This window comes from Ochotona curzoniae, unplaced genomic scaffold, assembly GCF_017591425.1.
Source record: "Ochotona curzoniae isolate NIBS_2020 unplaced genomic scaffold, NIBS_Ocur_1.0 contig_2318, whole genome shotgun sequence".
Lineage (NCBI taxonomy): Eukaryota > Metazoa > Chordata > Mammalia > Lagomorpha > Ochotonidae > Ochotona > Ochotona curzoniae.
In genome coordinates, this window is record NW_024465419.1 from 6,075,459 (window position 1) to 7,228,891 (window position 1,153,433).

The 1,153,433-nt window shown below is 37.2% G+C and overlaps 1 protein-coding gene, 1 non-coding gene and 2 pseudogenes across 2 annotated transcripts; 1 reads left to right on the top strand and 3 right to left on the bottom strand.

Annotated features, from left to right (window-relative positions):
- Positions 1 to 139,246: 139,246 nt before the first annotated feature.
- LOC121151344 lies at positions 139,247 to 141,656 on the bottom strand (annotated as a pseudogene).
- Positions 141,657 to 150,170: 8,514 nt separating this feature from the next.
- SNTG1 (syntrophin gamma 1) lies at positions 150,171 to 735,126 on the bottom strand. The gene is made up of 19 exons (XM_040972717.1): positions 734,685 to 735,126; positions 526,959 to 527,031; positions 378,664 to 378,715; positions 369,437 to 369,571; positions 346,660 to 346,716; positions 334,750 to 334,807; positions 333,957 to 334,000; positions 333,829 to 333,870; positions 307,870 to 307,972; positions 300,480 to 300,562; positions 293,599 to 293,729; positions 277,991 to 278,120; positions 256,114 to 256,152; positions 217,600 to 217,716; positions 215,613 to 215,684; positions 195,100 to 195,252; positions 192,992 to 193,084; positions 175,239 to 175,349; positions 150,171 to 150,363 (listed from the first exon to the last, which is right to left on the bottom strand). Exons 3-19 carry the CDS (start codon positions 378,688 to 378,690, stop codon positions 150,205 to 150,207), a joined length of 1,554 nt encoding a protein of 517 aa, XP_040828651.1. The 5' UTR covers positions 378,691 to 378,715; positions 526,959 to 527,031; positions 734,685 to 735,126; the 3' UTR covers positions 150,171 to 150,204.
- LOC121151410 lies at positions 413,967 to 414,100 on the bottom strand. Its single transcript, XR_005883169.1, has one exon. It is a non-coding gene; the product is annotated as a small nucleolar RNA SNORA70 (small nucleolar RNA).
- On the top strand, positions 554,401 to 606,720 carry LOC121151345 (annotated as a pseudogene).
- Positions 735,127 to 1,153,433: the final 418,307 nt, after the last annotated feature.

The window sequence follows — 1,153,433 nt, forward strand, 5'->3', positions numbered from 1 at the left end:
TAGAAGCATTAATGTGTGTCAGGTTTCTGACAGGGAGTGTCCAAAAATGACATCTTGATTCCAGTTTTTATTCTTTGTTTTGTTTTCTTCCAGTAATTACCTCTAGTGAACAATTACTCTGTTCTCTCTATTATAAAGATTTGTTGCTATACAATTTTCCTTTAACTGCAACTATTACCAGTTTTTAAATTTTATTTATTTTTTATTGAAAAGGCAGATTTACATAAAGAAGAGACAAAGAGGGAAAGAACTTTAACTCATTGGTACATTCCCCAAGTGGCCCAAGGGAGCTGAGCTTATCCGAAGCCAGGAGCCAGGTGCTTCTTCACAGCTCAGCAGGCTCATGCTCCAATGCAGAATTCATTTGAATCTTTACAATAATGTGTGGTGCATCATCATGCAAATAATGTTAACTCCCTTGATCCATTAAGGATGTTAAATATAAGATAGTACTTCTTTAACTTCCACCACTGTCATGTACTCTTCACATAAAAATTCTTACACTTCATAACATTTGTCTATTACCAACTATGCTATTATTTCTTATTCTATGCAATTAGAATCTTTGTGTGTCACTCTTCATTTCTAAATCATGTAGAAATATTTTATAAGGATCATGTACCATGTGACTTTGTTGAACTTATGTCTATCAACTACTTTTGAAAGATTGCATTTTATTCTGACTTGAGTCTGTTTTTCCTTGTCTATGTTCCCTGCATTGAACCTTCACTACAAGATGGAAGTTTAAGAGAAGTTATGAAGAGAACTTCTGAGAGCAAACGTCATCCTGATGTTCCTAATCTCTCACCTGTAAGTATGATCTTAATTGTGGAGATTTCATAAATGAACATAAACAGGTGTTAGAGGTTACTTCCATTTAAACTTTGAGTTTCAAAACTGAAGATACATTGGGTTTATCACACTAGCCCTTTGCTTCTATTAGGGTGATTCCATGTCTTTGTATTTTATCCCGTGACTATGACTCATACAAATCATCTATAGCAGGCACTCTCTTGGTGTGCATCCTTGGACACTGGAACTCCTTTGACCTCCAGAGCCTAACGAAAAAGCAAAACAAGAAAAAACAAAAACATCAGATCATTTTTTTATACCATTGCCTACCATTTATTACAGAGGCTGGAGAATGTAGACCTAAGTGGGTCAAGGTCCCTTTTATCCAGGTATTCTTTGTGCTAAGTTCTCCATTAAACTGTGAATCCATACAAACACAGGCAGGCATTTTATTTGTTTTGGTTTGGTTTGTTACTATAAAAGTTATTCATTCACTATACACAGAACATGCCCCCTATAAAATGAACATGTAAAACAATAAGTGTAAGTTGATGGGTATTTTCTTATTGTGGAATACACTAAATCAGTCAGAATAGCAGATATCTGTGTCTGTCTCAAAATAATCTAATTATATCACCTAGAGTTTCCTTTGTATCTGATGCAAAGTTAAATATTTATTTGTGGGATTATTTGCTAATATGCATTTGATGAAGCAGAGTTAATGATTCAATATCATTTTAATATATTACAGTAACAGCACAAATCAGTTTACTATAGATCAAAACAAATTATTTTCTTTGTATTAATGAGGTAAAAACATTCAAAAATGAGATGTTTTGTTTATAGGCAGATAACCAGAAAATGACTTATCTTTGATAGCATATTGGGTTTTACAATCACATTAGGATGTGAATGATGTAAGATAGCTCTAATAATACACCTCAAATAAAACAATGAGGCCATATGTAATGAGGCACTAAATTGAGCAGACAATTATGGCATATGGGAATTAACTATTTTTCTATCCAATTATCTGGACAAAGTTTTACCCATTGTTAAGGATTCAATAAATATTCATTGAACATGCTGATCAGGAAAGGAGTGAGAAGAGATAAGCCTTCTCAGGGCTGGGCCCTCTCAGCTGGATGTGAAGTATAAGTGGGATCTACGTGAGAAAAAGTGATTGAGTAAGTCAGCTCCTGGTATAGAAGCAATTATACTTAGGTGCCAACAAAGGAAATAATTAAGCAGAAAACACTGGCATCAAAATAAACCAAGGCAAAGTTTGCCCATAGTGGCAAAAATGGAATTTTAAGGATTATCCAGAAAAAGCTTATATTGAAGCGTACCTTTTTCCTTTTAAGACAGCTTGAGACAAAGAGACGGTGAGAGACTGTGACTGTCATCTGGGATATTTAAAAATCCTAGTTTCCAGTAGTTTATTATCGGCTGTTACACGTGAATCAGTGTAAATCTATTAGTATTTAGGGATTAGTTTTCACAAGCACAAAGGTAAGCTTCCTGTCATTTGTACTAAAATGCTTACTTTCAAACTTCAAGGGACTTCAATTATTCCATGTAACTTCAATCATTTTTCTAAAGATTTATTTTATTTTTTATTGTAAAGTTAGATATACAGAGAGGAGGAGAAACAGAGGAAGAGCTGCCGTCTGATGATTCATTCCCCAAGTTACCACAATGTCTGGTGCTGCGCTGATCCATAGCCAGGAGCCAGGAATTTCCTCCAGGTCTCCCACACAGGTGCAGGGTCTCAAGGCTTTGGGCTGTCCTCAACTACTTTCCCAGACAACAAGCAGGGAGCTTGGGTGGGAAGTGAAGTTGCTGGGATTAGAACCAATGATCATATTGGTCATGCACATTGGTGCATTCAAAGCATGGACTGTAACCGCTAGACTACTGCGTTGGCCCCTCAATAATTATTGTATTTTTCCAGGCCAGAGTAAAAAAAATATTAGTACAGTGTTCATACTTCAATACCTTCCACCCGCACTTTGGTCAATTAAAATGTCCTTTTTGGGGGAGGGAGGGTCATTTTTCCACGTTCAGATCTTTCTTGAAGTTTGGTAAGCAGAACTTGGTGCTGCAGTTTCACTCTATTGCCTTAAAATGATCTTTCATTAAAATACTAGAAATCATGAATAGTTACGGTATTCCTCATTTTTAGTAAGCTTTACTGAGAATTAGAAACAGCGACAGTTCTTGCTTACAGCTCATCCTTTCTCCAAATTATTTTAAATTTCAAGCCACCTCAGAATCACTCTGGATGGGGACTGTTGCCTTTCATTTTAACTTGCCTCACATTAGAAAAGAAATGTGAAAAGCAAGCTTCTCTCATAAAGAGCACACATGCACAGATGGAGTTTGAGAAGGAATGAACATTAAGTTTTGCATGCATATAAACAAAACTTGTGTTCCAACAATTTACTTGTTTCTAACAGTAATAAGAAAACAAGTCAACAATAATACTTAAACTTCAGAGTAACTACACAAGAACATTGCTTTCTCTTTCATTAATGCAGAAATTCCTCACATATTCTTCCCTTTCCATTAGAGAAAAACTCTAAAGACTTGCTCTGTGACCTGAGAGCACTCTAGATAACCTCTCAAAAGCGGACAGCTTCGACTTTTACAGCGCAGGTTAGAAGGAGATCCAATAGCAAAATGAAAGGAGAAGAGAAGGAGATTTAGGGCCTGGGACAACAGCCTAGAAGCTAAATCTTCACCTTGCATGTGCCAGAATCCCTTGTGGGCACCAGTTTGTGTCCAAGATACTCAACTTCCCATCTAGCTCTCTGCTTGTAGCCTGGGAGGGCAGTGGAGAATGGCCCCAAGCCTTAAGACTCTGTACCCACCAGGGAGACCTGGAGGAGGCGCCTGACTTCTGGCTTCTGATCTACTCAGCTCCAGCTGTTGTCTTCACTTTGGGAGTGAGCCAGTGAATGGACGATCTTTCTTTCTGAATCTCCTTCTTTCTGCAAATCTTCCTTTCCAATAAAAATAAAAATAAGTCTTTTTTTTTTCCTGTTTTGAGGAGGGGACATCTTGGCTTCAGTGAGAACTCTGCCTCCCAGCGAGGACCTCCCGAGTGCTTTTTCTCCAAGGCAGCGGACATCTGGCAGAGGGCCATCAAAAAGGGCCCCAGTGCCATGTCATGTTTGGCGAAGAGATGACTGGGGATTTGATTGCTCCCCAAACTCAAGAACTCTGTGGCTAGACATCTCTGCTACACCTTCCATAAGGGACTGAAGAGACCTGCGGCTTGCAGTGACACATGAAAGAAGCATCCAGCAGTCCCATATGATTCTCATAGTGAAAGGAAAACTTATAAATTCCCATTTTGACATTCCAACAGATTTCTCTGTCCTTCTATCTAGCTTTGATCCCCTTTCATCTCATATACAGTGACCGTAATGTTTGTCTCAAAAACTCCTCTAATTACGTGATACACTCAATCATTAATCTATGTCTGGAATGATCTAATATTTACTCACTCCTCTTTGATCAAACAGGCTAGAAAAGTGCTGCCAAAAGCTCTCCCAGGCATTCTTCATTGTTTCTGAGATCTGCGACAGCTGCTTTGCTGCCATCCTGTTACAAACTCCCTCTTCGGTAAAGGTCGCTGGCTGTGACACCTTGATCCCTAGTACTGCAATAGAAGCCTGGGCTTCTGAATCCCTAAGTCCCAACAGACTCTGGGAGACAAACCCAGGCATGACATATGAAGGATAGCACCTGCATGGATGAAGCCACATGGAGACTTAGCTCACCTAGACCTCACCTTCAGATAAATAATTCCTTTTTATAAAAACGGCTACTACCAATACCACTCGGCTGTGGGCAGCTGAAATTCCGGGCCTTCATTGTAGTGCTCATTCTTAGTTCACAATTCCTAATTCATACCTTTACATTCATTACATACGTCAGGTAGCTCTTCATTTTTCTCAGAATTCCTGCACACTTTCCATAGGCACCAGATGATCATTATCCATGAACTGTGACAGTCACTTGTCACTGATTACTTTAACTGCATCATTTTAGCCATACCAACTCTGTCTAGGTTTACTGAAACATAAGGAACTTTATCAACTGGCTTGTATATTGGAAATGGTAGCCAATGTCACGGCTACTGTCTTACCATTTATTAATGACAAACTGGGACAAGTTGGGAAGCGGTTTGACAAAATTATGCAAACATTGATTATTTCTTAATAAAGAATTAAATTGGATGAAGGCAATTGCTGGGAATGTGTTTTAAACTAAGGAACAGCTGAAACCTAATTCAAAGGAAAATTGATAGACTACATTAGGAGATGATTAAAATACATTTGTCCACAGGAAATTTCCTTGAGGCACTCTCTTTAAAACCTGAAAGTGGGTATATTGGGTATCACCATTCTTAGGACCAATATGTGTCATCCTGCTTATTCTCTTGTTAGGACTGTGCATACAGAATTGAAGAAAATTTTGTGCCCTTTAGCTGAAGAAATAAAACCCATCAAAACCCAGGTGGCACTCCAAATGAAGCCCACAAGCAAATGCGCATTCTGTCATGGACCCTTAGATCAGATCTCCAAGCAGTGGTCTATTGCCATCTATTTCAATAAAAACAGATAGAGCAATTGACACCCTGCCATTGGAAAGTCAGATTTACAGTGAAAAGGAGAGACAGTGAGAAAGATCCCCCTCTACTAGTTCATTTTCTAAGTGGGTATAATGGCTCAGAGCTGAGCAGATCCAAAGCCAGGAGCCAGGAGCTTCTTGTGGGTCTCCCAAGTGGGTACAGATCCCAAGGCCTTGGGCCATCCTCTACTGCTTTGCCAGAACATAAGCAGGGAACTTGATGGGAAGTGAAACAGCTGGAACACCAACCAGTGCCTATAGGGGATCCTGGAACTTACAAAACAAGGATTTAGCTTCTGAGCTATCACACTGGATCCATACACCATTCCTCTAATGGCAGTTAGGGCCCATCGCATTGAGAGAGGCTTCTTGAAGTGTTAGACTGGCTGATAGGTCATCAGATCAAGTCCCCGTTAGAGGAGAAAAGAGTAGAGTCTTTTTAAGAGGGGACAAAGTGTTTGTCTCCCCTCAAAGGATCAAAGGATTATTGTAGCAATAGTCAAGGGTTCTGTTTTTTTTCAATTATGAAAATAGGTTAGATAAGATTATTAATACATACTCTTCAATATTTTTTGCTCATTTATTTGTTTTTGGGTTTGTCATTAGCAAGCTAGGTGAAAATTACAGTTCAAGTCCTCTCAATTTTTTCTCCTTGATTTTTGGTTGTTATTCCAACCTGTTCAATCATTGTTGCTTTGAATCTCTGATTTGTGCTTGACTGTTATTCTGATTTTTTTCATGGTTGGCTAATTCTTGGCAATTTCTAATGTGTAAAAGACCCAGCAGTGGTAAGCTTCCTGACAAAAATCTTTCCACAGATAACCCCATAATACCCCCCTTGCTCAATACTCTTGATTGCTGAGAAGGAGGTTTCTCAAATAAAGCTTACTTTGCTCACCGTCCCTGTATGTATGCAAACTTTTTTGACATGAGACAAATGCCAGGATGATCTTCCCCTGACAGTATCCCTGACTGCGTTTCAGGTTTTCTTCCTGGGAAACCTCACTTAGTCATAACACACAATCATTTTTATATTTTGCCATATATGCTTTGCTGACTGTATTTTATTTTCATAAAATATGCATAATAGAAATATTCATCACTTGAAGTATTTTAAATGTATACTAAAGGGATATTAAATAGTCTCTCTGTGTTGTGTAAACATCAACATTACGTATCAGAATTTTTGCATTATCCTCAATAGAAAGATTTGTATCAATTAAACAGTAAAAATGATTTACTGTTTCAAGCTCTGGTAAGCTCTGTTCTGCTTTCTCTCTCTTTCTGAATGTTCCTATTCTCGATATTTCATGAACATGGGATGATGGAGTGTTTATGCTTTTGTGCCTTTCATATTTCACTTAGCATGATATTATCAAAGTGCCTGTATATTGCAGCACATATCACAACTGCATAATCTGTGAATGATTAATAGTTCCTTATATATCTACATCACTTTTTTTTATCAATTTGTATGTTAAACACTCGGGCTGCTTCTAATGCTTGTCTGTTGTGAATAAATGTGAATATTGACACATAAATATTTGTTCAAGTGTCTGATTTCAATTTTAGATATATGAAACATCTTCAACAAGTTCTTAGAAAATATATGTCATGAAATAAAATAATACATAGATATAAAAACATTTGTGCAGCAAAAATCTAATTTTTTAATTTAAATCTTCATGAACTTGTTATTTTTTCACATTATCTTATTTTACAATCCCATCAGTTATACAAGTTCTCAATTTCTCCATATTCTACATGTAAACCTGGAAATTTTTCTGTAGTATAATTTTACTGTGATTTTTAAAACATTCACATTTCCTAACATACTAACCTTGTTGAACATAGTTTTTGTGTGTGTTCATTACCATTCAGATACTTTTTTAGGAAAAAATGTGTTCAAATCCTTTATTTTGAGTGTGATTGGTGATTTTTCTTGTTCAATTTAGAGGTGATTGCATATTCTGGATAATAATTTAATAAGATATATATGATATATAATATTACCTGTTAGTCAATAGATGTCTTTATTTCTTTGTCATTATGTTTTGGTGCACAAAAGTTAAAATCCATACTGCCAGCATCAAATTCATTAGCATCCTCTGATTCTCCACTTTGGTTTTGCTCCTTGCTAATGTGCCCAGGAAAGCAACATCCAGGTTTCTCAAAATTGGTGTCAAAGATTCAAGTATTTGAATCCTCAGCTGCATGAGTGGAAACCTGAATAGGAAGCTGGATGAAAAAGAGAGGTGACAGTATATCCCAAGGATTCTGTTCCTGGATGTGGGTATTCCCAGGAGTGCTCTAAGGCCCTCTGCTGCAAGGTTTTCCCCACATCATAATTGTTTTCTAACTAAGTCTTTAGCTAAAATGATGATTATTGTTGACATGGATTTGGGGATTGTTCACTTAACTACCTTTGCTATTTTATTGTTGCAGTTGTGGTTACACTCTCAGATGTGTGAGGTGAAGTACCTATTGGTATAGTAAGGCAGATTAATATCCAGCACATGTAACACTATCCTCTAAGTGTCATATTTTCCTTTCTTTTCCCTTTTCTGCCTTTTATGATTTAACTGACTATGTTACATGAATCAGTTTTACATCCCTTTTGAGTAAATTGTGGTTGCTTTTTTATATTTATAATTAATCTAAGTATATCTTCAAATAATATACTCCTTCCCATACCATGAAAGTACCTTATAATTGCCATAAAATCATGTTTCTATCCTCTTTACAATGTACCATTCTTTAGAAGTATGCAAAATATGCTATAATCACATATACTTCTTACTTCTAGAAAAGTTACATTTTGGATTAGCTAATAATGAGGTAAATGCACCCGTGACATTTTTTTATTTAGATCAAAGTCTGACTTCCTTTCATTTTTGTTATGAGATTTTTTCTTTAGCCTTTATCTCAGAGAAAAAGAAAGTTGCATTTTCTTCGTATTTATAAGATACTTTTCTTTTAGCTCTTGAATTTTGCTGGCTCTTTTTCCACTCAATGCTTGTACAGCTTCATTCTAGTGCTTCCGCATGCATAGAGTAAACAATCTTTGCTAATTTTTATTCTGTTTTTTCTGTTTCTTGATGGTGTTCTATTCTGTAAACTAAATATGACAAACGTAGGTATAGATTTTTTCCCAATTTATCCTGTTTTGTGTTCTGCAAATAATCCAGATGTGTGGGTTTGTCTGTGTCATTAATTTTAGGAAATATTATCCATCATTACTTTGAATTGCTTTTGTGCTCCGTTATTTTCTTCCTCTCCTTCTTGGGTTCTGATCATCTGTATTTCTGTCATTATTTCCCAGCACCTGTATTCTTGGCTGTTCATTGCCATTACACCTCCCAACTTCCCCTTTGTTCTTGCCTTTGTACTTCATTTTGGAATGCTCCTATTGACCCATTTATGGTCTCACATATTCTTTCTTTAATTGTTGACCAATCAAAGGTGCTTCCTGTTTTTATTGTGGTCTTTAATTATATCTGTCATTTCTGTTATTTGTATAGTTCTTTCCTATACCATTACCATCTGCTCTTTCATCCTATCTACCATTTTTACATAAAAAAACTCTATGATATGCATAGATTTTTTAATCCCTTAAGTGATAATACCAACACTTTGTGTCATGTCTGGATCTACGCCTTTGAGGCTTGTTTTTATTTCTTGCACTCTATTTCCTCCAGTATTTTTGGCACAACTTTTATTACTTCATAGAATGATAACACACTGTATCAGTTAATAGAATGTTTGTAGTTCTTTGGTGTACTGATTTGTACTCATACAGCAAGATTTGAGCTGGCTTATATTTATTTTAATGTATTTCATTTTGTTATACTTAAATGACATAGAGAGTGAGGGAGAGAAAAAGACACTTGTAACTGCTCAAAATTCAGTCCACATCTCTCATGTAGGAAGCAGGGACCCACTTGCTTTAGCCATCACAACTGTTTCTCAGGCCGGGCACTAGCAGGAAGCTGCAATCAGAAGCATATCTATAAGTTGGGATCTAGCCACTTTGACATGAAGTGTGGGCATCTGAGATAATGCTCTTAACCTCTGCACTAAAAAACTTGCCCTTAAGCTGTTTCATTTAAAGCTTTGTTTTTGCTGTAGATGCTGTTTTCTTTGAAGGACACTGTCATCCTTGTTGCTGTCTCTATACTAGACCTTGGCTTTCCAAGATAATCTCCTCAGTTGGATTCCTGCTCGCTTGCTGCTCTTTTGGGACTAAGCATTGTTTCTACCCAGGAGCCTCCTTGGTAGCAGTATGAGATGTGAGGGAAAGAAATTTCTATACCTTCTCACTAAGTCTCATTCGCTGCATGGGTCAGTGCTTCTGAGCTAGCACTTGCCCTATTTTCTCTTGGAGACATAGATTTACTGAGTCCTGACCCTTAGTGAGACTGTCAGAATGGAGGGGCAGGGGTGTGAGTGATACGCTTAATTCTTGAAGAAAAGCACTTGCAGAAATGGCTCCCCCAGAGGAAACCTTTCTGGAGACAAGCACACCTGGAATGGCTCACTAAGACGTCTCTTTGTTTCCAGAGCTACATGGACTCTTCTCAGATTTTTACAGTGGGTCCCTTCAGAGGAAACCATGCACATGCAGGGCCTTCTTCAGTCCAACATTCCTCGACATTCCTCGCGTTAACACCCGTGTTCAGCTCCCGGGATTCAACAACCACATGTAAGTGTTCCTACCTGTTGAGCTCCCACCTCCTGCTGAGTATAAACAAGTATCAGTTTATCCTGGATTGCCTTTCTTATTTCAAAGTTCTGTTTCTTCTCCAAATCAGTCTCTCATTGGTCCAAGCTATTCCTTGGCCCTCAGCTTGCTCTTTTGTTACTGAATATTGTAACAGCACTAACATCTTCTAAGTTATTTTCAGGCCATGGCTGAAAGCTCAAATCTCTTTGAGTATCATTTTAATCATTTTTAATTTTGTTACCTTTCATGCACTTTGACTTTTCTTTGTTATTTTTATTGAATTGAGGATTTTATTTTATCATTTCAGTTTTTCTTGATATGTGTTTTCCTGCTGACCTCACTAGGCCATCAGGCAAGGTCCTTTCAAAGGGCAATATTAGATCTGCCCAGATAGGCAAATCACTAATTTGAAATAATCTCTTGGGCCATAGAAAATTCACCTTGAAGAGGTATTACAGTTACAAGAATTGTTCTTTTTTTGACAGGTCACCTATGGCTACCCTGCTACTTGCTTCCTTAAAAATCATGTGCTTCTTAACTAACTAGTTTTATTTCTCAGGTCATAGTGAATGTTGATGGAATTGTCACTCCTACCTTACTTGGCAGCCTTCTGCATCCTTGTGGTGTTCCTTATAAACCTGGCCCTTGGACACTTCACATTGTCAGTAAGCTCAGCTACAAGTGGATCTTTCCTTTGAGAAATGGCAATTGGGATACTCGTGTGGGTGTGAAGAATATAACTGAAAACAAAACAAAACAGAACAACAAACCAAGGGATTTGATTAACATGTGCAGTATTGTTTTATAGGCCTAATGAACACATTTAAAAAATATATCTTTTTTCTGCTCTTTCTTTTTCTCCATTCTTTGATTCGGTTACTACTTTCTTCTTACCTAATTAGCTGTTAAACATGTGAAAATAAACAAATGTGTAGCAGTAATGTCATTACTGTACCTGGGATGGAATGTCATTTGTTAATATTAACCCTTAAACCAATGCTTCTAGAACCTGGCGTGATTGCATAGTGGCTAAAGTCCTTGCCTTGCATGTGCCAGGATCCCTTGTGGCCACTTCCCTTCCAACTCCCTGCTTGTGGCCTGGAAAATCTTTTTCTTTCTCTCCTTCTCTCTGTACATCTTTCAATAAAAAAAAAAAAGAATAAATCTTGAAAAATAAAAAAGGAAGACAACGCAACAAGTGCCCCAGAATTGCCCCCGAAGCATTTTTATTTTCTAAGAAATGATCAAAAAACTACTTGATCAGTTCACAGAGTTTATAAATTATATCTAAATATTGTTATAGTAAAATGAATGAAAATGATGTAAAGATTAATAAACTATAACCTGACAATTATAAAAATAATATTTAAAACTTAACATGTAATTTATTCCATGTAAATGCTTGAAATGCATTTTTTGCAATGCTTTATATGTGTGGGCAAAGCTCAAACCACAACCTGAATATAGCATTAGATAACTAAGCTAGCTCTGTTGAATTTTACTAGCAAATTTTAATTTGAGCATTGGAGAGAGAGAGAGTAGAAGCTCCCATATGCTGAGTCTTTTCCTAACTGTTTGCACTAACTGGAGCCGCAGTGCAGCCTGAGCCAGGCCAAAGTTAGGAATCAGAAAATGCCACTTCTCCTGTTAGGGAGGCAGTGGCACAAATGCCAGAGTCTTCCCCACTGCCTTGCACTGCTATCTAAACCACCAGCCTGAGCACCTGCCCAAGTTCCAATCATTTTATTAAGCACTTTTTTTCACATATAAAATATTTCTGTTTCTGTTTTTACTCCATTGATTCTGACACTGCATTCCACATTTTGTAGGCAGCTTTTTTGGACATATTGCATATGCACATTTATATATTTACTTTTCTTCAAGTCCTATGTCAGGTAACTAATAGCTTGTTTTCAAGATATCTTCTGTATTAAGTTTGTCTTTTCTGTTTTGCTTTTGTAACAGGTTTATTTATTTATTTGAAAGTCAAAGTCAGAGAGAGAGAGAGAGAGAGAGGGAGAGAGATCTTCTAACTCTTGGCTCACTTACTTATCGCAATAGATATCTAGCTGGTCAGGCATAAGCCCAGAATTGGACCTCCATCTAGCTCTCTCATGTTGGTGGGAAGGCTTCGGGTACTTGGGCCATTTCCCTGCTTTCCCAAGTGCATCAGAGGGAGTTGGGTCAGAAGTGTAGCAGACAGGACTTTAACCGTTGCTCATGTGGGATACTGACATCAGTGGTGGCAGCTTAACTAGCTGAGCAACAGTTCCGTTCCCTATATTTTGCTTTAAATGAACACAGTTAATAGGTACTACCATTGCAGTTATTTTCAGCAGTGTTTTTGGACTCTGCAATTTTTCTGATACTTTAATTCATAAATTTTTTCTGCCCTCATTTTTTATTTTATTACTCTAGCTGTTTCTTACTCTTGTTTTGCTATTTTTGCTTTATTACTCTTGCTAGTAATGCCTTTGAATTATTAAGTTATTATTATCTAATTTTGCCTTTTTGGTTATAGCTGTGCATAGAATTCAAATGTAAAAACTTTAAGCAAATAGACCTGGTCCTTAGCATTTTGAATACGTTAGCATAGTTAGTATATTGTAGAACTTTATTAATTCTGAAATGATTGTTTTTCATTCTTATTGTTATCATTTCATAGATTTTAATGTTTTCATTGTGCACTCAAGGTTTTGTATGCTATTTTTCAGGTGCCTGATGTGATTTGCAAAGACATTCAGTGTCTGTTTCTTTTCCTCTTTCCACAGCCTGGACTTTATGATTGGATTTATAATAATGATAGCTATTAAAGGTGAAAATGATGCATGAGTACTAGGTTTATACCTGTACATTCTGTTCAATAGCATTTTCTGCTGTGACGTTTTATGTAGCATATCATCAAAGTCAATGGGGCCACGTGACTTATACAGACATACTTCAGGTTAGTCTTCCCATGGATTGCACAGGCCATTTGTCTTGTGCATCTATGTGCTTATATGTGTATACAAATTTGACCATACCTTTAAAGACATTATTAAACGTTCCAGTTTGATGGGACAATAGTCACTCAGCAACTCACTCAAAACTGTGCATAGCCTATTATCAGGTTAAGATACTGATATCTGGGCCTGGTATGGTGGCCTAGCAACTAAAGTCCTCACTTTGAATGTGTTGGGATCCCATTTGTGCGCTGGTTCTAATCCCTGCAGCCCTGCTTCCCATCCAGATTCCTGCTTGCAGCCTGGGAAAGCAGTCGAGGACAGCCCAAAGCCTTGGGTTCCTACCCTGGCATGGGAGACCTGGAAGAGCTCCAGGCTGCTGGCTTTGGATTGGCGCAGTTCCAGCTGTTAGGGAGACTTGGGGAGTGAATCATCAGATGGAAGATCTTCCTCTCTGTTTCTCCTCCTCTTTGCAAAAAATAAATAAATCTTTAAAAAAACATATTGATATTTACCATTCTAGGATAATTTTTCTATGCATTATTTATTTTTAGGTTCTTTTAAAAAATATATTTTTTATTGGAAAGGCAGATTTGCAGAGAAAAGAGAGACAGAAATATCTTCCACTTGCTGGTTCACTTGCCAAATGGCCACAACAGCCAGAATTGAGAAGATTCAAAGCCAAGAGCCAGGAGCTTCCTCTTGGTCTCCCACATGGGTACAAGTTCCCAAGGAGTTGGGCCATGCTCTGCTGCTTTTTCAGGCCATAAGCAGGCAGTTGGATCAGAATTAGAGCAGGGCCTGACACTTTAGCTCAGTGGCTGAAGCTCTCGCCTTGCACATGCTGGGATCACATAAAGGCACCAATTCGTGCCCTGACTGCCCTGCTTCCCATCCAGCTCCCTGCTTGTGGCCTAGGAAGGCACTATATAAAATACATCTAATATCTAACGTAATGTAATGTAACATAATATAAATAATACGTATAATATGTTAACAATATAGACTATAATAGATAATACATTATATTGTGCTATATGTAATTGTAATAAATATTTTTCTCCCCCTCTTTCTTCTCCTCCTAGTCTCCTCCTTCTTCATTTCCGCCTTCCTTTCCTTCTTCTCCTTGTTTTTAAATTCACCTAATGAAATTCATCTGAGAAGTGCATTTCTAGAGAAGTGCTAAAATACACAACACTCCTGGGAATTAAAACTCAGTTAAGATGCTGAGTTTCTGAAAATTTCACAAATATTTCAGAGAAGCCTGAGGACACATGGTATTAACTTTGCTTACTGTGTAGGAAGGAAGAATTTGAAATTTTTTGAGTCACCCTTGTTTTTTTTTTCCATGAATAGACAAAAGATAAATAGGTGTCTGCTCCTTTATTAATATATATAGTATCTCATAAGCTGGTTGAATAAAAGTGGTGAGCCATTATATTAGTTTTTCTTCCTTAAAAAAAAATTGTTCATTAACTGAAAAGTAGAGTGAGAGAAAGAGAGAGAGAGAGAGAGAGAGAGAGAGAGAGAGAGAGAGAGATCTTCCATTGGCTTACTCTACAGATACCTGCCATGGCTGTGCCTATGTTAGGAGCCTAGAACCCCTTAAGTGGCAAGTGTTGTCTTTTTACACCCAACTGCCTCTCAGGATGTGCATTGGCAAGAAGGTGGTGCTTGCACCGTGGAACATATATAAGGGTTGCTCATGGATCATGCCTTGGTTCTAATTATAAGCATATTTTTTTTTCTTTATTTGATGGGTCTTGAAAAAGTTCATAGAAAACAAATATTGTGACTGGTAAAGTGAATTTAAATTCTGTCTGAAGTTTTGTTATGACCTTATATTATTCAATTTGTAAGTTTATCTAATGCAAAGTTGAAAGTTTGTTTTATGTAGAGAATTATGTATAAATTACAGTGAAAAATGAACAGCTCTTTTTATCTTGTTTATTATTGTTGACAGTAATAAAAAAAACAAGTCTTATATTTTAACTTAACATTATAGAATTCAGGTGTTACAAAACTAACCCAGAGCAAGTTTTTCACAGGTAAGACCCTTGTCTTCCATATATTTTTGCTATTTTTCAGTAGGGATACACTGCTTGTTAATAAGATAATTTTATTTATTAGAAGAGAGAATACTTGCCTTTGTTAATTAAGAGTAGAAAAATAAAAGCCTCTTCCTTTTGAAATGTATTCTGTGGCATTTACCGAATATTTATATGGTCCTTTGTTTTCTTCTCAATAAAGCTGCAATTCTGGTGTTATATGCAAGCATTAAATCATGAAATTATGGAGTTTTTCTCTTCACCATCTTTTTGATTCTCAGTTCAGCAGGTATTCATAAATGCCTCTTTTCTTCTAGTGTGGTTGTTTGAACAATGGCAAGAAAGCAGGATGACAGCTCTTTGGGGAGCCAACGGATACAGCTAAGTGAAAACTAGCAGCTAAGTGTAGGACAGAGGCAAACACTCAGATCACAGGTTTTGAGTATGTTTTCAGACTTCATGTCTGGGACATCATAAATGTCTTCACTCTTCAAGTCAAAATGAATTGAACATCAGCTTTAATTTCCTTGATAGGAACCTTCCCTGAGATATTAGTTAACTCTTTAATTACTGCCAACATTGTGACATTTATTGTGTTTTTATGTCTGCATTTTTAGAAGCAAAATATATGAATATATGAATTATAAAAGTTATAAAAATATCAAAGTGTAATTTGCAAATAGAGTTTTATGTTTACCTCTTATATGGGGATAATATTTATATTTTTTTCTAATTTATGTGACTGAAAATGTATCTTCTGAGCAATATTTCTACATAAGAGAAAGTGAATAAAATACAGAACACCCCTGCTGATTAACACACTTAAGTTGATCCCCTACTGAATTTATGTAATTCTGCAGATCTTTGAGTGGAACTTGAAAAAGTTATACTTTCAGCTGTGTTCATTATTCAAGGAGAATTAATTGGAAAAAGTTGATGCCATTGTTATTCTTTTTATCTCATAAATTAAATAATAGATTATTCTGTGTTTGCCCCTCACCTGCAATCTCTGTGTAACTCTGACTTTAAAATAAGTAGACTAAATCTTTTAAATTAAAATGAAGTCCTAGATAAGCAGGGACTACTGTGTATGTTTCAGCATTCAGACAATTAGCTCCATCTTGCAGAAACAAAGTATTGAGAATGGAAGAACATATTGAGAGCATTATATGCAATTATAATCCCCCTTAAATTCAGTTAATTCATTCAATAAGTATCATTTAAAGTAACTTAGACACAAAAAGACATGTAGATTCTCCATCTACTCTTTCACATTTTGTATATCGGTAATATCTGTGGTTGGCAGGGACTGGACCAAGATGGAAGCCCAGAGTGGGAGTGCAATCCGGGTGTACTTGGCGTGCTACCCGAGCCATCTCTGCTGCCTCTCAGGGTCACTTTTGAAGAGGTTGAGCTTATGATCTGGAGCTGGGAGTCAGAATCGATAATATAAGTTGGAAGATAGGTATCATCAGTGTTTCATTTAAGATGGGGAGAAAAGAAGTTGCAGTATCGTTCACCAAAACCAAGCAATAAAAATATCTGGCAACAGTTTTATTGTTGACTTCTTATAGAATTAAATTTTTCTCTAACTTCATGTGTTTTTTAACCTTTACTTTTGTTCCCAGCAACTGGAGAAAACTGGTTGAAAGACATCTTTAGCTTTAGGGCACTGAATGATTGAAGTGACACAGGCAAACCTGCCTTTGTCTCCCATAGTCCAGAATTTTTTTTTTCATTTTTTTGCACAAAGCCATGACATGCTTCCTGAATAACATAAGCCTCAGATGGTCATTTCCAACTGGAATGACAATGTAAACTCTAGCTGGTGTCAATCTGTCTCTGGGGCATAAAACTAAATTATCTAAAAATGTGCCTTTTCAGTTTTAGATCTAATGCATTTTCAACACTTTCATCTATATGCTAAATATATGATACACACACAAACATCTTTGCATGCTAATCAAAAAATTCCAGCGCAACTTAGATTTGTGTGCTAATTTTGGTTTGTTATCCATCAACATAGAATTTACTAGTAATTATCAAGCTAATGAGGCTGCTAAAGTGATGTTTTGAAGTTTAAAAAAATGGAGCACACAGTTCCCTTGTTGTGTCGCCTGTATAATGCTTTATCTAATCACCCTGGTTTATGCCAGAGCCTAAGACTTGTGGCTGACTTGTGAAACTGCAGTCTTTTTTTTCCCTACAATATTATCTGTTCCTAACTAGCAGAAAGATATTGAATAAAACGATGACTGCCCTGTGCACAGGACATGTAACTGTTGGCAGCTAACTTGTACAAGGTAATGGCCTCTCACAGGAAGGTTGGATGATTTTCAATAGCTTTGTGTTCAAGCATTTTCCTGAGAGCTCCTGAGTGGTCAAATCAGACACTTATATAAATTAATTTCATGTAATCCTAATTTTTGGAAGACATATGAAACCTTGTCAATTTAAAGAGGCCTTCAGTACAATATGCACAAAATAACTGGATGTGAGGCCTACTCAAAATGAATGAACAATGACATACGTAAGGATTATTCAAAAGTGTGTGCAAATCTGATTGAAAACACGTTTATTTGGGCAGAAAATCTTTTGTAATTCTTTGCATTTTTCATAATAAGTGTTGTCTGAAGTTTTGCAGATGCTAATGTAAGATTCCCATTGGTAAAAGGAAATAAAAATAGACCAAAAATGTAGACCCTCAAAAATAGACCCAAATTTTTAATACTAAGATGGCATGCATTGTTTCTTGTTTACTATTTTATTTGCCTGCTCTGATTGAAATCATTTCATTATGATGATTTATTACCTTTCTTGTCCTACAGATCAATGTCCTAAATTCAGAGGGAATTGAGTTGAATTCACAATTTTACATTGTGTCTGGCATTGAGACATCTGGTTGTGCTCAGAATCTGAGTTTAATTTAACTTTCACTGATACAAGGTTGGAGAAGAACCTTGATTATTATCTTTTTAAAATTCAGCAATAACAACTAATACAATCATAAAGTGGAATTTAATCACTGTGTGTGCAGTGGGAGAAGCTATTTTATAAAAGTGAAAAACATGCCCAATCAGTTTCATTTTCATTTATACCATAAAAATAACTTACAATGCTTTCTCTTAGAATGCAAGCCATTTCTTGACAGCCATCCTCTCCCGTGTTTCTGTTGCGCTGCAGTGATAGTCAAAGCCTTGTGATGAGAAGGAAAGCTTTGCCCAAGTACATCTCCACACAACCATACATATATAGTTACAATCCTTAAACAAATTAAATTTAATAGAGTTTAATTGATCAAAAGCTCCTCTCCCCAACTCCAGAAGGCAGCATTTAAAGACAAATATAGAAATGAGGAACAGAAACATCTTGATTGCCTATAGCTCTACTTTTGCTTTATTTGGGCCTTGTTGATTAGTCGGTGGCCTGTGACTGACTGAAGCTCAGTTCTTGGGATTTGCAAAGACATTCAGTGGTTCAAGAAAAACCTCTCTTTGATGTTAATTCCAAAAGATTCGGATACTATACTGTAGATCACACATAGATTGACGATTCTTGATTAATGGATAATAAATGATTCCTTCACCTGATGGAAATACCCTGACATCATACATGGAAGCCTTGTAAAACCTGGTTATACTGCAATTCATAAAAGATGAAAATGCATGAGGATAATTTTTAAAAGATTTATTTAATCTGGGCCCACACGGTAGCCTCGCTGCTCAATTCCTCACCTTGAAAGCATTGGGATTCAATGTAGGAACCAGTTCTAATCCCGGTGGCCCTGCTTCCCATCAGGCTACCTGCTAGTGGCCTGGGAAATCAGTAGAGGATGGGCCAAAGCCTTGGGATCCTGCAACCACATGGGAGACTCAGAACCCATTGCAGGAAGCTGTATCAGAGTTAGAACTGCTGGCCTCAAACTGGTTGTCATGGGATACTGACATTGCAGCCAGCAACTTAATCCACTTTACCAGCCCTGAGATGCTATTATTAATGGGATAGGCTTTTCTACTTGCTATTTCAGACACAGAATAGCTGAACTTCTATTTTCCAACAGAAGGAGTCTCATTAACTACCATTGAAATGAAGGTTATTACCTGTGTTCAAGAGAGTCTAATGGAGTCAGTTAACTTTTTCAGTCTCAACTTCAAGACATCATTTTATCTTTACTTCAATTGACAGTGTCAATGGTAATGATGCTGTGCCCAAAGTATTTTATCTAAGAGTTTCATCGTTTTTTTATCTGTAAAATGTGTTTTGCTTTCAATGGAAAAATTTTACGGGATTTCCAATGAAGGAAGCACCTTTTTAAAAAAGTTTTTAAATATCTTAACACTGACTTTCCTAAAATAGAAAATTTTTTATTCAACCAGATAACCCTAAACTTCTCATTAAAACATTCTGGCATCTCACCAATGGTGCTACACAGATGGCATCAATTAATGTTCAAATGGTCCATCAGTGCACCATTGATTTTATTGCCTTCCTAGGATTATGGCTTTGGAAGACAAACCTTAATTTTAGACCATTTAAGCTGTTACAACATGGTTACCCCATCAATATTATTTTCATAACTTAGATGGTCTCACTTATTCCATGATGAGCTATAAAATACTCCTCATCTGACAACAGAAACTTCAAAGAATCAAGACAAATTAGGCAAATACCTGTGTCTGGCACCAGTGCATGCTGAATAACAAGTTTTGATTTTCCGAAGGAAATGTATTCCATTGTCTTATTAATAAGATATTCCTTCAAGCAAGTTGGCTTGGATTGATCTTGCAGAGTTTTTTAAGTTGTATATTTTAACATCTTTAACACTGGTGGATTTGACAGGTATAATTGCCTAGGACTTTCCTTGAGTTTAATCAATTCATGTGTGCTAGCAGTGTTACAGAACCAATCTGTTCTCCATGAAAATTCTGAGAACTCTTCCTTGGTACATGTTATAATCGAGTTCCTAGAAGTTCCTTCCTCATAGTATTAATGGTGAAATTCCACAAAACAGTTTTAAACACTTCCCCTCTGACCTCGACTTGCTTCAACACACATAAGGTCTCTGTGAAGAAATTATTCCTCCAAATGCTTTCTATGCTTTTTTATCGCTTCTTATTTTTTTTCAGTTTTATTCTATACTTTTCATTGTGGAAAATCTTTTCATTTTACCTTTTTGACATACTTTTTACATCTTTGTTTTCCCTAGCAAAGCAAAATGACAACAATTATTCTCCCTCCCTCTAAAATTAAGTAATCCCTTATCTTGTTTTTCCTGAGTTCTTCATCATAGAGGTTTTCTTTATTAATTATACTATTTTTGCATCCATTAATTAAAGTTCTTTGCCCAGAGAGACCTTAATTTCTAATAAACACCAGGAAGCAGGAAATATTTTGGTCTCTTAATAAAAAACCAAATCTGCAAAGAAAGCAGAATTTTATTTATATTCCTTTAGGCTTCTGCTAGGTTAGAGAATTAAATGCAGTTTTTACATATTTTCCACAGCTTCAACTATTTGTTCTTGATAATAAGGTTATCAAAATATCCTGATATAAGAAGAACATCTCTTATACGGGACTTCATTGTATTTACATTTAGTTACATGCGGATTCATATAAAAATGAGAGCTTAACAGCTAGTCATCTTTGTAGACTTCTTTTCCCAAGAACACACTTTTTAATAAATGATGGAAAAACTTGAAACCATGTTTATCAGATTTACGTACGTTGCAGCATTTCAGATGGAGATGAGAAGACAAAAGAAATAGAGAAGATATTTATTTACTTATTGAAAGACACTGATTCCAATTTGAATTAAACACACTTCCGTAAGTATGGAACCTTCAAGAACGTCTCGTTCTCTAACTTATGAAAGATCTTTATTAACTTAGCTTATGTTGTTGCTGCTTTTCAAAAATCAGGGTATGTCTTTTTTTTTTTTCACTCAACATTTCCACAATGCTTCTGAATTAATGTTGTCAGTTAACACTGGTTGTTCTTCCTTTGTAAGATTGTATAACAGAATCAGTTTTCTGTAGGAATTCCCTACAAATTAGAAATGGAATTTAAATTTTTTCAGCAAGTTTTGCTGTGAAAGAGATTGGGGGTTAATATAAATCATAGAAGGAAGAGGACTTGGCCAGAAGTGCTTGAGAAGTGCTTCAGCTGGATGATAGACACAAATAGAAATAGCGCAGTCTAGTGGAAAGAGGAGCCATTTGACTGTTGTCCTAGGACATTACCTGTGGTGGGACACAGTTCTGAAAGTGACAGAAGCCTTCTGGCGGCTTAGCTATTTTCAGTAAAGGCGGGTATCTCAGGACACAGGGTTCTCTTTAGGGATATTTGTTTTAAAATATGTGCCAGGAGGTCTACCTGGTTCCTGTAGTTACCATGATTATGAAGATATGTGCCTATTTGTTTTTTGTAAGCAAGAAAGTTTTGGTTCACACAATCTTATAAATGTACTTTTGGGACAATTTAAAAAATAACACACCATTGTAACTGTGAGGTTTTTGATCCTTCCCTTTGTAATTGACCTTGAAAATAAGTAATTTTATCTGGGTAAAAGTGTCCCCATTGGGGCCACCAACATGACTCTAAGTTATATTTTTGCAGATTTCACCTATTTCTTTAGCAAAATTTAAGTTCTGGGATCTTGTGTGATAGTCCAGTGGCTAAAACCTTGCTTTGCATCCACCGGGATCCCACATGGGTGCTGGTCTGTATCCCAGGTGCTCCAGTTCCCACCCAGTTCACTGTTTCTTGCCTGGGTCCCCACATATCCAAATGGGAGACCCAGAGGAGCTCCTGCTTCAAATTGGCTCAGCTCTCACCACTGGGGCCATTTGGGGAGTGAACCGGCTAATGGAAGGTCTTTCTCTCTAATTCTCCTTTTCTCTGTACATCTGCCTTTCCTTTCATTTTTCACTTTTAAATTTTAATTTATTTTAATTGTTTTTAATTATTATTTTATGATTCAGTTTAATAGGTTCTGGGATTTCCATAACCTCTTCCCCAAATCCCCTACGTACCACCCTCTCACAAAATTCCCCCTATACTATTCCAATAGTATAGTTCTTCATAAACAGTCATAATTCCATCATCCTCCTATTTAAGTGTATCCTGACATTGCAGGCATGCGCAATGGCAGAGAGTCCAGCATCCTAGTTTTAAGATATATGTAACACTTTCATTGGGAGTCCATTTGGGTTTGGAAGTAGACATGCATACTGCATTGTGTATTCACATCTGCCCTTTGGCTGATAGGCCTTACTATTCTCACAAGCCCTGATATGATTCCCCTTTTCCCTGGGAACTCCCTTGCTGCTCCACACATATAGATCATGGCCCCTCTCCAGGAAGTTTGGGGAGAATCACACGTTGTAAGAACCTATACCTCTCATAAAAGTCTGCCCACGTACACACAGTGAATGTTCTTGTGTATTACAATCTCTTTAGTGTGGGAGGTCGCTCCTGGATCTCTGCCTTCTTTGCTCATGTGGAAGAACATGGCATACCATGTCCCTTGGGAAACATCCTGACAATGATTTGGCTTACCAAGACCTCAACTTGGCCTGATCACTGGCCATAAAGGCGAAAATTGTGGGCTGCACCTAAGTTTCATTGCTCTGACCTTGGACGAGTTGTGTTGGGATCTCTTTGATAAGCAACTCTGAGAAGTCAGGTGTGTTCCACATTTCTTGCCAGCTTACATGTTGTACGTGACCCACAGCCACATGTGGTGAATGCGACCTGAGACATACATTCCAGCCATGTGTGTTATATGTGATCTATGACTTGACTGGATGGTCCAGAGACATAGACATGCTTTCTAGTCAGTTACAATACTATTGATATGTGGGAGGATTGCAAGTTCCTCTTTTGTCTCCCCCCTTCTTAGTTTATATAAGTTTGTGTTGTCGTTACAATAAATGGACATGCACCATCAGGCTCTCTAGTGGCCCTTGCTGCTGAGAAATGCTGTCACTTCACACCCTCACTGATTTTGGGGGCCTGCTGGTCAGAAAACCCCCTAAACTTCAGTCATCACTTTATCTTAATTAACTCAAGATTCACTGTACTTTACACTTTCAGAAACATAACTTTAAGATCCACTTATGTTGTTTAGTGGTTTGATGCCTCATTGCTTTTTATTGCTGAATAATGGTAATTCTTAGATTTCTCCCCCCCATTCACTGATTGAAGAGCATCTTAGTTGCTTGAGACCATTGTGAATAAAAGCTGCGACAAAATTTTGTGAACAGGTTATTGTGTGAGTTGAAGTTTTCCAATTATTAGGCAAATACCTAGGTGTATGATTTCTGGGAAGTACGTTAAAAGGCATTTAGCTTTTGTAAGAAACTGAAAAATATTCTCCTAGAGAGGTTGTAGCATTATTCATTTCCTGCAGGAAATAATTTCTTTAATTTGATTCCTTATCAGCAAGAGGTATCCTCAAGTATTTTTCAATTATTTTTTAGTGTAGGCTTTCACATTATTATATAAAATAGTGCCTCATGGTTGTAATTTACATTTTTCTAATGAAAAATGATGCTGAGCATATTTTCTTAGTCTTATTTTTTGCAGATCTTTGCCCATTTTAAAATGGAATGCTGTACATTTAGGATATGTCTTTCATCATGCATAACTCTTGAAAATATATTCTCCCAGGTTATGGCTCCTGGTTGCATTCTTTTAAGAGCTGTTTTCACACAGCACACTTTTTTTACACTGTTGATGTTGTACATAATAATTTTAGACAAGGGGACAAAGATTTTATCTTGTGCTATTTAGTAGAAATATGGAGCTTCAAAGTCAGGTGCACTTTGAGTGCATGTCTGTGATGGACACAAGTTCTTGATCTCTGTTGATTTCTGTGTGAGTGCAAGGATTACCAGATCACCTCGAAGCTCAACAATCTACCTTTTCTTGCATGTTTAAGATGGAGTAAATTTTAGCATTGGATTCGATTCTGATTGTTCATTTTCATTTACTATCTAAGTATTTTCTTGCTCAAACATTGTTATACTTCTTTAAATCATTTTTTGTTGTTACAAAAATTGGGTATCAGTTTCTGTAAATTCTACTTCATGCTTTATATTGTATATTGGGTAGTCCACATTCTTCTACTTCTTTATTTAAATTTGTAATGAGTTAAACATATTTAGATGTTTAAAACTGTTTTATATTTAATACTTTCTATATTTAATTTTTATAAACAATTATCTAGAACTTTGGCGTTTTGTTGAATCTATAGATAAATTTGTAAAGATGATTTGACACCTCAGTGTTGAGTTTTTCTGCCCATAAACATGAAATTCGTGCACTTAATTTTGATTATTTCATTTCTTTTTCAGATTTTGCACATTTTGATTGCATATGCATATTTTGCTAGCCTTATAAGTTTTTTTGGAGAATGTAATTTGTAAGTCTTCTTTTTTTAAAAAAAAACTTATTTATTTTTATTGCAAAGTCAGAGATACAGAGAGGAGGAGAGACAGAGGAAAATCTTCCCTCCGATGATTCATTCCCCAAGCAGTCGCAATGACTGGAGCTGAGCCGATCCAAAGCCTGGAGCCAGGAGCCTTCTCCAGGTCCCTCACATGGGTGCTGGCTCCCAAAAGCCCTGGGTGAACTTGACTGTCCTCCAGAACCACAAGCAGGGAGCTGGATGAGAAACAGGGTACCAGGTCCAGAACCAGCACCGATATTGGATCCAGGCATGCACAAGACAAGGACCCCAGCAGCTAGGCTACCACGCTGGATCTTATTTGTAATTTTAACAATAAACATTAAATCTGAATTGTTCACATGAGTATAATTTGAATTTTATGAATAAATCTTGCATTCTGCTACTTTACCATAGATACCTTTTAGTTCTAGCAGATTTTTGTAATACTTTGAGATATTTTACATAGATAAAAATGGTATCTATTGATAAAAATGATTTATCTTTTTTTATAACATTCCTCACAGATATTCTGGATGCATGTCCTTTATCTAATTCATGCAATGCAAATATTCTCTCGCATTCCTTTGGTTGTCTTTTAGTTCTCTCAATAGCATCCTGTTCACACAATAGTTTTCAGTTCTAATGAAATGAAATCATCTATCTTTTTTTGTGTCACATCTTTCAGCAGACATAGATAGTATTTAGTTCTTATTTAGGGTGCCAAAATAGCTAAAGCAGCTTATGCATTACAAAAATAAATAAATAAATACAGTTTGCTTAGGTCACAGTTTTGGAGGTTCAAGGGCACAGCGTTGACTTTGACCCAGCTCTAATGAGACCCCCAGGCAGAGAATAGCATCATTTCTAGGCAGGAGCAAGAGTCGGGGCAAGAGATCATATCCCGATATAGGAAGGTAAAGAAAGTTGTAGGAGTCAGGCTCAGGCATTCACAACAAGTTAGTCTTGAGGATTCGTGCTAGGAGTTCAGTATCCTTTCCATAGGTAGCAGGATCCATAACCTGGAGACCTCGCACTGGGACTCACCTTTAGTGATTCCATCTTCCAGTGTAACCACACAGATGGAACCCTATGAGAAAACCACTGCCAAATTGCAGCATTAAGTCATGCGACTTACACAGTCTTTCCTCTAATGTTTTATAGCTGGGATTTTTATGTTATTCTCCTTTTCTCTGTACTTATAGTTAAGTTTGCTTTTTGATTATTGTATTTTTTTCATAGTGATATAGAGATTTATTTTTCTCCCCAGAATTGATTTATTTTAAGAGCAGAGCATGAAATAGAAAAGGAAGGAAAGCAAGAAGAGAGAATCTTCCACTCTCCAGCTCATTCTCTAAAACAGGACAAAAGCTGGGGTTGCTTCAGATGAATGTCAGGAGCTGGGAGGTCAAGCTGCGTTTCGCAGGTGGTGGCAGGTATCAGGCTGATTGAGAGATAATCCACTAGCTTTCCAGGTGTATTAGCCTTGATACGTGAAAGAAGTGGAACAGACAAGCTTGAGCCAAGAATCCAATATGGGATGACAGTATTAAATGCAAGCACTTAGCATGCTGTGTCACAACATCAGCTCCACTTCAACTCCATTATGGCTGCTGTTTGCATATCTTGTTCTTCACATATTTTTGCATTGAACGTCCATGTATGTGTCCCATTTTAAACTTGGTTTTTTTTTATTAAATATTTATTTTATTTTTATTGGAAAGGCGGATATACAGAGAGGAGAGACAGAGAGGAAGATCTTCCGTCCGATGATTCACTCCCCAAGTGAGTGCAACAGCTGATGCTATGCCGATCCGAAGCCAGGAGCCTCTTCTGGGTCTCCCACGCGGGTGCAGGGTCCCAAAGCTTTGGGCCGTCCTCGACTGCTTTCCCATGCCACGGGCAGGGAGCTGGAAGGGAAGCAGGGCTGCCGGGATATGAACCGGTGCCCATATGGGATCCCGGGAGTGCAAGGCGAGGACCTTAATCACTTGCGCCACCGCGCCAGGCCCTAAACTTGTTTTTAAATTTGATTTTTGTTTCATCTAAGATGAGAGCTTCACTTTTTGGGATCATTAATGTATTTTTATTAAACTTAACTAGTAACCTGTGCATTATTGTTTTGCCTTTTGTTTCCTGTATGCATTGAAGTGTTTTACTTCTTTATCCCTCATTTTCTACTTTCTTTTATATTAAGTGAAAATCAGTGAAACATTTTAAACATCTTCAATGTGTTTTCATCATACTATATTGAGCAATCTTTTTTCCTTTGTTTTGCTTTAAAACTTACTATAAATACTTTGATTTATCAAACATATTTCATTTTTATTAAGTTAATTAAAGCTATACATAAGTACTATTTTTTGTGTACTTCCTTTTATTTCTTTGGGGATATATATTTTGCAACTCAGCCACACATCGTAAAAATTGCAGCTTATTACAGTTTTATGTCTTTTAGGATGTTAAGAGAGGAAAAGAAATTAAGTAAATGTTTATAGATTTTTTTCCATATTAGCCTTACTATTATTTCTTCTTGTATTCATGTATTTCTCAAGTTATAAGTTAATGTTCAGAGTCATTTAATCTCCACCTATAAATATTCCTGAGGTTTTCATATGTTAAATCTAAATATTTCTCTTATTCTTAGGTGGGTTCTAAATAAAGTTGCCTCATCTTAACCACTGGAACTGTGCTTGCCTATATTTGCCACTGAGAAACCTGCACTATTTTACATATATATTAATATATATAAATATATATTATATATAAATAGAAAAGGAAGGAAAAAATACACACACACACACACACACACACACACACACACACCATGATGTATCTTGGCATGGGCATGAATGCAAGAGTGAATAAGAATGTGAAGTTAGCATCTTGAATGTTCAAGTAGTCATGATGAACGTTACCTTCTCTTCTCCAATAGATTATTCTGTTTGTGTTTTTAGTTTTTCTAATATTACAGTCACGAAGATTAAATTTTCTATCATCTTGAATAGGATCTTTGTTGCATTATGTTTTCCCTTTTCTCTTTGCATTTAGCCATAGAAACTTTTTTGTTTTTTGACTATTTTATTTATTGGAAAGTCAACTCAGATTTCACAGAGAGCAGGAGAGACAGAAAAATCTTCCATCCACATATTTGCTCCACAAATGGCTAAAAAGGCTAGAGCTGAGCTGAACTGAAGCCAGGAGCCAGGAGATTCTTCCAGGTGCCCTATGCAGAATCCTAAGGCTTTGGGCTATCCTCTACTGCTTTTCCAGAATACAATTAGGAAGCTGGATGTGAAGTGGAGCAGCCAAGACACGAACCAGCATCCAAACGGGATGCCAGCACTTACAAGGTGGGGACACAGCTGTTATGCCATCACGCTGGGCCCAGGATTTTTTTTTTTTTACATGCTTTCCAGTACCTGCTTCTTTTTCAGTCCTGTCCAGTCTACTGATCAAACGTTGGAAGCTTTCTTATTTTAGCAATCTGTTTTGATTTCTAGTATTTCTTTCCATCCCTTGTGTTTCCCGTCTCTGCTGACTTTCTCCATTTTTAGTATTCTCTACTTTCCTGTGTAATGCCTTTAAACAATTTCCCAGTTATTTTACATCAACTACCTAAGTCAATGGGCTATGACATATTTGAATTTGCTTTTTAAATCTCTTTCTTGAGGCATTGAATTTTGAGCCTTTAAGCATAATTTTATGCCACTTTGAAGAGACTTCTAACACTGACAGAATCTTGCATCTGACATTTTGTTTTACATGTGGAATCTCCCTTTGTTTATATCACATGTAACATCTTGAAATTTCCTTTTCTTGGAGAGCGTTATGTGTGTCTCTTATTTCAGCTACCACCTCCATCTACCATGCTTTTTTTTTTTTTTTTTAAAGTACGAGCTCAAGTGTTTGAATAACATTCTGGCATGATATCAGCTGCTTCTCCATAAACAGAGAACAAAGGTTGAACAGGAAAGAGAGGCAAAGTTACAGAGCCCTGGAGTTTTGCAGCACCCTTTGCCAACATGGGTATATCTTTTTTAGGAGAACTTACATCATCAATCCATCTCCAATTTTAATGTTTTCTGTATCTGTAGGTGACAAAGGCTTCAAAGTACTGTGATGACTTTGCTTTTACTTCCTCTCTTGAGTTGGGATTTTGTAAAATGATTTCATCATAGGTCATTTTTTTCTGCTACCCTTTCAACTGCTGTCTGTGGTTATAATTTGGGATGCTCAACAATGCAGTTGTGAGGTGTCTGGAGAAGTGTCTTATAACCTTATGATTAAATATAGTTCTCATCAATCTGGTTCAATTCCCTTTGCTTCCATTGTTGGGTGAAAAAAGAAGACTAGAATTAAAATTGGGTTAATACCTCTTTCCCTCAGTGGGATAAGGTTCCAGTAATAACCCTATCTCCACCGGACCATTCCTCAAGAAGATGTGATTAAGTAGATTTCCCTCCTCTTTGGATATTCTAAGAAGATTCATCTTACCTTGTTCTTCCAGACACATATGGAGATTTTCTTGGCTACTCCGCAGGCATATGTAGTGGGGTATCTGTAGGTGATTCCCTTGAATGTGTGCGGTGCCTGTAAGATTACGTGTACCAAAGCAGCTCATACTTAACCTCCAGAAATCTGTGAAAGTGAACTTGGAAGTGTTCCCATCTGTTTAGTGGGTAGCAACTCTGTTCTAAGTAACTCAGCTCTGATTCTTTTGATTTGCCTCACATCCTAGATTTTGTGAACACAAATTTTTGAGACACCTCATGTCTCTGATAGCCAAAGAAAATGTTGGTTTGCGCTTTTTCTGGCTTTCTTTTGTACCTATGAAGGTAATGACGTCAAAGATGTAAATTTTCTCAGGTAAACTTCCAGCATGTAAGGGAATTATCTCTATCAAAGCTCCCAAAATATCTATGACGTAGTGGTTTAATATGAAAATTCAAGCAGAGTAATAGTCACATCATTTGCTTGCTTTGATGAGCTAGTGTACCTCAAATACTTCACACAATATTTATCACAGTGTGGCCTCAACACATACTAGATATTATTTATTATTTGCCCCTTTCCTTATTTATTTCCTCATTTCTTTGTTGCTTATTTTTTTTCAATTATTTCTTTCCCATTCTTTTCCTTTTGTGTGATGAGTCTGCATTACCAATATTAACTAGCCATCTTCATTTCTTTCTCAGCAATACAAATGTTAATATGTGTATAAACACACAGATATGTAAGTACATATATATTTTTCCAGATTTTTTATGTAATTTAACCAAGCTATTATACAGTAAAGATTGAGTACTTGCTATTATAAATCTGGTGCACTGATGTGCATAAATGACTTTGTTTCTCCCCTCTGCCTCCGCAGATGAATGCACTTTATTTTCTTTTAGCCTAGATATTGATGTAGGAAATAGACATTTGTCCCCGTAATTACCTTAGGAAAATGATGAGTCAGGGTCAAGTGAATCTTATCCTCCCATATTTTAGATGATATTTTACAGATTGTGAAACACTTGCACATATATTACTTTGTTCAATTGCCTTCAAGCTATGAACTATAAAATATTATTATGACCATTTTACAGATGTGATTGAGACCGTAAGTGCTGAATTTACCCTGCTGGGGCATAAATAATAATCTCTGCATCTAAAGAATACAAGACCTTATAGAAAGATATAAGGCAGAAAAACAGAGTGCCATCGTTATTCATAGTTCTACAACACAAAAATATCTTGACAAAGAGTATAAACAGAAGCCCAGCATGAGCACTTAGCTTTGATTTTTATACAGTAGCAATAGTTTCTCAAAAACCGTGCCATGAACAGGAGAGAATTTCTTGTAGTTTATTATCCATGTATTTGAAATTTTATTTTACCAAACAGATGAAGTAGTTATGGGTGAGATTCACGTGAATGTGGCAAAACATTTTCATTCCTTCAGTGTTTCCCAGAGTTCCTAAACTTGAACAAAAGGAAGGTTGAGATCCATTGTTTGGCTACACGTATATTTATTCAGAACACCAGATCTTTGAAGCTGCATAGACTTAAGTCTGCAGAAGGGCTTCTGAGATGTGTTTGCTTGGTAAGTATCAATCATTTCTTGAGTAACTGCCTAACTCCGAAATCACTTAGAACATTGGAAAAAAATCAGCAAAAGATAGATATCTTTACAAGCAGTAACAGGAAAAAATATTAACATAACTGCATGCAACATGTTAGTATCTTTCTTCTAGGAATAGAACAGAACAAATTCCACCCAAATCCAAATCTTCAGAGAAGAAAAATTCCGTACTAGTTTTTTTTTTCTCATTTAATGCCTCATTATCACCTTTAATCTCATTCACTATGTTTAAAATGTAATTATAGCATAAAACAACTGTTTAAGATTGATTGCTGATTGATAGATTTGAAGAGCAAAGTGCCAAAGAGAAGTAGAGAAATGGGTAAGGATAGGAGTGGGAGAGGCTGCCACCTGCATTCCCAGAATGGTTCTCAGAGTAATGACCGAGCCAGGCTGAAGCTAGGAGCTTGACCTTGTCTGCCAAGTGGTTGTCAGGATCCCAAGTACTTGAAGCATCATTTAACACTTCTCATGCGCCTTAGCCAGCAGCTAGATCTGAAGCAGAGTCTGAGAGTCAGATCGGCTCTCCATTTATTCCGCTTCACAGCAATCCCCACCCTGACAGGGTAAATCAGGCATGGACACTAAATATGAGGGCCAGGCTCAGCATTCTACAGAGCATCATCTCAGTCAGAGTGAAATGCAATCCCTCTAACTAGACAAATGGATTGAAAGGCCACGAATGGAAAACAAAGTATCTAAGGTTCCATTATTGTTATCAATGCACGTAAAAGAATATTTCTAAATCAGTCAGACATGGATGACAACTTGAAAGCATCCATAATCAACAAGTAAAAATCTACTTTAATTTGTAAATTATTTGTTTTATGCATTCATGTTTACAGTGGTATCCAGTTGGTATACTCAGGTGTATACCAAAGACATTCTGTGACACCACAGCAAATTTTACACAAAAATACTTATTTAGGATATTGTGTTGAATAGATAAATATCATAATACCAGTTTTGGCAGTAAAAAGAAATGGTAATACATACCTTTGTGCCTTGAGTTGTTTGAAATCTTATTGTTGGTCAATATGTGCTACAATATTAATGTATAATTTCTTTTAAAACAGACAACGCAGATAAAATTATTGCTATATATTTTTCCTTTTTTATGGTCTCAACTATAGCCAACTACATTATTCCAAAGCATAAGAAAATGTGAAACTTGCACTAAAATAAGAACTCTCTGATAAGAGCAATCTAAACATCAGTGGGTTATAGAAGGAAGTACGAACTAACTCCAAGGGCCCAGCCTGGTGGCTAAAGTCCTTGCCTTGAAAGCACCAGGATTCCATTTGGGCACTGATTCTAATCCCTGCAGCCCTGCCCCATCCAGCTCTCTACTTATGGCCTGGGAAAGCAGTTGACGATGGCCCAGAGCCTTGGAACCTTGCACCTGCGTGGGAGACCTGGAAGGGCTCTGGGCTCCTGTTGTGGATCAGCGCAGCTCTGGCCTTTGCAGTCACTTGTGCAGTGAATCATAGGTCAGAAGATCTCCCTCTCTGTCTCTCTGCCTCTCTGTATATCTGCCTTTCCAATACAAATAAATAAATATTTAAAAAATTAACTACTGGGCCCGGTGGTGTGGCCTAGCGGCTAAAGTCCTTGCCTTGAACATGCCCGGGATCCCAGATGGGCGCCAGTTCCAATCCCAGCAGCTCCACTTCCTATCCAGCTCCCTGCTTCTGGCCTGGGAAAGCAGTCTAGCATGGCCCAAAGCTTTGGGATCCTGCACCCATGTGGGATACCCAGAAGAAGTTCCTGGATCCTGGCTTCAGGTCAGCAAAGTATCGGCTGTTGCGCTCACTTGGGGAGTGAATCATTGGACAGAAAATCTTCCTCTCTGTTTAATTTCAGCAAATTTGAGCAGTACTTGGCAAAACTAAATAAAGGAAATAAACAAAACAAACACAAAAGCTAAGAAAAAGAGATTACAATAATTACTTTTGACATGAAATTGGCAACATACTCCCAATGCCACAATGACTACAAGTGACCATTATAAAAAGTTGTTAAAGAAACTGAATCACTTAACAAAATAGCTAAATTCCTAAAACTATATAGTCTACAAAGAGTGAAACATGAAAGTATAAAGAGATTTGTAACTAATAGGGAGCTAGAATCCACAGTCTAAAAGCTCATAGGAAAGAAAAGTACTGGAAAACCAGTTTCATGTTAATTTCTAGCAAGATTGTAAATAGGAGTAAAAATCAAACCTCAGTTCTTCCAAAACTGTGAAATGGAAGAATCCTCCTAAACGCATTCCCTAGCTCCAGCATTGTCCTGATATCATGGTTAAATGATGGCACTAAGGAAATAGAGCAATCCTGAAAGGTATGCTTGACAAAATGCTCCACAAAATGTTACCAAATACAGCTTAACAACGTATCAAGATGTTCATTCTTCATATCAACATAGGGTTCCTCTCTGGAATGCAAGGATGTTGCACCCTATAAGTCTACACTGAACTGTACTGAAACAAAAATTACAACCTGGACGAACCTTGAGAAAATTAATCTACGTGAAAAACGGTTACATTTCACCAAACAAATACTCATACTACAATATTCTCTTTATATGTGATATGCAGTCAAGTTCATAGAAACAGAAAGCAGCTTGTGGGCTGCCGGGGAGAGCATGTTGAGGTCGAATGGGCGTAACTGCATTTTGAAGGATGGGCTGATTGTAGAGATATGGCCATTACATAACAGTGCATGCACTCTTATCATGTCAGTACTATAGAGTTAGAACTAATGGAAATGGTATATGAATAAAAGCTGTACTATAAGTTATTTAGTGTGTATTGATCAATGTAAAATGACCAACCATGTTAAGATTAGTAGGGAGATTCTGCTGTGAGTTCCTGTGTAGAAGCAGTGTCTAAGACCTCAATAATCTGATCTTGGGTTATATAACCTTATCTATCTATCTATCTACCGATTTATCAATCTGAAAAAAGAATAAAAACCTGACAGAGATGGCAAGAGAATGGCAGCAATAAAGCCTGGGCCAACTTAAAACAGGAGCTGGTGCCCAGGTGCCCAGGTGCCCAGATGCCCAGGTGCCCAGGGTGAGTGTCATGGACTGAAGGACTGACACACTTGTCCAGTTTCCTCGGACAAGGAAGAGAGCTGGATTGGAAGTGTAACATCTGGATTCAAATCAGCACTTCGTCTGAGATGCAGGATTCCCACACGGTAGCTAAATCTACTGGTGCCAGCTCCCTAATTATGTCCTAGAAGAGCATCAGAGAACGGCTGAAGTCCTTGGAACCCTGCACCCTTTGGGGAAACCTGGGAGAAATTCTTGGCTTCTGGCTTTGGGTTGGTTCAGCTCTGGCTATTGTGACCATTTGCCTAGTGAATCAGAGGATGGAAGACCTGTTTCTCTGTCTCTCTGTGTGAAATAAAATCTTATTTGAATACAAACAAGTGAATATTTTTAAAAGTTTCACTTTTAAAGAGCATGTTACAATCTCAAGTAACATTATGTTCACTTCTGTTTTAATATTATGCAACTAAGAGAAAACGTAGTCAAGCTACTTTCAGAGTAATCATACAACTGTAGCTGATTGGAGGTTTTTCATGTTCCCGTCTGTTAGACTAGTATGTAAAATGTGCCCACAATTATTAATTTTCTTTTTTCACATGGTAGAATAAAAGTTATTTGAGATTTTGTTCTTCTGTGATACCCAAACTCTTGATTGAAACAAACTGGTATATATATATATAAATATATTTTTATATAATTTATATCTATATATATGATATATATATTTATATATAATATATACAATTTTATATATATAAATTCCTGGGCTGATCAGTGTTAATCAACAGATGGTGAGTTTTGTGAAAAATTTATCCAAAAGGTGAAATTAGTTCATTCTAAATGCAAGCCTTTTTGAAAATTATGCCCTTCCTATGATGAACGCACAAAATGTTCTGTAAAGGGACATGTTATAAAGTCCTGTTTCACCTCCCTGAATCTTCACCATTCTGCATGTGTGGACAATCTTGATGCTATTAAATGCTGAACATGCAGGATTTGAATACAGCCACTGATTGAGCAAAGGAAAAATCACTGCACCAAGGTAAAACCACCGGGCTTTATTTCCAGTACAATTGTAAACCTGAACTGCATTTTGTTCCTTATAAATAGGTAACTATTCCTCAATCACACTGATTTAGAGCCATTGTGATAGACAGCAGTGGTTTTAAAAGCACTAAGACATAATGTCCATTGTTAAGTATTTTGCACTTTAATAGAAATGACAGTATGAATATATATGTATTTGCACTAGCCACATCTTGGATCTCTGGGCCTTCTACAGCCAAAATGTGCAGTAGAATCACTCAGGTGAGTTGCACTATGCCACAACTCCAAAGCTTCTCAGGGGGTCCATCCTGTCGATGTTCACTGCATTTATTGACACTGCTGTGATTACTTTCCAGAGCCAGGTAAAAATGGACAGCCGTATGTGTACACAGACTGGGAACATTAGGAGTATAGAAGGCCAATGCTGAACATACTATACGATGCACAAGGCTTTGTAGGAGTAATGAGAATGTACTTTCTAGAAATTTCACTTTGGAAATCTCCAGTGATTAGTGACCCAACTTCTGCACTCTGATTGGTCATTAGTTTCTCACAGAGGCTTACTCCCCTGGGTCACTCCCTGTGGGAAATAAGTTGTACTGTACATGCTGGAAGTCTCCTGGGACACGGGTTCTTGTCTGATATTGAGACTCATCCCGCAGGGATCTGTGTCAGCCGCTTCTTTGTTCCGTGTGCCTGGCAGGGCTGCTGTCTACATCTTCCTCAGCTTCTGTCCCACCCACCGTCACTCACATGTGCTTCCTGATAAGTGTCCTAACTCTCCAAGTCTCATATTGGCATCTAATTTTTCTTTACACCAGTATTAGCATAAGTGTCTTCATTTATATCCCAGAAGGCTAATATAATATAACATTATTTTACTGAAGATGCCAGCATGCATACCAAAATAAACAAAAACAAACAAACAAAAATCAACAAAAACCAATGCATCAAACAAGAACAAGAAACCAGCAGAGGAAGAAACAGCTCTCCAGAAAAGGAGTGGAGGCTCCAGAAAGATGTGATTCAAAGGATATATTTAAAGTTTAATCAAAACATCATGTTTTAAAGAATTTATAAATAAGTCTTCCAACTTATAAAATGAGTAGATTCTTGCACGGTGAATATTTAGCTGCAATAAATTAATAACCTACATGATGGAGATAGAGATGTGTCTCAAGCTCATGGCAAAATGACAGCAGAAAATTTGCATGAATTTTGGATGATAGATTCTGATGGTCCTACCCCAGTCCTTGTGGTCCACACCTAATAAGAATTCAGGGTCCCGAGGCATTGCACCATCCTCCACTGTCTTCCCTAGCCACAATCAGGTAGCTGCATGAGAAGTGGAGCAGTCAGGACAAAAACCGGTGTTCATATGGGATCCTGGCACTTGCAAGGGGATGATCAGCCAATTGAGTTATTGAGCTGGTCCCAGGAGATAAATCTTTAAGGACAAAAATGAGAATTTCATGCCATATCCTGAAAATTATCAGAATGTATTTATAGTTAGTTTATTAATTAACAATGGAGTGAAATTATTTCTCAGGACGACAGTGAATGGAAGGTGGTAGATGCTGAAAATTGTTTTCCACGTTAATTGTTAAATTAATGTGATAAAAAATGTTCACATTTTAAGCCTCTAATTTCCCTATCTAAATGGATTTTCCTTTTTAATTTTAATTATAAGCTGCTATAAATATGACACTAAAGTAATCTCTGGTCAGTTATGGGCTGAGCAATTTCACTATACACTGGGAATGTAACATTGTTTGAAAGAGATATGACATTTAGTTGACTTTAATGCTTGAACTCTGGGAACCTGATAATAAACCAAAGCAGTAAATAAATAGTTTTATTAGACACTAAATATTATAATAACAACTGTGACCTTTCACTTGTGTTACAGACTAAATGTTCAATAAATATTCATCTGCTCTCAATACCCTTGTTCTTACTGACAGTTATGTTGCTGTCTCTTTAAGAGGCTATCCCATGAAAGCATTACATTAAAATGATTCTAACATTTTTATCAATCCTTGTAGAAACTTAATTGACCTTGTTTCTTGAGAAAGAATTGAATGTCCCAGTGTCTGACTGCACTCACAGCATTCTGTGATGCTATTTCTGCTACTGTGCAGCCAACAAAGAAAAACTGAAGCAGGAAACAGCAGTACATTGATTTTAACTAAAATTACAATTGTGCAGCTCATTCAGAAATACTATTTATTGGTTCCCTGGCAAACACACTCTAGCTCACACACCTACACCCCCCCCACACACACACACAATTGTTTCTGTCACAGGTCTAAAAGTACCCTTTTCTTTCATGCACACAGTCCAGTTACAGATTCCCCAACCCTCATGAAATGAGGTTTTCACTCTGAACATATCATCATTCTGCTTCAGTTTTCCATTCTACTTCTTTCACTAACCAGCAGGAAGTGACTTGAAGGCTCATCAACAATAAGCTCCTCGGATGCAAATATTTCAAATTACTGAGAGTCAAATATCAAATACCTTAAAATTTTCAAATAATATATTAAAAATGTTACATCATAAAACATTGTTTTCAAGTGCACTGTCTTAAACCAAACAGCTGTATGTATAGGTTATTAGACTTGACATAAAGCAAAGGACTCAAGATTTTAAAGCAGTAACTTGTGTAACACAATAGAAAAAAAAATCCAAAAGGGATAGTGTCAGCTTTTCCTTGACATCTTTAAAAGCTTCCTGTCCCAGTTTATCTTTGAAGCGTGTAGTATTTAGGACGTGGCTGTATGAATGAGTATTATGTGCTGATACTACTATGAGAAACATGAAGAAAAGATGATAAAGTACACAGTCTTCTTAATTTCCAATTTTACACTTAAAGTTATTTGATTGACAAAGAAACGGTGGTGTGGAGAGACAGACTGAGTGAATGAGAGCTTTTCTACTCACTGACTACCTACCTACATGCTTGCAACAGCATAGCAGAGCCAGGCCCAAACCAGGAGCACATAACAAAATTCAGGTCTTCCTCTGGGATTTCAGGGACCAGTAGGCTTGCGTCACACCTGCTACTTGCAAGGTTCACACTGGCAGTGAGCTGGAATCAGAAACAGAGCAGAGAGCAGAATCCAGCACTCCACTACGGCATGAAGATGTCCCATTCAGCATCTTAAGCATTCCTAGAACAAAACATCTTCCCAGAAGAAAAATGAGAAAACAAAAACCAGCATGATTTGACAAATGAAACATGATTTTTACAACAGATTTATTAAGCAATTGTGGTACCCTAATCATCTTTTTTTGCCCAATCCTAAAACGAATAGAGAACTGTCTCTTATCAAGCTTCATAACTCAACAACTTAAGTAGCTTAAACCTCTTAAGAGAAGTCTGCTATCTATCTGCGTGAAGAAATAAAAGGATAAAGCAATTCAATTTTAGCGTGGCTATGGAGCAATTCTTTGCCTATGTTTAATTCATTAATGCAATGTTTCCAATTGTTGACAACATAGCTTAGGCTGAATTGCATCATTCAACCTTTTCAAATGTGCTTACTCAAGTTATTTAAGTAAACATTGTCTGGAGCCAAAACACACGTGGGAGGCCAAGCATGGGGCCCTACATGAAGCTGATGATTGTGAAGGGGCTTCTGAGGGAACAGTCACCTGGAATCACTGACGGTGATTCAAGATCAAGGGATGAGCTGTGGTTCATCTACCTTATAGTGGAGACACTTGATTACAGGTGGTTGGGCAGGTCAGTCACCCTGAAAACTATCCTTGGCATGTAACAGCCTCTCAAGTTAAACTGGACACAAAATAATGAACTGGATTGAACAGAATTGGTGATCAGTGGCTATAGACATATGTAGAGTTTCAGTTCGCTGAAAGTTTCAGTTCTATTTGCTTATTTTAAAATATTATCTATCTATCTATCTATCTATCTATCTATCTATCCATCTATCTATCTATCTATTTGGAATGGCACATCAGATTAACAGAGAGAATAGACAGAAAGATCTGCCATCTGCTGCTGGTTCTCTCCAAAGTCTCCAAAACACATGGTGCTGAGCCAATCAGGAGCCAAAACCCAGCAGTTTCTTTCAGGTCTCCCATCTGTCTCCCATGCAGGCGCAGGGTTCCAAGGCTTTGGGTCAGCCTCCACTGATTTCCCAGGCCATTTATCTATTGAGCAATTATATTTGCCCTTATTCAGGAGTTCAGGAGCCACAGCAGTGGTATTGCACACTAATCCTCTGCTTCTAGCACCAGCATCCCATATGGGAACCAGCTCATGTCCTGGATGCTCCACTTTCAATTCAGATCCCTACTTACATCCTGGTAAAGCAGCAGAGGATGGTTCAAATCCTGGGGATCCAGCATCCACATGGGAAACCGGGTAGAAGCTTCAGGTTCCTGGCTTTGGGTCAGCTCAGTTCCGGTCATTGCACCATTTGGGGAGTGAACCAGTGGATGGATAACCTCTCTTTCTCTCTGTCTCTCTCTTTCTCTTCATGTCTCTGTCTCTTCTCTCTCTAACTCACCCTTTCTAATAAATAAACACATCTTACAAAATAGGGAATAATATTTATTTGCATATTTGAGAAAGTGATTTTTCCAGCACCTGATCACTCACAAACAGCTGCAATAGCTCGGGGAGGACCTTGCTGAAATCCTGAGCCAGGAAGTGTATCCAGGTGCTTTTGTTTTGATGGGGGTGGGGCATCATGACTCTGAGTTCTCAAGCCATCATCTGCCATTTCTTAGGTGCAGTACTAGAAGGCTTTGGCTTAAGTGAAGTACCTTATTTCTAACTGGCACTTGGTATGGAATGAGAGTATTCCAAATCAGGAGTTTAACCTCTTGCTCCATAATACCCACCACTTCATTTTCCTCTTTAAAATATGAAACGGCTGTAGGTGTTTGGCAAAGAGTTAACACATTGCTTGGGGGAAGAACATGATTTTCTTCTCTATGTCCCTTCACTTTCTATCTTACAAAGAAAATGAAACCACAAAAATAAAATTGTTAAAAATCATATTAAAACATAAATGATTAGTGTGTTGCTACTTGGGAACCCCAAATATTTATATAATTTAATAATCTTAAAAAGAGAATCATGTTTTTGATGTTGTGTTTATAATAAGTTTCAGAGATTACAGATGAAATAAGTGTTTAATTTTTGTTTAATATATGTTAAATGATACTTCTAAGCAAGGTTTCAAATATTTTTATTTACTGGTATCCTAATTGTCATAAGAATTTCACTCCCACATGAGTAATATAGTTTCATTTTGGGTACTTTTATAAACACTATTGGCATCCTGGGTCCCCTCTGAATTTTTCTTTGAACTTGATCTTCTCTTATTTCCTGCTGACTTACTGTTATCACTTCTGTGTTGGTTTCTATGAACTCTACCCCAGGCTCTTTCTTAATAATGGGTAAGTGAGATAAATGGTACCAATTTCTGCCCTAATCAAAACTGAAAGAAGCTATTGCCAAACCCAGCCTTTCTTTGTCTCCCGCTGTCCTGCACATTATGCAGTTAGCACCATCATACAGATGCCTTCTGCGATTATGACCTACAGCAGCTCTCACCTGAGATCCAGCACACAGCACAGAAGGCTGCCACATCACATCCTAAAGCGTCAGGAGACTTATTTTGCTATATATGCACCTGCTGTAGAAGTACTGACCTTTTTATTTTCTACTTTGTTGTAGAATTTCAAATAGGGGCAATTTTCTTATTTTTCCAGGAAACTGTTAACTCAGTTAACTTTTAAAAATTCTAAGGGGATAGTGCATCTTTGCTTGCTATTCATGGATTTGTGTGTGTGGTCCTGCAGGTAGCTTAAAAGAGAGTGAAATGCCACGTTTGATCTCGGATTGCAGTAGCTATATAAAACAGAGAGAGAGACACACACAAACACGTGGCCAGGAAACACCAGACAAACTGAAGCTTACAAGTAGGGTTAAGAAGAAAAATAATCCGTATTTTCCTTTATTTTTCTCTCCCCTACATTCATTTCACTAAGTTGGTTTTTTTTTATTTCTCTTTATTTTATTTTAATGAGTAGATCTTGTTTTTTTTTTTATTTCATTTTGAAAGTCAGAATTGGAGAGAGAGGGATAGAGAGAATGCTTTATCTATTGGTTCCTTCACCAGATGATTGCCTAGACCTCTGTTGGTCCAGGTTGAAGCCAGGAACCAAGAGGTGCTTCTGAGTTCCCATGTGGGTAGAAAACAAATGCTTGACTATACCCTATTCTTTTCCCAGGTCATTGGTAGGGAGTTGGATGGAAAGTGGAGTAGCCTGGAAAGGAACCACACCATGCTTCATTACTCTCACAAAGGCTTACTCAGCCCAACACTCTGGGAAGCAAATGGTCAGTGGTTAAGCCACATGGACAGCAAGCCTACTGAGTTCAGCTAGGTAGTCTCATCACTCCCTACACCCACTAGGCTCAGAAAACAGTGAGTTTATCATTAGCTTGAGGAAAATATGATGACATTAATACGTGGGCAGTAGACCACAATCTTTTGCAGTTTATTTACATGCATATTATATGTTTCCCTATTTGCTTGTGTACAAGTTTGAGGCACTAATAGTGCTTTTGTTAGAGTTTTGCCATGAAAGTGGCAAAATGCCTAGAATAATGCCTGGGATGTAGTGAGTTCAGTATTAATATTTGAAACCTGGAAGCATCGTATTTGTCTTGGAGTGACATTAGGGGGTGGCACAAGAGAGGATGGACCTAGACATTGCTGTTAAACTATCTTATATTTGTGGAAACATTGCTGCCCTCTTTTCCCAAACATTCACCTTAACCAGGACTGTAGCATCCTTACTGAGTTGCTCCAGAGAAATGCTATAGGAAGTAGGTATTTGATTGTTTGCTTCTCTATTGCCTGTTTTGTATCTGAATCAGTTATCAAGCCAGTTATCAAGCCACCATTTAATAAAGTCATAAAATGGATATATTTGTACTCATTGATTTAATAAGTTTCACTGTATAAAACGTTCTATTAAGTTTAAATTTTATATTATCACTCTTACATGTTAAAGTATTTTCCATGCACAAGACAATCTCTATAAACTTTTAAAAAGAACTAGGAAATTGAAATTCACTGTATAGCCTGAGATGCCTCACTTCTCAGATGATAAGAGCATGAATTTATAGATGCTACTGTAGATGGAAGGGCAGCCACAGTGTCTTCTTTGCAACATCTAGACTAATTCACAAAAAATGCAACAGCGAAGATGCAATTTATGCAAAGTTTCCTGTGTTAGAGAATTCACAAAGCTAATTCAGAGATGCATAGGGACCAAGTGTTGTGCTGCTCTGCCCTATCAGTTTGGCAAGTCATGATCATCTGTGAGTCGCACACACAAATAAATAGAACACACACCTATATTAAGTTAGTTTCTAAGGAGATGAAGAAAAGAATTCACAAGAAAGAACAGAAGCTGAGCTGTGGCTCTCCAACACCTGTATCACTGTTCTCATGGTGGGATGGAGCTGAATACATAGAACCACACCACCAAAAAAAAAAAAAACAAAAACAAAAAAAAAACAGAGTGGATCCTGAACAGAATGAGGTGTTTGAGGTGTTGCCAGGTTTTTCAGTGGGAACTCAAGGATAATACAAGCCAGTTAGTGAAGTACGAATACCATTAAGGCTGCTGAGTGATGTTTTAGAAAAATTGTGGTAGCAGGGGCTTTGGCATATGAAGATTTTCAAAATTGAGTGAATGACCATTTTTGACATGTCAGTAACTGAATGCACTGGATCTAAAAGACAGGGCTGGAATCAAAGCCTTAAGGTCTTATATAGTTCCACCTCTGAGCACTATGTAGAAGAGGAAAGAAAAAGGAAGCTTTCAAAAGAACAATTTATTCCAGTTACAAGAAGCTAAGATGAAATAACCCAGTTTAAACTGAAAGACACAGCTGTTTTTAAGACACAGAATTTCTATACACATGCATTTCAACATCCCCTGCCTCTGCTTGCTGGAAAGGGAGTGGGGAAGTAAATTGGTTGGCTAGTAATTAGAGGTAAGTCCACACTGCTCTCCCTGAAAATCACCTGTTCAGAAAACCTAGGCATTATTATAAACAGGCAGCAATCTCATCTTCACTGTGCACATCTGGAGAACAGCAGGATTATGTCCAATGACAGCCCGCAAATACAGCTGGTTTGAAGAGTATTTTGAAAAATAAAACATGTGAATATTTAAATAGATTGAGATGTCATGAATACTCCTGGATTCTGGGATGCATCCCCCTTTTTTATCTTACTAGATTAAAAAAGAAATATTGGTGCTGAAAGCAGAGCCAGCCTCACCCTCAATAATCATTTTTCTGTGTTTGTTTTAACTTGGTCAATTGGTAATTTGATAGTCTTTATATGTTATTGAAAACTCTTTTTGCCTGCCTCTTGATCCAGCTCTGCTTCTGACTAAGTTGCCTTCCATTTCAAAGACTAAATTTACCAATTAGAAGCAGTAAAACAGGTGCCACTGCTCTGGCACAGTGGATAAAGGCACTAACTTCCTGTGGCACTGACTTTCCATATAGTTGCAGGTTCAAATCCTGGCTGGTGTACTTCCAACACAACTCCTTGCTAATGTGGCTAGAAAGCAGTGGATGATGGCACCTGCACTCACATGGGAGAACAGAAAGAAACTCTTGGTTCCAGACTTTGGACTAACCCAGCTCAGGCTATTGCAGTCATTTGGGGAATGAATCGGAAGATTTCTCTCTCTCTCAGGCTCTTTCAACCTCTCTCTCTCTCTGTCACTCTCTCTCTTCCTCTCTGTAAGTCTGATTTTCAAATAAATAATCTTAAAAATGGAAATTGAAACTTAGAAGATGCAAAGTAAATAATTTCCAATGTAGGTAACAATTAATTACTATTTTATAATTATAAAACTAATATATATTCACTAGGGGAAACAGCCAGTGAGGAAGAGGAATACTGTACACCAGATGTTACAGATAACTTAAATCCTTCACATTTGAGTGACTGAAGCACAACATAGTTTTTGAGATAAAATCATGTTTGGCTAACATGAAAAAAAAAACTATTAAAGTGAAAATTAAATTCTAACTGAGAAAATTCTGAATTACCACATTCAGAGAATAAAACATTAGTGTTCTTATATGCATATTTCTAGGATTTCTTTAAATAACATATTCAGTCTCAAAGTGAATTTGAATTCCCTTTTTACAATGTTAGGATATGACCATTCATGCGTTAGGACTTTGTAAGTATCTATTTGCAATAAATATTTACCAGATATTTTTATAAACAGCCTATGTTATGATTTTAGTAGGATTGGACTTATCAACATATGCAGACATTTGAAATGAATATTCTTTCTTCCCAAATAAGTGATTCCAATTGTTTTACATAAGGAAAATGTTACATATTCTGTAAGCTGATTTCTATCAAAATAATGTAATTATATATCATAACCAAGTAATTTGTCTTCCTATTTTGTTCATCTGTTTTAATTTGTAGAAAATTTCAAATGGGCTAAAATACTTTTACAGAAACCTTAGTTTCCAGTCTTGCAGGTTTTCTATGTTTCATAGAGGTGTTTATGTGGAAAGCCCAGGATTACTTCAATAATTTCAATAGAAGCAAACCACTGATTACTAATGTAAATGAATTTAGTATTTTATCTTAAGTATCTCACAGACCTTGAATTACTTTGAAAGATAAGCAAAACCAATAATCTAAAGAGGGAGAGAAGAAACTACATAGAATGACTGTGTGTCTGAAAATGTTGACGTGGCCATCAAAGAGAAATCCCTTGGATAACTTGCTCTGGAACCAGCAGTACAGATTGATGTAAGAAGGATTTAATGTAGGAAGAAATCTGAAAATTGGGAGCTGTGAGAATGGAGTATAATATGTGGCAGGTTGTGAATGATTGAAAGTTCCATTAACAGAATCATAAAGGTTATCAAATGTCACAGATAACTGTATTTTAACTTATTTTTGAAGTAGAATGGCCTTTATTTCAGAGAGACAGAATATTGGTCCAGCTTGCTTGGACAGAGGGATGGGGTATGAAACCAAGCTTTAATTTAGTTGGAGAGCAAGCGGTCCATTTTTTTTTTAATTAATTCATTTTTATTGGAAAGGCAGATATACAGAGAGGAGGAGACATAGAGAGAAACATCTTCCGTCAGATTGTTTACTCCCTAAATGGCCACAATGGCTGGAACTGAGCCAATCCAAAGCCAGGAGCCAGGAGCTTCTACTGGGTCTTCCACACATGTGCAGGTTCCAAAGTCTTTGGGTCATGTGTTTGACTGCTTTCCTAGGCCACAAGAGAGAGCTGAAAGGGAAGCAGGGCAGCTGGGGCTAGAACCTGTGCCCATATGGGATCCCAGGGCATTCCAGGCGAGGACTTCAGCCGCTAGGTGACTGCATCAGGCCCACAGTCCCTTCTTTTTAGCCCCATGGGCCCTGAGGTGGAAGGAGGACATGAAGAAGGGCTGCTTGGTGAGATTTACAATGGTTCCTCTTAGCAGGTTGCAGTGTCACCAAGGCTTTATACAGCAATGAACAGTCCATTTGCCTATAGGTTATGTAACTGCCCCCAGTTTCATTGGGGGTTTAAGACTCAGAGACGTAACAAATGGCAGAGATCCCTGATTTATTTTGTTGCTTTAAATATTGTTCACATAGTTCAGAGGGATTGATCCCCATGTGAGCCCCTGATCAGGGTCTGAAGGTTCAGGGCTGAAAAATATCTTTCTAAGGTTTATCAGTTGACAAAGCCCACCTTAATGCTTCCACAGGCCGGGAACATGCTTCTAACCTTGGCCAGGAGAATATTCCAACCTACTCTGCTTTCTGTTCTCTGATAAAGCTGTTGACATAGACACAGAAAACCATATTTTAATGATTGCAGTTTGCTGTATTAGATTCAAATTCAGACTGTTTTTTTTTTTTTAATTTCTTTCTATGATGCAACCCCATGGCCACATCTACAGTAGAAAAAGTTGGGCTTATTGGACATTGAAGCGATGAGACAATTCCATGAAACTAAAATTGATCTGAGATCTGTGTTTTCCCTTTTAGTCAGTGTAGACTAAGATTTGATGAATTTCAAACTTCCTTTGTTGATTACATTTGTTTTGACTTAACTATGATGTGTAAAGCAGCAATCACAAACCTAAAAGCATGGATAGATACGCTGGCTATTATTTGCCATGTTGCCCAAAGTTACGAATGACAAATACTGTAGTGGATGTTTTTCTTCCTTTCAAATCTACTCAACATTTGCTTTTACATGTTTCCAGGAGATCCCAGCCATCCCCTGGTTCAATGAATTAACATGAGATTTTACAATTACAAATTGTTACAACAGAAGAAAATAAAGTGGAATAGGAAAGGGAAAAGCATGCAGGGACTTCCAAGAAGTCTCCTCTAGGGGAGTCACCCAGGACTCACTTGATTCCTTCAGTAATGAGTTGTGATAACAAATGTGAAATGACTACTATCGGGGGAGCTTATTAAGAATACAATGTCCAGTAGTTCTTAATGGAAGTTTCTCACATAGGTACCTTTGACTTAATACATGCCAAATTTAAGACTCAAGGAGGAAAAGCAGGAATGTGGCATAAACCACTATCCTTGTAAGAACAATTCAAGTTCAGTGAGCTTCTTTCATTAGTTCTGGGGATGAAAGGACGCCTTCTGAAATAAGACTTTCCAGATGTCACCCAAGGGCCATCCTTGTAAGCAGAACTTCCCAAGAATAATGGTCAGACCTGCTTTCTTAGCTATTTCTATACAACAGTGTATTAAGATAAAGAAAACAGAAGTATCTAAAGCATATAGTCCCAATATAAAGTAAATCAAATGTCAGTGCATCCTATTTTTCCTCTGGATTACACATAGTATTTCAGATGTCATTAATAATTTGATTTTTTCCCTGCAATCCTACAAACAGATGGATTATATATTTCACTGGGATTTTTGAAAAATTAATAAACTTTAATTCAATGCATTTTTTTCTACATAAGAAAGACATTAAACTTCTCTGAGAGTATAAAGGTTGAGCCTGGTGCCTTGCTTCTCAACTGTGATGAATGTGTCATTTTTTTGAATGGATTAAAACCATACAAAGGGGTCTTAGGTAAAGTGGTGGTACAGATGGTTGGGAGAGTCCTCACCTGTTTATTTTGTCTAGAACAGTAGACAAAAAATGTATTTGTGTGTCCTAACATAGATGGCCAAATTCAAACATAAAACATAAAATGGGAATTATTAAAAGTGCATCTTACCAGGAAATCCTAGTATTGTTATTTGAATAAATTATGTGTAAATTAACAACAAAATCCTACTGCCTTGCATGCATAGTAAGTTTTCAATTTGACTATTTCATGAAAATGGAAATTTTATAACTGTATTTGACAAACTAAGGAGCAGAAAAATTAGAGTTAGTAAAATGATAGTCTGAAATATAAATGTATTTTAATGGCATGCATGCTAAATATGAAAATAGACAAACATGTACCCTGCCTGGAGCTATTCTACACTGGAGACTTGAAATGAAGTATGTGCTTAGAGCAGGTTAAGAATACGTGATTGTTGGGTGTGACGTAGGGAGATTCGGCAGAAGCAGAGTCTCATTTATAGACAGTGGAGCATTTAGTTCAATGTTTTCACCTGGTTGGGAGGACCCAGATTCAGGCCATATCTCCTTCTAGCCATCAGGAATAATCTATTCAGTTTCATCCAAGAGGGTAGTTTCAATGGATTTAATGATTCTCAAAACTTCACATCAGTCTCTTGTAGAAATCAGTGAAATATTCCCCTCCAGCATAGTTAACCTTGAAGCAGGCAATCAAACTATAACCATTGACTGGATTATGGTTGCCTTTCTCCTCCTTTTTCACACCGTCAAACAAATTAATCAAGTAACAGACTGACTTTGTCCGATAGTCTACCTTTTTATATGATGGCTTTTTTATTATATTCTATTTCTCTGGGTACTTGATATCAAATAACACAAGACAGGTTCTTGGGCATATAGTGATATCAGGACAGACATATAAACAGACTTAAATAAAAGTCAACTGATTCAGTGGAAAAGGTAACTGGAAGGCTCTATAAACGTCTAAGAAATGAGTTTTCATATGTATATATCGTCATTTTGCACTAAAAGCAGGTTTTTGAACCCATGGGAATATTTTTAAAACTGATTTTTCATTTCCTTGACTGATGTACATGGGATGTTTATGAAGTAACGTTTCATCATATTGATAACAGCCAGATTTAAAAAAAGACATTTAGAAATGATACCAAAATCCTCCCAAATCAATAGACAAGAAGGATTACAAAGTGATCACAAGAATTCCAATTCCCCTCTTTCCCCTCACAGAATAATGATATTTTCTGGCAATAAAAGATGATCTCTACTTTTGCAAAGCTTATCGCTTTGTTTTGCACTGTTTCCCACACAGTTGGCATGGGAATTGAGGCAGTGATTCTGGAAGGGATTAAGGATAAATGCTATCCACAATCCCAATTAGTTTTCCTATTCTAAAAACTGAAAGATTCCAGATAGATGGCAACTGTAGTGTAATATATGTATTTTAATTCTCCTAACATGTTTAACTTAAACCATCAAAATGACCAGGCAGCAAAAACCAAAGCCATAGGACTTGACTGAAAAATCAATAGTGGACAAGATACATTAATACAACTCAGAATGCAAATGGATGGGGAAAACTACTGGTGGCCTTAATACATATAGACTATTAATGTCTATGCAGAAAGAGATAAAAGGAGTAAAGGAAATTATATAAATGATACACTGAGTGCCAAGCTTCACAGCTTATTAAATCAGGAGATAGACATGGAAGCCACAACTGAGACAGCTTTTGCACAAACTAAGCATAACTGAGTGTGATAGACCCAGTGAGGAAAAATTCAAAAGGCCGTGCTCTCTGACTTCAAGGATCTTGGCAAACTGATCAACAATGTGACCTGCAAAGACTCCACTTGGAGGAGATGCTGTCAAGGTGGTACCAACTTCAATAAACAAGGACATTAAAATAGAACAAAGCAAAGGTTGACATAGAACTGATGGGGAGAACCAGGTCTACAGGAACCCAGAAAATGAGACAACATAGAAGAGATTTATCAGAAGTTATAAAACCAGTCTTGAGTATAGTCTTATGCTGACTTCAGGAAAAGTAATTCTATACAAAATTGAATCATGCATTAAAAAGTCCACATTTAATCCTTCACAAATCATTTTCACAATGACTAGGGCTCGGCACAATAGCCTAGTGGCTTAAGTCCTGCACTTGCTTGTGCTGGGATCACATATGGGAAGCAATTCTGTCCCAGCTTCCCCACTTCCCTTTCAGCTCCCTGCTTGTGGCCTTGGAGAGCAATAGAAAATGCCCCAAAGTCGAGATCCCGCACCCACGTTGGAGACCTGGAGAGGGCTCCTGGCTCCTGGCTCCTGGCTCCTGGCTCCTGGCTCCTGGCTCCTGGCTTCGGATCTGCTCAGCTCCATTGCAGGCACTTGGGGAGTGAACCAGTGAACATAAGATCTTCCTCTCTATCTTTCTTTCTCTCTATAATTCTGCCTTTCTAATAAAAACAAACAAATCTTAAAAAAAAAAAAAGAATGACTACGAGTCAGCATAGAAACCCTACTTGACAATGAAAGAATGCAGAAATGCTTTCTCTTAAAATACAAACATGTTCTCACTGTTTCGGAGTGTTCTGAAAGAACTTAGCAAGTGATAGAAAACATAAATAGTAGTATTATAAAATATAGAAGCAATAAGGATATTTCAAAAAGAATTACAATCAGCATGAAGTTAAATAAAAATCACTCATTAGACAAATGAGTAATCTCTTAAGAAAAAAGACCAAAGAGGAAATTGGGTAAATTTTAAATAGTTATAAAGAGATTGTCTTCATAATGTGGAATTTCTAGGAAGTTGCAAAAACACATGAGATACAAAATATAACAAAGAATTATATATATTTTTAAGATTTATTTATTCTTATTACAAACTTGGATACACAGAGAGGAAGATCTTGCGTCCGATGATTCTCTCCCCAAGTGACCGCAACAGCCGGTGCTGTGCTGATCTGAAGCCTGGATCCAGGAACTTCTTCCAGGTCTCCCACACTGGTGCAGGGTCCCAAAGCCCCCTGCCATCCTCGACTGCTTTCCCAGGCTACAAGCAGGGAGTTGGATGGGAAGTGGAGCTGCCCGGATTAGAACTAGCACCCGTATGGGATCCAGGTGCTTTCAAGGCGAGGGCTTTAGCCACTAGGCCACACCGCCAGGCCCAAAGAATTATATTTTATGAGAAGGAGAATAAATAGCATGTAAGTCCTCATTTATCGTTGGCATAAGTTCTCATTTTGTATTGTAAGCAGCACTGGAGTCCCAGGAAAGACTTCTGGTCTCTGGGAGTGAAACAGACAAACTGGAGTCCAGAGAGATCAACCTTTCAGAGCAGGAGGTGGAGTGCCCTAGGAAGAGACATTCCTGGAACCAATGTTCTTGAGCTGAGCACAAATTTCTACTCGATATATGTACAGAGCATTTTGTGTGTCTCTGTGTGTTTATGTGTGTGTGGGCGTATGTGTGTGTTCTTTACTATCCTCAAGTACCTTCAAGTATATGCAATACATGCAACAAAACATTTGAAAAAACATGATAGCCATTCATGATGAATACACTCATAATTTAGTGTAGCAATTTTTGACAGAATTGTTCCCCCTTTCCCCTCAGTGTTGAAGTTTTGGGTAAATTTCCTCTAACAGTAGGAATGACAATGGGATTTTCCTTCATATTAACAGAGTATAAAGTTTACCATAACTTGTATTTGTATTTGTCAATAATACATAATAACAGGAAGATGGTGAAATTTGGTCGAGTGACAGTTTTTCAACTTCTGTTCAAGACCACTATGGAGACACAGCAGAGTCATAAGTGTAGATACATACATCATTTTCAATCTCCTGCTGGCCATTGGATTATCATATTAACTTGGTAATAAACTTCATTTAACCAAAATTTTATTTTAACTTGGCATACTAACAAAGAACTTTATTAAAGGTATTTCACATTCTTATATACAAACCAATACTTTTATATTTCATTCTGTATCTTGTTGTCTGACACTTTCAACTTAGATGAACTACACTTGAGTGTTCAGTAACCACATAGAGCAAATACCAACTTTTGGCAGTACCAACTCAATGCTCATTTTGGTCACCACTCAGAAATATTTATCTTTTTTGGCCCAGCGTGGTGGCCTAGCGGCTAAAGTCCTCACCTTGAACACACCAGGATCCCATATGGGCACTGGTTCTAATCCCGGCAGCTGCACTTCCTATCCAGCTCCCTGCTTGAGGCCTGGGAAAGCAGTCGAGGAATGCGGGGGGCAAATCTTTGGGACCCTGCACCTGTGTGGAAGACCCGAAAGAAGCTCCTGGCTCCTGGTTTCGAACTGGCTCAGCTTCAGCTGTTTCGGTCGCTTGGTCGGGGGGGAGGTGAACCATCGGATGGAAGATCTTCCTTTCTGTCTCTTCTCTTCTCTATGTATCTGCCTTTCTAATAAAAATAAATAAATATTTTTTAAAAAAGAAATACTTATCGTTTTGAAGGGACCCCTCCAAAGGACAATATGAGTAATCGTATTTGTAACATTGGCTCAAGCTTCTCTTCCTTGTCATCATTACATTGCTACAGGGATGATGAGCAATGAGCCCTATTAGGTTTTGTTGTTGTTGAGTAGGTTGGCTATCCCGAAACTCCAGATACAGTGTTAATCTTTTAACTACAAATCTCTTCTGCCACTGGTTGACAATCTGATTTTCTGTTAGCAGCTATTTCTATCATTGTTAATCCTTTTCTCCCTCTTTTATATTTTGAAACAGGAATTACATCGCAATGCATTACAATGTTCTGAGAAAGTGAAAATAGAGACAAATACGAAGGGCTGATTTTAAAAATGTAATACAGTCAATACAGAGCCAAATTATATATGGCACTAAAAAAGCCTCACAGAATAAAAATAATTCAAGGTCACGCATTTTTTAATTTGAATTTGTGACACATTTATTACTTGTATATTGGAATATTTTGATCACACATTTATAAGGGTGGCAAGAAGACTCAAGCAGTCTCCACACAAAAAGGTTAATAAAACTATGTGGGGTAGATGAAAGCAAATTAAATTGTATTCAAGACTACTGTGTGAGGTAGGGGTGGAATTGCCCTCCATTTTCACTAAGGCCGGAACTGAAGAAAATTAGCCTCAATTGTAATAGAAGCAATTTAGCCAGGGTGTTACAAAGAAATTTTTTCAGCATGAGGGTTGCAAAAGAAAGATTTACCATGGGAGTCCTTGGCATTTCATTTTCTCAAATGTGTGTGTTTTAAAAGGGTAAACATATTATAATTTGAGAGTATTACTGGGTTATAACTTTTCCCTAAAGTAAAAGGAAGGAATAGTGGAACAGTAGTGATTCTTTCATTTCTTTAATTTTCTATTCACTTAGAGACATAAGCTTTGGTCTCTAATGAAAGGAAATTACCGAAGTGCTGGGAGGGCCAAACTAATGACCAATTGCTTGATCAAGTGCAAAGCCTGTGGCAGGATCCATGCTTTTAAGAAGATCCTTGCACATCAAATGCAATTAAGCAAGGCTGAAGCAATTTATGCGAACGTCAGATCAATTCAAGTAAGAACAGCTTTTATTACTGTCATAGTTTGATATGAATTATCATGCCAAGAGTTCCATGTTGGGAACTTGGTCCCAGGATAGTGATACTGAAAGTTGGTGGAATTTTAGGAAATGGTGTCTACCACGTGGTCATTAGTTTATTGGAGGAATAGTTCTCAGAAAGGATTAAAATGGTTCTCAGGGGTTTCTGATTGATTCCAACAATAATAGGCTGTTCCGAAGGGCAATGATAGCTCCCTCCCGTGTTCTGGCTTTTTGTCTTTTATGTGATCTCCAACCCATTGGTGCCAATGTCCACTTTGTGATTAACCCAAAAAGATCTTCACAGTAGGTACAACTAAAAGTGCCAATGACCTTGGAATTTCAGTTGCTAAAAATGGGAACTAAGCAATACATTTTTCTATAAATTTGGCTGTGCTGTGATAGCAACAGGAAACGGACTAATGTAGTGATAACATGTTAAAATGTGCACAGGTGATGAAACATTGGTATGGTTTTATTTTACACAGTTTTCACATAAAAACTATGTCAAAACATCATTACACTTCTTGTGGTGCTGAATTTTTTTTTTTTTTTTGTATTTTCTTTAAAAGAAATAGAACCTTCCCCACACAACTTTCAATAAGGTCATTTTTATCTTAGAAGAATACATATTCATTTTCAACGCTCATGAAAACCAAACCAAACAAAATAAAAACAGCTATGACCAAGAGATTGACAAAGAGGACAAGCAGGCATTTTTCAAGAGAACAAATTTAAATGTCTAATACACATATTAAAAAGTCGCAGGTCTCCTAGGTACTAGAGAAACGCAAATAAAAATCACAATGAGGTTCCATTTAACTCCAATGAGAAACTTGCTAACAACGTCTGTGAGCGAGAATGTGGGGGAATGTATGTTACTCCATTGTCCCTGGAAGTACAGACTAGTGCAGCTACTATGGAAGGGTTCTCAGATAACTGAAAATTGATCTACCATACAAGCTACCATAAGAGCTTTCTCACTCTTGGAAACATATCCAAATGGAGTAAAAACTGTATATGAAAAATTAATCTGGATTCCTATACTTAAAGCAGGGCAATCCACATTAATGACGTCATGAACAGACTCCAGAAAACCATCAAAGAGCAATGGATAGAGGAAACCGTGGTAGATTTACTCCATTGACTCAGCCATTAAAGAGAATGAAATTCAACCTTTGCAACAAAGTAGTCGCAACTGGAGTCCATTTATTTTTCTACAAATAGCAAAATAATTTTCTTGGTAGGTTTTCTGGTTCTATATACAGAATTCCTGAAACCGGTAACATATAAACTAGCTAATTATGGTTCTGTTTCAAAATGAATTTATCTATTTAAAAAAGAAGAACGGCAGAGAGTGGAGAGAGAAAAAGAGGGAGAGATAATAAATCATGCAATTTCCCGTTTCCCTTATCAAGTTGCCACAATAGCACAATTGCCAGGGAGGGGTCAGGCCAAAGCATAGCTGCTTTCCCATAACAGTGGCAGGCACCTGAATACATGACTCATGTCCTACGGATTCCCAGGCACATTAGCAACTAGGTGGATTTGGAGCAGAGTAAACGGGGTTTGAACCAGAACTGTGATATGGGATGCAGCATTGCAAGTGGTAGCTCAAGTGCCTGTGCCACGATATTCACCCTCTGGTTCCCAGTGCGAGATGTGCTCGAGCATGGCATGGGAGTTTACTTAGTTTTTGCTGAGGGCCTCAAACTTCTCCACTCATGGTGCACTTCCTTCTACCACTCTGTGAACTAGTAGCATTATTCATGGTACCATTCAGGTTTAAGATAAGTAAAATTTGTATTTATTGCTTGGTCCAATGGATTTTCTTAAATCTCTAACCCTCAGTTGTTTGCATTTATATCAAATGTTCATAATTTCCATTTTTACTATTCTGAGCACAATTGTGTAAACTGTGTATGTGCCTGCATGTAAAATTTCCATAGGTGTTGATGACGTTCTTTACCTCATCACACAGGCATAAATATTCTTGACTTTCTAGTATATTTGAACTACTGATCTACCAGGTGACTATTTAAAACTCTACAGAAACCCCTTCTTTCTTTTCTTTGTAGCCTAGGTACAGCTGATCTTTGTGAGGAACCAAATGCCTTCAAATTAGATTCTGATTTCATGCTCATTCGTCAGAAGCAAATGATAGCAGACACCCAGTAAATATATAACTCCATGATGTTTCTTACTCCATCAGAAAACCCCAAATATGTGAGGAGGAATGTAGTTTGTAGGGGGAGATGTAGAGAGCCATATCAGAAACAAATTTATATTCATTTAAAACATAATACTCATCATGGCTTCTTTGTCCTTCCAGAAGATACCAACATTTTGATAAAGAAAAAATAGTATGCAAAACCCTAACTTTGTGTTACAGGAAGTGATTGATTGATTCGCCTTTCCTCATCCCTGACACTGCCCAAAGACACTCCACAATTCTATAGTCTTTCTTTGGAAATATGCCCTAGCTTGTCTCCAAGCCCTCATACACACTATTTTTTTTTCCCCCCATAGGATGCCGTTAAACTGATGTTTTCCTTCCTTGAGAGCTCATATGCATCCCAGATTTTGTAAAATTTTGCAAAGTTTCCCTCTGGTGTGCCTTGTCTTTCTGTCCATCTGGATGTCCACTAAACTGCTAAGCCACTGTACATGCTAGGACTGAAGTTCAAGAGCCACAGCAAGACACCGAAGAATTTGAGGTCAGAGGCTAAATGACCAGATTGAGCAGCAAGCACACTGAATATCATGTGGGGGATGAATTAGTGGTTGTGAGATAAATCTAGACACAGACTTGACAATTCTAGGAGAAAAGTGGCTACCTTGGATAGATGTTTCACTTGACTTTCTACCTCAAGATACTTGAGTGAACATCAAGGCATGCATCATCATCATCATAATAATAATATATATTACTACACAGTGTATATATATATTACACTGCATATATATATGTTATACATATATGTATATATTACACAGTAAAATAGTTACAAGTTTCCACCTTAATCTTGAAGCAACATGTGGTTTTAAACATAGCCATCTGGGTTTGCTATTAGGTTATCAACTTTGGAATTGAATCAACCAGCATTTGCTCAAGGTTTCACACGTGATAACCTTGTCTTCGTACGTGTTGGCTTCTATGGGACTGCTCAGGACATTCAGTGCTGCAGAACTTCAGGGAAAGTAGTGCTAGTACACTTGCCACATAAAACCTCAGAGGTTACCCCACCTTTGAAGCATTTCCTCTAGAAGTCGGCATTGTAGCACAATGAGTCAAGGCATCCGTAATGATATTGGTAACCTGTAATGGAGTGCTGGTTCTAGCCCAGGTTGCTCTGCTTTGCATCCAGCACCCTGCAAAAGCACATGGGAAAGTGCCAGACGACAACCCTAGTGCTGGGGTCCTGCCACCCATGTGGGAGCTCTGCATGGAGTCCCTGGTTCTTGGCTTCTAATTTGCCCACTGCTGGCTGTTTTTATCTACTGTTACTGAATCAATGGATGAAAAATCTTTCTTTTTTTAAAAAAAATTTATTTTATTTTTATTTCAAAGCCAGATACACAGAGAGGAGGAGAGACAGAGAGGAAGATCTTCCATCTAATGATTCACTGCGCAAGTGACCTGAGCTGTGCAATGGCCGGAGCTGAGCCAATCTGAAGCCAGGAATCAGGAGCTTCTTCCAGGTCTCCCACGCGGGTGCAGGATCCCAAGGCTTTGGGCCGTCCTCGGCTGCCTTCCCAGGCCACAAGCAGGGAGCTGGATGGGAAGTGGAGCTGCTGGGGTTAGAATCTGGGCCCATATGGGATCCCGGGCACTTTAAAGGTGAGGACTTTAGCTTCTAGACCACAGTGCCGGGCCCTGAAAAATCTTTCTTTCCTTCTCTTTGTCACTCTGCCTTCCAAATAAATCTTTCTTTCCTTCTCTTTGTCACTCTGCCTTCCAAATAAATGAAATAATAATTAAAAAATATTTTCCTTCCTTCAACATTAGATCTGTATAGTCTTTTCTACAGGGATTACTGCTCATTGCCAAGCAGAAGGCATGTTTCTCACAGTTAATGGTGCTGCGATGGGGTGGTGAGGCTGCCACTGTGAGACACAAACAAAGAAAGGGGCTTTATTCCGTTTAAGTAGCTTGAAATAGTGTGTTAAATAACAGTGGTAAGGAATAGTGTGCTAAAAAATAGGTAAATTGTATTAGGGAATGGTTTAGTAACAAGTAAATGTCTAACAATAGAGAACATAAAGTAAAATTAGTGATAAGGTAATGGCAAAAATGTGTGAGTGTTAAGAAGTAGTATTAGGTGATTATAGAAATTAAGGTTAAGAAATAGTATTAAATGAGTAATTAGTAATGAGGAAATTAAATCATAAGATAAGTTGTGCTAAGAATAATGTTGATTGATTAATTAAATGCTAATCTAACTGCTGATTTTGGCTTCTGTGATAAGTGCTTAGCTTGCTGCATAGTAAATTACGGTAACCATGGCAGGCAGTGAGACAGCCTAGGCCTAAGCTTCAGTTTCCTAGAATTGAGAGGACCACTTCTGCGAAGGGGTTTGTCATCCACTCTAGGCAACACCAACAATCATGAGTAACCTGGAAGGTCCCTGGTTAAGAGGTGGTCGCAGGCTATAAAGATCCACCAATCATAAATCCTACCTAGGGCCCGGCAGAGTGGCCTGGTGGCTAAAGTCCTCACCTTGAAAGCACCAGGATCCCATATGGGCGCCGGTTCTAATCCCTGCAGCTCCACTTCCCATCCAGCTCCCTGTTTGTGGCCTGGGAAAGCAGTTGAGGACGGCCCAAAGCTTTGGGACCCTGCACCCATGAGGGAGACCCGGAGGAAGTTTCTGGCTCCTGGCTTCGGATCGGCATAACATCGGCCATTGCGCTCACTTGGGGAGTGAATCAGCAGATGGAAGATCTTCCTCTCTGTCTCTCCTCTGTATATCCGCCTTTCCAATAAATAAAAACAAATTTTAAAAAAAGAGAGAGAGAAAACATCCATTAAAAGAAAAATCCTACCTAGAATCTGTCACAGAATCTGTCATCTATTCTTGGAATTTATCGTTATACAACAAAAGCCCTATATAAACTGTGCAAGAGAAGTGCGCGGGGTCCTTGTGAAAACTCTGTTGCATTGGATGAGACTAGGACCCTAGCTCTAGCTAGCAATAAAGTCTCTGCTTTTACATTGGTTCGTGTGGATGTTGTCTGTTCTCTGTTGGGGATAAATTCCAGACCCAACACCATCTGCAGCATCAGCATCCTGTTTCGGTGCTGTTCCTGCACTGGCTGCTCCACTTCCAATGCAGGTCCTCTTAACGGCCTGCAAAAGGCTCCAGAAGATGCTGTATGTGTTTGGCTCCTGCCATCCTCCCTGGAGACCTTTAAGAATCTCCTCTCTTCTCGCCTCATCCTGACCTAGCCCCAGAATTAAGCTTCAGAATTCTGCAACCAATTTTAAGTCAATTCAGATAATCTGTGTTTTTTGTTTGTCTTGTTTGTTTGTTTTTTTGCTTAATCTAGACTATCTAATTCATTGTTTATGGTGTGCTCCTGTACTGAAACAATATTTTCATTTTCATTTTTAAAATTTTCTTAATAAACTCAATTTTTCTATGAATTCTCTATTATTTTATTATGATTCCCCTATTATTTGTTTCTATTTTGTATTTCATTTATGTGCACTCTAATACCAATTTTATAATATTTTTGCATTATTATATGATTATGTTTTCAAGTATTTAAAATGTTTGGCCACGGCTTTTGAACTGTCTTTTTACACATAGGTGCATATAGTTCTGAATTTCCCTATGAGTATAGTCTATGCTACATTTGGTAAGTAAGTTTGATGATGATATATTTTTCTTTTCAATGTTTTCTAATCTTACCCTTTTCCCCTTTAGTTTATTCTTTTTTGTCTTTCAATTTTGCATTATTTAATTCTACATACCATGTGTTTTCCTATTTTTTATTTTTTATTTTTTATTTAGTACAATACTATCACAAGATTACCTCAAGATGGGTATGGGATGAGGTAGATAGGGGAGGAGGCCATCAAGATACTGGAAAGTACTTAAGTTACCAGAAGAATTTAATGGGAAGGGCTCTGGGCTTCCGGCCAACTGCACAGGCATGCAGGGCCTTCTAGAAACTGTCGAGACAAGAGAAGGACCTCTAGGCATAGACCACAACCATGGGGATCTCGAGTCTCTAGACATGTCATGAGGCCTCAGTTGTGCTGCCCTGGCATAGGCTAAATAGGCTGAGTCCCTTACTGACACTTGCTCGCCTACTTATGACTTGATGTTTTAAAGTAGAATCGGTGTAGAGCTGTGTATTAAATCCAATTGTTTAAAATTAACTGTTCATTATATTCTGAATTATAGAAAAATATTTAAAATATATTTTCTATACTTCAGAGCATGTAAATAGCCCTGGGGTTATGAAAATTTTAACTAAAATATTTTATTGACTCACTTTATCTGTCTCTATATATCTGTAAGCTGTATGCCTATAAGCATATCTCTATTTATGTTTATATAACTCCATATAAACATCTGTATCTGTATTTGTATATGTGTATCTCCCTACAGAATTCAAAAATCCATAGTTCAGGCAGGACTAAAACTAGTCATTTGGAATTCAATTCAGCTCTCCCATCTGAGTAACAGGAACTCAATTACTTGGGCCAGCATGTCGCCCCTGAGGGTCCCTCTGTATTGTTAGAAAACTGGATTCAGGGACGTGAGTTTAGGATCAATCTCGGACACTACAAAATGGGATGAAGGTGTCCTAAGTGGTACCAGAGCCTTTATAGAAATACTTTGCTCAAATTGTATTAAATTTAATATTGAAGGAATTATAAACTTAGTTTGAAAGATTAAAAAATAGTTTCTCCTGAGGTATAATTGTCTTCAGTCTCCTGGAATAAAATGAACTAGAATGAATCAAATCTTATTCTAGATTTCAATGCTAGAGAAGATTAATCCACATACAGAAATAAATTTAATGATATTTCTAATGATATTTCTATCTATCTGCCTTGGATTATGATACTTCCCAACAATTTTTTAGTTGGATGGTTGATAATATAGATTAAGTTTTTCCTTATCCAAAAAATTTGGGTGAAATTAATCAGGCACATTAATTGCATCATTTGAATAAGGAAACTCCTCTTATTTCACCTGTGTGAATATCAATGATAATCTTCCAATTATATTTAATAAAACAGTTAATGAAATAGTTCACACCTCTTTATCCACTTTTATGAAAACTTCATAGTATAAAATTTCTGGGGCACTCGCCCTGGAGTTAAGCAAGTGTTTATGAAAATCAAATTGCAGAAATGGTGAGCTAAAAATACAGATTTGAGGAATCAGAAAACTGATATTAGCAATATATATATATTTTTTTTAAAGATTTATTTTTATTATTTTTTCATTGGAAAGGCGGAAATACAGAGAGGAGAGACAGAGAGGAAGATCTTTCGTCCGATGTTTCACTCCCCAAGTGAGCGCAATGGGCCGATACTATGCCGATCCGAAGCCAGGAGCCTCTTCCAGGTCTCCCACGCGGGTGCAGGTTCCCAAAGCTTTGGGCCATCCTCGACTGCTTTCCCAGGCCACAGGCAGGGAGCTGGAAGGGAAGCGGGGCTGCCGGGATTAGAACCGGCGCCCATATGGGATCCCGGGCATGCAAGGCGAGGACCTTTAACCACTTGCGCCACCGTGCCGGGCCCAGCAATATATTTTTACACTATTAAAATGGGAAATACTGTGAAAACTGCATCCCTGCTTGTGATCTGGGAAGGCAGTCAAGGATGGCACAAAGCCTTGGGACTCTGCACCCATGTGGCAGACCTTGCAGAAGCTCCTAGCTTCTGCTTCAGATGGGCTTAGCTCTCGCCATCGTGGCCACTTTGTGAGTGAACCAATGGTTAGATGATCTTTTCTCTGTATCTCTTTCTCTCTGTATGTCTGTCTTTCCTATAAAAAATAAAATAAATATTTTTAAGTTAAAATTTGAACAGGAAAGTTGTTTACAAATGTTTTGCTCTTTTATCATTTGTTTGTTTTGCTACTTATTTTTAATGGCAGAGAGAGGGGAGAGCAAATGAGAGAAATTTTCCTAACCACTGCTTCATTCCCTGAATGGCCACAATAGCCAGGTATGAGCCAGGATGGCCTTAGGACCCAAACCTTCCTGATGATTTCCCATGCTGGTGATATAGGCCCTAGTATTTGACCTATTCTCTTCTGTTTTCCCAGGAGTGTTAGTTCTGACCTGGATCAGGACTGGAACATCGGGGATAAGAATGTGCACTCCAGTACCATATGGTGGCATTGCCAATGATGCTTTAACCACAACGCCCGACACTACTTATAGGCTTTTCAAATATTTTAACTTGAATAAGCACTTAAGTTATTTATTACTTACAGCCAATTTTGCTTCTGAATAATGGCAAACGACTTTTCTTCGAATGACTGGATCTTACGTTCTTCACACAAGAATCAAGTCCCTTTTTTTGTGAGGTGCAATCACATCCCTGCAAATGGTCTCTCCCTTTTCGGAATGTTGTCTGGCCTTTCAAAGAGGTGCAAGGTGGGTGCCAGGCTCAGGAGCTCAAGGAGTTGGCCATCTGGCGGGACTCAAGTCCCTCGACTCAGTTCCTTGGGCCCACCTGAGAGGCGGGTGTGCCGAATTCGTGAACCCCACGGGCAGTGGATCCTGCAGGGCTTGGGTCCCCTGGCTGGAGTCTCTGGTCCTCTTTTGAGGTGGAAACAGGTGTATGCGCCCTGGGGGTGGGGGAGCCGGTGGGGCTCGAATCATCTGGCCCAGGTCCTTGAATAAGCAAGAGGATATGCAAGAACATATCCTCTTCAGTGAAAAAGGTGGAGCAGTGGACAGAGATCCTGATGCAAATAGAGAATATGGCAGCTCATTTGGTACCATCAGAGAAGGAGAACAGAACATATTGGACAACCACCACAGTCAAATGATGATAGCAAAAAATCTCAGCGAATGGAGACTTGAAGTTGACTACATCAACTAATGAACACTGGGAGGTTTGAATCATCTTTGCATTGGTGAAATCGACAGCATTTCAGAACTATGCAAACAACTTCAGTAGAATCCTCAGAATATGCAGACATCAGGACCTTGAGTTGACATCAGGTGGCAGTTCCCCATCCCTGGGTACTGGGATATTTGGAAAGTCGTATGTGGTTTCCAGCTTAATTTCTGCCCTTTCCTCACAAATAAAAAGAAAAAACAAATTCGTAAACAATGGGTTCACTCAATTTTCCCTAAACCTCGATCCTTCCCACGTTGATCAATCTTGTAATCATTATAAAAAATAATTATATAAAAAGTACTTATAACCTTATTGATCTAATATCTGCGATTAAGAAGTTAACCATCCCAGCTTTATAGGACAAGCAGATATAAAAAGAAAAGAAAAATGAATGTAAGTGTAACAGGTTATATAAGATTTGTAAATAAATGGAAGCACTGCAAATTATTTTGATGAATAACTAGAGCATGAGTGTAGATTAGTATGAGAGTGATAAACCAGTGGGTTCCCAGTCTTGAAGGGATGATACTTTTCAGGAAATTTATCTCTGGAAACTCCATATACTTGATTGTAGTAGGTTTCTCCTGACGCTGACAGAGAAGGGGGAAAAGTAACCATCATGAAAAACCTTACAATTTTTCTACAATGCAATGGTTTATTCTCTAGGAGAAGAGGTGCCAGAGTCCACTTCTGACTTCAAATTGAGAAGGGAATCTCCATACTATCCTGACCGCCAGAGTGATGATGTCACCAGAACAGAAGCACAGTCATAGTCCTACTGGATTTCAAGATCCAAGGCCCTGCAACGTGACTTAGGTAGGCAAAATAGTGAAGGACAAGGGATGTGAGTGAGAAAAGCATTCTACGTAGGAGCACTAATACATACTGAAGCCCCATGAGACTAGTGTTGTGACACAGGGTTTAAGTCAGTGTTAAGCCAGTATCATGTATTGGAGCACTTGTTGGAGCCTCAGGTGGTCTGCACCTATTTCAGTTCCCTGCTAATAATACCTGGAAAAGCAGCAGATAAAGAGCCAAGTATTTGTGTCCTTGCTTCCCACATGAGGAGTCAGCTGGAGTTCCTGGTGTCCTGCCTCTGCCCTAGCTTTTTAAGCCATATTTAAGGAATGAACCAACAGACGGAAGGTATCTCTCTGTGTCTCTTCCCTCCTCCACGTCCCCTCATTTCCTTGTATATTTATTTATCAAATAAATGCAGAAATCTTTAGAAAAAAAGATTAGACACCCAAACTAAACATTAAGCTTCGATTAGACTATTATAAAACATCCCTCTACGGTAACCTTCCCATCACCCTATGAAAACTCAAAACCGGCAGGTAAGTACAGAAAGGACTGCACAGACTGTCTCTGATGAACATTAAATCCTCATGATGGTTTACTTTGTTGCCTGCCAAGACATACGCTAAATCATTATTCTGTGCATTTTAGACATAGTTAATTAATGTTTGATATGCTTTATTCATATATTCATATATACACATACATGCACACATATATATCACATACACACATATTTAGTCATAATTTAGATGTAATTTAGATGCCATCAATACATGGGTATGCACTAGTCAGTTAGATGAATGCTTGGGTAGCACAGCCTAACATCCTTGAGGCAAAGGAATTCTCAAAAAGTAATCAGCTGTGAACTTTAGCTTTTTCTCAGTTTTTAGCCTGCTTGTCCATTTTGTGGATTTTGAACTTGCCAGCACCCATTATTGTTTGAAAATATTTTTCTTTAATTTGAGAAGCAGATATGTGGGGGGAGAGAGAGAGAAAGAAGGAGAGAGATTGGAAAATATATATTTATCATCAATTGGTGCACCTCTCAAATGCTTGCAACAGCCACGGTGGCCTGGACAGACATCATTGATCTGATATTCAATTTACTTTTCTCACATTGGTTTCAGGGACCTAAGTACCTTAGCCATCATTGTCATCCACATTTTAGGGGTCCACATCCTGTGATAGGAGACCCAAAAACTGGTCCTTTGTTCAATGTCAGAAGTCCGATTACAAAAGTGAAGTTGAATACAAGTTTTATTCAGTGGCTAAAGGAAGCAGAAGTTGGAACATTGGTCACCAGTCAACGTTCCAGTTTCCTGAGGACAGCGGAGTCATGGACACACAGTGTGAACCAAAGTGGATAAAGTGGAATACACTGCATAGGAGGAGTATTCATGGATTTTTCTAGTAAAAGGGTGTTGTACATATCAGAAATTGGGGCCCACCTTTTTGTCTTTTTGTGGTGTCTGCTGTTATAGGAAAAATTATTGCTGGCTGTCATCAACTGGTGGGAATGTCATTTAGCACAGAATTTAATTGTAATGCAGTCTGATGCGTTTGGAAGATTACTCATACAGCTTTCAAGATGGTGCCTTATTGCTGGGTTATTATAAGGGGCAAGAGATGAGAATCCACTGTGCTACTTCTTCCAAAGGGCACCATTTATGTCATGAGAGCAGAGCCATCATAATGTAACAAAATTCATCATGCCCAAACCAAATGTCCCAATTTTTAATGCCAACACAATGGGGCATATGTTTAAAAAACAATGAATTCTGAAGGCCCAGCACCATGGCTCAACAAGCTAATTCTCCATCTGCAAGTACCAGCATCCCATATTGGCACTGGTTTGTATCCTAGCTGCTTCACTTCTGATCCAGCGCCCTGCTTATGTCCTGGAAAACCAGCAGAGGATGCTATGCTATGTTATGTTTCTGTTTTGTATATTAAATGAAGTACTCAAATACTCAGTATATGTAGTGATTCCAGGATATTCTTAATTACAGGTTCCTATCCTAAATATCACATAATATTATATTAGTAACTCATTTTAATTTAAATAAAGTCCAGGTTTAGATTGTTTTCTTTTAATGATCATACTTTCACTACTATAGTTTAATTACAAATCTGGTGAGTGTGCAAAAGATTTGAATAGACATTTATTCAGTATATGCAAACAGAAAAGACAGTGTAAAAAGATTCTCAAAATCATTAAAACTTAGAGAAATGCAACCTCATTAAAATATAACTTTCACATTCAGTAGAACCACATACAAAACAAAAAATAGCAAGTGTTGGCAAATTAAAATGTGATTAGAATCGCAGAAGTTGTTGGTGGGATTGTAAAATTTTCCAGCCTTTATGGAAAAATATGTGTCTATTCTTTACCAATAAAGTAGAGCAATACCATACTTTGTGCAACTTTATTATTAATAAGAAAAGAGATAATTAAATCAGGCATGTCCTTAAACCAGGAGTTCATTCAGTGCTCCACCAGTTCTTGAGTGAATAATAGATGTTTAGCTGATGGAATCTTAATGAGACACTGGCAGCAATTGTCATCCCTGAAGTTATAGTATGATTTAAGCCAGAGGTTGAAATCAATTTAGCACATCAATGTTGGTGCTTCTGAAATTCAGTTATCTCTGAGAGTGATATTTTGTAATGTATCTTAGACTTGCAAAAGAATGAAGCCAAAAAGGCAAGCAGAAAAATGTTTTTTATGTTTAATCAAGGTGTGAATAATATCAAACTATTATACTAACCTCACTGAGTGAAAATAGTACTACTGTCAATAATAGCTTTGCTAATCAGAATAAATTTGCAAGAAAGTTACCTTTTAACTGCAATTAAAATTATTTAATGAGATGTGATATTCAAAGCTGTGCTCAAAACTCATAAAATCAGTTTCATCAACAAAGCTTTAAACTGAATCTATATCTGGACTTTCTGTAGGAAAGCAGATTTTATTAATATGAAAGAATATATTGCACTTGTCCAGGTGGTGTGTCTTTAATGCTTTATCATCTTCTTTCTACTTTGATCAGAAAGAAAACATAAAGGTAGAGAAATTGATACCATACAACTGGGTACCACCCCCCACCCCCATAGGTCTGTATTCTCATAAAGATCCATGATTTCCAGGAGAGATAGAAATCAATTGCAAAGCAGTGAAGTGAAAGAATTACAAAAGAAAAGCTTTCTGCAGACAACATGTGTTATTGGGATTCTACATTTATGAAGTTCTAGAAATGAATGTTAATATCTCCTTGTAATAGCTGTCATACTTTTGGGAAAGGGGTAGTGATTTCTATGAATTAGAGATTCGCCTTCTATCTCACCTTGTTATGGTCACTTCTGTATGGTGCCATGACAACTGTTAGTTGTCACAGTGTCGGGAACAGTGAGCCTTACTGTTCTAATGCATTATCCTGAGCGTATAATGAGGTTGGAGACTGGGTGACAACACAAAGGCCAGGCTGTATCTGACTGATGTGAGCTGGTCTTTGGCTGGATCTGATTATCCGCTTGCCTGGTTCTTTGAGGGTGGCGCTTGAGCTTACCGCCTACCATGTCACAGTTGTGCTTTCAGGAAAGGAAACACCTCCCCTGTTTACATTTTATAAATAAGGGATTAATAGATTGTTAGAAACCTTTTGTTTTTTGTTTTTGTTTTTGTTTTTTGCAGTGCCAATGGAAGACAGGGTTATATCTGAACATAAAAATGTGGGGATTTTATGAGCACTCATGTAATCAGAGTCTCTGAAAACAAAAAAGGTAAATGAAAAGGGTAGTGATTTAAAGACAAATGAACACATCACTTTCACAAGGAAAGAATAAAAAAGAGTAACAGACAATTGTCTAAATAGCTGGAAAAAGATCCATATTACTGGAACAATATGATAGTTGAAGTGCTTATTTTCTGCCATTGGCAAGAATTTCTTCTCATCTCATTTTTCTTCTTCTTTACTGTTGCAATTCTTTCATCACCCACAAAATCCTACTGCAACCTTAATGTTCCTTTTCTTCCTAAGTAAATGAATTTAATCCATCATAGACTAAGTGAATTTGATTAGTTTGTCCTGAATTTCTGTCTTGTCTTTTAAACTCTGTTTAAAAGCTATTTGCCTAGGGCCCGGCACAGTGGCCTAGCGGCTAAAGTCCTCGCCTTGAATGTGATGGGATCCCATATGGTCTCCGGACCCCAATTCCCATCCAGCTCCCTGCTTGTGGCCTGGGAAAGCAGTCGAGGATGACCAAAAGCCTTGGGGCCCTGCACCCACGTGAGAGACCTGGAAGAAGTTCCTGGCTCCTGGCTTCGGATTGGTGCAGCACTGGCCATTGCACTCACTTGGGGAGTGAATCATGGGATGGAAGATCTGTCTTTCTGTCTCTCCTCTTCTCTGTATAACTGACTTTGCAACAAAGTAAATAAATGTTTTTTAAAAAGTTATTTGCCTAGAGTATCTTTCCTTACTTTTCTGTCTGATTTAGAGTTCATTGTTTTGTGATGATCATTATTATTTTATTTATTGTTTTAATGGGACTTGACAACCTTCAAACAGAGATAAATCACATCACAAGAAGGAAGCCTTCCTCAAGGAAAAAAATATTAAAGTGTAAGCATCAAATATGAAATACGTAACAAAACATTCTGATCTTCGAAACACATAGATGAGTAACAATAAAACTCAAGGATGATCAGGTAAGAGACATTGGTCATCACTGACTTTAAGTGGTGGTAGGGAAGGCTTCTGAAGAGAGCAGAGAATGGCATAAAGGCCTGGGACTGTCTTGTGAGATACAGCCATTTTGAGAACGAACCAGCAGATGGAACATCTGTCTCTTGTCTCTCTCTCTCTGCCTTTCAAATAAATTGATTAATAAGCCTTTTTCTTCTTAAAAAATGAAAGCAGCACTCTACCTCAGCACCTACTACATGGGAAAGTTGCCTAATTCTCTTACTGGATATATTGTTGTATTATTTTTTTGCTGTTTAAACTGCTTTATCAATTTCACATTATGGTGAGCATATTTCTAAAATGGGTGAAATTTCCATGCTGACAGAAATTAAGAGTGAGACAAAGCAATATTCAATTGGAAACAGTTTAGGAGAAATGCCAAGTGACTACGGAAACAATAAATCAGAAAGATGCGAGCTTGTAAAGCATTAGCCTCGAGGAAAACATGAGGGTTCAGGGTATAAGGTATAAAAATGATTAGGGTCCATGATATAATAAATCACCATTGTTGTCAGCCTCCGGCGTTTGACAGCTCTTTCCTCCTGATTGCATCACCTGCCCTACAAACTTTTCTATAGCATCTGCTTTACTGTCATCAATGTGTCATACACCTGGCCCCCAAACCAGGGCAAGTCACCTATTCACATGACCCTCTCTAGGTTCACTGCTTCACAATCCCCACCTCCAGGACAAATGCATCTTCATCCTGCACAGTGCCCACTCTCCTGCTTTCCCCACCATCACAGACGTTTCTCTCCTCTCTGATAGCTGCGTCTCCGTCTCTAACTCATAGTCCATCCAAATGGATGCATTCTAAGTAACAGATGGTATAATTTATTATAAATGCAAAAGTCTACGTTTGCATAAATACAGGCTATAATTATTTACACTTAAACTTTCATTTGTGCTCCCATCCCAATTTACTTATTTTGTCTTTCTGCTCCAATCTGAGTGGAGAAAAAAGATACTCAGATTGCTATATTTTTAAGAAATTTGACAGTTTACTTACCTGATGTGGGAGCTTGCCCCTGGGTATCTGCTTGCCTAGCCCATATGGGAGGCTGTGGGCACATGGTACACTGTGCCCTTGGCTGACAGACCCCACAAGGCTGGTTCACTGGGTATGCAGCAAGAGGGATGGGCTACACCTCAGTCTTTCTTCCCTACTCTACTAGGACTTTCCTTGTAAACAACGGTAGAAGTCAAACCTTACATTCATCCCACTTTTCAGCATGTAACGAGTCTGCCCTGAGATACAATTTCCTGCGCTTCTTACGCTTCTTGACATTTAACTTTATTGGACGGTCCAGAGAGACAGACATATATGTTAGCCAATCAAAATACTGTTGGCTGGAAGTACTGTCGGTACCACCCTTCTGCCTGCCCCCTTCTCCCATGGAAGCTTGTGATGTCTCTCACATAAACTGAAATCCTTCACTACCACTTTGTCTCCCGCGTTTCTGCTGTGGAAGAGCACTGTTGCTTCACCCCTCTGTGGTCTCGGGGCCTGTGGGACACAAGCACCCCCGGAACCTGAGTAACGCAGTGAGCCATAACCCAATACCGTTACAGCTTGTCTCTTGTTCTCCAATGATGTCTTTAATTTTACCAATAAGCATAACTAAGAACTAAGAGAAGGTGCTTTCTAAGTAGAGGAACTCCTTCACTCTTCTGTTTAAAAAATGGGACCAGGAGGCCTGGTTCCAACAACCTTTAATAAGTTAATTCCAGGGCCGAGCACGGTAAACTAGTGGTTAAAATCCTCGCCTTGAAACCACCGGGATACCATTTGGGCACTGGATCTAATCCTGGAAGCCCCACTTCCCATCGAGTTCCCTGCTTGTGGCCTGGGAAAGCAGTCAAAGACAGCCCAAAGCCTGAGGACCCTGCACTGGAGTGGGAGACCCAGAAGAATCCTGGCTCCGGATCAGCTCAACTGTGACCGTTGCTATTTCTTGGGGAGTGAATCATGGTATGGAAGATCTTCCTCTCTGTCTCTCCTCCTCTCTGTGTATCTGACTTAGCAATAAATATAAATAAATCTTTTTTAAAAAAGATAATTCCACTGTCTTCCTTCTAACTTACTGATCCCTCTATTCTCTACACGTGTTTGACAAGAAAACCATATATTCAGTTCCTTCTTGCTTTACTTATCTGGACAATAAGATGCTGAACTCTATGCTAGGTATATGCATGCAATGAATGAATCCCAATTGAACTTCAACTGTGAATATGCAGCAAGGTGGAGGAATCCACTATGGGGGTAGGGTTGTGGGAGGGGTAGGGGTTATCCCAGTGCCTATAAAACTGTATCACATAATACAATGTGATTAACAATAAAAAAAAAGGTCAACATATTTTTATCAACAATTTTGCAGTAGGTTTATGAAGCTGCTGAATATTGAATATGTTTTCCTTTGATTTGTACATCAAATCTAGATGGAGTGTGGTGAAAGAGCCAGTTCTACTGATTTTGGATGAGCAAAGCAGGCATATTTTGATGGTGGCTTCATTGTAGCTGAATGACTTAGTTGTTACTTCTCATTTAAACAAGCTTTTAGATGAAGTATGATAAAAAGTGCATGCCCCAGCTATACAACTGCATAAACTTTTACAAATTAAACTTATAAGTGAATAAGTGCTTTGATCAAGAAAAAAAACATATATATACTGGTTACCCCAGAAGGTGGTCTGCTGCCTGCTATTCAAAAGCCAGTCTGTACAGTCTGAAATGCAACTTCATTGAGTGGAAACATTCTCAAAGGAACAGTTTACCATGTGCGCAGACCAATTTGCACTCCCACCGGCAGTGTCTAATAAATCCATAGCTTCCACATGTCTTCAAAGAGTTAGCATTATTTTTACCAATTTTAGTTTGTACGAGGTGATAATCACTGTAATTTTAATTTTCACTTCCCTCTAATGAATCAAATGTTTATCACAGTTTTTGCAATACTACTTTCAATTGATAATTAAAAATTGTAAATATTTATGTTGTAAAACATGTTGCTTTTAAAAATGTATGCATTATAGAATGGCTGTTAATATATAAATTATTTCATTCATTCTCAGAAGGTATTATGATTAACTTATTTTTTATTTTTATCTAGCAAGAAGGTTTAAAATCTAATTAAAGTGCTATTCTTATACATTTATTTAGTGTATAGTTGCTTGAAATGCAGTTCTTTTGCTAAAATATATTTTGTTGTAAACTACTTAGGCTATATGCACACTCTGTCTCTTTAAATTTACTCTTTTTTAATCACAAGATTATCAGTTGTTATGTAAATTTCCTCTTACCAATGTGATAGTTTTCTGTGTGTTTCCCGCCTTTTGTGATTGTTTCAAGGCATTTAAAGACTGTATAAATTCTTTTTATTGACCAAATCGTTAGTAGCTACTTATAGTTAGTCATCTGGACCCAGAGTTCACGTTTCTATAATTCTGAGGTTTAACCAGATTGTATTCCTGCTATAGATCCTTATGGTGCAGTTTGAAATATTGAAGAAGTGATAACTAAGACCAGCTGATTATGTTAATGGTGTGGACTTTATTATAAGAGATTTATTGCTAGAACTTTGCTCATTTATTAAGAATAAAAACTTGATATTTTAGGAAAAATTAGTCATGAAAAGGATATCACTTCAAGGAAAATCTGCAATGTAGATCTAATTAAGAAAATATAATAAGATTAAAAATAAATATATTGATTATATAGGTATAATAACGATAACTACTGTTTTGCATCAATGTCGACTGAAGTCCTGACTGTTCTACCGCAGTCCAGTTCCTTGTTTATGTACCTAGGGAAGCAGTAGAAGATGATGCAAGAACCTAGGCCCCAGCACTCAAGTAAGAGATATGAATGAAATTCCTAGCTCCTGAATTTGGCCTTGCCCAGCCACAATGTTGTAGCAGTTTCAGGAGTGAACCAGTGGTTTGAATACCTGTTTCACTCTGTGTCTTTCCCTCCCTTCATTTGGTCTTTCAAGTCAATAAAATAAATCTTCAGAGATGACCATAGGGATGAACTCTTCAGTGAAAAATTAAAGACTCTCAAAGTATCTGTCAAAACATGATTTATTTCATGTATAAAATGCAAAAGGATATAACATAGAAACAAACAATATAGGAAACAATGTATAATACACCTGAATAAGGTTACTAAGTACATTTGTATCAGAAAAAAAATATAAAGTCTAAGACAAAAGAAAAATCAATACTAAAGAAAAAAATGCCCACAAGAAAATGACTAATAAAAAATTAACCAGAAATATGAAATAATGCATGCATCTATCCATTAAGTGCAATTATCTTAAGATATATAATTTGCTTGTAAAAAAAATCTGGGGGACAAAGATAAATCCATAATCTTAGATAAGCATTTTATGACATATTTCCAATTCTTTGTGATGCATAATCCATGATGAAAGTTTGTGTGTTAGTTTGCTAAACAGTGATTTCAAAATGTTTAGAAAAATATATCCAGTTAAAAACATAGAACTAGCACACATATCTACTACCAAAGGAAAGAGTAACAATATTACATGTTCACAAACTGATTTTCTTTTAGTTCACGAGAAATGAAAATGTATACACAAATCCTGAAAGCAGATTCTTTCGTAATGGTCATAAAACAAGGGATTTTCCAGATGTCTGAGTTACAGAGAGGAGAGACACAGAGAGAATCTTCCATCAGCTGGTCCAGTCCTCCTCTGCCCACACAGACTGGGTTTGGCAAGACGTTTCGTTTCTGGGTCTCCCCACATGAGTGTAAGGTCCTCTGCTGCTTTGTCAGGCAATTAGCAGGGAGCCAGATCAGAAGCAGAACAGCCAGGGTTTGAACTGGCTCCTGTGTGGAAAGCTAGCACCGCAGGCAAAAATTTAACCTGATACACTAGAATACTGGCTGAAAAATTAGTGATTCTACAAACTCTCAAAAATCCAACTGAGGATTTACACCTAGGAACAATCTGTGTTGTCTTAGCTGACTCTTTTCAGTATTTTACTTCAAGGACAGACAGAAATCTTGCATTGAGTCAGGTTCAACAACACAGCTCTATATGTGGTTACCAAACACATTGAAACTCCAAGAATATACCATGAAAAATTAAAAAAAAAAAAAACGCCTGGAAACAGCTAACAGACTTCCTGTCGTTAAGGAGCTAGGCTGCATTTCCCAGTCATTCCCACACTGCCTGTTACAGACAGGGAAAGGAAAATCATGGATTTGTTACTGTTCTTCCTCTGAAGTCCCTAGGGTAGAGAGCTTAATCCTTCCAATGGCACACTATATGTTTTCTTGCTATGACTGAGGGTTTTTGATTCACAAGTGAGGTTTCTTGAAAGGTCATTATCACCTGGGAAACATCTGCAAGGTTTCTTCAAAGTGGGGACAGCATCCTGGTTGACTTAGGTCTCCACCCTCACCACTTCAGTCCACAGGCCTCCCGTCGACCTCCGTATCAGCCTGATTGCAGCATGCGGATGACCACAGTTGCCTTTGTCACAATCTTGATGTTGGTTATGACTGGAACTTTGGAAGGTTTAACCTGTATGTTTCTTACCGATTAGTGTAAACATACATTAAGGACCATCTCTTTCTAGCAAAGTTCCCATCCCCCCAGCACCATGCCTGCCATTTTCCTTCATCTAGTGAAACATTTGAACATAAATACACAGAGGAACAGCACAATTGTATTAGTGACAGCTTAATAACATGAGAATGACTGGAGTTAACTGTAAACATTCAGGAATACAAAACACGATTAATTGGAAGTCAATGAGAATAGTCAGAATTCCCATGAGAATCACATTGAGTGAAAACAATAATGTTCAGGTCTGAGAGTAATCAACAAAACACTCCGTATAAGAAGTCATGTTTTAAATATTATGGCAATTGTGTAGCTTTACAGTGATTTTATTTAATAGAGGTTCTGTTTTCCCAGTCGTATTTAAGTAAGTGTCAATGTGGGTGGAGGCGGCAATGTTGTAGTGTATTGGTTAAGGTTGTGGCATGTGATGCTACCATTCCATATGGGAGTTAGTTTGTTTATAGGTTGCTGCACTGCCAATCCAGTTCCCTGCTACAGGTAGCAGAAGATGGCCCAAGTGTTTTGATTCCTGCTACCCATGACAAAGATCTACATGAAGCTCTTGGCTTCAGAATGGTCCAGAGCTGGCTTTTACAGCCATTTTTGAAAAAAGCAAGCAAATGAAAGATTATGTGTGTGTGTGTGTGTGTGTGTGTGAGAGAGAGAGAGAGAGAGAGAGAGAGAGAGAGAGAGAGAGAGAGAGAGAGAGACTGTCCTTCTTTCTTTCTGTCTCTGACCATAAGAATAAACCAATATATCTTCTATGTACTGAGGAAGTAGACATTTTTAAATATTTATTCATGCATATATCTATTTATTTATTCATTCATTTATTTCTATTACAAAGTCAGATTTACAGAGAGAAGGACAGAGAGAAAGATCTTCATCTGTTAGTTCACTCCCCAAATGGCAGCAGCTACCAGAGCTGAGCTGAGCTGAAGCCAGGAGTCCGGAGCCCCTTCTGAGTCTTCCACGTAGATGCAGGGTTCCATGGCATTATGCTGTCCTCCACTGCCACTTGCCTCCACAGGCCACTTGCAGGGAGCTGGATGGAAAGTGGAGCAGCTGGGACCCAAACCAATGCTCATATGAGATACTGGTATATGCAAGTGGTAGACTTTAGCCATTAGACTATAGTGCTAGGTCCAAAGTACACATGTTAAAAAAAAAATGTACTCAAATTTTTATTTGAAACACAAATTTGCAGCAAGAGAGATAGACAAAGTGAGAAAGAGAAAGAGAGAGAGAAAGAGAGTTGCAAATAGTTGCAACTGCCCTAACTGAGCTGATCCAAAGCCAGGAGCAGGCACATTCTCCAGGTCTCCCACTTGGGTGTGGGGGCCCAAAAACTTGGACTGTTCTCCATTGCATTCCCAAAGTTATAGCAGGATCAGAAACGGAGCAACCGGAACTAGTAAAAGGACCCATACAGGATGCTGGTAATACAAGGAGGAGGATTAGCCTGTTGAGCCATTGCAATAGCCCCTAAATGTTAAAATCTTAAAAAAGAAAAAAAAAAAACGGTAGATGTTAACTAAGGATTGAAATACTTGCAGTACATGATATCCCTTTATACGTGATGGAGTCTGATTTTTGTTGTAAGGAGACAATTGAAATGAAGTGTCCAATTTGTCACTATCCTTTCAATTTTGCCATCTGTCTCAGTAGAAGAGCTTATTATCTCTGAAGTAGTTCCTTAACTACATTATAAATTATATAGACATTTATGTGTGTATGTGCAAGTGTAAAATATGTTTACTGGGAAGTCTAACACACAAACCTGTTGGCCAGCTCAGCATAGCATAATCAAATTTAACCATATTTTATGAGAAAGATAATCAGAGCAATTCTAAAATAAGATTAGGAACTACTCATTGCAAGATATGGTATTGAAGGCCCATAATTGTAAGGTTTAAACTCATGCAAAAAGTAGTCAGCTTGAGCTGCCTACAACTTCCGTATCAGACAAAGCTTGAAATCTCAGTGATGGAAGTTCCCTGGAGTTGGGATTCACAGAATGTACTTGGAAAAGATCTTTTTATTGTCATTATAAAGAATATTTACACAGTTGCATTTTCCAGTACATGAATTTATCAAGGCATATGTATGGTGAAAAATCCTCTTAAAAAGAGGAGTTTACTAAAGAGAGATTTCATTGACATTTTAAATTAGATTCTGCTATTATATAAGAATAACCTCCATTTATGGCTAAAGTTTCTGAGGTTATAGAGAACAGATGTATTATAAAATTTTGCTTATTGCTAGAATCACAATCTTTTGAATACAGTTTAACTTGTAGTTCATATTTAGTCTGATAACATGGTCTTAAAATAATTAGGAATTATGTGTTAAATAGGAAAACATTAGAAGTATAACAGCTTGTTAACACTTTTAAGGGAAATGTCAGAAGAACACATTTTGAATGTCAATAACACGACATAAAATGCCATAGTTAAATATCTAATAAGACTTCCATGCTCATTGATAGACAAAGAGATTTATTTGCTATTACTTTGTATAATCTGAAATAGCCAGTATTATAACTATTAAATTATATTAGTATGTTAGATTTTTAGAAAGTTCATACAATCTGAGAATGCATGTTAACATTTATATAAATATCACTGGTGAAGGTTAGCCATCATTACCCATTTGAATTTATTTTTCATATAAGCTAGCATTCCCAATGAGCCTAACCATCTTAGTGACACCCCAGGTGAGAGAAACATTCTCTAAGATATTTCAGGGGGCAAAAAGTGCTGCATTGATCTGTTTCTCTGTTTCTATCACTGACCATCTTTTTAAAGATTTATTTATTTTATTCATTTTTATTGGGAAGTCAGATGTACAGAGAGGAGGAGAAATAGAGAGGAAGGTCTCGCATCCACTGATTCACTGCAATGGCTGGAACTAATCCAATCTGAAATCAGGAGCCAGGAGCCTCTTCCAGATCTCCCACACAGGTGTAGGGTACCAAGGCTTGTGGCTACCCTTCACTACTTTCCCAGGCCACAAACAGGGAATTGGATTGGAAGCGGGAACGCCAGATTAGAACTGACACCTATATAGGATCCCGGCACATGCAAGGTGAGGAGTTTAGCTGCTAGGCTACCATGCTGAGCCTTATCACTGGGTATTGAAATCAGTTTGGATGGTCATAACATATTTGGTCATCAGACTCGTGTGTGTGACTGCACAAGTCAATTATTTATGTGTATGAGAGTCCAAATAAAACAATTCATATTCCTCAAAAACTAATCGCTGTTAGCATGAAAATAGATTAGTACAACTATTAAGGATAGTAATGAAGAGTCCTCAGAATTCTGAAAATAAATGTAGCACAAGACCCAGATATACCATTCCTTGGAACTTATCAAAATGAAAGGAAGCCAGCACATGAAAGAGTTGTCTGTAGTGCAATATTTATAACAGTTCAATTCACAAAAGCTAAGATATGGGACAAAATCTAATGCCCACCAACTGATGGTGCTATGTATGTATGTGTGAATATATACATTATATATATATTATATATGTAGAAGTATATATATATATATACACACACACACACACACACAAACCATGGCATACTATAAACATACGTATAGTTATACACACTATGGAATACTACACAGCGATAAAAATGAAATCTTCTCTTATGTATCAAAATGGATACAAGTACAGATCAGGTTTTCTTCTCATAAAAACATCACATAAAACATACAGCTTAAGCGATTATTAGTGAGCTTAATTAAAACTATTATGAGATTATTTTGCAGAACTATTTAACAAATTATTGGTTAATATCATTCTAAATTTATTAATGAGTGCACTTTTAAATTTTCCTTATTATTTTTTTACTAATAGTCTGTGAAGAAGAAATTTGGTAAAATGATGGTAGCAATGTGGATCCTAATCAAATGTGACTGATATCCTTTGAAAAGACACCAGGACACATTTTGTGCATTAAAAACATGGTTTCCTGTATGTCAAGGAGACAGCATAAAAACCAAAGGTGCTGACCTCTTGGTCTGTGTCCTGAGCTCTAGAACTGTGAGGAAATAAATCTGTCAGGGATGGTGCATGGCAGCATTCCTAGAAGACAGTGACACACAATGTCATAGGAAGTATGTATTGAAGCAATGTATGACTGTGCTGTGTTGGCTGTGCTGGGTTTACACTCAGTTCGCCCCCCCACCCCACGCTTTGAAGGAGAGAGGTCCCAGTTATAACTATGTTGAATGAATGATTCTAAGTCAATGAAATCTGCAAAGGGCTTCAATCTATTAAACTAAAATTTGAACAGTGAAAAATTAAGGGCTGCTGTGTAACAACTCGTTAATGAAAGGCAATGGAAGTCTTTACAGACTTAGTGTAAGAGGGAGAGAAGGCAGTGTGAGCTATACCACTAACAGAGCCACCGCCAATGGCTTCCAAATTCAGTATGAAAAGGTGTTATCAACTCTCAGCTTTTAAATCCCAGCTTTGTTTTTCACTAAATTATGGAACATGATTCGTTTTTAATAGTAGCAGTTTTGCTATAGTAAAAGTTTAATAGTAGCTGTATCTATTTTTGTGATATTATGAGGATTAACACTTAATACGACTAAAACATGTAAAGCACTGACTTGCCCTCGGCTCCAATGTGGCCCAGGTTAACCACAGTTTTTCTGAGTTCATTGATTATTCACCCCCACAAAATGATTCAGTACTTCATTACACTCCATATTCTGTAGTTGATACATACAGAGTAGATTTGTGGCTTGCATTGTTATAACTTTATAACATTACTTTTATAAAGCATGTTTTTCTTCTTAGATGAAAATGCTAATTTTTCATAAATAACCTCTGTAAATAAATATGTGCCTGAGAAATTGATCAATAATCCTTTCTATAACATTTTTTTCAGGTATGAAAAGGTTATTGTTGAAAACTAGATGTTCCATATAAGGATTTGATTAAGATCTGTAGAAAAATACAGAAATAATGTTCATACTATCTTTCTGCTCTCAAAATAAAGCCGAAGCAAGCTGTTATTTTCTATTGTTGAAGGATATAGTCTCAAATGACAGAACTGTCAACTGTAAAATTGGGCCTGAAAAATCATCATGAGTTTAGTATCATTCACTCCGCTTCCCACCCCTTTGCTTATTCTAACTGAAGGAAAATTACTTCTACATTGTGACCCATAGTATAAGAGAACCTTATAAGCCCCTAATTGGAAGAAGGGAGGGAGAATAGAGAGAGAAATAGAGAGAGAGAGAGAGAGAGAGAGAGAGAGAGAGAAGGAGAGAAACTGAGACTTCTGGCTAACCACACAGATGGAAGCCTGCCTGTCTTAATCAGTATTTGAAGGAGTTTCTGCTGTGTTGTGTGGTTGGTCAGTTGGTTTGGTTTTACTTATCCAGTTATTCACAGACACTTTATCTAATATATCTTGTATAAAATGCTTTACTAAACATTGATGTGAAAATACATTTTTGAAAAACGACTTCTTTTACTTGGATTTTCCTTACAATTATAAGATTACTGGAACATTTGTAGCTCTACTTTTAATCTTTTGAAATAATTTTATAATTTTTTTCCATAATGTCTGTTGCAAGTTATTCCCCACCAGCAGTGTGTAGTAATTCTGTTTTCTCTGCATCCTTGCTGGTAAGTATTGTTTTGTTTCCTTTTTGAAAATAGCCATTCTAACTGCAGTGAGGTGATACCACAATGCGGTTTTGATTTACATTTCCCTAGTGAGGGGGCGCATTTTTCCTCAAATGTTGTGCATATCTCTTCCTTTGAGAATTCTCTATTTATATGCCTATTCCACAACATTATTTTATTTTTCTGTTTAATTTCTTGTGTATTCTATTAATCTTTTGTTTCGTGCATACAATCCCAGAAGAATGGAATTAATGAAAAACAGAGAACTGAATTAAAATGCAAATATAACCATTGTTAGACATTAAGATCATCATTGAAAATATACCTAATTTGAAGGCTGTTTTTGTTTTCTTGTTTGGTTTGTGGTGACTTGACTGTACTATTTATTAAAGTATATTTATCTGTAATTGAATTATCACTGACATCACTACAAAATGGATGCATCTTTAGATATTTGAAATACTTTTGAATTAATTTAATTTCCGTATTGCTTGTCTTCTAAGTTTCATGTCTTTGTGTTTCCCCACTAAAACTCTGTGATGCTCCATGCATGTCCAAATTGCAAATTCTCTTACGTCTGCACATCAGTAGTGTTTCACTTTCCTCAGCATATTTGAGTTCCAATTCAACTTTTTTCTGAGATTTTTTTTTCCAATGTGAGTTAGATCTAATGGGTTCTACTATTACCTTATTATATTCATTTTTCAGTTTTTCCGTGTACTATATAAAGATCTATTTAATTTATTTAAACTGAAATGAAGTTTTTAATCCAAGAAGACTTTAATTTATTACACCGTGAAATCATTTTTCTCTTTTTCTGTTTGAGCATTGAATACCTTGATAGCAGACCATCATTTTCTCTTCTAAACCCACCTACTTTATAGTTTGTTTATTTTAAGAATTTTTTAGCCCAAGTTGGTCTTTTCTTTCATTTTAGTGTTCAATACTGCTGATTAAACAATTACTGATATGACTGAGTTCAAATTGTGCTTCCTTTCCTTTAAAATGTTGGGCTTTTAGTATCTGGTACTTAAATCCATTTCAGGTAAACTTGATCTTTTCAAATTACTGCTTAAGCTTTAAAATTTAAGAATTAGTTTAAAGTGGCTTATGCTACAAGAATAGCTCAGCTCACTATTCACATGTGACACGTTTGCAATTTCTGGGACCACCCTTAGTGATGAATCAAAACTTGAAATCCTCCATATCTTTTGAGGGTCCTGAAATATTTTCAATCTATATTTCATTTGTTTTTCTCTTACCTGAAGTCTTTCAGATAAAGAAAACATTAAAATGAATTACATTATCTTTATCATACCTAATGAAGGCATGAACGTTGTTCGCTTGTTTTTGTAAAGCCTCTAGTGCAGCCCTCACATAAAGCTCATCACACAGACAGAATGTTCCACTTACAACAGAAATGTAATAGAATCTGTGTGTTATTGTGCTTGGTTTGTTGGAAAAGAATATCACTGTTTACTTGGATTAAAAAAAAAAAAAAAAGACATGTATTTGTTTAGTGTCTGAGAAGTTCTGTATCCAGGTCCTAGCTGCTTTTGTTTACAGCTTGCATCTGACCATCTCGCTGTGTCCTCAGATGACAAATAGAAAGACAGAGAAAGCTCTCATAAAGCTGATGCTATGAGGCTTTTACTCATATGACCTTATTTCATGCTAATTACTTTCCAAAGACCTCCTCTCATTTTTTTAAGAGGTATTTATTTTTATTGCAAAGTCAGATACACACAGAGAAGGAGAGACAGAGAGGAAATCATCTGTCCAATGATTCACTCCCCCAGTGACCACAACGGCCAGAGCTGTGCTAATCTGAAGCCAGGAGCCAGGATTTTCCTCCAGGTCTTTCATGTGGGTTCAGTATCCCAAGGCTTTGGGCTGTTCTCTACTACTTTTTCAGGCCACAAGCAGGGAGCTGGATGGGAACCAGGGTTGCTGGGATTAGAACTAGTGCCCAAATGGGATCCCAGCACGTTCAAGGCATGAACTTTAACACGCTAGGCCACCATGCTGGACCCAAGACCACCTTTCCTAATGTAACCACAATGTAAGTGGGAATCAGAGATTCAAAATCATATTTGAGCCTGGTGCATACCTGAGTCTTTTAACTAAAAATGAATAAACAAATAACATGAAGGTCAAAGGAAATAAATGCAATGTGCATAGATTGAGAAATTAAATGAAGCCCTGAGCTGGGTTCCATGAGCAAAAACAAGAGTAGGTTTTCACAGGGGTTTGTTTCCACAGGGAGTTCAATGGCTTGGCAGTCATATTAAGCTAAAGGCGTATACTGGCTGTGTAGTTAATTTAAAAAGTTTTAAGCTGAATCTTGTTGAAGGCCATAGAGTACAGACTTCTTTGTCAAAGTCTAGTGGGATATATCATAGTTTTATCTTTAGTACTTGGCAGTGAAATCTCACAATTTCCCAACTGCATTTTAAAAAACCTTATGTTTAATTACATCATTTCTGTAGTGCCTTCTGTATGTATAATCTCTCTGAAACTTAGTAGTTCTTAGTAGAACATGTACTTTGGAGTAATTGAGAAACATCTAATTAAGTCCCAATATATCTGCACCCATTGTTCTCTGCTCTAGAATCATGGATTACTAATAGTCTTTGAGTAAGCCAGGCTCCTCTTTATCTCAAGGTGTTCTATTAACTGTGACCCAAAATTGTGTTCCCCCATATATTTTCGCAGATTGTATTACAACTTCTTTTAAATCTCTTGTTGGTGTGGCCTAAAGTTCTGTAATATTCCTCTATGCCTACAACAAGTGCCATCTCTTTAACTATCAGTTTGATATGCCCATCTTTCCAGGATGCACCTGCACAACTGGGACTTGCATATAAGCTCTTATCACACCAAATTGTAAATCTGTTTTAGGTACTACTCCATCCTTATAAAAAGAATCAGAGGGTGGGAGAGAACTCTTTTCTGCTTTGGACCTATCTCACATGGACTCTTGCTCTAACCTGGAGGTACAGTTTTACTTCCATACCTTCCTCTACTGTTTTATTCCTTGGCCCATTTGTGTTGGCTATTTCTGAGTGTTAGGTGGTGGTAATATGCATTTGTTCCTTTACTGCTAAATAATTTCTGTTGCAGTTTGAACATGATGGGATCACCACTTATTGTATTTTACTTCTGCTGAATACACAAGCCTAAATCAGGAATCAATGCATCCATTGCCCACATTTGTTATTATGCCCAAATTTAAACTTTGCATATTATTTAATTTTTATGAAGATTTATTCTTATTGCAAAGTCAGATATACAGAGAGGAGGAGAGACAGAGCAGAAGACCTTTGGTCTGATGATTCACTCCCCAAGCGGTTGTACTGGCCAGAGCTGCGCCTATCCGAAGCCAGGAGCATAGGGCATCTTCTGTGAGGTTGCTGGGTCCCAAGGCTTTGAGCTGTCCTGAACTGCTTTCCCGGGCCACTAATCAAGGAGCTGGATGGGAAGTGGGACTGCCAGGTTTAGAACTGGTGCCCATATGGATCCTGGCGCTTGCAAGGCAAGGACTTCAGCCAGTAGGCTATTGTGCTGGGCCCTCATTTTTTTTGTTTGTTTGTTTTTAAAAATTTGATTTGACAGGTAGATAAGGGAAGGGTGAGAGGGAGCGGGGAGAGAGAGAGAGAAAGTGGTCTCACTGCTGGTTCACTACCCGGTTGGCCTCAGGACCTGGACTGTCCAAGCCAAATTCAAGAGCCCTAAATTCCATACTTGTCTCCTTCATGAAGGCAGTAACCCTGTCACTTGTGCCATTTTCTACTATCTTTCCAGGTGCATTCACAGGGGCTTGAGCTGGGATTAAAACCTGTGCTCCAGTATTGGATGCTGCTTTGTTGCACAGCAGACTAATCCATTATGTCACAATGCTGTCACATTATCTCCTAATTTTGAATACGTAATATTCTGTTATACATAACAATGTCTAGCGTGCTGTTCTTCTTTCTTCAAGATTGTAACTATCTGTTGTAGATTTTTAACAAATATAGTTTATGGAATATTATATCATCTCCTTGGCAAAGGCACCATAATCAACACCTGCAATCAGTGTTTCCTCTCCAGCTTCTGAAACGGCTCTTGAGATATCAGAACTGTTCTATAAGTATTGACTTCATTCATGGATAAACAAATATTTGAATAGAGAACATTTTAGGGAAGAAACTCATTATATGAAAGATTCCAGGGCAGAAATAAGCTTGATATATTGGAAGCTCAGTGTTGTTGGAAAGGGAAAAGAAATGTGAGGAGTGTTTATTACTCGATAACTTAGGGATATTGAAATCAGGCTAAAACCTTTCTGTTACATAACCACATGTTTCAGACATGTTCTAGACTGGAGATGAATATTAGATATTTGCTTTTGTATTGTATTTTAGAGATTTTCTTTCTTTACAAAGTTTTGCATTTATGATCAGGAAGTCAGGTTGCATTGAGTTCAGCTGATATTTTCAAGCTGAACTGATAGTGATTACACACAGAGAAGAGAGGTTTTTCAAAACATGATTAAAGAATAAAACATTAAGGCTACAATGGTATTTTCTCAAATCTATAAATTTAAATTATATATTTTTTATAACATCTGTTCTTCTTGTGTCTGTGTTTTTTGCATTTCTACCCATATTTTGTTAAATGAAACAAACATTTCTAACATTTTTCTTCTATTTTTAAGTATCTGTACTCTTAGAATTCGTTTTGTCTTAGTGAAGTGGTTATTTTGCATCATAACCACTAGAAATATGTAGAGGTAACAAGCACTGTCTCAGAATCATCTTCATCCTTTCTGTATTTTGCCTTCCTCCTTGGGGATATTATTTTACTTATGACATACCAGGCTTCATGTATATCTGTATCACTTTCAATTAGCAGGCATATTGCTGAAAAATAATCTGAATTAAAGATACAAACATGAAAAATAAATGTGAATATTGCACGTGTTGCTCAGCCATTAAAAAGAAGAAACTTATATCACTGGCAACAAGACGGTCCCAGTTAGAGACCACTTTGCTCACTGAAAGAAATCGATCCCAAACGACAAGTGCTGTATGTTCTCTCTAATATAAGAAATCCATAATGCAAATTTTAAGTTCAATAGCCTTTTCCATACTATTTTTGCTGCATCGCATGTATTTTGATTTTGTTTGTTTCATTTTCATTTCTTCTAAATGGCTTCTTTTCTCTTGTCAAATTCATCATTGGCTCATGGATTGCATGGTGGTGTCATTTTACCCAAGAGGCTTTTGTTTTCTTTCCATCACCCGTGCATTGGTCATTCAGTGCAGTGCTTTTTCCATTCCACGGTTCTGTCATTTTGTTGTTGTTTTTGTTTTAACTTCATACCTGTGGTTGACTTTATTTCATGGCTTCTCATTTATGGGAATGTATAGTGATGACGTAATAGAAACTACCTTATCTAGATGTGTAGATACATTGCAATATGCATCCTTACCTACTTCCAAATAAAAGATGGACTTCCAATGAAACTGTTAGACATATCTAGACAACGGGATCATATACTGTCTGACATTGTATCCACCAGCAATATCGAGTATACTTAGATAACAGACTGATCACAACTTCATATGAAGGACTATACTATTGTAATGATATGGGGAAAGTCAGTTGGGGGATGGGAATTTGGAGGTGGGGAAATCCCAGACCTTATGGAATTGTAATTTAAAATTCAAAATACATTTTTAAAATGAATATAAATGAAAAACTAATGTAAATGCTGATATTATTAATCACTTTTAAACTTACTTATCACATGCAATTTATACATTTAATTTATCACAATACTGTTAGGCGTCTTTTGTCTGTTGGATGATTGACCAGTATAATATTCTACTTTCCTTAATAGAACCATATGTTGATTGAAAAATATCGCTTGGGCACAGAAATAATCATCTTCAATGTTTGTGCCTTCTGTTTGAGAATCCACTCATCCTTTGAGCATTCAAAGTATAATGTATTTCAGGGATTTTATTGAAGCTTGTTTGCTTTTTCTCCCTGTGAGATTTAAAAGTTAAAATTCACGCAGAGTTTTTAAGACTAATGAATAAAAACCAAATTTTTAATTAAATATGGTAACAAAGTTTAAAAACTCTTGTCTAGAATTATTCATAATCAAGGGATTTATAAACCAGTATTTATAATAATTAGCAATACATTTAAAATAGTTTAAGTTATTAGAAATAATTTTATGATAAAAAGTTTAGAAATCTTGACAAATTAAACAAATTACTAACAAAATGGATATAACATCATTATAATAAAATAGTTCAAATCTATTTAATGACTTAGTGAATTCTTTCAACACTAACAACAATAAAAATATGATGGCTATATGTCCTCACAAGTGGACATTTATGTACAATTTATGTGCAATAAATTTCTCTACTACAATATACACAACAGACTATAGACTATTCCTAAATAATGAATGAAATACGAACATTTTTTGTATGTCAGGTCTGACCTGAACAGATGTAAATCAGACAATGATAGAAAGCCTAGTCTGCTATTGTCGGGAAATATTTAACAGATTCATTAGAAGTCCTTCTTTTACTCAAGTGTAGAGTGCACACTGCATTATATCTTCAATTTCCAGTACACTGGTCTTCATTTTACAGTTCATCCATTTTGCATTTTTCACAAAGAATAGTGTATATCAGAGAAAACCTCTTAGCAATTTTCATACTGACTTCTATAGTGGTTGTATACTCGCATCAACAATGAGGTCAGGCATCATTCTCTCCAAATCCATGCCAACAGGTGTTGTTAGTAGATTTCTGATTACAGGCCAAACTTACCAGAGCTAGATAAATACTAAATGTGGTTTTTATTTGTACTTCCATAATGGCAGGTAATCCTGAGTATTTTGTCATGTCTGTTTGCCATTTGAATTTGTTGTTTTGAAAAATGCCTGGGCATTTCCTTCACCTATTTTTTCACAGGGTTGTTTGTTTGCTGTCACTGAATTTCTGATTCTTTTTGAAATCTGTGAAATCCTGGAGATTAGATCTCTCTGTGCTGTATAATATGAAAGATTTTCTCCCGTTCTGTTGGTTGCTTCCAGGGCTTTTCATTGTTTTGGGAGAGATTTAATTACTAATTCATTCTCTGTCCTGGTTAGATAACTATTCAGATTTTTTAATTGCCCCATGATTCAAATTTGGCAGATTATATGTGTCTAAACCTTGATCCATTTCTTCTAGGTCTTTTGATTTGTTGGTGTATAGCTGGTTTCAATAGTTCCTGTGTGAGTTATCCACTGTCATATTTACTTTTTTATCTCCAATTCTATTTATTTTATGTTCTCCCTCCTTTTCTGATTAGTTGAGCTAGTGGAAAATCTATTTCATTGATGGTTTCAAACAACCAGCTCTTATATTCACTGATTGTATGTATTATTCTTTGGAATATTTTTGGTTTATTCCCTCCCTTATTTTGATTATTTCTTTTTTCAAAATAATCTCGAGTTTATTTTTGCTCTTGTCTTTCAAGCTTTTACAGATGTATGACTAGCCCAATTGCTTTCTTTCTTTCTTAGTTTCTTGACATGAACATCAATTTAAATTGCTTTCCTCTTAACACGACCTTAAATGTGTTCCACAAGGTTTATATGCTGTGTTGATACCATCATTATTTTTGGACAATTATTTTTTTTCCTCTTTGATTTCTTCTAAAACACATTGTTCATTTAGTTGCTCGTTGTTCAGTCTCCAATCATTTGAGTAGCTTCTGAAGTTATTGGTCTCCAGTCTTACTCAATGAAGGTCTGAGAAGATTCATGATATGATTTTTGATTTTTTAGAGATTTATTTATTTTTATCCGAAAGGGAGATACACAGAGAATGGAGAAAGAGTGCTAACAATAGCCAGAGCTGAGTCGATTTGAAGCAAAGACCCAGGAGCTTCTTTTGGGTCTCACACAGAGCTGCAGGGTCCCTAAGATTTGGACCATCGTCCACTTCCTTTTCCAGGTCACAAGCAGAGAGCTGAATGGGAAGCAGGGCTCCCAGGAATAGAACTGGTGCCCTAAGGGATCCCGATTCTTTCAAGGCAAGGACTTTAGGTGCTGTGCTACCATGAATGGCCTGATTTTGATTTGATTTTGATTTTTTTTTTTTTTAAGCAGTGACAAGACAAGCCTCAACTTGTCTTGTGGCTTTAATTTGATCATTTTTTGAAAAGGTCCCATATACTGACGTAAAAAAAATTTACTCTGTATCTGTATACTGAAAGTTTCTATACTTATAAATTAAGTCCATTACTTCTATTGTCTGGATGAGATCTGTTGTTTCCTTGTTGAGTTTCTGTCTTGGCAATCTGCCCATTGAAATTAGTAGGGTAGTAAGGTCCCCTACTGTTATTGAATCAGAGCCTATTTCTCACCTTAAATCACTAACACTTGTTTCACATAGCTAGAAGCCCTGACATTTGGTACATATATATTTATTATAGTGTATTCAGTATATATTATTACATACATTTATTATTCTTGCTGATTAGATACCTTGATTGCTATTTGTTGTTCTTCATCTCTTTTAATGCTTTTCACATCACATCAGGGTCCATATTTTCTGATGTAAGAATGGCCACACCAGTGCATTTTTGCTTTCCATTAGCCTGGAATATCCTTTTCCATCATTTCACTTCTAGTTTCCATGTATGTTTGTTTATGAAATGTCTCCTGTAAGCAACAGATAGATGGGATTTGCTTTTTGATCCAGTGGACTAATATATGACATTTCTTCGATAATTTTTGAGAAATAAGATAAGAAGCATACCTAAGTACATTGTTCAATTTCTTTTTTTTTTAAAGATTTATTTTTATTATTTTTTCATTGGAAAGGCGGATATACAGAGAGGAGAGACAGAGAGGAAGATCTTCCGTCCGATGATTCACTCCCCAAGTGAGCGCAACGGGCCGATACTATGCCGATCCGAAGCCAGGAGCCTCTTCCGGGTCTCCCACGCGGGTGCAGGTTCCCAAAGCTTTGGGCCGTCTTTGACTGCTTTCCCAGGCCACAAGCAGGGAGCTGGAAGGGAAGCGGGGCTGCCGGGATTAGAACCGGCACCCATATGGGATCCCGGGGGTGCAAGGCGAGGACCTTTTAACCACTTGCGCCACCGCGCCGGGCCCCATTGTTCAATTTCTTAAGTGAATGAAAATATTATTGATATGAATGAAAGCTCCATTAATATTATTTAATGCATATTTCTTTTTAAAAGATTTATTTTTATTATTTTTTATTGGAAAGGCAGATATACAGAGAGGAGAGACAGAGAGGAAGATCTTCCGTCCGATGATTCACTCCCCCAGTGAGCGCAACGGCCGATGCTATGCCGATCCGAAGCCAGGAGCCTCTTTCGAGTCTCCCACGTGGGTAGGGTCCCAAAGCTTTGGGCCGTCCTTGACTGCTTTCCCAGGCCACAAGCAGGGAGCTGGATGGGAAGTGGAGCTATTGGGCTTAGAACCAGCATCCATATGGGTTCCTGGTACGTTCAAGGTGAGGACTTTAACCACTTTGCTATCGCACCGGGCCCTAACTTCTTTTTATTATTATCATTTTATGATACAATTCCTTAGGCCCTGGGATTTCCTTTATCTCTCCCAATTCGCTCCCCTCTCACTGAGTTCCCCGCTGTCATTACTATGGTATTCTTCTTCATACATAGTGAAATGTCCATCATTGTGGTCATGTACAATGGCAGACAGTCCAGCATCCTATTGTCAAGATACAGTAAGCAGTTCAATTGGGAGTCCATCTTTGTCTGGAAGTAGAGATGCATACTTCATTGTATCCTCACATCTGGATATGACAGTGTCCATTACACAGTTACTATATATTCCTTTAAATAAAAATAGAAATTGACAATGACATGGAGTTAGATAACATGCTACTGAATGAGTAATGTGTTGCTGAAGAAATGAAAATCAAGAACCTTCTTGAGGAAAATGATGCTGCTGTAAGGCCTATGAGTCACTGAAGAACTTAATGAGAAGAAAATGTTTTAGATAGGTGAAACTAACAAAAATAAAAATCTTTTTATTTTTATTGTAAAGTCAGATATCAGAGAGGAGTAAAGACAGAGCAGAAGATCTTTAGTCTGATGACTCATTCCACACGTGGCTGCAATGGCTGGAGCTGAGCCCACATGAAGCCAGGAGCCTGGAGCCTTTTCGAGGCCTTCTATATAATTGCAGGGTCCCAAGGCTTTGGGCCGTCCTCAAGTGCTTTCCCATCCACAAGCAGGGAGCTGGGTGGGAAACAAGGATGCTGGAGTTAGAACTGGCACTTATATGGGATCCTGGTGTTTGCAATGTGAGGACATTAGCTGCTAGGCCACCACACTAGGTGCCATAATGCAGTTTCTTAGGCTCAGGGATTACCTCACTGCCCTCCCCACTTGTGCACTGTTTCCCCCATAACAACAATTACATGTCCATCATTTTTCTATTTAAATGTATCATGAAGTTGTTGGTCTAGACTATGGTAGAAAGTCCCACATCCTATTGTTAGGTTTATTTAGCAGTTTCTTTGAGGGTTCATCTTTATTCTGAAGTGGAGATTCATATTGTACTCTGGTTTAGTTTTGTGATTTTATTTGAACCTCCTCCTCATTTACCTTTGATTTTTATAAGTGCTATCCATTTTTTTCTGTCTAAAGAACATGCTAAGCAACATTTAAAGGACATACTGGTAGAGGCAAAATCTTCCAGCCTTTATTCTCTTTCGAAGTATTTTCTTTCATTTTCAAAGACAAAGGAAAGTTTTGCTGGAGATGTTATTCTGGGCTGATAAATCTGGAACAGAATTATCACTTGTTCCTCTGGTCTGCAGTGTTTTCTCTGAGACGTTATTTTATATATATATATATATATATATATATATATAACATATATATTATATATGTAATATTATATGTATGTTAACTGCATTTTCACACATGCATATTTGAGTATCTTTTGTTTCTGTTAAACTGAATAGAGCTTGATTATGTTGCATCTTGGTGGGGATCATTTTTGAATGATCCCTATGGGAGCTCTGTGTCCCTCCTGTATTTTGTTTCCTGATTATTTGATTGAATATATCTTTAAACCCTGCTTCTCTTTCTGCACCACCTGGAACTAGCAGGAGTCAGCCTTTTGATATTGTCCCTCGATTCTTCCATGATTTTATTTTTATTGGAATGGCAAATTTGCAGAGAGGAGAAGAGACAGAAAGAATGATCTTCCATCCACTAGTTCACTCCTTAAGTGGCCATCATGGCAGGAGCTGATCTGATCCAAAACCAGAAGCCAAGAGCTTCTTCTGAGTCCCTCATGCAGGTGCAGTATGCCAACGTGTTGGGCCATCCTGCACTGCTATTCCAGGCCACAAAACAGGGAGCTAGATGGGAGTTGGAACAGCTGGGACATGAACTGTCACCCCTATGCAATTATATTGGATTCTGATACTTCCAAGGCAAAGATTTAGCCCTCTTCGATATTTTGCTTAGTTTGACTCAGTTCTTTTTCAAGATTTTTGACTGTTTCAATATTATTGCAGGAGATGTTTTCCAATTCTCAGATCCTTTCTTCTGCCACGTTCATTATAGTATTGAGAATTTCCACTGAATTTTAATTTGTGCTCTTCATTTCTAATAATTCAACTTGACTTTGTCTCAATGTTGTTATTTCCCATGTAACATTCTATTAACTTCTGTATGTGCATCTTGTTTTGTAGGAGCTTTACACTTTAATTTTAATTCTTTATCCTGCAGGGCCTCAGTATCATCCTTATTTAACTCTGAAATTGACACTGCTCTTTGCTTCTATAAGGGAAGGAATCAGTAATCTCATTCATTGTACCTATACCTCTTCTTTGGCCTTGTCCATTGCAACTATGATTAGCAGATTCTTCTCCTTGGGGTTGGTTTTTAAGCTCTGTCATCAGTAGTTCTATTGGTCAAATTTACTGATCCTGGGATCCTGTTCTGTGTCCTCTTCTGCATTTGCCATCCTTTTTGTCACTTCTTTCTATAGGTTTCAGCCATGGGCTCCCATGATATGCTTCTGCTACAGCCTCCACAGCCCTAGCTCCAGGTCATCACTCTGCTCCTGTGTTCCATTAATGTGACTGCACCATTGTCTACAAAGCCTCCTGCTCTGATTCTAGCAAAATCTGGGATCAGGGGGATAACTTTTGTGACTTTTGTTTGGATCACAGGTCTGTCAGTTGTACCTATTGCAATTTATTTTTCTTTTCTCTTTGACAGAACCTGTTGGCAGTTCTTACAGCACCCAAAATCTATTTGATGGGACCTGCGGGATGTCAAGTTGGTATTGCTTTCACAATGGGACCAGTCAATGCACAAAACCAGAAAGAAGTTTCTTCCCTAGTTCAGCACATGCACAAATTGTAGCCCCCGCCCCAAACTCTCAGAGACTCTGTGATACAGGTCAAAACGTCCTTGATGAGGCACAACCTATTCCCACACCCAGCTACTTGTGCTCTACCACTCTGCTTCTGCTCATGGTTAGATTAAAAAAAAATCAGCATACTTCTATTGTTGGGTTTAGTTCCTGAGTTTTCACCTATGTCCCCTTCCTACCTGGCTGCCTTTGGAACTCCAATCTATGTCTGTGTCTCTTCATTGAAGTCTCACTGCATTACTTCTGCTTCACGTTTTACTATCCTCTTGTCTTGTGTTCCCTTCAGGCTATTAATTATACAGTCATGACTTGGTGGGTTTGAAACAAGCAACTTTTAAAAAGTACAAATCAATGAGCTATTGGGCTGTGAATCTTATCAAACACCAGGTACCTCCTTCCTGAGGAGTGGTCTGCCTATGTGACCTGCCAGGTGTCACATAGACTATCAGGCCTGAGGTTCACACAGCCCCCAGCCAAGCCATTAAGGCAGAATCACAAAAGGCAGAAAACGCCTAGGTTCTTCATTCCCCCCTCTTTCTAGTAACTAATCAAATGGAAGTTTCAAGTTTTGAGGACTGTTAATAGAAACAAATTGGTAACTTTGTCAACTGTCTATCCAGCCTATTTTCAGTAAGCTGTTATTCCAACCTTTGAATTTGTTAAATTCTTAGAAGTCATGTGATGATTATATGCACTAATTCCTGTGTTTAAGGTTATATCTCAATTTTGGTGACTTGCCAAAGAAATACACATTTTGTGTCTCAGTAAGGTAACTTAATTGTCTTTGTTAAATTCTCATGGTTTAAAAGAGCTGCATTTTTCAAGAAATATTTGTGTGGTAATTTTATAAGTGACAAAAAATTCTGATCTGTTACTGTTTGAATCAACCTGACTCTTCTGATTTTTGGAATTCCTAGATGGGCCCTCAAATTCAGAACAACATTCGTCAGAGATTGCATCTTCTGGTTGGTAAAAAATAATTGTACAAAAATTTGGTTATAGAAATGACTTTTGGAAGCCCTGCAAGTGAAGAGCCAGGATTAATTGCAATCCTGCCACCAGAAAAGCTCCAGGAATGGTAAAGATATACACATCACTGAGAGGAACTCCTTGGTCCTCAGTTTAGATAGCAGATCAAAAAGAGGTGCTTTTTCCCCAAGTAGGGGAATGGAAACTAACACTAACTAACACTAACAGGGAAAGGCATCTGCCAGAGGAACAAGCTGTTTACTAGTATACTCCCTCTTGTTGTTGTTATGTAAATTCCTCAAACCTTCCTTCCTGATATCTAAGTGACCATCTGGTTGTAGTAAGAGATTTTTTTTCAAGCCAATGAACTGCTATGATGAAAAAGCATATTCAAAGGAATTGCTTTTTGGTGTTTTTATTATAAGGTTTACAAAAGTTGAAATGCAATAAACAAGCAATTAAAAATATCTTTTGATGAAAGTATACTTTAGACCAATGGGGTGTCCTTTCAGTCCAAAAACTAATAAATCTGTTTATGGTATATCTATATGCATAATTGTATGTGTCTTTATGTCTGTGTGTATTTGAGCATGTATGTTTGCACATCTGCTTATATATGCTTGTACATGATGCTACATGTGTTCAAAGATATGTGTGTTTGCATATGAATGAATAGAGCATCTCCGCAGAACAACAATGGGCGATTTTTAAGTTGCTTCTACATTGGTAAGGTAATTGACAGATCAGTTAAGATGCTGCTTGGGATGCCCTCATCCCATAACCTAGTACCAGTATTTAGTTTTTAGTTCCTGGTCTGTTTTTTTTTTTTTTTTACATGTATTCATTGATTGGAAAGTCAGAGTTACAAAGAGGAGGAGAGACCTTCGGTTTGCTGATTCACTTCTCAGGTAACCAAAACATTCTGGAATGGGTAAAGCCCAATTAATAGCCACGTGTTTTTTCCAGGCCTCCCACAGGGTGAGGAGGGTGCAGCAGAAGGCAAAACGCTTGGACCATCTTCCGCTGATTTTCAACAGGGAGTTGGATTAAAATTGGCGCAAATGGACAAGAACTGACAACAAAAATTGTTATGGGTGTCGTTTATTATGACTCTACCCATTACACCATAACATTGGTTCCACAGGTTTGCATCTGATTCTAACCTTTGGCTAACATACATCGTGAAAGGCAGCATATTATGGTTCAAGAACTTTCTTTCACACAGGACATCTGCATTGAGTGTTGAACTCTTGGCTCACATTCCTGGCTATTGTGGGTATGTGGGGATATGAACTTAGGGCTACATCTCGCTGTGTAATTCTGCTTTTCCCTGTTTCCTGTTTCATTTTATCTCTGGAAACATGATCACTTTTCCCTTAACCACTCCTTGTTCAGACATATGCAGCATCTGTTTTTATTATTACTGTTTAATTTTTAGTTTTTGATACCCACAAGTAGATTGAATGACCCATTTTTTCAGAAATTCATCATATTTTCCTCTCACTAGAGCCTGTACTATAAATGTAAGTTTGTATGTGCTTGTGTGTGTGTGTGTGTGTGTGTGTGTGTGTGTGTGTGTGTGTGTGGTGTGTGTGTGCACGGAACAAATCATTGAAGTGCTTAAGTTTCCGTAACTGTTACCTATGGCATAAGTAGAGGTATCTGGCTTTACACTTTGTATGAAGTACTTATGTGTCCCTTTTTCCCTACAAGAAAATAGACCGTTCCAATTGGTTTTGTTAGATACTGTTCATTACTAGATATGGCGCAGTCTCTTATTTTGAAGAATAGTAGTTATTTCCTGTTTTCAAAGGTGTTTTCATCTTTTAAAAATTTCTTCTTTAGGAGCAGTTCTGATTAGAATTTGCATTTTAATGCACTCACTGGGATCCTGGACCTAATGCTGGCAAGTCCCTGTAGAATACTATGTTAGGCGGCTGCACTCACAGCCTGTGATAAAAGCACATTTAACTGTCATGTTTGGCTGAAAGATCACAATTTCTGAATCTACAACCTAGAGAGCCATGGTGTTACAAGGCATATTCATACTTTAAATTCAATTTCAGTGATTTTCTTGATGCTTGTTCGAATAACCTGTGAAGATCTCTGCCTTTATTTCACCATTACCAAAGCATACTGCTTTTCTGCTTGTTCAACAGAACTGAAGATTAAAAAAGAACTAAATATAAAATGAATGAATGGAAGTTTAACTAGAACATATAGAACTCAGCTCTGTGCTAGGTATTAAAAGTTTATACAGTAACACACAAAAAATCACAAAATCCAAAATGTAAACTTAATTTTTTGCATATTGATAGTAATCAAATTATAAATTTTTTACCTGTAAGAAATGTTATACCTATGTAAATGTATTTATTGTACTTGCATTACATTTATATTACATAATTATACTTGCGCAATATAGGCTGGTTGACACAGAAAGAAAGAGGGACTAGCAAAGAGAGACAGATTTCGAACATTTTGAAATGCAATATATTGAGGGTTTTTTTAATCACTGCTGTGAACTAAATTTTGTTTCCTAAAATATGTAAACTAAAATCCTGACTTCTTCCTACCTTTCTGTAACTAACAGAGAAATGGAAAAATAATGAAAGGGTGTAGGCAGAGAGAGAGAAAAAAAATCTCATCCTTTAGTTAATTCTTCAAATGTCAGCTAACAACACATAGGCAGGCAAGTGGCAACAACAATTTAGAACTCCAACTCTTCCCAGGTCTTTCACATGAATGCCAGGAAGCCAATTATGAAATACATGACTGCCTCTTTTGGTGTGCGATACAGGAAGCAGTTTTCAGAAGTCAAAACTGCACATGAGGCTAAGGCATTCTTACATGGAATGCAGGTTTCGCATGAGGTATCTTAATGCATAGCTAAGTACCTGTTACAGGGATTTAAAAATTGGATAGATAAGTATGTGTACTCTAAGTGGATTACACAGTGTATATATGTACATACACACGTAACACATCAATGTGTACAATTTTTGAATAATCAGAAAATAAAGTGAAAAAAGTACAAAAACCACTTGCATAATGAAAAGAAAAAAGGCACAAAAAACACTCAAATAATGAAATGAATTGTATGCCTCTGAGGAGAAAGAATGAAAATCTTACCAACCCTGCTGCCACCGTCCTCTCTTCTACTTTAACCTTAATATAACGACATCTTAATGGAAAACTGTATTAACCAACTAAAATCACCATGTAAAACATGAGGAAAATGGTTTTTGGCCTGATCATGGAAATATAGACAAGATTATCGCTACCCATAAAAATAAAGAAGAAAAGTCTAGAACAAACAACCACATCAAAATCATCTTATGCAGTTCCTTTTTCACTTACACACCAGGTTTCAAGCTTGTGAACAACACAAGCTGACCCCAAAAGGCAGCTGTAGGAATATGATAAAATATGATAGTACAACAGCATGTTTTACCAAATGATGAATTGTTGAGTGATATGAAACATAGCAGTTGGTATTTATGAATAATTGTATGAGGACACTAAAAGAAAGAGAAGGTAACTGAAAATAGTAAGATAAAAATATACAAATATAAAAATCACAAGAAGACTGACAATAGTGTCTGTGAGAACTAAACATCTTATATTTGATCAGTGTCACATACGAACAAAATCCAATTGAACTTTTTAATCCAATATTGGGTGCGGTAACAAGGCAGAATTTCAGCGATGATCCTTGAGGATTATTAGAAATAAAAAAAAAATGCATGTAGGCGCTTCCAGATTCCTCCTGACACCGAAAATGCATTAGAAGCCAGATGTGCTTAGACTGGGCTAGCACCCTGCCTTGGCTACTGGAATTTTATTATGGGATATCTATGGAATGGGTTAGAGACTCTACCAACATAGGGTCCATAGTTTCCTTGGTTTAAAAATATGTTTTAGATAAATTTATGTGTGATCTGTTTACTAACCCTGATAAATTAAACATAAACTCACGTTCGCCTTAATTGACACTTGCAGTGAATGTATGATGTACACCTACTATGTTTCAGCCTCTCTTCCAGCTGCACTGGATATAAGTGAGCTTTTATCCTTGCAGGAAGATAATAGGTTAAAGTGAAGGGATGGCTATGCTCCTGACATTAAGATTTGCACTGAGATTCACTCCTAAGACTTATTTAAGATTCCAGCTAATATCTTTAACTGTCTAAAGATACTTTAAAAACCAAACCAAACCAAACAAAACAAAACCTAACAAAGTAAAACAAAACAAAACAAAGAATACAGTTACAAAACAACATAAACAGTAGTTGGGACCTGTGCACAACTCTTCTGCCTCTGCATTCCATGCAAATGAACACACATATCCTTAGACTGAACAGACTGGAATCACTCTAATAAGGTGCATGCTGTTTACAGACTAAATGCTTCACCTTTTGTTTACAGCAGGAAAGGCCAGATGCAGCAACTGCCTTTTCTCTTGATCAGTACATTTTAGTGTATGCAAGATCACTGTGCCCTAAGATTTCACCATGGTAAAATAAAAATTAAAATTATATCTTGGCAAAAGTGTACTTGGCATACTAGTTAATCCTCCAGTTTGGATGCTTGTATTCCATTGAGATGGCAAACTCAGAAAACCTTGTTCAGGGGAAAACCAGTGAAATCTCTGATCAAACAGAAACTTAATTCTGTGAAGAATTTTAGGGATCATTTTATTCTGCCTAACAAAAGAGAAAGGAAAATGGCCTCTCTGGCTTCCTCTCTGTAATAACTTTATTTTGAAATAGTAAGTAAATTCTTAAAAATGCGAGGTCATTTTTAGGAAAATTCTGTAAGACTTCAATAAAAATTTATTTAAGGCAGTGTTATGGTGGTGCCTGGTGTACCCAGAAGTTTGATAAAACCATATTGTGGGTGTTTTCAAGAGAGTTGTTTTTTGTTTATTTTGTTTCGAGATCATTATTTGAATCATTTTGTTAAATCAGTCTGAGATGTTCCCTTAAATAATGGGGCCTTAATTCCATCAGTCGAATATCTAAACAGAACCAAAAATAAGAAGAAACTGCTTTTCTGATTGCCTTCTACCTGGATAATCTTTCTTTTTCTGGTTTTTTAGCTGAAAGGGAAACAAAAATGTTCCTAATTCCCAGCACATACACAGACTGCAGCTGTATGGTCATCTCTCCTGGGTCTCCTGCTTGTTTCCTGGAGACACTGGAGCTTGCCAGATTCCATAATTGTCTGAATCATTCCATATTTTTCTCTGTCTCTTCCTCTTTTCCTCTCTCATCTATCTTTCTATCAATCTATCTTTCTCTCATCTATCATGTTGTCTGTTTAATAACACCTAATTGGTCCTAATTTTCTGGAAAACAATTAAAGAAAACAAAAATTTTGTTACCAAGAATTTAGGATGTTCTCTAACAAATACTAAAAATGTGATTTTGTAATTAGGCCATGAATGAAAGCCTCATGAGTATCAGTATCATGTCAAAAGAGCTTAAATTGCTGTGATGAGACTGTTTGTAGACATACAGATATTAATGATGATTCTAGCGAGGATTCAGGACAGACAAAGGGGCGTTGGAAGAGAAATGCTCTTGTCCTCAAGAACACCTATGTCACCACGAACAAAATCCTGTTACACCTACAGCCTTTAAAAGTCTTTCTAATAATATCTCACAGAAGAGAGGACAGATTATTGAAAACTAGAGGACAAGCATTTCTAATATAATGCAGAAAATGGCTTAGTAATATGGTGGGTTTTTGAAAGATAAATCTTTTAAATGATTAAATTGAATATTTAAGAGATTGGAAAGATGTGGACTGGGTCCTCCTAATTACCTAAATAGGAAAAATGGGGAGAAGGAACAGGAGTCGCAGAGGCATCAAGGAACCAGACCTTAACCTCTGGACATTCGCAGTTTGTCCATGTTGCAAAATCTGAGAGAGGACATTCTGACAGAAATACCAAGAACTCACTGGGCAAGAATGCAACCTCTTAAACAGGCTGTTATTATGCATGCAGAAACATTGCAAGTCTGAAATGAAGGAGCTGTAGAAAGGACAAAAAAACTTTTCCAGGCAATTTACATAGCAATTTAATAATTGTTGAAATCACACAATCCTCAAACATTTATTTGAGAATTTCATTTGGATTTATCTATAGTTTTATGGAGTGTATATGTTTGAATTTCATTTTTGAGTGCTGTAGGCTTTTTATGATAGCCACATTTATTAAGGGTTTTTGCGTTGCTCTTACAAATTCAGTGAACATAAATATTTTGCCTTTTATTACATTCTGCTAACTGCCTCTTCTTTTTTTTTTTTTTTTTTTTTTTTTAAAGATTTATTTTTATTATTATTTTTTTTATTGGAAAGGCGGATATACAGAGAGGAGATACAGAGAGGAAGATCTTCCATCCGATGATTCACTCCCCAAGTGAGCCGCAACGGGTCGATACTATGCCGATCCGAAGCCAGGAGCCTCTTCCGGGTCTCCCACGCGGGTGCAGGGTCCCAAAGCTTTGGGCCGTCCTCAACTGCTTTCCCAGGCCACAGGCAGGGAGCTGGAAGGGAAGCGGGGCTGCCGGGATTAGAACCGGCGCCCATATGGGATCCCGGGCGTGCAAGGCGAGGACTTAACCACTTGCGCCACCGCGCCGGGCCCTAACTGCCTCTTCTTAAAGGCTAACTACGGTGAGCTTATGAGGTAGTGTTATACTTTGCATTTCAATCACCTTGAATGGTTTAGAAAGTACGATATAATAACAGCGATTTGATTTAGTCATTTCTTCACTATTTTTTCTTCTTTCTTACATTTTTATTCTAGACTTGTCATTTTGAACAAATTCATATTTTGTAAGAAAAGTTTCTTTAGCGACTTAGGGAACCAGTTTGATGAATCAATAGGCTAATCTTCCACCTGTGAGAACTAAAATCAGTGGATGGGTGGATGATCTTTCAGCTTCCTTTCTGAAATCTGCAGTTCCAGTAAAAATAAATATTTTTTAAGTTATTTGAAAAGCAAAGAGGAAGATAAAGAAAGACAGAGATAGACTGAATATTCCATCTGCTAGTTTATGCCCCAAATGACCGGGGTGGCAAAAGGCAGGAGCCAGCAACTTCACTTGGTCTTCCAAGCTGGTGAGGGGGCAAAGGCACTTGGTCATTTTCTGCCGTTTTCCTAGGAACATTATTGGGGTTCTGGATTGGGACTCAAACAGCTAGGATCTGAACCAGTGCCCACTCTGGGTGTAGGTACAGTGGGTACCCACGAAGTCACAGAGCTGGCACTTTCAGTTATTCTTTCAAGCTGGGTGTGCAGCTTTGTGTTTTATTTCTACCTGAAATTTTAGGTTTTTGTGGATTAGCGAGTTGGCAAGTGTTTTTGTTTTCAGTATCTGTAACATACGATTTTGTTTCTTTTCACTGTGTTTTCAAAATAGAAATGTTATATCCTTTTGTGTAATTAAAGTGCCCTGTCTCTTGTAATGCGTTTAGTTTTTTCTTTTTGTTTGATTATATGTGTGTGTGTGCGCGCGCTCTGATTTGACAAGGTTTATATGTTTCATAGTTTCTCTTATTTGCTATTCATTTGGCTTGCAAAGTCTGTTGACACAGATTTTTCTTTTAAACTTAGCCATTTTCATTACTTCTTTAATTACTTTTTAAATTCCACATTCTCTTTTCTTTGGTTCTAGAATTCCCACAATCTTTGAGGCTCTGTTAGTTTTTCTCATTACATTTATTTCTTGTTTAGTTTCTCTAATTTATATTGATATGTTCTCACTTTATCCATTCTTTAGACAGTCTAATCTGTTATTCCTTGGTCATATACATAACAAGAGCATACCCTTTGTGATACCATTTGTTCTCTGAGATTCGGTGTTGCAAATTGCTACAATACTCAATTTAAAATTATTGAGAAAACAAGAAAACTGAATGAACCCATGGCTGTTCCCTTTCTCGGGTCCAAGATGTCTAAGCCAGGTTATACTCATCTCTCCTTATTACCTGTAACAAAGAAACACACTCACATTCATCCTTTTTAAAATAATCTTTGGTTGACCTTGTGAAAACAAATGAACTATCTTTATCAGTCTCCATATATCTAAGAAGAAGATAATATGTAACTTAGACATTTTGATGAGAATATTAAAATATGTCAAGAAAGGCTGTCACAAGGTGAAAGTTGGGACATCAATAATGTAGAGGAAAAGCATACACCAATTTTTTTTTAAAAAAAGTTATTTATGTCAAATCAACACCCAATATCACATTGAATGGGAAAAAAGCTGAAAGGGTTTTCCCTTTGATGTGAAACAAGACAATGCTTGCAGATTCACCACTCCTAGGCAGTATTAGTATGAGCAATTAAGGAGGAGAAAGCAATAAATGATGTAGGAATTGGAAAGAACAAAATCAAATTACACAATTTTGACGATAACACAGAATTACAGGTGGGGAAATCTAAATATGCCATCCTGAAGCTGTAAGAAATGATGAACAAATTCAGTGAAGTTTCAGATTACAAAGAAATAGTGATTTTTTTAAGCATATTAATAGCAATGTCATGGAAAGAGAAATGAAGATACTTTGGTAAAAATTATTACAAAATCAAATATTAAGGAATAAATTTAACAAATTAAGTGAAACATCTCTACAATGGAAAGCATAAACATTGCTATGTCATCATAAATATAAAAATGCAAAGATATTGTTTGCTCATGGATTGAAAGAACTACTACAATTAGCATTACTGTACTACCTAAAGCAATGCATAGTTTCACAGAAACTGTTGTCTAAATACAGATATCAATCTTCACATAATTAGGGAGGAAATCCCATACTGCATACAGAACTCTAAAATACTCAGAATAAGCAAAGGTATCATGGGTATATAAAAAGAAAAGCAATAAATAAATAAGCAAGCCAGATTCACTTGAGAGAAATAGGAATTAACCAGTATAGTACCTGCATAAAACTGGCGTATACATCAGTGAAAAAGAATAGAGACGCTAGAAATAAACTCTGCACATATAGCCAATAGATTCTTCAGTAGGTTTCCAAAATTGCACCTTGGTGAAAAGACAGTATTTAAAAAAGTATATTGTAAAATTGGACATATCCTGGACATATGGAAGCATTAAATTATAACCTCTTCTCTCACCATACTCAAAAGAAAATGCAAAACAGATTAAAGACCTGAACATAAGCCTGCAAAATATGAAAATGCTTCATGAAATATAAGGGAACACTTCAACACATCGATGCAGGTGATGATGCCTTCTTAGATAAGACACCCCAGGAAACAGTCGAAGCTAGACTGATGATTGAATATCTGGAACCAGACAACAGTGCTCACTTTCACCTCTGCTATTAGATGTGGTCCTGGTATTCTTAGAGCAAATGTAATCAAATTGGCTTCTCACTCACATGAAAAACAGACATGAAGATCCAATGGAATAGAACTAAAATGTCTGAAATGATGCCATGCATGTATAGCATTGTATAGCACATATAATTTTACAAGCATATCAAAATCAATGTAAGGAGAAAGGACAATATCTTCAATAGATGGTGCTTGGATATTTTTTCCTACAAGTGCAGAAGTAAGGACCTAGACCCTTACCTTTCACGTAATGTAAGATTAAACTCTAGGTGGATCAGTGATCTAAGGTTATGGCCTGAAACCATCAAACTGTTAGCGAGAAGCAGAGTGAGCAGTTTGCAAGACAAGGTAGCAGGCATTGACTTTCTGGAAAAGACTCTCAAAGTACAGACCTGATGTCCTGTCCAGCAGGACAGTCAACAGGGGTCACAGCCAACCTAGGAGAGAATGGGGGACAAGACACACAGAACGGACAGCAAGACAGTATGTCTGATCAAGCTGTCACTTTATTATTTTCGATTGAGGATTTTTATATTCTTCAGTAACTTAGGCTCTGGGGGGGAAGGAGAAACTGGAACTTAAGTTATGGTCTCAAGACCAATTGTTCTTGAGCAACCACCATGTCAACAATAGTATAGGTAATGAGTAACAATATGTTGGCAGCTACAGCATAAATCACATTCTGAAACAGTTGCTAGAAACAATTGAAACTAGGCATGTGATCAGTTTCATAACCTCTTTCCCAAGCATCTAGCCAACTGGGAGTTTTCCACTGGCCCATAGTTCTATATTCAAAATGGCTTCAGTGTGTCTATAGTACATGGCTCCTGACTACCTGACTCCTGTGTTGCCAGCCAGTATGGAGTCTGGCTCAGCCAATTACCCACATTAGCCTACACATTCACTTGTGATAAGTCTCCTTGTCAACTCTTTCCAAACCAGCACCATCTTATCTGTAAAATGATGGATGCTGCAGCCCAGACCAATCCCAACTACCATACAGCCCTCATGCACTCCAGTAGAAACTGCAGTCCAGTTGGCACAACCTCTACCAGACCTGCCCCCAACCCCAGTTCCTAAGTATGCTGGTACATGCAGTAGGCTGCTACAGTCTGTTTTGTGTCACATTTGACTTTGTTATACATTAGTAGGTATTGTGGCCTAGCTCAGCCTCACTGATGCAACTATAGTGGTCTGTATAATTGAGTAGCCCTGGTTCCCTGGTTCTCGTGCTCACTGGTGGGAGCTGCAGCCCATCAGAGGACTGCCCACAGTTTCCCAGTTTCCTGAACAAGCTCACTTCCAGTCCCACATCTTGCACTGCCCAGGTGTTACTGCGGTCCTGCCTGACAGGACCTGCTCCCAGTCTTGGCATTTGCAAGGTGATCCTGAACTGTAGCCTGACCAGTCACACAGTCACATTTTAAAAGCTGAAATTCAAAATTCCTGCAGATAAAGAAAAGATCTTTAATACCTAAAGCATTTTTAAACAATGAAAATAAGATCAGAGATTTAACAATTATATGATTGGCTGCTATGTACAATTATATGATTGGCTGCTATGTTTAAGAGCAAACTCCCCGATAAAACATTTTAGAAAAATTCAAATAACATCGGGCCCGGCGGCATGGCCTAGCAGCTAAAATCCTTGCTTTGAATGCCCTGGGATCCCATATGGGCACCAGTTCTAATCCTGGCAGCTCCACTTCCTATCCAGCTCCCTGCCTGTGGCCTGGGAAAGCAGTCGAGGACGGCCCAAAGCTTTGGGACTCTGCACCCATGTGGGAGACCTGGAAGAAGTTCCTGGATCCTGGCTTCGGATCGGCATAGCACCGGCCGTTGCGCTCACTTGGGGAGTGGATCATTGGACAGAAGATCTTTCTCTCTATCTCTCCTCCTCTCTGTATATCTGACTTTGTAATAAAAATGATTAAATCTTTAAAAACAATTTCAAATAACAGAATGCCACTAAAAATTTCATCTATATTACCACAAGCTGGGTTACTGGTTTTGTTTCAATCATTCAACAGCATCTATTGTTGAATGTTATTGTGTTTCTGAAATACTGCAGACACAATGCTGAGTTGTGGGCCACACACTGTGTCTCTTCATAGAAGGAGAGGTTTGGTGGTCAAATGCAGAAACATGACAGAGTGGTTAGATATTAGGATAGCAGAAAAGCAGAAAAATCCAACGGAAAAAAATCCTTACCAGAAAGCTAACTTACTTATGTTTTGCAGCATTACATGAAAGCACTATTGTGGATTTTTCAAGATATTTTAAGTCCATTTACAATGTGATGAAGTTTGATACTTCCCCAAGAGAGTGCTTGATAGCCAAAACTTTCTGGAGAGGAGGCAAGATGTGAATATGCTGGGTGCTGGAACTGTGAAAATGTTCAGGTGTCGGAAAAGACACACCTGTGGGGTGCAAGAGGCTTCAGTAGATCCCCATGAATCTAATCAAGGGAGAGACATGGAAAAAAGATATGCATAATTAGGTGTAAAATATGTCATAAATGTAGACATTATGGTACCAAATAAATACATCTTTGGAATAGTATTTGACAATTTACAGAACATATGTATGTGTTCTCTTTTTTTCAAAATTTATTTATTTTTTATTAGAAAGATATACAGAGAGCAGGAGAGACAGGAAGATCTTCCGTGTGATGATTCACTCCACAAATGACCGGCAGTAAGTAATGCTGAGCCAATCCGAAGCCAGGAATCAGGAGCTCCTTTGGGGTCTCCTGCACGGGTGCAGTCTCTCAAGGCTTCGGGCTGTCCTTGACTGTTTCTCAGGCCATAGGCAGGAAGCTAGATAGAAAGCGGGAATGCCAAGGTACAAACCAGCGCCCATATGGGATCCATGCTGGTGCAAGGCGAGAACTATCATGCAGGGCCCCCATGAATTCTTCTAATTTTAACTGATATATCACTTGCCATGAAAGAAAACATTCCGGGTCCTTGAAAAACGAATTGCTTAACATAATTAGGGAGGTCCCCACAGCTGAAAGATACAAAAGAAATTAAGTAGGAGAATCAATTTGATAAGGGTTTCTGCCTGTCTATCTATGGTAAATCATCTATCCCCTCATCTATTCATCCTGTTGCTTATCTAACCTTCTTTATCTCAGTAACAACACTAACTGTAAGGATTTAGTTATTGCAATTATGGAAGATGAAAGTCCCTATAATCTTGCTTCTTTAATCTATGTACACAGGAAAGCATGCGAATTCAAGCCTGAGACTACCATCCTAAAAGCACAAGTGCCAGCCGTCTCAGTCAAGGACAGGTAAAAATCAATGTCATAGTTCAGATAAAGAGAGAATTAAACCTTCACATATTATGAGCATGATAGCTTTCAGAGGTTTGGCTCCCACCTTAGGGAGGGTGCTCAGTGGACCAAATAAATGTTAATCTACTCCTAAAAACAGAAACACTCAGAAATAGCTTTTAGCCAGGCAGGCAAGCATTCCATGACACAAGTCAAGTTGATACATAAAATTAACCATCACAGTCATGGTGTGGAACTGATGGAGATCATAATGTTGAAATAATGAAAAGCACAATACTAAAACAAAAAGTTTCATTTTTGCTCAGTAAACTAGAGAGCATCCCAAGTGATGTTTTAATAAAGGAATGTGATATGTAGCAAAATTACATGTTGAGGCCTCATTAAAAAAAATAAGTATTTATTTTTATTGGAAAGGCAGATTTATAGAGAGAAGTAGAGACAGATCTTCTGTTTGCTGATTCGCTCTCCAAGTGCTCACAATGGCCAGAGCTGAGCCGATCCCAAGCCAGGAGCCAAGATCTTTTTGAAGGTCTCCTACGGGGTACAGGGTCCTACTGCTTGGGCCATCCTCTACTGCTTTCTCGGGCCACAAGCAGGGAGCTGAGTAGGAAGTGGAGCAGGTGGGGCATGAATGGTTGCCCATTTGGGTTCCTGGATGTTGCCAGGAGAGCATTTAGCCAGTACAGGATTATACCTGGTCCAGGGATCCCATTTTTATAAAGCATTTCTATGAGACACATACATAGTGACAAGCATTAGACACCTTCCAAAATATCATGAAAATACATAGGAGAACTATGCAGATTCTAAAAATGTTCTTCACACAAACAAACTTACCTTCTTTTGCTACTCAATGCTTTTTTAAGTCCATAACTGTGCAAGAGACAAGAAAATCTTGCAAGCTAATGCTGGTTATGTGGGTTTAGGTAAATGAATTCCTGGAAGACGCTTATGGTTTTAGTATTATGAATATTAATAGCACAACATTTCTTCTTTTCTGCTCAATGTATGGTAGATTACTAGAACTGGGAAGAACAAAAAAATTGTGAATCTTACAGCTCAGTATTAAAATATAAATAACTATATATATGAAAGTCTGATTTTATACAGTTTTAATCTCATTTTTATGTATCAACAATAATCATACTTTCTTCAAAATGCTATTTCCAGATCAATTAATTTAATCCAATCACATTCTATTGTTGCATGCTAGTGGTTTAGTTCCAGCTCTCCTCCTAAAATCTGGGCATAAAAGTGCACATACAACCTAGAAAATAAGAAGCATAAACATCACTTATTCTAAAAAGTCCAGTATAATATCAGTCGGTGATAAAATTAGTCTTTCTTGTTTAAGAATTCATCTCATGGCTAAACATAATTTATATTCCATAACAAATACAGAGTCACAACTTCAGCTCTAAAAGTATGTGTCATTAAAAATGACAGAATCATATGGGATTGAATGCACTTTCATCATTACAGTCAGCAATTGATGCAACAAGATGCCCCAGACATATCAGCTGAGTCAGCACATGTTGTCACTGTATCTGTACAAGAAAAAAAAAAAATACGTATTCTATTGTTGCAAAAAGAATTTAGGGCTCTTAAATAAAACTGAAATGCTTTCAGGCTTGCATAAAATATCTGCAAAGTTCTTCAAATATCTCTTTTGAAATACAATCTGTCAAAGCCTCATTAGTAATTTCTGGCTTATTTATGGCACATTGTGATAAGTACTTAACACACTCTAATGCAATTGTGGCAATAATAAAATACGATTGCACAGTAAAATGTGTAACATAAAAATAACATAAATAAATAAGAATTTTAAAGGGTGGAACCTTTTGGCACAGCAGTTGCATAGCCACTTCAGACTGTCAGATTCCCTGATGATGCAGATTCAAGTCTTGGCTCCATTTCTGCTTCCCTCCTCCTGATGTTGTGCCCTTTGGGAGCAAGGTTCTGACTGAAGTACTTGGATTCCTGCCATCCACATGGAGAGCCACATTAAATTTCAATCTCCTAACTTTGGTCTGACCCAGACATAACTGTTGTGGCAATTTGAGGTTTAAGTCAGCTTATGGTGAATTTCTTTAATTCTGTCTCTCTGTCTCTCTCTCTCTCTCTCTTTCTCTATTTCTCTTTCTCTCTCTGGTTCTGTTTCACTCATCTATGTCTTTCTGTCTCTAAAATTAAATAAGTAAATAAATAATAATATGCCAATATTACAAATATGTTATTTGTTGCGAAGCATTTAGTATACAAGCATGAGACTACATCTGTTGACTCATTGATTTTAGTTTTCAGGTTTCCTACTCCTCAAAAAAAATTTTGTTGTTAAAGCCTAGGGTACCCAGTTTGAAGCACTTTATTAATGGCAAAGAAATCACAAAGGTAGTTTGGAGTCTATAAAAATAGCATTAAAATCTAAATTAATTTGGTACTCCAACATTTTGAAACCATGTTTACCTTGTTCAAAATAAAGATTTTCATAAATGCTTTGAAAATATTATTACATTACTATGTTGTTATTATTATTGAAAATATCTTGTTAATTACTTCCTACAAATCCCTATTATATTAACACATAAATATCTATATGTTGTAAATCCCTCAATTGTTTTGCAGTTTCACTTTATCTAATCAATTATATTTTAGAGCGCTTAAAATGAAAACTATCAAGATGGTGCAGTAGGTTAGGAACACAATTAAATAGTTGGAGAAATATTACCCAGTGTGAAGCACAGAGGGCACGTTCCAAGAAATAGGAGAGGACAGAATGGCAGCAGAGGGAAAGCAGGAGAAACAACCTTGTGGTGCTACAATACCACAGCGGCATTCAGTAAGCAGCAAGCTGAATTAAAGGAATGGCAATCATACTTACAGGAGACCCTTCATTGGAAGTTCTATGGGCTAGAAGAAATTGGAGTGACATATTCCAGATCAAAAAAGCAAAAAAGTATAAGCCCACAAGAATGCACTCAGGAAAGCCTTCTTTTGTCTTTGAAAATGAAATAAAATTCTTGCACCATAAAGAAAACTTTAAAGAATATGCCTCTTTCAAACCTGCCCTACAAATGCTACTTAAAGAGGTTCTTTTGACAGAGAAGTGGAATAGCACCCGCCAAGACTAAAGGCAAAAGAATATCCCAGTAAAATAACACTGAAGACTAAATCAATGAATAACCCATTGCTAAAATGACAGGACCAAATTATTACCCATTCATATTAACCCTGCATGTAAATGGATTAAACTCACCAAAGTATGTCATTGACAGTAGACTGGATTAAAAAACAAAAAACAAACAAAAAATCTGTTGCTTATAGGAGACACATCTCACCAACAAAGATCAGCGGAAACTCCATTTCATATTGATTTTTAATTATTTATTTAGCTTCATATGTTCAAATCTCTGATTAAATTCTTCACTGACTCATAGATCATACAGCAGCATCATTTTTTTTTTCAGGAAGGCTCTTGATTTTCTTTTTTATTTCTTCAGCTATACATTAATCACTCAGCCACATCTTATTTAACACTATGTTCTTTTTAATTGGTTTTTTTTTTTTATTTTCTTCCTAGTGTTGATTCTGAATTGTGGCTTTTCATTTGAGGGGTTGTATAGTAACTGTGTAATGGATACCATCATATCCAGATATGAGTATACAATGCACTATGCATCTCTACTTCCAGATCAAAGATGGATTCCCAAAATGAAACTGCTGACTATTTCTTGACAATATGTTGCTGGACTCTCTGCCATTGTCCATGCTCACAATGACAAACATATGACTGTTTATGAATTACTATACTATAGTAATAATATAGGGGAACTTAATGAGGGGAGAGGACTTGGGGAGGTGGCAAGGGCAATCCCAGAGGCTATGGAACTATACCATGAAATTATAATAATATTAACAACAATGCTGTTACCAAAATGAATAAATAAAATTCTAAAATATTTATATTTTATTTTTTAAATAAACCACATTGAGATCCTATCACATGTTTTCAGAGTCATCTTTGTTGACAGTGAATTATTCTAGCTCTTATTTCGACACTTGATTATACCTTAATTTTAAAAAAAATCTTTGTTGGTTAAAAAATCTTGAGTTAAGGGTTTTTTTCTTGCATCCAATAAATAACTTTCAATATTCACCATGGTTTTGGTAGAAAGATTACTTCTTGTATTTGTCCATTAATATCAATTGATGACTCTAATGTGCCTCAATATTTTATTTTCAATTACTAATTTTTCTGCTTAGCCATATATATGTGTGTGTATATATGTATATGTATATATATATATATATATATACAGCTGTATATGTATATATATACACACACATATATGTATGATTTATTTATTTTTATTGGCAAGTCAGTTCAAATTTCTGGAGAGAAGGAGAGATAGAAAGGTCTTCTCTCTGCAGATTCACTCTCCAAGTTGCCACAACAGCTGGTACTGAACCTATCATATGCCAGGTGCCAGGACCTTCTGGATCTCCCATGATGGCGTTGGGCCATCCTCTCTTGGTTTCCCAGGCTACAAGCAGGAAGCTGGATGGGAAACTGAACAGTCAGGACAGTAACTTGCACCCGTAAAGGATCCTGGAGGTTGCTAGGCAAGGATTTACCCACAGAGCCATCATGCTGGGCCATCTCCTTAACTTTCAATTGCTGGTTCCAATATGTTAAAAAGTATATGACGTCTCAACAACTTCATGGAAAAATGTATGTACAAATAAGCTACATACAGATTTCAAAAATCTTTGGATCAAAATAAACTTATCTTTGAAATTTGGCATTTTGCATCCTACAATTGTAAACAATTTCATTAACAGCGCTTTAGTAAAATTTGTGGGGCTGTTATCTGTATGATATGATGTTTTCATTTTGCTTGTTTGAATGTTGAGAAATAATATTGTCAGGTCATTTGCCCTTTCTAAATTTCCCATAGTGGCTGTGCTAATTCACATTCCCTCCAGCAGTGTAAAATCAGGATTCCTCTTCCTGATAAAATATATAGATTACTAACAAAGATAGCTATAAAAATCATATTATAGTCAAATCATTCAAATATATTTAGGTAACTGGCTTCTTAAATTGTTTCAAGAGCAACAAGTGTGATTTTCAAATAAAAATAAATCAATCTTAAAAAATAAGAATTTAAAAATAAATGTAAAGACGTTTTGTCTACAACTTTAATGTAAAAATGTGCTGTATTAAAAGAAAATCCGTTTTTCTGAAACTTTTTAATTACATGACTTATCACTAAATGGAAAAGAACAGTGTCCTTGATTTAAAGATGGGTAAAACTGAACATAACTTCCAATCATCACCATCCAAATATGAAAGCACAGAGTTAGGTTGTACAATGGATGCCATATGCAAAATATGAAAGTCTGACAATACCTACTAATTATTCTGGTTTTCCTTGATGTGGTTTCTAAATTCATGTTAGTGCGGCTGGCAGACACTGCTTAGGTATTTGGTCAAACATTATTCTGAAAGTTTCTGGCACTGTAGTTTCAAATGAAATTAACATTTAAATGGGTTGCTTTTAAGTAGATCAAATTTATGTCCATAGTGTGGGTGTGCCTTAATGAATTAATAGGAGGCAGGAACAGAACAAAAGGCTGACCTTCTCAGAACAAGAGAGAATTCTGCCAATAGACTGTACCTGATCTTAAGCACAACCTTGGCCTTTGTCAGTCCTTCCACACTGCTCATTTCCCTGCGGGATGTTTGCTGGCCAGTCTTGCCAATCACACAAGTCACTGCATAAAATACCTACTGCACACATAGGCACATTCTTATTCTATTGGCCCTGCTTCCTTTGACAAGTTGTTCTTTCTCTCTCCGTGCTCTCTCTCTCTCTCTCTCTCTCTCTCTCTCTCTCTCTCTCTCTCTCTGTGCGTGCATGCGTGAGTCTGTGTGTGTGTGTCTAACATCATTGAAAATAGATCTAAAATATAACTCAACTATTTTATTCATGGGTCTTTACTCAAATGAAACAACATTACATATGAAAGAGTATCTATACTCCTGTATTTATTACAGATGAGTTATTGAAATCTAAGATGTGAAATCAACCCAGTTGTCCATCAGCTGGTATCTGAATAAAGAAACTGTGATGTATATATCTTATGCAAAGCGGTGTAACTATAAAAATGTTTTCCTGTTCTTTGGAAGAAAATGGATGCAACTCAAAATGATAATGCTCAGTGAAATAAACCAAACCCTAAAGCAAACACCATGTTTTCTATGAGATTTTATGAATTGGAAATTTTTGACAAGATTACTTGGTGTCAAGAAATTTACAAACTAGATAAAAATTGTTAAGTAAGCAGGGACCTGCTTTCAAGGAGTCAAGGATGCTACCTCTGGCTACACGTGCATGTTCAGCAAATACCCAGTTCATGCTCAGCTTCCAGAGATGTTCAGCAAGGAACTGTATCAATGTAGTCACAAGGTAGGGGAGAACTTCATCTTTTACTGTGAGCAAGGACACCTGGATTAAATTCCACTTGATGTTTCTTATCAACAAATGATAATACCAGATCATTTAAGCCAAAAATCTATTATTTGAATTTTCCCACTACCATGTAAACAACTGAAAATCATCACAAAATGTTTTGATTTTAAGTCTCATCAGTGATAGCCACACGCATCCTTCATAGGACTGTAACTGTGGAGTGGACTTGGGATCGGGATTTTTGTGCAGTTTATTAATAAACTGGAGGTATTTAGTAAAATCATCACAGAGATCAGTGGAAAACAAAAACAAAACAACAAAACAGGGTGATTCTGTATTCAAACCCACTTCCAATATTTGTACCCTTTTCATGTAAACAGAATCTAAAATGCAAGCTGTACATATCTTTTGGATTAGAATACTTCTAGTGCTTATTCTTTTCATAAAATGTGTCATACTTCATTTTTTGAATTATCAAATAACACACATGAGAGATAAAAATATTTTGCATGTCTATTCATCACTTCTGAACATCCAGGTTGGTTTCATTATTTGCCTATTTTGCATGAGGATCTTTTGAACTATTATTTAGAAATGTTTATGAGCACATGGGTTCGGTTCTGCTGGATATATGCCTAAGTGTGGAAATCACAGAAAAATTACATATTTTCTGAGAAGGAGGGCAAATTTATATGTAAATATACAGGTAAGTACCAACTGGTTTTTTGAGATTTATTCATTTTTATTACCAAGTCAGATAGATAGATAGATAGATAGATAGATAGATAGATAGATAGATAGATGAGGAGAGAGAGAGAGAGAGAGAGGAAGATCTTCTGTCAGATGATTTACTCCCTAAGTGACTGCAATGGCCAGTGCTGAGCCAATACAAAGCCAGGAGCTCTTCCGCATCTCCCCTACAGGGTCCCAATACTTTGGCTTGTACTGGACTACTTTCTTAAACCACAAGCAGTGAGCTGAATGGGAAGTAGAGCTGCTGGGATTAGAACTGGTGACCATATGGGAACCCACTGCATGTTCAAGGCAAGGACGTCATCCACTAAACCACCATGTCAGGTCCAGGTTAATTTACTTTTATAAATGTTTATTCTAGGGATTTTTTTTTTGAAAAAATGTTTCTTCAACTTGACAAATCTAAAATATCTTTGTAGATATTTTTATAGTTACTTTTTAAAAACTATTGGTGGTTTTTCTTTCATGTCTTTGAATACTATGAGATGGCTGACTTAGATAACTGTTTCTTTAATATCTTAGCTTTGGTTCCTTACAAAATGCTTGTCTTTAACTTAAATTTAAATTTTAATTGCTATGTCATATTTGGACTTATTTACGGAGCTACATTTGGCTAGAACTTCCCTAAAATTTTTTGGACCAAAATATCTTCCAGATTTCACCCTCGCTTAAGGGGAGATATATATATATATATATACATTTGCATATATATACACACACTTACATACAAACACACATACACATATATATGTATATATATATATAGATTCTTATATTTGTAAGTATGCAATCACTTTTCCAGAGATTCAACTCAGCCTTATCTTTTATTCCTACCTTACACAGTAAGTGAAGGTCAGACAAACCCTAGCTATTAGAGATCAAGTACTTTCAAGCTTGTAAATGTTACTGTATACATATTACTAAATTTCAAGATAGCAGGAGTTATATTGAAGTCCATATATCTGCATAGCCTTATCTCATTCCCTGGATACTCCTATTCAGTTTGTGAGTCAACCCCTCTTTAATTGAAATGATTGTTGATCACTTTTGAAGAGCATTTTAGGAATTGGACCCTCCTGAAAAGGTGCACACTGACAAGGGAGTGTGCACACTGACATCGGAGTCTCTGGAATAGGGCCTGTCTTTAAGTTTCAGTTCCCAATCGGCTGGGAACTCTAATCTGCAGAACTAGAAGTGCGTTAGCTCCATTCAAGTGTTTGCTAAGCTTCTGTTTTATGTAACAAGCGTAGCTAAAAGGCTGTTGGTTTTCATGTCTACTACTGGATTATATATAAGACAAATTCAGCTGCCTTTACCACAGTTTGCATACATTTCTCAAGGAACATGTTGAACTTCTGTAGCTGTAGTTGATTTTCAGTTGTCCAAAAATTTTATTTTGTCAGCATTTTCAGTGTTCCTTTTGTTTTTATGGAACACTGGGTTGTCAGAGAGGTCATTACTTTAGCATTCGGTAAGTCCTTCCTTCCATCATTAAGTTGCATCTACTTTTAGTGCAAGAAAGAGAAGAAGAAAGAAGGCTGGACACAAATGTTGTAAACGGAAAGATCACTAAAATAGCAAGCAAAGAATGATCTGTTCCATCTACTTGAGTTTCATGGTCATTATGATAGAATCTTCTAGCTTTAAGAAATGACTTGACCGATACAAACCAAAAACAAAAATACACCTAAAACTTTCAAAGATATGTATTTGAAATGAGAAGGGCATCTACTTTTTTAAGAAAGAGAGAGAGAGGGCCCGGCGTGGTGGCGCAAGTGGTTAAAGGTCCTCACCTTGCACGCCCGGGATCCCATATGGGCGCCAGTTCTAATCCCGGCAGCCCCGCTTCCCTTCCAGCTCCCTGCCTGTGGCCCGGGAAAGCAGTCGAGGACGGCCCAAAGCTTTGGGAACCTGCACCCACGTGGGAGACCCGGAAGAGGCTCCTGGCTTCGGATCGGCATAGTATCGGCCCGTTGTGCTCACTTGGGGAGTGAATCATTGGACGGAAGATCTTCCTCTCTGTCTCTCCTCTCTGTATATCCGCCTTTCCAATAAAAAATAATAAAAATAAATCTTTAAAAAAAAAAAGAGAGAGAGAGAGTGAAAAAGAATGATATGTCTTGGAATTGACTTTGGTGCTTCCCTCATATTTTGCAAGCTCTCATAATTATTTCAGCTAATTTAGTCATCTTGCCATTTGATAGAATTTTGCAATTGTCTTATATCTTTCAATTTGTTAAAGTTTTGATATATTAAATTTTTCCTGTAAACGTGTAAAGACTTGACATCATTCCTATAATTAATGTATGATCTTAAATGACCTTTAGTGATTTCACTTTGATGTCTTCTCTTTCTGTTTTCTAATTATTAGCATGCAAATCTTGTGTGTTTTTGTCTAATTAAACATGGATACCTGTTTTGAATAATTTTAAAATACCCTTCATTGTAAATTTCTGTTTATTAGTAATATGCAGAAATATGACATACTTCTGTTAGTTGATCTTATATGCTCGGAGTTTGCTGAATTCAATTAGGAGTTCCAGGGGGTGTTAATTTATTTTTTACAGATGCTTTAGAATTGTACACATGCTATCATGTTTACAGATCATTTTCTTTCTAGCTTTTATTCACTTCATTTTGTTCTCTTGGCTTATCATGTTGATTCAATTTTCTGTACTCTATTCAGTCATTTTGATGCTGTAAATGTTTTGGTTTAGGGATCATAAACCAAAGTAAGCAAAGCCAGAGATGCAACTGTTACAGTTCATGGAAGGAAATTATTTCCAAATGTTTTGACTAGAAAAATCTCCAGAATTGTTGAATTATAGCAAAAGCTGGGGTTTGTATAAGTGGAAAGCAGCTTATACTTAATAGGTATAATTTTCATTCTTAACGTCTTTACTTACTGCATGAGTGTTTTGTCTTGAAACTGCCGTTATGCAAGGGAGCTTACAGTAAAATATCTGAAGAGAAGGGCCTTGGAAGAATTTAAGAAAGGAAGAGACACAGTTACTCACAATCCAGTGCTCATTTTATAGCCCAACTGTTGCAGTCTGTTAAAACTGAGAAAAGTTCCAAGACCCCTTTTCTGAGTTGTTCATTCACAGAGGTATTTAAAGGGTCTATTTTTTGAAGCACCAGAATTTTCAGACATTTTCTATAAAACTGCAAGAACAAATACTATTTTCTTCGGAATTTTAGGGATATTAGATGTAATTTTTTCAAAAGAATTTTTTATTTTAAAGCCAGAATTAGATAGATAGTTAGACATAGAGAGATAGAAAGAGAGAGAGAAAGAGAGAGAGAGAGAGAGAAAGGGGGGTGAGAGATTGCCCCTGGATCTCTGCCTGCCTAGCCTGTGTGGGAGGTTCTAGGCCAGGCCTCAGCCAGGAGCCAGGAACCTTATTACAGTTGCCCAAGTGGGTAGAGAAGCCGCAGCGTTTGGGTCATCTCCTGAAGCTTCTCCAGTTGTGTTAACAGGATCCAGGTAGGAAGTAGCGAACCTAGAGCTTAGACGGGTTGCCCACACACCTGTGCTGCACTGCTGACCCAGAGAGGTAGATCTATCAAAGATGTTGCAAAGTATTTTTAAAATAACAATGATTTTTTTTTAAAACAAATGCTGAAATTGCTAATATAGAGAGATTCTTTGAGTTATAATTATTCACACATGCTGGACAATGAATACAAATGGGAATTTATACTCAATAAGTTTTATTTAAACTAACAAATCATATTAAATATTATATATGTATATTCAATATACATGCATAGGTATGTGTTATATATGTAAGTGGCATATACCCTTATTACCAAATAATATAGCTAGGTGGAATTATCAAAGTTCATGGAAGGAAATTATTTCTAAATGTTTTGGAAAGAAAAATTTCCAGAAATGTTGAATTATAAGAAAATCTGGAGTATGTGTAAGTGGGAAATGCCATGAGAATTTTTTAGAGAATTAGTACCATGAGCTCTTTATTTTCATTTGAATTTTGAAGAATTGCAAGTTAAACGATCGACTCAGTGTTATTCATTAGGATATCAGTAGGAGATAAAGTCAATAAGCGATTAGAGGCACAATTGCTCAGCAAATCATTATGCTCATATTATGCAAGATACAGAAACATTTAGAGGTGCTTAAGGAGGTGACTAATGGTGCCGAGTGCTGCTTTAGAATACTTGAGGGCACCATCAAGGATGAAATTAGAACCAAACTTCAACAGAACGACATTTGTAAAAGTAATGAATTCTGAGACTTGGAGAGAATACGAGGGGAAAAGGAGATATCAAAAATTCAACTTAAACGCAGGGTTTTTTCCCCCCAAAATAGCATGTTATTACTGTAACTGAGAGAGAATTAAGAAAAATTCTGATCGTTCTTGCGAAGAATATTTTAGTGATGATTTTATTAATCAGTGCTAAAACTTGTGAGAAAGTCAAAAATATTCTGGCATTCAGCCTGATAGGGAATATCTATACAAAGTAAATTGTGAAAAATTGATTTATTCTCCTTAAGTTCAGAAACAAAGCAGAGATATTAGCTCTTTGCCACTATTCAAAATAATATTCAAATAAGCCATGCTACCCTAAATCTCCCACTTGAAATTAATCTTGCATCTATTCCCATCCTCTTCATGACATAATAACCTTACAACCCGTAATTTAAATATATTCTATGTAAAGTAATATTTTATCAGTAAATTTTCTCAAACAAGGATTTACAATACACTCACATCTCTTCCTCTCTCTGACATTGTCCGTCTTGGTTCTTCTCCTTGCTTCCATTCTATCTCAAGTCTGCCTAGATTTCGTTTGCCTTAGAGATTTGCAAAATTTTTGTGTGAACCTGATCATTTAAAAACAGGATTTGAGAAGAATGGGAAAATATTTGCTTGAAATAAAAGTTCAAAGACATTTTTGTTTAATTATGAATACTATGTAAGAAACCAACTAAGTACTCCTTTGGAATTTTGTGGCTTGATTGTCAAACATAAGGGCATCTGAAGTTCGGGAGAGTTTATCCTAAAGTGGATGCACCATGTTCTTGCCCATGATATTCAGCACGTTCAAAAACCTGAAAAAAACTTCAGGGCTTTGTGTCTGATCCTTGGATACTGTCAGACTAAAATCAACCTGAAAACATAATCGCTTAAATGCCAAATGTCATAATCAGAAAGGAGAATTAACAAGTGATTGAGCTCAAGATAAATATATATATATCATATTTTTCTCCAATGTGTATATATATATAAATACATATATATGCATTTATCTTTATGTGTGTGTGTGTATAAAAAATGTGTTAACTACCACCTGATTTATTCCCAATTAGTTGGTCAGTCTTGCCTACGGTCTACAGACGGTTGCTATTAAAATAGTTCTCAGTTGATTGAGCTTGTTAACCAGGAGATGTAGGGAGTCTGAGACATAAATACGCCCTAGTAAAAAGCCTCTAATGGAGCAAATACTGTGTTCTCTCTTCAGGATGTGACATTGGTGAATTTTGAAAGGGGGGAAAAAAAGAATAACTGGAAAAACTAGAGGGTACATTGGAAAAGCAGAAAGGCAAAGAAAGAGGACAAAATTATACAGATTGCGTGATCATTCCTGAATGCCTAGCAGTGTCTGGAAGAGTGTTAGCTTGTCTGAAAAAGCTGAAATTTTCTCCAGATAATTTCGTGGTTTGCCCCTTACAGCATCTCCAATGTCAACCAAATCTTCCAATATATAACAACATAGATGAGCACAAAATTTAAATTCAGAAAATGCCCCTTTTCCTTCATATTATTTTAAATTTGACATAGTATCCTGCATTTATTGAATAATACAGAAAAAGAAAGGGAGAGTTGGAGAGAAAATGGAGCACTGTTTATGGAAATCTGTACATGAAACCCAAAATTAAATTGTGGGACAAATACCAGGCACTGCGGTACTGAGAGATATGTATACACATTGACAGTAGAAGAAAACACCAGTAAGGAAAAAATCCTGAAAATTTAAAAAACATTCAATATTGTTACATATACCTAATCTAAGAGAAATAGGAAGAATCTTTTCTTTCTGTTTTTCACAGCAGAGGCAGAAAAATTGTTTTTCTCATAGTACTATATTTTTTTACTTCTTCAGGCTTAATGGATCTTGTCTTAATGAGGACTTTGATTTGACTTCACTCACACAGTACAGTGTAACCTATCAAGTGGGCAAGTGAACAAAGGAGACGGAGATATTTCTCAATTACTTATAGGCAATATGACCCTGTGTGGAAGTGTTCCCTAATTACTTTTGGATCCAATCTCTTATAGGTAGTAAACTCATTTCTCTACATTTTACTTTCTTATGCCACGTATGTAGTATTAACTTGCTTGATTTTTCAAAGTGTTTGTCATATATATAGTCACAAATTAAAGTGGCGTATGATAATAGAGATTTGGACAATAAAGTCCCTACAAATGTATTATGACATGCATGCTATGTGTGTCAATAAGACAGAAGAAAAGCAGCTAGATATTGGGTTTTAAATTATCTTACACCCATGTTGTATGTCTTTGTGTATATACTAAGTGATAGAATCAAATATATTTATGCCCCTCTAAACTAATTCTTTATACTGTTGACAACCAAAGATATAATGCTCCAAGGTAGTTTTGTATAATATAACCAGAATCATAAACAACTTGTGAACCTAATGTAGACTTCTTTTGGCAAGGAGAAAATAACTAAATTTGTTGTTGCATCATACTCAAGTAACTTAAATAGCTTTTTTCCTGCCATACTGTGGATACTATTTAAGCTTTACTGATCACGCGATTAGATAACCAAGTTATTTGTTCAAGTGCATTCAATCACTTGTGTGTATTGGCTCCTTTATGTCTAATATGAGATTTTATATTCAAGACTTCAAGTCAAACTCTGGACTATGACCTGCATATAAAATTTATTATTCTTAGATTAACCTTTGAAAATATTTATGCTATCTATGAAATAAGAAGTTTGGTCAGCATTGTTTATGACATTCTCCACTCTCAATGTCTATTAATTTATATGACTCTTTTTTTCAGAAATAAAAAGTGTTTTGTATTTTTCTGCTTCAATTGGGGAATTGATTCCTTGACTCCAATAAATTTTTTTTAAAAAATTGCAGTGTCATCTCCATTGTATGATTAGAAGATATTATTTATAAAGACAAGATAATTTATAGACTCATGTAATCATTCATCATTCCAATGTTTTTTATTCACTTACTAAATTCATTGTGTTTGATGCTGAGATCACAAATGAACATGAATTTTGACACTGAGGAGAAAATGGAAAGACTACAATTCAAGATATATTTTCAATTCCTGATTATAATTTCTTCAGGTTTTAAAATGGTAACAGAGGGCCCTGCACATTGGTTCATCTGACTAATCCTACCCTCACCAGCACCAGGATTCCCATGAGTATCGGTTTGTGTCTCAGCTGCGTCACTTCCCATCCTGCTGCCTGCTTGTAGCCTGGGAAAGCAGCAGAGGACAGCCCAAAGACTTGGGAACATTCTCCTAGTGGGAGAAACCAAGATGCAACAGCCACTGTGGCCATTTAGGGAGTAAACCTGCCATCCTGTGCACGAAAGAGCTTTTTCTGTGTCTCTCTGAAAATCCGCCTTTCCAATAACAATGATAAAATAAATCTTTAAAAACTTAAAGATGGGTATTTATACAACTTTCGGAAAAACTTACTGCTCATCTTTCTTTGGAAGCAAAATTAATTGCCTTATGATAGTATTTTTGGTGGTAAAATTCTTAATCACTTTACTATAACTCACTTGGCTTACATGTAAGTTGTAAGTATCTGACAAATTGCCACTATTATTATTTTAAAGAAACAGTGATTAGACCAAATAATTTTCAAATCTTAACATAGATTTCAATATCCACATTAATCATGCCTATCAAATTTCATTTTTAAAATTGAGGATTTTCTCTAGCTTTCAGTCTATTATATAGGGTCTTAGAAGAATCTTACTACTTGTTCATGTCTATAAGGTTACCTGGACATTACTGCTGGGAGAGCTTTGTGGTAGAGGAGTTCCACAGCAATAGATGTTCTCCCATTTTCTAATGTGTCACAGGCACTTAAGTGCTTGAGCTCCATGTAGCTCCAAAGTTGGGTTTATCTCCATCTTCTGAACCCTTGTTCTGGCCAGTGACAGGGAGGAGTTAGCTCTGGTCCCTTCTTCCTGCCAGAATGACTGTAACTTTTCGCCTTAGCCTCAGGGCAATAATAATAGTCCATATCCACCACTGTTTTAGTTAAAATCTTGAATCTTTAAGACCTTCAAAACCCCATCCAGAGGAAGACCAATTCTTCTCTGACATCCATCATCTTAGGGCTTAGATCAGATCTCTCAGCTTTTGTTAGAGTTTTCTGTTTTCATCTCACCTCCAGAAAGCATTTCATTCCCTGGGTTGTTATAGCTGTGTGCCTTTAGAACTTTGGAAATACATATAAAACTTATTCCAGTCTCAGACATTGAAGAGAACAGAAAACAACAGTTTTCCATATTTGCAATAATGCTTTAATTTATGTCTCTGAATGCTTTATTTTGGTTAGTTGCACTAGTATAAGACTTCAGAGCAAAGTTTTAGCATTTAGTATCTCCAGGCAAATGCTTGAAGTTGAAAGTCCTTAAAGTTAAAAGTTCACTTTTCATATATCTGTAGTATCTTGCAGAAAATTATAATGAATTAATTTTACATAATTGTGTTTTTCAGTTTCATAGCATTCTTTCTGCATGCATTATATATAAGTAATAAGTTATATGTTCTAAGAATCAAACTTGGGCCAAAACATGCACACATGTTGCAATATGTAATATACTATGATTATTATATATAACATATGACATTATATAATATAGAATTATATGCAAATTTGCATAGAAATGTATATGACAATTATATCCAATATGATGATTATTACAGTTTATATAATGTGTGTGAGTACATAGATGTGCAAGTATAAAACTCTATTTACCCAAATGTTTTTTCTGTCACTTTAAACTTTTTAAAGCATTTATAGTTGAGAAAAGTATACTTGAGAATTCTACCTTTATTCTTCATGTGTAATTCTTCCTGTATTCATTTTGACTGGTTTCTGTTGAGTGTCTTTCTAATGAAATGTTTGACAGCTTCTGCAAGAAATTTCTGTACATGTTTTTAACATTTTATGAGCACTAATGATCTGGGTGTCTAAAGTTGCAAACCGTTGCAGAACTCATTAAATTTTTAAAAAGATTTCATTAATTTCATTGGAAAGTCAGATTTACAAGGAAAAGTGAGACAGAAAGATGTTTCACCCACCAATTCATTCCCTAAGTGGCCACAACAATCAAAGCTGAGCCAATCCAAAACCAGGATCCAGTAACCTTCTCCAGATTTCCCACGTGAGCACTGGGTCCCAAGGCTTTGGGTTGTCCTTAACTGCTTTCCCAGGCCACAAGCAGGGAGCCGGGTGGAAAGTAGGGCAGCTGGGACATGAACTGAATTGCGTATGGGTTTCTAGTGCATGCAAGGTGAGGAGTTTTGCTACTATGCTATCTGGCCCTGAACTCGTGGAATTTTTATCATAAAAACATTTTCACTCCTTTTCATAAATTGGAGAAACATTACCAAGTTCAGATTCCTTAACCCAACCTTTCACCACTCAGAGACAAAGCACACAATACGCTTTCACTTTTGATTTCTTTCTTATTGAATTCAGAGATTTACCCTTAAATCAGTTTCTTCCCTCTTCAGCACTATGTGTCACAATTTCTACCACCAAAATGTCCTACACAACGTTATCACAATACTCAGTATGGTTCCCTTTCTGCATTTAGCAACATTTTATATAACAAGAAAAATTTGAAGTCACGTCATGTAAAAAGACAGACACCATTTAATTTGCAAACATCAGTTATTTTTTATCCAGATTTATGCAAAAATCAACTTTCACATTTGATATTAGTAAATGAGAATGTTCACTGGAGTGACCATATGTGTGAGGTTATGATCAGGTTAAAGTTTTTGAGGAACATTCGGTAAATGTGTCCTTAATGTTGTTCTCAGACGCTGTGGTCATGCTTTGCTTTTGTGTTGAACAAATGGACTGTTCTAATCTCATTCACTGTAAGCCTGGATGCATCTTCTATTGCATGAACCATTCAATAACTTTCTGGATTTACAAATCTTCATAATGCTAAGCTGCACATGAAGTACTCTGCTTCTACACACTAACAGATCTGCCCCTTTCTGTCCCTATGTGTGGGGAGGACAGCTGAGAGCCTGCTCCTTCATGCTGTTGCTGTGTTCTTCTTGAATTATCAGGGTGGATTCAGTCTTTCCTAAGCCCCTGAAAGAGTTGCAATTATTTTACTTTATGTTTTACAGAAGTCATGCATTCATATCTTAGTTCTCTAATTCTAATTGTATTTTTCTGTTTCAGTTATTTCTTCAATTCTGTTTTTACAAATTATAGCAACATATGCAATAAAACGCTATTAGAATGTCAATGTAATTGGACGTGGTAGGTGAAGGATGAAGAAATCTAGGCCATCACCACACCCCACGCCTCATTGAATAATCTTCTTTCTGCCATCTAGTTCCTCATTAGCCCCACTTTTAAGTATTTTTTTCAAATATTTTACAGGGATGAGCATCAGAAAACATTAAAATTGGAAAGATTTATAGAAGGTTATACTTGTCAAACTCTATATGAATCTTAGATTCATTTTGTCATAGTAAAATGCAATTCTTGTGTAACATTTGCAATTTAGGTTTTCTGCTTTTTATTTGCCAAGCAAATGCATAATTTCATGACCTTCACATTGGCTTCCAACATAAAAATGGCCTATATATTTTCACACTTTCACACTAATTAGATTGCAAACCACATGTTTGAACATGACCAGAATGTACACTGTCTTAATGGAAAATTCATAACAATCATTTTCATCTGGCTCTTCCATTGGCTCTTCCCAGTGAAACTGACACGCTATGAAAAAAAAAAAAAACAGCTCAATGCAAGTAAACCTCTGAATAGTGAGCCCTTGAGGCAAACCAATGAGCATTCAAAATCTTCACTACTACTTTACTGTAGTGAGCATTCAAAATCAAAAATACTGAACTAATCGTTGTCAACCTTAGTTTTTTCTCCTATTCTGCTGTGTACCTGATGAATTTGCCATTCTCTTCTCCTCATCCCGCACATTCATCAAGTTTGAGTAATCAACTAGTCATATTTATACATTATGTATATATATCTTTTAATAAAATGATTAGAATCCCTAGACTTTTTATGCAAAGATTTATTTAAGTCCCTAGAATTTTAATTAAGATTTTAAATAGCTGCTGCCTTGCATGTCAATACAATTCACTAAAATTTCAATTCAGTTCTCATGTGAACATCTTGTAGCTATCAAAAGCCAAATCAAGAATAATACTGCATTCATTTGTTTTTAATTTCACACTTATTTCTGCTTTCTGGAGTGAAAATTGTTGCCTTCTCCCACATCTTTTACTTTTGCTTTCTCTTGAAGTCAACAGAAAACTGAAACATACTGACTTATAGTTTTCTTTCTTGCATTTTTTTAACGTAATAAGGAGCCCAAAGACACTGAATTATTGATATTATTTCAGGGGATCAGTGGTATCAGTTTGATATCTGCCATCTTATGAAGCTTTCTGTCTCAGTTATAATTATTGCAAAAAAAAAATCATTGAGAAAAACACATACACTGATTAGTGTGAACAGCAACAGGGAAAACGTTGGGGACACTTATTCATAACGCAAGATTTCCCAGGAAGGAACACATTTTAAATTTTGGTTCCTAAGGAAGAGTTGGAGCAAACAGGTAGGCTGAATTGTAAGTCCACGGTATTTTTCCTATTCTGTAGTTTTTTTTCAATATTTCTGTCTGCAATATGTTTGCCACAAAGGAAATTGATCATATTCCAGATTCATAGGTTTGCCTGATGGTGTGAGAGTATTATCTTCTTTTGTGCTGTAGATTCCATGACCCCAGGCTAATGTAAGCCATCTTATGGCAACCCACTTTCACAGGGACTAGAGTATTCATGAAATTTTGAAGCAGCTATTAAATATACAGTGTTTAAGTTACCTCCTCTGATGTCACATCTCAGTTTGAGATGCCTGGGTTTGAATCCTAACTCTGCTCTCAATTCCAGTTCTCTGCTAATACATATAATGGGAGTTTGTGGATAATGGCTCAAGTGATTGAACCCCCACAACACACAGAGGAGAAACTAGATTGAGTGTCTGGCTCCTGGTTTTAGCTCATCTCAATACTTTTGCAGGTATTTGGAGAAGTTAACCAACACATAGATTTATCAATTTCTCAGATTAACAGAAAATTTCAAATAAATAAAATTCTCTTTTTTTTTATTATTAATCACTCTACCAATCTTTAGCTATTATACCAGATGAGCATTCCTGAGACTTCTAGCAATGCGATTTCCAATGTTTGGAGAATTTTATTAAAAATGATGTTCACCCTCTGTATATATCCAGATCCAGCTATTATTTTCAGATTTGTTTTGGAAGCAAAGAATTGAGAGCAACTGCATGATGAGTGGGGCCAGAACATCACAAACCCCATGCTTCTTCACAGTCTTACACTTGAACTTTACAATTTCATCAACTGGCAGTTTTCTCTAACTGAATGTAAGACTTTTTGATCTTATAGTACTTACAGTTTAACACAAGTAAGCAGGCACAAAACTGGATGTGACTTCTCAAGTTTCTTTTTAGCTCAAAATGTTCACTGAGAATCTATTACATAAAGCAGTGTTGAGATGGTAGAAGGAGTCACAGGATTTTAATATTTCTTTCAGTCATTTGTTTTAATAGTAAAATAAATTTTAATTGCTAAAAAATAGAATATGTACTCTAAGACTCATATCAGGGTGAGTAGAATTAAGGAGCAATGAATATAGCAATTATTTTAATGAGGCAAAATTGGTTTATTGACTTAATGTTTGGGTAGAATTTTCACATTTGCAGTTGGATTGAGGAAAGGATACACATTTGAGGTGGAGAAAATCACATGAATTAATTCATGAGGGTAACATATTGGCAGTTTAATACTGAATTTTCCAGAAATTTAAGATACGTGAGTGGATTGGAAAACAGATTCAAACTGATTATTAAAGCTCAGTCTCAATGTGCAGGGCATTGTGATCTGACTTGAAGGAAACCATGAACGCTAAGAAACAGTGGAGTGGCCTTGAGTGTTTTTATCTGAATAGCTTTGATTTTAGAATTTCACTTTGATAACCACTGGAGATAAATCAAGGAGATTATTGCACTATTTCAAGTGAGGGTAAGGGAAATTTCAGACAAGTCAGGTTGATACCTTAATGATGTGCTTGCCACTATTACTAGTAACCACACACACACACACACAGACACACACACACAGACACACACACACAGAGACACACAAAGACACACACACACACACACACTCAAGAAAGGGCAACCAAAGGCAGGCACATTTTTTTTGAAGATTTATTTATTTTTATTGGAAAGTCAGATATACAGGTAGGAGAAGAGACAGAAGATCTGCCTATGGATTGAGTCCCCCGAGCAGCCACAATGCCCACAGTTGCACCAATCCGAAGCCAGGAGACAGAGCTTCTTTTGGGTCCCCCCACGCGGTTGCAGGGTCCTAATTTAGGCTGTTCTTGACTGCTGTCCCAGTCCACAGCCTAGAGCAGGTTGGGAAGTGGGGCAGCTAGGACAGGAACCGGCGTCTATATGGGATCCTGGCCACTAGGAGGCAGCAGGTGATGGCTCTGATGGATGGCCCTGCTTTCTAAGTGAGAAAGCTGGACTTGGTTCCTGGGTTCCTACTTCAACCTAACCTGACAGATCGTTGCAGGCATCTGGGAAGAAAACCAGAGTATGGGAGGGAGGGAGAACTCTCTCTCCATCTGTCGAATAAACTTAAGAAGTCACAACGGTGACAGGGACCATGAGAATAGTAAACAACATAGTGTTTGTCAGCTGTGATTCCCTTAGCTAGAGTTTCTGTCGAAAAGTACTGTCAGTTTAATGTGAATGGGTGATTAATCAGGAATGTTCCTATAAGAATGGGTTGAGTAGGAGAAAACACAGAAATCAGATGAAAAGGGTCATGACGGCTTTTTTTTTTTTTTTTTAAGAAAGCAAAGGATTTGGAAAAGGGTATCACGGCATCAAGACAAAGTAAAACATAAGGCAAATGATAATATTTCAGTATTCCTAAATGGTAAGAAAATTGCAAATAAAATGCATGACTTCACTTACACTTTGTCTGAGGAAAAAGACATGGCTTTTCTAAAAAGAAAATGGAGTTCTTTCACTTCCCCCTTATGTTCAAAATAATGGGCTTTAAATATGAAGTAGTATGCTGAAACAAATTATGTCAGTCCCGTTTTTTTCATAGCTGGTATAACTCTGCTGCAGTTTAAAATGTGGGTTTCACCATTTCTAGAATAATCAGTGACCAAAGAAGAATCATTAATAGATATGTATTGTGTGTCTGTATGCATAATAACCACAACCTGGAAAATATTGAAAGTGCATTACAGCTTGTTAAAATGTAAGACTGAAACCTGAAATTTTGATTTTATGTCTGTGAAATATACTGATAAAATATATTGATATGGCATCTATGTATACTGGCCTGGAATATCGTTTTTAAACAGTAATAGAGTCCTTTCATAAAAACAAAACAAAACAAAAATAATCTACTTATTTTAATTGGAATGGCATATTTCAGAGAAAAAGAGACAAAGAGACTCCATTCATTGACACGCTCCTCAAATGGCCATACGGCCTGAGCTGAGCTGATCCAAAGCCAAGAACCAGTATCTTCCTCGGATTATCCGATGTGGGTGCAGGATCATGAGGACTTGAATCATTTCCCACTGCTTTTCTGGGCCACAAGCTGGAAGGTGGATGGCAAGTGGAGCAGCCAGGATACAAACCAACTCCTCTGTGTTACTCTGGTTCTTGCAGGGGAGATGAGCGAATTGAGTCATCATACTGGGCCCTAGATTTCTTGCAGTGACTATTCATTGAGGAGTTAATATCCCAACATGCAATACAAATTTCCTTTGGCATTCTTAAAATGTTTATTTATTTGTTTGTTTATTTATTTATTTATTTATTTATTTATTTATTTATTTATTTATTACCTGTTGGGAAAGCAGAGCAAGAGAGAGAGGTGGAGAGAAACAGAAACAGAAAATGTTTCCACCCACTAATTCACTCCTCAAAAATTCACAATAGACAAGGGTGGGCTAGGCTGAAGTCAGGAGCCAGGAACTTCATCTCGGTCTTCCATTTGGGTGGCAGGTGAATAATCACGGATGCCTCCCTGGAATGCATTATCTAAAATTGGGCCGAAAGTGGAAGACAGGATTTGAATCAGTACTCATACATGAGGCAGATTTGTTAATCCAAGTGGCTTGTTAACACGGTGCCACAGCATCTGTTTTCATCTGGGCATTAGGAGGATTTGAGGCACAGAGGATGCTGGTAACGATTGGTGGCATAAATCACGATCATTAACTGAAATAATAACCGTGTTCACATACATGGTTGCATTTACAGATTAAATTGTATGATGTCTCTTATGGAAGTCTTTCTTTCCTAAACCCATAGTCACTCAGGGGATAATATATTTCAAGAATGGATTTTCACTGAGGTATTTAAGTTCAGATCAGATCAGTAGGGTTAATACTAATCCCACTTAACTGGCTTCTTATAGGAAGGGGAAAACGCACAGAGACTGACGTCACACAGAGAGGGAATCCTATTTGAAAAGAGCATTGTTGTGATCAGTTCCAACCAAGGAACAAAAAGCTGTCCGTAAAACCTTTCCAGCTGGAAAGAATCCAGGAATACCTGTGTGGGTTTCATGCGGGGTAAGGTGGCGGGGATTGCTCTGGCCACATGTGGACTTTAAAACTCTAGTCTCTGCATTGTGAAATAACATGCCTCTTTTGTTTTAAGCTTCCCCATTTGTCCATAATTTGCTGAGCCAAGGAAATGTATGCATAGTACATTTGGAAAGCTAAGACTCCATGTTATCAAAAAGAAAAAAAGCAAATAAGAAAGAGAATTGATTCACCATGCTCAGAAACTCAACCATATCTCTTCATTGAGGACTATTTCCTATTTTGTCAATATTGATTATGTTTGGTAGCTGCTTTTTGCCATAGCAACAAATAGGCATGAGATATTATGTTCACACAGCTTACTCTACCCCAGTCTTGTCCTTTCCTCATTCAGCTTAGCTCCGGTGGCCTCAGTTTCAACTCTATTCCTCATCACTCTCATTTTCTGATATAAACCACAGGAGTGGATACTCAACGAGATATTGTCTTCTTATAGCACCTGCAATTTGTATGTTTAGGAAAATATATTGCCTTGGGCCCAGCATGGTGACGTAGTGGCTAATGACTTTGCCTTGAATGTGCAGAGACCCACATGGGCAGCGTTCTAATCCTGGCTGCTCCACTTCTCATCCAGCTCCCTGTTGTGGCCTGGGAAAGCCATGAACAATGGCCCAAAGCCTTGGGACCTTGCACCTGTGTGGGAGACCTGGAGGACGTTCCTGGTTTCTGGCTTTGCATTGGCACCCTTGCGGTCACTTGGGAAGTGAATCATCAGACCAAAGATCTTGCTCTCTGTCTCTCCTCTTCTCTGTATATCTGACTTTGCAATAAAAATAAGGATGTGATGATATCTTGCCGTGGTTTTGGTTGTGTTTCCCTGATGTCTAGTGATATTTTGCACTCCTTTACGCTATTTATGTTTCTTCCTGTGAGAACTGTCTTTGAGATCCTTTACTCACTTCTTTGCTAGCTTTGTGTTTATATCATTTTGTTTTTGAAGTGGTTGCAATTTTCTGCATATTTGCCCTTTGCTGAATCTATGGCTCATCCCATCATATATTTGAATTTAAAAATAAATTTTTTAAAAGATACTTGCAACTATTATTCTTAAAAAAAAAACTCTTTTTTTTTCTGTTGAAATTTATCTATTGTTATTACTCTTGTGTGTTTGTGTGTGTTTTACCATCCAGCCTCTCAAATGCCCGGTTCCCATGGATGGGGAATAGCTACCCAATATTGATGCAGGGTCCTGATGTGGCATAAGCTCTCAGGGTTCTGCTCACGTGGTTTTGAGAATTTTGAAATGTTGATCTCTCTCACCCTAGGATGGGGAACCCTTTCAATGTCCATTGGGTGACATAATCCACCTTACAGTCTCTATTTGCCCAGACATTTTCTGTCATCATTGGGCTGTGGCAGTTGTCCAATCTGCTCTATTCTTCTGCTATAGTAACATGTTCTCTATAAGCCCTAGTGTGCTTCTATATCCTCTATGTGGGTTTGGGCCAGACATCCATTACTCTGTCTTTTCCACTGAGCAGGACCAGTTCTTGCAGGTGTGCCCAAGGGTCTGGGTTAGGTGATCCAGGCTCCTATGGGGTCCCCACTCTAGGGATTCATGGACCAAGTTTCCACCATGCAGGTGGCCTCAAGGAACCAGCCCAAGAGAGGTGGACCCCAATGGACTCCCCATCCCTGGGGTTCATGGACCAGGCACCTACCCTGCTTGCAGGCCCAAGGACCTGGACCAGGTGAAGCTTCTCTTCTACAAGCAGAATTCTATAAATTATTGCAATATTACAATAAAAACAACTACCTATATTGAGAGTATTGCAACTGAGAGGAAAATACCTCTTATGTCCTTCATACTCTCAAAAATCCATTTCAGTTGTTTTATATAAAACCACATGAAAGGGGCTGTAACCTATTGCACCATAGAGACAGCAGAATATAGTATTTCCTGTAAATAGACAAAATAAAGTAATCATTTCATTCCATGCAATCATCTGGTAATAACCAGTAGGATTTGGGGAATCATTATATTTGTCATATGTGCTCCATTTCATACATTAAAACTATAACATTTATTTTAACATTAATGTGATTTACAAGACTGTAAGCTGAACAGATGTTTTAATAAAATCTCATTATTCATGCTTTTTAAAAGTTTTCCATTCTTAATTATTAAAAGTTCATATAGTGAAAGCACTTAATCAAGTAATTTTCATGCAAACAACTATTTAAATTACCCTGAGATGAGGTATGTAAAAATTAAGTACTTACATATCTTTCACCTTCTTACCTTTATTACAGTTTCAAACAAATATAACTGTGGAAGAATGATCCATATTTATCATAGAACAAATTAAATGTTCAAGATGGAGACTAATTAAAATGCTAAAATATCACATAATGTGACTTTTTCACATGCCACAAAAGAGTGCAAGAATTGAAGATGAGCTTTTGGGCATTTCACCTGACTTCCAGGTTTCACTCATTAAAAATAGAAGCTTCATAGATGGCAGAGCAGGGGCCCGCACTGTGGCATAGCACATTAAGTTTTGTTTATTTTGTTTTGTTTTGTTTTTTATTTGTTTTTGTTCCGGCTCAATTTGTTATTGTATGTCTTCTGTGTTTCCATGTTAACTTTTGCATTTTTTTTCTACATAAAAATTACATTTACTGAATATAAGTGCTTTGACTCACCTGAAAGGGAGAGTGAAAGGGAAAAACTAGAGAGAAAGAGAATGAGAGACTAGAGATAGGGTTGATGGAATTTGAGATAGAAATAGAAAGATTTCCTAGATTGAAGCCAGGAGCCAAGAACTCCATGTGAGTCTCAAATCTGAATGGCAGTTTACTTATCAATGCAATGTTTGTTCTACATTTCTTTAAGTAACTATAATATTAGGAAAAGTTATGATGCAGTCATTTCCAAGTATTAACATAGGACTGTGAGAATGTCTTTGCTCCTGAAAGAAGGGAATACTTGGAAAATCCTTGCAAAGCCAACCTGTCTACCAGGGGCTCATGGCTCTAGTGTAGAGAATGAAAGCACAAATAAGCATGCAGATATTCCAGGTGGCTAGAGACAGGAGCAAGAAGTGCTTACTGACATGTGGGCTGTGCAGCCACTTGCGCTGCATGCTCAGAAGATCCTCACACTTCATTGACCCACTGTCCTTACTGTCTTGAAATTATAGAGAGTTTCAGTGTTGAATCTTTGTTTTGTAATCAAAAGTCCAATAAAGCATAAATTCAGTCAAAGGTTCAATATCACATAAACTCATCAGAAATAAAATAGAGTCTTAAAAATTAAAATATCCCTATACCTACAAAAATAAAATAAATTAATTAAATTATTATTTTAAAAGAATAGTATTGGTATTTATAAAAAATAAGTTACAGTGAAAGAAATGTTTTCATGCATGCCTTAACTTTCCAAGATCATAAAAGCAGAGTAAAAGAAAATATATCTCATTTCGCAGTTAATATATTGCTTAAAGCGTATTTATCAACACCTAAATTTTGTGAAAGCCAAAGTAAACAATTGGAGATGGTTGTTTATTAATTTCTTTAAAATAGTATTAATAAGGTTTAAATGCATCTGAAATGAAAAATATCTTTTTAAATTACTCTATGCTTTTGAAATAAATAAATCTTTGAAAAGAATAAGACTGGACTCTAGTGAGAATCATCAGAAGGAAGATCTTCCTCTGTCTCTCCTCCTCTCTGTATATCTGACTTTGCAATAACAAATAAATCAATCAATAAGTAAGTAAATACATAAATAAATCTTTTTTTTAAAAAAAGCTTTGTGTATGACTCATCCTTTAAGAGATAAAATCATAAAAATCATGAAGTACTATTTGTAGGACAAGTGAAACAATATGGTGGAAAGAATTTATACAACCAGTGGATTTTTTAAAAATTAAAATCACAGTGTTAACTGCTACTACTTGTGAACCATTTGAAATGTTGCAAAGGTAGCTCATTAAATTTTCATCCTCAAAAGAGTAGAAATATATTTCTAGAATAGTATGTATATTTTCTGGTTGAAAATGTAAATCATACTTTGACAACGTGATACTGGATTTTCTACCATACCATGCCATGATAAACTCAAAAGCAGGATGTTGGACTTGTGACTTTTGTTAAAAGATTTCACTATTGTAATAATATGGCGGTCGTGGGTTGTGGAGAATAAGGAGGTCAAAGTCATGGAGGGACAATCCCTGGACCTACAAAACCATATCATGTATAATAACTTTAAAGAATTACAGGGAAAAAATGTAATTTGTCTCAAAACTAACTTACAATAACAGGCTCCACTGTGAATATTATTGTTGACAAGTAAACTTCCCTAAACTCTTGAATAATGGGATTTTTACTGACAATTCATTAGCTAATCAGGGTGCAGTGTGTGATAGCTAACTCCTCCAACTTCATTTGGATAGATACAGCTAATGTTATAGAAACACAGGTACAATAAATTAAGAAACAAAGTATTACTTAAAACAGATTTCTTCTCTTGAGTCTTTGTCTATTTTTTTTTTGTTTGTTTTTCAAATGATTTCATTTATGGAGTCTTTGGTTAAGGAGCATATATTAATTCTTGATATCATCATCCTTAAAGTCATCAGTATTCCTGGCAGACAGTATTCTCTCTATGGAGTCTTAAATATTCCATATTTAATAGATACATTCTGCTGATACATACTCTGCATCCATTCATCTTACTCCTGTAGAACATCCAAATCATGAAAAATATTTCGGTTAGTATGATGTTATGCCTTATGAATTCCTTGCAAAAAAAAAAACAAGTAAGTCCATTGTAATACTGACAGATAGTAACATTAATATCCAGAATCTTGGCCATATCAATCAGTCAACATTGAAAGACCAACGACAAGGACATTTATTAAACAAAGAAGAGCAAGGTCATAAGTCTGAAGTTATCTCTGTAGCTAGATCTTACATAAGCAAACAAAAACGTAACCTGCAAATAAATGAAATGTTATCTTCAGCTTATCAGAAACAGTTGGACAATTGCCTGTGCAGCTGGAGACTTTTCATTGCATTATATTTCAATAAGTCAAATAAAGAAAAAGCTATAGTATAGTAAATGTTTAGCCAAGGAGATTATTTCACTGTCATATTTCTGTGTTCAGCTTATACAAGCTCAGTTCATTTACTGTGAGAGCAGAGGTCCATATCTTGCTTAAAATTAATACTTTAATTCACCTATAATTTTTCTTTATGTCCCTGCTACAAAAGTGGGTGTTCTTGCTCCTTCTACACTGCACTGAGCTGGGCTGGACAATCAACTGCTTACATTCAGAGAGTATAGGCTTCTGTTGACATTTGGCTGGAGAAATATAAATAAAAACAAGTTAGCTTTCTGTTGCTGAACTCCCATTCTCTTGGACCATTGGCTGGTAGTAACGATAATTGTTTGTGGCATCGTTGTTCCTTTAAAGTTCTAGGTTGGTGGCATTGTAGTAACCTATTCAGGAAATATGGGAATCAATAAGCAAAGTCAAAGAGCTGAACTTGATATTGCTTCTCAAGTCCTGAGATCACAAGGTAGCCATCCTTCTTCACCTTTCAAAACATTATGTTTCTGTTTTTTTTTTATTTTATTATTTTGTCCAGGGTATTTTATATGTAAAATATATAAATGCAATCCATCTCCATGAAACCAATGGAGCTTCAATTGCTTTTCTTTAGCACACCATTCTGGCTCCCACTGAAGTCATTTTTGTTTAATGGGTGGGATGGACCCTTGAATAACAGTGTCAACTGGTACTTCTAATTCATCAGAACACTGAACATAACAGCTGAACCAGGAAGCAAAAGATGAAATGACAAACATTTTGGATTTCTCTAAATATCATGGAGCTCCCACACTGGCATAAACAGACAGTCCACTAAATGCTTACTTGATATTTTCAATTAGAAGCACTTTGGATGTACATAAGTAATTCTCATTTGAATCATTATGAGAGTCTTGATATCTTAACCAATTAACACAAGATAATTCATGAACCCAGAGCTCTTCAAGACATTGAGGAGAGATTATTTACAGTATCAAATATTTATGATGGAGTACATATATCAGCAAATATCTTTAGTTTAAATCAAGGGTTGACATCAGACACTGTAGTATGAAAGTAGCTATATACTACAGTCATGGAAGTACAACTGAAAAAATAACATAAAAGTATTGCTAAGCCAGGCTGGTGTTGTAGTACAGAAAGTTAACCCACTATCTGCAGCAGTGGCACTCCATATCACAGCAATTTTTAAGTCCCTTTTCTGCCTCCAATCCAGCTTCTTGATAAATGGCTGGAAAGATTTAGTTTGTCCAAGAATTTTATTTCTCAGTAATATAGATGGTTTCCTTGGCTCCTGGCTTTCAGCTGACTCTGAATATAATATTGTGGGCATTGAAGGAGAGGATTGCCAGATTGTTCACATCACATCCACCATGTTACACTATCCTTCAAACAAATAAAGTTCTTAAAAACGTGTTACTGAGACAAATTTAGGTTGTCATTTATAGCTGCCAGTTGTTTTGGTTACACCATTGATATTCATCCAAAGAACTTGGAATTATTTACCACAGCAAGTCTGCACTGTCTAAGAGTTAGTGGCCAGATACATACAGACTGGAAATTGTCATTAATTCCACGAGCTTTGAAACAATTTAAAAAAGTCCATTGAAAATGACATACTTCCTGGGCATGGCGCAATAGCGTAGTGGTTAAGTCCTTGCCTTGCACACGCCAGGATCCCATATGGGTGCTGGTTCTAAAAACAGAGGCCCTGCTTCCCATCCAGCTCCCTGCCTGTGGCCTGGGAAAGCAGTCTAGGACGGCCCAAGACTTTGGGACCCTACACCTGCATGGGAGACCTGGAAGAGCTCCTGGCTCCTGGCTTTGCATTGGCTCAGCTTCAGCCATTGCAGTCACTTGGGGAGTGAACCATTGGACGGAATATTTTCCTCTCTGTCTCTCCTCCTCTCTGTATAACTGCCTTTCCAATAGAAAAAAACTAAAATAAATCTTAAAAAAAAAAAGAAAATGACATACTTCCTTTGGTTGCTCTCAAAGTATATATCCTTGGATGCAGCTTGAGTGGCATGTTAGCTGGAGGCAACATGGACTTTTAGAGGTAAATATTATCATCAAAGTCCAGAAAAATACAAGTACTATTTCTACCACTATTTCAATTTAATGCACTTACTTCCACAGGAGAAATCAGTAGTTATCAGAGATTGACAATGTATATAAATAATTGATCTCACATAAAGTTTATATTGCAAATGTTTTTGTGGCTTCCATGAATTAACAGATGTCCAGCTACCAATGTAAGACATTTAGCTGACACAGTGACCCGTGCCTCTTAAAGTAACCATGAAAAGGTTTAGGGTCAATGGGGAAGGCATAGCATTACATCTGTGCTCTCCTGTTTCAAATATGGACTGCCCTTTCTAGAGCTTGTCCACAGTTGGAGCTCAAGAGCTGTGCTTCTATTCTGACCCACGGGACATCCCTGAACGCTAAATCCCTGAATGGATGCTTTCATGCTGACTGAATTACCAAAGTACCTTTAGACATATTTTTCTCAAACATTACAAAATCTATTTTAGCAAAGTTAGGTGCACATAACTTTGGCATACCCATGGAAGTTTTTCTTTATTTGAAAAACAGACAGACATAGATCGTTTATCTGGTGATTCACTCTCCAATGCTTGTAACTTTGAAGGTTGGATTAGACTGAAACCAGGAACCCAGAACTCCCATGTGGAAGGCAGGGCCCCGACAACTCAGCCATTGCCCACTGCTCCCCAGGGTGCACATGAGTAGGAAGGTTAGAATATGAGCATGTAGCAGAACCCAAACCCAGAGCCCCCCATGCCAATTGTGTAAGCTTTTATTGTTTCTGAGTTTTCAGAAAGCTTCACAATTGGCATGATTAATTGCATGGATTCTAAATGTATAAAAACACCAAAACCTTTGTGTCAGGCTTCCTTGAGACTGAACTTCCCATCTCTAATTGAAAATATTGATTTCACTTAAGGTTTAATTGCATGAAGAATATCTCTCTCTCCATATATATAGAGAGAGAAGAGAAAGAGAGAGGGAGAGAGAGAGAGAGAGAGAGAGAGAGAGAGACATTCATCTACAAGTTAACTTGCCAAGTATTCTGAATAACAGGGCCTGGGCCAGGCTACAGTTAGGAGGCCAGGTGTTAATCCAGGTCTTCTGTTTTTGTATTTTTCTTTTAAAGTTTTCTTTTCTTCATTTTTAAATGTTTGTTTTGGTTTGAGAGCTAAAGTTACAGAGAAGAAGCTGAGAGATCTTCCATCTGCTGCAATGGCTGGAGCTGAGATAGGTCAAAGTCTGGAGGCAGGAGTCTCGGAGAGTAGCTTTACCTGCTAGCCACAAACCAACACCAATGTAGCTCCTTTTCAGAGACGGCAAGATTCATGTAATTGAGCCATCATCTGTTGCTTCCCTGAGTGCACATTAGTCGGGAACTGGGATCAGAACTACAACAAAAAATCAAATGCAAGTTTTCAAATATGGGGACTTAGCCAGACACTTTGATGTGGGACACAGACATTCCAAGCAGTATCTTAACTGCTGTAAAAAGAAACTTAATGCCTGAAAAATATATTTAGTCTCTTGGATAATCCATATTTCTATAAAATGTTGTGGTTGAATGAAGCTGCATTCATTTACTATAGCGATACAATTATAATACTGATCTAAATCTATCTGTAAGTACACAAATAGTCTTCAAGACATGCATGCAAATGTGCGTTCTGTTTTAATTATATTTTATCATGAGCACTAAAATATAGTCTCTAATCTAAAGCTATTCAACTATTTTTACAATGATCTGACCCTTTGGTTTCAATGTCTTTGAATGGGTTGCAGGCACCCTAGCTAGCCAGGGAAGATTATCAAAGGACAAGAACTTGAATAAAACAGAACACACAAACGTGCACTAATATGCATGGTCATAGAGTGGAACACATGTTACCTCCTATCACCCACTTTCTTGATGATCTTATTCTTCAGCTGAAAGACTCACATGTGTACTTGCTGTGGGGTCAGCGGAAGGAGGGCTGCAAAGATACCAGTGGTCTGACTGTGTCAAAGAGTTGAGCTGCCAGTTGAACAACAGATTGACTGAGTTGCATCACAGCCTACTGCTCAGACTTTACCCAACATACACAACTAACCGTGATTCTTGCTTGACAACTGTTTTCCACAAATTCATGCAACACATCTCTTGTGGCTTCCCCAAGCCTCAAGAAAAAGTGTGCAATTCATAAAGAAACTTCGGAGGTCAACTCTGAAATTCTAGGCGGAGGAATGAGATTGTCCAAATATTACCATGTAATATTTTTAAGAGTAGGTCATCTATAGAAGTTGTCCATAAAATGCAAATCAATATTTATCTTTTCTTAATAAAATTCTGTTGCTTATATATCTGTGTAAATATTTCCTGGGTGTTAATTACTTGGGTTTATCTTGAAATGTTTCTCCCAACTATTTTTTTTCATTTTTAATATAAACTGAACAGGGCCCAGCGCAGTGGCGCAGTGGCGCAGTGGTTAAGGTCCTCGCCTTGCACGCCCAGGATCCCAGATGGGCACCGGTTCTATCCCGGCAGCCCCGCTTCCCTTCCAGCTCCCTGTCTGTGGCCTGGGAAAGCAGTCGAGGATGGACCAAAGCTTTGGGACCCTGCACCCGCGTGGGAGACCTGGAAGAGGCTCCTGGCTTCGGATCGGTATGGCATTGGCCGTTGCGCTCACTTGGGGAGTGAATCATCGGACAGAAGATCTTCCTCTCTGCCTCTCCTCTCTGTATATCCGCCTTTCCAATAAAAATAAAAAAATAAATCTTTAAAAAAATATATAAACAGATATATATGAGCAGATTTAATATAATTTATACATGAAATTACAAGAAATCTTAAGAGTTATACTAAATAAAAGAATTAGTACACAAGTAAGAATACGGTTCAAACGGTGAAAAAATAACCTTCAGTTTCTATTAATATATATTTTCACTCTTTCTGCCATAATACAAACTGTGAGGCTTAATTCTTTATTGTGATAACATTCACCCACCTCCCCAATCTGTTAATAACACATGCTTTAGATTAATTCAATAGTTTCACCAACATCAAATTTGGTGCACATTGTTAAACAGCACATGTTTTCATGTTGAGATTATTTTCTTTATTGAGAATTCTATCTGTCTTATGCAGTTTGTTATCCTTTACTCATTCTGTTTTCCCAGTGCAACAGCTTTCTGCCACTCACAAAGTTTCTCCTTTGTTCTATGTCTGTGTCTGTTGTTTTCTCATTAACCTTTCAGAAATTCATAAAGCACTCCTGTGCAGAGCTTATTCTACAATATTTAATATGAATACAAAGAAATGTAAATTAATGCCATGCACCCTCGGAGGGAGTGCAGCCCACTGAGAGTTCTAATTCCAAATTTGCTTATTTAGATTCCTCACAAAGATAACACATTTAAGAAAATATTTGCACTTCTCCAAATGCTCTATTGGAATTTATTTCTAATTGAACTTTACGTACTACAAGAATGGATAGTCTCATTTAATTTTCTCTTTGTACTTCTTTGGCCTTTAAGAAGTTATTTAGTACAAAAATTTAACAAATTATAGGTTGATCTTTTTCTGGTTTTCTTAAACTTCAAAATCTCTCTCTCTGTGTAAATCAGCTTCTTGTATTATCCTCCATATTGCTGATGGCCATTTAGGAAATATGCTAGCTTAAAAATATTTTTGTTGGTACTAAGACATTTATTACATCATAAAAAGTCCATCATTGTCCCATTTTTCTAAATGTACATGCTCCTGCAGGTAGTCCCCCGTCAAGCCCACCAACCTACAATCTATGGTGCTGATGAGCTTTCCAAACTGACCAACTAATTCACACAGGAAAGGGAGCCCCAGAGGAAGATGATCCAGGGTTGAGGGCATTTGGGTCCTTGTGGGGTACTGGGTGGTTGAGGGGCATTGGGTGGCTGAGGGGCATCAGGTGGTTGACGGGCATCGGGTGGCAGAGGGGAACAAAGCGTAGAGTGGTTGGGCCTGACTCTCAGCACCTGACCATGGGCTGCAGGGCACATGGGTGGACATTGCACGGTTGACACCTGGATGCCTTCCCAGAGATGCAAGCCAGAGAAAGGCTGTGGATGGCACTCATGTGCTCTCTGCTTGGATCCAAAGGACTGGAGAGCAGAGGAGGAAGAAGATCCTGCAGTGCATCGGGGGTTTTGGCGGGGAGTGGGGGGAGTGCTACAAAAATTATTGTTCTCAATCCAAGGGGCAGTGACAGCAGTTTGGCCTAGGCTCAAAGAGACTGTGGCCTCTGAGACAGCTGGTAGCGGGGCCAGGGACAGTCTAGTTGTAACTTTCTGTCCTGCTGCTTGCAGTGCCTGTCTTAGTTGACTTCAGAGGTGGAGATGGAGTCTGTGGGGTAGGGAGTGACCCACAGGGGCACAGGAGAGGTGGCTTCAATGAGTGCCTTATTGAGAATGATGGGCAGAGTCATGGGTGGTACACCACTTGCAGTGGGGTGGTCAATGACTGCAGAATCAGTGGGGACTGAGCCTGTGGCATCAGCCCCTCAGGAGTGGGGCTCAGCCTGATAGGGCTGGGGACACCTGGTGAACTGGGAGAGCTGCTGCTGGCTTGGAGGCCTGTGGGCTTCTCCAAGCCACATGTCCCCAGCTCAGAAGGTATCTCTGGGGCAAGTGGATGGCTGGGGGTCCTGGGGTCCCCAGCGGCAGGGACAAGATGGGCCAAGATGAGAGGTTTTTGGCTGTGAGGCTCCACGGGCACGGGGTCCTGGATGACAGTCTGCTTAAAGAGCTCATCTCAGAGGTGGGGCAGGAAGCAGTTGATGCGCTCCCAGGTGATCTCCCAGAGGGCTGAGGGGCTGCCTCCAAGAGCATCTGTGCTGTGGAAAATCTCAGCTGTGTCCATCACCAGCAGCATGTTCTTCAGGGACTCACGGATGGCCTCTGACAGTAAGTCACTGGATCCCGCATGCATGAATTTATCCATGAAGTCCAGGATGGTCAGCCAGAGGGCTGCAAAGGCGAACAGTGACAGGTGCTGCAGGAAGACCTTAGAGAGCAGCTTGGAGGCCCTCATCCGGGTCTCCTCCTTCCCACCAACATCTGCAGGGCTGATGCTCTCCAAGAGCTTGATCAGGAGAGGAAACAGCTTGTTGAAACATGACACCCACTCCAGGGCATCAAGCTTTTGCAGGTCATGGACCAGCAGTGCTTGCTGCAGGTAAGTGAGTGCCTGTATCTGCACCTGCCACTGAGCATCACAGTACAGGCAGGCGATGCCCTGAAGTAAAGGGCACCAACAGTGGGCCCAGAGGGTGCTTGAATTGGCTTCAATCTTGTGGCCACTTGTCTGTAGATGGTGCTGCTCCTCTGCCCATGAGCTGTAGATAGAAGCTGCTGGGGTGTGCAGAGTGTGCATCAGGTCTAGCAATTGTAAGGACACCATTTGGTAGCTGGCAGGCATGCCTTCATACTCATCTTCATCACTATGCCCACCCTGAGTGGCATGTTAGCTGGAGGCCTGAGGTCTCAGAAGCATTGAGCCCTCCTTGACTTTCTTCTTAAAGCAGTTCCCTTTGCTGTCATATTTGTGACTATTGCTCTGTTTCTCCTGGGACTTGCATCCGCTATTCAGACTGACTTCCACAAAGATGCACAGAGTCTTCACAAAGAGTTCAAAATTGTCTGGTGTGCTGTGGGCAGTATCACGGACAATAAAGGACAGCGATTCCACACAGCTAAGCAAGGACTTGGTGTCGTGTGGCCCCAGATCCAACCCCACTGCTAGGCTGTACTGATTAACCAGTTTGGAAGGGCCTGGTTGCTGGGTCCAGCAACCTATGGATGACAGGTGCTTCCAGCTAGAGGCAGAGAGCTTCATCTAGTTGCAGACCTTGAAAACTAAAGGTGCTCACAAAGCTCTCCAACAGGTCAGTGTTTTTGCGGTCACCCACAAACTCTCCAATCATCTTATTGTCCAGCCATGGGTTCTCTCAGAGCCCCTGGGTTACCTCTGTATTGTCCATGGGGAGGGCGAGAAGGCCTTCCTTCTGTAGAAACTCTATCCCCTTCTTTGGCTTCTGGTTAAATTGCTCTGTGCCAGTGATTAGCAGCTTCTTTTTGTTTTTAATTTCAATTAGTTCTTGTGGATCTGGCAAGAGAGAGGAAAATTGAGCTGGCTTCCGGGTAAACATTTTGTCAGCCACAGAGTCAGATGCTTCGTCCAGATCACCATATCCCAGCTTTCCATGTTGTCCTGGAAGCTGCCCTCTACTCAGCAGATGCAGACCTGGGACGTCTAGGGCCATCCCTATAGTTTTCCCATTGCTGAATGCTCTCTCAGTATTGCTAGTTTCTTGGGTGATATCCAGAGCACGTGTGAGTGCTAGTTGAGATGGAGCATGAGTTTTGTCACCGTGGTCAATTTGAATGAATTTTTCCTTCTCGAATCTCCTCTTGCAATCTCCGCTTTTTTGAGCAGCCACACTATTTCAACATTCTCACCACCCAGTGGAACCAGAAGTACCATGGCAACAAACTCAAAGGCGTGGATCTGCTCCAGATTTGGTGCTACAAGGGGTTCCACACAGGCATCATCTCTGATTCTGCCACAGTGTGGTCTCTCCCAGTGTCACTTCTGACTGTCCCAAAGGATGAGAGGACACTCAATGCCTTACACCAGTTGGAGACAGACAAGCTGGAAAAACTCAACTCCTCTGAGAGAAGCTCACTGTCATCTGAAGACTGGTCCACACTGGAAACCAGGACCATCCCAATGGGCCTTATCCTAGGAAACCTTGTTCCTCGTAGGACAGTGGGGACACCAGCAAAGAGCCCAGCCTCCCCACCCCAACATTGCCTGGATGAGGTGCTGTGGCTGGACCCCAATACTTTCCTTCCTCTACTTCCCAGTCTGCCAGGACTTCTCTCCTGGTTGCTGTGATCCCAGAACTGGCTGGTGCACGAGCCCCTCCCTGCCTGGGAGCACCAGCATCAGCTACCTCAGGGGAACCCACCTGCTCCTCCACCTGAGCACTGCCCCTCTGCCTCACCCCCTAGCAGAGTATTTTTTTAATCGGTTGTATGGTAGAGATTGGCATTTGGCATTGCTGAGCTGGGGCTGGCCCCTCCTGCTTAGCCAAGCAGTCCAGGGTGGCTGTGCAGAGCTATGTAGGGCTAGCCCTTCCTGCCTTGGCTGAGCAGCCCTAGGGTCGCCGTGCAGCCTTATAAAGCAGGGTTCAGTGTCTACCTCCAGAGATGCCCATTTGCACATACTTTGTGTTAGGCCTGGGTGCAGTGGTCGAATGAAGCCCAGCTGTGGGCCTGAAGGCTTTTGTTCTCAAGTCAAGAAGCATACTGTCTTCCCCAATCTTAACCCCTGGCAGCTTCCAGCGAGATCCTGACTTCCTCAGTAGGGAGCAGAAGAGGTGAGGGCATGCTAAACCCATGCCCCATCACCCTAGTGGTCACCTTAGTGACCACTCTTTCAGACCTCCCCATCCCCTGCCACATGCACTAGGTTTTTTCATTCTGGCGTCAGTTCCCTCCTTCCCCCCTCCTTCAGCTTCCTAGACCTCTCCCGCAGAGATTACCTCTTCAGCATCTGGCTCGGCGTGAGGTGTGAGGTTCTGTGTACCTTGTGAATGTCCCCCAGCCGCAGCATGGGAGCCTGGCTCATTCCAGTTGCCGTGAACTGTGGCCCTGCCTTGCAGGACATGAGCCAGTGTGCCAGGGGACTTGGGTGGAGGGTGGAAGGAGCCATGGCTTTCCCACTTCATGGGCTGGTGGTGTCTTAGAGGGTGGGATAAAAGGGTGGTTACTATTGTAGGCTGGTTTTCCAGTCAGATGCTTGGACAGTTGAACTGAAATGAATCTACCTCCCTCCCCAAGCCTAAGTAAACAGTGAATGCTCAATAAAAATATCATAGCATTTTGCAGCAGACAATCAAAAAATTTAGGTTTCTTGTCACAACATGTTATTTTCACTGCATATACCCAATGTTGTGATTCAGATGGGCTTTAATAAAAACAGTCTCAGCAAAAGCTGTAATCTGTTGTGTTCTTACAGATTTCAACCAACTTTTTGAAAATGACTTCCTTTCCAACATGATCATAAAGAGTTGTTACTAATTTTTACGGTGCTTCCATCATGATACATAAGGGTTCATCATATTTGATTTGAGTCTTTTCCGTCCTTTTAGCTTACGTAAATACCAGCCTGACTCAGAGGGAGGTAGGGAAATGCAACTTTAACACAGTTAGGATCCACTGCACATTTTATCGAATGGCTAAAATTCACAATACTGACAACATCAAGTGTTGACAAGGATTTGAAGCAATAGAATCCAGCCGTCAGCACTAGTAGGAATGCACAAATGAACCGTAACATGAGAAGACAGTTTGTCATCGCACAAATTCAAATGCTATTCCCAATTGTTCTGGAAGTTGAATTCCTTCTATTTACTCAAATGACTTGATAATTTTCATCTACAAAAAATGGATATTCAAATATGCCTTGAATCTTTTAAGATTTATTTATTTTTATTGGAAAGGCAATTTAGAATTATGGAAAAAGGAAAGAAAGACAGATATTCCATCTGCTGGTTCGCTCCCCAAATGATCATAATTATCGTAGGTGAGTCAATCTGATGCAAGGATCCAGGAGCTTACTTCACACCTCCCACATGAGTGAAGGGCCCCAATACGTGAATCCATCCTCTACTGCTTTTCCAGGCTATAAGCAGGAAGCTGGATGGGAAATGCACCAGCCGGAACATGAGCCCATCTTCATATAGGCTCCTGGCACTTGCAAGGTCAGAATTAGCTATTGAGCCATCATGCAAGGCTCTTAATAATTTTTTTTAAATGTATGTGTGTGGGGAGTGGTAGTGTTACTTTTCTTCAATGAAATTATCATTGTAAGAATAGATTTCCTATGGCTAGTTTTATAGATCAACATGTTAATCCTCTATCTTCTTGCTCTAACACTTCAATATAGGCACCTGTTCATGTTCCAGCTGCTCACTTCCCATCCAGCTCCATGCTTGTGGTCTAGGAAAGCACAGAATGTGGCTCAACTCCCTGGACTCCTGTTCTCATATAGGAGACCCTGATGAAGCTCCTGGATCTTGGAGTCAGACCAGCTCAACTTCAGCACCGTGGTTTGGAAAGTGAACCAGCTGATCGAACATCTTTGTCTCTCTTGCTCCCTGTAAATATGCCTTTCAAATAAAACAAATACATAAATACATCTTAAAAAATTAAATATCTCCACATATCCACCCACGTTAAACTTCTATCCTAGTTGAAACTTTCAAATTGTGGCTTACAGCAGTTCTCTTTCCCTACCCAACAAGCTGATCAGGTGCTTCTTTCACCAAAAAGCCAGAAGGAAAGGCTCAAAAAATTAGCAAAAGGTGATCTTTAGAGTGGTCCCGGGTCCTGACTAGCAGAGGCTAATGTTAGTTTAAACTACTTCTGGCAAAAATATGCTGCATGTCTTATTCAGCTCCCTGCTTATGGCCTGGAAAAGCAGTACAGGATGGCCCCAAGTGTTGAGACCCAGGAAAATCTGAAAGAAGCTCCTCTCTCCTGGGTTTGGTTTGGGTTGGCTTCCTGGCACATGGAGGACCTAAAAGAAGCTCCTAAGCCCTGGTTTCCATTGGCTTGGCTCTGGCAGCTGCTGTGGTCTCTTGGGAAGTGAACCAACAGATGGAGAATCTTTCTCTCTGTATTTCCTTCTTTTGGTAAATCTGTCTTCCCATTAAAAAAAAATTGATGTTTTAAAATAAAGCAGTAATAATTTTTTAAAAATGGAAGGTAGGAGCATTCTAAGAATTTAGTAATGATCTAAAATAAAAATCTGTGTTACAAAGTAATCTGCATATACATGCTACTGTGACTGTATTTGAAGACACCAGAGACTGGATACAAGTGAATTATCTTAAGCTACAATATATCCATATAATACAAAGTTTCACTGAAAAGTGAAAAAATGACTGATATGCAAAGATTATGAATAAAACTGCATTTCCTTTTCTAATAAGTGGAAGAAGTAATACTCAAAAGGATGACATATTATACATTTTTATTCTTTATACATTTCAAATTTGTAAACATTTTCCATTCTAGAATATTCTAAATAGGATAATTTGTTTTTACTTAGCTTTATTTTTTTGTGATAACATTTTAAATTTATCTTATAGTTAAATACTTAGTGGTTCTACTAAATAAAGAATATGAAACTAGACAAAGTGCAAGACTTTAATCCAATAAAAAAGGAAAGGACTATATGCATACAAAGGCATATAAAAGCATATAAAAATGAAAAGAATATTCAGTTTTGCTTACTTAGATTTTAAAACTCATAAATCATTAAAATCATGGTAGTATACGATTCTTGTAAATGTGCTCAGCAAAGATTTAAAGCAATTTGACAAATTGCTACGAACTAAAACTGATGCACCTTAGTTCTGTCTTTTTTTCTTTTTCTTCCTCCCACCCATGTGGAAGGCTTAAAGTGAATTATAATATCCTAGCTTTGATGTCTCTTGCTCCTGAATGTGATGGTCATTTAGGAGTAAGTAAAAGGATGGGAGATTTCTCTGTGTTTGCTCTTACATAAATAAAGGAACCAATTAAAATATATACACATACAATATAATTTGTTGATAATAGGTCTAAATTGTTCAACAAATATAAAACATATATTATAGGTCCTTTATACCTATTATTTAATTTGCATAAAATTCACATGTTTTCCAATCTTGTCCATGTATTTCTCCAAAATCATTATTTGTTTTTATCCATTGCAATATACTTAAGTATTAAATCATTATCTTTATAAGTCAATGTATAAACTATGTTTTATTTCTACATAAGCAAATATATACATATAAAACACTAGCTATTCCATCTGTTTTTGTGATGGTGAAAGTCATCTTTTCATTTTCCTTGTAGTGCATTTCGTTATTTAAATAACCTGCAATGGTAGTGATATGTTTCTTCAGGAGAACGTTTTGAGTCAGCATTTAAAATGAAAAAGAAGAGAAGACAAAATTGTTATTTAAGAAAACTAATGCAAGTATCAGAATTGTCCTAAAACGATTTCTGTGATCACTGACTTTTTCTGACACTACAATTGTCATCGTGTAGTGTATGAATTGATGAACTGCTCCTGAGTTACACATGACAAGATAATGACACTTGGCAGCCTATCTTTTCAAAACTCAGCTCATTGTGCTTGATTGTAAAGATTTCAAAGTTGTCATGACTGTATAAATTATAACTCTTTGATTGTTTAAGTAAGTTAACAGTAGCATCTTTCTTCATCCCCTGAGGACACTGAGGGGTCAAATCTCTAATCTTCAGAAGCACTGATGGACCAGAAACATTATATTTCAAATGGCTTGCACTTGATGGCACGTGAGGCCTATCCTATTTTGTTGTTGTTGTTGTTGTGAATGACTGTCTCATGATCATGCTTCAAATACACAGGAAACTTATAAATTAAATTCAAATAACTGAAAATACAAAAGTAGTAAAAACTATTTCTTTTTATTTTGCAGTATGCTTCATTAAAAAAAGTATGGTTTTATTAGTAATACATTAATGAACTGAAACAATGAAGTGACAAGCTTTTGTCACAGATAGTAATTTACATTTTACAAAGATACACCCAAACAATTAAAAATGAAATAAATATATTTACAATTCATATTTCTGGTATTCTCATTGTATTTTAATATGTATAAAATATATAACATTTATAATGCTTTATTTATCTTCAAAACTAAATTCAAAGGTGCAAATAAGTGACATTATGATTTTAAAGTATTAATAAGAATAAATCATAATCAACCATTTTAGAGGTATGACTAAAGCAATTCCTTCAGGAGAGCTCATGAGTACAGCAATATTAATAGTTTTGAAACATTTGTTACTCAGAGGGGAACATGTATACTTACCTCAGAAGGTTAAGCACAAGCTCGTCCCTGTGCTTTTAAAGCTTCTCCACATTGTAGATTTCTAGCAGGACTTATAAATTATCATTAAGATTACCATTTTCCTCAGTAATAAATCAAGATTATCTTAAATGCAGTATTCAGTGTAGACAAAGTTTATGGACAATCTTTGTCACTGTAAATAAGGGAAATGTTGATCTGCAGATGAGAACACCCAAAGGAAAGTGCCTCTGATTGTAAACCTCATATAGACTTGACATTTATTTTCAAGTAATTGCTTTTCGCTGTGTCAAGTGACAGTTTTATGAGCAAATGTTTTAGAAGTTTAAATTGGTGCATGCCTGAATTATGGGCAAGAAATGATTAGTTGATTAATTCTTCTTTTAAAAAAATCCTGTGTGGCATGGGTTGGAGTACAATATTGTATTTCATTATGTATTAGAATATTTTTGAAATAAGTATTTGCTGCAATATAACAGATTAAGAATTTTCTGCTTAAATATTCTTCACCTTAAACAAATTATCAGGCAAAATTCATTATAGTAGTTGGTTTTCAAATGCTTTTGAACTCCCTTTTCTGATCCAAGCACTATATCTATCGTATCCCCCTTTAAGCTTGCATTATATGCTGTAATGGACCCTTTGAAGAATGAATACACACACACACACACACACACACACACACACACACACACACACACACACACACACACCACGCGCAGAATTCAAGGCACTGGAAGGATTAACACATATTTAAATATTTTCTGTTAACAGGTGCTCTCTAATTTGGTGATTAAACCTTATGCTTCTCTAACTAAATTACAAGAGAAATAGAAATCTATGAGTATTTGTGTTCATTCCTGAACTTTCTTATTCAAGAATCCCAAGTCATAATAAATGACACTGGGTAATCACTGAACTGCAATATGGAATACTGATTTCTAAACTGTTGAAAATCTGAATTCTTTCTTTCTTCTTTTTTTTTCTACTTGCAGTCTACCCTATTACATAGTTAGACAGCAATTTAGGCCTGACAATTTTATCATTAGTGTCAAAAATAATCACAATACTGAACTTGTTATATGCTTTAAGTTAAGCTACAATTTACAATGTAATTTGAAGAACATTAAATGTGTTTATATGAAACACACCGTTTTGGTATACTTTATCATACAAATTTCACTAATATAAACACACATATATGCATATATGTGTATAAGTTGCACAAGGAAATTATTCCTCATTATACTACTCATCCTTTATATGTGTTAGACTTATGACAAAAAAATGGGGATTTTGTAATTAAAAATGGAAATTTTTCAAAATTAGCCATCTGTTTTGTACAATTATTTGCACTTATGTAACATTTTGAATTCATTATTTTGCATTTGGGAAATGGATGCGTTTCCTATTTCCTTCATAGTGGATCATCACACCATAGAGTGTGCTTCCATGTGTGACACATGGAGATCTAGCTGAAGTTGGAAACATGCTCCATTATCAGTCACTTCTCCTTTCCCAACCCCCAAGGAGCTACTGGTCCCTTCACTTTCTATATTGTTCTGGAAGTGTCCTATTGCAGCTGCTTTCCAATACCTTCAAATATTATGAAGAGTGTTGTGTTTGGTCTAGTTATGAACAATAAATATTAACTAGAATACTAACTATAAATATGCATTTAGCTGTCTGATCAAAATATACATGGAAAATATTTCTTGCACACTTGTTCAATTTTATTTATTTATTTCTCTATTGAGGTGTGTTCTATCCAACACTTTCTGGGGCTAATCATGAGTCCTCACTTTTTATTTGACCGAACTTAAAAAAATTTATCCATGTCAGAAATAGTTAGCAATTTGTAATGAAAGCAGCCTCATGTTAATTATTTTAAATCGAATCGACATTTATCCTTTATACACATAATTCTTTCTCAGTCTGAGCTTAACATATTCTACTACTTTAAATAGAAAACCAAGCTCCCCTATCAAATAGTTGATCATCTTCATGAGAAACACTTAGTGTTCTGATTAGTCGGGAATATTAGTGTCAAAAGATGCAATCAGCAGCTGGTTGTTTAGGGACAGATCTCAGAGAAGCTGTAATGAAGAACAGGTGACTTCTGACACTGTTAGGCAATGACACAATCCTGCAAGCTGAGTCATGTGTGCGTATCTCCAAATGTTTGCAAATTCCCAGCCTCTTCGCCCTGGTAGCCTTAGGACAAGTTAGTCAGAATAAACTGCATTGCTTGGCATTACTTAATTATTTGGACGACATCATTAAAAACATAATTTTAACCTTTATTTTCACATTTCACCACATTTTGTTATATGTCGTCTCTAAAGTGGGCAAATTCTTAGTCAATCACCAAAACATAATAACTCTGAATTGCTTTCTGATAATATTTCAGCTGATGATGAAAAAATTATAATCATATGAAATAATTTCTTAAAGCATATTTTTGGTATTTTTTTCTATACATTTCTTGGGGTCACTGAACATTTCTGAAAGTTTAATCTGATAATAAATCTCATCAAATAAAATAGAAATTGTTTTAAAAACAGGAGGGGTTCGTGAATGTTTCCTTCATGATGAAACGAAAGCATTTTTGGCGTATTAGTTACATTGACAGCTAATAAAATGTTTTAACAATAACCCAACAGAAAATAAGTCCATTTCACTTTGTGCCCATCATAAGCCAATGTAATTATTTCTTAACAGTTCTAAGGCATATTTCACAATGGATAAAATATGATTAGAGTGCCAGAGTAAATCATGGAATGAAATTAGGAGAAATTTACATCAGCAAATTAAAGTGCTTCCTTCTTTGTTGAGATTTTTGCATGCTCTTTGCTGCCCACTAGATTTCTCTGTTTTGTTTTCCTTTTTTTTTTTCCGTCTTTGATGTCACTGGATAAAACAACAGGCAACAGTTCATGATTTGGCCTAATTTGTATTTGTCATACAAAATAATCTAAAATACAGAAATAACCATTTAATTGGTAATTTTATTTATAGGTAGCTTACAATTTTTATATTATTTACAACCTTCTGCAAATCACTAATTTTTTTGTCTCCACTTTGGGTGAAAGCATACTGGTACAAATAGGTCGAGTCGAAGAAGCTGTTCTGTTCATTTAGGATGATTCACAGATGGCTTCCAGAATAGAAATGTTCGTAGGATACCACATGACCTTCTTTTTCTGCTGAAATTTCAGTTAGACCGCACTGCTGATTTCCTAATACCGTAGTTTTTCTTGGACCTAGCATAGTGGATATGCTGATTTTCTTTTCTTTTTTTCTTTTTTTTTTTTTTTTTTGATAGTCATTGTAAATGTCACTGCAGAGCTCCAATGTCAAGTTGTATACTTCGCTTTGCTTGTACTGGCAGAGCTGGCAGCAGCAGAAGCAGTCGTCTGACTGCCTAAAAATAGAGGGTCCAAACAAGCCACTTTGGCAGCAAAGAATGAATGAATGCAGTGAAGAACAGCAAACAGATTAGAAAATTCCAACTCCTGAAAAGAAATGAAAAACACGTAAGAGCAATTAAAATCGGTTACTTTAAAATGTTTTCTTTGACGTGAATAGGTTTATCTAAAATATTAATATTTAATGTAAAAAGTAATTGCCAGTATAGACAACTTTGCTCAATATGTTAATGTTTCAAGTCTAGATTTACTTCAAAGTATGGCACACAAGATATACAACAATGTGGCATTATTTTCATTCCAGATAGATATTTCAATACTGGAAAAAATACTGAGTAAAAATACATTTGCAAATTAAAATACCTTAAGATAGTTGCTATTCTCTTAGAGAAGCTATACTTTCCCATAGAAAATTGGATATAAAATGCTAAAAGCAAAGGAATATGAATATTAATGACATTCAGGAGCAAAAGAGTAATTTTAGAAAACAATACATCGATTTAAATGTTGTAGTTGATTGTTTAAGGTGTATATGGCATATTTACAGGAAGAAGAAGTCCATTTGCATTTAAGAATTTTGAAATAAACGTTCTATTTGATTAGTAACTTGATTTGTAGTCCACATATCAATGGTCATCAAATAATATGTATTGTGATGAAATTAGAATAATGTGATTTTGGACCAAAATGATATTATAATAACCTGTAAAATGTGGAAATCATGAAATTTTTCATTTGTAACTCTTTTAAAAGATTCATTTATTTTTATTAGAAAGGCAGATCTACAGAGCGGACAGGCAGAAATATCTTCCACTGGCTGGATTACTCTCAAAGTGGCCACAATAGCTGGAGCTGAGCCAATCCGAAGCCAGGAGCCAGAAGTTTTTTCCAGGTGTCCCCCAAGGGTACAGGGTCCCAAAGTTTTGGGTCATCCGTTAATGCTTTTCCAGGCCTCAATCAGGAAGCTGGATGGGAAGTAGAGCAGCCAGGATACAAATTGACACCCTTAACTGGACCCCAGCATAAGCAAGTTGAGGCTTTCCGCCGCGAGGCTACTGTGCGGGGGCCATGAAATATATTTAAAAGAATATTAAAACTACTATTACGGCGGCCCGGCGCAATAGCATAGTGGCTAAAGTCCTTGCCTTACATGCCTAGGATCCCATATGCGTGCCGATTTTTATCTCGGTGGCACTTTTCTCCATCCAGTTCCCTGCTTGTGGCCTGGGAAAGCACTGGAGTGAAGTCCAAAGCCTTGAGGCCCTGCACCTGCACGGGAGACCTGGAAGAGGCTCCTAGCTCCTGGATTCAAAGCACCTCAGTTCCCATTGCGGCCACTTGGAGTGTGAATCACCGGACAGAAGACCTTCCTCTCTGTCTTTCTTCCTCTCTGTATATCTGACTTTGCAATGAAAATAAATAGATCTTTAAAAAATACTATTATGGAAGATTTTCAATAAATATCTCAAAAATATGCTTTAATTCTAAGACCGGGAAAATAATACACAGATTTATTTAAAGAAGCCATATAATTACATTATTACAAAAGGAATTGAGGATACTAAATTGAACATAAAAGCATATTGTGTTGCTGCTACAGTTATTGATATTGTGATATGTAGTTGTTACAAAGAATAATTCATATGCACACAGAGACGATGTTTGCAGTTTGTAAAACATGACAAGGAAAGAATACAGAGAATCAAAATGGTTAGGAAACATTTCCTTGTCTGTACCTACATTACACTAGAGAACTATTTCAATGAAATAAATCAGCTCATTAATATTGTCTCAAATCATACAAAGGAGCATTATACAACATAACGTTTGTTCATAGCCCTGTGTAGCACTGAAGTGGTCATGCTATTTCAGTAGTTCAAAACCTTAGGTATCTTTTACTTTCCTACAGCATATGGTGACTTACTGTATAAACTGTTAATTGAGCCTTGTTTTGTGCCATAGCAAGTTAAGCTGTTGCCTGAAGTACCAGCATGCCCTGTGAGTGCTGGTTCAAGACCCAGAACATTCTTTCCTGGGATCCTACAGTATAGAAATGTGAAAGCTGCGATGAAATCAGCTGTGAGAGAACAGTTATCAAAGAAATGAAAGAAAAAAAAAAACCTGGTGAGTGTTGAAAAGTGGCAATTGTAAATGGGCCATTGACTTTTGTAGCACTGGATCGTTTTTTTGCCCTTTGCAAATGAAATAGAAGCTAGTGATTTTTAACACTGAGTGCTTGGGAAACAGGAGGAAGAAGAGCAACTAGTATTATTGTAGAGAGCATCCGTATACTAGAAATTCTTTCACCCTTTAACAGAACAGAAAAAGAATCAATAATCATAACAAAAAATATTTTCTTGAGGCATAGAATACTAGTTCACAATAGCTCCCTCTCTTATTTGTGGGGAGCTAAGATTTTGAGTAGATACCTGAAATTGGGTAATACTGAAACCCTACTCTAAAATCTTTGAACTTCGATGGGATTATGCCTTGATAAGCCCTTTAATTATTCAAAAATATTATGGTTGGGAATTCATTTAATATGTAGGTTTAGCCATGATAAAATTAATAATAGACAAATTTGGGTTATTATATTGATGCTTATCTGTGTATAATATTTGTATGTATTCATTTGTTTATATTTGACTTTTTCCCATATGTAGGCAAGGTGAGAGATTAACTTTAACTAAAAATAAAATGGAACATATTACAATATGTTGTGCTGAATATTAGGTGAATATAATATCTTTTCTTTCTCAAAATATCTCAAAAGTTAATGATGGGTGGACAGCGCATGTAGTGTGCATATGCTGGCTAGGGATGACTCATCTCCCAGATAATTCAAAGCAGGGTTGCACCAAATTCCAGTGCATTATGGAGAATACTGAGTAATTTTAAACTTATGAATTATTTATAAGTGTTTCCAAAAGGTTTGCAGATAAAGTATATTAACTTCTAACTCCATCTACTCTGAATTTTTTAAAGTGCTCTGAAATTCCTGAAAATGTCCATTAAATATTTTGTTGCAAGTTGAACACGGGTCAATAAAACTGTGGAAAGAAATGCCACAGTTAAGGGAGACAACTACTTTTTGATTATAAACCAATCAGATGAGATAGTAGTGGCTTAAATCTGAGGATTGTGGTAGCATCGTATTCTGAAGCACAGTGTGGAACTTAGTGCTAAAAAAAGGAGCCATTTGAACAGAGCCATGGACAGCTGGTCCAGAGGGAAAAAGGCCACTATTATAGATGAACAACTCAACAATGATGCGGAGAATCCTTGCTACCTTGATAATTCTGTTTCCTAAATTGAGTAAGAGTATGGATCATCTGCTAATGGAGAGCATAAAGCAGATTGTTGAAAATTTAGAAGATGTCCTACATAATTTGTAAGTATATTAGCCTAAATTTATATTCTTATGTTTCAGACATTCGAATGCCTTTCTGAGACTACTCAAAACAGTCAAAAATATCTCTTGGTGCACCTAATAATTTAATCATCATCGGTATTTTCATGTTTGCTTTCCACAGCAATACAGTCATGCAACAGTCAAGAGTTGGCTGAAACATAAATTAATGAATTAACTCTTCCAGAATGTGAAAGCATGAAAACAAAATCCTTGGCTGCCTTGGGACTACATTGACATTTTAACTCTTGAATAAGGATAGTACGATATTTCTCTTTTGGTTTTTTTATTTTAATATCCCGCCATCCAGTGATGGACATATCTTGTTTTCCAATGTCCTTTGCATCTTTCAACTTTAGTAGTTTAATGGCACCACAGTCTTCGGACAAAAATAAAGCCTCCTAATTCAATATTTATAAGCTGCTTCCTTTTTTCCACATGTCAATACTTACTCAGATTTACCTATGCCATTAATGTGCAAGTGAACAAGTCTCCTGGAATGACAATCCATTTATGGATTTTTTTTAATCTACAACAATCAAGTGGAGAAATAATCCATGTATTATAAACTAGAGCAGTTTACACAAATTGAGTTTCAGGAGACTTTCAGTTGCATAGCCACTGCCGCTATTAAAGTTTAGAACATTTTATTCCACTATGAAAATATACCTCATATTCATCTGTTCCCCAGTTTCCTTCTCATCTCAGCTGTTGGTAATCAATCATTTGTTTTCCTTACTCTTGACTTGCCAGTTTTGGACATTTCCTGAAGAAGTTGTGATGGCCTGCACTCAGCATGAGGATTTCAGGTTTTAACTAGGGAGGAGCCTGTGTTAGTGTGTAATGTCTCCTTATGGCTAAATAACTTTTCTTTATATGGTAATCTTAAATTTTCTTATTTCTTTGATCAACTGATCATTTAGTTGTTCCCATTTTCTGGTGATTTTGAATGTTACTGTTACAGAAATCTATGTATATGTGTCTTTGAACATATATGGATATCTATTTACTTCCCTCTTGAGTATATATTTAGGAATGAAGTTGCCAGATCTTAAAAAAAAACTATTTTGCAATTTTTGTGGGTGTGTTAGACTATTTTGCAAAACATTCAATATATTTTATATACTAATAAGTTATAAAGGCTTCCATTTTCCTATATTCTTTCAAATCATTGTAATTGTTGAGTTTTATTACTAATATTTATTTGCTTATTATCTGCCTATCATCTATGTATCCAATGTACTCACTAGAGTGTGAGAAGAAATATTGTAGTGTGGTTTTGATTTTTGCTTCAAAGTTAATTATTTTAGCACTTTTTCTGGAAAAAATTCAATGCATATTCTTAGCCATTTCTAAATGAGAGCAAGTTTGATTTTATTTTAGAATACAAAAATCCCTGATAATTATACATAAATGCTCATGAAAATATGTAACTGGCAATATTTTTTACCAATTTAACAAGTTATGTTCTGAATTTCTTTTTCTGTATTATCAACATAGGTGCTTTTCAGTGTAGTTCAGTTGGTCTATTTTTTCTTCTTTAGGTGCTCTGTCCAACAATCACTGTCTCATTTTTTCACAAATTTGAAATATTACAAAGAAAGTGTTCATATCACATTCTAATTCCATGGCCAGTTTATCAATGTTTATTGAAAAGAAGATTCATTTCATAGTGTGTTCTGCAAAACAGCATGCCAAAACTAATTAATTACAATTTAGGCACATTCATAGACTCTCAATTTTGTCCCAGGTTTTTACATTCCTATTTGGATGCAGTTATTATGTAGCTTTTATTGCCTTAGCTTTATAGAATCCTTTTAGAACTATGGATATGTGAACCTGTGTGTGTCTCCTGGCCTCATCTCTCTATACAGCATCATTCTGGCTATTCTGGATTCCTTAAATTTACAAACAAAAAAATGAAAGTTAGCTTTTCTATTTTGAGATAAGCAAGCTAACACTTTAACATAGATTTTTTTTTAATGCATACATAGATTTCTGAAGAAATGTTATACCAGTATATTAAGGATTGCAGTTCATGGATGCATTTATTTATGTCTTTCAGCTTTAAACGTTTGACATAATTGCTTCTTTGCTTAATGTATTCCTTGCTGAGGAATGTGTTTTTGGATGATTTTATTTTCTATTTTTAATTAATTATTTTCTTAATTTCACTGTTAGTTGCTTATGACATACAAACACAATTTGCTCTAAGTTGAAATATTGATGAACACATTTCTTAATACTAAGTTTTTTAATGAATTAACAAACATTTTACATATTTAATCTCTCATTATCTGTACCTTCTTATTTTATGTTGCTTGCAAAGGGAAATTGATGCATTCTTATCTGATTCATTCTTGCAAGGTAAAGCATCTCAAGTTTTCCTTTATCTTCAGCACATATATTACGAAAAATTCTTGGAGTTTCATATTTTTGCTATGATTTTCTCTGTCTTAATAAATTAATACAGCTTATTATTCTGATTTTTTGTGATGCAAATTAACCATCATGTTCTGTGGTCATATCATAACTGGTATGGCATACAATGTTTTTTGTCTGATGTTGTATTTGGTTTGCTGATATTTTATTAAGAATTATTTCCTTTTTTAAGATTCATTTCTATTGTAAAAGGAGATTTACAGAGCAAAGGGGAGAGAGAAAGATCATCCATTTGCTGTTTCACTCCCCCAAAAGCTGCAAGGTATGGAGCTAAGCTGATCCAAAGCCTGGAGTCAGGAACGTCTTCCTGATCCTCAGTTTGGTCCACGATCCCAAGGAATATGGGCCATTGTCCAGTGCCATCTCAGGCCAAGAACAGGGAGTTGGAAGGGAAGTAAAAAAAAATAAATAAATAAAAAGAACAGGTACCCACTAGGGATCCAGGCGTTTGGGAAGGGGAGGATTAGCCAGTTGAGCCATGTGTTAGGTCTGCCATTTCTGGGAAAATGGAATAGACTGATTTCCTCTTTTTCATTTTCTGAATAGCACCAAAATTTCTACATATTGCATGTAAGACAAACATAGGAAAACTAAGAGACAAAAACTAGCAAGTCAGTGATAACCCATCCTAATGAAAGAGCAGTTATCTGTGGAAGTCTCTGGGGTCTATCAATCCTATTCTAGAACAACAATAATGAAGAACCCCGCTCAGTTGTCATGTTGGGAGCCAGAACAAACAAGGTAGTGCATTCCCTTGCCATGAAAAATAAGTGTTCATGGACAGTAGATAAAGCAGGGGGTTTAAGGTTAGATTTCACCAAAATACTGAAAATGTGCAGTGCTAGTAAAACCATCACTCATCACATGAAACACCAGTGAAATCTCAATCCAATGGGGGAAAAAAGCATTAGTAGATGGTAACATGGAGGGACACTATTTTACAATATCTAGTAAACACTAAAAGGTAGTTATAAAACTGTTCCAATGAGCAATTTACCAGCAAAGTTAAAAAAGAATGCATAGACATTTTCACCAAATACAGAATCATCACAACAAAGAAATAAGCAATGTGAAGAAGCAAACATCTTCCGACTGAAAATCACAGTCACAGAAAATTTAAACATATTTTCAACAGCAAAAGAATAGGAGCAGAGGCAAGAATCAGTGAGCTGGATAAAGAAACAAAGATTTTTAAAAATCCCTAATGAACTGTGTGATAACAAAACACTGATATTCCTATTATCAGTGTGCAAAAAAAGGAAGAAAAATTAAGAAACTGAAAAATATTGAAAGAAATGTTTGAAAATGTACCAAAATTAGCAAGACTAAATTCTGCTTATTCAAGTCACCAAAATACGCAAAGAATAACTCAAAGAATCCCTTCCAAACACAGCAGAGCCAAACTCCTGAAAATTAGACAGCAAAAAAATTTGAGAATAGCAAGAGATTAAAAATCTTACTAACAAGAGAACATAAATCAAATAACAATTTTTCATCAGAAGCCAGATGGAATTGGCACAAGAAGGAACTGGCACAGGAATTTCAACTGCTGAAAGAAAACAACTGGCAATCCTAGATCCTGTATGCAGCAGAACAATGCTGTAGGAATCAGTGGGAAATCACGATCCAGATAGATTAAGAAAAGTAAATGAATATGTCACCAGAGGACCTAACCAAAAGTAATGGGAAAAAAGAAAGACTTCAAGGGAAAAATAACAACATAGGAAACATCAGAAAGAAATAAAGACTATGACAAAATATGCATAATTTAAGCCCTTTAGATTCTTCCATCTTTAACATAAATTGTACGCATTTTGTGCAGAATTAAGTTGTTGTGCTGTGCCTGCCCACCCTAATTATTGGAGTGCTTGGGTCAAGTACCAGTTTTGCATCATAGTCAGCTTCCTGGTATTGCACACCCTGGGAAGCAGCAAATGGATCAAATACTTGGGTCCATGATGTGCCTCTTGGACAGCTGAGTTCAATCTCTGGGTGTCTGGATTTGGACTGGCATGACCCAAGCCTTTGCAGGCAATGGACTGTGCACCAAGAAAGCCCCAGTCTCTCTCTCTGTCCCTCTCTCTCTGTTTGCCAAATTAAAACAATTTAAAACAAAAGAAATGAATATTGAAATATATAATTTCAAAACTAATCAGGTTTTCATATAAAAATTTATCAGAATATGTTTGAACATATTTTATATAAAATTCTGCAAAGTGCTGGGATATATATGACATTTATTAAATACATATATATGATTTTACATGTCAATAGCATGCAGTTTATATTTATTATATAAACTTATTTACAAATAAGTTGTGTTCTATAGAAAATGTATTGTATGTTAATATTATACAAACTTAAAAATATGTAATGCAACATATAAATATAATAAACTATTATAAGGTACTAAAATGAGGAATAAGTAAAATGACTTAATGCATATTAGACTGAACTGATCACTGTTAGCTTCACCATTGTGTGAATACACATACAATGTATGTATTCTATTATACACATAGATGTGTGTATGCATGTATACATTGTTATGTGCATGTCAGTGTAATAAGCATTATATGTACAGATAAATCATATGCGATGTAAATATGTACACAGATATATATGACTATGTAAAGCAATCTCCAGAGAAACCACCGAGAAAAATATATGCTGGAATGTATGCAGTAACATATAAGTAAAATAAAATTGGTTTCTGAAAAAAATTCAAGAAAGACAAGAAAAAAGTAGTCATATAATTAATCACATTAAAATAAATTTGTGCAAATGCATTAATGAAAAACATATCTATATTGGCAAAATGCATTTTAAAATGTGACTTATGGTCCTGGCATGGTATCCTAGCAGCTGAAGTCCTGGCCTTGAATGTCCTGGGATCCCTTATGGGTGCCAGTTCTAATCTCAGATGCCCCACTTCCCATCCAGCTCATTGCTTGTGAATTGGGAAAGCAGCTAAGGACAGCCCAAAGCTTTGGGACCCTGCACCCACGTGGGAGACCCATAAGCGACTCCTAGCTTCTGGCTTCGGATTGATACACATACACACATACATATGTATATGTTATATATCAACATTAATATATATTTGGTTATATATGTTTACATATGCTTACATATATGTGTTTATAAATATATAATGGACTCTAATTATAAAAATGATGAATGCCTTTACTTGTACTAAATAAAATAGACTTTGAAGCAAAAAAAAAAATTGACATTGAGAACTAAATATTCCTGAAATTAATAAATGCTAAAACATATTCACCAAATCTTTGCTAAGGAACATAACAGCAGATTATTAAACAGAAAAAACCTCATAAAAACCAAATAAATAAATAAATAAATAAATCCACAATTTCATTTGGAGGCACCAATACCCAGCTTTACAAATGACAGAGCCCTTAGATCATCAGCGATACAAAATAATCAAAATAAGCCATCGTTCAAAAATAAAATCAAATTGACAAATCTTTTGGCTAGGACAAAGAGAAATCATAATTGCATTATTTGATAGTTCTTATGTAACATGTATCATAGTTAAACATACCGTGTGGCATAAAGAAAATTCAGCATATACACGAGTGAAAGTCATGCTTGGCATGCTTTCTGATATCCACAGAAAGATAACAAAAGAAAGAATTCTACAGAATAGAAAAATATCAATAGAATCTTTAAAAGCATATTGTACATAATAAATTAAAAAAAATATTATCAGGATGGAAATACTCTACAATTTGATTTTATGAGTGTCACTATGTTGATTAAGATCTTGTGCTCATACTGTTTAAGATGGGACAATTGGGGCAAAATAGCTAAGAGTACAATGGATCTCTCTGTTATTTTGCACCAGTAGATAAAAAACTACATATATCCACCACAATATAAAAATATGCACTTTAATTTAAAATATAGAATATTTATCTTATGATGACTATCTTCATTAATTTCTCTAAACTCTCCCGTGGTTGGAATGCTAACAGTACTTCAGTATAAGTGAAGTAAAACATGTTTGTCATTTCTTAGGTTTTGTTTTAGTCAGTATCTTGTATTTGTTCTTCCTTTATGCATCCAATGTTAATTTCAATTATGTGTGTTTGATATTGTGAGTTTTTGCATATAAAATTACATACCAATAAGTTTATAATTAATGTCTACAGTTAGACATTAATTATATTTTAATAGTTTTTTTCAAAAGCATTCTTAACTTCTTAAAACAACTTTGTTCAGACAGATTTAATTACACTAATTTGCAAAAATTTACTGTCCTCTTATCATTTGGTTCAAAAGAACGTTGTTGATATAAAGATGTCTAGCACTCACAGGTACGCATACCTACCACTCAAAAATCCTTGGCACAATTTTTTAAGTAAAACTGTTTTAATTTAATTGAAGGAGAATTTGAACAAAAATAGCAAAATCTATGAGCCAGCATTTTTCTTTCAGAGTTAAAATTTACCATTTGATTGCCTTGTGGTTTTCATGATTTATTGTGAAAAATCAACATGCTTGGTTATCACTCTTTATGGTTTAAAAGTAATTTTACTCTTGCAGTTTCCAAGATAATCTGTTTTAGACTATCAGCACGTCAACAATGATGTTTGTATCTGCTTGCATTTATCTTACTTGGCAATCAGAACTTTAGGATTTGTACGAACAATTTTCACCAGGTTTAATTTTCTGTGGCTATTTCTTCAAGTATTTTTTCTGGCCCTTTTTCATCTTCTGGTATTCTGATTAGTTCTCTGACAGTACACTTGGTCCTGCCATATAATTTTCTGTGACTGCATAAACTTCTATTATTCATTTTTGTTATTGATCACAGTTGAACATTTCATTAGCTGTGTTTGGATTGAGACAAACTGAACTCTTCAAATTTTCTTATTCTTTCTTAGCATACCCAATACTGTTGTTTAGTTTTTCAAAGGATTTTTTGATTTTTTTTATCTGAAAGGCAGATTTAAAGGTAGAGAGGTAAGGAGAGAATGACATTCCTCTCGCTGATTCACTCCCTAATTGCCCTTAAATGCTGGAGTTAAACTGATCCAGGATGCAGGTGCATCCTCAGGATCTCCCATGCAGGTGCAGGATCCTAAGACTTCATGCCCTCCAAGACTGCTTTCCTAGGCCACAAGTCAGAAGCTGGAAGGGAAGTGGAGCAGCCAGGATTGGAAGGGAAGAGGAGCAGCCAGAACTGGAATGACTGTACATCTGGGATCCCTGTGCTTGAAAGGGAAGGGTTTAATCACTGAACCATTGCATCTAAGTTTTGTTTTGTTTTGATTGTTTGTTTTGTAAATGCAACTGTTGGGTTTCCTTGTGACAAACTTTCCATTAACAGGTTCTTTTTATAAAAGGGCCAATGCTACCTAACTTTTCTGGGATATCTTATAAATTCTTTAAAACTCACATTTTGAAACATACACTTTGGAAATCAGATTCAGTTCCCTCTTTGAAGTCTGATGCTGTTGATGTTTATAACTACAGTTGTTCCTGCCTTTCACTTTTCTTCTCCCTCTGTTTTCTCCTTCTCCATCTCTTTCTTCTCCTTTTCTTCTTCTCTTCTTCCTCTTTTGATGTTCTTGACTTCCCTAGAGCTAACCTGTGAGGTCTGTGTTCTTTATTGGTGTGACAACTGAAGTCCCAGCTTAAAAAGCTTAGGGGCCATCTAAAGATTTGACCAACAAGAGTGCAAGTGAGCTTAAACAAGTAATCATGTTTTCTCTCTTTTCTGTGAGATGCTGTGTGTTTTCCACCACCCATTCATTGCTTTGCTTTTCTATCTCCTTACTCAGAAGATTAAGATTGGCGAGCTAGAAACTAGGGCAGCTGTCCTGGTCCTGAACATGAGTCTGCATATGCATGTGTTCCAGTAGGGCCTCAGTAATATGCTGAAAATTTTTCAAAGTATTTATAATTCTTCGGACCTTTTTTTTTTCACGAACGTCTCATTGGTCATACTGGTTATGGTTAACTAAGTACCTGTAATCTTAAACAATTTCTGTTGATTATTTCCAACAAATACCTAGGATTGGCCAGGTCTGGATCAGCTTGAGGCCCTTTGAACATTTCTGAGGGACTTAAGGTAGGTCACGTCATAATTTTCTGTGGGTGAGGCTTGAGGACGCTCTCCAGCCTCAAGGAGAACCCTAGCTTGGTCTTGGCTGCTGATCACATGCAACATCATAGCTTTGGGCAGGATGTTCAGAATAAAGTCAGTGGAAAATTCTACAACGTTCTCTGTTTCTGCCAAAACTTATGTGATTATTTTATTTTTAATAAATGATCAATAGTTATTGAAAATGTTTGCTTAATTTTGGGAATCCTGAAAAAAAAACCTGATTCTAATAATTTTGTTGTTTCCTCTTTGCTTCTTCTGAAGGGTGAGTTTCAGATGTATTTCTTGCTTCATTCTGGAAGTTCCGTGCCGATTTACTTTGTATGCCATAAATTCACATGGCATTTCAACGTTTATAGCACACATCAGAAGACAACCATGCGTTTCACACCACTCCATCCTGTTCATCTACATTCTAAGCTAATAAAGATGGTTCTTATTTTGTGGTTTGAGTTACTATTTTATTATTCATCTCCGTTCACTCACATTCATACAATGTCTTGATAAATTTTAAAAAAAATCTGTTAGAACGCTGACCTGTACTAAATTGTTTTTAACATCTTGAGTATTTGTAACATGTAAATGAGTCATATGCAATAACATACTTCATTTCTTTTAAGCCATGTCTGGAGAAAAGGGGGATTTGCTTCTCGCTGTGTTTATATTACTCTTCTATTGCATTAGTTAGCTAATCACAATATTCACCTAAAGACTGGACAACTGGAAATACATCTGAAGTAGAGTTGACTGCAATAATTAAGACTTCCCCTGAAACACAAAGAATCCTACATTTAAATAGTGAATGCATTACGTGTAGAAGACATTAAATAAATGTATATGAAACTTAATTAATGAAATGATTTCACTTTGAAATTCAGTCTGCTTTTTGAGATTTTTAAGTATTTCTGTGACTGTTATAATTTTAGCAACCATTTACCTATTAGAAGAAAATAATGCATATTTGGTTATTATAATCCACATTTTACCAATTTAATGTCTTAGGAAGTGCTTTCATCTGTGTCTTCTATCTCAAAATAATAATTTCAAAATTATTTCTACCAATTAAATAAAATTTATTTTCCTTCTTTTTTTTTTTATCTGTCCATGATTACTTTGTCAGAAAGGAAGCAGAAATGAAAGATATCATGTGTGTTTTCCTCTGGATGCCATTTCCTCAAGAGGCATAAAACATATCTCTTTTCACTGAAAAATGTTGTGATGAGCCTTATAGTCTACTAAACAAAGATGAAATATTCTGAACTTATAATACAAATGAGTATACAAAATGTGTGTTCCCATGGAGGAAACAGGATTCTTAGAAAAAAAAAATGTTGTAGCGGTACAATAAATCTTAGGAAAAGAAATACTTCAGAATGTTCAGGTCATCCCAAGGGTTTCAAAGTCCTTGTAAGGTAAAGTACCATGTCTGGTCATTTTGCTTTTCTTGCATTTCTGCTCTCAATCCAATCAACAGTTAGAAATAACACTTCATATGCAGCATGCTAATGTACAGAGGCACACACACTAATAGAATTGCTCTTTTACATAATGTTTCTACTTAGATAAAAAACCTACTTCAATTTCTTTTAAGTTAATTAGTTGATTTATGTTTCTTTGAAAGGGCAAGAAGCAGAGATAGGAAGAGGGCTGAAAGGAATGCTTCCCACCAGCTGATTCAGTTCACACAAGCCTGCAAAGCTGGGATCAGCTCAGCCAGGCCCAAAACAAGAACACAGAGTCTCTTATGGGTCCCCCACATGGATGCACCAAATATCTGAGCCCTGAGTCCTCTGGTTCCCAAGGAAGCATTAGCAGGAGCCACAAATATGTCTTATATTCTAAACTAGAAAGTATATTTTAAAGTGTTTTTGAAGGAGAAATTGTGAATTTCAATGAATAAACTTGCATTGATACATTCTTCATGCAGACAGTTTTGAAATAAAGCTATTCCATGTTACATCAAGTTATATTTTAAGGAAAAAATACACATATATATGTATATTTATAAAGTTTTTACTATTAGAACTAATAAAAACAAACATATTGACCTAAAATACAAAAATAAAAAATTGAGAATATGTTAATAATCTTAGATATATTATTATATGTATGATTATCATATGTGAAAAGTGTTTTAAAGGTTCCAGTAAACAAAGAAACACATTTTTGTGAATTATCAAGAACTATAATATTTCACATGCCATGTCAATTAGGAACAATTTCCTTGTTTGCCTAAGAATTGCTGAGTTTAATGAGGTTTTGGAAAGCAGATGAAAAATTTACTAAGCTTTGTGAATAATGAAGTGAGAATTTATGAAATTTTCCTTACAAAGAACAAAATTGTAGAACAAGCATTTTTTTTTATATTATGACATTAGTGTCATAGGGTTTAGAAAATAGCATTAACTAAAGGAAGAAGAGGAAACGAAGCTTCCTCAAGTACTTTTTGACACTGCAGTGCCTTTGCAGCATTTGACAGAGTTTCTCTCCAAACTGGACATGGTGGTAGAACACCTAGTTTTATGATCTATATGGAAACTGGAGCCACAAGGACTCCCAAAGAAACTTTGTCCAGCAAGCGGCAACTGGCAGACATGCATGTTACTGCATGATGTGTTTTATCAAAAGTTATCTAGCATATTACATATTAGAAGATCTGGGTCCACATTCCAAACCATTTAAATAACTTCCAAATCATACTCAGAAGAAAAGAAACTCTGAAAAGCTTCTGTGTCTTACCCGAATTTCTAATCTATACTCCACACCTTGGGTAGAGTATATTTTCTTTTTTCTATTTTTTTCTACTTCTTCTGTCTGTATTTTCTATTTTTTCTTTAATACAAAGAGTACCTGCTCATTTCTCCCTCATTGATTTCTTCTGGATTATCTAGCTGATCACTGTTAATAACAATCACGAGGTCAGAAACATAGTGTACAACTAAGGGAATGGAAAGTTAGAACCTTAGGAAATATATCATCCTCGAATGTTATGTGGATTTGAAAATTACACCTCATATTGTTGTCATTCTTAACTGTATGGAATTGCATGTCACAACAAATGAGTGAAATGTCTCAATGAGTTTCTCGAACAATTTTGTCTACTTTTCACATAAGCTATTAATATATCCTTGTTATCAATATGTTTAGAATGGGGACATATGCAGGCAGAGTATCAAGTACAGTTTGTTCAATATAATTACTTATTACCTACATAAATATTGCCAAAATATAATTTTAAATTCCTCCAAAAGAAAGCTGGCCTCAATAATTAGGTCTTTAATACTCAATTGCTTAATTTATTGTAACTTCTGGTAAAAGTTTTATATGGAAATAATTATTGTTATCCTAAGGCTATGTAAAGCTAAATGAAATTCTTACTTTTTCATTATTGTAACTAAGTCAGCAATTAAGCAAAATAGGAAACAATGGTCATCAGAAATTATTTAGAAAAACTTTGAATACTGTAATCAATTATCTCAACAGCATTTTTTTATTCCATTCAAATATAACATCTGGTAAATAGGAATCACAACAAGAAATACAGTAGTCAACTTTGATAAATGGAAGTTATTTCATACTTTCAGGGTGAAAAATGCTCTATGGGATTGTAATCAATGGAGCAGAAGTGGGGAGAAAAACATCTTAAGAGTTGGACAGTGAGTTCCCCCTGAGCAAACTGCTCTGAGTTTATATGCCTGCTCCATTGAATCTCCTGTCTTTGATCATCTAAGAACAATTTAAGTACATTTTACACTTCAATACTGGAGTAGGCAGAAAACCGCAACTGTTAAATTGGGCTAAATTCTTTTAAACTGCGTATATTCTAAGTACTCTTTTAATCTTAACAAAATCTGTTGCTATATGAATTGGTCTTGCAATAAAATCGTTGAAAACCAGATATTGTCATTTTTTGAAGCAGAGTTACCCAAAGAGTTATTTTGATCATTCATGCTATTGGCCTCCAATCAACAATAACTAAAAACATGTCCTTAGCTATGGTGTCATTGTCAGAATTTAAAAAAAAATTAAGTTAAAAATTTTAAATGTATTTATTTGAAAGACATAGTAATGGGGAGAAACACACACATAGAGAGAGAGTAGAGAGAGAGAGAGAGTTGCCATCACATAGTTAACTCCCAGGAACTCCAGGCAGACCTCAGTGTGAGCAGCAGACTCCCATGGATGTGGGTCATCTCTGCGACTCTCCCAAGCACATTAGAAAGCAGCCACCTTGGAAGTGGAGACAGCAGAGCTGGAGCCAGCACTATGGTATGCGATGGGGATGTTGCAAGCAGAAGCCCAGTCCCATCATTTTTTTTGAAGACCTATTAACGTATTTATTTTTAAAAGGATGAAGTGACAGGAAGCGGAGGGCGGCACAGCCTCTTATGCTTGTCACTGCTTCACTGGGGCCATGAAGGGTGAAAAATAAAGGAACAGACTAATCTTAAAAAGTCAATTTGTTGTTGAAAAGTAACAGTGGCTTAAGAACAGAATTCCAGTTCTGGGGTGATGAGATTCTTTTGATTTGTCTTTGTAAGTATAATAAAAATCACAAAGCAACATGAGAATGTATCAGGAAAACACACTCACACTATGACAGGGCTCAGACAGCAGGCTGACTGGGAAACAAGGGACCCAGCAACAACCTGCTAATAAATGATTCAGGATTTCCTTTTGGCTTCCTCCAACAATGGTGAAAGAAGGACCGGGGACCACAAAATACCAATGGATATGGATAAAATGTCAGTCAAATCTAGCTTTCCCTCTTCCTATGAAGTAACAGAAAGTGTTACACAATAACAGCTCTTCAGGGAGTGCTTAACAAGACATGCCATCCTCATACCCTCCTCCCCTCCACCTGTGACTGCGAAGTCCTTCTAAAATCCTTGAGTTGCTTTTGTAACTTCACTGTTAACCACTCACATCAAAGTGACATATTCTACCATCTACCAGAACATGCAACCTACTGGCAGCTGGTTCACTGCCCAGAAGGCCACAAATACCAGGACTGAGGCAGGCCAAAGCCAGTATGCAGGAGCTTCATGTAAGTCTCCAACATGGGTGGAAGTGACCTAGATGTTTGCGTTATCTTCCGTTGCTTTTTCAGGTCGTTAATATTACTACCCATGATCATGCCAGAATTGAGCTGACTTAGAACACTGGCTTCGCGGCAGAGCTTGGTAGTGGTACTTTAGTTCTTCTGACTCCAGATTTTCCTGACTATTTGGGTTCTTGATTTTGCAGCTACCTCTGAATCTAAGCATTTGTTTTTTTTCTTTTTCACCAAATTTTTTTTTTTATTGGCATTTTGATATGTGTTTCTTTGGGTCTAATTGTTGTTTGTGACTGTTGTTACTGAGTTCTTTTATTGATGTGTTTTTCAGATAGTTTGTTGTTAGTGTATAGAAATGCTATTGCTGCCTGTATCCTATGACCTCACTGTGTGTGTTTAGTAGTTCTAGATGTGTTCTTTGTAGAGCGTTTTTAATATAAAGCATCACATCATGAGAACGTGACTACTGTGCTTGTCGATTTCCCGTTGGATGACTTAATTGCATTCTTTTGTCTCACTGCCATGGCAAAGAGTTTCTGTCCTATGGAAGTTTGTCTGCTAGAGTATTTAAGTAGCTTGTTGACATGCCTGTGTCCCACAGCCCAGTGCCTATATCCGAGTCTCTATTCTGATTTCCATTAAGCCTCTTATCAATGTGCACCTAGAGGGAAAGCAAGTGATTGCTTTCGTGCATGGCTCCCTTACACTCATGAGGGGGGGAGAGCCAAATGGAGTTCTGGCTTCTGTCTTTGGCCGGAACTGCTACAGCTACAGCTACTGTTGTTGTAGGCCTTTGAGCAATAAACAAAAGTGATCTGTTGTATAGATTTCCTTTCCTGTTTCCGCCATTCAAATAGAAAACTGAAGGAGTGAGAACAAGATTTTCTTTTTTTAAATTTTATTTCATTTATTTATTTATTTTTAAAGATCAACTTTTCATCAATGTCCCTAAGTTCATTAATTAACTCTGGACATGTACTCTAGTGTCCTGTCAGTGCAGACAATGGAAGGCAGCAGTGATAACGTCATAGGTGGGACATTTCTGGCTGCCAAAATCAGCCTTGTTCCAGCCAAAGCTGTTGCTGCTGAGTGGGAGTTTGCATTCAGTGTATCTCCTCTCTGTCTCTCTGTCTCTCCCTCCCTCTGTTTTCTCACCAATCTTGCTCTCTTTGATCTCTCTCTGTTTCCCTATAAAATAATTTTTAAAACTATATTCAGAATAGAATATTCAAGATTAGAGTGACAAGTGCCAAAGGTATAACATATGCAAGTAATGACAACAACCAAAACAAACAAAAAGAGAATGCCAGAAAAAAAAAGATATTTGAAAAAATGGTAAGAGATAATTTCTTTGAAGTGATGTCACACATGAGATCAAAGATCCAGGAAGCTCAGGTAACTCCAAGATGAAAGTATCAGCACAAGTGAACAATCGTCTAGAACACCCAAGAATGTAAACCATATCTGAACAGCTAGGAATACTGCTTCAATCTGTAGAAAATAGCTGAAGATAAAAAAACGTAAAGAATGGAAAAAATAGAAAATGATAGATGCATCAAAGACTGAAGTTTCTCTTGAGCCTTCAGAATCACGCAAGAAAAAGTGGAATACAGTATGTATTGTGTTGAGATTATTTTTTTTAATGTAGAACTCTGACTTAGGAAATTATTCCTGCAGATTATTTCTTAAGTAAAGAAATGAGAGGGGGATAATTTACCAGTAGACCTGCTTTCCACAAAATGTTGAATTTTGTTTTTTGTGCTAGAGAATAGTAATAAAGATCAGAAATTTGAATTTATAGGAAAGAAAGGAACATCAGAAGTAATCAGTAAAGGGAAAGCAAAACTTCTCTATGTTCACATTATCTAATAAATAAGAATTCTCTCAAAATCATAAGAATATACATGCTTAAATGTACATTTATGCTTTTGTGGAATCAACATGAGGGAAAACAATGATAAAAGGATTAAGGGAGAAAATGAGCTTATGTTGTTAATATAAGGCACTTGTAATACTTGTGAAGTCACAACGGATCACTTAATTGTAAACTTGTATAATAAACTCCACAGACATGATTGAGAACATTTTTTAAAGAGGTACAACTAATGAAAATAAAGCTGAAAATTTAATTAAATAAAATTCTCGATTGAAATTTCAAAAACACCAGGAAAAAAAAGAGTAAAAGAGCAAAGTAAGAACAAACAGCAAGGATAATAAATTGAGAAAATCAATTTATTATGGTAGATATCTATCAATATATTGATAATCATATTGAACATCAATGATTCAAGTGTACCAATAAAGAGATAGAAACATTTAGAGTGGCTCAAGTGGCAAAGCCCCATTATATGCTAACTGTTAAACACTGACTGTAAGTAATAGTCATATAAATTCAAACAAATGCATAGAGAAATAAACCATACGAATATTAATTAAAAGGATGAGGCAGTGTTGTTTAGCATTCTTTACCATGGAAAGTTATCAGGGGGTAAAAAGGGTGATCTTATTGTAATAAATATTCCAATTCTCTTAATGATGTAATAGTTTTTAACGTTCACGTGCTAAGCAGAAGAGCAGCAACACGTGAGAGAATAACTGTTGGAACTACAAAGAAAAATAAATGAAGCGCAGGCATTTGACTCAGCAATTAAGCTACTTAGTTAGGAAGACTATCCTACACTGCTTGTCTATTCAAACTTGATTTTGTTTCTGAGTCAAGATCATTGCCAGTGTGCTAACCCTGGAGGTGGCAGTGATTACTCAAGTCATTGTGTATCTGCCATCCATGTGAAGGTCCTGGGTTATTGATCTTTGTCCTAGATGTGGTCTGGCCCATTCCTAGCCATTGCAAGCACTTGGGAAACAAATCAGAGAATGAGAGCTCCCTTTGTTTCATTCTTGCAACTTCTATATGCCAATTCTCCCCTTCATTAAAAGCTACACTAAATAATTCATAAATGTTCTATTATATATGGTATAGTAGGAATACTCAAATTGGACAAGGAAAAATGTATTTCAAATTATCAACAGGCTAAAAAAGAAAAAAAGTGCATGCTCGTGCCACTGAATGCAGAAAAGTATCTAACACATATCCACAATAAAACACTTAAAAACTGAAAGGCAATTCTGAACATGATATGGAATAGTACCAAAAAACTGCAGCAAATGGTGCTTTTAATGATGAATAATTTGCTCTTTTCCCATTGAGATCAGAAGCAAGGCAAGTGTGAACCACAGTTTTGTTAGCATAAATCTAAACATAAACAAGAATAATGTAAAAAAAATATAACATTCTAATGAAATATCCATGAAGGATTAAATAAGTAGATAAATATTCTGTGTTCATGAAAACCTGAACTGCACCCTAAGCTACAAATCCAGTTTGTATTGCAGACTTAAAATCCAAAAAATTCCAGAAAACTATTGTATGGCAAAATTATTGTGAATTTTATATGAAGAGGCCAAGTTTTAGAATAGACAATAATTACTAAACAGCAAGAATAAGATGTAGAATTATCAAGCAAGGTTATAAGACAATGTGATAGCCCTGAAATAGATTCATACCAGATCTATTATTAAAGAACAAAGATGACAAAATAGAGACAATATAGCCTTTTCAGCAAATGGTCCTGGGAAAACTGACCCCAATAAACATAAAGAAAGAAAGAAAAAGAAAGAAAGAAAGAGAGAGAGAAAGAACGAAAGAAAGAGAGAGAGAAAGAGAAAGAAAGAAAGAGAGAGAGAGAGAGAGAGAGAGAGAGAGAGAAAGAAAGAAAGAAAGAAAGAAAGAAAGAAAGAAAGAAAGAAAGAAAGAAAGAAAGAACGAACAAGGGAAACTAAACTAGATATACACATTGCACTGTTCACATTAGAAAATTCAAAATAAATGATATCAATTATGTAAAATGCTAAATGAAATAAGTAGTAAAAGTTAGAAAAGAAGAAAGTGTAGTTGATCTTGGGTTTGGTGACAGTTTAGATACAATACAAAAGATACAAAAGAAATGATTGGCAATCTACCCTTTATTAAAGTTAAAATGTTCTGCTTAGTGAAAGGCATTGTCAAATGAATAAAAAGACAGCACAGCCAGGGAGAAGTTATTTGCAGAAGTAATGTCAGAAAAAGAATAGAAAAACTTCTCTAAATGTATGAAAGTCAACATTACATCTCAAAACTTACAATCAAAACTACAAAACTACAAATCTCAAAGTGCTTAACAGATCTGTACCAAATAATGTATACCTGTGGTAAATATGCATATTAATAGGTGTTCTACAATATGTGTTAAAAATAAATACAAATTAAAACAATGGAGATTACACTGCATGACTAATAAAATGGTCAAAAATCCATAACACCAATAATATCAGATATTGATGAGGATGCACAGCTATTGAAAATTTCCATTTCTACCTAGGAGGAATGAAAAATTAACTATATAATAACTTCACAAGAAGTTTGACAGCTTCCTAGAAACTAAATATGACCTTACTGTAAGTTTCAGCTAACACATTTCCTTTGTAATTGCCCAAAATGGGTAAGTGCCTATGCTCACAAAAATTTGAGCACAGGCATTTAGAACACAGTTGGCTAAAACTAGTATATAACCACGTGCACTGAACAAGCAACCAATCACAAAGGATTCAGACCACAGGGAATGAGCTATAAAACCAGAAAAGATAGGGAGGGAAAATTACCAGATTAAAGAAGGCAAGATGAAAAGGCTATGTACTGTAAATGCTGAACACTACAAAGATGTCTTCTGGGTAGTTCATCCTTTCAAGCTGAAATGCCACTTAGCCCTGCCATTTCTTCCATTCTTTGATCTCCTTGCCAGATGTTTTCTCTTACCATTTCAGCTTCTCAGGCAATTGAATTCAACCTTCAGACTACCTATATTTAGGCCTCCTAATTTTCAATGGATTCATATTTCTCTGAGAGCAAGCACTTGGGGATGAAAAAGAAAAATGAATGTGTGGAAACATGGTGGACTTGGACACATTCAGAAAGTTGATGGGTTCCCCTCAGTCACTCACCTGAACACTCTCCACAAGGTTACAAATCAAGGAGAATGGAAATATCTTTAATACATAATTGCTATTAATAAAATATTTTTACGTTCTTTCATGTTTGCTTATATAAGGAAATCTGATCTCATACATAGTTTTAAGAATATAATAATACTCTCCATCTCCTTCTTCTCATTCCATATCTCCTCCTTTTGATTTTCCTAAATCTTAAAAATGTCCTCCATGAATGTTGGAAAACATGGACTTTGTTCCACTTGGCAGAAGCATAATTGGCTGCAGATATAAACTGATGACAAACCAATGAGTTGGAATAGGATCTGGCTCTCAACATAGGTATTTAAAAACAATGTCTTAAGTAAATGATAGATAGATGACTGAGTGATGCCTTAATGTAATTATGTCAGAAACAAGAAGTCATGCTTTTCAAGGGTGGATATCCATGGCAACCACAAAGAAATTAAAAGCAGGGAACAAGGGGAAGAAGAACACACCCTTTGTCTCTGCTTCCTGGATCACTAGGTCATGATACCCTCATGAGGCAACAGGGCATTGAAGACACATGTCCTTCAACTGTGAATTTCCAAAACCGTAAGTATAAATAAACTTTCTTCCTATGAAGCTCCTGTCATGTATTTTTGTTATACTAACAAAGATGCAACTAATGACATGTTTTATTAAAACAAACAGCTAAAAATTTGTAAATAAAACTAAGTTTTCTATGTCTATATCTATATTCATGCTTACATATATGTGAAAATAACAACAGAAGACTAAATCAATGATAAAATGACAGAACCAAATTACCACCCATTCGTATTAACACTGAATGTAAACAACTTAAACTCATCAATCAAGCGTCATAGATTGGTAGATTAGATTAAAAAACAAAACCCATCTATTTGCTGCCTACAGGAGACACATCTTAACAACAAAGATCAGCAGAAACTATATCTCATGGATTTTTTTGTTGTTGTTAATTTAATTTGATTTCTTCAAAATGCTCTCTCCTGATTAAATTCTTCCATGACGCATAAATCAAACAGTAGCATAATTTTCTTCAAGAAAGCTCTTGATTTTCTTTCTTATTTCTTTAGCGACACATTAGCCATTCAATAGCATGTTATTTAACTTCATGGTGTTGTTAATTTCTTTTCTTTTTCTTCCTGTTATTGATTATGCTTTGTGGCTTTTCATTTAAGGAGATGTATAGTAACTCTGTAATGGAGACTATCCTATCCAGATGTGAGGATACAATGTAGTATGCATCTACTTCCAGACAAAGGTGGACTCCCAATGGAACTGTTTACTATATCTTGAAAATATGATGCTGGACTCTGCCATTATCACACTGATGGGCACATAACTATGCATGAAGAACTATACTATAGTAATGATATATGGGAATTCAGTGAGGGGGGGTAGGAATTGGGGAGCAGATAAGGGAAATCCCATGCTCCATGTGACTGTATCATAAAATGATAATAAAAAGAAGTAAAATTGAAATAAAGAATATGGGATGTGCTTTGAAGGATTGAGAAATCTACGAAGTACTAAAGGTGAGTAATTATTGCTAATGCATTTTATGGAAGCACTAAGAGTCACTTTAGAGAGCAGAGTGAATAATCCACCCCTGACGACCTGGAGGAGAGGGAGAAGTAGCTGAAGCATGGACTGGAAAGAGAACAGCTGCATGAGTCGCTAGTTGTGGTACAGATCATGTTTTATGGGCAAAGTTACTTAAAGAGAGCAGATGAAGTTTTATCCAGACATAAACTGAGAAAGTAGTTTAAGCCAAGGCCAAGAGTAACACAAATGCTTTAGTGAGTAGCAGCTGGAAAGGCCCAGCAAAAGGGAGTGCTATCCACACTACTTAGAAGAAATTAACTACATCTAGGAAGAAATAGCAAGGACAAGTACAGGATTAGGACAGGTTGCCTTAGAAGGCTTCAGGGCAAAAACAGAAACAAAATAGGAGATAACTGAAGGCATTATGAAATCAGCTTCAACCAATATAATGCAAGAAAACAGTCGTTTTACAGTAAGAGGGCTTAGCCTGAAACGGAGAACAGCACTGTAGGGACTCTGTCTACCACACCTTCCTGCTCACATCTTAGAAATGCAAAGTATTTATTCTGATTTTAACAGGTGAAGTTCAGTATTGAGACTGAGTCAACTTTAACCTGCAATTGAACAACTATAGCATTTTCTTGTGTGTGGAATTTATACTGCAAATTAAGTATTGTTATAGTGAGCTTAATTATAATACAATAATCATATTTATTGTGAATATAATTCATTCAGCATTTGAATGCCCATAATTGTAAGTACTCATAAAAATAAGTGATTTTTTATTAAAAAGAAAATGGCTAATGTTTTCCACAATGCTTAAAATTGGCTTAAGATGAGGCAAAAGTCATTTATGCCACTCATCTTCATACATACATAAATACACTGCAAAGCTCATTGATTCATATTTTCTCTGTAGGGATTTAAATTCATTTTCAATGAGAGAATAAATAATGAACCAGAATTTCTGAGACAATACATTTTTGAGATAATAAAAAGATTAATAGTTTTTGAAAATTACTTTACAATGTTATTTAGACTATGTATGCACTGAATGATCATTTTGGCTTCCAGGCAGTTATTTTAATGTGATACAAAAGTAGCTCATGAGACATCAAAGCTAAGAGGTATTATATGCTTTGTGTAATTTATTCTAAATGATGAACTTCAGTAAAATATCGCTACTAAAGTCTGGACCATGTAGGGTTTTCAAGGCAAGCAGAGAATGTGTCCTTATACTCTGGATTCTCTTAAGCGTTTCCCCTGTTTCTTAATGGAATTATCGAAGTCAGAAATACGTTACGTGATGAACTTTTTGGGTTTACCTTTGCTTCAATCTGTTTAGTGTCTGCATTCTGAAACAAAAATTTGATTTTGCTCTTGCCATCATCTGAAGAACCTTTCAGCTGAGAAAACTTATACCTCCAAAGTACAGCCTAAAAAGAGAGAAGAAAAACATTTGCAAGTCAATGTAGCTACTATTAACATTTGTCCTTTTTTAAATGGTAAAAGTTAATCCAATAAAACCAGAGCAATGTCCTCCCATTATTTGAAAAGTAAGTAAAAATATATTTATCCAAGGCTGTAATTTAGAAATTAAAATATCTTTTGATATCCATTAAATAACATTTATACCCTAAGAGATATGTATTGTTTTCAGTATCTTCTCTTCCCCAAACAGTAGCAAAACATTGCTTGTTTCTTTTCTGAAAAACCAACATATGTGAAGAGATGAGACTGAATGCATCATTTTGGAGCTCAAACCAATACCTTGTCACCTTCTTAGATGAAAAATCAGCTGAAATACTTAATTAGAGCAAAGTCTGTATATTGTACTCCCCACCAGAGATTAAACAAATTTTTTTACAAAGCCATCCTCTTCCGTTTACTAAAAAGGTAGAGCTTCCTTCACAAATGTATTGTATAAATAAAATTCCCCACTGAAAAGTAAGAAAAGTACATCGCCTTCCCAAATATCAAAATGCAGATACACAAATATGAGCACGGCCGGTAAGTGTAAATGGAGTCTTATCGTTTCTTATACTCTGCAACAGATCCTAGTGTTCAAGAGTGAAAGCAGCACTTTATTTTGGTGCAAGTCCTCGAACTAAAATATGCACCCGACATAATGCCAAAGGTGTCAACCCTTCAAGTGGAAATCAATGGAGGCATCATGATAAACAATCACAGACTTCCTGTTTGCTTTAAATTGTCTTGCCATATCTTTGTCACATTAAATGCATGATACAAAGAAATGCATATTGGCATTGCTAATTTAGGCTATACATAGTTTTGAAGATAGCTACTAGAGGTTTCTAAATGTGTCAAGAAGCAGCTGCTGTTGTTGATTATTTTTCTAGCGCACTCTTGTGTAAGCTACTGTTTCTGATAAAACAGTAAAAAATAAAATGTGGAGTGTGTGTCTCATATGCTTTCCTACATAATTATGTTAGAAATGTATAAATGTGGCTGAGTAAGCATCCATGGGTCTGTGGATATATTCGCATTATCTTACAAAGGATACGCTACAGCTAAGCATATTATGAAAATGAATTTCAGCTCGTTATCGGTGACTCTTCAAAATCATTTGTCTCAGAGGCCTTAGCTTCTGAAAGCAGATTCTTCAGCGAGAAAGTTTATCCGCTCACTTAGTAAAATAATGAACTATTTCTAGTAAAATGTCTTTTTGCCAAGACAATCTCACACTGACAGAGAAAATGAGATCCGTAAAGGTTGAAAAGACTACATTTAAGGAAGACTGAAAAAACATGATTAAATGCTTATCTCTGCCCGACAAGTGCAAAGCAAGACTTCATACACACGTGCTAAAATGCCAAGCTTAGAAATCCCAAGGTTTAAACGTAGTCAACAATACTTATGATCTCCATGTGGACATATACGGCTATCACTATGACGCAATGACGACTGACATTCCATTTCTAATTTCACTTTAATGCATAAAATAGTTTTTAAATCTTTTTCAAAGGAAATTAATGTACACTGCATTTCCAAAAATAGTCTTTTAAACAAGTATTTTTCTATTTAATTTTTTTATTATTTTCCAACATAATTTTATAGGCATAGAGAGTTTAATAAAATATATGTATTAACATATATTAAATTATTTTTATTATTTTCCATTATGCACTTTTGTAGGTATAGAGATTCTCATTTATCCCTCCAATTCTTACTTCCCATCAATTTATTTTCAGCTTTATTTATTTTTATTGCAAAGTCAGATATACAAAGTGGAGGAGAGACTGGGAGGAATATCTTCTGTCAATTGATTCACTCCCCAAGCAGCTGTAATGGCCGGAGCTAGCCATCTGAAGCCAGGAGTTCAGGGTTTCCTTCCAGTCTCCTACTCAGGTACAGGGTCCCAAAATTTTGAGCTGTTCTCAACTGCTTTTGTAGGCCACAGCAGGGAACTGGATGGGATGCAGAACTACAGGAATTATAACCAGTGCCCGTATGGGATCTCAGAACATGTAAGGCAAGGATTTTAGGCCCCTAGGTTACCGCAATTGGGCCCATCACTGAACTATCTTACTTTAAAAGTTCCTGTGAAAATGGATAATACTGCTCATAAAAGTGATTTGGGGGGCCCGGCGGCGTGGCCTAGCGGCTAAAGCCCTCTCCTTGAACGCCCCGGGATCCCATATGGCGCCGGTTCTAATCCCAGCAGCTCCACTTCCCATCCAGCTCCCTGCTTCTGGCCTGGGAAAGCAGTAGAGGATGGCCCAAAAGCCTTGGGTATCCCTGCACCCTCATGGGATACCTGGAGGAAGTTTCTGGATCCTGGCTTCAGATTGGCACAGCATCGGCATAGCATCCGCTGTTGCGCTCACTTGGGGAGTGAATCATCGGATAGAAGATCTTCCTCTCTGTCTCTCCTCCTCTCTGCATATCTGACTTTCCAATAAATGAATAAAATCTAAAAAAAAAAAAAGAAAGACCCTTCCTCAAACTTAAAAAAAAAGTGCTTTAGAATTTGCAAAGATTTTTTTTCTCTCTATTGGTTCAAACTAGTGTAATACAGTGTTTCCAACAGCACCTTAAACCAGCGGCAAATATTAATGTGGGAAGACACCTGAACACAAATATTCACACTGCTGGGAAGAAACGGAAGCAGAGGTGAAATATTCAAGAAGCTAATATTATCTACTTCATTTTTAAATGATGGGCCTTTTTGTAGTCTTCTAGGAAGCAGCTTTGTATTTGCTTATAAAATTAAATCTTTGTTTGATCTTAAATGTACATAACTTTTCAAGGAAGACATGTCCCAACACATTTCTACATTGATCTCAGGGCATACACAGACTCTGGTTTCTACACTGTATCGGGTAGAACGTACCCTCTCCATCGACTGCAGACACTGCTTTTAAGGTTCTGTTCTTTAGCATAACATCTTCAGTATTCACATCCCTGAAGTTCCAAGAAAACAGGATGGCGGATATTGGAAAAACAGCATAGAAGTAGTGGAAATGAATCAAAATTATGACAGTGACTGCTGGACCATTTTTAGAGATTCATTAACTGGTGTGTTTATTTTAAAATGTTTAAGCAGTAATATTATTTTTTTTCATATGCTTTAAGACTTTTATTAAACTCTACCTAATATGATAATCCTCCATAAAATCCTCCATAGCTTTATCCATTCCTGGTTGACAAGAAAACAACAAAGTTTAGTTTGAGATGCCAGGCAATATGGGATTCTGATCACAAGATCTAGCGGTCCCCACCATCTTCCATAAAACCAAAATTTCATCCTTCACGAAACCAAAGTGTATGAATAGAGTGCCATGGGCTCTGGAATTATAACTAACAATGTGCCGGTGAGATGCAGCACGAGCTGGGCACACTGTGCAGCTCTGCTTTCCAGTGACTTAGAGAATGGAGAGATGGGTTTGGGGGCCTTTACCGTCACTTAAATCTACCATATAGGGAAATTTGACACCTATATTCTCAGTTTGAATCCTTCAGATGAGCTGTTCTTTGCTTTTTGGTTCATCCTGAGGAATTTGTGCTAGGGATCAGCCAGCAAGAAAGTAGTCTGGCTGGGATTGTTGATTCTCAATAAGTTTGTATTTGAAATGGTGGACAATTTATTTGACTGTTGGTACATCTACAAGGTTTCTGTAAGACCATTGCCAATTATAATAATAAACAGACAAAAATCATAACCATACATATAGGATCAATGTTTTGAAGAGTAATTCTGAATTAGCCCTGAGGCTAAGCTGCCCAAATTGCAAGACGGTTGCCATGACGGCAGGTTATAGCACGGAGAATGAAGGAGCAGATGATGATTGTTGTTTATGGATTATTGATCTTGTTCTCAGCCACAGCAGCAGTGCAAGACCTTCTGTTCTTCCTACAACTTAAAACAAGGCAGAATCCCTGTGAAGTTGCACCTGAACAAGCTCTTTTTCCAGAAGTAGGTGGATTGCCTTGTATCTGCTTTTCTGTTGTTAGGGATACCAGCTGCCTGAGGACTAACTCCAAGAAAACAGCTGAAGGGACCCCAGTGTATGACAGCTTATATTCCCTGTAGAAGATTGAAAAGTGATATTTTTGAAATAAAGTTTCATCTTCCCTATCACCCTTTCCTAGAATGCATCTTTAGTATTATCACCAACTTTAATCTATTTTCAAAGCATTAAACAAGGAAAAAATTATCAAGCTTTCCATCAAACCTACTTCATCTGATCCTATCAACTGACTTTCCCTCACATCTTGTGAATTTCTTAAATGGTCTTTTTATACCATTAATTTTATGTAAGCGAGCATTTATCTCTTGGCTTCTCACAATAACTTTCAATTTAATATCATCCCTTTATTCTTTATAGCCTGTAACTTATTTTAAAAGCCTGTTCCTTTCCCTTGATAAAAAACAAATCTTTTCAAATCATATTTATGCTACCTGATACCTTTTAATAGTATTATAATGATTATATAGAAACCATTTGCCAAGACATATTAGACCCTTGAAGATGAGATCCTCTTATCGCATCTTTTACCACTGTCCTTCACTCATATTTGGCTGCAATCACACTGTATGCCACACAACTCAAAGTACATTTTCTTTCCATTTCCATGTCTCCTGCTGTCCATTTGGCCTCAAGAACCTCACTTAAAAGTTCACTGGCTGATTGATATGCTGCCTGGAGGAAGCCTTTACAAAAGAACATGATGAGAGAGCAGACTGCTTTCATGAGCTACTCCACAGTACTTTGTACAAGAGACAGAAACCATATTTTTATTAATCAATTTTAGCAATCTGTGATAAGGGGTTATTAATAACCTTAGTAAGTGCATTTTTACTGCAGTGACAAGTTCCAAGATAGTAACCTATCAGGATTTAGAAAGTTACAACCTCAAGTGGAAACCTCGCACACAACATTCAAACACACATGTAAATAAGCAACAAAGAAGAGTAAGAGTAAGAGTGGTTCACATACAAAAAACTACCAACAACATTTGCTGGCGAGGGTGCGGGGAAAAGGGAACCCTACTCCACTGTTGGTGGGACTGCAAGTTGGTACAGCCTCTGTGGGAATCAGTATGGGAGAACATTCAAACAACTGAAAATCTGCATACCATATGATCCATCAATAGCACTCATAGGAATATATCCAAAACACTTGTTACACAAGAAACCAACATGCACCCCTATGTTCATAGCAGCACAACCAATAATTGCAAAAACTTTTAAGCAACCAAAATGCCCATCAACAGAAGATCGGATAAGAAAGCTATGGTTCATCTACTCCATGGAATATTACTCAGCTATTAAAAAAACAGATGAAATGCATTTCTTCAAGGCCAAATGAGCCCAACAGGAAACCATTATGCTAAGGGAAATGAGCCAATCCCAAAAAGTTAGATACCACATGTTTGCCTTAGTTTAAAATGAAAAGATGTCAGTCCAAAAAATAGTAGCTGTGAGTTGTAATATTATTTTAACCTCAAACAGCCTGTATCACACACAATAAGATATTGTGATGTAACTAATGAACCAACAATCAATGAGAGGCAGACTGCTTATGATCCACATCAAAGAACTGAAAAACCTGATATGTTTTTAATACGCTATGTTATTCTGTAACGGATTAGGAGAGCAGAGAAATCTTCCACTTTCTTAGAGTCTGTGAGGAAGATGTTAAGTATAACCTATCAAGATTGTAACAGGTAACTTATGGACAGCAGATTCGAATCTGCATTAGACATTAACAAAAACTATAAAGACAAACAGTGGGATCCAAGAGCGATCCTGACAGCCTCTTAACAGGAGGTCATATGCACAGAGCAGAGGGGCACCTCACAGTGGAGCAGGAGGACAGGAAGAGGCTTGTATCCCAACCCTGGAGGACTCCCAGATCCTCACCAAGGACCATCAGTATGGGCAACAAGGGCTATATTCCAACTGCAAAGGAACCCATGGGGAATTGGAGTGCCCTGTAGGCTGAGAACTCTGAGGTCATCCATTTCCTATCGGATCTCCCACACGGGATGGAAGAAGCTCAGATCCTTTCTCACAGAATCTAATGTTGTCAGATCAACAGCCAGGAGCCCTGAGTGGTCCTCAGAAACAGAACAGTAAGCTTTCTTTGAGACTCGGGAGAGCAGCTTCCTCTGGTCCTTACTTAGTTCTGCCTTTGGTTTCCCACTCTCTCTTGCAATGACCATCAGGGTCACTTGGGAGCCTCCCAATGCAACCCCCCACCCCTGCCAAAAAATAGATCAGATAGACAGAGACCAATAAGGAAAACTCAGTCAGTTTAGACTCATATATACCTTACTAGGTAGGACACAAAGAATAGTTACTCCTCACTAAGGTATTGAAAATTTCTCTGCACACCCCTCCTAAAACTGTTCAGTGCCTCAGTTGTTAACATATGCCTTGTTAGAGTTATAAAACTGTTTTGGACTAGCCTAAAATTTTCCAAGTCCAGTAAAAATCACAGTTCAATACTATAAGCTGATAAATATAAAAATGAAAATACACACAAGACAGTTGAATAGTACCCTATAACCATTTTAAGGTGTATAGCAGCCAGTGGTGTATAAACTAAAATAGAAATGTTAATGAAGTAGTCACAGGATGTGGTTAAGAACTTACATTTTCTAACATATTGGTCACTTGATACCATGTCAATTAACTTCATGATGTTGTAGATTGTTGTTGAAGTTGTGTAGTGGCTTTTCATATGAGGGGATGGTATTCTGCCAGCTCTACCTTCACACCAGGGTTGGTTTCCCAATGAAATTGTTGAATTTATCTGAACAATAAGATGCTGGACTCTATGCATGGTACATGCTTGCAATGAAGGAATCATGACTGGGTATTAACTGTACTACTGTAACAATATTGAGGAACCCAACCTGGGTGGGAGGGCTTTTTGGAGGGGTTGGGGAAATCCCAGAGCCTATGAAATTGTGTCATAAAATGAAATAAATTGTAAAAAACAGAATTTCATGAGCATTTAAATGGTGTTATTTATCTAACCAAAAAATCAGTGTAGTTTAATAATTGTTTTTTCTTTACTCAATATATGAAATAAAAATAAAATATTTGTCATTTCATTCTATTAAAACTGAAAATCCCAGGATCAACACTTTATCATAGTGGGTTAAACTGTTACCATAACACCAACATCCCCTATGGGCATTGGCTTAGGTTCTGGCTTTTCCACTGTTAATACAGCTTGTTGCTGATGACCCGGCTAAGGCAGCAGAAAATGAGCCAAGTGTTTGGTCCTCTGCTATCCATGTGGGAGACCCAAGTGAAGTTCCTGGCTACGAGCTTTGATCTGTTCCATTACTCACATTTGTAGCCATTGGGAGACTGAACCTGCAAATGGAAGATCTCTATATAGTGCTTTCAATTAAAATCCTTAATATTTTAAAATCCTTAATATTTAAATGCTATAATAAATTAAATTTATGATTTAACCATTGGTTATTTATTCTTTTTATATTACTATAGAGATGAAAATATGAATATGTTATAGCCCAGTATTGTAACAAAAATCAATTTTTTAAAATTAAGAAGCATGCATCTCTAAAGTATATTGAAAATGCATCATTAGTAATTTTACGTCAACTGCTGTGAGTGTACTAAAATAACATTACAAATAGTTACTCTGCAGATTAGATTTTGGATAGTCAGTACTCTCAACATTTCTTTAATATGGCTATTATATTTATATTTTAAGATAATAGTAATTTAAAATAACTTTGAATAAAATTAATTTACAGGTCAGCCAATATAAGGAAAACAAGTTGTAGTGAACAAGGATCATTACCACATATGGGGAAGCAAATTATGAGGATATTATAATAATCCTTGGGGCACCTGATATTCAATCAGAATTACAGGGAATTGAAAGGAACGTAGAAGGGTTAAATGTGCCTTTCTCCAAACAGAAAACTCCTTTCGTTACTTTAATGATCAGTAACTATAACATAGCACCTAATTTTTATTTTTCCGCTTTAGGATTAATTTTAATCATTTGAAAGTCTGGCTGTGGACTGCTCGGGCTCTTCCTCCAGGACAGCAGGGCAAGAGCGGTCAAGGATTTCTGTTAAGGTTCAGTAACATAAGGAAGCCAAATGTCTTTTTATGAAAGAGCTTAAATTTTACTGAGTGAGCCCACAACTTTTATCATGAAATATATTAATGAGAAGTGACAAAATCCTCACTATATATTTGATATTTGATATATATATTTGAATATACATGTAGTGATAATAAATTGAAAATGCATTACCAACTGGTAAAAATTTGTTGTTTGATTTTCATAGTCAAAAACTAATTTAGCATATTCCTTAGGTGATTAGGTGAGGAGTTAATTATAACATATATGTTTTTTATATATAATTAAGTATCTTATGTGCCTAAAAATCTAAAGATAAAAAATAATGGCGTAAATCTCAGCAACTTCAATATCATCATTATAAGAATGCTATTAAAGATTGTTTAGCGAGAAAGCAAGATTTAGGAAAATATACAATAAAAATTTATGAACCAAAATGCCTTCATATTTTAAAAATATGAAAGAAAAAGAAGTTCTGCAAAAGGATCATTTATACGTAAGCTGCTATCTGCAGCACACATGCTTATTTAAATGATTGTATTCAAATAGGCAGATGTTAAATATCCTTATACTCAATGCTTTCTACCCTTTATAATATAAGGTCACCTACCATTCCTAACCAGGCTAATAATATTTATTCATGTGGTTCCAAATGGAAAGTACATCATACACAGTTATATATGACATGTCAAAATGTAATCAAGTAGAATATTTCACGTGAGCACAATGCAGCACACTGCAATGGATCTATCATGTTTATGTGACACTGAATCACTCTCTCGGAGGATGCATGCATAGATGATAATTAATGTGGAAATCCCTCATGGGGCACATGTGAAGCATTTGAAATCTGCTGGTGTCCTTCAATGGAGCCCCATCTTTGCTAGTTATTGGAACTACATTACCACCATTCCACAGCCTTCAAGCTTTGTCTCTCCTTCAGGTTGGGAGCTACGGGCAGCTGGGATTGCTGTCAGATGCTGAACTTAAGGAGCATCCTCCACATTCATAGTATCTCACAGCTGAGTAAGAATCAAGCTCAAATCTACCATTCTCCCCTCACCAGTTTCTTCAATTATCCCAACCATCCTTTTGATGTTTTATTATTTTTTCCTTAATCAAATATCAGAGACCCATTCATGCAGAATGATTATAAATAAAAGTTTATTGAAAGTGCCTGGGTTCTTTCTCAAAGTAGGGAAGCAACTGAGAGTTCTGTTTACAGTGAGACAATAAACCCAGAGCATTTTCTAATTTACTCAAATACAATGTAATGTGCATTATTATTGCCTCTTTTTGTAATCATAATGCTGGTGTCATGAACTTTTCCCCTTTAAAATAAGAGGTTCTTGTGGTTTTTTCTCAATTGAGTAACACACGGGTATTGATTCAAGTCCCAGCTGCTTCACTTCCAACCCAGCTCTCCGTTACTGCTCCCAGGAAAGCAGCAAATGACTGCGCAAGTCTCTTAGTCTATGCAGCAATGTGGGAGACCTGGATGAAGCGCTGGTGCCTGGCTTTGTTTCAGCTCATCCCCAGCGCTGCAAACATTTGAATAGTGAGCCCGCAGATGGATGATCCTTTTGTATCTTCCTCCTCCCTCCCTCCCTCCTTTCTCTTTCTTTCTTTCTTTCTTTCTTTCTTTCTCTCTTTCTTTCTTTCTTTCTTTCTTTCTTTCTTTCTTTCTTTCTTTCTTTCTTTCTTTCTTTCTTTCTTTCTTTCTTTTCTTCCTTTCTTTTTCTCTCCTCTCTTTCTTTTGTCTGTTTCTGTAATTCTACTTTGAAATAAATACAATCAATCTTAAACAACTGATCAACATTTAGAAATGCCAGTGATCTAGGTAACTTTAGAAACCATGCCACAATTCTTTATTTTTTGCCACTGACATCATAGATATGCAAAACTAGATGCTTTTTTTTTCATCAGAGAATGCAGGTGCAAAGATGACTACTGTGGAAAAGTCAAGGTAGTGTGGAAAATTACTTCTTTTACCACACTTTGTGTTCCTTAGGTTCGGAACTGTTTAACAATAAACTTAATAATTAACCAAAAGAAAATAAACATTAATCAAGCTTACAAAAACACATTGAAAACATCAGAAAAAACAATGTCATACAGTCTTCATCATTATGCTTCTCAACTCACTGATTACAGAGTGTAATATTTCAGGACCTAGAAAAAAAACATTTTTGTGATTTTCATATGAAGATAATTTAGGCACTATACCAACTGTTAAATGAAACTTTAAAGTAGATTGTTTCTTTAAAAGGTTTAAAAAAATGGCTGCTTGTAGTAGTCTAGTGACTAAGTTCTTGCCTTGCATATACTGGGATCACATCCACTTCCCATCCACCTCCCTGCTTGTGGTCTGGAAAAGCAGTTGAGTGGGCTCGGCGGCGTGGCTTAGCAGCTGAAGTCCTTGCCTTGAACATGCCCCGGGATCCCATATGGCCGCCAGTTCTAATCTTAGCAGCTCCACTTCCTATCCAGCTCCCTGCTTGTGGCCTGGGAAAGCAGTTGAGGACTGCCCAAAGCCTTGGGACCCTGCACCCTTGTGGGAGATCCGGAAGAGGTTCCTGGTTCCTGGTTCCCGTCTTTGGATCGGTGGAGTACCAGCCGTTGCGGTCACTTGGGGAGTGAATCATCATACGGAAGATCTTCCTCTCTGTCTCTTCTCCTCTCTGTATATCTGACTTTGTAATAAAAATAAATAAATTTTAAAAAGAAAAGAAAAGAAAAAGAAAAGAAAAGAAAAGGAAAGGAAAAGAGAAGAGAAGAGAAGAGAAGAAAAGAGAAGAAAAGAAAAGAAAAGAAAAGAAAAGAAAAGAAAAGAAAAGAAAAGAAAAGAAAAGAAAAGAAAAGAAAAGAAAAGAAAAGAAAAGAAAAGAAAAGAAAAGAAAAGAAAAGCAGTGTAGGATGGCCCACAGCCTTGGGACCCTGCACTCATGTGGGAGATGCAGAAGAAGCTCCTGACTTCAGAAAGGTTCAGATCCAGCCATTGTGGCCACTTGTGCAGTGAACCAGTAGATGAAAGAGCTTTCTCTCTGTCTCTCCTTCTATGTGTAAATCTGAATTTCCCATAAAAAAGTAAATAAAAATCACAGCTAAATGCTCTAAAGGTAACAGCTACTTAGACTTTTCCCATAACTCCAGTAAATCACTATTTGACATTTGATTAATGTATACCCAGGGATCAGACACCAACATCCTTTTTCCCCCTTAGCAGAGTATCTTGATTGATCTTCTAATTAAGCTGTCAATCAGCTCTTCCCACACAATCCTATTTCCAGACTGCATTATCCTTCTAATTTGGCAAGAAGCTTAAGCACACATGCTGTCTCTTGACTCCATCTGTCTCTTTCTCCAAAAACTAATTTGCAACAAACATTGATATTATAAAAAGTGACAGCCTCCTTCAGTTGTCAGTGAAGGAGGTAGTGGTCAGATTGGATAAAGAACATTTTAAATAATATATTGTTTTTATTTATCTTCATATGTTTCACATAATTTCCATGCATTTGAAATTCATTGTCAATAAAATAACAGGTCCTATGTGTGAATAGGTTCCACAGGTGCAAATTAAACTCATTGAAGACTGAAAATATTTGTGTGCTGACAATGTACAGAAGTGTTAATTTTCTTCTCACCATACACAGCAGCAGACATTTTCATAGCCTTTTCACTGTATTAGAACATTTAGATTTACAGGAGGATGTACATCGTTATATATGAATGCTACATCATTTTTGCCAAAGGAACTTGAACATCAACAGATTTCAGGTTTTGGGGGAGAGAAAACTGCCCTGGCACTGCTCTCCTGGGATACTAAAGAGCCTTCAGAATTTCATGAAATGGGTTTTATCAAAAAATACACAAATTGAAATGTTTCCATCAAAAACATCATCCTCATTTCATTTTTATATCATTGCCTACCATAAATTTGATGGAAATCCCAAACTGCAATTGTGCTTTAATTTTAAAGTTAAATTTGTATAGTGAAAAAAGAATGAAATTAGAAATATCACAGTTGAACTCTAGGCTCCTCTGTGACCATGCCACTGTTGAATGCTGACTGTTATAGTTCCCTGCCCATGTCCATGCTGGAAGGTAGCACATTAAGGGACAAATACCTGGGTCCCTACCATTGTGTGGGAGGCTTGGGTTGTGGTTTGAACTCCCAGCTTTGACCTGATGTACAGTAGTCTTGGCAACACTTGAAGACTAAACTTATGGATGGAAGTGCATGGTCTCTTGCTCTCCATATCTATCTAAATATATACATACACACATATATGCATATATACATGTATACATATATGTGTCTTTCAAATAAAATTAGATTAAATAACAAGTAAAATTTGAGAATCTAATGCCAAAAGATCATAGGATTAATTTAAAGCTGGTATCACTCATTTATTTCATATTATACTGATCAATATATTAATTGCTATTCATTCAGTTCTGTATTTTTGAACTCTGCTTTGATAGCTTGCTTAGAGTAATATTTGCTCTAAACTCAGTGCCTTTCTCTTTCATTTAGGGGTAGGTGTTTGAAGCATAAGAATGGTAGTGCAACATGTGGTATGGTCAGAAATTCTTAGCATTGTATGGCAGAAAAAATTCACCTCTGAAGGCTTAGTATGTGCCACTCACTGTTTAACACACTCCACCATCCCACCAGTTTTCTAATTTACAATTTCACAATAAAAAAAAATTATGTTACAGGACATTTACCCTGGATCTCTGCCTGGCTAGTCCATGTGGGAGGCAGTAGGCACACTGCATACAGTGTCCCCAGGGGAACCTTTGACAGGAGCCTAAGCTAACCGAGACCACAATTTAGCCTGTTCACTGGGCATGCAGCAAGAGTGCTGGGCTGAACCCCCGTATCTCTTCTCTGCTCTTTAACAAACTGTGCTAGACTTCCTTAGTAAACAACTCTGGGAAGTTAAATGTACCACTCATTCTGTTTTTCAGCATATAAGGAGTTTGCCTTGAGATACAGCTTCCTGTGCTTCCTAATCTTTAACTTCTTCTTCTTAACTAGCCAGTCAGAGTGTCATCGAAGGGTGCGAGTACTGTTGGACTGCCCTTCTTCCTGCCCCTTTCTCCTATATAAGCTTGTGACTTCTGTCAAATAAACAGATATCCCTCACCACCAGTGAGGTGTTTCTGGTGTTTCTGAAGCAGAGGGACACTGTTGCCTTACCCTCCCCCCGAAGTGGTCTTGGGGCCTCCTGGACAGAAGATGACCAAGATGATGTCATTCACATTACCATTTTAGAGACAAAAAAAAAAGAGAGAGTAAGATCTGTGGGAGCTGTGTAGTTTTTGCAAAGATCCTTCAGATAAGAGATAAGCAGAAGCAGGTTATAGCTGTGCTGGGAAGACTATGATATCAAAGAGGAAAAACACAATGCAACCCTAGGCATGGACGAAATGACAATTTATGATTGCAACAGGATTCATTGAAGCATCAATGAGTTTGAAATAAGGGTTATCATTTTCAGCATCAATTCCTTATGTTTTTCTTTGAATTTTTGTTTGTTTCTTTTATTTGAGAACCAGAAAGACAGTGAGATATATATGGAAACTGTCAGAGAAAAAGAGGAAGCAGCCATTCACTGGTTCATTCTCCAAATGTCTGCAAATCTTGTTGGTAGGTTAGGATCCAGATAGAATCCAGGATCTGGGAATCCAGTGCAGGCCTTCCCTTGAGATAGCAGGAACTATTACTTGCTTTTCCCCAGTGGCTGCTTTAGGAGTAAGCTGGAATCAGAAGCCCTCAGGACTCACACCGAGTTCGCTAATATAGTTGTTCAAACAGTATCTTAACACTATGCCAATTTCCCAACTTAATATGCTTTCTTTGTTATACTTTACTCTTAGTATTAGTAGTATTAGTAGTATATGGTGCTTCATTTATTGTTAATAGGATGACAAGACACAATTCAGGAGTCACTGTTGTGCCTTAGTGCATTAAGACATCACCTGCAACACTCATATCTAATTTGGGCACTGATTCAGGTGCTCCACTTCCAATGGAACCTCAGCTAGTGCATCAGAGAAAGCAGTGGAAGATGACCTGAGTGCCTGGGCTCCTGGATGAAGCTCCTGACTTTGGCCTGGCCTGGCCTGGGCTCAGCTTTAGTGGTCATAGGAAGAACAAATCAGTGGGTAGCAGATCTCTCTCCCCCCACCCCTGTGTCTCTGTGATTATATATCTTTCAAATAAATAAAATCTTTAAAAAAGATACACTTACTTTTTTTAATGTGTGACAAATTCAGGGGTTAATTCTTAGGAAAAACAAAAACCTTCAGGAAAATCATAAACTTTGACTCAGAAAAGGCAAAGTATACCACAGCCAAAGACAGAAAATATATTTAAACATTCTAAATGATGAAGGAGAAAAATGATTTTAAAAAGTAGAGGAAACATAGGAAATTTATGTTTGACAAAAAGCTTTTAGTCTATCTGATTTCACTCTTTACATACACTGAATTACAAATACAGGCAATAAAATATATGCTAGTTTTCATATTACCTCCTAGTGTTCTTATGATAAGTGAATTAAAAGGGAAATGACTTTTGTCATATTATATCTAAATAATTATGCACTACCTCGAGGTTGGATTAATAATTATCCTTTGAATGTTCATGGCTTTTTGGAAGTGCTTCAGGATTCAAAATACCTGACACCTAAGTTTGCTTTGCAATAAATGTAATCTTCTTTATTTTTCTAAAAGCAAAATATAATTATCTGAAGACGAATATAAAAGTTTCAGCTAATAGTCAATTCTCTTGTGGGTATACTTGAGGTGTAAGTTACAAAATTAATGATGAAAATAATGAAATATATTCTATTTTTAAATGCTAAGATTTATCTGAATATTTTTGTAATGTTATTGTAGCATAAATAGTTAATATTTCTAACCATATTGAATATTTAAGAAAGTATTAACATTTGGCCCAGCACAATAGCGTAATGGTTAAGGTCCTTGCCTTGAATGTGCCAGGATACCATATGGGCGCCAGTTCTAATCCCAGCAGCTCCATTTCCCATCCAGTTCCTTCCTTGTGGCCTGGGAAGGCAGTTGAGAATGGCCCAAAGCCTTGGGACCCTACACCCGCGTGGGAGACTCGGAAAGAAGTTCCTGGATCCTGGCTCTGGATTGGCACAACACCGGCTGTTGCAGCCACTTGGGGAGTGATTCATCAGACAGAAGATCTTCCTCTCTGTCTCTCCTCCTCTCTTTCTGCCTTTCAAATAAACCAATAAATCTTTTTTAAAAAAAGAAAGTAGTAACATTTAAGCTTTCAAATATTTTTTGAATTTTGGTAAACTACGTCAGAGGAATGATGGACATTGCAAGCTATCGTCATTATAATGACTACAGATTCCATTCCTTCCTACCTAATTCTTAGGTGGCCTTGAAGTTAGATACTGTAAGTGATAGAATTAGAAAATTGCAGAAGAGTGCTTTCTTGAAGGCCTGGGGTTCTTCTGGAATGTCAAGCTTTGACTGCTAATGTAAACTCTCATTTTTTAGGAAACAATTCTCTCTTACTACATGATAAAAATGAGTATCAACACTCATTCCTACAATTTTCAAGGCAGTAGAAACACAGGATCTTTAGGACATTGATTGCACCAAGATTTTCTTCCTTACCACATGGACACAGTAGGACACTTACAGAAAAATTCAGGAGTAGGCATTTGGCTTCCTGATTACGGTGCTAGTGAAGATATCCCCATCCCATATTTGACTGCCTGGGTTCAAATTTCTGTCTCCTGCAAGCACAGACTTTCGGGGATAGAGTTACTATGACCTTGTGGTCCACATGAGAGACCTGCATTGAGATTGTGTCCTCTGGTTTTGGACCCAGGATGTTTTGTGGAAATTTGGGGAATGAAACACCTAATGGAAGAGAACCCTAGGTAAGCTCAACTCGGAATTTAATCCGGCATTCAGAAAGGCATTCAAAAAACTTTGTTTCTCATTTATTCTTGTGAGATTCTTTCACCATGTATTTTCATCCATGTATTAGAGTTTAGCAATGATTATGGACAAATTTGGTTTTTGAATCACCAGACCTTAACTTCTTTTATAATCAATTTAATTAATTTGTAAAGTGATTTGTTAAACTGATTTGATATTCATATTTGATTAACAAATCAAGTTATTTATTGCATTAATCTAATACTTATGGGCTTCGAGTTTGATGAGAATTTTAATAAAAAATTGCTCAGCAATAGGAAAATTCCATAGCAGTTTCATTTGAAAGTCCTAGAAAAGCCACAGCATATGAAATTCTTATTTGCAAAAGTTTTCAGTAATGAAATATTCAAATGTGACCTATAAAGGTGTTATTTTGATTTCATAGTACTATACATAAATATATTAAAATAACTCATTTTAGACCATATGAACTTTTGTGCTGCAATCTCACATTCTGACATAAAAAAATCACATGATATTAGAACTCTAGGCAATTATTTACCTGGCTATGAAGACATGTAATTCACAGAACTCAGGCCTGCCAAGAACAAAGCAGTCATCTCCTACTTACCATCTTTCCCATACATTTGCACCAGCTTATTTTGCTGATGTTGCTTTAGAAAATAAGATATAGGGCTTGTCTTAAATGTGAACTATAAGTATAAATCCATTAATCATTGATATTTATCTTAAGTCATAGCTTGACAAGGAGAAAATGGAGTGGATTTAAGAAATTTGTGACTTAATGGGAAGGAAGAAAAATCGTTGAGAGCACAGAAGCTCTGGCATCCGTAACTGGAAGATTAACAACTGGCTGGGGCTCAGTTAAGTTTTCAGATAATACGCAAGGAACGCGATAGCAATAGTCCGTGCTCTGGTTTTATCATTTGCTACTTGACAATCATTGGTTTCCTTTTGTCATTGTTTTGTTTTGTTTTAATATGGATGGCTGAGACAGTGTTCTTTATAATTGAAAGGACGTTACAAATTCTCTGTGAAATGGACACCTTAGCACTGCCAGATCTTTACTAAGGCAAGTGTTTGGAAAAGACCTATGTTCCTTGTTACAAGTTCCAAGCTTCAATGTTTAATCATTTTGGAATTTTAGCCTAGTAGCTGTGATAAGAAATACCATGTGTCTGTCTTTAATCTTATGTTTGATCGGTAGATATTAATGCAAGAAATCATAAAGAAACACTTTAAAAAACTGGAGTAGTGGGAGAAAATGTTTCTAATCTTCAATTGTGAGGTCATATAAACATTAGTATATTGATGGATTTAGTTACTTGATTACAATGTTTTGTTGTACTATAATTATATATTGAAATGTGGTTAAATAGATAAAAGCATAATGTATATCTTAATACCAAAAATATGGATATTTATTCTTCTTACACGATAACAAGTTAAAATGCTAACAAGAGAGTGAGAGAATATTTCTGCACTATTATACCGCTGAGCCAGCCTGAGCACATTACCTTTGTTGCAGCATCAAAGCAGATAAATCCAGTGCTAAAGTCAATGGTGAGTCCCATTAGATGACTTTCTAGAACACACGCATATGTCTTGCACTAGATAGAGCAGAAAACACAGTTACTTTACATAGCATTGATGCAGTGTCAGTGTCAGATTATGTTTAGTTACTAACAATATCAATAACTGTGTGAGAAACATAATGTTATCAACATCACATTATTAACAAAATGTATGTACTTCCACATGGCACAGGCTAATACACATGCGACATTTTTCTTACTGATTCGTGTAAATATTTGATTATCAATAGTTCAGTCAGTAATGGCTTCACACTGAGATAGAATTATTTTAGAGTTTTCCTTACCATAATATTGCGCAAAGACTGATAACTGCTGATAATTGGAAATTACATATACTATGGTAAATTGTTGCACCTATAGACCAGTTTTATGTTTTTTTTATTGTAATAGGACATTCAAATGATGAAAAATATAATTTATACACAAAATAACAGAGATAAAGAGCATGTCATCTATTTCAATCAAGTTTTTTATATTGATTCTACTAATCCTGTATTGTTCTTATTTTTATACTATATTTTTCATATCATACTCTTATACATTAAAATGATCATAATTTCCATAAAACAGTCTAAACATACAGTAAGGAAATCACATTGTGATAGCAATTATAGTTGAATAGATCTAGTTACTTTCACCAGAAAGCATTATTTATAGGTTTGAATCTAAACTGCATATAATTATAGCCATGCCAAGTATTCAGTACAAGTTAAATTTTTCAGAGAAAAATATAGACTAAAATGATATAGAATAAAATGATGTTTAAGCTATTTATCATCTTTTCACTTTTAATTTTAAAATATCTGTTTGACTGAATTGCTATTCTGCACTATCATATTTTGAGATGCATTCAGCTACGTTACCAATTTTAAATATCTACAGAAGCTAGTAGAGATATTAGAAAATATTGCTTAGGGAATGAAATGGTTACAAATTGAGATCTCTTCTTATTCTCTTTGCCTTAGTAGCATCCTTCACATGCAACATGGTATGCTGACAGCAGAAATGTGTAATAAACCTGTAATTAGTTTAATATATTGAAAAAACTATGTGCAGAGATCTCTGCTTTTAGGCAAAGCTCCAGTATTAGTAGTTTATGATCCTCATACTTTCTTCCAGTCAGATACCCTTGTTCTTGCTCTGTGAATCTATTTACTTGTTACAAGTGCATCCGAATATTTTAGCTTTGCCACAAGTCTGTTAGAAATCACCTCTAGAAACATTCTTAGGAATCTATTCAATTCCATAGTCTTCTGAATTACAGAGGCCTGAAGCATATACAATTGGATGTAGATGTGACTTCAGTTTTTAGACATAGAGCTCAGGAAATACCTCCTGAGTACCTGCAAGATGACTCGCTCTAATTTACAGCATGAATGAGTAATGTTGTACAACCTGTGGTTTAGTGTGGGGAATGACAAGTACATTCACCCCGCTAGAAGACAACGTGAGTGTGAGCAGTTTTAATAAAATAGAAATAAGAAAGGACTATAGGTAAGAGTGGGAAAGAAGGAGTTTAAGCATGATCATTGTGGAAAATAATAGTAATTGGTAAAATTACTATTTACAGAACAAAAATCAGAAGAGTGTTAATGGATGATATGACCTTTGAAAAAGAGTCTTAAAGATGTATACTGTTTTTGAAGTGCTGAAATGAAAAGAGCTATTTAGAAGAATGTTGTGATGGAAACAGTTTGGAAATTAGATAATTATGTGGACAGAATCAGAAATGACCATGTAAGAAATTTACTAGATTCAGGACATGTTTGTGTTTGATTCAAACTACGGATCTATTTTTGATTAAAAACGGAAATACATTTTGGTAAGTAGTAGGACATAGACGAGAAAAATCAGATGGAAAATGAGGTGGAAAAATTAAAATGTTTAAAGCCTTATTGCTGTTCATTTAGCAAAAATGGCAACTACTGGATCCATGCATTTTTTCTACACAGCACTGAATTCAAACGAGAACATGAGGTGAATCTTCGGTTCTCACAAGGAGCCACAGACACTTCATCCCAGACTCTCACCTGTATCCTTTCCACTTCTAGGAAGGTGGCAGTCTGGAAGGCTCTTTCCCACTGGGCAAGGTCACAGTCTAACTCTACAGAGAAGTAGAGATCCTCCCCAGACTCAGACTGCACGGTGAAGCAGTGTTTCCGCCGGTCCAGCAGGTCACTGTCCTGGTAGAAAGCCAGAGTTACACAGGCAGACACAACATGGATCCATGCAGCCAGTGGGGTCAGACCTTGACAGCAGCAGCAGTACAAAGTACACATTCCAAAAAAGAGGCAACACCCCACGACCTTGGTAAGTCTTCATTAAATACGATCCCAAAACACAACACTCCTGATACTGAAGGCCATAATTAAGGCATAACTTTTCTGTTATCACATGGAAGCATGGCCTTCCAACTGAAAGTTGGAATTTTGCCTTCCAGTCTCACTAGCAACATAACCTCCAAAGAAATGTAAACATGAAACCCAGTTTATTACTGTATGAAGGGATGGCACACACATTCCCTTCTTCCTTATACAGCTGCAAAATGCTGAATTAGTGCTATGACTTTTATAGCATTTTAAAATATTTAATAAAGTTCTTATTTAATTTGTGATACTTTTAAATAATCATGAAAATCTTCTCATTGAGAATCAGAAGGTATACTGCATTTAAAAATACTCCTTCTTTATATGACACTGCGTATCAGAGAGACAAAAGACTTTGACACTGGCAATTATGTCATCTTATCAAAACATTTCAACTGCACTGTGCACATATTGGCATGTATTCCAATTGCAGGGTTGTTAAGCATGAAAAATAATGTACTTAATACTGTATGAATAGAGTAACCTACAAAACTTGTCAGGTGTAACTTTGAAATATGTATTTGTTTGCCCACACTGGCAAACATACACATATACACACGTTTAAATGAAGTGTACTAAAAATATCAAAATATTAATAATTGGGAACTTTGGTGGTTTCCTTAAACAGGCAAAAAGTGTATCATTGTTATATACCAATGCTGGACCTCTCGCCTTTCATAAGTGTTTCAAAAAGCATAACTATTTTTCTTGCTTCCCACTTGAATGCTCATAACTGCTATGGCAGGGCTTGTAAAAGAAAGCCATTTCCAGAGCTAAAGAATTTAGCTCTCATGATTGGTGTCAACAGAAGCTGAGCAAGTTAAAGGTGATGTACTCTGTGAATGATCAATCCACTTTCCTGGTCTGAGGCAGAAAAAATGAAAATACATTTGTGTGAGTAAAACCTAATGACAAAATAGGTGCTACAGTAGTTTATGTCAATTTAGAATTATAATTTCTAGAGAGGATGAAAAATGCATATCATATTATTTCAACAATATGCTTATATCAATTATTATAAATTCCATTGTACGAAATAATGCAAACTATAAAAATATGATTGAGAAACAGAAAAATATGATCTTGAATACAATTTAAACAGTCTTGAAAGATGGGAGGCAAGGAGGAAGAATTTCTTTTCAGATAAAGAAATGGGATTTTCAGAGGCCCCAACCAAGTCTGAATAGCATATTCCAGCATTCCACAAAATGTGGCCAAGATGTTGGAGCAAGATAGGCAAAAAGAGATGGAGTCAGTGATCATGTTAGGAGTTTTGGGCTTAAGCAAAGGAGTCATGATGAACCATGCACAAAGCATTACAGTTGTATTCTTTCCTTTACTGCACTTACCTTGACAACTACGCTATCATTTTTTTTTTAATTAATAGCATTGGTACAAAACATAAAATTAAACATGTTCATTATCTTCAGACACATTGCCAATTGTACAATTTATTAAACTGATCTTCACTTCACTTTCTTCGCAATCTACGATGTTAATCAAGGCCATGACTAGCCATTTTGCAAAATTTTTTCAATCTAATAAATCGTATGTAGCAATATAATTTAAAATTCATCTTCCTTTAAGATGTTCTGCTGTCCTGGAAAGTGGTAATGTCTTAGCAAAAATTAACACCTTTATTATTTTCAAATGCAATATTGTAGCTCTTATTTACCTAAGCATAGAAGCTCTCACTATCAAAAAGCTAACAGCTCTCTTACATTCACATGCTGTGTAGTCACATGCTGTGTTTATTATACAGCTTTGCTTATGCATTAATTCTTCCTACTGAGTACACTAACTAAATATTCTGGGCATTTTTACCTTCTAGACTCACTTGAGTTGGAAAGAAAAGTGCACAAAAGGATGAAAAAACATTGGTTCAGATATGATGTCACAAGGAAACAGTAATGGGCAGTAAGACATTCTGGAGAGAGAACATTTGTTGTAGGGAAGTCTGTAGTATTATCAAAGGCTTTAGAGACACAATAGGCAGTTCCAAGCCTGTGTGAGTCAGATGACACTCTAAAACATTCCCAGCAATCCACCACCTGGAGAAACTATAGAGGGACATCAGGAAAGGAGACAGGAGTGGCTGCATTAGAGAGAAAGAAATGGGGCAGTGAGAAAAGAGAGAGAAAGAAAACTGTAACTAAAATAGCAAGTTATGATTCCTTTTAGAGAAAATTGCCTGGGGCCCAAACAGTATAAAGATCTGCTTTGAAAGCAGTCGTCTCAAATAACTGCCTCTGGATTCCCCCTTGTGGCGTTTGCTCCTTTGCTGCTTAGGCCCTGTCGAAGGTGATGCTTCATTTCCTCTGCTTAAATTTCAGCTATGATCAAGTTATGTGCACATAACAAGATGAAATACTGGAAAATGAAATTTGCATAGAAATAAATTGATGTTGGCTAAAAAGCGATGATTGTAATGTGAGTATATATGTAAGATGATTGATAACTAGTGAGACAGCTGGATAGATGACAAATACAGATAATAGAGAGAGGAAGGAAAGAAGGAAGGAAAGAAGGAAGAAGTAATATGGGTGGATAGTTGAACAGACAATAGATGATAGAGGGGTAGACCTCTGACTAGGTGATGATGGTGATGATGATGATGATGATGATGATGATGGTTGATACAGAGACATATATCAATAGATAGGTAGGGAGATAAATGATCAATAAACATATAAAAGCATAAATAATATGTTGATAAAAAAATCAGGTATCCTCCCTTCATCATACTCTCACAAGAATAATTTCCTAGTGAGATCATTAGAACATAGGCTCTAGCTATGGAAGACTGACTGGACTTACATCCCACTTAGTACAAGATAATCCCGGGAAATTAATGACCATATCCATGCATTTCCTAACTTTCCTGTGAAATGGAAATAACTAATTGTTCTGTTGATAATGATATATCTAATTTAGCTTTGATTCTTTGTAAATTAGCTCATAATAATAACTATTTCTGCTGTTCATGTTGACATTTGTTAAGGTAAATATGCACATCATTCGTTAACTTCTTCTTTACTGCTTTGGATATTATGAATATTTCTGTCTCTTTGTCAGATTTGTAATTTGATCTTGGAGATTCAAAGACTTCCTGGTTTCTTTCCCACTCATGGGATTCCATTGCTTCTTAATGGTCATTATAATAACGATAAGCAAACGATATCATGAGTTTCAACTGTGAGTATTCCTTATTCAGACTTCTTCAAAAATATTCTTACTTTTATTTGTTCCAAGTTCCCAATATAGATTTCACTGACCACTAACCACATACTGTGTTTCTCAGGAGTAGTAAAACAATATTATGATGAAACAATATCAACATATTATAAATATCAACATATTATGAATACGTTTGCAAATCAGGCAGTTTTTTCTGCAACATAGAGAAGACAATGGGTGTAGGCAAAGTGTATTTTTATGAAATGCAAATAAATAAGCAATGTGCTTAAATATGTATTGGTTTTCCAAATATTATCAGTAAGAAATTTACATTTTGCTTAAAACACACAAATAGGGATTTTTAAAAAAATCAGTGAGATATCTATATGGCAGATTTTCCCCTGATGTCCACATGACCCATTGGCTTTTTGACACACTAACATTATATGGCAGTTTTTTACACTTTGTTTGGTTCACTGGTCATTGCTCAAATCATGGCTATTTTTTTCCTCAAAATAAAGGACACTTGTAAAGCTGACAATAGAAATGAAAAGCTAATGAGCCCAGAAATCAACTTTTGTTCTTATTTTAGAAAATATAAGATACCTTATATGCTATGTTACTTAATGGATCAATTTAAAGTAATTAATCTACTACATTTTTTTACTTGAACTTTCAATGAATTTGCTAAGTCACTCAATCTTTAAGTATGAAGTCACTAGAACAAGCATATACTCTGATTTTTTAATTTAAGAAAGGAGAAACAGGATTCTACAAGTAAAAATAACATCTTTGTTTAGTGTTTATAACTGCAAGGACATACTGTAGAAATCAATTCTTGTCAAATAATTTAGAGATGAATTTCAAGGAAGCATCAAGTACATGAACTGATGAGCAGATCAACAAGTCCCTTAGAAAATGTGATAGAATACACAACCCATTATAATCCTAGTTTCTAAAAGTTCTATTCTAAATTTTTCTTTAATTTTTCATTTAATTTACTTTTAATTTTTTTTTTGTTTTAATAGTCCATGGTACAGTTCCATAGGCTGCAGAAATTCCACTCCCCCTCTCTAAATCCTTGCCCTCTCACTAACACCCCCCATTTCATTACAATAGTATAGTCTTCAGTCAGTCATAAGTCCATTATTCTATTGTTGAAGTTACCCTGATATTGTATGCATGAACAATGGCAGTGAGTCCAGCATCCTATTGTCAAGATACATTGAACAGTTCATTGGGAGTCCAACTTGGGCTTGGAAGTAGAGATGCACACTTCATTGTAGCTTCAAATTTGCCATATGTTGCTGAAGCAGCAAAAAAGAAAATCAAAGATTTTCCTGAAGTAAATGACACTATTGTGTGCTCTCTGAATAAATGAGGAAATTATTAAGAAAGAAAACTATTCTGAACTAATGAAAATAAAAATATCAAGCCCACTGAGATGTAGCAAAAACAGTATTGAAAGGAATATTGATCTCTTATTTTGCTTGAAGGACGCCTTATATCAGAGAGAATATATGATATTTTTTCTTTAGGGATTGCCTTTTTCACTGAGCATAATGGTCTCTAGTTGGGACTGCTTGGTTGCAAATGATAGAAGTTCATTCTTTTTGATGGTTGGGCAGTATACAATGGCACAGATGTACTACAGTTTCTTTATCTACTTCTCCTTTGAAAGGCATCTGAGTTGTTTCTGTCTTTGATATTGCAGGTTGTGCTGCTGAAAATATAGGATTACAGATTCTTTTCCTATATTCAGATTTCATTTCTTCTGTATATATTTCCAGAAGTGGGATAGCTGGGTATACAGCTGGCCAATTTTCAGTTTTCTTAGCACTCTCCATAATGACTTTCATAATGGTTGTACTAACCTACACTCCCATTAGCAGTGAAAGTGGGTATCTTTTTGCACACCAGCATGGTGTTTTTAATAGCAGGCTGAATATAGGGCAATATCACCGAGTTAGGTTGAACTTCTATGTGGTTTCCATTTGTATTTCCCTGACAGCTTGTGAGCTTGAGCATGTTTTCATGTCTATTTTGCCATTTGACTTTGTTCTTTAGAAATATGTATGTTAATTTCCTGAACCATTTCTTCACAGGCTTGTTGGTTTTGTTGTCACTGAGTTTCTGAAGCTCTTTGTATATTAGTCTCCTATAGGTTGTGGAGTGTGCAAAATTTCTCCCATTTCATTAGTTGCTTATTCACTTTGTTGATCATCTCCTTTGCTGAAAATTTTGTTGGTTTGGTGTAGTCCCATTTATTTATTTTGGCTTTGGCTACCTGTGCTTTTGGTGACTTTTCTAAGAAATCTTTCCCAATTCCACTATCTTGCAGAGAACTTCTTATGTTTTCTTCCAATACTTCGACGTTTCCTGGATGGAAGTTACTATACAGTTAAAACTTTCATGTAAATCAAAACATTGTTGGAAATGTTTTATTTAATTCAACTTTAAAAAAAAATAAAGTTGGAAAATTGGCTCAACATAGCATAGCCCTAACTACATCAAGCGTAAAAGATACTTGAAAATATTCAGCCAATGTAACTAATGTGGATTACTTGCTGACTCCCAACTAAATTCTCTATTGCATGTAGATAAAACCTCTATCCCAGCCATTTGTAGTAACATATTTGGCAGAACTAGCCAGGAAAAAAAATAATAAAACCCAGGAAGTGTGATAAGTCCTGAGGAACCGTGGCAATTCCTGAGGATCCATGGTAATTCCTGAGGAACCGTGGTAATTTCTGAGGAACTTTATTGCAAAGAACAGTTCTTGCTTAGTCATCTTCTTTCTCTTACCCTGCCTTGGCCATTGGCCGCCCAAATCTCTGCTAGTATTTCTTGAAGTCAGAGGTTTTCCCACTCTCTGTTAAACCATTTTCACATCTACTAACCTATAGATGCTTTTCTGTCTACCAATTAAACATTTTTCTGTTCTCTATTCATCAGTATGTACCTTAGTAAACTATGGAGCCCACTTGCCACCACTGTCTATGCAGTGTTAAGATTTGTAGAACTCTCCTCTACTTCCCATGATGATACGAACAGTTTTTGTCATCCACACGATTCTCAGAAACACTGATATCTATTAAGAAAGCACTGCTGGTATTTGCATAAATGTCTTATATTCTAGGTTAAATATTTCCTGAGACTCCTGGGAGCTCGAAACACCTTAGAGCAGTAATTTAATTTCTCCAACATTAAAAAAGCTGTTTTAAATGCTTAAAAATGTCTGAACTGTTTTAAAGTAATTATGGGCTAAAATTCTTTATGTTCTCTTGTTCTCTTTTTTTAAGATTTTTATTTATTTCTATTGTAAAGTCAAATATACAGAGAGGAGGGGAGACAGGGAGGAAGATCTTCCATCTGCTGATTCACTCCCCAAGTGGCCACCATGGCTAGAGCTGAGCCAATCCGAAACCAGAAGCCGAAGTGGCACTTATTGGGTCACTTTAGCTACCATAGCTATTGAACCATCAGGCTTTCCTACCCCCATTCAATTCTCCAGATTAAAACTTGCCTTGAAACGGGAAAACAACTGGGAGGTGGTGCTTGAGAGGTGATTACAAACCACCATCACTTCATTAATATCCAAGAAAACTCTGAAGAGATTGTAAGGAGTTAAGATAATAATCCCTGGTGGAATTTTGTTTTGAAATTATAAAACGTTGCTTCTCCACCCTTTTAACCTCCTTTGGAAAGACCAGGTATTCCTGACTCCTCAACTATAACTTGCTAAATATGTGAGGTCCCTGTTAAAATGTGAATTCTGCCTGCCTGAATTCTAGTTTTATTATGGAATAAATAGTCAAGAGGCCACATTGAGAGAATTCAAATGCTCCCCCAAAGCTATCTTTGACTTAATCAAAACATCGACCCCCCGAGTCTTTCAATTTTTATCATTAGGAAGCAAACATATAGTGTCTAAGATTCCAGCTAATCAATAGAATGGGGAGGTGGAAGCTGCCAGTCACACTCTTCTGACAGCCTTTTTAAACTAAAATGATAGTCATACTTAGAATTTCTGCCTGTGATTATTAGCTGCTGCTTTTTTTTTCTCATTCTCAAAATTGTGTTTAAAAGACACCACTTGCACAATTTTCTTGAAAAACTTTCCTGATGCTGTGAAAAGATATTTCTGGTAACAGGGTGACTAATCAAAAAGGTGACATGGCCCCTTCCAGTGTTTGACCTCAGGCCACTTGTGGTCTTATTCTGATCATTCAAAAACCAGATATTTGGCTGAGTTATTTCTAGTCAAGGTGTATTTTTAACACCTCAAGGGTCCTCATAGAGCAAGAATACCCTTGATATAATATATTGTTTTTAGGTTAATCAAACCAGTTTTATTCCCAATGTTGCTCTCAAGCCAACAGAACATCCAAAAGTCAACAATGCATGGTTGCTTGTTACAAATGGTTCCCAAACTTTCCTGGATACCCTGGCTTGTGTCCTTTCTCAAACTCAACATAGTTTTTCTTTATGTATATCTAGGGCCATGTGCACTTCAAATATTGAAACAGTTTCTTCATTCAGTGATCCAAACCCTCATTCAGACCAGTGTCAACAACATCCTACTAAAAGAAATTCTATTTCGGCCACCAGCACTCCAATGATTCTTGAATAGAGCAAGAACACACATTTGTATCTATATCACAGAGAAAAGGAATATAGAATCTCCCGCCAGAGATTCTCCAAAGGACTAGTCTAACTTGCCCCATCCCCCACAGTCTGCATTTACTTGCTTAAGAGAGCAAGACTACCAAGGTTGAAGTTCCCATGAATTTCCTACCCATTCCTCCATTGTCCTGGAATGTTTCCATCTCTAGGAATACCTCCTACTACAAACTATAAAAACCCCAGTCTGATATAAGACTGGGCTTCTGCCACATGTTCACTCCAATTACATGGGCAGTCAGCCACCCTCTGTGGATTTATTTTTCGTGTTGATGATAAATCTGACTTGGCTGTGAATTCCTAACCCATCTCTTTCTTTCTCTGTTCTGCATCTGTTTCCTAACAATCCTGGCACTGGGAGAGAAATCATTCTCCTAACTATGGCTCCTCTTGGCAGGAAGTAGCCATGGAAGCTGTCAGCATCCCCATTCCCAGTTTCTCCCTCCAGAGATGGTTCTTATCTATGTAACACCAAAGTTCATTTGTTTATTTGTTTTTATATAAGTGCTACAGTTCTGGATTTATTTGGAATACTGGAACTGAACCTACAGGACTGAAGAGATTAGGTGTAGACAATCTAAAGCTAAGTAGGATACTTATTCTTTTCCTGGCAACTTCCAATACTGCTAAGGAAATGTACCTCAGACTTTGCCAAGAAGTCTTTCTGCAAATCCCCTTCCCATTAGGATCCATGGGTAGCTCTGCTCCTGCTCAGCAAGATGCTTAAGATGGGACTCTGCCTGATGCTCAAATGAAGCTTAATTTTAAGCCCCTTGCCCTCTGTCCCAGGCAGGTTCTACCTCAACTCTCTCTTAATCACTGTGTTTCCATCCTTTCTAAAACTAAACATTCCTCCTTTAAGCAGTTCTTAAAAGTTAGTATTTTTATCTTCTGAAAATATTAGTTTAATTAAATTGGAATAATTATTATTTTACGACAATTTTGTAAGTATATGAAAAGTGGTTAAAATGTAAGTGAATTGGATTTGCATATACTTACACATATCCCATATGAAAATAAAGTATTTTGGGGAGTTTTAGAAGTCTTACACAGGAAAAAAATTGAGTATAAGTTTTTTTTCTTTATAGGAAATTATAATGTCTACTATGGATTGGCAGTTTTCAAATATACTCTAACTTAATTTTTGCAATTGATAATGATAGGTTATTAATTTAATTTCTTTGAAACAGGAATGCATTTCAAAATAATTTTCATGCATTTCAGAATAATTTTCTCAATGACTCATGGATAAGGAATTCATTGACCTGAACCAACTTTCTAGGTTTATAACATGTCCTGTTTATGACATTCATAGTGAGTTCCTGATGTGTGTCTACATATCATAACTTAAGCAGGGCCAACACTGTGGCACAGAAGGCCATGACTTCCACTACAGACACCTCATATCGGAGAACAGACTTAAAATGCTCCCAAAATTAAACTGTTTTCAATCAGTTCAAAATTTTTAAAAATATTTGCATGATATAGTCATCATACGCATTTCCATACATTATATATGTTCCTTTGCAATAAGTTCAATACATTTTTTTAAATTTGGATTCCATGTTCCATGATCATTAAAATGCTTCACTTTGAAGGAAAAGGGAGAGATTAAGAGATAGAGACAGAGTACTTCCATCTGCTGATTTGCTCCTCAAATATCTGCAACAAATGGGGCAGTGTCAGGCCATTTGTAGGAATTGGCAGTTCCATCTGTATCTCCCAAGTAGGAGAAAACAAAGAAAATTGTTAGACCATCAGCTGAAGCCTTCCAATTACGTTAGCTGGGACTTGATCCCGTGAACTGTGAATTAAGACATAGGAATCCTGTAATGTCACAAAACTGGCTACCCTCCTGTGTCTTAGATGAAGCTTTCTGCACAACCAAGCAAAGGTAAATACTACTTATAAAAAAGAAGAGAAAGAGAGCCAGGGAGAGGAAGAGAGAGAGACAGACAGCTTTCTTTAAAAGAAAATTTGGGGAAAGACAACTAGCTCATGTGAAAAATGTGCATCTTTAAAAAATATTTTTATATGATAGTTCCTCAAAAACTGTATGGATTGCAAATAAAACATAATTATCAACTGAAATTTTACTATTTTATTTAATTTTTAGTCTAGGTTTGTTATTTAATGCATTTGAGCTAGTTTTCATTACTAATTTGATTGATATTCTGAGTGTTTTACTGAGACACTATGTTTGAACAGTTTATTACATCAATTTGCATCACTAGAACTTGAATAGCAAACAAGCAACATGTAACAAAATAATATCAATTTATCTTAATATTAAATGAGGCACTCTAAAAATTGCCCAGTGAGATTAATGGCTTTAATTAATACTTAAAAGATTCATCTTCCAAATTTCAATTCTAATAGTCTACCAATGAGCATACTCACAGCATATTAGGGAGAAAAAAAATCCCCAAATTTATGCTTACAAAACTTACTGGTGTGGCATCCACAATTGGCCAGAAACTGGATGAGTCAGATCAAACCTATTGCCTTAAATGAGAATATCACCAAGTAGGAACTGAATTTGATACTTCAGAATTTATCTTTTTTTTAAAGATTTATTTTTATTATTTTTTTATTGGAACGGCGGATATACAGAGAGGAGAGACAGAGAGGAAGATCCAAATATCTCAAGAGAAGGACATTTTATTTCTTATTCTATAAGATTTTGTATGTGATTTTTTTTTATCCAATGTTCCTTTTGAAAACTATTCATTTCACAGCAATGCTAATTTTTCATGAAGTTTCTTCAGCTATAACTAAAATTATGTGGTGACTACTTTGCCAAAAGTTTCCTTTTACATCCTTATGGACAAATATCAAATCCTATCTCAGCATTCTGTTTGAAAGAAACTTGCGAAGCAAATTACTGGAGCTTTTCTCATAGGTGCTGTGTTTTAGCTATTTAATTATCTTGGTATGTCTCCACTGTAACCTATCCACTTATTCCAAATTCCTTAAGTAGTAAAGCTATAAACCTACAGGATGGACTCATATGGATATGACCAGCATGAGATATAAAGGGAATATTTGTGTCACTTAAAACTGCTCTCCTATTTATATACTCAACTATATGGCATTAGGGCACCACCTGGGGAGAAATAAAAGGTGCAGACCATTATAGGAAATGCTATCTGGCAGCAAAATCTTCTCATAAAACGTATTCAATTAATTCTGCACATTTTGTCAGAGGAAGGGGAAGTTTAGGGGTCATACTGTTCAATTAGTGCACATTAATACATATGATATAATCCTTGGCCTGGATTCTGCCTTCCTCTCTTAGCAACTCAAAGTTAAAGAGTACCGGTTCCTTCCCAGCCCCCTTAAATGATCCACACCGCCTCCAACTCATGCCAATAAAATACTACGTGCTTTTAAATAAACATAAATCGCTTTTGAAGGTTATTACATTAAAAGGCAAATTTTGAATTTGCACACACTAACACTGTCTCACAAAGTACTTTGCTCTTGGGTTGCTATAGTAGCCACAGAGGGTACATGGCTGACCCTCGGTAAATCTGTTTCATGACCGTTGTGTTCTGGGCCATGAATAGTGTGGGGACAGAAACACTGAGGCAAAAGGGGGGCCTTGTGTGCGGGAAACAGGAAGGTAACGTTCATCCCCAGGCAAATATTGAGGCAGGAAACGAAGGGGAAAAGGCAAGAAGTACAGGTGGGATGATTGCCTTGACAACTGTTTGGAATGTATTTCACTGTTGTTTTAGACAAGAGACAGGATAAAATGAACATATACCAGATATTCAAATGGTAGAGCTCTGACAATGTTCAGTTCCACTGGTATATAAATACCACTGGGAACTGGGATCACCTTAGGGCCTTTCTATGTAAATTCACTTGCTCACATGTTTTCCTATAAAATAGTATGAGCCTTAAGTCACTTTGCCATATTAAAATAAGACTGCCTGCTTTATATATATTGGTTTATGTTAGGTTGAAATAAGTTATGTGTTTTATATATATATATATACACATATATATGCATATGCACACACATAGCAGCATATAACTCAAAATTATATACAATGTCACAAATTTACGAAGATAATTCAAAAATTTTGGAAAATTTATTAAAAGATAAATCATTTGAAGTCCATGCTGACTTTTTATAAATGCTTCAGTTAAGCATATTTCTAGTCAAAGATTTGGTGACCACTGCTTTTTTATACACACTAATGAAATGAAATTAAACAATGTTGGGAAAATCAAGATTATGAGTAGCATATCATACCTGAAATGACTGGCAAAACTCAGAATCATAATTTATATATGAATGAGACACACATCTTTCTCTCCTTTTGCTTATGATTATTATTTTTATTTCCTGCAAAAATATGAGCTCTATAATTCTCAGTGTATCCATTCATGTTTCAGCACTAATGAAACATAAATGTATACATTTTATTACTGTTTTTCTGTACATATAAACTGTATATGATTTCTGTTCAAAATACATTTTTAATTTTCATACTTAATTTGACTAAATTAAGGCCAGTGACAGCATTTTAAGCTGTCGCTTAGGACACTCATGTCCATATGGCAATGCCAGTTCCTATCCTCTGCGCATTTGCTTGGGATTTGGGGGACGATGGCTCAAATACTTGAGTTCTTGCCATCCCCATGAGAACCAGAAAGAGGTTCTGACTCCGGCTTCAGACCAGGCCATCGTACACATTTAAGGAATAAGTCTATGAGTGGAAGATATCCCTCTGCTCTGCTCCACCTTCCAAACAAGTAAATAAAATGTGCTTAGCATCTGTATTAAACTTTTAGTAGATATCTGTAATTGATCTTATACATTGCATTTATTCAGTAGCTCTTAAATCATAAGGCGGATTTATAAGTATTTTCTATCTTAACTCTGTTTTATTGGCATTGTTTCTTTTTTTTCCCTAAAGTATCAAGAAGGTATTTCATAAAATGTAGTTTGTGATAAGACTCCAAGGCTTTTGATATGAGTAATTTAAAGGTTTATTTGGAAATATGTACCTACAGTTTTCAAATAAAGAGGAAAGGCAGTAAAGAAAAATAGAGCTCAACATTTTTAAATTTAAAAAAATAAAACCTAAGTTTAAATTTATTTAAACCATGATGGACATTGCTGTCCTCTAGTGAATAAATGCCTATTATTAAGATCATATAGAGGAAAAGTCAAACAAACCGCAGTCTGTTAACTATGGGACCTTTCAGTTGTCAACTCTCTAAGCTGGGTTTAAGGATAAGCATGTGTCTGGCTCTGAGATCATCTTGGTTTTCACTTCTGTGACACAGCCCAATGTGTCAATATCTCTGTGGCCCTGGGATTGTGAATTTCAGAATCACTGGTAAAATCAGAGCTTGTGAGCAGAGGAAGACAACAACAGGCTGGCTTAGAAGGACAGCAGAACTGGCAAACAGAGAGAATGATATCTTGTACTTGAATGCTGGGAAAGGAGTAGAAAATCGTTCAGATGTCTGGGTTCCTGCCACCCACATGGGAGACCCACTTGGAGTGACTGGCTTTGACCTGACCCTACTCCAGCTGTTGTGGCCATTTGTGGAATGAACTATTAGAAGGAAGGTATCAATCTCTCCTTCCCCATCTCTCTCTGTTATTCTGCCTTTAAATTAAACAGATGTTTAAAAACTAATAACTTGCCATAGGGGAAAAAAACTATTCACTTAATCAGAAGTGAAATGCTATGATTGAAAGCTTCCTGTAAGCAATATATATCAATAACAAGGTATAACAATTAAAAATCAACTTTAAACCAATTTTATGGCAGTGCCAACATTTTAATGTAATATTCCTTAATGTTTGAGCACCTCAGAAAAGGTTGATACTAAAACCTAGTTTCTTCTGATATCAAAGCTATGATTTTACTCTCAAAAACAATAATATAAGGTTGTAGAAGATGAAACAGTTTTAAGGTCAGATTATATAGTGTATTTGCAAGAGAAATCCAATGTATTAAACTGAAAAATGTTATTTTTAAAATCCTTCAATAAACCTCAAGTAACTTAAGAGGAATAGAAAATCGCAAACAATTCTCTTCCTAAGGGATGAATTCTTGATATTGGCCCTGAAACGATTCAGGAAATAAGATCTATTTTCCAGCTTTTTCATTGCCTGAAGAATATAATCTTTCTGCATGTCCAGAGAAATAATAACTTGACATGTATCCTAAAAAAATAAGTGACTATGCGTATGTGATTTATTCAAAATCTTTAAAATATCTAATTGAGACATTTTAGAATGATTTTCATATGGTAGTTATATTCCTTTTTTAAAAATTATGGAGAGTAAGCTAAAATATTAGGATTTGGACTCCTAATGCTTCTCTATGGTTTTTATCAAAATAATATTTGGAGTCTGCATATGATTCAGATTGAAGGGGAGGAAGATTTCTGCAACATACAGGATTGTGATCATGCATAGTGAGGTGACCACTTAGATTAGGGGAAAAAATGACTCCTAAGTAATTAGACATTGAGAAAGATTGAGTTACAAGTTCATCTTGCATACATGTGACTTCTTAACCAAACAGTTGAGAAAAATAGCTGTTTTCCTTCACAATATATCACTAATGAGGCAAAATGACTTTTGCTTTATCCTTTTACTTTATTCTTCTACTACCATATCCCATCAATGAAACTTGTTTGATTTTGACACAAGGGCTCTAAGTTGCTTTAGAAGTCTCATAAAAACCAGGTCATGATACAACTTTGATATCCAGAAGAAGAAACAAACCCTTTGGGAATTATCAACAAGTGTACAGAAACCCATTACAAGGGTTTAAAATATTTTGAATTAATGACTTGTTCATATAATATATAAACTTAGATGCAAATGGAATCACTTAAGGACAAAATAATGATGTAATAAAAATTGAAATGTGAGCAGTCATCAAAAGTACATGGCAAATAAAATGCATCTCATGAAAAATCTATACCTTGATTTAAGAAATATTTGCAACAGAAAATCTTATCCTTTAATTCAATTTTCCATAAACTTTTTGAAGTTCCCTCTTGAGTTTTAGTAGACAAGTGCAAAAAGCGAGTATCACATTACTTATGATTCCTTTGTGCTTTCAAGAACATAAATAGGCCAATGAAACAAATTTTGAAAAATGAGGTTTAATTAATTAAAACCCTGGGGCTTGAAAGATGTCTCTGATAAACAGAGACAAGTACTTTATATAACAGATGGTGAATTTATGTAACTTACTATCATGAGAATACATGCTAAAATATTAATGAATCCAAGGGAAAGTTGTAAAATGAGCAGAAATACAAACTAAGGCATATTTTAATCAATGATGGTTAACACAAGAAGCTGGATCGGAAGCTGCTCGGATGAGCCTCAGGGAGTGTAGCCACTTCCCTCTTTGTGGCATGTCCACACACACAGCCCTGGAAGGTAATCCCCAGTTCTCCCCCAGAGCAGAGCCAACCCACCGTCAGTCAGATGGCATGCCCATGTCTCCTGTATCCTCTGACATTTAGATTTCAGTTTATGTGTGGCCTCCTCCAAAACACCCACTCTAACTTCATCAGCCGCAATTTTACTGCCATCGATACTCTTATGCAATTGTAAGGATCCCTAATTGCTGGACACTTGCTACATGGGACACATTCCATGAATATTTCTAACATGAATTAGAAAAGGAAACACACTCACACACTGATTAATGAATTGATAGTTTCACAACATGTGTCATTTAGTAGATGCAGGAAATGGAAGTTAATAGTCCCCATATCCGTGCAAAAGGTGACATATTTAGTAACAGAATTGGTATTTATGATCATGTCTCTCTCTCTCTACACAATGCCCCTCTCATCAGTACTATCTGTTCATGGGCTTGAAACCAGACCACTACCTTGTATAATGTAAAATATCAACTCAAATCACAGAAAATATCTAAATGTAAGATCTGATGCTATCAAAATATTAGATCAAAACACAGGGGAAGTCCTCAACAGTAACAAAGTCAACACTTGTGAAGATAAGACCCCCCCCCCCAAAACACAGATATTCAGTATAAAAAGAATCAGGAAATTATTACAAGCTATGTGTCTGACAAAGAATTGACCAGAGTACGTAGAGTTAAGAAAAATTCAAAATCAACAAATAAGCTTTCTTGTTAAGTAACAGAAAAAGGACCTGAATAGGCTTTTTTTTTCAAAAAAATATAAATTTTCAACAAACACATGAAGAAAAAAATGCTCAATATCATTAGCCCCTTTGGAAAAGCAAACAAACATCAACTCACACCAATTAGAATGATTATGAAAAAAATCAAAAAAAATTGTTGAAAGAATGTGAAAAAAAAAGAAACCCTAATGCAGTATAGGTGAGGATTCAAACCAGTGCATTACTTGTGGAAAACAGTGTGGAGATCCCTGAAAAAACTAAAAATAGATCCTCCACTTGTTTGATATAATGTTGAGGTACTAGTAGTAAAACACAGGCAAGAAAATGAAAGCAAAGTTATTCTATTTGAACAGAAAGAAATAAAATTGGTTCTGGAAAGGACTCACACAATTCAGCAATGAAATAATCATTTGAGTGGCTCTTAAAAGCTACCATTATAAGGGCTTGATCCCCTAAAACCACATTATTGGATTAAGGATAGAACTTAATCTTTTTATGGGGCAGTAACTGGAATGTATTTGATTGACAGGACATAGCCCTATGTCTGAATTACAGTTACACTGTAAATAGTGAGCAGTGACTAATGTGCTTCCTGTCTCCTGGCTCATTTTAGAATCCTCCCTTCACTTGAATCCATCACACACTGCCCTCTTCAGACACTAGTCTAATGAAGGCACTTGATCTTGGATCATAAACCTACAAAACTATAAGTATTTTTACAAGTTAAATTATTTCATTTATTATAGTGACAAAAAGTTGGCTGTCTGTGATGAGTAAAGTTCCCAGACAGGCAATTATCTACAAAAAAAAAAAGTGTCCAAAAGCAACACAAAGCAAGGCTGACCATATTTAAATATAATTAATATGCTAAATAAAACTTCCATGCACTTATCACTTCACTCCTCTTAGGAAAGTCAAGACAGAAAATGTTTAGTAAAAAAGTGTGTTACAAAAAAAAAAAAAAACCTAGTAGAGTTGGTGGCCATGTAGACGGATAAAACATCATGGGGATAGGATGGATATATCTAACAAAATGAGAAGTAAATGCTGGGGTCTGTGCAGTAGGTATGGATGACACGAAGGTGTGAAGAGAACAGCTCCCCTGCTTGGCAGGGCCTGGGGGAGCTTACAGCTGTTTGGCAGGGCCCGGCGGATTTCTCTCTGACCACCTTGATGCAGTCTCACCCCCTGTTTGCATGGACACTCAACCACCCCACTAAGAATTCTGCAATCTTTAGGCATAGTTTGCCCCTGTGAGATGGCTTTTACAACCAACATGAGCTTAAAAGTTAATGTTACTGATAATGTCTTGGTGAGTGGGCCTTTAACTGCGCACAGGAGTACAATTAAGCCCATGCTGTTTCCAGACACCTTATTGTGTGCCTAACCATTGCTCTGAGATCTGGCCCAAATGTTTAGCATGCTTTCTGGGAAATGGCCTGATAAGAGTTTCACAAACTAATGGAAGTGATGGAAGTATGGGTTGAAATTGCTATGACAAAAAATATAGCTATCCTGTTACTGGGACCCTAAAGGTTAGCCTGTTATAATTACTGTGACCCCAAAAGGCCATCCTGCTATGGTAAAAGTATAGTTACTGTGACCCTAAAGGCTATCCTGCTATGGCAAAATATAGCTACTGTGACCTTAAAGGTTAGCCTGTCCTTGCAACTCTCAACTCTTTAGAACATAGTAAATGTAGTTGCTTTGGCTGCCTTCATAATTTTTTAACTAGAGGAAATATAGGGTGACTTTACTAACATCATGTATACTTTTGATTATTGTTTGATCATTTATGAGGTTGTAGAGCCTACAATTGTAGAGGGATTTAATGTTTGAAACTTTTGTCTTAGATTTTTATATTTTTTCTCTTTTGATGTATTTCTCTCATTAAGTGATGGATAGTTATAGAATAAGAATTGTAGTAGGAATGTATTACTGAATAAGATGTGTTGTCTACTGAGAAAATGTTGGCTGCAACATCAGAATGGATAATGTCCTGTCTTAAGGTGAAACTATCTGTAGAGTTATCTTTGGAAACATTTACTTGCCCATTGTAGAGCAGAAACCTAAATGGAGTAAACATGGCTCATTGCTAATTGCAGTTCCTTCCGTCGTTGTAACTCTTGCTTAGTTAGCAAACTGTGTGGGCCTGCAGACCTAATGACCTTTGGTGCCAATACCCTAATCCCCATAAACCAAGGTCTCAGCCCTTTTCCCATGCGTAATTCAAGGTAGGGGTCTGGTTGTCACAGGCAGCGCCAAGGATGGGACCCAGACTTGAGGGAAGTAAGTAGGGGCTGGCAAGCCGAGATAAGCAAAGAATGTGGGGTTCTCCCTCACTCACCTCTCAAGCGGTTGTAAATTGTGCCCCCCTTGAAGCTATGTCAAAATGCCCTAAAAAAGACTGTGTACTGCTTCTGTATAAATAAAGCGGACAGCTTTCTCGCGTGGTCCACAATGATGTTGGGATTGTAGTGGTCCGTCTCTTCTTTCTACGCCTACTTCACGCACCCTTCTCGAGCTCCGAACTCAGCTGGAGCTGGACTCCGGCAAGTAAACATATCAGATGTCCCATAAATCTTTCATGGGCATGAACCCAAGTAAAACGGAGTAACTGCCTGATAAAGGCTTGTGTTCTGTCATGTTTGCTGTGCATTACTCCCAATAATAATTGAAAGCAAAATAAAAGCATTAATAGAAAAACAGATAAGGAAACTAATGGTACCTACATGAATCTACTTCATAAAGGAAGCTAGGAAAATGTCGTTAAAAGTTAATCATGAGACAAAACATTTTATAACATACAGATGTGCTTTAAAGTGTTTAAAGAGAATGTGTACTATGCATCACAAAATTATTTTACTGTGAAATAAACGCATTTTTTCATTACAATGCCCACAAACTGTGATATACTCTCATTCATAGAGACAGAGAACAAAACAGTAGTTTCAGATATTTGGGATGAAAGAAACTTAAATATCAAAGACCACAAGTGGCAGAAATATTCTATGAACGAGTCGAGGATGCATAACATTTGAATTCATGCTACACGAAATGATTTCCACTGTTCCTGCCATAATGAACAAAAATAGATGGGTACATGTATGTAAGATGATGAACCTATTGATTTGATTAACTGCAAAAACAGTTTTATTATTTCTATGTGTACTTGTAACCTATGTATATACACACTAAATATACACAAAAATTATAAATTAAAAATATATATCTACAGGGATATCAATGTGGAATTTACATATTATTTTACCTTAAATTAATTTTAAAAGATTAAAATACTAGGATTACAAGTAACTCTTTTTTTTTTTTATTACAAACCCAGATATACAGAGAGGAGGAAAGATAGAGAGGAAGATCTTCTGTCCGATGATTCACTCCCCAAGTGACTGCAACAGCCGGTGCTGTGCCAATCCAAAGCCAGGAGCCAGGAACTTCACCCAGGTCTCTCATACAGGTGCAGGATCCCAAAGCATTGGGCCGTCCTTGATTGCTTTCCCAGGCCACAAGCAGGGAGCTGGATGGGAAGTGGAGCTGCCGTGATTAGAACCTGCACCCGCATGGGATCCTGGCACGTTCAAGGCAAGGACCTCAGTCGCCAGGCCATGCTGCCGGGCCTCTACAGGTAATTCTTGATGATTCATACTGTTACCATATTGCTACCATTCAATGTATAGGACAGAAATTAAGTTGATATATAACAACTGTACATTCTGTTCCATTTTCACAACGAGATCAGACCCCAAGACACAAAACCAAGACAAAACAAATGTCACATATTTGCCTTTATCTTTTCTTCAATTCCAGGTCTGACACAAACATTGCTGTTTTGTATTTTATTCAAGCAAAAGCGAAGCGATAACGGCCTACGTTTTCATCATTCCAGTGTCAGTACTTTGACACCTGCGAGCATCAGCCTCTCCTTCTCCCAATGAAGCACCTAGGCATCTACTTGTGAGTGATGTAAATTGACACACCAGGACCTGACCACCACTTCGCATTTCCTACTTTCCTTTCCTCGCTCTTTTATTTTACACCAGAAGTAACTTACTTTCATAAAGTAATTATGACAATAGAACTACCGTTTCCTAGGGGAAGCATCCTTAAACTAATCATTAATAATTGATCATACCTTGAGAATCTTGCACATAATCTCATAAACTGAGAATGTTTTCTCTGCCCGGGTCCAGTCCCAGGTGGTCACCTTTAAAAGATGACAAAATGATGTTATTTGCTTTACAGAGATAGTCCTCTTTCCATCGGTATTTTATTTATATAACACAGTACCTAATAAGTGAAAGTCTTACGTACATATCTCATTAGTGACATTATGTTCATGGAAACTCCTGCACACTTTAGTTTTATCACCATTTTCTTCCTCTGAAGTACAGCAAGTATTACATGTAATTTTCTCTGTTATCCAAAAACTACATAGTTTAATCATGCACATACTTCTATGTATAAATGTTAATTATTTATAGCAAATACATTACCAAGTGTTTATGCTTAATCAGCAATGAAACAGATGAATACTACATATTATCATTGGCTTTAATTTCTAAAATCTCATAATTTTATAGTAAGAAGTCACTCTAAGATGCTTGGTGAATTTGTGAAGACATCAACACTACAGCAAAGTTGTTTCAGGCATTTGTGTTTGAAACATGTATTTTCCCAATTGTAAGAAAATTTTCATGTGAGGAATACAATACATTTTGGAAATATTGCAGTTTTCTTATTCTCTGTTTTCTAGTGCTTTGAGCTTTCTACAGACACAGACTTCTGAAAAAAATGGGAAATCAGCTTTGGCAATTTCCAGATATTTACAGAATTATACTACACTGGTCATATTGTTTAATATTTACATTCATTACACAGTTATTGAGTACGTACTGTTAAATCAGGTTACATTTTTTTCAAAATAAAATCTTCAGGTGTAATAGGTGTCCATATTTAAAACATAGCTGGATGTGAATATTAATAAACCATCAAAAATATCATTGAATTGACTTAAGGAGACATACGAAGCCTGATAAACATATTTATACTGTTATACATAGTTGCACAACACAATGTATTTCTTATTAACATCACTGTAGTTTGGCTAAGGTCATTAACTTGATGGAATGTTTTCATTTTGAGGTTTACTAATTATTGCAAGTTAATAATAAATTGAATATAAGTTGAAAATTTCTTATCAGCAATTAAAAATGACAAATAAATTTAAAAGAGCTCTCAAAAGTCTCATTTAGAACAAGACATTAATAAACGCAATTCATAATGTGTAATGAATCTTTAAAAAGACTGACTCCAATTCAGGCAGTTTCAATTAGGAAGGATAAAACACTATGGAGATTGGCAGTGTTGTTGACCATGACGATGGGAATCTGTACGAGGCCATGGAATTGTATGCTTAAATAAGTTAAAGCTATAAAAAACTCTATATTTTTAGCACAATAAAAATGTAAATGAAATAATTATAAAGAGTTATTAAAACTTCATTTTTATAGTTCTAACATTTTCAATAATTTTATTCAGTTACCAAAATCACACTGACTGATGCTTGAAATACTTCTCCCATTTCTTCATAGGTATTTTTAACAATACAATTTTGACTTTTCTTTTTCAGATTCACTTCTAACTAGAAATGCCTTCTAGGTGTTTTATTATGGTTATCTATTGCAACAGAAGAAGAGGGGTGGGCAGACATAGAGGAACTCTAATCCATTAATTCACTTCTCATTGCTCATGAAGATCTGAGCTAGTTCTGCCAAAGCAGGAAGGTGAGAACTCATTCAAGGTATTTCATATGTATAAAAGGGATCCAACTACATAAGTCATCCTCTGAAGCCTACAAGCATATTCCTTAGTAGTAGCAAAGCAAGGACTCAAACTCAGGTACTCCAAAATGAGATGCAGGCATCCCAGCCAATAGCTTAGCTGTTGCACCTAAGATTTGCCCTTGCCTCCTAGGTATTTGAGTGCTATGAAGCAAATGTTGAATGTCAGAGCATCTACCTTTGACAGAATCACCTGTGCTTTTTGTCCGTTTCATTTTCAAAACATAAATATGTCATGTGATGTACTGTCAACATGAGGAAAACCTTAAAAATACTTACCGGAGGTGCCAGAAACTTGTAAAGACAGGAGCCCCTCAGGGCCAGAAATGTTGGTGAATACAGTCGATCTTGAAGGGGGTCTTGTTCCCTTAGTTCACACCAGCCCATGTAGACTGTCTACAAGCAAACAAAGTAATCAGTTATCAAGTTATTCAGTTAATTGATCCAAAAATGTACACTGAGCCAAATTCATCTTCAGTTAGTGAAGTTAAGTAAATGCCAGCTTCTCTTAAGTTTCTAATATTTTCCTGAACATTTGTGAAAGTGTTTGCTATTTGATCCAACATAGAGTGGATCATATCCCAACCCCTACATTCATCACATTTCTGCAACTGTTAAAAAGCAAAACAATGAGAAATATTTGTTTGTAATAGAATTCATTGACTTATTCCATTAGTTTCCAAATGAGTGTTGTTTTATTATATGGAAAAGTACTCACAACACAAAATATTTAATATTTTAATAAGTCAAGGAGACAAGTCAAAGAGAATTATTTCACTAAATATCTATTATCTGGTGGTGCACCACACCTCGTGTGAGTCTGAGAGGGGATACAAAATATGCTAGCAATATTTACAATTCAAATTGCTCAGATGCAAACTTGTTGTCTCTACCTCTTAAACATAAGTTAACAATTTAAAGAAAGTGATTATGCTCCATTTCTATTTTTGATCAGTAAAAATGTAAAACATAAGCATAAACATTTGTTATGTGGAAATTACCTTCATGATAATCTATTTACAGGATTCTATTTTTCTGTCACTGGAAGACTGAGGTAGTACACATACTTCTTACATATCACAATATAATTTGGTATTGTAGTAGACTTCTTTTCTCCTTATACTTTCAATTTTGCTATGAAGCTGGTATGACTTATAACATATTAATATATATGACCTAAGTAGAGTTGGGCATAGCATCTTGTTCTTCTGCCATTACCATTAGAAATGTTTACCCATCTACAAACACGTAGAATTAACCAGAACTCAACCAATGGCCTGGCTCCAAGCACAGCACACAGCCTCATGGCAAAAGCCAAACAGCTAGTTCACATAAACTAAGAGATATTTATTATTACACATTATAGGATACCATATTATAGCCCAAGGGAATATTTATAGAGGTTTTATTGTTTCACAGTAATGAGGTAAGAACTAACTATAGCAAGGAATTGTTCTAAAATTCTAGGGCCACAATGCTTAATCATACAACAAAATAATCTGAAAGAGTAACTCTGACACATTAGTTCCATGACATTTTAAAGGTTCTCATTAATATGGAGAGCAATGGATAAACAAATGGTAGTAGATCTACTCCACGGGATACTACAAAGCCATAAAAAAAAAAACCAAAATTCTACCTTTTGAAGCAAAACAGTTCCAAGTAGAGATCATTATGCTCAGTGAAACAGGCCAATGCCCAAAGGACAAATATAATATGCTCCCTCTGACATAAGACAATATTCATGCAAAATACAAAATGAATATATGTATGCAAATGAAATATATACACATGTGTATATGCTGTACATGCTGTATATACATACGTATTGCATACACTGTGTGTACATATATTATATCTAAAATATTTGCTATTTTGCTTTTATTTGAACCCCTAAAGTTTACAGAGAACCTCTTAGAGACCCCAAACAAACCACTAATGAATCCCTCAAAAACAGGAAAATAAAAAGAAAGAGAAGCCAAAGTAAAGTGAGAATTGCATAGAAAGACGTTAGAATGCAACCAAATTAAAGTACTAATGATAATACAGGTATGTGAATAAAAATGCTGTTACATAAAGAATCTTCCAAAAAGTCATAAAATTGTTATAAAAATACCACCTAAATATTAAAAATATTTGCACACAATGATTTTTTAAATTTCCATTTTTATGCAAATGTTTTGAAATATAGATTGAGAGGGACCTAAAAGCAAAATTTCAAAAGGTAATACTAGTTACAGTGATTAATAAAACATATGAGGGATATGTGACAGATATCTCACAAGAGTAAAAATAATTTCTCATAGAAACTAATACTATGATTCTCATGGTAAAGCAAGAATAAATTATTATTATCCATGATACAGAATCTATTGACAACAGTCTAGATTAACTTGAAATGCAAATGAGATGGATTTATTCTTAGGAGAATAATGGGGTACATGTAGTTAGAACTTTCTTTTAATGAACTATCCTTTAATCATTAAAGCAATTTAAGCCATAATTTAAAATGTAAAAATTAATTTGAGGGCTTGTTGAATACACTTTTGTTTCTACTACTTATTTCAAAAATGTTCAAAATACATGGAAAGCCTTCCAGAACATGGAATGAATAATGACCAGTTCCCAATTCAACTTGCCAGATCAACATAACTTTAACAGCAAGCTAACAAAAATGGTCATTACAAAAACTGGAATTTTCATTTTATTCATGCTTTAAATAGAACAAGACAAAATGTATTATATATAGTCACACAGCAGTAATTTTTAAAAATATACATACAATTTGCAATAAAATTCAAAATTAACAACATTTTATAAAAGTGCACAGAAAATATTTGGTGAAGTTCAACATGTATTCATAATAAAGAATCTTTAAAATGTTGGAATAGAAAACACACTTTTTAGCATATGTGAAGGTCATGTTGTGCTGAGATGTCCCATATCAGAATTTGGTTCTGATCCTGACTGTTGGACTTTTGATCCAGTTGTCATTGAATGATAGCTATAATACATTTCTTTTATAACATTATTATTTTATTTTGATAATCTTTACATAGTTGATTAGGGCACAAAGGGTGAAAGGCTAGAGGATATTGGGTAAGACCATTGTTTCCACATTATTATTATTATTTTTTCTAGACTTGGGATAAGGAGAGAGAATCAGGGAGAAACACCACCCAGCCTCCTACGCATCCCAGGTCCCCAGCATGGGACATGCTCTGAGGGTCCTGCTCAAGTGGTTTTGATAGTCCAACAGTTCTGAATTGCTTCCAATCTCGCCATTCCAAGCATGATAAAATCTCTTCAGAATCACTGGCAACACATGGCCGGGGTAGATATCGATTTGTACAATTCATTTATTTCGGAGGCAGCACTCCTTGAAAGAGTGGATGACAGTTTGGGATTTGATCTCAAACTGAGTATGAGTGAAACACATGACATGTGTCCTCTTTCTGTAAGTATGAAATTGTTCTCTTCAGATCAATAGCAATGCAAGAATATCTAGCGCCATCACCAATGACCAACAGAAAAATTCTGGTTTTACCCAATGCAGTGTGAAAAGAAAAAAAAAATCCAAGTGTTAGGTTTAAAAGAGAAAGAAGGCCATTTTTTTGTGTCGGTAAGACAATGTCTGTCAGCAATTGTAATAAACTATAATATTATTGATGCTATTAGATATGAAATCATGTTTCAACATGTATATTATTTATTATCCTCCAAACAGTAGACTGATATTATTTAAATAAGACAGCTAATAAAGTGAACTAAGAAAAAATTTTTAAAAGTATATGAAGTGGGTAAGACCATTAATAAGTACTGCATACTGAAAGACTCATAAAAGATATTCTGGAAAATATTTAATCACAGTATTTTAAAAAGAAATTCAATTTAATACTGTCATACATATGCTGTGTCATTTTTCCAAAGCTATTATAATTAAAAGAAAGTTCAAATTTTGGTTAGGATTTATGGTAATTGAAAAGTCATTTCTTACAGTGAAGTTTATTTTCACACTGAAAGAACTGAATAAAACTGCTTATACAGTTGCACTCAGTCCTTGAACAAAGTGCTTGAGAAAGCTCTATTGTGGGTAATGCCACCTGTGTACCAGCATTTGAAAATATCGGCACATTGTGTACACTTCAATATATATCCCATGAATGCTCATACTAAAAAATTGTGCTATGATAACAGTCATAAATAAGATTATTAAATTAGAATTACAAGGAACAATATAAATAAATCTTCTGGAATGTATGTTAAAGGAAAGATGAAGATAAAGAGTAATATAAATACACAAATTCATTTAAATAAACTGTAGTGGTTAGGAATGTATTTCTGATTGCAGAGCAAAGTATTACATAAGAAGTCGGTATTTTTATGCAGAGGATTAAACCTTTGCTTGAAACTTTATCTTTTTTTTTTTTCTTTTACTTTAATCTTTCGAACATATATAAGGTGGATACAGGTCTATATGAGTCTCCAGTTAGGATGCAGAGGGTCAGTGTAGGGGAAAGGTGAATAAAACACATGTTCCAAGAATCCTTATTTTGTTCTTGTTGGTGATGGTAGGTAGTCTACCACTTCTTATTATCAGACTACATAAATACTCAAGGATGGAGACTACTGGTTGACGTTCCCCTGAAGATCCCGATAGGGAGAAGAATTTTCTGAGGCTGTAACATGATTGGTCTTAATTGTTGAGAAGTTTTACACAGCTTTTGTCTGTCCACATCAACTTCAGTGTGTCCACAGACCTAGGTTCTCCCCGTAAAGCATGCCCTTCCTTTCCATCCTTTAATGAGGTCATGGAAGCTTTCGTTGGCTTAGATGAGCCAGCTGTCCTGGGTATGCTCTCTCATCTTACATGGGAATCAGCAACTCAGAGGGATCAGGGATCAGACCATATGTCTATTGATTTTCCCTGAAGTCAGAGATCAAGCCCAGCAGTGTAGCTGGGGGGCCCTTACGAATTGCAGTTAGGTGGTGCTCAGTCCTCGTTCTTAGGTGTCCCAGCTGGTGAACGGTCAGCAGCAACCCACTTGCTGTAACAGCCTATGCACGTAATGAGAAGTACATCTACCAACCCAATCCTGTCCTCAGTTCCAACTCTCACTCAAACCAAAATGGTTTGTGACACACCTTATCATTTGCTTTCATTCACATGAACGGGTATTTTGATCTGACCCAGGTTTGGCCCTCCTCATTCCCCACTCTGATCTACCCGATTTCAGCTCCCTAAGATTACCTGTAGATGCAATAGCCTGGTCTGTGAAAAAAGTCAGAAATCATTTTAAACATATCAAATAAGTCCACAGTGGCCCCGATTTAAATTTGTCTCCCGACCCTGCCTCCCTGGGAAATGTATGACCCTCAGAAACAGGCAGGCAGCGTTGGCAGTGATGGAGGGCAACTCTGCCCACGGTGTCCCTTGTTAGATCAGTTATAGGCTCCGTGGAAAATTGAGTGGATGTCACAGAGTTCCCACATACTCTCTACAACCCACCTCCTCTCACACAGAACTAGCCCTTATTGTCAACACCCCGCAGCAGAGTGCTGTCGACCTGCCATGAATAAACTGTGCTTGGTGACATGTTTGCTCATTATCTTGCCAATTTTTATGAGGGAGTTTTTTAATCTTCAGTGCTAAATGTCATATATCTGCTTTGTATATCAACACTGCACAAATCCATCTTTTGTATTTATTTTCTCCTAATCTATACAGTACACTTTCCTTCTGATAATGTCGTTTACACAGCAGGCTTTTTACTTTTTGTCTAAAAGGTTTATTTATTTTTATTGGAAAGGCAGAGAGGAGGAGAGACAGAGAAGATCTTCCCTCTGATGATTCACTCCCCAAGTGACCGCAAGGGCTGGAGCTGAGCCAATCCAAAGGCAGGAGCCAGGAATTTCATCCAGGTCTCCCACGCGGGTGCAGGATCCCAAGGCTTTGGGTGGTCTTTGACTGCTTTCCCAGGCCACAAGCAGGGAGCTGGATGGGAAGTGGAGCTGCTGCGGTTAGATCCGGCAACCTTATGGGGTCCGGGCACGTATAAGGCCAGGATTTTAACCGCTATGCTTTCACGCTGGGCCCAGAGCAGGCTTTTTACTTTTAATGAAGTGGAGTTTGTTAGTTTTTTTTTTTCACATTAACCATGCCTTGGATGTTTTATCTAAAATGCCATTATAAATCTGAAGCTCATCTAGATTTTCATATATGTTTTTTTCCTAGAAGTTTTATAGCTTTGCAGCTTAAAATTAGTCCGTGATCCACTTTGAATTAAATATGTAACTGATATAAAGTCTGTATCTTCACTTTTTTCTTGTAAGTCTACAGTCAGCTTTTTTAGCATTTTTCAAAGAAGATTACCATTATCCCATTATGTTGCATTTTCTGTTATTTTAACATTAGCTAGCTCTATATGGATCTATTTTGGACTTCTTTTTCTGTCTCTGATCTACTTCAACAATATTATATTGTCTTGATTACTCCAGTTTCACATTAAATTTTCAAGTTGGGTTACGTGAGTCCTCATATTTCATTCTTCAAAACTTGTTGATCACTCAGTTTCTTTCTAAAAATAAATTGATTATTTCTATTTGAAAGTCAGATTTACAGACAGAAGGAGAGACAGAGAAAGATTTTCCTTTCAGTGGTTCACTCCTCAAGTGCCAGCAACGGCTGGGATTAAGCCAACCTGAAATCAGGAGCCAGCAGCTTCTTCTGGGTATCCTGGCTTTGGGTTACGCTCAATTGCTCTCTCAGGCCACAAGCAGGGAGCTGGAAGGGAGGTGGAGCAGCCAGCAGACAAACCAGTGCCCATAATGGACGACACATGCAGGGAATTGACTAGGCTACTGCGCTAGATGTCACTACCTACAAACGTTAGAAGCATTTCTCCAATGGCTGCAGCCTGCCTCGCTAGCCACTGGGTGAGAATTTGCAGCACGCTATAGTGATTATATTAGCATATTCATCCCTGGATTTGGATGGTGAAGGGAAGGTAGAATATGTGATGAGTTTTATAAAGAAGAATCAATATGGCATACAACGGTATCTTCACAGTGATGATAAAGTTGAGGTAAATGGTAAACTCATAGCAAAATTGCTGCAGCACACTAAATTCTTTGCTTTTGTTCAAGTGGTCCACAAGGGTGCTTGCCATTTGTACTCAGCTAAATGAAGTCAGTGAGCACCTTTTTCTGACTTCTTTTCACAGGGCAGCCTCTGTTCTAGCAGTACCAACATCATTTTTGGAAAGTGTTATACGTACAGATTTTCAGGTATCATCCCAGATAAACTGATTCAGTAAGAAGCTCTATGGATCCCTTTCTAGCTCTTGATGTGTTAGCACATGACCTAATGCTGGCTCAAACTTGGTTTAAATTTATCACCAAGCAAAGCAGAAAACCACTAATCATGTTACATACAGGTCCAATCGTGGGTAAGTGTATTTGTTAATGAGGGCAGTGTTTGATACTTTAGACAAAAGATATAATAGTGAATGATTCTGGTATGTGAAGAAGAAAAAGAAAGGATGGATTTTCTATATTCAGGATATTGCTAAGTAATCAACAGTCTGCCAGCTGGTTGCAGACCAATTCTGCCCCCCAAACCATGAATAAAGCTGGCAAACATTGTTAAAAGGACAATGAAAGCATTGTAGAGAGTGCTGCAGTGTCACCAAGGCAACAAAGACATTAACAGCCACAATCTCAGTGAAAAGGAGGTTAAGATGTCTGTCACCTTCAGGGCCACGCCCCTTGACATTTTTTCTTCATTGTACAACAGTAACAGCAAGGCTGGATCAGTGCACCCCATCAGTTTAAAGAGTTGTGCAACAAATGTTAGATTTCAGAATCTCCAGGAAAAGAAACAGGTGGGATACAAGAAAGGCAAATGAGTTAAAAGGCATGTCATAAAGGCCAGATCCTTATTTTGGGAGAACACCAATTGTAATTAGGAAGAAGCTTCACATGGAATAAAATCAATTTGTTTCTGGAGAAAGATAACCTCATCAGGATCCTCAAATTACATCAATGAATTTAGGAAACTAATTATATTTTATCAGCAATTTGTCAGCCATACAGAGACAAAAAAGTTACAAGTTGGAAAGCTCATAGATGGAATAAGATGGAGTGAAAAATGACACACATATCTGAGAGCTTCATATTGACGAAGAAATGCATCATTCATGTAGTCAAAGATTAGATAATTAGAGAATTGAAATGGATAGCAGAAAGTTGTAATAATAAATTCCATATTTTAAAATAAAAATCGAGTAACTAAAGTCAGAAGATCAATGCTTAGATTTTCTAGAGCTTGGTATGTAATTGAAGAGGGGAACATAGAATTAGGTGAATGTGACAGTCAATGTAGGCAAAATCAATGTAAAAATCAACTGTATTTCTGCACTGAAAAGACTATTTTTCTATCCTTTGGTTAGTATAAGTATACAGCTTATTAGCAGAAGTCAGAACTCAAAGCAGCTGGGAGTAACAGATGCTTCTCCAGTCCAGAGAATTCTAAAATGTGAAAAGAAGCAAGAGGGCAATAATGTTAAAATTATTTACCAAGGAGTCTTGATTCAGTCCTGCCCAGTCTCTATCCTCCTCCCTCATACATGAAGTCCTGCTTACCCTGCAGAAATACAGTTATTCGCAAATCCCTAGATGAAGGGGGGAGGGGGAGTTGTAACTCTCAATCTGTTATTTTATTTTATTTTTAATCATCTGGCCTCTTGTTCTCCCACACATAAAAGTCAACATCACCATTTGTTAAGGTCTCAGGTAAATTGCAGGTAAAACAATTCTTAAACTAATAACTCTAGGTGGTCATTACCACCTGATTCATTTACTGGAGTCTCCTTTCAGCATCTGCTACAGCTGCCTCTTGCCTGGCATCCCATCTGCGAAGGCCAGAATCAGCTCCCCAACTTTATATTATGGATATCTATCCTCAATAGTTGTCTACCTTCTGCTGGCCACACTCCCAATAGTTGGAATCATTCATCTTTGGTAACAGCCCAGACCATAATCCTTCATGGCCATTGATGTCATTTTTCTTCCCAATTCAACCCTCTGTAGGACCAACCCATTTGACATTCCTTGAACCCTTGACAAATGCAATAAACAACATCCCCCATCTCACTGCTTCAGTCCTTCCAGGAAATTTCTTATTCCAAAGTATTTGTTACCATGAATCAGCTATTATTTAACAGATGTTTTATTATCTGGTGATTTTATTTTTATATGGCTTTCACAAGACGTGTTGCATTAATATTTCTCTAATGTTTCTCTTAACAAAATGAATTTCAAGCAGAGCTGTATGTGGAAAGGAAGTTACAAGAAGAGCTAAATATACCAAGTGCTTTGATAAACTCAGAAACAAGCAATTTTCACTTTTGGTAGAAGAGTGCATGGTTGATTGTGAGTTTACAAATGAACCCATTGTCATTTTTAGATCAGCTGTAGCACACCATCTCTTTTCCCTCTTGCCAGCTGTTTCTCTGAAAACCACTGCTGAGCCTGCAATTACTGTAGCAGTACAAAGCCCCTGAAATAGGGGACCATGGCAATTACCCTGATTTGTCACCATAAATGGGTGGCAATAAAGGCCTCTTTCAAGACATCAGAATTAAGCAGCTCGGGGCTAGACAAGGGCATTTTGGAGAGCAGTAATAAGGAAAGAAAAAAAAAAAGACACACCAGTGTCAGACAAAACAGCAGGTAGACTCTGCAGCAAGGACTAAGGGTATTAATATGAAACAAGATGCCTAGTTTTGTCTGTTCTAACAACATATGTTGAAGTTACCTGAAACACATTATTTATCCTAGATTGTTTTCTTTTGACAACTAAAGTAATTTCATGTTATCTTGATTCTTGATTCAAGAGTACAATTCAAGGTTATTTATTTGGTTGGTTGCTTGAACGAAGAAAGCAGATATAACAAATGCCTACAGTTTGTATATGTAATAACGACAGGTTAAGATGATTTTGCTTTCTGCTTCCTCCCTTACGTTATCCTCCTCCAGGCAGAACCATTCATTCAAATGTGTTTTGTACTTGGGGTCATTACAATAAACTAAAACTAAACGAGGAGAGCATTTAGAATGATATATGTTAGTTTCCACTTTGGAATAAAAAATGAGAATGAAAAGAAAAAAAAGCAAAATATATGTATTATAAACCCGCAAAAAATTCTTAGGGTAAACAAAAACAAAAACTACAGAAAAAAATCAAAGAAAATGGGATAGTCAAGGTTGCTTTGGGGTCTTAAGGACGGGACACTGGCTAGGAGAGAGAAGGAAAGGGACTAGACCCATGGACCACTGGAGACAGAGCATCACGGGAGAGACCTCAAAGCAAAGACCAGACTGCGAAGCCTTGCCATGAATCCTAGGAGGAGCAGGAGGAGGAGGCCATTATGACTGGAGAGCAACTCTTTCAATGGGAGAGGAGATAATAATGAGAAGAAACATAATGTGATTTCAGATACATACAACTCCATGGGCCACTGTAAAAGCTATGGCTTTTGCTCTGGATCAGAGAAAACCATTGACAAGCCTGAGTGTAAGAGAGAAACAATTTGATTTTTGCTTTTGACATGATCACTCTCCTGGAAAGGAAGCAAGAAAAGTGCCAGGAGGCCGATTAAGAGCACTCTTACAGCAAATCAGGCGAGAGGCGAAAGAGGCTTGGAACAGACTGACAGCAGGGGAGGTTTTAGCAAACGATTGGACTCTGGTTATATTTTGAAAGTATTAATTTAACACGTGGTATAGAAGAAAAAGGGCCGTTACTGGAGACACAAATTCTTTTTTGACCTTTGCAACCAAAAGACTGGAGAGAAAGCATTACGCTACAGGAAAGTAAGAAAACCAGTTTTGGAGAGAAAATCAAGCATTCAATTTTAGACACTTTCAGGCTGTGATAACCTCAGAAAGAAAGAAGAAACTTCAAGAAATATATTTTAAAATGATTCTTCACTTCAAGTAAGTGGTCAAATTTTGTCATGTAGAATTTTGGTGCCTTAGTTTAAGGCTGCCATTGTTTCCTTTGAAACTGGGTGAATGTGTAGAAGCAGAAGAAAGTCAATGAAAAATTCCTGGACAGCAGTTGTTCTGAGATAATGAAGAGGAGAAAAAACAAAAAGAAGTAAAAACAAAAACAAAAACAAAATGAACAGAAAAAAAAAAACCCTCTCCAAGTACTATGATGTAATAAAATACATTTGAATAGAGGTTGATTAACTTTATGTATTATCACTATTAACTATGATAACAGTGAGGATGAATCATCAGATTAAGCAGAATATGGTTGATCTTTGATTTTGGTAAAAGAGATTGTCTTGGAATAGGATGTATATGATTATGGAATTTTGCTCAGGAGATACTGGGATGAACCTAATGGAAGATAGTGAATAGAATCTCCTTTTAAATGAGTTAGCACTACAAGGGAGCCAAGAGTTGTTGTTAATCAAAGTTCAGTAGAGACATGACTATGCAAGGTGTGAGAAAGGAGACCTGCCGAACAATAAGCCTGAGTAATAGCAGTTGGTTGAATACCAAAAGTGTCATAAGCACACACAGTGGAGCCAGAATTCAGAGAGATGGGTAAACTTGTTCAGTTCCACTCTGCTGGCTTCAGTTTTCTCATTAAAATAATGCAAAATTATCTTTTGAGACTGAAGATGAAACAAGCTATGTTGCAAGATTAAAAGGAGACCAAAAATTCATTTACAAGGGGAACAAATGGTCTATGGTCTGAACTACTGCCAAGTTCTACTTGTGATCACAGACCATGGATTTAGTGTGAGACAATTCACCATCACTGTTTTTCTTTAGTTCTAAATGAGTGACTAAATGAGAAGAAGGATGCAGTTAAATAAATGCTGAATGGTAATCTGATTTATTACTTCTCCAAAAGAAGATGACGAAGCAGGTGAGCTGAGAATACACGTCAAGTAACTGAACTGTGCCTACATGACAATAATGAATTATCATTGAATGTAAGCTGGGTAGCTGCCGTAAGATGAATGAGACAAAACAAAAAGTGTTGGAGGAGGACACTAAGGATGTCATTGGCGTATTACAAAGTTTGGGGCACTAGGACGAACGGTGTTGGAAGGTTTGAAGGTATACTTAGAGAAGGATTGTGTGTGTGTCAAAGAGAGACAGAAAGGGTGCATGAGGGAGACAGCCAGGGAAGGACAGAAGAAGAAAAGGTGAAAATTTGGGAACAAGAGTACCTATTCATTTTCAAGTTCATTTGACACCTTAAGGAATGAAATTAGATATCATCTGAAGGAATGCAGGATCAAACAGTTCTCCACAGGAGATCGAGATTTCAATTAGCACTGGAGGATGAAGAACACAGATTAAAAAGCCAGAGGACAGAGAAAATGTGCAGATGACTAAACTTAACGAGATCTTTATTTCTCCTCCAGTGTGTTCAGAACGTGAAAAGTCAAGGAGAAAAAAAAAACAGATTATTAATAAAACTAAGCAAGGAAAGGCACTCCTCTTCAAAGGAGCTTGCGTGTAGACTAGTCGAACTCTACCTCCTCTGACAATATTTCTTATGTAACTAATAGTTCATGAAGGAAATTCATCAGCCTGTGGTATCTAAATTTTATCCTGTATTTCTAAAACAACTTCGCAGTTGAATCACCAAATTCATTTCTTAGTTTTTTATTTCACTTACTTGAAAGGCAGGGAGACTTAGGTAGAGAGGGAGAGAGAGGAGGAGAAACAGGAACTTAGAGAAACTTTCCATCCCTTGGTTCACTCAATCCATCTCTTCTACATGGAGTGGCATGGATCCAAGTACTTGATTCATCACCTGCTGCCTCCCTCTGTTAATACTGGCAGAAAATGAATTTGGAGCAAAGCCAGGGTTCAAACACCAGGCACTTAAACACAAACTGTCCCAAGATATATTTTACAGCTGCTCCTAGAACACGTTTTTCATGATGTGGTTTAAAATACACTGAAGTTCTGGCCAGGTACGATGACTTAGTGGCTGAATCGTTGCCTTGCATGCAGTGGGATTCCACATGGTTGCTAATTCATGTCTCAGCTGCTTTATTTCCCATCCAGCTCCCTGCCTGTTTCCTGGGAAAGCAATGGAGGATGGACCAAACCTTGGGGCTCTGCATCCATGTGGGAGACCCCCAAGAAGCTCTTCACTTCTGGTTTCAGATCGGCTCATCTCTGGCCATCATGGTCATTTTGGGAATCAATCAGTCGATGGCAGATTTTTGTTTCTGTCTCTCTTTGTGTATCTGTCTTTCCAATGAAAATAAATAATTTTTTTAAAAAAAAGATTTATTTTATTTTTATTGGAAAGGCGGATATACAAAGAGGAGAGACAGAGAGGAAGATCTTCCGTCCAATGATTCACTCCCCAAGTGAGCCCAACGGGCCGATGCTATGCTGATCCTAAGCCTCTTCCAGGTCTCCCACACCGGTGCAGAGTCCCAAAGCTTTGGGCCGTCCTCGACTGCTTTCTCAGGCCACAGGCAGGGAGCTGGATGGGAAGCGGGGCCCCCGGGATTAGAACCAGCGCCCATATGGGATCCCGGGTGTGCAAGGTGAGGACCTTAACTACTGCGCCACCGTGCCAGGCCAGAAAATAAATAAATTTTTAAAAATACTGAAGTTCACTGAACAATAACCAAACAATTCCATGATCTTGTATGAAACATGTAAATACAACATAAAAATGGGTCTGAAAATAATTGAACCCAATGCTTTATGCAATCTCAGCAGTGATTGTATATGGTATAAGTTTTATTGGTAAGTATGTATGGAAAATATTAGATTGCATGTTGAAATGTAATACTCTGAGCAGTTGTTTAGTCTTTGTTATTTTGATATATTATTTGATGAGAATGACAAATTTGTTAACTTGTTATTTTTATTTTCGATGATGTTGATATAATTGATCACAGTTGATCAGGGTTAGGGAAAACTGGATGTGATCATTGTCTCCAATTTTTCTAATTCTTCTTCCCGTTTCTGGGGGAAGGGGAAAAGTAAGGGGAAAGGCCAAACCCAACCTCCCGACTGTCGCAGTAATACAATTTATTTTGTTCTCTTTCCTCTGCAGGCCCCAATGGGCTGTGATATCTTCCATGTACATGTGGGCCTGCCATCTTCTACTCTATCTTGTCCATTGAGGAGGGCCAGTTCTCATTGGTGGGCCCAAGTTCCCAGGCTAGGAACCCAGGCTCCAATGGACCCAGTCATGTGGCTCATGGACCCAGAACCCACCATGCAGGTAGGCCAAGGACCTAGGCTATACATCCAATTATGTTATTTTAGTTCAAATGTAATTTAATTTTTCCCTGTCAGTAATTTGTTTAAACCTGTTAGTTGAAACCTGTAAACATATTTACAAAGAATTCTATTGGGATCAATAAAGCATTTGTAGTATCTAAGGCAAACATATATTTAAAGTTAATGTGGTAACAATAAAGTAAGTGCCCATTCTTTATAATTCATTTTAATGTCATTAGTATTATGGCATTATAATGTTTTTTTTCTTATACATAACTTAAAAAGTTAATTATCCACATACACCTCCTAAAACTGTTCTGCGCCTCAATTGTTAACATATACCTAGTTAGGATTATAAGCCTGTTTGGACTAGACTATAGTTCACCAAGTTCAGTAAAATTATGCTTCAATGCTGTAAGCTGATAAATATAAAAATGAAAATACACATGAGACAGCTGAATTGTACCCAATAACCATTGTAAGGTGGTGTATAGCAGCCAGTTGTGTATAAACTAAAATTGAAATGCCAATGAAGTCGTCACAGGATGTGGTTAAGAACTTGCATTTTCTAACATATTGGTCACTCAATACCATGTCAATTAACTCCATAATGTTGTAAATTGTTGTTGATGTTATGTTGTTGCTTTTCATTGGAGGGGATGATATTCTGCCAGCTCTACTTTCAGACCAGGGACAGTCTCCTAAGGAAACCATTGAATCTATATCAACAAGGAATGGCATATGATTTTGTGTTTTGCTTGGCTCAAACCTAAGATGCAAACTTAAAGGCTGCACTAGGAACATTACTGAAATAAAATTGAAGAAAAGTAGCCACATCTAAGATTCACTTCCTTTATGATCTGGGGGATGCTATTTCCTAAAGACTGAAGTTCAAACTCCTTGAAATCTAGCATGTGGACTGCTACAACATAGAAACTTATCGCACAGAAAAAGAGGAAGGAGAAGTTTCTGATTTAAATTACTATTTTGGGGTCTTCTCTCTGTAAATATGAAATGTAAACTCAATTTTTCCTAAAGCTAACTGCAAACTGAAGAGGTCATGCTTTCTAACAAACAGGACTATTTAACAAAGAGACTGTTAATCATCATTAGGCACCTGAATCCAAGCAGGCAATGACAAAATGCCGTGATTGAGAGAATGTTTTAGTAAATGGGGTGATACATCCAGTTAGTTATTCAGGTACAATGCTGTATGAAGTTTTAGAAGAGTGTTCTCTGTCTTATTCTTCTAATTGGTTGCGTCTTAGTCTGAAGGCCCTGGAGATTCTAGGGCTGTAATGTGAATCTCTGAATCATGATGTGGAGAAGTGTTACCTGCAAATTAAAAAATTCATCTTAGACTATGAAACAGCAACATTTAATAATAATAATAATTCCATTTAAGACATTGCATTTTGGAAAGTCTGTCATAAAAACTTCTCTTATTATTACAATGCTTGAAAAGCTTTGTTAGAATTTGTTTTGTTTTTCCAAATGAAAGAACGATTATTATAATTTTATAAACGTGTTGTGTAATGTTATTTAATGCCAACCTAAATTAGGAATCATAAAATATCCTCTGAAAACTTACTGTCTTATTTATGCAAATAGAAGATATGACTAATTCATCCTTTCTTGTTACTACTTAGTCTTTATTGATTGCATAAATTTCACAGGCACAGTGCAAAATATGAGAAAGAAAGATATTCATTCACGCAACAAGATGCTGTTCACTGCAACTGCTAGCCGAAATGCATATGTGAAATCCTAATGCTCAACATGATGACAAAGATATGCTCATGAAAGGCTTTAGCACCTTTGCAAATGAAGCCTCAGTGAGTTCCCTTTCTCCTTCTGCCATTTGAGGTTAAGCTAATAATATTTTCATCCATGAGCCAGAAAAGTGAACCATTCACAGAGAGCTGATCTGCCAGTACCACAGGCTCATATGACCCTGTCTCAAGGACTGTGACAAATGAATACTTGTCATTTCTAAGTCACCTGATCCACGGGAATGTATTAGACTGACCCAAATATAATAAGAGAATAATCATAAAGTTTTAATAGATGCCTTAAGAGTATGTAATCTCTAAAGGGCAAGAAAGTAAGAACGTATGAAAAACGGTAAACTTGAATGAATTAATATGTTGACATGTTGTCCAATTACATTCTTCTTATTTTAATTATGCTTGGGAGTATGTGATAACTGCCATAATGTATAACTTTATAAGATAATGATAAAGGTTTATGAAATATTGAACCCAAATCCCTGAAGAATAGACTTTCATAATAAACAAAATATTATCTTGGAGATGTTGCATCAGGCAAGCCATTTACAGGAAGTTTGAAACAGTAGGAGGCTAGGCCTACTGGCTGAGAAAACAAAACAAACAAAAAACATTGTGTTGAGCAGAGGACCATGTCTGAATGATAATAGGCACTTGTGGTTGGCAAGGGCATCCAAGGCCCACAATTGGAACTGAATCTTGGAGTCCATGTCAAGTCTTGGAAGAACTACTAATTCTGGCCTGAACAGCTTCAAGAAACTTTAGTAGAATCCAGTTGAGCCAATAAAAATTATAAGATAATCAATATGTATTGTTTAAAATCACTATATTTGTGGTGCTTTATTTATTTAATCATTGAAGCTAATTTTGATCCCTATGGTATAGAAATCAAAAATTTGCTTTAATAAATATTTAAAGTATGGGATCATAGTTGAAACTCTGAAGTGAGTGGAGGCCAGAAGGTCTTTTTTTTGTATGTGTGTGTGTTTTATGAGAATGATAAAAAAATCCTAAATGTGCTTAGAAAGAAATATGCAAGTCATTCAATCAACCAGTGAATATAAATCTATTCCTCCAGGATTCTAGCATGAAGTGCTCAGAAGGATTTGAGAAATTTGTTAGTGGAAACTGGATGAAGAGGAATCTCCATTATGTCACCAAGTATCAGGCTTGGTAAAATTGTTTTTTGCTGTGTATGAGCAGGTGCTACACCTAGAGAGACTGCAGAGCAACTTGCTGCCAGTGGTACATGTTTCTTCCTACTGTAAATAACAAAATGTGAGGCGAGAGAGAACACAGATGATAAAAATCATGCACATTGAAATGAAATCAGGCTGGGTGATTTTGACTACTCTCAGCTTTTGCAGATAGAAAAATGTGCTAGATGTTAAATGGCTCTTGATATTTTGTTATTTTTCTAATGGCTAGGTTTGTGACTACCAACACTTCTGCTGAAACTTCAGAAAGGTCAAATTTTCATACACAAAGAGCTCTTTCAGTAAACAAAAGATGTGACTCTGGGATCTTTACAGAGAATCAAATACCCAAGAATTTTAAGGCTGCCATGCCTAAGCAGTCTCTGGCAAAAGTCAAGAAAGCAAGAGGTTTAGCTCAACCAGTGCTGTGCAGATTACTTGCTCCAGTGCAGCAAATTCCCTTAAAGTTTATGAGGCGCACATTGCATCAGAATTGTTTCAACAGAACCACTTGAGAAGAGCAACAGAGGGAATGCAAAAGGAAGAAAGGATCTTGAGGATCCTAAACTTTATATTCCAATGACAGAAAATCTACCAGAGCTCCCCAGCTGCAAACACATGCTACCTTTTATAAAAAAGAAAGGGTGATTCAGAGTGACACTTGAAAAGTTACAGTGGAGTATGTGTATGTCTTGAAATACAGAAAATTCACTTTTGTTTCTCTGAATTTCAGAATTATACAGACCAGTAACTCCTTTTGCCCTTACGATCCCCCATTCCCACTTGCTAGTTTGTAGCTTTCATGATATATATTTCTCAATGGCTTTGGTGTTTACAGTGTTAAAGGAAGAAAAATTGTTTCTATAGATTTGCTGGGCCACACACAAGTGGTAAATGAGTCCAAGGACTTCTATTGGATTCACTGCATTGAAAAAATCTCATCTGTACATGACTTTCAAGTAATGACATTTTGGTTTGGAGATTATTATAATGGGGTGTGTGTTTGGGAAAAGCTTTGTGAAGGTGAAGGCCTTGTGGAGGCCAGAGGGCAGCGAGCAGTAAGGCAATCATGAAAGGTTGCATAGTATGTTAATGTGATCTTAATGTTATTTTTTTAAATATTGAATTTTTGAAACAAAACAAGTGTTTGTGAGCAATCAAGCAGACTGTAGGGCTAGACCCTGGGTCTGTTATAAAAAGAGGATTCGTAACATTTTCACTATTCCCATGTTTTCCACACAGAGGGGCTATCATTTTTTCTTTCTTTGGTTCTCTGTTCAGCAGCATAGCTTCAGCTCTATTGTAAAGAGAAACTGTGGGGTGCTTTTTGGACCAGCACAGGTACAGGTAGTCAGGCAGCTTACTTTTCTCGGACAGGGGAGGCCTTGGGTCACTGGTGGCATGCTCTGGGACTTGGAGGGTAGGCTGACAGGAAGTCTGGTGGATGGTGCAGGTTGGGGCAAGCAGGGACCTGAGGGTTCATATGCAGGTGAGGAATGACTGCTGAGGGACTTCCATAGACAAAACCAATGTATTGGAACGAAAGTCAGGGGGATGGGACTGAGCAATTTGAAGGGGGAAATTTGAGGGTCTTTAAGCGTCAGACACAAACACCAGCATGCGTGGGAGACCTGAGCTGGGGTAGATAGCATCGACTGCCACAAATACCACTCACTGGTGCACACTAAAGCTAGGACTGGGGGCCTATCTGCTGGGGTTAAATCAAAATTCCTATCAGTAAAAATCGGAACCAGGGATGGGCATTGCTAGGTTGGCCCATAGCACTCACTGACACTCGAGAGAATCAAGTCTTTGGCCAGAATTGGGGGTCAGGGTTATGTGGGCACATTCCTATGGAATTGCAATCTTTGATGACATACGTATTATCTATAGCTGAGAACAGGACTGGTTATGGAGCTAAGGGGACACCCTGACTGGGTTGGGCTTCCCATTGGTGAGCATAGGAGCCAAAATAGGGGTGGTGGTCTGGGTTGGACATGGCCATAGTCTCCCTCAGCATGAGTTCTAGATCTGGGTCTGAGGAGGGCCAAGCAGGGCCAGATTCCAGCATCTACTGGTACTCATGAAAAGCAGGATGGTTGTAGAATAGACTAGACTAGCTCTCAGCTCCCGCTGAACCATGTGAGAGCTGTGGCTGGGAGCGGACCAGGTATGGCTGAGCTATAATCCCAAGAGTAACAACCAAAATGGGTGTGGTCAGGCTGGGCAATGACACTGTTCCTGCCAGGACAAGAAGTAGACTAAATCAATCTGGGCAAACAGCTACTAGTTTTTGTGAGGATTGCCCTTGGGAGATATTGATATTAATATTAAAGAATCTTTGCTCATCTAAATATTTGCACTTATTTTTCAGCACCATCCCTCACTAGTAATCATTTTTCTTATTTGTCATTTTTCTTATTTCAGGGAAACAGCTATATAGTTCACATAGGATGGAGTCCTCCCACCTGTGGACTGTGCTTAGTAGTATGGTTTGCTCCAACAGCATGTGATTGTACTGATGGAAATGATCACCTCAACCTTCATTTTTGACAGATTTATTTTTCAGTTTCCTGGATATGGATTTCCATATATTTTACTCTTCTCATAATACTTTATTCACTTATTGACATGATTTAAGATCATATTTTTTGATTATAAAAATAGATAAATCAAATGTTTTTTTCTAAAAAATATTTTAAGTGCAACTTCTTGTTTTTCATTATCAAAACAGATAATAAAATATTTTTCTATAACATTTTAAACACAATTTTATTAAACTAATGAAAATAATTAAGTACATTGTTTGATATTTATAATTCTATATTTATAATCCCTCAATTCCCAAGATTCCACACTCCTTTGACTGCTTAATCAAAATTATTACTCAAAATGTCATATATCATTTATCTTTCAGGTTATAGCACAGCACACTCTTCTAAATATTACCCATTGCTTAATAACACTTCCTAAGTAGTACAGGATGTCCATGTCAAATGAGTTTATTTTAAAATATGTCTTAATGACACAATAGTTAACACATTAGTCACATTCTCCGAGTTATACTTTTCAAATAACGCTGAAAACACAACTAGTGAAATATAGTAGGCATGAGCATTGGTTTTGTGCCTACATCATCAGAAATCGCTAGGAAGGGCACTGCAGCAGTAAGAAAGTTTCTGCAGTGTGTGCACTACGGAGATGAGAGTCCATCCATTAGACCCCAAACAGGAAGAATGGGTCGTTGGTGTCAGACACTCTTACTGTGCTTTTCTGTGCACTAATCATTCACACTGCTCTTGGTGTGTCAAGAGGAACAGATTACAGTTGGGCAATTAAGTCACACTTAAGGAAATGATAAAGGAAGCAGAATTGAGCACTTACTCTAAACACAATTTGTTTTCCCTTAACCTTCTCTGATTTTCTGTATAACATTCAATCACTCCTTTCAATCAATCTTTTGTTCACAGGATACAGACTCACTCATTAGCAATGTGATGAGGCCAATAAAATTTCAAGAACTATTCCAAACTATTAGAAAGAATATAACTGATACAAACATAAACAATGAATTTTAACAAAGATTCTTACTTCTACAATGGCTGCTTATTAAAAATGGTGTTCAAAAATTATGTATTTGTCTTTAAAGTGGTTGTTTATGATATAGTGAGGAAACAAAATGCCTTGGTCTTTCTAAGTACCCCAATAAGTACTCTACCTTCCAAAAGGCATGGAATGTGCACAGAAAAAGGACAGGAGAAAAACATAAGAATATTTGCATTATACTCACTAAAACTTTTTTCCCATCACCATTGGCATGTGGTCTGGTGCTCTTTTCTATTGTTTTCGTATGGAAAGGAGAACAGTTTTTCCTAATATCTCAAGTGATCAGAGTCAGAGGGTTCCCGGGATTTTTTTCTGAAGCTTTCTGGAAGACTGAACTGTTTTCTCCTTGAATACCACATTTGAAAACAGAACAAGACCAGGGCTTAGACACAGCTCAAAGTCACAAAATCAGAGGCACCTGCGGTTTATCTGACCCTTGCAAAGGCATCTGTACGTTACTAATGGTTAAGCAGACACACCAGGAAATTTTCCATTCTGTCTCATTTCAGAAGGGAAGTGGAACGGTTGTCTTTCACCTGTGTCTAAATGTGGGAAACACATGGTTCCCACTGATCTTTTTTAGGGGTGTAATCTAACACTCATGTAGAACATTTCCTCGGTTCTCATCACATTACCTGTTGGCCTAGGTGTCACAACAAGCATACAAGATCAGCAAGCATCTGTCTGAACAGAGATTGTATGAATACTCTGAAGATCTGTAACTTTACAAGCTGTGGCAAATTATTGCAGAAATTTTTGTGCATATTTCAACAGAGTTGACTCTTCAGTAGAAGCCTGATCAGGAAAGTTTCTCCTTGCATGGGGGGCAAGTAGCGTGTTCTGCAAACTTACTCCAAAGGTGATGGAGAAAGAACAGATATCACTGTTTTAAAAATAACAAATAATAAACATAAAATGCTGAAATAAAAAATTGTCATAAAATTGTAGAGATTCAAGATTTTTTTTAATTCCTCTATAGAATAGGAAAGCAAAGATCTGATGGCTTCAAGTGGAAAATGTAGAATGGATTTCAGTTCCCCTAGAATATCCATGACTTATTCAAGTTAACTGCACTGTTGTTGGTTTGTGATCATGTCCTCCTCACAGCTCCATTCTTCAGATCTTGGAAACCCCTATTCTATTCTGCTTCAGTGACATCGATTCTTTTAAGTTCCACATATGAGTGATACATAATATTAGTCTCCATATGATCAGTAGTTACCAACTGGGATTGAGAAGTCTGACGAGGATGGTGTTAGAAGGGACTTTCTGGGCTACCTGCAATGCCTAATATTTTGATAAAGATTTGAATCATTCAAGGACATGGATTTGACAAAATTCGCTGAATGCACTACAAGGCTTGCATATTTTACTAAGCCATTTATTTCAAGAAAAAACATAAAGTAAGAAAACAAAGCCAGACACATATGGTCTTGGGTTATGCCTTACTTATTATCACTCTGAAAAAAAATAAAATAAAGGTCAGCATAAGATATGAAACTTAAAAACCAAAACAAAAAGCAAAATGTGTTTAATTCCAAAGGGAAGAAAAATTATGAAATTCACATACTTGAAGACAAAATGGACAAAGGAATATCAGAGTAAACAGCATTAAAACTTCAATTAGGATTGGACAGGAATGTGTGTGTGCAAGGGGGTGATACTGAGTAAGTTCCTGATTGGAACCCCTACTTCCTGGAGCAGGGTGTCTGGGTTTGAGGTTGGCTTTGCTTTCAACTCCAGTTTTTGCTAATACACAGCGGGAGAGGCATGTGAGTGCTGACTGAAGCATTTAGGGTCTTGTTATAAATGGGGCAGTTGGACTTAGTAACAGTCTCCTGACTTTGGTCCAGTCCCTCTCCAACTATAGGCCTGGAAGGATACGGACAGTGAACCAGCCAAGGGAGTATGTCTCTCACCCCATCTCCATTTTCTCTTTCCCTCCATTTCAACTGTAATAATAATACTATTTAGAGATTTAAAAATAGAGCTAGGCAGGATGACTATTGTGCCCTCAGCTGGAAGAAGAACAGTGTGTGAGAGAACTCACTGGTGCAAACCTTTGCATACTGTCATTAATGCATTCATGAGAGTGGAGTCCTCATGCCCTAAGGACTACCATTTGGACTCTAGCACAATTGTCGTGAGGATTAAGACGCCAGTGGATGGGATTTGGTGCAAACACTGAAACTGTAGCAAATATCAACCGGTCACTTGGAACTGGTATCTGAAGCAGAAGGGGCTGCTGTCTGTGGTACTGAACACTTTGCCTGAGTGATCTGGAGATTTCTCAGTTCCAGCACTGAAGTGAATTAACAGATATCCAGTTGTTACCTGCTCAGAACTCAGAATTGGTTGGTGGGTATGTGGGGGCAAATCTCTCTCACATTTGCTATCAGGATGTTGTGTTGAGCTGAGACTACAGACCAGGAGAAACATTTGATATATATTAATGTGCTAATCAAGGGTTCATGACAAAGTTCAATGGTCTCAAATATATAAAAGTGAATTGAAAAATTCTCCTCATGAGTATGTACAGAAAAAAATACTCATGAGAACATACAGAAATAGAGAATAATCTGCCAACCAAGGAAGTGAGTTGGAAAAAATAAACAGATATTTGATAAAAGAAATGATAGCAAATTGTTGATTTTTATGTACAAAACAAGTTAAATGTTGTATAGTAATGCAATATGGAAACTGAATGAAGAACTCTTTGTAATTGTTGAGCAAAAGAAATCACAAGCTGTGTAATGTTGCTGATTTTACCAACTGTAGTGGTCAGTTATCAAAGCATAGCACTCAAGGCTCAATAACAAAAAAATAAAGTTGCATGCAAATCAAAAGCATAAAATCACTTATTAAGGCAATAGGATTCTAGAACTCATATCAAGTGAAACAGGGAATAATGCTACAAAGAGATTACAGTAAGCATTCGCAACTAAAGATAACAAAAAAGAAATGTTAAATTATAAATTGCTGCATAACAATGAATGCAAATGTATCCATAATATTAAGTCATAAATATTTGTTCTTGGATTAATATAAATGAAGTAAATTGGACTATTAAAGTATATGCTAAATGGCTTATTAGAGATACTATGCTTTTAAATAAATAAATGTACATATATGAAAAGACAAGCGGTCCTCAACAAGATCTCACAAGGGATCTTATTGTTAACAGGTGATAAACATCCTATTTAAAATGCTCAACATAAAAAAAATTTCCCACCAAGAAAGTTTTTCCCAGTTGTGGGAAAACTACATTTTGAAACTCAGTGAGAGGGGCCATAGCATAGCCATTTATGCTGTCTCCTATAATCCCCATGCCTCAAACAGGGTCCTGCTAAAAGTTTCAGTTGCTCCACTTCCTATCTAGCTTCCTACCAATGCACCTAGGAAATCAATATAGGATAGCCCAACTATTTGGGCCTTTGCATCCACATGGGTGACCAGGAAGAAATTCCTTGCTTGGGACTGGCCCTGTCCCAACCTCAAGCATTGTGGTCAGTTGGGGGTAATGAACCAACAGAAGGTAGAATTCTCTCTCTTTCTGAAACTCTGCAGGTAATACAATGCAATAATATTTAATAAAATGGAAACTGAGAAATGCAGATATTCATAGTTAAATAGAAGCTGAGGTTATTGATTTTTATAGGATATGCCCTGTGAAAGTTTTACCTCTACAATGAAACTATGTTAAGCTACTGCTTAAATTCTATGAAAATGTATGTCTCTCAAATCATAAAACTATACACAACTAACAGCAAAGATTAAATGTTATTTTGAGGCCCAGCACAGTAGCTCAATGGCTAAAGTCCTCACCTTACATGTGCAGGGATCCTGTATGGGAGCTGGTTCTAATCCCAGCGGCCCTGCTTCCCATCCAGCTCCCTGCTAGTGGACTGGGAGAGCAGTTAAGGACAGGCCAAGGCTTTGGGACCCTGTACCCACCTGGGAGACCTGAAGGCAGCTCCAGGCTCCTGGCTTCAGATCAGCTTAGTGCTGGCTTTGAAAAAAAAAATAAGTAAATCTTAAAAAAAGTTAATTTGATTTGTAAAGTCAAACACATAAAAATAATTATAAATCCATGTTACTTACTTAATTCTTTTTTATTGGTAAGTCAGACATACAGAGAGGAAGAGAGGCAGAGAGGAAGATCTTCCATCCATTGATTCACTCTCCAAGTGGCCGCAAGAGCTAGAGCTAAGCTGACCCGAAGCCAGGAGCCCAGTGCCCCTTCTGGTTCTCCCAGGCACGTGCTGGTTCCCAAGGCTTTGTGCCATGTTTGACTGCTTTTCAAGGCTACAAGCAGAGAGCTGTATGGAAAGCAGGGCTGCTGGGATTAGAATCAGTGACATATGGGATCCTGGCACATGCAAGGTGAGGAGTTTAGCTGCTTGCTGGAACTGCTATCATCTCAAAGGCCCTTAATGTGAGCCAGGGCAGCAGAACAAACTATCAGAAACACAAGATGAAACAATGAAGAACAGGGACTCAAAGTATGAGATGCATTTGTTTTGCCATTGCTTGTCAATAGGGAGAGACAAGTTGACTTCCAGAATCTTAAAATGGCCTCATCTGAGAGCCAGAAAGAAAGCGGGGACCTCAGATCTGCAACCGTAGGAAATGCATTCCTTCAGCCACCCAAATAGTCAGAGGACAAACTCCTCTTTAGATCATCAAGAAAGGAGCACAACCCTGCTGACACTTTCATCGTAGCTCAGTAAGACTTATGCAAGATTTCTGACCTTCAGAAATAAAAGATGATAAATCTGCACTGTTCAAATTGCTACATGAGGTCAATTTGTGGTGACAGCAGTAGAAAACTAATACAACTAAATGTCTTTTCTTTTTTTTTTTTAAAGATTTATTTTTATTATTTTTTCATTGGAAAGGCAGATATACAGAGAGGAGAGACAGAGAGGAAGATCTTCCGTCCGATGATTCACTCCCCAAGTGAGCGCAACGGGCCGATACTATGCCGATCCGCAGCCAGGAGCCTCTTCCGGGTCTCCCACGCGGGTGCAGGTTCCCAAAGCTTTGGGCCGTCCTCTGCTGCTTTCCCAGGCCACAGGCAGGGAGCTGGAAGGGAAGCGGGGCTGCCGGGATTAGAACCGGCGCCCATATGGGATCCCGGGCGGCAAGGTGAGGACCTTTAACCACTTGCGCCACCGCGCCGGGCCCTAAATGTCTTTTCCATAAAGATGTCTGGAAGAGAGGCTGATGAAGAGTAGAAGCCGCCACTGAAAATGGTTAAGTGAGAAACCCAAGAAAGGCAAACATTGATGGGTATATTGGTATATTGGTCGATAAAGTCTAACTCTCTAATTCTTGTGGGCTACTTGCCTTAAATGTCCCACAGGTGAAGAAAAGCATTAACAATAATAATAATAATAATAACAAAGTTACCTATTGAATCTCATAAAGAATAGTGATATATACTCACATATCATGTAGCTATTGTAAATGGACACTAGCACACATGTCTTAACCCAATTTTTAATCAGAAGTCAAGGACTTTAAAATATTCATGTCAGGGCAGGTATAGAAGGTTAAGCTGTCTCCTGTTACGCCACCATGCCTTATAGTGACAGGTTTGAGTCCCGACTGCTCCACTGCTACTTCCGCTTCCTGCTCATGTATTTGGAAAAGCAGTAGAAGATGTCACACACGCATGGGGCTCTCCACCCACCTGGTTCTTGGCTTCAGCCTGATGCAACCCAAGTCATCGATAGCCATTTGGAGATTTTTATCAGCAGAGGGAAGATTCTCTCTGCTGCTCCATCTCTCACTCTTTCCATAACTGTCTTTCAGATAAATAAATCTTGTTAAAAACTCATATTTTTAAAAAAGTTTGCTATTGGAATGCATCTTAAGTTAAAATCCAGGGTACTCTGATGTTTAACAAAATAGAGATGATAGTGGTGGTGGGACAACCTCACACTGTGTGAGAGAGAATGAAGACAAACACATAATAAAAATGCTTAGTTTTTATACGTGATGAACTGTGGATACATCTGTGTGCAAAGAGCTAACAAAAAAAGTTAACAATAGGATAGATTAAACAGGGACAAAGCAAAAGCAATGCTTTTATACAGGGTATGCTTGGGAAGTGACATATGTCATTCTAATCATAAACCATCAGTTGAAAAGACCACATAAAGTCAAATGGTATAGATCAATTCTGAAATCATATGTAGTTTTAACATGTTTTTTATGAAATGTTTAATGATTCTGTTACATGTATATTTCAAAAGCATTTGTATCAAAAAGAAATTTAAGTCTATTTTCTTTTCTCACCTTAATATTTATTTTGCTTATCTGAAAGGTAGAGTTATACATAGAAAAAGAGACGTAGAGTGATCTTCCACCTGTGGTTCCCTCTGAAAATAAAGTGTCAAACACTGGCCAGACTGAAGCCAAGAACTTAGAATTCCATCCATGTGGCTGTAGGCACACCACCACTTGAGCCATTTTCCACTGCTTTCCCAAGTGCATTAGAAGGGAACCTGATCATAAGTACACAAGCCAAGGCAAACTTGAGCACACACAGGATGTCAGCATTGCAGGTGGCAGCTTAATTCCAATTGAAAAAAAAACTTGTTGAAGAATATTGACATATATAATTAATTCTTGTTAGTACACCGTGGACTGTATATCCTGTTAACCTTGAAGAAATAAACAACCAGATTTTGTACTCCCTGTAACAAGGCCATGGAAAGGAAAGCCAACTGGTTCCTCAGACTGATGATCTCTAGCTAACAAGTTATAATCTGAGCCATCAGTGTCAGTTATGCAGTTAGGGGAAACTGAATTCTGCCAACAACCTACTTAGCAAGAAAATTAGCACTTGCCCAGTCAGATGAGAATAGTCTGAACCTCATCTTGAGTGTAGCCCTGTTTACTGTTTTAAGCAGCTTATTCTCACACCTGTGAACACTAAACTAGACCCCTCATTAGATAAGATTTCTGGAAATAGACATCTTTATATATTTAGATTATTAAATGTTTTATATATATATGTACATATATATATAAAATCTAGCATCTCGTGAGGATTCTATGTGAATAGTATGTAGACATTTCATATTTCTAAATAATATGACAGTAATGAGTGCTAAAGGAATGAAGGATGGGTGAAAAGTATTATGAGTCTAAAAGTGTGTGTGTGTAAAGTACATGAGGTGTGTGAATAATAAAATATTTCAAATAAAAATAAATGTACTTATAATTAAAGCAAAACAATTCTTAGATAAAATGAACTGCACAGGAAAGGAATTATAAAAGGAAAATATACCAGTAGTAATATTCATGTACATTTATACTTATGTATATGTAGTAGGTATACATATGTATTTTGATAATACTTATGTTGCATCAGTATTATTATGATGATAAGATTCATTACATTTCTATGACCTTCCAGTTGCTTCTGATTTTTGCAGTTTTAGAACAGCAATCACAAAATGACAAAGAGTTCATTGTAACAGTGGCTTAGAAGACAAAGCTGTTTCCCGTGGTCACAGCATCCCACATGCACATGCACTGGAATTATGGCAGCTGCACATCTGCTCATCTCCCCGTCTATAGCCAAGGAAAGCAAGGCAGGATGGTCCAAGTGCTTGGACTCCTGAGTATGTGCAGGTGGCTCAGTTAAAGCTCCAGGTTCCCAGCTTGAGCTTAGCTCAATGCAGCCATGGCCATTGTGGTTGCTGAGAAGTGGATAAGGGACAGAAATGCTGTCCCATTCTGTCCCTATATTCATGTAAAGAAATTGATAGAATTTTAAAAGACATATTTTTAAGAAAAATCAGTGAAAATGAAGATAGAAATATAGAAAAGCTACAGATAGCAGGACTATTTGGTGACAAGACTGAAGTCAGTGATTGTTTCAAGGTCTTTTCAAAGAAAACATATTTTATAGGAAAAATCTAAAGCAAATGCAAAGTTCCTGGGTGGAAATTAATTTAATATGGTAAATGATTAGAAAGTTGACCACTGTGGCTCGAGTTGCAGAAGAGAAAGACAACTTAAGTGCTAATTTTAAATGACAGGCCCAATGCAAGGGCTCAAATGTTAATCCTCCCTTTGCAAGCACCAGGATCCCACATAGATGATGGTTTTTGTTCCTGTTCTTTCGTTTCCCATACAGCTACCTAATTATGGTCTTGGAGACCAGTGGATGATTGTCCAAAGCCGTAGGAACCTGTACCCACATAGGAGACCCAGAAGAATTTTCAGGCTCTTGTCTTCGGGTTGGCTCAGTTCTATCCACTGCAGTCACTTGGGTATTAAACCAGCAGATGGAAGATCTTTCTCTGTCTCTTGTTCTCTCTAAATCTGCCTTTCGCATAAACAAACAAACAAACCCAAGTAAATCTTTAAGAGAGAGTGAGAAAGAGAATGGAAGGAAGGAAGGAAGGAAGGAAGGAAGGAAGGAAGGAAGGAAGGAAGGAAAGAACAATTGGACTGGTTGCACAGCCGAGTCATGTAAAAGCTAAGAGATTGGATCTAATGCAAACCTGCCCCAATCTGAGTTAACTCTCTTACTTCTTCCTGAGACACAGTCCACAACAAGCGTGGTCATCTTGATATCTTTGTTATTGCCTTGATGGTATCTTGCCAATTGTTTCCAACTATGTGGAGAGAAGAGCTCAAAAGAGCCTTAAAATGTGGTTATTCTCATGTACTTCCTGGTTGACATGAGTTTGTGCTTGCAGTAAGTATCATCCCACAAGGGCTTCCTTATCTAGTAAGGAACAGTTCATTTCTGGAGTAGCAGCTGATCATGTTTACAGTTCAGGACCTAATTCACTGAGTGTCCTTCCAAGGCATACTTAGCAATTTCTCTTTTCAGATATTATGATCTCTTCTCTTAGCTCAGACACACCTGCAGCTTTTCACTACTAGCGTCTCTTTCTCAGAAGTCTGACTCTGCTTTCCCCCAGGCACCCCTGTGAGTGTCCTTGGTTTAGGATTTACAACTTGGGCTGGTTTATCTTCCACATCATCAAGGACAGTGTATGGCCCCCACCTATTTTTCAAACACAGTTTGAAGGGCTTCAGAGCAAGTACTAACATTATTTGATGGAAAGGAAATCCTACTTTATAACTGACTTAAAAAACCCTTTTTCAGTTTTTTTTTTTGCCTGGGAGCCCATCCGACAAATTCCAACTTTGCCAGTTCTATTCTCCCATGAGCCAATTCCTTCAATTTCCTCTCATCCTCTCATGGAGATAGTAATAACAGAGAGTAATGAAATGGATATATAAATATATGATAGATAATAGAGAAATAATGTGTTCCTTTTTTCTGTTTCTCTAGGAAACCCTGATTGATTTGTTGCCCCCTCTCTATTCTCAAATCTGGATGTTGTGATTTCTTTTCATAGCTGCAAAATCTGTAATACTCTATTAATATCTTCTTAATCTGTCCTGTGTTTATTTAAGACTTCATATACAGTTAAAAGTATAGTAAATTCTCTCTATTCATATAATTGAGATTTTTTTCTCTTGATGGGACTCTTAGTGATGCTTTCTTGTCATGGCTTTGGATATTATTCCAGGAGTGATAGTAAGGTATTATGTAGTTCCTGTGAGGCAGTAATTTCTCACATTCCAATTGGTAATAAGTACTTTAATAATAATAAAATTAATAATAATAAAAATAAATCCAATTGTTGATACAATTGGTTATGCTTTTCCCTTCTCCTTCCCCGTACCGCCCTTTTAAAGTCTTTATTCAAAGGATAGCATGTGACACATTTGCCCTAGCAATCAAGATTTTCATGTCCCACATCAGATTCAGTTTGTGGCTTTGGTTACTGGTTTCAACTTCCTGTGGACCTGAGATGTTGTGATGGTGACTCAAATAAACGGGTTTCTATCACCTACGTGGGAGTGGTGGGTTATGTTCCTGACTCCCAACTTCAGCATCTCAGCCACAGGCACAACCACTGAGGAGAATGAAGCTGCCGTATTTCCTGAGGCTATGTCAAAAATACATAGATAATGTGTATATTACAAGCAAATGCAATGAAAATTACTAATGCGTAATATTCTCAAAACATTTTTTAAAATTTGAGAAAATGAACCATTTTTGTTTCCAATTTTCCCTGAACTTTTCGAAGCCCTCTTGTACATGTGCCTTGATTTGCATAACACATTCATGGTTAGCTCATGCAGCAAAGAAAGGACTTTTTTGGAGTACAAAAAAAAAAAAGCTATGAAAAATTCACAGTTTAGATGTTGAACTTTTTCAGACATTTGGAGAGTAACCACAAGATAGAAGAGGGCTAAGTGTCTGTATTTCTGTCCCTTTTCTCTCTTCCTTTCAAACATAAATATACATATTTTTCAAAATATTTGACAATTATTGTTATTAAAGGAAATACATATTAATTACTTCCATTGTAGTTATTTTCCTAATCTGCCAGTTCAAACTGCAAATAAAATTCACTCATGCCCCAGTAGGTAGGATTATGTAATTAAAATGCAAATTCACATATCATTTAGTTTCACTGAATAGTTAAAAATAACTATAAATGTTATGAAAACATTCTACCATACATAAATTTGTCAGAATATACTTTGAAGCTTGACAAATTAATTAGTCTGAGTAACACCAGAACAACAAAGTGTGGATCACCATACCCTTTCCAAATTTCCTTTCATTGGATTCTTACACTTGAAATTTTACAAATGTGATCATTACCTCTCTGAAAATATTAAGCAAGGCCCATTCTAATTTATATGCCTAAAGGACATGTTGATTAATCTAGTAAACTTGTCTATTTATTCTTTTTTTCTAAATTAGTCTGACATTATATTTTCTATTGCTCCAACCTTCTCATGAGTTGAATTCTAAGTCTAATTTACAATCTTCATTTTTTAACCACAACCACTAAGTCTCCCAGCCTGGCTTCATCCAGATAAATATTATTCTTATACTTTGTACTCCAGACTTTAAAATTGTGTCTGGAATTGGTATAAATGATAGATGAGAAATCTTTGCTGTGTACTCAAGTTAATATTGGGAATCAGTCATATTTACATAGAGACATACTTTTGGTAGAATATGTTCAGGATTATAAAAAGAACAAAAAGTATAGCCATGATTTATTCCAAATTTTCCAACTTGTAGCTGGATGTATAAATTTCCAATTTTACATTAAATTTGTTATCTAAGTACTTGCTTAGGCAGCATATACAGTAAAATTTCACATTTCAACCTGAAGGTGGAGCATTCTTTTCTAATATACTGTATAACATATTACAAAATCAATTGAACTTGACAACTGAAATAAAAATAAATTTTTTCTCCAATACGTGAAATTTAATGTAATATAAAACAAACCTTAGGGAGCGTAAATAAAATATTTAATGGTACTGTATTAAAGAAAGCATAGCTAAAATTGGTGAAATATTCAAACATGTTATTAATCTCAATATATCTTTAAACTGAATCTATAACGAAGAATGTGTGAAATATTCTGCATATCGAATTATTTTAAGAAATAATTCAAGTTTTATCATGGAACAGTATGCCTCTTGAAAACACTTGTAAGGCATAAAAATTAGCATGATGTTGCTGAAGAATAATATTAGGCTAGTATGGCTTCTGTAAAGTTACAACAATGAGCATTCTGCTTTTGTTCATGCATCTGAATTCCAGAGACAAGAACATGTATTCCACATCACTATTTCAGGAAAATACATTTAGTACATGGGAAATAGAGTAAATACTATAGTTATTTAGATTTTCCCTCTGTAAGCTATGAGAACAAATCGATCGTAATCCAACAGTGAAAAGGATATTTTTTTAAATCAATTTTCAAAGTACACCATCTCACCTCCCCCAGTTAAGCATAATGTTACTACATCACCCTGTTTTGTGTCTGGGTTGTGGACACTCAGTGTTTTATAAATAAGTCCCTTTTCTTGTTCTCTCTCTTTTCTTTCTCTCTCTCTCTCTCTCTCTCCCTCTCTCTCTCTCTCTCTCTCATTGCAGTTTTACGAAAACAATTAGGAAAACACAGGAGGAAGTGAGAGTGATTTATTCTAGGCATAGAGTTAGTGAGCAAAGAAAGTTTCCTTGCAGTCTCTGTCCCTAAGCCTTGAACTGCTAAAAAAAACAAACAAAAAATCCACCATTCAGCAGCCCACTTTCCATGATAGGCCTGAGCTTCATTCATCTTAAAGATGTCATGATGAGCACCTATATGATAATTTCCACTTGCAGACAACATGGAACCTTAGCAGAGATCATCGCCCACACTGAACCCTCTCGCAAACTCCATGCTGCCTGCATGTTCAGTTGTGGTACACATTATCGTTAACAGATCAGAGTAGTCAGTGGCAGAGCATTCCGTGACTGTTTTTGTCAACTGAGATAAAATGCCTTTTTGGAAGAACTGGGACAGGCAGTTAACTGTGGCCTTACTAGTTTGATCCTGAAGACAAAGCAAAATCAAGCAATGACAACCAAGGGTGGCAGTCCTCCAGTCAAAGTAAGTGGCAGGTCAGTCAATATTATGATGATGGTGCATTCTGGAGAATATGCATTGGCTTTTACTTGTTGGTTCCATGAAGGACCATAGGATAGCATCTGCTCAATGCGAGAATGTTCTGAGAAAGTCAGCCAAAGCTTTAGCAATTTGCTAATCCATTATTCAATCAGTCAGTCAGGACAGCTTCATCAGAGAATTTTTCACTGACATAAAACTGTTTCTGTATAATCCTCCCACTGGTTAAGGATAGATAATCTGGGCAGAGTTTTAAAGTGAAATTAATATATATATAATTCCAAACCCTGATTTGACTACTCCAGACCTCTTACTGTTTTCTAGTAATTAAACATCCTAAAAGTCCTCAATTTTCTTCACTTAAGAGTGTAGAAAAGCTGATATTAACATGGTTTCTGCCTCAGGAGCAGTTCTTTGGAAACAAACTCAATGCCTAATATTACAGCTTACAACATTGTGTTAAACGTGATGAAGATCATGAGAAAAAAAAAAGGTTGTATACACACATTATTTTTGTCTTTTGGTTTCATTTTTATGTCAATAAAGCCTTATTCATAGTTACAGAATGATGGCAGGCATTTGGAGCAGTGAGGATGTCATTCGGCACGCCTCATCTCAATGTCTGATTACTTGTATTTGAGCCTGCTTTTATTTTTGATCCATTTATCTGTGAGTGCAGTACTCTGGAAGGCATCAGGCAATGGCTCTGGTGATTTGATCCCGCCGCTCATGCGGGAGAAGATATTGAGTTCACGATTTCTGATTTCAGACTGGACAACCCTAAGTGACAGCAGGGGCTAGTAAAGAACCTTTGCTCTCTTTGTTGCTCCTTCTGTTTATATACGCCTTTGGTATAAGTAAAGAAATATTTATGACAGCTTTTTCTGTGTAACTGAATACTTGGAATGAAACCAATGTGCAGTAGCTGATGAACTAACACATTTATGATGTCAAGTACCACAATGAAGTGTTATGCAGTCACATGGACAAAACATAAGGTGATTATGTGTATGCAAGTATGCTCAAAAAATGTGTACAAACCGATTCACTGGCAATTCCAGACCAGCTGTGGAGATAGAAAGCAGATTCTGCAACTCCATTGGTTTATAGGGTATTCCTCTCAGGTTAGATTTTCTATGACCGATTTGGAATATTCAAAGAGGTGAGTATCCCTTAAGGCTTGGTGAGATGTCTGAAAGCGGGTATTGGGGATCTTTTTATGAGCAAGTGTGTCAAGTACATTGGCTGCTTTTGCTAATCAGGAAGTTTGGAATTTGACATTACCTTTCTCAATCTTTTAACTTAGCTCTAACTGCATTAATATTCCGACCATTAATATTCCAACTTTTTATACCTGAGTTTTTAACAGAAGATTAAATATGATTATATATAGTTCATCTGTTTCTATAATCCATTTGTGTTCTCTATATCTGTCTATGTATTTGTGATGTATCATCTATGAAGCTATCTTACTTCTAACTTCTACTTATCTATGGATGTATAATTAAACCATAATCAGATTACTGACTTTATTTACCAAGCATAGAGTCCAGCATCTTATTGTTCAGATAAATGCAATGGTTTCTTGGGGAGACTATCACTGGTCTGAAGGCAGAGCTGGCAGAATATCACCCCGATCAATTAAAAGCCCCAACATAACCTCAATAACAATTTACAACATTATGGAATTATTTGACATGGTATTGAATAACCAATATGTTAAAAAATGCAAGTTCTTAACCATATCCTGTGACTACTTCATTGACATTTCAGTTTTAGTTTATACAACCGTGGATCTGAGGAGAGGGGTAGTTAGTGCAGAACTGAGTTGCTATTTCTCGGGTCCTATATTAACAGTGTGTGTGATAGGTCCTAGATCAGGCTAAAATACCAAAAAGTTCACTCTTTGTACAAACATTCAGCTGCTACTGTTAAAACACTTGACTTGAATATGAAGATTATTGGACTCATTGCAATTTAGTCCAGTACATGGAAACAGTCATACTTCAATGCTAAATAGGGATAAGAAACGGGACTACCTATGCCTTTAACTTCCAGTTTCCTAAAGGATTTAATTACATAGAGATTGTAACCTTACATTCTAAAGCATTGTTATTATGCAATGAAGGGGAGTTTTTCTTATTAGGCATAGATATAAATTCTGCATTTTCAACCAGTGTTACTTCCAAAAAATTTCCATTCTCATTTTGAAGAGCAGCAAAGAGAAGAAAAATCGGTTACCTTGTGCTTACAACTACTTAAAACACTATGAGGACATTATTATTGTAATTTTGGAATTATGAGATGCTGACATTTAAAATAAACTTTCAGAATATTTAACACTATTATAGTAAAGAAAATTAATGCAAAAATTGTATGTTTTATATAATAATAATCTATATTAATACAGATATAATCTGTAATCTAATATAATCTATACTTTTATGTGTGTGTCTGAGTGTGTATGTGTATATCTATCTATCTATATCTAGATCTATATCTATGTATAAAAACTGTAAGATATTTATGTAATATAAAGGGTTAGGCATCAAATTTTTATTTAAAGTTTTATTTATTTTTATTGGAAAGCCAAATTTACAGAGAAAAGCAAGCAGAGACAGAGAACATCTGTCTGCTGGTTCCTCCTCAAGTGGCTGCAACAGCTGGTGCTGAGCTGATCCAAAGCCAGGAGCCAGGAGATTCTTCCAGGTTTCCCACGTGGGTGCAGGATCCCCAGGCTTTGGGCTGTCTTTGATTGCTTTCCCAGTCCACAAGCAGGGAGCTGGATGGGAAGCTGAGCAGCGAGAACACAACCTGGCACCCATATGAGATCCATGCATGTGTAAAGTGAGGATATAGTCACTAGGCTATTGTGCCAGGCCCTCAAATTTTTTCTTAATTTCCTTTATTCTACATGTAATTGTCCTTCACTTTTTCCATTGCTGTTATTCCAGATGTAGATAAAACAGAGGTGGCAGTGATGAGCATTTGCTGTAGTGAGCAAGATGTGTACATCCCAGACTGAAGTGCCTGATTTGCTTCTGTGAAAGCTTCCTCCTAACACACCCCTGGGAGGCAGCAGGAGACGGCTCAGATGCATGGATCTTTGGCTTCCTTGTGAGTGATGAAGAGTTCGGGGTTCCAGGGTTTGCACTGACCCAAACCTTCTTGCTGTAGACACCTGAGGACTCAATTTGCTGATGGGAGATCTCTCTCCACATCTCTCTGTTTTTGTCTCTATTTCTCTCTCTGACTAATAACAAACCAAAAACAAAAACAGGCAGAAAGGAATACCACTGTACCACTAGTCAGTGAACTGACCCTGCAGAGTTAACACACATTAAATGAGGACCAGACTAGAAGAATATTTGAGCCAACAAGCCCCTGAGGATAACCAAGGGACTTCAACCTTGCTTGATTTGCAAACAGGAAAAATTAACCTAAGCAGTGTTTTTTAAAATGACCTACATTAAAAAAAAGCAAAATTTACTCAAGCAATCAAAATAGCCAATAAACTTGTAATCGCATAACTAGGAGTTTTTCAGTGAAATTAAACTTAATAAGGCATTTGTATGAGGCTATTTCTAAAATTCATTAGAAAGCGTGTATTATGAGAAATCACATGAATTTCAGAAGTTTCATGTTCCAAAACAAAGCTTTCCTTCAATTTCAGCACTCCACAAACTTTTTCAAGTGTCTTTATATAATTGTAATGAATTGAATATTTTTTAATTTGCTTTCTCATTTTTCTCATAAATGCTAGCCTCTATCACTGTCATAAGACCACCAAACTTCAGATTTGGTGTTTCCCAATTCATGAATTGCTTCTTACTCAAATAAGCACTGTCACATTTTATTGTGCAGTGGAATATTATAAAAACACAGGAAGTTTTTGATGTACTTGTCATGGGAAGGAAGGAATAATTGAGCGGTTAACAAGGCACCAAGACACTCTTAGTAAATCAAATTAAATCGCTGATCAATATTTCATGTGTCAAGGTTATAAAGGGCAAGGGCGGGTGATGATCTTAGAGTCTTAGAGTCATTCTTACATCAGAGAAATATTCATCATTTATATTTGTGGCAACAATCCTCAAAACCAGTTGATTTCCATTTTGGGGGGCGGATATCTGACTGTAAAACAGCTCTCACTACTGATGAGCAATGCAGTCTGTCCCATAGATGATGCTTCTTCGTGTTTAACCTCCCACTAATTGATTCCCCCCTACTAAAGCACTGCAAAGTACATACATTCTACGTATCAAGGTGTCCCTTTGCAATGCCTGTGTCAGAATCACCTGGGACAGGATAGGAGCTATAGAGGAAGCTATACAGGAAGCTCTTCAGGTGCCAGCACTGGCTCTGGGCTGCAGCTCTGCTTTTTCTACTGTACATGTGGTAACAAAGATGCTGCACTACCATGAGCCTCAGTAGCTCTAACCTCTGCGTCTATTCAAATTATCAACTTGGTTCACAGGTAAGGGCTCTAGGGAGAACCCAGGTAAGGCTCAGGACGGAAGAGATTTGATTCAGAGCTGCCTAGACACAGATAATTGACTTCCATGCCTAGTGATTCTGATGGGAGTTTCAGTTACACAAAGCTGTATGGGCTAGCCTGGAGAAACAACGTTATAATGACATAATCTTCATAAAACATATATTCTTTTCCTTTCCAAAGAAAATGCAGTATCATTCATGATAATAACACAATGTACTGATAATTTACACATGTTTATCGTTTATCAATTAATCCTCAAAAATAAACCCAACAAGTGGTTGACCGAGAAAAGTGAACAGGATTTAAAAGTGTTTCTCTTTTTTATTATTTTTTTTTTACCTTGGAGCTTGATTTGTGATTTATATATAATTTACAAATGATCATTTTGAGCACATAGATTTAGACCAATGGTTGTAAATCAGAGGTAATGTCAAGAGTAAGAAAGTTTATCATCTTTCTTGATTAATTAAATAACATTTTCATCATTCTGTGTATTAATTGAATTTCTTTCAAAACATCATTAACAGATTCTGCCTTTCTTTCAAACTTTGAGCTAAATTAAAATTAATTCTCCCCCAAATTCAGATACACTGAAACACTTTAGTGTGAACAGAACTCCAGGTTATTCAATGCTGCATGCAAATATCATTATTTTATCAAAATATTAATTTTAATTTATTTTGATACATATATTTAAAATGTACTTGTATTATGATTAGAAAAAGCAATTATGCTACATCATTTGAAAAAAAAATCTTTAAATTTATGTTTCCACACAGTTGGCAAATAACTGGTGATATTTATGTTTGCATACACATCAAATCAAGACTAGCTTTTAATAAGAGATAATATTAAAGAAATAATTGACTTGACTTCCCAAGTCTCAGTCTTACCTGCTGGTTCACAGGAAAGTTTCGGTTAATTTTTTTAATCTGCAATTACACATAAATTACAGAAGTCAGAAATAAAAACAAGAGTTACCGCAGCACAAACTTCAAAAATGTATGAGGATATGTGATCAGTGAGTTTAAAAAATTAACATTCTATTTTACACATAGAAATTGCAGAGCAGGTAAAATTTTTTCTTAAGCTGGCTATGAAAACTCTACTAAATTTCACCTGTAGATATTAATTTTTTTCCCATTTAATAACTTCTTCATTAGAGAAATATCTAATTCTGTGTTCCTCTACAGGTATTAAATGATTACTTGCTAAAAATAAAAGAATTGCTATCTGTAGTTCATTTTTTAATACTTTTGAGTCATATTGTATCCACTTCATTTGAACAAGCAAGACACAGAAGGAATTGAATATGCAGACACTAGAGGACAACATATGTATGTTGAAATATTTTCAGTCAGAATTCCAAACAAAGTATAACATTTACTTTAAGGCAACTTAATGAGGAAAGCCTTTTGAGAATTTAAAATAAATATTCAGTGGAAGTATTCCCTCTGCAGTTGCTATGAAAACAAATTATAAAAGCCAGCAGGAAAGGAAGAGTAGCTTAGACAAGTAATTCCCTTTTTTTACATATATTTTTTATTACATTTAATTTTATAACAACATTTCATAGGCTCTGATGTTCCCCCTTTCCCTCCCCTTCCCCTCCCCCCATGGTGGATTGCTCCACCTTATTGCAGTATTACAGTTCAAATCTAGTTTTGTTTCTTTCAATGCAAGTGCAGTGCTAGAGGCTAGTATTTATGAGAAAAATGAGAAAGCGAATTAAAAAAAAATATTCAATTCATTACAATTATATAAAGACACTTGAAAAAGTTTCCAAATCATAGACCCTTTAACAAGCCTGACAATACCCATGCTTAGTATGTTCCTTGTTCGATAGGATTTATTTGGAAAGTTTTAGATGCACCCAGCAAAGAAATTAATCCCTTGGCACCAGGAACATATTTAACCTGAACTGTTTCCATCCATTAGTAAAAGATGTACAATGGATGCCCTTTCTTCAGCATAAGAGAGTGGCTGTGCATCTCCAGGAATGGTTGTGCAAAAGATACTTAAAAACACACTCATGTGCATTATGAAGCAATATATTTAAATCCAAGTCAATGTGACTTAACAATGAAATTTAATATATAGGTAATTTCAATTCCTATTGAATGTAAAAAGTTTTCTGTAAATTAGGTTAAAAATGCGGTAATTTGAAATTTGATTTGTATCCCTGGCTCCACTCCTAATTCCAGATTTCTGCTAATATGAACACTGGAAAGCAGCAGTGATGGACCCAATAATTGAAATCTTATCCTTTTATGGCAATCCAGAATTGAGTTACAGCTCCCACGTTCAACTCCGTCCAGCCCTATATCCAGCCCAGACTGGTAAGAGCATTTATGTAACATGAGGCAGCAGATAGCAGTCTTCCCTCTCTCCCTCTCTATTTCTCTCTCTTATTCACTTTCTCTTTCCCTCTTTCTTAAAAGTTTACCACATTAAACACATAGAATATCAATAGCTGGAAGTGTTTCAGCAGGAGTAAGAACATCCGAAGTTTTTATGTTCATCAAAAGTTCTCTACTGATGAGAGACAGAAAATGTAGAATTCCTGAGCGAGAAAAAGCTTCATAGAGGTGAACTCAAGATGCTGCTGGGTTTGCACACAGCAGTAACAAACGCCTGCTGGACAGAGAGGCATTCAGGCCATATGAACAAAACTTCACAGAAAACTAACAAGAGCTACAGACGTAGCGGTACAAGGTCTCTGGAGGGAATAAGGGAAACAAACAAACAAAGACCCATGAGAATTTGTGTGCTTACCCCAAGTGGCTGAATTACATGTAGAACTTTCTGAAATACTAAGAATCACCATATCTGCTGTATTAGTGGAAGCGGAAGGTTAAACTCAGTGAAATCTTAATTGATTTATACATAAATTAAAGAAATTCTGTTTTTTTTTAATATAACTTTTGCGGAAGGCATTTCCTTGGGCCTCTCTTTTCTGAATTGTGAATGTGACGTCTCTCTCTAGGTAAGAAGGACATTTCTGCAGCTGCTTACCTGCTGTATTATTAATATAAATATTGTAAGTGGAAGTTCCTGCCTGCATAATTTAAGACTATCTTCATAAAACATGAAGTATTAAAATAATATCCTAATTTTTTTCCTTCTTTTCTATGTGCCTATATGCTTCTTACATTGTTTTTAAAGTGCAAATCAGAAATGGACATTTTTCAGTAAACTAATGAATCATATTACTTCACAAAGAAAAGAAAAGAAAATCATCCCTTAATAGAATATTCTCCACCTCTGCTTCAAATCACTGCCCTGCCAGTCTGTCTACAGAGAAAGACTGGATGGTTACCCTCTCCAATATCCCTGCCAGCACTCCTCCCTCCTCTATGGCCTTCATCTTCCCTCTTTCTCTCTCTCTCTCTTTTAATGTTGAACTGATGGGCATAGCGATAGTCCTTACTTCATCCAAACATTGGCACAGCCAGAAGATATCTGCACCCAAAGCTGTGCTCCTGGACCATGTGGCGGTATCAAGAGTCTCTCCTTCCCTGGAAATGTTCCTGAAAGCTCAGAGAGAATCTTACACTGACTTCCCATCCCTATTCCCCGCGGCTCTGGCTGTTCTTTGCTGGTTGTTCTTGCTGCCTGTATTCAGTGACTGCACAGTCTTTAGGGATTGAGACTGCATTTTTATTTGCTCGGTCTTTCCTTGTTCTGGCTGTGTGCCTGCCCATTTAGCACATGTTGTCAATCACAGTTTGCTGCCTGGTGAGGAATAAAGAGTTGAGCAGCCGGCTTCTAATCAGTCATCTGGTTGAGTCTGAGATCTAAAACCAAAGAATTATTTCCACCCTTCCTGCTCCTTAAAGCTATTGATGCTATGAACTTAGTTTATCACCAGAGCCCGAGGCTTCTGTATCAGAAGTAAAAATAAAAATAACAATTGGCTCAGCTCTTCGTCTAACAAGATTCTAACCTCTTTCTTTCACATCAGTCTCAACATCTTGTAATATATCAAAGGGATTCCTACTTTTTCATTTTCCACTTTTTATTTACATGAAATTCATGTAAATAAATCATGCAACAATAATGGAAATCAGTAACTGAATATTTTTGACAGATGAATGAAGGCAGAGTTTATATCTAACATATGCTAATTACTTTAAAACTGTGTGTAATTTTACCTTCTTCTCGAATGATTTAATTTTACATTCCATCTCAGTATTATAGGGTTACTTCACAAAAATGATGGAAAAACAAAATCAAAATAAATGACTAATTTGGTTTAAAAGTTTGAATAAAAAGATTAAACAAAATTCTCAAATATATCTTGTACATAAATTTTTAAAGAAGTAAAACTAAATTTTTTTTTCAAACCATTGAAGAGGGAACATTTGCTAACTCCTTCTTTAAGAATGCTAAGACTAATATCAAAGCCACAACATAGATGCTACTGAAAAGGAAAATCATTCATTAGTATTCACTGGGAACAAAATAAAATAATACTCCATAAAATACTGAGGCCTGGATTCAGTCATTTAACACACGGATATTTTGCTGTATGAAATGTTTTCCCAACACATGAAAAAAATAGTGTAATGCATCCAATTACCAGAAAGATCAAAAACACACACATAATCATCATAACTGTTGCAATAAAATGCATTTGGAAGTTTACCAATTTTTATGATACAAGCTGTCAATAAACTATGATGAGAAAGAAAAGCGCTTGTGCTAAAAGCCATCTATGAAATACCCACAATCAACATCATAAACTCAAAAGCTGAAAGCTTAAAGTTTTTCTTTAAAATCTGAAAAAAGAATGCCAGGAACTTCCCCCCCAAATTATCATTTCTATACGCTAACAATCAGAAAATGAAAAGAAAATAACTCCAAGGCATAAAATGCTTGGGAACTAACAGCAAAGTACATGAAAATCCTAAACAGCACAATATACAAAAACCATTAATGCAAGATTAATACAAGATCAATAGGTAAACATGTGTATATCTGTATTTATCTAGAGGAACTGTATAATGGAGTCAAGTCCACTGTGTAGTGAAGCCGCATTTCAGTATGAATCTCTACTTCTAAATAAAAGGTGGACTCCCAACAAAACTGTTAAATATGTCTTGACAATAGGCTGCCAGACTTTTTAACATTGTCTATACCTACATATAATATGTAGGCATTAAGTTAAGATATTAAGTTATGATACACTTATTTAGAATGATGAACTTGTGACTATTGTTGATTGACTATATTATTACTATAACTTAGTGGTTGAAGTGGAAATCTAAGCCTAAGGAACTATAAAATGAAAAAAATAGAGACAAATAAATAAATACACAATGATATATTTTAAATTATATATATATACATATGTGAAATGATGTATTTTAAATGATATATAAACACATAAAATTATTAATCCAAAGTCATCATAAAAGCTAACATATACAAAAAGAAAATGCCCATTAATCCATTAAAAGTGGCTATATGTAAAATAAAATTAGTATAATGTGCAAATCCTAATGATTAAACACAATTTAGGAAAGAATATCATTCTGTACATGTGAAGTGATAATCATATTTTGTATGTTAAGATAAGCTACACATTTCAGTGTGTTTGTAATATTCACATTCACAGAAGAATTACCAATAAGAACATTTTTACTAGTTTAGATATGTTCTTTCTGTTCTGCACTTCAATAATTTCTTAAAATTCAATGACTTCAAATATTTTAAGCATTTCTGATCAATTCCAAATAAATAGCATTTTGTGTTTTATTTCCTAGAGACGATGCTCTTAAAGGATATATAAGTGTCAAAATACATGGACACATTTCCAAGTGGAGTTCAAATTCAGGTTTTAGGGAAAAAAACCAGAATAAATAGAGAATAATCTGCATTCTGGGCAAAATGTGATTATACATAGTTGTTTTTAAACACTTGTTGATGACACCACTTGCTACAGGACATCTTACACTAAGGCATACAAACAGCCTATGCTGTTTTAATAATCATTTTCACCAATAATCCTTCCTGATTTATTCTATCCATTATTTTTCTTTTAAGAATTAGTAGGGCCTGGTGATTAGCCTAGTGACTAAAGTCCTCCTCTTGTATGCATCAGGATCCCATATCTACACTGGTTCATATCCTGGCTACTTCACTTCCCTTCCAGCTCCATGGCTGTCCAGTGCGAAAACAGTAGGGGATGGTCCAAAACCTTGGGATCCTGCATGAACCAGAAGCAGCTCCTGGCTCCTGGCTTCAGATTAGCTCAGCTCCAGCCATTGTGGCCACTTGGGAAGTGAACCAGCAGATGGGAGCTCTTTCTCTCTGTCCTTTCCTCTGTGAATCTGACATCCCAATTAAAAAAACAGTAACGAAAAAAACATTCAGTAGCATTTATGAAGTTTTACATAGGTAGATGCAAAAAAAAATATTTAAGCATCTATTATACACAAGGAATATTTCCTGTTATTACTGAATTAAATTTCATATTTGCTGGCTTAGAAATTTTATTGGAAAATGACATTTAAAACTTGAGTATTTCATTTCAAATCATTGGGGCAAATATAAAGTTGTCAAATTAATCTATGAAACTTTCCAGATATCATTTCTTAAAGAATTAAAATAATTATATTCTATGATTTTACTTATCACTCAACACTTACAGATGATATTATGACAATTACATATTTCCTATCATATGATATGCATATCTTAAGGAATAATATTCACGTTGGCTGACATTCATGTAAACGAATCATTGTTTTCTCCTTGAAAGTCTTTATTCAATGTGTACAAGGGAAATCCCATAAAATATTTATTATAATAGATCCATTAAATTGTAACAAGTATACCGTTGTAATAAAGATTTGTTTGGAATTAATTTATGAAATACAATTTTTGAAGAGAAGTACAAATGTTTTAAAATATTTCTCTGCTTTATAAATAATCCTGATTATTATATTAGCTTTCATCAAAATCATTTACATAAAGAAACGACAATATGATTTCTTTAGTCCAAAAGAGATATGCAATATGCTTTTAAAATACTGCTTTTTAACACTGTTTTCTTTCTAATTTAAATTCCATTAGAAATACACTCATTTTTCATTTAAAGTTGGACACCTTAGTGAGGATTTCATGTGTCAAATCTATTGTAATTCTACCAGGTTAAAAAAATTTAATTCTATACACCATTCAATTTGATGACTACTGGGTGTACTTTCCAGATGTGTATAGGGATCCTGCTTAATTATTCATTTTTCCCATGAAAAATAATTTTGAAGATTTAACCAAGAAAATAATTCTTATAGAAGCAAGAAATAGTTCTCCAATTTCCTTAGAGATCTGTGATTGATGCTATTTAACAGATGTGTGAGGACCCAGAGGATCATTACTCTGTGGCTATAAATCCACAGAGCAACTGATGATACCAGTGTGTGAGCATATCATGACAACACATCCATTCTGCAACTTCCAGTACAGTCTGTCTTCTCCCTGCGCAAGGGACACAAAACTGCTTTTGCCAGAACTTACATTGCAGCTCTTATTTTTCATGGTATTTTTCCTCCGTCTTTATGCCTTAGTCATCCCCATGTCCATCTATAAAAGCTTAAAAAACCTTCTGCATTAAGAAAAATCCATTTACTGTAAGCTAATGCTTCATAATAATTAAGTATTATATCCTAATGAGACCTTCCATCCTGCTACTCTCCTTTTCTCTTTCTTTTTTATCTCTTCCTCCCTCCCTCCTTCCCTTCCTTCTTTCTTTCTTCCTTTCCTTCTTCTCTCCCTCCCTGTTTTTTTGGCATCTTAGTTTTCACTTACGAGAGAGAGAGAAAGAGAGAGAGAGAGAGAGAAAGAGGAGAGGGAAAAAGAGAGAGAGAGAGAGGAGAGGGAAAAAGAGATTTCTAAACTTTTTATTCAATTCTCAAAATCCGATAGACACTAGGGTCCTGCAAGCAGGAATCAGCAGTGCAGAACTTTATGCAGGTCTTCCAGGTGGGTGGCAGAGACCAAGTACTTGAGCTATTATTGTCTGCTGTCAGCCAATATGCATTAGCAGAGACCAGAATGAGAACTGAACTCTGAACTTCTCACTATGATATGGGAAGCAGGTATCTAAGCAGGCAGCTTTAACAGGCTATGTCACAACGTTGAGCCCTAAGTGAATTTTGGAAGCTTTGTTTTTCATAGCACAAGGGTGTTTTTCACCAGTTTCAGTCATCACTTTAAAAATGTGCACTATGCACACATTTAGTTGCGAGTATGTTTTAAAAATCTGAAAAAACAATAACTTCACAAAAAATATCTATGCTTATATGTCCAGTGCTAAATCACTTGTTCATGAACTCACTGAAAATCAGAAGCAGTATATCAGAAATCAGGTAACTGTTTTGACACAGTTTATACCTTCAAGAATCACTTTGGCAGAAGGTTTTAGCATTATTGACTGAAGCACAAGTTAAGTTGCTTGTGTGCACTGCTGAGAACCGGCTTTTTAGTTCCCAGCTCCAGATGCTGCTTTGTGTCCTACCAAATACAGAGCCTGGCAGGTGGCAGTGATGGCACAACTAATTAGAGACTCAGCACCATGTGAGTTCCCAGCTCCCAGTTCTGGCCTTTGCCTTTAGATAGTGCATCAACCGATGGGCGTATCTCCTCCCTCTCCTCTCATTCTCTCTGTCTCCTCTTCCACAACACACACACACACACACACACACACACACACACACACACACACACACACACACACACCATTTGGGAGAATTGCTAAACATGCAGCACATAAATTAAAATTTTTGGAATGTGTGTTTCAGCAATTCAGTAGACAAAATAGGGGGAAATTGACTATGGTAGTAGATGCAAGGCATAAGGTGGTAACTTACACTCACATTAAATCTCAGAAACTGACCAAGGTGGGGGTTTTTCCCCAGTATGCAAGAATTAGTCATATTACAGGTGGCGATAATAGTTTTATCCATTGCTAAATTACGAGTCAGCACCATACATAAAGTCATTGTGGAATGTTCATATCTAAGAATTGAGACAAAGCTTCAGGCAAAGCATGTGGACACCTCCACTCCTGAGTCACATGTCCTTATTGTCAAAGGTCTATTTTAGGATGAATCATATTACAAAAGACATTTGAGCACCTGAAGATTCTAAAATATATCTTAAATATTCCACAATGGCCATTCTTTTTACATCCTTAGAAGAATTTCTTTATTCCTCTACAATGAAATGCTATTACCTAACTAGTACATATCAGTAAACATTTAGTGGTCAAGTCTATTACTTGCATCCTGCTTCCCTATTTTGAGACTGAGACACACATATTAAAAATTTACCAATAAGGCCTGGTCAATCCCTAGGTAAAAAGAAATGAGACAGCCAAGAAAACACATGGTATAGGACTTCACAAAAAGAAAGTATTGTCATACACACATGAATATTATGTAAAAATTATACAAGGGGTTTTTTTTAGTTGTGTACTAAAAAACACCAACCTGTTAATTCTATATTTTCAGAAACATTTTGCAGTCCCCTTACATAAAGTAGTAGACCCTTAAGTCATTCAGTTTTCCTCAGTTTATTAACAACAACAAAAAATACCACTGTTGATTGTTCAGTCAAGTTTGATATGATAAACTTCAGGGCCTTAAGATACCCTTGCATTTCCAAATTCAAATGATTATCCATTAAACAAGATAAGCATCTTTTTTTCACTAGCTTCTTCCCAGTCCTGTCTTTCACTGGATGAAATATATCCCCTAGGGAGTAACTAGCCTAGTCTCCTGTTGACCCTGTGTCAGCTCGTAGCACTATGGATATGATGAAGTTCATGTGGGCATGTAGCGAAAGGCACCGGGATGGATAAAGCAGGTATGCTGTGGGGAGATTCCTGGGCAGTACCTGCAGCTTTCTTTTCTGGTCAGGAAAAGAGGTAAAAAAAAAAAAAATAAGGGGGCAATCAGGCATGAGCAGTTGGGTATAGGGTCTCTTAAAACTCTACAATAAATGTTCATATTTTAATAAACCTGGAATGTTCAGCGAATATCATGGCAGATGTTTTGTGCTGTGTATAGATAATCAGCTGATAAGGCCCAATATCAAACATGTTTTTATAAAAATCTGTTCCTGGTGTCTAATTTTCTAAAAAAACTAAGTAGGCTTTTTCATTGAAGTCCCTCCAGATACAATTTGCCAAAACCAACATTAAGCAAGAAAAAAGAAAACGTCCGATAGTCAGAAATCTGTGTGTAATACAGTGTCAAACATTTTACTTATCTTTATCCTGCTTTCAATGACTGTCCCCAAAGTCATTTAGTTTCACTTTTTCTAATCCCTGCTCCTTGACAGCTCCATGACTGATGTTCACCCTTTTCAGTATACAACAGAAAAAATGAGGCAGGGTAGAGTAACACGCCAGCATCAGAAAATACTTGAGGACACAGATATGTCAGTGTCTATAAAAGGGGGAAGCTCTACTTAAATGACAAGCTTGCCTTTCAGAACTACACTCCACAGCCTCTGATTACAGCCTATTGCTCATTTTGGTAAATATCCCATCTGTTAGTTGTTATTGTGTCATGACTTTCAATTCACCCACAAGTTTTGATGAGTCTTTTCAGTACTTCAGACATGACAGAGGTTTTTCTGTCAGTTCTCATCTGGCATCTTATAAAAAAGAAGTTCAATTTTTTAACTTGTGTTTGTCATGTAAGTGATACCTGCGAATTAAATATCCCTGCTGCACAATACATGTTTCATTCTATAAGCAACTGTGTAAAATGTATAAATATGAGTGAAACATCTACTGGATAAACTTGAATAACTGATTCACTTCTTTGTACATGCCCAAGTGCATACAGGTGTGTGTGTGTGTGTGTGTGTGTGTGTGTGTGTGTGTGTGTGTGTGTGTGTGAGCATGTGTGAGTGTGAATTCTGAAGAGCTACACTCAGCTCACAGAGGTTACTGGCTACTCACACGTGTTTTTCAGGATCAATTCATTTTCATTATTAAGAAATGTGGTGGATGTTACTTTTGTCCCAAAGGCTGTTGACAAACCTCTTTTTTTTTTTCTGTCACATTGTACCATAGGACCTAAGAAAGCTAACACTTTTTCTCCAAGGCCTGTCAATGACTGAGATCAATGGAACAAAATGGGAACACTGGTGGTTTCTCTGTTTCCCTCCTTTTTCTCTGCATTCTGAACGCGGAAGCGCTGTTTGGAATTATCACGGCCTTAGCATGATCATTAGGTGGCCAATGAAAGGTGGACACGTGCACTCTAACAATGGTAGAGGGGAATGGTAGGAAAAGTGAAGAACTGGCACAGGAACAATTGGCAAATGACAGCATCCAAAATTTGTGTCAGCTGAAAAAACAAACAGAAACAACTATTTATGTCACCAAGGCATGCATAGAATTATACAGAAGAATTAACCATAAAAGGGGAGATTCCTTTTACTTGTTCTAGTGTATAACATGGTGAAATGTCAAATGGAATTTTTTCGGTACACAACTCAGGCTCAATTTTACTATTGTAGCAGAGAATGAATGGGGGAGTTTACTTGGCATTTTACTTGCTTCTTCTGTTGTCTTATATTAATGAAGGAAGTAAAGTGTACATTGATTCACTGCTTAATGGCCTAGTAACTACTGGTCATTTATTGTAACTCATTATGTCAAGTTCCATTGACATTATGCTACCTCGATGACTGTATTTCAGAATCTCAAATGATTATTTTATGACCAAAGATGTGCAAGCTCACATACAATGACTGCAGCCATTATCTGATGGCTTACAGCTTAAATCATTTTATTGCGAATGCAGCTGGAGAAAATGAAAATTGTGTAGGTCACTGTATCATTTCAGGGACTGATTTTTAAAGGACTCTGATTTAAGTTTATTTAGATTCTGTTTATGAAGAAAGAAATTGAAGTTTAATTAGTAAGAAGCTCCAATGTTGCAACAAGGTTCATAATTGAAGTTCAGGATTACTAATTTTTACAAACTAAACTAGTTTAAAAAAATGTTCTCCATTTTCTTTGGAAGACAAAAAATGTGTTTTGAAATTATGCTAATTCCTATTTCCTGATCAACTATATTCAAATACATTTTAATACTGATTGCTGTATTTATTCCTTACAAATTCATGCAAATCTCATTTTCTTTCCATTTTGTTTCCTTATTCTATTTCAATGTTTGTAGTTTTGTAATAAGTCAATTAATATAATAAATATTATAGAATTAAAAAAAGCAGACTTTACGAGAATTCAAAAATTGATTTCTGTGATTTTTAAAAATGTGCCCTTTTCATCCCATCTGGGTGGTGGTAGTTGGATCCAGGCGACCCAGGAGGTGAAGGGGCGTCTGGACACCTGAGAGGTTTTCCTTACACCATTGGTGCTCAGGGTCGCCGTGCTGATGGGATGTAGAGGGTATGATCTAGCAGCAGGTCTGGCAGAAGGCACAGATGCTGGTGTGTGGGGACCTGAGGGTGCACGTCCGGGTTTGGTGGATTGACTGTAGAGTGCATGTGTCAGAACTGCATCTCCTCAGTTGAAAAGATGGAGCAAGTGGGTGGCATACCCAGAAGCACATGGAGGATAATGGCAGCCCAGCGGGCCTGCAGAGGACATCTGGTACCACAGCACAGGAAGGAGGGAAGAACAATTTGTACAACTACCACAGCCAAGTGATTACAGCAAATATCTGGGCACATGGAGACTAGAAGGTAGACCTTGTCATCCAATGGACCTCGGAAAGATTTCCTCATTCTCAGATTCACAAGATTCACAGCATTTCATAATCATCAAAAACACATAAGCAGAACTCTCAGAACACACTCCACACTGGGCACCTGGGTTGACATCAGGTGGTTATTCCCCATCCGCAGGTACTGCACAGTTGGGATGCTCCCTCTTCCCTCAGATACAGGAGGAATAAAAAGAAAATCTTTGAAAGCAATGGTCTCACCCACTTTTCCATGGTGTATTGAGTTCACGGTGTATTGCTCATGTTGAGTGAGAGACACACCGTTGGTTTTTCAAACTTCATCCACCAGGATCAGCTATTTTATTCTCACTCCATAGTTACATGTTCACTTTAGAAAATCATACTTGTGGTGCTGAGTAAGTACTGACTAATTATGCTTTTTGGTAAATACTGAGATTCTGATTACATATTGTCTTTTTTTGTTTAATGTGGTTAATATCTACCTTTTCCCACTAGGCTATCTGTTCCATGACAATAGATATTATCTATTCTTACTCAACTTTAATCTCTAGCAAACACACTAAGTTCTCAAAAAATTATTGAGTAAATAAAATAATGGATAAAATCAGGGGGTTCATAATCATTTAAGATGTTTTAATATTTTCAATTGACAAAATATTAGGTTATTTTTAAAAAGCTCAAGGTATGTGAAATAGAAGTTAATTTGACTTTGCGACATAAATTAGAAATTAGATTTTTTCACAATACATATTTTTGTGGAGTTTTTCAGCTTACTCATAGAAATTGATTTTAAAACAGTTTTGCACTAAAATAAACTTAACTTTAGGTTCAATTTCCTACAAGCCCTATGGAATACTCCTCTGTATCTCCTCTCTCTGCCTTTCATAAACTGTATGTTAGAACAGGTTTGTAAATTTTAAAAAAGCTAGAAACAAAAAAGAAATGAGTTTTTATAAACCACACCATTAGTTTCCTCCACAAGTCATTACTGTGACTTATTATTATTATTGTTATTATTATTATTAACCAGTTATTAGTAAGCGAAATTCACATATTTTTCAGGAATACTTACATTTTACTGAATATTTTTTTCATTTCTAATATCCTATATTTTTAGTCACAATTGTTTGTTAGGTTCATTGTAGTTCTGCTAGTTTTTCTAATTTGTTTGTTTGGCTAGTTGGTTTTGAATGTTAATGTGAAGCCTGAGGAGGACCTGTCCAGATGTTTTTTAGAACATTTCTTAACTGGGATCTGCCTCATATTTTTGCTCACCATGAGACTGGGCTTATTAATGTGACTGATGGACTGAGTTCATCATTGATTTTGGGTAAAGTGTCATTTACATGACATTACATTTAAGGGCACGTATTAGCAATGCAACTATTTTTGTTACTGTTAATTTTGATCAATCAGCTGAAGTAATGTTTACTATGTCTTTTCATTACAGATTTATATGCAATTTTTTCTTTCCATTTTGCACTGTGGAAGAAGTTATCAATATACTTTAGAAACAAATGGTTAAAAAATAAAATGTATATTTAACATTTATACATATATGCATATATATATTCATAAATGCCAGCATACAGAAAGTTGTATGAGAATATTTCATTGTTTTCTCTGCACATCCCTCCTAAAACTGTTCACCTAAACTGTTGGCATATGTCTTGTTAGAGTTATAAGCCAGTCTAGACTACACGAAAAAAAGCCAGGTTCAGCAAAATTATGCTTCAACGCTATAAAATGCTAAATACTATAATAAAAATAGACACGATACAGCTGAATAGCAATCTATAGCAATTTTAAGGTGTACAGAACCCGGCTGTATATAAACTAAAATTGAAATGTCAATGAAGAAGTCACGGGATGTGGTTAAGAACTTGCATTTTTTTTAACATACTGGTTACTCAATACTATGTCAATTAATTCCATAAAGTTACAAATTGTTGCTGATGTTATGTTGGGGCTCTTAATTGATCGGGATGATACTCTGCTGGCTCTACCTTCAGACGAGAGAAGGTCTTCCCAAGAAACAGTTCAATTTATCTGAACAATAAGATGCTGGACTCTATACTTGCAATATGCTTGCAATGAAAGAATCTCAACTGAACTTGAACTGTGGTAATGCAACAAGATGAAGGAATCCACCATGGGGGGGGGGGAGGGTTTGAAGAAGGGTGAAAGGAATCCCAGTAGCTATAAAACTGTGTCACATAATGCAATATAATTAATAATTTTAAAAAGAAAAAATAATATTTCATTGTTTCTTTCATATTTTTCTCAAAGAAGCAGGATAAATATTAATGATATTTCATTATTTATTAAAATAGTATCTGGACAGTGTTTGGTATGATGGACAAAATGCCATTTAAGAGGCAAACATCCTCTTGATGTTTTTGGGTTTGAGTCCCAGCTCTGCATCTGTTTTCAGGTTCTTGCTTACACTTTTCCCAGAGGGCAGCGGGTGATGGCTCAAGTGCTTAAGTTCCTGCACACCTTGTGAGATCCCCATCAGCTTGGCCCTGTCCTAGCTGGTGGGAGAGTTTAGGAAGAGAACCGGTGGATGAGCTTCCCTCTATATCTCCTCTACTATCACTCTGCCTTCCAAATAAATAAATCAATAAATATGAAAAAGCAGAACTCTACAGAATATGGCACTTAGCACATGCACAGAACATAACTGATATCATTACAACCTCATAATGATGATAAGAATATGATGCTTGAAATTTAAAAAATATGGACACTGTGCCCAGCACGGTGGCCCAGCATCTAAAGTCCTCGCCTTGAACGTGCCAGCATCCCATATGGGTGCCGGTTCTAATCCCAGCAACTCCACTTTCCATCCAGCTACACCCTGTTTGTGGACTAGGCAAGCAGTTGAGGACTGCCCAAAGCCTAGGGACCTTACACCCGCATGTGAGACCTGGAGGAAGTTCCTGGCTCCTGGCTGTGAATCAGCATAGCATTGGCTGTTGCGCTCACTTGGGGAGTGAATCATTGGATGGAAGATCTTCCTCTCTGTCTCTCCTCCTGTCTGTATATCTGACTTTGCAATAAAAATAAATCTTTAAAAAATATATAGAAACTGAGAAGTTAGACTGTTTTTGCTAAGTGATATAGTAGACTGAGTTGATAAACATAATACATAGTATTAGTAATACAAAACAATGACCCTTGATTAATCATAATAATAAAATGTAACATCACTGTTCTTAATGTGATTATACAGGGATATTAGAAAATGAATACATACACGTGCCTGCCAACACAGTGATGGACTGTCAATATATCTGAGTTTATGACAATATCAGTAACAGAAGTTTAAACACATGTCTAGTATCCTTTATTTTTTTCAAATTCTTTTATTTTGGTAATCTTTGTATTAGTTGATTAGGGCACAAAGCATAAAGGGCTACGGGAAAGTGGATAAGACCATTATTTCCACATTAATATTATTTTTTTTTCTGTATCTGGGGTAAGGGAAGAGATAAAGAGAAAAACCCCACCCAGCCTCCCACCCATCCCAGGTCCCCAACTTGGGTATGCTCTGAGAGTCCTGCTCATGCAGTTTTGATAATTCAACAGTCCTGAATTGCCACCAATCTCTTTATTTTTAAGAGCGTTTACAATCAGAGAGAGTTAACAGGACAAAGTCTTGGATGATGTGTCAGAGAGGAACTGGAAGGAGCCAGTGATTTTTCTCCTGGGAATAAAAAATGCAGACTGCAGCATCTGATACTTGCTTCTGTATATTTGGAAAACTGCCAAGTGAAGGAAGAAGTTAAATTATTGTGTCTTTCCCAGGGCAGAGCTAGTACAAATGGATGGAGGAAACAAGAAAGTGATTTTTATTCAGTATAAAGAAGTATTACCTAATATTGAGCTGTCAAAGATTCAATTGCTGCATTGTAAAGAAGAGGCTTTCCTGTCATTGAAAAATTTCCAGCAGAGGGAACTCCAAAAAGCATCTTCCTGGGAGGTATCTGATAATTCAGGGGAAGTTTGGGGTAGATAATTTCCACAACATTTCCAGTGGGAACATTGTATGAAATAACAGGTCAACATGCTCTTAAGCAAGTCAAGGTTTCACATGTGTTCAAAGTGCTTGCCTTGATATGCAATCGGACAGATAGCTTATAGTGCATTTATCCTCCTCCTCCTGGGGAATATCATTGTGTTTTTTCTACTCTAGCTCTTTAGAAAGTCACTCAATACATCATGTGCTGGAAGTTTACTTCAAAAATACACTTGCTTATCACCTATTGCATTGCATGAGGCAAAACCTGATGAGAAACCAAGAAAACTAACCAAGATAACAGAGAGAGCACAAACCACGCACAGCACTCACACTACTTCCTGTGCACAGCACCAGCGCCCTTCGCTGCAGTGCATAACCACCTGCTCCCACCCCCAGAGATGTGACTCGAACTTAACAACGACTATCTTATTCCAAGGCTTATTATGGCTCGTTTTTCTCTATTCTCTCTCTTTTTTCTCATTCTCAGAAATATACTTTTTTCTTTATTTTTAAAATATATTCTTTATTTCCCATGATACAATTCTTTAGGCTCAGGAATTTTAGCTTTCACCTTTCTCTCTGCTCTTTCAAACAACTTTGGCGAATAGATTCATTCACTTTATTGTTTAGCACTAAACATATCCAGACAAAGGATATCGTTACTGGCCTGGTTTATTTATTTGATCACAATCGAGTCACATAAGAAGCACTGTTCCTTACTCATGGGAATTACTGCATTTTAAAACCAAAATCCCAGCTATTGTGACATCACATCTTTCCATCCACGCCCTCTGGCTTGTCTCCATTTCTCCTTAGTTTTAAGCCCCTGAAGTTTAGTGACTCATTCTTAAGCTTCGATCATGACCATTTGTTTCTGCATTAATGACATTTCCCCATTCTCATTTTTTGTGACCTTTTTAAGTTTCTACCATAGTTACTAAAACACTGAAAAAAAGAAAAATTGCTAAATGCAAATGGATAGTACCTGCTTATTCTTCAATGACACAAAGTGTATGACATGTCTTCTTGTGCATCAAATAGTTATTTATAAAGATCTGTAAATTCTTTTTCAGCTCTTCTCCTAGCCCCATTGTAAGCACTCATAGGTACTTTCTGAATTCTGTCAAGCCTTGTATTCTACAGGGAGAGGACGATGTGACAATCTTAGTTCATCAGACGGTAGACTCAGAACCTTACATTTGCTGTGTTTTGTCTTAAAACTAGGCCTTGTTTTTCAGCTTCATCTGCAGTTCTATAGCAAGATTGATATATCAGTTTTTACCTGTTTTATTAACAAAATATATTTTGGATATCTTGAGTTTATGATTTTGTTATTTATCTGGGAAAACGATCCTTGTGGGAGGTAAATCACTTATAAAAATTAAAAAGAAACATATTCTAAAAACTATATCTATAAACTATGATATAGGCTAATTTCCATCAAGAATAATTTCTAATGCAAATGTTTGATGTTTTCTAACAAATGCAATTCTGAGAATTCAAAGCATGACAAGAATAAAGGTATTATTTTCAGGTAAACCTGTCACATTTGTATTTAGGTAAAGAAAAGTCAAATGAATTAATATGAACATAAAGCATTGCAGGATTTTCTGTTGCTGCTATAAATATTTATAAATTTACTGGTTTAAAATTACCACATGTATTTGCCATTTCTCACTTCTGTAAGCTAGCACTCCTATGTGAACTATATAGTAATAAAAGTCTCAATACTACAAAGCTGTATTTCTTTCTGCAGTTTCTAGAGTGGAAACAGCTCTTTCACTGTTACTGGCCTCTTGCTCTCTGTAGCTCAAGGCTTTTACTCTAACCTAGAAACCCCAAAATATGTGGCCTTGTCTTTGCTCTTCACTATCTCCGTCCTCTCACTTTGTCTATTAAAAAAGAAAAAAAACACCAATGATTCCATTGGTGTCACTTGAATGAACCAGGAAAATCCCAAAATTTAAAAGTTAACTAAGAATATCAGTTACATTCACAACCTAAAGTATATAGAATATGACATAGCATATTTCCAGATTTGGGATTCATCATTTTTGCCTATTACATTCCCTTGGTTTTAAAATCTGATGAAACAAAGTCAAAATTGCTCATAAAAGAATATTTTCAGCTATGTTTTAAATAAAATATTAACAAGTGACATGGGGCTTGTCTGAGTGAATTGATTGGATCCCAGTTCACATATCACTGCAGCTTCTGCCCATTCATGCCTTTCAGGGAAGCCACACAACTTAGGTAAAGAAAATTGGTATCTGAATAAGTACACTGTTAACACAAGTCCCTGAGGCAATATGTTCTAATATATAACACTTCAAAAATGCATTGTAAATATATTGGGGTCACCATGAATGATGAAATTACAGCTATAAATTTTCAGCATCTAGCCAAAATTTTTTTACTTTTATAACCAATGACTGTCTAGATGAAGAAATTAGGTAAGACTAATTACATGGCATTTCTATAGAGATCTGGTAACTGAACTCCCTTGTTTAACAAAAATGCTACTACTTTTAGTGAGCAGACACATTGTTTCAATGATTCTAGCAGATTACATTTGTTCTACATCTTTCTCTACATATTTTGCAAATGGCTTTGAACTACAATGCATTACTCCAAAATTTCAGCAGTATTATAGTTTCAGCATGTTTCCTTCTAAGTATTCATATCTATATATAAACACTTAAAAGTATATTTTATATCATTTTAATTACATTATTTTGAAATTTTGAACTCATCTGCATTTCCTATGATTGTTTCATTCAAAATAGTTTTTAAGGCATGGTGATCATTTGAATGGAATTTATTCAGAGTTTTATGTCAGTGTTTTTCTTTCCGCATTTGCTTGGTACAAATAAATTATTTAAATCAGGGTTATACAAGCCAATGCCATATTACATGACAAATAAAGAAAATGTCACATATCTTTCTACAAGGCATTCTTCCAAGTATGTCTTTGGAATCAACATTGGAAAATTTAACATATGATGATGTTAAACAAATTTTCTAGCTACTCTTAATCTACTTTACCACTTTTCCTCATATTTTTAAGCCATATAATTGCATCCATCAATGTGTCATTGTCATTTTTTCTAAAGTCAATGTATTTTCCATAATTTCTGTCATAGCTAATAACATTCCAATATTTATGTTGTCCATTTTGTATCAAGTATACTGCAGCATCAGTATTTATGAATGAACTCTTAGAAGGAAAAAAACCACAATTACAGTATAATCAAAGGAAGAGGATGGAACAAATAAATACTTTTTAATTCAGTGATACATTATTATAATATATCACTGTAACATTGTCATAACATATGTGGAATATCTCTCAGTAAAAAAGAGAAGAATGGCCTGCTATCTTAAACATCACAGTGACTGGTTCTGAAAACGACAAAAACGAGGCAGCCAGATGCTCTTCTTTGGTGCATGGGGTAGAGACACTGCCATCTTTCGTGTGTGTGTGTGTGTGTGTGTGTGTGTGTGTGTGTGTGTGTGTAAACTGTAACAGTGACTTTCCAAAAGCTTTCCAGCCACATCAGAGTCTTCCTATTAGGTATATAGTACAAAGAATAATAATGTACTTGGATTTAAAAAAATGCAAATTTGTGTCTTGGAGAAGGAAAACAATTATGCATTTAGAGCTTAAATTTGTGTCCACTTAATTTTTAAAAAATAAATCAGTCTATGGCTCATTGTGAGGTCATTCTGGTTATAGCTATAATGAAATTGAGAGCCAACAGTCTCATAAGATCTTTTTTGCCTTTGGATCTAACTCTAGAAATACCTTTTGAAATCAAGGCCAGAGGCATGAGGCTCAGGGAAATAGCATTTCCACTCACTGCTGTTGTTGTGCTGTTTTGTGTTTCTCTGGCTAACTGAAATCTAGAGTTCTCTACAGTTTCAGTCTCAGATGATGACAAATGCAGATTAACCACATCAGTGCTGAGGGTTAAGGGAGTCACTTAAGTGCAAGCCAGGCAAGCTAGGGACATGAGTCCTTCGATAAGGATTATCAATTATCAGGTGCACCCCTCCCCTCTGCCACATACACATACACATTTTGTCTCTCTTCAACACATAACAAGAGGCAATTTCATACACATCAAATATCAAAATTTCAATGATAAGAAACATCAAGTGTTGAGGATGATTAATAAAATGAGATATATCAACAGCTGAGTTAGAAAACAGTTGGCACTGTTATTTGGGGTGCAGTTGGCAGTTTCTAATGTTGTCATTAATGTACATATCCTATGGAATTCAAAACCAGTACCAGAACACTCATGATTTTATGCATGGAAACTGCAATGGAGTTACTGAAAAAGTTACTGAAAAAGGCAAAAATTGTAAGTAAGACATTGTTCCATAAAGGTGTGTGAACTTTCTGTGTTTCAGAGAAGCATATTTGCTATAATTGTTTCTTAGATTTCAAAAGAAAATATCAGCAAACATACCTGGATATAGTTTTTTGTTTTTTTTTTTTTAAATATAACAGCAACTTTGGAAGTTGATGAGCTGATGAGATAGTTTCATAGTTACTTAATAGGTTTATGAATTTCCCATAGGACTTCATAAGGTGCTAGCATGGCATGGAATAGGTGGAACAGGTACAGGAAAGAATCAGGACTAAGGCACATATGGCCCTGCATTGTGGTGCAGTGAATTATGCTGCAACCTCCGCAGCTGGTATTCCAAAAGACCATCAGGTTCACAACCTGCTCTACTTCTTATCCAACTCTCTGCTTATGGAACTTGGGGAAAAAGCAGAAGCTCTTCCTCTCAGGACCCATGGGGGAGATCTAGAAGAAGATCCATTCTCCTTTGGCCCAGCCCTAGTCATTGTGACCCATTGCAAACAAACCAGCAAATAGTAATTGAAGTTTCTCTCTTTCTCTCATATCCTCTCTCATTCATTCTCTCTCTCTCTCTCTCTCTGTCTCTCTTTCTCTCCATGTGAAATTTTTGGAAATACAAATAAATGCATATAGAAACTAATAAAGCAATGGGCCCTTAGTGGCTGTGGTCTTCACTTTGAATGCACCAGGAACCCGGCTAGTCCCACAGCTCCACTTCCCAATTAGCTCTCTGCTTGTGGCCTGGGAAGGCAGTGGAGGACACCCCAAAGCCCTGGGACCCTGCACCCACATTGGAGACCTGGAAAAGATTCCTCGCTCCTGGCTTTGAATCTGCTCAGCTCTGACTACTGTGGCCACTTGGGGAGTAAATCATTGGAAGGAATATCTACCTCTCTGTCCCTCCTCCTATCTGTGTTTCTGACTTTGCAATAAAAATAAATAAATCTTAAAAAGAAACTAAAACATTGGTAGCAAATATATATTTTTTTTCCAAAATAGAATATTTTTAAATCATACCTGCTTCACTACTCCTTGTTAAGGGCTCTCATACATTATGGTTGTAGGTGTTACATAATTAACATGGAAAAATTATTGATTAGGTTATTGGAAGATATGAAAAAAGAATGTGATGATAATGGGGACAGGAACAGAAAAAGAAGAAAATGTTGGAGTAGAAAGATGGAGACATTGTAGACACAACATTACTGATGATATGGACTGTTCTGCACCAATTACCTGATGATTCAATGTCTTCCTGTGATCATCCCTAAGGCACTAAAGTTTCATAGGAGCCCCTTACTCACTCTGACAGATGCATTTGGCATAGCCTTCCACTCATTCAACATTCCTGTGATTCTCAGATCACAAAAGATATCAACAATGCTCTCTTGATATCTAGAATGCTTCTACTTAAATATAGTTTGTACTCATGTGCTAAGACTTTCAGGATATTATGATTTTTTTTCCAGCAAATCTTCCAGAAGAGATTTTATGTTGTATGTGAACTGTCTCTTTCTATGAATATCAGGAGTGTGATGCATAATTACATAATTACATGTAGGTATCAAAAACTTTTAGAAAGTATACAAAAGCTGAACAGATTTCCAGTGAGGAATTCTTCTTGTTTTTAACTTACATTGTGCTTTGTGAGGTTTGAAATATTAGTTGCTATTGCTTGTAGCCAGTCAATACAATCTTCTGTAGAGAGGCACTGGATAATTCCACTGCAGACTCCATCCACTGCAGTAACTTGAAAGGCATTCTGCCTGCAGATAAATCCAAGCAAAGCAAATCAAACTTTATACTATTTCTCTGTTTTCAATTTATGGTAGTATCTGATGAAAACATCTGATTGAAGAATTTAATTATCCACCCCTTCTTCATACTTACTTTGTATATATCTGTTTTAAAGGGAACACTAGAAATAGTCCTCAGACGTCATTTAATTTTTAATTAGTAAGAGGCATCCTTACACTTAGATAACTATGGACAATCACCAAAAGGAAAAACATGTGCATGAAAGATAAACATAACCTAAGAAATATTCTAAAAGTTCTTTTCCCTGTTGATCATAAAATTATGCATAGCTTCTCCGCTAATTTGACAATTTTCTCTTGATGTTTTCCAATGCACATTTTCATAATGGATAGACCACAAATACAGATAAATGAATATTAAGCATCTTCTTAAAAAACTAACCAAAATTATCTGATGTGTTGTACCTTGTTAGCTGATATTCAATTTGCCTTAGATTATCCATATTCTTCTTTTTTAAAGAAAAGTTATTTTTATTCTTATAGATTTACAAAGAGAAGGAGAGACAGAGAGAAAGATCTGTCATCTGCCGATTACCTCCCCAAGCGGCTGCAATGGCCAGTGCTGAGCCTTCCAAAGCCAGGAACCAGGAGCTTCTTCTGGGTCACCCACATAGTGGTTGGGTGCCAAGGTTTTGAGCCATCCTCTACTGCTTCCCAGGTCAAAAACGGGGAATAGGATGGAAAGTGGAGCAATCAGGATACAAATGGAACCATCACCCATATGGGATCCCTGCATGTGCAAGATGGGGACTTTAGCCACTAGGTTTTTGCACCAGGCCAGCTTATTCATCCTATTAAAAATACTTTGGGACAAGCGGTGCATAAGTCCTGTCCCATGTGTACTTATGTTCTTAATTATGAGAAAGTCATGACTTTCAGTAACATTAAATTTTCCTTAAAATGTAGAACTTACTCTCGCTATGCCTTTAACTTTTATTTTGTTGTTAGTGTTGTTTTTGTTGTTACAGAATTAAATCATGAAATCCTGAAAAAGACTACAGATTTGCAGTCTACTCCTTACTAGTTAGTGCTGTCTATTCTGCCTCAAGCTTTGTAATGTTTAGCTGCAAACTTAATCAATGTGAATAGATAAAGCTGCAAAATGAATGAAACTTGGACAATTACTGTAGGTTTGGACATTGCTGTGTTTTGCAACACAATACACTTTGGAAAATGCACACATCATGTTTAAATCCTAGCCAATTATAAAACAATTGAAAATACCTGCAGTAGAGTATGCAAAGGGGCAAGAAAATATTAGAAATGTACATATTTCGTCCAAATGCACACCTTTCCTGCCTCCTTGGAGTTTCAGTGCTTAGAGAACATTTGTTTCTCCCAATCCACAAAGGAAAAACCTTCAGAGCAGAATGTAGGCTTTGCCACTTTCAGGATTCTATAACTCACTTAGAAGAGTAGTTCTTGTTTCAGAACCAGGGAAATGGAAAAACTGGCACTCCAGGAACTCTGCATTCTGATTATTCATAATTTTAAAAGAATTTGTTCCCATTTCCTTGTTTCTCTCTTTTTCCTTCTTTGTTTCTTTGTTTCTTCGTTTCTTTCTTTCTTTCTTTCTTTCTTTCTTTCTTTCTTTCTTTCTTTCTTTCTTTCTTCCTTCCTTCCTTCCTTCCTTCCTTCCTTTATTTCTTTCTTTCTTCCTTTCTTCCTTCCTTCCTTTCTTTCTTTCTTTCTTTCTTTCTTTCTTTCTTTCTTTCTTTCTTTCTTTCTTTCTTTCTTTCTTTCTCTTTATATATTGATTTATATCTATATATTTTATATATGCTTTTGTGTATATTATAGACTTGGAAATATGATATATATATCTTAGAAAGATATTAAAAGACTTTACAATGACAACTATTGTCTTATTTGAAATGAATTTCACTGAATTTGTAATATAAAAAAAATACAGGCATAGCATGGAAAGCGTACTATAATTTCACATGTTTTCCACAGTGAGCAGACATTTAAAATATCCATACAGAAGCTCAACCAGCCATGTAAAAGGAGGGCTAATTCAAGTTTAGCAATATACATTTCATTCCAGTCGCTGATTACCATAACCATTGCTTCATGTAACATAAATTAAAGCTTGTATTGAACACATTTGTCTTGTGGGCTATAAATGAGTCATAGCAACGATAGATATTTTTAGCTGATTAAAGTCAATAAATTTAGATCAAATTTGCAATCTGTGTAATCATATGTTACACAGTCCCTAGATAGAATAATTCTAAGGGACTAATCTTTTTTAAATCTAGGCTTGTATGAGTTTGCTACTATATAATGCTTTTTACATTCTGTTTTAAATAGCAAACTTGATAAACAAAAAACTCTTTCATGAGTAAAAAAAGAATTGCTTATATAATTTGACCAATATGACTGATCTTTTCACAACAAGCTCATCATAAATAATATAGCAATCTAATTTATGCCTTTGTTTTCACTACTTAATAAGGGAGAGTAGAGGAAACTTAATGCAGTCCATACTGTCTCAATTTCCCTTAAATAAAATGAAAATAATAATAACAAATAATATTCGTTTCATATTAAATACACTTTTGCCAAGTTATTGGTGGAATTTCTACACTTTCACATATTGGTGAAGCTCTTTGGATACTTTTTCACTGAGAAATCTATGAAAGGATAGATTTACTTATTTATTTGACAGAGATTAAAAAATAGTTCCTATACACTAGTTCACTCTCCCGATGACTGATAGTCAAATACTGCAGTTGGACCATCATCTAGGGTCGTTAGCGTACATATTAGCAGCAAAGCTGGGGAAGAGCTGAACTTCAACCAGGCACTACAACAGTTCACTCTATTTTTTCCTGAGTTCATTCACATAACTCCAAGACCAGACACTTTCCTACCTCATTCAAACTACCTTGCCTTATCATTTATTTTTATCACAGAAAACAAGGCAATTTAGGGAGGAAGGTGAAAATCTAACCGAAATAAATTTTTCTCACCTACTTTAAGCTCACCAATATTTTCATGGTTTCAAGCCAGATAAATTATCATGTCTCAAACAAGTCTCACAATTTTATGAACCTGTGCCTTCTCTCCAGCATCTGGGCCCTGCTCATGGATTACGTGAGGTTGTGACAAGTCACGTGATGCTAACTTCACTCTCTAACCTGAGGTTGCTCTATGGGGAGAATGAGGAATTCAACACTTGCTCTGCCTTTTTGCTGCCTTTGGAAGCCTCAACAGAGGTTCTTAAAATCTGGGAACTTTTTAAAATACCAATTTTAATTTTAAAGCAAATAACTTTTTTTTCTATCAAAATGCAGCCAAAGTGTTTTTTTTCATTTGACAGAGAAAAACTGATAGGACAGTTCCCATTTCACTTCTTCGATGTCTTTGGGGACCAGGCCTGGATCAACACAGACCTAGAACATGGGAAAGCAGTCTAGCTTTTCCAGGTGGATAGAAAGATGCTGTCCTTTGAGCCATCACCACTGACTCTCAGGGTCGACAATGAGACAGGACTCAAACCAAGCACCCTGAAATTCAATATTTATATTTGATATGACCACTTCTCCAACTCAAATTTTATGAAGTTAACTCACATGTCACTTACTGTTTGAATTTTTCCATAATCCACTTATTCGGAATGAATCTCCCCCACTCCCATACTCCCAGATTTCCTAGTTCTTTGGTTGTCGGAATTATTCTATCTGTCTTAATCCTGCTTATGCATCTGTAACACACGATCTTTTCATACTACAGCATAATCTCTTTGAAGGAAAGCCATTTTATGTTACTTTCCGTTGTTCCAAGTAATACATAATGTTCAAAGCCTTGAATATGTAAATACAAAAAAGATCCATCTCCATTTTACTTTAGCAATATCCTGGTTATGCAAATTTGAAATTCGATGTCATTCAAGATAACTCAAATCACAGTACCATATGCTTGCAATGTGTATCCTTTTCTATTCCATTAGTATCATTATTATACAAAAAGAACTTTTTTTTAAGGTGTGGTAGGTATTGTGCCTTAACAAACTAACACTCCTCTTGGAGTGCCACATCCCATATTATTATGCCCCAGGAAGACCTGACTACTCCACATCTGAACCACATTTCTGCTTTCTGCCTGCAAAATGGGGGATGACGGCTCCAATCCTTGGCTTTCCGCCACTGTCGTAGTCAGCTACATGAAATTCCTAGGCCTTGGCTTCTGTTGTGTCTACTTCCAGCTGTTTTGGTCATTTGGGGAGTGAGTAGACCAACAGATACATACGCTGGTCTCTCTCCCAAATTTTGTATGTGTTTCTCACTCTTTTAGAGGCAAAACAAAGCAATAACTTTATTTTTCCATTCGGCTAAATTCACTTATTCTCCCCTAAGCCACCTTAAAGTCAACCACTATTACTCAGTCCTTACAATATCTCTTCCATAAGTGATAAAATGAACAAGTTTCTTTTCCTTAAAATCCTGAAATGCTGATTTAAAGAGCTTCAATGTGAATACAGTGTTAGAATTTTCTTCTTTTCTGCCTATTCATTTGTTTTGTGCTTTATAGATTGAATGATTCTACCCAAGTGCCCTCAAGTACCAGGATAGATCCTTAGAAGTTTATCCTTTAATCTGCAACCATGAATACAGTGTTTATTTTGAGCCAGCTTTGAATTTGGTTCTATTATCAGGAAATCCTTTAGTGATACTTGCATTATTCCAAGCACAGTTCTGGTCAACTCTGTTCTTGCCTAATGTTACAAAAGCAAGGATGCTGACACTGCACCTTCTCAAATACCCTTATCTCAGAAAACAAAGTACCTCTATAAGACATCAGAAAGTCCATTGTGAATTGCTATTTTCTAAAAGTAAGAGTACAAATAATTAGATTTTATCTCAATGCTATTAATTAATTTTATCATTTGCAAGAATCATGCCATTCCTGCCAAAGAGAAAACAAAGACATTAGCCTCCTACTCTCTAAAACTCATGAAATAAATATTTATTGAGCACTTTTGACTTATAGAGCATGCAATAACATATAGAGTATAAATATTTTCTTCACATACATATTGTATAAACCACACAATACATATATGCATATGTAGACAAAGGCAAGTACATATCAATCTTCACAAAACTTTTTGGAAACTGTACCATAAAAAAAAAAACATGTCTGGATAACAATAATTTTGCACTGAAATGCTATTTTAATTAGAGTTTCCATGAACTTTGTGAAATACCCATTTATGTTGGTCTGTGCGTTCATTTTGAACAAAAGGAAAATAAACACTTAGAGAAATTCAAAGTTGAAATAAAGGACATACAATCTTTACCTCCTAACACTCTTAGCATTGCAATATTACACTGTGTTTCACAATTTGAACCAAAATCAATTTCTGAATCAGTGTCATTATCATAATATACACAAATATTCATAACTCTGGCAAAAATTACAATGATTTCATTTACATTTACTCTCTTGACTGTAACAGTTTGGTTGCAATTAAATGTGAGAGGTATTACATCATCAAAGTGTCATAGCTTTTAAGTCTGGCTAAACAACATCTATCTTTTCTTTTCTTTCTTTCCCTTTCTTTCTTTCTTTCTTTCTTTCTTCCTTCCTTCCTTCCTTCCTTTCTTTCTTTCTTCTTTCCTTCCTTCCTTCCTTCCTTCCTTCCTTCCTTCCTTCCTTCCTTCCTTCCTTCTTTCTCTCCCACATAGCAATGCACTGAGATTTTACATTCCCTCATTTAATGAATCAATGATTGACATATTAGCTCTTTAATCTGAATACCATGGAATCTACCCTGAATACTGCTACATTTGTAACTGTGTAATATTTATTGAATGTCATTAATTCAATTGCTAGAATCTATTGACTTGGAAATATACTATAAAACAAAATTGTAAAGAACCATTTAGATTTTTCCAGACAATTCTTTCATCAGCAACTGCTTTGGCTACATTCTTCAACATAATGAAATAACATATTAGAAAAAATAAAAGCAAACACAAAACAAATTGCTTTCTACAAATAGTATCAACAAAAATATAATACAGTGTTTAAGGTAGAGATAAACACAACAAAATGAAAAAAAATAAGGATAAACATAAAAGATGATATATCTTGGAATTTCTCATTTACCTAGATTAGTAAAATGCCTAAAACATTTCTCAAGGACAGAAATGAGGCAAAAGAGTTAAACTCCTATACAAAAATCAAGATCTAATCCTGAAACAAATTGGCAGTGCAATCTAGAACAAAGCTTCCAGGTTTTTGTAGGCTTTGATTGAACCTTGTACTTTTGATTATACACATTCAGAAATATATGCATATTTAATTTTTAACTGCAGCACTGATTTTTTATGTATACATATATTTTTATTTCTTTATATATTATATACATATATCTTTTCATTTCATTACATATATATAATATTAAACATTGGTTTGTATAAACCAAATCCTAAAAAATAAATCTAGCTTGGCATCTCTTTTGTAAAAATAGAATTACTACAACAGAATCATGTTGGTTCACAATATTATCTGTTTTTTTTTTTTAATGCTACAAGAGTAGAGGCAATTAGCTTAAGACAAATAGAGTAAGTCCTAAAATATTTACCACACAGGCCCTTACAGAAAAATGTTGACATCCTTGGTGACTGCTAGCTTAAGAAATTATTAGAAGAAAAAATTGAGGCTAAGAAATGCAAGAAGCAGAAATAGTTTTTAATAGTATGGAGCACCTAATTTTAAATACAAGAATGAAATGAGATGATTCGATGGAAAATTCACACTCCTCTAGCAAAACTGATCAGGATTTAAAAGAAATGATTAAAATCTAATTTAGGACATTTAGGAAAGACAACGCTAGTAATCCTAAATTTTCAAAACATTACAGGATCAGGTGTTTGACATTGTAGTTAAAAAATCACTTTGAATGTTCACATCCACCTCTAGGTGTCTAGGCTTGAATTCCTTTCCTGCTATTTGTTAATGAACACCTGGGACACAGCAGACAATGACTCAAGTAGATGAATTCGCCGTGACTATGTAGAGAATTCAGTTTTCGTCCTCCACTGAGATATTGCAAAGCAGATACATCTGCAGCTGGGTGCTTGAGAAAGAGCATCAAAGGCAGAATGGAAAAAAGCAAGAACACAATGAGACTTCTACAACAGCAAGAGCAGCTTGAAGAGTTAAGGAAGAAGAACAAAGGCCTGAGAACCCAGAACCTGGGTACTCCCTGTGGTGGAAGAGAGGGAGATGAGGGGAGGACAGGTGGATCCTGGTTGCCCAGACCTCTGACTTGGAGCATCCTCTCTTCAGAAGTTCTTGCTACCACAGACCAGCAGCTCACCAAGCAGCACTCCTGGGAACACTTGAGGCTCCGAGGTGTCAGAGGGAAGTCACAGAGTTCCTTCATTTCCTCATTTCAGGAATTGCAAAAAGGATGTGTTCTGTTGAGAGGGGAGCTGCTTAGAAGACATTCTTTCCCGAATTATTTCTTGGGACCCTAGAGATATTTTTGCATTCTAGCAGGACAGACAGGTCCCAAGAGTTTAACTGAGCTCAGCAGAGTATAAGTGGTCCTGGAGATCACTGAACCCCATACCGTTGGAGGAGCATCCCACAGGAACAAAGAACCATTCACTTTCACCACCTTAAATTATGTCTCCTCTCTCATAAATAGCCTCAAATTCATGGTCTGCAGGAAAGCTCTTGTGCATCTGCCCAGACAGTAAAGGGTCAAGCTCCCTGTACACAGTGCTCTGGGCTGTGCTCACCTTTGGGTTGGTGAAATTCACTGACATTATGAGCTGACCCTGATGTGTGTATTAGCTGGGTAGCCTTGGCACATGCAAAATGCTGGATGCGAACATCACAGTCAGCTCCAACATCTTTCTCTCTGCCAGCTGTTGCCAACACACTCTATGGTTCTCATCTCTGATGTCAACATAGATTCTTGTCCCCCACACACGTGGAGGGGGTCAATCTTTCTAGCTTTACACATTCCTAAAGATCAGGTAAGGGCCTTAGGCACTCTACTTTGATCAGCAACACCTCTATAACTTGGGAATTACATAACAGCCCTTCACACTAAGCCTTCACATCATTCACAACTTTTGCTTGCTGGAATCTTTAACCCAAATGATCAGTGCTCAGTAGAAACCAAGTCTGGGATTCAGGGCTCTGAGCTCAAACTTCTTCCAAGGAAGCTGCCAGAGTTCAGATATTATTACTGAATAACTGATCCTGAGGCATACTGAACAGAGAAAAAGCGACTCACAGAAACATCTTGTTCAGACACTGGTGAGTCTCACCTTTTCCACACAGCACTAGTGCGATGTTTGGAGCTCTGGAATTTCGCAGCAGCAAGAAGCATCTTGAAAATCTTACTTTTAAAACTAAGGTAAAAAGGAATAGCCTAAAATTTATAAGTATAAGTCTCCAGGTCACATTTAAAACAATTCCCATCGGACTGACAATGGAAACACTTTATGTCAGGAGTAGCTGCAGAGTTATAGTCCAAGTTCTGAAACAATCAAGCTAAAAAAAAGGAATTTTGGAATTACAGAATATTTTACTCAGAAAAATTCTCATTAGTTCATTATGATTAAATAATTTTTTTACAAGACAAGCAAAAATTACAAAAAAAAAAATTCACCTCATGCCCAGCCTTACAAATTATATTTGGGATGTAACACATTGCATATATAATTAGGATGTAACACAAAGGGAGGCAGCTAGACTCATGAAACTAATGTCAAGATAAAGCTCTTTAGCAAAGAGAGAGCAAGTGAGAAAGAGAGAAATTAAAACCAAATGCCAGGAATATGTAAGAAAAAGTTGCTGGACCAATTCATTTCTCATCAATAACATCTCTGAATGCAAATGAGTTAAATTTCCCAATTCAAAGAAAAAAGAGTGAACTATGTGTTACCTACAAGAAATACATTTCACCAATAAAGATAAATATCAATTGAAAGAAATGATACAAAAGATATCTCATGGAAAATTGGAAATTAAATTGAGAAAGAGTGGATAGACTCATAACAAAGTACACATTAAGAAATAAACTGTTAAAAAAGAAAAATAAGGTCATTTTGTGGTTATTAAGAAATTATTTCAACAAGATGTGACTACACTAAATGCATATATAGTCAAGTTTAGTTTTCTAAACAAATGTTAATGGATCTAAAGGGAGATATTAACTCCAATACAGTAAAAGTAGTGGATTTAAAACACACTTTTACCAATGGACAGATCAATGAGACCTAATAAGCAACAAACAGAACTAATCTATACGGTAGATAAAAAGGAGCTAACAGAAATCCAGAAAATACTCCATCCACAACAGCGAATATATTTTGGGAAGCATGGGTGTAAGGAGCACCACTCCTTGGTTAGCAAGGCTATGAGAAGTTTCAGGCTGCTAGCATGGCAAGGCATGGCAGAATGTCTCTAATTGCTTCACTGCTTCTTCACTCCAGTGTAACAACCCTCGATCACCCCTCTGATATTTCATGGAATTCTACTGAGGGGTGCTTTTTTCTGCAAATGTGAAACGATTTGTGTAACTGGTTCCATACGACAAATTGATTTTATCCATCATGTTATGATAAAAGGGTCTTTAGCAACTTACGACAATGAGACACAGCTAAAAGCATACAGTAGCACAATTGAGTCTATATCATTCCCAAATACCTTATTGTGTGGCCACATTTGACCTGGAACTTATGCTAAGCTGTATGAGGTTCTCTGTAAGAAATGGCTTGGTAATATTTTGGAACAGATGGCAATCGTGTAGATACAAAGAGTTTGTTTACAGTGCATCTTCAAACTGTTAAAATACATGAAATGATGCATTTTGGCATCCCACCATGTGAAACAGAAAGCATATGGGGCATCTTCTAATCAGAGACAAATGTTGTGAGCCCCCAGAGGAAAATAGTTTAAAACTTCTACCTAATATTGGCACTTATATTTACGTAAAGAAGTTCAGGGCCAAGCATGGTAGCCTAGTGGATAAAGTCCTCACCTTGCACACACACGGATCTCAAATGTCACATGTTCTAATCCTGACATGTTCTAATCCCCTCTTCCCATCCTGCTTGCAGCCTAGGAAAGCAGTTGAAAATGGTCCAAAGCCTTGGCACCCTGCACCTGTATGGGAAACCTGGAAGAGGTTCTGAGGTTCTGGCTTTGGATCAGCGTAACTCCAACCATTGCAGCCACTTGGAGAGTGAAGCAATGGGTAAAAGATTTTCTCTTTCTCCCCTCCTCTCTGTATATCTGTCTTTCCAATAAAGAGTAAAATAAATCTTAAACAAGAAAACGGTTTGAAAAAATAAAAAAGTTTTTTGTAAAGATCTTTCACTCAGAGAAAGCTTGAGCTACCCTGATCTTTTTACTGCCCTTTTACAAAATGAAAACAACATAAAATAAAGCATTGAATCAATACTAGGGAAAGGTGATGGTAATTAGTGCATGATTGATTATAAGATTTAATAAATAATCTATGATATATGCCTTTATAAATTCCTTTCATTTATGAGGTTTCTTTCTCATTTTGTATTTTGATATTTCAAGTAATATTGGCACAGTTTTAGTGAAAATTGATTTAGGGTATAAGTAAACCACCTGTCACTATGTACCAGCATGTGCTGCCAACCATGGAGTTCCTGGCTTTAGCTGGTGACTGCAAGTTTGAATGGTTAATGTTCTGCTGAAAATGTTTTCTTTGAAGTAAAAATAATAACACTATATTTTAGAATTGTTTTTGTAATCAGTCTTTTAGCCATGAAGTAAAAATGAAACAACTGCATGCTGTGGAAAAACTTGTGATGTTTAGGATATAAATAAAGACGACAACTTTTTTGAGTTGTCCATTGTAAGCATCACGCCATAGTGGTCAATGTCTCTTCTTCTCGCTGATCCACACATCCTTTACAAGCTCTGCAGTCAACCACAACTGGTCTCCTGCCATACATTTTTTTTTTTTTTATCAATGTAGACCAGTCTCTAAAAAAGACCACATTCTAGGGCATAAAACAACTCTCAATAGTTTAAAAATCTGTGAAAACATATAGTATATTTTGACACAAAGGAATATAGCTGGAAATTAAGAACAAAAGCTGTTAGAAAATATACTAACAGATGCAGACTCAAAAATATACTAAAGAATGAATACTTGGTCATAGTAGAAATCAAAAGAGAAGTATTAAAAAAAAACTTCCTTAAAATGAAAGAAATTGAATACAGTGAACATGAAAACTTGTGAGACAGAATAAAAGCAATATTAAGAGAAAATCCCATAGCAGTAAGTATGTACAAGTGGTTAGAAAAGCATCAAATACATGATCTAACATTACATCTCAGCAACCTAGATAAACAAGAATAATCCAACCTTAAATTAACAGAAAGGAACAAATACTGAAAATAATGGAAAGTAAAACAGAATGTAAATTAAAATGCAGGCAAAGGAGGAATGAGATTAAAGGCTACTTAAAAAAAAAAAAAAGAACCAAAATTAAGAAGTCACCAGTACAGCTAAACAGATAAGGGAGAGAACAAAAATTAATAAAACCAAATATTACAAAGTAGATTATATTATTGATGCCACAGAAATGCAAAGAGTCATTAGGAAACATTACAGAGAGTTGTGTGCCAACAATGTGGAAAAGGTTGAGGAAACAGATAGATAGAATAGTTTCAAACTCCTTCTGTGAAGCTACCATCATCTTAATCCCCTAACAAGACAAGAATGTAACAACAAAATAGACAAGTATAACTCCATAACCCTGACAAATATGGATGCAAAAATCTTCAACTAAATGCTAGCAAACCAAGTCCAACAACACATCCAAAAGATCTCCTACCCATATCAAGTGATACCTCATGCGAGCACCCATGGATGCTTTACAATGTGGCGATCAGTAAGTGTGACATATCATAGGAGCAAAGTGAAGGATAAAATGAATACCTCAACAGATAGACAAAGCATTTGATAAAACACATAATTCTATCATGGTAAAAATCTGCAAAAAATGTGCCATTGTCAAACTAAATAAGGGGAAGAGCTAGAAGAATTTCCACTACGACCTAGAACCAAAATGGGTGCCCATTTTCTTGAGTGTTTTTCAGCATAATTCTAGAAAGTTTTAGCCAAAGTCATGAAGTAATGGTAATAATAATATTATTAATAATAATAAATTAGTTGGATGCAAATGGGAATGGAGGAAGTCAAATTACTCCCATTTTCAAACTATGTGTTCCATCATACAGGAGAGTGAAGAAATCCCATGATGTCAATCCTAAGAATAGTACCTGTAAATTGTAATATTATTACACCCACAAACATCCTATGTCACATGCAATAAGATATTGTGATGTAACCAATGAACCAACAATCAATGAGAGACAGACTGCTTATGATCTACATCAAAGAACTGAAAAGCCTGATATGGTTTTAATTCCCTATGTTATTCCACAATGGGTTGGGAGAGCAGAGAAATCTACTTTCTTAGAGATTATAGGGTGCCCCCTGCTCTGTGCGTATGACATACTGTGAAGAGGCTGCCAGGATCACTCTTGGATCCCACTGCATATCTTTATAGTTTTTGCTAATGTCTAATGTCAATACGAGTCTTCTGTCTATAAGTTACCTGTTACAATTTTGATAGATTATACTTTACATCTTCCTCACAGACTCTAAGAAGGAGATTTGTACCCTATTCCCAGAGACTCCTGGTAACCTCCCAAATGCTTTCACCACAGAAGCAGTGGACTCCTCATCAAGGACTATCAGTATGAGCACAAAGGACTATATCTCAACTGCCAAAGAGATCACAGGGAATTTCAGTGCCCCCGTAGGCCAAGAGCTCTGAGGCCATCCATTCCTTATCGGATCTCCCACATGGGATGGAAGAAGCCCAGAACCCTCCTCACAGGGTCTAATGATATCAGAAAAACAGCCAGGAACCCCAAGTCGTCCTCAGCAACAGAAGACTGGTAAACTTCCTTCTGGACTCAAGAGAGGAGCTTTCTCTGGTCCTTACTTATTTCCAACTTTTGCTCCCCACCCTCTCTTGCAATAACCATCAGGGTCATTCCAGAGCCCCCAAAATTACATCAGATAGATAGAGACCAATAAGAAAAGCTTACAATAGACAACAAAATGTCAGCGTGGACTCTCATATACCTCACAAGGTAGGACACAAAGATCAGTTACTCCTCACTAAGGTATTGATTTTTCTGCGCACCCCTCCTAGAACTTCTCTGCTCCTCAATCATTAACCTATGACTTGTTAGATTTATAAGCTTGTTTGCACTGTCCTAAAACTCACGAAGTTCAGTAAAATCATGCTTAAATACTATAGGCTGCTAAATATAAATATGAAAAAAGAAAAACATGATATAGTTGAATAGTACCCCATAACCATTTTTAGGGTGTATAGCAGTTGATTATGTATAAACTAAAACTGAAATGTCAATGAAGTAGTTACAGGATATGGTTAAGAACTTGCATTTTCTAACACATTGGTCACTCAGTAGCATGTGAATTAGCTTCATGATGTTGTAAATTTTCATGTTTCTTCCTGTTGTTGAGTTTGTGTTATGGCTTTTCATTGGATGGGATGATATTTTGCCAGCTCTACTTTCAGATCAAGGATGGTCTCCCAATGAAACTGTTCAATTTATCAGGACAATAAGATGCTGAACTCTCTGCATGGTCCATGCCCGCAATGGTGGGATTACAACTGGTTATGATCTGTACTACCTTAATAATATGGAGGAAATCAATATGTGGGGAGAGGGTTTGTGAAGGGTTTGGGGAGTCCCAGAGCCTATGGAACTGTGTCATAAAATGAAATAATTAAAAAGAAAAAGAAAAGAAATCTTAAGAGAGTTCAGCAAAGTTACAGACGCAAAATCAATACCCAAAGATCAATAACATTCTTATATAACAACAACCTTCTGGCTAAGAAAGAACTTATAAATAAGTCGCATTTGCAATAGATTTAAAATTTAAGAACGAAACAATGTATCCCACAGAGAAACACAAATGAAAAAAGTAATATAGGACACTGATCTTCTCAAAGACTTCTTGTATAAGACTCAAAACTCAGGCCCAGAAAGCAAAAATTGACCAAGAGGATGATATCAAGATAATCACTTCTGCACAGTTGATAGAATGAATTTGTTAATAATTTTTGCATCTGAAAAAATAGCTAATGTGCAGAATGAGTGGATAATTCAAAAATGACAAAACATTGAAGAAAAGGGCAAAGGATCTCAAGTTACTTTTAAAATTTGAGAAAATAATTGCCAATAGACACATGAAAAAAATCTTCAAAATCATTTGTCTCCAAGGAAAAGCAAATAAAAATCTGAGGTATTACTTTCACCCATGAACTCAAAAGTTTTAAAAATTAACATGTATTGGAATGATTCTGGAGGAAATATTCTCTATTACATTGTTAGAATGTAAATTGCTACGGATATTATATAAAGCAGTATGTAGAGACAGGCTAACGCTAGATCTACCCTATGACCCAGTTACCACACACCTTAGAACATATCAGAGAAAATCAAGTCAGCATATGAAAGACATATCTGCAGTCCCAGTTTACGCCAGCTCAATTCACAACGGCAAACATATGAAATCAATCTAAGTAGCTATAAACTGATGATTTCATAGGGAAGATGTGTTAGACTTCTCAGACACAACCAGTATTGAAATTCTGACATTTGCAAAATATGACAACTATGCTAAGTATGTCAGACTCAGAAAGACACATATCACACATTTTCCCATATTCGTGGAAGTTATAATTTAGAGTATAAGAATTTTGTGAATATCACATCATTTTGCACATAGTTACACATATTGCTTCGCTGAACCATACCATCTTAAAGAGCATATACCCCCAATTTCCACATTAGGATCATTTTCAAGGATCCCTTTGTAATATTAATTGTTCTGCTATCAAGAAAAACAGTATATATACTTTTGCATGTATATATGTATACATACAATGTCTTCATTTGATGTGAAATGCGACATGTCAAAAACTGTCAAAAAGTAAAATTACCCTTGCAATTAAATGCAAATATAAATAAATGATAACTATAAGCAACTACCTGACAAATCTTTCAAATTGAAAGTGTTATACAACTTTCTTGAGCAAAAAAATAAACAGTTGAAATTAGCCTAATCAAAACATTAAATTTCCAATAAAAATGTAACTTCTAAAGGTCTAGAATCTAATATAAAACAATGAAAATCATTAAAATTTAATTTGTACTTTTAAAATCAGATTATTATGGTGTTGTACCTCTTCTTTTTGGTGCTGCAAATGTGCAAAACATACGAAATCATAAATCATAATGGTAAAGGTGGAGTTCAATTACCCTATCTCAAAACCAGAAATCAGGAAAAGGAACTCACCGGCTCACGTCCGTTCCGGGCACATACTGAGAGAATCGAGAGTGAAGCAGAGGAATGAGCCTGAGGTCACACCACCGCTTCTCCCATCTGGAGCCTGGCGAAGTGGGCCACGAGGAACATGACAACGTGTCCTGCAAAGACACACGCCATCAGGTTCTCACTCTTATTCGGTGTTTGAAATTCCTGCGTCATGAACCCTTTTCATTTGGTGGAGTTTCCACTCTAAGTGATCAAAATGCTACCATTCTCACTGAGCCTAAAATTATACCTCGTTGATATCATTGACAAAATTCTCTAACACAAGAGGCAGGAATGATTGAAATGATTGAAATGAAAATATTGAAATGAAATATGGAAATATATATGGGAGGGCCTGTAGCAATGACTCATTGAACAATCCTCTTCTTGCAAGCACTAGGATCCCACATGGACACCAGCTTGTGTTTCAGCTGTTCAACTTCCCACTTGGTTCCTTGCCTAGGAAAGCAAAGTCAAAGCCTTGCGACCCTGCACCCATGTGAGAGACCTGGAAGAAGCTCCTGGCTCCTGGCTTCAGATCAGCTGCTCAGCTCCAATTTGGGGAGTGAACCAGTGGATGAAAGGTCTTTCAACCTTTCCTCTCTGTCTATCTGCATTTCCAATGAAAATAGAGAAAGTTTAAAAGAGAAGGAGGAGGGGAAGGAATAAAAGAGGTGAGGAAGAAACAGATGGAGAGATAGAGGGAGAGGAAAGAGAGGAGGAAGAGAAATATATGGGGGAAATGCTATGCCAGAGAAGAAAGGAAAGAGGGGAGGAAGAAAACTGAATTCATTCCAAAATAGGAATGATGGGCTGGGGGAAAAACTATAGCTACAAATGCAGAGCCAGTAAGTGACAAAAAATAAAATAAGCAATAAAGTTGTGGAAGCCCACACAAAGTCTCAGCCCATCCACCCATGCAAGGCAATCACTGACAATTAGATACTGGGAGAGAAAAGCGATTTTCAGTTTAATTTTCAGACTCCCTAAGTGATTAGGATAATGATGTTTCTTATATTATGAATCAATCTTACAGGGTAAAGTCATGATCAAGCCCTGTAAGGTTAGTTTATGTATGGTTCTCTGTCCTGCACTCTTTTCAGTCTCTTACTGATGGGTCATGGAGAGGAAGCCTGCTTGTTCTTCAGTGAAGTGGGCTCCCATTTGCCTAGCATCGAAGTACTACTCAAAGAAATGTGTGATCGGTGTTCTAATTTTGTTGCACATTTTTATATTTAATGTCAAAGGTGCAACCAATGCCAGTTTGAAATTAAAATATTGCAACTACGATCAGAAATCAATTTTTGTGTGGATATATTTGGATATATTTGAATAAAACCTTACTGTTGCAGTTAATATTAATGAATGTGACTTTTTCTTTTACCTTCACTTAACTTTCTACACAGTAATAGCATGTTGAATAATGTTAATATTTAAGTTGGCCACTGAGAGTGGGCCATATCACAATTAGACTAGGAAAATATTAACAGTATTTTCATTCATTAAATTTTAAGTAGCGGTGCTGTCAGATTTGTTTTCAGTCTACATATTGAGAGTCTGTAAGTCTAAATATTATTAAACACTACTCTCAGAAATTGCTCTGTTACGACTTGTTTAGGAAACAAAGAACATCACTCTCAATTAAAGAAAAATGTTCCTTGGTATTCTTAAATGAAAGTCACAGATCTTGCAGATAACAAGGTCCCAAGGTCATGGAGAAGCTTAGAGCACAAAGAGCAGCGAAATGCCAATATGGAACATAAAAGAACCATGCTGATAACTCTGAGAATAACTCTGTACTAGGAAATTTCTCAGGTGAATACCTGCTCAGGATTCTAAAGGCACAAGGAAGGGTTTCTTGTTCATATTTTTTGATGACCTCATGTCAGATGTCACAGGTAGGCAGCAGCACCAACTGTGGCATTGTTTGGGTGGCAGAATGAAATGGTGAAGACTCAGCTTGTGTTTTAATTAAACTATGTCTGAATCCCAACCTTCAGACTGATTAGTTATTTAATCTAGTGGCAAGTTATTTAAAATCTCTGTGTCACACTGTGCTTCTCTTCAAAGTGGGCATAATAATAGTAACCATTTGTAAGATTGTGGAAAGAAATTAATGAGGAAGTGCTAAGAGTGCAGCCTGGTACTGAGCTTCATGCTATTTTCAGTATCTTCACAAAGCTAATGGAAATTTTGCATTTATGAATCACAGCAGGTTGATGAGAAGCTTTGCTTAGTAGCAAGGAAGGTAATATGTTTTAAAAATATAATGAGTTAAATAATGCATAAAATTATTTATAAACTCAAGGCATCTAGGAACAACACCCCTTCTGATGCTAGAAGTAGCATGAGTACAATTGTACTGCTACATAGAGTTACCTACACTAAATAGTCTTCACGCATTACAATGTTCCCTGCTACAACTTTGAAAACAGCGATTGGACCCTGCTCAGTTTACAGAGGCAGATGCCAAGGGTGTATTTAAGAATTTTGAATTTTTTCTTCCCAAAGTTTGACATGCATGCATGTAAGGAATAAAGTTACAATCAAACTTTATATAAAAACATCAGATTTCTATGGCCAGGCCAGCTATATCCACAGATTGTCCATCTATAAGGTCTCATGCAGCTTCCCTGTTACACAGACGCTGTGGCATATAGCTGAAATCAACCCAAAACCCTGTTGCACATATGCACTCATGAGAAGTCTAAAATTTCCAGGTATTGATGTTATTTCTCATATTATAAATTTGATGCATCTTAATTGTCATTATACAAAACACTGTAATAAGTAACTTCAATTTCCTACACTAAAATATCTCCATCAATAATCAATCCTAATGAACTCAAGGTATCCAACCAGCAAGTGATAGGATCTACCCAGATCTTTGTTTTTCTAATGAGTGAGCCTACTCATTCATTGTAACAAAACATTACACGCTCATTTATGAGAGGTGAAACAGCAGAAAGGGTGAAGATGTTTTACTTGATCACTCCATTTTCATTGTGTAATTGAAAGTCAGTTACATAAAGATGGCTCCATGTATCTTATAAAAGGAAAAAAGAACTCCCCTCACTTCTTAGGTTCCATAAATAAATGTGATATTAAATACTGAAGACAATAACCATCTGTGGGGGAAGCATGATAAGCTCTGTCTGTGCTGTTTATTGACACAGGTTGTCACAAATATGCATGTGGTATTTGAGATTTCTTCATTGTGGTTCAATGTCTTTATGTAACAAACTGCAAAATTGTCGCTTTCTTTGTTTCTTGCCAGCGCTGACTAGAACTTCAGCAATCCAACTAAGTGGAGAAATATTTAATATCCTATAATGATTCTTTATTTTTTATTTTAACCAGAATATATTTACTTTGAACACTTTTATTCACAGAAGTCAGAGTTACATAGAATTACATTTTAAGGAATATGGAAATGCCCTCATTTTATGATCTTAGAGAATCGTGGCTATTTTTCAACCAGTTTAATACAAAAGGTCAAGAATATTATTTCCTAACTTATTCATAATACAGATGAGAAAAGTGGCATTTCTGAGTCATGGCTCTAAAATATATTCCTTTCCTGTAAATTAACAAATGCTGCACAACAATCACAGCAGAAATTCCCTCACCAGAATAAGAGCTAAGCCGGGCACAGTGCTAACCCAAGTGATGTGAAGGCCTTCGGATGGCAAGGATGAACCACAGCTATACAATGGGCAAGATTGTCCCTCAGAATCTGTTCATCTGATCATCTGAAAGAGAACCCCTTTGTGAATCCACTGGGTCTGGACTAAGGCACAGGGTTCTGGGTTTTGATTGGCAAAGCATGTGGGCTAGCTCCTGTGGCCTAAAATTGGCCACCTATTATGATTAAAAGAATCAGATTATAATTTTTATGTAGGCTAGTAGTGTGGTACTAATATCTTTAATATTTTAAGACTTCATTTTCCCTTTCATTTAGATTCTGCCTCCTAAAGATAGACTAGTTCAGAAAAATGGAACAGTGACTATTTACTCAAATGTTGCTTTCAAAAAGAAGGAAGGCATGTGAATAATTTGAGTCTCTCGTTACATCACAGAATCAAATGTGTCTCTCAAGAACACTGAACATCTGTAGTATGCAAACCTTCCATGAAAAACCTGCTTCACACTGCATAGCAGCCTAGATGGGGCTTCTGTTCACTGATTTTGTTTTGGGTCAGAAAGAACAATGTCGACTTTGCTCCTTGTTTTGTAAATCCCTCTGTAGAGATGTTTCCATTTCTGCATTAAGACATATTCACCTCATGAAAAAAAAAAAGTAGGCCACATTCCACCAGCCTGTGTGATCAGATTGGGATCAGTAACACAGTTCGCTATGGGCAGCAGAGCCCACGATTTTATGGTATCTGAATTCAGCGAAGCAGATGTTGAAAGCATTACAACACAGACAACCACGGTTGCTTTTCTGCTTATATTAAAGTTAGTTTTAAGCATTTGTCTCCAGATTTGCAAATTAAATCTTTTGGGCCAGCAAGTATAATTAATTGTTCCACAAAGCCACTAGAATACTATTTGAATAGAATTAATTTTCTGCAAAAGTGCATAAAATTGGTAAGTATTGATGCTACTTCTTGTATTATGAATTTGTATGTGTCTTGATTATTATTCTCCAAAACACCATAATAAGTAGCTCAAATTTCCTACACTAAAATATCTTAAGCACTGCTTAATGAACATTAAATCCTAACGCTAAATGTGGGAATAAAATGTACCTCTTAAAAATAGAAAAATATAGCTCCAGTAAGAAACAAAGACAATTTTCTTTAACATTTTATGCTCTGGATTTATTCCAGTGTGCTAGAATTGCAGAGTAGGTTTCCTGTTGTAATTATATGTTCCAAAGGACCCCATCTCTCCAGTACTGCCTTGTACTTGTCAGTGGAATGAATTAGAAACTAATCAGCAAAATGTGTACCCTTCTATCATGTACTCAAACTTCCTTACTTCTCGTTACTGTGGAGGGCTTCAAGGGTATTATACAAAAATTAGAGCAATAACATTACTAAATACTTTCTTTCACACAGAGGTAAAGTAGCTCATGTCCTCTTGGAGGTTCAATTGAGATCTTTTGTGAATGAAGGTAAGAGGGAAAAACTCCGGTAGAAGCTGATGGAGCACTAATGGAAACAAAGAATGAGATGGTGAAAACTGGCTCAAACTGTGGCTCTGACTCATTGATCGAGAGTGGTGGTGACTTTTGCCCCCCTCCCACTCATCACTAAGGCATGCCACATGCAGTGTGAGACACAGTAAGCTGAGCAACTCAGGTAGAGCTAGTTGCTTAAAAGAAGGGTCAGCTAAGAATGGAGCAGGCCATTTATAAAGCACATAGGAGCAGAAAAAGAAGATGGAAGACCAAAGTACTGAGGATACCAATACTTGTAGGGCAGAATGTAAATAAAACATACAAATTAGTTATATAAATTCTCATTTTCCTAAAATCATATCTGTGAACTATGTATAATCTGCTATTTTTGTATTGATATCATATTAACATGAAAGTTGCTGAAAATTAGTTAGCAGTAATTATCATGCATTTGCTTTAATGCTAAGGAGAGAGAAAACAGGTCAAACTCAGTTGGCAGCTGTAAGATGTCTGTCTGTGAAAGTGTGAATAGGATTAATGGGTACACAGAATACACATACTTATTTTCCCAGTAGGGATCCAATGTTGTAAGTCACTTAGACTTGGCTGTCTTAGCAAGACTGTATTCCAAGCATCTATTATGTGACAGTTGTATCTGTGGCAGGAGAAATTAAAGAATGGACCAGATGAAATATATCCAGATAAGGTTTGTTTTAGAAAGACATGCTTATATTTTGGTCTTGCCAGATAATCAAGGCACCTGAGGCATTCAGGTGAAGATCAATAGTGTGAATTGTGTGCAGTAAAGGCCACTCAGACACAGAAATGCTCAACAGGAGGGCTTGGAGGCTCAGTGCCAGAATCAGGGGAAGCACCGTGGCGGAAGGATGCAGCCTGAGACAGAAGAGGCAGCTGTGAGTCCTGTGTTTTCCAATAAGGGCAATAGAAAAAAGAAATCTTGTTTCAGGGAAGCTCTTCTGTGTTTCATATTTCTGAGCCTAGGGGAAAACTGTAGATCTTTAGTCACCAGAAAGAATGACTTAATATTTAGAATGTGCGAGTGTTTGAAGAGATGGAGTAAAAGGAATCTCAGAAACATTTGTTAAAAGTTATAAAATTTAAATACAAAAAAGTTATAAAGCATCTCAAATGTATCACAAAATAAAAGTGCAGTTCAGAAGTTTAATTGTACTGTACATCTATGAAATAAATATCAGCTCTATTTTGTATAAAATTTGCTAAAAAGTGTCATTGTACTTTAATATATAATATGTTTATATGTAGCTATTATAATGCAGTAATTTCCTATGAAGCCAAAAATTGCTTAAAATATAACAAGTTATTTTTATCTAGATAATACAATGAATGTGAAGTAAATAATGTGCAGTACGAATTTGCACATAATACATAATATTCTGAACTTCTTATATGCTGTTCCTTATGACCTCTCACTTTTGACTCTTTATAGATTAATTAGGACTTAATGGACACAGACTAGGCAGGAGAAAATAAAACGGCATAAAAAACTGAGCTACTTATTTATTTAACTATTACAATACTTGCAGAATGAAGAATCAAGTACCTCATAACTACCATACTCATCAAAATAAATGATCATGCTTGCAAAATATAAGCAGGTGTATATGTGTGTGCATGTCCATGTGATAAGCGGTATAGTTCTGGGTTTCCTTTGCATTATCACTTTACTGATTTGAACAAACTCCAAGTCTCTTACTGTATTATTGGGGTGATAGTTGAGGTGCAAGCCACTGTCACAAAGAGGAGAGGAGGTGCCACTGCTCTGGTCACTTGGAGCACCTGGAAGAGACAAGGACACAGAACGGCAGCTGTTAGAATGCCTTTCTAGCCCACACCTTTCACATAGAAATGTTGAGTACACACTATTGCGTACACTCAATATTGGCAAGTAAACCAGGTACTAAAATAATATCGTATTTACTCATACCTAATGTAGAGTTTGCAAATATGTTAGCTGGCAGTGGATATCGGGGCAGTAATCAGTACTCACAAATGTGTGCCTTTGATTTCATAAATATTAAGGTTTTAATAAGGGAACCAGGATAGTGTTATTTTACCTGATATTTAAAAGTCACTACTCTCGCACACTATACTTTATGCAAAATTTTGTTTAGCTGCATCACTTTTATTTTTACTTATAGCAAATCGTCACTTTTTCATGGTGCAAAAACATCTTTATGCATTCTGTCTTTGTAAATGTTGAAGGCATATATTTAGCTGCCCTCACCAAAACTATCTAATTTTGTGAATTGCAGTGACAAACTTTCATATTAGGCCCTCATAAGAATTGCATTAATCCTTATTTTTAAATTATTTCAAGGAATCTTTACACAATGGAGTGTTAAACCTGTGATAATGAACTGAAATGAAAATACGCCATTATAAAAATTTTAAAAAGAGTAAGAAATATGGAAGGAGGAAAGTGGATGGAGAAAAATGGCAAGATGAAGGGAGGGTGGTAAGTATTAAACTTTTGTTATTTTCCAACTTTGTACAACATAGTAACTATTAAAAACAGGATTAGAATATGTATTATGCAAGCTCTGATTATTATCAAGAGAAATTATTTAGGGGTTTCTAATAATGTTCAGTATAAACTATAATAGAAATTAACTCCTAATTATTTCAAAAATTATACTTAAATTCAATAATAGATCATATATACCTAATACTTCTAATACAATGCTTCCTTATTTTACTTTATTTTTTTAATTTTCTTTATTGCAAAGTCAGATAAACAGAGAACAGAAGAGACAGAGAGGAAGATCTTACATCTGATGATTCACTCCCCAAGGGGCTTCAACAGAAGGAGCTGAACCAATCTGAAACCAGGAGCCCAGAGCTTCTTCCAGGTCTCCTACGTGGGGGAAGTATCCTGAGGCTTTGGGCCATCCTCAATTGCATTCCTGGACTGCTTTTTCCACAAGCAGGGAGTTGTATGGGAAGCAGGGCTGCCAGGATTAGAACTGGCACCCATACGGGATCCCAGCATATACAAGGCAAGGACTTTAGCCACTAGGCTACATCACTGGACACCTCACACAATGTTTCTAAATATGTCTATTCTCTGATTTTTATGACTCTAAAATTTTGAGCTTTTCTTATAACTAGAATTTTGGAATAGATTTTCTTATAATAACCTGGACTTCGTTTCTCTATTCCTTCAACCTGAGGATATCTCACTTTGTTTTAGCCATTTTTTCTTGTGATGCCTGTCTGTATTTCCATTTTATGAAATTGTATATTCATGCCCATACATACTGCCTTACATATCCATTTGATCTGTATATATGAAGACAAATACATAAAATCTCAAGGCTGGGCCCAGCGCGGTGGCGCAGTGGTTAAGGTCCTCACCTTGCACGCCCGGGATCCCATATGGGCGCCGGTTCTATCCCAGCAGCCCTGCTTCCCTTCCAGCTCCCTGCCTGTGGCCCGGGAAAGCAGTCAAAGACGGCCCAAAGCTTTGGGACCCTGCACCTGCGTGGGAGACCCGGAAGAGGCTCCTGGCTTTGGATTGGCATAGCATGGACCATTGCGTTCACTTGGGGAGTGAATCATCTCGGACGGAAGATCTTCCTCTCTGTCTCTCCTCTCTGTATATCCACCTTTCCAATAAAAACATAATACAAATAAATCTTTAAAAAAAAATCCTAAGGCTGCATTCTAAGCACTCAGATTTCAACTAATACAAGCAAATACAAAATGATGGAGGCTCGCAGCCTAAGAAGCTAGTTATGGGAGTGGAAATGAAGATGGAGCACAATGGGGGCAGAAAATAACAAGTGTAAATGTAAAAGAATGAAATGGAAAGCATATATATAAAAAATAATTAAGGGAGTAATGAGTCATTCAAAGATGAATTAAAATGTAAATCCTAATCAAGAATAATCTATGAGAACAAAGAAAAAAATACAAGTTTCCAATATCCAGAATAAAAGGTCAAAACTGAAAGCTAAAATATATTAAAAGATATAACAGAATATTAATGAATTCGTTTCTGTAAATAAATTGGTAACTTTGTTGAATGAGATAAGTTAAATGTAATGAAATTTTATGAGATTTGATAAGAGTATCAAAAAGCCTACATTTAATAGATGAAAATTATCCAGAATAAAAATATGATACTAGCCTCATATTGCATTTTTTGTCAGTTTATTTCATCATTTAAGAAAAACAATATTGGACTCCTTCTCTCTGTAAATCCATTCTCCAATAAAATAAATATTTAAAAAAATTTTTTTAAATGAAAAATGAAAAACAATACTGCTGTTAATAGATTCTTTGTGAAAATAGAAAGTTAGCATTCCTCAAATTCTGTGAAGAAATGATAAAGTTAATTTCAAAGCTGCACTAAAACTTATGAGTTAAGAAAAACTTCAAATATGTTCTGCAGAATCATAGATAAGGGACAAGAATTCTTAAAAATTTACTGGCAAATTGCATCCAACAAAATATAAAAAGTCAATCACTGCATGATGAAATAGACTTTGCCCTGAAAGTACAGGCTTAGGTTGATATTCAAAATAAATATTTTTAAATTCACCATATTAACAAATAAAAATATATAACATGTCAATGGAAGGACAACACACATATTATAGAAAATTCAGCATTAGCTTATTTTAAGAAACTATTTTCTATGTTGTAAGAATAGAAGACACATCCTTAACAGGAAACCAAAAGTCTGAGAACATGCACAGCTAAGTCACAATGAATGATAAAAGACTGGTCAAGTCCAGCATGCATTAGGAACAAAGAAAAATGTATTCTCTTAAACTTTGTCACTGTTGGGCCTGGCGCGGTGGCGCAGTGGTTAAGGTCCTCACCTTGCACGCCCGGGATCCCATATGGGCGCTGGTTCTATCCCGGCAGCCCCACTTCCCTTCCAGCTCCCTGCCTGTGGCCTGGGAAAGCAGTCGAGGATGGCCCAAGGCTTTGGGACACTGCACCCACATGGGAGACCCGGAAGAGGCTCCTGGCTTTGGATTGGCCTAGCATAGGCCGTTGCACTCACTTGGGGAGTGAACCATTGAACAGAAGATCTTCCTCTCTGTCTCTCCTCTCTGTATATCCGCCTTTCTAATAAATAAATAATAAAAATAAATCTTTTTTTTTTTCATTGGAAAGGCGGATATACAGAGAGGAGAGACAGAGAGGAAGATCTTCCGTCCGATGATTCACTCCCCAAGTGAGCGCAAAGGGCCGATACTATGCCAGTCCAAAGCCAGGAGCCTCTTCCGGGTCTCCCACGCAGGTGCAGGGTCCCAAAGTTTTGGGCCGTCCTCGACTGCTTTCCCAGGCCACAGGCAGGGAGCTGGAAGGGAAGCGGGGCTGCCGGGATTAGAACCGGCGCCCATATGGGATCCCGGGCGTGCAAGGTGAGGACCTTAACCACTTGCGCCACCGCTCTGGGCCCCCAAAAATAAATCTTTAAAAAAAAAAAAAAAACTTTGTCACTGTTTCACTGTATGTTCTAGTTATAACCACTGGCACAGTGTCAGAATTAAAGAATACTAGACTGGGACAGTACTGAAGTTTCTAATTTATGGATGATTTATTACTGAAAAAAATACAATGATATACAAAATGTATGATCAACATTATTAAGGTATGTGACAGAATATTTTAATAAAATATTACTTATCAGCAAAAACAATTTTACAATAACATTAACAAGTGAAATTAAAATATTAAAAACACACAGAAATAAATTTGTTATGCAAGAATTTTCCACTGAAACCACTAAAATATTATGACATTAAATTAAAACATAAATAAGCGGATAGTTATATTTAATGTCTAAAAATATATAGCTGTTGATGTGTTGTCTCCATATTTTCTATAATTCAGTTCAGTCCCATGCAAAATCCCAGTCAAGTTTCTGTGAAGTGGAGATATTTTGAATGCATTTCAAAACTGTCTGCAGTCTAAAAAGTATATCTATAATGTTTGCAATGCAGGACCCCCCAAAACCCAAACAATACTGACAAACTACAATCTGGAATAAATTGTTCCTGATGATTTAGCGACAGTGCAATTTTGTAGTTAAACACTTACTTTTGTTTTAAAAAATTCACAAATCAACAAAATAAGAAACGGTTCAGCAATTGATCCAAGAATACATGAAAGAATTACAACAGTGATTAATAAATACCTGAAAAAAAAACTTGTTCACTAGCAACAAAGCAAACGTTCAATTAAAAATGAGCAAGGGGTGAGCACTGTGTCACTGTGTTAGAGCTGATGGCTGCAGTGCTGGCATCCTACAGGAGTACTAGTTTGTGCCCCCTCCTCCACTTCAGATTCAGCTCCCTGTAAATGACCTGGGACAAGGAATGAAATATATGCCAAGGGTTTGGTCCTTGCCTCACACCAGGGATACCTCCTTTCTGGATCCTAGCTTCAACCTTGCTTGCCTCTGGTCATTATGGTCAGTTTGGGCATGAGTTAGGCAGAATATAGCTCTGTCTCTCCCTCTCAATCTGTAACTCTGATTTTCAAAACTAAATAAATCTTTAAAAATAAAAATGGATAAAATAATTCATCTGACATTTCTCTAAAGGAAACACAAATTATCAAGCATTTACAACGTACTCTCAGTATCAATAATCAGGGGAATGTAAATCAAAACCCTCAACCAGATTTAACCCTTGTGCAATTACACTGGCTGTTGTAAAAGTGTGCCAGCACTAAGCAATGTTAATAATAAAGCGGAGGAAAGAGAAAAACAGATTCTTACATATCATTGCTGGGAATGTAAAGTGGGAAAGCTATTATGTACAATGGTGTAGAAGTTCTTCAAAACCTAAAACAAAAGAATAAATCTATTCTATATTAATGTCACACCTAATTACATATCCAAAGGAATTAAATAATTATTCTGAAGATACGCCTTCACTCTCATTTTCAGTATGAATAAATTATTTTTAAAAATCTGGTAAAATCTGGAATATACATGCATGGTATAGACCTCAACTATTAAGAAGAATGAAACCCTGAGCTTTATGGCAATATGTATAGCTCAGAGGTAATCATGTTAAGAGTACTAAGTCATCTACCTAAAGTTGAGTAACGCACATTCTCATTTGTGTGAATGCTAGACAGTTGATGTCTTAGAAGTATGGAATGATGTTTAATACAGACTGGAAAGGGGAGGAGGGGAATGCATAGAAAAGGGTTGGTTAGTGCGTATACAATATAATTAAATTGCATGACTAAGTTTCAGTATATTGTCATCACAGTAAGTTATCTACAGCTAATACCTGTTGATTTTGCATTTTCAGAATATTTGGAAAGGTTTCAATATAATCAAGAGTATAAAGAAGTAACAGTGCAGCTGATGAAATACTCATTACCCTAATTCCATCATATAATGGCATATAATCATATTAAAGCATGGATTTTCACATTGGAGTCCATGACTGTTCTCAATTAGTACGTATTAGTCAAAAATAATATTTAGAAATAGGCATTTTAGTGTAGTGGTGACGATGCCTGTTTAGGAAGCCCACATCCACATTCGTGTAACTGAGTCTGTTACCTGAATCTTTGACCTCATAGCTATGGCTCAGGTGATTCAAGTCCTGCCACCAACATGGAAACCCTAGGTGGAGTTCCTGGATTTCAGTGTTAATCTCCAGCCTAATCTCTGCCCTTGAGGGTATTTGGGACGTGGAGCAGTGGACAGGAACTCAGCATGTGTCTGTATGCCCGTCTAATAAATACTGAAATTGAAAATGTAGTAACATTTTTAAGATTAAAAAACAAAGAATAAGACATCTGGTCATATGACACAATACAGATGAATCTGGAGAGTAAGTTTTAAGAATAATAAATCAACCCCAGAGAGACAGCTCTGCATCTGAGGTAGGCAAACTCTCGCAATATCAAGTAAATGGGCTGCCCAGGTATGAGTGATAGAAACATGGTGTTGTTGTTTAAGAGGTGAGAGCTTCTGTTCCACAGATCTGTCCCACGATAAGGTGCAAATGGTTCACATCCCTGCCTTACATGTTAACAAACGATTTGCATGGGGCAGCTTACAGTATGTAATACTCACCCCTCAAAAGGTTCCCACTTTGAAATGTGTTTAGCAAATTATTAGCAACTGAATTATATGTTACTGGTAATTATACTATTAGATGGTAGTAAAATAAAATTGTGAATCTGCCCACAGACTTGTTTATATCTTAACAACAGCAAGATACTGGAAAGAGCTGTGGTATATATAAAAGGAGCAAGCAAGAATACATTTTACTAATTTCATACAATGGCATGATAAGTAAACTTAGAAATGAAAAATAAACAAGTATACAAAGAACTGCATCTGAGAAAAAACATTCCAAATGAAAGAATCCACATATAAAAATGTTAAGTAACACTCTGATTCTGTTCCTCAGGGTTTTGCAAGAGGCGATAGGTGTTGCAGCACTGTTGTTTACCAAAGAGAAGCATCGAAATTCCTCCATAACGGAGAGATGTGTACATGAACCAAAGGTGATCCTTATCAGAACTATACGATGTGTGCACTAAAAACCATAAACTATGCGTCGGGGAAGCATACATTCATTTTTTGTTTAGCAATGATATTTGATAATATGCCACTCACTTCAGAAAAATGGAAACTGATTCTGTACTTTTCAGTTAGTCTTATGTGAATTGTTGCATTTCCACAAAGGCCAATGCTCCTACTATTATCAGGATGACCTTTGAGAACATTTTTATTTAGCAAGCTCCTTAATCAGATCAGTGCGTCTCATATTTTCTGTGTACAGAAGACATATTCCCCAAACACCATAAATGCAATTTAAGATAGTTGTAATGAGATCATAATGTTTGATATGATGTCCATTTTTAAAACCAATTATCTCTCCAACTAGAGAGTGGTAAAGAACATTAACAAGATGAAAACATTTTAAAAGAAAAACAAAATCTCTTCTCTTTGCTTAGGATTAATGGTATACTAATGCTTGTGTTGAAGCAGGAGTCCCAAACGAAAAAAGTGGTTTTTTTTATGGTCAGAAAATAATGGCTTGGACAGTAACATAATGGTATAAATGTACACGTTGTTCATAAATGCTTACATGCACAGTCTTCATTCAACGGGAGTTTGAGGAAAGCAGGTGCTCTTTTTAAAAATGATACTGTTAGGGTCACTTCTTCTCCCGCATTCCGTAGAACCTGAACCTATAGGTGAAATATTACAAACAAAACATTACCACTGTGTTCCCAAATGCTCTTTTTCGAGCTGCAATGCCTTGAAATAACAAATTGTCCTTTTTATTCTCTGATTTTCCTCATAGTAAAAAATACAACCTTGCTGCTAACAGCCCTAAATGCTCATCGTTGCCCTGCCTCTCTGTGCTCTCCTTCACACACAACATGCACATTCCAGTCACACTGACTTGGATCATCGTGATTTTATCATATACACAAGAAACACGAGAAAGCATCACTAAATCTGTAGAAACGTGTTCAGACTATTGCATTCACTAACTTGAAAATACTATTGAACATCCACTATATATCCTAAAATGAGATGAGCTTTGCAATACAAATGATGATTCCAGATGTGTTGAACTGAGTCTATTCAGATCAAATAAAACTGCCTCATGGGAAAACAGGCAGCACCATGTTAGTTCATCAACAAAAATTATCTTTTCTTGTTTCATATAAATTCACAACAACACTGAAATCTTTCTATCAGTAACTCTCAATCCTCATGTTATTTTATTAATGTTTTGATTCTGCCAGTAAAGTCAGTGCCAATCTATCCAAAACCATTTTGAGAAGAAGGCAAGCAATGTAGAATTCAAGGACAAAAATATTATTAGTGTAAGAACAAAAATTTAGCTGTGTATTGTATCTGTAAATAATACAAATATATTTATATCTCTAAACTCTTGTACAAACTAAGGGGCGTGCTAAGAATAGTTAGGGAAGAAGTTGTTACCATGAAAACATATGTTAACGCATACTTACTTCTGCCTAGTGTAACAAGAACTTGTGCTATAATTCATTAACCATCCACAAGAGGTGGATTGTTTATAACCACCTGAGACAGTCCGTGTCCACTATAACTGTTATTGGCACAGCCCATAAACAACAAAGGCCTAATCCTCACGGTGCCTACATTAGGGCCACAGGATACAAGAATTAACCTACAATGAAAAGTTATTCTCCTACAAGTCTTGGAAACAGTCCAGTGGAAGCATGATGGACTTGGGAAAACGCACGATGGACACACATTATAAACCTAGAGGGGAGAATGGAGGGAAGGGGAGGGAATGTGAGGAAGAGGGAGGGGAGAGCCCACCACCAACTAAATTGTATCAAAAAAATTAAAAAAAAAAAAGAAAAAGAAGTTAAGACACCTATGTCCTGTAAAACAGAACCTGGGTACAAGTCCCAGTTCTGTTCCTAATTTCATCTTCTGCCAGTACTCACCATGGGAGCTGGATACACAAACTAGTAAACATTAATTTTAAATTTCAGTAATTTAACAATTTACTTTTAAAATATTGGTTATAAATTGTACAGACACATATAACTATTCTTTATAGGAACATAAACCAGGGCATTATATTAACAATGCACAAAGGCTAAACTGAAGTTTATTAGTTACACAGAAATGACATCACAGAAATAATATGGCAAGGAAAATATAGAGGATTCTATACAGAATGCACGGATGTAAAGCCTATTTCAATCTAACCTGTAAACCTGTAAGAGACATCTAAAATGAAGTCCATATATGAATTTTAATTTTGCAAGTTGTTTTTAAGATTTATTTGTTTTTATTGGAAAGGCAGATATACAGAGAGGAGAAAAGACAGAGAGGAAGATCTTCCGTCCCATGAATCACTCCCCAAGTGGCCACAATGGATGGAGCTGAGCCAATCCAAAGCCAGGAGCCAGGAGCTTCTTCCGGGTCTCCAATGTGGGTTCAAGGTCCCAAGGCTTTGGGCTGTCCTCATCTGCTTTCCCAGGCCACAAGCAGGGAGCTGGATGGGAAGCAGGGCCACCAGGATTAGAACCGGTGCCCATGTGGGATCCCAGCATATACAAGGCGAAGACCTTAACTACTACGTTATCGCGCCCGGCCCTAATTTTGCAAGTTTTACTAATTAAGTTGAGCCAAGTTATTCTTTTAAAATGGACATGAAGGCAACTGTTACTTCTTATTTGTTCATTTTGGTCTCAGTTTGTATAAACAACTCCTACACAGGGCCATTGGCAATTTAATTCTGCAATTATGCTGTAGGATGATCTCTAAAGAAAAGTTCTCTATTTCACAGATTTGTTAAAATTAATAAATAGGGGAACACAGTGTCGCATTTATCTTTTTGCTCTTGCATTGCAAAATGCAGAAACATAATTCTACACTGCTTTTAAAATAGATTAACTTGACAGTTTAGACACCAGTCAACAGGCATGTGTCAAATACCGGAGTACCGTCATTCAATTTCCAGTTAAGGCTCCTTCTCCCATTGCCAGCCAAAGCATCCCCCGGGAACAGCAGTGATGATGGCTCCCGATCTGGTAACTGACACTTCTCCAAGCAATGTGGATTGCATTCCTAGCCCTCACTAAGGCACCAGCCAGGCCCCAATCAATGTGATTTATCTTTTTCTGTCTGACTCTCCTGTCACTTCTCCTCAAACAAATGAATTATTTTTTTAAGCTGGCTATATGAGGTACCTGAAAAAGCCAATAGATAAGTGAAATTGAAAGATAATTTCTAGTGCAAGAAAACGGCATCAATGCAATGTTGTCATAATAGGCATTTTTAAATCCCCTTATATTTTAAAGCAGCATCATAAAACTTAACCTACACATGAAAAATAAGTGGACTGTTACCCAGATTCCATTTGCTCTATCTTGAACATCCCTATCTTTGTTAATTAACTGAAACATCCATCATGGGCCTTCAAACTCTATGATTCAGAGATGGCAATAGCACAGATGCAGCACTAAAAATATCAAGATTTCATAATGAGTTATACTCTGTGGTTGTATGTAACAAGATTTTCTCTACTGGAAATTAGGCCTAGTAACCTGAGTAACAAATCTGCTTGAGTTCTTAATTTGATTTTAAGAAAAGTCTTACATTAAATCGCATTTCGGATCAATTGCATTCATTTGCATGAATAACATCACCTCATGCTAATTATCCTGACATAATCACTATGTATTCTGAAGTTACAATATAACTTCAGATTTATAAAATAAAACTGTGAGGTAAATAAAGCAAAATTTGTGCCATTTTGTTTTCAAGATCAGAACTGGAACACTTTGAAATGCTCTGAGATTTACTCAACCGTAACATCTAGTATATGACAGACTGACAAATAAAACTACATGTATAAATGACTTCATTCTTTCTTCTATGCTATTTTATTATTAAGGTCAATGGCAAATCTGAAATAATTTTGTATAGATCATATTTTATTATTATAATAACTCAGAAAGTCATTATTGCCTGTCAGCTTCCAAATATCTCCTTATCAATACAGTCCAACTATATGGATTTTTTTGTTTCTTCGTTTGCTTATGTGAGAGAGAAAAAGAGTTTTATTTAGTTGTAGAAAACAAGAAAGTAGTGAAGATCATTATCTTTATATTGGCAAGTTTGCATTTGTATATATTAGTTGCTTATGCTTATGACTTATTTTTGGGGGGTCAATACATAAAGCAATTGAATCAGTTCAACAAATATATATACCAAGGGTCTATTTAAACCAAAAATACCATATGCAAAAACAGAAGGTGCAACTTCGACACTAATTTGATAAAACCCTTACTCTACCAAACTGATTAGGGCTAAATTACTTACTATTAATTTAAAGAAAATAAAAGGAAAGAGAGGGGTTTTGGTTTTCCTTTGTTTTTGCCTAGGAAATAATTCAATATTTTTTCTTGTAAAAGCAATTCCAAGACACCAAGAGTCCACAATATTTCAATAACACACTGGCTGAGAGGGCTTTTCTGGAGATGTGGCTTCTAAAATAATAGAAAGATAAGTTGTTATCCTGCTGTATTAAGGACATGTGATGGTTCATTGATGGGAAAATTCTGTCTGGTAAACTAATATCAAAACCCACTGAAATTGTCATGTTATTGTCACTCTCCAACAGACATGCTATTATATAAAGCCAGTTAGCATCTAGTTTAGGCTCCAGTTTCCTGTTGAGTAGGGAAGGGAAGGTCACACCTGAGCCCCCTCGCTTTTCTCTTCCTCTCCTTCCTTCTTCTCTGGAGGCTTCTCATAAATTTTTCCTGAAGGAGTTACTGTCATTTCATCTCAGGTGCACATTTCGGGAGCATAGCCTGTATCTCCTTCCTGGCTGGGTATCTTCCTAAAGTCAACATATGAGAGGATTGGGACCAGAATCTGAGCTGTGTAACATACTTGTTATTCAAGGATCATGAGCATGAAAACTCTAACAAGTTACAGCCCTCTCAGGGACAAGTGAGATCCACTGAGTCCAGAAGACACAGCTCTGTGGCCAAGATCTGTAAGCAATGCCTGTAGACTGCATATCAAAGACTGTAATGGGGTTATTAATCACAGCACAATGTCCAGCTGGTGAAGAATCCAGGGTGTGAGAGACTCAAAGCCACAAAAGAAAATCCTCTAGTCCTTCCAACAATCTGATGAGAATCTTTTCATCCAGCCAGCCAGTTGCTAAGGAACTCAGTAAAACTTCATATCCAAATGGAATTCTGGGCCCACAGTTTGGAGAATTGGTAGCACTGTTGCAATGAGAATCTTCACCACAACATTTGAAAAACTAACGTCTTGGCCAGTTTTATTGGTCAGATGGTTCAGATGTCCCAAGAAAAATGCATTCTTGGGCTTTTCACAGCTCTGATTCCCTGGACAGCAACAGCTTCCGGTGTTCACAGGTTCTGCAGTGTCACGACCAGGCCAGTCCCATCCTATCCTCAGCTATTGCTACCTTCTGTAAAATCTGACCTGTCCGACTTCTTCAATTTGCACTTCAAATGTTCCTGGAGCCACAATCAGATAGTTAGCCACATTGCTTACTTGTAACAGCAGAGCGAGATTTGGTAGATGAATGGGGACTAGGTCCTCATTCTTCTTGGGTGAAGTTTCCCTGAAGAAAATTCATCCAGATGAACTTTGCATGAGATACATGACCCAAAAGGCCTGGGCTCTCCATCAGGGCCACCTCTGAAACCAAAGCCTATGTCACCTCACATTGGCACCCTTAACACCAAACAATGGAGACCACCTCAACTATCCCTTTTTTCTGAAAAGCAGACAATTGGAGGAAAGGATGAAGTTCAGAAATACTAGCATCATACATAGAACTCAAGTCCCAGTTCATTGAGTGTAAATACTACAGTGTTTTTTCGCTAGTCACTCTGCTAATGCTGTTATCACTGCCATTCTCTTGAACTGTCTCATTGTCTAAGGTGCACAGTCAAGAAAACAAGCCAGCCAAAGGCGCAGAATCCCCTTGCCCTCTCAAATGCGCTCCTTGCCCTCTCAAATGCAGAGTCTCAGGCCATTTCCCCACCAGCTGCTGCTGCTCTGTCATTGACTATACCTCAGCAGCAGCAGGGAGATTCTTAAATAAACAGCTTGCTTTCTCTTATCAAACACAGTCAGTATTTATTGAGCTCCCAGGTGTTTCAGATTAGATGCTTATGCACACCCTCCGTTTCCTTTCAATGATGAAGAGTAGTTTTATAAGATAAAAACACCACATATTAAGTATAAAGGTACTTCCAAATATTTATGGAAAATTTGGATCAAAATTTGAGGGGCAGATTTTTTTTTTCATAACACATGAATATACATATTGTGAATTAAAAACTATTCATGGATTTCCAAAATTTGAGGGAGGGACAGATGACTGACACAGACTTTAAGATGTACTTGGGGTGGCCACCTCCATAGCAGAGTGCCTGGGTTCAATCCTCAGCCTCAGCTCCCAGCTGAGACCCTGGAAGAACACGGTGAAGTTGCAATGATTGGTTTTCTGTCACAGGCACAGGAAAAGAAGAATGAGATCTCAGATCCTAGGCTTTCTGTTACCCTCTTTAGAAGTGGATGGAAGATTCTCTCCTTCTCTCAAAAAAAATTAATTACTTAAAAATGTAAAAATTGATGACACCAAAATACATTTCTTCCATGTGTATATTTCCACGTGCTTTGTGAAGTGTGCTCATAAAGTTCACTTTCCGAGCCCAGAGCGAGAAAAGATGTGTGCTACAGGCTCAGGATGAAAGTTTGAAATAGAACACTGAGATAGAGAACATCTATGGCCTTAGATAGCCCGTGTCTATTGAAAGTTCTTTGTATCTAATATTATTTAAAATGACTATACTGGTTGGAAATAATTTAGCGATCATATTTATTTTAAATCCATAACACTAAAACCATATCTATGTTAATGTCCAAGCTATAAAGCACATGTCTGATTTAATCAAAGCTCTTGGGGGAGAGGGGGAAAGCTAAATTCACACACACTTTACCCTTATTTTTCTAGAACTTTGTGTAACAGTATCTCAAACATAATGAATTGTCAAGAACTGAAAAACAAAGCTAAACATTATCACACCCACATTAGATTCACAGCTGTGGAATATAGTTGCTAAGTATTTGTTTATGCATATGACACCATGTTTCCACAACATGAGAAGTAAATATTTTAGATCTGCTGACACTGCTCCTTGCCATGTACTGTCATTTCAGTCTATTGCAAGAGTCATTTAAATATGTTTTTCTGAATTGTAAACGCTGTCCCCCAATTCACACTGAGTACAGTATAAACACTCTGATGCCACTAGCTGCATTGTGAGGGCTCTCAAAGCAGGCTGTGCCAGCACTTACTTGGTGAGTAAAGTCTGTACAGGGAGAAGCACAGCAATATTGCTTCAGAAAGACTGTGCTTTCTTGAGGAGTCAGGAATTTCAACCACTTAAACAAGCTCGAATTGCCACAAACAAAATGTTATTAAGTCAGCATGATAAAAAAAAAAAAACCTGTTTTATATGTTAATAAATAAAGAAGCATTCCCATTCTATCCTTCAACAATTGCTTTAAATTTTACCCATTGGAAAAATTTCTTTTGCACTAAATATCTGAGACATAATTAATTGATTATAAAAACAGTGAAGATGTTGGTCAAATTGTACAGCACTGATTGGACATACTGGTCTCATCCACTTCCACTTTCCCCTAATCCTTGATAATTACCAACTACTACGTAAACATCACCAAAAAAGAAATTAAAAACAATAAATAAACAGGTTTGGCTGATCACTGGAAGTGGTGATGAAAAATAAAGATTTCTTTTTAAGATTGTTTAATATATGTGTATGTGTGTATACAACAAAAATGATTAAGAATATGTAGCTTAAGAATATGTTGTGTAATGCAAAGGAATTGCAGAATTAAGACTTAGTTTCTCACTATGTATATCTATGAACTTTTTGAAGACTTCTTTGTAACATACATGATTCCATCTTGTAGAAATAAATGAAAATATCTAGATGATCCTGAACACAATTGTACAGGTCTTGCCCTTTCAAACTTCTCCTTAGCCTATTCTTGTGGTTTAAATTCTACCTGCTTTCCAACAGAGTCCCTGGAGGAGCCTCCCACCACCTGGCAGCTAGAAGGCAGATATAAAACAAAATGAAAAAGCCCTTTTTAGGAAATCTTCAGTGACCATGATCCCTGAGTTTCAGATTCAAATTTTACCTTATTCTCTGTTACTTTTGAAAGCCCAAATAAATCTTTTTAAATTTTTCATTCTTAAGCAATTTCAAATTCCAGGGAATTTGAGTGACAATTTGATTAAGGAATTGAGTACCCTAGTGTTTAAGCCCCTCATTTTACTTTTCTGTAAAACATAATTCTAGATTATTTTTTTTTTAATTACTTCATTTAAAATTTATTTGAAACTCAGTAAAACAGAGAGGGATCCATCAGCTGGTTTACTACACACATGCAGCGGGGCCTTGCCTAAGCCAAGGGCCAGGGACTGCACCTCGGTATCCCTTGCTGGTAGCAGGGCCCATGTTCTGGAGCCATCATTTACTTTCCTCCAAGGATTCATTAGCTGCAATCTGGACCACAGTAGAGGAACCGGGATTCTAACTGGCACTCTGAGAGAGAGGCCATCTCACACAGGTAACTTAGACTGTCATATCACAATGTCTGTACTTTGACCTTTAAAAAATAAGCATTGAACTTTATATTTAAGGAGCATAGAGTGGTAGACGTGGACAAAGTGAAAAGCCTCATGACTTCCCAAATGTCCACAAAAGCCATGGCTAGGCCAGGCCAAAGCCACAGGTCATGGGTGGCTGGAATCCAATGACCAGACTGTCAGTGCTGCCACCAGGGCTCTCAACTGGCCGCGAAGTGAACTGAGGACCTTGGAGAGTAGCAAGTCCAGGTGTTCCGATTTGTATCTCCCATTCAGTATCTTCACTACTCAACATCAGTTCCTGTCAAACTCTTCGAACCACATTCTGTCAGAATTCATCTACAAACAACCTATCCTATGAGGTCAAACAATCATTTAATAATAGGTAACCAAAGCTCTATCTCTTTAAATAAGTTGCAGTAAGTAATCTTCAAATTTGGACTCTAGGTTATTCCCCTGAGATAAAATGCTTCAAGATCAGTTACATAGTTTAAAAAAAGCCAGCGTGCATTGGGAGGATATGCTCACATGTGGCACTTTGAAACAACGCATCGTGGATTTTGTCACGGACAATAGCTTTGAAAGGCAAACGGTAGGGAGGTGGACAGAGTGTGCGTGTTGCTCTGTGCACACAGGGAGCAGGAAGGATAGAACGCTCGTGTCTTTGAAATCCCCTTGTTCTCCCACTGCTTGCCTAGGCTATGTTTGAAGTCTGGAGTAGAAGAGTTCGTTAGCAACATGAGGAAGAACAGGAGCGGCTTCTCCTCTTGATATTCTTGCTTTGGTCTCCATAGTAACCAGGGGCAGCAGTGCCCCCAGACAGAGCTACTCCACAACTACAACTTAATGGGAGGAAAGAGGGAGCATGAGAAAGCTGTCTTGACAGATTGATTGGGGTAACAATTTGTCAGATCACTGGACTGGGAAATCGCTACAACTCTGCTGATTCTGTTCCTATCTCAGCCTCATAAACTGGGGACTGAATAAATATGGCCACAAGACATTGCATGCAGGGCTAAAAATCTTGAACTAGCACCACTGCCATTTACTGCTGGGATCCACCATATCCCTTCCACTGCTGCAGAAATCACAAACCTGATTAATAACAACAAAGACTATGAGGAATATATCAGGCCCTGTCTTTGATACTGCCCTGTGAAAGAAACATGAAATAAATTCTGAGATATTTTCTGTGCCAGTCACCAAAATTTTCCTTGATATAAATTGGCTTAAAATAAACCTTACTCAATTGCTGTTGGGTAATATTTTCAGAACATTACCATCATTGCTTTCACTAATTCCAGCATATAATGCAAACCCTCTCTTCTTGATACGTAATCTGAATGTTGTTCAACATAGAAGAAAAAGTTTTTGAAATCCATTTAATGTGGTTATAGTTATTTGATATTCACTAAGAAAAAATATCCGCATTGCTTGAATTTACTGACCTTCATTAATTATAAGTAGAAATGTAATAATCTCAAAAAATGTAGTAACAGATGTCTAATAATGCCTTCTATCGTATGTTGATCATTTGTGCCTTCAAATAATTACAGGTCTGTTTTATTTGTTCTGTCATCTAAAAGTATGAATTATTAATGGGAAGCAATAAACTTTCTAGTACTGATTATTACGCCCAGTATATACATTTGGGTAGTCAATGCTTGGTTGTCAATGAGTTATTGCTTTGTGTCCCTTACATAGAATATAAAGTTCAGCACAATGAAGACAACTGTGTGTACTCTCACTCTAACATCTGCCATTCTATCAGTGGAATATTGTATAGTTTGAGGCACAAGCCAATTACTGTTTTGAAGCTAAATTTATTTTAGCAATCGGCTATTACTGTATATATGTACCTGACATATTTGTATATACATATGAAAAACACAAATATAAGTTTGTAAATGACACAAAATCATCTTAAACCCAATCTTGAACATTAATTATTGTGAAAACACTATTTCATACACTACTAGTATATGATGGATTCACTGCGTTCTTAAAATGTTCATACCAAGATACTATCTCTCATTTGATTATTTCAATGATAACATAAGTGATTTTGGATTGTGTGTGACACTCCATTTGTCATTTTCTTGCTTATCCTTAATAGATTTTTCAGGCAAGTAACTATGAGGAATTTTGAAAATGTTCATTCAAATGTGTATTTTAAGGTTTTGTGAACACCAGAATACATTTTGATTTTATATTGTCCATGGACATTACTCATAAATTTAAGTAAACCAAACATTACTTCTCTAGCTCCTGAAATGGATTTACATGTACTTCCCCCCAACCTGCAGCCTCTGCCAATCTGAAGCACTGAGATGCCTCAATGGAAGAGTGATTCCATCTAATCCAAAGGTGTCTACAGACACTTGATCATGGGACAGTCCAAAAATCACATTTATTTTTGTCGGAAAATGTCTCAAACAAAATAGAATAGCATTTGCAGAAGCTAAAATTAAGCCCCACAATAAGAGTGAGTGGGAACATACATGAGTTAAACCAAAGAAAAAGAAAGGGACAATCACTTCTTGAGATTGTTACATTGCGGCATGTGAGCTGTTAAATTCTATGTGTTTTTTAAAGAAGAAATTAAGATATATTATATTACAAAGTGTCTGACATCTAATTCTAGGCCAAGATCTATTCTTGGAGATTCTTAGGACTTGATTGTCTCCAGAATTAGTAATGAATTTATTTTTAGAGTCTTTTCTGATCCAATTTGTTATCCCAATCAACTAACATTTAAGAAAGTTCTAAAAAAATAAAATTGCATTCATTAATGGCTAACAAACACACACAAAATATAGAAAAAAACTGGTGTTGTCAATCTAGACATTTAAAGCAGTATAAATTAACCTGCTTTTTAATACATTTATTTAATTTAATTGGAATGGCAAATTTATGGAGATAGCAGAGATCTTCCACTCCCTGGCTTATTCCCCAAATAGACTCAACGGCTTGAGCTGAGTCTGTCTGAAGCCAGGAGCCTGGAGCTGCCTTCACGACTGAATTGGGTGAAGGGTACAAGGAATTGGCCAGCCCCCATTGGTTTCCCAAGCCATGAGCAGGGAGCAGTATTGGGAGGTTAACTGGCACCCGCATGGAATGCCTACACAGTGGGCAGCAGTGTAACTTGTAATGCCACTGTCCCAGCAGTGTTTTAGAAAACTGCTGTCATTTAGAAGACATTATCAGAGAATGTGAGACAGCAGAAACCTACCATCACCCTGAAGGAGAAATTTCAGGAAATGATGTCATGTTGGTCCAGGAGTCACATGACTATTAGGTGAAAGACAGGGTACTTCTTTGAATGTAGAGGAAAGAATCTTTCAACAAAAGTTACAAGGTAATGTGGATGAAACTGGATTCAGACAAATGAAAGCCCAGAGATGCTTTAGAGAAGTGCCAGGCACTGTGGTGCAGTGGGATAAGCCACTGATCCAGTCCCAGCTACTCTGGATCAAAACCATCTTTCTGTTAATGTAGCAGATTATTGAGTCCCTCTACCATGCAGAGCATACCAATTACGTGCTGGGTTCCTGAGTTTGGTCTGGCTCAGCCCCAGCTGTAGCGTTTTGTGGAATGAAATTCTCTCTCTTTCTCTCAATCTCTTTTGCTCACCTTGTCCAACAAATAAGAAAAATAATTTTTTTAAAAAGTATAGAGAATTCTAAATAAGAAAAAGAAAAAAATAGGAAAGAGAAAAGATTTACTGCTAATTTGGAAATTAGAGGACTGCACTAAGATATCACTTTTTATAGGGTCAAAATTATATATATATATATTTTTTTTCTGAACACAATACAACAATCAGACATTGGCTTTAGATAAGATTAAGAATCAGGGTAGAAGGCTGCATTTCAATATCGAAGCTCTGTAGCAATCGTAAAGAAAACAAAAGGCAAGAACTTCCTCTCTCATTGCAATTTTAAAAGAAAGATTATTACAATAAAACCATCCCTGAACTAACAATATGGTATATAATTGCTAAAATTTGAGCTTGGAAGGTGGATAGCAGAAGTTTAAATGCTGTTTTTATTAGGTGCTAGCTGTGTACTATTGGGCAATTGACTTAATATCTCTGCAATATATTTTTCTCCACAAATATCACAAGTAGTTACGTCTATCTAGCAGATCAGAAACTCAGCTTTTTATCATCAGAAAAACACTTGGAGAAGATTTTGAACTTTATATTGACTGAATAAATACTAGTTACATGACTACAAAAATATTTTTTCTTTATTATGGAAGTTCTGTGTATTTGAGATACAGAAATGTCTACTGAATAGCATTCCTCAACAATTCTATGGAATCCCACTGAAACTGATTTAGAAGTATCTGATCACATTTTTTACATTCATTTTCTCACTTTAATGATTACCCGACAAATTCCAGCAAGTCCCCAACATTTAAATAACACAGCCTACCAACAATGGAGTTTAGCTGGCACACCATTGTATTTGCTCTCAACATATTCAATTTACAGTTTGAAGAACTATCCAAGAATCTCAATTGAAAAGCCAAGAAAAAAGAGGTTAGCCAAACCTGCATTGTGGTACAGTAGCCTCTATTTGAGATGCCGGCAGGCCTAACTATCTAGTTTCTGATATAGCTCCTTATTCATCTATGAAACAGCAGAAGCTGGGCCAAGTCTTTGGGTCTCTTTCCCAATTGTGGGAGATTTGGGTGGAGTTTATGACTTCAGCTTTCCCCACCTTTGAGCTATTTGGGAAATAAAACAATAAATAGGTAGTTTTCTTTCTTCCTCTCTCTCTCTCTTCCTCTCATTTTCTGTCTTGATCAATCACTTTATCTTTCAAATACATAAATAATAAGCAAATAAATGAATGCATAAAATGGAACTTATCTTTAACTGCATTTCCAAAAATGGTTCTGAAAAAATTAATATACATATACAAAATAATGAACTTGAGCAGGGATAATAAGCTAGGGCTTTGTCTGCGAGGCTGGCATCCCAGATGTGTGTTGATTCCTATCCTTATTGCTCCAGTTTTGATCCAGTTTCTCATTTATGACTGCTAAACAAACACCCAAATGTTCTGACTTCGGACAGACTCAACTCTGGCTGTTTTTGCCATTTGGGAGAAGTGAATCAGCACAAGGAAGATCTCTTTCTTTCTGTCTCTTCTCTCTGCCACTCTGCCTTTCTAATAAAAGGAATTTATCCTCAAAGGAAGAAAATTTTTTTACATCTTTCAATATATACAAAGATGGGATTAAATTATGTACAGATAATCCTCTACCCAGTGGTACTGGCATCCCACACGGACACCAGCTCATGTCCCAGCTGCTCTGTTCTCTATCCAGCTGCCTGCTTATGACCTGTGAAAGCAACAGACAATGATGCAGGTCCTGGGGAATGTGTACTCACATAGCAGATCCCTAGTACACTTCTGTACCTCAGCTTTGAGTCAGCTCAGCTTTTGCTTTGCGTTGTTTGGAAAGTGAACAAACAGATTTTTTAAATTTATTTATTGTTTATTGGAAAGGCGGATATACAGAGAGGAGAGACAGAGAGGAAGATCTTCAGTGGGATGGTTCACTCCTCAAGCGGCCGCAATGGCTGGAGCTGAGCCAATTGGAAACGGGGCGACTCCTCCAGGTATCCCACATGGGTACAAAGTCTCCCACGTGGCCCAAGGCTTTGGGCCATTCTCTGCTACTTTCCCGGGTCACAGGCAGGGAGCTGGATGGGAAGCAGGGCCACTGGGATTAGAACCGGCACCCATATGGGATCTCAGTGCATTCAAGCTGAGGAACTTAACTGCTATGCTATCACACCGGGCTCGAACCAACAGATTTAAGACCTTCTCTCTATCTCTCATTTTGTTTCTGTAAAATTGGCCTCTCAAATAAAAGTAAATATTTACTTCTGAATAACAAGAATTCTACCAACGAGACTGTTAAATATTCCTTGACAATAGAATACTGGACTTTCTACCATTGCTTATTCCTTCAACGCAGTGATATTCTTAAATAGCAGAATGCTGGACTTGTGGCTGATGTTGAAGGACTGTCCTACTGTAACAATTTGGGGAAAACAGCAGGTTTGTGGGAGAAGGCGGAGAGAGGCTAGGCATATGAAGGGGGGGACTACTATACCTACCAAACTGTGTCGTGGAAAATAATAAACAAATAAATAACTCTTTTTAAACATACTAAAATGTTAAATACCCAAATATAAGTTCTGACACTATGAAGCCAGCATACATAACATAGAAGATATGTCTTAGAACATTGACTTTGAAAATATTTTATGAAAAAGATCCCTAAAACATAGGCAAAAAAGCGAAATTAAGCATTTGGAATTTTAAATTAAGAATATTCTTTACAATAAATGAAGCACTTGATAGACTGAATAAATACATGTAGAACAGAAGAGTATTAGACATCTGACAGGGGGTTAAAAACCCGAATTTTAAAAAATGAGCTTAATCATATAAGTACAATAACTTAATGTACAAGATTTGAGCAGCAGATCCAAATAAATATTGCAAAGAAATCTAAAAATGTTCAAGTGATATAAGTAAAAACTGGTCAACATCACTAATCATCATGGACATACAGATTGAACACATAGACTTCTTTGAGTCCAGTTGGCGTGATTATAATTTTCAGGTCAGGAACTGAGATATAACAATGTAAGATGCCAGCTGAAACTCGGCATCACAATGGGCACAGCATTGTCATGTCCTTCACTTCTGATACTGCTAGTTGATAAGTGCATGGGAAAGCAGTGGGATGATCAAAAGCCTTGGGCCCCTGTACTCAAGTGTGAGATTCCAGATGGACTTTCTGGCTCCTCTTCCCACTGGTCCAACCCTGGCCATTGTAGACATTTGGGAAATAAATCAGTAGACAGAAGATCGCTTTCTGTTTCATTTTTCTGTCTCCTCATCCTCTTTGTGTAACTATTCTTTAAACAAATACACAAAACTTAGGAAAAAATAATGACATCAAAATAACAAAATATAACAGGAGCTGTTAAGGATGTGTGGTAAAGGGAACAGAGGTGCACTGGTGATGGGGATATAAGTTATTACAAACAATAGAGTGAGAGGTTCCTCAATGAATGAAAAATACAACTACCGCGTTACTCAGTAACCTGCTTCCTAGATATGTGATAGATGAAATGAAGTCAACATATCAAAAATACTCTTTCTGTGGTGATATTGTTAAATATTCAAAATATAGAAAGCATAATTTTAGAAAAAAAAAGACCAATTTTTCTCATGAGCAAGGCTACAATTTTCTTCAACAAAATATCAACTAGCAAATCAAATTCAACATTAGAAAAAGAGAATTATACACCATACTATATGGTATCTGTTCCAAGCAAGCAAGGATAGCTCAACATTTATAATTCAATCAATGTAAGCCAGGAAACTCAAAGAAAAGAAGAAAAATCATGCATTTATTATAATTCATACAGAAAAAAAGTATTGGAAGAAGGATAGAAAGCATCTAGGTTATAATCAATCTACAAGGAACAGGTATTCTGGCATGGTATGTAAACATGCTGCCTGCATTGCTGGCATCCCATATGTGAGCGTTTTGCTTCCTGGCTGCTCCACAGCTCATCAACCTTCCTGCTGATGTGCCTGAATCAAATAGCACTGGATGCAACAGGTAATAGGGCTGCAGCCAACCATTTGGGAACCCTGCATGAAACTCTTGGATCCTGGTTTAGCCTGGCTTAGCACTTGCCTTTAGCACCATCTGGGAACTGAATTAGTAGATAGACTATATCTCTGTTTCTCTGTGTCCTTTCCTATTTTTCTAAGATTTATTTTATGTTTATTATAAATTCAGATACACAGAGAGGAGGAGAGACAGAATCATCTTCTGTCCAATGATTCACTCCCCAAGTGATGACAACGACCGGAGCTGAGCTGACCCAAAGCCAGGAACCAGGAACTTCCTTCAGGTCTCCCATGCGGGTGCAGGGTCCCAAAGTTTTGGGCAGTACATCCATTGCTTTCCCAGGTCACAAGCAGGGAGCTGGATGGGAAGCAGGGCTGCCGGGATTAGAACCGGTGACCATATGGGATCCTGGTGCTTTCAAGGCAAGAACATCAGTTGCTATGCCACTGTGTGCACTAGGCCCATCCTTTCCTATGTTTCTGTATGTCTTGACTTTCAACTAAATAAGTCTTTTAAAAAATTATTTACAAACTAATAAGGAGAAATTTCTCAGCCTGGAAAAGAACACCTATAAATACTATAAATAAAAACCTTCATGTAATTTCATATGTAATGGCAAGGCATAGAAATGTTCCATCGTATTTAAAGTAGATTGGAAGATCTAGTAAGTGCAATGAGATAACAAGCAGAAATAAGTTACATAGTTTGGAAAGAAAAACAGGTTATCTTAATCACAGAGGACACCATTATTTGTGGGGGAAAAATCCTAGAATTAAAAATTACAGCAATGTAGCTGGATACATGTTTAATATATGGAAGATAATTCTTTCCCTACATCCCAACAATGGTAAACTAGAATTATTAAAACAAATGTAAATTGGTGGTGATGTTTTTTTTTTTTCTTTTCTCAGTCCACCACACACATCAGCCTATACACATATGGTGGTTGTAGCTCTGTCCATGGGACCATCTAATATGCAAAATAATGCATGGCATGGCTCAGCCTAACCCTGCCCGGTGGTGATGTTTTGACATGGTAAGCAGCCACTCGTGAAGCTGGCATCCTTGTGGCCCATATTGGCATTCATGGTGAAGACCCAGCTTCTCTGCTTTTGATAGATTTTCCTGACAATGTGCCTCAGAAGGTCGTGAAGTTGGCCCAAGGATTTGGGCACTGGCCACACATGTGGCAGAGCAAAACAGAGTTCCCACTTCTTGGCTTCAGCATGGCCAAAATCTTGCTGTTGAAGTCACTAGGGAGTGAACCAGCAAATCAAGGCTATCTTTCTCTTAAACTCTGCTTTCAAATAAACAAATAATCTAAAACTAAAAGCCACAAATTGCACTGTGATCTACCATGTGAGTGGTGGGGGAACACATTTTTAGGCTTTCTTCCGCATTCCAAGGTACATCAGCAGAGAGTTAGTTCAAAAGCAGAGCAACCTGACCTTGAACCAACGCTCAGACACAGAACAGTGATACTGTTTCTGGTGGCTTAACCACTGTACCGGAACGCTGCTCGCCATGTCAGGGATTGTCTCTTTTAAGTGACAGTGGAGCCAACTGAAAGCTCAATGAATACTTCCAGATGAAAGCATTCCAGATCTTATGATATTGGATATTGGGCATCTGCTCATATCCCACAAGACTAAGCAACCTTTCTCTTGCTTCAGTGTGTGCGTTCTCTTGCTTCAGGTGAGTTAGTGTTCTAATCAGAGGCCACGTTTCAAAGAATAAAATATGGGAGAAAAACAAAGAAGAAATGAGTGCACAGTGGGGAAATCCAACAAGCTCATTCTAACAAAGGTGTTCACAATTGTAGTGGAGTTAATATTCCCGTGTTATGATGTGATAATAATGGCATTTTACTCTGTGGTTTTTCTCTGAAATACACATTCTAGTCACAAGAAAAATAACAGCTGAGGGACATTCTAATCACAAGAAAAGTAACAGCTGAGGGACACCATACAAAATACTGGAATAATACTACTCCAAACTCTGAAGATGATCAAACACGACAAAAGTCTGAGAAACTGTCACAGACAAGAAACCTCAAAGGAGAAATCCTACATAATATAGTGTGTATTTCTGAGGGGAGTTGGATAAATAAGGATAGTCAACAGGTGAACCAAGGAAATCTAACATGTAGACTTTCTCAATGAGGCACCATGGATACCATAATCATGTGATGGTTAATAATTTAAGAAATCTAGTGTGAGGCATATTACAACTCAACTCACTACTACCTTTATACATTTTACATCAATCTAAAATGTTTTAACACAAAAATAAGTATCATTTACAAAAATCAAATATCCAAAAAGCTTGTGTTTCAGGTTTAAGAAATGATCCAAAGTGAAACTGATCAATACTTTTCTTGGCATACCTCATACCGGAAGGAGAAGGGAAGGAGAAGAAAAGAGGGACAGAAGGAAGAAAGGAAGAAAGGAAAAGGAAGGGGAAAGGAGGGAAGGGGGGACATCATTTAGACTGTTAGAAATGTATCTATTAACTATACTGAATAAATGTTCTTTGTATTAACATCATGTGAGCATGAGAATTAAAGAGAATTGTGTTGTCATAAATATGCATTTACTGCAATATTTAGAATCTAACAATGAATTCCTGAAAATTATATTAGATACACAATTGGTGAAGACATGGAAAGGATATACTGTTGTAAAAACTGGAATTTTTTTTTTAAATCCTGAAAGATCAGCAAGAGGAAGTTGACCTAAATTTGCTTCAATATTCTTAACTATTAAGGAAGTGCAAAGTGAGCTGAAGATGCTGTGCCATCTCTGAGCAAGCACAGACAAGCGGACGTGTGCTTTGTTTTTCATTTTATTTTACTTGTCATTGTGCTTATATCTCAAAGAATATACATCAAATCTATTTACTTTTCCTGTGTCACTCCTTTGATATGAGTTAGTGTTCTAATCAGATACATGTTCTTTCTGAATTCTATTAGTCTTATATAAGAATTTTTAACATTTTTTTTCTGTCATATTGCCCAAATCTTTACTAATCTATTTCATTTCATTTTGATATATTTCTGGTTTATCGGTACTATTTCTGCATTCCTTATTTTTCAATATTTCTATCAGATTTTATTATCTAAGTTCTTTTCTTACATTCCTTTAGTAATCTTTATGCAATGTTGATGCTATTTAAAAATAATTTCTCCAGTTTACCCTGAAAGTACTAAAGCTCTAAGTTCTTTATTTCTGAACCTTATTTTTTATGTTTCTTCTAATTTACATTCCATGTCTTAGTTTTTCATTTGATATGAATAATTTTTTCCAGTGCTGGTGACACTTCAATATTCTGTTGTTCTTCAACAGAGAGACACTGAAAAGTGAACTTTCTGTCTTGGATGCTGGATTCTCCATGACTGGTTCTACGGAGGGGTTGTAAGAGGGCACCAAACTTGCTTGGGAGAATTAACATGAATTGTTTGTGTGTTCTTTCTCTAAAGAAAGATTATTCTTTTTTAGTCTTCACTAAAGAAGACTATTCTAACTTTCTCTGATCATGATAATAACTTAGCTGCCCTGTTCTAGCAGTTCAAAGAAAGACATTTTGTGTAGAGGGGAAGTTGCACTTGTTCTTCTTTTTTTTTTTTTGAACATTCCCTAGCCACTTGCTTCATGTAATGTCCCCTGAGCCCTCCTAAGATGACACCCACTCATCTGTCTTATTCTCAAATCAACAAGAATTCTCGCCTATTTTTAGATTTTTTTTTCTAAATCATCTATTATTCACTGCTCTCTAATAGTTTTATGCCTTTCCCCTAAAAATTGTATTCCTTCTTTCTTTTTTTTTTTTCCTTTTGAATGGGCTTTCTCCTGGGAACTAGAACTTTGTTCCACAAAGGTTACAGTTACCCATTAAAAAAAAACACTCATCTGAATAGCTGTGACCATGCTCAGTGTCACTTTTTCACTTTCGAGATTTTTGTATGCACTTCCCTTTTTGTTTGTTTTGTAAATATCATCACTTTACTTTCTAGGTTTGAATAAATGTTATCCTTTTACATTAAACAATTCTGAGCAATTTGGCTGGAAAAGAGATTGTCCATGACATTTTTTTCTTAGAAATTATTTATTTGTTTATTTTTATTGGTCGTTCAAATTTACAGAGAGAAGGAGAGACAGAGAGAAAGATCTTCCAGAATTGAACTGATCCAAGGCCAGGAGTCAGGAGCTTCTTCTGGGCTTTCCATTTGTGTTTAGGGTCCTAAAGCTTTGGACCATTTTCTGCTGCTTTCCCAGGCCACAAGCAGGGAGCTGGACAAGAAGTAGAGCAATCAGGATTAGAACCGTTGCTCATATGGGATTCTGGTGCCTGGAGGAGGAAAACTTTAGCCACTAGGCTACCACACCTGGACAAGCCCATGATGTTTTAAAGTCTTATTTCAGATAAGAAAAAGGAAGGAAGGAAGGAAGGAAGGAAGGAAGGAAGGAAGGAAGGAAGGAAGGAAGGAAGGAAGGAAGGAAGGAAGGAAGGAAGGAGAAGAGAAAGAAAGAAAAGAAAAGGAAAGAGAAGAGAAGAAAAGAAAAGAAAAGAAAAGAAAAGAAAAGAAAAGAAAAGAAAAGAAAAGAAAAGAAAAGAAAAGAAAAGAAAAGAAAAGAAAGGAAAAGCAAAGAAAAGAAAGGGAGGGAAAGAAAGAGAGAAAGGGAAAGAATTTGCCAAGGGGATGTAGGATTTAGGTTCTTTATCACATAACATGATTGGAAGTATCTATTAGAAAAAAATCATTATCCCAGATCTTCAAAACTCCATTCCTACATTCTTCTCCTTGTTTGATAATTTGATGATCTTGAAAATAAAATAAGGGCTTTGCAAAAGTTTATGATTTGTATATTACCATTCACCCATTTCTGTTTCTCCTTCTATCCTCTAAGGACACGAGAGAGACTGAAAAGAGTCTCTGCTGAAGGAAGAGCAGATGACAGACACACTCATTTCTTCCACAGGGGTCTATCCCTTCTCAGTGTGATTGGTCCAGGTGTGTCTGCTGCTGTGTCTCCTCTATTTTTTTCCTAGAATGAAAATATCTGGGGATCAACTAAAACATTATGATTTTGTCTCATTATTTGGTAGATGTGTAATCTCAGTAATAGAAGGGTTGCACAGTTACATGGCATATGAGCAGAAATAAGAACTTGATGGGCATTAATAGCCATCATAAGGAGACAGAATGCATGTCAGTAAAAGGCTACGTGTGTTGTCTTCATGTATTATTATTTTTTTAAACATTTATTTATTTTTATTGGAAAGGCCTATATATATACAGAGAGGAGGAGAGACAGAAAGCAAGATCTTCTGTCCATGGTTCACTCCCCAGGCTGCTGGAGATGAGCTAAGCCAATCCAAAGCCAGGAGCCCAACACTTCTTCCCAAGCTCCCATAAGAGTGCAGGGTTCCAAAACTTTGTCCCATCCATGCTGCATTCTCAGGCCACAAGCAGAGAGCTGGATAGGTAGGGAGGCCAAGGGGATTAGAACTGGCTCCCACATGGGATCCCGGTGTATGCAAGGCAAGGTTTCTAGCCGCTAGCATACCATGCTGGCCATTTCATGTATTCTTAATTAAGGAACGGATACATAGACTCTTTTTTTATTATTAGCATTTTTGACAATTTTGACATAAGGGTTCATAGACTCTTAAGCATATTAAATCTAAACACACAAATAAGAGACTCTTTGAATATTTTATTCACTTCTAATATCAGAGGTGGCGTAAAAAGAATCTCTGGACTTTTTATTTTTACACTTAACTTTTCCAAATCACTGAGAAATGTTAAGTTAAATGATTTCATGTATGGATAGTTCAAAGAAAAACACTTGGATGCATAAAATGCATTGGTCATTTAGAGCACAAAAGCTTTGTTTTTTCCAAGTTGTGAGCAATATAATTTCTAGCAGTATGATAAACCATGATTTATAACTGAATGACATTTTAATCTTTTCACCAAAGTCTAAAATGATTTGTGTACACTGCAAATATGTTTCTTGGTGATGCATAAAACCTCTAAGACTGTTCCAATATATAAATTACTGCTTGATCTTCAGGAGATTTGCTATAACCTTTGTAATGTCTTTTTTCTGATTAATATAAATTGGAAAAAGAACATGTTCTTGTGGAAATGGAAAGTTAAAGTTTACTATATAAAAACAACCAAAATGATATCAACCAGTATTCATTTCTGCAACAGTATTTCCATTGTATGAGTGCAAATTTTTATATAGTTGAGCTTTTATGTTTCTCTTATAAAAATAATTATTATTTCAGAATGAAATCAAATTCAGAATGAAGCACTGATTAAGTATAGTTCATATAATCTAATATTTTTTCTTCATGAAAATTATACATGTATAAAGATGAACCCCTTCTTGGGGAATTCCTAAATCCCAAGCCTATCAATGTGCCTTTATAAGCCCACCTCTAGAAATACCTGCCTATTCCTTCTACTCCACATCACAATCATCTATTCTATATTTAGATTTTTACTGTGTGGACATTCCCTAGTTATCCTGACATACTATTTTGTAAGAACAGAGATATCTTTTAATTCAAGAAGCACTTCTAGTTTTTGTAGAGTTAAATATTATTTAATATTGTATCTGTTTATTGTAGATACATAATTGATAAATTTTCAAGAATGTTGCAAGAGAAAGAGATTATCTGTTGTGCACTCCACCAATGACTACAATAGCTTGTCCAAGGCCAAATAAAATCAAGGAGCCTGGAGCCCTATCCAGTTTCCCAGCAGCAACGGCAAGGGCCTGGTTTCTAGGTATATCTTCAACTGCTTTCACATCACATTAGCAGGGAGTTGGATTAGAAGTGTAACAACAGGTCTGTAACTGGCATTCATTTGATACACATTTTGCAGGGGATGAATTAACCTTTAACACCACAATACTGACTCTATTTCTTTCTTATTTTCAATTTCTATCTCCAACTTTTTCTATACTGTTTTAATTTTAAAATAATGCCCATATGCCAGTAAGTGTAGTCATATCAAGTGATTGATGCCATTTTTCTTTTCTCTTTTTAAGTATATAGTTATTTTATATTTGAAAGGCAGATTCACAGAAAGAAAGAGAAATAGAAATATCTGTCATCTGCTGATTCATACCCTGAAGTGTAATGGAGTAGAGTTAGTCCAAATCCAGGAACCAGGAGCTTCTTCTGGGTCTCCCACACAAATGCACAGTCCCAGGGACTTGAACCACCATCTGTTGCTTTCCTAGGGCATTAGCAGGGAGCTGGATAGGAAGCAGAGCTTCCAGGGCATGGATCACAGAGTCCATTTGGAATGCTGGTGGCAAAGGTAGACAATTTCCCTGCTATACCATCACACCAGCCCAATACTGTCTCTCTCTTTCTCTCTCTCTCTCTTTTTTATTGAGCAATTAATTTAAATGTGTTTAACATAGACAGCACTCAGACTTTTTATAGGTGATCAGTTTTGCTAGTTAACAATAACAAAAAAAAACATGAACGTATAGATACAGACAATACAATTCATTCTGTACCACAGATGCCCACCTTGATTCCACGTTGGAATATGTGGAGCCAATTTGAGACACAGAGCACTGTTAGCTCTGTGTCCAGGGGATGACACCTGACTTCCAGCAAAGATCATACGGGACACCAGTGGACACAGGCACAGCATCTCCCATAGGACTAAGGAAAAAAAATGATGGCAGCATGCCAAATTGCAATGATGAGTGGTATAAAGTGAGATAGAAGTCTTCTCAATAGCTAGACGTATGCTAGAAGCCTCACATATTTAACTTCATTCCAAAAATCAGCATACCATTCCAAAAAATTGTTAGTTCAAGTTTTCTGAGAAGGAAGAAAGAGGCTGAAGTATAAGCCCAGTTGCTTTGGATTAGGTCAGTAGGTTGACCTGGGATTGGGATAGTGTAGGGTATGCGAGGGGAAGTCCAATGTGTACATCATGATGCACTCGTAACACTGTTGGCACAATGGTTCTCATGTTTAATTCATGAGGAAACTTTGTGTGCTTCTCTTCTTCAGTAATCTTTCAGCAGGACAAATGCCATGGGGTACAAAGGGTGTCAGGGAAAACCAGAATTGATTATTGCCCCACCCCCAGAATGGTGCCATGAAAAACAGGAAGTGCTGCAGCAATGAAATAAAATCTACTGATCAGAGAGTATGGGCCATGTGGAATCACCCGGTAGTGTCAAACTCTCCAACTCCAACACAAAATAACAAGTGAAACCTTCCCAATGGTTTGTGGATGAATGTAGAATCTCTAACAATGAGAATGGAGAGAGGAGGTGAAGAATAGAACAGTCACATAGAAATGACGGGCTATTGTTCCTGCACAATGGGTTTCTGATTTTGGAACTCTATACCAAATGTGGCATATCAGCAGGCTAGTTCAAAACCACGGACACCCTCTGAGCTAATTGTGGCTTTTTTCTGCCCAGGTGAGTTCATTTTAAAACACTTAATTAGTATCTCTGTCCCACTGAGGTGTAAGTCTATTCACTCAGGTAATAAGTAGCAAGAAAAAAGACATCTAGTTGCTGGGGGAAAACAAGGATTGGAATCAAATAGAAGTAATGGTACCTATATTTCAATGACCACAGTGTTAAGGGTGTCAGTAAACAAAAAGTATTTTGTGAAGGACCACATGGAATTTCCAGAACAATCCCCAAAGTCTTTCCATTGAAAGAGAATGTGCACCATCAGCAGTGGTGTGATTAGCATGTTCTAATCTTTCATGCCACACTGAGCTGTTTAATCAGCGCTCCATAGCAATTTGTCCAAGCTCGCTGCTTGCCTCTGAAGGGCAAATCACAAACACCTTCCAATAAACAGCTTGCAGTTTTTAAAGCGAAAGCGTTTGTTTTCATTCCATGAATAGTGAATTTAAAATCAGTTTATGTTTTGAAACAATATGAAAGATAAAAATATGTTTACTTACTTAGGTGTACGTAAAGCATGCATAGGGGTCTTCAGAACAGAGGTCTCTGTGATGTGATGTTTTCTAACTTGTTTTAAAAAATCATTTGGAAATACTGTCATCCGTGCGTATTTGTAGAAAATGTTAGGCTGGATGTGTGTATATTTTTCATGATGTTTGCACAGAGTTGCAAAAGATGACCTAAGTAGGAGTTTGAGGAGACAAAATAAAGGGACACCCACAAATGCTGAGTTGTTATGCCCAGGGCATTCTCTTTTATTCTCCAGACTCTGACTTCTCACAGACACGTGTCTCCCTTTCATGGGGTTGAAATGTGTGAATACATCAGAATGGCAGTCTCCAAACAGAAATGAACAGAAGAACGATGCTTGCACAAACCAAAATGCATCAGAGGTATGGAAGGTAAAAAGGTTTGCAATGATTTTCATTTGTTTGTTTCTCAATAAAATTTTAGACATGATTTTGTTTTCAGCGCTTCCTATAGGCGCTACTAAGGAAGGCTTTATGAATAATATTTAATCAGTCATGAAGAAAAATTTCCAAAAGCTCCACTACTGTCCTGTTCTCTTTACTATTGTTTATTCATTCGACAACAGATCTTTCACAGTATAGTTTATAGGTTGCCTACAATGGAGTCCCTTCAGTGAACTATTAAAACTCAATCTTTAGGGCCAGAAACCAAAATTTGCCAAACCAAAATTTGCTAGGTTAGAAAAAGCTAATTTTGAAAACCTCTGATTTTGTGCATTTATAAACAGCCAACTCATAACACATTAAAATTCTGCCTTGAATTCCTATGTCCCTCAGACACATTCACACACACATATATAGCCTTTATTTGCTCTTCCATTGAATCCTAATATGAAATAAGATTTTACTTATATTGTGCTATTACTGATAAGCTTTTAAACACTTGCAAATATCTAGAAATTATTTCATCAAGAGATATGTTTAACTGGTTTTGAGATTGACAGAAGCTAAAATAACCCTGCTTAAGTATTTGTTTGAAATGTGTTTCATGCTGGGTAACACTGAACTGTGTCTGAAATGAAAAGGAATCAATTAACAGATAATTGAAAATTTTATAACATACTAGATCAATGTCGTATTTCCCTAATGGATAAATCATAGCTTTTAGAAATGCAATAAATCCTTACTTATACATAGAGGAAACTATAACATTAGGGGAATAGTAAACTCACCACTTCTTCATGTCTGCATTTTCTCACATTAATCCCATTTATCTGCAACAAAAAGAAAGACATAGTTTCTCATGGTATGTTGCAGATTTCTCTGTGCTGCACAAAGAGGAGGAGAGTAAAATGTGTACCTGCAGAATCGCATCTCCAATAAAAAGTAGTCCCGCAAGCTCCGCTGTAATGAGAAAGGGGCCATCATTCAGACAAAAGGCTTGACTAAAGCATCATCAAATTCATAACGAAAAATGTATCTACTTATTGTGGTTAGCACCTCAAATGTCGTACAAAGAGGGAATATCAATATAAGAATAAGGTTCGATTCACCTTGATTATTGAAATGCATGCAGGTATATTTCTATTTAGTTCTGTTGTTTCAGATCTTAAACATACTAAAAATGGTTAATTCTTCTGGTGAATGATACAATTTTCTCTTTGACATATTTCTGAGTTCTCACTGAAAAGGTTTGAGATGCTCACATTAAATCCATCAGTCTTGGGATCGTTCTATTGTTTAAGATACTAAGACAATTGCTTTACATATATGTCATTTTTCCTAAATGATATTTTTTTTTCTTTTACAGAAGGCTAAATAAAACTGAATACAGAAACTGAAAAAAATAATGTAGGTTTGTCTTTACTACACATCCAGTGTTATGACTGGTTCTGTATATGTGTGTGCCTAATGAAACCAAGGAAAGCCTGCAGTATCTCCAAGTCACCCAGTCACCTTGCTGGACTTCACTGCTTTGCCCCTCTGTGAGAGCCCTTCCGTGGCGTGATAAAGGGCACAGCCCAGGAATTAACTCCTCACCATGGGGAACATGAAGCCAGGCATCACATGACACAACAACAGCTGATGATTCATTCTTCAATAACAAGAATTTACAAAGCAATGACTGTGTTATAATTCTGTGAACATCTTACCTCTTTGCTCCTTGGAAATTTTTGAAATGACAACTGGAATATTATGTTCTGCTCCTCCCTGGAACAGAAAAATCATGTATTGTAAATTTTTAGTTTTAAAAACATGCAGCTTTTTAACTTAGAAACCATAGAGTTTATGAATAGCATGTGAAGTGGGCACTAGGCAAACTTTAAATAAAATGTGTGTAATTTAAAGTTGATATTGTTCCCATGAAGCTAACCTATTACCTGTTTAGAATTTTGGTGAGGCACTCACTAAATAGTCACAACTTTAGGGGGCCGGCACGGCGGCCTAGTGGCTAAAGTCCTCACCTTGAACGTGCTGGGATCCCATAAGGGCGCCAGTTCTAATCCCGGCAGCTGTGATTCCCTTCCAACTCCCTGCTTGTTGCCTAACAAAGGAGTCAAGGGTGGCCCAAACCTTGGGACCCTGCACCTGTGTGGGAGACATGGAGGAGGCTCCTGGCTTCAGATCGGCGCAGCACCCGCAGTTGCAGTCACTTGGGGAGTGAATAATCAGATAAGAGATCTTCCTGTCTCTCCTGCTCTCTGTATATCTGACTTTACAATGAAGATAAATAAATCTTTTTTTTTAAAGTGGCAACTTTATCTGAAAGTTTCATTTCTCAGAAGATATCGTGATGTCTTTTAACAGGTATTGTCTTCAGAGTGAAGCAAGGCAAACCATTTTAGGGATTCCTTCCTAAGATTCAACACACTTAATAATTAACTAGTTTAATTAGCTGACTGTTATTGCCAAGCACTTAGCAGTATAGGGAACTGGCTGCTAAGTGACCAGGGATCCAACACCCGCACTTTGCATAAACAAAATCAGAATCTGCATATGCATGAGAATGAAGAGACTCATCTGCATTTCCTTCATTAGTGCTAGATTCCTCCGTGTGAAAGCTGATGCTCAACAGTTTACAGAAGGGAACACACTGCCAGGGGTTTTGCAGTAGTGCTTTGTTATTGGAACAAAAGTAATACGAAAAAAAAAAAAAACACATGAACGGGAAATAAACAATCTAAAGGTTTATAAAGTGAAACATAATCAATCCTTAGAATAGCTGTATAATGTCCCTGTTGCTCTATTACAGAATGCAGAAAGCAGAAAACAGTGGGTAAAAATCCAAATGAGTACATTAAAGAATAAAAGGTTGTACGTGAAAGATGCATGGCTCTTTGAATAAGAGGATCATTGGAAAAGCAGTCTGAATTCCAGGGATCTTGCCCTATGATTAAGGTCTTTAAATCTCTTAAACTCTTTGTTCTAAACCAGCAAATTTAGAACATTTTTCCTCATGGGTGTCACTCTTAATCACTGAGTCCCAATGTGTTTGAATATTTGCCCATTGTTTTTAAGCAAAACAATGGTATCTAATATCATCTTGGCAAGCAAAATCCTTTCCGTTTTTAGAATCTGCCCCCCCCCGCAATGATAATTAAGATAGTGAAAATTCTCCTCTTCCAGTTGAAATCCAGTCCCACTGCCAGACTCTTTCTTATAGTTGACCCAGAATCCACTAGTCATCCGTCTGATTCTCCCACATCTCACTAACTCTGTGAATGAATCCCTGACACAGGCTACAATGGTCCCTAATCTTGCTCTGCATTTTAGTTCAAGTGGTCCCAGCCAGCTATGATCCAAGCTACGACAAACATGCGTCTCATCTGATGACAGGGAAACCGAATTACAACTAGGATTGTGTTGGAAACCAGGTGATTATTCAGCGTCCAGTAAACATTAAGTAAAGGGGAGCTGTCATTCTACTACAGTGTATCTACATATATATATATATGATGGGCATTAAAATGGTAAATAATCATGGCATTAACCCATTCTAAGACTCTAAACATTCATTAGTTATGAAAGCAATCTGTCTACAAATTCTGTTTAGTCTCATTGTATTTGTCAGCTACTAATTTGCTATACATTTTACTTATTTTATTTCTCCTTTTGACATCCCCAACTAAATCAGTTTCATGACAGCATTGATATTTAGGTTTCTAAATTTTCTTTTTTTTTCATACACTGATAAAAATCCAGTGCACAGAATGAAGCATTTTTTATCACTGAAATGTTTGTTAAATGAATGAATAAAGTTTAAATCTGTTCCAAACCTGCACTGTGGTTGCTAATCATGTCTTCAGATAGTATGCAATTAAAAATATCAGGAACACATCTAGATTTTGTTTGTTTAAGAAATAGGCAGCTAACGCCAAAGAACCGTCAAGTGAAGTTTTAAGTAGAATGGAAGAAGGAAATAAATCAAGTGTGATATAGTATTTTGATATTTTAAGGCAGGGAGTGGTAATTTTTCACCAGTCTAATCAATGTGCCTATCATCAAAGTATCTCTCTTCCGCTCTTCTGCATTTTACAGTTTTCTTTTGTTCTATGACTGAATGCAGGGATCTTAATGCTTAAATTTTTAAATCAAGTTTCTATAGAGAAATCAAGTTTCTATAGAGAAATCAAGTTTCTATAAAGAATTTGGGTCCTTCTAGATAAAATGCTGTTGAAACAGTAATTGAATGGCATCAACTCAACAATCTCACTCTATTTTCATTGCCTTAAACATGTACCTATCCTTAAAAAAAGAGGATATAAGCAATCCTTATTTTAGAAAATTTTTATTAGCAATGTTTCTTTAAAATTTGCATGATTTTAATCCAAATATGCTTTTTTAGACATTTTGAGCTTTGAATATTTAAACTAGTTTCAGAAATAATTTCTTTCATTAGAAAGAAAAATTTGAGACAAAAATCGCATGATAAAAATGGGAATTTAAAATTATACTGCTTTGAAATGTCAGAGCATTCCAGCTCTGTTAAAGTTAATTAGATTTAATTCAGGACTTAAATGGGAAAAATCTAAAGTCTTCAAGGCAAGAATCAAATGATGTGCTTTCCTCTGTTTAAAAGAGGTGATAAGCTTTCCATGGCATTTACGATCAATACAGAAATCCGTAGCAGCTTGTGTTCCGTGGGCTTGCTCCCCTGTGTAACTTCCTCACTACGCGCCTAAAAGATGTCAATATTGACTGTTCTTTTCTGGAATGCCTTGTTTTCCTATTTTCATTAACATAGCTGAACTTTTCCTCTTATTTGAGATTTTAGCTAAAAGATCTCTCCTTCATTGTTTTTCTCTGGAACATGGTTGCAATTTGCATTTATCTAATTAATGATTGGATCAAATGATTGGATCTACACTTCCTGTAGCTTGTGACTAAGTTGAGACACATCACCATCAGGACAATTTATGCAATGATCCTGATTTAAAGAGTGACTATTTTTTATGACAGCTGCTTCACCAGCCACCTGGACCCCGTGGAAGGAGCTTCTCTGTAGCAGGCCTGGCCTCACCTCTGCAAAGACAGAAGCAGGGCTATGCTGGAGCTGTCCAACAGCCGGATAAAGAATAAAGCTGAGTCCCATGTCTCTGCCTGGCCCTTGCTGTGCTCAGATGCCTCTCAGATTATAGCCTGGGGTCCTCCTTGAGGGTTCAGTGACTCCTGGATGCCCCCAGGTTATGTACTAGAAGAAGATCATGGACAGAGCTACTCATCTCACACAACTGCCACAGCCAGAGTAGGAAAACTGCAGTAGGCCGATTTTCATGAAGTGATGATGACGTTGATAGCTACAGGTTATTTAAATCACATTAGATGGCAGTCAGGATCTAGACAAAGCTGTTTGATGATATGTTCTCATTGAGAAGTCAACAGAAAGCTATGATGTAGATATTTCCATTATCCCAATTTTAGGAATGAGGGAGCTGCCCAACGTGGACAAGCTTACAGATTAGTAGATGGCTGAACAAGAGGCTGAATTCAGGTACCTTGACCCTACCTGAGGCACGTCAGACACCCTGACCCTACCCAAGGCACGTCAGACACCAAGTGTTGCTTTCAAGTAAAACTCTGTTGCACCTGCCTGTATCTGAAGGATTAAATGTCCATTAGGAATGCATTTTGCAAGCATGGGAAGGGCTCAGACTGTTTCAAAGAAAGAAGCCCCCTGAAGGTTCTCAATTCATTTGTGCATTACAATTACCCAAGCAGTTGTTAAACACAACAGGTCTGCAGTTTTCTCCAAAGATTTCTATTAAGTGGGAGTAAGGCCATAGTATAAGTCACTATATTCTCAAAAAAAGATCACTGAGTGTTTCTGTGGTCCCCCCTATTCTGAGAAGCACTGTTCGGTCATCACAAACGGGCACCATGAAACTGAAGAGGTTCACAGGTATAAACAAGGTCACTCCACTGGTAGAGGGCAGCTATGAGCATGAATCTCAGCTCTGCTGGATCTCAGGGCACTGTTCCTTCCTCTGGTTAAATACCCAGCTATCTGGGCCAAGCACCGTGGCCTAGCAGTTAAACTCCTTGCCTTGAATGCACCAGCATCCCATATGGGCGCTGGTTCTAATCCCAGCAGCTCTACTTCCCATCCAGCTCCCTGCTTGTGGCCTGGGAAAGCAGTTGAGGACGGCCCAAAGCCTTGGGACCCTGAACCCATGTGGGAGACCTGGAAGAAATTCCTGGTTCCTGGCTTCGGATCAACGCAGCACCGGCCATTGCGGTTACTTGGGGATTGAATCATCGGACGGAAGATCTTTTTCTCTGTCTCTCCTTCTCTCTGTATATCTGACTTTGTAATAAAAATAAATAAATCTTTAAAAAAAAAGAGTGACTATTTTAATGGAGCATTGTTATTCAAGGGTGGGAGAACATCCTAGAATATGGAAAATGAAGTAATGTTGAAAGATGTGCTCGGATAGTAGATAGCAGTGCAGTAAATCAAACATCGTGCGGCTTTGTCATATCCACTTTATAAAGCATAGATGATGTCACATCTAGCATTGCAATCTCAGTGTAACTGGAATTTCATTAAATCAATCCTAGAATGCTTTGGGGCACAAAGAATTTTGACAGATCGTTGCAGTTCAACATTTTCATTATTCTAATCAGTCTGTCAGTTACAGTCTATACTCTGAGGGAAACAAAAGTGGATGACTCTCTCCTTGTTTCACTTAGAGTGCAGGAAACACTTGTGAGCAAACAATAACAACACAGTAATCATGGTTAAGAGCCAAAGCTGACGGGACTCGGAGAATCATGTAGGGGACATGTGACGTAGACGCAAGTACCATCATTCTCCTGAACACGATGTGCATCTGCCAGAAACACTGAAATTTGGTTTTGGCAAAAATTAATGCATTTGCTGATGTACTATATGATTGCATTCATATAGAATCCCAAAATAGAAAGATGAATAGAGACAAAAAGTAAATCAAAGGCTGTTCAGTATTGAGACGGGAGAATTGTGGTGACAAAGTGTATCTTAAAGAAATGCATTTCTCCTTGAGATGCTAAAATGCCCTAAAACTGTGCCAGTATTGTATTTAGTTTTGGATGAATCAAAAAACATGTTGCATTATGTAATTGCGTATTTCATTTTTTTCAAGGATTTGTTTATTTGAAAGTCAATGAAAGAGACAGAAGGAAAGAGTTTTCCTTCACTTGCTGATTCACTCACTACATGTCCAGAACAAGAGTTCGGTCCAGGCCAGACCAAAAGCTAGAAATCAGAGAAGCGTCCCGTGTGGGTGGCAGGATCCCATGTACTTAACATATCATCTGCTGTCTTCCTAGGCACTCTCACAGGAAGCTATGTTAAAAACAAAGCTTCCAGGATTCAAACAAGCCCTCTGATACGGCAAGAGAGCATCAAAAGGGCAGCTATATCCTAAAGCCTGCCCCAAGCTGTGTACTTCAAATGGGTGATCTGCACAGTGAATTCTATAGTAATAGAAATGTTTAATTTAAAATAGCATTTAGAATGATAATTGCCCAATATTTTGGATTCTTGGGACTCATCTACAATCTCCCAGTTTAGGTCGGTTTTCTGCATTTGCAGGAAATGCATATAGATTTTGTCTATGGTGGAGAAAATAATGAAGCAAGTGAAGCAAAAAGAACAAGGAGCAGTTAAGGGAGATGCATGGGAAGTGTCTTGTCTGCTATTTATATACTTTTGCTTTGAAAACCCTAACAAATTAAACAGTACAATTTGACTCAGTTATCATGAAGATACATTTTTAGCTGTGAAATTGGATACAGTAACCACCCAACCCTTGAAACGAGGGAATTGCTTGTTTGAACCTCATAATTATGATTAATTTATTTTTGTATGAAAAAACTAGAAATTGACTAGCATGATTTGTGTCTGCAGATGGAGCATTTGGAGATAACAACATCTATGTCCCCAAGAGGAGAGTTTAGCCATAATTTAGTTCAGGTTTCATAGACAAAGAGCAAAGTTATTGAGTAAAGGCTATGTGTCATCAGTTTTATGTAGGGTTGAGGCTCAGTGCTGCCAATTACAAGAATAGGTAGGTTCCTTAGCCTCTTAATTCTCAATTTCCTTGTCGGTGGAAGGTATTTCAGTGAGTATAGAAAACAAATTAAACAACATTTAAAATATTTAGCTCAGAATCGGTCACATAATGAGAAGGCCATAAATATTTATAATCGCTGTGTATAAATTACAAGATAATTAATGGTAAGAACAATTGTAATTATCCTTTTAATTGCTAACAAGCTAAAAGTTCCTGATAGATACCACCTTTGAGCACATACATTTTCTCAGTGATTGAGTATAATTTCATCTTTACATGAGAAAAGCAATGTCTGGTGGAAAATGCTACATGGCATATTTTCTAGTGATAGTATTTAATACACCCTTTCCCTATACGGTGATCGTTCAAGACATTGCCCAGGGATATAATTCAAAACGTAAAATTACATATATTTGTACTTTAGGAGAAACAGGAGATAAATGAAAATCTCATAAATGCAAGACAGCGATTTTCTTTAAGTTGAATATCACTCGGTAAATATCAGAAGTGTAAGGCCAAAGAAGCAAGACTTGTAAACCCTCCGTTGCTTTAAGTGGGTGATATTTGTGGATACAGTTGTACTCACTAACTTACCTACAGGATGATAAGTACTAGCACGGTTCCGGTTTGATGAACACTTGAAAGAAAATATCTACGAAAGGACCCAGACAGGGTGGAGACAGCAGCCAAGGTACTGAGAGGGGAGTCAGGGAATCCCGCAGGGGTTAATGCTGCTCCTGGGGAAAGCCAAGGTCAGCACAGATGGGGAAGGCCAGCAGGACAATGCACGACCTACACAGCCATCCTGATGCCTCTTCAGAGGAAGCCACTTTCATCTGAATGCAGAGTGGGATGTGTGACTAGCAGTGACAATGCTCATGTTCATTTTCTTCAGTTCTGGGAAAACACAGATATCTTGGAGGAACATAACACTTTTTAAATAGATAGGCTTGACTTTTCTGTTTAAGGACGAGTAAAACCAGGAACTGTTATGATAGGAAAAAAAATGCACATTTGTGACTTCCAAGAAATGTATTCCATCAGGGAAAATGGAATGATGATAATGAGAACAACTCAAAAATCTACCAACCCAAAGTTACAACAAATACAAGAATACTTGTGAATGGAAATGTGGGTGTGACACAGCATAGATCAGCATGGCCACCAACAGGACAGAGCAGGAGTGAGCACTGTACACAGAACACAGGGAGGCGCTCAAATCATAAAGGTAGGAAAGCCCCCGCACTCCCCCTCCAGGAACGCCCACTTTGAAGTCCCACTTTGAAGCCTGAAATTGAGGCTTACATAAAAGGCATCATAAAGACAACAAAGTCTCAACACATTTCATAGTGTTCTAGTTCTATTCTTCTTTTGATCCTTGTTGATTCACTAGAGTCCAATGATGATTGTAAGTCAGGGCAGAAATGCCGAGAACGACACAGGATTCAGGAATAAGCATGTCCTGCAGATGTAAGAAACCACTTTGAACCTCAGGAGTCAATGATGGACAAGGCCTCCAGTCTCTGCAACAAGAACATGGGAGTGAGAGCTGGGCCTCTGCTCGCTGGTCATCAGCCATGACTTGGCGTCGGGAGCACAGGTCTGCGCATGTGCACAGAGGCCACTGATGGGCTCTGTGCTATACTACTTTCTATTTGTTGAGAACTGACATGCGTGCTGAGTTAGTTTGCACTTTAATTTTCATCAAAAAATATTACAAAGCCATTCAGGAGTCTAAAGGGCATAATTACAAATGAAAATAAATCAGAGATTTCTAAAGAAAACTCAATAATTCTGTATTGATTCTGATGTAAACCAAGAAATTGTTTTTTATCTTTTAATATATTTATTTACTTGAAAGGTAGGGATAATAAACCATGGTTAGAAAGAGAATTACTTTTTTTAAAAAGATTTTTTTTTTATTGCAAAGTCAGATATATAGAGAGCAGGAGAGACAGGAAGATTTTCCATCCGCTGATTCACTCCCCCAAAGCAGCTGCAATGGCTCGAGCTGAGCCAGTCCGAGGCCAGAAGCCAGGAGCTTCTTCTGGGTCTCCCAAGCAGATGCAGGGTCCTAAGGCTTTGGGCCATCCTTGACTGCTTTCCCAGGCCACAAGCAGGAAGCTGGATGGGAAGCGGGGCTGCCGGGTTTAGAACTGGCACCCATATGGGATCCTGGCTCAGGCAGGATGAGGACTTTAGCTACTAGGCTATCGTGTTGAATCCGAGAATGTCTTTATGGTAAAAACCCCAGCAATAACAGCAAGGGAAGTAGACTAACAGAAAGGAAATCAGATTGCAAATTTTAGCAGTATTCCAAAAATATAAATGAGGGTCAGATGTCGGAGACTGTGGTCAGGATGCCTCCTGCACAATGTGGATCCATGTGCCGAATCCATGCCTGATTCTAGCTTCTTCTGTTTCGCACATACTGATCCTGATGGCCCAGATAGTTCTGCCGCTGGCTCCTGGTCTCGGCCTCGCCTAGCCTCAGCTGTGCTGCCATTTAGGGAGTGAAATAGAAGCTAAGATATCCATCTCTGTCACTTGTTTTTCCTCTCTGCTGTTCAAATAAACAAAGCTTGCAAGAACTGTGAATCAACAACATGATGTTCACTTTTGCTAAGGTTTGGGATTTCAGGAATCTTGAGGTGGAACTCTCTGCATCGTATCTAAATCATACATGACATTATCCCTTTAAGGGAAGACCCCGAAGTCCTCGAAACAAGTTGCTGAGGTTTATAACTGTCTCCATCTTGTTATCCCGCCTGTGCAATTTTGTACGTGTGTGTGTGTGTGTGTGTGTGTGTGTGTGTGTGTGTGTCTTAAGAGAGCACAAGGATGAGAGAACAGAACTGCATTCCAGAGAACGTGGATTTAAGAACACTGCTGGTTCCCAGAACATCAGATGTTCCACAACCTAAAGCTCTTACAGCACACGAATTAGTAACGCTCCAAGGCACCACAGCAGCAACCTCTCTCCCCAGTCACCTGCCGTGTCTGGGGTGCTGCCTGCCACAAGGGAGAACTGAGGAACACATTATGTGCAGAGGTGACCTGGCGGCAAGGGCGCAGGAGCCCAGGTTTCCCAGGGATCTAAGCATGACCAGCAGACTTTAACATCTTAACATCATTTTTCCCTGTTTTCTGACCAAAGGTCATTTTGTTACCATTCATTGAAGTTTTTACCAATGACGTTTTTGGAAGGCAGAAAGCATATATTGTTTCTTGTATTTCTCATGAGATTCAGGAGTGCATGGAGTAGCAGTCTTTGCATCATTTGTAAATGGTTTTCAAGTGTCTAACATGTCACTGGCATCATATATGCCCACACGTTCATGTCCCTGCTGCTCCACTTTCTGATCCAGCTCCCTACTTATGGTCTAGGAAAGCAGCAGAGGATGGGCCAATGCCTTGGGAACCTGCATCCGCATGAGAGACCTGAAACGGATCAGCCAAGTTTTGCCTGTTACCGCCATTTGGAAAGGAACCATTGGATTGGGAGATCTCTCGCTTTCTCTTTGTCTCTCCCTTTGTCTCTGTAATCCTGACTTTCCATGTAAAATCAATAAATTGTTTAGAAAACAATTCTAAATTTTCTATGTTTGGTGATTTTGTGCCGGTCATAGAGTTTTCCTTTTTGGTCAAATCTCCTAATATATAGTTAATCACAGGTCAAGTATGACTCCTGAGACCAATACCTTAAATGAAAATATACCCTGAATCAATCATGAAATCACTGTGTATATAGATTGAAATAATAAAAACACTAGAATGAAAAGATTCAGTTGCAGTATGTTTAAAGCTTTCAAATATTTATACAAAAATGTAGTATTTTAGTAAAAATAAGTAACATGTTATTTGATTTCAACAGTAAATAAAAATCGGGAAATGGTAACAAAAAAGTCTATTGACATAAAACAGGTTTCAACTATCAGGAAACATGGATTTTGTTCATGGACTTTCTAGTGTTTTAGTATCACCTTTAAGTCAGCACTCTGAACAGGCATCATCACACACACACACACACACACACACACACACACACACACACACACATACACACACAACACCCCAAATTTGTTTTTTAAATGAAATGGCTCCCAAAGTCTTTTTTTTTTCTTTTCAGCCTATTCATTTTCTGCCAGCTTCTCTTGTCTCAGCTGATAGTAGAAAAAAATGACAAAAACAATTTATAAGCTAACATTTGTACACTAATAGCCTCCTCATTGATGACACAATTATCCTGCACACTTGTCTCTTTTTTGAGACATTTGCAAAATTAACCAAATTTGGTGTTCCAAAAATGTCAGAATTTTGCTTTGTACATATGTAACTTGAGTAGAGACAAAACTTTTCATACCTTTTGTGTACCTAAGCTGCCTAGCTTTTTCATCTAGCACAAATATAAATAATGCTTAATACATAGTTAATATATTATTTAATGTATGTATACATTTAACACAAGCATCTAGACGAAGTTCAATTTCAATAATCAGTATAGAATAATAGCTTTGTTAAGCTTATAAAAAGCTCTGGGTGGGACCTGATGCAGTAGCCTAGCACCTAACGTCTCTGCCTTGCATGCACCAGGATCCTATATGGAAGCCGGTTCTAATCCCGGTAGCCCTGCTTTTCATCCAGCTCCCTGCTTGTGGCCTGGGAAAGCAGTCGAGGACAGCCCAAAGCCTTGGGACCTCTGCACCTGCATGGGAGACACAGAAGAAGCTCCTGGCTCCTGGCTTGAATTGGCTTAGCTCCAGCCGTTGTTGCTGCTTTGGGGAGTGAATCAGCAGATGAAAGCTCTTCCTCTCTGTCTCTCCTCCTTTCTGTATATCTAACTTTCCAATAGAAATAAATAAATAAATAAAGCCCAGGCTTAATTCTTCATTATGTGTAGGTTTTCTAATCTTCAAAATGTCCTTTTTATTTCAACAATGATAAATTTCAAGTGTGGTACACCTTTAAAAGCCATTAGTATCCAGAAAGAAAAGTCATTACTATTTAATTTTAAATGGCTTTGACATTGTGGATTGAGAGTTTGTGATTGATTTAATAAAAATAAAAATTAAGCAAAAAAAAGTAATAGAATCTAATTAGTACTCCATACTATGGTGGTTTTTGTTGGTATGAAATTTGTCCTTGTTCGGTTTGCTGCATGTCTGCTCCTCTACTCCAGTTGGACTAGGTGCGAGAATGAAACTTACATGGCAGTATCACATTTAATATTTTGGTAGATGGCAGATAAAAATACTAATGAGACGTATCTAAGGCTGGGAAATGTAAAATTCCAAAAGCTTTTCTGTAACTTCTAAATTGTGATGTAAAGGGTGAGCATGATTCTGTGAGAGCAGACCTAAATGTAACCTCCCTAATGGGTTAATCAACCCTTCGAATGGATTTGTTACACTCATTCTTGTTTGAGTGGTAAATAACATTAACTAAAATGCACAGAAGTCCAGCCCTTACAGCAAAGTCTTTGCAAGGATACACTGGAAAGGCAGCTACCTTGATGCTCAAGCCAAATCCTCCCACTGCTTGCCTTCTGATGGTCACTGTTCTTTCCTGAAAGACAAATTTTACAGAGAGATTAGTGCATCCAGTACCATTCTTAAGTACCTTCTGAATCACATTTACAACATATCATCCATTTTTGCAATAAAAAAGTAATTTTATATTAAAACTCCATAGATTGATTATTCATCAAAATGAAAGCATTAGAGTATTAGTAACAGTCCCACACTTTTACAAATCAAGTTATTTCAATGCATTTAGGGTATTTCATTGAATCCTAGCTCTTCTACATCCTCTCATTTTCACAGTATGAATGACCCTGCAAGTGTTGCATGCAAAACATGTGTTAGGAAAAAGCAATCCTGGTTTCCAGCATGGTGGTATAAAAGGCTAATCCTCCATCTTAGTCACAGGCTTCCCCTGTAGACACTGGCTCATGATCCAATTTCCTCATTCCTGATCCCAGTTCCCTGCTTAGTACCTGGAAAAACCATGCAGGACGGCTCAAGACCTTTGGTTGCCATACCCATGTGGAAGACCAGGAAGAAGCTCCTGGCTCCAAGATCCAAGCTTCCAATCCTCTCAGGTCCAGCCTTTGAGGCCGTTGGGGCCATTTGGGGAATGAACCAGCTGATGGATGATCACTTTTTCAGTTTTCCTTTCTCTCTGAAAATGTCTTTCCAACAAAAATAAATACATCTTATAAACAAGCAAATATGGTTTAATTTTATTTTGTACCAAAACAGTTTTCTGAATTTTGTTTTCCCTCAGTTTTTGGAGGGGTTTTCATTTTGCATATTCTTGTCTGAGAAATGAAAGATTTGGGGGGTCCATAAAATAACTCAGTCTTGACGGCAACTGATGTTTGTACTTTAGTGGCTGCGACACGGACTGTCGTGCCTCCACATATAAATGATTCATGCAATGTCCGAGAGTGAAACTGTGAACAAGCCAGGCTGAAAAATTAATTGCCTGCTTGAAGAAAGAATGAATTACACGCCTAAGTAATAATGGTAATGGAATTATCAATTTTCAGAAATACTTCTCCCTTTCCTCCCACAATGGAAACAATAATTCAATCACTGACTTGTGAAACATAAAAATAGTCACAGAGACAATGGTATGGGGACACAGCCTTGGGAGGACAAATCCTGTAATTTCCAATGAGAAAAAATCAATATTCTCTTTTAAAGCAATCATCTCTCTAATTCATGCCCTGGAAGCATGCTGAAGAGTCGATGACTTCTACTTATTACTTGCTCCATATAAATCAATCTTTTGAATTTTCTCCATATGTTTTGCCTTCATCTGGGAGAGGTTTTTATCTGGTGCTTCAACCTCCTCCTAAGGCCAATGGATTGAGTTATGTAATGTAATTCCAGATGTGAACACTGCTTTTTTTCTTATATGTTGTTTGGCTTCCTTCACTTTCTTATACTATAAAGACTGTCTGAAAAGCATAAATATCATTTTGAAAATGTCAGGAGAAAATCTGAAAAATTTTGCTGCTTCTGTCGCTAAATATTTTAATATAATGAAAACCTTATCATTTACAAATATTTTAAGCTTCATCGTTTCCCAAGGGCCTAGCTTTTAAAACCAAAATAAAGAGGCCAGAATGACAACCTAGTGGTTCAATCCTTGGCTTGCAAGCTCAGGATTCCATATGGGCACCGGTTCATTTCCCAGCAGCTCCACTTTAATTGCAGCTTCCTGCTTGTGGCCTGGGAAACAGCAGAGCACAGTGCAAATCTTGGAACCCTGCACCCGAGTACTAAATCCAGAACAAACTCCTGGCACCTGGATTTAGATCAGCTCAGCTCCAGCCATCATGGCCACTTGGAGAGTGAACCATAGGACAAAAGATTTCTTTCTCTTGATCTCTGGCTTTCCACTAAAAATAAATAAATCTTATTCAAAACTGAGACCATCAGTCCGAAAACTGAGTCATATTACTTCTTTATTTGTGAAATGTGTGTTGAAATAGTCATTTGTGTGCAGATTAGTTAGCATTTATCTTTGTGGGGAGTGTTTGTTTTTATTTGAAAGGTAGAGTTCCACAGAGAATAAGGGATGGAGAGAGAACAAGGAATCTTTCCTCTGTTGGGTCACACCTCAAATAACTAAAACAGCAAGAGCTGTGCTGGTTCTAAACTGGTAGCCAGGAGTTTTTCCTGGGTCACCAGATGGGTGCAGTGGCCCAAATCCATTAATCTCCCAGGCCAATAGCAGGAGCTGGATCAGAAATGAAGCAGCTGAGACAGTGCCTATATGGAAAGCTGGCATCACAGGCAAGGCATAGCCCACTACACAATAGTGATTCCCTGGTACACATTTATCTTAAAACTTCAGTGTTATTTAGTAGAATTCAACAAAATAAATTAGCTTCATTTTGACTTTGTGGTACACATCGTTAAATTTAAAATTTACAACCAAATGGTTCATTCTTAGCACCCTCTCAGCAAAAAATGTTATCAAATCAATATCAATATTGTATCTATGATGGGATTGACACTGTGGTAGAGTTGTCTAAGAAGCCACCTGCAGTTCCTTTGTCCTGCATGATTCATGGCTTGAGCTCCATTTCTATAGTTCTCCTTATGGGCAGACTCTCTTTTAACATGCCTGCAAGGCAACAGAAGTTGGCTCAAGTGTTTTGGACCCCTCACATCCGGAGAGGAAAACTGTATGAATTTTCAGGATCCTGGTTTTGACCTGGCCCAACTCTGACAGCCATGGTCATGGAGGGGAGTGAAGTAGTGGAAGGAGGAGCTATCTTTCCCTCTTTCTCCACAACACTGATTGCATTTTTCTCATAAGTATCTTTAACAATTGTATTTGTATAAAGAGGTATATTTGTGTATGGTAATTTAGGCAAAAAAATTAGATATTAAATACTCTATCCATTTGAAATAATAAAATACATTCTTTGTTATGTGTAAGCCCCCTACCAGTGCAAAAGTAGGGAATTTAGTGCTTCCCAATGCATACTGCTAGTCCTATGCGTTTAAACATGTATGCAAGTACAAAAGCAAAAACGAAGTTGAATACCTATGTGTGATGAACACACACAAAATACAGCTTAAAATTCGCCTAAATCCTTGCTGCAAAATGTGTTTTTATCAAATAACAAAAAATAATCTTTTTTACCAAATAGTTGTTGCTTATCTTCCACGAAGATTAACTATAGAGTGGTTGAATTTCACAAACAGTATTGACATTGAAGTTAGAGTCAAACAGTAACTCAAATATTTATACGCAATCATGATAGGCATATTACTTAAGTCTAATGAGCCTGTATGCTCAAAATTTATGAAATGTTGATGAATATTACACAATAACAACTTTGGATTTAGGACCAATATTGTGAAATACTGTGACATTTAGCAGAAATTTAATGAATATTAAAACACAAACTCACAGTCTGTTATTTGAGACAGGGATCCTTACATAATAGTCATTAAGCATCTAATTAATATTTATCCACTTTCGATTCAAATATCTTCACCAGAGCATAGGCCAAATATTAGAAGAACTTAATTCAGTAATAAGTGAATTAAATAGTGACCTTAATTCTTATAAGACAGACAGGAAAACTATTCTTCCAAACCTGCCTATCAAACTAAATTAATATTCTCGAATAGCAGGAACTATTTTTGTAATTCCTTCTCAGCAAGGAATAAAACACTTGAGTCCTTAAAAAATAGTATCAAGACCAATGAGACAGTTATAAATAAGATCATCTACATCATTTGTCCTGAAACAAAAATGATAATCACAATAAACTATTTTAATTAGTAAATACCATCACCTCACTTTTTGATGTGCAAGAACCATTAGATGCTGGAGCAAATGGGTTAGTCAGTTTTGCCTCCTGGCTCAGTGTGTGTAGAAGCCCAGCTTGCTTGTACCAAGAGCAGCCAGCACAGGGATATCCAAGGTTGGAACGTGTCTACTCAATTCTTTACACATTTGCCTTCCAATCTCAGGTGGTGAATATTTAGAATGTGTTCCAAAACCAATGTAAAAACTTGCTGATTCAGAAAGTCAGCAAAAACTGAGTGCTGAAAATCTTGCAAGTAGCACTTACATTAAAGCTCTTTAACATTGGGGTATAAGCATATTCACATCGCAGCCTTTGCCTGCAAGAGCTATTGCTCCTGAGCTCACTCCAGCAGTCTGACACCTGATTGATATTTTCTCATGTATCTGTTTAGGGATCAGCACATATCCTTTCTCCTTTTTCAGCCTCTCTACTTCTGCCTTTTCCCTACTGCTCTCAAAAAGATTTCTTGAAAGAAATAAGCATTAATGCAGGCCAATGTTGTGACACATCTGACAAAGCCTGTGATGCCAACATCCCATATAGATTATGATTTGTGTCCTATCTGCCCCGTTTATAAATCAGTTCCCTTCTAATGGCCTCAGAAAGCTGTGAAAAATTCCCCGAGTGCTTGGGCTACTGCTGCTCAAATGGGAGACTTGAGTGAAGTTCATGGCTCCTGGCTTAACCTCATCTATCTCTGACATCTAGGGAGTGAACCAGCTGTAGGTATATTTATTTTAAAATGTATATTAAAAATAATAAGCACTACTAATGAATTGTCTCCGTTGTTCCCTTCATAAACCATCCACATGAAAGTTGGCCTAAAAGTGAAGTTCATGAATACATCTGATAGTCTTGAGGGTTGTTGCCCGATTTAAAAACAAACAAACAAGCAGAAAAACAGACAAATATTGTTCTTTGGAAAACCCTGGGTTGTTCTTTTTTCATTCACTTATTTATTTATGGCAAAAGTCAGATGTTAGTCCTATCCAATCACATGTATATTTATAATCATCAAATCTGCTCTAAAGTACCAGCAGTTGATCCCTGGAGTCAGAACCCAGAAGCTGGGTGTTTCCTGGGGACACAGAAACCCCACCCTTGGGCACCTCCCCAGAGGCCCACTCCAAGCAAGACAGGCGCCAAGAACTATTCACACAATTCCCTATTTCCCCCAGAAAATACTACATCATGCTTGCCACGTCAAGAAAGTTTTGAAATGTGCATGTGAAAATGTTCTATTTTTTATATTCTAATATTCTAGATTATTAATTTGGCGGTTTACTGTTGCTTGCTCTCATTTTTTGAGAAAGCACATAAAAACAAAATATAGTTGTGGATTTCTCCATGTCTCTTCTGTTCTGTCAGGCTTCTAAATGGGTGTTTTAGCTAACTGTTTATTCCATGTGCATTTAAGATAAACATGTGACTTTCTTAGATTGAGCCACTGCTCGTTTTTTAACGTTCCTCTCTGTCCTTGGTAAGTTTCTTTGCTCTTAAGTCTATGTTGCCTTCTGTTAATACGATCTTACTCTTAAATTTGGAAACTTTTTATTAGTGATATTTCTTTTTTTTTAAGATTTATTTTTATTATTTTTTTATTGGAAAGGCAGATATACAGAGAGGAGAGACAGAGAGGAAGATCTTCCGTCCGATGATTCACTCCCCAAGTGAGCGCAATGGCCGATGCTATGCCAATCCAAAGCCAGGAGCCTCTTCCGGGTCTCCCACGAGGGTGCAGGATCCCAAAGCTTTGGGCTGTCCTCGACTGCTTTCCCGGGCCACAGGCAAGGAGCTGGAAGGGAAGCAGGGCTGCTGGGATAGAACTGGAGCCCATATGGGATCCCGGGTGTGCAAGGAGAGGATCTTAACCACTTGCGCCACCGTGCCGGGCCCAGTGATATTTCTTTTATCATCCTTTTACTTTCAGTGTATTTATCTCTTAATAGTTTATGCAAGTTTCTTTATGAAACATAGAAGTGCTTAATTGAGAATTGGTCACTATGCCACCTTTGCTTATTAACTCATGAATTCAGTGAAATCAAATGCAAATTTATTAGATGTCGTATAGTAACTGACATGTTAGTCCTTGGATTTTGTCTTATTTTTGTGCTTTCTTTGTCCTTGTGTTCATTATTTCTCCATTTCCTTTTCCTGCCTCCTACTATATTATTTGAATATTTAAAAAATTATATTTTATATACTGTTTTGATATATCCACATATAACATTTGCAGTGGTTATATGCTAACCATTTTATTTTTTCACAATTATCCTTATTGTGTCATTAGTGAAGTATTTTTAGCAACTCAAAGTGTTGAAACTTTGCTTCCATTAAATGTCACTTTATCCCCCTCTATATATTTTATTAAATATCTCCTCCATAACTATTGACATTCACATTAAATCACATTATGAATTTTACTTGAACCATCATTCACATTCTAGAAAACCCAAGAGGAAAAGGAAAATAAAGCTAGTAAAAATTGTATTCTCTTTATTACTCTTTCCTTCTTGTGATTGTGTGTGGGTTCCTTCTTAAATCATTTCCTGACTTGCTAAGAAATGTGTTTTTAACCGTTGTTTTAGGGTAGTTCTATCGGCAACACACTTCTTAGTTTTCTTTTGTCTGAGAAGGTCCTTATTTCCGAAGGAATTTTTTGATATATCGAATTATGAGTTGATGCTTCTTTCTTTTTAATAATTGAAAACTATCATGCTGCTTCCTCTTGCTCTTCATTATTTCTGGGGAGAACTGCAGTGTCATTTGATTTGTATTTTTTCTATTAGTAGTACCTCTTTCCTGCTGATTCAAAAGATTGTTTTTTCATTCTGTGTCTTCAATTCTCAAAATCTAAATGCAAAGGGATTAAATTAATTTGTGTTTATGCTTTTGGAAAGTTTTAAGTTTGAAGCTATTTTTAAGCTTATGGGTTTTACAATATTTGGAAATTCCCATATCTGTTTCTTCAACTGTTTTTTGAGCTCTCCCTTTTCTCTTCTCTTGGGACTCTGATAACATAAATATTAAATCTTCCATTACTGCTCCATGGGCATCTGAATTGTTTCTGATTTTAATCTAACCTCTCTCTCTTTTTAAACGCATACCTTTCAATGCCTCTCTTTAAGTTCATTTTTTCTTGTCTCTAGATTCTACCTGCTACTAATAATATTTTTGAGTTTTATTGTAGATGTTGTATTTTTCAGCTCAATAAATCTCATCTGTTTTTGGATGAAATGTTCTATTTTGCTATCTGTTTTATCATCCATTAAGATGAAAGAATTTTGCAACAGTGAGAACACTTCAAAGAGTGTGTTTTGCTAGGTTTGTCTTGTTGAACAAGTATCTAATTGAGTGTTGCCTTCTGAGTTTCTGGCTTCTCACCGACTTGGAATATAAGAGGTAGAGTCTAAAGAAAAGGCTACAGTGAAGATAAATCCCTGGTAACATGCAGCTGGGCTACAGAAAGTGTAATATCTTGATTTATCCATTAGGATAAAAATTCTGTCACAAGAACCAGTTTGAAAGCATAACAGAAAAACATGCTTTGCCTAACACGCTTAGCTAATATTCTAATTAGACATTTTGTGTTAGAAGTGCATTTTATACCTTCAAGTAGCATGTTGCAAATACAGTTGCATTATATAATTCTTTGTTTCATGGGTTAAAACAAGCAAAATATGTTTGGGTTTAAGCACTAAAATTCTTCCAATGAATGCTTTTCTGGATATGGGCTTGGGCAACAAATCAAAACAGGATTTTTTTTTTTTTGAGTGAAGAAAAGGTACAGATGTTTGCAAGCTAATCAAAGTTATCTAGTAGGAATAAAAGTTTGATGATGCACTATATGCAATGGAAAATTGTTGGAGAAATTCTCTTGAGATAACATGAAAGGATGAAATTTCGTGTATGAATAGATGGTCTGACTTAAGATAAGAGAAAACTAGATCACCTAGACAAATAAGGAGGTAAACAGAAACAAGTAGTTAGATTTTAAAAATGAGATTGGGATGATGTTTTCATTTCCTCTTATCTTCAGTGGAGGATGAAGTCATATTTTCACAAAGGGGTGATAATGCAATAGAAGTTACTGGAACATGAGAAGAGAGGATATGTTATGATACAGTTCTCAAGGGAGTTTCAGGGCAAGTAGAATAAGGAAATGTATTACAATGTTGTAGTTCAAGGAAGATAAGGAAAGCTGACATTTTTAGCAGATAGGTACCTAGGGATCAAGACATAGAAAACTCTCTTAGAGAAGATGTAGAAGAAAGGAACAAATAATAAAATACTCCAAGCTTAATTAACTGAGAGCATTTTTTCTAAATCAATTCTCCTTTACATTTTTGTTTTTAAGATAAAGAAAATGAGTCTGGGGAAAATACACCACCAAGGATTTCAGAGATATTTTTGCGAGAATCTGCAATGTGCGGGTCCTGTGCTGTAAAACATTCCGGCCAAGGCCACAGTCCACAGAGTCCAGTGGTGTGGCCTCTGATTTCTAGGGAGACAGCACCATCAGAGCACCTTTCCCCATGCTGACATTACAATTCACCTACAAGTTACCTGAGACATTTTAAGGATGCCACCTCGAAATACGGATATTACATTGAAGAAGTACAGATTGAAGTTACACAAGGAGACCTCAAAAAGATTTCAGAAAATTTAAAACAAAAAGCTTATTTTGCTGATTTTGCTGCATTAAAAATATGTTCATTCTGTTCATAGCATCCATTTCCATGAATATTTGGGTGACTCCTGACATGTTTTATTTACATAAAATCATACAGTCCAATTTCCAGTGGATTTAAGTTCTCCTGGAAGTTCTATTTCAGCTGTGTAATATTTCATGACCACAGACAATAACAAACCCTCTTGTGTACGTCCAGACTCAGAAGCGATGTAGGAGTTGTGGAGTTAAACAGGTTAAGAAGCACAGAGGGTTCCTGTCCTTTCCCTGTCTGTGCTCAGGCAGGTCGCCAGGCAGGTCATACATGTTCTGTTACTGGAGACCACATTTAGGAGCTTGCAGTCAGGTATCAGAAGTGTTCCCGACAGCATGGTTGTACATAATCTTCCCATATATTCTCATCCACAACTTTTTTGAAATTTTAGATGCAGATTTGTCTGAATTATTAAATGCACCGATTTTAAATACCCTGGGCTAAACTTCACCCAACAACGTGAGGGATCTCTGTGATGAAAATGACAGAACATTAAAGAGAGGCTTAGAGGAGGATTTAAAAAATTAAAATAAAGCTTTTTTTTTCATAGATTTGTAGAATTAATATTATAAAATTTCCATACTGTGAAAGTAAGTTACAGATTCATTGTGATTCCAATTAAATACCTATGCCATTCTTGGCAGATACAGAAAAAAATGCTAATAATATTAATAAGGAACCACTAGAGACCCTGAGTTGTTTAATATTTTAACAACAAAATCAAATCTGCTTGCCTTACAAGACCAGAGTTGAAGACATAAAAACACATTACAGGACCATTGTGATCATAATAGCAGAGTATTGGTGGAAATGTAGATGAAAATCAATGGACTACAGTAGAAATAAAAAAATTAATTCACATATCCATAGCCACTTAATTATTGATATGTAAATACAAATCAATCCAGGGAGAATGACAGTATCTTCAATAAATGGTTGTGGAAAAACTATGTGTGCAGATGTGTAACACAAGACTGTTGCCTTACAAGTATGCAAAAATCGGCTCAAATTGGATGAATGATCTGTATCTACAACTTGATTCACCAAATTACCAGAAGAAAACATTATAAGACATAGTCATAGCCAATGGCTTCTGAGAAAGACCCCAGAATAACAAGCAATTAAAGCAAAATGAACCAAATGAGATTAAATTAAGCTAAGAAACTTATGTAATGCAAATAAGACACAGTAAAGTGTAGAGGTGTCCAACAGAATAGAGAAAAACAGATTGAGAATGATGCAACCAGTAGGAAATTAATATCCAGGATCTATGAACACCTCATGAAACTCAACAGTAATGAATCAGATAACCCACTTACACAGCAGGAAAAGGGGATGGATAGACAATTTTTAAAAGATGAAATACACATGGTCAATAGACACATGAAAAAAGTATCAGTTTCACTAGCCAATAGGAACGTGTAAGTCAAAACCACGAAGTTTTGCCTCATCCCAATTAGAATGGAAATCAATTGAATATCAAAAACCAGTAAATTCTGTCAAGAACATGGGAAAAAGCACAACTTGTTGAATTTCAGTTTTTTTTTCCTTTCTAAATAATCTGACAAAGATTTATTTAAACTTAAAAATACAACTGATTAATTAATCCCATTTCCATATGAATATTACAATATAATTAATCCTTATAGTAATCAATAGCAAATAGGATCACAAAGTCTGAGTTCAGGTATGTTATAAACTTTACATAATGTACTAAGAGGAACTTTTCCTCATTTCAAAAGCAGGATAATAATAATTAATTTTTAAAAAATCAAGTTTTTTGAGAATGGTACCAAATAAGTGATTAGGTCATTCCTTGGGGGAAATTACAAATACACTGTTAACAAAATGAACACTTTGGGCTATATAAATTTTACTCCTTGATCCATTATCTTGATTATGTAGAGAAAAAATAACATAAATTATGGTGACCTTATTTTCACTTCATCTATTGCATTTTAATGCCTTCAGATAATTCATTTCTAGAATATTTAATCATTTAGCCTTTCAATTTATGTACAATCTTGTTAAAATAGTGCACAATTAAAGTAAGCAACACATATTCCACAAATCAATAACCTTTAGAACATAATTAGGATTAGTTACATTACAGTCATAATAAAAATATTTTGGTTTAAAGTAATAAAAAGGACATTTCTTTGCAGTATAAAAATTATTCAATCATGAAAGATCTTTTTGAGTGTAAAGTTTTGTTTTCTAACCTCATGCAGATGGATGACATACTAGCTCAAACTGCTCATGGGGAATGGCCATTAAAAGCTTTACATGAAGGGAATTAGCAATGGATGGCGGGGGGAGTTGGACAGCTGAAATAGTTCTATGATATTCTATAGCACTGTAGCATAACTATGACTGAAACAATTAGTTAAATATTTCCAAATAGCCACCAGAGAGGATTTTGAATGCATCCAACACAAGGAAATGAAAAGGAGATTCTAGACATAGCAGTTATCCTGATCAGAATATTTTCATACAGTGCACAGGCATTAAAGGGTCACACTGCATTCTACGAATATGCCCAATTACTGTGTGTCAATCAAAAAGGATTCTTAAAAACCTTTTAAAAAAATCGAACTGGACAGATTAATAAATATGAAGCTCAGTAGTTTATTAATTATTTTTATAAACATTTTCTATTACAAATAAAACAGTATAACTAAGACAAACACATGACTGACTAAAATGCAGAAAAAAAAAAGAGAAACAACATTTTTGTCTCAAGCAGTCATCAAGGCAATGCAGTCTCCTTGAATATTGTTAGAAGCAGTTATGCAAACTAGATGTTGTGTTTTTTTCCACCTATGTGAGCCAAGATTCAGAGAAGGCCATTTGCCCAGATTGGATTACTGAACTGTCCAAGAAGAAGCGTGCTTAGAAGGTAGGCGTGTCTCCTTTCAGAATTCGTAGTCTTACCACCAAAAATTAAAAACAAATAAACAAAAAAACAAAATAAACAAAAACCAGAAAAGCAATGAGCACACACACAAAAAAAACAAAGTTTGGATGGATCTGCTTTGAGGTAGATATGCTCAAATCCCTTTCCCAGAAAAAAAATGCAATTAAGGTAAAAAAGGAATAACAGCCAAAAGTAACGTTTGATGTTTAAGGGAGATAATAAAGGAAAAAAAAATCACTCTCATTAGGAATGATAACAAGTGTAGAATTTCAATGACAAGAAGTATCCCTTGGTGCAGTCAGCCAGGTGAGAGTGTCCACCCAGGCCCCACCTGAAGGCGTCCATGCACCAAGCTCATCAGAGGATACCAAGCAAACATACCTGAGGTCGTTCAACAGGGCCAACCGGAGAGAGCATGCACCATGGTTCATCTGATCACTTCTACTAGCGCTGCTGGAAAGATCTCAGGCAACAGAAGCAGCAGGTTGCAGTTACCCACACCAAGGATTATTTTAGTCTAGAAGTGTGAAAAACTACTCATACTGCCCAAAGGGTTGTTGAAGAAAATCTGCCCATCTTAAACATGGCTCGGGATGAAAGAAGAGTAAATCAATTTTCACGTGATTTTATAAAGATAAATTGATCCAAGGGTGAGTTTGAGATGAAGTTGACCAGTGTGGTCTCAAATTCTCAGCACAAAGTTTAACTTAGAGGATGTCTGGATAACTCTTATCCTCAGGCACCTGAAAAAAGCAAATACAAATTGTGTCTGCAACACATTATAGACTCCAAGGAATTCCCATTGAGAGAGCCAAGGAATATGAGCAGACAGCGCGAAATCACAGAAGGAAATAGAGCAGAATGAATGAATCAGCAGAAAAAACGACAAATGGAAAACAAATGACAGATTTACTGCTGAGCTCGACATTCCAAACGTCTTGTGTAAATGGAGCTGTATGATATAATTAATTACAAAGGGAGATACATGAATTATATGATAATAATTGAAATAATTGAGTGAAATATGCAGCACATTAAAACATCTAAAAACAAATAACATAGTAATTAGAACTGAAAAATTCAACAGATTGTTAACCTAACCAACTCAGTCTAAGCAAAGTTAGTCAGCAGAGAGCGAGACAGGAAGTTATTTTTAGTATTCCTCAGAATGACAAACAGGTGCAACACATGAGGTAAAGTTAAGAGCATGACAAATCAAGAAGGATGCCATCTAATGAATATTGGAAGAAAGCCATATAATCTCACGCTCAAGTCCCATTTCCTCCAAGCAAATGAAATGCAATGTTCAGAGAGACACGTCAGAACCAAATTATAAATTGTCTCAGGTGTGCGAGAAGGGTACACACAGATTCATCAATGACAAATGTCCACAGAAGGAAGACATATTTCCTCTAAAGAAAAACTAATTATATGAAGAAGATATCTTCCCAAATTTTCTAATTCAACATGATACCTTAAGCACAAAGCATAATAAAGTATTATGGACATCTTGTGTTAATTTTTCTGTTTGTATTTACCTGTACACATATGTATGTATATGTATTAAGTTTATATATGACATATGTGTGTGCATATATTTTTATATGTGTATGTATATATACACTTTAGGTACAGATTTGTGTTGCTTAGAGTTATCGAGAACAAAAATTTTAACTTGGTGGGTGACTTACGGTTGACCATAAACTTTCTCATTATATTCAATATTGGTGTATAAATATATATTATGTAGATATCATAATTCTTGCAAAGCAGAAGTATGTACAACATTGAACATAAGTGCAAAAAAGAGAATTGTTGTCTTAATGAGGAAAATTTATTTCCATCATAATATATATTATGTAAATATAATATAATATAAATGTTTTGGGTTTTTTGCTAAAGATTTATATTAACAGCTTAATTTTTAAGTTTATTTAGTTATTCTATTTATTTATTTCAAAAGCTGAGACAGAGAGAGAGAGAGAGAGAGAGATAGTGAGAACTTGCCTTTATGCACTGATTCACTCCCAAATACCAGTTGTAGCTGCGGCTGGGCTGGCTATGTATTAGGAGCCTGGAAAACCAACTAGTATCATACGAGGGTGGCATGGACCCCATCACTGGAGACATCATCCAAGGCCTCCCAGGATGCATTAGCAGGAAGCTTGACTAGAAATCAAGAATTAGGGCTCACGCACATAGCCCAATACGGAATGCAGGATTCCCAAGGGGTGACAAAATCATTCTCAAGTTCAGTTATTGCACAATGAAAATATACAGACAGCAAAAATTTCATTTTTTTTCTTTCTGTACTTCCTCTCATTGATTGTTTTCACAAGCATCTGTCATCACTCTCTTTCCTTTGATGTGCAGCAAAACTGTTTTTATATGGTTCCAGGCTTCACATACTCCTGAACAGCCATAAATAGAATGGGCTAGTGTCAGGTTTGGCAATGTGAGCATATTGGATTGTCTTTGGAATCAGACTTTTCTCTTTCACATCTGACATCTTTGTACTGAAAAATAATTTCTTTTCAATATTATTCAGTCACTGATTTGGTCAAAATGCAGAATCTACTAGGATAAGTAATCCACAGACCCTGCTTTCCTAGGTTGGCTAGCCTTTATCAAATGGAAAATACACCAACAAAGAAGTGAAATAAATGCCACCACATGCAGGGAGAGAAAAATAAGTACAGGTTTAAAGGAGATTCCCACTTGCCCCAAGATTATGAAGCTGATGTTCACTTTGTTCATTTGTTTTGAGCTGGACAGCTATGTATCATTCTCTAGGACCAGTCCTGACGGAGTTCTTACGAGCAATTTTAGTTGAATGTGTCTCAAATCAACCTTTTTCTTCCCACTATCTGAAGCCTGCTCTTTCCGCTAGGGCACACCCTTCATCGAAGTCTGCACAATCCAGTGATCCACGATTCATCTGTTCCCACCATGTCCACTGTGTCCCACAAGCAATTTGTCTCAGGACTCGCTGATTCCTGCAAGTTTTTAGTGTTTGGGGAATGTTACACATACCCGCAAGTTTGCAACACTATCTGCAATGCACATTGGTTTTGAAAACTATGTCTAATATTTCAATTACCTCCTGTGGGAAGCAGCAGGGAAATGAATCATTAGCAGCACTAGAAATGTGTACATTTTAATATGTTTATATTACATTTAACATGTAAAGTCATATTATAGGCAAAGTGCTTACCATGTGCTGTTTCCACATTTTTTCCTTGCATTAACTCATTTGGTAGTTATAATGATATTTGTGAGATATAGACTACTATTTATACTTTTTGACTTACACATAAAGAAATGAAGCACCACTCCTATTCTCCTCAAGTGCACAAAATGAATCTTTCATCTAAGCAGTAAATAAAGAATCCTGGACTAGATTTAGTCTCTTTTCAATATCCATGTTTTGTCTATTTACATGGATACATATTCATTTAGTATGTAGGACTCTGGAAGATATGACATCACTGATAGCACTTTAAGTTTTCATTAAAATAGTAAAAACTATTTTATAATATCTATGTATTTATTTTATTTGAAAATCAAATCAAGATAAAAAGGGATATATTTTATTCAACGGTTTACTTCCCTAATACCCACAATAGTTGCCAGGCTTAGGATGGGGAACTCCTGCACCTAAGCCATCATCTTCTAAGCCTCCAACTCATTAGGAAGAACTTGGATTAAAAACAGGGGAACCTGGGCTCACAGTGACCCTCCAATACAAGATGCAGCATCCCAAGCAGTAATTACTCATTACTTACCCAACCGACTTTTACAACCTTTAATCATCAATACCCATCTAAAACCAATGCTATAAGATTTACGTGCAAATCACTGATTTTATCTATGAAATAAATCTGGAAAATCTAAACACATTTATTAGGATAGATCAGAGTGTATAGGCTGTAACCTAGGTGTCCAGCTGTAGGGAAGCAGGGAAAGCAAATGTGATACAAAGTTATATAATGGAATACCATCAGCCTAAAGGAGGAGGGACTTCTGCCAGTTGACCCAGCACAGGTGAATGTAAGAGACATCATCCCAAGTCATTAAACCAGATACAGGAATAAAAATTATATTTGATAAGATAATGAATTTACCAATTAATTGGGTTGTGAGCATTACATTGTCTAAATATATGAAATCATACGCAGCATGAATAGAGTCACTTAAACCCAAAGACATTTCAAGTAGTAGCAAACCACATATGCTACAGTTGTTCCAAACAGGATTGTATCAGACAGTGATATAATCCCTGGGCTAGTTTTTATAGCTATACTTTATGGTTACTCAACAACAAAATGAGCAATGCATTTTTCAGAATCCACCTGCTATTCAGCAACCTTGACTGGATATACAAATATATAAAATCTTTATGTAACTCCTTCAATTAAATATTTTCAAAGAAATGAATAATTAAATATACAACATGAAAAACTGAAAAGAAGTTATTCACTGTAGCAGAACTGCCTTTAAAAATATTATATATATACACACATATATATTTTTTAATATGTTTGTGTGTTGCACATGTGTATTTACACAGACTTTGAACTATGCACTTTTGGAATACTACAAATGGTTCTGTGATGTGCCAAGATGAAAACAAAAAAAAAAACAACAACAACAAAAAAAGAAACAAACATCTACAAATCTGTTCACTCTCGTGTAGCAAGTGGCACCAACTCCAAGGTAAACAATGTCAATATCAACCTCACTTCATGTGACTTTCAAGTGTTTAACTGATGGGATTACTAATTTCTTCATCTCTCCCACAAGGAAAACTGCAGAAAGCGTGGCGTTAATTCTACAGTCTATTAATGTCTGCCAATACACTGCTGAAGGATTAGTCAATGATCCTGATGGCATACTTAGTATTATTTAATCTTCAGGATATTGTTATCTTTTACTGAACACATTTTGGAAACTGGCATCTCTAAGCTCAAAAACATACTCACCTTTCCCTGGTTTAGAAGGTCCATTGCTTTTTCAAAATCTTCCTGTCAACATTTAAAATCAGCACATGTTAAATTTAACCTCCCTTCAAGGTGTATTAAAAGGGAAATGTCTCTCAGCTAAGGAGATCTCTGACTTTGGCTGGTGAATCCTTTAGAAGGAAGGGAAGTCCTATGTTTCATTGCTGAGCCCTGTAGGGGAATCATCGTGCCTGATTGTTAGCTCCTCTGTCTGACAACTGCTGTGTGGCATTAGAGAATTAGGCACTCTAATATCTGAACACAAAGATCTTGACTAACCAATGTCTATATTTTGTTACTATTTCTCTATTATCACAGGTGAAAACTGTTTTATCTAATATGAATTCAAGTCAGAAAATTTAATCATGCAATCTGAATAAATCATGCAGCAATCTTGACAAGTAGCACACAGAAAGCACCAGGACAAAGACCTCAGCATCTAAATTTGCAGTAACTTAAGCAATAAATATGTTGATTATCTTGCCTTTGTATCTTGGGCTTACTCAGAAACTTGGAGATCATTCTATAACTTTCCAAATAATAAGTTTATAACAAATTGATGCATATGCACAAATGTGTTTTCTCTGTTATCCCTCCCTTCACCTTTCAGATTACCTGAGTTTCACGTTAAATTTCAGTTACTACATGTCAGAAAGCACCTTGTAAGTGTAATCTCTTTGGTAAACTTCATCATGAACTCCCCCTGATGACATCCTCACAACTCATCCCCAGATTCAGGTGCTGATAAAGCCCGTCAGATTTGGGCCCGGCACGATAGCAAAGCAGTTAAAGTCCTCATCTTGAATGTGCTGGAATCCCATATGGGTGCCGGTTCTAATCCCGCAGCCCTGCTTGCCCATCCAGCTCCCTGCCTGTGGCCTGGGAATGCAGTTGAGGATCGCCCAATTTTTGGGATTCTGCACCTGTGTTGGAGACCCGGAGGAAGCTCCCGGCTTCGGATTGGCTCAGCTCCAGCCACTGCTGCAGCTTCAGGAGTGAAACATCGGATGGAAGATCTTCCTCTCTGTCTCTCCTCCTTTCTGTATATCTGCCTTTCCAATAAAAATAATAAATCTTTAAAAAAAAAAAAAGCTCATCAGATTTCCTCAACCCTGAACTACCTGATGTGATGATGTGATATGTTTCTGCCTAAGTCACACCCTAGTTCATGAAGAACAACCTCTTCCAGGGCTTCCTTTGCTATTGGAATTGATATCTTGTTTCTTCACAGAAGTTCCACTCTGTATACTTACCATGAGTGTTCAATTTTGAATCCCTGCAACTGAACAAAGCCCTACCATAACTTCAGAGCAAGGTGCTAATAAGATTACATAGCCTGGATGTGTGGTGGCTGGCCAGACTACTAAGACATAGTATTCAAATTCTAACATTTTGCTTGACTTGAAGATTCAAGCTACTTATTCTAGTGCCTTCAGCCTCACTGCACTGCCCACCCATCCGCCCCATCTTGGTTAGTAGATTGATGCCATGTTCTGTGTCTCTTCTACCATTTATGCTTCTCGTGTCAGCAACAATCAATCACTAACTTTCTAGCCGAGGGCTTGTCCAACTGCTGCCTTTGAATTTCAGTGCCCACGTGCTTTGTTATAGACTAAGCTGAGCAGACCACAAGTATAAGTGTTAGCACTCTTTGGCTAATGGAAAGATGCTGAAAAATATGAATAGCAATTATGTCTAATTGATGGAGAATAGGAAAGTTATGATATTCTGCATGTTTCATATTCTCAAGGATAATTTTGCAAAGTAGAAAGAATTATTTTGAAACTCAAATGGTAACTCTAGGAATACCAGCCAGAGTGATCTTGGAAAAAAAAATGCACATACATTCTGATTTCAAAATTTCCTGAAAAACTACATTAGAGGAGAAAAAGAAAAAAAGTGTTCTGTTAATGGCTTAGCAAAAATACATACAGACCAATGAGCTAGAACAGATGATTCAGGACTATCATCTTTCATAGCAGTAAATGGTTTTGGCAAGAGTGTCAGGAAGCTGGACATACAGATGTAAAGATTAAGGTTTGAACATTATCTAATATCATCAATAGAAAGTAACTGATGATGCATTGAAAATGTACAAGTAAACACTAAAATCCCTAACTCTTAGGATGAAACATGGGAAATGATTCACGATATTGGAATTTGCAATGATGTTGGACATGGCAGAAAAATATACCCAACAAAAGAAAAACTGAGTTTATTCAAAATTAAAAACTTCTGTGCATCAAAGGCTATCAACAGAGTAACCAAAACAAACCACATTTTGGGAGAAATATCTGAAAATCAAATATCTGATAAGAGGTAACTATGCACGTGGATGAAGAACTCAACACTAAAAAGCAAACAACTTAATTCAGACAAGGATATACAAAACAAATTTTTTTTCAGAGAAGATATAGAAATGAATAGATAACCATGTTAAATAATGTTTCTATTACTAAATTTTAGGGAATAAAAATTCACATTAATATCAAGTTCAACAGCTGTTACCAAAAACATGGAAAACAATCAAGTTAACCTGTATGTGGGAAAATTTGAATTTGTAGGTATTTCTTGTTGAAATAGAAGATGTTAAAGCAAATCTGACAGTAGTATAGTGGGTCGTCAAAAGCTGAGCAAGTGATAGCATTTTTCTAGCAATTCTACTTTTGTTTATATATGAAAAATTATTGAGTGCAGGAACTAAAATACAGCTACACCAATGGTAAAGGCAGCATCTTTCATAATCAACATGCATGGCGATGACTTAACGTTTTTGGGTGAGTGTATAATATCTTATACATACATCAGGGAATATTACTCAGCCTTAAAAAGTCACGGAATTAAGTTACATGCTTTACTATGACTGAGCCATCTAGTTTTGCTAAGTGGAAGAAGTCAGGCATTGAGGTCAAATATGATATACATATTAATTAAAATGAGCTATCTAATGTAGCTGCAAAGAAACGGAGTATATTAGCAGTTACTGGGAGCAAGTAGAGGAAGGCCACGGGCAGATACCATTTATGGAGTATCAAGTTTTAGTGCAGGAAAGTGATATTTCTGCAAACGGATAGTGCAGATTTTTTACATCTATTCTAATGTACTTGATACAAATGATCCATGTGCTTAAAATATTTTAAATGTCAATTCTCATTGTTCCATTTGTAATTTATTTGACCACACAACTGTGGGTTTGATTTGGAATTATTCATTTACAATGTTTTCTTGAGTTATGACCATGTTACACTGTGTCTCTTACTGGAATCTTCTGGGAAGTTTTGAAATCAAGAAATATAAACAATTAAACATTATTCTCCTATTAAAGATTGTTTAAACTTTGTAGTTATTTTTTTACTTTGTGCTCTCCTATACATTTTAAATAGATGTGACAATTTTTCAATATTTATTCTTTAATCATTATATGTTATTTTTCTCAATTTGCTCATTTGTTTTTTTACTTCTCTCACCACAGTTTTGGTTTTTAGGGTAGAAGCCTAATATATGTTTTGTCTAATTTATTTCTAAAATATTTAGTTTGTTTTGAATTGCATCTTTACTTAACTGTCATTACTTGTTGCTTGTTACAGAAACACAATTAACTTCAGATATCACCTTTGTCCCCAGAAACCTTTCTAAGTTGCCATGTTGCTCTACTTTCAAAAATTTTGTACAATTTCCTATGTATAACATCACTATATCTACAAACAAAATAAATTTAGCTCTTCAATTATAATTGCAATACTGTCATATCAATGTTCTCATTGCTGTAACTGCTGGAATTTGCAGAGGGTAAGTGATTGAGCTAACAAGATTCCAGGTAAGATGTCCAAATTCTGAATCAGAATGCGTGGAATCAAAATCCCACGGTGTTCCCAGTCCCAGATTCTTTCTCCTTCCCTCCCTTCCTTCCTTCTTTCCATCTTTGCTTCCTTTCCTTTTTTCCTTGTTTCCTTCCTCTTTTTTTCGCGCTCTCTTCAAACATTTATTTTCATCAGAAAGGCAGAGTGGATTTATGTGGAGAAGGAGAGACAAATATCTTCCATCCACCGGTTTATTCCCAAATGACCAATGGCTGGAGCTGAGCCTATCTGATACCAGGAACCAGCATCTTTTTCTGGGTCTACCATACAGGTGCAGGGTCCTAAGGCTTTGGCCCATCCTTCACACTGATTTGCTAGGCCAGAAACAGGGAGCCAGATGAGAAGTGGAGCAGACTAGACATGACCTGGTGTCGATATGGGATTCTGACACTTGCAAGAGGGAAGATTCAGCCATTGAGCCATCATGCCAGGCACCTCCAGCCTCTTTTTAATATGTCCCATTTGAAGCAGCAAGTGATGACTTTAGATGGTGGTCACGTCCCTGACACACAGACCTGGACTGAGTTCCCATATTGCAGGTTTGGCAGGACCAGAACTAACTACTGGAACCTTTTTGAGAATGAAACTGTATATGGGAGCTCTGTGTCTGGTTTTCCTTCACCCTCAAACAATGCTTCATTTGTTTCAAAAAGCACACTACTTGGAAGAAGTGAGGCCCGTGAAGATCACTGGCTTCCTTTAAACCTCAAATAAATGTTCCATTTTGGTTATAATGTGAGAGAGGATTGTTCATGTCTGTTGTCAAACAAATGTTATTCATATATTTGATGAAGATTTTTTTCTTGAATAGGTATTAAAATCTTCTAAATGTTGTTGGAATCTATTAGTATCAAAAATGATTTGTTAATTGTTTCAATGGGCTTCCCAACTTTGTGAGCCTTAGATATATATACAATTATCTTCCAAAGCAAGAGAAAGTCTGTGTGGCACTTCATAAAGTTCATTGAAAAACAGGTAAAGATGCTAATTTTAACTGACATACATATCCTTTTAGCATAAAATGCTTTTCCATGAACATTTTGTGTACTTTCAAACACATTTCAAAATTTTGCATACCAAATAGAATTAGCTTTTAACTCTATTTCATTGAATTTTTCAAAATTGCCTCTGTTTATTACATGTTTTGAATGTAAAATCTATAAGTAATAGACTTATTTTAGCCTTACAATACAGCATTTGTTAAATTATATTTGTTGAGTATATATATTAAATATATATTATATTAATTATATATATTAATTATACATGTGTAATATATTTATTTTACAGAGTTATGAATCAAGTGTCATCCATAAAAAAAGTAGAAATCAACTTATACGCTGCTATTCTCCTATTAGGCAAAGTGAAAAAAGGACAACTGCATGGGAACAGTTTAATCAGCCTTGACATCCAGGCTCATGATTCAGGATGATTTAAATGGTCTGTGACAAAAGAATAGTTAACCGTCTGCAAAATGTCCATTATCTTTAGTTAGCCAAGGCCTATTGATTCGGGACCTTGTGTGACTCCCAGGGGATGTTATCGAGAACCGAGATGAAAATTCAAATTCAGCACTATATACTATCAACAAAACCCTCCCATGTAAGTCTGTTAATAAGGCATAAATTAGATTACCAGGTTTTAAAAGCTGCAGACATCTGGGGAAGCCAAGGAGCAGATTGTTGGTTAATTTCTATGATTTTCTTATGATATTACATATGGCAACAATAATGGTGCTAACTTTTGAGATACTACAAAATGATAAAATCAAGGAATTATCATGTTTTATGATGAAATTCTTTTTGTAGAATTACAAAGAATCTCCTCTAAATACGTCTTCTACACACACACTTAGGCATATTCAGCAGTTCTGCATGGTCATTTATGACTCTCTGTGAGGGTGGACTTTCAGGAATGTGCATCACATCAGAGCCCTGGAATGGACACTATGCTTGTTCTATTTCTATTTCATGAAGGAGCTTTACTTTTCCCTCCACTAAAATCTAGGGAAAAGCCTTTTCAGTGCAATGATGTTGACCTGCAAACCCCTGCATCTGTGACTCTAAGATGAGCTCCACCACAGTAACATTTCCTGTAGTTCAGGTTCATGCAGGATGACAGTAAGGCTTGGAATACCACCCTGTATGACTCTCATTGAATCTCAATTGCAATGGTAGGATATGCTTTCTTATCATCATCCCATCACTGCAGGACAGTGAGGGATCAACAGAAACCTACTAGAAGCTGGGATCTAAGGAACGTGTGTGGACCCAGGCCAAGCACCTCTGCAGGGACATTGCTACAGAGATCATACTGTGAATAAAAGTAGCAGGCAGGACCATTGACTATTTTCTGAAATATACACTGAGCATTTTCTGTAAATAAGCCTGTTTGTGAAAAAAGGATTAAAACCAAATACTTGAACAGAAGGAAGTGCTACTTACACCGGAATAGAAAGGCTCACCAGACACACATATCACATCCTGTTCCTGGATCATCAGAATATCTTTGGCTAGGTGCAGCCGGACTTTGAAAGGCTCTTGATGACCATCCTGCAGCAAACAAACCCCTGTCTTTGTCTTCAGACAAAAAAGGTAGAGGCAAGAAAGCAAAACAGAAAAAAAAGCATACTTAGTTTATAGGTTATGATCTTACAGTCTGTTTATACAACAAAATATGGTGATATTAATGAGTTGAGGAAACTTATCTAATGTGTCTGAAATTTAATATTTAATCAAGTAGTGCAGAGAAAAAGAGATAACCTTCATGATTAAACTGGCCTATCAGATAACAGCTAACTTACAAGAAAACTCAGACGAAGATTTAGAGGACCAGGACATGATATGTGTACTACATTTTAAAAGATAATAACAATCTAGTTAGAATTAAAAATTTACAATAAAGTCAAAAGTTTTGTTGAGATGTATTTCACACTCCATGAAATTCAACCTTTTAAATTGAACCATTTATGCTTTTGAGCATTTGAAAATGTGCAGGTGTTACAACCATTAATTTTAGAGTATTTCCATCACTACAAAAAGAGGCTGCACTCTCTTCTTTTCTCCATGGCACCAACTCTTAGTTCTGTCTCTGTTACTGAAGGTTAGAATTGAAAGCAAACCTATTTATTAGCCACAATAATTGTCACTACTTTATTACTGTGATCTCTACCTTCATACATGTGTGAACACACATAGATGCACACACATACATGTGAACACATAACACAGGCACACATATAACCATCGCACACATCACATACGCATATGTGCACATGTGCTTATGAATGTGCATTTGAGCTTCATCTCTGCATTGGAATGATAGTAGGTGAACTACTTAAGTTAACACAGTCATTACATACGTGCCTGTGTTACATGTATCCTTGAAAATTGGAAAAACAGACTGTGAGGGTTCTTGCATTTCTGCTGAATGGATTTAAGCAGACTCTTCATTATCTCCAAGGTAACACATGATTTTTTTTTACGCTCACAATATTTTGGTGGTATAATATTTACTTAGATAAGTATTCTCCCAAACAAGTGTATCTTGCACTCCCAAGTGTCACAGATATAAAAAAAAATTCATTTGAGAATCTTCCAGTCCTTATTACTCGGCAAAACTCAAAGGAACAATGACTATTATGCAGATGGCATTTTCATTTACTAATTGGGGAGCCATTCTTCATGTAATGAATAAATAGAAAGGCATACTCATTTATTCTTACTATTAAATAGTACAATATCCCAGGCAAATATCCCCAGGCTTCCTCTTTGTATATAGATGTTTATGGGGATAGCTAGAATTTGGTTTGTATATATGAACCTATCAGAAAATATTCATATACTATAACTTGTGAAGATCATCCATTATGTGGCTTGTTTATGCTGGGAACTTCAGTGCACCATTCTTCCTTACAGTACACACATTCACACACTGATACCAGTCTGTCATTATCTTTGAAGAGTTATGATGCTCTTTTAGACAAAAGCAGAAGCATCTTCAGGAGCAAAGATAGTGTTCCATCCTCATCTGAAGAGGAGACACACAGCAGGTGTTCAGTGAATCATCCCCATTAATCTATTCTAGAATTTAAGCTGAGTGGGCATGGCTAAAGGATAAAATAGTTCAGCACAAACAAATTGTATTTTGTGTAACACGAAAGAGATTCTCTGCATTTTAGCATGGGGAAGTCTCTGCTGTTCACACTGTGATCTTGAGTAGGGGCCGGCATTGAGACACCAAGGGGCATTTTAAGGAGAGGAAGATACAAGTACAATATCAAAGAGATCTTGATTGAGCAGACTTAGTGATTTTTCAAGGTATGTTGTGTTCTGCACCAATTTTCCCCCAGAAGTGCAATGTAAGAGCTCATAGTCACAAAAAAAAATACACAGTTTTAACCTCAGAATGAGAAATGGGCCCTTCCTTGGAAGCCTGCAAATACATGCCTGTTATGCATCAAAGACCTAAAAAGCATTTGGGGGACATTTGAGCAACTAACACATGGCAAGGAGGCTTTTTCATCACATTTCTGATATAAACTAAGGTAACATTCACTCAAGTGTGGTATAAAATAGCCCCTAATTATGGAAGAGGTTTTCTCTAAAAGAGAAGACAGAATCGCTTTAAGATTATAGAGCTCCAGCATTAAAAACTGGCAGCTTTTTGTTATGATAGCACACACACACACAAACACACACACATGCACGTACACACACATAAACACACATGTGCACACACACATTAATGAATTATCAATTGGAAAAAAAGCAAACAAAGAAAAATAGATATAGACAAAACCTTTAAAGGGGCCAGGGATGTTATCTACACTATAAAACAATATTTTGGCTGGTGCAGGTGAAGATGCATTCACAATATCTTATTCGTTATATTAGCCAATGTTGTATAGCATTAATAACTGAGAGATGAAACTGGAGCAACAAAGAAAAAGTGTTGGTTACTCATGGGGAAGTATTACAGGATAAATTGGATACAAAACATGTATGGGTGGCTTTAAAATAAAAGAACACAAAAGGATCAGAGATGAAATTCACTTCTTTAAGAGAAGGAAATGAGTAGAGACGTGGAAGAGTGCAACAGTGCACTTTCTCCATTACGGAGGACAGCGCTGGAGAAGCATCCTTGATGCTGAGTGTGGGAGGTGCAGCAGAGAGGGGAGAAGCAGCAGCAAATAATCAGGGAGCTCCCCTACAGCGTGCCAGGGTCTGGACAAGGACCTGGAAAATGGCAGTAGTGAGGCGATGCACACACGTGCATGCCTCCTGGCTGTCTTTCTAAGAAAGAATAGAAGATGTACAGAGAACAAGAGAGCTGAAATATTGTTATTATTCAGAAAAACCCTGATTGGAGCAGGAAACACCCAGCTGCAATCAACTGTGTTTGTCAGAGCTGCTTCAGGTGGGGAGTACAGTGGAAGTGCAGACATGAGGATGCTCTCTCAAGGAAGGGCCTGGTTGGATCGAATCCCCTGTTTCTTCCATTTGCTATATAAAAACCACTTGCATGGTGGCTTACTCCATGCCAAGAAACTTCCACTGTCCTATTCATCAGTAATCAAGATGAAAGAGGTACAGAGAACTGGCGTATAGCTGTGGCCAAGCTGGGACCAGCCTTGTCTCTAGATCACTGAAGGGAGGCCTCAGGGCCTCAACTTCTCTACCCGGTCATGGTGCATCATTTCACCAGACAACATTTTAGCCAACACTCTCTCCTAGGTGTTAGCTTTTTCCACAATCCCAAGATGCTAGACACAGCAAATGAGCCACAGAAGAGGCCATTTTTTCTTCAAGGGAGGTAGTATGGGGCAAGGAGAAAGTGAGAGCAGAGCAGAGAGAGAGAGAACAAAGGGTTATAAGAATTTTTATGGCCTCATGTTAGGGAGATAGAGTGTAGGGGTCAGGCATTGGAAGATGGTGGCTGTATGAGGACACCGGGAATAAACGCCTCAAGGTATTGGTGGAGTGCACAGTTTAAACCTCAACGTCACTAAACTTGATTAGGAAAGTGGGCTTCCAGGGAGTTGAGGGCTAAGAGATTTAAGACAGTCCTGAGAATGCAGGCATTAATGGCATTCAAGGTGGCACTGAGTCCAAGATGGTGGGTTCAGTGCTTGGAGTCACTCCTTACACTAGGGGTGAGAGTTTAGTCCAGCATGTAAGACTCTGATTGAAACAGATGTTCACATGCCCAGAGTACAGTCCACTGCCGATGCAGACCTTGCTGCCAATGCAGACCTTGGAGGCAGCAGGTTAGATCCCTACCATGCATGGGGTCACCGGGAATGCATTCTCCTCTGCAGGCCTCTGCTCTCCACAGCCCCAGCAGACTGGCAGGGGACCAATCAGAGGGTGAATGTTTCGCCCTTCTGTGTGTATGTGAATGCGTGAATACCTGTTTATATCTCTCAAATAAACAAATGAAACTTTTAACAAAATAATGTCCTTATTCTTGGCGAAAAATATTGTCTTGGACCAGCTACTCGGGTATTTGCAGGTGGACTCTTCCCTAAACAAGCTACCATGAAGGGCACTCTCTGGAAGGGCAGAACTTTGAGGTAGTTCCTGCATTGATCTCTGCTCTTCTGCATTATTTCAGGGGATGGAAATTAGAGGCAAAATTACATGACACCAGTTGGAACAGTACCCAACTCAAAGCCTTCACAGATCTGTATATCTCAAATTGCTTCAAATTGAAATCAGCTATGTAATTATGTACCGTAATTTTGGTTTGTATTTACCACAGATTCTTGTCCTCTTTTATTAGTATTGCAATCATTTGTCTCTGATCTGTGGTGAATGTGTATGCATTACTCAAAAAATGTTTAAAAAAGGTATGTGGCATGGGAATTAAAAACATAGTTGAAAGTTGAATTTTTTAAAAGGTTGTTCCCAAAAAGTAATGCAAATCAATTTTTTTTTTTTGCCTGATGAATGATTCCATAATATATGTGAACTTTAAAATATCCACATGGCAGGAGCCAATACAACGGCTCTATTGGCTCATCCTCCACCTGCAAGTGTTTTGGCATCCCATCTGGGTGCCAATTTGTGTCCTGGCTGTTCTATTTATCATCTTGCTCCCTGCATATGGCTGGATGACTGTAAGACTCTAACCCCTGTGGGAAACCTAGAAGAAATCTCTGGCTCCTGGCCTCAAAACTGCTCAACTCTGGCTGAACTGTTCGAGGAGTGAACCAGCAGACAGCTTTTTTTCTCTTTCTTCTCTGTGAATCCTCTTTTCCAGTAAAAATAAATTTTAAAAAACTCATATGGCACTCTATTTGTTTGGAGGAATTTTTAAATATTGGTATTCTTATTTACTTGAAACATAGCATTTTCATAACCTTATCATCAGCTATTTTTTCTGCTAGTTAATAAATATGTGGTTATCAGTTTGCCTAAACAAGACACATTTTCATTATTGAAATTTTACACATACTTAAATTTTGTACCTTGCTTGGATTTTTAAAAAGACTAATATCACAGTTTTCTACTAACAGTCAAGACCTCATAAATTTGTGGTCTCACCTTCCACAGAATAAAAATATGTTTTGTGACACTGTGTTCTTTCAATTTTAAAATCTATGTTCCTTTCATATTGAAATGTATAATTCACAATATGAGCTGTAAGATACAAGTTATGAGAAACTTGGCAGGCAATACAGTGCGAACTGCAAATACTCTTGCAGTATCCTCAGCATTTTTATGCTTTGGTTGCCAAATGAAATTTAATTTGTTTTGTAAACCTGTTGTTTTAGATAAGCAACAATTCCTTACTGAGTGGAAAGTTGCAGCATGGTATACTAAATGCCATTTCTTTCAGGTAGAGTTCTTTGAAGGATTATTCATAATCATGACCTTCCCCTTAGGTGAATTCTAGCCGCTTTTCAATTACCAGCACAAGATTTCCTTCTCTTTGAAGCTTTCTGAGACAATACCTTTCAAAGTTGAGCCTTCATTTTCCTGGACCTGAGACTTTGATTGAGTAAATAATCACTTCGGCTTTAATCATTACTGCATGTGGACAACACTTGTAGTGACGTCAGCAATATTTAGTTCCACATCACATTTGCAATGTTCTAATTTAGTCTCATTACAGAAATTGAACAGTGCATTATTCTTTCTGTTACTAAGATTTGTTCATCTGGGGACACAATTCTGTCTCTGCAAGTTGCTGCTTGCAATGCTGGCATTCCATAGCAGAAGACCAGCATAAATCCCAGCTTCTGATCCAGCTCCCGGTGAAAGCAGCTGGGAAGGCAGCACAAGAAGGCCCAGGTATTAGGGTCTCCGCCATTCATGTGGGAGAAGTAGATGGAATTCCATGTTCCTGGATTCTTCCTGGCCCAACCCTGACTGCTGTGGCCCTGTGGAGAATAAACCACAAGATACAAGATACCCTCCTTCTCTCTCTCTCTCTCTGTCTCATTCTGACTTTCCAATAATCAAATTAATCTTTTGGAAAAAAGATACACTATTGTTGCATTAAATATAAATTATTGAGAAATGCATGATTTCAAAGTTAGCCCAAACATGTAGATCATACTTTATAGAGAGAGATATGTAACATCTGAGGAAAAGCTGGATCGAAAAAAGCACACTGGCTTACTTGAACAGGTTATTATTATTATTATTATTATTATTATTATTATTATTGCTGACACTTTAAAAACAGAGAAAATCAGTAATGATAGTTGCCTATTGGGAAATGTTTTCTTCTAACAAATATTTTGTATTTGCCTAAGTTGCATTATCTGAAGTCCTCTACATTTGCTGTTCCTTTCTGTTAGATTTCTAAATCCAAATTTCTTAAAAAGAATAATGACATAGTTCCATCATTCAGCTAATTGTTCATGAAGGACTATACTATTGTAATGATATAATGGAAATCAGTGGGGTGGGGGTGAGGGAAGAGAAATCCCAGAGCCTATGGAATTCTATCATCAAATAATAAAATAAATTAAAAGAAAGCAAAACAAAAACACGCAAAAACAAAGCAACCTCCCCCCAGAATAAAGCATTATGACATTGCCTCTATACGAGCAAAACATTTCTTAACCAATAAATGAACATTTTTATTACAATGAACCTTTATTATATGGTGAAGGAGCTTAAAAATGCAAGTTTTTAGGACAGTTTCTCCAGCTCCTACTCAAAGAAAAAACTTCTGGACATTCCATACTAGCATGCTGCCTTAACGTGGACATTTTTCTTCCTTATCAGTGAAGAGAAGCAATGTATATTTAACATATTTTTGACTGTGACCTAGTTTACAATAGGAGTTGTGTCTGAGGAAGAGGTTGAAACTTAGAATTAGGAGCTCCAAGTTATACAATCTGGTTCCACTTTTGGCTAATTAATTAAAGAGCATCCAAAATTTCACATAAAAGGCTCCCAATATCCTCAAGTACAAAGCAACAAGCTCAATTCTCTTTCTGATTCCGGTCCACTTTGATATTCCAAGAATGCAAATTTCAGCCTAAATCTTTGTTCCTCTTCCAAAATTTGATCAACTTCAGAACATCTCACAGTTCTACACCCTACAATCCAGCCAACATGTGGACTTCACATGGATGTTGTGATGGCACAGGTAGGTACAATTCTACTGTGTCCAAAGGACAGTTTAAAATAATATCCAAAGGTGCTTAGGGCAGGACAACGCCAAGATGATCATACAGAGTAAGATGAGCACAATGATGTTACTATTTAGAAGAGAGCTTCTGAACCTTAAATAAAATCTGATGAATACCTCAAAACAATGCATCAAAAGATTTATTTCAAAACAGCATTCTGAGAAATCTCACATCACACTCTGATGACCAAGGCAAATTATGTCAATTGTCATGAAAACCTCACGTGTTCTATGTGCTTTTCATCAAAGCAAGTACCCATTCAACTTTGATGAGTGGTGGTTTGACTGCTTAAAACATAAGACAACACTTTGATGGAACTAGACTACTTACTACATGCATAATTAAGAGTATGCAATTAACACTAAGTCACACTGAATTGAATCAAATATTAATAAGAATAGAATACTAAGCTTCTGAAATATTAAATCAATTTAAAATGTGTGAACTCATATGACTGTATTTTACTAAGTTTGTAAGCAGGAGGATTGGGCTTCCTTGATGCTGTTCTCTCTAGGGAATTGGGGCGGAAGTGACATTGCTACCTCCTTCCAGGGACCCTGGATCTGGGATGGTGTCGGTAGGGGGAATGCACAATGGGAGGAGACCACCTCAACAGAGGGCAGGAGGTAAAAAAAAAAGTTTGTGTACATATAATTTACCAAATGTGCTTATTTTGGTACAAACATTTAAAATATATTAATATTTCTTTCCAAAGTACAAATTTTCTTTCGTTTTTTGAAGTGTCCTGTAAGTGCTATATTAAATAAATCAACTTAGTTAATAAATGAGATTTCTAAACTGAAAAAAGCCCTATAACACAATTTGAAAATGTCACTGAATTATGCCTAAAGCATCATCATGTGAATTTTTGAAAAATACAGAAATATAAAAATATTAATCCTTTGAATGACATTTAAAAAGTTGCACCCAGTGTAACAAACCTGCTAAAATACATTCTCAAATTGCTTTGGAAAATAAAAAGGAATCACTATTCACAAATCAATATAACATTAAACAAACGACATTTTTCTAAAAAGATAATTTTCACTAATATTAAAACAAGCCTTTGATTTTTTTATGTCAATTTAATATTTGTAGAATGTTGTTACTTGTTACTGCACACAGTAATATGATAAACCTTTTAAACAAATGCAAACTTTTCTCTAACCCATGAGTATTCATATTTTGCCTGAAGACAAGCATTTGCATTTCTTGCAAAGAGTGAAGAAAACAATGTGGGGGGGGTCATATTTAGTAAAAAAAAAAAAAGCTAATATTTTTGATGAGATAGAATGAATATGCTCTCTAGGGCTTTTACATCATTGAACTGTATATCTGAACAACGTTAAGTGTCCTTGAAAGATTAATGAAGCATTGAAAGTTGCACTAAAATGTGATGTCAACTCCACAGAGAATCTGAGTCACCACCCACGTATTAATACTTAACTGATATTGAATCCTTAAACAACACTGGAGTCATAAAAGCAAGGAATTTTGTCCCTGAATGGCACCTTGGATTTTTTCTAATTTCTAATCATGTATGTGAAAAAAACAATACTTTTGATAATGCTACCACCTGAAATTTCATTGTGTGTGGTTGATGGAGAAGAAAAATTCAATTCCTTAAACATGCTCTGTCCTCCTCCTTAAAAAGTTACAGGGAAACTAGGAGAGAAGTTTTCCAACCACTGGTTCACTCTCAAAATGGCCATGCCGAAGCCAAGAACCAGGAGAGCCCACCCAAACCTCCACATGGGTGTAGAGACTCAAGCTAAGGCTCGTTCCACTGCTGTATTGGAAGTAGAACACCCAGGACTCGAAAAGAGAGATAAAATCTGAAACTTTTCCAGGCACACTTTGATTTTTTAACTTTATAGGAAGAGAACGTAAGCTGGAAATGGAATGAGCCAGAGGCCAACTCTCCACCAAGGTAGTGCTCCACACCTAGGGATTGAGGCCAGTCACTTCTTGATTCTCCACTGTTTTCTTGATTTGAAAAGCAGAAAAGCAGGCACCTACCTCCTCACAGGCGGTTCTGAAATCCATGTGCTACGGCACCGCAGAGTGTCGTCTGAAAAGACAGAAACGGCGACCAATTAAGCACAGTATCAATAGTAATGCAACTAGAAAAATGGTGAGGTGGATCCTGTGGAAAAATGGCTTACAACCATCCGTGAGACGCTCCCAGGAATTGTGAAGAGATAAAGGAGAGAAAAAGTGAAACGCCTGCAGGTCCGGGGGAATGGAGGATGTGTAAGTCTAACACCTGTACATGAGCCACAACGACCCGTGATAGGATTAACCCCGGTTCTCCGGTGTTTCCTCAGCCCCATCGTTCAGTTTGAACTCCAAGTCTACAACTGTGAACGTAATTTCAAAAGGAGTAATTAAAAAGTTGCCTTTCATAGAGTTATCTTTTTTAAAAGGTAATCTTTCTTTTTAATTAAAAGTTGCATGCGTGAATAGTTTGCTCTGGAAATTAAGTTTATTCACAGGTGGAATGATGTTCAGGAAGCAAGTTATTCATTAGAATGAATAACATTAAATAACCCAGTATATGAAATACCCACCACAGACCACCACGGCCAGAGCTGAGCCAAACCGAAGCCAGGCGCCCGGCGTCTTTTCCGGGTCTCCATGTGGGTGCAGGGTCCCAAGACTTTGGGCCATCCTCCACTGCCTTCCCAGGCCACAAGCAGGGAGCTGGATGGGCAGTGTGGCTGCCAGGATAGAACCAGTGTCCATAAAGCATTCCGGCACGTTCAAGACAGGAACTCTAGCCTCTAGGTTATCGCGTAGGGCCTGAGTTTTTGCATTTAGGGGATTTGAAAATATTATGTTTGAAAGTTTAGTCTTCACTCTATGATACACTTCACAAACTCAATAGTCTTCGTGGGGAAGTGCCACCCTGATGCTACAGAATACAACGCAGGGATGACGTAAAGTGAGAAAGTGAACAGGAGCGTTTAAGGTATGCTTTATTCACAAATGGCAGAAGAAGAACTCAGGTTAGCACTCATCCCCACCTATGAACTAACAAGTTTTTAAAATTCCCTAAAATTCTTGTAATTCATTGAATCTTTCTTGGTCTTTTTTCTTTTTGGTCACTGATTTCATTAGGTAAGTATGATACAACATCTCAGAAATTATCTTACCCATGTTGTCCTCGGATTATCACTACAGGTTTTGAAAGAAAAAAGACCATTTTCAATGTTAACCAACCATATGGATGACAAAAGACACTGCTTATTTCCCATGGGTATGTTGTGTGGGTGCTGGACCTAATGTTGTTATCTTACTGAAATACATAAATTGTCCCGTGACGATAAAACATCAATATAGCATTAGACAAAAATAAGCAAACAAACAAGAAAGGTCATCTTCACTATCAAAATCATGCTTTGGTACCAGCATTGTAGCACAGCAAGTGAAATTATTGTGTAACTCTGGCATCCCTTCCAATCCACCTCATTGTTATGACTGGGAAAGCATCTGTGCCCAGTTGCTTTGGCCGCTTCCACCCATGAGAAACACAGATGGAATACCTGGCTCCTGCATTTAGCTCGGCCAATCCATGGCTTGTGAACTCTCTCATCTTCTCTATCCTTTCTGTAAGTCTGCCTTGAAAATCAATATAATATATCCTTAGAGTTCATTAGTTGCAGCATAAATGGTTTGAAGTTTTTGTCTCCATGGAAATTTTGTCATCAGATTGACAACTATTTTTCAGAGTGGTTCATTAAACTAGCTTTTGAAAAACCTATAAATATGAGATTATCTCTAATATAAAGCTGGGAAATGTCAGAATTTTTTATTATTTTATGAGAATGACACCTGGAACCTTTTCCTGCCATTAGCAATCTATTTAACAGACATGAAATGATTCAATCATTTTCTAAACCTGATTTCATACCTGTTTTCACGCACTAGCATATGTCTTCTGAAGTTGTCATCATTTGTTCAGAACGACATCTCTGAGCAGGTACTGTATTTATCATTCACCAATTGTAACACATCTTCCTTTTTAAAAATCCAAATCTCTCCCCAAAGTGTCAGGAAAAACTAGTTGTTCAGGAAGAAATTGTGGCACTTAAGCTGCCACTTGAAATGACTCACATTCCATATCAGGGTACTGGAATTAAGTCGCCTTCCCACTCCTGATGCAGCTTCTTGCTAAGGCATCTGAGAGCCAGTGGATGGCAGCCTAGACACTTTTCTTTCTGCCTGCCTTAGGAGAATTAGATGGATATCCCAGTTGCTGACTTACAACTGGTCCACTCCTGGCTGCCAGAGGCATTTGGAGAGCAAAGCAAAGAATCAAGCAATCTTTCACTCTTTCTCCCTTTCATTTAATAAGTAAAATCTCCCGGGCCTGGCGAGATAGTGAAGTTGTTAAAATTCTCTCCTTGAACAAGCCCGGGATCCCAAATGGCAGACGGTTCTAATCCCAGTGGCCCCAATTCCCATCCAGCTCCCTGCTTGTGGCCTTGGAAAGCAATTGAGGATGGCCCAAAGCCTTGGGACCCTGCACCCACATTGGAGACCCGGAAGAGCTCCTGGCTCCCGGTTTCGGATCGGGGCAGTACCAGCGCAGTACCAGCTGTTGCGGTCACTTGGGGAGTGAATCATCAGACGGAAGACCTTTCTCTCTGTCCTTCCTCCTCTCTGTACATCCACATTTCAAAATAAATAAATAAATAAATAAATAAATCTTTAAAAAAAACTCTCATAGTAGAATATTTTTAGATGTACTGAGAAAGTATAAAAATAAAACAAAACTTGCTGTGTCACCCGCTTCCATTTTTATCTAGTATTTTCTTATTTTAATACACTACTTGTGTTACAATTAAAGAAGTTTAACTGACAAATCAATAGTTTCTAAAGTTTAAGTTTTGTTGATTGTTCCCTGGCTTTTCTAATGTCTCCTTTTGCTTTGCAGATTCCACCTAAGGCATCATGTTACATTCAGGCATCTGGTGTCCTCAAACACTCAGCATTGTGACAGCCTCTCAGACTTTGCTTATTTTTAAAGAATTTGATAATGTCAAGGAGAGCAGAGCAGAGATGTTAAAAATGCTCTTCCAATGGATTATTCCATGTATGGGGTGATTAAATTGAGTTAAACCTGGATAAAACATAATTTCCATTCCATTGAATCAAAGCTGCATACAACATGCCTTCAATCCTCACGTTTGCTCTCCCCTGTTATTTCTATTATAAGGGTCCCTTGTCTCCCACCTCCACACGGCTCTTTGGAGAATTATAACCATATGCTGTTCATACCATATGAGGGGACAGTTGAGATGACCAGCTATAAGGGTGCAGTGTCCACAGACGTCATTTAAAATTATTCAACAGTAGAGATTTAGCTCTTCTATTTATGTGTGGATCCAGACATCTCTTCCTCAACTGACAGATCAGGGAGATATGCATGTGTGTACTAACACAATAGTACACATGTATTTGTAAATATTTCCATGCATGTCCATGAATATCCATCTCTCCACATACAATGAGATAATCATTTAATATATATTGACACATGCTATTTCAATGTCCACTTGCTTCTCTGTCCATGCCCATTCCAACAGTGAGAAACCTGGCTTCCAGTGGTCTGCCATTCGGACACCTGTCTAACATGCTTAGGTAGTCTCTTGAAGCACTACTAACCCATAGCTCTGTTGAAAGCCGCCTTATCAACTCCAGTGCACCTGACTTGGCTTTCCCCTTCCAGCCTGCACTTATTACCAACATCACTCAGACAACTTCATAGTAGTTTCTGAGGGGCTTCACATGTTCCCATGCCATCTCTTACACTTGGATGACTGCACCGGAAAAAAAAAGAAGCTGTTGTTCATATGGCCTGGCCCCAACATGGCACAGCGGGAAACCTTAAAACAGACACTGAGGTTTCCCTAAGAAAGAAACTCTGTATCTACTCCCGCCTACATTTCTGATTGCTGTTGGACATAAAGATTTCACACTTGCTGTACTCCCTTCCCTCCCCCTTCATGTTAGTTACATCCATCCTTGGTCAGTTTCTACTGAAAACCCTGCAATTCCAGGTTTTTGAATGCAAAATATTTCCAAGGTAACCATTCTCCTGAATTGATTCTGGGCATCCCCAACTTTTAGTAGCTAATCTGAAGAGAACTGACTGTACTAATGATTCTATTTTCAGAGTTAAATAGAATACTGGTAAAGCTGGCCATGAGGAGATAATGTAAATACACAAATATCACCAATGGATCCTCCTATTCAAATATGTAAATTAAATGAGGTGTTAAGTGCCCATGCATGTGAATATTAAATGTTTTGTCTCTACCTGTTTTATTCTGACACTCATATAAATGATTAAATAAATGCATCATTTTAAAAGCTACGATTAAATAGCAAATATGCAATCCCCACATATCTACATCTTTATATCCAAGAATAAAGAAAAAAAGTTTTATTTCTCATGATGCGGTGTAAGTTTTACTAATGGGGAAAAAACAAAGTCTTTATGGAAACAATTTTTAAACTTCGATTAATAGAAAACTTCAATATTTACAATGTTAAGATATGCCTAGCAATGTGTAGGCAACATGCATGAATAATATAATTAAAATAGTTGTAATGTTTTGAAATCACATTATCTAAATGTAACCAATGTCATCCTTGATCTGCTTAGATCCTTCTGACTGATCAGTACAGAAGAAGCCACACATTATAGAAGACTAGCCTTAGAAAATCTGTTTTTATTATTGCTATGTAAGTGAACTAACATTCAATTAAGATAGCCTGGTTCCTGCCCAGGAAAACAGAAAATGGAGCTGAGTATTCCCTAATTGTTTAGGATGCTCCAGTTACAAGTCCCGGGTCATCCAATTGCAACTGTCCAAAGGTCTGACCTGTTACAACTAAATCTAATGCAGAAGTCAACAGGGACTGTTGCCATCCATTATTCAGAGAATAATATCAATTGGCATTGATTAAACTTCATCTTTGTAAACAACAGAAGGGAAAATTAGAAAAACTAAGCCAAGTTTATACATGCTAAATATTAAAAAAATAAATAAATAAACCTCAATTCCTGATCCCCTTCAAATGCTCCTTTCTTCCGGTGATGGAGAAAAGAAATACAATAGCACTCTGCAACTGTGCACACACATACTCACAGGGCAAAACACTGGTAGGGGGCTAGTGGTTTCATAGAGTCAAACAGGAATTAGTGAAGCAAAAATATTTGGCATTTAGATGATTTAGCTAATTTTCAGAAGGCTTTGCTTGTTAATATAAAAAAAAAAAGTCCCTAGAATACTTTGCTTGTTCTCAGAGTTTCGTTTACTTAAAGGAGAGATATTCTCTATTTATAGAATTGCCCTAAGCAAAATAATGAAATATGCAAAAATTAATTCCCATTTCTCTATATCCCCAAACTAAACCCAGCAGGTAGCCTCTCCACATGCATTTGCATCTTCAAGTTGTGGTTTCACTGTGACAAAATTAATTGTGTCTTCTCTCCCAAGGATTGTTAAATGATAGGATTAAAAATAGCTGTTTTAATATCTGTATATAAAATAGCAGTTATAGTCATCTGGGTTTCACTTTTTTTTGTGAGCTTTCTGTCCATGTAGCTTTTATGGCAATAGCTCAGAATACAGTTAACACATGTGTTCCAAGAATGGGAGATGGCCACAAATTCTGGACATCAGGCCTGAACTTGAGAAGCTCCTTTGATCACAATCATTCTTATTGGACTGACATCATTATGTAACAGTAATGGGTGAGCTGTTGCCAGTGATACCTGCATCTAATATGAGGTTATGTCCGTGCCTTAACTGCTTCACTTGTGATCCAGCTTCCTGCTAATGGATTTGGGAAAGCAGTAACATATGGCCCAACTGGTTGGGCTCCTGCCACCCACATGGGGCATTCAGATGAAGGTCTTGGGTACCAGCTTTGGCCTAGGTCAATTTTGGCTATTGTTGCCACTTTGGGAAAGAAGCGATTGATGGAAGACATCTCTCATTACCCCTCTCTCTGTAACTTGGAATTTCAAATAAATAAGTTCTGCTGGCATGGATTGCCTCTTTTTTCTTTGCAACAAGATTGAGCATGCTTCTTAGGAAGGTGCCATTCTGGAGAGACGTTAGTCTGACTAGAACTGCTGCTGGGATGGATTGCAGTGTGACCATCCGGCTTTCTGTGACCGAAATACTTCAAGATGACTAAGTCATTCTTTCTCTCTTTCTTTCTCTCTCTCTCTCAAATGTTTATTATTTATTTTTAGTGAGAAGCAGATATATAGAGGAGAAACAGAGAAAATGATCTTTCATCTGCTGGTTCATTCCCTAAGTGACTGCAATGGCTGGAGCTGAGCCATTTTGAACCCAGGAGCCAGCAGCTTCTTCCAGGTCTCCAATGTGGGTGCAGGCACTCAAGGTTTTGGAACATTCTTCAATGTTTTCCCAGGCCACATGCTAGGATCTGGAAGGGAAGTAGAGCAACTTGGACATGAACTGGCATCCCAGTGGGTTGTAAAGGGAGGATTAGCCATCATGCTGGGCCTAAATGCATTCTTTTCTCTTAAAATATTTTTGGTACTTTCAACTTTCATCTTTGTACCTTTAGAAAAATAACTCCTTAAAATTTATTTCATTTATTTGAAATGCTAAATAATGGGGGAGTGAGAGAAAGGGAAGAGAGAGATTTTATATCAGATGTTTCACTTCCCAAATGTTTGTATCATTATAGAATGCAGCAGACTGAAGCAAGAAACCTAGAAATCTCCAAGTCTTCATATGAGTGTAAGGGATAAAAGTACGTGAGCCACCACACACTGCTTTTTCAGGTTAATTGGTTGTGAGCTGGGTTGGAAGCAGAATAGTCAAGACTGCAACTGGAATCTCAGTGTGGATAGCCAGCACAACTTACCCCCTTGTGCTACAATATCATCCAGCCTCAGATGTTGCAGGCATTTGAGGAATGAACAAGTAGATATATAATTGTAGCTACAGTTCTAGTTTCTATTACTCTTTCAAGCCGAAGAGATTGGGTGCCTGAGCATTATGATAATTTATGTTGCAACACATTTAATGTTTCTCTGCTCCCACGTTTTTACTGAAGATGCAGTCTTCCAGCCATGCTCATTTCTACATCTCCAGTTTCCAAGCATCTGTTAAGTTATTTTGTGCAAATGTCTTAGGAGGCTGAACACTTCAGGAATGTGCCTTGTGAGCCTGCATTCTGAACGGCTGGTTGGTAAATCTGCAAGCTGGGTTCATTGCCCTCACTACGTATTTCACTGCTTACTGGCTGGCTCATATTTACAGAAATGATTAGGAAAATCGGGATTTTGTAGTCACATAGTTTTCACAACCAACACAGTTTTCACAGGAGGAAGGCATCTCTGGTCATGAGTTTTACAAGAAACCAATATCCGTTTTGAAACCAATTATTTTGTTTCTATTTTCAAAATATTTTCTCCATGTACACATGTCCACGCAGTGTTTTGCATTACAGTTTCTGCCCTCACACTATGGAGTTCTGGAGAGATGGCTTGGCTTTGAAGCCTCAGGTTAAAAGCAGTGAATTTTAAATGCAATGTATTAACAGCCCAGACCACTGACCAGTGTGTGTAGTTTACACAAGAAGAGGGCAGAAAAAAACAAGACGTAGCAATAAATAAACAAATAAATAAATATAAATAAATAAAACAATTCATTTAAATCCATGGGGAAGCACTGTTTTCATTCTATTTACATTTATTTCTGAAGTAGGTTAAAATTAAACTCAGGAATACATTGACTCACTCATAATGAAGACCCAGAAATAAAGTGCACAAAAAATTCAGACAATGAGGCATTGAATTTTATGTCAGGAATATTTCCTATATGGTTCAGAACCCTTATTCCAGAATCATTAGCTCAATACACCCTTTCTACAAAATGGAGAAAATATGTGTTACTTTTTCTCAATGATGCTATAAAGCTATTTTATAAAGATCTATTTATTTTAAAGTCAATTACAGAGCAAAAGGGAAAGATGGAAAGATAAAGATAGACAGCGAGAGAGAGAGATTCATTCTCTCTACTGGTTCACTTTTCAAGAGACCTCAAAGGTCAAAGTTGAGCAGGGATGAAAGCAGAAGCATCATCTGGGTATCCCATAAGGGTGGCAAGGACCCAAGCTGTTGGACCATCTTCTGCTTTTCCCAGGTCATTAGCAGGGAGATGCAGGAAGTGCATCACACTGGACATAAACGAGCACCTTTGCAAGATGCGGTGCCATAGGTAGTAGCTTTACTTGTTAGGCAGCAGTGCCTGTCTCAAAGCTATAAAGTTCTAATAAGACACTCAGTGTATATTATTTTTGAGAAGATATATTGTTTGCTGTAAATATAGAAGAAAAAGATATTGCCTCTGCAAGAGAAACTGTAGGATGGTACAGAAAAAAAATATTTTACTCATTCTGGAGGATATAAACTTACAACTCCACAGCAGGCATCAGGTTCAATTTTAGTAACTGCCAACTATGTTATAAATATCAAGCAGAGAATACACACACACACACACACACACACATATATATAATCTACTTTTATGACTGTGGGCAATCAAAATGTGTGACTCCCAAATATGAAGAATTATTGAGTTGAAGATGATTAGGTAGCAAATGCAGATAGGTCCTTTTCCCTCCATTTGCCTGACAGCAGGACTTACATTTTCAAAGATAAAAGGTTTCTTCCCTAATTCATCTGCTGGAAAGAACAGAGGCCAACTACATTAGATGCTCATGGTCCTGGCAATGACTCAGAGAAATCTCTGTAGCAAATCTGCATTTAATGGCCTTCATTTTTCATTTATGTGCCTTCACACTAGGTCTGTAGGTAATCAAATTATTTTCCTTTGGCTTTTTGTTTCTTTAGAATCACACTTTTCTAGCTCTCAAGACGTCTTTTTAAAATGATATAAAGAATAGAGAGGCTGAAGAAGAAAGAGATCTCCTATGTACAGGCTGGCTATCCAAATGGTTGCAATGGGCAGCGCTGGTGAAGCCTGAAGCCAGAAGTTGGGGATTCAATCCATGTGCCTCACATGGTTGCCAAAGACTCAGTGACTTGAGCTGTCACCTGCTGCCTGAGAGGATTGGAATGAAAAGAAAGATGAAGTCGGGATCTGGATCTGTTGCTCAAACACAAGTACTCCAGTACAGACACAAGCCTCCTATCTGGTGTGTTAACTACTGAGGTAAATAATTCCTCTACAAAGATGCTTGTTTTTTTTTTTAATTCTCATTCTCGTTCTCCCATGTGTTCATAAATATCACTTTATTAAAGTATGTTTGTTTTTCTCCAGTTAATTTGCAAACACTGTCAAAAAAAACCTGTGGAAATCACTGGAAATAACTATTTTCTCCTAGCACATTGGTATAAATATTGATTTTTTTCATCAAACTCTAAGAAGATTTTTGTTTGCATATCTCATTGTGTTCCCCTTTAAATGTGAGTAATACTAATAAATATCATTTTATTGTATTCTTATTTGTAGAATTCTATAGATAACTTTTTTTTTTTTTTTTTTTTTTTTTTACAAATTGAAGCTATGTGCCAAACCTGCAGTTGAGGAGTCTGAGGGTGCTTGCCTCATGTCTCAATGTCACATTTTGGTAATTCCTACCAGCTTTCAAACTTTCTCACTATGATCACTTCTTTGATGGAGATTCATCACCAGAAAACTTCAATGTTATTATTTGGATAACTTTGGAATGTAAAGAGCTGAACCATACATAATGGCAAATTTCATTGATTAATGTTTCGTGTGCTCAGACTGCTCCACAAACTGAATATTCTCCCAACATTACCTCTCCAAGGTCTCTCTAAGCCCTGAAACAGCACAGTGTTGGGCTCGTGCTAGGTAATAACTTTCTGAAAGTTTCTAACTAAGTGAAAGGGAAGTTCACATGTTTCACAGCTTAAATGAAAAGGCAGAGATTATTTACTTTGGTGAGAATGACATGCCATAGCTAAAATGGACTGAAAACTAGACTTCTCACATTTAACAGGAAAAAAAATGTGAATTCAGAGTACGAAATCTTGAAGGAAATCAGAGGTATTACCTGGTGAACCCTGCAAATGAGAAGCTAAAACAACATGCTTATTCTATGGAGCAATCTGAATAGAAGGATAGAAGATCAACGTATTCTTGGCATCCCTTTGGGCAAGCCCAATCTACAACAAGATTCCAGCTCTCTGATTCTTTGATGGCTAATAGAAGTAAAATATAGGGAAGTTGCAAAGGACAAGTTTGCTTCGTTGGATTTAAGGAGATTCGATTTGTCCAACACCAATTCCTGATGGAGAAGCTGTGTTCAGTTATTCAGAAGTTCTACCAGAGGTCAACAATGGAGATAGATTTTTTTCAGTTTAGATGCAATACTCTTCTGTTGAAAGAAGCCATCTAGTACTTTCATATCTAAAGGGAAGGCTGTGCCTGGCTTCAAACTCTCAAAGGCTATGAAGCAGATTCTCATACAGATTTAATACAACTTTGAATCGAATGATGGATGGTATATGCCCAGAATAATGTATCTGTTTATAAATTTGCATAATGAGTATTTTAGATCCACTGTTGAGATCAAGTACCCAGAAAAAAGGGGGAGGAGATCCTTTCAAACTATTCCTAATCCTCAATATTGTACTTGGCTACTAAGAAGCTCTGATGGCTAAGTATGATGAAAGTGATGTTGTTTTCATTCTGTACACCCAATCTGCAGATTATGGATTAAGGGATCATATCAACTGTCAAGTCTTAAAGAATTACTTTCATAAGGATAATAATGCCACACTTAACGAACTTCCCATGTTTTGGGGCCAAATAAACTGAAAATGGTCTGGAAAGTTTTTTTACTGTTCCAGGAATCATTAAGAATATTCATGATTCATGGGGAAGTTCCAAATAGCATCAACAAGTGTTTGATAGATATCAATTTCAATTTCCATGGATAACTTTGAGGAGTTGAAGTGTTGGTGGAGGAGATAATTACAGAAGTGGAAGAAACGGTAAGAGCAAAATCTGAACATGGAGACTGACTGCAATTTCAAGTTGTAACTTCAATGGGTGAAGAGTTGTCTCTTACAGATGAGTAAAGAAAACGCTGTTTTGTGCTGGAGCCTATCCCTTATGAAGATGCTGGAAACTGTTACATGACAATGAAGGATTTAGTACATTGTGTAAACTTGGTTGGTACAGTTCATCAGAGTTTGGGAGGATCAGCTCTAATTTTGAAAGCAATTTCACTCTGGTTAAAATGCTATTGAACAGCATCACATATTACAAAAGTCTTCCCTGAAAGATGAGTCAATTGATACAATCAATTTCACCATAGTTTTACTTAACAAGTTGATATAGCCAATCCAGTCTTTAGCAACAACCCATCTGATGAATCAGCAGCCATCAGCATCACAGCAGCATTCTCCATCAGTAGAAACAGATTTTTGCTAATGGCTTAGATGATCATATTCATTATCAAACAAGAAAGTATATTTTACTTGAGGCATATGGAGTTTTTTGTAGATAATCCTATTGCACATTTAATAGACTATAATTTGGTGTAAACATAACTGGTTTTACATTGGGGAACCAAAAATGCAAGAGACTTGTTTAATTGAAACATTTGCCTTATTGAGGTGGGGCTGGAAGTAGACCTTTATGTTTCTGAAGTAGGCTGCTCACACAAATAAACACATGCTAGTATTATAAAGGTCACACAACAGCCCATAACAAGTCAAACATACCCAAGCATTCCCCATTTTCCTAGTTATTGCCTCTCCCTTTTTTGTGTGTATGATTAACATTAAGAATACTCTGCAATACTTCCCCATAAGCTATCTTTCATTGTCCTTGACCTTTCTTCTTCAAATACATCGTTCCTTCTGTTTCCTACAACTGAGTTCTGCAGACACCCTATTTGTTACATGCACAAACTCTTGACTTTCTGTAAACACTTTGGGCTTGTCAATCCACCCTTCCTGTAGACTATCCCTTTACTCCAGCACAGTAGCTATTTGCTATGGATCCAATCCATCTGGCAGTATGCCTGGCGGTGATCTGATGACACTGGGGTGTAGATTCCAAGTCCCCAAACCCAGAAATCAGCAATGCAGGTATCACATAGCATCCCAGACTGAATTTTGATTCAGAGTACATTACTTAAGGTGCATTTTCAAATAATCTCCCTGTAGATGAGGAATTTCCCAACAATACATCTTGTTTATAAAATTTTCACTCTAGCAGGACGTCCATTTGTCAATTAATCGATCCCGTGTGCCTCCCATCCTGGACAACTTGTTTATGTTATCTTCCTGTGCTTGAGGCATTTCAGCTCCTGACCTTGGCTGTTCATCACAAAAAGATTTTCATTTATGTGGAAACAAGTTTCCCACCTAGACCATTTTTCCCTTTTCTAAGCAAAAGATCAAACTGCCTGGGGAATTTTATTTATTTATTCAGCCCTGGGATGCTTTGTTTCATCTAAGTGCTATGTAGAAGTCTAATATGAAAAATACATAAATGCTCAGCAGTTTGCATTGATATCGGCCAGGGAGAAGGTTCTGTTTTCTTAAGTTGGCTTTATTTTCCAAGGCAAATTAGGACATTCTTCTTGTAGCTTGGAGCCATTTAAAATCAAGTTCAAAGACTATTGTGCTTATTATACAAAATACATCAGAAGTTGCTCTAGAGTGAGGCCACACACAAATGGCTCAGAAAATCCAGACACTTTGAATGTCTTACTGCAATCATATTATCCATTCAGAAAATGTATCACACACTAAAACCTACATAAAAAATAGTCCTTCAGGTGATACACACAAAATGAACTTAAACTTTCCGGAATGCTTCTTTTCATAGCCATAGAATATACATTCTTATTAGCACACTAATAATAATTCAGAAGAGATCTCACACTTGACCAAAAATAAGCCTCAAAAAATCATCTAAAAATGAGAGTCACGGACTATAATATATTTAAAAAATAAATAATGACACAAAGAAACAATGGAGATTATACAAATACATGGAAATTAAGCCACATGTTCCTTCCCAGTCATGATTCCTTTTTCCCACTCTTGTACAACACCTCTGGCAGAGCTATCCAGAGAAAATTTGAAAAAAAACAAATAAGAGCACCTGATGTGGCAAAGAGGAAATGAAATTGTCCGTGTTTTTGTTTGATACAATCTTGTAAGTAGAAAGCCTAAAATCTCTACCAAAAAATAAATGTTAGAACTAATAAATGCTAAATCGGCTTTTAAAAATCAGTAGCAATACCCTAGTAAAAAATCAGATGGAAAGAAATTTTAGAAAAGTAATCCCAGTTACAAGAATATCAGCCAAAACTTCAGAACTCAGAATAATTGAAAAAAAGAAGTGAAAAAAAAAGTTGAAGAGACCACTACAAAAGTTAAAAGTCATCCTACGATGATAGAAAAATATTTACAATATTGTTCAGTTGATGAGGTTTAAGATTTTAAGCCCAGCCTACAAGAAAATTCAGTTTAAACAAAATGGAAAAGTGATCTGAATATGTCTCAATACAATTTAAATAAATGAAATTTATTTGAAATTATCAATGAAGGGAAATCAAAATCACAATGAAATATCTCATTATTAGCAAAAAGAAACGATGTCTAGGATGCAGAGAAACGGCAACTCTCATACATTGCTGGTGAGAATGTCAATTTGTGCAGCTCTTGCGGTAAACAGTGTGTCATTTTCACAGCAATCCAAGGGAAGAAAAATGCCATATCGTGCTGCAGGCGCAGCGTGGGTGCATATCCAAAGGAAAGTAAATCGGTTTGTCAAAGAGACACCCGCACCCCAGGCTTACTGCCGCACCATGCACTGCAGCCAAGCTAGGGAATCCAACTAGATGTTTCACTGGTAAATAAATAAAGAACACCTGGTTCCATTCACACACTGGCATAGCACTCAGCCATGAAAAAGAACACAATCCTGTAATTTACAGGAAAATAGATGAGTCTGGAGGACCTTGTGTTAAGTGAGTAAGTTTGCACAGAAAGAAAAAAAAATCACATGTTCCCACTTCAGTGTGAAAGTTTCGAAAGCTGATCACATAGTGGTGGGGGATATAATAGGGATTATTCCAGACTGGAAAAGGAGCAGTGAGAGGGCGGGAAGAGGGGGGTGGTTGGTCAGTACAAGGCGCCTGCTGCATGGCAGGATTAACTTGTTCAGATTGGGTAACGGATTTAAAAAGACTAAGAATGTTGTATATCTTAAAATAGAAAACAGGATGTCAAATGTTCCCAACACAAATCATAGATGTCTGAAATGATGAATATGCTAATTTTACACACATTGCAAGTGCCACATAAAACTGAACAATTATGTGCATTGGTAATGAATATATGTATTAAATTTTCACCTCAAGTACATATAGGCAATAATATATTGAGGCCCAGAAAATATATTTATGAATTTAAACGTGATAGTATAATTTTGTTAGACAGAATTTAGTTATTTTGATATATTTACAAAAAAATACTAATTTTCCATTTTTTTTTCAAAGATGTATTTGTTTTTATTGGAAAGGGCATAATACTACAATGGCCAGAGCTGAGCTGATCTGAAGTCAAAACTCAGGAGTTCCTTACAGTTCTGCCACATGGGGAGAGCAAGGTCCCAAGAACTTGGGTCAACCTCCACTTCCTTCCCAGGTCGTAAACATGGAGCTGGATCAGAAATAGAGCAGCTGGGGCATGACTGGTGACCATATAGGATGGCAACACACAGTGGACGATTAGACTTCTACGTTACGGCACTGTCCCTCACTCTGTTTAGTTTTTTTGAAAAAAAAAATATTCTATTGTAAATTTATAAACAAAGTTTCATTTGTGAAATACAATAATATATGTAAATTTCACTGAAAAGCCAACGATGGATATAGGTTGTAAGAATATTTTTTGATTTTAAAGAAAGGTAAGCCTTCAAAAGCAATGCAAGATCTTCATCCACAAAGTGGCTTTGATCATCATGTGACCTAGAGAAATAATTGTGTCTATTTCAGAGAAATGTGTCCTAAATTTACTGTACTAAATTACACCTTGGGATTCTGAATACATTCAAATGCCTGTTCATTAATTCTTCAGGCAGGAATTCAATATGCCAGGAGAAGGTTAATGAGGTCCTGGGAGGAAGTCGGGGTCCCAAGGGAAGTCCTGGCCACACCAATGGCAAGAATAGGAGTTATCAATCTAATCCAAGGAAATTAATGCAAAGACTTCTAAATCACATAAAAGGAGGTTTAAAATGCAACAAACTGGCATTTTCAGCATCCTTTCCTCAGGATTCTTCACCAGAAAAACAGTTCTTCTAATAAGCCATCATTTTTAATTTCCCACTTCATGTAGCGATGGTAGTTCACAACAAGAAACATATGCATTCAGTTATTTATAAGAAAGAAATTATTTATAGGTGCTACTAAAAAAATACCAAGTTACCATTTTAAGATAGGAGAGAGTAGTTGTATCATATCATTGATTTAAAAAAAAAAAACACTTCCACAAATATGTTATCAAATAACAAGGCTCCTAAGCAATATCTCATTTTAGGAATCTGAGAAGCAGCGAATCAAATGAACAGAAAATAAAGCATTAAAATTAATTTGAACTACCACAATAATTTTAATCCAACATTTTCATTAGTGTTACTGTATGAATGGCCACAGAAGTGGTGTGTATTTCCTCAGCTTTCTCAGCTGCGTGTTGATATTTAAGACAAAGCTCAGGGATATATCACGCCTAAGTGATCTATTTCTGCCACTGTGGCTCAGACGCCTGAAAGTATAGTGTTGTGTGAAATAAATAAAACAAAATGATCAAGTCCCAAACGGGAAGATGATACATAAGTTTAAGATTAAAAAGGAAATATCTAGACTTGAATGTAGATCACTCATTTACTTGTTATAGTAACTAATAAATTATCTAAATTCTTTAATCCTGAATTTCTTCTATTACAGTCACAGGGTGATTGTTTTGCTCTGAGAATGCAAATTAGGTAAATTCAGCCATGCAAAGGGTTGGTAGAGACTCCTTGAGTGTAGGCAGTCAACTGAGATAGTGAGGACATGACCTTCATATAGGAATGAATTCAAATAAAATTATGTCACACTTTCGATTATGGTTAGGTCAAAAATGGCATAAACAGGACCTGGAGAAGATAAAAGTTGTGATCTTGGCCGTTTTACTCTCTCTCTGTTCAAAAGGACAGAATGCTAGACATCACTTGAGCAGAGTTGCTTCTGCAAGGTGGTGCCAGAAAACTGAGAAAACAGGGAGAGTAAGAAGAAGATACAAAAGCAGGCAAGGAAAAGTCACATTGGAAGTGAGAATTGGGGCCTAGCAACTAAAGTCCTCACTTTGCATGAGTGAGGATCCCATGTGGGCGCCCATTCTAATCCTGACAGCCCCACTTCCCATCCATTTCCCTGCTTGTGGCCTGGGAAAGCAATTGTGAGGATGGCCCAAAACCTTGGGACCCTGCACCCTCATGGGAGACCTGGAAGAGGCTCCAGGCTTCAGGGACCTTGCTTTGGATTGATAGCTCCAGTCATTGTGGCCGCTTGGAGACTGAATCAATAGAAGGAAGATCTTCCCTTCTGTTTCTCCTCCTCTCTATATATCTGACTTTGCAGTAAAAATAAATAAATCTTAAAAAAAAAATAAGTGAGAATTGGTACTCATCATAGAAACCAGCTGAATTTTGCTGATTTGCTGATACACAAGGATTGCAGTCAACTTTCTTTTTTTTAAAGATTTATTTAATTTTTTTTTTTTTTTGTATTGGAAAGGCAGATACACAGAGAGGAGAGACAGAGAGGAAGATCTTCCATACAATGATTCACTCCCCAAGTGAGTGCAACGGCCAGTGCTATGCCAATCCAAAGCCAGGAGCCTCTTCCGGGTCTCCCACGTGGGTGCAGGGTCCCAAAGCTTTGGGCTGTCCTCAACTGCTCTCCCAGGCCACAGGCAGGGAGCTGGATGGGAAGCGGGGCTGCCGGGATTAGAACCGGCGCCCATATGGGATCCTGGCCGTGCAAGGTGAGGACCTTAACCACTGCGCCACCGCACCGGGCCCTGCAATCAACTTTCAAGGTGAGAAGGAAGCCTTGAAACACAGCTGTGTCTTATTTTGGCAAGATTTTGGGGGAATACTGTGCCTGTTGTAAGATAGCTGCCTGCAGGGAAGCTGAGACAGTAGCAGTGACGGAACCTGAAGGAAGTCTTGCCTTTGAAACTTCTAACGTAACAATAACAGCAACAACAAAAAGCAGACAAAATGACGCAAAACAAAAAAAGAATATATGTTGACAATACCACTAGCAACGCATTGTAAAACTACCCCATGCAAACAGCAACTGTGCTCTAACACCAATCAATTAGATTTACAGAATACTAAGTCTCAAGGCCCTGATTCAGCCTGTAGCTTAGAGTTCACATATGCTTTATGAATGTCATAACATTCTCACCATTTTGAAAAAATTCTGGAATAAATGTCAACTGCAGTCCATATGACATCATAGTCACTGACACAATGCCACATTGTTAACCTCCTATATGTAAATGATTCTGAAATACAAGTATCTGTTCTCAAAATAAGGTAATAGTTTTATATCTTATATTGTCTAACTCATTAACAACTTTTTACTAAGTGATGTATCTAATTGTGTAGTAAAATCATCCAATCCTACAGGTCTCTAGTCCCAAGAGTTAATTTGGAGGTTTTTTTTTTGGTCACATTTTAAAAGTTAATATGACAATGTATTTGTAGAAATCTTATGGATAGGCTTAAAAGTGAAATTTACCAATCATTTTTAAAAGATCTGCATTTTAACTTGTTATTTTTTTTGAGCTGGCAAAATCAAAATAATGTCTAATTTTTTTCTGAAAATGGATTTTTATTGCTTATATAACTGATTGGATCTTGGGATTTAATCATTTGTTATCAAAAAGAATAAGTGGCCTGAAGTGGCCTCAGCTCCAGCTGTTGAGCCACTTGGCGATTGAACCAGTGGATCTTATATGCTCTCTCTCTTCTCTCTGTACAACTGCTTTTCCAATTAAAAAAAAAAAATCTGTTTTCTACAGAAGACACATCTCACCAACAAAGATCAGTGGAATCTGTATCTCATGGATTTTAATTTTTTTTCATTTCCTCAAGAAAGGTTTTTCCTCATAGTAAATTTTTCACTGACTCATAGATCAGACACCATACAACAGTGTAATTTTCTTCAATAAGGGTTCTTGATTTGTTTTTCATTTCTTTAGCAACATATTTGTCACTGAGCAGCATGTTGTTTAACTTTGTGGTGTTCTAAATTTCTATTTTTCTTACTATGGATGATTCTGTTTTGTGGCTTTTCGTTCAAGGGGATGTACAATAACTATGTAATGGAGACTATCATATCCAGATGTGTTAAATATAGCCTGACCATAGGTTGCTGGACTACCTGCCATTGTCCATGCCCACAAGGCGAGGATACACTTACGTAGAAGAATGATGGATTAATGATTGTTTATTATGAACAACAGAGGGAGAATCAATGGGGCAGGAGGGGATTTAGGGCAAGAATAAGGGAAATTTCAGAGTGTAAAATTCTGTATCATAAAATAATAAAAATTAAGAAAAACTTTTTAAAAAAAATTTGAACATGCCTATCATAATGAACAATTCTTTCATTTCACGAAACAATTTACAAAAGGCAAAAATGAAATAATTTCCAATCAAGACATGCAGTGCTCTTTGTTTTCGCTGATTTTATTTCCCCTTTTCTCTCTGCAGAAATAGTAATACAATACACTTCTTCAGAGAAATATGAAAATACTGAGGATTTCTTTTGTGAATAAAAATCATTTCTACATACGTAAAATGCCTAAATGCTTCAATTTAAATCTCCTTCTTGAGCAAAGGAAGAGATATAAAATTGTTTTCCATGTGACACTAATAACTTCTAAACAGCTTTTATTGCTTACTAAGCCCCTCAAGAACTATTCACTGCAGAGTTGAATCTACACCATGATTCAAGATTCTCTCTCATGTCAGCTACACTACAATATAAGATTCAGCTATATTATTTCCCAAAAAGACTCTTAGAAATAAGTATCTCTGAGTCTACTGCCTGAAAATGAAAGAATGAAACATAGTATTGCATATAAATGGTATGGATAAAGGAGAACAGAGGAGGGCAAGCTAGTACAAAGTAATATCTGAAAATTGGCAAGGAACGTAAAGGAAAATATTGCACATTGATAAAATAATTAGCTAACCTGGAAGACGTATACTTATTCCTAAACCATCGCATTTAAACCTATAAAGCAGGCATTGACACACCTGAAGAAAGTGATAATGACATGAAGAGCGTTATTGGCTTATATAGTAACAGCTTTAAGTGAAGCCGTTTGGGAAATCATGCCTTTTTCAATAAGAAAATGACTTTATTATAATAAATTAAAATATTTTAACTTCAATCTAGTAGACCTGTGAAAAAGGCAGTGAGTAATGAAACAGAAATTTATTACATTATAGATTGATTTAAGAGACAGGTAGGTGAATACTTCATAAAGTTTGCAGGAAAATAACATAACAACACAAAGGAGAACATAGTATGGCAGTAGAGAGTTGGTAGGCATTTGTACCAAAATTCATATAATTTAGTATAGCCTTCAGAACATGCTCAAGCCTAAATACCTATTAATGTAACGATGGAGTAATTCTGAGTCCCTTCAACTCATGGATAGGTGAGACAGATAACTTCCCATTCATAATGGGAAGCTCAGGGCGTAAGATAAGTTGGTGACCAACAGTTATGAAGTCAGATTCTCCTATGGCCCCAAGAGCTGTTTCTCTAAAGGAGAATAGTTAGCCACATTGCTGCACTTTCGTAAGGGTCTGTGTTGTGATCCACCCTCAGAAGCACGCCATTGGGCTGTATTTTGGCATGTGTTTAAGTCACATAATAAAATAAATGTTTAAACTCTTTCCACTCCTCAAGGGAAAGCCTGCTTTGTGAGCACAAATCAATAAAATCAACGGATTCAACTTGGATCCCTATGCTGTGACACCGCACCATTAACATCCTGGGATGTGTATAGCTTAGAAAATCTAACTTATTTCTTCCTTCTGGCATCCCTCTGTGCTTCACAATAATGCCTTGAATCTAGATATGGGTCTGGAAGCAAACTGGTTAGTAAGGGCAGGTTCCGATGAGTAACAGCATTGTTTTGCATAGTAATTGCTAAGAAGGAGGTTATTGTGCTTTTTTGGAAAAAATCATTCTTATTATTAGAAGTATTAGTAATAGCAGTATTAGTATTATTATTATTTCTATTATTTGGAAACTCAGAATTAAAGAGAGAAGGAGAGAGAAGGAGAGACAAAGATCTTCCATCCGCTGGTTCACTCCCCAAATGTGAATTGAGAGCTGAGCTGATCCAAAGCCAAGAGCTTCTTCATGGTCTCCCATGTGAGTGCAATGTCCCAAGTTTTAGGGCTGTCCTCACTGCTTTCCCAGGCCACTAGCAGGAAGCTATAAAGTGCGAATAAAGCAAGAGTCATCACAACACCAGATTTCAGAACATACTGGAAAGTTACAACCAAAATAGTCGGGAAATGGCGTAAAAATGGACAGGTAGACAGAGGGAGCAGAATACAAATCCCATAAATTAATCCACACGTTTTAAGAAACCTATCTTTGACAAACAACTTAAAAGTCATTTCCTGAAACAGAACAATCACTTCAACAAATGCTCTCAGGAAAATTAGATTTTTACACACTAAAGTTTGAAACCAGAATTCTACCTTGCACTCTGTACATTAACTCAAAATGAATCATGGCTATAAACCTAACGCTTGAAATGACTAAGTTACTAGGGCAAATTTTGTAGAAACAAAATAAGTAAAAACAAACAAACAAATAAAAAACTATCCTGAAATAGGTGGGGCTAAAGGAAAATTTTAAAAATTAAAAATCAGGCTGCATTAGGTCAATTGCTTTTCATCATTAGATTAAATTAAATATAACAAATATGTGTTATTCTCCACATTGTCAGCAGAATATTTATGAAAATCAGCAATATTATAGGACAATTTGAACAAGCTTATGATTTCTTTTGTGATAAAAACACAGCATGTAGTATTAAAACATGATTTACTTATCAACTCTAATTCCTAATTCAACATTTTAACACAGAGTAAATAAAAAAATCTAATATTATGAGTCTTTTACTGTAAGAATTTAGTGAATTTTATCACTATGCCCATTCTGATATCACTACTGAATGAATATTAATAGTCTTCAGACAATTGGGCAGTCAAAATCTGAACTTCATAGCCTTTAATAAACAAGGAATTTTAAATATCTAGCTGATTACACTTGGAAAAGCAGGCAACATACAATCCTGTAGTAAATAATTACATGAAAATTTTCAAAGAATTACCTGGATCTCGAAGAATGGAACTTGCATTATTTTTAACATATTGTTTACCCAATACTATGTCAATTAATTCCATAATGTTGTATAATGATACTGAGGCCTTGTTGGGGCTTTTAACTGACTGGATCTTTACTCTGTTAGACCTATCTTCAGACCATAGAAGGTCTCCCCAAGAGGCCACTGAACTTATCTGGACAATAAGACGCTGAACTTTATGCTAGGCAGGTGTTTGCAAGCAATGAATCTCAACTGAACTTGAACTATGGTTATGCAACAAGGTGGAGGAATCCACCATGGGGGGAGGGGTATGGGAGGGGTGGGGGGGATCCCCAGCGCCTATAAAACTGTACTACATAATATAATGTAAGCAACAATAAAAAAAAAAAAAAAAAAAAAAAAAGAATTACCTGGATCCACACCAGACAATTATTATCTTCTTGGGTTTCAGTTCCAGGACTTATAATTACTATTATTGTTGTTGTTGTTGTTATTATTTTGATGTTATTTCAATGTGGTTAGCTTTAACAATGACATATGCAAAGCAGCTGAATCACACCTTTCTATCTCTCAGATCTATACTATTTAAAGTAAGTAAATATGGGAAAACTCCTACCAGTCATATTCATATACCACAGAGACTCAGTATCTACAGGGAAAGAGGCAGGGTTATGAATTTTCTTCAGACATTTGAATTGAAATGATTTCTAATTAAAGTGGTCAAGGGCCACACTTTGAAAACCACTGACTCCATTGCAACAGCATAATATGGCAGAAAGGACTCAGGATCAAGGCTTCATTGTGTCCTGATCCATTCAATGGTGCTGTGTATCATCAAGTACTTTTCTCTGGATCTGGGCTAACATATCACTAGATGCATCATTTCTGGGTTAGCATCATTTCTGTATCTGACATGCATTATAGAACCATGCCCTGGCAATGCTGTGGTTATATGTTGTCTTCATTGCACCTCAAACTCAAGAGGCTGTGGCAAAGCACAAGACATTTGAGATTGGTTTCATTCATACGTTACAATCAAGTTATCCTTCTCTCATTGTTCACTGAAAAAAAAATTTCAGTAGAGAATGATAAAAACTTTCATGTTCTTCAAATATCTTGAATTATAAATGATTTGCTTACAATTCAACAGACATATTAATTAACTGAAATACAATCTATTGTTTTATTACTACAAATGAAATATCCAGGAAATCATTTTTGTGGCAGTTTTTAAAATTAAATCTGGATGTTAAAGTTTTTGCAACACTTTACAGAATAAATATTTCAAATGAATTTATCTTCTTAATTATAAACTAACAGTGGTTTGAATCATTTACTAAGTTGAAAACAAATATGCAGAAACAACTTTCCTTGACACTCAATTTTTGGTCATAGGAGTTCTTGATCAATAGTAATAGTTTAGATGATGCCGCAAAACAATAAGCTTATTAAATATTAACACAGTAACTTGTTGAAAGAATTAGCCTAAATAGCTGAATCTCAACTTTGCTTAATCTTCTAATTTCATAGTCCAGATATGATTAAACAAAAAGCATTTTTTAATCTGATTGTGTTTCAACTCTGATTTTGTTTAAGATTTGTTTATTTTTGTAGGAAAGTCAGATATACAAAGAGGAGGCAAGAAAGAGAAGATCTTTCATCCATTGATTCACACCCAAGTGGCCACAACAGCCAGAGCTGATCCCATTCGAAGCAAAGAGCCAAGAGCTTCTTCCTGATCTCCCATATGGGTGCAGGGTCCCAAGGTTTTGGGCTCTCCTCTACTGCCTTCCCAGGCCACAAGCAACAAGCTGGGTGTGAGGCAGTTCCCAGGGAGATTAGAACCGATGTCCATATGGGATTCCAGCGCATGAAGTTGAGAACATTAGCAAATAATCTACCACATCAGGCCCTCAATTCTGTGATTGTTTTTTTACAAAGTCCTCACATAAATACAGTAGAACTCAAATATAGTAGATATTTTCTTATTGTTTAAAACAGAGAAGAGCTGAAAATATTTGCTGTGTAGCCCAGTACTTGACTATTTATAAGAGCATCTCTGTGCTCCTTTTCCAAAAGAAACAATAGCCAAAGATGACTTAATGTACTCAAAACTGTGAAAACTCTGAAAATGGATGTCTTCATAAGTCACATTTTATAGCAGAGTCTAACTTATGAGTCAACATACACAAGAAAAATAGGTTTGGATTTGATTAATAAAAAGCTAATTCACTGGCTTAATATTTTGAGTAAGAATAATTCCATGTATCTTATAATTATCTAAATTTCCTTTTTCTTCAATCTGAAAAGTGTTTATATATATATAGATATGTATTTATGTACAACACACACACACACATATATATATACTAAGTGTATATATAAACATATAAACTAAGGCTATGAAAACATAGATAGAAATATAGATATACAAACAAGCAAATGCAAAAATTATTTCACCATACCACAAGTTTTTAATTATACTATTTGTTTTAAAGTATAGCTTTAAGGATTCCATCTATTTTAAAAATATGTTTGAGGTTAAGAGAAGAGGAGAGGGAGAAAGAGGAAGAAAGAGAGAGAGTATGTTGTGCCAGGGCGAAGTTGAGAGCTAGGAGAATCTTTTGGGTCTCCCACATGCATACAGGGATCCGTATCTTCTGCTGCTTTGCCAGGCACATTAGCAGGGACCAGACTGAAGTGCAGCAGTTGGAACTCAAACCAGACCCCATACGGAATGCTGGCATGGCAGCACGAGATTTTCCTCATGCTGTCACAATTCCAGCTCCCATTGTGAGAAGTCGTAGCCCAGAAAATGAATTTGTCCAGGTCCAGCTATCACATTCATTTGTTAGATCACGTTTGACTATTCTACTTTGTATTTATCGTTATTGTCCTCTCATCTTGGTGCCACATTAGATGATGTTCTAATTCTACTTGGTCATCTTCAACCTCAGGTGTTTCTACACACCCAGCGCCCTGACAGCATATTTTGTTGGTACACAGAGGAAAGCTCAGGGAGGAAACTCAGAGGAAGGAAACGGCATTCAGACATCTACAGAATTTTCTGTCATTCAGGAGACCATGGAGGCCTATTCTGTGTCCTCTGTTTCCTGAACATTTCCAAATATCCATTCACATCGCTTGAAATTTTAGATCTGTGAACCTGTCTCTACTCTGACCAAATCTTCATGAAAGTCTCCTTGGACACTATATGTAGAAAAATACATTCGGGGGGCCCTGCGCGGTAGCCTAGGGGCTAAAGTCCATGCCTTACACATGCCAGGATCCCATATGGGCATCCATCCCAATCGTGGTGACCCCAATTCCCATCCAGCTCCCTGCTTGTGGCTTAGGAAAGCAGTCTAGGACAGCCCAAAGCCTTGGGATTCTGCATCTGCATGGGGGATCGAGAAGAAACTCTGGCTCCAGTCTTTGGATTGGTGTAGCTTTAGCCATTTTGGCTGCTTGGGGAGTGAATCCATGGGCAGAAGATCTTCTGTCTCTCCTCCCATCTGTATATCTGACTTTCCCATAAAAAAATCAATATTTAAAAATAAATAAAAATACATTCTGGAGTAGAGTGTTTCATCTATTTGTTAAGACTCTGACTTAGAAACTTGAGAATCAACGCAATGGATCGCGAGTTAAATTTGGTATACGTACACCATGGACTAAAACTCAGCTATAGGAAGAGTGGAATCCTGTCTAGCAACAAGATGAACGCAACTGGAAACCATTAGTACGCGTAGGGAGATAAAGCTCGTCCCAGAATGAGACATTTCATGTATTTTCCCCTGATCTGTAGTATTTATTAGAGTACAAAGAAATCTACTCTACAAAAGCGGAAGTGGCATTTTAAAGATTTGATTTTTGAGGGTCTTTGCCATTTTCTTGAGGAACAATTTTTGTTGTTGTTGTTTTCTTTTGTTACTGTTGCTATTCATTTGTTTTGCTTGTTTTTTACTTCCTATTTTTTCAATACTTTGGCTTTACCTAATGGGGTATCAAACCTGTGATTTGAAAGTGAAAGCATATCATCGCAAAATCTTTTCAAAAATAAATAAATCAAGGACTCAGGTGGGTGAAGACCTCAGGCTGAAGGGTGGATTGAATAAAAAGTATCACTATACATTACATTTCTATTGTGAAATAAATAGAATGTGTTCACCTTATTTAAATAAAATATTTTTTAATTAACTGAAATATTTTTTTTTAAAAAGTTGGAACTCTATGTAAGAGTTCTTGGGTTCAGTTCTCAGCCCTGTCACCGATTTTGTTTCTATTTGTTTTTATTTTTTTGCTTCCATGAACCGTCAGAGGGAGAAGATGATGGATCGGGTTGCTTGGTCCTCACCGGGCACATGTGAGAGCTGCACTGAGTTCTGGATGCCCAGCTTGGGCCTGACTCAGGTCCAGCTGTTGTGGGCATTTAGGGAGTAAAGAAGAAGATAGCATGTTCCTGTTTTGTTATTCATTTTCATTTATCTCTCTTGCTGTCACTGAAATAATAAATTTTAAAAATGTATTCTGTGAATATTACATGTTGTTAGTATAAACATTCAGTATAAAACTTTTTATGTATTTATACATATAATCATGTATAGGAAACCATAATTCATATATGTTTTATGAAAGCATATATTTATATAACTTCCTTGAAATTATTAAAATCAAATAACTCTTAATAAAATCAGCTCAATAATTGCATTTAACCAATTCTGTAATTACAAAATCATTCAAAATAATTTTCAGTTATTGAAATGTCTTGTATGCAATTCTGTGATGTAGTGATTAGCTAGTAAATAACCACCACAGAGTAAAGAACAGAAGCCATGCTTTACATGTGTTAGATGATTATTATTTTTTCAAAATATATCATATTTCACAATAAATAACTCAGTAATATTTGATAGATATTCCATAGTAATGGTAAATGTAATTAACAGCAAAATTAACATGGGTTCCTCTGAAAATTAATAAGTCCTGTTAGCTGTAGAAATTAGAAAAAAAGAATGATAGGTTGTTTAATACATAATAAGTGACAAATGACTTTTGCTACATTGAAAATTCCTTTGGCTTATAAATCGCCTGTATATAATGTGAGGCAAATACATATAATAGCTCAAGCATACTCATATTAAGCATAATTGTAGTAATGAGTACTGAACTAAAATTTTCATGAGAACAAATTAATTAAATTAATGTGATGCTAAGTATTTTTACTGGTTTTTGCAATTGTTAACAATCGATTCATTATAATTTAATGTAATAAGTTACCTATACATTAGTTGCGAAGAACAGTAAGAAGTTAAGATTTCAGTGTACTAAGCTAACAATTTACTACTTACACAGGGCTGGGCATAAATGAGCCTACATGAAAGCGTGCACCTGCTGTGGGTCTTGCACTAGAGGGCTCCTGAGCTGAGGAACCCACATCTTTTATAACAGACACTCGCTGTGCTTGGCTCCTGCTCTGGAGAAAGACAGTGCCTAACATTGCATATAGAAAGACAGTGTTAATGCAATGTTAACACGTCAATATGCAATGTTAAGCACGTCATCATTTGCTGTGAATGGATATATTATCCCTGTCTTCTAAGGGTGTTTGTTATGCCAGCATTTTTGTGAAGATATCTGAACAAAAGGGTAGCAGTGCCTTTGGCATAAATAAGAAAACAAAAAGGTCCAATTTAAATGTGTTAGGAAGGAAGGTGGATAAGCAGGCAATCACCTAGAGGGCATAAAGTGACCTGCACAGAAGCCAGACTGATAAACAGGCTTCTCTATAAAACAGATACAAAGAACACAGATCCACAAGATGTTCATGGGAAGGGCCCAGCAGCGTGGCCTAGCCGCTAAAGTTATCGCCTTGAACATGCCAGGATCCCATATGGGTGCCGGTTCATTCTTTTTTTCTAATTTCTACAGCTAACAGGATTTATTAATTTTCAGACGCTCCACTTCAAATCCAGCTCCCTGCTTGTGGCCTGGGAAAGCACTCGAGCATGGCCCAAAGCCTAGGGACCCTGCACCCACATGGGAGACCCGGAAGAGGTTCCTGGTTCCTGGCTTCAGATCGGCATAGCATCGGCCGTTGTGCTCACCTGGGGAATGAATCAATGGAAGGAAGATCTTCCTCTCTGTCTCTCCTCTCTGTGTATCTGACTTCCAAATAAACAAATAAATCTTTAAAAAAAAAAGATATTCATGGGAAATGGGATTGATAAATTAAACAATTCTTGTGACCAATTAATACAGCAAACCCTTTAGGAGTAACAATTGTTCACATGGTATATGTAAATGATCACAAAGTTAGTTTCCGAATTAAGCTGGATTACAGCAAACACTGAATTATCTGCAGTGATGATAATCTTTCTGCTCTTGTGAGTTTGGGTATGTGAGTAGTATTTCAGCATGAATAGTTACATTAGTTAAATGTTGGTGATTATCATATTTATTAAAAATTAGAATTGAGTGTAAAACTAAATTTCAAGAAACATTATCTGTGTTCTTTTTAAGTATGAATATTTTAGGGAGATAATTACATATGATATAATAAAAACAAAAACCTATAAAACCTTCATGTGGAAAGAGGGAGGAATAAGGAGAAAGTAAAACTCCAAATTTAGGTAAAGAACATGTGTTGACAGAAGCAATTAGGACAGAGAAAAAGAAATAGGAAATAATTTAAGTATTATTGAAGCATTTTTTAATCTTCAATATCTCCACAAAAAAGTTTACATACATTGTATTAAGTGACTTTTATTTTTTAGGAAAAAAATAAATTGAGAATAGTTGATAAATCAATGAGACTTGTTTCTTATGTTTAATTTAGCATTCACTTATTTTATCTTGCCTAATAATATATATTTCAGATTCAGAAAATTAGTTCAAGATGGCAAGCTGTTACTGCTGTTATTGATGCAAGACTAGCTCAAAAGAAATTTTCTTGCAAAAAGATGAGCACATTGGGGAAACAAGGAATATAGAGGTGTAAAAATTGGAGATATCAGAATTATATTGTGATAGAAAATGCAAAGCAATCAAATTAATGTTCACATAAGCACCAGCAATTGACAATGTGTATATCAAGAAACTGGATTGCACAGAGAAATTTTTTTTAATATTTTATTATTATTGCTATCATTTTATGATACAGTTCCATATTCCCTTAGCTCCTCCCTAATTCCCTCCCCCCCCACCTAGTTCCTCTATATCATTACTAACATATAGTTCTTCATACTCAGTCATATGTCCAGGCATGGACAATGGCAGAGAGTCCAGAATCCTATTGTCAATATAATATAAACAGTTTCACTGTAAGTCCATCTTTGTCTGGAAGCAGAAATGCATACCACACTGCATCCTCACATCTGGATGTTAGTCTACATTACACAGTTACTGTACATCCCCTCAAATGAAAAGTCATGATAGAAAATCAACAATAGAAAGAAAAATAGAAATTCACAATGCCATGAAGTTAAATTACGTGTTACTAGATACGACAGTCTCCATTACACAGCTACTGTACATCCCCTTAAATGAAAAGCCACAAAACAAAATCAACATCAGGGAAATTAAAAAAAAAAAATACATCCCCAGTCTATACCTCAAATGCATACTGGTGAATAGAACTGGATTCAGAAGACAGTTGTGAACTATGGAGTCTGAAGTTAACAGAGTAAATTTAGAGACCTTGTAGCATGGGGTGCAATTTCATGGACAAAGCAGTGAACTAAGCACAAAGCTGAGTAAAAAGCATGCCTATTTTGAGAGATTTTTGACGTTCACCCACTCAAGGACAGAACTGGCTGAGAGCTACATATGACAGCAAAGACAATGAGGAAACGGAAAAACACCCTGCAATTAGAAGGCAGAAAAGCTCAGTTTCACAGGGCGTTGCGGCACAGTGTGGTCAGGTGTCTGTGGGTCTCAGCAAGGCTTTTTATAGGTCACAAAATGCCAGAATGCACAGCTCTTCAAATAGTCAGGGATGCAGGCGGATGAAGCTGTGTGTGAACTTACACACAGCACCAAGAAATGCATATCAAACCAAAGTGATCCATTATCACACTTAAAAGCGTTTAATTTGATAGTCATGCAAAGTTTTGAAAACATAGAAGAGGTGACTTCCCCTATTACAAGATTATACTTTTGTTGACTAAATTTACAACCTTAGGGGGGAAAAAAAACTGTATTCATCTCAATACTGCTAAAAATAAATTACTTCTTTACAGTCTTGTCAAACTCATTTGGTAAATTATAGTTAGGTGGGTAATCCAAATATCACTGTAGATAAATATTTTAAAGGAGGAAATCGTTATTAAGGTGAACACAGTTACTGATTCCATGTTTCCTAAGAACTAACTTGCAATAAACCTCTTCTGAGATCAGGAAATCTGGTAAGGTTCTGGCCAGGTTGTTGCCAACGTCCTCCATTCCACCTTACAAGAATCTCCCTGTTCTTACGTGTCAAGTGCAGACATGAAGCTGGCTTGCTTAACCTGTCCTTCGCAGTTTCTAGAAGAGATGTGGATACTGTGATCCTGACCTTTACTCTCTTCTTCCATTAGGATAATGGGATTGAAAACAAACAATGGGATCTCATTCTAATCAACATTGAGCAAATATGAGGGTGTGAAGCTTCTTCCATACTGGGTGGGCTGATGTGGGAGTACAAATGTACATGGCAAAATCATTTGATGTTTCCTTGACTTTCACTCCTGCAAAGTTAAATAGCTTGTGGAAATAGCCAAGGGCTCCCTAGAGGAAGTTGTCTCTTAGCTGTTTAGCATAACATTCTTTGCATCAGCATACAGACTCCCACATAGTGGGACTGCTTAAATACTTAAGAGTTCATTTGCTGTCAGGAGTGCTTGAAAAAAAAGAGGTTTTTATGAGTTAGATGAAGCTTGGATTTTAAAAGTGGGAGAAAAATGAACTAAATACTTAACACAAAGTCAGAAAACAAACTGAAACACTAATCATATCAATGGGTATTATTCACAGATTATGGAAAACGAGTAACAACATGAATTCGATGCAAAAAGATTGTCAAATATCTGCAACCATGCAGTCTTCAGGCTATGGAAAAAGGATACTATGAAAAAAAAGCTATGTATGGATTTCAAGTTGTTTTACACCAAAATATTCTTTCCTATATCCACTTTTCCAACAAACAAGCAATCAAACCCAATTAATCACAATGAAATATCAATTTTTGGGTTATTGAAGGGATATAATAATCTAGCAATTAATTATATACAGTTAGCTTTGGAGTTCATAATCAATTTTTTTTCTTTTTTAAGCCCATTCCACCGTTTTATAAATCACCTGAGACGAAATTGCTATTAAAAGCCAACTGCGAAACTGTTAACAATGTAATGCGGGATATTTTAGATGCCAACATAAAATCATTTATGGAGGACAGACAAATGCGATCGCACTGAGCAGGATAATGAAGAGATGAGAACATCAACCCTGTTTCAGTATCACATCTGGCCAATTTCCTTTGAAGTCCAGTCTTACCACACAAGAACAATGCTAGTATAACAGAATATATTCTTTCAATTAAGGAGGGGATAGTGATAATTCTCAAATGTCTGAAGCTTTGAGGATTAATATCACTTCTGAGTAACCATGATGCATCTTATTCTTTCATCTTATTTTCGTTATACTTGGCATTTGCTGATTCACTCATCATGCCAAGCTAATCCACAATATGGCACTTCAGAGATGCAGAAGACAAGATGGATGCCCCCCTGTGAATCCTGACTCTGAAGCCCACAGGGAAAGGTACAATCACACAGACAAAGCCTGGAAGCTGGGGAAAAGGATGACTCATGAGACGTAGGCTGGCATGGGAAATAGGCATAAGAAAAAAAAATTCCCATTGAGATAACTACTACCAGTCCTAAAGAAAGAGCAACTTCCCAGGCAGAGAGTAGAACGAAGGATGTCTGGGAAGAGAAGTACACGCCACCCAGGTTTGTTTTGGATATATCCTGAGCATGAAAAACCTCCTGTTGCAGTCACTAACAATAGAGAAACTGAACACAATGCCAGGTCATGAGAGTTCATTTAATATGCTGACATTTTACATGTTTTGAAGATGATTTATCTATTTCAAAGTGAAGAGAACACAAATGGGGATTGGCATAGGGAATTAGAAGAGAAAGAGAGAGAGAAAGGGGAGAGAGAAAAGAGAGAGGAAGAGGGGGAGAGGGAGAGATTGATTTTCCAACTGTTGAGTCACACCTCAAATGATTACAGCATCAGAGATTGAGCCAGAAACCCAGTCATCACTCTGTTTCCTACATAAATGGCAGAGGCCCAAGTATTTGAGCCTCATTTTCTGCCTTTCCAGGCATATAAGCTGAAAGATGGATTGCCAATGGAGCAGTGAGGATAAGCACTAACCCTGTTATGGGATAAAAGTGTTGCATATGACACTTAAACCAGTAAATCACAACACCACTGCAAGTTGTTGAATTTTTGGAATCAGCATAAACCCACCCTGTACAGGTATGATCCATACAAATTGCTTGGAGTTATTTTCACATTAAGAAGCAGACTCACATTCAAGTAATGCCATAGTTTAATTGCAGCTTCTCCCAAATTCAGGTGTTGAAATCCTGTGTCTGTTGTGTCAAAAGTGAGAACTGGAAGAGGTGACTGTATGATACAGTCTCTCCGATTCCACAAATAGAATATGGTGTCCTTATCAGAGGGTTTAATAGAGTTTGACATTTATCAAGTTTCCAACTTACAATATGTTTGATGCAAGAAGGTCCTCACTAGGCAGAAGACATCAGCATCGTGATGTTAGATTTCCCAAGCTCTCTTAGAGTACATTTGTTAAAAAGGACAAGTCTTGGGTATTTTTACAGAAGAACAGATGGACTGAGTCTAAGAGTATAGAACACTGGTTGAACATAACACTGCATTTATTTGTATAGTATTAGAATATTTTTAACTGTGGCTGTTAAGTAGCTGATTTCTCTGCTTCAGTTTTAGCGATGGAATTTCAGCGCTCAGGGCTGAGGCCTTCTGTGCCTCCTCTTTGCTGCTTCACAGACACCCCGAAAAGCTGAACTAAGCTTGAAGCAGATTGAAACCTTGAAGCAGCTTCTGGGAAGACTGTGGACTCAGAAATGGTCATTGCTGTAAGGGGTTGGGATACTGCTTGGAAAATTCACCACCCATAAAGAATCCTGGCTCTTCTTCCATTCCTGATTCCTGCTAATGCAAACCCTAAGAGGAAGCAGATGAAGACAAATAGCTCCCTGCCCCCCATGATCTGGATTGAGTTTTAGGCTCCTGACTTTGGTCTGTCCAAGCCATGGCTCGGACAGCCATTTGAGGAGAGAATCAGTGAGTAGACTTCTCTCTGTACCTCTATATCTCTCTGTCTTTCAATTAAAATGAAAATGTACAAATTAAAATTATATTTTAGGGTCTGGAGCCGTCGCCTAGTGGCTAAAGTCCTCACCTTGAAAGCACTGGGATCCCATATGGGTGCTGGTTCTAATCCCATCCAGTTCCACTTCCCATCCAGCTCCCTGTTTGTGGCCTGGGAAAGCAGTGAAGCATGGCCCAAGGCCTTGGGATCCTGCACCCACGTGGGAAACCCAGCAGAGGATCTGGGCTCTTGGCTTTGGATTGGCACAGCACCAGCTGTTGCAGTCACTTGGGGAGTAAATCAAAGGACGGAAGTTCTTCCTCTCTGTCTCTCTTCCTCTCTGTATATCTGACTTTGCAATAAAAATAAATAAATCTTTTAAAAAAATATATTTTAAAGAGTGATCTTTTCTTTGATTCCTATCCCCTGGAGAAGGGAGAAAGAAACTCCAAAACATGAAGATAGCACATACCCTGGAATTAAGCAGTGCAAGGGCCATTTCAAAAGTGTCTAATTAAGGGAAAAAGGAGTCGGACAATTTTTGCAGCTGAGAACATCACAGCCAAGACAAACTATGGCACAACTGCATGGGGTAGTGTGATTGGACTCATGTCCAACAGGTATAATATTTGTGTTCAGAATTACAATCCAAACCTAGCATCTAGTCCGTTTAGAAGCTATTAGAAACTACAAAGACTCAGATTTTTCGATGAAAAAATTAAATTTACTCTGGATAACTGAAGTTATACTGGAAGTGAAAGGGCCTGACACAATGTCTCAATGGTTAAATCCTTACTTTGCAAGCACTGACTCCCATATGGGAACAGGTTTCATGTCAGAGTCGCACTACTTCCCATTTAACTTTCTGTGTATGGAATGAGAGTGCAGTAGATGGCCCAAAGCCTTGTGCTCCTGCACGCCTGAGGCAGACAAGGAAGCTGCTGAGTCCTAGCTCTGGATTCAACCAGCTCAGCTGCATTGCTTTTGGCTATCTGGGGAGTGAACCAGCAAATAGGAGAATCTTTCTCTGTCTCTCCTTCTCTTAGTGGATTTCATGTTTCCAAGAAAAATAGACAAACATTTTTAAATACGAGGATGAAATAAAACAGTATTATGTAGTCTTAGATCACTCCAGACAGATTTTTTGTTCATGATAATGAGGAGCATTTTGGTATTGCATTTCTCATCAGAATGCATGCAAAAAGACCTCAAGGCTGCATCTTCAAAGTTCTGAGGCAAAATGTTTTTAAGATTATTTTTCAAATATTAAAGAACAAAATGTTCTTTGTACCTGGAAAGAAAACAAACTTTAGCTTTTATGTGTCCTTTCTATATAAATAAAAGCATATGTGTATACATCTTTAAAAATGTTATTTACTTCAAAAATGGAAACATGATTTTTATTTTGGTCAGGAGTGTTATGGCAGGATGAATGTACAACAAAAAAGAAACCTATTTTTATTTGTACAGATTACAACTGGTTATTAAATATCATGTGTTGAAGATAAAAGTATAGAATTTAGACTGAAGCTGTCAATCTAATTGATGGAGAAAATCAGTAATGACCATGAGAAAGTTTACAGGCTATAATCTATAAATATCTTCCTAAATCTCTGTGTGCCTTACATTTTTTCTAGTTTTAAATTTTAAATCAAATACACTAAAATTTTGCATGAGGCTACATGTCTTAAGAGAAATATTGTTGGGAACAAACACAAATAATTTCCGCTTGAATTTTACTTCCAAATTATACATATGTCAGTTATCTGAAACAAAACTTGATTCACAAGAATTACAGCTTACTTGTTAAGGAAAACTACCATTTTTTTTACATACTGCATTTTCTTCATATACATTGACTTTTAAGAAACTTAACTGAGCCAAGTCGTGTCCCAATTTTAGGCAACCAGAGGATATAAGTACCTGTGTAATTTTGTCACTGTCATCAAGAAAAATAAAATGGACTTCTATTTCCATAACTGCAGAAAACTAAATTCTACAATATCTACAATAGCCTTGTGAACTTGGAAGAGAAGTTTTTTTTTTTTTATTGATGGGATAAAGGACACAGGACAGCGGAGGCCGTCATGAGTGTTGGCATCACCACTCGATCAAGGGGCCATAGTTGGGGATGTATTTCACCTTTTCAACTACCACATGTCCAAATTCATCTGCATTGAACTCAACAAAGTCCTACTTATCTGAGATATGGATCTTCTGGAGACAAGCGAACTTGAATTTGGCCTTGTGTAGAGCCTTAACCACATGTTCCCTGTTCTGCAGCTTGGTGCAATGGACATGATGACTTGGTCATTATGAACCCTGGCTATTCTGCCTGCTACTTTTGAAAAGCACCGTACATGCCTATCTGCAGTCTAGATAAGGAGCAGCAAGCGGTCAGAGGCGGGATTAGCTGCTGTAAACAGATGGCTCCAAGGTTCTCTCGGCAACCCATAAAAGCAACAGGTTGCAAATATTACCAAGGAGGCTGCTGTTTGCGGTCATTGCACACCAGCTCCCCGTGAAGCAAGGGACCTGGTAGGTTTACTCAGCTGCAGAGATAGAGAATTTTGTCTTCCAACAATTAATACAGTCTGACCTGCACCATGGTCACAGCTTTAAGAACCCAGGTCTCCACATAGATGGTGACTGTATGATAATAACAAAGGTTGTTCTACGGTGTTACACAAATGATAATTTTATAAAACAACAGAAAACTAATTACTGGGTGTTTCAACTCAGAATGGATCAAACACTTAAATATAAAACCTGAGACTCTGAAGCTACTGGAAGAAAATGTAGGGGAAATAAACTAAGACATTGACTTCTTGGGTAAGCTCTCCAGAGCAGAGGCAACAAAAGCAAAGTCAAATGAAACATGTTACATCAAACAGAAAATTTCGCACAACAAAGAAAACGATACAGTGAAGAGATATCCAACAGAATGGGAAAAAAAAATTTCAAGCCATCTCTCTGACAAAATATTTAAATCCCAAATATATTAGCAATGTAAAAACTCAACAGAAATAATCAACCCAGCTGAGAAGAGGGCAAGCGATTCTCAAGCAAAGTAAAAATGGTTAAGTAAGAAATGAAAGCAAAGTGCTCAGCATCACTAGCCATCAGGAAAGTGCTCATCAAGACCAGAAGACACCACCCCATCTCTGTTAGAGTGACTAAAGTGACCAACGCAGGGAGCAAGAGATCCTGCTGAGGCTGCAGAGGAATGGGGGACACTTGCACTGTGGTGGTCAGAATGTAATTCTCTGCAGCCACGGAGGAAAACAGTGTGGCGAATTCTGAACAAACTTTAAACAGACATTCCATATGATCCAGCAACCCCACTAGTGACTATATATTCCAAATACTTGAACATAATAAAAGAGATACCTGCAAAATTATGCTTATAGCTGTACTGTTTACAACAGATAAATGCGGAATCATCAAGCCACCATCATCAAATAAATGGATAAAAAATGTAGTATATATATATATATATATGCAACAGAAAAATGGTTTCACTATGAAAAACCTTTTGTAGCCAAAAAGGACTTACCTGGAGGACATCAGTTCTAGTGAAGTAAATCAGACCCTGGAAGACAAACACTGCATGTTCTCCCTTACACAACAAAGCTCATATTTAAAACAAAATAAAAAGAAAGAAATAACTGTATATTAGTATTGCTGTAAATGTAGGCTTGCAAAATTTGTTTTACATTTTTGTCAAACTAATAATTAAGAATGCTATTTTACTATAGCCTAATGCTTTATGATTGCTTGAGCAGAATTGTCAATGTTTGTATTCCATTATTGTTTGTAGCTTTTGTCTTTATGCACACTAAACCAATATCTTTTTTGGGGAAAAAATGTTTTAAAAGTGCATCAGAACAAGATTTTTCTTCTTTCTTGTGATGTATTGCTTTTCAAATACTAACCTTGCAGAACAGAGCGTACTTAAGAATTAAAATGTGTTGCTTTCTGAACAAAAGGAAGTTTATAAATGAGTATATTTTGCTGCAAAATTCTTTTTACCTGAAGTATTTTGTAAAAATAATAACACATGGATTTCAAACTATTTTTTGCACTGAGTGTGTGTTGTGACAGCAGTTTAGGCACCACCTGCATTGCCAGCAGAATTCCAATTCAGGCACCAGTTCAGTCCTGCCTAACCTTCCTATCCAGATCCCTGTCAAAGTGCCTGGGAAAGCAGCAGAAGATTGTCGAAGTATTTCAGGGCCTACTCTGTGGGAGAACCAGGGAATCCAAGCTCAGTTTCAACCTGGCTAGCCCTGCCTATGCTGCCCGCTGAGGTGTGAATCAGCTGATTAAAGTTCACTCTTTCTCTTTTCTTTCTTCTCTGTGTGCCCAGTAAATGTATCTATAGCAATACAAATTTGCACCTGAGAAAACTTATATTTTAATTTCATTTTTCTACTGTCACTTTTAATCCCCTTTGGTAGATACAATAATGTTAGTTCTCGGGTTCCAAGAATTACCAACAGGTAGCCATTTTGCTTGACCACTGCATCTAAGATTCAGTATTAATGCAGTATATACATCATGGAATGCATGGAATGCTGGGGTTGTGGCACAACAAATTTCTCTCTCTCTCTCTTTTTCCGTTACTCTGCCTTGCAGCTAATAAAAAGGAATAGTCAGGGAAATTTCATACCATTTTGTTAAAGGTCCGAATGTACTACAAATAAAAAATGAGAGAAAATAATAATTACTAGGGCCCGGCGCGATAGCACAGTGGTTAAGTTCCTCGCCTTGCACGCCCAGGATCCCATATGGGCGCTGGTTCTAATCCCAGGGGCCCCGCTTCCCATCCAGCTCCCTGCCTGTGGCCTGGGAAAGCAGTCCAGGACGGCCCAAAGCCTTGGGACCCTGCACCCGCGTGGGAGGCCCGGAAGAGGCTCCTGGCTTCAGATTATCTCAGCTCCAGCCTGGGGAGTGAATCATCCGATGGAAGATCCTCTCTGTGTCTCCTCTGTATATCCGCCTTTCCAATAAAAATAAAATAAATCTTAAAAAAATTTACTAAAAATAAATTAAAATAGCAGCACTTGCTGGAATTACACGGAATATTATAGACAAGACATGTTGGTGTTGCAAAAAGAAAAAATTACTTGAATATAATCTTGTAAGGAGTTATTTGAATATCCTACCCTGGACCCAGGACCCGGGGCGCCATTTCCTTTTCCTCACAGCTCACGAAATTCGCGCCAGTCCAGCCGGCTGCCAATCAGGCTTTTCACCTGAGAATCCCACCCCCAATCTCCGAGCCCCTTCCCCAGCTCTGCCTGCTCACCAATCATTCTTGGGCAATCACCTGTGACAGGCTCAGGCACCAATCCCCTGGGGCCTGCCCTCTCAATCCCCGCCCACACACCTCGCAAACTTACCTGAGTGGAAAAAAAAGCCCCCAGGTGCGGCTCGGCCTTTCTTCTCCTTCCGGCCTCCCCCCCCTCCTCCTCCCCCTTCCCCTTTTCCTTCCCGCCACCTGCATCCCGGTCCTGCCCGGCTGGAATAAACCTCCTGAGATACCTGGTTGCTTCTGGAGTTTTCGGCTCACGGTAAAGAACCAGTTTGGGGGAATTAGCTGTGCGTAATAATATCATAACAGTATCGTATGAACTGGAACACTAACCTTTTAAAAATAACTGACAAATCTGAAGGAACTTTGGTGACGCTTTGGGTTGCAGAGTCAATAGTGCCTGTGTATAAAAAGGTAGATAGGCGGCTGTTTGCTCCAGACATACAATATTGTCTGTTCTTTAAGCCTTTGGGCGGAAAAGTCAAAGCTTTCTTTCATAATAGCTAATAAAGGACAACTGGGATTTCCACCAGCAGGAGAATCAAGACAGAAGGCAGGGTGAACTCTATGGATACAGACAAGAACAGAACTCTGAAATTGAAAGTCTTGCTTTGGTGATCATCAAGTGAGTAGTTTTCTGGCCTGAACTTCCTGAACAGGACACTCCCTGCTGAGGAATCCTGTGTTTGCCTCTGCCGGGGCCAGTTGCACATTATCCTTTTGAAGCATAAGGGGTTTTTTTTCGTACAGTTAAAAACATTGGTACGAAAAGCATTTGACTTAGGAGCCAAGGAGAAGTGTTTCACTCATACTTTTCTGGGTGACTTCCAATTTCATTTACCAGTGTTTTACAAATTTAATGTTCTATTTAAAGCGATGTTTGTGTAAGCCCAGATTAAATGTGAACTTTGAGGATGAACTTGACCTGTTTTGAAAATACTGCAGTCGATGGAAATAGAATGAAGCCATTTCACACCACGGATTTTACACAAGCGAAGCAATACCTGCATAGAAAAGGGGCATCTGTAGCCCATGTTTATTGTGGCTCAATTCACAAGAGCTCAGAGATGAAATCAACGCGTGTCCATCAGCTGATGAATAGATAAACAAAATGTGAGATAGGATGGAACACTACCTACATATACAAATAAATGAAATTCTGTGGTTTATAGCAACATGGCCATAATTGGAGACCACACTGTTTAGTGAAATAACACACACACAAAAAGACAAATGTAACTTTCTTTGATTTATAGCTGATATTTAAAGTACAAAAAGATAATTGCTTTTGTATAAAATATTTCAATTCAGGCATTCATAGTTTTGTTTATAAAATGCATTTTCATGTACTTTCTGAAGCATCTTATTTGTCTGGATTCCAAATTTTTTAGCGACCAAGTAATATTTTGTTTATTACATTTGCAGTGAGCTTTTTTCAATTCACATTGTACCACTAAAAATAGTTGATTCTTGGCTTCAGCGCATACTTAGGTAACAATGAAAAATAATAAGCTGTGTGTTTCTGCTTGTGCACATGTGTAACTGACTAAATGCACTTAAATGCTCAATTTGTGGATCGTGGGGTAAAAATCCATGAGCTGTGGTGGTTCATATGAAAAAGACCAGTCTGACTCGACATAGCTCATAAAAAGAGGAGTACTGACTTGAATGAGTTCTCCACATAGCCTTACTTCTTTTCTCCTGGAGTCGGTGAGTTGTGTGGCCCTGGACTAATGGAGGGCATGCATGGTTGCTGTCTGTTTTTAGTGAACTGCATTCATAGTGAAAGTGCTGTCATTCAGGTATTTTCTGAGAAGTCTAAAACTGCGCCTCTAGAGAAGAGAATTACAATTTCCTCTAAATTCCATTTAAGAGTTTTCTTTTGTCCACGTTTCCTGTTCATCAGAATGGAACAAGGCACCTGCTTCCTGGTGGGTTTCTGGAGTTCTGAGTCACTGTGATCCAGGACGGTTATCTGCCTTCACAGTCAGAGACCGGAAAACAGAAAGATTAGGGAACGCTCCCTTCCTCAGAATGCAATTAAAGCAGGGACACAATAGTCTGGCTCTGTTTTGAAAATCACTTTCTAGTCTCAAGCTAATTGTTGTATTTTGTTTACCCTGAACATTTAATTTGGGAAACTCTGTTTTGTCTGGGCCTCAGTGTTGCAAAGCATAAAATGAGGTGGCTGGAATGAGATGCTTGAAGTCTATCCTATATTAAACTTCATTGAGGGCGTTTTTCAAGCTCATGAAAAAAAAAAAAGGAAAGTTCTTCCAATAGGAAAAAGAGGTAGAAAATCATAAAGCAAAAAAAAAAAAAAAAAAAAAAAACTTTGTTTTTATTGAACATATCAGTTCAAAACAGATTCCACAGAAAGATTTGTAAAAATTTCCAGTATCACCTTTACTTGGCACCAACAAATGGTCAGCAAAGTAACAGATTAATAAAGTTCTCTAGAGGGGAAATATTTTAGATAATAATAAATAATATTTTAAGAAGAATCTTAAAAGATTTCAGCATAAAATGAAGTATCTAAACCCTTGAGAACGTATAAATATATAAATACCACATGCAAAGTAGATTTGGGGTGAGTTGCACGCGCATAAATTAAGCTACTCTGATATATCAATAATGCAGCCCTGTCTTTGATAAATGTCACTGTAGAGTTATGGCCACTAAAAACAACAGAAGATTCAAGTCTTCCTTTTGGATAGTCTGAAGCAATTCTTCCTGGCAAACACATTGTTAAACCATCGCATAAAAACAAGATATTCTGCAGATCTGTGGTCTTTATCATCCAGTCATTGAAAATGGCTTCATTCACCATTGCTTCATGTTGCCTCTTTTTAATATTCTAACAAGTTACAAGCATTAAAATATCGTTGGTAGTGCAACAACTTTTCTTTTTCTGTCTTCTTTAGGAAGCATAACATTTTTAACTTTGAAGATATTGATATTGCTCATTATGCTTTTATCCATTTAAATGGTAAAGAGACACACACAGGGAGATCTCCTGTGCATTGGTTCATTTCTCAAATGCCTGCTGTAGCCAGAACTTGGTTCTCCTGCAACTAAGAACCAGAAACACAACCTAGTCCTTCCACCCACAAGGCAAGAACTCAGCTTGGCAAGCCCTTATTTCCTGCCTTTTAAGGTACACCTTAAGCAGGTCAGGGACCTAGAATGAGGAATTCCATGAAGGAATCATACCCAAACACTTCCATGTGTGACACAGCATCTTGAAGCAGGGTCGCCTTTGTTTGAGCACATGCCAGAATGAGTGTTTACATTAATTCACAGAAACCAATGTTCATTTTCCCTAATTCATTAACAACTACACTATTTTCCAGTCATCAAACACCATTCACTCAGCTGCCAGTGAATGTCAGGAAAGATACAACATCAACTGCTATGTTCTAAGAAAACATTCTTAATCAGGCAGTCACTCCTAATGTTTTTTTTTTCCTGACACAGATATGCTGATATTGAGTAAGAACACATCCAGCTGTTACAGTTCTTTAAATTATAGAATGTTATTTTTCCCCATTTGTTTTCATTTTTCTCTTTTACTGTGTTACCTTGGGCCTATGTTTCACCAAGTTATTCCAGTTATGTCTATTTATAAAGAGGGAAAAAAAAGTCACTGAATGCTTTTGACTAAGACGCATCATTAAACTGAATAGAAACAGGAACATTGATATATACTAGTCTTCCCTTACTCACATTGCTAATTTCCAAGACCCCAGTGGATGCCTGGAATCACAAATGGTACTAAGCCCTCAATTTATATGGACACAAATGCCAGCCCATAATCAAAGTTAAGCATATAAAAAGTGCTTAACCCTAATAATCAATAATTAAATGGAATGATTCTAATAACAATGCTATACTGTAGGTATATTATACCACATATTTTTAGAGAGAGAAGCATAACACAACTGTATTTCTTTGACATGTCTGAATTGCCATTATCACAATTCTTGCATCCTGGGATCATTATAACTTTAAAACAAAACAAAACAAAAAACAAAATACGGTTCTTTTAGCAAAAATACAATACTGTGATATTATTATATTACTAAATGATCAATTGGTGCAGAGCATATACATCATGGTTTATTGGAGAGATTCAATTCATACTCAAAGTAGACAGCAAAAAGACACATGACTTTATCACCTGACTCAGGATATGTGCAATTAAGGCAGCTGAATTGTTTGATTTTATAATTTCCCATCTACTATGTTTAGACCATGATTGTCTAGGCAACTGTTGCTGGAAAGCAAAACTACAGTTAAGGAGGAAATGCAAATGTAGTAATGGTAGGAGAAGAAAACATTTGTCAAAAACATGAAATCACATTGTACAAAGTAAATTGTCTAGAAAATTCCAGTAAGAGCATTCATTAATACTTTTGTGTCTTTGTTTGCATAAACCTGTAAACTTGCAAAACCAAATGATGAGTGACAGGTCATTGTGTATTTAAGTATTTCACAATGTGATCAGTATTTTGCCAGAATCACTCTGAATGTCCTGTATTTTTTTTTAAAGATTTATTTATTTATTGGAAAGTCAGGTATACAGAGAGGAGGGGAGACAGAGAGGAAGATCTGCCTTCTGATGATTCTTTCCCCAAGTGTGCACAGCCACCGATACTATGCTGATCCGAAGCCAGGATCCAGGAACCTCTTACGGGTAGCCCACACGGGCGTAGGGTCCCAAAGCTTTGGGCCGTCCTCAACTGCTTTCCCAGGCCACAAGCAGGGAGCTAGATGGGAAGTGGAGCTGCTGGGATTAGAACCAGTGCCATTATGGGATCCTGGCACGTTCAAGGTGAGGACTTCAGCCGCTAGGCCACACCACCGGCCCCTAAATGTCCTGTATTTTAAGAAGAAATTTGGGAACCATAATCCCATGCAATATTTAAAAGCAGCTGACAATATTAGCATGAGACCATTTGTACCAATAATGAGTACAGATGTAGAAAATAATCAGTACCAAACAACCTCGGAAAAGGGGACAACAGAACAGCATAATTCTTCTGAAAGTATTGCATCTGACCACAAAATACTATCTTACCAAAAAGTGCACAATGGACATAGATTTCATGCAACCTGTAGAACTAAACACAGATAATAGGATAGGACATGTATATATATATACATATTTACATACATATATATATACACACATATATATGCCAATTTATACTACAGAGATATATGTAGTTCACCAAGTCCAGACAAAAAAAAAAGTCTACCAAAGAAATATGCTTCAAAGAAAAAAAAAAATGAAAGAAGGGCCCAACGGCATGGTCTAGTAGCTAAAAGTCCTCACCTTGAACTCACCAGCATCCCATATGGGCGCGCTGGTTCTAATCCCGGCAGCTCCACTTCCCATCCAGCTCCCTGCCTGTGGCCCGGGAAAGCAGTCGAGGATGGCCCAAAGCTTTGGGACCCTGCACCCATGTGGGAGACCTGGAAGAAATTCCTGGATCCTGGCTTCGGATTGGCATAGCACCGGCCGTTGCACTCATTTGGGGAATGAATCATTGGACGGAAGATCTTTCTCTCTGTCTCTCCTCCTCTCTGTATATCTGACTTTCCAATAAATAACTAAATCTTAAAAAAAAGAAAAAATTTAAAAATACAAAGAAGGAGAAAACAATTTTACATCAAAAGTTCGCTTTTCTTCTAAATTTATCATATTAAGCTATGGGATCAACTGCATTGAATAAGATAAAATCTCATAAACAATGTATGCTAAATGTTAAGAACAGTTGAGATTATGAAGCCTCAGAGAGTACTTGAAGGGCAAGCATTATTTTATATGAAGAAATTTTAGACTTGGATAAAAATATACATAATCAATCCTAAACCTGCATGAAACAGCCTTCTACAAAATATATTTTAAAAGTTTGGAAGAACTAAAAAATTATGGAGTATTTTGACCTTTTATGATCTTGATAAATGGGAAATAAACACAAAGCAGAATTTAGTAAAGTCAGGCAGTTGGGTGTTTTGTGATAGAGTAAGTAAGCTACCACCTGCAATGCTTGCATCCTGTAGGAGTATCAGTATGTATGCTGTCTGTTTCGTTTGGGATCCAGCTCATTGTTTACGCTTTTGAGAATGCAGCAGAACATGACTCATTCCTTGGGCTCCTGCATAAATATGATAACCTTGAAGAGTATCCACTGGCTGCTGTTCCTGGCATTTACCTGACCCGACCATGGCCATTGTGATCATCTGGGAATGAACCAGCACATCTCTCACACCTCTCTCTCTTTCTCTCTCTCTGTATGTGTGTGTGCATGTTCTACTCTGTTTCTGCATCTTCAAATATATATATGTATATTTTAATTAAGGCAGTTTATTTAATATCTATATGATATATTCAATTTAGTATAAATCAAGAATATTGTTTCAATTTTCCAGCTAATACCTCCTGAAAATACAACTGAGTGGACAGCCATGATCTAAGCAGGCATAGGATATAACAGGGTCCACAGAAATATCACCAACTGAGTATAAGCAATCAACTAAAACAAAGATAGAACCCTAAATCTACTCAGACAGAAAAAAAAATGTTTTGTATGTCATCATTTCCACATTACCTTTTGGAGGATTGTCATTTCGTTGACATTGCGTCATTCTTTGATCTGAAGAACTGAGTTATCATTTGTTCCTGTTGCAAACACAAGCCACTCTGCTCTGTCATTTGTGTTGATTCATGTCCCAGATATGAATTTACTATCCTAGAAGCTCTTTTATATTTTGATCATGTTGAGACCCAGAGCTTCAACTCTATTAATTTTAGAATATGCCCTGGGGGGAAGACGGTGTGCCCCCTCATTCCCTTAGTTATCAGCGTGTGCTTATTTTCAAAAACAGTAGAAACATTGCTGTGCGTTCCTTTACCTAACAGCATCACTCTGCTCAATGGATGTGATGATCACACAAGAATCCTAGTGTAACAACCCATTCAAGTAATTTTTATCCAGCTGTTTTATACTCCCTAAAATGTTTAATTTATAATAAGAATACATGTATGCTAACTACTTTCAGCCACTCTAAATTTGTAACACTTTAATTATCCTTACAGAAGTATCTCATTTTATTATTTAGCCTAGAATGTAGTTCCCTCAGTTCAGGTAGAGCGTTTGACTTTACAAATCACTGATGATAGGTGAGTTAAATTTCTTCCTTTTAGAGTTGAACTCAAACTAATTTCTAACTAATATCATCTAATGTATTTAATCAGTTCTTGTTATATTTCTTATTTTCTGTTGTGAATTTGAAAGATCTTCCCTTACTGGAAAGTATAGATTGTTCAAGTTTCAGGAGCACAATTCCTATTGAGCAGCACAAACTCATTATAATTACTATTGATTAAACACCAAGGCAGAAAGCAATTCTGTGACAATATTTTGTTTGTGTTTGTGTGCTTCTGTGTTTGTTTCTTGATTGTGATTTGCATTGAGCTAAAATCTCAAGGGTTTTTATTTAAAAACCAATTGACCTTAATAATCAGACATGTTTCGGTGATAGATTTGTTAGGGAGTACTGAAAGTTTCCTCCATGTTAATAGCCACCTGCTGCTTAGTTCTAACATGTAAATGTTCTGTGTTGTTTTGGGAGTGAGAGTGATAGGTATAAAATAACTCAGAATATGAAGTGATTGAAACACTGACACATTGAAACAATTGATATATTTTAATTTTTGTAGCCAAAACACATTTCATTAAACATACTTTAAGTTTTGCAACTTTATGAAACATTTTCCTCTATCTGTTCCTTTGTAAAGAATTAAATTTGCAATGTGAATTGATTAATCTTATTCAGTTATAAAAATGTCCTTGTATATATTATGGATCAAGCCAATCATTTGAAACACCTTAATGTATTCTGCTCAGTATGCATTAGGTTGTAAAGATTCAAGATACCGGAGTGAATGTTTTCACAATTGTGTTTAGATGTTTCTTGATTTCCCTGAAGGTGGCAGTCTGTAATGTTAAAAGAGTATATGGTGTCATTCTGGAAGCTGCTTTTAAACTGCCTTATGTAGGAATAAATTGAACGGAAGGAGAAAAAAATGACTTTTACAGTTACCTGTTATTATACAAGTAATGACAAAATCACTACTACTGTACAAATAGTGATTATGCCATTTTCAGTGTTATTTAGAGTAAAAGAATGGCTTGGACAATATGAAATAAAAAAGTACAGCATTTAAAACAGTAAATTTAATCTAAGTGTACACAAATACAGTTACACAAAAACTGGTGTTTTTGGAAAACAATCACTATTTGATTGTTGCCCAGTATAGATGAAAATTAGTTTAAAAACACAAAAAAGAGAGAGAAACTTAATCCCCATTTAGCCTGTCAATATTGTGCTATGATAATTATTCTGTCATGTACCTATGGTTATACAAAATTTTTGTGTCAATTATTCCTTTGGCAAAAATGACTACTGTCACCTGAAAATGGTACTGTCATGTTTCCTCACAGTCTGTTAATGCCAGTTGATCTATAATATACTAGATCCAATTTTGTGTAGGAAACAGCTGTTTAGTATTAAACAACTAACTGCTTTGTTATGTTGTCCCTCCAACTGAGTAACTTTCTCTGCTTCCTCCAGTCAAAATTCCTTAGCTTTGTGTTATATTTCTAATATCAACACTTACCTAACTTTATGCCCTACATGTATCATTATTTGTAACTCAAAATGATATTAAACAGTCAGATGCTCTAATCATAATTGTTGTTGAATTAATCAATATAGAGAAATGAATATAAAAATATTCAGTGAGCTTGAGATTTACCTAAAAATGAAATTATCTGGATTATACAACAGAAAAACTCTTGAAAGTTGTTCCTCCAAATCTTACTTGTACTTCATCTGAACTTCCATATATTAACTTCCTATTTTGGCAGAATTGATCACTCTTTGTGTGTCTAAGCAATAGCCCAGTTAAATCTTTCAATTGTTTAAAAAAATGCATAAGGACAGCTTTTGTGCCCTAACAAAAGACAAAAACAAAACAGCTTTTGTAACCTCAAGATTGCGTATTGCAGTGTTAGTACATGTCTTCGCTGTTCTAATTTCAACCCAGGTTCCTTGGGAGGCAACAAAAGGTAATCAAAGAACTTGGACCCTTACCAACCACGTGGGAGCAATTGACAAAGTATTTGGCTCTTGGCCTCTGCCTCACTCAGCTACTGCCACTGTGGACATTTGTGAAGTGAAAGCAGATGGAAAATCTTTCTCCTCTTTCCTCTCTCCTTCTCTTAGACTTTAATATAAGTAAACAAATAAATGCTTAATATATGTATAGGGAACAGATTCACCAATGAAACATTTGCTGCTGTAGTGTAATACTGACAAAACAATTATATTGAAAGAAAAAGTTGAAGCAGCAACAATAGCTTGAAACAAAAATTTCAATCATATTAATCTACTTGGTTTTTATCAGCAGTTGACCTGCATGTGAAGGTTTGGTTCACTGGTGGAACTACTGAAGAAACCTGTTTTTAGCTCAAGAAAATAAAATATCAAAAGCAGCTTGATAAGAAGTAACAAACTGCATACTTTTAACAAGCATGTATATATTCATTTTTAAGGCTATCAGCTATAGTTAATGATTTTAATTACTTAAAATTCAACAGTTTCTTTTCCAACTCTGAAGGCAATACTCCCTATTGAAAATAACACCAACATAAAAATTGTGGAATATCAAAGGATCACAGGGCAACACCAACAAAGAATAGTTTAATCAATAAGGTATATCAGATTAAAACCAACCTATATTTAGAGACAGTACAATGATAACACCGTGTGAGATGCCCATATCCCATATCCTAGTGGAGAATTTGCATCTTGGCTGTTTCATTTTAAATCCAGCTTCCTGCTGGTACACTCTGGAAGGAAGCAGATGATAATTCCAGTGCTTGGGTCCACCTATGTGGGAGATGCAGACACAGTTTGCAAGATGTTGGTTTCCATCTAGTCAAGTCCTGGATGCTGTAGGCATTTACGAAGTAAACCATGAAACAGAAGACTTCCTCTTCTCTGTTTCCTGTATTTCTCTTCTCTCTCTGCTCTGTTTTTCTCACTTTTCAAGTATATATGAAATAATTATAGAAATACAAAATCTATAACATTAAGTAACAACATTTTGTTAGTGTTTGCATTGGGTAATATCTTTTTTTTCTACAAGAAATGCTCGTGTTTAGGTTTTTAAAATTGTACTGGCATGCAGAAAATAAAAACACTGCAGATGACTTTAGTTGAAAAAGTTTATGGAATAATTTTCAAATATACTCATGTAGCAAGCACCAGGATCTAATATAGGCACCAGTTCATGTCCCAGCTGATCCACGCTCCATTCAGCACACCACATGTGGCCTGAGAAAGCAGTGATGATTGGCCAAAGCCTTGGCACCCTACACCCACATGGGAGACCCAGAGGAGGCTCCTGGCTCCAGATTTCAGGTTGGGTCAGCTTAGGCTGTTGCGCCCACTTGGGAAGATCTTTCACAAAGATATAATGTAAATCATTCAAATCAAATGACTAGGCTTTCCTTTTACTTGATAATTCATTGCAATTGGACTCTACTAGCTTCTCTATTCTAGTTCTTTATGCACAATGACACACTATTGTGTGACTCCACTTCGCTGTGGAACACAGGAATTGTTACTTCTGTTTGTTATGAAATCCAATGTCCCTCTGTTCTCTCTCAGTGCCGCAATACATCTCAGACTCTAGTAACTGTGAGCCTACTGTAGCCTGTAAAAACAAACAAGCAAATAACAAAATAATAACAAAATAAAACTGTGTGAAAGAGGACATACTGATTTTTTTTTTCTTCTTCAATGTCTGTTTTCATGATTTTGAATTTTCTTTTTTTCTTTTTTTGCTCATTTTAGTTTTACTGTCTATTGGCAAGTTGTATATACAGAGAGGAGGAGAGACAGAAAGGAAAATCTTCCATCCGATGATTCACTCCCCAGGTAGCCACAATGGCTGGAGCTGTGCCAGTCTGAAGCCAGGAGCCCAGAGCCTCTTCCAGGTCTCTCACATTAGTGCAAAGTCCCAAGGCTTTGAGCTGTCCTCGGCTGCTTTTCAAGGCCACAAACGGGGATCTGGATGGAAAGTGGGGCCGCTGGGATTAGAACCAGCACGCATAAAGGATCCTGGCGCATTCAAGGTTAGGACTTTGGGTGCTAGTTTACTGCACCGAGCCCTTGAGTTTCTTTCTTCCTTTTTTTTTTTTTTTTGCATCAATTTATATTTAACTTTGTTTAAATGTATTTTCTTTATCCTTTGAACCATTGATTGACATCTAGATTGAGTGTGCATCATAGCTATTGTGAATAGTGCTGTAATATTCATGGTTGCATTAGTCATTGTAGCTAAAATAGCCTAGAATTTATTCTTGTTGTTCAGAAAGTTCTGAATTTCTATAATATCACTTATATAGTTTTGTTTTTGTTGCTCATTGATTGACTGTCTTATCCAAAAATGGTTGTGTGGACCAATGTCCTTTGTGCTTGCATTAAATTTTCTTTTTACTAGATTCATAGATTCAGATCTTACAGTTACATATTTGACCACATTTGTTTGATTTTTCAATTGAGGTAGAGTTGTCCAATTCTGCTTTCTTTATAAGGAAGTTAGTTTTTCAGCACTGCTGATTGAAAAGATCGTATCTTCTCTATGTTTGCAGTACCTTGTCAAAGTTAATATGTTACTCTCAGATATGTGTTCAACATTTATAGCACAATATTGATATACTGCTATTTAAATGTTCCCAGTTGCATTACAGTTACTCTTTGCTCTCTATAGCGGATAGGTAAATGTATTTTAACAAACATGTTTTGTTATGAAATTTGAGAATAAAGCCTTAGTTTCACTGACCTAAAAAATTCTCTGATCACATTCTGCTTATTTTTTATTCCCTTGTCTAAATCTCTGACATCCACTGAACAAAATACTAGCTCTAACATTTTGTCATTTCCAAAAATGACATCTAGTTAGAGTTGTACATGATGCATATTTTTGGAACTGTGGATAATAAATATTCTTTCCTATATTCTTATTTTCTTATACACATTTCATAGTAACTGAATATTCCATAATAGCTGTTATTGTGGTATTTCCGTTGAGTTAGGTATCAGAAAGACTTCAAGCAAAATTGATCCAAAAATAGGACAAGTAGAGGACAATTTATTGACTGACCCAGCCTGGCAGGAATTACCGCATGATTTGATTTAACACATATCACTGGTATCATATTGGCAGATATCTTCTATCAGGCAACCCATGTAGAAACATGATCTGCTAATTATGCACAGCTAATGGATGTTATTCCACACCGATATTTCAAGTAGCAATACTCGCACCTCAGGTAAACCTCATTGGCTACGATACTGACACTGTGCCAAGCTCTGTATCTTGCTCCTGCCTCTCAAGTTCCACCTGTCATATTCACTCAGGCATTCCGTATTCAATCTAACTCTAAAAATAGCTGGATACTGTTCTGGACAGTGAGATTGAATCTGGCATGGTTCTTCATCTCCTTGCTTCATCACCTAGTAATTTTTTAATGAAGCTCTCTCTGTCTCTCTCTCTCTCTATATATATATATATATGTATAAAATGTATGTATATAGAAACATATCATATATAATATACTAATATGATATATATCTTATATATGCATCTTTAAATCTAACTTGTACTCTAACTCCTGGCACTTGCTTTCTCTGGGAGTGTGCATATAAGAAGAGGTATTTTAAAATATCTTTTAATTGATAATATTTTCATATTGACTGCTTTCCCTTAAAAATACGTGTCTAAATTTACTCCTTGCTGTTCTGTCACTTGAGGACTTTTTTCATTTTTATTGACTAGCATTCACCATTTTTGCTTGTTGATGTGCTTTGCTGAAGGATACCTGGGGGTTGATGAAGATTTGGAGGGGTGTGAGGGAATCTTCTGTATCTATCCATGATGAGGCTTTTGTGTGGTTCTGAGCCTTAGTCTCATTTGGGTGAACATCAAGGGGTGGGATTGCTCCTGTTCATGGTTGCAGTGTGTTCACTTTCTTCTGAATCGAAAAACTCTTCATTGGGATCTGGCTTATTTTGTGCTGTTGTCAGCAGTGTAAAAGGTATAATATTATCATCACGTGCTTGCTAACACTTAGTCCCATACTATAGATTTCTACCTGTATAATATGGATTTAGAAGCACGTTGTTTTAAAATGAAGTACTATAATGATAAAAAGCATTGCACGTTTTAAAAATTTCTCTGTCATCTGCATATCACCTTTACTGTATTTTATTTACTTGTTTATGTTCTTATGGCTGAGTTTTAAGTGTTAAATTGTATTTTCGATGTACTTTAATGGTTACATTTATGCAAACGTTTTCTGAGTCTATTTCTCTAATCATACTGTCTTTAACAGAGCCAAAGATTTTCATTTGATTGAGGCTAAAGTTGTCAATTTGTGCCTTTGTGAATCGTGCCTTTAGAGGTGTATCTATAAACTCTTTGCTATTCTCAGTGCAACATGAATTGTTTCCTATGCTATCTCCCGTAATGTAACAATTTTGCATTTTTATTTAGGTTTTGAATCACTGAAATAATTTTGGAGAAAGGTGTAAGGATTGTGTTTGCAACTGAGTTCTTTTTTCTTTTCTAAAGTTTTCATGTGTATGATCAGATAAAGCAGCATCATTTGATAAAAAGATCACTTCTCTCTGACCTTTGAGCCTTTGCCAGGACCGACTGACTGCATTTGTGCGGGCCCTCTTCTGGCTTCCCCAGCCATTTTCATCAATCAGATTGCTTATTCTTTTAAAACGCCAAACTGTATCAGATAACATTTTGGTAATTCCTGAAAGTAGATACTGTCAGCCCTTCTACTGTACCTTTGCTTCCTATTTTGCTGTCTATTCTAGGACCTTGCATGTGTCCTTACATTTGTTTATAGATATCTGTGAAGTAGCTTGCCCTTTGAGATTTTGCCCTTTGAGTAAAAGGAGGTCTGTTATTCTTAGGCTGTGCCACAAACACTCCTTTTATTCTCCATTCATTCCTCCAGTTCTGAAGCCAAACATCAACACACACTGAGGCAGTGGTTTCATGAGACAAAGATTAGGACATCTGAAACACCTTTCTTGATAGGAAAAAAATGATGTTGAAATCCTTTGTCTATTTGCATAACTTGCTTCAATTAATTGGGTAATTGTTTTTGTGGGAGTGATGGACATTGTAACAATAAATAACTAACCCAGTGGCCTTAGGACTCAGCAAGCCATGGCAGAATCTGTCTCAACGTGGCATTCCTTATATACTTGAAAATTTCCTCGCTTCTCCTCTTACCAGCCAGATTGTTATTGAAAGTTTGGACACATTTGAAAAATCTGCCTTTCTTTTTTTCTCATATCATGCAACATTTAATCGCTAATAAACTCATTTTACTCCCAATTATTGTCCACCTTCAAATAAATGGGGAGGAGCTTGTTTAATTCATTTTTAGGATTGCAGAAAATAATTAGCATACAAAGAAATGGACTTTGGGAAGATGTTCAAGACACTACAGTGGGGTTTAGAATCATTCTAACTGGTTGAACACAGTTTTAAAATATAAGTGAATTTTGGCTTTTAGGATGAACAATGTTCATTAAAATATTCATTTATTTATTTGTTTATTTGAAGTACAGTGACAGATACAGTGGTCTTCAATCTGCTTACTTATTCCTTACATGACCTTAGTGACCAGAGCTGGGTCAGGTGGATTTTAGGAATATTGAAATCCATCAACATCTCCCACATGGGTGGAAGGGCCCAAATATTGAGTCGCCTCCCATTGCATCCCAAGGTACATTAGTGAGGACTGAATTAAAAGAGCATCAGTCAAGACTAAAATCAGCAATCACATGAGGTGATGGTGCCCATATTCGGTAGTTTTAGATTGTATGACATAGCCCTGTCTCCATAAACTCATTATCAAATGAATTATTCTTTCTTACAAATATTTAAATTATCTACATCGTTCAAACAATCTTCTAAGCATTCACAAGGCACTGTAATGAAGATAATATGAGCTCAAGTGATACTCAGTTGCTTTACAAATTACTCTGAATTCTTAATGTTTTTAATTTGATTTTTTCTGCTTGTTTCTGAAACACTGATTCCCTGACTGCTTTATCTTGATTATTCAAGGGAACAATAAGTAACACTGGGACACAATATTGACCTTATAGAATTTTAATTTTATATGCAGTCTTACTATATCATCCTCATGACACAACCTCAAGCGAAATATCTTGCAGCAAACAATCTCAACAAAAATGTACTTATTCTATCTCCATGAGGGAAGTTTGGCCTATTTTCTGGCAATGCTATTTCTGAGATAGGAAATAGAAAGTGGGCCCATCACAAAAATCAGCAAGATTTGGCTTTGAAGTGAAAGAATAAACTGAACAATTATAAGGACAGCATTTATTCAGATTGTAAGTTGGACTATAAAATGATGAATAAAAATGGAATAAGTCAACAAAAGCATTGGAGGCATTTAAAATATGTGAATACAGAAACTGTCAGGAAAATATTTGCAACATTAACACTTAACATTAACATTCAATACAAATCAGACTGTATTATGTAGGCTTGAGGATATTAATTCACTTAGTCTCCATGGTAACACTATGAGGTAGCTACTTCCTCTTTACTAGTTGTGGTGGACAAGCACAAAGAGGTGAATTTACTGATTCAAATGTCACTGGTATGACATAGGGCTTAGCTGAGACCAACTATGGGACTCCAGAGTTTCCCCTTAAAGACTGATTTTAAATATTCATAAGAGGCACACAGAACTATCCATCATTTAAAATATATCACAGATCCCCAAACTAAATAATTAAGTGCTAAAGTCTTGATGAAATCACTCAGGTATTCTGAAAGTTATACATTAAAAAAAAGTTGGAGATTCCTATAGGATTATAATTCCATTTATTACAAGGTGAGTGGTGACTTTTGATACTTTTTGCTTGTTGTTTTTGCGCTATCATTTGATTTTGCAAACATTTGTTGCCTCTAACCAATGTTTCATTGTAAAAGCAATGTTTTTATATATCAAGTTATTGTTAATTGACTTCAAACACAACAGAATTTAGCGTATTTGTATTAGCCTGTGCTAAAACACATTCCATCTGAGAACAGAGAAAAAAAAAAGACCTGCTCAAGTGATTATATTGGTTCTGAGAACAAAGTAATTGTACTTCAGAAGAAAGCAGCTGCTCCAGCTGTGCTATTCTGTCACTGTGCTCTTTGTGGATGACACTGTAATCATTTAGCACCGAGTGTCTCTAACGCCTTGACATGAAAGCAGTGGCTGGACTCCAGGGACTGGCACATAAGCCATGCTAATGAAGGTGTATGTGAGCTCCTGGCAAAGATTTCTTTTCAATTTGAGAGACAGACAGCTGCCTCAGGGGCACGGTCATGCATATTTGCGGTATACGTGATTAATAGCACGGGGATACAGTGATACCACAACTGATCCCAAGAGGGAACTTGTACAGATAGTGCTAAGCATTATATGTGTAATTCAAAATTGTTTATTATTGTATTCCTTGAGGAATCAGGAGTCATCTCTCTATGAAATTTATCTCACCACTAACCTTAAAGATGATATACAGTTGTGGCTGTGTTGTGAATGAAGTGCAAGTAGTAATTTTTTTCCGAAGGACTCCATTCATTCTAATCTGATGGGGCTCTTGGGAGTGCAGAAGGGACGTTTGTAGAGAAAGGTTATGAAATAAGAACCTGAGTAACCTTTTTATAGCCTCAGAACTCAATTTCTCTTCTGCGAAATGAATAATAATGATGAACACACATGGGGTTATTGGAAGGTTTACATTTGATATGCATGTAAGCATGCTACATTGCAAGTTAATTAGAATAAATGTTCTTCAGGCATTATGCAAAGTTGTATGCTTATATCACCCTATAGTTCAGTAGTGAAGAACAAGGGCGGGTCTCATGATGCAGGGAGGTGAGCCACATACTCATTCCAGGTCTGAGTGCTGGTTGCAGTACAGAGTGAAGTCCAGGCTGCTTAAATACCATCTAACGTACTGTCAAGGTGTGTGGGAAGGCAGCAAAGCATGGTCCAAGCATCCATATAGGAAACCCAAGTGGAGTTCCTGGTGGATGTTTTTGACCAACCATGTTTCCTTATTGGAGGGATTTGGGTAGTAGACCAGTACGTAGAACATTTCTTCTCTTTCTCCCTTGCTTGCTCCCGTTCTCGCTCTGTGTAAGGTGCTTACTGTACATAGCTTTGAGAGTGGATAACGTTTTTAATGTCCTCTGTCATGCTTGACTTATACATAGTCTGTGCTCTTTATATACAAACACTAGATTACATGTAAATTATGTACATTTTTATTCAAAATATTAGAATCACGCTTTCATGAAAGAATGTATATTTTATATTAGATATACACTCACATTTTTTTCTTTAAAGACCAAGCTTTGCAGAATATAAAATTCACTGTAGTAGATATGTGTTGGTCTGCTATGAGTGCATTATAAATATGCTTAATCACACTACGGTGTTTCCAATGAACAAATACAGATTTTAATAATTTCAATTTTGTTAAGGGACTTCATGACACTAAATATTTGTTAACACAGCAAAAAATTTCTTTCACTTTGGAAGTAATTCCCTTGTTGTATTCCATATTACTATTTTCTTATTTTTGTATGAGTAATAAAATATTTTATAACATTTTCAAATAGAAACTACAAAGTTTGTGAGGATTATCTAGCATATATACGTGTGTGTGTGTGTTTATATAAGCAGATTTAGAATGAGATCTATACTAATAAATAGAAGAACTTGAAGGGAATTCATCAGGAAGCACAAAGGGAAAAACTTAACCATAGACTTGGATTTTTATATGAATTTCAAGGTTCAAGAAATGAGAAAACACAATCACAAAATTCAAAATACTAAGAAAATATTTTTTTTCTTGGAGAATGCAAGGAAAACCTCAACAATAGATGCAAAACAATGAAACTAAAGATGAAAATTTCTATCAAAACAGAAATTTCCCTGCACAAATCCATTTCCCAATTTCACTTTTCACAAATTACCGTAGTTACAGTACTTAGACAACAAATGCCATCTTACATTTGCCTCTAATTTTTTGCCTCTAATTTTTTGTGTCCCAGTGAATCATTTATCTTAAGGTTCACAAAGCATGAACGTATGTAAGTATGCATGGTTCTTTCTAAACTTCAAGACTCTGCTTAGATGAAAGAATATTTTGGAAAAAAAAAAATCTGCTGTACTACTTGTAACAGTGATAATTTTACAAGTTGCTAAAGCAATTTGGAAATGTGTACCTGACTCAAAGTGTAAGACTCCATAGCACGTGACAACTCATTAATATATCTGGTTTAGAAAATTTCACATGTAAGTGACAAGCATGGCATGTGTATAGCATGAATACAGTCTAAATTTCCATAAAGCAGAGAATACACAAATAGATTTTAAAAAGATTTATTTATTTTTATTGTAAAGGCGGATGTACAGAGAGAAGGAGAGACAGAGAGGAACATCTTCCTTCCAATGATTTACTCCCCAAGTGCCCGCAAGACCAGAGCTGAGCCAATGCAAAGCCAGGAGCCAGGAGACTTTTTCAAGGTCTCAAGACCTTGGGCCTTCCTCGACTGCTTTCCCAGGCCAGAAGCAGGAAGCTGGATGGGAAGTGGGGCCGCTGCATCAGAACTGGCATTCATATGGGATCGTGGCACATTCAAGGTAAGGACTTTAGCCCCCACAAGTGGAATTTTATCATACTTTTATACTATAATGGAGTACAATCTTTCAGTTAAAATTACTGAGCTAGGTTTATATCTGTCAGCATGTGGGGTCAGTACAACCACAACCTAGTGTAAATATGTAAAAATGAGCTTATTTCAGGATTGTGTTGTTGTGTTTATTTAAAATTTTCAATACATTATATCAGTGTTGGGTATTTGGTGTGGCAATTAGGATATTACTTGGTGGCCGGTGCGGTAGCCTAGCAGCTAAAATCCTGGCATTACACCCGCCAGGATCCAATATGGGCATCGGTTCTAATACAGGCAGACCTGCTTCCCATCCAGCTCCCTGCTTGTGCCCTGGGAAAGCAGTCGGGGACATCCTAAAGCCTTGGCGCCCTGTACCAGCATAGCAGACAAAGAACAGGCACCTGCCTCCTGGGTTTGAATCAGCTCAGCTACCGACATTGTGGCCACCAGGAGGGTGAATCCACCAATGGAAAATTTTCCTCTCTGTCTCTCCTCTCTGTATATCTGATTTTGCAATAAAAGTAGATAAAATCTTTAGGAGATATCATTTGGGATGTTAGCATCTCCCATGAGTATGTAGGGTTGAGTCCTGAGTTAAGCCTAACCTGCACTCTGTGAGACAGGAAGTAGTGGTTCAGGTGTGTGGATGCCTGCCACCTCATTGAGAAAATCAGATTGAATTCTGGGCTTCTGCTGTTAGCCAGACTAGACCACAATGTTGCAGGTATTTGTGGAATTATCCAGCAGATTGATACAAGATTTCTGCCTCTCTGTTCCAAACATAAGTAAATAAATGAGAATATGTTTTAAAATTACCTGACAAGTAATGTATAGACATTGAAATGGATCATATCACACTGAAAATTTCTCTGAAAGCCTTATCATTTTAGGACAAAAACAGTGACTATCATTTTACTCCATGAAAGTATTTGAAAGAAAACCTGAATTAATACTATTTAAATATATATGTAAACAATCCAAAATATGTGTTTTGTTGCATTACAAGCCAAATAATTTATACAAGTTTTGACACACATAAGAATTATTCTTGTTCTAGAAAAAATAGAAATAGACCACTAGGGTGGGAAGTGCTCCGGTTATCCTGCCTTCTGTATGGAAGGAAAGCATATGCTTTAAAAGCGTTTCCATACACTAAATTTCCAAGTGGTTGCATAAATCAGCTGTGCTAAAAATACAGAAGATTATCCACACCCATTTAGGTCCACCGGAACAATCTGTTTCTACCCTGTGGGTTACCTGTAATTTAAAATCCATGCCAAACTTGTATTTTTCTTCAGAGGAATAGTTAGAAATGTGTCAGCTAGGATTCCAACTGTATCAATTACCTCATCATACATGACTATGTAACAATGCACTGACTAAAAGATCAAGATGGTCAGAGCTCATTCAAAATACAACTGTTGACAAGAATTCGCATGTATAAAGACAAGAAAAGTGCAAATTAAAGGGAAGGGGGGAAATTTTGCATAGTAACACTAAAAAAATGACCTACTTCTGGCTTCTGATTTTCTGTCTAAATTTTCCAGAGGCATGGATTTTATCATTCCACCAGTACGGCAAGTTAAAGACTGAGTAAACTGATAAATCATCAACCTTGTTTTCAGAGAACTAGGACCACAGAGCAAAATTTTACCCTCAAGACAGATAGATGCCTAGAATCATAATTTATCAGAGCAGAAATTATTTACCAACAGGGAGAAGCTTTTATAAAATTCAGGACCAGGATAGGACAAATTGAAGTTTAAAAAAAAAATGTTGTGAACTCAATGTAGACTAATCTGAGGGCTATGCAGTCCAGTTGGTGCCAGTTAGGGGAAGATGATCACATTATTTTGGGTTTAATCTCCAGGAACATAGTCAATTCACTTAGTAAAAACAGGAGATTAGCTCCTGCTATGTTTCTGGCAGATAGAAAAAGAATCATTCAAATTATCAGGACACAAAGGGTCAACACACTAACTCACAGACTTAAGAACAGATGCAGGCGAATCAACTATTGTAGCTTGAATTTCAACACCTTTTTCCCAATAACAGATATATCCAGTTGGCAGGAAGTCAGTAAGATATCATTGAAATCAACATCACCATTGATCAATTAACTTTTGTGAATATGCCATGTCAACTGAACAGATTGCAACCAGTCTTCAGAATCATGTGGGCTATTTAGCAAGAGTGGACATACTCCGTATTTTAACAAAAGTATAGGAAAAATTAAATTCCTGCATCAGACTATAATGGAATTCACTAGAAATCTGTAACAAAGATTATTTGTGATATTTCACACTGAATACCAAGTGCTACATTTATGAATAACACAGGTTCATAAAGAAATCTCAAGAGAAATTGAAAAATTCCAAAGCAAATGAAAATGAAAATCCAACTAATAAAATATGTCAGACGCAAAGGAAAATGCTTAGAGGAAAATTTGTAGCATTGATAACACTGGGAATATTTCAAAATCATCTAAACTCTTAGAAAGTTATAACAAAAGCACATGTAGAGTATGAATCATAAAAGATACAACAGAGTAGAAGAGAAATTAACAACAAAAATTATATATTAATAACAAAATATACAAAATCAAATCCAAGCCTTGCACTTTGAATACATCAGTAAAAATAGTGTTGTCTAGGAATGTTAATGATCAGAAAGCAGAGATAAATTACTAATTTTGAAATATAAGGAGATACTTCATTATAAATCCATAAACAAAAGGAAAACGGAAGAATAATCACACAGTAGTAAAGTGGACTAATTTTCTGGAAAGAACAATTTTCCAAAGTGTTCTCAACAAAAGTAAAAATATTTTTAGAGTGCATAGTTAACTAAAACCTCCCAAAGAGAAAACAACCAGCTTATTTGTATTAAATGGTTAATTTTACCAAATGTTTTGGGTAAAAGCTTTCAAGAAAACAGAATCAGAGGAAAATATTTTCCAGGTCATCATTTTACTTTAAATATTACCCAAATACCGAAACCAGATCAACACATCTAAAAAAAAGGAAAGTACATGTCAATATTTCTCACAAAGATGTCAAAGAAACTAACAAATCAAATTTTTAAAAAATCTGTGGAACTAAGTTAACAGTATAAATATGTGAAATAAATTTCAGGCTGCACTTTCATTTCAAACATTTGGAAGTAAATGATTCCTAATTTATCAGACTGTCAGAATAATAAACCAAAATTGTATGATCTTATCAATGTATGCAGGAAAACCATTTGAAAGAATTCAGTTCTTCATGATTGAAAAAAACAACCACTCTCCATTGTTGGGGACAGAATGACAGTTCCTGCACTTAATCATGAATACATATGAGCATTTTCAAGTATATTGTGTTGTTGATAGGAATGTATCATTCATGACTCCATTTTAATATAATACTGAAAGGTTCAGCTAATGCAATTCCACATGAAAAATAAATAAGAAGCATACAGGTTATGGAGGAAAAAAAGGATTGTTTGAAGTTGACTTGATTATGTATGTATAAAATGCAAGATAATTGACAACTAAGTCTTATTGAAAGATTTCAGGAGACAAGTTTAAAATATATCGCAAAGCAACTGCCCAGTGAAATACCAGCGAAAAATAAGGAAATTTAAAATTTAATGCAAAATATCATTAATTTCATTACCTCCAAAGTGAAATGTTTGAGTATAAATAAAATGCACAGAGTCCTTTTAGGGAAAAACAGCAAAATGCTGATTGGATCAAATGATTGTAAACCTGGGAATACATAAGTGGATTGTGTTTATGTTTATGATCATAAAGACTCAGTATTTTAAAGATACTAGTTGTTTGCCACTCAATTCATAGATCTAACATAATATCATGCTGCTTCTGAAAAACAAACACAGAGATTGTAAGTTAAGTTATGGAAGCAACAGACTGAGATAACCAAGACAACAGGAAAGAGTAATGTCAGATGATGAGCAAGGTCAGTGTTTATGATGTTTATACAGTTACAGTGTTCACTAAACCAAGACACTTACAGGAAAAAAAGTACAAGAATGCATCAGTGGAACAGAATTGTAAGTCCAGAAACAGATCCATAAAGACATCTTTGTCATTTTCAACACAGAAAGTAATTCAACAACGAACATATAGTCTGCAACAAACACAAGTGGAAAACTTAAACAATCACATAATAAAACAGTAAAGCAATTAATTGAATTTCGATAATAATCTTAAAAATAAAGAAGTGTTTAACTTGATTTTTTTTAAATTAACAAATCATCTATGGTATTTTTAAATTAACATTGGAGAAAATCTAGGTAATTTTAGATTTGCTGATGGTATTTTTATACATCACTGAAAGCATGATTTAAGAAAGAAAAAATTTATAATTTGAATTTCAGTAACATATAAAAATTTAGTTCTGCTATACTCTGAGTATAGAAGCCACATTTATAAGAGACATATCCACAAAAGAGATATTTCACAAAATATACCAGGAACTCAATAGGAGTTGCAAATTAAAAAAACAGTAAGTGATATAAATTTGTCCTTATCATTAAGAAACCCAAATATGCTATCAGATAGGGTAAAATAGCAGTATAAGCTTTCATTTATCAGCTTCCTATTAATGAAGACTATAGAAAGTGCATGTGGCAGTGTATTTATTATGTTCCTAGCAACCATGTGGAGGTTCTAGATGGAGTTCAAAACTCTTGGCTGTGATTTGCTTAGGTCTGAGTTATTGTGAGATATGGACAAGTAAATTAGTAAATGAAAGTTCTATCTTTGTTTCTCTCTCTCTGACACAAAACTAAAAGGAAAGAAAGAAGGAAGAAAATGAGGGAAGAAGCAAAGGAAATAATGAAAAGAAAAAAATGAGTAAGATGCAAAATCAAAGAGATTAGTATAAGAAATATATTCTAACAAAACTCATGTGATATAGTTTCCACTGATCTTTGTTGAAGTGTGTCTCCTCCAGACAATAAACAGATGGGTTTTGTTTTTTAATCCAGTCTAGACTAATCTATGACGATTGATTGAGCTTAAGTTATTTACATTCAGAGTTTAATATGTATGAGTGGTACTTTGGTCCTGTCATTTTAGGAATGGGTTGTTCATTGGTTTAGTCTTCTGTTGTCATTTTACTGGGGTGTTTTTCCCATTTGCCTTTGGTTTTGGTAGGCACTATTCCTCTTCTCTGTCAAGAGAACATCTTGAAGTATCATTTGTAGGGCAAGTTTGAAAGAGGCAAATTTTTTTAACTTTTCTTTACTGTGGAAGAATTTTATTTCATTTTCAAAGACAAAAGAAAGCTTTGCTGGATATGTTATCCTAGGCCGACATTTTTTTTTTTTTTCATTTAGAATCTGGAATTTGTCACTCCATTCTCTTCCTGTAAGATATCTCCTGTGAGTTTAATTGGCATTCCTTTTTATGTCAATTGATGTTTTTCACGTGCACATTTAAGGATCTTTTCCTTATGTTCAATTGAAGAGAACTTGATGATCATGTGTCTTGGTGAAGATCGCTTTTGATCAGGCCTGTTGGGAGTTCTGTGTCCCTCCTGGATCTTGTTTCCCACTTCTTTCTCTAGATTAGGCGAATTTTCCTCTATTTTTTCATTAAATATATTTGCAAACTCAGCTTCTCTTTCTGCACCTCTAGGACTCCCATGACTCTTACATTTGACCTCTTAGTAGTGTCTTTCAATTCTTGAATACTTTTTTTGGCCTGATCCAGTTCTATATCGCATGGGTTTGTTGTTTTCTGTTGGTTTTATCTCTTCAGAACACTTTCTTCTGATTAAATCATTCAATGACCCGTAGATCATGCAGTGGCATCATTTTCTTCAAGAAGGTTCTTGATTTTCATTTCTTCAGCTACGTGTTAGTCATTTAATAGCATGTTGCCGGGGACCAGAGAACTGCCGAACAGCAGGAGTGACTCCATTTTGTTATTTCCTCACCTTGTAATGGTCTTGGAATGCTAGATCCAGTTATCTTTCACCCAGATTCCTCGTAATCTTTCACCTGTAATTGTTCACCCAAGATAACGGTTGTCCTGGTGACCTCTGCCCTATCTGGCCCACATCCTGCTATAAAACTCCCCCCACCCAGCCTTTACCTGCGGCTTAAATACTGCCCGAGAAAATAAAGTTTTCGGAGCTTGATCAGACCTCCTGTCTTGCTCCCATTCTTCGTGTCTCCTGTCCCCCCAATCGTCGGTTCTCTCCCCAGGTCTCCGTTGAAGACCCCGCGGGCCGGGGCACATGTTATTTAGCTTTTTGGTGTTCTTAATTTCTTTTTTCTCCCTGATGTTGATTTTGTTTTGTGGCTCGTCATTTAAGGTAATGTATAGTAGCTGTGTAATGGAGACTCATATCTAGTAACATGTCATTTAACTTCAAGGCATTGTACCTTTCTATTTTTCTTACTATTGTTGATTTTGTATCATGACTTTTCATTTAAGGGGATGTACAGTAGCTGTGTAATGGAGACTGACATCCAGATGTGAGGATGCAGTGTAGTATGCATTTCTGCTTACAGACGAAGATGAACTTACATTGAAACTGTTTATTATATCTTGACAATAGGATTCTGGACTCTCTGCCATTGTCCATGTCCACAATGATGGACATATGACTGAGTATGAAGAACTATATGTTATTAATGATATAGAGGAACTAGGTGGGGTGGGAGGGAATAGCGGAGGGGATAAAGGAATATGGAACTGTATATTAAAATGATAATAATAATAAAGTGTAAAAAAAAGAAATATATTTTGCACACCCATCCTAAAACTGTTTTGCTCCTAGGGCATGCTAGAGTTATAAGCCTGTTTCGACTAGCCTGAAATTCGCGAAATTCAATAGAAATCATGCTTGAATAGTATAAGTATAATAGTATAATAGTATAATAAGCCTAATAGTATAATAGGCTAAATATAAAAATAAAAATAGATGCGAGATAACTGAATAGTACCCTATAACTATTTTAAGGTGTATAGTAGCCAGTTGTGTATAGACTAAAATTGAAATCTCAATGAAGTAGTCACAGGATTTGGTTAAGAACTTGCATTTTCTAACATATTAGTCACTCAATACAATGTCAATTAACTTCATGATGTTGTAAATTGTTGAATTTGTATGGTGGCTTTTCATTGGAGGGGATGATATTCTGCCAGCTCTACTTTCAGACCAGGGATGGTTTCCCAATGAAACTTTGAATTTATCTGGACAATAGGATGCCAGACGTTTTACATGGTCCATGCCCACAATGAAGGAATCATGACTGGGTATGAACTATACTACTGCAACACTGTGGTGGAACCCAACATGGGGGGATGCTTTTTGGAGGAGTTGGGGTATCCCAGAGCCTATGAACCTGTGTTATAAAATGAAACTTTAAAAATCTGGTTCAATGATAATATATGCAAGGGTATCAAAAATGAGATGCAGAGATGACTATTTCAACACTATAATAAGGTTACTCATTGTTTTGATTAAGGTATAAGATTAAGTTTGAAATATTGGAAGCAACACTGATATAGACAGGCATTTCTTTCCTTTTTTGTTTTCCGATATTTTTTCCTAATATTAGTTCCTACACGTAACAGAGAATAACATGCAAGATTTTTCATTCTGTGTTAAGCTTATTTTTCCCAACATGTCCTCTAGTTGCATCTATTTCAATACAAATATTAGAATTTAATTATTTTTGGCCCCTAAATAACACTGCAGCATGTGTGTGTATGTATGTGTATTACATTCATTTTATCCATTTATCTGTTGGTAGAAACCTTATGATCCAGCAATACCATTATTTATATATGTACCCAATAGACAGAAATGAAAGAAAACCCAGAACATCATATATATAGCAAGACCATTCACATAGTGAAAATATGTAATCAAAAGGATTGTTGAGAGGCCATAATTTACTTTAAGAATTAGAATGGAATTCTGAATACTGAAACCAAATCTAGAAGTGATTTAAAATTTAAATATGAGTTTCAAGGAAAGAAACGGATGTACTATAAAAAGTCAATAAATACAGAAGAACACACATTTCTCAGTAACTCTTTCTAAAATAAATGCCAAAGATATCCCAGAGTAAACATTTTTAAAAGCAATAAATGCAACATGTATGATTTGGGTGTTATTGAGAAAGGTAATGAAATAGAGAGCAAGAGAGAAAACAAGCAAATAAACAACAAAAACATTTTTCATGTGTTGATTCATTGCCCAAGTAACTGCCTTGACTGGAGCTGAATAAGGATGGAGGCAGGAGTCAACTGTCTGAAACGCAGTCATGGTAACCCATTTGGGTGTCAGGTATCCAGCAACTTGAGTCCATCACCCCTACTTCCCCACAGAGCTGGAGTGAAGTCAGAGCTTTGTCAGAGCTGGGAACCAAACTTGGATGCTTTGATATGAAACATGGGTTGGTCTCTCTCTCTCTCTCATTCTCTTTCTCTTTCATTTTCTTTATGTCTCTCTCTCTTTCTCTCTCTCTCTCTCTCTCTCTCTCTCTCTCTCTGTGTGTTTATCAAGATTATTCTCTCTACCTGTAAAATGTAGCATAGGAAGAGAGCAAATAGTGAAACCTGATATAAAATGGCAAGTAGTTGATTAATTCTCCATGAACTTCAATGTCAAGATCAGATCAGGAAATTCTAAATGGGAGAGATGGGGAACAGACAGACCTTAGAGAAGTACAAAGGTTATTTCTGAGGTGATAGAAATATTTTGTATGTTAATCAGAATGGTGATCACAAATACATACATATCAATTGTGTTAATTAAAACTAGTCAACATGAAGATTTATGATTTGGGTTCCCTCCTGTGCTTGATTTTAATTGTAAATGATATTGAGGAGGATTCCTTATAATAATAATAATAATGGGTCAAATAATTTAAAAATTGTCGGCAACCTAAAAGCCATTTTGCCTTGAAGTCATTTACCTTTATTATGCTCGGTGTTGCAGGAACATCCCCCTCTATATAAGTATGTGTATATATACTCAGGTTTGCTGACCATCAACTCTAAAAAAAAATGAGTCATAAATCAATTAAGAAACACAGAACAAAATATTTATTTGAGATTGGCAGAGCTGAAATAAACAAGCAAAAATTCCTCCAGTCCTGGATCTGTTCTCTAAAATTGCAGATTCCAAACAAATCTAAAGATCATGAGAAACACACACATACACACACACCACAAATGCATTACATACTCAATACAATTATCATTCACTAATGCACCTTTTGGAGCTGACTGACATTTTGGAAATTGATTGACATTGACATTGGTTGACATTTTCTTCTTTAAGCTATATTTCATTTATTTATTAACTTTATTATGTTATTTTATTATATTATTTCAGCAATGGCTGAAGAAGAGCCAATACAAAGTGAGGAGCCAGGAGTCTCTTCCTGGCCTCTCACGTGGATGCATATCCCAAGGCTTTTAGGCCGTCCTCTGCTGCTTTTACCAGGCTACAAGCAGGTAGCTGGATGGGAAGTGGAGTAGCTGGGATATAAACCAGCATCTATATGGTATCCCAGCAGATGCAATGCAAAGATTCAGTCTCTAGGCTATCATGCCAGGCCCACATTTAAGTTTTTAAGACATTATTTATTTTTGTTGTAAAGGTGGATATACATAGAGAAAGAGAGACAGAGAAGAAGATATTCATCCAACGGTTCACTCTCCAAGCAGCTCCAAGCAATGCAAAGCCAGGAGCCAGGAGTTTCTTCTGGGTCCCCCAGGCAGGTTCAGGGTTCCAAGGCTTTGGGCCGTCCTCGTGGGAAGTGAATCATTCGAAGAAAAATTTATCTGTCTCCCCTTCATTCTGTAAATCTGATTTTCCAATAAAAATGAATTAACTAACAAAAACAAGCATCCCATACACACACACATAAATGTACACATCACAAGAGACATGCATACTATAAAGGAAGATTTCATCTAAAACCCAGCCAAGATTGAACCTGAGCACTCTGGTATTGGATGTGAACAACTCAATGAACTCCTAAATGTTCTCAACAATCCCAATATTAAACAAGTTATTTTTTACAGTGGAAAGTTACAAAGGCTAATAACTAAGCTCTAAATTTTGAATAGTGACTTTGAGTATGGGCAAAGTGGATGACATGACACATTTAATATTTTCAAAAGGGATGCAAGATGATTCAAAAATTTTTTTTTTTTTTAAAGATTTATTTTTATTATTTTTTCATTGGAAAGGCGGATATACAGAGAGGAGAGACAGAGAGGAAGATCTTCCGTCCGATGATTCACTCCCCAAGTGAGCGCAACGGGCCGATACTATGCCGATCCGAAGCCAGGAGCCTCCTCAGGGTCTCCCACGCGGGTGCAGGTTCCCAAAGCCTTGGGCCGTCCTCTGCTGCTTTCCCAGGCCACAGGCAGGGAGCTGGAAGGGAAGCGGGGCTGCCGGGATTAGAACCGGCGCCCATATGGGATCCCGGGCGTGCAAGGCGAGGACCTTTAACCACTTGCGCCACCGCGCCGGGCCCAATTCAAAAATTTTATATGAATGAAAATTACTTTGAAATGTCTTGGACATGTAGAAATACAACAGGCAACAAGTCAGAGCACTTTTGCTGAGTCAAGTTTCTAAAAGATTCAAACAACTAAAACTAAAGACCTACATTACATAAGAATCATATAATGACTTAAGAGTGATCTACAGGGCATATTTTCCCTTGATTACCCAATCTGTCATGAAATGTATACTGCCAGCATAAAAACACCATGTACTATTCACAAAGGTAAAATGTACAAAAACCCCAAAATATTTACCATGGAAGAAATTAAACCCCATTTTTCCATATGTATTCTGAGCCCTGAATTAATGTGAATGAACCTGAAAATCATTGTGTGAAGTAAAATGTGAAGAAAAAACATATTGCCTGGTACCATTTGTACAGAATAGCTACAGCAGCTTAGTCCAGATTTGTGGCTGCCTTGGGAGAGGAAGCCTAGAGAGAGACTGCATAGCTGGTACCCTTTATTTGAAGTGTTTTATAAACAAATGAAGATGATAGTTATGCCATGTTGTGAACACACTAATACTGAATTGTACACACTGAGATGGTTAGTCTGATACTGTATATATTTCCATTAACTAATGGTAAAAAGGAACAGTAGTTAGAAGAATTGTTAGGATAGAGAAAAGCAAAATTTGCTAAAGAGTGATGCTTACCTTATAATTTCTCCTGAATGTAAAAGAATATTTGATGCAAGGAAATAAGATATTGCAAGCTGATTCCAATATTGCTCACAGGAGAGAAAAATTATTTGAGAAGCAAACCCTAATGCCAGAACAAAGCAAAATGGTGGATAACTACAAAACAGATGTTGGGATAATATTAGACATTTAAAACAAAATGCAAAGCTTAGCAAACAGGAAATATATGCATAAAGGAGGACCTCACAAAGACAAATGATTACAAAGAAAAATGGTAAGGCATTTGAGTAAAATAAATCACCAAATTAAAGTTTGTGAACTTCTCTGAGAAGGAAAATAGTCAGGGGTAAGGAATGATAGATGCTGCACTTCTAATCAGTCCTTTCTTTGTACATTCCAATTTGAAATCTTGTAAGCATTTTCTGCATAAACATGCCATAAATTTGAAAAAAAAATACAGTCGTGGTGTAATCACATAGAAAATTGTGTGATATGTAATATCCATAATTTAAGCATCCACCTATAGCGGGATAAACCATGAAAACAGCATTCTGTTGACACTGTTTGTCCTGTTATCTGATACTTCTATGGAACTATTGTGGATAAAATTAACAGTAACTGCAATACTCTAATTTACCATTATGGTGTTCTGAAGACACTGAATGCATAAGACAGAGGAGCTTACATACAGGATGTTAAAAATATTTAGTATGAAATTAACAATTAAAATATTAGTATGGATTTGAGTTTGTATTGAAAATAGCTCTTTTGCTATTTGAACATAAATTTGGATTACTGAACGCCTCAATGCAAATGAGATTTCTTAGGTTATAATGGGCATCCCAACATTGCATTTCCAATGCATGATACATGATATTTTCAGATGACTGATTTATCATTCAAGGCATGAGATACTCAAATTGAATCTAAAATATTGTACTTGGTATCAAATAAGCAATTTAAAATTACCAGGGATGTACAAATACCACACACATGTTAAAAAAAAATTGAAATGAAATTAATGTATTATTCAATGAAAATACATATAAGAGTAATAAACAAGTTCCCACAACAAAAAATGGAACATTGATATCAAGGATAATGCTGTGACAGACGCATGGTTGGAGTGCACTGATAATACATGACATGTTTACGTATCTATGTCCATATTTGTATGTATATATATGCTTTGTTTGTATACAAGTGTTCCTGTATATTTTATACATGCATTCATGGATAGATATGTTTGCAGCTGTACACATGTGACATGTGCATGTGTATGTAGATGAGCACAGACATCATATTTTGTGTGGCATGTGTCTACATGTGTACATCTATATGAATGGATGTGGCTATGTCTATGTTTGTGTTCCTGTTTTCAGTGTTAGCTACCACTGTTGTCAGATAGCCAAACAAGTTTTTTAAACATTTCTTTGTTATTTTTTTGTTTGCTTGTTTGTTTTTTTCTAATGCCAAGTGACAGTGGGCAGGAGAAACAGAGAGAAAGAAAGCAGATTGAGCAATATTCAGTTTATTGATTTTCTAAATAAATGATTTCAACGGCCTGTGTTAGGCAAGGTTGAAGCCAAGAGCCCCAAACTGCGTTCAGGTCTCCTCTGTGCATGGCAGGAGCAGAAGCACTTTTTCCATTATCTTCCAGCTAGACTAATTCAGAGTAACTAGAACTTGAACCAGTGATCTGATATGTGATGCTGGTATCACAATCAGCAATTTAATCCACTCTATCATAATGGCAGCCTTCAAATCATTTAAAAAGTTTTGCTGTGATGTCTGTAATTTGTTGTACAGAGTTTCAGCATGGAGCTTGATTTGTTAGTAACTTGTAAGGCTACATAATGAGACCAAAGGAGGAAACCAAAAGCTTCCTATTCTCGAGGAAATGCTCAGATATGGAGACAGAGACAAGTTCTGTTTCCTAGTTGATTCCCCAGATGCCCACAATGACTTACTGGAAGCCAGGAGCTGGGAATTCAATCAGGGTCTCCCATGTGTATGGCAAGACCCCAAGTACTATAGCCATCATCTCTACCTCTGATTGTCTACATTAGTGAGAAGCTGGAATGGAGAGGCAGAGCCAATGCCTGGTGTGACAGCCTTGTGGCTAAATCCTTTTCTCACATTCCCCAGATCCCATCTGGGTTCTGGTTCATGTCACAGTTGCTCCATTTCCCATACATCTCCCTGCTTGTGGGCTGGGAAACAGTAGAGGATGGTTCAAAGCCTTGATACCCTGTACTCATGTGGGAGACTTGAAAGTTATTCCTGACTCTTGGCTTCATATTAGATTAACTCTGGCCATTGAGGCTAATTCAGCAGGCAGAAGATCTTTCTCTCTGTCTTTCCTTCGGTATATAAATCTGCCTTTCCAATAAAAATGAATGAACCCTAAAACAAAATGGCAGAACCAGAAATTAAACCCATGTATTTAGCATGCTGTCATGTTAATTAATTCCACATAATATCATACTGCTGTGCAGTTTATTGGTTAAATTGCTTTCATTAATCTGTGATATCATTGTGTACAGTTACAACACAACTCATTTGCTATTCATCCTACTCACAAGGCTTAGACTTGTTTTTGATGATAGGATATTGTGACTATTTTGCATAAATTTTACAGATATGAGAATGTGTTTCTATTGGCAACAGCAAATCATTTTTCAAAAATGATTAAATAAATGGAAATGATTCTTTTTGTCATATTCCTGTATGAGTGGCTATATTGTATAAACAGAGCAAAGAAAAATACATTATTAATATGTATATAACATAACTGACTATAAGTACAGTATTTGATTACAATAGAATAATGATAGAAACAATGTAGTTAGAAAATGTCTATGTGATAATTATTAGATAACCCACATTTTTAAAAATGTACCAAAACATAAATATGCCATTGTGATACATGCTTATTTTAACATTTTAGGGCTGATAATTTGGGTTCAGTAAATCTAAATTGCCAGAGGTAGCACAATTCAAGTATTGACGGGAAAGGTTTGCAGTTTCTCAAATCTACTTAAAGACAATTTCCCAGCAGTACTGGGAGCCGAGCTCTTGGACTCCCATTAAGATTCTTTTGAGACAAACAGTACCGAGTATTACTGTGGGAGTCCCACAGAGCCATTTGTATTGTGGGTAATTGAGAGATTAGTTCTGTGCTGTGAAGTGGTGGAGAGCAATGAATCAGGCATTATCTTCCTTTCTGTAGGGAAAATGAGTAAGAGAATTCAACAGATGGAGCTCCAGGGAGGCAAACGAGATCTAGGCTACAGGGAGTGTATCAATATGCACTCCCAAAGGAGCTCAAATACTCTTTATGCAGTAAACCATCATACCCAATGCATTGCACAACAGAGTAACGGTTATTTACATACTCAGACTCTCTTAGGCATATCGTGGATGGTTTAGTGCATGCAACAGAACACACTATATGAAAACAGAGAGCCTTCCTCAGCATTCTGGTTCAGGCAGGGAGATCATTCTGACATGTCAGCTTGCCCTAAGTAGCATCCTTCAAGCAGGCTACAGATGGGCTAAAGATGTGGAGAAGGTGGTAGAAAGCACCCATCTTAGCATGGTACTGGAGGAAAGATGCTAACACTGGTGTTTTGCCCGTGAGGAAGACCTTTCATTCTCATAGTTGCTGCTGTCATTTCAGAGCCTCTGCCTTTGTTTCTGTCTCATCAGCACTTTGACTACATGGTTGTCCTAAGACTTTTGTCTCATCTGAGTACTCTCCACACTGTTGTCAGGGTTATCTCTTAGGCAACTCAAGAATATTTCTTTTGCCCTTAAGGCTTCAGCTTGTTCTCTCCATGCTCAGCACTAACAAACAACATTTCCACAACAGAACAGCTATATAGAGAATAAACTTGCTTTTTTTTTTTTTTTTTTTTTTGTCTCCAAGAGGAACTTCAGAAGTTGAAATGAGAGTGTTAATTAAGATTCCACTAACAGGAATTAATCTGGGTTTCTCTGAACAAAATTTATTGCACAGTCTTCAAAGCAACATTCCAGGAATGTATCAACACTGCAAAATGTTCCTTTTCTCTACCTACATTCTGCTCCAGTGACAATTTCCCACAAACTTCTAAACTTACCTTGATTTAACGCCTTTACACTCATTGCTTCTTTAGTACAAATATCTTTGTCTTCTGTTGATTTAGCAATTGTGTTTACCCAAAATGCAGTTTAAGAATAATGTCCATTAAATAGTTTTTTATGTTTGCTAGCCAGAAGTTAAATATACATGACCACTGACAAATGATACATAATGACAAAAAGAAAAAAAAAAATAGACCTATGAAACAAACTTGCAAAGCTCAGAATTTACATGTTCTGTTCTTAGATATCTTGTGGATTCTACCAAATTCACCAAATTCCATGACTTAAGATAAGCTATTCATGTTTCCTTAGTTTTAATTCACAGTTTTGGAATATTTTGAAGTGAATATTTTTGGTGATCAAGATAAAGATACATATTAAATATAATCTTAAGAATCATAATGCACCCTAGTGAAGCAATTCATGTTATCTGAAATATGAAGAAAACAGTATGGGGACTGATAAACCCCTACGATTGGTTATTAGATTAAGTGCCCCACAAAGGTTTGTATTTTTGCCTGAGATCCTCTGGGTTACACTACTGGGACCTTTCAGAGGAAGATGGTGTGGGAGAATTTGGGTTATCAGAGATCCACCCTTCGAAGGTACTGCACACTTGGGGCTGTTAGGAAACAGTCCATTCTTACTATCCTCCCCACCCTGTGCCACTCACCACCCTGATCAGAAGCCCAATCACTGGGGCTACCTAAGTACAGAAATGAGCCTGAAAAAGAAGGCTAAATAAATAGGCTAAGTAAAGTTTTTCTACATATAAAGATACTTGCCTGAGGTGCTTCACAGTTCTAACAAAAAGACGACTAATAAAAACACTAGCTGAATATAAGCCTGAAGCAAAGAATTGAAAAATGTTATTCGCTTTGAATGATGTTTCTCACATTCAAATTCTACTTTTCCCCATTTCCAGGTAGTATTTATTGAGTGTAAATTCATAAAGTAATAGTATACTGTCATCAGCACACATTCAGCTCACACCTGTAATTGTTTAGTTTAATTGCAATACAGCTGTTGCTGGCATGAATAAAACAGCAGACTCTTAATGGTATGCACTCTTAGAATTTTTCTTCTTTCTTTTTCTGTTCAGTGGTTTTGAATTAAGCAGTGTTTTCAAACCATACTAATGTTCACTCATATTATTCAAGAGAAAAGGAAATGTTACAGTGACTATCACAATTTTAATACTTCTAAGTTTTACCCCAACCCCACTGGCTTTCTGCTTTATTTTCTGAAGCAATCTGCGTTTTGTAATTTACCACTCTATAACTTTCTATGGCATCATTTCCACAAACCACAATATCAATTCGCTGTATCTAACAGTTAATTTGATTTGCCCTTAAACAATGTTCAATAATATATTGTTGCATAATGCAGTGAGCTGAAATATTTTTAACTTGCTTTATTTTCAACTTCATAATTTGTAGAAATGCCAGTAAAGTATGTACAGAGTTTGAATATTAAGGTATATGTGAAGTGGACTTAAAAATAATGACCCGGAGAAGCAGTGAATCAGTTATTTCCTTTTAAGCTACACTTGGGAAATGAATTTTGGTTTCACTGAATACAGGGTTGAGAACCCCCCCTTAGGAACAGTTACATGTGTCTTGACAATAGGATGCTGGACTCTCCGCTATTGTCCAGACCTGCAATGTCAGGATACGTTCGGTTAGCAGAATGATGGGTTTATGCCTGTTTGTGAAGGACTATACTGTTGTGATAATCTGGAGAAAATAAATGGGGGAGAGAGGATTGGAGAGGAGGGAAGGGAAACCCCTGAGCCTGTGGAACTGTATAGTAAAATAATAAAATTTAAAAGAAAATTTAAAAATTAAAAAAAGACACAATAAACTGTCACAATAGTTTAGCATCCCTTGGTGACCACTGCTGCCTGTCCTTTGATCCTGCATTTTAAGATTTATAAATAATGTGTATGGAAGAACATTATAAAGTAAGTTAGAGTCTCCCAAATTAATTTTTGAAAATTAAGTAAGCCATTCATATCTTTTAATTTTAATGCGTGTTTATTAATGAGTCATTTAATAAATGCTGCACCATGGCAAACCTGCCGACGTATCAGAATATAAATGCCATAATTAGAACTACTATTATAAGAAATACCAAAAGTAAGGTACACTGCATTGCTGACAAACTGATGACTACCAAGAAGACAGACAAGTTCATCAGTACTTGTACTATGAAGTAAATTGCACTTAACAGATGTTTAAGAAAAATGCAGAGCTGTAAAAGATCATATTTAACTGGAGAAAGAAAGTAACTCTTGACATTATCCTATAATTGGCATGTATATTTTGACATGGAATTAGGAAATAAGCAATTCTAGATAGATTGATGAAACAGTATACGAAGGCTTAAAAACTTAAGTAACTTTCAGGAAATGTATGATATTTTCATTTTTTTCGTAATTCAGATTTCCACATCCCAGTTTTTCTGTTCATGGATGACTGATGTGTTATTTGACATAGGTTTGTACAATCAGACTCTCAATACCTGCAACTGCACATTATTTCTGACTGCCTGTCTCCTTAATACTCACAGCATCGTGGAAGGTCATCAATCACATGCAAATAAACAAGCCCATCTCACTGCGATCATTATCTCATTTTCATAATAATGATACACTTAAATCTATTGCATTATATTCATTAATGACCAACCATGGGGAGAGCCAGGAGCAGCCTGGATGACTCCCTGATGTGGGAGTCAGAGGCAAGGGTGTGAAGGGAACAAAGTAGCTAAAGCCTGCAAGTTCATGTGCTAAAGAGAGAGAGTGAGAGAGAGGAAAAAAAGAACACATAGAAAATTCCAGGAGGTTTGGAAGGTTCCGTCAAAGATTCAGCACATCATCAATCAGCACCACTATGTGCAAAAAATAAAAATTAAAATAAAAATAAGAATAAAGTAAAAATACCCAAAGCCAGGCAGAGAAACATCAGAAAAATGGAACAAAATGGTCCCTGCTGTGTTGACGGAATCAAATCTCGGGACACATGGTGGACTTCATGTTATCCTCATGCCTCAGTGGGGTAAAATTGATCCTAGAAAGAATGTTACTGTAGTTCAGCCTAACAAAATAAAGAACCCTTTAGAGTGAAATCTCAAAGAATCAAAGTGCTTGTAATTTGACTACACCAGAAAACAAGCATCAATAGAATATTAGATATTAAGAATAAATATAGTAAAAACCACAGTATCTACTGCTCAAGAAAAATACCACTAGGTATGAGAAAGAGCAGGGCAATATAATTAAGAAGATAAGAAACCAAATCTGGCTCAGAGCAGAGAAAGATACTAGAATTAAGTGATAGGAATATTAAATCAATAATTATAACTACTGATTTATTCAAACTGACAAGTAGACATACAGAAGACATGAGGAAATTTTGCAATCCAACATCTGATTGAAAAATAAGATATCTAAGAAAAACAGCACTGATGACTGAGAGGAATTTAGCTACTGCAAAGAAATAAAAGACAACTTGAAGGGATAATAACTGAAAAATTTAAGTCATAGAAAATACTTGTAAAATATAATCAAACCATTATATTTGACTGGCTAGATTTTCAAAATTCCAGTAGCAAACAAGTGGGTATATATGGATTGAAATATCACAATAACACCTAAGCCCAAAGAGCTTTAGACAATTCATACCAAAGCACATCATAAAATGTGTGTAGCACAGATGATAAATGATGTAAAAGTAAGTGGGCTGGAGAGAGACTAACAGCAAATTTTTCAACATCAAGGAATACGAATTCAAAAGGATAAACTCAGTGGTGATCATTTAGCAGAACAGCTAAGACCTCAGATACCCACATCCCATTTTAGAGTGCCCTTTGCTCTTCCCAGCCCAACTGCTTCCAATCCAACTTGCTGCTAGTGTATTCTCTGTGGTACTACAAGTGATGGCTAAAGTACTTGACCTCCCGCCTTACACAGGAGGGACTCAAGTTAATTTGGGTCCTGCTGGCTCCAGCTTTGATGATTTGGAGAATTAGGGGACTGAACAAGTAGACTGAAGAGTCTCTTTCTCTCTGCCTTTCAGATAAAGTGAACATTAACAGAAAACATACGGTCAAAATTCATTAAAACCAAACCAATACTATTTGAATTACAATGCTCATCTCACTTGTAATAAATAATGATGTTAACTAAGGAGACGTAGAGGCAGTTACTGGACAATCTAATGAAAATGGACATTACCAACACTGGGAGAGCCTGGTTTCTCATTTGGAGAAAGTAAAGGGCTGTGTGGTCCTGCAGCAGACTGCCTATCTAATCTGGGAGCACTTGCTCAAGCTCTGGTTGCTCTCAGATCCAGCTCCTTGCTAATGCAGCTGGCAAAGAGGCACAAGATGGCCCAAGTATTTGACTCTAGTCACTCATGTGGGAAACCTTGATGTTGTTCCTGGCTTCTGTTTTAGGCATGGTCTAATTTGCAGTAATTTAGTGAATGTTGGATTCCTCCTCCACTGCTGACTCTGTCTTTCAATTAAGTATATCATAAATTGATTTTAAAAGAACATAGGGAGACTTTTTTAAAATATAGAAAACCAATCACTCTTAAACATCAATGCAAATTTCAATATTAACTTTTAACTTATGATAATGGGAAGCCCTCTATGTGGAAAAGGCAAGCCCTGTACCGTAGGTATACATGGTAACATGCGGAAGGTGGAGATGAGAGTCCAATTTTTACTTTTGCATGCTTCTGTAAACAATTATACTGAAGAGAGAAATGAAAGAAAATATTGCCAACTGTTGGTCCCTTACCCTGTTATGTCTTAAGACAAACTGTTCACTTACCGGTGTCTTATTTTCTCAGTCATATTTTGTCACTCTAAAATACATTCCGTATGTTTAATTTAGTAAATATTTTAGTATCCTATTTTCTTCCACTTAGAGAAATAGCTCACTTAGAGAAATAGCTAGTGACCAGCTAACAAACCATCTCTGTTAAGGAACATTTTTCTATAAAAAATTAGTAAGAATAGTGAATGCAAAATTATAAACCCAGAAATTGAGTCCAAAAGATGGGTATTAGTGCCAATTATTTGCTGATGCTAAACATTATATTCACAGAGGACAAAATTTTTAAAAGAAATTATTTATCCTTTTATCTAGCCCAGCCTCTTCCTAATGCTATATTCTGAAGGGAAGACAGCAATTGAGGAGTCTTTCAAATGAAACACTCAATGCTGGACTGTGATTGAAAATATTGATTTTTGGATAGATATATACAAAGCCTAGTGGAGAATGGGAGAAAGTTTCTCAACTGGTCTTTCCAGGAGTTTCTAATAGAACATATTTTATAGAATCACCATCATTAATCCGTTTTAATAACACCACACCAACTGCATGTGTTACTTCAGCTTAGAGAACTGCTTTGAAAATTGATGACATCATTTCTGCCACTGTGTTGCAATTCAGATACTAGTATATTCTATAACAAATTTGGGCGCACTAAACAATGATGGTTAATCATAATGTATTGTGGAATGCTGAATCTATGCAAATCTGCATACTAACATTACCCAGCATTGCTTGCTCCACAATGGATTTACAATGAATTTCATTTGTCTATGGCTACAAGATACAGTGATAATAGTTCAACAAATCCATGAAATGTTTTTTTAACATTTAATTTAGATATTCTTTCAAAGCATCAAAAAATAGCAAACTAAGACAGGAAAGTAGAGATATAATATTTTTGAGTTCAAAAGATAAAAAGAAGTATATAAAATCAAGAAAATGGAAGTATAATGGAAACATTAAAAACATAGAAATAATATAATTCAATTAGTGATCACAGAAAATCGAAAAAGAGGACAATAAGCTAAGAGCCACAGTGGCCAATCATCCACATATGGTGCCTATATCCCTGATTGGCCCTGGTTAATGTCTTGGCTGTTCAACTTTTGATCCGTTTTCTTGTTGATGCTATGGAAAGCAATTGAGAATGGACCAAGTCACTGGGTGCCTGATCCCTTTTGGGAGACCCAAGAGAAGCTCTTGGCTCCTAATTTCAGGTCCACCAATCTCTGGCCATGGCAGCCTTTTGGAAAGTGTAATTTTAATTTGGTAATTCTTTCATTAAAGAAAAAATACACCTTTATAAAACTGATAGCATACAATAAATTTTATTTTTTTCTATTCATCATGACCAGGGTAAATAAATTCCTTTACAATTAAGAAAGATAATAAATGTAAGACAAAATAAATCACCACCATGTGGATAACTAACACAGTTCTAAGGATAATTTTAAACATTTCAGGTTAAGCAATAACATGGAAAATAGAAAAATCATTTATGTGTTAAAAACTTAACAAAGGGAGAGTGCTTCCAGTCCTATCCAATATTATATATATAACAGAAAGAAGGAGCTTACATTTGTGAAACAAATAATGTAAAAAAAAAAACAAACAAAAACTTTGGCCACTATTATGTATTATTTTGGGACAATCACTGAATATCTACTTTTTTAGATTAACTAAAGTGGAATTAACCAGAAAAGATAGATAAGGATTGAGAAGTTTTGGTGGGTATTTTTCTGCACTATCACAGATTACATTCACAGTAATAAATTTGGAATTGCTTGTGTTAAATCTGCACTTGTTTAGGATAATAACACTGAAATCATAGATAACACAGCAGAAACTGATGAACTTAGGTAGTTTTATATCGTTAGATGATACTCTATTGCAAATCCAGAAAAACATCAGCAAAATACACCATATTTTTGTATCCCTAAAAACACCAATAAAATGCATTGCAAAAATCATATGTGCACTAACTTTACTTACTGTTATTAGGAAGAATCAATTCTGATATCCTCCACTAGTGAGAAGATTATGGTGTCCTGGTGATCTCAGAAAAGATAATGCACACATGTCAAATAACTGAACTTGAGAAGTCAAGTACAAAACCAAACCCTTGGTTACCCTGGCAACTTATTTAAGTGAATACTAACACTAAGGTGAGTCAAATGTCCTTCACAGTATGCATTTCTATGCATTTTCTGATTATATCATAAAACAGCTTGAAGATGCAGTTATCCAATTCACATTTACACTTCTACATTTTTTGATAAGTTCCATGAGAAATAGATTCATGAATAGAATTAACTGAATTGCAGGCAATTCGGCCTTAACTTTCAAAATTGTGAAAAATATTCCTGGAATTTCAAGGAACACGGACCGAAATAATCTGTATTTCCAGTCACGTCATTCACATCCAAAAGACACATTTTAAGAATAAGACCTTTATATATTAGAGTTTATTTATAACTTTAGGCACACAACCTATTCAATGTAACCACTTTAAGGACCCCTGTTAATGAAAGGTTAATTTTGCTTTCAATCAAACACCTTGTATAAACACATACCCCATCAAAAGGTGATTATAAAAGCACTTTGGCTCTGCATTTAAAATGTGAAGTTGGAGGTTAATCAGCACACATATTGCGGTTTACAGTGGAGCATAACCTTTGCTAAAGTGGCTCACATGGTGGGTTCCTGCAGTCCCTGATAATGAACATTGACACAGGGATCCAATTACTCAAGTTGGCTACAGCTGCAGCCCCCTGAGTACGCAAAATGCACAGAGCAGTGGAGTACAGAATAAGGGAAATACATTTTCAAAAAGAAAATAAAAACAGTACTTTTGAATTCATAGGAAGCTTCACAGTATTCTTTCAGAAAAAAATTATACACAATAACTTAGGAGATAAACTTGTCTCTGGAAATTGGCTCATTTATTGAGAATTGAACTAGATGATGAAATCCTATTTTTCTGAGTAGACCATTCATTTATGCACGTATATATGCACCATTATGCTTTGTATAAAGGAAACATATTTTAGACCAATACATGTATCAAATCTTTCATTCATAATATTACTAATTTAGTCAATAAAATAATTAGTATACTTGTTTTTAAAGATTCTACTTATTTGCTTAAGAGGCAGAACTACAGATGAAAGAGAGACAGAGAGAACCTCCATTCATTGCCTCACTCAGATGGCCATTATTGCTAAGACTGAGCCAGATGGAAACCAGAAACCAGGAAACTTCTGAGTTTGGTGGCAGGGGCCCAAGAACATGGGACATCTGCTCCAATCTTAGGAATATAGAATGCAGGTGCTACAATGTGGGGTGCATGTACTATGGTGGTCACTTGACCGACAGCCACAGTGCTGATCCACATCAGCTATTTCATAGATTTGCTTTTTTTGAATACTTATTAAAGGCAGCAAGACTCTTGAGCTGCTTTTAGAAAGCATTTCTTTTTTTTATTGTTAATAACATTGTTTTATGTGATACAGTTTTATAGGTACTGGTATTCCCCCCATCCCTCCCATATCCCTCCCCCCATGGTGAATTCCTCCACCTTGTTGCATAACCACAGTTCAAGTTCAATTGAGATTCCTTCATTGCAAGCAATATACCCAGCATAGAGTCCAGCATCTTATTGTCCAGATAAGTTCAACGGCTTCTTGGGATTTTACTCTGTTAGCTCTACCTTCAGACCAGAGAAGGTCTCCCCAGAAAGCAATTCTATAATTCTTAGCAAAGTAAAATCGTCATACTTTAAAACTGAAATTTTATGTTTATTTAGCAAAAGTGGAGCAGAATCTAAGTCACAAGTGGGAGATAAAACAAGATAGACATTTTGAGCAATTGCAGAATCAGTGGCATATCTAATGACGTTTCCATGTATGACTGAATCATGAAATTTATTTTGAAATACAAATTTAGCTATATCTGAAAGGTAAATGTGTATTCTAGTGGATATGGACTTATTCAGATTAAAATTTAATAACATTAAAACACTGTTCAATGAATGCTCTTCAGGTATTTCAGCACTATTTTAATTTTGACATTAATTTTCCAATATTTTCAACAAAAAACACTAGAAAATTATAATCTCTAATTGCTTCAATGCAATATTTCTTGTATACTTACTAATTGAGCTTGACTGCTAATTTGCAAAAGATGTTGAACTAACAATAATGCAAAATATGACAACTCCTTACCTCTAGAGATTCAAAACATTTTGAAGAAAATGAGTTAAAATTAAATTAAGTGCATTCTGGTTTTTGCCCTATAGCTCCAATATATCTTTTAAGAGTCAACATTAACTTTTTTTGAAAAATTGTGTATTTTTTCCAGATCTAAGCTGGGACATAATTGCTCCAATCCTATCTGTCACCTATAATTTTATAACTTTGAAATCTTTGAACACACATTGGCTTGTGTTAAATTCATGCAAACAGCATGCATATTAGAATTCACCTCTCATGCCACTAAGTTGTAACACAACACACATCCATTTGTTTTCCGAGCAATATGTTTGCAAGTACTATTGGCGAAAAAAATACATGGATTGGGGTTGATATGTTAGTGCAGTTGGATAAGCCTTAGTCTTAGTCCTACTGGATTCATTTCTTGCTACTGTCCTTAAGTAGACAGTAGAAGACAAGTATACTATTGCTTCTCTTTCATTAAATATGCTATTTTCTATTTCAGAAATGTTATAAAGAAATCTTAAGCTGGATCCCATTTAAAGTACACAACAAAAGATAAAAACATAGTTTTATTCATCTCTTGAACTTGAAGCTTGATTAAACTCCTAAAAGACCATTCACAATTTAAGAGGGATTTACATACAAAATGCTCACCTGATATCTCTTTTAATCGATTGCTAGAGTCTTCTGTCTCACACAACCATTAAAATTAGAGGGGGTCTGTCAGTGAAATTTATGCACAACCTTTTTGCATTCAACAGAGTCACACATTTGTTCATTTTTAAAAAGATTTATTTATTTGTATTGGAAAGTCAAGTATACAGAGAGTAGGAGATACAGAAGCAGAGACAGAGAAGAAGTTCTTTCATCTGCTGATTGACTCCCCTAGTGGCAGCAACCACCAGAGTTGAGCTGATTTGAAGCCAGGAGCATTTCTGGAAGTCACATGTGGGTGCAGAGTCCCAAGGCTTTGGGCTATCTTTGACTGCTTTCCCAGGCCACAAGCACACAACTGGATGTGGGACATGAACTGGCGTCCATATGGAACCCAGGTGTGTATAAGGCAAGGACTTTAGCAACCATGCTAGGACTCTGCTCACAGCTTTTTTTTGTTTGTTTTTGTTGTTTGTTTTTGTTTTTGTTTTCTGTTTTATTGCTTGTTTTTCTACTCTCCTGAGAATTTTAGCACTTTACAGATTTTTGAAGCAAAGAATGACATTAAAGATTAAAATTACAACCACAATACATCCGGTGAGCATTTTGTATGTAAAAATGTTCTTGAAATTAAATGAAAAAGTGGTTTAAACTATAAACATCTAAATACAAAAATAAAAATAGATGAGACAGCTGAATAGTAATCTGTAGCCATTTTGAGGTGTATAGAGTCCGGCTGAATATAAACCAAAAATTGAAATGTCTATGAAGAATTCACAGGATGTAGTTAAGAACCCGCATTTTCCTATTAACATACTGTTAATCAATACCATGTCAATTAATGTCATAAGGTTGTAAATGGTTGTTGATGTTATGTCGGGACTTTTAATTGATTGGGATGATACTTTGTTGGCTTTTCCTTCAGACCAGAGATGATCTCACCAAGACATCGTTGAACCCACTAGGATAATAAGACACTGGACTTTATGCTTGGTAAATACTTCCAATGAAAGTACCTCAACTGAATTTGAACTGTGGTAATGCAGCAAGGTGGAGAAATCCACCATGGGGAGAGGGTTCGGGGAGGGTAGGGGGAATCCCAGTGCCCATAACACTGTGTCACATAATGCAATGTAATAAATAATTTAATAAAAAAAGAAAAAGTGGTTTAAGAATAAGTCAATTGGTTTTGAAATGTGTGAGATTCTTTCATTTCCCCACATTTAAGTTGCTTTGAATTAATGCAGTATAAATATCCATCTATCTGTACTGTCATTATCATTAGCACTATCTTCATGATCATCATTATCATCATTATATATGCTAAAAAGGGACCCAATTATGGAAAATTCTTAGTATATAATAAGTGATAAAGTAGCAGAGTTCTATTTTGGTAATCTCTTAAACAAGGTAGCTTTTGGAGTACACAAAAATGGGGACTAGAGGAGAAGTGGAAGATGCTAAAATAATTTCACTCTATGACCAAAAGCTGTTTCCCTTGGTTTGAATTGAGAATGTTTTGACAGAATTTAAGAAAATGTTCTCATGCTTGTTTAATTCAGTGTATCAATTGAAGACTGATATAGATTTGTTCAATTGACTTTGATAGATGTTTCCAAGCTACACTTTTTTCTGGCTGTATGAAGGCCAAGGTTCACCAGATGTCAGTTCAATATAAATAATCCAAATTCCTTTACTTGAAAGAGAAATAAAGGTAAAAGTGAAAGAAAAAATTAAGAGGTATTTAGAAAAGTATCCCTTAATGCCTGTAAACATTAGCTCTTTCCAAATGACAACAAATGCAGAGTAGTCATGACGATATATTTGATTTTTTTCATGAAAGTTGTTCAAGGTCATTTTTGATGTGTAGATAAAGATCTCATTTCCTGAATACAATAGACAGAAGTATGATTTAGGAATAGAAGTAGCTTTTAAAAAATAAACTACTGGGTCTGTGCAGGCCTAGTGGCTAAAGTCCTGGCCTTGAATGTGCTGGGATCCCATATAGCTGCCGGTTCTAATCCCAGCAGTTCCACTTCCCATCCAGCTCCCACTTGGGGCGTGAATCATCATGAAGATCTTCTTCTCTTTCTCTCCACCTCTCTGCTTATCTGACTTTGCAATAAAAATAAATGTCTTAAAAATAAATAAAATACTATTCCTGTAATTATCTAGCTCTAGAAATAATTTGTTAGGAAAATGAGGCCAGAATGTTAGAAAGAAAGAAAAAATCTCAGTATCACACATTGCTTAAACAGTCCATAGTTTAAATAAATCAATGCCCATGGACACTTACAAAATTATTGCTACTTTTATTTTATTAAGCATTTAATTATGCATACAAGAATATGTATAGCTGTAGCCATTAAAGAAAACTAAGTAAGATGAAGACTAATGAACTCTGCCCAACTTAAGAATTAGAGCTTGGATATTACAAAATTTAAAATAGAGAGGAAATGGAGGTGGTATGAATGTAAGCTGTTTTATCTTATTACATATGCATTGGAGAATAAGCAGGCTACTGGGACATATTTTCTGTGTATACCCACACTCACACTTTCATATACACAAACACACACATATACACAAGTGAACAAATGATAGACACCCAGTATATTTGGTGGCAAATAAAGCATGCCCATATTACCACTTAGGAGTATCATGGTATTATGGGAATCTGTACCCATATGAAGGAAACAGAAAAAAGATTCTAAAAGATAGGCTTATGATGACTGTTAAAAAAGAAAAAAGAAAAAACAACAAACCGGAAAAAACAGCTCAAGATTTAATGGGAACTCTCTGGAAAGCAGTGGGTTCATTTGAGAGTAGCAGCTGAAATTTGAACTTTTTTTTTTTTTTTTTTTTTTTTTTTTTGTATTTCCAAATTAAACAGGTGGGCAGGTGAGAGGAGAGGACTTAAAGAGGTGCTGGGACCTTCTGAGTCCTGGGTGGCGTACATTTACATTCAATTTACATTCAGTTTTTGGTCAAAGCTCCCTTCCTGGACAATGACCTGGACTGTGGAGAAGGCTCTGGAAACACGTTCCTTGCTGAACGTGTAAGGGGAATAAGAACAAAGGGTAAGTTGCTGCAGGTGAAGAGCAGCTGTGTGACATCTCAGATCACAGGACAAGGCCCTTTTAAACACTTCACAGCGAAGTAGAGGCTCTTCACACCTCAGAGCCCAGAGAGCAAACCACAGGTTCTCTCCTTCCCAGATGGTCAGGAAAAATCAAATGTCATGTAAAATATGAAAAACACAGAGAAACTATAACTGAATTAGACATGAAATTGCCATTAGGAAAAAATAATGACAGATATAAAATCTGTTTTTGTAACTGTCGTACAAGGCATATCTGGAGTAAATAGAAACAATGACCTAACAATTTAAAATGTTATCAAAATTATGAGCATGTTTAACTCTAGAAAAAAAATAGAAATAAGAAGTAACAAAATAAAGAGCAAGTGATAAAGAAAAGATTTTTAATGAATTTCATTTTTTTCCCAAGAGATAATGATCAAGAAGAGACTAAAATGGAAGTATATACAACAGATATTTTCTTAGGGTGACAGTGGAGAAAACTGTTTTAAAATTAAGACAGAGTACAAAGTAAAATATAGCACAATACCACTATGTATGCTCTGGAACACCTTAACAGTAATAAAAACATGTAGTTCAACTGTGAGTGTTGAACAGCAATTGCTCTGAAAAATTGTCACTGTGCTGTGTGCACTTATACATCCAAGCTGATGGCTATCATTCCTAATTACACATGCAAAAGAATATGTGCAACAGAAAGACCATGTGTTCAGTACTAGTTATAATTGTTAATAATTTGTAAAAGTCCACATTTCTGTTAGCGATTTCACAAAGAGTTAAATCAAAGTGTATCCATTCAAAGAACAGTAGATAAATGGACAGCATTAAAAAGTATATACAACATTAACAAAGAACTCAAACCTTGATGTTGTGTGAACAAGACAGACATTAAAGGGTTTACATTGTCATTAGCCCTATGTAATTATGGCTTATGTAAGATACATGATTTTTAAATTTAATTTCTGTATTAATTTAAAGGTGGTGAGGCAGAGAGGAAAAGACTGGACAAATAGAGATCTTCCATCAACCGATTCACTCCCCAAATGCCCAGAACAGCTGAAATGGGCTAGGCCAAAGGCAACAGATAAAAACTCACTCAGGGTCTCCCACTTGGCAGGCAGGCACCCAAGTATTGAACTCTTAATGTGCTAATTTCCAGCATGCACATTTGAAGGCAGCTGGGTTGCAAATGGAGTGAAGAATCAAACCACACTTTGCAGCATGGGATACAGGCTTCCAATAGAGCATCAGTAAACAGATATAAATAACCTTGAACAAGATCAGAATTCTAAGGTTGAATTATACAAAAACTAAAATGAAATTTACACCATAGGATTACAGTAGATGATGGTTGCTACAGCAAGGAAGCAATGACCCTGAAGATGAATCCATAAATATCATTCAATTTTTCAGGAAAACTGACATTCATATAATCTGATTTCTAGGAGAGGAAAGAAAGAACAATGAAGAGTGAGTAGTTGAAATTTCTGGTATTTGATGGCAAATATTAATCAGTATACCAAAGCAATTCACACACACACAAAAGGATAGACAGAGCATACCAAGATACAAATAGTTAAAAGAGAAAGCTAAAAAGAAAATCTAGTAACAAGCAAGATAAAAAGTGTTCACAACAGTTAAAGGAATCATGATTTCAAAGTGCTGAAGTAACATGAATGATCTCGCACGCTTACTCTCCCTCTCTCTTCCCATATTTTCCCCTTTGCTCTTCCACCTTTAAAATAAGTGAAAAAAAAATCCATAAATTTACTGTTAAAATAAAAACTAAATATAAATCATCTTTGTTGTCAGCTCTTTACGTTGACACTGCTGCTGCAAAAATTTTAAATTATGAAAGAAATAAGCAAAGAAAAAAAGTTTTGTGGGAAAATAAACTTCTCTGGGTAGCTCAACTTTTGCAAGAAATTCTCTCCTCTGAAGGACTGAGAGCAGAGAATGTCACCTCCTACAACTAGGTATTATTCTTCCTACTTCTAGACCTCGACTTTCACTTGAGTTCGCTGTTTGCTCCAGAAGGGTGGGGAATCATATCTCACAGAGATGGAGAAATGGTCACAACAAAAGTGAGGTGGTGGCGAAAATGCCAGAAGGATGTGAGCCGCTGTGTTCCCAGGGTCTGCCATCATCACTGTAGAAGCATGATCGGCTTAGAAAGCTCAGGATCCTTGGGGTATTTGCTTCCTAAGGAAATGGTGTTTGTGGTTTTAATGGGAAGGATTGGAGTTGGGATCCAAGTCTGCATTACCAAGGAGACTGCCTTCCCCCCCCCCCCCCCACTCCTTGATGGAGCAGTGCCCAGCTTTTCACATTGAAAAACAACTTAGCTGTCATAGGACAAAATAAGGGTTAAGGTATGAGGGACTGACACACTCATGTACTATGAGGCAGTTAGTTCCCCCAGTCTTTCCACCCCTCAAAGGTGGGTTTACTTTCTACAGCTTTGTTGTGGTCAACAGCTGTGTGAACCTGTTAAATGAAAATTATGGAGCAGGGTGTATTAATTTAAAATACCTTGAAAGCAGTATGTTTTCAGTTGTTACTTTATTTACAGTTATTTTTTATTGTTTTGTTGTTCCCAATTGATAAATTAAAATTTTTGGAATTTTTGTATAGTAAAATGCATAGTATATGTAGAGTTTGGTACCAATCACAGTGTCAGGTATCCGTTGAGTGTCCGCAAACATACGCCTCTTAGATAAGAAAGAAAAATTGTAATAAATCAGTTTTCTGTTATCCAAAACTTTGGGTAGGCAAACAAGATAAGTGTAATGTCGATGAATGTTAAAAATCCAACAGGCTTCAATCTATTCTTCTCAGCATGACGTGTCAACCAATTTGCAGTTTTCTCATTCCCCTTATAACCTCACAGTTAGTTATATTTTCATGGTTTTGTAGTGTCTAGAATTTATTCATTACTCAAGCCCATACAATTATTTTTGAATGGAGTTGTGTGCAAATGAAAAAAAAAAGCAAACACAAAGCACAATAAACCAGGAAACATTAGAGCTGACGTTATTCAGGGTGACACACTGGAACTGACATTGTGTACCACGTTATGTAGGAGGACATTGTGAGCCTGGAAGGCCAGCAAGCACAGGTTTACAGTTCATTGGGCAGTATTTGCATGAAAATGACCAAAAGGGTATCTCTTGCATACCTGTTGGGAGATAGTTCCTACCGGTTGAGTAAACAGCATGTAAATGAGAACACCTAGCGCCGATGTAGCCGATGTAAAGACTAAAGGAATTCTAATCTAGAGTGCAATAACAGTTGATGGTTTTGTTTATGAGCTGGATACTTCCTCCCCTACCCAATACGGACTTTCAGAGTATAAAGTCTGATGCCCCTAATAAACTTCGGCTTTTGACCATCAGTCAGGGTCCACGCGTGTTATTATCGGCTCCGGCTCCGTGCACCAAGTCCGTCGCTGCAGGACAGCGACAACGTTACATCACTCCTTGGTACATCTACAGTCTCTGTCGACGCTCAGATCCAGGCTATCCCATGCTTCCAGTCCAGCTTCCTGAAATGGCTTCCCAAGGTCTTAGGTCACTGCCATTCACCCGGGATACCCATATGCAACTCTTGATTCTTGGTTTCAGCCTGTTCCAGCTGTTACATGGATTTAGGCAGTGAACCAGAAAAGGGAAGATTCTCTCTTACTCTCCTTTTTTTTTTTTTTCCTACTCTTTCTTGTATCCATGCCATCCCGCACTATTCCTTTCTAATGTATTTGCATAAACATATCTGAAGTATTTTTCCTATAGGTTCTGTGTTTTCTTGTTTTCTCCACTGAATTGGTATATTTTAAGCTGTTTACAATCATGAAACTACCAATCGGTGCATTTCCAGATTTTCTGTATTTTCTTGTTGATTCGGTTGCCTTAAACAACTCCACTATTTAGAGTTTATGATGTGCCACAATTCTTTACGTTTCTTTTCTACATTTATATTGTGGATATGACTCAGATCATTGCTAGGCAGTAATTCATATCTATTATGTCTGACAGACATGGAAAATAGAACTTAAGAAAATGTATGTGTTACATAGCTCAGTGACAAATCCAGGCAATGTGCTTTTAGAGACAGAACTTCTCTATCGTCTTACAAAGCAAGACCTATGAGTCCTGAAACCTTCTTTTCTTATGAAGAGCCTACCCTAACCTCCAAGTTCTTTGAAATCATGCTCCTCCATTCTTCTGAGCACAACGTCATCCTCACTCTCCGATCAAGCACTCTTATCACAGTCTGTCTATCTGTGATCTGTGTCCACATATCAACCATTTGCTACTGTAAGTTGGATGTTAGAAGGAACAACATTAACTTGACTTTATTTCTCAGGTTTCATAAATTAATAATTACATATCTCTTGTTCACTTAATAAAGACTGTTAGGTTGCTTTCAAGAGAAAACACAGGTGGCACGGAATCTACCAAGCAAGACTTAGTGCACTAAGAGGCATATGGGATGAACTCCTTCAGGAAATGTTTTATTTTAGTAGAAAACATAAGAAAAGTATCCGATGGAAAGAAGCAAGAAAATGAACCCCCTGCAGAGGGATCTGGGGTGTCCATGTAGAAAAATTTTGAGACAAAAGTGGCACATGGGAAATCTTTGAAACAGAAAGCAAAAATTGACTAGTGTATTGGGAGCAGTTTCTGTGAGGGAGAAAGACACATAAGCAGGTGTAATCCCAGTTGATGTGGGATTTGGTCTTTTCCATAGGCTTTGTACTTATTGAAAAAGAATTCATGTGAATACTTTATCTTCCTCTATCTCTCATGATCATGTTTTTATCTCTCAGGGTTTTAGGCCGGCCAGCAGGGCCTAAGGTCACCGAGGGGGAGGCAGACAGTAGCAGCCGCAAGGACCACTGGAGACAAGCTGGTGAGGTATGTCCACTTTATTACACACAGGCTACAGGTTTTACAGGGTAAGGAAGGGCAGGGCAGGAGGGAGACGTTGGCAGACCCCACACCCACCAAAGATGCTGTAATTGGCTGTATGACATGTCTATCTCCCTGGATCTTCCAGTCATGACAGAGGTCATGTTCAGGTGTACTCCCTTTGACCTTCTAGCCATGTTGGAGGACACACTGCACTTGTAGGCCTGGAGGCTGGGCTTCAGGCCATGGAGAAGGTTAGGCTTAAGCCACGCCCTCCAGGCAGCAGGGCGGGGCCTGGAGTGATCCCCACATTTAACAAAAGCAACTTTTAATTTAGGATTATTATTTTTTTTTTTTATTGTTGCTTACATTGTATTATGTAGTACAGTTTTATAGGCGCTGGGGATTCCCCCCACCCCTCCCATACCCCTCCCCCCATGGTGGATTCCTCCACCTTGTTGCATAACCATAGTTCAAGTTCAGTTGAGATTCATTGCTTGCAAACACATGCCTAGCATAAAGTTCAGCGTCTTGTTGTCCAGATAAGTTCAGTGGCCTCTTGGGGAGACCTTCTATGGTCTGAAGATAGGTCTAACAGAGTAAAGATCCGGTCAGTTAAAAGCCCCAACAAGGCCTCAGTATCAATATACAATGTTATGGAATTAATTGACATAGTATTGGGTAAACAATATGTTAAAAATAATGCAAGTTCCATTCTTCGAAACATCTGGGTTGAGACAGTATCAATGACAGGTTCAAAAAATAACCAACAACCAAACAAAAATTACAGGTTAAATCAAGGCAAACATGTGGTATCTTATCTTTTGGGATTCACTCATTTCCCTTAGCATTATAGTTTCCAGTTGTGCCCATTTAGCCACAAAGAACTGCATTTTGTTTTTTTTAATAGCTGAGTAGTATTCCATGGAGTAGATGAACCAAAGCTTTCTTATCCAATCTTCTGCATTTCGGTTGCTTCCATGTTTTTGCAATTACTGATTGTGCTGCAATGAACATAGGGATGCATGTTGGTTTGTCGTAAAACAGGTGTTTTGGATATATTCCTAGGAGTGCTATTGCTGGGTCATATGGTATGCAGATTTTGAGTTGTTTGAGTGTTCTCCAGACTGATTTCCATAGAGGCTGTACCAATTTGCAGCTCCACCAGCAGTGGAGTAGGGTTCCCTTTTCCCCGCATCCTCGCCAGCAAGCGTCGTTGGTGTTCTTGTTTATGTGGGCCAATCTTGCTGGTGTTAGGTGGTACCTCATCGATGTTTTAATTTGGATTTCCCTTATTGCTAGGATTATTTTGCCCATTGCCTCACAAAGTGCCTGTATATATCAGATACAAGCAGTTATTATAATCTATTTTGTTATTGTTGTTGTTCTTGTTTTATTTTGTTCATTTGTTTTGTTTTGGTCAAAGCAGTTAGAATATGTCAATGAAATCATCCTGAAATATGTCTGTATTCAGGTTAATATCCCACTTTTGTGTGCAATAGGTATAATTGGCTTGAAATTTTTCTATTCTGTATGTTTGCTGTACTCAATGTAACAAAGATCGCAAATGTGAACTTCATAACCATCAACATGTCTTCAGTACTTCCCTGGGTTTTGTGCTGATCCAGGTGTTGATAGAGGGATACAAAAGAGGCAAGTCTTGTTTTAAGGAGTGTGCAGTCAATACGATGTACAATACATCCCCAAATGGTTTCAGAGATATGTAGGACACATATTTAGGGAGTATTTCTTGTGCTCCCTATTTTAATGAGTAGGATCAATTGCTTCTTCAATTTAAGCATAATATCCAAAGGATGAATTATTTGTTTGTTGGTTTTTAGTTTACAATTGTGAACTACAACCTGTCCTGTTTTTTGCTAGTGTCGTCTCTTTTAATTAAGATGTTGGACATAATGTGTTTGGGGAGCCGTGTGTAGTCCAACAGAGAACAAATTGAAACTTTAATCACTTCAAATCTAAAAATTTTCACACACATTTCAACAACACATTTAACCAGTGTAAATTCATCTTAGTGAGGATCGTATACATAGCAATGCCATCATAAGGTCTAAGGACAGTGGACACACATTCTGTATTAAAACTGTCTTATTGACAACTAAAATTTGCAGCCTCTAAACTGGAATTGGACTCAGCAGAGGAACATTTTGTTCATATCCTCATCATTAACTTTCCTTTCTTTTAGGGTAAGAGGAGATTCTTGCAGCTTCCAAATTTCCCCTAAATTACTATTTGAATAATTAAACAAATCCTAACCATGGCAGTTAAAGGATATCTATAACAATAAAAACAGCCAACCTTGCCAGAAAGTTATTTGCACCAATATTAATTGGTCACAAAGCTTTTCTCCTTTCAAACTAATAACAATAAAAGAAAGGAACTGTAATTTTATAATTTAGGTGACTCAGATCAATAATTACATGTCAGTAAGTGTAGGTAGAGATCATTAAATTGCTTTTCACTTAGAAGAGCTACAACTACATTAAATGACACTCTAGGTCACATTTATTTTAATCTCTAATAAATGACAACTATTTTATTAAAATGGAAAGGTTTTCTTTCACTCCAGTTAGAATGGTAATTATTCAAAAACAAAAGGTAACAAATATTGACAATATTGTTGAGGAAAGGGCACACTAATGTATTGTTGGTGGGAATTCAAATTAGGTCAAACCCTGTGGAAAAGAGGATGGTGATTCCTAAGAATATTAAAACTATCTATCATACAGCCTAGCTCTTCCTCTTCTTAGAATTGAGTCAAAGGAAACAAAACCAGAATATGAAAGACATAACTGCACTTCCATGTTTAGAACAAATATAGGATCAGCATAGATGGCAATGAGCAGGTGACTGGATAAAGAAAATGTGGCATGATATATATATATATATATATATATATATACATACACATATGGAGTTGGAGAAAGAAAAAGAGAGGATGGATTATCAGACACAATAGAAAATAAATCATAATGTGGTCAATGAGATGGATAGATTTTTACATCAGTAGGCTGAGCACATTAATTCAGACTCAGAAACAAAAATGTGTTTGCTCTCATTTGCAGAAGTTAATACACAGACAGGAGACATTATGTGGATTGGATGTCATTTATTTGGTATTTAGTTACAAATGTTGTTTCACTGAATTGCACCATGTAGATGATAATGTTTTCTTCTTTCCAACATTATAATCATCATGTTGAAACCCTCATTTTAATGTTAATAACTCTTTTCAAAAGCAATAATGCATGTGTGCATCTATATAATGTTTACATATGAAGTGAACTTGGCAACATTTAAAAATTATCAATTTTTAAAATGCACAATTGGAAATATAGCGTGATAAAATCTCTTTAAGGTGCAATTCAAAAACCCAAGGGTGTGTCTGGACTTTTCTAGGATGCAGAAGGATTAAGAGTCTTCTGACTGATTAAAAGAGAACTTGTACCTTGTTCTGTTGGGATTGCTTTATTTCACTGAGCATAATGGTCTCCAGCTGGGATCATTTGTTTGCAAATGGTAGATCTGTATTCTTTTAAATGGCTGAGAAGTATTCCTTAGAGTTGATGTACAGCTTGTTTATCCATCCCTCCTTTGAGATGCATTTGGTTTGTTTCCAAATATCATATGTTCTGCCTAATACAAGACACTCTATGCAAAAAAGAGTGTATCATACAGTATCATCATCTGCTTCAAGGTTTTATTATTATTATTTATTTTACTGGAAAGTCAGACATACAGACAGGAGGAGAGACAGAGAGGAAAATCTTTTGTCTGCTGCGTCACTCCCTAAGTGGTTGTAGTGGCAGGAAATGAGCCAATCCAAAAGCTAGGTGCTAGGAGCCTCTTCCAGTTCTCCTACATGGGTACAGGTCCATTACCAGGGAATTGAATTAGAAGTGAAGTAGATAGGACCTGAACTCCCACTGCCTTGCAGTCTCAGGTGATGGCATGACACCAGCACCCCCACCATTTTTTTAGTTTTCTGCTAAAACTGTGGTACATGGAAGATTGCACTCCAAATGTTCAATAATTATTGCTTAAGGAAAATGAACCTATATAAGAACCAATAAATGAATAATTAAATGTTGAAATGATTCCTGGAATTAGTAATATCTTAGTTAACTATATTTTAATCATCAAAGAGAATAAGATGAACCAATGTGTAAATAAATAATTATATAAAGCAATTTGTGTGTCTAGCTGTGGCTATGTTGAACAATTCAGACGAGTAGGATTGCTACAGATACTTGGAAATTACAAACTCAATGTGTTTTTCTTTAATATTTGCCAAAGCTTACACTCTTCTAAATCTCTGGCAATCAATGAAATTGCATTTTCAAGCAATAAAAAGTAGCATAATTAATTCTACACTTTGAGATGTAAAAGAAGATAAGGAGGGCCTTCTGGCATTCCAAATGTCATTCTGAAATCAAAATTGCATCAATTTCTATAGAGTAATGCTAAATAAGAAGTCATAACACTTTAAGATCTTATTTAAGATGTTTTCTCTATTAGAATAATCCCAACTATCTAAAGAAAACATGATTTGGAGGAACCTTGGGCACTGTAGGGTTGAGTATATATCGAAGGAATTGTGACACAGAGTGGCCAACCCAGCAAGGAATGGGGGGCTGCCCTGAGAGGTCAAAGTGATTCCCAAATATCAGGGTTACACCAGCACTGAAAAATCTGAAAAACTCTTGAAGATGGAAGGGAACTTTGCTTATTGTCTGCTTTGTGCATCAGCTTTCCTGGGATGGGTTCTTTCTGTTCTTGGACTAATGTATATTTCTATTCTGCGTGTGCATTCTAAGGACATCACAATTTACTATATTGTAAAATAAGTGAAATGTGCTCTCTATATAAAATTAGTTATAAAAATGAAAAACTTATTAGCTTTATATATGATGCACCTTGCTTCTGCACAAAGAAATAAATGTATGTTATCCAAAGGGTAACTGACTGGAGGACTCTCAATGAATCCCATGTGTTTTCCCTGCCACCAGTATCAATATTAACCAACAGTAAATAAATATGTTTAATGTTTTCTTTCATTAATCGCTTATTTGCAATAAGCTGTTAGGATTATCTGTTAGTTCTATATTATGTCCATTCCTAACAGATGCAAAGAAAAGAAGAAAAAAAAATCCTGTCCATCAGAGTTCATTTTTCAGTTTCCACACAGAAGGAAACAGCGGAGAATTCCCTGGTATTACTCTGATGATTAAACAGTTTGGAACTTCAGTGATGTTTGTTGATGATACTGTGATGTTTGGAACTGTTAAAGAATAGGCTAAAATAAGGTGCAACTAAGAGGACACACACCCAATTCCATCACTGACATCCCCACCACACCTGCTCTTCCTCAAGTTGCTGTTTTCATTGCACTACACAAGCGTCACGGGGATGCAGATGTGCTCCAGGACTGTGCATTCTATTTGATAACAACTTAATAGACATTGCGGTTAGCTTCAGTGAACCTGATGTATCATCTAGTGGAGACAATTTTAATACACATAACACAGCACATGAGCGATTTTTATGTCACTTTATTTTCCACATCACATAGTATAAAGTATTGTAATATTTGTATAGCACACTTCCGTCTGGGCTTATTGTATTCTAATCATAATACGTTTATTGTATTCTAATCATAAGGAGTTTATCATTCTGTTCCTACAATTTTCATATCTAGGCGCTTCAATGAATTGGTTCTCTTTGTATTAATGATATATAACATAAGAATTTAAGACAACTGTATTGTGTTAAATATTAAGCATTTCACATGCTCCCAATAATGCAATGAACAAACAAATTCCCTAAATATGGGAATCTTGCAAAGTAACTTTGAAAAATCTAAATTGCTTTTGCTTATAATCTTTTATTAATATTAACAGAATTCTTTTCATGTATTTCCAAGAAACAGTTCAAAGGACATAGCAATACTTTCTTGTGTCCCTCCTTCTTCCTTTTACATTTTCTCATTTAGCTTTTATGATAACATAGATTTAATTTACCATGTAATCCCAGCCTCAACAAGTGCTAAATATAGTGATCAACAAGTAAAAGTAGAAACAAAAAGTATCACAATAAAATTTATCCCAGTCATTTTGGAGGTATGTATAGTAATTTTTTCGTAGTAAACAGATTTAACTTTATGCTAGCTCTGCTCCTTAAACCAGAAAAGGACAAAATTGCCTTGCTTATTTATAGAGAAAATGCATTGAACATTAATGTTATTCACACATATATGGATCACTTAGATGGAAATTACAACCTTAACTACATACATTAGAGTAAGGATAAAATAGTAATTACAATAACCTCTGAAACTACAACAATATTTTCATGTTTCAGTGCAATTCCAAGGTGTAATTGGTTATCTCCCCCTACGTCCTACACTTTACACTCCATACGACATTAAGCAATACATTTCAAAACTTTGTAACTGATGTTTTGAAGTTTGCGAGTCCCCAAAACCTGATTTGTCATGAAACAGGCAGATCAATTCATTGATCATTGGGTGTGAACAAAAACAGAGTGCTGAATATGTCAGTAAATGAAAATAAGAAGAAAAAATGATTTCTACTCTCAGAAACGGTGTACAAAAGTGGAATTTCCCAATGTGGTTAATATTTTGAATTAAGAAAATTTGACAAATGTGGATACTTACAATTCCCAATTTTTGTAAGAATCTCATATTTACACTTTTTTCCTTAAACTAAAAATACAGTTTTCTTAGAAATAATGTAATCCAGCTTATCCATTCATGTGATCCCATCCTGTTATACGCATGACTGGTACTTTTCTAGACATGTTAAAAATACAGATATGACAGTTGAGCACATATAGATTTCATGAAAACTACAGTTCTTAAAGATAGTGTTATTAATTGTATATTTGAATTAGATTAAAGGAGAAAATGGGGAACATGAGCAAGTGAGAAAGTCATCAAAGATATTATTTCCAACAAGACTAGGGAGCATAAATTCAAGTGCCTGATGGTCACAGAGGAATGAAAATGACACTCATGTAGTTTGGGAGGACCAGGAGTGTTAATGAATGTGCAGTTAGAATCAGGGGGTAACACTACTTGATGAAGGATGAAGGATTAGTTCATTAAAGCATGGTGACTTTATATTAGGTGAGTGTGTATGTACACTTGGACCCTAATGTTAAGAGGATAGCTAAATGTACAAAATCAAATAATAGACCCAAGAGATTTTATTGGAAATATCCCTCTTTGTTGGAGATGGATCGAGCAACTGGTGATGGTGGAAGCAGAAAGAAGTGTGTAGAAGAATGAGAAGTGCCAGTATGACTGGGGCTAACTGGAAATTGCAGATCACAAAAATGGTATAAAGATCATTGACAAAGGTGTAATGATCATGTTGCATGTAGGGTAGGCTGGGCATCCTTTTGATTTTGAGAAAGGTGAGCACGAGTCAGTTCTCGAGCCCAACATGCAGTTTTGTAATTAGCAAATGTATATGGAACAGTACCTGGAAGATCAGAAACAGAGTTCAAGATTGCTTAAGTTCCCAAGTGTGGGCAGAGAATGCCTATTTATCAGGTGAAGGAAAGCTGGAGGATAGTAATGAATGTCCTACAAAGAACAGACTAACTTTTGGTGTGATAGAGTTTCTGTCCATCTAGACTTGAAAAGCTGGATTGTAAAGAGAAGAAATGGGGCAGTAGGTTAAAAGGTAAACATTAGAAACCTGCAAACCAAGTTCATAGCTTGGCAAGGGAAAAGGAACTTAAACAAGCTGTGGAAACCCTGAGGAAAAAATAGCGCTTTTTAAAGGGTCAAAGGATTCCCAGAGAAAAGCCAATCACCTGAAACAGAGCCAAAAAAACAATGAGGCAAACATAGTGGAAAACAATGTTTTTTAGATGAAAGTAGAAATTATTGAAGTTAAATGCCGCAGTGTAGTCAGATAAAACTAGGTTTAAGAGTTGGTAGTTGGGTTGGTAAACAGAAACGTGAAGGAAGAGAATCACGGGTAATAAATGGCACAAATGACTGAGAATCAGATGATTTTGCAACAGGCACTGATGTCAGACAAAGAACCGTAATTCAAAACCACAGCATGCTGTTCCATTGGAACAGATGGATGCACCACACAGTTTGAAAAACTACCAGTAAGGAGTATGCTATAGATACAGTCAGAGAAGGACAGTACACATCCAACATCCTTACACAGAAAATATGCTCTTATTTATTCTCTTGCATTCAGACATGCCCCCTCACACTAAATCTAGCACCATTCACTACCCACGTCATTAAAATAAAATAGTAAAAGAACAGAAATCTTATGTCCTGTTAAAAAAAAAAAAAAACAAGAGCTTGGTCATATTATGCTGCAGTCAAGGAACAAGATGAATTTTAGGGAGTCAACAATATGGAAATTAAACAGCGACAAAGAAAAAGGGACAAGAAAAATTATATTAGGATAACAACTTAGAAGACAATGTAATTCATGAAACAAAACTCTCACAGTTATTTTGGTTGCAGTGATTATTAATTCTCAAGTTAATAAGCAATTTGTTTTAATCAAGCAAGAGCACAAACAATATTATTAAAGATATGGAGAGAACCTGAAAGACAAAGCCAGCTTGAATATATGACTTGGAATGGAAAATATTATGTAAAAGCAAATGATGCTATCAGAAGCTTAAAGCACTTAAAAAACAGCACTGAAATGTTGCATAGCTAATATAAATGACATGCTTGTGAAAATCAGAATGAATGCAAGTTTAGAACTATGATACAATAAAATTCCTCTTAAAAATCTATTCATTTATTTGAAAGGCAGAGCTGCAGAGAGCTTGAGACATTGAGAATAAGAAAGAGGGAAAGAGAAGCAGATTTCCTACACATATATTCACTTTCCAAATGACCTCAAAGCTGTGACAGGGCCACGGGAAAATAAATAAATAAATAAATAAGAGCCTAGAATTCCATCTGAGTCTCTGACATGAATGGCATGACCCCAAGTGCTTCAGTCACTGTCCATTGCTTTTCAAGACACATTAGCATGGAGTCTGATTGCAACAGGAGAATTTGAGGTTAAACTAGCACTCAAGTGGGATATTGGCCTAGGAATTGCTTGTCCTAACCTCTATAACACAATTGCAGTTGCGAAAAATTTCAACAAAAAGATTATTTTGGCTGAAGTAGAAGAGATGCTTTCAAATATGTAATATAATAAAACGCTTTTGTGAGATATATGCTAAACATGTCAAATCCACATTTTTTTCATATATATACATATACATACACGATAAAAAGAGATAATAATAAAAAGAATATGTAGCAGGATAAGAATTGCAGTAAAAGGGATTAAACCATCATTTTAAACTATATTGCTGGTTAGGTTCCTGGCTGCTCCACGTCCAATTCAGCATCCTACTGATGTGCTTTGAAATCAGCAAATGATGGACCAAGTGCGTTGATTCTACCAATATGTCATGTAGCAAGATAGAGTTCCTAGCTTCTGCCTTCAAGCTCAGCTCAGTCCTGGCAGCTGGAAACATTTGGCAAATGAACCATTGCATGATCTGTCTTCCTCTCTCTCATTTCCTCTCAGCCCCTGTCAAACTGCTTTTAAAATAATTAAATATTTTAAAGGTATATACCACTCAATTTCTAAGGAAATTTTGATAGAGTTAGGCAAGAAGTGAGAAATGGCAAATAAGCTGTTTAAAGTTAAGAACAAAAGTCACAAAATCAAACTGACATTAGACATACACCAAATAAAAATATGCAAAGATAATATACAATGATTTATAGAATAGTTGCCAAAAGAATATGCAGGTTCAGCAAAGTACTAGCAAATTAAATTCCATAATATATTAAAATAATAATAATCTTAACCTAAACAAGTGGCATTCATTTCAACTATGAAATTTTGCTTCCACATTGTAAATAAAGTCATTATTCATATCATTAGATTAAAGAAGAAAAAAGTTGATTATATGAATTGATATAGGGAAAAAGATAAAAATACAGTCTTCAAATGTTGGTGAAAATTATGTATTGTGACAAATGTTCAGGATTTGAACATATTTTTTATCAAAGCATTTTTTTTCAAACACATCCATATATCATTCATTTATGCTAAAATTTCTTACCCAAGAAGAAATAAAGAACATGTTTAACCTGAAAAATGTCACGCATGATATTTAACGTTGAGAAACTGAATATTTTCTCCGAAAATTGAAAACTTTGCAAAGGAAGTCACAGATATGCAGTAGACTGGTAAACACAAGTAAACAACATTGGGAGAGAAGAAAGAAAATCAGAATGTATATCAATAGCATAGTTATTGCTCTGCAGAATCTGCCAAACTTACAACAATAAGTGTTTTTGAAACCAATAAATGATTAAAGCAAATGTATTGGATTTTAAGTCAATAATCAAATTGTAATTAGTAACATACCAGTAAAGGACACTTCACTGCCTTAGCTCTGATGTAATAATGAAAATAGGTATAAATTGGAATGAGAAAGCTGCAAAAATAAGAATACAGCTTGTACTGTGCATGGCAAAGATGCAGTCACTATCGCACTGAAGCTGTGCTAGTCAGTAAGCATTCTTAGTTTTGCCAGGTCATCTTAGACAAGTTTCACTGACTTCCGAGGGGCTTCATTAGAAATGAATTAGCAAGACAAAGAGATAAGGCAGAACACTGACTAATTATTGTTGGGCGAAAAAGGAGGTCTTTTTTTAAAGAGGTATTTATTTAAAAGGCAGAGTTACAGAGAGAGTGAGTGATATAACCCGAGAGATCTTTTATTCTCTGATTCATTATAACTCCCCAAATGGCTGCAGTCCTCAGGGTTGTGACAGAATAAAGAAAGCAATAAAGAACTCCACCTGGGTGTCCCACTAGGATAGAAGGAACTGAAGTATTCACACCATAGTCCACTGTGTCCCAGGCACATTAGAGGGGCACTGGAAAGGAAGAAATGCGGATGGGACTTGAAGCAGAGCTCCAGTGTGGGTATCGTTGTTGCACAATAGCTTAGCTCTCTGTACTACAATGGCAGCCCCAGAAATCAATTTAAAAGGAAAAACATATTGTGTGACTCCAGCTATTTAAAACTCTGGAAAAGGCAAATCATAGAGCAAATAAGATTAATAACTTCATACACACAGAGAGATGATATAAAGATATAAAGATTTTTAAAATTCATCATAATTGGAAAGGTACATTTACACAGAGAAGCAAAGGCAAAAAGGCAAATAGAGAAAGATCTCCCATTTGCTGGTGTATTCCCCAAGCTGCACAAAGGCCGTATCTGAGCCGACATGAAGCTAGGAGCCATCTCTAGGTCTCACACATGGGTGCGGGATACCAGGGCTTTGCACCATTCTCTACTGCTTTCCCAATCCACCAGCAGGGAGCTGAATATGGTATGGACCAGCTGAGATACAAACCAGCACCAGTATAGGATCCTGGCATGTATTAGGCATGTATTAGCCACTGAGCCATCATGCTGGGCCCAAGATCGACAACTTCTAGGGAATAAGAAGAGTAGAGATCAGACAGGTGAAACATGGTGAATTAAACTTGAAACCCCTTCATACAATACTTTGCTGGTAGAAATATTATATTATAAAGTGATCGAAACTCATCATCATCCATAATACAAAGATTGGAGTTTAATATGAACTATTCACTTGGTTACTTACAATAAACTTGCCTATCAATTTTAAGAATTACTTTTCAATAACTCAAGCTTATTACTATCAGAGAAAAACTTATCACTAAATGAGAATGTGGAGCTTTCTATTTCCTATCCACAATTTTCCTCCAAATCTAAGATAATTCTAGTAATTAAACTATTTTTTACAATATTATGTGGGGGAGTATATCAGAAAAATGTCAGGAAGTCTAGAGAAATGAATGGTGCTTTTCTCCATCCTAATACTGAATATGGTTTATTACCATATATCCTCAAAACAAAATATAATCACGAGTGGCTCTTTCATGTTAACTCTCTTTTGCTTTTGTAGAACCACATCACTCTTGTTTTTTACTGCACAAAGCAGCTTATCTCATTTTCAGTGATTTTACTACTCCATTACACCATTTTGTGTTACCCCAAACATCGCGATCTGTTTGCTACCAGCTTTTGTATTTATCAATCTCTTTTCTCTGGGGCATAAACTCCCTGTCACACTGTGTTTCCTCTGCTCCTTTTATGAGTAGAGACATGGGATGCATCCAAAGGGCACAGGTGATGGGTGAATAAAACTTTGCCCAGTAAATTTGCTCAGTTTAGGAGGAGAGAAGAAAGAGAGTGCCAGTGAAACTGTGAAATCTGAGTCCATGATAAATGTATTGGGAAATAATAATGTAGATATTTCCCATGTGCTTAATTGATATTACAAAACAGTTGAATCATTGAGGCTTGTGAATTCCTTACATTTTATTTTTCAAGAATACAGTTCTTCACCATTAACTTTAAATTTAGATATTTCTGTATCTGGGCATCTTGTCATGTTTCAGTTATCAGCTTTTTCTGAGGTATTTCATGTTATGATTATTTAAAAGGTTAATGTCAATTTCTAACCGATAATTTAAAGATGAGGATTTGTTAAATCTAACTAAAGATGGGATATTTTTGCTGAAGCTAAATAAAAACATTTTTTTATCAAAATTTTTTCAGAGCCTTTGTGTATTTGGGTTCAACAAGAAAGGACAACATATACAGAGTTCTTGGATTTATAAATTGGAATCTTTTAGAAATTTTGTCACATTTCATTTGGGAGACTTTACCTGGATTATCTCAGAATTTTCAGCTGCACCTGTATGCAGTGAACAACGTCTTCCCTGTCTATGTTGGAAGGTATCAACTGCCCACTTCTTGCTTCTGCGGAGTAGAGTTGTGGAGCTATTCATAGATGCTTTCTCTCAATCATACTTTATATGTAGTCCACTAAGAAACACTTTTGGGTTCCCCTTAAAAGCAAAGTAAATGCTCTACTGCCCTGCCCATCAGGCAAGAGTCAGCAAAACACTCCACTGTGGATCGCTTGCTGTTATTCTCAGGACTGGAGATTTCTCACTAAGTAAATTACTCCTGCAGCTGCCAGAATGATTTTGTGAAAATATTTTGCACAAAACATGTCATCCCTCCATTCAAACTCAAAACTTACTTCCATTCATTTCTAATAAAAGCTAAAATCCAAGGAAGAGAAGATGCCTACATCCCTAAAATAATCTCTAAGACTCTATGCATTGCCCTGCAGTATCTCCCCTGGCCTGAACGTCTCTGGCCTGGACTCATTCTTCCTGCTTGGCGTCACTCTACCCATGCTAGCTCAGTCATCGCAGTCATTACTTCACCTTCAGCCATGACCAGGAAACAAAGAAACTGAAGGAGAATCCAGAACAAGATGGCATTTCTGAATCATACAATTCTTTCTGTTGACTTGTACTGCTTCATTCACAAAACTAAGCCTTTTTTCATAACAATAGTAACCTACTCAGAAACACACTAACAAGGCAAGCTGGGGAAATCCAGTGCAGGCCAACCATAACTTAAGGAAGCCTCAAGTTTCTGCAACTGTTACCAAACGAATCATTTAAATCAAAGTGTTGGTCCATTGGGGCCTCTATGACAAACTGCTTATGCTACCTGGCTCCTAATTAGCAGAAGCTTATTTCCTAGTCAGAAATTCAAGAATAAGTTGTCAGTGGATTTGGTGACGGGTGGACTCTGTGCCTTCTTATGGTATCCTCACTCTGTGGAAATGACAAAGAGGAATCCCTGGGGACTCCTTCTAAAGAGGATTGATCTCAGAGTCCCACCTTCATAATCTAATCGCCTGCTACCCATTGGGGTTTAGGAATTCAACATATGAATGTTGCAGAAGCACAGATAGTAGATTGCAGCACCAAGTGTTGATATGATATACCTTAATTGAAACAGAAGCAGATCCCCAAGGAGTTTTAGTTATGGAAGTGAGCTCTTGTACAAAAACATTGGCTTCACTCTGCAGAAAGCTCAGTGGAACCAATCCGATATAAAGAAAACTGAATTACACACTATTTTTTTAAGCTGACTAATTTAGTTCTTGGAAAGAAAATGCTATGAGAAATGCACAAGTGCATCAAATACACTCTTGTATGTAAAAGAAGCAACAAAAAGAGCTTGTAAACCTAGATCTGATTAAAATCTCCTGGCTATTCATGATCAGAAAGTCTCATAAATTGCCAGACTTCATGAAGATGGCGAAACAAAATACTTTTCAGTGATTTTAGAAAGAAGTGAGGAAAGATAACCACTGTGAATTTGAATATAAACATAAAACACTTCTGAGGTCTCGGTAAACATGAGAAATGTGGAACATTAAAATGAAAAGTTATACTGTTTGTAGTCCTTCAGTAAATGTCACTATCATTATTCTTATACTGTTTGTTGGCATAATGATGGATCTTCAAGGTAGGGGTTAGGGAGGAAATGGCAAAAACTGACATACTTTAAATAATACTTTCCATTTCTCATATACTTCTGTAATCTTTTTCCTTAATCTTGTCTGCCAGGGCTGTTGTTATTCCATTTAATCACCCAACCTCAAAATGTTGATAGTTGATTTGAATCTGGTACATACTGTCTCATGTTCTCCCTAGGAAAATATAACTGGGCTCATCTGTTTCTCTGACTCTGACTGAGTGCTTCTAAGTGGCAATAACAGAGGCAGCAAGAGCATATTTAGAGTAACTTTCATCATATTCCAACTACACCCAGAGGCACTGCAAACAGCTGAGAACTGATTGGCTCATAATTCATACCACATGGCTGTGACTTCCCCGAGTCTCTAAAAGAACTCTGTCTTCACCAGTTATGAGGATTGAAACAGTTCCCGGGTTTAGCTTTTAGCTCTCTCTCACAGAATGAATATACGCTAAGTCTACTGATACTATATCATCTATTTAGGCATTCATAATTCATCAAAAGACACATCTGTTATTATGTACCTCAAATTACACAAAAAACTTAAGACTGTGATGGAGTCGGCTTTCTTCATTCATTGAGATTTTAGGACATAGTATTCTTTGAGTTTATCTCTTACTCTGAGTTTTCCTATTGTTATTTTACTGTAAGTATGATGTTTATAAGAATGAGACAAAAGTATTACAAAATGCTATAAATAAAAATAACTGTTTTCTATGATAAAAGTTTTTATGTCTACCCAGAACACAGCTACAAGTCAGCCTTATGCATCAAATTTCCCTTCTGAGAATTTAACCAACTGCAGAATGAAAATAAAAAAACAATGGAATCTCTAATGAGCATACATTTTTTTTCTTATTTCAATTTCGCAGTTACTACTATAAGGAGAAAGCGTTTTATGTGTTACATAGATAGGTTTCCATGTAGACAGTCATGTCTTCCTCGCCTGATCCCCGTCATAACCTTCTCTCACTTGCCTCTCTTCAAAGATGTTTGCAGTCATAATTTTAATCCCTCCTACATTCACAGGCTTCATTTGCCACTAATCATAGTATTTGACAAGTAAAAAGACCACATAACTACATTTGAATTGGAATATAAACTCGGGTTAAAAACAACAATCCTATCCCAAAGTGACCACTTCATTCCTTTACTTCTATATGTGTTTTGCATTAGCTGGCACATGTCACAGAAAGTATGTGACATTTGCCTTTTTAAGACTGCCTTAGTTTGCTAAGCACGATGATTTCCAGTTGTATCCATTTTGTATGGCAGAGTGGTAATCCATGGGATGTATACATCACATTTTGTTTAAGCAGGTATCTGTGGAAGCACATCTGGATTGATACAACATCTTAGCCATTGTGAACTGAATTTTCATCCATGTAAAAATTTTATATGGATATAAAAATAACTCTCCTTTGTGCTGATTTCATCTAATTTGGGTAAATTCCCAGAAGGGGATGGCTGGGTAATATGGTAGCTATAATTTCAAACTGCTAAGAAATGTACATACTATCTTTCTTAATGGTTAAACACATTAACATTCCCACCAACAATGGATTAGCTCATTATCTCCTCTAGGTCTTCCACTGGGATGCAGGATCCCAAGGCTTTGGACCATCCTCGACTGCTTTCCCAGGCCACAAGCAGGGAGCTGGATGGGAAGTGGGCCACCGGGAATAACACCAGTACCCATAAGGGTTCCCAGCAAGTTCAGGGCAAGGACTTTAACCACTAGGTAACTGCGCTGAGCCCTAATATACTTTAATAGCTAATAAACAGATTATCTTTTAACTATTAAGGTGGGTTTTTTTTTTTTGGTTTATTGGTTTGTTTTGTTTTGTTTTTTTTTTCAACTTGAAAGATAGGTTCACAGAATGAGCACCAGAAAGAGAGAAAATCACTCCACTAATGGGTGCAATAGCTGGGGCTGAGCTGATTTGAAGACAAGAGCCAGTAGTTTGTCCTGGGTCTTCCATGTGGGTGCATCGGCCCCAGGAATGGAACCATCCTCTGCTGCCTTCATATGTCACAAGCATAGAATTATAATGAAAGTAGAGCAACCTGAACATGAAATGGCACCCATATGGAATGTTGATACTACATGAAAAAAATTAACCAATAGGCCATGGTGCTGGTCCCAAAATACTAGATTCTTAACATACATTCATAACAAGCTATGTAAAGCTATGGTTTCATCCATTCCATGTGAGTTTCGTACATCTACTGTGTTTATTGTGGCTAGAAGTTCATCGTTTGGAGCTACCATGGATGGTTTACGATAGGAATAACTGAAAGGCATATTGATTGCTTGTCATTTTCAATGTTTACAAAGAACATTTCCATAAATATCTGCATAAAAATATTTGGCCGTAACTTTGTATTTGGAATAAATGTCCAGAAGCACAATTAGTTGGTTGTATGGATTAGATATTCAGATTTGTAAGAAACGTATTAGTGCTTTACCTTTTCTACATCGTCATCAGCTGTTGATAGTTGCAGCAATTTTTTTCACTATTGATCACCAATACTTTACCATCATTGTTACTTACATTTCTTTAATAGCTCATTTCATTGAAGATATTCTCATGTGTTTATTTTTAATCAGTAAATACTCATTATAAAATTCCTTTGCTCTTTTATATTCATTTCATGGAGTATTTTTTTTTTCAAATATGACTTGTGAGAGCTTTTCATGCATCATAGATATATTAACTATTTACATTTAACCTAGTATGTATTTATATAATTTTAATAATAATAACTTGAACATTTAAAGAACCTCTACTTAAGAATCCTTTTCTTTTCCATGTCTTTGGCATTGAGATTGGGAATTTTTACTTCATTTTGGATGTAAAATCAATGATATTGAAATCTAGTCATGCAGAAATGCCTATTAAGAACAAATTACTTCCAATTTCACCATTTCAAGCACAATGAAATCTCATTAGAATCCACCTTCATGATGGGGTTCTGAGATCAGCAGTTCAGTTGGAGGGATCTCCAAAGAAATTTCATCTAAAGTGATCCCAGATCTGATTCTTGTGTGTGAATACCACCATAAGGTCTAGCACAGTCTGTCGCCCCAATCAGCTTATGCATATACTGGTCCTTGCATTTGCTGGGTCATTTCTGTTTCCAGACCTGTCTTCCACACGGCTTTTCCCTTTATCTCCCCCACTACCCAGATACAGAAAAAAAAAATAATAATATTAATGTGGGAACAAAAAGAAAAAGAAAGAAGGCAAACCTACTGCCTTCATTTTCTTATTTCTTGTTTACATAAACTCCTTTTCAGTTAGTAGCTAACCCACTTATGCAGATTCTTTGCCTTATATCAATGGATATTGAACTTCTATTTTGTCAGACATTTAACTTCATCAATTTTAAACAAAACATGAGTAGGTAAAAATCGCATTGTATAATAAATAAAAAATTCAAAAAGTTAAAAAAAGAACAAATTACACAGGTACTTCAAGATTGTTACACCAAAACAATCTGGTATTTTGACTCAACTTATCCATAAACTTTTTAATGTCTCCCATATGTAATTTTTTTTAGTTTTGTTAATTTTATAAGGCTTTTTTGTTTGTTTTTATGTTAGTCTGATTCATTTAAATTAATTTTTGTATAAAATGTGAAATTTAAGACTGGTGTTGTACAGAGGGTTAAGCTGTTCACTACAGTGCTAACATCCATTATGAGCACAACTTTGAGTCCCAACTGTTGCACTTCTAACCAAACTCCTTGATAATGTATCTGGGACAACAGTAGAGGATACTCCAAGTGCTTGAAATCTATTCATATATATTATATTATAATTTTATTGATTATAATAATTATATAATATTCTATTATAGGATAACAAATAAATAAGACTTATTTATTTTTATTGGAAAGGTAGATACACAGACAGAGGAGATATAGAAAGAATGATCTTCCATACACTGGTTCGCTCCCCAAGTGGCTGTAACAGATGGAGCTGAATCAACTCAAACTCGGGATCCAGGAACCTCCTCCAGGTCTTCCAAATGGGTTCAAGGTCCCAGCACTTGGGTCATCCTCTATTGCCTTCCCATACCACAAGCAGAAAGATGGATAGGAAGTGGAACTCCCAGGACATGATCCAGGAGGTGCAAGTTGAGGATTTAGCCACTAGGTTCTCAGGGCAGACCCTAGAGCAATAACATTTTTATCTTTAACATTTATTAATTTTTGTTAGAAAGGCCAACTTTACAAAGAAAAGGTGAGACAGAGAAATATCCCATTCCCACTAGTTTACTCTTCAAATGACCACAAAGTGGGAGCTGAGCCCATTCGAATCTAGGAGCCAGAAGCCAACTCCAGATCTCCCCTACAGGTCCATGGTCCCAAGGCCATACTCCACTTCTTGCCCAGGCAAAGGAAGGGAGCTGGATGGGAATTGAAGTAGCCACGACACACACTGGTGCCAAAACAGGATCCCAGATCTGGCAAGCAGAAGATTAGCCAAATGAGAGGATTAGCCAAGGGTAGTAACTTTAAAAATCCATTTTCAATTTTCCACATCTCCTTTTTTTTATCATAGACTTTTTTCACTTATCCATAACTTATGAACACTGAGTACAATGTTGATGCCATTATTATAAGCAATTAGCTGAGAAAAACATGAATTGAAATATGTTATTTTACCGTGAGTCTTTCTCAAATATTATTTTTCTAAAAATACTTTTTATTTTGAATTTTGAATGATATGGTACAGTTGTGTATAGGCTGGGACTCCACCACTCCAACTCCCACCCCCTGTGAGATTTTTCCCATTTTGGTTACGATAGTGTAGTCTTTCATAAGGAATCATAATTCTATCAGTTTCTTATTTAAGGATACCTCGACTTTGTTGCTACAGACAGTGTCAGACAGTCCAGCATCCCATTGTCTACACATTTCCAACAGTTTAATTGGGAATCCATCTTTTGTCTGGATGCAGAGATGCATGTTCCATTGTTCCCCCACGTCTGTATGTGATATACCCCAGTACTTCATCACTCTACATTACCATAAGTGAGAAGCCATTAAACGAGGTCAACAACTGGTATGAGTTAGAAGAGCGACAACAACAACATCAACAACAAATTACAGTACCATGAATAAAAAATGCCACTGAGTAACCAACACATGAGTGACAAAAAAGGGAAACAGAAGTCTCTTGGGAAAAATGATGCCGTCGTATAATTCTTAATTTTATCTAGATCCAACTTTTTCATCTTTTCATTCAAGAACATTTTTCATTATGCCTTGTATATAGATCAGTTGCAAAAGCATTCTTAATTTTTCTTGGATGAAGCAAATTATAATTATTGTTTTTATACATTTGAATGACAATGTCTTATACTACAGAATTCTAGATAACTATGTTTCTGTATTTTTCCACATTTTAAATATTTCATTCTTTCACCAGTTTCTTCACAAAGTCACCTAGAAAGTCCAATAAAACTATTCTTCTTGCTTCTGTAGAAGTAAGGTTGATTTTTATAGCCTCCTTCTCTCAGCTGTTGTGTGTGTGTGCGCGTGCGTGCACGCGCCCGCCTACCTTTGGATATCTTCAGTCTGATTATTCTATGAGTACTTGGGAACGATCATGCTTCATATTCTCTGAGGTTGATAGTTCTATAATTTGCAGTCTGACATTACTCTTGAGTATTATTCACACATTTCAGATATTATTGTTTCAATATTTTCCTTTCTTTTCCTTTCATCTTGTTCCTTTCTTTTTCTTAGATTCTTATTTTCATATGTTACAGCACTTGGATATTTTTATTCCTTTTCTTTCCCTTTTTTCTCTTCCTCACTGTGAGTGATAGAGAGATCTGGATCCTGACATTTTTTTCCCCCAGGTTGCTTTGACCTTGGTAACAGCTCATTGTTGTTTTATGCACATCTATTTTTTTTTTTAAAGATTTATTTTTATTATTTTGTTATTGGAAAGGCGGATGTACAGAGAGGAGAGACAGAGAGGAAGATCTTCCGTCCGATGATTCACTCCCCAAGTGAGCGCAACGGGTCGATACTACGCCGATCCGAAGCCAGGAGCCTCTTCCGGGTCTCCCACGCGGGTGCAGGTTCCCAAAGCTTTGGGCCGTCCTCTTCTGCTTTCCCAGGCCACAGGCAGGGAGCTGGAAGGGAAGCGGGGCTGCCGGGATTAGAACCGGCGCCCATATGGGATCCCGGGCGTGCAAGGGGAGGACCTTTAACCACTTGCGCCACCTCTCCGGGCCCTTATGCACATCTATTTAAAGTATTTTTGACCATTTGTACTTATTTTCATTAGTGTCTATTCATGTCCTTTGCCCATTTCTTAATTACATTAATTATTTTCATTTTGTTGTAATTTGTGAGTTTCTCACATAATTAGGTATGATTTTCTTTCAAAAGCAGCATTGTTGTAACCAAGGCCCCTTTATCCCGTTTCTGAGATCATGCTTATCCTATGAAATCTTTTGGACACATGTTTTATTTATAATTATTATAGTGCATATTGTTAAATATTGAATGAATAGTTGGATACAAAAGGGAACAAGATCTTAGGTTATTATTTATTTGTCTGCAAGACACAGTGGCATACACACACACACAGAGAGGATTATAGGGGTGAGGCACTTTACATTTATTAATACATCCCCCAAAATCCAGTTACAGCAAAAAAAATATAGACCATGCTGATCCCCCACACAAACACCAGGACTCAGTGTCTATAACACCTGCTATTGCCTTCACAGGTGCATTCGCAGGAAGATGGATTAGAAATAGAGTAGCTTGGACTTGCACTAACACTGTGATTTAAGATGTCAGAGTCCAACGTGTTAGCGTAACCTGCTATGTCACATACAGTGTGTCGGGTTTATATGATTTTAACTTCTAATATTAACTGTTTAAATGCATTTTAAACTTAAAATTATTAGATTTTGGGCCCGGCAGCGTGGCCTAGTGGCTAAAGTCCTCGCCTTGAACGTGACAAGATCCCACATGGGTGCCAGTTCTAATCCCAGCAGCTCCACTTCCCATCCAGCTCCCTGCTTGTAGCCTGGGAAAGCAGTCGAGGACGGCCCAAAGCTTTGGGATCCTGCACCCGTGTGGGAGACCCGGAGGAGGTTCCTGGTTCCCGGCTAAGGATTGGCGCAGCCCTGGCCGTTGCGTTCACTTGGGGAGTGAATCATGGGACGGAAGATCTTCCTCTCTGTCTCTCCTCTCTGTATATCCGCCTTTCCAATAAAGAAAATAAAAAATAAATCTTTAAAAAAATTCTTAGATTTAACATTTTGTCATCATTTATGAAGCTCACTGGTTGATTTCATATAATTATTAGTATTTTATTTCGATAAATTTATTTATTACAGAGAGAAAGAAACAGTTAAATAGGTAAATAGAAAGATAGTTCCCATTTGCTGGTAAGCTCTCCAAATACTCCAATATCCAGAGATAAATGATGCCAAAACCAGGACTTGCACCTAAGTACAGAAATCTCAGGTGGTAGGTACCCAGCAACATGAAGCATCACCACTGACTGACTTAGGCCACTTCAACAAAAAGCTAAAATTTTGAGTTGGATATAGGCATCACATCTAGGCATTCAAACAGCATACTAACAACCAGTGCAACTGTTCACTCCTAGATTCTCTTGGTATTCTTTGTTTTCCACCCTTTTCTACACGTATGTGTGGGGATTCATTATGAACTCATGAAATAGTTGGGTCCTGTCTGATACGCCTACAGTTTCATAGGACAGATTAAAGTATTAATAGAGAGACACATGGAATGACTGACAATCTCCTACATGATTGGAAAACACTACAGTGGCAGCATGATGAACTTGGGAAAATTCACAAAAGATACCCATTGTGAGACTGGAGGGGAGAGTGGGACAGAGGAAAGGGAACTTGGGAGAAGGAAAAGAGAGACCCCAGTGCCAGCTAAACTGTATTAATACAAACAAAAAAATGAATGCAGACACAAACATTTAACTATTAAGAACCACATGTGAAGATGATGGCATGCATCTGTGTTGCTTATGCCAGATAAGGGAAACCAAAGATTGGCAGAAAGCCACATGAGGGCTGTGGAGCAGATTATTCCTCACTAGGTCAGAAGAACCCAATTCTACCAACACACTGACTGTGGATATCTTGGCTTAGGAGGAACCTAGAGGGCATACATTTTTGTTGTTTAAACAAGTCGATGCTACTTTCAAATGCCAGCCCCTAAAAAAGGAATACATATAATGAGCTGGAACTGGAAAAATATTATGATATCAGTCAAAATTTAATTCAAAATGGTAACTTGGCATAATTCAGACAATTAGAGAAAAGAAACACTAGACTTAAGAAACCAAGTGACAAGTGTAATGATTATAAGTAAATGTGACAAGTGCTTTTTCTTCATTCTCAATGCCTGGCAATAAACTTACAATTAGCTCAATGAGAAAGACAACTCGAGGTTTCTAAAAACTAATATTGGATAAAGAGAGAGCTTCCTGATCAATTATGAGCTCATATCTTTAAAGGGTAATTAAAAGGAAAGTAGCAACCTTGAATAAACTAGAACAAACAAATATTAATAAATAATATCAAAAAGGCTACAATTCAGATTAAAGTGAATTTAATGGAAATTAATGAAAGGTGACAAAAAGGTTAGAAGGAAAAGAAAAAGTGAGAATAAATGGGATCCCCAAACCTGCAGAAGAACTTCTGCAGAAAAACACAACTGGTTCTTCTTTTCTAACTTCTCAGTGTTTTTTTTTTTTCATCATTGCAAGTAAATGTAAGACCGAGGAGATGAAATGAAGAAATTACCTAGGAATTTCTCTCCTAATCATCATTCAGGCTTTACAAGAAACTCAGGGATCAAGATTTTAAAGTGATTTTTTATAAGCTTAATTCCCAAGAATGTTATAAGGATAAGGTACGTTCTACTAATAAACCCTGTAAGTGAAAAAGAGAAAAAAAAGAAAAACATCTCAGAATCTATGCTTTGTTAGCCCATATTTTGAACTGGTTAAGAATTATCATCTTTGTTTCATCTGTAGTGTCCTAAATTATATAAACTGAGATGAGTTATTTAAGGCAAAATATATTACATTTTATTCATGAAGCGAGAATAGAAGTGAGGACTCCTTTAACACAGTAACAGACATGTAAATATCCAACTAATGTGAGATGTTGCTTTCATCATGTTCAGCAGTAACAACACATGTGTATCTGAACTCCTTGTTCTTATAATCTATATTTTTGTAATCTAGTCTAGGATTGTTGCTGTAATATGTGTATTTTATCATGGGATTAAACATACTCTCTAGTGGTTAAGATGACTGTACTTCATACCAGGTTACTTGGGTTTATTATGTTTCCAGATCCTGAATTCAACTTCTTGCCAGTTAGACATGGGGAGGCAGTGATCATGGCTCAAGTTCTTGGGTTTTCACTGACTGTAGATCAATATTATTGTCATTCATGAGCAATTTTTAATATGCTTTCATAAACAATACTTTTCTTTCACTGTCATTAACTATGCAATTGTTAAAGTGGTCAGTAAGATATACTGGTCCTTGCCCTTGAAATTTAAAATTTCAGCATTTATCTGCAATTGAAATAAGTGACGTAGCTGAATTGATGTAAATAACTCAACAAAGTGAATACATTTTATAGCCTTAAAATTCTAGTTCTATATATATATAAAGATCTTGCATTGCAGCACCCTCAAGATTGGTGTCTGCTCTTCTCTACAAGAATATCCCTCTTGATAGAAAAGTTGAACTCACAGGGAATGCTTAAAAGCCCTTGGTCCCAGTGAGGGGTACACATTTCAATAGTATCCACACCGTACCAAGCACACCATACTGCTTCCTTTGACTGTCACACTTAAAAGAGCAGTAGAGACCTAAGAATCTGGTGAGACACTGTGCCTAAGTCAGGAAACCACAGCATATTGTAAGTTTCAGGTCACTGCACCCTTGGGAGTGTGGAAGAAGTCTCAGGCAGGATTTGGAAGCTCCACACTTTTGCTGAATTTTTTTTGGCCATTTCAGTGGAGAGACAAGAATGGTTGTAGCTCCAAATGGGTGCATTGAGCCTGTTCCTAGGTACTTAGAAGGCTGTAATTTCTCTTATTCAGCCAAAAAAGTATAGTAACATATCGTTGTATAGACCACAGTGAAAGAAAGAAAAGGGAGAAAAGAAAAGAAATGGGAATATGACATTTGCTTACATACACCTAAATCGTATTTATGAACTATAGAATGAAATGTTTCAAAACGGAATCTTAGTATGGTAGCATATCTCTAAATTCTTCTGTTAATGGGCTGGAGTTACTGATTAGTTCATGCAACGGAAAGAGTCCAGTATTCATTCTGTGATCAGCAAGCCCATGTGAGGCTGGAAGTCTTTCTTAACCAAAAATGTCCTAATGTTGATCTGAACACTATGGGATGTGCTGGCAAGCAGTTGGGGAATATTCGTATTTATGGATTCTGTAGATAAACAGGGGAGCACTCCGAAGAATCTCAAGACTACAAAATGGTCTAGATTACTGAATTCCATATGAAATATAAAATTGCTTCAGTCTTTTTGAAGAAAATTAAAACTAGAGCATATTCAGTCTAGACTTAGAACAGCTTATGTTTGAGGTAGGTATGGTCGCATAACTTGGCATCAGTGGAACTAGTTTGGAAGTTCATGACTATAGTATTTTTAGAGGAGAAGGTTATGAAATCTAATGAGAATAAAAAGTGGATTTAAGATAGACATTTTCCAAGTCTGCCTTGATATATGAAAGGGCTGCAGACTCATTAAAAAAAAGAGTATAAATAAGTAATTGCATCAGGGCAAATCATTCCTCTTGCCAAAATTCTGTCCTGTGTCCCAAATACCAGCTCACTCAAGCAAAGGCTGGTTCCTCACTCTACTGAGATCCTTTCAAGTTTCTATCACTGCAGTTAAAGGATCTGCAAGGAATGTGTTAAATTGTCATTCACATGTACATGCTTATACGAAGTATTTGCTTCTTTTGTATAGAACTATAATAGAAACTCTAGATTTTTAAGTTTAAATCTCATGTTCTAAACTTTGTTATCTGGGTAAATACTCATAGCAACTAGAGTAAAATTAAGAAATGTAGACTTACACTGAGCTCTAAGTCCAAAGATGAAAAACTCAAAATCCATTGTCTTTATCCTTAGAGTCAGTGCAAGAAGTACCATACTCAAAATGGTGAGCCTTCTGTTTCCACAGTGGGTATTATTAAGTGATGTATAGGAAGATTACAGGTGTATTTCAAGGATCAAATTGCTATTATCATTCAAAAATCCCATTGTATCCTGAGTTTTATTAGAAGATGAGTAAAGTAGACGTGAAGGGAGGATATTGATAGGACAATATCACAACAGCTGAACTAGATAACTTACAGTAAAATTACAGGCAACTATTCCGTAAGAACATCAATTAAAATTTGTAAATTTGTTGAATTGGCCTTTGGCATAGCAGTGAAGACTGCACTTGGGATATTCACAATGCATATCGGGGTGCCTGTATTTGAATCTTGCTGTGGCTTCTCATTACAGTTTCCTGCCTGTGCACATACTGAGAAGTAGCAGTGATGAATCGTTTGTTTGGTTTTTGCTACCCATGTAGCAGAATAGGATCCAATTCTTATCTCCCAGTACTGTGAACATTTAAGGAGTGAAACAGGGAATGAACCCTCTCTCTCACACACACAAAAATCCATGAAAGCTGCATTTGAAATCTTTACTCAACACAGTTAAAATTGCTTATAGCATCTGAAATGTGCAACAATTTTACTATAGTTATTGGTAACTCTTTTAGAATAATAGAATTTTCAGTAATTTTCATTTATATTTAAGATAAGTAATCTTACTTATTTCATTAGCTATCACTTTATGATAACTTTTATATCTACATATATAGATATTCAGCAGATTGTTAATATTCATATATGACAGCATATCATAAAGTTTGGAGTAAATTTGAGTTGAAAGATGAGTTTATTGTAATTTTTCACAAAACACATTTTTCATGAATTTTCTGAAATTTGCTATGTATAACTGATATTTATTTACTTTTAGACATGGAATTTCAATTGTCATATGATGAACATTCAACTAACTGGTTCAAAATCTTACCTAGAAACAGGCAATAAGCCCATTTATGTTAACAGTAATTATTGAAAATTCCTATGCAAAGCAAAGTGAATACTATGAGTTCACACAACACATTCTAGAAAGAGACATTATCAGGGTCCGTTTTTCAACATAGTGAATAAAGCCATCACCCGGTACACCAGCACCTTATACAGGCACAAAGTTAAGTCCCAGCTGTTCCATTTCTGATCTAACATTCTACTTTTGCACCTGTGAAAAGCAGAATACATCATGCATGTATGGATCCCTGCGCCCACATAGGAGACACAGATGAAGCTCCCAGCTCCTTGCAGTCTGGCTTGACATGATTGTTGCAGCTACCTGGATAGTGAACCAGCAGATGGAAAATCTCTCTATTTCTCTTGCATTCTTGCTCTAGCTCTGACTTTCAAATAACTGGATAAATCTAAAGGAAGAGAATAAAGACGCTTTTATTTTTCTGATCATGTAATTAAATCAAACATGATATACACATTAAGATGAAAGAACAACAAACGAACTGAAGCAATTTAAGTGGATGATGACTACTCATGTCCCTAACTCTCACATATGCATGTGTGCATGGATGGCAGGGGACAGGTGTCTATCACTAGGCTATCACTGCACAAAACTAAGCAGCACATGGAGCAGATCTCTCTCAGTTAGGGTACATCAGATTACTGAACAAGTTAGAGGGGAACTTTTTTTTAATGATAAACCAAACATATCATTCTAAAACATATGCGAAAATAATCACATTTAAAAATATCTTCCAGATTTCCACCATACGTGCTTCCGATGCACCCATAAATACCTTATGGTGTATTGATTCATTTTCTGCTGACTTTAAGCTTACTGCTTTTGAAAATTTTAGTTAAATAGTTTTTCTGATTCCGCTTTGGCTTTTACTTTTAGCTGATTCTCCAAATGTGATTTCTTCCGGTTATTGTAAATTTTAATAAGTAGATGTATGAACTTGCGCTCTTATCATGCTTCATTAACTGCAGAAATTGAAGAAAGAATTTTCCTAGAAAATTGTGTGACTCTGAACCATGAACCAGATGGTTTTGGTTTCTCTGATTTGAATTCTGAGGGAAATCATTAAACAATCCATGGCCATTGTGTCATTCAATGCCATTATTGATACACACTGCAAAATTGTGAAATCATCAAAGAGAGTCATTCATTTCCTCCTTTACTGCAGCGGTTTATTAATAGGGAAGGGTTAATGACAGAGAGAGGGAGACATAGATACAGACAGACACACACACACACACACACACAGAAAGACACACAATATTCGGTCTATTTGCTTCATAATTTTCATCCAAATGACATACTCAAGGACCTGGGTCATCATCTGTTGTTTCCTGGATCCTTTGGCAGGAAGCTCGATGGGAAGGATGGAGGATCCAGAATTCCATCTGGTATTATTTTAACATCCACAGAACTATACTTTTTAAAAAAATTATGGAATATGTAATTAAGATGATCCGAGTAGCTATTTAAAATTGTAAACTTAAAGAATACTAAAAAATCTCTTTGTCTGTTTAGATGTGCATTCTGGTAATAAAAGCTTTCTTTTAGAAACTGATAAAGACAGGTAATGAAGCATTTATTCTGTCTTTTCTGCATGGACTATTCCTTGGATTACCTAAGTAGTTAATAAGCAGTTTTATATTAAATAATTAAATGTATTAGTGAAAATAAACAAGTCGCACTTTGAAAATGCTAATTAAATAAAACAGCTAATCAATCATCATTTTAAGCAGACCTAACCAAATAAGAGAAAATTACATACACAGCTTTTGATGAAGTAAATAGCATAGCAGTGAAGAATTTGCCTTGGAATTAATGCAATCCAGTGTTTATCAATACCAGATCTTTAGTTACAGATGTGCAGAAATATGGGTGTACTGGGAATAGATTGACATGTTACCTCTAGTATAAAGCATCTGAAATTAAATAAATTCTAGTCTGTATAAAACAGTGTTGAGCAAAGTCCCTGATAATTCCAAGAATGAAGTGAAATTAAAAAACTAAAGCTCATAAAATAAGGAAGGAGTAAAAATGTAATTAATATATGATCCTTAATATGTTATCTTTACGAGGTTCTTGACCTGAATAAAATGCTATAAAATACTGGAAAACATTCTCTGGTTACTCTTCAGATCATATAAATCTTTTGCCTTAAAATACTGGGAAACAAATAAAAGGTTCAAACACAAAATACTGATCCATTTATATGCATCAATTAGGGAAGTGGTATTTAGTTGGAAAATTAAAATATTTTCTTGTGCAGGTCCAGAGTTGTGGCATAGCACATTAAGACACCAGCTGGAATGCCAGAATCCACATTGGCACTGGGTGAATCATGTCTACCCCGCATGCAGCATAGTTCCATGCTGACTTACTTGGGAAAACAGTAAAGCTGTCTGCAATACTTGTACACTGCACCCATCTAGGAGTCTCAGAGGAAGTATCTGGCTTATGGCTTTGATCAGGCATTACAGCTATTTGGGTAGTGAGTCAGTGAATGGGAAATAGATCTCTCTGTATATACCTCCATGTTTCTATGTGACATGGCCTTTTAAAAAATAGTAATCTTTACACATTTTTTTCCTCTGTAATTTAGGCACACTTATGAAGGAAATTATGCGATGTTTGGCAGTTGACTTCCAAGTACTCAGGGAAACTAGAAGGCAAGGGATAGGGATGTAGAAGATACAAAGTTAACCACATATTGGCCATTGCACCTGTGCTCTGTACACATTTCCATCATGATGACACTTTATGAAATTTTATGTTTGATTTTTTGTTACCGACAAAATTTAAACACTTGTAAAATAGAGCAGCATTCCTGGCAGTTACATCTTGGGAGGAACAATTTTAATAAGCCACAAATTAGAAGTAAATATTATAGACACTTTTCTAATCAATTTTCGATTTCCAGTAATTTCTTTTTTTTTTTTTTTTTTTTTTTTTTTTAGCTATGCCAGCAGTATATCTGAGTAAAACAACAGAGCCATTCTGGAATAAGAGAAAGAAAGTAGTGTGATTTGAAAAAGTTGTCCACAGCCCATTGTGGTGGCCAAGTGGCTAAAGTCCTTGCATTACACAGGCCAGGGACCCATATAAGTGCCGGTTGTAATCCTGGCCCATCCAGCTCCGTGCTGGTGGCCTGGGAAAGCAGTTGAAGATGGTCCAGAGCCTTGGGATCCTGCACCTGTGTGGGAGACCTGGAAAAAGCTCCTCATTTTAGATCGGCTCAGCTCTGATCGTTGCAGTCTCTTAGGGAGTAAATCATCAGATGGAAGATCTTCCTCTCTGTCTCTTCTCATATCAGTATATCTGCCTTTCCAATAAAAATAAATGAATCTTTAAAATAAAATGTTGTCCAGGCACAGTTACTTCCTTAAAGAGGCAGAGCCTTCCCTTCATACTTCCACTGCCATAAAAGTTTTCACATGGTGGAGCAGAGGCAATCACTGTACTCTTGTAGACATAACTAGTTCTTGCTATTAGTCTTATTCATAAACACATAAGGAATATGCATTTCTTATTGGATGGGACATTGTCCACTCTAAAGAGAATCATAGTACCAAAAAAAGTTTTTGTCCCCACTGGAGGCATTAAGACATAGCCCTCTCAATTTTATGGGAAATTACAAAACTGAAAAAAATATAGATATTAGCACTAATTTATATTCACCGTTCATTTAGAGAATGAAAAATTTATAAAATAGTCTAGTAAGAAAATTTCTAGTAGAAATAAAAAGTTATCTGTTCCATCACTTTATTTGAAAGGCAGAGTGACGGATGGATAAAACAAACAAAACAATAAAAATTTAATTTACTATTTCAATCCGCAGTTGCCCTGAAAATCTAGGGCTGCAAAAAGCCATACCCAAGAGCCATGACCTTGGGAACCCAAGACACAAATTTGAGGTAAGCTTGATTAAAAGGGGAGTAGCCAAGAGTTCAATATGAAAAGCAGATGCCCTGTGCAGCAACTTATTCACACACCACATACCTACCTCTATCTATGCTTCCACATTACATTAAAAGGAGTGGCAGTGCAAAATTAAACAACAATGTATTTTCTTCAAATATCCTACCTGCTTCTAATCTGATGAACTATTTCTTACTCCATAATGCGATAGCCATCTGGATTCTTCATGGGACATCCAATTTAATGCAAGTGAGTTTACTGTTTCCCTTCAACAATAGAATGTGCTTTGTAAGATTTAATTATATAATTGGAAATCTAAATTACAGAAAGTGAGAGATATTTTCCACTTGCTGGTTCACTTCCTCGATGATCACAATGGTTATGTATGGTCCAGGCTGAAACCAGGAGCCAAGAGCTGCTTCTCGGTCTCCATATGTTGGTAGCAGGGATCCAAGTATATGAGCCATCTTCTACTGCTTTTGTTTAGCAACTCTCACAGAGCGGGATGGAGCACACAGCAGCCAAGACGTGAACAGAAGCCCATAGAATATTTGCATAGGTGGTAGCTTTACCACCTATTCAGCAACTCCAAATTCAAAAATTTGGTTTAATTTACAGCCAGCAAACACTATGTATACTGTCAGCACTCAACAGAATAACAGTGACTCATAACCAGTCAAGCTTCAATGTTTCATTTGTATCTTTTTACTGAAATTTCCAAATTTGTTTGAACATTTCTTTATGCTACTGCTGTGCACTCAATTTTCTGATTGGTTCTTGCTAATCCTATTAATTTGTGTACATATACTCACCAGAACATATCTTTTTTTTTCCTTTGTTTACTCTATCACAAAGTTGTTATAATGTTTCAGAGAGAAATTGAAACCAACTGCACAATGACTTTGGACCTGGAGTGCGAGGTTCAGGCTGGCATGGATCTTGGCCGCATTTGGGAAGTGGAACAGTGGATGGTCTTTTTTTTCCCCTCTCTTTCTTTCTCTCATCATCCCTCTTGCTGTCTCTCTGCCTCTCAAATACACTGTGTAAAACTTCCTAAGTGGAATGACTGTGTAGTCTTTTTTATAAGTTATTATGTGAAAAGTTTTGTCTGTTTTTGTGTTTACTACTAATAAATGCTAGCAATATTTAGGCTACAGAAACAAACATGAAGCAAAATTTTAACTTTTCATTTTGAAATCTTTGTGGAATCAGAGAAACTTTCAGAGATAGCACAAAGGGATTTCTTTTAATTGTCACCCATCCCCCCTTTACTTATGTAAATACAGGAAAATATCAAGGTGGAAAATTGACATTTGTGTTAATTTTGGGTATCAGGCAATGCTATCATGCCACACTTAGTTTCTTGTAAAAATGACAAACTAAAATATGAAAGTAGACATCTGACCTCTTTATTAAGTAGGACAATCATGTCCGTTATCAAACTACGAGGCTCAAGTGCTGGTCATTGTATGGAAGACATGGAATGAGTTTGACCGGATTATGCCCTAAAAGTTGCAGGTATTTGGAAAGTGAAGCAACATCATGGGTATCGTAATCTCTTTCCACTCCACCTCCCAGGGAAAAATAAACAAAGTCTGTTTTTCAACAAACAAGGATGATGTAGAACTCTTCCCAAAATAGTCCATCATTTTCTCCCCCTCATGCTCTTCTTGCCTTTTTCACACACACACACACACTTCACTCAATCCATTAGTCTGCTCTCACTTTTAAAAGGTATGCCCTTTCAAGTATGTTTCATAAGTGAAATTGCACAGTGTAAGAACTTTCCATTTTGTGTAACATGGGTTTTATTATTGCATCGTATTTATTCATTTAAAAATCAACCCACATATTTTAAATGTACTTAATAGGCTGAAGGGATGGCCTTTTTGTAACCTCCTCCCCTACCCTCTGTCTCTTCTGCTCTCTTTAAGTCTGACTTTAAATAAAAAATAATCTCAAAAAAATAAAGCAAATAAAATAAAATAAAGCTGGGTGTGAATTATATCATAACTAAAGAGCCTTCTGTTTTGGGTTGAAAGCATTTGATTTTGTGATATTTGCGAGTCAAATGCAGACAAGTTTCTTCTCTCTCTCTCTCTCTTTTTAATATCTAGTTAGTTTATTGAAAAGGCAGATTTACAGAAGGAAGTACAAAAAGGAAAGACATTCCATCTGCTGGTTCACTTCCCAGTGGTTATAACAGGTGGGATGAGCCGACCCAAAGCAAGAAACCATGAGCTTCTTCCTGGTGTGCCACAGGGGTGCAGGGGCCCAAGGACTTAGGCCATCTTCCACTACATCCCCAGGATACCAGCAGGGAACCTAGAGGGAAGTGAAGTAATGGGGACATAAACCAGCACTCTGTGGGATCCCGGAGTGTACATGATGATTTAGGTACTGAGCCATTGTGACCTGCCCATATTTCTTTTCCTTTTAAAATCAGTTTTATGTATATCAGGTGAACATTTTTCATGTATCTCGTATACACGGGTTTAAGAGCATAATGATGCTTCTCACAATATGCTCCCTCCCTCTCAAGTTCAGACCTTCCCTTCTTCTTTTCTTCCTTCATTCCTTCCTTCCCCCTCCTTTTTTTTAAGTTTTGCAATCACATAGATTTTTTGAACAAGTATAAGCTTAAACCTCCACTAAATATAGAACTCTTCAAACAGTGAGTAGAAGAACCATTATCCCTCAAGGTTATAGACAAGGGCTGGAAATACTAATAAAATCTCAAAATGTCACTCATATACCCTCCACTACTTTGCAGTCTTAATTACCGCAAATGAGGGAAGGCATAATATCTGCCTTTGCAGTACTGGAGTATTTCACTAAGGACAATGGTTTACAGTCATATCCAGTTTGTGACGTCTCTTTTTTGGGTCTAAGTATCATAATTTGAAAAAAAAAAAATCTCTATTTCTGCTCTGTATTGTTATTCCCTCACCTTAGATATTTAATTTAAGCAGAAATGGTACCTTCATTTAGTAGGATTCCTAGTTTTCTTAGATGTATTTATTTGAAAGTTGGAGTTGCAGAGAAAGAGAGAGAGATCTTCATCAGTTATTTCACTCCTCAGACGCCAGCAGGCATTGAGACAAGCCGACTTCAGGAACAAGAAGCTCCACGTGGAGCTCCTACGTGGGTGGCAAGGCCCAAACACTTGGACCTGCATCTGCTGCCTTGGCAGGCACATTGGCAGGATGCTGGATCACAAGTGGGGCAGCCTGGACACTAATTGCCCCCAGACGGGATGGCAGGGTCCACTGTGGCATTTAGCCACAATGCCACAATGCCTACCCCAGCAACTCATTTAGTTTTTTTTTATATTTCATTCAGTTATATGTCTTTACATATCTTTACATACTTCATTCATTGTCTTCATGTTTTACAAAATTTAAATATTTTAGAGAATTTTTGTTTATCTGTGATAATGCTTTTCGCTGCTTCAGCAGAATGGTAATCCCTGGAGTTGACTTATATCTGGACATTGTATTAAAAGTTGTGTATAATAACAATTGTTTATACTCTATTTGCTCGATAGGCAAGTATCTTAACATGCAAAGAGAGACAGTATTTTATTTTTCTTGATATTCTCTTAGCATTGTTATTTTTGAGTCTCAAATGTCATTTCTAAGTTGAAAATTAAAGATGATAGGGGAATATTTTTGTCATGTTTTGGGATTTATAGGTATTTTTAATATCCTTGTATTAAATTAGATATATTATCTGTCATACTTTTAAAACACATTTCATCTGATATATGAAATTTTCCTTTAAATATACACACATTTTTTAAATACTTTTTATATTTTTAATATTTTCAGTTTCATTTTTACTTTAAAATAGTGTTTTTTAAATTTATATTTCTAAGGAAGTAAAATTCATTAATTTTTTAAGAAGGAGAAATTAATTACACTAGACTTTCTATTGTAAAATATATTTCCCTTCCTATAATTAGGCCGGTGTGGTAACTACTATGTACTTCTTACTTTTCTGTGTTCCATTTGTGATTCCTATCATCTAATCCCTCTGAATGTGTTTGGATGTATTCATTTGAGTTTCTTTTTCTCCCCCACAGTTTTTAAAAAATGTTCCTATCACTTATAGCAGGTATGTGGCATAAATATGCCAAAATAGAGTATCACCATTCTTTTCTGTTCATTTCAAAATTTGTGTAAGATTTAAATCATCTGTTCTTGAACAATCAACACAACTTGCACATTAAACAAATCTGCCTATGAGATGCTTAATAATGCTCTCCGTTTAAAGTGTACAATTTGGTGATTTAATATTTTCACAATTGTGCAATTTTCATCGGTTTTTAACCCCATTTTCAAAAGAAAAGACCCATTAACAATCATTCCTCATTTTCTTTTTTTATTGTCTCCAATTTTTTTAATGGTTACAGTGTTTAAGTGGGTCCTTGAAGAACTATCTATGAATGTTTCAACTGTGTAAGCATTTTCAAATGTATTTATAGTAGGATTTTTTGATAACTTCAGTTTCTGCAGTCCCTCATGGTCTGTTTCTATGGGGTACTTAGTATTCCTGCTGATTTTCATGAATCATTTCTTGTCCTTTCTGCCTGTGGTTGATTTATTTTTCCTTTAGATAGAACACTGTATTTGAAAAGGGTGTTTATAGAAATAGCTTACACTCTAGAATGATGTTATCTACCTCAAAAAAGAATTCATTTTTGCTCCAGTCTACATCTGGGACCATCAGCATCCCAGGATCATTTTAAACTAATTTTGGCTTTGGAGATTGTTTGGGACTGAGCGGTGTCCCCTGGGAGTCCTGTCTACTGCAGGTTTATTCTTGCTTTTTGCAAATGCTTCTCTTGGCAAGCTATAGCTGCAAAAGACTACCCCCCACAGGACCACAAAGTTGTCAAACTTCTCCCAAATGAGGAAATAACAGGAAATTGGGCCAGCCAACAGCCTGCATACTGGACTGCAACACCTTCCCAGCTCCCTCCTTTATTATCAGTACTTCCTTACTATTTGTAAGCATTTGTTCTCAGAGTCAGTGTTGCTGTGTGAGTGTGTACATTTGCAAGGGGATGGCAGAAGCTGTTATAACAAATATTATCCATATTTTAGCTGATGTTTTGCTGTGCTGATTTTTTTTTGACACTTTAGGATTGCTAGGCCTCTGTATTGTTCCTTGGCTCGCTTTATATATTAATTCCTATTGTTATTGTTTTTGAATCCATCATTCCTTAAAAGTAAAAATTATTTCAGTATTTCATTTGAAATACTTAGTATAAGCACACACGTTTGTGTTGCAGTTTCTTCTTCCAATGCAAATTACTTGGATGATTGGTTTTATTCTTCAGTTGTATGAGAGTTTCCCTGATTTTCTTTGTTACTGATATTTATTTAATTGTAGTGCAATCATAACATATAATCTATAGCTTTAAATTTAAGGATTAAAGACTCCTATTTCTTGTCTACTTCAGTTTAGCTCCCTAGTTTGCCTTAAATATGACAGTCACAAAAAACTCATATAAACGTACACAATCACATATGTTTCAGTCATTTCTCATCAAACCTATCTGGTAAAAGTGCTGTTAAGAATTAGGAAGCCTGGGCCCTGCGCGATGGTGCAGTGGTTAAGGTCCTCGCCTTGCATGCCCGGGATCCCATGTGGCGCTGGTTCTAATCCCACCAGCTGCGCTTCCCATCCAGCTCCTTTCCTGTGGCCTGGGAAAGCAGCTAAGGACGGCCCAAAGTTTTGGCACCCTCCACCCGCTTCAGAGGCCCGGAAGAGGCCCCTGCTTCAGATTGGCTCAGCTCCAGCCGTTGTGGCTGTTTGGGGAGTGGATCATTGGATGGAAGTCCTCTCTTCCTCTCTGTCTCTCCTCTCTATATCCGCCTTTCCAATAAACATAAAATAAATCTTAAAAAAACAAACAAAAAAAGAATTAGGAAGCCTGTGCCTGGTGCGATAGCCTAGTGGCTAACTTCCCATTCAGTTAGCTCCTTGCTTCTGGCCTGGGAAGGCAGTAGTGGAAAGCCCAAAGCCTTGGGGCTCTGCATGTGTGGGAGACCCAGAGGAAGCTCCTGGTTTAGGTTCAGCTCAGCTTTCCTGTTGTAAGCCAGTGGGTGGAAGATCTTTCTTTCTGCCTTTCCTTTTCTCTTTGTAAATCTACCTTTCCAAAAATAAGTGAATCATTAAAAAAAAAAAAAAAGACGGAGGATCATTAGGCAGGGTGAATCAGAGAGGACACAGTCTCAGGAGATAATACGTTCCAGGCTGATGTCCTGGGGAACCAGAAGCCTGTGCGCAGGGGAAAGCAGTGGAAACATAAAGCAGTATTGCAATAACCAGGTCCACAAGCCGCGATCAGCTATCTGGATTTCCCCAGTAGCCAAATGGGAAGGGGCATTGACTGCAAGGTCAAGAGGAACCTAGACAAAGAACTGCCTGTCTTACTGATTTGCTTGATTCAGCCACGAGCGGATGTACAGGGACGGAGCCTAAACATGTGGGTATAGGAGCACTGTGGGTTTCATGGCCCAGGCACATACCATTGCCACATCAGGCAGCATTTTACACACTGAGGAAAAGGCAGCTGGGCTGAGAACAATAGTGAGCTATGCATGTGCTAAGCCTGGAGTGAGTTCATTTCTGGCTCAAAGCATTGTGCTGGTCTCACAGCAAAAGCAGTACTGATTTGGTAGCCTACAGTTTACACCCAAGGTAAGTCTGGGTGGTCCTCGGACCTAACGGCCATTAGGCCCTGACGCCCACCAGTGCCAGAGTGGGTGCCATTTCATGTACTGAGGAAAAGGCTGTGGGGCAGGAGGAGCGACAAGCTGCGCGGGTACGAAGCTAGGAGCGAACACACTTCCTGCTGAACACATTGCACTAGCCCCACATGGAAAACAGTATTCATTTGTGATTCTATAGTTTCCACCCAAAATAGGTCCAGAAGGACTTCAGAGCTAATATACAACAGGTTCCAGCAAGATCAACATTGCTGACAACCCTGTGATTTAGGACAGATGATGTCTTCCTGATCTTGGCCACTGCTTGCACTATGAGTGGAAGAAAGGCTGTTCAGGCAATGGTGTGCATACAGCACTGGATCACAGGGGATTGAAAGTGGTGAGCCAGGATCTGGGGCTATGGAAAACTTGGAGGCCGAGAACAAGAGCCCCAGACTGAAACTCAGTGGAGGGAGTACCGTAAGTGACTGCAGATGAAGAACATTGCACCGAATGCAGTTAGTAAAACTAACCTGTATACCTGTTGGTGACACAGCATAGAAACCTGCTCTAAGGAGAAGAATCTGCTAACCAGAAGTGCTCTTCCAAGGTCAACGAAAGAGACAGGGGCACAATGAATAGTACTAATGCCTCCTTCACAATGGAGCAAAAGCCTTTCTTTGTCACCTTCAGAGTTTACTGGGGAAGACATTGAGGAAACAGGGGTTAACGAACTAAAAACAAAACAAAGCAAAGCAAACACTTGCTACAAAGTTTCTTTACAATAAGAAGCAGCACATACTGAAATTAAGGAATATGTCAGTCAGGAAATAGCAACAAGAAATCAAATAAAGAAGATATACTCGAAATTAAGAACACAGTGGAACAAGTGAAAAATTCACCTGAAAGCATAAATAATAAAATGAGCTAGACAGAAGAAAAAAAATCTCAGAATTGGAAGGCATTTGCTTCGGCAATATGGAAACCATCAAACAGTGGAACAGAGTCAAGTATTCAGGAATAAAGGGATACAATTAGAAGGCCAAATGTAAGAGTTACTGTTATTCCAGAGGCACAAAAAGAGAGGGTAGGCTTAAAAATTTATCCAATGTAATGATAAATGAAACTTCCATAACATGAAGTAAGAATTAGGAAACAAAACACAGAAGGGACACAGTGCTCCGAATAGCACTGACTAGAAATGATATTGAGCAGGACACATAATCATGAAGCTCTCTTCAGTTGAACATAAAGGAAAGATCCTTAAAAGTGCAACAAACAGAATAAGAGAAAAACTTTGCGCACTACACAACTGATAGGGGACTAATATTCAGGATTTACAAAGAGTTTCAGAAACTCAAACATAGCAAAACAAATATCCCTGTGAAGAAATGGGTGAAGGAAACAAACCAACATTTTTAAGAGAACAAATTCAAATGGCTAATAGACAGGTATATATATATATATATATATAAAAGCTCAGGCTCCCTAGTTGTCAGGGAATACACATGAAAATCACTTTGTGGTTCCACCTAACTCCAGTAAGGTCAGCCTACATTGAAAACTGTTTTGCATTTTCATTGTTTATGCAATAAGATAATGCAAAGTGATCAATGTGATTTATCTATGAGAATTTTCAGCTTTAATTTGTAGTAGATTTCTTTTATCTTTCCTCTCAGCTACATAAGAAACGCCACCAATGGGACATTTTTAAAGTACATTCTAGGGTTAGGTCTTTCTATAGAGGTAGAGTACATTCTATATTTAAAGAGAGCTTATCACAAATCTTTCATTGGACATGCTCTGTTAAAGTTATTTTCCCTCCTTCCTTCTAATGCCAATGCATGAAAGTTTCTCGTATGTCATTTACTTTGGGAACTTTTTTCTACAGTCTGTTTTTGTGAGACATAATCACGGATTACAACCTCTCTGGACTCATCGGCGTGCCTTTACTCTTTGTGATGATCAGTGAAGTACAACAGTTTGACATATACAGGCTCCCCCAATTAAGAACTTAGGAAATTTCTGATTCTTTATTTTTCTTCTGTTTTTAATGCTTAGTCTAATTTTCTTTCAAACTGAGCACTGCACATAAAGAAGATATTTGCATGCAGTTTTCATAAAAAGAAACATGCAAACTTTAGATAATGAGTTTGTCACGTTGATGGAATGTGAAGTTGATGGTGGCTGATGCTTGTGATATTCTCAGTGTCTCTGTATTTTATAAAACTTGCATACTATTAAACATATTTTTTAACAGACAGTAATATTTTAAACCTAGTAGCGTTTGTTTAAAAGAAACAATTACTGTCATCTCCTGCACTGATATAAAAACAGAATAATAATGTCACCGTGATTGTCAATTAGTTTATAAGTTCTTATATCTTTTTTCCCCTAATATATGACACATTGGTCAGGTGTCTAGCCTACCTGTTAAAGCATTATGTGGAGTGCCCACAGTCTCATACTGGAGTACTTGAGTTCTAATTCTGTCTCTGCTGCGGTTTCCAGCTTCCTACTAAGCAGCAGAGAACAGCTGCAGTAGTTTGCTCCATGCCAGCAACCTAGGAGACATGGGTTGAATTTTTACCTCTAAACTTCAGGTTGGCCAAGTCCAGGCTATTCTAGGCATCAGTGGCGGGAAGGATGGATGTCTTGTCCATGTTTACCTGTTGCTGTCTCTCACTTTCTTTTTCTCAAGAAAGATAAAAACAAATATAACACATTTGCGGATGAGCAATACATAAATTTGAATTAAAACAACCTAACAAAAAGGGAGTATTAACAGATTTTGGACTCTAATATGGTTGACTGTAAATGAATCGTTTTCTCTGTGAAATTTTAACTGCTTTTTCCTTAAGCAATACAATATTTGAAATGAAAATGAAATACACAGTGGTAACCAGGATTCAGCCCTGTAATTTTCTAGAAGGGTCCTTAAGCTGTGTGTATTCCATAGGGATTGTTGGTAAAATAATGCCAATGTTAGTAAACAGAAATATTTGCTCACAATTTATGAAATGGTGCAATTTTAACTATTATGGAAAAAATGAGAAAACTATAATCCCCAATTTCATATCATTTTAGCTCATGCTGAAATAATATTACAACTCTTTTGAACACACATGAAACTTTTCTTTCCAATGCTGACAGGATTTGGAGCTTTTGCTCCATTTGATTTTATTCATTGAGCGCAGGTAAATAATAAAAGCAGTAACAAAAGCTGTCCAAGTTCCAACACTGAGATGATATTCCATGTTTTCTGTATCGAGAATCAACTGAAACATCTTAGCAGCACAATGCTGGAGATCAGGACAGGACTGGGCAATTTATCTGTCCCTTTAAGTTGCAGGTACCAAGTAGCCTTTCTTAATCTCAAAACTGTTAGACTCTTCTTGGTTAATGTATTTCTATTAAGCCAGAAAGCATTGCTTCATACAATATACAGAAACGTGTTGCTTTTTTTTTTTTAACAACCTAAGTCTAGTCTAGATCTTGTAATTAAATCAAACATTAGCCTGGCCTAGTAATGTGTTTCTACCCATTTTTTTTTTCTGCTAATTCTGGTAAGAATATTATGACATAATTATCACCTATTATGGCAATGCTGTATAGTTCTATACCTGGTTAACTAGATTTTTATCTCAAATGTCAGGAAAAAGTATTTTTGAAATTATTTTAGAAATGGATTGAAAATAAAATTATCCCTTCATTAATATTATAGTCATCACAAGTCAATATGATTTTATTAGACTTTTTGCATGTGAATTTTATTATATGAAACACTTTAGTATATTCCAGTAATATGTACATTAGTAATATTTAATCCATATCAGTGTGAGGTTATTCCAACTAAATTAATATATTTGAGGTAAGCTACATCATAGAGTTAAACACTGTCTTGGTTCTAGCCCATTCACTTCATTAATGATGAAAGCTAAGCCATGTTAAATAATATATATCTCCTTCATTAATTCTTGATTTTTCCCCAGAACTCAGCAAATAAGTTTTCTACTTCTGTTAAACATTAACGGGAAACCATCTGGTGTTTTGACCAATTTCTGACCACACATACCTTGCAGTGACGGCCCTCCAGATGCTGTTCTGGCATGCCTTTGTGGATGAGTGCTTGCACTACTCTGTAAAACCATTCACTCATTTCCATCTTAGTCAATTATGGTGATAGAATGTTAGCAACTTGACACACCAAAACAACTCTCAGATGCTAGGAGCTTCACTTTATAATTCTGTCTTCAAAAAATTATGATTTATGTATGTACTAAGTTCCCTGATTATTAAAAGAAGGAGTTGGCATTGTCTCAAGCATATTACCATAGTCGATATAGTGAATTTATTGAAGTTATATAATCGCTTCGTGGTTGTTATAAAAATGTATCAAGTGATTACTGAGCAAACAGGATGTATGTTTCTTTCTTTCCACAATGTGTTCTCTTATCTGGATAAGGATCCCGTATTTGAGTAGCTGGTGTTGTGTCATAGAAAGTGTAATTGCTGTCTGCAACACTGACACACATATGAGTGCCTGTTTGTGACGCTTGCTCCACTTCCAATCCTGCTCCCTGCTAGAGGACCTGGAAAAGCAATTAAAGGATGGCCCACATCTTTGGGATCTTGCCACCGTGGGCCTGAGGCATGCTGTTGGTTTTTGGCTTCACCCTACCCCTGTGGATGTTGCTGGTATTTTGGGAAAATTAATACACAGAAGATTAACTTCTTATTCTTTCCCTCATTTTCAAATTCATAAACAAAATAATATACATTGTCAAACTTCATAGCTAATATTGTCTATTGCTTGTAAGTAAAAAGATTTACCATTTAACACTTATTTTTGAAAAGGCCGTATTGATCTAAAGGATGCCATCTTCAAAAATCTTTATTGTGTATGATGTACATGTGTATTGTAATAAATAGGGACCTAGTTTTCCTGCTTTGAAAGATAACAGAGATCCCTAAAATACACAACATTTGAGAACCTAAGGTCCCAGTGCCCCAGAGTCGGTGCTTTGGGACCCTTCTGATGGTCATCCTGGCTCATGGTGGTGGAAAACACCCTCTGATTAAAGATGGTAACAGAGAAAAATCCTCATTTTGCTTTGCAAAATCACAATTTTGTTTACTCCTTGTTCTTCTGCTTTTACCAAGTCTGCAAGATGGAACCAAGTGACTGTGAGGGGCCATGGCTGTACTTTCTCCAAGGGAATTGGAGTTCTGTGATATCCACAGAATCTTCAGGATACTATTGCCAAGCCCTCATCATTTGCTGTTGGTTTATTGAGCTATTTGTTCTATTTTTTTCTCATTTTTAAGTGTCAAAGTCTAAAACAGACAAGTGAAAATTTGCTTACCTTAAATCATAACTGTTCCTACACATTTTTTCTGAACAGGACATTTTCATGCACAAGTGTCAGTAAGAAACTAACACATGCAGAATGCAGAGTTCACAGATGTTCTCTCCACCCACTGTTCCCAGAACCAAGAAAACACATATGGGTTCCTTCATCCTCAATAGTTGTACTAATCTACTAAAAATGGTTTCCTAATTTTCTGCCTCATTTAAAAGTAAAGAGAACATAGATATTCCTAATCTCAGTCTTGGAAAGATAAAATACACAATTTGTTCATCCAAGTATTTGATTAAGGAAGATAATTCTCTTTCTACAAAAGTTTGATAAAAAGAGAAATTATTAGTGTGAACTACAGAGACAGGATGCTCGTTCCAGCTGATTCAGTTTCCAAATGTCTGCAACATCAGGGTTCCAAAGGTAGCAGCTGTGAATGCAATGCCTGCCTTTCAAATGGGTGGCAAGACTCAAATTACTTGAGCCATTGGGCACTGCTTCTCAGGGTCTGCTTTAGCAGGAAACTTGAGACAGAAGTTGGAGCAGGCAACTGAACCCAGAGCCTATGGCATGAGTCACAGGTAACGTAATTAACATCTTCATCACTAGACAAGTAGTTTTAACATAAATAGATTTTAAATTAATCATGTAAAAATTATACATGTGGCAGAAACCACTATGAGGTTCCTAACCATATGAAAGATATGAAACCACATAAGCATATGTGGCATGCAACAGCCCATATAATTTTAAAGTGATTTTATCAGTGCTAATCTCAGAATTTGATTTCATTACTCCAGAATAAAATCCAAGAATATAATTTGGGAGACAATATACCCACTTAAATGCTTCTGCAGAATACTTCCTTGAGAACTCACTGTTCAGATGTCAAAACGCTACAAAGAGTATGTACACACACGCCTACTTCCTCTAGAAATGTATATTGAATTACATGCATAGACAACTGTGTTTGGTACTACTGCATATGCAAATTAAATATGTGTTTATATTTCACTAAAAAAATGAGTTGTACACAACAAAGACACAAGGGAAGGAGGACAAGGTCCACATGACAAATCAAATATTATATAATCAGTAGATTAGAGGCAGAAGAAATGCTCTTGGGAGAGGCAACATTGCAATGTTGTTCAAGATCACATGAGTGGATACAAATCGCCCTGTAGCTGGATCCACACTTCCTCTGCCAGTACAGTTGTGAGGCTTTTCTAACCAGAACCCCTATTCAAGTCAGTCAGCGTGATTCTGAAGCACAGCTGCTCAAAGGGAATGAATGGCACTTTTGAATTTCTGCCAATGAAAATTTATATCCAAAGTGTTCTGTTCAACAGCACTTTTGGAATTTGAGTTTTTCTACCGCAGGGTAAATGTGGACATAACTTTGGTGAAGACTGCATGGTATAGATTTGAATGAACCCTCTCCTGTCACTGTGACCTATCACAACAGAAAACCAGAACACTTACCAATTTCCTGATGTGCAACTATTATTATTTATTTCCTTTCTGAGTCTCCTGTAAGATCATGAACCCTTGGAGGGAATTATTATGTTTATTTCTATATAATTATATAGAATATCCTACCCATGTGTTCAGAATTCTTACCAGCTGAGCTCAGCAGATGTGAAGTGTAATTCGAATGTCAACACTAAATCCTAACAGCTTTGTAGAGAAACATTTGTCCTACAATGCGTAGTGATTCCTTTAATTTAGTAGAGTATCTTTCAATTGCTCATGAACATACTTCTTGAATCCTTACTGCGGATTACAATGGACCCCTCTATGGAATCAGAGGAGTATAGGAAAGAGCCACATGACTTGAGTAGCATTCCTTATTTTCAAAATGAAAGTTAAAAGAGATAAGGTACAAAAACATATGCTTCACAAAAAACTGTGCACTGCTGATCATTGTGACTAACCATTAAATATCACTGGGAGAAATGAAATATGATTTGGAGCTGATACCAGGGAGCTTACCAAAATCATTTCATCTGCCAGGTCACAGCTTTTCTTTTTATTGGGTGCTGTATGTATCAACTGTATACCTAAATAGCATTGTATAAATATCTCATTATTGAGACAAATGGGTTACATCCTAGAGATGGTGCTAAATTATATAATTCTTTTGCATTGTGTTATGATTTAATAATGAAAATCCCATCACATAGAGTTTGTGCATGTTTTGCCAATTGTGTTACATAATTTTTGGCAGAATTTGTCTTGTTTTGTGATGCCTTGCCCGGTCATCTCATATTCTAGGGAATACAGATTCTACAAATCAGGCATAAATTATTAATAAGAAAAAAGCTAGAAAAATACATTAATTGTCTAAAAGCAAAGTTAATTAGTAACTATGTAGAATTAGATTTGACTTCTATTTTGATTCTCTTTTAAGCTGTTGCTCCTAATTATTTAAGGAAATACATCCAATTCTGCACTTAAAATTGATTGTTTTGATTTTGATAGCCCCTTGAGATTGTTGAAAAAATATTTACGGGCCCGGCGCGGTGGCGCAAGTGGTTAAAGGTCCTCGCCTTGCACGCCCGGGATCCCATGTGGGCGCCGGTTATAATCCCGGCAGCCCCGCTTCCCTTCCAGCTCCCTGCCTGTGGCCTGGGAAATCAGTCGAGGACAGCCCAAAGCTTTGGGAACCTGCACCCTGTGGGAGACCCGGAAGAGGCTCCTGGCTTCGGATCGGCATAGTATCGGCCCGTTGAGCTCACTTGGGGAGTGAATCATCGGACGGAAGATCTTCCTCTCTGTCTCTCCTCTCTGTATATCCGCCTTTCCAATGAAAAAATAATAAAAAAATAAATCTTTAAAAAAAGAAAAAATATTTACATGCCACAAATAACATAAAACACTAAATTATGGAATCATAATTTAAGTACAAATGAAAAGAGCACTATTAAAATAATTCCATTTATTCCACAATTAAATAAATTTCTATGCATGTATTTTCATTACAAAATTGGACTAGTAAGATATCTAACCCAGACAAATCTTGTCTGGCAAATGGCAGAGGCTGGCAAAATAAGAATGAAAAATACCTCAGCATGATTCTTTCTGAGCGTAGTTTGTACTCAGATACTAGCTGTAGTTTCAGTGTTATATTCGGCGGACAATAACAGAACCAGGCTTATTGCAAGTAATGTCACCGAAAGAAATGAAAATACTTATCTTAAAGAAAGTAAACATCACTTGCCAGCGTACGTGGAGGGTTGTAAGGCAGATGGCTGTGCTGTCTTTGTTACCCACATGTGAGAAAATCAAACGTTCCAACTTTCTGTTCTAGTGCATTGGTGAATTGCTCAGTTTAGATGAAAATTTGTGTCTATATGTGGGATACATCTATTACATTTTTATCAAGGACTACTGCTATGTATTTTCCCTAATGTTATAAAACTCAAAGGTCACAAAGGCAGGTCTGCCCTTTAGAGATGAGCAATGACAACAATATTATTAAATTGAAAAATTACAAATTTGTTACAGAAATTTCACCTTTACCTTTTAACTTTGTATTTTTTAACTTTTTTGACTTTTATGGTACAGAAATGTAAAGCTATAGTTTTGACATTAAGTACTGCCATAGCAGAATCTCACACACTTATTGTTACATTTTTAATATCATTTGCTTGGATTCACTTATTAATCTTCCCTGTGATTTCTTGTTATTTATTTATTTTCCAAGATTTAGTTTCAAAGGCTCAGGGTTTTCCCTTTCTACTCCTACACTCTTTTCCCCTAGATTGTAACAATAGTTCAGTTCCTAAATAACAGTCAACAGCCCATCATTCTGCTATTTAAAGGTATCCTGATAATATAGGCGTACACAATGGTATACATTCCAATATTACTAACCTTGCAATTTTAAGCAAAATATTACATTATTCTCTGCTGTAAATACAGCAAGACTTTTTCGCTGTTTTTTTTTTTTAAGATTTATTTATTTTTGTTGGGAACTCAGATATACAGAGAGGAGGAGAGACAGAGAGGAAGATCTTCCATCTGATGATTAACTCTCCAAGTTGCTTCAATGGCCAGAGCTGAGCTGATCCGAAGCCAGGAGCCCAGAGCCTGTTCTGGGTCTTGCACACAGGTGCAGGATCCCAAGGATTTGGGCTGTCCTCAACTGCTTTCCCAGGCCACAGCAGGAGCTGGTTGGGAAGTGGGGTTGCCAGGGTTAGAACCAGTGCACATATGAGATCCGGGAAAGGCACTAGGCTACCATGTCAGGACCTACAACAAGATTTTTATCATCAGCACTCATATATTTTTAAATGCAAAGCATAGCCTGATGTGAATAACCCTAGGGTGAACTTATAGCTCAGTTCCAAGTACCAATAAAATGTCCAATTTGAAGATACACATTTCACAATTTACCGGATGCTTTTCTGAACAGTTATAATAATAAAATTAAAAGCCTGTGCATTAATAATACATAATATTTCTCATTTCAGCTTTGATGTGCAGATAGCTAATTAGAAATTTCCATCATTCTAACACAGGGAAAATGGAATAAAATTATGTAAATATCTTTTATTGATTCCATCAGAGAGCCCAGCTATTAGGGCAAACTGTTACTGAGCAATCTGGAAAGAGTTAAATTCTCAAAATCTACCCAGATCAGGATATCCAGAGGAAAGACTATGGGAGCCATGAGACGAAATCTCCTCGGAAAAGTAGACAGTATGAAAAACAAGTGTGTAACATAACTACAGATACAGATTCTAGGAAACAGCCAAAGAAAATACTGTAACCAAGAACCCTGCAAAAGAAATATGTCTTTGATGGACTCATCAGGAGTCTGGGAATGTCAAAGGCAAGAAAAAGTGAGCTGAAAGATTGTTAATAGAAACTCCCCAGACGGAACCATGAAAAACATAACAAGAAGAACAAGAAGGGGGGGAAATATCCAAGAACTGTGGGATAATCTGAAACTACCAAAGGTAACGAAAAAGGGAATTGAGTAGTCTTTGAAGTAGTAGCGGCTAAGAACTCTACAAAATCAATGATGTATAAAAAACACAAGCAAGGGAAAAATACGCCTAGGTATACGATTTTTAAACAAAGAACAAGAGTAAGAATGACATCAGTTCATACACCCGAAGCAGGCACAGAAAAGGAATGAAAGTGAAATATTTCACATCCTTCATGAGTAGGTCTGAAGACTTATAGTTCTGCATTACGTAAAATTAGTCCAAAAGTAAAAAGATTGTATGTGCTCCACTCAATGCTGACTACACACCACATAAAAACCAAGGCAACGAATAAATTTCCAGCGCAGTATAATTTGGAATACTAAAAGTCTATATCAAAAAATGACAGTTACATCTGTCCAAAAATCAGCTCTGTGTAAACAAAGGAAGATCACAGAAAAAGAAGAATTGGTGCTAAATCTGATTGCTCTTCTGGTATTTAATTGACATACTGCATGATGGTTTGCTCAAAGTAACTAAGGGAGACAATGTATAGTATGCACAGTGTGTTTATAGTATACAAAAAATTGAAAAAAGTAGCATAAGTATCGTAACACATACTAAAGGAACTGTACTGTTGTAACATGGAAAAATAAATTATCAATTGTACCTGTATGTGTGAAATTCTAGGTCAACCAGGAATTATTATTTTTTTTTAATAAAAAGGTCTAGTTGTTGTGCCTTTAAAAAAAGGATAGAATATTATAAAATACTTGATTAAAACCATGGAAGTCAGAAATAAAGGGAAAGAAACATGATAAGAGCAATAAATAGTAAGTTTTAGCTATCACTCCAACTGCAAAGTCACATTGTATTGGATTGTATAAGAAAAACCCTTTCAAAAACAGACAGGCAGACCCATAGAGTAAAATTAAATGAGTAAATTTTTGTTTGTTTTCAAAACAGTCCCAACTCTAAGATATTTACAAAAAAAGAAAAGCTTCCTTTTTGAGAAACAAAGAACAAGGGTTAACTCGAGTTAAGTGTTCCGTTCTTCAGGACAGCATAAGTCTGAGTGTTCATTTAAGTATGGAGCATCAAATTAATTTTTTAAAATTCCTTTTTAGAAAGTGTTTTAGGGCCATTCCCACACTCACAAGCCAACCCTGGGAGGTATGCTGGCTGTGGGGCCTGAGGATGCACGATTGGGTTGGAAGATGGCTAGGAGCACAGCACCTATGCGGCATGTGGGGATGTGGGAGCTCACCTCGAGGCAGGTGGGGGGAGTCAGACTGGCCCAGTTCATAATACCCACTGGCCAATCTGAGAACCAGAAAGGTATGTGAGTTGGGCCAGGTTGGACTGCAATATCAGCCAGTTCACATGAGGGCTACCACCAGGGGTGGGCTGGGCCAGGCAGTTCTATAGCACTGACTACCAAATGCTGAGGTGAAGTGGGACATGCCAGACTGGGCCGAACATCCAACCAACACACATGAGACCAAGGTGTGGAGTGGGTAAACCCGGTAGGGGGGGATGCAGGAGGTTCTCCTGCTAGGCCACTACTCCCACTGGTGAACATGAGAGCTGGGATGGGAGGCAAACCAGGCCGGTCAGGGCTATATCACCTGTTCGCCTGAATGTGAGTTTGTTTGGGGGAAAGCCAGACTGGGTTGAATCCACCCAGTGGTACATGCATAAGCCAGAATGGGTGTGGGTAGGTAAGGCTTTGCAGCAGCATAAACTGGCAGATTTGGGACAGGGGCCAAAGTCTGTCAAATTAAACTGCAGAAACACCTGAATAGTGTAGGATCTAAGAATGGCTCCAGTAGGGAAGGCCTGGAAATAAAATTAAATTCAGGCAGCAGAGTTTTAGAGTCCCTGACTTTTGACACTGTTGACCCTCTACTAAAAGAATTGCACCTCCTGAAGAAGTGATTTCAAATAGAAAAAAGAACCCAAAGTCACAATTACATGGATTGGGAGAAATATGAACAATCATAGGAAACTCTGATACCTTGGATTGTAGTGTCAACAGTTGACTTTTCCATCTTCTGACAGTGGCACACAGACAAGAAGACGTATGTTTCTCTGTACTGTGCTGACAATGTTCATAGCTCTCCCTGTAATTCTGTATTCTTTTCTGTTACCAGTACTTCTTGGTGTCTGTCATTTGTCACAGGTAAATCAGCATGGCTTGCAGGGCACCCAGAAGCATCATGCTTAGAGGGGGACCTGAAGATTGTGTTGATGTTGAAAAATATTTTCTAAGGCAGGTTTTAGTTGCCCAGTGCTGTCTTGCAAAATTACTGACTGCCACATTTTCAGAGAAGTAAACAACATTTCAGATCAGAAGTGCAGCATCATAAAACCAAGCCTGCTGGCAGGAGTTGCTAAACTTGATACTGCCCTATTTTTGTCTTCAGACCAAACAGATTATATCAGGGAAATTCCTTTCTCCCTGTTGCCTGCCTCTCAATATTATTTCTGTGCATAGTTGTTAGGTGCAAAATAGTAAGTCTAGCCCTATGTCCAAACCTTTTAACTATGATGTCATTGTTTTTTTCCCATATACTATGTCAAAGCCACTTTGGATACATGATGTCATGAGACTTCAACACAAACTTGGTCCTCTGAAATGTCAAGGCCATTGCAAAATAGAATTTTTACCTGAAACAGAACTGTAATTGCCTCCAGGTATATCACCTTCACATGCTTGGATAGATAAAGTTGTGGATGCAGGGCCCAGCATGATAGCATAGTGACTAAAGTCCTTGTCTTAAACGTGCCGGGATCCCACATGAACAGCGGTTCTAATTCTGGCAGCCTGGCTTCCCCATCCATGCTTGTGGCCTGGGAAAGCAGTCGAGGAAAACCCAAAGCCATAGGATCCTGTACCCACGTGGGAGACCTGGAAGAGCTACTGGCTCCTGGCTCCTGGCTCCTGGCTTCGCACTGGCTCAGCTCCAGCCATTGCTGTCACTTGGGGAGTGAGCCATCGGACAGATCTTCCTCTCTGTTTCTTCTCCTCTCTGTATATTCGCCTTTCCAATAAAAATGAATATATCTTTTTAAAAAGTTGTGGATGCAAATTCGGGGTACAATGCAGCTAGAATAGTATAGAGGAGCTATACTCTTTCAAAATTAATATTTTAATAATTTATTGGTAAATTCTGGGATTTCATGAAGGATCAATACCCATTTCTGCTATGTAGTTTTTGATTAGAACTCAATTTATTTTCTGATTTACAAGTTTTAATTACACCTTAATGATTATGAATATTTTGAAAGTTAATAGTGTGTTAATTTGAAATCTGTTGGATACCTACAGATAACAACTGTTAATTCAGAGGAACTATTCAGGCAAATACAGAAATAAGGCTTGTCTTTTTCCAAACGCTAATTTGTATTAGCAGAGACTTTTCTTTTGAAAAACAAAAATCATTTTACTAACTCACTGCTCTGTCTCTTAAAATTCCACTAAAAAAGTTAAATACAGATTTCTTTACCAATTTGTTTCAAACTGAGATTGTTTTTGTCATTGAAAAACTGTAGATATTTGCATTCAGTAAGGCACATATATAGTACCTGCAATGTAAAACAGAATGGGTTGCTCCACTGACTAGACTCGCTACAGAGCCTTCTAGTGTAGTGGATCTCCCCTTAAAGTAGCAACATTTCGCAGCCCTCTGAGAGAGGAATAGAGAATTGATTTACATCCCAGAGAGGCACACAATTCCTTTAAATCCAAACAAGTCCAAACAAAGTAGGCCAAGGCCCAAAGCAATTTGCCCTTTACCTTAAAAAGGATATTTTGATAAGCTTCAAGCCAATGGTCCAAGAAAATTTTGTGAGAAGTGTCTTTAAGCAATAAAGATATTATAAATTCAAGGATGAAATTCATAGCATGGGAAATACTATTTTTGTGTGATTCTTCCATAACTGAACTTCTTGGTAATTGTCATTTTACTTTGTTTTAATGTATTTGAATTCTTTAAAATTCTGCCTCTGAGAATTAAAGGATTTGTCTCTGTCTGACTTATTTCAGCTTGCCTCTGTCCTCCGGTCTGTATATACCTTGAAATATCAATATCTCTTATTAAATCAATAATCTTTAAATATAAATACATTCCATTTAATTTTTATTGATAGACATGTAGGTTGTCTTGTTAATGTGAATAACATTACAATGAGCATGAGAACGCAAGATGTCTGCGTGCTGGTTTAATTACCTTTGTGTTTCCAGCTTAGGGTTAGCAAGATGATAAGGCAGACCTATTTTTTAATCTGTTAAGGAGCTCCCAGCTGTTTTTCACAGTGGCTATGCCAGTGTACATTTTCCCCCAGTAAAATAGAAGTGTTTTATTTTCTACATCCTTGCTGACAGTATTTAATTGTTGTAAATTTCTATTTTGAATTTTAAGTTTTATGTTACCAAATTTTAACAGAATGAACATTCTCTTCGAGTTCTGGACAGCCATAACAACACTAGTGAAAATGATACTGAAGTGTGGGACCAAAATACAGCTAAGGATGATGGAGAACAAAAATAATGATCAGGGCATTAATGAGAAGGCTTCAGTGAAGATGGTTGCAGAAATGACAATTATAATTTGAGAAAGGGACGAGTGGCCAAGTAGTGATGACTGTTTGGAGAGAAACTGAGGAAAACTGACAAGTTATTTTTGTGTGTGATTGAAGGGACACTTCGTATCCTAACTGTTCTCTATCCTTCATCATTTTGTAATGATGACAGTTTTAAAATAATACCAAATGGAATATGTTAGGTCATAATCTAAAATATCCAGAATTTCTTTGTGTGCATAAACAGAAAGAGAGCATGTGTGAGAAAAAGATAGCTAGAAAGCATGAGGAGAGAGAGAGAGAGGTGGAAAAGAGATAAGGAGAGAAAGAAATGAGGAGGAAGAAGAGAAAATATGACATGCAAAATGGTGCTGCTACTTGGGATGGCAGATCCATACTTTCTTTTAAAACTTAGTAATTGACGCAGTAGTTGTACTCTAGTAATTCAAACATTCATTCAGAAGGCCTGTGTAAAGCCTGGGAATACATTTTTATAGTAGTTTTATTCATAAGTATCCTCAGAAGATGAATGAGTAGACAAACTGTGAGATACCACAGAATGACATGTTATCTACAAAAATTAAATTACCTGCCAAATCACAAAAAACCAAATGATGAGCCTTAAATACATATTCTTAAGTGAACAAGCCAGTCTGCAAATGTTTTTTTTTATTATTCCAATTACTTCCTATGTCATTTAAAGAAAATGTAAAACTGTTGAGATAGGAAAAAAAAAATCAAAAGTTTTTGGGAGTTCAGAAATGAGGAGAGTTGAGTAGACAAGGCACAAAGAATATTCCAGCATGGTAAATCTCCTTTCTGTGATATTGTAAGTTTGTTATATGACAATATGTAAATACTCACTCTTGAAACATGAAGAGTGAGCAATGACATGTGTCCTAACAAGCACCAAAATGTGTTAAATGGTCAGTGCTGGGGTGTGTGCGATGGGTGTGGATGTCATGGAAGCATAAAGAGGACAGCTCCCCTGTTGGCAAGGCCGTGAGGGTCTTCCAGCTATTAGGCAATGAGTGGAGATTGTCTCTCCAACCACCTCAGTGCAGCTTCACTGCCTTTGCACAGACGCTCAACCAACCCATTAAAGTATTCTATAATCCATTGAGGCATTGTTGTTTGCCCCTGTGAGATGGTTTTTGCAACTGATATGAGCTTGGGAGTTAATGTTACTGATAATGTCTTGGTGAGTGGGCCTTAAAAAATTTATGCATAGGAGTACAATTCAGCCCATGCCACTTCTGGACACCTTATTGTGTGCCTAACTATTGCCCTGGTATCTGGCCCAGACATGTAGTATGTCTTCTGGAAATGGGTTTGATAAGTATCCTAAAAATTAATGAAAGTGATGGGAGTATGAGCTGAAATTGTTTCAGCAATAATTACAGTTATTGTGACCTGAAAGGCTAGCCTGTCTTTTTTTTAAAAAAGATTTATTTATTTTTATTACAAAGTCAGATATACAGAGAGGAGGAGAGACAGAGAAGATCTTCCGTCCAATGATTCACTGCCCAAGTGACTGCACTATGGCCAGCACTGCGCCAATCCGAAGCCAGGATCCTATAGCCTCCTCCAGGTCTCCCACATGGGTGCAGGATCCCAAGGCATTGGGCCATCCTCAACTGCTTTCTCAGGCCACAAGCAGAGAGCTGGATGGGAAGTGGAGCTGCCGGGATTAGAACTGGTGCCCATATGGGATCCCGGGTGTTCAAGGCGAGGACTTTAGCTGCTAGGCCACTGCGTCGGGCCTAAGGCTAGCCTGTCTTTACAATTTCTTTAGAGCATAGAAAATATATCTGTTTTATCCACTTTTGTATTTTATGGATAGTGGAAATAAAGGATGCTTTGATTAATATTATAGAGACATTCTTTTAATTATTGTTTGACAATTTATAGATTGTACAGCCTGTAGTTTTAGGGGGATTTAATATTTGAAACATTTGTCTTGTATCATCATTTTTTCCCTTGTGATATATTTTTCCCATTAAATGATAGTTAAGTTGTAGAAATAGAAATGTAGTAGGAATGTAATACTGATTAGCAGGTAACCGCATGTGCCTTGGCCTTGGAGACCTGGCTGTTATCCAATGGCTACTACTGAAGAATGAATAATGGCTTGCTTTGAAGAAAATGGGTATAGTATTTTACAGAATTACCTTTAAGAGCACCTGCTCAACCATGAAGTAAAAAAAATAGCATAATCAAATGGCTGTGCATGATGGCTTACTCTTGAAGTAAAAATAGAACAATTAAGTGTTTGTGTACAAGCTTGTCATGTGTTTGAGTAAAAGAAAAAAAAAGACAGCTTCTTGTTAATTGAGGACACCATGCGACAGTGCCCATATCTGGATTTGCCAATTACGTGTGGGTCCTGTAAGACTGAAACTTCCAGTACAGGAGCTCTGAACCCCTAGGACTTCTGCTGAGTGCAGCTGGCCTCTTCGGCAAGTGCAGGCCTTCCAAGGTTCACCTTGGTTGGATCATGGCTGCTGCAGCACCACCACTGTAGTAAAGACAGTGGATGTGGTGTCTAAAAGTGTGTAGAGGTAACCTCATGATTTGCCTCAAAACTACAGGGACACACTTTTTACCCTAAGAGGTTGTCACTGATCTTCACCTGGACTGAATTGCCCAACTGTCTCTTGATTGAATGTTTCTGAAGAGAGAAAGATGCAAATGCCAAGACTGAAACAGTCCAGATGAATCTGCTCAAGAAAAAAAAAATGGAGCTTCTAGAAAGTTTGTTTATAATAACTCTATAATAGTAAAGGAAGAAGTTTTAAATGTAGGAAGATTTCTCAACAGTGGGCGAAAGTCTTCAAAGTGTCTAAAGCACAGCTACAGAACTGCCCCATCATTCATCGATCACTTTTTCTGGAATGTTCTTTGGGATCCCATTGATTTTGGCATCATAGAAAATCCAGGGATCACAAAGAGAAATAATAGATTTTTTCCATAATTTTTTCCTATGGAGAGAGAAAGCAAACAGCCAAAATACAACAATAACTTACTTTCTATCCCAGTGAAACTGATTTCTGCTAGAACCCTAGCCTAGAGTCACCCCTCTCTTCCCTACTGGAAGCTGATTAAGTCATCCAGTGAGCAAGCTGGAAGAACTACAAATCACAGTCAGAGAAGATTAATATAGTTGCTCAGAGTATGAAATCAGTCCTGCGTTCATGACTAAACTTGTTTTCATTTGTTCATTGTGTCATCTTACCTTTGATTATAGTGGGAAATGGGAGCATGAGAGATGTTCTACTATGAAACTCCATGGCAGTAACCTTACCAACACACCTGAAGAACTGTGCATCTGAACAATACTACTGGTGATATCCTGTAGGTAGCTGTCATGCTGAGACGGCTGCAATGCTGAGAGTACAAACACAAGGGCAGATGCCCCACATTCAAAAGTCACAGAAAAGCAGGAATAGAATGAAACTCATCCACTAAGACATTAGGTATTTTTACAGTTACAACCTTGAACTGTCATAATGCCTTCTGAGGTCTCCTTTAACCAAGGAGAGTGAACTCTGAGCAAAAGACAGAGAAAAACAGCAACACTGAAAGAGCAATTGATTCACAGACTGTCCAGGTATCTCTTGATCATATGCTAGTTTCTATTCAAATACAAAACACATCTATATTTGAATTCTGGCCAAAGCAAGCGGGAATGAAATATGAAAAGGCAAACATGCCATTACTTCATACAATACAAGAATATTATAAATGCCTCTGGAAATATTTGGTTCAAATAACAAAATAAATATGAACTGATAGCCAGAATTGATACTTTGCGGTACTTTGGGGATGGAAAAAACCAGCCTCAAGTCAATCTCCCTCATTCCCCACAGAACTACCTTCCTCCACTTCTCTCTATAGCTTATGCTTTTGAGTGAACTTTCAATGGGATTTAATATAAATATTGTTCCCTAAAAATGATATAGTATGCGCTGGTACAATAACTGCTAAATGCAAATAGTAGTATTAGGAAGTCTGAGTAGACAGCTGAGAGATCCCTCCCCACTTCTGCACAGCCAGCGCTTTGATGCTCTTGTCTGGCACAGCATAATTTTGGATATTCCCACTTGCATTATTTTATCTCAGTGTCTTTCAGTGAATTCTTCCACATGGACTTCAAAACGAAGGCCTAAGAAATGAAAACTTCTATAAACAGAAGTGTCAGTTTAGTGGCTAGGAATTGGGAAATAAGGAATGATTTAGGAGGTGAAAGAGACAGTGGAAGTGAGTTCTAAATAAGCCACTTCACTGTCTCTTCCTATCTATTGGTAGTCTGTGTGAGATTTTCTTTCAACAAAAGATATAATTACAAAAATTCACTTGAAATCTTTGGATATAATCTAGCACTTAAGGGTATTAACAAATTTGGTTGCTAGACAATGTGCTATTTGAATTTCTGAATTAATATCAATGATCAAAGTTCAATGTTTAATCTAAAGATAAGGAAAAAAGTGCCTGAATGCAAATTTCTGCAGTCAATTTTAAGTAGGGACAATAAGATGCTGGACTCTATGCTTGGTATGTGCTTACAATGAAGGAATCTCAACTGAACTTGAACTGTGGTCATACAACAAGGGGGAGGAATCCACCATGGGGGGAGGGTTAGGGGAGGGGTGGGGGAAACCCAGTACCTATAAGACTGTATCACATAATACAATGTAATCAATAAAAAAATGCAAGCACAAACGAAGAAACACGAAAAAAATTAAGTGGGGGTAGGGTAAAGAGGAATGAATCTATTAACAATACATCTCTATGGTTACTACTATGAGCAATGTAGCACAGCACAGAACACTCAGTAAGCAGAAGTGCTTGGAACCTTGTGTTTGCAACACTGTGAAACCTTACAGTAGTTCTCAGGAAGCCAATCTGTAACTCCTGTAACAGACCATCAGCTTGGAGCCCTCCACTTTGTCTCAATAGGAAACCAGGAACTCTAAGATTCTTGCCAATTTCATGTTACATTGAAAGGTCATTTCATACCTCAGCAAGTACAAAGTGCTCTTCTCAGTATTAACATTTTTTGGTGATTTTCAATGAAGGCCCATGAAACTTCATTAAAGCAACAAATATTCAGTTGTAAGTTTTGATGACCATTTCTGCTCTTTTCTAATGAATAAATCATCTAAGCTTGCACTAAGCCAAGGACTGCTGGATGCTCTATCTGTGTCACTTTGTGTTGACCATGTTCCTTCCTGAAGACATATTTGATTCATTTTAATAATTTCACACTTACCCCTTGTTTTCAGCAAAGGAAAGGAAATATGACAGTTCCCTATTCATACCATGGAAAGCAGTTCAGCAAACATGTCTGCCAGTTCCTCCTTGGAAAATTGCCTATCTCCTCTCTGCACAGCACTCATTGTCATATTGCGAACTGTCCCTCACCTATTCTGTAATAAACTGGGCTTTTCAAAAACTGAGTGATATTTCTCAATCCTGTGAAAGCTGATTGTTAAAGGAGCAACACAAATTCCCAAGGTTTATTTTTTTCAATGCCTAATATGGAAAGCTTGAGGAAAATACAATCTCACCACAATTTAACAATATTCTCCTTCCCACATCAGGAGATTAAAATAAACGTTGTCTTTTTTGTTCAGAGTAAAGCAAGATATTTTTAAAAAGCTTAGTACTGCAAAGTAGCTTGGGAGAGAATATTAACTGCTTCCCTACAAAGAAAGAACCCATGTTTGGAAGTCTGGCTATACTAATTGCTTTGATTCCAACACCACAGTGTATCCATGAATCAAAACAACACATAATGCCCCATTTATTTGTATAATTGCTTGTCAGATATAATAAATAAGAAAAAATTAAAACAAAAGTATAAAAAACATCAATGCCAAAGAAAATAATTGTCTTACAGTAATGTACAGAAGCAATAAATGATTCATTCATTTGTTTGTGACACATTATTGCAAAGTAGTATTCTTACTTGAATTTAGGCAGAGCAGTTTTCCTTGTGTTGGGGTCACTTCTCTGGTAATCTCAACATTCTGGATGGTAATCTAGAGGCAGAATAGGAAAATACGTTCTGTGGTTATTTAAAATAGAAATAACGACAAGTTAGCACTAAAATGCATTCCCTTTGGCCCTTGGAAGACATACATGTCAGGCATACCTGTCACACATTTTGTTACCAATTTTAGAATAAAGGTCAGGTAATTCAAAGTTCTTATGAATAACCTAGAGAGAAAATTGAATCATACTCCAAATGGCTAATAGCACAAGAGTAAGTTCAGTAGATTAGACCTTAGTTAAATCTGATAAAAGAAATGACAGTATTTGGTAATCTGCCCCAAATTTCATCTGCCACCAGCTGGCATGTGCTGCTAATCAACCAACACTGAGGTTATTGGGATAGGGTTCTAAGTTTAAATAAGTTACAATATTTGAAAATATTCACTTAAGTAATAGAATATAAATTTAAGCCAAGAAGCAATGAGTTTTTATGAGATTCAGCTGCTAACTCAGGTTTATAGTGAAAAGAAGGCCCTTCATTAAGGCTTGAGCATTAAATTACTCATTTGAGAAGTCAGAATAATGCTCTGCTTGTGCACTTTCAGTGATATTGCTTCCTGTTTTCTGAGGAGCTGAATTATAGTGCTGGACATACTCTAACACTTTAATGACAGTCATGTGAAATAGTACATTTATAGGGTCTTAACTGTGAGAAATCCCATGGAATGGTGCTGGCTCCAGAGGCATCCTTTTATGTAACTAGGAATATGTACTAGAGCTGGTATTGGTGCATGGAGTCAGCTGTCACCTGCACAGTGTTCTATTTCATTATGGGTTCTTGTTTGAATCCTGGTTGCCCCACTTCTAATCTAGCCCCTCTAAAAATGAGCATGAGAATGTAGAAAAAGAATCCTCTAAGTATTTGTATTCCTGCCACATACATAGGTAAAGAAATTGGGGTTCCAGGCTGTGGGATTCTACCTGGCCCAGCATTGGCCTTTATAGAAATTTGGGGAGTGAACTAGGGGATAGAACTCTCTCTCTTCGCCTCTTTTCCTCTGCCATTCCACATTTAAAATAAGTAAAATAAATCTTTTAAAAAATAAGAAAATATCAGATTTGAAAGATGTATTCCAGTTCTAATATACCAATTTGAGTTTGATTTAAATTCACAGAGGCTTAAAATACACATTTTAAAAATATGTAATTTTAAATAACTCTCCAAATTATTCTGAGAATTATCCCAATGGGGAGTTTTAAATCAGAGCAAAAGCTTGTGAGATGTGGGGACATAATTTCTGAATGACCTCTGACTCTCCTCCCATTATAAGCCCTGGATTATTGCTTGAGCTTTTTTGTGCTTTATTTTCAAGTGAAAGGTAGATTTTACAGAGAGAACAGGAGAGAGAGAGAAAGAGAGAGAGAGATGTCCACAGTTGAACTGTTCCAAAGCCGGAAGCCAGAAGCTTCTTCCAAGTCCCCAACATGGGTGCAGAGTACCAAGGCTTGGGTTATTCTCTGGGGCATTCTCAGATCATAAGCAGAATGCTATATTTTGAAAGTGAAGCAGCTGGAACATGAACCAGTACTGATATGGAATATCCGTGCCACAGGGCAGAGGATTACCTACGTGCCACCAAGCCAGCCCCAGCAGGATTCACTCAGAAGATAAGATTATTTTAGTTACCAAGATTCTGGTATTTTGCAGATGTAATTTCTTAAATAGTGGAAATTTGAATAGCAAGTTCAAAAGAAATTCAGACTTGAACAGATGGAAGCTCCAACAAGTGATCCGATTGAAATGGAGACAGGTTTTCCTCAGTCTCAGAAGCAAAAAGCCATCTTGCTGGACCAGGGTCACGTACCCAAGTTATTTAGAAGGCGGTCACTGGGCTCTCAGCATCTGGGGCCACACATATCCAGAGAGCAGTGACTCTGTCTCACCAAGGCAAACAACCAAACACTTCACACAGCTTGCAGAAAGGCCTTAAGGTTCCAGTTGGGGATTCAGTCTGACTTATGCGATGATCTCAGCCCTGTGATAGCCTGAGCATAGACTCCAGGAATGTTGTGCCTACACTTTTTGGGTATGACTATCAATAGGCAACTGAGTGATGTTCAAGACACTGCTTACAGCAATAATCTATAATCAACACAAACTGAATATTCCTGCATCACATTCTGAAATCCAAGGTGATTAATATTTGAAACTGTATTAGTGCCAACACTAACATAAGTAGAAAATTAATATTACAAAACTTGGTTTCATGCACAAAATGATACACTATTACATAAAATTACCTGCATTCTATGTGTGCAGGATTGTATGAAAGTTAAATGAATTTAACATTTCAACATTGATCCCATCTCCAGCTGTCTTTTTATATATGTTTGCATATATTGCAAAAGCTGAAAAACAAGTCTTAATTCAGAAACACATCTAGGCATTCTATCAGAAAAAGAATACTCAACTTGCACATGACACAATTCCTGTGCCTCCCTTATTGCGATATCCATGAATTTTGGCACGAACTTGACGTTTCCAAGGTGTGATTTAATTTGTATTTTGTATGTTAAACAATTCAAAGTTACATCCTGTGTCAGAATAATTTTAATTGCTTTGTATTCACCATCATCATGTTTTCAAAGATAAGGTTTGTTTTTTGCAAATTCTTTATTTTATATGAACTAATAATTTTATATTAATCACAATATACTTACTTATTGACCTTATCTATGGATTTCATTTCTGAAATAGAAAATAGGCCTTGAACCCTCAAAAGCATTAGTGTGTTCATATTCCTGTGGGTCAATACAGAGGCATCACATACCTGAAAGAACTCTATCCTGTTGTCCATGAGACTAGCTCACATTCAGTTTCTCTAGGACAAAGGGGAATCCTAGCCACTCAAACCACCAACTTTTGTTTGCAGGGTATATTAATAGGAAGCTGCAGGAGTCACCAGGATTCAAACCAGACTCTCCACTATGGAATATAAATATTAAAGGCAGCTTCTTAATCTGTAAGCCATAAAGCCCTACCTTACTTGTTGTCTTTGGTTGGCATTTTCACCTGCCTTAATTCTTAATTACTTGTTTATTTCGCTGTTAAATAATTGCTATGTCTCCTCTAAAATCTTTAATGTAACACTGTGAGAAATGAAGAAGAAATCAAATAAAACCACAAGCTAAGCTAACAATCCAAAGAAAAGTTCACTATAAATAAGGAAGTAAATAAAAGTCCATTTAAGCAGACTGATTGATTTATCACTCAACAAAGAAATAGATTTAGGAGGTATAAAAGGAATCCCAGGGCTCCTATCATCATGTTCCTTAAAAGATTCTGAGCCCCCTAAGGACAATCTGTATGATCTTCCTCTTTGTAGTTCTTTATTTTTCTGTACGTAATACACAGGATTTACATTGTCAATAAGTGAGAAAAAGAGGCAAAATAGTTTGTAGCCCACTTTCCTCAAAACCAGTGGTGAGATTCCATTTTTGATTTAGAAATTGAAATAGAATATATAGTTTATATATAACCATGATTTATAAAAGTATAAATTGAATTTCAAACGTACAATTTAGCTATGATTCCTTAAAATATACTGCCAAATTATTTACTTATTAAGTATCTCAGTGTCAATATACCCATAATATCTGTGCTTTGTGATGGATTTTAACAAAATATTTACTGATAATTAATAAAAATAGCAGTAAGAAAAGCAATTTCAGCTGGAAAAGAAAATATATGTGAAACTTAAACAAATCAGACTTCAACACCCATTGACATTCATGAGAGCTGAATGGGATGTGTACAGACTGGACCAGTCTGCTGTACATACTGGCTAGCATGGGAACCAGGGCAGGGGTGAGCCTAGTGGGGATTATTGTGGATCGCCCCAATTAGGCTGTGGTTCTCACAAGCTTATGTGGCCAAGTATGTGGTGGGCAGGACCAGGCTGGGCTGCAACACCCATTAGTTTGCATAGAGGACAGAGCTGAATACAGAACTGACACAGCAATTGCATCCACAAGTGTGTACATAAGCTGATTGAGGTAACAGATTGTGTTAGACCCTGTATTGGCAGGCACACACAACAATTAGGTCTGGGGTCACTTCAAATGAGTTTTCTTTAGGGAATCTCCCAACTGAATCACTGGGCTCAGAACTCCAACCATAGAGAAACTACAGGGTCCATGGTCCAACTGTGGAGTGCTTGTGTCAGAGCTGGGCCTCTTCAATGTCTTAGATGAAACAGTGGACAGCATAGCCAATTACACATAGAGGAAATGACAGTGAATTAGAACCTGCAGAGGACACCTGGTACCATAACAGAGGACAGAACAAATTGTTCAACTACCCCAGAGAAGTGTTGGTAAACGGAGACTCTAAGGTGGACTATGTCAGCCACTGGATTCTCGAGAGATTTCATCATGCTTAGAGTGGCAAGACTGGCAGCAATTCAGAACTATTACACCATCAAAACCACTTGAGCAGTTCCCTTGGAGCATGCCCCACATCGGGGACCCTGGAATGGTTGGGAGGATTGCTGTGGCTTCTCCCTTTGTCTAGCCCCTTTCCAGTTACACAGGAAGGAAAAAAGAGAATGTGGGAACAATGGTCTTACACACTTTTCTCTAGCCCTTGATCCTTTGTACCCTAATCAACTATGTAAAGGTTATCAAAAATAAAAACATAAATGGATAAATAACTAAAGATAAAAATGATTTATTTTAATTGGAAAGGCTGAGTTACAGGGAGATCTTCCATCTACTTATTCACTCCCCAAAAGGCTGAAGTTTTATAGTTGGGAGAATCTGAAGTCAGAATGCAGAGGTCCTTCGAGCTCTCTCATGTGAGTGTCGAGGCACAAAAATTTGAACCCTTTTCTGCTTTGTTCCCAAACCATTAGAAAGCAGCTGGTTCAGCAGTGGAGCAGCTTGGAGAGCAGCTGGCATCCTTAGGGGATCTCAGTACTTTGGCAGAGGGATAGCCTACTTTGCCACCACACCAGCCCCATCAATCAATCATTTACATCTAATAATTTTCAGAATACTGTTTCTCTCTATAAAATTTGAAAAGGGAAATTTCGTTTGGCATCTTGGTGAGGTACACATACATCAGACTAGGAAGTGTGTTTCAAAAACTTGTAAAATGTGTAATATGGAAAAAACTATAAAGAAACCCAGAGGCTTATTTGCTAATCTCCAAAAAGTGAAATAAAAACTAAAATACTTATATTAATTAAAATTGTGAGCTAAGCATTTCTGCTCTGATGGACAGCTTTCTGTAAAATATTAACTGTATAAACAGAATGTAAAAACCAGTCAGCCAGCAATGTTTTGTTTATAAGAATAAATATGTAAAATAGCACATTTCTTTTTTGCCTGGAACTATACCTAAGACAAATTATTTACACAAAATACATTTTTGAAAAAATAATAAAGTGAGATTTACATTAAAATATTTTAAAATGTTGTGTCCAAACATTTATACATGCACATGATTTATATGAATAGTTTACATTTGGATTGTGTTCTCTTATTTGAGAATGACAGGAGAGAGAATAGGTCAGCGCATGCTCCCACACACTGGTTCAATGCCCAAATGTCCCATTCTGACTTGAGGGTTGAAGTTAGGAACTGGGAACTACAGGCTTCCCAACTGCGTAGCTGCAACCTAATGCACAGAGCCATAGACACAGCCCTAGCCATAGCTGCAACCTAATGGACAGAGCCATAGACACAGCCCTAGCCATAGCTGCAACCTAATGGACAGAGCCATAGACACAGCCTTAGAAGTGGGGATTGGCAGGAAGCCAGAGTGAGGTCCTGAGATAATGGTTAACCCAGGCACTCTGATATTGAGCATTTTTACCACCAGACAAAAGCCCCATCCCTAAATGCTTTTTATTCCTTGTCTTTCTGTTATTTCAAAAATTGAATTCTAAAGGTCACTGGACATTATCAAGACATACTACAGGACAGCAATAATCAAAACAGGCTGGTTGTGCACATAAATAGACACTATAGAGTAATAGGTGGAAATAATCACCCTAGAAACTCATCCACACATCTACTACCAACTAATCTTTAACCAACTACCAGAAATCAACACCTGGAGAAAAATGCAGTGGATTAGCAAATGGCACTGCAGCAATTAGATCTACTTGTGAAGAAGTATGAAGCAAAATCTTACTACATTCCTTATAGAAACAAACAAACAAAAAAAATCAAAATGGATAGCCTAGTGGTTAAAGTCCTCCTCACTTTGAACGCAACAAGATCCCATATGAGCAAGGGTTCGAATCCTGGCAGCCTTTCTTCCCATCCAGCTCCCTGCTGGTGGTCTGGGAAAGCAGTTGAGGACTGCCCAAAGCCTTGGAACCTTGTACCCATGTGGGAGACCTGGAGGAAGTTCCTGGCTCCTGGCTTCGGATCGGCGCAGCACTGGCCATTGTGGCCGCTTGGGGAGTGAATCATCAGACAGAAGATCTTCCTCTCTGTCTCTCCTCCTCTCTGTTTATCTAACATTCCAATATAAATAAATAAATCTTTAAAAAATGGATCATGATGTAAATATACAGCTCAGTACCATCAAAATCCTAGAGGGAAATATCAGGAAAACTACAAAATATTGGCATATTCAAAGACTTTTTGCAAAATGTCCCAGGAGCAGAGGTAATTAACACAAATGTGGGCACACTGGATTGTCTCAAACCAGGGATCTCCTGCACTGCAATGGTTCCTCGTCACCCTCAAGAAAGTGAGGAGGAAGCCAACAGAATGGGAGAAAATATTTCCAAATTATATAACTGATACAAGACGAGTAACCCGGATCTATTAAAAGCCCTAGAAACTGAAAAAAAAAAATTCAGTTAAGAAATTAGCAAAGAACATGAAAAGGCAATTTGCAAAGAATGAAATATGAATGCTCAGCAGATACAAGAAAAGATGTGCAGGATCACTAGCAGTCAGAAAAATGCAAATAAAAATCAGACTGTCCATCATCCAAAGTACAAGAAGTCTTAAATGCTGACAACAGTGTAGGGAAAAGGTACTGTATTCCACTATTGCTAGGAATGTAAACTAGTACAATCATATGGAACCAAGTAGGGGTTTTCTGCAAATAGATCTTCTGTATGAATGAGACATTCCAGATTTTAGAATTATCCAGATTAAATGGAAAAAAAAGTTTATGAGAGTTATTTTTATATTTATTGAAGTCCAATTGACAACACCTAAGATGTGGAATTAACCCAGATGCTTGTCAAGAGATGACAAGATAACACTACTCAACGATAAAACAAAAAGCAAGAACAACCATAAAACAAACAACAACAACAAAAATGATATTGTCTTGCAACAAAATGGATGTGACTGGAAACCATTATGTTCAATAAAATAAATCAGTCTAAAAAATAAATAGTGTATGTTTTATCTCATATTTGGCAGCAAATATTGAACATGTTAAGTGAACAATAATGGAACTGTTATTTTGGGATATGATTGCTATTTTTAGTCCATGGCTGTTTTCTTCCTATTTCTACCTATATAATAATAGTATCAAATTAAGCCTATCAATCTAGAGTGGATTTAAATTATGTCTTTGCAAAAGCTGACGATGGGAGTCGGGAGGGAGTGGTTTTGGGGAGCATGAGAGTGAAGGATGTGTGGCTCTCTTTTGAAACCATAACTATTGAGTTTATAAAATCTGTTGTCTTTAATATTCAAAGTAGCAGTAATACCAAAATACCAAATAGAACTCCTCAACATAGTGTAGTTTACTAATTTATACTAAAACTGTTTGAATACAAGCAATTTGTATGGCTATTAAGAGTATCCAAGTTAAAAAAAAAACTCAATGTTTAAAATAATATAGAATTATAAATAAACCTCATATTATCCATTGAGGAAAAAAGTTTTATTTTGAAAATAATGTAAACATATTCAGAATATCCTTTTGCACTTACGGAAAGGAATCAGGTTCTGAGATGTTGCTGATTTTTCTGTATTTTTTTCTTTTGGTGCCATGCTGAAAATAAATAATTACAATACAAATTGGGAGCTGTGACCAAGGTCCTTCACTACAGCTGTGTAACTCCATCTGGAATTATTCTAGCCATTTGGAAAACAATTTAGTAGTTTCTCAAATTGTGAAATGAGTGTGTAAAAGGGTTAAACTGGCTCATATGTGAGAAAAGTTGCACTAAGTCAGCCTTCAAAGCAAAACACCAAATTAAGAAAGGAGTCTGCACATCATTTTTTAATATTGTTAATATGAAGTTAAAGTATATAAAAATAAAATATTTATTTTTCATATTATTAGTATAAAGTTAAACATCAGACAACTGATCACCATATTGCTTACTTGCGCATATTTTGATTGGTTACCTAGATTCGCTTTTCTAAGTAAACCTCAGGACCTACAAATAATGTTAAAAAAAAAAAAAGAAAAAACACACTAATAGCATATCTCTGTGTAATACAAAGCAAAGGTTGAACTCACAAAAAAACCTAAGGCCTTAGAAACAACACTAAATACATCTGAAGAGAATCTTTGTTTAGTTCTGTTGCTTTTTGTTTCGTTTTTAATTTCTATACACCCCAGCATAGAAGCTGGATAACAGCAGATGTAAGATTAGAAAAATAATAATCAAAGCTTATATCTTTGGCTAGATGTCTGTGAACTGAATATTAAAGAGGAGATCCACGTCCTCTTCACAAACGGAACACACAAGTCGGCATGTGTAAGTTACCTGCAGAACATACATAGCAGTGCCCAGTCCTGGCAGTGATGTCAGTGGGGAAGCCACCTGAAACAGGTAAGTGATCTCTCTCCAAAGGAATCATAGCATCAGTGGGGCCTGAGTAAAGACCACCCCTGACTCCATCTCTCTGAAGCATCATCTGTACAGTGTAGTGGAGCATCGCAGGAGCCCGTGGCATGATGCATGGCCCAGGAGAAGCCTGATCGCTGCACCAACACCAGCAGCACCTGGGGTGAAGGACTCCTGTCCATCAAATAAGCGGAGTTACATCAACCCAAACCACCTCAGTCACAACATGAACAAGCTTTGTGACACCAATGGAGTTCCCGTATGCAGGCTTCTTGGTACAGCCATACCATTGTGGCCATTTGTCTCACTACTCCCCGCTTCTCTCTGTCACTCTGCTTTCAAATAAAAATTTTTTAAAATCTTAAAAATAAAAACGAAAGGCAGGAAGAAAGGAAAACACAGAACCAATCAAAATGTTGAAATAATTTACAAGGAACAAACTAATCCTCTACTTGTAGCACCAACAACCCATATGGGCACCTATTTGAGTCTGATCTAGCTCCCTGCTAATAACAGAAATCTGGTAAAGGTAATTTACAGATAAGGAATCAGGGCTAGTACTGTGGGACAGCAGTTTCCATCACAGCTTGCAGCATTGGCATCTATACAGAAGCACTAGTTCTATTTCCAGCTGCATCCTTTTGCCTTCCAAGTAAGTAGTAGTTGAGTCAACGTCTCCCCCTTCTCTGGCTCTGGTGTATTTCAACTCTCACATAAACCTTTCTCTCCATTCTCATTCTATTTCCTCCTTCCATAAGTTCCATTCCTCTTTGCTTTATTCCAGTAAAAGCAGGAGAGGCCAGATCATGGTTAACTTTGAATGGGGGGATATAATACTGAAGGAGTCGGCTTTTTGAATAGAAGAGTTCATCTTGATTAGTTTGCGGTTTTGTTGTTGTTTGTTTTCTTTTTGTACCTTTAAACATTGATGTAATCCAGGAACTTTCACATTAGTCATAGCCTTCTTCCTTTATGTTTCTTACTTTTCCCCTGGGAACATTCACCTCACTCACTAAGCTAGTACTTTCAGGGTTTTAGGTTGTCTAAATTTATCCACTTAATGATCAATCACTGATATAAAACTGTAATCCAAAGTTTCTTCAGAATTGCAAGAATTTGCATGAAAACTGTGACCAGATAACTTCTCTTGGAAAACCCTCAATTAATATGTAAAATGGGAAGTTAGCCTTTCACTTCTCCAAATGTGCCCAGTAGCTATCTATTGCTCCATCACCATCCCATCCTACAAACCATGAAATAATTTCATATTTATTTCTTTATTTACTTTTACCCCTATACTCAATAACCCCCCCCCCCGAATTCTACTAAAATATCCTCCTAATAATACCTCAACTGTATGCATCCCTTATATTTTGTTACCTACCTGGGCTACTATCCAGATTTATGCTGTGATCATTCATTGCTTATATTACCGTAATTGTGAGAATACAAATTATACGGTGAACCACATTCAAAAGCTGGCATCATCCTGTAAGCACAGGCTTAATCCATCAATAACCATAATGTTCAGTGAATAAAAAAAAGAAACACTAAAGATCCACAGGAGTATAAACAGAGCTGCAAACAAGGTAAGTTTTAAAAGATCTGAAGGTAATCCTTCATCTTCAAGTCCTTTCAGAAATTGCTCTCCTCTTGAGGACACAGTCACAGCATCAACTCAGAAAATGATCATTGTTCCAATGGATCCATCTATAAGACTTCCCAGTTGCACACTTCTGAAGTCATTGGCCTACTCTAAATATGACATCTTTCCTTTTTCTCAATATCCCTTTCCACTGGTAAGTGTGTCTTTCTTAACACACTTCAGCTGACCATCTCAGCCTCCTATCTGTTGGTGGGCTTTATACCTAATTGCTCTCCAAAATGTGTCCAGACAGGTTTGGGTCTATCCCATGCTTCATGCCCAATTTCCATACTAGAAGTGCCACAGCTAGTCATTAGTTCTACAATCCCAGTGACTGTCATGTGTAATAGTCAATGTGGAAGAGTGATGGCAACGTCAAAATGCATAAGACATAATATAGAAAAATATGAGCTATTCATATTTTGAGGAAACTTTCACACATTTCACAGGGAACTAAAAGTCATTTTCATTTTGAGAAGCTAAATAACATATTATAATATTATGTCTACATTTCACTCATCATTAAATGTAAACTTTAAACAGTATCTTATTTTGCAATATTACAATAATGTAGAAAGCAAAACTATATTGGAGATTTTAAGTGACTGGAGTTGGCAAACCTTACTGCCCTTTATGAAAATGAAGAGCTTTTCTTAGAAGAAGATAATTGTTTCAAAACAATAGCAATCTCCCTTGAAGTCTGTTGCAGAAGTCAACAAAAAGTTCCTAGCTCCCATTTAGAATAGATATTGTTTATATTATTTCTTTCATAGGTAAAGTTCAGATATCATTTAATGTCAATTCACTGTGACTATGTGTCAAAAAATGAAGAGAATATTATCTAGAAACAGTTTTTAAAGCCATAAGTATTATTCAATGTTTCTCAAAAAGAATTGAAACAAAGTACATTCAAAATTAAATGCAACACCAAGAGCATGTCTTTCTCTTATTAGAAAAACCAGCAAACACATTGTTCAATTTGTTGTCTTGCATAAATATCAAACATGCATACAGTTCTACTTCTCTCCTCTTCTGCATTAAAATTTCTCCCAGCTGATTTCCCACTTTACATATATCAGGTAAAAGCCTATTTTAAGTTAATTGGACATTTCCTAATAGTGTAGGGAGCTGCAGGGGGATTCTGAATAATTTGGCTTAATTTCTTGCTTTATTTTATGAGCTCACAATAATTACAGTCTTTGAACTGTAGTTTCCTCTCCCGTACCATGAGATTAGAGAGACCAGTGGGACAGGATGCATTGACTGTGAAGTGAGGGGATTTCTGTGAATTGTCCACAGAGACACAGACTCAGCTACTGAGCAGAAATGATACAGTGAATACTTGAGCGTACACAAATGGTTTCCGTCTCATGGAAATATCTAAATAAGGACAACTGATTGACTTATTTTTCACATCTATTTCAAATAGTGAAAATGTTCTCGACTTAAATATCTTAACCAAAAAATCATAAGGATACATATTTTCTCAATTCAACCATGTTACATTGACATTGCAAGAAAGAGATTCAAGGGCCCGGTGGCGTGGCCTAGCAGCTAAAGTCCTCGCCTTGAACGCCCAGGATCCCATGTGGTCGCCGGTTCTAGTCCCGGCAGCTCCACTTCCCATCCAGCTCCCTGCTTGGGGCCTGGGAAAGCAGTCAAAGACGGCCCACGGCTTTGGGACTCTGCATCTGCGTGGGAGACCCAGAGGAAGTTCCTGGATCCTGGCTTCGAATCGGCATAGCATCGGCCATTGCGCTCACTTGGGGAGTGAATCATCGGATGGAAGATCTTCCTCTCTGTCTCTCCTCTCTGTATATCTGACTTTCCAATAAATAAATAAATCTTAAAAAAAAAGAGAAAGAGATTTAAAAAGCGTACATTAAAACTACCAATAGCACTAGAGTGTACAACATTTTGAACATTAAAAACCTATGAAATGATATCATTTAAAAACATTCTTATCTGCCTTTCCAATAAAAATAAATAAATATTAAAAAATAAAAAGACTTCCTTGGGCCCCACATGTGCAGAGGTTGCTGGGTCCATGAGCCCAAAGGGTGAGGGGACTGGCATGGGCTGGGTCTTCTGGCCTAGGTTCGTGGGTCCACCAACAAGAAGTGGTCCTACTCACTGGAAAAGATGGAGCAATGGATTGCAGGCCCTGATGTACATGGAGGATAGGGTAGTCCAACGGGGCCTGCAGAGAACATCTAGTACCATAGCAGATGGAAGAGAACAGAACAAATTGGACAGCTACCCCAACCACATGATCACAGCAAAATTCTGGTCAAATAGAGACTGTAAGATCCAGAGCATTTCATAATTATGTAAACCACCTGGGCAGAACCCTAAAAACATGTGCCTCATCAAGACCCTGGGTTGATATTGGGTGGCCATTTCGCATCTCCGGGGTTTTGGGGCAGTTGGGAGGCTGGGTTTGTCTCCTCTTATCTCATTCCTTCCCGCAGAAATAGGAAGAGGAAATACAAAACTTGGAAACAGTTTCCCTAGCCCTCAATGCTTCCCAACCTGATCAACTATGTAAACATCATCAAAAAATCAAATCTAAAAAAAATAAATAAAAAGAATTTTTCTCGTTGAAGTTTTAATTTGTCACACTTTTAGCACAATAATTTTCTTTATAATTCCTATATTGGATTTCTGATCTCTGATCATCGTAACTGTTCCCCTTCTCTCACTGATGTCTTGACATTGGCAGCTTGTGTTACTACAGACTCTCTGTCACCACTCTTAGCAAATCTTCGTTTTTATTCATCTTGTCAATTCATATCTTTGGCATTTCTGTCTTTTATCTGTTTTCCATATCTCTTATTGCTATTTTATCCATTATTTCTTTGCTTCAACTGATATGAGATTCCATAGAAATAATAAGATGAAAATTAATATTTTATCACCAACATTTTTTTATTTGTTAAGCATTAAGATACACATTTAAAGCATTACGTTGGTTGTGTCTCACAAGTTATCATTATTTTAAAGTTATCTTTAGTTTTTTTATTTTCCTATGTCTTACTTATGAATATTTGAGAGTATTATCAGAGTATTACTTATTTTTAAATTTTGTAATGTCATACAATTTGTCTATCCTGGCTCCAAATATTTTCTCCCAGATTTTCTTACATAGACTGTACATTTTTGGTTTTAATTTAGGTCTCTGTTATGCACTGAATTAATTTTGAATATAGCTGGATATGACAGTTGAGGACCATTGTGTTTACTTGTGAATATTGAATTATTCCATTTGTTTATGTTTAAAATATGTCTCTCTTCATAGAATTGATTTCATAATTTTGCTGAAAACCATTTGATGACAGCAGTGTAAAATGTGGCTCTAATTTGAGCCTCTTCTCCATTCTATTGATCTATTTGTATATATTGATCATTTCTGCACTGTCTTGATTTCCATATTTTGTTTAAGATTTGAAAAGGGACAGTGATGCAACCTTGTTTCATACAAAATGGCAAACCTGTTCTAAATTAATTCATCTTGCTTATGAAAGGACAATCTAATTCTATCATGAGTTTTTCTCTTTTTCAGTTATTCTGAATTCTAACTCTTGAATAATTTAAAATCTGGAGAAAAGTTTCCAAAATAATATAGAGAACTTCCTATCGATCTATATCTAGTATCCCAAGAGTGACATGGTACGAAGTCATGTCAGAATTAGCATTTCTAGAATTTATCCAGATTTTACTTTTTTTTCTCAACAGTGTCCTTGTGCCATTCCATGGTCCCCCTAAAAGGGGTGGGGGCATGCACCTTATCAGAATCTCTCTCCCTAAGTCCCATCCAATCCTCACCATTTCCCAACCTCTGCTTGTTCTCTATGGTATTGATTATTTTGATCATTAAGAGACAAGTAATATGTGCAAGGTCCATTTTGATTAATGCGAAGCTTCCTCAGTGTTAGACTGTTAGAATTCTGTGAATTTGTAGAGAATGCCCAGAGGTGAACAGCCTTTTAGCCTCGTTATACCTTACAATGCAGGGTTTCAATGTGACTTATTTCTTATATCACTTAACCTGGCCACGTGTTTAAGGTGACATCTGTCAAATTCCTCTACCTTGAAGTGATTATTTACTCTTTTATTTACTTTATTGTTAGAAATTGAGTCTAGGCACAATGAAGCTCCATTTAACAAAATAGGTACATTTACATGCATTATTTGAACATTTCTGCCAGGAAGATCACTCTCCCTTACACCCACAAATGTGTACATGCATACACACGTGTTTAAATTACCACTTGTTTTTGCATCACTATGGATTCATATTCCAGGTTATTCTTCAAAATAATGTCACGTATTTTACTGCTTATATTAAATTTCTAATTTTCCTTATGATTCCTTTATCTAAAAATATTTTTTAAGTACATTTATTTGGAAAGCAGTGTTACACAGGGAGACGACAGTGATATCTTCTCTCTGCTGGTTCGCTTCCTAAAGGACTGCATCAGCTGGGCTGGTCCAGGTCTAAGTCAAAACCCAAAGCCTTCCTCCACATCTCACTCCTGAGTACAGGGTGCCAAGATTGCGGGCCACCCTACACTTCTTTCCCAGGCAGATTGGCTGAGGGCTGGGGCAGAAACAGAGCAACCAGGACTTGAGCCAGCTTGGGCATGGCAGGCTGGCACTGCAGGCTGCAACTGAACCAATTTTGCCTCAGTACCCTTGGACCCTTGTAGCCTCTTGTGTCGCAAAGGTAAAGCATTCAGGCTCCTGTTTATCTAAATGACCTTTTCTCCTTTTCTCGAAGAGTTGATTGCTTCAATACAGGGATGTAGAATATAGGTGTGTTTGTGTCTACAACACCTTTTAATGCTTCCTGACCATATTGGAGGATAAGGCTAAGAAAATGCATGCATGTATGCTAACTTTCATACTCACATGTCTGTAATGTCTTCATTACTTTTATGTATATTTTTGAACAGTAAGCATGACTATGCTGTTAATTGTAATTCTGAACACAACTCCATAACCATGCTCCCTCCTTTTTTTAAAGCAGTATAATCATGTAGGGTATATTTCTAGAAGTTCATCTTACATAAATCTGGAAATAGATCCTAAAATTTGCATTAATATACTACATGTTTGAACTAAAACCATGGCTGAGAATCACCTCTTTTCCTTGGTGTCTGATATTTTTCTTAATAAATGGCCCTGTATGAGTTATCCTTACAGCAAATATTGAAAATGTGAAAGGTGCAGAGTTCTTTGCTCCACAGACAGAAGAGCCAACAAAAAGAACTAAAATCAATAATTACTTCTCCCTAGATTTGTGTGTAAGTTTATCTTTGTTAAACCTATCTAAGGAATGTGACCATGGTCATTGTCCACATTTCCCTCTGCTGGAGACTCTCCCTATGCTTTTTAAGCAGATTGCTCTGTGTTTTGTTGAGATTTCTCCTTTTCAAGTAACCAGGATTCTCCATGATCATGTACCCATGGAACAGCTGAGTAAACCTCGATGCATTACTTCAGCCCCGAAGAACTTAGCTTTCTTGACTTTGGGGAGACATTACATGCTGCAGTGTCCCCCTGATAAATACAGTACCGGAAAGTCTGCACTGCCCATTTCAGACACAGCCCTTCTTATCTGTATGCTGGTTCTTTTCATATCCTCTCTTGCAGCCCCATGACTTTGTGTGTCACTCATGTGTCACTGGCTTCTAAGCTCTGTTCTAATTCTTGAGGTCTGTCAAGATCTCCAAAGCTACTTATCTGGCCACACTACCTGAATGTGACATACAAAATCCTTCATTAAAAAATAACATTGTTCAGGTCCGGCAGCGTGGCCTAGCGGCTAAAGTCCTCGCCTTGAATGATATACCGGGATCCCACATGGATCTGTTCTAATCCCTGTTCTAGTCCCGGCAGCTCCACTTCCCATCCAGCTCCCTGCTTGGGGCCTGGGAAAGCAGTCAAGGACGGCCCAAAGCTTTGGGACCCTGCACCCGCGTGGGAGACCTGGAAGAGGCTCCTGGCTTTGGATCGGCATAGCATCGGCCGTTGTGCTCACTTGGGGAGTGAATCACCAGACGGAAGACCTTCCTCTCTGTCTCTCCTCTTTGTATATCTGACTTTCCAATAAATAAATAAATTTTTTTAAAAAAAAAAAACATTGTCACTTGACAAATTATGCTGGCACTTGGAGTGCTGAAAACCTGGTTTAGATTGCCTGGTTCAAATCCTGGCTATTATCCATTTCTGATCTAGCTTCCTGCTGATGTGCCAGGAAAGCGACAGATGTTGGTTCAATCATTGGTCCCTGTAATGAGGAGTGGAGGTAGATTGCAGGGACATGACGGATCTCTTGGTTCCCGGATTTGGCCTTCCTTTACACAGGCTGTTACAGAGATATATGGAATGAACAAACAGGTAGAAAATATTTCACTCTGTTTCCCTGTTTCTTTTCCACTCTGCTTTTTAAATTAAAAAGAAAAAATAAAGCTGTCAATAAAAGTGTTGATCCTTTTCCTTTATATAATAGCAGAAATCAAACTATCTTGCATTCCCACGAACCTTATCTGCATTAGCAAGGTTACATGGGCACCATTCAAGCAATAACCTCTCCTCTTTCTACTTGTTGGCTGTCATCTGTTGATTCATGTCTGCCTGGTCATTGCAGTATAACTTGGAGTTGCCTCTGAATCTCTGCATTGCAATGTTCCCACTGTTGTTTGAATTGCTATCAGTAACCTAGACTTTCTCTCTTTCTTTTTTTTTTAATTTAACATTTATTTATTTTTAATGGAAAGGCAGATCTACAGAGAGAGAGAAATAGATTTTCTGTCCACTGGTTCACTCCCCAAATGGCCCCAAGGCCAAGTGCTGAGCTGATCCGAAACCAAGAGCCAGGAGCTTTTTCTGGGTTTTCCATATTCATGCAGTGTCCTAAGGCTTTGTGCCATTCTCTCCTGCTTTCCTAGGCCACAAGCACAGATGTAGAATAGCCAGGATAAAAACAGGAGCCCATATGGGATCCCAGCACCTGAAAGGGGAGGATTAAATAATCAAGCCATTGAACCAGGCCAAGTACCCTAGATTTTCTTAAGATGTGTTATCAATAATTTCATGACTTCTTGGTTCATCCTACATATTAAAACATAAGTCACTTTATGAAACTCCTTAACATTTTTCAATGTCTTCTTACTGAATTTGTGATAAAATCCTCACATTTACCTACAACACCCTGCATGACTTGGTCCTTGACTCAACAATTAGCTCTTTCTTATGTTCTCTTTTGGCTTTGTCAGTGTTTGTCTTACTAAATGTGATGAGATTAATAGTAGCTCACATACTAGAAGTTGGTGCTGCCTATTACCCCAAGTATTCCCCTTTTAAAAAGTCTGCAGAATGGGCTCTTTCTCTTCACTCCTGCCTCAGCTCACCCATCTGCCTAGAAACCTGCCAGCCTTGGAATCCTCTGCTCTGGAGCACTTGATTTCACCCTCTTTCCATGCGTTGCCCTCCCACTGTAGATATTTCCATGTATGAATTGCTGCTGTTTGGAATCACTGTCTTCTCTCATGTATTTCCTACCTAATTGATTTATCCTTCTACCATCTTTTAAAATTGCACTATGCATTGCATTCTGGGAAAAAAAGGCAGAAAATCGCATAATTTGATCAATGATTTTTTTCAAGCTAAGTATCTCAGATTTCAAATAGAACAATGTCTCACAGAGCATAACTTGATGTAGTGCTGTTCAATATTGCATTTGAAGAAGTCACTTCTCTTCATCTGAAAAAAAATTTTGATAGGCTTTTCATTTCCAACATGCTGGAATCCCTCTGCATGTTTCTCAATATGTCTAAATCAGATGTAGTGTGGCTTCAGTCCTGTTCATGTGATTCACTGATGGAAATGCAACCAGAAAGGAGACAAAGGCTCTCTGATGACATGTTCTCCCAGGGAGCTTGTGTCCTCTTGTTAAAGGAAATCTAAATAAACTTCTATAACTTCTTAATTATTTAATACTGTTCATGTTAATTACAGGGTTCACCAGGGTGGAGAGAGTCTAGGATCATGGAAAAGTGGATGAAATAATTGTCTCTCAATTTTCCATTTCTTCCTTTCTCCGAAGGAAGCGGGGGGGGGCAGAGTGTGCGACAAAGGGGGAAGCCACACCCAGCTTCCCAAATGTCCCAGCACCCAGGGATGGAGAATCAACCCAGGGTCCCACGATAGTGCGTTTTCCGAGGGTTCTAGATAGCTCTGCAATGCTGTCAATTCACCGATCCAAGGGTGATGCAGTGCTCCCAATGCCCATTGGCTGACCTTAAGTTTCTATTCACCCAGATTTCTGCTTTCTTGGTCTACAGTGGTAGTTGTCCAATTTGCTCTGCTCTCCTTCCTCTGGGATGGTATCAAATAGGCTGGTTTATTTTCCATGTGCATCAGGGTCTGTATCCACAGCTAAGCTAATCTTACTTGTGGGCAGAACCAATGATCAGGGTCAGGCAACCCAAGTCCCACTGGATCCCCCACTCCAGAGGCTCAAGAAACAAGCACCCACAGCTCAGGGGGGCCACACAACCAGGATCTGGGAACCAGAGTCCTGCCAGATCCCCAACCCTCAGCGCTCATGAACCCAGCACTCACCACACAGGTAGGCCCACGCTCTGCTGCATTCCCCATCCCTGGGGCTCATGAAGCCGGCACCCCCCTCACAGGCGGGATGTGGAACCTGCTTGACCCAGCTCTGCTTCCAGTTTTTGGATTGTTTCCCCACCATGACAAGAAAGATCTTGCAATTCTGAAGTGCTTTCATTGGCCTAATTCATTCTATCATTGAGACTTTCCTCTGAATTTTTAATTTTCTCAGTTGAGTCCTTCATTTCCAATATTTCAGCTTCATTTTGTTTTGTGCCGCTATTTCCTGTGTGACATATTTCTTAAATTCCTTGAACTCCTGAATGTGCTTCTTGTTGTTGATTAGAAATTTTATGATGGGTTTGCTTAATTCTTTATCCCCTATTTCCTTGATGTATTGCTCAGTTAACTCTGAGGTTGGCAAAGTCTTGCTTGTTTACAGGAGTGTCTTCAGTAGTATTCAAAGTGCCTTTCTCTCAACTTTTGCTCTTGGTCATTATAATTCTAGTTAGCAGATTCTTCTCCTTAGGGTAGATTTCTAACTTGTATTATCCAATGTCTACACTTCTATTTTACTTATTGCAGTTGGTAAATGGTTCTTTGCAGTCACTTGTGCCACACCCTCCAGCGAGTTTCAGGTCTGGGCTCTTGTGTTAGACATCCACCATCATCTCATCACTCTACTGGCTCACCACTCTCCACATCCTGTGATCCCATGCTGTGGTTGGACCTTTTTCTGTACATCTCTCCTCACACTTCCTGTTTGAGCAGTTCCCAAGATGAGGGAGCCACTAGGTGTCATAGATATTAGGGTGTTGATGGTACTGATCTTGCCAGGATCTGCTGATTGTTATTTCTGAGGGCCATCTGGACCTATTTTGACCCAAAGAATGCCACATTAGAATTATTTTCTGTGTGGAACCAAAGCAACACACAGGACAAACTCACTGAGAGTTTCTCCTAGCTCACCTCCTGCACAGCTCACTGTTTTCACAGTCTTTACCATACTGTACTGATGTACCACTCTTGGAGTTCTGGATCTGCAGGCCATTAGGTCTGGAGGCTACCCAGACTTATTTTTTGTTGGAACCTGTAGGATGCCACATTGGTGTAATACATTAAGCCAGAGATGAGTTTGCTCCCAACTTAGTGCATGCACGGTTTTGTCCCCAGCGTTTGCCTCTCTACGCAAAATGGCATTCCATATAACTATAGTGGAGGTCTGGGCTGTGACATCTACCTTGTTCCTACACTGCCAGTTTGGGATCTGCTGCTCTGTTTCCACTCTTGTTCCAATCAAACAAACCAGCAGGATGGGCAGTTCTTTATCTGGACTCATATGATGAGCTCCCAGTGAACTTCCCTTCCCATCTGGCTGCTGGTGGAACTCTGGCATCTGATGGAATTCAGATTGCTGCTAGCTGACTGCCCCTGGGGTATTTGGTCACTGCGGCACCACACACTTTTCTCTTTTTCTTTCCCTGGCCCATCAGTCTCCAGGTGTACCATTTGCCTTTGGTCTGCCCTATTCTATTTCCTGGAAAGTGCTCTCTCTGCTTCACCCTGGCTGATGATTCTCCATCTGTTTGGCAGCATGATTTCTAATCTATTGTACTGGGTCTTTTCAAAGCATGTCAAAGCAATGTATTATTCTGTGACATCATGGATCGTAGGATACTTTCCCTAGTGTCTAGGACCACTCTTGCACATGGTGTCTGCAATACAAAGCAGCCATGCAAAGATTTCTTAAAAAATGTAAAAAGCCTCAGACTGACCACAAATGTACTAAATATTGAGAAATTTGAGTTTTCCCACTGTCTCTCTGAGGACTGCTCATCTCTTTTATACTCAGAGATTTACTTCTGGGTCTTGAATGCTGAAAGCACACCAGGTATCATGGGAATATGCAGACAAAAGATCATTATCTATTTCTTCAAATAGCACCATTGTGGCGTGTATTAAGGTAATACCCCAAGCCCTATAAATGGAGAAAGCTTTTTTCTTCTTTTCTCTATGAGCTCTCCAAGAGCAGCTATTGTATCTTTAGATCATCACTAATGGATTTTGATGAAAATAGAAGGAGACATTTTAGCATAGATTTGGAGACATTGAGTCTGATATGGGCAGGTGGCATGTAAACATTCCATGTCTTAGATCAGTGACATCTCACATGGGAAGGAAATGCAACATGTATAAAAGCCTCAAATATTGATTAAAAGCTTTGTTTAAGAAAATAAGCCATACACGGACATAATACATTTAAAAATACACAATGATGTTACAGTACGAAATATATATATTGTACATCCAAAAACATAAAAGCAGTTAAATAAGTTCTTTTATTCACATCTAGTATATTTTACATCAGTAGAAGCTATTAAAATACGTTCTATCAAAAGAATAGTAATGTCCATTATAATCTCAATTTTATCACCTTAAAATGGTAATGCAGATAGACACAGATGTAAATAATTAAATTAACAAGTTCTAGAAATGAATCTATCAAAATAAGAAAAGCATTTGTGCTTAGAGGCATTAAAAGTTACGTGGGTTTTTTTATTCATTTACCTGTCATTTTTTTAAGTTTTAAGAAACCAATCATTTCACAATAGTGTTGTAATCTTTTAAATTTTAAAACCAGTTTGACACATTTCATATCAACCACATATAGCTAATGAATTTAATTGCTTATAAAATCTACTGTATCTCAATTCACATTTATGAAATTCAACAGGTTAAATTGTAAATGGCTGTATACACTCACGATAAAGTATGCACTGCGTGCTCACCAAGCTAAAGATGGTGATGAGTTCCACCTGCAACTCTTTCTATGGAGCTCAGTATGCTGTCACTGGCTAGTGTTCTGAACAAGCATTTCCAATGTTTCCTTCATCAGTGGAAAAGTCTAAATGTGGACTCTGTTTGTATAAACTCATACTCTACTTTTTTTTTTTTAATTACATTTCTACCAGATGGGCTTCTTTGCTTTAGAAGAGAGAAATGAAATTCAACTCATAAAACAGACTGTAACCAGGAGATAAAATGTGGCTGTCATGGTGACACAAAGCACCCTTCAGTGGAGTCATCGCTAAGTGTGGTCAACACTGAGCATGTCTCATGATTCTGGTCATTACAGGCTTGACCAATCAGGATGCTGGATACTATGCTGATGAATTCTCCTCTCTACCATGGAATTCATGAATAACCCTGACTTTGGTTGCATTTTTACAATTCATTCTGTATGTTGCTTTTTTAGAGATCCTATGCTACATAACTACAGTTATTCCTGCATGTCTTGATTACCACACCAGAGACAGCTCCCGTCTGCTCCAGAACAGGAACATTTGTATTCAGGGAAAATGGAATGGTGGAATCCAACCACCTCTTCTAGAAATATACTAATTGTCAAAGAACCAAACAAAAATATTGAGTGTTTTAGCCAAGTTTGTTAGGCTAAAACAGTGTTTAAAATATAAAACCTGGATTTCTCATGATGGTTCAATTGGCTAACCCTCAGTCTGAAAGCACCAGCATCCCCATGGACAACAGAGCATGTTCTAACTGCTCCACTTCCTATCCAGCAACCTGCTCGCTTCCTGGGAAAACAGTGGAGGATGTCCCAAAGACTTAGGACCCTGCATCTATGTGAGAGGCCATCAGGGGCTCCTGGTTCCTGGTTTGTGGCTGTGTATCATGTGAGCATTTGGGGAGAGAACCAGTGAATGGAAGATCTTTCTCTCTGTCTCTTCTTCTCTCTGGAAATCTGCCTTTCCACTTAAAAGTCAAACTAAGTATTAAAAAGGAAAGATGCAATTTTCATATGTATGCATAGTCATAACCTGGATTCAATATCAAAATTAGTTTCTAAAAAGATATTTCACACAAGTTTCATGTAAACATTTTCATAATGGTGTGTGTATGAAAAAATCTAATTATTACCATTTGAATAGCAATAAAAGAGTTAGGATTCATCACTGTTTTTGAGATTTCACTTTAGTATTTGTTTTCTTGTGTGTGAAAATAAACCAAACAAAAAATTCATATTTGCTGAGAACTCATTAGCTGTTATCATTTGCAATTAGTTGTAAACATGCAGATACAACATTGGAATACTTGCCATCAGTTAGACTTTGCGACCTGCAGATATATTAAAGATGGCTCACCAACTCCAAATCAATAAATGTCACATAAATTCTGTATTAACAGGGACATGCAGAGGCCCACTCCAAATACAAAGACCCTGTATTTTATCTTTATTTTATAAATAAAATTATCGTGACCATTAAATATTTGTAAAGAAAAAAAAATCTCCTAAGAATAGTACACAATCAAAGCACAAAATAAAGTTGCAAATATACCTAGGCTCAGATACCTTTTTTTTTCATTTATTAGAAAAGGCAAGTACTTCATATTCCCCTTATCATGGAAGGTAAAATTTAAAAAATGTAACTAAAATTAAATTCAATGTCTGTATGGATTGGCATTCCTCTAAACATAATCTTGTCAATTCAACGATTAAGAATCAGATACTATACAGATAATAGATAAACATACACATCTACATTATATATGCATATATATGCGATATATGCATACATAGCACATGCATGTTATGTTTATAATTTTGTCAGTTATACATGTATTTATCAGTTTATATATGTATATATATTTATGTATATATTTTATCAGTTATATATATATTCTGCTTTTGAGAGACCATGGGAGTATGACCTTATGACCCAGAGTCCACCACATTTTGGCATCTTCAGTTTAACCTCGTTTCTAAAGTTAATGTGTCTCAGACTCAGTATAGTAAGGATTTCTTTTTCGTATATATATATATATATGAATATGTACTTCCATAGGATGTAAAGGAGTTAATACATTCCAAGCAGAAAATAAACAGCATTAGAGATCACACACATGCTGAGCCAAAGCAGGCAGATGGAAAGGATGCGACATATTCATGGACTAGAAGCTTTTGCTTCCTCAGATGTGGGAAGCACATTCAGGCTCCCAGGGAAGAGATTTGGAAAGAGAATTTGGGACACAATAAAAGTTCAAGGAGGAAGAAAGTTTTTTTTTTAAAAAAACCTAAGCTAAACACTCTTCAAAATAGTCCCAAACAGAGCACACTCAAGATGTCTACCAGTATGCAAAAGGGTGAGTAAATGCTACTGTGAACAAACAGTGTGATTTCACTCAGGACTATAAACAACAAAGGTGCTAGGAGCCGAGACAGTCATGGATCTCATAAACAGTGTGCTTATGTGCAGGAATCCAGACACCAAAGACAATACACCCTCTGATTCCATGGAAAGGACAAATCCGCAGAGATGGAGCAGCAGCTGCCTTGTGTTGGAGGAGAGTGTAGACAGTGGAATGGAAACATTCTAGGATAATGTAAAGTTTCGGAAATTGAAAATCATGATGATTGCATGACATCATAATTTGCTAAATGTTTTCAATCTGTATAATTATAACTTCATTATGCTTAAATTATGTCTCAATAAAGTTGTTTTTAAATAATTATAATTAGGGGGGGCAATATTGTGACACGTCAGGTTAAGCTGCCAGCTGCCAGGCTGGCCTGCCATATTAGAGCACTGGTTCTGATCTAGCTCTTCACTATTCACTTGTGAAAAAAGTGGAAGATCTTCTAAGTTCTTGGACACCTGCTGCATGTCTTGATTACCCGGATGGAGTTTCTGGTTCCTGCCTTTGGCCTTGCAAAGCCCATGGCGGCACAAGTATTTGTGAAGAGTCAACGTCCAAATAGAAGTACATGCTCTCTCTCTCTCTGTGTTTTCCTTCCAAATAACCAAACTAAATCTTCGAACAGACAAAAAATTTTTAAAGCATTTGATTTAAAACATTGTTCCTGTGGAACTTTTATTCATGAAAGCAAAGATTAAATAACATCAGGTCTGTATTGTCAGTATTTTGTACAATTTCTATCAATTCTCTCTTGAGTGATAGACCTAATCTGTGAACATACTCTTATTACATTCATCATCAGTATTTCTAGCAATGATAAATTCAGGAATGCTTTCTCTGTCTTGATAGTATCTATCCTCTCTTCAGTGTTCTTCACATATGTAGGACAGACCAGCATAAGGTAGTTTCCCACCATCCCCAACTTATGCCATTGGCACCCTTTTCAATGCTCTTCCCTTTTCAATGCTCTTCCCTTTTCAATGCTCTTCTTCACTTTTCTTCTCAATTTAAATAGACTCAAAATAAGGTGATGATTGTGTCATGATTATTCTTCATATTCTAAGCAACCTGGCTTGTGATCACAGAAACCCTGAAATGGAATCAGCTAATCAACCTGTGTCAAGAATCCTTATCAAGGGGGACTGTGAGACAGTAAGTATGAGTGTTCCGGAACCACCATATTGTAATGTAATAGGCAGTGACAGAAAACTAACATAATACCACTTCCATTCCCTCCATATTTTGGAGATTGGATCTACACCTGCTGCCAGACCATGTTTTTCTGGTTCTTATTGGGAATATTTGTGCCACTTTTGCTTGTTCAGATGCATCAATCTAACCTATTAATAGAGGAAAACACAAACCATGTATCCTCAGAGCTCTTTTTTTAATTCCTGTGTGGTTGCCTTAAAGGTGACTTGTTCCACACTCTTGCTTGTCTATGTGGGTAACTCCTAAACACAGGAAGCAGACACCTGACTCTCATTGATTGCTCCTTCATATCACTGGACTCTGTGCCCTCAGTGCAAATAACAACCTCTCTCCTCTACTGTTCTCATACTGCTCTGCTTATTCTTAGCAAAACTAGCTGCCTTCTCACACACTATTTGCATGTTTTTTTTTTTAACTGACAGGTGCCCCCCTCTCCATTTGTAAAAAGATCAGCACAGGCACTGGCACTGTGAAATGAATGATGAGGAGTTGAATGTAGACATCTCAAGGAGCTGGAATGCTATGCTGTCAGTCCAGCAAGTGTGGGTAATTCACATTATGCTTTTGCACAAGAACAAGAAGCTTACACTTTGTTGCACTTTGGTCTCATTCTGATCCCCTTTGTCCTCTGCAAAGCTGGGGAGGACTCCTGAGAACAGTGCATGCGCATGGTCTGTGCATTATGACTCCTATTTTTTTTATTGCTTCATACCAATGCAGTGAAACACACTTCTCATGTGTCTGTGTGATGCTGATATAAACACTGTGAGCCACCAGTTGTGTGAAAGCACAAAAAAAAATCTGTTAAAAAACCCAGTATGTGTAACTTAACTATGTTAACTACTGACTTTATTTACCAGCATATGCATCTAATATACAGGACTACTTCCAAAAGTTCACAAAAAGATGAATGTTTTGATGCATTTTTTTCTTAACTCTCTCTATATATTTCTTTATAGTGCCCAGTTTCTATGATTTTTAAGAAAATATTTATTTTATTTTTTATTGAAAGGTCAAATGCCCGGAGAGGAGGAGAGACAAAGAGGAAAATCTATTTAATGATTCACTCCCTAAGCTGCAGTAACGGCTGGTACTATGCTGATCCGAAGCCAAGAGCCAGACTTTTCCAGGTCCCCCATGCAGGTGCTGAGTCTCAAGGCCTTGGGCCATCCTCCACTGCTTTCCCAGGCTACAAGCAAGGAGCTGGATGGGAAACAGGGCTGCTGTGATTAGAACTGGTGTTAATAAGGATCCCAGTGTGTTCAAGGCGAGGACTTTAGCTGCTAAACTACCATGCCTGGTAAAAAAAAAATCACATGTTGAGTATTTTATTTTTACCTTAGGATATTCAACATCTTCTTACATTAAAAAGTAAGTTAGCATTCCCAGAAAATTTATTCAAGGAGATATTCCAGAAAAAGGCATTATTACCATAGAGGATGCCAATTCCATACATTTTCTTATCCCTGAAGAGCTTTCAAGGGAAAAAGATGTGAGGGTGGAATACAATGATATTGATGATCCTGACCTTGTGTAGGCCTTAGCTAATTGTGTTTAGGTCTTAGTTCTTAACCAAAACATTTAAAAGTTCATAGGTAAAATCACAGTAACCTACAGTTAATTTACTGTTACAGAAATAAAATGGAATTGAGCCTAAGTTCAATAGTTTATACCATCTGGGTTTGTGTCAATGATAGTTTGTTATATTCACACAATGATGAAATTGCAAGATGACACTTTTACCAGGGTGTATCCTGCTGTTAAGGAAGGAATGATCACAAACACAAAGAAGACAAAATTACTCTGAAGAAATAGCTTTGCATCCATGCTGCTTGCCCCTTTACTCACAATAGCCAAGAAATAGAAGCTAGATGCTTGCCGACATGAATAAAGAAAACATGATATGTGTACCTGTGCACACATCCAGGTAAGTACTTCATTCCTCCTCAAAAATGAAGGGAATTCTGCCACATGACACATTGAGCATGAAAACTTTATGTTAGGTGAAATAAACAAAATGGAAAAAAAGGAGTCTGCAAAATCGCACTTACTCAAAGAATTATAAAAAGTCAAACTCACAGAAACATCATAGAAAGCTTTGCAAATGTGTCTGTGTGATGGTGATGTGTGCTAATCTGTCGCCTATATTGTCCCATCCCACATGGGAGCCATTGTGTTTAGGCTGCTTCACTTCTGATACAGCTCCCTGCTTATGGGCTGGGAGAGCAGCAGAGGATGACTCACACCCTTGGGCCACTGCACCCAAGCAAGATATCTAGAGGAGTTCCTGGCTCTGGATCAGCTCAGCTCTGGCCGTTTGTGATCATTTGGCAAGGGAACAAGATTAATGACCTTTTTTCAGTCTTTCCTTTTCTCTCTGCCTCTCCTACTCTCTGTAAAACCTGCATTTCAAATAAGAGTTAATAACTCTTTAAAAGGACTACACATTTGTGATAATTAGATGTTGAAGTTTCTACACATGTCTAATGATTTAGATGCTGAAATTTCAAACGTCTAACTACATTATTAATGCTGAATAATGTATTACAAAAATGACATGATGCTTCACTGGCTAAATCCTCACCTTACATGTGCCCAGACACTCTATGGGTATCAGCTCCTGTCCTAGCTGCTCCACTTTCCATCCAGCTCCCTGCTTGTGGCCTGGGAAAGCAGTTGAGGATGGATAGCCCAAAGCCTTGGGACCTTGCACCTGTGTGGGAGACCTGGAAGAAGCCTCTGGCTCCTAGCTTAGAATCAGATCAGCCAAGGCATTTGGCAAGTGAATCAGCAGTCAGAAAATCTTTCTCTGTCCCTCCTTCTCTCTGGAAATCTGTCTTTCTAATAAAAATAAATAAGTATTTAAAAATGTGTTATATATTTAAAACCAAGTTTGAATAAATCATATGTGTCCTCACCACATACACAAAAAATAACTAGATAAAACAGTGGATATTTACTTAGGCTGACTGTGGATGTTATGTCACAGTTTATGCATCCATGAAAATATCATGGGCGAGGAGCAGGCATGTGGTGCAGAATTGAAGTTGCCCATTGGGACAATTATAACCCATTTCAGAATGACTGCTACCACTCATTGCCCAACCTACTTCCAATTTTATTTTCTGCTAATGCATACCATGAGCGGCAGCAAACAATTTCTCAAATGTTTGAATTTCTGTTATCACCTGGGAAATCTAGCTGGAGTTCTAGGCAACCTGGCTCACTCAGGCTGCTTTGGGAATTTGGGAAATGACTCAGTGTGTAGCTGAACTTGATCTCATGCTGTGTCTTCCTTTTCCTCCACTTCCTCCTTGTCTTTTGGAATAAATAAAAAGAAGCAAATACTCGTCAGAAAATCACAAGTTGCTGTTGTGTGCTTTTCTGAAACTAACACTGAGAAAGATAAAGGCATTTTGAACTCACTGGCTTCCTCACCAAATAGCAGTAACAGCAGAGGATGCCCCAGGCTGAAATCAATGGTCGAGAACTTAATACAGATTTCTCAGTCATATGTTAGCACATCAGCTGTCACCTACCGCCTCTAAGGGTACACATTTTCAATCAACTCAAATTGGGAGCAGAGCCATAACTTGAACCCAGACACTGAAATGCATGTAAACATTACAACCAGAATTTCGACTTCTAGGACAAAGATCCTCTAGCCCTACCCACAAACCAGGATCTCTTAAAAAAAAAATCAACTTTACTACTTTTAATTTTAATTTACTCCCACCAATAACCTGGATTGTGTGTATAAATTCCCAAGGTTGTGTTAAATTAAAAAGACATGTAAAAATCTTTTTTTTTTTTTAAGATTTATGTTAACTTTTTTTTTTCTTTTGGCAGAATTATAGAGAATGAGAGAGAGAAAGATCTTTCCTCTGCTGGTTTACTCCCCAAATGGCTGCAACTGCTACAGCTGGGTCAGTCCAAAGCCAGGGTCCAGGAGCTTCTTCTGGGTCTCCCAGGTGGTTTCAGGGTCCTAGGCACGTGAGCCTTTCTCCACTGCTTTCCCAGGTGCATTTGCAGGGAGCTTAACCGGAAGTGAAGCATCTGGAGCTAGAACTGGAGCCTAAATGGGATGTCAGAGCTGCAGGTGTTGGTTTTACTAGCTAATGCACAGCTCTGGATCATATACTAAAATCCTAAACGTAAAATAACCGTATTGTATGTTTGCCAAACCCAACAAGATTTGAAATGTGACTTCTTGCCATGGTCTTGCTATCTTAGATGACTTGCTGTTTAGTTCTTTAGGCCATCTTTCTTGGTGAACCTTAAATGTTACTGCTGTTTAATATCACCAGTGTTTATTTCGGTTCTGCCAATCATTTAATCACATTTTGTTCCTTCTTCATTTCTACTTCTCAGATTCTTCTTGCAGGATCATTTTATTTTTCTTCAAGTACATATTTAGAGATGGTTGTATTGGGGGCCGACTTGCACAGCACCAAGCCTAGCCAAAGCCTGTAAATTCCTGAATCACATATTAGGGCTTATATTCAACCTCTGCCTGTTCTGCTTCTGATTCAGATCTTTGCTAACGAGAAGGCAGTAGAAGATTACTCAGTTACTAAGATCTGTGACAGTTTCTGGTGTGTTAGTATATTTCCTGGCTCCTGGTTTCAGCCTGGCCCAGCCCCGTGTATGTGACCACTGGGAAAGTGAACCAGAAGATCGAAGATCTCTCTGTCTCTCCCTGTCTTTCTGTCTCTTTGCTTTTCAAACAAATAGAAAACATATTTTTAAAATGCATTTATTGAGTATCTCTCTAAGAGTTCGTATTTTCTGCATGCTTGCAATGAAAGTATGAACTCACAACAGGTAAATTGACATGGCCTTCTTTTAGCATCTTGAATATATTATTCTCTGCTTCTCACTCATTGTCATGATTATAAAATGCATAATCATTTCCCTCTCACTTGGAAATTTTTCAATTTTACCTTGACATTCTGGAATCTATCACACAATGCTCTTTATGTACATTTGTTCGTATTTGTATTTCTTTTTCTGTGTGACTCCGAGGTGTGAACATCATTTTCTTTCTTCATTTATGAGAAAAACTTGTCATGTACTGTTTCTCTGTCTCCCTATTATATTTCTGAAACTCCAATTTACTCTGTGTGAGAGCATCTCATTTTGGTTTCTTGGTCTTTTAACCTCTCCTTACTTTCAATTTCCATCTCTTCAGTTCTATATTCAGGCTAATTTATTCTGTTGCATTTTGTAGGTCGTCACTCTCTTCTTTGGCTAAGACAATCTACTGATTATCCTGAGTGTATTATCTTGGAATGCCCTCCCCCGTGCCTTCCATTACTTATTTTTCCAATTAGCATCAACAATTTTCTTCCTGTGTGATTATACAGAATTTTGACTTTCAATCCTTTTATTCATTGGATATATTAAATCTTTGTGTTTATTACAGCATACGTGATCAAATATATTAACTTTTTGTTATATAATGTTACTTGTGCCTAAATTTTCTTCTGACCTTTAATAACAGATGTTTGTTCCCTTCCCTGCATGCAAATGCTGATTGTGAACAGTGAGATCATATTCCGTTGACTTAATTCCCATTTCCACATCTTCACAGGATGTTTTGATTCTTATCATGAGTCACATCAATTCCTGGTCAAATTGGATTTCTGGTGTGTCATTGATTTCACCGAGAAAGCTACATATGAGTGTTAACTGAGTAAACAGTCATATTGCTTATGGAAGGTTAGCAGTATATAGTGTTGTAAAGATAAAATTCATGAATTCATTAAAAGGTTGGATGAATATATAGACATTTCAGATGAAATTGCATTTAACCTTTATGGAAGCATAATTAGAATTAGCGTTTTTCGAACAAATTAGGAGCTGAGCATCTTGGTAAGAACTTAAAAGCACTCTTTCATTTTACTTGTAACACCCTGCAGCAGGTTCAATTATTTTCTCCACTCTTTAGAAAAAGAACCAAAAAGTTGCTGTTATTTGAAGTCATATCAAGAACGTTGGAAAGGAGACTGAAGAAATTGAGAGCAATATATAGTTAATCTGTTTATGTGGCCATCTGCATGGGTATTTTAGAGAGAAAATACATACAAACTGTATTGAGATATTGCAATTTTTTTATAAACCAAAATTATTTCATTAAGTGTTTTGAAGCAGAGTTAATGTCCCTTTTAACTCTCTGTAGCTTCTACCTATAGACTGATATCACAAGACAGAAACTCTTGTTCTGAGTGAGGCATTCAAAACCAGCAAGGCATTTCCCAGCTTGTCCCTTAATCAGGAGCATAATTTCAATGGCTTTGTGCTCGGTGTATGTTTGGTTTTCATTTACATTCACTATCACTAATGGATGGATATAAAATTGAAGCATTAGTACAATTCCTGGGATAAACAAGCAATTTCTTTGTGCTGAGTGTTTCTAAAAATGACTTTGAGTGGTGACCCCTCATTAGAGAATGATTAGAGATTCACATTGGAAACTCAATAGGCAGTGCCATCTACTTTAAGTGATTTAGCATTTGAATTCTTGCATTTATTTGCATAAAGGACTTTTCTTTAGGCTCTCTCCCCAATCTAAGGACCAGTGTAGCATAACATCGATGAACAAAATCCTCTCAGTTGCCTAGTGCACAGAGCAGTGTGCTTTGCATGATGTATTCAGCTACAGCAGTGTGCAGTCTCACAGTTGCCTGCAAACAGGGAAATAGTTCGGCTCAGAAAGCATATTGAAAGATAGTCTAATAACTATAAATGAAGACAGCATCCTTTGATTAAATAAATCGATCCTAATGGATATCAGCTGTAGGCCTTCCAGAATAAAGCAATATTAAAAATACTAATGGAGTCTCCAGCTCATTGTCACCTAGTATTTCTTCCAGAACTCAAAATACACATTGTAATGTAATATTAGTACCACCTTTTCCCATTAAAACTCAAAAAAAAAAAAAAACCTTCCCACTTATTTGGCAGTCTAAAATATATGCGGCAGACTCGCTCCACATACCTGTGTTGACAGAACTAGTCCTCTACCTTCTCTCTGGAATCTTACATTCATTTGAAAGGACCTTTCGGATACTTTTTCAGGATGTACCACAGGGTCCTGGAAAGTTGATGAGGACACTTCAAAGAGGACCTAGAAGGGATTCAGTGCAGTGCTATACCAAACTAGGCCTTTTGCCTATTATACTGGCGTCCCATAGGGGTGCAGGTTTAAAGCCTGACTACTCAACTTGTGATATAAATCTCTGCTAATCCACCTGATCAAGCAGAGAAAGATGACCCACCTATTTGGGCTTCTGATCCCATATGAGAGATCTAGTAGAAGTTCCAGGATCCTGCCTTTGACCTGGCAGAGACAGCCATTTTGGGAGTGAACCAGCAGATTTAAGATTCTGTTTCTTCTCCCTTCCAAAATCATTGCAAATATATATATACATATATATATATATGTATATTAAGTTAATGAAATGTTTGTCTGAAAGTCTACAGAATAAAATAAAAAATAAGTGTAAAATTTTTTAAATGCATGCATTTTTTCCCAATGCACTTCTTCCCCCCACAAACTCTGAATTGACATCATGTATCAAACGTGTTTGTATTCAGCATTCTGTTGTACTTTTGTTGCAGGTGATTATCTTTCTCTGATTGCAGACATTCTTAACCAGTTGAACTTTCATGTCCCTAGAGTTAACTTTGCATTTACTTACAAATTTGAGAAGCTGCAGCCTCTAGGAACAATTCGTGTGCGCCTGCACTTGGAGAACATGTGTTGCCCCTTGCTTGATGCTTTCTAGCTCTCGGAGCTTCTGCAATTTGCTTTGTTGTCATTTGCTTTCCACTTTTTCCTTTTAATTTGTGTTTCATTTGTTTGAAAATCAGAATTACAGAGAGGAGATAGATAAAGAAGGGAGAAAAACGGAAAGGGGTCTTTCATCCACTGGCTTATTATCTAAATGCCTGCAAAAGTTGGGCTTTACTGGACCAAAGCCAGAAGGCAGGAGATCTTTTTTACATCTGGGTGCAGGGACTCAGGCACTTTGGCCATCTTCCGCTGTCCTTTTCGGGCCAATGGCAGAGAGCTGGGTTAACAGTAAAACATCTTGGACTTGAACCAGTGCCTTTATGGGCTGCTGCTGCTGCGCTAGATATCCACTTCGCTGCCACAATGCTAGCCATTGTCATCTGTTTCTCTAGCCACCGTCAGTTCTTCCAAATATTTGTTCACAAATAATGTTGCTTCATTCACATTCTACAAAACTGTTTCAACTACCAAAATTTATATTTGTAAATTATGCACAATGCTTAACAAGTCTTTTAGGGGCCAGTTGCCATGGTGTAGCAACTTATACTTCTGCCTGTGGCACCAGCATCCCATATGAGTGTCAGTTCAAGTCTCAGCATCACTCATGCCGAATTGGCTCCCTGCTAATGTACCCAGGAAAGCAGCGGCGGATACTCCCAGTTCTTGGATACCTGAATCAGAATGAGAGAACAGGAAGCAACCCTAGGCTCCTGTCTTCAGATCTACTCTGTTTTATTTATTGCAGCATTTGGGGAATGAAGCTGTGGACAAATGACCCAACTCTGTGTGTCCTTCTCTCTGTGAAACTGCCTTTCTAATATAATAAATTATATATATATTATATAATAACATATAATATATAATTTTATATAATAATATATATAATATATAATATATATCCTCAATCTTGTCAAGTTAATGGAATGTTTCTTTTAAAACAATATTGAACAATATTTTGAAACAATATCTTTTAAAACAATATTGATCTGGAGTTGTTATTATCATATTTGAGAGTCAGTAAAGACAGAGACAGAGAGAGAGCGAGAAGGAGATTGAGACATTCTAAGAATCCCACCCATTGATCTACTCGAAGTGCCTTTAATAACTGGAGCTGGGATAGGCTGAAGCCAGGAGCTGAGAACCTACTGCGGATTTCCCATGTGGTTGGCAGAAACCCAGTACTGCAGCTGTCACTGTTGCCGCCCACCTGCAGAAATTTAAAGACAGCAGCTGAGGCTGGGTATCAAAACAAGGCTGTCCGAGGCAGCACATGCTAACCAGGAGTTTAACCACTACATTAACTGTCTACCTAAACAATAAGCTTTTGAAAGAGACTAATAATTGACTATCTCACTATTATTTTATTTTTTACAAGTCAGCTAATTCATTTAGATGTGTATTCCAATGACCATGTTGAAAAAAAATCATTTCCTTCTATTTCAACTTATTTCTTTCTTTTTCTACATCAATTGTTACTGTAAATTATTCCATAGAAATCCACAGACTGCTATGGCCTAATTTGATTTGGTCAAACAGAGTCCCAAGACTTTGAGTGTGCTTTCAGAGATTTGTGCCCAGGGTCCTTTTCAAAGCTTACTACCACAGATTCCTTTACAAAGTGATATAGATCGGGTCCAATGTAATAGCCTAGTGGTGAAAGTCCTTGCCTTGCATACTCTGGGATCCTGTATGGGCCCTGGTTCTAATCCCACCTGCTCCGCTTCCCATTATCTCCCTGCTTGAGACCTGGGAAAACCTGAGCCCATGTGGGAGACTTGAAAATAGCTCCTGGCTCCTGGCCTCAGATAAGCTCATCTCTGCTCATTGCGGCCCCTTGGGGAGTGAACCAGAGGACATAAAGTCTTTCTGTCTCTCCTTCTCAATGTAAATTTGCTTTTCCAATAAAAAAAGTAAGTAAATCTAAATATATAATACATATCCGGAAAATGACAGACACCCTTGTTGTGATTCTCTCTTCCTTATTGTGTCTTGATGGACAGAATTGGGTTGCATGCACTTTTTCAGATCAATCACTTCCAAAAAGAAATGCATTAGTGCATTTATTTTGAAGCTGCTGTTTATTTTCTGGGCCTAGCCCAATTAATACATCAAAGAGATAGCATTTCTGTTAGTAAAGAGATTCATTCAGGTTGGAATAAAGTAGAATAGTTATGGTAAGGGGTGTGTGTCTCCCAGACTCCATGTGTTAACCATTGAGGTCAACTCACAGAGAAGCGATTCAAATGTCACTTAGGATGTCAGAATTTCATATCCGAGTGCCTTGGTTCAAATCATGACTCTGCTATTGATTCCAGCTTCCTGCTAATGTACACAATGAAAATCAGCCGGTGATGGCTGGAGTAACCGGGCCCCTGGCGCCCACATGAGAACTCTGCATTCAGTTCGTTGCTCTTGGGTTTGGGCTTGCACAGCGATGGCTGTGGCTGGAGTGTGGAGGATGAACCAATGGACAGAAAATCTCTTCCTGCTGTCTCTATTCCTTTCTGCCTTTCAAATAAAATAAAAATAAATAATAGTTGCTGAATTTTTTTTTGCTAAAATTTTTACTGTATATTTTCTGAAGTGTGACTTCTGCGTATACTTTACATAGCTACCTAAATTGACAAAATTACTTAAGAGTAAACAAATGTTTATCATAATGATGATCTAGATATATTTTCAATTCATATGCTATGCCCTTAATAGACAAAACACATTCTATGCTAAACATTCAGCACACCAAAAATGGTTCCTTAGAACACTAAGCAGTGATCAATTCGCACAAAATGAAATAGTACCAAGCACATCTTACAACGAATCGTTAGTGCATCTGCTATTGATATTCGGCAAAATGAATGACAGACAGGCTCTTACCAATTGTAAGATGGCTCTTTAACATTCTATACAATGGGCACTTCTCACATTATATAGTGGACATTTGATACATAACAGACTCAACACAGCCTTCAATGGAACTTAAAACCTGATGTGATGGATGTTCATCAATCTCTACAATGGGAGCTCAGCACACTATACGATTAATACAAAATGTTATAAGGTGCCTACTTAGCACGTAACAAATCTACAATGAGTGCTTAGTGAATTCTGTAACAGGTACTTAGTCCACTCATTATATAATGAATACTTTCATGATACACAGAAAGAATACGCTATGTACTAAGCAAACTATACAATGGATACATAGCTTACAACATGATGAATACATGGTGCAACTTACAACGGACACTTAGCAAACAGTACACCATCTTATAAACATCATCATATAACATCTTTGTCACAATGTACGATGTATACATACCATTCTGTATTTCAGGCACTTACCACATTGTATTAAGACTACCTACCATGCTATACAATGGGTATTTAGCACACTATATTATGACAGCAATGATCACAGCTAGTATACAATGAGTACCTATCACACTATACATGGGATATTTTCTACATTGTATAACAGACATATTGCATACAGGATAACAGAGAATCAGCACAGCATGTCACAGATATTTACCACACCATACAATGGCACTGATAGCACCATATTAGTGATGCTTATTAACCGTCACCAGAAGTTATCACACTATCAAGATGAACACATCGCATGCTGCCCGATGGACTCTGAGTGTGCTGGAAGAGGGACATTAGCATACTTTGTGAGAGCAATATAGACACAATATTGTGACAGCACACAATGGTGTGGCAGTTAACATTCCATAATATTAGCATTTTACAAACATACCACATGGTTTGCATTTAGCCAATCTCACCGTAAGCAAACAGTATAGACACCACACAGCATCACATTTCTATCAGACAAGCAAGCTTGTATATTTCACTTTACAGAGCTTGAACACTCCTTAATGCAGAATGAATTGAGTAGTCAAATACATATTGCAACAAATGGTTGTTTTGATAAATTTAAAACATACATTCTAGGTGCAATAATATAATTGTAAATGCAGGCAGTCATATATTTACACTTACTAGGTATTAATTCAAATATATTTGATTAACTTCTGACATATTCATAAAAAGGAAAACCCTTAATTATTTAAGAAATCTTAATGACATTGAAACAAAGTAATCTTCAATTTAACTAATGAATATATAAAAACAGACATAAGTCACGTTGAGACTGTTTACAAGACAGAATATCAACTGAAATTCAAATTCATGTTTATAATTTTACATGTAATCGCTCCAACTGATGTCTTCTAGTTTTAACTACAAATGAAGTTCCCAAACACAGGAAGAAAATGATTGAGTTTCTGACATCCATCAAAAATGTATGTGCTCAGGCTATGCGGGATAGCCTAGCAGCTAAATCCTCGTCTTCCATCCACCGGGATCTCATATGGGCACTGATTCGTGTCCCAAAGGCTCCATTTCCCATCCAGCTACCTGCTTGTGTCCTGGGAAAGCATTACAGGATTTCCCAAGCCTTGGGACCCACATGGGAGATCCAGAAGAAGCTCTTGTTTCCTAGTTTCAGATCAGTTCAGCTCCAGCCATTGTGGGTGCTTAGGGAATGAACCAGTGCACAGATCTTTCTCTCTCTCTCTCTCTGTAAATCTGCCTTTCCAATAAACATAAATATTTTTGAGCAAATTCTCTTTATGACATGCATCCTTCAGCAAAAAATTGACTCACAAAGCAGATTCTTTGTTTGCAAAGTGACACAGACTGGTTGGCTCATACAACACTGACATCAAGTTCTGCACATATATAGATGGGGGACCCCAATGTTAAGGAATCAGTAGGATTGATTTTCCCTTAGGCGTTCCTCCTGAGTCACCTTCCTTATGTATCATTCAATAGTTTTTTTTTTTTTCCTAATTTCCTCTTTTTATCAAGACTCTGGTTATACTACATTAGTGCCCATTTGCATTGCCTCACTTAACTCTGTGACCTTTTGAACGATCCTACCTTCAAGGACAATCATATGTTGAGGTCCTAGGGATTTAGGACTTAAGAATTTGAGAACTCACACAGCCTATCATTGATGTTTCTCTTATGGTGATGCTACAAAAATTTAGCAATGAAAACCTGCATTTTTTTTATTATTATTAAATATTATCAGAAAAAAAAAAACGGAAAACCTATTTCATGAAAGACGCCCATTGTGACACTGGAAAAGCTTGCAGAGAAGAGAGGAGGGAGCTTCGGGGAGGGGAGAGGAGACCCCAGTACCAACTAAGCTGTATCAAAAAACAATTTTAAAAATCAGTTTTGTGAGTGGGACTCTACCACTTGCTTCCTGTGTTCTGGGGCTCATCACTTGAGAAAGCAAAGTTATGATGAGCACTGGGTAGCTGAGTAGCTGTTACTTGCTTGTGTATCTGTTAGTGATGCAGGGTTCCTTGTAAGTTGTTACTCCGCACTGGGCTTCCCTTACATGCTAATTTAGTCCCCTAGATGAGTGTTGTCAATCTACTAGATGTTTCCCAAGAGACTTGGAGTTCCTGGGAAAGAAGGGATTCTGGGAGTCCGCACAGGAAAGACCAGGAATCCAAGACACACACCTGTGAACACAGTTCTCAAGAAGTCTCGGTGTTCCATTTCCTTTTTCGGGAAACATGAGATGATCAATGCCAGGGAGTGTTACAGAGCAAACATTGTGTCAGCATGTGACCTAAGGTAATTGGCTGATTTACTGAAAAATATTTCTTACCTGAACTCCCCTACTACACACAAAAGAAAAGAAAATAACCAATGATTTGCTAAGATCTAATAGGCCTGTTTTTATTCTGAGTGGAAACAGTTGTTTGAAAATTATAAGACTATAACCATCCATAATGGATTATAGAAGATTTGACATTCATCATTTATAATCAATATGAGAAAAGATTATGCTTTTTTCTTTCTTTAAAGATTATCTTAAAATATCTGATTGCTTGCTTAATTTTGTTGCAGCAGTGAAACAGTAATAAGCTTTATCTACTTAAATGCTTCCTCTTCTCCCTGTTGTATAATTGCTTTATCTACCTGTCCTTGAGAATTCACATTAAGCAAGGCTTCATTGCAGATTCTTCTTTCCTTAGATAAGCACACTCATTCATGTTCTCAGGTTAACTATTGGACAGATTAAACATCTACACTTTATACACCGAAAACTATTGTGTACTGCAAGAATGAACAACATTATGGTTACTATTCCCTGATTGTCTTTATTTACATTCAACACCCAGATAAAAACTGTCAAATCAGGTTAAGTTAGTTCAATGATTTTGTATTTTATCATATTATGGACTATCAGGTAGTGTCTTAAACATTATCAAAAAATCTTGTTATACTCTCTGAAGTTAAACACCGTTTTTAAAGCATTTGTGTGCACACATTCTGGTAATCATCTCTAGAATTATGAAAATCTATGCATGAACATGTGAAACAATGACAACTCTTCTCATTTAACAGTGGGATTTGAAGTTCGTCCACGGAAACACTGTAACATGTTGGTTCTGGTATTTTCAGGATTATTTTTACCCTATGAACCCTGATGATGAAATTATCAAACACAACATATTGTTTCACACTTCATTCTCCACTGAGAAAATGAGTCCAGGAAACCACGATTTAACGGTTAGAAGCTACAGTCTTCTTTAGGTGAAATGTTTCCACTGAAATTAAAATATTGAAATATCTTATGATTCTGTCTTCCATAATCAGGCAGATTACTAATGGCATGATCTGGGAGAATTACATATCAGTGTTCAGAACAAATATAAGAGAAGTTATTGAAAATTGTATCTTTGTAAGCACTGAAACATGAGGGTTCTTTAAAAGATTTTTTTGAAAATACATAGTAAGCAACACGAGACAAATATTAAAAATATTTTGCACCAAAATAAATTAATTTTAATCCCATTTTTTTGCCATGAACATTTTGAAGTCTCTCATTTGAGCAACCAAAACATTGACAAATGTCATATAGTCCTGCCTACAATATATATACCACTTATAGATAAAAAAGACATACATTCAAAATTCTTATAAATAGCTGGAGTCTACAGTACAATATGATTCTTTGAAATCATAAAGTAAACCAAAGGGTAAGTTAGAATAATGAAAACACAAGACCTAGAATTGGAATTGACTAGCCAAACTCCACGAAAAGTTTGAAAGACTTATTCTGTGCCCAAAGTTATTTGGAATAAATTTCAACGTTACATTCTCAAGGGGAGCAGTACTAAGTGCTAGTTAGTGTGGTTGCAAAGGCTCAGAACATGGAGTCTGGAAACATCCTGAAACTGATTATCAGTGCCAATTTAACTATTCAAAGTCACTAATATCTGTCTATACTGTGTTGTCTTTTAATGTACAATAGTGTTTAAATGGTATTTATCTGATAGAGTGGTACATTAAAGGACATGTAAAAACACTTCAAACTCAATTTATATTATCTCTCTTTTATGTCTCATTGCATTCTCAAAAATGGCAATAATTCCTCATTTTAAAGTTTTTTTTTAAGCATGAATGCCACCTTGGGGATTTATTAACAAACATTTACTATGTTACAGCCCACGCAAAAATTTTTTGATTTTACTACTTTATATTTTAGTTAGCTATCTAATCAAATGGACAAAAGTCTTCCTGTTTGCTTTTTAGATAAAATTGGACTTAATGTAAGCAAAGACAAACAATTGTGTATTTTCCCCAATATTGTTTATATTATTCATAGAAAACTATTAGCAGTCATCATCTCACCTCTGAAATAAAAAAGGAAATTTCCCATTGCAAAGATAATCCTAGGGCATGATTTGTGCTAAAAAGACTAAGACATGATTAAGCATTTTGACATTTAGTGTATTTGCTACTAGACTTCAAACACCAGTCTTAAAAATGTGCATCTTCAAGTGATTCCTAATTTATTAGCCTTTAACGTAAATGGCTATTTAATGTTATTAAATACCATGTTGTGAATTAAGTTTTTTAAATATATAATTTATATAAAGATAAACCATGCATGAATCCATAAATTAAATACTTGGTCATGCTGCATAAATTTTGATTATTTTTTTCCTTCTGTTAACTAGTTTTGAATTAGGAATTCAGATCTGTATTCTTAGGTTCAACTGCACTAATCTTTAATTTTATGTTGTCATTTTAACTTTGTAGTTCAGGATTATGCTAATTTTGTTCTTTTATTTATTTGTTCAGGATTGAGACATGTTATACCTAAAATCAACCCTGCCTGGCTGGCAATATTATTACTTTGGTACAGCTTTATATTTTATTTATCAGCATTATAATCACAATTAACTTGTACTTAATCATTTAGTATTAGTCTATTTTAAGAGCATTCAATTAGGGAATATGTGAAAACTTCGTATAATCTAAAATTCCTTGGGTGATGAACTAATTATGTGTTTCCTGAGGATTAACTCTTCTGTGCCTTAGAATTTTCCCTATATTTGTGCATTACTCACATTTTCTACATATCACAGTGAAATTTAATTTTATATTTTTAAGTATGTGCATTTTCATTTCCAGTTTTAACACCAGGTTGTACATATTGCAATTATATTATTTTGATTTATGTTGGTATATTTTCATAACATCTTATGTGAGCTTTTTCATTCTAAGCATCAGACATTGTTTTTTATGTTTCATATTTCCATTGTTTTTTTACGCTTTCCATTTCAAATCATTTTTTTATTGTGAACAAGAATTTATGTTTTATTTGCCATTCATAGTGTCCATTTACCGGGGTTCTGCTGGAGCAGCAGTATACAGACTCCCCGAGCCTCAGCAAATACGGATGGACTGTGACCTGTGCTTGCCTTTTTTCTCTCTTTATTAAAGCAGAGGGGTAGCCGTCACAAAACACCATTCTGGTCACTTAAACAACAGAAAGTTCTTTTCTCACAGCTCTCCAAGCTGAGTATTCAAGGCTACACTGCCAGCATCCTTGATTTCTGGTGACAGTTCGAAGAATGGCTATGGAAAACTGACTTCTGATGTGATCGGCTATAAATTTTTCTGTATGTGCCAGAGGGCATATGCATAAATACTTAGAGAGAGAGAGAGAGAGTCCCGAAAAGTAAAAGGGACACACAGAAATGGGAGAGAGGCAGACAGAGGGAGGTGCAGGCATGTTGCACATTGTGGTGTCTCCTCTCCTAAGGATGTCAGTCCCATTGGATGAGGACTGTTCCCTTCGGATGTCATGTCGCTTAACTGCCGCTAATGTTTCCTCTACAGTTCCAGCCACATTGAAAGTTAAGACTCCAGAAAACAAATTTGAGGAGAAACTGATCCAAACCTGGGTAATGCAGGCATTTGGAGTGTGAAACTACGAATGGTAGAATGATCTCTCTCTCTCTCTCTCTCTCTTTTCCTGCCCTGGTAACCATGTATTTCAAACTGAATAAAAAAATATTAAAAAGATATACTTAATTGTTTATCTGAAGCTTCAATATATCCTTTATTTTTATAAATTAAAGATGATTTATATATAGTTTACATAGAGTATTCAATTTTCATAAAACACACTTTTTGGGGGAATATACCATTTTATAATTATAATTTTTGAGCTTATACTATTCACTGATCTAGTCAAGGATATTGCTGAGTAGTTATCACAAAGATTATGGCTGACAAAGTTACATGCAGTTACTAAATAACTTTAATGGAAATGTTGGTGGACCCCAAGTTTAAAGGACAAAAACCTCTAACTCCCTTTAGTTCTAGGAACTTTGAGCCACATGATCTTCCTGTGATTCCAGTGTTTTTGTAGGAAGGTAGAGGGCGCTCAATGATGAAGAGTAGAAACTGAAGTACCCAAGGTGTATTGGCGTTCCCACAGTTAGCCTGCCAGGCTGCACATGGAATCTAAGACTACCTGACATTTCTGATTTAAGCTATCACAGTGAAGTTTTTTACTCCTTATGCTTGACTACAATGCAATTTGTTATGTGTGAGCACCATTTAAGTGCTGCAGAACATTATAACTTTTTTTTTTGCTATAAAAAGAAAATTGGGGCAGATAGTTTTGCAAGAAAAAAAAAACCTTATATGTGTTTTACTGTCTCCTGATATTGAGTCCTTTTTTCTTGCTTTTGGTGATAATGATTTTCTCTAAGATACATCCTTGACATAAGAAATCTGAAATGAAATTTAATACCATCCACTTAAGAATTCTCATTAAGGAGGTTTATAGACTGAAATTGTGCCTATTTATACCAGAGGGCATGGACATCAGGCTGTGGGTCCTTTGGAAGGAGTAAAAACCTAAAGAAGACAGTATCCCCTTGAGTCTGTGACATTGTTCCCAGCTTACTTCCGGTCAGATTTCACAGGAGGATGTAGGTTAAGGCACCAGCAGGACTGCACCTTGTCTTTGGAAGTGACTGATGTCCCACAGAGCTGCCCGCAGAAGTAAAAGCAGGGGGGAACCACTAGTCATTTTTCATGGATTATACTCATCTCTCCCTGCAACGTGGTCCTCCAGCCCCTGCTTCACACACACTCCAAAATGAAGCTAAACTTGCTCCAGTGTGCCTACTGCTCACAAAATCTCCTCTCTCTGATTTGCTCAAAGTCTCCTCTAGACTCCCAGAGTGGGCCACAATTGTTTTAGTATGAGTTTCACTGAACAGTGTCACTAGGTATAACAAAAATCAAGTCAATGTATTCAAAATTTGACTGTTGGTTAGACAGACAAAAGACTGTCTAACCAACATTTCCACCATAAGGAAAATAGCTAAGACATTATAACAAAGTATGTTTTTAACAAACACTCTCTAAATGAAACACCAGATAAAGTAATTTCTGCTTCAGAAAAGTTAAAAATAAACTATCCCATTATTTTGTTGACATTTAAGGTATACACTTTGCCTTGAATTCTATGTATTTTTTGTTTTCAGTCTTTGCTACAGAATAACTCTTGATTTTTTCCGGAGGGAAGCATCTTAATAGCTCTAAAAATCCATTTCTGTGTTCTTTTCCCTCAATATTTTCCATTACACATCAAATTCAGTCACAATTCCAGGTGAACATATTTGTCATGAATGGTAAATATGTATTATTTTCACTACACCAGCCTTTGACCTGCCCTATGAAACAGCAGAAAATAACTTGTCTCTCATTTTGTAATATTGGTCCAAACTCCTGAAGGCAACCTGATTTTATTCTGCATGTCAAACCAAATAATACACATCTGTTTGTTTTTATTGATTTCAAAATAAAAGCAATTGCTCTATTTCACTTCCATGCCTGTTGAGTTCAGTTTTATTTAGTTGATAAATCATATTGAAAATTGAAAAATAGGTAGATGGAATTTGTGTGCCAAGTTGTAAGCTATTTTACCTGGGGGTCTTTTCTTGTTGTAAACACTTTATTAAGCAATTATGATATAATCCAATAAGTGGTTCTCATCATTTAAGTTACAGTTTGGATAAGTGTAAAGACCAACATTAACCCAGGAAATGTATTTATGTAATGCTGATTGTACATATTTCATACACAACCTCATTTGTTTATTTATAACTTTGTATAAATATTGAATGACAGATTCTAAATATTATTACAGTATCCTTTAAAATAATTTTTATAATAACTTATGCTTAAACATTAACTAGAATGCCTTATTTGTTGATCTGTTAAAGATAATACTACTATAAACAGAATTTTAAAATTTTTATTAGAAAAATGGACATTTCAAGAAAATCATTATAACTATATACATGTTTGCCTGTGTTGTCAGTATTCTATATAGAATTATAAAATGATGGCATGGGCCCATTACTTCTGGTTTGGTCAAGGGACAATTTGGCATTTTATGATACTCTTTAAAGATTCTAAATAGGGAGAGGTATTTAGAAGATGCAAATACTACAGGACCTTCACGGAAATGTATATTTTTAATTTACGTATTAGACAATAAGAGGAGGATACGGGGGGGGGGAGAGAGAGAGAGAGAGAGAGAGAGAAAAAAAACACTGCTCCTTACTGCTTACTCATTACTCAGGTATCCAGAAGGTTTGTTACTGAACCAGGCCAAATCATAAAACTAGAAGGGAGCTTGGCCCAGGCCAGGCCTTCACATGTCTAATTCTGAGAACATTTGTGACTGTAACAAACAGAAGGCGTAAATCCAGCTGCTTGAACCATTACTCCTGACTCCCAAGGTGTGTATCAGTAGAAACATGGGTCAGAAGTTACAGCCAGGGCTGAAATCGAGATACTCCGATATGGAACAAAAACTTTCTTTTTGTATTTATTTATTTATTATTATTATTATTATTTTACAATTTTGTATATGCTGGGATCCCTCCGCTAAACTCCCACCCCTGTCAGATTTTTCCCATTTTGTTACAATAGTGTAGTCCTTCATAAGGAATCTTAATTCTATCAGTCTCTTGAAGATTGATTCCCAGTGAAACTGTTGGACATATGTAGACAATTGGATGCTGGACTGTCTGACATTGTACCAACAGTGTCGGGGTACACCTAATTAAGAACACAAACATTTTAACTACTACACTCAATGTCCACTTCAGAGAGAATTTTTTAAAAAAAGATTTATTTTATTTATCTAAAAAGTAAAGTCACAAAGAGAGGAGGGGATGAAGAGAAAGACATATTCGAACTGCTGGTTCACTCCCCAGTTACTGCAACAGTGGGGAATGGGCCAAGCTGAAGCCAGAATTTGGGAGCCTGCTTCACATCCCACTTAGGTGCAAGGGCATAAGGACTTGGATTATCTTCCACACCTTCACCAGGGAGCTGGGTCAGAAGTGGAGCAGCGGGACAAGAACAGGCACGTATATGTGGTGTCCACACTGCAGGAGGAAGCTTAACCCCTAACTCACAGTGACAATCCCCAAATAACTTATTTCAATGAGCTTGACTAACATTGAATTCTGAGAGAGCCAATTTCTAAAACTGTGTTATTGCCTAATGGAAATCTCCAGGTTGTATCAAACACTACCTCTGAACTCCGTGCGTGTGTGTGTGTGTTGTCACAGGCTTCTGGACAGGTGTGTGCTTGTGTCCCTTCTAATCACACAATTTTTATTTAGGTCTCAAGAACTGAAGGTCCATGGTCCTTTAAAAATCTGCTTAAAGAAACATAACTAGTAATTGTGACCATATACTATTTTTAATGCATAAGTTGTCAAAATAGCTATGCTAAAACTTGGGTATTTGATCTTTTCAAAGTAAATGTTAGATATATTTATAATAAAAGTGAGCACCCAAGCTTACATATTACTAGACAGCTAAAACATATAGGAAATTCGTGAAAAAATTAAAAAGAATTCTGTGTTCAAATTATTTTTCATGAATTTAAGTGTTGTTATACTTTGGAAAAATTGAAAATGAAAACACTGTACAAAAATATCAAGCCAGATACTGTTTATGCAATGGAATAGGGCATGCAGACTTTAATCCACCTTCTTTTAGTCAGAGAGAAAAACCTGGCTTTCCACAAATAACTGAAAAGAAAATATCAGCTCCAATTTAGTGATAATCAATATATTGTACTGATTATGTTATGTAAAAAGCTCTCCTTTCAACCAGAAGTCTCAATTAACCAAATAATTTGACTCCTGTCTTATGAATTGCGTATTTTGTTGTTGTTCTTTGTGGGTTTTTTTTGAGAAAAACATTCCTTCAAATGTAAAGAACATCTGGGTTCTGGTTAGAAATAAGGAAAGCATCTAAATTTTCAAGACCTGCTACATAAAGTCTACTTGTATGGTAGAAAATGTATCATTATCCATCAGTGAAATCAGAAATATATCTGTTCCCAAATTTTTCTCACATGTGAGGATAATAGAGCCAAATGTCACCCTTGAGGGCACATCACTTTTTTCGAGGTGAATTGTGAATTTTTGTAAAGTATTCTTACATACTTTTAAAATTCGGCATAAACAGTGACATGACCAAAATATGCTATGTGGCTTCTCAGTGGATCTCGGCACTTGGTTTTGTGGGTACACGACACCATATACTTGTGCAAGAGAAGCAAAATTGTCATTTGGTCACTATTATGTGTAAAGCTGCACTGAATACCTATCTACCTTTCCTAACTTTTAGGATTTTCATTTTCATTTTTATTTAGAAGGTTGAGAGACAGAGAGTAAGAGCTAGAAAAGGAAGACAGAGGAAGAGAGAAAGATTCTGTAACAAATACACCAGTCCAAAAATGCCTGCAGCAGCCAGAGCTTGGATAGACGAAATCAGTAACCTGGAATTCCATCCAGGGCTCCCACATGCCTGGTAGGAATCCAAGTACTTGGGCTTTCATAGTTTATTTGCCTCTCAGGATGCATTAGCAAGAATCTGGATCAGAGGTAGAAGAGCTGGGGATTCCAGAATTGGATGTAGTCCTCTGCAACTACTGCACCAGACACCCAATGTAAATTTGCTTCTTTGGGTTTTGCTTTAAAAATAGACTTTCATTTCCTAACAGCTGGCACATTACCAGAGGAATGATGAATTCATATATTCGTGTTAAATCTTATACAGTGTCTGTGTATTTGTATGTATATGTATCTTATTCCAGTTTTCCCATGTGGGAAGAAGATTAGTCTAAGCACTAGCACAGACGTTCATTACTTTTCCCAGGCCATTGGCAGGGAGCTAGATAAGAAGAGGAGCATCTGGGCTGTGAACTGGAGCCTGTTTGGGTTGCAAGAATTGTAGGTGATGGTTTTACCTCCCATATCACAATGTCAGGCACTCTAAAGGCTTTTTCAAATAAATACGTCTTAATTAACTGATATTCAAAGAAATAGATTATTCAGGATCACATATACTGGGAATATCATTATGAAGTTGGCTTGTCTAAAATTTAAACCCCACTTTCTCTACTTTGTTAAGTAACACGGTTGCTCCATTCCTAGGAATAACATTATGCTCATTTAATTGTCTACAGTAAATTAGTTAGGCATATGGTTCCTTCTTGACCAGCAAGATTGAATTAGTACTAACACACCAAGCTCATTAGAAAAAATGTTGACACCATGAGAATAATTTAAATTCTATCAGGAGACAATAAAGATACACGTGTCTCCTGCCCCAGATTGCTTGGCGTTAAACCTATATGTTAATTCATCTGAAATCCCCACTACTAAAGGAACATATGATGGTGATTATACTATATGTGAGAAGTAGGAAAGAGAAAGCAACTTTCAATAAACTATAAATTTAAAACCCTGGCTGAGAACCAAATATTAGACAGTCTTATTCTTACTCTGGTTTCTTATCTCTCTTTAAATAAGATAAGTAAATCATTTTTTAAATCCAAAGATTACTTTTAATTCATGGGATTATTAAATATAAACAATATTGACTATTAAATGTTTGCTGATTTGCAGCACAAAGGTTCAGGTACCAAAATAATGTAAATATATTAGTTTTTATGTATTTAAAAGGGGCAGTTGTGGAAAGAAAGAGCGAGACATACAGAGAGAGAAAAAAGAGCTCGCACTCCTGTGGTATCTCCTCAATGCCTGGAGAAGCCAGGTCTTGGCCAGATGGAAACCAGAAGACAGGAGCTTCTTCTTAATCTCTTAATCTCAAGGATTTTGATCATTTCCCACTACTTTCCTGTGTGCAATAACAGAGAAGTGGATCAGCCAGGACTCAATCTGTTGCCTGTACGGGATTCTGGCATCATATCCAACGATGTTACATGCAAAGAAGGCACACTGCTGGACCCATCGTCTTTTGATAATACTCTTCATTTTGGAAATTTTTAAACACAGGAAAGAGTAAAACATATCCACAAAGCATAGATTCTTAGATATCAGAATATGTAATCCTTGGCTTCATTTGGAGATTTGTGTACTTCACCTTTATTTTAAAGCAAACAACAGAAACAAAGAAAACAAAACAAAATGGAGAGAAAATGTCTCCTTGTACAGTAGTGTTCAATATCCTCTTCCATATATTAATTGCATGCTAACATTGCATGTCACAATAATAATTTGCAAAGTTTGGGTATGGGCTTCAGTAGCTAGCTGAGCTGAAGATCAAGGACCACATGTTTCCACACTATATAAATCCATTCTGTGTGTCATCCCAGCATTCCCCAGGTTCCCCCAGGACCTGGGGAAGGGTCAGTATATAAACACTTATATTAAGCTCCACATGGAATTTTATCAAAGTGTCACGAACTTCAGGGTGACCAGACTGTAATAGGAAGTACTCACTGTGTCTTGCTGGAGAAATGGATGAGTGAAGCTCTGAGGGTCCCCTGCCTCTGCTTCCCCCGCACCTTCTCTCATGTCTAACTTTAATACTGTCCACTCCCCTGTGTGTGTGTGTGCGCGTGCGCATTTGCTTTCTTAGCTTTTAAATAAACTATCACTTTCTATGTTGTGTCTGTGATTTTATATGCTCATTTATATTTAGTAAAATGCAAGGGACTTATATTAATAAATTTAGATCCCACTCCTCCCAGAACAGTTGCATGCTACTCTCTTCTGATTTCATGTAAGACTGTTACACATATATCAAATGCATTGCGAATACTATTACTTCTTACCTATATGCCAAATATTCTCAGTGCTGTTGGCAAGACCTCCGCAAGCCCAAAGCTATAAAGTTTTATTCCTTCTAAGTTTCTCCCCAGGATGTAAGACTGAGTAATCCTGTTCATTTAGCTGTTTTTTTCTCTTGATCTGATTTGACTGCTCCGCAGCTTGATTTTTCCCCCAACTGATTCATCTTGTTTCTTTTTTCTTTATGTGTATATAATATTTTTAAATCTCTATGATATTGATGTTCCTTGGTGTTGTTGTGTTTTTCCTCTCACCCTTCCTCCAACCTGGACAACGTTTAATTCACCCCAGATTTCTCCAAACATCTACACAGGACTCACAAATCAATACTCTCAAACAGTATATTGCCCGAAGTTACAACTGTCTGTAGTAAATAGAAATCCAGATATATAATCAGAGACATGCTTCTCGTCTATTGTCCTATCTTGAGAAATGAACGCATCAGCCTCCCTGGCCACCCAAGGTGGACTCTTCAGCTTTACTCTTCTATGATATCCTTCATCTGAATCCTCAACGTTACATTTGTCTTCCAACTCACCTTTTCTCTTTGTGGCCACTGAAAATGAGTTCTTTGTACCCATAACAATTATTGCTTGATTGCACGAAAATCCTCCATATGCATCATCTCCTAATCATGCAGTCATCCTGAGATTATTTGAATTTATTTCCTATCTTTAATGACCTTCCTACAGTGGTTATCAGTCCTAGCTCTCTATCGTTTAGCATAAGAAGGTATGTGTAAAGATAATCAAAAATTGAATTAAAGATAGTTCATTTAATTTGTGAAATTTTGAAATCCTTGCAAGAGTGCTCTTCTAAAATTTGTTTAAAATGCATATCATGGAAATTTATGAATGCATTTTGAATGTTCTTGACACAAAAATGAACTTATTATGTGCTTCCATTTTTCAAGACCCCAGGTGTCTTTTCACCATCCTCTAGAATAAAATCCCAAACACCCAATGGGAGCCCAGATTTTTTCACAATATTGTCGTTATCTGTTTCTTCAATATTCTGTCACCTGTAACATTCATCACAATTGTGTCAAATTACTTCCAGGATACTTCTTTTACAATGCTTTTATTTACTTAATTTCATTTTCTTTGAAAGGCATAGAAACAAAGATATAGAGCCAGAGAGACTGATAAATTTTCCATCTGCCAGATTATTCTAGAAATGTCCAGAACAAGGCCAAGCTGAAACCAAGAGTCTAAAGCTCAAGTTAGTCTCCTGCATGGGTGACAGAAACCCAAGTGTCTGAATCATTACATGAGGTCTTCCTGCATCTTCAAGACAAGTTGGGTAGAAAGCAGAGGAACCTGGGCCTGGGGCTGCAGCCTAGTGACTAAAGGCCTAGAATTGAATCTGCTGGGATCCCAAATGGGTGCTAGTTCTAATCTTGGCAGTCCAGCTTCCCATCCAGCTCCCTGCTTGTAGCCTGGGAAAGTAGTCGAGGATGGCCCAAAGCCTTGGAACCCTGCACTCGCGTGGGAAACCCGGAAGAGGTTTTGGTGCTCCTAGCTTTGGATCAACGCATCACTGGCCCTTGTGGTCCCTTGGGGATTGAATGATCAGACAGAAGATATTCCCCTCAGTCTTTTCTCCTCTATGTATACATCTGACTTTGCAATAAAAATAAATAAAAAAAGAAAGCAGATGAACCAGAAAACAAACCAAGTACTCTGATATGCAATGTAGGTGTGGCAAGTCATGTTTAAGCTTCTTTGTCTTTGGCCACCTTTTGCCAAGATGACAAGATTCTTTCACATGAGCTCATCTGTGTGCAAGATGTATTCTCTACCAAAGCTGTGTGATATCTTCCCTTTATTCAAAAGTCTTAATCCATTTCACAGTATCTGTGTACTGTGTCAGAACAGCATCCCCAAGCTTTTACCCAATCTTCTACCGTGGTTTTGCATAACTCTCAATGCAGATTCAATCAAAGAAACCTAAAGTGGCCTTGACCCTTCAACCCTGCTCTGAAGCCACATTCATGTGGAATTTTAATAAAAAAAATCACATTTGTCTTTAAAAAAGGCCTGGTTTATTTGGTGCCCATTGTTGGAGAGCCAATTAGATTCTGACATGTATGAACTGCACAATGATTATGTTGTTGTATTTCAATAGTGGTGATTGTTGTGTGGCTGTGGATTTTCAAATGAACCACACAACTATATAGTTCAAAGGGTGAATTTTATGCTATACCAGTCAGAATTTAGTAAAAATATTATTGAAAATACAGCTGTAGACCTTTGAAAATATATCTAACAGTAACAAGACCTCCAGATTGCTTGTGTATTCTGAGAAAGATTGTGAAGAATGGGAGGGATTCAAATCTTTAGCAATGATTGTAAGCCCTTCAATTCCCCTAATATTCGAGTATATCTGCTTTACGATCACAATCTATGTTTGCATAACCGTCTCTACACAGGTAGATGTCACATGATCTTTGCCACTCATAACTCTTTTTCAACAGGATCTTTTGGACCTTTTCATCAGCCACCATTGTTCACTGCTAGGATAAATCCATACAACATAAATAATCACACCTTATTGCATTAAACTACCTATTTCCCCAATATAGTCATATTTTACCACAAATGTTAATTATCTAATTGATATTTGCATTTCCAGACTCTAGCACAGCAATATCATGCTCCGCACAGGTCATTATATAGTAAAATAATTTGTCTATTTAACAGAGTTATTCTGGTGTCAGTCCTCTCAGAGGCAAAAACATACGCAGGATTAACCAAGAAAGAATTTATTACATAAACCCTGGTTACATAAATTGGAGGAGAGGTCGAGGATATTAATGGGGTACCATCTCAGGATGATAGATGGACTCTCACTCAAGAAGGGAGAGAAGGGGCTGGAAATAGCCTACACAGTCACAGTCATTGAAACTGCAAGAGGAGTGTCAAGGGCATTAGAAGTTCGTCACATCAAAGTCAGACATTAGGCAATTCCCATGTTTCCCACAAAGGGGTCTGCCTTCCCTCATTCCTGCCACACTCAGTTAACACCTGGGGTTAGTCCTTGACACCAAATGTTTGGGAATACACCAAGCACCAGAAATTTGAACACAAGGGATATATCCCTATATTAATTGAAATCCTTAAACTGGGGGTTCTGAGGAATAACTTCAGGATGTAACAGTGATTTTCTAAACATCTGCCAAATCTTAAATACTTCTGTTGCTTACAGTGAGCTCATGGATTCCAATAAGTTTCATTATTAAACCTTTGCATTTCACTTCATTGGACATTGATTCATAATCATTTATGATATGTTTTTCTCTTCTCATGCTAGGGACAGAGCAACAAAAAGGCATTCAACTCATCTGTCAAACACAGGTTTGATGGGTATCACAAACAAAATAAGTACTTTGGTACATTTTTCCTTAAAATAAGAGAAGGATATCAAAGTGTTATTTTTTTATCTTTTGCTTGTTTATTGGTTTATTTCCATTTGTTTTTTTTACACTGCAACTCTTATGTACCATATTTTTGTCTTCTTAGTCCTGCTTGGTTCTTAGAAGGGGCCTTACAATACTGTAGATTTTACTCACATTGAATGAAAATTAGAGTGAGAATACTGGACATTATCAAATAGTAGAAAATACATTAAATTTGGAAGTCATTATTTACTATCCCGCTAATGGACTATCTTGACATCCCATTGATTGATCTTTAGAAATGCCTTCAGCCAAAATGCTTTCAAGGAAGACTAAATATCACTTTAAATGAGACACACTTTGGAATAATATCCACATAAATGCACATAACACATATGTTAAAATATAATGTATTTTAAAAAGTAGGAAGTCCTGTGATTTCACACAATTTGGAGAATTTTATGCTCAGTAAAAAAAAGCCAGACCCAGAGAAGAAAAACAAACACTACTTGACCTTATGTGCTGAATCTATAATATCAAATAGAGGAGTGTTATGATTGCATGCTAGCAAGTGGAAAGCATGAGATGTTGCCCAGAGACCACAAAGTTGCAACACCATAGGATGAGCAAATGCAGAGATCTGAAATAGAACGTGGTGACTGTGTGAATAACACGTTCCTGTACATTAGAAAGCTACCGAGAGTGGATTTCAGGTATCTGATCATCCCTGTACACACACAAACACAGAATGGCAAAGGTAACTGAACAAACACAAAGATACTTCCAAACTTTTGTTGAAAGTAGAAATATTCTCACTGCATATATTTTTTACATACAAGAGTCCTTCCAAAATTGTCTTTTAAAATTCCCATATTGTCCATGGGCAATATATATTATATTTTTTAAAAGGGTATGTATGGATTTCAGAAAAGTTTTGCAACAAGGTTGGCAATATGGTATAGTATGTTTGAACAGTACCAGTAGTCCAAGAGCCCTACTGAATGCCCATTTGTGTATCTACTGTTTCATTTCTATTCAGTTCCTTGCTAATGAGCCTTGGGAAGCTGCAGAAGGTAAACCAGATGCTTGAGCTCCCACCACTCACCTCAGAGACATAGGCTCCTGATAATGGCCTGTTTTAGTCCCAGGCATTGTACTATTTGGGGAATTAACCAGCTGGTGAAAGTTTCATATGCTCTCTCTCCTTCTCCCTCTCTCTCTCAGTCTGTAACTCTGCCTTTCAAATAAATGCATACATATTTTAGAAACTAAAATGTTTACACTATATTTGGGATACTACCTGCATTAGCTGGGAAAATTCTACATTGTTTAGGTGCAGGGCACCTGCGTCTCTCACCCTGCCTACTCACCCTCCTTGTTGAGCCAGGAAACTGTGGTTAGCACAATAATTCTACCCTGCCCAATCACTTATGGTGACGTGGCTGCACCTGCAAGGCCCACTAACAGACATCATTCTCTGCCTACGCAGTTTGGCCATTATGATTATTGGCTTTAATGTTGATTGATTGTACACTGATTGATAAATATTAACCTGCCGAGCACCTACTGAGCTGCTTCCATCGAGCAACCCAAACGCTGTGTAACTGCTACATAATCCAATAATGTTGGATAGCGTTCACTGAAACTGGTCTCAGGAGGTCTGTCCAAGACTGTCACCACACCCTTCTCAGCTGTTTGGTGGGCTTCTCCATTCTGCTGCCTACCAAAAATGCTCCTTACCTAGCAGAGATTGAGCCCATAGCACCAAAATAGGCTTCACTTTTATTCTGTTTTTCTTGAGCTTTTGAAATTTCTTTATGTTAATGTGTTCAACTGTTCTAATCTTTTAACTATGTGTAAGTATAGTATAACATTAGGGCCAGCCGTGTGGCTCAGCAAATTAAGCCACCATTTGCAGTGTTAACATCTCAAATCAGAGCCCTTGTTTGAGTCCTGGATGATCTGTTGCATGCTACTGTCCTTATATGTGCTTGGAAAGTAGCAGAAGCTGGTCCAAGTACTGCCTGGGTCCTGCCAACCCAGCTCAGCCAACCGTTAGTGCCTAACTCTGTTTTCAGTATGGTGCAGGCCAGGCTGCTGTGGCTATCTAGGGAGTGCAAACTTGTCTCTCATTCTCTATCTAACACCCTGGTCTTTGAAATAAATAAGTTGCTAGGAAAAAACATGTTGTGTGTACATTTTATTTAATTTATTTATTTGTTTATTTTTTAAAGATTTATTTTATTTTTATTAAAAAGGCGGATATGCAGAGAGGAAGAGAGACAGAAAGGAAGATCTTCCATACAATGATTCACTCCCCAGGTGGCTGCAACGTCTGCAGCTGAGCCAATCTGAAGCCAGGAGCCTCTTCCGGGTCTCCCACGCGGGTGCAGGGTCTCAAAGCTTTGGGCCATCCTCGACTGCTTTCCTAGGCCACAAGCAGGGAGCTGGATTGGAAGCAAGGCTGCTGGGATTAGAACAGGTGTCCATATGGGATCCCAGGGCGTGCAAGGCGAGGACCTTCACCACTGCGCCATCATGCCGGGCCCGTGTATACATTTTAAATGTATAAAGTGAAAAGAGAAAAAATACAGACTATTTTTTTTTTCTAGCTCGAACTCAACAAAAATAAAACAAAAACTCACCAGAAACAGTTTTAGTTTGAAATTTTTTGATTGTCCATGCCGTTGTTGTCATTGATATGTCTGGGAAAACTAAGACTTTACATAGAAAATATTTGGTCCATTCACATTTCCAGTAACACTTCTTGTCTATCTTCTAACTTTGAGCACTTTCAAAATTATACTAGCCCTTTTGACAGGTTCCAAGCATCCCTCCTGATACTGTCCGTGTGTCCAGTTAATCTTTCACCTATTTTCCTGCATTCAGTGTTCGTCGTTCACCCACAGTGCATCATTATACTTGAGGCCCTGAGCAGTGTCACTGCTGTGTGCAGAGATACAATGGCTCTTTTTTTGATAGTTATTTCTTTTATGTTCCAATAACCATCTCTCTTTTGACAGCAGCCCCTGATTCTTCTTGGAACTGAAATCCCACTTTGTCTTGCACACAGTACAGTCTTGGGAATGAGACACACTAAGGTCCAAAGGTGCTACACAGGACCCGGATAGTTCATGGTCTTAACCTGCCATGCCGATGACTTAATCAAATAGACATTGGCCCAAGCAATGACTTTCCGAGAAAAAGTACAAGGATGCCCTTCTCTTCTCTGAAATTCTGACCTTTTGTTGAGGTCTTTTTCCTGCAACCTTTACAATGTACACATGAAGACAATGAACTCATGTTTTTCTTGAAAAACAAGATTTTTTGGAAATCAAACTTTTCAGATTGCCACAATTAACATTTCTGAGAACATTAGCTTGAAGCCAGCACCCTACCATGAAGGGCCTGTCTTTTATGGGACCCAGTGGCAAGAAAAGATGAAACTAGAAGAGAGAAGAAATGTAAGAGGCTTTATCCCTCGAGAATTCTAAGAAGCACTTCAAGACAGCTACACAGTCACATCTTCAGTTATAAGATGCCAATCATTGTTACCAGTACAAACCCACTGAGCACTGATTTTATAAGTTGTAAATGAAGCATTCCGAGTGACACACACATGCAAATAATGAGATCAAAATCTTGACTCACAGATCTTACCATACCGTAATTCAGCACCATGAGAAATGCCATGATATTCTCTGGTGAGAAACACCATGAGTTGGCCGTAGACACATGCTGGCACACCGGGACCATGTCCCAAAGGAAGTGGCATTTGTAATGGCTTTTAAAATATGAGCAACGATTTCATCAGGCAGAACACTGAGTAAGAACATTTTAGGTAGTGGAAAGATACTGTGCTAAATTTAGAGCAAAATGACATTCTGTTCCAAATCCTTTACTTCACAGGTTGGAAGGAACTGATGTCCGGATGGCTGCAATGATTTCAACATATTGTTATTAGGAAGTTGCAGATTCTAAACTTACTGCCAATTCTCATTCACCAGTCCTGCAGAATAATACAAACAACCAGTTGATGCCTATAGGATTTATCTGACACATGAACACTGTTTATTTTTTGTTTGTTGCCTGAAGAAGCAATTCTTATCATCTTGGCACTAATATTATAGATTTCTCTCCTCAGTAAGACCATAGACATTTTTAGAAGTATAAATAGCATTCTCTATGATTGTCTGCCATACAATTTGGCACTGCATTTAATAATGAATAAAATCTTACCACATTCGGTAGGGAAGATTATCAAGTTATTGCTTTGCTGAAACACGCTCCCAGAATTAAGCAGAGGTCATTATATGGCCTGATTACTTAACAAAATTACTTCCCATCAAAGCACTTACATACTTTAAAGGAGATAGAGTTTTTATACTATGTTAGGATGCCTGGGATTTCTGAACCCAACATTTGTGCAAGATGGTAAAATGAGAAGAACAGGAGAGCTTCTTTCAGACACTGTAGCACAATGGAAGCTCTATTTGACCCCAAAGCTCAGGCCTACTTGAATAGCAGGCTGTGGTAATCAAACACAAATCTGTCTCTTTCCAGGGAAGCTCAATTGCCCAAGAAATGACAATTGAACAAAATATTAATCTACAGAAGAAGAAATCTAATATGAGTCAGGCACTGCTGAGCCTTTCTAAAACATGTCTTGCTCACAAAAATTCAATCACACAGGGCACTTTGAAAAAAAAAATAGGCACAACAACTTCTCACTTATTTCATAAAAGCTACCTGGGACATAACGGTCCAGGGCCTACATGCCAAAGGCAATCTTAATCCCAACAAGACCTTAAGAGCTTCACTGCATAGAGCAAGTAAAACATCTACCCTATCTCACAGTTGTGAGCAATCATGAAACAAACTGATCTTCAAAAATGGGTTCTAAAATTACCAGCCATTTTTCCATTTCAGAAGACCTTTCTGGCACTATTGTCGTCACCTATAAGCTCACCATCTCTGCTCTCCAGACCTGTGTGGCTTCACTGCTTTACACAACACAGAACAGGACCGGTGGCTTTGCTCAGGGATGTGAGATCTTTTATTTTTTTGTTTCCAACACTGTTCACAAAGTTTCCCTTTTTCAGGCTAGTTTTGAAAGTAACACAGAAAACACATATACAGCTGGTTCACTCCACAAATTACAAGGATGTGCCAGGCCAAAGCCAGGTGTTGAAAATCCATCCGAATATCCTACGAAGCAATAGGGACCCAATTGCTTGGGCCACACTCTGGTGCTTTCCCCAGTGCATTACCAGATAACTATAGCAGCCAGGATCCAAACAGGTGCTGCAAAGTGGGATGCCCATGTGATTTACCATGCTGCACTACAATATCAATCCCAAATATGAATACATAACTCTTTCAAAGGAAGAGGGAATGCCTATCAGATGAAGTATTTAGTTCTGAATAAGTACACCACAAAGCCCATGCCTGTGTAAGGGTGCAAGGGTGAACTCTTTGAGTTTAGAGAAGTCGTAAGTAAATGTTCCATCAACAAATCAAGGATAACCAGGAAAGCTATGTTTGCTAATTGTGGAAGAAAACCATTTATTATAATTTGCATGACTGAATATTTAAGATCTTGAATAATAACTAGATAGTTTAAAATTGCTTAGTTATCAGAAAACAGTATGAATTGAATAAATGCAAAGTGTGAGCAAGCATAATTTTATCATTATAGCAGTGTATGTTTTTACAACAAACAGGAGTATAAAATGTCACGGATCTGTGTCTTGCTTAGGACAACTAAAGTTGAACACTAAAACACAATAAAAGTTTGAAGTGATGGTATAAATAACATTGTGTTTTACCTGTACCATGTAGTGTTCCTGACCAATGGAATCTTTTTGATTAAAATGGACATTATTTTATATAAAAGAACAAATTGAAGAACTAAATGCGCGTACTGATAATGAACAATCGCCACTTCCTAATGGTTTTAGTGATTTTTACAAGCTCTTTCTCTCACTGAAAAACTTTGGTTATTGCATTAGACGTGCTGGATGAGATCTCCGTCTAAGGATAATTTCTAGGCTCAAAATTGACTTCAAATATTGAAAATTCTATTTGGATAGAAAAGGTCTTCACCTTTTTAATGTAAAAATTTGCATCAAATTGCTGTTTTGGTTTATGTCATAAGAATCTTATAATATGCTCAAAATCAGCCACTGTAGAGCTCTGAAACCGGTGGAAGTCATACAGCAAACTAGAGTATTCACTAATACAATACGCTGATCCTCAGCTGAGCACTCTGAAAGCTTTGGCTTGTGTTTTGTCCAAACTTGTCCTAGAGTTTCTTCAGTTCTCTGGCATGATGGCTTCACCAGGGTGGGACAGATGCTTCAGAACCCTTGTGGAGAAGGACTCATTAACTTTGGAACATTGACAGTTAAACTAGTAATCACAGTTGTAATTGAAAAGAAAGAATCTCCATTAACCTGAGAATGCTGTCATATTTGAGGCAAAACAAACAAAAAGTGGACTATAAGGGCTACCAGGATTTATCAGGAAACTAAAGTTTAGATAGACTTAAGTTGAAAGGCAGGTGAGTTGAGGAGCTGTGTAGAGTCAGGTAGACTCCTGCTGGCCCAGCAGAACCCAAAGGGGGCATGCACATGACAACCTGGGCAAAAGAAGTCTCAGTAAATGTGCAGAGGTGCCATGAAGGAATTTACTAAGAGCAATATCCCAGGAAAGTTTGAAGTGAATTGGAATCTTAAAAAAAAAAAAACCCTAGATTGGGCCCAATGCAGTGACCTAGAGGCTAATACCCTTGCTTTGCACTGGCCAGGATCCAATATGGGCTCTGGTTCTAATCCTAGCAGTGCCGCTTCCCATCCAGCTCCCTGCTTGTGATCTGGGGAAGCAGTCAAGGACAGCCCAAAGCCTTGGGACCCTGCACCCACGTGGGAGGCCCATAAGAGATCCTGGCTCCAGGCTTTGGATCCGTGCAGCACCAGCCGTTACAGTCACCTGATGAGTGAATCATTGTATGGAAGATCTTTCTCTCTGTCTCTCCTCTCCTCATCTCTGTATATCTGACTTTCCAATAAAAATAAATAAATCGGGCCCGGCGCGGTAGCGCAGTGGTTAAGGTCCTCGCCTTGCACACCCGGGATCCCATATGGGCGTCGGTTCTAATCCCGGCAGCCCCGCTTCCCTTCCAGCTCCCTGCCAGTGGCCCGGGAAAGTAGTCCAGGCGGTCCAAAGCTTTGGGACCCTGCACCTACGTGGGAGACCCGGAAGAGGCTCCTGGCTTTGGATCGGCATAGCATCGGCCGGGTTTTTTTTTTTTTTTTTTATTGCAAAGGCAGATATACAGAGAGGAGAGACAGAGAGGAAGATCTTCCGTCCGATGATTCACTCCCCAAGTGAGCGCAACGGCCGATGCAATATATGCAAATATAATTTCACTAAAGGGTGCCATGCTTTTTTGTCCGTCTTGACTGATTCCTGGCTGCCATGGTGGAGTTGATCTCGGCAACACTGGCTCACAGCATTTGAAGTGTTCACTATCTTTTCTGTCATAACAGTAAAATCTTTCAGCACTTAACACAGACCCAAAGCCAACAATTCAACCTTAATGAAGATAATCAAACTAATATATTAACAATATATACAAAACGGCATGCTAAAATGACTACATTCTCAGGTTAATGGAGAAGAAAACTGACTTAAAAGGACAAGGTGCTTTTTGTTTGATTTTTGAGGAGCACATTGTAAACCTACATAAAACATGCTTCTAACACTAAATATGAATGAACTATCTTATCCATGAAAAGACATTGTAGTTAATAAAATACCAGCATGCAAGTATAAATCACCAGCAAGAGAAACATCTTGGAACCAGAAACATAAACAATTTGAAAATCAGAGGATAAGTGTAACACCATGAAAAGAGCAGAAATCAGAGAGCAGACTGATTTTATTATTACCAATGAAGAGATTCCACAGCAAGATATGTTGCAAGGAAAAACCAGGATGTTTTATAATAAAATTTGCATATATATATATGTATATATGTATATATATATACAGAAAATACTATGGGGTCTGCAAAGTAGCCACAATAAATAATGAGCAAGGCTAGCAGTATCTGAGGTTAAAATATCACAAATATAATTTTTCTATGCAAAGTCAGAATATAAGTGAAAATAAAATTAGAAAAAAGCAAATTCATCACCAGAGCAATCAAAATATGAGGGATATGATACATTCAAACCTGCGCATTGAAACCTCTACCAGTGCTAAGAAATGTGAGACAATACAAAGGCAGAAATACCCCATAAATACTGTTTGCAGGGCAATTCTAACTGTACCCAATATTGTACCATTGAAATCAATATCAAAAGCACATTGGGCCCTTCTTGTAGACATTCACAAGATGAACCTAGGACTTACAATTAATGTGAAAAAAAAACCTAGAAAAGCTAGCATAATTTCAGAAATGAAGAAAATGGGAGACATCCCTTACTAAATCTTAAAGCTTACTGTCATTCTTATGATGTTCCAGAGATGTTACAGAAATGATACTCTAACCTAGCATTCTTCATAGAAGCCATACAAGTCAATAGAATAATTCAGAATTCAGCAACACATTTATGTGTACTTTAACATGATTCTGACAAATCCTCAATGATAATAGACAAAGAATGGAAGGCTGATTCAAAAAGTAGAAGCATATGTAACTTTTAAAAGTATGTATATAGTATTCATTTAACATAAAAATTGTAATGTAAAAAAAAATCAAAGATCTAAAGTTAAGGGAGGGCCAAATTGGTAAAGCTTTAAATATTCTTACTCTCTCTCTGTCTCTTCTCGTTCTGTTTCACACTCACACTTATAAAAATTGTTACAGCATGTAGTTAGTCTAGGACTCCAAAACATACTCCAGAAGATCCACTATTTTGAATTAAATTTTTCTCCAAATGGGTATGAGTGAAGTTTTCAACAGAACAGAAATAATCTACTATTTCACAGCAATGATGACTATAGAGCAGTATAAATTAATTAAAATCCATGTATTGAACATTGCAGTATACACTTAGATGAATTAAAACTCAAATCTATTAACATGCTTAAGTTAAAATGAAAGTTGAAAATGTTCTGCATGATAGACCTAGTAACTCTTATACAAGCAATTAATTAATTGTTAAAATTTGAGCAGATTCTTGGCCTCATAGAATCATGGCAGAGAAAAAGACTACTATTTGTTTAATGTGTTTTGACACAGTGTATTTATTTGAAAAGCAGAGTGACAGACATTTGCACAAAGCTTACTTATATCTATTCTGATTTATTCCAAAGGCATACTACTGACAGAGAAAAAAAGAAATAAAAGTACAGAGAAACGAATTGCCCATCAATCAGCCCACACACTCCCCAGGGCCAGCAAAAGGTGCTAATGCAATCCGCGTGTCCATATGGACAATAGGGACCCTTACAGGTGAGCCATCAGGTATCAGTTACGAAGAGTTATACCAGACAGTCTAACATGTGATGTGAGTGTCCCAAGAGGGAGCCTAGCCCACTGTTCCTCAGTGCCATTTCAGAGACTGTTCATGAATATATCCAACCATGTTGTATAATAATACTAGACATTTACAGCAAGAAGACATGATATCTTAATCTGAGTTCCAGAGAACGTTCCTTTTGATATTCTGCCCAACATAGTGGAAAAAATTTATGCCAATCTCATCTAGAAATGACAAAAAGAAACTGTAAAAATGATTTTACAGAGAACTGCAAAATTGAATATCAGATGAGTTCTTTCGGGGCGTCTCTTTTGTGTAGCTAAACTAAGTTTGGATGTTGTGCTGTGCATTTTCAGTGTGTCACTTAGCTCAGGCAGCACAGCAGAGGACACATGAGAAAGCTCTGCCAGAGGCAGAAAGGACAGCCACCTCATTTCTACAAAAACTTCTGAGCTTTGAAGAATAATCTTCACCGTGTCAGAATTCAAAGTTTGTGTCATTAACAACTACATATCATAATATTTTGCTCTCTAGGATTGCTTTTGGATAGCCATAATTCTAATTTTAAATATGCTTGGATATTTTGAAGATAGCGCTGGATTACAGTCCTTGAAGTGCCAGGAGTTACCACCAATGTCAAAATCTTAAGCACAGTATATATTATAAACAGCAGTTATATAATTTATAATAATCATCATAAATATTTCCCCAAGAAACTCAAAGTATTATGCCCCAGGAGTAAGAAAGAATTGATTAATACTCCAATTTTAACAGAACAACAAGATGCCTGAGAGTTTACTATATTTTGTTATCTGCAGTAGAAGATATAGGCCTACATTTATTGCTATTCGTGGTATGTATTTATCTCTACTAGTTCTTCATTTTGATGTAATGTTGATCAAAATAAAACTTTATTTATCATTCTAAAATCCATCTAGAAGATTTTCTTTCTGATATTTTTCTTGAACTGGAAGCCATATAGTCTCATGGAGTCCTCATTATCAGATACTAATCACATGAATGTGTTTAAATTCACATGAAACTACTTGAAAACAAATCGGGGTTTTTGTTTTCTTGTTTTAGTATATTATTTGGAAAGCAGCCATTAGTAGGTGATCCAACAGAGAAAAAATTGTGCCCTTAACTGAATTGGCAGGGGGTGTAGAGAAACCCAGGCACATATTGGCTTTAGTTCCTTGACCTGCTGAAAAAACTCTATGAGACTTCATCCATCAAGCATGTAAGGAGCTGTTGGAGATCAGTAGTGATTGAGTTTAGACAGACAGAAATCTGGAGAGCATAGTGGCTTTCAAGAACAGCAGAGCAGGCCAGAATTCTGGCACAGGGTTAAGCTGCTGCCTGGAATGATGGCAAATTCTTTAAGTGCTGGTATCAGTTCTGATTATTCCATTTCCTATCAACCTGCCTGCTCCAACTTTCCCTCTGGGAATCAGATGCCCTGTTTGGTTTCACAGGTTGACTACCGGATAGGAACATTGCCTTTCATAACATCTACGCCTCACTCAAAACTGATTTAGATGATTTTCAAAAATGAGACTGGGGACAGAAGTTAGTTATTTTGAGGTGAAATTTCCAGTTTACAGCAGGTGTTGAATTTGGTAAAGATTTGGTGCTGGTGAGATGTGGTCAAAATAGTTTGTGTTATGAAGAACATAAACTTTGAAAAATTGAAGGGAGGACTCCTATGGGCCAAAGTATATGTCCAATGCATGGATGCTCTAAGCAACAGGAACTACAAACAGGTCCTTATTTAGAAATTGAGTTTCATACATAAAATCAAGTTCGGATGAGATCATTAGGTCTCTATGAATGGTTTGCTTTTAAAATGACAAACTCCTGTGAAGAAAAAGATTCAGAGAACACCATATGGTGCTAGAGACAGACAGTGAAGTGACAAAGCTGCTAGTCAGGGGACACTTCGGACGGATGGCCAGCCAGGCAGCTGAGGAGAGACAAGCATGTTCCACACGGCGACTCCGGAGAAGGCTAAGTGATAGCTTGATTTTCAATGACTCCCAGATGCCTGAATTGTGAAGAACACATTTCATGCTTTCAAGTTGTCTACTTCGTCCTGTTTAGTTCTGGAAACCCAATGAAACTAATCCAGGCAACTAACTTGTAAAAAATGCAGAGGTCAGGATGGCTATTTTTTTTTTTTCTTGTCTAAAAGACTGACTGAGCCTGAGGGAATTACTGAGTCTATGGACCATAATTTAGGATTTTATTTATTTAGCCCCTATCTCCTATAAATTTGTAAAATTGAATCTAAGTCTCCTTATAAAAGCTGTAAAAATTTGATTCTGGAGCTTTCTGTTCAAATTAACATTTTTGTAATTGAAAAAGAGAAAGGGAAAAAAATAAAGATTGAATCTATAGGTTCCCTCCTCATATGTCACCCTGGGTGTCACACTGTCCAACAATCCAGAGCGCTCACGTGGGCATGAGGGACACCGTTACTGGAGTCATCACTGCCCCTCTTGGAGCTTCATTTGGAGCAAGCTGGGGAAGGAAGCTGGAGTGGGATACCAAACGCCAGCATTCTGATGGAGGATGCACGTCACTGACTGCCAGTTTAACTACTAGACCAAACACCTGCCTCTGTTCTTCAGTAGCAACCTATGTATCTCATCACTATGCGAAGTGCCTTACGTTCCTTATCTGAAACTACAATTCTCCGGAGCAGTTATCATTATTCGCCCCAGTCATCACAGCAGAAGGCCTTAGGAGGGCAATGACTGGACCGGAAGACACGGATATATATGTCCAAGGTTAGATCTGTTTCTGTCTGAATCTAGAATTCAACTCTGAAATAAAATCTTAAATTGTGATATGCTTATCTGATTTTCTGATATTTCACTTTTGCATACATATTTCAAGAAGTTGCTAGAAACAATAGTAGGAAACTCAACACAGTGTATTTTTTGATAATGTGACAGGAAAAAAATTCGCCTTTAGTAGAATAAAGCAAGCCTCAAATACTTTTATTCCTTTCACTGCCACTTATCTATACTTTATGACAAAAATTTATTGAAACTTTATACTATATTGCAAAATAATGCCTCTTAACTCGTGTATATATATATATATACAAATATAATACAAAATTATAATTTACTTTTTTTTGAAAAGCAAATTTTACAAAGACAAAACAGTAAAGAGAGAGAGGCCTTCGATCCACTGACTTATTCACCAAATGGCCTGGGTGGATATATTTTATTTATTTGTCATGTTTTATTCGCATTGTCACATTCTCTAGAATAACTCTATTGCTAAAATCTCATGTCTCTAAAAGATGTTTGTGCATACATGATAGATTAAATATGGCCATGGATTTGGTTACATTCTTTCTCCATGACTCCTCCAACTTAAATAAGAAATGTCTGTGACCGTTATGGTCAACGGAGTACAGAGCAAAGGATTGAGCCATTTCTCACTCCAAGTCTTAAACCACTCAGAGTTTCCACTCCGTTTCTTGGAAAACTTTGCCTTGAAGCCATAACCTTTCCTCTAAGAAACAAAACCACAGGGTGGAGTTTGTACAGCACCCGGTTAAGGGCTCCTTTAGTATAACCACGTGCCATATAAATGCTAACTCGAGGGGCTAGATCAAAGATTTTGCACACTAATCATGAGCCTGAAGTGTCTGCATCCCATGTGGGCCATTCCAGGAGCTGGCTGCACTATTTCCAACCCAGTTCTATGCTTACAGCCTAGGAAAGCAGCAGAGGATGAATGGTTCAAGTACTTCCACCTCCTCACTGACAGGGAGACCTGGAGTGAGCACCTGGCCCATGTTTTCACATAAGCTTGATGCTGGCTGTTATAGTTTTGGGGAGTGAACAAGCAGATTTAGTTCATTCTCTTTCTCTCCTCTCTCTCCTTCTCTCTTTATAAATTTACTTCTTAAAAAACAAACAAACAAACAAACAAAAATGCTAGGGCCTGGCGTATTAGCCTATCAACTAAAGTCCTCATCTTGAATGTGTCGAGATCCCATATGGGCACCCGTTCATATCCCACCTTCCCTGCTTCCCATCCAGCTCCCTGCTTCTGGCCTGGGGAAGCAGTCAAGGACAGTCCAAAGCCCTGGGACCCTGCACCCATATGCAAGACCCAAAAGAGACTCTGGGCACCTGGCTTCAGATCGCCACAGCTTGGGCAGTTGCAGCTGTTTGGGGAGTGAATCAACGGGTGGTAGATCTTCCTCTCTGTCTTTCCTCCTCTGTATATCTGAGTTTCCAACAAAAATAAAATGAATCTTAAAAAAAAATGCTACTCTGAACATGCTGCTCAGATCTTGCTATCCAACTTCTGCAAGTGTGCCTGGCAGGGGCTGATGTGCTTGGATTCTCTCCACCTGTATGAGAGGTAAGATCGGCTGGATTTCCTGTCCTAGTCCCAGATGTTGCAGACATTTGAGACATTTGGAATGTTATCCTCGAGTGGGACATTCTGCCTCCCTCCCTGTCTACTACAATCTGCCTTTCAAATAAACAAATAAGTATATATTTTTAATAGAACTGTAGTAGAAAAAACCAAAGTCTCCTTGAAGAGGATAGAAGACAGAAGTCTATTTTCTCACCATCCCCCCGCCACATGGCTGCCTTCACTGACTTTCCAGTTCAGTCTAACCCCCAGGTGAACATTTCCTTACCCATAAAATATCCTGCCTGACTTTTGGACCACATATTCACTAAATAATAACACAGGGGGTTGTTTTAAGCCACTAGTTTTGATAGCAGTTTTGTTGGGGCTTTTAACTGACCGGAACTTTACTCTGTTAGCTCCACCTTCAGACCAGAGAAGGTCTCCCCAAGAGGCCACTGAACTTATCTGGACAATAAGACGCTGGACTTTATGCTAGGTATATGCTTGCAATGAAGGAATCTCAACTGAACTTGAACTGTGGTAATGCAACAGGGTGGAGGAATCCACTATGGGGGGAGGGGTATTGGAGGGGTGGGGGGAATCACCAGTGCCTATAAAACTGTATCACATAATACAATGTTAATAACAATTAAAAAAAGAAATGTTTTTCAAAGACATTTTTATGTTTACTGCAAAGTCAGATATACAGAGAGGAGAAGAGATAGAGAAAAAAGATCTTCCATCCCATGATTCACTCCCCAAGTGACCACAATGGCCGGTACTGCACTGATCCAAAGCCGGGAGCTAAGAGCTCTTCTGGGTCTCCCATGCAGGTGCAGGGTCCCCCATGTGGGTGCAGGGTCCCAAGGCTTTGGGCCATCCTCTACTGCTTTCCCGGGCAACAAGCAAGGAGCTAGATGGGAAGCGGGGCCACCGGGATTAGAACCAGCATGTATATGGGAGCCAGGCATTCAAGGCAAGGACTTTAGCTGCTAGGCTACTGTGCCGGGCCCAGCAGTAGAAAATTTAATCAAGAAATGTAATTGTGTTCCTCAGAAAGAAGTTAAAACCATTTCTACTTTTTTGGTTTTTGAATCTGAAATCTCTAACTTGGAGGCCCTGTACAGTGTGCCTGCGCAGAATCTGGCAGATAACAGTGTCAGTTGGCCTGACCAGTAATTTGCAGGTGCATGGCAGTGTATGTTATCTGATTTAATGGTTTTATTTTTAACAGGGATAAAGGAGATGGGATTTATGGTCCCATCTGCTTGTAAGGAGGTAACAAAAGGCCTTTAGTTTTTGATGCATGATACATTTTAACACAGTTTCCAAAATGTGAAAAATTTATCTGGTAAAGGAAATATACTTTTTATTCACTTTTGGATTCTATGAACAGTAAAGAAGTAATTTCTGCTGGTATTGATTTCTAAATAAAGAAACAGGAAAAAACTTTTACTATCAGTGCTGAATTTCCCCATATTTGGATTGCCCTACCAAAATTGGATTTCCATGATATTTACTAGAAAGCAATATTTTTATGGTTGAGATTTAATGAAAATGTTGCGAACAACACATTGCTACCTACTACAATGATTATACCATTCTCTAGCATATCCATTCTTTCTTTATCATTGTAGTAAGCTTGTATTGAAAGGATGATCTCTGTCTGTGAGGTATTTCATTGGAGATACAGCACTGGAAATGAAGAGACTAACACATTAAAACCACCTGTTATGGAACCTTGTGGGACCTCCAGCAGGTGCCCAAGCAGTACAGCAACAATCCCGAGGGCCATGGTTGGTCAGGCAGCCTCACTGTAGACTTGCAGGCTGAAAGTGATTTAGCTCAACTGGGGCAGGGTGTCCTGAGTTCGGCAAACAGGTGCTTGGGACACTGTGCACCACGTAGAGTACAGAGCAAAGAGCAAGCAGTTTCAAACATGGTAGTCACACTAGGAATTCATCGTAAGCAGCACAGAAGTAAGTCCTGAGCAAGGAAAACACGAGGCCCTTTCAAAGCAGAACACACACAATTTTCTGATTTGAAGCTATATACTCCTGCAGAAAAGATATTAAGAACAAAAACTGAAAAATTACATTCCCTATCCCATTACCCAAAGGAAATTATCACCGCCATATTCATTTATTTTCCATGTACAGTTGTACAGATGAACAGTTTTCTTTCGTGGATGCCTGGACTGCTCCCCAGGGCAGTGGATGGCAGGTGATACATTTCACTTCATCCACATTATCTTTTATCCTAGTTTTTCATTGTAGAAGGATAAAACCTTAGACGAGGCAATGCCAATCCTCATCTACCTGAAGAAAGCAGATACAGTTTAAAATCAAAGAGAAGGGTATTGGTCAGGTTTGCATTTTGTCATGAACTACAAAGAGCTTAGCCATGATGTACCATATATCCTGTGATTATATATCTCATATCTTTGAAGTTGTTGTTGTAAGTAGACATTAGAGTAGACGCACAGGAAGACTTTTGATCTGACAGGAATAAAACAAAGCGCAAATGAACCCCACTGAGCTGTTGCAGAGCAGAGGACGCTGTTCCTCTCATTCCCTGCTGTGGTCACCAAGGTCTATGTGGACAGGTGCTGGCACTGCATGTACCAGGGACAGGCACTATGTTAGGAATCAACAGCAAATGAAATCCTTCCAAAACCGAATGTCCCTCCTTGGAGAGAAGATGCATAATAAATGGATGAGGAAACAGTAGCAAAGAATACCTTAGAAAGAACTCAACATTACTGGAAAAAAGATGATCACTGGAGAAAGGTATGAGGGATGGCTCCTGCTAGCTGCAGGCTTTACACTGCCAGTCCAGCTGGAGCTGGCTGAGCATCTGCAGCACTTGGAAAATGACCACAGCAAGCATCCTTGGGGTCTGTTCGTGCCAAACACCTTGGAAATTCTTGGAAATGATTTTCTTGCTCAGGATGGTGACTGAGATGTTCTGGCTGCCCAACAGTGATGAGAGGAGAGTCTAAGTCAGGTGGCAGGAGAAGCCACAGTGAGAGCCAACAGCACCGACTGAGCACTTGCCTTAAGACCCATCCAGATGAACACAGAAACATCTACAGAACTGCTCTCTTTCCCAACCAAGGAATCCCACAGCAACTGTAATCAAAATGACATCAAACCTGTGATTTGGGAAGCCAGAAATAGTCTTTTGGAGAGAGTGCATCAAGAACTATGACTGATGATTCTCTAGTTTTGTACGTATTTCAGGTCCTTCAGCAAATTATCACATTCTCAAACATATGCTTTTGCAAGCTTCCCTGGGTGTTCTGTTTGATATTTACGATGACTAGTATACTTGGGCATACTCAGACCAGCAGCTGAATGAAACAATGAGTCAGGCCTACAAAGATTCTTCTTGGGGAAAGAATCTAAAATTGTTTTATAGATGTTTCAGTGTTTCTTGTACTAACAGCTGATTGATATCTGCCCTGTGACTAGCAGCCTCAGGCTGCTTCACCCAAGTTCTGAAGAAGAGTTGCTGAGGGCACAGCATCATTCAAGGACCTCTGGGCTAAGACTGGGCAAGCAGGCCAACCAGGAGTGTCATCTACCACGGTACCTGTGGAAAGAGTCAGGTCCAAGACAGCAGAATCAGGGCGAGAATTTGAAAACTCAGAAAAAAAGAAAATTGGTCAAGTGTGGATTTTCACTGAATAAAGATGATACGTGGGTGAGGATTAAGAAAATCTTTTAAAAAGCATTGAAAAGAAAGCAAATTACATATTGTTAAAGGAAACCCCAAATGGCTTAACGAAATGTAAAAACTAGAAGGGTAGTTGAAGAAACCGATTAATTTCACACTGAGCTAAGTAAACAAGCCCATTTGAGATAAAATTCCACATCAGAAATGGGGAGACCTGAAGGAACCATATGGCATGCAATTGTATTTCCACTAATTTTATTTTCTTAATGGCTTAAAGGTAAATTTAAAGTTAAATTAGGTTCAGAATGCAATTGGAAGTTAAATGGTGTGCAAATTAATAGTCCGGTTTTTAAAGTAATGGCATTAGTTTGTATTTTGAAATAAACTGGTGAAAAATCACATATGTGTGAACAAGAATGTTTGAAACTGTTTAAAACTTCTCTGAAATTGCTTGCCCTGAAACATAACAAGCCACCTAATGAAAGCAATAACACTGAGTACAAAATAAGACAGCCATTGGAAGCCTTCTTGAGGAGGTGCACCAAAGATAGAAGTTAAATGAACATCCTTTTAAAGCAATGGATTTCCTGTGTCTTTAAAAACAGATGAAATGGTAAAAATGATAAAATAATTAAGAATAGTTAAAATTATCATATATATTTATTGTTGTGATCAAACTAATTAATCTTTTTTAATATTATTCCAGTGAAGCTTTCATATAAAACTACATAGTTTTACTTTCATTCCTGGGTTCCCAATAAACTGATTAGAAGATGGTAGAAACCACAAGTGATGGGATAACTGATAGGTATTTCCATAGTCAACGCATAGTGGTGATTGACTATCCACATAGAGAATGCTTTGATTCATTTTCATTTATCTAGTCATTCTGGATGGGAAAACTAAAGCTTGGTCTGCTTAATCCTTGACTGCAGAATGAGCAAAAGACCTAGAAATGCACACATTTCCCCCTCAAGCTTTGTCTTGTCTTCTGTGACAAAGCATGTTTACTGTTAGAGCAGGTAAAAGTAGGGTCCAATACAAAAGTCAATACTTTAATCCATTTTTTGGCATTGTGATTACTTTCTGGAAACTTTTTATTCAAATTCACATCACACAGTAGGAAGATATTTTTAAAGTGATAGTATGGATTGATTTATTAATTAGCTTGATTTTGACAGTGATTTTGCAGCATATATGTGTATAAAACACCACATTCTAAATTCTGTATATATACATATTCAAACATATCTCAGTAAAGCCAGTAGGAAAATCTTAGAAAATAAAGAAATGCTTGGAGTGGAGTTATGTTAGTTGATGTGGTACCATGAATGCATTCTTCAGCTTTTTACTATCACAAATTTCTTGACATTTTTAAAAATGAAGAAGGTGTTTCTCAGTTTGGGAAGTTCAGGAATTTAGAGCCGACATGGGCTCACTGCCACTGAGGACCACGTGGCAAGTGGCAGATGGGGGACACTGTGTTTTAGATCATGGTCTCGTGCTGAAAAGGAACAAGAACTCAAGTTAGGCCATGCTCATGCTTGTAGAGCCAACTACCTTCCATGCTTCCAGTGGCCTAAGAAGTGCTCACTGAGCCCAGGTTCCAATGGTTATACCTTCCTAGACACCAAGGCTACAGTCACAGTGGAGCCCTAGTGAACACCCAGAAGACTCACAACCCACGGAAATGAGAACCCAGATTCTATAGACAGGGTTCCTTAGTTTAAGCATCCAAGGAAGACATGAAACACTCAGAGGCATTAGGAAAGCAATGGATTGTGTCTGCATTTCATGTCTTTGAGTGTACACTTTTTGTTTGGAAGTACCTTCTATAAAGGAGAAACTCGAACAGGGACCACAAAGATCGACCCAATGGCACCTTGCATACCTGCTTACTCAGCACTGCCTTAAATCTCTAGGCCTGGTTCCCCTTCAGACACAATCACATAAGTGAACTTCCAGCCTTTTAGGTTTAACCTGAGCTCTCTACCAAGTCCCTGCAATTTATGACCCACATACTTGATGACTCTGCTCCACCATCCCCTGAGGCAGTTATTCCAGGTGTCCACCTGCAGCCACATCTGCCAATCCCTGACCCACAGTTCCCACACCCACCTCAAGGCTGTAAGATGCCTCTGTCCTTTGCTCTGCTTTTGCTCTGCTCTTTTCTCTGTCTCTCTCTGTCCCTACCTTCCCTCGACCTGGCAGTTGCCTCCCCCACTGGAGTAAGGAGCTCTCCTGTGGCTCACTTGCTGTGTTTGGCATTTGGGATTTGTGAAGAAAGCTAACACCTTCCAAATTCGGAAGTGTTTTCAGATTGCAGTTTGTTACAAGACTACCGAAACACACACTACGTTATATAATAGCCTATTTATTTATTGGTCAAATATTCTGCAAGAATTTCAAACATATGCATGATATTGCTGAAGTAATTTTTTTTTATTCCAAAGATTCAAGGAGAGAGGAAATATAACCAAGCTACACATTTTTCTTAAAGGGAGTATGTAATGGGAACCTGTTTTTTTGATATTTTATTAAAGTTTTTTTTTTTTTTTTAACTGAAAAGACACACAAAGAGAAGAGACAAAGATCTTCCACTTACTGATTCAGTCTTCAAGTGACCGAAAGAGCAGGAGCTGAGCAGATCAAAAGCCAGGAGCCAGGAGCTGTTCCAGGTCACACACACAGGTGCAGCGGCTAAGGCTTTGGGCCGTCCTCGACTGCTTTTCCAGGCCACAGGCAGGGAGCTGGATGGGAAGCGGGGCTGCCAGGACATAAACTGGCAATCATGTAGGATCCCCTACTTAACCAGTAAGCTGTGATGCCACACCCTAGTTTTGTTATGACTAGCAGTAATGACTAGCAGCTCAGTTAAAGTAAACCAGACTTCAAACTCAAGTGTCATTTTATCTTATCTGTTTATTCATCTATTTTTTATTTGCTCATTTGTTTTCCTCTGGATTTTGATTGTTAAAATTTAATTGCTTTTTTTCTTTCAAACAAATAAATTAGATCAAAGTCATGATGCATTATATCAACTTCTTCCTGGCATTTGTGAAAGTCATTTTTTAATTACAGAAAAAGCAATTTCAATTTATCACATTGTATTGGATGCACAACATAATCCATTTTCTTTATTTGAAAATAATCTGTGAGATTTGTTATACCATTGCATCATAATATTTTAAATAAACATTTGATTTCTAGTAGTCCAAAAATCTAAATCCTAACACATTCACAAACAACTAAATATTCACTTTCTTGCTTTATAATTCTTCTTAAGCATGTCAGTCTTGCAACCGTTTACTGAATTACTGTATGCCAGAGACTTTCCTAAGCACTTAATCTTATGGAGAAGGATGGGTATTCTAATATACCCAGTGGAAGAGAAATAAATATCAAATGTGTATCACTATACAAAATCTGTGAGAGCTCAGAAGGTAACACACCCATGTTATGTGCACAGGAGTATGGGGGATAGGAGGATATTTTAGATATGGTGGTCAGAGTCAGTGGAAATCAGAATGACTTCAAAAACAAATGTGCACAGATCGAATCAGTCTTACGAGAAGAAAGGAGCTAGAGCTTAGCGGTTCTGAGATGAAGGTAAACTGGGTCTTCCAGAGTTGGAGAGACTGACTCTCAGAAAGCAATATGGTCCAAGGTACAAAAATGAATGGAAGCATGTTAGGATCCAGTGATAAGGCACCACAGATGAGAACACATTGCTGGCTACAAAAGACTGATCTTTTTTTTTTTTTTTTTTTTTTTCCTGACAGTGGGCAAGAAATTGTGCTCCTGTAGTCAAGGGTTAGGAATGAAGACTTTAGAGTCAACTGGGAAACCCAGATTGAGAATAGCAGGGCCTGTCTGTGACCAGGTGGGAGTCACAGAGGTGAGAAAGTGGTGAGCTTAACAATGTTTTAGCAAAGAGGAAGAGAAACATTGAAAGATGCAACAATTACCATGATTCAGTTGTCAGCCCAAGAACGGGCTTGATGTCATTTCCAGCAAAGAAAAAGAAACTATCTTCAAGAGAGAATGTGACAAGGTTTTGGTTTTGTTTGTGTTTACATTTGTTTGTACTAGCAAAATATTACAATTAACATACTACTAATAATTGCTCAATTTAGGCTATACACAGTGTAAGTTGATTTACATATATTCTATAGGCATCATTCATAATAGCACTGTATTGTGTTACCATATTCCATCTTATAGACAAGAAAATAGAGTCATAGAAGGGTTAGTAACGTGGAATTATTTGACTAGTAAATTGATATAAATGGGATTTCTTTGAATCCTTCTCTAATGTTAGGCAAATTTATAAAGTGCTGCATGATGCATTCAGTAGTATTCTAGCCTTTAATGACATCTGAATGGATTCTTACTGCTCCAAGGAAATAAAAACTGTCCAATTGTTTCCCAAGGGACATCAAATTAGAGTGGTTTTAAGGTTGTCACTACATCATCTGGAATGAAAATCTCACATATGTAAACCATGCACTCTTAATCTAACAAGCAACATGATGGAGGATACACAGTTTTTGTGGCTTATTTTTATTTTCTCTTATTTGAAAGGCAGCGTTTAAGACAGAATGTGAGACACACACAAAGAGAAAGACAAACAGATAACTTCCATTTACTGGTTGACTCATCAAATGCTTGCTCCAGGGCCAGGCTGAATCCTGCAGCCTAGAACTCCAGCTAGGTCCGGCAATGCCATATGGGTAGCACGGACACAGATACTCAAGTTGATCTAGTTGGAAGCTAGATCGCAACCAGAAGCACTGATGCTGGAATCAGGCACTTTGGAAAGCAATGCAGACATCTCAAGTAGCAGCAAAACTCAGTGCTCCACAACACCCACTCCCGCATGTATGTTTGAAACGTTTGTCCAGAGTAAACAAACAGCGGGGATAGATTCATAAAAAGAGGAAAGGGAAATACCCAGATAATAAGCTAATTCAAAAAGCTTTTAGAAAATGAACTTGAAGTATTAGTATTTTTCTGATGCAGGAGAATTTTGAAATTTAATTTTTATACACTTGCTTTAGTGAACTTTTATATACCTTAATACTTATGCTTACATGATCATATAATTTTATTATACTACATTATATCAAATATGTATCATTGTATTACAGTAATTATTCACTGGCATAGTTTTGTATTAGAAGACAAGTGATAACGAAGGGGATTTAATTAATTAATTAATTAATTTTTTATTGGAAAGTCAGATATACAGAGAGGAGGAGAGACAAAGATCTTCCATCCCATGATTCATTCCCCAAGTGGTCACTATGGCTGGTGCTGCGCTGCTCCAAAAATAGGAGCCAGGAGCCTCTTCCAGGTCTCCCATGTGGGAGTAGGGTCCCAAGGCTTTGGGCCACCCTCTACCGCTTTCCCAGGCCACAACAGGGAGCTGGATGAGAGGCAGGGCTGCCGGGATTAGAACCGGCACGCATATGGAATCCTGGGAGTGCAAGATGAGGCCGTTAGCCACTAGGCTACCACGCCAGGCCCATGAGGGGGATTTAGAAGAGAAAACAGGGGAAGGGATTACAGGACTCAACTGTTAAGTGTCATCAAGCCACAAGATGAAAGCACAGTTCCTGGTAGAATCAGGATACTCTGACAGCCTTGTCGCCAGTGATCCCTGAGATCAGAAGTACTTCCTCATTTCCACTCCATGAGTTGTCACTGATTACTGTTTTCTCTGCTATCACCCACGCATCCATTGGCCAATATTCCAGTTGCTAAAGTTTGAGCCCCAGCACCTGAACCTAGCTTCCTATGCATGCCTCAGGAAGCAGAAATGATGGTTCAAGTAGTCAGGTCCCTGACACACATGTGTGGAACTTGGATTGAATTCTTGGCTCAATTCAACAATAAGTGGCATGGACAACAATAACCAAAAGGTAGTTCTTTCCGTGTCTTTTTCTCCTCCATCTCTGTTTCTTTGCCTCTGGAATAAATTATAAGCAAACAATTAAAATAAGACTTTTGAAATTCCCCTTGTTTGTAGAAATAGTTTCTACAAAGCATGTTTTGGTTGGCTAGACACTTTCTCCTAGAACCACTGTTGCACTTTCCTTTGGCTTTGAATTTGTGGAGACTTACTAGCTGACAGTGAACAAAGACAGTCTCATTTTCACAACTTAACGGTTCTTCAGTGTGATACAAATTGCTGAACATACATAAGTCTGTTTGTCATTGATTCCAGTGAACACCAAATGCACATATCTCAAGCTGTGCCTCCTCTTTGAGCCTGTGGTACACAGCGACACAGGGATTAAGAACACAAGTTCCAGACAAATTATGAGGATTTCCTGGCAAGAAAGTCAGAGCATTGAAATTCCCTGGCAAATGTGTTCTCATTTTGTGACCAGATGACACTTAACACTGAGTCATCTAATTCTCTCCTGTTCTTCTTTTCATGAAATCTCCTCATTATCATTTGTCTTATATAAAAGACATGGCAGTGAATTTTCATTATAAATATACATATGTATGGCTACAGAAACATGGCTATTCTGGAGAGTTTTAAAATTCTTAGTATTTTCATTTGTTGGCTTTATGAATATATCTTCCGAGTGTGCTTTGTGTCAGCCAATCTCTAAAAATATACTTGTATTAATTTTAATTATCTAATTAAGTTGATAAGAAGAGTCTCTCTCTCTTTCTCTCTCTCTTTCTCACACACACATACCCCCTAAAGAGAGAGAGGGAGGCAGAGAGATGAGAGAGGGGGAGTTTCCATTTGCTGATTCACTCCTTGATGGACCACAGTGGTCTGGGGAGGGCTAGGCCAAAGGCAGGAATTGTGAACTCAGGTCTGTTATGTGGTTAGCAGGAAGCCAACTACTCAGTCATCATTGATTAATGATGGTAAGTGAATTTTATTTCCTTATGGTGCATTTATACATGTACATATTGTTTCTTACACAGATGTTGATGTACTCTCTTGCTGTTCCAAATTTAAATTCTTTTTATTTTTTGAGTCAAAAATGTTCTTTATGCATTCTCTGTAGCAGGGCTATGTAGAAACAGAAATGGTCAGTGTTTTACTATTTAATGTCAGATTTGTTTTATATTCTTGCCAGTGTTCAACAATGTACAAATTCTTTTTATCATTTGCATGGCACACACTTTCTCTCTATAGTCATGTATTTATTTATCTATTTATTGCTTTTAAATATCATAGTGAAGAAGCTATTTTCTTAAAGCTAAGGGAAAAAAGCATTTTCTGTTTTTCTCTGACCTATTTGTAATTTTCACTAATAATTTTATTATTCAATTTTGGGAGAACTCTTTTTTAAACATTGATTTTTTATTGGAAATTCAGCTATTCAGAGAGGAGAGACAGAGAGGAAGATCTGATGATTCACTCCCTAAGTTACCTAAATGACTGGAACTGCACTGATCGGAAGCCAGGAAACAGGGTCTCTTAAGTGGGTGCAGGGTCTCAAGGCTTTGGGCTATTCTTGACTGCTTTCCATGGCCACTGGGATTACAACTGGCTCCCATGTGGGATCCAGCTGTGTGCATAGCTAGGCTACCACACTGGGACCAATCAGTGTGAACTTTTATATGGTTAGACATAGGGATCTAACCTCATATTTTTCTATGGGGTATCCATCCAATCATTCTGGCTCTTTATTATAGAATATTATCCATTACTTAATTTTATTACTTCCTCAAATCTAATGAAAATAAATTTAACTTAGGTAAGAAAGTATTTTTCAACTCTCAATTATACTTCCCTGATCTAAACATCACCTTTATTTCAATGCCGCACAATTAAACTTTTGATGAGTTTTGAAATTAGAAGCCTGAGTTTTCAAAATTTGTCACATTTCAGCTATTCTAGATCTCACATGTTTTCATATAAATTTCACAATATATTTGTCCATTTGTGCAAAAAAAAATGTACCTAAAACTTTGCTAAGGATTTCATTTTTTCTTTAAATAAATTTTGGCAGTAAAAGCATCTGAACAATATTACATTTTTATAGTCAATGTCTATGAGACATTTTTCCATTTATTCAGATCTTTGCTAAATTATTTTTAATTTCCAGAATGCATATTTCTGCGCATCTGATTGTCTTGCCTCACTGAAATAAGCAAGCAAGAGTCCTATCTCCTGGTTACTATTTGGGAAAATTACCATATTTAAAAGAGAGATGCTTCAGATGTAACAGTTGAAGTAAAAGTCATGTAGTAGCCTAGGTCTCTAGCACAAAAGGACAGGTGTTTTTATAAGACAACGACCACATGAAGAGGCAGGGAACACACCATGTGACAGGATGGCATCTTGCAGCTGGATGCAGCCCAGCAGCTGGGGAATTTCCTGACAGCACCTACTTGGGCTTCTCGCTTATCCAGGCAGGTTCAAGCTAGAAAACTTGTCAGGTGAATGGATCCTTTTGTTTCACTTCAGGGAAAATGAGTCCCCAAGAAGGGATGTCATTAAAAAAAAAAAAAAAGGCACATATGCACTTCTGTCCAGGAAGTTCACTACCAACAAACTACATCAGAGCAAAAACAAGATGATTAGTGACGTTCTTTATCTTGGTAAGGTGACCGTGCCAAAGACAGAGGTTATGGAAAAACTAGCCAAAATATATAAGACATCTCCCAGTGTCACCTTTGCATCTGGATACCTAACTCACTTGGATAGTGTCAAGACAACAGACTTTGACATGATTTATGATTACTTAGATTATGCTAAGAAAAATGAACTCAGACTTGAAAAAAAATGGCCTATATGAGAAGAAAAATATCTCAAGAAAACAGCAGAAATAACATGATAACATGAAAAAAAATTGTGGAATGGCCACACCTATGTTGCTGCTGGCAAAAAGCCAAAGGAGTCAAGAATTTGCAGAGGCTTAATCTGTGGTGTTTTGTGAATTCTTCATGGGAATTAATAAACTGTAAAAGGCTTGAAAAAAATCACAGAGGATGTACTTATCTAGATGCCAGTTACAGAGTGTGAAATATTGTTGGAAAACCACCAAAAAAAAAAAAACTGGAGTAGAAATATTTTCATCTGTATTTTAGAGTAACTGCAACCTTGTTGAAACCTTTGTTTTAGATTTCTTTCTTTTTTATATATATTATTTTATTTTATGACACAGTTTCATAGGCTCTGGGATTCTCCCAATTACTCCCCAAGCCCTCCCCCAGTATTTAATTCCTCCATATTGTTGCAGTACTACAGCTCATAAACAATCATTATTCCTTCATTGCTGGCAAGGACCATGCAGAGTCCAGGCTCATACTGTCCAGATAAATTCAACAGTTTCTTTGGGAGACCACCCTTGATCTGAAAGTAAAGCTGGCAGAATATCATCCCCTCCGATGAAAAGCCATAACACAACTTCAACATCAATATTCAACATCATGAAGTTAATTGACATGGTTTTGAGTGACCCATATGGTAGAAAATGCAAATTCTTAACCACATCCTATAACTACTTCATTGATATCTCAAGTTTAGTATATACCTTAAAATGTTTAATATAAACCTTAAATGGTTATAGGGTACTATTCAGCTGTCTCTTGTCTATTTTGATTTTTATATTTAGCAGCTTATAGTATTCAAGTGTGATTTTTACTGAACTTCGCGAATTTTAGGATAATCCAAACCGGCTTATAACTCTAACAAGCCATATGTTAATGATTGAAGAGTAGAACAATTTTGCAGAAGTGCAAGACAATAAAGTTGTGCTATTTAAAGCCACCTAGTGTATGACACTATGATAGAGTAGCCTTAGGAACCTAATAGAGTTTTCTCTCTGTTCACTGATCTTCATTTGAGGGATAATTCTCAGTGGAAATCTACTCGATGTAATTTTTGAATTGCAGATAGCTCATGCACAGATAGAAAACTTGAATTTAAACCTTCATCTTACAGGCTGCTGGCTCACTTAGCATGTCTATAATTTAAAATAGCTTCCTGTGTGGACATGGGTACACACTTGTCTTTGTAAATATAATGTCTGCTGCAGCTGGCATTGCAGGGCACTGGGTAAAACCATTGACTGTGATCCTAGTATCCCACATGATCACTCGTTCAAGTCCTGGCCGATCCAGTTCCCAACCACCTCCTTGCTAATGTGCCTCAAAAATAGCAGAGGATGGACTAAGTCCCTGCATCCCTTCCACACATTTGGGAGCCCTGGAAGAAGCGCTTGGACCCCCTGAACTAGTCACTTTTAAGCGGTTGAGGCCATTTAGGAAGCAAATCAGCAGTGGAAAAATCCTCTCTCTCTTTCTCCCACCTCCCCTCCCTTTGCTCTTTGTAACTTGACCTCTGCCTTAAAAATTAACTTTAAGACAATATTTGCTAGTATTGTTTCACTTATTTTTTTCCAAAACACTCATGCATGTGCTTTAATGACTTTTTCCCTTATTGCCCTGACCAGAATTTCTACTACATAGATGAATTTAAGTGATCACTATAGATCCTTGCCTCGTTCCCGACTTTAGGGGGCAGATACTTAACCTTTCATTACTAAATAAAACATGAGTTATAGATGCTACGCACTCAATCAGGTGGAGAGATTTTTATTTCTAGCTTCTTCAGTGTGTATGCGTGTGTGTGTGTGTATGTGTGTGTTTTATCACCAAACATATTGGGTGTACAAATGTATTTTCTCAAATTTAAAAATATTCCAAACAGGTTTTTTTTTTAATGTTTATTCCATTTATATGCAAAATTTAAGTCAATTTATTTTTAGGAGTTAAAAAAAATCTTACGATTTGGGGATAAATAGAATATTGCATTATGGTTCTTGAATTTCATAGCAGATTTGTAACCTTATATTCTTAAGCAATACTGATACATATTTCTTTTTTTATGCCTTTCTGATCTGCTTTTGATAACAGGATAATAATGTCCACATACAACAAACTGCTGTGGTCTTCTTCATCTTCTGTTAGTGAAAACCTTGTGAAGGATTTCACTATTTCTTCAATATCGCAGTGGGCTGGACTTTTTGAGCAGCTGAACTAGAGATTTTCCTTGTGGAAAGTTTTTACTTACGTTCCATCTTTATGTATTTATAAGTGGGGAGAAAATATTAGAGTACATCTGTTCTCTCTGTCTTTTCTTCCTTCCTTTGATGGGTCTTCCCTTCCTTCTTTCATTTTCCATGATAGAGTTTCATAGGCGTAGGAATCTCCCCATTCCATTTGACCTTTCTCCTTTCCCATTCTCTCCCACACCATGTTTTCCCCATAATCAACAATGTTCACAGATCCAACATTCTGCTATTTAAGTGTATCGTGGCATTGTAGATATGGACAATGGTAGAAAGTGTGGTATCCTATTGGCGGTCCTTTTATTCAGGAGTAAAGATGTATAGTGTAATGTATTTTCACTTTCAGTTATGTTTGTCTCCATTATACAGTTCATCTGCAAGAATATATGCACACCTGTCTACCTATATATCTTTTTGTTTTGTATTTTCCATGAATGTTGACTGATATTTGAGAGAATATGTAATATTTATCCTTTTGGAATTGACTTATTTCAGTGAAAACAACAGTCTCTAGTTGGAACCATTTTGTTACAATTGGTGGAATTTTTTTCTTTTTTTGGTATATGTAGATATCCATTTCCTTTTTCAATGGATATCTGGGTTGTTCCCATATTTTCACTATTGTGAATTGTGCTGCCATAAATATGAGGTGTATGTCACTTTTCCAAATGTATATTTCACATTCTGGATATATTCCCAGTAGTGAGAGGCCTGGGTCACATGGTAGCTCAGTTTTCAATTGTCTTAATGCTCTCCATCATGAATTCCATAGTGGTCGTACTAACTTACACCCCTACCACATCCATACCAGCAGATGTTGTTAGTAGATTTTCAAATGCAGGCCTATCTCACTGGAGCTAAGTAAAACTTAATTGTTCTTATTTGTATTTCCCCTAATAGCTAAGAGCCTGATCTTTTTTTTTTTCATGTCTATTACCCATTTTAATTTATATTTTTCAATACTGCCTGCCCGTCTCCTTCATAGATTTATTAAAAGGATTGTTTATGTTGCTAAATTTAGAAACTTCTTGCAAATCCAAGTTATTAGTCCCCTATCTGCTGTGTATGTACAATGATTTTTTTTTTTTACCATTTTACTAATTGCTTTTTTGCCTTATTGATTGTTTGCTGTGATGTACAGAGGCTTGTTACTTTGAAGTAGTTTTATTTGTTCCTTTTGGTTTTGCCTGTGCTTTTGGTAACTTTTCTTTTCTTTTCCTTCTTTTCTTTTCTTTTCTTTTCTTTCCTTTTCTTTTCTTTTCCTTCTTTTCTTTTCTTTTCTCTTCTTTCCTTTTCTTTTCTTTTCTTTCCTTTCCTTTCCTTTTCTTTTCTTCTCTTTCTTTCTTTTCTTTGACAGAGAATAGAGAAAAGGGGAGACAGAGGGAACGATCTTCCATTCACTGGACCATTCCCCCAGATGTCCGCAATGGTCGGAGGTGAAGCCAGGAGTCAGGAGCTTCTTCCAGGTCTCCTGTGTGGACGCAGTGTCCCAAGGCTCTAGACCATCTTCTGCTGCTTTCACAGACCATAAGTAGGAAGAACGATGGAACTAGAGCAGCTGGGAAATGACCTGATGCCAAAAAAGTGATCCCTGTCCTTGCAGGCATAGGGTTAGCCAATTGAGTCATCACACCAGGCCCTTGGTGAGATCTTTACCAATATTTAGATATGGTAGAGTGTTTCCTATGTTTTTCTCTATTGATCAGATGATTTGTGGGTTCATATTTAGTTATTTTATTCATTTAGAGCTGATCATTGTATAAGGTGATAGGAGGGCATCTTGCTTGTTACTTCTGAAGGCTGATATCCAACTGTCCCAACAGCATTTCTTCATGAAAGCAACCTTTGCACCTGGGTTATGTTCCATCTTCTTATCAAAGATTAGTTGGTTATACATGATTGAGCTCACTTCTTGTGGTTCTGTTTCATTGATCTTTTCTGGTACAAGTTTTGGTAGACATTGTACTTCAAAGAATTGCTGAATTTGATGCAATTTATTAAAACAGTGAGTACTTAGATCTGATCAGAATACTTCTCATGGTCCTATTCATATTTGTGTAATTAGCAATAGTAAATTCTCTTTCATTTCTAATGGTGCTAACCTGGATATTCTCTCCCCTTACTTTTTTCTCTGTAGGTTTATTGCTTTAATAAAATTTCCTAATTCACTATTTTCAATTTCATTGACTTTCAATCCAATTTCTTTTAAAAAATATTTTGGATTTAATTTATATATCTCATTTCCAAGGTAGTAAAATTAGATTATTGAGTTTACATATGTCTTTATTTCTAATAAGCACATAAAATTGATATTTTAAAACTAAGCATTGATTTTGATACTTGCTACACATTTTAATAAGTCGTGTTTTGTTTTCCATACAGTTAAAAGATTTTAAATGTTACTTTACAAGGCTTGCTTGGTCCGAGGCGCTCTTGATCATTCTCCAGCTGTCTTTCTGTTACTGATTTCCGTTTTCATCTCACTGTGGCCTGGGAATAGGTTTTACATGATTTCTATTCTAAAATGATTAAGATGTGATTTATAACTCAGAATGGGATTCACTTGATGAATAGCCCATGTGAATTTGAGAAAAAGTGCATTCTGCTGTTGTTTGATGAAATATTTTATAGATGCCAATTAAACTAATTTGACTAATTGTGCTGTTTACCTCTACTGTGTGCTAGCTGATATCAGTCTCCTGCACCTGTCCATTTCTTGATGGAGGCATGATGAATCATGACATGCAAAAATGCCTTCATTCATGTGTCCCTAGAGTGCTCTCACTTTGACATATTTTGATGCTCTGCTATTAGATATGAGGATTATTATGTAATCAAATGAATTCATCTCTGTTATTACTTATGGTTTTTCTTTAACTGAATATCATATGTTTTTGAAATATGATTTGTCTGAAATTAAATTTTTAATACTCCTTATAAGGAAACAAATACTGATTATTCTGATTTGTTTAGTCTTTCTTTGGATTGGTGCTGATTTAGCATATTTTCCTACAACTATTTCCAAGTAGTCTCTGTGTATTTCATGTGTGTTTCTCCTTTTTCAAAAGATGTGTTTTTTTTTTCACTTGAAAGACAAGGAGGGAAATGGAGGGAGGGTGAGAAAAGTGTCTTCCATTCAATGCTTCACTCCCAAACAGCTATAATAGTAGTGCTTGTTGTGCTGACGTTAGGAGCCAATTACAGATAGCCTTTTAGTTGACAGATGTCTTTTAGTTTTAATGTACAGATGTCTTTTAGTTGACATTTTGTAATACTAATTTTAAAGTGATTTTTTTCATCGTTAGCTTAACATTTATAGTTAGGTTTCTCTGGAAATTTATTTTTTTCTTTTTTTTATCATTATTCTCCCTTTTAACATGATTCCCTCTTTTCTTTTGGTATATCATACTGCTCCTTTTTGTTTTACATTTTGCAATGATTTAGGGTGCTGAAGTTCTGCTCAGATATGTAACAGAGTTCTTTGCTTCAAGGATATTGCATGGCAGCTTAGGAATCAGATTGCAAACAATTTCATAAGAAGTTGAGACACTTAAATGTGGACTAGTGCCCTCTGAGAAAAACTCGGTTGAAAAACAACACTCCTCTAAAAACACCAAACTAATTTCCAGTTGGATTTCATATAAAAACATCAGTTTCGCTGTGTTGCTGGAGTCCACATTAGTGCTGAAGAATAGAAAGTAAAGGCTAAACAGAGCTCATCAATTAACTGACAATGTTAGTTTCACGATGCTTATTTACTATTCATTTTTTTATTAGGAGCTAACATTTTTTTTTGTAATTTTTAATATACTGCTGAAGAATAAAGGGTATACTTAAAATCATGAGTACATAAGGTAATGGATATTTTAAAAAGAAAGTAAATTGGATTTTTGAAATAAATAAACACGACTGCAGATACAAGACAGATGAAGTGTGTATTGTAATGATGCAGAAAAGGATGGCAGAATCTCCAGACACATTGCTAGTTTTTACACAGTCACTAGAGTTGACAGATAGATAATATATCAGGGATTGTCTCTCTATTTTCACTTCTTAGTTTGAAAATGTGAAGAATTCAAATTTCCCTCAGTCTTACTGTTTTTAGTCTGGTCTAACACCTTAGTTTTGAGGAGGATGGACTAACATTTAGAGAAGTTAATAGATTATTATTTTCTTTGAGAAATAAAATTTATGCATATAATACCATTTCTGTGAGTAAAAACAAAAATGTGTTTATTTAGTATACAGTATTCTTAAAAGTATGACTATTTTTAATGGTACTGGTTTCTCAAATAATTCCAACACAAATACTCTCTCAGGTAGTACTCTAAGCACATTGAAATGGGTATTTTTATTCATTTTATTTTATAAGAACCTGAGAATGATTCTGAGGAGCTAAATTAGGATTTATCAAAAATTTTCATTAAACATATTATCTCAACTACTGATTTTTGAAGATTCCATGGACCATCTTCAGGTCAGATCTACAAGGCCTGGAGGAAGCAGATAAAACTGATACTCATTGCAACAATGCGTCAAACTTCTAAGAGAAGTTATCTGAGAAAGGGCATAACTCAATTTGCCCATCATTTTGCAGTTTCATAGTCCAAATGATGTGGTCACACTGGGCTGAACTCTGACGTGGTTGCTGGATGGCAGAACAGGTGCACAGTAGGATCTCTTGGTGAGCAAGGGAGCACAGAGAACATTTCCCTTGAATCTGAGTTTTATTTCTTATGCTGTAGATATGGCCACACTAAACCCAATTTTATACATGTTTATGTATTTTATATTTTTTAACTGAAGAGGCAGGGAAACAAAAAGAGACAGAACTCCCACCCACAGGTTCATTTCTAAAGTACCTACCATAGCCATATCTGAGCTAAGCCAAAGATGGGAACTTTGAGGTCAATTTGGGAACCTGGAGGTCTTCCTGTGACAGGAATCCAACTGCTGGAGCCATTGCCAGAGTCCTCCCACTGTCTGTATTAGCACAAATTTTAAATGATCCACCTGGCACACGGACCACAACACTCTAATATAAAATGCCATATCATAAACTGTAGGAACAGCAGGTCAACAATTTTCTCCTTTATTTTATTTTTTTTTAAGATTTACTTATTTTCATTGAGAGATCCACAGAGAGAAGCAGAGACAGAATGATCCTCCATTCTCTGGTTTGCTTCCCAAACTGCTGCCATGGCCAAAGCCAAGCCCATCTGAAACCCAAAGCCAGGAGCCTTTTCCCATACAGATGCAGGATCCTAAGGCCCTCGGCCACTCTGCGCTGGTTTTCCTAGACATAACCGGGGAGCTGAATGAGGAGCAGAGAATCCGGGACATGAACCAGCTGATAGCCAATTTTGGCTAGCTAACTCAGTAGCTTAGCTGCTAAACCAAACATCTTTCTTACTCTAATTTTTTAAACTTAGAACTCTTAAGCTTTATATCTACATAAATGATAATTAGGAATATACTGAAGCACCATGGCCAATTAGCCCAGTTTGTTAGAGAATGATTCTATGCTAAACTCAAAAATGTGAATTTTTTAAACCTTTTATCTTACAGCCTAAGAAAATCTAACATATTCCTAAATCTACAATGAGGATATTAAACTCAGAATTTGGTGCACTCAAAGAAAGCAATTTGTCCTAATAAAAATTACATTTAAAATTTTATGGCAACAATAAAGTCTAAATAGAACAGTACTAATGTGGATAAAAAATCTAGAATTTATTTTAATAAAGGTAATAACTTGGCTCTTATTTCTGTGTCAAAAGTAAAGACAAGATAAAAAAATCTAAAAAAGTAATGAACACAGAGAAATTTGAAATAATGCAAGATTTAATAACCAACATGTCTGGGAGTCCAAAAATTGTTTCTTTTGCTAGTTGTATGTGCTAAATGAAAACCAACAAGAAAGAAATGTTAACATTACTTGTTTTTGCTAAATAAGCACAAACAAAGAACAAAGACATCCAAGGATCGTCCATCTTTGATTCTATTTGATGGCTTAGTTTAGGTTTATTTAATTAAATGCAACTGAATGAATGATTACTCTTGGCCCATGTCTTGGCAATTTTTATATTCAGTTTAGAATTATGATGGCCAACTTTATAAATTTCAGAAGCTTATTTTTTTAAAAGATTTATTTTTATTATTTTTTTATTGGAAAGGCGGATATACAGAGAGGAGAGACAGAGAGGAAGATCTTCCGTCCGATGATTCACTCCCCAAGTGAGCGCAACGGCCGATACTATGCCAATCCGAAGACAGGAGCCTCTTCCGGGTCTCCTACACGGATGGCTTTGGGCCATCCTCGTCTGCTTTCCTGGGCCACAGGCAGGGAGCTGGAAGGGAAGCGGGGCTGCCGGGATTAGAACCGGTGCCCATATGGGATCCCAGGCGTGCAAGGTGAGGACCTTAACCACTGCGCCACCGCGCTGGGCCCCAGAAGCTTATTTTTTAAAGGAAGAGAATTAAGTTATCATTTGATAAATGAAGATTATAGTTAAATATCTGGGAATGGCTATTTTTCCTGTTGGATTAACCTTCAAAATTATGAGCTTGCAACTCTAAGATTATTTATAGGATGAATACCAGGTAGATATGTAGAAATCAGATTGAGTATAAGAATGACTCAAGGGTCAATCATAATAACAGAATCAAGAGTTTGACAGCATAAAGGATCTTGGGAATAATCTAGTTTGAAAGTCCATGAAGTACAGTTTCAGCAGCAAGTCTAATTTTTCACCCATTATTTAGGGCATGCAAAAAGTCAAGAAGGAATATTATTCAATGGAAAATGGACATGACTTAAAAATGTAACTTTCAGTGTACATAAATAGGTTTATTGGAGCAGACACAGGCTCATTTGCTCACAACACTGCCTGTTTCCTCATGTAGTCAGGTTGAGTAGTTGCAATTAATATTGTAAAACCCTTCCAAAGGATAGAGTTGCATTGTTTGGGTCAGTTACCAAAAATGGTATTAACCCTGGGTGGTTTTGAAGTTTTCTTCACACAAGTAAGTAATCTTACAATTCTGGTGACCTGTGCTAGGACCTGAAAATCGTTCATATCCGCTGGTATCCCATGCAATGGCCTGACTACATTGGGAGTCCTCCAACTGTGTGCCTCCTATCCCTGCATCTCTTCTATTCTAACAGAATCATGCATCTATAAAGTTTACTCTAGAAGGAGTTAGAGTGTTTGATTGTCAACAATTATATGACCGACGACGTGCAATTCTTCCGTGAGGTAGACTACATGACTAATCTGATAGTAATATGTATTTTTTTTTGATCTTATTATCTCTGCTCTAGAAATGAAGACATTGAATATCAAAAGACAAAAGGAAAGCCTCCCAAGTTGATAAGGTGTTCAACTAGAGTATTAACTCATGCTTTTTTGTTTAGAATGAAGTGCTTTGCACCTGCACCCTTCTGTCTCTCAGGATGGTGTGTTTTCTATTTGTACGGTACCTAGCAAAAGACAGATCATCACATCCTTATGCTCCAGCAATTTATGTGCCATTCATCTACCTACCTATCATTTATTGATCGCCTACCAATATGTCTGTCATCCATGTATCAACAATCTGCTGTTCCTCATTAACCTGCCATTTATTTACCAATGCATTATCTCTATTTATCTTCCCTCAGCATCTGAAACCTATATCTCTCTAAACCAAAGGGGACTGTTTACGTTTTAGACATTCTCCTAAGTACTTGGCAATTATATCTTTAATTCAGTTAACAGTTGAAAAACGCTGCCAGTGTATAACCAACTTATAAGCTCCTATATTAGAAATTCTTAAAAAAAATCTGTATCTTTTTCGGTTCTTACCAAATGGAAGTACTTAAAGGCTAATTTGGTGAAACAATGTGTTCATCTGTTTGTAAAGTTAGATAACATGTTGTAAGTTTCGTAGTTGTGGGGAACCCAAAAGTAATCCAAGATTATGCCTCCAGATTGCTATATTCATTTGTGGTTCTCAAATGAGAGTACATTTTGGATTATTTGTAGGGCTATTAAGTAATACAAGTTCTGGGCTTTGTGCCACACTTCCTGAGTCACACGCTCTACGTGAGTTCAGCAAATTCCCCATTCAAAGCAAAGGTGTCACTCATATATTTCTGTACAGAAGGATTACCCAAAGCCTATTTCTTAGCTTATTTCCATTTTTGAGAATACTGATATACTCACATTTAATTGTATTTGTAATGCATTTAAGCCAGGCTTAACAGAGATAAAGAGTAAATTTGAAAGACTCATAATTTTTTAAAAAAAGATATGTTAAGCAAAAAGGATTAATTATTTTCTCTAAAATGCAACTTGGCAAATTGTTCCCAGCTCTTGGATGAAAATATTGGCACTCTATGATGGAGCTGATAAATCTTGGTCAAGCATATCCATGGTTCTTGTAACTTAGAACTACAGTCCCAATGTCATGATCAATTAAGAATTGTCAGTGCCTGCTGTGGCTGGTAGGGAGTCAAGCTTTTGTGCACTGCTCCTTTCATTACCATGATGCACACTGAGGTCAGACAGTGGCCTTTTGGAGGTTACTCACACCAGCTAGAGTCAAAGGAACGCACAGTTTATTTTCGCTAATTTATCCAAAGACACTTGCTTCATCAAGTATTTGATAAACCAGCCAGATTTTGTAAACTCACAGTAAGGGATGAGGAGTTATGGGAAGAGTTTCTAGTAATCATTAAAGTGATGTAAATCTTCCTGATGCTAGTATATATACATAGTTTTAATTTGTGCCTCAGTAAAAAACAAACAAATAAAAAAAAAACAACTAATTTTATTCCCTGCTGTACAAGAAATTATTGCAGAAGCCTTCAAGGTCTTTGTAAGATGATATGAAATATCAGGATAATTTATTTTGGCCTCACTCCAGATTTGCTAATATGCAAAATTTACATTTTGATAAGCTCCCCAAAGTGATTATTTTCTGTATTAAAATTTGTGACTGCATAAAATTGCATTACCTTCATTTTTAAAAATATAACGAAGAAAACTGATAGAAAGGAGGAAAGAAATGTGATAAATTATGAAATAAAGCTGACAATTTTGACATAATTATCATTTATGAAATAAAAAATTGAACCATTGTAGGAATCAATAGCTAGTAGTTTTTGGTCGCGATGCAATGGCTTACATTTTTCAACGGCTAAATAGAAAGTAGCTGGTAAATTAAAATGAAATATTTACACGTATGCTTCAATCCTAAAAAAATAAGCGTCTTGAAACGCATCTGATCATTTCTGGACATAACTTATTGCTTATTATTAAAGGCATAGAGTTCAAACTTTTCATTGCTTAGGCATTAAGGAATTATGAGCAAAAGTAACAATGACACTCAAATTAGAGACAGAAATACTCCATGATGGATTAGCATTTGAGAAGAGGTGTTTGACCCAAGCTCTGAATTCTATCAAAGCAATAAAGTGAATTTTTAATGCAGGAATTATTAATGGCACCCTTTCTGTAAATTTTCAAAAAAGGACATATTTCATACCATAGTTGCCTTCCAGTATGATGTTAATTTGTCCCTGCATTATTAAGACACGATGTGAGTGAAAGTACAGACTTCCTAATACCAAGGAACAATGTGCTGTGTCCATCCTTCGCTTACGACCTGTTCCCATAGTCAGGTCTTTTAATGTACTAAAGATAACCCGCACAAATTATGCAGAAATTGTTATTATCAACTCCATACAAAATGATGTTTTAATAACAGATTTTTTAAAATTCTCTGAAATTCAATTATTGGTTGAAATCATGTGAATCTTCAGATAAATGATAAGACTTCACATATTGGGCCCAGCGTGATAGCCTAGTGGTTAAAGTCCTCACCTTGTACGCCCGGGATCCCGTATGATTACAGGTTCTAATCCAGGCTGCCTGCTTCCCATCCAGCTCCCTGCCTGTGGTCTGGGAAAGCAGTAAAGGACGGCCCAAAGCCTTGGGACCCTGCACCCGTGTGGGAGACCCAAAAGAAGCTCCTGGCTCCTGCCTTCAGATTGGCTCACCTTTAACCATTGTGTCCACTTTGGGAGTGAATCATTGGACGGAAGATCTTCTCTATCTCTCCTCCTCTCTGTACATCTGACTTTACAATAAAAATAAATAAATTGTTTCAAAAAAGGCGTCACATATCAAGAAAACCCTATTTCATTACAAATCCCTAAGAAGTTTCCATTGGAAAACTAGAAATGGCAAGTTTCTGCTAAGTACAATCACATTCCATGGTTTCCATAGGTTTATAAACACATAAGATAAGTCTATTTTTAAAATTTCTGCTTTTGGTTATTTAGAGGATTAATCTTTCCCCAGAAAACTTTAAACAGTGTGTGTGTGTGTGTGCGTGTATTTGTGCGTGTGTGTGTGCGCGTGGCTGAGGTTGAGAACCGCCACTGCTTCAAGCAGAGATGAACAATGCATTCCCTGTACACTTGGCCGAACTCCTAAGGATAGATCAAGTAACACCGCACACGTGAGAAAGATGGTTAAATACGGCATCTGGGCAGTAGTCTTGTAACAGACAGGAGAGAGCAAAGTAGACATGGTGGCTATTCAATGGGATACAACCATGGCTCCACTGCCTGCTCATTGCATCTGGGGTGAGAAAGACTGAAAGGAGAGTTTAGATGACAAAAGATGTACAAATTTTAATCCGATAAAAAGCATGATTTAAAGGGAAAATTAATCTTGACAATTAAAGATGCTACAGAGTGTAATCACTTTTAATATCAATTTCTCATTCTTTTATTGAACGTAATTCTCATTTCTTCTTCTTCTTATACCTTCAGTTTCACAGTGACCTAGCGATGCATTTGCTCTCACTAGAAGCCTTATTTGTTGAAAGTCTCAGCTTTTAAATTCTCACAGCGATGAACACTGGGACACTTTTCTTAACCTCTCCTTCTTGGTTCATTTCATTTTTTTCTTACTGCTTAATATTAAAACATCTGATGATGTCATTTTATTTCAACTATAAATATCCTTTATGCATGCCTACAGACAACATTTTTAAAAATCTTTTATTTATTTATTTATTTATTTATCTATTTATTATTATTATTATCATCATTTTATGATACAGTTCCACAGCTTTCTGGAATTTTCCTTATCCCCTCCAAATACCCCCTCCACCAAGATCCTCTTTATCATTGCTCAAGTATGGTTCTTCATACACAGTCATACGTCCATCATTGTGGGCACGGACAATGGCAGAGAGTCCAGCATCCTATTGTCAAGATACAATGAACAGTTTCATTGGGAGTCCATCTTTGTCTGGAAGTGGAGATGTATACTACATTGTATCCTCACATCTGGATATGTTAGTCTCCATTTCACACTTACTATACATCCACTTAAATGAAAAGTCACAATACAAAATCAGTAGGAAGAAAAAATTGAAATCTACAATGCCATGAAGTTAAATAACATGTTACTAGATATGACAGTCTCCATTACACAGATACTGTACATCCCCTCAAATGAAAAGCCACAAAACAAAATCAACAACAGGAAGAAAAAAGAAATTAACAATACCATGAAGTTAAGTAACATGCTACTGAATGATTAATGTGTTGCTGAAGAAATGAAAAAGAAAATCAAGAGCCTTCTTGAAGGAAATGATGCTTCTGTATGATCTATGAGTCACTGAATAATTTAATCAGAAGAAATTGTTTTGAAGAGATGAAACTAACAAAAGCAAACACATCAAAATCCATGAGATATAGCTTCTTCTGCTTTTTGTTGGTGAAGTGTGTCTCTTCTAGACAAAAAATAGATGGATTTTGTTTTTAATCCAGTCCAAGCTTAAGCCATCTACATTCAGGGTTAATATGTATGCATGGTACTTTGGTCCTGTCATTTTAGGAATGGGTTGTTCTTTGATTTAGTCTTCTGTTATCATTTTACTGGGATGTTCTTCATATTTGTCTTTGGTTTTATTGGGTGCTGTTCCTCTTCTTTGTCAAGAGAACATCTTGAAATATCCTTTGTAGAGCAGGTTTGGAAGAGGCAAATTCTTTTAAATTTTCTTTACTGTGGAAGAATGTTGTTTCATTTTCAAAGACAAAAGAAAGTTTTCCTGGGTATGTTATCCTAGACCAACAATTTTTTTTTCTGTTCGAATCTGTAATATGTCACTCCAATCTCTTCTTGACTATCGAGTTTCCTATGAGTTTAATTAGCATTCCTTTATATGGCAGTTGTTTTTTTTTTTCACGTGCACATTTAAGGATCTTTTCCTTATGTTCAATTGAAGAAAGCTTGATGATCATGTGTCATGAAGATCACTTTTGATCAAGCCTGTTGGGAGTTCTGTTCCCATCCTGGATGTTGTTTCGCAATTCTTTCTCTAGATAAGGAAATTTTCCCTCATTATTTCATTAAATATATTTATAAACTCAGTTTCTCTTTCTGCACCTTCTGGGACTCCTATAACTCTTATATTAGACCTTCTAATAGTGTCTTTCAATTCTTGAATACTTCTTTGGCCTGATCTAGCTCTGTTTCTAGCTTTTTGCTTGCTTCCCCCAAAAGTATCATGAAAAATCATAGTATTAGTGATAATTTTAAATATATGATTTGATTTTTCTTTTATAGATTTCTTATTGTTTCATTTATACCTGTGTCTAAAAATGATACACATATCATATAGTATGTTTTATTTCTTAAATATGTCATTTCTTAAAGATTTACTTACATGTTTTTAAAAGACAGATATACACAGAAAGAGGGAGAGACAGAAAGAAACAGAAAGAGAGATCTGCTGGTCCACTCTCTAAATGGTCCTCATGCGTAGTACTAGCGGAGGTTGAAGCCAGACTCCAGGAGTTTCCTTCAAGTCTCCCACAGACATAGGAGAGCTCTAAACATGTGGGCTGTCTTCCACTACTTTTCCCAGGCTGCTGGCAAAGCGCTGGATAGCAACACAAATCTGCATCCATGTGGGCTGTTGGCATTGCGGACAGCTTCAGTGTAACGCACTATGCCAGCCCCCAGATGTTTTATTTTTACAACCACCCTTTCCCTTTCCTTCCACACCATTCATTAAATGCAGCAGAGGAATGGTTAGTTTTGAAGATCGCGCTTGATCCAAGTAACCATTAACAAATTAAGTTCAATAGCTGTATTAATCTAAGACATTATAATTTTAATAAGAAAGTAACAAGTACACAATACCAGGACAGAAAACAATGCTACAGCAAATAGTAAATATTATAACTGTGTATGTGTCACTTATGTCTGGTGCTCTCTGACCAATACAAATGAGAGAGAACTAGAGATGTGTATTTAAATACAATGGGTTTTCCTACTTGGCATAAATATTACAGCCTGTTTCTATCTGAAGGGGATGTGCATCCCTCTACGTCAGCAGGTTCAGCTAAGCCAACAAGGCTAGCCGCCAGTGACCATGAGATCAGCTGGGTTACCTGTTCTGCCTGTTCAGAAAGTGCTAGCCATGCCACCTGTTTTGAGGTTGCACTTTCCTTTCAGGTTTAGGTTGTGCACATCCCTGAGCCCAAGTAAGGCATTTTGGTTCTAACTTCAGAACCTCAATGTGACCTCCAGGAGTGAGTGTATACCATCGTCTGCATAGCTTCCTCTTGGGCCCAGAGATCCGGGCCTTGTGCAGAGAAGCATTTAAAGAAGGTCAGGTTTCACTTGTTCTGCTTCCTTCCACTCATCTGTCAGTTAGCAAAGAGCAAGTTCTAAGTTAATGAAAAGCAAGTTTATCTTTTTTTTTTTTAAATTGTGATATAGTTTTAAGTATAAAACACCCAGATTTCTAGAAGAGATGTAATATAAACAGAAATAATTGGATTAAAATATAAACAAGAAAACTCACATCTATTCCCTTGCCTAGACTAGTAAAACAAATTAAGAAAATAGGAGACAAGAAAATGAAATGACTAATGAAAGAAATAGGGAAAGATGAAAAGACGATAGCCTGCTCGTGTGATTAAGTCTAGGTAGAAGAGATGAGATAGCATACCTTAACCAAGGGCAGTGGCCTGAAATAAACCCCATTTGAGAGAAGAAAAGGGTTTGGTGCTTACAATGGGTTTTTCATTCCAGAAATTACTTATCAGATGCATTCCAAGTGGAAACTAAGATAAACATGAGATTATTTTCCATTTGGTAAATACATATTAATGCTTAATCTCCCAAGAACACTTAAATGCTACTCTAGAAAGAAAGCAGCTGTAATTAAAGTAATTTGGCATGACCTTTCCTTGATAAATGATAAATGATAACTGTATAAAGGTAAAATTAAAGGACGTTCCTTAAGTACCAACTGCTCATGATAACTTTATTGTTGTTACAGTCAGAATTGTACTCCCGAATTAGACAAGAGCTTTGAAATCAGACTAAAAAATGTAAAAGGGGAATTAGAAAATATTTCTGTTGCAGTTTTTCAAAATTCATTCATGCAAATGTTTTAAATTCCTGGAATATGGATGTGGCAAAAATTGCTTGTATTTCAAAATGTTTAGCAAGATAAACAGTCAATTTCATTTTTTTAAAAAAATATTCCTACCTAGTTGTTTAAGGTGCAAAGGGTCAAGGGCTATAGCAGAGTGGGTAAGACCATTGTTTCCACACTAATATCATCACTTTTTCCCCTGTATCTGGGGTCGGGGAGAAACAAAGGGAGAAGTTCCACCCAGCCTCCCACCCATGACAGGTCCCCGATGTGAGGCATGCTCCGAGGGTCCTGCTGAAGCAGTTTTGATAGTTCAATAGTTCTGAATTGCTGCCAATCTCGCTATTCCAATCACAATGAGCTCTCTTCAGAACCCACTGGCTGACATAGTCTCTTCATGGTTGGGGTTCTAAGATCAGCAGTTCAGTTGAAGGGATCTCCAAAGAAACTTCGTCAGAGGTGAACCCAGACCTGATTCTTGTTTGTGCTTGCCAGTGCAGGGTCTGGCACAGTCCGTCATCGCAGTCAGCTTATGCACATGCTGGTTGTTGCAACTGCTGGGTCAGTTATATTTCCAGCCCTGTCTTCCACGTGAACCGATGGGGGTTATGGAGAGTCGCCCCAGCTAGGCTGCAGCTCCCACTGGTTTGCATGAGGGCCAAGTATGAAGAGGGCAGGATTAAGCTGGCCTACAACACCAATTTCATTTTTTGACAAATTTACTGAAATATATAGTGGGTGTAGGTGTAGGGGTGTGTGTGTTTTACTTTTTGCATAAAATGAGGAGGAGAAAAAGCACATTAGTTGATGGGAAATTTGATCAGATCAATATTATGGGAATGTGTCTTCTAGACCCTAAGTGCTATGCACAAGCTAACTGCAAGAAAGAATGGCAGTCACACATAGGAGACTAGGATGTGGTCAGAGTTAATGTTCACTGGTCTAGCCTGTTGTGCCAATAGCATCATTGTGCGCATGTCCTGGAGTTTGTCCTGCCCGGGGTTGCCACTGGATGCTCCAAGAGATAAAGGAAAAAATTCAGATATACATAAGAGGGCGACATGGAGAGGAGATATCTAATTTGAAGAGATTATGCTTCAGCAAAAACCATGCCTCTGAGTTTCAGAGAGGGAAATTATTAAAATATCTATACTGTATAATGCACTTGTTATAGCCCACATTGACTGATATCATATTAATGCATCTATCCCCTTTGAAACAACTCTAGACAGAGTTGTTTAAGATTTAGTGGTGGACTCAATATTTATAACTGGATAACCTAATTCATGATTTTGTTCAATGCTGATAAACAACTTATGAGCAATCCAGAGACAAAATGCAAAGGTATCTAAACTTAAGAACATTAAGAACAATGATACACAGCTTTTCTAAGAATGCACAACATTTTCTGAAGGAAAATTATAGTATTTCAAATATAAAGAAATGATCTGAAACTTGAGCATTCTAAATATTCATCTATTATGTTTTTATTCCCAACTTACTATCAAATCCCTTTTTACCTTTGCTTTATTTTTCCTTTTTATAAAGTGAATTCACATTGGAGTTAGGAGCATAGTACTATCTCTTATCCTAACCTTCCTCCTGCTGGTTAAGTCCTTTCTAGCTTCATGCAGTAAGAGTGTAACAAGTATCGCTGAGCTTGCATTATCAGCTTTCCCAGCGAGTTTGTTGGAAACACAGATGCTCAGGATTCACCTTGGTCCTGCTAAACGTTTTCTTTAAAGATTTATTTATTTTTATTGGAAAGTCAGAGAGACAGAAAGGAGGAGAGACATAGAGAAAAATACGCTAACCTGTGATTCACTCCCGAAGTGCCAGTAACAACAGGAGCCATGCAGATCCAAAGTCAGGAGCCCAGAGCCTCTTCTGGGTCTCCCACATGGGTGCAAAGTCCCAAAGTTTTGGGCCATCCTCAACTACTTTCCCAAGCCACATACAGGAGCTGGATAGGAATCTGGCGCACCTGGATTAGAAACAACACCTGTATGGGATCCCAGCACATGCAAGGCAAGGACTTAAATTGCTAGTCTATAACCCCGGCCCCTGGACCTGCTAAATCTTAATCGTCCATTTTAACAAAATCTTATGATATTTCATGTGAAATAATGCTTGAGAAACTCTCTATTACCACACATTGAAAATGCCCTTTTAGTACCTTGAAAAACTATCTGTAGCTTGCAATAAGACTTGACAACTGAAAAAATGCTGGCTGTACAACCCCCTTGTCAAGTAAACTTGATCTGAAAGTGAATTGGGACCACTGAAAGCTGCAAGCAAGACCCTGAAGGTTGTGTGTTTGCAGTTCAAATGAAGAAGCGTAAGTACCCACTAAACAGATGAACTTGCAACACTGACATTTCATAGTCCTTGTTCCCCAGGCTTGCAGATTATGTAATCTCAAATTCTTTACTCTTATATAACTTCTTGTATATTTCATAAGTGTGTGGTCCCAAAAGAGGATGTGGGCTAGTGAACAATGTCTATTGTTAGAACACAATTTTAGGCACTATAAAAGATGATATAATCCTGAGGAAATGAAACTGTAATTCTTCCACATGTATAAAGAATGCTTACTGAGACTGAAGTAGAGGAATGTTTAGCCAATTCACAGATAACAAGCCATGAGCTATGTCACTTATTGAAGTATAACCTGCCTAGTCTGGACCAGATGCAGGTTTGGAAGCTGGCGATTGCTTGACAACTGAGATATCTCCCCTGGACTCTGGGCAGCTCCTGCCTGGTGAGAAGGTGGGTAAAGGAACAAACCATAAAGATGTGTAGGCTGAGAGGGAATTATTTTTAAAATACCTCATCACACAGGCCATTGCATCCTGGAAGAAGCGAATTTCAGATGGATGAGTAAACCACCCATGGACAGAATAAAAGGTTTCGTTGGTCATGGAACACCGGAAGAACAAAAAATGCTGTGCAATAATGGCATGGAGAGATCAAAAGCAGTAATTTTGCCACCAATAAATGATATGGATGTCTCTTGCAGTGTTAGCTTTTTTGGAGTGCTCACAAAGATTGTTTATGGAAAAGCCTGAAACACACCTTTCATCCCTATTATTATGCATTCAGTCGTAGCAAATCTTATTCTCATGAAAGCTACTGTTAGATCATTTTCAACCATTTTGAGCTATCCTGTGTGGATTTATTGTGAAGAGAATGCTGTAAAAAATGACAATTTTCTATATTATAAAATATTGAGTCTCCTTCATCTGCCTTTCCCTTGCTTTTGTGCTTACAAACTTGCCTAAACAAGCTGGAGGCTGGACTTCAGCCAGCTGTCCTCTGGTGTGATTACAGCTGGTCCAGATCATGCTTGTAGTTCAGGCCTCACAATCAATCTCGATTTCTTCAGAAGACTCCACATTCACATGTTGCAGCACAGGCACAGATGTCCTCAACCCACTACTCCTTAACTGGTTAACCTGTTGAGACTCCCTACATCAGACAGTCAATGTTGAGGGTCTTTGATACTAGAGGTGGCAGCGGTCATTTCCTCAGGCAGAAATGGGACACCCAAAAGAACAATGAGACTGCATGCTGAATTGAGTTGACCACAAAAGGACACCCAGGAACTTTTTCTAGAGAGACAATCCTGCTTTCATAGTAAGAGAATGAGAATTTTGCCAAATCCTGAAATAATTGATTCATAAGTGTAAAAACGTTATTTTTAATTTATGTATCATTTCTGTTGGAAATGGATTGAGAAAAGATGATGTGGTATGGAGCCTACCTTTTCTGAAATGTAGGAACAGAATGCTCAGAAGCCAGACCAGCAAAAAGGGTGCCAAGTTCATCTCTTGATAGGGCATGGCAAGAGAACTTTGAGTGGCAAAAAAAGGGAGACTCTGCAGTGCGAATATTTTCTAGGGAGCATCTTTCTAGAGCTAGTGCAGAGGTAGGGCTGGAGCAACTGGATTCATTTGTTCAGTGAATCGCATTTGGGTCGTGAAAGGAAATGGCTCTCCAAGAGGACACGTTGTTGAAAAATCCATACTCTGGAAGGTCAATGAGGCTTTTCCTAATGGTGGCTCAGCAAGGCCTTCCGTGCACTAAGTGCCAAGGAGCTAGTCAGTGGGAAGACCTTGAATTAGCCAATCAGGAGAGAGCAGTGAGAGACTTCCAGTAGAAATCCCTCCTGGATGGAGGTTGTGTGCAGAGAAGCCTCCCCACTGTTGGAAACTGGGCTGAGAAAGCAGGTGTGCTGGGGAGTGAGCCTGGCCATTAAACACTCATGGATGTTGTAAGAAGCACACTCATAACCCACATCAGAGTGCATGAGTTCAAGTCTTAGTTCTGCTTCCACTTCTAGTTTTCTTCTAACATACACTGTGAGGCAGCAGGACTTGGCTCAAGTACTAGATTTCCTGCCACCCATGAGAGAGACCAGCATTAAGTTCTGAGGTCCGGTTTTCTGACTGATCCAATTTCAATTGTTGTAGCATAAGGCAAGTGAACCAACAGATATATCTCTTCCCATCAGGCTCTCTGTCTCCCAACCTTTCAGATGGAATGAAGCTAAAAATCAAACTTTATATATATCTATATCTATATGAAACCATATATATATATATGAAACCATTTTCAGAAAACAATGTTCATGCTTGGTTATGCTTGCAATGAAAGCATCTCAACTGAAATTGAAATTGTGGCAATGCAGCCAGGTGGAAGAATCCACCACAGGGGGAGAGTTTGAAGAGAGGTGGGGGGAATCCCAGTACCTATAAAAATGTGCCACATAATACAATATAATTAATAAAAAATATAAATAAAAGAAAACAATGTTAATATCTAAAACACTAGGTTCTGGAGCATAAAATTCCAGTTCAGGTAGAGTCCCTAAAAAGGGAAAGCAGAGATTCTCTCTTTCTTCATGAGTATACATTGCTTTCAACTTTAGTGGAGATTTTTAACAAAAAAGTTAAGTTTGGTTTTTTTAACATGCTGTGATCATTGCATCGAAACTTCTGAAACAAGGAAAGCAACAATTCGAGGAGCTGAGACAAACTTTTATTCTGGCTACATTAGGTAAAAAATCTAAAAGGTTCATCAACATCACATTTTCTTTTTTTAAATTTCTTTTTGCGAAATGCACAAATGAGAATGTTTATTACATTTCTTCCTCTAAAGCTTTCATCTGGTGCTTTGTAAGCATTCTGACAACAAATGTCATAGTCCAATTGCCAAATTTATTTGGATTGTGAAGGACAAAACACCTTAATTTCTTTTGAAGTCCTCATTTCTAGGGAGATCACCTGATTATTCTAAACTTGGAGGGAAATATCCAACAGAAGAAAGTTTTCATCCTTGCCACCCTCCTAGTCATTGGAAATGACTTCTTCCCTCAAAGGACATATCAATTAAGAAAATCATTTGTCACAACCGGGAAAGTGCTGAAATTTCAGCTTCTTATTTGTCTCACTAGTTATCATCTATAACTTTACCAGTTAGTTGAAGATCTGTAGGCAACATTTCAGTTATATTGGAGCAGTTAGGTTAAGATGTGCCCACCTCACACAGTTTACATGTCGAATCCGTCATCTCAGAATATAAATCTTAAAGACAAGACATCTAAAAGGATAGTTGATTTAAACATCACCCATTAACACTGGTTGCAATTCAATCTGAATATATTGTGATGACAAAAGTAAATTAGAACCCCAAGAGTAATGTCTCAGGCCTATGTGGGGGTGGAGTATGGGTTGTACATGCACAGAGAAAATACCCTGAGAACCCAGTAAGAAGAACCCATCTGCAAGCCAGGGAGCAAACGAACCCTGTCAGAACCTTCATCCTGGCTTTGGGTGTTGAGAAATAAAGCACATTGTGAAGTGCTGTTCTAAGGTACTTTGTTATGGCAGTATTTGTTAGCTAATACAGGAACAAGTAAAATTTCTTATACATGGCACTGTTCATGATAAGGTTGACAGCAATACTCCATATAATTTTGCTTTCTAAAATAGATATATAACTTAAGCAATTGTTAAAGAAAATTGAGACCTAGAAAAATCTCTATGTAGGCATGCTGGATTGCTGTTTAAAGAGAGAATGGTGCAAAACTATGATGAATGCCAGGCTGATTTAATGTCATTTGGAGATTTTCACCTCTGAGTAGAACCCCAGACTTCTTCTTTTTTATTATTTTTTTATTAATTGCATTGCATTATGTGACAGTGTTATAGGCACTGGGATTAAACCCAAGACTTCTTGAAGGTGACCACTCTCTAGCAACGTTGAAAGATTAGTTAATTATCAATATGTGGAAACCAGAATACATGAGATGTACCCTCTCTATTCTTCATTGTACAGCTAACAGCTCTAGAGAGTATGTCTCTAAAACACAAGAAGACATAGTCCGTAGGAGAGAAACAGGGAGAAGTCAACCTCCAAGAAATACATGTGAGAGCAAACAATCAAAAGCCCTGAAAAAAACTGCTGTCTCCAGTCAAAGGACCAAAACATTAGCAATAACATAGACACATCTTTCAGACCAGACATGTTGCCTGCAGCTAAGCAGCACAGAGAATAATGCTCATCTTGTTCCCTGTCATATCAGTGAAAGGGCACTTCCCATTCCTCCTGAGCTGCAGCGAGGCACACCACACCCAACTGGAATTTTGTCAGACAACATTAAGTACAAACACATGACTGTATAACACATATGTAGAATATAGATTCCTGTAAGTATATTGGCAGAAAACATAGAGGTTCCTAAATTTCTGTACCATGTGGCAATAATGAGATTCTCATTTCTCTCTCTTACAGGTGATAAAGAGGAGGGTACATAGGGTCCAGTAATAAAGTGCCAATGTCCCTTTCACAGGCAACGGGTAGCAATGAATTCTGTGAGATTTTGCATGCCCACATGTATTCAACACACAAAGAATCCTTTATTACCTAGGTTCAATGGAATGAACAACTTATTTTGGCACCCTGTCCCTGACAATCATCCTCTTAGTTCTTAGGAGAAAAGAATATGAGAAGGGTCACACACAAGTTTAAATAAAATCCAGAATCTTATAACATAATTCATGTCTTCATGAATTAAGGCTCCTATAACAAAGTAGCTTAGACTCAGTTATATGCTTAGTCATAGTTCTAAGGCCTAGGAAGCCCAAGTTCAAGGTGTATGAACATTTTGTTTCATGGATGACATATATTCCATATGCTAGTATGACAAAAGGGGAATACATCTGTCTTCAATTTCTAAGATTTTTAGTTGTTTATTGATTTATTTTCATCTACTTGAAGGACAAAGAACGAGAGATATTTTTCCATCAACCTTTACACTCCTCCAATGTCTACAAGAGCCAGGGCAAGACCAAACCAAAGTCAAGAGCCAGGAATTTTATTTATTTCTCCCTGCTGAGAAGCAGGAGCTCAACTATTTGAGCCTTTACTGGCTGCCTCCCAGAATGTACGTTAGCAGAAAGCTGGATCAGAAGCAAAATAACCAGGAGATGAGCTAGACACTCCAGTGTGAAACTCAATTGTGTTGATCAGTAACTAAATTTGTTAGGTCACAACATATGCAGTAGTGTCTGCTTTTTAAAATTATTATTATATAATTGGAAGCCACAAAGAAAAAAAGACAAACAGATATTCCAGCCATTGATTCACTATCCACATGCAATAGTCTAGGCTGTGCAACCTGAATCCAGGAACCAGAACACCATCTGGATCTCCCATGTACAGAGCAGATGCAAATACTGAAGCTATCTATCATCTGCTGCTCCAGAAGGAACATGTGAGCAAGAAGCTGGGATTAGGAACAGACCTGGGATCTGGAGCAGTCACTCTAACATGTATGCAGGGAACATAACTATCATACCCAATGTCAACACTTTTGGGATCTTTCATAATGGCATTTATGCAATTGAATTAACTCCTAAAGACTGAATAGCATCACATTGGAAATTTCATTGCAAGGTATTAATTGGGTGAGTAAAGGGAAGCAGGGAGCAAAAATCAGGCCTTGACAAAAGGTACAATATCCAGGACTTATAGGGAAATCACCTATATAACAAGAAGCTGGAATGTCTCCAAATGAAAGAAAAAAAATAGTGATCATATATAAAACTGGAATTCCACAGAAGTTAGAATTTGCTGAAAAGAATTCTTGACATTCATTCTAAGCACACTGCCATAACCATTTAGCGGGATTCCTGAATACAAAGAAGAAAAATTACAGAGTTTCAGCATGGCTAGATATCCAACAAAGTAATTGGACATATAAAGAAATAACAAATGAGATGCTTAAACTGAAAAATATTCGATGAGGTAGAAACATTCCAAGCTGAGCCCAGTAACAAGAAAGATTAAACAATGGGTAGACTTCTAAATGTGGTGGTAGAAATTACCCACTCTGAACACAAAGACGATAGACTGAAAATAGAGAATGAGAAGAGCCTCAGGAAACTGAAAACTGTAACAGATAATCTAGCATTCTTGTCATCAGAAGAGAAGAGCAAAAAAACATTCAGAGAGAGAATGATTGAAAGTTGGCGAATATAATGATAAAATATAAACAGAGTTAAGAAGCTGAATGAATTCCAAACAGAGTAAATCCAAAGAAACGTCACCAGACATATAATACTCAAATTTCAGAAAGGAAAAGGTGAGAAAGATAACCTTGGAGGCCGGCTGAGAAGCACAGTAATACCTACAAAGCCAAAAAGCAAATCAAATGACGGCACATTTCCCATCATCAGAGCTACTCAAGTCAAAAGTAAATGACAAATACATCAAGCGCTGAATGGAAAGAACTGTCAGTCCAGAATGTCATATCCGAGGAAATTATTTTCAGATAAAAGAAAAACTAACAGAATGTGTCACTCAGAAACATAACCTAAAATAATGACTAAAGAAAGTTTTCAAAAACAGAGAGGGCAAAAAAATGAACCAAAACAAACAAACCAAGCCACAAAAAAACAGAATTCAATAAAATGGAAAAAGAAACATGGTATGGAATAACTAAAGTTGGGACACAATACAAACATTAAATTTCCACTTCAGTTCTCCAAATTAAGTGTAAGACTTGACAGAATACAAACAATATAATATGGTTCCCTGTATGTGCAAAGGAAATCATAATTTTAAGTAAGTTCTCATTTAAAAATTATTTTTTAAAAATGGTAAATTTCACATATATTGTAATGTAGATGTAGGAGCTTATGGATTCTTCCTAACCACCTCTCCCCTGAGCCCTTTCATTAGCATTTCCCACAATTCTCCTCTTTCCAATAGCATACATTCATTGCATTTCATAAACACAACTCTCTCACTTCATTAATAATGATATCAACTCCTGGCAAGTAAATAACAACAAAAAGAAAAAAAAAACATATCTTATTCCTTCAAAGTATATAAAAAAGCCTGTATACAAAAATCAAGTCCCTGGAGCCAGTGTCCAGGCACAGGGGTAAAAGCTGTAGGCCACAACGCCCGAAGGACAAAAATCCAATCCCAAAATGCCACTCATGCTTGTGCTCTACATCTACTCTGTGTGTTACCACAGATGACACAAATTATAATATTTGCCTTTTGGGGACTGGCTTATTTCACTAAACACAACGGTTTCATTATTTAGGAGAGACTGTAAGAAGTATAATGGGTAAGAAAAATTATATTTTTCATAAGAATTGGTAAAATGTGAAACTGAAATTGGTAGGGGTGTGTGTGTGTGTGTGTCGTGTGACTCCCAAGGCTACAACTTATACCAACCGCTACAATTATATTGAAAAAGATGTACTCAAGTATCTTTTCAAAATTGAGCTCTTAGAATTGCTCAAGGAACCCACAAGAAGATAGAAAAACGAATATGAACATGAAAAACAAAGAAAAAATCACTCAATATTACAGAGCAAGCTTAACCTTTAAAATGTCAATAATGATATTAAATATAAATGCCTAAATATACCAAGCAGAAGAGAAAGATAGCATAAATCAAAAATAGAATAAAGGTAGAAAACAATGTCTTGACTACAAAGCACTTTAAATATAACAATGTGGGTAAACAAGCAGTGAAACTAATATGCTATGAAAGTATTAAACAAATAAAAACATAAGTTGCTACAGCAAGAACAGATAAAATACGGCAGTTTAGTGATGCAGCAAGGTAGGCCACCGCTTGTGACATCACTACCCTATATTAGCTCTCTGGTTCCAGCACTGGCGGGTCTGTTTTGGATCCAGATCCCTGCCTAGACCTATGACATCCACACAGGTGAGCAAGCTGTGGCTCTTGGATCTCCCTTAGGCAGACCCAGCTTCAAATGTTGCAGCCATCAGGGGCGGGGCTGGGGGTGGGGAGTGCCAAAGCAACTTCTCTTCTTTGTTTCTTTGTTTCTCTCTCTCTCTTCCCCTACCTTCTCTCTCTCTCTCTCTCCCTCTCTCTCTTTCTATACTCTCTCTCTCTCTTTCTCTCTCTCCTTCCTTCCTTCTTTTCTTCCCTTGCTCGTTCCTTTATTCCCTGCTTTCTCTATCCCACTCTACCTATCACTTTGTCTTCCAGATAAATAAATATAAATATTTAACAGAAATAAAAGCCAATTTCAGAAAATTGCCTGTATCACAGATAGCCTTCATGATAAGAAAAATTATGATTTATGTCTAAGTGCATATTTATCAACCAACAGAACTGTAAAACAAATGAAGGAAAAACATTAGAATTAACATATCTAAAATTACATTTCAACTGAAAAGACAAAATATTCAATTCTCAAAATTATCAAATAAAAATGTTGAATCAATACATATATCATAAACTGCCCAATAGCTTCAGAGTATATTTGTTTTAAGTTTCTGTGCAATATACACCTAAAACAAATCATACTTAGGTTTTAAATCATATTTTTAAAATGCAAAACATTAAAAGAATTTAAATCATATAGAGCATGTTCTTTGGTCAGAACTGAGTCAAACTATGTGTCATTGATAGAATAATACCAGGTAAACCCCCAAACACCTGAAAACAAATCATGTATTGCAGAATAACTGAGGGTCAAACTGAATAAATCTGAACACAGACATAAAACTTAGGACATATAGCTAAGAAGTGATAAATGTGAAATTTATTTGATTAAATTTTTAAAACATAAAAAGGAAGTTTCAAATAACTTAAGATCATATCTCAAGAGCTTAGAAAAAGCAAAATGAAGTAAATGCCTAGGAAAAAGTAATAATACACCACAAAATGATGAAATTGAAAATTGTAACATCAATCAAATAAAAACATCTGAAGCAAGATTGACAAAGAAAAAATTGGAAAATGCATAACGTATTTATAATAAGCATAGAGGAAGAGACATCATTACAAACAACAAATATCTGGAGATTTATTCAATATGACTATGAACAACTCTCTCTTTATATACATTTTAAACACAACACAAGAATTAACAAACTCCTGGAACGAATACCTACAACATTCAATTTAGACAGAGTAGATTATTCCAATAACCCTATAAACATTTTTAACCCTGTAGATCTTAAGAAAATTGAATTTATGGTATAAAAATTTTTACCAAAGAAACCTTTAGATATGGAGGTTTCACAGGGCTTTTATACCATACTTTTAAAGACTAATATAAATTATAGATATGCTTCTTCAAAAGTAAGACATAATAATGTATTACTTATTACATAATAGTTTATTACTTATTTTCTAAACTAATATTGTTCTTATATCAATACCAAAGTAAATGTGGAGAAACTGCAGAACAACAAATATCATTTATTGGTATAGCTCCAAAAATATTAACAAAATATTAATGGTTAAGAATTGTTGTTAGTGTGTAAAAAATACTTATATCCACTATCGACTATGGTTGGTACCTCAGAAAGAAAATCGATTCAGCATTTGAAAATAAATCCATTTAGTCTGTCATTTCAGAAACTGCAAAAAAAAATCAAATTATCATATTACTTGAGACAAACGATGTTTGTTGAAATGCAATATCCATTCATAACAACTATTTTCAACAAACTATGGGAAAAAGGGTAACTTCTTCAACATCATAATAAATGTTTATTGAAATAAGCAGCCAATGAAGCAAAACACTGAAGGTTTCCTTCCAAACGTTGGAACTGACTCAGGCTCGACCCGCCGAATACTGCAAGCTCTAGTCGTTACTATAAAGCCAGTAAGAAAAGAAAATGCAGACATTTGAATACAAGATATAACACTGTCTTCGTTATATATATGACATGATGAAATGTTCTATATTAAATGTCTTAATAATTGCACAGGTAAAAAAAAGTACCTAGAACTTAAAAGTAATGTCACCTGATAACAAAGTTAACAAGCAGCCAAAAAGTAACTCAGAATGGAAGTAACTGGACATCACCATAGGAAGTGAAACTAGCCAGATGTAGAAAGACAAGACTGTACATGCTTTCTTTTGTTTAGGTTGTTACAGTCTATCTGAAGTTAACGCAATGATTGCTGGATATTAAGAGTATTTGGAGAGGTAGGAGAATACAGGGAAAGTAATGGATCCTGAATATTCACAGCCCAGTGTGTAACTGTCATGTGCAATAATGTATTATACTCTGTGTGAAAAGCAGAAGACAGGGACTGGAAGGCTACAAACATACAAAAATAATAAAAATAAGAAATCAGAACTGCTGTTTGGCAAGTATGATATGTATAAATTGCATATATATGCTGAAAACTGTATCCCATAAAATGTGTAATTACTTAATATAAAATCAAATATTTAAAATAAAGTACAAGAAAAGAAAAGTAAAAAGTAAAGTAAAGAAAAATCTTCCATTCGCTGGTTTACTTCCCAAGTAGCCACAATGGCCAGAGCTGAGCCGATCTGAAGCCAAGAGCCAGGAGCCTCTTTCAGGTCGCCTATGCAGGTGCAGGGTCCAAGGCTTTGGATTATCCTTGACTGTTTTCCCAGGCCACACACAGAGAGCTGGAAGGGAAGTGGGACAGCTGGAACCTGAAGCTGTGCCCACCCACACAGGATCCTGGTGCATGCCAGATGAGAGTTTTAACCATGAGGCTGCTGCACCAGGTCCTGTTTTTCCTTAAAAAAAAAAAAAGTCTAAAATTGACAACTCCCTCCTATTCTATCAACAAAGCAGAGGGGTGCTATTCCTCTGCCATCCCTATTTTGAGTGATTATTGAAATAATCTGTAGCTTGATCAAACACACAGCTGTTGGAGAAAGGTATTCAGAGAGGAGTCTCAAAATGGAGATGGGGAGTTAGCAGATATGGCAGTCCTGCAAAGCTGTAACAAAGGGGTCTTCCATATGAAAAAAGGAAACTGGATGAAAGGGGAATAGTTTTTTGATGGTTATACATTTGACCCTGGTTTACATATTCATTTTAATGTTTTTCTATCAAGGACATTTCAAATATATTTTAATATGAAAAAAACCACAGGCAAAATCAGCAACTGACAACATCATCAAACCTATCTCATCACAATGTGTCTTGAGGAATTTATTCAGTTATGTTTAATGATTATAAATATTCGAAAGTCAGAGTTAGAGAGAGCTCTCATACGCTGGCAATGGTTCAGTATCCAAAGGGCCACAACAAACAGATCTGAGCCAGGCTTTTGCCAGAAGCTCCATCCTGGTCTCTTACATGTGTGACAAGGACCCAAGCACTTGGTCCATCATCTGCTGTTCTTTGAAATACATCAACAATGCTCTGGAAATGAAAAGGAACAATCAGGACTTGAATCAGCACTCATATGGGATGCCACCATCAAAAATGCAGACAATGCAAACTCATAGTATGTACTCATTTCAAATAATAGGGGCATGAGATAGATAGGTAGATAGAAAGATATTCACATATAGTATAAAAATAATTTGGAGTGAGATAAAACTCATAGCTTTCTCTCTGCTATGTCCTTATCTTCACTTTCCTTCACAGGGAACCCTCAATCAGTATGATGTCACCTTAACTCATATTTGCAAAGTCCTATATTAAATAAAGTCAAATTCTCAGGCTATGAGTATACAGGGATTTTCAGAGAACTTTTTCTTAGTTCATCAAAATCATCCATTAAAACCACTGTTTAATGTTGTCAGCTTTTATATTTTATATTTGCATTTTTATGCTGTTTCTATATTTGTGGTTGGTTGTACATTTCAGCTCAATCATGCTTAAGCCAATACATTTGACTCACAAGTAATACTTAGCATCTTTGTTCAAAATGGTACATAAACCTCCAATTTGCACATTATTATTAATTCCCTTTAATGAAATGAACTAACCAAAAGAGCAGGAAGGATCTGCCAGGTTAGTTTGAATGGGTGAATAACAAGTAGTCCAAGTTGATATGGAATTGAAATAACAAAAACACACAATTACTCTCCACTAAGAGTAAGAAGCCTAAAATATAGAACTACTCCCCATTACTATTACACAGTATTATATGTCTCAAGACATTTTATACAACTCCTGCAACTAAAACAAAATTCTTATTAATAATAGGTATACTCACTAAAAATGACCTAATAACTGAGCTTGATAACAACAAAATGGAACTTTTATATTGCATCATGAATAGAATTAATGTTGATTGAAAATGAGTCACAAATGATGAAAGGAAATCTTTACAGATAAACATTTGAATTTTTTTCAGTGTGGAACAATTTTAGAAAATTTATGTTCCTCTGAAACTCATTTGTATTCTACTCTAAATATACGGCAGCCTAAAGTTTGAGAAAATCTGGGCCAGAGACCTAAATACGGAGCTCCAGGGAGGCTTGCTGGCTGCTTGCAAGCTCATTTATGTAACCACCAGTCTAGCATTTATCAATGTGAGAAATAGCTATTTGCTTCACTATAACCAGTGGGATGCCCTCTGTATACCAACATGAAACAAAGGAAAAAAACACTACAATGTATTGATTAGGAAGTTATTTCCTAAAGCAATAACAAAGCGAATGAATAGTTTAAGATAAGTTCTAATGTTTCCTTCATGCTGAAAGCTCAACACATTTTTTAAAGGAAAGATTTATAAAAGTATGAGATTTTCCACAATATCTGAGGTCAGGGATAGCTGAAAAAGGGCTTAAAATACCAACAGAGCTTTTTCTGATTGCAGAAATCATCATCTTTTTTCCACCTACATGTTCAATCATTCTCATTTAATAGCTCTTTTTAATTTATTTTGTCATTGAGTATAATGTTAAATAGAAAATACACTTTGTGTGCTGGGAATAATACATCATTTTGTTGAATTACATATCTCAACATTAATGTTAGGAAGGGGAAGCCTAACATTCTAAGTAAATTAATAATTTGATACAGTTGAATGCATGGGGGGGTCAGAGAAAAAATCTAGCAATTAAAATTTTTGATGAATTAAGGTATGTAAATGACTTTTTATAGATGACATAACTTAATGAACATATGATTCTTAAGGTGAAATTAAGTTCTTCTCTGTGCCAAGGACATTCTAAAATTCCTATACCATTATATTTTAAGATGTTCACCAAAATTTGTTTTCTTAACTTTTTCTGAATTGCAGCATCGTGATAATAAACAAGTAATGTGTAAAAATCTATTTCAATGCTAAGTAATGGAAAATGATTATCTTTTAGAAGACAACTTAATGAAGAATAATGGGGTATGACTAATGAGAGTAAGGTATCATCATTTGTTTTAAAATAAACTTTCCTAAAGGAAAGTAGGCTTCCTTAAGTAAGTGAGTAATACCATCCTGTTTTAATATTATATAACCTTGCCTTTACCTAGATCTGAATTCTCCTCTCTTACAACTATGGTTCTCAAATATCATTGTTCATGCTGTTATCTGGAGAGTTAATTGAAGAGACAATTTCAGGACTACACTCTGAAAGTTTCTGATTCAGTAGCTCTACAGAGAGGCCAGATTTGAACTTTACCAAATTCCCAGATGATAAAAAATAGTTGGTCTAAAGGTACACATTACAACAAGTTGAGTCACAAACGATAATACCTTCATTTTCCATCACTGTAAAACTGTATCCAGGTTGATGAAAGAAATCACGCATAAGTAAATAATTTAAGTGCATTCACTCAATGTACACACATGAATACCTGCTGTTGCATAAAGTAGCTCAGGGGCAATCTAACTGAACACAAATTCTGAGCCTGAAATAAGATTCATGCAACAACAACAGTGCCTTGAAGGTGGGAGCTAGGCAGACACAGATAGGAAGTAGCAGCAACAAAGACAACGGCTAGAGTCTCTCATTCATTTTGTCGGTTATTTAAATTTCACAGAAATTAGAGTGTCTGGGACTGGCATTGTGTACAGCTGGTTAAGTCATGACTTTGATGCTGGCATCGGATGTCAGAGCCCTGGTTCCAATGCTTGCTACTCTGCTTCCAAATCTCCTTCAATGTTGCATCTGGGAATGCAGCACAGAATGACCCAAGTAACTGCATCCCTGCATCCCACGTGAGAAAACAAGACGGAAATCCTGGCTCCCAGCTGCAATCTACCCTGGGTCAACTAATCCTGGCTCCCAGCTGCAATCTGCCCTGGGTCAACTAATCCTGGCTCCCAGCTGCAATCTGCCCTGGGTCAACTAACTGGCTGTTACAGCCACTTGGGAGAATGAACAAGAAGACAGATTCTCTCTCTCTTTTTTTCCCTCTCTTCCTCTCTCTTTACCTCTTTTCCTGTCATTCTGCCATTCAAAGAAACAAATCTTTAACAAATAATAAATGCAAGAATTGATTTAATGATCATGCTTTTCACTGCTTTGATTATAAGGGAAGAATTACTTATGCTGGTTTCAGACATCAAGAAATTGCCTTTTTCTTGCTGATACAGCATCTTTGGGAGACATTTAGGAAGTGACAAAATCCAAGGAAGGTGAATGCCAGAAATGTTTTATAATCAAAACACTGAGTAAACCATCCTTAGAATGCCGGAAAATGTCAAGTAGGAAATCAAATTTTATGAAACTCACATTGCAATATGCTGTTCTATGACAAAATTAAATAGACCTTTGCTCTCTCAACCTCATTTGGTGACTTAGCAAGTTCTATCATTTGGGGAGGCTATCATCCGCAACATAGTATCATCATAAATGCTACTTGATTTATTTCTCCTTTAAAAGTTTATTTTCTTCTACTTGAAAAGTGTAGTGATGGAGTTTGGTCTGGGGCAGGGAGGGTGGGGATAGATGTTTCAACAACTGGGTCACTCCATAAAAGCAAAAAACAGCCAGAAGTGGTCAGTTGGGAACAGAGTCCGGAACTCTAGCCAAGTCTCCCATGTGAATAATGGAAACTCCACCAAATGTTGCCTCCTAGGATGAAATAGCAGAAGTGCAAAAGACAGGATTGGTCAAGACCTAAACCAGGAACTCAGAACACTTCCAAATCTCCCTCAGGGGTCCAAGCCACTTAAACCACATGCTGATTGCTGTTAGGTACATAAGCAGGAATCTAAATCCAAAACAGGCAGAAGTGAACAGGCTGTTTCATTGCAACGCAGCCATTCCCAAGACTTAACCCACTGCACAACATTACTTTTCTTATTTATTGTTTATAAGCCTGCTGTTAGTCACAAGGATGAAATAATAATAATAAATAAAAAAATAAGTAAAACAAAATAAAGAAGTATTCTTATCTATTCTAGTTTCTATAATTCTCCCCAGGCTCAGATCATTTACGTGAAAATGATTAAGCAATGGAAAAGATTGAACAATGAAAATATTGAGTTGTTCTGATTTTAATTATTAATGTTTCTGCTGTAACTCAGATTCATTGCTGCCTTCTCATCTTTTCCACCTGTCCCTCTCCTTAGATTTTTGTGAATCCTAGACAAGATTCTGGTTCCATCTCTTTTGTTCTGCTAACCATGGTGATGTCACATTTTTAACCAGAATTCTTAGACTGCCATCATGTATTTATAGAATATGTTAAGTAGTAGAACATGTTATTTGCTACTGAGCTACTTTCAAGTATGAATCTAACTTACAGTTGGATGATTCAAAAAATATTGTTTTACCACATAGATGTTAGAGCTAGGATTAAAAGAAATCTAAGATCTGGTAAGGATAATCTATTTATTCTACCAGTTTTGTTAAAGGATGGCAGGAATATAAATGACCAAATTTAAATAAATTTGGAAGTAAGTAGACATTGCCTGCGGGATTATAGCAGTCTGGATGGAAGATTGTAATTGTAACAGTAGCTCCATTCCCTGAAAATAACCTCTGGAATCGTGAGATTTCTGCCAGAGCAAGCTTTTTCAAGATCATTCAGCTCTGATCCGGTTCTGAAGAATGAATTTACAATTACTCAGACTTGGGTGAACAAGAATATCTGGAAGTGTGATTAACAAGAAGAGCATACATGAGAACACTGGAAAGTGTGGCTAGAATGAAGTGTCCTCAGTAGAGTAGGAAAAGCCCGTAACCATATCCCTTGCTAAGAAGCATTGGGAGTGATTAACACACAGGTGGCTTATGGACATAATTTTAGAAACTCTGGATTTCAGGTCAAGGTAAAGAACTCACAGTTTCCTATTTCATGCTTTGGCTTTTTGTTTGTTTGCTTAGAATCTAGGAGTATGCTAACTATATCAAGGAAATGTTTTTTCTGCTCTACATAAAGATCAAAATTAAGTCAAATATATGTATTTAATATCCCATTTATAACCAAGAAAGGATCATATTTTGATCTCCTGCCTGTCCCAGCTTGTCATAACATAAATCTCTTTATGCAGGGTATCAGCTGTGTATCTTCAGCATCTGTTCTCCAATAAAAGTCCCTTTGTAAAAAGGTATGAGGATCTAAAAATTGAAAATGAAAACAAAACAAAAAAACACAACCAGAACGTAGTGATCATGTGCCTAAATAAATTTAGAAATAATTATTGCATAAATAAAATAGAGAATGAAATTGAATTTTTTATTACCCAAAGGATTGCATTGTATATCTTAAACTTTATTATGCACAAAAGTAATTAATAAACTCAGCATGGTTTATTTGTAATCAACCCAGTGATTTAACAGTTAAATGAATTGCAGCATGGCATATTATCAAGGAAGCCTTGCTTCTGACTTCTACTCAGGATTACTCAATGTAAACATCAAAAACAACCGCAAGAAAGCAGAGATATTTTATTCACTCCCTATTTGTATATGAGAAAAGTTTTACCTTCTTTAATAAGGCAAAAAAGTAAGGAGTAAAGTTACAAATGGAGGAGAATTTCTTTCCAATAAACCGAAGTATTTTGCTTTGATTTCGTATTCAGCAGGAGATAACCAGTATATATGCTGCTGGATACTAAAAATAAAAACTATTCCATGCCAAATGGAAGAAAGTGGCACAAAAGGCCTGATTGGCTTCTGGTCTTTTGTTAAAGGTCAACAATATAAGTGATCATGAATTTGGTTGACAAATCTCCATCTGTTTTAGTAATCCAATCACTATTGCAAAGGTTAGGTTGTTTTCTAAGCATCTTAATTTGACAAATGGTGCAAAATTGCCCGCATGTCTACAGAACACTTTTAAGCCTTTCAGCATATCTGGCTGCAATGTCTATCACGTTTTAAACACAGAAGACTTTCAGCATGGACAATAGCTGTCGGAACAGCAGTGGTTGCTTTATCATGATATTCCAAGCTCCTAGGCCTTCCATCAAATTGCCAGAATACTGCTTTCTATTCTAGAGTATTCTCGTGTATTTGAGTGCTGAGTTGGTTTTGTTTTTATTTCTCCTGAATGCATAAACCACACTTTTTTTTTTCAGAGCTTTTTCTTTGAGCTAACAGGTTCTTCAATGCGTATAAAGTGGATCCACAGAGGTTTAGATGAACTGATGGATGCATAAATGTATGATGAAGTGATGATTGAATGACCCAGATATGTATTTCTATAGATATGTAGAATAATCTGAAGATTCCTGTGTGTAAGTGTATGGGACAGAACAGTTTCTCTGCATTTCATTCAAGTAGCACATCTAATTCCATTTCCATCTTCTGGTAATACACTGCATTTCAAATATCTCGACCTACCAGTTTGTATTTTCTTTCTTTAAAATGCTATTCAAAATTTGCAGTCTCTCTTAACAAAGGCTTCTCCTCAAGGAAGGGAACTTACATAACTTCACTCAAATAGATCAAAAAGACCATGCAAATTTTTGCTGCAGCGTAAGTGAGAAATATTTGACAAACTCTATAATCCATCCATTTGAGACTTAAATCTTTTCAGTATATTCATGAAGTTGAACATCCATTACCGCAACCTAATTTTAGTGTGGTCAAGGGCCAACAATGTAGCATGGTGAGTTAATGGACCAGTTCCAACTCCTGCATCCTGTTTTGAAGTGTTGGTTTCATACCGGGCTACTATGCTTCCATACCAGCTTCCTGTTAATGCACGTAGGAAAGGAGAAGGTGACCCCAGCATTTGGGTGCCTGCCAGCCATTTGGGAGACCTTGTCGGAGTTCCTGCCTCCTGGCCGTAGCTGACATAGTCTCAGCCATTATAGCCATTTGGAGAATGAAACAGCACAGGGATGCTACCTCTCTTCTCTGTCATTGTGAGCTTCAAATCATTAAGTAGCTCAAAGAAGAAAAGTGTTGTCAGAAACTCAAAAAGTAACTTCAAGCATCAGAAACTGTTCCTCCTTCTTGCATGTCCTTTATGCTTCCTCCTAATCTATATTCAACCTCTGAATTATTCTTATTCTGGACTTTAAAAATAAACAGTATGATATTATCTTTAAGCTACCCTGATTTTGTAAAGTTTCACGAGGTTCTAGGATGCTTCCATCCTTTATTATTTTTTTCCTTTTTTTTTTTTAAATTCTCTACTTTGCATGATACAATTCCTTAGGCTCAGGGAATTCTCCTTCCACCCTGCTCCATCCCCTCCTTCACCCCATTTTTACCCCTGCATTATAACAATAGTTTAATCTCTTAACAACAGTCACAGGTCCATCATTCTTCTTTTTAAGTGCCCCCTGACATTATAGGTATACAGAATGGGATAAAGTCCTACCATGAAGTGCAGATAGATTAGTCTTAAACATATCTTGACAGTAGAACACTGGACCTTCATTTCTTTATATTAAAAGATATTATTCCATTGTTTGGATAGATCACAAAGGATTGGCTGCATTCATTCATACAGTGATTGAGCTTAGGATTTTTGTTTTGTTTTTACTTTTTGCGTTATCAATAATGTTCCCAAAACTTTCAAATACATATACTAATTTTGCATACATACAATTTTATTTCTCTTGGGTCAATAACTAACAGGATAATTGAAGGACTGTAGAGTAATTCTATTTTTAATCTTTTGAGGAATCACCAAATGGTTTTCCAGCATCACTGGTACCACTTTACATTTACAACAACCATGTGCAAGGAAATCAATGTGTCCACATCCTTACCAACATTTACTTCCTGTCTCTTAGATTATAGTCAGTCACCCCACAGGTTTGAAATGATAATTCACTGTGTTTTTGATTTGCAATTATCTGATGACTAGTTATGCCGAACACTATTTTATGTGCTTACTAGCCTGTTGTATGCCATTCTTGGAGAAATACAAGTGTTTCCAATATTTTTCCCCTTATTTAAATTGATTTGTTTGTCTTTCTGTTTTGTTGAGTTGTGAGTTCTTTATAGCCTAGAGATCAGATACCCAGACATACTAATTAAAATACATAACCTTCCATTCTCTACATTGTTTCTTGACATGAAAATATTTAATTTTCATGAAGTCCAACTTGTTTATTTTTCCTTTTGGCCTTTGCTGTCACGGGTAAGCAACCATTGATTAACCTATGACCCTGCAGGCTTACTCTCATGGATTTTGTTGGACTTTTAAGGCTTTGATTTTCTGTAGATGTATAGCACATGTTGTGCAAACTTTTCATACAGATGGGAGACATGAACTTTTGCTTCTTTTTTTGTATGGTGAAAATCAGTTGTCCCAGTAACAGAGAATGACTTAGAAATTTTTATTTCATTATCACTTAAGTAAAATATGCAAGTGTAGCTTAAATTCTCAATTATATTCCATATATTTCATATAACATTTTGTCTATATTATTGTACTCCTTAACATACTCTTAATTAATAAATTTATTGGGTTTTCTTTTTAAAAACACAGAGCAAGGTAGAGACAGAAAGTGAGGAGAGAAAATAAGTTCCAGAGAGAGACAGAAACTCCTTTCTGCTGGTTCATGCCCCATTTGGGACTGTGTAAGACTGAAGCCAGTTGCCTGGAATTGAGTCTGTGCTTCTCATACCAGGTGGTGGGAACTCATTAGAAGGAGAATAAAATAGAGAATCAAGCCAGGACAGGAATCCAGATACTGTGAGATAGAATATGGATATCTCAAGAGGAAACTTAACTCATTGTGTCAAATGCCTTAATTATTAAATTTTAAAATATTAACTATTTAGAGAGGCAAGAGAAAAGATAAAGACAAATGGAATTCCAGGTACTAGTTCATTCTGTTAATGCCTGTAATGCCTGGGGTTGGGTTAGGGTCAGAATCAGAAAGCAGAAACCAGGAATTCAAACCAGGCCTCCCTTTTGGGAGGCAGAAACCCAACTGCTTGAGTCATTGCCCCTGCCTCTCAAGTTCCACTTTGGTAGACAGCTGGAGGCAGTGGCCAAAAGTAGATCTAAAAACACAATGTGTTTGAGAAATATTTCAAGCTGTAATATAAACTTCTAATGCCCTGTAACAGATTTTGAAATCAGGAAGAGTAAGTTAGCCAGTTTTCTTTCTTAGAACAATTTTGACTTTTTGAAGTACTACTATTCTATAGAAGTATTGTAAGCAACACAAACATGTTTTCAAAAAAAGGAAGAAGAAGAAAAACTTGCTTGTGGTTTTTATGAGAATGATGCACACTACGTAGCTAATTATAAGTAATATTAAATCCTTACACAGTGAAAACTTACTATGGATAAACATGGATTTTGTCATTGTATATTTACCAAAAATACATAAAACTGCTGATGTGGGATTCTAAATATGCCTTTTAAATGTTCTATTTATTTCACAGTGGTGTTCCTGTTGTTTCCTGTTGCTCTTTAGGTTATGTATTCTGCACATTATTGAATGGATGTATTGAATCTCCAAATAAATGAACTTACTGATCTCTTGCTTTATTTATGTCAATATATGCTGTTAAGAGTGAATCCTAATTGTTTACATATATTTTTATTGTTGTTTTGTTATCTATCATCTTTCTATCTATCTATATTTATATTTGACAAGTAGAACTCTAGAAGAAGAAGAGACAGAGGGAAGCCCTTCATCTATGCGTTCAACCCCAAATGACCTCAACAGGCAAATTTGGCCCATGACAATTCCATGTGCCAGGCAATATGGCCTGTTCCCTGACATGGGTGACAGGGACCCCCATACTTGTAGCACTACCTGCTTGTATCTCAAATGCATTTTCAGGGGACTGGTTCAGAAGCAGAGTAGCTGAAATTTTAAGTAGCATTCCTACATAAGGTGCCTGTGTAGCCGATTTTTGCTTAATTATTACTTCAAAGCACCTGTCTAAAAGGAATGATGAATTTCACCAAATGGTCACATCTCCCCATTGTCTGCACACTGAACTGGTGTGTGTGTGTGTGTGTGGGGGGGGTGGGTGTGTGCGTGCAGCTTGAAAATAGCATCAGGCGAAACATCTGAGGACCTGAAGTGACACAAGAATCTCCTATGTCCTCCTGGAGAGATCTGTACTGTCTGTACAGGCAGAACATTTTTCTCTATGCCCTTGTTGTGTTCTCAGCAGCTGGTATTAAGACAACATCCTGTTCATTTTTCAGTGTCAGAACAAAGGATGCTTTACTGAAGGATATGCTCCTCATTGCAGGTTAAGAATACGGACCATCTCTGAAATAATAGAACAATCCCACCCCTCCAAAAAAATCATAGGAGGACCTAAGAATGCTCAAAAATATTTTCTTGATTTCAGACAGTGGCAAAAAATTGCACATAAAAATGTGCGAGGGCCCATGCTGCGGCACAGTAAGCTAGCCCTACATTTTCAATGCAGACATCCTCTATCAGAGAACTGGTCTTAGTCCTGTCTGCTCTAGTAGAAATCCAGCTGCCTTCTAGTCCAGCTGAGAGGGCAGTGGATGATGACTCAAGTGCTTGGCACTCACAAAAAGACTGATGTAAAGTTCCTGGCTCCTCCTGACTTTGGGTGGAACTCTTGCTGCTGCAGTCATTTGTCAATTGAGCCAGTGAATGAGAAGACTCTCCTCTCTTTCTCTCTCTTTCTCTATTTCTCTCTCATAATCTTTTACATTTCTCATATAAATTGAACATGGAGGCTTGAAATTTATTAATTCAGCTGGGAGGAAATTCATACTAAAAAGATAACATTAGCATTCAAAACTCTTGAGTTGTTACATATCTTTGAAAGAAGAAATATTTGTGTTTAAGCATACGGGAGCTTCCATAAGGCATCTCTGCAGTTCACTAAAAATGAATATCCATTCACTGTCTGGTTCTTAATAATCGTGATTATTAGCTTTCAAATGTCTTTACCAGAAACGTTTTACCTCCTTCAGTAACTCAAATTGAGAATGGTTTTCTAACTTATTGAAGGTGAAAAATGAAGAAGTGTTAGACTTGGAATTCAAGACACATTTGTCATACTCTAGTGTTCCAAGTGATAGCTCAAGATAATCAAATTGATTTAATTAGTCTTTAGTGAACCTTCCTAATTTCAAAGCAATGCTGTGTGAACTCACATAAGCATACTTGTACCAAATCCTGAGATTAGTGAAAAAAAAATGTGCTTATATGACAGAAATCATTCAAATTTCCCTCTTTTGTAATTACACTCAAATCAAAGTGACATTTATAGTTAATCAAGGAAAACATTTCAACATTGTTAAAATTAATGTATGATACAATGACAGTGTGAAGAATAAAGAGTATGAATCTATGTTCACCAAGTGAGCCAAGGGATTTGAAACAGCAGTGACTGGTAAACCTACGCATAGCCACAACTTCCCAGAAAATTAATTGAGACGTTTAGCAGATATTACTGCTAAAGAGACACTCAGCTTATACATATTTACCTCCTTTCCCCGGTTCTCCCCTAGGAAGTTTATAATCAGATATCATACCACATAATAGCTTTCTCACTAAAGTTACTTATGCAGATTTTTAGTGAGAACACAAAGTATCTTCTGAAAATGTGAAAAATCACATTGTCATCCATAATTTGATCCTAGTGAATTTTCAATATTTAGAAAGAAAAAACTACATGCATGCATCAATTCTTTTTAAGATTTATTTATTTTTCTTGGTGAGTCAGATTTACAGAGAGAAGGGACAGAAAGATCTTCTGTTCGCTGGATCATTCTCCAAGTGGCTGTAATGGCCAGGGCTGAACTCATTCGAAGCAAGGGACCAGGAACTTCCTTCAAGTATCCCATGAGGATGCAGAGTTCCCAAGGACCTGGGCTGTCCTCCACTGTTTTCTCAGGCCAAAAGCAGGAAGCTGGATGGGAAGTAGGACAGCTGGGACACAAATCAGCACTCACAGGGAATCCTGAGACATCTAAGGCAAGGAGTCTAGCAACTAGACTATTGTACTGGGCCCCAATAAATCTTTAGAACATTGTATTTTTGATCTATATGTGTTGATAATCAGATGATATGTTCAGATTTTTTTCATAAAGTCAGGCATTTGGATTTGATTTCCTATCTATATGCCTTAGTAGTCAACACATACAATTATAGCAGGCTGGTATAATGACTATGACAGTGTTTCAGTTTCCTGATCTTTAAAATGAAGAAAAGATGTCAGGGAGTTTATGAGAATGAAGATTCATTTTTAGGTAACATAATACTGTCTGCATTATTAAACATAATAATTGTTATTACTCTCTGGGTTTATTGATTTGATATATTTCCAAACTAATATAGAGAGAGAACGAATAATTATGAAGTCTATAATTTTGTACAGTTTAAATTTTTTTATAAATGAACTAAAAGTTTTCATCAAAAAATACGATAATTAAGATGATAATTATGACAAAATGTCCAGGATCAAAAGTCAAAAGCCAGAACATAAATATTAAACAATTCATATTTAAGTAAATAATGATTGACCCATGGCATTTATTCCTTACAATTGCATAAAGGAATTTTCAAGTTATTTAGGGAGACAGGCAGCAATCACAAAAGTAAATAAAAAAATCAAATAATTTACTCCAGGCACCACCTCTGTGATGAAGAAGCTAAACCTTTGTCTGCAGTGCCTGCACTCCGTATGTATGGCAGTTCTTATGCTGACTGCTCCACTGCTGATCCAGCTCTCTGGTTATGTCCTGAGAAGGCAGTGCAGAATGGTTCAAGTTTTCGGATGCCTTCTTCCATGTGGGAGACTTGTAAGGAGTTCCTGGCTCCTGGCTTCAGGTAGGTCCAGCTCCGACTGTAGTGGCCATTTGGAAAGTGAGCAAGCAGACAGAAGATCTCTCTCTCTCTCTCTCTCTATCTATCTATCTATCTATCTATTTCTGTATCTTTATCTCTCTGTATCTACTTCTCTCTGTAACTCCACCCTTCAAGTAAAATGAAGTTTTGCAAATTATTTATTCCAAATAAACATAAAAGACAATGACTATGGCGAGAATTAATTCTCAGACTTTAGATCATAATGAAGTAATCTGACAACACAAGTGCCCTAACCATCTTTTGAGTTAATGTTAATATTATAATCCTTCTTTCAGGATATATTTAACTGAAAGATGTCAAAGAAGCATGTGAAATTACATCCCATGCCATTTAGAACCAGGTAAAAACAGTCCATGTTCACCAAAACAATCTTTATAGCAATATCATTTTTATTTAGAATTTCAATTACCATGCACAATGAGAGCATAAAATTCTACTTTGTAATATTAAAATCAAATTGAACAAAATTATTGGAACTAAGGTCAAATTACAGTTTTTAAATAGAAGTTGCATGTTATGTATAAATAAACCCTCAACAATCACAAAAATCACATGACTGTGCTGAAGAGTTCAGAAATTAAAATTCAGTGGCTGAGTAACTTCTCAAATAGTTGTCTATGATGTCCTTACAAATCAGGATAAAGAATACACAATTTACTAAAACATTAAACTAAAGTTTGCCAAATCATCAATTATAATACTAACTGATGCATTGCTTGCAAAATAAAAACCAAAAGGTTAAAGTGAGAATTAAAATTACTTCAAAACTAAGCTAGTTGCATGTTGTGAGGAAATGCCATGGTGCCTCTTTAATGCAGCAATTTAATTATACACCAATGACAAGCACTTAATTAACAATAGAAGCTACACAGTGTATCCATTTAAACAATGCATCTATATAAATCTTAGAATAATCATTGTAAAACCTTATGAGAAATTTATTTTACTTGTTCCAACCATTAAGTGGTATGGCAATACAAGTGATTGACACATAGTGTGATTCACCGAGACAAGTTGTAGGTGGAATGAAATAAGTGTAGCGCTCTCTACAATTATCTGCTTTGTGAGTGATAGAATTTTCCCTTTGTAGTCTATCCACCCAGTAATCCTTCCCTCCCTTCCTCCATCCATCCATCCATCCATCCATCCATCCATCTACTAGTCCATCCATAAGTTCCTGCTCTTAATTGGTAAGAAGCGCTTTCCACATAAAAGCAGTTTCTCTATGAAACCTTTGAACTGCTCTTCTAAATTGCTTCCAAGGAAAGCTGAGATTCCATCTTTACAGCCTTTAGCTCACTGCCATTTTTTCTCTTCTCTGGACTTGCATGGATCCTGTTTTTACCCATGATCAACGCTACCAATATGTATGTTTTTCACCTTTCTCACCATAGGTTTAGTTTAGTTAACTCTCTTCACATTGAGTCACTGAAGCTTACTGATTTTTTTCCCCTCTAGTGAATGTCATGTCACCAAAGGATATGCCAGAGTGGTACTTTACAACGAATTAGGAATGTTCAGCCCAGACAATACAGTGATTACTCCCTGCTCCTCCCTTGAGCGGAAGTGTGGCTGTGGAGGAAAGTGTCACAGACACAAGGAAAGAAGTTGGAGGAAGGCGGTTAGGCAGCAGGGTTGACAGAAGGATAGAAAATGGTGTCACATATTCCCTGCCAGAAAAACATGATACCATGGCCCAGCATGTCCAGACCCAAACACAACAGCTGAGTGCAGCACAGCCTGGTTTCTGTGATATTTGAGTGAAAATACAAACGACCTCATCTCTCCAACTTCTGGCAGGAAAACCGAGAAAAATCAGTGAAACAAATTAATCAGAAACACTTAGATGAAAAATGGCCACCAGAGAAACTGGTTTTCCCCAGCTTAGGGCCTGTCTCCTGGCTGATACACCACATATCCAGAGCACTAGAGAGGGGCAGTTGGCACAAGAAAGGATTAGCCTTTAGGTCTCTAGGACCTGGAACCCACCTTCTCAATTGCGGAACACTGCACTGTGCGGAAGCACCTGCAAGGGCAACCTTACTGATAACGAATCCCCATCATCCTCCAACATAAAAAAAACCCATCCCCCCCATCGGACAAAGGACCATTGTTCTCATGAGGAAAACCAGGAGCCAGATCTGGGCAGATCCATCTGTTCCCTTGGATGGTCTCATGCCAAAGATAGATAAGCTGAAACCTGTAGGCCACCAGTTAGTTTGGATGATCTACCCACATTATTGGGCAAGAGCCTGTAAGTTAAATCTAAATAGGGTGCATGTCTGCATAAGAAACAGCCCAGAGCTTTGAAATAAAATAAGCGAAAAGATAGCATACCATAAAAATTATATGGTATACTGAGAATCAGGAAGATCACAATTTGAAAGATAAAAGACAATCATCTAACGCTAACAATTAGATGAATCACATATTGCAATTATCTGACAAGAGTGTTAAAATAACTGTCACCAAAAAAGTTTCAGTAAGCAATTTCAAATTTATCCGGAATCAAATTTTGTTTAAAAAAAATAGAAAATTTCAACAAAGCAGATGTTATTAAAGCATAACTTTTGAAAATAAAAGGTAAATAAGGGAAATACATACGAAATGCAAAATGTTTTAGAGTAGAGAGAAAGAATGGAATTAGGACACTTAGATCAGACTCAGGGAAGATAAGGAGCAGAGATGAAATGCAAGGGAACAATAGGCATGTCCTCTGGGACCCAGAACTGTGACAGAATGTGCAAAAGGATACCCAAAGTGAAGACCCGTTTCTGTACCTGACCATTTTCATGGTATGTAAAAATGAGCAATAAGTAAATTGATTATATATCATTGTGGGTGCCATAATCCTAACTGTACATTTTGAGCTTAATTTGAATAAAATTCAATAGGATTCTCTGAATACTTGACAAATATGTACCATACTGAAGTACAAAGTTAAATGAGGTTAAATGACTAATTATCTTCACTTTTGTAGCAAACTGTGCCATTACATTCAAGTGATACCTAACATTCGTCATTGTAAGACTATTATTTTATTACTATAAAAATTATGTGAATTTAGACCAGAAAAAATAGAAAATTTCAGAATTAAATGAGAATATATGCATTTAGCTAAAATTAATATATATATGTGAGAACCTGGAAATAGACCTCTTACTAAAAATTGTCTCTTTATCACTTTTAAAAGAAATAAATTCATCTTATAAAATGAAGCTTTTTTATTTCTAGAACACTCAGGATGATGTGCATATAATTTTATATATCCTTCGTTTCCAGTTTATAGTGCCAATTTTACTGTGTGTTTCTTTAAGGTTTATTTATTTGCAAGGCATAGTAAAAGTGAGAGAGAAGAAATCTTTCTTCTTTTAGTTTACTCTCCATATCCCTCAACAGTTAGGCGTGGTTAGTCAATACTAGGAACCAGGAACAGAATCCAGGCCTCCATGTGTACAGCAGGGACCCAGCTATTGTGTCATTATTCACCGTCTCTCAGGGCAATTAGCCATTAGAAATATGGATTATCTAGGAGTTGAATGAGCACATATATAGGATACAGATATCCCAAGAGGTGTCATAATCTGCTGTCATGATTTCTACCCTGAAATTTTTACACTGCATTTTGTCATTAACAGCGTAAATAAATATATCTTAGGGCTTTACTATACTATATCTTTCTGAGTATCAGTGACAGAAAGAATACAAAAGTGTATATGACTTTATCTAATATTTAATATATTTTTTCGCAGTAAGAAACAAAGTATAATTTAATCCAGTTCTTGCAATAAAGGGATTTAGTAGCTTCTGTAATGGAAAGTTACTGAGAAGGGAGCCTTTATGCACAGTTCAATTTAGCAGTACAATAAAGCCATAAGGATTCCACTTTTGTTTGTTCACTCTGTGTTCCTTCATGAGATGTCAGGTTCATTCTCAGAAGGGTTCCTTTTTAGTTCTAAATAGTTCAAGTAGAGCTACTTGTTTCTTCATTCCATTTGAAGAATGGAAGATTTCTTCTGGAAGCTATTTTGAGACTCGAAGGGAGATTGTCTGGCTTGTTTCTCAAAAGGATCTAGGAAAATGCACAGAATTACTATTGGATCACATTGGATCACTCACAGCAATGGAAAATATCACCTTGGTAGAGATCACAGGCTTCAGTCATTTTCCTGGTTTTACCAAGAAGATTAAGTCACCTTTAGCAAAATTATGCTAATTCCCAGGAAAAGAATTAGAGTTAGAAGAGAAAGAGAGCAGGGTCTTTACTTGGTAGAGGAACCCAACATCCACGGCAGAGTTACACTAAAAATAGACCCTCTGCAATTCTAGTGGGGTGCAGTGGGTTGACCCAATGCTTGCATATCAGTGCACTTGCTTGAGATCTGGCTGTTCCACTTCTGATTTAGCTTCCTGCTAAATCACCTAGGAAGGTGACAGATGACTGAAATACTTTGGTTCCTACCACCCATGCAGGAGACCAGAATCAAGTTCCTGGCTTCTGGCTTCAGCCAGGCTTAGATCTATCCCTTTTGGGGAGTGAACTAGTGGATGGAAGATTTTCCTTTTCTCTCCCTGTCTTTGTCTCATTGTGTCTTTTTGCCTTTCAGATAAACACACAAATAGAAACAGATCCTCTAGATTCTGAAAAACGGCCATGACTTCCCATGATCTTCATTCTTCTGCTGAGACTAGGAAAAGCTTAAGTTTTTACTGTAGAAGTAAGCAATGAATATGCTCCTCAAATTTGTTAGAAATTGCTAGAATAGGGGCCAGCACAGTGGGATAGAACTCAGTTTTCCACCTTTGTTGTGAGCATCCTAAGTGCCAGTTAAGTTGCAGCCACTCTACTTTTTAAGATAATTTTTAATTTTAATTTTCTATTTTTCATTATGCAGTTCATAGGCTCAGGGATGTCCCCTTCCACTCCCCCCCCACACTATTTATTCCTTTATTATTACAATGCTCTAGTTCTTCTTCAACAGTCGCAAGTCCACCATTCTATTTAAGTGTATAATGGCATTGTAGGTACAGACAAAAGAGAAAGCCCAGAATCTCAACGTCAAGATATATTTAACAATCTCTTTGGGGATTCATCTTTTATTCAGGAGTAGAGATGCATTCTGCACTGTAACTTCCCTTTTTGATATGACAGTCTCCATTTTACAGTTACTCTAGACAAACACGTGCACTCAGTTAAAACACAAGTTAAGATCACATCATTTCACATCTCAGTAGTTGAGTTACGTGCCTAGGTCCAGCTCCAGGTTTCTAAAAGGCAGGAATAATGTCTGAATAGGATGGAGTTGCTGCACCACATTGGAACCCTGGAGTGAAATTATGGCTGTGGTTTCAGACCTAGATTTGGCATAGGAGAGCTTGCTGTGTCTCTATCTTTAATAGATAGAATTCAGCTATTTGTGTGACAACTATTATAAATATTTAGCAGTAGCTAAGTTAAAGCTTCGTGTACATTATCACATGTCATCCATACAAAAATCATCAACAGCACATTCATTTTATTCAAATAAAAATGAGCACTTCAGACTCAGGAATATTCAAAAAGGTTCTTGCAGCTTGCTGGTACTCTCACATATGCAACTCACCACAACCATTCAGTGAAATCTTTGCAAATATTGAGGTTCAAAGCAGGAGTTGACGTGCTGGCATAATTTTTGGGTTCCTTGGCAAAAAAATCTTTTACTTGGAGCAATAAACCTAGGAAAATCATAGTAAAATCCACCTAACCCTCTGGATTATTCTGGATCGGGACCAAGGCCTCGGGAACAAGATGGAGACACCTGGAAGCATGACTTAATTCTAACTGATAACGCCAACTGAGCAAGCAATTTTCATTTGGGTGTTGTCCAAAATGAATATGACCAAGTCATTTTTATTCCCTTTAGAGCATTGACACAATGTTCTAATAGACACAAGGACAGCTCCTTTTGCAGGAAAAAGGAAAAAACTAAGTCATTGCAGCAGTAAAAACGTCTGTCTTTTCTTAAATGTAGTCTTCTTCCAAGTACTCCTCCAGCCAAAAAAAAAAAGTAAATTTCACATGATTGCTTGCTTTTTAATTAAAGTGAACAAATAACACTTAAACTAAGACAAAAATTTGTCTCACATAACTTTAGAATTGAATTATTTTATTCTTAAAATTAAATTTCTTCTTTAAACTAAGTAAAGCAGATGTTTCCAGTTCTATTGCTTAATATAGATGAAAATTTTTGCAAGATTCACCAACAATTTTTTCCCAAAATGCCTTTTTCCTCTATGACTGCAACAATTGCTGAGGAAAGAGCCTTGATTATTTCATTTATATTTTAAATAATGAGAAACAATTTGCTTCAATTATTTTAAGCATGCATGTAATGTCACTACCTTTATATACAAAGTCTATAAAAATATAGTTCATATAACATTACATTTTCTTTAATATTTGTGCATCTCAGTAGTTTTTGTGTATATAGTGATGTAACAATCAACAACAGTCTAATTGAAGAATACTTGTATTTCATCTAAAGATCTTTCAGTGACTAAACAATTAATCCTCATAGTCCACCTTAACACTCTATGTATGTATCAGGGATTTAGAGACAATTGTATCTATAGATTTGTTGGTTCTCTTCATTTATTGTAAATGAAATCATAATACATGTGTTGTTTTACAACTTGCTATTGCCATGTAGCATAATAGTATCATTGTTTATCAATACTATAATACGTATTGATACTCATTCACTTTTCATAGTTGTGTAACATTCTGTTCTATCACATGCTACAATCTATACATCCATATATTTGTTGGAAGACATTAGCATAATTCTATCTTGAAGTTATAATGTATGCTGCTGTTAAGCATTAACATATATGAAATTATATGCTTTAAATTTTCCAGAATAAACAGTCACTGAAACCACTAAATCATAAGGTAATTTTCCATTTGCTAAAGCAATGCTTAAATCTACCTAATTGGGACATACAATTAGGCACAAGGTGGTCAGTACACAGAAGAGCTTAGCACTCTTCACAGTACGCTTTTACATTTGTTTCCAAAACAAAATGAGAAAACACCAAGATATCAAAATTATGTAAAGGATTAATATATTGCTAAGATTAAATGTTCACATAAGAAAGTGCTTACTATGGAGAATATTTCAAGTATCCTGGAAAGTGTCATTACTAAGATATTCAAGCAATTTAAAAAAAAATCTGTTTCTTTAAAAATTAAGGGAATTTTTCATTGAACATGGCCTTTCACTGTTTTTACTCCATTTAATTTAGGAACAGATGAATTATCTTACATCATGCTCCAAATTAGCAGTATTTTATAGTGTGTTTGCCTGTATGTATAATACCTTAAAATGGAACAATAATTTAATAATTTTATGCATGGCTTACTTCCTATGTAAATCATTTGAAATACATACAACAATTTAGAGCCTATGCGTCTAAGAATGTAATCTTAGATCATCTTGAAGAGATGATGCAGATAAAAGAGGAAAGTGAAAAGAAAAGAGTGCTTAAAGGCTCAAGTCCTCTCCTTGGACACATTGGGATCCATGTGGTGCCAGTTCTAATCATGGCAGTCCTGCTTCTTATCCAGCTCCCTGCTTGTGGCCTGGGAAAGCAGTAGAGGATGACCCAAAGTTTGAGACCCTGCACCAGAATGGAGAACTGGAGGAGACTCCTGGCTCCTGGCTTCAGATGGGCTTGGCTCCGGTCATTGTGGCCATTGGGGAGTGAATTAATGCATGGGAGATCTTCCTCTCTGTCTTTCCTCCTCTCTATATATCTGACTTTCCAATAAAAATAAAATAAAACTTTAAAAAATAAAGGAATAGAATAGAAATAAAATACATGACTCAGCTAAACAGAACTAACACCCTGGTTCTATATATTAATGAGAAAAAAAAATTGGAGATATGCCCCTTAAAAATGACATATTTCATGCTATGTCACTTTTCCATGGCTGTTTAACCTGATCACAATATGTCCTTTCACAATTTGCATGGATGATATTCAAGAGCAATAGTTCTAAATAGTAATGAAATATGGCTTGTGCTGGACATGCAGAATGCATGAGAAGATTTATAACATGTGAAGTATCCACTGGAAATGGCATTGGTCTAGAAGCTTTGCTGGAACCCAGCTGCTTCACCTTACATTTGCTATTTGGTTTCTGGGAATGTGGCGTACAAGCTTCACCAGGGCTACTTTTTGTTGCCACTGGGAAATCGTTAACGCATTTCCACAACAGTGCTTCCTTCTCAGAGGGTGACCCAACAGACACTGGAGCTTTGCAACCACTAGCTTATTAAGATCCTTTGGGAGTGTGTGTCAGGGGAGTCTTGTACGTATAGAGGAACTGCTGAAAATCACACTAAACTCTGCAAGTTAGTGATGCCTCATTATTAGTAGTGAATCCAAAGTGTCAAGTATATGAGATGATATGTGACCAAGATTCTTTTTTTCTGTTGCTCAGGGCCTCATGTTAAGGGGGCTTCAACATTAGCCTAAAAAGACAGAACAAATGCTAGCATAGTTTCTAGCAGCTTGATCCTAAACCCATGTAAAGTGCCTGCCTGAGGAAACCCAAGGCTTTCCAACTAATTTATTCCTGCCTGTGCCTGAAGATGAAGCCTTCTCTGTGGAACACAGGGGCCTAAATCAACATGCATTAGGTGGAAATCCCAGACAATTTTTACCTGGGCCAAACTGCTGTTTCTCAAGTCTGTGACTCCACAGAGCCCAAGCTGACTTACACCCCTGCTCCGTTATTCCTCCTTAAAAAACACCAGGCCACTTGTGCTCAGAGCCAAGTTGAGTTCAATATTATAATGGTATATTACTGATGGGAATCTTTCTTAAGACTTTTAACCAAAACCCTGCTTTGCTTATCTTTACCTTAGGTTTTCTGGAAAGAAAAGACAAAAGGAAAACTTTGACAATCCTATCTCTTGGCAACAGTACTCTGGCACATTTACAGAAGCAGAAGTTCAGACACAATGAAATAGCTTTGTTGTGTCACCTAAAATAAACAAATTTGAGTACACCTGACAAAAACAGTCACTTCTCATTCCAATCTACAGGAAACTAACATGGATATGATGAAGTGCATTAGAGAGCTGGCAGGAAATCATTATTTCTGTATTTGCAAAGCATAACCTCTGATCTCTCAAATACTGCGTTATTTAGAGGGCACGTAAGTATAAAAGCTCAACTTGTTTACACCAAAGTTATGTTTGATAAGCTTATCAGAAATAGGATGGAATTTAAAAATATCTGAAGTACAGGATAGCTTTTTTCAGAGTGTTTAGTTTTCTGACAAATACATAAAGCCTGTCATGCTGTGATAGCATAGCTGAAAGAAACAAGCAGAGAGAAGAAAGCATAGAAAGGTAAAACACAGCATCATGGAGTGAAAGGACACAGACAGCCTCACGGAGGACACACATAGTTGCTTCCAACATTTTTTTGACTTAAAAACCTGAAGGAAAAGAAATGGCTAATTTAGTATGAACATAGTGGATGACACTTATGTTCAAAATTTGAACTTGGGAAGATTGTCAGCAAGAAAAAGACTGACAAGGTGACTATAATGCATACTTAAGGAATCAGTCATCCCAACATAAGTGGCAAGAGACAATGGAACCTAAAATGTTAAAAGATGACATCTGCACCTGCTTGGCATGAAGTAGTTATTATGGTCAGCACAAAAGCAAAATGTTAAATAAATGAGAAGACTTTCTCTTGGCCATACCACAGTAAGATTTTACTTCTGCTGCAGTGAAATATGATCAGAAGTTAACACCTGCTATAAATATTCTGTCCAATAACATTAAGCCAGGAAGTGGTCCAGGCTGAGGATACAGCAGGAAGCAGAATAGAAAACAGCAGCCAAAAAATGGCTAGTATTTTTGACACTAGCATTCTACCAAGGAGTGACAAATGGAATTAAACACAATATTTAGTAGAGTTCCTATATCAGCTGATGATGTGTGCCAGGGAGGAAAGCAAAGCAGGAAGAGGGAATTGGATGCATTGACATGGCAGAAGCATCCAGCGTTAGTTTCATCAAAGGTAGCCAAGAAGGCATGAGGGTGAAGATGATGTGTGAGCCAGACCCGAAGTAACACAAGAGAGAAAGCTATACCGATATCTGACTGCTGACAAGGGAGAGCAGCAAGCATCTACACAGAGACCCAAGTGGCTCCCAGGGAAGGTGTGAGCACTGGGACAGTGGTTATGCTTGAAAAGAATGGAACTGAGTGTGAAGTGATCTGTTAGGGCAGTAGTTAAGACACTGACTGGGACATCACATGTTTTACCTAAGCTCACGAGTACCTCAGCTCAGGTCCTGGGTCCACTTTTGATTTCTGTTCCCTGTTAATGCCTACCCTGGAATACAGAAACTGATGGCTCAATCTTGCATTTCTGCCCCCATATGTGAATTGAGTTCCAAGTTCCTATTTTCTTGCTGGCCCAATCATGGCTCCTGTGGTCACCCGGAAAATGAACCAGCAAATGAGAGGTTTGTAAATGTTTGTTTGTCTCTTTCTGCCTCTAATGCTGTTTACCCTTCAGAGAAATAAAAATAAATTTCCAAAATTTGAATTGGGATAAGCAGTCAGATATATTGCAGACATGGAGATTTTTTTTGTGTGTGAGACAGAGATGGAAAACCCTGTGTGATGCTGGCAAGATTCGTCTTTATTTTGTCAAACTCACTCCGGCTGTTAGGTCAAGAATATCGTGGATGTGGTTGGGCAACCACAGGCAGAACAGCAAACTTTGCTCCCTGATAGGAGGATATAATAGCAACTCAGGTATTTTTAAAAAAGGATTAGTGTGGTTGAAAGTCTCTGCATAGGGAGTCGGACAGGTTGAATCTTGAATGATTTTGAGTGATCTAATGGAAAAAAATGAGGAAAATTTGGAGTAAAGTTTGAGGGTGTGGGGAACATGAGAAGATTTTGATTTTAGATATGTAAAAATGAACAAAATAAGCACTTTTTTTCTTCAAGTTTTTAACGCTCTTTTGTATATATGTATTTCTTTTTTAGTATTCTTGTTTTTTCTTTTTTAAATATTTGTTTATTTTTATTGGAAAGGCTGGTCTACAGAGAGAGGGAGAGAGGAAAAGGTCTTCCCTCTGCGGGTTCACTCCCTAAAAGTCTATAGTGGCAGAGCTGAGCTGATCTGAAGCCAGCAGCCAGAAGCTTCCTCCAAGTCTCCCACATGTGTGCAGGGCCCTAAGCATTGGACCATTTTCCATTGCTTTCCCAGGCCACAAGCAGGGAGCTGGATGGATAGTGGAGTACTGCAACACAGACTGACATCCATATGGTATCTAAGAGCTTGAGGAGGGTGGATTGACCAGTTAAGTCATGGCACCAGACCTCCATACATGGATTTCTAAACTGTTTGTACCTAAAATCAAATGTGTCCTTTAAATTCATAAAATTTCTGAAATCTGTATAATTTTAGGAGCCTCTCAATGAAATATGTAGTTGGGAATTTCAAGACAGAGTATAGACAATCTGATTGAATAAAGGATCGGAAAAAATAAAAAGGCTGATACTCATAGAAAATCAAGTTTTAACAGTATGGCTTTTGGGAAACCCAAAACAACAACATGTGCATAATTATTTCAAACATGTAAATATGCAGAGCCATTTCACAGGTCACATAGTTGCCTCTTTCAGATAGACTCAGCTTAGATTTTACACAATATATACACTAAGATGGAAGCCAGCAGAGGTTCCCATCAAAGGCTGCTTTACATGTGCTACATACTACACATGCATTGAGTAAAACAATTACATTCAATAAAATTATCCCAGCATTACCACTATCTAAAAAGCATACCATTTAAATTTTCTTTCAACAACTTTAGATCAAAAGTAAGAAAATGTCTCATGCCATTACTAATGTTGAGGACCTACATAGTAGAAGTTCAAGGGCTAAGCAGTAAAAAAGTTTTTGCAGTCAACTTGGATAATGTCCTCAGAGTACATTTCAGTAAACTTAAACAATTTAATTAATTCATAAGAGGACAGATGAAGAAGAAAAAGTGACCTCCTCTACTGCTTCACTCTTCAAACACTCCCTGCAGCTGGCACTGGCCTGGAACTGAAACAGGGAAACAAACTCCGTGCAGGACTCTAGTGTAGGAATCCTTGCAAGAACTCAATGATTTCAAATGTTACCATGACTTCTCAGGGACTGTCTTAACCAGGTTCTACAGTCACAAATCGGAGCTTGGAAATGAATCATGTCATTCCGATGTGGGACCAAGTAGTTCCAACCAATAGCCTACGCACTCGGATGAAGATTTTGATGGATTCTTTACATAAAAGATTCTGTTTGGTTTTTGTAATGGTGGGTATTTTCAGAGGCACCTTTGGGAAAATATCCTAAGTGTTAAACTAGTCTTTATTTCCAAAATTTCTAGAGAAAAAATAATTTTGCTCAGCGTGCAATGTGAAGCTTTCCGATGAAAATGGGAATAAAAATAAGAAGAGAAGGGCAAGAGAGAATGATGACATGCTTCCTGGTGAAAGACTTCTCCCTGAAAAGATGTGGAGGAAGACAAAGAGGACTCTGCTTCTGCTGTAGGCTTTGGCATGTTTACCCAAGAATGGGAAGAACAATCCTTATTGCCAAGGGTTTTGAAGACTGCAGATAATTTGCCACTGGCTGTTTTTCTTTGAGAAGCCTATCAGCTAAAAGAAAGAAGGTATTGTCATAAAATACTCACTTTGTCCTTTTTTTTATTTAGTCATATGGAAAAAAATATGGAGAATAAAAGAAAGAATATGAAAACTAGTACGGAACTGCATTTTCTAAAACAGTACCCCTCCCCAGCTCTGTTTGAAATATTAAACATGTTTTGCTATTTAATTAACTCTTGGATTTTGAAAATGCTTGTGTTTTCCATGAGATTAAAAGTTAACACATTTCCTCCTCTACTTTTATTCTGTGGCTGGCAGTATGTATTTTATACTCAAGAAAATATAAAAATGTCTACAAATATGTTGCTATTTAAGCCTAAGAAGTATAACATTTGTGCATAAAAACATTTTGATCATGAGCTAGTAATAAGATCCCTAATTAATGAAATTCAAGTGACAGTATCAAATGTGGATTTCATCGCAAGGGAAGGGCAATACTGAATGTCATGGGCAGAGAGAATCAGATGAGAACACCTGAGTGGAGTTCTTTCCAACAGCTGATTTTCCTTCATTCCGTTGAGCATTGACTCTGAAGCCTCCTGTGTCAGTGTTCTGAAGCTTTTTGCTTCAGCATTCATTTCTGACACAGATGTGAACCGTGCATAAACAAACCTTTACAGAAGAAAGCTGATCTCTTTGCCGGTACTGCAAAATCTCCAAACTGATGAATGTCATAGGACAACAAACAACTGCCTATTTGGTGCCAGCATTACCATACGTTTCTATAATCAAAGAGGTTCTCAACCCACTCATTCTTCCATGATAATACTCCTTCCAATTTTCCTCATCAGGTACACTTCAGATTTCTTCACTCTTCCAAGCTTGCAACTATGCAATCAATCAATTTACTTAAAAATAACTTTACTTCTAGTGTGTTATACTCAAAAAATCAGTAGCATTAACATTTACCCAAATCCAACCAATATCCTTACAGTAGTATCTTTCTTTTCTCCTCCTTTTCCTCTTCTACTTATGTCACTAAGTGGCCTTGTCCATCATCATAAAGCTGAAATGTTCAACAAAATGTGGAATCTCATTTACTCCAGTATTCTGAAACCTCTGCCAATTGTAATGTCTTCTTAATATCTCACTTTGAATTTGCCTTTATCTCTAAATCCTCCTGTCTTACAAAAATGAAGTTCAAATTATCTTACTCTTGGACTTCAATATTCTTTAGATTACAATGTGATCTGGCTAAGTAATTACTACCTTTTTCCTAATACATTTTATCACTAATAATATACAAGGTATTAAAGTGTTCTATATTTTAAGACCTGTAATGATTCTAAATGACAAACAGACAGTTTCATCACTGGCATCCTACCGGTGAACTTCCCTCTAATCCATTCAATGTTTTATCACCCTCACTTATCTTTCATCCCAGTAAATCAAGGCATTTCCTATATTTAGAGAAAAAATGAGTAGCAGTACTCAAAGCAATGCAGATTCTATTAAGCAGTTTACCAGTTCTTTCAGCTATGAAAGAATCTTATTTCATTCGGTTATCATGATAAAACTTTTAGCCTTTCAGATTTCTTTATTAAGAATAATGATCACAAGGACTACTCAAAATGTTCTTTCTTCCGCATCTCTCAATAATATGAAATAAAATCACACACAACCAATACATAACTTATATAGAGAGCCATACATGAACACATATACACATAATCATAACAATTTAAACAGCAACAATGCACTCAGTGAGTTTAATGGATGTCATTAGATTCTGTAATATGCATTAACAGGTAGGGAATAGACAGAAATTCAACAGAAAGGGAAGTCTCTCCACATTCATGCAAGTATCAAAATTAAAGCATATTTTCAATAGGTGTGTGATGATTCATCTTATGTTCTAAATATTTAAGTCAATACCATCCTGCCCTCAATACAAAAGGTTAGAGAAATTTCTTATTCTCACCTTACTTAGTCTTATTCGGTTTGAACTTCTTAAACATTTATAATGCTAAGCCTGTATATATTAATTTATGTGTTTCATACATATGCATCCATACATATTACTGTACTTATATAATTATATGTTATTGTTACTCAACATATAAGATATTTGTAATATCTAGTGTTTTCTTCACCAAGAGACACAAAGAGGGACCGGTCCAGTGGTTCAGTGGCTAAATCCTTGCCTTGCAAGATCTGGGATCCCATATGGGTGCCGACTCATGTCCTGGTTGCTTCACTTCCCATCCAGCTTCCTACTTACTGCCAGGGAATGCAGTAGAGAATGGATCAAAATCTTGGGACCCTACATTCATGTGAGAGAGCTAGAAGAAGCTGCAGGCTGCTGGTTTTGGGTCAGCTAATCTCTTTCCATTGTGGCCTTTTGGGGAGTGAACCAGTGTATGGAAGAACTTTCTCTCCGTCTCTCTTTTTCTCTGTAAATCTATCTTTCCAATAAAAATAAATAAATCTTTAAAAAGAGTGAGAAACAGAGAAGACATTCTTTCAAAATTATTAATAACTTTCTTTGAAATTTGCCATGTCTATGTGTATAATCTGAACTCTAGCCAAAAGGCAAGTAAATGCAAAAAAAAATAATATAAACAGTATTGTGGCATTTCTATGGGAATTTTTATTTATTAAGCACACATTTTAGCATTATATCTTGAATTAGGTCACAAATTAATGGTTAAATAAACATATGAAGCCTAATTGATCTCAAGAGGTCCATCAGCAGATGAATTCCACTTGCACCCACAGGCATGGAGAGAAGCTTTAATCAGAAATGTACTGCTTAGAATTCCGTCTTTCTGCTGATGGTAGGCACTGTCATGAAAGCCAATTGAAGTTTCTTCCAACACTATCCATTTGTCAGTGCAGATGTGTGGGAGTTTGTTTCCAGCTAACAAGGTTTCTGAGGCTCTCTGGGTGCATTTGAAATTTCTGTACACCAACATTTCATTAACTGTGAAGTGCCTCAAGCTATGCCGAAATTAACATTGCTTCAAATTAGGTGTGGTGCAAATCTAAGTATAAAACCCTTTGTAATAAAATAACTACACACTATATTTGAAAGAGAAATTCTTTACTAAGCTAAAAAGAGCACATAAAAACTTCACATATATAATCAAAACCCAGTATGGGAAAAATCACTGCAGGTTCATGTGTTGTGGTGAATTTCACAAATCGAAGAGCAGGGACTCTGTAGTCATTCTCATCTGCATCTCTCCTAGCTTTTGCAAACAAACCTCCTCATCTAGGCTATAATATGATGCCATTCCTTAAAACGCCTCACTTTCTCACATTCTTTGTTCAAATACCATTATGATGAAAGTCCTTTTCTCAAGCATGTGAAAATTTACACAGTGCAGAATCAAGAACACAGACTAGGGTCCAATACTGTAATGTAGCAGATAAAACTGCTGCCAGCAACACTGGTGTCCTGCATGGGCTCTGGTTTGTGTCCTGGCTACTGTACTGCTATTCCATCTGTCTGTTTATGGTGAAGGAAGAGCAGCAGAAAGTTGTTCTTGTTTAAGGCCCTGCCCTACACGTGACAGACCCAAATGAAACTCCTGGCTTCTGGCTTCAGCCAGATCTATCACTCCCCAGCCCAGGCTATTGTTGACACTCGGGGAGTAAACCAATGGATGGAATATTCGCCATCTCTCCCTCTCTCCATATATTTTTTATTCTGCTGCTCAAATAAATAAATAAATAAAACCCACAAAAGCAAACACAGGGCATTTATGGATAAATTTCAGATAAATCAGATATTGTTCCTTGCATTGGACATACAATATAGTACTATGGGACCACAGTGAGAAAAAATGGAAGAGATCTGCATTACAACACTTAGGTTTTAGCAGATTTAATGAGCTATAATCTACATTTCGTAACACTTAGCAATTTAAGTACTATAGCACAACAGTTCATAGTTTTATTTTATTTTATTATTACTTTTTAAAATTGTTATTAACATTGTATTATGTAATACAGTTTTATAGGCACTGGGATACAAGATCACCACTGTCTAGTCTTATTTTAAAATACTCACTTATTTTATTGAGAGGAAGTCAGAAAGGGCAGTGTGATTACCCATCTTTGGGTTCATTCTCCAATTGCTCACATGGCCAGAGCTAAAGCTGGAAGCTGATAACTTAATCCAGGTGTCTCACAGTCAGTGGTGACAGAAACCGAGATATTTGAAGCATTACTGTCTTCCAAGTGTGCATGAGCAGGAAGCTGGACTCAGGAGCCAGAGCTGGGAATTGAGTCCTGGTATAGACTAGATGTCCACTCCTGTTTCAATTAGAACATTTTATTATTCCAAAAACAACACAGTGCACACTAATGGTCATACCCAACTCTGCCTTCCCTGATAAGCTGTCAACCACATATCTGCTTTCTATGTATGGGTTGTGTATACAGGGAATTCTTTAAACTTGTAAAATATTTCAATGATATGTAATGTTTTAATGGAATACAACATATTTTAACTTAGTTAAATACTTATCCATGTTATGGAACACTATTATTATTTTCAAGTAGTCCATTATAAAAATATATTACATTTTGTTTATCTCCTTAAAAGTTTATGAATATTTGGGTTGGTTTTGCCTTTGGCTGCTATGAACAACACTTTCATAAACACTTTTGCACTGAGCTTTGTGTGAACACTTTAATATCTATTGGTTAAACACCTAGGAGAGTCACTGGCTACGTGGTAACTATTGAGCAATTAGAAAATGTGTAAAATGGTATAATAACCTTTAATCTATCTTTTATTTGTTGATTTCTTTCTTCCGCCAGTTCAAAACAACAGAAGAACATATTTGGTAAATTTCATTTTATTTATTTCATGTATTTTTCTTTTTGAAAGTAATTCTTGTTTTCTTTTAAGACTTATTTTTGTATATTTGAAAAAAGATTATAACAGAAACAAATGTAAAAGGAGAAAGAGATAGAAGAGAAAGAGAGAGATGAGAGAGTGACTCCATTAGCTGATTCACTCCCCATATATCAGAGCCAGATGTTGAATGTGGTTATTTGGATATGCAGATTCAGGCTTTTTAGCAAATTTCTTCATGTCCCAGCTAGCAATTATGCTTTGCATCCTGATCTTTTTTCCATGAAGGCTAAATATTTTGGTCATGTATTCTAACTACTGCTGATGCCGATTTCCATTCCCATTGCCACATTTGTTTCTTCTTCCCTGGCCTCCTCGCTTGTTTTCTTCATTGCTAGTTTGGATTTTGCTGCCCTACTCTCTTTCCCCTGCTGTGTGTATTTTCAGATATCACTCTGCAAAGCCAGAACCTTGATCTGTGGCAGTTACTTTAGGATAACCATGGTTTACACAGAGCTCTTTGGACTGACTCCTTTCTTGATCTCTCTGTCAAGTTGTCTGAGTCTTTTTCTATTACATCTAGCAGTTCACTTTCATTATTTTCCATTAGACTACTCTACGGTATGCAAACACTCTAAGCATCGATTGTTGCACAGTCAGGTCAATGCAATTTGGACCCTATTGCAGGAGTTGACTTGACAGTTTGGGAGATGTTCTCCTGGCAAATCTATTAGTTTCTTCTTTATTTCTTAAAATGAAAATAGCACTTCCATGCACAAACTCCCAATGCTCTGATTCAAATAAAATAACTCCCTGACAGAGATCTTGAGAAGTTCCTATGTTCAGGCTAGAGTAATGGCTCACCTTGGGAACTGTGCCTGTTTCACAATGGGGATGGTGTATGGGGGAGGAGACTATGTTCTTGTTTTCCCCTTGCACTAGGAACTAGGCAATTGGGACTGCTGAACTTGGGTCCAGCAGCATCTTCGGCAGGCCATGTGACAGCAAGGAGGCAATGAATGGAGGGAGAGTTTCCCATACACTTACTTACACTTGTTGGGATTAAATTAAATTGATTATTTGCTCTTGGAAAAGATGAGATATGCTACATGAAGACTTGTACACTGGGAAGGGCATAGAGTCCTAGACTAGGAACTGAGTGAAGGGGAAGCCCAGTGTTCTTGCACTCACTTGTACAGGACAAAGCATTTGTTAAACTGAACTGAATTTGAAGAACACTCTTACTGGGATTTCATAAACTTATTGAATAAATGTTCCATTTGCAGTAAACCAGTAAGATTGGCTTCAGAAACTTTTTAAAAATCTGCTTAATGTATTACTTTATGATATAGTTCCAAAGGCTCTGGGATTTCTCTTCTCCCTTCCTCAAATCTCTCAAATGCCACCCCTCACGCTGATTTCCCCTGTACTATTTCATTAGTGTAGTCCTTTATAAATAGTCATATTCTGTTATTTAAGTGCATTTTGACTTTATAGGCATGGGCAATTACAGACAGTCCAGCATCTTATTGTCAAGATATATCTAAGAGTTTCATCAGAAGCCCATCTTTGATTTGGAAGTAGAGATGCATACTGCACTGCATCTTCACATCTTGATGTGATAGTCTCATTACACAGTTACTACACATCCCCTAACATTGTTTGCTTTGGGTTTTAGAATTTAAAACAGTGGAGTTGTTGCACATTGCCATTTTTGAAGTCATTGTCCAAACACATTTCTTGCTCTCCTATCTCATATTACCATGATTTTGAATTTATCATCTTTCATTTACCTTTTACCCATATAGGTTCACTCATATACAGAAATCATTCTCAGTTTCTCTTCTGTGGTTCAAGATAGAACTTTGCTTGCTTATCTCTTCTTAGACATGGACATGGTCTTCAAAGTCAACATTGCCTACACAGAATTTTCTAAACGTAGCTCAGTTCTTATTTTCCAATACAAGCTAAAGGCAACCTGAACTGCTTGTTTCATGTTGACATTTGGAACTGTTCTTGAGTGTTTATCCAGATACTTAGAATATTTATCCCAATATCCATTCTGGGTTATTCTTTGTTTCTCTTAAAGCTAAAATATTCATAATTTAATCAAGCCTGCACTTAGTATACATAACAGCCACATTCTTATCCTAGTCAAATTCAACAAGTAAGAAATGATGAATCGTGACAAATTCTATGCATCTGCTTCATTGGCTCCATGAAAAGCAGCCAGCTCAACCACAACTGATGAAATTAAGAAACTTCCTCCTCAATCCAAACTATTCATTGGAGGGGATTTTTATAGATCCATGGACGCAGCAGAACACTCTTCATGATCTAAGAGCTAATGAATTTTTCAAAACATGTAAGTAAAATACACAAATATTGCTTGGCACAAGAGAGTCCAATAATGACCATAATCTTGTTCACCTAGACATCTTCTTCTGTATTCTATTCCCATTTAATGCATTGTCAGAGACATATCTAAATATTGTGGTCACTTGGTGAGTGAATCATCAGACAAATAGATCTTCCTCCCCGTCTCTCCTCTTCTCTCTGTATGTCTGACTTTGTAATTAAAAATAAATAAATCTTTAAATAAATATATATATATATGCTTCTGATTCACTTAATTTTAAAACCCTAGCAATTTATTATTGAGCCCATTTCACATGAATCTTTATCACAACTAAGTATTTTACTGTTTAGTTAGCAGACGTTTGTGAGACTTGTCCTTTGTGAAAATACATTAAATTTTATAAGTTAAAAATTAAGAGGTTAATGGCTGAAAGTATTTCACATGTATTATATAGAATAGGGCAAACATTGTTAAATAAATCTAATATTCACGAGACAGAAGTATAAATTTAGCGGGAGAGGGGAGCAGTTTTTGCTGCAGCAAGTTAAGCCACTGCCTATGAATTCAGCACCCAAATAAATGCAGGTTTGGTTTCCCATTGCAATGTTTACACACAGTTCATTGTTAAAACAAGTGGGAAAAAATACAGAAGATAAACTAAAACTGTGGTTTCATCACCTCCATGGGAGACCTAGTTAGAAGTCCTGGTTCCCAGCTTTGACAGACAAATCTCTGTCATTGTATCCACTTGGGAAATAAAGGGACATTTTCCCTGTCTTTCTGTATCTTGTGTAACATGTTTGGTACTTTTTAGCAGTCCAAGTTATGCCTCTGTAACTTTCACTTCCAGTTCATTATGGAGTTTCACTTCCAAAGGAACCTGATTCTGAGCATCAGGGTAAAGCTTGTTGATTACAATTCAATCAAAATGATTTCTGAGGCAATTTTACTTCTGGAAATTGGAATGAAAATTGTTAGAAAATGAAATCCAATGGTAAAAGAGATTGCTTTTAGTGACAGATGCCAAAGAGTTTAAGGTTACAATGGCAACTTACCTTTTGTGACATGCCTCCATTTTGTCTTGTTAATGGTATTGTGTGGGAAGGGTGCCACTTCATTAATGAACTCAGTTGAGCGGAAATTCTGTAAAGCTACACTGTAGTTTGCAAAGCAATCTCTTCTTATTACAAGGTATCCATTCTTCAATTTACTTCTCATGGAAAACAGTGATGATTTTGGAATGAGAGAGCAAAACATTTTAGTAGCGAAACACTAAAAGTTAATTGTTGAGCTCTAAGATAATGAGGAAAATTTGTATCTTGAATAATCCTTTGCATGTTATAGTTCCAAATAGCTTGGAACTAAGCTATTTTTGCTCCCTCTGCAGTGCAAGAATGAACTGCCTGTGAGTATAAGAAACAAGAGATGATGACCGCAAAACTACCGTTCCAATGTGTGTTCTTTATTTCAAATCACATTCTTAAACCACTGTCTGGAATTAAAATATTCCAGAGGGACACCAGTGGCAGAGTGAAAGAAAAATGTTGGATGGAGAGCAGGGCAGATTTGGGTCACACAGGGACATATTGAACTTACCCAAACCCAGAAGCCAGCTCCTGCAGGGCCACAGGGCAGCACTCTTTCCCCTTCATCTCACTGCAATAAATTTTCTCTTGACTGAGAGAAAACATAAAATTGTATGGTATAGTTTGGGAGTGTTCCATGAATGTTTGTTCTCTAAACAGAGAGCAAGGAAATGGGAGAAAAGTAACAATGGGCCTTTGCTATGCCAACCTGCTGTGGTCTTTTTCCAAGCACAGGAACAATATATGGAAGGGTTGTCTTCACTACACCTGTGGCCCCTGCAGATGGCATAGCTCTATTCTAGGCCTTTGGTCTCCATGACAAAAACAGATGCTATAACAGTAGTTACTGATCATTCATACTACCCAATGGGCTTTTACATTTGTGAAGTTTTGATTGCTTAAAACCACGTATGTCATAAATGTCTCAATAGTTAAAAGCTAATGAGATTGTTCAGATCTCCAAAAGAGAAAATAAAAAGGCCATTAACATAAAATTCATGTTCGATGTGTTTAATATTCAGTTCTATTGTATTGAGCTCATATCAAGGTTCATGTTAAGTGTATGATTTTATACAGAAAATCTTTGTATTTAAAAATTTTCTTATTTTGTTTTCATTCCAAGTCATCTGGACTTTAGCTTCATATAAAAGCATCTAAAGAAGATTGATTAGAAATTCCCTGTTGAATTTTTTTTTATCTGTTACTTGCAGTGGGGCTCCTGTAAAATAAAATTATCCATCAACATAAGCTGCCAAACCCCAAAGTGATTGCCAAACTGAGGAGCCACATCTGAAGGTTTATGGTCTGTGAAACCATTGTGACATAAATCCTGCTTGTGCTGAATCACCCCTTCGTTAAGTATGAAGGGAATCCAGGTTTATGAAGATTTGCTGATCTGACTTCAGACAAGCTAAAGTACAATGGATGAAAATGGCTTTGAAGATCTGCTCTAAATGTAGACACCATACAAATTTTCATGCTTTTAAAATTAAAGTTTTCATTCAACAGAATATATTATTTGAACTATATTTTCCACCTCTTCTACTTCAACATTAGCTGAATTATTCTTGAAGCTTCTGTGAATAATTGTAAATAATATGTGTGTATATCAGTAGACAGATACTCATTTGATTATTACTCATTTTTAATACTGACTTATTCATTTTAACAGCAGAGAGAGAACCAGATATCTTCCATCATGCAACGCTACTCAGTGACTGCAATGGCTGAGGCTATACTAAGCTGAATCTAGGCCCTAGAACTTGAAGCAGGCCCTCTATATGACAATAGCCTGTGTACTTCCCAGGAATATTAAAAGGGAATTGGATGGAAGTGAAAGAGCTGGACTTAAACCATGGCCATGACACAGTATGCTGTGTTCAAAAGTAGAGGTTTAACTTAACTGTTCCTCTACAAGTTGGTCCCCACTTAATTCATTCACTAACAATAAAGCCAGGTGGGATGTAACAGGTAAATACAAGCTAACATAGCGTCTTTAGTTCTTGAATAATTGCATGCTTTACATTTATAGATTCACATACAATATATATATACACATAATATTAGCACCATTTATGACCTAAATGTATATCTCTGTATATTGACATATTGCATATATGGGAAGAGATATGTATAAATACGAATTTTTGTTACATACATTGAAAAAATTATATTGCCAGAGTTATGCAGAGAGCGAAAGAGATAGAACAAGAAACGTGCTGTCTGTTTACTACCAAATGGCCACAACAGGGCCGAACCACGGACAGGCGCAGAAGATTCTTCCAGTTTTGCGGGGGTGTGGGGGTCCAAGAGCTTGGACCACTTTGCACTGTTTTCTCAGGTTACTTGATTTGAAAGTGGAGAATCCAGGACCCAAACCAAATGCTATTGTTGCAAGCAGTTGCTCTTTGCAACTCTACCACAACACATCCCCTATTACAATGTTTGCATTGCCCTAGCCTTGGAGTAATATTAGGTGTGGGAAAAAAAAGAAAGACATTTCAGGGGAACTTGCAAATGTTTTGAACTTTTAAATGAAGAATGTAAATGTCAACAACTTGAACAGTTGAATGCCACGGAGGAGGACATTCGCTGTGGGCACTTTCATGTTGCAACTAAAAGGACACACTCGTCAGGTAATTCTTCAGAGATAAAATGTACTTTTCTCTTACAAATAATGTTATTTTAAATTACAAAGATAACATCCTGAGCTTAAAGAAGACATGATTCATCGAGTACACTTTGAGAACCACACTTATTCTTTTATCAAAGACATATTTTAAAGCTGTTGCCTTTCCATTGATTTTATTACTTATTTTCCTGTTGTTAACAAGGATCAAAAATAAAGTATTAAGAGTATCTATATCTTAAATGACAAAGATAAAATTAAGGTGAAGATGTATAAAAGATGGTATTTTAGTTTTCTTTAATGCTTTTATTCCTATAAATATTTTCAGAAAATAAAGATAAAATTAAGATGAAGGTATTGTGAACACTCAGCATTTTTCTCACTAGGAAAGTTTCTAGAAAGTCTATTTGATAACACAAAAGGTGCTAGGGTTAGCAGTTCTACTTGCAAATCATTTAATTTTTTGAACTAAAAGCAAAACAGTTTCCTACAATGTAGATATAAAATTATGTAGAAGATAGGCTGATTATATCATTTCCGCTCTTACTGGCCACCTCAACATTATCCTTGCATAGAGTTTTAGAGAATTACAGAGCACTCTAATTCATTGTGTGTATCAGGAACTGGTGATAAGGCAGACACATTCCCTTTACTCAAGCCGTGTTCAACATAGCTGGCTGTCAAGTAAAGAAGCCACCATAACACAGGATAGACTAAAACAAATGGCATGCGTTCATCTCCCTGCCCTGCTCTGATCAATACTGTCCTTAAACACAGTGTACAAAACAGGAAGCCCAAATGTCACAGAGTCCCTGCTCTGCAGCATTCCAGATGGCCTGCCTTCAAGAGAAAGGCAACAATGATTTGCCACAGTGTAGCAAAACACTGCCGAGTTTCTGAGCCTAAACACCCAAGAGACTCAGGCTCCGTGCTTGCATTTCAGTTGTCTGGCTCCTCTAGTTATGATTCAGCAGCAGCAGCCATTGCTGCCCGTTTATTTGTTCCTCTACCTCTGTTGCTTCAGGACTGTTATTGCTAAGGTTACTTCGAGCATGGCTGTTTGCTTTTGTTCGGTGATACTATGCTTTTAACTCACTCGGCTTCTCTTCCTGATTAATACGCTGAACTGAGAGGAAACTCAATTCAGAGCTTATCAAGAACCTAGCCTGCATGAATGTTAGACACTTAACAACGTCTGTTATTCAGTTTTAAAGACTAAAGTAGTGCTCTTCACCGCTTTATGCGAGCACTGGGCTCAGACGAACAGAACTGAGATTCATTCTCGGAATTCACTACACTCCTATCAGAAAAAAAAGCCAGTTACTCGGGAACAAAATATATGTTTTTTTTTCAGACAAGCTTGGATATATATATATATATATACACATATATATGACTAGAAACCATAAGAGGGCCCAGCATTGTGACAGAGATGGTTAAGTCCCAGTGTGCAAAACTGGCATTTTATATGGATGGATGCCAGTTGGAATCCTGTCTGATCCACTTCCAATCCAGTCCCTTTGTGCTGCACCAGGGAACGCAACAACGGATGGCACAATCCCTTGGGTCCCTACCATCCGTGCGGGAGATCCAGGTGGAGTTCCGGATTCTGACTTTGGCCTGTTCCAGCCCCAGTCATTGTGACAATCTGTGTTATGAACCAGAGGAGAGAAGATCTCTCTCGCTCACTCTTGTTCTCTTGCTCTCTCTTCCTTTACCTCTTCAAGTAAGTAAAGAAACTGTTAAAATCCATAAGTGTACGTTTTGTAAATGAATCCTTTCCAAATGTTGGGTTTAATGCATCAGAATGCTTATGGATATATTTCCCTAAATGAAAATGAGGAAATGTAATTTCTTAGTCACAGAGTCCCTGAAGTTTAATGTACATCAACCCAACTCAAAAATAGTTTCTCACACCCAATTATAATTTATAACTTCAAGGTATAATTTACACTTTTACATTAAAATGTAAAAGTACAAGTGGGTTTCCTGAGTCAACTGCTAGGGAGCCATGGAAGAGCCATGCACAGCAAAACTACGCAGCGAGAACTCCAGGGCCCTGGAAGAGAAGGACAGGGCTAAGATAGAACCCTGGCAGGTGTGGGAATATGGAAAAACCATTGAAGCAAGAGCTGGCACAAGGCATTTTCCATGCTTGCAAGCACACACTTAAGTCAGAAGAATAAAGGGTTCAGTACACTGCTATCTAAGAAATCAGGACATCGTGAGAGTTCTTGGAGCAAGGGTGTATACAGAGTGGTTTCTGGCCCAACTACTCATGGATCTACAATGTTGTAGTGTAAATATTAACATATATCTAAACCCATAGAGCCTGAAAGTACAATGGTGGTTGGTAGAGAACCAGTCCTCGGTAGGAAGAGAACTGAAGACTTGGAGAATTGGTTCCTAGCGTCTCCATTTCAGTTTTGCAGCATAAAAACATCCTGCAGATCTACTGCATGACAATGTGAATATACTTTACTGAACTGTACAGTGAAACATGATTAGACTGGTAAATCTGTGACATGTTCACTTTATCTTAGTTAAAACAATGCTCTGTGTTCAACAACAAAACAAATACAACCTTAAAATGATTATCTGGAAAATGTAGATGCTAAATGTATTTGTGCAAACAACTGGAAAAAGAAACATTCTTGCTGTGTTTCTTTTCTCCTTCACTTGCTCTTATTTTTGCATTTCAAAAAAGGCTCATGGCCTCCTTTTCCTCTGGCAATAAAGACTGTATCTGTCAAACAATATTCAGTTAATTTTGTGCCTTCTATATGTGCACAGTGATTATTTCTGCCTAGCAGGCTCTTAAAACAGAATAAAATATTTCCTATGGAGCTAAGCTGAAACTATGCATAGTCACACACTTCTGCTGGTCTCTACACGTGCACACACGCAAGACTATGAATAACCTCGGCTTGTGCCACTTGCACAGTAGGATGTGTAATCACCCTGACAGGTCCTCTTGATTGAACATTCAGCCCATGGAAAGAGCAGCCTCCAGGTGCAACCATTAAGAAGCTTAGCAAGCACAGTTGGTCCACAGAGAGCCTCCACTCTGGAGAGTCATGAGCTCCTACAACTCAGGGCTATGGAATGCCTGACAAACTAAAGCTGTATTTCTGGCTAGCCAAAGTCAAGAGCCATACAAACTGAGGAAGTAGGCATATAGATTATAGGAGAGAGGGGGCAAGTTGTGGTGGCAGGGCTGGGAAAAGGAATCAAAATTTACAGAGACAAAATAAGAAATGACTTTATTCAAGAAAAAAACACTGTTATCAAGAGCACAGAATACTGATTATGAGCCATATACCATGGGAATATGACACATTCCAATGGAAGCCCTGCACTTGTACACCTGCATAGGCTGATGTGCTCTAGGTCCAGGTCCCATGTGTTAAGTTAGGGTCTGTATCTCTGAACCGGTCACTCAAGCTGCAGGGAAGGCATCAAGTGTGGTGAGCCCAGAAGACAGCAGGTGCACAAGGTGCCTTCAAAGGTTCAAGATACATGGACTGTGTCTATGCTAGACCATAGAGCAAGGCTGCGCACTACCCCAAACACTTGTGTTAATGCTCACACACATGCTGAAATCACCATCTTCTTGTATGTTTTAAGATACAGAACTTACTCATTTTTCTCTAAGGTATTAAGAATGGGGCACTTTAATATATTTTGCAAGACTGAATTTTCTATTTTCAAGAAGAATCTGATAATACAGCTTTAGTTTTCTCAGACTTGCACTTTATTACTAACTCATAAATATCTTCTGCATTCTCGCATTAGCACACAACTTAGGGACACTGAGCTATGAGGTCACACAGAACTGAACCTTGTCATTACCTGATAATTAGAAGATATTGGCAATAATAACCTCTCAAACATCAGTCCCTGCTTCTGAAAACAATGTTAAAAATAAAATCTCCCTCAGAAGTGGTTAATACATGAAAATACAAGTCAGTACCTAAATCAGGTAGGCATGTGATATATTGCCCACTCTTTGTTTTTATTAATATTTCATTTGAACTGAAGAGTGTGTGTGTGTGTGTGTGTGTGTGTGTGTGTGTGTTGACAGGGAGAAGTAGTGCACCCCATATGTCAAGTAGACTATTGGTGAAGCACATGGCTTTACAATAAAAGCAAGGAATTTAATTTTATGCATACAAAAATCAAAAGAAATTGATCCTGTTGTTGGCTTCCAAGCAATGACAATGCGTATGGCCATGAACGAAGGCCTCTGAAGATAATTTAGAGATACAATCACCACAACAAAATGGTTTTGCAATATAATTATTTTCTCCTTTAATGGATATCTATCTAGGTTTGCTTTCCTGTTTGTATCACTTTCCTTTCTTCCTTTTTTGTTACGTTAGCTCATTCCTAATTCATTGTGTTTCAACCCAGGCTCTCCTTCCCTCCCTTCTCTCTCTTACTCTGCTTCTCATACAATTCATTTCAAGCCAAAAATTATTTGCTTCAAATCCTCTTGCTACCTTGCCAAAAACTAACAACAACAACAACAACAACAAAAAACAGAAAAGAAAAAAGAAGAGGAAAAGAGAAGAAAAAATAGAAGAAAAGATAAGAAAATACTTGAAGAAAAAGCAAGCAGCATTCCACGGAAATGGACAGCAGATGAACTGGTCTGGAAGCACTGTGGGGAGTGTCCTACCTACTAGGATCAACACAAACAATGCCCCCCCAAGCATCTTTATCATGCAGTGTCTTTTATTTCCCATTAGGAAGATGCAAAAATTCACACTCAAAAGCATCCATCTGTCCATAGGCACAGAGGTGATGGCCAGTTTTCGTAAGAAGCAGCTGTGGATGCTAGAGCTATGTTCTTGCCACTGCTTCCTGCGTAGCCTCCTTTTGTTGGTTCACTTTGTGACATTGTCTTCTGACCTTTAGTAGCATTTGCTGTGGAAGTTCTCCTTTCTACTAACTGCCTGTGATGTGATCAGCCGTAAGAAAGAAGCAATCAGGGTTGAGACTGTAAAAAGCTCTTTGTACAAATAATAATGATAATGATAAAGATAATAATAAATTATAAGGAACCAACAAAGAAAAACTCCAGATTCTGTGTACATGCTCACAAACCACATCTCCATGTCACTCAGCTGAATTTCTAAGAGGCTGCCTCCAACCTTCAGGATACTTAATGTCAAAAGAGAAAACACACAGGGTTGAAGCACACACACAGGTGGCAGCCAGTACAAGGGCAAGCACATCTGACCAATCCAAAGAGAGAATCTGGGCATGGAAACATCTTTGGGTCCGTAGGGTAACTTGTGGGCCAGATATCAAATTTGCCAAGTGAGAAGCTAACCTGAGAGGGCATGCTGTCAGCAAAGACAACAACGGGCAACAGACGCCATAAGAAATTTATGGCTGTTTCATTGTCTTTCTTGGAGAAATGGCTCGCCAATAGTAACAGGGTTGTCAAAGCATCTTAAACAACAGCAATTCTTGCCCAAACCAAGTGCTCAGACTGCCTAGCTCAGCAGCCAAACTCAAAGGTATCTGTCATTCCAAAGCCAAGCTCCTATTCCCATGCCTTTGATGCAGATTATCAACTGCCACTAGTTCTCCCTCAAATTGCTATTTTTTTCATAAAGACTAAGTCTTTAAACCAAGGGGATAACAAAAGGGTGATAGGTAAAAGCAAGGCATAGCCAAGATCATAAATTAGAAAGATTATGAACTAAAAAGAATACAATTGCCTCCAAATTTGATATATCATTTCTGACTTCCCAAAATATCAATGAGGCTAATCAAACAAATCAATACTCCATGTACTCATAGATGCTAAATGGAGAGAAACTGACCTTTGTTATTACAAAAGAACATACTAACTCCCTATGAGCAGTCAAAGGAAGGACATCGTTACTGTGGACCAACTGGGTCATGTTCAACTCAGCCCAGTGTAGTAGCCTAGTGGCTAAAGCCCTCTCCTTGCATGTGCTGGGATCCCATATGGGCACAGTTTCATGTCTAGGATGCTCCACTTCCCATCTAGCTCCCTGAGTGGGAAACATGGCAGAAGCTCCTGGTTCCTGTGGCTCCTGGCTTTGGATTGGTTCAGCTCCAGCCATTGCAACCACCTGGGGAGTGAGCCAGTGTATGGAAGATCTTTCTCTCTGTCACTCCTCCTCTCAGTTAAATAATAATAATAATAATAATAATAATAATAATAATAATAAATAAATCTGTCTTTCTTAAAAAAAAACAACAAAAAACCAACTAACAAAACCAGGAAAGAGTCACTACCGTTAATCCCTTGAGGAATCCTGGAACTGAGTGACAGCTCTGCACACCCCAAATAAGGAGCCTACTTTCTTTCCCCAGGCCTGTGGCATTAATTGGCTGGACACACAGTGGGCAGTAGATCCAGTTTGAGGCATGTTCTGCATTTCTATTTAACTTTTTTTTAAGAATTGTTGACTTTTCGCTATAAAACTGATTAATTCATTATCAAATGTTGAGGTCTTCTTAGAAGGCAGCAGAGAGGTCTTGATTCTAGTCCCACTTGCTTGCTATCAGCTGAGTGACTTTGCACATGTCTAGTAACCCTTGAACATCCTGTGGCCAAAATGGATTGAGCTGTCTTTAAGACCCTTCCTGGTGTGTAAGGAAGGACTCTACATTCAAAGCACAGGTAAAGGAATGCACAGGATGTGCATGCTTTTCCAAATTTACTTCTGAAGAAGATAACGTTAAATTATTTATGGGCATAACACAAGTAATTAAACTTATTTTGGTAAAACACCCATGACTTGGAAAACCAGCCAACATACGTATTTTTAAACAAGTTTATAGGTTTTATTTGCATATATACACGTGCATGTATATATATATTTATATGTAATAATACATAGATAATAAGTGGTTTGTCACCCAGTTCTGTTTATCTTTATGAAACACACGTAAATAAAGCAAACATTATGTAAAAATCAAATTATCAAAAGGAAGAGCAATCTTTTCATTTGTTTCTGTTTTCACATACATATTCATACACCAGGTCTTCAGAGAAAGCCTTATTCTTCTCAAGAAAAGATACAAATGTAATTAAATTTGCCCATTAATACAAGATACTATTAGATTATTCATTATTCAGCTGTAAATCTAGATATGCATTTTGAAATTTAATTTAAGTGTAAAGAATGGTTCATTTCATTTTTTAAAATAAAAACAAGAATAAGCAACTCAAGAGGCAAATACAGCTAAGAAAAAAAAACCTGCTAATTGAAAAGAAGCATTGATTCTGTGACCATTACAACTGACAAGATTAAAAAATGAACACTGAAAACGAAAAAAGTTGAGATAATTGATAGTAAGAAATCCTCAAACACATTAATTGATCACTAAGACAAAAATACTCATATTCTCTATCAAACAAATAGAACACTTTATAAACATAAACAAGCCTTTGTAAATACCGCAGACACACAGTCTAGTTGTTCTAAAACAGGACAAATCATCCCACAGATAACAAGTGCTAGTCCCCCCCGCTGCCATGCAGTCTCTGTGATATATGTGTACAGAGAACCTGTCTCCTGTGGTTCCTGAAGAGCTATTCTGCTAGGCTTGTGGATGCCAAAAGTATTCATATCAGCTGCATAGTCCTTTCATCTTGAAAAACAGTAATAAGAAAGAACATCAGGGATCGCAGAATTTGTGACAACTCTACAAGTCAGTGCAATTACAGTGATCTACAATCCAGCACAACTGCAGTGATCTGGAAGACAAATGCCACTGTACGTGTTGTGCAATTCACTGAAACCTGAACTTGGGAAAGGCTCTGGGATAGCTTACTGTCACAAGGTCACAATTAACAAGACATTGAAATTGAACTAACTCATGGTGTCTTTCTTTTTAGATTTATTTATTCATTTGAAGGAGAAACTCAGACAGAGAATTAGGGACAGACAGAAGAGAGAGCTTACATTGGTGAGTTCATTCCCCAATTTGCCACAATGGCCATAGCTACCTAAGGCTGAAGCCAAGAGTGAATGATTGCATCCGTGCTTCACACACAGGGGGCAGAGGCACCCGTGCTTGCATCATCACTTGCTGCCTCCCCAGGAACCTAGGTGATGCACTCGATGACAAGCAGAGCTGCCAGGACCTGAGTAGCAACAGTAAAATAGAATACTAACTTCGTAGACAACAGCTCAGTCCAGTGTACCACAGCACCAGTTAGAAGATTCATAATCTGAAATTCCAGGAAATTTAAATCATGATTCCATCCAGCATTCCCAAAGATGAAAAAAAATAAATAAATAAAATATTTCTTGGATGTTGCTAAATTATCTTAGCAGCTGAGGGATTATGAAAAAGAATATTCTAAAGTCCATCTTGTAGTTAAAATTTTATTTCATTATGTCCAAGTACACACTTTAAAATCAGTTTTGGAAATGAGAGCAAGTATAATACACTCAGTGCTCTCTGAGGGAGAACCTCTGCTGATTGGTGCAGCTACCACCCGACTTCGCGGAAGACTCTCTCATGAATATGTGCAGAACAGACCTGGACACGTGTCTTCCAAAGATATTTTCCTAGGTTTAAAATATTTATTTGTTTACTTATTTACTTATTTATTTATGTGAATGGCAAAATGATTAAGAGAAAGGAAAGGAGAGGGAGAGATCCCAATCAATTTTTTTCTCTCCAAACAACTGGGGAAAATCCATGCCAAAGCCAGTAGCCCGGAACTCCATCCCAGTTGCCCACTTCAGGGGCAGGGTCCCACATTTTCTATTTCCTTCCCAAGTTTAATAGCAGGTAGCTGGATCTGATGCAGAACTGCTGGGGCTCAAACAAGCAAGCTGGTTCAGGATGCTGGCCCTGCAATTTGTAGCCCATCCCAAGGTGTTAATATGCTGGCCCTGACCAGCCCCCGTGGCTCTCAGCTTTTTCTTCTTTCACTACACACCTATTAACATTCCTGGGAAATTTTACCCTACATGTATCTATTCTACATCTCATCAACCATACAGCCTCAAAAACAACTTGCCCACAAAACTCCTTTATGGCATAATATTAATACATATGAATGATGCTTTACAAAATACATTCTCAGTAACTTTGAGCAATGTAATATAGATGTGATTTTTTCCTGCTATTTCTTAAATGATTTTAAGCAGACTCATTGACTTTTACAGTGAAAAGAGCTTAAAATGTTGTAGTTCAAAGCCTTCATTTTATATTTGATGAAAGGAGCCATGAAGTTGTACAGTCAATAAATCACTGATATGGCACATGAATATAGGTTCTATGAATTCCAAGGCCAGACTTTTCCGTTATTACACCAAAAGGAAAAAAGAGTCCTGGGCAAGTGTTTCAGTGCTGGGAGAAAAACAACCAATAGACAGCGGGCATGCACTCTGGGCCTAGTTAATACCAACTGTGTATTAACTATACTATGGGGCCAGCATAATTGGGTACTCTACTTTTCTTTGTTCATTCATGGGTTTTTTTTTGCTTGTTTATTTGTTTGTTTTGTTTTCTTTTTAAGATATCTGGGGAAAATGGGGATGTTGCCTGGGATATACCAACTGAGCCCAGTAAGAGAGGTTTGGGAATGTAATGGAGTGAGACCAGTTGAAGGCACATTTGACTGGGGTGCAATGACTTGTGGTGACTGCCATGGACTGAGCCACTGAACTTGCAGGTAGATGAGAGAGCTAAAATGGGGTGGTTTACAGGGAGGAAACTGGAAGACATGTCTTGGTCAGATCAAGAAACCTGCTTATGTGGGTGACCTGGGCTGGACTAACTAGCATCACCCACAGTCCACTGGTGCATGCAAAAGCTGTGTCTAGGGCCCAGTGCAGTGGTCTCGCAGCTAAAGTCCTTGCCTTGCACATCCTGGGATCCCATATGGATGCCTGTTCTCATGCCAGAGCCTCGCTTCCCATCTAGTTCTCTGCTTGTGGCCTGGGAAAGGAATTGAAGACAGCCCAAAGCCTTGGGACCCTGCACCCACATGGGAGATCCCTATGAAGCTTCTGGTTTCTGGCTTTGGATTGGGTCAGCTCCGGCCATTGCAGTCACTTGTGGAGTGAATCATCGGATGGAAGATTCCTGTCTGTTTCTGTATATCTGTCTTTCTAATAAAACTAAGTAAATCTTAAAAAAAAAAAAAAGGTATGGCTAGGGGCATCCCTGCCTGGGCTAGATCACAGTACCTGACTACACGTGTAGAAGCAAAGGGTGAGTCACATCAGCCTAGGAGATAGCCTGCAACAGAGATCTGAGAGAGCTGGATCTGGGAGAAGATTCTGTAGGCCAGTTGTGGCTCATCTCTGTGGGACACAGCAACCAAAAGCATATACAAGTGCTGGTACTGAGGGAAGATCAGCCAGGGCTATTGTTCCAACATGATAGCCGGGGCTAACACCAAGCCTGGTAGGGGAACTTGGGAAATGCCTCTCTTAGGCTGCAAACTCCCATCGAGAAGTTCAAGAGAGAGTGCTGGGCCAGGCAAGGCAAGTCTGCAGCATTCATCAGCATTTGTGTGGGCTAGACCAAGCAAGGCCAACCCTCAGAACATGCACTGGTACATAGGAAGAATGAACACAAGGGTATGGGTCGTGCATGGTTGGGTTAAGGTACAGTACCTGGCAGTGAGAGCTGAAGGTATGGATGGGCCATGACAGGCTGGGTTGAAATACCCACCAGCATGCATAAGACTCAGAGCTAGGAATAGGCCTGGTGGAAAATTGTGGCCACACATCTGCCAGGCAGATCACTGGTGAGCACAAGAGCCTGGGCTTAGGGCAGACTCGGCTGGACAAACAGATGCCACCTGTTGGCAAACATGAAGACTGAGTCTAGGGGCAGATTGGACCACATCTGGGATAGGAGCAGTCCTGGTAGAAGAACTGTTGGGATTCCCCTGCTGGACGGGAGCTCCCACTGGCAATCATGAGAGCCAGGGCTGAGGGCAGGTCAGGCTGGTCGAGTCAGCATCATGTATGTGCTGGATATGGCAGCGGGTCTGGCTAAGTTATACTACAGCAATCATGGGTGCACACAGAGAAGAGATGTGGGACAGACCAGTTTAGGCAGCAACACATGCGAGTACACACAAAAGTGGGGTGAGGAAGTGTCTAGTGGGAGTTACTGGTGCTTGCTCCAGTTTGGCTGCAGCATCTGCTACTGTGCATGAAGATCAGTTCCCTAGCAGGCTGAGCTGGGCTAGACTATAGCACCCACATGTCTCTACAGTGGACAGCATCCCAGATGCACATGGATTGCAGCCAGCTCAGCCAGGCTAGCAGAGGATGTTGAGTGCCTTTACTTTAGACAGGAAGAAAAGAGAGCTGGATGAGTTGATATTTTGCAAGTTACAGGTATCCACTTTAGTGCACAGTGTACTTCCTTTAAAAATAAAATAAAATCTTGGAATAGCAGATAATCTTAATGAACACAAAGTTGAAACAACCTCACAGCTTTTCATCAGCAACTTGAGGTTGAAGGTAAAAATTTGACAAGCTTTTCCTTAATATGGCAATGGGCATCTGATCAAGAACCATCTCAATTGCAAGCATTTAATCCCATATGAATGGCTGAATCACAAATCAGAATGCAAAATCCCGATTCCAGCTCCCTGAAAATTCAGACCTTGGGAGGCAGTAAGATTAGATCAAGCAATTGTGTTCCTGACGCACATTTGTGAGAGAGCTGAGAGAGCGGGTGTCCCTGGTTCCTTAATTTGCTTGGTCCAGTCCTGGCCATTCCAAGAACTTTGATTGTGATACAAAATGTGGAAGCTGTCTCAATTACTGCCTCTCACATAAGTATGAAGTTTTAAAGAGTCCTATCATTTAATTCAAACACACCACACACACACACACACACACACACACACACACACACACACACACACACACACACACACATCTTGGGCCCAGTGCAATAGCCTAGAGGCTGAGGTCCTTGCCTTGTATGTGCTGGAATCCCATCTGAGTTCTGGCTCTAATCATGGGGGCCCTAATTCCCATCCAGCTCTCCGCTTGTGGCCTGGGAAAGCAGTCCAGAATGGCCCAAAGCCGTGGGACCCTGCACCTGTGTGGGATACCCAGAGGAGGCTCTGGGCTCCTGGCCATTGCAACAGCTTGGGGAGTGAATCAGCAGACAGAAGGTCTTCCTCGATTTCTCCTCCTCATCTCTGTGGATCTGACTTTCCAATAACAATAAAACATATCTAAACATACACACACACACAAACACATATGCGTATATCTATTAAAATTGTGTTGCTGAAAGAAATTATATATTATTTGATGGGGTCATAAAAATCATTAGTGTTTTCATTTTTGTTTTATAAAATTATTCCTTTCTTAACTTCTGCATGTTTACTTTTATTCTAAACTTGTAAGTTCATTTGACCTGATCTTTGCAAAATAAAGAAAAAAGTAATCTTTCTCGTGTTTACTTATCTTGTGCATTCTCTGACTTGCTTTAATTAATTTTCATTCTTTAAGATACACCGGAACACATTTTATGAAAGTCAAGCCTCACCAAATTGAAGCAATGAAGTTCATTGCATCTGGATCATGGCCAGACTAAATCAGAAGCCAGCTGGGAGTTGAGGTCTTTATGCATTCATGATGCCGCTAGTCTTCCCAGATCTTCCATACCTTTAAGTCAACTTTGTTAGACCTGGCATCTCTCCCTAGTCACAGCTGCCAACTGCCTACGGTGAAGAATGAAGTCTTTCGCATTAAAAAAAATAATAATAAGACTTTTGCTGGTCTCATGAGCTATAGAATCTAGGACAGCCGACTGTTCTCTGGAGACATGGCAGTGATCTCCACAGGAGTTACAACTCTGTGACCTTCAGCTGGGCAGTTATCTTAGGGAACAAAAGAGCAAAAATATGCCTCAGTGAAATTTGGATGTCAACTGATTAAATACCTTTTTCTTTAATGAAAAGGGTAACTTGCTATTGATTCTTTTGGAAGCCTCTGGGCTGCAACAATCATCTAAAACAAGCGGCTGCGTCTTGAGAATCACTGCTTAGATCAGACAAGGTCACCAAATGCTACACGTTGAATGGATTAAAAACAGCGGGATAGGTCTGCAGGCAGATTCAAGAGTGCAACATGCTTCAACATTTGTGGAAGTTCATGCTGAAAATTGCCTGGTGCTATTCTTCTAAAGTTTCCCCATCCAGGCTCTGGTAACATTTATTTCTTTAAGAATGAAATACATAAATATTATCAGAGGGCTTGTCAATTCATGGGAACTTTTTAGTAGGCAAATGTCAACCAAAATTGAAGTTATAAACCCTTGCCCATTTTCTATTTCCTGATCATTCTAGATTTCTCTAAACATTCCCCTGATTCAATGTGCTAAGGGGAGAGGGCATGAAATTAAAAAAAAAATAAAACACATGAGATAAGATGATATTGTACTGGTCTCCTAGAATAGCAGCCTGGAAAAACACAGATAACTTTTAATTTCACTATCCAGAAGCAGGTCCACTGCTGTAGCAGTAGCATGTAGAGCGTGACTTGGCAAGGCACGGGGAAGAATCAACAACTTTGCAAATTGTATGTATTTAGAATTTATAAAACGGTATCGTCATGATTGTGTTAGTGCTGCCATGTCTTCTCTAACATGCTCCCATTCTAAATATCATATATAACAGATGTGATATGGAACATCCAGGGAACTAAAACAAGCGTTTGTAATCAATGTATGGAGAATGGTTTTCATGAATGTCATAGATACAACTATAGGAAAACAACATTTTCTTCCTTTGATCTTTTTCCTTCTTTGCTTTTTTTAACCTTTTTTTGTGACAACATAGTGTCAATCTGCTTTATAATCACAGACTTAATTCTCTTCTAATCAAAGGCCTCTGGATGTAACAGACACAACACTACTTTACAAGGAGATAAGCAAGGGTCTAAACAAGGGTTAAAGTTAATGATCAAATTACAAAATGTCAGTTTAGCTAGTATGTTAAAGCTTCTTTTGCATTCTGATTTAGATAAAACTTAGGGAAAATACAGATGTGAGCATGCCAGTAAAACATAATATAATATGTCTTTGAGAAAAATCCTAAATTCTACAACTCCCCGGACACACTCTAGTGACCTAAATACCAGTTTCCCTAATTCTGAGTTCTTACAGATTCATAATGAATTAAAAGCAGGAAAATTTAAAAGTAGACTGAGTTATTTACAAAAGACAAAAGGAACCTGTAGGTTTATCATCTCATAAAAATGGAAATGACCAAGTTATCCAACACACACACACACACACACACACACACACACACACACACACACCCCCCAGTACATTTTTTGTTGTGATCTGGAGATCCCAGCACTGCATTTGCCTTTTGTTCTGCCTCCTATTCATGTTATGCACTATTTATTCCCCAATGAATCTTCCCGAAGCCCAGAAATGCTCTAATTCTGTCCTGTGCCTTCAGACTTTATCTATAACCCTTTACTTGGCATTCAAACACTTTTAGTTTTGAACATTTTTTTATACTTCTGTCCTGATGTTGTCCATTGCCCAGAGTATGTATCAGTCCAATTGATGATCTACCTGCCTCAGTAGCACTGAGAATATCCGAGCTTTCTGTTTGTTGTTGTTATTGTTGATTTTAATGAAACAAAGTGGACATAAATACATGTGATTGAAAGGAAATCAGTATTTTCGTTCTTTTAGAATACTGTCTAACATGAAAGACTTCATTTGCACCCTGATCCAGCTTCAGTAATACTTGCAAATGATCTTACATCTGATTCTGCCAGCTTCCAAGGCCTCCCCTAAATAAGAAGATTCCATCTGTTCAGGGGAATTCTTTATCGACCTTTCAGATTAAGAGTTATGTCTAAATACGTTCATATTCTTTTTGTCCCTTATTTAGTCCCTTATTTAGTAATCACAATCATTTCCTTTTAGATCTTCCAAAAACCTGGTTACTGAGGGCTTAACACCATGCTATTACTGTGATGGCTTGCTTGGAAAAATATTAGTATCTTTAAAGTCCCAAGAGTCAAAAGTAATAATACAAAATGAAAAATCTGGATGACAAAATATTTCATGAGAGAGATAAGGGATAGAGTGTTGAATTCTCTGGAAAATTAAATGAAATAAAGTTTATGTTGGTGAAAAAAAAGCTTACAATTATTGACTACCTTTTCATACACCCATTCATTGAACTTTCTGAAAACAATTCATAGAGATCATATTGTTAATTACTAGCAATATATTGTTGAACACATACGAATCCATGACATTCATTGTAGTGTGTGCTCCATGGCGTTGCAGTTATGGGAAGTGGAGAAGCACAGACTATGACTTCTTCTCCTCTGCGACAAGCCTTGGCTCCCATACAAGCAGTACACACAGAATGTATACAGTCCTGGGATATAGTCAGAATCTGCCATTGCGTCTCTTTGCAGAGTAAACAAGTTACCTTCCCAAAATGTAGAATACAGGCAGTGTTACCAACTGGGTGATGTGCTTCTTTGATGAGCAACAGGTAAGGGACAGGGCTGACACTAAAGAGGAGATCATTACTCTCATTCCTGAACCAAGCGCACACTCTCTTCCAGAGATCATGAGAAAGATGCCATAAATACAGATGCTATAAATAACCATAACTGTAAACTGTTTACATCAAATGTCAAAAGTAACATGTATTTTGGTACGAAAATTGCCATTATGGGCCCAGTGCAACAGTCTAGTGACTAATTATTGCCTTGCATCCACTGGGATCCTATTTGGGTGCTGCTACATATCCCAGATAATCTGCTTCCTATCCAGCTCCCTGCTTATGTTCTGGGAAAGCAGTGGAGGATGACCCAAAGTCTTGGGACCCTGCACCTACAGTGGAGAACTGGAGGAGATTCCTGGATCCTGGCTTTTGATTAGCTCACTTGTGCTCATTGCAGCCACTTGGGTAGTGAACTAGCAGGCAGAAGAACTTTCCTCTGCATCTCCTAGTTTTTGTATATCTGCCATTTCAATAAAAAGTAAATACAAAACTAAGCAAAAATGTTTAAAAGCCATTATATTGCAACCTAGTGATTAATTATATTTAATGGAAATTTTCAAATTCCCGTCAATTCTCACTACAAATTAAAAGATATTTTAGAGAATGAGATTAACTCAGAATACCTGGCACCTGTTCCATCTTCTTCAAGTAGCAGATGGGCCTGTGGATCCGGATGAGCAGTGGATCCAGCAGGCTCCTGCTGACAGCTGCAGTCTTCTGCAGCCAGGGATCTGCACTCTGCTGTTTTTCAGTGTGTAGGTCCGGACTCTGACCCCAGGGATCCTGTATCTCCCTCTCAGATGGTCCTTGTATTTCCCAGGAGAGTTCAGGGCACAGACCTTTTAGGTGCGGGGAGATTCAGTTCTTGCACCACATGTCCACTCCCCAGCTGTCCCCTCTGCAATGGCTCATTCTCCCAGTGGCGTGCCCTCCTTGGTCAAGGGAGCACCCGTTGGGATGCGTGTGGGTTTCTCCTCAGGTTTGCCTTCCTTCACCAGTGTTGAGCAGTAGATTTTGTCATAGCTCTAAAGAGAGGTAGCAAGTGACTACACCGACTGCTGGCAACACCATCTAATCAATAGACTGCAATCTTCCTGAAACCTTGGACGTTGCATTTTGGTGGGGGTGGAGAATAATTATTAAAGCTACAGAAATCAATATCTGCAAAAATTTCTTTAAACCTCTTCTAGGCCATGAAATAAAATTTATAAATCCATATGCAAGAAGCTATCATGAAGATTGTTATATATGTAAGCACTTAGAAATAATTGACTGTTTAAAACAATACAGAGCGGTAATTCATGTCTAAAGTAACGACTATATTTATCTGGAGTGGAAATCAACACATTTACAACCTATAAACTTGAACTTATAAGTGTAACATTTACATGACATTCAGTTTTGAAGAAGTGCCTTTACTCAAACCCAAGAGGTTAGACTCCAAACTCTGCCTTCTCCACATGTTTCCAGCTGAGGCCAGAAAACTGAAGAACCTAGCGAAGTCCCTACCAGGTAGAAATTATAGAAATGAACACTATATACTGAATATGTTAGAAAAATTTATATGAGCATGCAATAAAAAATGGAGAGTTAAAAGGATCAATAAGAAGATCCAACACAAACGACAGGAATCGAATATTTGAACAATTTGCAAGTTTACTTTAATCTAACCTTCATGTCAACAAAATACAAAGCAAAATGAAAGAAAATAAAAATCTCAGAACAAAATTAGAAGTAAAGCAAGTGGGGCTATCAGGTAATATAAAACTGGTATCTCAATAAAGTTCGGCTTCAAATCCCATCTGGTATACTTCTATTCTGTGTTCCTTCTGTTGGACCTGGGAAAGCAGCAGAGGATGGCCCAAATGCTTGGGCTCCTGCCATCACATGGGAAATCTAGAAGATGCTGGCTATGGGTATTGAACTCCCTCAGCTCCAGCCAATGTGGGCATTTGTGGGAAGAACCAGTTAACGAAAGATTCTCTCTCTCTCAGTCTTTATCCCTTTGTTTTTCTTTCACACATATTCTGAAACTCTCTCTACCTGCCGCTCTCTCCTTTTCCTCTCTCTGTATAATATTAAAATATAATATTAGCAAAAGAAAGACAAAAGCAGAGGAATGAAAATTTGCAGCGTAAGATTTGCTTTTAAGTGTTTCCGAGAATGTAAAATCTAGAGTAGCAACTACTTACTCTAATTTCATAAAAATCTCCTACGATACCTAAGAATATAATCCTTCTGGTGATAATACGGCAGCTATGATTAATCAAGATCCGTAACAAAATAAAGAGTAACAAAATATAACTCAAGTGTCTGAATATGTATTTCACATTTTCATGAGTTCCGATTAACAATATCAGTGGTTAATTTTCTGAATTCATTCTGTGTTTGCTCAGGTGAGTAACTATGAAAATCATGAGAAGTTCTTCAGAAGAGCACAAACAGATAAAACAGCTCATTGCTGTATTAGCAAATATATCCAGGCCTCAGTCAACACCGACACATTCATTTGTTCATGAAGACTGCGATATGGAAGTGGGTGTCAGATTTCCTCCTCATTCCCATCAACTCCAGCGACCCTCATCATCATCGGTCAGATCATTACCTGCTGAGTGTCTTGCTGTAGCTAGCTTCTTTGTAGTCCAAGTAGTGTTGATCCTTACAGCTAAATTACTGTGTAGCCTGGAGTCCTTCATTTAATACTAATTCCTAACCCCCTTAGGTACGAAAGAGGTTCAAAGAAAATACTGTTGAGTCCACATAAATCATGCCATCGTACTCTAATGGCAAAGCTGTCAAGGTCACTGTGTTGCACTGGATTTTATATTAAGGCAGCAAAAAAATCACTGTCTCAGTGTTTTCTTGGTTTAGCTAAAAATTAATTTTGGAGAATCCATGTCCTACCATTCATCAGAATATAAGTAGTGATTTAAACTTCCCCTAGTGATTATATAAATGAACCTGAAGTATATCAAACATCCCTACCAATGTGTCTGAATAAAACATCACTCACCAGGTATGACTACCAAGTACAGAAGAAACAAATCACTAAATTTCAAAATTATAACCACAAGATGCATCTATGTTGATGGTAACTAGTGTGATTTTTTTTTATTACTCCAGTTCATTATGCATATTTTAAAAGAATACCTCTACTGCTGAACAGGCAAAATATCAAAATTGATTGTTCAGGATAAATTGAGAAGATGAGGAAAAGGAGGCAATTACTTTAAGTCTGAAAGAATCAAAGGAAAATAGGCATATTTATCTTGCAGTCAATCTTCTATCATTTATGTATTACCTATCATCTGTCTACCATCTACCCATAATCTATGTAGCATCTTAACCACCTAACTATCATTTGTCTAATTATTTTTCAGTCATCTGCCTAGTTATCTACAAATCCTCTATCAACACACCTAATCACCTATCTATCAAGAGAAATTGCACATAATTTTTAAGAAATTGATTCATGTAATTCAGTAGCTGGTGAAGACTAAAATGTCTAGTGTCTTAGCAAGAGAGACACTCAAAGTAGAATTGCTGCTGAAGGATAAATCCGAAGGTAGCCTGCTAGAAAAATCCTTGCCTCCTCGGGGGAAGTTAATCTTTTTTCTCAAGGTTTTCAACTGATTGAATAAAGCTAATCTACTCTGTGGAGAGTAGTCTGCGTTACTCAATGTCCACTGTTGTAAAAGTTAATATCAGCTAAAAGATTACTTCACAAAGATATCACAAAACATGCTTAACCAAATACACATGTATTGAGGTCTAACAAATTTGACACACAAGATGAATCTTCTCTTTGAATGCCTACTTGGAACAAAGTTCAGTGAAATGTGAAACCACAAATATCATTGAATTTGTGCAAAGTGGAAAATAAGTTCTAGGAATTTAACAGAACTGATTCGAACCCATTTTCTCATTTGGAAGGTGAGAAATAAGTTTTAAGAAATCAGTAGGGAGCCGATGAAAAATTTGTTCTAAATTGAAAAGCCTCACGAAGACATTTTTGCACATTAGCTATGGAAAGCAGAAGAAACAAAGTCTTCGCAAATTCTCATTTTAAAAATGTTAGAAGTCAGTGAAACAAAGTGAGAGATATCCATAATATAGAAACTTTCTTGGGAACTTAAAAAGTCATCCACAGGTACAATAAAAAGGCATGCAGATTGTGGCAAAGGAAGCCTCCATGTGTGAGCATTGCACCCTGAAACACTGCCTCGCTGGCGTATCAAGTGATAGAGGGAATGTCTGCTTGTCAGGAAAGTTCTGAGCAAGGTTAAAACAAAACAAGCAAACAAAAAAAAAACCACTAAAAACATCGACCCTTAAAAAAACAAACAAATAAGGTTTATTGGTATTGAAATGTGAGTCAAATCCTTGCAAATGGACTAAATAAATAAATAAAATTGTGAAGCAGCAGTACATAAATGAACACTTTGAAAGGCCAAGACAAAATGAAATCAGCTCTGCCAAGATAAAGAATGCGGCAGTGTGTCAAAGGTGCTGTAGGAGCTGTCTCCGGTCTCGCGTCCCTTGGTTCCCAGGCAGCTTGTCTGCTGGGGAATGCTCACTCCATGGGTAGGGTGTGTGTAACAGGACATGCAGTAGGCAGATGTGTTGGATGAGAATCACAAACACAGAATTTCAACAAGAAGGAACAAAAACATTACATGTTGAGAAGAAAGAATGTCAGAACTCAGGAATGTTTATGTGTAACGAATGACCAGTAAGGCCCAAGCAATCCACTTTTCTGTAGATTGGAAAAGTGCTTGCTCTTCTCGTTCTCATATCCTGATCTTTCCACCTACTGTGCCACTTGGGCTTCAGGACTTCTTATTAGGAGAAACATGTTTTATTCTTGAAGACGTTAGTTGAACTTAGAGTAACATCTTAGTAGCGTTATTGCTAACCCGTGTTGTCTGGCGAACAGCAACGGACAGCGTTTTCTTAGAGGAAACAGCTCTGCTGGGGGAGATGAAAGGCCAGCTGTGTCTGTGAAGGAAAATCTACAGAAATCACAACCTGAGTGTGCCTTCTGGACTAAGCTTGCGCTAAACGATAGGTCTGCTGCCTGCTTCTTCCATTGTTTTATTCTTACCCAAGCCAGTAGCAAACGTTGTGTGAAACGACAGCACAACTAACTAGAAAAAAAAAGTTCCACTTCGTTTTTTAATAAAATGCGTACTTTTCTGTGGATATAACTCTTTCTCCTCCTGATAACATCACTTCTGTAAATGTTACTAGTCTCTGAAAGACTTTGACCACTGTATCCAAGGAGGGAGAATATTTTTCTCTTTACACACCAGTAAGGCAGAACATACCCCTTGCTTCTACTGAGTAAGTCAGAGATGCTGTGACACAAGAAATTTCTAACACAATCCAGTCCTTCCTAAAGTTCTTTTCACGTTATGACTTTGTTCCTCTCATATACAAACAATATTCACACACAACTATTAACTATTTACATAAGGGCATACATCTCTCAAAATCCTGGTATTACTTGCTCCATAATATTTTACTACTCTAAGTATATGGATATTAATTTTTTTCTAGTCCCTTAAAGGGCAATAGAACTTGTACTAAGAACGAAACAGATTTTTAATCACATTTCTAATTAGTATAGAACAAATGATAAAAAAAACTATAGTATATCAAGGAAATTGCATATTATACAGTAATTGCCCTTACAGTAATGCAATGTAGCTACTGTTCACTTCCTTGTTCATTCAATATTATATTGTCTTGACTCCAGAATATGAATGTAGTTTGCTTTGCATCTGAAAATATTGAATATCAAATCCACTACAGCAAAAGACATTTGTTGTTAGACTAAATCCATACAAATTGAGAGTCAAGAAACCATAAATTGAATTTGTTTTAAGATAATGTTTGTAGAGAATGTCAAGTACGTATGAGTATAAATGGTTAATATCTGAGACTCTGCATATGCACATTTTTTCCTGCACAATAAGATGTGATCCTTAGATGTTGAATTATTTATATTCAGAAAAATGTTTGAAACAAATACTCTCTGTCTCACCAAAAATATTATAAGGCTTGGTGTCCCAGAACAAAGTATTGATCACAGATCTGTTCATGCAGTTTGCTTCTTTCTTTATTGATATGTGTTGTAAAAAAAATAGAGCGATATAAAGGGAAAGCAAGAGACAGAGAGAAATTCCCTCTGTTTTCTCACACCTATAATGTCTACAACATCCTGGCTTGGACTGGAAAAAGCCAGGTACCAGAAACATTGTTGTAGTATTCCACACAGATGGCAGAAAGCAAAGCTGTTGAACCATCAACTACTGATGTCGGAAATGTCCATTATCAGGAAGTTGGATGTGAAGCAGAGTCAGGACTCAAATTCACTGGGAGCAATTGTGCCCCTGCCTCCCCCACCCAGACAGGAGGTCTGCCTTTTGTTTGGTCCACAGTATGTTGAAAGTTTTGATTTGTGATCCTAAGGGCAAGGGTTTGGTTCTCTGTGGGCCCTTGTTTACATGGGACCCTGGCAAGTGGCATTCCTATCACCTGTCTGACTTTCATGGCAGCCCCATGTACTAAAACACTGAACTCTTACACCAAAGAGCTAAACCTTTACTTGTGCAAGTTAACACATTGAACATTGGACCTCACAGTTTTTGTGGTGGTAAGATATCTAATATGATGTACATGGTCTTAAAATCATCTGCCTTGTCAGTCAAGCCTGCCAATCAAAATGCAAGCTGAAGGTGATATCACTCATTAATATTCCAGTTTAGTTCTGCATGTGTGTGCCTGAGAGAAAGAGTAATCAGGGAGGGAGATCTTTGCCTTCTGCAAAGCATATTCTGTCCTGCTAGCATCTCCTTGCCAGACCTCTGACTGTCACTATGTTCAAGGAAGATATATTATCATTCACTCCCCGCTCTTCCACAGAGCTAAGCCAAATCTAATTGCTTAAAACCGTTTTGTGCAAAGTACAGTGGTAATGAAGTAAATGAACATAAAGAACACAAATAATTACTGATCTTTAGAGTTAAAAATAAATTCATTTTATTATAATCAGAAAATGTACACAATAGAATAGTCATAACTAAAATTAACTCAGGACAATGCATTGTCCTGATTTTGCTGTTCCCATTGTTATTTATAAAACATGACTGTCTTCTGAATGTGTGGGAATGAGTCAACCCACACATCATTTCAAAACACCCGACTGAATCACTGGTTTGGTTTCAGACGCATTATTACTAGTGGTATACTCACACAGAGATGAGTTAATGACCACTTCAGGAGTATCACCTTTAAGAATGTGGATTAATCTATTAATCTTAGTAACTGAAATGTTGTAAACTTTGACCAAAATTGCTGGATTTTCTAGCTCTCCATCGCCAGTCCCAGGAAACACCTATTATTTTTTCCTTTTTATTTGAGAAGTAGAGACATAGAAAAAGCAAGTTGGGAAGAAAAAGGGGGCAGGGGGAGTGAGTGAGAGCATGAATCCACTAACCACTGCTTCCTTCCTCAAATGCCTGCAGTTTCTACCCAAGAGTGGAGCCAGGGTTAAAGCTGGACTCAAGAAAAAAAAAGAACATCTCCCATCAAGATTGTAGGATTCAGTTCCTTGAAACATCACTGTTGTATCCCAGCATCTGCATTGATGGGAAGCTGCAGTCAGTGGTTGGAACCAGAAGTCAAACCTAGAAACTCTCACGTGGAGTCCAGGCATCTTAATCACTATGTTAAATCCCCTTTTAGTCTGTACAAATGAGATCAGCTTCTTTAGATTCCACATATAAAAATCTAAATGATAATATACAGTATTTGCTTTTTTCTATGAATGGGTTAATCAAAACTGATGGGACAGGATATCAAGAGCAACAAAGACTGAATTCACTACTCTTCATCTAAGACACAGTCTCAAACACCTTGGATTTCTTGAAGTGGATCTGGAGAGAAACCTGTGTCTTCTCTGATTCTGTACAAATACACGGGCTGGATGTACATGCACCCTCTCTTTCACATTCCATACAACACTCTACACTCACATTTATTTCAATGCACAATGGGGATCTGTGATAGAACTCTACTGATCAAAGACCAAAACAGTTGTTTTGGAAAGCTAAGATTTTGTTAATGTGGATAGCTCAATTAAAGGAAATAGGACATTTTATTTTAGTTTTTGCTTGAATTGCATGAACTGTCTCTGTAGGGTTCTTTATCTCACTAACTGTATCATGTTTTGTTGTGGGGCAGGCAGCTAGTTCAGGGTCACAAACTTGGAAGCCACTCCCCCCCACCACCTAAGTGGTCCCTTCTGCTCACCCCTGACAGTCAGCTATCATCAACTGGAGCCTGAGAGGGGGCGGTATTGCGTTGTTGCATAACCACTCCCCTCGCAAGCCTCCAGATTGGCCTGTGGTAGGGAGGAGAGCTCTCTCTTGGTCTTCTGCTTCCATCACTGTGGAACTCTGATGCTTGGACTCCCCAGCACCCACTTGCTCTCTGACTTCCGGCAGACAGACTCTCAGGACATGCAGCTCCTAAGTATGGCCCCTCGCCCAGTGTTCACTTCTTGGGCAAAACTGTAAAGATGTTAATTCTAATATGCTTTGTATTTCTTATTTGTGCATTTTTCAGAAGTTCCGGGAGAGTTGAAGCCTAATAGTAATGGAATGTGGGCTGAGAAGCCAGGGAAAGGTGAATGTCTGCAGCTTTGTAAGTGTGGCCAGGTTGTTCACTGCATGCATTTAGGATAATTTATATTACTGGGGAAGCTGGGACATAGGTCTTCAGTTTAACAGATGGACTTCAGGGTAATGACTTCTCAGGGTTTTGATACAGACCAATTGCAACATGGACTTGTCATTTGCTAATTTTAGTGGACCCTGATATCACCAAGCTTGGTTAATAGACTCATTAATACATCCTAGATGTGTGTGCAACAGATAGAGCTTTACTCAAACACTTAAATTATATCTTTCTAGGACTTAAAAACATGGTATGCATAAGAATATAATCTCTCTCTCCAGAAATATAAAATAAACGAAATGAAACTGTATATTCTTTGTCTCAACCATTCCTAAATAAACAGCAATTAAAATATGTAACACTGGCAGAAAAATTTTTGATGAGAAAAGCTATGCAAATAGAGAAAAGAAACATTTGTCACAGAAGAGACACATACGTCAATCAAAATAAAACAGAAGAAAACTGTCCTTGAAAAGGAGATGTCATAGGGCCTAGAACTCTTGGCAAGGGCGTAGGGATCAAGACCAAGGGTATCTCAGATCTCACTGAGTTTACCATTGGCAAGCCTGGGGGATGCTTAGTCGGTGGGCTTATTTCTTTGAAGACCATCTCTTTTTCCCCTGACAATGACTACTGCAATGACTCACCACAGCAGTTTTTCAGGGTTTGAGCGGAGATTTTATTTCAGTCTTTTGCTGAAGAGAGGAATGGCAATGTGACTATTGCGACTTTACGCCCCTGTTTTTATGACCTAACAGCATTTTAAAGCCAAAGCCTATTAATGTCAAAGGAATACCAAGAAGAGCTTGGTGAGAGTGATCACATTTATTAATTTCCCATTAAAAATAAGTGAGTGACGAAAAGCTAAGGGCTGTGTCTTTGTTAGTTAATTTGTAATTGTGACACTAAATGCCTTACTTTTGATTTTGCAAGAAGGCTGAATCACTCAGGATCACTCTAAGCACACAGTTCAGTTCACTTGAGGCATCGAGACAATGCATACACTGCTCAATCTAACACAACATGGGTGTGTTAACATCAGCGTGAGTGAGGGGCTTTGCTTCAGGAGAATGGAACTGCTCTACAAAGATATTTTGGAGAGAGCATATTAAACCCCAAATTCTTCTAGCTAGCAAGAGAAGAACACTAATTTGTTCAATCAGGGCACACACACCAAATTCAGGAAATGACTGAACAAGTAGTGAAATATTTTCCATAAACCTTTTATCTTGAAGGAAAAAGAAGTTTGCCAAATATTCTTGATTCTCACCCAGGATTTATATGAATTAGGATTCTTTACTACATAAAACTACAAACAATACTTCATATTGAATTGGAGGCAAGCATTATTTTTTGATTTCACAGAAATATCTCCTATTTACATTTTTTGGAGTCATTAGTAACACTGGCCTTAAAGAGATACCACTTAGACATTTATGCTAATGCAATTATGAATAAGCATTTAGTATATATGGATATCAAATACTTTAATTCTCACTTTCACAGTTCTTTGAAGCAAAACAATGAGACATTTTACTTAAAGCAGTATTTCAGGCTTATATCTCAATAGGTTTTAACTTTTGTCTGAATTACGCAGAAAAACAGAAAACACTAGTCAACATGTGATTATTTGTTTTTTGAAAAGTTTTTGGAACCTCTAACAGTAAAACATATTTGCCCCGATGTAGTAGCCTAGTGGCTGAAGTCCTTTACTTGCACGCACTGAGATCCCATATGGGCGCCGATTCTAATCCCGGCAGCCCTGCTTCCCATCCAGCTCCTTGGAATTCTGTACCCATGTGGGAGACCCGGAAGAGGCTCCTGGCTCCTGGCTTTGGATCAACACAGCTCTGGCTGTTTTGGCCACTTTAAGAGTGAATCAGCAAATGGAAGGTCATCCATCTTGTCTCTCCTCCTCTCTGTATATCTGACTTTCCAATAAAAATAAATTCATCTTAAAAAAAAAAAGTATTTGCATTCGTTCATTGACTCATTGACTCATTACAGCACAGCAAATGAAGAGCTATTTAACCAAGGAATTCTGTCCTGTGATATTTCAAGGAAACAGTAGATTTTACTAGAACAAAGGCAAAAGAAAAAATGGAGAATATAACATTGCAATTATTTTATCATTTGCTTTTGGCTCTATATTTTTCTATGAAAAAATGAGCACATAATTAAGAAAATATCAACTAGTTATATTTTCCATCTAAATAGCAGCATTTACAAATTAGCATTCATTTATGGCACTTATTAGACATTACAGCCTAAAATAATTTCTATTAAGAGAGCAGTTGGTGACTTTTATGCTTGACACATTGTTACTAATCAGTGCATGAAACATTTAGCTATTTGACATCTCTGAATGTGGTCGGCTAATTTAATTACTATACCACAAGACAAGACCATCCATTACATTTTACTTGCCAACCATGCAGAATTCTTTCTGGACAAATTTCCTTTAAAAATTATCCAGTTTATTCCCTGCTATTTGAGAAATAAAGGCTACATTAAAATGTGTGCTAAATTACTGCGATTCATATACTTATCATTCCTTAAACATTTCTAATCTGATCTATCTGAGCTTACTGATTATAGCAGACAATATGACATGAGTTTGGCCTTTAACCTTTCTCTACTAGTGATGTATGACAAAATTACATTCTGAGATCTGCATTTGTGCCTTTTGCTTTTCTTAATCTCAGAGCCTTTTTTATGAACATAATGTAAGTGCCTGTAAAATAAGAAGCTAGAGGGAAAACAGAAAATGGAACTTAGTACATAATACAATTTCACAGACTGCTTACACACTGCTGAGATACCTATTTTTTCAGAGATGTAATTTTTACAATAAATGAACTGAGTTTCAAAAAATGTAGAGTTGATTTTTCGATAGGCAAGGTTCCCATTCACTCTGTAGGCTTATCAGCTTGAACAGTAACAGTATTAATGACTTTTCAAATTCATTTCTAATGTCATCATACCCTGCTGAGATAGCGAAATAGGTAACTTCTACATTCGCTATATTTGTAGAACATTAAATGTAACAAGACCACAATCTTCATATTACTCAACTTAAACAGTTTGCTTTCTGTGACTTACATCTTCTGTTGTCTGCATGTCTTCCCACATTCTCTGCTCCCTTTACCAACCTGGGGAATAGATCTGGCTTATTCCCCAACAGGCTTGCACACTTTGTAACTCCTAGCGTAATTCATCCAAGGAAGAGTATCCACAGAGGACAGTGAGACAGAGTGATGGACAATGGAGATAGACATTCTTCTCTGGAACATTTTCAGGAACTCCTCAGCCCTTGCTGACTCCTCTGGCATCTCCATGGATGATGGCTGATAGCAAAATTGTTCCAGTCACTTTCAGAATAACCCCTCTAATGGATCGTGCATTTTGATTCCTATTGAGACCTGAATGACACGCAGCCTCTGCTGCTGGATTCTCCTATTCTAACTTGCATTGCAGTGTTGAAGTTTTTCAAAGAAAGGACCAGACATTATTATTCTTGACACTCTTGGCAGTCATATCCATTCTTATGGTTAAAAAATCTCATCTACAGACTTACAATTCTTGAATGCAAATTCAGAAACTTGTAAACCCTAGATTAATATAGGTCTTTTGATTGACATCTCTGCGTGGAAGGTAACAAATTCACCAAAATGAACATGCCTCATACTGAACATGATTTCCATCTATCCCACTACCCAAAACATGTTTTTACTCATGTTATCTCCATTTCGGCAAAACATACCCACTCAAACAATTAGCTGAGTTAAAAATTTAGAAATTTCCTTAATTCATTATCACATATCAAGCAAAGGATATCAGTAAATCTTACATAGCAATCTTCAAAAGGTCCACGAAAAGGGGTATTGTGAAAACGTCATAACGTATACTCCAGTTTTCTTGCACAAAAAGTATTTCCTTTTATTTCCCTTTTCCCACAATTTTAGGAATACCCCTATGCACTGAAATCCAGAAACATATTTGAAATTTGTCACATCTTCATCCAACGGTTCTAGCTCAAGCTTCTATAACACATGTCATCAAAATGTGTACGAGACACCATCGTCATCCTTGGCACACCTGCTTAAACTGCCTCTTCTCTGATCTGTTCTGAGCAAACACCTTCCTCAATCTTAAATTACCCTACAATTTCAAAGTTGTTTAGATCCCCAAGACTCTTAATTCTACATTTGTTTTTGTCTCTTTTGGAATATTTATTTCTATACCATACTGCAAAAATGGTGCTTTCTCTTCCATTCCCACACTTAGAAACAGGTCTTTCTACAGTCTCATTAGGACTTTGTGTTATTTAGCACAGCAGCACCAACAACTTTCACAGCACTTCTGCCATCTTCATACCAATTTTTGATCAGAAGCTCTGTGAGGATATGGGATATATCTATATCTATGTCTATATCTATCTAGATAGATAGATAAATAGTATTGTTTTATTTTTGATGCCCTAGTATAGTATATGACATCCAGTAGTTGTATAAAGGAAAGTAGTTTTGTAAGGGAAAAGCTTTTTCATTGTGAAAGCAGTTAATTCTGTTCTCAACTGCTATTGCTTTTGGTGTCCTTCTTAGAAAGTCGGGACCTACTCCTAGGTCTTGCAGGGTATTTCCTACATTTTCTTGCAAGAGTTTGAAGGTTTCTGGATGTAGGTTTAGTTCTTTTATAACAAATGGGACCTCATCAAACTAAGAAGCTTCTATACAGCAAGGGAAACAATCAACAAAGTAAAAAAGCAACCCACAGAGTGGGAGAAGATCTTTGCACACGATATAGGCCATAGGGGGCTAATTTCAAGGATATACAAAGAACTTCAAAACAACCAAAAAACCAAAACAAACAAACCACTCAAGAAATGGGCATGGGAAATGGGCAAACATTTCACAAAGGAACAAGTCCAAATGGCAAACAAACATATGAAAAAATGTTCCAGCTCCCTAGCAATAAGGGAAATCCAAATTAAAACATCGATGAGGTACCACCTAACACCAGTAAGATTGGCCCACATAAACAAGAACACCAACGACGCTTGCTGACGAGGATGCGGGGAAAAGGGAACCCTACTCCACTGCTGGTGGAGCTGCAAATTGGTACAGCCTTTATGGAAATCAGTCTGGAGAACACTCAAACAACTCAAAATCTGCATACCATATGACCCAGCAATAGCACTCCTAGGAATATATCCAAAACACCTGTTTTACGACAAACCAACATGTATCCCTATGTTCATTGCAGCACAATCAGTAATTGCAAAAACATGGAAGCAACCGAAATGCCCATCAGCAGAAGATTGGATAAGAAAGCTTTGATTCATCTACTCCATGGAATACTACTCAGCTATTAAAAAAAAACAAAATGCAGTTCTTTGTGGCTAAATGGGCACAACTGGAAACTATAATGCTAAGGGAAATGAGCGAATCCCAAAAGATTAGATACCACATGTTTGCCTTGATTTAACCTGTAATTTTTTGTTTGGTTGTTTGTTATTTTTTGAACCTGTCATTGATACTGTCTCAACCCAGATGTTTCGAAGAAGGGAACTTGCATTATTTTTAACATATTGTTTACCCAATACTATGTCAATTAATTCCATAATGTTGTATATTGATACTGAGGCCTTGTTGGGGCTTTTAACTGACCGGATCTTTACTCTGTTAGACCTATCTTCAGACCATAGAAGGTCTCCCCAAGAGGCCACTGAACTTATCTGGACAATAAGACGCTGAACTTTATGCTAGGCATGTGTTTGCAAGCAATGAATCTCAACTGAACTTGAACTATGGTTATGCAACAAGGTGGAGGAATCCACCATGGGGGGAGGGGTATGGGAGGGGTGGGGGGAATCCCCAGCGCCTATAAAACTGTACTACATAATACAATGTAAGCAACAATAAAAAAAAAAAAAGAAAACAGTTAAATCCAAAATAGCATTTATGGCACAAGGATGCCTCTAGAATCCACACACTTCTTGAAAGCAATCATGCTTACAAGAGATCAAGTCAAGAGGATACATGTAAAATCTCTTGTCTCTATTTTCTCCAACTGCCTCAGGAATTAAATTGACAATTCTCAGTAAGAATGCTGATCACGTCTGTCACAGAGCTTGAGGGTCCACTGTTTTTCAGTGGAACTGAAAGTGAAAAGTACTAGTTTATCTATTTCTTGAGGTTTAGGACATTCATTTAGATATTTATATTTAATGGATTGGTATCACAAGTTTATTACTCCACTCATTACATATTTTCCCTTTGCTTTTGGAATATTACTTCCTTTGTGCCCAGCGTGGTGGCCTAGTGGCTAAAGTCCTCACCCTGAATGCACTGGGATCCCATATGGTTGCCAGTTCTAATCCTGGCAGCTCCACTTCCCATCAAGCTCCCTGCTTGTGGCCTGGGAAAGCAGTCCAGGACAGCCCAAAGCCTTGGAACTTTGCACCTGTGTGGGAGACCAGGAGGAGGTTCCTGGCTCCTGGCTTCGGATTGGCTCAGCACTGGCAGTTGCGGTCATTTGGGGAGTGAATCATCGGACAGAAGATCTTCCTCTCTGTCTCTCCTCCTCTCTGTATATCTGACTTTGCAATAAAAATAAATAAATGTTTAAAAATAAAATAAAATATCACTGCCTTCATTTTTGAAATATTTATGGTAGCACACTCACATGCTGAAATAGATGTCCAAAAACACTTTCTGGTCTTTGGTCAGCATTTGGAGTAGACGAAATCTATCCATGCTTCTCTTTCCTTCTTTCCCAAAATGAAAGTATTAGAATTAAGAATGTAACACTGTATTGCAGCCTATGTAGTATAGAAATACTGGGAATAACCTATAAAAGCAACAGAATCTGAGTATTATCTGGACAATAAATTTATTATGTTTTAAACTGAGAAAACGTGGTATGAGCTCTTTACATATGAAAAAGTGCACAGCTTCCAAATAGTTATAGTGATTTTGAAGTACAGGAAGAAATCCCCATGCCTAAGATCTCTGAGAAGTGAAAGACAGACCAGCTCAGCCTGTAATGCCAGCATCCCACATGGAAAATGATTTGAGTCCTAGCTGCTCCACCTGAGATCCAGCTTCCTGCTAGTAGCCTGGAAAAGCAATAGAGGAAAGTGTGCCTATGTGGGAAACCTGGCAAAATCTCCTGTCTCCCAGCTTAGGATCAGCTCCACTCTGATTGTTTCCACCATCTGGGAAGTTAACCAGCAGATGGAAGACATCTCTAACTCTTCTCTCTCACTCTCCGTGTAACACTGTCAAGTAAAACTGATTAATTAATTAATTAATTAAAAATAATTCATTAGATGATTGGAGGAGAATACAAATTGCTGATTCACTTGAAGATAAAGATAAATAAGTTTCAAATAATAACAGTGAAAAATGCTCAAGACTGGTGAGGAAAACCTTAGCAGATATGAAAGAGACCCTCAGCTCTTCCTTCTGAGAAATCTACAATCTTTTACACAGTAAATACAATCTGAATATTCTTAAGTTTCATCCTCTTCATCAAAGCAAAATAAAATAGGACAATCAATAAAAGTGAGATAATATATGTACAGGGGTTTTTGAAAAACCAGCCTACACTATGAAGTGAGCTAAAGCTAGACTTTCTTTAAAACAAAAAAGATTTATTTACTTTCATTGGAAAGACGGATATACAGAGAGATGGAAATAGAGAGAAGGATCTTTGATCTGCTGGTTCACTCCTCCAAGAGGCCACAAAGGCCAGACCCGAGGCCATCCGAAGCCAGGAGCCAAGAGCTTCCTCTGTCTTTCACGTGGGTGAAGCTTTGAGTCATGCCCTACTGCTTTGCCATGGCAAAGTCAGGGAGCTGTATGGGAAATGGAGCAGCAGGACACAAACCAGTGCTCATACAGGATTCCAGCAGTTAGCAACTAGGATATCGTGCTGGAACCAGACTTAAAAATAATTAAATTATCATCCATGTGGACTTTAATTTATGGAATTAAAATGGGTTGGGTACTAAAATTTACAGGAATATTCATGCTGTAGTTGTACAGATCACAATCGCCTTTGTGCTAACCAACACCGTTGAAGGCAGTGCGGCTGCTACAGTCATTGGGTTCCTGCTATCTATGTGGGAACCAGAGATTTAGTTGTGGCTGATGGCTCTGGTCCAGTCTGGTCCTTGCAGACATTTGGAGAATGAACCAACAGATGGAACCATCTCTGTCTCTCTGTCATTCTCTCTGTATTTCTCAAATAAATATTTTCAAATGCACATTTAAAAAAATCTCTCCTAAGTTTTATTGTTAATACGCCAGATTTTCTTGTTAACACAAAATTTCATGATGGACATTTATTTGGAGAATTCCTAACCATGCTTGAACAGTTTCCTCTAAAATTCTAAGTCCTTCTGAGCTTGTTCTCCAAAAGCAGCAGAAACCAGTCATTATAACTCCTCCCTCACTTTTGTGTGAGGGTGATTAGAAAGCCCCACAGTAATACATATCTTGCTGCCAAGTTTCACAGTTGCTGGAAAACACAAATATCCCCGATGCTGTATATTAATATTTTTAAAAGATACAATATCTTCAAGCTTTCACTTTTCCTAGGTGATCTGTTTTATCATGTGAATGCAGGTGGTTTTGCGTGAGAGGCAGTAGGAGAAAAAGACTCAAACCTTCGTATTTGCTTACTACTGTGATAAAAATACTAACGACAGCGAAAATAATGGTTGCCACCATATAAATCTTTACAATTTACATACCTTACATCTTCAAACTTATGAACACATTGGATTATGTGCATCAACAAAATGTGCAACAGAAGTAAAGGACCTGAATCCAGAGGGGCAGAATAATCTGGGAGATGACTAATAATTGGCTCGTTTATAACACTTCACAGCTTAAACAATCGTTTCCTTCTTCCAATCTTTTGATTTGCTTTTTTGACGTATGATTTTTATTGTTTCTTTGTTTCTTTCTTGGATGAAGCAACTGAATTATGGGACCAGCATTGTGGCAGAACATGTAAAGTCTTCATCTGAATCACCAGAATCCCATAAGGATACAAGTTTTACTCCCCAGAACTGTGCTTCTTATTTAGCTCCAGGCTAATTCACCTGGGCAAACAGCAGAACAGTGCTCAAGTATGTGGGCCTCTGCACTGACTTAGAAGATGTGAAAGAATCACCTGGCTCCAGGCTTTAGCCTTGGCCAGCCTTGGCCATGTGGGCATCTTGGGTGTAAGCCAGTGGATGAAAGATCTCTTTCTTCCTCTTCCTGTAACTCTGTCTTTCAAATAGATAAACATGTCTTCTCAAAGGAAACAAATAAAGAAATTAGCTTTGGTCAGCAATCGTTTATAAGTCTAAGGAGTATTTCATAATGTCAAAATCTTTTTCAAAAAAATCTATATTTTTAAGGATGTTATGTCTTTGCAATATAAAGTAACAGAGAGACAAAAAGATCTACATGCTCATTCATTGCCCAACGGACACAACAGTTGGGAATTATATGCACGAATATTATAGTCTGGAGCACTCTCTGGGGTGCCCACATGGGGGAAAGGTCACACACATTTGAAACATCTTCCACTCTCATCCCAGATCTGGGTAGAAAGAGGAACAACGGGGCCCGAATTAGCTTCCCACTATGGGATGCTGACATACTAAACAGCAGCTCAAATGACTGACATACAACATCAGCTACAAGACAAATACTTTGAGGATAACTGCAATATTTTAATTTTTAGTTCATTTTTCTAGTGAGATCTAATATCTCATCGCCAGTTACACCTGATTTTTGGTGTTCAATAAAATGTTTTAGAGGAAAATATTGCAATGATACTTCATTCCACTGAAAAGTATAGGGATTTGCATACAATAAATATGCTTAACGTCAATCAGATATAAGGTATTAATCCAGGGACTCACTCAAATAGCTAACAATTCTTAAAGTGACATTTAAGAAATATGTTTGCACATTTTCATATTCCATGAAAGGCAGGAGATACAGAGAGGCAGAGAAGACAGATCTTTCATTCTGTGGTTTACTCTCCCAAAGTCCAGAATATGAGAGTTAGCTTGAGTTGAGGCCAGGAGCCCATAACTCAATGTAGATCTTTCACATAGTTGTTAGAAAACAAAGTATTTCAGCCATCAATGCTGCCTTGCTGGATGTGCATTAGCACAAAGATCAACGCAGAAGTGGAGCTAAGACTCAGGCATTCTGTTATGACATGAGAATGAACCAAAAAAGAAGCATCTTCAGCATGTCTATAAGTGCACCTATCCTCAAGAGATTTTTAAAGAACATTTGGTTTTAGAAATATTAGAAATACAAGATGCACGACAATGTTTCAAGCACTTGGAAATATTCCAGCTTCTTTCATTGATATTCCCAGACCTTTTATTTCAGAAATATATAAATAGTGCTACAAATAGAAAGTTAGTATTTATTGATCTTCCACATGGCATGCTTTTCTATAGTTAATCCATAATTTACGTCACTTCTACAAAATCCTACATGATTTCCCTTGTTGTCTTTCTTTTCTCCAGATGAAGAAAGTGAAACTTAGTAAAGAGATGTGACTTGCCCAAGGTCCCACAGATAAGCCAGAGCTCCAGTAAATGCAAGCTTAGAGTACTGCCTTACCCCTGCTTATGGCAATTTCAGTTGGAATTCCACTCTTAAAACTTTTTGTTACACTAGAGATAGTGTTATGTATATGTATGGATGGTACTATATTTACTTTCTATAGATCTTGTAGCACTTAATCTGCAGTGAATATGTTAACATGCGTGTTGAATATGCTAATATAATTTTGAAAGTAGAAATATTTATGCCCATATTCATTTTGAGGAGAAAATGACATGCAGTTGAAATTATATTTGAATCCAGCTAAAGGTTATGTCTCTCAAGTATTATTTCATAGAGATATTAACTTACAGTTTCACAGTTCTCATAGTGTCTAGATAACTGGTGCAAACATACCATAAGATAGTGGCATTCCACCAAACTGACCAGATTCAGGTTCAATTCAATTGGCCAATTTGTCAAACCAAAAATATAATAAGAAGAAATTCAATATTAATCCTGTCTGTTTTGCTTCCAAGTAACAAGAGCTCCTCACCTTTTTATTTTTTTATGGAAAAAATACTGGCATTGCTTCTCTTTTCTGATTGTTTAATGTAAAAATTACTTCTAGCACTTACAAAACCCGTACCTACCAAAATTTAAATTTTCATCCACCCAAATGAAATTTAGGAAAGGCTCAAATTCTTGACAAGTGTGTTTGAAGAGCATGCCTCAGCATTTTCAGGAATGAATTCTCAGAGTTTCACTGTAGCCTCAACCGGACTGAGCATTTATTGAATGGTTATGTCAATAAATATATGTAAAACACAGTTCCCTTTATAGTAGTATACTTTTCAATATGCTTAAGAGTACATAACAGTTTTCAACATGGGAAATAGAAATCATATTTATATGGAAAATTAAAAAGAAACCTAAGATAAATGAAAGGGACAGCTGGAAAAGGAAATATTTAAGGAGATACTTCTAAGATTACTAAATAGGTACATGACAAATGACAAATAGATAAAGTATAGATAGATAGTGATAGATAATATAGATCAATGAGAGATAGTGAAAGATAATTACAGGTAGACAGATAAATAGACATATTGACAAGAAACAAATATTGGGAACATTGAAAACAACAGCAACTTTGGGAACATCTTTCTTGTCAGAATGACCCAGTGGAAACTATTTCACTATTATCAGTCAGTTATTGTATTTTCAACAAATGAAAGAGGCTCATTATGACCTGGATTTCAAGATAGAAGGATAAAGTGGAATTCTATTACAAGTAACTGTCCAAAAGTTATTCCCTCCCTTCTGATCACACTGAATACCAAGTGCCCATCTCTGCTCTCTTCATGTTGAGCTTAGATGTGGAATGTGCCTGGGTGCTTTGTCATGCCTGTCAAGCACCAGTCTTCAACTATGAGATTCATGTGATTGCTGCTCCTTTTATGCTGGCTTAGACTATGAACTTGAAGCAGATATGAACCCAACCTGAACCTGTGAGAGGAGCAAGCTCAGCACAGATCATCCAAGTGTAAGTCATGACTGTAAAAAAAAAAGAATGCTTATTGTTCTAAAACTATTATAAATCATGGCTTTATTGATTTGATAATCAACATAAGACCAATACAAACAGATCAACTGGCTGAAATTTTGGCTTTCTAACCAATTGAAACTATCCAAGAATTAAATACCTTTCAAGAAATAAGATATTTCTACTGTATGAAGTTCACCAGTAAAAGACTGAGAGGAGCCCAATTTACCAGGAGCCCCCATTGGGAAGAGATAGATAATCTAGGATCCACAGCTTCTGAATAGGTTTAAAACTGTGTGTTTAAGTACAAAAATAAACTTACCAAACCTCTAACATTACTGTGAACATTATAAAACCAAATACTAATGATAGAATAAATGGATGGCATCTTAAGTAGGGCACTAAACACATAATTAGATACCTATTCAGAACACTCACTACACCGTGTGAGAAAATTGCACAGTAATTAATATTTTAATTAGAGATTTTATGAAAAATACATTAACAAACAGTAATTAAATCAGATTAAAGAATTAAAAATACATTTTTTGAGAGCAGGTGTTGTAACACATTAAATTAAGGTGCTCTGTCTGATGCTAGGATCCCATATCAAATGTCCAGTACATGTCCTAGCTCTTCTGCTTTCCACCCTGCTCATTGTAATGTACCCCAAAAAAGCAGCAGGAACTGGCCCAAGTTCTTGTGCTCCTCCTCCCACATGGGAGACCCAGATGGATTATGGGGCAAATCCCAACAATTGCAGGTATTTTGAAAGTACACCGATGAGTGGAAGTTGCATTTTCTCCTTCATTCTGCTTTTCAAATAAGTAAATATATATGTGATAAATGTATATTTAATATATAATATTAATGTTAATAATATATTAATATAATAAACATATATTAAGATGAAAAAGTCTAGACTCACCACCTATGGAGAACTTTATAAACCAAACTTTGCAAAGATTAAATATAGCGTTCTTCCTTTCCCATTGTCAAGTTGTGAAAAGATTACCAGAGCTAAGATCTCCAATGATCTGATACTGGCCTGAACTCAGACAATATTCAGGAGATTCTCCAGATAAGGACACAGCAACTTTTGACATCATTTGAAAGGGAATATTTTAGAAAGCTATTTTAATTATTGTATAATGAACACTAAAATTACAGGCTGACAAAATGTCTTAATTCTACCTTTATATTTTATCCACTTTATTTTCTTCAGAATGATTATGAAATGAATTTTCTATCCTTTCTATTTTTAAAATTATTTTAAAATAATGCACTCTTTTGCCAAATTAATACACTAATGAACATTACACATTTATACAAATAGCTGCTGAAATACATTTATTGAACTTAAATGACAATGCAGATAAAATCCAAAATCAAGTCAACTTATTCAAAGGTTTGTTTTTCCTGGGAAGACTTTATTTTATAGAGAAGGAAAGGGGTTGTTCTTTGGAAGGAATAGAAATATCACTCTCCAGAGATATCTTATGCTAAACTGAAGCATGTGGTGAAATTTTAAATCCTCATTGTGACTACATAATTTGAAAAGATCTTTGCTGCTCTCTCAAGACATGGGATAGGAACATTCTCTCTGTATTCCTTTTTATCCTGAGAAGATTTGTTGTAACTCATACTCTTAGTGATTCTGTCCTTTGTTAGAGTATGTTGGAAAGAACATGATTTCAGAGATTTGAAGTTTATAATGCTGTACTTTATACATCATATGGTCAATTTACGTTGACGTTATGTGCACATAATGGGTTGAAAATTTTAATTACCTTTGCAAAATTGGCAATCCCAGTGTAATCATAGAAAAATTGTGAGGTCCTCACAGCAGGACAGGTAGAATATTTCTCATCAGTCATCTTCAAAACCATCAATGTTATTGAAAACAAGGAAAGCTTCAGAAACTGTCACAGACACGAACTTGAACATTCACAACAGTAAATGTAAAGTTATCATGTAGGTGAGAATAGAAGGAGGATAATGAAGTTAAACTATGGAAACCTAAAAAATAGGTTTAAGTGAAAATTAATATACTGATAGAATTTTACTCAGTGTGACATAATTACCATAATAATGTAAGATAATGACAAGGAAAATCTCTCAGGAGTCCTATGGAAACTCTCTGACATTATTTTTGTAACTTGATGCATTTTTATAAGTCTGATAAATAGTAGGTTTTCAAAGCAGGTGTAGTCTATCCAGATGATCATCAGAGAATGACTGGAAAAAAAATGTAATAAACTACAGAATACGCCTCAGCCATACGAAAGAATTAAAGCATGCCTCTTGCAACCAAATGAATGCAACTGGAAATCATAAGCCAGTTCTAAAAAGGAAAATATCATTTAATTCACTAATGTGTGATAACTAATACACAGGGTGCAAAAAAAATGAAACATTTAGGCACAAGAGTGGCACTCCGCATACTGATGATCATGTAAAGTTTTTGGTTACAATTCGGTACTTTGTTGTTATTATATTTTCTGATTTCCATTTGCAGATATTGTCATCCGATGAAATGTTAAACATGTAAACAAAATCTAGAAACTTTTAAGAATGTGTATGTAGGTGACCTCTGTAAGCCAGAAAATGACAGGGGAATGAAAGTTCCTATCAGTATTAGTTTTATTTTTTTCTCTTTATTCTGATAGGATTTTCAAATGATTTATTTGTTGCCTTCACAGGCAGAGTAGAGTGACAGAGAGAGAGAGGTGCAAGCAGGGAAAGATAAATAAGCAGTAAGATACTTCACCCCTGGTTTCACTCCTCAAGTGGTCAGGTCAGAGCCCTAAGCCTGCAGTGCCACTCAAGTGTCTCACACATATGGGGTATTGAGAGCACTCGGTCATCTTTTGCTGCTTTTATAGGGAGCCACTTTGAAAGCACAGCTGCAGGTCCCAAAATGCATGCTCAGAGGGCAAACTAGGGTCACACACAGCAGCTTAACGCTATGCAACAATGCAGGCCCCTATCTCTGTTTTTTTGACTTTCTTGTCTCTTGTCATGGATAGGACTTATTCTCTGTAATTTACGTTTACAAGTTTTGAAAAACTCCTACCCAACTATGTCAGCATTCCATCTCAAAAGATCTATGTGACAAACTCTGTATGTAACACATAATACCCTCACCACATTTTGAGTTGTGTTAACATACAATGCTTTATTCAACTTTTCATGTTACCCTAGATTAAGAACCTTTTCATGTTAAACACAAAATTTCAACATGTCCCTCAATATTTTACTGTAACTTTTATCTTAGCACCCAAGTAGGAGACGCAGACAGAGATCCTGCTCATGGCTTCAGATCGGCTTAGCTTCAGGCATTGCAGCTACTTGGAGAGGGAGCCAGCAGGTGGAAGATTTCGTCTCTCTGTAAATCTGCCTTTCCTATAAAAATAAATAAATCTTCAAAATAAAAAAAAAAGTTGGTGGTTCCCATACTTGGGTGCTCTGAATCCTCTTTGGAACAGCCCATGATATTCTAGATATAATTTTGTTCACTCTGGGCTGTTTTGAAAATTTGGGGAATGAACCAGCAGATGAAAGAACTTTCTCTGTCTTATGTTTACCATTATGTGTTTCATAACAAACAAAAATAAATCAGAGTTTGAAAAATCCACTGCAAGAAAAACAAAGCAAGTAAACATAAAATGGTAAAATGTGAGAAGGTTGTGTTTGAAGGAAGGAATAGCATGTATATTTTAGGCAGATTAAATAACTTATGATGACAAACTCCTATCCAGAATGTGCAAGCCATTTATTGCATGTTTAATGCATGCAGAATGTCTGCTGATGAGGCCTGACACATGCTTTCACCTGGAACAGATTGCCAGTCCACAGAGATGAACAAACATTCAGAGCCCAAAGGAACTATCTTGGGCTGCCAGCTGTGATCCTCATGAATTTTAAGCTGGTACAGAGGCCTCCATGATTGATCTTAAGAACCACTTAAAAATATGTACACACATACACACAATGTTTTAATTTGAGCAAATGGTGGTAAGTGAATTGCAATGGAAAAATCGGAATCAAGGTAAGAGGTAGCATCAAGCTCTTCACGACCACGTCAATTATAAGTGATGTGACCATTCTGTATCTGCTGGAAAGAGTAAGGCAGCAGTAAAGGCATTTAATTTAAAGGCGTTTAAAGAAAGTTGACTCACACTTGAGTAGTATCAAGCAAATTCATGAGAAATAAGTGCTGATTCTGATCCTGGAGTTGTCTTTGTTTACTGGAGAGTGGCTAAAAGAGGAAGTGCCCTGTGCAACCAAGGAGAGTTATCTTATTTGCACATGCTTTGTCAGTACTCAGTGCAAAGGAATATTGAATTAAAAAGTCTTGTAGAAATTCTGTTGCCTTTGGATGTGTTTATTCATTTATGGGATCTCAATTCTGCTTCATTATTTTATGAGTGTTTTGCCAGTACCGTGTCATACAATGAAAGACAAATACTGATTGTTTGCTTTCATATAGGGGACTTTAAAAAGCAAATGCGATGTTAGAAGAGCCTCAGAGGTTAGAGGTTGAGAGAAGTTGGAGATAGATTCGAACACTATGGATACTTTTTTAACAGAGAAAGAAATAATGCATTTTAGTGATTCGCAGCAGAATGGCATAATTCATAGTAATGTATTATATTATGTATGAACAACAAGCAAACACAAAAATAAATGAAAATGCTAGTTACTTGGTTTTGACTGATTTACTCTGTGTTTATATGCTGAGGTACATCTCTGAACCCATAAAAATGTACAAGTATTACCTGTCAATCTAAGATAAAATTATGAATTTTAGTAAATAAATAAACTCAGAATAAATAACAGAAAATGTATAGGAAAGGGAGTTTGACATGTTAAAAAATTGAAGAGTAAAGGCAAATATTGGACCCACTCATGAAAAATAAAATAACCACTATTTTTTTCCAAATCACTTTTTAGATTTATTTTTGAAGATCTTAAGTACAGTTGATGAAATTTTGTCTACTAACAGTCGTTATTTCTCAACTAAGCCTCTTAAATTGCAGGCATTAGTTTCAACGACCCTTAGGTTTAGTTCTTTGCATTTTGGAAATGCACCCAAGTGTCAAGTAAGTCTAGAAGCTGCACTTCAATCAGAATTTGTTTTTCAGGGCTCCTAAACTTTCTTTCCGTTCTAGTTTTGACTTGTTTAAATTAGACCCATTTTCATATAGCAAATCAGTATTTTATAGCCATAAATGGCAAAGATGGTTTATTGCTATTTATGTAATTTGGAAGATCACAGATATTATGTTAACTGGGCATGAAGAAAACCAGAAAATCCCACAGTCATCCCCCCAAATGTGATAGGAGAAATTAAAGGAGATTCAAGATGAAAAGAATTTGGAAGACTGTAAATGAGTAAGCTTATCTGACTCTGAGGTGGGGGAAGGGCAATTGTAATAAATATTGCAGTTGTAGGGATTGGGGGAACTTGGACTACATGATGGGGTAGGAGTTGCAAGCTGAGAGGAGAAAATGCCACCAGCCCAGGTCAGAGCTATGAGGAGGATGAAACAGCCCAGGGTTGCAAATCCAGGCTGCATGTGGCTTGGGCTGGGAGATGAGGAACCAGCACACTTTTGAGTAGTCATCCCCTATGCAGTATGCACTTTTTCCTTCAGTTCTCCATCCCTATTTTCTTAATGTCACTGAGATTCTATAAGGAAAATTCCTCTTAAGTGTCTCTGTCATCAGAATAGTTCTGTGTTTAACACCAAAACTGAATGATGGCTTTGTGGCCTCTTAATAAAGGAAAAAGTAAGAGAATCACTTAAAGTATAGAAGTCCTCATGCCATAATTCATTAGACTGCTCTTCAAAGAGGGCTTCTGAGAAAACGCTATCAGAATAGACACAACAGCTTGCTCTCTCTCTCTCTCTCTCTCTCTCTCTCTCTCTCTCAGAGGAATATACATACGCACACCCTTCTGTTTGACCACACTCTAATTGCACAAGCAAGAATAATATTTGGCAAGGTGTTGAATTTATACTTTGAAAAACTTTCTCCAGTTGCCTGCACAACTTTATTAACCATTATTCTAGATCTCTATGTTTTTTTTTCTAACTATCCTTAACCTTTGTAGTACTGGTTGTTTTAAAATTGCTTATACTAAATAAGCTTTTGTCATTGTGTCATTGATTTATTATACACCCTCACAGCGATAAATAATAGCTCCTTTACAAAACATGTTTAAGATTTTTTTTTACTTCAAAGGGTCAAAAACAGGAAATTCTTTTAATGCTGCATCTATCTCTAAAATTCCCATTTAATCCTATCAATGATGCGTTTGTAATCACAAGGGCAAAATATATTTTTAACTATTCAGATAATGGAGGTTTTCAATCTGAAACTCCTATTTTCAAATAAAGATTATAAGGTAAGTCAACTAATTCACAAGTTCATACAGAAGAATATTTCCACATACATTCTCAAACACACTGCTCTTACAGTTTCACCTATATTTTGGATGGAATGTTATATAATCTATAGAAATAAGCATAGCACTAACAATTTCATTTTGTTTATTTTGCATTCGTTATGCTTTCCTGAGCAAGTATTACCAGCAGACTCTCATCCTTCAGGATTATACATTACAGTGAACAGGTCATATCTTCTGCTTAGGGTTTTCCTATACACAAATTATTTTTTACTTTTACTGTCATAGCAACATGCTCCTTGGATCACTCATTTAGTAGTCACATTGAGCTCAGAACTTCATGAATTGCCAATCTGCAAATAATATCATATTTTCCTCCAAATTGGATCTATGTAAAAACACACAACATCTGGCACACCATAGATAGATAGACCATACATACATACATACATACATACATACATACATATATTGATAATTCATGTAGATCTACAGTAAATGTGATCATAAAATATGTTTGTTGCAAGGAAGAATTTAAGTGATGCATCCAAACACTCATATTGAAATAAGGCATACACAGTGTATCAGATTCAAATTTAAATTCAAGTACTCAACAACCAAATAGATCTATTCCTTACACAGGAGACTATGTCCAACATTGGTGCCACTGATGGTACCATTAGGTTTTCTGTGTCAACATGTGATATTTACCTGATAAATGTATTGAGACACAGGACAATATAAACTTCTTGAATATAAATTATCATGCTCTTATTTGTTCATATTGTTTAATGATGCTCAAATAATTTCTAACCAAAGCAGAGAGAATTTATATACACTTAAATTTTCACTAAATGTTCTAATAACAGGGTTAGGTGATTTGTCTAGGGGCTTGGTAATGTTGCCCATGTCCCAAACGGATACGTGGGTTTGATTCCTGATTCTGGCTTCTAATTCAAACTTCTTATCAGTGTGGACTTGAGGAACAGCAGGAGATGGCTAGTTAGTTGTCCAGTAATCCCACTGTCATGGGAGAACTGGACTGATTTCCTAGCGTCAGAATAGTCAGCCACTGCTGTTGTAATCATTTAGGAGAAAAACAGTGGGCAGGAAAACTCTCTATCCTTCTCTTTCCATTTCTGAAATAAACACACACACACACACACACACACACACACACACACACACACAAATAAAGTTTAGCAGACTTAAAATAAGTACACATCACATGAAAAGATGAAACAAAACAGAGTGAGTTTATATATTCACAACTCAGTACAGGGCAGAGTAATAAGATTGTGTCAAACTAGGATGGGAATAGAAATCTAGACAAACGGAATAAAATTTTAAGTTCAAAAATAAACTTCTGGGTATGGACAACTGAATTCCAATACAGATGACAAAATTATTCAATGGTAAAAGCATAGTCCTGTCAACAAAATGGTACAGAGGCAAGAAAAAGACAGGTAATTTGGCATCTTACAATACAGCAAATATAAAAGTTTACTCTGAATGTAAACTTTTATGATTACAATGTTATTGGAAAAAATACTAACATAAATCTTAAGGTTTTAGATTAAGTAGCAGTTTTTGAGATGCTATATTAAAATGGCAGTCAATAAGCAACAGGAAAAAATGGATGGCTTACATGAGTAGCATATCCTTGTGTGTTTCAAATATAATTATAAGCAAAATAAAAATATTAAGAGCAAAGTATTTGTACATCTCATGTCTGATAAGACCATTGAATACTTAATGATTTCTCATAACTCAACAAAAATATATAAATATATCTTATATTTATGTGCCATCACATAGTAGACCTGCACCTTTGTTGCCAGCATATTTCGCAGGTACTGGTTGGAGTGCTGAATGCTACACTTTTGAGCCAGCTCCCAATTAATTGCCTGATTGTCTAAGTGCTTGGGTCCAGAACCCTTGTGGGAGATCCAGGAGAAACTTTTGGCTCCTGGCTTCAGACTGGCCCAGCCAATGTCATCGCATCTGAACTTTGTCATCAGTAAGCTAAGAAGATAGTCAGAAAACCCCATAGTAGGTAAGCATTGGAGTTCAGTAGTTTAAACCACTGCTGGACATAGCTACATTCCACATGGGAGAACCAGGGACTGAATCACAGTGCTGCTTCCTATCTAGCTTCCTGCTGTTACACTTGGGAGGCAGGAAAAAGAGGTTCACGTACTTGGGTTTTTGTCACCCACTCAGGAAACCTAGATGGAATTCCTGTCTTGCAGCATTTGAGGAAGAGCCAACAGAACAGCAACAGCATTTGATCTCAATCTCTCTCTCTCTCTGCATCTTTCTTTTCTCTGCATTCTGTCTTTGAAATTACTTAATCAGTCACTGTCCCTGAGGATTAGCTGGCTGAACCTGTGCCAGCCCTAGCATCACATTTAGTGTCCTAGATATTTCACTTCTGATTCAGACCTGTTGTTATGCCCTAGGAAAGCAAAAGCAGAATAGTCAAATACAGGGGCTTCTGCATGCACGTGGGATACTCAGAAAAAGCTCCTGTTCCTGGCTCTGAGCTTTGAATCAATTCAACTCTGTCCATTGCAGCCATTTGGGTAATGAACCAGTGGTTGGAGGATTTTTCTCTGTAACTTGCCTTTCAAATAAAAATAAAACAAATATTTAAAATTAATTAATTTGCATTGAAAATAAAGTTAGATTTTATGACCCCATTTATGCATGCCTAGAATTAAAAAAAAATCACGTTTATGAATGTTTAGTGAATAAAAATAGGAGGAGGGCTGAGAGGAGGGAAGGATAAGGAGCAACTACTATTGGCTAGAGTACCTTTTGGTATTGATGAACATATGCTGGAATTTAAGAGACTGAAGATCATTAAAGTATACACCTTAAAAGAGTGAACATCATATCATTGGGATTATGCCTCAATTTAGTTTAAGAAGTATTGAGAAATAAAGACCCTATTAGCAACTCTAAAATGATAACTAGTTATTAAAGATGATAACAACTAGTTTGAGATGGAGCAAATACATTTGTAACTTAGTATGACATTGGATATCCCAAGGTCTTTTCAAGAAAAGCATATTCATAAATAGCCTAGGGAAAAATTCTGTGGCTATTCAATTTAGTGCTCTTACAGTTTTGTTTTTTTCCTAACACTGAAAATTTTTAAGTAAAAAAAAATTAGAATTACTGTGAATGATGTGGCATTAAACAGCAGAGCAAGAAGCACATATACTTTAAATCTTCTTAAAATGGTAGATATTTACTCTTTTAATTCAGTTTGGGAATTTAATGGAATGAGAGACAAAATACTAGGAACAACACAGAAACAAAGCCACAGGAGTTGATGTAAACATCCATCTCTTTGTGGTCACTGCCATTTTCATAAAATGGTGAACTTCATGAGATGTAGAAAAGATATAGGAATCTATCATTCTTTATATTAATATATTACAATTTTATTATTAAAAAGTATTGTGCAGAATGTGTAAAGTACATGTGTACACTTCAGCACAGTCTTCTGAAAAGCGGAAAGAGAAGTGTTAATAACCATTGACATTAAAGTAACAGCAACTTGTACTCCCACCTGGATTATGAGAGTTCCTGTTGTGCTGAATCTTCCTCAGAGCTTCCTACATTAAGTACTTTTGTTAAGTTCTGCCCATCTGGTTTTACAGTTTCAATTTGCATGTTTCATGATTATCAAAAAGGTTGAACACCTTTTCATTATGAGCCATCTGGATTTTCTCCTTTGCGAAGGATATTATAAAGTCATTCAACATGGTTTCACATAACAATGTCTGACTTATTACTTTGTGTAAATTTGCTTGTTGAATAATCATAATTGTTTCTGATAGTGAATGGTGTATATTTTATACATCTAATTTTCTACAAAAATAACTGGATGGTATAGCAGGTACTTAAAATGCAATTTTGTTGTCAAATATTCATATTATATAAACAATTTCTACCGTGTGTTGACATTGCATCTGTGTATTGCGTCTGTGTACTTGGGGGCTTTTGTTGGCGATTTTTTATTTATTATAAGAAACTGAAAAGTCTTCTTCTCAAATGACTGCACTATTTGCATTTCCACCACTAACCAATTAGAGTTCCTTGTATTCTACTTCCTTCTTGGAATTTGTTATTTGCAATGTCTGGTATTTTGGAAATGTTTACATTAATTTCAATTAATTTTAATAGTTCCAATGCTAAATGTTTAAAATATTGGATTTAATATAAATAGAAATTAATAATGGATTGTTTTCAATTTATTTAGTTATTTTGACCAATCTAACTAGTGTTTTCAGTGTCTACTTAGGTCCCACTAGTACTGTATCATAATTTGTTAATGAAATATGCTTATTTGCCATCTATAGGTCTTCTTTTATGAGGTGTTTGTTCAAGTCTTTTATCCACTTTAGTTGCATTTCTGATCCACTCATTGTTTACTTATTGTTGATTTTTGACAGTCTTTTTCACATCCATCTTTTGCAAACTTTGTAGATTGTCTTCATTCTCTCAACATCGTCCTTCACAGAGTGTAAGTTTTACATCTTAATTAAGGCATCATATCATTTTTTATAGGTTATTCCTTTTACGTTATATGTGAGAAGTCATCTTCCTACAAAAGGTCAACCATATTTTCTAGGAGTTTGTTTTTGCTTTTCACTTTTAGATCAATGATGTAGTTTCAGTCATTACTAATTTCAAGTAGTTTCAGTTCTTACAGACTAAAATTTTATTTAAACTGTGTTGAAGACATTTTTTATTAATTTGCATTCATTAGCATTCATACTGCTGTTATTAATTATTTGGTATTTGGAACGGTTTGCTTTATTATACAGGATACATTTCAATTTTTATTTGTGAATATGAATTTGTAAATAGTGTGTATTAGAAATATTTTCATATGCACATATTGTAGATTGATTTTTACAAATTTTTGGCATTTTTCTTACTTTCTATGGAATCAATTGGAGATTATGAAAGTATCTATGGTGTAAACTTAAATCTCTAGAAAATCAGTGTTTGTAGATGTTCAATGAGAAAATAATTTAGTGTAGAGCAATCTTTTCTTTAGGAATTAATCAGAATTGGAAATAATATGAAATGGTTGATCTGACATCCTTTGGTTTCTCTAATAAACTGCATGTTTTAGAATAACCTGCTAAATGACTGAGTGTACTGCCACAAACTAGGGCCTTTATTTGTATTTTCTCCAAACTCGAAGCAATTCTAAAGTCCTTCAAACAGAAAATGAGCAAATAAAAACCCATACAAGGGAGCACAATTTGAAAATTCAAAGGAGATACACATAAGAACTTAAATAGTTTTCCAAGGGGGAGAAAGATAGCTTCAGATATTACATGTGACAAGATCACGTTTATGTAATAGTCTCCAAATTCACAACGGGTGGAGAAAGGCCACAGATATGTGGTTTTCAGAGCAGTAGAGTGTGAATTCCACCAAAAATGTAAGACAAAGGAAGTATGTTTTTGTTTGTTTGTGTGTGTGGGGATAGTGTTCTGTCTTGTTATATTTATACATGGGACGAATTATACAGGATTATACACATGCATACAATTCATGCACAGATTTGTGAAGTGTACCTGCCCACTTGAAAGTGTTGCATCATCATCAGTTCCTAATATTGTAACGTAATATAATTAAAAACTTATTACTATAGGGCGATGCTGTATGAGTACTTCACAAAAAACTATCCTTGTAACTTTCTTTGACTACATGTTTATTTTATAAATAAAACACTGATAGAGAGGTTAAGCGTACATGTTGCACTTAATGACTGCTATGATGGAAGTTCAGTCACTCTTGCCTGAAACATTGGAAAGCTTGCAACTTGTCTATTCTGTAGCTTCTCAACTTCTACAATGCTGTTACCTTGAGCTTCAGTTTCACAATGAGACACCCACTGAATATTGTTCAATATTCCTTTGCCTGTCCTGGAGTGTCATTGTCCAATTATAATTTACGGTAAGATTTCAATTCAGGCATGAACTAAATTTAGAGGTGAAGACAAACTGCAGACGTTTCCTGAGGTCAGCTCTCTGCGATAATAATCTAAATACTTTCACATTGCTTTCTTATCATAGCATCCTGATTCCTTAGCATCCTCTCTACCATCCTGTTTTTTCTGACAGACTCCTAATCTTGTAAATTTCACCACAAACCTTAATATTTTTTAAAGATCTATGTATTCTTAAAGAAATGACAGATTTACAGAGACAAGGAGATGCAGAAAGAAAGATCTTTAGTCTGCTGATTCATTCTTCAAATAGCCAAAACGCCAGGAGCTGAACTGATCCAAAGCCAGGAGGAGCCAGGAGCTTCTTCCAGTTCACTCATGTGGGTGAGGGGTTCCCAAGCTTTGGGCCATCGTCTACTGATTTCCCAGCCACAAGCAGGGAGCTGGATGAAAGTGGAGCAGCCAAGACACCCATATGATATCCTGGCAGTTATACCCATAAGGGATCTTAGCACTTACAAGGTGAAGATTTTGCCACTAAGCTATTGTGCCAGGCCCCATTAACTTTAATTTTTAAAATTAAACTACACAGCATTGCTTTGTATGCTGAGGTCACCTACAAATAGTTATCCAAACAAGAAAGTAGTAATTTATGAGTTGTGCTCCTATTATATCCTGACCTTTTGACAGTGAAAATTAGCCTTCAAATAAAGGTTGGACAAGTCTTGAACACAGAATTTTTCTTTAATACACTAATATCTCTATAAATTATATTCACCTATCTTTGTGTTACTCCAAATAACAAAAAAATTGGCTGAAATAGATCTTCAGGTTACTATAAGTGAATCATCTTTTGTAATTTTATCTAACTGACATTTAAGAGAACTTTAGGATTTTTTTACTTTATCAATGATATATGCAAAATGTAGCTCTTTTAACCAAGCTGGTTCTTGCATCAAGCTTACTCATTAAAATTAACCCGCCTTGAATTTTTTTAAATACCCTATTGCATTACAAAACCACTAACATTAGAGGAACACATGTATTACTTTAACAATCCAATATAGAAACCTAATGATGTTCAATAATGCCTTGATTCAGTATCATCTGTTAGGCATTTATTGCTAATTCATTTTCCAACATATGTTATTAAAAGCCATTAAAACCTGCAGCTGCATCCATAATCATTTTCTAAATATAAAGACAGCATTTATAAATGATTTCCTTGTTCAAGATTCGGCGGTACATTTCACAACTCTTTGCTGGGAGCCAGGGAGCTTTTACTGCTTACAAAAAGAAATGCTAAGTAATTCATCACATGCCATCGTGAGTGTGTGTGTTTTGGGTGGTGGGGGTAGTTTATCGGGAGGAAAGGAAACCACATGTAGAATTTGCTTCTAATATTCAAATTCCATGTTAATGAGAATTAATTATAATATATTCTCAGATTGAGGGTTGAAATTTTTATCTATTGAATATCACGTTGCTCAGAGGGTATAATCTTTTAGTAGGTATCCCTGATACATTTGAAAAGGCTCAATAATTTGGCTCAGCTAACCACACTGAAGCAAACTTGTTATGCAAATATTCTAGAACTACAGGTTTAAGGAAAAAATTGTGTTTCATTTGGAGCTTGTTACTTCTGTTTAACAGAAAATAATCTATTGAAGCCTTAGATGCATATACAATTAATGTACATGAGTTCTATGCTTCATTCAATTGATAAATCTATCATTGCAATTAGTTCATACATATATAAATTTTCTGAGAAATAAAGGTTGACAAGATTTAAAGACATACTGTTTTTTATAAAGTAATTTAATTGCAAATAGTGGAAATGTTTATTTCTCATAATGATTTCATATATTCATAACTAAGAATGTTAAGTGCATAGCACACATGTGTATGATACATATGTGTGTGCATATATATGCATGCACAATTTGTTAAAAATACAGATAAATAAAGGATGAGATAGGTACAGACAAGTGGATGCATTCCAACCGCTAATTACTACTCAAATATCTACAACATGAGAAGGGTACAATCAGAAAGAGTTACACTGAGTCTATAAATTGCATTTAAGTAGCTTATTTGTTTTTTTACTTGAAGTAAATTATACGACTTTACAAACCGGATCAGACCAAAATGTTTCATGCTCACTGTGTGAAAAATAAAGAACATTTTAACATACATCTGTAACAAGATAATTGTTTGTGACCATAGGATACACACTAGACTAATGATTGACAAGCACATAGATGGTGGAAGGGTGTAGGATATCTGACCTGTGGGCCATATAAGGCCTATCAAATCATCTGGCTTAGCCCTGCCAAGGGAGGTTGTATGACACCAAAATTATGTTGTTAAGTATCGAAGTGGCTCCTGGTAGCAAAAAGGGTTCCCCATTCTTGATAGAAATGGCACTGTCTGAATTTCTCAAGGGAAAGGGACTTTCCTGTTCCTTGCAGCACCTCCTTCCTCTGCAATGATAAATCTTTCCCCACGATCCATGGCCTGGCCTTGAAAACCCCAGGGACTCCACTCCCTGAATGCTCCTAACTGTCTGGTCCCATCAGTGATGAGGGAATAAACTGCCCCATGTTTGGTGGTACATTAACTTCTTTAGGTTTCTGGGGAGCCTTTTAGTGCGCTGAAAAGGTAATTTGCTAAATGGCACACCAGTGGTTTAGAATACTTAATTGCCCTCTAGAAAGTGGATAATTTATTCTTGTACTATCAAGATAAAGCTGGGAAATTATCTGGAGAATTTTGAATGGTCTGTTAAAAGCATTTGAATATAAGACCAAACCAGGTTTTTGAGGGCCTGAACTCTGGGTACTTCCAGCAGTTATATGGGATACAGTGGTCACAGAGCCTCCTTGAGAGATGAAACATACTACAGGGATTCAGAAACAGACAGGTCTCTTTCATCCGTTCTTCATCATCAGAAATTTATTTGAGGGAAATATGGAAATTCTGCATGTGATTCAAAACTGAGAACACAATCACTGTATAGAAGAATAACATAGGTTATAACAAAAAGTATTCTGTTTATAATTCATTTCATCCTTTTAAGTGAAATCAATGTTATGCTACATATTACTAGTGAGAAGATTCTGTGTTCCAGTGGCTAATGCACGCTTCTGCTGGTGCTGCAGTTTGCACGAGAGTATATCTGTAAGGAGTTACACAGGCCAATAGGCAGAGAGTGCCAGGTCCCTGGTGGAACAAGGACAAGGAGATTTCTTTTGAAGGCATATAGGATTCTTGCTTCTCCCCCAAAAGATGCATTTAGCCACATCAATATCCTGATGTCACTATGAGTCTAGCTTTATTGTGAAAATAGAAGTCAGGTTGAATTCCAATTGGAATGTGAGCCCCCCATTCCTATGAGTTTTCTGTTATATCAGGACAATAGTAAGGAAACAGTGATTCCACCCTTCTGGGTTTTTAGCTTAACATAAGACTAGAAAGAAATAACACCAATCATACCTTTCTACTGTGATTTTTGTTTGAAAAAGATCCATTTCACTTTAAGCTAGGTAGTCTGAATTAGAATTTCAGGTCATTGATTTTTGTTTAACCACTCTCTTTGATCCAATTGATTGCTGTTCTGTTTTTGTTTTTGTTTCCACTGAAATAGTGCCTAAAAGAATTCAGTTTGACCAGATTCTTTGGTTTACCTCTGGGGGTCTCCATCCCCATTGCTATAGCAAGAAGTTTCTATTTTTTAAAGATCTCACTTTGCTCACTGATTTGTTCACACGGGACTTCTTTCATGCAAAACGAGACCCAAGGGACTCTTCTTGTGCTGATTTCTCTGTAACATTTTAAAAAGTTCATGGTAAAAAATTCATAGAAATATTAACTGGACACAACAGTACTGAAAATACTTTTCTTTTAAAGTATTATGTGTATCTTTTTGATTGATTATCCAATAAAGTAACAATTGCTCTAACCAACCCCGTTATCATAGACAGAAGAGATGTGATGCAATGAAACATCCACAGTCTCAGGAAGGTAGTATTAAAAGATTCTAGATGAGACTGTGACCAAGAAGGAACAGGGTTGACTGCACAGAGCCCCCGAGGTAGTCTGAATTGCTGTCCTTTTTCTCATATCCCTACTCCTTCCTATCAGCTTCATAAAACAATGAAGCACTTACATTGCTCCAGTCTGATTAGATTTGGTGAATCTGACAGATTGAAGAATGTCTCAACTGCTATTCACTAAATCTTCATTGGTTTGTGTGATGTGCCTATTGTCCTATATAGAAGCACAGATGCTTGTTCTTTAAGTTCTCCCATTGGGGAACAGTCCTCCAAAGCCAAATACCTTCAAAACATACACATCGTCATGTAAAGGTGAAATATGGGCTTTCGGCAAAACAAAATATTGTGTACAACATGCACAGTTCAGGGAATACGCTCCTAATGCTAACATGTGTCCATCCAATTTAATGTTATGTGTGACCCATACACTGAGCCTTAGTCAATACCCATGACAATTTATAACTGTTGGCAATTATTAGTCTATTTGACATGTCTTACAGATATACAACATGGAAATTGGGTTTACATTTATTTTCTAGGGTGCCATCTTCAACCAGGTACATTTTTGAAGATATTTTAAAGTTAGGACTAACACTTCGAATAATATTTGTCGGTGTTTAATTGAAGTTTAAGGCAAAATTACTAAACATATGACAACTGTGCATACTTGACTATGCTCATCTCTAGAGGGAAAACCAATGAAGATGTCTATGATGCCAAATTTTCCATTTCAAAAATCCTCTACTTCACTCCGAATCAGTAGAAAGCAGCCAGACTGAAGTTGGTGTCCATAGGAAAAATTGAAAGTGGGGAATTTATAACAGCAGTAAAGGAATATTCTTTTCCTTTCCTTCCCATTCTTCAATTATACTTAAAAATCTCAACTATTGCTATTGTGAATTTCTTGTGCCTAGTCTGATGAATGTAAAATTTTGTATAAGAATTTCAGGATAATCCAGAGGGGGAGACAGGACTGGTGTGCTGTGATCCAGCTGATAGAAGAGATTCCACTCAACTGGGTCTTATTGTCAAGAAGCCTCCATATGATTAACTCCCTGGACAGACCCTAGACTGCCCCCATTGGAACTAGACCGACCATCACCAGAACAAATCCTGGACATTTGCAAAACTGCTGATTCTGTAGACTCATTGTTTTATTTCTAACTTCATTCTGCAAATAACCCTGCCCCTTAAAAGAAACAAAAATGCCTTCTTGCTGCCTTGTTAGGCTGAAAGAACATATTTGTATACTCAAATACTCTGAATTTTGAAATAAATTCATTCTTCTTACACAAGAGAGAGAGACTCTTTAGTGGATATGTGCAATGGTTTGTTTTTCAGGAAACCCAACGGCTCATTCCTTGTCAACTCTGCAGCATCAATCTCTTTCTTTTTCTTTACAACTCTACGCATTCATCCTTGTAATTTTTCCCTTATATTTTCCTAAATATTTCTCTTTAAATTTTTCTGTCTACATACTTTTTTTTCAGGAATGTGATTGTTTATGCAAAAATCAATTGCTTTTTTACATTCTTGCGGTCAATAATTTCCATTGCTTCAGCAATAATTTCCATTTTCATCTTCAAAGTTGTATCAATTTTTATCTTCTTTCTAAAGTTAACCATTCGGTCATTTGCCACTAGACTGCCGTATCCATTCATCATCCATCGATATGTTTCAGTATGTCCTCAATCACATTTTCCCTTATAAAAGAGAACATTGCCTTCATCCAACACTTTAGCTCCTCGTGGTAACAAAAATGTTAACTTAGTATTCTGCTAATGGCATTAGCAGCACCTACTCATTAGTTTTAGTTGACTCAATTTAATGTTCACACGTTTAATACCACTTCTTTTTTTGAATTGATATATTTCATTATTTTAGGATCTCTTTCCATAGTCTTTCTGATTTCCCTTCCTGCTCCCCAAAACCCTACCCCCACTAATTTCCCCTATATTATTACAATAGTATAGTCCTTCATAAACAATCATCAGTCCATCATTCTGCTCTTCAAGTGTATCTTGACATTGCAAGTATGGACAATGGCAGGGAGTCCAGCATCTTATTGTCAAGATATATTCAATGGTTTCACTGGGAGTCCATCTTTGATTTGGAAGTAGAGATGGCACACTGCATTTTTCATATTCCGGGTTCTGCAACAGATTATGTGGCTGTTCAGGACTGGCTAATACTCCTAAAATATTACTTTCAAGAATTAAATATACAGCAAAATCTTCCCTGATTATATAAAATTCAGATTAAGACAATACATGAGTCATTCAATTTCTTTGAAGATCTAAGCACTTGCAGTTATAATATTAAAAGTAAATCCCTGGGCCTGGCACCATGGCCTAATGGCTAAAGTCCTCACCTTGAACATGCTGGAATCCCATATGAGCACCGGTTCTAATCCCGGCAGCTGCACTTTCCATCCAGCTCTCTGTTAGTGGCCTGGGAAAGCAGTCGAGGACAGCCCAAAGCCTTGGGATCCTGCACCCATGTGGGAGACCCCGAAGAACACCCAGCTCCTGGCTTCGGATAAGCACAGCACCAGCTATGGCGGTCACTTGGTGAGTGAATCAACGGATGGAAGATCTTCCTCTCTGTCTCTCCTCCTCTTTCTATATGTCTGACTTTGCAATAAAAATAAATCTTAAAAAAATTAAATCCCAGTCTTCTTTTCTTTTTTAAAGCATATTCTAAAATTAGTTAAATATCTAACAGATATGATAGAAAAGAGTGGAAAATTTTCATCCAAAACCATATAAATAGGAAACCTATAAAATACTGACTACTATCTTAATTTTGATCTAATTTATGAAGAATCATATAGTTTTCCCAGCGCTCAATGAATTAGTTTGCAAAATAAGAATGAAAAAATGAGCTTGTTAATCCTACTGTGAGAATAACAGTGAACCTCCAAATATGGGAATCAAAAATCTGAATCTAGCACAATTTGTCAGGGAATGATGCTGTACCTGGGAGCTGAAAAACGGAGTTGAATGTTCTGGAATATATTTGTTATGTTCTTTGAAGAGTTTTGTAGAAAGTACACAGTAACTCCGACTTCAAGAGAATTTCCAGAAACTAATAGTTATATAAATAAAACATTAAAAAGGAAAAATGATTAGGCAGGTAAGACAAATTTTATTTGTAACTTTGTATTCACTAAAATAATTATTAATTAGAGAAAACATAGCTTTGAAATTAAAATGAACAGCTTTTACTCATGGAATTAGTGAAATGGATATAATACAATATTGTGAATTCCTTAGATTCTAAAAGCACTCTATTATATTGCTTCTTGGTTGAATTATCTATAATTGATGGTGCAAAATACAGGTAATTAGATTAATTTGTGCATAGGAGCTTCGCTTCCTCAGGAATGAAAACTACACCAGACCAACCCCGCCCCCCCCAAAAGAAAAGAAAAAAAAATCAACTAAACTGGAGTAAGCTTGCTATATGATAAATGAAAAAAATATATTAATTAAATCTTCTAAAAATATATCAAATATGTTATCTAGAAAAAATATTTACTCATTTGTTCCCATTAGTCTCTACTTATGTATTTTTAAGAAATTATTCACTTGTTAACCCAAAAGGTCAGGAAGATATCCCAAAACTGAAGTATATTGCTTTCACGGAAGGTCACATTGTAAATATTTCAGCCTGAGACAGATTTCTTTTCCTTATAGAACCCAGGATTTTAGAGCAATCGCAAGCCAATGTGCTTAAATTTGTTGAGAATTTCACAGTAGAAGATGAAGATGATAGATTACGTGACTTCATCACATGTGTGCAAGGCAGTGGACCAGTCCTTCCGCTTACATTATTACAGAGCTGTTCTGGAAACACATAGAAGTGGACATTTTATTTTGTTTTACATTTTGAGACAAAAAGATTCCAAAACATTGCATCTCCGACTTGGGTAGTTAATACTATCTCTGTAATAAAACTCAAAGTAAGGGTTGATGATAATTCAAGTGTACTTTATATCATAAGACTAGGGGACATTTTCTAGAGGAATAAAATGAAGTGTAAATAAAGCTTAGAGAAGGAATTTTGAGTAAGTGTTAATGTTTTGTGAAATATAAATACAGGTTTAGTTATTTCACATTTTAATTATAAAGAATATATAAGTTTATACATTAAAACTGGCAGTTATTATTAGCCAATATAACAATAAATTGATTTGACTCTTTTATTTAAAGTAAACACTTACTTTAACTCTGCTGATAAATTGTGGAACAAATTCATGAAGCTTAAAATAATCTTTTGCTGCTTGGAGCATATAGATGCTGAACAACTTTCCCAATACAATCTAATTTGAAGATGAAGATCTTGACCCCAAGAAGTTATTTTAATTACATATTATTTCTTGTTTTTTTTTTCATTATCTATTGTTTCCCTCTTTTGTATACAACAATACACAAAACAATCAAAAATGTATCATTAAATAGATAATTATGCAAGTTTTCTTCTCTAATATAATCGAAATAGTTTAACCACAGAAATATACTGGCAATTAATATGAAACAATGGGTAACTTTCTTAAACATATCATTAGTGCACTTTTAATGATAGTACAGAAATGTACCTAGACAAATAAATGACACTGAAACAATATATGAAAACCATATGAAACTTTAACAAACAAAAGCAAATAAACAATGAGAATATGCGCGGCAGAAATATCCTGAAAATCTTTATGGATGAAGCTGGGCCAATGGACGAAATCAACACTCTATTTCTATTGCTTGTCAAGATTTTTTCAATGGATCAACCCCAAAGTGTGTAGCTTTCACTCCATCTTCACTAGCCATACACAAATCCAGGACCATCTCAATGGGTTTTGAGATTTAGCTTCAAATTCTATATAAACCTATGCATTCTCTTGTCAGTATTAGTAATGCTAAATATTAAACCTATTTTTCTACCAAGTACAACACAAAGAGTGTTAAAGGTTAAAGTGAAAGGTGTTAAATGGCTTGGGTCATGTTGACCTAGGTTTAACCAACTGCTGCAGAACACTGTGTCTATCTTGAGTAACAACTTTTTATTTAAAATGCAGCCTGCCTACATTTAATACAATTAAGAGATGGAGAGCATGATAGTCAATTAACAGCAAATATATTCCTTACAATGAAAAGTTTAAAATGTAAAGGACATCTCTACCATCTAATAATCAGAAATGTTTTTGAAGAATAGATGAATGTTATTTAAAATAATGTATTTCACAGGCATTGCACACAAGTTTCCAAAGCACAGTCAAAGCTTTGTTTTTAGTCTTTCAAATATTTCACATAATGGGCACTTTCATTCACTAAATAATTATTTAGGTATCAACAATGCATTGAGAAAATTTTGTTTCAATTGAGTAGTTAGTTTCCCCATGACGGGAAAAAAAATTGAACTTCAGAAGGCAGAGACTTGTACAAAATCTTGTGACTAGTAGTTTAATAATCCTCATTTTTTGACTATCAAACAGTGCTTGTTTTCCTACATCATGATGCATAGCATGTTTTATGCTGCAGTGTGCTGTCTCTTTCAGTGCATACCATGTGTAACACTCTGCTAAGCTAAATGGTAGGAAAATATCCTCTGTGAGCCCTCTGTTCAGCTGAGTCCTATTATATAGTTTATTGTTCAGGATTATGAGGAGGCGAGGATATTCCAAAATCATTTCTTGCCAATGATACTCGTTTCTTCACCCATAGCTTGTGCAACATCGAGTAAACTGCATGAGATTTATACTTTTTAAGTGCTGAAAAAGTAGGGAATGATTGAAAGGAATTCCTAAATTTTGAGAATAGTCATATCATTCTTGGACATTCCTTCAAAACATTTTTACTTGATCCAAATTCAGCAATATACTTCCCAAGGCAATCTGTGGGCGTTTTATCCATTCTGATCAAACGGCATCAATAATTGCATCAGCATATCCATTTGATACTTGGACAGTCTACTCAAACAGTTAACCAAGAGAGTTTTACAGTCTTTTGCAATTTAAATATTTGAACTCGAAGTTTCTTTCCTGTTCTGCACCTTCCATCTCTTGTGAAAGGATGAAAAGCAATTGAACGGAACCCAGGATTCATTTCTAATTATCCTTGTGCCCTGCTGATACTTTACACTTTCCTGATTATGTAATTCTATTTCCTTTTGTCTTCTGAATCTCAATGTAAGCACAGTTACAGGATGTAGCCATAGCCAACAGAACTTTTTTGGTGGATGGAGGTATTGAATTCATGTGCATGATACTCCCCAAACCTCATGCATCCTTTTTGCTAACAAACAAAATATCAAGGATAGAGATTACTTTAATGGATGAAGTGAAAACATTGCTGAATATATAAGTGCTCATTTCTGTTTAAAGACAAGTGAGTGTAAGTGCTCATTTCTGTTTAAAGACAAGTGAGTGTGTTCCAAAGGAATGTTGCTTTTCGGTAACAGCCACTTTTTCTCTTTCTCTCTCTCTTTGTGTAATTTACCGTTTGAGTGACCAAAACTCAGTTTGCAAAGCTCTGCCTCGATGTGTTGTGCTTTCCCTAGAGGTAAGGACTGACAGAGGTTTCCATGTACTTTCTTAAGTTCTGAAGGGTAAATTAAAGTTATTTATTTCTGCGATTGAGTCTCCAAAAGGATTAGGCAAAGGTAACTTTTACTCTATGAAATTCTACCGTCACATGGAGAAAGCCTGCCCCCTCTACCCACGAGAAGGGAACTGCGGCTGTAAACCCACAGGCACGATTCCTGGAACATACTCCTGGATTTCATTTTATGCTCTGCTGATCTGGGGAGTCCACTTTTGTTAATTAATTGACAACCAAAATAATAGTCTCACAACAGGCTGCAGCTCTTTTAAAATGTGATTAAGTTTTCCGTGTAAGGCTTTCACTTCCGCATCGCAGACTTGGTGAAGGAAAGTCAGACTGTGTTAGGAGCACACTGTGGGAATAATATCAGTACTCCATGCTCCTGCTCTTCAGATGATCGTTTTTGACCTATGTAGGGCAAAGGAGCCCCCCAGGGAGCTCAGTGACAGACATGCTTCCTCACCCTTTCTGCTAAGCAAATAGGTTCCTGGCAAGTGGTGAGAGATGGTGCAGGACCATTCCTCCTCATGTTGTAATGGCCATGGCAAATAAAAAGCCAGAAGCCTACCCATCAGTGCCATCAATATGACTGAAATTGCACGGGAGGACTTCTGTGTTTCAATAGGAAAGAACAGGAAGACTAGAATACGCTGAGTTATTAGTTACATATCCATGTTATATCAAAGCAAAGCATAAATAACTCCCGATATTTTTGTTTTTCAAAGGAGAGAAACTCCGTGCATACTCCACCGCAGGTCTTTGCAAGATTAAAAAATTCTGTCCTTGTAGGGCCAACATTCTCCACTGAACTGAATGCACTCACTTCAACTGATTGATTCTTAGTGGAATGTCAGGAATGAGCTATAAATTTGTATCACTGCTTTTACCCAATGAACCCTTTATTTTAAAAGCAGAATGCTTATCAAGGTCACAGTGCAAGACTGCGATTTTAACACTCTAAGTTAAGACTTCAAAAGTGAGAGCAAGCAAAAACAGATTTAACTAGAATTTTAAAGTTTATGATTTGCTGAGAATCTATTGGGCTCTGCCACTTTCTGCGTTCCAGTGACAAATGTATTTGGCAGAACTAATACGTCAAACCCCAGCTCTCTGAAACAGGCGTGTTAAAGCCTCTTATTTTCTGCCTCTTGGCACATCTGTTGGGAGCAAGTAGCATTGAGTTGTAAAAGGCTTGGAAAAGAATGCTAAGTAAAAATAGTGTGTGTGTGTGTGTGTGTGTGTGTGTGTGTGTGTGTGAGTGTGTGTGTTCAGATAACATTCTACAGGTGCATGTACATCGAGGGTTCACATGGACAAAAGTGCTCATTTCTTTAAAATTTTTTCCATTCTTGCTTTGGCTAAATGTTGCCATATAAAATGTGTTGTGAAATATTATCATATCGAGTGTATGTTAACTTTGTGAGACTTACAACACACTGTATAACACAGGCAAGATCACTTTTGACTGCATGCGTAAATCAGAAAATACCCTCTTGCAAAATATCAGACTATATTATTCTTAAAAAATAGATATACACAGATTCAAGCAGGCATTAGGTGAGAAATTAAGAAGTCAAGGTAAGATTGTACTATAACCACTCAAGTGAGCATCACACATTGCCTTTCCTGTTGTGATATAAGTGACTAAAGAGAAGTAATATATCTGACTTTTATCAGGTAGAAGATTTTCTAAAATCATGACACAGGAGCAATGATTTTGCAACAAGGTTGTCTAGTTTTACCATAATTCACAAGACAAAATCAGATCCTTAATGTCTCTTTTTCTTCTTTTAATAGTTGTAACAAACAGAAATAGCACTAGTCTCACTTACCTGCCAAACACAGAAATTGGAAGTCTTCTCCGTTTCTCCCAGGTGGAGCAATGAGTAGATCCCAGACTTCCTTTCCCAAAGCTATTTCCAAAGCAGTTGCAATCGATTAAGGAACATTCTGCTTATTTCAGGAAGTGTGGGCCTTTGAGTATTCTGTCCCCTACTGCAGAACCCATGATTCCTGGGTGCTTCTAAGAACTTGGACTTCCCTCTCTGCCTGCATTCTTCTCAGCCCCCCTATGGAGAAATTATTCTTAAAAGTTGCTACTGAGTTTCACTGTGGAGCAAGAGTACTTACTCCTCAGAGTCCTGCCTCTAGGTAGGGGGTGTGTGTTGGAAGGGTTATTCAGCGTCCATCAAGAAAGCGGACTGGGAAGCGAAGCGATATTAGGAGGCACCGCCTTTCAGCTGCGAGGAGACAGAAGCTTAGCTACCCGTGGCGGTAAAGCTAGCAGCCGCGGCGGCAACAGCGCAGTTCTGTCCCAGTGGCTGCAGCTCAGCCCGGAGACGCTGTCCATCCCCTCCGGTGCTGAAGTCAGGGGACTGGACCTCCCCAGCCTGGTCCCAGGTCGCACTTTTCCTCCACCAGCGAATCCAGTCTTTCAGCCTCGCCTCCTTTCTTCCGGTGATTTATTTTCTGGTAGGGGTTAATTGCTTCTCCCAAATCGCAGCCTCATACTTATTTGGGCGTAACATTTCCGGAAAGGCAGGAATCCGTGGAAATAAGATCTGAGCCGCTCCTGAGTTTCAGTGGCCCTGAACGAGTTTCTCGATGCTAGAAATGAAAGAGAACGCACGCACGCGCGAACACACGCGCAAGAGAGGGAGGGGGAGGGGGAGAGAGAGAGAGAGAGAGAGAGAGAGATGCAGGAGAACCGTGGAAAATCCAGAGCTGCTTTGTAAAGCTTGTGGGTTCTAATTACATAAGATGAAAAGGGCTATTTTGGAAGACTCTGAAATCTTGATTAACAAGCAAGGGAATCACATTTTTGATATGCCCTATTTTAATTTCCTAGATCGGATGCTTATGAGCCTTATACCCTCTGCACAGAAACGACAGGTTCTTGTTTAAAAAAAAAAAAAACAGGCGAGAGAAGAAAAAAAATGAAAAAAAATCAAAAATCAAGCAGAGGGATATCAGCGTTGCTACCGCGCAGCGCGGCTGAGGATCCAGCAGACGCAGACCAAGTGAGTGTCAGGCCGGGCTGGCGGAGCCCCAGAGCACAGGAGCGTTCCGGATACTCACTGTCCAGGAGGCTCTCATAGTCCAGGCCCCAGCATAGGGGGCGGAGGGGTGCTTATTTCATAAAGGATGGGGTAAGGGACGCGGAAAGTCAGGCGGAGGGTTCAACCACCCCTTGCTCTTTAAAGCCAGAACAAAGCCCAGCCCGCAGGTTCCTCGCGGGGAGTTCTCAGCGCATTTCCTCTCCAGCCGTACACTCTGCCCCTTCGCCCCAGCAAGGCGAGTCGCCGCTCTCCCCAGACATCACAGGCGCGGAGCCAAAGCTCCAAGAACCCTCCCCCCACCCAAACACACACACACACACACTTCTGCCCACTCCACCTGCACTTGGCACAACCGGCTGATCCTGAACATAAAGAAGGATCTGGGTGAGTGGTCCGGCTTTACCTCACACCCCTGGCGATCAGAGCCTTGAGGTCAGGGGTGGCAGTAGAGCACTGCAACACACAACGCTGAAAACAGTTGAAACAGTTGGGAGACTGATCAGAATTGTGTCCTGTGGGCTTGAAAAGCTTTGTGTAGTAAAGAGGGAAAATGCCCACTGCTTCAGGCACTCAACTTATACAGTGCAGATTTCTGCACCTGGAAGCTTTGGGTAGAAATAGGAAGAAATTGGAAATGACTAGCGAGGGAATCAGGGGTGGTGTTGGCTCAGGAAGGGGCGCGACTCTAATTCCCCCAGGGTGTAGGGATGCAAGTCCACGTCCACATATACTGCCCCCACTTCCTAGGCAATTACACAGAATCGTCTCTCCTTGATTTTCTGACAAGACTGCGGAAGTTCTGAATAGGCTTTCCCCACACGTTTGCATCCAAGATATCAGGGTGCCCAGCTGGTCCGGATGATCACAACACTTTGTACTGTGGTTGGCCTCGCACAGGCTCTGGGCTCCTCAAGGTGCCAGCCAAGTGAGCTACACAAGGGGGCACACAGGGTGACTGCTGCAGCTACTAGGGTTTGTGTCGGTTCTACTGAGGACAGATGTCATCAAGCCAGACTGCACCTGGTAAGCAAGCCTGAATGTGCACTTCATTTTCTCATAGGCACAGTTGGAAGCTGCGACGGACTCTGAGCCATTTCTCTGCAGCAGCTATGACTTGATCCTCCATGCTCTAGCTGAAGAGTCCAGGCCAGCGCTGCACTCATTCCATACCTTGAACGCTGTGTGGAGCTGCACACGCAGTGAAGGGGTGTGTGTGCAAACCCGCCCATCAACTTTGGCCAGCTCTACTTTGAAACAGAGGCACTATTCTAACATCATGACTCTCCCTGAAACAGTGCCTCCAGGGAATCCATCTGACCTCTGTGAAATACTTGAACTTAAAGAGAAATATATCTTGCTGGATGTAATCTAGGACAGAGTGTGTTGCTTTCCAGTCCCTGTGAAAACAGTTTGCACAGTATTGTGGTAAACAAACTTTTCGTTTGCCCCAAGTAGTTGAAACACGTGCTTCTTGTATCTGCAGGAAAGTACGTGTCATCTTTACAAATTAGTTTCAGAAAGTACCCGCTTTTTACTGGACCAGGAAGACAAATGCCCCTTTGTGAAGGCTGCATTCCTTTAGTGCCATCATCCCTGGACAAGAAAGAGGCTTTTCTCTGCTACTCTGAAGTCTGTGTGTTTCAGTTGGTTAAATTGATGAAGTTATTTTCCCTGGACGTACAGGAACGTGAATATTTGAGAAAATCAACATAACCATTAAAAGAAGATATTTAAATGAGGCTTACAGTAGTGCAAAGATGTTGCTAATTAAAAACATGTGTACCTGATTCTTCAGACCTAAAGGAACAGATTCTGTCTTCTGAGAACTGATTGACATTAATGCAAAGCCTTTCTCAATTCCCTCCCTCTCCTGCTTTCTTGCCACTAGAAGAAAAAAGAAACAGTTGATTAACTTGAATTGTCATAACTAACAGATGATGTTAGTTGGATGTCTTTTCTTAAAGAAGCAAAGCTCACTGCATGTTTTTTCTCATCAAGTTGCATAACCCATTATGGAAATTAAGTTGATTTGAATTAAATTCAATTGAACATTTGATGCCACAAATGAATACAAACAAAGCCTAACAACACCAGAGGACAAATACTTGGAGAAGGATTGGGAAACTATTCTAGGAAATATCACCAGGAGCATATTTTATAATACTTTTAAGATATAATTTATTTGACTTTCCATGGTAATATGTAACTGTGGGTCATCAAAGGAATGTAAGAAGGATTATATCCCCAAGAAATGAAGTAACCAGAATCATTGCTGTGTATCCTAAACAATTTTATTTCCTTTTTATGTAAAGATTTATTTTTATTGGAAAGGCAGGTTGTACAAGGATAAAAAGAGAGATAAAGAGGTCTTTTACATGATGGTTCATTCCCCAAATGACCATGATGGCCAAAATTGAACTGACCCAAAACAAGGAACTATGAGCTTCTTCTGTGTCTCTCATGTGGGGACAGGGTCCCAAGGACTTGAGCCATCTCCCAAAGGTGTCCCGGGCACAAGGTTAGGATCGCGTGGAGCAGCCGAGATATGAGCTGGCATCCATGTGGGTTGCTAGAGCTATTCTTCTGTGCTGATTCCTAAATCATTTTGCTTTCAACCCCTCCCTCTCTACTTATTTAGGATGTTGTTCCCATCTGACCCATTCAACTTTTCAGTAGAAATCATTGCTAACATGTGTGTAGAGCATTGTACAAAGAATTTCCAATTCCATTGATCAGAATTGAACAACTGACTAGAGGATTTTTATTTGAAATGCAAAGTTACTCCTTAGGTCAAGAATATCTGAAGCAATGGCAATTACACATGAAAAGCCAGAAAAAAGGATTTACTTGTTTTTTATTTTAGGAGAGGTAATAAGTGGCATCAAAAAACACTTAGGAACCTGGGCATTTTTAACAGTAAACACCTTTGAAAAAAGTTGTATCTTAGAGAATAAATCCTGAAGCATTTAAGCAATATTTATTTATTTAACAGGCATGCCAAGATAAAGAGACAGAGAGAGCTTCCATGTACTCTTTCACTCCCTAAATGTCCTCAAATGCTGGGACTGGCAGGAGCCAGAGCCAGGAGTTCAGGACACATCCTGGCTTCCTTTGTGGGTGTCAGAGGCCAAATGACTGCAGCTCTCACTGCCACGTCCCGGAGTCCTTTTTTTTTTTTTTTTTTTTTTACTTCTACTTCTTGTATTTATTTCAGCCTATTCTAAATCCATCTCTTTGTTGTATTTATTTATTTATTTATTTATTAATAACATTGTATTATGTGACACAGTTTTATAGGTACTGGGATTCCCACCACACCTTCCATAATCCTCCCCCCATGGTGGATTCCTTCACCTTGTTGCATGACCGCAGTTCAAGTTCAGTTGAGATTTCTTCATTGCAAGCATATACCAAGCATAGAGACCAGCATGTTATTGTCCAGATAGGTTCAACGGCTTTTTGGAGAGACCTTCTCTGGTCTGAAGGTAGAGCCAACAGAGTAAAAACCCAATCAATCAAAAGCCCCAACGTATCATCAGCAACAATATACAATGTTACGGTATTAATTGATGTAATATTGAGTAAACAATCTATTAAAAATAATGCTGAGCAGAAAGCTGGAATCAGAATCTGAGTACTGAACCCAGGAATGTCAATGTGAGATGTAGACACTTTAATCACTAGATTAAACATTTGCCCTAGGGCCTGGCGTGGTGGCCTAGCAGCAGCTAAAGTCCTCGCCATGAACGCACCAGGATCCCATATGGGCGCCGGTTCTAATCCCGGCGGCCCCACTTCCCATCCAGCTTCCTGCTTGTGGCCTGGGAAAGCAGTGGAGAATGGCCCAAAGCCTTGGTACCATGCACCTGCATGGGAGACCCGGAAGAGTTTCCTGGCTCCTGGCTTCGGATTGACTCAACCCCAGCCGTTGAGGTCACTTGGGGAGTGAATCATTGGACAGAAGATCTTTGTGTCTCCTTCTCTCTATATATCTGACTTTGCAATAAAAATAAATAAATTTTTAAAAAATTTGCCCTCAGAATTTTTTTCTTTTAAGAGCCAAGAAGGGGAAATATGACTCCCTTGGAAAGAGTATTTCTGCCGATTTGAAAAAGCTTACTTACCTTTCTATATCTTTATTTAAAAATGGAAGTTCATGTGAATGTTGTCATGCAAGAGGGGAAGCTGTTGCTTGGTCCTTTTGAAACTCCAGCATACTGCCTGGAATGGAGTTGGCACCACTGCTTTTGATATAACTTTCTGCTAACTTGCACTTTATAAAACTAAATATGTGGCACTCTGCCATCCACCAAGGAGATCTGACTGAGTTCCAGGCTCTTGCCTTCAGCCTGGCAGACCCCTTTCTATTGTGAATATTTGGTGAGCAAGACACAGCACAGTATCACAGGATGTAGAGAGTGGTGAAACAGGAGTTGGGGCTGCAGAGACCATGCTGGAGGTCTAACAGAAGAACCCAGACCTGGAACTCTCTGGAGGCAGTGGCACAAGTGACTACAAACAAAGAGCCATATAGCAACCTCAGTAAGTAAAATAAAATTTAGACCTGTGGGTGGCACACCTTAGAAACCTGTCCCAAGCAGAAGAATCTGATAACCAGAAGTACAATGACCAAGAGCAAAAGAAGAGACAGAGGCACAATGAATATTACTGCAGATTGCCCTACAAAGAAGCAAACACCTTTGTCAACCTCAGAATTAAGTGAGGAAGACATCAAGAAAATGGGGGATACAAAATTCAAAAAATTTGTTATAAAGCTTCTTGTTAATAATGAGAAGCATGTGAAGCAGGTGTGCAAGGAACTTAAGGAATATGTCACACTGGAAATTAATCAAATGAAAGCTGATATATTAGAAATGAAGAGTACAGTGGAGCAAATCAAAAGTACAATGTAGAGTCTTCAAACTTGAATGCATGAAGCAGAAGAAAGAATCTCAGAATTGGAAGATATTTCTTGTGTCACCAGGGTGAAACAAACAAAAATCAGGAAGCAGATATGGGTCAAGATTAAAAAAGTATTCAAGAAATGAAAGACAGTAGTAAAAACCCAAATGTAAGAGTTATGGGAGTCCCAGAAGCTGCAGAAAGAGAAGCTGGGTATAAAAAATGTATTTAATGGGGTCCCAGTGCGATAGCCCAGAGGCAAAAGTCCTTGCTTTGAACGCACTGGGATCCCATATGGGCACGGTTCTAATCCCTGCTGCCCCACTTCCCATCCAGCTTCTTGCCTGTGACCTGGGAGGGCAGTCATTGACGGCCCAGAGCCTTGGGACCCTTTGCCCATGTGGGAGACCTGAAGGAGGTTCCTGGCTCCTGGCTTCAGATCAGCTCAGCTCTGGCAGTTGCAGCTGCTTAGGGTGTGAATAAACGGACAGAAGATCTTCGTCTCTGTCTCTCCTCCTCCATGTATATCTGACTTTGCAATAAAAATAAATAAATCTTTAAAAATGTATTTAATGAAATAATAAGGGAAATTTTCCCTAATCTAGAGAAACAATTGGAAGACAATGTCCAGGAGGATCACAAAACTCTCAACAGGGTTTCACCAAGAGCCATCTTCACCAGGACACATGACAATCAAGCTGTCTTCAAAAGAACATAAGGAAAAAATGCTTGTGTTATACCACATTTGTTAGCCTTTCTAATGGTTTTTCACCCACATGTGGCATCTTTTTCTTCTGGTTGTCTGATTTTTAAAGATGACAGAGAGAGGCATTTTTCCATCTGATGATTCTCTACCAAATAGCAGCAATACCCAGAGCTGGCCCAGTCTGAAGCTAGAAGCCAGGAGCCAGGAGCCAGGAGCCAGGAGCCAGGAGCCAGGAGTGTCTTCCTGGTCTTCCACATGGAAGCAGGGGCCCATGAACTTGAGCCGCCCTCTGCTATCTTCCCAGGCCACTAGTAGGGAGCTGGATCAGAATTCACTCCGATAGAGTATGCTGGAGCCACAGATAACAGCTTTAACCCTCTGAGCTACAGCATGTGCCCCTGCCCGGCCGATTCTTTTCCCATCTCTTTCCCTCCTTGCTCAGCTGGCTTCAGTATCTAAAATTTGAACAAGTCAGTCTAACTGTGAAAAAGGGGCGAATGCTGTCCTCGAAAACTGAAATACTAGCTTTGGATTTTCTAACTGCTATGCTCTTTCCTTGGAATCTCAGCTCATTGGTGCCTTCTCACAGAGGCCTCAGCTGCCTGGCCAGCTGTACAGATTCCTCTCAGCTCTTTGTGTATTCATCAAGTTGTTTTACTGTCTTTACACTCAGCATCACAAGCAGAAATTATTGGAGCGTAATTTTCTCTATTGATTTCTTCCCCTTCTCCGTATTGCAGGCTGCCTGAAAGCAAGAGCCTTGAGTGGTTGCGGTGTCTCCTGACCTAGACTAACACCTCAGCTAACACTTATGTCAGGTGCTAACTAAATTGTCATTAATTGAACGATTAAGAGACAGAAGCTCTGGAATAATTGCTGAAAATCCAAGTGAACAAAGTATTTTTTAAATATTCATAGCCTTCAGTATAATTAGCTAGGTGTATATTTATATATACAATTACTAAAAAAATTCATAGTCTTGGCCCGGCATGAAAGCCCAGCAGCTAAAGTGCTTGCCTTGCATTCACTGGGATACCATGTGAGTGCGGGTTCATATCCCTGCTAGCCCACTTCCCATCCAGCTTCCAACTTGTGGCCTGAGAATGCAGTAGAGGATGTCCAATGCATTGGCACCCTGCACCTGCACAGGAGACCTGGAGAAAGCTCCTGGCTCCTGGCTTCAGAAAAGCTAAGCTCTGGCCATTGTGACCACCAAAGTAGTGATCCAGTAAATGGAAGATCTTTCTTTCTGTCTCTTCTCTCTGTATATCTTCCTGTCTAATAATAATAATAATAACAATAGTCTGGCAAAAAATAAAGACATTGGCACATATTTAATTGCAATTGTCTATATAATCTCTGATATTTATTCTGTATACTTTCAGTATCTCCACTTCCATTAAAATAATTTTATGTGGTTATTTATAAATTTATTTCCTATTACAAAAATCAATGGAATGACTAGAAGAACTACAAATAAACAACTCTGGTATGTCCTACAAATTACATCACCATTTTATTGCTCTTTCTTCAGAGCATTTTCTTTTTAAAAACTTAATTCTTTTCATTTTATTTCAAAAGCAGAGAGGCGGAGGGGGCAGAGACATAGGGAGAGAGAGGAGTACCACACTGTCCAGATTCTTGCAGCAGCCAGGCCTAAGGCCAGAGCCTGGAGCCTGGAGCTGGGTCAAACCCAAGCACTTGAGTGATGACCACTGCCTCCCAGGGCACACATGCCTAGTTGGGGCGACTCCCCATAACCCCCACTAGTTCTGCCCCCTACCCTGGTTCCCATGCTTGCCAGTATGTACCGCCCATGTCTTTATCATGTAGGCATGGAATAAGTTTGTCATACTCTAGTTTCGATATGTAGTGCATTTTCAATTTTTAATATTTCATGTTAACATCTTAGATTTATGTTTTCCATTGTTTATATTGCTCTTTAGAAATGGGGAGCCAAAGAAATGCAAATACTTACTTTTATGGTGCATAATATACAATCACTGAGAAAAAGAAAAAGGAAGGAGGAGAATCGGATGGAGAATGGAGATGGAGAAGGTACTACCAGCGTTGTGCTGCCACCTGCAGTAGCAGTATATAAGTTTGTGTTCCAGCAGCTCCGCTTCCAATGCAGCTCCTTATTAATGGCCTGCAAAAAACAAGAAAAGGATGGCTCAAATGCTTGAGCCCTTGCAACTGGGTGAAGCCCTAGGATTGCCTGGAAGCATGTTTTGGGGACTTAGGGGCTTAAAGGGTACCTGGGGAAGGCACAGGTGGGGACAAGTGGGAACCTGATGGCTCATGTTCAGCTAAGGAATGACTGTTGAAGAACTCTCGTAGACAGGGCCACCATACTTGCAGGTAAGTAAGGGAGCTGAAACCAAACACCAGCCAGTTCACATTAGGGCTAGGACTAGGAGCTGGCTGGACCAGACTAGGCTGTAGCACGCACTAGTGTGATCAGGGTTCAGGCACAGACTGGACTGGGCGTGAGGCCCCAGGGAAGCTCCTGGTCCTGGCTTTGCATTGGCTCATCTCCAGCCATTGTGTCCATTTGGGGACTGAACCAGTGGATTTTTGATTTCTCTGCTTCTCCTTTTCTCTATAAATTAGATCTGCCTTTCCAATAAAAAATAAATAGATCTTTGAAAAAAATGTATACAGAATAATGCATCCAAAATCTACTACTACAATTATTAGTACATTTGAAGTTGGATTAATTCACTTTTAAAGATAAACTGATGTCCATGATCCATTTCTGAATTTTATGAATTTTATGATTGGTAAGTAATAATATAGAAGCCAAAAAATAAAAATCAAGAACTTTTAATGTGTTCAAAGTCTTCAAATTAAATCTAACAACTATTCAGAATGCTAATCTTTTTGTTTCAGCAGTGATGTCAAAATATTTACAAGTATGGATTTTAAAGTTATAAAATAGAAACTCATTTACATTTTATTGATATTATGCTAACTCTTTATTCGTTGTCCTTTGCTTTTGTCGGTTAAGATAATGTTAAAAGGAAAGTATTGCTCTAATTAACGATGAACTAGACATTGGGGAGGGGAATTTTTTTTAGAGACTTTACACATATTTCTGACAGTTTTTGTCCTGTAATACCTTTTCCTGTATACTTGTAGGACAAACAGCCCTGGAAGAGAAAGGCAGCATCTTCCTCCAGGACCAAGCAATCTTTCATTTTGGTGTAAAAACTGAATGGGTTTCCTTAGAGACCCTTTGGATACTGACATATTTCTAAACTCAGTTTTCTTTTACTTTGGAACAAGTCCCATGAGTATATAGCATCTCTGTCAATCGGCCTCTTTATCATCCTGTGGGACTCAGGACATGTAAGAAATAAATGCGAACGTTAATTTCATTCTGCTTGCTGTGCTATGACTAATACAGTCCATTGTCTCCCACCCTTGAGTCTCATGTCTTTTGCTGGCATAAACTGAACGATGGCAGGCTCAGTTGTTAGCCTCTCAGAAGAGGAAAATCTGAGTATCTTTCTTGTTTCTTAGCACAGTCGAATAAGAAAGATGGCTAGAGAAGCCTACAGTATGATGAAGGGAAATCAATAAAAAAAAAAGGCAGGTAAAAATAGCCTAAGTAATTCATGATAGATACTAAATACAACTTTAGAATTTATATTATATATCTAATTTTTTTTTGTAGAAGTATTAAGGTGGATCCAGAGACAAATTAATTAGTCACTTTGATCAACATTAATGTATGGAGTTTTCAGTCAACTGATCTTAGCCACATGTTCTTGTGCTCAAAAAACATTAAACTTTTGGTTAAAATATTTATTTTGTGTACTTATAATTTATTCCAAAAACTTTTTAAAAAAATATTTTATTTTTATTAGAAAGTCAAATATACAGAGAGACAGAGAGAAAGATGTTCCATTCATTGATTAACTCCCTAAGGAGCCGCAATGACTGCAGCTGAGCTGATCCCAAGCCAGGAACCCGGAGCCTCTTCCGGGTCTCCCATGCAGATGCAGGATCCCAAGGCTTTGGGCCATTCTCCACTGCTTTCCCAGGCCACAAGCAGGAAGCTGGATGGGAAGCAGAACTGCAGGGATTAGAACCAGTGCCCATATGGGATCCTGGCACGTGCAAAGAGAGGAATTTAGTTGCTAGGCTACTGCCCTGGGTGTACAAAAACTTTGAATACTGTTTAAGGGTGCTTCACAAAGTTTTCATTTAAGCTAGTATTAAGGGAATGGTGTTGTGACACAGTGTACTCGGCCAATGCCTGCAATAACAGATGGAAAATTCTCTCTCTTATTCTCTTTCCTGGTCTCTGGAACTTTGCCTTTCAAATAAAGTAATAAAACAAATATTCAAAAATGTTTGAATTACTTTTCGTGAAGAAGCATGGAAGATAGTGAACTGAACCTCTCTGTCAATGGATCCAACAACTTAATAGAACCTAGATTTTAAATGTGTGCTTACAAAGGAAGTTCATCAACCTAAATGTAAGTTACCATGATTCATCTTCAACCGGTAGTTCATCAAGATCATTTAAATTAAGAACATGATAAGGAGAAAACAAACACGAGTACTATCTCTTTGCTCATTGCATTCACTTTTCAGACCTTGTCTGGGGATGCCATGTGCTTCTACCCTGCAGCAGACAGGGATTCACCCTTGTCATGGCACGTCACAGTGCTGGGGATCTTCCTCTCCTTTGCTCTGAGAGATCTCCTTGGGAAGTCTCTGAACAAAGTTCAGGTCCAAGAATTGACCTTCTGTTGGCTTCTTACTTTCTCCGTTCTACCCCACATTTCCCCCTCAATCTCCTTTGCAAGAGACCCTAAGAAGTAGAGAAAGGAAACAGGCGATTTCCATGGAACAATCTCAGAAGGGTTAAACTGAGCAACAAGGTGAATTAGATGAATTCTGGGAAGAGAGGATCGGTCTCTGTGAAACATCAGGCCTCGGAAATACTCGGAAATTCTGAGTACTGTTTCCCCTGAACAGTAAGGCAACAATTTGTTCTAATGACTTGGCTTTCCTGCTCCATTTTTTTTTTTTGCTGTCATAAAATTTAGTTAGATATAGCTTATATTGTTCATTTCCATTTAACATAAAAGCTCTGTAGTCTGTTCTGCTCAGGATAGTTCCCAAGCAAATAAGGGAATCCTGCTATCAATGTTAAGATAATCTTGTCCTGGAAGAAGTCTTCATGCAATGATATAATAAAATCTTATTTATTATGTGCAGTACCTAGAAGAATAAAATTTGCAGAGACAAAAAAAGGGAGGGGGGCTTGCAAAGGCTGGGGTGGCTGGACATTGAGTTACTGCTTAATATGCAAAGTTTCAGTTTGGAAAGATGAAAAAAATGCTGGAGGTGGATAGTGGTAAAGGTGGCACAGATAGCATAATAGTGTGAAGGGATGTCAGGCCAACAGACCATACACTTCAAAACAGTAAATCTCCTCTGTGTATGTGTTGCAATAACAAAATCGAAACAAACCCAAATGTTCCTTTTGAAAATAAAGACATCAGTTTCCCTTTTTCTCTCCCTGACAACCTTCTGTAATCCCGCCTGATTTGCATAAGCTTTCACATGATCTTTCTCCTTGAACACTATGAAACGCTCATTCTATTGTGCTTTTGATATCAGATTGCCCTTTCCACAGGGTTGCCCTGGATGTCCCAGACATGAAAAGGCTGTGCCATGCTTCCCCATTCTTTTCCTGAAAGATCTGTCATGTTTTTGGCTTTAACATTTGGATTCTCTGTTTTTGTTAAAGACTCTGCTTCTAGGTACACTGCTTTGCCCGCACAGAGGGAAGCCAGAGTAGGGCATGGTGCCCAGCATAGCCTAGGAATTCAGCAAGAGGGGAGGATCTGGCAGGTAGAACTAAATAAGCCAAGGTAATAGGGGAAGAGGGGTTCTCCAGAGCTCTGTCAGAGGGCAGATGTCTTCAAACATGGAACTCCAGGGTTAAGAGTCCATATACCCCCACTGGCATGATTCTGGGGCTTTCCAACCAAGGCATGCCATGTCATGTATTTCCTCAAACCAGCTGTCTCTGATCTAATCTATAAGTCTTTGCTGATGGAGTGCAGTTGAAGCAGTGTCTCCCACTGCCTTAAACCTGAGCAACTGAACTTTGTTGTCTCAAAAGAATCGCCTCGTAACACATGACTGGATGAGGACAAAGGTACACCGACAGCATGGGAAAGCTCCGAGAGAACTCCTTGGGAGGTCTCTGGGAAAAGCTCAGGTCCAAGAGAAAGAAAAATTATTTTCCTTATTTTACAATGTATCCTTTGGATAATTTCCAGTATGTATTTTTCCAAAATATATACTCTTACAGTTTCTACTAATATCAGTGTACTTATTAAACTGTCTTTTTAAAAGTATTTCACAACAAACTTTCTGATGTTTTCTTTTCAGGGAAGGGAAAAGGGACATCTGTAAATAGAGGATGTCGAAAAAAGAACAGAGATATAATTGTAATTGCCTGATATCTTCAAGGAAACTACATGTGGCTGAGGATTTTCTTTGTTTGAAAGATTGGCATTTGCTTATCACTCCTGGTCTCAGGATAGTAACCGTAAATTATTCAATTACAACATCAAGCAAAGGAAATGGCCAACAACGATTTCTTGCTGCCTTGAACTTGCCATTTAAACAGCTACAGATGATCTGCTAAGCAAAAAGCAGTTTATTTTGGGGTCATACAATTGCATTTTAGGTAGTTCAGGTTTTTGCCCATTCAGAGGAATTTAGAGAGTAATTTTTTTAAAGATTTATTTTTTATTTTTTATTGCAAAGTCAGATATATATCTGACTTTATTTATCTGATATACATATATATTTGACTTTGCAATAAAAATAAATCAATAAATATATATATACATATAGAGAGAGGGATATATACATATATATATAGAGAGAGAGAGAGTGAGGGAGAGGAGAAGAGACAGAAAGGAAGATCTCCCATCCAATGATTTGCTCTACATGTGACTGCAACAGCCGGTGCTGCGCTGATCCAAAGCAAAGAGCCAGGAGTTCTTCTGGGTCTCCCATGCAGGTGCATGGTCCTCAGCCTTTGGGCCGTCCTCGACTGCTTTTCCAGGCCACAGGCAGTGAGCTGGATGGGAAGTAGAACCACCGGGATTAGAACCGGCTTCCATATGTGATCCTGGTGAGTTCAAGGCGAGGACTTTAGCTGCTGCTAGGCCACAGCACCGGGTGCTAGAGAGTAATTTAAGGGCAAAGAACATTCAAATGAATGTTAAGGACATTAAGACATTCAAATGAAGTACCACAGGCTGATTCTCTAAAGTTATGATCAGAGTGCACATTGGCTTCTCGAAGCATTTAGCTTCTTGTTCTACCATGCACTAACCACACAGTATTGCTCTGGGAAACAACAGGAAACAGTCCTCAGGATGTGTCTTCTCAGCAAACACTTTTTCTTCTCTTTGGGACATCAGGAAGTTCACAGAGCAGTCCCCATAACACAAAATATATGCATCATAGAACAGAGGCAATGCTGCCGCCTCTTTCACAAAGTCACACATTAATGCATTTCCTGTGGCTGCCCTGCAAATATCAACATTATTCCCAATTTGATCAACTTTCATTACAATTAATTACAGTGACACGCTGAGCAAAAACACATGCACATGGTAGATTTCCGCAGTGTTTGGGCTTTAGGGGATCCAAGGAACGGCACGCCAAATTGCTTCGAGAAAACTGTACAGTTTTTATGAGTCTCTGAAATGCCCAAATTTCTAAACTCCATGCATTATGATATTCAGCTTGAAAGAAAAGGCAGCTTGTATTCAAAAAGTGGCCATCTGATACGCCCACTCTTTTATATAGAATACCAGATTAAAATCCATTTCCAACCGCAGGAGATAGAACATGTGAATATATTATTTCTTCTTTGTTGTGATGGGTATAGATCTCATTTTTAAACCAATGGCTTTTCAAGAACAAAAATAAAAGAAGCCGTTTTGACCCCCATCTGCATACAGAGCTTCTTTCCTAAGCGGTTTTTCAGCAGAACGTTCTTTCATGATACTTCTCCCGCCTGTAAAAGCACCTCCATGAAAGAGGGCATTTCTGAGAATTGTGGGAGAGCACTTTCACTGTGGAGTAGCCTTGAACTGCTCTCTGTGGGTACTTCCCATTGCTCAGGTAACAGCTTGTGGGAGCAGCATCTTCTGTGCTGCAGTGAAAGTGCTCCTAGGTCCTGGGGGTACACATAGAGCCGAGGGGAACACACAAGTCTGGTAAGACACTGAGAGCATCTGTTCACCATAAACATAATGCCTGCTGGGAAACATTACGTGAAAGAGATAAAGAGCCAGGGAGGGAGAGAGGGAACAGAGAGGAAAGGCTCTAGGAAAGGAAGGACTTACGAACCACTAGTGCAGGGTTTTGCACATCGAGAACCGAAGAGCATACCATTCAGTCTCCATCCTCCTTGTTGTTAGGCCATTTACTACAGAAGACAATATTCTGGAAAGAAAAGATTGCTTCAACCAGAGTTAAAGACTTTTAATTATCTTTCAAGCAGCATGTCTCTGTTCAAGGTATGCTGTATAGTAATTTAACTGACATTTAAATTCAGTGAATTGGAAACGTTTATTGCTTCTCAGAAATGTATTTATTCTCTTTAGCATTATGCTCAGTACCTTTATTGGTGTAGAATACCTGAATGTATTTAACTTAGACAGCAGCAGTCTACTTTCATCATGTTCAAGACAGATTTTCTTTTTTTTTTTAAGGCATGGATAACCTGGGTGTGACTAAATCATTTCACATAATATATTTTATCTGAGAATCCTGTAAACACTGATACTAACCCTGGTAATGTGCGGGAGAAAGAGCCGAAGATGGCCCAAGCACTTGGTCCTCCACCATCAATGTGCAAGATCCAATTAGAGTTCCTGGCAACCATATGGTGAGTGAACCAGTATGTGGAAGTTCTCTGATTTTTTTGTCACTTTGATTTCCAATTACTCTTTTTCACTCTTTCAAATGAATACTATACCCACTCCCCCCCAAAAAAGAAGTGAAGCTCAGATAAGCAATGTTAAATAGTTTTCGCAAAATCACATAATTAGTAAACAAAGTCAAAATCGTTACTCACACCTATGCGGCCCAAATGTGAGCTAAGATCCTCAGCTCCATGAAAGTGTGAGACAGGGCAGCTTTGTCTCAAGGGTTTATAGTATTTTCACATCACTACAGATTTCTGGATTTTAGTTTGCTCTGTTTCATTCTAAGAGTGCTAGTGTCTTATTTGATAAATAGCTGATGTGCTACTTCCTAATCTGGAACTCTACAATATCAGATGAAGTCAATCATATATAGAAAATTGAGAAAATGCTACTTGGAAGAAATATATGTGTAATGCCTAAAATCTGGCATTGTTCTCTGGTAGCCCGTGCTGCTTCTGTTTGTGTAAACTTGAGTGAAGTTTAATGAGAGTATGTGAGCACAGATTAGACATCGTTCACACAATCAAAACTAAGAGTAAGCTGAGTCATTAATACTCAGATCTAGTGATCCAAGTAAGTATTGTGTCAAGACAGCAAAAAATTTATGAGCTAAGCTTCTGCTTATAGATTAAGGTCTTAGGGAAATTTATTAATGTTCTGAATATTGTATGAGCTTTTGACTGAATATATACTAAAATATTCATTTCAAAATGTTCATGAGTGCTTATTTTATATTATTCACTGTGTTTTGTGCTGAATATTTAAAGATAGATGTACTTCCTCGGGATCAAGTAAGCAAGGTTTTATTTTATTTATTTATTTATTTTGGTTATAGTATGACGAGTGTGCTAATACAGACGTTGTAAAAGGGGCAGGTGCTGGGGCAGCAGCGAGCCTTCTGCACACAGAAAACAGGGCACAAGAAGCAGTTTCTTGTGTTTTTGGATCTGTAAAACTGCAGATAGCAAAAACTGAGTCTTCAAAACAGGTGAGTGTGGTTCATCAAGGCACGCATTAATGATCTGACTAATTTATTTGCAAAAGGAAGTGAGAGGCCTCTGAGATCTATAGCTCTCTGTTTCACATTGGAATCAAAGAGAAATAATTTGTAGTTTCTGACTTCAGGGAAATTACAATCAGTGATAGAAACAAATGTGTTAGAAAGAATGCATAGGTAGCCTAGATAAAACTGCTAGCTGCTGGCTTCAGACTGGCTCAGCTCTGGCTTTTATGGCTACTTGAAGAGAAAATCAGTGGATGGATCATTTCTCTGGCTCTTCTTCTCTCTATAAATCCGCCATTTCAATGAAAAACAAATAAACAAACAAACAAACATATGGCCCAGAGCATAAAAAAGGGCATGGGAGGCCATTTAAGTAAGGTTGGGACAAAATCATAAGAAGGAATCTCGTTTCCTGTACCAAACAAAACAGAAACAAACACATAAAAATGTTGCTTTAGATGTGGTCAAAATGTTTACAAACACCTGCAATTTATTCTGGATTTCAGTGATGGACTAAACGTAAACATCAAATGCAGAAATATTTATTCAAGAAAAAGAAATGAAATTCAATGTGATCTTTCAATAAGTCTATCCAGAAACTGACTTCACAAAATAAAAATGATAATATCCCTGTAATAAATTTGTCCAAAGAATGTTTAAAAATAAACATATAGAAAACTTAAAAAAGCACAATGTCAGTGAAAATTGTGAAACATCTAAAATCTCCTAAAATTATCTCTTTTATAAAAAATTATGTATGAGTTTTCAAAACATGAAAAGAATAATTTTAGAACTCTGGAAAAGGATCAAATATTTATAGCAATCAAGGTACATTTACAAGAAAAACTAATGAAGTTTAGCAGAAGAATGGCAAATACACACATATGTATGTGGGGATATATAAATGAATATATATATATATCTTCCATACATATGATATATATACATGTATATATTTCAGATGTAGGAGAGTGAGGGAAGAAAGATCATGCCCACTTACTGAATCACTTTCCAAATTCTTATGCTAGATGGCTTTGGTTCAGTTCAAAGCCTAGAACCAGGACCTCAATCCAGGTCACTTACGTGGGTATCAAAGAATAAACTACTTGCATCACCACTAGCTGCTTCTCAGAATGTAAGATGGGAGGAAGCTGTAATTGTGACTACAATTGGGATTGAACCTAGCTTAGAGATAGCATATGTGCATCTTTTAAAATATGTACTTGTTATCCACTACTCAGATAGGGTATAGAGGAGAGAGCTTTCCTCTGCTGATTCACTCTCAAAATGCCTGCCACAATGAAGGCCAAAGCAGGCTGAAACCAAGAGCTAGAAACTTCATGCAGGTTCATGTCTCTCATTTCAGTGGCAGGGGTCAAAGTACTAGAACCATTGTCTGGTATCTCAAAAGACACAGCTGCAGGAAGTTGGATTGAAAACAGAATAGCGGAGACTCCGAATAGCGGTCTGATATGGAATGAAGGAGGTCCCAATCAGTGGCTTCACCCATTGTGCCACAACACCTGCCCCAGGGATATGGACATCTTAACCAGTGCCTTCACCACTAGGCCAAATAACTGCATCAGATTGTGCATTTAAAATGTCCCAGAACTATCCATCATTACCCCGTCCCATAGTAACCTTAAAAATGACAATCTAAAGTAAAATAAAACCTTCAGTCTGTCAGCTAAAGGAACCAAGCAAGGTTAAAACATGTTCAGACTCTAGTTCACAAAGTGTTCTCTTTATCCTATTTGGAACTTCTTTGGAGGTTTCTTAGAAATGCCGTAATAGCTACCCGCCTTTGCCTTATATTGGAGCATCTCATTGTTAAATGTCTTTTCCCTGGGGCAAGGGTAGGCAACAGTCAAAGCCAATTGATTTACTTTGTGAGTACCTGGGGGTGAGCAAGTTTGAGCAATGAGATTTGACAATGGCAGTGCTTCTGGAACCACAGGAGGGCACAGGCGCACACTGGGTCCTGTGGGTGTCAGACTGTGCATATCCTCTGACTTAAGAGAACCCTACAAGTTCTCACATCAGCTCAGCTGAAATTTCTACTCAAGCAGCAAGTGAAGGATAAGGCAGAATCCCAACAATATGTTTCTTGGAAATACAACTCCACATGCACAAAGACCCTTGGCATACAAGAAGTAGAGCTGCCTAAAGGAAACCTGTTTCTGGTTATGAGGGTACCACTAAGTTGACCAAGCAGAAACTCATGCTATTGTACACAACAGGGACCCTAGATTTAAGAGTTATTTCAGAAAAGTAACTGAAAGTAACTATATAAGCAAAATAACTTAAAAAGAAAAAATGTAAAACACACCTTGCTACAGAAAGGAGAGGGATAGTGGTTGATACTTGTGTACACTTTCTCTGATGTCATCAGGTATCCTACAACTTTGTTTAGTTCTGACACTACTCAAAATTGACACAGCTTGCTATAACTTAAAAGGAGTGATGTTCATGAGACTGCCTGCCCTGTAAAACACCAGGCACCAGTCTGAGCTGCTGCCTGCGGTGCTGCAGGTTCATGGGTTCACCACTTTAGGCCCTCAGTTTCAGTAATTCCCCCAACAACCTAACTATACGACACCTTGTGTCTCTCTAATCCTGGGACCTGCTCCAACTGGAAGTGGGAGAAAGGTTGCAGAGACAAAGGTGCAGCCTCAGCATGGTATCACAGCAGGTGGAGAGTGGTGAGCCAGGAGCTGGAACTGTGGAGACCATGGTGGAAATCTAACATAAGAACCCAGACATGGAACTCACTGGAGGTTGTGGCACAAGTGGCTGCAACCAATGAGCTGTGTACCAACTGCAATAACCAAAATCACATTGTAGACCTGTGGGTGACACAGCTTAGAAACCTGCCCCAAGGAGAAGACTCTGCTAACCAGAAGTACGATGACCAAGAGCAAAAGAAGAGACAAAAGCACAATGGATATTACCGAAAACTCCCCTGCAAAGGAGCAAAACCCTGTGCCAATCTCAGAGTTAACTGAGGAAGACATCGAGAAAATGTGGCACGCAGAATTCATAAAACTCATTTTGAAGCTTCTGATCAACAATGAGAAGCACATACAAGAGTTCAAAGAATTTAAGGAAGCAGTAAAGCAAATCAAGGCTGGTATATCAGAAATTAAGAGCACAGTAGAGCAAGTTAAAAGTACAATGGAGAGTCTCCAAAATAGAAATAAGCAAGCAGAAGAAAGAATCTCAGAATTGGAAAATATTTCCTGTCATCAGGGGGAAGCAAACAAAAAGCTAGAAGCAGAGCTGGATCAGGCCAAGAAAAATATTCAAGAATTGAGAGGCCAAATATAAGAGTAATGGGAGTCCCAGAAGGTGCAGAAAGAGAAGCATTATGTTATTTTCATAACCTAATTTTTAAATCTGAAGTATGAGACATGCCAAGTATAAAAACGCTTGGCCAATACAATGAAAAACATTACATAAATGTTGTCTGCTAGAAAGCTCGTAAGTTAGAGTGGGCAGACACTTGAAGTTTGTCCAAAGAGCAAATGGAAATCATGTATAAAGAACTAAAAAAAATATAGCAATAATTTCTTACCGAATAAAGAACATCAACAAAAATAAATTATAGTAAAGAGCCAAATATAATTTCTGCAGTTGAAATTACAATAATGGAAATGAAGGATCAATGGAATATTTCATCAGACAAAAGAATCAATGAATTTCAAGATAGGCACATTATATCATTCAGTTTGATGGACATAAAAATACTGTAAGATTCCTCAAAGACTCATAGACCTGTGAGATACTATGACGCGTAACAACATAAATAAAATGGGTATACAAGAAAGAGAGGATATAGGCATGAAATAACAAAAGGATTTTAAGATGTGATGTTTTAAAACATTCCCAATTATGACTTATAAAGCTCTAGGAGTGAAAGTGCTGACACAACAGTTCAAGACATCACTTAGGATACCTGCATCCCATTTTGGAGAACCTGGGATGGCGTCCCACCTCTGCTTCCAATGCAACTACTTTCTGGGAGACAGGAAATGGTGGCTCAAATACGTGGGACCCTGCCACCCACATGGAAGAACCAGGTGCAGTTCCTGGCTCCTAGTTTTGTAGTGGCCCCACACCGGATGTTGTGTGATTTTAGGGGAATAAACCAATGAATGGAATTCTTTGTTTCTCTTGCCTCTCTCTCTTCCTCTACTTCTTTGACTTGGAAATAGATGAAAAACACAAAAACACCTTTAAAAAGCATAAATCTAAGAAGATCTATGAGTAGCATAAATTTAAAGAAAATCAATTAACAAAGTAGATTAAATGCTGATAGCAGAAACCTAGATCAGTTAGGATACTGTCATAGAAACAGCTCACAACTGCTTCCCAGGTAAAGGTAGCTAGCAGTGAACCTCAAATCTCCCATCTCACTCAGGAAGCATCAGCTGATCCTTACAGTGGAGCCAGCCTGTGTAAGAAGTGATTGGTTGTCCCATTGTCTGCTTCTCCCTGCATATTAAAAAAAAAAAATCTGGTGTGAGAATTCCTGTGGGTTTGTAGGTACTTCCTTAATAACCAGGCCAATTAAACTGTTAACAGATTTTTTTCTTCAGTTTCAATTAATTCTTCCTTAATTTGCAATGTGATTTATAACCACATGTAAATCACTATTGCTTAAATGGCCTCAATGTATGTTTTCAGCTTGTTAGAAAATGTAGGCTTGCAGAACAGCTGGCTCAGGCAGCTGACTCTAGGTTTAAATCCTTGGTTGGATCAGCAGCATAAGTTTTAACTTTGATTTTTCCGGCAAATTAGATTATTTCAGTGAGTTGCTGGACATCAAACAATCAAATTGAAACATAAAGATAAAAAGAGAATCATGAAAGTATCAAAAGACAAGAGACAGGCAATACTGCATGTGCAAGTTTCCTCAGTAGGAACAAGTAGTTTATTGTCAGAAGCTGTGACACCAAGAAGGCAGTGTACTGACATGCAAAGTACTGAAAAACAATAACAACAAAAAAAAACTAGCAAATCAGAGTTATATCCATGACATTGCACTTCACAAATAATAAATTAATACATTCCCTAATAAATAGAGGAATAAACTCGTTTCTGGGATACCTACATTCTAAAAGCGGTAAAGGTGACATCATAGTACATCAGCAAAACTGCTGCTGGCAAGGCCAAATCCCATATTGGAGTTCAAGTTCCAGAATCAGCTGTTCAACTTCTGATCCAGCTCCCTGCTAATGAGCCTTGGGAGGCAGCAGAAGAGTTTAAGTGCTTTGCTTGCATACCTATTAGGGAGAACTGGATGAAGTCCCTTGGTGCTGGTTTCAGGTTGGCCCAACCCCAGCCATTGCACTGGTTTAGGGAGTGAACTGGGAAATGACTTTCATTCTCTCTCTTTCACTCTCTTTCCCCCCCTCTCTCCCTCTCTTTTCCCTGTCTACCCTTTTCTTTGCAATTCCACCAACTAAATAAATGCATAAAACCTTAAAAATTTTTAGTATGCATCTCTTTCTGAATAAAACATGGATGCCCAATGAAATGTAAATATATCTTGACAGCAAAATGTTTAATTGTTTATACTTACAATGTCAGGATATACCTAAATAGTTGAATGATGAACTGACTCAGGACTGTTGTTGAAGGACTAAAATATTGTAATAATGTAGGGGAAAAGAGTTGAAAGGATGGGGTAGGAGATGATGGAAGGGAAAATCCCAGAGCTTAAGGAGCTGTATAATGAAAAAAAAAATTAAAAGCTGTTTTTAAAAACAAACATTTTCAGAGTGAAACAACAACAAAAAATATCAGCCCATAGCTTAAAACCAACAGAGAGATTTCAATAAAAATAAAAAGTCAATAAATTTAAAAAACAGTCAAAATTGCTTAGGTAAATATAAAAGACAATAGAAATGAATTTTTGTCATAGTTTCTTTTAGTCCTATTTGATTTAAAATACTACCATATAAAGCAATTATTACAATTGTTTTGATAAGCATATATCAGTAATTTATATGAAAATAATACACAAGGAGAAGGAAAGACCTAAAGTATAAAAGAACAAAGATTGTGAAGCAGATTAAGTGATTTGAAATGTTAGCGCTCATCCTGAGAGCAAGAAGCTGTCTTCAATATGCAGTACAAGAGGAGGCTAGATAATTAAGATGATGTATTAGCGAAACATTATTTTTCTCTAGTTTGACCACTTCCAGTCTTGTTATTTGATAAACAAGATACATATTCTAAAATTGACCGTTTAACTTTGTACAATTCAGTGTTCCCTTTTAGTTTATTCTCAAAAATGTCATCATCACTGTCTGAAACCAAAGTATTTTCAGAAATGAGCCCCAGGCTATTTCTCATTTCTTCTTTCCCTCTAGCTACCGACAAATTTTTCCTTCTGTCTCCAAATTAGCCCACGTTGTAATCATTTCATATAAATGGCATCGTATGTTCATAGTATTTTGTGATGGGCTACTTTCATTTATCATACTGTTATTTGAAATACATCCATGTTGTATAATTCATTTGTTTCATCTCTGGAGAATATTCTATTTGTGGATACACTATATTTTACAGGTTCAATCATTCATTGATGGACAATTAGGTTTCCACTTTGAAACTGCTGTGATTATGTCTGCTGTGATAATTCCTGTGAAATTGGTTTATGTATACACAGGTTTCCATTATTCTTTGCTACTTCCTGCACTATTGTCTGAATCATCTACACCTTGTGCAGTTAGCACAAGTTTCCTTGCAAATAAAAGTCTAAGTTTGTGAAATAGAGCAAGACACTGGTTAAATAAGATGCTTGAGAGAAAAAAATTATGACAGAAACAACATTCTGGGCAGTTATATGCACCAAGCACTTTCCCAAGGCAAGAAAACAAGCTGAACAATCTGCCTGGCTTCCGTATAACAAAAGACTTCCTGGACAAAACGGGGAGAAGTGAGTTGATATATAACTACTTCCCCAGTTCCATGTAATGCACCACACAAAAAGGAAACTCCACTCTGTTTTAGGTACTTCATTCAATGATGCCATGAGAAGGGGAACATTACAATGCTATTTCATACCCCAAGCTTACAATCCCCCAAGATAGACAGAATTTAAGGTGGGTAAGTGTCCACTTTGCCGTTTATTTCTTGTGACTGAAGCAAACTTGCAGTCTGTGACTGCTTGAACCAACCACAGTTGAATACATACTAGAAAATACGATCTACTGTGGCCTCAGGCCTAGCTAGGGATCATACAGGTACAAGTACTCTTCTCGCCTGGCATGGATGCAAGAACCGTTATTGTCTGAGTTCTATTTTGATGTTTCTCTGGCTTATCAAACTCTCTGATTATATATGTGTGTGGGGAGTGTCTTCTCCCCACCTCCTTTTCAATTTTTTTTTTTTAATTGGAAAGTCGGGTTTACAGAGAGAAGGAGAGACAGAGAAAAGTCTTCTATCCTCAGGTTTACTCCCCAAGTGGCTGCAATGGCCAGAATGGAGATGATCTGAAGTCAGGAGTAGGAGCTTCTTCCATGTCTCCCATGTATGTGCAGGGTCCCAAGGCTCTGTGCCATCCTCTACTGCTTTCCAAGGCGTCAGTCAGGGAGCTGTAAGGGAAGTGGGGCAGCAAGGATGCAAACTGGCATTCATATGAGATCCCAGAGCATGCAAGGTGAGGAATTTAGCCCCAGGCTACCAAGCTGGGCTTATCTTTTTCCACTTCTCACAATTTTTTTGAGAAGTACACATAAATTAGCCAATAATGTGAAGTTTTATTTATCTGGCTAGGAGGCAAACTTTGTTTACTGTTTTCTGTAGATACAGATGAAGCAGATTAAGATTTTCTCTGCTGATTTTTTTTTTTTGCGGTGCATTTTTCCCCTGTTGTTTAGGAGTCTCCTACACTGTTATTTAATTTTATTTTAAACATTGTTTACATAGTTGAGATGGACGTACACCTGTGTGAGTCTCCCATTAATGTTACGAGGGTCACGATGTGCAGGAAGACGTGTGGAGGAATGTAAGGGACCACTATCACCACCCCTAACTATCACTCTTGATGCTGCAGTCCCACAAAGGCATACCCACAAGACCCCTACAGAGTATGCCTCCAGATTTGGTTCTCTTACGTTCTGGTGGGCATTGCAGCTCAGACCGTCATGACCCACCACCTGCTCCATCATTTTCAGGCAGAGACTGTGGCCTAACCCAGCCAGGCATTCCCCTAGCTCATAGCTTTTGTGGGCATCACCAAGCTGTGGGCAATGCTTTTTAGCCCAGTCTAAGTCTCCCATGTGGTCTGCGCTGTGGCCTGACCCAGACATGGCCTCTGGCTTCCTCCCTCTAAACCATTCTATCTCAGCTCCCTCACCCACCTGCAGAGGGTCTGGCTAAGTCTATGGAAGCCCCCAGAAGTCATTCCTCCCCTTCAAACCTGTCCTCGGCTTACCTGTTTCCCCAGGCAATAGACAATCTCTGTGCCTGGGGTCTGGGGTGGCATGTCTCAATCCAGCATTCCCCGCCTTCCCCACCTTTTCCACACATCTTTAAAACATAAAATAAGATATAAAATAAAATAAAATAAGACAGATTGGGAAACGATGCTGACATGCTGATGTAGTTAAAACAAATTTGGCATTAAACAGGCCCAGAATGCCTGCCACTATTGCTGCTCTTCTCCTATCAGTGTAACATTTACCTAGAGATGTTCACTCTTTCAGTTCTAACTCCCTGTTCTTATGCAAGAGTCCTTTAGAAGTTGTGGTGATGCGAGGGGCATTGGGTAGCATTTTATATTCTTCTTTTCAGGTTCAGACCTCCATAGAACCTCTTCTGGGCTATGACCTTCATAAGTACTTAGCTAAGACAGGAAGGTTGAAGGGATTTAGACTTGAAGGTTTCAAATTCTGCTCAGCAAAAGACTCCACACAGCTGGATTAGAGTATTTCCTTTCATGCAGACCAGTTGGATTGTGTTAAAACAGCTTTTTTGTGTACTCTTGGGAAGTTATATGAATGCTCTGGTAGAAGAGTTTCCCTTTAGGGAAGCCCTTGTTAAGAAAGAAAGAATACTCAGGGAATATTTCAGATGCCAAGATTTCTCATATCCTCTGCCTGAAACCAGAGATTTAATTTCTTTTCTGATCATCACTGTAAGAATCAGATAGGAGTCCTTGAGGTAAAACTCATGAAACCCCAGTGGCTATCTTGACTGCACCTGTACAGAAGCTTGAATGTGAAAACTTCTCTACACCAAATCTCCAGCTTGTAATTGTCCCATATTTGTTTCCATGGGCTGATTTTCTTTTCTCCATCAAGTTTGCTTTCTCTGTATTTACCTGCAAGCCCTTTGATATGGAAAGCAACCCTATTTTCTGCATGAATCTAAGATGATTGTTGATTTTTATAATTAACTTTATTTTCTTGTTATGAATGGGAACAATGAGTTTTCGTGCTCCTTTCATTCTGGCCAACCGGAAACCAGTACAACTGTTATTCATTACAAAGGATGATCACATTGGATACAGACTTGTTATAAGATTTTTTTTTTCAGGAAATTTACTTATGTTTCCTACCAACTTCTAATGTAACACTTTAGGATAATAAATCACTTATTGGGCTGGTGTTTTGGAATAATCAGTTAAATGGTTGCTTGCATAATAAGTCCTCAGAGCCATGCATTGAGCTTCAAATGTGTATGTTCCTATCCAACTTCCTGCTAATGTGCCTGAAAGCACAGCGGAAGATGGTTCAACTACTTGGGACTGTGCTATCCACAGGCAAGAATCAGATGAGTTTTTTGGCTCTTGGATTTGGCCTGCCTCCTGTATCACCCTTGGGATAGGAGTTAGGTCTTCCACGTGATTGGTAGGAACCCAAGTACTTGAGCCATATCCCACTGCTTTTCCCTTGCATATATTAGCATGGAGCTGGATTAGAAGTGAAAGAGGCAGGATGACCAGCATTCAAATGCGGTATCTTTCCCCCACTAGGCCACAAGCAGGATGTTGGATCAGAAGTGGAGCACTTGGGGGGCTCAAATAGTTGTCCCAACTCCAGAAATGGGAAATATTAAAAGTAGGAATGAAAACATTGTATATAGAATAGTGATGCAATCAGTGCTAGACTGATACTCAGAAAGAGGAGATAGTTGTATTGGCTTTCAAACTAATAAGAGAGACAAGTATATAAAAGAAAAGGACATTATCAATCCAGAATGATTAGCAAAATGCACACTAGAGAAATAAGAGCAATTCTTATTTCAGCCCATGAACACAGGATTCCTTCCTATTTTGGGGTCTAGCATGATATTTTCCATTAGCTCTTTATAGTTTTTATTGTAAAGATCATTCTCCTCTTTGATTAGGTGTTTACCCTTAAATATTTTTGCTTGCTCTTGTGGAAAGGATTGCTTTATTGATCAGCACTGATACATAAAAACTGGTTTGCACACAGGCTTCGAGGGTTCAAGTGACAAATATAGTCCTGTGTTACATACTAAAAAAAAGTGTATCTACATATTGTAGTGCCAAGAAAGATTTCCCATGTACACTCAAGTCTGGTAGAAAAATTGAGTGGAAGCACAGCTAACGCTGCTAAGAATCAGATTAAGACTCATATTACAACAGTTATTAATGAATGTGAAATTAAAAAAAAAACAGCCAAAGTGACAGTGGATACAACAAGAGATATTAAACACTGAAATCCAGAACTGACCCAGCATTCGACTTCAAACTGGGGAGAGCAGAATAATCCAGATGTTGGCAACCATTAAGGCAGGGAGACCTCAAGTGACACTCAGCAGCGATGCCTGGGAGGAGGTGTAGCTGCTGCATTTTGCCTAGAGGTGCAGTCCTCTGGGACCTGATTCCGCAAGCAGCCAGAAACACAAATGCTGGACCAGTTTTGCTGCCCACCAGGATGAGGCGGCTGGTGGCACTGCCAATCCTTGACTTCCTTCGTATCCCTGAAAGACTTGAGTGAACCATTTCTTCACACCTCCAGGGTTCTGTAAGCTGAAAGGTGGGTGGGAGGGGGGGTGCTGAAAAAAGTACTTAATTCAGCTTTGCTGCACTTTGGTATTGGTACTTTTGCAACTGCTCTTGAAGATCATCCCTTGGTTTCAGAGCCATCCATCATCTCCAGGAGGGTTTATGTTGCACTACTGCAACAGAACAGCATAAACCCTGTCTTGGTTTTCTTCATAATGTCTGAGTTGATCCTCTGACATCTTCCTATCTTGCCCGTGAGAGCTTCACCTTTCCATGGCCTGAAATATTTGTAACCCCCTACTTATCTGAACTGTCTCTTTGGACTCATGTCAGAAGCCACGGGAGCCTTTAAGTCATAGAAAATCCAGTGATCTACAGAGTTGAGCAGCTGATGTTACTTGAGGTTGCTGGGAGATGCCCATAACTCTGGAAGATAAAGGTTGAACTTCAAGTCATATTATGCAGTGGCTATGGGTTCCCTGCTGTATTCATCTTCATACTTTTAGGGTCTGTTACTTGCAAAGGGCAGGCTGCCCTGAAATTCATGCAATTCCCGAGGAGGCTGTGTAGCCATGGTGGGTCAAGACATAGGTGGGTTTTATGGAGCATTCTGGTAGGTTCATAAGTTTCAGAAATGGTAAATTGACTTTTTAAAAAATATTTATTTATTTTAATTGTCAAGTCAAATATACAGAGAGGAGACAGAGAGAAAGGTCTTCCATCTGATGATTCACTACCCAAGTGCCCTCAAGAGTCTGTACTGCACCGATCCGAAGCTGTGAGCCAGGAGCTCTTCTGGTTCTCCCACGTTGGTGCAGGGTCCAAAGGCTTTGGGTTGTCCTCGACTGCTTTCCTAGGCCACAGGGAGGGAGCTGGATGGGAAGCAGGGCCGTAGGGATTAGAACCGATGACCGTATGGGATCCCGGTGCATTCAAGGAGACTTAGCCACTAGGCCATGGCGCCGGGCCTGGTAATTTGACTTTTGAGATACTTGTCTAGTATGCTGATACAACTCCATATACATGTCACCCTTTTCTCATTAAGCATCATGTTGATGTGATTGTAATACAGTGAGATTACATCCAGATTCATTGACACATTTCTGGGAATTTAACAATATTTTCCTTTATTTGTCTCACCACTTTTTGTTTTCTTCCAACTTCCTTCTTTCTTTCTTTCTTTCTTTCTTTCTTTCTTTCTTTCTTTCTTTCTTTCTTTCTTTCTTTCTTTCTTTCTTTCTTTCTTTTTCTTTTCTCTTTCTCCCTTTTTCCTTTTGTTTCTTGTTTTATCTAATTAAAATAAATTCTTATTTTTTTAAAGATTTATTTTTATTATGTTTTTTTATTGGAAAGGTGGATATACAGAGAGGAGAGACAGAGAGAGGAAGATCTTCCATCCAATGATTCACTCCCCAAGTGAGCGCAACAGCAGATGCTATGCCGATCCGAAGCCAGGAACCTCTTCCAGGTCTCCCACGCAGATGCAGAGTCCCAAGGCATTGGGCCATCATCCACTGCTTTCCCAGGCCACAGGCAGGGAGCTGGATGGGAAGCGGGGCTGCCAGGATAGAACCGGCACCCATATGGGATCCCGGGCGTGCAAGGCGAAGACCTTAACCACTGGCGCCACCGCGCTGGGCCCAATAAATTCTTATTTTAATTTACATTTGAGTCAAAGGCTCAATGTTTTACTAGACAAGAGTTCAACACGTGAAAAAATAGTTTGAAAGGAATACTAGTAAGGACTATAAACAATAGATAAAAAATACCCTCTTTACTCACATGCAATAATTTTAAATTTACTAGAAATCATTACAATTGTATGTGTGTGTATCTCAACTACCTCAAATAGTACATATCTATCTATATAGATGTATATACAGACATATACAGACATATAGATCTATATAGATAGATAGATCAACTACCTCAAATCAGAGATAATACATTTTTCTTTTTGGCATGTAGCTTATTTCACTTAGCATAATGACCTCCAATTGTATCCAGTATGTTGCAAACATTAATATTCCATTCTTCCTTCTGGTTGGTTAATATGCCATTGTATATATGTTCCACATTTTCTGTATCTATTCATCAGTTTATAAACTTCTTGATCAGTTCCATATCTTAGTTACTGTGAATTGCAGTTGATAAAGTCTTGGGAGTAAAGGTAACTTTTTCATTTGCTGACTTCATTTGCTTTGGGAAAGTTCTCAAGAGTGGGATAGATGGGTCATATACTACATTTCTGTTTTTTTTTTCTTTTCTTTTTTTTTTTTAGTTTTCTAAGGAATCCTCACACTGTCTTCTATAATGGTTCCTATACTCCTATATTTCCACAGTGTTTTAGGGTTTCTTTGTCTTCACATGCTCACCAGCAGTTTTTTTTTTAATAGGCATTATAAATTGGAAGAGAATGTGATTTTTATTTGTATTTTACTGATGGTTAGTGATCTTGAGCATTTTTTTATGTGTCTATTACCCATTTGTTTTTCATTGTTTCATGTTGCTATGTCTTTTGCCACTTATAACTGGGTATTCAATATATAATTGGGTGGTTGTTTTACTTTCATATAAACTAGTGATATCATTGGAAACCCACTTCCTTGCTATATAAAAACGTTCCCTGCTATATAACAATGTTGAGCCTCATTTGACCCTCAGGTGTGGTTCTTACTGTGCTTTGGAGTCAACTATTTCTATGCTGAAATTTTTTGCACCAAAAACCCTTCCATGTGAATCTTGATAATAGTCACTCCTCTGTCTTGGATGAAGTCCTATTTAAGTCAAAGCCAAAAAAAAAAAATTGTAAGTAGAAACTATGAAAATTGGAAAACTTTATCAAATGTATAAAAATCTGATTTAAAATACTTGTCTACATTTTCCCAGGTATCCAGGGAGATACGCTAGGATCTTTCTTATGGCTTTTCTCAAGACTTGGATGGAGAGTACTTGCACAAGCTCCTGGAGCTGACACAAACAGAACTGGTGGATGAAGTGCAGGCTGGTGTTTTACAGAAGGCCAGGAATTCAGGAGTCAGGAAGGTGTAAAGAGTAGTCCATACTGTGCTACGTTTATGCTAGAAATATTTTTCATTCATGCTCAATTTAAAATTGAATCAAAGAAGAGATTAATGCCAGTGCCAGCGTCAAAAGCACAGAATACAGGCAGACCAGCGTATAAATTGCCAAAAACAAGGAAGCATTTGCTTTTCAGAATACTAACTTACATCAAGAGAATCCTAGTAGGAAAACAAGGCAATAAACCATACATGACGCCGAAGAAAGTCGCTTATTTTGTTTTGATAATCACATTCTTGGAATTATTGCTTTAATACTGTATCCATCATTTGTGAAGATATACATATTTTAAAATACTTATTTAAGTATGTTCTTGCTTACTTATTTATTTTGAAGGCATTGTGACCAAGAGTATGTGTGTTTGTATGTGTGTGAGAGAAAGGGACAGAGAGAAACAGGGAGAGAGAGAGAGATCTTTCATTTTCTGACTCACTCTCCAAATGTCAACAGTGAACCAAGGACAAGGCCAGTAGCCAGCAACTCAATTCAGTTTAAATCTCTCAAATGGATGTCAGAGATCTAAGTGATTTGGTCATCAACTACTGCCCCGGCTACACTGGCAGGAAACAGGATTGGAATTCGGTAGCCAGGGCTTGAACTGATGCTCTTCTACAGACTAGCTGGCTCACAAGCAGTTCTTTAACATGCACCACAATGCTTAGAGTAATTTATACATTTTTCAGATGGTGTTTGTATGAGTTTTTTTTGGTACAAAGTTTTGGAGATGATGCCTAGAATACTATATAAGAATTCTGTATATTTACCCACACATAGCAGACCATAATAAAGCGCCTCCTTTCTGGATCTAGTATGAAAGTTAGGGATTCTGAGGTCGAATCAACCAGAGCCCTGAGACAGAAGACACCACGGCATGTTTTTTGTGACACTTTAGACATTATCTTTTAAAATCCTGAACATTGTCCAACATTTGTAGGTACATGTGAGGCTTTTCCAACATAAATGAAAGAACACTGAAACAGAGTCTTTCCAAGGTTTTTGAGACGTTTCTGGCTGTTTCCAGCGAGCCAAATGGCCCAGGGATGATCTTGTGTTAATAACAGATTTAGAGCTACACAGTGATGATCAGATTTGGGAACATCAATCATGAGTGATGCAGGAGTGTGTCTTTGGCCAACCCTGGTCCAGACTTCTCCAGATCTGATAAAAGGAATAGTCATCTTCGAACTTGCAGTTGGGTGTCATTACCACTTTCTTTTTGGAAGGTACAAGTGGCAAGATCTATAGTCAGAGTGTAATACTGAGCCAAATACCAGGAATGTCATTTAATTTAACGTTTTGAAAATTATTCTAAACATATTTTTGAATGATTTGGAGTTTATTTTTTCTGTCAGACCAAATGGATTTGTCTAGTTCTTTTTTTTTTTTCTAATACTGTAATGAAATATCCAGGACTGTGGATATTTTAAAGAAAAGGTCTCAGTTTACGAGATTCGAGAGCATGACATTACTTTCTGTGACTCTGTTGAAGGCCTTACAGCAGATGGCATCACAGTCACAAGAGAATATGAGAAATAGTGATCATACGGCAATAAGAATATGAGACAGGAAGTTAGAGAAAGAGAGCTACGGGACATGATAGCTTGCAAAACCCCAAGCTTCCAAGGTCTGCCACTGGTCACCATTGCTACACCAATGGCCAAAGCCTATCACACAAACCCCTGGAGAACAATTCACATGAAAAGCATATCTTGTGCGATTTCCTGTCTAGCTGTAACAGAGAAATTGAATTAAATTGCTTACTTTTAGTCAGTAACTAGATCGATTAGTGTAACACATATAAACATTTAAACACTTGCTTTGAATCATTCGACTTGTTTGAGACTGACTGAAGTAGCACAGTGTTTCCAAAAATCCCTTCCTTCATGAGGATAAGGCTTCCTTCTTTTTTTTCCTCATTGGGTTATCTTGAAAAATTTTCCCCATCATGACGAATTCACTCTTTTTTTTTTCTTATGCTATAAAGTTCTGATCTGAAATATTCTTAGTATAGAAATTGTGCATGCTAACTCTGAGAACTTTTGTAACACTTACAGAATGTTTAATGAGGCCCTTGAATGTAACAGACATTGAAGTGAAGTTGCAGCAATTTTAGTCAACTTTGAAAATGAATCATTTGCATTTACCTAACAATATTTATGTTTATGTTGTCATTTTAAGGAGAATTTAAAAAAATAATAATTTATGTTTTTGAATGGCAGAGTTATATATAGGGAGAGACAGAGATCTTCCATGCACTAATCCACTCCCCAAATGTCCACAGTTGCTGGAGCTGGGCCCGTCAGAAGTCAGGCACAGCATCTGCTTCTAGGCCTCCTACCTTTGTGGCCAGAGCTTGAACACTTGTGCCATTTTGTGCTGCTTTCAAAGGCACAGCAGCAGGAACCTGCATATCTGACACACGTACAGGGTGCCAGCACTATAGACAGCAATATCATTTCCAAGACCTCTGCATATCCTCAGGAGTCTGCTTCTAAAAAATCATTCAATCAGATCTAAAGGATGTCACTGTGTATAAAATGGGTTTCCCTTTCAGAAGTTGGTAGAATTTCCAATCTTAAGCATGCCAGCATGTTATAACAATACCCCCCCACACACATACATGAATTACAATGAATATTCATGTAGGAAACAATGTCTCCATCAAACAGTTTGAGAAACACACATTTGGAAGACCGTTGAAACCCTCCTTCAAACCCTTCATTCTCTGCCCCTCTAGCCGATGTCTGTCTTGACTTTGCCATTAGTGACTCCTTGTTTTCTCATTATCATCTTCCCTTCAGTTTACATACACGTATCTTTAAAAAAATTACTCAGTTCTGTCAGCTTTGAACTTATATGTGGTAATGAAAATGTATTTATCCTTCTGTGTCCTATTCAATTCATTCCTCATTGGCTCAATGAGGTTCAATCCTGTGGTATGAATATATTATTTATATTTATTTTGTCATATAATATTCTAATACATAATTATATAAGATTATTGATTGATCCTCTTATTGAACATTTGGACTCTTAGTTGGGGACTGTGGCTAGTAGAAGCTAGCACAGTCGGTGTGATGGAATTTCAAATGTCAGGTCAGAAAATGATAAGCTCTTTCGGGTGCTGTTTCTCTCTGCTCCTCTGTCTGTATCTTTCTCCTTCCATCTGTCCTTCCTTTCTGTTCTCTTGGATTTCTCATCCTGGGAAAATCCAGCTTCCTTGTTGTAAGTACGATAACGATGAGGTCCTTTCAATAACATTAATTCATCCCTAGAGTAAAAGTAGCGGGTAACCTCTTTGGAAACCACAAGGTAGACAAATGCAGATACATTTTTTTCTGGATTACTGACCATAAAAAACTACATGAGATAACCAAAGTGTGTTTTTAATTTATACTGAAATATTTCAAAATACAACTTTTCAATGAGACATTGTCTGTCCCATCTAATTTCATGTTATATTAGCTTTAGCAGTGTCTTCTCCAATGTTAATAAAATAATAAAATATATTTCACAAAAAGTAAAATCTGTTACTGCTGGAAAATAAAAAATATATATGTTAGGTAGAAAGATTCAATCGATTATCAAAATTGTTAGACAGATTTTCTCATATATTTTATTATTCACATAGTATTGTTTACTGACAAAATTATCCCTAAATTCGGGTTTTTGCATGGTGATTATCTGGGGTTGGTTATTGGTGTAATTGGAACGCTATGTGTATGTGTGTATGTATACTACGCTACTACGCTTTGGAATGCCTGAGTTTGAGTTTCAGCTCTATTCCCAATTCAGACAGCAGAGCTCAAGTAGTAAGATCCAAATCACCTTCATCACTAACATAAATCCAAAGTTCCTCAACAAAATACTAACAGGATCCAACAGTACATTAGGCAGACCATTCCCCCCCCCAAATCAGGTGGGATTTATTGCTGGCATGCAGGGATGGTTTAAAGTTCTCAAATCAATATGTGTGATTAACCACATCAACAAATTAAAAAAAAAAGCATGATCATCTCAGTCAATGCAGGGAGGATATTTGATAAAATCCAACACCACTTTGTGTGCTAAAAACCATAATGAAAAAGATAGGCGTAGAAATAACATTATATAACACAAAGCAATATTAAAAAAAAATCAATGTTGGCATCATACTACATGGGGAAAGACAGAAAGCTTTTTTGACTAAAAACTGGACCTAGACAAGGATGTCCAATTTCACCACTGCTATTCAATATAGTATTGGAATTCAAACCAGAACTGAGGGATTACATTTATTTCTCTTTATTTAAATATTTATTTATTTTTATTGGAAAGTTAGACATACACAAAGAAGGAGAAACAGAGATGAAAATCTTTTGTCTATTGATTTACTCCCCAGTTGGCCACAATGGCCAGAGCTGAACCATTCTGAAGCCAGGAGCTCGGAGCCTCTTCCAGGTCTCCCATGTGGGTGTAGGGTACAAAGTTTTTGGGCTGTCCTAAATTACTTTCCCAGGTAACAGGCAGGGAGCTGGATGGGAAGCAGGGCCGTAATGATTAGAACTGGCGCCCAAATGGGATCCCATATGGTGAGGACTTAAGCTGCTAGTTTACCATGCCCAGTCCACGTTTATCTCTTTCCACATATGACATGATTCTCTACATAAGAGAACCAAAAGACTCAATCAAGAGACTATTGGAACTCATAAGGAAATTTGGCAGGGTAGCAGGATACAAAATTAATGAACATAAAGCAATGGCAGTAATATATGTAAAAAATAACTGCAAGATTGAGAAAGAAATTTAAGTACAGTCACCTTTAAAATAGAAGAGAGGAATATTAAATACCTTGGAATTAACCTAACTGAAGATGTAGATGCCCCCTATGATGAAGTTACAAAACATTAAAAAAAATAAGAAGATATTAAAAGATGGAGACACTTACCATGTTCCTGGATCAGCAGGATCAGTATCATCAAAATGTCTATATTATCAAAAGTAACATACAGATTCAACATGATCCTAATCAAAATCTAAACAACATTCTTCTCAAAAATAAAAAAGATGATACCACAGTTCATCTGAAAACACAAGAGACCACAAATAGGAAAAGTTGTCTTGAAGAATAAAAACCAAGTGGAGGAATCACAATTCCAGACCTCAAGACATACTACAGAGCAGTGGTCATCAAAACAGTCTGGTACTGGTACAGAAAGAAAGAAAATCAATGGAACAGAATAGAAACCCCTGAACGGAGCCCACAGGTGTACAGTCAACTAATCCTCTACAAAAAAAATTGAAAAGCATCCAGGGGTAAAGTCTCGTCTTTCAACAAATGTTGAGTTAATTAAATAGCATCCTGCAGAGATAACAGGCAAGACACCCTAAACTATCATCTCATACAAATATCAGCTTTAAATGAATTGAGGACCTAAACCTGCACCCAAAAAACATCAAATTATTAGAGCAAAACATAGGAAGCACTCTCCAAGATATAGGAATTGGGAAAGAGTCCTTGGAAAAGACACTAAAAGCACAGGCAGTCAAAGCCCAGATAAACAAATGATACTACATCAAACTAAGATGTTTCTCCACAATAAAGGAAATGATCAATAGAGTGAAGAAACAACCAATGGAATGGAAAAAAAAAAAAAAACATTGTATATTGCACAACCAATAGGGGGCTAATATCCAGGATTTCAAAAGAGCTTCAAAAACTCATTGAACAAACAACCCTGTGATGAAATGAGCAAGGGGAAATTAATATTTTTCGGTAGAACAAAAAGCAAATGGCGAATAGACATACACAAAAATGCTCAGGCTCCCTAGCTGTCAGGAAAATACAAAGGAAAACCACATTGAGGTTCCACCTGGTGCCAGTGAGATAGGCCTACATTCAGAGCTCTACTAACAATACCTGATGGCATGGATGTGGGGATAAAGATACCCACCTTCACTTTGGTGAAAGTGTAAGCTAGTACAATCACTATGGAAGTCAATGTGGAGAGTGGTAAGGTAACTGAAAGTTTATTTGCCATATGACTCAGCTATCCTACATCTGGGAATCTATGCAAATGAAATGAAATCTACATATTAGAAAGGGATTTGTAATCCTATATGTACATCAGCATAGCAAAGACGTGGAAACAACCCAGATGCCCGTCCAAAGAGAAGCAGAGAAAGAAACTGTGGTACACCTATTCCATGGGTTATTACTCAGTCGTGAAAAAAAAATGAACTATCATTTGCAAAAAAAATGGTCCCAAGTACAGACCATTATGCTCAGTGCAATAAGTCAGTCCCAAAAGATCAAATATTATGTTCTCTCTGATATAAGGCCGCAATCATGCTAGGTAGAATACTAAAAAAAATTTGAATACAATTTTTGCTACATCTTAAGGGTTTTTATATTTTTATTTTTGTTTTCATTTCTTCAAAATGTCTTTTTAATTTCTTCACTGATTCATGGGTTGTATAGTAGCGTCATTTGCTTCAAGAGGGTTTTAGATTTTCTTTTTCATTTTTTCAACACCACATTGTTCGTTTTATTTAAATTTGTGTTATTGTAAATTTCTTTTTTTTTACTGCTTTGTGGATTTTGTTTTATGACTTTTCATTTAATAGGATGAAAAGTAACTGTGTAATAGAGACTATTATCTCCAGATATGAAGACACAATGCAGTATGCATCTCTACTTCCAAAACAAAGATGGACTCCCACTGAAACTGTTAAATGTTTCTTGATAATGGGACATAAGATTCTGCCAGTGTGCATACCTACAATGTCAGAAAACAATTAGAGTAAAATGATGTACTTAGGACTGTTTTTGAAGGAATATACTACTTTAATAATATGTAGGAAGGGAATCAATGGTGAGGGAGAGAGTTTGGGTAAAGGGGAGGGAAATCCCAGAGATTATGGAGCTGTTTCATAAAATTACATATATGCAGGTGTATTTAATTTACAATGATAGGGAACTTCAGGTGTTTTCATACATACAAGGTCAAGGTCGTTAATCATGTGTGAGTCTTTTTAAGAGCCATAAGATTATGAAAGCCAAGTAAATCCACATCAATATTGTCATAATTTTGTATTTCTCCTGTTTGTTTCTTTCTCTTTTCATTTTACCATAATTGTAGCATTGTTTCCAAGTTAAAGTACAAATACACAAAACCAAAATCTTCTTCCTGTCATTCCGCAGATCCAAACAATCACTGTAATTTGGCAAAGCAAAACTCCCTCTTTTGCCATTATTGAAAAAGGCATTGATAATCTTGGCATGCTTCTGAAAAGTCTTTAAGTTAGCAGTGAGTCATCATAAAATACAGCATTGTAAATCAATTTAAGTGATATAAGAAAGTTACTTAGGATAACAACTTGCACAGACTCACTCAATTAACAAAATATAGCATAAAATTATATTAAGATTAGTGTTAATATTTATAAATGTCTTTAGTCACAAAACAAATGGGGAGCAGCATTCCATCTTAATAGGTTAAATGTCATAGTAATACTAGCATCTCAAATGGGCACCATTTTTAGTATGAGTTGTTCCACCTTCTATTCAGCTCCCTGCTAACACACCTGGGAAAGCAGCAGAGAATAGCCCAAGTTCTTAGACCCCAGTATCCATCTAGGAGACCTGGGTGAATCACCTGTCTGCTGGCTACAGCGTGGCAGAGTCTCAACCATGGCATCCATTTGAATAATGAACTAGTGGATGAAAGATCTCTGTCTAAATCTGATCTTCAAATAAATAAAATACCTTTAAAATATAACTAAGATGATGATGGAGTCATGATTTTATTGAGGAGCAGAAATACCTCTGAGTAACAAAGAAATGCTGCAGTAATGTATAATAAAGTATATAAAAGAAGAAATATCCCTAACAACCGAAACAAAGAATGAACCAAGGACAGGACAGTGAGCATGTAAACTCTTTCTATTTCTTCTTGTGATGTATGTGGAAGTTGCACTGTAACTTTCAGTTTTCTCAGCATTTGAATTTAATGCATAAAACAATTTCAATGATAATGTTCGTAAGAATAGAAGATTTTGAATTACTAATGCACATCCAGTCGCAAATCCCATCAACTTCTTCAGCCAGGGAAGACAGGGCAACTTTTTTTTTTGATTGATGTAGAGAGAAAGTTCTATGAAAATTAATACTTGTAACCTAACATTAGTTGGAATGAAATTTTGCAGTGACAGCAGTGTATGTGTGAGAAATGTCAGTTCAAAAGTTAATTGAAATTCTGGTTGCATGTCAGTTATTTCTCTGAGCATCCCCACAGGATAAACAATGCCTCGTCTCAAAAACAAACATATTTCAGATAAGTTTAGACTTAATGTAAGCTTATGGGAAAAATGATCCACATGAGTCAGGAAATCAAAGAAGTAGAAAAATAAGTAGGGAGATTATCATTGCAGAGATGCAACTTGCTTGAAGAGCAATGTGAATTAAGAGCATAAGACACTTGCTTAAAATCAACCAAATACTTAAAGAAAAAGGCTCAACAACATAATATTCTAGATTTTTGAGAAGAACAAATGCAAGTCTATGGAATGGAAAACTCAGTCATTGTATTATAAGACCAAATGCATATTTCAGAGCAGATGCCACTGAAGAAAGAATCACTAAACTTTTGGGTGATGTGCATAAGAGAATTCGCTCTGATACAGCCCAGTGAGGAAACCTGTGCATGCACTAGTTCACCTAACCTCACATTAAGTCTGTCACATGTGTGCTAATATAATCCTCATATGAGCTATGAGGTAATTGAAGCACAGAAGGGTCTAGGAGCTTTCCTTCCTTCCTTATCAGACCGACAGAATTAACAGTCATAATTCAAAGGTTGCCTATATCTTATCCCACCAAAATGTTGTTAAGTTGTTGAATATATGTGGGCACTTTAAAAAATTTGTGGAAACATGACATTAGAAGATAGGTGGTGGGACCAGCGTTGTGGCCTAGCATGCAAAGCTGCCACCTGTACCACTTCCACCATCCAATATGGCTTCCTGACCGTGTACCAGCTGCACCACTTCCTATCCAGCTCCTGCTCATGTAATAGGAACAGCATCAGAATATGGCCCAGGTGCTTCAGTCACAACTATTCATGTGAGAGACCTGGAGGAAGTTTCCGAAACTGGCTTGGTCCATGTCTGTTCATTACGGTGAAGCACCAAATGGAAGCTCTCCTTCTTTTTCTGTTCCTCAATATCCCCTTGCTTTTCTGTAACTCTGACTTTCAAGTAAATTAAATAATCTTTAAAAAAAAAACACCTGGTTTATGTTTGCAAAAAAATAAAAAGCCATGCTTATTTTCTTTAAGACTGCTCTTGAGGCATATGGATAGGAAGTGACAGGGGTGAGGACTGTACCGGCCACTTCAGCATTTGTGTACTGATCCAACATTCTTTCAAAGCCATTGATCCATTCCTCATCACGTATGTGAGCCACATTTCCCACTGTATTCAAAATGTGCGAAGCTTCTAAATTCCAGCAAATGCTCGGCAGCTACATGTGGACAGCACGCCATGAAACACCTACAGCCTGCTGGGAGCATTGCAGGCCATTTATCGACATTGAGTTAAGCACTGATGCAGCCACCACACCATCTAATGAAAGGATGACTCCAAAGCTTGTGAATCTTACTTTCTCCTGAATTTTTCCCGATTTACATGTGTGCATTTTCCCTTTGTCTTTAAATAAAACTAACATCCCTTGTTCCAGTGTCACCTCCTTGATTTTTTTTCATGATTGGAGGCAAGAACCTGAATTAAAGATAACAGGGATGTCTTTCTCTCTATATATATATTTTTTCTCTGTCGCTCTCTATTCCCTTAACACTCTTATTCCCATTCCTTTCATAGGGAAACTAGAATTTTATGTGCTTATATAGTGTATGAACCTATATTGAACATACATGTTTTTCAACTGATTTGTTATCTTCCTGCAAAATATCCTGAATTGAAAGCAATTTAATTACCTAATTAGGTGTTCACCAAGCACCAATTCTCTGCATTTTAATATAGATGTACTTTTTTCAGATTAACGTTAGCATTTTCTGCAGATGTAGTAATCAATGTTTATTGAAGTTTTTGCCCTGTCCTGTCATGTTTAGCTCCTTTTCTCTTGTGCACTTCCTGTGTGTCACTTTCCTTCTACCACGAGCGGCTTTAGTGTTAGTTAGTGCCCAAGAGTGCTAAAGTGAACTTCCCAGTTTTTTTTTTCGTAGATGATCCTTGTTTGCTTTCACTCTTGTGTTATGATTTATTTACTGCAAACATCTAGGTTTATTGAATTTCATCGCTGCCTTGGAAGACGCTAAACCTTCACAAAGCTGGTAAGTAATTTATTCCTAATCCTTTAGACACTAGATATATGGATAATTCAATAAATTCTGCTGCTCTACATTTTTCTCTTCAGTTTTTATATTCTGCATTTAAAATAAAATGTATCTAGGTTTGAGTAATATCTATTTATATTTGTAGGCAATAAGAAGCATTCTTGTTTTTCATTGGGAAACATGTTCATTGCTAGGAAAATCTCAACTATATAGCTCTCTCTCCATTTATTTGCCTGATGTTCTGAATAGACACAAACTCAGTCAATCCATGCCTTAGGTTTCTAAACCAAACCTTTCTGTGTTTTATTTCTTTCTTTCCTTTCCTTACGGTGAGTGAATGTCACATCAATGTTGCAATGCTGAAATCACATTTATGGCTAACATTTTTCACTTACACATTGGTTTTGCTTTCTATGACTAAATGTTACACTTCAAAGATTTACAATTGTTTCTTTTAGGACTATTAAGAGATTTATTTATTTATTTAGTTAGTTAGTTAGTTATTGCAAAGGCAGATATACAGAGAGAAGGAGATAGAGAAAGACTTCTATCTGCTGGTTTAGTCCGTAAGTGGCCGCATGGTGAAAGCTGGACTCATCCAAATCCAAGAGCCCGGAGCCAGAAGCTTCTTCCAGGTCTCCCATGCTGGTGCAGGGACAATTTGTTTGCTTCTTTAGTTCTATCTACTTTTCTCTTATTGTTTGATGGAGATTACTCTTATGTTATTTTCTATGTTCTTAAAATTTTCTTTAATTTTACAGAGAAGTACAAAGAGAAAATCTTCCACCCATTGGTTCACTTTCCAAATGGTTGCAACAGCCAGAACTGAGGTGATGCAAAGTTTGGGGACCAGGAATCCATAGGTCTCATCATGTGGATGCAGGGTCCCAAGACCTTGGGCCACCCTCTACTGCATCCCCAGCTCATATGCAGACAACTGAATCCGAAGTGGAGCAGCTGGGACATGAATTTTTCCCGTATGGGATACCCAGACTCCAGGGTGGAGGATTCTTCTGTTGAACCCTGTGCTGGCTCCAGATGCTTTGCTATTCTTAAATCTGTCAGAGACCATTTCATAAAGCAGTTGATTCATCCAGTCCTCTTGTACCTAATATTGATTTTACTGCCTTTTTCAACATCAATTTTATTTTTATTTCTTTCTGAAAGGACATTTTTAGACTCATGCTAGGAAATTTTTTTGTTCTTTTGTTTGTTTGGGGTTTTTTTTTGTTCAATAATTCCGAATTTACACAAACCAGCCAAGTATCTTTCTGTTTCACTCTTTCTGATCTGGACCCAGTTCTTAGAATGATGGTCTGGAGTTACTGTGCTACAGCTATAGTAACCATTAATGCTTGCTATGAGCCTGTCACTCTCTTGAGATGATTTTTCTTAGTATTAATCTATTCCATTATTTTTTGAGATTTATTCATCTTATGTTATTGGAAAGGCTGATTTACAGAAAGAAGGGGTGATAGAAATAAAAATCTTCCTTTCATTGACTCACTCCCCAAATGGCCACAATGACTGAAGCTTAGTTGATCCCAAACCATCAACCAGGAACCTCTAGGATCCTGGTGTTTCTGAGCGGAAGATAAACAAATCAAGCCATCTCACTGGGCTCCATCCATTCCATTCTTACACTGAGCTGTAATGTTGGCACAAATTTTATTCTTACACCACAGGTCAGAAATAAGAAGTTCAGAGAACATGACAATGATCACAAAATAGTACCTGCATCAGGATTTGTACACAAAATCTTGTCCCTAGAACTTGACTTCATCTGGTTCAGCTCCTAGAATCAGTGCTAAATCTAGCACATGTAGCCTACAGAATCACAGCAAGCCAGCCTCATTTCACAGTCATGTTCTCAGTTTACGAGTTGGGCAGCTCTGCCAGGAATTGCTTTCACTTGCACTGGAGAATCCACTCAGCCCTTTTTGGAATGTGCCTTTTTCTGTTCTGGATTTCCTCCCTACCCACATCCAGGGCTCCAGTCCAGTGTCTCCACGCATTAACTGTATTTGGCATTTGACATTTTAATTCAGTTTCTTCAGAATAGAGCTATGTGTAAACCTTGTTTTTATTAAAATGTGAGCTTATTGTGCAATTTGATTCCAAGTCCCATGATATAATATTTGCCCAATACATTATAATGATGGGTGTGGTGGAAAAGATTTAATCTAAAGCACTGGGTACCAGGAGTGTATATGTGTTTTAAGATGTATTCAATTTCTATCTTCAAGGAAGATTTACAGAGATAGAGAATGAGAAATAGAGAGATGTTCCATCTGATGTCCCACTGCCCCACAAGCTGTAATGGCAGGAAATGGGCCAATCCAAAGCGAGGAGCCAGTAGTGTCTTCTGGGTCTCTCATGTGGGTTCAGGACCCGCAAACTGCAGGAAATGTTCAGCTACTTTTTGAAAATGGAACAGACAGGGCTGAAACTAGCTTCCTGATGGAATATTGAGGTGGAAATTTAACCTGCTGTCCCACATCTGCAGCAATTTTACAAGTTTTATCTGGATTATTATCTGCTATGTGCATGGAACTACATTTATGTTGTCAAGCACTATAGATTAAACACCTTATGAATAAATCAATGCTTCTAAGTTATGAGAAAAGGAATCCAAATGTGTTTATACTTATGTAATTTTTTGAAACTCATGTATAGAGTTACACTATAAAACTGTTAAATCTATTTTAATTTGAAAGGTAGATTTTACAGAGAGACAGGGAGAGATATAAAGAGAATTCTTCCATCTGCTAGTTCACACCCCAAATTGCTGCATCAACTAGAACTGAACTTATACGAAGCTAGAAACCAGGTACTTCTTCCCAGTCTCCCAAATGGATGTAGGGGCCCAAGGGTTTGAGTTATCCTCCATTGCTTCCTATGCCATAAGCAAAATGCTGAAACAGAAGTGGGAAATCAAGACCCGTTTGGTATGCCTGCACTAACAGGTGCAGAATTAGCTTGCTACACCACATCTCTGGCCCCCATGCATAGTTTTTTTCACAATAAACATTTGCCAAATACTATTTGAAAAGCTCTCATCTGCATGGATTCCAAAATTGCATAAAATAAGAATATCCTGTATTTCCATTTACTTTTCATGGACATTTGGAAGTCCCTTATAGAATTAAATGAATAGTTAAATCTGTTCCAATATCTTCTCTTCTGAAAAAAGTCAAAAAATTGTTTTCAAATTGTGATACTTGGTAATGAAATATAAGGATGTGGATTTACTGCAGACATAAAGATGACATTTTTAACAAACTGTAGGAAGAGTTGTGACTTTTGAAATAAAAAATAACATTGATCTAAATCATTTTAGTTTCCATAACATAGAGTAATGCCTCCCTAGTTAGTTTTATGCCTGTGTTATGAAGTGTGTACTTCATTATGATTTCATAAATTATGTTGTGGAAATATAATCTCAATCATGCCTTGCAAAACATTCCATGTAAACATCATTTTTTTGTGTGAAGATTTATTCTATTCTGTTAAATTTACAGTTCCAGGACTTCACTCATCTTCACTTCATCAAAGCAGATGCTTTGATATATTAGTTTTGATGATTTATGACAAGATAAGATTACATATTTTGCATTTCTGATTATTTCCTAGAATCCTTTAATTTAGAAGAAATTCCAGGAGATGCATAAATATTTAGTTTCTGATATTTCTCCAACGTTAAACTCAAAATCTTTTGAATAAAATTTTCCTGTACCCTTTAATAACCATTGTTTATGAATTTGAACTTCTAATGAACTATTTAAATTTAACTCTGCCAAGCCTCACCTGTACGTATTAAGCCTATGAACTGCCAATAGTTCATTTCCTCACCTACTCTAATGGTATCGGTCACTGTTCAAGTGATAGCCACGTGTTTACAGTGTAAGTGGTATGATTTGGCATTCTGTTATCTTAAAGATGAGATTAAGATTCCTTCCTTTGAATTTGGGGTATCGAAAATGATCTCACTGAACAAGTAATTTATTGCAGGTTTCTGATTTCATGGACACAGAGATTGACAGTCTCAAAGCCAAAGTTAGACATCAAAGGTTTTGTGACAAATTATTAAGCAATAAGCTTTGTGATATTACCTGGGTGAACAGAAAATACTAGGTATAACCTTCGATTGGGTACAGACAAATACGGTGTGACACTTTGACCAGACATTGGGCCCATTCTTGTATGTTAAAATCCTCAGAAGTCATAAGTATATTGTAATGCCATTAATGATAAGGAGAATGATTTTAAATGGCTTGGGGGTGAGGTATTTTCAAAGTATTCATGGCAACACATATTCTGTAAAAACTGTGTCTCAAGTGCATCTTTTAAAAAGATTTGTTTGTTTAAAAGGTGGAGTAACAGAGACAGAGATATTCCTTTTACCTGCTGTTTTACTCCCCAAATGGCCGGAGCTTCCCAAGCAAAAGCTAAGAGCCAAACACTCTATGTAGCTCTTCCTCTCCTTAATGAAGCATGTTTGAAGAACCTGGATCACTTGTATAGCAGCTGGGACAGGAATTGGTGCCAATCTAGAATGCATGCATTGTATGCAGCAGCTTAGCCTACTAGGCCACAATGCTGGCCCTAATTTTACCATTTTGCACAAACCTTTTGAAAATATCTCATACATCTTACACATATGCCATTTTTTAAAGATTTATTTGTTTTTATTGGAAAGACAGACATACAGAGAAGAGGAGAGACAGAGAGGAAGATCTTCTGTCCAATCATTCACTCCCCAAGTGAGCACAATGGTTGGAGCTGAGCCAATCCAAAGCCAGGAGCTCTTCCAGGTCTCCCACATGGGTGCAGGGTCCGAAGGAGTTGGGCCATCCTCAACTGCTTTCCCAGGCCACAAGCAGGGAGCTGGATGGGAAGCAGGCCGCTGGGATTAGAACCAGCATCCATTAGGGACCCGGCAAGTTCAGGGCGAGGACCTTAACCACTATGCTATTGTGCCTGGCCCCCATATATGCCATTTTGTAAGAGTGTTTTGTTAATAATCAAATAGCTATAGAAATGCTTTTTCAAAGGATTATATATAAAGTATATGCAGCTATTTCCTATAAAAGTGTGTGATCATTGTATGTATTCTTAGAGTATGTATTTCCAATTTAGAAATCATTATAATTGTCATTATGTGACATTCCTCTAGAATTTGTGTGTGTAACATATAGTACAGTGTATTAGACAAAGAATAAGTTATGCTTTAATTGAACACATTTTCTCAATTCTCTGCCTGTCTCCCGAGTAAAAGGGCCTAATTATCATCCAAAGACAAATTCTGCCATTGGCAAGGGTTACATGTATTGCAGGGCTCTTAGAAGACAAAAAGAATCCACAATTTTAGGAGTTATCTTACTTTGCTGTGAGTACCATAATTTTTAAAAGATAAGCCAGGCCCAGGGAAACAAAGTTATAAAAAGACAGAATAGGGTAAAGAAAATATATATTTTACATATGAAATAATACTAGTTTCTTAAAATTTCTTATGAAAAAATACACTTACTAACATTTAATTTTAATTTTATTTATTTATTTTTCATGATACAGTTTCATGGGCTTTGGGGTTTCCTTTCCCACCATACCCAGTCCCCCTCCCTCCCACCATTGACTTCCTCTATATTATTACAATAACATAGTCCTTTAATACCAATCACAAGTCCATCATTCTGCTTTGTAAGGGTATCATGACATTGTAGGTATAGATAATGGTAGAAATTTAAACAGTCTATTGTCAACATATATTTAACAGTTTTGTTGGAAGCCCATCTTTTATTCAAGAGTAGAATACATACTGCAGTGTTTGGAGTATTAAATTGTAGAGTTCAGCTTAACTACTTTATAAAATAAAGCTCAACTTGGAGCTGCATGTGCTTTTGAGGTGCATTTAAACTCATACCCTCTTAGGTGGATCCTAGTGATTAAAACACATACGTAGTTTGCTAAGATGACACAGCTAAGAGGGGAACATTTGACATCTGCTCCCTAGACCACCACTCCAAAGACCCCAAGGCTCTTCCAGTAATCATTCCAGCCTCTCACTGGGGAATGAAGCCAAAACCTCGGCTCCCCTTTGATTCGTCTATTTCCTAAAACCAGCCTGAATGTTGACATACTCAGCTGTCTCCATATGTAACTGTACTCCTAGTCGTTGCTTAACAACAGACACTCCATTCTATTGCAACTGCACATGGTTTGAAGATTACATAGGTATCTCTTAAATCTGCTTCTTCAGGAAGGCTCGAGTTGGAGGTTTCCTCATTGCTCATTTTTCTCTGATGTTAATGCAGGTTGGACTACAGCAATCCTCAGGCGCTTTGCAAGTTATCCCAAATTCTGGAAGCAGCAACAGAAACTGTCTTGTTTTTGCACACACACACACACACACACACTCATAAAAGAATGAAGGAAGTATGCAGGTTTGAATGAGGAAGACTGGACTATCAAACACATGAGAACTGTTCTCTTCATGATAATAAATCGCACTTCCTTACTAGACAGCACCACATGCAATAAGATCTTGTGATATAACCCATTAACCGCAAGAGACCGATTGCTTGTGACAGCCCAAGATGGTTAATATCCCTCTGATCACTGTTATTACTACCACCCATGGGCAACTTTAATCTAATCTGTACTGTGCTCCCATTTGAACCACACAGGTCACACGCAGGCATTAATGTCTGCAAGAAGATATTGGACATTCTATTGCACCACCCTAGCAAAATCGATACTTCTGCTACGAGTTCAACAACACCATGGAGATGAAGACTCACTATTTTATTTTATCTAATATTATTTTTCTTCTCAATCCATGATGGACTGTACCTAAGGGGAGGCATACTGGAATAAATATGTCTGCAGGCAGAAGCAGAGAGAAGTATTTCCCCATGTACGCAACACAAGGATGGTCTCACAGCGAAACCACAGATAAGCCCCTATATTGTTGGGACCCACCGTAGTGGCAGTGTGATGGGCTTCGGAGGGCACTGGAAAGACATCTATTGAAGGACTGGAGGGGAGAATGGGGGGTGGGGAATTGGTAGGGGAAAGGCAGAGCCCAATGCTTGTTAAACTGCGTCATAAAATTAAAAAAAAAAAAAAGATGCTCCTTGCTTCAAATAAACACTGTGTTTTTAAAACACCCATTTCTTATAGAAAGGTAAAACACATTGCTTTCATATCATTCGTATTCACTCTGTCATTTCTTCCTGTTCAGAAACATATACCTTCTGCCTGTCCCTCCGCAACCATGTCAAATCCAGGAACCCTGTCTGATTCCAGAAACAGTTTGGGTTCCACTGTTTGTAGAACCTTCCAGGTATTCCTGTCATTGAGTAAATGTCATTTCCTCAGATGTTTTTATGCTAAGTAGCCAAAGATAGAATCAACTTAATCTGTTCATATCTTCCTCAAAAAGAATATGTTACCAGGCCCAGCACAATAGCATAATGGTTAAGGTCCTCACCTTGAACGCACCAGGTTCCTATATGGGCGCCAGTTCTAATCCTGGCAGCTCCACTTCCCATCCAGCTCCCTGCTTGTGGCCTGGGAAAGCAATTGAAGACGGCCCAAAGCCTTGGAACTCTGCATCTGTGTGGGAGTCCTGAAGAAGTTCCTGGATCCTGGCTTTGGATTGGCGCAGCACCAGCTGTTGCGCTCACTTGGGGAGTGAATCATCGGATGGAAGATCTTCCTCTCTGTCTCTCCTCCTCTCTGTACATCTGCCTTTGCAATAAAAATCAATAAATCTTTTAAAAAATAAAATAATGAGTTACCAAGTGATTTGGGGGGTTTGAAAAGATAATTGCTAAAAATATTTCCCATAATGATTCTTAACCAACTAGCTCTTAGACATCTGTTTAGAAGCTTTCCACACCATGCAGCAAAAAACAACCACAAATCACTTGCCAGTTTGCTGCGTGACCCTTAACCACCCACATTCGTTGTCAGCTAAAGTATTGCTCTTACTCACCTCACTCTCCTTCTGTTTGAATACAACCTTAGAAGTGTCACCTACCCTTTCAATTCACGTTGGCTATTTGCTGCTTCCAAGTCCAAGTAAATTCTATAGGACCTACAGCATAAGCATTTATTAATAAAAACCCAAAAACTGATATTCATATAATAGCCCTTAGGAGTGCTCTCTGACCTATACCTGTTAAGACCTGCTTGGGACATGAGAATTTCTTATCATATCAGAATGCTTGGAGTTCAACTTGGGCTCCACTCAAGCCTTCTGCTGTGAACCGCGGAAAGCAGCCCAATGACTCAAACGGTTGGCCGTCTGTTAGGAGACTACAGCTGGAGTACAGGCTCCTGTGCTTGCTTAGATTGGCTTGGCTGAGCCTGGGCAGTCTTTGCTGTTGTGGGCATTTGAGAAATGTGTCAGTTAATTAATGAATTAATAGAGTTCTCTCTATCTCTCTATCTTTTAAACAAAAAATTCAGGATCGTTATCATTTATTGTAAAATATTTCCTTCTGATACAAAAAAATTCTCCATTAGAGCATAAATTAAGATTAATTTCTCTCAAAATTCTGGAGTTGAAGTTATTTAACTACATTTCACATAACACATTTTTAAATTTTACTATTTTTACATTTTTAAATTTTTTTCTAAGATTTATTTTATTTCAAAGTCAGATACACAGAGAGGAGGAGAGACAGAGAGGAAGATCTTCTATCTGATGATTCTCTCCCCAAGTGAGCACAACGGCCGATGCTATGCCGATCCGAAACCAGGAGCCAGGAACTTCCTCCAGGTCTTCCACAGGGGTGCAGGGTCCTAAGGCTTTGGGCTGTCCTCGACTGCTTTCCCAGGCCACAAGCAGGGAGCTGGATGGGAAGTGGAGCTGCCAGGATTAGAACCGGTGCCCATATAGGATCCAGGCATGTTCAAGGCCAGGACTTTAGCCGCTAGGCCACCTCGCCAGGCCCCATAACATGTTTTTTTAAAAGATGGATTTATTTTTAGTGGAAAGGCAAATTTACAGAGAGAAAGAAAGTCAAAGAGAGATCTTCCATCTGCTGGTTCACTACCCAATTAACCCCAACTCCTGGAGCTAAGCCAATCAGAAGTCAGGAGTCAGAAGCTCCTCTGGATTTCCACACGAGTTAAGGGTCCCAAGGCTTTGGGCCAACCTCCACTGCTATCCCAGGCCATAAAAAAGGAACTGGATCAGAAATGGAGCAGAGAAGACATAATCGGCATCCATGTGAAATGCTGGTGCTTGCAAATGAAGGGTTTCCATTGTGCCAGCCTCCACACAACGTTAATAAGAATATAAATATGAAAATAACATAGCAATGTCATCAATGTAATCAAGTCTTCATAAAACTGCACGTGCCGTCAGTGCTTGTTAATTGTTTTCACATAAAAATAAACAATTACTCATACTAGCATGTTGTCTTGACAAGAAAATCAATTCTTTTGTAACTACCTGAACTGATCTAGCAAGCACTGTTATCCAAGAGCAGAGTGAGGGAAATTAGCCACATTCAGAAAGCAGGGACGGGCCTGGAACCTTGGCCCAGTGGGCAAATCCTGGCCTTGCACATGCCTGGACTGCTATGGGTGCAGGTTCATGTCACAGCTGCTGCATTTTCCTATAGTCTCCCTGCTTGTGACCTGGGAGGGCAGCAGCAGATAACCCAAAACCTTGGGACTCCACACCCACATGGGAGACCTCCCCTACCTTGGTATAGGGATAAGACAAGGAACAATGGCTTCGTTAGTTACTCAATGCCATGACTTCCCAGAAGGTCAGATCATTAACAGTGAACCCTGTTGGTCAAACCGTAGTTAATATTCCGTTGCCTCCTTACTAAGTTATTAGAAATGCTTCTCTGAAAGAAGTCGAACTTGAGGATGTGTGTGTTGTGTTCAAAACAGGGTAATAGCATTTCTCTCTGGTATTCTACCTTCATTATATATGTATTTTGATACAGAGATGTGTCCTGAATTGCATTAGACACAAGAACAAGTTTTGATTTAAAATTCTAGATGAAAGAAAAATCATTACTTTATCTCTCATCTTTCTTAAGACGTCTTTCATTTTCATGCCTTTATTAGGATATCATATTGCTTGTGATTATGTAATAATTTTATATTTTTATTTTGGTTTAATTTCAGAGTTTAAAATAAAGTGTCTGAGATTTTGCAGAACATATTCTGTAATGGATACAGCTGAATGAAGTGCATAACTACTGTCTAAACTCTGCAGCAGATCATAAATTCAAGTTGGTATTTCCTCCGTAGCATCTGAATACATCAAAGTTGGCAGATTTTGAGTCAGAGGTGTCATTAATATGAAATAATTTGCATTCTCACTTTTCTAAAGAGAGAACTTATTAATATTTGCTACTAAATGTATAACTCATATGTATTCCACTGAGTCCCCTTTTTGTATTTGTAATTCTTCTCTGTGATGTTTCTATATATATACATACATATTCTTTTAATTCTGAACAGGCATAAGCATGCAAATTACAGAGAAGGGAGCTGCATTTAATCATGCAAAATTAACAATTTCTAGCCTAGCATGGCTAATCTATCTTGTCAACAACAGTACAAACAACCTGGGTAAGTTTGCAGAGTAGGTTCCGGTTGTAGTCACTGATAAGAAACATGTATACTTTGGGTGACACTGGCCAGAGCCTAAGTAGTCTCAGTGCTGGGTGTCACGGTGCCAATGTGTGTGGTTCTCTCAGATGCTATTGGGGTACCACTTTGTGTGTACTCTCAGTTGTTATCGGTTTGCCACAAAATCATCAGCCATCGTTTGTCGTAAGACAAGATGGCATCAAAATTAAACTGTTATTAAGTGGACAAATGCAGTGTTTAAACAACTGGCAATTGAATGTAATTATTATTATTATAGAAGTCCACTAAATGATTTATGAGAAACCATTTTCCCTGGCCAAATTAATAACAAAATATAAATGTCTTATGTCATCTTGAGTATGGGATAATTAATTCAGCACAAGTAGTATTATAGTCTTTGTATCTTATTTTATTTAACAGGTAGTTCTCAATGCAATTTATAATTAATAAGAAATGATTGAAAGATTGCATTTCTGGGTTGCTTAGGGAATCCAGACTGTGGTGATGTGGAGGAGATGATAAGCAGAGCCATTGCCCGGGGCAGTCTTTGTCCTGAAGCACATCTCATCCTGACATCTAGTGTCCTAGCGGAAATACTTCTGTGGGTTAGAGACACTCAAAGTGAGAACCTTAAGTGACTTCTCCTGAGAACATATCATGTAGTAATTAGTCTCCATTTTTGGAGACACACCTATTTCTTTTTATCATTGTGACTTTTTTCTAGTTCATTGGTTGGTTTTTGTTTTGTTTATTTATTTATTTATCTTAATTTGCAGGAGTTTCATTACTCTATTCTACCAGAACACAGGAAAAGAAAAGCTATAGGCAGATACATTTAAGCCATTTAGCTCTTCACTTTATGTGGTCTTAAAGGACAACTGCTGATGCGTTGAGGCACAGGGTTTGCTCAGCCTCCAAGGATCACCACTGATTGGAGGCCTGCTTTCAGAGGTGTGTGCAGGAGATGCCGGGGTGTGGAAAGACAGTATAGTATTGACACTTCTCAAATGGCAGCTCTCTTCAGAAGACATTGACTTCTAAGGCATTTTTGTCAGAGGAGTCTGGAATCCTTGGAATGAAAGAACAAAATTCTGTAGGGGAAATATCTCATCTACCTCAGATCCTAAGCTGTTTTAAATTTTCTAAAAATGACTTCCCTGAGTTGAAAGGCTTTTTTTTTGTAGATTTATTTTATCTTTATTGGAAAGTCAGATATACAGAGAAGAAGAGAGAGCAAAACAATAAGATCTGTCCAATGATTATAAAGTCAGTTACATAAAGAGGAGGAGAGATAGAGAGGAAAATCTTCCATCCATTGATTCACTCCCAGGTGACCACAATGGCTGGAACTGTGCTGATCTAAGTCAGAAGCTAAGAACCTCTGAGTCTCCCATGCTGGTGCAGGGTACCAAGGCTTTGGGCCGTTCTCGACTGTTTTTCCAGGCTCCAAGCAGGGAGCTGGATGGGATTTATCATTACTGATTTGAGCATAAACTATATGGGAATTTCCTAGTATATTCTCAATATTTTAGTAAATGGAAAACTATCATAAAATCGGAAGCTTGTAAAAAAGAATGTTGAATTCATTACTTACAAAAAAAAAACAGCAAGTTTCTAATAGAAACATAAATCATATAAAATGTGGAATATATCTTAAATTAAATGTGCATTAATACACTTAGTTGTGTATTTTATAGCAATTCTGAATAGATTCTGAATGCTAATGTAAAATATGGAAGTTATTATGATAAAATGTTAATTGGAAGCAATAATCTCTGAGCCTAAGGAACTGTATCATGAAACAGAAGGAATTTTAAAATGAAGAAAAAAATTAAGAATCACTTCCTTAAAAAATGTTAAGTGGAAAATAAAACAAATTATATAGTAAAAATCTGTCACTTTCCAGCACAACTACAGCTCATCCAAAGCTAAAAAAAAAAAAAAGAGAGAGAGAGAAATAATGTTAAGTTACAAGTATCAAATTATATATGGTAGATTCTACATGAAATATTTAGCTGTAATTCTTTCTTTTAACTTTGTACAGATTTGTGTGGCATAGTGTTTTGATGACAGAAACAGTAAGTATTCTTATATCCTACTTCTATGTTTTTGTAAAATTCAAGGTTTAGAATCTACAAAGAAAAATTGGGCATCAGAGTAAGTGATTTAAGCTGACTTAAAAAAAATATAAAAGGCCAGGTTTTATGTATCATTTTCAACACTTAATACCTGAATTAAGTTTTTAAAAAGCAGTGTATGTCTTACTTTTTATCTGAAAAGAATCAGAATAATTATAAATATCAACAAATTTATTCCAGAGTTTGCACCGTGGTTCATTCTTAATAAATGCCATTATATGTTTGGCTAGAAAAAATTAAAACATTTTCGTGTGAACTCTCTAGTAGGTGAAGAAGGTAGACAAATTCTTAGACATCACTGGAGAACATTAATTTCTACCAATTTTTCTGAATCAAAATCCTCCCAAATAGAGATCATTGGTAGACATGGACATTATTCACGATTATTGTGAAAAGGGAAGTAAATTGATATAATTTCTTAGAAAACCCTGAAGAGAATAAATAAGTCAGTGGAGCTTGAGGTACCAATGTGTAAGAGCATGTCCAGTTTCCACAAGGCAAAAAAAAAAAAAATCTTTACATCACTTTAGAAAAAAGTTTCGTATGGTAGTGAAAGTGTTGTGAGCAAAAATAGTGGCTTGAAGGCTCTTACACCTGCTGGGGCTGTTTTAAAATACGGTGTGAATATCTAGGAATGTTGATTGAGTCTTTTGAATTGGGTCGAGAATTTGAGACCAAAAGGGGACTGTAAAATCTGAAGGTGTCTGCGTAAGAACGTGGGAAGCAGTCCTGAGGGTTATTGCTTCAGGCTTGTGGTAGCTGGTCATAGGCAGCGCACATATGCAGATAAAATGAACAAAGTCTACTCATGTGGAAAGCCAGCAGATCTCAGGATTTGGAACGGCCAAGTGAAGCTAACTGTATTGGAAAACAAAAGCTCGCAGTGGCTTCAGTGCCTGGCGTTACTCAACCCCTAAAATGCTGCTTTTGGTCCTAGGGCAGCTATAGTAAAGCACCACAGACTGGTGACTTAACCAACAGAAATGTATCCTAACTCTGGAAGCTGAAATTCCAAAATCAAGATTTCACACTGCTGGATTCCTTTGAGTCCTCTTTGAACTGCATCTCCTGAGGTCTTCTTTCTGCATCTTCTTTTTATATAAACATGTCTTGATTTCTTCTAAGTACTTGCTTTTTTTTTTTTATTTTATTTGAAAGGCATAGACAGAGATGCATCCTCCACTTACTGGTTCACCCCCCAATTGCCTAGAAAAGCCAGGACAGGATTAGGACTAAACCAGGAGTCAGGGTCTCCAATATGATTGGCAGCAGCACAGACATTTAAACCAGTGCCTGCTGCCTCTTAGGATGTACACTAGCAGGAAGCTGGATTGGAACAACAGCCAGAACTCAAACCAGTCACTCCAACGAGGGATGCAGGTGTCATAAGTGTCTCAACTGCTGTTGCAAATGCTTGTACCTGGTTTTCTCTTCTTATTAGGACACCAGTCACTTTGGGTTAGGGCTCACCTTCTTTTAACTGAATCATCTTTATGCACAGTCACATTCTGAGTCCTGGGGGTTTGCATTTCAAGATAAGAATTTGGGAGGGAAACAATTTAGTCCATAACAGATACCGTTTGATTTTAATCTAACAGAAGCATAGCATCAGTAGCCAAGTTGGTAACGCCAAGGTGGTTTTAGATAAAAAGATAGCTGTGCTCACCTCTGCTTCTTTTATACCTTTTTTGCCATTGCACCCTATCTCTTAGAAATCTGGATTAGCAGCACTGCTGTCTCAGTAGCCTTCGAGGCACCAGGCTTCCGCATGACTCATGTTTCCTGACCATCTCAGCAGTAGACAGGGAGAAAGTTGCCTAAGTTTGCAAATTTATGAAGCTTTAAAAAGAAATCACGGGGGCATATACACCTGTTAGTTTAGGAAAACCATTCCAGAATGGTGACTCTTTCCAATGTAACATAGTCTGTAAGGGGCTGCTTAGTGTCAGCTTGGCCAAGGAAGGGAACCTGCAGAAGGAAAGCATGACTCTGTGCTGCTGAGGTGACCATGCATGACTGAGGTGAGTGCCGGCCCAAAGGGGGAAAAGTACTGAGATCACATCATAACTGACACATTGAATTAAGAATCAGCACGATGAGAGCAAGGAAGCAACCAAGCCCAACATAGGAAATGCAAAGAGGCTTCTGGAAGTTTGATGGAAGAACTGCTTTCATCATCGGCTTTTATTCACAAGGCTGTGCCAAGAGAAATCTTTAGAGTCCATTGCTTGGAACAATTTATGCTGTAATTATGATAAAAGTTACTAAGTTATGTACATGGATATATTTTATGCCAGAAATTATGCAAAAGCATAATTTTTAAAGCTGCAGAGGCTTACAATAAATGGATATGGAGAACTACTGGAATCACTTACAAGTATTTAGTATAATGCAAGATAAGAAATGTGAATAATAGCTTCCAGTTCTTTTTCAAAAATTTATTTTTATTGTATTTACTGAAAGAGTGATAGAGACAAGGCACAGAGAGGGAGAGAGCAAGAGAGCGAGTGAACGAGCAAGAGAGAGCTCTCCCATTAATTGATTAACTCCCGAAATGAGCTTGGTAGCAGGGGCTGAGTGAGCCCAAAGTTGGGAGCTCCATTTGGTTAGCCCACATGTATGGTAGAGACCCAAGCATTTAGGCTGTTTGTTGCCAGGAATACTAGCAGTTGCACTGGTTTGGAAGCTAAGCTCCCACGATTTGAATTGGTACCCTAATGGGGGATGTGGATGTCCCAAAAAAGTGAATGAATCTGACATGCCACCATGCCCAATAACTCAACTAACTTTTCAAGCAAGCACGTATTTATACTAATCTGTACAGATTATTTTGTCTTTTTTATAAATGTTTCAAACATATTTAATACACATTTTCGCCTATTTCTGTTATATTCTAAGATTATAAGCCGAAGGATGTGTGTATAAGCAGCTTTGAAGGCATGAACCGTCCTCATTGTAAGCTTCCCTTTTGGGCAGCAAATTATTCTTGATACCATGCCATGTAGAGACTTTGTATGTACACAGATACATAGATAAGCATTCACACAGACATGGAAATAAACTCATCAATGTACAGACACATACAGACCTATACAGGCACAGCACAAGCAGCATCTATACATGAAGATGCAGACACATACAGACACACGTAAACACAGACATAAACACTTAGGCATACACACATGGTCAGAGCATAAACCATTACAGCTTACTTCAGACAAAAATCAACCCTTCAGAAAATAACAGGTAAAAACGAATCATCTCATCCCCAGGTCTTTGAAAGTCAAGGCAAAATCAATACCAATGCCAGCCAGCTAGTCAGGGCAGTAGATAAATCATGATATCTTGGACAACCAGGTGCAGAGGAGGCCAAAGTGTGGGCCCATGGCATCAAGGAGGTGACAATGCAAATAAAGTGACATAAGCAGGGAAGGCAGTGTGAGGAGGAGGGGGAAGGCAAGGAGGCACTCACTGCCCTGGGGAGAGCACAGGTCCTGCTTCATCCCGAGGTGTTGCAACAAGTGGACAGGAGCTGTCCGCTGATAAGATACACTTCTCCATCTTTGCTTTCAAAGCCCAACTAGTCCTTTGATTTACTCATTCACTCATGAGTGTTCTCATGCATAAGCATTAATAATGTATTTTTTATTTATTTTTCTCCTTAATCTGTATTCTGACCAATTTACTTACAAGGTGTCAGGTGACACGCATAATACAGCAAAGGATTTATTCCTCCCCTGTAGTTTGTAGTAAGTGGAAACCAAAGAGGTCAACTTAAATACAGGAAGAGGCAACAGTATTGAACCGCATGAGAAAATAAAGCCATTCATCTCTCATTGTACTGAATTCAGGGGCCATATATATCAACACTTATCTGAGCAATAAGCACCAACATCCTGCTTCTCACTGGATGTCTATGTGCTATGCCTCAGTTATTGTTCACACGGCATTGAGAGCAAGTTGATATTGGAGTGACACATGTTGAACCAGACAGTTGCAGAGTGACTCACATGTCAGAGGAACAAAGCAGGAGAATGTGATAGAAATGATGTGGAAGGTATGTCAGTGGTGTTTGATGAGTAACTGAAGCTAGAAGATCAAGGTGATTCTTCCAAAGAGGGTTAAAAAAATCTAGCTGAGAGTTGAAGGTGAAAAGAGACAATTTCTGAAATATCTGAGGGCATAGAATTTATTGACTGCTGAGGCATTGCATTATGGGGGGGCAGGGAAGGGAGAAGCAGAGTGAGATGGAGCTGCATTTTATTTTACATGCAATTAGAATCCTTTGGAGAGTTTTAAACAGGAAGCAGATTAAGGCTTGTTTATACTTAAAAGCTGTCTCCTTGATTTTGAAGGTAGCACTGATGGGATTTGCAGGTGGATTTGATATGAAGCCTAGGGCCAGCTCTGCTTGCAAGCTGCAGTCACATGGAAAGTTGTGCTCTGCTTCTCATAGTCTCTCTCCAATGCTTCCTACTGACATGGCAGCAAGCTAGGGCAAAGTGATTTAAAATGCTATTCAATGTGTTTTCCTCTTTTGGATGTCACAATAGCTAACTTTGTGGTCACTTTCCAACATATTTTCAGTTAAGCCATTTAAATTTAAAAAACCCCACTGCTCTAGTTTTTCTAGCTTTTTCAGCAGTAACATTGATCCAAATTTCCTTTCTTGAAACAAAAATACAAGCAAGAGCAATACATCCAAAGTAAGCTATACATACAGATTAATGGCATGGGAACCCACCATGTCATCCTTCCTGGTCTGACTCCACATAAAACGTACAAACCTCTGTAAACCCAAAGGCTCGGCGGAAGAGTGGTGGTGCTGAGTGAGTCAAGGTATTACAGAACGTGTCTATGTAATTTAAAACGTCAAAAGAAATTAATGGCTGATTACATTACTTGCCCTCATTAGTCTGCTCATGAAATGCTTACTAATTACTCAAGACACTGAATTAGACGTTGTGGGAAAAACAACATGAAAAGATCATTTCTTGTCCTAAGATTTTGTGATGAAAATATATATTTGGGGTTTCTGTGTTAATTAATTATATTTCCTTCAAATTTATTTATAATCTAATGGGAAAATAAATATGTTTAGAAGTAAGACACTTTTGAAATAATTAAGAGACTCCTTATATAACTCAAGGTACAGATGAGTACTCAAAAAAAAGATGAATATTCAAAACACAAAAGAACCAAGAATGCTAATACATCTGCATAATTATCTAAGCCTGAGTCATACTGGGTCCAAGGATTATCAGAATGATAAAATTAGTGTGAGAAATCTAGGTTTAAGAAAATTCAAGAAACTATTACTGACTCTGTCAGGTAGCAAAACTCATCATAAAGCCCAGTAACTAAGAACACCCAGCAGTCAGAGTGAGTAAGATTCCAATCTTACTCTCCACCCCAGAGCTAAATCGATGGGTATGTGGAAATTTTGACATGTTAGGGAGACACTGATGCCTGTTTCACAGAACACCGAAAACCTGTGTCTGCTCACCTCATTCGCAACAAGCCAGTTATAGGCACGAAAGTGCAAGAAAGTAAATACTTATTTGCAAAATATTGAGCAAGCAGCTGAACCACTATTATTTAGTTTCTAGCACCTTTAAGAGGTTGAAGATTACTGTGCATTGCAGTTGGATTTAAAAGTGTATGTTCAGCTGCAAGGCAGGTACCAAAATACCCTACAGTGGTCCTGACTCTCCTATGGTAACTACAGGGGAATGCATTCTGTTATGACGATTCTGGGATGGCAAAACGGGGTCCAGCCCAACCAGGCATGGGCAGATAGGCTATTATTTTATTTGATCAGGATCTGGACTTTCTGCAAAGCTTCCAAAGTGGCTATGCATTCTGTCAATGTTTAATAAGTGACAATAATCATAATTAGTAATAGGTAATGGTATTTATGTTTAATTATAGTATAATGCAAACATATTAAACACAATATACTCATACTCACGTATATATGATTAACAAGTCAGTAATAATTCAGTTCTTTATCATGTACCCTGGATTCTTACAGATCAATTCTACTTGTTTACTCCCACTTAATCTTAATCTTCAGTGATGAATTTACTTGTGATTGTCAAAAGTGAAGATAAAGGAACTGCACATTAAAGGGGAAAGGCTGGAGCCTGATAATGTCCTCAGTAAAAAGCATTAGGGATGGGGCACTTGGTTTCAGCTCAAATATGGGGATGTTTACAATGCAATACAGGAGAATGGAACTAGGATTCAAAAGGGAATTATCAGTAATACAAAAACTTCCAAACAATTGAGGAAACATGTAATATGTTAGACTGCATTCGAATTAAATATTTCTCTTCTTGAACCATAAAGCAAATAAAATGATAAACAATAAGCTTGTAGAGATGTCTGGCAGCTATATAACTGATTTGAGAGTCATATTTCTGACATCCTGAGACATAAACAAATAATAATAAAAACCTATTAGACAAATGAGCAAAGACACAAGCGAACATTTCTTGGAAGATCAAAAACAAATGGATCAAAGTTACAAGAAGGTACAGATGTCATTAGTAATCATATTCATATTGAAATCAAAGCAAGATACCACTGCATCTTCACATAGCTGGAAAAAAATGATAAATTACACATACTTGATAAATAATGAATAGCAACCACTCTGGAAAAAATGGTATCTATCAGAATTAGAACTGGCAATGTTATTGCCCATATGTTTGTCTCTTATTTGAATGTCTTTAAAATAAATACTTATGTTAGTTTTATTGGAAAGACAAATCTATAAAAAGGAGAGTCAGAAAGAGTTTCCATCAACCAGTTCACACCCAAATGACCACAATGGCTGGAACTGGGACTATCTAAAGCCAGGCGCCAAGAGTCTCCCCCAGGTTTTCCAGGTGGATGTAGCATCTTACTGGATTAAGCCATGCTGCACTGCACCCCACCCCCACCCCCCATGCCAGGAGCATGGAGGTAGGTGTGAAGTGCAGCAGCAGTAGCACGAACTAGTGCACATATGGGATGCCAGCATTTGGAGTTGGAGGGTTAGCCAATTGAGCCAACGTATTGACCCACTTAGTTAACTGTTTTAAAGAGATTTTTGTGTTGTTTGTCTTTCTGATTCTGGCTTATTTCACTCAATGCGATGTCTTCCAGTTTAGTCCATAGGACTATAAATAATAGTCTAATTCTTTTCTAAAGAGTTTGTTATTATTATTATTTTATTGGGAAATCAGATATGCAGAAAGGAGGAGAGAGACGGGAAGAACTTCCATCCAATGATTCAGTCCCCAAGTGACCACAACGGCTGGAGCTGTGCCAATCCTAAGCCTGAAACCTCTTTCGGGTCTCCCACGTGAGTGCAGAGTCCGAAGACTTTGGGCCATCCTCAACTTCTTTCCCAGGCCACAAGCAGGGAGCTGAAAGGGAAGCCAGGCCACCAGGATTAGATGTGGTGCCCATTTGGGATCCTGGCGCATGCAAGGCGAGGGCATTAGCCATTAAATATATCCCATTGTGTATATGTGCTTCCTTATTTTTTCCCATTGTTCTGCTGATGGACGCCAAAATTCATTCCAAAAAAACACTATTGTGAACAGTGCGGCTGAAAGCCTGGTGCTGCAGGATTCTCTCTGATTCTCTGTATTCAAGTGTTTTGGATATAGTCTCAGTAGTGGATTGCTAGAGCCTTTGGCAAGTCTACTGCTAATTGTTAAGAAATCTCCAAACTCTTTCTCTAGTGGTTGCATTCATTTACATTCCCACAACAGTATGTAAGTGTTTCCCCTTCTCTACATCCACATCACCATTTTTTGCCCTCTGTATTTTGGATTTTGGTCATTTTGACAGGGAAGAGATCACATCTCAATTTGGATTTGATTCGCCATTTCCCTGATGGCTGGTGATACTAAGCATCTTTTCATAACGTATTACTCATTTGCATTTCTTCTTTTGAGAACTGTCTATTGAAGCCCTTTGCCAATTTCTAGTTTTTTCCAGTATCTCTTCACTCTATTCAGCATTTTCTTTGCAGGACCAACAGTTCAGGATTTAATATAGTTACTTGTGTTTAGCTTTGCCTTGGTTGCCTGTGCTTGGGAGTCTTAACCAGAAAGTCATGTCTTACACCAATGCTTTAAAATGTATCTTCTATGCATGTTATCACGTAATTTGTGGTGGCTAAAATTTAAAAGAAAAAGAAAAAGTGAAAAAAAAAAGAGAAATGTCTGTGTGTGTGTCAGCATCATTGCAAATACTGTTTTTCTTTTATGTTTTCTTTTTTGTTTTGTCTTTCTCCAGCCAATGGCACAGAATTGGCTCCATGGAAAATCAAAGGTAATGCTAGTGTTTTGTTTCTCAATCTGGGTAGATGTTACCAATTAATCATTAAATGATCAATGTTCTTTTCAATCATTTCTGTGTGCAAGAAGCATTTTCAAAAATAATTCTAAACGCCTTGTTCATCAAAATGAAGCATTTTTACTTCTATGAACAAAATAGGTGCTAAACAGAACACATTAAAAATCTATTTGCTCACATGCTTTTACATACTATTTACTTTTTTATAAATGAAACTTTCATAATTTTGTCTAATTGTTAGCAGTGATGTTCCATATTCTTCCTGGCTTTGTTCAAGAATGTCCTATCCTTTCATTTTATTGAAAAACAGCAAACAAATAAGTAAGGAAGAAGAGAAAGGAAGATAGATAGAAAAATATTCCATTTGCATGTTAACATTTCAAATTCTGAAGGCGAGAATTCGGTACTCAACCCTAGTGATCCGCATGATGTTAGGGCCCCAACTGTTTGAACCATCTCCTGCTGCCACTCAAGGCTTACCTTATCAACAAACTGGAATGAGAAGAGAGGGCTCAAACCCAGGCTCTAACACACAATGCAGCTGTCCCCGAGTCTCAGCCACTGTGCTAAACACACACCTGGGAGGAATATTTTTATTTAAAAAACAAGTGTGGTTTTATTTGCTGTTAAACTACTCCCCTTCAAACACTAACTATATTTACGACCAGAGTATAATATGTTCCGATAACCCATTCCACACTCTTTCATTATTGACACTAAATAGCATTCTCAAATTGTATTACTTCATATAGAAGACATCCTGCTTTTGGAAAATTTGAATCTGGAGAAGAGGCAAGAGAGGCTGCGGGACAGATTGCTTTATTTCCCCAGCCAACAAAGCTCACTTGTTAAACACATAAAAGACTAAGAGCATGAGGTTTAAAATAATTCCATATTCTATTGCTTCTGAAGGCATGGCTTTTTTTTTTTTAGTTATCAAGGGGACTCAGAAGGCACAATGTGTCAAAACAGTTTGGAAACAAAGAAGTAAGGAGGGGAAAGCCAGAATATTAAACAAGTTCCCATCACTATGGTCTTTTAACATGAAAGAAAAGGGGCTTTTGGAATAATGACATGTTTTGCAGAACATTAAAATGTTCTGCTCTCACAAAAGTGGAACCTAGCAGATTAAAACAAAGTTAGCAAATTTTACTAGTCCGATTTAATTTCACAAAGGAAGCAGGGAAGCAAATAAGAAATTGTGCATGAATCTTTGTAAGTACTCTGTATTTTCTTTTTAAAACTCACACAGGTCCTGGAAAAATCTAATATATCTCAAATGATAAATACTCACACTTTCCTATAGTAACATATGCATGTTTAGATCAGTTCTACTACTAAACAACAATTACTGCAGTTTCTCTAGATGGCCAAAAATGTACTCATTTAGCCCCAAAATAATCTATTACAATTTGTAAAATGTTTTAATAGGTTCAAAATAAAACTTCCGGAGAAATATAAAATTAAGCTACATAGCAAGTATGTTATTACTGGGCTAGGAGTATGAGAACATTTGCAAATTAGAAAAATCTCAAGATTATTTTGGTAAGGTTTATTTATTTTATTGAAAAGCGAAGTAGGAAGAAGAGAAGAGAGACAGAGAAAGAGACTACCCACCGCCTTACTTTCTCCTTGGATAGCTGCAACAACTTGGCAGGAACTTGTATGAAATATCCTGTGTTGTTGGGGGGGGACACTGGTACCTGACCTCCAGGTATCTGTTGCCCCCAGGCACATTAGCAGGAAGCTTGGTTGGAAGCTGTGTAACAAAGACTTGAATAAGGCACCGCAACATGGAAAGCAGGTATCAAAAGTGATGATTGCTGAATGACTATATTATTTTAATAAGATATGGGAGAGAAGTGGCAGGGAGGGTAACTGGGAAGGGTAGAAAGGAAAATTTTTGACCCCATGGAACTTTATTATGAAAAAAAGTGATGGTTTAACTCATTGTGCCACAATGTCTGCTGCTCAAAGTTACTTATAATTATTCTGTGTTTGTGTGTGTATGTGTGTATCAGGCATCTTGCTAGGATACAGATTTTGATGTGACGGGCTTGGCTAAATTATAAAAAAATGAAAAAATAAAGCCTGTGATGTTTTTAAGAATTTGAAAATGAATCAACATGGTTCTGTGCTTTAGTTTTGTCTGCAGTAGTTCAAGTTGTAATAGAAAGGGTAAATCATGCAGGGAAAAAACAAAAGTTAGAAGATTGACAAGATGTGGAAGGAAGAGAAGTGGGGCGCTGAGGACTAAATGGGTGAGACGCACAGGCAAAGGGATTCCTGAAGACTGGTCTTGCAAGAAAACACTTTGGGGCACGGTGTATCCTGCCCGTAGTCCATGTTCTACCTGCAAATGAACACCTGGACATGTTACGCAGTCAGAAGGACAGCCTAGTACAGCTGGCTTAACTGTGCTTTTTTTTTTTTTCCTGATAGGGCCATATTTTCTATTTCCCTTGGCAATTTCTCTCCACTTGGTGCTGTCTAACCAGAACTTGTTTTATTACAGTTGGATTTGACTTACTGGAAGTGAGTAAAATCAGATGAAAATATATGATATTTTTAAATAAATGATGAGCTAATTCTTCAGAACACACAATAAAGCAGAAATAAAGGAATATTATGATACCATTAAGAAATGTCTTTAGCAAGATGTGCAAATCTTTTAGGCAAATCTTGAAAAGTCTCTGGTGTAGCACGTATCTGATTCACTGTCTTCCAAAATTGTGGCTGCCTTCACTGTTAAACTCAAGTTACAAAAGAAAAAGTTTCAAAGACTCTGTGTTAAAAAACAATGACTCACGTGGAAGGTTCAGCTTATATTTCAATTTGGCTTGATGAACAGGTTTTAGTCAATACAGAATTTCTCCAGAGATTTGCATTGCAAAGGAGAAAACAAAATGCTCCATAAAGGGCTTCAAAATATAAACTATAGGCCATTGTTGCATTGCAGCAGTCAGGGAACTATCTGGAACCTGTACATCCACTGTTGGAGTGCTACTTGGAGTCCTGGAACTATTCCTATTCAATTATCTGCTCATGTCTGTAGGAAAGCAATGAAAGACCACCGAAGTGCTTAAGCCCCTGCACCTTCTTGGGAAAAACGGATGGAATTTCCAGCTCCTGGCCCAGCCCAGCTTTTGCATCCACTTGGGAAGTAAGCCAGCAGAGAGGTTATTTTCTGGTATCTGTCTCTGTTTCTGTCACTCTGCGTTTCAAAGAAATAGATGAAAGAATGAACAAATAGTATTTTAAGAATCAGATGTCTCTGCATCTTTAATTGATAGGAGAGGCAGCCTAACGCTGAATTCCATAAGGTAGAGGAAATCCATGTATTTAGGAACAAAAGAGGGTGAGGAGACATCATTCATTAAGTTGTGTTGTCTTGGCCAGTTGATATCTTTTCTGATAGCTAATGCTGGCTGTGATGCACAAGCTGACGTTGAATTCTCAGGGATTGGGAACTTCCACTGATTTTCATCATAATCTTTAAGACAATTCAAGAAGAAGATCATAACCAGGAAAACAAAATACATTCTTTTGATTTTTTTGGTCCTTTTTCTGGACAAGTATTTCCCTGGATTGTGAGACACTATTTTAAGTCTTAATATTTTTCTTTTCATCTTTGGGCCAAAATTTCTTGAAAAGCAGTAGGTTGCATTTGGAAAATGTTGTTAACTTCAACATACGAGACTGAGATAACAGTGGTCTATTAAAACTAGGTGCAGTATTACTGAGAAAATAGTTGATTCATTACTCATATGCCTGAATATAGACAGCTCCCTGTTATTGGTGTAGCAATCAAGTTGAGTATAGTGAAATTAATTATCTTCTCCAGTCCTGACTTTCAACTTGTAGTACAAATTTACTGCTTGTTCAAACTGTCAGTAGAGAATTTCATGTTCTTTTGAACAGAAATGAGGGCACAATCAAGGCTGTGTCAAATGAATGTGTCGCAGACATGAGTTAAAAAAAATAAAGAGTTAAAGAAAAGTTGCCTCATTGCAGAAACTAGCTAGACAAGTGCCTTGATTAAAATAAAATAGTCTTAACATGGAATCATGTGGGAAAAGTCTTATTTTTAAAGAACACTTTAAAAGATAAATGATTAAAGCAAAAATTAACACCTGTGCTGTGGTGTTAATAATATATGGTGAAGTAAAATATGTGAAAGTAACACTACCAAGGGGAATGAAAATATGCCAGTACAGATTCTTATACTCAAAGTGACATAATGTGATTTGACAGCTACTGTGATAATTTACAGTTTCACATTATAAGCTATGGAGCAATTAATAATAAGCCAGGAATCTCTGACAGTTAATTTAAGGTGAGGTTCCAATGCAATTCTGAAAATACACAACTAAAAAGTAAGGCAGTAAAATTTATAAACAAACAAAAAGGCACAAAAAGTCTGTCTGGTTAACTCAGACTTATAGTGAACATAATATTGTACTTTAGAAAAACTGAAAAACCTCAAATAGAATGAAGAGATTAGCAAATTCAGATCGAAAAAGTCAAGGCTCCAGTGTTTTATACATCAAGGAAATGGTGTTTTGATATAAAGACACAAATAAGTTCCATCTAAAATGTCAGGCAAAGTGTACATGAAAACACTAATGCTAAGACTGCTCAAGTCATTGCACTAATACTCTAAAAGTGAATCTCAAACCAATGATCAAGCAAAAAATTCAATGAGTGTTGTGACACAGTGGGTGAAGCTAACCCTTCAGACACCTGCATTGGTGTTGGTGTGCCTGCAATCAAAGCCTGCTTCCAATCCTGGCCTCAGCTAATGCACTTTGGAGGCGCTGTACTGTGGTTCAAGCACTTTGATTCTGCCATCCACTTTGCAGACCCAAAGAGAACTCTTGACTTCTGACTTTGACCCATTGCAAATCAAGCTATTGAAGGCATTTAAGGCATGAACTGATGAATGGAATATCCATCTCTCGCTTCTCTGTCTTTCCACCCACTCCATCTGTTACCACTTTCTCTCCTTTTACTCTTTATCTTCCAAATAAATGCAATTAAATATATTTTTAAGATGGCATGAAAGATTTATCCTACTACTGGGGCCAATACCTGTTTCCAATTCCTGACTCTAGTGTGCTCTTGATTTAGACCCTTCTAAAAGGCACATATGTGATTCAAGTAGTTGGGAGCCTGCCATCAACATGTGAGACATGCATTTCATTCCTAGCTCTTGGGCCAAACTTCCTGACCATTGCAGACATTTGGAAAGTGAACCAAAGGAGAAAAACTCCATTTATGTCTATGTCTCCCTGTATATCAGATCAGAAAATTTTAATAGAAGCAAAAACAGCATTAAGAGTGCATAGAAGAATAGTTTAAAATGATGAAAGCAAGTGTTAAGAAAACATGACAATCATATACATACCACATACATGTGACACTGGTGTATCTACTAATAGAAGCTCAAAATAAGCAAAAACCCTAAAAGAACTAAAGGAAAACTGTGCCTGGCATTATGTCAGATAGGAATGCTGTTTGAATCCCAGCTGTTCCTCTTCTAATTCAGCTCCCTGCTTTGTGCCTGGAAAGCAGCAGAAGTTGGCCCAAGTACTTGGTTCCCTCCATACACGTTGGGGACTAGAGCACAATTTCTGGCTCCTGGTTTCATCCAGGCCTGTCCAGTTTTGGGGGAGTGAACCAGCTAATGGATAATATCTCTCTTCTTGCTCTCCCTCTGCTTCTCTCTCTCTTTCTCTCTCTTTTCCCCACCTTACCCTCTTTATAATTCTGTCACATAAATAATTGAATAAATAAATCCAAAAAAAGAAATAGATATAGCGATTACTTTAGTTGGAGATTTCACAACTACTCTCTTAGTAAATGACAAACAAAAAAGCAAGAAAAAATAATAAGGAAGAGCACAGAAAATAGGAGGATTACTCTAATAAACTCAAACTATTGACATTAATAGAACACTCGTTATTATCACATCCATGAGATTGTTGACCTACCTATTTTGTGTAAGCAAAATAAAACTTGCAACTAAAATGTGAATGCATTCTGGTAAGACTAAGAGCAACTAAATAGCACTGAAATGCATATTTATGCTCATGGTAACTGCAATGGAAATATCACCAGGATAGAATACAGATTGGACCACAGTCTGTAATATCTAATAACATTGTAATAACACAGAGAACACGTTTCCTAGAACTTCAACTGCAAATGAATAATGATACAGTCTAAAAGCTTCTCATTACCTGGATGCTAAACAACACAGCACTACACAAAGACGCGCATGTGTATACACACATTATGAGTGATCGATGGAATGACAAGCAAGCTTTTGGAAAGTGGTAGAACTGAAGAGATAACAGCATGATGACAGTGGATGTGGAGAACAGATAGTGCTAAGATAAAGTACATACTCCGGGGGAATAAAGAGAGGCAAGTGTGGAAAACTAAATAAAACATATGGAGACAATAAGGGAATACTTAACAAAGTCTGCTTTGACAGAGCTAGCTTGGTCTAAATTCCCTATATTTAGTGATTAACATATTTTCTGCTTCCTGGTATTCAATGGGTGCTGGTCACATGGGAGTTCTATCGCCCATATTCAAGCAGAAGGAGGGACAGGCTTGGCAACACTGAATATCTTTTGCTCATCTAGTGTCTTTTGGCCGGACAATATGATGTATGCCAAAATGGCATATTTGGCGGCAGCCTATTCTGCCATCCTTACACTCATGATCCAGGAAAAGTGCTGAACATTTAACATGAGTGTATATGTAAAATACAGGGGACATGGCCAAGAAAGATATATCCAAGAAATTCAGAACATGCTTAATATTTGAAAATCATGCAGTATTATTCCCAATATTCCCACATTAATGGAATTCAAAATGTTTAATGGCCAGGAGAACAAAGCTTGTAGCTAACATTTAAATGCCTTCTGGGAAGATTAAGGGCATTGCAAGGATGTGCATTCAGAACAGCTCTTTTCAAAACTGAAGTGGCTGTCTCTCTTGAATCAAGATGGTGGAATATGGTAAGTACACGTTTAAACAGACAGAGAAACATCAGCTAGTGAGAAATGAGAGTCTCCAAAAGAGAATGAAGGAGTCAAAAGAAAGAATCTCAGAATTGGAAGGTATTTCCTATCACCAGGGGGAAACAAACAGAAAGCTGAAAGCAGAGCTGGGTCAAGTTAAAAAAAGTATTCAAGAATTGAAAGACACTATTAAAAGGCCAAATATGAGTTATGGGAGTCCCAGAAGGCACAGAAAGAGACACTGGGTTTAAAAATGTATTTAATAAAATAATAAGGGGAAATTTCCCTAATCTAGAGAAGGAATTGGGAAACAACATCCAGGAGGGGCACATAACTCCCAATAGGCTTGAGCAGAAGCAATTTTCACCACGACACATCATAATCAAGCTCTCTGCAATCGAAAATAAGGAAAAGAATCTTACACGTACACCTGAAAAAAATCAACTGACATATAAACGAATGCCAATTAAACTCAAAGGAGAACTCTCTCAAGAAATTCCACAGGCCAGAAGAGAATGGAGTGACATATTCCAGATTCTAGAAGCAAGAAGTTGTTGGCCCATGATCACATACCCAGCAAAGCTTTCCTTTGTCTTTGAAAATGAAATAAAATTCTTCCACAGTAAAGAGAAGTTAAAAGAATGTATGAACATTTTGTCTAGGCAGCACGGAAATTTCATATCAACTCAGTAGAATGAAAAGAAACATTTCATTAATCTGACCATGTGATGACCCTTGTACTTGAATATCATAAAGAAAATCTGCATCCATTACCTGTATGATCAGTTAGCTTTTCAGAAGACCTTGTGGGTAACAATCACATATACTAGGCGTGCATAAAACAGCCAGGTTTTCAGAGTTCCTTGTGGTATCTGGGACTTTCCCAGGGGAGGAATGCTATTAGGTGTCACAACACAGTTTTGGATAAAAACCTGAGGCTTATGGAGAGAAAGTGGGACTGACACATTTGGGGATCCCATTGCTGGATCCTGAACACTTCATTGCGTCAACTGAGCTGCTTGTGAAATGTGAATAAAATCACATTCATGAAAGTACTTCCAAAAGTCTTTGGAAAACGGACTTAAATGACAGGAAGGATCTTCAACAAGTTCATCGGGAATGTCTATTATGACAAAAAATATGAATAGATTTCAGAATTTTTGTACTGAAATTAATTTGCTACTCCACAGACATTTCATTTTTTAGATTTATTTTTGTTAATGTAAAGACAACTAATTTCATGTAATTCAAATACAATTCAAATAATATGTTGATACTGCCCCATTTCTTTTTCTTTTTTTCTTCCTTTTAAAAAAATTGCGGTGCCATATTGTTTCATTTACTTTATGGTTACAAGATTAATTCTCCTCTAAATAGAGTTCAATAAGTAAACATAGAATTCAGTAGGCATCTACATACACCAGGGCTGAAAACAACCAAATCCCAAGATATCAAATTTCACTCGTGTACAATACAATTTCTTACGCTCTCTATATTAAGTATCACAGAACATACTAAAAACCACTGTGATTTGTTCTTCTTGGATTATTGCTATTATGAATATATAGAAGGTTTATGGATAGCAGATGTCTCATTTTTGGGGCTTAGAAAATAAAGTGATATTTACTGTCAATTGTAATATAGGTAAGGGTTACAGTTAGCTAGGGGAAATTTTTTGTTTTTGTTTCTCATACAATCCATGTGAGCTTTAATGTGTAGAACAGTTTTAAAAAACACAGAACAAAATAACATTATTTCTTTTATGATTCAAAATATCTAATTCAAACGTCACGTATAGTTAAAATTCTTACACAAATTAAAAGTTAGTTTTTCCCTGGTGTGCAAAATAAAAACTTATAAAACACAAGGGAAATCCCAAAATGTTATATAGCCATAACTGGGGGTGGGGGTGTGAGGGAAGCATGGAAAGTAAAGGAGACCAAAATGTGTCAATGTGTCAAGCAAAGGCTGTGAGGTGGTGGGTGGCTGGCAATGCCAGAGGGAGTGTCCTCTGTTTGTAGAAAGACCTCTGAGGATGGAAGAGAGGCGGAGGAGTCAGTTACCACCCAATACAATGGCAGTCTATGGCAGTCTGCATGAAGGAGGGCTCCAGGGAAAGAGGCCTCCAGCATGAACCTGCTTGAGGCTTCTGCAGGACGAAACTGACTGCCATGTTTTTCCTACATTAGAGCATAGCAGCATAAATGGATATTGCTTCCTTAGGGGTCACTGCTAGGTTAGAAAGATTTCCTAGAGAAAGTCGGAATCAGCCTCATGTCATTGAAAAGCAGGTGTTCTGTATTGGTTCAGATTTCAGTTCATCTCCCATGAAAGGTCCAAATGAGCTGCCTAGCACATCGAGGTGGGTGGAGCAAGGAGGTCAGCATCAGGGGCCTGAGGCAATGGATGCATGGTTTGATGATTTAAGCATAGAGTACATGTGTAGGGAACTCAGACTGGAGTAAAGGAGAGAAGAGTGTTAACAAGGAGCAAAAATTCCACAAATTGTTGTATATTACTTCAGTCTTCCTGAAATTACACATATCTATTATAGCATAAATAATTCAAATGTCCAAAGCATAGACATATCTGAGGATGTGATTGTTAAACTACATTCAGTTCTTCCTTGACGGGTTTCTGCTGTACTCACAGATAAGTCGTGCAGGTTTTCAAGGCAGGATCTTAATGCCTACTGAATAGAGTAATGATTGTGCTGATTGCTGACCTGAGAAGATGTAATTTGTGTATCTCTTTTCACAGCAGTACCTAACACCAAACGATATAATCACCTTGAACTTGTTCGAAAGCTAGGGAAGGAAAATCCTTGGATGCTCCGTGTAGATGGAGAACAATAGAGTTTCTGAGCTAATCTTGTCTCACAGTAAAGAGTTCCGCAGCACCAGAAAGAATGAGCTACATCGGGATATAACAAATTTAGAGATTCCTTTTATTTTTTCAATCCTCAAAGAAGTTTTATGTTCAGTTCTCTACCTCTCCCCATGGAAACCTTAAAAGAGAGAGAAAAAAGAAAGCATGTGTGAGTCAATGCCTTTATCTTTCAAGGGAAGTTTAAAGATGAGATTCAATCTTATTTTTTCCCCATAAAAGGACCTTTAGGACCTCCTGTCAGGTATAAAATTTTAAGAATGATTTGTACTCTGTCAAAGTAAAATAAATGCATTCACTTGAAAGATAAGAATCTTTACCAAGACTGCGGTGAGGTTCCAGGGAGCTGAGTGTTAACAGACTGCTTTATAGCAATGTGTCTTTGTAAAGGGGTTGTACAGTAGGGTTCAGTTTTCAGTAGTTTGAAGTCTTGGCCCAAGTGTCATTTGGGCTTGCTGTTGGACAGTATCTGTGCATGCTTCATTACAGCATCAGGGGCAGTTTTTGCAGAAATCTGCAGTGCACACTTTCTGAGTCACAAGGCTCAGGCGACCTGCCCTTAGCACTGACCTGGTGCGTTATCTGTCATTGGAGGCAGCTCTGGGGCAATTTTCTGGCACCTGTGGTGCTGTCCGTTAAAATCACGGAGCATGTTTTTGAATCCTCAGGGACTGATTCATAGTATCCCTCGACATCACATACATGAATACGAATGAGTAGATGGACTATTTTAAGTCAGAGTTTCTCCCAGTGGAAATGAGGCACATTCCCATTTGAAAAACAAAACAAAACAAGCAAGCAAGCAGGCAAGCAAGCAAACAAAGAAACAAAAAAATTACAATGATATTGTAGTGGAATGGGGCAAAAAGTGCAACGTTGTTTAAAAATACAAGACTTCGGTGGTGGGGCTCAACAGGCTAATCCCGTTTTCCAAGCACCCGGCATTCCATGTGATCACTGATTTGTATCCTGGCTGCTTTACTTTTGATCCCACTCTCTACACATGGCCTGGAAAGCAATGGATGCCCATTGAAAGCTGGGGACCCGGCCGCCCCTCAGGAGATCCAGAAGAAGCTCCTGGGTCCTGACTGATGTCAGGTTCAGCTCCATCTGTTGTGGACACTTTGACAGTGCACCTGCAGAAGGAAGAGCTTTCCCTTTCTGTCTCCCCTTCTCTTTGTATATCTTCCTTTCAAATAAAAATAATAAATGTTTTTAAAAGCCTTGATTACTTATCTGAAATATAGCATCACACATGTTCAGAGAGAAAGTAAGAGAGGATTTCTACACACTGGCCTTCCCCATGAGTGAAAATAGAAGATCTCTCACTATCTTTCCTTCCCTCTGTAGCTTTGCCTTGCAAAAAAAAAAAAAAAAAAAAAAAAGAAGTAAATCTTTTTTAGAAAGGAAAGTTTAAAAGGGTTTTTAGATAACTCATTTGACAGCTTTTTTTTCCCCCTGAATATGCAATCATCAAATCAAAGAGGCTTCTGCTCTCCTCACAGCTCAAGAGGTCAGGGAGAAGAAAGGACGACAGTGGTGGTAACTTCCAAAACACTACAATTTATATGACTCAACCAGTCATTGTGTCCCAGTATAGTAAAGGCAATACAAAGATGAACAAGATAGTTATTCCCACAACGGTTTCTTAAACTGGAGCAGTTGGTCACTCTGGCAGTTAAAAGACTGCCATCAGACACTAGAGTACCTGGAATGGATACCCAGCACTTGGTTCTAACTCCAGCTTCCTGCTAAAACATCCCCTGGGATCACCTGTGGTAACTCATGTGTCAGGGGGACCTCTCTCTTAAATATATAGGTAAGTAATCAGGGCCCGGCCTAGTGGCCTAGCAGCTAAAGTCCTTGATCCTGGTTTTAATATCAGCAGCCCTGCTTCCCATCCAGCTCCCTGCTTGTGGCCTGGGAAATCAGTCCAGAAGAGGCCAAAGCCTTGGGACCCTGCACCCACATGGAAGACCTGGAAGAGGGTACTGGCTCCTGGCTCCCGACCTTGGATCGGAGCAGTTCCAGGCATTGCAGTCACTTGGGGAGTGAATCAATAGACAGAAGATCTTCCTTTCTTTCTGTCCTCATCTCTGTAAATCTGACTTTGCAATAAAATTAAAATAAATCTTAATAAATAAATGTGTAGGTAATAAACTGATTCTTGAAATCATTTTTACCTCTGCATAATTCTTAAAATATAACTAGAATCATCATAAAATTTTCATAAAAGTAAACAGACATAATCAATTTGTTTCTGTGTGTGGCCTAGCATAGTTGTTTACTTCCTAACTGCTTTCCCTTTGCAGAATTTCACAGACATAGAGTTAATTTTATTCCTAACTTTTTTTCACTAAACATGCTTGATGATCATCTTTAGGTGTTGCTAATATGAATTCTTTACATCTGCTGTTGAGGAATTCATTGATGATATTTTTGAGTAGTAACAAGTTGAAATTTTCTGTAATGGGCCCAGGCCGGCACAGATGGCTAAATCATCACACTGCATGCTCTGGGATGATGCATGGGCACTGGTTCATGATGGAGATGTTTATCTTTCTATCCATCTCCTTGCTTATGGCCTGGGGCAGCAGTAGAAGATGGACCAATACTTGAGACCTGAAACCACATAGGAGTCCTGTAAGAAGATCCTGGCTCTTGGTCTCAGATTGACTCAGCTCTGGCTTTTGCAGCCACTTGGGAAGTGAATCAACAGATGGAAGATTTTTATCTCTGTAGTTCCTTTTCTCTGTAAATCTGCCTTCCCACTAAAAGCGCATTCAAATCAGAACAGATATTGCACTCAGTGAGGAAAAGTTACTGACTCTATTGTGAAACCTGGGCAAAGGAAGTGCAACATTCTAAAACTGCAGTTGCTTGAAGAAAGTATCTTTATACTCTTTTATATATCTTATGCATAGACATCAAGGGAACTAGGATCTAACTAATTCAGCCATCTAAATTTCAACTACTAAAGAATTGGAGAAAACAGCATGGGAAGAGTGAAGAATAAAAGAAGGATGGGAAGGATGCTACAACATCGGATAAGTTTTGGTACTTAGCTGCGTATCAAAGATATCTGCCTCTTGCACACATTTTGCTCCCATCACTCCCTCTATCCCGCCTTTCTTCTCTTCCTTCTTTTCTTTTTTATATTTTTATTAGTGTTATTTTTATTATTACTATTATTTTATGATATAGTTCCATAGGCTCTGGGATTGCCCTAACCTACTTTCCAAACTCCTCTTCCCATCATTGGTTTTCCCTATATTGTTACAATAGTATATTTCTTCAGAAACAGTCATAAGTCCATCATTGCAGTCATGCAAAATGGCAGAGAGTCCAGCATCCTGTTGTCAAAATATATTTAACAGTTTCACTGGGAGTCCATCTTTGAATCCCAGTGAAGTACAGATGCATACTGCATTGTAACTTCACATTTGGATATGATAGTCTCCATTACACAGTTACTATACATCCCTTTAAACGAAAATTTACAAAACAAAATCAACAATAGGAACAAAAATAGAAATTTACAAACACAAGAAATTAAATAATATGCTACTCGATGACTGCTGTGTCATGGAAGAAATGAAGAAGAAAATCAAGAACTTTCTTAAAACAATGCTGCTGCAGTGTGTCCTCTGAGTCAGTGAGGAATCTAACGTGAGAAACAGAACTGTTTTGAAGAAATGAAAATAAAAACAAAACATATGAAAATCCGTGAGGTATAGGTTCTGCCGATCTTTGCCGTTGAGATGTTGTCTCCTGTGAACAACAAACAGATATGTCTTGTTTTTTTTTTTAATCCAGTCTACTAATCCATGGCATTTTATCGATGGGTTCAAGCCATTTATTTAGGGTTAGTATAAACACGTGGTAGTTTGATCCTGTCATTTTAGAAATGGATTCTTCATTTTTTGATTTAGACTTGATTTAGGGCAGGTCTAGAAAAGGCCTATTCTTCGAGTTTTTCTTTACTGTGGAAGAATTTTCTTTCATTTTCAAATTCAAAGAAAATCTCTGCTGGGTATGTGATCATGGGACAACAATTTTTTTTTGCCCTTTTTAGATCTGGAATATGTCATGCCATTCTCTTCTGGAGTTTGTGGAGTTTCCTGTGAAAGGTCAGTTGTAATCTGATTGCCATTCTTCTACATGTCAATTATTTTTTTCAAGTGCACATTTAAAGATCTTTTCCTTATGTTCGATTGAAGGGAGTTAATTATGATGTGTCGTGGTGAAGATGGCTTTTGGTCAAGCCTGTTGGGAATTCTGTGCACCTCCTGGATGTTGTTTCCCAATTCTTTCTCCAGATAAGGGAAATTTTCCTTTAACATTTTATTGAATATACCTTTTTTATTGATTATATTGCATTATGTGACACAGATTTATAGGCACTGGGGTTCCCCCAACCCCTGCCTTCATCCTCCCCGCATGGTGGATTCCTCCACCTTGTTGCATTACCACAGGCCAAATTCAGTTGGGATTCTTTCATTGCAAGCATTTACTAAGCATAAAGTCCAGCATCCTATTGTCTAGATAAGTTTAACGGCTTCTTGGGGAGACCATCTCTGGTCTGAAGGTAGAGCAGGCAGAGTATTATCCCAATCAATTAAAAGCCCCAACATAACATCAGTAACAATTTATAACATTCTGTAATTAATTGACATGGTATTGAGTAACCAATATGTTAAAAGAAAAAAAAAAGAATACAAGTTCTGAACCACATTCTGTGACTTCTTCATTGACATTTCAACTATTAGTTTATATATAACCGGGTTTTATACACCTTAAAATGGCTGTAGCTTACTATTCAGCTGCCTCGTGTCTATTTTAATTTTAGTATTTAGCAGTTTATAGCGTTGAAGCATGATTTTGCTGAACCTGGCTGTTTTTCGGGTAGTCTAACTCCATAACTCTAACAAGACATATGTCAACAGTTTAGGTGGACAGTTTTAGGAGGGGTGTGCAGAAAAATCTTCAATACCCTAGTGAGGAGTAACTAATCTGTGTCCCACCCAGTGAGGTGTAAGTGCACCCACGCTGACCTTGTTGTTCTCTATCTGTTCTAGATTTTTTGTTTGTTTGTTTGTTCTAAGGGGTTTCTGGAGTGATCCTGATGGTCATTGTGAGAGAGGGTGGGGACCCAAACCAGGCAAGGACCAGGCAAGGACTAGAGAAAAGACCAGAGAAAGCTCCTCTCCCTAGTCCAGAAGGAAGTTTACTGTTCTTCTGTTTCTGCAGAATGCTCAGTGCTCCTGGCTGTCGTTCCGATGACATTGGATCCTGCAAGGCAGGATTTAGACTTTTTCCATCCCATGTGGTAGATCCAAATGGGGGTGGGTGACCTCAGAGTTCTCGGCCTCTGAAGGCAATCCAATTCCCTGTGGTCTCCTTGGCAGATGGGATGTAGTCCTTGGTGCTCGTACTGCTAGTCCTTGTTGAGGATCTGGGAGTCTTCAGGGTTGGGATACAAACCTCCTCCTGTCCACCTGCTCCACTCTGGGGTCTGCCCTCTTCCTGCCACCTCCCCTCCCCGCTCCACACACATGACCTCCTGTTAAGAGGTTGTCAGGGTCACTCCTGATTCCCCCATATGCCTTTGTAGTTTTACTATTGTAAAATGCTGGTTCCAGCCTGTTGTCTATGAGTTACCAGTTATGATCCTGGTAGGTTGTATTTCACATCTTCTTCACACATTCTAGGGAGATGGAAGATTTCTCTCCTCTCCCGCCCCATTACGGAATAGCATAAGGTATTAAAAGTATATTAGGTTTTTGATGTAGATCATAAGCATTCTGACTCACATAGATTGTTGATTCATAGGTTACATCACATTATCTTATTGTAGTGGTTATTAAAACAGTCTGGTACTGGCACAAAAATAGAGGAGGATCAATGGAACAGAATAGAAACAACAGAAGGGAACCCACAAAGATATGGCCAAATAATCTTTGACAAAAAGACAGATGATAATCCAAGCAAATGGGAAGGTCTCTTCAATAAATGCTGTTGGGACAACTGGTTGATAGCCTGTTGAAACAAAAAGATAGACCCACATCTTTCACCATACACTAAGATAAAATCTAAATGGATAAAAGACCTAAATCTGCACCCAGAAACCTTAAAACTTTTAGAAGAAAATGTTGGAAACACACTGCAAGACTTAGGTGTAGGACCTGACTTCCTAAAAAGACCTCCAAAGGCAATAGCAATCAAGACCAGAATAAACAAATGGGACCTCATCAAACTAAGAAGCTTCTGTACAGCAAGGGAAACAATCAACAAAGTAAAAAAGCAACCCACACAATGGGAGAAGATTTTTGCACACTACATAGGTGATAGGGGATTAATCTCCAGGATATACAAAGATCTCTAGAACAACCAAAACACCAAAATGAACAAACCACTGAAAAAGTGGGCATGGGAAATTGACAGACATTTCACAAAGGAACAAACCCAAATGGCAAACAAACATATGAAAAAATGCTCAAGTTCCCTGGCAATAAGGGAAATCCAAATGAAGACAACAATGAGGTACCACTTAACGCCAGTAAGGATGGCACACATACAAAGAAACACCAACAACATTTGCTGGCGAGGATATGGGGAAAAGAGAACCCTACTCCACTGCTGGTGGGGCTGCAGACTTGTACAGCCTCTATGGCAATCAGTATGCAGAACACTCAAACAGCTGAAAGTCAGTATACCATATGACCCAGCAACAGCACTCCTAGGAATATATCCAAAACACCTGTTATATGACAAATCAACATGCACCCCTATGTCCATAGCAGCAAAATCAATATTTGCAAAAACTCTGAAGTAACTGAAATGCCCACCAACAGAAGACTGGATAAGAAAACTATGGTTCATTTACTCCATAAAATACTACTCAGCTATTAAAAAAAATACAGTTTTTTTGTGGCCAAATGGGCCCAACTGGAAACCATTATGCTAAGAGAAATGAGCCAATCCCAAAAGGTTAAATACCACATGTTTGCCTTAATTTAAAATGAAATGATGTTAACCCAGAAAATAGTATCTGTATATTGTAATATTATTTCAACCTCAAACAGCCTGTATCTAATGCAATAAGATAATGTGATGAATACACCTTTAAACCCAATCTCTCTTTCTGTGCCTTCTGGCATTCCCATAACTCTTATATTTCACTTTTTAATAGTGTCTCTTAATTCTTGAATACTGTTTCTTTTTTTTTTTTTTTAGTTTGATGCAGCTCTACTTCTAGCTCCCTCCCCCCACCATTGTGACAAGTAATATCTTTCCATTCTAAGATGCTTTCTTCTGCCTCCTTCATTCTATTACTGAGATTTCCTACTAATTTTTAGGTCCTCTTTTACATCCTTCATTTCCTAAAATTCAGTTTGATTTTTTTTTCAGTCGTTGATGTTTCTTTTGTGGCATACTCCTTAAGTTCCTTGAACATCTGCATATGCTTCTCATTGTTGATAAGAAGCTTCATGATGAGTTTTCTAAAGTCTGTATCTACCATTTCCTCACTGTATTCCTCAATTATCTCTGAAGTTGACAAAGGCTTTGCAGAGGAATTTTCAGTAATATTATTGTCTCTCTGACTCTTCTTTTGCTCTTGGTCATTGTGCTTCTGGTTAGCATATTCCTTTTCTTAGGGTAGGTTTCTAAGCTGTGTCATCCACAGCTTTTTACTTGTTGTGGTTGGTACATGGCTATTTGTTTGCAGCCATTTGTGACACTCTCTCCAGCAAGTTTCAAATCTGAGCTCTTGTGTTTGACTTCCAAAACAGTCTCTGTAGTCCCAGCCTCTGGCTCACCACTCTCCACCTCCTGTGATGCCATGCTAAGGCTGCACTGTTGTCTATACAATGCTTCTCCCACTTCCGATCTGAGCAGTTCCCAGGATTAGGGAGACACCAGGTATCCCAAATAACTAGGTTATTATTGGTACCAATCTTGACAGAACCTGCTAGCCATCATGTCTGAGGGCCACTCTGTCCCATTTTGACCCTTAAGATGACAAAGTTGGTATTATTTTCCCTGTGGGACCAGTGCAGTACACTGATCTGAAAGTGGATTCACTCCCAACTCAGCATATGTGTTGCTCAATGCTGTCCCTTCCATTCTCACAGCCTTTTCCATTGTACAAAATAATTCATGATGTGCCACTCATGGAGTTCTGAATCTCATGGCTATTAAGTCTGGGATCTACCTGGAGCTAATTTTGGGTGCAACCTTTAGGATACTATGTTGATGCAATGCACTGAGCCAGAAATTAATTTGCTTCCAGCTTAGTGCACTTCTAGTCCTTCCCCACAGCCCTTGTCTCCCTACACAAAGTGGTACCTGATGCATCTCTGATAGGATTCCTGGCTGTTACTGGCACTGCCTGTTTGGAATCTGCTGTTCCTTCTCTGCTCTTAGTCCAATCAAATAATTCAGCATGATGGACAGTTTTTCACCTGGGTTCACTTGCTGAGCTCCAGATGAACTCCACTTCCCACCTTTCCGCTGGTGGAGCTCTGTCTACCAGTGTAGCTCGAATTACAGCTCACTGATTGCCACTGGGTTATCTGGTCACTGCAACATCACACCATTGTGTCTGCTGATTTCCCTTGTCTCTCAGTCTCTAGGTGCCCTTCTGCCATTGACATCGTCTTCCTATTTTCTGGAACATGTCCTCTCTGATTCACCCTGATTAATGATTCTCCATATGTCCTTACCTATTCTGCATCTTGATTCCATTCCTTTCTTATTTCCTTCGTTCCTTCATTTTTTCCTTCTCTCCTTCCTTCCTGCCTTTTTTCCCTTCTTTCCTTACTTCCACATTTCTGACTTTGTACCTTCTATATCCAAAAGTGTCAAAGGCACTGGGTTATAAAACCAAGGATTTTGCTGTTGGAAGAAATCACTGTGTGTTAGGACAGAGAATATGTAATTGAATACACTGAAGGAGGGTTAAATGGGAAGGAATGAGTATGGAGAAGAAGGAAAAAACAGATCATGTAGAATATCCTAACAAAGTTAGACATTCCCATTTGTTCCCATGTCATTCAAGCTGCATGCACAGCACTACAAAGAAATATCACTTAAGTCTAAATCTGTATAGGGCAGTCACTTGCACTTGTTTGCTTACAGCAAAAGAGGAACCTCAAATCAAGATTTCATTGATTAGTATCTCCAGTCTACATGTGTGGATTACGAATAAGTTTGTGAGGAAATCCTTGTCTATCAAGGACTGTTGTAAAAGCATGAGTTTGGAGATGAGGGTCTACAGCAGAGATCTAACATACTGTAGGGAGAGAAAAACTGCAAAGAAAAGTGATGATAGATTGTACTGTTCCCGCCGGGGGAGTTCAGGATTTGCCTTCACAGCAGCCAGCGACTGAAGAAAGAAGGTTAAACGAGGGCACAAGGAGAGAGTATCACAGTGTCTGAATATAGGACTTCATTGCAATTGCTATGGAGAGCAGACTGCATATCCTAGAGTGATACGTGTACAGAAATGCTTTAAATATGCATCAATTCCCTGAAATTATTACGCTTTTATGCACAATTGCTGCAGTGTTAACATTCTGGTGACTTTCTTCAGATTAAGATTTGTCCTTAAAATATGACAGATTTGTTAATAAGCAATTTTTATTTTTGCTTCTGATAACTGTTCTTCTGCTGTTGATTTATGATTTGCATCAAATCACATGAACTATATTCATAAATGGAATAATTGTTAATATTCAGCAACAACAAATAATATTTTTCGATAGATTTCATGGACTTCATAAAGGACATACAAAATACTAAGTTTGTGGTATTTAAGGTTTTTAGAAACGATTATAAACACATGCCATGAAAATCACCATTTTTACATTATATTCCATATCTATTCTGTATGAATATAAAATCCTATGATTTTATATACTATTGTAGATTATCTAGATTTTAGCAACCTAAAATCTAGAACCAATATTATGAAATAAATTATTATAAATATCTACCCAATAAACAGTTCTTTAACTAACTATACAAACATATGCATGCACAAATGCATTTTCAAACATTCACAGAAAATGGAATTAAATGATGTTTACTTTGGTACAAAATTTTTAATATCTATGCATGCAAATGATTTTAAAAAGTTCAATAAGTGTATATTATGAAAATAGCTTTATATAAATTTAAAATTTTGAACCAGAATATCTTTTTAATAATTCTAATTTTCTAAAATTTTAAAATATTTTCCCATATGTAAATATGTGCACAAATATGTAATCATAAATGAAAACATATGCAACAATTTTCACAGCAAATTTGCAGATTTTTGTTTTCACATAAGGTTTGATATTGACTACAGTGGATAAAATTAAATTTCTGTCCGTATCAAAAAATTTAGAAGAGGGAACAAAAATGGCATCTGTTTGCCAAGAAATAGACCAACACATGTTCCTTTGCAAATCACTGCTGAAGCTGTCTCTCGTTCTTTTAAACACTATTCTTGAATTTAATCACTGATTATCATAGTTCTGACTCAATATTTAAGTTATCTGTCACCATAAAGTGATTCAAGGACATGAGACATGCCTTTTATTCATGACTTAGGAAAATGAGTAAAAGTTCCTGAGAGATTAAACACAGAAATGGGTGAAGACTAGATCCTCTAGTACAAGACAAAGACCTACCCATAAGCTCTACTACGCTCAGTACAGAAGCCAACCTCAATTCCTGCAGCAGGAGGGCTTGGTCAGTAACTGTTGTCTATTGTATTGTTGCCATCTTTTTCAACTAATGATTCTCCACAAAAATGCCTAATACACTGTCCTAACCAGTTACTGAGGAGGCTTTCCTCCAGCTTCTGGTGTCAGCAGCCTCTCAGTGAGGCATTCCAGTAGCAAGACCTTTTCTCCCTGAAAGTTCCCCATGGCTCTTTTTACTGTGTAATTCTACCAAAACAGGTGAGGGAGAAAACCTTTGCTTTCTGTGTTTGGTAATGTCTTTGTTTACTTCTCACTTTGGACAATGAGGCTCATTTCCTTCTCACATAAAGGTATATAGATAAATTAAACAATTGTGAAGATTGATTGTTAATCATAGATCTTGCATTTTGAAATTATTGAGGATCAGATGGTGAATTATAGAAGGCAATGGTTTGCTTGCTAATATTTTTAATATTCTACTATTTCTGTAACCCTTGGGCTTGGACATTTTAGAAGCTATTGCATAATTTGCTGGATTCCTTTTCCATCTGCTGTAATGAATCATGGTGTTTCAGGTGTTGGAAGCTTTATCAGGCACACAAGCAAGAGATTTTAAAAGTATGTTTCTTTGTTTGAAAAACAGAAAAAAATTCCCATTCATTAACCCACACATGAGTCCTTCATTGTCCAAATATGGAAAACAGCCAGGCATGGTCCAGATTTGTTTTGGACTTAGGAGTTGATTAGTGCTCGTTGGAATGGGCAGGAACAGGAACTGGCCTTGTGGCTAAAAGCACCTAGACTAATTGGGTTCATCTGTACCCAATATCCTGCTAAATGAGGGTGCGCGGGGGAAGAGTATATAAGGAGAAGTGAAGGAGCAATAATGAGAGACTTCACAGAGACTTATGTCATCACTGGTGTCCTGTGGGTGCTTCATCCCCAGACCCTCTCCCTGTCCATGTTACTGACTCTGCTGGTTGGAGCACAGATTGAAGCCAGAAGAGAATTCCATACGAGTCTCGCATGCAGACTATTGAGCTATTACTAGTGACTCCAAAGATATACATTGACAGGAAGCTGGAAGTGGGAGCCAAGACAGGAATTAAAGCAAGGCATTCATATGTGAGCTGCAAATTTGTTAAATAATACCTTAACTGTTAGATCCAGGAGCTGACATTGTGGCACAATGACTTAAGCTGTTGCTATAAGTACCCACATCTCATAAGGGCATAATTTGTATTTCAGTTTCTCTGCTTTCAAAATAGCTCCCTAGAAATATACCGGAAAAACTATTGAAGATGGGGTTCTGCCATACATGTAGGAGACTCAGACAAAAATTGTAGACTCCTAGGTTTAGCCAAACCCTGCTTAGGTCAGTATGGTTGTTTTGGGAGTGAATGATTGGACAGAAGACTGAACTTAGATGGAAGATTTGTCTCTATTCCTCTCTCCCTTCCTTTCATTCACTTTGCTTTTCAAATACATACATAAATTTTTTGAAAATAGCAAACTGTCACACTGAGCACTTCACTGATTCTTATAGCAATGTATCCAAAAGAATCTTGATTGGCAATCTTAACAATCTGATAAAAGCCATCCAGTTTTAAAAATGTTCTTTTATATGAAATAGTTTCTAAGTCTAATGAAAAAATATAATCTCAAAATATTTTTTTCATATTGGGGTTACACTTGGGTTGATTACTATTTATTCTACTTATTTTCATAAGACTGAATCAGAATTTCCAATCAAATAATTGCAATATAAATCGAGCTAGTAAGCATGAAATAGTGAACAGTAATTAGATTAAATTGAAGAGCTTAATTTAGACTCTTCAGAGCACTTGGCTGTGTTTGAAGGTGTTCATGGAAACATAACATCCTAAGTTTTTCTAGTTTATAATACTAAATGCTTATTTGTTTCCTTCCTACCATTCTTCCCTCCTTTGCCTTCCTTCCTTCCTTCCTTCAATATTTTCTCTTTCTCTTTTACATTTCTTCCTTTATGAATAGACATAGAAAAATTAAGAATTTTGTTTAGGAGTCCACTTCTAATCCCACTTCCTGCTGATAGTCAGAGAAAGCAGAAAAGATTGGTTCAAGTGCTTGGGCCCCTGCACCCACATGTGAGACCTAAAGGAAGCTCCAGTCTCTTCCCTGCAAACCAGTCCAGCTCTGGCAGTTGCAGGCATTTAGGGAGTGAAGCAGCGGATTGAAGATTCTCTTTCTCTATATGTGAATCTGGCTTTCAAATAATTAAATCTTTTCTTAAAGGAATCATAATAAAAGAAAATTAAGAATACTTGGCTAAACTGACTTTAAATATGTACAGAGAGCTATGTTGCAGGTATTATCCTGGTTATACTTGTTTTCAGACGAGCACAGTTTTTCAGGAAAGGGGTTGGACAGATCTGCATGACATGTGTACTCAGTGTGACCAAGACCTAGGAGGAGACAAAAATTTCGCCGGGCAATTGCTACCTGAGTCATGTTGTAACTCTGTAGGTACTATAAGAGAAAGACACTAGAGGAAAATGATGCAACACCATTTTTATTAAGACAGAAATGACAGCAATTATGTGCACTGTGCAGACTTTTATCATTGAATACAAGAGTGAGGATAACCTTGCTCAAAAGGGTTTGGTGGGAGTCACTAACAGAGGTCTCAACACTTGAGACAGAGAGATGATGAGAGGAGCAGAGGTACCCAAAGACAGTCAGTAGCACTTCGTGGAAATGGCCACTCTATTCCTGGACATGGGCTCGTTGAAGTCCAGGACACCACAGTTCCAAAAGAAATTTTCCTTCTATGTACTAGTATCACTGGAAAGTTAAAGGACTGATTTAGAGTCTAAAGTATGTGTTAGCCGTTGAGTGATTATTTGAAATGCAAACACAAATATGCCCATGAATGGGTGAATCAAGAGTAATTTGTTACATACGGGTTTATGTACAGTTATAGATGCATTGACATAGAAAATTATAACTGATATTATGGAAATACTGACAGAAGGATGAATATCTATTAATTAGGGAGGAAAGAATGCTAGGTATTATTCTGGAAAGTGCAAAGTTTCCATACAAATGAGCAAAATTGAGGATATAGATGCCCTTTGTTTACATAGCTACCATATATCTTCATTTACCTAAAATTGAAATAATATTGCATTTATTAATTAAAAATGAATATAAACTAACACATCTAGCTAAAGAATCTGTTCACCAATTGTGAAGTAAATATGCCCAACAGACTGAACTATCTCTTTTATCTAGTCACCAGTGACAATAGCTACAATTTTTTTAGATCAAATCAGCCATCAAGGATAATAATGGCAGTGCTAAATTCTTCAAAGAATTAGCATGTTAACAGTCATTTTTCTTGTGAAATCTCTGTGCACTTCGGAAAGATGACAGTGGACACATGAGGTGATTTTATGTCTATATATACTAAAGTATTGGGGTAATGAAGGCACACTTATTGAGAAAAAGTCATTATAAATTGGTGGGACTCAATTCAAAGAGGATATAGCTCATAAAGAAACATGAAGGAATTTGTCATTTTGTCTTTTTAATAATGCTTATTTTTATTTATTTATTTATTATTGTTGAAACAATGTATTTGTAAAAAAAGAAATGATATATTTGTAATTTACATTATAGTTGTAAGCTTAATACTATCACTAAATAAAAAGTTCAGAAAACAAAAAGTAAAAAGACCATGGTGCAAGAAAATAAGCACGAGCAATAAATAATAATCAAATGAAACAGGTTCCAATATTACTTACATAATTTTTTTTGAAAATGTCAAAAAATATGTTACTACAGTAATGTACAATTTGTCTTAATTTGTTTGAAAAATACTTTAGTATTTGTAATGGAGACGATAAACACAGACATTTATTTTCCTTTTAATTTAATATCCCACCTAGACAGAAAAATATGTGTTATTATTTGAATTCTAAACCATGTGACAGATTTTTTTCCTGAAGAATGAATGTGTGTATATATATATATATATGAAATATATGTATATTTCATTTGTATGTCATGAAACAGGGATTTAACATTTGTTTTGCTAAATTGATATATATGGATAGCTAAATGCCATAAATCAGAGCCCAATTATGCTGGACAATTGAAGTACTTGCTCACAAACTGCCATTTACAGTGTTGTAGCTATTGTATCTTGACCTGCATATTAGAATCCATTAAGAATTTTCAAAAAATTTTCTGTGAAGAAACGATATCTTGAAAGTCAAGAGGTTAAGCGAAGAACACATTTCCAATTGTATTTAATGGATTTAAAATAAAAATTGACCAATGTTAAGGATGTTTAATGATACGTGGGATTTATCATCTCATGTACCGATACTTATCAGTATAATGAGTATGAATGCGGTGACATTTCCATTTCTACTTTTAGAAAAAAACATTTGATTTTCAGGTTCACAGAGCAAGAATATAAGGCTCTTGCAAACAAAGAAATGAGTTAGTAGGGTTAGCATGCAGTTGCCACTGTTACAGTCATTTTTGAATGTCGTGACTTACGATTCTGGCATATATTCGTAAATTTCCTCACATTGACATACCATTGCTTGAATCAACTGATTTTCCTGTTTGCTGCAAAAAATGTATTCACTCTTAAATTATCCAGAAGAAAAGTGGTACATCATTTAACAGTAGAAGGATGTACTACTCCCCTTGAGCACGGCTTTCATTAATTTATCGTTTCCACATGATGGAGCTTTTTTCCAAGGACTCTTCTCCACGGCCCTCTAACTAGACATGGCATCGCTCACACTGTGTTCTCTTTGCACTTGTATATAACTTGTATTGTTCTGCCTTACTTTGATTCACAGAGTAATTAAGACTACGTAAGTAAATAGAATAAAATAGCTAAATTTATCACAATCTATACATATGTTACTTGTTTACACATTTTGCCACATTTCAGGACAATTTTAATTGTAACAGCCGGAAAATGATTGCTTTTCCAAACTATGTTAACATAAATAATGAAAGCAGTTTTTTTATGAGCTGAAGACCACTCCGTTTGTTTTCTTTTTATTAAACACAACTCAAAAGTCAATAATAAAGTATACATTTTACATATTCTAGCCATGAATCAGATTGTATGTTACAATTATCACTATGCTTTCAGAAGTGATGCACTCCTTCAATTTCAGTTTAATAAAACTCCCCAAAGCTAAAGAAATTACAGTGATTATAATCATAATAGGTAATTCTTGCATAATAGTTGTGGGCTAAGGAGTTAATGGCGCTTGTTAAACTGAACAGTAGCAGTAACTGGGCTTGCAATTACAGCAGAGCACAGGCTGAACTTTTAACCTGGCAAAGCACCTGGACTCATTTTCCAGACTGTGAGGGTGTGTACTCAGCTGTATGGACTAAGCAGAACTAGGCTAAGTTGCATGCAACTGTTTGGCCAAAAGGTCTTTGGGGGAAGGATATATAAGGTGAGATGGGAGAGACGTAGGGAGATGGGAGGGAGACAAGGCTTCGGAAAGACTTCTACCATCACTGTTCTCCTGTCAGTGCTTCATCCCCAGATCCTCTGTCCATGTTACCAGCTTCGCTGGCCAGTGCACATAATATTTTTAAAACTGAAAAAAGCTCAGTAACTAGAAGCACAATAATATGATGGATATGTTCTTTAAAACAGAATTCTAATTATTCAGTCCATTTTGATCTGACCCTATCAAAGGATAGCAAGTATATTTGGCTAAAGCGATTAAAAATTTTTCTGCCAATTAAAAAAAAGCCATATTTATTTATTATTATTAGAAAAGCAGAACTACAAAGAGAAGGAGAGACAGACATAATGATCTTCCATCTGCTGGTTCACTCCCCAAGTGGCCACAACAGTCAGAATTCAGCCGATCCAAAGCTATGAGCACTGCAGGCTCTACGGTCCCATTGTTAGCTCCTTTATTTTCAGTGTCTGCAGGCTTCCAAAGTGTGCTGGTTCTTCAAAAGTGCTTCAGGTTAGGCAAGGTGAAATCCTGTCACTTGGGCAGCACCACTGAAAGTCTAAAATGCTTGGTGTATCAGTGCCCTATTCCCTGCAGGAGCCAGAAGCTTGGTGTTGTTTATTGCCCATGTATTGCACTAAGCTGTACTTTCTTATGAGTGGAACAATGCAGTTGAAATGCAACAGCTCTAACTGGACAACAACCCCAAGCAAACGAAGGCAGCAAATAATTTCAGTAAATGGAGGCAATGGACATTGGGAGGGTAACATCATCCTCAGATCAGTGAAATCAGCAGCATTTCAGAACTATCCAAGCCACTTGGACACAACCCTCGGAATATGTATACTTTGTGACTCTGGATTGATATGAGGTGGCAGTTCCTTATCCCTCAGTACTGGAACATGTGAGAAGTCATGAGTGGTTTTCCTTTTTGTTTCTCCCCTTCCCCCAGAAACAACAAGAAAAGGAAAATTGGGAGTAATGAATTCACCCAATTTTCCCTAAACCTTGATCATTTCCACCCTGATCAACTCATGTAATAATTACTTTTTTTAAATAAAATAAATTTAAAAATTCAAGAAAATGCAACAGCTTATCTCACCTGTTCTAATATGGTTGTTCATGGTTTTATATTTGTATGAAGTAGCTCCGGCTTCAACTCCATCTTCACCATGCAATTCTCATGAAGGTTTTTTTTTTTAACCATATATATTTATTTATGTCTGTTGTGAGTGGGAGCTGGGGTCTCATAGTCTGCATGTTTCCTCATGTGCTTTTCTGATTTTCTAAAAACAGAGAATGGATTTATTCTCTCAGGAATCAAGGTAACAGAATTAAGTGAAATCTCTATATGAATATGAGGCTGAGTCTCGGAGAGCTAATTGATCCTTAGCAAGATAAATTTTGGCTGATACCATGGCATAAGAAAAAATGACTCATTCCTGCAAATGACAAGAGGAAAAGCGGTCTACCCCAGGATCTGTGCATCTGTTTTTGTCCAACAGTTTCTAAAAGGAAAAAATAATGAGGGCATAGCATAAGGAGATAATAAATGTCTAATACATGTTTATAAATCATAATAAAATCTAAGATCATTGTATCAAAATCTACTCCAGTATTGAAGAAATAAAACATCAATTGTTTTTCTTCAAAGTGGTTTAATCACCGCAGCAGATAGAGATCATTACTCAAGTCTACAACAGATCAGAAAAGTAATTAAAGAGTAAAAAGCAAAGAGCAATTTCACAACTTACTACTGTAATCAAACGTACCATTCCATACAGATGCTACTGTGAAAACTTTTTATGCAGACTGAACTCAAGAAAAAAATAAGAATTAGCAAAGTTCATGTAAACATAAATTTTTAAAAAAAAATATAACTAATGCTTGCTTTTCTATTATTATTTAAGTTAGTATCAAAACTTAGAAGGAGAAATATTTGCATACATACCATTTTATTCTAATCACTAAGAAAATTATGGTGTTTCACATAGATTGTTTTTATGATACCCCAATAACTATCTCCACAGGGAGCTACTTAAAGGATTTGAAAAAAGTTTAAAAGCTCCCCACAGGGGTAAGGGTCTTTGTCCATCCCTGGCCTTTCAAAGAGCTACAATAGCTAAACTTTCTGGTGTTTAGTACTCACTGTAAGTGGCAGGTGTCCTTAGTGCAAACTTAATTATTGGCATTGTATTACAATGTGAAGAATCTTATCTTGAAGTTTTATACAGAAATGATAACATTTCCACTGAACAGTTGGTTCAACTCTGCAAAACAACTCAAGTGCATTCTTCAATGATTGAAGACCATTGTAGCTGGGGGGAACTGTCTAACATTCAGCATCAAATTTTGGAAACTATTCTTCCTTTAGGCTGAGTAATCTCACTGAATCTTGGGGTTTTGATAAATGAAATATAATTATGATTCCCAGTTCCACACTCCCAGACATGACCTCTAACTCCGGATGAGGGGTTTGGATATCCCCATATAGATATTCCACAGGCTCATCAAGTGACTTTTGTCCTTGTCTACAGTCTCAGGAGAATGGAAACCCTTCTTAAGTACTCACTCACACACAAAATCCACCATTGCTATCCAAAGAACGCACTCAATTCCTTCAGGTTCTATGTCCTAAGTTCTCAAACTCCATCCTTACTGCTCACAGTTAAGGCTTTCAGGTCCTTGGAACCAATGAATATTGCAACTCATCCTCATGACTTGCTCTTTCTCTCTTCATAGCTCTCCTCCTTTCAACTCCTGGTCCACACCCGGAACACTGTGCAGTGCTCATCAAGCCACAGAAATCTGTTGACTGAAATCAAGAGAATCAGGAGCTGGTCAAGGGTCTCAACAGGCTAATCGTCTGTCAGTGCCGGCTTGCCATAGGGGTGCTGGGTCATATCCTGTATCCAGCTCCCTGCTTATGACCTGGGAAAACATCAGAGGATAGCCCAAGTTCTTGGGCCCCTGCATCCATCTGGGAGACAAGGAAGAAGCTCCTAGCTCCTGGCTTTGAATTGTGAGCTGATCAAATCTATTGCCAAAAAATGAGTTTGAGGCATACTCTTAGAAATAGGACCAAGCAAACAGGTCCTTCCAATTCTCTTTACAGGAAACTGTTTGGGTCAACCAGCTTACTGATTACTGCCTGAGCTGTAAAAGATTTCATCCTGGAATGAAATAAGCACTCTCACTTCTCTTTTGGGAAGTTTCAATAACCCAAGATTATGGCAAAGTTCAGGTTATGAACATGTCCCAGAAGCATTTCAGAAGACCTAGCCTTGCTTTTGCCATGTTCTGTTGTCTGGGCTGGCACAGAATCGGTTCAGTTCTGACCGTTGCAGTCATGTAGGACGTAAACCAAGATCCTCACTGTCTCTGACTCTTCCTCACTCTGTAAATTTCCCTTTCAATAAAAAAATTGAATCTTACAAAAAAAAAAAAAAGAAAAACAGGTAAAAACATTTTTTCTAGAGAGAAGAATGTAGGAAATGCTCTAATTTTCCATTATTGAAAGTGACTTTTTTTTGCTGCCACTGAAAAATTCCATTATATCCTCCAGTTGATAAATTTTACAAAATATTTGTAAAGAGGAACTTACTGGGGAGAAGTATTTCTTTTCTTCATTTATAGCAAGGGTCTTATTTCTAACTTCTATAAGTAGAAGATTACCAAGTGAAAACCATGGCAAATGCATTTTTCAAAGTTTATATGAGAGGCTTTAAAAGTGGGAATCTAGAAGAAATGCATATTTTATTGTTATGGTCTATAAAAATGTGAGTCACTGTGAAGAAACATGAGTGAAGAAAATATGACATAGCCAAATAGTAATAATCTTGAGGCAGGGACCTAGGCACGCCTGTCATTCAGATTGTTTCCTGTATCTCTATGTGATCATCCTTGCCCGGAGGCACAGCACCAGACACATGAGTAACCTCAGGGGCAAGGAGCAGGTGTGAGACATTCATGCTTCATGACTTGGCTCTCCTTTCGATGGCTGATTATGGAGGAAGGCAAAGTAGGAGAAAGGTGAATTGGAAGAACGGAAGGTAGGAGAGGTTGAGAAGGATTTTGTTTCCTATGTCATGATAACTTCCTTCATTTTGAGGTATTCTGCTTGCCAAGGCAACATGCCTTGAGGTGCTGTGCTGTGAGTTCCACTGTTGCTTGAGTATCTTTAAAATACCATGGAGTCTTACAGTTAGTTATTTTCTTGAAGCTGGCTTGATAACTGACGCTATCTCGACTGAGGTCCAAAGCCTGAACCTGTGAGATAGAGCTGTATAAAGGCTCTGTCTCAGAGCTTCCATTTCGTAAAAGAATGTGGATTTTACTGGCATTATATTTTATGAGTTGTTTTAATCGTCAAAATCAAGTTTCCTGTTAAAATTTTCAACACAAAGCTCAAAACTAACAGAAAGGAGTAACAACGTATCAAATTTGATAAATGTATTGGTTGAGACTGTGGCTGAAGTGAATTAAAGATCGTGTTATCTACTGTTCATTCATTAGCTACATTTCTACTTGTTATTATTAACTGATAAAACTTAGGCATTTCCAATTTATTGTAAGGGAAAACAATTAAGATTATATAAATGTATGCTGAGAATGTAAATACTTTGTATACCAGGAATATGCAGTGCTTAATTAAATAGTTCCCAAACCTTATAGAGTCATAGAGTAAGTAATTTCTAAAAGGTAATTTTCTGGAAAAGATAAAATCAATGATGATTTTAATAAAGATATAAAAATGAGCACATGTTAAAGATTATTTGTATTCATTTATATGAGAGAATGTAGTAAATATTCAACTGTTCAAAGGGGAAAAATACACATTTTTCTGTGGATTGTAAAACTATTGAGACAAATTAAAGATCTATAAATTTTAAACGTATTCAATTCTACAGATTTATGGAATATTAACTGGAAAAATAAAAGCAATAAAATGAAAGATAGGGGCTGGTGTGGTGGCTAAAGTTCTTGCTTTGGACACGCCTGGATCCCAGATGGGCACTGGTTCTAATCCCAGCAGTGCCACTTCCCATTGAGCTTTTTGCTTGTGGCCTGAGGAAATGGTAGAGGATGGCCCAAGGCTTTGGAATCCTGCACCCATGTGGGAGACCTGGAGGAATTTCCTGGCTCCTGGCTTCAGATTGGCGCAGTATCAGCTGTTGCGGTCACTTGGGGAGTGAATCAACAGATGGAAGATCTTCCTTCCTGTCTATCCTCCTCTCTATATAGCCAACTTTCCAACAAAAATATATAAATCTTAAGAAAAAACAAAAGATAAACTCCTTTGTATTTTTATATTTGTAACCTGACAGTTTATTATTATTACTCATTTTTCACTGAATAGAGACACAAGAAATAAATTATTTCAAAATAAATCATTTTATTGCACTTAGAAGGGTAATATTGAACTTACGTCATGGTTCTCTTGGTGTATTGGAGCCATATTAACTAGCTAAAAAGTATACAACATAAATAAATTAATAAAATAATAAAGTAGTGTCTCAAGTTCTTCTCATGTCATTAATGCACAAGTATTTCAAAACAGAATCATCACTGCCATTTTACTAATAAAGTAAATTTATTAAAAGAATAAAATAATGAATCTTGACTTGATATAAAATGCGCACATGTTCAACACTGTATTAACTCACTGTAAATACTGCAATTGTTTGTAAATGGATGTAAGGGTGCTATAAAACTAAGGAACTAAATTTCCCTTACACAATCACATAACAAATATCAAATTTAGAAAATCTTTCTTTTTATTTAAGATGAGAATGTGTGGGTACGTTTTTAAAGACTCATTTATTCTTTATTGGAAGGCAGAATGAAAGAAAAGGAAGGAGAAAGAGAAACCTTACCTCCCCGTGTTCATCACCCAGTTGTCAGTGACGTTCAGGTCTGGGCCACTCTGAAGTCAGAAGGCCAGACTCCATCCAGAAATCTCAGGTGGTGGTAAGGACTCAAGCATTGGGCCATCACATGCTGTCTTCTGGAAACACCAGCAAGAATCTGGAAAAGGATGGAGTTGGGACTGTTTGTGAAGGACTATATTACTGTAACTGCAGTAGGACATTGTGACCTAGAAAGTCAGCGAGCACAGGATTACAACTGATCGGATAATATTTGCATGAGAACAACCCAATGGCTACCTTTTGTATAAAGTCTGATGCCACTAATAAACTTCGGCTTTGACCATCAGTCAGGGTCCACGTGTGTTATTATCGGTTCTGTGCACCAAGTCCATCGCTGCGAGACAGCGACAGTAACAATATGGGAGCAATCAATGGGAAAAGGGAAGTGGATCTGGGGAATGGAGTAAATAAATTCCAAAGCCTATGGAACTATGTTAATAATAATAATAAAAATAATAACAATAATAAGTATTGTTTAAGAGCAGGATCTGGACTTGATCCCAGGCATTTAAATATGGGACGTACTAATGCATAATACCCATACCTCTTATAAGGTTTTCTGTGTGGTTTTGAATGTGAATGTATAGTCAGATACTTATCATCAATAGCCTCTATTGGATACTCAGAATGTCCATTTTTTTATTCACTGTTTACTAGTAAAAAAAGTAACCAATAGTATAGCCATTGAGCTTAGTCTGGGTTGACAAATCAATCCCAGGATGTACTATCTATAACCGTATGGTAATAAGAGTGTAAGTTATCTCACCTTCCTTTTTTATTAAAAAAAAAACTGATTTAAAATAAATTACAGTTAAATTACATTTAAAAACTAGAAGAAAGTAGGATGGGTATCAAGGAACACCATTTGTGATGCACACAAGAAGTGCTGTGAGAAGACTAAGAATGGGGCAGTCAAGGGTTTTCATAAAATGGCTGATTCAAATGCACAAATCATTACCTAACAGCTAAATCCTCACTTTGAATGTGGCCCTAAAGTATGCTGGCTGGTAATGTGTCCAGATCTAGTCTGTCCTGCACCAAATCCTGGTTCTTAGATCTGCCAGGGGGTGTTATGAACTGGCCTAGACTGGCCCTTGCCCAGACCTGACCCATGCTAATGCCAGCAGTTACTGTAAATTGCCCTTATCTTGGCTGCCCCTTGCCTTGGTTCTTGCACTCACCTGCAGGGACTGTGTTCTCACAGAGGAGTTCCCCAAGTTCCTTTATCAGTCCCCTCATAATTGCAGATTTCATGCATGCTGGTAGGTTCTGGGCCCAGGATGACTTAGTCTATCTACTGTCCTGGCAGGAATAGTAGCTTTGCCCAACTGGCTCTTACCCAACCCCATTATTACTGTTGGGTGTTATAGTCTAGCCACACCTAGTCCACACCCTAACACAGTCCTCATTAGGCCCAGTGAGAGCAGAAACCTAGCCAAGCCCATTCTATACACACCTTGGAGTATAGCCCATTCTGGCCCTCCTCAGACCCTGTCTTTGCGCACATGGAGAAATACTGCAACTGTGTCCAACCCAGACCACAACCCCCATTCCAGCTCTTTGGCCCACCAGTTGGAACAACAACCTAGTTGTGGCATCCCCTTGTTTTCCAAACAGGCTTGTTTCCAGCAGTTGTTCTTACCCAGCTGTGTAAAACTCATCCTTGGTCTTGACTTTTGCCCTTGGATACTGTATTGTGGCCTGACACAGCCTGCCCCCATTCCCAACTCTTGCTGGAGAGTGCTATAGCTTGACCATTCCCAGGTTGTTTGCAGCCCTGATTCATGGAGACCAGCAGCTGTAATAGCCTAGCCTCGCATGCTCTGCATTCTAGCTTGGCTCCTGCACTTGCCAGTGAGCTAAGGCTGACCTGACTCTGCCCTGTCCATCACCTTCCAAAGCCACCCCACACATCCGTGGACCGATCGACACCCAGGTCAGGATCACATGCTTACCAGTGGAAGCAGTGGCCCAACATGGGAGTTTCCCTAGTTCTCCCACCAGACCCACTCCCAGGCCCAGATCCCACCAATGCCAGTGGGTGCTAGCTAGCGGGTGCCACTGGTCATTGGCTACCTCCTCCCTCTTGGGTATGTATGAGCTGTGGATTTTGTGGCTTGGCCCTCCCCACACCATATTCGTGGGTGTGTCTGTGGGTGCTGCAGTCTAGACAAAGCGACCTGTATCCAACCCCAGAATCCATGAGTGTTGGGGAGTTCCATGGTCATACCTATCTCAGCCTGTCACCACTTCCACCTCCAAGCAAATCAGTTGAAATTAGAGGAGATCGCAATTGTAGATTATAGTGGTGGGCCAATAAATACACCACAAAACATGCCCCTTGATTCAGTCTTCTTGCATATTGGTTAGTTACGTGGCCCAGCCTAACATCGCCTGTCCCTTGTTTCAACTCATTGGTGAGTACTATGATTTAGCTCTGCCAGGTGGATCCCCACCCCTAGATTTAGTGTGCACTGGTGAGTGATATTCAGTATTGGTCAGAACTAATTACCTCCAACTCTGCTGCTCCACACTGTCTGTTGCTTTGGTCTGAACCTACAAGGTCCCTGTATTTCCCTCTCAAAATCCCTCTGCCTAGGACTGGGAGCCCACCACTGGCTCTGAGCACCTGGCAGGCCAAAGGGCTAAATTACTCAGACCCAAGTCCCACCCCTGGAACATAGCAACCCACCTGGCTCCAAGCCTGTGGCTGGCCGAAGGGCCAGGGCCACCTCGCCTGAGCCCTGCCACCTGTGAGCCCACTCCCAGCTCTGGGTCTAGGTTCTACGTTTTAAAGTGAGCTCACAAGAGAAAGTCTCTAGAATGAAAGGACTGGTTTCCTTACATTAACAGACATTGTGAAGCTCATTTTATACCTCTCTGACATGTGGACACACAAGAAGATGGCCATCCAAAGGTCACAGTGACAGTCCTAACCAGAATCTGGTCTTCTTGGCACCCAAGCTTCAAAAGAGACTATTAGTGCAATAAAGAAAAATTCTGTGAGGTCACCGTCTATGTTATTTAGTTATAGCAGCCTGAGTCGGCTAATAATTAAGCAATATCTATACAGTTATACATCATTTATATATATATATATATCATTAGACAATATCACCATTATATAATCATCATCAATGTACAAACCCAGGTAACAGAAGTCCAGTGCAATCAGGACTTGGTACAATCAGGATGTACATTCAACATTAGATATGTGAGGTTTCTGATGGTGTGACACTGTAGAAATAAACTTATAAACTGGTCAGGTTTTATAAGTGTAAGGGGTATATTTTAAGATATAAATACATATTAACATAAATGAGGCACATACTCATTTCTTGTTAAAAAGAATAGTGCATGACACATTATTGAATTTGCTAAACTTTTGAGCAACCATTTGTGCAGTATTTCTGTTAATATCACCATCACCACAAATAGGTGTGTGAGACAACTAACATGTCATAATTATATTATATGAATATTTCAGCTCCATTGTAATCTTATTGAATTACCATCATACATTCAACGGATTGTATTGAAAAATTAGGTAGTGCATAATACTATCATCCATCTTTTCCTCTACTATTTCCTGTCTAATATAGACATAAAGACAGATAATAGGTAGATAGATCGATCTATAGATAATACATAAATGAAAGAGAGATAATATTGAAAGTTTGTAATACCAAAATTGAATAAGTTTTTTTTTGCATAAAGATTGTGAAATCTGCAGAAGATCTTCAAAAATAATAAATACAGTGCATTACATAAAATATATGCATTGATTTGAAATTTTGTTTTTTTTAGAGGAAGGGAGATAGAGGATACAGAGAAATGGGGAGATGCAGAAACTGTTACAAATAGACAGATCTTCATCTGTTGACTCACTCTCATAAGCAAAAAAGCTATAGAGATCCTTGCATGCATCTGGACATCTGTCGACTGAGCAGGAATCAGCAGTTGAGGATACCCAGTCTCAATATATGCAATCCAAGTTTGAATCACACATTCTGTGATTTTCCCGTGTGTCCAGGATCTGAATCCAGCAGTCTACTTGGAGAGTCCACCAAACAAATTTCATCTGTGGTGATCTTAGAATTGACTTGGGTGTGGCAGCCAGTTCAAGATTAGGTTCAGTCTACCACCTGCACCGGCCAATGTACATAGCAGTGAATGCAGCTGCCCAGTCAGTCTCATCCCATTCACATTTCTCGTGGAAATTGAAGGGTGCTGTGGCCCAGCCCAGCCACCCTGCCACAGACCCACTCTTTCTGCATAGTAGTGGCATGCAACCCACAATAAACAGCCATTTGATGACAGAGTGTTTTGGTGCATGATTAACTTTATGGCTTGATGGGGTGAAGCAGGGTACCATGGAACCAGTTTATAATGCAAGACTCAGGTTGCATGGTAAACATGGTCCATGAGTTAGCCAGTCTCCAACTAGATCTTTGTGGCAGGCCAAGAAATGTTGCTGTTCTTCCCCTCATCTGTTGGTGCTTGCTAAACGTTACAAGCATCACCCTAACTTGTAACTGAAACCCCAAGGACCACAGAACTTTGTGGCTCATATAACTAATGTGAAAGAGTGTCACATACAGAAATGCAGGCATGTTGGAAGTTTTCTCTTATTCTGGGCCTCACTCAGAACTGGCACAGTTTTGAGACATTCATCAAATGAGTGTCTCATACTGAGATGAGGAATATTTTCACTCCAAAATCCCAAAGGACCCTAAACACCTCATATCTGCGCTTGGATGTAGTACAGATCAGATATAACATCTTTTTTTTTTCTTTAGAAAGAATGTTTCTACTTGCTGTTCATTGCTGGACCTCTATAAGTTTCACTGAGGTATATGGATCTGAATTTTAGTTATTTCTCATTTATCATTTGACACACAGTAGAGCCAGCAATAATCCTAGAGCAATTTTAATTTTTTGCAAGCCACAGCCCATCAGCATGTCACAATTGAAATGGACAAATCTGTATCTTTTGGGTGCATATGCAATCGTAATCTCTGTGAATTAAATTATGATATTGAGCCTGAGAGTTGATGTACTCCTGAGATAGCATAGTGAAAATGCATTGTTGATCTTGTCTACTGAAACAATATTGTTCTGGTGGGATTTATTGACAGGGCTGGGCACAAAAGCATTTCTTATCTCAGTAGCTGCATACTAAGTATTAGACAATGTGTTAATTTGCCCAAGCAAGAGAACCGCATCTGGTATTGCAGCTGCAAGTGGAATCACCAATTGGAAAAACTTATGATAATTCACTGTCATTCTTCAACATCCATCTGTCTTCTGCATAAACCAAATACACTAATTGAATGGGGGTGTGGTTGGTATCACAGTCCTTGTATGATCAAGGCCTCCGTGGTGGTACTAATATCTAGAAACCATGTAAGTATATACTACTGTTTTGGTTTGCAATTTTCCTCCATTGAGTTATAGTGACTTCAAGTTTGCCTTTGATACCATAATGAATTCATTATTTTTAAAAATAATAAATTCATTTTATTTTTTATAATGTTTACATATTTGAGAGGGATGCATGTCCATGTGGAACACCAATTAGGTTGGAGAGGTTTGAGGAATAGTGAAAAGTAGATGAGAAAACTGCATCCAATCTCTTTTTATCTTCTGATATCTGGGGAAAGTGGAGAGAGAAGGAGAGAAGGTTGCTCCCAGCAATCAACCACATCAGTACTCAGAAATGAGGGATGGCCACCCAGTGTCATCCCACAATACCCAATGTGGAGCATATTCCAAAGAAACTGCTCCAGTGGTTTTGATAGATAGATGCTATTGATTTCACCACTCCAAAGTTGAGGAAATGCTTCCACGGTCCATTGACTGACATAGTTCAGTTCAGAATCTTGGTTCGCCCAGATACTTGCCCAGGAGAGCTGTCCATTTTTTTTTTCTGCCCTTCATGGCACTAGATATCCTCTGCAGGCTTTAATAAAGTAGTTGTCATATTCCACATGAGCATCTTGGCACACCATCTACCATTCAGGCCTCAACAAACCTGATTCTGACACATGCATTCCAAGGTTATGTTCTGAGTCCGGTGATATAGTTGGAGGGGGGGGTTCCACAAGAAACCTCATGAGAGATGACCACAATCTGACTTCTAAATGTGCCAGCTGGGGCAGGATCTACCTATGTCCCTCACCCACAGCCTACACACACAATGTTGGTTGCAGTCACCTGGACAGTTCTGCCCCCAGCCTGATCTCATATGCAAATCAATGGATTAAACAGCCCAGCCTCAACCATGCCCACCACACACTCTGCCCTCAACTACATCAGCAGGAACTGCAGCCCAGTTAGAGCAATCTCCAATAACCTCTACTAGGTCTACCCCTAGCCCTGGTTCCTGTGCCTGCCAGTATGTGCAGCAAATTGGTCCAGTCTGTCCACATCCCATACAGCTCTTTGTGCATATCAAAGAGCATTGGAGCCTCGATCGAGTTGATGGAATTTCCCAAGAAGTCACTCCTCACATGCCAGGTTCTTTCTTGGCAGTCCTCCCTCCCACTAATCTCCAGACCCACTTCCCTGAGCAATTCACAGCCCCCCTGGCTGGGTCTTCTGGTGGTGTATCATGCCAGCCCAGGACCCTGCCTGCCTGCCCAGGGTCCACGCACACTCACACATGGGTCCCCAGATCTTTTATGTTGCCATGCTAGCGTGTACCCCGTAATTTAAGTAGAATATACAATCATACCGTCACATTGGTATAGTTAACACAAATTTGGCACCCACAGACCCAGAATGCCCACCAGAGATTAGCTGCTTTTCTCCCCAGCAGTGAAACACTTGCCTAGGTACAATGCAAGCTATGCCATTTTCTACAGCTGGGAATTAATTCATTGTATTGACAAGGGAACTAAGGTGGACATCCTGCCAACAGCTGAGTTTATGTATTCTAATAAAGCATTCTGGAATTGAGGTTTACTGCCTCACAAGATGGTCTGAGGAACTATTTGGAGCACTGAGAGCTTATGCTGAGCTAAACTTCCATTACTTACCTGACCTCCATAAGCCCCTATGCTGGTACATGTACTGTAAAGATGTTCTTGGTCTCTTGGAAATAGCATCATTTCAAAGCCAGTTCACCCAGTAACCCCTCAAATATGAGTAACCCCTTAAATATAAAATTATATATTTTCCTTAATGCAAATTACCCTGACCAAAGAGTTTCAGAAAGTACAGAAGAAATACTAACACTTTATATTTTTTCTTAGTGTTAGCCTACACAGAGTGGAATTGAATGTAAAAACTGGCTTAATTCTAAAAGCTGATTAACAGCCTGGATCTCTATTTATATGGTTCAGATTGTACATTTTCTCTCTTGATACAGAACTATTCTGCTTATGTGGAGCACATAAAAATTCAGTAGCCTCCTTATATATTTTATTACTGGAAACATCATGATCAACAGCCATCTCCTCAGGTATGTGCCACCAGAATACCCAAATTCCTACTTTGACTTTGCTGCTCACTATGCTACACTAACTTTGACAATGACGTACTCTTGAGATCCAATTATTGCAACTCTATTTAAGTTTCCCAACATAGTTAAGTTCCCACTGTAAAGTCTTGCCTGGAGAGTAACAGCAGAGTTCCCGATGTTTTCTGGCTCTCTCCTACAGAAGTTTGTTTTTCATTGGCATATGGCAAAACCCTCTCCAGATACACTTATAGATTTTCAATGACAAATTCACTTAATGTTTCAATGGTCCCAGACCACTGAGTCCTTCCTCTACAAATCTGAGGCAGGTCTAACAATTGCAAATTCTCTTTCTAATTACCCCTCTGTTCACATTTCAGACAACCAGTCCATTAAAGCCCTCTGTCTTCATGAGCTGTAATGTTGAGTGCAAAATATCTGTTTTGTCATTCTACCTCAATAAAATATTCCTGATCCACCACAGCGTTTCTTTCACCATTTTTGCACATCTACAGTATCCCTCCTCACATCTGTTACTTAAATTTATCTTTGTATAAATTCAGAATCTTACTGGTATTTATGCACAGCATATAACTGCTGGGTCACTCTTTAAGGACTTGCTTAAATTGAGCCAATTGGTACTTCTAGAAGTAAAGTGTGGTTGGGGAGAGCCCTGAGGAGAATCAGTGTTGCTGTTAAGGTCATCTGTCCCAGAGAAGGCCAATGTAATTATCTCAAGTAAGGCTATGCAAGGTTAATCACCTGAGATGTGCGTGGAGAGTCCTTTTCCTTTGGTGGTGGAAGACTGCTACCACTATGTTTTGGACAGACTTCTATCACTGACAAAAGTCCAGGTAGAATTTAGTATCTGAGCATCTCCAGACTCCTCAGGATTCCAGAGCATCCTCAGTGCTACATTCATTCTTTCCACGTAAATGTCCTCTAGTGGTAGACATCTGAGAGATGAGGACTCCGAATGTAGTTGTCATGTAATCACTTAGAAATCATGTGTTTGTATGTTTTTTCAGCAGCTAGAGTGGATGAGACTTTCTTTTAAGGCAGCATAGCTGCTTACTACTTACTTATGCAGATCAACCTGGGAATTTGAATCCCTGAGCTCTTCTCTGGGTTTAGCTATTCTGTTCAAGAACAGGAGGAACAATCAGCCAATCTCATGTCACGTATTTGACAACATCTCCAAAGCCTATCACAAAAATAATACAGCACCTGAGTCCTCGTTTATCTTGAAGCTTGACTAGGAGCAATGAAGGGTGATATTCTGCATCAATTCTATCACATCAGTCCGTGGGGTGCTTTCTTTAACCAGAGCATCATTAAATCTAATCCAGTCTAGAGAATTAATTCTAGAAGCCTCTAACAAAATTCCACCCCTGTAAACCACAATCAACATGGAAATTTGTATTAGTAAAATTTCTTAACAGAAAAATAGTATACACACACACACCTCAAAAATGTCATGGGATTAAAAGATAATGTGAATTTTCCTTTATTTTTTTCAAACAATGTTGCATTTATAAAAAATGTATTAGAGATCGATATCTTTGGGGAAACTGAAAATATGAAAACCAGCCCTAAGCAAATTGTAAAATAAAGTGGTATGAGAAAGAAATCCACGGTTTATTTTGATGAAAGACTTGGTTGGCCACAGTGCAACCATAATACTAGGCTTATAAGATAAAGGTTGCAAAAATTGCAAAGCAGGTCAACTGCTGAAGCACAATTTGTTGCCTTTGCAACCTGTGGCAATGCTGTACAGATAAACACTGCTGCCTGGTACACCGTGTCCTTCAGCATGGACTAGATCCGCCTAGCAACTCATTCCTCATTTCATTTCTCCAATCCTGCCCTAGGCACAAATCAGGTATATATTGTATCTCCTAAATTGCTCAGCCACTGAGAAACTGGGGGAGGGACCCTGCCACACTTCCTGCATCCCTCACATTTCTGAATCAATCCTTTGGTAGGTAAGTGGTCTCAAATGGACTTTATTCTCACAGATGATGATACAGTTTTGGTATGAACCCAAAATTGCCAATAAAAAACAAATTCTGTGATGGCTCAGTGGTTAAGGTCCTCGCCTTGCACGCCCGGGATCCCATATGGGCGCCAGTTCTAATCCCAGCAGCCCCGCTTCCCTTCCAGCTCCCTGCTGTGGCCTGGGAAAGCAGTCGAGGACAGCCCAAAGCTTTGGGACCCTGCACCCGCGTGGGAGACCCAGAAGAGGCTCCTGGCTTCAGATTAGCTCAACTCCAGCCTTTGCGGCCACCTGGGGAGTGAATCATCGGACAGAAGATCTTCCTGTCTCTCCTCTCTGTACATCTGCCTTTCCAATAAAAATAAATCTAAAAAAAAAAAAAAATTCCTGGTTTCAAGGAAGTCAGATCAATGGACTTTCTTCTTTTTCAGGGATATTCCATATTTTATTCATATCATAACATTAATTGACTGAATTAATCCCATGCACAAAAGGGAGTTTCTCTGATAAGTCATTTTAATATGAGAAAATTAGTCAGGAATTTGATCAGGATCAGGTGAGCTGGATACATTTCCACAACTTCTGCTTCTATAACCTGTATTTTAATTTGTTTCCCTTACATGTCAATACAGCAGCATATTCAATTTTCTATGATTCTCTCATTTTCAGGACTGAGAATAAGATATCATAATGCACATGCAGGAACTAAATTCCTCCTGCAGATGCCATGAAACTTCCGGTCTGTAAAACTCAGATACATTAAACCATGCGAAAACTTCACCGTTTTTATATTCAATTGTGATACCAGCCCCTTCCCCAAACAGGGAGCTACTGCACTGGGCAGTAGGCCTTTTCCCACTTGGGGCACTTCATTGCCTGCTTGCACATGCTTTCGTCTCATGGGCACCTCCATTATGATCGGTAAGGAGCTTTTCTATGTGGGATTGCCCACATTTACACATGAACGATATTCACAATCCCACGTTGAGTGAATCCTGCAGTCCTTTATGTATGTTATCTATGCTCCACTCTGAATTATCCTCTTGCATGGGGAAAGAATTTAGAATGTAGAGAAAAGGGATACACTTTCCCATAGCAAATACATTAACATGGTAAACACACCCATAGGCATCATCACAAACAGAATAATTTTGGGGCATATATATGCACATCCCTTAGCTGCCACATGAATTAAACCTCTCCCTCAACTGTGTCCATTTCCGCAATCCCACTCTACTGAAGAACATTTCCTTTTAAATTTAGCATTTAAACAAATTACTCTTCTGTAATTTATCCTTACAATCCATAAAGTTAGAGATCTTTAAATACTGTATTATTTTCATCCTTATGTTTCAACAACATGATTCACATTTCTGTCATTTATGAATGAACTCAGAGTTTTCAAATTGTCATTATTTCTTAGGTTTATTTGGTTAAGAAGTGAGCTATACTGCCTTTACTTAGAGAGCAAAAACAATCTAATGAAGATGCTTAGCAGTCAGTTCTTTTGGAAAACATTTGATGAGGCCACCACGAGGGCTTGGCCGCCATGAAGGAATGCTGATGGCTAGATGAGGAGAAAAACACCTTGCTCTGGTCACGAGATGCTTTCAGGGGCCCTGGGACTCAGCCAGCAAGAATGCTGCCACAAAAGGCTGAATCAGTGGAACTACTTGACCTTGGTGAAGAAAAAAAAATTTTCCTTTTTATAAATTAGCACCCTCATGTATTTTAAAATAGGAATAAAGAACTGATTAAAAATAAGTCTTTGTATGATAAATGTTTTCTATATCTATCACTATAATGCTGTTTTACAATCAAATATCTCTTCTAAAATATATTTAAAGAAAAAGTTATATATAATGAAATGATTTCTTAGAAGAAAAATTTCATGGAAATTTTGCAAATTTCTATAATTTGACAAATATTATGTATTTCTTTTGCTTTCACGTTTTATTCATGATACAGTGCCTTAGGTTCAGGGATTTCACCCTCGACTCTTCCTACCCATTTCTCCCTCACTGCATTCTCCTATATTATTACAATAGTATAGCCCTCAACAAGAGTCACAAGTCCGCCATTCTGCGATGGAGGTGTGTCCTGACATTGTAGGTACAGACAATGGTAGGAAGTCCAGCCCTCTTATATGAAAGTCAACTTATATGAAAGAGTTTCATTGGGAGTCCATATTTCATTCAGAAGTAGAGATGCACACTGAACTGTGTCTTCAACATTATGTATGCTACTCTATTATACAGTTTCTATAAATGACTATATGGACATACATGTTTACCTATGTATCTATTGATCTTCTATTTTGCAGGAAGATTGCCTTATATCAGAGAGAACACATAACATTTGTTATCTGGAGATGGCATTGATTTATTGGACATGATTGTCTTTAATTGGGACCATTTTGTTGGCAATGGTAAAAGTCCATTCCTTTTCCTGGCTGTGTAGTATTCCATAGAATAGATACATATTACCCTTTCTTTATTCATATTTTATCAATGGAATATGGGTTGTTTCAAAGTCTTTACTGTTGAAGATTGTGCTGCTGACAATATAAGATTACAGGCCACTTTTCATTTTTTTTGAATATTTTAACATCTCTCTACTGTGCTGTATTTTTCATCCTTTTGAGATTATGGAAAAACATCTTTGATTAATAAGTTAGATATACCAATTTGTTAGGCCACAAATAATGACGTTTCACTGTTATTATTCTACATTAGTTCTAAGATTTGGCGAATGTTCAAGAACAATTTGTCTTTGTATTGATGCATTATCCTCCATGATCATATTTATGTTTTTCAGAGCAGAAAGAAATTTTTCTGGTGACATGGTGAGTAGCACCCTACAAGCAGGGATCTGCTGCTGAGTCCTTGCTCTCACCCCTACCACTTTCCAGGAGTTCCAGGAGGGGCCTGTGTGACCCCCACCAGGTCCATTCAGGATTCCTGGCAGATGTTTTTCAATTTGCTTTATTAATTTGTTTTGTTTCTCTTCGATACCATATTTTCTACCTTTGTTTAAAAACAACATCTATTTTGTCAATATGTATTTTCTTGTTATTAAGCACAGCAAATCAAATATGCATTTATGCATTTCCATGTATTTAAAATATATACATATTTATATGTAAATATTTACATATTTATATTTCCTTCTATTTATTTTTAATTTTATAATATAATTTCATAGGCTTAGGTGTTTCCCTTACTCCCGCCTCAAATTTCCTCCCTCCTCAACTGATTTCCCCGGTATTATTACAACAATATAGTCCTCCACAAGTTTTTACTGATTTCTTTAAAGACAAAGTGACAAGGAAAGATAGACACGCATGCACACACAGAGGGAAAGAGAAAGTGGGAGAGACATTATGCACAAGCTTACTTAGTCATGCGCTTATGAGAGCTAGTGTTTCATTAGACTGAGGATAGGTTTCTGGATAGTAATCCTGGACCCCCAGATGCATGCAAGGGACCAAGGACTAAGCCTTCTCTGCCATCTCAGGCTGCATAATATTAGAAAACTACAATCAGGAGCAGAGCTGCAACTTGAATCCATGAATTCTGTTTCCTAGAATGTGTTGGCAAAGTGGAAGCCAGTAAGATCTTTATTTATAATAATCCATATTAACATCATTTTAACATGCTATGTTAACTCTTTATAGGATGCATAGTTTGCAAATGTTTCTCCTGTCCATTGCCTTGTCACTTTATTGTTTCTTTTGAACCACAGACGCTTCTTAGTTTCTTGCAATCTCATTTGTCTCTTTTTACTTTCACTGCTTGTACTTCTCTGGTCTTACTTAAAAAGTCTTTTCCTAGGCCAAAGCCTTGTAGTGTTCTCCTGTTTTCCACTAGTAATTCCATGATATTCAGCTCTTGCATTTAGGTCCTTGACTCATTTTGAGTTGGATTAGTCAGTGAATAAGCTAGGGTTCTTGCTTCAAACTTCTACCTATGGAAATCCAGTCTTGCCAACAGCATTTGGTGAAGAGACTGTCATTTCTTCAGGAAATGATTCAAACTCATTTGTCAAAAACTAGTTGGCCATAAATGTAAGTGTAGATTTTGGGGATTTCTACTTTGTTCCCTTGGCACATTTGTCAATTTTGGGTGCCAAAACTAGGCTGTTTTGATTATAACGGCCTTATTCAATCTTCAATTATGGCATTGTGGCACTTTCAGTTTTGTTATATCAGTTCAAATCTCAACGACAAAGATACAGAATCAAGTTATGTATCTAAGAAGTTGTGATTGGATAAAAAATATGCTATCTATATGCATGATGGAATAAATTTCAGACATAGAAGAGCAGAAAATCCAACTTTTTCAACTTCACTGAATCATATTGTCTAAATGACACTACACTCTTCCAATGTTCTGATCACTGTCATGAATTTTTCATTGTATAATATTAATATTTTGCTTTTGAAGAAAAATAGTACTTATTCTTTGCATAAAATACCTACATTTTAATTCAAGGTGATAAAATGCTGAAAAGCACAACACATTTTTAAAGATTTATTTATTTTTATTTGAAAGGCAGAGAGAGAGAGGCCTTCTACCCACTGGTTCATTCCTTAAATAACCACATGGCAAGAGCTGAGCAGAAGCAAGCCAGGAGCCTGGAGTCTCCTCTAGGTCTCCCATTTGAGAGCATGGACCCAAGGATTCCAGCCATTCCTCTGCTGCTTTCCCAAACCAAAAGCAGACTGCTGGATCAGAAGTGGAACATGAACCAATGTTGGGACTTGAACCGGTGCCCATACAAGATACCAGTGATGCAGGCTTATATTTAAGTTACCGGACTAGGCAAAACTTTTGTGTGAGGGTGAGTGAAGAAAGAAATGTGGAAGCCAATCAGCATTTAAATATCAAATGTTAGGTAGTTTTGTTTTCAGTAACCTTGGTTGGTTCTTATTTCTCTCTCTGCAGAAAGTTTAGAGCAATCCAATCTGGCCTGTACCAAGGATGCTATTACAAAGTTGGGGCTGTATTGTGGGAATTCAGTACCTTTTCCCCAGAAATATGCCCCAGACAGTGAGGAAGGTGGGTAAAGAAGACCCCTCTGAACACAGACCGGTTTCAGCTCTTTCGTGTGGTGCATCCCTGGTTCTGGTTGATCAGATCAGGGTTACTCTTTTCACTACTAGTATTCATTGGGCTTTGCTTCAATATTAAAAAAAAAATTAAAGTCCCTTAATACATGCAAAAGAGAGAGAGAAAAAGAGAGAGAATGAAAAAGAGAGGCCACTTTGATAACAAAAGACAAGAAGCTTCTTAGGAGGTAAAGATAATCTTTTCGTATCAAGGAGAACATTAGCTCATTGAGGTGTGCTTCTTACATTGAAAAGAAGTTCAGTGAATAATAACATCAGTGTCAGTAGTTCTCATATCTGCTAATGTACAATAATAGCTGAAAGGAGAAGTGGTGAGTCAATTGGGGAAGACCTAGCTATCTGTGACTTAGAGTCCATTGATGTTACCTCAACCAGTGGAATCAGACTATAAATTACATTAAATTTTCAATTTTATAGGATCAGATATACAAAGAGTCTATACAAAGCATCATTTTTTCTTAAACATGTTAGAAAAATCAAAAATGGCTTATTATGAGCAGTGAGACTGGTGGCCTAAATTTGCTCATCTTTTCTGTGATAAATATATCTTAAAAATATGCCACATAGAAATCACTCAAAAAAACGACATGAAAGAGTCCCTTCATGATTAGTGTGGCAGGTTAGTACTGAAAAAAAAAAAATTGCTGCTTTTGAAGTGAAGCTATGCCAGGGAAAAACATTTAATTATAGAGGCTTAGACATACTTTCGTCATTATGTGATCTGCATTGCTATTAAAAATTGCTTTCAAAATGTTTTGCTTCTGCAGAATTATAAAACTTACAAATAGAAACTGTTAACCTATTCCTAGTTTCTTCTATTGAAGACTTTCAGACATTTGTTAAATGTAAGCGTATGTTATGTTTCTATTCCCTTTTCCAAACTACTAATTGATATCAGGTGAAATGAAACTTCATAAACCCAATGTTGGGACTGATTTAATAGACATGACAGGTAGAACTGAATCGCATCATCATGGCATAATAGTCTCAGACACAGAGTGCTGTCTGCATTTGGATCCTGCTTTAACGTGAAGAATCTTTTCTCAGCTAAGCACCAACCATAGCAGCACTAAAACATATTAAAGTTAGTATCACATTTTGAAAAGACTATATTGCAATGTTTAGAGCAGAACTGTATAAGAAAATAAAGTACATAAAATCAAGATATTGGAGCACACTACTAACCATGAATACATATACATTGCATTTGTCATTTATACATAATTAATAAGTAGATATACAGATGTTACGATACTTTTTTGTCAAAAGAGTATGTGATTATATTTTGGGAACTAAGCAGGTAAAATTTATTATTATAAAATATTAAAAAGCTCAAGTTTTCCAATGGTACCTTTTTTTTAGTGCTAAATTTTTTAAAAGATTTATTTGTTTTATTGGAAAGGCAGATGTACAGAGAGGAGGAGAGACAGAGAGGAAGATCCTCCATCCAACGATTCACTCCCCAAGTGGCCGCAATGGACGGTGCTGCGCCAGGAGCCAGGAACCTCTTTCTGTGTCTCCCACACGGGTGCAGGGTCCCAAGGCTTTGGGCCGTCCTCGACTGCTTTCCCAGGCCACAAGCAGGGAGCTGGATGGGAAGTGGAGCTGTCAGGATTAGAACCAGCGTCCATATGGGATCCAGGCGCATCCAAGGCGAGGCCCATAACCATTATGCTATCGTGCTGGATCCTAGTGGTAACTTTAAAAATCTTTTCACAATGTTATATTCTGCTAAGTACAAATGTGGTTATGAAAAAAAGCAACTGAAAAAAAAAAACACGCAACAGTAAAATCTTCTGTGAATGTTCCAAGAATTCCCTAGAAGGAAAATGGACATTTAAAATTCCTGGAGTTCTGGTTCCAAGAGCTGGGTGCAGTTGTTTGCTGGTTGTAGAATTTCAACTTTGTAAATGGGTGGGTTGATGACTGCAAAGCAAAAGGAATGTATCTTGAAATACATTTATTTAGTTATGTTTTAAAATATTTATTTTGATTGGAAATTCAGAAATGCAGAGAAGAGGAGAGACAGAGAAGGTCTCCTGAGCGGTTGGAGGGCCCCACAGCTTTGGGCCTTCTTCAACTGTCTGCCCAGGCCACAAGCAGGGAGCTAGAGGGGAAGGCTGACCGCCAGGATTGCAACTGGCAGCCATGTGGGATCCCTGCTGGTGAAAGGCAAGGACTCTAGCCGCTAGGCTCCCGTGTCTAGCACAAATTAGTTTGAATGGCAGAAAGCAAACAGACAGACTTCAGAAACACAGGAACCTTCCTTTGGTTCACCCCTTAGATGATGTCTGGGGTTGGGCAGACCAGGTGTCCATTTCAAGAGTAATATACTCTCATATTTTTGTTCACTTTTGCTGTTTTTGTTTTGTTTTGTTTTGTTTTGTTTTGGGTTTGTGTTGTCATTGTTTAAAAGAAATCTCAATTGTGAAAGGTGATATGATATAAATTAAACATGGTGTTTTTAAATGGAGACCTGCATAACCAAGTCCTATCACTGCTGGATTAACAAAAATTTCCTCAGAAATTCATAGGCACCTGATCCATGTTTTCTGTAGGAACCATGGTTCAGTACTCAGTTTGTACTCTTTTAAATGTAATTTTACAGTCAAATTTTGAGGACTAAGTCTACTATAATTGTGTAGTAAGTACACAATGAACTAAGTGTATTCACCATATGCTTTACAGGTAGTAAGTACATGCTGACTAAATGTATGTGTAAACACACACACACACACACACACACACATATATATATGTAAATACACACAATTTTCAAAATTTATGGAAAAATAAAATTAAAATATGCTTATTTTGGTGAAAGAGTCAACGATTCATCATTACTATTGCCCAATAATTTTGCTTTCATAATACATAATGAGCTTTTTGAAGATCATTGGCTGACCTTTCTGCTTTCTCCTCTCCTTTCTAGTCATTAGATAATCTTGATTTATTACTGATTATATAGAAATGTCGTGAATATATTTTCCCTGGGTATTAACAGATTAACTGGTCAACATGAGATGAACGTTGTTTGCAATCCATTGTTAGGATTCTCTCTCAATGTTGGTGTAGCTCTATTGATTGGTAGGCAAGTTTTAGCAGTTAGCAGCACCAATTATTTGGGAGCTCGATTCATCTTCACTCCTTTTCTCGAGGTGAGCATTGACTTAGTTTGGTGGAATATGGTTGAATCAAGCAATTTCATTTCCCATTCTTATTGCACACAACATTCAATTTATACATATAACAGGGTAAATAAGATAATACAAAGTTTATAGATCTGATGTTTCTCTTAAATGTGACAGTAAATTTGTCCCTCCGAAAGGCTGAAATTGGTTTTATTCTGAGACATAAATTTATATCTACCGATTTATATGTGTGTAAAGTGTACATTAGTATGTACATGTACATATATATGACTACAATGTATGTCAAGCGATAATATTTCTACATATATAGAATATATATTGAAAATAAATGGATTATATATAAAACTTTTCCTGAAATACATAAACTATGATATACATTATTTATAGTGATTACAAACTGGTTCATGGTTGTATCTCCCTTGGTATTAGATCATGTTGCATAAAATCTATTTAAATTTCTTCTACATAGCTTTTGCTGTACCAAGTTCATTGTATAATTTTTTACATAAGTTAAAAATAATCAACTAGTGATCACCTTGAGAGTTTGATAGTGTCCTTTATAGTTTTTTCACATTGAGGCTATAAAACAGATATAGCATGTTATGCTGTAAAAATATGATATGAATCAAATTAAATTTAGCCGGATATGAATGTCAAATATTAAAGTTATGAAATAAAATTTCATTGCTGTTCCTGTCTGGTGGAGGAAAGTTGGGAATCCTTTCAATTTCCATTTCCAAAGGAGACACATTTCAAAGCATTGACACCTGAATGACATCTCACAATTAATGACTTTCTTAAATTAAGATACAATTTTAAAAAGTGAGAAATCCATATCCTTGTCTGAGCCTATTATCATTAACTCCAATATAGTGTTAATGTTTTCTTAATTGAAAAACAGCAGATTTGATATATTTGAAGATACAGGTGTCTACATTAGTCATATTAGAAATACAACTATATATATGACATGTGATCGTATAAAACTATTAATGTTTTACAAAAAAAGGATATTCCTTTTTTGTTACACAACTGCAGGTCTGGGATAATATAAGTCTTTTTGGCAATTTGAGAATACAACAAAAGGAAATTATTGCAAAGATTAAGGATAGGTTTTCTCCTATTCTCTTGGTTGTTTCTTCATGCGGCTGATAATCTTCTTTGCTGCTCAGAAGCTTCTTAGTTCGATGCAGTCCCATTTGTTTATTTTTGCTTTGACTGCCAGTGCTTTGGGTGAATTTCTAGCAAGTCTTTTCTACTGTCTACGTCTTGTAGAGTGCTTTCTATGTTTTCCTCTAATCGTTTGATGACTTCTGAGTTCAAATTTAGGTCTTTGATACTCTTAGAGCTGAATATATTTATAAGATGACAGTGGAGGCAGGGGTCTTGATTCTTCTTTTAATTTTAATTTTATTTTTAATTTTTATCCTTATTTTCCATTATACATTTTTGTAGGTATAGGGCTTGCCCCTTTACCTTCCCTCTCCTTTCCCTCCTCTCCCCTTTGTCTCCTTTATTTTATACTACTTCAGCTGCAGTCATGACTCTAATATTCTGCTATTTATGTGTGTCATGACACTGCAGGTCTAGGAAATGGCAGAGAATCTAGTATCTTGTTGTCAAGGTATATTTAACGTTTTTGGAGTGTCTTCTTTTGTCAGCATGTAGACACACATACTATAGTGCTCCTTTGTCTCCCTGTACTCTAGTATCATTCACTTATGAGGATATAAGTGTATACTTACTTACCTAAAGTTCTTTCTATTTTGTGTTTTGTATGAAAGTCATCTTATATCAGAGAGAACTAATGACATTTTTTGTTTTGGGATTGGCTCATTTTACTGAGCATGATGAAACCATTTTGTTGGAAATGGTAGAATTCATTTCTTTTTAATAGCCGAGTTGTGGAGAGTGAATGTACATTTTTTTTTATCCAGTCCTCTTATGATGGGTAGGCAGGTTGTTTTGATGTCTTTACCATTGTGGATTTTGCTGCTATGAATATATGGATGCAAAGGAAAATGATGCAAGGACACAGGCCATTGTCATCATGTGGGAAAGAGACCCAGGTGTAGGTCCTGGCTCCCAGCTTTAGCCTGGCCAAGCCTTAGCTATTACGGCCATTTAGGGAGTGAACCAGCAGATACAATATTCTCTCTCTTGCTTTTCAAAAAAAAATGTGTATATATTGATATGGCTAAATAAAGTATATGTACATTTATTTAGGGAGAGAAAATATATGTTCATGCACGAGGAGTGATACTGCCTTTGTGAGCATCCCAGAGTACACTTACAAGTCACTTATTCATTCAGCTCAGTCATATACCTAGGTTTAATCATTATTTTTATTTTTGGGCTTGGAATACCTAGAATCTTCTGCCAGTCAGCAACACTATTTTTTCCTAAAGTTTCTAATATCAGTACATCCTTTACAACTGTAATATTTCAGTTTTTAAAACTTAGTGACACAAGCAGGTCTGAAAGATGCTTGAGGAAATGCTTCAAAGCAGTCGCTGCTCTCAGTGATGGAGGTGAGCGGCAAGAGTTCAAGCGGGCAGCTTACTCAGCAAGGACCCTTGAATCTGGCTCACTTAAGACATAGCTTTTTCCTGATGGAATGCGAGCCATATGAAAGAGCTGAACCTGGAAGGAGGTTTGATCAGAGCCTAATATTCCTTTTAAGTTGGTATTTCTACCAAGAGAAAAGCTTCTACTAGAAAAGAATACTTCCAAATATTGTCTCCTTTAAAAGCCGATGAAGGTGGATTTTGCAGAACTCTAGAAACCCATGTTTATAAACTGTGACGAATCTACACCAACCTGCTTTGCTTCCATTCCAGTGACTTTGGATAACAGTATAAAATAAACAATGCAATATTTTTTTTTCTTTAAAAGGCAGTTTTTACCATAAGTGGTATTAAATAGAAAGCATGTTTCATAATTACTCACTGTATAAAATATTTTGAAACATTTTTATTGTCATATAATTGTTATATTGTAAAATTTCAGCTAGTTGTAAATGTACAGTTCAACGACACTAAATTCATCCCAACCATCGACAGTAAGCTCTGTCTCCATTAGCTCCAATGCCTTACCCTCCTTCCTTCGCCCAGCTCTATCAGCCAGCACTCTATTTCTGTACCCACTTCTGACCCAGCTCTCAGTCAAAAGCTTTGGAAAAGCATTGAAAGATGGTCCGATTTTTGGGCCCTGCTATCTATGATGGAAAACCTGGAGGAAGCTCCTGATGCACCAGCCTGACCCAGCCCTGTCTGTTGTGGTCATCCAGGAATGAAGCCACAGATGTAAGATCTCCCTCTCACGTGCTCTCTTTAGCTCTCTCTCCATCTCTATAGCGCCAACTTTCAAAGTAAATAAGTCTTTAATTTTTGTTTAAATTTTTCTTAAAATTTTAAGAAAAATATTATGAAAAACCATATGACCTAGAACAGATGTGGAATAATGTATACAATAGTAAAAATCAAACAAACAAAAACCTTAGAGATACTAAAAATGTAAAATTTACTAATGTTTCCTATAAATGTTAAAATGATATTTTGAATTTCAGATTACCAACAAAAAGATAGAACCTTTAGACTCTTTTGGAGTCACTGAGAATGTTGAATATACATAACAAAGTTATTTAACTCTCTCTTTGTTTCTCTTTGGTTAGAAAAAATGGTTAGGCTCTTGAAGTCAAAGACGATGCAGTGAAAACAAAGAAATTAAGACAGGTGGAGGAGCATATACTACTATTGTGAAGTGCTGATCCACTTGGCCTTGCTGAGGTAGCACAGGATACTGACATCCTTATGGTATGAGAATCATTTTTTCTTTCTCTTTTTAAAATTTATTTTGATTTTATATTTAATATTGTTTACACAGTTGAAGAAGTGTGAATGTCCCAATGGATCTTCAGTTAGGGTCTGGGAAGGGTAAAAGTATAGAAGAAGGTGTGTGGACAAAAGTTTTATATATATTTTTTCTCCTCTGTTCACACTTGGGTAGGTGAGTGGCTAATCCTTGCTGTCAAGAATCCCTTTCCACTTGGCCCAGTGGCTCTCTTGGCTAATCCTTGCCTTGCAAGTCTCAGAGACCTATGTGGATATTGCTTCATGTCCTAGCTATTCAACCTCTCAGTTCCATTATTCAGTTTACCAGTTATGACATGGGAAAGCAGTAGAAGGTGATGTGCCCACATGGGAGACCTGGAAGAAGCTCTTGGCTCCTGACTTTGAATCACTGGGAAATGAACCAAAAGCTGGAAGATATTTCTTTCTATTTCTTTCTTTTCTTTCTTTCTTTCTTTCTTTCTTTCTTTCTTTCTTTCTTTCTTTCTTTCTTTCTTTCTTTCTTTCTCTCTGTAAATATCGTTTCCAATAAATTAAATAAATAGATATTTTAAAAAAACTTTCATACCCTTCATGATGAATTTGGAAAATATGCATTCCATGAAGGCACTGGGGTCGCCACTGTGTAAGGGTCCTAGCACACATTCATTTGCAAGTTAATGCGGTAATCTTCTGCACATTTACAAAGTGAATGTTGGCCAATATGAGGATGACTTCCAAGAGAAGAAAGATTGTTTTCAAACCCAATGAATTTGATAATCAACTGCAACTAGAATTGAGAATCTATAAATCAAAATCAAAGATGTTAACTTAGAAATTAGGTCTATACTTGGGTATTAAAACCACTATGGCTTCTAATGGGGAAGAGCAGTTTAATATTTCCTAGAAATCTCTGAAAATTCATTGGGTTAATTTGGAGGAGATGAGCTTCATACCCTTAGAGATGCTAGACCATAGTATGTGGGGATGAACTGGCTCTCAGGTGATCAGCCTGAATGGGTCACAGAAATCGGAGTTTGAGCTGTTCCAGCACCTAAACCCAGGATCTTGGAATGTGTGTCACAGTCTCTTAGTGCATCGGCTGCCCTGACTGAATGACATGTAAAACATACATTGCCATAATCAGTTGTTGTCTCCTTCACTTACTGCACTTGAGGATTAAGGATTCGAATTTTCAGGGCTCTAGGACAAGGGGCGAGGCTCAGAAGCTCTGTTCCATCAGCCAGTGTTAGGCTCGGTAGAATTAGCTTCTTGTTATATAAACCCTGAATTCAAAGAGTTAAAAATATCCATCATGAAGTAAAGCAACACAATAGTACTGCAACAAATTAGGAGATAATTGGGTAGCAATGTGGATTTTTTTTTTTTTTACTACACACATGTTGTGAAAATAAGAATTTAGAATTTTTGCATTGTAATTTTGAGAATATTTTGGGAAGGTTTTCATGTACTCTTGACTTTAACAGAAATACAATGGATGGATTTGGCAGTTGGAAACTCAAAAAAGTAACTTTGGAGAATAAAACCTACAAGTTTGGAAATCTTGTTACATGGAAAGGCAGTCCGTTATTTCTTTACATACCTCAACTTCAGGTAAGTTAGTGACAACGTAGACTGATGACAATACTCAATATTTTAGCTTTTCTACATTGTGAATAAACGCATAAGATAAAATCATCTTAAAAGTTATACTGAGCCAGTGATATTTCCAAAGGTCAGCCTGTCTCTTGAAATTGCCTTTTAGATAATATTAAATGTTCTGTCGCAGCCACAGTTCATCCTCGTCAGCCATCAGTGGAAGACTATTCTAGAAGGACTGCACACCCAGGAATGATATGAAAGTCTTGCTTGTAGATTATAGCTTCCATTTGCACAGAATCCAAGGTAAAACTCCAATATTCTTTCGTCTGTGGTCCTTTTGTTTTTATACCACAACAGAATTAACTCTTCAAATATTCAGAGGAAGGTTGTCATTGAATGGCATTGTATTTTACCCAATTCCTGATGTTGTCATGGTAGCCAGGCCAAGTCCATGCCACTTGAGAGAAATGAAAAGGCAATGTCCCCGGTTATGAAGTTTTGTGATGTTTGATGTTTGCGGAGATGGGAGAGATGCATGGACACATTCACCCCTTTCCTAGTCTAATAAGTGCAGGGTTGAAGCCAACCAAATGTCAGCTAAACTCAGCAAACGCAATTCCAATAAAAGACTTTAATTTCCTAGGGAATAGCCTACAGATTCTCTTCTTCTATTTTTTTTAAAGAGGCATGCTGCTCGTTTCTTTCTGATTATTAAATATAAATCCTAAAAACATATTCATGACATTATGATGTTCTGATGAAAATATATCATGAGCAATACCCAATTTCCTGTGTGTAAACTATTACTCAGTTCACACCATGGAACTACAAAATTTTTTGAAGGGATTTGTATCTACTGCAGACTGAGTCACTCCCTACACTAGTCAGTCATTGTTAAAATAACTGAATCACTATCAAATCTTACAAATACTGAATGATTGAATGATGAATTTATCAAAAATAAATTAATGAATGCCAATTTTTGATCATTACAATGTTTTAAAGCATATTTGACAACTATGGATTTATCAGTTGTACCTTAACACCTCTAGATATGACATCTATCTTATATGTAAATGCATTGTTTTGTTTTGATCTCCATAGCTGAGTCTCAGTTAATGTTATTTTGAAATAATGTGAATCTAATCTCAAAGTGTCATATTTTCTTTTGGATAAAGATGTTTTTAAGGTTTCACATTTGAGTACATCGTGATTAATTTCAGCATTAATGAAACCTACAAAGAAATGTGTTTTATTATCTGAAAGACTGTCAGTTGAACCTTTAAGTAACATTCATTCTATCAAATGAAATAGCTGGGAAAATGTCAATGAAATATTCATTTTTCATAATCTCCAAATAGGTTTAAAGGTAGGATTTTACTAATTGTTTGCAAATCATACAGGCCGGAAGTCATGTTAATTCAACTTGTAATTGCTACTCATTCTGTTTTGCAAACATATACTTATTTATTCGTTTATTTGAAACATAAAGTGATAGAGAAGTGCGCACACACACACACACACACACACACACACACACACACACACGTCTATCTCTGATTTATCCCCTACCTGACTAACAGCCGGCTCTGGGCCAGGATGACCCAGGTACTTTGATTCTCCTGTTTCAAATGGATGGAAGGAATCTAAGCTTTTGGGTCATGCCTTCCTACCTTCCCAGATATATTCACAGAAAGCTGTATCACAAGCACAGTAACTGGGAACAAAACCAAGGCTCTCCACTGTGAGATGCTACCATTATACTTACTGATGTCTCAAGGAGCAGCCTAATATGCCTTGCCATAATACTGGTCCCTAACATCATGCATTGCTAAATATTCATGGGTGGTCAGGGATCCAGAGCTTGGTGTTATCTCCTCATTTCTTTTAGGTATGTATTAATAAGAAGCTAGAATTAGAAGCAGAGCTAGGATGCAGGTATGCAGTCAGATGGGATGCAGGTATGCAGTCAGCGTGCTGATCATTATACCCCAAAACCCACCCAAGCATTATGCATGACTTTTAAATTGTAACAGACAGGACATAATTTTAGGACACATATTGAGAAAAATTTAGAGACTGCCTTATAGTTTCTGATGCATTTTTGCAGATAACACATTATTTGCCATTTAGTAATTTTATTCATTCTGTTGTATCAACTTCTAACATAACTGCAAAATTTGGCATCAAAGTTTAATAGTGATATTTAAGTTTTATGCCTTTTACAGTAATATTATTATTAGACAGAAATTCAAACATTTTCAACAGGAAAACCATGAAAAATGTGAGACATTGGTGCAGTAACTTGGTTTCCCCCTTTTGGCAAATAAATCACTGTTGGTCATCCTGGAGAGACAGAATGAATTCAGGAGATACAGAACAGATGATTAAATGACTTGTTGAGAACTCTCCAGGCTATGCAAGTGACAGCAATCTCAGTTGTTTATTGCAAAACCCCCTACTTCCTGGCAGCTGGCTAATTTTTGTCCCAAATATGCCTGTTTTGTCTTGGCTCCCATCTTTAAATGATATCATATTCAAATGCTTGGGATGAAAAGCAAGAAATAGACATTTCAGCTGCCAAAAATTTAAACACATTTCAAAGTCAAACATTCTGGACAAACTTTCAAATAAACAAAGTTGCTTACCACAATCCAGACAAGTGTTGGGACTCCTTTCTACCTATCGAAGCATAATTGTGACCACAATGGCATTCCAGCCTCGCCTTTGCATTTGCTCATGTCTTTACACAGGGATTCAGGCAGACTGATTTGGCTAGCTGGTCCACACTTTGTCCATTTTGCACAAAGTACATAGTTAGAGGTTTAAAATTAACAATAACAAAATTTCAAATTTCAGTGTTAAGGTAACTTCTACTAACGGAAATAGAAAACCTGTGTTATGTAGAACTTACAAAAATAAGAAAAATAAACATTGGTTTCCTTAAATCTAAAAAAAGAAGATAACAAATAATTGTGTCCCAGGTGTTGCTTTACTGTTAATCTCTTTTTATTTGAGAGATTAATTCATTTACATTGAAGGTAGTTTCTGCTGAAGAGAAATGTATGCTATTTTATTATTTTCATCATGTATATGATACTTATTTTGTGAATAATTTTATTGTATATTATTCTTTTGTAAAAAGAGTTATTTATTTTTATTGGAAAGATGGATATACAGAGAGGAGGAGAGACAGAAAGGAAGATCTTCTGTCCGATGGTTCACTCCCCAAGTGGCCACAATGGCTGGAGTTGAGCCAATCTGAAGTCAGTAGCCAGGAGTTCCTCCAGGTCTCCCACACGGGTGCAGGGTCCCAAGGCTTTGGGTCGTCCTCCACTGGTTTCTCAGGCCACAAGCAGAGAGCTGAATGGGAACTGGGGCTGCCGGGACTAGAACCGACGCCCATATGGGATCCTGGCCCACCCAAGGCGAGGAACCTTACCGCAATGCTACTGTGCCGGGCCCTGTATTCTTGTATTTAGTTGAATCTTGGCAGAGAACTCTATTGATTCATTCCATTTACGGTTGCATTTTGTAAATTATTGGTCACTTTCTCTGTAGTTATCACAGGGATTCTACTTAACATCTTAAAGTTATAACAATCATTTGAGTTTTTACCAGAGTAGTTAAGTAACATAAATCTCTGCCTCTCCACAACTGTCTCCATCTTTTGCCAGTAACTAAAGTCACAGTATTCCATTTTATATTATGTTCCCCAAAATAAAAACCAATTCTTTCCTTTAACACATTAATGTAACATTGCCAAAAATAAAAAAGATAAACAAATCTAAGTGCTAAAAATCCTGTTTTTGGACTAATATATTTTTTAAAGACTTACTTATTTTTGTAGGAAAGTCAGATATAGAGAGAGGTGGATAAAGAGGAAGATCTTCCATCTGCTGATTCACTCCCCTAATGGCTACGATGGCAGGAGCTGAGCCAATCTGAAACTAAAAGTCCAGTGCCTCTCCCAGGTTTTCCATGTGGGTGCAGGGTCCCAAGGTTTTGGGCTGTGCTCTTCTGCTTTCCCAGACCACAAGCAGAAAGTTGGATGGGAAGCAGGGTGGCTGGGACACAAACGGATGCCCATATGGGATCCCTGTATGCATGATGAGGTCTTTAGCCACAAGGATACTGTACTTGGTCCCTGAATCAATATTTTAAAATGTAGTTGTGTCTTAAATCATGTAGAAAACAGTCATTTGAAGTAGTCATTTCTAAGATGAAGTTAAATTACATTAGCTTTTATAAATTCCCATGCACTTCCCTTTCCTGAGGTCTTCATTGAGTTCTAAACAACTTTCCAATAATCTTCAATGTCAACCTGTAAGCTACCTTTTAGCATTTTTTACGTGATAGGTCTAGAAGTAAGAAAATATTTCACGTTCTGTCTTGGAACATCTCAAGTTCTCCCTTTATTGAAAAAAAACTATATGTATATATGTATTATTATATATATTATATATGTATATATAATATATATTATATATTATGTATTAGCATATATAATATATTACATATAATGTGTATATGTTATATATATATATATATATACAAATTTTTATTCGAAAGACAGATTTACACAGCAAAGGAGAAAGAAATGTTCTTCCATCTGCTGGTTCTCTCTCCAGGTAACCACAAGCCGAGAGCTAGGCTGATGCTGAGTGAGGAGCAAGGCGCTTCTTCTGGGTCTCCTGTGGGGGTGCAGCTTTCCCAGACCACAAACGGGTAGCTGGGTGGAAGTGGTGCAACTGGGACACAGACCATATGGGATCCTGGCTTGTGCAAGGTAAGGATCCAGCCACTAAGTCATCGTATTAGGCCCTGTCTCTCACTTTTAAAGTCTCATTTTAAAAGTGTTGGGTTTACAGTTGATTTTTTTTCACTTCCTTTTAAATTTTTTCCACTGAATTTGAAGGGGTTTTTCTTATCTTGCTTTTCTTTTTTGTACTTTCAAAATAATTTTATACTTCATTCTGACATCCAAACTTTCTAATATAATTTTTGTTGATAATCTGAATATCACTTATATATGATGATTTATTTCTCTTCTCATTGCAGAATGTTCTTTTTGACATTGAATAGTTCATTACAATTTAGCTTTGTGTGGAACTCTGATTTCATTTATTCAAACTATGTTAAGCTTCCTTTATCTTCATATCTTCCAAGAAATTTAATAAGTTTATGACATTATTCCTTTAAATATTCTCTCTGCTTTTTAGCATCATATATTTCTGTGAATCTGACGATGCATATGTTTGCATATATATCCATTTACAAGCATGCCACGGTTTCTACGCTCTGTTGTCTTGCACCAGTACTTTTCCTTACCAATAATTTGTTCTGTATTCAGGGTTGTAGCTTCTTCTGCTAGTTTAAGTCTGCTTTTGGACCTCTCTCATGAATCTTTTATTTCACTTATACACATTTCAGTTGCAGTTTTTTGTTTCTTTGTACTTTTCCAACGTTTCGTTCGAATCTCTCTTTTGTTCCTGACCTTCTATGTGTCTTCTGTTCATTGCTAGACTATTTCTTAAGATATTTGCTTTAAGGTATTTGTTTGTTCGTTTCATAATCTGATCTCTATCAAAGACAATTCCTATAATTTTATTTCATTTTTTTCTTTCTTTTTTTCACTTCTAGCCCTTCCCCTCCATTCAACTCCCCTCCCTCTCTTCTTTCTTTGATTGACCCAAATTTGTGGTTTTTTTATGTGTTGATTGAAGGTTTATGTTCCATCATTATTTACATATGGAGATACTAATGATTAATGAGATTAAATTTGGAGATGAAAAGTTCAGGAAGTAATTAATGTTTATGAGATCTTGAGAGTGGGACAACTATGGCAGGGTTAATGTCATTGTAAAAAAAAAATAGACATGAACTCTCTCCACCAACTGAGGAAAGTAAGGAGCAATGCCTTGACAAACCAAGGAAAGAACCATTGCCAAGAACTCAAGTTTTTGGCTTCTAATATTCAAAACCGTGAAAAATAATTAATATTTCAGCTTATGATATATTCTTATATCATCTTAAGTGGAAAGTTGTATGTCTGATGCTTTTTAAAAAAATGTTTATTTTATTTTTATTGGGAAGTCAGATATACAGACAGGAGAACAGATCTTCTGTCCACTGATTCACTCCCCAAGTGGTCACAATGGACAGAGCTAAACCAATCTGAAGTCAGGAACCAGGAGCTTCTTTCAAGTCTCCCACTTGGGTGTAGGGTCCCAAGGCTTTGGGCTGTCCTGGACTGCTTTCCCAGGCCACAAGCAGGGAGCTGGATGGGAAACAAAATGTCTGGGAGTGTGGAAGGCAAAGATTTCAGACACTAGGCTACTATGTATTTATGATGTATTTATTTATTTATTTATTTTATTTGTAAACTGGATATTTGGAGTGGGCATTTAGCACACCAGTTAATGAAAAGCCTCTTAAAATGTTTGTGTCTCCAAGTGCCTTGATTGGAGTCCTGGCTCTGATTTCAATCCAGTCTTCCTGTGAACACACACACCCTTGGGAACCAGATGCTGGCTCAGGTGCCATGAGAGATGTGGATTACATTCCCAGCTTCTGGCTTTGATAGAGCGAGCCCCGGCTGGCTGCTCTGCGCATTCAGTGAGTGACACAGTAAATGCAAGGTTTCTCTCTGCGACTCTTCTGTCTTTTGCCTTTCACATAAACAAATAAAAAAAAAAAAAGAAGTTAAGGCTGAAAAAAAAACTGATACCTGGTTCAGATAATGTGATATCTCTGCAATTCAGATTAATCTGCATCAATATTCACTGATTCTTTGATTTTGCTTTTCTACTATAGTAGGTCATTTCTTTACCAGGAAATCAATCTGACATGTAATCTGAAGATCTTCTCAAGTCGTTTTTTTTCCAGGTCTCCTTTTCCCAGGCAAGCACCCTCACTTCCCAGATTTCTCTGTCTCTGTGATAGTTGATAGGATACATAAAAACAAATAATAAAGGAAGAGGTACAAGTGAAACAAATTGCTTAAAAGAATAAAATAAAATGATAGCAATCGTTTAACTTAACCAGGAGTCACTTTAGCCCTAATGGGATATGCTTCATAAAGTTGGTGAAGAGATGGAATATAGAACGTCTTGCCAACCTGTTTTTCTGCATCTCTTTCATCAGACACAACCAAGAACTCCCTCTGTTTGGAGGGGAGAATCCTCAATGCACACCCTTGTGTTGGCAGCTCCCTCATGAGCATGTGTATGGCTGTGTGTGATGGAGCTAAGGATAGGAAATCTGGTAGTTGTGGTTGTGCTAGAATCTAAAATTAACCACAATTAACTATGATTAATACCTTCCCCGCAAGTTATAGGCCTTCACCAGACTGATGTTGTCTATTAGAAGAATAGATTTTAGCAGATTTCTAATTTACTGTTTTTCTAGAATATTTCTAGCTTGGCTCTTGTTTGAGGGTTAGTTTTTTTTTTTTTATGATTTTTGTCTGTTAGACCAATGCTCATATATGCTTTGCATATTGTATTTGCTTGATGTTTTGGTATGGGTGATAATTCTGATTATTTCACTACATGAATAAAAATTACTAAATAAATACTTGCTATCATACAGTTAAAATGGATTAATAATCCCAAGATCTATTATACTTGCACTGTTTGGAGATTTTCATGCATGCAGATACATGGTATGTCGTTTATTCAACTTATAAACAAAAATAATCTGAAATAGTTATTTCTCAACTTTATACTCCAAACATTTACGAAAGATAGTGAAAGCAGATGTAAGAGCAAAAAAAAAAGGGGAGGGGGAGAATTAAATGAAATGGGAAAAAAATTTTTTTTTAACAATACCATTTATTCCCTACAATATTTTTACTGTGTTTCAATATCTTTAATTGTTGAGGCCATTGTAATGACATATATATTGTCCAATTATCACAGGTAGGTTGATTTTTGAGGACTTTTCTGTCGTGAGTGTAAGGGTTGGCAAATGCAAAATCTGTAGCCCGACCTGTCAGAATGAAGGCAGAGGGGGTTTAGTGGCTAAAGTCCTCACCTTGCACATGCTGGGATCCCATAAGGGAGTGGGGTCTAATCCTGGCAGCTCCGCTTCCCATTCACCTCCCTGCTTGCGGCCTGGAAGAGCAGTTTAGGACAGCCCAAATTGTCGGGACCCAGCACCCATGTGGGAAACTCAGATGAGGCTCTGGGCTTTTGGCTTCAGATCGGCTCAGCAGTGGCCATTGTGGTAGCTTGGTAAGTGAATCAACACATGGAAGATCTTCCTCTCTGTCTCTCGTCTTCTCTGCATATCTGACTTTACAATAAAATTAAAATAAGTCTTAAAAAGAGAATGAAGGCACAGCTAAGAGTTGAGATTAGTCTTAATTATTAATTGTGCAGGATGGAAAATGAGCTAGGGTTTCTAAACTCCATGAAGAGAAGTCCTTTCTTGGGGGGAATTTGGTGCTTGCTTCTGGTCTTTGTTCTATGGTCTTCAATGATTCCCCTACCTTGGCTCAAGGAGATAAAATCAGTAACTACTGATTAAAATGCCATCACAGCTAAAGTTATACTTTCACTGCAACATCTAGACTGGTGTCTAATTTTTAAAAACTGAGCACCATAATCAGGCTACGTTGATGTGTCAAACTGATCATCATGAAAATAATCAGAAAAAAATCCATAGACATTTTAAGACTTGAAGAAAGAAAGCAAAACTGATGAATGCTTTCAGGAGAACAGCAAAGATGATAGAAAGAAAGAAGAAGTAAAAGAGAAAATAAATGATGAAAGAATAATCAAAAACAATACTGAGCCTTTAATGTCCTCTGTGTCACTCCAGCCTTATGGGTGGGGGTATTGAAAGTGTGGAGAGGGGTGTGTAATAAGCTTTCCCCACCTCTTTATTTGCACCTCTGTTATCAGAAATCTATAAGTTTCTATGGTATCATTCTTATAATCTAAGTAAGTATAAAATTTGCTAACATTAAATTTTTAATAAAATGCATTGTGAGAGAAAACAGTGAAGTCAGCGTCATTTAAGCGATGATATATCAATGTCTGCGTGTGTATACACAATTGGAGAGTCTATTTCATTTGTATAAGGACAGAGGTCAGGAAACCCTTCCTACCAAGATTGGTCTTACAGGACAAATGGCTGATTTTGAGCCTACCAAGTTGGAGTTGAAGAAAGAAGTGAGAAAATGAGCCTTTGCCAAGTAATTGTTTGGGGAGCCATGCTTGGGGAGCTTTATATGCCTGGCTCTAGGGGAGATGTAGAGAACCTATGACATCCAGACTGGAACCATGGACTTTTCAAGAAATCCCTTTGCACTAAAGATGCTTCAAAAAGGTGCTAAAGAAGTGGATTAAAATATAGTTTTATTTTGGTCCAAAAAATTTTTCCACAGATATTTGTTCCATAACACATATTTTGAAATCTTCAAAAATTTGTGCCAAAACAAACAGAATGCTTTATATTATTTTTTGAAACTTGTAATCTCCTTTTACTTCCCCAGCACATAAGAGGCTGTGACAAACACGAGCATGAAATAGTTATTGTTATATATTGCTGTATTGAGTGCTTGCTTTTTAAAAATGAATCTCTTAGAAGAAGTTATGAAAATACTACAAGTAAGAAAAGTAAAAATAATATTTCTTTTACAACACTTTTCTGAATGAATGTATAGGGGAAGGGGATGACAAAGCTGATAGACAGCATGCCATTATCTCTTCTAAGACAACTTTACTCCAAATCCTTTAACTTTTAGATTGCCAAATTTCATCCTTTCCAAATCACTGTAAGAACTTTTCTTACTCAGAAAACTGCCAAATGTACCGGAACTTTACATTTATGCATCAATACCCATAGCTTCCATTTAGCAAACCTATAAAGCATCATAGAATTTGTAGTCAAGTTCAGAGGAATGTCCTGTGTGAATATATGTGCATATATTGTTGTGCATATCACATTGCCTTTATTTGTTTGCAAACAGTACAAGTTTCCTTGAGACAGACTGAATTATGAATAATGTTAGTCTCATGATTCAATAGGATAATGCATCTAAACTAGTCCAAATATTTAGAAGGCAGATGATAATTAAGATTACACAAAATGTCCAAACTCAGAGAAGAAGCACCATTGGAGAAATTATTTCAAAGTTTCCTTATGTTACCCAAAAAGATATTATTGTAATAAAGACTAATTGGTAAACAGTATAAGTTGTGGATGAAACCAACAATAATAAGAGTAAAATAGTCATCTATGAACTAAGAGGAGAAATCCGGTGACAAAAAGGGAGAGCCTCCCATCTGAGTGACTGCAACTTGTTTAGGCTACGCTAACATGAAATTGACTAATGTGAGAAAACCACAGAAAATGGAAATAAAATGTATTTTCAACTGAAATGTTTCTCAATAGGTTTTTCCACTGAATTGTTACTATTATCCTGAAAAACTTGAAAAAATCTTGAACTAATTTTGGAAATAAGTATACATTTTTGTTAACATGAAAGCCTTTTTTTGAAGAAAATTTTTAAGATTTATTTATTTTCATTGCAAAGTCAGACATATAGAGGATGAGAGACAGATAGGAAAATCTTCTGTCCCTTGATTAACTCACCAAGCTGACACAATGGCTGGAGCTGAACCAATCCGAAGCCAGGAACCGGGAGTCAGAAGCCTCTTCCGGATCTCCCATGCGGGTGCAGGGTCCCCAGGCTTCGGGCCATCCTCGACTGCTTTCCCAGGCTACAGGCAGGGAGCTGGATGGGAAGCAGGGTTGCCAGAACCTGAACTGGTGGGATCCCAGCATGTGCAAGGCCAGGACTTTAGCCACTAGGCTACTGTGCCAGGCCCAGATTTTTTATTTTTAATTGGAAAGGCAGTTTTACGGAGGGAAAGAGACACAGAGATAGAGAAAAACCCATTTCCTGGTTCACTCTCCAAGTGGCCACAACTGTCAGAGCTGAGCCTTCTGAGCCTTTGCAAAATCAGTAGCCAGGAACTTCTCCCAGGTTGGCCACGTAGGTACAGTTTGGACTGAAAGGTGAGACTGAGCTGAATCTCGCGCACTCTGATCGTGGATAGAGTTGTCCTACATGGGAGATGAAAGCGCAGCTCTGCACCCTCTACCTTACAACTGCTTTCCATCTCAGATGTATCTGCATACTTTCTTTTCAGGAATGTGTTTGATTTGGAGAGGGGATAGGACAGGTTAATAAATTTGTCAGCTTCTGTGTGATGGCCAATCAATATTTAACCTTAGGAAGGAGTTAAATCAATAGAACTTGAGAAAAGTTATCTTGCTGCTTTCTCCCATTTTGGAAAAACTGATGGATAGATGTTGTATATATTAAATATTTAACACCCAGACACTCACACACACACATACTAGCCGATGAAATTTTTAAAAATTCTTTTATGTTGATAATCTTTACATAGTTGATTAGGGCGCAAAGGGTCAAAGGCTACAGAAAAGTGGATAAGACCATTGTCTCCAAATTAATATGATTATTTTTAATGATGAAATCTTATATTAAAAATTTTAAATATCAAGCTGTTTAAGTTATCATGCTTTCCATTTTGATTCCTGATTTGTTTTCCATTGCACTCATTTATTTTCCCAGCACTGTTTCACTTACAAGTAAATTTTGTGGGGAAGAATCTTCTGCTATTTCCATGAGTTTTACCTTAGGCTATCAAACAGCTGCTTGCTAAGCTGTTCTTTTCAAGCCTTTCTGAATGTTTGAATGTTGTCAGATATCAAATTCATTGTTAGTCATTTCCTGTTTACAACAAAACTGAAATATGGTTATAAAGCCTAAAGACAAATTTTCTTAAGCACAAAGTGGATGAGAACCAAATGTATTTTTCTCTCAGAAATAGTAGTACTTTCATAAGAAGAAAAATAAAGTTTGAGACTTATGCTGTATAAAGTTTTCTGTATTAAAGATACCACGGAGTCTGGCTTAAAGATGTGTACTCTGCAAAAGGATACGGGTTCAAATCCTAGATCTTCTGATAATTCTGACTTTGAACAACTTTACAGAAACTCCCTGAAACTCAACCTTATCACCTTGAGACTAGGGATGATGACTATGGCTAAACCACTGAGTTGCTAATTACATTGTTTAGATAACATATGTAATTATAAATTATTGTATATATGTACATATATGCAAATACATATAGATTATATATACATATATATGGCTTATATGCTCCTTTTTGAAGATAAATTTTAAACAATTTAATATAGTTTTATGGACTTGGCGTGGTAGTCTAGTAGCTAAAGTCTTCACCTTGCATGTGTTGGGATCCCATATGGGTCAAATTCCGGTGACCCTGCTTCCCATCCAGCTCCCAGTTTGTAGCCTGGGAAAGCAGTGGAGCATGGTCTAAAGCCTTGGGACCCTTCACCACTATTGGAGATATGGAAGAGTCTCCTGGCTCCTGGCTTCAGATAAACTCAGATCTAGCCATTGAAGCCACTTGGGGAGTGAATTATCAGATGAAAGATCTTTTTTTGTCTCTCCTTCTCTCTGTATGTCTGACTTTCCAATAAAAATAAATATTAAAAAAACCAATTTACTATAGTTTCAGATTTACCAAAAGTTTACCAGAAGATTTTGAGTATACTCAACATACAAGTTCCATTATTTACATCTGATATTGCATTGTTGCACTTGTCACAAGTGATAGACCAACACTGACATACTCTTATTCACATCCATATTCTATTCAGAATACAGTGTGTTTTTTTTTATCAGAACATTACATTATAAAGTTGATTTTGTATCTTTAGGGTTCTCTGAACTATGACAAATTCACAGATTCTACTTGATTTCCTGACATTGACAGGGACAATTTTTATGAGCACTGGTCAGGTATTATAGATTATCTCTCACTAGGACATTCCGAGGTTTCTCTTGTTGTTAATCTAGAGATTAGAAAAGCCAGGCAGGTAAAATGTCATCTTCACCCTCTCAAATCAACGCCCGCATTATCAGTTTGATGCATCACTGAAAACAATGACTTCAGCCACATGATGGAGTTAAGCAGGATTTTCTACTGTTCAGCACGGTCCCCCGTGCTCTATTGAACCATAGCTTGCCTTATAGAACCAGTGGTTATGTCCTGTCCATACTCCAGGGATGGAGCGTTGTGCTCTGCCCCCTTGAATATACAGTATATACATGCTTTATTTGGGATTCTTCTTTACAGGGACTTTGCTCTTTTATATATTTGTTTATTTATTTGTATCAGCATACCTACATGAATATTTGTTTGACAGAAATATTACTACACTGATTTTCTTGGTTAAACAACTTCATTTATGTCCAGCTTACATGTGACTGCAGTGCTCCTCCAATCACGTTTTTTCTTTCTTTTCTATTGTTTTATATTCTGTCATGATGAGATACCTCAGGCACTCTTGTTAAAATGTTCCATAATGAGGAACTTTGCCAATTCCATTTCAGTAGCATTTGGATATTCTCTATTTTGCATGTGCAGTCTCATCAAAAGGAAAGCATAGCAATGTAAAAAATTCAGTGTTGTGGAAAAATTCAGGATACAATTCAGATTCTGGCCTAACCACAGCTTTTGTGACCATGAGCAATGTGTTTCTTTTATTATATTCAAAAATACCATATGCCCTTTCTTGGTTTAGGAAATGAGCACAGGTTTAATGTAACACAAATACAACAGGTGATTTTTTTTCACCTGAAAATTTCTTTAAAGAGTAGACTAAAAGACATTTTGGATTTTAAAATCATTGAAATATCAGTAAGTGGTAAATTTATACTTATTTCAAGAAAAGTATAAATGACTAACTCCGTTTGAAAGAAGTTGAGAATTGATTCAGCTCAAAGAAATAATTAATCCTGGCTAGGTGTTGTGGCACAGTTTGCTAAATCACAACTTGGGATGTCTGTATTCTGTATTAAAATGCCTGGTTTGAACCCCAACTGTTCTTCAAATGCTGTTTCCAACACCTGTTTCCACAAATGCTCATCCTGAGAGGTGGCAGATGATGGTTCATGTATTTGAGTCTCTGCACACCTGAGAGACCTGGAGGAAGCTCTGGAATGCTGACTTCAGCTTGTCCTGGCCCTGGCTGTTGTGGATGGTGGGGAATGACCTAGCCAATGCAACATTCACTCCTCTGTCTCTGTCTTTCTCTTACACCTTTTCAAGTGAAAATATAGACATTAAAAACTGACGGAGAAGAACCACACACCATCTAACATATTGAAAGCACATAAACAAAAATGATCAGCAAATGAAATTTATAAGAGGGAAGAGATGGATGCAGGTTGCTTCCATATGTGTACAAAACAGTATCATGGAAAACAATAATAACAACAAAAATACACACAAAAATGATGTGACAATTCAGACAAGCGAGAGCATTTGGGTCCTATTCTAAGTTTAACCATAAATTCATATTTGACCTTGGCCATATCATCTCTATTCTAGCTTTAAATTTACAGAGCTATAAAAAAGATGATACATCGTCTATCAACATCCCTTTGAATAGGAATCCAAGAGTATTCATGAATAAAGGATTCAATGCAATATGAATTACCAAGATGCAAAAATATTGAGTTATAATGGCATTTATTGTCCTTATATATAAATTTTAAAAATGACACAGTTCCTCTTTACTTCTGTCTCCTTTGATGCAAATATAGACTAATTCATAAAGCAAGCTGTTTTTTTTTTCTTTTGAGATTTACTTACTTACTTGAAAGTCAGAGTTACAGCAAGAGAGAAATTCCATCTGCAACTTCATTCCTCAGATGGCCCCACTGACAAGTGCAGGATCATTCCAGTCAGGATCCCCATTTCAGTCTCCCACACATGTGTACGTTTGCTCATGCACTTAGGCCATTACCAGGAATCTGGATCAGAAGCGGAGCAGCAGGGACATTAATAAAAGCCTATGCACTAGGCTCTCATCAAAGGGCAGGCAATGGTTTAATGTGCTATGTGACAATACAGAACCTGGCATTTTGTTTCTTTAACTTTCATTAAGAGTTAACTGATCAAGGGTTTGAAAAATAATTTAGATTACATGGTTTTCTTCATAAAATTGGAAACATATGAAGGGTATTCAAAAACTTAATAAAAATTTATATTATAAAATCATGATGCATGGATTTTATTTTTTACACTTAAATGAACTTTTACAAAAAAAAAAAGAGTTAAATCTATGGTGGACCTTCAGTGCAAACTCTATCATAACACTGATGCTGAACAGAAAGCCTAAGGGGTCAATGTCCAAATAAAGTAAAATTTATGAGCAGATAGCTTATTTAAGTAAGATAGGCATTTGATATCAAGGTGGAAATGCTGCTTAGCATGTACACACATCCCAAATACAGTGCCTGTGTTCAAGTCTCAGTTCCATTTTTATATTCAGTCACACATCCCGGGAGACAATCAGTGATGTGTGTGCCAGTGTACCTGTCAGTTACGTGGGAGTCAGACTGAGTTCCTGGCTCATGGCTTTGGCCCGAAATAACTTTGCTGTGAGCATTTAGGAAATTAATCAGTGGATGAAAGAAGCATGGACATGTCTCTCTATGTGTGCATGTGTGTGTGTGTGTGTGGTTTCATTGTCTTTCAAATACATAAAAAAGAAATACACTTTAAAAATAAATCAAATTTATTGAATGAAGAACAAGCTTACCAGCTGAACACAAAAAGTTGAAAGACAAATTAGGGACAAGATGTTCTTGAATATGAAACTCACAGTGATAGAGATGCTGCATCAGTTTGTAAGAAAACAATTTTTCTCTTTCATGCCTAAGTCGAAGAAGACAAAAAAAAAAAAGCAAAATCAGTAGCCAGTACCATAGACCAGTTCATTGGTTCAGCTACACAGTTGTTACTGAAAAATGAAAGAGGAGTACAGTGCTTCTAAATCTGTTAGGACAAAATCAACTACAGTTAACAGCAGACCTTCCAATGGAATCGAAACAATTGGTATTGAGATCCTGAAATATTACTTAAAAAAATTATAACAAATAAAACATGGATTTGTTGGTGTGGTCCTAAAGTTAGAGAAACTCAAGCAAAGCAATGTCTACTTAGAGACAGAAGTGTTCAGTTAAAGCTTAACTGTACCAATCAACAATGAAGGTTACAATAACATTTTGGGGGTGAATGGTCTTAGTTTATTTTATTTTTTTCATTTTCTAAAGGGTAAAGCAAAGAAATCACAAGGCTTTAAGGTTAGCCAAAATTTTAGCAGGAAAACAGCCATGAAACCATCCCTAGACATTCCTTGTCCAATATTACAAATTCTTGCCCATTCATCATTAGACAAGGGAGATTTCATGAGAATATAGATAAAAACATTAACAGTCAACCAACCAAAAGTCCTGGCTAGTACGTTTTCTTGTGTTAACAGGTTAAGAAAGACAGCATTGTCATGGTCAAATTCCAAGAAACTCTAGTACTTTATGAGTGCAATAAATTGCTGTCATCATTGTTTTCACAAGGTTCTTAAACTTGATAGAGACTATGGTAAAAAAAATACAGTGCACATTTTAAACTTGGATTTCCTAAATTATTTTTTATGAATTTTTGAAGTTCTCTCACATTATTCGGAGCATTTTCATTTTTATTCCTTTAAATACTAGCATATTGCACACTTGTAATTTTAAACAAATGCAAATTCATTTGAAAAGAAACAAGACAACAGAGACATAGACGAGAGAGAGAAAGAGACAGAGATCTTCTATCCACGGGTTCAGTCCCCAAATGGCCACAATAGACAAGATTGGGATAGGCTGAAGACAGAAACCAGGATTCAGAAATGAATGGTAGGGATCCAAGTGGCTGGGCCATCATCCTCTGCCTTTCAAGACATAAGAGTGGAGACAGATCAGAGACACAATGGTCAGAACTTGAACCATCACTCCAAAAGAAGTTGCTAGCATAGTATCTAGCTGCTGAACTCACTGTGTGACAATGCTGGTCTTGCCATGACTTTTAATCTTACAATGTGTCTCTCCATTTGTAATTTACAAAGCTGGAATGGAAGAATCTACATTCAGTAGAGTGGAGGGGCAAGGACAGAGCTTTAGCCCTGTGTTAGTCCTTTGTTAGAGCAAGATAAAACACTAGATGTTGCCATGAAAATCTTGGCTATATAGGCCTTCCTATGTGAACATCATAGGACAGAGGTCCCAGTATGAGCCCGAATAGCTTATGAGAAAAACCACACAGGTCATTAACAGTGTAATGTAAAGACGAGCTTTTAAAACTCTGGTAAGTTCTGTTACATCCATTTCTATTTCTCTGTCATCTCTGAGCATTGCCCGGTGCTAATTCAGTTAGTACATTTTATTATTGATGGTAATAGTAACACCAATTTCCCACTAAAGAGAATGTTTGGAATAGCATAAGATTCATTCATATCAAGTTTTGGAAAAAGAAGACACATCATTTGAGAAGAGACTTGGAAAATTCAGAGCTGAAAAACAACGTCACACTGTGAATTGAAGAGGTGGTACTCATAGTTAGGACACATCGAATGATTTAATACCACACGTGCATGGAGAACACTGCACAGCAATCAGAAAGAGAGATGGCAGAAACAAAATGGAAGAGAGCTGGAAGGATAGCAAAACAATAAAGTAAGATTTAGGAAAATTCATCTGCATATATAAATACTTTATCTTACACTTTAATTATAGCATACATAGTGAGAAGTTTTCAAAAATTCATACAGAACGGAAAATTGCAATTTTTATACAAATAAGTTTAATTCAATTTCCCATGAACTTTTTTCAATTATATTAGCATAGAAAACTGCACATGATGCGGGAAGCCATGCAGTCGGGTCAGGTGGCATGGGTGTGTGATAAGCACTGTTCCTTGGTTAGCAAGGCTGTGAGGAGATTCTGGCTGCGTGGCAAGGTCAGCGGAATGTCTCTGGTCACCTCATTGATGCCTCACCCATTGTATGGACACTCAATCACCTCTCTGATGTTTCATAAAATTCTCCTGAGGGTGTTGCTGTTTTTCTGCAAATGTGAAATGATTCCTGTAACTGGTGTAACACTTCAAATTGATCAATCATTTATGATAAAACCATCTTTAACAACATAAGGCAATGACACACAGCTAAAAGAATACAATAGTACAACTGAGTCCACAATGTCTCCAAACATCCTGTTATGTGTCCACCTTTGTCCTGGGACTTGTACTAATATAAGTAATGTTTTCCTTAAGAGATGTCTTGATGACATCTTGGAACAGATGGCAATCATGGAGGCACAAAGAGTTTGTTTACCATGTGCCTCAAACTGTTACAACACATGATATGACGCATTTTGGCTTCTCACCACAAAAAGCATAAAGTATAAGGGGTATAAAAAGGGAGACAAATGTGAACCCTCCCCCACAAAATGGCTTAAAATTTCTACCTTATATTAGCACTTACATTTAGGGAAAGAAAACAGTTTATAAAGATAAGCGAGAGTTTCTTGTTAAGGCCTTCTGTTAGTAGATTGGCTGAGTTGCCCTGATCCTTTTAACTGCCCTTCAGCAAAAGAACAAAAACAATTAAATTAGCACTAAGAACAAAAACCAATTAATCAGCACTAAGAACAAAAAACAATTAAATCAGTAATAAGAACAAAAAAATTGAATCAGCACTATGTGAAGGTGATGGTAATTAATGCGTAATTGATTATAAAATTTATAAAAAGATGTATTTATTTTATTGGAAAGGCAGATAGATGTACAGAGAGGAGGAAAAACAGAGAGGAAGATCTTCCCTCCAATGATTCACTCCCCAAGTGACCACAACATCCAGTACTGCTCTGATCCGAAGCCAGGAGGCAGGAACTTCCTTCCAGGTCTCTCACGCGAGTGCAGTGTCCCAATGCTCTGTGCTGAGCTGTCCTTGACTGCTTTCCCAGGCCACAACCAGGGAGCTGGATGGGTAGTGGAGCTGCCAGGATTAGAACCTGTGCCCATATGTGATCCCAGCATGTTCAATGCAAGGACCTTAACTGCTACGCTATCGTGCCGGGCCCGATTATAAGATTTAATGAAGAATCTATGTTATATGCTTTATAAATTCATTTAATCTATGATCTTTTTAAAGTGTGTACTCTTGATATTTTAAGCAATATTAGTTAGTTTGTGTTTAGTGAAAATTGATTTTGCATGTAAATGAACCATTTGTCACTATGTAACTGCATGTGCTGCCAATCATGGAGTTTCTGACTTCAGCCAGGTCACCGCAGGTTTGAATGAATGATAGTTAGCTGAAAATATTTTCTCTGAAATGAAATAATAATAATGTGTTTTAGGATTGATTTTGTAATCATTCTTTTATAATGAAGTAAAAATGAAACAACTGGATGTTGTGCAAAAGCTTGTGATGATTTGTGTATAAATAAAGAAGCCAACTTTTCTGAGTTGTCCATTATAAGCATTATGTCGTAGTGGTCCATGTCGCCTCTGCCTCCCTCTTTTCATCTCGCTGATCCACGCATCCTTTGCAAGCTCTGGTGTCATTACATATGCAATTCCATTCCAACATCATATGACCATTTTAAGTCCTCCTTTTTATCATAGAAGTTATTCCTTTTACTGACAGTAACAACAAATGCCTAGTTCTCCTTGACCATCTTCTGCTGCTTTTTCCAGGTCATTAGTAGGGAAATGCATAGGAAGGGGAGCAAGCCAGACTTTAACCAGCGCTTATATGGAACCCTGGCATTGCAAGCAGTGGCTTATCCACTGCACCAAGCAGAACCCTGAAAATAAATTTACTAAGTAGCAACAATTCTTTTTTTTTGCAGGCTTTCTTTATAATCCATATAATACTGAGATTTTTTTCTTCCCTTTTCCATTCTTTCAGCATTTGTTAGTCTCTGGAACAAAGTTGGATTTATTGAATACTATTTATATTAAAATCTGTGGATTTCCCTGCACACTGGTTGACATTGTGGACCTGTTTCATGGGCAGTTGCCTGGACACTAATGAAGTGGAGTCCCTGAGACCATGCTTATTGGCCTTTCCTTTGCTTAAAATCAACTTATGAAAATCCTTTATATGTTCTTAGTACAAGCACTTGTACTTCGTTATAGGCACCCCAAATATTTGCTTCCACATTCTGATAGTGTTACCTCTCTTGATGACCAGTTCTTTGTTATGTGTTCTTATGTAACTTTTACTGGTCCTTAAAGCAGTTTTGGCATCCTATCAGAATATTTTTAATGAAAATATGTGTGTTGTAATTTTTTGAAATAAACTGATTTTGCCTTTAGATCATCAAATCATCTGTGACTTCTTTTGCAGAAGATGGCAGACTGTGGTTAGGAATTTCTTTAGAATAATTAGAAGTTAACTAATACACTGCTGTTGATTTAATGGCCCTTTTCTGTTTTCCAGTGCACTAAGTGCACCTATGTGACAACAACACCAAAGCTGCATGCCAGAGTGGGTGCTAACAGGAAGCTGGAATCAGGACTCGGAGCCAGATTCTGATCCCAGACTTCAACCTGAGCATTTCAACAAGCGTCTTGTATGCTAAGACACACACCCATGTCTCATTCAATATTTTATTGTTTTGCTGTATAGATTTGGCTAACTGGTTTCTCCAGAAACAGATTCTCATACAGAGTTGAGGGGGAAGGTAAAATATCTACTAGATATCAGAGCCAGGAAGGAGGTCAGTGTGCAGTGCAGGGCTCGCAAAGCCTTGAGCAGATTCACAGGCCCAATCTGTGGCAAGTGTTGGCTATCAGTAATATTGTGCTGCAATGAAAAGCCCTTTCTACTCCTCCTTACAAATCTCAGACCATGCTTACAGACAGACACCTGAGTATGACGGTCAACCACTCCCTGCAGGTAAGACAGACCCTTTGGTAGCCAAGATCTAGAGTTGAGAACAAAAAGTGAGGCTCCACCTGGGTATCAAGTCCTTCAAGAAGAGACATTGAATGGCCTGTTTCTGTAACTATAACATGAGTGTGTGTGTGTGTGTGTGTGTGTGTGTGTGTGTGTGTGTGTGTGTGTGTGCGAGGTGCATGAGGGGGCTAGGCAGTTATACAGAGCTAGTAGTGATCTTTGTCCTGGTTAGTGGGAATGTCCACAGACAACAGCTTTGAGCTGTGCTGAGAGAACAGATGCGCAACTGTGTCATCTCGGGATATCCCTTTCCTCTCAAGTTCTCTTATCAGTAATGTCAGTGCCTCCAGAAGTTTTCAGATGAATGACTGTGGCTTCTCGCATTAACTAATGAAATGCAATTGACAATTTACAGTGTTGCTGCTGACGGCCACTCAGGAGACTGAGCAAGAACTAGCTTTGCGTTTCAGGCTCATGAAGGATCAATACTGCTAATGTTCTGGCAAGAAGAGCAAATGACCTGTTTCCAGAAGTAAAGATGCTACTTCCAAAGAGAGAGTTTTCCATTATTTATCAATGTTTGCCCTTTTTTTCTGTGGAGAGGACAGTTGCCAGAAAATAATTGTTATGTTGTTCAGCTTTCCATGGTTGTTAGCATTTTTGGGATTTTCCTTTAAACCTTATGCTTAGCTTGTAAGGGATATGTGAGGGTGAGCCCACTGCTTTATAGATAATATGACTTCATTCACATGCATGCACACTGTAAAATGCAGCGCAGCAAGAGTTGATGACACTCATTTATCTGCAGAACTAGGGCTATTCTTCATAGACTTACAGTTGCTTGAGGAGGGTTACCAAAACTCACTTAAATTTCCTTGCTGTCACAGCTCATTATAACAGAGTCGGCAGCCATGGTTTTTGATATTTTATCAATGCATCAATCATGACACAAATGAAAAGGCAAGCTATTTTTTTTTCATCACTCATACAGAGAGAAATCCCAGGCAATTAGATTCCTTTTTAGGAAATCCTTGTTTAGGGAAAAGTAAGTAATCAGGGAATGTTATAAGCTAAACTTTCTTAATATCAGATGCTGATACTTCTAGCTTGTGTTTGCTTTGGATATGCGAATTGGCCTGTGTGATGTGCTAAATGCTTGGCATAAAGTGATTTCTGCAGCAGCACTCTGTCATCGCTGTGTTCTCTCTTAAAGATGTAACCAGTGGTGGCTAACGAGAGGACACCTATGCCCTGTAATGGTACAAAGCAAAAATTACACTTTGCATTTGGAAATTCATTCCATGCTCCTCTGGGAAACTGAATTCCATGAGAAAAATATAACCAAGTATCTTTGAGATAATCACACAGGATCTGTCGTGTTGATCTTCATTCAGCTGACATACTCATAATATGTCATTGCAATTGTCACAAGCAGCCTCCTAGCCAAAATTGAGCTACTGAATCATGATAAACTTCAACTTCTGTGAAAGATTCCAACTATTACACAAAAGGACTTTCACATGTGGATGGAGGTATTTTAATATATGAGATTTGACATTCAAATGAAAACCAGGGAGTGCAGGGTCACTTAATCAATTCAAGTCTAGTGCCTCCCATGTAATTTCCTTGCGGTATCCCCTTATCTTTCACATGGTGATACTTGCTTCTGCGTATATGAGTCTCTGCTATTCTTTTGTGAGCCACTTCTTTCCAATCCTGGTTCATATCCAATAATTCATCAAACCGTGGTCATTGCGAATCAGTCATTAAAATAGATCTGAAGTTACACTGACTTCACTTGCTTAGTCTCTCGTTATTGGCTGTTTTATTTTGTTGCTCTTGGAGGCCAGGTACATGAGGTCTGTTGGTTTCCATTTCACTTTCCACACCCCAGTGAGACAATGTTGTTTTCAATGTTCCATTGGCTGAATTGCTCGTTCTTTCCCCAGACTGTTACGGGCTGAATTGGGTCTTCACAAACCCAAAGTGTTCTAAATCTAACTTGTGGAAGGGTTTTTCAAAAAAGAAAAGAATATACACAGCGTAACATTAAGGAAAATTCGTACTACATTCAGATTGTCTTGAGATGTATTGCCTTTTTGATATTCCAGGGTCCCATCCAAGTTATCATATTTTATTGCCTCATTTTTTAGCTTCCTCTTGTCTGTTCGCTTAGAGCTCTTTTGCTTTTTAAGACCTGGATAATTTTGTGGAGTACTTGTCAGAGATTTTGTAGAATGTCCCTTGGTATGAATTTCTATGATGGTTTTCTCATGATAGATCAATTTTTTTGTTTTTGTTGTTGCTATTGAAGGCCAGTGGTATAAAGTGGTAATATCTAGACATCCTATTGCAGTTATATCCAGTCTGTGCCACTTTTCACCATTGATGCTGAATTTGATCACCTGCCTGTAATTTCTGCAACGTAAAATGCCGTCCTCTTTGGCAGACTGCGATTGTGATTGCAGGCTGCTTGGGAAAAATCACTATCAGCAGTGCCCACTTAAGGAGTGGGGAGTTATGTTCCAACTACTTGTGGGGTGGAATTGACAATAACTATTTGGAAACATCCTATATGGAAGATAATGTTTATTCTTCCTCATTTGTTTACATCAATAAAAACTCATAAATTCTTATTTTCCTACTTGAGTTACATCTGAATATTACATTGGGATATATACTAACATTACGCGTGTTGTGCAAATCATCCCAGCTTTAGTTTTTTTTTTTTTGCGGTGGGGGGGGGGGTTATGTTGGCTCCTGTGTCCTACTGGCAATGACTGTATGTGTGTTACTTGCCTTGGAGGTTTATATATTTGTTTAGCACTTCCTTATTTTCTAGAAGAGAAAATTACTTAAGGCTTAACTTTTGTGTCTCCTGATCCCCTATCAATAACATCTTCACTGAGCTGTAATTCTAGTTTTTAAAGAGCATTATCAGAAAAAATATCTCAATATTAGGTGTTGTTTTTTAAAGGAAGGCTTTGCTCCTAGGCACTTTTACAACTAGAGCTGGGAAATATGTTTGCAATAACCTGTATCCATCAGTGTATCTGTAAATAATTCAGTATCAATCATTTACAGTAATTCAAATGTTCACAAAACATATCTATAACTTCTGATGGGATTCACATAATTCATATGTGAATTACATTGTATGTGACTTCACAAAATTCATATTCAATCCACCTTTGGTGATCTAATATCTCACTTCCACAATGAGTCTTTGAGATTCATTCCATCCATCTATCCATCCATCTATCCATTCATCCATCCATCCACCTGTCTTAAATTCATGTATCTGATACTCTCATGATAAATGTGTAACAATGTTTGCATTGCCAGTATATGTCAATGACAAACACCTTGGCCATCCCCAGTCAGCTACTTACATACAGATGCTTTTGTCTTTGCTATAGTTTCCAATAATTCCTCACAATGCATTAAGTCAGCAACATTTCTTTACTTAATCCATAATAGAATTTATGGTAAGTATTTCTGAAAGAGCTAAGTACTTTTCTCCTATTCGCAATCCTGAGATCATTTTCAGTTTTCTATAATTTTCTGTTAAAATTTCTATACATTAAACTTGTCAATACGCTATCATTACATACATTTTCTGGAATTCATCAATTTTTGTACCCACCATGCAGTGTCACACACAATGTTTTCAAAACTCTAACAAGCTGCTTGTACTTAACCTGTGCAACATTCCTATCTTTCTAAACTTTCAACAATCACTAGCCTATTTTCCATCTTTATAGTTTTTCATGCTTTCACTTAGCTATATGCATTAGGATTATTTATTCCTCTGTCTTCTCAGGGATTAGTAGCTCATCTTTCATTGTATGGTTGTACAATGAATTGTTCACTCATTTACCTCTAAGGAAAGATCCTGTTTTTTTTGGAATTTGAAGAACTCCAAGTTGAATATTTACCATACAAGTTATATAATATGCAATTATGTGATATTTGATGACTAACAATGTATTTATGAATATGTTTCACTGATTTTTGTGGTTATATTATGTTCATTTCATTAGAAAATACTCATATCACTCTCAGATCATTTGCTATGATGAAGCTTGATTTTTTAAGAAACAGCAACGTTATTTTTCAAGGTGACTGTTCCACTTTGCATTCGCTATGACAATGAATGAGTTCATTCAGGTCTTGTCAGCAATGGTGTTGTTGAGATTTTGGATTTAGCAATTTTAATAGGTTTACAGTGACATCTCAAATCTTTAATTTGCATTTCCCTAAAAACAAACAATACAAGGTTACTTTGAATATGCCTTGTTACCAACTATGTATCTTCTTTGATAAGTAAATATTCATATTTTAAAATTATTTTTAAAAATCTTGTTTTCATATATTAACAATTATGTGTATATTCTATTACGTATACTTTAGCAAGTATGCAGTTTTCATATATATTCTAGTACTCTATGACTTATGTTTCCCATTTAATAACACAGTTTTCAATGAAAATCTTTTATTTTAATGAAGCCCATTTATTTTTTATTTGATGTTTTCATTACTATATAAAAATGTTTCATTAAATTCAATATTTCCATGATTTTCTTTTGAGCTGTACAATACATTTACATCTAAAAATCATTTTTAAGTGGAGTTTTACACAAAGTATAATGTCTAAGACAAATTCCATGTACATGCAAATGGATGATATTTAGCACTATTTTCCTATTTTTAAGATTTGTTTATTTAAAATGAAGCATGACTGACATTTAAGAGATAGAAAAGGATTATCCACAGGTTGGCTCATTTCCCAAATGCTACAATAGATAGACCTGGATCAGTCTGAAGCCAGGAGTCAGTTCACCTACACCTTTCCCCAATGCATCAGAATCTGCCTCAGAATTGAATCAGCTGGGATCCAAACAAGCACTCATATGGAATGTTGGTATCACAAATAACAGCTTAAGTAACCCACTGCACCACAACATCAGTCCCAAGCACCATTTAGTGAAAAGATAATATATTCTTTTCATTGAATGCTTTTGTGCTTTTGTCAAAAATCAGTGCAAGTATTCATTTGAATCTGTCCTGTCTCATGCACCACCTTATCTATTGTTTGACTGCAGGATATGTTTTTACATTTGTGAATTTGTATGTTTGCATGTGAGACCAAGAGAATGGTAAAGACATTGAAACCTTTTCTTTGGTTCAAAGTAAGTTAACTGTGGGATTGTGGATAGTGGTTCAATATATCAAGTGTAAACATCTAAGTTTTTCTCTTCACTAAACACTGACATTTCAGATAAATACAAGTTATTTCCTAGGACCACACTGTGTATAGAGTGAGCTACACAGCAGTTAAGAAAGCAAAACTAGGCTGGTTCTCTTTTTATTTTAGACTGTGGTTTTCAGTGCTGTCTCTATGAGATTTTTGAAAATATAAAAGATCACTCTGTAAATTCATGGCAAAATTTTCATGGGAGAAAATTTGGTAGAAAATGAAGACAGATGTTTTTCAGTTATGAGAACACATGTGGGCTTCCTTGTTGGTGCTAGTGCTATAGTATTTCTAAGAGGCATGGAAAGTAAAATTTAAGCTTATCAGAAATTTTAAAGACAAGATATACAGGTAAGCAAATATACACTTATAATCTTATAAGTAAATACTGTAATGGAGCCTAGAGTTCCGGGAACAAAGAAGAATTACAGTATACATCTATCCTCAGCAAATGAGGGTTGCAACAAAACTATTAAATATACCTTGACTGACTCTACCATTACTGTACCTACAATGTCACGGCACACTTGAAGAGCAAGCAGAATGCTGGAGTTGTGAATACAGCTGAAGGACTGCATTATGGTAAAATACAGGGGAATGTGGGAAGGGGAGAAGAGGAGAGAGAAGGGGGGGGGAAGGCATTCTCTCCTTAGCCCTACAAAACTATATAATAGGAAATAATAATAATAATAATAACAACAACGTGCATCAGCAGACTTTGAAAGGCTCACGAGGCTTCCCCAAAGCACTACAAGTCTCCTGCATTCCTTGTGTTCAGAGCTGACTTTGGGCTGCTTTGTCTTGAGAATGGAGTCTGTTAGTGTGCAGTTGAAACACTTCAAAGAGGAAACACAGTGAGCAGCGGTTCATCCTGGAAAGTTCATCATGAGGCTGCTTCCAGTGCAGTGCCTGTGGCAGTTAGCTGGATTGAGAGTGACAGGCAGTGAAAATGAAGTGTAATACAGGCTCCAGCTGCTCCCCAAAGGGTAATTCTTTGTTCCAGGCACATAGGTGAGGGCTAAGACCTGGATAAAACAGGCATTGTGGATAATGGCTGGCAAGCATAGGTAGAGGTTTCTATTGAGATGCAGCTATTAGCAAATTTATGTTTATAAAGCCTGTGGTGTGAAGAAACTGAGCTGCTTCCTGCAGTATATCAAATTTTTATAACAGCTACTCATGAAGGGGGCATTTAGCTTGTAATTAGTGATCCTGATCCCCAACTGCTGGTTTGTTTGTTTTTTTTTTTTTTCTGATTACAGTTAGTATCGATGCATCCCCTTACTTTAAGAACTATTCATAACCTGGATGAAAAGTACATATGGGACTGCACACCAATATTTTCAATGACTAACTCCTTTCCTACAGCACAAATGGATAGAAAAAGAATGAATCAGTTTTTTGATTCACCTATAATCTTTTTCTCTTGCTTGATATGCATCCATTCAACACCATTAAGATGGTATGCAAGACACTGCAGTATACAGACTGTAACTTCCATTGTATGCATCCTAGAGATATAGAAAAACTGTACAGACGGTCAAATATAACCTTAGTGGGCAATATTCAGAAGAACCACATGTAGCTAACATGGCTTTAATACAAAATACTATGTGTTCCAGAATATTGAACAGTAATTTTGCATATAACATTAAAATTATATAATTGTGTATCTGATAATTAATAAGTGGTCATTCACATTTTGGATCCCTTGAATTTTCTATTTTGTTGTTAAAGTTGTGCTTATTGGTCCTAGCGTGATGTTTCAGTGGCTAAATCCTCACCTTAGAAGCCCATATGGGTGAATCCCATATGGGTGCTGTTCGTATCCCAGCTGCTCCATTTCCCATCCAGTTCTCTGTGGTCTGGGAAGGCAGCAGAGGATGAGCCAAAGCCTTGGGACCCTGCACTCACTTGGGAAACCTGGAATAAACTCCTGGATCCTGGCTTCAGATTTGCTTAACTCCAGCCATTGAAGCCATCGGGGAGTGAAAAAGTAGATAGAAGATTTCTCTGTCTCTCTGTGTCTTTTCTCTATAAATCTGCCTTTCCAATAAAAATAACTAAATATTTAAAATTATAACAACAGTAAGATGTATGTATTTACTTCTTGGAAAGCCAGAGTGACAGAGAGGAAGACACAAATAGAAAAAAAGAGACTGAGAAAGAAAAAGAGTGGTTTTCCATCCACTGGTTCATTCCTAGAATGCTCAGAGCCCTCAGGCTTGCAACGCCAACTCATGAGCCTGAAACTTTATCTAGCTTTCTCATATAAACAGCAAGGACCCAAGCACTTGGTCCATCATCTGCTGCCTTCACAGGCGTATTATTAGAAACCTGAAGAGTACCTGGGACTTACACCAGCAATGTAATACATGATGCAGGGGTCCCAGGTAACAACTTAACCTGCTGAGCCATAGTGTCTGCCTCTGAATGTTTTCCTTTTTTTTTTTTTTTAGATTTGTTTATTTATATTGGAAAGACAGATATACAGAGAGGAAGAAAGATATAGAGGAAGATCTTCCATCCAATGGTTCGCCCACTAAGCAGCTGCAACAGCTGCTGATAAGCCACTCTGAAGCCAGGAGCCAGAAGCTTCTTCTGAGTCTCCCATGAGGGTGCAGAGGTCCCAAGGCTTTGAGCTGTCCTTGACTGCTTTCCCAGGCCACAGGCAGGGAGCTGCATGGGAATCAGGACTGCTGGGATTATAACCAGCGCCTATATGGGATCTTGGCGCATTCAAGGCGAGGACTTTAACCACTACGCTATCGTGCCTGGCACTGTTTTCCTTAGTTTTAACAGACATAAAAAGTTAGTAATACATATTACTTTGAACGAAGCATAAGAATTGAATCATACACTTTTAGATCTGAGCCCAGCTCTGCATTTTCTTACCTCCGCAAACTTGAGGACACCACTAGCACTTTTTTTCTCAACATAATCCTTTTCTGAATTCTCAAACATTTAATATTCAGAGGTGACTTTATGCCATCTAAGAAATCACACATTCTTTAAAAGCTTAAAAGCTTCAATTTGTCTTAGATAGTAAAGCCTGGGATTTTAGTATTACTATTGCAAACCATCAAAGGAATGCGGGCAACATCCTTCAGTTACCATTTTGATTTTGATGTCAGACTTGGGATTTGTGGAGACCATTGTTACGTTGACTGTCCTCAAGGAAAAGAAATAAAAGAAACAAAAATTCCTTCTAAGATAAATGATGAACAGAGAAAGATGCATTTCTAAAGTAATTTAGTCTTTAAGAAGTAGTCCTCAAGGGTGTATACTCCAACAGTTTTGAATTGTAGCTATGGCTGAATTAAATGAGTCACTCTTGCTTGTGGAGTTATTTTGTGCTTTTAATAGGAAAAAAAAGGAATTTGCTTTTCTCTATAGAAAAACCTTCACAATGGAAAACATGCTGGTATCTGCAAGCATTATTTTTCCTACCAAGTGAAAAGCACCTTCGTTTCCTCTTTTTGGAGGGAGAGGGGAAATGTAAATTAATTTCCTAAAAATTATGTATCCTTACATAATCTAAATATTGCTTAAAGTGATCGCTAATATCCTTGCCAGTGCATAATGTTCTTCTGTATATCTTTGCAGGTTTACTTGACTATCCTTTCTATCAATATTTTTTCAAAATATTATCTACTTCTTAAATACTAGGCATATTATTTGCTTGAAAGAGAGAGAGAAAAAAATTAGATGGCATACTAAGGGACTTCTGGGGAATTGAATTGTGTATATATGTGACACATGTTACTGGAAAGTCTCTGTACACTCTTCTCAACTATGCAAGCAATATTAAAAGGAAAATAAAAGTTTTTAAAAAGAAAGTCACTGAAACCAATGGTGTGAAATTTCTCAAATTATTGATTGTGCAACTACAGCCATATCAAATATATATATATATATATATACACATCATTTTGCAAATCTCATGTTATCATGGATGCTAAGATATTTTTGAATATAGGAAAACAGGTTTGATTTTTTTTAAGTGATGATTTTTTTAGAGAATATTATCCCATATATAATATATTCAAATATATTCAAGAGGTATTTTAGAGGATTCTCTTTCATGTAAAAATGATAAAAACCCTCTTCTTTCTTGAAAGTTAACAGAAAACACAAGTGCAGCCAATGCGTGGAACCCGAAATGAAAGTTCCCTGAGAAATGCCCAAAGTCTTCCATTCATTCTGAACACTGGATTGTCAGAACTCTATAACAGCCAACTAAAATCAAACTCCTGTAGTACTGGCAGTGAACCAATAAAGAAATGAGTAAATTAACCCCAGACAGAAATTAACTCTATGATGGGCAAACTAGTACTCTGTTTTCAAGTGCAGAAATTCAAACTGTAGGTAAACACCCATCAGTTACTGATGTAGCTGTCTACATAAGGCATGCATAGAGATGTTCATACTTCCCCATTCATAACCGGTCTGACTTTTTCCACCATCAGTTCAATAATGGGCAGAGCTGAGGAATACAAACACAATGAGATCATCAGCTATAAACAACCACCTAGGCTGCCATGTACTAGGCGAACATTATACTGCTGAGAGGAAAACAGCCAATAGCGGGCAAATATTCTACAGGTATTCTACATGCGGTTCCCACCAAATCTGCGCCTGGCTGCAGCACCTGCAGGTGAATGCCAAGACAGGTCTATAACAACTGCTGGTAATGTCCAAATCCTGGTTCTGGGAATGGACATGGTAGGGGAATTTCAGACTCCCTTGTTGGACCACTGTTTCCACAGGTAAGTGTGAGAGCTAGCACTGGAGGCAGGCTGTTTTGGGCAGGGCTGTAGCACTCATTGGCAGTCATATGGGCTGGACCTAGGGACAAACCAGGCTGAACTATGTTGTTCCACTCACTGATGTGTATGAGAGACAAAATGGGTGCAGGCGAGTTGAGTGTATGCTGCAACACACAATGGTAAGTGCTACGACTGGATGTGAATCCTGTCAGGATGGACCACAGTATCTCATTGCAAATCCAAGATCCAGAACAGTGAATAGGCCTGGTAGGGAAGCTGTGGGCATGCTTCTGTTAGGCTGCAGCTCCCACTGTTGCCTATGCCAGGGGCATAGGCAAGCCTGCCTGAATTCGATGCCAGAACCTGTTGGTATAAATTTGGGCTATGTCTGGGGGTGACTGGGGGTGACTCTGGTGAACTAAGTCATAACACTCATTGGTGTGCATGACAGCTGGATGGGATGAGGAATGGGTCATACTGGGCCATGACACCCACTGGTATGTGAGAGGACTGGACCTGTCACAGGCTTGGCTGGTCTAGGCAGAACTGACTAGGCAACTGCGTCTACCTTTATGTGCCCTGACTGGTGCAAATGACTCCCAGCCCTCAATCTGCACTGGCTGGGCCACACAAGACTAAAGTATGAGATCATTCCAGGCAAGGTTGCTTGGTGGACTCCCCAGCTAGATCACTGGACTCAAACCATGGCCATATGAAAAATCACAAGATGTGTGGTCCAAACCTGGAATGCATGTATTGGAACTGGGTCTCCTCAGTTGTAATGCCTATGCAATAGACATTTTTCTCAGATGATTATGGAGGACTTGATAGCTATCTCATCTAAGGCCAGCAAAGGATGTTGGGTGCCTTATTATAAGACAAAAGGCAGAAAAGGTTGGACCACCTTCCTGGCCAAGCTTTATAGCATATTCATGGGTCTGTGGATACGTTTAGGTAGATGTGGTCAGACAATGAAGCTTGGAAAGATTCTCTCCACCCTGGTACAATGAAGCTAAAGTATCTCAGAACTAGCAAAACCACTGAAGTAACACCCTTGGAACATTCTTCCTAACATCAAGTTCTGATGTGGTTTGACAGCAAGGAGCAATCCCCCTCTTCTCGCCTCACCCACCCCAGTAGACACAGCAAAAAAAAAAAAAAAAGAAAGAAAGAAGAAATGAAAACAAAACATGTGCTCAACCCATCTACCACCCTCAATCCTCCCTACTTGATCATAGGACCGGGTTGTATGCATCCTCTCAACTATTTAAACATTAAAAATAAATTTTTTTAAAGATTTATTTTTATTATTGGAAAGTCAGATATACAGAGAAGAGAGACAGAGAGGAAGATCTTCTGTCCAATGATTCACTCCCCAAGTGAGCGCAACGGCCGATGCTATGCCAATCCTAAGCCAGGAGCCTCTTCCGGGTCTCCCACGTGGGTGCAGGGTCCCAAAGCTTTGGGCCGTCCTGGACTGCTTTCCCAGGCCACAGGCAGGGAGCTGGAAGGGAAGTGGTGCTGCCGGGATTAGAACCGGCGCCCATATGGGATCCCGGGCGTGCAAGGCGAGGACCTTAACCAGTTGCGCCACTGCGCCGGGCCCTAAAAATAAAATTTTTAAAAAAAATCAATGGAAAAAAAATCAATGGAATACAGCAGAGAGACTAATGAATGACAACTACAGGCTACAAACATTACAAATTTCACAGACTAACACTAAATTTCCTACACAATCTACAAATAAATCGGTACTTAGGTAGTGTATCAATATAGAAATAGAAGAGTGACTATGCTTGAAAGCTTGGTGAAACCAATCATTAATTAACAGAAAACTGGAATCTTCTTAGTTGCAGCCTTAATCCATGTATATGCACCCCGGTCCCACTAATCACCAGCTAGTGACTCTGTGAAACATACTAATGCCCTTTTGCATTTTCCCCCATCTTTATAAATAGGAAAGTAATACTGCCACTTCATAGATTTCCTAGAAGAATGTTGATAATGTTCCATATGACAGTTATATTCTCTAGATAGGACAAAGTATTCAAGGAGACAATAGATTTGATTATCATGTATTATACGCTCTTTAAGAGAGTATTGTCAGGGCTGGACAGTAATATAGCCAGCTATTCTTCTGTCTCTGGTGCTGGCACTGGTTCATGTCCTGATCCAGGTCCCTGCTTATAGGCCTGGAAAGCAATAGATGATGGTTCAAGCCCTTGGGTGCCTGTACCTACATGTAAGCCTGGACAAAACCCCTGGCTATTGGCTTCAGATCTATTAAGTTCCAGCCATTGTGGCTATTTGGAGAGTGGACCAGTCCATGGAAAATTTGCTTGTCTCTCCTTCTCTCTAAAAATTTGCTTTTCAAACAAAGAAACCTGTTAAAATAAAGAACACTGTTATACATGTAATGTGTATTATGAATGTCAAAGAAAAACCAACATTGTTCTTTAATAGTAGTTAAATAATAAGAGGCCTCAGCCTGGTTTCAGCTGTAAAGAATAATGTAAACTAATCCTTAAATAGTAAGCACCTTAAGTCTAGCAAAATAATACTTCAAAAACTACTAGGAAAGAAAAATATTTGTGTATTTTAAATGTTACATGATTAACACAAAGACATTCGAAAAAATTAAACTAAAGTAGAACTTTGGATAATAAGTTCATTTGGTTTCCCCTCTAATATATTGGGAGATTGAATTTACACGTGCAAGTGACAATAAATGCATCTTGTATGACAATGGAATTCTGATGCAAACATTTTGCGGCAATTAATCTGGAATGCTCTGAAATTGCTTAGTGATTACCGGATTCCCTATTATCTTGCTTTGCTTCTGTGTGTGTTGTTTGTCCAGAAAATTAGGCACATTTCTCCAACCAGTCACATTGGATGTTCAGTATCCAGCAATCTCACGCCTGCCTTGCCTCTGTCACATGTATGTGGCTATCTAGAGCTGGCCTTTGCCTCCCCTTCTGTCCACTTGGTAGAACTTTCTCAAACCGCAGCTGTCTTTTATGTGCTTCCAAAAGAAAATAGCATGGCTGACTCCCTCTTCTAAAGTAAACTCTGAATAAATAGCCTTTATATTCATTTGGTTGATCTTTTTTTTTTTTTAGTTTTCACTGAATTAAACGCTATAAAGACCATGCTGCTCAATAAAGAGGTATTTCTATTCAAAGATAATTTTTTTTTTTAGGAAATTCAATAATTTCTCGTTAACTTTGTTTAATGTGTATGAAGGTGATTTCATTTCTCTTTTACATTTATGGTGGCAAGCATTGCGGGTTTCTTTAGTAATTAATTTTTACATAGAATTTCAACTTACAGAACAAGGGGGATGAGAAAGCTGTGATCTGAAGGGTTTGGTGTGAAATATTTGTCTGACTGAAGTGTTGAAAATAAATGCTAAGAAGCAGGAAGATTTTTATTCAACTAATGCATGGCATGCTGTGAATCTATCATAGAGGAATTTCAGTCCTAAGAAGTGCCCAAAGAACCTTTTGAAATCTAATATAGATCCTGTTTCTGAGGAGACAGCCCGAGAGAGAGAGAGCTAGCAAATGCTGGTAGTTTTGTTACAAACACTTTTGTTTTTCTCTGAATTTCTTCTATTAGCTGCTTCTGCCTCTAATTTCAAAAATAAGAACTTTTATTTATTTATTTATGTATTTATTTATTTATTTTACTCTCTCCTATTTGCTAAATGAATGTGTTAATATTAATGTTTTGTCTCTATTCCATGGCAGGGTCCTTAACACTACCATTTAACAAACTGAAGTTCCATTCAATCTATCATTCTCTACATCTGACTTTAGAAAATGTTTCTATGAGGTCCAGCCCAGTAGCTGAGTGTCTGGAATTTTTGACTTGCAAGCTCCAGGATCACGTATGGGCTTCAGTTCTAATCCCAGCAGATCTGCTTCCTATCAAGCTCCATGTTTGTGGCCCGGGAAAGCAGCTGAGGATGGCATAAGGCCTTGAGACCCTGCACCCATGTGGGAGACCTGGAAGAGGCTCCGGGCTCCTGGCTTTCGATCAGCTCAGCTCTGACCATGGCGTCTGCTTGGGGAGTAAATCAGATAACAGAAGATCTTCCTCTGTCTCACCTTCTCTCTGTATATCTGCCTTTCCAATAAAAATAAATAAATCTTTAAAAAAGCAAATGATTATATGTTGCAGTCAGCACCAGAATCCAGCCTTCTATTTACTACAGTATATTTTTCACTAAATTACTTTGGCTTCCAAAATATCAGCCGTGTGCTCCCATTACTTCTAAGTGCCCTGTGTATTAAGCTAAAAGGTTTGAACTTTACTTGATCCCTGTGCTCTCTGGAAAGAGCTAAACTTGAATAACTCCCAACCCTGTTGTGTTCCAAGAAATAAAGCACCACCCTGCCATGCAGCAATGCAAGACAAAACGTGTCTCTTTCCTTTCTGCTGGATGCCTCTCTGAAACCAAACCCCTTCTCAAAATGTTCTTCATAATTAATCTGAATTGCACTACTCTCCACTTTCCTCTCCTAATTGCCTAAGGTCTTTTGTCTTTTACAATTATCAGCTCCTTCCCGATACAGTTTCAGAATATTCTTAGACTGACATTAAGTTCTTCTTGACCATGCGTTCTTTCCCAGATTAGCTCTTTCTACACTAGCTAGCTAATTCACAATTCTATGCATATAGTCAAGGTTCCCTGTAAATGGAGAGTTGTTGAAAATATGAATTCTCAAACTTGAAAATTCTCCTGCATCATGAAAAACAAATACATCTGTCCCCACACCATTTATTGCTAATAAAGAAATAGAAACATCTGGCAGTTTTCTGTATCCATCAGAAGGATCATGACCAATTCTTCTACAACAGAAGAGGTGAACAAGTGAAAAATATCACACATGTATAATTAACTATCATGTGACATAAGATTTTTCAGAAAGGAGGATGTAAAGACCCACGGAACAAGTGTCTATTGGTGTAGTTCATGTTTTGTGAGGAAGAGACAGTCAGGTGATGCATGAAAGCGTATGATCAAGCAGTGATAGATTGAACTGACATGGGGGCATCCAGCAGGCGATGGCTCCTTGGACTCCTTGTGTAGCATTGTTGCCTCCCAGACACAGGGCAGAACCATTCCAGAATGAAGGCCATCAGCTAATGAAGTGAGAGGCGGGATGTTACCCTTAGAGGCGTTATCAACAGTTTTAAAGAGAGAAATGTTTAGCTGCTTTGATCCGGTTTCTATGATTCACTCCAGAGGGAAAGGGGAAGAGAAATGTCAGAAGCCAGTCCCACTGTTTTAAGGCCTTCCAATCTCCTTTCAAAGCACTCATGCCAAGGCACCAATATCTGCTCTTTGATAATGTAACTGTTGATTCACTACCTTCACCGATGTGACCCTACTACTTCAGGAACTGCATTACGAGGAAAATAAATAGAAATAATATTAACTCTCATGATAGAAAATTTATTTGGAGAGATGTTTCTTAATCTTACCCTTCACCTGAAAGATAGTTTTTAAGTCAAACATAAAATCCTGATAAATATTCAGTTTAGTTTTTTCACATCTGGGATTCTCAGAACTATTTTTTTTATGGTCTATTTAGCTGTTACTTTTGGAAGCAAGCAATTTAAACTCATCAGCCAAGAGACTTTTAATTCCTTGTACACACCTGGATCCCTTATGGGCATCAGTTCTAATCCCAGCGGCCCCATTTCCCCACCAGCTCCCTGCTTATGTCCTGGAAAGCAGTTGAGGACGGCTCAGGGCCCGATGATCTTGCACCCATGTGAGAGACCTACAAGAAGCTCCTGGCTCCTGGCTTAGGATCAGCTCAGTTCTACCAATCGTGGCCAGTTGGGGAGTGAACCAATGAATGGCATATCCTTTTCTCTCTCTTTCCTTCTCTGTATAATTCTGCCTTTCCATTAAAAAGACAAATAAATCTTTTCAAAATGCCTACAAAACTGTGTCACATAATGCAATGTAATAAAAAATAAATAAATAAAATGAAATTATAAAAAAGTATATAAAAGATACACATTTTGCATATTCCATATCTATATTTTTAATAGCACAATACTTCCAGCCTTCTCTCTCCCTCTTCTCCTCACTCACTCCCACCCTTCATCTACTTTCTTATTTTTATTTTTCACAATGACATACTTTAAATTTGTTTTATAATTGCAAGCCTAACAATCCATTAAATAAATAACTCACTATTCTTTTAGACCATAGAAGTATAATCAATTTTCAAAATGTTAATTTTGCATTATTTATTGAACTCAATATATTCTCTACTGTAAATCAGGAAAATATATAATGTTTATCCTTTTGAGACTGGGCTATTTCATCAAGCATAATGGTCTCCAACTGCATTATCCATTTTGTTGTAAAGGAGTCTTTCTTCCCTTGTTCCTTTTTCTCTTTCTTTCTTTTTTAGCTTTTCTTTTCAGTATTTCTGTTATGATAGTAACCGTAAGCATCTTTCCTGTTTTAAACATAAATGGCAATATTTAACTTTTCTGCAAAGTCTAAACACGTATTTATTTTCATATTAGACTCTTGGACAAGAGAAGGAAAATTTATTTTCAATTTATATTATGCATGCTTCTGTTAACAGAAAATAACCCTATCCTTATTCTGGACTTGCTAGTTTCTCACTGATTCCTTAAGCTGAAAAGGTCCATCCTCTCATCTATTTTTTTTTTTCATTTTCTAAGTTAATGGCCTATTGGCCCCCTACATAGATGGCCAATTGATTCTAATGGTCTCATTACTGACTTGCAAGTTCTCCTTGCTTCATAGTTAACTGGTTTTATAAAGAACTGGCTGAAGTGTAATTGGCCTCCTTACACATTTAATTATTTTGCTGTTATGAAGAAATCAGAATATGGATGCTAGATAGGTTCAATGATATGTGCATGTATTTCTTCTTTATCTGAAGCATGATTCTAAAACACTGCTTGACATAAAGATCATAATGCAACTTTAAAAAATAGGTTCAGGGCCCAGCATGGTAGACTAGCAGCTAAATTACTGGCCTTGCACATGCTGGAATCCCATATGGGTACCAGTTGAGGTTCTGGTGGCCCTGACTTTCATCTAGCTCCCTGCCTGTGGACTGGGAAAGAAGTCCAGGATGGCCCAAACCCTTGTGACCCTGCACCCACATGGGAAACCCGGAAGAAGCTCTGAACTCCTGGCTTCATATCAGCTCAGTTCCGGCTGTTGCGGCCTCTTGGAGAGTGAATCAACGGATGGAAAATCTTTCTCTCTGTCTCTCCTCCTCTTCATATTCTGACTTTCCAATTAAAAAAAGAAAAAATAATATAAATCTTTAAAAACAACTGCGCTCAAGGCAGGAATCAAAATTCCATATTTTCCTCAAATTCAGTTGATACTTAGACAATTGCAAAAGAAAAACATTTCAATAATACTTGAAGTCATTTAAACTGCTTCGTTGCAAAATTTTTGCTTATGCATACATATATTCTTCAATGTAAAATATTGCTGAACATACACAATCTCATAAATATATTTATTTTAATTGTTGCATTTGCGTCTTTTTGCTGTGTTCTACCATGGGTGATATCAAATTCTGTTGATTTTCTCATATCATAGGACTTTGGAAAAATTTTAAATCTTTTCCTGTCTTGAGAAGTGATTCATGTTTTTCTTTCCATAATTGTTTTTGATTAGCTTTCCCATGACTCAGCATATATCATGCTTCTATAATTTATTTTTGTTTACCAGGTGTTGTTTATAAAACCGTGTCCTGCCTACTGAACTCATATTGCATCTGACAACCTGCTGAATTTCCCTAGAACAAAGCAAAATAAAACACGCATTCACTCTGTGTGGAAAAGTATTATGCCTTCTCTTTACCTCTAGTATACTCTGTTCTACTATACTCTTCTTAACTCCAAGAGGCCTCAGGGAAACATCCTTGAATTGAAGGTTAGCAAGCAAGGTGTCATTAGGATTACCTATAAGAAGAAAACTTCTGGGAAAGCAGGAAGCAAACCAGGCTGAACAGGGAGAGATGGACTGCACACGGAACCACAAAGATCCTCACTAACCCTCTGGCTGTTCAGGAATTACTATCTGACCCACATCAGGCTGCTAAATTCTGGTATCCATCAATCATTCCATGTGGCTTACAGTGGAAGGAGCAGCTTTTTCCTAGATAGGCCTTTTTCTGTGGCTTGGACAACCTTGAAAGGCTTGGTATTGATGATGCCCTCTGGACAGCACACCCATCTACTCTGCAGAAAAGTTCCTCGTTGAAAGGGATCCAGGCGTTACATCTCCATGCTGACACTCTCTGGTCCAAAGGTGAAGGTTAGCTTCTCCTAGCCAAGGTAGTATCCTGAAAACATTCACAGATTTTCACAAATCACAAATGATAACATTTTAACAGTAGTTATAAGTGATAGGTAATATTAAAAGAAGAATCTTGATAATTTACTTGCAGTCAGCAGTGCATATTCTCAATCCAAATGGAGTCAATCAATTTCAACCAATGAGCGAAACCGATGAGAAATTGTTTTTGTTTGAACAGGATTGTCTCTAGTATGAAACATTGCTCCTATGATGCTTTTCCCCCTGTATATCTAATCTTTAACAGCTAGACTCTGCTAAATTTTTTAACAGTTAGTACTTAAAATGCATAATACTGCATGAATAGAATTCTGTGTAATAGCAGAACTTTTTTTCTTAATTCTGTGATGTTTGTCTATGTCTTTACTTTGTTTACATGAACACACTGTAAGTTTCTCCAGGCTGGGATTTACTCTCTTTGCTTACTTCCATTTATAGTTTTACCAGAATTTAAAGGTGTACTGGCAATATGACATTAATTTAATAAATACCCAAAGGGGAAAATAACATCAAAATCAAAGAACTTGGAAACAAAAAGAGCAGATAATCATTTTACATTCAATTCTGGACTGCAAAATCTCTTCAGTGATAAAAAGAAGCTGTCAAGTTTTTTTTCAGTGCCATATTAGAAAATGAACCTTGATTTACATTAACCAATGAAGTATTGTGAAGATTCATATCTACACATTACACTTTCAAAATTAAATGTCATTCCATCATGTTCACATTTAGATCAGAGAAATGTCTCATATCTGAAATATAGAAGATAAATACAATGCAAAATTACAACAAATGAAAATAAACATCTGAAATTGTAGAACAAGTAAAGAAGAAACTGCCACCAAAATCACAAACTCGTTTATCTCACCAAGAGGCGGTACATGCTTATAAAAATGGACTTTTCCATGTTTTAATTCAGAGCCAAGAGTTATTTAGTGCTGTAATTAAAAGCAAATAGCAATACAGTTAATAATGCATTGAGTTTAAATCATCATCTATCCATAAATGCCAGTGAAGTTGTTCTAACTTGTCTATTGCTGTGCAGATACAGCAAAATTGAAAACCCTTGTTTCTATAAATGATGGATGGTGAACATACTAGAGTATCTGAGATGAAGGGATGTTAATTATATGGCATTTGACAATGTAAGGAAATGATACCTATTCAGTACCTCACTCAAGAGGAACTCCCTTACACAATTCGTAACATAATTTTGTCTAAAAAATAATTCAAACATAAAAAAGTTTTGTTTCTCAAAAGGATTTCTGCAGATTGTAAAGTGCAACCTTCCAGTCGCCAATGTCAACAGTGAACTCCCCTGTGTTATCAAAAAAAAAAAATTGATTGAAGAAGAAGACAAAACTAGTGTCTATCTGAGTAGCGTCAAGAGAAACACAGCCAAGGAAGGGCCTCCTCAGTCCCCAGGTCCTACTCCTTAGCTTATGTTGGCAGGCATCCTTTGTTCTGCACCCTGAAAGAAATCCCCTCTGACTTTCATTCTGTCCTAGCAGAGAACAGCTTCTGATAAAAAAAGCAACACACAAAGTTTCTGAATATTGGCCCAGTACAGTAGCCTAGCAAATAAAGTCCACACCTTGCAGCAAAGGCTGCAGTGAGCTGTGCATGCGCTAAGCCAGGAGTGATCAAGCACCATTTTGTGCACTGTGGCAAAGGCTGAGGGGGGGAACTTGAGGGACAATAGTGGGCTGTGCATGTGTGAAGCCAATAGCAAAATCAATGCTGGCTCAGTGCATTACATTGGTCCCACAGTAAATTAGTACTGACTTGGCATCCTCTGTGGGGATTCAGACAGGATAGCAGGCAGTTAAGATTTTTGGTCCCTGGTGAAATTATTTCTTAAAAATATAAAATCGTATTTCTCTCCCATTTCTTAACTTTTCAAGACCACGTTTCATTCAAGGAAATCTTCCCCTGAGGAAGGACAGAGGGGAATAATTAAAACATCAATTCACCATCCCGAATTGTTCTCCTAAAAAAAGCAAGTGACCCACACTAATCTTATATCTGGGTGACTGTCAAAGAGATGGTGTCTGAGTGATCAGCTTATTAGAATGGGAGGAGGAAGTTAACCAGTCCCACTCTTCTGAGGTTCTTTTTATTCAGAATCAGGTGCTATTGTAACACTTTGTTTAAACTTTCTTTCCTTTTGTTCTTTGGGAAGCTCCTTTGAGATGGGGTATAAAAGATACTAACTCCTCCTGTGCACAGTTCTTTTCCTGCCTTGTACCCCCTCCTGCTGTTCTACTGTAAGAAACCAGAATACAATTCAAAGCAAGAGGAAGAGAATAAGAAAGATAGTAAAGATTAATACAACTGAAAACAAATTAAAAATCAGATAAAAGTGTTTTAAATCAAAACCCATTACTTTAGAAAACCTAAGATAGAAAGTCACCAGTATTAGAGAGTTAGAACAAAGAATCGAAACATCTGTTTTTGAGATAGTAATGGGGTCCTGTGAAAACTTTTGAGGTCTTAGTTCAATAACTTTATAAAAAAAGACTAATATTTTATAAAATATAACACAAATCCAACCTACATGAAATAGCTTAAATAATTTTATTAAAAGTAACTGATGGAATTCATAATTATTATCTCTCAAAAATGAATGTTGTGTCCCATAAAGATTTTGTGAGAATTAAGATAATTGACAGGTATTTTTATGATTTTACATCAAGTTGGAGGGAAAAAAACATTGTCCATCTTATAAATATATTTCTACACTAACACTGACACAAGATAAACACATCATAAGGAAAGGGAGCTACAGGGATTAATAATATGAAGTGACCTGTTCAGTCACAGCCTGGGACCAATAGCATCCCCTGTATGAGTGCTGGCTCCAGTCTTGGCTGGAGTTTTGGCTTCTGGGGTGAATTTAGCAAACTCCAGGTCTTTGCAACAATTTGGGAGAGTGAACCAGTGGCAAAATACTTGGTCTTATATCTCTGTCTTTCAAACAAATAAAATAACTTTTTTAAAAAAAATGAAGTTATATGTCATGTATATGTGATCAACACGGAAGAAAACAATCTTGTAGAATACTACAAAGCTGATCCAGCAATACATGGAAATAATTACACACTATGGGCAGGTGGATCTTTTCCTAAATATGTATAATCATTCATTATTTCTAATACAAACACCCCAATTTCACCTCTCAGTAATGTGAAGAAAAAAACGCATTATCATCCGTTGATCTATGAAAAAGCAGTTGACAGAACACAACACCTATTCATGAACTTAACAACTAAACAACAGAGGGGAATTACCTGAACTTAATAAAATGCATCTACAAAAACCCACAGATACTTAGTGTTGGAAAATAAAATTCTTTTCTCCTTATAAGAACAAGGCAAATATTTTCTACTCTCACCAGTGATTAGACATCTTGTAAATAAATAATTTTAAAAAGGGAAAAGAACTATCCCTTTCTGCACATGACACAATTTTCTGCAAGCAAGTTTCAAGGTTTTCTAAACAACAACACTGCTCAACTCAACAAGGTCACACACAGAACATAAATATACGGAAGCAATCCATTTTACAAAATGACAGTGAATAACACAGTGTCAATTTTTAAAACGTTGTCATTCACAGTTTATCTAAAGGAAATGAACTACCTAAGAATAACTTGCAAAGTATAAATTTCTTCCGGAGACCAGCTCCAGCTGACTCGAGAGCTTGCAAAGGATACGTGGATCAGCAAGACGATATGAAGAAGAGATAAGACGTGGACCACTATGACATGATGTTCATAATGGACAACTCAGAAAACTTGTCTTCTTTATTTATACACAAATCATCACAAGCTTTTGCACAATATCTAATTGTTTCATTTTTACTTAATGGTTAAGAGAATACAAAAAACAACCCTAAGGAAAACATTTTCAACAATCATTGCTCATTGAAATGTGCAGTCACCTGGCTGAAGCCAGGAACTCCACGGTTGGCAGTGCATATGGTTACATAGTGACAAGTGGTTTACTTATACTCAAAATCAATTTTCACTAAACACAAACTAATATTGCTTAAAATATTAAGAGTGCAGAATTAAAAGATCATAAATAAAAGGATTTTATAAAAGCATATAACATAGATTCTTTGCTAAATCTATGTTATCATGCATTAATTACCATCACCTTCACCCAGTGCTGATTTAATTATTTTCTGTTCTTTTCTTAAAGGGCAGTGAAAGGGATCAAGGCAACTCAGCAAATCTACAAACAGAGGGCCTTAACAAGAAACTTCCTTTTATCTTTACAAACTGTTTTCTTTCCCTAAATGTAAGTGCCAGGATAAGATTGAGATTTTAAGCCATTTTGAGGGGGTTCACATTTGTTTCCCTTTAGAAGATGCCCCATATACTTTTGCTTTCTGTGTTGAGAAACCAAAATGCGTCATGTGTTGTAACAGTTAGAGGCGCATGATAAACAAACTCCTTGTATCTCCCTGATTGCCATCTGTTCTAAGATATTATCAAGACATTTCTTAAGGAAAACATTACTCATTCAGGACAAAAGTGGGCACATAACAAGATGTTTGGAAATGTTGTGGGCTCAATCGTACTATTGTATACTTTTAGCTGTGTGTCATAGCCTTATGTCGCTAATGATGTTTTTCTCATAACATGATTGATCAATTTGAGGTGTTACAACAGTTACAGGGGTCGCTTCACATTAGCAGAAAAACAACAACATCATCCTCAAAAGAATTCTATGAAACATCACAGAGGTGATTGAGTGTCCATACAATGAGGTGACCAGAGACATTCTGCGGGGCTTTGCCTGATAGCCAGAAACTCCCCATAGCCCTGCTAACCGAGGAGCGGTGCTCATCACACACCCATGCCGTCTGGCCCAACTGCATGGCTCCCCACACATTTAACCCTTAAAATACAGTGCTTTGGGGACCGGCAATGTGTCATTTCAGGTTAAACTACTAATTACAATGCCAGCATTTCATGGAAGGTGATCTCAGAGGATTCCCTACCATCTAGGTTCCTACTAATGGCCTGGAAAAGCAATGGAGGATGCCCTAAAGACAGGCTTGGACACCTGCCACCCATGTGGGACCCCAGAAGAAGTATCTTGTAGTTCGGCTCCAGCCTATATGACTTTCAGGAGAGTGAGCCATCAGTTGACTGTCTCTCTCTCTCTCTCTCCCCTCTCACTTTCCCCTCTCTCTGTAACATTGAGAGAATAAATAGATTTTTTTTTAAAGAGAGGTCATAGTGTTTTACTATGGATGTGTGTTACCTGGATAGTGTGAGTTTCTAAACACTAGAACAATGAAAGGAATACCTAATTAAGGGAAGGTATATGTGTGAACTTGTTGAATTGATTTATCTTTGTAAGTATGTCAATTATCCCAAATCGGTTTAAAAAAATTAAATGGTTTTAGACAACATAAACAACCTGTAAAACCTTCATGTAAAGTGCAAAGCCCTAGAATTTCTAATATGACCTTCATAAATAATATAAGGGGGTTCATATAATCCCAGCATATGTTAAGGCTGACTAAAATTGCCATAGTAATTTCTTTTGTATTTAAAGATTTATTTTATTTTTATTTCAAAGTCAGATATACAGAGAGAAAGATTTTCCATTCCATGGTTCACTCTCCAAGTGATCGCAATGGCCAGTACTGTGCCAGTCTGAAGCCAGGAGCCAGTAACTTTCTCCAGGTCCCCATGCCGGTGCAGGGTCCCAAGATTTTGTTCTGTCCTCAACTGCTTTTGCCAGGCTACAAGCAGGGAGCTAGATGGGAAACAGGGCTGCCAGGATTAGAAACGGCACCCATATGGGATCCCATTGCATTCAAGTGGAGGACTTTAGCCACTAGGCCACTGCACCACCATAGTAATTCTTTCAAAACACATGACTAAAGGTGTCTGATTTGGACTCAGATGCTCTAAGAGTGAATTTTTGTGTTTGTACAATAATAAGAGAAAATGACTGAAATAAAATAAAGTAGGCACAAAGTTTTAAGAAAAACGATTTATAAAAGAAGTGGAAAACCATGCCATTAAAAATATGTATTTTAGGGCCTGGCGCGGTGGCGCAAGTGGTTAAGGTCCTCGCCTTGCATGCCTGGGATCCCATATGGATGCTGGTTCTAATCCTGGCAGCCCCGCTTCCCATCCAGCTCCCTGCCTGTGGCCCGGGAAAGCAGTCAAGGAAGGCCCAAAGCTTTGGGAACCTGCACCCGCGTGGGAGACCTGGAAGAGGCTCCTGGCTTCGGATAGGCATAGCATTGGCTGTTGCACTCACTTGGGGAGTGAATCATCAGACAAAATATCTTCCTCTCTGTCTCTCCTCTCTATATATTCACCTTTCCAATAAAAATAAAATAAATCTGCATAAAAATACATATTTTAGCTTAATTCTGACTAATACAAGGATATTAAGGAATTTGAGGTAATACACTGCATGATATGGACTCAAGATTATCCACAAACCATAAAAAAAACTGTGTTTGTAGTAGTTTCAAATCATATTGAGAATCAAAATTTTAGAAAAAGGTGGTGATGATCATAAATACGATGTTAGCAGTTACAGTAGTATGCAGAGGGTGGTTGCTGAATGTTCTGAAAAAGGAGCCAACAAAACCTGCTGAGAAAGGGACGATGTGACAGGGATTGCACTGAGTCACCCGTTAAGGGATGATCTGATTGGCCTTTGAAACATTTGTTGCCAGAGGTAAATGAAGACAAATGGAAGCCTCACCAAACCCTGTAGAGTTGACTCTTTGTTAGGCTTAAATCCATCAACCTACCACAGCAGAAAAAATTGGGGTATGAGCTGAGAAGTGGAAAAAGGAGTTCTTTGACTTGAATTCCAAGATGCTGCCAGATGAATTAGAGCATCAGTCCAAACTCACGTGAAACCAGTTGGATCTGATATAATCACACCAATCTTCTCTTCATACTTGTTATGGACAGAAGAAACGACATGCCTAATTGGGAAATGCTCAGATTCTACCCTCCAGTTCACCTTACATTCATTCCCTTTCTCTCCTGATGGATTTCAGATTGGGAATAGAGAGTTCAGCATGATCCTGGAAGCTTTGGAGTTCATGTTTCCTTTAGAATGTAGGTGACCCCGTCACAAAATTAAAACAACAACAAAAAAATAGTAATGGAGAACTGAGAAAAAATAGTAAGCATCAGGTCCTTTTATTACCTACCCCACAACTGTATGGGGAAAATCATATTGAAGGAAAAGAAAATTTAAAACAAAAACTCTTGAGATGATAAAAAGCTTCATTAGTGAGAAATACCCCCATGGTCTTTTGAAGCAGGAGAGAGGGACTGTGCTCAACTCTTGAGCAGAAATGTTAAGTACGGATTGATAGCCAAGGGACAGGATGGGGTGTGTGTATGGGAAATTTGTAAGAGGGAATGTTAGAGGCAAGCATGGTTCTTTGGGATAAACTGGCCTAACTGTACTCTCATTGATGAGAAGTTTGGAGAGATGGAAGGGGATAAGGAACCTAATCAGGGATTAAAGATTTGGGATTCTCACTAAGCTGACTTGGGAGAAATCTTTCCTCTTAAGGAAAAGGATCCAAGGATTCGACATTAAAGGGGGAAAAAAGCTTATAATACCAGAGGTGCAGCTTAATGAGATAGCCTTGTCTAACCACAGTCAGGATTCCTCTAGAAACACAATCTCAAGCTGAAGATTCCAATTTCTTTCCTCATGCTTGCTTCGGCAGCACATGTACCAATCTCTTATCTCTAGAGGTATGTATGCTTTCTCCCACCAAGAAAAACTCAGCTTGATGCAACTTCTGACTTAGGACAGCTGAAGAATAACTTCAACTGTTAAATAAATAGTTGTATTTTTATTATTAATCTTATTATTGTAACAAAACTATTATTAGAAATATTAATAAAAGTTATTAGATTATTACTTGGGGTTAAAATCCTACTTCCTACTAAGATTTCATATTTTGAGACAATATTGTATTAAGTTGAGTTGTATGAAAACTTCATTTTTTTCAAGTTAAAACATAGTTAGGCAATGGCGCTCAAGTCAATCATTCTAGATTTGATCCTGCAGGAAGACTAGAATCAGTGTTCCCACAGTGACTAGCTTTGTTTGATTCCGTCCATCTCCAAAAGAATATTGCTAAAAGTGATAAAAGATGGTTGGAATTCACCAGCATTATGATTCCATCAAACGATTTTTTGTAACTGACTTTTTCAAAGACAGAGATAAGTGTTTAACACAACGCTTAAGTTGCTCCTTGTTTAACCTGCATCTTACATGAGAGTGGTCGTCTGTTTCAAATCTCAGCTTCTTTGCATCTGATCCAACTCCCAGCCAAAGTAAATCATGGGAAGCAGCAGATTGTAGAGTAAGTATGTGAACATCAACCACCCTTGTGGGGACTGCCAGATGGAGCACTGGTTTCCTGGCTTCAGTCTGTCAAAGCTCCAGCCTTTGTGGCCATTTGGGGAGTGAACCAGCGGATGGAAGATTTATCTATATCTCTTTCTCTCTTTATCCTCACCTTTCAAATTAATACAAATAAAAACCCACAATTTTCACAAATAACACATGGCAAAGCAACTGAAAATTGATCAGAATTGGCACTGAACAATACATTACAGACTTTCCAACTGGTATGTTTCAGTGCTTACTGCTAATATTTCATCTTCATTCCTGTTATCCTTCCTGTCACTCTACCCTAAGGTACTACACATCCAAGAATGATGCTTGACATTGTGCTATGGTACTTTTCTGACTTAAAAAAAATCATTATTGAAAATTCATTTATTTATTGATTTATTTTAAAAGCAGAGTGACCTGTAACAGCTATAACAGCTGGGTTTGAGTGTCAGATTAGTACTAGGCCTCAGACAGAGCATCTTCACGCCCCGCAAGCATGGCAGAGGTCCACACAGTTATCTTTCTGCCTTCTCAAGTGCAGTTAGCAGTATGGGATGCTGGCAACACAAGCAGTGGTTAACCTGCTCAGCAACAAAACCACCCTCAAAAGTCATCATTTTCCTAACACAAAATTTTATGGACTGGTTTTAAGAAGTGTGCTTGAGTTTTCCATCACAAATGGCACTTCAACACCAGGAATTCAAGAAGGGAAACACAGGTGAATCACCGTAGCAGCTTTAACATCGAAAACCCAAGAGTCTCTGTGGACAGTTTCGCTGGAAAGAAATCTGAACTCTACAGTTTTCTGAAATTGTTTTGCCTTAGATTTTCACATGAATGCCTTTGATTATCCGAGTCTAGATCATGTGTTTGTGAAACAACAGGGAGAAAAGAAAGCTGAGAGTTTAAATGTATGTTTCGTGGTTAATCCATTATGTGTTTCTATATCCAAATTTAGAATTTTTGTACAAAAGAGAAATGTAATGTAAGTTCTGGGGTTTCTGCTTAGGTAATCACAGGCTCTGCTTTCCTTTCAGCACTTGAACGTATTTTGGTGATTACATCATGGGCATCAACCTTTTCCATATGTTGTTTTGTTTTGTACTTGATTTTACTTTTTGGTTCATTTTCAACAGATTGAAAGTGATTTGTACAAAAAAATCAAAAGAACATAGTGATATTTCTTTTAGATGCTCCTTCCTGTCACCTTCTTATTTTTCCCTTTTCTTCTTTTTTCAGTTTTTGAGATGACATTTAAATTTATATTACACTAAACTTCTAACTTACAGCAAAACTATCTTAGCTTTAATGAGAATACAGACAGCAGTTATAATCAATAATTGAAGGGAAAATGATCATGTCATTTATATACAGTGAATTTTAAAGTAATCGTATCAGTAAAACTGCAAAAGTATACCATCCTTAGCCATTGACTTGACTAAGGTATACAACAAAGTTTGACAAAACTTAGTGTCACTCTTCTGAATGTCAGAGTCACATATCTAAGCATATAAATTTATGCTGCTATATCCTCCTGGTTTTAAAAACCAAATAAATGTCTCTAAAACAAGTTATGATCTTTATCAGAAGTGATTTTCTTCTTTTTACTTCAATCAGAAAAAAATGGTGTCAGTTTTCAAGCTTTTTCTCTTATTAAAAAGAGAGTAGTTTTAAAATTCTGGTTTCTATAAACAGATGTTTAATTATCAGGCCCTGTCAACCTCAAAAATTACAAATCTTGCCCTCTCTTACGCAGTCATTTCTGACGTACCTCCCTCCACTCAATATTTCTCTTCCCAGGCATTCTCAATGCTCTCAGGATGATCGCAGTGACAGACTGAACCACATCCTTACTTGGTCAGAGGTCAGCTGTGGCTTCCCGGGGCCACATCTGTACATGTGACCACAGATGGCTGCCCTCATAGGTATAATGACATCTTCACTTACCTTCCCTTCCAGAACTCACACACTACTTTCCATAAAAGAGCAGCATGACCTGGTTGTGTGCATTGCCTGCAAAGTGTAAGCTTTGAAATAGATAGGTCCTTCTTCCTTTTCCCACTTCATCTGAGATAACTAACTAACTTGGATCTAAGTTAATCTAACCATGCTTAACTCATATAAATATTTAAGATAAAATGACTGGCAAATGTGCATAGTTATAATATTAAAGCAACTTAATTTTCTCCTAAAAATGTCTTTATTATTATTATTTTTCATGATACAGACCTTTAGGTGTAGGCTTAGGAGTACCATCCCGACTTCCACACCTCCACCAGTTCTCCCTGTATTTTAATTGTAGTATAGTCACAGTTCTATCACTCTGCTATTTAAGTGTGTCATGACACTGTAGGTATAGACTTTGGCAGAAAGTCCAGCATTCTATTGTCACGATATACATCCATCCTATGGAATACCACTCAGCCATCAAGAGAAGAAAATTCTAGCATTTGCAACAAGATGATCCCAACTAAAGACCATTATGCTCAGTGAAATGAACAATCTCACGATGACAAATATCATACATTCTCTCTGAAATAAGGCAACCTTCAGGCAAAACACACTATCAATAGATAAATAAGAAAATATGTATATGCATATATTTATCTAGAAGATCTGTATAAAAAAGGCAAGTATACCCAGAAGTGATGACATATTTTAATATGCCTCTCTACTTCTAAATGAAAAACAGAGTCCAGATGAAACATAAAACTAATTTTCTAAAGCATTCTTTCTTAATTTCGTGTCTCACCCTTATATACCTTTTTTTTTCTCTTGGCACAAACAAGATTCAACCTTTCTGGTACATCCCAATTTCCAGGTGCCTGTTGCCTTGTAGTCTGTTTTTGTAAGCCTGGCAGAACTCAGGTCTAGCACAGGCACTTTCACCTTAAACGCACTCTCCACCCTAAAGGTCTCCACACACATTCAGAGTTTCAGCTGCCCCTCTCATCCATCTAGGCATGGTAATTGTTTACAGAATTTCAGTCTGAAAGAATTCCTGCTGGGCAAAGAGACACATTGAAATAGATAAATAGGCTATTTACGCTCTGCTGGAAATACAGAACTGTTTCTGTTAACAGAAAACAACACTCACATTATTAATATGAAAAGAACTATTGGATATGATTTCAATGTAATATATGGTCTCTTGTTATTTCCAATTATCTGAACAAACACAGAGCATCTCCATACCTCCCCACATCATTGAACATATAGCTTTTCCATTCCCTCCACAATTTTCCCCAAATCCATTAATTGGCAGAAACTAATACTCAGTTGCTTTGCAACACCAAAAATATTTGAGTGGATTAAATACTTATTAATAAAAGTCATAGGTCCTAAGATACGTGGAACTAAAATATTTTGAGAAATGAGATACTGAAGAAGAAAGTACTATGCAAAAATGATTTTGGATTTAACAGGGACAAATTGTGAAATGAAAAACCAAATATTTTTCAAATACTGAATGCACTAATGTGCATTATACTGAATGACTAATGTGCACTCTGCAAAATACTTTTAAAGTATCATGTACTTCAAACATATATTAATTCATAAAAATTCTAGATATTAATAATGTCAGCTGAATACTTAGCATATTTTAATTAACATTGTTACAAAGAATATATTCTACTAACAGATAAATTCTCCTGCTGGAAAAGATTTCTAATTAAAAATAATTTATATTACATTGTTGATTTCATTCAATTGATAAGAACTAATTTAAGAATTATTAATATGCAAATATTGTGGTAAACAAATATTCAGTCACAGAATAACCACAATTATAAAATTGTGGGCAACACATTGTAACAGAGTATTTTAACATAAAATTTAAATCCTAACTGTATTTTGAAAGATGATGCCTGCAATGTTATGAGCATATTAAAATTAAGACAGAAAAGATAATTGAAAACCCAAATGAAACTGGAAACCTTGCTTTTACTCACAGTTATTCATTCAAACACCAGTCCTTTCAGGAAATGTGGACTGGAATACTGGAATTCAAGTTCAAATAATTTCAATTTAAATCTAGATTAAATTTCAATTGAATTAACACATGAATCTAAATCATATTTTCTTCTATAGCTTTTTAGCTTGCATGTATGTTTGGAAGACATACAAAATACTTGTGTGTGTATATCTATCTATCTCTATCATCTATATGTGTCCCTATTTACTGTTTCATTGTATTTTGCTTTGTTTTGCCGCTGGAAAAGCAGTCTGGCCAGCTCTGACACCGAGTTCACTGTATCCACATGTTTATTTTATTTGCATCAAAAGATCTCTGGATTTCATCCAGAGTATTCAAATGTTGTTTAATTTACTTATAACTGTTTAATTCTCTATATAGAAAAATGCTTCAAAATTTTGTGAGAAAATAATTCTATGTTTCTAAATCTGTATTTAAAGTGCATGAAAATATAGATAAGATACATATAAAATAATCTTAATAATTAAAGAATAAATGTAATGTTGATATAAATCATTTGAAACATATGTGAAGATTTTCATAATTCACATTTCTACATTCTCAAGTCTTGTCTTTGATGTTAGGTGAATCAAAAATGACAATTTTTAAAAGATTTTAAAAAGATTTTAAAAGTTAATATTTCATTAATTAGAAATTAACTCCTTGTTGTGGTAAGTTTAAAAGCACTCGTTTTGGATGTGAGCTTTTGTCTTAATGCAGTTCTGGATAGCAAGTAGTAGAGCTTAATGATATGTTTCCTCACATATTAGAATGAAACATAAACCTAAGTCGTTTATATTCTTTGTGGAAACGACGGAATAGTGTGAATCTGTATGACGTGAGCGGTATTTACATACAGGCAGCATATCATTTTTCCTGCTGAACTCTGGTTCCGATTTTTCACATAACGTTTGCTCTTTAAAGCACAGCAATGTGATGATTGCATTGAATCGAGGCCCAAGTAAGTGGGTGAATGAATAATAATGTAATATTCTCTGAAGAGTTCAAATATACCACTCTGGTCACGTGGTATGGAGGAGCTTCTCAAAGGATCAGTATAAATTAAAACACTGGCTCAAATTTGTAATAAATGATGAGGGTGAGGTGTTCGGATAGCTTGGCCACTTGGAATTACCTTACAGGAATTTGAAGATTTTCAAGATGAAGATTTCTTCCCCCAATTGATACTCTTTCGTACACTGCACTAAGGTTTCCAGTAATACCCCTTAAACAGAGGGTTAGACATTCTACCACCATTCACAGAACACACAATCTTTTATGCTTCTTTACGTCACTCTGGTACTCAGATAAATTCCCTATTAGGTCAAGATTAGATTATTAATCTAATGACATTAAGTTATGTATTTTCTATTTTCTATCAGAAAATGAAGTTCTTATTACATCACATTTCCCAGATCAATGCCAAAGATAAAAAACAAAAACAAATAAGCAGACAAATAAATAAAAAAACAGCAAATTCAGCTTCTATTGATCTATTTAAAACTAAGTGCACCTTCAGGCTGGTTATAAATGAGCTGTGTTCTTTTGCCATTGATGCTCTACTGCCTGTCTGGCGTTTGTAAAAACCCTACACCAGAAACAGCTTGGACAACAGACAGCCTCTGTATCCTGAAGGTTTTCTCTGTCTGGACAACCTGCCTGGATCTTGAAGGTTTGGAACTATGTCTTTGGGCTTGTTTCTCCTCTGCTACAAACCTCCCATTTCTCCAGCTTTCTCACACTAAGTGTTATCTTTCAAGATAAATCAGCTAACACTCCAGTAACGGGTGCTCGTTAAGGAAAACCACTGCAGCCATACAGATCCATGGAGGCATGGTGTCTCTCAGGGTCTCTTGCTTCTGCATTTTTCTTAGACCCCAAAAGTGAAATACCATGAGAAGCAAGCACTTACGCCAGGCCTGGCTCATCCTGTTTATGGGCTCCTTCCTTGTTCCCTGCCATTGTGTTCTCGGGAGCATCTCCAAAGTAATGACAATGATAATTAACAATAATAATCTGCTTTCAAAAATCCTCAGCAGCATTGTTTTACTAAACTGATACTGAGAACTTATAGATGGCATTGGCCTTCATAAAGTAGACATGCTCATTTAATTAAACGCACATGAAATGGTATTCTATTGGTTCTCAGTATTCCCAAGTTGTGTGTCCTTGGGTTAGGACAATCATAGATTGAAAATATTTGGGGGTTCTGATGCAGTGGCCTAGTGGCTAAAGTCCTCGCCTTGAATGTGCCGGGATCCCATATGGATGCCAGTTCTAATCCTGACAGCCCGTGCTTCCCATCCAAGCCCTGCTTGTGGCCTGGAAAAATAGTTGAGGACGGCCCAAAGCCTTGGGATCTTGCACCCGTGTGGGAGACCCAGAAGAGCTCCTGACTCCTGGCTTCTGATTGGTTCAGCTCCAGCCATTACAGTCACTTGGGGAGTGAATCATCAGACAGAAGATCTTTCATTCTGTCTCTCTTGTTCTCTCTATATATCTGACTTTTCAATAAAAATAAATACATCTTAAAAAAGAAAATATTTGGGGAAAAAGTTTGGATCTGTATTGAACACATATAGAAAATTTTTTGCCATAGCTTCCTAAATAATACGAAGTAACAATTATTGAGTATTACCATTTTCCTAGGTGTGTGAGAAATCTAGAAATGATTCACAGTACGTAGGAGAATGTCTGAAAGTTAAACACATGTACTACACATTTTTCTGGAAGGACTTTGAGCATCTGCAGGAGTCCTGGAAGAAATTGCCTATGACCATCAAAGAAGAATGCACTCAGGTCTGTATCTACATTTGTATTCAAATAAACCTTCATTGCCTCGCCCACACGAGGTCACCACATCCACTTCCATTTGCCCCATTTCTGATGTTACTCTTATTTTCTTGTGGAACCCTCAGTTGATTGTGTTTATCACTTCCCAATTAATCCAAACATTTTATGGAAGTGTTTTTATATTCTAAAACGCATCCTGTTTGACTTAATTTTGTCAGAGAATGATCAAAGTGATGTCAGTATTCTATCCCATATACTTTCTTCCAATATTCTACATTTTTAACTATTTTTCAATGTATCTTTTGTACTTGCACGTACCCACTTTCACCTTCTGTATTGCTTAACTCTGTGATATCCCATTTTGTGACTATATCATGAATTACATATAATTGGCCTGGTGAGTGACATTTGGTTTGTTCTCTATTATTGGTGAATAGGAATGGTATTATTGGAAACATTTTTGAATATACTTTAAAAATTGTACCTATTTGCTTTCTAAAGTGCTTCCTATATGCACTCCCAGCCCTTAGTGTTGGTCAATGTATTGTTTGTAATGTAATATCACTTTCTTCACAATTTCACCCCTTTCAATACAGTTGGTTTCATATCTTTACATAACACTATTTCTCTTGTTGACAAATGCTAGCTTGTGTATGTTGCTCATTTCTACCATGGCTGTTTTCTTTAAGCTTTTAGGATTTGCATATGTACTGAATATTAGTTCATTGTTTATGGCATACATTATAATGATCTTTTTTCATTTCATAACATGATGTAGATTTTTGTTTCCAAGAGATCATAACCAGCATTTTATGCATTTTGCTGAATATTTAAAGATTCGACTTTTAGATTTAAGATTTCATTTTAGGTATGCTGTAAAGTAACAAGTTTCCTTTGCTTTTCCACATGAAAAACAAAGCTTTTATGATTGTTCTGTCCCCAAAATGTTTATGTTCCTTAATACAAATACATTAAGCACATTTATTAGTGAACCATTACTATATCAGCTTAGTATATAACATTCTTAATATAAAATCCCAGAATCTCAAAAGTTTATCTCATATCTGGTCCCTGCCAGTAGACATCCCCATTCCATTAATTAATCACATCATATTGCAATATCTATAAATTTTCAGTTCTTATGAGAGGATTAATAACAAACAGCTTCAAAAACTTCACACAAAATGCATTTCATGAAAAGTTAAGCATCAGTCCCCTACATTACTCTCTTTGTATTATGCTCAAATAAGCACCAGTGGGAAGTGCCAACTTCTGGTGGGAAGTTGGCAAGCGCTGTAACTTTATAATTTTTCTCTCAAAGTACTTAATTCAATATATACTCAAAACCTGTTAGGGTGAGAGAACATGTTGATTCGCAACTGATAGCATCCCTCATATGGAATAAACAAAGAACCAGCAGTGTTGTTAGTAGTTTAAGTCACCATGGCATTGGCATCAGTAGGCTGCACTTCTGATCAAACTCCCTGTTAACTCAGTTGGCAAAGCAGTAGATGATGGTCCATGGGCTTGACCCCTGCCTTTTTCGTGGCAGATCCCAAGGCAGCACCTGGCTGCTTTCAGCCTCTACCAGACCTGGCTGTTGTGGACATTTGGGGAATGAATCAACACATGGAAGATCTCTCTAAGTAGCTTTGTATTTCTGGTAACTAGCTAACCAGAAAACTAAATAACTGAACCCTTAAAATAACAACAACAACAATAACAACAAAAACCACAAACCTGAGACTAATTGTATCTAGTCAGCTTGAGCAGGAAATGGTTTCTGAAGCAGACATCATATCTGACCAAAGATGTTTTGGGGCATCGTAACTTTCAAGATGGTAAACTAGATTCACAAACAGAAAAGCAAGAAATGGGATGTGGTAAATATGTAATTGATACACTTTGCTCTTTTCCTGATTTGGAACTAAACCTACGGCTTTCAGTCTGTGGTTAGCTGAAGCTCAGGCTGTCATGGCTGCATTTCGACTACTTGGTTACCAGGTCTCCTCCTAGGTTAGGTTCCGCCCTGTTGGCATGCCAAGCATCATTGAAGTTCACCATGGACAGAGGACACTTTAGGCCGTTTATTTTAATCGCATAAATAAGAAGGACAGTCTGAGCCAGATTTGATTAAATTCAACCCTTGTATTTGCTTATTTACACCATCATGGAAATATACTTCAACGTTTTCCCACTTACTCCTATTTTGTTGAAAAAGACATATAATAGATTTCTTATTGGAACAGAAAAATGTGAAAAAAAAATGTAGAATTATGCTATTGGCAGTGAATATCAAAGTGTATATGTGTGTGTTTAATCTTTTAACCAATCTTCATTTATTTGAGAAGCAAATAGAAAAAAGATAGAGGCAGACATACAGTGAGCTCCCACATACTGTTTAACTCCAAATGCCTATTATTGCCAGGGAAGAGACAAGATTGAAATCAGGAGCCAGGTGTTCATATCCAGGTCTCCCATTGTGGATGGCAGGAACCCAGCTTCTTGAACCATCACCTTATGGCTCCTAGAGTGTACATTACCAGATAGCTAAGATTGGAAACAGGGCTGAAGCCATCAACTCACATATAGGATACACGATGTCTCAAGTGTTAGGCCAAAATACTTGCCCCATTTGTAACAGAATATAACGTCAAAGGCTCAACCATGGAAGACAATGAATAGTGGATACTTTGTTATACTTGGGTAGTCTTCCTTAATGTTGGGCCTTTGCTCTTAAGCCCACTTTCCTAAGAAGATGATTTTTTTAAATTTTTATTATTATTATTATTATTATTTTTATTGGAAAGGCGGATATACAGAGAGGAGAGACAGAGAGGAAGATCTTCCCTCCGATGATTCACTCCCCAAGTGAGCGCAACGGGCCGATGCTATGCCGATCCGAAGCCAGGAGCCTCTTCCGGGTCTCCCACGCGGGTGCAGGGTCCCAAAGCTTTGGGCCGTCCTCGACTGCTTTCCCAGGCCACAGGCAGGGAGCTGGAAGGGAAGCGGGGCAGCCGGGATAGAACCGGCTCCCATATGGGATCCCAGGCATGCAATTGCACACACATACTAGCATTCACCCCCGCACAACAGTTAAGTCTTACTCCTCAGAGCACCTACCTGCTCCAGATCTGTACACTTCTCTCTAGAGGCAAGATAGCAAAATTACAAAGAAAAAGATCAGAGTCATTAAATTAAGCTATCACTTGAAATTTGTCTTCCTTGTTTATGTGAAAATTCTGTTTCACAGTTGGTCACTTTGTTTCCACTCTTTCTTTCTCAGAGAAAGAACAGATTGTCAATTCGTCTTCTCCAGAAAGCAATTTTAGAGAATACTGTCAAAATGGTCACACTTACTCATGATCCTAGAGTTGAAAAAAAATACAGATCTATTTATAATTTTTTTCTTTCTTAAAAGATGCATTTGTTTAAAAGACAGATGATGAACTGAAATGGAGGGTGATAGAGACATTCCATTTACTGATTCACTTACATTAAGGACCACAAGGCCAGGGTGGACCCAGTCAGGCACAGTACACTGGAACTTCATCAAGGGTTCTTAATACTTCAAATACGTGGCTCATCATCCATTGATTTCACATGTGCTTTATTAGTGAATCTTACCATAAGCTGGGGAATAGTGACTTGAATTGGCAATCACAGTGCATGCCAGCAGCACAACCAGCAGTGTAACCGGCAACTCAAAAAAATACAGCTTTGCTGTTTAAAGTTCTTGCTTTATTTTTTTTTTCTTCAGTTTAATGTTGTACATCAGCAGCTCAAAAAGTTCAAGGAATCCTAGAGTTAACAATGTATTTAACATTTTTTATCAAATTAAATACACATTTTAGCTTCATTTTCCAACAAGCATTTCAAGTACTGTTGTTGTAAAGTATTATATGAGCAAACTAATTACAGTTTTCTACCAACTATTAAACATCTCATATAACCTCATTGAATGCTATTTGAACAATCCCTGAGTTTAAGCACAACCTGAGAAATGTAATTAGGAATTAATTTTATTTTTGTCCTCATTTAACCTACTCCGGGGTGGCAGACGTTAATGTTTCTGTTCACTTTCATGTAATTAAACTCCTATTATAGTTTTAAGGCACATATAGAGTTTTAATTTACTCTCATCTACTTTGAAACTGGTTGCAGGAGCTGGGACGTGATGCCAAAAGCAAGCATTGTCATTTAGTTTCTTATTCTACAGCACTTCTAAGAGAAAATGCCATCCATTCTCAAACTATAGGAAAGTGATTATTCCCCTCATGTAAATAAACCAAAAGTGATTTAATGGGCCAGATGTGATAGCCTATTGGCTAAATTCTTGCCTTGCATGCACCAGGATCTACCGGGTACCAGTTTATATTCTGGTTGCTCCATTTCCCATCCAGCTTCCTGTTTGTGGCCTGGGAAAACAGTAGAGGACCACCCAATGCCTTGAGACCCTGCACCTACATGGGAGACACAGAAGCAGCTCCTTGGCTTCAGCTCACCCTAGCTCTGGCTGCTGTGGACAGTTGGAGAGTGAACCAGTGAACAAAAGATCTTTCTGTCTATCTCTCCTTATCTCCGCGTATCTGCCTTTCCAATAAATGCAATAAATAAATAAATCTCAAATAAAAATTGAGTGATTGTGCATTTCTGGATTTGCTGATTACTTACTGCCTTGCCAGGAGTTCTATTCCTCTGGTGTCAGTGTCCTTCAAGTGGGCCCCATTACACCTGCAAGAAGTCCCTAGGCAAAGCTGCCATGGTAATTCACAGGCCTTTAACCTCACACACATACCATGTACCTTATGCTTTCTGAGCCCCACCCACATTGGGATGCAAGGCAGTACCACTGAAGCAAACTCATTTCCACACTGACATTACATAGGATGTCCAGCTTTGATCTCTTGAAAGATCTTCTTTCTAGAAAACCTTAAAACAATAAAGAACAGAATCTTCTTCATTCCCTCTTGTGTATATGGTGTAGATATGGACATGGTAGCATAACTTAATCCAAAACAGAGTCTAGTTGTCTAGTTGTAAAAGATTATACACTAATGATAGATATTACATTTAGAATTACTCTCTTCTATGAGTACCATACATATTTGCTCACATCTCACAGTATAAAATCTAAAATACATAAAGTCAGAGACCAGCATCTGATATGTGATAGGAATTTATGAGAACCAAATGTAAATTATATAACACCCGAGTTCATAAGAATTAGTTTTGACATATTTAAAAGGAAGCAGAAGACAACAATTATATGAGCTATAAATAAATAATATATCCTAGTAGCAATTCATCATTTCTTAGCCTTGATTTCATTGACATCTTTCATCTTTATATATCATCTCAGAGTGAAATCCATGTCATGTCAACAGGGAGGCCTATTCAACATCGATTCACTCATCGAGTGAGTATTTATTGAGTAGTGTGAATAAACATCATCTTTCTTTTAATCATTTGTAGTGCTTTGGTATTCAAATGTTTATTAAACATTAAGACAGCTCCTTCACAGTAACTGAGAGGGGGGTTAAGAAGGAAGCCGGTTCTTTGATAAACTGTGAACTAGATGAGTAAGAATATTTCCACTTTGGGAAATGCTTTATGAATAATGACACTTGATCACAGATGTAAGTTTCCTATATCTAATGAGAATAGGACAACATAGATACTCAAGTGATTCTAAATAAAGCACAGAGGCGTGTATTAAAACATCATGTTAGCCTCTATAATTATGTGACATTATTTGCTAATGGTGAGCAAAAAGAAAATATCTAACATGTACTTGTATGTCAGTGACCACTAATTTCCCTCCTTCGGTCCCTCTCCCCACCCCCCAAAAAAGAGTGGCGATTTTATATAAATACAGTGTAGAACTCTATGATTGGAAGTTAGACAGAAAAGCTCAAAATGAAATGTAAGCCTACATTGTCAATACCTTTCAAACAGTGACTACTTTTTAATCTGTACGTTTTATTTTTAAGTTTATTTATTTATTAAAAAAGAAAAAAAGACAGCAGAGGTAGAAAGGTAGGGTGAGAGACAGAGAACATTCTCCAAATACCTACATTTGTTGGGAATGATGCAGACGAAAGTCATGGCCAAGGAAATCTATCCTGGTCTTCCAAAGGGATCACACAGGTCCACTGGGCCCTCTTTTCTATCTCCCTAATTGCATCACCAGGAAGCCTGATAGGAAAAGTGCAGTGTGATGTGAATCTATGTCCCTACACGCATGCTGGGAACTAAATCAGAGATTTAAACCACTGTACTGTAAAAACTGGCTCTAATTACTATTGTATTTTAGGTCACAAAGAATTCTTTGAGAATTTTAAATTGGAGAATGCCATAAAATTATTTCTTAATTCTCTAATGGAGAGGTAGCTGGTAGAATAAGAGGGAGTAGGAACTGCAGCAAAAATGCAGAAGCTGAGAGAGGACAGCTGGTGAGAGATGATTTTCTGATTCCCGCAGTGCCCCACACTGTAGAGCCGTGGAGGAGCCATGTGCAGGAATCTGTGAGGAATCACAGAAGATATAAATGGTACTCAGGTATTATCTGAAATTCTGGTTACAAATATCATGGGGCATAAAGTACATAGTATCTTTGACTTGAAGATTCTTTTTGAGTTTCTTTCCTTAACCGTCACTCATACTTTCTAATGTAAATGCTTTTCTTTTTAAGATTTTGTTTTATTTGAAAGGCAGAATTATTCAGAGGAAGAAGGACAGAGAGTGCTTCCTCCCATTGATTCACCTCCGAAATGACCACTCTAGTGAGGACTGGGCCAAGACAAAATCACTAAAACTAGGTGGCTGAAGCTTCCTCCAAATTTCCACATGGATGCAGGAGCCCAAGCACTTGAAACTCTCTGTTATTTTCCCAAACACTTCACCATGGAGCTGGATTCAAGTGGACCAACGGACGGGACACGGGTGGCCCTATAGGGGATGCTGCTAGCCACCGGTTGCAGCTTCAGGGCTGGCCCCACTGTTCAAAATGGTTAGTTGTTGTTTTGTGCCCTGGGTGTTTATGGTGGTCCCACTGGCCTTGGGAGTTGCTTCTGTCACACTTGAGTACAAGTTTTGCAAGGATATGTGCTGTAATATGTTTATGCCACATTTCAGAGCAATTTAAACCCCTTCTATGAAATGTACTCAAATTGGTTTCAGTTTTGACCACCTTATGTTCTATGCAGAGCAAAAACATAAACTGAAAGCCAGTAACTGAATGTGGGCCTAAGGGTTGGACGTGAGGAACAGACAACATTCACTGCCTTAAGCCTCTTGTAAATACACTAGCAGTTCCAGTGAGCTCAGCTTAGTAAGCCTGAATGAAGGGACACACCAGGTTGGAAGAGGCTTAGCATAGCTGAAGCTGAAATAGCTAAAAGTTTGAGAGCTACTTATTGAATGGTTAGTAACTGCAAATATGCCATGATGGGAGCACTTAGGAAACGAAAACCTCCAAACCTGTTTGACATGTGCTTCTTCAAATCTTCTGACTTTGTGGACAGCTCACCACTGTCTGAATTCATCAGCTCCTATAGCAGTGTAATAAATCAGCCCAATGTTGCTAATGAAAACATTAATTTATATTACAACAGCAAACACCACTTTGTTTCTTCTGTAATAGTTCAGATATTTTTCTTTTGCTTTGAAGACTAGCCTAATAAACAAAGGTAACTCAATCAAGCATATTTAGTGTCTACCAACTAAGACAAATTTGGTAAAGAAGAGAGCGAGAGAGTGAGAAAGAGAGAGAGGCCTCAGTGTGGTAGCCTAGCAGCTAAAGTCCTCTCCTTGCCCGTGCTGGGATCCCATGGGCACGGGTTCTAGTCTAGCCAGCCCTGCTTCCCATCAAGCTACCCGCTTGTGGCCTGGGAAAGTAGTCAAGGATGGCCCAAATTTGGGGGATCCTGCACCTGCACAGGAGACCCAGAGGAGGCTCTTGGCTCCTGGTTTCGGATTGGCACAGCTCCAGGCATTGAGGTCAGTTGGGTAGTGAATCATCGGATGGAAGATCATTCTCTCTGTCTTTCCTCCTCTCTGTAAATTTAACTTTGCAATAAAAATAAAATAAATCCTTGAAAAAAGGAGATAAAAACATAGTTAAAATACATATTGCAAACTGAAAGTTCAACATGGGAGTTGCAAAAGTCTAGGGTTTCTGGCTTATAAAATGTGTAGGGTAGTCTCTGAGAAAAGGGAACATTATAAAACAAATTTAAAAGTTAGTATTAGAATGAAAATTGAATCTTAAAATGGAAAATTTCAAAAGGCAAAAAATCATTGACACTAAAATATCATAAAAAATAATTTAGTTATTTCATCATTTGTAACCTGATGTTTTTCTCTGTATCTCCTTACTATTTTGACTGAATACACTTTCTTTTTTTTCTCTCTTTCGGTAAGGTAATGGTTTTCCAATATCATTTTATAGAGATGGAATAAAAAGGAAAGCCAGCATTGCCTCTAGCAATACTGATTTAAAATTTCTGTTTTGTTATTTACACTTGGTTTACAGAAGACTCGTGGGTCTTCATACACTTCTTACTCAACTTTTCTAGCCTCCTCTCAGGGGCTGCAAGTAGAAAGCATTGTGAATTACATAAATAAATCCTCTCAAGCCCAACTTTACTGCTTAGATTTTGTAAAAACCCTTTGGCTTTTCCAGATGTCTCTACACACAAGAGGAAATGTGGATTAGAAAGGAATGGGAGGGCCCAGTGTGATAGCATAATGGTCAAGGTCCTCGCCCTGAACGTGCCAGGCTCCCATATGAGTGCAGGTTCTAATCCTGGTGGCTCCACTTCCCATCCAGCTCCCTGCTTGTGACCTGGGAAAGCAGTCGAGGATGGCCCAAAGCCTTGGGACCCTGCACCCGCGTGGGAGACCTGGAAAGACGTTCCTGGCTCCTGGCTTCAGATGAGTGCAGCACCAGTTATTGCAGCTACTTGGAGAGCGAATCACCAGACAGAAGATCTTGCTCTCTGTCTCTCTTCCTCTCTGTACATCTGCCTTTCCAATAAAATAAATTAAAAAAAAAATTGGAAAAGCAACTGTCTCAATCAATTGCAGCTGTAAAATATTACTTCTGGAGCAAGCATTGCGGCACAGTAGGTTAAGCTGTTAGTTAAGATACCTACATCCCATCTCAGAATGTTGATTGGGTTCCTGGGCTATGCTGCTCCTGATACCTCTTTCCCCTAATGCACTTGGGAAGGTAGCAAAGAAAGACTCAAGTGCTCAGACCCAGCTCTGTGGGAGTCCTGGTGGCGTTCTGGGCTCCTGGCTTTGGTCCAGCCTCATCCTGGATTTTGCAGATACTTAGCAAATGCAACAATCATAGATCTCTCAACCCATACTCCAACCCCCACTCCTACTGCTTTTTCTTGCTCTGCCTTTGAAATAGGTACTATTACATTAAAAAAAAAAACTATTTAGAACAGCGAGGAAAGCTTAGAAATAGGAAATGGGCAGGGGGGATGCACTTATAACTCACTGGGTGGGACACGAAGATTGGTTGCTCTTCACTAGGGTATTGAGGATTTCTCTGCACACCCCTCCTAAAACCGTTCACCTAAACTGTTGACATATGTCTTGTTACAGTTATAGAGCTAGACTACCCGAAAGATAGCCAGGTTCAGCAAAATCAGGCTTCAACACTATGAACTGCTAAATACTAAAATTAAAATAGACATGAGACAGCTGAATAGTAATCTATAGCCATTTTAAGGTGTATAGAACCCAGCTGTATATAAACTAATAATTGTAATGTCAATGTAGAAGTCATAGGATGTGGTTCAGAACTTGTACTCTTTTTGTTGTTGTTGTTTTCTCTCTCTCTCTTTGAACATGCTGGTTACACAATATCATATCAACTAATTCTGGTACGTTATAAATTGTTACTGATGTAATGTCGGGGCTTTCAATTGAGTGGGATGATACTCTTTCGGCTGTACCTTCAGACCAGAGACTGTCTCCCCATGAAACTGCTGAACTTATCTGCACAATAAGATGCTGGACTCTATGTTTTGTAGATGCTTGCAAGGAAAAAAATCTCAACTGAATTTGATCTGTGGTAATGCAACAAGATGGAAGAATCCACCATGGGGGGGGGTGGGTTTTGGGGAAGGGAAGGGGGAATCCCAGTGCCTGTAAAACTGTGTCTCATGATGCAATGTAATAAAAGAAAAAATAAATAAATTTAAAAAAAATAAAAAATAAATAAAAACCCCACTTCTGACAAATGTTCAAAATGGTAGCAAATGTGTACATGTCTAGGTTCCAACAGACGCCTTGTGAGGAGACCATGTAGGAAACAGCATTGGAAACTATCGCTCATTGACTGTACAATGAAATACATGCTCCTGTGAAGCCCACACCACTGGTTGGTGTTGGTGGCTGCCCGACCAGTCAGGAAGAAGGCACAGGACCGAGCTGATACAGCTCGAAAGGAGGATTGTGATCACCAGTGATGGTCATGGAAGAAGCTATATACTTATTGTGTTCTCTGGAGAAATATGAATTCCTGAATCATACAGGAAGTATGTGCAAAGCAAAAGTGGTTATGTTTCCTTGTTATCTAAATATGCCCCACATAAGGTGGTGGCCACCAACCAGAGTGCTCTGAAGTACCTGAAGTGTGGCTGATCAAAAGGAGACACAATCAGGGTGTGAGATTCAACTGCATCTCAGAGATTTCTGTGGCTGCCATCCCCACTCACTGGTTATCATTTGACTCTAAGAGTTGCAGGATTTTACCCTCTCCGTATGAAGTAGATGATGGCAATTTTAATCAATAAAATGACAGAAAGTGTATGGTTAGCATACTAAGAAGTCCAAGCTATTTTCCAGAGTGGCTGTGTAAGAGATCCATTGCTTTAACATCCTTGCTAACACTTAATATTGTTATTATTTTTGATTTTGTGACTGGGAAATATTGATAATCAACTGTGGTCTCTATTTTCATTTCCCCATGATTTCTATGATGTGGTAGGAATACTCATCATCTTTACATGGTCTTATTTTTCATTTTTTTCTGTAAAATGTCTGTTCACATCCTTTGTCAATTTCCCAGCTGTGTCGTTTGCTGTTTCACTTTGCATTTTGAAAGTTCAAGAAAAGAATATTTGGTTTTAGGAACCCAGGGTAAGAAGCATTCCTTTGGGATTGTCCTGCTTGTGCTTTGCTCATTTTGAGTGTTAGCATTTAGAATTTTTGTAACATCTGGGAAATGTTTAGCCATGATTTCTTCAAATACTTTATCCATCCCGTCTTCTCTCTCTCCCTCTTGTAGATTGATGACACATGTTCAAGTCCTGAGGCTCTGTTTGGCTATGTGTGCATCTGCATATCTATCTTCACGTTAAATCTGTTCATGGTTTTAGTATTTATTTATGTTGTTCACCTTGGGTAAATCCCATTTCATCTTCACGTTTCCTTGTAATTTATCATATGTCCTATTATTGAGCCAATGCAATGAGAACTTTTTTCCTTCACCTTAATGTATTTTTTCAGGTCCATACAATTTGGCTTTTCTAAAATGGCAGAAACAAGCCATTACTTATTAATAACAACCTTGAATGTATTGGCCTAAATTTTCCAATTAAAAGATCCAGACTGTCTGAAAATATTTAAAAAATAAACCCATCTATTTTCTGTGTTTAAGAAACATGACTTACCAACAAACATCTATGCAGAGTGCAAGTGAAATGATACAAAAGATATTACATGCTAATAGAAAACAAGATTGAGCATGAAAAATCATTCTAATATCAGGAAAAACAGATATTAGACAAAAACCATTAAAAGAGGCAATGGAGGACACTATGTAGTAATTAAGAGAGTAATTCAAAGTGAAAATGTGACAGTAGTAAAAGCTTTGCATCTGATAGGTGGCTGATTATTTAAAATGAATGCTAATGAGTAACTGGAAACTCCAGGACTCTGTTTTTATCAATAGAGATTCATTAGAAAAAAATAAATCAATAAAGATAAAACAAAGTAAATCTACCCTAAGGACCAAATAGATCTAATTGATATCTATTGGAAATTTTATGCCATAATGCAGAATATACACTCTTCATCACGGAATGGGCCTCTCCCTGTGAGGAATGATACACTGGCAATACAACGATTTTCAACAAAGTCAAAAATTGATATAGTATCATTTGTTTTTGAACACAGTGGAATGAAGGTGGAAATTATGACAACTATAGAAATGATTCCTGAAAGTATAGCCTTGAAGGTGGAAATTAAAGAATTCTAAAAAAAAAAAATTCTCCAACACTGAGAAAGCAAATAATATGCTCCAGAATGAACAGTGAGCTATACAAGAAGTAAAAAAAGGAAATTAAAGAATTTCTAACGGTGAAGGAGAATGACAATATAGCACAGCAACATTTTTGGGGAGGAATGCAAGCATTGACAAGAAAGCTTATAGCAACTAGTGAGCCGACATTCTCCCTTTGTTTCTCCCCTGACCCCAGATAGAGGGGAAAAAATGATATCAGTGTGGAAATAATGGTCTTACCCACTCTCCTGTACCCTTGGCCCTTTGTACCCTAATCAACTATGTAAGATTATTAATTAATGAATTAATTAATTTTAAAAATAAATAAGAAAAAGAAGAAATTGAAAAGGCTTCAAATAATTATTCTAAAAATGCATCTCAATGACCCAGGGAAACAAAAGGAAAAGCCCACAGTGTGTTGGAGGAAAGAAATAATTTAAAATAGGCAATAAATACATAAAAATGAGACTGAACGCAATACAAAAGATTGATGAAGGACTAATTTTTAAGAAATAAAAGAATACTCAAAGCACTGTACAGATTCAATGAGATTCCCATCAACATGCCATGAAAATCCCTCTCAGATCTAGAAAAATATAATGCTAAAATTCATGTAGAAACTCAACATATTCTGAAATTATCTAAAGCAATTTTGTACAACTCAAAGCCAGAGACACCATAGCTTTAGAGTTCAAAAGATACTACACAGCAGGTACAATCACTACAGTCCAGTACTGACACAAACAGACACAGATCCATGAGCAGAACGGAAACTGCAGACACTAACCCACACAGCTAAAAACAACTAATCCTTAACAAGCTAAATACAGTTCTTGAGAAAGGATAGCCTTTTCCACAAATGGTATTGAGAGGATTGGACCTATGCATGCAGAAGTCGGAAACAAAATTGTTACTTATACCTTATATAAAAATCAACTCAGAATGGATCAAGGAGCTAAACCTATGAACTGACTTCATCAAATTAATACAGCGAAACAAGGGAAACTCTGCAAAACATTGGAATAGGCAAAGACATCTTGGAAAAGACCGCAGAAGCACATGCAATAAAGACTAAAATAGGCATGTGGATTATATCAAGACAAGAAGCTTCATTTTTTTGCATCAAAATAGGTGCAACTAAAATCATTAGGTTTAGTAAAACAAGTCAGTATTACACAGATAAACATCACCTGCTTTCTCTGACATGTAGTTAATATACATATATGTATAAATACATATACATATAAATATACAGAACACATATATACATATAAATGTATAGAAATGGGCCCAGGGCAGAAGCCTAGTGGCTAAAGTCCTCACCATGCCAGTTCATATCGGTACCAGTTCATATCCTGGCTACTCCACTTCCCTTCAAGCTCCATGCCTGCAGCCTGGGAAAGCAGCTGAGGACAGCACAAAGCCTTGGAACTCTGCAATCCAGTTGTAGGAGGTTCCTGGCTATGGATCATGACAGCTCCTGCCATTGCGGCCACTTGGGGAGTGAACCAGTGGATGGATGATCTTTCTCTCTGTCTCTCCTTCTCTGTAAATTTGACTATCCAATAAAAATGAATGAATGAATGAATGAATAAAACAAATACATCTTTTAAAATGTATGGAAATGAAATTAGTATCTGTGATTTAATGGTTACTGTTTTAACGCTTGTTAATACTTTAGTGGAACTGTGGTTTTAAAGCTTTAATTATAAAGTAGATTAGTTATGTTTTTGCAACAATGAAATAAAAGAAGGAAATCAGGAAGCGAGGGATCCTGAGGATGCATGTCGGAAGTGAGCGAGGTAGAGTTACCCTCTTTGAATTGTACTTTTGAAATACTTGAAATATTAACAAACACATTAAAATTGGTCTTTACCACTTCCATTTTAATGTGATAGTTTTATTGTGCTTTCACTTTTTCATTTGCTTTAAATGTGTTTGCAACTGCTCTTAGAAGAAATTTATGATAGACTCTTTAAATTGTCGGTCAATGAAGAAGTTTAGGTCAGAAATGAAGCTAACGATTGGACATCCACATCACGTATTGAAATGCCCGGCCTCAAGTTCCATCTCCCTTTTGATTCCAACTTCCTGCTAACACACATCCTTGGTGGGAACAGTTGATGACTCAAATAGCTGTTCCTGGCTCCTGGTTATGGCTTGGCCCAACCTAGCTCTGTAACCCCTTAGAGAGTGAAACAGCAGCTGGGAAATCTCCCTCTGTCTATCTCCTCCACTTTCAAGTAAATGAAAGCCAACAGAAAGAACAGAAAAGTGTCTGATCAAGTAATTCTAGCCTGTGTGTCACTTGCTGTTGGTGTCATTGAAAATTTTCTCAACCCATTGAGAATTCCCTGGTCTTAGTATAAAAAGTCATTTTTATTTGAAACCAAGATATTTAGTGATCTTATTTAGCCCTCATAAGCATCTACATCTTGTCTTTTAGCAAGCCCTCATTGATATCACTCTACAGGAGATAGGAAGTGTCAATTCATCACTACAGGATTTGTATAGAAGCCAGGGTGTTCTATTAGACTTCTACTGACACCTGCTGGGGTCAGGCGTGTAGGTAAAGTAGAAGAAACCCCCCCCCTTTTTTTAAGATTTATTTATTTTATTGGAAAGGCAGATGTACAGAGAGGAGGAGACACAAAGAGGAAGATCTTCCGTCTGATGATTCACTCCCCAAGTGGCCACAAAGGCCGGGGCTGCATTGAACCAGGAGCCAGGAACCTGGGTACAGGGTCCCAAGGCTTTGACCATCCTTGACTGCTTTCCCTGGTCACAAGCAGGGAGCTGGATGGGAAGTGGAGCTGCCAGGATTAGAACCTCTTCCCATATGCAATCCTGGCGCTTTCAAGGCTAGGATCTTAACCATGATGCTATCGCACTGGGCCCAGAAAAACCCTTTTTGTGTTATTTAGTTTATGCAAGTCTCCCGCTGGCCCCAACACAGCACAGGATAAGATGGGAGTCTGCTGCTATGGTGGAGGGGGATTGCAGCTCTGCTCAGGTGCCTGGTTGGGGTCAAGTGGCTTGCTGCTAAAGCTGTCTTCCAGGGTGTCTGCTTCCGGGTCCCTCTGAGAGAAAGAGCAAACTTACCTTCACCTTTGCCTTTTGCTCTTATGTTCACACTGCTGACTCCAGTCTGGAATATTCCCCCAAAATAAAATCGAGCCTACTCATTGCTACATCATTTTTCATTTTTCTCATTTTGTCTAGGTGTTAGAATCTGCTTATGCTTATTTTCTCTGGGAATATCCAGGGGTTTTAGTGAAAGTTATCAGAAGAAAAAGGCAAAAATACATCCATCCCATCCTTTAAGGAGTATAACTTTTCAAAGATTTCTATGGAGTAAGTTGATTAATACATTTTTGATTTGAATACTTTCCTAGTAATATGCAATACAAACTGATTTAATTTACAAATAAACAATTACCCATTAATTGTATCCATTATTTTTCATGGAGCTTTTAAAAATGTAATTATAAAAATTTGTAGTTATAAAAATTTTTTAGAAACTCCATGATTCACAAAAGATTTTTGAGTGAAAAGAATTTTTAAGCTCCAATCAAGTTCTCCAAGACAAGGTGGTAATAGGCTTCATTTTCTAACATTTTTATATGGAGTTGCTGGTTTATACATTAACATTTTTATTTCTTTGTCTGAAAGTTTCATAATTATAGACTTACTTCATAAGCCTTTTCAAACATTTTGTGTGAAATTGCTCCTTTAGGTTCAATTGTATTACTTACAGATTCCCATTGGATTAATTTCAAAGTATAGAAGTATGCTATGATTTCAGTAAAATCAGTGCTAAAGTCTTCTCATATTCTAAAGTATATATTACATAAACTTGCACAGAAGAGAAAATCATCCATATAATTTCATTTTTAATTATTATAAAAATAACATCTTTGAAAGAGAAGTAGCTACACCACTTCCATTCTCATCCACACAGACTGAGCTCCCAGGAATTTGTGAGCTAAGCACTGCCTTGCATTCTTTGTGCTACGGCTCTCTAACCTCTCTTATTTCATGTCAAGACATAAGAGGAAGGGAATTTGTTGTCAGAACCTGCTAGCAATTAGTAGATATTCTAGTAGCCTCAGAAAAATATGTTTCACTACTAAGTAAGCTGTTTACTTAGCACAGCTATAGTGCAATGTCTTTCCCCCAAACCCACTAGAATAGAAGGTCCCCAGTGGAAGGCTTGCTCTGCTTTCCCACAGTGTCCCAAGCAACTGTGGCAGCAGCTCTGTAGCCCATGGTAACTGCTTTGGAAAAAAACAGATTAAATTGATGGCTATGCCAATGGGCAGACATTAGTTGTGTGCTTTTTTGTTGGTTGTTGTTGTTTGTTGCTGTTGTTGAGGTGTTTCAGTTACTGACAACCCTGTAAAATAGCAAGGCTGGAAGCTGTAATCAAGTCCCTACCATGCAGGTGATAACAGATTCAATTTCTGACTTCAAATTTGGTCAAGTATAATTCTGAATGTTATGGGCAAAGATTTGAAATGATGTTTCTTTTTTTAAAACGCATTTTATTTTGTTTTATGACATAGTACCATAGGTCCCGGGGTTGCCCTCGGCCTTCCCCAAGGTCCCTACCCCAACCCTGAAAAGATATTTCAAAAAGATATATGAGTACTCATCAGTCGGTGAAAAACGCTGAACATAACTCATCGGATCAGCATTCCTTAGGAAGATTAAAATTAAAATGACAGAAACTCTGAGAGTCAGGGTAAATGTGCAAGAGGAGATTTTCACATTGTGTATGAAACATGGTTATTTTCGAGAACTGCATTTTAAAAAGTAAGTAATTCTGAAATCAATCTTCTAATGTCTCATTTGTCCCAATGATTCCTGCACTTTTTTACCTAAAAGACAACAGTGTATGTCATGCAAATACATTTAACATGTTTAGACCAATTACACTCAGAGTAAAAATTTTGGCATATACTGGCGCAAGTACAAGGATTTCTGCCACACAGGAAAACATGCATAAGGAGTCCCTGTGTGTTGATTCCAACCTGGCTTAGTTCTCTGTCGGGCCTTTCAGAATGAACTAGCAGATGGAATACCTCTGGTCTCCCCGTCTCTGTGTGTTACTCTGCCATTCAAATAAACAAATGAATTTTTGAAAAAGTAGAATCCGCCCTGAACCCAAAGCTTGCTTTGAAAATTTCCTAAGGGTTTTACATGTAATAAGAAGAAAATAATTCTATTCTTCATTGACAAAATCTGGAAAGCACAGCTCAGATGTGCTTATTACACATTCATGTTTTGGTTAATTCAATTGATTTAAAAACTTCATTGTTCAGTGACAGCAAACCAGTGTGCCATAAAACACTATCTTAGATTATCAATTAGTTAGAAAGACAGATTGAACTTTACTCAATTTGAATAACACTATTCATTCCAATTTTAAAACTGACCCATTCAGAAACCACTTCAACTTAAATTCAATATTGTCTTTGGGAGTTTACTCATTAAAAAAGTTTTTTTTTTCTTTTTTTAAATAGTGCACAGTATAAACTATCTGCAGAAAAGTCACGGTTCTTCTAAATTAGCTCCTTCATTCTTTTTTTTTTTTTATTCAAAACCTAAACATAATTGTGTTATTTTCATTTTGTCCCGAATACTCTCAGCACTTTGTACTGATCTACCTAGGGGTGATGGTTACTTAAATATACGAGGAACCCTAAATCATATCACTCGGTTTAGTGCAGAAGTTAAGGGGATGGGAAAACAGAATTGAAAGTTTTGATGACTCTGTGAAAGTTACTGAATAAAAGAGGATCCATAAATAATTATACATAAAAACATAGTTACCATGACTGATAAAATTCCTTTCTCCTTCTCTCATTCACTGGTCATCTCTATTCTCTGGATCTCAACTTTCTCTAGATATATAAATCATTTTCTCTCATATCTTAAGTATATTTTACCGTAATAACAACAAGCACAAAACCCAGCATTTATAAACATTTTGCATCAAGTGCTCTTCTTGGTGTTTCACTTGTATGAACTTCTTTCACCCTGTGGGCCTTCATCATTATCCAGTGTCCCAGATGAGGAAACTAAAGAATAGGGCAGTGAGGGAACTGCGTCAGGTCCCATATCCTGACGTAGGAAGACAAACAGGAGTGACGATCAGGGAGAAATGTATCTGACCTTCTCCTGCAACCATGGGTGCTGTTTGGTGACTGTTAATTGCTGGCATATCCCTGTGTACACTTTGTAATCATTGTTTCATTTTCTCAATAAAAATGTGACATCTTGTTATTGTATTTCTTTATCCTATTACAAAAAGAAATATTTCCTAAGCTCCCTAATAATTTTCCTTAAAGTTATATATTTAATTAATCATGTAAACTAGATTCAGATGTAAAAACATAAATTTCATCTATGTTTTCATATTAATATCTCCTGTAAAATATCGAGGTCTACATTTAACTCTTATTTTTCTATGTTTCATTTCCATTTCATGAACACAATCTTGCAATTGGATACTGTTTCAGAATTACGGATTATTTTAATTTTATAATTTCAATAGATGGATTCTAATGATGTCAATACATGAGAGTTTTCTCAAGCTTTTATGGTTCATATTGATTCTATTGATAAACCTGGTGTAAAGATGTTCCCAGTGGCTACCTCTAAGCTAGCAACAGACGGAATCACATCTAAATTTATTTTTTCTTAAGCTGTGAAATAGAGTACAAGTTGGAAAAAGTTGATGAATATGTGAACTGACAGAGCAGAACACATTAATCAGCAGTGCTTTGAATCTTGATTCCTTCTTCCACAATGGCCATTGATTTGAAAGAAATGAGAAGGAGGGAAAGAAACCAAAGAAGATATCTATTGTAAAAGCAGTTGGTGCCTTATAGTGTACAATAAACATTGTCTTTGAGAGTTCTGTTAGTTTCAAGGTATGATGGTTTCTCAGTTGCATTTGCATTTGAATTGTAGTTACAGTTTCTTGGGAAAATTTACCTACTTCATTATTCAGCACAAACTTTCTAATTGCCTGATCATTTATCTTAGCGTCCCTTAACAAAAGGACAAGCATTATAGTGTATGTACAATAGTTACCAATAATTATGTAGTTGGGACTGTAAAGCACCGTTTTGGTATTCTTTGCTCCTTCTATAACTTGACACAGTTTTATTATGCATAATTTGTGAAGAGATAATTACTGGTGAGTCCAGGGGAAAAAAAGTTCTATTTCTTACACAAAAGCTGAACTTCACTGAAAAGAAATGTGTCTGAAGATGGTGCCTGTGGCCTAAAAGTCTCCTCTTCTCTATTGGCGGCTGGGAGAACAAGTCTGTTTTAGAGTCAGGAGCACCATTTGAATATCAAGGGCTTCAGTAAGGCCATGTATCTTACGCCTAGGCCACAGAGTTTGCCCTAAGAAGCCAGTTTCCTCATTAGACAATTCCAGGGCAGAATCAAAACTGGAAAATCAGAAAGGATCCAAGTAGCACATGAGTACGATACAGCATGTTGGAAGTGACTGTTGCTGTAGTGACTATTGCCCACAGCGTGTCCCCATGGACAACACATCTTACTTGGAAATTCATTTTCTGGATAAGACTAAGCAACAATTCTGGTGAGGTCAAAGTTCTTAGCATTTATTTATTTTTTAATTTAAATTTGCTTGTCTGAAAGGAAGTGGGTGGGGGACATAGAGGTAGAGACAGAGGTCTCTCATTCACTGATCTACTCCCCAAAAGTCTATAATAGCTATGTCAGGCTCCAGAGTTGTAAACTCAGTCTGGGTTTTCCACTAAGATATCAGGTGCCCAATTACCTATATTTGGAATGGATGAATTGAAGGTGGCTTAAAGAAAACAAACTAGTTAAATGATTACATGGAGTATTCAAGGGAAATATCACTTGACTCAGAAATATTTACTCATTTCACTGAACTAAAAAATAAATAAAGTTAAAAAAAATTCAGTCAATTGTTTTGGGTACTATTTAGATGCTATTTATTTTTCTAAAATGTTACTTAAATAAAAAAGATATTTGTTTTAAAAATACATATTCAAGTAATTCTTGGAATTTTTCATGCCTTGTATTTTTAAAAAGTATTTAGATTAATTGGCTGTATTTGTGTGGGTTCCCTTTTGGTGCTTCTATTCTATTCCATTGATCTTCCTTTCTGTCTTTGTGCCAGTACCAGGCTGTTTTGATAACCACTGCTCTATAGTATGTCCAGAGGTCCGGGATTGTGATTCCCCCTGCTAACTTCTTATTTTTCAGGATGGTTCTAGCTATTCGTGGTGTTACGACAAACCAACATGCATCCCTATGTTCATTGCAGCACAATCAGTAATTGCAAAAACATGGAAGCAACCAAAATGCCCATCAGCAGAAGATTGGATAAGAAAGCTTTGGTTCATCTACTCATGGAATACTACACAGCTATTTAAAAAAAACAAAATGCAGTTCTTTGTGGCTAAATGGGCACAACTGGAAACAATAAAGCTTAAGGGAAATGAGTGAATCCCAAAAATTAGATACCACATGTTTGCCTGATTTAACCTGTAATTTTTTCGGTTTGATTGTTGTTATTTTTTGAACCTTCATTGATACTGCTCACCCAGACTTTCGAAGAATGGAACTTGCATTATTTTAACATATGTCTACCCATTACTATTCAATTAATTCCAAATGTTGTATATTGATACTGAGGCCTTGTTGGGGCTTTTAACCTGACCGATCTTTACTCTGTGCCAAATCTTCAGACCTAAAGGTCTCCCAAGAGGCCACTGAACTAATCTGACAATAAGACGCTGAACTTTATGCTAGGCATGTGTTTGCAAGCAATGATCTCAACTGAACTTGAACTATGGTTTATGCAACAAGGTGGAGGAATCCACCATGGTGGATGGTATGGGAGGGGTGGGGGGGATCCCCAGCGCCTATAAAACTGTACTACATAATACAATGTAAGGAACAATAAAAAAAAAAAAAAAAAGTATTTAGAGTGATTTAAACAAAAATACAAGGTTGAGAATGCATGCCTCGTGAGCAAGTACAACACACAAATTCTCAGCTTCAGTTAATTTTTTTTTCCAAATTACACTCGCTCTGCATTGATAATAACTGAAAAAATCTTATACATTTTATTGAAAACATGTTTAACACTTATCGTCTGACCCATGGTCTCCCCCACGGTGTTCATTCTGCTATAAAAATTGCCTTTTGAATCCTTAGTTATTACGTTCTTGTGTTGCAATTGTCTAGAACATGTCGATCATAGCTGTTTCTTGTCAGGACTCCACTACCTCTGATAACTGCTTCATACTTATTACTCTCTTTCTGTGTTATCTGGTTTTATGATCATTTTATTTGGAATGCTTGCATGCAACAAACTATTCCAGCACAACAGGAGGCCCATGCATACCTCTATTAGCACTCTAAGGAGTCCAACATGGCTGGATGTTAGTTATTAGTTATAATCTGATATCTGCTCAACTCCAAAATTCAAGTTTCCTTAAATGACACTATGTTTAGATACTTCAAATAATATCATCACTTAAAATACTCAAATACTGGAATAAATCCCAGATCAAGAAACACACCTTTTACCTTTTCCTCAATATTTTGACATGACGGTGGAAAGCAACAGAGCTGTTTTCTTTTTTTTTTTTAATTTAACGTAATAACACATGTGTCTTGCTTGAAATAAATATCTGTATAGACACTATTCAATGTCATTGGCACATGAATTATATCTTACTAGGGAATTGAAGTATTGGCCATATCTTCTATTATTTAAAATGCACACAAGTTTATATTGGAGCTGTTGGTAGTTTGCAGAAGAGATTTTTTACCCCTAGTTCTTCAATGTGAAGTGGTCTGGTATGAGATTGAAGCCATGTCTTAAGAAAATATCCAAGTTCGCCGTGATCACTAATCAGCAATTATCAGAACGCTGTTCAAATGGCATCCTGGGCACTTGGTTCGGTTACACTGATTGTCTCTTCCCAGTTTCTTCTTCCCTCCAGCCATGCTGAGCCTTGCTGCCTACAGTTAACTTACATGCCTCCTGTCTTTTCGTGTCTCATATATAAATACTTCAAAATGCTAGTAGAACTAAAATACATTTACTCTCATCTAGGATCAATCTTTGTATAATGTGTTTTTCTCTTTCTCTAGCTAATCTGTGTACAACCATATAAGCACACATAAAAATACACAGATACACAAATAAATACTCACTTTTCTACATGTGTATACATGCTTCAGCTATATGGACTGGATTTCCAACCAAATTGTTACTGCGGTTGAGAAAACTGTCCCATACAATAAGGAAAGCTACTTTCTTTTTTCTTCATGAAAGTATTTTCAAAACCCACTTTGCCTTTTAAAAAGCCTATGTTTCTAAGCAAAGAGTAATCTAATCAAAGTACCAGTGGCAGTGATAAGGAGGTAGGCAAAGCAGACTCTACAGTGCCTTTGATGATGACTTTCTCAGGCCAGGCACCCTGGCTCAGTGGCTAAATCCTCAACTTGCAGCCACTGGGATCTCATACAGGCACTGGTTTGTGTCCCAGCTGCTACATTTCCCATCTAGCTCCGTGCTCGTGACCCGGGAAGGCAGTAGAGGATGGCCCAGATCTTTGGGACACTGCACCTGCGTGGGCGCCCTAGAAGTTCTTGTGTCCTGGTTTGGGTCCTGGTTTTGGATCTGCTCAGCTTTGGAAATTGTGGCCACTTGGGAAATGAACCAGCAGACAGAAAATCTTTCTTTCTGTATCTCCTTCTCTCTCTGTAAATCTGCCTTTCCAATAAATAAATTTTACAAAAATAATATATATATATTGAGACTCTGCTCTTGCAATGTCACTTCCATGACTGCAAATTGGCCCCTTAGCAAAGAGTCACTCAAATAATTGAGTGGATAACAAACGAAAGCCATGGTCATATGACACAAGGCTTCATTTATCTCTCCTAAGGTCTTACATTTGAATGGGTGAAGCCTCTCTTTAGGAAGAAGCAGTTGACTCTAGTCAAAGCATCATGGAGTCTTCTGCCTGGCATAGAAGGCTGAGAAACAGTGTGACTCTCTGGAAATTTCAGTGGTTCTGTCATTATTTTGGCTATTGTATTTTCCCAGACATTAAATATTCTAAAAGAGGCTCTTGGAAACACAGAAAGCCTGAGTAAATGTCAGGTGAATTCCTAAAACATCACACAGAATGTTGCAGAAGCTGGCTTCATCACACTGCTCGTAACCTGGGCACTTTAGAAGCTACAACATGCAAATGTCCCAGTTTTGTCAGAGAATGTCTACACCAGTGACATTTGCTAGAGCAAATATCCACAAATTTTCTAAGAAAAAAGAAGGCAGCGAAGACCATGACTTCACCCCGGAAAAATCTTTATTTTCCTGATGATGTTTTAGCATAGTTTGTTTCAGCATATCTTCAGCATTCAGAGATGTTTATTTTTTTATTCTACTTTTTTTTTTAATTCTTAAAAAGATGATTCTTAAAAAGTGAATTGTCATGTTATAAACTTCTTCTTATTCCAGCTAAAGTCTTCCAGGCAAGTGTTTTTGAAATAAAATACATCATACATTTTCAGTTCAAATTTAGGACTAAAGTGTTTCTGTATAATCTCAGACACCTTCCATAGCAATGTCTGCCTTCATTCCATTGTCAAAAGAAACACGATTCCTAATGGCATCCACATAAATATTAAATTTTGCTTATCCTCCAGCCTCATGAATCAAATAATAATACCAATGTCACCACCAGTAATATGATTACTGCAAATATTCTTTTGTTTGGCCTTCTATTTTTTTCTTGGCAGTAATCCTGGTAGACCCATAGCCAGTTACTAAATCTTGTTATGAATAAGCTGAACTAAAGTGAAATAAGGAGAGAAATGACAAATAATTTAATAACCCTATCTGTTGCGATAGGAATTAGAATGTATTAAGGAAATCATATTGGTCTCTCCAATAAATTGGAACAACAGGATTCCATATAAAATTTCCCTGAAGGAAATAAATGTGCATATATATATCTAGGCATACATGTAATACATTAATGACATGTGCTTAATGGTCATATTGTTGTGCAAAAATAGTACCTTGAGTTTGATGTTTTCTTAAACAATTCAAAAATAATCAATTAATAATACTGTATTTTTTTCAATACTTATGTCATGAAGCTTTTCAGTTGTAAATGCTGAAAAAAGTGAGACATTATTTTCAATCTATAAAAAAACAAATTATTTACATCTAGAATTGTATATTATAGCATTCCAAGTTAAATAGAAGTAATCATACAAAACAAGGAAAAGTAGGCATGTTTCCAGAAGACAATGAATAATTACTTTAGAACAAGTGCTACAATATTAAAAATTACTCAATTGCTTCATTCAATGTACTCCGTGGATATTAAAGCAGCAATGAGCTAACTTTTTTATAAATGAAGCTTTTAATAATATTAAGCATTGCTGATGGAACAAATAAAGGAAATAAGTCCTTTTGTCAACGGTGTCATTTAATGTACCACTTTGAAGTGTAACCAAAAGAAATTCAGTAAAACTTAAATTTGACATGTTGCAAAATGACACGATTTCATTCTTGAGACTAATCAGAGACACATCAGGACATACAAATAGAAGCAACATGGGTGAGGAAATTAGGAAATTGTCGTTGGAGCAGTATGAATATAAAAAAGACATGAAAATGTAAATAATCAATGGCAAATAGTCGGCCAGTTAGTAAATGGACAGTAAAGTAGAGGGCATTTAGCTAAATGGAGCCCTAACAATGTGAGACTTGGGAATAAACCATGCGTGTAAATATATGTGCAGTTTTCTGCCTGATTTTTATATGGGAAAAATAGAAGTAAAATAGTGGCCTAGTAAACTAGGCTGCGGCCAGAAATGCGTGTAACCCATACAGGTTCCAGAATAAGTCATAGCTGCTCCATGTTTAATTCAGCTTCCATTCTTGGTGCATGAAAAAGCAGCAGATGAGAGACGAAAGCTTTGATTACAGTTCCATTGTTTACACTCCAAACAAATTATTGTAAGAATTATGTAACTCAGCAGTAATTCCCAAAAAGACAAAAGCTTCTTCCTTTGTCTTCCAACTGACTCTGTTTTTTTATTTTTTTATTATTAGTATTATAACACTACATCTCATACAGGAATAAGAAAAGAAAAAGAATAATAACAAGTATATCAATAGTGTAAATTCAATTGAAACCATCTCTTCAGGGTTAAATCTTTATAAGACTGGAACTCTTTTCAGTTTAAAGAGAGAAACAAGGGCAAGAGGAAGAATGAGAAACAGGGAGAGACAGAAAGACAACATAAGTTAGTAAGTTAGAAGAGACAAGACCTAACGCGTTTGAAGTTACAACCTTGAAACAGCTTAGTCAGTTAGGCGTTCCTGACTGTAATCAAACTACCTGAACTGAGCTCCCTAGGAGGAAAGAAAGTATCTCCGTGCATAGTTTTATAGACTCAGCACGCAAGGCAGGTGTCTGATTGGTTGTAGATGGTGGGATGCATACGGAGGAAAGATCATCCAGTGAGGCAGGATGCAGACGAGCACGTTAATGTTAGCCTGTTTGCCCACACGTCTGTGTAAAGCCTTCAGGGCTTGTCCCCCCACACCTCTGGCCCTAGTGGGGCAGCCTGATTAAGCATTCACATAAGCCGCGTTGCAGAGATCATGATTGGAGATCTGGATTGAATTTCTTTTTACAGGCAGGTCCTGTGCATTTTAGGGATTGGGGGAATCAATGAGCAAATGAAATTGCTCTCTCTCTTTCTCACCTACTATCAAATACATTTTAAAGATTCAAAGAAAACAGTTAAGTGATCATTAGCAGTGTAAGTGATTCACACTGCTTTGTGTAGTAACTCTGTGCATGTTTGAAAATATTCTTCTATGGAATCATGATTCATTCCCTTTTCCACTCTTTCTGTGTTCTCAGTAACTTCTATCATAATATACATTGTCATGCCAAAGAAACCCTTTAAATGATAGTGAACTATATGAACATTTCTATTTTTTCTTCTATATAATTTTTGACTGAAGCATCTTGAAAGTAGCTCTGGAATATACAGACCACTGAACCCCTTGTAAAGAATATGGAGGGCCCGGCGCGGTGGCGCAGTGGTTAAGGTCCTCACCTTGCACGCCCGGAATCCCATATGGGCGCAGGTTCTATTCCAGCAGCCCCATTTCCCTTCCAGCTCCCTGCCTGTGGTCCGGGAAAGCAGTTGAGGACGGCCCAAAGCTTTGGGACCCTGCACCCGCGTTGGAGACCCGGAAGAGGCTCCTGGCTTTGGACTGGCATAGTATCGGCCATTGCGCTCACTTGGGGAGTGAATCATCGGGCGGAAGATCTTCCTCTCTGTCTCTCCTCTCTGTATATCCACCTTTCCAATTAAAAAAATAATAATAACAATAAATCTTTTTTTTAAAAAAAAGGAATATGGAAGAAAAAACCTTCTAAGAACCTTCCACCTTTCCTTCGTGTGTATCTTTCCTTTCCCATGCCACTGCTTAGATAAAATGTCCTAAGCCAAATTGCTGTTTGTTACCTCCTTTGCTCAATACTACTTAATACGTTTTTCTCAGCTTTGCTTCAATTCTCCATAACACAGCTATAATTTCAAAGTATCAATGCATCCAATAAAATCTTTCTTTTTGTTCCAAGTTTCAGCCTGTTCCCTCTAAGAAGCTAATGAGTGAAGCAAATATTGAACTGATTGATTGATTTGTTTGTAAGCAGCATAATTATAGAAAAGGCACTTTAAAGTGTGGTTTTTTTCTTTCTGAAATAAATGCTAGTTTAGTTGAAATTTTAGAGATAACTTAGGATGCATACAATTGCTGCATCTGCAATTATCTGAAATATCTTTCAAGTTCCTCAAAGTAAACTACTAAGAGTAACTCACATTTATACTAAAAAAATTTAAAGAGCAATAGCACAAGCATCAAATGTTTGAGTTAAACATTTATAGTATTTACTTTTAAAAATCTTTGTTAATTTGGAAAGGAAGACCAACTTACCGAAAGCAAGACCAATTGTGGTGTCTTGATCCCAATAAGCCAAAACATCACAGCACTGCTGTGAATACTTTCAGAGTTTCTGTCTGTCCATTCCAGGGATTTTAGAAAATAAATGGAATAGCAGATAAGGAAAGAAAGTCAATAAATGGTTGCAGTTCAGATGTCTGTTAAGTCAACAATCAAAATTCATTGTTAATCAAAATATACCATGGTTGAATCTCATATATTACCTTCTGTGATCCATCAACTCTCATTAAAACAGTAAACTACAGAGTATCATGTAGTAAATAAAAGCCATCAAAATAAAAAAAAAAAATCACAAGAAACTTTATTTTTTTTTTAGAAAAAGCCAAAAGCCAGGGATGTATTAGGACTTGGTGTCTTACTGCCAGCACTCAGCGGTGGCTGTGCCATGGACCAAGACGTTCCAACAGCTGGAGTTTCCCAGCTGGCCCCATTCATGACCTTTCTTCTCCGCCTCCACCTGCTTTCTGTCAGCATCAATGACCTAATTTGATAGCACAAGAAACCTGTGAAACTGGCCAGGGCACCTTCCAGTTCATCAAACTAGATTGGACTGTGCTGTTATGTGAGAAATAAATCTTGTCATTTAGACTGTTGAACAAATGTTAACATGTTATTTTTATAATAATTGGTTTAATTTATTCAATATATTCAAAACAGTCATTTTCCCAAACTTTTAGAAGGCCTTTGTATGCATGGTTTTCACTTTTTTCTTTTTTCCACCGAAACAAATCTACTTTTTATTTCCATTAACTGTTGAAATGCAATCACTTAGGAATTTATATAACAAAAGCCGTGTTATTCTAGCAAAAACCTAAATAAAGTCGCATTGGCTTAGGTATGACTAGTCGATAGCAAAAGGAAAGATGGTACAGACTGGAAATGAGCAGATCCACATTACACAGCAGGAAATACTGACTAATTTATTGTCTGCAATAGCAACAAGGGAGGACACATGCTGATAAAGCTATCAATTTAGATGTGATTAAGAAGAGGAAGTCTTTGAAAGCATGTTTCAAAACACATCTGAACGCAGACAAGACTTGACTGTTGCCAAGAGAGAATAGAACAAAGATTAAATACAAAGAGGATCAAGTACTGGGTCCCAAATTGTAACAAACACGTTCAGACTCATCCTTGGCAGCAGCTGGGGGAGATATGATCAAATAAACACTAAGAACTTCATAATAACCATTATGTAATCTACTTTAAATAAAAGTTGCAATTTGGGCATTGATGCATACGTCTCTTAGAAAATCATTCAAGTGATAATTGAATTGAAAATACTCATACAAGTTTATTTCCCAGAAGAAAGAAACAGCAGTGCCACTGAAGATACTTATTTTGATTTTTTCTGGAAAAACAGACATTTTAATCAGAGATGAGTAACCACAGAGGGAATTGGCCACCTTTGTTGGATGGATATGGGATGAATTTCCTTTGCAATCCACAAAGAGCATGTCACTACTGTTGGACCAGATAGATCTGTTAATTCTGATAAATTGCACCAATGTCATTCTCAGGCACAGAGTGGGAGTAGAATTTGCACTTAGTCAACTTACTTCTTAAATGGCATCAACATTCCTCATACCTAGATCTTTGCTAATGAACATCTTCAGAAAGTCTTCCAGTAATAGCTTGCTCTAATTTATTTCCTGTGCATCAGATTATGTCATCCAGTCACATGTGATCAGACTTATAATCACTTTATGTTCATCTCCCATCAGTAGATACGGGTAAACTAACGGTGCTAAGCTGTTCAAAAGAATCAACACGGTATTTGCCTCTGCACTTTAAAGATGCTGTTATTAGACTGCAAAGTTAGGGATTGAGGCCATAAAGTTGATGTAAAGCTTTCTTGGGTCCATTTCCTTTAGTGGCATAATAGTCACAGATTTGAAACGGAGTTGATAGGTGTTTAAGGAAGTAGATGAGATCACTGAGAGTGTGTCGGTGGTGGAGAGCAGAAAGAAAGAACATTTCGTTCCAGTCTGTGCTTCCAAGTGGATTCCAGTGCTGGATCCCATGAAACCTACTTCTCTTTGTCGGGGTACTTTCTTCTCTCTCCAGCCTATCCACTCCCGGGGCCTTGAAAGAAAGAGTCAATGGGAAGAAAATCCCTATTCCATTTTGGAGAATGGAAAACAACTTTAATTTCTTTCTTGCTTTTTCAGCTACAAGTTTTGCTCTCTCCCTTGCCCCAAAGCCACCCTGAGTGTGTGGCCAAAGCCTCCCCCCTGCTCTGCATGGGAAGATTTCTGCCACCTGGGAACCAAACGTACGGACCGGGAGAAAGTCAGCAGAGCCACTTGGTGCCGTGGAGAGCTTCTTGGTGCTGCAATCCTTTCCACATCCTCATGGTTCCACATGCTGCTGTCAGCAGACACTTCCTTTGTGAAATCATGAGTGGTTGGAATGATGTCCCTGGTGGTGAGATGTGTACCTTCACTTTCACAGCCAACTTTTAAATGCAACCTCTAAATTTTTATCTTGACAGTGGATGTCATTTCAATGCAATAATCTACATGTTTTAACTACAGATAATCAATCCTACTTTAATGATACATTTGCAAGTTTCAAGGCAAAAACATCTTCGGTGATTTAACTTCTGCAGAAATACTTTGAAATAACTAATGTCATTTATGCTTGTACTTACCGTCACATCACAATGATGAGAGCAGTGTGCTTGTAACGATTATGAATAATAAATGGAGCCTAGGATAAACAGGCCTCGCTTTTAAACTGTAAGTGATATACTTTGGAGCCATCCATTTCTTTTCATAATAGCCTTTTAGATCTAAATGCTATGAATTCTTGAAAATAAAACATCCAATCTTTATCATGTAGTTGCTATCATTATTCCTTAATGCAACCCAGCATGTGGCAAAAGAATTCCACACTGATTATGTTAGCACATAAAATGAAAAATATACTCTGAATGAAACAATAGCACTTGGAATCATGGACACAAAAAATATGTAACAACGGTAAACAATGGTAGGGTAAAAATAATCTTAGGTTACTTCTTGCTTGGCATTGGCTTTAATAATTTATTTTATTTACTAAATATATCCAAAACTGAGAAAATTTGTTCAGCATTTGGGATATTAATGAGATAGTCATATAATAAAGGTAAATTATTTGTGCAAATGTAGGATATTGGACATATGTAACTGTAAATGTTAAGAGGGAAATGTTTTCGTTTATAAATCTCATGCAAACCTCACCTAGACTTCTCAGATTAATACAAACCTAAGGCAGGCATTATTTTCTTATAACACCTTTTTAACTTGTGAAGGAAAATTCTTCAATTTGGAAGACAGTTTTCCAATAAGAAGATCATCGGTACCCAGCATTGTTCAGGATTGCAATTTTTAATTTTTTTAAAATGCTTATTTATTTTCACTGGGAAGGCAGATCAGATTTACAGAGATAAAGAGAGAGACAGCAGTAATGTCTTTCTCACTATAAGATAAAACAAAATAAGCCATCTTCTTCAAGTAGTTTGTGATGTCTTTTTAATTCATACACTTCACAGTGACAGGTGCAGAGAGAAAGAACTCCTGTTGTCAAATGTACTCCCTACATGACTTCAATGGCGGGGGCTGCTGCAACAAGAGCCCCAAATCAGGAATTCAACCTAGGCTTCCAGCAGGGATGATAGGGCTTGAATTATTGAAGATATCACTGGTGTCTCCCAGTATCAGTTAGTGGGAAGCTGGACTCAGAAGCTAAAGTCAGGGAGAAGATCTCCTCAGGTGGCTCTTGTGATTAGGAAAGGAGTAGGGAGAACGAGTCACCAACAGGAACTCTGTGCAGATCAGGATACTCGGAACAAGCACAGGATCAAGTGCATATGACAATGATTATCTGGCCTTGTGGCTTGGTCTTACATTGGCACTGAGTGAATGAAGGGTTTATTCCCAGTGAAACAGACCGAGCAGTGAGAGATGACAGGTATTTCATACGAGCATTAATTCAAACCCCAACTGTTGTACTGATCTAACTCCCTGCTATCGTGCCTGGGAAAGCATCAGAAAATGACCCAAGTGTTTAGGCCCCTGTTACTCATAGGGGTAACAAAATAATTTTTTAAAATGAGAATAAATATCTGGAAGTTACATTTTAGTAACAAGAATCATAGAAAATGTAAACTTCTATTCATGGATATGCACAAATGCATCAAGACTTACAACTACTTGATGTTAAGAGAGATTGAGTTCTTTGACGTGGTGTATATAAAGCATATTTTGAATGTGGTACTTTTGGGGATTAGCTTTCACTTTGTGATAATTGTGTATTTATATGCAGATATAAGATATAGTATGAAGTGTCCATGGACATTGTAATGTATGAAATGGTGACATCTGTTATTGTACCACAGTATCTCATCCAGAATTGGATTCTGACACAGATACAGTGGGAATAGAAGAAGGCACTCTCCCATTCTATAATGTCTCATTCTAAGAATGTTATATGAAATGATTCATGTAATATTATCATTTTTCAAAGTTTCTTTTCTCTTTCTCTCAATGCAGTATCATGGAGATTCATCAAAGTTTGTGAACTAATTGGTTTCTTTTCATTTCTAAAAACTGTTGCACACTAATGTAGCATGCCAATATGGTCACAACATTGGCTCTTGGGTGTGGTGGAACTGTAATGGCCTTGCTGGGTGGAGCAGCACAGACATAGCTTGAGACAAAATCTGGGGCATAGCTGCATCCCAGACTGGGGTACTGAGTGTGTCCTGTGTGGGGACAGGGAGTGCATTTTGGAGTGGCAATGCCCCTTGGTCTGGAGCAAAATCCTCTTAGGGACTGCTTGAAGAGCAAGCAGCCAGCAACCTTCTCCACCATGTAGGGAGTGAGAACTCAGTCCTGTGCAAATGTACACACTACAACAACCCATACAGCTCTGTGCTTTATGTTGTCTTTTCAGTTTGCTCAGGTCCTGGCAAACCTTTCTGTTCTTGCCCACAGAGTGGTCAGTTCATTTGTCAGGCAATGAGAGAAATGGAATTCAGGTGGTATCACTGCAGTCATTCCAAAGGCTCCAGAGTCACACATGCTGGGTTTTACTCATGCTCTGGTCAGTAAGTCTGGACTGCTTTCCAGTTACTCTGAGGCCCAGGAGGGCTCGTCAACACAGCATCAGCTTTCCAGCAGGTGCAGAGACAAGCTCAGCTTGCCTTGGTCCCTGCTAGAACAGGGAGATGCGACTCCCCAGGCTTGTTCTACTTCATCTTCTAGCTGCCGCCTGAGAGCAGCTACATTCTCTTCAGATGAAAACATCTCCAACTCTCCCTGTGTCTCTTTACATCCCTTCTCTTTCCCCTTTCTCTGCAGGTGGTTGCAGCCAATAATAACCCAAGAGGGTTTGGCCAGCAGATCTCCACCCAGGTATATACAGCACAAGCTTGCTGAAGGACCCCAGTGGAGTACATGGCATGGTGAGGCTCTGGGTGATACTGGCAAAGGACAAACCTGACACATTGGAAAGAATAGTACTGAACAAAGTTTTCAGCTCACACCATTTGTTATGGGAATCACACAGTAAAGGGACAGCAAGCTAAGAAACAAAGAAATACACATTTTCAATACATTATTGTTTTTGAATTTTGACAACATACAGCAGAGTATAAAGCACACAAGCATATACACCCTGACCCACTTACTCATCAAAATAATGAATTGCACAGTTAAACATGATCCAAACTAACTCTACAAATAAAAGAAATATCAAGGATAAAATGGTAGCTCAAGATCCTGACACTTCTAATTAATACAGTCTTTTACAAGTTCTGCATTAGTTGTTTTAAATTTCTGAAGTACAGATAAAAAAACTGCTTTGCTGTGTCCTCAATGATACGCTTCCAGCTTGTAGGAGTTAATGGTTTGCCAAGCTGCATTGTTAACTAACACTGAATGCTTCAGGCACCAAAAGAACTGAATTGATACACTCATTTTCTACTTCTTAGGCGCATTTTCAGATTTAATTAATGTTGAACATATGCATTGAATTTTTGTGTTAAGAGGCTTTTAAAAAATGCAAAGAATTATTGAGATTTGCCTTAAAATTAGTAAATACCTAAGAAAATTTGCATTTATATGAAATTTTGTGCCATTAGGGAGTTTTGCAAATATCAACCTCTTAATCTTTTCAAAAAATCTCCTTAATTCTAGTTGCAGAGGGTATTTGTAAGATGAGCTTATAAAAACAAGAAAATAAACAGAAATATTATATGATTGTGTATACACACCACTTAATGTATTTAACCATGAATAATTCTTGGATGCTGCAAATAAAAACTTGTTTCCCATTTAATTTGGTATTATCTTTTTTGTTTCATTCTTGTAGAATACATACAGTATTACATTTACGTGTAAGTTTTGTAGTCTTATTAGTATAGCATAATTTGAATTTTATTTACCCCTTATATTTAAGACATATTTTGCTTTTTTAATGATTTGTTTATTTTTGTTTGAAAGGTAGATTTTACAGAGGAAGAGAGAATGAGATTAGAGAGAGAAGGTCTTCCATCTGCGGATTCATTCCCCAAATGGCCACACAGGCCAGAGTTGAGAGAATATGAAAGTCAGAGCCAGAAGCTTCTCCTGGACTTTCTACACCATCACAGGACCCAAAAGATTCCAACCACACTCCACTGCCTTTGCAGGTCAAAGCTAGACCAGAAGCGGGGCATTGTTGTTGTTGTTGTTGTTTGCTTATCTTTTACGTTTTATTTTGGGAGGGGAGTCTTGGGATATCTATGAGAATTGTGCCAAAATTGTAATTGTAGTTGGGTCCTGCTGAATGTCTGAATCCCCAAACTGAGAATGAATGTGTCTCTGTCCTATAGTCATGATTGTTGTATATTTATAATGTCTCAAAGTGTTTTAATTGGCAAAAGGATTCAATGTTCAGCTTAAAGAGTATGGTTAGTCTAGATCTTCCGAATTTCTATGTGAAATTTTAGAATAAGCTCCTCAATTTCTACAGAATATGGCCACCTGGCATTTTTAATTCATGTCAGTGTGGTGAAATTCAGCATCTTAGCTAACCATAAGTTTTAATTGTTTTCCTTTCTCTTGGCAGTATCTTAGGTTTTGTTTTTTTAATCTCTAGATGGTATTTTCCTCGTACTAAATCCAAGTGTTTAATACTTGTATGTTACTGTAAGGCACCACAATGGCTGTTTCTGATGGCTTTTTATTAATATGCAGAAGTGCAACTGCATTTTTTTGTATTGAAAACTTCCTAAACAAATCATCAGTTTTAGCAGCTTTTTTTTGTTATTGTTATTTCCAAGTTGTGCCTTTTTACTACAAATTTTTAATTTTGTTCCACTACTTTAGGACAACATGCATCCTTGTATGAACACAAGTTGATGTAAGGAGAGGCAAAGAGTGTATCTCCTTCTGCTGGTTCACTCCCCAGTTGGCCAAAACAACTAGAAGTAAGCTGATCTGAAGCCAGGTGCCAGGAGCTTCTTTCTGGCCTCTCATGTGGGTGTCAGGGCCAAAGGATTTTAGCCATTTGCCAGACCATAAGCAAGGAGCTGGATCAGAAGTGGAGTGTCTGGGACAGGAACCAGTGCCACTGTGCAATTCTGGTTCTACAAGGCAGATGTTCAGCCTATTGAGCCACCATGCTGGGAGGCACCAGCCTCGTGATGCAGTGGATTAAACTGCAACGTCAGCATCAAATATCACAATGTCAGTTGAAGTCCCAACTGTCCCAAAGCTGATCTAGTTTCTTATTTACTTTGATTAGCAGTAGAGAATAGCTCAAATATTTGTGATTCTGCCACCAGGACTGGCGATCCAGATAGAGTTCCTGGATCCTAGTTCAGTCTGGCTCAGCCCTAGCTGTTGTGGGAATCTGAGGAGTGAACTAGCAAATGGAAGATCTGTCTCTTTGTCTCTCCTTGTCTCTGTAGTGCTGCCTTCCAAATAAAGAAATAAATCGTAAAAAGTTCTTGCGCTTGAAATCTGACAAATTTCAGATATAAAAATGGCCACTGATGGCTTTCATATTCCTTTAGAATCTCTCACTAGTTATATAGTTATTGCCACCTAGTATGACCATACACATAATTTCTCAAGTTTAATGAAAAATATTTATCCTGACAGTGTAAAATTTATTGTTTTCCATGCAAATATTTTGTGGCAAAGCAATCATCTATTTGTGATAACCTACTAAATTAATTCCATGAACCACAAATAAGATGTGAAGTGTAATATGAAAAAATATTGTGTTAAAATATTTAGATTAATTCATTTGAGTTCTATAATGAGTATAAATTGTCATCGTTCCTTTTTTGCATCACTAGTGGTTGACAAAAATCTATACATCTTAAAAAAGAGCTTGTTAACCCGGGTGGTAGACTGTAGCATTTAAATGATATGTGGACCAGTTTGCTTCATGAGGGAAACACTGCTTGGTAGATTTTCAGTGTCCAGTGGATTTGGGTTGATTCATGATACCTTTAGAATAGAACCCTAAGTCCCTGCTGTTTCACATTCTTTCCTGCCCAGTGCCCCGCTGTTTCGCCCTCTTCCCTATGGTTTTAGATCATCGTGTGCCTCTCGTTCCTTAGGCATTGTCAGCTTTGTGTTACGGCAACGAAATGCAACCCACAGGTTATGTATAAAGATGGAGTTTTATTTTGGAAGTTCATATTCTGACAGAAGGCAGGCCCAAGTGACTGAATGTCTGGTGATAGCAGTCTTACTGGCAGAGTCCTAAGGTAGTATGGCATATCACATGGCAAGGGGGGACAGGTGGAGGAAGGATCACATGGTAACCCCTACACTGCTGGTCCTGGCTATGGCTTTTATGACCTATACTCCTGTCAGAACTACTAAGGCTATTCCCCCTGAAGACCTAAGGATCTCTCACAAGGCCCAACCCTCACACATCATAATTGGATTAGGTTTATAATACCAATAACTAATGACTGTGGTGCGAGATTCCCACACATTTTTGGGATTCTGTTTAAATCATGTGAGTATTCATTGTTTTCCTACATTGTCAAAGAATATCCGTTGTATGTCCCTATACTGGCAAAGTCCCCAAAGCCTGGCTGACAAACAGGGCACTTAGTCCTGAAAGCTAAACATTTCATATTTTAAATAGATGTCATCTAGTAGTATGAAGCAGAATGCAGGCTTATTAATATGATCCTGACCGTGTAACTTTTTACATAAGGTTATCCCCAAAATCAGAAAAAAAAACAACTCGATTTTCCACTTAAAATTCTCATGTTTGCATTGACAGGCATTGCTCCAGCATTCTGAATTGTGATCCTGGATTTAGACTGAGCAAGTATTGCCTCTGTTGTGGCTGGAACATTTACCGTACTAGCCAGTTCCCTAAGAAAGATAAGTGAACTTTTAAATGATGTGCAGCATACATTTTCATCTTCGCATTTAACTCCCACATCATACTCATTGATAAGAAGATTTGGCGGCTCTATTTTACCTGATTTATTGGGTGCAGTAAACAACTCAGATAGGAATGGTATGTGCATGGAATCAAAATTCCATTATTCCAGTAATAAATGTGACAGAAAAGGTTGAGCATGGCTGAATAAATGCTGATATGCGGCGATAAGATAATTGGCTTATATTTGAATAGAATGAAATCTCTGGCTCCTTATAAGTGGCAAGGGCTTTTATCTTAGAGCATCCCCTGCTCTTTCTAGCTAACCTCATTACTTTGTACACAAAGATAACAACAGGCAGGTGCAGATTTTAATGCCAGATGCTTCCTTCCGTGTGTTCCTCCCCACTGTCTACTCCACAAACACATCAAATCGATTTCCAGACAGACTCAAGCTCACAGTCTATCCCAAATGAATCATGCCTTCTAGGGACACACTCCCTTAGAGTGAAGTAATGAGTTATCTTAAGAGCGAAGCCAATAGAAATCAAAAGGCAATAGAGGCAATAACTTTTTCACATGAAGCAGAAGAAACAGAAGGGAGGAATATATATATGTGTACATATATATATATAATATATATAAGATATAAAACATCTGATAAGAATATTATATATATATATAAAACATCTGAGAAGTCAGGGAGAAGCATAAACTAAAAGATATCATAGAGGAATAAAATAGAAAATATGAAAATTGAAGCAGAATATCAATGTCGTTTGAGCGGAAATCTCATAAAAAACAATAATAAATTAGGACACATTTGAAAAGGTATTAACTTGAAAATGGAATAATTTTTTTCCAATAAAAAATCTGAGCATTTTTTTAAAGATTTATTTGTTATTTGAAAGGCAGAGAAACAGAGAAAATGAGGAACAGATTTAAAGGTTCCCCACTTGTTGCTTCATTACCTACATGGTTATAAATGCCAGGTCAAAGCCAGGAGCTGAGGACTCCAGCTGGTCTCTCAAAAAATTGATAGCAGAAGCCCATATATTTAAACAACCATCTTCTGCCTTCCCAGACATGAGTAGGAAACCAGAAGTAGGAAGCAGCTAGAGCAGGTGGAACTCAAGCTAGTACTGCCACTGGAGATGCCAGTGTGGTAAGCAGCTACTCAACCTTCCTCGGTAGCAAGGCTGACCCCTTCGAATTTATGTTTGGGTGGAGCTAAGATTGAATTTTAATAAGGAAGCTGAGTAAACTTATCCTCATCTATGTTAGCCATTGAGAGTGTGATCTTACAAAGAACTGTCCAGCAAGATGAGGTGATCCAGATGGAGCTTATAGAACATGGGATGCCGAAAAGCAACCACAAGAAAAGGAGCTATAGTATAATACGTATGAAACAAAATTAATCCATAATGAATATTCATAAGAAAAAAAAAAGGAAATTGGAGGATTGTGATTTGAGTCCCACATGCTCCACTTGCAATCAAGCTCCCTGCTAACATCTCAGAAAAATAGTATAAGATGGCTTGTGTTGCTAGGTAGGAGACCCAGAAGAAGCAACTTGAGCCGGCCCAGCTGTGCTCGTTGTAGACATCTGAGCAGTAAGCCACTCAATGGAAGATTCTCTCTCAGTGTGTGTGTGTGTGTGTGTGTGTGTGTGTGTGTGTGTATTTACCCTTTCAAATAAATAAATGTATTTTAAAATAAAAAGAAAAATATGTTGTCCCCAGAACTCACAAGGAGATTTAATGCATTGATTTTCTCCTTCTTGATACTAAGAAAGCAGGATGTAATACCGATTACACTTTGGAGAGGATATGGTGGCATGCCAAATGTCAACACATTCCTATGCAATTTGTCTGCAAATTCCTACAGAATCTTGTCTCACCCCTCTGAGGTGTAAATGTTTTTCCATGGCCTCCAATGCACTACTCAATTCCTTGCTCATCACAATGCCATCAATGTAATGGATCAGAGAGATGTCCTTTGGATGATCAAATGGTCCAAACTCTTCTTGCTGTATTATGATGAAATCGAAGAGTAAACAGAATCTTGAATTCAACTCAAAGAAACAGTGTTCATTGGACATGAATGGAAACTGCTGTTAACTGGGGGAGAGAAAAGAGAACGCTTGCCAATCAATGGCCACAGATCACATAACTGACCCTATTAAACTATCTTGTCAAAGAGATTCCATCTGGAAAACAAGTCATTTTGGTGAAATTGGCAGAATCCATAGAGTTGGGTCAAATCTGGACTACTACCTGCTTAGTACAGCTGTGAGCAAAATAAATGATTTTTCTATTTTGCAATTAACAGAATGAGTTTTTTAAAGCCATATTAAATGTACATAAAAAAGAAAAGTACTAAGAATTTTAATATACTCTTGATCCTGTACCTCTAAGTTTCCACACTTATTAACACCTTGCATCATTGTGGCATATCCATGATAATTTATGCGATAATACTGATAGATTACTAATGAAAGCTGGATAGTTTAAGTTAGAATTCACTCCTATTGATTCACATTGTATAGCTAATAAATACAATATTGTGTTTGACAAATGTATAATGATGTATCTCAAATATTTAATCACATAACATGGTTTCACTATCGTAAAACTCCTCCATCCTTCAATCTCTGACAGCCTCCATTGCTTTTCTGAAATATATCTGAAATGTTTATGAAATACATATGAAATTGCCTTCTTTCATTTAGTAATACATGTATAATTCGATATTCTTCCATGTCATCCATTTGCCATACCAAAATGCCTGGGTTCAATACCTAGTTCTGCATTTGCCTCTAGCATTCTGCTAAAGCAGACAGTGGGAAGTAATTGTGATGCTCCAGTGATCAGGTTCCTGTCACTCACCTGGGAGACTTCCATTGAGTCACCAATTTCTGCCTTCATTTTCCAGCCATTGCAGGCATTTGGGGAGCAAACCAATTGATAGAGTGTTCCCTCAATCATTTTTTCTCTGTCTTTGAAATAGATAAATCCTTTAATGGTATACTCTATGCATTTCCATGGCATGCTAGCTCATTTAATTTTCTTTTTGAATAACATAGTTTTGTCTAGATATGCTGTGGTTTATTTACCTACTTCAGGATATTGTAGTTGTTTTCAGTTTACATGAATTCTAAATAAAGCATTTGTAAACATGCACATGCAGGTTTTTGTTTGGATATGCCTTTTCTACTCTTTGGAGAAAACATAAAGGAGCATGACTACAGATTGCCTGCTAAGACTGTATTTATCTCAAAATCTTCTAACCTGTTTGCATGATTTTCAATTCCAGGCAGCATGAGAGATCCTGTTGCTGTTGATTTGGGCCACTCTGAAAGTTGTATAGCATCATCTCCGTTCTTCGGTTTATTCACATTGCCCTGATGAAACATGATAATGTATAGTTTTTCACATGCGTGATTATCATCTGTATTTTTCTTTCTTGCACTATTATTGTTTTTGTCTCATGTTATAGGTGGGTTTTATGGAGTTTATTGTTGAGTTTGAGTGCCTTTCATGCATTTTGAAAGAAAAGGTATCCTTTAAGACAACATATTTTTTGTTTTACTTTGTTTTGAAAGATTTATTGTTTTTATTTGAAAGGCAGAGTTGTATATCGAGAAAGTAGAAGGAGATGGGGCAAGAGGAGAGAGAGAAAGATAATTTTCCATCTGTTGATACATTCCCTACTTGACCTCAAAAGCCAGGGCTGGGCCAAGACAAAGCCAGGCACACTTCATTCATGTCTCCCAGATAGATGTTCCTATTTTTCTTACATATTGCATACTTTATAAATTTAGACACTCAACACATGAATTACTACTATCCAGTAAGGTAATACCAACATCTCTACCATATATGGCTTAATCCTGATACTCACTCTGTGTCTTCCAACTAGATTAATTTTTGGTATGACTTGTAGCTTTTTGTTGAAGTTCAAAATTATGTGGGTTTGAAGCTAGGGCCTTGATCATGGCAAGTGCCTTATTTGTGGAAATATAGTGTTCCACAAGCATGTTATGGGTTGGCTTGTATCTTTCCCAATCTATGCAATTAAATCTACAGCCCTAGGTTTACAGATGTGATCTTTTTTGAGACAGGATTCTTACAAGGGTAATCAAGTTACAAGGAGGATGGGCCATTGTCCCCCGTGATAAACACCCTTACCACAAAGGTGCATTTAAACAGCGATGCACAGAAACAAGGACTCACCTGTAGGACAAGCGTAGAAGCCTGGTACTCTTCTCTGCATGGCCGTGGTAGATGATGTGTCCTTTGGACCTCTCATGAAACATCATCCTAGTGCATCTTCTGGTTTCATGATTATCTAGCCAGGGTGCTTCCATTCCCAGTCTCTGTTGCCCATGAGGACTGGAAATATCACTTTGCTAAGGATCGGATGTTTTCAATAGGCTTTGAAAGGCCACACTGGCAGCATTTTTCCTTTCTTAGACGCCCTTGTTATGTTATTAGACATCTCCCAAGCCAGGACTCCAAAGTCAGTGAATTCTTGCTCTTCCAGGCGTCTTTCACAGTGACCTCTCACAACCGTTTGAGGAGTTCTTGACTTCTCAATGGAATGTCAACCATTATATAGTTTCTTAGCCCCTATCTACTTCAGTCCTACTGTTTGGCCAGATATTCAGAAGCAGAGATAATAGCAGAGTTTGGGGAAGCATGCACTGCTTTGCTAGGCAGGGCCCTCTGCAGTACCTTGCATCACATTACAAGTCTCAGCTCTGCACATTAAGTATGGGCCACCTCTGCACACATTGCTACTCCAGAGAGAAATAACAGAGACAATATTCTTGGGAGATATTCATTTATGCATTCCTCTTACAAGTTTATAGTGTCAACTTTTTTCCAGGAGTGTCTTGCTCTATTTATAACACAACTTTTCTGACAGAATGATCGAATACTGCTGAAGCTCAGAGACTTCTAGTGAAATGCCTCCTACGACACCCACCTATCTCTATGCACCCTCTTCAGGATGCGAGAACTCCATCTGTGTCACTACCCATGTCGGTCAGTTAAAATGGTTTCTATTGCCTGCAGCAGCCCTCATCTCCACCAGTTATTCCTTGTGACATAAGTATTATGCAGCAATAACTACCCAGTTCTCTTCCTTCTATACTTGTTTCTGCCATGTCTTTTTTTTTTTTTCAACAATGAAACCGCATCATCGGCCCCAAGAGTTCTAACATTTATCCATTCATTACCAATGAAGTTTTTGGCCATGAGACCACCAAGGTGTTCTGTGGACGGTCTCTGCCCTCTATTCCTGTTTGCTACCTGACAACAACATGACAGTCAGGTCTGCAAAAACATACCTCTCTCTCAGACCACTCCTTCTGCCACTCATTTTACTCTAAATATTTCTGTCTCTGCGGCATGATGCAGCAAACACAAAGTAGTTTATAAGGCAAAGGAAGAGGGAACACTAAAGGACCTGGGAAGGGCTTTGGGAGTCATCATGTTTCATTGCACCTGAGACTCAGAAGAAGGACTAAAAGAGGAAAGCTGTCAGAGAAGTTCTGACCAAACTTAGCAAGGCCCTGGGGAGTCCTCCAGCCAGTCACACACAGGGAATTTGGGAGTCTCCTAGCAACAAGTCACCTTTAAGAACCCTGCAGCTCAGGCTCTGATTGGGAAAAGCTCATGGGAAAAAAAAAAACTCATTAATTACCCAGATGCTCAAAGCTCATCTATTTCCTGAAAGATTTTGTATGTAATTATTTTTTCTTATAAAGTTTGTATTCATAGTATCACCATGCATTTTTCTGGTTTGAAACTTCTTTATTTAAAGGGTTTAATTATGAATCCACATTCTCTGCTCATAAGTAACTCAAGATTTCTTAACTTCAAACTCATTTGTCAATTTTATCTACATGATCACAAGTGTGATATATAATTGTTCTAACATGTCCTCACTATCTGTATATTATCTTTGGAATCTTCAGTGCTATGTTTTACTTTGTATTTGGCTTCAGATGCTTGAATTGTATAGCACTACATTTTCATTATCATTGAAGTGTTCAGTAAGTCAATAAGATTTTGCAAGGAAATAGTACTCTATCAAATGTTGGTATCTGTTGTGTCTAATCTCTTGTTTTTGCTTTAGTTTTTAAAAATCTGTTGATTTGAGAGGTAAAAAGAGATGAGGAGAAACAGAAAGAGAAAAAGACAGAAAAAGAAAGAGAGAAACCCCCACCTTCACGGAGAGCATTGGGTCGAGCTGAAGCCAGGCGCTGGGGCTCAAGCTGGGTCTCACACATGGGTTCACTTCTGCAATCTCTCTTCCTCTGTGTTTCCCGGAAGCTACAATCAGGAGCTGCAGCTGGGTTTTCTCAAATGGCACATGGGCATTCTAACTAGCGTCTCAGTTACTAAGCTAAATACTCATTCCCTGCTCTGATTTTTTTAAACATTTGCATTGGTATTAGCATGGAGATGTATGAAACATTAGAGAAATGATGCACACATGTGTGGGCCATCTTCTGTACTTCTCATCTGCTGGATCAGAGATGGAACAGCCCCTATTGAATGTTGCCATAGCAGGTGCCAGCTTTACTTGCTATGCCACAAGGCCATTCTCGTACAGATTCTCTTTTGAAGATAGTTGGACAGTGTGGAAATTTTCAGAGATTTACAACTTTTCCTTTGTTCATGGTTAGCACCAGTTTTATATTTGTGTTTATTTGGATTGCAGTTGTTGAAATCTTTGATAAATCAGGAGCCTGAATCCCCATCCACATCTCTCACGTGGGTGGTAGAGGTATGTGCTTGCACAATCTTCTGCTGCTCTCTCAGGTGCGTTAGCAGGGAGTTGAACTGGAAATGAACAGCCAAGAATCCAAGTAGTGCTTGTACAGGATCCAGGGGTTACAGGCTGCACATCAAATGCTGTGCCACAAATAGCCCCCACCTGTGTGTGTGTGTGTGTGTGTGTGTGTGTGTGTGTGTGTGTTGGGGACCTAAGTACCAGGCAAACACCAGCTGCCTCCAAAGAACGTGCATTGGTTGGAAGTTCAATTGAAAGAATTGCCAGGACTGGAACACAGGGACTCTGGCAGGACATGAGCTCAGAGAAAGTGGGATTTTAACACCTGCCCCCTCTCTGTGTTCTTCTTATAAGTGTCATGAACTATACTTGAACATCGCTATAAAGAACATCACTTTTTCCATTTTTGAATCATTAAGCATTTGTTGCATATGGATGTCTTGACATATGCTATAAGGCCAAGCACATACAGAAATGTTACTTTAGCTTTTCTTCAGAAGTTTCTCAATGAAACATTGAAACTCCTTCAACTTCTTCTTCTAAATTTGTGAAATCGTCATTATCTTTGCAAATTCAAAAAATTAAGAAAAGAATGTGAAGTGAACTGTAATTTGGAGCTACCCTATAATTCATTGCTAGGTATGTATGAATCGACGAATTTTCTTCTAAATTGAAAGGGGAGAATCTTTGGTATAATCTCCCTGTAGAAAGCAAAGTTGCTATACCTGTGTTCCACTCAGTTTATAAAATAATTTGCCTATTTGAAAGACAGAATGACAGAGGAACTTATTGCCTCTGTTTTTAATCTACCTTCCTGTGTATGTCCATCCTGTGATGGTCAAGTAATTCGATTAACCCCACCCAATTGGGAGCCCTGGATGGAGCTGTTGGCTTTGCACTGGGCCATACCATACCAGTACCGGCACTAAGGAGTGAACCAGCCAATGGTACCTCTGTCATTTTGCCATTCAGTTACACTAAACTAAATACACAAAGGGCTATCAATGGAATCCAAAATAACCAGGAGAGGTAGAACTGGAAATAAGATACCTTTTTTTTTTCCCACTGTCTTCAATTTCTGTCACTTATCCTAATTCCATCTTTCAAATAACTTGCTTTCTACATAGAAAATTGGTATTAAGTTATTCAAGAAAAAGGACAGTTTGATGGAGGAATAAATGTTCTTATATATTGTAATAAATTTAATAGACATAGATGATAAATGATTCAAATCATGGCTATGTCTTATTAGGAGACTGTTTAAGCAGCCAACAGAGCTAACATAGTTTGGAACGAAAAAAACTTTTTGCCAATTCACCTTCCTCTTCTGTCTAACGAAATGAATAGTTGCTTCTAGAGGAACAGAATCGTTGCACAAGCACCAGCCTGTGAAGTCAGACTTCCACATTCATAGCAAAGCCGATCAACAAATGATTTGGCGTCTTACCTTTTACCATCTTTAGAAGACAATGATTCTAGCAACCTATAGGATACAAAGTGTCCTTCAAATAGTCCTTGCATTTAAGGGCCTAGAATAATTGATTACTTTTATTAGGAAATACTATGAAGCTTTAAGCATAAATTTTAAAGAAACTTATGTAGAAATGTGCTATCATTTTGGCTAAAAACTTCTGAAGATGTCTTTATCTACCTACTAGTTAAAACCTAATAGCATTTCTTATTTTCATAACTTGATTTGCAGTAAGAATGCAGTTATTTTTAAGTAAAATGGCTGTTTATCAGCTGATTGTCAAGACAAAATGCCGTGTGTATATAGGAATATGATCATCAGAGCTACTGGAAGAGATAAAACTGTAAGTCAAGTTATTATATTTCATGTTACTGGATTATACGAAACTGTGGAATGACGGTCATTGATAATTCCTTGAAGCATTTCTATATTTCAGGCTTAAGGCACAAAATCTTAGTAAATTTTGACACAGGAAGAGCAATCATAAATATTTCTCCCTTAATTAACTTGTCCTAATTTATTATTAATATGCAAGACAACAATCATTGAAACATATTTAGTGGCAGCCTAACCTGAAGTGCCACATACCTAACCTTTCTTTTGATTTAACCATGAGCGTAACCACTTTTAATGCTTTGAGAAATCAAGAATCAGTGATGAATTTTGATTTGATTACCACAGTAACAATCATGATTTTGTTTTTCAATGAATATGATTAAATAATCTATTTAATTGATCTATTTCTCATTCTTGGAATGAACCCATCTTGGTTATGATGTCATGTTTTATTCTTTTTTTATAGGTGTTTTGATTAATATTTTAAATGTTACAAAGCTACTACTAATTAATATATTACAAAAAATATATCTCCATACAGCTTGATATGTTTAGAAAAATGCTTATAGCAACATTATTTATAGTAGTCAAAAGACAAAAACAAATCAAATATCCAGCAATGACTGAACAAGTTTATGATGAGTGGCATATACATACAACAGGAAATCCACAGAACTAAATGAAATATTGATCCGTGCTGTAGCCTAGATCAAGATCTACATCACTACAATGGCTAAAAAGAAAATATGTGAAAGTTGATGATCATTGCATGACTGCGTTGATATGATATATTCAAAACAGCTCAGAGACCAGATGAGAGATTTCCAGAGGATGATGGGAACAAAGTGAGATATGCTACTTAGTGATTGTGTTTCAGGACAGTTTTAAAAGTTCTAAAATTAAAAATATAATGTTCCTGCAACATTTGGGATATAATTCATACTATTCATCCAAACTTAAAAATCATGAATAATATATATGTAGATTTATTTATTTCAGTGTATTAAATTATATGAAAACAAAATAAATTATAATGGCATAGTTTTATAATTTATTTTCTAGTATGCTAAGAATTATTTTTAAGTAATATTAAGAAAAAATAAAAATATAAACTAGGAACTAAAGAGTGAATTTAACATAAATTATGAATATATTATAATGAAGTTAAAACATGTGCTTAAAATAGTATAAAATTTAGCTCTTATTTTCTTTGTCCTTTTACCATTAAGCACATGGTCTTCCTTCAACGTTTGTAACTTTTTTGCTCTAAATCTTCTTGTATTTGATTGACAGATAGTAATTATGCATTTTTGAGACGGAAAATGCAATATTTCACTCCATATATACAAGAAAAAAGTGATTAAATCAGTTATTCAGTAATTCCTTTTCTTTCCATGTTTTTTTTCTTTTTTTCATATTTGAGGTTTATGTACACTAATTTTCTAGTTTTTCATAAATCATACAACACATTTTTGCTAATTAAAACCACATCATGGTGTTGGGTAGCAGAAGAGCTTATTCATTCTATGTATAATCTGATCTTTTACTAAAACACTGGACTGTGCATAGAAACCATAGCTACTTCACATGACTGTTTTTTGCTAGTGAGGCTAATATTTTCATGAACCTTAGATTAAAGCTGATCATTTCTAACCTGTAGCTTTGTGCTGGATCAGGATACTGGAGTATTTTTACTTTAATGAATTCTTACTTCTAGGTTATAGCCCTTTCAAGTCATTCAGTCAAATATTTGGCAGGTTTTTGTCTCCTGAGACGTATAAGACTTCGTGAAATCAAACTAATTCTTTCAGGGGATTTTTAAGTTAGATCTTTAAGCTTTCCATGGAATTTTATAATTAGCCAATGTAGATGCTTTAGTTGAAGCTGTAATCCAGAGCAGTACCATTCCCTTGGCTCGCTTCCTGTCCATCAGCAATTTGCTGAGAGCCTGGAACCCAGCTTCGCAGTTTTCAAATGGTGTCCAGAGTCATAACCTTGGAAAATCCTGTCGCACTTTCTTTCTACTGGTGTGCCTCTGCCTTTATGCTATGCCTATTCTGGTTCAACACAATCTTTTTGTGAAATTTCGGTTTCCTCAATGTCGTGAGAACGTTAAAGACTCCCTTCTAGTTCCTGTAATGACACCTCCTGAGGCATTTAAGTTATCCTGTACTATGTCCCTGACACCCATCCATGCAATAATGGCTCCTCAAACCCACGCACTAAGTTCTTGTAACAAAATAACTGTTGATCCATGTTCAATAAAGAATGGAAAATTACTGTTGGCTGACTTGGAGATGTAGCAAAATTCATTAGGCAAACAGGATATTATAAATTAATCAGTTTAATAAGAGACAATTAAAGGCCTGAGAATGGAAGAGAAGGGTAACACTACAAGGTATACCATGTTCTCAAAAACTGTTCACTCCACTGTACTTAGACAATGAGTGATCAAAGGAGGGACTTGAGGGTTATTTATTAAAATAAATTCATTGATGGATCTATTCCTGCTGGTCCTGCTTGTCAACACCTAATCTTGCAAGACCAACAATAAAGTATCATTTTCACTGCACCTTCTCAATCTGACTCCATTTCTTGAGCAGACAGATGTTTCCCAGAGTCCTTGTTACACCAAAATGCTGGTCATTTTCTTTTCCTTACTCGTGGCCCTCTTCCTGAATCAGCTCTTTCAATCCAGCTCCCAGCATTGATACCAACACAGATTCCTCTGCTCATCAGAGATTAGTTCTCCTGTTTCTTGCTTATTATAAGAGTATGAATTTTTAAATTCATTCGTTAGAATAAAAAAATCCTGATTTGGGAATATCCAATTTGAAATTAATGTGTCTGCTGAAATGTTCATAATTAGCATATCTTAGTGGGAATAATGCATCTTGTAAAATATTTCTGCCTTCTTTCATTTTAGTACTCGTCATTAGGCCTTCCCCATTGGAAATATGAAAAGGTATAATAAAGTCCTACTATTTGCAACCAGCTTATGAATTTTGCTTGGTTTGCTAAAACTGAAAAGTGACTTATGTCTGTTTTTCTTGAAAGTAATAGAAGAATCATATTTAAAAAGAAAACAACAAATATTTGTTCATACATCTTTGTACTATGAAAAATAAACATCCTTTACTTTGGTGCTTTTCATTTATACAATAAAATGGCTTACCCCAGTGGTTTTCAAACTCCATGCATATGACTTTAAAAAGTTTGTGGAAAATTGAATTAAAAGATAAGCCGACTAGGGTACAATTACCATGCATATACTTTTCATAATGTTCATTTTTCATGAGCCTTTGAAGAGCCAAAGTATTCATGTAGTTGAAAAATTTTTAACACTAAAATCCTCTCTTAATCGCATTACCAATGAAATTTTTTGAAGAACCTTTTAACCTTTTCAGTGGCCAAACCCAATTTTCTGGGTGATATATTTGTGCAGGTGAACCTGTCTCTTGTGTCACTGTTAGCTCATTTCAGAATTTTGGCTTGATATGCTCTGCTTCCAATGTCCATAATGGGTCTGAAAAAGGAGCAAAGAGAGGCTGTAATGTTTGGCTGCCTGAGGTCCACATAGAAGACACAGAAGCAGCTCTTGTTTGGTGGCTGCTTCTGCATGGTGCAGTCACAACCATTAAGGCAACTGGGGGTGGGGGGGATGAACCAAGGTGGAAAGCTAGATTTCTCTTTGGCTCAGATTTTCAGATAAACAAACCTCTTGAATTATTCCCCCAACAAAATGTTCATCAGAGGATAATCCTAACAGAGGATGACCTTACCCATCATGAATGTTCCTTCATTTCTTCCCCATAGTAATCATTAAGAGTGTCCATGGGATTAATTTTAAAAGTTGCCTAAAATCATTTAATTGTGTTATATTTTACTTTTCCTTAAAAAAAAAAGCCTGGGAATTAAACAAATAATATTTGCACCCTGTCGGACACCAGATCCAATCAATGTTCAGAGGAAACTGATGTGAACTTGTGATTTCAATGATCACTGCCCTCCCTCCTCCCCTCTCCTGCTGTTTTGATTCAATAGCAATTGAGAGCAGACTTTAATTTACATGTTAATAAGATTAGACTATGGGTTAATAAAGCCAGAGGCAACCTTGATTACCTAAGGATTTCAAAAGACTCTGCTACTTTTGCTCCAATTGTCTTAGGACTCCAGGCAGTTATTTATCATGAGAGATGGCTTTTTCATCTTCTTTATTATCAGTTTAAGAAGTCATTCAAGGCAGATTCAACAAGTTGTTAAGTTGATTAATAAGTTTTTTAATCCTAAATTGTTTGGACAGGGTATTTCATCGCATGTTTAGCTAATGGTAAAGGCAGTATTGGAATGCTATCTGCCCTACTCCAAGGAATCCTAAAATCTTGCCTGTGCATTATGCCGCGATCAGCTTTCTTGCATGGAGAAGCCCTAGGGGCAATGGCAAAGACATTCTATGAGATGTTCTTTTCCTGGATCATCCTGGATTTCCCAGGTAAATTAGGGTGGATAAGAGATAGATAACATATTGGGAGTATCACAGATAGTCAGAAACTTTTCACTGACCTTTCCTCTTCTGCCAGGATTCTTTTATCCACCCAATAACAAGCACACTAATCTGTCCCCATCAAACAGTATCCTGTGCAACAGCAACCTGGAAAACTCCAGTGACGCTCCTTGAGCCTCAGGGACAGTGAGCCCACTTTGCCTGTGTTGCTACAAGATCAAAGCAGCATTTGAACAGGGCAGCTCAAATCCGTTAGGAATTGAAAGGGTTTTCATGTGGATGAATACTAAAAAAAAAAAAGATGCAAGATGAATGAGAGGGAAGATGGCCAGAGTAGGATACACACACAAACACACACACACACACACACACACACACACACACACGGCAAGAGAACGAGCCTGAGAGAGTTCTTAAGGTAATAATGGGCCTATAGATAATTGGAATCTTATAAGTGCAGGGATGGATCTGTAGTCTCTACAGAGAACATCAGGCAATGGTACAAAGGAACAAATCCTAATTTCTCAATTTCTAAGCAACTTTAGGGGTATGGAGCCTAAACTTGCTTTAAGACATTTTCTTTATACTTACAATTTATTTAGGACTTATACAAAGATGCATAACACAAAATTGGTAACATTAATTCACCAAATTAAGCTTGAAAATATTTAGCAATATTTTTTACCAAGTTTTATACTGAGTAGCTGATATCAATGTGTGTATATATATATATATACATACTGAAAATATACCTACAGAAAAACATTACAATAAGATGTATTTCCTTATGAATCACTTACTGAACATATTCTATGACCTTAAGCTGCTGTATTTCACATATAATTCTAAAAAAAAAAAAAAATCAAACTTACTAGGACTTAAAAAGGTAAAGTGAGTGTGTAATTATATATCATCTCAAACATTGTTTCATATCAAATAATGAGGTCAATGGCAGATTTGTTAGTGATAAAAATGCGTTGATTCAAAATTAGAATATGGCATTTAAAAACAAGTTCACAGTAAATCGAATTGATAACAGAATCCTTCACAAATCCTTGAGAGTCATTCTTGCCTTGTAGTGCTGCATTCACAAGCCGTCTGTGCTCAGAAGCTGGAGCACGCATGGTCTCTTTTCCAGTGGAGGCAGCAGGGTTGAACTGAGGAATGATCACACCAATCAGAGAGATTCTATCCCATGCTCCAGAGCCCAGAATAGGCTGCAATTTTGCTACGTAATGTCAACAAGTCTTTGGCTCCTTTCTTGAACCTGAAGCAGTTGACTCTCAAGGCTAACCCAGAACTTTTCCAGGCATTCAGGAGAGCAGATCTTGAGCCTTCCATGCAGGATTACTGCTGTTCTCTGCAGATTATACTATCCCTGAGAGCCAGAGACATGTTACTGTTGCACAGCTCACACTAGGGGTTGAGTATACTCACGGTAAGGCTGTTGCTGTGGTCCACACCTTGCACACTCCATTGAACTCTACAGTTTGCTGGTTGATGGAAAAGGTAAGAAGCTACAGATTTTCACATGTTCAAAAAAGTGTAGGACCCAGTGGTGTGGCATAGCGGCTAAAGTCCGTGCAAACACCAGGATCCCATATGAGCGCCAGTTCTAATCCCAGTGGCCCACTTCCCATCCAGCTCCCTGCTTGTGACTTTGGAAAGCAGTCAGGGATGGCCCAAAGCCTTGGGACCCTGCACTTGCGTGGGAAACCCAGAAGAGTTCCTGGCTCCTGGCTCCTGGCTTTGGATTGGCTCAGCTCCAGTTGTTGTGGTCACTTGGGGAGTTAACCAACAGATGAAAGGTATTCCTCTCTGCCTCTCCTCCTCTCTGTGTATCTGCCTTTCCAATAAAAATAAATAAATCTTTTAAAAAATAAATGTTGAAACTCACAAATATAATGTTTTTGTATGCACTAAATAAATGTTCTAAGAGCAAATTTGACCTCCACTTATGAAAATTGTTTCAAATCACTAGCGCATGTAAAATGATTTTATTAGCTTAATGTAGCAAGTGTCTGCCAAGATATCCTCCCTGTAAACTTCCGCTGTTTCTTGTCATTAACAAACAAGTGTAAAGTACAGTGCTCACTTTCCAAATAGCTAGATTCCTGTGATAATTCAAGTAAAGTATATTTTCTCAGTGATATACCACAAATGCACAGATTTTATAGACATACACAAAATTTTCACACTTGGAATTCCATGAGAAAAAAGTGAAAAGAAATCCAAGATAGAATTATGTATGTATTCAGTTCTTGAAAAATTGCATTTTCAGTGCAATCTATAGCAAATAGACTTGTGTACAAGTATTTCTGCATTATGCTTACACAGATAAATATTTTATTATTTAGGTATGGACTCTGATATACGGAAGCACATATTCCATAGTGCACTTGCCTAAAACGTATTAATTCATTATAATAAAGATCCATGATGATAATAAAGTAATTGTGCTGCAGGCCTAAGGGAGATTTAGGTGCCCTTTCTGTATAATGCCCTTGGCCGCATTTCTAGAGACTTTTTTCTACCTTGGTTGCTATATTTAGATAGAATAGCAGTAAGACACCTTTCCCGTAAGGATATCTCATTCCAAAAATAAAATTGCAAGAGGGAGATCAATTCTTTAAGCCTCCTGAAGGTTTCTGCCTGAAGACATTGAAACACAAAAGAATTTCACCTTGATGAGCTTGGATTACATGGAAAAAATACATTATTCTAAAAAACAGTAGTGGCTTTCATATAACATAAATATAGTTTGAGGCTAGGAGAATGTTGAGAAAGTCTGTTTCTAATTAGGTACCATATGCACTTCCTAGTTTTTTCCCATAGCATTTTCTCCTAATAATCACTTAGAAAGATTTTAGTGTATATTGTATAAACCAATATTAAATTTAGTTGTGATCCGAAGTATAACAATTAAAACATAGGGTGATATGACCATATAAAAGGCTCATATTGCACATGGGCATGTTTGGACCTGATGGTTAAAATGTCTGCATCCCATCTCGTAGCCTGGTTTCAATACGCAGCTATGACCCCTACGTCTGTGAAGATGCACCTTGTGTTTCAGTGACAATGGCTGAAGGCGCTGGGTTCCTGCTGCTCACCTGGGAGATCCGTATGAGATTTCAGTTCCCTGTTTTGTCCCACAGTCTGCTTTGGGGATATTACAGGCATTTAGGTAGTGAATAAACAGATGTGGATCTCTGTCTGTCTCTCTCCCCTCTCTCTCTGTCTCTTCTCCCTAATTAAAAAAAATTAATAATAATAATAATAAACACATATTGACCCTAGCATGGCCGCCTAGTGGCTGAATTTCTCGCCTTGCACACGCCAGCATCCCTTATGGACGCCAGTTCTAACCTCAGCAGCCCCACTTCCCACCCAGCTCCCTGATTGTGGCTTGGGAAAGCAGTTGAGGACTGCCCAAATCCTCGGGACCCTGCACCTGCGTGGGAGACCTGGAAGAGGCTTCGGGCTCTTGGGTTCAGATCAGCTCAGTTCCACAGATGAAGATTTTCCTCTGTCTCTCCTACTCTTTATATATCTGACTTTCCAATAAGAATAAATAAATCTTTAAAAATAAAACCCATATACTAATCACAGGACACACAAAAATTTCTGGAGACAAACAATAATGTGCTGCAGATGTCCGGAAAGTCTAAGCATCATGATATGTAGCTGAACAAGACTTCCCATTGCTATCCACAAAAACGAGATGAACATATTGCTGCTTGCAATAACACTGTGACAGGATTCCAGGCTTTCCTTATGATTATTCGATTTGACAGTGTTGAGGAGTAATTGCCAGTTATTTCGTAAATTGTTCCTTCAACAAGGATGCATTTTGCTATCGAGTAGACTGGGATCCCAGTGTTGTGGTGTGAAGAGCACAGAAACGGGGTGCTCTTTTCATGCTGGTTTTGTGCTCCGTTTCCCACTGTGGATGTTATCACCTAGCATCACCTGGAAAGAGACAAGATAGCACCTATTCTGAAACCCAGATCTGATGATAAAAACACGGGCTTACCTAATGGTGCAGGAACCATCTTACTAAGCCATCACTGCTGTCTCCAGCATCTGCATTAGCAGGAAGCCAGAATCAACAGCCAGAGCCAGGCGTGACTTGTGATTGAGAAACAGGCATTTTAACCTGTGTTTTAACTGCCAGGCCACACACTTGCCACCAGTGACTCATTCGTAGCAATTTGTATTTTTAAATATTTTATTCCTGCAGGTAAAATCCGATATTACATCATTTGTATTGCTGTTCAAACTTTTCATTGCTGGCCATTTGGACAATTGATTTTCCCCAGGTGCTTGTTGTGACCACAACCCATAATTTGCTTTTTTGTAACAGTCCCTTACTGTGTGTTACTGTTAAGTTCCCTAGGCTCATATGGTGTATTCAGAATCCCAGCACTGTAATCAGCCATTTATCCAAAGAACCTCGGTTTCTTTAACTGGGAGAATGACATTAGAAGCAGAACTGGTCAATAGGAGTGCTCATTCACTGAGGTGCTTTACCTTCCAAGTCTTTTAGCTAACACAGCAAGGAAATAACAGTGCATTTTCTAAATTGTGGATACATACATGCCTTCGACGTCTTAATATGTATTCATCTGTATGTATTTGAAGAAACTTGCATGCCTACACATCCAATTCAAATTTTATACTACACATGCAAATGTAGACCCCCTTCTCTTGTTTATAGTGCTTCACTCCAGAAATGAGGAACCTGCCTCCCATCACCGTTCTTTTATTCAGTTGTTCCTTTGCAGTATACAAATACAAAACTATTGACACCAGAGCATTTAACACATACCCTCATGGCAAACAACTTTATCTACTCTAGTATGGTGATTACATGGTAACATATTTGGTTTGTAGTTGTACAGCCTAAATTCTGGCTTTAGAGTTTCTTTCATCAAGATCTTTTTGCTAATTCCACATAATAAGATTTTTGCACACATGTGTAATGTAGTTTACTTTTCTGTGGGTGTGTATGGGTGTGTGTGTCTGTGACATTTTAAAAAAAGATTTATTTTTATTTGAAAAGCATAGTTTTATAGAGTGAAGAAGAGACAGACAGAGGTCTTCCATCTGCTGGTTTACTCCCTCACATGGCCACAGAGGCGAGAACTGAGCTGATGCAAAGCTAAGAGCCAGGAGCATCCTCTGTGTCTCCCACATAGGTGTAGAGACTCAAAGATCCCAACGGTCCTCCACTGCTTTCTCAGGCTGTAAGTAAGGAACTGGGTTACTTACACAAGTAAGTAAGGGACATTATAGTGGCCAAAGTAACTTAGCTTCAATTAATTTGTCTTAAAATGTGTGCCCCTAAACAAAAGCAATATCAAAATTGCTCATCAGGAGTTGGTGTTCACTCAGTAAGGGCTACTACTTGGTAATTGCAGTGTATTTCCTGTCATAGAAACCTAAGGTACTGTTTTAGAAAAACGAATAAGCATATCGAACAATTCACTTAGCGTTGAAAATGGCTACCCTCTAAATAAAATGTTGATCACCTATTTTCATAAAAGGCAGGTTGTTAGGCATTTTATGTGTTCTCTGACAGACTAGGGTTCTGTAAATGTCCATGGAAGTGTGGAACCAAAAAATAAGCTGATTTTGGTGCAAAATTTTTGAACTTCATGTGTAACTCATTCATAGCACACAAATTCTTTGAATTTTTTGAAGACTCTTAGTACTAGTAAAGCAGTAGCTTAATGATTTTGTCCTCCAGCTACTGCAGTGAATATTAGGGAAATGTGAGTGGAATGCTTTATCCTGGATCTACTTAAAATAATTTAATTTCTAGATGAAAAATGTGAAAATTTATGTTTGAATCACATGAAAAAATCATTTCTAGTACTTTAAGATTCTCTGAAATAAGAGCATTTTTTAAATTTTTAATAATTTTCATGATTTTTTCTTATACTTAAAGCTTGTCATCCTTTTCAAATACTTTTCACAACTTAAGGAGTTGAGGAAATTAAGAATATTTAAATAGAGCGTATTCTCCATTCTCATGTCTTCTTTACGCAACTTCTTCACCCTGAGTCCCCAAGTCCATAGTATAAGAAACAATGAACAGATTCCTACATTCAGGCAAGAGAGTTTCACCAAGAGAGTACCACCAGGCATATTTCAGTCCAATGCACCGTAATACTGGCCTTTTATAAAGCACATGAAAATAAATCAAGGGAATGTGGGGGAGACACAATGTGGTACTCTGTTCCTGAGTTTTGCTTGAAACTTATTAACACTCAACTTTCAAGAACTATCAAACCAATGCTTTCATGTGTGGCTGTAGGGTGTCAGTAAGAAACCAGCTGCTTACCCAAAAGTACTGGGAGTACACTGCATTACAAAGATTTCACAAATATTGACCGAGATGTGTGGTTTATCCTAATTGTAATGACTACACTGCGGTGATTCCATTTGCGTTGCTTTCCATTCTACCTTGTATGCAGTATAGAAATAAATGTGTGAGAAAAATCATCATGTGCTGAAATCAACACACACAGCTTTTTAATTATGTCAACCTAGAATCAATATTGCAAAACTGCCCAATTTAACTATTCAGAAATAACCACTCAAGGAACAGTCTTTAAATCTGCTGTTAGCAATATATTTTGCAGATACTTTGTGCTTACAAAATCACAAGTTCCCATTAGTAAAAGAAGGCTTATGCAAATATTTTTAAAGGAGATATTTTAACCTTTGGCTTCAAAAAGTTCTACAATAGTTAATTATTGAAAAGGCCAGATTATAAATTATACAGGCTGAAAATTGAAAGGCTTCATGTGAATATTTTAAGAATTGTCTCATTTTTTAAGGTACCTGAGAAGTGAAAGTGTAAATTATAAGAGCATTCCCTCCTACACTTTAATCAAAACACTACTGTGAAAGAAAAATGTGTAGCACAGAAAAAAAATCTTAGAGAGGAACATGATGTTACCTTATTATCTCCTACTTAGACACCAGCATGAAATAAGGTGGGAACCACCATGATAAGCGTGGGTGGTGTTATTTCAAAATGATGAGGTTGTGCTACAAAGCTGTAACACTCATTAAAAAAAAATATTGAAAGAACCTTAGAAACAAGGCAAAGATCCTGTGTTCAAATGGGAAGTAAAAGTGAGCAGATGGTTCTTTTGTAAACTGTTACATTCTATTTTATACATTGTCATTTTGTTGTGTGATTTTCTTGTGTTAAGGAATGGCCAGATATTTTAAAAGGCAGAGATTTAGCACACCTAACATGAGCCTATTAATGGCATGCATTATCAGAGCAGACACTCGGCCTTGGCTAGGAAGGTGGTATAGACCTACAGAACATAATTCCCAGAGTGCCTGAAAACCTCATCAGTGAGTGGCTTTCCCCTCAGGATTTATTATGACGCAAGTGTCATGGTCTGTAATCTCTAATGTATAAAAAGATTTAATATTGATATTTTGTAGCAAATAAACTGAAACCTCACTATTTTCATAATTACCTTTACATTATTTAATTTTTTTTTAAATTTCAAAATACTTAATCATGGGCCTGGTGGGAGGGTTCAATGGCTAAATCCTCATTTGCAAGCATTGAGATCTCCCAGTTGCTTCACTTCCCATCCAGCTGCCTGCTTACATCCTGGAGAAGTAGAATATGTCCCAGAGCCTTGGGACCTGCCCCCTGTTTGGGGAATCCAGAAGAAGCTGCTGGTTGGAAGAGGAACTATAGCTGGAACCCAGAGATTCTGTTATGAGATATGACCATCTTGTAGACCCCAGGGAGGCTTTCCCTTACCGACCATTGATTGCAAAGATTACCGCCGGAAGGTCTTGTTGGGAGAGCCAGTTATTTGTGTTCACGGGAGGCTGGTACCCTGCAGTCTGTATCCCTGGATCCTGAGCCGGACGACACAGCATCCCATCCAGTAGAGCAGGCAGAATCAAACACCAGTAGCTCTTTGCCAAAACAGTCGTGTACATTCATGTTCTAGAAGTCTTAATTTTATTGGTCTTGTATTGACCCTCTCTCCATGTCAAAGTCTTCTAAAGATGCTGATCCCTGCAAGGTGTGAGAAGGCCTATCCTAGACACAGAGTGCTCCTGCCCATGAGGGAAATGAGTGCAATGAGCTTTCCCACACCTACACGTAAAGAAAATCCTTAATTTCAGTGTCCATTTAAAAATTTTAAATGACTTTCCTAATTTGCAATATGTAATATTTACTACTTAATATTCCCCTTTTCCATTTTAACAGCATACCTATATTCTGGGGAGAAAGATGTGAGTTAATCAGAAACAATTTCATTAAAGTTTCAAGCTCATTTTTTCAAATTATTTTTATTACTTTCCATGACACAATTTTGTGGCTATAAGGATTCCACTCTAACCCCTCCGTTCCTCCCTCCATGTTTTCCTGTTCCACCATTTTCCTCCATACTGTCGCTGCACTATATCGCTTTAGTAGCAGTTGCCAGTTTAACATTCTGCTATTTAAGCACACCATGCAGTTGTCTGTAAAGAAAATTTAAATCTACTATCATATTTTCAAGGAATATTTACTTGTTTCACCAGGAGCCCTCCTTTTATTCAGGAGTAGAGATGCTTACTATGACATATCATATACGTGGTTACCCAATATCTACAAAATGGTGATTGTAAAGATCTACTGATATTTACTTAATTAAAAGATAGAATTACACAGAGAGGAAAAGACAGATAGAAATTCCTCCTAGTGATTGATTTCCCAACTGTCCACAGACTCGGGGTGTGTCAGGGTAAAGCCAGAGGCCAGAAGCCAGGAATTCCATCTTCCCCACATGGCAGTAGGATCTCAAGTACTTGAGCCATCATGTCCTGCCACACTATGTACATTAGTAAGTGGCTGTGTGCAAAGCAGGAAAGTCAGAAATTGGACCAGCATTCTGATAGGGGATGCCAGAGTCCCATGTTTGACCTGTTCTGTCCCAGTGCAATTGTATAAGGATTTGTTCTACTATCTGCACTTAGAGTACTACTTAATGAATTTTCTGGGAACATTGCCTTGACTAAAGGATACAACTTCTGCCACAATTACAAGTTTTCCCAAGAACATGTGTGTTTCAAGGTCTCATTGATGGCTGCTATTGTAAATCTCTTATAATTTTTAGATATTCGAAAATAAATGAAATTTGGGCCCGGCGCGGTGGCGCAAGTGGTTAAGTCCTCGCCTTGCACGCCCGGGATCCCATATGGGCGCCGGTTCTAATCCCGGCAGCCCCGCTTCCCTTCCAGCTCCCTGCCTGTGGCCTGGGAAAGCAGACGAGGACGGCCCAAAGCTTTGGGACCCTGCACTCGTGTGGGAGACCCGGAAGAGGCTCCTGGCTTCGGATCGGCATAGTATCGGCCCGTTGCGGCTCACTTGGGGAGTGAATCATCGGACGGAAGATCTTCCTCTCTGTCTCTCCTCTCTGTATATCCGCCTTTCCAATAAAAAATAATAAAAATAAATCTTAAAAAAAAAAAAAAACAAAATAAAAAAAAAAGAATAAAAAAAAAAAAAAAGAAAATAAATGAAATTAAATTGAACTTTGTTTTCCATGATGACAGCATAGCACACAGGATGAAGAATAAGATACTATTTTATTTTTACTTCCCTTCATATCCAGAATTTGAACCCAGAAAATTGGAGTTAAAACTTGAACACAGCTCTTTTTATCAAATTATGTTCTCTGAAAAGTTATGTGACCTTTCTGAACTTCTATTACAGCATCTGTAACACTGACTTTTATGAAAAGCAAATGAGATAAGACCATTAACTATCAAAGACTGGCAAGTAGTTACTCACAGAGAAGTAAGCAAGATAATATTTATGCTTGGATTTAATTCCTGACTGCCTATTGTTAATACTTTAGTGTTGGAAAATAATCAATATCTCACTTCTTAAAACCATGAAAAAAATGGGGCTTGGTGTGATATCCTAGCAGCTATAGTCCTCGCCTTGAATGCGCCAGGATCCCATATGGATGCTGGTTCTAATCCTGGCAGCCCTGCTTCCCATCCAGCTCTCTGCTTGTGGCCTGGGAAAGCAGTTGAGGATGGCCCAAAGCCTTAGGACCCTGCACCTGTGTAGGAGACCCAGAAAAAAGCTTCTGGCTCCTGGCTTCGGATTGACTCAGCATTAGTCTTTATGGGCATTTTGGGAGTGAATTGTCTGACAGAAGATCCTCTCTCTACCTCCTCTGTATATCTGACATTGCAATGAAACAATACATCTTAAAAAAATAACAAATAAACAAACAAAGTTGAAGAAAGTCATGAAAACATAGCAATTTTGTTATTGATTTTTTTGCAATAACAATGAAAACATTAGTAAAAAAAAAAAAAAATAAAGCCCTTTGGGCTCCTTGCCCAATCAGCAGACAGGAAGTGCTGTGATTCAGAGGTGTTGCATTTGTTTACTTTTGATAGTGAATTCTTTCTGTTTTAAGTATTAGGAGCATAGATGTATATGGTTAATTTCCTTTCATTATATCAATCTGCCTGTCACTTAGGAGTGAGGGCAGACTTTGTGGTTTTATTCCCACTACAGTATGGCTGCAGACGCAAGTCTGATGACATTGCTTTGTATTAGCGTGTACCCCACTGACCATCTGGGGTTTTTGGTAATTATGCTTGGGATTACAACAGAACTGATGACAGAGTCTATTTTGCATGTCTCCCTGAGTTTTATTTCCTCACCTGCACGCTAGCTGTGTAGATTGAAGATGAGCTTTGCGTGTTTGTTTTTAAGATTGTTTGTTGATGTATTTAATTTACTCGAGAGAGAAGAAAAGACAGAGGAAGATTGTCCACCCTCTGTTTCACTCCCTAAAAAAACTGACTGTAATGGATAGACTGTTCCAGGCGGAACTTTAAAAAAAAATCAGCAACAAGAAAACAACTAATCTAATTTCAATGTGTTTTGACTTTAAATCCACTCAGTCTGTTCACATATTTTAGATGGAAAATGTAGCTCACTTACATTCAATGTGATATTATATTACTAATGCCTTTGTCCTGTGATTTTTTACTTTAAAAACCTTCTGCCTGATGTGAACATCAGTTATTGTTTTTCTAGTTGGATTTCTGCTTTTACGAGCTCTCAAGATGGAGCTGCCTTTCTCTGTTTCTGGATGTTGCAGACCTGAAGCTTCATGTGCAAGGTACATCAGGTGCCATCAGTTATTTCAGATTCTGATATTCTTGGAACATCCTTACTTCACCTTGACTTATTTATACCATCTTTATTGATTAAATCATTAGAGGTTGACACTTTTTTCTCCCGTTGCAGAACCGAGTCTATATCTCTTCATTCTCTCTTGTTCTTTTATGTTTATGCTGAGGAATTAGTCATTGCCATGAGAGTGGTCTGGCCTTTTCTTTTTTCCTTGCAAATTTTGGAATTCTTTCCATGTGCTGCCTTTATTTTAAAGATTTATTTATTTTTATTGCAAAGTCAGATACACAGAGAGAAGGAGAAACAGAGAGGAAGATCTCCCATCCACTGGTTCACTCATAAGAAGCCTCAACAGCTAGAGCTGCACCAATCCGAAACCAGAAGCCAGATTTTCCCTTTGGGTCTCTCATGTGGGGTGCAATGTCACCAGGCTTTGGGCCATCTTTCACTGCTTTCCTAGGCCACTGCAGGGAGCTGGATAGGAAGCAGGGCTGCTGGCATTAGATCCAGCGTCCATATTGCTGAGGACTTTAGGCACTAGGCTACCGCGCCAGGCCCTGTGCTTCAGTATTGAAGTTTAAATGTAATGTTATAGGTGTAGTGCTTTTGTGTTCATTGAGGTCCCTTGAAAATTCTATAACAGAGAGGCCTTCTCCCCATTAGGGAAAATACCCATTGTTATTTCATCAAATAGTTTTCATAAGTAACTGTTATATCACATTCCTACACAAACCCCACAATTTAAAAATTTGGTTAATTTGATAATATTTCACAGATAATATTTCTTCAATTTTTTGGTAAGGAATATTTCAAAATCTTTGTCTTCAAGGTCATGTATTTCTGTCTGCTTGATCTAGACCATAATTAATGATATTTTCTGTTATTTTTGGTATTCTAAATCCTTTATTTTTAATTTTTCTTTTATTTTTCCATACATCCAACATACTAAAGTTTGCGTCTGTACATGCACTTATTTCTTGATAGTAACTTTTTTTCTGTATTCTCTGGCATCTCTTTGAGTAGCCTTATTCTGAGTTCAGTATAGACACTTCATCAACACCCATTTGTTCATGGCCTGATACTAAAATGTTAGAGAATTTCTTTTGAGACGTCACATCTCTTGCTCATTCTTATTTCTTGGGTTTCAATGTTGATTATTATATACCTGAGAGATTAGTTACTTTTGTCATTTTAAGATACACACATATACTGATACTTAAATATTAGGGAAAGATATCTATGCAAATTATAATCATAAGCAAACATCTGTAAGTGTACTTACCTAAGACAAAATAGAATTTAAGGCAAACTATTTACAGTGACATGGTCATTGCATAAGGATCAAGAGATCAATTCAACCAAAAGATATGACCATTCTAAATATATTTGCACTTAGTACTGGAGTTTTCAAGCTTACAGAACAAATGGTCATAGATCCAAATACTTGCATAAATCCAAAAGCAGTAATATTTGGTGACTTTAATATTCCAATTTAACCAATGAATAGATCATCTAGGCCAAAAAAAAAAATTGGCAAAGAAGGCATAAAGACTACACCACAGGCCAAATTTGCCTAACTTCTATGGAATATTCCATCCTACAGATGCCAAATGAACATTCTTCTTATCTGTGCATGGAACATTCTCTAAGACTCAGAACATTAGTGAATTTCAAACTTTAAAATAAATATATAAACTCTATTTGTCATTTCAGACAACAATGGATTAAAGCTGGAAAATGACAACAAATAACTTCCAGAAGTTAGACACATATGTGGAGAATGAACATGCTACTGAATATGAACTAATAACATCCTTTGTCCTAAATAAGCTCCTTGGTTATCCATATTTTATTCTAATTTAAAGAAAGCATGGAGGATATAGTTGCATGGATAAGTTTCTTCTTTTAAAATGTGTAAGCCCTCCATTTTGATGGATTCCCCTGCCTGCATCCCCCAAAATTTTTATGCTGAAAACCTAATCCACAAAATGATGGTATTCAGAGTTGGAACTACAAAGAGCTGGATGTATCATGAATGAGATTTGTGCCCTGCTCAAAGCAACTTCTGAATTCTTCCTCAGCCCTTCTGACCATCAAGGGTACAGTGGGACTCCATTTATATACAAGCAAGCAGGTCCTCATCAGAAAGCAAAAATGTCAGCACCTTGAACGTGGATTTCCCCCCTTCAGGGTTGTAAGAAATAAAGTTCTATTATTTATAAACCTCTCAGTTTATGGTATTTAATCACATCTCTATAATTAGGTTAATATATTGCCCCATCCTCTCCCCTCATCTAACAGCAATAAAGCAATTAGAAGGCAGAGCTGTAAGCGGTAGATATTAAATCTCTAGAAGACTTCTCGCGGTCATACTCTGTTCCAGGCATTAAGCAACCTGTCATTTTCCTGGGTCATCAATATCCTGTCTGCCGTTGACAGCTGCTGTCAGGGAAGAGTAGATAGAGCTGCTTCCTAATTATGAGGTCTATGAGTAGACAGAAGCAACTGTACACACTGGGCCATTCTTGAAGCTGAAAAATCTGATTGCTGATGAGATGAAACACAAAATAAATTTTAATGAAATTTTTAAAACAGGTTCATCCTTTCTTGAATAACCCACTGCCCATGCTTATTGTAGGTATTGTAATAAGCATACAATAAGCATATATACTTTATGAATGCATATATACATATATGTACTCATATATTCATATATATATTTTATGAACACACACATATGTATAGAGAGAGATTTCTTGTTTTTCATAGACATAGTTCTAACATAATCACACTTTCCTCCCTTCCTCCCTCCCTAAATCCACCATCCTTACTTTCTGTTTTGTTTTTTTCCTTTAATTTTTAGAATATTTTGCTTTCACTTTATAATTGTAGACTTAAGTGTATTGTTCAACAAGTAGAAAAACTGTTCCACAGAAACACAGACAATGAATGTTCACAATGATCAAACCATAGATAAAATTTCAGTCTTATGTATTTTTATTCTCCATGTATTTCAAAATGGTAAGCAAGTAGATATACAGATACCACTAGTTTATGACATTTACCATTTATAATATAACTATAAATTAATGATCTCTGAAACTTTAAAATAGAATTCCTCTTCCGGATTTTTCATTTATTGAATTTAGAAAACAATGGATTGTAAACATAAGTATTTAATCTGATGATCAAGATACACCAAGAGCAGAGTAGGGTACCTCTCCCTCAACATTCATGCCAGCACGTGCTATTGGTAGAGTTCTGAATGTAGGCCAATCTCATTGGAGTTAGGTGGCACCTCAGTGCTGTTTTTATGTGTATTTCTCTGATAGCTAAGGAGCCTCAGCATTTTTTTCATATGTCCATAAGCCTTACAAATTTGTTCTTTTGAAAAATGTTCATTTCCTCCACCTATTTATTCACAGGGTTGCTTTGTTTTTGTTGTTGTTGTTGCTGAGTTTCTGAAGCTCTTTATAAATCCTGGATATTAGTTCCCTATGGGTTTGCATAGTGCGCAAAGATTTTTTTCCTATTCTTGTGGTTGCTTCCTTGACTTTATTTTTTTTATTTTATTTTATTTTTTCTGTACAGAAACTATTAGGTTTGATGTAATCCCATTTGTTTATTTTGGTCTTGACTGCCTGTGCTATTTGGTGACTTTTCTAAGAAGTATTTTCCAGTGCTGATATATTGGAGAATGCTCCCTATGTTTTCTTCTAATTGTTTAATGGTTTCTGAGTGCAGATTTAGGTCTTCCACTTCACAGCACCTGGGTTTAATTCATAGCTCTTGTTTCTGATTGTAGCTTCCTACTAATGGGAAGCCTGAAGGCAATGGTTATGGTTCAGTTGCATTGCTGTCACCACATGCAGACATGGACTGAATAACTGGCTCCTCATTTTAGTCTATCCCTGCTATACTGGCTATGAGCATTTGCAAAATATACCAGCACAGAGGAGAACTATCTTTGGCTATTATATTTTTGCGCCTGCCTCTCAAATACTTAAAATTTTTAAGCTACAAAAAAAAAAAAAAAGGAGTGGCTAGAACACAGCCTGACTCAGCAAAGCAATGACTACTTATGGTGTCTCTATGAAGTAAGAAGAAAGTGTTTTGCAAAGGCACCTTACTTTTATTATCATTTGACTTTTCACTCTCTCTCTTGAAGCACACACTGGACTTATTAAAATTGAACTTAATTTTTATGTATTACTGGTAGGAATGAGAAATGATATATGTGGAACCAGTAAAGGGAAATTGAACAAATTTAATAACATTTTATATATATATATTGACCGTTTCACCAACATTTTCATTTCTATGAATCCGTCTCAAAGACACAGTGCCAACACGTAAATAAGTTAGTGCATATATCATAATATTATGTGTGATAATTTAAAATTATAAAGATCACAAATAGTTTAATGTTCATCAAGAATGATCAATAAGTATCATAATAGAACCCAAGGAGAGCTTGAGAATCTAACTTCACTGAGAGACAGGAATCACATCTTGACCTAATGGGACAGTTTGCTTTCATAGAAAAGGAAGGAGCAGACAAGCACTGAGGAACAATGAAAATCTGCTTTAAAATCAGTCATCGGTGATTGGCCAAGTCATACTGGCTGCATGGGTGGAGCAGTTGTTGGAGAATGGAATAAAATCAAGGTATGTGCAGCAGGAGACATTGCAGTCTCACACCAACCAGAGAAAAAAGCCTGATGAAGCATCAATCTGAGTAAGACGGAAATTACCTGTTCAAAACAATGGACTCCCCAGTGCCTGAAAATATTTAAAACCAAGCTTCAGCAACATTAATTTTTTTTTTTTGCAAATATACACATTATTTGAAAGAGTTACAGATGAGAAAAGGAAGAGAGAGAAAGATCCCATTTCCCAAATGGCCACACTGTCTAGGGCTGGGCCAGGAGAAGCAAGGAGCCTGGAATTCCATCTGTGTTTTCCATGTGGGTGACAAGTAAACAAATGCACCATCATACATTAAATTCCCAGGTGTGTTAGCAGGGAATGAGATCAGAAGTGGAGCAGGTAGGACTAAAACCAGCACTCTAATGGATTATTAGTATTGCAGATGTCAGCTTAAATTACTATATCACAATGCCCGCTCTCAGAATCGTCTTACAACGCAGGTGCACTCACAGCCTAGCGGTGCAGAGTCCAAAGCCTTTAGAAGAGGGAAAGATGATTGAGAATCCAAAACAAACTATGCCAAAATTAGTACACATAATGAAGTTAAAAGGCACATTGTATATGCAGAAGACCATGATACATATTCAAAAAAATAGGCTCAATAGATACAGGCATTGATTTTAAAACAAAACAGTACAATATCTGAACTTAAAAAAAATTAAAATCTTGGTCAGTTTAATTTTACATGGAGACAATTAAGAAAGAGTTATGAACTTCAAGAGAGATTCACAGAAAATGCCCAATATAAAAATAGACACAAAATGTTTTTACATGAAGGAGTTGAGATTGAATGAGACAGCATGTATTGGTAAAATATGTATAATCTATAGAATATGAATCTAAGCAAGGACCAGAAGAAGCTATCTACAAAATTAGTGATCAGAGATCTCCTAAACATTGTGGAAACTATTAATCGGTAATTCTAAGACAATCTTTAAACCAAAAGTATAATATAAACAACATCCAGAGATAGGAAAATTCTGTTATAGTTTGCTAAGATAACAAATGATGTACTGTGTAATAATGTCTGGCACTCCTAACAAACAAGTGGAGCTCAGGTGTAAAAGACACGGCATTTTCAAAGCACTGAAGCAAAAAAGCAAAACCTGGTAAAGACGTCTATAACCAAGGAAAATATTCTTGAAAATGACGATGACATCAAGACAAATCAGAAACCAAACAACTCAAAAGAAAAATCACAAATGTAACTTTAACAAATTAAAACCAATTGTTAACAACATCATGCTTTTAAAAAAAAAGTGTTGGACATCCAAACTGCCATGTTGAACTGATGGATTCACAAAGATCACACTGCAACCTACTTTTGGGGAGGCTTCCCTGCCACTCTCAGCCTGAGAACTTTACAAATGGGGTTGTCAAAGCACAGGGCAACCATCTAGCCTGAAATTTAAGTGAAGACAAGCGCTCCCAAAGAGAAGCAAATAGCAAGCTTAATGATGACAAGGCATGGTGGCACAAAGCCACAACAGGAATACAATTAGAAATTTTAATGAATTTCTGAAAGCCAAATACTGGCTGATTTGAGAATAAAGAATCCCTGAGAACTATCCCCAAATGGAATTTTCAGCATTAGCACGATTACCTTCAGTGAACCAAATACAGTTGGCAAAAAGAATGTTGGCAGAGTAGGGAAAACACAGAAAGCTTCAGCTTGTAGCCTGGAAACAGAGATTCACCATGACTGGAAAAAAAAATCTTCAATGGCACATTTCTGGCCTGTCTCTTCTAGGAGAAAACACCTGTGGCCATTCATTAAAAGCAGTAAGCATCACCCTAATACACATTGGAAAACAAACTACTACTGGGAAAACAGAATAAAAATTATCATATCCCAAAAAATGAATAATACAAAAATCAATGTGGGCCTCAGACAAATACAGACTCACTGGTGCTGCAAGAGCTGGGAATTCTCTCGTGCACAGGAAGTTCCAAAAACATGGAGGATGTGGCAGATGTCTGACACAGCACTTGGCCTACCATCTGGGACACCTGCATCCTATATTGGGCTATCTGGGTTTGAGTCCCAGCTCTATTTCGAGTTCCAGCTTCCTACTAGTTTATACCCTAAGAAGCAGAAGGTGATGGCTGAAGCAGCTGCATCCTTGCCACCTGTGTGGGAGACTCCTATTCAATGTCAGGTTCCTGGTTTCGGACTGGCTTTGTCCCAGCTCTTTTTCAGCTTCTACAAATGAACCAGCAGATGGAAACTTATCTCTCTCTTTCTCTCTGCCATTCAAGTAAGTCTTAATAAATCCATGTTAAAGGAGGCAAGGCAGATATTGAATAAAATCTGGAGAGCAGAAAAAAAGAAAAAACATGGCAACAGCCTCAAAAAAAAAAAAAAAAAACAGAAATACTCATTCCTATCCTGGCCCAATGGGGCAGTGTGTGCTTAGCATGGAGGAACAGGAAAAAGGGATGGAACATGGGGACAAAGGGGATTCTTCGTGAGGTGCAGTCCCATAAAGGAAAGCAGGGGGTAAAACAGGAACATCAGCAAAAGAAAATGGACTTAAGGAAAGTTTCAACAACCTCTTATATTCTTTTTTTTTTACTTTCTATTATTATTATTATCATTTTATGATACAGTTCCATAGGCTCCTGCCATTTCCCCTATACCCTCCCCAATTCCCTCCCCAACCAGTTATATTCTTAAGAAAAAGTATAGCAGAGGAATCTGAAGACGTGTTAATGTCTTTTAGGGAAAGAAATGCAGGATTCTTAGATTATTCATGAGAACAATCTCTATTCTTGAAAAGATTTATCTTTAATTTATTTGAAAGGCAGTTATATACATACATAGAGACAAAGAGAGGTATCTTCCAATTGCAATTATTCCCTAAATGACTGCAAGGCTTGGGGCTGTTTCAAGTTGAGGACAGGAGCCAGGAACTTCCTCAAGAGACCAGCCTAGCATTTATAATATCTTCAAAATACATTAGAGAGTGCAGCACAACAACCTAGTGGCTAAAATTCTCATCTTACATGCACTGGGATTCCATATGGCTGCTAGTTCATGCCCTGCACTTCCCATCCAGCTCCCTGCTTGTAGCATAGGAAAGCAGTCAAAAATGACCCAAACCCTCAGACCCTGTACCCACGTGGGAGATTTGGAAGAACTTCTGACTTTTTGCTTAGGATCTGCTGAGCTCCAGCCATTGCAGCCATTTGGGGAGTGAACCAGTGAATGGAAGATCTTTCTGTTTCTCCTTCTCTCTGCAAATCTGCCTTTTCAATAAAAGTAAATCAATATGTTTTTAAAATACAGAAAAAATATAAACACAAAATTAATAGTATATATCATATCAATTTGCGTCAATATATTGATTCATATTGTTATAATAAAGTATACTGCATTGTGACTTAGAGTTTATTCAAGTTGGGCAAATTTTGTTGGTTGTTCAAAACTATCCAATATAATCAAAATAACAGAACAAATGAGCAGAGCCATATATTTTAATAACTGAGGGAAAGTTACTTTCAGAAATTTGATATTTGCTCTTTAAAAATGGAATAAGTCACAGTTAATAAAGAATTTCCCCCAAAGAAACCTCTGGCTAACATTATACTAAGCAGTAAGGGTAGTTTGGAAGTAGTCATTATGAGTTGGAACTTCCACTCATAGGTGAGTAGTGATATAAAAATAAAATACAGCATCTTTTTCTCCTCTAATTTTCAACTTGGTGGGCTGACTGTTTTTCTGGTTTGTTCTGTCTTGAGAACAGCTTGGCACTTGAACCAAAATTTCAACTAGCTTACCAAGTCCATGTAAGGGGAAGTCCTGAGCACACGGGGAGTACATGTTGGGAGGCATTTCTGCCAGGAGGATTGACTGTGGAAGCAGGTTTGTTCCCAGGTACTTACTCTACTTCCTGGCTAACTATGATGTCCTTCTGCCTAGGTAGCATGTTCTAGACCACAGCTGATCTCACTTACAGGGCTCCTGATTCCGAAACTGTAAGCTGAGTAAACATTTTCTCTTCATAAGGTTAGTTTATTCAGGTACTCTGTTGTAGAGACAGTTCACTACTACATGATGCCATGTGTTCAACACACTTGTCGTCCTCAGCACCTGCCAGTTGGAATCTTTGCTCGCAGACACGGCTGATGCTGATCTTTGAAAGCTCTTTGTGCTGTCAGCTCCAAGGGTGAGAAGCATTCTAGTCCCACTGTGACTTGGAAACCCGTTTTTCACTACCATCTCCGAATCTGTCACTGTTATATTTGAGCCAATGACTCTGGAGGAAATGTGGATTTATAGAGAATGAAACCATGTTGTATAAAAACGTTTCTAGAAACAACTGTGTGTCTCTCTATGTGGGAGAAAGAATCATTCACATTACTCAATAAGCTTCTCCTAAGAATAGAACAGTTCTCATCTAATCTTTGCCATCACATCATTTATTAGTAAACACTAAAGGATATACTAAATTCTCCCCACACATTCTGGCATATTTGAGAGTGAAAAAGTAGATGATCTTCGCTCTCTCTTTCTCTTTCTCTCTCTTCTTTCTTTGTGTTAATGTGAGTTCAAGTAAACAAATATTTTTATACTAGAAAAGACCATGCTAAGGAAATAGTTTTCCAAGTGAAATATGCTCTAAGAAAATACATAATTAAGTCTTGAATGGAATATGAAAATGAAAAGTGTCAAAAAGCAATCAAAGTAATCTTTTATCAAAATAAAATACATATTCATTGTATTTTGTACTGCAAATAATCTTACAGTAGTTAAAACAAAAATTTGCTTTATATGTAGAAAAACAGCCACAGTGATGGCAATTGAGCTATATCATAAAGGATTTTTAAAAATCTTTATATAAACAACCCAGTAAAAACAGCATCACAGTTGTAAGCATTATCTGGCAATAAAAATCTTACTTATTTTTAAATAGACATTCTCTCTTATGGATACAGATATATTAATGCACTGTAGTAAAATGAAATGTTACAGCCTTTCTTCCTCACACACATAAATTTAGTTGTTTCATGGGGAAAATATCAAACAAATTAAAACTGAGAATTTTGATTTTTTTTTTTTGGAAAGACAAATTTAAAGAGTAAAGCAGAGACAGAAAGGTCTTTCAACCTCTGGATCATTCCCCGAATGGCTGCAATGTGCATAATTCAGCAAATCTGACAAAGAGCCAGGAGCTCCCTCTGTGCCTCTTGTGGGAAAAATCAAGCTGGAGGCATCATAGTACCTGACTTCAAAACAAACTAGAAAGCTATAGTGATGAAAACAGAATGGCAACGGCATAGATATCAATGGAGTAGAAAAAAAGCCCAGAAATTAATGCATGCACATACAAGCAACCCGTTTTTACCATGGAGAGCATGAACTGGAGAGAGAATAATTTTTCAATAAAAGGTTCTGGCAAAGCAAAATATACATATTTAGAAGAATGAAATTATATTCCCATCTTACCACATACAAAAGTTAGTACAAGGTGAATCAGAAACCTGAATCTAACATCTAAAAATCATGAAGTTAATAAAAGAAAATGCAGGAAAACAGGGACTTCCATTGGCAATGATTTCTTTGGATAAGATCCTAAAATCATAGATAAGAAAAGCAAAAGTGGATAAATCAGAATTTATAAAGCCCAGAAGTCTCTGCAAAGTAAAGCAAATGATCAACAGAGTGAAATGACATCCAATAGAATGCCATAAAATACTTGCAAGCTACTTATCTGATAAGGGATTAATATCCAACTGTATATCACGAATCAACATATTCAACAAAACAGCCAATGCAGTTGGAAAATGAGCAAAGATGTGAAAGGGGGATCCTTAAAAGAAGAAAAAAACTGAAAGATATATGAATAATGGTATCACTAGCCATCAGGGAAACATGATTCAAAGCCACCAGGAATTATCACCTCACTCATGTCAGAATGACTACTATTTAAGACAAAGAGCAACACAAAAAATGATGACAGTGTTGTGGAAAAGGTGAAATTTTAACACTGTGAAACACAGCATGGATATTTCTTGAAAACTAGAAATAGAATTATCTATTTTATTATTCTATTCCATTCTTTCCTATTATCTAGAATTATCCAGCAATCCCCTCTAATGAGCATATATACAAAATAGAAATCATTCTGCTATATCAATTTCACACCTGTGCTACCATGTCTACAGCATACACCCAGGTCCATGTTATGTTCAGCAGCAGGTGCAGTGGCCTGGCCCAGCCAGCCCTTAGCAGTAGCTCTTGTGCACAATGATGAATGCAGCAGCCTGGCTCAGCTAACCCCTAGCCCCCAAATCCAGGTCAAAGAGATCCCCAAGAAGTCCTGCCACACATGTGCTCAGACCCAGATCTAGTGTTAGCAGTCAGGTGCAGTGGACTGCCCGAGCCCATCAACAGCATTTAAAAATCACTTATTTAAATGTACATCTTTAAATAATTTTGCCATGGATGCTCACAATGGGAGGGACAATCCCAAGTAGCGTGCACCGAGACACCCTCACCACTGACGACAGCTACGCTACCACTACAGGAATGCACTAGACTAGGGACCGGTTGGAGAACAGAACACGGACAGCTTTTCTGAACTATTTAAAATGGTTGCTATGGAATGCTCTTAGCCAAAAATAAATAAATAAATAAATAAATAAAAATAAAGAAAATAAAATCCTAATGTTTCTAATGGAGACCATCATGCTTAGTGAAATAAAGCAAAGCAGTCCCAAAAGGACAAATATCATATGTTCTCTGATACAAGACAGCCTTTAGGCACACTACAAAGTAAGTAGAAGTAGTAAGCAAGTATATACTTACACTCTAACAGATGAGCTGTATAACAAAGACTAGCACACTGGGAAGTAAAGTTGTGTTACAATACATGTTTCTACTCCTGAATAAAGTTGTACTCCAGTTTTGAAACACGCAAATGTACCCAGGTAAGCATGATGCCAGTTATTTTTCTTCTACCAGTACTTAGCACAGCATGATACACTTAGATGGCAGAAAGTTAATCTTGCAACTATCACTAAGAAAAACCTTGCCTAAATGAGCAGAGCTAGGCTCAAATTTGGAAGCCTGCCGTGTTACCGTGTTGGCACTGGCAGATGAGATTTTTAGAAGTTGCAGTCCTGTGTGTGGAGAGCACCAAATGCCACAAAACAAATGGTGTTGTGCCAGGGACAATGTTATGAATGGATTGGCTGAAATAGCCAAGTAGTTGTGTGGAGTCACATGAGGTAATATGGATGTGCTCATTTGCCATAGACAATATTGGAACAAAACTTCACTTTCATAAATGTTGAGCATATCGTGAAAACATTGGGAAATTGCAGAAAAATGTTGTGGTGGGGAAGGAATTACTTAATTCAGCAAACAAAAACAGCTTTCTCTACCGTAGGATAAATTGTATAAAGTGCCATTTAGCAAGATTAACATGAACAAGATGTAGTTTCTAAAATTAGACTGTGAAGACAACTTTCAGCTGCGAAGCTTCAAAATAAATGTTTATTGAAAAATTATTCTGTTCACAAGTGTTGAATGGATTACAATGGAAATACAAATGACAGCTATAAACAGACACAAATGGTGTGATAAAACGACTACTTATTGACTGTAAAGCTGAAGGTACTTGCTAGAAGCAGGTTGTTTTGAAAGAAGAAGTTTTAAATATCCACACAATTGATTTGCCATTTATATTATGGGTTGAACATTGCTTTTCTCTCCTGCAAACATCCTTTATTTTTCCTGTTGGACATCATATTTCAAATCCTGTACTCCTTGTAATGCTTATCAATAATTTAATAAATATTGAACATTGTAAAATATTATTCAATTTATATAAACATTTCATGTTTCCAGCTAATCAGGTTGAAATAAAGACTGATAGAAATACGTAGAGAATTTGGTTAGCTGTAAGAAGGGATTCACTATGGAAATAAGACATATGCACATGAAATAAAATTATTGTAAACTTTTGATATCTAATATGTAATTTTAAAATATTAAAATTGACTATATAACCAGAAGAATTTAAATAAATTATTTTCTGATTACAGGTAATTGGATTTAATGAATTAAATTTGTAATAAAGACCAGATTCCTTCCTCAAAACATCTCCAAGTTATTTAAAGTGCTAAATGGCAACCATTCTTCCGATAAGCTTCATAGTACACCGAATTAAAACAATTTAACAGTGCAATCTCTTAGACAGGCTAAGGTTGAATAACTGATACAATTCAGGAGGTCTACACAGGTGAACACCATGTGATTCAGCTCTTCGGACAGTCTTCTTCTCCGGAAATTATGTTGCCCCTAGGGCTGAGAGTACAACTACTATTGCCAATTACACCAAAATCTCTTTCGCACAAGGCGTGAATCTATAGACAGAAGAAGTTGGAATGCAAATAACTTTCTGGAGAATAACTGAATTGGGCAGAGTTTAAGATTTACATACAGGCATGATGGGATTGAGGGATGAAAGACAGAGTCCATTGATTTTCATTAATCAAAGGAATATACACTACATTTCCTACAACATGTTCTTCACAGGCGAGGCTTCCTACTATTTATTCACAGATAACCTCACACTGTGCTGGCAAGAATTTATATTGCTCTACCTTCAATTCCTAAAGACAGCTATTTCACCTTTCTGAGAAACAATATTGTTGACAGTAGGTGGACAGGTAAAACAATGAAAATAAACCTGCAGGAGTAATTTTCCCCATCTTTAACTAATGCTGTGTTTCTTTTTGAATAGCTTGCTTTTTAGAAGGAATAATATCCACTTTAAAAAAAATCAAAGCAAATAAATGTGGCCTTTAAAGAGTGGCTACTACTCCTGAGAATAAAATAAGCTTCCAGCTGCCTTCCAAATTTGAATCTAACAGGCAAAACTCTTTGTTTTACAGTGAAGTTAAAGGGTCTTATATGGATATCAAGCAGACATAATCTGGATTTCAAACCTTTCCTAATAGTGAGGATTGTAGGTTTTATTTATGTGCATCTCTAGCACCAGGATAAGGACCTTGACCTAGAGAGTGTTTAAACCTTGAACGACAGACGGAATAATCCAATCCTCTACTCCTGTACATGCACCATCTCTTAAAGTTAAAACCAAAAAATTTGCCTTTTATTGTGATGAACTCCCTGCCTCTCCATTAAATACATATTTTCACTTTCATGTGCCCACAGTTATCTTTAAACTCTATTATTTCATATTGTTCTAACAATACTTATTGGTGGTTAAAAAAGCAAGGCTCCGTTATCAAACACAACTGTGTTCAAATATTTGCTCTGCAACATTCAAATTCAAGACTGGTGGGATTAGCTATTTCACTTAACCTCCTTGTACTTAATGCTCTTATTCTAAACATGAATAAAGAAAAAAAAAGTTATGAAGTACTAACCAAAAATGCAAACAACACCAACAAAAAGTAATATGACCACATGACCCAGTAGAAGCATACACTTTTTATCACCATGGCCTCATAGAAATGCACAATACAGCATATAGTTTTATACTCTCAGGACTCAAGGTCAGTTGCATTTGTAATGTGATTGGAGCAATCTTTGGAAATTTACAAGCTTTTGCAACTAAACCAGCGTGCTCCCTTGCAAAGAAGAAAACACAGAGGAAATGCGTGGTCTTTCATCATTTATTCTTGCATGTTATGTCTATATAGGTTATTTGTAAGATACTAGATATGAATTCATTTTAATGTTTTGTTGTTGTTCTGTGTAGAAAACCACGGTTGTTTTTCAGAAGTGGTGAATGCCAACTTGTTTTTCTGAAGTAGTGAATGGCAAATTGTGATAACAGGCTGATAACGGAAGGCGAGAGCTTAGCAAATGGAGATCACTTAAGCAGATTCCCAGATTCTTCCATTGTGTCCTCCTGAAAGCATCCTAAAGTCAAAGAGGCCCCCTGGCGGCTTGCAGAAGCAAAGCCAGACGCAGATGTCCAGTAGCGTCCACAAAGTACCCTCCACTGTGTCTCAGCAAATGAGAACTTTCCATGCTTCTTCTAATAAGCATACTCTTATTTTCAATGGAATTCTCTTTTATTTCAGCATGTTTTCAAGTGTCAGAAATTACCAACGATGCTCAAATTACTCAAATTACAGCATGAGAGAAAAGTCCTGTGCAAGACTTTTTTGGGGGAGAGGGAGGAGGGAGCCTAGAATTAATAGTGACACCAGTATGGAATAGCTGTCCTTTGGGAGAAAATTCTGAGGTTCAGCCTTCAGAGCCAGGACAAAGGTGACATGGAAATGTGCAACTATTTGTAGCCCGTTAGGCTTCAAGCAGGTCTCCTAACAGTACAGAATCGAGAATGTCAGGGATTCTGCCGCCACTCTGTGAACCCCAACAAGGAAGAGGCTCAGTGATAGGAAAGGAGAATCTCCTGGAGACACATTTCTCCTAATGACAGTCCAGTCTGATCACTGTCAGCCTCATGTGTGGCTCAGTCTTCTTATGGAAACACAATTATAAGACATGCTACTGTCCAAAGTTTCTTTTGGAAGAAAAAGAAACAACATCTACTTTTTATGATATTATTTGGAATTAAATTTCTTTATTTCTAAAAATACTGTGAGAGATAGTTTTGTGTAAGTAAAATGTATGACCCTATAATAAATCTATTTTTGGTACTGAAAGTAATTTGGATTATAGTAATTACAGCTTGCTCCCCTGTCTCTTAAGAGCAAATGAGCTAATCACATTATCTGTAATCTTACAGTGGAATGGTCCTGATGGAGGTGAAGCAAGTCAACAGACAGAAGACAGAAACACACCCCTCATCCTCCTGCTCTTCCTCTATCTGAAGGTTAGGATGCAAAATCCCATTAATTGAACAACATGAGGGACTTAAAAACACTGGACGGTGACAAGGCTAAACATGAAGAGAATCCTTCATTTCCCCGGGCAGATGTCTAACTCATGCTGCACTATCAGGAGTAGAGTGACTCTGACTTCTGAAATGAAATATCCCCTACTTCTGGTAGCTTTCAAATCATGTTGTCGATCTTTTTATTAATTCTGGAAGTCCTAATAGATGATAGATAGATAGATAGATAGATAGATTAGTAGATAGATAGATAGATATAGATGTAGTATATACAAAATACATCTATATATGTATTAAAAGTCCTTTTCTCAAAAATTTTGTGTGTAACTGCTCTCAATCTTCACAATCCTAAATTAGCATTCTCCATTTTCTCTGGTTTATACACAAAACTCTAAAATACAGTTCCTTTCTTGTGATAATACTGTGCTCTGTTTTATTCTTTTTCAAAAATTTGACCTATTAAAACACGTTTTAATTATCACTTAACAGACTGCATGTGATTTGTATAGTTGTAAGACAGTCAAATTCGCTTCCATCCTCTCTCCCTCATGCTGTCCTCCCTCCTTCCTTCAGCTCGTTTTTTGTCAATCTTTTAGACAACATGTTTTGGATTTACAATATACTGAAGGGCTTAGTAATTTGCTGAATATGAAGTTTAACAAGCAAAAAGCAAAAAGACCTTAATTCAATGGGAATATCAACAACAGCCATAAACAATAGTTGAATAGAAAAAAGACCACTTCACCTATAAACAGGAAATTATAGACTTTTATTCTGATAACAGAGTAATTTGCCTATTCATTGATGGCATCATTTGCATATTTTCTCACATACTACGCTGCATTTTAGGCCACCTCTTGCACTTATAATTTCTTTTAGCTGTTTATTCACTTTTCATATACTTGAAATGTAGAGTGACAGAGAGAGAGAGAGAGAGAGAGAGGGAGAAAGAAACAAACCAACAGATAGTCCATCTACTGGTTCACTCACCCAATGGCCACAATGACCAAAACTGGGGCCACACCATACCTAGGAGCCTCGAATTTCATCTGGATAGTCCACACTTACACATGAGACAAGGATTTGAACGGTCATCTGGTATCTCTCAGTTGGTATTCAACTTGGCTCTTTGATGTGGGATGATGCAGGTTTCTGGAGCAATGGCTTAAACAACTGCAGCATAATACCTACGACTGTATACATAATGTTTTTATTAACTGTATCCCAAACAAAATATGAGCAACACAATGTAGACTCCTTGAAAGCTAAGAATACATCTTCTTTAGGACCACCTATCGCACTTCTGTATATCCCAAGCAAATAAAGAGAGATGCCTGCACTGCTCTTTTTACTGCAGTGCTATTTACAATGCTATTCACAAAAGCAAAGCTGTATAGTCAAATTAGAATCCAAACAATGGGTGACTGGATACATTAAATGTGATATATAAACACAATAGAATATTGCTCAGCTGGTAAAATAAAATGGCATCCTGTCATTTGCTTGATAGAAATCAATATAAATTGATATGAATTAGTTATAGATAACATATGTGTTTAATAATAAGTATATTTAATATAATTAATAAATACATTTGAATTATAATCATTGCATAATAATTACCATTCTTCATTGATTTTTATGACCTTTGTATTGAATTCCATATTATGATAGTAAAATACTGACCCTGCTTTGAAAGCATTTAAGCCATTCCTAGAGAAAAATTAAGTATTCCTACATATATATTATTTATATATGAAATAAACGTGGAAAAATGTTAAAACCTTTAAATGTATGTGTAATAATTAAAATCTTTTTTACACTTTTTTGCTTTGTCTAGAATATTTCTAAACATAACTGCAAAAATAGCAAAGGAGAAATATTTCACTGAATGTAAAAAAGATATTTCTTAGAAGAATAAAATGATTAAACATTGTAATATCTGAATTTTAAATTTTACTTCATTATACTTTAAGGTTTCTATTTTCATATTTTGCATACACTTTGTTTTGAAGTGTATCAGTTTTGGTGCCCTTTTAATTCTCTTTAGGTTAGATTAATCAGGATATTTTTAAATACTTTAAGTCATCTATGTGCCATAATATTCTTTCAACCATATAAATAAGATATTCTGCATATTCACAGGAAAATTAGTATAAAAATGAATCATGTATCCAAGAACTTCGAAAGTTACATAAATGGCTTTTACTGGAATGGCTGATAGAGAAATTTTACATGAAAATTCTGGGTAAGGACTGTTTGATCAGTGTGGCCACACTGTCACGTACCTTCTCCTTTAGACTGCTCAGACCGTCTGATTTGCTTAGCTTAGACATTTAGTCCGAAAACAAGTAGGACTCCGGGCTGTGACAGAGCATCTCTGGATTAGCTAATTTTTCATTATTGCCATAAAAATCTGTGGCAGAAATTAGAGAACAGCATAGCCTGTTCACATTTGAGTAGGTTCACAGTCCAAGAGATTATACAGTAAAGAGACTCCATGATCTTAGATTGAAGTAGGTTACACATACACAACACTAACAGTAAATGAAAATGCCAATGGGCTAACATAGTTTAAAACTGTGTTTAAAACTCCTATGTTAGTAGATTCAGCTCCTAAACTTGACTGCAAATATATCTATATATATATATATATATATATCTACACACACCCATATTGTGATGAATCTGATCATTTTTTTTCTAGTTGTACAGCCAGATATTATATCAAGCAAATTCAATATTTGGGGGCCTGGCACAGTGGCCTAGTGGCTAAAGTCCTTGCCTTGAATGCACCGGGATGCCATATGGATGCTGGTTCTAATCTCAGCGGCTCCACTTCCCATCCAGCTCCCTGCTTGTGGCCTGGCAAAGCTGTTGAGGACGCCCCAAGGAATTGGGACTCTGCACCCGTGTGGGAGACCCGGAAGAGCTCCTGGTTCCTGGCTCCGGATTGGCACAGCACCGGACATTGCGGTCACTTGGGGAGTGAATCATTGGATGGAAGATCTTCCTCCCTGTCTCTTCTCCTCTCTGTATATCTGACTTTGTAATAAAAAATAAACAAATCTTTTAAAAAGTTCCATATTTGTGTGTTAATCCAGGCAGTTGGCATAGTGCTCAAGCTGCTTGTTAAGGATACCTCATCCTGCATCGGTGTCTGGGTTTCAGTCCCAGCTCCAGCTTCCTGTTCATGCAGATCCTATGAGGTGGCGAGCAATGCCACAGCGAGTTGGGTCCCTGTCACTCACGTGGGAATCCAGGATGGAATCCCTGGCTCCTGGCGTCAGGCTGGCCCGGCTCTGCTCTGCCTGTGGGGAACACTGGGGGAGTAAACCAGCATATGAGAGACTTACCTCTCTTTTTACCTTCCTCTCCCTAGTCTTCCTCATCCTCTCTTCTTTATAAATAAAACAAACACATAAAGATGAAATTCATTCGTCAACATAGATAACAGTGCTCCTGTTTGATTTTTTTTTTTTTGTAATAGCTAAAGGTGCAAGGAATTCCAATGCCAAACAACTTCATAAAAATTTGAATTCTGGTTCAAGACACATAATTACTACGTAGCACAGAAAAGGAATGGATGTATGCTGTACATACAATATGCACAAATGTAAAAAATCACAGAATTGCACAAGAGAAGTAGGAATACAGGAATGCATCACACAGATTCCTATTTATATAAATTTAAAACCAGGAGACTGTTATAATCTATACTGGCAAGCATTTTTCAGAGCAAAAAATGGTACCGTGACAATCACTTTCTGATTGCTATTGTATTTAGTTTCTTGATTTGAATACTGGTTTCATTATGCCGTGTTTTACTTTTGTGCTCTTTCATTTTGTGAAACTATAGATTTTAGTAAAAAGGATTTTGACACATTTCCTAAGATGGAAAAGTCTGAATAACTTCTTTTATGATGTTTTGAGATAGAGAATCATGCTCTGTGCACAGTTTTAAATAATTTAAAGCTAAGTTTTATTATTCAGAGAAAGACACATAATGTTGATATTTATACAACGACAACTCAGTACATATGATAATACTTCAGGTTAAACTTAACTGTGCCATGGAATAAAGCTAGACATTTATCTCTCATTTAAGAAATAGTATACAAAGACTAACAATTCTTTTTTTTTTTTTAAGATTTATTTTTTATTATTTTTTCATTGGAAAGGCGGATATACAGAGAGGAGAGACAGAGAGGAAGATCTTCCGTCCGATGATTCACTCCCCAAGTGAGCGCAACGGGTCGATTCTATGCCAATCCGAAGCCAGGAGCCTCTTCCGGGTCTCCCACGCGGGTGCAGGGTCCCAAGGCTTTGGGCCGTCCTCGACTGCTTTCCCAGGCCACAGGCAGGGAGCTGGAAGGGAAGCGGGACTGCCAGGATTAGAACCGGCGCCCATATGGGATCCCGGGCGTGCAAGGCGAGGACCTTTAACCACTGCGCCACCACGCCGGGCCCTAACAATTCTTTTTAATTATGCTGTCTCACAGGTAACAAGACAAAGAATGGTGCAGCATATAGTGGTTATTCCAGTAATTTTTACTTCTGAGGTCAGAACTCATGTATTATGTTGAGTTTCATGTGTGCCCTGTAATAAAATAGAAATAAAAGCATTTGACAGATGCTTACCCAAATGTGATCATACTGACTTCATAAAATGTGGTATACATAATTATGATGTATTACTTACTAATATAAGTTAGATTGGCTTCATTGAGACAAAAAGAAAAACTGAAAAACAAACAAACAAACAAAATACTTCTGTTTTACTCAGAAGTTTGTGGGAAAGAAGGCAAGCAGTTGATTACATGAAACAGTGTTAGCATCCCTTATGAGAGACCCACTTGCAGCACCAGCGCTCTCCTTTTCCTCACTCTCTCTGTCCCTCTCTACACCTCCCTTCCTCTTTCTCATTCTCCTATCTGTCCTTCTGTCTCTGTCACTCTGCCTCTCAAATAAATAAATATTAAAACATCAAAAAGAACAAGCATAAATAGTAGCTTTTACTAAAAATATCATTTGAAAGTCAAAATGACAACCTGCTAATTAAACAAAAGGAGTACACATCTTAACTTTCAAGAAAAGTTCGATTTTTTTTGGACGTTTAGCTCAATTCTATGCAGTCTTCAGTCTCCACTAAATATCTCAGCACTTAAATGAGGAATCCCAAACTTGCTGACCAGAATCTCAGTTTCTCTAGTCTCCATGAGCACATGATGTGCTGACCGCTCTGGAGCCAGTCATTGCTTATCACACCACCACTCTATCTGGACTGAACTTATGTCGTGCATTTTAAGGATTCTCATTTGATTTCTAATCTTTGCTCCTTGTACGATTCCCTTCACTCTGTTACTTTACCTTTTGCATTTGTTCCACTTCATTCTCCTTAACTCACCTTTATAGGCTGGGGACCTACGTGTGGCTCTGTTCAAGAGTCCCTGCCCCTAAAAGAATCCAAATTGTTCCAGAAAACTGCAGAGGCTGAGGCCAAAGTGCCTCATTCTACTGTCCTCTTGCCTCGATCATGACCCTGTGCTGCCTGTTTGGAGCCAATAAGGAATTGAGCCGAATATTTTGAAGATAGTTTGATTGCTTTACCTGACAGAAATGTGAGCACCAGTGTGGTGAGAAAATTAGAAATCTATACACATGGACCAGGTGCGATGGCTCCATTTGTTGGCAACGCCCGCATCGCCACGTACTTCAAGCCCCGAGTTGAGCGGAGGGACTAGGGTTATGAGACAGACAAGACAGACAACACACACAACACATTGCGGCTCATTCTTGTGAAGTGAAGCCTTTATTCAAAGTCGAACTCTCTTATATAGTCTGCTTGGCCCCTCCCAGGATCTTCCCAATGGTTAAGCAACACCTAAGCTCCCCCAAGGACGTGCAAAAAGGGGAAGCAGGAAGGAGGGAAATTGCAGTCAAGCCACGGGCTAAATGTATCAGGCCATGATTGCCCTTCCTGTCACACCTTTGAGAAACAGCTGAGCTGTGGAGTTAACCCTTGGGAGACCAGGACCTACAGCTTAAGGGCTAAATCGTCACCTTGCAAGTGCCAAGATCCCATATAGGCCTTAGTTCATGTTCCAGTTGTTCCACTTCCCATCCAGGTCCCTGCTTGTGACCTGAGAGAGCAGTGGAAGATGACCAAAGCCTTTACTACAGGGAGACCTGGAGGAGGGTCCTGACTTCTGGCTTAGGTTGGGCTCAGCTTTGGCCATTAAAGCCAATTGGAGAGTGAACCAGCAGATGGAAAACCATTCTGTCTCTCCTTCTCTCTGCAAATCTATCTTTACAACAAAATAATTCATTTTTAGAAAATATTTATTTATTTTATTGGAAAGGTAGATGTACAGAGAGGAGAGACAGAGAGGAAGATCGTCCTTCTGATGATTCACTCCCCAAGTGGCCACAATGGCCAGTGCTGCACTGATCTGAAGCCAGGAGCCAGGAACTCCTTTCTGGGTCTCCCATGCTGGTGCAGGCTACAACACTGTGGGCCGTCCTCAACTGTTTTCCTAGGCCACAAGCAGGGAGCTTGATGGGAAGTGGGGCTGCTGGGATTAGAACCTATTCCCATATGGGATCCCGGTGCTTTCAAGGTGAGAACTTTAATCATTACGCTATTGCGCCGGGCCCATAATTCAATTTTTAAAAAGATAAACCAAGAAACATGTCTATGCATAAACAATATGTTATGCTAACATTCTCATACTGAATGTTTTTGCTGTTTACTTATCTACTTTGCTTTGAGCCAATGAGAAATAACTAATTTATTCTGTTTGCATTGATGCACAACCAGACAAAGAAGTGATACTATGGGGGTATGTCAGCATTTGGTATTGTAATGATTTATGTGTATCTTTTAGAATTTGAGCACTCCAGGGTATCACAGCTCAAAACATGAAGATAATTTGTCCTCTGAGATCTAAACTTTGAAGTAAAAGTGCAGCACTGTGTTTAACAGTAGGATAAATTCTAACCTGGTACTCTAGATTGCATACTGATTACAATTACTGGTACTCTTTAAGGATGAACAAGTAATCGAAGGGAGCTAAATTTTCAAAAAAAAAAAAATACTCACAGCAATAAGTAAGCAGAGAGAAGGGGAAAACAAGAAAAAGAAAAAAACTGTAAGTGGACTTTCTAGATAATTTGTGGAAAAGAGAACTGACATCAACGTTTATCCACATGAAAAGCATTTGAAATCCATGCATGTGAAGTCTTTATTTAGTCTGTGGAAAATACATTTTGTTAAAAATCATGCGTGATTTCACAATTTTTGTGTGTGTTGAAGGGGCTTATTTTACTGGTTTTCCATAAACTCTGAAGATCCACCTTCATAATGATGAAGGCAAACATTTCCATACCGTCTCCATGTTTTTGTTTTGATTTGATCTTTTTTTTTCAGAAGTGGGCCATTTGAGTAACTAATTCTTCAGTTTTCTGTGCTAATGTACAAGGCACTCTAAAGGTGTAATTCAAAATGATACATATTTCATACACTTTGTCCATTTGTTTTTAGCAACCACCTTCCCATTGTTATCTAGCTGTCCCCATGTGTCTCTCAAGTTGATACTCAGGCACTGCTCAGTTCCTCTTGGGTTTTACATAACAGCCTTGCATATCCTCAAGACTCAAAACTGTTTGCATTCCCAACAGCTAGTGACTCCTTATTTGCAGCTACACAAGTGCCAGGAGACGTTGGCTGAATGCTTAGAGAATCACATTGCCTAGGCATTTCTGTGCTGGCACTAGCTAACCATCACTGCTAACTGGCAGGTGCAAAAACGTGGATTCCTCAATTGCTGTATGTGAAATAAACTTGCATCCAAAATACCCTGAGATGCCCTAGTATACGGTCTGTAGTCACCATACATTTTTCGTCCTCTTCCCTGTTGCACTTTTTAGGGACAATTTCCACATCTATGGCTTAGATATAGACACATGTTCTTACTTCATTGTCTAATTCACAGGAGCTGAGCTAACGTATTCTGGTTTTTACAAAAACAAAACAATTGTACAGCTAATGTCATAATGAAATTTACAGACCATTCTGCACTAACTCAACTCCTGCTCTATCAATCAATAGATTCACAAATGAGATTAGCATGAGCCTTAAGTTAATTTTTTTATATAAAATCAAATTTGTTGTCTCCAATATTGAATGAAGACAAGTCTCTGAGTAATGATATATTCACAAAACTAATGATTCTTATTTGTTTTGGGAGGAGATTTTCTTTTCATCTTAGGATCTCTCTCATCCTTTTGAACTGAGTCTAAATTTCTGTTGTTCTTTGTTTTTCTGTAGTAATTTGTCTGTCTGGTTTATATTTATGTTTTAAGATTTTTATAGCTAGATTTTTAGATATACAGGCATAGATTAAAACTATTATTCAAAGCCAGATGCCATTGCCTAGCAGCTGAAGTCCTTGCGTTGAGCGCTCCAGGATCCCATATGGGCACCAGTTCTAAAACTCCAGCAGCCCTGCTGCCTATCCAGCTCCCTGCTTGTGGCCTGGGAAAGCAGTTCAAGACGCCCCAAGGAATTGGGACCCTGCATCCACATGGGAGACCTGGAAGAGTCTCTGCGCTCCTGGTTTCAGATTGGCTTAACTCCAGCCTTTGAATCTGCTTGGGGAATGAATCATCTGATGGAAGATCTTTCTCTCTGTCTCTCCTCCTCTCTTATATCTGACTTTGTAATAAAATAAATAAATCTTTAAAAAAAGCCTATTACTCAACAAGAGTAACGGTAAATATTTCTTTGTTTCACACTCAATAACCCACTGCTCTGAGTACATTATCAACATAAAATCTAAATCATTTATATGTATATAAATATTCCTGGTTTCATCTGAATATATTTTATTCTGATTTCTTTTTATAAATATCTATTTTTACTTGTATACATTCAATATATAAATGTATTTATATTTTTTATACATCAGTTAATCTGAATGTATTGCTAATTAGCTTTTTTTAATGTTTCATTTATATAAAAGACATAGTAACAGAAAAAGGAGAGACTGAGTGAGAAAAAGACCCTCCATTCACTGTTTCACCAAATGGCCACAAAGCTGGAGCTTGGTTAGGTGTAAGCCAGGATCCTAGGAACTCCACCGGAGTCTCCTCCGTGAGCGGCAACCAAGCACTGGATCATTTCTCTCCTTGTTCAGGTACATTAGCAGGAGCTGGATCAGAAGCAGAGTGCCTGGGATTCAACAAGCACTCCAGTATGGGATGCCATAGAAACGGGCAGTGGCTTAACTTACTGAGCCATGACGTCTGTCCCTACATTTCTTGTTCTTTCAGAGAAACACAAAATTCTGCTATTTTTTTTAATTTGGTCTAACACCCAAAGCTGAATTCATTAGTTACACAGAATAACCTCTCTACTCCTAGAAACAGCTCAGTAATTTATATCATATTGTCTGGAACATTTACCCATCTAAGCAGCTTAGGCTATCCAAAAGAATCTGCAAGTTTTCCCTAACTACATATTTATTTGTAAATAGATTCTTATCTCTGATTGTCCAATGCTTATCATTCTGGTGGATGATGTGTGGCAGAATATTGTTCATTCAAAAACTCTGAGCATCCCTTATCTGTCAGATATTTCACAATGGTTCATGGCTAAAAAATAAATAAAGCTAAGAGATCACAGGCCTTGTCCTAAACAACTCAGGATCTCATGGAAAATACAGCAACGTAAAACCACAATGCAGTAAGATGAGTACTGGAGCAGGATCAAGGGAGGAAGGCGTTCTCATTAAGCTTGGTGTTTTAACTTTGCATCACCCTGTCAGTCTGTTCAGGGAGCCATCAGCAATATTTCCTGGTTGTTCTCATTTGGACAGAGGGTTCGGATCACATTGTCACACTGCTCCTCTCCCAGATGTCCTGCTTCACTTTATTGTCCTGATTTTTAAGACCTTATATTGGTCCTGCAGGAGCCCTAAACAGCCCACATCTAGTGTTTGGCAGACTGCAACTAGCAAAAGAACAGCCATTTAAAAGCAACAAGATACATTAATATGCAGAAGCCATGAGAAAATTTCACCTTTGTAATACAAATCTTTAATCCCCAAAACCTTTTGTCTCCAAAAATGTTAAGATGGCTTGCAGTGAAGTACATGCATTCCTTTTACACTTATTTTTTATAATGTGGAAATGATAGGGGTCAAAATAACAAATGACCCCTATTTTATTCTGTGCTGTTAATTTGCTAAGTATAAATTATTAATTGATTCCTGAGCAAGAGGCACTTCCTACAGGTATGAATATACGTGTCCATTTTTAAAGTCAGATGCTGAAACTGTAACTAACTGGTTTACACAGACAAAGGAAACTTAGGTTTAATTAACAATTGTGTCTAAAACATCACTGAAGAATCAAAAAAACTACCACTTTTTGCTCTTGTTTCAGATTTTTATTTTAATTTGGACATTTAACTGATGTAATAAGAATTGTTAAGTGTATTTTTAATAATTTGTCAGGTCTATCAGATTGTCACAACTCAGTCCATAAGTTTTATGGGAAGCTTCTGTGTACCCACATCGTCTTAGCTCAACATGTTGGAAACTCAGTAATAAAGATAATAAAATATTAATTAAGAGATTACATGAATTAGAATTAGATTTATTTATAAAACAGATAATGAAGTTTTTAGGTTTCATAGCTATACGTTAGCAAATAATTAGGGTTTTTATCCTTATTTAATTCCTATCTAGCCCATTTTAGCTCTTTTAAACCACTTTGATTTTTTGTACTGTGTGACATTTGGAGAATGCAAACATCAAGCAATTATGGAAATGTGTCATTGAAGTTAAGTCAAATAGATTTTATATAATACTTAAATTTGTGCTAATTTCTACAGATCAAGTCACAAGAAGCTTTGAGTCAGTTCTGATCTTATAAGCATGATAGCTTTACAATGAATACAATCTATTTTAAGGAGTAGAGTTGAGTATATTTTTGCTTTGTTGAAATGGCCATGAAAGAAAAAACAGTGCTGTAATTTTCCCAGATAGGATGATTATAATCAGAGCACATTATGAATAATCTCAGGTTATACTCAACAGTGAACTTTGTCAATCACTATTCATTATAATCTCAATGTCAGAACACTTTATACACAAATTACCAAAGGTTTTACGTCACTCTATTACCATTTGTACTTCAAAGCTATCATAGCACCATAGTTGAAGGACATGACTATTTTAATATACTATGCTATACCAATTCATGTTGGATATCAAACAGAAAGAAACTGTGGAATTTACTGAACTCCACTAAGATTGTAAGATTTGGATTAAATAAGTGGGAGAAAGTGAATTTCAAAAGTATTGAATCATCTTGGTAAACATATGGAATGAGAAAGAATAATGTCAATTCATAGATTTATTATTTATTTATTCAATGGAACACAGAGTGACAGAGAGGGACAGATGAAGACAGAGATATTTCAACTGCTGGTTTACTTCCAAAATGGCACAGCAGTGCCAAGTAGAAGTCAGGAATGAGAAATCCCATCCAGGTCCCATTAGGGTGGCAGAAGTTCATTTACTTCAGCTATGATTGACTGCTTTCCTGGCACATTAGTAGGAAGCTAGATCAGAAGCACCGGAGACCAAACATGACTGATGTGCGATGCTAGCACACAAGAAACATCTTAACTTGCCGTGTCATGTGTGCCCCATGATTAATATCTTTGGCATTGGATTAGAATTGTATTAACCAAAGGGAAATAATAATGAATAACAGTTATAATCTATATGTAGTTGTCATTATATTAATATAAATTCTCCCAGTTTGTAAATATAAAAATCTGATCTCCTTAAACTTGCCTTTTTGAGGGTTAATATCTTTTTGTTTGTTTCGTTTGCTTGTTTGTCTTTTTTTTCCCATGTGCTTATGCTTCTGAGTAGCAAATGCCATTGCTACCCTCCAGGAAAACTACCCCTAAATTATCTCACTCTTTAACACTCACAGGACATGGATTGGCTTTCAGTTTGTGCCTCCTTCCTCTAGATTCCTACTAACATAGAGCTCTGGAGGAAGCAGCAATAGATCAAGGAACTGGGTTTCTGCCACTCACGTGGGTGACTTGGGATGAGTCCTTGGCTTCCGACATCTGCTCCAACTGGGAGCTGTGGCAGGCATTTGGGGAGTGAACCAGCAGAGGGGAACTCTGTGTCTGTTGCCCTTGCTCTTGCTCCCTTTCTCTTTAATTCTCCCCATCTTACTTCACCTTTACGATTACAAATAAGCAACCTTTTTAGAAAAACTGGTGGTGTTAGAGGGACATCTGAAAGATGCCAGACCAGGAAGCCCTTATCCCAACTCTGTCACAGGTAGAATGAATGACTAGCAAATATGCTCAAAACAGATTTAGAAATTACTGACAAAAATACTAAAATAAAATAATAAGAGTCCATCTTTATAAGAAGATCACCTTATATTGGTGAAATATATTAAACAGAAGAATGATGAACTTGTGACTGTGTTGCTAAAGGACTATATTATTGTTATAATATAGGGGAAAACAATGTGTATGTGGGGGGTGGGGGGAGAAATAGGGGAAGGAGTAAAGGGTAAATCCCCAAGCTTCTGGAGCTATATCATAAAAAATATGTCTTTTAAAAAAGGAGACTTTTTAAAAGATTTGCTTACTTATTTGAAAGCTATGTGAGACACAGAAAGAGGCAAGTGAAAACAGAGATCTTCCAACTGCTGGTAAACTCCTCAACTGCTCACAGCAGTTACATTTGGGCCAAGCCCAACACAGCAGCCAAGAATTCCAACATTGCCTCCCACATGACGCAGCGACCCAAGAACTTGACAATCTTCTGCTGACTTCCCAGAAGTATTGATAAGAAGCTGAACTAGAAGCAGAGTATCTGAGACTTGATGAGGAATAAGTGTGGTCTCCCATGTGGGTTCAGAATCCCAGGACTTTGGGTCACCCTTTACTGCTTTCTCAGGTCATAAACAGGAAACTTGATGGAAAGTGGAGCAGCCAAGACATGAACTGGCACCTCTTGGAGATCATTCCTGTATCTATGCCTCATTGGCCCACATGGGAGCTGACAGGTATGGGGCACATTATGTCCCTGGGAAAACCCCTGACAATGGTTTTTGCTCACCGATACCTCAGACTGGCCTGATCACAGGTCATACAGGTAAGAGCAATGGGTTGACCCCAGTATCTCTTCTCTGTCCTTTGATCTCTTTGCTGGAACTTCCTTGATAAGCAACTCTGAGAAGTCAGGTCCTGTTCACGCTACCAGACAGCCTACCTGGTGTGAGACCCACAGCCTACTTGCCAACTATCAGTGTTGCACTTGACCCATGACATGATTAGAGAGTCCAGAGAGATTAAACATGCCTTCTAGCCAATTACAGTGTCATTGTTAGGTGGAAGGACTGTGGGGCAATGCCCCTCTGCTGCCTCCTTTTTCTTAGTCTACATAAGTCCGTGCGTGCTTTACAATAAACAGACATGCTCAACCAGACTGTCTCCAGTGGTTTCTGCTGCTGCTGAATACTGTTGCCTCCCCCCTCAGTGGTTTTGGGGCCTGCCTTTCAGGAAACCCCGAGAGGATCCCATGGGAGTTCAGTGTCTTCAAGGCAAAGATTTATCCACTGAATCATTGTCCAACAAAAATATTTTTTAAACGTGAATGAACCTAATAAAAAATTTGGAGATGAAAAGTGCAATAGCAGAATTGAAGAATTCACTAAGAGGATTTACTAGAAAATTTAAGCAGAAAAACAGAGACTTAGCAAAGCAGAAATTAAAAGAAGATAAATTAAGCTAATGGAACACTAACTAGCAGAGAAAGGTGTCTATTATGGGAATCCAAGTATAAGATCCTGAAATCACTTCACAGTGAAACAGACACATTATAATCAGTGTAACTGAAGTCAGAGTAAAGAACAAGAAAGCAAGCAACAAGAGCAAAAGCCGTGTCATGGAAATGAGAATTTCTGTAAGATTACCAATGGATTTCTCCATTCCGGTTTTGTAGGTGGTAATATTGCCTATCTCTGCAGGAGAATGATGCAGTAAAAATGAAATATAATTCAAGAAACAATAAAAAGGTCAACTGAAAATACTAAGGGAAACTATTCTTCTAAAGTCAGTAAAAAATGAAGATGTCCACTGGTAAACGAGACTGACAGCCTTGTTACCAGCAGACCCACTGCATACAAAATGCAAAAACAAGTTTTTCACATGTCAGTTTCTATATGTTAAAATGCAAATAGAGAATTTTTTTTCAGATCAATAACAAAAAGATGAAAATTTAAAAACAATTTTTGAGCAATTGAAACTGAAGATTAAAATAGTGCTGTAATTCAGAATGCTTTGCATATTCCCCATGACAGCAACAAAAAGAAACATCTACATAATGTAGAGAGAATAAAATAAGAAGGGAATGGAAATACATTGCTATTAACTATAAACTAAACATGAAAGGAATCCATTAAGAGGAAATGAAAGGCAACCAGCAAAATGGCTCACTGAAAACAACACAATTTCAAAAGTGCATTGTATTTTTGAAAACAATGCAATTTCTCTCCTGCTGGTAATTACACAAACTACTAAAGGACTAAATTCTCCATTCACGACCCACATATTTATATAACAGATAAGAATACATAACTCAAATGCACAGCATGTGGAATTGAGTCATTTTAGGATGAAAATATGGAAGATGCACGCATATGGGAGACCTGGAAGAGGTTCCCAGCTTCTGGCATCAGATCAGCTCAATTCTGGCTGTTGTGGTCATTTGGGGAGTGAACAAGCATATGAAAGATCTTCTGTCTTTGCTCTCTGTCAATTTTCTTCTCAAATAAAAATAAACAGAACTTTAAGATAATGCAAATTTAGAAAATCTGTAGGGCCTGGCGCAGTAGCCTAGTGGCTAAAGTCATCCCATTGAACACACAGGGATCCCATATGGATGCTTGGAGAGTGAATCAGTGGACAGAGGATTTTCCTCTCTGTAAATCTGACTTTGCAATAAAAATAAATAAAGCTTTTTTTTTAAAAAAAAGGAACAAGTTGTAGTATGCAAATAGCCATAAACAGAAAGCAAAGAAAAAAACATTCAACAAAATAAATTTTTAATAAAAATTATTTAAAAAGACAGAAGAAAAAAAATTATACAATGATAAAAAGTCAAGTCACCATGGGGCTAGCATGATAATACAAGGGGCTAACCCTCTGACCTGCAGTGCTGCCATCCCATATGGACGCCGGTTTGTGTCCCAGCTGCTCCTGTTCCCACTGAGTTCCCTTTTTATTGGTCTGGGAAAACAACAGAGAATGGTCCAGATCCTTAGGCTAGTGCTCCCAACTGGGAGACCCAGAAGGAAGTTGTGGTTCCTGGCTCCAGATTGGTTCAGCTCCAGCCATTGCAATCACTGGGGAGTGAACCAGCAGACAGAAGATCTTTCTGTCTTTCCTCTTTGCAAATCCACTTTTACAATAAGAAATAAATAAAGCTTTTAAAAATTATTCATGAAAATTTAACAATTATAAATGTGTTAAGCATTGCAATTACTAAAGGGTCAAATATGAATAACATTACAGGGGAAAATAGACAGCTATATTATAATAGCATAAACCTTAAAATAACAGAGCATGCATTCTTTTCAAACACATATGGAATTTTCTTTGTAATAGACCAAATCTTTGGACACAGACCAAGGCTTAATCAATTTTTACAAATGGAAATCCAATAAAGTGCCTTTTCTAATTACATCAGAGTAATAATAGTGGAAAAATATCAGAAGAAAGAGCAAAATTCAAGAGTATGAATATCGAGCAACCCACTTTAAAGAAAGTTTCATTATTATTACAATCAATTAATTAATTTGAAAGGCAGAACAACCAAGAGAGGTAAAAAAAAAAAAAAGGGTGAGTGAAGCAGAGAGATTCATTTGGTGTTCACTCCCCAAAGGACTGTAAGAGCCAGACCTGGACCAAGTCAAAGCGATGACCTAGAATAGCATTTTCTTATCCTCAGTGTTGGTCGCCCTGGTTGGTGAGAGGGGCCTGCATGCTTGGGATTTCTTTCAAAGACTCTGCACAGGCATTAGCAGGAAGCTGTATGCTGGGAAGGAGAGTAGATGGGATTTGTGTGCTGATATCACTAGCTGTGTTCTAATCTACTGCATTTCCAGCCCTTGAACAGCACGTTCTTAATCAACAACTGGATTACAGAAAATGGCACATGAACCTTAGAATGCAGCTTGATACAGATTTTATTAAAATATAATACACCACAGCCCTATGAACCTTTGAAATTGGAGCAATGTTAATGGGGAAACATTGTTTAAACACATGCTACAAAATGGGAAACCAAAATCCTCACTATCACGGAAGTAGAAGCAGAGTAACATAAAACCAGGGTAGTAGAAGGAAAGAAATTATAAAAGAATGCAATAGAGAAAAAAAAAGACAAAACAGAGAAAAAAATTGCTAAAACCAAGAATTGGTTCTTTAGAATATTCAAAGAAATGTAGTTAATATTAACTGAATTTACTAAGAGAAACAAAGACCTCAAGCAACATAAGAAATCAGAAGAAAACAGAACCTTTTTTTATACAAGTAAATAGAAATCGGTAATCTCGATGAAATAACTAAGTTAGTACAAGCATATATCCCACCATGAAAATTCAAATTAAAAATAGCAGACAATAGAAAGGGAAACTGCAGATCAGTATCTCAAACACATATGCAGACATTCTCGATAGAGTACTAGTAAACAGAACAAAAGCCACACAGAAAAGATGCTCGCTTCTACAAAGAAGAGTTCTTCCTAGGGAAGTAAGGATGGCTCAGCACATATAAACCAATGGAAATGATATAGCACATCAGCTAGAAAGATGAAAATCATATGGTCAGCATCCTGATTAAAACACAAAAAACATTTGATAAAATAATAGCACTTACAACAGAATATTTAACAAATTAAAGAAGGAATACAATTCAGTGTAATAAAGGCTATATATCATAAGCAATATGATATTTTTTAAGTGCAAATATTTCTTTTATTTTTTTTTTATTTCAAAGGCAGAATTTCTGAGAGAGGGAGAATCAGAGACAGATTTTCCATTGGTTGTTTTACTCCTGAAAAAAAGTCACAATGAGCAGTGCTGAGCTGATCTGAAGCCAGGAGCCAAGAGCTACTTTTGCATGATGCACATGGGTGCAAGGCACCAAAGACTTGAGCCATCCTCCATTGCTTTCCAAGCCAATAAGCATGGAGCTGACTCAGAAATGGAGAAACGGGTATGAACCTGTGCCCGCAATGGGATGCCTGTGCCATAGGCAGAGGCTTAGACTACTTTGCATGGTATTGGCTCCACCAAAATTTACAGAAAGGGGAAAGTTAGAGCATTTCCAGTTAGGGGAAGCAGACAGAAATGCTCACTCTTTTCACTCTTATTTTATAATACTTTGATTGTTTTTACCATGGCTGTCAGGCAAAAAAAAAAAGGTATGTATATATGAAGTGAGGAAGCTAAATTACCCTTGGTGGTGTGTGACATGATTCTAAATATAAAAGCAACACAGTATTCATCCAAGAGACAATTACTAAAGTTTGTGGGATACAAAATCAACTCACTAAATTGAGCATCACTTTTATGCAGAAAGACCTTGTTGAGAAAGAATTTATACAAGCAATCTGATGCACAAATATAAAAGTAATTAAATGCTTTGTAATAAATCTAACCAATAATGTGAAAACTCTCTGCTTATGGATATTATAAAACACTAATGAGAGAGATTAAAAATGAAATGCAGAAGAAAGATCTCCCTTGTTCATGAATTAGAAGAATTAGTGGCATCAAATATTGCCACTCAAAGCAGTTTATAAAATCTCTGTAATTTCCACTGCAATACTAATGGTATTTTTTACAGAATCAGAATCAAAGAACAAACTCTTGTGTCCAGTGTTGCACTATGGTATCCTAAGCTGCATTCCATATCTATACAATTTATATACAGTAAAAAAGAAAAAAGCTGTGGGTGCTGTATTATTTGATATTTGTAAATGCTGTCTTCCATGAATCATACCCCTTACATAATAATATACTCTTTTCTGCTGGCTTTATGATATTTCAAAAGATTTACACATTATGCAATATTGAAATATCTACCTCTGCCTTTTAAAAAAATCAGTTTATATTTGCATATGTAATCTGTATATATGAATAAAATATAGAAAAATATTATAATTTATGTATGCTTAATTTAATCTCTTTGTTTTCTATTTCCGAAGGATTTTCAGATGTCTTTTACAAAAATCTGAATAGAACTATGCTTTGTAAGATGATTGAATCGCTAACCAAAAACCTTCCAAAGAAAGAAGAATCGTAAGTAGATGGCTTCACTGAGATTACCAAAGATTGGATGAGTAAAATCAAGCCTGCTATGTCTCCAAAACTTTGATCAAAAAAGAACATACTTTCAAATTCATTGCAAGATGTCAACATGATTCTGATGCCAAAAATGGAAAATTAAATTACAGATTAATAGTCCTTATAGATGGTGATTTAAAAAATTATCAAGAAAATACTTGCAGGCGGAATACACAAACATTTCAAATGAATGATACAAGATTACTAAATAGTTTTATATGGGAAACACAAGGACAGTTCAATATAATTTCCTTTTATTCATATGAAATTACATTGTGAAACTTCAGATATTACTTGATCTTATAATTTAATGCTTTTTTTTTTCCATTTTAGAGGTAGCTCAAGAGCAAGGACAAGAGAAAGAGGGAATGAGAGTGAGAGCTACCATGTGCTGATTATATCCCAATGTCTACAACTGTGGAGATTAGGACTGCTTGAAGCCAGGAACCACAGAGCCCAGCGAGTCTTCCATGTGGTAATAGGAATCAACTTGAACCAGCACTGCTGCCTTCCAGAATCTGCGTTACCGGGAAGCTTCGGTCAGGACTGGGAGGCTGAAAATGAAAACCAGACCCTTCAAAGCGGGGTATGGGCAGCCAAACGCATGTCTTAACTACTTTATTAAGTGTTCACCCCACTTAAACTGTTAAAGGGTTACTTTCATCACATCAATATATTACACAAGTGATACAAATGTGACAAGTTATCACATTCAAACCAGTAACACAACAAGCCAAAATTTTGAAAATTGCCATATTTTAAAATTATTTATTTATTTATTTATTTATTATCATTTTTAGATACAGGTTCGTAGGCTTCTGGGATTCCCCTTATCCCCTCCCCAATTCTCTCCCCCCACCTAGTTCCTCTATATCATTACTATAGTTCATACACAGTCATATGTCCATCATTGCGGGCATGGACAGTGGCAGACTGTCCGGCATCCTACTGTCAAGATAAACAGTTTCATTGTAAGTCCATGTTTGTTTGCATTGTAACCTATTAATGAAAAAGTTCCTTGGTATGATTTTAAATAAATATGCCTGATATAAATTTAAATTGATTTTTATAAATAACTTTGATTGTAATTGATATGCATCACCAAGAGATAAAACAAAAGCCTCCTTGTTTGTATTGCTTCCCATTTTCTTCACAGATTTTAAATTTACTTGTACATTTGGTGTATAATTTTATTCCATAAGATTTTCTACCAAAGATAATTTCACCAACAGAATTCTGGAAAATAATATCCTTCAAATAGTGTGATAATAAAATAAATTGTGAAATAAGTGATAGAAAAAAATCACTGAAGAACATACTGAATGTGAAGAAAAATGTTAGGTTTTGGCAAAACAATTGTTTCTTGTTTTGTAGAAATTTGATAAATATATTTATTTGTGAGCATAGAATTTGCTCATGGCAATTATGTCAACTAGGGAGCTTTTTGCTATATTTTATTCTTACAACTTAACATGTCAGCAAAATTGTAAGTTATTCTGAGCAATAGCAAATATTAACTCAACTGAAAGCAAAGGCACAGAATCATGCTAATTATAGCAGTAACTTTCTATGTGATTTACAATATCAAATAGAAGTTTTTTATATATAATATTGGGTTTTCTTTGTTTTACTAAATTGTAATAACACTTTTGGGATAACTAAATTAATAAATGTACTTTTCCAATCAAAATTGTATATATCAGTTATGTTGTCTTGATTTCCAATGTCTTTACATTTTTTTCTTAAAATTGTTTTTTCTTTTTTAGAATGCTTCAGTTAGTGCTATGATTTTAACATGATTCCACTCCCAAATAATGAGGAACTTTAGCATTCAAGGTTAAATGCATATGGCAATTAAGAGGATGGAGGCTTGACCCAAATGCTATATGAGGGATGCATGTGCCCATTAGAAATCGCTATGTCCCTGTACAGAAGTTCTAAGGTTATTTCTCATGGGGGGTTGACTACAAAAGGCCAGTAGGACCTAGCTGTTACCTTGACCCTCTGGCTCACCATTGGATCCTTCCTGTACACAAACCATGCTATTGTCATCCCCCAGCCCCATCAGTGGTCGGTACCAGTGTAACTGCAAAGGGATTAGCCATAAAACTCCAGTCCAATTGACCCTCCTTCCTTCATAAGTAGCCTGGTTCTTGGGTTCAGTTAGAGTGATGCAAAACTAATAGATTCTAAAAAATGAAACTGAAGAATTATATTATTGTAATAATATGGAGGAAATAGTGTGGTGGTGGGGAATGTGGAAGAAGGAGGGGGGATTGCTGTACGTAGAGCTCCAGCATGCAATTTTTTTAAAGATTAAATGTGTAAGATCATTCCAGTGATTGAATTATGTTTTGAGTGTATCATGATCAATAAACTATAAATTGTCCTACACAAAAGAAGCTAAGGCATCCAGGGATTAATTACAACGTTTTCCTGAAAGTCTCATTTTGCAGTTAACATTGCTGCGTCCGTGCCCAGGTCTATTTGACTTAAATTATAGTGGGTAAGGACACTGGAAAGAGGGAAGTATCACTTTGCTCATAAATCAGTATTGAGAAACGCAGGAAATTTGTTTGTCTTATACATTTTTTTCAACAAAAAAGAATTTCACTAGTGTGATGTGCGGTTATTAACCACTGGAAACTGATGGGGTTACTTAACCAGCCAAAGCTAATAGCAATAACACACGACAAAGGTCAATGCTGGGCCTGGACTTCTTCAGTTCTGAAATGCATTACACATCCTTCATGATTTCTTCCCAAAAGCCAAGGTTTCATTGGTGATCAATAAATGCTTCCTGACCTCATACCCATTTCCATATATCCCCTCCCCCAGGAGCTATACCAATCATAAGAATATGGATCTAAATGAATTTGTCAACACTATTGAGGAACTTATTTCTCTCAATTATGAAAGCCTAAAATCCAAGCTCAAGACAGCATCAGTGCATGTGCCAGTTTCACATGGGGATCTTCTGTTTTCACACGGTGGGAGACACAAAAGAACTCTGGGACTGGTTTCTATTTACAAAGACACCAGCACCAATGATCAGGACTATAATCCTATGACCCCACCTTCTAAAACCATCACCTTGGAGTTCAGACTTCAGCATATACATTGGGGGCAGTCACGAGATTCAATCTTTATAGAAGATCTATTTGAGAAAATTCCATCAATTAATGGGTGGACATGAAAATTAGATCCTAAGTGGGCTTTCTCAAACTCTGATTTTACAATAGGCTCACATCACAGTAATTGTGAACTTTCACTTCAACAGCAGAGATGCACTCTGGAAGTAAACAGAGGAAGGAAGGATACAGAATGTGCCAAGTTGGTAGCCACAGGGTTTTCAAGGGGACCAGCCAGTTATGGTCAGGGACAGATCAAAGACAAATGACAAGATTCAGTATTAACAACCTAACAGAACGCTCCAACATGGCTCCCTATGGAGTCACAATAATGCAACTTCACTATTTAAAGCTTTTGGAAATATTTAATTATTTACAATTTTCTGATTTTCTCTTCATTAATTGAGCTAGCCCATTTGATCCAAATCAATATTAGTGAGCCATGTTTTATTAAGGAGTTTTGGTAATATCATTTATACTTTTTAGTAAATAACAGTTTATTTTTGTTTATAAGAAGCTTTCTAACATTAGGTTTTCAAAAGTCAGCATTATAGCTTTTTTTTAAAATTTGAAATGAAGAGTAACTGAGGGAAATAGAAATAAATAGCTTAAGAGTATAACCAAAATAGAAACTTTTTAGATATGTTTCTTCTTGAATGGTTTAAACTAATTTAAGACAGAAAAGACAAAGATTAAGATCCCACCTGTTCATTCACTCTCCAAGAGCCCACAATTACAGGAGTTAAGCAAGATCTGAACTAGGAATCAGGAATTCAATTCAGAGCAAAGGAAACCAATTACTTGATCCATTTATGTGCTTCCCCGTTTCACACTATCAGTATGTTGAAATCAGGAGTCAGAGCTGCACACTACAATTTGAAACTTGAACATCTTATTAGTCTTAACTTCTAGGTCCAATATCTGCTCACACCTTGAATTTTGCTTCATTTTTTAAAAAAATTTATTTATTTTTATTGCATACTTAGATATATAGAGAGGAGGAGAGACAGAGAGAAATATGTTCGGTCTGATGATTTACTGTCCAAATGAACAAAATGGACGGTGCTGCGCCAATCCAAAACCAGGAGCCAGGAACTCTTTAGGGTCTCTCACATCGATGCAGGGTCCCAAGACTTTGGGTAGCCCTAACTGCTTTCCCAGGCCACAAGCAAGGAGCTGAATGGGAAGCGGGGTCACCAGGATTAGAACTGGTGCCCATATGAGATCCCAACTCTTTCAAGGTGAGGACCTTAGCTGCTAGGCCATGACGCCAGGCCCGGATTTTGTTTCATTTTGTATCTATATATATTCTAACCATTCTTCACATAATAGATTTGTAATTGATATCCCATAATTGGATTTTCATTAATATTTATTTATTTAATTTCTTACTTTGAGAGAGAACAAGTAATCCTAATTTTCAATCTTCTGGTTGACGCCCAGTGATGATGAAAGTGATACTTAGAACAGGTTAAAACCCAGAGCTAGGAACTCCACCCAGTGTTCTCCATTATTAGTAGAGGCTAAGTACTTAAGCCATTATCTGAAACTTTCCCAAGCACATTAACGGCAAGCTGCATCGATAGCAGAGCAGATGGAACTCGAACTAATGTTCCAATATTAGATGCCAGTGTCATGCGTGAAGGCTTAACAATGCTGGCCCCAGTGATTAGGTTTTCAGAGCACAAATATTTCCTATTCTCCTAGTTACTTCAGTATCGATGTTCAGTATCAATGGCTACATGAAGCTGTACAACCCTGGCTTTAGGTATTCATTAGTAACCGGGTCTGAATAAATGAATGTGATGTCTCAGTTTGGGCTTCCACAAAGTGAACATAGAGGAAGTCTGAAGACTCATACATCAGGAGAAATTGGAAGCAGGATTATGAAGGGGGCAAATGTCACAATGGCTGAGCTAGTGAGTGGTATGAGTTGAAAGACAAATTGGATTTTCTCCTATTTGTCCTGCTCCCAGGTCTAAGGACTTGACATTTTCAGGTATTATTTGTAACTTCCTTGGTCTTTAGAATCAGCAAAATGAGAGAAATAAAAGTCATGCATCATCTTTTGCTTATCATTTCCCACATGTTATTGAGCTGTAGTTGAGAATGGAAACCAGGATCATGATATGTTTATGACACTTCATGTAAACAAGCTTAAGGATTCTGTTTTTGATTGCTGATGCTTCTTGTCTTTTCTTTTAGGACAAAAATGGCAAACTTTTCCTACAGAACATACAGTAGGAAATAATGTACTCTTTCAAGGCAACAAGGGACTGTGATGCAGATCCTTGAAATGAATGATTTAAAACTGCAAAAAGTCATTTTTATGTTTTGGCTGCCCACGATCAGTCTTTGCTTGGATGGAAATCGCCTGTGTACCTTATTTTGCTTATGAGGAGAGACATACAGTCTTTAAGATCTTTGAATTTAGATAGATCCTAAGAGGTAGCAGCAGCTAAGTGATTATATATACCCTTTATCTCAGGCAGATGTGGTGCCAAGAGAGGACTAAGCCAGGACTTGCATCCTTACTGGATAATGAGAAATCCGTGGCCCCAGTGGAATGACAGATCACATGAGTGCTATACGATTTTACCACCTGTTGAGATGAGAACCAACTGAGAGAGTCAAGCAGAGACTCGGGATTTTCATTGCTGCCAAATATTAATGACATCACCTCCCCATGAAGGCTCCACGGTGAGAATAACAAGAATAGCATCAGTGGAGGCCTGCTAGAGTCCTGGAGCTTCCATCTCCAACCAGCAGTTACTTAATTGTCAACAGAAACCTCTGTAAAGAACTTGTACCTCCACTTGACATACCGAGTCAGTGTCCCATCTTCCTCTGCAGAGCAATGTCAGGTAAAGCCAACTACAACGTGCTTAAAGGATATCCCGCACCACAACTCAGAGTACTCTCATTTTGCATGAGGACAGCTGATAGATGCCAATATTGAGATCATGCAGACAATGGAATTATCAATGATTTTAAACTAGTCATTCTAAAAATGCGTCAAGGAGCAGCTAAAAAAGAATTTAAAGTAAGTGAGTATTTTGTACCCTAATCAACTAAGTAAGATTATTAAAAAAACAAAAAACAGTTAAAAAAAAGAAATATTATACAAATGTGACATCTATATAACTGTATTTAGAAAACATTTAAATATTTTGGAATTTAGTTAAATAACATTATTGTTTTTCTAACATATTAAGCTTTTGAGGTTTTATCCATATTCATATACATAATCATTAATTTAGAAATGTTGGATGGCATTTCATTGTATGATGATATTTTATTCCTTCTTTCACTGAAACATTAAATTGTTTCAAAATGCTGTTTATAAAGCATTGCAGTAAAATGCTTTCATCTCTAAAAAATAATAAAGTAAATGAGTAAAATAAGGATCCCAATAAAAAGAAAGCTTTGATAAACAAATGACAGGCAAAAAACAACAAAATGGATATTTTATTATGGATACAAACTATACAAAATGAATGAAAAGGAATGTAAAAGAAGCATAAAATAGCTGAATTTGAAGATCTATAATCCCATAAATTAACAACAGTGAGAAAATAGACTCAAAATGCCTAAATCAGCAGGGCTTTAGACACCTGTTAGACTATAGCAAAAGATCATCAGTCCCCAAAAGGGATGAAAAAGTTGTTTATAGAAATAATGGCTAAAGATATCCCAAATTAACAAAAATCAGAAGTTTCAAATGTGAGGAGCTTATGAAGAGTCAAAGAGAAAAACTGACAAATATAAAACAAACCACATTAAAATTAAAATATTGTATTCGGAATTCAAGACCCTGGAGAAAAGTAAATCAAAAACATAAGCTATCTTTTGAGGAAGCACTTCCAACTGCAGAAGCCAGAGTAATAAGATTCAAGTTCTAAAAGAGGACAGTTCTCAACTAGAATTTACACTGTGCATAAGTATCCTTCATGAATTTTGTGGAAGATTCAACTGCCAGCAATTCCAGAATTTCATAGGAGCGTCAATTTGAGTCCTGGGAATCTCCCCTTCTAGTCTAGTGTGCTCCTAATTCACTTTGAAAAGCACCGAAAGATGGTGGGAGTTATAGGGTACCTGCCTCCCACGTGGAACACCCAGGTTGAGTTTTGGGTCCCGGCTTTGACCTGCCTGAGATTTTGCCTTTGTGCTCATGCTGAAAGTGAATCAACAGATAGAAGGTTTCACTCTGCCCCTGTCTCTCTCCCCTCTCCCCCCTCCCTCCCTCTGTCTCTAACTCTCTAACTCTGCCTTTCAATAAATAAACATTTAGTAGAATCATTTCTTGCTTAGCACATCTAGCATATATTATTTCACTATGGCAATATGAATTATCCGACTAACTGAAATTGCTTTGATTTTATCAGAAATATCTTGTTGCAATAGTGGGGAGAATTTGGCATGAGCTGAAATCAACTTTAGTTTGTGTAAAAATAACTGAAACCTTTAAATAGAAAATGAGTATGAAGGAGTCATGGAATGGACTTAGTGGAGTCACGGAAACAGACAATGAAAAAAAAAAATGTTGGAGGAGATGTTAGTCTGTTTGAAATCTTTATGCATTTGCTAGCTGCTGGTTACCAAAGTCAGACTTGTGCCCTCAGACAGCGACTGGGAGGCAGGAGCCCTCTCTGCAGCTGTGAGCTAAAATGAGCAGTAAACTCTTCCATTAGCTTTGCATTCTTTTATGGAGTGTGTGCCAGAGAGTACCCAAGAAAACTACCTGTACACTGCTGGAAATTACATTAACAGGTATCTTGAGAGCAAGATGGCGACTAGGTAAGATGTGCTGACAGTTATCTCCCCACATAGACTGGGCAGCTCTTCACGCACCTGTCACCTTCACACGGGTTAAGGAAAGTGCAGGAGGGACTGACGTCCTTCATAAACTGTAACAATAAGAGACAGTGAAGGTGGCAGGAGAGGAAGTTGTGTATGCCATTCACCTCTCAAATCCAAGGCTATTGTGGATGTTTGTTTGTTACTAGGTTCTCAAGAAACATTTCAGTTGTAACTATCTATGAAATGACAGTAAATAGACACTGATAAACATAGGGGGAAAAGCAGAAAAAGAAATAGGAAATACAAAGAACTCTGCACTTGCGTGCTCTTCCTCTTGATGTGATCAATTTTTGATATCCTATTTCTACATATCTTAAACCTGCCTGTCTCTTGGCATATTAGTGCAGTGTTTATGATTAAGAATTGTTTTGCTTTCTGGTAAAGCGTTCTCAATTTGGCTGTGCAGCTGTTCTTGCCAGTGAGTTTTTTCCCTCCTAATATTTTTCTTCCTTTTAGTTAAAAAAAAAATCTGTTGCATGTAAGATGGATTGGCGATAACAAATTCTGTTTAACTTTGTTTTTCTGAAAATGTTTTTTTTTTTCTTCAAATGTGAAAAATAGCTTTGCCTTGTACAGGAATTTTGGATGTATTTTCTTTTTGGTGCATAGGTGATGGCGGGGAGGATTCTCTTTTCCTCCTGAGCTGTGAGTGATTCATTCCACTCCTTTTGCACCAGTCAGATTCCCACGGATAAGTATGTAGCCACATGAATGCCCTTCCTTAAAGAAGTGCATTTTCTAATCATCAGTAGCACATAAGCATTCTAAAGTTGTACAACCTAATAACACAACTTCTAAATAAATGAAACACAGTCCAAGAGAATCACAGAGGAAAAAATTGAATCAATCAATACAGTCAGAAAAAAAATTTAACATCTTTCCTAAGAATTTGGTTGAATAAGTAAACAAAAATTATGAGGCTAGTAGCAAATCAAGTCCTCACTTATAGATAATAAATTCTTGGAATGGAATAATACTCTGGAATGAATTTTTGAATAATGTGAGACTTCTCAATGTGATCATGCTGTATTCAAGAAGTGGGGGTAAAGTACCTGCTGTAGAATTCTTAGATGTAATTCAAGAAAAATGTAAGTTGTCATATTAGCAGAAGGCAGGTTGCTTGCAGCCTATACTGGCGATGGGGAAAGAGAGGGAAAGTTTAGGAAAATGGCTTCAGTGACTGCTTCATGGTGTACCACTATGAAACCTACCAAATTACATGCTTTACACACATACAATTGGGTGCAAGTACATTATGGCTAAACAGAGCAATTAAAATATTTCATAGAGGAACCTGGGGTAATAGCCTAGTGGCTAAAGTTCTAAATTTGCATGCACTGGAATTCCATATGGTCACCCGTTCTAATCCTGGCAGTCACACTTCTCATCCAGCTCCCTGCCTGTGGACTGGCAAAGCAGTTGAGGATGGCCCAAAACTTTGGGACCCTGTAACTGCATGGGAGATCCAGAAGAAGCTCCTGGCTCCTAGCTTCAGAGGTTAGCTCAGCTCCAGCCATTGTGACCATTTGGGCGGGGGGGCGGAGGGAGGTTTAATCATTGGATAGAAGATCCTTCTCTCTGTCTCTTCTCCTTTCTGTATATCTGACTTTTCAATAAAAATAAATGAATCATTAAAATAACATTCCATAGGAAGGTGATTTATATATTATCTGAGAAGAAAATGTATAATTTTTCCAGCTGTCTCCTGGAAGAGGTAGTACACCTGGACGCTTACCCATTTTAACAGGTAGACAACCAATAACATCCACCTGTCCTTCCTGTCCTTTCAGATGTCTTGTGATGATTTTCATCATCTTATAATCCCAAGTGCCCACTGAACACATGGCTTAGGTTTGTAAATTTCTCCTCTACATCCCAGTCTACGAACCCACTAAAGGAAAGTGGCTTAAGAGATTCCCATATTGCTGTAACTTTTTTTGAAGTTTGCAGGTTAGATCATCTATAATAATATATTACAAATAGATACTATACTCATACAATGTCTTTTCAATTTTCAGTATTCCCACTCCAACAAACAGGTTTCCTACTTTCATTCATATCAAAATGCAGTCTTTTCACCAATTCTTCTCTCATTTCTCTACTTTCCACTCTCTTCTCTACCTGCTGGACACCAACCATGATTCTATTTCCATTACTCCTTTGGGATCAGTTATCTTCAAAATCACCAGTGTATTTTATCTTGCCTGAGCTCCTAGTTTCCCCTAATTCATATTAGAGATCTCTGAACCATTCAAAGCTTCCTTTCTCTCATACTGTTCTCTCCGTTTCTTTTCTCATTGCAGTTACTCTCCACTTACTTTACAAGGACCTCTTTAGATCCCTAACTGCCAAAGGCCACTGGCTCCAAGTGAGCTCTGGCTTGTTGGGTCTCCTCACTCAACCCTGCAGGACCTGTCCCTCACTAATGACCTCCACATTTACAGCTTTAGACCCAACCACACATCAATGCATTTAGTTTAAGTATCAGCCTGGATATAAAAATGCACATGCCACCATCACCTGACTCACTCTCATCATTTCATTGATCAAACTGAAATCTGGTGGGGGATGATCTTGGACACTATCCTGGGGTTGTCCTTGATTTTCTCTGGTCCCTTTGCCTCCACTTACCTTTCTCAGTGTGTAAACTGCACCTGTCAGGGGGCTCTTGCAGAGCACCTAACAATGCACCCTGCCACGGTCAGTTGGTTTCTAGTTGCCTAATTCATTTTGCATGTCAGTTTATCTCCTTACTGTATAAGAGCATGCTAAGTGATCTGGCCCTATTGGCTTCCCTGACTTTTTTCCTATTTGCCTATTTTCTTTTCACTGTCTTCTTTCAAGTCATTCTGAACCCTTCAGTGTTTTGCTGTTAGTGTTATCACATCTCCATGCCTTTGCACTGGCAATTTCATCTGCACTGAACACTGTATCTGCAGATGTTGGCATAGCTGTCTCCCTCACTATACCTCCTCAGACACATGTTTCAGCATCACTTGCTAAAAAAGGCACCAGCCTTCTTCATTACTCTTCCTTTAATTTGTATTTGTTCAAAGCACTGGAAATATTTGATGTGGCGGTGACCTTTCATTTGTTTTAGTGTTCATCTTCTCTGCTCAGTCTGTAAACTAAAAGCTAAAAGTGTCATTTAAAATCAGCTAGTTAGAAGGAAAAAGGGGAGAGAGAAAGAGTGATTCTCTGATTGGGTTTCCCAGAGCTGGGTCATGCTGACAACAGGATCCAGTAAGTCCACCCTGTCTCCCACTTGGACATCAGGGGCCCATATACTTGCATTATTCTTCACTGCTTCCCCAGGCACTTAAGCAGGAAGCTGGACTTGAAGAAGTGTAGTCAGGCTTAAATTGATGCTGCTGTGATAGTCAGTGGCATGACCGTGGTGTCACACGCTGGCCCGTTTAGTGGCACGTTTTTTAAAGAAAGTCATATAAACTTTATTTTACAATGTGGTTAGGACAAAACTATTGTAACCTCTGAAAGTATGAATTCTGGGTGAATTAAAACTATACAAATCAATTTCACAAAGCTTCCAGCCATTTCAAGAGAAGGGGAAGTAAATAGTTCCTACTAAATAATGGATTTAAAATGGGAATGACTTTTAGATACGACTTCAACTATGAGCAACAGTCAATAGCAATGTGCACAATGAGTTCTCTGAAAAGTACACTGAGATGCGAGAGTTGACGAGAGATGGTTTATGAGTAAAATAATGTGACCACAGGCCCAGGAGAGGGGAGTACATACTGAAAGACATCACATGAAGCAGACTCAAGTTGTAACAGCCTTGAAAACCTCACTAAGGAGCTGGGCAGAACAGACCTTTTTGAAACAGAGTAATGAAGGGTGGGAATGCAGGCTGGACCCATGTGACAGAGATTGGTTGAGGTCAAGTAAAATTAGCCACCACGCTAATAGTCCGAGTGAGACGGTAAGAATAACTGTGACAGTGGCATTAAGAAGCCGAGGGAAGATAGATTTGGAAATCTCCGAGAACAATCTAGTCCTGATTGTGCCTCAGTCAGGACATTATTTTCTGATGGCTGCGGAAGACAGGGAACCTAAACTACGTTTTATATGTAAAAAGAGAGTAATAAATGTGAGATAGATCCATGTGCTAATTTAAGAAGTTATAGAGCCAGTAGTATCATCATGTTCAACCGCTTTGGTGTAAAGAAATATTTTAAAAATGCCTGTTCTTTCCACATGCTGTAATTAAGGTTGTGGATTGTAGAAGGGTAATAAGATTATAACTGCTCTTAAGGGATATGTAGATTTCAGAGAGCAAAAGATATAATGATTTCTCTCTAGACGACTCAGTAACAACTGAGAGACATATAAGGAAATTGGACAGCTAAAGATTAAAGTGTCACTTTTATTAATGATGCAATTAATGACAAGTATCTACTTATCTAACAGTTGGAGAAATTGCTGGATAAGTTCCTTCCTCAAAGAAGTGATGGCCCTGAATGTGAGACCTTATACTCTCCCTCCCTCCCTCCCTCCCTTCCTTTTTCTTCCTCCCCTCCCTTCCTTCCTTCCTCCCTTCTTCCCTCCCTTCCTTGCTTCCTTCCTTCCTCCTTCCTTCCTTTCTTCCTTCCTCCTTCCTTGCTTGCTTCCTTCCTTCCTTCCTTCCTTCCTTCCTTCCTTCCTCCCTTCTTCCCTTCCTTCCTTGCTTCCTTCCTTGCTTCCTTCCTTCCTTCCTTTCTTCCTTCCTCTTGCCTGCTCTCCCTCCTTTCTGCTGTTCTTTTTTCTCCATGCATGCAGAGGAAATCTACCATAAATGAAACCGACTGTAGTTTGTGTACTCAGTGGTGTCCTCCCACTCACCAACCAAATCATTGATTTGATTTCCTTTTTCTTTCTATATTTTGCTTCAGGATAGTTTTAAATGTATAAAACAAACATTTTAAGTGCTGATGTAGCACAATGAGTTAAGCTGACTCTGCAGTTCTGGCATCTTATACGCATTCCACACCGAGCTGCAAGATCTTGTCGGTGTTCAGGCTTCTGACTTCAGTGAGGTCTGATTCTGTGGGCATTTGGCAAATGAAGAGTGGCTGCAAGATTTCTTTCTCTATCTCTCTCTGCTACTCTGCTTTCCAAGTAAGTAAATAAATAAATATGTTTTTGAAAATGTAGTACAGTTCCCCTAGGCTATGTACCGGATTGCCCTTTTATTAACATTTTATATTAGTATATTTGTCAAAATTCATAAACCAAGCCCATTGCTCATATTTTTTCATTCAAACTCTGTGAACCCCCTCCACCCTTCCCAGTCTCTAGTAATCAGCATAATCTTATGTTTTTGAGTTGATTTTTTGGTTAGCTTACACATATGAGAAAGAGCATACAGCACCTGTGTTTCTGTGTCTTATTTCCCTTTCTATGATGTTCTGTAGTGATCTGAGTACAGGAAATAGCAGCAATAAATCAAATGAAAGCTGGTATATCAGAAAAGAAGGATACAGTGGAGCAAATGAAAAGTACAATGGAGAGTCTCCAACATAAAATGAAGGAGGCAGAAGAAATAATTAAAAATAAAAGATATGTCCTGTTACCAAAAGGTAACAAACAAAAAGCTGGAAGCATAGCTGGATCAAGCTAAAAAAGTATTCAAGAATTGAAAGACCAAATATAAGAGTTATGGGAGTCGCAGAATGTGCAGAAAGAGAATCTGGTTTTAAAAATGTATTTAATGTGGCACTGTGTGATAGCGTAGTGGTTAAAGTTTTCACCTTGCACACGCAGGGATCCCATATAGGCACAGGTTCTAATCTTGGTGGCCATGCTTCCCATCCAGCTCCCTGCTTGTGGCCTGGGAGAGCAGTCAAGGACAGCCCAAAGCCTTGGGACCCTGTACCTGCATGGGAGATCCAGAAGAGTCTCTGGGGTCCTGGCTTCAGACTGGCTCAGCTCCAGCCGTTGCGGCCACTTGGGAAGTGAACCATCAGATGGAAGATCTTTCTCTCTGTCTCTCCTCCTCTCTGTATATCCACCTTTCCAATATGAATAAACAAATATTTAAAAACTGTATTTAATGCAACAATAAAGGAAAATTTCCCTAATATAGAGAACGATTTGGGAAACAACATCCAGGAGGGACACAGAACTCCCAACAGTTAACCAAAAGTGATCTTGACCATGACACGTGATCATCAAGCTCTCTTCAGTCAAACATAAGAAAAAGATCCTTAAATGTGCATGTGAAAAAAATCAACTGACATATAAAGGAATGCCAATTAAACCCACAGGAGACCTCTCACAGGAAACTACAGGCCAGAAGAGAATCAAGCAATATATTCCAGATTTTAAAAGCAAAACATTGTTGGCCCAGGATAGCATATCCAGCAAAACTTTCCTTTGTCTTTGAAAATGAAAGAAAAGCTTCCACAGTAAAGAGAAGTTAAAAGAATTTAATTCTTCCAAACCTGCCCTACAAATAATACTTAAATATGTTCTCTTGACAGAGAATACCACCCAACAAAACTAAAGGCAAATGTGAAAAACATCCCAGTAAAATAGCAACAGAAGATTAAATCAATTTCAAATGCTGCAGATATTTTCCATTAAAACAGGATGTACATCTTTTAATTTCTTAAGTGTCTGCTTCCAAACTATGAAAATAATGGAATAAAATTTTATTATATATGCACAGGCATTACAGAATTATAAAGTTACAAGAATTCTGCTTTATATTTTGCTTAATTAAAATATATTTAAATAATTTAATAATCAAAACTAAAACATTAGAATAGACATTCGGCACAGTTATAAGAAACTGCTTGAGATACTCACACCTCATATTAGAATATTTGAATTGACTTTTGATTCTAGCTTCTTACTAATGCATATTCTGAGATACGGTGTCTTGATAGCTCCAATATTTTGGTCCTGGTCATTCATGTGATAGAGCTGAATTGACTTTCCAGCTCCTGGCTTCTGCTGCAAGCGATTAGCTGCTAAACATATTGGGAGAATGAATCAGTGGCTGGGTCTATTTCCAGATAGATAGATAGATAGATAGATAGATAGATAGATAGATAGATAGAGATAGAACCACTTCTAATTTAGAGCCATTTTTGTCAATTAACTAAAATGTATGGTCTATTTGACCATAGATTACAGAATCACAGACTTCATTACATGCCTATGTTCTTGACAACATTTTATGGTATTGGTGAAGACTGTGGACATGAACTCCCCAGGTAGGCTGACTAGTTTTTCCTGATGATATCTTTAAACATGATTTACCAAGGTACTGTGTGTTGCATTGCCACAGATTACCACTTCTCCTGTTATGATGTTTTTAGCACAGTGCTCCATCCAGGTAGATGGCACCATTACGTCAATTTCAAGTGTGACTCAAATTGCTTCTAGTCTGCTACCACATAAATCTAAGATACAGTTGTCAACATCAATGGCCTTGCGATCTTTTGAGTAGATCAGTAAGAATGTTGGTGGAATTCAATACTCCATCAATGGAGTAAAATATGATGAAATACAACGGGCAGTTATTCTTACATGCAATGTATTTCTCTTTTTCAAGAGATACACAGTCATCAGCATGCAATCCACTCCACTGTCTCTCAGGGATCTCTGTCAGGGGCATTTGGAGCAAACAGGTATCAGAAAAAGGAAAACAAGACAGACAACAATTGTTGTCTTTCATTGATGAACCATATAACTCACTCAAGTTCTAATAACCTTCATTAAATTTTGACCTTAAAATCATATATGGTAACACAAGCATAGAGTCAGTTAAAATGAGGGTGGACAATGAGTATCTTTGTAATGATATCTTTATTACATAAGTAAAGTTTAAGATTGCTAGTCTTTCTGTTCTTGCATTACTTATGTCTTATTAAGTAAATGAAATATGTCATTGTTCTCTCCATGTAAGAGTTTCAAAGGACAAGAGAACAAAATTAATGGAACTGACCTTCCTCAGAATGATACTGTAAAGACTTACAAGTTGAGTTTTATGACATCCTAGCAAGAACACAGTGATATCCTCATTAATTATAAAGTTGTACATCTTACAGGCCTGGGTTTAGTAAAATAATCCTTTCATGTTTAATATAAAACTGGTTTAGTTATTTGTTACATGAGCACATGAAATTGTGTCATACAGAAAGAAGTAGTTGGATCATACTTCCTTAATTATAAGTACATTTTAGAGAAAGTTCATGGATATAAATGTGTTAGCAACCATCAGTCATTTGTATGATTTTTCTACTTGTCTAGTGAGTGTTTGTCATATACTGTCTACATAGTGCTTTCAAAAGCAGGCCTCTGTTTTCTCACCTAGTGGGGTATTTCCTGCTCATAGCTCTCAGATGATCCTTGAAAGCTTGTAGTGCACTACCACAAATATTTTCTCTTAGAATATTAATAGCCCATATTTTACTAACAGTATATTTACTTAGACAAATTAATCAAAGTTGCTTTATTTGAATTAAGTTATTAATTCAACTCAGTTAATTCAATCAGTTCAAGGTTGGCTGACTTGATTAGACTAAATTTCTTATTGTTTGAGAGGCAGAGAGAGAGAAAGAGATTGCTTTTTTCTGTCTGCCTTCCGTGTCTGCATGAGCCCAGTCTGGGTCAGGTCAAAGCCAGGAGCCCCGAACTCCAATCAGACTTCCCACATGGGTGGGAGAGACGCAAGTACTTAGACGATGACTTATTGCTAGTGTTAAATTTCTCCAAGTTGTATCTTCAATAATTTACTTTTCTTACATTTCATATGTGTGTTTCTTTCAGAATGTTAACATTGTGCGTTAATTTGTTTGATATCAGTTGTATCACTGACTTATTTCCTTCAGTAATTATATTAGCATTTGGTTTATTTTAATATTCAGTCATATGACTTGGTTTCTGATAGATGAACTTAGTCTAAAGTTCAAGATCTTAGTTCTAGCACCCACAACATTTATGGCCTATTGCTATGTGATCATTTCCCAGCTTAAAGTTTCCTTTTCTCTGACATGTCTCAAGCTGAAATCATCCTGCTGATTTTACACATGTGTGTGTACATGTGTGCTATTATTTGTTTGTTGGAAGATAGTGAGCAGCAGCGATGGAGAGAGAGCAAGAAAGAGAAAGAGAGAGAGAGATCTTTTAACATTGATTCACTCTCCAAATCACTGCAACTATTAAGTGTGGGCCAGTTCAAATCAAGGGCACCAGGAATTGCATTTGGGTCTCCCACATGGATGGCAAAAAAAAAAAATAACATGCTACTGAATGACAAATGCATTACAGAAAAAATGAAAAGGAAAATTGAAGACTTTCCTGAAGTAAATGATGCCATGATGTGAGCTATTAGTCAGTAAAGACAATAATAAGAAAAACAAAAACTTCTTTGAATGAATGATAATTAAATATACCAACACCCCTGGCATGTAGCAAAATAGTATTGAAAGGGCTATTGATATTATATTTTGCATGTAAGTTGCCTTATATCAGAATATATGATATGTGTCCTTTGGAAATTGACTTGTTTCACTAGAACAGCATAATGATCTATAGTTGGGACCATATGGTTGCAAATTGTAGAACTGAATTCTTATTAACAGCTGAGTAGTGTTGTACACAATTGATGTATCACAGTTTCCTCATCTGTTTCTCTTTGGATGGACATGTGGATTTTAACCATCTTTGCTATTGTAGATTGTGCTGCTGTAAATATAAGTTTGTACAGCCCTTTGCTTTATGCAGACTTCATTTCTTTTGTATATATTTCCAGCAGTGGGATAACTGGATCATCCAACAGGTTTGTTTTCAGTTTTCTTAGTACTCTCTATATTGACTTCCACACTTTTTAATAAATAGTGTCTTTCCCATTGAGTATCCAAGTGTAAAAACAAATAACTTTTTTAAATTGTTAAGGTGACTTTTAGACCTATAAGTAAAACGTGAGGAAAGCCTCAAGGGAAAATAAAAAGTTCACAAAATAATATCTTCATGAACATGAAATAAGAAAATTATTTTTAAATCAAAATTTGTATTTTAAGTAGCTAAGTTTTATGTGAAATACAAACCCAGAAAGGGAAAGCAAGAGAGAGAGAATTTCTCCCAAATGCTTGCTGCCATTTTTTCCTATCCTCTTCTATGGAGCGTTCCTTGTGTGAGCACTAACACTTTACCCTGAAGAGGATTGTAATGTTCTGTGACACTATCTGTGGGTGGTATTCATTCTTCTGATTGAGTTATTCTTTATCTACCAACACATAGACTGAATTAAAAACCTAACAAATCTTAAGTAAAAAGCAAGCCAGGAATGCAGGGAGCAAATCAAAGACAGCAGGTAATATACACAGGAAGATAGTCATATCAAAATAATTTATATATATTTATAGTAGGGTAATCCATACTCTATGATTTGGCCATTTACAAATATATATTTTTACTCATATTACACTTATCTGTAGGAAGTCCATCAGCTGACAAAGCATTTGCCAATGACAGATGTGTAGATTTAAAGCTATGACCATATTTGGTTACTAGAATTTTTCATCTCAAGTAGGAATCAAGAAGGGTTTTCTGAGTTCCATATGAATCCTATCTTACATATTGTGTAATAGGATACAATTTCCCCCTAGTACTATGTATCAGTCACTCTCAGTTAATGATAATAACATCTGCCAGTTGACTCACTACTGTGAGGAGCCCAATGTGGTCAGAATATATTCTCACTTTTTAATTTAATAGAGTTACAGCTATGTACCCCGGTTAAAGAAGTTAATCTTTGGGCCAAGAGTTGTAAAAAAAAAAACAATTGTTTGTGTGTGTAACAGATCGTGATAGTAGTAATAAGACTGATTCTTCTGAATTCTGCTTGTACCCAGTTTTGTGGCTCCTGGATAAAGCAGTGAGGACAACATAACTCAAGTTGATGCAGCTTCACAAAATGCTACCACTCAAATACTTTTTTATGAAAGACACAAAGACAGATAAGTAACTGAATACACTAATGAGTAATGGAATTTAACTGAAGTATGGAGCTTCTTAGTAATTTTTTCAATAGTCATGCATTAAGTATCACAAATATACAATATATCACAAACCATCAATAGTAGAGGAAAATAGCTATAGGAACACTCTAACTGTAATTTTTCCATAAATCTAAAATATATCCCAAGTCAAATTATATTTAAAACTTAGAATTAATGAAAGTAGAAATTAAAACCACTCTACCATTCTATATGGCCAGTGTGTCAAAGTGATAAAGAGTGTATGACCAATAAATGCAGGAACATGTGCTCATGTTGCACTTCACTTGCTATAAAATAAATTCCATGTTCAGAATCAGGGTAGTGTACAAAAATCAGTGATATTGAATAATGTGTCAGATAAGTTCATGGCAGGGGTTTTGCTGGAAGCATTTTATTAGGGAAGAAAGGCATGATCATGTCTCAATCTCTGTTCCAATGGAAACAGTGCCCTGTACCTTCCATGAGAGAAGAATCTTCCAATGGAATCAACCTGCCAAATGGATGGGATAGCACTTTAAAGAATACCGTCACTGAAGACCATGTTCTTGCTCTTGGTAAGCCAAGCATCCCACAATGTTAACCAGATTGTTTTTAATGAGCAGAAACTGATGCTGGGCCAATTTGCAACAGCCATCTATTTTCCAAGGCTTGTTTTTTGTTTGTTTGTTTGTTTGGTTGTTGGTGGGTTATTGGTTTTGTTTTTCACTATTTTTTTTTCATGCGACCACTGGCAAAGCTTAGGGACCTCTGAGGAAAGAAGCTGTCTGGCTTGTAGATAACTGATCATCTGATTAACCTTACTATTGAATGCCCCTTCTATTGCTTATGGATGAGTATTTAAACCAAATACTTACTCTACCCATTTGGAACAGATATTCCATAACTTGTTTTCAAGACTAATTATGTTCTCTGAAAATATCTGAACATTGATTCACACAGCTACTCCTTGTTTCTGAATCAGTGAGAACACATATGGCTCCCTGTCATTCCAAAGAATAATTGGATGACTTGCCCAGTGTTTTACCCCTTGAATGGGGAAAGAATAGTCCCCCCTACATGCATGTCCTCCACAATTGAGTGAATTCAGCAGGTAGTATCAGTGCATTATAGAGAACAATGTGCAACTTTAGAGCATTTTTTTTTCTTTCCCTCAGTGACATATCACAGGAAATACTTCATACCGGTTGTGAGTAATGAGACCAATTCACCAAGAGTGGAAGCAGGGCGTTCATCTGATTCATCTGGTCATGAACACTGCTTGTATCCAATCTTAGAACTAACCTTCACATGATGATTGAACGTTTCATGAATCAGAAGACCGTAGCTCCTGAAGGCCTGCTCCAACGTCAAGGCATCAAGGCCACATAGCCAAGCATTTGATCTCTAACAAGCCGAAAGAACGATAAGATATTGTTTCTCATTTTAAGAAAATACTGTAGGTTTTTTCTAATCAAATAATTTACTGCAATGAAAACAGAAAAAAAAATGAAATTTTTAAGAAATCTAGAATTCACAATTACTCTGAATAATAGAATGAATAAAAATATGAGGGGAAAATTATTAAAATTTAAGTTCAAAACATTAGATGAGAAAACTGAACTAAATGCCATAAACAAATGGTGTGAAAACTATACTCCTGCAGCAGATACTTAGTGTAGTCTATAACGGGCGGCACGAAGTATCCACAACCCCAATTTAAGTGCCTGGATTTGGTCTTCCTCTCCATTTCCAACACCAGTCTCTTCGTAATGTGTACTCCCAGAGGTGCAGGGTAATGCTTAAAAATCTGGACCCTCTTCCCCATGCATGGAAGAATGGAACTGAGTTCCAGGATGTTGGCAATGAGCTGGTGCAGCCCTGCTGTTATTGGCATTTGGGAAGTCAATCAGAGGATAGAAGATCTCTCTGATTATGCCTTTCAAAGAAATAAAAGTAAATCAACTAAAAGGGATAGTCCTCTCTCCATTTAATAATTATCCATTAAATTTCTGTGGTTTTAGTGTGTAATTATGCAAGGTTGATCAAATTAGTGAAAGTTGCCTCTGACTTTAGAGTTTATGTTCTTGTCAGAGAAAATAAAATCAATAATCATGTGTCTAGACTCAGGATGTGCTCATGTGGATATAACATTAGCACTAGTAGACAATTAAAAAACAGTAGAGGTTATACAATCAGCAACAAAAAATTCATAAAACATAAGCCAAAATTTTTATAACATTTTGGATATTAACACCATCATTAATCCAAAAATAATTTAGGTTTTTCAAATTTGTATATCTAGTGTTTTTGAGTCTTTATAAATTATGTTCATTATTGTTCTGTTACTATGGCTACACAACAATTGGCCTGAAAGGAAGCAATTTGGTGAATATAAACAGCCGCAAATTCGTACAGATTCCCAGAGTCAGGAGTTCCAACAGCACTCTGCAAGTGTTCTATCTTAATATCTGGGTTTTCAAGCTGGAAGTTTGCAGCGTGGAAATCATTGAAGATTCATGTACTGGTGTGTTGGGTGATTAGGCTTGTTAGCAGCGAAGAGATCCCCACTATCCTCTCACAACATTTACGTTGGGCATCTTTGTGTAGCCTGGGCTTCTGTACAACATTCGGGATCCAAAGGTGAATATCCCAGGAGAGAAAGGCAGGATAGGAGAAGCAAGGGAGCCAGAGGAAGTCCTATAATTTTCTTTTTTTTTTTTTAAGATCTTTTTTTTTTAAAGATTTATTTTTATTATTTGTTTATTGGAAAGGCGGATATACAGAGAGGAGAGACAGAGAGGAAGATCTTCCATCCGATGAGTCACTCCCCAAGTGAGCGCAATGGCCGATACTAAGCCTATCCAAAGCCAGGAGCCTCTTCTGGGTCTCCCACGCGGGTGCAGGTTCCCAAAGCTTTGGGCCGTCCTCGACTGCTTTCCCGGGCCACAGGCAGGGAGCTGGAAGGGAAGCAGGGCTACTGGGATAGAACTGGCGCCCATATGGGATCCCGGGCGTGCAACGCGAGGATCTTTACCACTTGCGCCACCATGCCGGGCCCGCAGCCATTGTCTCTTTTGGCACCATGGGCACTCTGCAGGCTCAGCAGTCCTTGATTAAACTCCTGTATATTGCAGAAGGCTGCCATGACAACTGTGCTGTCTTCTTTAATGAAATGACAACCTTACCAGAGTCCAGCTCATTACCTCCAGCTAACTCACTTGTATAACTTCTGCTGAATGCACATTCTATCCAAATAACTGTTTCCATCATCTAAGATAGCTGTTTCAGTTTTGAGTTATCAATTGTCTATTTCCAACCATGTTGGCTGTATCACACTTGGGCATTTTTTCCAACAGGGTGCATCAGTCCACTTCAATTTTTTAAAATTATATAAAGAATATCAGAATATTCTGTATAACTCCAGTGTTTGGTTTGAGTTCTGAAAATTTAACTCCAAATGCTTTAAAAGAATTCTGGTCCATTTTTCATATATAGTTCTAATTAATCATGACACAAGCAATGCACCAAAATGCTGAAGTTTAATTGATGAGTTTTGGTTTTCCTATTATCTTACCATCCTTTTGCTCAAAGGATTGGAGCCACACCTGTGAACTCAAATTAGGGAGGAAGATACAGAAAACATCAAACACTGGCATAAAGCTCTACAATTTTCTGCTAATGTAGGATCCAAGTCATTGTGCAACATGTAAAGTCGCTCAGTGCAGCTGAGGAATGAGGCCGAAATTCGAGATACTGACTGCAGAAAATGATGAACAGTCATTTTAGATATTCTGGAAAAGAACTGGCAAACTATTTTTGTTGTTGTTGTTGATGCTGACAGGTACTCAATGGTTAAAAAAGGCTCTACAATTAAGCAAATATTTTAGGACTATGGAACAGATAAAGTCTCAGGTCATTATATGTTTTTTTGCTTTTGTTTTGTTTTGTTTGTCTGCATAACCTCCTGACCATATAAAGAATTTGAATTAAAGTAAAAAAATCATATCAGTGAAATACTTAGCCATGAACCTAGAACAGAGTAAGCACAGAAATGTATGTTGTTAGTTAGAAGAGAATTACAAGATAGTTTGAAGGGTCTTGTTTTGGTACCCCAGTTGGAAAGTAGGTCAAAAACTCTAAGCAGTGTGAGGGCAATTTTTGCTTTAATGAATAACCAATTTCTCTATTACTGTAAAAAGAGACAGGCCTAACCTTTATCATCTGTTTCTCGAGAAAGTTTAATTTTTTTCCTGCTGTTTGAAATGAATTATGATTGAGCTCTAAAACAGAATGCCATGATAATTTCTTCTCAGCCCTGAGCCACATGCTTTCAGTTCACTGGGAACTGATTTAAAGTATTACAGAGAAAAAGAATCTGTCCTTTTTGAAAAAAAAAAATCTATAAATGGATTGAAATAACTCAGGTTGAAGCCATATAATGTAATGATAGTCATTTTCTTTCTGTTTTGGAAATTTGTTCTGCTATTACACTATTGTCCTTACCGTTGTAGCAATAACGCTATTGACTGGCATTGTTCTCTGTGTGGGGGTGCTTACTGAGAAGACCCCAGGAGGTAAACATTGTGCTGCTCATTCTGCACACTTGAAAGGGGATCTGCGATTTTTCAAATACAGACATTTCTAACAGTGCTGGTTTTTATTTCTTTATCTGAAACTCTTAATTTTATTAAGATTTCAATGCCTAGAAACTCAGAAATTCCAATCTTAGGGCTGAAAAACCTCGTTGCAAAACTGGTCCTCCAGGAGATCCTAGAGTGGCTTTAGGAGGAACAGGAAGGATCTGGTTGGATATACCACACTTTGGACTTCTTGAAGATAATCTGAAATGTTTTGGATGAGGGTCAGGTAAGCTGCTCTATGGGAAGCCTACACCCCATGTTGGAGCGCAGGTCAGAGACCCAGCTACTCTACTTCCGACTTAGATCTCTGGTGTTGCATGTAGGAAGCAGAGATTAGCCACCCAAGTGTTTGAGTTCTTATTAACCAAATGAAGTTCCTGGATCCTGGCTTAAGCCTAGTGCATTCCCAGTTATTGTGGATATTGAGAGAGCAAAACACCAACTGGAAAATTATCTTTTCCTGTTTATCTTTCCCTCTTTTTCTTTTTCTCTTTTCACTTACACAAGTCCAATCTCTGCAATTCAAATCAATAGATATTTTTAAATAAAATTAAAAAAATATTTGTGACGGATAATATTCAGCATTGCTAATTCAGGTTTTCCCCTGTGATCAATCACTGCAGATGAAAGCTTCCTTTAGCAAGAGGAGAAAAGTGCACAGTGACGGCTGCAGACATGGCAGAGCATAGCCTCTGGCACTGCTTGCTGTCATGAAAACCAAGAGTAGCACTTTCAGAAATCTTCAAAATCACTCAATACTGACCCCGAATGTTCAACAATCTAAGGAACTTTTATTCATCAAAAATGGAAGAAGTTCAGTAGGAATGTGAAGGCTTGCGGTGTTCTAACTCAATTTGTTTTATTGTCCTCCTCTCTCCAGGTCCTGGTGAAAAAGCACCTGTGTGTGGACAACTGGAGAAAACAGATGAATTCGCAGCACTTACTGAGGTTTCTCACTGCCCATTATGACTTGAATCAGTCTTTGATCTACGGATACTTGTGATAAAATTTATAGCAATTATTCTACTTTGCAGTTTCAAGAAGCAGAAATAAAGGATGTGTGAGGCTGGGGAAAAAAATCCTTAAAAACAAATGATGGAGGGAGGTCTTCAAATTCATGTAAAGCGAATTCACAAAAAAATTGAATTTCAAAAATTTCTTTTTACCAGGATAAGCTTATATTTCATTTGGAGTTTTGACAACTTTTTGAAGTCTTCTTGTACATTGAGAGATTTGCTTTAGGGTTTATTGATGCTTGTATTTTATCTAAAACAGGGCAACAAAGGGAGAGATTGGGGATGGCAAGAAAGAGTAAAGGGAATGGAGAGGGCAGGGTAGAAAAATGAGAGAGAGAGAAAGAGATTTTTCCATCCACCGGTTCACTCTTCAAATGACTCCTATAGCCAGGTCAGTTCTGGGCTAATGCCAAGAGCAAAGAACTCCACTTGGGTGGCACGGACTCAGGTACTTCAGTCATCATCATCGTCGGTCTTTTTAGCATACAGGTAGGCAACTGGATCAGAAGCCATATGCTTAAAACTTGGGACTCCGATATGGGACACCAACATTATAAAGAGCTGCTTAATTAGCTGTGCCACTGTGCCATCCCTCTACATCAGGAAACTGGAAAATCACACAGTGTTTGGAGTCAGAAAGCCAACACACATATGCTAGGTGCTGTGTGTGTGTGTGTGTGTGTGTGTGTGTGAGCATAGAAATGTCCAGGAAGGAGATGGGAAAGCCTGTCCCTGTCACATCTGGTTGAACTTAAGGCTGTTACCGGAAAGGAGTTCAGCTAAGTCAGTCTTGCCCTTGCCTGAGCATTCACCAAAGGTAGGCCAAAGACTCACTGCTTCTAGATACTCAAGGATATCTTACACCTATCCTTCTGCTAAGATAGCCATGCAAAAATTCAAGGAAAAGACAAAATGGAGTAACATAGACTGTGGACATCAATGAGATTCCTAAATAAATAACCCTTGGGCATCACTATGATGTCTTATAAAAGAGATATCGGCATATATTAACTGATTCCCCAAAATTGAAGACATTCAAAGATCTACACATTTAAAAAACTTTAACTAGATTGACCAAGAAAAAGCAGAGAAGGTTCAAATTGCTAAAATCATCATCATCATCTTGATAATATTTACCACCCCAAAAAATTTTTAAAATTTTAGAAAATGGTTATGGGAAATATTATAAAAATTATTTGCCTAAAATAGTAATCAAGATGACAGGAACAAATTCTTAGAAAACGCAAGTCACCAAATTAGCATAAAAAGAAATAGACTACTTAAGCTGGCATGTAAACATTAAAGAAGTGTAATTACTTATTTTTAAATTTTTCTAAAATGAAAATCCTAGGATTAACAACTTATCTACTTTATTGTAGCGAGTGCTAAAATGATAACTACTTTGATTTCTTAAAAGTTCTTCTAAGCAGTGAAAGATAAAGCAACATTTCTGAAGTAATTATATCAGATAAATAGTATTTTGACACTAAATCTATCCAAAAGAATTGCAAATCCAATCGCCAATATCCTATTAAATATACACATTAAAATCCTCAACAAAATAAAGGAAAACCCAACCCACAAACATTTCAAGCACATATATACACAACTAAGTTTATATGTCATACTGTGGTATCTGAAAATGATGTAATACAAGATATAATAATGTGAAAGCCACGTGATGTATTTGATAATTCAGGAAAAGAGAGTGACAAAATGCAATAAAAGTATCAAACAGACCAGAACAGAGGGGATACTTCTACAACCTGAGAAAGATTAATTACAAGACATGCACAGCTAACATTATACGTAATGAAGAAAGATGGACTCATACTCCTTAGTGTTAGGGACAAGATAAGGTATCTGCTCCATTACTCCTCTTCAATGTTATCTTGGGGGTTGTAAGCAGTATCAATGCTTGAGAGATCAATTGTGATGTATCTACTGAAAACAGATGTTCTGGGCTTGGTGCCATAATCCAGTGGTTAAAGTCCTCTTCCTGCATTCCACCAGGATCCCATATGGACACTGGTTCTAATTCCAGCAGCCCCTTTCCCATCCTGCTCCCTGCTTGTGACCTGGGAAAGCAGTTGAGGATGGCTCAAAGCCTTGGGACCCTGCACCCACATGGGAGACCCAGAAGAAGCTCCTGGCTTCAGATTGGCTCAGTTTGGCCTTTGGGACCACCTGGGAGAGTGAATCAGCCCACAGAAATCTTCTTCTCTGTCTCTCCTCCTCTTTGCATATCTGACTTTCAAAAAACAAGCAAACAAAAAAAATCTTAAAAAAAAGAAAATATTCTAGTGCGTGCTAAGGGGACCGCAATGAATAAAGTGTAATGCATATTTCAAAGCACCTGTGGGAAAGGATTTTGAGTGTGACCCCTCTCTCTAAGGAACTGATATATCCTTAAGGTGGTAGATATGCTAATTGTTCGTATTTGATCACAGCTTTAGGTACATGTTTATTGAGATAGCAAGTAGTTGTGTATGTTGTGTTATTATTCTCAAATCTAATGTAAAAGAAGATATATAAACAATATATGTTTCCAAATATCTATTTAGCTTTTGAAAGACAGAGTTATTAAAAAAAAAAAAAGGAAAGAGAAACAGTGAGAGAAAGGGATCTTCCATCCCTCATCTCTGAAATAGCCCTAATGGACAGAACTGGGGTGGTCTAACTCCAGGAGCCAGGAGCTTCTTCAGTCTCCTATGTGGGTATAAGACCCAAGTACTCGGGCCATCCTCCCCTGCTTTCTCAGACACATTAACAGGGACTTATGAAGTTGACAAGCTAAACTTAGAAGAAAACACGTTGAGGCTCAAGACTCAATACAATCTTACAAAATGTAGACAATTCACATCCTGATTTTAAAATGTGTTAAAATAATGCAGTAATCAAAACTGTATTGACAGAGTACATGCACACATACAGTTTAGTTGAATATAGTGGGAATCCAAAAATGAGTTTTCATCTATTATCAATTGATTTTGAAAACTGTGTTGTAACAAGCAAAAGATTTATATAATTTGAAGAGAAACCAGAGTAAATTGTATAAATTGAATAATCAGTCATCAAGGACAGAGGGAAAAGTTGTTATCCAAACACAATTCACAAAGCTGTGCTCCTTTCTAATACCAAATACAGATCTTAAAATGGAGAACTTTAATGTAAGAGACAAAGCTGATCATTTCTAAAAGAAAAGACAGAGGTAAATTATGATTTTGAGCGTGACAATGCAATTTTAAAAATTACACCAACAGCACCAACAGTGCACATATAAAAGGAAAAAGTGGTCAACTGAATGAAATAAATGATATACTCTTCAAAAGACAATGTCAAAATAACAAAAAGATAACCTAGAGAAGAAGCAAAATGTTAATCTTACATGTGAGATAATTTGTATCTATTACATACAAAAACATTTAGAGCTGAACATTAAAATTATAAACTCAAATATGTTGTGAATTCCAATATATTCAAATATATTTATTCAAATAAATTTACAAATTTTTAATGAACAAATTAAAATATGATATCCACCATTATTTATTATGGAAATGTAACTGTCACTAAGTGTGTATGCTGTTGTGATAATTTTGAGAAAAAATTGGCAGGAATGGGAGGGGATGGGTGGGAGGAGGAGGAGAAGAGAGGAATTCCTGTTCTTACTAAACTATATTGTAAGAAAAAGAAAAGAAACACAGGAAATCTCTTCTCTTCATATTAATAATAAAGAGCCCAAAACAAGAATGTGCTTCTTCACAATGGCTTAATTGCAAAAATATTCTTATAATCTTACTTAGTATTTTTTATTGGTTATTTGTCTAAGTACATTTACACTTCAGGAATTTTCATAGCATGTTTTCTTACCTTTTGTTTTAATGAGTAGTTATCAAGTTCACTGCTTTTTCAAAAGACTTATTTACTTATTCAATTAGTGAAAATGCAAAATTATGAAAGAGACAGACAAGCTTCCATCATCCATTCATTCCTCATATGTGCCCAACACACAGGGTTGCACCACCCTTGAGCCAGAAAGCTCATCATGGTTTTCCACGTGGGTGACAGCGGCCAAACACTTGATGCAATGGCAATGCCCCATTCCTTCCCAGGTACATCAGCAGGAACCAGAACTCTGATCCAGGATGCTGGCATTGTAAGTGGTAAGTTAATCACTATGCGACCCCAATGTCCTCAATTTAACTTTAATGCCATTCCAAATGAACCAGTTACCTTATTGAGTTGTTAGTGCAGCATTGACAAAGAGGAAGCTAGAGTGCAGAACTAATGAGTTTTTCACCCCAGACCCTAGAAGTAGCAGGTAACAAACTGATAAATTAGCAATTTGATTCAAGGGTTTCTTTCATCCACTTACTGTGTATTTAGTTTCGTTCATGTATTACAGGTGAGTTTTCTGTAAGGATGATATTAAATATTTCCATGAAAAGCTATATAAAAAATAATATAACTAAATTTCCTATTGTGAGCAAGGTGATAGCCTGAGAAACCAGGTCCTTTGGTCTTTCTCCTATTTAAAAAAGTGTCTGTATTGCTTTAATGTTGTACAGAAATATGTAAGACAATGTTTTCATAGGTGAATACAAGTTTATTCAAGTTATTTTATGAGGCAATTATAAATTATGAAGCAATACATTTAATTAAAACACTTGTGATATTAGGAAAATCCAATTCAAATGTTTGATAGTACAGAAGTTCAATATATGCTCAGATGCTTAAATGTAAGATGTCTTACTAAATGACACGTAAGAGTGGTCATTGTGGTGCAGAGGTTTAAATAATGCTTGTTGAGGGCCCACAGTCAGTAGGTGAGTGCCTAGCTGTGAGGCCTGCCTTCACTTCCAATCCACCTTCCTGCAAATGCTCACCTGGTGACGCTGCAGGTGAGGACTCAAGTAATCGGGTCACTGTACTGCCACATATGTGGAAACATGGCTCCTAGGTCCTGGTTTTCACCTGGATTAGCTCCAAGTGTTATGGGCATATTCTTCCAATGGAAGGAAGATTCTGTGTGTGTGTGTGTGCTGTGTGTGTGTCTGTGTTGCTGTGCCTTTCAAATAAAAGAAAAAAATTAAGTGAAACAAAACATACTAGTTTCTACCCTAGTCTCTTAATCCATGTATTTATACACACACACACTCACACACACACACACTCACACTCACACACACACTCACACACATATGTATATGCACTCTTCTCTCTTTCCTGAACTCTCCTCCTAAGGATCAGCATTAGTTTGTTTCTCTTTGTTAAACTGCTGATTTTTCCATTACTCTATCATGTTAAAGATGCTAGATAATTGTAAACATGTCGTATTTCATTTCCTCTGAAATTCCAGCACAGACTCATGGGCTCTCTTTAGAATTTCAGAAATGTTATATAAATGTTGTATGTCAACTTGACTGGATTATCGAACTGTTATTTAATCAAGCACTAATCAAGGTTTCCATGTGCAAGTATTGTCTAGATGTGGTAATATATACAGCCAACTGATTTTAAGTAAAGGAAAATATCCTCACTGACATGAGCGGGCCTGTGGAGAGAAGCACCAGAGGCAAGCATACAGATTTTCAAGGTGTATGAAATTCAGCACCCCAATAGTGTTACTAATTCAGCTTTGGTGTCCAGCTCTTTGTATTTATAATCAGCAACTCCATAGTCACCTGAACTAATTTATTAACATAAATATCTCATAAAATGTTATAAATATATATTTCCTATAAGTTTTCTTTGCCCAAGGACACTGATGGATACGTTGATCTCTGTTTTATGTCTTCTAATGTATTTCTGAACCTGAGGAATCATTTTCATTACTCCAGCCCTGGGTTATCACTTTGTTATACAATCCATGAGACATTTCAAACAGCTTGTTGAAAAAAATCATTCATTTTAGAACAAAATTGTGGGCCCAGTGCAGAAGTCTCACAGCTGACATCCTCTCCTTGCATGCACCATGGTCCCAAATGGGTATGGGGTCCTACCTCCAGCAGCTCTGCTTCCCATCCAGTTCCCTGCTTGTGGCCTGGGAAAGCAGTTGAGGATGGTCCAAAACTTTGGGACGCTGCACCTGCATGGGAGACCTGGAAAAGACTCCTGGCTCCATGACCCAGGATAATGAGGTAGCAGCCTGTGGTGCTAGCATTCCCTTTGAGCACCAGTTCCTATCCAAGTTGGGATCCAAATCTCTGTTGTGGCTGTGAAGGCAACAGATGATTCAAATTCTTGGGTCCCTATTCCCATGTGGGAAAGCTTGAAGAGGATCCTGGCTCCTGACTTTGGATCAACTCAGCTCCAGCCACTGTGGCCACTTGGGTATTTAACTAGCAGATGGAAATATCTCTATCTCTCATTCATTCTATCTCCCATTCTCTCTCTCTCTCTCCTATCTTTCCCTTTCAGTTTTTTTAAAAAAAGAATAGATGAATATTCAAAAGTAAATAAAATACAAATGCAAAATTGTTAGAAGCATTAACTCTTGTCAGTGCTTATTTCTTTTTTTTTTTTTTTTTAAAGCTAGATTCTTAACTATAATTGACTTAAAGAATACCAGGATATTTAGGAAACCCTAAACTAAAACTTTAAACTAATAAACTAAAACAGAGCTGTCAACTGTTAAATTTATTCTTGACTTGTTCACTATCTTTAAAAACAAAACAGAAGATGCTGTTATTATCAGTCATCCCCTCAAAACCCTGTTGATGCTAAGTCTTTCCCAGTTTAGACATAAACTGATACCATCTGACTGGCAGCTCTAACGCATGCTATCCAAGTGGTACAAGAAAGAGAACAACATGTGCTTGAGAGCAGAGTTAGTGAATAAAATATTGTCAGTATGATTGTATCTGATGTGCGAAAATTTATGCAAAATTCTTACACTAGACTTTGACAGAAATAAGTATTTTCAACCAATACTGCAAATGTTAAAATAGTGTCAGTATTTTCTATGGATCAAATTATTAAAGTGTATCATGGGAATAATAGAATTATATAATACATTCAAATTAAATTGCAATGAAAGACAAAGTTAGAAGTGTGTGTTTTGTGTGTGTGTGTGTGTGTGTGTGTGTGTGCGTGTGTGTGTCTGTGTGTGAAAGAGAGAGAGGAGAGAGACCTTGAAAAATTTAAATGTGTGCATTACAGAGGGCTTCAACCACCTTAAAATATGTGATTTTACTTCTCGCATCATTTTTTTTTTTTGCCACTTTTCTGGTTTACCATTTTCTTGTTCCATAGGAAAACTTATGCAGATCTTAACAAGAACACAGTATGGAAAGTACCAGGACATGAAAAATATGAGATCACTCAATTTACGTGTTAATATGTTTTCTGTTCATTTTCTACTTAGTTCCAACATATTTTAATTACGTGTCTCATAGGACGATGAACATTTATCCTTACTAAAGCTATGATGAGATACGTAACAAGCATTGGATTCACAAACTTTTGCTGTTATTACTCTGGGTTCATTTACATTCCATGCAAATGTTAGAGTCAGTCTGTCGATGTTCAAATATCTAACCTGCCTCTAAATCATGTTGGATTTATGATTTTCAAGTTCCAACATTTAGTTACCAATATTCATAAACTTGATTGACTTTCAGAAATCCCTCTTGTATCCTACATACTTGCTGAAATTGTTTTAAAATTATTTCAGCATGCGTGAGAGTTTTTAGAGAGCTTTTTTTAATATTTGGGATTTTTGACATGGACAATAAGACTGTGAGAAGATTTTATTTTTTTTTCTTCACAATCTGTATTCCTTGACTTCTTTTCCCAGTCCTAATGAATTATCTACAAGTTCCAGCGCAGTGTGAATAAGAGTAGTGAGCATGGACAGCCTTGTACTGTTCCTTGTCTTTTCAATTTTCCCCTTCATTTGTTAGCTGGCCGAGTAGACCATGGCTGACATCTTCCCTTGCTCCCAAAGCCTCTGCTGTTTCTTATCTTGATACTGTTTCCGGATTTTATGCGAATATGAACTTATTTTTACGCCTTTTTCTTTCTCACCTGCTTTATTGGGCCCATTAATTCGTCACTACCCAGGTCTGCACGAGGCACTCTACCTTGCTTTAAAATGATGAAATAAGTTACATTTTTACTTTTATAGGGAGTCATCTATCCCAATAGAACTCGGAGTGGTAAAGGAACTGCAAATGTGACTCTCATATACCATTAGAGTAGGAAGGGAGTGTATTTGACATGGACACAAAAGGAAGCTTTATTTCAAAACCTTTTTCTTTTCTTTTTTTAAAAATATGACATTGAAGCCTTTCAGACATACTATGTAAGTGAGCTATTTCAGGACTGAGAAAGAATTAAACTGAAAAGTCAGAATTAACTGAATTAGCTGCAAATTAACTGAATTAACTGTTAATCAACAGAATTAACTGAAAAGTCAGTTTTCCATTTCAAAATGTATTCACCTTTATTTCTTTTACTTTAATCAGTTTTAAGTAAATGTATTGGTTTCTTCACAATATTAACTGCTTTTACTTGGAAGCAATCAAGAAGAAAAACTTTTCACAGGTTCACTGTTCTTATAGCAGAGCACTTCACACATATGCTCATGTACACCTTCTATCCTATAAAGAGCTCTGTTGGCCAATCGAGTTTCAAGGCCAATCTTTCACTTTTATGGTCTATGAAGCTCAATATCCCTAAATGAAGTCTGTAACTCTACATGGCATCAACTAACTTATCTCTATAAAACATGTTGTAAGTCTGCTCATTTACACAGCTGTCATAGTCGGATGGTTACAAATTGTTTCCAAAAGCACTCTTTACCGCTTATGTCTTTGTCATTGTGTCCCAAAATAATAGTCAAAGGAAGACCCAACACAACATCAATAACCTTATAACATTTTCAAATATATTTTTATTGTGATAACTCATCTGTGTCTCAATTTATAATGACACTTTTTAAAAGAGCACTGAAAACAATTCCCATGATTTTTGTCAGCTTTTCTTTAATTCTTCATTCCTGTGATGGGAAAATATAGAGTGCTGAAAACCCTTTCCTTTGCCGTTTACATGAAGTGTCCTATTTTTATATTAGCTAAAGGATAGACATATGACAAATATTCTAACAGGATGGCCGATTAATGTTGGATGTGATGTTCATCAAGAGGAGAGAGTCAGAATTGAAAGAAATGCCTTATAACCATGTTGGGGATTTAAAACACACACACAAAGAACATGTGACTGGGAAGACACTAGGACCCCGTAGAAGCAGTTGCTGTCTTTTGCCACGTAGGATAGTGTGTTTGAGAACAAGTCTAATAACTAATGTACAAAAAGTGCTAGGGAACATGTATCTGGCAGTATTTTTGGAAATCCTCAAGCATCTATGCCCAAAAACTCACAACTTGAACTTCTTGATTCAATGTCAGGAAGTTCCCTTTGTGTGAGCTACTCTGAAGATGATATTTCCTCATTTGCATCTGATTTTTTTTTTCCTAACAGGACTGATAGTAGTAATTTTCTTTACGAGTTTGGACCTAAAACCAGGAATTGCATAAGCAGCAATGTAACAAATTCCCTCATTTTGCTTTTGAGTTGACCATCATATTTAGGTGGTAAGCAGTGACTTAACATTATTAGCTAGTAAAAATCTGACCATGTGCATCCCAGGTGTAGACTTTTTTTTTCTTTAAGAGTTGCATATAGACCAAGAGGAAGACACACACACACACACACACACACACACACCACACACGGGTAGGGGTGGTGGGAGGACTGTAAGGAAAAAAAGAGCAAGAGGAAGAGAGAGAAATTTAGATGGCTGTGCTGGCCTTCACCTGGGATGCTATCATCCTACCGGCTTACAGATTGGAGTGCCGGCTCTTCCCTGATGGTGAACCTGGGGGGGCGATAGAGGATCGGCCAAGTGCCTGGGCTTCTGAACCCAAGACCAGGACAACAGTTTGAGCTCCTGGCTTTAGCGGATGGAGGATTTTCTCTCTCCCTTGTCTCTATTATCTGGTCTTACAGATAATAAAGATGAATCTTCTTTTTTTTTTTTTTTTAGGAAAAAAAAAGGAAGGGAGGAAAAGGAGAGGAGAGGAGATGTGGGGAGGTGAGAGGAGGGGTGGGGAAGCAGAGAGGTGAGAGGAGAAAATATAGACAGAGCTCCTGTGTGTTTAGTCTTCAAATGCCCAAATGACCCAGAATGGGTTAGGCTTGAGCCAAGTAACAGCAACTGTTCTCGCAGATCAACAGCGAACATCCAGCTGCTTGAACCATCACTTTTGCCTCCCATGGCCCATGTTAGGAAGAAGCTGGAGTCAGGAGCCAGAGCTGGGTCCAGAACTTGGATACTCTGTGGAATGTGGGCATTCTATCTACTGGTCCCAAAGCTCACCCACAGCATTTTAGGGGACAGGAGGCATAATACTCAACTTTGTTTAAGCCTGAACTTTCTTAGTTTAAGTAATGTTTACTAGCTTATAACTGTGACTATCAAATTCTTAAACACCTTATGTAAATTGTAAAATGACTCAAACACAAGAGTTGATATAGAAATTGTGATCAATATTTTATAAGTTCTAAATTACAAAATATGATCTATTTATTAGGGGAATAATTTCTGTCATCATGACCTGAGTCTTGTTTATTTTAATCTCAATCATTCTGAAATCAAAAAATTTACTTTTCTAAATGCTAAAAATTCTGAATTTTTATGTAGTAGAGAATTTAGGACCACAGAAAGAAGCTATAAATCCCTATATATGTGAAGGATTGGGAAATTACCAATAATTTATGCAAATTCTCAAAAATATAAAGTAAGTTTCAAAATGCAAATAACTCTATTACAAAAAATCAGCTCTCTGGACTATACTAACAACGCTTATACTAAAAAAGATTAAATAGGTTGCAGTACAATAGCCTAGCAGCTAAATTCCTCACCTTGAATGCGCCAGGATCCCATAAGGGCATTGGTTCTTATCCTGGCAGCCCCATTCGCCATCCAGCTCCCTGCTTGTGGCCTGGGAAAGCAGTTGAGGACAGCCCAAAGCCTTGGGACCTTGCACCTGAGTGTAGGAGAGCCAGAAAAAGCCCCTGGCTCCTGGCTTTGGATCAGCTCAACTCAGGCCATTATGGCTGCTTGGAGAGTGAATCAATGGATGGAAGATCTTCCTCTCTATTTCTCCTCCTCTCCGTATACATAACTTTCCAATAATAATAATAATAATAATAATGAAGATTAAAAACAGATTTGATGCATAGGATTCAAAATTATCATAAAGGAATAATTAAAAAGTGTAAATGCTAACTGCATGATTTTATCAAAATTGCTGCATTAATGTGCTAAAATATTACACTTCACTCCATAAAAATGTACCTCCAGTGCATGTATACCAAAAACACAAGTTATATGAAAAGTCAGAGCGGTTTAGAAAGTATTGATATGCAAAAATGGAATGAGATGAAAAGAATCAGGTTTAAAATGTATAGAATCCATGTTTATGGAAGAATAGATACAATAAAGTGAAATTTAAGAAAAAAAAAGCCTGAAATGTATGTTGATACACTCTTCAGGATTTCCTTCCGGTGAACTTGAAACATTAAGCTAATAAGCTCAATTTTGGTATAACAAGATCATGAGGAACAACCAGTCACATGAGCAAAACATAATCAGAGACCCAATCAAAAAATGGGGGTTTATGTTCAGGTTTACAAAGAAGCATTAATGACGACAAGGGAATAGGGAGATTTTTACCAAGTGCTCTGGTACTGTGACTGGTGCGTGCATCCATGTCCACACTCGCTGCTTGTGCAGCTGAGGCTGAAGGGCAGTGAAGGCTGTGTCTGTGATCAGCAGGCATGCACCTGCCGAGAGCTCAGACTGGTGGTGAGAGCCTACTCAGTCACAATCTTTTCTCTATATTTTTCTCCATGATTGCTATCCAATCTTTTTTGCTCTTGTATTTGCAATTCTATCTCAATTGTATTTCTCCCCTACTTTTCACTCATATGGGAAACCCTGGTTGAGCTCCTACTTGGTTTTGCCTTGGCCCAGCCCCCAGCTATGGCTGGCATTTGAAAATGAAACAATGGAAAGACAAATTCATTCTCTCTGCCTCATCCTCTCTTTCTCTCCCTCTCCCTCTTTCTTCCAATTAGATAAAAGTAAACAACTGAGGCCTTTATTTACTGGGCAAGCAAGTAAAGAGAAAGAGAAAAAAAAAAAAGAAGTAATTTCAATGACTTGAAGACACAGTAAGGGAAGAGTGTGTTATTTAGGATACTGAAATAAACTTAAAATCTTAAATAATTCTTAATTATTTATTGGGTAAATGGTTTGTGTTTTTACTCAGTCTCAACAGTAACAATGCCCAAATTCTATGTACAGGTTATTTTTAAATATAGTAATTTCAGAATGTGTCATTTAGGATAGAAACCATGTGCACAAATGAGTTTTGTCATAAAGTAGCTACATTTGGTTCTAAAATTCATTTCGGATGCCTCTGTCCCAAGGGGCAGGTTCTTAGTGGAGTAACACCAAGAAAGACACAGAGACCTGGAATGTGCAGTTTTAAAGCAAATCTGGCTTTTAGATTCATAATAATGTCCAGAGTCAAGTTTTGGCAAAAACAGTTCATAATAGTTGGAGAAATTAAGTTATCAGTCTTAAAAACCTGCACTGATTTATAAGAAAAATACCAGAAATCTTATTTAACTGCTGTTGAAGAATTTGCTTTCACTTTCCTCTGCCTCTGAGCTCCTGCTTACTCACAGGGGAGATTGGGTCTGAGTTCTCAGCTCCTGGCTGTAGCCCAGGCTCTACTCTTGTGGCCATCAGGGAGTGAACTAGTGGATCAAAGTTCTCTCTACCTTTTCCCTCTGAAGTTCAAATAACTAAAAATGAAAAATTTAAAAAGTAGCAACTCCATCTCAAAATGTGATTAGTTTTAAAACATTTTATAAGAGAATTATTTATATTTTTGAAAGTAGTGACAAGGACTGGAATGCAAGATTAAAAAAAAAAAGCAACTATTTTATATCCCTGGATCAAGCATAGCCAGGTATCAAATATGAGAAGTCTCCACTAACATAGAGGTATAACCCCTTTCTTTCCCCTAATGAGAATCTTGAAGGCAGATTTCAGTGTGAGGGTTTTTAGCTTCCACCATTACATGGTCTATCTTGGTCTTGTGCTAAATTAAATGCTAATACAGTACACCTTACTGAGGACCACCATGTGAAACAGATGTATCAAAATCCTTTAGGCTCACAAGCCACCAATGAAAGGGCATATGACCTATTAAGACACCATTCAACATCCCAGGCTTGCTGGATAACTCAGAAAGAAGCCTTCTTGAGGCTCACTTGGGGAAAATATTAGAGGCAGAAATTCATAGATTGCTCTTACTAACCTACTCCCAGGTATAACTTGAGACAACTTGGATGGACTCCACAGAGCAGCAGCCCCAAAGTCAAAGACAGTTGACAATTGCTTTAGTCCCACTAGAATGGATGGGAAGAAATGGGTTAGATTTAACTATGCCCACTCACACTGTTGATGGAAGGCTCTCCCAAAACATGCATACACAGAAGGCATCTTCATTGATGCAGAATTACTAATAGTGGAACAGAAAAGTTTGGAGTTAGCAGGAGAAAAATTCTTTGTGTAGATCGATTGGATTTTAGAATAAAGAATTGGCAAAACTGTGGGAAAACATGAAACAAAAACATTTTGGGAATTGAATATTTTAGGTGAATAAAAAGAATAAGAACTTTGAAAAAGTTTGGGAAAGTATGTCTCTTTTTTCTGATGTTTGAGAAATGTAGTTTCAAAATAATAACAATCAATTTAACATGTTTTTACTCTGTGGAAGAATATTTTCTTGTAATGTTTCTTCCCCATTGGATTAGTTTATAAGTGTCAATAGGCCTCTCAGGAACAAATCATATTTAAATACATCTATATTGGCCAATGTCCATGAAATGTTTTGGTTTATGAGTTTAATTCAAATTTTTTATTACATTTCAGACAATTTTATCAATATGATTTTGTTAATAAAGACTTAATATGCTTTGAAAACGCAATGGTGATGCATTTGTACCAGTTTTGACATGCAAGTGAACAGCTATGGATAATGTGTGATTTAAAATACAACAGAGCCTGGCACGGTAACCTAGTGGCTAAAGTCCTTGCGTTGCATATGCAGAAATCTCATATGGGTGCTGGTTTGTATCCCAGCTACTCCACTTCCCATCTAACTCCTTGATTTTTGGTCTGGGAAAGTAAAACAGGACAGCGCAAAGCCTTGGGAACCTACACCCATATGGGAGACCTGGAAGAAGTTCATGGCTCCTGGCTTCAGTTTGGCTCATCTCCAGCTGTTGCAGCCACTTAGGAGGTGAATCAGTGGACAGAAGATCTTCCTATCTCTCTCTTTCTCTCTCTCTCTGTAAAATTGGATTTTCCAATAAAAATAAATTCATCTCTAAAAAGAATACAACAATGCTCGGCGTTAGTAGCTTATTTTAGAGATACAGCATAAGAATATTTAATAACATCTTGAGACACTCAGTATTTGTAGTCCTGTAGCTTCAGACGCATTGTTGTTACACATCTCAACATACTAATTCAAAATATTCGAGAGGTAGTTCAAATGATTTATTCATGAGATACCATGAAACTTTAAATTATTATTACTCTTCTATTGGGTTTGTAAGTCATTGAAACTTCTTTTATGTGCATTTTAGAGTAAGGTACCTATTAACGCCCTGGCTTCAGACTTAGTTAATATTTTGTGTGACCCATGGACCTTACCTTTACTCTCCATTTGTTTGTATGGACTGTAGGCTACTACTGTCTGTGTGATTATTTAGACTCCAAAAAACAACATAAATCTGACATAAGAGAGTTTGATTTGGAACTCGTCCTATGCAATACAGTTACATAAAGAGTTAAAGCTCTGTCTGGTGCACAAGCATCTCATATCACAGTGACAGTCTGAATTACGTCTGCTTTTTCTCTGATTCAGTTCCCTGTTCTTGTGCCAGGAAAAGCAGCAGAAAATAGCCCAAGGACTTGGTCCTCTGTCAACTGCCTTGGATACCAGAAAGTAGTTCCAGACTCTCGTCTTTGGGCTGGCCTCAATCTGGCTATTTGGGCCCTCTGAGGAGTCAATGAATGGATTAACTTCTTTCTCTTTTCCTCTTTCTCCTTTTCTCTTTCTCTGTGTGTTCATATGTGTGTATGCATATCATAACTCTTTTAAACAAAGTAAATCCTTTAAAAATGTCATCCTCTACTTGAGAAAACAGGTGAGTACATTTAATTTTGTATTCAGACAGTGTGACTTGTGATTTAGGGAGCAAAATTCCTCAAAGTTCACTGCTCTGATGTCTGGGGAAAGAATCTCCAAAATATAGTAACGAAGAACATTACTTGGTCCCGGCGTAATAGCGTAGTGGTTAAAGTCCTGGCCTTGAATGCGCCTGGATCCCATATGGGCACCACTTCTAATCCCATCACCCCCACTTCCCATCCAGCTCCCTGCCTGTGGCCTGGGAAAGCAGTCGAGGACAGCCCAAAGCTTTGGGACCCTGTACCCGTGTGGAAGACCCGGATGAGCTCCTGGCTCCTAGCTTCAGATTGGTTCAGCTCCAGACATTGTGGGCGCTTGGGGAGTGAATCATCTAACAGAAAATCTTCCTCGCTGTCTCTCCTCCTCTCTGTGTATCTGCCTTTCCAATAAAAATAAATTAACATCTTAAAGAAATTACTTTTCTTTTTTAAAAACGTGTTTTAGACATTGCGTTTTTATTATTTATCACTCTATTTCAGTGAGTGTGATATGTGTGTATGTATTCCTGTTTTAATTCCGTGCAATTTTAGTAGTTCTTTAACATTCAGTTTAATTTACAAATTTGCCATCTCAAACTCTATAGGCAATTTGATCCAGTAGCTGGGAATATTTCTAATTCTGGATGATACTTTACAAATAATAATTACTGTACTTATGATGCTATCAATACTTGCCTAATAGTATTTCAGTAAAGTTCTGTGTTATATGATAATTGATGTAGGCTCCCATTCCACACCCAGTTAGGACTGCAGAGAAAAAAATTATATATATGTATATATAATTTTTGTACAATATGGCAAAGGCTTTAAAACTGCAGGAACAACAGTGAGCTGTGCTTGAGCTGAGCTCGGTGACAACTCACTGAGCTCAGTGCATTTCACTAGTCCCACAGGAAAATAATACTGATTTCAGCATCATACAGTTAAAATAGGTCCTCAGACATAATAGCCAACAGGTTTTGGCAAGATAGCACCAACAATAACCAAGCTATATAGAACACGTTTCATCTCTCTAATCCCGGGATGTGCTCTAAACAAGACAGAAAGTTTGTACAGACCATCGTGCAGCCTCAGAACAGTATCACAAGAAGTGGAGAGTAGTGAGCCAGGAGCTGGGGATACAAAGACCATGCTGGAAAGCTACACAACAACCCAGACCTGGAACTCGCTGGATGGAGTGGCATACATGACTGTAAACAAACAGCCATGTAAAATCGAACTGTAGATCTGGGGATGACACAGCTTAGAAACCTGCCCCAAGGAGATGAATCTGCTAACCAGAAGCACAATGACTAAGAGCAAAAGAAGAGATAAAGGCAAATGAATATTACTGAAGACTCCCCTACAAAGGATCAAAACCCTATGCCAACCTCAGAGTTCACTGAGGAAGGCATCTAGAAAATGGGGGATACAGAATTCAAAACACTTGTTATAAAACTTCGTATCAAAAATGATAAGTTTGTAAAGCAGGCATTCAAGGAACTTAAGGAATATGTCACACTGGAAGTGAATCAAATGAAAGCTGATATATCAGAAAGGAAGAATGCAGTGGAGCAAGTTAAAAGTACAATAGAATCTCCAAAATAGAATAAAGGAGGAAGAAGAAAGAATTTCAGAATTGGAAGATATTTCCTGTCAGCAGGGGAAAACAAAGGAAAAACTGGAAGAAAAGCTGGATTAGGTTAAAAAAGGTATTCAAGAATTGAAAGACACTATTAAAAGGACTGATTTAAGAGTTATGAGAATCCCAGAAAGTGCAGAAAGAGAATCTGGGATTAAAGATGCATTCAATGAAATAATAAGGGAAAATCTCCCTAATCCAGAGAAAGAATTGGGAAACAACATGCAGGAGGGGCACAGAACGCCTAACATGGTTGACCAAGGGCCATCTTCACCATGGCATATGATAGTCAATCTCTCCTCAATCAAAAATAATGAGAAGATCCATAAATGTGCACGTGAAAAAAAAAAATCAACTGACTATAAACGAATGCCAATTAAACTCACAGGAGACCTCTCACAGGAAACTCTACAGGCCAGAAGAGAATGGAGTAACATATTCCAGATTTTAAAAGCAAAACATTGTTGGCTCAGGATAAATTACCCAGCAAAACTTTCCTTCGTCTTTGAAAACGAAAGAAAATCTTACCCAATAAAGAGAAGTTAAAAGAATATGCCTCTTCCAAACCTGCTCTACAAATAATGCTTAAAGATGTTCTCTTGACAGAGAAAAGAAATAGCACCCACCAAAACCAAAGGCAAATGTGAAGCAAATCCCAGTAAAATGACAACAGAAGATGAAATCAATGAAAAATCCATTGCTAAAATGACAGGACCAAATTACCACCTATTTGTATTAACCTTGAATGTAAACAGCTTAAACTCATCATTCAAATTTCATAGATTAGTAGACTGGATTTAAAAACAACACACATCTATTTGCTGTCTAGAAGAGACACATTTCACCAAGAAAAATCAGCAAAGACTATATCTCATGGATTTTGATTTTTTTTTTTTTTTTTTGGTTCATCTCTTTAAGATACTTTCTTCTGGGCCCGGCGCGGTGGCGCAAGCGGTTAAGGTCCTCGCCTTGCACGCCCGGGATCCCATATGGGCGCCGGTTCTAATCCCGGCAGCCCCGCTTCCCTTCCAGCTCCCTGCCTGTGGCCTGGGAAAGCAGTCGAGGACAGCCCAAAGCTTTGGGACCCTGCACCCGCGTGGGAGACCCGGAAGAGTCTCCTGGCTTCGGATCGGCATAGTATCGGCCCGTTGCGCTCACTTGGGGAGTGAATCATCGGACGGAAGATCTTCCTCTCTGTCTCTCCTCTCTGAATATCCGCCTTTCCAATGAAAAAATAATAAAAATAAATTTTAAAAAAAAAGATACTTTCTTCTGATTAAATTCTTCAATGAATCATGGATTATACAAGAGCATTATTTTCTTCAAGAAGACTCTTGATTTTCATTTCTTTAGTGACACATTAGTCATTTAGTAGCATACTGTTTAAATTCATGGCATTATGAATTTCTATTTTTCTTCCTGTTGTTGATTTTGTTTTGTGGCTTTTCATTTAAGTGGATATATAGTAACTGTGTAATGGAGACTATCATATCTAAATTTGAAGATATAATGCAGTATGCATCTCTATTTCTATAACAAAGATGGATTCTCAATAAAACTGTTTACAGTATCTTGACAACAAGATGCTGGACTCTCTGCCATTGTCCATGTCTGCAATGATGGACATATGGTTGTTTATGAAGAACTTTACTATAGTAATATTATAGGGGAATTCAGTGAGGGGGAGGGGATTAAGGAAAGGGTAAAGAAAACCCCAGTTTCTATGGAACTGTATCATAAAAGGATACTTATAATAATAAAAAGAAAGAAAAAAATCAAAAATTACATCAATAAAATCCAGTCTGAGAAAGATGTATTGAATAATCTGCTGGCCAGCTCCAACAACTGATTTTTCTTAATTAACTTCAAGTAAAAACTTAAGAAACAAAAATGTACAGACAGTGTCAGACACATCCCAGATCCAAACACAGCAAATAGTGACAATGCTTCTGGGGTCCGACTGATATGGTTCCTGTCACCAAATGTAATTTTCACATAGTTTGAAATTCAGAAAGGTAAGGTGATTAAAAACTGTTTTGCTTCCACAGAATTAACTTCAGGGGAAAAAGTAACAATAGTATAATGATTTAAAAATTAGTTGGATCATGAACAATAGTTTCTATTTTTCTAGTCTGATACTTGTAGTTTGATGAATCCTATATAATGTTCACTGAGTTGATATGAATTGAAAAACACATCAGCTTATCTAAGCACACACACACACACACACACACACACACACTCAAGAGAGCAGCATACATGTATGAATATAAAAAATGATTTTTAGAAAACTGAGAATTTGAGTTGAATCATCTTTGAAGAATTTCATAGACAATATTGAGCTGAACTAAATCATTTTGATTCACAGGTGAACATGTCATACAATGATTAAGTTGCTACTTGATACACCCATAAATTTCCCAGGAATTCTGCTTCTTTCCCGGCTGTGTGACTGCGTGCACTAGGAGACAGCAGGTGATGGCTCAAGAATTTGAATTCTGCCTGCACTCGCGGGAAACCCAGATGGAATTTCCAGAATCTGAAGACTGATCAAGTCCTGACTTTTTCAGGCATTTGGGGAGAATCCGAACCAGCAGAAGATTGTTCTGTGGCTCTTTTGTCTCTCTGCCTTTCACATAAAATGAACATAAATAAGCATTATTACTTTTTAAAGATGTGAGGATGCTGTGTGACTAAGCTGACTCTACACTTAGAAGATATAATTGCTTGACTTTTAACATAATTTATTATATGTCAACTTAGTTTGTGAGTGGTGCTCCCCTGTGTTACTCACCCCCCACCTCCAACAAACCAGAAGAAACTTTTGTCCCACACACTTTCCTCCATGCCTCTACCCTCCCCATCAGAATTGAGGCCCACATGGGCAAGCATCCTTCTCCACTATGTAAACAATGAGAACAATAAAATGGAAAATTAGGAAAATCAACTACAGGAAATGTAAATTGCCACCTTTGAGGCAGACATTTTTGAGGGGACAGCCTCTAACTGTAATAATGACGCCTGATAATGTTCTCTGAGCTAGCACCTCTCCAGGAAGCTAAAACTGCACCTTGCTTTGCTCTTCATGTGGTTGTCAGCAGAAAGACATTTTCCTGTGATGAGTCCATTGTAATTAGTAGTGAAAGCGATTGAGATGTTAAGGTTCCATATCGTTGAATAATGGGAACAGAGCGCCTTAGTTGCAGTAAAATAAAATGTATAGTGAAAAAAATACAGTTAAAAAAACATCCATGGTCCAAATTGCCATTGTGATAACAGCTACCAAGGTGTGTATGGAAACGAAGACAATGTGTAAGTCATGGAGCTGGTGTTGTGGTACAGTGACTTAAGCTGCCACTGATGATGCTGGAACCCTGATTCAGAATACCAGTTCAAGCACTGGTTGTTCTGCATCAAATCCAGCTCCTGGCTAATGAATCTGGGAGTCTATCGGACACTAGGAAGAAGGTTGAGCCAACTGGCTTCAGCTTAGCTCAGCTCCAACTGTTGAGTTCATCTGGAGAGTAAATGATGGAGAATCTCTCTGTGTGTCTCTCTCTCTTTCTGTCTCTCTCTCCTCTCTTCGGTCTCTCTCTCTGTCACTCTGACTCTCAAATAGATAACATATTTTTTTTCAATATGAAGAGAAACACTTGCAGTGATTTTTATTTCTTTAGGAAGATTATACCAGCATTTTCTCCCATTTCAACGTGAAGAATTTTCTATTCATACACACCTACTGTTGAATTACAAAATAGCTCCAAATTGCAATTCACTTACATATTCTTCTGCTTCTGCATTTTTTTTTTTACATTTCACAAAGACAATTATAATCTCACAAACACAGAACAGAGGGTTACAGGAATGTCAGAGGAATGTCAGTGTTCCTGGGTTTTTGCAAAAAAAAAAAAAAAAGCTGAATTGTAAGATTTCTATATGCGATTACTGTCATTGTAGCACAATGTCATCCTGTTTACATACAGTGAAATACAAAGATCTAAGAATCCAAAATTAGGGTTTTCTATAGAAACTTTAAAATATAGGTTGCAGGCCCGGCATGGTGGCCTAGTGGCTAAAGATTGGTGGCGTGGTCTGGTGGGTTCAAGCTATGCATCTATTTTGACAAGTTGTATTATAGCCCTTAAAAATATACGAATACTGCATCTTTATTCAGAATTCTATAGTGCATTTCAAAAACAGATACCGCCTGCTTTGGTGTTCTCAGATGCTGAAAGGAACAGCTCATTCCTTCAAGACCATTGAAAAAGTCACCTTGTCTGGGTCCATGTTGTGGTGCAGCGCCTAAGCTGTCACCTGAAACAATGAAAACCCATATAGGCACTATTTAGGTACCTGGCTGCTCTACATCCTGCTAAGTTCCCTGCCAATGTACCTGGGAAACCAACAGAATGAAGACTTACCTACTTCAACTTTTGTTATGTGGGAAACAGAGCCTAGTGGAATGTCAGTCTAATCTAGCCATGGCCATTACAGCCATTTGGTGAGTAAATCAATGAATGGAAAATCCCTTTTTTCTTTCTCACTCTGAAAATCTATTTGTCAAATAACTAAATCTTTAGAAAACTTCATCTAATAGTGTGTTTAAAAAGAGAGTATATGATAAAACATTTTCTCAGATGTGGGAAAACAGAACACATCATCATTGAATCTTAAGTAGAATCTACAGCACAAAAAATTGAAAAGATTGAAGAGATTTGACAGGCATGTTCAAAGCATCAAAGATAGGACATTCTTCTCCAATCTAGAGGAAGAAAATGGTAGAGTTCATAAGGAATCTGAAGAGAGCTAAAGCAACCATAAACAACAAAAGCAAAGCCAAAGCTATCACAATATCAGATTGTAATCATACTAAGGGAAGCTACAGTCAAAACAGCCTGAGAGTGTCAGAAAGAATAAATATAGAATAACTGCCACCAACTGATCTTTGGCAAATGAACTACAATCAATCCTCTGGAGAAGGATTCTTCAAGAAATGGCATTTGCACAATTTGATCTATGCATGTAGAAGTGCACAAGATCACCACCTTACACCAAAGAGAGAACTACAAATGACCAATGGACACATGAGAAGATATTCAGCATAAGTAGCCACCAAGAAAATGGAAAGAAAAACCACCCAAGTTGCAATGACTATCGTCCAAAAATCAAAAAAAAAAAAAAAACCACAATAATAAATATACAAACAAATAAATGCTGGCCAGATCCTTAATAAACTTGGTGGGAAACTAATACAGCTCTTGTGGAAGTCAGTATGGAGATTTCTCAGAAGCCTGAACAGGGATCTTTTATTTAGCCCCACCATCCAACTCCTGGTAATTTACCAAAACAAAATGAAATCAGCATATGAGAGAGTTATTCGTAATCCCTTCTTTAGATCAGCTCAATCTGTAACAGCTAAGATATGGAATCAACTCAGATGTGCACTTACCAATAAGTGGGAAAAATGTGGTACAAAATATATACACTATGGAAAGCTGCTCATCCACGAAACAGAATAAAGTCCTGCCTTTTGCAACAAAGTGGAGGCAACTGGAAATCCCTATGCTTAGTGAAATGAGCCAGTCTTTAAAACACAAATATGATGTGTTTGCTATGCTGGGTTGGAGTCAATATGAAACAGAGAAAAGCACATCTTGTGATTTAATAGCTGTTTTTAGTCCTTCCTTATGTTCCTGTGAAATTGTGCTTTTTCTACTTACTGAATATTGCATTTGTGCATTAAACCTGTGATTTTAAAGTATAGACTTGTCATAAAATATGTGCATTAGAAGTAAATTTTTGCAAGCAAGGATTTCTTAATGGGAAAGAATGGAAGGAGATATGGGATCAAGGGAAGTATGATTAACTGTGTATATTTAAATGTAAATTGCTTAAGCTCAATCAAACATCATAGATTAGTAGACTGGATTTAAAAAAACCCATCTGTTTATTCTTGGGAGGAGACACACTCCAACAAAGATCAGCGGAAACTATATCACATGGGTTTTGTTATTTTCTGTTGGTTTCATCTCTTCAAAACACTTTCTTCTGATTAAATCATTCAATCACTCGTAGATCATACAGTGGCAGCATTTTCTTCAAGAAGGTTCTTGATTTTCACTTCTTCAGCTACATGTTATACATTTAACAGCATGTTGTTTAGCTTCTTGGTGTTGTTAATTTCTTTTTTCTCCCTGATATTGATTTTGTTTTGCGGCTCTTCATTTAAGGGAAGGTATAGTAGCTGTGTAATGGAGACTGTAATATCTAGTAACATGTCATTTAACTTCATGCATTGGAAATTTCTATTTTTCTTTCTATTGTTGAGTTTGTATCATGACTTTTCCTTTAAGGGAATGTACAGTAGTTATGTAATGGAGACTAACAACCAGATGTGAGGATGCAGTGTGGTATGCATCTCTGTTTCCAGACAAAGATGGACTTACAGTGAAACTGTTTATGTTATATTTTGACAATAGGATTCTGGACTCTCTGCCATTGTCCATGCCCACAATGATGAACATATGACTGAGTATGAAGAACTATATGTTAATAATGATATAAAGGAACTGGGGGCGGGGGAGGGAATTAGGGAGGAGATAAGGGAATATGGAACTGTATCATAAAATGAAAGCAATAATAATAAAATGTGAAAAATAAATAAATTAAAGAGAAAAAAAGAAGAAGGAAAAAAAAGAATTATATCCTGAAAAGGTATTTAATGTCTTCTTTCCACATTTCTAAAAATTATAAAGAAAATAATTGGAATTATGACAGGTGTAAGTAGTTACTGAAAAATCAGTACCTGTAAGCAAGATAAAAATTTCTCTAACGTATAAAAAATTATTAACTCACAGACTCCAGAATCTCAACCACTGCACTCAGAATAAACACAAATATGAAGGTGGAACAAAACAAGAACAAGAAGAAAAATTTCAAATAATTGTACACATTGGCATCTTGCCTCACTGCCTTCAAAGCAGAACGAGAAAGGTTTGCATGTAATAGAAATAACACAACATAGGAAAACAAAATGAAAGCATACAGAAATATGAAAAAAAATCACCATAGAATACTATATTCGAGGAAAGGGTCCTTCAACGAAATTAACTTCTGGAAAGAAACTGAAGGAATTTCTTATCATCAGATTTGAACACAAAGCAAGTAATGTTAGTTAAAAAGGTAGCTCGGGCCTGGCGCGGTGGCGCAAGCCGTTAAGGTCCTCACCTTGCACGCCCAGGATCCCATATGGGCGCCGGTTCTATCCCAGCAGCTCCGCTTCCCTTCCAGCTCCCTGCCTGTGGCCCCGGAAGGCAGTCGAGGACGGCCCAAAGCTTTGCGACCCTGTACCCGCGTGGGAGACCTGGAAGAGGCTCCTGGCTTCGGATCGGCATAGCATAGGCCGTTGCGCTCACTTGGGGAGTGAATCATTGGACGGAAGATCTTCCTCTCTGTGTCTCCTCTCCGTATATCCGCCTTTCCAATAAAAATAATAAAATAAATCTTTTTTTTAAAAAAAGGTAAGCTCATCAAGTAAGAGATTTAAAGCTCTCCAAGAAAACAATAAAGGCCGAGCTCAGCATGATAGCCTAGCAGCTAAAGACCTCATATTGCAAGCACCACCATCCGTTATGGGTGCCAGTTCTGATCCGCCTAGCCCCACTTCCCATCCTGCTCCCTGCTTGTGTCTTGGGAAAGCAGTCAAGGATCACCCAAAGCCTTGAGACCATGCACCTGCACGGAAGACCTAAAAGAGGCTCCTGGCTTCTGCTTTGGATTGTGGAAGCTGTGGCCATTGTGACCACTTGGGGAGTGAATCAACAGATGGTCGATCTTTCTCTGTCTCTTTTCACTCTTTACATTTGACTTTCCAATAAAAATAAATAAATCTTGGGCTCATCACCATGGCCTAGCAGATAAAATTCTCTCCTTTAATATGCCAGGATCCCATATGGGCGTCAGTTCTAATCTTGGCAGCCCCGCTTCCCATCCAGCTTCCTGCTTCTGGCCTGGGAAAGCAGTCGAGTATAGTCCAAAGCCTTGGGATCCTGCACCCATGTGGGAGACCCGGAAGAGCTGCTGGCTTCTGGCTTCAGATCGGTGCATTACCGGCCGTTGTGATCCCTTGGGGAGTCAATCATCAGAGGGCAGATACTTCTCTCTGTCTCTCCTCTCTCTATATATCTAACTTTTCAATAAAAATAATTAAATGTTAAAAAAAGAAAAATAAATCTTTTTTTAAAAAAAGAAAATTAATAAAAGCTAGAATAAAATGAAGTACCCAGAGAAAAAGTGAAGGCATGAGCAAGAATAAATGAATACTGACAGAGAAAAATATACGGCCATATTTCATGTAAGATAAATTCATATAGAAGTAAAATTTTTGGCAATAGAACAGAATGTAAGAGAAAATAGTATAAACCTATTAAAATTTGTAACCTTTTTAAAAATCCATCATATTTTGGCCATTCGCAGAACTAGGGAGCTTAGATTTCAATGTTTCTGTTACTTCCTTTCACCTCCATAGATCCGCATTTCAAATAAATTTTGAGAAATATTAAATTTCTTTTAAAAAGTTGAGCTCTTTTTACAATGTAGCTGTACCTCACACAGGTGAAGACTTCAGTTGTCTCACATCCTAGCCAGGACTTGACGCCACAGATCTTCATCTTGATGATTACTTTCACAATGCAAGTGATATGTCATTGTGACTTTAATTTGCATTTATCTAAACTGCAATCATGTAACTACTTGTCATTCATGTATTTTCTGCTGTGGTATGTTCATTCAAATATTTGTTTACTGTATGATTTGGGTGTTAATTTTTTATTGTGTGTAGGACATACATAGTTAATCATTTAGGTGGAATGTCAGAAATAATCCTCATGTGAGTTGTGTTATCTCTCAAAGCAGAAGTTTAAAAAATTAATAAATTCCAATTCATCTAATATTTTCTCTTAAGGGTTTTAGTTTTTGTGGAATATGATAAAACTGTTTGCTTGACTCAAGGATGGAAACATGCTATCCTGTGTTTTTTTTTAGTGCTTCCATCTTCAGATTTTGTCTTTAATTCTTGAAGTCATTTTGAATCAGTTTTTGTAATTAATAGGAAGATCGTTTTTGCATAAATATGTTAAACATTAATGGTAAAAAGAAAATAGTATATTCACCTAATTGTCTTTGAATTCTGTAAATAACTGATGGACCAAATACATGAGTCTTGTATTGTCCTTTCTATTCCAGTTATGCTTATATCAATCTGGCTTATTAAAGATACTCTTGCCCCATTTGGAACTCTTATTTCTAGTTCCTGTTTCCCATTTCCTGATAATACAGATACTGAGAGGCTGCAGATTCAGATCCAAGTGTGAAACCTGGAAAATTCTTAGGCCCTGACTTCAATTTAGAACAATTTCAACCATGCAGATGAATTTTCTCTTTCATTATTTCTCTGTCTCTTTGTTAAATAAATGTCTTTAATTAAAGCAGAAAAAAATTTAAAATGATCAAAATTATTTGAAGGCCAAATATTATTTTCTTTAGAATTTTTGAGTTAATAAATACTCTAATAGTACTGAAAACACAGAGATATAATACAAGCTCCAGAAATCAAGTACAGCAGAGTGCAAAAAATACAAAATAGTGCAATATAGAACAAACATATACAAATATGTTAAAATTCAAAATAGTACAATATAATACAAAAGCTCCATGCAAAGAAGGTAAGGGCACATTTGGAAATGAGCCAAAAGACGATAGCCCTCTCGCTGTCTTTCTCTCTCACTGACACTTTGCCTTTCCAAATAAAAAGAACAACACACTTATTTATTTGATTTTTATTGGAAAGGCAGATTTTCAGAGAGAAGCAGAGAGATAAAGATCTTCCATTCACTGGTTCAATCCCCAAATGGCCATAAATGCTAGGGCTGAGTTGAGCTGGTCAGGAACGAGGAGTTCTTTCAGGTTGCCCATTTTTCAGGTTGCCCATTTAGGTGCATGGTTCCAAGGCAATGTCTGCTGCTGGAGTAAAAGTGGAGCAACCTGAACATGAACTAGCACCCATATGGATTTCTGGCATTTACAGGTGAAAGAGTAAGCAGTTCAATCATTGTGCTGGTTGCAGAATAGCCTTGAGAAACGAACGAACGAAAGAAAGAAAGAAAGAAAGAAAGAAAGAAAGAAAGAAAGAAAGAAAGAAAGAAAGAAAAGGAAAGAAAGAGAAAGAAAGAAAGAAAGAAAGAAAGAAAGAAAGAAAGAAAGAAAGAAAGAAAGAAAGAAAGAAAGAAAGAAAGAAAAGCAATGTGAAAGTCACAAGACAGCAGCAATCAAAGCCTGAGCTATACCCAGGAAGGAGCTTTGCGTTAAGCCTGAGGGAGCCTTTAAACTGTACTGAGCATTTAGGGCTATTAAAACATAAAACATAGAAGAGAAATTTATTTTCATAAAATAATTCAGATCATGATCCTAAAGGACATTGATAAGATATTAATACATTTTTTTTCATTAATATGGCCAAATATGAAGCCACAGGCAATGGGTTAAGGCTGAACTTGAACTGGAAATTTGAAGTTCTTCATAATGCAGATATGGCTTAAGGGAGAGAGAAAAATGTGGTAAAAGAGAAATTAACTTTTCAAAGTTAGATATGGCTCTATTGGTAGGGTCCAGTTCAACCACATCTAAGCCATATCATGTAAGCCTGACTTTATGCTTTATAACTCCTTACTGCTTTAAAGGAATGATTCAGGTTTTGTTTTTAATAAAGAGTGCAGTATAAATTTCAAATCTCAATCTAGAGAAATTGCAGATTTCTGCACAGGTCTCACTAATGCCAGATGCCATGGCATTTGTAACCTTTCCTGTGTACTATCAGTAACTAAGGAAACTTGGATGAACTGCAGATTGTGCAATTTCCAACTAAATGATGCAAACAAGGAGAGGAGCAATTTAGATGCTAAGAAGTTTGGTTTTAAAACCAAAAAGAACACCTGATTTGGGAACAACAATTTTGAAAGCAAATTTGAAATGTTAGAAAGCTGAGCATCTCCAAGGCCATGAAACAAACCCACCAATGACTTTAGGTTAAAAGAAAATTGTCACAGACAGGTGCAGAATAAAAGCTGCTTGTCAAAGGGTGGTACAGATCACTTGCTCACAGCCAGAAGTTTTGATGTCTGGGACATACGTTTCATGATACCTGTTAGATGTCAGAGGGAAGGAAGTAAAATCCGACAAGTTACAAAAAATAGACCATCCTCTTTTTCTAGCTTCTTTTTCTTTGCTTGACTGTTGTTTTTGTTTGTTTAAACTACATTTTAGATTGATGTGCTTAGGAAAAGGAGTATAATTAAAGGTAAACGTTGTAGTACTTATGTTTGCTTGATTTGAGTTGTGGGTGTAAAAATACGAGGCTTCCTTCTGCATGAATTGTAAATTACTTTTCCAGGAAAAATTTGCAGATCCAAATTGGAAATTCACAAAGAAAGGGAAACACTAGCGACTTTGCTCATGAGCAAGAAACAGCTTGCTGGGGTTGGTGATTGCCTGTGTGACGTCAGCCTAGATTAAACCCAGCTCCTGATCTGCAGGTGACAGAGAAGCCATAGCAACGTGCTAGAAGGAGGATGTGGGGGTGGGGGCAGGATAAGCAATAACAATGAGGGGAATGGTAGTGCAATGTCTCCATTGTCTGGGCAAATATAATGGTAGGTGGACAGGAACTTGATGATTGGAAGACCCCTGTATAGAGTACAGGAGTACCTGAAAGTCATTGCTCACAATTTATTTTTTTTTCTTATTTGAGAGGCAGAAAAAAGGAGAGAGAGATAGAGAGAGAGAGAGATCGTATCCCTTGTTGATTCTCTTGATGGTCCTCAGTGGAGCAGAAGTCGGAAGTCAGGGATATATTGCACAACTTCTGTGTGTATGGCAGAAACCTAATAAGTACTACTTCCAGGGTCTGCATAAGACAGAAGCTGGAGTTAGGAGCTGAGGCAGGAAATCAAACACAGGCACTTGGGTGAGGGGTACTAGTGGCTTAACTGATCAACCAAAGACCCACTCTTCATTACCAGTTTTAAGATTTTATTTATTAATTTGAAAGGTGGAGTTAGACGGATCTTCTATATGCTAATTAATTCCACAGAGCTAGGTTGATCTAAAGCCAGGAGCCAGGAGATTCTTCCACATCTCCCCATGGGTACAGAGCTGTAAGCACTTGCACGATATTCTGCTACATACCCAGGCACATCAGCAGAGAGCTGAATTGCAGGTTCAGCAACCAGGACTCAAATTATTGATCATGTGAAATGCTAGTGGTGCAGGTAGTGGCTTTACCTGCTACTCCACGCAGGCCCAATACTCTACTTTTGACAAATATTTCAAATATTTATTTCCTATAACAAATGTGAGGATATGGTTATAGTAGTCTAAAAATCATGCACTTATAGCTATGTATTTAATGTTTCTAGTTGCTATATATTTTAATGGATACATAGCTAAAAGTTAATTTTTTAAGTCAGTTTCCCACTACTTAGACACCGGAGACTATGTTTGTTCTTAAACACAATATGCTAAAATATATTAATATATGTGAGAATTGTACAGCAACTATTGCAAGTCAAATATCATACATGTACAAGTACACATTCAATATTATTCTGGAAGAATGATGAACACTTCTCACCATGCACACACTTACACCACAAGCAGGTACAAAGTTTTTATAGGAAATGTAATTAAAAGATAATTCTGAATTTCTGTGATTTTCAAAGACACTATTTATATACATAGCATATACATGTGTACACACCATCTATGGTATATATCTCATAAACTACTTCATTTAATATTATTATTTACTATCATGTAGGATTTATATCTCAGATACAAAGGAACATCCTCAGAGTACTTGAAACTCTATCCTAATTCCATTCCAATAATACTTAATAGGATCAATATTTGAAATCACACCTGACATAACAAGCATAGCTACAATCATGAGTGAGCATTCCTTTATGATTCCTTTTAGCACCATTTTCATTTATAAATAAAAACCCTATAAGGTCGCTTTTATTATGATTATCCACCATTGGTAGATGACCCCCAAGCCAGGAAAAGATTCCAGAATGAAGACAAAAAACTAGTTAGAACTCAGCTCTCTAACTAGCTTCTACAAGGCCTCCCTGGTATACAGCATTGTCACTCATTCCTTCCTAAACTCATCCCATGCCTACTGATTCCTATTTGTGTGGTTTGAGAACAGTTGTCAGCAGTCCTCAGAATAGCTACAGCCTCTTCTTAAATCTTCCAAAGAAAAAACGGTTCATAAATATCTGTAAGAGGCTGTGACTAAGATTTGTCTAGGTATATTTAGAGGAAAATAAAATTTTCTCCTCTTCTATATATGTAACAATAGAACAAAAGAATGAAAAGCACAAAGAAGACCTTTACAACTGACTATCTATTTCCAGGCCTTTGAAATGACTAGCTTTGATGTTAAGTTTTTTGCTAGGGATGTAGTTTGCAAGTCTCCCTAAAAGGTTTCAACTTGTGGACACATCACTCTGGTGGGACAGCTCTCTTGCAGCAGCCATTCACAGTCTGTCATTTGGGGACTTCTTTCCAAGTGCTCAGAGGCGTGGCTCTTGGTGCAGGTGCAAATATTTCTATGAGTAAGGGTTACCCAGGGTAAAATTTTTGCATACAAACCAGCCTCCTAATTGGCAGTCATTATGAGTTCCACAAAATACCAATGAAACTACAAATATAGAATGACTTATGGGAGAACTACTGTCAACAAGAAAGAGAAATCCATTGCCTTCAGCTGACCAGGCCTCAGTAACTTAAGCTTACAACTCCTTCTCGTTCAGCCCTAGTCAACAAGATATGGTATCACAGTAAAATGCCTTCAACAAGACAGGTTAGAGAGGTTTGTTTGTTCCTGAGGCCAATAATTTTCCCTAACAGCTATGAAAGATAACAATATTTTTCACTATATCACCAATTTTGTTCATTCTGAAATCCTATTACTGCAACAAATATATTTCAGGGACAGCACATGCTAGCTTAAACACTCTACTATATAAAAAAGTTAATAGGTAGTCTCTATTGTGGACTATTTGTTGTGTAATGTGCTTAGTTTGGCCAGTTAAGAATCATAATTACTATCTCCTACAATATATCAACCCTACCCCGGACCTCAGAAACAGCCCTTCTAGTCAGTTACCCCACAGATCCAGAGTGCTGTGGGGTAAGTCCAGCTGTAAAGTATGGCACTTCTGGGATACTTCGAGAAAACTCAACTATTTTCTGGGCTGAGAAATGGAAGTATTTTAAGTGCGCTATTTAGCATAAGCTTGCAGGTCTCTGTACACTGAGAATGGAAAAATAGATTAGTTAATGCTTGGAGAATGACTAAATACAATGCATTGGATGAAGCAAAGCAAAGTCATAAGGCACAAGGAAACAAGGACAAAGGTGGGGATTTTTTGGCTGTAAGGTTGTTCTGTGTAAGTGTCAAGTCTGACATCCTAAAACGTTTCAGCTTGTGGGAAAATAAGCATAATATCATTTATACCTTGGATAATTTCTGCATATAAAACTAAGACTCAGTTGATGTTTCTTCAATAAATTCTGTCTTTAAAACTTATTCTATCAGGTGACCCCACATGGAAAAAAATTCTTTAAAATGTATTCACTTGATGAACATCATAAAAGAGTTTCAAAAAGACATAGCCTTACACGGCATGCTTAGGAGTACTTCAAAAAGTCCCTGTCAATGGAGAAATGGAAGGAAAAGATACATTTATTTAGATACAAAAACAGTAAAATACACCCACAGATTTTTCATAATATGAATGTTCCACAGTTTTGGAGATCGCTCATGTCTTGAGCACATATATGCAGCAGCAATTCCTTGATCTCCAAGTGATGTTGGCCTCCTTTCCGCGCCCCCTCCCTCTTTCAGCTTAAAAGAAACAGATCACCGAAGTGAAGACCTTGAGACATTAACTTCATTCACACTTAATGGATTTGGGAGGCCTATGGAGGATCAAACTTTATCAGTAAATTAAAAATGAAGTGTGGTTTGAAAGGGCTCACTTGATATGAAAATGTTTATTAAATAGTAAAGACTGACAGCTGGTTTCATTAAGTGGTGACATTTTCTACGCTAGCATAATGATAAGTATGTTAAAGGAGCTTGGCTTTGGCCGTAGCGGGGGAACAGTTCCAATTTTAGGATTCAGTCATTGTTTCTGAAGTAGCAGTTTGGCATGCCAAGAGCAGAAAGTTCAAGAAGGGCAAGATGCCTATGGGAGGTGGGGGGTGGATAATAAGTCCAGAGCACAGGCTGAATCACAGTGGATGGGCCCTCCAAGTGGGACACTCAAGGTGTAGGTCTGTATTCTGGAGTTCTGCTTCCAAAGCAACTCCCTGCTCATGCAGCTGAGAAGACAGTGAATGTCAGTTCAGGTGCCTGAGTTTCTGCCACCAACAAAGGAGACCCAGGTGGAGAAGGTAGAGTGGCAGGGGTAGCCGCTGCAAGCACTGTCCCTCACTTTCTAAAAATGTCGCTATGTAGAGCCTGACGTTACATGTTTTAGGGGAGTCAGTTCAGTATAAGGATCACTACAAGTGCTTAGCATTCTCTCTCTTCAAGAAAACAGCCAAAAATAGTGAGTGCGTTGCTATTTTCATGTGCAAATAACTGAGGCAGAGCAGTAGAGTACACTGAGGGAACAGCATGGACCTTGTGAAGCACGACAGCCCAGGAAGGGAGCCAGGGAAGCAATCCTAATATCTAACCTGCACAACCCATTCCCAACCTGGATCACCCAGGAGTGATTTCTGCACAATAAAAGGAACCAAGAAACTCCCAACTGTCACCAAAACTCCAAGTACCCACAGCCCCTCACCACTGGGGACGCCTGCGATCCTTCCATGGCTGAATTCCACTGAGGTACTGCCTGAAATCCACACAGCTGTGTCTCTTAAAGGAGTCACACTGTGCCACACCCACTACAATTGCTGACCAGAACCACTTCTGGCTGTGTTACCTGAACATTTCTCATTCCTGAAGCTCTGTTGCTGCTAAACTGTATCCCTCTAACCCAGTGTTGCCATGTGCAGGTCAAAATAAAGCTATACTCTGCCTTTTGAAATCAAGCTGGGCACAGTTGATCCATGCAGTCAAGGTTGGGGCTGCCCCTGACTCTCTAGATCTCTCTCTGCCTTAGGCTCAGCTTAGCAACTCAGGTTTCAGGACAGAACTAAGTGTTCCTTCCCTATCTCAGGGACACAGAGCACTGAACAAGTGAACAGACTTCTTTATAGGCCACTAAACTCTTATCCACCTCTGCAAAACTTCCAGAAACCACCTCCTTGGTGAGAGAGCCATTAGCTTGTTTCTATTGTTGCAGCTGTGATTGCTGTGTATCACCATTTTGGGGTCCCTGTTCCCCATGAAATCTAGATTATGTGTGTGTCCTACATTGCCAGGATCCAGATATGTGGTACCTCATCCTTTAGTATGAAATGCATGTGTGTCCTATTAGCTTTACACCTTAACTAAGCTCTCCAGACTCAAGTCTCCAGAGTACTCATCCTACCCCAGAACCAGAGCCTACCCCTGACCACAGGCTCAGAGTCACAGCTGCAATCCAGCAAGATAGCCATGAGCTACTGAGATGACCTCAGAGAGCAGACATGTGGCACTGTGGGCCATTTGCATCCCATCATGTTTCCAAGGCATGAGCAGGAGCCCAACCAAAATCAGAACGGTTTATGGAAACTCCACAGCTGATGTCATGATCCATAAGAATGAATTAATTTTTTTTTTCTTCTAGGATCTTATATATGGGGCCCGGCGCGGTGGCGCAAGCGGTTAAGGTCCTCACCTTGCACGCCCAGGATCCCATATGGGCGCCGGTTCTAATCCCGGCTGCCCACTTCCCATCCAGCTCCCTGCCTGTGGCCTGGGAGAGCAGTCGAGGACGGCCCAAGGCTTTGGGACCCTGCACCCGCGTGGGAGACCCAGAAGAGGCTCCTGGCTTCGGATTGGCATAGCATCGGCCCGTTGTGCTCACTTGGGGAGTGAATCATTGGACGGAAGATCTTCCTCTCTGTGTCTCTCTCTCTCTGTATATTCGCCTTTCCAATAAAAAAAAAAAAAGATCTTATATATGAAAGGTTGCCCACTATCACCACTTCTACTCAGCACAGTATTGGAAGTTCTATCAAGAGGAAGCAGACAATTAAAAGCCATAATATATATGTAATAGAGAAAGACAAAGGTCAAATTATGAGTTCTGTAAAGTTGCAGGATATGAAATGAACAGAAACAGGGCAGGAGTGATAGCTTAATTGATTAATCATCTGCCCTCAAGCACAAACATTCATATGGGCATAGGTTTATTTCCTGGCTCCTTCACTTCTGACCAAGTTTACAGCCTGGGAAAGCAGCAGAGGATGGCCCGACACCTTGGGCCCCTGCACCCATGTGGGAGATCCAGGAGCCTACATTCCCACCATTGCTGAAGTATGGTACCTTTTTCTCTACATCCATGCCATCAGCTATTGTTAACACATTTCCAAAAATCGGCCAATCTCACTCAAGGTATGTAGAACCTTAATGCAGTTTTCATTTATATTTCCCTGATAGGTAGGAAGCCTGAGCATTGTTTTCATATGTTTATTAACCATTTGAATTTGCTCATTTCAAAAAATTCATTCAGTTCCTTCATCCATTAATTCACAGGGTTGTTTTGCTGTTGTTGAGTTTCTGAAGCTTTTTGTAAATCCTGGATATTAGTCCCTATCTGTTGTGCAGTGTGCCAAGATTTACTCCCATTCTGTTGGTTGTTTCTTTGTTTAACCATTTCCTTTACTGTAAAGAAACTTCTTAGTTTGATGAAGTCCCATTTGTTTATTTTGGCTTTGATTGTGCTTTGGGTGACTTTTCTAAGACATCTTTAACAATGCCTATATCTGGAAAAATGCTTCCAGTGTTTTCCTCTAATAGTTTGATGGTTTCTGGGTCAGATTTAGATCCTTGGTCCTGTTAGAGCTGACTTTTGTGTAAGGTTACAGGTGGGGTCCTGCTTCTTACCTGTGCAGGCTGATATCTAATTGTTCCAAAACTATTTGTTGACAAGAATAGGCTTTTCCCCCTGGATTATTTTCAGTATTCTTGTTGAAGATTAGTTGGCTGTGCATGTGTGGGTTCCCTTCTGGGGTTTCTATTCTGTTCAATTGAACTTCTTTTCTTTCTGTATCAGTACCAGAGTGTTCTAATGATCATTGCCATGTAGTATGTGTTGAGGTCTGGAATTGTGATTCCTCCAGATTGATTTTTATTGTTCAGGATAGCTCTGGTTATTTGTGGTCTCTTGTGTTACCTGATGAACTTTTTACTATCATCTTTTCTATTTCTGAAAGAATGCCATTGGAATTTTGCTTGGAATCACACTGAGTCTTTTTTACCCCCCTTTGGTAAAATAACATTTGATGATGTTGATCCTGCCAATACAGAAACATAGCAAAAGTATTTTATCTTTTAATACCTTCCTCTCTTTTTTCAATGTGTTTGTAATTTTTCTCAAAGAAATCTTTGAGTAAGTTTATACCAAGGCATTTAAGATTTTTCTTTGCTCTTTTAAAAGGGACTGGATGAGTGTTTTTGTTTTTTCTTAGCCATGGAGTTATTTGTGTATATCAGGGCTAACTTCATGCATTTTGTACCCTATTACTTTGGCAAAACTTGTTTATGAGTTACAATAGTATCTTGATTGAATCTTTTAGTTCTCCTATGAAGACAATCCTGTCCTCTGTGAAGAGGGATAGTTAAATTCCTCATTTCCAATTTGAATTCTTTTAATTTCTTCTGCATGCCTAACTGCTCTAGTAAGGACTTCCAATGGTATGTTGAATAGCAGTGGTGAAAGTGGACACCCTTGTCTAGTTCCAGGTCTCAGTGGAAAATCTTCCAATCTTTCCCCATTTAGTAGATGCTGACATTTGATTTCTCATAAATTACATATTGTTATAGAACGTTGTTTGCTCCAGTATTTTTAGCATAAAGTCTAGTTAGATTTCATCAAATGCTTTCTCTGCATCTATTTTCCAATTTGTTGTGCTGTTTTGTCACATTTTTTGATTTGTGTATGTTGAAACATTATTTCACACCTGGTGGTCTGGGTGAATGTTTTGTCTGATGAATTGTTGGATTCTGCTTGTTGAGAATTTTTGCATCTGTGGTCATCAGTGAAATTGCTCTGTAGCCATCTTTCTCTGCTGTGTCTCTGTCTGGCTTTGGTATTAAATGATGTTGGATGCATGGAGTTTGGGAGGATTGCTTTACTTTCTATTGTTTTGAATAGTTTGTGGAGTAGTGGGGTAAGTTCAACCTAAAACATTTTTTGGAATTCTTCAATGAAGCTGTCTCGTCCAGGCCTTAACTTTGTTGGGACAGATTTAATTACTAATTTAATCTCTGTCCTTGTTATAGGTCTTCATTTGACAACACTTGTGCCACTCTCCAGCAAGTTTTGGTCCTAGTCTCTATGTTACACTTCTCCCATGATCTCTACAGCCCTGCCTCCCAACGCATCCCTGTGATCTTGGCCTATGGCCACACCATTGCCTCATCAGCCTTTATCCTGTTCCTGTTTCAAGCACTACCCTGGATTATGGAGATACCAGCTGTGACTTAGAACTCAATTACAGGGTTGTCTATGGTGCCAACTGCATGATTTTTTTTTCTTTCTTCTTCTTGCTGGAACCTGTTGGAAATTAGATCTGGGGGCAACCTGAATCTACTTTGGATGGAATCTGTAGGATACCAAGTCCGTACTGTTTTCCCACAGGACCAATTTAATGTGTTGAGCTGGAAGTGAGTTTTTGCCTGGCTTACTACATGCACAGTTCACTGTTGTCCCCTTCACAGCCTTTGTCACAGAAGTGAAAATAGCACCCAGTGTGGCAGTGATGGTGGTCTAGGTTATGAAACGCACACTGTTCCCACGTCTGACCACTGGGTTCTGTCACTCTGCTTCTGCTCATGGTCAGATTAAACAAATCAGCAGGACCCACAGTTCTACAGCTGGACCTTCCTCCTGAGTTCCAGGTAAACTCCACTTCCCACTCGGCCACCTGTGATTGCTGATCATCACTGGGGTATCTGATCTCGGCAGCACTGTTCTTCTGTCTGCTCTTTCTCCATGTGCACAGTCCTTTAGGTGCCCCTCTGGCATCAGCCTGATTTTCCCTTTTTCCTGGGATTGGATCCTCTCCTTTCCTTGGATAATCCTTCTCTGATAGTTTAAACCTGTCCTCACCCTGCCTGCCCTGTTGAAACTTCCCATGAATATGTCTTGAAGCCAAAAACTCCCAGAAGGAAACAAAACAATAGCTCCTTGAAGCTAGCCCTAGCTAAAAAAGCAAAATAATAAAAAATAAAATAAAATTCCTTTGCAGTAATGTAAGCAACTAGCAATATAAGCAGGAGCCCACCATGGCAACCCAGTGCCTAAAGTCCTCACCTTACATGCGCCAAAATCCTATATGGTGCCAGTTCTCATGTGGGCACTAGTTCATATCCCAGCAGCCCTGTTTCCCATCCACCTCTCTGCTTGTGGCATGGGAAAGCAGTTGAGGACAGCCCAAAGCCTTGGGATCCTGTCCCCATGTGGGAGATCTGGAACAAGCTCCTGGCTCCTGGCTTCGGATCAGCTCAGCTCCAGCCTTTGCAGCCACTTGGGGAGTGAATCATTGGATGGAGGAGCTTCCTTTCTGTCTCTCTTCCTCTCTGTATATCTGACTTTTCCAAAAAAAAGTAATAATAATAAAGAGGCAACATAAGTAATAAGCCATATAAACTAATTAAAATGGATAAAGAACCTGAATAAATATTTCTGGGAAAATAATATAAACATTTCCTAAAAAGTGGCAAATGTTTGCCTTCGGAGTAAACAACAAAACTTCACTGAAGTGCAGCAAGAGTTGCTCATATAGTTGTATTCCTGTAATCACATGGGACACCTGAACATAGTTCCTGGATTCCAGCTTCAGTGTGGACTGGCTTCAGCTGTTACTGATATTTGGGATGCAAAATTACTGCTGTCTGTGTCTTATTTCTTGGCATTTCAAACAAAACAAACATAAAGTAAATGAAAAATTGGTCTTATAGAAGTAGAGAATATTGCTTATCAGACTCCATAAAAGTTAGGGAGAAGAGAATAAGCAAAGGATTCATTAACAGATACAAAACTAGAGTTATACATGAGTAGTTCTAGTGTACTACAGCACAGTAGAACGGTTATAACTAACAATAATTTACTGTGCATTTCAAAATGTCCAGAAGGGCCCGGTGTGGTGGCCTAGTGGCAAAAACCCTCACCTTGAATGCGCCAGGATCTCAGATAAGCGCCACTTCTAACCCCAGCAGCCCAAATTCTCATCCAGCTCCCTGCTCATGGCCCAGGAAAGCTGTCGAGGACGGCCCAAAGCCTCGGCACCCTACACCCACATGGAAGACCTGGAAGAAGCTCCTGGCTCCTGGCTTTGAATCTGCTCAGTTCCCGCCATTGTGGTCACTTGGAGAGTGAATCTTTGGACAGAAGATCTTCCTCTTTGTCTCACCTCCTCTCTGTATGTTTGACTTTACAATAAAAATAAATGAATCTTTCAAAAAAAAATCTAGAGGGAATATTTTAAAAGTACTCAACATATGGAAAGCAAGAATTTTTGAGGTGTTAAGATATGCTAATTATGCAGATTTGATTACTACATATTGTACACAGGTATCAAGAATAGAACATGGACCTGAAGCAATGGCTCAGTGGCTAAATTCTCACCTTGCACACACCAGCAGCCCAGGTGGGTACCAGTTCATATCCAGTCTGCTTCACTTTTCATCCAGCTCCTTGTCTGTGGCTTGGGGAAACAGTGGTCACTGCCTCAGGGCCTTAGTACCCTGCATCCACAAGGGAGACCAGAGGTCACTGCCTCAGGGCCTTAGGACCCTGTATCAACAAGGGAGACCAGTAGTCAATGCCTCGAGGCCTTAGGACCCTGCAATCCACAGGGGAGACTAGAGGTCACTGCCTCAGGGCCTTAGTACCCTGCATGGACAAGAGAGACCAGAGGTCACTGCCTCAGGGCCTTAGCACCCTGCATCCACAGAGGAGACCAGAGGTCACTGCCTCAGGGCCTTAGGACCCTGTATCAACAAGGGAGACCAGAGGTCACTGCCTCAGGGCCTTAGGACCCTGTATCAACAGAGGAGACCAGTAGTCAATGCCTCGAGGCCTTAGGACCCTGCAATCCACAGGGGAGACTAGAGGTCACTGCCTCAGGGCCTTAGCATCCTGCATCCACAAGAGAGACTAGTGCTAACTCCAGGCTTTGATTTGTCTCATCTCCAGCTGTTGTGGCCACCTGAGGAGTGAACCAACAGTCAGAATATCTGTGTCTCTCCTTCTCTCTGCAAATTTTCCTTTCCAATTAAAATAAATAAATATTTTAAAACATATTATATGGTGTCCCATACATATGTGCAAGTGCTATCTATTGAATAAAAATATTTCCCAAGCTGACTCAGGGAGCACATATTTTATGCTATTTGTCAGTGTGCACTTTTTTCTGATTCTTCTCTTGAAATTCATGAAAAGTTATATTACATGTTACTATATTTTATTATATTTTTCTAAATAAAACATGTTTTAAAACAAACAGTAAACTTATCCCTATCAGTTTATATTACACTAAAGGTGATAAATGTCCAACAGTTTTATGCTCACAAACTTAAATGAGGCAGAAATTAATTTTTCATATCAGTCTTGAACAGTACAGAGGACAGCAGGAATCCTGCCTTCTTCCATTCCTTCTCTTTGTCGCTAGTGCATAAAATTATGGAAATATTTTTTTTACTATTTTGTGCTTCTGTTCACTTGAGAATATGCTATTGTACAGGGTTTCCAGTCTTCTTAAATCTCCAACAGGAAGCATAAAACAAACTGTGACTCTTAGTTTAATAATGTTTGGAATAAATAATATCTCTATTCTTAAGTTTTCTTGAAAACTAAGAATCCTGAATATTGTGGAATTAAAAAAGAAGCACGAAGCTTTTGAGTGTCCTCACATGACAGAATTCTGAATGCAGGCAGTGCAGCCTCTGACAGCGTTTTTTCTGGCTGGGCCCAGGGATTCCCTCCCCCTCCACTAGCTGCAGGCAGTTCTCCTTTCTGCTTCTAGCTGCCTTATTTTATCTGCTTTAGGACAGGACGAATGAAGGAACGGTAAATAGAATAAGAAACGAACACGTCTTCTCATGGAGCCTCTTCTATTCTATCACACGTAGAATTGCTTTCCTGGCAGCCCTATTGCCTTTTACGGACACATCTCAACCTGCTGTGGATAACAGGGTTTCCCCAAGCTGCAAGGCGCTGACCCAAATAATATCCATATTCAGTTAGTAAGCAAGGAAAGAAGAATGTGTATTAATTAGGTAGCTAGCAGTGTTTGTCCTACATTACCATTAACGCTACATTTTGCACTTGTGTTCATCTGTGTGTGTGTGTTTTCATCTCAAAGCAGCGTTAAACTTTAGTTGTATTAACGTTTTCCTCCATGTGAAATCCCTAAAAACTTAAATAAATACAACCTGTAAGTATCCAAAAATTAATGTGCTTCGGATCTGCTATAAGACAGACACTATTTCAGGCATGGACCAAGTAAAACATATATTGAAGAACTTTACAAAGAGCTAACAGATGTATTTCCCTCCCAAAAGGGAAGTCACTAGTACATTATAATTCATACATATAAATTAACATTCTTATGTTTCTACACAGCGTTTGTAGTGGATTATCTCTACAAAAATTGAGAAATTCGTAATTCAAATAATTTCCATGTCTACACAAACTAATGAGAGCTGAGAGAGCACATACTTGAATAAATTCATTCTTAGCGCAATGTCAGAGTCAGTTTTGAAGATGTTGTCTGTAAGATATAAACGAAGGAAGAGGTAAGATATCTGAAATTCAGCATAGAGGAAAACTTGTATTCAAGCTGAAGAGAAAAAATAATACATTCTCAGATGAGCAAAGACAGGTAATTCAAAACTTGCAGAATTTCCCCGAAGGAAATACTACACAGAGTCCTTTGGATTATTATAATTTTTGCTAGGCAGCAAATTAAGTCCACAAATAAAAACATAAGCACTGAACAAGGTAACTAGGTAAAAGTAGCGCAATAAAGACGCATTTGGGATTACAGTTATTTTTTTCCTAACAAATTTAAAAGACAAATCTGTATTGTATAATTACATAGGTGGATGCTGATTGTTTTATATTGCTAACAATAGAAAGTAATGACAATTGCAACAATAAGGGCATAAAGACCAAACTATATTAGAACATGTTTATATATTACTGGCCTTCAAATGGCACTAATCTTAACCAATTCATTTGAGCTAAAACATTCATTTTAATCCCCCCAAATGGTAATTAATATCAAAAAACAAATACGGGCCCGGCGTGGTGGCGCAGTGGTTAAGGTCCTCGCCTTGCACGCCCAGGATCCCATATGGGCGCCGGTTCTAATCCTGGCTGCCCCTATTCCCATCCAGCTCCCTGCCTGTGGCCCGGGAAAGCAGTCGAGGACAGCCCAAAGCTTTGGGACCCTGCACCCGTGTGGGAGACCCGGAAGAGGGTCTCTATTTTGCTCGAGGGGGCTAACTGGGCTGTGAAATTCATCCTGTTCCTGCACTGCCCCTGTGGGATCTGCCATTCTGTCTCTGCCACTGATCAAATCAAACAGACCAGCAGGATGGGCAGTTCTTCATCTGGGTTCACCTCCCAAGCTCCCAGTGAAAGTCCCTTCCCACCTGGTTGCTGGTGGCATTCTGGCTGCCACTGCAATGCAGATCACTGCTTGCTGAATGCTGCTATTGTTCTGTCCTCTCCTAGTTCCTGGAATGTGCCCTCTGCTTCACACTGGTGATGTTTCTCCATCCATTTAAACGTGTCCTTATACTATTTCACCATCCTGATTCTACCCTCATATTACATTTCAAAGAAATATCTTTGTGTGTGCATGTATGTGCTTCTACATACAGGGCAAGATATAAGACAATAGTAATAAGCAAGCATCTATTGATTGATGAAAACGAAATACAAGACAATTGGGAATACCTTTATAATAGAGACTTATATGAAAGATTTGGGGATATCATTTCACTTGCTCAACAAGTGACTACCCTGAAAATCAGTTGTAATCACTCATCTGCTAATGCCGTCATAGCATGAGGTTTTATAGTTTCATCTTTTTTTAAATCTATATACTTCAGAGGGGAAGGAAAAAGAAAAGAAGAAAGAATGAATGAAATAAGGAAGCATAGAATAAACAGAAGGAGAGAGAAAAAAGGAAGGGAAGTAGGAACAGAAAATGAAAGAAGAGAGAAAGGGAAAGGAAGGGAAGAGAACTGATGGAGAAGGAAGGAGTGTACATAAATGTGAAGGGAAGGTGGGGGAAGGAGACAGAGATTCTGCACACTGACTCATTCCCCTAATAGGTACAACAGCCACCATTGAGTAGCAGCTAGTGCTGGGCCTTGATTCTAAGACTCCTACATGAATGTCATGAATCCAACTACTTGAGCCTTCGGTCCTGCCCCTGGGTGTTGCATTAGCAATAAGCTGGAGTAAGGAACCAGAATAGGGAAATAAAACCCAGGTTACTGCAGTGTGGAAGGTGGACTTCCTAATCATGAGGTTAAATGGCATTCCTCTTATGTTTCCTGTTTGAAATGGCTTTACACACAGGGGAAAAAAAAACTACCAAATAATGATGTCAGCACATAAGCATGTGATTTTATGCATATTCTTTGCTTGGAAATAACTTACACAATTATTATCACCCTATCTTAATATTTGACTTTCAGAATGCCCTTACTTAGAAAATTAACTTCCAATCAAAGCTTACAGAGAAACTCCTTGAATGCCCAATTCAATGAATTTGGAAAATGAATAGCTCTTTTCTACATGCTTTGATATTTGAAAACTGGAATTCTAGAAGCATCGTTTAGAATGGGAAAGCAGATTCGATTGCACAAATGAGTGTGTGAAAGTAACATTTGTTTATTTATTTATTTATTTATTTATTTATTTATTTTGGGCGGCCTATGATATATGTAATGCAGGTTGACATTCTCAATTCCAGCAATGGAAGACATGATGACAAAGACATCTTTATCTATGCATATCCTATGCTTAAATTCTTGTCTCTGGAAGAGCTCATCTGTGGATTCCATACACTGCTTTCAGCCCTGAAGATTTTACTTATTTGAATTGGTACAAAAGATTCACTCCTCTGTTTTTTCCACTCTTTTTGCAATATTGCTCATAAGCTTCAAGAGCAATACAGATGCAGGCAGCATGGGGATTGAGTGAGACTGCTGTGCAAATGTTAGTTTTCTGACCAAGTAGACACACTGAGTTCCACAATCTCTGGTTGAACAAGAACTTGGCTTCATAGTGATGCCATTCTAGGAAATGCAAACGTTTGAAGAATCTTACATCCCTTCTTGCTCCTGGCATGCATTTAGTTGTGGATATTCATTGCTTGTAAAAGTATACAGAATTGTGTTTTACTTCTCTCAGAATTGTGTTTTACTTCTGTCTCTATGTCATTCTTCCTTTCGACATGCCCTTACGTTACTAACTTATTTCCTGTCAAAGGATTATATAGATACACCACAACTTGCTACAGTTTGACTAATGATATTTGAAACTAAACTTAGCTCAAAATTGGCATGCGTTCATTAAAAACTATAATGCAAGTTGTGAATTTGCTCTTTTTCTGAGTTAGCAGTGTGTACTATAATCCTCTTTGTAGTGCTGACATGCACTACTGTATCATCAAGGCATTCCCAATGGACACCAAGGTGACAACTCATACTGCAGAGTGTGCTGTGCCACTCAAGCTGTCTAGATTCAGAGTAGGTGATCTATCTCGTATGTGTATTTTGTCCATGCTAGCTTCAACTTATGAGTTTATTGAAATGAAATCCCATCACAGATTATGGAATTCAAGCACTCTTTACAGAAAATTGTGTTTAAGGAAGACAAAGATAAGGAGAGCTGTAGTTACTTTTCTTTTGTGTTTTCTTAGTCAACCGTAAACTGAAGGCATTGTTTTGGTGAAATGTGAGATGAGTTAAGCTGCTGCTTGCAACAACGGTATCCCTTTTGGATGCATGTTTAAGACACGCCTGCTCTAATTTCTCATTCAGTTTTTGGTTAATGTACGTAGGATGACATTAGAGAACAATACTACTGTGATAATATAGCAAAAAATGATGTGCGGGAGAAATGGGGAAGGAAAGGGGAGAGAAAAGGGAGGAATCCTTATATCTACAACAGTGTGTCATGGAAAGTAACAATAACAATAAACTTAGAAAAAAATTGAAAAGCGGTCTTGGACAGTAGCTAAAAAGAACATAGCTGTGTTACAGTGAAATTTTATTTGGTGCCACTGAAATTTTACTTTCAGGTACAATGAAATATGACTCCATTGATCATTTCTCAACCAGTGATGGATATAATTTTTTCTTGCTTCGTGGATCACATAAAAGCACATAATGGCCCCATGCAATAGTGCTCCACCTCCAAATGCCAGCGTCCCCTAAGGGCACTAGATCATGTCTTCGCTGCTCCACTTCCCATCCACCTCTCTGCTTATGGTTGGGAAAGCAGCGGAAGATGGCCTAAAGCATGCACGTGGGAGACTTTAATAATGCTCCAGGTTCCTGGCTCCTAGCTTCAGACAGGATCACCTCACCTCCAGCCATTGCAGCCATTTGGGGAGTGAACAAGCAAATGGAAGATCTTTCTCTTTTTATCTTCTTCTCTCTGTAAATCTGCCTTTCCAATAAAAATAAGAAATTCTTAAGAAAGAAAGGAAGGAAGAAGGAAAGAAAGGAAGGAAGGAAGGAAGGAAGGAAGGAAGGAAGAAAGAAAGAAAGAAAGAAAGAAAGAAAGAAAGAAAGAAAGAAAGAAAGAAAGAAAGAAAAGAAAAAGAAAGAAAGAAAGGGAAGGAAAGGAAGAGAGAAAGGTATTAAGCTGGATTTATCTTAAAGACATTGGTTTGAAATCCCTAATCTAGAAGAGGGAATTCAAGAGAAAAACGATGTGGATCACAACCAAACTCCAGGACACTCTAATAGTGATTGGATTTGGAAGTAGAGACAGCTGAAGATACAAGTGGCCCCAAATGCAGAATGAAACTGCAAACCCAAGAATTTCAGCAGTTGAAGGTGTGCTCTGCTTCCTCCAATGTCACTGAGCTAGAATGATGATACAGCAAGTGGGAAAGCAAGTCTCAAAGGCACTTTTGTTGATTAAAGATTCTGCGCACTGCTTTGACAAAGGGGTGGGAAGAGGATGGTAGGGCTCTGGGGTGGGGGGGTGAATCCACAGGGTGGGAGCAATGCTGAGAAACTTCAGTCTCCACATTATTCTTCCTCTCAAACACTGCTAAGTTGAATCTGAACAGAATGAAAATCCCTTCAACTAACTTCCACATAATTACTTTTGAAAGCTATTGAGTTTACTAAAAAATTCACTTTAATCTCAGAATTCCACATGTTTATTTTTTCCCCTGTGTTGAGCAATTCACAGTGCTTACTACAATGTAATTTGTTTCTGTAGGTTCTTGTGCTCCCATGTCAATAATTTCTCTCCATGGGGGCCTAAATGTTCTACTCCACTTCAATTTCTTTTTATTTATTTACTTTTTTTTTTTTCAAAAGGGGAGAGAGACTGGGAGAGACAGAGAGAGAGAGATCTTGCATTTATTGGTAAGAGCCTGGCATGACTGGAGCTTGTTCAGACTAAAGCTGGGAGCCTGGACTTCCCATTGAATCCCTCACACGAGTTTCAGAGGCCCAAGGACATGGGCCATTGTGACTTCCTTTCCAAGTACATTACCAGGGAGCTGGATCGGAAGTGGAGCCATCAGAGTTTAATGTCACAGATAGCAGGTTAACATACTGTGCTACAACCGCAGCCTAGGGTGAGGTTTTGAGTCTATGTATTCTGATGTGAGATGCAATCCAAAGCAAGGAGCTTAAAACTGCTGTAAAATCTCCCACTGTGTGGCCGATGCCCAAACACTTGGGCCAGTTACTGCTGCTTTCCCAAGTTCTTTAGCAAGTAGTTGGATCAGAAAGAGAGCTGCTGAGACTAGAATCAGCACTCCACTATGACACTGGTAATACACACAGTGGGGTATGCTGATGTACAATACCAACCCTTCACTGGCATTTAAGGCATTAGAAGAAATACTTGCCCCTGAATCTGTTTTAGGATTTAAAGCCTCACTCCACCCCCTGTGTCATTGATTTGCTGAATCTGAGAATGCATGAGTGCTCTGCTCTGCTCTTAGTGGGTGGATTGGGAATGTATTGTGATTTCACCCCTGAAGTCTACAGAATTCCCAATACAATAAGCCCCCTCTGCTTTATCATTTACTTAATACCTGCTGGAGAGGTTTGCTGCACTCTCCCCAGAGTCTTCATTAGATAGAAAATAAAATTTTTCATTTCCCGTGTGTGCAGTCTTGTTGTTACAGGATTCATCTCATCGCTCTCCCCTCCTGTAAACTGAGGTTATGGACAGCACTGCTGGGTCTTGAGCTCCGAACTAGGAGTCTCTGCTCTCTGGCTTTGATCAATTCCCGCTTTCATTCTGCTACCACTGGCATGACTTAATAACTTCTCCACAAGATTGATTTGCCTATCATTAGCATTTGGATGTGTACATGAATTTGAGGATCAAATTTCAACTGTCAATTGAAAAAAAAAAAACAACTTTCACTATTTCCCTGGGTCACATTGAATAGGTGATGTAATTTATGTACACCTAAGATATTGTTTGTAGATTGATTTGGATTATATTTGCTTAGGCAACACAGTATGTTATCTAAAATGAAACCTTTGCTTCTTTTTAATTATTTACGGCTTTATTTAATTTCTTTGCTTCAGTATACTGGCTAGAAAGCCCCCACTGTTTGAGTTGATGCATTCTGACAGGAATCTCTGTCTAGCCTCCATGTCAGGAAGAAAGATTCCTATATGTCTCAACGAATGACAATGTTTTCAATGCTTTTCATGTATTAGACTTAATTGCAATGAAAAAGAATAATGTTAAAATAGAAAGATATAGGACCTAGTGCTGTGGCCTAGCAACTAAAGTACTCATGCCCGGGATCCCGTATGGGCACCAGTTCTGAGTCCGACAGCCCCACTTCCCTTCCAGCTTCCTGCTTGTGACTTGAGAAAGCAGTCAAGGATGGCCCAAAGCCTAGGGACCCTGCACCTGCATGGGAGACCTGCAAAAATCTCCTTCTTTGAATCGGCTCAGCTCTAGCCATTGCAATCATTTAGAGAGTGAGTCTTCGGATGGAAGATCTTCTCTTTGTATATCTGACTTTCCAATTAAAAAAAAAAATAAATCTTTTTAAAAAAAAAAAACAAAGATACAATAACAATTTCAAATAAATTATTCGTTGTTAATTAATGGTATATAACTTGGTATATTACATAATACCTATTAAAATTTTCCCTAAGAATTTAAAATTTTGCAAAATTGCATCTTTTTACAGGGTTAAACTTGAAAATGACTTGTCATTCAGAACTCAGTCAAGGCATCTCTCACGCCATTCAATGACAAGCATCTTATGATTTCTTTTCCATTTGACTTTTCTGTAATTGTTACCTACACACTTCAACCGAAGATAGCTTAAACTGATGGAAGCCCAAAGACAGTTAAAACCCCATCTCCTAAAGTTAAAACAGTTTCTGACTGACAGAAGGTACCAGATTGCTATTTATTAGTACATGAGAAAAAAAACACAAATAATTCATCTGATTGTAAGTACATCATTATCTTCAATAGTAAGAACAGCTTTCAAGTTTTAGAAAGAAACCTGGACAGTGGTCAAATCCCTAATAACTGTGATTAAATTCTGTCAATGCTCTTTAACCACTATAATCAACCTGGAAAATTTAAGTCACGGAATTAACTATAACCACACATTGCTCCATGGCAACATGATGTAAAGCCTGAACAAATCTCTACCAACAGGCGAAGACTTCTTTTACCACAGCAGTGTAGATAAGAAAGGGAACAAATCAGACACGCTTCCCCTGTGGCACTATTCCTCCTGAGTCCAGAAGTCGGTAATATTCCTTGCCTCATTTGCAAGGTTTCACATACTGATACCTCTTAAGACTATGTGACTCTTAAGTGAGTCACTCAAGCTTCCCTACGGATTGTTTTCTAATTGCGTTATGACTAGTCAGAATATTAGAACTATCAGAAGTGAACTATCACTTCAAAGATCTCTTCATAACATAAAAAATCTGATCTTGTGCTCTAAGTGAATCTTGCTCCCATGATGATTTCATGCTTTATTTAAAAATCAATCACTTGGCATTCTGACTTGTGAGTGTATTATAATGTTGATTTCTGGGAGACAGTTGGTATTTATGTTGCCCTACCTTCATGCCACACAATATCTAATGTCATTTGATTTAGCCATAGATTAGCCATCAATGAATGCATCGTCTTCTACACGAGATATGGTTCTCATTGCTCATGTGAAGTGGCATATTAGCATGCTGGATGCATTGTCCCTAGGAATATCGATTAGCAGTGTGGCATCTTCTCCAATTTTCCTGACCAAGTCCCCTTTTGGAACCAATAGTAACTTTCAACACAAGAAGTAGAATTGACTCAGCCCCAGAGGCAACAGTATGCTCATCCGCAGGACAGAAACAGGTGCCTTAACGATTCGTTTTTATTCAACTGGAAATCTGTGATTATAGGGAGGAAGCCAATTGCTGTTTCCATGTGTATTTCTGTTCATAATTAATTCTATTATTAGATATGAAAACTTCCATTCTGCATCAGTACAGAGGAACAGGCTCACAAGTGCTCAAGAGAAAATGAGAAAGAACACAATTAAAGAGCATTTTTTCCCTTTAAGCCTCAAAGCTAAATCATAAAGATAACTGTCCTTGACATGGAAGAGGACAAAATCAGGTTCAATTCAAGAATAACTTGACAGGCAAAAATGCCTTTTTTTCACCGCCATTTGGAAGTTTCTAACACAGGCCTGCCTTAAGATAGCCCTCCCATCAAGGCTACACACAAGTTAGGTCCAGCCTTTGCAAGTGGAGACTTTTCAACTCAATAGTAACACATCTGAGAGTACATTTTTCTCCATGTAATAATCTGGCAATATGCTAGTATTGTCAGACCACAATTGCCATTTGAATATTGTTCTATCATCGATAAGTCCTATAAATTTGTTTGAAATTATGATCCTCTGTTTTTCTCCCCTAAGCTAATAGATACAAGAGACACATTTATACCCATGGATCCTATTAAAATTAGGAGCAATAAAGCTTATCTCTATAGAAAGCAAAAAGAGTTTGTTCTTTTTTATATATGAAAAATATGATTTTTAAAAATTTTATGGTACAATTATGTAGGGTCTGGGATATCCCCCCAGAACTCTCACCCCCAACTTATTTTCCCTATATTAATATCATATTTGACATTTCTTAATAAAACCAGCAAATACTATTATGCCTTGTCAAAAAATGATTAATAACCTGATAATTATCACATTTTATATTGTCCACCTGCAGATGACGCATGTTGTTTTGACTTAATTTTTTGAGTCTATGATGATGTGAAAACCATCCACACTGAATAGAAACCAATTCATATCAGAAAAGGTTCAAGGAAGGGGCAGCCAACACACTAAGAGGTGCTGATCTTGGATAGAAGATTGGTTAGATGTTTTCAAATCATTTTCAATTTAGAATTAGTTTAGCAGGATGAAACCTCATTACAAGTGGAAGAGCACATGTATTTTGTAAATGCCCATGTATTATATGATTGCAGAAGGTCTTATTCAACAGTAGAAATGAGCAGAGTTGCAGTGAGAGACTAATACATTTTCCCCTGAACATTATTGCTGTGTGTAATCAGGAGTCATCAAAAGTGCCTCATTTCCAATGCTCCAGCTGCCATGCCAAAAGAATTAAACACATTTTTATGGGATCCAACCGTAGCCCGGGAAGCTTTTTCGTAAGTCTTCTTGGAGGGGAAGGAGTAGGAAATTCAGGAAATCAGGAGAGTGGCAAAGACTGCCACTGCTTTTGACCATCCCTGCATTTTGAAAACACGTTGCACAGGAGGGAAGAAATGCCGCTCTATGAAAACCCTGCCCACATCTCTCAACGGGGCTGATTTCCCATCATTGAGCACATAGTTACAGTCATGATTTTACTTATGCTTTTCTACTTGTCCAAATTGCACTCAAGAAGGGAGTAACAGAAAGTGTTACAGAGAATCAAGGCATGTTTCCTGAGACTGTCCCAGGAGTATAGCTGCCTGTCGAGTGACACAAAGGTAAAATTATACATAGTTGCAGCCTTTAGGATACAGGGTGCAAGTGCACTGATGAGCAATCATGGCACAGGTGCAAATGGCTCACCTGAAGGCAGTGACGCCACAAGAGCAGAAGCTGTTGTCCTCCTGGAGGAAAGCCAGAGGAGCCTTTTTTTATATTAAATCTATTTATTTAATTATTTTATGGTACAGTTCCATAGGTATGGGATTTCCCTTCCCACTATCTAAGTCCCCACCCCATCCTGATTTCCCCTATACTATTACAGTAGTATATTCCTCCACAACCAGTCATAAGTCCATCACTTTGCTATTTAAGTGTAACCTGGCATTGTAGGTATGGACATTGGCAGAGTTAAGCATCCTAGTGTCAACGTATATTTAAGGTTTTCATTGGGAGTCCACCTTTGATTTTAAAATAGAGAGGCATACTGCGTTGCATCTTCATACCTGGATGTGATAATCACTATTATATTGTTAATATACATCACCTTAAATGAAGAGCCATAAAACAAAATCAACAACATGAAGAAAAAATAGAAAATATATGACAACATGAAGTTAAATAAAATGCTACTAAATGATGAATCTGTCACTGAAAAAGTGACAAAGAAAATTAAAAAAGAAAAAACCTCTTGAAGAAACAATGTTACTGTGTGACTACTGAGTCAGTGAGGAAATTAATAAGAAAAAATGCTTTTTAGAATGAAGGAAACTCAAAAATATCACACCCCCTCAGATGTCGCAAAACCATTATTGGAAGTGCTATTGGTCTTGCATTTTGCATGAAGTTTGCCTTGTATCAGAAAGAACATATAATATTTGTATTTTGGGGATTAACTTATTTCACTGACATTAAGGTGTTTGAGATCGTTTTGTTGCAAGTGGTAGAATCTCATTATTTTACATGGGCCTTGGATTCTTTCCATGTCTCTTTATATTTTCTTCCATTTCTTTTTGTTTCTAATTCTTTTGTTTCTTTTTATTTTATGTATTTATTTTAAAAAGCAGAGAAATAGAAATGAAACAGAAAATCCTCAATGTGACAGTTCATTTCTCCTTAGTTTTAATATTAAAAGTGTTTAATTTTGCCCAGAGCTAATTGGTATCTTCATATCCATATTAAGAAATTTTAACTCACATAGAGTAAATGAGGCAACAAATCCTGCATGAATTTTCGTTGTCATTCAATAACCATTTGTTTTGTTTTTGTAATGCTTTCCCAACTTTTCAGTTCTATTTCCATTCAGTTCTGACTTAATCGGTGATGTAGTCAATGACTCAAATAATAATGGAATTCTCCTCGAGCTTGTAAGCAATTTTTTTAATTCTCCAATTATAAATTTTAGGGTTCAGAAGATATATATATATATATATATATGATATATGTGTATGTGCATATATATGCAGGATATATGTGTATGCATATATATAAATATATCCTGCGCTTTTCTAAATTTGAGAATACAAGTGGTTTGAGAGATTATAGAAACCTTGATTAGCACAGCAACATCCATACTTGGGGAATTTGGTGAAAATAATATTTTTTTTGCATTCTTTTTCCACATTTTTCAGATAAATTTTAATTAGAATAGATGAGCATTTAGCTTATCAGTTGACATACTTATTAATTTAATGACATCCTTGTCGCATAACACAGTGTACTGCTCCAATTCTCAATTTCAGGTTCAGCTGATGGGCAACCTGAAAGGCAGCGGTGATGACTGGTGCAACTGGGTCTCTGTCACCCATTGTGGATCAACTTTCCAGGCTCTGAGTCAAACCCAATTCCAGAAATTTGGAAATTTGATGAGGAAACATTAGGAGAATTAGTCCCCTTTTGCCTTCTTACACAATACTCATGCTTTGTGGTTTTTTTGTTGTTGTTATTGTTAATAAAAACTAAGGACATAGATTTCTACTGACACAATACTTGTGGTCCGTTAAGAATACACCAATGACTCTAGCGAGTTTTAACAATCCAGTATATTAAAAGATGGCCTCAAAGGCAATTGGCAAAACACTTTTAAACCAAAATTGATATTTACTGTAACATACTGTTCCATGTAGCTGCCGGGTGAGATGAGTATTCTAACAGAAAGAGAAAGTTTACATAACAAAACATACAACAGAACACAGATTTGCTGTGCTGTTTCTATCACCAAGTACTTTAGTCTGACACTTGCAAATTCAGACATAGCAGTATCTCTTAACAAAAGCAGCCAAAATATCGTGAAAAGGGTTTAAAAATTAAAGATAGCTGTAATATATGAGTGGCACACATAAGTTCTTTGCCCCCATATCAAAACGTGTCTATATAAATGAAACATACAAATAATTCTTCCTTTAAAAAGTCTGTGGAGTCTAGAGGAAAATACATTTTTTTTTAACCTAAGGTCTACACATCAGTGGACCAACCCTGGGATCAAAATGCGACAAACAAGGAAAATAAGCAATTGTCATGTGTGGCACCAAGTTATGGCAAAGCTTTGCTAAAAATACCCTACTTGTAATCCTGTATTAGATTAATTACATGTATGAAAGGACCTGGGATCTGTTAAGTAATCTAAACTGTTTTGTTTCCCCAAATGAAATATTTAGGTGAATTAGGCATTTGCGGGATTCAATAGATTTCAGAATATTATTGTAGATATTGATATTGTCCTTTACATTACAGGAGAACTCTTTTTTTAATGTATTTTTTTAAAAGATTTATTTATTTATTGGAAAGTCAGATATACAGAGAAGAGAGACAGAGAGGAAGATCTTCCTTCTGATGATTCACTCCCCAAGTAAGCGCAACTGCTGATGCTATGCCGATCTGAAGCCAGGAGCCAGGAACTTCCGGGTTTTCCACACGGGTGCAGGGTCCCAAGGCTTTGGGCCATCTTCGACTGCTTTCCCAGGCTACAAGCAGGGAGTTGGATGGGAAGCGGGGCCACCGTGATTAGAACCAGTGCCCATATGGGATTCCGGGGCATTCAAGGCAAGGACTTTAGCTGCTGTGCCACACCACTGGGCCCTACAGGAAAACTCTTAAGCATGTTCTTGATTTTCAACTTAGCACATTAACAGCTATGAGCTAGAATTGTGACAGAGTGGATTAAACCACTGTCTATGATACCAGAATATTATTGGAGTATTGATTAGAGAGCCAAATACTCCACTTTTAATTTACTGCAAGGCAGTGGAACATGGCCATGGGCTTCTGCACTCCAACTTGGAGACATTCTTTTTTTTTTTTGGTCCAACTCTAGCAATTATGCCAGTTGTGAAGTGAAGCAGTAATTAGATTTTTTAAGATATCTAATTCAAAATCATTTAGGAGTGTATGGTTAAAGTGGTAACCTAAGTGACACATTGCTTTACGACTTGAAAGCAAGGGTGTTCATTCATGAAACAAAGGAGTAACCACTTTACAATCATGGTATCAGCACATAGCTATATAGTTTTGGTTAATTTGAAGCTACTGGCTCAGTACAAATCAAACAAGGAGAAAACACAATATTAATGATCACAATATCTGTTTCTATTTCTATTTCAATGCAGATCATTATTTTAAATCACGATATTTGGAGCATGCCTTGTAGTTAAGAAATCCATATCCCCTACTGGATTACATGGGTTCAAAACCTTGTTCCAGGTTCTGATTCCTGCCCATGATGATACTGGGAAGCTGAAGTGGTAGTTCAGGTAGTTGAGTTCCTGACACCTTTGAGAGAAACCCAGACTGAACTTTCAGCATCTTGCTCCTTTCCTGGCCCAGCCCTGGCCTCTTTAGATATTTCACGAATGAACAACCTAGATGCAGGCTTAACCTCTTTCTGCTGTCTTCTGATCATGGATGAATACATTTTTAAAAAAACAAAAACTCTAGATGAAAACACTACAAATTTGGATAAGTATGACTGTACTGAACCTATGTTACTGGACAATGCAAAATAAGCAATTGTGTAGCCCTGGAACAAAAGTTATATAAAACAACCACTTTTAAGTTGTACAAGACACTTGTAAACATCTGTAGAGTTGTAATGAAATGTAGCAATATTAATTACAAGCAATGTAAATATGTGGAATGTATTTGTGTATGCACACATGAGTATACAGTCATATGTCACTTAACAGTGAAAGTCTTTTCTGAGAAATAAATATTTTTAGGTGACTGTGTTCTGTGAACTTCAAAAATTATTCTCATACAAAGTAGATTGGCTATGACATCACTGAGTGACATAATCTGATGGAAACATCACAGATAATAATGGAACTGTCCACTACTGACTGAAACACTTTTATGGGACTGCATGGTGTGAGCCCCAATCAAAGTTGAGTGACTGAAATAAAGTGATTGATTCCAATAAAAAAAATAACCTGTGGAGTAATAAAGACCAGCCACAGGGAATGCTGGTGCAATATTAATCAGCTCTTGAGACAGTGTAATGGTGGCTAGTAGCCCATTAAGGCAAACTGAAGGGATAAAAAGCCACTGCTTCTCTGAGAAATGAGAATCGAACTCAACAGCAAGCATGGCACTTGCAGAGTCCTATTCACTTTCCAAGAGAAAAAATACACATCAGTCACCATGAGATGACTGGAAGTAATATAAAATCAGAGAAGCAGAACTTTCTGTTTGAATGACATTCATTTTTCTATTGCTTTGTAAGAAATAACCACAAAGTCAGTACCTTCTAATCACATGGGTTTATTACCTCTCACTGTCTGTGGTATGGGGAGTTGGGCACCTAGTAGATGGGTCAAGATTTCAAGCTGTCTGGTGTTTGAACTCAGGCAGTTCTCATCCGAAGTCTTTGCTAAAGAAGAATCCATTCCCAAGTCCTGTTAGGTTGTTGACAGAACCTGTGGAGCTGCTTTCCATGGTTTTGACAGCCATTGGTTAGGAACCAGAGGCTGCTCTATTTGACTCCATGTCATTGACTTTGCAAATACTTGGTATCTTCCAAACACTCTCCAGTCAGTCCTACCCCCACAACCTGTGCTTGGACTCACAGTCAACTGAATGACAACCTAATGACAGCAGTGGCATCACTTTACAGTAGGACGGCTGCTCAAGCCAAAGAACCAGGGATGGTGAACATTGCAGAGAAGTGGCAGGAGCCTCATGGAGTATTCCAGAATCCTACCTCCCACAGAAAGAGAAAAATAAAGAGATGCCATGGAAAGAAAATTTTAGGCATAAACAAATCTCCCTTTGTATCTTCATGCTTGCGTTGAATACCCAGACTCAGAAAGAAAAGACATGACACTTAAGAGTATAACACCAGCAAGAAATAATGCATATTCATTACTGATTAGGTAAAATCAGTATTGAAACAATTACTATGTCATATAAGCACACATCTTTTCTCCCACCTCAAGTGAGGATAATTTCTGATGCTTGCTAACCAGGAAAAATCCAATTTACTAATACCAGTTGATACATTTCTTACCTATGGTGCTTGTCTTCAGATCTGTCAAACCTTTTTAAATGAGTGTGTTGCAGCAAATCTCATCTGTTTGTATTTCCCTTTATGTTATGAAAACAGCATTACATAGGACTGCAACCATCTCTTTGCAAGGACTGCATGGGCAATGGCAGCTTCTGAAACAGAAGCCTCAGAACTGTGCTGCAGGGTATGGTTTCATGGCCTTACAGCTTCATCTGTATTAAGCAATATGGAAACTTTCATTCAAGTGACATTTGGACCCATATTGTGGCATAGTAGACTAAGCCTCCTGTGGTGCAACATTCCACAGGCACTGGATCAAGTCTTAGTTGTTGCACTTCGATTCTTGCTCCCTGCTTCTGGCTTGGGAAAGAAGCAGAAGACGGTCCAACTCCTTGGGATCTTACACCCATGTAGGAGAACCAGAGGAGGCTCCTCGCACTTAGCCTTGGATTGGTGCAGCTCCAGCCATTGCAGTCATTTGGGGTGTGAATCAGTGGATGGAAGATACCTCTCTGACACTTCTTCAATCTGTAACTATGTCTTTTAAATTTAAACAAAATAGATCTTTAAAAAATGGTGAAGTGCCAAATTTTAATTTTTGTTTTAGCCTTTCAAGCTAGTGAAACATCCCCTGATTATAAGGGGCAGAGAATAGCCTACTCCTATACCTCTGAGCACCTGCTCCGGTGTGTGGCACCTGGCAATCTTCACCTCAATCAAGCAGGAGTGAGAGAATTCACCCTGTGGCCTGTCATGCACATCTTCTCATCAAACAGTGAAATCCAGGGACTGCTGATTATTATTATAAGGAAAAGATCTAAAAACTAGATTTTAAGGCATTTTTCAATAATAAGGTGACTTACAGCCATGCCAGATGGGAAAAAAGTGTCCTTTGCGTGTATATATATATTGTAGATATATATATATATATGGCCTGATTAATGATTCATCACTAGGCTTTGGCCCTTGGTTTTACCTTGCAGGGTGCCTCTGCCTCAGGCAAGTCATGAATTATACTTAAAAACAAATGAATCTCTCTCTCTCTCTCTCTCTCTCTCTCTCTCTCTCACACACACACACACACACACATACACAGAGGAAAGTTTCAGAATTTGCTGCCTTACTTATTCCTGGGTTAAAGAACTTGTATTTTTTGTCTTTAAATGCAACACTTTGTACATTGCCACATTAAAATCACAGTCACTTATTTTTCTGTTCCATCTGTGTGACAGATCTCCCTTTCCAAATGAGGAATAATTTTGTTTAATAATTGCAATGATTCGTTCCATAGGATGGAATAATTTATAAAATTCCAGAATTAGATTAGTTTCATTTTAAATAGTAATAATTAATAAAATAGACTAGGACAAATACTATGTGTGCATGGAACCCCACAGTGACTTAAAATAATTCATAAATCAATATAACTGTCATAGATAATTCTCAGAACTACAATACCATCCTATTTTATTAAACCACAGTGTTTGAAAGTCCCAAAGCTCATAGATGACATTTCAGCCAATGGTACAAGTTTTTGTGTATTCACATTCTTCTACTTTGCTCCAGATTTCATCTCAGAAGTCAGCACTTATTTTTCTTCTATGATTTATTTATGTCTTTCTATTTTGGTCTTATGTTTTATTATGTATTTCTGAATGGTCCATCAAATCCCTTTCTGAATAAGTTACTTAACCATCATCATTCATTCACAGAAAGAAGCAGGCAGCAACAATAGCAAATAAATCAAGGGCAAAATGAATCTCCTGTTTATTTTTATTTACATTTCATAATAGAGATAATAATTCAGACTTTCAAATGACTGAAAACAAATATAAAATGAAAATAAGCAGCCTAGTATGACTTAGCACTCTTTTGAATGCTTATGAAAAATACCAAAGCTAAAATAATTATCAGACTGTATTTAGTACATTTTTAAAAAATAATTTTTTTTTTGATAAACAGAGAAAAGCAGAGTCCTCAACCATGGAGTCAGTTTCCAGATGTCCTGAATGGCCAGAATGGGCCAGGTCAATATCAGGCCCCAGGAGCTCAATCCTGGTTTCCCACATGGATTTGTAGTTCAATTACTTAACTATCATGGCTGCCTTTCTAGGTGTACCTTAGCATAAGCGTGGGCCACTGGTGCTTTGATGTGGGGATATTTTAACCCATAGCGTAATTTCCTATCTTCAGTACCACATTTTTCTTTTGCTCTTATATTTAAACATATTATTATATTTATTCTTATAATTTAAACGACAGAATTACACAGAGAGAAGAGGCAACAGAAAGAGGCAATTCCTATATGTTCGTTTATTCCACAAACGGCCACAATGGCCAGAGCTTGGCAGGTCTGAAGCCAGAAGCCAGGAACTTCATCTGGGTCTGTGACATCTGGATCAGATGAACAAGACCAAGTACAAGGCTATCCTCTGCTCTTTTCCCAGGCCATCAGCAGAGAGCTGGAGCAGCAGGGACAGGAACCAGTGCCCGTAATGGGATGCCGGCACTTCTAGGTGGAGGATTAGCCAGTTGAGGTATGGGTCAAACCACTAGTACTTTATTTTTAATAATTCATACAACTAGAACTTATCAGAAATGGACTTTGATTCAATTGAATATTTTTACCTATCTTGTATGCAGTAGAATTGAGTTATCAGAAATGGACTTTGATTCAATTGAATATTTTTACCTATCTTGTATGTAGTAGAATTGAGTGTACAAGAGGGAGCCTGCTTGTCTCTTGACTCTCCTCTGTAAGTATGCCATTTGGTAGAGAAAGTGAGTTTATCAGGTCCTCATTCACACACCAAAAAATATGCATATTATTTCAAGAAAGGAGATTCTGTCTCTCTTAACACAATTCAATCAATTTATAAAGGCACATCAGTTAGTATATTACTATCCTTCACTGGAGTAGAAGCCATGTTAAATTGCAGGGCAGGAGTTGATGAGCACCATGGCTGATCAAGTTGGGATGTGTGTTCAACCCCGAGAGAGAAGGGGATGGCGTGTGGCGAAAGACGGGTCAGCTGCACCTTAGACTGACCCCAGGGCAGTCACCAAAGGACAAAAGGAATAGCCTACCAACAGGACAAACATCAGCAAAAGGCAGGATAACATGTTAACATAGCAACACCATATGTAAGCCATCATAGTCGAGTAGAGACACATGGAAGAATGTAAGGAGTGCCTTATGAGGGAGAAATGAGACAATTTCATATCAGTGACTTTAGCAGGCATACTTACGCACATAAACACACAAGGATTTCTTTCATGTATGCTATTTCTTGCTTGTTCATCCCAAGTTTATCCTTGTCCAACTACAAAATTTGAAGTTAGCACTTTTTTCAAATCTTTCTGTTTAAATATTTCTGTCCTCAAGTTGTTCCTATTTTATAGTTAATTGCTGGAAGAAATGGATGGCTGGCTAGAGGACTTGCCTGTTCACATCCTATTTTTGCAGTGAAGATTTTTCTTCCATATTATGATAGCCATTCTTTTTAACTTTAGTCTTCTTTGTTTCAATTTACATTCTTTTAAATTTCTATTAATGTGATATTTTAGCTATGTTGGATTACTCATTGTTAGTAATGTGCGTGTCTCCTCTCAATCTCCACTCTTTGGTATGTGACAGCTTTAAATGCTACTTGCTTCAAGCCTTCTGCAAGCTGTCCTGTTGCCATTCTACTCCTCTGTTGTAACAAACATCTCCTTCACTTCCGTTCACTTTTACCTATGCCAAGAAATGATTTATTGAATATTGACTCATTATGCTATTTTTCTTTTTTAAAAGTAAAGTATTTGAAAGGCACAGTTAAAGAGAGAAGGAGAAATGGAAAGAGAGAGATCTTCCATCCTATGGCTCACTCCCCAAATGGCCACACTGGCTAAGCAGGAGCTTCTTCTACTTCTCCCACATTGGTACAGAGGTCCAAGCACATGAAGCATCTTCTGTTGTTTCCCCAGGCATATTAACAGGGAGTTGGCATCCATATAGGATACTGAGGCCAGAGGTAGCAGCTTTGATCATTATGCAACAATGCTATTCTTCATTGTGCAATTTTTTTCTATCCTTAATTTTATTCTAAATCTCTTGAGAACATAAATTTTGACTGTTGCAACAATTTTCTCAGCTGCAACACAAGGCCAGAAAAGAGACTTTTCACACTGTAGGCAGAAAAAAAACCTAGCTAACAAATCTTTGGTGAAAACTCCTTCAGTTTCACATTAGAATTTAGGTGTAGTGTTTTTTAACAGGAGCACTTTGAGTAAAATGTCTGACACACAATAACTGTGAGAGTTATAACTGTCTCTTTCCTCTACTGCAGGTAAGTGTCAGTAGGACAGAAGTACTAAAATGAAGTAGGCTAACATCTAAGTTATAATGATAACTCAAGTTAGCATCTGAGTTTCACAACATAGAAAGCGAAAACACAAGGCCTTCAAAAATTCCCTAAACAATGAGCAGATTTTACTGACATCCCTAAATTTGTCATCAGTAAGTTAATTTGTATCATAACACTGTTTTCTTATTTTTTAAAATTTTAGATAAATGTTTGGGGCTAGAGGACAGATTTTTGGCACAGTGGTTAAATTATGGTCTGTGATTGGGCCAAATATTTATTTCCTAGGTTCTTATCTCTTACTTAAAAAGTATTTTAAGCACAAGAAAGAAGAAAGTATTTAGGTTTACTCAAAAGATGAGGAATACAGACAAATTTGGGCCATGTTCAGGGAAAGTGAGCCAGCCAGAAAGATGAAAGAGTAAGAGGGATTGCTACCTTCTGTCTTTAAATCCAGAACATTAGAGATGATGCATGTCATCAAGTGCATGAGCAAGGGAGAGTGAGAGTGTGAGGGAGAGAACAGAGAGAGAGTCCAAGAGAGAAAGTCCAAGCCTCTTGCCAGCATGGACTTTAAGTGGCATGAGAGAGGACTACACAACAATGCAAACCCAACCCCCTCAGGTTCTCAGTGATAACAACTGAGCTTCATTTGCAGAAACAATTGCATAGGTGGTACAGACAAGGCTTCCAAACTGGTGACTCCCCAGCACTAGCTGTCTATGATCATTATCACTGCCACTCGTGGCATCCAAAACTCACATTGCAATGCCAGATTTGGAATCCAAGTTCTGCTTCTAACACCTGAAAATACAAATTTATTAGCTCTAGGTCATAGTTCTCCACTGATTGTGTGCTCCGGAGGGGTTCACAAGGCCAAAAACAAACAAATAAACCCCCAGTGTAAGCTGTTTGTTTGGCCATGCTCTTATTGAGAGTCTGAGAGGATGGAGTTCAAGCTCTTTCAGAAACTGGCCAGAATGCAGTTGCCTGTGGTTGTCAGACGGATGTTCTCTTCTTTCAGACTGCTGGTGGGAGCCACATGAGCCCCTCACAGCTACTCGCTGACCTTTGCCCATGGCCTCTCAACTCAGAACTGGCAACTGAGAACTGGATTCTTCATCATGCTTGGGGCTTCTGACTTTCCTTCCTACATTTACATTTAATTTCTAAAAATTTGTGAAAGTTCCTGCCTTCTTATGTTTAACTCCAACATACACTTACAATCTAGAGTAATCTCTCCAATTTAAGGTTGATATTCTCATCTGATGTCTGAAAAGACCATTTTGTCTTGTAATTTCATGCTTTCACAGGATCTAGGGATTAAAACACAGATATAGGGAGGAGGCAAGGCTGTCTGCCTACCATGTTTTTTCCATGCCTTAAACTTTCTGTGAATCGCTGGCCAATGAATGTGCAACATCACCCTCAAGTTGGGTCTGTCTGATATATTCTTATGACTGTCTTGAGGTCCAGCATCGCTAATAACACGGACAAATGTAGTATGTAGTCAATATACCCTCACAGGTAGACAGTTCTGCAATGATTGCATTCATTGTGAGAGATTACCTCAGATTCTGAAAATACATTATTTCATTCAATGGTAATTTTTCTCTCTCTCTTCCTGTCTGCATTTATTAGATCTTTGTTGAAAGGTAGAAGTATTTCTTCTTGTTCCACTATGTACCTAAAAATCAATACATATTCTAGGATATTTATGCAGTCCATAAATTTTAGCACAGCGCAACTATTGCTTTGTTGGTCAAGTTTCTCCAGATTTGGGGAAGTGGGGGGATATTTGGCCTACTGGAGAGAATGTCTGCCTCCCACACCTGAGTGTTTAGGTTCAAGTCATTTCCAATTCCAGTCTCCTGCTAATACCTGGATAGAATTCCTGGCTCCAGCTCTTTGGGGGCCTTTGGAGAGTGGCTTAGGGATAGGAAGACTCTGATCCCCCTCCATTCCTGTACTCTCTGCTTACCATCATTCCATTCCTCCACCCCCCACAACCTCTCTGCTTACCTTTATGTGTTTCAAGTAGGAAAATGATCACGTTGCTCAGGTTGAGCCAGCCACTGGGAGTGCCATTCACTTTGTTTCTAAGAATCTTTAAAAACCCATACTTTCAGACCTGGTGCTATGGTAAAGTAGGCTAAGACTCCATCTGTGGTACCAGCTATAGGGGCACAAGTTCACATACAAGCCACCTTACTTATAATCCAGCTTCCTGCTAATGGCCTGGGAAAGAAGCAAAGGGTGCCCCAAGTTTGGAGTCCTGTTCTCATGTGGATGATCATGAGAAACCTTCTGGTTCTTGGATTCACATTGACTCAACTTCAGCCCTTGCAGCCACCTGGGGAGTGAACAAGTGGGTAAAGAAATTTCTCTCTCCTTTTCACTCCCTCTCTGTAACCCTACTTTTCTTATGTTTCTGCCAATGCAAACTACTCCTGGCTCTAGGATCTTGCTGACTATACTGTATTCAATGATCTCTAGAAGGAACTTTTTTCTTTCATTAGAGCCTGGAGTTTGAAATCCTAGAGATGGTCATGGGTACCAGGTGTGCTCAGAATAACATAATTTTAGAGGAAAATGGAAGAACTTTTGCTGTCTCCACACCCTACCCCTTTTCCTTCTATTTCAGCACCACTGTCTCTGCTGCTGCATTCCATCTCTAAAACCTAGAATGGATTCCCTTCTGTCTATCACTGGGACTTCCTCTTCTTTCTGCAACTGTTGAAAGAACAGTTAAGACCTCATGTGTCTTTGAACTCTACCACAAACGTTAAAATTATCCAATTAATTTACCGGTGTTGTATCTATTTATACTTACTGAGTTTAAAGTTAAAACTGATAAATACTTTATAATTGAAATATGTGTTTAGTGGTTATAATAAATGGCTTCCATGCTAAATGGATAGCTTTTTAAGTAATATTTAACTCTTCTTCTTAAAGGTTAATGAGAATTGCAATGCTTTACAGGTTTTGCAGAGCTCTTTAATGTCAGCCTTAATAATTAGAACCTAGATTTTAGTTCTTTTCAAATACAGTTAGTTTTAATATATGCTTAATTTTAAAGTATTTGATGAAAATGTGACCTTATTCTTGTAGGCAGTCGAGGAAGAGCAGATTTATTTTTAACCTTTGTGTATTTAGTTTTGTTTATTTATTTATTTAACATTCACTTCTTTGAAAGAGAGAGGTCCAGCACAATAGCCAAATGGCTTAAGCCCCTGCCTTGCATGCACCAGTATCCCATATGGGTGCTGGGTCTAATCCTGGCAGCTCCACTTCCCATCCAGCTCCCTGCTTGTGGCCTGGGAAAGCAGTACAGAACAGCCCAAATCCTTAGGACCTTGCACCTGCGTAGGCGACCTGGAAGAAGCTCCTGTCTCTTAGCTTTGGCACAGCTTCGGCCATTGCAGCTGCTTAGAGAGTGAATTAATGGATGAAAGATCTTTCTATCTGTCTCTCCTTCTCTCTGTATATCTGACCCTCCAAAAAAAAAATAAAATAAATATTTAAAGAAGAGAGAGATCTTTCTTCTGTTGGTTCACTCCCCAAATGTCCACAACATAACAGAGATAGACCAGTGTGAAACCAGGAGCCAGGAACTTCACCTGGGTTGAGGCTGGATTTGGACAAAATCAATAGCTGGAAACTCAGTTCAGGTCTCCTATGTGAGTGACAGGACCCAGTAATTGTGTTATCATCACTGCTTCCCAAGGTACATATGAGCAGATCGCTGGAGTCAGAAGCTAGATGCAATTATTAAACAAGCACCAACATAATGACATGGGGTATCTTAACTGTTGTCTTAACAAGTAGGCTAAATATTGGCCCCAGAAAGAGTAGTTTAATTGCCAACTTTCATAGCTGCATTTCACTGACATCATACTTTAGACATGTCTTACAAGATCGCATTATCTGAAAACAGAAGGGATATTTTATTCCTTTTCCCTCTTTTAGTCATCTGGCTAAAATCACACAAGACGATCAGGATAAATTAGAGCACATCCTTATCTCACCCTTAATCCATCTTACCCTTCATCTTAGGAAGAATTAAGCCTTTCAGTATCCATTATGATGTTGGCTAGGGAATTACCTGACATAATTTTGATGATATAAGGCTTTCATTCCCAATTTGTTCATCTTTTCACCCCTAAAGCATGATGGCCCTCTGGTTTTTCTATATCTACGCAAGCTAATTTTGTATTTCTCTTATTAATATAGTGCAGTACATTTATTTATAATGAATTGATACATCTTATGTACTAATTTGAACATTTTCAATAACATTTTCAGTATTGTATGTGGGGTGTGCGATAGCACTGAAAGTTGGAACGCTTGGAGCATAATCACATGACTGTAATCAATTAGAGGTGTCCTAATGGAGTTAGGAGTAGAACTTTAAGATATTTGATGTGTCTTGAGTGACCAAAAGTAAAATCCTTTTTGACAACCAGTTGTAATGCTCATGTTTCATAGACATTTAGGGAGATTCACAAACATATATGTGAGTTTTGTCTTCATAGATTTTCATTTTGAATCAAAAAGAAAAGCTACCGAGATTGAGCCGCCACATTAGAGAATACAACCCCGTGCTTATATCCCTAGCAAAAGCAGAATCCAGTGAGTCAGAAGTGGCCTTTTCTCCATTTGTGTCAGAAATGCACAAGACCTGTGCCTTGCAGCTCTGATACACCAATGGCCCCAGGATAAAAGCAGCAATTTTTATTTCTGTCTCCCAGAACTTGCCTTACATCTATTATATTTGTAATGTGCTCACCCATTGTAGCTGTGAAAGGTCTCAGTTTTCCTTAAAGGGCAACTTCTTACCCATAATGAAAATGTCAAGTAGGACTGAAGGTTTGACAGCTTTTCTAATATTACTGTGATTATTTCAAATATCTTAATTAAATGCATGGCATCAAGAGCTATTCACTGAAATACTATATAGATTATATTTTTACTGAAACTTTTTTTTGGTATGAACAATTATGTAGAGTTTTCAAAAATATAATAAATTATAAAAAGTATATTTTCTATCTATGTAGAATATTCCATAATAGTTATATAAAGATGTAGTTTTATGGGTCTATGTTATATATTCGAATTAGTCATCCTTAGTGTTTAATGAAACAAATTATATAAAGTAAAAGCTGAGGGCCCAGCATAGTAGTCCTCACTTTGCACATGCTGGGATCTCATATGAATACCAGTTTGTGTCCCTGTAGCCCCACTTCCCATTCAGCTCCCTGCTTGTGGCCTGGGAAAGTAGTTAATGATGTCCCAAAGCCTTGAGACCTGCACCCACATTGGAGACCTAGAAAAAGCTCCTGACTCCTGGCTTTGGATAGGCTCAAGATCCAGCCATTGTGGCCACTTAGGAAGTGAACCAATGGATGGAAAATCTTCTCTCTGTCTCTCCTCATCTCTGTATATCTGACTTTCCAATAAAAATAAATGGGTCTTAAGAAAATGAAATAAAATAGTAGAAGCTTCATTTCCTTCAATACTGTTTAAATTGAGTTGTAATAATTGTAAAAATAATGACATGTCTAAACTGTCTTGTTAGGAGATTCCAGATGGAATAACACTCTGGTGCCATGGACCTTCAGGCATGATTACCATTTCCTGTGATTAAAGTTGTTTTGTTATTATTTTGATAAATTCCTCAGGCCTATAAAATTCTTAATTGGATAAAGGAAATATGATCTTTATAAGAAGTAGAAGTTTTACTACTAGAAGTAAAATCTTTATGTTTACAAAGATTTAAAACTTTCATTTCAAATGTTTGCTGGGGAGGTACCAAAACACAGAATATAAGTGACTAATACAGCTGTTTAACAGAAGCTCTGAAGACAGTGAAATTCACACTTAGATACAGAGTGTAGATCCACAGTATCTTAATTGATGAACACTTGGACACATTTCTGTAAGTCTCAGAATGATGGCAATAAATGGTTAAAATCACACTGTCCTCACCAGCACGACCTTTCACCTTGAACTGATCTGGTCAATTGAGGGGGTTCTGCATCATGGCTGCTGCAGCTCGCAGGTTCCAAGAGTTCTGCATGAGGAATGATCATTGTGTCTCACAGTTTTTATTCATCCTGGTTGTCCTTTTTCTTTTCAGTCACAGTTTTCATTTTTGGAATGTTTGCAGAAATATTTCTCTCCAGAGTCTTTCAGAAATATATAGCACTGTACACGTGGAAAAGCTGTGATATCTGTGTCTGCTCATTCTAGCCATTACAGTTATTCCTTCCTAGCTAACCCTCGTGATACCGACTCAGTTCAGTCTGGTTTTGGTAACCTGGACTAGAAGCTTCTGAAGGTGTCATATAGACATGTGAATTCTGTGGCCCAAAACAAGCATTGCCACACTCTTTTATTCTCATTCTCTCAAGAATATGCTCACCTGCCTATTAGCATGCCTCATTGCTGGATGGCTACATGCATGACTACATTTTCATCACGAACAGCAATTTTGAACTCCATATGAAAGAAATGAGTCCACAATGCATTCACATGAAATTGCATACTAAAAGGATGTTTCTAGCAGCATCAAAAAACAATTTCTAAAGGATGACGTTATAGATCTGTGGCTTAAGGCTTGCAGATTCAGTGTGGAAGAAACACAGGGTGCTAAAAAATGAAAGTTTCAGTAAAGTTGTGCAGCCTAGTGTGGCCCAGGATGCCCATACGCACTAAGACAGGCCTATTCTTGTCACCATTGACTAAACTTGAATGAATCACTACACTAAACTGTGGTTTTCAGGCTGCCTTTCATCTAAGTACGCACATATGACTAACCAGTAAAGGATGTGCTCCAGGTCTTCTGGGAGTTGCCACTGCAGGATCATCCAAACTTGAGACTTCATCTTCTTTCCATTGCCTAGCTAAAGGAGGAGGGATGAAAGTGAGCTCCCTGGATTTTCTTTTTAACCCATATGTCAGGCTTTCGTCTTCCCCTTTCAGAATAATGACCACAGAAACTAGCTAAAGTAGATGATTAAAATAGCATCTGTTATCTTATATAGAAATACCCAAAATGTCCACTGTTAATAGATAATCAATAGATGTTGACCACAAGATATGTATTACCATCTGAATAAATAAACAAACAATCGTTCTTCATGGAGAATCTTTAACAGGGGTTAAGAATAACCTTAAGTAAATAAAAAAAGAAACAAAATGTCATAAAGATAAAAAGCAAAAAGATGGACTATATTAAAAATATCCACACGAACATGTCATAACTGAGAAATACAAGAATTGACATTAAGAGCAAAAAAGAAAAAACAAAACAAAACAAAAAGAAAATCAGTGAGCTCAAAGGAAAGAGGGAACAAAAAATAAATAGTAATTATATAAACCAAACTTGTACAACAGAAACTTAAGAATACTGGAAAATATATGCACATCATAGCACAAGCATGTGCAACTATTAAAAAAGACTTAACATAAATTTTCAGAAGAGAAGACAGAGAACACAGTAATAAAGCATTCAAAGAAATGATGACTAAAGTTGAATTCTAGAGGAACTACCAAAACGAAAAAAAGGCTGCAGAATCTGAGGAAGCTTCAAAGAGCAAAAAGCTAAGAAATGCACTTAAAGCCATTTAAACAAGCTATACACAGAAGAAGAAGAAGGAAAAAAAAAACCTTGAAGTCAGTAAGGGAAATGATACCTTATTTACAGGTCAAAAATAATTGAAAAACAGCAAGACCCACAGCTGATCAGAAGCAGAGAGGCAATACAGAAATGACAGCATTTTTCAAAGGCTGAAAGAAAAGAACCTATACTTCCTGGTCATATATCAAACAAAGATATGTTTCCAGAATGAAGGAGAAACAAGATATTCTCTTGTAAAGGAAAATCATAAATTTGCCATTCACAGACATCTCTTAAAGAATGGCTATAAAATTCTCTCACCAGAAATAAAATGATCAAAGTTGGAATAACGAAAGAGTAATGGAGAATAATTGAAGTGTAGCATTTATTTTCTTTTTATTCTTGCATTTTCTAAGAATTTATTGAATCACAAATTTTATAACTGTGTATTTCAATGTATGGTCATAGTACATATCAAGTAACTTATGTGAAAAAATATCTATGGGACCACAATGTGGGCTGAAGACATGAGTAGGCAGATTATATAAAAAAATGTTATAGACTTGTTCTTGATAAAAGATATGCAATTAACAAACTCACAGAGCTACTATTTCTTACTTATAATTTTGATAGAAATTTACAGGTATATTATCTTCCTGTATTGATAAGGTTGTCCCCATCAAATGTATTTAAAAAAAAACTGTTGAGTGTTGAATTAAAAGGTAAGGATTTGGGGTACAGCTTTTCAGAAAAAAAAAAAAAAACAAGAGTAGCTATTCCATATTATACATTTCCCACAAACCTTTTTAAACAGCCTCGCAAATGAAAGATGGAATGCAATTGTTACCTATCCTTACGGGTGATTTGGTAAATGAACATGTAAGTTTTTCATTTAAAACCATAGACTAAAAATATCTCCGCAACTTCCCAAATGGAAAATGACATCCATACATGATTAATAATGATGATATAAATGATTACTAGAAAAATAATGGAAAACCATAATGTTCAAAAGTGGTTCAATACACTATCTACCCACATAATAGACTATCATGAATATAAAAACGGATGCATCAGTAAGTTTAAAGAAGTGAAATTTGGAACACATGAAATGAAAATGTTACTAAATATTTCCAAATAATTGCCTTGGCCAAGATCACCCACCCCTTGAACGTTAATTATGATCACAATCATAATTTAACCAATGATTTCAAATTATTATTTGTCATTATTGGGTTGTCACAACACTCATATATCATATTATTCTAGGAAAAAGACACAGCTAAAATATGTGAACATGTAATACAAAATACACATGAAATCTATAACAGAGTGCAAAAAAATCCAAAGACTTCAGGCAATTGACATTTCTGGATTATCTTCTAAAAAATAATTGTATAAATCAATATAGATAGAGTCTCTTCCTAAAACAATAATCCTTATGAGGCCACTGTCCATTTTAATACCTTGTTGAGGCTTGTGTATAGAGTGATGGTTCCCAAAGATGGAAATAACCCAATTCCAGACAGTTATGAATATTATATCACTTGGCAAAGTAGACCTTGGAAATGTGATTACACTAAAGATATCGAGATGGAAGAGTTGTTCTGGATTGCTGTGTAATCTTCAGGGTCTTCCTAACAGACAGAAAGAAACAAACAAGTCTTTGAGATGTAATTATGTAGACCAAAGTCTCAACTTCATGTCTTTGGATGTCAGACAATCTGCAGAATTCTCTACAGTTTCCACAAAAAATGAGATTCTGCTAACACCTCAATTTTAATCACATGAGAACCATCCTGAAATTTCAATATCAGGAACTGTAAAAAGCAATACATTTTCATTGTTTAAATGAAGCTGTGATAATGTTTTATGGCAGCAGTAGGAAACAAATACAGAGTTCTTGGAATAAACCTGTTGAATGTCCTAGAACACACACATTGAAGAAGTATCAGTTCTACTTGCCTCCTAACACATTGGTTTTCACGTACTTTGACTCATAGCCTTATTGATGCTCCAATGTGTTCTAACAAAAAAAAAAAAAAAAGAGAGAGAGAGAATAAATTAGTGAAGAAACCAAAAGTCTGATACGTGTGTCTAAAGCTTCAGCCTAACAATGACTTCAGGGTGGGACTTCCAAAAAGCAGAGCTGCTATAAAGAACATGACATTACTTTGCTCTTAGTGAATTTTCTAGTAGAAATTCTAGATTATGTGCAGGTTACAGATAACATTATCTTGTCATTGAACACATCAAATATATTTGGTATATATAGACATTAGAGTTATCACTCAGCAACAAGAATGAAACCCTGACATTTGCAAAAAAAAAAAAAATGGATATGATCTGAAATAACCTAAACAGAAAAAGCATTGACCACATGTTTTCTGTCTCACATGAAAGTTGATACACAAAGTATTCAAATGTGTGGATGTAGGTCTGGCCTGGTGGTACAGCATGCTCATCTTTCACCCCATGCTGTTGGCATTCTATATGAATACTTCTTCATGTTCCCACTGTTCCATTTCTGATCCTGCTCCCTGCTTTTGGCCTGAGGAAGCAAACAGGGATGGTCCAGGTTCTTGGGAGTCTGTATCCATGTGGGAGATCCAGGAGAAGCGTCTGGCTTGCTTCTGATCTTCTCAACACTGGCTGTTGTTCATCATTTGGTGAATGAACCAGCAGATGAAAGACTTTTCTTTCCTATCTTTCCTTTCCTTTCTCTGAAATATACCTTATAAATAAATATTAATCTTTTAAAATGTATGAATGTATCTAGATGTTTATAAATATTGTACTCATTAGTTATAACATTTTTATATGATATTATACTCAATTTTCTGTTTATGATCACTGCCATGAATCCCATGTTATGTGGTATTAATAACAATGTTTTCAAGAAAAGCACTTCTATGTGTATGTGTGTAATAGTTACTCATGAGGAGAATATGTCAAATCTTTAAAAATATCAGATTGTAAAAATTAGTATTACCTAAAAACATAAAATGGTAAACTTCCTTTTAGATCTTGTAGAGAACTACCAATTTCATGTGGTTCATCAAAGACCAAATAACAACAAATAATCATTGTCAGTATTGCAATTCGTGTGGCCGGATTGTCCTTGCATAATTTCTTCTTTCCAAAGGGGATATCTGAAAAATAAAGCCTTGATTATATTTATGGCTTACTCAAAAAATAAGCTGTTGTAATATTTCAGGTCACCTGGTACAGAATCAAAAGGTTAAGGAATCATGAAGTAGGACACATTACTCATTGCTGAGAGTCAATCTGATTAATAATAGCAAATTTAGACCTTATTGCTTGAGTGGTTGCAGGTTAGATACTTTTGCATATTAGATGAACAAGAATGCATGTCTCCAGAAGCATTTGCCTGTTTGTGTTGAAAACTGGGTTCTACCTGGTGGGACAGAGCTGGAGAGAAACACACAGAAATACATAGCATGATCCTGCAAGATATCAGAGGCAATCTGCAAGAACCTGGCTCTGAGAGGACTGAGCAGACAACCTCAGGTTCAGAAAAGCATAAGGGAGGAGTTGTCAGAAGCAGCAGCAGCTCAGCACATCTAGAGCAACAGAGGCATAGTAACATCAGGAACAAGATGAGAGACACGGAGTATCAGCAGCAAGACGAGAGGCATGATCTCCACAGTTGTCCACCCTGAGACAGTTTGGGAACAGTATCTTCAGCTAAGGGATTCAATGAAGTAATACTGTTTATCTCTTTACATAACTGCAAGGGAACTCACCAACTTTGTTTCACAGTTCTCCTATAATGATTGCTGGGATGTTTTTAAAGACCAAATATCAGCATCCTTTAAAACTTTGTCTTGTCTTTTTTTGCTGGTGCTCCATGAAGGATATGTTCTGCTTTGTAAAATATTAATGCTATCCAATGGGCAGCGCCATATGCAATAAGAGAAAAGCAAGTAATATTCTCTGATGTTCCGCCTGTGAGGAGGGAGCAAGGTACTGCCACCTGTAAGTTTTGCAGACACCATATACCCAGGAGAGAGAAATACTACATGAAGTTGAAAAGGCAGGTTTGAGGGGGAAGATGTTAAATTTGGAGTTGAAGAGCCATGTAATGTTTGAGGTTACTGTCCTATATCCAGAAGCAGGGAAATCATGGATTGGCCATACTTGTGGGCCATATTTATGATTAACCTCACGTGTTCCTGATGGAATGAGAAATGAAAAAAAAAAAAGAGAGAGAGTACAAACTCAGAACATCAGAAGCTTAGCCATGACTCTTCATCCAATTCATATGCAGAGGAATTGTATTACAGAATGGCACAGGGGGAAGCACAGACTTCGCCAAGCAGTCGAGAAGTACGCGTGGCTCAGTGATTTTCTCTGGTGACTTTGGTGAGACATGTGGAAGGACAGCTCTGGTTCCCAACACTGCAAACGCTGCCATGCATTTTGACAGAGAAGCAATACCAGATGCACTGGGCAAAAGGCTCATAATTAAGAGCAGGAGTTTGTAATTACCTTATCCTCTTGTGAGATGGTAAGAATAATTAAACCGCCAAGTCAAAGCAGATGCTCAGAGCACTTCCGATTGTAGAGGGGACTCCTAGAGTAATTTGTACTTTAACTCTTGACAATAGCAGGGAGTTATTTTTTCCCCTGAAGTACTCGACGTTTTGCGAAATAATTGCTTCAGGTCTGCAGCAATTGTGTAGGTTGGTTTCAAAAATCAGAGGAGCCAAGATTTATTAAATAACTACCAGATTTGGGCATGTATTCAGCTTTGGTGTTAGTATGACTCAGCCCCGTTCTCATGCAATTTACAGCCCATTGTAATATGATTATCCTGGGAGCCAATTTATAACATATGGAGGCTGATGTTATGATAATTATTTTATTTTATTTTAGATGTGTAATTTTACCCGCCAGACTGTAGGAGTTTGGAAAACAGATTTTAGCTACTAGAAAAAAAATTCATCATGGAATTTCATCATGCAATTTAAAACTGATATCTGATCTAGAAACTAGATGGGACAGATCAACTATGTGATGATAGTGCAGGAAAGTTTTAGGTGCACAGAGGAGCATGCTCAGAGACCAGCCACAGAGAAATGTGTGAGCTTTCCGATGAACAGAAGTAATGCCAGTGTGTTCAGACAGAAGCGTGCAAGAGGTTACAGGTGGAAGTCTAACGGAAGTACACTAGTGGAAGTGAGAGATATTGACAGGGTATGGAATCGCTTGCCAAAGTGGATAAGATTACCCTGCTTTGTATATCACCCAAATAGCTTTAAAATGGAACTTTTCTGCGCCTCTTATAAAGGAATATATTTTGAACTTGATGTCACGAGTATGGCTTGTTGGGAAATTTTCTGGCCAGTAGTTCAACTGCATCTGTCATCCCATTGCCAAAACCAGCCTTGCATAATTGTTCTCTGCCTGGTTGAGTACCATGTAAGCAAAACTGATCTGGCTATTATGTGGAAAGACAAAAATCTATGTGAGGGAAACCAAGCTGCTTTGATAAGCAAAAATGTTGGCCTCAGTTAGCCACAGATGCAAGAAATGGCCCAGGCACGACCCAATGAGGTTGGCCCAAGTCAACAGAACTTCCTGTAAGAGTCAAAGCCAGGGCCCAGTGCGATAGCCTAGCGGCTAAAGTACTCACCTTGAACGCACCGGGATCCCACATGGGCACCGGTTCTAATCCTGGCAGCTCCACTTCCCATCCAGCTCCCTGCTTGTGGCCTGGGAAAGCAGTCGAGGACGGCCCAAAGCCTTGGGACCCTGAGTCCGTGTGCGAGACCTGGAAGAAGTTCCAGGTTTCTGGCTTAAGATAGGCACAGCACCAGATGTTGTGGTCACTTGCGGAGTGAATCATCGGATGGAAGATCTTCCTCTCTGTCTCTCCTCCTCTCTGTTTATCTGACTTCGCAATCTTTAAAAAAAAAGAGTCAAGGTCAAATCATGAAAAACAAAGATACTAATTCAAAAAAAGTCGTCCCCAGCCAATGCACTCTAAAGTAATCTGTATTAGATTAAAAGATAGCTCTGTTACCTGAAAGTGTATCTTAGATTTTAAACTCAAAATAGATTTGAATACATTAGTAGTTTTACATTAGAATGCTAATTGTAGCTAGAATTCTCTTATGAAAATATATATTTAACAATTTCTAATGTTCATTTCATTAGTTAATGATAGCTAAAATTCCATGTATTTTACTATTGGAAATAAAATTTATGTTGCTATATAACTATTTGGGAACTCTGAAGGTTTACAACTTCCAGTAAAAGGGTTTAAACTCTTGAATTATGATCAATTTCAGTTTCCACTCAGAGTATAAAAGCAGGTTGCTATTCCTACTCCTCAGTCACATAGCAGACAACTGTGCAGGGTTCCAAGTAGAGCTAGAAAACAACTCACTAGAGCTAGAGCAGTAAATATTGGGAATTTGTGCTCCGTCACTGATTGTTGCCTGCAGTTACACAGGGGCAAAAAGGGCAACATTTTAGACGCACCACTTCCCACAGTTGAGCCTTCGGCTGAGCTCCCAAAATAAATTAGAGGGCGATGATCCCTTCTTTCCCTTTCATCCATATTTTTCTTTCCCTTCCTTTGGAAACCAAACATTCAAGTCTAGTATGCAGAGACACAAGAAAATGTATATGAGGGGATGAGATTAAAACATGGTTATTCATCCTCAGGTGAAGAAAAACTCCTTAAGCCGATACTACATGCTACTCATTGACACAGAAAAACCTAGAATCATCAGGGAGACAACGGTAACAAAAATCAGCAAACCTTGGCAAAAGAGGGAAATCTAAAACTTGAGAAAAAGGAAGCACCCACTTGAGAGACCCCGAAGTAGCTCCTGCATTTGGTTTGACTCAGCCCAGGCCACTGGGGCCGTTTGGGGAGTGAACTAGTGGAAAGGAAGATTATTATCTCTCCTCTTTTAAAAATCTTTGAAAGAAGATATTGAAATAGTCAAGAAAACGATGTGTGAGCAAAATTAAAATGTCAATGCAGTATAAAATTAAGAAAATCAAAAGTGAAGCTCAAAGATTGAAAGTATGATAACTAAAATGAAAAATACACCATTGGGATTTCAAAACAGGGTTGATCATGCGGAAGAAGGAATCAGTGAATAGAATGCTGACACTTGAAAATTCTATGTACAGCAAAGTTGTCCCAGAAAAGTGAGGGAAAAATCAAGACATTTAAATGTGTACAGAACCTGAGAGTTCATGACAAGCAAAAATGCCCAACAAGAATTGCTCAAGGAATTCCTGGAGCGTGAAATGAGAGGAGACCACATTGGAGCATGAAGCCATTGGAAGACAGAAAACTGACTAACAGGGATACAGGAGAGGCTACAAAAGCTATGTCAATAGCTTGCCATCCACTTTTTGTGCTCTAAATGATATAATAAATACTCATCTAAAAGCTGATATTGAAACTCTGGAGTATAATTCCATGCATTATAAAGTACCTTATTCGAGAGGCTACGACATTTAATCAGTTTCAAAAAAGTTTTGCAGTTCTTTGGATTATTTATGGATACAGTTTAGGATGTTCAATACAATCTTTACAATGACACCAGTGACTATTATAAATAATCATAGGAAATAAGAAATGCATTTGAATATTTTTTTAAAGATTTGTTAACGATCTTCGTTGGAAAGCCAGATTTACAAGAGGAGAGAAAGAAAAAAACCTCCAGCCCTTCTATGCAGGTGCAGGATCCCAAGATCTTGCCTCATCCCCCATTGCTTTCCCAGGCCATAAGCAGGGAGCTGGAAAGGTAGTAGAGCAACCAGCATGTGAACTGGTGCCCATACAGGATGCTGGCACTTGCAACTGGCAGATTAGCCACTTGAGCTATCATGTCAGGATCACATTTAAACATTTTCTGAAAAAAAAAAAAGTACAGATGATAGCAACACAGGAAATGACTGACATAAAAGCTATTAGGCACATAGAGGACCTATAACAAAACAATAGTAGTAAATCTCGCTTATAGGTAATTATTTTGTAAGTGAATAAATTAAACTTTCCCATGCAAAGACAAAGATTGCCAGAATATGTAGACAAAAGTATGTGATTCAGTTCCTATCCTTTTTAAAAGTGAATTACTTTAGGTATAAAAATACAAATACACTGTAAGCAAAAGAAATAGACCCAGTGCTGTGAGTCAACTGGCTGATCCTCCCCCTGCAAGCACCGTGAACACATATGAGCACAAGTTCATATCCCTGCTGCTCCTTTCCCGTCTAACTCTCTACCCGTTGCCTGAGAAAGCACTGCAGGATGGTCCAAAGCTTGGGGATCCTACATCCACATGAGAGATCTGAAAGAAGCTCGTGGCTCCAAACTGGCTCAGCTGAGGCTATTGCAGCCACTTGGGGAATGAACCAGTAGATGGAAGATGTTTATCTCTCTCTGTAAACCTGTCTTCCCAACAGATATAAGTAAATCTTAAAAAAAGTACATAAAATATATTTCATGCAAATAGAAGCAAGAGTACAGCAGATGTGGTTATACTAATTACATTCAAGGTAAAAATTATACAACCTAAGATTGAAAGACACAGATGAGGTGTCTGTATTACTGCTTTCCAGAATAATAGGACCAATAGGAGTTGGATAATATATATAAATACATAGACTAGCTGTAAGTATTAGAAACAATTGGTTTATTTGATTATGGAGGCCATTTTAAAACTGCAATACTAGTGGAAGGCAGTAGCTCAGCTTAGCCAAGTCCAAGGCCTTGAGGACAACGGGAAGCAGTGCAATTCTTGATCCATGGCTAGAAGCCAGAGCATCTGCCAAAGAGCAGAAGGATGTGAATGTCACAACTCCAGAAAAATTGTAAATATTTGCTTTATTCTTTCTTTTGACTCCCTCCGGGTACTCAGCTCATTACATGAAGCCTTCCTCCTTTGGGTCAGGGCCAAAGATGTCCAACACATAGAGATGGTCACTGTTTGAGGAGAAAGAAATGTTAATTTCTGTTATCAGACAGTATACCACAAGTGCTTGCAAGGATTATGCATCAGTTGCATTTTTTTAATGCTTGAAAAGAGTAAACTGCATCAGTGGTATCTAAGAGGTATAGAAATCTCAAATTGTACATTACTGATGAGGCTTAAAAGAGGAAAAGTTGCTGTGGAGCATAGCATGGTGATTTCTCGAAGAGTTAATATTTTGAGCTAAATGTGATCCAGCAATATCGTTTGTAGGTACACACACACAAAATTAAAGCCACGCATTTGAACAGATGCATTGTTTTCATAACATTTATGTAATGATATAATGTACCTTATTACAGAATTTAATATAAAATGTTAAGCCTGCTTCATTGTTTTTCACAGCATAGCTTGTATTTTCTTATATATTTTGTTTATATTCTGGTTAGGAGTTTTGTATGCATGTTAATATCATCTGTAAATTTTTTTTTTCAATTGATTAAGCTAATTTTCACAGTATGTATATACTTTGAAGTTATGTTATTAGAAGAATATAAATTTGAAGCTGCAATGTGGTATTGAAAAATTGATTGTCTGATCATCATGAAATTTCATCTTAGTCTCTGGCATTTGTGCTTGCTTTTCATTGTTCATAGTCATCTGTTACTATGGGTGCACCTGCTTTCTTGAGGTTTGTGTTTTCAAGTATTTGTTTTCATTCTTTTATGCTCTTGCTTGCTTTGCTCTGAGCTTGTTTGCCACCTGACCATCTTTCCATTTGCTTAGAGTGCTTACATTGTCTTGCATGGAATCAGTCTTTGGAAGCTCATCAGCCACTGATCCTGTTGAATGTGAGGTTTCTAGTCCCTTTTTTTTTTTTTCTTTTTTTTTTTTTTTTTTACAAAAACTACACATACTCTTACCAGGTCGTCCAGCAATCACACCCATTGATATTGGTATCTTGAATCTTCTATGTTATGTTCATAAACACAATCAAGCATGTTGTTTAATTTTTATCCCTCATGTAGTTGTGTAGTTGCTGGGCATTTTGGCTGTTCTCCACTTTTCTCACCCACTTTCTCACACACTTGTTTCTCTCTGCTTCACCTTCCCTGCAATCCGTTGAACTATTTTAGCCCATTTAGTTCTTGATTTTCAATATCATGATTTGAGTTTACACTTTTACTGTCTTTTCCCTAAACATATTCCAATTTTCTGATGTGAATCTGTATCCATTTTCTCTACAATTCTATTTTTTTTAAATACTTGAGAAACAGAGACGGAACTGTTGTCCACTCATTCACTTTCCAAATCCCCTTAGTGGCTAAGACTAGGATTGGATGGAAGCCAGAAGCTGGGAATTGGATCCAGATTAAACCCATCCAGGTGGCAGAAAGTTAAAGTACATGATTGCTTCCCGTGATCCTTCTTAGCAGGAAAGTGGAGTCAGGGACCAAGTCAGGATGTGAACTCTACACTGCCATGTGGGGAAAAGACATCTAAGCAAATGTATTTCTCCATTAAAAGGCAATAATGAAATTGTGGTTCTGTTATGAACTAGACTTAATATCGGGGTCAGCTGTGACTCATTTCTCTTAGCTGTATTCCCTCACTATTCCTTACTATCGACATATTTATTGCCCATTTGCATGTCCAAAAACACCCATAAAGTCTAGACTTTATAATAAAAGTAATCCCAAAGGCCTCCATTAGAGAGAATACAATTTCCCTTCAATGTATAAACAAATGGAGGATTTAGGCCTGACCTTTTTCTGGAAAGGAATTGCTGAACCTGATGAACCAGACCTTAAATGCAATTTTTGTGACTCCAAGAATAGAACTAATTGATCTGCAATCCTCAAATCTAATCCTTTGATTGTTTTCAGAGATTGTCTAAACATAGCAGGACTAATCCAGATTCACACCTCAGCTGTCAAATCTACACTGTACAACTTGCAAATCTTTCCCACTGTATTTTACTAATAATTTATATTTGACTATGATGTCTTGAGATTATATGTAATGTGAATTTCTTTTGAAACATTTTTTGTTTCACAATCTTCCATTTTCTATTCTGTTGATCGCCATTCCAAGCATTCTTAAACTTTGGAATTCAGTCACTGGGAGAATGAGAAAGGGATTTGAAAAAAAACTAATCATATTTCTGATAAAGCTAAACATTTTTACCATGTCTTCAATCAATTGTGCCCTGTGATATTTGGTCAAGTGTCTTTGAGATTTTTGTCCACACAAATATCTGCCCAATAATGAATGGCCTTTAGTAGGTGAGTGGATAAATGAACTGTGTTGTATCCAGACAGTGGACTAGCGTTCAATGTCAGAAAAGAAAAAATTAGTAATCGGATCTTGAAGAGGCCTGGAGGAATTCTGAAAGTGTATTATTCAGTGAAGGAATAATGCTAACATGATAAAGATAACATAATCTAGCATCTCAGTTATGGAATTTTGAGAAAAAAGGCAAAAGTATGAAGCCAGTTAAGAGAACCAATGGCTCAATGTGTTAAGGGAAAATGGAAAAGCACAGATTTTTATGTAATGCTGTAGTATAGACATATGCCATTGCACATTTGTCAAAGCTCATAGAAAACAGAACACCAAGAATGGGCCCCACTATCAGCTGTAGACTTAAGGTGACATTGATGTGTCAGTCTCAATTCATCAATTATATCCAGTGTAATTGGGTGACAAGCGCTGACGGTTTAGTAGGTGGGTCTTTTGCATGTGTGGAGGTGCTGTTGCTCTACAAGAACTCTGTGCTTTCTAAAACAACTATAAAAACAAAGCTTGTTTTTTAAAGGCATATAATATTACATCTGCTCTACTTTAATTACACTTCAATGAAAGCAACTCATAGATAGTATTATCCTACTTCAATCATTTTTTTTTTTAATTTGGGGAAATCAGGAAATCTATAGAAATATTGGAGCTATGCTCTGAACTGCAGAAACATACAGTCAAACTAGCTTTGTATACGAAGAGACTATCCAAGCGCATTTTCCCTCATGTAATCTCACTGGAAGTAGAAAATGCAAGGTGAATGAATTCCTACAGAACCCATCGATCTCAGTCTATCTGATTCAACATGCACTAATAACAAGCAATGCGAGAACACAAATCACTGCCATGTTAAGCTTTCCTCTCTGTAAGGAAATAAATAGTGCATTTCGGTTATTGATTTTTTGTTGTTGTTCTGGGGGATGAAATTTCGCAACAAACTACCAAATTTATAACATATTGATGGAATTTTTTGACTTTGGGGATTGATTTGCAAAAAAGTCATACATAAAATATTGAAAATTTCCCAATAGCTCTGTAAGATATATCTTTTTTAGTAAATGATTCATTTGTCATTACTTATACTTTATTATTTATTTTTATTAAAAACACCAAATTTTATTTTTTAGTATTTGATGATTTTGTAGTTATTTTGATTTGAAACATTTTATCCTTTTATTACATGTCTTTCTTTCTAAGTTCTTTGATTTAGAATGCCAGGAAGAGTGAAACAGAAAGACAGAGAGAGGGAACTCGCATCCTCTAACTCCCCACGTACTTACAACAGCAAGGGTAGTCCTGGCCAAAGCCAGGAGCCAGGAGCCCCATCTGTGACTCTCCTCATGGGTGGCAGGGACTCAAACACTGGAAACCTTACTCTCCACGTCTCAACGTGTGTATTAACAGGGAGCCAGAGCAGAAGCAGAGGCAAGACACACATCCAGCCACTCTGAAATGGGATTAATCTGCTTTGTCACAATGTCTACTCCTAAACCTATTATCACTATTATCACTATTGTTCTATTCAGATTATAAAATTGTTGGCTTAAAATATGCAGAATAGGGCCGGGCACAGTGGCCTGGCAGCTAAAGTCCTCACCTTGAACGTACCGGGATCCCATATGGGTACCGGTTCTAATCCTAGCAGCTTCCAGGACAGCCCAAAGCCTTGGGACTTTGCACCTGGATGGGAGACCCCGAGGAGGTTCCTGGCTCCTGGCTTTGGATCGGTACTGCATGGGATGTTGCGGTCATTTGGGGAGTGAACCATCGGATTGAAGATCTTCCTCTCTGTCTCTCTTCCTCTGTGTATTTCTGACTTTGCAATAAAAGTAAATAAATCTTTAAAATAAATAAATAAATCTCTTAAAAATATAAAATAGTAAATTTGTATAAACAATCTTATTACTTTTGTATTCTGTTGAAACAAAATAGTTTTAAACCACTGCAGTTGGTTTTTCTTAAGTATTTATGTCTCAATTCTATACTCTTTATCACAAGATATATTCACTTTTTGAGGTTAAAAATCTTATAGATCTTCTAGATTTTTTTTTCTGCTTAGAAAAAAAATTAGATGTATATTTAAGGACTTTTGTTTCTTTTCAATGGTCATGACTTACGTCACTTAGTCATTATTCACTTATTCATATATTTAGGATATTAAAAGGATTTTAGCTATTGATCATTTGGTCTCTTTTCATAACTTCAAATGATATAATGGTATTTTATAATTAATGATTCACTGCAATAGAATGCAGTTAGTATGTTTATATAATAAAAATACATAGGCTGGGTGCTGATTTGAACAGTTTTTAATCTGGGAATTTATAATAAGGATGCAATTATTTCACTTTATTTGACACTAACTTTGTTAGAAGCAATGCTGGAACATGACAAGCCATCTCCCGCTCAAATACCTGATATAATCTCCTCTCCTGACATCACACCTGATCCCAATTGTGGATTACAAGCATTTTGTGAGGACCCACTCAGAGTACAGCAAATACGAGAGGAGTACAGTGAGGATTTGGTATTTCTTTTTTGAGATTCAACATATACAGCCAACAGAAGCTTCTTTGGAGTTTCCCCTATCTGATCAAACACAGGAATGCGGACAGCCCTAACTGCCCCAGCCTGTATTTCCAGGAGAAAGGCCAGCAGCAGATAGTCACTGTCAGTGCTTCTGTCCAGTGGAGTTCCTCAGTGTTGAAGCACACACACCACATCAACCTGCACGACCAAGCAACTTCACAGACTTTCCTGCTTTCTACTATTCTCCTAAATGCCCATTTGTCCCTGCCAGACAGCCCTCTTGGTCCTTCCCATCCGACTTGTCTCCCTCCTTCCCTGTCTGATCCTGAGACAGTAAACGCCACTTTCTAGTGAGCCATTGGAGTGCTCAGCACTCGAGCCAGTGCCTGTGTACTTGTGGCATATGTGCTTGTGCAAAGTTTCAATAAGCTCCTTTCTCTTGCTTGTCTGTTTTTTCCCAACTCAATTTAATTCTCCTTTTCCTTGAAAGAACAGCTTTTCTTCCTCAATAACTCATTTTTGTCTATCTGTGTTCCCTACCTCCTTTAGATCATACGAAAACTGCAAATAGATATAAATGAAAGAAACAATTTTATATATCGTTAGTAATAGAAACTAGAAACCATGTCTTCTTGCAGCAACACTGGACCATTTATTTACTTTTAAATAATCCAGTATGCATAGATATGCATACTAAAAAATTATGGAGCAGATGACAATACAGTTCAATAGATTTTAGGAAGGATCAGGAGAGAAGAAGCAAGTGTGGGGGAAGCAGGCCTTTTGGTAAGCAACATTGAATAGTCTCTTATGTTACACACTTAAGCAAGAAAATCTGAAAAAATAAACAAAAGTAATCTGAATGAAGTTAACGTCTGAAATGCTGCATATAAATCTATTCAATATCATAATAATACTTAATATTCTACCATTCATAGACATAAAACAGTTCAAGGGAATTCCAAAATCTAATGAATTGTATAAGATTTACATAAAGCAGTATATGATGCATTTCAATTAGTGTTTCATTTAGCTATTTCTATGTGCATGACAGAATTACTGACATTCACATGCAATAATCTACCATATACCCCAAGGAAATGTTACCAATAACTTTTAAACAGAGAAAGAAAAACAGAAATTTTATTCTATGGCTAGGCTGCTGCTTGGGTGACCAGCTTCCCATATACTGTGAGTCTTGGTCCTGCAGCCTGTGAGCCAATGTCTTGCTTATGGACACCCTGGGAAGCAGGAGTGGCTGACTCAGTCGCAGGGCTCTCTGTTACCAACAGGGAAACACTGATTAAACTTCTGCCTTCTGGATTTGGCCAGGACCCCTGCAGGCTACTTGGGACAATTGAGAAATAAAGTGGCAAACAAAATATTTCTTTCTGTTTCTCTCTCTTATTCTCTGCCTTTCAAATCAAGTAAGTAATTTTTTCAAAGATTTATTTATTTTATTTGAAAGTCAGGAATACAGAGAAAAGGGCACAATACTGGTACAATACGTGGAAGAGTGGCTTGACACACCACTGCTCCGTGCACAAAATGAACTTTTTTTTTTAAAGAAAAGAATGAAGCAGCTGTTCAGGCCAGACTAACAACCACAGGAGCAGGAAAGGAAATAAATCATAAGAGCAACATGGCTCTCAAACACCTTTCAACATTAGTCTAGTCTGCTACTAACAAAACGGATGGGAGGGGAAAAGCAATTCTTAAGAGTCCAACTGAAAGCAAGTAATAGTTAGACCTCATAGTTTTAGTTGACATTAAAGTGTCTTTATATTCCTCAATTGTATTACACATTTCATAGATTTAATAGAAATTCAGCTAATAGTTGTTTCAATCATGTGTCCCATAGTTTACGAAATGTGTTTTCAGGCTGCCCATTCAACTATCAAGTAGCTATTCCTAGATCAATTGAGTCCTACAGAAATACATTAGAACTAGGTAAGCAGTGACATCTCATCAAAAATTATAATTCAGAAATACTGCTGCACGGTTTCTTCTTTATTTTTAGTTTCTCCCTACACATAAATATCTAAATATATAAGATTTGTTAAGCATTTGTTCATATATAAATATATATATATACACACACACAAATATATATACATCACGTACATGTAGGTTTGAAAAAACAAGTCATGCCTCAACATATATATATATATTTATATATAATATTTCCATATTACATATATAATAAGAAGGAAACAGAGACAAATCTTCCTCCCACTGATGCACCACCCAAATGGCCAGACAGGACATGCTTGGGCCAGGCTGAAGCAAGGACCATGAAACCCCACCTGGGTCTTCCACCAGGTGGCAGGATTCTTTCATGCTGCCTTCCCTGGAGCATTAGCTGGAAGCAGCATCAGAAATGAGCTGGCCAAGATTCAAACTCTGATACTAGATGCTTGCACCTTAGAGGCTTATCTCCTTGCACAGCAATTCTAAGCCCTGTTTTTAAAAACCATGAGGTGAGAAGTATCCTGGGTACTCTGAGGCTTGCAAGATATGGCCCCTTTTGTAATGTTTATTCAATTAAAGATAAACAACCAATATATCAAATTAACAAGAATTATTTGATGGTGTGATATTGATCACAATGGTTTGGTGAATTCAGAAAAAGGAATGATCAGAGAAGCTTTATGGGAAACCCACGAGTTGAATAGAAGTTTGAAATATGACCAAAAGTAGGTTTAAAGTGATTTGAAAGTATCCTTGACATGGAGAAAATTAAGAAAAAATGTGTATAAGGAATCCCTCTATACTGGAATATTAAATCCTGTGAATTAATGGCAAATGATTTTTTTAAAGTGTAGAATCATATTTTAGAAGAATGTATAGGACTGAGGAATTCATTAAGCCTTAAGCTTCAGGCCAGAGGAATCCTTCCTGAATGTTAGCACACAGCGAACTATATGCAGAGTAGCCATCATCACTGGGCAGGTGATGACAGGAAGTTCCTTACAGAAGAATCCCAGGAGTGTATCAGAATACATGAGTGCATTTGGACACTTTGTATTTAACCCCTGGTGGAAAAAAATAAAAGAACGAGGCACAGCGATGACTAACTATTACCTATAAAATATTTCTGGAGAAAAACTCAAGAATATGTCCAATTATAGCTTTAGATTGAATAGTGAACTTACAAAATAGAGCATTAGGAACATATAGCATGAAATCAAAACATGGCAATGAAATGGGGAAGATAAAAAATGTGTGAAAATTTATAGGAAAAAATGGCATGCTTACAACAAGAACATGAGATTAATATGTATCAATTAAATTCTGCTACGTGTGATGTTTTAGAAATATACTCACAAGAGTACTGGCCCCGTGGCATAGTTTGTTAAGCTGCTATCTGCAGCACAAACACCCTATATGGGTACCAGTTCAAGTCCCTCTGCTCCACTTCATTTCCAGGTCCTTGCAAATGCACCTAGAAATCAACAGAAGATGGCTTAAGGTACTTCCACCCCTACAAACAGTTGGGCAATGCAGGATGAAGCACTTGGCCCCTGGCATAGCCCTGGCTGTTTGTTGCGTTGTGCCCATTTGAGGAAAGACCACAAGATGGAAGATTTCTCTCTCTCTCTGTAACCCTGTCTTTCAAATAAAGAGTTTAAAAAATATAAAACTAATCACAGGACCCTTTTGTTGGTACATGTCTGTATGATGCTGTGGGTGTTTTCCTATCAGTTAAGACATGTGAATCCCATATCCAAATGCCTGAGTTCAATATTTAGCACTAATTTCAGCATCATCTACATGTAGGTTTGAAAAGACAAGTCATGTCTCAAATGGGTGGGTCCCTGCCACCCGTGTGGAGGACCTCAATTTGATTTTTCATCTGTAACTTTGGTGCAGGCCAGTTCAGTCCTGACCAATGGGGATGTTTGGGAAGTGAACCAGTAAATACATAAATACAAACTCAGCATTCTCTCTCTCTCTCACTGCAGTTCTTACTCTTGCTCCCTCTCCCTTGCTGTCATTCTTGCTCTCTCCCTCTCTTCTTAATAAATAGAAGCACACAATAATGGCATATAAATTAAAAGTTGACCAAATCTTTTCTCTTTTAAATAAAATTTGATAATTTTTTATAACTTGTGTCAATTCTGGATTCTGTGCAGTAACTTAGAAATGGACTTTTAAGATTTTCTGTTAGGTTCCTATAAAATTTAAATGGCACATATTAATTGCCTTAAATGTATTCCTACCTCTAACATTGTCAGATATATGGTATAATATAATGTAATTTTTAAAAAGTCCATAAAAGTGTGCAACTCGTACTTGGAAATAAGCACTAGGGCTAATGTGTCATGCACATCCCCAATTGGAATGCCTGCTACTGCAGCCTGCATGTCATTACAAGGGTTGGAAAAGAAAGGAAGCACTCCATTAAAACAAGAAAGGAGATAGACACGAGATAAATATTAAGATCAAAGGGAGAGGCCAGAGGGAGGCCTCCTCTGAGTAATAAGGGAAAAGCACCTTGTAGGCTTGTTGAATCAACTTTATATTGAACTGCGTATGGACTCAAATCACGGGAATTGATGTGCTATTACACAAACTGTAACAGCCATGCCCCCCATATTGACGTAACCAACTAATCTTTAAACAGGAAGCAACAGCAGAACTGAGTACAGAAATCAGTACATAATTATCTCAAGGATTTTTTTTTATTAATTTTATTTTTACAAATAATTATTACATGGCTGATCAGGGTGGGAAAAATCAAGGCTCAGGGAAAATTGGGTGAATTCGTTACTTCCAAATTTGCGGTTTCTTGTTGTTCCTGGGGGGAGGGGAGAAACAAAGGGGAAAACCACTCATGACTTTCCACACATCCCAGTACTTGCTTGGGATTGTCATCCGGTTAGTTGTTCTTCTGCTACAGCACCAAATGTGCTGCCTTAATCTCCTTTTACTTCAAGGCCTTTGTGCACTGCTCCAACTTTTCCATCAAATAAGGCATGTTCTTGCAGGAGAATCCAAGAAGCTTGGCCAGCTGTCTCAAGCATCACTGGATCCCCCACCCCTGGGGTTCACAAATCCGACACCCACCTATTATGCTGGTCCAGAGACCCGGACCAGGAGACCCAGGCACTGCCATTCTGACCTGCAGGGGTACCTGTAGCCTAGCCACGTGCTGCCCTGGGGGAGGGGATCATGCAGCAGGCCTTCAAGGCCCTTCCCTCAACCCCTAGGTTCCCCCCTCCCCCAGGGGCTTGGGGGCTTTTCAACCCTGGCAAAAGGTACAAGCAGCTGAACAAACTGGCTCCCTTGTGGGAGGGAGGTTCGGTGGGTCTCCAGGACCACCCCATCCTGGAGGTCACGTTTTTTGACCCGCAGGGGTACCTGTAACCGTAAGGACCGGGCACCAAAGGTGCAGGGCAAAGCCCCTTGGGAGTGTCATGGTTTAATTTTGGATGATGGAATCGCACTGCGGGCAGTGCGAGAGGACCTTTGTTTTTTATGCCCAAGTTAGTAATCACAGCTGAGGGACTTCCATTAATAAGTCCACGACATGTTGACAAGTTTATGTATGAAGGGGACCCACACCAAAGTGATTTGGAGGCGAGAACAAGAGTGAGAGAAGTTGGTCTGTTAGCAGAATCTGTTGGGGCAATGTGGGCTCACCCCTGCGGAACTGCAATCTCTGCTGGCTCCTCCTGGAACTGAGGATGGTGTCTGGCCTAGCTGGGGAGTCAAGGGGGCACCCCAAATGGGTTGGTGTCCCCATTGGTGAGAACGAGAGTCGGATTGGGTACAGCAGGCGTGAGTGTGCATGGCCACTGACTGCACCAGTAGGCATATGCACCGGGGTGGTGGAGCAAAAGATGGGGCTTGACTCCAGCCCTCACTGGTGCTTGTGAGAGCCATTTTGGGTGTAGAACTGGCCAGACCACATCTTGACTCCTGCTGACTACATAAAAGCTGTGTCTGGGTGCATGCCAGGTAACGATGGGTTACAACAACCAACAACCAACAAGAACTAGAATGGGTATGGCTGCTTGAGCAAGACCACTGTTCTCACCAGGACATGAGGTAGACAAAATCAACCTGGGCCAGAGACCCACTGGTGTGTGCAAGAATTGTCATTGGGAGGAAACTCGATGGAAGAGCTTTGGAAACTCCTTCATTGGGACATAGACCCTGCAGGAGAGCACAAGAAGCAACCTACACCATGCCAGGTTATAATACCCACCAGCATACTTGTGGGTCAGGTCTGGGGACAGACCAGTCTGGGCCAACACATAACACCCATTGGCAGATCTGAGAACCAGGGTAGCGGGCAGGAGGAGGCAGATCGGCCACAACACCAGCTAATTCACATTAGGACCGGGACAGCAATCAGGCTGGGCTGGGATAGGCTGCAACACCCATCAGCAGGAGTTGGAAGACTAGACTAGGCCAGGAGACTAGACTGCAGAAGCTCAGATGAGGCGAGTTTTGACAGCCTGGACCAAACGGGGGCCAGGTACATGAATCCCAGGGACAGGGTTCTGATATGGTTGGGTAGATTGGCTCAGGGTCCACATGTGTGGTAGGGGATGTATCCCTGAGCTCCAGGACAGGGGGAACTGGTGGGTTATGGGTCACTTGGCCCAGATGATGGGGTCTAACTCATAGGTGGATTTTGACTCTGTGAAACCCAGGGTGAGTAATCTGGCAGAGCCTGGGTCTCCTGGTCAAGGATATTCTTAAAATCCACAGTTCAGTGGCATTGAACCACAGTCCAACTGCAGATCTTTTATTTTTATAAGCCCCCTGCAGCATCTGGATTGAAGTCCACCTCTGGTCTCAGATCCAACATTCTGATAATGTAAACTCCAGAAACAATAGATGATGATGTCAGTACTTAAGTTTTGGGCTTTTGGCTTTGACTTGAATGAGTCCTGGCTGGCATTTGGTGAGTATATGGTAGGGATGGGGCCTCTCTCTTCCTCTCTTTCTCTCCCCCTTTCATTCCCTCTGCCTCTGACAAAAGTTTAAAAAATGTGATAAAGTAAACAAATATAAACCTTTATTCATCTCTGAAGTGCAACACAATGCAGGGATACTAGAGACACCCAGAACTGGATGTGAATTGCTTTGAAAACTAGCAAAAAAATGTTTCAAAACAAACTTTTCACAACTCTTGAATTAACCGGCTTTACTACAGCCCTACTCAAGGAGCATCTGTGAATTGCACTTAACACTGCAAGCTGTGTGACCTGCAAATCTGCCCTCATCTCTTGCTCTAGCTCCATGATGATGTAGGAAATTTGCTGAAAAGAATACCAAGACAACATGAAATAAGAGCAAGTTTGCACTTACAAGAACTTGACCAACACTGAAAAGTTAACATAATCCACACTTCTTACTAATGTTATGTTAAGATAACCTTAGAAATCAATGTAATATAACTGGCACTGAAGAAATAAACTCTTCCTTTGGAAAACAACTGATTTTCAAAATGAGTCCTGAAGTAATCCACTGGAAGACCAATCACATCATTAAAAGTAGATGCTGAATATGCATGTGAAAAAGAATGATGCTCAATCTCCCATCACGGTTAAAATCAACAAAACGGATCTCAGACCAAATGCAAATGCTAACTATAAAACTTTCACCTGTGTCAGACATCAACCAGAAAACTTGGAGGACTGAGATTTTTACCTTGCTTGCAGGATGGCAATTTATTCTGCCACAATTTCAAGGACACTGGCACAAAAAATAATGTTATAAGAAAAGGAAATTTATTACTTGACAAGCAACACACAGCTCATCGCTTGCTTTCAACTCTCACGCAATTGGGCCCACAAGGCCCTGCGTATTTGGAGTTGTACAGCAAGGAACAGAGTTCTGAAAATAGGCTGTTCACAGCTTTTACAGTATGAAGCTATTACACCTGAGCTTTGTCTTCCAGGGAATTTTCAAGCACCCTGGAACAGATTTTGGAGCAAATGGTACTTAGAACTTTATGTGCAAGAAATGCAAGAAATGCAATACCCAGGGAGAATTATTGTGTAAAACTGCTGCATCCACTTTCTTTGTTGGAGTCTGGTAAAAGGGATAAGGGTACAGCCAATTCCACTGACGTCCGCCTCTTTTTAAATCATTTTTCATAGGCCTCTCCCCAAAATTAATATTTAGTTGGCCTAAACTATTTAATATGACAATTCCTACCTGTAATGGAGATGGGTAAATGCTACTTTATAATCAATCACAATGCCATCTAAAAATACTGTCATTCTGAGGAAGAGGAGAGTGGATATTGGAAAAGCAACCACCAGTGTCTGACTCTGAGCTTATATCTACTTTACTCCAAGGTGCTTACTACACATAGAAAATTTATATCTAGCTTTTCTTCAAACTATTCTATTATATAGCTCAATAGCCTCCAGTAAGTGTTTATTGACTAAGGCAACTTTTAAGGCTGTGAGTTCTCCACGGCCATTTCCAGAAAACTGCAGAGCTAAAGCAAAAAGGAAATTTGAGGAATATTTTCTTCTAAGGTGAATGCTTTTACTTGCCCAATAACATCATTGTGAATTCAATCATCCTCTAGATTATTGTGTTCTTGTCAAATGACTTCTTATTATGTATATCATTCTAACATCGTTTACTTCCTAGGGTCATTAACACTCTCAAATTAGGCATTGAATGCATAAATTTGCAGGCATTATCTTGGATATACTCACGTTTTACAAGATTTGAACAACTATCACAAATATAACTTATATTTATCTGTCACATGGAGAAGAACCCATTGATTATAGAACAGGATAGAGTAAGAAGGTTGAGTCCATGGCAACGTTGTAGCAGGAGCTTGTCTACAAAGGAGTGAAAAACTGCACTTCCCAAGATTGGGAAGTATGTGAGGTGGATCAAAAGAAAAAGGCTGTTTTGTAATGTCTGTCCTTTGAAAACAGTTCAAATCCGCATGGAAGTTGAATTCCCACCTCATGCCTTTTACAAGCCGATATGTCACAATATCATCTTTATAATAATTGTTAGAAATCATTGTCATTGTTATTTGTACTTCTGGACTCTCAGTAATATTCTAAAAACTTTACATGGTGAGACCATCCAGGTCTGCTGAGGTCTTGGCCTCACCTTCAGGTGGTTGACACCAGCATTGCCCACCCATTTCCTAACTGATTAAGAGACCACCAGTGGGGAACATCTTACCTGTAGCTTCACACACAACAAGGAGGGGTCAGAAAATCCTTACAATCACAAGGCCCTTCCTTCAGTGTCTCTCCCTCTGCTTTTCGAGAGGCACCCCACCTCCTGGCTTTCTCTCCGGAGATTCTTTCCCCTGCCTTCTCCCTTCCCTGCTCACCTGTTCCCTTCACAAATAAACTTTCTCCTGCAACATTTCCCAGATTTTTATTTCTATAATAAGCTGAGGAAAGAACCCACTGGGATTTCTGGTATGGTATAATGTGTTATTATTTCAAATTGAAAACAACAATGCTATATGCAACAAGAAAAAAATTATGTGCTATAGTTATCAATTGCTTGAAGAGTAGCTGAAACAAACTGATTCTCTTAATGGAATATTTGATGTTAGATATTAGGTAAAGGGAAAAAATATGTATCAAGAAGAGATTTGAAAAACATTAGTTATTTTAGAATATCGATAAATGTGTATACAAATATACAACATCATGAACATTTCCTGACACATTTTTCAACTATTTAGCTTTTAAATTTTTAGTTAATAAATTAGGCAGTGCACACAGATGTTTACTCTCCAAATGCCTGCAATAGCCAGGTCAGTGCCAGCAGCTGAGCACGCAGTCAGGGTCTCCTATGGAGTCTAGAAAGCCGTTACTGCTGTCTTTCACACGATATGTACCAACAGGAACCTTGAATCAGAATGTGGATATTCCAACTGTTGGGTTTCTGGCCTACTTTAGCTCTTTAATTTTTAAATGCAAACATATCTAAACCAATACTGTGCAAATGCAAATAAAAGCATACAAAGGAAAAATGGCAAAGTAAATTTTGTGTGCAATTGCAAAAGTATAGGAAAGAAAAGTAAGTTTGTCTGATTTTCGTTTTAGAATCCCTGGGGTTTCTACTTAGTAACAACTGTGCATGGGAATCTCTACCTAATGCTCGGATCTCAATTGTCTCCATTTTCCACCTCACACAGGCATGAAACAGTGAATCACAGAAAGGATAACTTGCTGAGGGTCGGGGATTTAACACCCTTCCTCTTTAGTAAACCTGGACTTGTTTGATCTGCCTAGATTTGCTATTTTTGTTGACTGAGTGGTATAGTTGATTTGTGGAATGAAATAAAATCCAGGTAATGAAACACTGAGGAGCAGGAATAGCTGACTTCTGAAATAATAACAGATGGAACTATAAAACCTGCAGAGTGTATTCACAACACCTGCACGAGTGTTAGCTATAAACATCACAACACAAAATGAAGCCAACTCTGCCCCCAAACCAGGCTGTCTTTACTCAGTCTCCGTCATGCAGAGTTGCTCCTTCTAGTGTCTTTACATGTGGTTCAATGTGCCTTTTGCTGGTGACTTTTATTCGGTGTTATTCAGAGGGCCTGCTTGTTGAATACACCCTGTGACATGACTGCAAGATACTGCATTTTGCTTCTAACATAATAGAGCAATATCAGACAGTCTTGAATGCGTATGCGCTTGTGTTTTTCTTCAAGTGACCCGGAAATTGTTTTTCACTTTTTCACCAAAAGGAAAATGAAAATATCATACAGAAGGGAAAATGCACATCCAAAGATTAAATAAATAATAGTGAATCTTTCCTTTAAAAGTTAGTTACAGAAAGAGAAAGAGAGAGAAGGGGGCGGGCAGAGAAATATCCACTCAGAGAAAGCGGGAAAGAGAGGGAGGGAGAGTTTTTTCATCCACTGCTCAAAGGTCTATAATGACGAGAGCCAGGTCAGGTTGAAGCTAAGATCCTTAACTGCATTCAGGTCTCCTATGTGGGTTGCAGAGGCCTAAGTACTTGGCTGCCATCTGCTTCTTTTCCAGGTACACAAGTAGAGAGTTGGATCAGGATTGGGACAGCTGGAATTCAAACCAGTGCTTATTTGAGATGACAGTGATGCAGGAGGTAGCTTAAGTCACTACACAACACCACCTCTCATTCATAACTTGTATATGTAGTGTATGGGCTATTTATGAAGCTATTGAATATTTGGGAATCGTTCCATACCTATACACCCCATGCATTTGATTATTTTGTCATAATTATGCTCCAGAACACAGGACCCCGAAGTCCACTGCCTGAAATGATGATGATTTATTTTTGCTGATGCTGTGCAGTGCCAAGGGGTGTCTAACCTAGTTGGGGTGAGTTAGGCTTGACCTGCAGCTTCAGACCTAGTCCAGGGTGCCTCCACCTCTTTACACACCCCAGCTTTGTCTACTTGATGCATATTCTTCTCCAGCTAGTGACAAAAGTAAATCACGTATTTCCTCTTGGAGCATCTTCTAACAACTCACTGGACAAAGAGCACATTACGCAGCAGTGGGGTGGGAAATGCACAGCACCCTGTGTAGGGGGATGGCAACGTCACGGGAAATGGGGCGAATACCCAGCATCACTAAGTATTTCTCACAGAAATAACATTTGTCATAAACATCTTGTATATGATACATAACACTGTATCAGGCACAATTATACAGTGTTTCAATGCATTTATTTAAAAAGAAATGTTGACTTTTTTTACTGCAGATATAACACATCACAGTTTTAGTAGTTCTTATGTGGATCATGCTAGCCAACTGTTGTGATGTTGGAAGTCACCTTGGCTTTCCTGGGCTCATTGGGGATCTACATATTGCCCTTCTCTAGGACATTGCTACATTACTTGATTGTGTCTTTTAGACCATTTCTAACTGACATCTGTCCAATTCAGTTAATGGAACTGGAATGTTCAGTTCCATCAGGTTTTATAGATACACAAAAGGCAAAATAATCCTATGAGAATTTACAAACATTTGTTTTGCTTTAACAGCTGCTCAGCCCATCTTCCATGTCAGCTACATGTGGTTTATGTTTGCATGATTAATGCAGACTGTAATGGCATCTATATTATAAATTGCACAGAGAAAAGCTGTGCATATATATCTATAAATAATTGGCAATTATTTAAATATTCTGGAAATAATCAAAACATTTTATCATTAACTGTGTATCTATTTTTATAAGACCTGTTTGTACTAAACACTATCAGTCTATAACAGCTATTTTTATTATAGATGCATTTTCTTTGAAAGATGTGGAACAATTCATTTTATATACTAATCTGTGAAATCTGCTGCACATCAAATGTGAAAGTCTCATGACATAAAACTTAATAACACATGCATACACATTTTTTTAAGAGTGAATACTTTTTAAATAGAATTCACTATAATAATATAGATTTGATACTTGTGACATTGAAGCACTCAACAGTTTGGGTTTTTAAAATAACCTCACATACTGTTTCTAAGAAAACTATAGTGTCCTCAAATAGAAGCAAAGAATATATTTAGGGTGAAAGATTAATAAAAAGTGAGACACACACTAATAGCTGATAAAAGCCAGAAGCAATTGTTCATTACGGAGACCATTCAGCACCATGCAGGTCAGACACTCCTTGGCACACCACACGCCATGTTTGAGAGGTTGGGTTCCTGCCTCCCCTCTGCTTGTGCTCCAGCCCCCTGCCATTGCCTGCCCTGAAAGACAACAGATGATTACGCAAGTACGTGGATCCCTGTCACCCATGCAGGAGATTCATATTGATTTCCAAGCTACTAGCTTCTCTCTGGTTCAGCCCTGGATGTTTTAGGCATCTGGGGAAGTGAATTACGTGCTTGGAAGGTCTCTGTCTCTACTTACACAATGGAATGAAAATGAATCAACAATTCTTTCTGAATTCATAATAATCACTGATTTCCTAACTTTCCTGAGTTCCAAGAACCTTGTGTGACTGTAGAGCTAACATGGTATTATGTAGGCTTATGATCCATATGATAGGTTAGATGTGGGATAGATAAAGTAGTATAAGATTACTGCTTTTGATATAATCGCATCAAGCAAAATTGCTCAGTAGACAACCTTTGATATATTGCAGGCAAGCTGAAGAAGAACAAATAAAATGTAACCTGAGGAGGTGTTTGGCTTGGGGAGGCATGCACATTTCACATCAAAGTCCCTGGGTTTCCCTCACTTCATCAGCACATATACTAAAATGAATGTACCTGAGTTTGAGTCCTGGCTCCATTCTTAATTACAATTTCCTACTAACAAACATCTTGGGAGTTAGTGGTGATAGCTTAAGCACTTAGAGCTTTCCCACTAATGTGGATTACTATCAAGTTTCCAGTTCCTGTATATTTTGAAGAATGCAACAGCCTATAGTTCTCTCTCTCCCAATATACTGCCACACATGTAGAGATACAGACCCTGGATCTGTGCTTCTAACACTGTAGAAAGAGCCAAAATCACCCCATGGTCTGTGTGACACTCTGTTATAATATGGTTGGAGGCATCAAATAAAGACAGAGGCTGCCTTAAGTTCCTACCTCTGCCCCAAATTCCCACATCCTTAACATCACCACAGCAGCCCTTTACCAGCTCACGTTACTCCAGGTCAAATGTTCTCCCAGGGCTTGGAGTCTCTGTGCCTCCTCTTCTAATTTTGGCAGTGTGGTGATTCAGTTTGTCCACTCTAGGTTAATCTTAGTAGTGTCAGAGGTTCTGCATCTTTAAGGGGCTTTAGACCATTTTCCATAAATATATAATCTTATATCCCCAGTATGATAATCTTTGAAGAATAATTAATACACTACTGGAGAAGAGTTCACATAATAGATATCTGTAACTTGTTGCAGTTTTTTTGTTTGTTTGTTTTCTATCTTCAATAGAAGAACCATGTACCATGTGGCTCTAGGAAAACATTGAAAGTGAGGTATTTGTTATCCACTTATGTATAAAGCAGGAACAAATTTGGTTTAAAAGAAGTGACAAATAATTTTAAAGACATAGTAGTTGATTCAATATTGTTGAGCAGTACAATAAAAGAATACTTTTATTGAAAGCTGAGATCTTGGGAATATATTTTAAACTAAGTAAGTTTAAACATCTACCAGTCTGTGAATAGCCCCCAATCTGTCCAGTTTAATAGGGGGAAGAGTGGGATGGTTGTAAGAACCAAGATCAAAGGCAACAGGAAAGAAAGGAAAAATGCCCTACTCCCACTCCCATCCACCCGCATCTCCATACCTTGGGTCCCCTGACACAGGCCCAGCCTGCTCTGTAGGTAAACAGGAAGGGATGTCAATCAAGCTGGAGGTTGAGGTTTTGAACTGGATTAGATTCTGAATAATTGAATGTGACGGCTGAAAATTTATGGAAATTTCACAGGATGTAATTAAGAGACAGGAAAAGGAGATTCAATATGCCATTAAAAAAATAATTAGGACTATACACCCGAAGTAATTGATTGGGTAGATGGAGAGCAGTCTGAAGTGACTGGTGATTTATATCAGCCTTAGGAAAAAAAGCCAAGGAGCAGGAATTATATATGGTAGAGGCAGGAGAGTCAACCGATTTTTCACTCTAGTTTCTTTTATTTAAAAAACAGTTTGCTTTTATTTGATAGAAAAGAGAGAGAAAAACAAAAAGCAATGTTTTCCATTTGTTGGGTAACTCTCCAAATGCCTATAAGGGTCCGGTCAGAGTGAGACTGAAGCCAAGTGCCTTCATGGTGTAAGGGCCATTTTCTGCAGCTTTTTAAATGCATTAGCAAGTAGTTGAAGCCAGGCATGTCAGGAAGCAGTTCAACCCACCATACCACAGCAGCGGTCCTTACACTATCCTTAATCTGGTTTGTGAATAGTTGTAAGAAATATATGTAATAAGTGTATCTCTGTGTGTGTGTGAGAGAGAGAGCCCATATTTTCCTTCCTATGCACCTGTCTATATGTCAGAGAACTATCACAGTTGGAATGTCAGCAGTGCCAACCAGTAGAAATACAGATGATAACACTAAATTTAGTTCATTCTACAACTTTCCATTAACATCCTTTTTTTGTAACTATCTCTAGTCAAATGCAGACATTTAGAATTTTCAGATATCTGTTACCATCAGTTATTTCAAACAAGTCACATATTAAATAGATATCATAGTGTTAAACAGCCATGATCCCCATGACTCAGAGTTCAAGTGTACAGACTGGGGCTGCAGTCCTTCTCTGTCCCATACAAGGTGACCTCTGGGAGAGCCCAGGCTTCTGGGTCTGTGTTTTAATCACAGGCACCAAGACCTCCAGCAAGTTCCAGAGCCCCTCTGAAGGTTAAAACTCAGAATTTAGATGAAGATTAAATCAGTATTATATAAAAAAAATTGTTGGGCACTAGCTGCACTCCTTTGCAAAGTGTTCTCTTAGCACCAGAATTCCAACCTGTGGTTGGCAGCCTGTGCAAAGGTTCACAATGCTCTGTCAATGGATCCTTGCACAATCCTTGCACAATCCTTGAGTGTAGAATGAAGAACACACAGTGTCACCAACGGAGGCATGACACTTGATTTGATAAAGGTATCAAGGTGCTGTGCCTTTGGTTCTGTCACTCTATGGACTCACTTGGGCACTTGATGAAGGGACAGAAAGTTGCTAGGATAACAGCAGCCTTATGCAGTAGCTCAGATGAGCAGGAACAGGAATCTCCAGCCAATAACCAATGAGAATCTGAATCTGTCAGCTGCATGAGTTTGAGTGCATAGCTGCCACGCCATGCCAAGCCTTGAGAGAGTGCAGCCCACCCAACACCTAGACAGCACGCTCATGAAAGACCGTGAATCACACACACCCAGCCAGGCAAACCAGTTAACAATTGATGTTGTTCGTTAACGTAGACCTGTTGTTTTAGTCAGGTTTGGGGGTTACGTGTTACATTGTAATAGCTAACAATTACAGTGCCAAGACTTAAAAGGCATTATGTTCCATAAATTGCACACCCTAGAAAATGAGATTATTTTTATTTAAAAAATGAAAAAGTGCATAATCCAGTCTTCACATTTTGTAACCCCAAGCCAAAAAGAGAACCACAATGTAGATGGAGAAAACACTATGACATCTCCAGATAACTTATAGACCCTGAAGTCTCCAGTCGTCCTCAGCGTGTCCAGGACCTCAGCACTGGGTGTGTGCTCCTCAAAGCACTTGTGAACACAGTCCAAGCGTGTTCAAGTGGCTGACGTTTCTACATTTGCGCATTTCAAAAAAGTTTATATCCTTAAACTTCTAACTGATTTCACTTCCCATTGATTTATAGAAATAACAGTGATCAAACACATAAGGAAAAGTAGTTTTGAATAAAAATATGTTGTTGAAGATTTCATAAACAACGCATCATAACTTTCTTCAGTTTTAAAAAAGACTTACTTTGTTTATTGCAAAATCAGATTTGCACAGACAAAGGGGGGACAGAGATAAAGCTCTCCCATCCACTGGCTCACTCCCCAAAAGGCCACAGTGGTGAGCTGCTGTGATCTGAAGGCAGGAGCTAGGAGTTTCTTCTGGGTCTCCCTTGCAGGTGCAGATTCCCAAGGCTTTGGGCCATTCTCTGCTATTTTCCCAAGCCAAAACTGGGGATCTGGATAGGAAGTGGAGCAGCTGGAACATGAACTGGTGCAGCTAGGGGGGGATTATCCAATTGAGCCATTACACAGGGCCCAATTATCTTCATCTTAAAATCTAATTTGTTAGTATATGTGGCTGAAACATCTAAAGGTGAACTCCAATGATTTCCACCTGCTAGTGTTCAAACCTTATGAAAATTAATCCTTGTTGCTCCTGGGAGGAGCCTGTGATTTGTTTCCAAGAAATAAAATCTGGCAAAAGCAATGGGATGTCACATTTGTGACAGTTCTGTGTAGCGTGATATTCTGATTTGGCAAATTCTCAGGTTGCTATTGGAGAGTCCCATAATCAAAGGAATACAAGTGCTTTCTGGGAACTGAGACTGGCTCCAGCCCAATGGACAGCAAAAGTTGGGAACTTTGAAGCAGGTGCTTCCACAAACCTCCAAATGAGAGTGCTGCCTGGCAACAGCTTGACTGTAGTTTAATGAAGCAATTAGGGGAAGCACTGAGTCAACTGAGGCTGAATTTCTGACATTCAGAAATACGGAAATGATGCATATGTGGTGACGTTTACAGTATGAAAAGCAAAACAGAAACCATATAGAGCTGTGTGCCTCCAATGTTCTTTCAACTAAGTTGCCCCATCTCTCTCACTACAGCAACTTTCAAAAAGCCAACCATAATTGCATTTTTAAAAATCTGTCATTGTTGCATCCTAAAAATATTTACTTATGGAATGTTTTAAAACAAGAATATTACAGATGTCAACATTTCAAAAAAGTATCTATCCCCTTGCATTCTCTACATTGTGCAGAGAAACAGGGGCAACAGGTATGGAAATGTATTGATCATTTCTAGGAAAAAATTGGCTCACAATGTCATAAAGAGAGCTGGCTCTATGGTCTGTGGCTGACACGCAGGAGCTCTGATGGTGCAAGACAGAAGTTGATACAAAAATACAACTTACAAGGTCAGGCCTCTGGAGTTCCTTCTTATATAAAAATTTTATTAAACTTAGGTCTATAAATGATTGAATAAGATTCACCCCCATGATGAAGGGAAGTCTCCTTTGCTCAGTCTACTAACCCAAGTATTCACATTGTTCAATAATACCTTCACAAACACCCACAGAAGCATAAGTGTTTGAGTTATCACATCATCAACACAAGTGGAGCATAGGATGACTATATCATTTTTCCCTCAGTGTATGGTAGTCATTGCAATGATTTTAGCAGATCCACTTGTATTATCAGCATATTGAGAGGGTAACATTGATGCACTGATAGGATGGTGGTTAGGAGACCATGTGCTGTGTTGGAGAGCTTGGGCATGTGTCCCAGCTCTGCTCCTGACTCAGCTTCTGGACAATGTGCATGGTGGGAGGCAGCAGAGGATGGCTCAAGTTCTCTGTCCCTCTCTCTCTCCTTAGCCCCTGTACTTCCCAAGCAAAAATAAATAAATAAGTCACCTCTTTCCAACAGCATTTTTCAAAGAAAACTAGAGAAAACAATTTTGAACTGAAGATCTTATTTTTGTTTCCATGTAGTCCTATAACAATTTAAGCCCTTCATGCTTCGATTTTCTTCTTTCGGCTTCAACCATCTGTACTATCATTGTGAGGCCCTCTTTACTTATTTATTTTTTAATCCCAGCAGCTCTGAGAACAGGGTCTATAAACATTCTTTTGAACCCTTGAAGTTATTTCACAAAGAATAAGCTATCTTTCAATTTAATTTTTAAATTTGAAAGTCAGAGTCACACACAGAGACACACAGCCACAAAAATTCCATTTCCTAGTCATCGCTCAAATAGGCAGTCTCAGCTGGGCCAGGCAAAAGGAAAAATGCAATATTCCATCCACGTCCCAAATAAAGGTAACAGAGACAGAAGTACTTGGGCCATTATCTGCTGCCTGATACAATGCACATTAGTAGGAAGTTGGATCAGAAGTGAGGCTGGAACTTGACTCAGCTACTTTGATATGAAATGTGTTGTCCCAAGTGGCAACCTAATCTGGCTCCCCAAAACTCACCTCTTACTCCCTTTTGTAGGCAAGGTAATATGCTTTGAGTTTGTGGATGGTTGTCCTTGGATCTGGCCCTTCCCAGTCTATGCTGGAAGTCAAGAGGGTGCAGCACACTTGCCCCAGGGAAACCAGCAGAGGGCTTGGCATCCTGAGACCCTGTTTTGACCTGATGGCTAACAGGTGGCCCAGGACCAGAAGTGTATATCCTGCTTTCCTCTGCTTGGAAGGTCCTCACCTTGTAGTGGGGAAATGAGGGAACCAATTAATGGCCACTGAGGAAAGGTCAGGCTTTCAGATTACTATGAGAGGCAGGGGCATCAAGGAGGTTACTGCTACTAATGCTCTGGACTTCCTGTTTGTCACCCTATGTATAAGCTTCACTATTAAACTCAATAAACGGATCTGTTGGTTGACTCCTGCTGGTCTCCTTTCTCCAGTGGTCCCCCGCCAGGTCTCTGTTCCGTTACCTTGGGATCTTCCAGGACTGTTGAACGCAGCCTCAGGAGTTAAAACGTAATTTGTCTGTCTATGGATGTATTACCATTCAAATCTGAGTTTCTCCAGTTGTCAAATTAGTGACCACTTCTCTTTGTGGCTCTAAAACACAATATTGCTAATATTATCACATATTAAAAATAAGTCACGGCTAATAAAAAAAAGATAAGTAAGTATAGCAATATTTATTGTCAGTTTAAAAAACTGCATTTGCTGCTGGGTCACACCGTGATTATTTCACAACCTTAAGCATAAATAAAAGAAAAGCCCTGCACACTTCTTAGGAATAATCTGACACCTAAAAGTTTCCTTTGGCTGACTAGTAAGAAGAATACTAATGACTTCTTTTCTCCATGCTTTGAATTTAACAGTGTTAAATTGCAGCATTCCGTATCCTTTTGAATGTCTTGTAATTTACATCTTCTCATTATTGGTAATTTTATTCTCAAGTCCCACAACAATAACAACAACAAAAAGAACAGAGAAAGGATTTACAAGATAAATCTGCATTTTATTCTGGATTTATATATTAGTTCCAAGGGATTACGAGGTTTCTCATTAGTGACTTTAACAGTTAGGAGTGCTTCTCCCTGAGGTTGTTTTTAATTACTTCCATCTATAATATTAATTTTACATAGATTAATAACAAAAGCTCTGAATTAGCAACGACTCCATTTATATATGAGATATAATATGAGATATTGAAAGTTTACATTTGTTCGAGATGTCTGCATTGATCTGATTTGTTTTCTCATATCAATTTAGAAATTCAGCCAATCCTGCTGGAATGAAGCAAACCACTGAGGTACACTGCCAGGCTTGACTGGCTGAACTCTGCAATGTCCGAATGTCCCTTATTAGTACCTGGACCGTTAGCACGTACTGTGCAAGTTCAGGGCACTGACGTTAGCTGCAGGCCAGCTGACTCAGCGTAGGTACATTTTTCTACTGCCTGGGGCTGTGGGAATCCGTATTTCGCATGGCTGTCCACGACCATGCTTCTGACTGTGAAATCCCCACAGTGAATTGCATCCCATGTAATCTTGGATTTATCCTCTTTCTTCAATCTCGAACTCGTCTACCTTTGCCCACCAGTTTTTAAACATTGATTTTTAAAAAAATGCTCTATTAAGTAAATTATGGAAAATGATGTGTTGAGCCTGAGCAGCCCAGAAAAAAAAAATTTACCAAAAAAATTCTGTTAACAAGTCTTCTTAACAAAGGCTATTACAAAGATTGCTTGAAATGTACATGGTAAAAGTGTTTATATCAAGATAAACAATGATTCATTTAGGCTAACAAGTCATCTACCTTTGAACAGATTTTAGCTCATAGTTGCAATAGTATAAGGGTGCTTCAAGGTTCATGGAAAATTGATTTAAAAGTAATTACAGGAGAGGGCGTATGGCACAATGGACTAAACTACCACTTAGGTAGCACACGTGGCGCGTAAGTCCTGGTCACTTCACTCCTAACTCTGCTTGCTGCGAATGTACTTGGGAAGGTAGCGAATACCAGGGTACTCACTCATGTCTCTGCTCACCCACATGGCAGACTCCACAAGGGGCACAGGCTTTTTGTCCCTGCGTGGTTCAGCTCTGGCTGTTGATAGCATTTGAAGGATGAACCAGCAAACAGAGCAAATCTTTCTCTTGCTCGCTCTCTCTCAATCTTACCCTTCCCCTTGTCTGTTTCTGTCACTCTGACTTTAAAATTAATAAATAAACTTTTTTTGTAAAAAAAGAAGTTTATTTTGGTCCCAAAATTGAAATACATGTATAATTCCTCACAACACACATTTTCTGTGATCTTTTTGAAATCCACTTAAGAAACTACTTTTTAATTACAAACTGAAGGAAATTTGGAAAAGACTAAATATAAAAAATACTTTGAATATATTCAATTATGTACAACTTGTGCTTCAAATGAACAATATTTTTACAAATAAAATTTTAGAAAACGTCAAGTAAAGCAGTTATAAATTTTAATTGCTAGATTAATTATCTTTAATGTTAGCTGAAATGTCATATGCAAAATGAATTTTCTTTCAATGATATTATCTCAATTTATGTCTAAAAGCTGTCAGATTGTCCTGTTCCCCTACCCCCAATCACCGTAAGCTGAGGACAAGAACAGGGACTGAACCAAGAGAAAAACGCACCTTATCTTGTAAGTTCCCCATGTGACAATTTCAAACAGTCACTTTTTCAGTACCTGGAATGTATTTGCCTAGTGTAAAGCACCTATCTTTAGCTTATAAACTGAGATACAACTGGAAAGATGTGCAAGATAGACAATACTTCTAGTGGGACAAATTTGATTTGTCATTAAGTACAACTTTTGCCGACACCCAGTTGAGTGTGTGTTTCCTCCACTTTGCTTCAAGACAGAGAACTTTTGTAGCGAAGGCAGATGCATTTGGGTGCATCATGATCATAGGAACACACTGCCAAGGCCAGCTGCAGGGCCGAGCTCAGCAGGGGACTCAGACATGGTGATCTCCGGCAGCAGAGAAGTCCTGCCACTGTTGCAGTGACTGTCACATGTCCCTGCAGCCTTGGAGGCATCCCTGGGAAGAGGAAGCACCTTCTGGATAGTACCTGCCTTAGTATCACAGCTTGACCGTTTGTTTTTTTCCAAATCATGTTAAGCCAGTAAACAACACATTTCATTTTAACAGAGACTACAAAAGACATAAAATTCTGTTAACACATATTTTTAAAACCAGGCATTCTTCCAAACTGTTGTTTAAAGTAAAATTAAGCAAATTTACCATACTGGAGTCTTCCTTAAGAATTAAATTCAAAATAAAGCTCTGTGAAAAGACTGAATATGTGTAGTTCGCTACCTGTTTATTCATTCAATTCTTTAACCTTGCAATAAGCTAACAACCATTTCCAGCTTAAACAGACATCATAATTATAATTGTTGTATTGGAAGCTCTGACAAACACAAATGCAGAAAAGAATTTGAAAAAAAAAATTAAAAAGTTAAATCACATTTCATTGTAGATGTTGGTTTTATGTAATTGGTAAAAACAAAAATTGCTTATGATCAAACTTGTTTATGATCAAGGCTAACCAGAAATGCAAGAAGGTTGCAAGTAAATGTCTACTCAAAAGATGAACAAAACTGAGCAAAGAGAACAGGAATTGCATTCTCCTGGGTGACCACATCATGGTTACACTTGCTAAAATGATACTGTTGCGCTAATTCTTGTTACTTCCATAGTTTTGTGATTTCTTTGAAGAGCCCACACTGGACATTTCTGTCACTAATTTTCAAGGACACCCTTACTTCATACCAGCTGACTATCAAAAAGGGGATTCCTACACAGTCTCTCAGGTTCCACAATTCTCTGGAGTACCCCAAAGCCCAGGAGCATGCTATACTTAGGTAGAAGTAGAAAAACATGAAACCTTTCCTCACCTACCATAAGAGTCAGGGCCAACGCTGCTACAAGAGAAATGCTAAATAGACTCATTTGAAGCTTAAGTGGCCATGAGAGCCCTCAGAATTAAAGACCAAGCAAAAGCTATTAAGCTCTGCTCTTAGGTGTGATAAACAACGGGAAACTTGTAGAAATGAGATTAACCAAAAATGTTTAAATTAATATAATTGATTGAAGGAGGGACTGGCAACAAGTCTGTTCAAATTGTCTGTGCAGCGTGAAACTCTGTATAGCATCCTCCCCCTGGTGCCACAGGAGGATCTTCAGTGGAAAACGGGGAGAGAGCTCTTACTAGGCGCTATGCTGCTAGGTGAATCCTCAGAGGAGCAAAGAAGGAGCTTCTGTGACTTTCCTTGAAGAAGAGAAATTCTGATTTACCAGGTACATTTTAGGGAAGAAGTAAGTGAGGATATAGATAAGAACCAAGAGACAACTTGCTTGAGGTCCTTCCAATCCTTTTCAATTCAAAGCACAGGGCACACCTTAACACCACACTTTGAGGCATCATATTCTGACCCCCAGAACTTAGAGCTACAGCTTTATTTTTAGTAAAAGGATGTGAATCTGAACCAATCATAAGACTGATGAAATCTGGATATAGGAGGGTTCCAGTTATAAAGTTTCCATGTTTCCAGGATGCCCCGCCCTGTCCTCTCAATGCCAACACATTCCAACATATACTCAGCATTCTCTCAGTGCACTCAACCTGGCTTCTCTGGCGTGTGTGGATGCTGTGAGACCACATTGCATTGAACTGTGTGACACAGGTGTTACTCATACCTATGACTTTAATCTCCACTCCTCCTTCCTCTTTTCTATCAAAATCAATTTTACTTCTAATATTGCAAATCCCCAACTGCTCTGATTTCATCACTAACATGTGAATGTCACCGTTGTAAGCCACTTATTAGCATGATTGTGAGTTGTAAGGTAATCATTAGAAATAATAAATTCATCACTCCAGAAATTTCAGGGTTTAGGGGTAACTTTCTAGACCCTGGATAACAGAGTCAAGGTAATTTGTCACTATGCAGATGCCAAAGACCTAGCCTGTCTACTTAGCATTTTTATTCCAAACACACAAGATTGCATGCTGTTAGCAGTATTCCAATGTAAGACTCTCAGGAATGGAAAAAAGGAAAGAAAAATGAGAAAAGGAAGGAAGGAAGGAAGGCAGGGAGGCAGGAAGTCTATTAAATAATATTTATTGGCATTATCCTCTTTTTGGCAGCTATTTTTTATTTAGTGAATTTATTCATTATCCTACAAAACCATGTGAAATCTGCTACCTTAAGTTGGAAGTTGTTAGTTAAATGTTCCTTGCCGTTGTTGGAAACTAACTGTCCAATAGGTAAGGTGATTCTTGCTGAAAATGTACTTAAATGATGTAAGTTTCAGATGCCAGAAGTAAAAAAAAAAAAAAAAAAAAAAAAAATCCTGGTTAGAAAGAATTGCTTACAGAGGCTGTTTTACTTGAAGCACTAGCATTCTAAACGGGTGCCACTTTGATTCTCAGCCCCTCCAGTTCCAGTCCGACTCTTTGGGAAGGCAATGGAAGATGCCCAAGTGATAAGCCTCTGCTCCATGTGAAGGACTTGAAGAAGCTCCAAGCTCCTGGCTTTAGTTCCTCCCAGTGCCAACTGCTCTGTCCATTTGACGAATAAATCAGTGGATTGAAGGTTCTCTCTGATTCATTATCTTTCTCTCTCTCCCTCTCTCTCTCTTTCTTGTTTTGCATTAAAAAATATATATATATATATATATATATATATATAGGCAACGATAGTTCCTAGCACTCCTGTCTCTTTTCTCTGACTTTTAGTGAGATAATGGAACATACTTCAGACACTAAATTACAACAATTATAACAAAAAACGAAACACAGCCCAGGATCTACATATGACTTTAAAGAAAAATCTAAATAATATTAGTATCTAGAAGCATTGTACACGTTCTATAGTACAGTTATACTTATTTCATAGCAGTATGATTTTTCTTTTTTTTTAAGATTTATTTTTATTATTTTTTTATTTTTATTTTTTATTATTTTTTTATTGGGAAGGCAGATATACAGAGAGGAGAGACAGAGAGGAAGATCTTCCGTCCGATGATTCACTCCCCAAGTGAGCGCAACGGGCCTATACTATGCCGATCCGAAGCCAGGATCCAGGAAATTCTTCCGGGTCTCCCACGCGGGTGCAGGGTCCCAAAGCTTTGGGCCGTCCTTGACTGCTTTCCCGGGCCACAGGCAGGGAGCTGGAAGGGAAGCGGGGCTGCTGGGATTAGAACCGGCGCCCATATGGGATCCTGGGCGTGCAAGGCGAGGACCTTAACCACTGCGCCACCACGCCGGGCCCTGATTTTTCTTTTAACTTCTGATAATCTGGTCATGAAAAATGACATATGCAAGGACTTAGAGGAGGGCAACTGAAAGTCAAACCGTAAGTCTTATAATCTTTGACCTCTTGTAACACCTTGAAAAATACTATCCTGGGACGTGCACCTGCTAGCCCAACTCAGTTACCCTCTCAGTAACTTAGGAGCAGGTGACTAGAATAAATTTTTAAATTCCAGCTTGCAGGATGCGTTTCTGAGATCAGCGAGACACTCTGTGAAGTGGACTGAAGCTTCCACAATGGGGAAGGGACAGAAACTGGTTCACTGAGGAGCAGGTTAGCACATACAAAGCAGAGATGCAGGAGTCTACCCCCTTCGGAAACCAAGGACCGACTGTCTAGCCAGGCACACACTGACAAAGAAGTATCGAGAATTAAGGCCAGGCTAAGATTTGGACCACCTTTGAACTCAAATCAAAGATGCTAGCAGGGAAAGCAACATCAAGTGGAGCAAGGGACAGAGAGCTAAAGAAACAGCAGGGGTGTCCTGAGGTCACTGAAATCTCCAGTCCTTCATCCTTCATCTATTGTGTAGTTTTTGCTAGACACATTCATGGAAGGAGAGTGGATTTTTCTTTGTAATTTAGACTAACTGGCTCTCTTTTAACTGAAATCTACATTATTTTATCCCAATAAATTTTTCAAATGGAACTATATGAACTTTTCTCCCTCTTCTCACTGTTCTTCCTTTCCTCATTGGTCTAGTACACACAATTCTTCCGGAGAAGAACAGTTGGGGCTTGAGCTGGACTTTCTGGCAGCTCTGTGACACAAGTTCAGATAACACACCAAATAAGTATTAACACCTAGAAGCATGTTAAACATCTAAAGTGTATTTATGAAATAAAAATTTTTCATTTTTGCCATCCAAAGGGATTAATATTAACCTATATTTAGGAGTTTTGAAGTCAGAGTGCCAAAAATACCAGACTTTGTCATAATTCATTGTTGAAAAGTTACTTAACATCCAGTCCTAAATTATTATATATGTGATAATTATGCTCATTTGAGACAGATGAGTGTAATTGAAGCAAGCTATTATTATTATTATTATCATAAATATGTATAGAATATGAATAAGGAACAAAGAGAAACTAACAATGTTAAGATGAGCATGCTCAGAAATTGTAGAGTATAATACAGAGTTTCTAAAACTACCATTCCCCAAAATAATTTTTTGTGAATATATATACAATGACATCAAAGTCTTACTGCCACCAACATTTTGCCTCGATTAATTCTGAAGACACAAAATAAAATCCAGAAAACAGCAACAAAATGTTCTTCATCATGAAGTATGCAGACGAGTGATACTTGCAGTGAGCAAATGGATGGACTATAAAAATGAATGCCTAAAGAAGTGTACCTTTTTGGAAAAGTATCTTGTTTTACTAAAGCTCTCTAAAGTTTAAAATGAAAAGGCTTCCAAATTAAAGGGATATTTTTCACAACTATCATTTTATAAGGAAAATATTATCTCAGATTTCAAAGCCTGTGGTGTTCTCCTTGCTCCCAATTTGACTGGGCTTCAGTACACCCTCAGACAACGCAACTCAACAGGATTCAGAACTTTCCAAGAAAAATACACTTAACTGCAACGAATCAGCATTTTTACGGATTTTTGATAAAATGGAAGCTAGCATAACCTGATGACATTCCGTTTCTCCTTCCCCCACTCTTCTCACCCTTATTCCTCCCTTTTTTAAGGCTTTTGACATAGAATATTGTAAATTTATATTACAATAAAAAGACTTAAAATTTCACCAAATAAGTTTAATAAGTAAAAATTTTTAAAAATTGAGTAAAGAAAGTGGAGTATGCATAAATAATGAAATACTATGTCATTCAGAAAAGAACCATTTATGACAACATTGATAAAAATAAGGGGACTTTATGGTTTGTGAAATAAGAAGACAGAAAAGAAAACTACTGATGGCAATAATTTTATGTGAAATCAAATAATAAGTGTTAACATAAAATACATTGAAATGTTAGGTAGAAAGATGGTTATGAAAGGTATGGAGGAAATGAGAAAGTATATAGCAAAGAGTATAAAAATGGATTTACCTAGAATGGCTGCTCCACTTTTCATCCAGCCATCGCGTGTGGCCTGGGAATGCAGCCTAGGATGGCCCAAATGCTTGGGACCCTGTAGCCATAAGGGAGACCCTGCACCCAAGGGAGACCAGGAGGAAACTCCTGGTTTTGGTTCAGCTCAGTTTTGGCCCTTGCTGCCACTTGCAGAGTGAAACAATGGATGGAAGGTCTTTCTCTCTCTTACTCTTTCTCTCTGTAAATTTGACTTTCCCATGAAAATAAATTAATTAAAGGAAAAAAAAACTCTTGCATATTAAGTCAAGCACTCTGGGAAATGCAGTCTTTATATCCAGGAAGAAAAGTAATAGGGTTTCAGATATACGTGTTACTGTTGTGAAATTGATTGTTGAAAAAAATTCCTATACTTGAAAATGTTACCTTCATACAGAAGGGACTATTTGTGACAAAAAAATAACAAAAAGTTTACAACTAATTAAGTAAATTGCACTGATTACCTGAACTGTGCCACGTATTGAACTATTTGCCTTGAAGGCAAACATATTTTTGCTAACAAGAGAAAGATGAAAACAAGAAATAATGGCCAAACAATGTCCTTTTGGTGATGCTAAGGTATAAAAGTGCAAATGGAAGATTCTGTTAGCTCTCAATGAGAGAAAAAAGACCCGGTGCCGTGACTAAGTGCCGTGACTAAACTGGTAAATCCTTGCAAGCACCGGGATAACATATGGGCATTGGATCATGCCTCTGCTGCTTCAGTTTCCATCCAGATCCCTGCTTATGTCCTGGTAAAGCAACAAAGTTTGACCCAAAGCCTTGGGACCCCACATCCAAGTAGAAGACTCAGAGGAAGCTCCTGATTTCAGATCTATTCAGTTCTAATCATTGCAACCATTTGGGAAGTAAGCCTGGAGATGGAAGATCTTTCTGTCCCTCCTTCATTGTATAAAGCTGATTTGCCTTTCCAACAACAATAAATACAAATCAACCCCACTAACTGTTCCCTCCTGAATAGGCACACATTCCTCCCTCCACTTCCTTTCCACATAAATTCCATCTCAACAACTTCCATTTACACCTGGCCATCCACAGGCATCAACCAAGCTGCATAGAGTGTCCACTACAATGAAGCCTCCCTCAATGACCACCCTGGAAGTACATTATTTCCTTTATTGTTCTGTTTCTTCTCTGTGATGGAGACAAGAACAGGGCATTTACATGCACCATACTAAGTCTCCCTGAACTTATTTTTTGTCATCGTGAGTCATACTTCATCATCAATGAAAGACTTTAGTTCTATTGAACATAGATTGTGTTGGGACCAGCATAGTAGACCGCTGTTTGTGATCCCATGCTGAAGTGACTGCATATGTCCTAGTTACTCCCTTCTAATACAGCTCCATGCCATCACAACTGGGAAAGAGGCAGATGGTGGCTCAACTACTCAGACCATTGCCTTCTGTAGAGGGTGTCATGGAAGGAGATCCTCTGTTCTCCCTTCCGCTTGACCCAGGACCTGAGGAGTGAACCAGCAGACAGATAAATTCTCTATCACTTACCCTGGCTTTCAAATAAATACATAAAACTATTTTTTTAAAGATTTGTTTACTTTTACTGAAAATGCAGATCAGATTTAAGGAGAAAAGCAAAGACAGAGAGAAAGATCTTCCATTCGCTGGTTCACTCCCCAGAAGGCCAGCACAGCTGGAGTTGAGCCTATCCCAAGTCAAGAGGCAGGAGCTTCTCCTGGGCCTTCCACAGGAGTGCAGAGTCCCAAGGCTTGGGGCCGTTCTCAACAGCTTTCCCAGGCCACAGCAGGGAGGTTGATGGGAAGAGAAGCAGCAGGGATACAAACGTGAGCACATATGGTATCCCAGTGCTTGCAAGGTGGGAATTTAGCTGTTGAGCCATTACTTTTGTCCCAATAAAATTAATCTTAAAAAAATTGATTTTTTATCCACTATTATTTTAGCCATATCATATTTTAATGCTTAATTTCTGGATATCTCTTCCTGCTATTTTATATCAAACCAATTTATGCCCTTATATTTAAAGAGTACTCAAAATAGTGTCTATCATTTTGTGACTCAAATCCTTCCCCTAATTTACATAAGGACCATAGATCCTGGTCATTATCATTTCTTCTCAGAAGTATTAGGAAGAAAACTCTTCCTGACTGCCAGAGTCCAAAAGGAAAATTAAACAAAGCCTAGAAAGGACTTAACCAGACATTCTCATTGTAACATGAAACTGCACGAGGGATGCAAAAAAAAGTCCGCTGCAAGATTAGAGACTGATGCACATTGAAGGACATGGCCATACATACTGACCGCGTCAACCGGTGGGATGCTTCCTTTACCTCTGTTCCGTGGTTTCCTCAGTGACTATCGAGCACTTCTCTTTATGAGTCTGCACTGAACAGTGCTGGCTTCCCCCAGGAGGGAGAAAGCCTCTCCGGACATGCAAGGAGAGGTCCTTCAGAGCTGATTCTGTGGTTTTCACCCAGACATCCCCAGCTCTTGCAGAAACAGACCAGCAAGCAGGCAAGAGTCACTGTCCTGAGAAGTGTAGTAACCCTGACCACCAGGAGAACGTACAGCTGCTGTAATGAAGGCTGGGAAAAACACCTACGCTATGCAGGTAGCCCCTGAGAGTATCTGTATTACTCTCCAGTGTGAGCAAGGGTGTGAAAAAGTGAAGTAGCCACATTCTAAGCAAAATGCAGAGAGCAGGGCTTCAAGTATCTGGAGAATCACGGTGTAGTTCAGTGAACCATGGCATCCAGCTAACCATCAGAAATACTCCCTAATTAACATAAACCCAGAGTGCAAAGTCAGAAGATGAAATGCAATCCTATGGAGCTTCAGAAGGCAGAACATACTTCAAATCACTAAAATCCTTCTCGTAGTGGACAGTTATTTTCCGTCAGGATGAAGGTTTCATAAGAAGGCAGTGGATCGAGCTGAGGAGCACTGGGGCATACTACAGAGTGCACAGCCTTCTACGATGTCTGCCAGGAATGCTCTCTGCTGGTGGCTCACAGTGACATCCTTATCGGGAATAGCTCTTGATCAAAAGTCACTGCCACATGGTAATGCACCTGTCAAGCAGTAGCCAATATCCAGGCCCTTATATGCAGATAGCAAGTTTGCCTCTACTTGAGGCACCTCTTTCCCTTTTAGCTTCCAGCACAGAGAAGCTTTAATCTCTGACCTTCCTTATTTCCATACAGGCTTCTGGAAAACACTATCCACCAAGCTCCACCCTGTATTTGAATCACTGCCTCAATCGCTGTTTCCAGAGAGCTGTCAGGCACCATGTTAAAACATTGTATTTATCTGGTGGCAAGCTGCCTGGCTGCTACCTTATCTAAAATTATTATGATTGTTTTATACAGTTTAGTTGGCACTGGCGCTCCCCCCCCCCCCCCCCCACACACACAAGCCCCCTTCCCTGTTCTCTATTTTCCCCTCCACTCTCACATTGGGCTGTCTTCGGGACATGAAAGAAGCTTAGTGGGGAAGCATACACAAAGTTGCTGAACCAGAGCTGTGCCAGAAGCCATCACCGGCAGGGAGATCCAGCAAGAGCATCACCAAAGCCCTAATGATCATCAGGAAGAGATGCAAAGATGTCTGGGAAAGCCTGGGTGCAGGGTGGAAGGGAAGTGACTGGCAGTGAAAACGCCAGAGCCGGGATGCAGACAGTCCAATCCTTGTTCATCCTGACATCCGGGAAAAGAACAGCCAGGGATCTCAGCCTCCGGAAGCCACTTTATATATGGAGAAAAAGAGCTGGATTTGTCTTTTTCACCACAGACCAAAGAAGTGGTTTACTTGATTTTCTTCAGGGCCCAGAGGCTGTTGTGGACCATAGCCTATAACTCACCCTGTCCAACACTAAATTTGTCTCATGCAAAACTCAAGAGGATAAAGGCAATGGGAACCCAACTCGTCCACGAAGGTCTAACATCAATATAGAACAGGAACATGAAAAGAGACCCACTGGATTTGGAATTTTAGGAAATTTGGAAGAATCTAATTCCCATGGATTAAGAAATTATGCACAGAGCTACTTACTGGTGAAAAAAAACATGCTTATATGCATAAGTGCATACCCAAACATGCATTTGAAAGCAATTCACACAGAGTCCCCTAAACCTCTAGAGTCCTTGTGTGATTTCTGTGTATTTCTTAAGGTCAGGGAAAGTGGAGGTTATGAGAATAGCAACAAGGAACTGGTGAGAAGTGAGCATTGAAATTGCGAGAATGACCTTCTACTTTGCAAGAAATGCTTCTAACATGCCAGAAAACAGCTGGCAGGCTTCATTCTTGACAGAACCAAGAAACCACTGTGCTGTCACCTAAGCTGTGGGAAATCCAGAGTGCAACACATAGAGCACCTGCCAAAAGCTGTTTGTCAGAGTCACTCTGAGGCACTAAGAGCTCTAAAATCTGCTAGATCCCATTACCCTAAATGGCCTCTAACTAATTACCTGGAGCTTGAAATAACCCTCTTGCAATGAGGTATCTCTGGAGCTGAGAGCCCCAAACCCTTTGCTTTCTTTCTCTCTTTTCCCTTCCTTTTCCTTTCCTTCCTTCTTTCTTTCTTTTCTTTCTTTCTTTCTTTCTTTCTTTCCTTCTTTCTTTCTTTCTTCCTTTCTTCCTTCCTTCCTTCCTTTCTTTCTTTCTTTCTTTCTTTCTTTCTTTCTTTCTTTCTTTCTTTCTTTCTTTCTTTCTTTCTTTCTCTTCCTTCCTTCCTTCCTTCCTTTCTTTCTCTCTTCCTTTTTCTCTTTTCTTTCTTTATCTTTCCTTTTCTTTCTTTCTTTCTTTCTTTCTTTCTTTATTTCTCTCTTTCTTTCTTTCTTTCCTTCCTTCCTTCATTCCTTCCTTCCTTTCTTCCTTCTTTCCTTTCTTTTTTTAATTTTATAATACAGTTCCATAGGCTGTCGGATTTCCTTTTCTCAACTCCCCACATACTCTCCCCATCTCCCCATTGATTTTTTCTATCTTATTACAATAATATAGTCCTTCATAAACTGTCACAAGTTCATCATTCTGTTATTTAAGGGTATCTTGATACTGTAGGTATAGACAATGACAGAGAATCCAGCATCCTATTGTTAAGATCTATTCAACAGTTTCATTGGGAGCCCATCTCTGATTTAAAAGTAGAGATACATACTGCATTGCATCTTCACAACTGGTTATGATAGCTTCTATTATACAATTATCATACATTCCTTTAAATGAAAAGCCATTAAACAAGCATAAGGAAGAAAAAAGGGTAATTTCATTTTAAAATTTTACTCTGCTGAAAACATTCAGAGGTAGAGGTTTATTCAAATCCCAGTGCTAGAATGTGCATTTTTATCATATACAAAGGGGGAGATGAAAATGGAAGCTCATGTTTTTATCTTTGGAAACAGCTTCTTTCCAAAAGAGCAGAACATGCTTTCTGCTTCCAGATTAAAAATATTAGAAACCATGTTCTTAACATCTATTCACTCTTACTGCTTCAGGTGTTTCCATTTGACAAACTTGGGTTATCTTATTTATTAGACAGATGAAAATGTAATAGGTTTCAGAACCCATGAAAAATCAGTGTTTATCCTGGCTCTAGTATTATATTCTCCCAAAAGGATTGTTAGAATTCACAGAAGTTATTTAAGTGTTTACTAAATCCTTTCCTTAAACATACTGAAATTTAAATTGGCAGAAAAGAAATAAATTTACTTCAATGCATATCAACTAAATAACATCAAACATTATGAATTCATGCTTCAAAAACATTTGAGTTTTTCAACCAGATAATAGTCCCACCAAAATTGTTATGGTAGTGTCAACAATAAAAACTATTAATAATGTTTCCTTCTTTCATAGTTATCGTTACAGATAGAAGCCTAAGTATTTCTGTAGATGTGTCAGGCATTTAAAATTGATTCCTAACACGTGCTTTGCGCCTTTTGCCTGTACTGAATAAGAGTGAAAACATAGGACATGGTACATCAAGGTTTCCTAGCATTTTGTGCATAGGAGAAAATGCTGTCGATTCTGCTGTCTGTCTCAGGTCCTCACACACACACACACACACACAATGTTTTCACAAACATATTCAGGTGTAAAAAGAGTCAACCAAACTGTTCAAAATAATCCATTTTCCATTTGTTACACATGAAGACAATTAGTAATTTATTTTTTCCCCAGTCACAAAATCAGCAATAGGACCTGGAACCCTTGAAGGAATACCTGAATGGCTCACTCTAGTTGCACTGTGAAATGTTTATTATCCATTTATGTTAAATCAACTTGGTTAAATTAGGGTGATAAATCTAGATTATTGCTGTTAATGTTAGTCATTTAACCGAAAATCTAATATTATCACAAGAAGAGCAAGCATCAAGATATCCTCTACAATTCCTAAGGCTGTTCCTTGGTACTCTGTCTCTCGAGCAAAGACAAGGACGTACTTCCAAAGCAAATATACAGGTTATCGGTTATCAGCTGAACCTGTATGAGTTAGAGACTCAGCAAGCAAATATCCATTTGAAATTTAGAATATGACCTACCCCGTAGTATTTTGTGCACAGGCAGAGTCAATTCCAAAGGTTTTGTCAATCACCACTGACCTACCCTAACTTAAATGTAATGGAAGCATTTCAAACCTCAACTTCTCTTACTGAAGCTCCACTCTTCTCTAACATATACGGTCAGAAAGACTGATCAAGCATTACAGACCGGAATGCCTCAGGAGCAAGGCTCAGTGTCATCGCCCTGTATCCTCCACAAGCTCACCTACTATCTCACAGTGCCAACCTGCAGCCAAACACGTCTCTACCTATCCTCCTCTGCACTCTTATTTTTCACTAGATAGAAATATCCATCAGCAGACACAAAGCATACATTTGCTTGCAGCATCACCAAATAGTTTCAAAATGTAATTTCTTATGGGAAAGCCTTAATTACTTGGAACAATTAAAGAGTACGGTAAGAAGGTCTGATGCTATAGCCAAGTTCAGGAAAGTACCAAACACAGGAGGCTCTTTTCTGCTTGCAATATGTGTCCAAAATACAGATAAAAAAACTGAGTGTGAAAAGTGCTTGCCTTGCCTGGAGGCACATGACTTCATGGTCTTCCTCCTTGTGTCTCAGACTCTAACTTAAGACAGGTATCTTGCTGTGTTTCCTTTCCATGTTGATCTGCCCCCTTCTGAGTGCAAGGTTACAAAATCGTTTTTTTCTTGCAATATCTGTTGAAAAACAAGCTTAGGTCAGTAAACTATTTTAGATCTCTGTCCCTGTGGGCCCCCTTCCTCTCTAAACTTGCACTATCAGTTACACTGTTGGCTGTTATTTAGAAATCATGCTTTACTTTTTTTAAGCTTCCCTGTGCCCTCTGAGCATTACCAACACTGTCTATCTTTGTGAAAACATGGGTTATGTTTTTATGTCTGCTTTTTCTCTTATCTCTTCATTACACATGTGTGTCAGGATCCAAAACAGACCTTATATCCTTAATTTATGTTTTTTCCCCTATTTCCAAAAAGAGATGTATTTACTTATTTGAAAGGAAGCATTGCACACGCACCCAGAGGGAGAGAGAGACCTAGAGGACATCTTCCATCTGCCAATTCACTCTGCAAACAGCTGCGACAGCTGCAGATGGTCCAGTCTGAAGCCAAGAGATAGGAGATTCTCTAAGTTTCACACATGAGGGCAGGGGGACAAGCAGTTGCATCATCTTTCACCATTTTTTTTTTCAGATACATTAACAGGGACTGGGATTGGAAATGGAGAATCCAGGAGTGGAACTGCAGCAACATGGGATGCCAGTGCTTCAGGTGGTACGTTAAAGCACTATGCAAGATGCCAGATACCTAACTTGTATTAAAGCACTGTGTTTCTCCAAAACGTGGATCTCTTTAAGCACACGTTCTCAGTATTAGCCACTATACTTCCTTCCCCATGCCTCTTACAGAGTTCATGATTGTTTCTTATTAAACAGCACATTACACTGTGCTGTGCTATTTCATGTCATGCTATGTTATGCATTGAACCTGTATTGTTACTTTCGACAACAACCATCAGGACGCACCATCTAGAACGTTGGGCGTAACTCCCTGGATCTGGTCCTCCCCTTGGTTTTCCCTTCATCTTACATCAGCGGTGCTCTCTCATGGTCCTTTCCTGGACAAAGCCCAAACATGGCGCAGCACTGAGGCATGCCTTCCACCTCTTAGCTGAAGTGTTTCCAGTTCATTAACTCCGGTTCTTTGTTTTTTTCCCTCACATGGTCTGCCCTGTCTTCCTTGCTCCCCTAGTGCTGCGTAGATTTCGTAGGTTGCTAGCATACTCAAATGATTGTAAATATCTTCAGTATCCTCTTGCACATGTAAGTAACATTCTACAAGTAAATGCCTGAGAATAAAAATGGGTGCTGTGTCCAGAAATCATTCTTCTGTAAAGAAACAAATTGACAGAGTCCGTGGGAATCCGTTTATGTGAAATTCCTGATAGATTTTATCAAACACATATTTAACACTGTCTTGAATCTCACCCTACGCCTCACAAGCAACTCTTTTTCTTTCTTTCTATGATAGTATCATGATTAATAATTCATACAGCCTAAAGCTCTATCTTTTAATGTGTGCAAGCAATGATTTGAGAACATTTCCATCACCTTGAAAAGAAACGCCTCCCTACTTACTGGTAGTCACTCCCAATTGCTCACTCCCTTAGTCTCTGAGCATGACTAATAGAGATTCTTTTGCTATGAGTTTAGCTTTGCTCCACACTTCACACCAACGGCATTACACGAAACATTGCCATTAGTGCCTGGCTTCTGTTCACTGAGCATAGTGTTGGTAAGGTGCAGCTACGCTGCAGCATCAGTACTAGGATGTGTTGCAGTATCTCATGATGTTTCTATCGTGCGGACAAGCTGCATTTCAGTTATTTTTTGATCATGTGATAAACAATTGTATTATTAACACTTCAGGCTATCATGAATAGTGTTGCTATGAATATCCATGTACATGTTTTCTAGAAGACACATGATAGTGCAAAAGTAATTGAAATGTGTGGGAGCCAGGGCCCAGCGCAGTGACCTAGCAGCTGAGGTCCTCACCTTGAAAGTGCCAGGATCCCATATGGGCGCCAGTTCTAATCCTGGTATTTCTGCTTCCCATCCAGCTTCCTGCTTGTGGCCTGGGAAAGCAGTCAAGGACGGCCCAACGCCTTGGGACCCTGCACCAACATAAGAAACCTGGAGGAACTCCCTGGCTTCTGGCTACCAAGCAGCTTTGAGTAACATGTGTAAGAAAGTATTGCTTCCACAATTTCTATACTTTCTTGTGAAAATAAATGTAACTTTAGGCTTATAATTCATTTTTAATTAATGTTCATACGGAGTATGTGGTATTTTCAATGTCCTTCATACAAATATGAATATTTGTGGCCAGCATGTGTCATAAGGAGTTAAGTTGTGGCCTGCAATTGTAACATACAATGTGGGTGCCAGGGTCCAGCGCCGTACCCCAGCAGCTAAAATCCTCTCATTGAACATGCTGGGATCCCATATGGGTGCCGGTTCTAATCCCAGCAGCCCCGCTTCCCATTCAGTGCCCTGCTTGTGGCCTGGGAAAGCTGTCGAGGACAGCCCAAAGCCTTGGGACCCTGCACCTGTGTGCGAGACCCAGAAGAGGGTGTGAATTCCTAGCTTCAGATTGGCTCAGCTCCAGCTGTTATGGACGCTTGGGGAGTGAGTCATCTTCTCTGTCTCTCCTCCTCTCTGTATATCTGACTTTGCAATAAAAATAAATCTTAAAAAATACATATGGGTGCCAGTTGGAGTCATAGCTGTACTAAAGTCCATTTCCCTCTTGAGGAACCTGGAAAAGCAGCAACAGGTGGCTTAAAGGCTTGTTCCCCTATACCTCTGTTGGAAACTTGGAAGTTCCTGGCAACTGGTGTCAGCCTGGCCCAGCCCCTGGCTGCTGGGGCCTTCTGGGAGTGAATCATTGCATGGAAGGTCTCTGTCTCTCCATTTCACCATGTGACTCTGCCTTTCAAACCAATAAATGTACTTTTAAACAAATATGAGTCTTCAGCCATTGCAGAAATAATCCTTGAAAAATGTTAATTTCTCAATATATTGCCCTGCCGACCTGTTGAAAGTCGACTGGCCCTAAAGACAAGTATTTCTGGAATTTTAATTTCATCCTTAATCGTCTTAATCAGTGTAGCCTTATAGTGAGCTTTGAAATCAAACTGAGTCCATAAATTTAATCCTGTCTTTTAAAATTGGTTTTCTTGTAGGAATCTTTTCTATACACTTTGAATTTCCAAAATTATTTTAGATCATTCTATGAGGCTTTACAAAAACAGGAAAATAAATTAGAGGTCACTGGAAATTTAGTAGGCTTGATTTTTTTAAAATTTTGATTCTGTGGATTAATCAGGGGGAATTGTCATCTAATATAGACTGAATTGTACCTCCCACCACGTATATTTGAAGCCTTAACCTCAAAGTCATCGTATTTGTAGGTAGATCCTTTGGAGCGTAATTAGTGTTACATGAGATGGTAAGAACAGAGTCCTAATTCAAAGTGATGGGTAGAAGCACAAGGGAAGAAGAGGAATACTGTCTGTTCTCTTAAAGACATGCAAAGGAAGAGATTTGGTGAGCCCAGAGAAAGATGGTAGCCACTTCCAAGCCAGTGTATGTGTATAGCCAAGATTCCAAACTTGGACTTTTCAGCCTCAGAGCCATGAGAAACAAAGTTCATATAATAAGACCGCATCTGTGACAGTTCATGACTCATGTAAGGTAGCCCTTACATACTAAGGCACCAGCCAAATGATACCAACATCTTTCAATGGAAGAACACAGCATATGTTTATATACATTTATGCGTTTATTTTTTTTCCTGTAGTGCTGCATAACATTCCATGCCCATCAATGTACTGTTTTGTTATTAAATTTTATTTCAGACTTTTGTTCTCTTCTCTTATTACCCATAAAATTGCTTTCTTGGTATCATGTGCACATTGTGCATTGCTAGTGTATGTCAATACAATTATTTTTTGAATAATCCTGTCCTCATAATATCTTTGAACTCATTTAAGTGTTCTATAACTTTTGTGTAAATGTCAGACTTTTCTCTTTAAAATGTCATGTTATCTAATGAGAGAGAAGATTTTTCCTTTCATTTCATTTTTTGAACAGTTCTGCATCTTAATTATTCTGGCAGAAACTACAAAGCAATATTGAAACAATGAGAGTCAATGTTCTGACTTCCTCCTGAATTGATAGGAAGGTTTTTCCTCATTTATTGTGAAGCTTGCTAGCTGGGGGCTTTCCAGACAACTGGGGAAGTCCTTTCCTTACTGTGTTTTTTTCTCCTACAAAAAATGGTTTTATCATGAAAGGGATGGGGTTTGTCCCAGAATCTCTCTATCTGTGTAAATACAGTAAGAGTTTTCTATTGTTTATATTATTTCTGTGCAGCCTATTTTTTAAAAACCTAATAGAAAGAAATAATTATGAATAAAAACACACTTGTACATGTATTCAAATGCGTATGTGGTTATCCACACTGGTGGTGCTGTTGAGCTTTTCACGTGGTTTTCATTTATTGTCAAAATTTTGATTTGAAGTTTAAAAACAGATGAAATATTCTCTTCATAATGCTTTTAGGGAAAGGACAATTCTGAAAGTTTGGCTCCGGAAAACAGCCTGTTGGTGTTTATCGAGAAGGGTCTTTTTCAAGGCACTGCTTGGTTGCGTATATAAACTTTCTGCTTGACATTTGGTTTCACTAGTTGACATTGTCTTATTCAACATTCTTTTTTGTTCTGACTTATAACCCATTCGGTTTCTGATGTCAGCTCTACCATTAATCATTTTAAGATTTGTTTTATTTTTCTGTGAAAGTCACAGTTACAGAGAGCAGGCTTCCCAGAGAAATAGAGAGCAACTTCAAGTACTCCAGCTGCTTATTCACTCCTTGAGTAGCTGAGAAAGCCAGAACTGAGTCAACATGAAGCCAGGAGCCAGGAGCCTCCTCCAGGCTTTCCATGTGGGCACACTGTGTTAAGAACTTGAGTCATCTTCTACTGTCCTCCCAGGGCCTAAGAAAGGATCAGAAATGGAGCAGCCAGGAGTTCTCAACTTATTTGGGAGTAGAGATGCCTCCTATAATGTGTTTTCATTAGTCTCCACTGTACAGTTCATCCGTGAGAATACAGATGTATACTTGTTTTCATTTACATCTGTTTTGCATTTTGCATGAAGGTTTCCTTGTATCAGAGACTTCCAGGGAAACGGTTAAATGTACACTGACAAGTTGATACCAGATTTTCTGTCAATGTCTATACCTACAATACCATTATATACTTAAGGCAGAATGTTAAACTTGTAACTATTGCTAAAAGACTACACTGTTGTGATAATATGGATGAAATGGTGGGAGGGGGAAATGAAGAGGATGGAAGGGGAAGGAGAGAGGGGATCCTTATACCTACGAAACCAGGATGTTGGTTGCACAGATGGAAGCTTAGGTTGAAACCCCATGGCACCAGCTCCTCTACAATTAATCCTACTTAGGATCTCTTTTAGGTTCATTCTTTCACTGTGGCTTTCCGTTGAACTGTGACGCTTGTGAGTGTGCATTCCTTGTGGATGTTTGTAGGGGTTAGTTCAGCTTCCTGGGTGTGAAGATTAATGTATTTCATAGTATTTTAGATGTATGTGATTATTCTGTCCCTGCTCTGCAGTGTTCTAGGAGCTCTCTTTGAATGTTTCTTCATAATTTGTTTACTTATTTTTATTTTGTTCTACAGTGGGGTTGTTTCAATTCATCTGTATTCAAATGATCTGATTCTATCTTCTAGTTCCTCAAATCTGTTCTAGTAAATTTCTAACTTTAGCTTCTGTACTATTCAAACATACAATATCAATTATTTTTTAAAAACCTTTCTACATCATGATCTTCTTAATGGTATTCTCTATTTAATGAGATATTAATCACATGCAATCCTAAATCGTTTAGAATATCTTCCATTTTAAGCCAGCATATTATAAAAATCACTGGTTCACATTACTTATTTGTAAATTCAGGTTAACGTTTCTTGGGAATAGTTCAATTGATCAATTTTTATGGTCCTGGCTTCAAGTCATATTTTTCTATTTCTTCGTGTCAAATGTTTTATTGTTGTTACAACTGGGTATCTTATTTAATATTTCTCTGTTTGTATTATCATCATTTTTTTATGATATGGTTCCATATGCACAGAGATTCTGCCCTCCAGCTGCCCCTATTTACACTCCTTGTTTTTCACCATACTAGTACAACAATATAGTCCTTTAGCAATGGTCACAAATCCAACTTTTTTTTTTTGTCATTTAGTGTATCATAGCACTGTAGGTATAGACAATTGCAGAAAGACTAGTATCTTGTTGTCAAAATATACTTAATAGTTCCAATATAAATAATGCAGTGCAGCCATACTGGAAATCAGTCCTCAACTGTGAATTTGTTGCTTGTCTTTGCTTTCATTGTTTTTTGCGTTCATTAAATTCCTGAAGTACTTAGATACAGTGTGTATTACTTTTCTTTCTTTTTTTTTTATTATTGTTTTTATTGGAAAGGCAGATATACAGAGAGGAGGAGAGACAGAGAAAAAGATCTTGCATCCGATGGTTCACTCCCCAAGTGACCACAACGGCTGGAGCTGAGTCAATCCAAAGCCAGGAACTCAGACCCTCTTCTGGGTCTCCCGCACGGGTGCAGGGTCCCCAGACCTCGGACCGTCCTCGACAGCTTTCTCACGCCACAAGCAGAGAGCTGGTTGGAAAGCAGGGCCACCAGGATTAGAATCAGCATGCATATGGAATCCCAGGCATGCAAGGCAAGGACTTTAACCACTGCACTATCGCGCCAGGCCCAGCGTGCCTTGTTTTTCAGGTGAAGTTAAAATTCTCTGCTCAGTTAACTTTGAGATTGATGACTGTGCAATAATTCTCTTAAATGTCTGAAATCAATGTCTTCCAGCTTCTGCCAACTTGCATGCATTTTTCAATGCTTGGTAGGCAGCTTAGAATTCTGCCTATGCCTTCACTTTACCTTTGCAGAGTATCTGAAGATCAGCCAGAGGTGAAAGTTTGAGGACCTTTCTAAGACTTGGGACAGCTCTGCAGACGCACATGGCTATCCAGATGCCCATGAATGCCTCAGACCTATATAAAGCCTGCAAAAGCTTCTCATTCCAAGTTTTGTTTTAAATCTTTTGATCAGCATTTGGTAGCTCCAATAGGTTCTTGCACTTTAGGCAATTGTGATATTTACCAGTTGACACATAACCTAGTGATGGAATCCTTGATAAGCACTGAGGTCTGACTGATATCAAATAAAGACAAACCTGTTTATGCCTTCGGGGGTCCTCAAGCCCCTGGTTCACTGTTCAGCAATTTCCTGAAAGCTAAATTTCACAGCCACTACACTAAGACAGTTGGTTTTCAGTACAACTTCTCAGATGAATTGAAGGTCCAGGATGCTGAATAAAAACTAGGGTGAAGTGGGAGAGTACAGATAAGCCATGCTGAGGAGATTCCGAATAAATGCTTCTTGTATTAAGACATGAAGATTTTCAGAAAAAATAATTTGACAGTTTTTGATAATGTTTTTAATACCTGTTCCCAACAGTCTGGCTTTTGAAGACTCATCATCCGTCCTTCTGGAAAAACTTCTAGTATTGTTCATTCTGAATCTCACAGAAGCGTTCCGTCACTGTGTTTCTCTGCACCCCAGTCTGCGGGCCACGGCACAGTCCCTTGATGAATATGGGGAACATTTTATTGGTGGCAGTTTCACAAATCAACCTGTACTAGTCATCCCACTTTTCCAATTTCTGTGGCAGGAGTCAAAGATTAGTACATCTCAGACACTACTTGTGCTTGGATCTTCCTGGCAATGTTAAATCTTCTGGTTATCCTCTTTACGGCCTGAACGCCTTCATCAAATTTCTCTCACATGCACCTGCTCTTACTTTCTTGGTCTCACCTCCTCATGTCTTCTTCTTCCTTTTTTAAAAATTTATTTATTTATTTATTTTTATCTTTTATTGGAAAGTCAGATGCACAGAGGAGAGACAGAGAAGATCTTCCATCTGATGATTCATTGCCCAAGTGGCCACAAATACTAGAGCCAGCCTATCTGAAGTCAGGAGCCAAAAGCCTCTTCCGGGTCTCTCTCACGTGCAGGATCCCAAGACTTTGGGCAGTCCTCGACTGCTTTCCTGGGCCACTAGCAGGGAGCTGCATGGAAAACAGGACTGCCGAGATTAGAACTGGTGCCCATATAGGACCCCGGTGCATTTAAACTGAGGACTTTAACCTCTAGTCTCCTGTGTAGGCCCTCCTCCTGTCTTCCTTTTCTCACTCTAAACATCACAAGCCTTGGATCAATCACTAGGAAAAGGGAAGGATGTTACCAAAAAATAGACACATTTTCATCAATATAAAATTGCCAGGCTTCAGTTTCTCAGTGTATCTCCATTTCACACACTTGTAAGAAATAGGATTCCACTACATGTGATGTGAAATGAGCATCTTGCATAGCTGACACCAGCCTTTTGCTAAACAGCTGCCCATTAAAACTTTTCAAGTGCATCCCGTCATGCTCTACACACAATGTTTTTCTCTCAGCTTCTCAAACACGTCAAACCCTTCTTCTATGGCAGACACCTTGTCAGTGTTCCTTCTGCTACTCACCATGCTTAAACTGTGTGCCTTGGGAATTCCAAATAATTGTGCCATGCATTTCATCAAAGTCTGTAACATGCACAAATGTATTTTTCCCAAACAGCCAATTCAGCAATTTTAAAAACCAATGCCACACATGCACAAATAAAGCCACTTCAAAAAATGTGTGGTAAAATGTGATTAAATGTGAAATTAAATCTGAGGCATTTTTTAAGCCTTGCTGTTTTTTCATGGAATTCACTTGCCATGAACTTGTTGAAGAACTCTTCATACATGTTCACCTGGTAGTTCATGACTTTTGTGTGTGTTTGTTTTGATATTTAATTGTTGAGCTCACTCAAAAATATGGTGAAACTGGCAAGATTCCACAGAGCTTTCTTACTTACTAATTAGGTGGTATGGGGTAAATTACTTTGCCTACATGAACTTTAATTTATCGATCCATAAAATTAGAGTAACGATGATAATTATCTACTGATATTGTGAGGACCAAATGGGCAATAAAAGTACTTTTCTTAGGTGAATGTCTTACATACTGTAACCACTCAAAAGATATTCACAACAAATATTATTAAAAATTTAAACTAGGAGCAATATGGTAACAAAAGGAACACTTAAAGCTGTTATCTTAAAATCTATTCAATAACATTCACTTGCACATGAATAATTACTTAATAATGTAATATATAATTGTACAATATAATGGCACACAAAGGCTCTAAAATAGAGACTGAATTCCTGTTATCAGTTCACGTCAGAAAGATATTAGCCTTATTCAAAATTCTAAGTTATCCTAAAACATAATTTTATTATTGTGTGGAAAATGTAATTGCTTAAATTATTTTTAAATACAGTTCCTTTAATTTATTTTCTTGATATTTTATATTAGTGATGAACTAAAATTTACATGATAACTATTTATGCACCACATATTATAATAGCCCAGATAAGCTATTTTTTTCCATTTTCATTAGAACCATCTTAAAAGTTATTTCCATTTTAGAGAAAAGGAAGTTGCAAATTAATTTATAAAGCCTCTATAGTGGCTTACAGTCAGAAATTAAAACTTATTGATAGGACTAACTTTATTATCTTTCTCTAGTATATCTCCATATTGCCTATTATTACCAATATATTAGTAGTGAACTGATTAATCATTTGTTACAATTGGTCTTAATATTTTTAAGATAAAATTTCCTCACTGTCTCACAAATAGTTCTGGGGCTATATCTAACTTAACTTCTACTTGCTAATATCCAGGTTTTAGTTCAGAACCACTTAAAACACACCAACCTTACTTTTAGAATACCTATGGATAATGCCTGTTTATATTTATTTAGAAGAAGTTTATTTCTAACTCTTTCCAAAATGTTCTTGACTGACAAAATGTACACATGGAAATCTGACTTACAGACCAGATTCTTCCATTCTGCGACTCATCTTCAGCAAGTGGCTTCCAAGGTAACAGATGTGAGTCTGCCAAGCCCTGGTGTATAGCAGGCATGCCATCAGAGCACATGGTCAGCTCCCCCACCATCAAACAGAATGTAATCTTTGAGTTAGAAATAGAATTAATGTGCCCTGTGAGGCACATCATTAAAGTTAATGCAGTCTTTAAAAACAAGCAGAAAAAAATTCCGTATTTTATTTAAGCTTAATGCTAACATTTTATGTTTTCCTATAACTTTTCTGTGATACAATCATAAAATTTTACTTAGTTTTTACTTCAATTTCTCTGTTAGCCATAGCAATCTTATAGTTCACTGGCAAATTGAATGTTTTATGAGTATTATTTTCTCAGCATCTCTATTGCAAAAGCTTTGATTTAGGAGAAAATCCACAGACAACATATTGCAGAAAGGTGGATAAATTTTAGTCCTGAAAGTCCTCAATCATATTCCATAAAGTTATCCTATTAATCTTATATCTTCCAATTTCCTTTCTGCCTTCTCTAATTGGTAATAGAGGAGATGGTGCAAAAATTATGAGCCTTGTCATCATGTTTAGAAAAGATTGTAATGGGACACCAACTTACCATTTAAATCCTTTTACATTTCATCAGATAGAATATGGTTAAGTTCACATAAAGCCAATGGCTAGAATTTAAAATTAAAAGCTCTTTTCATAACAAACCAAGAACATAAATTTTACAAAAACAATTGCAAAAGAAATTTTTTCACAATATTCCCATAAATTGCAATTACATCAAAGTATGAAGCAAGCTTGAAGAAATTTAAATATCAAACCCATGATTGAATTTGAATTGTACTATGGCTATGAGATATAAACTTCGGTGTCTAACACAATATAATAATCCCAACATCATTGAAGTGTATAAACTAATCGCCATGCCAAGAATCGGCACTCTGGGATAAAAAGAGAATGTGATAAGTCCAGATTTGGAAAGTTTTAACAAATTAGAAGAGATAAAAGCCATCAAACAATTGGATTGAGAAAGATTAAAAAGCTGTTATTGTCAGGAATCAGGATAGATTGTTTTTAAGCATAAAACAGT

Coding starts and splice junctions, on each gene's coding strand:
- SNTG1 (XM_040972717.1), bottom strand. CDS start 378,690: ATGGATTTCAGAACCGCCTGTGAGGAG. Junction 256,153..277,990: donor CAAACCTCACAAAGCACAAT/GTAAGTTAAAAA, acceptor GTGTAATTGCAG/ATTAAAAAAATTAACCGAAA. Junction 150,364..175,238: donor CTAAACAGATTGAAGCAAAG/GTAAACCCAAAA, acceptor ATTTCTTTTCAG/GAGTTGGAATTTTCTAATCT.